The sequence below is a fragment of the Castor canadensis genome, chromosome X (genome assembly GCF_047511655.1).
Source record: "Castor canadensis chromosome X, mCasCan1.hap1v2, whole genome shotgun sequence".
NCBI classification, from domain to species: Eukaryota; Metazoa; Chordata; class Mammalia; order Rodentia; family Castoridae; genus Castor; species Castor canadensis.
The window spans coordinates 126,043,697-127,151,582 of NC_133405.1; the positions used below are offsets into that span (position 1 = coordinate 126,043,697).

At 39.1% G+C, this 1,107,886-nt stretch overlaps 7 protein-coding genes, 2 non-coding genes and 1 pseudogene across 42 annotated transcripts; 6 read left to right on the forward strand and 4 right to left on the reverse strand.

The window, feature by feature from the left end:
- Window positions 1-116,646: 116,646 nt before the first annotated feature.
- Window positions 116,647-222,020, forward strand: Adgrg2 (adhesion G protein-coupled receptor G2). Of its 5 annotated transcripts, none has more exons than XM_020183281.2 (29): window positions 116,647-116,806; window positions 146,902-146,947; window positions 157,255-157,373; window positions 178,372-178,407; window positions 180,801-180,848; window positions 180,948-180,971; window positions 182,528-182,566; window positions 184,505-184,546; window positions 186,994-187,047; window positions 190,092-190,147; window positions 191,672-191,727; window positions 193,357-193,396; window positions 193,801-193,838; window positions 195,679-195,773; window positions 196,728-196,794; window positions 200,507-200,895; window positions 202,854-203,019; window positions 203,871-204,027; window positions 205,017-205,160; window positions 205,750-205,872; window positions 206,611-206,656; window positions 206,762-206,865; window positions 207,750-207,871; window positions 209,700-209,968; window positions 212,202-212,301; window positions 212,766-213,049; window positions 216,277-216,378; window positions 217,301-217,453; window positions 220,326-222,020. In XM_020183281.2, exons 3-29 carry the CDS (start codon window positions 157,256-157,258, stop codon window positions 220,508-220,510), a joined length of 3,057 nt encoding a protein of 1,018 aa, XP_020038870.2. In that variant the 5' UTR covers window positions 116,647-116,806; window positions 146,902-146,947; window position 157,255; the 3' UTR covers window positions 220,511-222,020. The 5 variants fall into 5 exon arrangements, with proteins under 5 accessions (XP_020038870.2, XP_073918608.1, XP_073918610.1 ...); XM_074062507.1 differs by having other exon boundaries at window positions 180,801-180,839; XM_074062509.1 differs by lacking the exon at window positions 184,505-184,546.
- Window positions 222,021-225,651: 3,631 nt separating this feature from the next.
- On the forward strand, window positions 225,652-303,062 carry Phka2 (phosphorylase kinase regulatory subunit alpha 2). 7 transcript variants are annotated; one of them, XM_074064217.1, is made up of 33 exons: window positions 225,652-226,019; window positions 242,083-242,241; window positions 245,969-246,016; window positions 247,340-247,508; window positions 253,701-253,783; window positions 256,054-256,134; window positions 257,293-257,391; window positions 259,424-259,570; window positions 261,135-261,188; window positions 261,780-261,902; window positions 263,601-263,696; window positions 267,496-267,603; window positions 269,186-269,264; window positions 271,983-272,117; window positions 272,768-272,877; window positions 274,028-274,172; window positions 274,424-274,502; window positions 277,808-277,977; window positions 278,919-279,092; window positions 282,829-282,917; window positions 287,298-287,431; window positions 288,383-288,539; window positions 289,326-289,405; window positions 289,608-289,686; window positions 289,799-289,928; window positions 290,549-290,650; window positions 294,284-294,402; window positions 295,127-295,156; window positions 297,061-297,114; window positions 298,636-298,806; window positions 301,010-301,063; window positions 301,652-301,852; window positions 302,365-303,062. In XM_074064217.1, exons 1-33 carry the CDS (start codon window positions 225,942-225,944, stop codon window positions 302,539-302,541), a joined length of 3,714 nt encoding a protein of 1,237 aa, XP_073920318.1. In that variant the 5' UTR covers window positions 225,652-225,941; the 3' UTR covers window positions 302,542-303,062. The 7 variants fall into 7 exon arrangements, 5 of the variants coding, with proteins under 5 accessions (XP_073920318.1, XP_073920316.1, XP_073920317.1 ...); XM_074064215.1 differs by having other exon boundaries at window positions 225,802-226,019; window positions 278,919-279,077; XM_074064216.1 differs by lacking the exon at window positions 297,061-297,114 and having other exon boundaries at window positions 225,802-226,019.
- Window positions 303,063-312,903: 9,841 nt separating this feature from the next.
- On the reverse strand, window positions 312,904-645,365 carry LOC109684825 (serine/threonine-protein phosphatase with EF-hands 1). Of its 16 annotated transcripts, XM_074064230.1 has the most exons (20): window positions 432,808-433,845; window positions 431,918-432,010; window positions 427,260-427,417; window positions 421,996-422,051; window positions 409,182-409,346; window positions 392,111-392,238; window positions 390,469-390,529; window positions 381,364-381,527; window positions 375,251-375,365; window positions 371,246-371,292; window positions 346,625-346,791; window positions 343,634-343,670; window positions 342,089-342,238; window positions 338,099-338,251; window positions 334,089-334,274; window positions 332,572-332,714; window positions 319,757-319,863; window positions 315,677-315,840; window positions 314,561-314,645; window positions 312,904-313,541 (listed from the first exon to the last, which is right to left on the reverse strand). In XM_074064230.1, exons 5-20 carry the CDS (start codon window positions 409,225-409,227, stop codon window positions 313,324-313,326), a joined length of 1,971 nt encoding a protein of 656 aa, XP_073920331.1. In that variant the 5' UTR covers window positions 409,228-409,346; window positions 421,996-422,051; window positions 427,260-427,417; window positions 431,918-432,010; window positions 432,808-433,845; the 3' UTR covers window positions 312,904-313,323. The 16 variants fall into 16 exon arrangements, with proteins under 16 accessions (XP_073920331.1, XP_073920336.1, XP_073920335.1 ...); XM_074064235.1 differs by lacking the exon at window positions 427,260-427,417 and having other exon boundaries at window positions 431,918-432,007; window positions 433,508-433,845; XM_074064234.1 differs by lacking the exon at window positions 427,260-427,417 and having other exon boundaries at window positions 433,508-433,845.
- Trnav-uac (transfer RNA valine (anticodon UAC)) lies at window positions 433,960-434,032 on the forward strand. The gene has a single exon. It is a non-coding gene; the product is annotated as a tRNA-Val (tRNA).
- On the forward strand, window positions 469,058-552,733 carry LOC141419506 (phosphorylase b kinase regulatory subunit alpha, liver isoform-like). The gene is given in 23 exon segments (XM_074062293.1): window positions 469,058-469,430; window positions 485,466-485,624; window positions 489,352-489,399; window positions 490,723-490,891; window positions 493,163-493,284; window positions 493,809-493,862; window positions 494,457-494,579; window positions 496,278-496,373; window positions 500,222-500,369; window positions 503,394-503,528; window positions 504,181-504,259; window positions 505,425-505,612; window positions 510,200-510,315; window positions 510,428-510,557; window positions 511,186-511,201; window positions 511,203-511,285; window positions 543,777-543,895; window positions 544,620-544,649; window positions 546,554-546,607; window positions 548,129-548,299; window positions 550,503-550,556; window positions 551,145-551,345; window positions 551,858-552,733. Coding segments are annotated over 23 exon segments (2,550 nt in total). The 5' UTR covers window positions 469,058-469,352; the 3' UTR covers window positions 552,035-552,733.
- Window positions 586,610-707,562, reverse strand: LOC109674958 (serine/threonine-protein phosphatase with EF-hands 1-like). Of its 8 annotated transcripts, none has more exons than XM_074064226.1 (20): window positions 707,225-707,562; window positions 705,647-705,736; window positions 691,253-691,308; window positions 688,023-688,123; window positions 682,074-682,238; window positions 662,138-662,265; window positions 660,496-660,556; window positions 651,387-651,550; window positions 645,266-645,380; window positions 641,261-641,307; window positions 631,854-632,020; window positions 629,036-629,072; window positions 627,470-627,619; window positions 623,501-623,653; window positions 619,481-619,666; window positions 617,961-618,103; window positions 604,342-604,448; window positions 598,862-599,025; window positions 597,746-597,830; window positions 586,610-591,514 (listed from the first exon to the last, which is right to left on the reverse strand). In XM_074064226.1, the coding sequence occupies exons 5-20, from the start codon at window positions 682,117-682,119 to the stop codon at window positions 591,273-591,275; spliced, it is 1,995 nt and encodes a 664-aa protein (XP_073920327.1). In that variant the 5' UTR covers window positions 682,120-682,238; window positions 688,023-688,123; window positions 691,253-691,308; window positions 705,647-705,736; window positions 707,225-707,562; the 3' UTR covers window positions 586,610-591,272. The 8 variants fall into 8 exon arrangements, with proteins under 8 accessions (XP_073920327.1, XP_073920325.1, XP_073920323.1 ...); XM_074064224.1 differs by having other exon boundaries at window positions 705,647-705,739; XM_074064222.1 differs by lacking the exon at window positions 707,225-707,562 and adding an exon at window positions 706,537-707,179.
- Window positions 707,563-707,676: 114 nt separating this feature from the next.
- Trnav-uac (transfer RNA valine (anticodon UAC)) lies at window positions 707,677-707,749 on the forward strand. Its single transcript has one exon. It is a non-coding gene; the product is annotated as a tRNA-Val (tRNA).
- A 474-nt stretch (window positions 707,750-708,223) lies between these two features.
- On the forward strand, window positions 708,224-731,534 carry Rs1 (retinoschisin 1). Its single transcript, XM_074062294.1, has 6 exons — window positions 708,224-708,273; window positions 717,929-717,954; window positions 718,664-718,816; window positions 724,833-724,974; window positions 725,473-725,668; window positions 727,909-731,534. The coding sequence occupies exons 1-6, from the start codon at window positions 708,224-708,226 to the stop codon at window positions 728,059-728,061; spliced, it is 720 nt and encodes a 239-aa protein (XP_073918395.1). The 3' UTR covers window positions 728,062-731,534.
- Window positions 731,535-740,797: 9,263 nt separating this feature from the next.
- On the reverse strand, window positions 740,798-906,386 carry Cdkl5 (cyclin dependent kinase like 5). Of its 2 annotated transcripts, XM_074064364.1 has the most exons (19): window positions 906,260-906,386; window positions 847,408-847,640; window positions 844,155-844,189; window positions 809,567-809,612; window positions 796,964-797,100; window positions 794,810-794,930; window positions 791,236-791,295; window positions 788,149-788,239; window positions 784,012-784,201; window positions 777,817-777,897; window positions 771,127-771,278; window positions 764,522-765,488; window positions 761,255-761,356; window positions 760,864-760,969; window positions 758,879-759,002; window positions 751,718-751,817; window positions 747,920-748,042; window positions 746,653-746,775; window positions 740,798-741,198 (listed from the first exon to the last, which is right to left on the reverse strand). In XM_074064364.1, exons 2-19 carry the CDS (start codon window positions 847,469-847,471, stop codon window positions 740,812-740,814), a joined length of 3,009 nt encoding a protein of 1,002 aa, XP_073920465.1. In that variant the 5' UTR covers window positions 847,472-847,640; window positions 906,260-906,386; the 3' UTR covers window positions 740,798-740,811. The 2 variants fall into 2 exon arrangements, with proteins under 2 accessions (XP_073920465.1, XP_073920466.1); XM_074064365.1 differs by lacking the exon at window positions 747,920-748,042.
- LOC109689195 (gap junction alpha-1 protein-like) lies at window positions 823,567-829,613 on the reverse strand (annotated as a pseudogene).
- Window positions 906,387-1,107,886: the final 201,500 nt, after the last annotated feature.

Genomic DNA, 1,107,886 nt, shown 5'->3' on the forward strand with positions numbered 1-1,107,886 from the left:
GTTTCATCCATAAATATTCCACTATATAACGCAAGAAGACAAAGTCTCTTTTCACAAAGTATAGGCTGAGTTGGAGCTCTGTGGTGGAGTGTGTGACTAGCATGTCAAGGTCCTGGGTTCAGTCCCCAGCACAAAATAAACAATTTTGCTTAAAATATGTAGTTCCAGTACCACTTCTTAAAAATAATATGATCATAATAATATCAGTATCACTTCTCTTATACAAATTCATTCTCGAAAGTGCAGTCAGCATTCATGAAAATCATTTAAGTTATCTTGCCCTCGAATATTTTCAGTGATTTATGATTTTCACTTTCTCCCTGAGGCAAACTACAATGTCAAATAAGAAATTAACATGTATTCATACAATCTTAAACATCGATCTCCTTTAAGCCCTCCCCCACCCCAAAACAAACCCCCCTGCATCCCAAAGACTACTGAACCTTCTTCAACACTCAAATTAGGATCCTGAAGGTGTCAACTAGACCTTCCTTTAAGTGTTATTTAGACCAAATAGTGAGACTCCCTTCTGCTCCTTGACTTTCTTCATTTCATACCTAGGAAGTTCCATGGAGTCTTTGTAGAATTGTCCCTCATTCATGTACTGGTTTCCCTCATAAAACTTAAAATATATTTCCAACATTTTGAATAACCATCCTTGAAGGTAAGTGGCTCTCTATCACTTGCTTAAGAAGAGGAGTGAACAGAAAGTGTGAGGTGACACTTTATCACTCATGTTTCTGAGGGATTTAACACAAGTTTGCTTTTAGCAGTTACACAATGACAATGTGTGTGGTCTCCAGAAAGCAGTATTTTTCTCACAAATTGAAGTAACAGTGATCTAAATTTCTTTCCTTTTCTTTCTTTCTTTCTTTTTTTTTTTGATTTTCAATCTCTCTTGGTGAATAGAACCTGTTCTTTCTATTTAGGTGTGCCTAGGGGGTGCCTACATCTGTCCTGCGTTTGGGGGACTAGGGATGGAGTTGGTAAGCAGGGCGACAGGAAAGGTGCATGCATAGACATGTGCACACATATGTGGTGGTGGAGGGGTAGGGGTTGGAGAATTTCTCTGACACTTGCTCCTAGCTTGCTTTAAGCTAATCATTCTTCATGCTTAAAAAAAACTTTATTGAGATATAATTCACATACCATACAATTCACCCATTTAAGTGTACAATTCAGTGTTTTTAGTATATTCACATTATTGTGCAAATGTCACTACAATTCAATTTTAGAACATTTTCATCCCTCCAAAAGAGACCCCGTACCCCTTAGAAGTCACTCCCACCTCCAACCACTTCCACCACCCCAGGCTCTTGGCAAAGACTAATCTATCTCCACAGCTTCACCCATTCCAGACATTTCATGATTACTGCCCCCTGCCAGAGTTTAGCTTTCAGGTACTGTTTGGAAACTGTGGACTTAGATCCTCTACTGATGCCTAACACACAGCCTTTTCCACCTAAAATCTAAACTGAAGTGTAAAAAGGAAACTCAGAAATGGTAATTGTGTTTCTTTCCAGGGGAAGAAAGAGAAAAATATCATAGAGATTCAATACACATTGTTAAATGAGTTCCCATCTAGAATAATCTTAACAAGTTCCCAATTAAACAAAGAAGCAACATAGAATGCTTTTCTATAAATCTTGGTCTGCCTGGTAGGTTCTGTCTTCAGCTCCCCCAAATTGAGGAATATTACTCTAGGCCTTCAGGAAATTCAAACATAAAGACAAGGAAAATGAAACAACATTCATGTAAGAATATGACTCTCAAACATCTGAAAAACAGGTAAAAAATAACAGACAATATTAGATAATCAAGAATACTGTAAGAACAAGATAATCATTTGGAAGTGGAGGGAACTAAACTTTAACCATAATGGGGTTTATTGAGACAATGGGTCTACTAAGGGGTGTATATTTGGCTGTGTGTGTGTGTGTGTGTGTGTGTGTGTGTAATTTCCCCTTTCTTTTAAAAATTCTGTCTTGACTTGCTTTCCATGTATCCACTGCTGCTTTCCTCTTTAATATTTTTGCTCAGTGCCTCAGAATATTCAACAAGGGAAATATACAAATTAAAATCTTGATATTTGAAAGAGTTTTTGAGCCATTTACCTTGTTTCAAAAAAATCTAAAGGAAAGGCTTCCGAACCAGTTAAGTACCTCAGGACCATTTCCAGAACCCAATGCAGTTTTACATTGGTCTTCTTACTAAAAAAAGGAGTCTGTACCAGAACTCATCAACATATTGCAGCTTAGCAAAGTATTTCTGAACAGTAAGTGGGATGAGGCCTCGATCTGGCTTTATTTATAAAAAAAATCACTTTGGAGGGAGTTTCATTCTTCACATTTCAAGGTGTGAAGAACAAAACAAAGATTAAAAAAAAAAGAAACTCAAACATCTCACTATTATCTATTTCAAATGACTTTAGTCAACTTTGGAGCTTAATTCTTTGGGTTTTGAATAAAGTGCTAAGATAATACCAAAAATGTTAATGCAAACTTTAGATGAACACACAAAATTTTCTGTTCCACATTTTGATCGATTGTTTAGTTTAAGGTAAAAATGGTGTTGAGATTTTTTCTTACTCCTGAGGGAAGGAAACATTTTCCTGTTCCTGGGCTTCGTGGTCATTTCTTCTCTTCCACTGCTGGGGCCCGCCAGAGCCAAGCCTTACATCAGAGGCGTCTGTTTGCACTAGGAAACTTTTGGTAAAATACAACTGGCCCTATAAGCTTGTTACAATGTGCTTTGGGTTACTCAGTAAGTCTTTAAAAGCTGTATTTTGACCATTTGGAGGAAAATGGTGAATTGAGGAAGGCTTCCGTCTGCCAGGGGAAGAAAGTGTGAGAGACAGGAACTCAAGTTTACAGACCATCAGAGGATTTCTGGGGCCACTATTCATGCTCTTTGGGTGTTTTAAGTTCTGGTTAGTTAGCAGAGCAATAATCACCCAAGGTTTTAGGCAGGGAGCTGTAGTTCTAATGCAAACTTATTAGGAAACTTGGAACAGATAAGGCTTTCAACCAATAGCCCTTTATTGATGAGAAAACTACTGCTGACTCTTGACATCCTGAATCATTGTAGGACATGATCCTAGGACTCCCTACTGAACCAGGGTACTCCCTGCTAGGGACAATGCTCCTCTTCCCATAGCCAAGGTCATATTTCAATATATAGGGGATCTTTATGGGACTGCTTTTTTTTTCTTTTATTTATATGTGCATACAATGTTTAGGTCATTTCTCCCCCCTTCCCCCCGCCCCCCTCCTCTCCCCCCCCCCGCCCCCTGCTCTTCCCTCCTACCCCTCTCGCTACCAGGCAGAAACTATTTTGCCTTTATCTCTGATTTTGTTGAAGAGAGAGTATAAGCAACAATAGGAAGGACCAAGGGTTTTTGCCAGTTGAGATAGGAATAGCTATACAGGGAGTTGACTCACATTGATTTCCTGTGCATGTGTGTTACCTTCTAAGTTAATTCTTCTCCAACTCACCTTTTCTCTAGTTCCTGGTCCCCTTCTCCTATTGGCCTCAGTTGCTTTAAAGCATCTGCTTTAGTTTCTCTGCATTGAGGGCAACAAATGCTATCTAGTTTTTTGGGTGTCTTACCCATCCTCATACCTTCCTGTGTGCTCTCTCTTTATCATGTGATCAAAGTCCAATCCCCTTGTTGTGTTTGCCCTTGAGCTAATGTGGGACTGCTTTTGTAATACACCAGTGGATATAGAATTTGCAAGTGTCTCACTACTAAGAGGCAGTCAGGTGAAGACTCAGTCCTCATTATCCTGAAGGAAAGATACCAGTGAGCTGTCAGATGATACTCAAAAAAGCCAATGCTAGGTTGTCCTAAGGAAGAGATGTTTGTTATTGCTAACACTGGGAGAAAAGTCTTTAGTCACATTTTTCGTTTATCAACAAATATTTCTGAGCTTTTTTAGTATGCTGGTAGTATTCTGAGAACTCAATACAGAAGTGAATTAGACCAACAAAAATTCTTACCCTCATACAGGTACTATTTGGGGAGAAGGGATACAGACAGTGAACATTAATAATTATCCACTAAAAATCCTTGGAAAATGGATGCTAGGCTAAACTACATTTCCCAGCCTTCGAGTGAGTTACACTATTTCCTAGATTGGGCTTGGTTCACATATTGGTTGTGGTGACCCAGCTTCATCTGTGCAGATGGAAACAATGCCCTAGGAAGCATCCCAATGGAAGGATCCCAGATCTCTGAATCATGGAACAGAGATACTCCAGTGGCCTAGATGGATTATGTTTATCGACTTCAAGCCATGGTATTCTGGACTATTTATTTATTTGTAATACTGAGATTTGAACTCAGGGCCTCATGCTTGCTAAGTAGGCTCTCTACTACTTGAGCCACTCCACCAGTTCCCTCTTCTGGGCTTCTTAATAGTAATTTAGTAAAACCTTAACTAGTATCATAAACAAACCTGTAAAATATGTCTGATGGGATAACCATACTTAAAAAAAAATAAGGAGAATAGACAGTACCAAGATGGGGGAGGAGTGCTTACAGTTTCAAATATGCAAGTCAAAAAGGTCTCACTGACATGATATTTGAGAGAAGATGTAACAGAGCTGTGGGAATCAAGCAGTGCAGATATCTGGGAGACAATATTCCCAGAAGGAATGGCAAGTCAAAGGCCCTGAGATGGGAGTACGTCTGACATATTTGAGGACAAGAAAGTAGGTCAGTGTGCTGGAACAGAGTGAGAGAGGAGAGGAGAGACTAGTAGGCGATGAAGTCATAGAGATGGTGAAGGGAAGAGTGAGGAAGTAAATGGTATATGGCTTTTGGTGAGCCCTTGTGAGGGCATTGGCCTCTCCCCCCGCCTTTTTTAGCTGTACTAGAGTTTGAACTCAGGGCCTTGTGCTTGCTGGGCAGGCACTCTACCACTTGAACCAAGCCCCCAGTCCCTGGTCATTGGATTTTTAAAAATTAGCATATATTCATTGTACAAAGGAGTTTTATTTACATACAGGCATATAATGTACTTTGATTAAATTCTCCCCCTCTATTACTCTTTCATAAGGACACTGGCTTTTTTTTTTTCCTTTGGTGATGGTGGTACTGGGGTTTGAATTCAGGTTTTGTACTTGGTAGGCAGGAGCTATACCACTTGAGCCATGCCTCCAGCCCTTTTTGCTCTGGTTATTTTGGACACAGAGTCTTGCTTTTTGTCCAGGCCAGCCTGGACTGGGATCCTCCTATTTACACATCCCACCGGGCTGATAGGTGCGAGTCACCACGCCCAGCTTTTTTCCATAGAGATGGGGTCTCTAGAACTTTTTTTGCCCAGGCTGTCCTGGAACAGCAGTCCTCCAGATCTCAGTCTAGCAAGTAGCTAGAATTATGGGCATGAGCCACCAGGCCCAGCTAGGACATTGGCTTTTCATCTAAGTGGGAAGGGGAACCACTGAAGGACTTTAAGCAGAAAATGGATATATTCCAGCTTCTGTGATAAGGAGATCAAGGATAGAAGTGGAAGACCTGTTACAAAGCTATTTCAATAATCTAGTTGGGCAGTGATGGTGGCTTGGTCCAGGATGGTAGCAGTGGCAGTGTTGAGAGGTGGTCAGACTTTGGCTCTATTTTAAAGGTATAGCCAACAGAAGTTGCTGATGTAATTAATGTGGGGTGTAAGAGGAACAGAAGAATCAAGGGAGATGCCCAATTTGCTGAGCCCGAAAAATTAGAAGAATTGAATTGCCATTTATTGAATCAGGGAAGATTCTATGAAGAGCAGGTTTGAGGGTGAAGAGCATAGATTCATTTCAGGTGTTAAGTTTGAGGTGTCTCTTAGACATCCAAATAAATGCCAGGTCAGCAGATGGATATATAGTGAAGGGAGAGATGCATCAGTACATGGATGAGAATTGAACTCTGACTTGAATGGGATCACCAATGAGGGGAGAGCCAATGGAGAAGTGGTCTGAGGATAGAGCCCTGGGGCCCGCCAACTTTTACAGTTTGGGGACTTGAAAAAGAGCCAGCAAGAGTGACTGAGAAAGAGCTGTCAGAAAGGTAGGAAGAAATCCGAGAGCACAGCAACCTGGAGGCTTTCAGAAAAAAAGAATCGCAAGGAGATTATTCACCAAGAGGAACTGGGGAAGAGAAAGGGAGCATTGCCTTGAGAACTAAAAAGCCCAGATGCTATTTACATGTCTGATGTGTTTAGTGAGCCTGCTAATAAAACCAAGGCCCAGAGAGATGATCTGTAGAAGGGGACAAGTAAGCTTAAGGATTCAAAAGCTTTCTCTAAACTCTATAATTTGAGGAGGAAGGGAAGAGCAAAACCTTCAATGTGAGTTTGTTTTCATTCCCTAACTAGATCTTAAGGGTTTATTTTTTAGGGTAGAGAAACAAATGCTGTACACTGCAGTGCCCCCTCCCCTCTCCAATGCCTGGAGGGTCTCATAGCAGATATGTAGTAGACACAAATCTCTGATAATTCCAGGCAGAGCTCTTTGGTCTCATCTTTCAATGCGGAGGATTAAATATGCAACTGACGGAAGAAATAGAGCCATGCTCCCTTGAGAATCGAGTCCAGGAGGACGCACATCCATCAGCTCCTCCTGAGGTATGTAAGCATCACCCATCTCTCTCTTGCCACTCTGTTTTGAAGCAAATCTTTTGGTCAACCCTTAAAGTCATTCAAAGATGTGTCGCCACTTTTTCCTTTTATTTTCTCTGGTACATTTTCATCTATTGGAGATGCAAAAGAGGAAAGTAAAGGAAGCATCTAGAGTGGAAATGATTTTTGGAGACCAATCTACATAGAAGGCCATGAGCTCCCGAGTAAATTATTGGAAATAAGTTAACTTTTTAGTTCATTTATAGGAAATGTATAACTATCAGTTCAGCAGTTCTGATTAGCTTTGGCTACCCTTTTCCATAGCTATTTAAACTGACTGAAATAAGCATTTGAAGTGGCTCCTTTTCTCCGTTGAGTTTGTAGCATGTCACATGATTACCTCTGTGAACAGAGTACAATAGTATGCTGCCATTTCATTCTCCTAGTCATTCTAAAGTGTAAATGTAGTGATCCTGTAAGATAAAATGCCAATGGAATTTGTGAACCTGAGGCCTTAATTTTTTACATAAAAGGACTATCACTGAAAGAGGCATTGATTTACATTGTTTTAAACCCTCAGTACACTATTTCCTCATATGTTCACTACTCAAATAGAATTATGAGAGTTCAGAAATACAGGATGGCTGTGAAATATATTTTAATAACGGCTTTTTATCATAAACATCAACCTAAATGATTTCTCAATAGCTTTCTATCAAAAGACAAAACAGCAGTGGTTTCTTTTAAAAAAACAGGCTGTAGAATTTTTTGTTTGTTGAAATCGGATTTGGTTAAAAGTCTACTGATAATTAAGTAATCATACTTCATGGCCTCTTATGACACTTGCTTAAACTCAGCATAAACTCAGAATGACTTTTGAAATTGCCTCATTTGGGAAACCTCAAGAAACTCTAGCAGTCTTTTCAGGAATAACAATACTCTGAGAGTATCTTGTTTTTTCTCATAACACAGGAGTATTTTCATTTTGTGTTAACATGTTTGCAGTCTGGATAGGCACCATACCTTACTCTTCAATAACTACATTTATGAAGAAATCTGAGACATCCTGCTGATCTAAACCAAGTGAACAGTTGAGAGCTTTAAAAAAGTTATTGGTACCTCATTCTCTTTCCATTTATATCCCCCCTTGTCTTTGTTTACCTGGAAATGTTGACTCAAGAGGTGAATGTACAGCCTGCATTTTCAGTGAGCATAAAGAACTATTTCACAACTTTCTGAAGCCAAAAAGTGCATTCACTATGTGATTATGAGTTGCCTCCTCTCAATTTGGAACTAAAGAAGCATAAAGAGGCAAGGAACTGTTGTATTAGGTCCCAAGATCTGCGTAAGTAGAAACACCATTGTTTTCTCCTTGCATCCTTTGCTGAGTGGTAGTTTGAATACAAGATCTTTGTAGGTCATAAGTTTTTGTTCCAAGAAAAATAGTTCTGGTTGCCTTTGACTACTCAATACTTACCCCATGGGCCTGGGGAGTGTCCTGAAACTTTCTGGAAACCCATAGCTATCTGATACCTGAGAAAACATCAGGGTTGTATTTGTGAGGAAGAAAGGAGATGACTGGGCTTTTGGGCGAGCAGCCAACAGTGTCTGCCACAGGCAATGTCCAGCACTAGATTCTTCATTTGTATGGGCAGTGAAAGAATTCAAATTACATCACAACAAATGTCACTGCGATGAAAAATTCTCTATAACCTTGTGTTTAATCTTTAGCCAATGGATAACACAATCTAAACAACATTCAAAGCTCCAACAATGGCCAACCAGTGAAGTCAATGATTTGTTTTTAGCATAGTTGTCTATTTTGCTGGCCTCCCATTAACCCATTCCCCAAGACCAAGAATCCAATACCTACATATGGCCTCTCCCATCTTCCCAAGAACCTCTTTTCAACCTTGTATACTATTCAAGGCTGAGCTTCAGCCTCAGGACAGTATGACAGAAAGCAGTCCACCCTCAGGGTACTAATTAGTACCAACACAATCATGGTTTTCAATGAATTAATTTTCTACCTTTCCAAAACAACCTCCATATTTTACATGAGCTTTTTAGCACATAATCCAGTCTTGAGGACTGGCCTGGTTCATGAGGGAGGGTAGCCTAGTAGGATCTGCAGGTGAATTTGTCATTTTAATATTTCAAAAGGAAAGCATAATACTCGAAGGTTATTATCTCTGGGTTTCATAATCTCAGATTTAAAAGAACCACATGAGAAAACATCTTCCAAGCAGCCACTAAAAAACTGAAATGAGAGTGGAAAGCAAAGAATGCACAATTTATGGTTTCTTTCCAAACAGAGTAGCACCAGCCCTCTTCCTCCATCTTGACACTCCTTCCTCCTGCAACTTTCATCCATGTAGGTATCTGCACATTCACCAAACACAAATTGAAGCCCCTCTAAATGACCAAAGTATACCATACTCATTTGTCCTAAAAGTCCTGCTACTAAGTGAAAAGTCATTAATTTTTTTAAGTTTCCCTTAATTTCAATGGAAAGAATCATATGTCCCATCCTGACCGCTGATAGTGAGATTTTTTTTTGGAAAAATTTAAAAATTAGCATATATTAATTATACAAAGGGGTTTCATTGTGATATTTGCATACATGTATAAGATGTACTTTGATCAAACTCTGCCTCTCTATTACTTTCTTATACCCTCTTGCTCTCTTTTAAACAATTTAAACAAGTTTCATTATTCTATTTTCATAATACACATAAAGTATTTTACAGATAGAAAAAATATAAAAACATATTTCACTGTTCAATTGAGAATATGAAAAATTTGAAGTAAATACATTGGAATTCAATGATAAAGGAAGGTTTATTGAACTCACCAAAGGAAAGGAGATGAATTGGGTGGGTCTGCAAGGGAGTCATTCTTTGGAAGATGTGGAAAGTTGTGATCGAATTTCACGTAGACACTCAATATCAGAATCAGATGTACATATTTATAATTTTCATTTACTTGAGACTTAGACACAGAAGCCCTTCTCATGTGGATGACTTTGGCATGATATAGGAGAAGTGGAATCTCTGGGTTGAAACAAAGGTCAAGTGGAAGATCACTCACTTTCTTGTAGTTCAATAATGGCAGTCCAAAATTGGGTTAATTGTTCATCCATTGTACAGCTGTTTCAGGTTTCTCCAACACTTCAGAGTAACTTCTCAGAATATGAGGTAATTTCTTAGAATATAAAACTGAAAATTTATCTTTTCATGATTTGCAAAAATTAGATATATTAGACTGAGCTCTAACTCTTCTTCCAACACCCACTAATTTGCAGTTGTTTACCACGTTAGCTTTGCTAGACTGAGTCTTCACATTGCTTCTTTTAGAAGTTTCCTCCTTCACATATACTTGGGCACTTTATTAGTCCTGGTCTAGAGTTTCTTCATTATTCCTTGGCCTATATGATCTTCCCACCCACCTTTCTAAAAGGTCTCCCTGCTTAGAGGCTACATACACTGCAATTAAGAGCAAAGGCTTTGGAGCCATGCTACTGTGTTCAAGTTCTTGGCCTATAGCTTACTAGCTGTGTGACACTAAGAAAATTATTTAAGCTTTCTGTGCTTGAGTTTATTTGCTTATATCATGAGGATAATAAGGACATACCTTGGAGGTTTGTTGTGGAATTTAGTACATGTAAAGTACTCAAAACAATGCCTGAGACATAGTAAGTACTCAATAAATATATTATTTTGGCCTTGTTGTCCCCTAGTAACTATCCTTCCATGTTGCTGTAGAATTATCTTCCTGAATCATCTTAATAACTAATACTATGTATTATGTGTCTCCTATATGCCAAGCACTGTATTAGGTACTTTAAAACACAATACCCTACTGGTGGAGTGGCTCAAGTGATACAGCTCCTGCCTAGAAAGCATGAGCCCTGAGTTCAAACTCCAGTGCTTCCACAAAAAATCCCTAAAAACAACAACAAAAATGAACAAACAAAACCCACACAATACCCATTTAAGCTTTACATGCTATGCCTAGTTAACAGATAAAACTGAAACTCAGGGGCATTTTAGTAGCCTTTCCGAAGTTACTTAGCTAGTAAGTGACAAATCTGGGGTAGGTGTCCTGGTTTCTCTGACTCCAAAGACCACTTTCTTAATTCCTCTGCTGAAAACCTCAGCCACATGTCACTGTTCCATCATACCACTGTATTATATCATCACTCAGACCCTTACAAAGATTTCCCGATCTTCTGATAAATTAAGTATGAAATTTTTATTCTTCGTATTATATGTGTATTTTGGTCTTTGTGTTCAATGAACTTCAGTAAGATCATTTATCCCCATAGGATAAAGAGATGCTACTGGTTGAGTGTGGTGGTACACACCTATAATCCCAGCACTTGGGAGGCAGAGGCAGAATTGTGAGCTTGAGGCCAGCCTGGGCTACATAGTGAGATACTGTCTCAAAAAGTGAGAGAGAGAGAGAGAGAGAGAGAGAGAGAGAGAGAGAGAGAGAGATTCCTGGCAGTCAGCAAATAACCACCACCTCAAAGAGGTTGGCCATCTGTTAGTGGTATTGATTGCTACAGCGCTTCTATTTGGCTGCAGTCCTCAAACTGAGAAGTTGGAGCAGAGGGGAGGGTCTGGGAAACTGAGACATGTCCCATTAACTACTAAATTTTAGAATTTTAGTAGTTAAAAAGAAAAAAATGGTGCAGGGTATATGGAGGGACTCTTTGGTTGGCTGGCCTACTCCTTACCTGGGTGCATTAGTCAACTATTGCTGAAAAATTCTACAGAACAAGCAACCCCCTAAAATTTCAATAATTTACTATGAAAACATCTATTTTTCTTGCTAAAGGTACTGCAAGTTGGCTATGTTTTTGCTGGGCTTGACATAAATCAGCAGAGCTTGTTTCTGGATGGTAGACTGAGTCACACCAACACCCAGATTTCCTCATTCTGGGAGCAGCAGCTATTCAGGGTATGTTCTTTTCATGAAGGATAACATAAGGGATTCCAAGATGGAGGGTAGAGGGAGGAAGCAGAAAGTATGCCTCCTAAAGTAAAATCTTGGAGAGACACTGGAGATACACCTTACAGGAAAAACCACTAAGAAGAGGCAAAACTTTGACTCCTCCACACCTCCTGCCTGCGCATAGCATCTCCACTTCATGTTAAATGGAGAAACCAGGAGGGCACCCACGCCACTGCCAGATGGCAGCGCCCAGACTGCTTGGGAAGATGAAGACCAAAAGGTGAGCTAAGTGGCATGCAGTACTCCCACAGATAACCCTGGGCCAGATCAGCATAATCCCCTGGACAGACCAATCCCCACCCAGGGAAAAAAGGAAAAAAAAACTGAATGATAAGCAATAACAACAAAAAAGACAAGTAGCAAAGAAGGCAGGGCACCCTGAGTGTGGAAGAGTGGGGGAGAGGAAATCCCTCACAACAAGCTGGCTGGAGAAGGCAGGAACGGCAGCACACGCCCAGCAACCAGGAGCGGGAAGCTTGTAACAGTGGCAGTGGGAGGAAAACTCCACAGGAGAGGGGGGAAGACCCACTTCCCACATGAGCTGTAAATAAACAAGCTGGCCAGAGAAGGCAGGAGCAGGGCACATGCCCAGCAATCAGGAGCGGGAAAGCTTGTGAGAGTGGCAGTGGGAGGAAAACTCCACAGGAGAGGGGGGAAGACCCACTTCCCATGTGAACTGTAAATAAACACGCAGGCCTGAGAAAGTGGGTGCAGTATCACTTCCCCCAGTGTGCTTGGAAAGGGGAAAGCTTGTAACAGTGGCTCATGCACAGGAGAACTCTAAGTAAACAAAGCCTGAGGGGCCAGGGGAGTGATAAGATCACTCCTGAGATCTGCATAAATAAAGCTTCCAGCAACAGCAGGCTGACAGCAGCGGGCAGGTGAGCCACAGCCTCAGATAGCCATTCACAGAACTGTCTCCAGACTTTTTTTTTTCCTACCTTTGATGAGACAACAACTGAACTACACCTGCATGCTAAAAAACTTACTGAAACTGTATTGCATTTGAACTTGGTACACTTTGTGGGTTTTTTTGTTCTGTGTTGTTTTGTTTTCTTTTGTTTTTCTTAGTTTTTCTACCCTTTGATGAGACAAAAACAGAACTACTTCTGTGACACCATCTCTAGGATTGGAGGCTGAGAAACTAACACCAAAATTATTAAGACTGAAACTTTATTGTATTTGAACTTGGAGTTTTTATTTATTTATTTATTATTTTTATTTTTTTTATTTTTTATTTTCAATCCTCTCTCTGTCTCTCTAATGCCTGTTCAGCTTACTGTTGACTAGTACACTATCTCTCCCTGTTTATAACTTTGAAACTTTTTGTTTGTTTGTTGTGTTTTTTCTACTTGTTTATTTGTTTTTCCCTTTTTCATTAACTTCTTTGCTTACCATCTCCTCTCACCCTTCCATTCTGAATATCACCATTGTTATTATTACAAGCTAGAAAATACTTAATTGCACACAATACAGGGACAATAACAACACCAAGGGCAATGACGGGAAGACAGGAAAAACAAGGAAACCAGTTTCCCCACAGCACAAAATTAGTACAGGAGCCAGAGGGAAATGAAGAAAACAGATACTCAGATCCAGACTCCAACAAAACCACTCTTGGAGATATACCCAAAAGACTGTGACACAGGTTACTCCAGAGGCACCTGCACGCCCATGTTTATTGAAGCACTATTCACAATAGCCAAGTTATGGAAACAGCCAAGATGCCTCAGCACTGACGAATGGATTAAGAAAATGTGGTATTTATACACGATGGAATTTTATGCAGCTGTGAAGAAGAACGAAATACTATCATTCGCTGGTAAATGGATGGAGTTGGAGAACATCATTCTGAGTGAGGTTAGCCTGGCCCAAAAGACCAAAAATCATATGTTCTCCCTCATATGCAGACATTAGATCAAGGGCAAACACAACAAGGGGATTGGACTTTGATCACATGATAAAGCGAGAGCACACAAGGGATGTGTGAGGATAGGTAAGACACCTAAAAAACTAGATAGCATTTGTTGCCCTCAATGCAGAGAAATTAAAGCAGATACTTTAAAGCAACTGAGACCAACAGGAGAAGGGAACCAGGAACTAGAGAAAAGGTTAGATCAAAAAGAATTAACCTAGAAGGTAACACACATGCACAGGAAATCAATGTGAGTCAACTCCCTGTATAGCTATCTTTATCTCAACTAGCAAAAACGCTTGGTCCTTCCTATTATTGCTTATACTCTCTCTTCAACAATTATAGATAAGGGCAAAATAGTTTCTGCTGGGTATCAAGGGGGTGGGGGGGGAAGAGGGAGGGGGCGGGGGGTAAGGAAGGTGGTGGGGGCAGGGGAGAGAAATGACCCAAACCTTGTATGCACATATGAATAAAAAAAAAAGGATAACATAAGTGGGACAGCAAAAGCCAAACATCTAGAACACTGAAAGACTTATGTCACCTACGCTAACATTGCATTGGCCCAATCAAGTCACATGGCCATGCCCTAAATCATGGAGGTATACTTTTTCTATCCTACTGGGAAGCGCTGTAAGGTCACTGGCAGAGAAAGAAGTGAAGAATTGAGAACAATCACCCAAGCTAACACAATTAAAGCAGAACCAGACTTGTACCTGATGGTGAAGGGCACAGGAAGATATTGATCGTAGCCAGGCAAGGGGGAGCACGCCTCTAATTCCAGCACTTGAGAGGCTGAGGAAGGAGGATCAAGAGTTCAAACCAAACCAGGGTGCCAGTGACTCATACCTGTAATCCTAGCTACTCAGGAGGCAGAGAGGATCATGGTTCAAAGCCAGCCTGGGCAAATAGTTCTCAAGACCCTATCTTGAAAATACCTATCACTAAAAGGGTTGGTGGAGTGGCTCAAGGTGAAGGTCCTGAGTTCAAGCCCTAGTATTGCAAAAAAAAAAAAAAGTTCAAGACCAGCCTGGGCTACATAGTAAGTTCCAGATTAGCCTGGGTTACATAGCAAGACCCTGTCTCAAAAAGCAAACAAAAACTTGACCATATAACTTTTATCACAGTGGCGAGCACAAATAAATTCATGTTGAATGAATGAGTAGGTAGGAGGAAAGAAGGATTTTAATTAATAGCCAATTGCTGTTGCAACTCAAGCCATAAGGAGAGAGGCTAGAGAATGGTCCGTACAAGATTGTGCATGTCTGTTTGTCTAGAGTGGGTTATTGCCTAAGGATGTGACCCATATAGTTCTTTGTATTAGAATGTGAGATTAGAAACCTGGTACTGGGAAATTTGTGGCCATACTCACATAATATTATTTATTATACTATTTTCCCTTTATTCTTCCTTAAGATTTATCAAAGTTCTTCAAAATGACAGCATACCCCAGCTTGCAAAAAGTAGCAAAGAAACTTTTCTCCATGCTCGGCTAGAGTTTTAAAGGAGAGGTAAGGGTAGAAATGGGGCTGGCCAAGGGACCCAACATGACAAAATTGCAAAGAACTGGGAAAATGAAGAGGGCTGGAAGACAGGGCTGGAAACCCCCTCCAGAGCTCAGCTCACTGTGTGTGACAGCATGCTGCATTTTACTGTAGTGAGAGGACAGGGTCCCACCAAGCCATTTAATTCTGCTCCCTAATATAAGGCCCCAGCTTCTGTCCACCTCACCTCCTTGTAAGAATGCTTGTCTTACAGCATTCTTGGCACAGGCAGGGATCACAGGACCTCGCGCACGCTAGGCAAATGCTCTACCATTGAGCCATATCCCCAGCTCTGGGCACTTTTCATGCTCTACTTTTAGGCGGCGTTCTTTGTGGCTTTTTTGTTTTTTTCTTTTTGGTGGTGCTGGGGATCGAACCCAGGGTCTCTGTCCCTTGCTAGATAAGCACTCTACCTCTAAGCCACATCCATATCCTCTTTGTGGCTTTGCCTTACCCTTTCTTACAAGCCTGTGTGCTTTTGGAGGCATCCCCATAGCCCTTGCCACACCCACACAGTGCCTGCCAAAGCCCAAGGTGCAGGCATCGAGTTACTGCCCCCCCCTTCTCTTTTGCAGTCTCGGCTATAAAGGTAAAGGTAGCGGCTGTATAGTGTGGGGGTTAAAAGTTCAGGCTCTGGGGTTCTGGGTTCAAATCTCATTTCTATCTCTTCTTAGCTGTGACATTGGGCAATCTACTGATCCTCTCTGTCTCCACCTCCTCATCTGCAAAATGGGATTATGTGGAGGATTAAATAAATTGGCAAATGTAAAGCGTTTAGAACAGTGCCGAGAACGTAGTAAGTTCTCAATGCATGCTGGTGACAACTATATGGAAAAAATTTTTTGGATATAGGGTGTCACTATGGTTCCCAGGCTGAACTTGTGATCCTCGTACTGCAGCCTCCTAAGTGCTGGGATTACAGGCATGTGCCACCATGTCCAGCTAGACTCCTACTTTTTGAAGTTTAATTCATTTCAGCTTCATAATGAGAAAAAAGCTCACACAGTGAGCTTACCTGTGCTCAGTGCACATTCCACCATGTTGGCTTTGGCATTCAGTAGCCAGTGACTTAGTGATCTCATTGTCTTAGCACAGTTAAAATGGCTTAGCCCAGCTGCAAATCTCTGAAAAAAATGGGAGTTCTTTTTTCTTTTGTACTAACTCAATTATTTTCAGATCTTGTAAATTTAGTTGTGGACATTGTGCCAAAAGGACATTTAAACTGTGAGCTATTTACAGCTTTCCTACTGTGAAAAACTTTTTAAAAGTGTCAGGACTGTGATTTGAGTGCATTGCTTTTCCACTCTGGCTGCACATTAAAAGCACAGGGGAAGATTTGAAAAACCCTGATGCCCAGGCCACATCTGGATCAATAACATCAGACTCTCAGGGGAATGAGGCCTGGGCACTGGACCTTTCTAAAGCTCCCCAGGGGATTGCCATGTGCATCCCTCCACCTTTTTTAATGGGACAGAGCCAGTTTAACAGGTAGATTGGCTCTCAATGCCTCCCTGCAGGTCATCAAACTTCATAAGTGCCTGTAAGGATGCTAACACGCTCTTGTAGGCTTTTGGCATCCCCAGTTATTGCAACTATAACTTTGTAAGCTTCGTTTTCTTTTTCAGAGTGTTTTGTAGTAAACTTTGAAGTGGCCCTGCCTGGTAATTGTACTCTTTCGCTCCTTCCTGCTCTCTGGATGCAAGTTTGGGTTTCTTTTCTCAAGAGACCTGTGTGGTGAAGAGGTGGTCCCAAGAGCATGAGGCAGTTCTGGTCATGGTCTTCCCTGCTACTCTTTTTCTAGGAAATCCACTTGTGTTCTAAGAAGATGACTATATTCACCTCTGCCCCGGGCAAGTCACTGAAAAGCTGAGCCAGAACCCTTTTGTAGCAATTCAGATGCATAAAGCAAACAACTTCTGAGTCCCCAAAGATTTATAAACTCTTGATGGACAAGCTGCCTGACTAATGCAATTCCCTTCATAAGAAGGCATGTTTACATTGTAACAAGTCCTCACTTCTCTCACTTAGGAAATGAGAGAAATCACATCCCATCATTTTGTGGAAGTTAGTTCCTTCGGGGACCCAAATCTTTCATTTTAACCCTTATATTTAAAAAAAACATTCTAAAGTGTGATATATACTGGCTGTTATCCTTAATAGAGAGTTCGGGAAATTCTTTCATTCAATGGGATGATAATCTCAAACCGCCAAATTATCACGACTCACCTTGAACACATCCTCTTCCCCTCTGAACAAACTCTAGCTTCCATTCCGCTCCGCCTCAGCGGGTGTGGGGGGCGCCACTGACCACACACCCCTAGAGGGGACAGCTTCCTGAACTTCATCTCCCTCCAACCCACCCCAGTCAGTCCTCAAACCCTGCAGATTTTGCCTCCTGAGTATTTCTTGAGTCCCCCTCCTCCTTGCCATCCTTACTATTCTTTACTGGAGCTCACCACCCTTCGGCCTGGACCACTGGGAAAATCCCGTCATCCCTCCTCATACTTTCTCCCATGGTCCACTTAAAATGTACACCTGCTTGTGTCATGTTCTTGCTTGATCATCGTTCAGTGGCTTCCCATTGTTTGTAGGATGAAGTCCAAGCTTGAGAAGGAAATCCAAGATGCTCTCTGTGACACATCTTCCAAATGGCTCACTTCTTTGATCTTCCCTACATCTCTGCTGATGGTCTGATGAAGTAAGGATTCATGAAGACTCCTGCAGCGGCTTCTGGACCTGGAATGCCTTTTCCCCTTTTTCTCTGCCTGCTCAATTCCAACTCTCCCTTTAGGATGCAGCAGGGGCTCAGGTCCCTTCTTATCAAAGGCTTCTCCCCACACCCATTGATTGAGGTGGATGCCCCTCCTTAGGGTCCCATAATGCCCTGTGTGTGATGGGGTCAAGGTGAAGAACAGGCTCAATTCTGTCAACTGGTGAAATGGTTCAGCGTCTGCTCACATTTTCCTCTTCCTGCTTTTGCTCTCAGCTGCCACTTAGCAAGGCCACATGGGACACATTTTTAAACTGCTTGGAGCTCCCCTGACATTCTAGATAGCAGCTTCTAATCTATGGTGCCCTGGGGACTTTGGTAGTTAGGCTTATTAGGAATTAGAGAGCCAATTAAATGTCTAGTGGTTGGGTCTGGATGCTGGCATTATGGCTGATACATTTGCCTTTCTCCTTTTCATTTATAAAACAAATTTCCCCTGATAAGCACAATTTCATGACAAAAAGTTTAAGAGCATAATACATTTTAAAGAGTTAGTAACGTTTTCAGTGAAGGTCAATTCCTTAGGCTAATTCCTGGATTCTAAGTGTGGTCCTCAGACCAGGACCAGCAGCCTCATCTGGGAACTTGGTATTAATGAAAATTCTTAGGCACCGTCCCAGATTTACTGAATCAGAAACTCAGAAGGTGGGGCCCAGCCATCTGTGTTTTCACAGGGTCTCCAGGGGATTCTGATGCACACTCAAGTTTGAGGGCCACTGGCTTAAGAAACAAAGTCTAAAGTGTTAATGTAGGGCTCAGTGACCAATCGCTATTTCAGGTGTTTAGAGGATTTTTTTAGTTGTTGCTCATTTCCAAGATTAGGGCCCTGTGTTCTAATGGGTTGTGGCGGCTGAGGGTCTGCCCTCTGAACCCTCGGGTGCTTGCTACCACTCTTTGGAAAAGGAACTGCTTCAACTTACTGACTTCATGGAAAGGGAAAACAGGAACAGAAAGTAATAATTTCTCAAGCTAGGGGCAAGGGTGGGAGAAGGGTTAGGTTTAGATTTTATTTTAGTGATTCCAATCATGGAGTCTTTTGTTTTTATGGACATTTAAAAAATATTGGTCAAAGACTGATTGAATGGAAAGCAGAAAATTGCTGCTAATGAGACATAGTGCCGGGTGTCATTGAGGCACTAATTATGACTTTGGGAGTTAGTGTCATCAGGCAGGGAAGGTGCCACAGAGAATAGTCTGGGGGGCTAGAGAGAATCTTTTTATCCCTTTTGTTCCAGAAGGAGTTTAGGCATTTCATTTTGCTTCAAGGTCTAGACTAAGCTTTCAGGTTTTCAGTTATTTTCACTCAAGTTTTAGAGTAAAAACATAATGCATATCCAAAGTCATGCAAATAAACTACAAGGGTGTATGACGAAAAGTAATGCATCCTTCCTTCTGTTGGAGACTACTGAACTCTCTCCTCAGAAGTAAGCATTCTTGCTTATCGTTCCAGAAATAGTCTCTGCATATACAAGGATAAATAACTCCACAAAAACTATTTTTCCCCTCTTCCGTGCAGCAGGTTGTTCTATATAAGACATAGGAAGTGGCCTCGTTTTTCACAGCTGCATTGTATTCCATTGCACGAATGGGGTGCAATTTAACTTGTTTTTTATATTTCTTTTATTCATATGTGCATACAATGTTTGGGTCATTTATCCCCCATTCCCCCACCCCCTCCCTTAACACTCACCCCACCCCCTCCCTCTCTCCTCGACCCCAATACCTGGCAGAAACTATTTTGCCCTTATCTCTAATTTTGTTGAAGAGAGAGTATAAGCAATAATAGGAAGGACCAAGGGTTTTTGCTAGTTGAGATAAGGATAGCTATACAGGGAGTTTACTCTCATTGCATTTAGCTTGTTTATTACATCTAGATTGGGGTCATCCCCTTCCTTTTACAGAGAAAAATGCCAAGGATACATTTTAAGCTGTGTGGTCTTCAGCTGCAGTAAAGCCATGCTCTGAGTAGCAAGGTAAGGCCTTACCCAGCAATAATGAGACATTTGGGGAACCTTTCCTAAGTGGCCTGCCAACAGCTTTACAAAAATAAGGTGAAATTCTTTGCATTGATTTATTGTTCTGGATAATAACAGAGCTGGGACTTTCCAGATGTTGACTCTGCAAGCTCAACAGGTCACATCAACTCCTTGGGGATGAGAGTTGTCAGCAGCCAGATGGTCGGCCCTTTCATTCCCGAATGCTGACTGGGGATTGCCTCAGACCACACCTTTTAGGGGCACTTCTCCCCAGTTACCAGCACTAGCCAGAGATTTAGGAGGAAGTGTTAGGGTCACCACCAGCTGGTGCTTCCAAGCTTGTTGGCTGGAAAATGCTCTCAGGATCATTGACAACTGTCTGCCTAGTGCCTTTTGTCTTTTTGTTTTTGTTTGATTTTTGAGACAGGGTCTTGCTCTACAGCCCAGGTTGATCTTGAACTAACCATCCTTTTGCTTCAGCTTCCAAGTGCCTGTAAAGGCCTGCGCCAACAGTGCTTTTGAGAGAGGACAGAGCTGAGGTGCAGATGTGTACTATCCCACCAGGTCATGAAGAAGGTAGAGCTGGGCCCAGCATCTGGGATCCTTGTCCTAAGGTAGCAGTTCTCAGCCTTGGCTGTACATTAGGATCTTCTGGTGAGCCTTTCAAAGGCACACATCATCAGGCCCCACTCTAGACCAATTAGATCACAGTGTCTCCGAGATGGAGCCCAGGCACTCATGGGTTTTCTTTCCAAGCCAAGCCCCCACGGCGGAAGCCCAAATGGACCACTAGTTGAGAATTCCAGTCCAAAAGCATCCATCAGAATCACCTGCTGGGAAGGCTGCTTAAACCAGAGATTGGCCCACACCTACCCCAGAAGGTCTTATTGGCTAGGTGTAGGGTGAAGCTCAATAATTTGAATGTCTAACAAGCTCCTGGGTGAGGCATAGCTGCTGATATGTCCTGGAGGCTATTCCTATGGTCACTCTATTCCCCCAGTCCCAAAGGCAAAGGCCTGCCACTGCCACCACTTCTGCTATTCACCCTTCTGTGGGCTTTCTTGACTTCCTATTAGAAGACTGACTTCAATAATCAATTGCAGATTTTAACCTGATGTTACCCCTTAGGGGGGAAAAAAAAACTCTGAGGTGTGCGTGAGGGGAGAAGCTTGCATTTGCTCTATGCTCCTTACTTATTTTGAGCACAATATATTAAGACTTTCACCCTCATACCTCCCAACACATACATGTTTTCCTGAGTTCTGTGCAAATGGATCAGAACACAACAATTTCATTTTCCTGAGAATACTGACTCTAGTTCAAACTAATGACTAGGGTCTAGAATACACCAACCCCAAAGTATGGAAAGGTGTCTTAGATGTTTGCCAAACCAATTGCAAAGGCATGACAACCTCACCATTTTTTGGAGAAAAAAGCTCATGTGCTTTCCAAAGCCATTCAATGGCAGGTCTGTGTGTGAGGACTCTTTCCAGCCATGATTTGAACTGAGAACAAGGGAATCTTACCACCAGAGTTTTAGACTCTGGAGCAAAGGATGGCGTGGCTAGGGTGGAGGTAAAGGGCAGGAGAACCTTTTCCATCCTTGTTTTGATGACTGGGAAAATCAAAAGGCCATATCCATAGGAGGGGTTAAGGGGACTGGCAAAACTTCTGAAAAGGTGGGCTATGGTGGAGAACTGCTCCTGAACATCAGGAATAGCTATGGCTCACATGCCACCTCTGGTGCAGTGTCAGGCTATCCAGCTCTTGCCTTAGCAATGCATACAGGCAAAACATTCTGTTTGTAGAAACTGCAGGCTGGGAAGGACATGGTCTAGGAACCATACCTGCCACTTAGCCATTTATGAATTTGAACATGTTCCTATTCCCATCTTTAAAATAGATTTAATATTTCTAGGTTCATTGTGAGGGTGTAAATAACATGTAAGTAGGTCACAATATTGTGCCTAGTGATAGTGGTTCCTCAAAATCCAGTGAGGATTGAGACAGGGAATAGGTACAGTAGATGGATAAGATATCACTTTGACAGTTTTTCCCTCCAAAATTCAGACAGTCTGGAGATCACACACACAAAGGCAGTGGGAAGAATAAGATGGAACTTCTGGAGGCCTGGATTCTAGTTGCCACAGACCACGTAACTTCTGTTTCTCACCTATAAAAGGGGATAATTGTGACCTGTAAGGCCCCTTCCTCTCCAACATTATATATGTATCTATGAGGCCATCAAATTGGCTCAAAAGCTCAGTGTTTAGTGTCTGCTACTCCTTAAAGCAACATTTTCCATACTGAATTAGGATGAATCCCCTGGGATGCTTTTGAACTTCTAAATTTCTAGGGCCTCCCCCCAAAGCTATAGTGTCCAAGACAGTACCCACTAGTCATATGTGCCTAATGAGCACTTTGAATGAGGCTAATCCAAACTCAGAGGTGCCATAAATAAAAAATACCTACAGAATTTTAAGACATTAATTTTTTATTGTTTGCATGTTGAAATGGTATTTTGAATATATAAGTAAAGTATTTTTTATTTTGAATAATAAACAATTAATTAAAATGAGTAACTTTAAATAAAATCTTATTGAAATTAATAAATATTTTGTTTAGATAACATATAGCAAAACACAGAGCTGGGATTTGAGTCCAGGCAGGCTGACCCCCAGGTGTACACATTAATTTGTGATGCTCTGTTAGCTTCTACTGTGGTTTGAGTATAGCAGGGTCTCCTGCCAAAAGTTCATGTGGTCTTCAGGCTGCTGATACTGGAAGGTGGTGTGGACCTTTAAGAGACAGTGCTTAGTGGAAAGGTCCTTATGGAGAGTGGCCCCTAAAGGGAGCATGGGACACCTCTCTTTCCCTCTCAATCTCTCCTCCTGCCTCAAGATAGATGGGATCATTTGCCCCAACACATATCCCTGCTGTTGCCTTTGCCATGAGGACCTCATGAGAAGCCAAATTAATTGGGCCACCCAATTTTGGACTTTGAACTTCCAAAACTGTGAGCTAAATAAACTCCCTTTTATTTTTAAGTTAAATAAATAACATGCAGTATTAAAAATATTTTCACTTGTTTTTTTTTTTTCTCTCTCTCCCTCTTTGTGATGCTGGGGATGGAACTCAGGGCCTGTGTGTACTAGGCAAGTTCTGTAGGACTGAGATACACCCCAAGTTCACTACTTTTTATGTAATGTGATGATTAAAACATGTAAGATCACATATGGGGCTTGCATGATATTCCTGTTGGCTAACACTGCCCCAGAGGTTAAGCATTTAGTAAGTATACTAAAGTTGATGTAATCTGTAATTTTAACGCACCTCCCAGATGATGCCTGGGTTCATCTCCGTTTCAAAAACTATCTTTTAGTGATGCAAAACAAAGACTGCAGCTTTCATTAAGAACTCATAGGCAGCTGGGTCGCCGGGGCTAATGCCTGCAATCCCAGCTACCTGGGAGGCAGAGATCAAGAGGATCCCGGTTCAAAGCCAGACTGGGCAAATAGTTCAGAAGATCCTATCTCAAAAATATCCAATACCAAAAGGGCTGGTGAAGTGACTCAAGTGGTAGAGCACCTGCTTAGCAAGTGTGAGGCCCTGAGTTCAAACCCCAATACTGCCAATAAAAAAAAAAACAAACAAACAAAAAAGAAAAATCAACAGACCTCATAGGTATGAGATGGACGTGGGAATTATTCTGTATAGGCTCTCTCTGGGCAGGCCTTACTTCTCTCCACTTTGCTTTTAAGAACTTTGCTAGTGACCTGGTCTTGGTGTGGAATTATTGTACTACATGTTTTTAAAAATGGAAGCTAGTTATTAAACTGAAGGAGCTAGCAAAAGGAGTGCTTTCCTTTCTATAGTCTTAGTATTCATCCTGCTGCTGCAACCAGCTTTCTTGAGACCAACAGAATGGTGTCTTGGGTGATAGCTGCTTAAAGCTAGGTGGCAGCAGCAGCAGAAGTTGACAAGGCAAGATGCCAGATCCAGAAAATTATGAAATGTGTCAAATCTTTAGTCCAACCAGCTCTTGCCAGCAATGGCTCAAGGCTTTGAAGAATGGCTCCTGAGCAGGTGAACAAGAGACACCTAACTCATGCAATACTGAAGCCTCATCAGGGCTTGGTGGGAAACTCCATTTCTTCTTCCCTTCCAGGTGAAGCACAATGGGGTCTGCCCATACCCATGGCATGGACAGTCCTTCCCTCCTCCTGGTTGACCAGGTCACCTGATTCAACACAGTGCAATCCTGCTTCAGCTCCACTAGGCTCCTGGCTCAGCATGGAGGGATCTGAGGGAGTAACATCATGTCTCCTTTATACCTGATGTCTGTCTTCTACTGAGATAAAAGACAAAAGCTCTCAGACAAGCCTCCACTTTACTCTGCTTACAGGAATTTTTTCCTGGACAATATATTAATAATGAAAGTCTCGCTTTATCCTGATTTTTTAAGACAATGGCTAATTGGACACCCTCTTCCAACACACATGAAGACCACAAGCAAAATAAACAAATTTCCAAATATTGAGAATTTGGCACCAACAGAGTTCCTCATGAAAGGGCTTGTGTAATGTAAATTAAAACCACACTAAGATTCCACCTCACCCCTGTTAGAATAGCCATCATCAGCAACATCACTAACAACAGGTGTTGGCGAGGATGTGGGGAAAAAGGAGCCCTCTTACACTGCTGGTGGGGATGTAAACTAGTACAACCACTCTGGAAAAAAATTTGGAGGCTACTTAAAAAGCTAAACATTGATCTACCATTTGATCCAGCAATACCACTCTTGGGGATATACCCAAAAGACTGTGACACAGGTTACTCCAGAGACACCTGCACACCCATGTTTATTGCGGCACTATTCACAATAGCCAAGTTATAGAAACAGCCAAGATGCCCCACTACTGATGAATGGATTAAGAAAATGTGGTATCTATACACAATGGAATTTTATGCAGCCATGAAGAAGAACGAAATGTTATCATTCGCTGGTAAATGGATGGAATTGGAGAACATCATTCTGAGTGAGGTTAGCCTGGCCCAAAAGACCAAAAATCGTATATTCTCCCTCATATGTGGACATTAGATCAAGGGCAAACACAACAAGGGGATTGGACTTTGATCACATGATAAAGCAAGAACACACAAGGAAGGTATGAGGATAGGTAAGACACCTCAAAAACTAGATAGCATTTGTTGCCCTCAATGCACAGAAACTAAAGCAGATACTTTAAAGCAACTGAGGCCAATAGGAGAAGGGAACCAGGAACTAGAGAAAAGGTTAGTTGGAGAAGAATTAACTTAGAAGGTAACACACATGTACAGGAAATCAATGCAAGTCAACTCCCTGTATAGCTATCCTTATCTCAACTAGCAAAAACCCTTGTTCCTTCCTATTATTGCTTATACTCTCTCTTCAACAAAATTAGAGATAAGGGCAGAATAGTTTCTGCCTGGTAGCGAGGGGTAAGGGGGGGTAAGGTAGGAAGTAGGGGGGTAAGGAAGGGGGCAGGGGGAAGGGGGGAGAAATGACCCAAACAATGTATGCACATATGAATAAAATAAAAATTAAAAAATTGAAGGGCTTGTGTAGAAGGTACTATGAAAAGAAAGGTTATGATCTCAGATAGAAGGTTGGAGATAGAAGTAGAGAAAATGAGCAAATAAAGTAGTAAATATATAGTAATCTAAAATCTTGAGAATAAAAGCAATAATATTAGTTTTTTTAAAAAAGAACTATGATAGTAACAGTAGTATGTAAGTTAGGTGGATGGTGATTAAAGTCAAAGCACTCCAGTTTAAAAAAAAGTCAAAGCACTCCAGAGCTCTTGTATTTTGCAATAAGAAAGTAAATATCATAATTTAAATGTTGGTGCTAATTTTTGTATACCAAATTTCACAGGATAATTACTAAAGCAATAGAAGTTGTATTAGAACAGGCTAACTACTCCAAAAAACACAGTGGAATTTCTTAAATAAGACCAAAATTACATTAACATTAAGATCTTTTGTTCAATAAAAGATATCTTAAGGCAAGGTGTGGTGGTTCATACCTATAATCTCAGTTACATGGGAGGCAGAGATTGAGAAGATCATGGTTTAAGGCTAGCCCAGACAAAAAGTTAGAAGACCTCATCTCAATAAATAAGCCAGGTAGTGATGTACACTTGTGGTCTTTGCTACTTGGGAGGCCACTGGTAGGAGAATCTCAGTCCAGGCCACCCTTAAGCAAAAAGTAGAAGGGAAAAACAAGCCCCTATCTGAAAAATAATCTAAAGTGAAAAGGGCTGGACGTGTGGCTCAAGTGGCACAGCGCTTGCCTAACAAGTGCAAGACCCTGAGTTCAAAACCCCAGTACTGCCAAAAAAAAAAAAAAGATACCTTAAAATAACACACACAAAAAGAGACAAGACAAACTGGAAGAAGATATTTACAACATAATTAATAGAAAAAAGGATTAATCTTCAGAATATATGAAGAACACTTCAATGTAGGTAAGAAAAAGACAACCTAATTTTTAATAAGTGGGCATAAGATTTGAGCAGCAGAAGAAATAATTTCATAAATTTTCAATAGACATGAAAAGATGTCTTGACCACATTTATAATCAGAAAAATGCAAACCCAAACCATAATATATTACTTCATGTATCCCCCCTAATTAACATAATTAAAATGATGATGAAATCAAGTGTTGGCAAGGATATGAAGCAATTGGAAAACTTCTGTACTGGCAGTGGGAGTGTAAGTTGCTAAGACTACTTTAAGAAGCAATTTGGTATTATCTAGTCAAGTCAAGAATGTACTCCCCTCCTGACTTAGCAACCCCTTCCGTAGGTATCTATGATAGAACTAGATTTGTTGGTGAATATTCAAATAGTAGCAATGTTTCTAATAGTAAATAATTGGGGAAATCCCAAATACCCATCAATCAATAAATTAATACTTATGCATAAACACAGTAACAATTAATGAATTATAGCTTCATAAGGGACCATAAGTGATTTTCAAGCATTCAATGTAAAATGAAAAAAGCAAGTTTAGCCATCATACAGTATGATTCCATTCATATAAATTGAAAAGCATTAAAAAATCAGCAATATGTACTTTAGCAATTCAGAAGTATATGGTAAAACTATAAAGAAAAGTGCACTATAAACAGAAAATTCAAGGTAGTAGTTACCTGTAAGGTGGAAAGGAAGGCAAGTTGATTTGGGAAGGTCACATGAAAGTTTGAAATCCATTTTTGTTGTTGTTTTTGGCAACACTGGGGTTTGAACTCAAGCACTCTTACTGATTGAGCTATTCCACCAGCCCTGAAAGTCATTGCTGATTCTCTTATTAGATAAAGTTGATGGGTGTGCTAGTATGCTAGTACATGCCTATAATCCCAGCACTCTGGAGGTTGAGGAAGGAGGATTAAGAGCTCAAGATCAGCCTGGGCTACATTTAGTTTAAGGCCATCCTCGGTTACATATTGAGACCCTTCTTTAAAAAGAAAAAGATGGATCGATGGATGAATAGAAAGATGGATAAATGTGTAATAAGGCAAGTATAGTAAGATGGTGATGATAGAATCTAGGAGGTGAGCATTCAGTTGTTGGCTGTACAGTTCTTTAATCTTACTATGCTTGAAAAGTTTCATAATAAAATGTTGGCACAAATTAAAACAAATGCAACACTAAAATAAATTCAAAGGAGAATGTTCTGTCTGGTATACCAGCGAGGTAGTCTTTCATCTTAAAGTGCCACTTGTTCTCCAGAAGCACCCTTTAGACATTTGACCCACAGATCAAATAAAAGAAAGCAATGACTCGTGAACAGTGGGGCAGGTTGATATTTCTAGTTGGCATTTTACCAGCTCCACTACCGGCTATGTATTTGGTTCAACACTGAATATTTTCTCTCTCCTAAACAGATTTGTCTTCAGGTCATGAATACCCTGATTGTCACATGCTCATGTCTTTTAGCACCAACTGAATTATAAGCTTATCCAAGCTACAATTTGGAACCTCCAGGGCCACACACTCAGTGGTTCATCAATATCAGTTTCGCTCTAATAAACCACAGAGGGGAAGTAGCTGCTTGGAATAACAGATTTCAAAAAAAGAGCATAAGCTGGATTTAGACAATTTAGGGAACTGAATCATATGATTTTCATTAGAATGGTTCTTAGGGCTTGAATCCAGTCTGGCCATTGTGTAGATGAAAAAAACTGAGGGCATGAGAGATTAAGCAATACATCCAGGATGTTACAGCTATTTGGTGTGGTTATCTTTGGGTATTTTTTCTTTATGCCCATTTTAAGCTATTAAACAAGCTTATGGGATATGAACACACATATACTTGAATAAACACTCACTCACTTTTCCCAAAGAGGTGATTGATTGAAAAGGAACTACAGAATTTAAGACATTATGAGATCCTCTCCAGCCTGTTTTGGGAGTGGGAACAGAGGAACGTAAGTGATGGAATGCTCACTATATTCAGTTTACAACTGCAATTAAACATGTCTCTAAGGGCTGGATGTGGCAGTGCATGCCTACAATCCCAGCTACCAGGGAGGTGGTGTAGGAGGCTCTTTGTTCAAGGTTTGTCTGGGTAAAGTTATGAAGACCATAGCTCTAAAACAAACCAGATATGGTGATTCATGTCTTTAATCCCAGCTACTCAGGAGATAGAGAGGTAGGGAGATCTTGGTCCAAGGCCAGACCAGGCAAAAGTGAGAGACCCTATCTGAAAAATAAACTAAAAACAAAAGGACTTGAGGGCATGGCTCAAGTAGTTAGTACGTTTGAGGCCCTGAGTTCAATCCTCAGGTCTGAAAAAAAGGGAGGGTCTCTAAACCAGGCATATAAAAAACTCAGACCCTTCAGTTAAATCAAATATTAGCACCACCTGTGCAGAGGGACCCAATACATGCTTGTTACACACTGTTGCATAGAAATCTGCATCTTATTTGACACCTATATTGGATTATGACTCTTTCCCCCAAATGATTTTCACTTCTAGAAAACTTTCTGAACAGTAAGTTGTTATATCAAAGGAATCTTACGTTTACAGACGGCTAAAAAGCAAGTAGGTGTGTGCTGCCAGGGTCACATGAGAAACACTAGGAGCCTGGTGACCATGCTGACACTTGCACAGAGTGTTCTGAAACCCAAGCAGTAATGTGGAAAACATAAGCACATATCTAATGACTTCTCTGCCTCCATTACACAGAGTGCCAGATGGAGTTAACGCCACCCTGGTTCTTTATGGGCACACGATCTAATTCTAACTTCCCAATCCAACAACCAATGAGGCCTGACAACAAATGGACCTGTCCACACAGGGTGAGAGCTTACATGTTTTTCTAGGATGCATTAAAACAAAATACTCAAAAACATAAAATTACACAACGATGAGGATATCCTTAACACTACTGAACTGTATACTTAAAAATGATGAAGAGAACAACTTTAATGTTATGTGTTTTTACCACAATAAGAAATGATACATATGGTCAAGTTTTATTTTTCATGTGTCAGACGTGAGAATTAACCTCCCTTTTGTGTAAAAATGAGGTACACTGTCAACCTTCACATCCTGACATGACTTATGCTCCAAATGAAATGCAATCTGTTCATACAGAGGGCAAAACCCTACAAAACACTCAGATGCCTGCACAAATCTAAGTTGAGCAAGAAAAATGATCATAAGAACAGATTAATGGCAGGAGGACATTAAAAATAGAAAACCAGTATTGATTTGAAGGTGCTGCTTCAAGAGATAAGTACCACTGGAGAACAGTGGTGTCTACACTTCCGATGATGTGAGCTAATCTGTTCTCTGTTGGGGTTTATTCATGCTTTTGAGATGCAATTTATTGCTTACCTGGATACTGCTTGGGACTTAACAAATCACTAAAGAGAGGGGGGAGGCTCTGTTTATAAACATAACATTTATAGAGTGATGAATACAAGAATGCTCTACTTTAATAACTGAGTTCTTTTTTCTGCAAAATTTTGCATTTTCCAGAATTTGATCAAGCATGTAAGAACAAACCTATGTTCAATCAATGAGGGCTAATAAAAATATCTTTAGCATTCATCTACTATAAGGCAATCATTATTGAAGCTCTCCTGAATTTGTAATTTGGCCAGTCTGAATCAAGAAATCCCATAAGTGTAATAAACACACCATATTTCAAGGGAATGTAAAATAGTTCATTAATAATTTTATATTGATTGCATGTTAAAATGATAATATTTTGGTGGGACTGGGATTTGAACTCAGGGTTTCACATTTGTAAAGCATGCATTCTACCACTTGAGCCTCCAGTTCAATATTTTGGATACATTGGGTTAAATATAATATATTTTCAAGTTAAATGTATGTATTTTTCACTTTTTTAATATGGCAACTAGAAAGCTTAAAATTACATATGTGTTTAGCATCATATTTCTTATTGGGTAGAACCATAAAGATCATTTGAATTATCTATCCTATTGTCTTACTCTTCCAATGTGCATGTGTTGTATGTAAACATACACATATGTAAATAATATATTTTGATTATAAAAGTAATATACGTTATCTTTTTAAAAGTGGAGTATGCAAGACCACCAAGAAAGAAATACCAGGAGATAAACCTTCTTCCTTGTACAATTTAAACATCTTAAGAATGACTTTTGTGCCAGTTGTGGTGGTATATGCCTCTAATCTTAGCTATTTGGGAGGCAGAGGTCAGGAGGATCTTGGTTCAAGGCCAGCCCAGGTAAAAAGTTTTTCAGATCCCATCTCAAGCAGTAAGAAGGCCATTTGGAAATTGCTCCCAGAACTTGGTTCCCAATGGGTTTTTCCTCCATATAGACTAATTTGTTTGGAGTAAGAAATACAAAAACATAAGTCACCATACTTAGCCTTACAAATCCCAGGGATGACTTGGAAATAACTATACCGGTTACATGATGAAAAGTGATCTGTGGCTAAAAAATTGCCGAGGATCAGAGGGAAATTACACTGCCTGTCAGTATACTGATAAGACTGAGCTAAAGAAGCAAGAGTCTTACTTTTTTATTATTGTAATAAGGGTACATTGTGACATTTACAAAAGTTCTTACAATATGTCATAGTTGAATTCACTCCCTCCATCACTCTCCTTTCTCTCCCCCTTCTCCCATTCCCAGAATAGTTTCAACAGGTCTCATTTTTCCATTTTCATATATTTGTACATAATATTTCCATTATATTCACCCTCCTTTACCCTCTCTTTCTATCCTCCCCCCTCCCATTAATACCAACCCCCCAGACAGGATTGTTTTACCTTCCAATTTTCAGTTTTTTTTAAAAAGAGATTTTTGTTTGTTTAAGAAACAAACAAACAGTGAAACAGGGAGTTTCACTGTGACATTTCCGTATATATATATATATATATATATATATATATGTGTGTGTGTGTGTGTATATATATATATATGTATTATAATCTGAATTGGTTCATCCCCTCTATTTTTCTTTTTTCTACTTTAGTCCCCTTCTTATGGTGATTTCAACAGGTTTAAAAATTTTAAAATAATATTGAATTTGGTAAAATGTTGGCTGAGATTTTTTTGAATGCAGGAAATATGGTTTATAATATCAGTTTTTGTCTATCACTAATACAAGTGTCATTTGTATAACAATTGATTAGAATGAAGAATTTTCTACCTCAGTTTCAGCTGAGATGTGAATACCACAGATGCAGACACTCAAATAAGCAGGAGACAAACTGCTACAGGCAGAAACTATAGAAGGTGCAAGTTCTGTTTCTATGACTCTGGGACCCTCAGTTAAAACATGGGCATGAAAAAAGTTCAGAATGGGGAGAGAAGGGATTTATGAAGTCTCTTTGGAAAAAACTCTTGTGGGCTTCAGGAATGGAAGGACCGCAACCTCCTTTGCTCTCAGCCTTGTAAGGGAGACTTCTGGAGGGCTACCTGGGAGCTGTGGAATGTGTTTCTTGCAGAGATACGAAGAAACAGTACTTAAATCATACCAAAGAAAGCTGAAGTAGAGGCCTGAGGCCTGAGTAGTCTGGAACACAAGAGAAGGGCTGGTCAATTGCTTGGGGTGGGAGCTGGATAAGGAAGGGGCTACTGTGTTGGATGGGCTTGAAATCCAGACTTGGTTAAGTCAAGGAATATAAAAGTGCCCCTTGCAAATCAGATGGAGGCCTTGTGGCTCATTTTAGATCCTGCCTATCAAGAGATCCCAGAGGGAAGAAAGTAGCTTTTTCAGCTTTTTCATAGAAAGGGTTATAAATAATGTCCTTTCAGCCATTAAATGATTTGTAAAAATCTTTGCCTATGATCATATATCATTGTGTATAATATATCCAATGTATTGACCAAGACTGACTTCTCTTATAGTTTATTGCAGCCCAGTGCTTGAGATTCCAAGGCAGGCAGAGACCCATAATCCAAACATGTCCAGACATATTAGAGCTCAGTATAGACTAATCTGGGGTGCTTCTGATGATAGCCTTTCAAGATAAGTGCAACAGTTATTTAGCGGGGAGCAGAGCTGGAATCAAGACAATTTTTGTAGTCAGGCATCAGTGGCTAATGCCTGTAATCTTAGCTACTTTGAAGGCAGAGATCAGGGGGATTCCAGGTTTGAGGCTAGCCCACGCAAAAAGTTCACAAGAGCCTCATGTCAACCAATAACTAGGCTCAGTGGCATGTGCCTGTCATCCTAAGCTATGCAGGGCTGAGATCTGGAAGATGGGGTTCCAGACTAGCTCAGGCATCTGTGAGACACCATCTCAACAGAAAAAGCTGGGTGAGGTGGTGAACACCTGTCATCCCTGTGATGGTGGAAAGCTTGAAATAAGATTGCAGTCTGGCTGGCCTGGGCAAAAAAATGAGACCTTATCTCCAAAATAATCAAAGCAAAAGGGCTGGAGGCATGAACAGTATGCCTTCCTAGCAAGCGCAAAGCCCTGAATTCAAAACCCAGAACCACCAAAAAAAATCTTAAAAGATAATTTTTGTTCATTTCTACTGTGAACTTGCATGTAGTGGGAACAATCTAGATTTTGTTGATTGCATAAATAGTCACAGATGGAGATCTGAATTAAATGTACTATGTAGCTGATCTCCATTGGGACATTATTGACTTTACAGATTAGTGCTTTGAGCACTTATTCAGTTACTATCTACTTTATCCTACTATTAACCTAGCTGTGCTCATGAAGCATTCTGGAATGGGAGTGTCTGCTGTCTGTCCTGGTGTGAATGGCCAAGGGCTGTTGTGTATGTGAACATGTATAAATCTGTGTGTGTGTGTGTGTGTGTCCCCTCCTAAAGAAGTGGATTATACAGCAGAAGAACTGGTCCTTCTACCACATGAAAGAGAATTCAGAGATCAATAATTTTTATATGGCCTTTCCCCTTTTTCTTCAAACTCCAGAGTCTGAATTTAGGAGTCTGGAGATATTGTGAATACATATTTCTATTCTTTTTTTGATAGGGATTAAGTTTCTAAATTTTTTATTTTAAACATTTTTATTAGTTATATTAGTTTTACAAGGGGGTTCATTGTGTTATTTCCATATGTGCTTACAATGTACCTCTGTTAGGTTCATCCCCACCATCATCCACCTCCCCCCCCCTACTTAAAATGATTTTGGCAGGTCTCATTGTTCTGTTTTCTTACAAGTATATAAAATACATCGACCATATTCACCTTCCTCTTTCCTCTCCATTCACTCTCCCCCCATGTCTTTATTCTTAATAGCTCTGAGAATCTATGCAGGTTACTTAATCTCTAAATGGCTCTATGGTAGTTTCTTGATAATGAAATGTGAAACGGGGATAATGATATTTTGCTCATGAGAAGGCTATGAAGATAAAACAACATATATAAAGTGTTTAATGTGACTGCAGTTAGTGTGGAGTACATGGTTAAAGGTACCAAGTAAGGCCATGAACAGCCAGATGTTGCCGTGTACTAGGCTTTATGATCTTTTCACAACATTATGTGGGCACTCTGTTAGCAGAGAGTTAAAATTATTAACTAGGTTGTAGACTTAAATAAACTGAACTCACTTTAAATGGCCCATTGCTTGCTACTTTCCAAAGTACTCAAGAGCTAGTCAATTCTCTTCCAAACAGATAGCCTTTCCTCATCTTAAAACAGGAAGAAAGATTTTGTAGAGCTAAGCTGATCTGGTTTAAAAACCCAAGCATTTCTTATTTCTTCATAAATTAATAATTCAAAACAGAATTTCTAAATAACAAACTTCCATTTCACTTAAAACAAGAGTCTACTAATGGATGCTTCTAAGCTTAGTGAGCTCTCCAGATGCATCATCAGTGGGTTCTTCTTGTCTCCCTCATAATGCACGCTGATGGCCAGGCATTAGAGGCAATGGATGGTGTCAGACGCAACCAGGCAACAGTCCCAAACCAACTTCTTCCTGGGCCATAGATTCTAACATGGTTAGAGTGGACTTCGAATCCGTTAATTCTCCATGAAAAAGTAAGAGTGATGTGTTCTGACATCAATGATTTCAAACAGCCTAATGAGATATACTAGGCTGCCTTCCAAAATTAATGAGCTCAGCCGCTGATGGGAGTAACCGAAGAAAATGTTCAGCACAGCTGAGATAACCCAAGAGTTCTTTCCTCAGCTACTCACAAGTCCTGAAACTGGAGTTCATTTGGAGTTTATTTTACTTATTTTAATTTGGAATGGGAAATGCTTCTGACTCTCTCAAAGCAGAAAGTTTTTTTCCCCTCCCACTGCCTGACTAGCCAGTTTTGTTCTGGCTAGTCCACTGAAGTGTGTATTTTAATTAATTATTAGATGAATCGTTAGGCTTTCATTTCAACACTTGAAAGGAAAGAAGGTAGTAACATAACTGCATATGGCCTTCCCTTCTGTGCCTACAAAGCACTTCTCCAAACATGGTTATCTGAGACAGTCTCATGAATATGTCTGTCTTGTGGACTTCCACCTGTGGGTCAAAACATTTTGAAATGAGAAAGTCTTGCCTGGGTCTGGATGTTAATGTCTGTGTCCCCGCTGCTTAGGAAGGCCCATACATACTGAAGGCAGGAGGGCTAGAGGGAGCTGCAAATTGACTTTAAAAACTTAATTTTAAGTTTATGCTCCAGACCAGTAGCAAGTACAACTCCAAATCTGTGCTCCCAGATCTTACAGCAGGCAGCAACAAGTGGGTCACTGGCAATAGGAACAGGAGCAAACTGTGAGAGAAGGGGAGGAAGAGAGAGGCTACTTTATGCTTACTGGGTAGGTATATAGACCAGTGGGAGCTGCCTTACTCTTAGGGGCAGCCCATGGCAAGATAGTGGATATGGCTCCCTTCCTTTTAATTGTAATTATTGAAGATGTATTTCATAGTCTGTAGTCTGAGCAGCTACATGCTTCGCAGGGGTTAGTGCAAAATGAAAATAGAGAACCCCTTGTTCAAAAAGCAAGCAAATGATTTTATTAAATGTAGTAAAATATAAAATATAAAATGTTTCTTCTCTCTCACATGCACACATTCTCTCTCTCTCTCTCTCCTTCCCTCTTCTCTTCTTTGTCATGATGCTTTTGAATTCTTACTTAGTGCCACACTAAATCTTCACATGAATTTGGGGGTCTTATCATGTGATGCAATGCATGTGCGCCACTACCTGCCAGGTTCCTCTGACCAGCCACTAGTCCAACATGCAAAACCCTCACCCCATATCTAGATTAGGGCAAGCTACAAGCTCACACCCACCAAGCTGCCTGCAGAACCCACATGATGTCGTCAGCCTAGGGCAGTGGCCATGTCACATGGAAGACTCTGTGGGGCACATACCCAACTCTGACCCACCCCCAACATTTCTGTCACTACATCAGTTAGAACATGCATCTCTACCTTCTCCACCTTCGCTATGCCACTCTATTCTCAAACTCCAATGCTATCTGGATACTATCCCAGGTGGATGGTGGCTAGTGGTCACAGGGAAGGGAGGTGGTATAGGGTTGGGGTTCCAGCAAATGGGGAAGAAGGGATAGTTAAAAAACACATTGGGGAGGTGGGGCTAAGATGGGCTAGGCTCCAAACTCTAACCTCCATTCTCCAAAATACAAATTCAGTCAGGCACAGTGGCCCATGCCTATAGTCTTAGCTACGTGGGAAGCTAAAGCAGGAGGATTCCTTGCTTGAGTCCAGGAGTTTCAGGCCAGCCTGAGCCACATAGGGAGACTCTGTGGCAAGAAAAACAAAATAAAAAAGAAGCAAATACCCAAAATTCAACGATAAAAATATTAGGAATTTCAATACCATAATACTAGACCACTAAACTCTAGACAGGGACTTTCTGAGCACACAGCCTTGTGGCAGACACTCATGAAACCACTCATGTTGCAGTCTCTAAAAATGCTCCCAGAGGAATCCTTCCATTGTGACACTAAGGAGTTTCTCTTAAAGTCCCTGCTTCTCAGCTGGCAGCCAGAGCTGAAATTTAAGGCTGAAAATACTAAGTCTTGATATAGCTCCATTTTCTTTTTATTTAGTCCTTTTAACTGCTTTTGAGTTTTTCTGTAAGTGTGCTACCTGCCTGCCTAATGGAGGATAAACTCTTAACAAGTAGGGATTGTATATTTCACAGCAGAATTTTAGAGGTTTATGCACCCCAAATTCTTTCTTTGGCCCCAGACTCAGTCCTGTTAACCTGGCAAGAGTGAAACAAAGAAACCATCCATAGACAAACTCAAATGCTTTGGGTTCCCTTCATGAGGTATCTTCTAGATCCTAATTAACCTTTTCCATAGGTCTTTGAATTGGGAAGCTTTTTGGTTTTTTTGGGGAGGGATGTGGTACTGGGGTTTGAACCTGGGGCCTCATGCTTGCCAAGTAGGTGCTCTACCACTTGAAACACTCCATCAGCCCTGTTTTGGTTTCCGTATTTTTTGAGATAGAGTCTCTCCAACTATTTGCTAGGGCTGGCTTTGAACCTTGATCCTCCTGATCTCTGCCTCTCTAGTAACTGGGATTATAGATGTAAGACATTGGTGCTGGAGAGATTTGGGTTTTGACTGCATTGGTTTGAGGAAAGTGTTGATAATGTGCCTCCAGCACTTCTGTTAGTTTCCCAATCCAGTATTCTGAGGCAGAGGCTGTGGCTGCTGCTTTTACTTCTATCTCTCCATGTGTCTGTATCCCTGAAACTTCCCCCAACAACTCAGTGTCAGAACAAAGAGGCCCTACCAGTTTCTTAAACATCACATTCCTCTTTTTCATCATCAAAGGCATTTAAAAAGCATTGATTGAATTCTATGATAAGTAAATTATTGAGTAAAATAAGCTCAATGTTGTTTACTGACTGTCTGACTCTTCTCTGCACTTGGCAGTCCATTGTCCCAGCTTTCAAAAGCAATGAACTTTTTTTTTTTTTTTTTTTTTCCAGTTTTTCTCTTTTAATTCTTACTTGGTAAACACAGATGGATATATCCTGCATTTTTTTTTTTCATATTATATTTCTTTTTTTTTTTCATTTTTCTTTTATTATTCATGTGTGCATACAAGGCTTGGTTCATTTCTCCCCCCTGCCCCCACCCCCTCCCTTACCACCCACTCCGCCCCCTCCCGCTCCCCCCCTCAATACCCAGCAGAAACTATTTTGCCCTTATCTCTAATTTTGTTGTAGAGAGAGTATAAGCAATAATAGGAAGGAACAAGGGGTTTTGCTGGTTGAGATAAGGATAGCTATACAGGGCATTGACTCACATTGATTTCCTGTGTGTGGGTGTTACCTTCTAGGTTAATTCTTTTTGATCTAACCTTTTCTCTAGTTCCTGGTCCCCTTTTCCTATTGGCCTCAGTTGCTTTAAGGTATCTGCTTTAGTTTCTCTGCGTTAAGGGCAACAAATGCTAGCTAGTTTTTTAGGTGTCTTACCTATCCTCACCCCTCCCTTGTGTGCTCTCGCTTTTATCATGTGCTCATAGTCCAATCCCCTTGTTGTGTTTGCCCTTGATCTAATGTCCACATATGAGGGAGAACATACGATTTTTGGTCTTTTGAGCCAGGCTAACCTCACTCAGAATGATGTTCTCCAATTCCATCCATTTACCAGCGAATGATAACATTTCGTTCTTCTTCATGGCTGCATAAAATTCCATTGTGTATAGATACCACATTTTCTTAATCCATTCGTCAGTAAAAGCAATGAACTTGACAGAAAGAGAACCTGTATCATTTGTGAAGTACATCACATTGCATACAGTGCATTTGAAAAACTGTTGAGATAGAATAAATTCATTTCCTACTTGTTAAAGCCACTTGGGCTTAGCAATATCACTTATTTTTCTAATTAATTAATTAATTAATATGAATATAGTAATGAGATACTTGATAATATTTTGCCAAATTAGCATGGAAGTTGTTTCCCTAAAACATTCCCCTCATACAGAGTATCCTCTTTCACTCAATTACAGTTTTAAACTAGGAGTCAGAAGGCCTCTGGAAGCAATGTCCTCATGTTTCCCTGTCATTGTGTATGTGATCCAGATGCAGCCACTTAAATTTTCTGAACCTCAGTTTCTTCATCTATAAAACAAAGATAAGACTTATCCATAGATTTTCAGAATCTAAGGAAAAAGTATGAATTAAGGCACACTGCAAACTTTAAAGCCCAATTTGAATATAAATGATTCTTCTTGTCCAAAGTCATACATAGTATTTACATCAAACCAGATCTGTATCTAGAGCATGACTCCTGATCTAGTGCTCTTTGTGCCATGGTTACAGAGGTCTTGAGCCTTATCACCTCCTGCTTCATCTGCCCACCCATTTATCCATCCCTCCATTTTCCCATCCATACATCCATTTGTCCATCTGACACATGAATATTTATTGAATCTCTCATGGAGCTTGCTAAATAAATATATTGACCTTAGAAAGTGACAAAAATATATTATGGAAATCTAGAAAAAATAAATGAGGCGAAGGTGAGAGTGTGCAGGGGGATGTGTATAATTTTAAATAGGAGAGCAGGGAAAACCTCAGTAAGTAGGTAGTATTTGGACAATGACTGGAGGAAGTAAGTTCTGCATATATCTGAAGGAAGAATGTTTCAGATAAACAGTACATACAAAAGCTGGGAGTGTGGTTTCAGAGTTGGAGGAATAGCAAGGAGACCTATTATAGCAACTCCACTGGCTGTCTAGGAGACTAGAAATGCCCAGTGGTTTTCCACACTGTATTTTTCTAGGTGCCCTGGAAAACAAAGTCTGAAGCAAGGCTTAACTCCTAAAGCTTTTGTGGGGGACATGATACAGGGGTGTTAAAGTGAAGATATAAAAGATGTGATTCAAACACAAGATGATGTCTTATAACACTGGCCACTGCTTTTCTACAAGCCATGAGAAGTATGGCTAATGCTCTTGGGTGTGTACACTTGGCCCCATGGCTAAATGAAAAACTGTGCCTTACTATTGTGCATAAGGTAGAGTCAATAGGGAGCTTATGTGTTGGCTCCCTTAGGTATCCTCACTGAGAAAAGTTTGCCCTACAAACATTAACTCCCCTGCACGTCTAGACTAAGTCACCTGCCCCTTCAGCAGCCACTGGAGAAGGCAACTCCTACACCCTGTGGTGTGATTCATCCAAGTCTGGAAACCATAGGAGGAGTCAGAGACTTCAGGGGGCATTGCAGACAGCAGAAGCTCACATTGCAGGCAACTGGAATCAAGGCCAGAAGACCAGCGAGGCCCAGAGAATCTGTGGCATCACACAAAATACGTCCACTATGGACACATATATGACTTGGCAACTAGTGGCACTTACGACTTTAGTGTTCAAGGGGAATCAAACCCGGCAGTGCTTATTTTCAGGAATCAAGGTTATTTGTGCTTACCCATAATTATGTGGGAGCCCCCAGGTGTCACAAATCAGACTGCATGAACCCTCCCACACATGAGCATTGATTGCCTTGCTTGCTCGCTTTCCTCCAACTGACTCATGACAAACTCCTTGATGCCAGGCAAGAAGTGAAGATGTTGACCGGGGAAGATATTTCTTAAAGATCTGCATTCTAGAAGGAGGCTGGTCTTGGAAGTGGTGTTTTCTTTTGTAGGCTCCCTTACTCCCAGGAAAAACTCCTTCTGATCATCCACCCTGCTCATCACTTTCTGGGACATGACTTTCTGTATCAAGTTCCTCAAAGCACTGTGTTCCTCTGTATTTGTTTACTGGTTCAGGAAACAGGCTTCATGGTTGGACAAGCTGGGCACAAGCTCCTTTCTAGAACCCCCTTGATTTGGAGGTATTCTTCCAGACCTCTGTGAGAAGGGTCAGACCCTTCAGCTTTAACCCTGAGCTATAGGATTAAGCCCAGGGCACATATGACTAGGACCAAGAGTCTCACTATCAAAGTTTCAGACTAGTAAACTTAAAAAAACTTTTTATTTGGAAATACTTTTAAACTTATAGAAAAGTTGCAAAAATAAGAATACCTGAGTACTCTTTATGCAGATTTTCTTATTGTTAATAAATTACCCCATTTCTCTTAGCATTTACTCTATCTGTATCTGTAACTCATTATCTTTAATTTTTTCTGAGCCTTTTAAGAGTAAATTACATACATATACATCATGGCCCTTTGCCACTGTTGGAAATATTCTCTTATGTAACCACAGTCCATTTCCCAACTTTAGTAAAGTTAACATTGATACTTTACCATTGGTATTCCCAAGTGTTGTCAGTTGACCTCAATAATGTCCTTCACAGAATCATTTTCCTTCCAGGACAGGATCCAGTCAAGGGTCAAGTCTTCTCTCTAATTCTTATGTGACTTCAGCTTCCATTGATCTGGAAAATTTCCATAACCTTTCTTTGACTTCCATAGCACTGCTAATTTTGAAGAATACTGCCCATCCCCACTTTGCTTATTATTATAGCACATTTTCCATTTGGAGTTTGTCCTGCTTCTTCCTGGTTAGATTCAGGTTTTGTGTTCTTTGCCAGAAAACTACACAGATAGTATGTCTTTTGTATAGTATCACATCTAGAGGTCCACTTGCCCCTCACTGGTGAGATTAATTTTGGTTACCCAATTTCTCCACTATATTATCACTAGGTTTCCCCACCTTACATCTAAAATACAGTCTGTGTGGAGACATTTTAAGTTGATGTAAACATCCTGCTTTTCATCAAAATGTCCTTCTAGATTTAGAACTTCTTGATGGCTTTTACTTGAACTAATCTTTACCATGAAGGCTACAAAATGATGATTTTTTTCCAACTCCAATACCCCATCCACATTGACCTGCTGGTGCTTAATATTCAGGTTTAAGTAGAAGCTCTCTCTTCTGTCCCATTTATCCATCTACCTGTCTGTCTATTATCTATCTATCTATTTGATCAGTATGGATCCATGAATGCCTATGTTTTTCCTATGGTTTATAACACATCATTGTGCTTAATTATGTTAATGCTCAAATTGTCCCAAATTTAGCTGGCTGTTCCTGTATCTTCATGACAAGTCTCCACCTTTTTTTTTTTAGCATGTCCTTACTTTTTAGTATAACAAAATGCTCTAGTATCTCAGTGCTTATCCCACTCCTGGGTGTATACCCAAAGGAATGCAACACAGGTTACTCCAGAGGCACCTGCACACCCATGTTTATTGCGGCACTATTCACAATAGCCAAGTTATGGAAACAGCCAAGATGCCCCAGCACTGACGAATGGATTAAGAAAATGTGGTATTTATACACAATGGAATTTTATGCAGCCACAAAGAAGAATGAAATTTTGTCATTCACAGGTAAACGGATGGAACTGGAGAACATCACCCTGAGCAAGGTTAGCCAGGCCCAGAAGACCAAAAATCGCATGTTCTCCCTCATATGCGGACTTTAGATCTAGGGCAAATGCAGCAATGTGGTTAGACTTGGGTCACGTGCTAAGGAGAGAGCACATAAGGAAGGTATGGGGATAGGTAGGAAACCCAAAACATGAAAGTCCCCACTGCAGAGGAACTAATACAGAAACCTTAAAGTGACAGAGGTCAATATGAGAAGGGGATTAGGAGCTAGTGAAAAGGTCAGGTAGAGGTGAATCAACTTGGGTTGTAACACATTTATACATGGAAGCAATGCCAGGAATCTCCCTGTATAGCTATCCTTATCTCAACTAGCAAAAATGCTTTGTCTTTCTTATTATTGTTTATACTCTCTCTTCAACAAAATTAGAGATAAGGGCAGAACAGATTCTGCCTGAAAGCAAGGAAGGGCGGGGAGGAGAGGGAGGGAGCTGGGGGTAGGGGGGAGAAATGGCCCAAACAATGTATGCACATATGAATAAATGAGAAAGAAAAAAAAGATCTCAGTGCTTGATGTGCTCATTTTATTGGGGTTTCTTTGGTAGGCCCCTTCATTGGAAAGAGTTAAGCGAACTGAGTGTTGTAGTACACACTTGCAATCCTCCACTTGGGAAGTAGAGGCAGGAAGATTGCAAGTTCAAGGCCTGCCTGAGTACACAGGGAGACTCCATATCAAAAAAGCTAACAGATATATGTTTGTCTCATACATATGCATATGTATACACACACACATATATATACATACGATTATGTGTGCACATAAGCGTACATATACAATACAAATACATATTGTGGAAACCATAGTTTTCACTGATATGTCTCAATGACATCAACACATTGCACCCATTTGTTCAGCATTGTTTTCAATTCATCCTGCAATAGACCACTGGTGCTGGAGATGGAACCCAGAGCCTTATGCACGAGCGGCAAGTGCTCTACTATTCTACATCCCTAACTCTTGCAAATACTGCATTTTTTAGTTACTTGAATTAGTGCTTTCTTTCCTTTTTTCCCCTTCCTGCATGATTACGCTACTCATTTGATATTAGACTCATTTCTTTCAGTTTGCTTTCATTTTAGGTCTTTGTTTCCTTTCTATTCTTATTAAATTTTATTTTTCTGTACGTACAGTATTAATGCACTTTTAAAAGTAAAAACTATACCAAAAGCTATATTCAGAGAAGTGCCACTCCATCCCATATTCCTTCCACACCCTCCCCCTCCCATAGGACACCAATTACAAAGTTTTCTGGTTTATCCCTTTTGTATTTCTTTTTATAAGGATAAGCAGAAATACTGAATAGTCTTTTTTTTTGAGATAGAGTCCTGCCATGCAGCCCAGACTGGCCTAAACTCATGATCCTCCTGCCTCACCTCTTGAGTACTGGGATTACAGGTGTGTGCCAATACACCTAGCCTTGAATATTCTTTGTGCAGAGTACCTAAACACATTATGAAAGCACTCCCTCAAAGCACAATGTGTACAATCTTTTAAGGAAGTTGGGAGCACATCTTTTTCTAGAATAAATGAACTATTTCCAGATATTAGCCATCCTCCATAAGTGGCCACCCCAAGGCCTCAGGATGCCAATGCTATGTGGCATTCTGTGGCAGAGTCAGGCTAGGGAAGCAAAATCCCTTCTCAGGCCCAGTATGTCAGAGTCTTTGATGAGTGGAGCTCTGTCAGCCTTAGACACTGATCCCTAGCTTTCTAAGGTCTGAGAACCTCCGTCAGATCAAATACAGGGCAGACACCAGTTTTAAATCTCCCCTCTTTTCAGATGTCTTTCTTCTGTTTTTGCCTCCAAATGAAAAGCACCTCAAACTAACTCCAGCAAAATCAGGTCTGCAGGTATCCTTAGCCTAGTGGTTCTGCCAGTAATTCCTGGCTTAGGAGATGCTAGCTAGGATGTCTAGCATTATGAGGGCCCTTCATGCCTCCTCTACAGTTCCCCAATGATTCCAAGCTGCAGTAGTGGGGGAAATTGGGACCCAAAACCCTGCTGTTATAAGGGTGGTGAAAAGGCCCTGAAAGTTGGTGATTAATTGTATGCATATCCAGACTCAGGGCACTGAGCTGTTGGGCAGAGATGGTGACTAATTTCCCAAATCATAGCCTAAAAAGAGTTAAGATCTTTTGTATTATTTGAACATACAGACCCATTTATAGGGAAATCTGTGAAAAATTTCCCACCACTGAAACTTTGTTGGGATTCTCAGCTTCAGTGTCACTGAGAAAGATTTCAGTGGTGAGTTTATAATGGATAGAGAGGAAGAGAGACAGAGGGGTGATGGAGAGAGTGAGGGTGAATAAATCCAATTCTAAAACTACCTTGAGATTTAAAATGTGACTGGAAATTAGACCTGGAAGCAAATCCAGAAAACAGATGATATGGACAGGGGATATAGCTCAGTGGCAGGGCATGTGCCTGGTGTGCATGAGGCCCTGGGTTCCATTCTTTGTACCACAAAATAAAGAGGGGGAGGGAAGAGAGAGAAAATAAAAAGAGAAGATGATGAATGGATTCAGCAATTAAGTCAACCTAAGTTTTTAAAATATAATTTCCCCTTGAGAATTAGCAAAATTCTAAAACAAATATTTAACCAAAATTATCTCATTTTTAATTACCACACTTTGGTGTCATGTATGGGGAAGAGAGGGAAAGCAGAAGTTCTGACTTCATGGCTTCTATCTGGAAACCATTCCCAGTTTGTTCTGGAGCAAAGAGGGGAGCCACTGTTTTGCTTAATATAGAGGTGAATTTTATGACTGTTTGATTATAATTTTTGATCTGGCTTCAAAAGTTCTTCCCCACTTACCTAACTTACTTGAAAGAACTTAGTTGAAGGCATCTGGGGTAATAGTATTTTTTTGTAAGCGTGCTTCTTAAACAAAAGAAAGTTAGCATTTTCCCTGGCAAAATATTGCCTTTGTGAAATTTGATGAAGTCTCACTCTTTCAAAGGCAGAAATGAAGTAACCGAGCACTGTGGACTGGGCTGTAACCTCTGCAGTATTTCAGGGCTGGGTCGCAGGCTGATTCTATAGATGCAGAATTGTGAGAATTCTTAGGAGCAGCTGCTGCCCACTCCATTGAACCCTATTTAGGAGGGGCTGCCCTGCTGCAGACTGCCATTACCAATAGCTTGTCACTCCAGACCTTGATTTCCTCATTCTCGAAGATTCCTGCAAAAGAAATCCACTTCCTGCCTTGGCTTGCTCTCCACACTCCTGCAAGTTGGTGCTTCAGAAAGACACAAGGACTAGGGAGCTTTGTTCTGGCACCTCTTACCAACTTCACCTTCATCCAACTGGCATTAGTCACCCACCTCTGAGGCCCAGAGTGGAAGTGGAGGCAAGCACTGAACCATCACATTCCATCCAGCTCACTGAGGCCATTCCTTTCTCTTACTATTATTAATGAATGTACGAGGTAGGTGTTGGAGATTGGAAGTGGGAAAGCAAGGAAAACACTAGAGATATTGGAGACTTTGATTGCCTGCAATGATAATTTTCCTGAGGTGTGTATGGTTTATTTCAAGATATTTCCCTAAGTCTAATTAATATGTTAGGTAATATTTAATCACAGACAGTGCTGGGGATGGAACCCAGAGCCTTATGTATGCTAAGCAAGTGCTCTACCACTGAGCTACATCCCAAGTCTCTTTCAAGTTTTTTGTATTGATGTACACTGTACCAGCAGTGATGAGAATGCCAGTTGTGCCACATCCTCTTTGAAAATGCACCTGAACAAGGTGTATATACCTACCTTAAGTAGTATACCTACCTACTGAAGGATGTGGTGTATTCTATGACTGAAAGTACAGATTCTGGAAGTACACCATCTGGGTTCCATTTCCAACTGTATTATTCAGTAAGTATGTGACCTTTGGCACCTTACTCAACTTCTCTGTGCCTCATTTTTTTATCTTTAAAATGGGGATAATAATCATCTGCCAACAGGGTTAAGAATCAAACGAATTAATGTATATAGAGCACAAAGAATGGTGTCTGACACGTAGAAAGTACTCCATAAATGTGTGATGCTATTTTTATTCAAATGTATTGAAATTAATTGCTACTCCTGCAATTAATTAATTATCTGGGAGTAGTGCATCTTAACTATTAAAAAAATGGAAAGTTTCCTACAGGACTTGAGGAGGCAATCAGTTAAGTGCCACAAGGGAGTCTCTATATACCAGGGGCAAGTTAGAAAACCAGGTATCTGGTTATGCAAATCAGAGCTAATTCTTGGGAACCTGAAGGTGCAAATTAAACCAAAATGTCAGTGCTCCAAAACATTTATAGGGATGTAAGAACCAGGCATAGAAACAATACAAATGACAGCCTTCAATGTTATTATTATTGTTTTGGCTAGGAAGTCAGTGACATCTCTTCTATTTAGATTATCACAGGACCTCAGTTTTAGGGGATTCCTTACAAGTCATGTGGACTTTCATAGTCTAGCCTTTGGCAAACATTGTTTTAGGGATTGACATCAACATGGATTTCAGTAAATAGATGTAGAGTCAGAAAAAAGCCAATGAAAGAAAGGGAAGTGGTAGAGATGGATTGATGACAGTTACACTATGTAGGAAGATCAAAGACACACAAAGCTGAACTCCACCCCCATTGACAGGTGTGGAATAATGAGTGGAACTGGGTTTTGGTGTTAAATGTCATCAAATATATTGCCTGTGACTTCTAGTTCGGTGGGACTCAGCCTTGATTGCATATGAGAACCATCTGGGGAACTTAAACAATTACAACACACCCCAAAATTCTGATTGGGTTTGTTTGGTAACAGGGCCCACATGTTTCTTTTTCTTAAGCTCCCCAAGTGATTCTAATGTGCAGCCAGACTTGAAAATTGCTACACCTTTGAGTGTCTACAGTGACAGTAGTAGTGGTTCCTTCTCAGCAGGGAAGAGAAGTAAGGTCCTGAGTAGTTTCTGTGGCATCTGTGTACTCCAGTCAAGGAAAACTCCAAACACTGGCTTGACTGGTCTTTATCTGGTACATTTTCTTTCTTACCCATAACCTTAGAATATTCCAGTATATTTTAAGTCTTCATGTGCTTTTTAAAGCACACTGCTTCCCAAGCTGAGGACTTACCATTTCAAATCTCATGGGCTATGATTTAATTTAGAGCAGAGCTAAACAGGACTAAGTGCCCCAATTAGTAATTGGACATTTTCTTATTGATGAAAGAAGGTACATGAAAGTGCATTGAACTGTAAAGACTTTCATAAAAGAATAAGACTGTTTTTTATGTGTGGTTGTTGCTATAACCTATTATGTAAACTGCGGGAAGTTAGGAAAAAGCCATGGGATAATCACCTTATTTGGACATGGGTGCCTGTGAATTTGAATTTTTTGCTTAGCCACTTATTAGCTGTGGGCTTTCCCTTCTTGGAGCTGATGTTTCAAGAAAGATGGGCACATTAGTAGCCTTGAGAAGAAAATTTTGAAGATTAAAGAAACTAATGTAAATGGTGCTTGGTAAGGAATGAGCCCTAAGTAAATGGCAGTTACACTTGTGTATTAGTCAGTTAATGCTGTGATGCTGAGTATAACAAACAATTTCCAAATCTTAGTGGCTTACCAAATCATTAATTTTTCTTACTTGTGACAATGAGTTGAATGTCACAGCTCTGCTTATTTGAATCATATCAAGGCCTGTTCCACAAGTGCCTCATTCTAGAGTCAGCGGCAACCTGGAGTATGCTCTTTTCATAGTAGATAACAAGAGTGCAAGAGGGTCTGACATAAATTTCCAATGTAACATCGCAGCTCAGAATTCATTCATTATTACTTCCATTGCTTTCAGAGAAAGTCAATATGGCCAATTTCAAAGTCAACAGGACAGAGAAGCGTAATTGATCAGTGAAATCATGGCACAGTGAAAAGAATATAAGGAAGAATTGTGAGCATTGAATACATTCTACCACACTTCCCATTTTTCTGAAGGGTGCTAACAGAGGATAGAATAGAGATCCCAAGGGAGGAAGGAAATACATCCCATAGGAGCTCTGACTTGTACTTCATTTGTGAGAGCTGGCCCCGCCTTCTTTGCAGAGTTGGTTCAGCATTCATGCAGGGGAAGAAAAGCCATTCTCACTTGCACAAATATGTCTGAACTGACTTAGAAACATAAACGGAAACAATAACTGATGGTATTCAGCAAAACAAACTATGCTATGTATTGATTGTCAAAATAACTGGATCTTTGTCTAAATTCAACCCCTTCCCTCTGCCCTTTTAGCATCTCTTTAATGTATAGATACTGTTTGAATATTTACTCTGAATGATGTAGTCACTGCTCTAATATGTAATGATGGTAAGCTAAGGACTCTTTGTTTGAACTCTAACATTTTAATTGTATTTTAAAACTGGGCAAATAGGTAGCCCCATCTCTACTATGTAAACAAAGTCTTCTGGCCAAACATGTAGTGTGGTTTGTAGAGTGTTACCAGACATACCCTGGCATGTTCACTAATTGCAAGAGGATCTTAGTGAAAAGATAGAAGGTGTTTAACAAAAATAAATGTCATAACCAAGGATAATTCTGAATGCATTTCAAGATATCAAGCCATCAAGTCAGCCCCCTGAGGATTTTTGTTGGAGATTTTGTGACAGTGGTGTGAGTGGAGGGTAGCTGGCAGTGGCTGGGTCACAATGTTTCATATTTCATGTCAAGCTACAGAATCACATCCTTAGAAATTGCCTTTGGACCACTGACTTCAGAATAACCTAAGGCTATTTGCTAAAATGAAAATTCCCACACAAACTTTGGACTTAATGAATTAGAATCTCTGTGGGTGGGACTCAACAATCTTCATTTTTCATGCACACCAAGGCTTTTGTATAAAATTGTATGTAGAGAGGGGTCCGCACATCTTTGATTCCATGAATTGATTATGGAAAATGTCAAGTTTTTATGATGCCAGATTAATCACTCTCACTGATAAACATAGAAAAACATTTTTTTCATTATTATTATTTGAACTCTGTAAAAAAATTGTAAAAAGCTTTCAGCTAGGGTACTATAGTAGTAAGATTTTTATTAAATTTAGTGCATTTTTCCCTCATGGAGAGATAATAAACACCTTTGGTGGTGTTTTAGGTGCATAAACTATGTACAATGAAGGTAGCTTAACCATCTAAGTTAGAATTAACTTTTCTTTTCCAATTAGTAAGTGCATTTTAATATTTTATGTGCATGGGGTAATAAAAAGCATTCAATCCTTTAATAAATGAATTAAATGGAAGGATGGTTTTGAAAACTGAGAGAAATAAAGAAAACAATCACTAAGAACAAGTCAACAAACTGTTCCCTCCTTTGTCCACCTTCTTTTACCTCCTGTTTATTACATTTAAAGTTCAAGGCTTCCCACGTTCAACTTTGTGGAAAATGAATTCAAGTCATTTGGAAGATTGTGAGCCTTAATCCTCGAACACAAAGATACAAAAAGGTGTGGGAACATCTGTTTCTCAGATCAGAAATGTTACCAGGATATTGAAAAAAATTTTTGCCTTTACTGAACCTTTAATCCAATTAGCTAATACAAGTCATTTAAAGACTCTGGCAACCAATGTTCAGTAAGGGAAAAATCTAGAAAACAAATACAAAAAGGCAATTTTCACCATCATGAAATTTAAGGGCTAGTAGTACTAAAACAGAAAAGGCAATGATAGCACAAATGCATTTAAGGGTTTTGTGTGCTTGGGCTCAGAGTTTTTTCACTGTTTTATGACAAGTAAGATACATTTTTGTGGGTGGCAAAGAAAAATAATGTTATCTCCAAAGTGATTTCAAGGGAGAAAAGATTTGCCTGTAAAAATAGAAAGCTCTTCCCTGACTAATAGGGCTGAAATGTCAACAGTTCTGATGTGCTCATCAAGCATTTATTTTTATTTTCAACTTTTCTAAACTGTTTACCTTAACATATTATCTCGCATTTTTCAGAGAGTTCAGGGGAGAACCCTGGGGTTTAAGCCAACATTTCTTGGTTCACAAACAGATCCTAATGGCAAAGGTTGAGTGTGTGACAGCTGAACATAAAAAAGGCTCCATCTGTTCAGCTATTGGGTGATTTCACCCTCACCAGGAACTTGGGATATTATTACTGTGGTCCTGAAGTAAGGATCTAATTGTATCCTGATTCTATTTTTTTTTCTGGAACTTCTTAACACGGTAATAACAAATGATTATCAGTGGAATAACATTAGAACATTCAGACAAGTGGCAAGCTCTGCTTATACTGTGAAAGACACTGAGAACTATTTCTGGTTTCAGTACACATCTATGCATAATTAAAAATTGGATTTCTCCTTCAGTGTCTTTTTTTAAAATTTAATTTAATTTTTTTTCTTTTATTCATATGTGCATAGAATGTTTGGGTCATTTCTCCCCCCTTGCCCCCGCCCCCTCCCTTACCCCCCCCACCCTCTCCCTCTCCCCCTCATCCCCTCACTACCAGGCAGAAACTATTTTGCCCTTATCTCTAATTTTGTTGAAGAGAGAGTATAAGCAATATACTCTCCAAGGGATTTTGCTAGTTGAGATAAGGACATCTATATACGGAGTTGACTTGCATTGCTTTCTTGTGCATGTGTGTTACCTTCTAAATTAATTCTTCTCGAACTAACCTTTTCTCTAGTTCTTGGTTCCCTTCTCCTATTGGCCTCTGTCACTTTAAAGTATCTGCTTTAGTTTCTCTGCATTGAGGGCAACAAATGCTATCTAGTTTTTTGGGTGTCTTACCTATCCTCATACCTCCCAAGTGTGCTCTCGCTTTATCATGTGATCAAACTCCAATCCCCTTGTGTTTGCCCTTGATCTAAAGTCCGCATATGTCTCCTCCAGTGTCTTGATGTCTGTTTGTAAAACTAATCCTGTACTTTAAAAATTGGCTTACATGAATATTTTGCCTAATTGAAGAGTGAAAGATTTTAGTAAAGGCTGCTTACTGCCTCAAGGACTCCAGGCTTGTGTATACAATTGTGACTGGAATAAACAGGGCATAATTCCTGGTATGCATAATATGCTGTCAATCAATATTTGCTGCTGGATGGAAATAAAAGGAAAGACAGTGGCTTTGGCTTAAACTAGGGCAGCAAACTTGCATACACATGCAGATACACACACACACATACACACACACATACACACACACATACACTTTCTTAGCTATAGTAGAAGTGAACAAGAATTCTTTAAGATCTAAAGCTTAGTTCAAATAGAGATGGATCAGTTGATATTTCATTATTATGATAGCATTTGGAAACCTCTCAAGATGCTCAGACTGTACTGGAGCACCTCTGCTGTCCTCCTAGTGAACTGCAGAGGCCACTTGATTTTCCAATATGGATGTTCAAACCTTTGAGAGCAGAAACTTCGTCTTATAGCATCTTTGAAGTTTTCACAGCACCTAATTCAAAACAGTGGGGCTGCTTGAATATTGGCTGACCTGTACCATACAGGATTTTTAGAAAACCAAACCTAAAAATAAAACCCAGGGTTGTAGTATATTAGTATAGTTTACAGCAACTATGATTGTATATGTCTTCTCAGTATGAGGAATTCAATTTTCAAAGCATTTTTCATCACATATGTTCTCACCAAATCCCTCATGGGCTAAGAGGAGGATGGGTAGAAACAATTACATCTGCTATCCTTTGATGTTATGTAGTTGCCGTGTCAAACCACCAAACCATTGGTGTGACTTAATGCAGACAATTAGCCAGTGGTTTTAGAATTATATTGAGAGGATGTGATAGTAGGTTGCATTGCAATGACCCATGTTGAGCATTTTGCAAGTAATTGTGTTGAATGGCATTAAAATTATAAGTAACTTTTATTGGCCACTTCCTTTGCATCATATAGTATTCTTTCAAACTTTCTACAGAGTAGATACTTTAATGTTTTAGATGAGGAAACTGAGGTTAAATGACTTAAGTAAAGGTCAAATAGCTAGTAATGAAACAATACCAGAGTTTGAACTCAAGCAGTGTAGTTTCTGAGGCTTCTCAATCTAGGGCATTGTATCAAAAAGGTAGTGTCTTAGTTCATTTGTGGTGTTATAACAAATACCTGAGACTAAGCAATTTATGAACAACAGACACTCATTTTCACAGTTCTGGAGGACAGAAGTCCAAGATCAAGGTGCCATCAGGTTTGGTGTCTATGAAGGCCCAGTCTCTTTTCTTCATCTGGAGGGTACAAAATACTATGTCCTTATGTGACAATGGGCAGAAGAACTGGAAAGGCAAATTCTCTTTGAAGCCTCTTTTATAAGGACATTAATCCATTCAGGAAGGCAAAGCCCTTATGACTTAATCACTTTCCAAAAGGTCTCATCTCTTAACATCACCATGGTGAGGATCCAATTTCAACATGGATTTTGGAGGGGCACACAGTCAAACCATAGCAGCTAATTACCACTTTATTATTTTGTTTTTCATAAAAGTAAGGCAAATGGTCATCAACCATGAAATTACAACTCAAAGTCACCTAAAAATCTCACTACTTTGTTAGCATAACAAAAAAGAGCTAAGGTACTAGACCTGACAAGACATCAGAGTAACAGATATAATTGTGAAATTGCACTGTTTCTGTTGCAGGTATTAGCTCTGACAAGATCATGGAGCTAATAAGATCCAAATAAATTCAACTGAAAAGGGATAAGCAGACCCCACATTCTCCAAATGATAAGAAAGGCCCCAAAGGGAACATGTTCAGCTAAATTAAATGAAGTATTTCAAACAAGATTTGCCAGCAGCTCTCCAGTGACAAGCGGAGGGAAATTTTCTCCAGCCTTGGCTAGCCATCTCACAGCTGATGCCCCATCCTCAGTCTTAACTAGTTTGATTCAAGAAGCAAACTGGATGGAGCATTCTTGATGAAATGTGGCACCTTCATCTGGCTTCTTGCAATTATTGGTATTAGTCAATGAGTTTGGGATGCTTTCTTGAGCCTGTAGGACAGGGGCCCATTGAAAGACAGAGACAGGAAAGGGTGATGAAATGACACTGAAAGTCCTTGAGAATGTTCTGGCATTAGAAAGGCTTTTAAAAACCAATTGCTAATTCAATATGATTAATTCTCTTAAAGTATCTTGTAGAGTGTTTCCTGCGTAGCACTGGAGGTCACTTCGAATGAAGTAAATAAACCACATCTAATGTGCTGACATTTTAAAGAGAAAAGATAGTTGCTAAAAATGCCCATCTGATTTCCACTACTTACTACAAGTTATTAGAAGTGAGAAATGTGTTCATCGATCTAAAGTGGCTCAGGCTGTTTTCTTTATTCAAAGGGATTTAGCCAGAGGGAAATTTGAGAATTTGCCCTGAAGAACTCTTTAGGTGAGAAGCTATTGTTTCTCAGCCCTAGAACTGTTTACCCAAAAGGAATAACTAAGTTTCTATTACAGTAAATCAACTGAGTTCTAGAATCCTGTAACTCAAACATCAGCATTATCTGGAAAATCATTAAAAATGCAGACTCTGAGTTGGATGTGGCCCAAGCCTAATCCTAGCACTTGGGAGGTTGAGGCAGGAAGATGGACAGTTTGAGGCCACGCTGGACTACACAGTGAATTCCAGGCCAGCCTGGGACACATAGCAAGACCCCTAATTTTTTTTAATGCAGAATCTTTCCCCACACCTAATTGAATCTGAATGTGTTTTTAACAAAATGTTCTGGGGATTCATTACTCACATCAGTGCTTGGTGTTTGGGCCAACATGGAGTGTTACTTAAGCATTCAACACAAAAGGGAGATGGTTAAGGAAACGGGAAAGTGCTACCTGATAAAAGCACCTTTCTCCAAAGATATATTGGTGTATATAAACTCAGTCCTATCCACTAGTCCAGCCTTGAAGTGAAAAATGTAATAGCCCCCCGGTCACATGGTCCAACAGTTGAGCACAAAAGCAAGTTTGAGTCTGTTAAGTGACATCCAAAATGCCAATGACAGGCAGACTTCAAAGGAAAAACGCTAATCTAATTATTACATAGAAATGCTTGAAAAGTATTTTTTATGGCTAAAGTTGCTGGTTTGCCAAGGTGGTTCAAAACGCTAAGGACTAAGATGCATTTGGTCTTGTAGGTACAGAGTTCAGGAAAAATCAGCTAGCAAACAGAGCTTCAGTCAGCCAAGGCAGAGATGCCATCAGGGAAGACTGATGCAAAACATCTGGGCCAGGTTTGGCAGCCACTGCACAAAACTGTTTGGGGAGAAAGACTGTATGAAAATGTTCCCACCCACGGCATAATTTTGGGAAATTTCCTTTCCTTCGTTTTGTGTTTGATACCAAGTGGACACATTTTTTTTCTTTGTTGGGATAGTTTGATTTCAAATGTCTTGTAAAAGGAAAACCTGCCTTCCCCACTTTTCCTTTTGTGCTCTCTGTGAACGTTTAATTGCTTATTCTGAGGCTTTAATCTGGAATTGGCATGAAGAGACTCATCCCACGGAATGAAGTTGCACAGTCATTGGCTAAAACTGCAGAAATTATGGCTAAAAATAGACACATATTTCTAACTCATCAAATGACTATATAAGCTTACCATCTAGAAAATACCCATATGAGATCAGCTTTGCCTCTGGCAAACTCAGTCCATATCATTGGTTAATAAATTCATTAGAAAGGAAAACATTTGTTTTTTCTAACTTTTAACATTTTTATGAAAGAGAAATGTGTGTCTTAAAACCAAGAAAATTGCTTTTATTTTTGTTTTTCCTTTCATGAAGCAAATCCTGGAAAACACTGACCACCTTCGTGGGGAAATTCCTGATTATAGTGGCATTTTTCTTGATTTATCACAAGTCATCTTGGAATAAGCATTTACATAAAGTGAACTATCAGAGTCTACTGTTCTTTTTTAAGGCTCAGCCTGGTATACTGTTTTTCTGGGTTGGTGGAGATGAGAAAAATAAACTTAATTTCATTCTAGTCAAGGAATAATCTTGTGCTTCAAAACATACAAACAAAGACTGCTACAGAGCAATTCATCTAAACTTCCCTGGACTAGAAATGCAAAGGTGGTTGTTCTTACAGAATGCTTGTCTATTTACTGACTGCAGTGCATTTAGCATTTGAAGAGCAAAGAAGTGATAGTGTTACTATGTTTGCAAAGCTATGAGAGAAGGATTGGCAAATCATTTATAATCACTTTCACGACACAGAACATATTCGAGAATTTGGAGGCTGCTGTTTGCATAGTCAGTTAATAATTCACGAGCTGCAACAGGTAGCCCCCAGGATGGACCCCGATGGTCCCTGCCTCCTAATATTGGGTAATGCTTTCTTCTCCCACCCCAGAGTGATGACTGAACTTAGTAGTGACTTCTTCCTTCTAATGTATAGAATAAGGCACAGTGATAGTGTAAGACTTGAAACATGGTTATAAAAGGTTGTGTGGCACCTTTGTCTGTCTCTGTTTCTGTCTGTTTCTCTCTGTCTGTGTCTCTGTTTCCCTTTCTCTCTCTCTCTCTCTCTCACACACACACACACACACACACACACACACACACACTCACACACATCACCATCATCATCATCATCTGCTCTTGGACCTGTCAGCTGTCATATATAACCAACCCTATGAAGAGAAGTTTACATGACAAGTAACTGAGGCCTCTGGCAAACAGCTAGGTGAATAAGCTTGGAAGGGGATCCCACAAATTCATCAAGTCTTAGATGGCTATAGTCCCAGCTGACACCTTAACTGCAGTCTTGATTGCAGTCTTGCAAGACTCTCTGAGCAAGAACCACCCAGCAAGCCATTCCCTGAGTCTCCACACACAGAGACTATGAGATAAAAAATGTCCATTGCTTTAAGATGACAAGTTTTGGGGGATAACTTGCTACACAATAATGGATAACTAACACACAGGGGTGTTATGTGTCTATTTATTTATTTAGGATGATATTTCAATTTTTCTTTTTTTTTAATTTATATTCATTTATTCCCATGTGCATACATTGTTTGGGTCATTGGTCCCTCCTAGCCCCCAGCTCCCTCGCTTCTAGGCAGAATCTGTTCTGCCCTTATCTCTAATTTTGTTGGAGAGAAAACAAAAGCAATATAAGAGAGACAAAGCGTTTTTGCTAGTTGAGGTAAGGATAGCTATACAGAGAGATTCCTAGCATTGCTTCCATGTACCAATGTGTTACATCCCAAGTTAATTCAACTCTTACTGACCTTTTCACTAGTTCCTGATCCCCTTCTGATGTTGAGCTCTGTCAGTTTAAGTTTCTGTATTAGTTCCTCTATAGTAGGGACATCAAATACTTTCATGTTTTGGGTTTCTTACCTATCCCCATACTTCCTGTGAGTTATGCTTCTATTTATTCAGCAGGTATTTATTGAGAAGCTGCCAGATGCCAAGCACTGCCTAAGAAGAAGTTAATTTTATCTACTGAACATAGGAAACATACATTAAGACATTCTTAGCGGTAAGATTCTATACATGGAGATTTGTGTTTGTGGCAGTCATCTTTGGAAGTACAATCTACCACTAATAATTAGTAATATAAATTTGCTATTTATACATTAGTGGCTAAGTATTTATAGAACAAATATTTCTCTATGATGTGTGTCCACTCGTGTACTTTGAAAATGGAGATGGTACTACAGGCTTCCCTCCCTTATTCCGTATAGTCACACAGTCACTAGACCCTTCCAATTCTCCTTTCTTTCATCTATCACCTTCTCCCTGTCAGCCTTTTAGTTCAGGCCTTCTCATCACCTCTTTGTCCATCACCTCTTTGTCATCTCCTTCCTTTCTTGGTCTCACTACCTTCTGCCTTACAGTCTCTGCTCTTCATTGTCAATAAAGTGAGTTTTTATTTTATTTTGGCAGTACTGGAATTTGAATTCAGGGCCTCATGCTTGTTAGGCTGCCTCTCTACCACTTGAGCCACTCCTCCAGCCCCCAAATGAGTTTTTTAATGAGCAAATTCCATCCTACTTAGTATTGCTTACAGGTTCTTACATTATTTGTATGGATTTGTGACAGATCCCAGCCTATATTTCTTCATTCTTTTCCACATGTTTCCCCTGCTGCCTTTTATACTCTAGGAATATTGAATGATTTATAATTTCCTAAGCATACTAATCAGACCCCTATGGTTTTATACATACTGTTCCCATTGCTTGGAAGACAGATTTGTTCACTGTTAGTGAGGAGCTCTTCTTCCCTACTACTGATTTTCCTTCCCATGTTAAGGGACATCTGTCAGTGTAGCACCCTCTCCTCTCCACTCCTGTGGTCAAGGAAGAGTGACTTACCTGATTGAAAAGGATGTGGTGAACTGACCCAAGCTAGTGTAACCATTCTTCAGTGGCCAATCTCTTTTGGTTTATTTGGATAACCTCTAGCAAAGAAAGCAGGGTGAAGTATACATCATACCCTAAAACTTAGCCATAAAGTGGTCTTACAATAAAAGCCAGCCTTAGACCAAATCCTACCAAATATATGTATTTATCAGCAAGTAGGCATAAACATAGTCATGCAACATGTTAGTATAAACTTATAGTTCCTCTCTCTGTTCTTGTGCATTTCAACAAGCACCTTACAAGAAAGGTTCACCCCGATATGGATGCAATACAATTTGTAGTGCTTAAACATCTCTGAAATGAGGATTCCTGAGTAGGAATGAATGCTGACTAATCACCTCCAGGAGTTAAAGTTTACTTATATACATGTACACATTTATACCATGCCATTCACACCATAGTCAATATGTGAGCATGAATTCCATCATTTTTTAATGCAACCTGTCCCCAGAGACACCATTCTCGTTCATGCTCCAGAGGAATGCTCTGTTCCTACAGTGGGCAAAGTCTTTCCTAGTCCTAGAATGCTGGGGACTAACATTCCAGTTCAGTTTAATTTGAAGAAGCCCGCTTGTTGGCAGATATAAGCCATGATCTCCCATATCAGCTGTATCAGGATAAATGTAACATTTTAGTCTCCAACTGCAAACTTCCTGGTCATAGTTCATGAGTGACTCAGCTCTCAGGTGGAAAGAGCTAGCTACTGGGCCATTTCAAACACTGCAATACAAACTGGCATGTTCCTTGCTTCTCTGAGAAGCCTTCCCTGATGTCTCTCGGTAGATCTCTGAATGCATTAGAACTCTTCTCTGTTCAACTTTTTCCACCCCCACTCACTTGAAAGTTGGTCCCTAGCTCGGAATCTCTGTATCCTTAGCATCCAACATACAACCTGGATGTCTGAGTCTTTTCAGGCTACTATAGCAAAATACCATAGACTAACTGACTTAGAAACAACAGAAATATATTTCTTACAATTCCAAAGGCTGGCAAATCCAAGATCAAGGTACTGGAAAATTAAGTTTCTGGTGAGGGCTGCTCCTTGGTTCATAGATGGTACCATCTCTCTGTGCCATCATATGGGGGAAAGGACAGGCCTCCCTGAGGTCTCTTTTACAAGGGCATAACCACAATCATAAGGACGCTGCTCCCATGACCTAATCACTTCCCCGAAGTCCCACTTCCTAATTCCATCACCTTGGGGGTTGGGATGTCAATATCTGAATTTGAGGGACACAACATTCAGACCATAGCACTGATGCATGTAGGTGCTCAGTGACTATTAGTCTAATGACTGAGTCATTATTAGCAGGAGGGGCTTTTCACAGTGTTAGTAAATGGCTGTAACCTCATTACCAACCTGCTTAAAATAACAGAGAACCAGTTTCAGATGAGTCAGGCAAACAAAGAATTAAAAATGATGTCTCTTCCAACTTTGAAGTTTGTTGATTTAATGTGTGTTGCTTGGTCTTTTCCATTATTCGTTGAGAATAGCAACTATGCTCTTTCTCCCTCCCTCTCTCTTTAATAAAGCACATGGTCACTTCATTACTGTTTGTTTATCCAGTAGCTAATCTAACACATTAGTTGATTACTAGTGTCTTGGGGGTCATTTTATGGCCCAATGATAATTCTATTAAAAAAGTAAAACAGGAAAAAACTCTTTGGTAGTTACTGAATAATGTTTGTTGAGTAAAATTAATTGCTATAAATTCTTTTAAAATGGTGGCAGTCAAGTCACATTCTTCAATTATTATAAGTGGCTGATAATGCATTAGTTAGAATAAACTTCAAAACTATTGGCTTCCAGTTTTGGCCTGTTTCATTAGTTTGTGCCATTTGTTATACTTAGCTAAAGCATTCACAACATTTTTTAAGACATTAAGTTCTGGGAATGATGCAAGTAAATGGATGGAACTGGAGAACATCATTCTGAGCGAGGTTAGCCAGGCTCAGAAGACCAAACATCGTATGTTCTCCATCATATGCGGACTTTAGATCTAGGGCAAATACAGCAATGTGGTTGGACTTGGGTCACACACTAAGGGGAGAACACACACAGGAGGTATGGGGATAGGTAGGAAACACAAAACATGAAAGTGTTTGATGTCCCCACTGCAGAGGAACTAATACAAAAACCTTAAAGCGACAGAGGTCAACACGAGAAGGGGATGAGGAACTAGTGAAAAGGTCAGGTAGAGATGAATCAACTTGGGTTGTAACACATTTGTACATGGAAGCAACGCTAAGAATCTCTATGTATAGCTATCCTTATCTCAACTAGCGAAAATGCTTTGTCTTTCTCATTATTGCTTATACTTTCTCTTCAACAAAATTGGAGAAAAGGGCAGAACAGATTCTGCCTGGAAGAGAGGGAGGTGGGGGAAGAGGGAGAGAGTGAGGGGCAGGGGGAGAAATGGCCCAAACATTGTATGCACATATGAATAAACGAATAAAAAAAAAGTTCCGGGAATGAACAATCATGAAGTCTATGTTCTAATGCTGAAAGAATCAACACCAATGAGTTGTGTAGCCTACTGCACGTTTGTCTCAGTTTTCTCATCTGTACAACATCATTGTTGGTGCATGAACTCATTTATTCAATTATTCACAGGGCCTGGACTACAGTGAAGCAAGTGAGGTACTCAGTTAGGAGTAAGATTGAAGGAAGCGCCACAAAACTCAGTCATCATGACAAAGGACATTTTAATGCAATATTTTTAAAATATCAAAATGAATGCAAACAATAATGATCAAAACATCAATATTTTAAATAAAGATAGGAAGCACTGTGACTGATTTTTCCCTTTTGCCTCAGGTTTTTTTTGTAGCTCAGTAACATACTGTTATTGATCCTGATTTTGATTTTTGAAAACAAATATCGCCTTAAAATATAAATCCATCTTGCTGACTGTTTTTGAGTCTCCTTTAGCTTTGCACTGGTGGTCAGTGCCTCACTTGCTTCCCCTGGATGCTGGTCTTGTGACATTGGACGTACAGCTAATTAACATCTGCTTTGCTGAGCACTGTGGGGACACAGGACTTGCTCTCATGGGAGCTCTGAGCCTCATGTAGAAAGACAGGCGAGTACACAGACATGAATTATGACAACGGGACAAGTGTCAGAACAGTGAAACAGTGGAGGCAATGATACCAGACAAGACTATATGTGTAAAAATAACTGTATTTCATCCCAAGGTTGTATAACATAGTAGTTATGAGTGCAGGCCAGACAGAGCTAGATGTCCTAGGTTCAAGCCCTGGCTCTTCCAATTACTGGTTCTGCCATCTTGGATGAATTATGCCTTAACTTCTCTGCATTTCATTTTCCTAATTTGTAGTAGTGAGAATATTTGGGTCCTGAGAATAGTGCTTAGGCTATAATGAAAGCCGAAAAATTGGAGCTATAACTAGAAAGCACTCTTTTAAGCAAGATGAAGTTCGACTGGATAAGATTAAAGCAAAGGCTCTTCTAAGGAGGCTGGTGGGAGTTCTGGCGATTTTTACCTTTCTCTAACTTGTCACTCTCTGTCCCAAACCACTTTCCCTTAGTTCCAGTTGAGCAGGAAAAGCTGTTTCATCCTTGGCAGATAGGTCTTCCAAATTCAGCAGACTGTGACCAGATCATTTAGAAAGTTAATGGACAATTCCTGGCTCATGTACAAGTGTATAAATCCTCATCATTGGTTTTCCTGAGCCTTTGATATAAAGAATGACAAGTGGACACTACAGCAATGTTCCTCTTTAGAATGTATAAGGAATCTTTTAGTTGCATTGCTTTACAGGGAGAACCACCCCTCCCCCAGCCCCGAGGTGGCTAGAAATAGCCTTCTAGTATGTTTTTAAATCCTGTGACTAGAAGCATGAGGTGGAACTGGAATGAATTCATTTCTGTAACGAAGGCTTAAAAGCTGGTTTTGCTGAGAAGCACCAACTCCTTACTTGGGCTGAGGAATTAACTAAAGGCAGGGGACAGTTAGATGGCTGCAACACCTCTTTTCCATAGAAATGGAAGGAAGAAATGGACAGTGGAGAAAAAGTAACTGGGACTACAAAACAGAAAATTTTTGTTGCAGCCAGCTTGCATGCTGGCCAGTTTACTTGCTAATCAAACTGACATCTTTTCCCTCTTTGTCTACATGCTGGAGAATCCAAGGTTAACTGCCTTTACTCTTCAATTAGACCAGGCAGTTTTCTACCCCTTATCTATTACTGACCACCAGAGCAGTAAGCCTGCCAGCCAAGACATACAGCTTCAGAGAAGTGGTGCCAGACACCTGGAGAATTAAGGCCAGTGGCCATGGTGAACATGCAGACATCTCGTCATGCAGTAAAGCTGAGCCCCTGAACTCGCCTTCAAAAGGCAGACATTTTCTCTCAGAAGTGGGACGACAGAACTTTGAGGGGTTGACTCTCCCTGTTCGCCTCTTTGTCTGATGAATAATAAACTTTATTTCCTTTTCTTCAAAACCCTACTCTTGTTATTTATAAATTGTGAATTGACATTGAGGCCAAGGAGGCATAACATTTCCTTTTGAACTCAATTTGCCTTTGCAGCTTCGCAAGACTCCATTTTAGTCTGGCTCAACTGATGTTCTGAGAGGTCTGACTACCATCCCCTTTTCCCTAATTTTTTCCTACAAAAAATGCTCTGATGTGGTAAAGAGCATCCCCTCATTCCAAAAGTACCCCTCCATTTCCCCAGTTGTCTGAAAATGTAAATATGACTGAGTGGTAGATGTTATTAATTAATGGTTATTAATTTTGTTAACTGAAAATAACTGTGTGGTTATATAGGGAGATATTTTTCTTCCTCTGTTCTCTCTCTCAGATGCTTATTGAAGCAAAATGACGCACACCTGAGATTTCCTTCAAACAAGCCAAAAAAGTGTGTGTGTGTGTGTGCATGGGGGGGGCACTTGATAAATTAGAATTCAAAATAATGGCTGTTGAACCTGAGTGATAGGTATAAAGGGGTCACTTGCATTCTCTGCTTTTATGTCATTTTGCAAATTTTTCCAATAAACAGTTTTTTTCCCCAAAGTCTAAAAGTTTATTGTCAGAACAGTAAATTTCTTAAAGGGCCTTTAAGAAAATGACAAGCAATATAAACAGAAAACTTCAACCAAAGAAAAGCAAAGACTACTACCATCATGGACATACAGTCAAATTAATACCAAGCCAAACAAGTGTATTAAAGAGTATATGGGTTATACAGTCTATGTTTTTTTCAATCATTCATTTATTCACATTCACATGTACAGTCTATGTTCTTAAAATAAAAGAAACTCACGCCAAAATACTGGGGTTTTTTTGGGAGGTTGGAGTGGGGTAATTTTCCCCTAATATAGAAAATGGAAATATTTAGATGAGAAACAGAATGATGACTTAAATAACAGAAAGCAGTTTAATTTTTACCCCCAAGAATAGAAATCTGCCTTGAAGGCCAAAAACAGTTTCAATTGATTAAAAATCTAAACACAGAAGAGAAGAAACAAATCCTAAGTTCAATTCGTGCTATCCTTACAAGTGATTTTTAAAAGCACAATCTTGCCTTGACTCTCTGAGAGGTATGTTGGCACCATCTCTCCCTAGGTGGTTAAGGTGACTTCCCTTCCACTGGTATGGTTTGTAAGTGTGAGTCCCAGGTGTGGTTGAGATAAAGACCCCCTGAGCCTTTGGAGCCACCAATGGGATATAAGGCAGAGCTTGGGCTTGGGTATTATTAGAATCAGGGCACTGGAGGCCTATAGCAATGAGCAGCAGCATCTATCTGCCCCAGGGTGTTGTTCAAGCTAATCATCACTTTCTCTGAGAGTTTTGCGGAGGAAAAAAACCACTGTCTCAGGATTGTTCTCAATTAAGATGCAAATATCTCCTGGAAGGGGTTAACTCAGGAAACCATTATCAACTCATAACCTCAGGCGTTTCCCTTCTTAGCTCTTAGGACCCTGACAGCAGCTCTGGACAGGACATCTTACTCTGCTAATAGGTAAATTTGGGACCTTGGTCATTCTGAGTGGGCTAAGACCCAGGAAAGCCTGTAAGCTAAGCTGTTTGCTGAGCTACAGAGTGAGTAGGTCTGAGGAGAAGTGAGGAAGAAAGATGCTGAGATGTTGGGGAGACTGGTGTTGGGTGATGGTGGTAGTGGAAAAAATTGTGGGCAGATGTGTTCCAGAGAAACTCAGAAGGAAAAAGTCCTCCAGCAAAACATTCTGTGATGCCTCTCACAGTCCAGCTCCTTCTAGGCTGCTGTGTAGTGGGATCATGTAACAGTTCTACATGAGAACTGATGTCTTGAAAATCTTCCTTGTGCCTCTAACCTCCTCAGGTTTATGTACAGCTGAAATTTAGCCAAGTTGTTAAATACCATGCTCCAAAGAATTCTTATTTTGAATCACATGACCTCAGTGAATTTTCACCCTGTTATCCAAGCATGGGTTCTCTCAGAAACAGAAACTGAGACACTATGGGGAACCCAGCCGTGGATGACTGACTTCCTTGGGATTTTTTAGACATAAGAAATAAATATACTTCTGTCTTATCTAAGCCCCCATTATTTTGGATTTTCATAATTCACTGCCCAACTGGAGCCTAATTGATTTGGAATTCTGCCAAAAGTGAGACGCTCCTGAGAATAAGTTCAACTCTAAGTCCCTAGCAAACACTTGGAGGTGAGATGGGGGCCTGAGGCCTCTCCAAGCCAAAGGAGCAAGAATGAAGTCAACAAATGTTGAGGAAGTGGAATGATCTAAAAAGCAGCACAAAGAATGTTGGGGACAAAGCTAGCAGTTCCTTCTATACCCTCCTGTTTTTGACCATGTACATAAAAATAGTCTGCTCTAGAGCTGAAAGGAGATGTGAAGTGAGGATTGTTAGTGATAGAACAATAATGTCGCCATTTTGTGAATCAGCCAAAATGGCAGCCCCGCCCTTAAACAAATTCCTGTGCTCTAAGACAGCCCCACCCCTGCCAGAGACTACTGCACCTGTACTAACTTCCTTACCCTCCCCTTCTGTAAAAGCCACTGCTCACCCAGACTCGGGGCTGTGCCATCTTTTCCCCGGCCAGCCTGGCAGTTTGGGCCTGCCATTAAACTTTGCTGTATGGATGTGTGAGACTTTTCTCGTGAGCTTTCTTTGAGAGCGGCATTTTTCCTAACAGTTAGGACTGTGTGATCAATTAGACATCAGGGGTGAGGTGAAGGAAGAGGGAAAGAATGATTCGTTCTAGTCTCTGGTTTGCAAACCTATAGAGATGGAACCACCATTTTGAGAGAAAGCATTTGGGTAGAGAGAGAATAGGAGAGGTAAATGTTAAGCCTGTTGGGGTTAAGGTGCTCATGGGAGAGCCAAGTGGAGACATTAATTAGGCTGTTGGGTCTAGACTCCACAAATGAGAGCAAGGCTAGAAATATCAATCTGGAATTGATATTTGCTACTCTATAGATGGCATTTGGTAGCAAGGATGTGAAGAAGATTGCCAAGGAAGGTGTTTGGAATGAAAAGACAACGGTTGATTACCAACATGTAAGACCCTGCCTCAAAAAAGAGGAGAGAGAGAGAGAGAGAGAGAGAGAGAGAGAGAGAGAGAGAGAGGAGGGAGAGAGGGAAGGAGGGAGAGAAGGAAGAAAGGAAGGATGAAGACATCTCGGAGGCAAAGTTTCTGACAGAACAGCTATATAGTGAAGACATGTTTCATTCAATAGGACCTAATCCCCCTTCTTAATAGCACTCTAATAGCTTTTGGGGGGCTCTCCTTACTCCCACCGTGTCTTGTCTTGGAGGAAGGTAGTGTCTGTCTGGACATAAATGGACCAGCTCCCTCACCCTGATGCGGGCAGGTGACTTATGTGCAACCACCAACACCTTCTCCCCAGTCATTTAAGCCTGAGCAATAGAATAGGAAGATGGAGTAGAAGTCAATGATTAAAACACCTGGTGCTTACCAGGCTCTCTCAAGCCTCCTTTTAGTCTCTTAAATCTTTGCAACAAATTAACCCTGTTCAAGATTGCCAGAAGAAGTTTCTGCAGCCAAGAATCCTGGTTAAATAAAAGAGGGGTTATAGCTAAAGATTTAAAGAGAACAGAGTGATTTGTTTCTGCTCAAAAACAAATTTTTTTCTGATTATGAAAGATACCTGTGCTCACTTTATAAAATTGAGGAAGTAGTATATTGAAAAGTATTCAGAGGCAGAAAGAAAACTCTGATAATCTCATTACTCAAAGATGAACATTAATAATTCAGTTGAAAAAGAAATGGTCTCTAAATTGAAGAGACCACCCACAAAGTGGGAGAAAATATTTGCTAGCTATACATCAGACAAAGGACTGATAACCAGAACATATAGAGAGCTCAAAAAACTAAACTCCCCAAAAATCAATGAACCAATGAAGAAGTGGGCAACTGAACTAAACAGAAGAAATCCAAATGGCCAAAAAACACATGAAAAAATGCCCACCATCCCTGGCCATAAAGGAAATGCAAGTCAAAACCACACTAAGATTCCACCTCCCCTCTGTTAGAATGGCTATCATCAAGAATACCAACAACAACAAATGCTGGCAAGGATGTGGGGGAAAAAAAACCCTCATACACTGCAGGTGGGAATGTAAGCTAGTACAACCACTATGGAAAACAGTATGGAGGCTCCATAAAAAAACTAAATATAGATCTGCCATATGATCCAGGAATACCACTCCTAGGGATATACCAGAAGGAACGAGACTCAAATTATTACAAAAGCACCTGCACACCCATGTTTATTGCAGCACTATTTACAATAGCCAAGCTATGGAAACAGCCAAGATGCCTCACAAATGATGAATGAATCAAGAAAATGTGGTATTTATACACAATGGAATCTTACTCAGTCACAAAGAAGAATGGAACAAAGAATGGATGGAACTGGAGAACATCATCTAAAGCAAAGTTAGTCAGGCTCAGAAGGCCAAAAACCTCATGTTCTCCCTCATATGCAGATTACAGACCTAAAACAAATGCAGTAATATTATTGTACATGGGTCACACACTAAGGGGAGAACACGCATGGGAGAAATAGGGAAAGGAAAGGAAACCTAAAACTTGAATGTGGTTGATGGGTTCCCTGTTGAGGAGCAAAAAAAAGTAATCTTAAATTCGTTGAGGCCACTATGGGAAGGGGACCAGGAAGTAGTGAAGAGGACTGGTATAAATGAACCAATGTGGGTTATAATATACATGTGCATGGAAGCAACACTAGGAATCTCTCTGTATAGTTAGCTATCTTAATCCAAAACTAGCAACAACGATATGTCTTTCTTATTATCTCTTATGTTTTCTCTTCAACAAAATCAGAGAAGAGGGCAGAACAGGTTCTGCCTGGAAGCAGGGGTGGATTGCAGGGAGTGGGGGAAGGGGAGAGGTGGCACAAACAATGTAAACACATGTAAGTAAATATAAAAATGATTTAAAAAATAAAATAAAATAAAAATAATTCAGTTGAGATGATACTGTGTATGTAATTTAGCATCCAGTTTATAGAATTTGGTATATCATTTTTGATTGTTTGACTTCATTTTAATACTATATAACATTTCTTTATTTTAGTAACAACTTCTCAAATATAATTTTAATGACTCATAATTTTCAATCTTACGGATATACCATACTTTTCTAAAATTTTCCACCATCATTTAATATTTTAACTCTGTCAAAATTTTCTCTACCAAGTCAGGGGTCAGTGATTCATGCCTGTAGTCCTAGCTACTCAGGAAGCAGAGATCAAGAGGATCCAAGTTTGAAGCCAGCCCCAGGCAAATAGTTCTCGAGACCCTATCTTGAAAAACCTCACCACAACAAAGGGCTGGCAGAGTTGTCCAAGTGGTAGAGCCTGCCTAGCAAGCCTGAGGCCCTGAGTTCAAATTCCAGTGCCACCAAAACACCTTTTTCTTTACCATTTGTCCATAAATGTTGGTCTGATAGTTCTAATTCTGTCTGTAGGCTTGCTTCCCTGAAGTGGAGTTATTTTTGAAAAGGAAGGAACATTTAAAAAGTTTTGGAGAGATTGGGGGAGGTGGATAAAGGAGAATGGTGGACGGGGTGAATTCAAGTATAATATGTTTGATATAAGATCTTTTGTAAATGCCACATGTACCCTCACCCAGCACAACAACAAAAATAAATATAAAAAAAAAAAGGCTTTGGAGAGCTAGTGCTAGAATAATCTCCAAATAAGATTATTCTCATTTGTGTTTCCACCAGTGCTCTTCTTAACTTTATTTTTATTAGCATGTATTTATTGTGCAAAGCAATGGGTTTGATTATGACATTTTCATATGTGTATAACATAGTCTGATCATATTCATCCCCCCTATTCCACCAGCGTTCTTAACAGGATTTTGAAAATGGTTCATGTGAGAGAAGCAAGCTATCTCACTGCTGGCCTAATTTCTTTGATTTACATTAATTGACTTTCCTTCTTGCTGAATGTTTTTGTATTAGTATTTTTCTTGGGGATTTATACAAACTTGTTATATATTAAAGATACTAATCCTGTGTTTTCTCAGTTTGTTTGCCTTTTCAGTCAGATTATGTTCCTTTTAGCTATTCAAATGTTTTAAAATTTTATATTAAGTCCTTGTGAAAAGATTTCTTTTACTTTGCAGGACTGGGATTTGATCTCAGGGCTTTGAGCTTTGCAAAGCAGACACTCTATTGCTTGAGCCATGCCTCCAATACATTCGGCTCTAGTTATTTTGGAGATGTGGTCTCTTGAACTATTTGCCTGGGATGGCCTTGAACCACAATCTTCCAGATCTCAACCTCCCAAGTAGCTAGGATTACAGGCATAAGCCTGTAATTACAGGCATAAGCCACTGGTGTCCCGCCTTGTAAAAGGATATTTAAGAAGTTTTTCATTGTTTGAAGCTTGTGAAGTCCTCTCCCCAATGCTGGATAAATATTCATTTTGGTTAGTGTTTTGTATCAAATCCTCTGTTCAGTAATACTGTCACTAATGATAGCTTTTCCCTACCTTTGACTGATATGTCTTTATTCACCCTTTTAATTTTAACTTTCACTGTAATTTTTTTAGGTGACCTTTTGTAAGAAGCACATGATCGTGTTTTATTTTTAGTGGTTACTTTTTCTTAAACTTTTTATTTTTTTATTGTTAAGATGTGGTTAACCGAGCTGGGCACCAGTGGCTCATGCTTGTAATCCTAGCTACTTGGGAGGCTGAGATTGGGAGGATCACAGTTCAAGCCCAGTCTGGGCAAAATAATTCCTGAGACTCCATTTCCATACCAAAAAAAAAAAAAAAAACGGAGTAAAATGGACTGGAGGTGTGATTCAAGCAGTAGTGTGTCTGCTTTGCAAGTATGAAGGCCTGAGTTCAAACCCCAGTCCCACAAAAAAAAGATATGGTTACCTTTAAATTTGTTAAATATAGCTCTATATCTGTATTTCTCTAGTTAAATAAAGAGTAAAAAGCATAGCTTTTTATGTCATCCATCTAACAATTATGTTTTATTTTTGTTTGTTTTTATTTCCCACAAATTCCTATCTTTCCTAATGCAATCTAGGGTTGTAAAACTCAGATAATTCATATACTATTCATTATGTAAATATTCTTTTCAAGATTTGGTTTTGGATTTTGCATTTGATTGAGAACTGTATTTATTTTCATTCAACTAAATGAGTATGTAACTAGCTTTCAAGTCTGCTGCTCAGATTTTTATGATATAGTACAACTTTCACCTAGAGGATGCATGTAAAAATCACGTGGAGAAGTTTTAGTAAATTCACATTCCTTGGCTGTACATTCCACTAGAGAGTCTCATTCTAGGTGGCTGGGATGGCCTTTACATGACACCCTTTGAGCCTCAGTTCTGTGGTCCTCTAAGAACTGTAGACTGGGAATGATTACAGAGGGTCTGGTAGGAAAGAAGATGGAAATGGGGGGAGAGCTTTAGGAAAGGTTTCCTGAGAACAGGAAGTGTTCCTGGTTTTTCAACCAGTCTAGATGAAGCTGAAGGCACCTCTTGACTGCGTCCCATTGCCTAGTTGTATCCCCCAGCTGAGAGCTGCTGGTATAATTGAAAGAGAATAAGGCTTAGAAACTGACTTCAAAACCATCCTCTGTCACTTCCTTGGTCAGTTCTTGAACAAGTTGCTTAATCCTTGACCCTCAATTTTCCCATCTGTAAAACTGGTTAATTTTTTACTTTATAGGGTTGTAATCACATATAATTTATAATACACAGTTATAATATCACAGTTCATTGAAACAGCAAATCAATGGAATGGGTATAATTGCTACTGTGTTAGGTCAATTGTTGTAGGGCTCCTTTTTATGGAATTACAGCTTTTACTTGTAAAGATACAACTCAACCCACATTCACAACCTGTTAAAACCCTCTTCCTCTAAAGTAACTTGTTCTCCAGTGCTGTCAAAAGCCACAGCTACTCTGAAACCTTCCTTCTCATCCCGTGTTCATCAAAACTATAGCAATGCTGTCCAGTAGAACTTTGTGCAATGATAGAAATGTTCTGTAATATAGAACATACATCCACTAAGCACTTGCTATGTAGCTAGTGAGACTGAGGAATAGAATTTTTAATTTTAATTAATTTAAATTTAAGTAGCTACATGTGACTGGTGGCTACCCTATTGGACAGTGCAACTCTATATAGTTTTTTTTCCCTTGCTTACAAGTCATTATAAAGGCCAGGCGTGGTAGTTCACACCTGTAATTCTAGCTTACTTGGAAGGCAGAGATTAAGAGGACTGTAGTTCAAGGCCAGCAAGGGGGAGAGGGGTGTTAGCAAGAGCTAGCAAGACCCTATCTCAACCAATAGCTGAGTGTGGTGGTTCACATCTATCACCCCAGTAATGCAGGAAGCATAAATAGGAGGATCATGGTCTAGGCTAGCCTTGGGGCAAAACCACAAGATACTATCCCAAAATTAACTAAAGCAAAAAGGGCTGAGGATATGGCTCAAATGGTAGAACACCTGTGTAGCAAGTGCAAAGCCTGAGTTCAACCTTCAGTATCACCACCAAAAATGTCATTATTAAATTAATAGTCCATTTGTAATTAATGACATGTTAGAGAAAACAGAAATTCAGTTAAAATTATGACATTTATACTTTAATTTTGGACATAATTTGTATGATAGATTTCCAGCCTTTCAGACATAGTTTTAAATTTTGTTCTTTCCTTCAAAAATGAATACAAAGTTCCTCTACGATAAAGGTCACAATGAAGCAGGTTTCCTACTTGGAACATACTAGTGTCTATCCTGGCCACACTTATATTTGTTTATTAAACCTGCAATTTTCACTTTTCCTTTGAGTCACATAAGCAGAACATTTAGCAGAAGTTAAGTGACTGGTGGACCTTACTGATTATGAACCACAATGAAAGTTCTTTGAGATCTGGAGAGGGACCAAATGCAGTATCCAATTAGGTCAGTGGCTTCCCCATTTATTTACTTATTTATTTTCTACCATGACTCACAGTATGAAATTCTGTGACCCAGTGCACACATATACACACATATACAGTATATACATTTCTATATATATCATAGAAATAAAGATCTCACAAGAGTTCTATCTTTATTATGTGTAATGTAGTCTGATATTCTCTTGTGCCATTTTGTTGTATTTCATTCTCTTTTGTTCATTTAATTTTTTTCTTTTTCTTTTATTAAACATATGTGCATACAAGGCTTGGGTCATTTCTCCCCCCTGCCCCCACCCCCTCCATTACCACCTACTCCGCCGCCTCCCTCTTCCCCCCACCCCCTCAATACCCAGCAGAAACTATTTTGCCCTTATTTCTAATTTTGTTGTAGAGAGAGTACAAGCAATAACAGGAAGGAACAAGGGTTTTTGCTGGTTGAGATAAGGATAGCTATACAGGGAGTTGACTCACATTGATTTCCTGTGCGTGGGTGTTACCTTCTAGGTTAATTCTTTTTGATCTCACCTTTTCTCTAGTACCTGTTCCCCTTTTCCTATTGGCCTCAGATGCTTTTAAGGTATCTGCTTTAGTTTCTCTGTGTTAAGGGCAACAAATGCTAGCTAATTTTTTAGGTGTCTTACCTATCCTCACCCCTCCCTTGTGTGCTCTCGCTTTTATCATGTGCTCATAGTCTAATCCCATTGTTGTGTTTGCCCTTGATCTAATGTCCACATATGAGGGAGAACATACGATTTTTGGTCTTTTGGGCCAGGCTAACTTCACTCAGAATAATGTTCTCCAATTCCATCCATTTACCAGCGAGTGATAACATTTCGCTCTTCTTCATGGCTGCATAAAATTCCATTGTGTATAGATACCACATTTTCTTAATCCATTCGTCAGTGGTGGGGCATCTTGGCTGTTTCCATAACTTGGCTATTGTGAATAGTGCCGCAATAAACATGGGTGTGCAGGTGTCTCTGGAGTAACCTGTGTCACAGTCTTTTGGGTATATCCCCAAGAGTGGTATTGCTGGATCAAATGGTAGATCAATGTCTAGCTTTTTAAGTAGCCTCCAAATTTTTTTCCATAGTGGTTGTACTCTTTTGTTCATTTAATTTTTAATAAGGTAGTCAACATTCACTAAACTGACTTCATGACCCACTACTCAATTCCAACCTGGATTAGGAGATGTACAGGAAGCATATGGGTTTGAGAGTCAGAATGAAGAGGGTTAACATGGGAGTGCTGATCTTCAGACACTTACAGGGATGGAGGGTGGATTAGTGTGCTAGGGTTGTGACAAAATGCCACAGGTTGGGTAGCTTAAATAGCAGAAATTTATTTTCTCATAGTTCTGGAGGCTGGAAGTCTAAGGTCAAGGTGCCAGTACGGAAGGTTGGTTTCCTATGAGGCATCTCTTCTTGCCTTGAAAATGGCCACTACATCTTTACCTGGTTGGTTCCCTGTGCTTGCAAGCCCCTGGTGTTTCTTTGTCCAGTGGTATTGGATTAAGCCCCATCTTGAGGGCCTCATTTTTACTTATTCACCTCTACAAAGAACTTTTCTCTAAATATGGTTATGTTCTGAGATACTGGGGGTTAGGTCTTCAACATATGAATTTGGATTAGATGCAATTCAGCTCATAAACAGAGAGGGCAAGAGCCCTGACACTCTTCAAAGCAGATGTAATAGAAGGGCTATGATTCTTGCTAGGGGTACTCAGAGCTTTGAGGGTCACTTTTCCTTCCCAACCTTGGAAGTTTGAAGGCCCAAACTTGCCCTTAGCTTACCAATACTGGTCACTATTTTAATCTGAAACTGCTATGTTGCAGTGTTGACTTAAAATAGGAGAGATATGAGTCTGCTTATAGGCTACAGTAAGTATCTGGTGAGAGATTTTTAAAATTGCTTTTCTTAGAATGAGCAGATAGGACTGCATCAAACTAAAACACTTCTGCACAGCAAAAGAAACAGTCACTGGACTTAAGAGAATGCCCACAGAATGGGAGAAAATCTTCGACAGCTATTCATCTGATAAGGGACTAATATTCAGAATCTACAGGGAACTCAAAAAACTCAACCCCCAAAGAATCAAATCCCAATGAAGAAATGAGCACATGAATTAAACAGGGAATTCTCAAAGGAAGAGGTACAAATGGCCAGTAAATATATAAAGTGCTCAACTTCTCTGGCTATAAAAGAGATACAAATCAAAACTACACTAAGATTTAATCTCACCCCAGTTAGAATGGCCATATTTAAGGGCAATAACAACAACAAATGCTGGCAAGAGTGTGGCGAAACAGGAACTCTTAAACACTATTGATGGGAATGCAAATTAGTACAACCATTATGGAAAGCAGTATGAAGATTCCTCAAAAAGTTAAAGATAGATCTGCCATATAATCCAGTGACACCACTCCTGGGCATCTACCCAGAGGAACCTAAGTCAGGATACAATAGAGACACCTGTACACCGATGTTCATTGCAGCACTATTCACAATAGCCAAGCTATGGAAACAACCCAGATGCCCTACAACTGATGAATGGATAAAGAAAACGTGGTATATATACACAATGGAGTTTTACTTAGCCATAAGGAACAATGGATGCAAATGGAGGACATCATGTTAAGTGAAGTAAGCCAAGCTCAGGAAGACAAAGGCCACATGTTTTCTCTCATACGTGGAAGACAGATCCAAAAGATAAACATATACACAAAAATAAGCATGGTCATATACAAACTCAGAGGTAAAACGTGTGTAGTAGTGGAATTACTCTTTGGAACTCTGGGAAGGAGGAAAAGAAAAGGAGAATGATAGAACATCAACAATATCGTAAAACATAACATCTGTGAAGGTAGAGGATATATGGATATGTATTGCAAGTTATTGAAAATGGGGGGTGGGAGGTAAAAGGGTATGGGAGAGCAATGGAAGGGGCTGAATGGACCAAAGCAAAGTATACTCACAGTGGGGATACATTGAGAAACCCCTTTGAACAGCAACTTGAATATTAATAATGAAAGCCAGAACTGTAAAATAGGTAGTGTGGGGGGGGGTGGGTACTAACTAGTGGGAAGGGTTGGGTGAATGAAGGAGATTAAGGTGAGAGTACATGGTTGATGGACTTCATATACTTAATGGAATAGAACAAAGAAACCTCTCACAATTGCTTTAAGTGGGGCGGGGAAGGGGCCAAGAGGGAGAGACAGTGGGGGTGATCTAACCAATGTATATTATAAGCCCATTTGGAATCATCAAATGAATCCCCCCCTTGTACAATGAATATATTCTAATTAAAAAACCAAAAAATAAATTGCTTTTCTTAATGAGTTAATCAAATTATGATAAATGAAACATATTGGAGTGGAGAAATGAAGGAAAGCAAAAATTCAGGAAGAAGAAATGCTACTATAGTCCTGGAGATGCTTAGTAGGGCAACTAAAATCCTTGGAAGAAGTCCTTGTATTTTTAACAAGTACCTGTACAGCAGAGGACAATAATGGTTGAAGGGAAAATACATCATTTTAACTTTGTGCAAAGCAGCAATGTGAAACTTAATACATGAATGCTGATGGTTCTCAGACTTAAGAGAAAATGGGAGCAGAAAGCATGTTACAAATAAATTACTGCTGTCTTAATGAAAAGTTATTTAGAGCCAAGTAGTGAATTCTGAATTTGGAATATAAATGTGTGTGCTTGCTTATATTAAAATGAAATAAAAATCTTCATGATCAATGTTGGTCTCAAGGTTCACTTATAATAAATGAGAACTGAGAATTCTTTTACAATTGGAGGAGGAGGCTGTCTAGTCTCAATATATCATTTTTGAGAACATGTGAAGAACAGAACTGCATTTTCTCTGCAAATGTTAAAGTTAACATCTTACAAAATCATTCCCCCTGGACACCTGTACCAGGATAGTACCATCTCAGTTTTCCATATGTGGAGCAACCCACCCATTTCGCTCTCTGAGACGGTATAAAAGCACCAGCAACCCAAGCTAATGCTAAATTAAGAAACAGACTGGTTTCCATTCAGTACAACTAAACCAGACGGGCTGCTTTAGCAGCATCCAGGCTGATTCCATCTATTTAAACCCAAAGGTAATAGATGTGTGCATTGCCTGCCTTTTTCATTGTTAGCCTCAGAAGGGAGTGCATTTTTAATATTCCCCTTTTGCAAGTATAAAATAATACCTTCCAGTTCATGGAAAATAAAAGGTTAAAAAATTAAATATAGGGCACTCATTACCCTGCTAGCTACTTTAAGGATTTAGCATATTTCATATTTTCTTCCAATATTTCCAATGCATTTATCATGAAAATCACGCTGTGTGTGCTGGGGTGCTTAGCCTGCATTGCATAAAATTATATCCACTCCACTTGAAACTCTTTCTAAGCATTATTTTTCATGGCCGGTACATATTTCTTTGTATGTGTCCACAGAAAGTGGAAAGATGAGCATATAGGGTCAGACCCAAGCCCTCACCCAAGAGAGTAGCAAAAAATCAGCTAAGAGCAGATGATTGGTGTATAAAAGGTGGCCATGAGGCCAGCAGATCCGAACCTGCTGGTTGGTGAACTATGGGACAGAATTATGGGAGGGGAGAGTTTTTCCCAGAAGATTAACTGTACCAGCAAAGAGTGGGCAAAATGTGCCATAAGATCTAGACCCTGAAGCCAGGAATAGTGTTATATAACTGTATTTCCAGCACTCAGGAGGCTGAGGCAGGAGGATCAGGAGTTTAAGGCCAGCCTGGGTTACATAGCAAGACCCTGTCTTAAAAAAATAAGAAAAGACCTAAACCCTAAATCCTAACCTCACAGCCCATAGTCCATGGGTGCTGAAAGATAATTGGAATACTGCCTGCATCATGTATGTTCTAAGCCCCGCTTACTCACTCAGAAATTTTAGTCCTTTGTGATGTCTTGAGTGTCTGGAGAAAAGCAAAGAACACTTTATGTGTTGGCAGCCATCAGTCTGGGCCAAAGCACTCTGTCGGCTTCTGGGTCTTTAAGTTCTGTCACAGCTCTCTGGGACTTCTTTGAAATGATCTCTGCCTTACCCAGCCTCTCCCCATAGAGAGACAAATTCCAGGAGATCCAGTCTGGCCACTCAGGATCCCAATCTTCATTCACATCCTTGAATTACCCAGAAGCCTCTTTATATTTGATACATTCTGTGTTGGGCTCCATTCTCCATTATATTCCTATGGGGGAGGAGGTACTACAGCAAAGTTGCCTGGGTCCTGAGATACACGAAAATTACAGAGGTGGTTCTCTGTGCCCACAGATGCAGCTCTCCCAACCACCAGCTCCTATCCCATGGTACAGCATGTTGTACTAGCTGGTTCTCTTGGAATTTCAAGTTCTGTTGCTCAAGTTGTATGGCTTATTGTGCTAAATCTCTTATTTTCTGGGATTAATTCTCCCTCCCTGTGAGCTGGCCTCTGTTGGTATCTTCTTCCTACCCCTTCTGCCTGACAGTATAGATCTCAAGTCCAGTTGTGGCCTTGTGTAGATGCTCTTTCTGTTTCAGTGCCAATGTGTATCAGTTAATTAAAATCTCCACTCAGAAGGTAGAAACAATCAACACATCTGTGGTGGTCTAACTGGACTTCTGCTACAATGATGGAGTCATTACCCTTGTAAGAGGTTTGTAGAACATTTTGCTATTATTCTAAATACTACAACATCTTTTTGCATAAATCTCTGGCAATCATCCACATCTGTGGTAATACTTCTAAGAAGATTCCGAAAAGTGGAATTACACAGTCAAAAGTGTTTATAAACATTGAAAATGGTCTTAATATACAGTATAAATTATTTTTCACAAAGATTGTTCCAACTATCACTCCTATCTGCCACAAAGGATAGTAGAAAAGGCACATTTTAGCAAACATCCCTGTGTCTCTAAGGATATGCATGGGTGGCAGCTGCACTGATTACTGAAGTTGTAGCCAGAAAACTTTGTTCTAAACTAAGTGACCCTTAGTGGGTCACTTACTTTTCTAATATGTGGTTTCTTTATATGTGTAATGAGATTACAATAATTCCCAATAAAGGTATTGGAATGAATACATGAGAAATTGCACCCATGAACCTTGATTCATATCCCCTTTCAGCACTGCTTAGAGACCAGGGAATTTTAGAATCTAATGAGAGTTTACACTTTAATGACCAATAATGGTGTTTCCCAGCAACCTTCACCACTGCTAGCTAAGTGGGAATGAGCTTCTTTTCTTCTTCTCTTTCCCCTCCCCTTCCCTCCCCTCTTCTCCTTTCCTCTTCTCTCTTCTTTTCTTTTGTCTTCCCCTCCCCTCCCCTCCCCTCCCCTCCCTTCTCTTCTCTTCTCCCTTCCTTTCCTTTGTGACTGGTATGGAGATCGGCAGTAGGGGTTTTCTAAGAACTTCCAGACCATACCATGCCAGTACTGCCTGCCCTGCACTTCTCAGATGTGGAAGACCCTGCCATCCTGCTTTAATAGGATAAAAGCAACATGAAGAATGTAAAACTTTGGGCTAACATTTCTGTTTTACAAACGTTTCCACAGTTTTCAATTCAGCTGAATACCATCTTGCCAACAATAGCAAAGTAAGAATACAATTCAGCACCTCATTAATCCCAATATTATTACATGTGTGGTTTTCATTTCACATTTAATATTTATTTTTCTCAAAAGGAAGCCAGGACCAAATTAAACATGCTATAGTCATCCAGTCTGAAGGTCAGGAAGGTACTGGTAGAGGGAAAGAAGCAGAAGTTTCTGCGGGAAGCAAAGACTGGCACTGATTTTGGTTCATGGTCTGATGGATAACACTTATTGCTCATTGTTAGCTACCTAAAAAAATTAAGTGCATTTTGATACTGACTGAACTAAAGCCATGGAATAAATGGACACATTTAGATTAATCTCTGGGCCTTTGAATCTACCTACTTGAAGGTAATCATACTTTCAAGTCATGGTAACTTATTAGCAGTATGTTAGCTCTAAAACAGATCTTAGAGAAAATGTCCTTCTTTCTCAGCTGAAGAAATAGGCTAAAAGAAGGTAAATAACATGTTCACTATCACCTGACCTATATTATATGCAGAGCCAGGAAAGAGGTTTGGCCTCTTGTTGTTCAGTCCAATACAGCATGCTGGTCTCCCTTCCTGCCCCTTAGCTGGGCTTAAACACAATAGAAATGCAACTGGAAAATCAGTGGCTTAATTCCTTCCTGGACTCAAAGTTAAATTCCAATAAGAAACAACAAGAGAACACTCACATGTAGAATTTTCTTCTAATTGGACTGATAAGAGCTGTACCTCTGGAATGAAAGAACTGGGGAAGCAAAGCTGTTTCTAATCTATTTCCAGTAAATTCATTTTGAACTCCTCTTAAGTAGGACAAAGGTAAAAATATAATGCCTAGATGACTGTTCTTATCCTCCCTTAAGCTTTTCTATTCTATAGATATTTAGCAGTTTTCATCAGAAGCACCTGACACATTCAAGGATGTTGTAAACCAAAGGGTGTGAATGTTATGGGCTAGATTACCAAGGGGGTTTGGACCTTTGTTCCTACTTAGAATATGGGGTAACAGCAAATGATTCTGAACAGAAGGAATGACACATCTGAACAATGCTTTGGAAGGAGGGATGAGCTGGGAGCCAAATGTGGTAAGAAAGGGAAGCATGAGATAGTAGGTTGGCAGGCCAGTTGGGAAACATACAAAATCATCAAGGAGGTTGTGGATATGACTCAGTGGGAGAGTACTTGCCTTGTATGTGTGAAGCCCTGGGTTTGATCCCCAGCACTGGGAAAAAAAATCAAGGAGAAAGGTAAGAAAGGCCTGAACTAGGGTTTCAGAACTAGGAATTATCTTATTTGATTGGCTCCAGAAGCAGACCCTGCAACAAGGATTCAAGTGCCAGTAGTTTCTTTGGCAGGTGATCCCAGGATAATTGGTTGGTGAGAGGGAAAGTTAGAGGGACAAAAAAGAAACCAATAACAGGTGTTAGCAAGCTGACTATTGCAGTGGGCAACCGGAGCTCAGTCCTGCTGAGGTGCCCTAGCAGACTGCAGAGACCACAACTCAGAGTTGTTCCCACAAGGGACAAGGAAGGTAGAGGATTTATTCACCAATTTCCCATCCATCATTGGCTTAGAACTGCTTCCAGAAGCACTAACTCTCTACCACTCCAGGTTTGCCTTACATGTAGGCTGAATATGCTTCAACAAAAGTTCTCCAGGAAGAGAGTGGAAGGTTCTAGCAGTAAACAACCTTAGACGTGGAGAGGTGAATGTCAAGGGAGTGTGGGTAGAGCACCAACAGGGTCTGATTTGAATACTTGTTTCTCTCTGTGGAGATACTCAAGCAGTCCTGGATCTTGTATATGGGATTTAGCACAGGGAGTGGGGGGGGGGAAGGCCTTTGATTAATTTCTTTCTCTGAACTTCGTAACTCCTTCACCTTCAAAAACAGACCACCCTATGAACATACATTTTTGCCTGTATCTAATCCCAATGGTTCTAGGGGTGGAATCCAGAATCTCACACATACTAGGCAAATGCTCTACCACTAAACGTTTACACTCCCAGCCCCAATACCTGTTTTTAACTCGTGTCCATTTTAAAATTCTACTCCGTAACACAAATTTACTTAACAATTAGTGTTAAGTAACTAACAATTAATGCTGTGTGTATCTTTTATGGAATCATATTTTTCAAACAGATCTCTGATGAAGTTAGAGAAGACTGAAAATTATAGTAATGAAGGTATTAGCCAGGCATGTGATACCCAAGGTAGGAAAGAAAAACATATTAAGACAACTTGCCATAATTTACTTCAGTTAAGTTGGCAATAGGCAAGCTGTTCACCTCCAGCATTTTCTAGAATCAATTTAAAGTCCAGCTAGGGCTAGGGTTCAACTGAGAATAGAAACATGCCAGGACTTCAAATTGGAAAACAGTCAACGTTAAAAATCAGCATGACGTATTTTCTTTTCTGAACTATATGCCTCAAAGAAATTTGAGGAATTTCTGGAAAATTCCATAGTGAGTTAATGTCAATTTACTGCAAGTAAAGCAAAGTGACTTTCTCAGGAAAATAAAAAGTTGCTTACTTACGTACCTTAAAACTGACCTTCTTTGTTCTCCTTGAATTAGTTTATTAAGGGGATAGGCAATGGGAAAGCACTAATAGCTCCCAGGACAGATTTTTGAGTGCTGAGGTTCACCTAGTGAACTCCAGAGCCAAGTAACCAACCCTTAAAAATACATTTACATCATAGAAGTAGAAAAGCCAAACTCCAGATGGCCTTCATGAAAGGGGATAAATAAATGTAAAGCCCAGAATGAAAACGTGGCATGTCTGAGTGAGGTGGCTTTTACTTCATTTTTATGTGTCCCTTTCCTTTGGCAGCAGCTCCATGCTGCCCTTCAGGATTTGGTCTGGGAGGTAGGGACAACTCCTGTTATTTTTACACCCAATTAGAGAGACCCGGGGGCTGACTCAAATTCGTGTAAACTCATTTTCATTAAACCAGTAGATAATTATTCAGCACCTGCTGATTGCAAGGAACTGAGTCAGCCTTGGACAGTTTGTAAAGGTAAGTTTGCCATGGAGGACATCAGAACTTGGTTAGGGAGCTGAGACTCACACAAAAAAGAACCCTCATATAATCAAAAGGATTAAATGCTCCTCAAGTGCTCCAATTCCCTTTGTTTTTATCAATCTTAAAACAATCGTAAAAATAACCCACTTATAGAACACTTTTAGTGGCCTAGTATTAAAGCTATCTTATTTTATAGATGTGGAAATAGAGGGACAGGGAACTTTTTCATGTTTTCAAAACCATTAGTGTGAGAGCTGAAATTCAAATTCAAGCAATAGTGTTGGGGATGTAGATCAGTGGTAGAGTGCTTGTCGAGCATGTGCAAGGACCTGAGTTCAATCCCCAACATTGCCAAAAAAAATTCAAGTAGTCTAGCTTCAGAGACCATATTCTGAACAAGTACACTGCCTACTACATGATAATTTTTAAAAATAAATTGGGGAGTTTTACTTCTTTTGCTATGCTCTATAGTTTAAAAAGTTAAGGGTTTAATTAATTAATTAATTAATTTTTGGGTGCTGAGGATCAAATTCAAGGCCTTGCATAGTCTAGGTAATTGCTACGTTAAGGTACAGTCCTAGTCCCACACAAGAATTTTTCCTAATATTGGATTTCATGTGTCTATGACTATCTCTGTTACTTTGGAAAATTCTATGAGGCAGAGGACTTGTACTTTTATTCTTGGGTTCTAGCACTTGGCACTGATTCTGGTCCCAGAAGATTCTTGATAAATATTTCCTGAATGAATGAATAAATGAATGAACCTGAAGCACCAGTGAGGCTCTATGCTAATTTAGAAAAGGAAAGAATGACATTTACTCACAGGCATGGGGGAAGGCTGCATCGAGAAGTGGCATCTGCCCTTAGCCTTGATAAGTGGCTGGGATTCATGGATGTAGAGGAACATCTTCCAATTCTATGCTACACATGCAGACCTTCAGTTACTTGGGAGGTAACTGGTTAGTTGTCACAGGAGGGCATCCTATGACATCTCAGGCTGGCTCACTGGAAGGAATAGACATTCCATAGCAAAGTACCTAGAGCCATAGGTCCACAGGCCTCCAGAGGCTGGGAGAGTGTTGGAGAGAGAGTGAGGGGATGTGTGCTCCACAAATGGAGGATTGAGCATTTGGGAGGCCAGAGAGTGCAAGGCTGGATGACCTGGGTGTGCTGGGTTGGTTCCCATCCCAGAGCCTAGGACTCTGGGTAACCAGAGAGAGGACAGGTTTGCTCAGGGAGTGTAAGCACAGGGTAAATGCCCCACTGGCACTTCTGGCACTGCCCAGATTTGACAGGCTGCTGCTGTTGAAAAGCACCTGTTACAGTAAATCTTCTGAGTGGATCTGGCTGGGGGAGTTGGCAAATGCCTGGTAGAGCCCATCTCATGGTGAAGATGGGGGCACATTTTGCAGCAAAGAAGGCTGTTTGCAGATTGGAAAAGTCCAGACAGCACCAGAGCCTAAGATGGAATCTTGTGGCTCTGAGGGAAATCCTCCACCGTGTGAACAATTGAGGAACTATACTTGGATTGTTAATTTTGGAAATAAGATCTCAAGGGCACTTAATGTCTTTGTAACAAAGATAACCACTCACAGAGGGGCCTTTAGAAAGGTGAGGATAGGTAAGACACCTAAAAAATTAGCTAGCATTTGTTGCCCTTAACACAGAGAAACTAAAGCAGATACCTTAAAAGCAACTGAGGCCAATAGGAAAAGGGGAACAGGAACTAGAGAAAAGGTGAGATCAAAAAGAATTAACCTAGAAGGTAACACCCACGCACAGGAAATCAATGAGTCAATGCCCTGTATAGCTATCCTTATCTCAACCAGCAAAAAACTTTGTTCCTTCCTATTATGGCTTATACTCTCTCTACAACAAAATTAGAAATAAGGGCAAAATAGTTTCTGCTGGGTATTGAGGGGGTGGGGGGGAGAGGGAGGGGCGGAGTGGGTGGTAAGGAAGGGGGTGAGGGCAGGGGGGAGAAATGACCCAAGCCTTGTATGCACATATGAATAAAAAAAAGAAAGAAAGAAAATTCATTCATGATCCAAGTCTACACTGATAGGATTCTAGGAGCTGAAAACCCCAAGTAGAATGGCTTAGGGATTAATGCTGCAAGGTTGGCAGAGGGGCTAAGGGCCTCCACTTAGCTATTTATCCATCCTATCCATAATTTGGACTATGTGAAGTACTGTAAATAAGTGAATCTCACTGTTAAATAGCTAGTCATGTAAAGGAAGCAGAAGGAAATGGAACTGGAAAATCCAAGGCACAAAATATAGGCTATTTAGTTTTAATTTCCTATTTAATGACATCAAGGCTTGGCAATGCCAGTAAAGCTAGGGCAGGATAGCTGGAGAGAACTAGTTAGAAGCATTTATCCAGGATGTTAAATTTTTCAATTTCACAGTCCCACTCTCTGATCACATCTTCTCTCTCTCTGTGTCCAACTTTCACAACACACCTGAAAATCCTTTATTTCCAGCATGTGACCTCCTGACACTACACAGAGAGGATAGAAGTCAAATGGAAAACCCTCACCTTCATGCTAGCCCCTTTCTCCCTGGTCAGATGGATTCCCTCCTCCTCCCTTTGTCATAATCTTCCTTCCATTTCTGAGGGAGGATCTACCTTCCAGCCACATGGGCATTGGAGCCCATCCCTTCTGGGTCTTTAGCTACCTGAACCTTCTATACTTTCAACCCTCGTCTTTCCCCTGAAGACTTTCAAATCAAGCCATTTTTTTGTCCTCTCTCCAATCTTCCCACAGCCAATTTTTTTCCAATCCCTTTTGATCCACTTTCTTTATTATGATCTTTATCTTTACTTCTTACCTCCCATTCATTATTCAAACCACCTCACCTTTTCTTCAGTCCCTAGCAGGTCTCTGCAATTGCTCACACTAAGGCATTAAGGGCCTATTCATTGGTAAGTCCAGTTCACACCATAGTTGCCCTTCTCAGCGCTCTCCTTCCTTGACTTCCACGATGCTATTTTCTCCTCATGTTCTACCTGAGGTTTGATTGATGACTTCTTCTTTGCAGCTTCTCTTGGTTGCCTCCTCTCTCCTTAAATATTGCTGTTTTCCAAGATTTTGTCCTCAATCTTTCACTCACCTCTCACTTTTCCCTTCTTTGTGTCTCCCCTTTTATCTTCTCATTCCTTATTTCTACTTTTCTCCTTTTCATTCCTTGCCCACTCAGTCTTTTCTCCATAGGTGAGCCCATTCATTCCAAAGATTTTAACTACCACCATCTTTTCATTCTTCTTCCCCACTGCAATTTGTATTCTTCTGCCCAGAACACTCTCCTGAACTCCATGGAGTCAACCCATGTGAACAGTTCCACTTGGGTGTACCCACACTCAGTGTGTCTGAAACTGAACTCACCTACAAAACTGTCTTTTCCCCATTTTATGGGAGGGAGATTGCTACAGCCCAACCAGTCACTCAAGCTGGAAAACCCAGGAACCTGGAATTCTTTCTTGATGACTCCCTCACCTTTCTCCTATAACTAACTATCCACTAATATCTACAGATTCTATTCTCCTTGCTGTCACTTTAACCCCTCTACTTTCCATACCCACCTCCACAGTTTTCTTTTCTTTTTTTTTTCTGGCCTGAATTCCAGCACAGGTCCAATCTAGCCTGTAGTCGACTGTCAAGTATACCTTTGGAAATAAATATCTGGTCATATCATTCTCTTGCTTTATATCCTTAGGCAGCTCTGAGTACTCTTCAAGATTAAGTCCAAATCTTTTCCTGTGACCTATGAAGGTCTTTATATTTGGTCTGTGCCCAACCTCAACATGCCACATTTACCTGCTTGCTTTCTTGCTCCTCTGTTGTTGTTTCTACCTAAAATGCTCTTACTCTTTTCTGTCCTCTACTTTCCCTTCTCCAAACTTGATCTCATCTTAGAACTCTTCTCCAGTCTGTCCTTCTGCCCTCTGCCAGGCTGGGCTAGGTAACCCCCATCCAACCCAGAGCCTCTATGCTCATTTCTACTGTAATACTTGGTACGCAGCAGAGTTTTTCATCTGTCTTCCCCATTAGTCTATTTGTGACTTACATTTTTAATCTATGCACCCTGGCATTGAGTACAATACTTTTTATTGCAGTACTGGAGTTTGAACTCAGGGCTTCCCATTTGCAAGGCAGGTGCTCTACCACTTAAGCCACTCTGCCAGCCCTTTTGGAGAGAGGGTCTCACTTTTTGCCCAGGCCTGGCAGGACTGTGATCCTCTTATTTTTAGTTTCCTACCATCTCTGGGATGACAGGCACACACCACCACACTTACCTTTTTTCTCTTGAGATGGAATCCCACAAACTTATTTGCTCAGGCTACCCTTGAACCATGATCCTTCAGATCTCAGTCTCCCAAGTAGCTAGGATTACAGGCATGAGCCACCAGTGCTTAGCTGGAACCAGAAGCTTTAACAGAACATGATTGCCATTTTTATAAAGACACATGGTTGGCACTTCCAGATTTGAGTGATACCACTTTTGAGTCCTTTTAGACCTCCCATTTATATCAGGAGGAATAATAAGTTGCTTGGATTTTTGTTGAAATTATCAAGCTGGTTTTAACTGTAAAATTACAAATTATTTGACTTTAGATTGATTCTTATAACCAGAAGATGTAACAGGCTACAGTTTATTATTGAAATTATTTCTTGGTTGCTTTCTTCCAGATGCAAAAGATTCATGTTGAAGTTATTTTAAAGGAATATTAACTCATCCAAATTTCCTCATCTTTCTAAAAACTTGGATTTATAATATCAGCACATGGCACACTTACTACTTGCATATTATGATGCTCTAAAAACAAATCAATACAAAAGTTTATTTAGAAGTCATAGCAACTAAGTGATTTGAGGTTAGTAATACAATGATGGTGATGGTTTTCCTAAAGCACTGAATGCTTCATAAAGAAAGTACAATGCAGACTTGCTTCCTGCTATAACATGCTGGAAATGGCAGATGTGATTGTTTCTCAAATGTCACTAAGGAAAAAAGCCCTTTTCTCAATGATTGTCACACTAGTCTATCTCTGTCCCAGGTTAATGTGTCTCAAAGTATCAGCTAAAAATGCTGATTAATCTCTCCACTCAAAAACATTCATTGAGCAACTGACAGTCTTTTAGAATTTTTTTTCTGGGTGTCAGGGATTCAACCCAGGGCTTCATGCAGGTTAGGTAAGTGTTCTACCACTGAGCTATGCCCCCAGTCCCACTAGTAGAATCTTGGAAGGGTATAGATGAAAGCCACATCGCATTTGTCTCAATATCTTATATTTGTAAATCAAGCTAACAAAATATTAAATAAAATCTTTTATTTTCCTGCCTTGAGAAATATACCTTTATAAGAGAAAACAGAAAAATTGTTTTTCCATGGTCAATTGTCAGCAAAATGTCAAGACTATATTTCATCTTTATTGCATGTGTTTGGATTTTTTTATGTACTGATGTTTAGATGAGTAACAAATTAGATAGTCATAATTTATAAATTATTATATATTTATTTTAAATATATACCTTATTTACTTTAGTTCAGCAGTACTACTAATCAAGGTGTTCACATAATTTATCTTCCCTTGTAATGAATGATTTAAGATTAAAAATAAAATGCAAATGTGTTTATGGTAGGATGACTGTTTGACAGCAATTAGTTTACTATTTCAAAATAGCTAGTGGGATTTTGAATGTTCCCAACACAAAAATGATAAATGTATGAGATGATAGATAAACCAATTACCCTGATGTGATCATTACACATTGTATACATGTATTGAAATGTCTCACTGTAGTCTGTAAATATTCATAATTACTATGTATCAATAAAAAAGTACAATTTTAAGTGCATTTGAAGTCTACAAAATTTGAATGTATTTTCATCAAAGATGTAAATTAGATATAATAAATTAAATAGCATTTTCACATTTATTAAAAAGCTAGTTTTCAGCAAAAATACATTTTAAAGTTGAAAGTACAAGTTATAACATAAAAGCTTAAGCTAAATTATTAAAATAAAGACAAAATTTTCAATTAATTCCTTTGAAAATTTAGTTAAATCTTATTAACTTAATGAAATCAAACTATTTGTGTCTCTAGCATCCATGTTCCACTTACTTGCCAATAGAATCAATGCTGTGCTTTATCCATTTTTCCATCTGTCTGTCTATCCATCCATCTTTCCACACCCAAAGACTTGTGAATTGTTTAATGCTGCAAAATGTTTCCCAGCCATCCTGTGCAACCCCAGTAAATACCATACTCATTCATGAGTATCTGCGGAATTCCGACTTGAGACAAGAAGGGAAGGAGAAGGTAGGTGTTTGGTGCTATGGTATTTTGTTACACAAGGATCGATGACATTCATTATAGTTGTCATAAAACGTCATTTAATTAATTCTTGTTTTTTTAATCTAAGCACTTCCACAACTGAAATTCTTCATATACTCCAAAACTGTAACTGTACATCAACTGCTGTGCAGCCAAACTTCTTTTTTGTTAAGAAAAAGTTTAAGTATTTAATTTGTTTGCTGTTACTCTTGCTAATACTATATAATGAAAGAATACAAAGAATAGTGTTGCAGTTTTTGGTTAGATTTAAGTCAAAGACATTCATCAGTAAGGAATATTTGAATGTGAATATTCCAAACATTTCTCTAAACCATCTGATCAGAATGACTGTCTCTAAATATTATCTTATTTTGGAAAGTATTGGAATATGTTGAATTAAACTCACAATTTTTCAAAATAAGCTATAATTAAAAAACTATTCTATATTCAAGCTAAGACAATTTTAATAAAGCTTTCCCTTCTAGAAACAATGAGAACAAAAGGAAGATATTTCACAAAATGTGGTCCTGAATAAGTTACAGAAAAAAAAATGTGTATTTAACTTCTACCTCCTCAAAACAGAGGCTACTTTGTGTTCTGCAGCCTTGGAAACAAGGTGAGGACAGCCTGGAAGCAACTTTGAGCAGCGGACTGTCAAAACAAGCTCAAGTAGTTGAATACTGGCAATTCAAAAGAGCTTGAGGGAACCTGACCAGAGGATTCGAATTCTGTTTTTAATAACTTATACAACGGTTAAGTGGTTCCTCCCAAGGAGCACTGTTGCTAGAACCTGGGCTTAACCCAGTCCCGTGCTCCACTGTCTAGGCTCTCGAGCAAACCTGGATGCTTCTGCTCTATGGGAGACCTTTCCCTTTAGAGGTTCAGTGTCCAGGAAGCTGGTTGATGGTGTGAATGAATTGTGTAAATGTGCTATAACCACGAAAGTTTACAGTACTGGATACAGCTGTCTCTGTTTGAGGCCAAGGAGTGAGAGAGATACAGATGACCTGCCCTGGAACCTGAAAAGTGTGAGTCATGAGAGTAGACATTTAAAGTTGCAGGTTACACTGTGCCCAGCTGAACATTAGGTTCCACAAGACAGCAGTGCCCAAGTATCCAATACATTAGTTTCTGTGTGTATTTGTGATATATGTGGTTTCCTAGTGCTTGAGGACCAGGATTTTTCTTGCCTGGATCTCACAACATTATTGAGTATGGGTCAAGTATTGCACTCAAGCCAGGCACTGGAAGCTCATACCTGTACAGAATCCTAGCTACTTGGGAGGGTGAGATCTGGAGGATTGCAGTTCAAGGCCAGCCTGGGCAAAAAAGTGTGCGAGACCCCCATCTCAGTGGAAAAAAAGCTGGATGTGGTGGTGCGTGCCTGTCATCCCAGCATTGATGGGAAGCTTAAAATAGGAGGATCGGGTCCAGGCTGGCTTGGGCAAAAAGTGAGACCCTAAATCCAAAATAACCAGAGTAAAAAGAGGTGGAGATATAGCTCATGTGGTGAAGTGCTTGTATTGCAGTTAAAAAACAAACAAACCAACCCTAGTACCACCAAAAAACAAACAAAAACCTGGGAAAACTTGTGGTTCCAGAAAACATAAATTCACAACTGCCCATGAGGAAAAAGTTAAAATAATATCAAAAACAATTCTATATAATAAAGCTTTTGAAATAGTAAAAAGACCCAAATTTGATCAAATGTCAAAAAACCAAATGAAAAGCATTTAGAAAATACATGCAGAATTTTAAATAGTGTCTACTGTGTGGCTAAAATTTTTCTTAATAAGAACTTCAAAGAAAAAATAATATTAGTGGGAACACATCAATGCAATGTAAAGATCAGTTAGAGTTGAATCAACCTGGGTTGTAACGCATTTGTACATGAAAGCAATGCTAGGAATATTTCTGTACAGCTATCCTTAACTCAACTAGCAAAAGCACTATGTCTTTCTTATTATGCTTATGTCTTTTCTTCAACAAAATTAGTGATAAGGACAGAACAGGACCTGCCTGGAACTGAGGGGGGGAAAGGGGGAGAGGGAGAGGGTGGGAGGAAACGGAGGGGGCAGGGGGAAGGGGGGGGAATTAACCCAAACATTGTATGCACATATAAATAAAAGATATATTTAAAAAAATATAATAGTGGGAACACATCAATGCAATGTACACTTAAGGTCCTCCTTATTACAAAGCTTCACTAGTGAAATGAGAAAATAACTTTAGGAAAACATCTAAAATAAGGAAATAAAAATTCCAAAGGTAACTCAAACTATTTTACATGAAAGTATTTTTTAAAATTTTACTTGAGCTGGTTGTGGTGGTGCAGAATTGTAATCCCAGTTATGTGGGGAGTGTTGGTAGGAGGATTGCTGTCCAAGGCAAGCCCCAGGCAAAAAGCATGAGACCCCATCTGAAAGATAACTAAAAGCAAATAAATAAATAAATAAATATTTCATTTATATGTAATTTATATGTACATATATGTAATGTGTAATGATAAAATCAGAGCAATTAGCCTTCCTGTCTCTTCTAACAAAAGTATTTCAACAACTTTCCTTAAGTTATGAAGTAAGATTACTGATATAATTTAATGAGTTTTGGTTATATTATAGAACCAAAAGCAGCAATGTATTAAACTCTATGTGTTTGAAAAAAAATATTTAAATGACAGATATTTTCAGTAAAATCTTATTACCTGATAAAAAGAATGGAGTTTTAACCAAAATTTTAGGAACTTCTCTGGATATTTTGATTTGTAAACAAGGCGCTATACTCAGTTCTTTGGATGATACAATAAAAGCATAAATCTGAGAGAACAGAGACTGTCCCTGGGCACATAGGCAAAATCTGGACTGTTGCCTAACTTTGTTCCACCTGTGAACTAAAGAAATATATTTGGTGACAAATGAGAAATATATAAAATTCAAATTCTAGAGCCCATAAATAAATTTTCATTGGTACATAGCCACACCCATTCATTTCTAATCTGTGACTGCTGTCTCACATGACAGCAGAATTGAGTGGTTGCTATAGACACCACATTTCCAGCAAAGCTTAAGATATTAACCCTTGACTGGGCATGGAGGCATACCTCTGTAATCCCAGCACTTGGGAGGCTGAAGCAGAAGGATTGCAAGTTCGAGGCCAGCCTGTGCTACATAGCAAAACCCTGTCTCAAAAAACTGGAAAAAAATTACCTTCTGGTCTATTACAGAAAAATTTACCAACCCCTGAAATAAAACCTTAAAAATTTCTCAATAAATTCATACAAAAATAATAACTGGAAAGAAAGAAAATAACCAAGGGACAGAGCTCATTGGTAGAAAGTATGTGCAAGGCACTAGGTTTGATCCCCAGCACCAAAAAATAGAGAGATAGATAAGGAGTTAAATAAGATATCTGAAAATCTGGAAATCGAAGTAATGAAAATGGGAAAAATATTCAGATCTGCAGCTTAGAACTTCAAAAGCATTTTTGAATTGTATTCAAGCCTTGTATAGTCACTTTAACAGAAATTATTAAATGTAATTAGTTAAACATTCAGAAAATATAATATTTTTAAAAGATTTGGCTTAAATCGATGATATTCTAACTGAAATATATTTTCTTAAGCTCTGTAAGAAAGGAATGTTTCTGTGTTAAAACTGACAGAACCAGTAGATGTATGACAAGGTTATTAAGTGCATAAAATAAGTTATAAAAATTTAAAAAATAAAAATAAAAGGATGATTTTATAGAAATAATTAGGATGTATTCTTTGAAGCTAAACAAATATTAATTCCAATAAGAAATACTATTTGCCTTAAAATTTATTTTAAAGTGAATGTGGTGTTTACTGACAAATATGACATTTGTCTTTTTCCCTCATTTTGCAGTGCTGAGAATCAAACTCAGGGCCTTACACATGCTAGGCAAATGCTTTACTACTGGGTTGCATGCTCAGGCCCAAATATGAGGACAAAACACATAAATAATATTGACACCTGAAATTTGGCCAAATGATGTTTGTGAGTCTCTTTGAATTGAAAAAAATTTAATTAAAACAACTAATTCAATAATAAATTATTTTCAAGAGTTAGGCATGAAACGTCATGATAATAAAAGATATTTTGAATATACAAAATTCTCAAAATACAATTGTGAGAATTAGAAAGGCTTCAAATGTTAATGCTCTAAGTTTAGCAGAAGGTGAAAGAGGTATCAAAACCATGAATGTAGTATTAAAATGAATTATCTACAAGTTGAGACCAGAAGTTACCGAATGACTATCCAGGATTTGTTTGTTTGTTTGCAGTTTTGGGGATTAAACTCAGAACCTTTGGAGTGCTCTACCACTTGAGCCACACTCCCAGTCCTTTTGCTTTTTTTAATTTTTAAATTTTTATTGTTTTATTATTCATATGTGCATACAATGCTTGGGTCATTTCTCCCCCCTGCCCCCACCCCCTCCCTTACCACCCACTCTGCTCCCTCCCACTCCCTCCCACCCCCTCAATACCTGGCAGAAACTATTTTGCCCTTATTTCTAATTTTGTTGAAGAGAGAGTAAAAACAATAATAGGAAGGAACAAGGGTTTTTGCTGGTTGAGATAAGGATAACTATACAGGGAGTTGACTCACATTAATTTCCTGTGCATGTGTGTTACCTTCTAGGTTAATTCTTTTTGATCTCACCTTTTCTCTAGTTCCTGGTCCCCTTCTCCTATTGGCCTCAGTTGCTTTTAAGGTATCTGCTTTAGTTTCTCTGCGTTGAGGGCAACAAATGCTAGCTAACTTTTTAGGTGTCTTACCTATCCTCACACCTCCCTTGTGTGCTCTCGCTTTTATCATGTGCTCAAAGCCCAATCCCCTTGCTGGGTTTGCCCTTGATCTAATGTCCGCATATGATGAGAACATATGATTTTTGGTCTTTTGGACCAGGCTAACCTCACTCAGAATGATGTTCTCCAATTCCATTCATTTACCAGCGAATGATAACATTTCATTCTTCTTCATGGCTGCATAAAATTCCATTGTGTATAGATACCACATTTTCTTAATCCATTCGTCAGGAGTGGGGCATCTTGGCTGTTTCCATAACTTGGCAATTGTGAATAGTGCTGCAGTAAACATGGGTGTGCAGGTGCCTCTGGAGTAACCTGTGTCACAGTCTTTTGGGTATATCCCCAAGAGTGGTATTGCTGGATCAAATGGTAGATCAATGTCTAGCTTTTTAAGTAGCCTCCAATTTTTTTTCCAGAGTGGTTGTACTAGTTTACATTCCCATCAACAGTGTAAGAGGGTTCCTTTTTCCCCACATCCTCGCCAACACCTGTTGGTGGTGGTGTTGCTAATGATAGCTATTCTGACAGGGGTTTGCCAGGGGTCTGTCATCTTGTTTATTTTTTCAAAGAACCAACTTTTTTTTTCATTAATTCTTTGTATGGTTTTTTTGATTTCTATTTTGTTGATTTCAGCTCTTATTTTTATTATTTCTCTCCTTCTATTTGTTTTGGGATTTGTTTGTTCTTGTTTTTCTAGGAGTTTGAGATGTATCATTAGGTCATTGATTTGGGGTCTTTCAGTCTTTTAAATATATGCACTCGTGGCTATAAACTTTCCTCTCAGGACTGTCTTTGCTGTGTCCCATAGGTTCTGGTAGGTTGTGTTTTCATTTTCATTGACTTCCAGGAACTTTTTAATTTCCTCTTTTATTTCATCAATGACCCATTGTTCATTAAATAATGAGTTATTTAGTTTCCAGCTGTTTGCAAGTTTTTTGTCTTTACTTTTGTTGTTGAGTTCTAGTTTTATTGCATTGTGATCAGATAGTATGCATGGTATAATTTCTATTTTCTTATATTTGCTGAGGCTTGCTTTGTGCCCTAAGATATGGTCTATTTTAGAGAAGGTTCCATGGGCTGCTGAGATGAATGTATATTGTGTAGAAGTTGGATGAAATGTTCTGTAGACATTAAGTAGGCCCATTTGATCTAATGTATATTTTAGATCTTGGATTTCTTTATTGATTTTTTGTTTGGATGACCTATCTATTAATGATAATGGAGTGTTAAAGTCTCCCACAACCACTGTGTTGGAGTTAATATATGCTTTTAGGTCTTTCAGGGTATGTTTGATGAAACTGGGTGCGTTATCATTGGGTGCTTAAAGGTTGATAATTATTATTTCCTTTTGGTCTATTTCCCCTTTTATTAGTATGGAATGTCCTTCTTTATCTCATTTGATCAATGTAGGTTTGAAGTCTACTTTGTCAGAGATAAGTATTCCTACTCCTGCCTGTTTTGGGGGGCCATTGGCTTGGTGAATCTTCTTCCAGCCTTTCATCCTAAGCTTATGCTTATTTCTGTCAGTGAGATGGGTCTCCTGTAAGCAACAAATTGTTGAATTTTCCTTTTTAATCCATTTCGTAAAGCAGTGCCTTTTGATGGGTGAATTAAGTCCGTTAACATTAAGTGTTCATACTGATAGGTATGTGGTGATTCCTGTCATTTAGATGTCTTAGTTGTTTGAAGGTTTGATTGTGTGTACCTAAGTTGAGGTTACTCTCTACTTTCTCGCTTTTTCTTTTCCTGTAGTTTGGTGCTCCCTGTCCTTTCATGGTTATGTTGGGTTTCACTTTCTGTGTGCAGAATCCCTTGAAGAATCTTTTGTAGTGGTGGCTTTGTGGTCACATATTGTTTTAGCTTCTGCTTATCATGGAAGACTTTTATTGCTCCATCTGTTTTGAATGATAGTTTTGCTGGGTAGAGCATTCTGGGGTTGAAGTTATTTTCATTAAGTGCCTGGAAGATCTCACCCCACGCTCTTCTTGCTTTTAATGTTTCTGTTGAGAAGTCTGCTGTGATTTTGATGGGTTTACCTTTGTATGCTATTTGTTTTTTCTCTCTTACAGCCTTCAATATTCTTTCCCTAGTTTCTGTACTTGTTGTTTTAATGATGATATGTCATGGGGTAGTTCTATTTTGATCTGGTCTGTTTGGTGTCCTGGAGGCCTCTTGCATCTGTATGGGATTATCTTTCTCTAGATTTGGGAAATTTTCTGTTATTATTTTGTTGAATATATTATGCATTCCCTTCGCTTTCACCTCTTCTCCTTCTTCAATGCCCATGATTCTCAAGTTTGATCTTTTGATGGAGTCAGTGATTTCTTGCATTTTCTTTTCACAGGTCTTGAGTTGTTTAATTAATAGTTCTTCAGTTTTTCCTTTAATTACCATTTCATCTTCAAGTTCTGAGATTCTGTCTTCTGTTTGTTCTAGTCTGCTGGATTGGCTTTCCGTTTTGTTTTGCAATTCTGTTTTGTTCTTTTTTCTGAGGTTTTCCATATCCTGGGTGGTTTCCTCTTTAATATTGTCTATTTTTGTTCTGAGTTCATTTATCTCTTTATTAATCATGTTCTCTGTTTCACTTTGGTGTTTATACAGTGCTTCTATGGTTTCCTTTATTTCTTCTTTTGCTTTTTCAAATTCTCTATTTTTGTTGTCTTGGAATTTCTTGAGTGTCTCCTGTACATTTTGGTTGACCATATCCAGTATCATCTCTATAAAATTCTCATTGATTACCTATAGTATTTCTTCTTTTAGATTGTTCTTGTGGGCTTCATTGGGTTCTTTGGCATAGTTTATCTTCATTTTGTTGGAGTCTGGATCTGAGTATCTGTTTTCTTCATTTCCCTCTGGTTCCCGTACTAATTTTTTGCTGTGGGGAAACTGATTTCCCTGTTTTTTCTGTCTTCCCATCATTGCCCTTGATATTGTTATTGTCCCTGTACTGTGTGCAATTAAGTATTTTCTGGCTTGTAATAATAACAATGTGGTGATATTTAGAATGGAAGGGTAAGAGTGGATGGAAAGCAAAGAAGTTAAAGGAGAAGGGAAAAACAAATAAGTAGAAAAAAAAAACAAAGATACAAACAAAAATTTTCAAAGATATAAACAGGGAGAAACAGTGTACTAATCAACCGTAAATTGAAAAGGCATTAGAGAGACAGAGAGAGGATTGAAAATAAAAAATAGAAAGAGTAAAGATAAGAATAAAAATAAAAAATAAGTAAATGAAAGAAAAGAAATATAAAATAAAATAAAACAATATAAAAAGTAAAAAATAAAAAATAAAAACCTCCAAATTCAAATGCAATGAAATTTCAGCCTTAATAAACTTGGTGTTTGTCCCTTAGCCTGCAGTCCTGGAGATGGTTCCTCAGATGTTGTTCTGTAGTTGTCTCATCAAAGGGGAGACATAAAGTAGAACAAAACTGCACAGAAAAAAAAAGCCCACCAAGTGTCCCAAGTTCAAATGCAATACAGTTTCAGTAAGTCTTTCAGCATGCAGGTGTAGTTCAGTTTTCTCATCAAAGGTAGGGAGAAAGAAAAAAAAAGAGTCTGGAGACAGGTCTGTGAATGGCTATCTGCGGCTGTGGCTTGCCTGCCCACTGCTGTCAACCTGCTGTTGCTGGAGGCGTTATTTATGCAGATCTCAGGGGTGAGCTTAACACTCCCCTGGCCCCGCAGGCACAGAGTTCTCCTGTGCGTGAGCCGCTGTTACAAGCTTTCCCCTTTCCAAGCACACTGGGGGAGGTGACACTGCACTCGCTTTCTCAGGCCTGCGTGTTTATTTACAGTTCATGTGGGAAGTGGGTCTTCCCCCTCTCCTGTGGAATTTTCCTCCCACTGCCGCTTTTACAAGCTTTCCTGCTCCTGGTTGCTGGGCGCGTGCCCCCACTCCCACCGAAGCCTCTCCGGCCAAGCCCAGCTTTTTTATTTACAGTTCTGGGAAGGATTCCCCTCCCCCTCCTTCGGAGCTCAGGGCGCCTCACCCTCTTTGCCACGTGTCTTTATTGTTCTTATTGCTTATTACTCAGTTTTTCTTTTTTCCCCAGGTGGGGGTCGGTCTGTCCAGGGGGCTATGCTGATCTGGCCCAGGGTTGTCTGTGGAAGGACCATGTACAGCTTAGCTCACCTTGTCCGTGTCTTCCCAAGCCATCTGGGTGTGGGCAACTGGTGGCCCCGGGGCCCTCCTGGTTTCTCCGTTTAATGTGAAGTGGAGATTCTCTGCGCAGGCTGGAGGTGTGGAGGGGTCAAAGGTTTGCCTCTTCTCGGTGGCCTTGCCTGCAAGGTGTGTCTCCAGCATTTCTCCAAGATTTCACTGTAGGAGGCACACTTTCTGCTTCCTCCCTCTAGCCACCATCTTCGATATCTCTCTCCTTTTGCTTTATTACTTTTCAGATAGGTTCTTGAGCTAACTTTGCCTGGCCTGGCCTTTACCCTTGATCCTTCTATCTCTGCCTCTCCCCTAAATGGAATTACAACCATGCCTGACTTGTTTTTGAGACAGAATCCTGGTAAGTTTTCCTGACTGACCTCAAACCTTGATTCTCCTATCTCCTCCTCCCAAGTAGCTAGGATTAGAGATGTATAACACCATACCCAGCCTTTACTACCTGGTTAGTAGGATCATCATCATTAGAAGAATTCTTTTTGCTGTGCTGGGGTTGGAACTCAGGGCATCACAAATGCTAGGTAAGCACTATACACCGAGCTACACCCCTAACCCTTGTTAGAAAAATCATTGCTCACTAAGGAGCATTGTTTAGTAGTAACAGCCATTTCAAATGAAAGACCATATCAAGATTTTCTAAAAATCAACAATTTTAAAATTATTAGAATTATTTAATGAATGACTTAAGTAGTTTTGTGTCATATAAACATACAGAGTTTAGAGAATAAAAGGAATGTTATACATTTTGTTACTATCTTAGTATAGAGTATCAACTATGTCTCTATCTCCTATAGTATATTTCTATATTTATATCTCTATATTACTATTCCTGTTGCTAAATATTTTGACCATCACCCTCAGGCACAGCTAACATTCCATACTAGTTTTCTGTCCTGGCCTCACCTTTTGGTTGGCACACATGAAATTGACTTCCCAGCTCTAAACTTGGCTTTGGTCAAGAACTGTTCCAGTTCTCCCCTGCAGCTGGCTGCACTGCCTCAGACTGCCTCAAGTTACACCCCTTTTAATTCAGCCCAAGCCTCAGGGACCTTCCTTCCTGGTACAGCTAGTGGGGAACAGTCCCACTGTTCTTGCCTCTGTGGGTCTCAGCAGGGCCTGGGTACAAACAGCCTGCTCTTGATCTTTTTGCCTCTATTAAAACTTATTGCCCACAAAGCATCTGAACTCTTAGCCAGAATGGTCTTTTTCCCAAGGGCCATTTTCACTTTGTGTCTTGACTTCAGTTGCAGAAGGAAAAACCTTTATTCCTTTATAGAAGAATTTCAGGCATCAAAGGCAGGTGGGGAAGAATTTAGGGAGCTGAAGAATCCATTTTATGAGTCTACCTGCAAATCAAAAGACAACTTTTGATTTGGACTGTTGAATTTGGACTTTTAGCATATTCTTTTTCCAAAAGGAGAAGGAGAAATTCCTCTGCATTCTTTGCTTTGTGCTTTATTATTTGATGGGTCCTATGAGTGAATAGGCTCAAGTGAGATGAAGTTGCTGTATGGTGCATCACTTGTTATGTTATGGCACATGAAGTCACACAGTTTAATGGAAAAAGACGGCTTGAAAAGACATCTGGATGAGCCAGCTTCAAGACTCATGTTCAAGAGGTCATAAATCTTAACATTGATTGCTGAACTGGGCACAACTTGAAAAAAGTAAGTGTGTCTGTATCTTCAATAACCATACAATAAAAAAAATACTAGCTAACATTAGTTGTATGCTTCCACTATGCCAGGCACTATGCTCAGTATTATACATGCACTGTCTCATTTAATCCTTCAGATGAAATTTTTTTGGGGGTAGGTACTATTTCTATCCAATTTACACATTTTGCAACATACTCATATTCTCTGTTTGAATTCCTCTTCCTAACTCCTCCTTGGCCCATCTGGATCCTCCTTTGTGCCCTCTGGATTCTGTTCTTCCACCTGCGTAGTTATGGAAGCATCTACCTCCCATTATAACTATAGCCTCTGTTGCTAATCCTTCTCCATAGCTCCAGCTCTTACTGGGCTTTCATAACACATTTTCCTCTCCTTCCTCTTCCCAGCCCTGGTGTTGCAAAGCTTCCCACAGTTTTCTCTTTGGGTGCTCTGACATCTCTTGTTGGTTCTCTGAACTCAGCCCACACCTTCACAAATGATCAGTTCATTGAATTGTCTTCATGGATCTCAGCTAGTGTGCCTTCTGTTTCCTGGCGGAATCCCAACTAATAAGTTAGTATTTGACATTATAACTATCTGCTACAGATCCTCAACTTCCTACTTACTGCCCCCTTCTAAATGTTACATTTTTGTTTTGAACTGTCTGTTTGATTTTACATAAGTGGAGCTGATGTCACACACTAAGCTATCTGTTTTTCAGGTGAGTGCTGATTGTTTTGATCCTTGGCTGTAGGAACCATCTGCTGTAGCTACTCATGGACATTGATCTTTTCCATGGGATTACCACTTCTTAATCATGAATGTGTAAATAGAAAGTCTCAAGGACTAGTATTCAGTTTGACACAAGCACACATTATAGTAACAAGCAAGCAATTTTTATCCCTATAAACCAAAATAAACATTTGGGGATGTTTCTGGAAAATGTGATCAGGCAAATTTCAGCAAGATGCTGTTCATGGTTTTTGCCAGGTCTGTGTGGAGAAGGGCTTTCTCTCAAGGGGTAGTTCAAAGGGTTCAGCAACTCAACTCAGCACTCTTTGGAAAAACTTGAATATTTAAGAAGAAATTTTAAAGATGGATAAGTGGCCTTTTGTTTGAGGGAATTAATACCTGATTGAAATGAGGACAGAGATTAAAAATACAGGCTTGAATTGCAGCTTCATACTGGTTCCCGAATTCTTAGAGGTTAAGTAAGAAAACATTTAAATACTTGTCCTGGGATCTCTATGCCTAGACATAACTCAGTATCAAATGATGTGTACGACAACCACACACATAATAGTTTTTTAATATCACATAAATGTAATCCAGTTTTCCTTTTCCCAACCCTCATGATTCATATTTTCTTAGCCACTGGAATTCTTACATATAGTTTCCAAGTTGATAGGATTGATTTTTTTAAATGGTGGTATGACTAAGCAGAGATAGCTTCTGGTTAGAGCTACATTGCTCCAGTCACCAATTCGCCTTCTGGATTGTGTTCTACCATAGGCATGTATATGTTAAGATAGTGGTGGCTTATCAAATTCTAAGTCTAGGTTTTTATTTCCTTAGCACAACCCAGGAAACATAAAAACAAAAAACATAGGTTATAAGAGGGCCCAAATACAAGTGTGAATTGCACTTTTGGAGAGATACAGAATTTTTATCAAAACCAATCAACTTGGTAATTAAACATTTGTATACTTATTTGAAAAGTGTTTTACACTTAACCATTTAAATGATTAATCATTTAAGTGAATGATTTCATAAGAATGTAGCATTTTTAAATGTTATTTTACAGATTGAAAAACACTGCAGAGTTGCTAAGGTAGAAGATGATCACAAAATACAACTCCTTAATTTTATCAATACTAGGGCTACATCCCAAGAAGGATCTCAACGTCCCAAAAAGGCCTAAGACCTCAAAATCCTCCCTGCTGGTTTCTGCCTGAAATTTAGGGACAGTTTCATTCTTTTAGGTTAAATTTTTAATGACTATTAAAATGAAAATACCACTACTGGAAGCTATTAGTATTAGATTTGGTCATATGAAACAGAAAACCCCAAACAGCAGTGGCTTAAACATATAAGTTTGTTTTTCTTTCAATATAATAAATCCAGAAGAAGGCAGTCCAGTGTCGGGAGGGAAGTTCCATGGTCATCAGGAACTTGGGGCCCTTTAGTCTATTTGCTTTATTATCCTAAGCATGTGAATTTTATCCGTGTGTTGGTGGATTTTGAATTTTACTGGGGTAGGGAGACTGAGAGATCTATTAGGGGAAAAATGACATAAGGAGGCTAGTTCAAGGAGATGATAATGGAAGAAAGGTTGAGAATGCTACATTAAACTATATGTTTCTTGAGGTCTGGGCAGAAATCTCATTTGCTTTGTGTTCCCAAAACAGAATGACACCTAGAACCCAGTAGGTAAATGAATATTTGTTGAATCAATGTACAAATTTCCAAAGTGACAGCTTGATAGGGAACGGTCCAAAGACACAAAGAAATATTTTATTGATATCATAGTTTGGGGCAGACCCCAACCCCTGCTCTCATCAATTATGCCAAATGGCAAATGAACACTATCTGTACATCCCAGAATATATTCATTTCAAAAGCTGATGCAAAGATAGTTAATGAAAGAGAGAACAAAGATGAAGGCAACCTTAAAGTAGGAAAATAGGGGAAAAAGGAAACCTTATTTCTAAAAGTACCAAAAGAATGGAAAAAGCCAAAGTGGGGAAGGTAAAAAATTTTTTATCCTTATCTACCTCTTTGTTTTCATCTTCTTCTCTCTTCTACTTTAATATTATTTCCTTGATGACTAATGATCATGAGCACCTCTTCGTGTGCTTATTGGTTATTCTCTTCTTTGGAGAGATAACTATTTATATCCTTTGCAGATTTTTAAGTTAGGGTGCCTTTTTATTATTGAGTTATAAGGCTTCTTTTTGTTTTCTTCATACAAGCCTTTAATCAGATATATTATTTTCAAAATTATTTTCTTTCATTATGTGGATTATCTTTTCATTTACTTGATGATGTCCTTTGAAGTATAATTGTTATGCATTTTGATGACATTCAATGTATCTATTATTTTGTTGTTGTTCCTTGTGCTTTTGGTATTGTATCTAAAAAATCATTGCCTAATTAAAGACCAGGAAGGCTTAGGCCTACCTATGTTTTCTTCTAAGACTTTTATAGTTTTAGCTCTTATAGTTAGACCTTTGACTCATTTGGAGATGATTTTTGTATATAGTATAAAGTAGGGATACATCTTAATTCTTTTGCATGTGGATATCCAGTTGTCCTAGTGCCATTTGTTGAAAAAGACACTGTTTTTGCCTATTAAATTGTTTTGGCACCCTTACTAAAAATCAATTGACAAAAAATCAATTGACCATAAATATGAGAGTTTATTTCTAGACTGTTACTTCTTTTCCATTTATTTTTATGTTTGTCCTATGTCAGTATCACACTGTGCTAATAAACATAGCTTTGTAGTAAGTTTTGAAATTGGTAAGATTTAGCCCAAATTTGTTCTTTTTCAAGAACAAATGAACAAAATGAATTTGTTCATTTTGGGGGGGAGGCTATTTTGGATCGTTTGCATTCCCATATGAATTGGAGGATCAGCTTGTCAATTTCTGTAAAACCTAGATTTAATAGGGATTGCATTTGTGTCTGCAGATCAATTTGGAGTCTACTGCCATCTTAACAATATTAATTATTCCAATCCATGTACATAACTGTATCTCCATTTATTTAGGCCTTTAATTTCTTTCAGCAATGTTTTATGGATTTCAGAGTATAAGTTTCATATTTATTATTTTAATTTTATTGTTTGATGCCATTGTAAATGCAATTGTTTTCTTAGTTTCACTATCTGATTGTTCATTGCCAGAATACAGAAAAAAATCAACACCCTTTCATAATAAATAAGTGCTCATCAAATTAGGAATAGAAGGGAACTTTCTCAATATGAGAAAAGGCACCTATGAATAACTCACAGCTATCAACATACTTAATGGTGAAAGTATCTTAATCTTTTATCCTGCAACCTTTCTAAATTTGTTTATTAGTTCCAAAAGGTTCTTTTTGTTGATGGTAGTATGGGGATTGAACTCAGGGACTTTTGGCAAGTGCTCTACCACTTGGGTTCTGGTAGTCTTTAAATGTATTTCTTGAGATTTTCTATAGTGTCATATTATCGGTATACAGTATTATGTTACCTTTCTAATCTGGCTGCCTTTTATTTCTTTTTCTTACCTAATTTCCTTGACTAGAATCTCCAGTACAATGTTTAGTTGAAGTATTGAGAACAGACTTTCTTTATGTGTTCCTAATTTTAGGGTAAAGGATTCAATCATTCACTATTAAGTGTGATTTTAGCTGTGGGCTTTTCATAAATGCTTTTTCTCATATTGAGAAAGTTCCTTTTCCCTTATATTCCTAATTTGTTGAGTATTTCTTTATCTCGAAAGTGTTTTTTTTTAATTTTTTTTATTATTCATATGTGCATACAATGCTTGGGTCATTTCTCCCCCCTGCCCCACCCCCTCCCTTACCACCCATCCTGCCCCCTCCCTCTCCCCCCGACCCCCTCGATACCTGACAAACTATTTTGCCCTTATCTCTAATTTTGTTGAAGGGAGAGTATAAGCAATAATAGGAAGGACCAAGGGTTTTGCTAGTTGAGATAAGGATAGCTATACAGGGAGTTGACTTGCATTTATTTCCTGTGCATGTGTGTTACTTTCTATCAAATGATAGATCAATGTTTAGCTTTTTAAGTAGCCTCCAAATTTTTTCCCAGAGTGGTTGTACTAGTTTACATTCCCACCAATAGTGTAAGAGAGTTCCTTTTTCCCTGCATCCACGCCAACACCTATTGTTGGTGGTGTTGCTAATGATGGCTATTCTAACAGGGGTGAGGTGGAATCTTAGTGTGGTTTTAATTTGCATTTCCTTTATTGCTAGAGATGGTGAGCATTTTTTCATGTTTTTTTTGGCCATTTGAATTTCTTCTTTTGAGAAAGTTCTGTTTCGTTCACTTGCCCATTTCTTTATTGGTTCATTAGTTTTGGGAGAAGTTAGTTTTTTGAGTTCCCTATATACTCTGGTTATCAGTCCTTTGTCTGATGTGTAGCTGGCAAATATTTTCTCCCACTCTGTGGGTGTTCTCTTCAGTTTAGAGACCATTTCTTTTGTTGAGCAGAAGCTTTTTAGTTTTATGAAGCCCCATTTATCTATGCTATCTCTTAGTTGCTGAGCTGCTGGGGTTCCATTGAGAAAGTTCTTGCCTATACCTATTAGTTCCAAAGTATTTCCTACTCTTTCCTGTACCAACTTTATCCATTTCTTCTTGAGTTCATTATTTTAGCTTGTGTCTTTCTAGAATTTCGTCCATGTTGACATAATATTCCATTATAAACCTTCTTTATTTTTGTTAAGGTTGATAATAATGTTCCCTCTTTTATTTCCGATTCTAGTAATTTGGTCCTTCTCTCTTCTTTTCTTCATCATATACCCTATCTATCATAACTAATTAATCATATGTGAATGGATGCATTAGAGTAGGTAACTGATCACTGAAACTGGATCCTCTTCCTTATGGGCATCTAGGTGGACTGCATTTCCCAGCCTCCCTACAGTTAGGAGGAAGGCTGTGTGACTGAGCTCTAGCCAAGCCAATGAAATGCAAGCAGATGTGAAGTGCACCATACACATGTGAAGTGCAGCATCCATATGTGTCCCACAAAGCTACCAATCCTGTTCCTCTCTCTCTCCCCCTACTATCTGCTGGCTGGATGTTAGATCCCAGAGTAACCATGAAGCCATGGAGTAAAGATTGCAGAGCTTCTGTTACTGGCTGTGTCTACCTTATTGTAACCAAGTTGCTTTGTGATTTTTTTATTATAAAGAAGAAAGTACTAGCCTGTAATCCTAGCTACTTGGGAGGCTGAGATTTGTGGTTTGAGGCCAAAGCCAGGGAAAAATGTTTGTGAGACTCCATCTCAACAGAAAAATACTGGGCAATGGCGGGAAGTATAGAATAGGAGGATCATGGTACTGGGTCAAAAGAGAGACCTTATCTCCAAAAGGGTTGGAGGCGTGATTCAAGTGGTAGAGCACTTGCCTAGCAAATGGTTATCCCTGAGTTCAAACTCCAGTACCACCAAAAGAAGAAGAAGAAAGTGCTAGGTATGGTGGTACACAACTGTAATCCCAACACTCGGGAGACTAAGGAAAAGGATCACGAGTTTGAAGCCAGCCAAGGCTTATGTGGCAAGACCCTGTCTTAAAAAATAAGAGATGTTAAAAAAAATAAGAGAACTGAAAATTTCTAGAGTTCGGCCCCAAAATGACTCTACACCCTGAAGATGCAGAGGCTTCTGATTTGAAGTTGCTGAAGCTTCTGTTGCCTGAATATTTAGAATTCACATGGTGATTTACAAGGTATAAAAGGCTGGCATACATTATCTCATTTAATTGAAAACCGTCTTAGAATATAATGTCAATGAGGGTGGAGAATATGAGAGGCTTTTCTCTGATATCTCCTTATCTTCTTAAATCTGGAGCACAAGGAGAAAACAATTACTTCTGGTCTCTTCCTGAATTTTAATGAAACTCACAGGACAACAGACTAATGTCTGTCAATACACCTTGACAGACTTTTATCACGTACTTCTGTCCTATTCAGTATTCTACAGAGAACCATTTATAAACCATTTTGTCCCAGGCCCACTGAAAACTCCTAAAAAGCACTTACTATTGTTTTAAAAATTGTCTAAAATCTTCATTCTCCCCTCTCCTATAGGAAAAAGGCATGTTTGTGTCTGAATATTGTTGAGCTTGTGGTTAATCACACTCCTTTGATTTTCCCGTGCTGTGATTTTCCTCCTTTTACACATTGGTAAATTTGTATGTCTTTTCTCCTATTTAATCTTTGTCAGTACCAGAAAATTAGAGGTTGGAGGGGAAATTTTCCTTCACCTCTACATTTCTGCACTATAGGATGTTTTAGCAGCATCCTTGGCCTCTCCCCACTAGATGCCAGGAGCACTCTTCCCCAACCTTAGTTGTAAACAACTATTGCCAAATGTGTCCTGCAAGACAGAATCACCCTTTTCTCTGAACCACTGCTATAACCTTAAGAAGATCTACAGGTAAGTATATAGATGAATAAATGTCAAACTGATAGTGTTCATATGTTTGTTTACACATGGGAATCCTCAGAGTATATTTGTTTGCAATGTACAAGATAATTTTGATTATTTAATTACCTAACAAATTAGCTTTATGCTTCTAATTTAAAATATGTACGTGGGTAATTGATTTAAGCTTGCAATAACCATGCTTGTCAATAATACTAGGACGTTTGAAAGACCTTATTTAGATGTTGAATTAATTAGACTTGATATTGTTGAGGAAGTTGCTTGTTAGGAAACAATGAGTGTACTTAGGAAATAAAATATATAAAATGTATAATCATGGTTTAAATTACTTAACAGAACTTAATTATAAAAGTCCCTCTGTATTTTTCATAAAATACAATTGTATTTATAAGGAAAATAACATAATTTGTAAATTGAGGTTAAAAGTTTGAGAAATATCTCAGCTTTTAAATTTAGTTTAATTTGAATCAAATATTATTTTCAAGAACAAAATTAGCCTCTGAATAATATTTTCTTTGTGCATAAGCCATCTTTGAAGATACAACAGAACTTCCTATTAACAAGGAGAAGTTAGTTGCCTCAGAAGGGGTGTAACCAATGGTTTTACACATAATCCCTGGGGCTCTGAGGAACAGCCTTATGTCCTTTAATTTCACAGAATCACTTTCTGGAATGATGAATAAAACGTATGACTAAAAATGAGAAAATAAAGAGAATAATGTAGGGAAGCATATTTCCCCCAAATGTGGGAAAATGAAAAACGTTAAGGTTTTGAGGGCTTAAATATTTGTTTTGAGGGGAGTTAAAAACAGGACAAGGTGTCAATACTCTCCTAAATCTATTTTTTTAGAAAATGAAATAGGAAGATATGTAAAAACACCTTCTTACATTTTCATGAATCACTTGAGGATCTTATTAAAATACAGATTCTGGTGCAGTAGGGCTGGACTGAGGCCTGAGATTCTGCATTTCTAGCCAGCTCCCAGGGGGTGGTTCTAGGACCACACTTGAAGTCTCAAGACGTCAGAAGTTCAAGCATTATAATCCTGCTCACTAAGGACAAGGCATATCTTTAACTTTTATAAGTAAATACCAAAAGAACTTCTACCCTTATAAAGGAGAACAGAGAAGTGAGCTGGTAACTTTTCTCATTCTTTCTCATAAGTGCTGATCAAGGCTCTTATCCTCAGAGATAAGAATATAGCAGCTGATATCAACTCTCTTATATTGGACTGAGGTTGCTAAATACCAAAATTAGCAACATTCTTAGATCCTCATGATGAGACCACGCATTTGTATGTTCTAGAATATAATAGAGAGGTTAGACAAGCATAGAAAGATTTCTCTTCTTCCAATTAAACTTCAAAGTCTTTGCATCTCAGGGTCTGACTGCTCTTGTTGGGTAAGCCTTAAGAGTTTGAAAGAAATGAGTCTGTGTCCAAAAATTCATGGTCAATAAAAATATCAATAATCTTCTGGGAAAAAACAAGAAAGTCAAAACAAAGTGTTAGAAGAATCAGAAAATAAGTAGCTCAAAAAATGAGATTGATTTGGTGAAGCCTCAGGTGGTAAATGCTGCATTTGATGGGCTTGTAGTGTAGAGCTGATTACTAAATCTGTGATAATACGCTGAACCTTAAGTCTAAAAACACAAAATCCGTTTTTTTCTCTTTTTTTTAATCACGATTTCTTTGGTTGCCAACTTTCACTTACATATAGTTGTCTTCAAAGTACAGTTACAATAGTTCCATTTGAAACTAAAAAGAACTGTATACCTGTGAAGGGCACTAAAGACAAGCAATTTAGAAATTTGGTCTAATTAGGGATTCTCAATTCTGGCTGTACATTAGACTTACCTAGAGAGCTTTGAAAAATAGTGATGCCACTGCCATATAAATCAGATTCTCTGAGGCTGGGGCCTAAGCATCAATGTTTAGTTTAAGCTTCCCAGGTGGTTGTAATGGGCAGTCAAGTCTTGAGTGCTATTGACCTAGTTCATCCCTGTTCTTTTACAAATAAGAAAATGGAAGCCCTCAAGAGTGAGTGTTTGTCATAAAGAACCCAGGTCCCCTGATTCAGCAAACATTCTAAAAAGAAGCCTCTACTTCTTAAAAATCTAAACATAGATCTGCCATATGATCCAGCAATACCACTCTTGGGAATATACCCAAAAGAAAGTGACACAGGTTACTCCAGAGGCACTTGCACACCCATGTTTATTGCAGCACTATTCACAATAGCCAAGTTATGGAAACAGCCAAGATGCCCCACTACTGACAAATGGATTAAGAAAATATGGTATTTATACACAGTGGAATTTTATGCAGCCATGAAGAAGAATGAAATGTTATCATTCACAGGTAAATGGATGGAACTGGAGAACATAATTCTGAGTGAGGTTAGCTTGGCCCAAAAGACCAAAAATCGTATGTTCTCCCTCATATGTGGACATTAGATCAAGGGCAAACACAACAAGGGGATTGGACTTTGATCACATGATAAAGCGAGAGCACACAAGGGAGGTATGAGGATAGGTAAGACACCTAAAAAACTAGATAGCATTTGTTGCCCTCAATGCAGAGAAACTAATGCAGATACTTTAAAGCGACAGAGGCCAATAGGAGAAGTGAACCAGGAACAAGAGAAAAGGTTAGTTCGAGAAGAATTAATTTAGAAGGTAACACACATGCACAAGAAAGCAATGCAAGTCAGCTCCCTGTATAGCTATCCTTATCTCAACTAGCAAAAACCCTTGTTCCTTCCTATTATTGCTTATACTCTCTCTACAACAAAATTAGAGATAAGGGCAAAATAGTTTCTGCCTGGTAGCGAGGGGGTGGGGGGGAGAGGGAGGAGGAGGAGGGTAAGGGAAGGGGCAGGGGGAAGGGGAGAGAAATGACCCATACATTGTATGCACATATAAATAAAAGAAAAAAACCAAAAAATAAAATAAAAAAATAAAAAGAAGCCTCTATAATACAGGCTGAGATTGGGACAATATGTTTATCTTTCTTTAGAAAAACCTATATTCTAAACCTTATTAAATATTAAGTCACAAAAGTCTATAGGACACTCACTTAGAAAAGGATCTAATTTAAAACTAATTTACATTATTTTGAGGAAAAAAGGTATATGAGACAAAGCAGGATCAGAATTAACCTTGAAAACCCAGAAGACAGTAAGGGGTGGTCTATATGCTAAGTTTAAGTATAACGCATCTAGTCTCTACTGAGAGGGAAAATAGAGAAGAGGGAAAAAAAACTCTGGATGGGTACAATCAAATTTCATGGAAATGTCAAGAAATTTTACATCTGCCCCTGGAATAAATTTTGAAGATTTCTGAATTCAATAAGAAAAGTTCACACTATTTATGAAGTAATTCATTTAGCAAACATTTGTTAAACACCTGCTATGTACTAGTCACTAGGTCCTGAAAATATGGCAATGGCAAGACACTATAAAAGTTACAGTCTGAGAAGAGTGCTGCTTGCTCATCATAATATTCTAGTCCCCAACTTTCGAGGAAGTATGTGATCTCAGTTTAACCAAAATCAGTACTCCATCCTCCTAATCATTATGATAGTCCAAGCCAGGCAGATCAGAGTCTGCCCCTGGGATTAATGTATACTGAACCAGGGAGCAGGAGTTCTCTCTCTCTTGTCTGGAGTTGCCATCTGGGCTAATATAAGCTGGAAGTGTCTGTAGGCATGCCATGTGTCACTTAGCATGGAAGAAGCCTTTGTGTAGAAGGACAGACTGCAGAGAGAAAGAGACAGAAGAAAGAGAGAAATTTGGGGGGGAGGAAGAAAGAGTAAAAAAAAGAAATCCAAGCCGGTCACTGGTGGCTCACGCCTGCAATCCTGGCTACTCAGAAGGCAGAGATCAGGAGGATCAAAGCCAGACTGGGCAAATAGTTGGTGAGATCCTATCTCAAAAAAAAACCCATCATAAAAAAGAGCTGGTAGAGTGGCTCAAGTGTAGGCCCTGAGTTCAAGCCCCAGTATCAACAACAACAAAAAAGTCCGTTAACATAATTTGAATTTCTTTAATCAGAATCTACCCATCCACGTCTTTCCCAAACATGTGAGCTGATAAATTCCTTTCTTGCTTAAGCTAGTTTGAGTCAAGTTTCTGTCACTTGTACATAAAGAGCCCTAACTCAGACTAATCATGGACTCACTGAATGAACAAGCAACAAAAACCTCTGAGTTCATCAAATATAATGACTTTCAGTTCTGTCTCTGAGACTGACAACCTCTGCCTAATCTGGACACTTATTAGAGATGCAAACCCTCAGATCATACCCACAACCTATTGAATCCGGAAGTCTGGATATGGGGCCAGCCCTCAGCTTTAACAGGCCCTCCAGATGATTTGATCCATAATAAAGTTTGAGAAACACTGTTCTAATACCTCCTTTCCCTGAGGTGTGATGCCTGAGGCCCAGAAAAGGGAGCTAACTTGATGAAAGTCACAAAACTAGTTAATGGCCCCAGACACTCTTAGTAATCCAAGAGATGTGGGGCTGAGAAAGGAGGGTCACTTGGAGTTTTGAGGAAATTAACACATGGGTTGGCAAATAAAGGAGGGGCGGGATATTTCAGGTCAAATAATAAGGTATGGTTGGAAACACTTGCTGTGGGTTTCCACAGTTTAGAGAATATTTTACTCATCTTGGTTCCCCAGCTGAGCCAACAACAATGTGTTAAAGCTCTGTGGCCAATGGCAGGAATCCAGGAGAATCCTTTTTATGTGCCAGCGAAGAGGAATTTCTTAGAAAAGCTACAGAAATTATACTACTATCACATTTCACTTTGTGGAGTGAAGGAATAGGAGAATGAAACACAAAACAGAGGAGTGAAGTTATTCCTAAGTCTTACCTCTCCCTTTGCAAGAAAGGGATTTTATTTTTGTTCTTGCCAGGGCAGCAGCTCCCTGGAGGGAAACTGGGCACCTAACCTGGGGAGGGAAGAATAACCGTGGTTTTGAACTTTGTTTTGCAGGTAGAAGGAGAGAGCAGTAGCATCCCAGTGTGTCCCAAGAAACTATTTAGTAGCTGCTTTCCAATGGCTTGCCCAGCCTGCTCTGGGGACATGGTCCATCCGAAGGCAAACGTAAGAAGGAAGAGGCCCTGAAGCTTTCCCTTTTGTCTTCCCTTCTACTTTTGAGTATAAATGGACACAGTAAGGAGCAGAGCAAAAGATGAAGTTGTTGACATTACCAGTTTTACTGAGTACAAGCTTTTAGTATCAACATATACTTTTTGTTTTAGACATCTACTCCAGCAAGTCCACTGCTGTCCAAGAAGACATCTGGTTAAAAAACAATTTAAATGCACTACCTCCTTTCATATAAATCATGATGCACAGAATCATTCATTAATTAATTAGTATCAACTATATACCAGGTGCAGGTCTAGGGGATACAACAGCAACAAAAATACTTTTTAAAAGCCTAGCCCTCATGGAACTCAGCTTCTCTCTTTTTTTTTTTTTTAGTAGACAATGAACAAAACAAGCGTATTCCCCCTTGACAGTGATTGGCTCTTGAACCCAGGTTTAAGTCTGGTATTCCCTTGGCAGCTGTAATTGGTCTACAGGTAGTCATGTGACTAACAGACTGAAAGGAAGGTCATTTACTCCACAACTGGAGAAGACGCCTTCCTCCCTTTCCATTACCTCTCTTGATGACAAAACCAAGGTAGTAGGTTGACTTCATTGTTCTTGACAGTCAGCATAGAACCATGAAGGAAAGCAGGCTGAGGTTGGAACTGAAAGTACCACAGCAGTCATAATCTTTGCACTGTGCCTCTGATCTGCCTGTTCCCTGCAACAGTGTAGTTTCCCTATGGTTTCAGCCAGTTGAGTTTGTGGATTCTGATACTTACAGCCAAAAATGTTGTAACTACAAATGAGACCAAGGAAGTATGGAGACAATGAGCATACCAAAAATATTTTAGGACAATGAAGGATGTATTTAAGTTAAAGGCATTTTTTTCATGAACTTTGTAAACACTAGATAGACCCAGGTAGAATAATTGTTACAACTTAAGAAAAGCAATTTAGTACAAATTAAAAGGAGCATTACTTTATGTAGTTCATCCCTGATTGAGGGACTGGCTAAAAATGCACAGATTTTTTTTTTAAAAAGGAGGACATAAGGCTAGTCTTAGGTGAAATGAAAAAAAGAGTAATGTTCAAAATGGGTTTGGAGCAAGTTGCAGTGCCAGAAAGTAAGAAAATGCCCCCCAAAATGATGGAGACACAGGAGCCAAACTGAAAAGGTTTAAATGACTGAAGCTGGGATAATCTGGCAACAAAATAAATAACAATAGCATTGATTTATGACCCAAAGACTAAGATAACTACCCATAAATCGATGTTGATTTAAATAATAATTGAGTGACTAAAGAAATGGAGAAGGTACAGTTCTTCCCTCCAGAAGATTCCAATGAGTTACTAAAGAAGCAGTAAGGGAAACAGCAACATCACAGTAATATTTGTGGCAGGCAAGATCTACCAGTGGATGCTACAGTTAGTGGGAGAATTGAGAAGAAACAAGATATTTGCATAGCCTCAAAGCATATTCCTCTAGGAGAAAAGTAAAGTAGAGTGCTACAGGAGTATGTCTGTGCAGATTTCCCCTTCTGAAATGTGCCCTGTGGTTACAGAGACAGGAAATGCAAGAGATCCATTTAAAATTGCATGGCCAGGACTTCATGGATTCCTCCTGGAAACAAAAAGGGCCATTGGTGTTTGGAGCTCTTCAGTTAGCACCTAGTTGGATGGGGCCAGACAAAAGTTGTCTCCTTTTTCACTACTGAAGAACTCAAAAGGCTTATTCTCTTCCTCTCACTCCCTACCCCAAACTCCAAGGCCCTGGGATTGCTCATTGCCAGACAGGGTGGTAGTGAGTTTCACAAACTAATCCCAGCTTGCAGATTAACTGGGTTGCCTTTAGCTTCCTTTGGATTTTCAGGTTATTTGTGTTGGTCCAGAGCCACATTTAGTTCCTCCTAAACTAGAACACATTTTCAGAAAGGGTTGGTCCCACCATCCTCATCTTGGTTGAGGCTGAAGTCTGGTTTCATTTTTCATTAAACTGCCAGTTGTAACTTTCACTGAACAGAATGACAGTATATCCAATTGTCTTCATTCAGTATTTTCGCAAGAGGGAGGCCTTTTTGCCTCCCAGGAGAATGTGTGATTTATTTATCTCCTCCATTGTGCAATCAATTCACCACCATTACAACTAGCACAATGTTCTGGAGGAAAATGTTCCTGTATCACATGATGACTTCACTCAAGTTGAAGTGACTGGTTTCTCACCTAGATCCACCAAAGCCTACACCATGAGGGGGGAGAATTGCATCACCAGAGACGAGACTGCTCTGGTTTGACTGGGAATGAGTACCTGGCAGCCTGGGGCCACCTCTTGTTCATCCTCCTCTGACCAGGGTCTGGCACATGCCAGATGTGTTAGTCATCAGTGCTGTTCACCAAATATTTCCAACTCTTCACTTCCTGGGACTTCCTAGGGCTGTACCTCCTGGTCCTCTGTGTTTGAATGTACCTGTATCAACAATTCAGTCGATGAGTTGGGAGAAGTGTTGCACATCACTTCTAGGCTAAACTGTCTAAATACTTGTGGTCCAGAGTGTTTTTTCCCCCCTCCAACTCTTGAGTGCTTGCAATAGGTAGAGTCCCTGCTTCTAACTATGATGAACACAAAGTATAAGAAATACACTAGTATAAACTGGTGGCTCATGCCTGTAATCTTAGCTGCCCATAATCCTACCTACTCAGAAAGCAGAGATAAGGAGGACTGTGGTTCGAAGTCAGCCTGGGCAAACAGTTTGTGAGACCCTATCTCGAAAAAACCCTTCACAAAAAAGGGCTGGTACAGTGGCTTAAGGTGTAGGCTCTGAGTTCAAACCCCAGTACTGCAAAAATAAATGAATAAATAAAATAAAAAATAAGAAATAAACTTTATTGTATAAACCACTGAGATTTTGAGTGCTGTTTGTTATTCCAGCATAACTAGGCTGTCCTCATTTATCCCATTGGCATAAAATAAACATTTTGTTTGATTATTTTTCTTTTTTTGTGGCAAGAGTCTTGCTACATAGCCCAGGCTGGCCTGGAACTCATGATCCTCCTGCTTCAGCCTGCTGAGTGCTGGGATTACAGATGTGTGCCACAACGCCCAGATAAAATAAATGTTCTTTAAATGGACAAATGATTTAAGCCAGAAGAGACTTCTGAGCGGTGTTGTGATAGAATTTCTATAAAGAAGAAATGCACGCATGGTAGTCTGATTACAGGCGTGTGAGAATTTAGAGGCATGTTGGTGAGGGTGCTTTTCTTGTTTCGTTTGTATAGTGCATTGTTTTATTAGATGTCTTTTATTTGGGGTGTGGGAGTGTTGATAGAGATTAAGGGAAAGCCTAAATCATCCCAAATCCACCAATCCTTGGCACTGCTACTAGAGTTTTGATTGACCTTGTCATCCCCTACATATTTTACAAATGAGAAACTAAGAAACAGATTATGTAAGTAAAATTACTGATTAGGTGGTGGACAAACTGGTAGACACCCAACCCCTAATTTCCTGATTCTCTATCAGGTACTTTTGCCATGTATTGTTATATCTTTCCTACCTAGGTGTTAACAGAGAGTCATGCTCAACCTATTATAGTCTTGTCTTTACCACTTACTAGTTATGGACCTTGGGAAAAACTACTGAACCCCTCTGTGCCTTGGTTTCCTCAACTGTACTTTCTGCTGTGAGATGTCATGAGTATTTAGTGAAATAAAATATAAAGTATGTAAAGATCTAACAATGTTAGATCTATTATTATTGTTGATATTCTAGATCCTCAGCTCACTGTTTTGGCTTACACCTGAGTCTTGTCACATTTTAATCGTACTTTCTTGCCTTTGGGACATAATGAATCTATTATATTTGTAGACTATTTTACTACACGTCAATTGCATTTGAAGTTCTAAGGAGAGTTGGGCCCTGAGCACTGGTGAGCTGTCTTCCTCTGCCACCTCCCTTTGCCAAGAGCCCACATTACCAGATTTACCAGTAGAAGGGGGCAGGGAGACAAGGATTTTTGCCCTATGTACTCTGTACTCAGTCTCTGTCAGGTTTGCTAACTGATCAACTCTAAGAGCCTGTGGGGTAAGGGCCAAAGTCACCCACTCTTCAGTTGCTGGGACATTAGCCCACAGGCTTTGGATAAATATTTAATCATAAATCCTGATCACCCATAGCCTCTCTTCGTGTCACCAGACAGTACCTGTATAGGAGGCAAGTAATCAGGGCTCCCTCTTGGAAAAGGCAGAGAGTTCTCTGGCTGGAGGGGTTGGGTCCTCTCGTTGGTCCTAGCATCTTTCTCTTCTGTAGGTCTTAATGTCAGTTACGTTGATCCAAAATGTGTCAAGAAGAATGGAAATTTAGCTGGAAGTATATAAAATATTAATTTTTAATTTTAGGGTAAGGACTGACTCACATTGTTTCTTAGACATATTTCCTTAAAGTCCTTTTTTTTTTCTTAAAAAAGAATAATTTGTTTAAAGGAAAAGCATACTTATTCTGATACCTTGATTTTAAAAGTGTAAGCAATTTTAAAATGAGAGCTTTTATTGAAGTGAAACATATATACAGTAAAGTGAGCATATCATAGGTGAGAATTTCAATGAATTTTTACAAATATAATAGATCCATGTAACCAACGCCCAGGTCAAGATCATTACCTGCACTCTGTAAGTTCTTTTTTTAAAAATTAGGATATATTCATTATACAGGGGGGTGGGATTCATAGTGACAATTCTGATTAGACTTATATTGTACATTAGTTACATTGCCCCCATTGTCTCTCCCTCCCACCCCCTCCCCACCCCACTTAAAGCAATTGCAAGAGGTTTCTTAGTTCTGTTTCATACAGGTATATGAAGTCCGTCTATCATATGCTGTCACCTTAATCTCCTTCCTTCCCCCTTCTCCCTCCCACTAGTACCCCCACTGTACCTATTTTACAGCCCTGGTTTTCATTATTAATAGTTAAGTTGATGTTCAAAGGGTGTCTCAATGTATGCTCGCTGTGGGTGTGCTTTACTTTGTACTTTGTCTTGTAGCTCCCCTCTAGTTCATCAGTGGCCACTAGCCCAACTTCTAGCACCATAGATTAGTGGTGCCTTATTTATCCTTTGTAGAAATGGAATTACATGTATGTACATTTCTCTGACCTCCTTCACTCTACATTGCTTATAAGATTCATCTAGATTCAGCACAGCAGTTGGTTCATGCATTCTCATTGCTGCCTGGTATTCCATTTTGTGACTATACCACCACAACAGTTCGATCAGTTCTACATTTGATGTGCATTTGGGCTGTTTCCAGTCTGGAGCTATTATAGATATACTGGCATGATATTCTTGTTCATCTCCTTTGGTAAGCATACACATTTGTGTTGAGTATACACCTAGAAGAAGAATTGCACATCATAAGGTAGTTGTACTCAGTTTTAATACATTCTGCCGGAGTTCTAAGCGCTAGAAACAATTTACACTCCCACTAGCTGTGTGAGAGCTCTGGTGATTCTATACAATATGAAGTCTGTTTTATAATAAATCAAACATAAGTAAGTAAATTCATTCAAACAGAACCAATTTAACCCTTTTGGAGTAACACTGAATCAGTAACACTGAATACTTTCCTCCCTCATTAACTTCTAAATTGTTATGTAAACTGGATGAGTTTCCTGATGTCCACTCTTTCTTAATCCAACCAGTCAAAAGTCTCTCTGAAAACACAGTCCATTCATTTATCCAGCTAGAATGTTGTGAGTGTTAATACACTGGTGTTTGCAAAACAAACCCAACCCTTTCTCCAAAGCCACATTCAACAATGAATGTGGCTAATATGGCAGAGTCAGCTTAGATACATGCTGTAGATCTGCCCTTTATAAACATGGTGTCTCCAAGGCCATGGATGCAATTTTTTTTGTCCTTTAGATATGTTTTCTTATTCATATGTGCATACAAGGCTTGGGTCATTTCTCCCCCCTGTCCCCACCCCTTCCCTTACCACCCACTCTGCTCCTTCTCTCTCCCCCCCCACCCCCTCAATACCCAGCAGAAACTATTTTGCCCTTATCTCTAATTTTGTTGTAGATAGAGTATAAGTAATAATAGGAAGGAACAAGGGTTTTTGCTGGTTGAGATAAGGATAGCTATACAGGGAGTTGACTCACATTAATTTCCTGTGGGTGTGTGTTACCTTTTAGGTTAATTCTTTTTGATCTCACCTTTTCTCTAGTTCCTGGTCCCCTTCCCCTATTGGCCTCAGTTGCTTTTAAGGTATCTGCTTTAGTTTCTCTGCGTTAAGGGCAACAAATGCTAGCTAATTTTTTAGGTGTCTTACCTATCCTCACCCCTCCCTTGTGTGCTAAAGCTTTTATCCATGAATGCAATTTTGATAATAAAGAAAAATGTTATATTGTTACGCAGGTTTTAATGAAAGAGAATCGTGTTTTTAAAGTAATAAAACATTTTTGTCAACATAGGTGTTACTTGAATAAAAGAAGGTGGTGGTTGTAAAAGGAGCCAGACAGGAAATTCAGAGCACTTACTTTTTTTTTTCCTGATCTTTACAACTAATTCATATTGCAGAACCGAGCCTCCAGTTTCCCATCTGTAAAACGGGTGCTTTGACAAGTTGCTTAGATGATGTATCAGTGCTGTCCAGATCTAGGTTTTAATCTATGAACGTGCGGAGAGCAGAGACGCTGACAGTGGGAGAAGGTAGAGGGGACCAGCGGCAATTTTCTATTCTGCCACCTCAACCTCTACTCCACCCTACCTCAGAGCGCTGAGGATCCCAGTTTCTACATACCCAGTGAATTATGTCCTTCACTAGGAAACCACGGAACTGAATCCTTCTCCAGGACGAGAAATCTTTTACCAGTTTCTCCAAATCCCTCTCTGGAGTGGTTTGGTTTCTGCATTGAGGAATATTCTGGAAGAGGGGCGACCTGGGGAGGGGTTGCCACCTTTCAGTGCTGAACGTGGTGGGACAGGCCTTTGGGTACCAGGGCGACCCCTAAAGGTGAGCTGCTGGATGTGGACGTTGGGGTCCCCGAGTGGGAGGGTCTAAGCGGTCCAGAGAGCCCAGAGGCGCCGCGGAGATCCTGGGCGGAGTAGGGTGGGCAGCCGGCCCCCACTTCTCCCCACCCCCGCGCCCGAAGCTCCCCTCAGGGCTTGGGCGGGCGACGCGGCCCGCTCACACCCTCCTCTCCTGGCGCCCCGCCCGCTCCCCACCTCCGCGTTCAGCCTCCGCGCCCAGCCTTGCCGCCGCCGAGCGCCGGACGCGCCACGCCGCGCTGGGCAGCTGGAGAGCGGCGGGCGGCGAGCGGTCCCGGGACGGAGCCCAGCCCGAAAGGGGAGGGGGGACGCGGCCCGAGGGAAAGGGGAGCGCGAGGCCCGAGGGCGCCGGCAGCCAGCGCATCGCTTGGACCGGCAGGTAAGCATGCAGCGCCGAGATGGGGCTGAGCCCACGGGCTCCCAAGACCGAGCCCGTTGAGCTGACGACGGGCGCGGAAGGCTCGGTCGCAGCGTGTGGACCTGGAGGGCGACAGGACGGCGGGGCGAACGCTCCCTCAGCCCGGCTGCGGCTTTGAGCCGGGGCGTCCTGAAAGGCAGTGGGAAGCTGCGAGCGTGGGAAAGGGGACTCTGGCGACGCGTTTTCTGAAGTGGGGGGAACGTGTGGACCCAAAACCTTTAAACGCACTCATACCCTTCCCATCCCTCTGGGAAACCGAGCCATAAGCCTTACTTGCGCGGGCGGTCCGTCTGCCAGGCGCGGCTCCTGGGGACTCGGTTTGTCGCGCCAGGCAAGTGGGTGCGGCGTTGCCTGAGGAGCGCAGAAGCGCCCTGGGCCGGTGTGGCTAAGTGCAGCACCACCTGGCGGGTCCAGATCAGGTGGCCCCGGGAGCCGCGGGACGCAGTGGCAGCCTAGGGCCAGGGGGGCGATCATCAGGGAAGAGGCTGGTAGTCTCCGGGTGAGTGAGTTTCAGCCGGGCGATGAGTTTCTGGGATCCATAACTATACACAAAGTGGGAGGCGGGTTAGAGCTGACTGGCCTCCCAACAGCCAGATGAAGCAGGAGACGGAGGTTTTCCGTGGCTGCTTCGACAGTGACACTTCAGCCTGCACTATGCACATGAATCCTCTGGGGATCTTGTTAAAATGAGGTTCTGATTCAGTAGGTCTGGGGTGGGGCCCGAGAGTCTGCAAATCTCCCAGAGGTTGCTTGCTGCCTCATGGACCACACTTTATTTACATGACAGACCCTAAAGAACTACTTTTGTCTAACAGGATGAAAAATCTCAGAAGTGGGAGAACCGGAGACGAGGTCCTAAGACTCTACAACCCCATTTCTATCCCAAACACACCCATTGAAAACGATTAAATCGTTTCTACTAATTTAACAGAGAAATGCTTTACTTTTCATACCAACTTTCTAGCCAAATAAATGATTTGATAGCAGAACTGGTTTCATGGACATGCAACCTGCACTTGGTTTAATGTTTGCATTCTTAATTTTTGAACAAGGGGACTCACATTTTCATTTTGAACTAGACCCCACAAAAAGTACATAGTGGATCCTGTCTTGTACTCACCTTAGGTGGAAAAAGGACCATTTTTTTGGTCTAGCTTGTGGGTGATGTCCTGTAAAGGTTTATTAAGCAAGATGCTGCTGTTGTTACGATCTTTCTCAACTTCTCTTTGGCTATCTTAGGAAGTAAGCCATTACCCAGTTATGTATGGTATAAAAAAATTTATTGCTTCATTAATATTAATAATGCACGAAGAGCTTAATTATTAGTAAACAATGCAATTAAGTTAATAAAAATATTTTGTAAATTAATCGACAAGGTGTATGCTATTTCCGAAGGATTTGGAAAGTCTTTATAAAGTGTTTGCTTAGGTAACATCTAAAATGAGTTGGACATTGCTTGATTCTGCTGCTTGTGCAGCTCAGGTGCAAAGCTGGAAAACAAAAAGTGGCCAAATTTTGCAGCAATTCAGGGGTATTGTTTTACAGGGCCTCAGCACCATGCCAGCCCTGATCAGATTCCCTTCTGCTTTTATCATTCCCACATCCCTGCAAGGTGACTTTCATTAAAAGGGGGATAGAGCAAATTTAGCTGCTGAAAAACACTGAAGAAATACAGGGCCAGAATCTGTGTTTTGTCTGTGAATAATTCTTGCCAAACCCCCACAGATTCCAGGTGTGTGTGTTTTCTGGGAAAAAAATGTTGGAAATACAGAAAAGAAAAAAAAATGGAGCTCTAATTATGGGTATGATTCTGCTTAGCAGAGGGAGAAAAAAATCTGAGAAATGGAATTTCATTGGCAGGTTTGGCAGGGAAAGGAAAGCCGCTGTTTTTGGTACCATGAACAGCCTTCCAGAAATGGCAAAGTGAGTTTGTTCAGGTGTTAGGGAGAGTCAACAAAGAAGCTGATTTTCCATGGCCCATGAAGTCATTCTGGGGACTCAGACGGGGGACATCACGACATATGTTCTTGGTGCTTTCACTACTCAGACGAAACTGACAAACACATTTTTCCATTTTGCTGCCTGATAGTGCCAAGTCATTTTCAATTACGCGATACAAATTGGGACAAGCATCATTAAATTAAAAAATAGAGATGGGGTGTTTCTGTAATATTAATAGTTCCAAAAATAGAGAGATTCTGACTTCAGTGAAAGCCTGGGAGCTGTTTTTTTATGCCTCACTGAGAAAGGCCTTCCCCACCTCAAATAGAAAAAAAATTCTTTTAAAATGTTTATGGTTTTAATCTGTGTGGAACCTTATTTGGGGAGCATGAGGTGGTATCGTTGAAATATTTCAGAAAAAGTACCATAAAATAAATTCCCTCAAAGATACTAGTGAACACTCTGTTCCATTTTATAAATATAATTAATATTTGAGTCTATTTTATGTTTTTAAAATTGGAGAATAATTTATTCATAGTAAAACTCACCATTTTAAAAGTGTACAGTTCTCAAAACATGTATAGTCAATTTAACTACCACCCTAAAAGACATAGAAGAATTCCATCACTAAAAAATTCTCCATTAACTCTTTATGTTCAACTCCCTACCACTACTCTCAGCCCTTGGAAACTACTGATTTGTCCCTATAATTTTCTCTCTTTTAGACTGCTCCATAAATGAATTAATATACTATGTAGCCTTGAGTCTGACCTTTTTTACGTAGCATAATACATTTAAGATTCATCTATGTTGTTGTGTAGACCCATAACTTGTTCTTTTTTATTGCTGAGTAATGTTCCACAGTTTGTTTCTCCATTCACCAGCTCTTGATGATTTTGAATAAAGCATTCACATATAACTTTTTGTGTGAATATAAGTTTCGTTTCACTCAGGTTAATACCTAGAAGTGGTATGGTTGTGTTGTATGATGAGTTAACTTTATAATCAACTTTGCTTCCAAAGTGGTTGTACCATTTTCTTTTTTGATTTTTTTTCTTTTCTTTCTTTTTTTTTTTTTGTGGTACTGGTACTGGGATTAAACCCAGGATCTCACACATGCTAAGCAGGTGCTCTGTCACTGTCAATCCCAAGTCCTGGTTGTACCATTTTGTATTCCCACCAGCAGTATATGAGACGCCCAGTTGCTTGGCATCCTTATCAGCACTTGGTGGTGTTGGTTTATTTTATTTTAGGCATTTCGTAGGTTTGTGATGGCATCTCTTTGTGGGTTTAGTTTGATCTTCCCTACTGACTAATAATGCTGAACATCTTTTCATGTGCTTTTGATTATTTGTATATCTTTTGTGAAGTTTCTGGTGTTTTTTTTTTTGAACAGTGTTTTTGACTACTGAAGAACAGTAATCATATAATTCATACAACATATCATATGATTCATATAACTGGATACAAGTTCTCTGTCAGATGTATGTATTGCAAATACATTTTTTTAGTCTGTGGCTTGCCTTTTAATTTTCCTAATGATGTGTCTTTGAAGAACAGTTTTTAATTTTGATAAAGTCTAATTTATCAAGTTTTTCTTCTGTGGTAGCATATTTAATAAACCATTTAATAAATATTTATTTACCCCAGGTTCACAAAGATATTCTGTGCTTTCTTCTAGATGTTTTGTAGTTTTATCATATATACATCTTCCATATATATATATATATATGTATACATATATATGGAAGAAAATTAAGGGACAGTTTATATAATACACATATATACATATGATAGCTTTTTGTAGTGTTTTTCAAACATTTTGCCCACCAGTCACAGTGAGAACTACATTTTGTATTTCAATCCGGTACAAACATACCCATATATAACTGAAACAAAATCTCAGAGTATTATTCGGACATTTTCCATTCTCTCCCATCTGTTCTATTTCATTTTTAAGTGATCCTCTAAATTAATTAATGATTTCATGAACACCGCTTTATAAAACTGTTTGTGTTACCAGGCCCCCAAAACTGCTGGATTGTGTCCAGGAAAGTTTCATTTTCTACTAATTCCTGTTATGGTACAAAGTGAGTTCATTTATAATATGCAGAGATAACTGTCACTACCCACATTTCTCTCTCCATTGAATATGCAACCTCTAAGCCAGCATCCATCCTTGACCCCACAGACTAGCCAGTAAATGCAGTCTTCTAATTCCACAGCTCAAAATCTCTAATGACTTCTCAGATCCCCACTGTAGCCTCCTTTATCTCTTCTCTTCTCACACTTGTCTAAACAGACTGGCCTGTGTGCTGTTCCTTAGCCAAGCCAAGCATCTGCCTGACTCTCAGCCTTTGTAGTTGCTGTTTCCTACCTATAATACCATTTCACCAGACAGTCATTTAACTTGCTGCCTGGTTTCATTGGGGGTGTTGTTCTAACCTCCATTCTGTAGCAGTAACTGCCCACTTACCACTGGAGAGATCTATTGTTTTATCCCACTTTTGGTTTTGGTGGTAACATTTTCACCTACAATTATATTATTTAATTATTTGTTCAGTGATTCTACATCTTTTTCCCCCTGCTAGAGTGTAAGTTCCAGGAGGACAGGGGCTTTGTGTATCTTGCTTAGTGTTGTATTATCAAAATCTAGAAGAGGACTGGGACATAGTAAGTGCTCAGTAAATATGTATTCAGTGACTGAATGAGAATATCTAGAATCAAAGAAAGCATGTACTAATTCTAAGAGAAATTCAGTGTGCTCTGCTTTTCCTTTCAAGTTTAGCACGGAATTTTCCTTAGGTTAAGCATTAAGTATATTTTAATGTTAAGCAGTTCATTAAGCAACAGACACTCAGTATTTACTACATTTCTGACTCTGTGATAGGAATAATGGTAGTTAATAGTTGATATGTATCAAGTAGGCACTGCTCTTACTACTTTGCGTGTATTAACTTATTTAATCTTCCCAACCTCCTGAGGCAGACATTATTACTTTACAGAAGAAGAAAATGAGGCACAAGGAAGTCAAGCACCTTGTCTAAGGTCATGTAAAAGACAAGTAGCGAATCCAGGGTTTGAATGCATACCATCTAATTTCAAAGCCTGTATTCTTAACCACAATGCTCTTAGAACAATTCCTGTCCTTTATAAGTATGTAACATTTATGGCTTTTGTTCTGTTAGCATAGTGGTTCTCAACTGGGGTGATTTCTGGCAATTTTTGATTACTGTGACTGGTGGGGCTGGAGGTGCTACTGGCATCTAAGGGGGTCAGGGGTGCTGCTAAGCATCTTACAATACACAGGACAGTCACCCAACAAGGAATGACCTGGCCCAAGCATCAGTGGTACTGATGTACAGAAACCTTGCCTTAGCACAGTAGTTCTGACAGCTGCCTGTCTGAATCACTCGAGGAATTTGAAAAAATAAGGTCCAGTTTTTGACCTTAGCAAATCTCCATGGACCTTCAGCATTGCCTCGCAATCCTTCTATGCTGGCCTAGTTGGTTTGCTTTTCCATTCTCCAAAAGGGCTGTTTCACACTTTCTTCTATTTCCTCTGCCCTTCCTCCATCAGCTGATGACTACAGCTCCTTAGACAAGAATCTCCTCATATTCCCACTACCCAAAGTCTCAGCATGCCTACATTTGTACAGATACTCAGTGTTCCCCAGTGTTATTGTGAAACTGTGAATGCAATGTCCCTGATATGTCAAAGAGCGACTTCTTTTCTGGGCTCTTGACCTTTCATTCTTTTTACATTCCCATGGACGTACTTTTTTTGGGTTTTTATTTTACTTTATAACTTATTACTTGAACGTAATTTTAAACTTTGTAAACAAACTGCAATAGTGAAAACAGTACAAAAATACCTATATGACCTTTATTTTCTGATTCATCTGTTAACACTTGCCTTATCATTTGCACTCTTGCCCATGCACATATTTTTTCAGAACCGTTAGAGAATAAGTTACATACTTAAAGGCCCTTTACTCCTAAATACTCCAGCCTGAGTTTCCTAACAATAAGAATATTCTCTTACATTACTACAGTACTGTTACCAATTCAGTAATTTTAACATTGATAAGATGTTGTTACTTAATCTGCCATTTCTATTCCAAATTTGACAATAGACCTGATAACATCCTTTATAGCACTTTTTTCCTTTTAGTAAAGAATCTGGTTAAGGATTCTTAGTGCATTTAGTTGTCATGCCTCTTAGTCTCTTATTTCTTATTTTTATTTTTTGTGGTACTGGAGATTGAACTCTGATCATCCAGTGAAGATTTTTGTGTGGTAAAACTTTAATATTATGATTGAAAATAACAGTTTTTCAACCTTACTATTCCTTTCACATTTACCAGTTGACTCTCAGCAATGCCATGCCTTCTCCCCTATTTTTCTCATCTATTTATTATTGATAAGAACTCATGGACCCTGTTTGTTTTCAATGGTCTATAATCTGTTACCATACTTAATTAGTTTGCTTGCCAGATTATGGATGAGTCAATTCTTCATTCTGTTTCCTTTTCTTCTTTCTGGCTTTAATGAACTTCTGGATCTTCCCCATCAGCTTATGATTGTGTTCTAATATCTACTGTCTTCATTAGTTCTTTATCCTTCTCCATCTGTACCCCTCCCATTTATGTTCACCCTTCCTAAGAGGAACCTTTTTAAAGGATGCTCATATTTTATTGCACTACAGTCTTCCCTGTCCAGTAGAATCAGGATTCTGTCCTGAGGCTCTTATCGGTTCTCAATGAATTCCACATTGTCAAATACAGATGTTACTTCTCTGACTTACCATTCTTGACTTTGTAGCAACATTTGCACAGGGCAAATAAATGAGTACCTTCTACTGAGTACCTTCTACTGCCTCCATTATCTTGTATTGTCTTGGTTTTCCTACACTCATTCTAATTCTTCATTTCTGCCCCCTCTTCCTCTGCTCAATCTACAGAGATTGGTAACCCTCCAGGGCACTGGGACTTCATTTTCTTCTCTTTCTACACACTTCTAAGATGACTCCATTCAGTCTTATGGCTTTCCATTTTATCTAGATGCCAGTAGCTCAGGAATGACCTTTCGTACCATCCCAAACTTAAAATCTGCCTGGGTATCTAACTTAATATTGCTGATTTTTCTGTCACTCTCGTGTAAAATCTGATTTCTGCCAGTGCCATCTCAGTTTATGACATTATATACTCAGTTGTTCAAGGCCCAAATCTACAACATTATGCCTCACATCCATCCCATCAACACATCTTGTCAATTTGACTTCCGGAGGAAATCCCAGATGTTGCCACTTTTCTTTACACCTGTTCCTCTACTGTACTTCTGCCCACCATCATCCTTTTCTTGGAGCATTGCAGTGGCCTCCTATAATCCAATATCCACTTGGCAGCTAGGCCGTCTTTTTAGAAACACTAACTGGATCATGTCATCCCCTTACTGAATTATGGCATTCTGACACATTCCAGCCTTTGCTCTCCCCCTACTCCTCCCAGCCCACTGTACTTCCTGTGCACTTCAACTAGCGCACTAAGCTCCTTTTGTACTAGCTGTTCCCCTTGGAATGCTCTCTCTGCCCTCCCCTTCGTCTTTCTATGGCTGGTCCCTCATCATTTCAGATCTCAGATCACCTCTTTGATGAGCTGGCCCAAAATAGCCACCAGGTCACCCTCTATATCATTCTCACCTTATTTTAATTCTCTGTACTGCATTTATTGTCTATTAGGTTCCTTGTTTATTTATATTTTTATTGTTCCCCTCTCCTGCCCGTCTCCCCACAGAATGTGAGCATTTATTCTTACTGCCTAGACTAGTATTTGGTATGTAGTAAGTAGTCAATAAATACTTGAATGAGTGGTACATCTAAACTGTCTAACATGATTTTCAACACATGAAAGGTATTAAGTAAATTCTCTTTCTCTCCAAACATACATACCCTATTCCCCCCCACTTTTGAGACAGGGTCTCACTACATAGCCCATGCTGGCTTTAAACTAGCTATTCTCCTGGCTCAGTCTCCCGAGCACTGGGATTATAAGTGGGTGTCACCAGGTCTGGTTTAAATGTTCCCTTTCTCCCATAGTACTCCCCTGTGTCTGGGGCTAGTACAGAATCTTCTGGTGAGGACAGGGATCTGATTAGGAGATTCATATTTATGTGTTAGGTTCCTCCTAATTATTAGGATTTCTAGACAAGGGGAAGTTATATTTTACCAAGAAAAAACTGAGAATTCCAGAGATCAACAGTGTCACATTTTCAATGAGGGACTTTCCTGGCCCTTCTAAATACAAGACTGGTTCTCAGATTTTTAAAAATTGACATGTTTACTTTGGGATGCAGGCATGTAAAGTATGTAAGTGTCCATTTTGGAGGACTGCATGTGGATGTTGAGGTGGGAAGAAGATGACAACAAAGGAACTGATGTGTCCTCTGCCTTCGTTTATAGTATAATTGACTGTGTCCATTTCAGTGTGAGCTTTGGAATAACACAAATGAGAAGCTGTGTGTGTTATTGGAAACTGGGGAAAGGACACCGAAAAGTGTTTCCCAATAGTTGGTTCTGGTCTGAAATTCATGAACTGAATATGTGGGGAGAGAGAAAAGAAAAGTTGGGAGGTTGCATGCTGAAGCAATTTCCCTTTTAGTAATTATTTGAAGATTAGCTGTGTAGTTTGTTTTTGTTTTCTGGTGCAGGTTTGAACCCAGAAACTTCTGCTTGACACTATCACTGAGCTATACCTTCAGCCCTTACCTGTGGTTTTTTGGGGGAGAGTGGGGAACTCCATGTAGAGGACCCTGTATGGTATCAAATCTTCCTGGAAAAATCAGTTCAAATGAGCTCAACTAGTGATTTTGCTGTCTAGATGACTAACTTTTTGACAGAGTGTACCACATATTTTGTGGTATTTGGAGAAATCATTACCCTTGACCCAGTAGGATCTGGTTTTCCAAACTGGGCCAAATGTTTATTGCATTCTCAGTTCATACATGAGTCAAAAGCTATATGCCATTATTTGCTCTATTTATATTTCACACATGCATCACCATTAATCTTTTTTTCTAGCATCCATTCTTATGAAGTAGACAAGTAAGTAGCATTTCACAGACATTATTTACAGGCCTGATCTTTTTGACTTGTCTGTGAAAGTGGATTGAGTATGTGTGCATATATATTTTTAAATTAAGCTTATATTGAAGTACAAATTATACACAATATAAATGTACAGCTCAGAGAATTTTCACAAACAGGGCATACACCTGTCACAAGCTCCCAGTTTAAGCATCAGAAATGAGCAGCCCCAGAAGCCCTTTCATGCTCATTCCAGTAAGTAGTACTGTCCTGACCTAAATGCCTTAGATTAGTTTTATTTGTTATTAAGTTTTATATATATGTGGTACCTGACAGGATGTCTGCCTTCTTCCACTAGGTACCGTTTGTGAGAATCCTCCATTTTGTTGCATATTTTTAACAATTGCTGCCAATTATTTTCTCCTCCCAGTGCAATTAGAGTTAGTAGACACCTTTAGACATAGCTTATAGATCTGTATCCATACACGATGCTGAAGATTTTTTTCATAACTTTAGTTTTAGCACCAGTGTCTTTTTAAAAATGGGGATTTTTTTCATAACTTTAGTTTTAACACCAGTGTTTTTTAAAACCTTTTTAGAAAAATCTGTTTCTATGCTCATTTATTCCTTTACCAACTTACCTATATCAAAACATCATCTTTAAATGTCTTAAGAATTTTGTCTTGCTTTTTCTTTTCTAGTGAACTCTCTTTGGTCTCATTCTGTCTATGTTTCTTTGTCTCTCTTATTTATTTTGAAATAAAAAAATATTCCTGGAACTGATGAATGTGATTTTCAGATTCTGAGGCATAGATTCGCCACCACAATGGCCTTAGAATGGGGCAAGCTTATTGGGCACAGATTCCTAATTTTGCGGAGGAAAAGAAAAAGGATTAGATTAAGGAGGTTTTGAAAAACTAAAATGTGTTTTCTTTTGTCATGATTATACCTACTCCAGTAGGTTGACACTCTTCCCTTTTCTCCAACAAATCTGTTTTTTCCACAAACTGGAACCAAATGCATTCCATACCTGGGAATCTTGTTAAAATGCAGATGGTGATTCAGCAGCTTTAGGTGGGGGGAGGGGGACAGATCTCTCCATTTCATCTGCTAGGGGATGCAGAAGCTGCTGGTAGGGGACCAGACTTTGAGTAGAGAAGCTTCGGAGCAAAGCTGGGGATTACCTGGGACATTCATCCATTGCCCACTCTTGATAAACATCCCTGCCCAAGATCATCTCTAGGCCTGACCTCTTTGTTTTTTTTTCTTTTATTATTCATATGTGCATACAAGGCTTGGTTCATTTCTCCCCCCTGCCCCCACCCCCTCCCTTACCACCCACTCCGCCCCCTCCCTCTCCCCCCCCTCAATACCCGGCAGAAACTATTTTGCCCTTATGTCTAATTTTGTTGTAGAGAGAGTATAAGCAATAATAGGAAGGAACAAGGGTTTGTTGGTTGAGGTAAGGATAGCTATACAGTAGGCCTGACCTCTTTGTATTGGCCAAAGAATCACATTGTGTGCCATCTGCATTGTAATGGTAGACAAAACCCAGTGTGCTTTAAGCCTTTCTTTTAATCCTAACTAGCAACTTCTTTTAGAACATTTCACCAGGTTTCTGCTTAAAAGTATCAAACCCCTGAAGAGAACTACTACACTCACACACAAGCCAAATAACAACACACACACACACACACACACACACACACACACACACACACAACCTCAGGTATTGATGTGAAGAAAGGAGTGGGGTGGGGCAGGCATGAAACCACCTTCTCTCTTGTCTTCAATAGTTCATATTTCCTCATTCATTCCAAAGAGCCTGGGTATTTATTTCAGCCTGTCTGGCCCTGACCCCTTAGCACACTCCAGCTCACCTGCCAGCTGCATGTGTCTCTGCTGGCACCTGCTTTGTCTTATCCCCATGTGGCAGGTTGGAAGTGCCGCTGAGCAGCCCTCAACCCATACCTGATGAAAGTTGGTAGACATGTATACTCCAGCTCCTTTGCCTTCAAGTGAGATAACTCCCAGAATTCTCCAGGACTAAGCTCCATTTACCAGTAGTATCTAGCTTGACAATTGTCCATATCAGCTGCCTCCCTGCCTTGTCTCACTTCTCCATCCCCCTATCTGTGTTTCCCATTATCACATCCTAAATAAACCACTTGCTCTTCAATCTGTGCCTAAAAGTTACCTGCTATAGGAACCTGAACTAAGGCAGGGGGCTCTGCAAGGCCAATAGTTAAGAAGTACTGTTGTTCATTTTAATACAATCTCATCATAAGAAAACAATATGGGAGCCCCATAAAGTTTGCTCTAAGGAGTGTTTTAGATATTTACATGTTATTAGTGTTTACACTTGATCTTAGCCAAAAGGTTGAGAAGCAATATATTATTAGTATTTAGACATTTTGTTGGCATGACACAAAACATTCAGATGGCTGGAAATAAGGGTAATAATGGACAAAATGCTTCATGTTGCTGAGGTGTTTGGGGATCATGTCAATAGAGTTAGTTTTCTGGGCTCCCTGGTCTTTCTGTCCCCTGCCCAGGGGGATGCATCTCTTAGTTCTGCCTCAAAGTCTTGACCACATCCTGGGTGCATCTTATTTTCATGTACTCCACAGGCCCCCCTCACTGACTTTTTTGGTGGACTCTGTCCCAAGCCCTTTGGGAAGAGTTGGCTTTCTTGGACCTTCACTTTACTGAACAGATACCCATGACAGTAAATCTCAAGAACACACCAACACCGATTTTTCAAAACTTTGCATCAACAGTCATTGCTCTTCCCTAGCATCCTTAGTTTTCCCCTTCCTCTCCAGACCAGAATTGGATCTGTACATCGGCATAATTTAAGAATTTCAGTGCATTTTAGGAGATTTGCCTGGGCCCCAGTAGGAGTTCTTTGTCCTTCTATATGTGCAGAAATGTGATAAGACTCAGCCTTTCCCCCTTAAGAACTTGTACTTGAATTTCCCCTTCCTGTGGTTCCTCACATGTTTGGAATTCACACTAGACAGGGATGTTGGCCCAACTTGACACTCTGGATTGAATTTTTCACAGTTTTGCCCTACCTCTGCCAGGGTGTGCTGCCCAACAGACAAAGTGTCTTTTGAATTTCCTGGGGGTCCTAATTTGAAACCCTTGGTTCTTTGGATTTGGTATCTTAAGAATACATTCCTCATCAACAGGGCTACCTTTATTGTAAACAACTGTGGAAAAACAAGAGCGGATGGCTTAGTGACTGCTTCTCTGTGATTCAGAGAACCAAAGAATATAACATTTCTAGTCAGCTACCAGAAGAAAATACCATAGACTGAATGGCTTAAATAAGAAATGTCTCACAGTTCTGGAGACTTGAGGTCCAAGGTCAAGGTGCCACCATAGTCAGTGTCTAGTGAAGGCCCTCTTTCTGGCTTGCAGGCAGCCACTTTCTCACTGTGTCCCCACTCTTCAGAGAGAGAGAGAGAGAGAGCAAGAAAGAGAAAGATCTTTTTTCCACTTCTTACAAGGCCACAGTTCTATTGGAGTAGATCCCCAACCTGATGACCTCATTTAACTTTAATTACCTTCTAAGCTTCTGTCGCCAGATATAATCAAATTGGGAGTTAGGACTTCAACATATGAATTTGGGAAAGAGGCATAATTTAGTCCATAGCAATGTGCCCAACTCTACTGCCCACCTCTCTAGCATCTCACCTGTTTATCTGACTGAAGCTTGAAATTCCACAATTAGAGATTCATTTCCTTGTTTTAGCATGTTGTAAAATGTAAATGGGGACAGAACCTGATAGAGGTGCCTTGGTGTGTCCTTTTCCTGAGAGCAGGTGAGGGTTCAAAAAGTATGAGGGACTGGGCCCCATCTAGAAGACAGAAAGGGTACTATAGAGAGAGTTGGTTTTCTCCTAAATCTGTTTAACTTTGGTAAGGCCTGTCCTAGTCCTCAGAATTATTTTCTTATTAGTTTCAGCCTTTACAATAAGAGAATTGAGTACTTTGCCTTCTTGAATTTGTGAGCAACTTGTGGGACATTGCTTTTTGAAAAGAGAATTATATTGACTATGCAAAGGGAGAGCTTTGCATAGAGCTGCTAATTAGCAGATCCATTCTCATCAGCTTCTCGTTGGTTGATCCAGTCTTCTATCAACATGAACTTTCATTAATCAGCAAATTATGTGGACAACAGATGTTTGTAGTAGTGATTCTATGTACTGCTGGACCCTTAAGTGATTTTTAAAGTGTCAAGGATTTTTCATATTACTATGACTTTGAGAAAGTCTTGGCTACTGTTTGTTATCAAGCAGAGTATTTTCACCTTAGTACTTCATCTTCCTCCTCTGCTAGCATCAAAATAGTACCTGAAGTAAAGTGATCCATTTCTCATGGCTTGTTACTGCTGGGATCAGCTGCTTGTGGACAATCAACTCAGGCAATCAGAGCGCTGTGCTTGGTCAGTATCAGCCAGGGAAAATGCATATGAAATTCCATCCCCTTTGTGACTGTTCCAGCAACCCTGGATTTGCATCAGCTTTTGAAAAGTACATAAAAGTAAGCATTATCCTAAATTTGGTGTTTGTCCTTCTTATACATTTCTTTATAGTTTTCCTACAACAGACTATGTCCCTGAACAAGAGTGAAGGCCACTTGCATGCTTTTTAACTTAATATGATTGGTACCTTTTTAAACTGCATTTCTCTGCCACTTTCATTTCATTCAATGTTATTTTTGTTAGATTCAACCTGGTTGCTAGATGTAGCTGTAGCTCATTTCTTTTCCTTTGTTTTACTTCCTAACCTCTCCCATTGAACAACCAAACCTACATTTGCCAGAGTGGCAGAGACAGGGACTGCACACAAACACACACACTCTTATAATTAGTTGATGTGGAACAAACCTCAAATTATTCTTTGAAAGAACAGTGAATTTAAGGCAATAATTCATTTAGCTTTTTAAACTAGCTACTTTGGAAACTGTTTTTAAGCTTTAGTTATTCCGTATGTTCACAACCCACAAAATTGGTTTTGGAAACAATACTTTTTCACTTTGCCTACAAGGAATGGCAAAGTTGAGCTTGAGTTCATTTGCAGTAGTTTCTTTTCCCCTAGGTTTTCAATAGTGTCATCTTTCTCTGTGTCTTTTTGCTTGGTGTGGATTTGCCGGCTTCTCCCAAGAGTATGTGCAACTCCTTCACTCTCTCCATTCATTCAACCATGCATTCAACGTATGCTTATAAAGTCCCTACTATGTGCCAGGCGTCCTTCCAGGTACTGGGAGCAAATCAGTGAGCCAAACAGACAAACTCTGTGCCTCAATACAGAGGCTTCTGTGGGGGAAGCAGACAATAGATGAGCAAAACATACAGCATGTTGGATGGTGAGAAATGCTGTCTGTGGAGGAAAATGAATCAGGAAAGAGGCACTGGGAGTGTTGAGGGTTATACTTTTGGATAGTGTTTCTCTAGGCCAGGGATTGGCAAACGATAGCCTATGGAACTCCACCTATTTCTGTAAATAGAGTTTCATTGGCACACAGCCACACTCATTCATTTCCAGATTGTCACTGGCTGCACTGGCAGGTTTTAGTGATCACAACATAGACAGTATATGGACCGCAAAGCCTGATGTGTTTGCTATTTGGCTTTTTACAGAAAATATTTACTATTAGACCCTTTGCAGAGGAAATGGAGATATTTACATATGATAACTTTGAGGAATTATTATCTGTGTTGTGCTTTTCATCTTCCAAAGCATTGTTGTAAACATCGGCTTGTCCAAGTGCTGTGGCAGTGCTGTGTGGCACATTCCAGCAAGCTTTGTTTTACAGGGGACTGAACTGAGGCTTGGTGAGGTTGATATTGTCCTGGGTTGCTGGCCTTGTAAAGCAGTAGTGTTTAATTGTAAAAGCTGGTCCTTTTTCCAGCCCCATCTCCTATTCCCCAGGGATAAACACAACCTAGGGTTTATAGCCTGTGGAGCTTCCTAACATGTGAAACACAGAAAGGCAGCACTGTGTGGACATCAAGAGCATGGGCTCTGAAGCTCAGATGCTCAAATTTAAATGTTCACTCTTCCACTTCCCTATGGGACTGCAGGCAAGTTACTTAACCTGTATGAGCCTGTCTCAGTTTCCTTGTCCATAAAGCAGTCATTATTGTATGCCTGCGATGCATCTCAGTTTGTCCAAGTCAGCTCTAATTTGTGCCTGTTTTCTCCATATTCACTAATAGTGACCCATTTTACACTCAGGTACCACAGTTTGGACAATAAATTATATGCATATCCTAGCTAGGGTCATTGCAGAGATTAAGTGAGTTCATACAAATGAAGTGATGATTGACCTTAAGTAGAGTAAGCATCTACTAGACTTTGGCTGTCAGTTTTTATCATCGCCATGCCAGCCCTTCACTTAATTTTCTTCTGACCTGTTACTGGTCTCCATGCAGTCTGATCTGATTACTATCTGAAGTGATTTTGCTTGTGTAGATTAACAGGTGTTTAAGGATTCTTTTTCAACTTTTCAGAGTCTCTGCCTGTGACATTTGTCCTCTGAGAGCCTCCTGGCACACCCCTGACCTGCAGCAGCTCTTGGCCCATGAGTCATCTTCTTGTGGGGATTGTTCTTGCCACCTCTCTACCATTGCTGCCCCTTCCCAACACAATTCCTATTTAATTTCCTGCTTTCTATTTCTATTTCATAGTGCTGATTAACATACCGGTTTTTTTGATACAGGTCTCACTATGTAGCCCAGGCTGGCCTCAGACTTTCTCTCCTCTGCCTCAGCCTCTTGAATGCTGTAATCGTAGGTATGTAGCAACACACCCAGCTTAACATACAGGTTTTATTGAGCTACTAATAATGCTTTTACTATATCTTCATTTTATTTATATAGGAAAAAACCCTCAAAGTATGCTATGTATATAAGAAGATTTATTTTTCTGTTTTTAAAACTAATGTCTTTATCATTACAATTTCCAAAATCACAGAAAAAACACAAGGAAACAAACAAATACAATCCACTCCCTTTCCCCGCAGTAGTTGGAGTTTTGATGTGTAACCAAGAGAAAGTAGTTCCTACCCCCAGTGTTAGAGGAAGTGCATTTTCTATTCTAGTTGTATAACTTTAGCTAAGTAAACACCCATTTCTTATGTTCTCTTGGTACAATTTGAGCTTCTCTAGTCTGAAAATCTAAAGTCTAAAATGCCATGTAATCTGATATTTTTTGAGTCCCCAAAAGATGTTCAGATTTTTGGATATTTCAAAATTCAAATTTTGAAAAATTTTGAATATTTTAGATTTTGAAGCATTTTGAATTTCAGATTTTTGGACTAATAATAGTCAATGGGTAAAGTCTGTGCAAATATTCCAAAATTGAAATAAGTGAAAAGTATGAAACATTTCTGTTCCCATGCATTTCGGATGAGGGATAGTCAACCCATATTATAAATTTTTATTCCTTTAAGATAAATCATTTTCCTCCATATTTGTATTTGAAACTTAATGTGAGCGAAAATATAAATGCATCCATCTAGCTTAGTCCCATCTCTAGAACTAAAGGGGGACAAATAGAAAAGAGAAACTGAGTGAAATGGAATGTTCTCCCACTTGGAACTAAGGTTTTCTTGCACATGGGCAGAGCATTAGCCTGACTCCTGCCAAAGCATGTCTTAATAGAAATGATCATGAGTGTCACACTTTTTCTTTGCTAACTTTATAATGTTGAGTAAGTTGCTATCTGTGTCATTGCCTCCTCTAAAGATATAATTCAGCCCCTTATATGTTTGCTTCCCAGCTCTCTGTTTCATAGACTTCTCTGTCTAGATTCATATTTGTTTGAATATCCCACTGGCATGGACAGCTCATAGGGGCACAGTTGTGTCTATCTTGTTCAACAGTGTGTTCCTGACATCTCAGGTATTGCCTGGCACATGGTATTTACTCAATAAATATTTGTTGACTGGGGAGGTGCCCAAGCAAGACAGAGCACTCACCCTTCATGCAATGGAGGTATACTGCTTCCAGGCCACATTGGGTATGATCTTGTGAGGTCCTTAGCAGTGTGAGAGAATGAACCTTCTCCCCCATGCCCAAATTCTTATAAAAAAGACAAGGTAATTAATTCAACCATTATAGTTGGTTTAAAGACCAAATGTCCTTTAAGATGGGAAGCTCATTAGGACCTTCATACTGATGAGTAGTATGAAAGAGAAGGGCACAAAGAGGGAAGGTGGAAGAGGACTATGCAAGATGGGCTGGCCAAGGAGGAAAGAGGGTGGAAGAGCTGTGAGCCCATGTCAGCTATAGTCTTTTCTAGAGAAGCCTGGCCAGTTTCAGTCACAGCCCAAGGACAAATGTAGAACAGTTACCAGAGTTCCCGGCACACCTAAGCAGCCGAGAATAGCGACAATACAGATAGCTATGTACCATAAATCAAACACTGGGCCAAACACTCTTCCTTTACTGACTGACTCACTACTCCTCACAAGAATTTTAGGACACAAATGTGGAGATGATCCCCATTTTATGAGTAAAAAATTTGAAGTACAGAGACAGTAAATATCAGTGACTACTTTATTCTGCAACCTGTGATAAGTTCAAATTAAATAATGGCCGTTATTCTTACGGCTCGGTGAAAATATCTCACTGTAAACTGCCACCCCCCCTTTTTTTTTTCTATAATCTTATATGTGAGAAGGCTTTGACAATTTTGTCAATAATTGAGAATTATTGGGCTGGGAATGTAGCTCATTGGCAGAGTGTGTGCTTCGCAAGCACGAGACCCTGAATTTAATCCCCAGCACCACAAAATAATAGTAATAATAACTGGGCATTATTATTATAGAATAACTAAAAGTAGCTTATAATTCTTCTGAAAAGGAAGTTTTAAAACCAAACTGTTTGTTACAGTGTACACTTGCTTTTACTTATATGAGCACATTACATATTTATTCAGGCAGAACCATTTTCATACCAAGTGGCATTGTTTAACCTATTCCTAACTACAATACTGATAATTACTACTTACTGAGCATTTACTATGTGCCCAGGATTATTTTATGTGTTTTATATGTGTTGATACACATACATGTCCCAACACCAGGAGATGAATCCTATTCATATTTTCTCCATTTTACAAATGAAGAAACTGAGGCACACAGCGAGACTGAGTTATTTGTCTGTGGCTTTAGGGGCCACAAGATGCAGAGTCAGAATTTAAATTCAGGGATTTATGCCCCTTTAAAATTCTGCCATGTGCTTCATGTGTAGACACAGCAACCTTCTTTTTTATGGTTAATACTTAGTGAAATTCACAAGGAGTTAGGAGGGGATTGAATATTTTTTCCTGTGTGCCCCACTAGCTGTCACTTGACTTTCCCATTTTGGTCCATTTCTTTTCAGTCCCCTCACCCTTTCTAATGAAAACCTGGGAGACTGACTGAAATATTCTGTTTCTCAGTCACTTTGCGCATTTCTTGCTGTAAAATTTTTCATCTGTCCCCGAAGTTGACTTGTGTGAATATTAGTGAAATATTTTTCCCTCAGTATTCTATTCATCATTCTAATTAATGACTCACTAGTTTTACCAATAAAACGCTTTTGTCCATATGCTGACTAGCAAAGTATGAATTGTTGATCAAGGTTTGAGTGGCAGAAAGACAATTTGTCTCCAGGGTGGCCTTTCTGAACACTTATCATTTAAACAAAAAGTAACTGATGCACACAAATACCAGACTGCTTTCCCTGCAGCATGTTAAAATGACTTACAGACCATATGACAGACAGCGCCAATATAGCTACAGCTCATGGAAACTTTGGGGTCTAGTGGTGAGATATTTTCTTTGGAGTAATTTGGCTCATGTATTCTCCTGTTTTCTCAAAATATCTGAGCAGTCTGTCTTTTACTGCATCAAAATATCTGGGGAGTCGGTCTTTTACTGCAAGGGAAAAATAATACTCCCACACCATTTGGAACACCCCAGTTTTGGAAAAATCACTTTAAAAAGTGCTGTGAGCCACCCATGCTGTAGCAGTGCAGGGGTCATTTGGGAAAAGGCAGTGTCCAGACGCCTGTGGGAGGTAGGATTTTTATGGTCTGTTTGTTCAGTTTTGTAATCTTCAGAGGACTCTATACAGGCTGTCAATGAAAACCATTGAACCTGTCAAGTTGTTGTTTGCCAGGTATCCTGGAAAAACACACTGAAAAATCTCAGCGTTGGGTGGGTCAAAGAGGATAGTACTAAAAAAAGAAGAAAATGGATGGCACTCTTTGGTGGGAGGCCAGGCTTGGTGCCGCAGCCAAGTTCCCTGGTGATAGAGGAGTTTCCACCACCAGAGGCTTCCCGTTCTGACTTTCCCCACCCTATCTTACACCATCCAGTATTAAAAATAACTACTTGTGGTGGAGCCAAATAGAATCACTTGAAGGTAATTTAAGCATAAGCAGGTAGTGTTGATGCTTTAGGGGAGAACATCCTTAATGAGGGAGGAGAAAAGGTAAAGCAAAGAGAAAGCCAGTCAGGGAGGTTTTCCTGGATGTGGGTGAGATGAGTGGAATGGCACTGGTTTCTACCTGCCCCCCCAGACTTCTCATTTCATTCTGTGCCTCTTCAAATTAGGCACTGATTGCCAACTATGCCGATTTTTTTTGTTGTTGATACTTGCTTTATTTTTAAGTTGTTTCACAGGACTGGTATTGGGAAAAGCTGGGGAGTGATGTTATCTGTGTAGAAATTGTATGTGAATATGAAGACCAAGAGCAATTTATTGCTATACTTGTAACCCAGCAACAGTGGAATACTCATGCCCTGCTGGGGTTGGGTTGGGGGCTGTAGATTGGGCTGGGAGAGGGGCAGAGGTTGTAGTGGGTAGGCTTGCTGGCCAGGGTTCCAGTGTAGATCTGGCCACTCACTTCCTCTGAGCCTCACTTGCTTTAGCTGAACTCTAGGCAGTGACTGCCACTCTCTCATATTTACTATCCAACCAAGTCCCTTCAATCTTCCTCATGTATATCGCTCAGATCTGTCCATTGCTCCTCATAGCCACTACCTTCAAACAAACTGGGGGGTTGTCTTTCACCTAGGCACCATAATCATTTCCTCATTGGTCTAGAGCAAGGCAAACTACTGCCCATGGGCCAAATCCCACCAGCTACTTGTTTTTGTAAATAAAGTTTTATTGTGCACAGCCACGCTTGTTCATTTACAGGTTGTCTATGTTGGTTTTTGTGCTATGATGGCAGAGCTGAGCAGCTGTAGTAGAAACCCCACAGCCTGCTAAATGGGAAATATTTATTATTTGATGCCTTTACTGGAAAGGTTTGCTGACCCCTGGTACAGAGGGAACATTTATTTGTGTAATTACTTTGAATCTTCTTCTTTTTCTGAAATCTTATTCCCATGATATTTTAGTAGATTTTCATGTGTATATCACATAAACAAATGTGGAGCCTCCATTTTCTTGATTTTTGTTTTATTGAATTATTCACACCTTCAGAACAACGTTTGAGAATGGAGCATAGAAATCCCAAACTGGATTCCCACTTATCCCTGTCCCCTCTCAATCCATTTTCCATACAACAGCCAGAACAATCTTGTTAAAATGTGAATCTTAACACATCACCTACTGTTTCAAATTCTTCAATGACTTTCCATTGCCCTCAGAACAAAGGCATGACCACTGAGCCCCAACCCCAGGAAAGGCTGGTCCTTTCCTCCCTCTCTAGTTTCCTCTTCCCCTGTCCTCAAGTTCTGCCCACTCTGACCTTTTTTTTTTACTTCCTTACATGGGTCAGACTCCCTCCCACCACTGCTTCTTCAACTTGATATAGTCCTCCTTGCCTCTGTGCTAGGCTAATTCCTTCTACTTAGCCTTAAGCTTTCCATGACCCTCTAGGACAAACACCACTGTCTTCATCCAGAGTTCCAGATGCTTTTCTTTGTGGTCCTTATCACAGTTGCAGTGTTGCATTTCTTGGTATTAATTTTTTTATCCCATTGTTGTTTCTCCACTAAACAATAAGATCCCCAAAGGCCTGACTTATCTTGTTCTCCAGTTTATCCCTAGTCTCTAGCATAGGGCCAGGAATTTGCCTTGCACATACTCTATAAACACCTCTGGAGCCAGTGAGATAATGTACACAAAGGCATTTTGCCTACTATAAATCACTGTACAACTGAAAGAGATTATTCCTATTACAAACAGATGGGCCAGGCATACTCAGGGATACTGAGGTAGGAGAATTGTGAGTTTGAGGCCAGCCTGGATTATATAATGAAGGGAAACAAAGAGAACAGTAATTCTAATTCAGTGGGGGACGTTCTATAGCCAGTTTGGGTCTATAACATAGGAAGGGAGATTTTGGAAGATGCTTGAAACAATGAAGTCTTCCTTTGTTTTTCCAGAACATTGCATGGAGAAATGGGGACAATCCTGGAAATGTGCTCCTAAGGGTATTCTTCCCATTTATGTTAATTGATGGAAGCTGTGAAAAATCTCTGTTCACCTAACATTTTGGCAGTCAGTTTTGAAATACATACATCTAGAGAAGAAAACAACTTCTGTAGAGAACCCTAAGAGAGAAAAGGGTCCTACTCAAAATATTATAAAAAGAAAATGAGCATTTATCTGGCCCCAACATTAATTTGATCTTTCTAAACATTAATGTCACAACCACAAACAAATGGTGGGTTCCAAGACACCAGGGAAAAGTAAGCTTTCAAAAGTTTGATAAAACATTATTCAGGAGAAAAAATTTAAAGTGGGAATAAAATACAGACTATAAACATGGAAGAGGAAAGAAAAGCATTTTAATAAATGACCTTCTGGCTTCTGAGTCCTACTGAGTGGTTTGATGTCATTAGCAAGATGATCTTATTGATTTTCTTTTATTCCTGTAGTAAACAAATGGAAATGTAAGCATTTTACCACTCATAGTGCTTTGTTTCCTATAGTTATAAATATATTTTCTGCTCCTTTAGCCTGAGCAACCACTTGAGGGAAGAGGCCTTAGGCAATGCCCCTTAAACCTTCGATGTCTGGCTTACAGATCTGTTTTCTACTGGCTAAGAGTTATAGGTACCAGGGATGACTGGAATATTCTCTACAAGTCAAAGTGACAAATTGTTCTCCCAGGGAATTTATCAGCAGAAGATGCCCAGAGGTGGCCCACCTACTCTATCAAGTTTCCACCTTGTATAGCCTGCTGGGTCCAGAAACATCTTTCTTCTATGTGTAGTGTTTCCCACACCATGCAAACTCTGCAGGATTTGGTTATGTAGGTTTCAGTGTATGGGTCTGTTTTCTGGTACACATCTGAGGCTATGTACTTATATGGGAAAAAAGTTAATTTAGCTCCCAGTTTTGGAGGATAGAAGTCCAAACAACATAGTATGGACAGCTTTGGTGAGGGCCCCCTGGCTATATCCTCTCATGGCAGGTGGCATCACAATTGCCAGGTTGTGTGTGAGAAGGAGAGATCACATTGCCAAGCAGGAAGACATATAGTCTGGACTTGTTCTTTTATAATGAACCTCTCACTAGAATTAACTCAGGGGTCCCTCAAGAACTACCTTCTTCCCCTACTTGGGAAGTGGAGGTAAGAATGGTAGAAGTTTAAGTCCAGCCCAGCTTCCCCCCCATCCCCCAAAAAAGTTAGTGAGATCCTATTTCCAAAAAAAAAAAAAACAAAACAAGCTGGGTGTAATGGAACATGGCTATAATCCCAGCTACCTGGGAGGCAGAGGTAGGAGGGTCAGGGTCCAAGGCAGGCCCCAAGCAAAAGTAAGAACCAATCTGGAAAATAAACTAAAGTAAAAGGGCTTGGGGTGTGGCTCAAGTGGTAAAGCATTTGCCTAGCAAGTGCGAGGCCCTGAGTTCAAACCTCAGTACTTCAAAAGAAAAAAAAATTACCTTGATCCCTTTTAGGGCAGCATCCCCAATGACCTGAGGCCCTATTAGGGCCCAACTCTTAAGGGTACTACCACTTCTCAACATCATCACACAGGGGACCAAGATTCCAACATGTGACTTCTTGGGGGACATACTCTGACCATATTCAAACCATAGCACAGAGAGTGGTTTAGAAAAAAATGAGGCAAGCTTTGAACTAGAAGCGGCCCAGACCAGCACCTTAAGCACAATGAGCCCTTACTTGTAGTACTTATAGAAGGAAAAGAAGTAAAAAGAGCAAGTGTGTATGTGTGGATAATGAAAGAAAGGAAGGGTAGATAGAGAGGAAGGGGAAGAATGAGGAGGAAGGAAAGGAAGAAAGACGGAATATAAGGTAATTTTTTTCTGTGTAACAAAACACCTCCACAGTTGGCAGCTTAAAGCAACAACCATTTAATTAGTTTACGGTTTCGGAGTGTGCACTCCGGGCAGGGTTCAATGGGATGGTCCTTCTTGGGAAGCACTCTGCCACTGACCTACAACTTCAGCCCCTAGGGATGGTCCTTCTGCTTGTCACAGAAGGCTGGATGACTGTCCTGGAGGTTGGCTGGCTGTTGGGGTGATAGCATGACTGGCCTGCAGCTTTCTTCATCTGGCAGGCTCCTTCAAGCTTGTTTCCATGCATACACGGTGGCATGAGGCTCCGGGAGCAGCAAGGCGGAGTGAATTCATGTCATGCACTTTTTAAGCTTCTGCTTGCATAACATTTATAAGGTCCTATTTGGCAAAGCAAGTGATAAGGCCACCCCACATTCAAGGGGTGGAGATGCAGACCCCACCTTTTTTGTTGTGGTACTGGGGCTTGAACTCAGGGCCTTCACCTTGAGCCACTCCACCAGCCCAATTTTTTGTGATAAGGTCTTTTTGAGATAGGGTCTCGTGAACTGTTTGCCTGGGTTGGCTTCAAACTGCGAACCTCCTAATCACTGCCTCTTGAGTAACTAGGATTACAGGCATGAGCCACTGGTGCCCGGCAGACTCCACCTTTTGATAGGAGGAGCTGCAAAGTCACATTTGCAAACAGGACAGGAATATTGGGATGGGAAGAATTGACAGCTGGTTTTACAATCTACCACAAAATGGAAGGGCTGCACATTTCTTTTGCTAGCAAAGGTGATAAAGACACAATAATCATGAGGTTGAATTTGAGGCCCTTGCATTGAATTAAAAACTTAATAAATCACCAAGTTCCTACCTTCCACAGTTTATCTGTCAAATAGGGCCAGATGATAATGTAACTTCTTGCTCATTTCCAGTGGGAACAATAAAAACACAGGAGGTAAATTTTCCTTGTCTTTTACTCCCTAGAATTGAGTGGTTGAGCATTTAGTACATCTCAAGTGGCAAACATGTTTGAAAACAGAAAAATTTTAACACATGAGCCTTAATTTCTAGCCCAAATGGCAAAATACACAAAAGACTAAACACAGGAAAACTTCACATGTGTGTTTTCTTACTTAGTAGGACCCATCCATCCAACATATACAATGGTTTGTTCTTCCTCATCTGTGATTTGTTTGGTCATATTTCCAATCAAAGCATCAAACATAGTTTACGTAGAGGGAAATGCTTAGTGTTTTTTATTCCCATGTGAAGAGAAGTTATAAGTTAATTAGGAAATGTCAGTCATGGCAATTGAGATTGATTTAGGGTTGCCATAGTTATCTACATACAGTTTTCCTGGTGAAGTGTTTTCATATAAGTGGAAGAAAATTCACTTCTATTTAACTTTGTATGAATACAGCTAAATGTAAGATTTGCATTTAATATCATTTTTTTACAAAAACAGAGAACAGGAGGGCAGAACAGGTCCTGCCTGGGGGGATTGATACCAGTGGGAGGGGGGGAGAAGGTGGGGAAAGGGCATTGGAGGGTGAATACAGTGTAAATACTGTGCACACATATATGTAAATGGAAAAATGAGACCTGTTGAAAGTATTCCAGGAATAGAGGGAGGGGGGATAAAGGAGAATGATGGAGGGGGTGAATTCAACTATGATATATTGTAAGAACTTTTGTAAATGCCACAATGTACTTCTAGCACAACAATAATAAAAAAGAAACTACTTGAATAAAAGAACTGTATAAAACTACAAGATATTTCAGAGGGAAATTTTAAAAGATCTAAGTAAATAAATAAATTTTAAAAATTCATTTACATGGATTGGGAAATTCAAAAAATATTTGCATGTAAAAAATCAAGTATAAGTGTTCTTTGTATGAAATAACAACTTAATGTTTTTATGAAGTGGTTAATTGGTGAATCCTTATAGATGCATTTACCTTTAAGGTGACAATTGTTTATACTCTAAGGAAAGTCATGTCCTCCCAATCCCAGCCTCCAAGGTAGCTAGAATTATAGGCATGAGCCACCAGCACCTGGTTTTTTTGTTTTGTTTTGTTTTTTGTGGTACTGGGGATTGAAGACAGGGCACTCTACCATTTGAGCCATACCCCCAACCCCTTTTGCTTTAGTTGTTTTTCAGATAGGGTCTGGCACTTTTTGCCCAGATCTGACCTCAGACTGCAATCCTCCTACCTCTGCCTCCCAAATAGCTGTGATTTCAGGTGTGAACTACCATGCTCTGCTTGTTTGCTGGCAAGGGGTCTCACTAAATTTTTGCCTGGGAGGCCTGGAGCTGAGATCCTCCTGCCTCCACCTCCTGAGTAGCTGGAATTACAGGGGTCCAACACCACTGCCAAGCCTAGCCTACCATGTGGTCTTTAATCATGTTTTCTAGCTTGGGGAGAGGAAGCCAGCAATATTCCAGCTCCTGGAATATACTTGGCAAGCCTCAAGCTAGGTAAATGGAAGGAAGGGAAACAGAAACTGTGGGAAGAAGGAGAGTAAAAGGGAAAAGAGGAAGTAAGACCAGAAAATAAAAGAAAGCTTTCCCTGCCACAGAAAAATAGCATGATACCAATGGTTGTAAGAGACCTACCAGCCACTTCCAGCTTGGTTCATTCTATCTCAGCACATAGCCTCATCAGACTGGCTAAGAGGTCATCTTTTGAGATGGTTCAGAAAGCAATTCCAGGAGCTCTCTTAGTCTCTTCTATGATTAACAGTGATGGATACCAGAACTTCTATTTCATTCAAGTTCTTGGTTTAAGCTATTCCCTGTCTTTGTTAAGGTTATTGCACAGCCTTTAGGATACAGTTACCTGCTTGAGGTAACTTTCCTGGGTCTATTTTTCCACATTTGGTTAGCAGCCTTTCCCCAATGCTCCTATTGTTGCCTTCACCTAGTTCATACAGCACTCCCCAGAAGGCCTGGCATTCTGTCAAGCTCCATTGGTCCCATTGGCCAGGCTCCCTTGGGCAGGGTACAACCTGTACAACTGTACAAAGTGACCCCATTTAGGGCACAAACTTAGGCATTTGGAATAAGTTTGTTGAATTAATTATCTTGTTGTTTTGGTTTTTTGTTTGCTTTTTTGACTCAGGGTCTCACTGTGCATCCCAGGCTGACCTCAAACTCATGATCCTCCTGCCTCTGCCTCCCAAGTGCTAGTACTGCAGAGCTGCACCACCACACCAGGCTTGAATGAATTATCTTTAGAATTTTCCAGAGCCATCTCACAATGTAACCCCTCTTGAATGGGGACATCCAGAACTAACAAACCAGCCTATGCAGAGAAGGGTCCTATTATGCAGGGTTGGATCAGTATTGGGGCATCTGGAAGGTTCCAAATCACATTTGTTTGTTCCTCAACTGTAGTGCCTACCATTCTGAAGCCTCATCTTCTCCTAGATAATGCTCACAAGTTCAACCTTTGCCATCATTTCCATTCATGCAATTTGGTTTTCCTAATAGTGTTGAGAACTTCTCTGCCAATTTCTGGCCCCATTCCTAATTTTCCAGGGCCTCTTTGTCCTCTGGTTCTTTCTTCCATGGTGTTGGTATCATTGCCAGGAATTATGAGCTAGTCGCTGGCCCTCAGTCTGGGTCACTAATTAATCATTAGGTTCTAAATGAAGCATTGAGCCATCCAGGATGATGCATGTTACAGTTATGTTTTGTTTTATTGGTCCTTGTACCGGTATCACATTATCTCAAAGGGCAGTGGGACAACTGCCTGAGGCTGCTGATACCTGTGACTTTCTCTATTAGGTTGCTGAGTACCCTTAAGAATGTGTGGCCAGCTGCCTTGGGCAGGAGTTCTGATTTTTGAACACAGACTTCCTGAAAGGTACCTTTGCATTGGAGCAGGGGCCTTAGTATACCTATAGATAGTTTCCTTTCTACCCAAACCATTTGTAAGGTCTGCTTGCCTTTTTTTTAAAATCACACTGGTATTACTTGGGTTTTAGTCAGCCTGATAAATAGAGGAAGTTGGATGCATTCCCAGCCTCCCTGATGTCATGGTTTGGGGCAGGCACTCTGCAACTTCAGGAGGTTTCAGTTAATCCTAGGAATTGGTGAGTTTGCTATTCTTCTCTGAGAAATTTCTCTGTTCTGTGCCATGTCTTACATAAGTTGATAGGGTTCCTTTTGTGACTTGCCCTTTCCTTTCAATGATGTAAGAACCCCAAACATTGGCAGTCACTATGTTTTGTTACTGAAGTGCTAGTGCTGTTTGAATCCTGCTTCTTCTTTAGTTTTTCTGAGAGATGAAGGCTGGTGGGGGTGTGGTGGTGATCAGGGCAAGGAGGGATCCAAAGGCTGAAGGACAGGTATCAAATAAGTTTAGACCTTAGTGTCCATCAGGAATGTTCACATCATGGCTTTTCCCATTCTTTTTCATAACTTGCTCAAGTGAATTTGTATTCCCAGCTGGTTCTTAACTCTGAAACCAGAAATTTTTGTGCCCCCAGTGGTGCCTTTCTTAACTGGGTTAGAACCAGGTGAGGGGAGGCAACATTGAGCAGAGCAAGTTGATGGCATTTCCTCTCATTTATCCAACCCATCGGCTTGATTTAGGAGCTCTATTTGCCCCTCCTTCTGTTCTGCTTTTCTTCACCAGAAGAAATATACTTACTTGCATAAATAATGCATGAATATATAGCTGTGTTCTATAGAGTAGAAGTTTGTGTTCATCCTTTCCTCCATCACACTCCTATCTGTGGAGGCTTGGTTGTTGTTTTTTTGTTTTTTGAGGTTTTTTTTGGATGCATTCGCCCATACACATATACAACTTTGTTTCTGAATATGTCCTCATGTATAACTATATTAAGAAACTTGCTGTTTTTTCACTTGATTTATATGTATTGCCACCTCTATATGTCAGTTCATCTAAATCAATGTCATTTTTAGGCACTGCATTATATTCCGTTATGTGGTTGTACCACTCATTTAGTTATTCATCTACTGGTCTATAGAATTTCCCCCACCTCACACAATGCTGCAATGATAAGTGTTTGTGTTAATAGTTTTTTGCATTTGTATGTCAATATTTCTATAGAAACAGCCTCTAGAATTAGAATTTCTGCAATATAAAAATCATATTTAAAAAATAAAGTATGTACCTTTAAAAATGCAAAAACTCAAGTTTACATTTCCACCATGGTGTATGAAAGTGTTTATTTCCCCACATGTTCTCTAGCTTTATATATTGTTATTAAGCTTTTTAATTTTTTCATCCACTGGGAAAAACAAATGTCATTGTAGCTTGCCCTACTTTTCTACCTGAAAGTGTTCCAAAGGAGCAAACAGAGCCTCCTGTTGTTCATTAATAAACTGGATTACCAAGAACCATTAAGTGTGCTTTATTGTGGTCATCAATAAGATTTTGGAAAAAGCAATGTGCTTGAGTTGTGAAACTTCACCAAAAATATCATCAAAAATCCCTATGTAGAAATCTTCATTTTCACAAATGTTCAATGAAATTATTTCCATAGTCAAATCACAATCAAGTTGTTTCTTTGTTTGATTATTCTAATGTTTTGGGTTGGTGATCCTACATGCATTCCATGTTGAGCATTGGAACATGTGTTTGTAATTTGTTCATCCTAGGACAGGACAACATGGTTGGCTTTCATTTTTGGTCTTCTTTAAACATTACTTAATGAAGTTTTTTTGGCATATTGGTCTTTAACTTAAGCCTTTAAGAAGTGTTCCTTTTTTTTTCCTTTTAAAGAGTTTAGTGTGATCAATAGAAACTTACTGTGACTTTTTAATTTCTTCTTTGAATTCATGACCTGGATTCCTCCTTGAGTATTGGACTTTAATTGTACCAGTCTGTTGCCAGAATGCAGAAGAGTAGGTCAGTTGGTTCCAAGATGACTCTATAGGTTGTTTTCTGTCACAAATCTTGACTTGAAAGTCATTATGTCCCTATTTCATGTGAGAAGATATCATTTTGTGAAGCGACTGTCACTCTCAAGCTAATAGTTGTATCAATTTAGTTTTGAAGTAAAGCATGATGGAATATTCTAAAAGATATAAATCATGTTGTCAGCAATGCTCTCTGCCTTGGGTGGTCACCCTGTTTCCTTTCCCCAGAGTATATCTGTTTTTTTCTCATCCATGCCATTCCAATGACCCCACCTTCTTTTTTCAGCTCTGAGCCAAACTTAATTAACAGAGAGTCATTTATATAGCCCTCTGGGGAGAAAAAAATTCTGCCTTTGGCTTTAGACACACATTAGACATACATGGAATGCATGTAGGATCACCAACCCAAAACATTAAAATAATCAAACAAACAAATTGATTGTGATTTGAGTATGGAAACAATTTTCATACAAACCCTTTTGTACCCCTTGGTACAAAGGGGTTTAGGTTCTAGGGACATTAAGATACAAACACATGAAGTTATATCTAACCATTCATGGTCTCTAGAAGAGACTACCCTACCCCACATCTGCTCTTATCTCTTCATTGTCCAATGCCCTGATAATGCTGTTGACACAGCCTTAGATTGAGAAGTAATGCATGCTACTAAAACATGAACGTCAGTCTTCAAACTGGCTTTGGACTTGTTCTTCCAGTTTATAAGTTCCGTAAGAGCAGGTATTGATTGCATTGTCCATTTCTTTTGAAACTCAGTGACCAAGATCAAACCTAGATGTGCAGTATTAAAGCCCTCTGCTACTTTCCATTGGTCTAATTTTTGTTCATATCTTGTTTGCATTTTCAGATGTGTGTAGAGTTTCTCTGCCTTTTTTTCCTGAACTTTCTATCAGGTAAGTAAGACTATTTCTATGTGATAATGTTGTAAAAATTATGAATATTGTTTGGTTAAGTTTTTCTTTCATATTCCTTCCCTTCTGTCATTCCAAATACCTATACCTACCACAGCTTTATTCTTTTCTGTGCATTTGTTTTGTTTTTAGCTCCTTATTCCCACTTTGAGCTCTCTTTTCTTCAGATGTTTTCTTTCCTTGTGGGTTCTATTGTTGACCCATTTCTTCTTGGTAACCCAGTTGTTTTTGAATAGACTTTCAGGAAAGGGTACAGATTTTGGGATGAGTACAGATTTAGAAATTACAAGGCACAGTAAAAATTGAAGGAAAGGATTATTTACATAGGATTTGGGGGGATTTTTTATAACAATTTACCCCTTTCCTGCTCTCTAGACTTGCTATCCTACTTCCAACAAATTTTTTCGTGCTTCACAATGGACTGTTTTTTTTTTAATTATTCATATGTGCATACAAGGCTTGGTTCATTTCTCCCCCCTGCCCCCACCCCCTCCCTTACCACCCACTCCACCCCCTCCCGTGCCCCCCCCTCAATACCCAGCAGAAACTATTTTGCCCTTACCTCTAATTTTGTTGTAGAGAGAGTAAAAGCAATAATAGGAAGGAACAAGGGGTTTTGCTGGTTGAGATAAGGATAGCTATACAGGGCATTGACTCACATTGATTTCCTGTGCGTGGGTGTTACCTTCTAGGTTAATTCTTTTTGATCTAACCTTTTCTCTAGTTCCTGGTCCCCTTTTCCTATTGGCCTCAGTTGCTTTAAGGTATCTGTTTTAGTTTCTCTGCATTAAGGGCAACAAATGCTAGCTAGTTTTTTAGGTGTCTTACCTATCCTCACCCCTCCCTTATGTGCTCTCGCTTTTATCATGTGCTCATAGTCCAATCCCCTTGTTGTGTTTGCCCTTGATCTAATGTCCACATATGAGGGAGAACATACGATTTTTGGTCTTTTGGGCCAGGCTAACCTCACTCAGAATGATGTTCTCCAATTCCATCCATTTACCAGCGAATGATAACATTTCGTTCTTCTTCATGGCTGCATAAAATTCCATTGTGTATAGATACCACATTTTCTTAATCCATTCGTCAGTGCTGGGGCATCTTGGCTGTTTCCATAACTTGGCTATTGTGAATAGTGCCGCAATAAACATGGATGTGCAGGTGCCTCTGGAGTAACAGTCTTTTGGGTATATCCCCAAGAGTGGTATTGCTGGATCAAATGGTAGATCGATGTCCAGCTTTTTAAGTAGCCTCCAAATTTTTTTCCAGAGTGGTTGTACTAGTCTACATTCCCACCAACAGTGTAAGAGGGTTCCTTTTTCCCCGCATTGTTGATGTGTTCTCTGGCTTAACTAAGGTGCTGTGCATATGCAACTTTCAAAGGTGCCTCCCAATCAGATTTCTGCTCTCGACTTCCTTCTAGATAGAAATTCCCTTTTTTTCCTTTCTTTTCTGTTCTTTCTTTCTTTCTTTTTTTTTTGTGGTGCTGGGAATCAAACGTAGGACCTCGTGCATGCTAAAGGAAGTGCTCTATCAACTGAACTACATTTCTAACCATATTGCTTCCTCTTTCTTTTGAGACTCATAAATAGTGGCTATTCCTGGGATTTCACTGATATAAATTATCAGTATAAACAGTATATTTATTATAACTAACATAAATTATAATTCTTCTACTATAATTTATAGGGTAAATAACACACATAATTACAATAATAGGTACCAGTAGGCTATTGTTATAAATAAGCTTAAAACACTTGAATAGCATCTTACAGCTAGTAAATGGCCAAGCTGGGACTTGAAGCAGGAGATGGTATGGTGTGATGACAATAGCAAGGAAGGACCCAGAATATTGATGGTGATGGAGTTGGCTTTCCCAAATACATGCCTTCCTCTCCAGTATGAGCTCCTGAGTGATCCACACCATGTGTTTCTGCCCCAACTGTGCCCCACGCCCCAGTGCCTATCAACACTCTGAGGATAGTTTTAATGAGTCTCCTCTCCTATTTCTCTCTTCTACATAGTCAGAAAATTATTTTATAGTACAAGATTCAGGACAAAATCAATTTAAAATTCTTTTTTGGGTACCAAGATACCAAACTTAGACAGGAGAAGTGCCCTGTTTTTGTTTTAAGTCAAGTTGGACCTTTCTCTCAAAGAGAAAGTGCCTTGTTTGGTTTTTAAAACATTGCTATTTACTTGGCTGTACAAATGACCATTAAATCTAAGTAGTGGCTGTAGGTTCTCTACGGCAGGAAAGATATCTTATTTATTAGTAGTGAGTCCTGAGCATAGTACCTTTCATCTAATAGAACTTCAGCAAATATTTGTAAGCTATATGAGTGAATGCAGGAAATGATTCCAAAGTCTGTTCACATTTAGCATTGGGGTATACTACAAACTTGTCTTCTGACTGTGCTTGTAATCACAGCTAACACTTCTTGACTATATTACCTTATTTAATCCCCACAGAACTCTATGAAGTAGGTCCTACCATTAACTCCATTTTTTCAGATGAATTTAAGGCCTAGAGACATTAAGGAACAGCCCAAGGTTACACTGTAAGGGGTAGAGCTTGAATTTGAAGGCAAGCAGATGGGTCTACCATGCATGCTGTCGAACCCCATTTAGGGAAAGACTATCAAGGGTAAGGGGAGAGAGATGAAGTGGGATTTTACTTTGCCTTGGTGATTCACACATGGGCATTCAACAATATGATAGATTGCAGGTAGGAGAGTGGGGAAATTTGAAGGTGCATGAGGGAGCTGAAAAACACCTCTCATAAGGTTTTGTCAGTGTATGTTTACTGTGCAAAATTTATTACTAATCTTGCAATCTAATACCGATTCACTTGTTTTATTGAATAAAACTTTTCCCTGCATTAGAAAGCTCTTAAGGTTTATTAAAAATAATTTTTCACTATACAGACCAGATAAATCATTTTTCTAACATTGGTTTCTAGAAATGTGAAAACTTCATATTTCAGTTATGCTATATAGTTTTAGCATTGACATTATTTTGTGCTATGACAAATAATACAAAAAGCTGTCATTTTAGGGTTCATATTCATAACCAGTTAACCTAGTTTCTGTCATCTGTAGGACTTTTTTTTTTTTGGCATATGGGATGTTGTTTCTATTACCACGGCTGTGCTGGCTTTAGTTCTTGATGATCTTATCTTCAAAAAATTTTGTTGCTAAAATTCAGAATGGTTACTTTCACCGTATATTTATTCAGATTACCTCAATTTACAAGATTTGAAATTACTGCTAGGCATTTCTATGAGCTTTCCAGAAAATTCTGTCAGTAGTCTCATTTGACAGATATAATGGGTAAAACTATGAGGACTTTTCCTTGTTAGGGTTTTGGCATTTGGATTTTGCTAGTCTAGTAAAAATGTGCTAAGATATATCCTATTTTTCTCTTCTTTGACTTTTTGAGGAATTAGAATTCTTATTCCTTAAATAAATTTCACCAGTGAAATCTTCTGGGCCTGGAATGTTCTTTATGGGAAAAGTTTTGAAACTTTTAATGATTATGCTTTCTATTCTGGTTTACTATTTCTTCTTGACCCCTCCTTGATAAGTTGTATTTTTTTCCTAAGGATTTGTCCATTTCTATCTAGATTTTTCAAATTATTGAGTAAAGTTGTCCCTAAGAACCTTTTATCTTTTTTTATATTTTCAGCATTTGCATTGTGTTGCTTTTTTCATTCATTCTCTTGTTTATTTGCTCTCTCTTTCTCTCTCTCTCCCTCTCTCTGCCTTCCTCCTCTGTCTCTTAATTTTGCCAAGATTGTCTTTTAGAGAATAGCTTTGGTTTTATTAATAATCTTTATTTTGTGCCTTTTCTTTTAAGAGTTTACTTCATGTATTTTCCTGTGGCATTATTTTATTTTTGTCATTACCTTTCTTTTCTTTCTTTGGGTTTATTTTGCTGTTTTTTCTTTCTTTGGGTTTATTTTGCTGTTTTTTCCAAACTTCTTGAAAAGGATTTTAATTCATTAATTTAAAGCTTTTTCTTTTTAAAATATGTATATCTAAAATGTAAGTTTCATTCTATCTTTAGTTCTTTCTATTCCCACATGTTTTGATATATAGTGTGTTATTATTGATCAGGTCAAGTATTTTCTAATATGCATTATGACTTCTTCTTTGACCTACAGGTCTTTGTTAAATAGCAAATTTAAGTTTCTTCTGTTATAAATTAATTGTGCTATGGAAAAAAATAATTGTGCTGTGGTCAGAGAATATGCTCCTTTCCTTTTTATTCCAACACTGTAAAAAGTTTTAGAGACTTCTTTGATGGTCTGGCTAGCTTTCATAAACATTCCATGTGTGCCTAAAACAATTTTTAGTTGTGAGAAGTTGTGTAAATGGTCTTTAAGTAAAGTTGATTAAGTGTATCATTCAAATATTCTAAGCTGGGCATGATGGCACACACCTGTAATCCCAGCACTTTGAAGGCTGAGGCCAGAGGACCACAAGTTTGAGGACAGCCTAAGCTACACAGAGTTGCAGACCAGCCTGGACAACATATCAAGACTTTGTCTCAAAAACTTCTACATCCTTAATGACTTTTTATTTGATTTTTTTTATCAATTACTGATAGACATATGTGATTATCTCTCCCTATGATTGTGAATTCATCCTGTTTTCCTTATTTTCTGTCAATGCTGCTTTGGGTATATTGAGGCTATATTATTACATTCAGATGTAAATTTGTTCAGTTTTTCTATTAAACTAAGTCTTTTATGAATGAACCAATTTATTTATACGTAATACTTTTGGCTTTAAAGTATGATTTATCTGATTTTATATAAACATGTTACTTTTCTTCTGACTGGTATTGGCATAGCACATCTTTTCCATGCTTTAACTTTGAAGCTTTTTGTATCAGTTGGTGCTAATCATATTTTATAAATAGCAAGTAATTGGAGTTTGTGTTTTTTCCAGTCTGGTCATCTTTTCCCTTTAATGGAATCATTAAGACCTTTTATATTTAATTAATCATTGATGTGTTTGTGTTTTAAAATCTATCAATCTATTTTTTCTAATCATTCTTTGTTTCTTTTTCTCTCCTTTCTCATCTTCTTTCAGATTGACTGAATATTTAAAAAAATATTTTGTTCTCTCTACTATTTAGGAAGATGTATGTCCCATTTCTATTCTTTAGTAAGTACTATAGAAATTACAATATGTTGATGACTAGGTCAACATACAGGTGTCTGTAGTCCTAGCTACTTGGGAGGTGAGGCAACAGGATCGTTTGAACCCAGGTGATTGTGACCAGCCTAGGCAGTACTGCAAGACCTGGTATCAAAAAAATTCACAATATGTCTACTCAACTTTTCAATGTCTAAAGATAATATCTTTAGCCACATCTGGGATAATGTCAGAACCTTGGAATACATTAATTTTTAAATTTCATATTATCATCTCTTATTTATATATAATATACATATTATACCCTGTGTTATATATGTATATATATAGTTGCCATATGTTTTTATTTGATGAGGTTTCATTAACTCCTGCAGGATATTGTGATTGCTGTTTATTATGTAGTCAAAGTTCATTTGATTTTCCAATATATATAGTACCACCCTTGCATCTGGGAAACTGGGGCCTGGGAAACTGTGAACTCTGGATTGTGTCTCTTAATTTAGAGATTCTCTATCTGGCCCTTCTCTAGTTGTACCCCTCTCCAAAGTGTAAGAACTCTGGCACCAAGAACCTACCTGGAGCCTGCCTCATTTCTTCCCCAACTTTCAAGATTTTCTTGAAAATCTTTGGCTTTCTTCAGTTTAATTTTGACATGTCTAGGTGTAGATATCTTTTTGTTTATTGTAATTGACATCCTTTGGGTTTCTTGAATCTGTGGGTTGATTTTTTTTTTTACCAGTTTGGGGTCGTTTAGTCATCATTTCAAGCATTGATTCTGCCTCATCAGCACCTCTTTGAATTTTATTTCAATATATGTTAGACCTTGTTTTTTTTCCCTATGTATTTGTACTTTTCTTTCATATTTCACATCTAAAACTCAGCTTTACGTCATTGGCTCATACTATCAGGGATAAGTAGCTTCACTGCTTATATTACCCCTTGGCTTTATGCTTTATCTTCAACTTTGGCCTGATAATTCCTTTCTATCTTGTCACCTCTGTGACACGTTTAAGAAAATGCTTCTAATATTTTATTCATGAGTTTTAATTGTCTTCAATCAAAAATTTGGTCTTAATAACTTAACCTATTCCTAAAGCACTGAAAAAATTGTGGGTTTTTTGAGATGTTTGTTATATGAAGGTTTTTAATCAGAATTGAAATAGAAATTTAATTGTTTTATTTTAATTATGTTTCCTAGTCCAGTTTTCTCTAATTTCTTTGACAGTTCAACAGTCTAAGTCAATTGCTTTTTCACTTTTTGTTCTTGCTTTATGTATACTGAGAACCTCTTTAACCTCTCTCTTTTTTAATTTCATCTTGTGCTAGTCTTATTTGCCAACACTCATGACTCAGTGTAAATATCTCAAAGGCATGGAATTTTCTAGAAGATGTAGGGAATAATTACTTTACCTGTTTCTACTCAGGTCAAAAAATTAAATCATTGCATACATCATAGCAGCTATAGTATAATTAGACTATGCCAGTTAACCAGAGATAACAGAGAATAAGCCTCACTCAGACCTGCTGTATGGTAGGATCAAGCTATTCCCTCCCTTAAAATTTTATTCTTTCATTATTCTATATGTACATAAAGATAGATTTATCATTTGTTGTCATTAAAAGTTGCATTGATGATACATATTTTAAAAATGATAGTGATACTGTTTAATGAAATTGAAGAGATCTAGAACAATTTCTTGGAGTAGTTTAAGTAGGGCCATGACTTACAGTCATGCAGTTTGTGTACTGTATAACCCAAGAGGTTGCCATTTACATCAGCATCCACAACTAAAAGGAGGCACTGGACTAAGATGAATTTGGGATCATATTTAGTGAGTGATTGTCTAGTGTCAGGGTTTAGATTTATTGCTTAAATACTAATAAGTAGTTTTCTATATAATTGATGCTATCTTACTAGCTATCTTTAGCATCTTAAATTTTTGCTAAGAACTGATAGCTATTCAGATAATCTTTGTTGATGACCTAGATAGCATTGAGACAGCATGAATTGTTCCAGAAGATGAGGAAATATCCCAGCTGAAAAAAATTGAAATTACCTTTATGAGCAAGAGTTTCAAAATCTATAGATTTCTCACATTGATCAGTGAGCCTGGAGATCTTGTGACCTTAGAGGCCATTTTCAGTTGAAGAAGAAGGCATTATTCAAAGCTACATTATTTCAAATACCATAGGACTTCTATTAGCAAATATATTTTCAACCTTGAGGAAACAGGTCTCAGATATGACAACTTAAAGCAGTCTTTTCGGTGGCACTCTAGTAAGTTTTTGATCACATGCTCTTTTCAAGATGATTGCTGGGATTATTCTTCATTCTGGCCTTTCCTACCCTTATTTTGGAGTTGAGTACATGGTCTTTTAGGTGTAATGGTATGATTTATTTGATCAGAAGCCTAAATCACAGCATATAACAAGTCACTGTGTACACTTATTTAACTTTGACCATATCTTGTCTACCACATAGGCCCTGCCCTGGGAGTTGGCAAAGAATGAGTTGTAGAAATTTTTGAAATTGAATAATAGCATTTTGGATTTGTTGATTCATTTCGCCTGATGAACTAAAAATTTTGCTAACAAGGAGATAAATTCTTAGGAGCCTGGGATTATGGCCTGGCAAAAGTAGGGGTTTGCCAAATAGCCAATGACCTTGACCCATCTCCCAGAGCATGTTGGGTCTCTCTGTTCATCTGTAGAATGAGGGTATGAAGCTAGGTGAATTCTGATTTCCTTTCCAGCTATACACTGATCCGATTCTCTTCCCAGAGCTAAAATTAGATACTTGTGTATTAAATCTCCCAAGTCAACTCTACAATTTCAGGTGGAGTAGAGCCTAAAACATTTGTATAGAACAGAGTTTTGTAGAGGTTTAGCTTGCTAAAATCTGGCTGTTTTAAAAAGGGCAGTGCTTTTAGAGGTGGAACAGAGTTGAAAGACTTAAAACATATATCAATTTTTAAACTTCTTATCAAAACATTTTATGTTATTTTTATTTTATCATTTTTACATTTACTTACATGTGTATACATTGTTTGGGTCACCTCACCTCCTCCCCTTATCGAAACTTCTGATGGCACACACACACACACGTACAACTTAATGAATTTCACAAACTGAACACACCCATGTAACCAGCACAGAGAATATGTGTACATCAGAAGTCTCCCTGCCTTATGTCCATTTCTATGATTATTACAACTCTCTCCCTTACAAGAAAAACCACTTTCCTGATTCTGCATTCCGTTGATTAGTTTTGCCTGCTTTTGTTTCTTGTATGAATGGAATCCATGTACAGTATGTGCTGTCTTATATGTGGTTTCCTTGACTAACATTATACAACTGAGATTCATTAGTACTGTTGTGTGCAACTGTAGCAGACATAATTTTCTCCAGAGAGACATTGATACATCTTTGCACAACTGTATTAACATTCTTGTTTGAGAAGATCAATAATATGCCATTATGAACAGAAAGAGGATAAAAGTGCACAAAAGAAGGGATAAATCAGGGACATTTTATAATTTATTAATATATTGTATAAATATATAATGTAATTTATTAATTTAAAAGATGGAAGCCCCTTTTTGAAAGATAAGGATTTACCTCCTGGTCTAAGACGTCACCATGCCATGTCTAAGAAAGATTCACCATTCCTGGCAGTGCTTATGGCTACTGAATGACAGGATTCTTGAACCTGAGAAACCGTGGGTACTTGTCTCCTTTCATCCCTCATCACCCTAATTCTTGCACTACCTGACCCTGAATATACTAGGTACAAAACAGACATTTGCTGAATGAGTGAATGAAGAGTACAGCTAACACTTATAATGCTTTCACAATGTCAGCCACTGGACAAAGATCTTTTGTTTACACAGCATAGCAATACTATCAGGTTAACACTGTTATCTCAATCTGCTAGATGGGGAAATCGGTCCATTGGGAATTGCTTGTCTGAAGTCACTCACAAAAACAAGTAAATAAAAATGGAAGCAGGGAAAGAGCTGGTTCCATGGGTGTGTTCCATTCATGAAATTCATTAAATTATACATGCATATGTGTATATCATTGCAAATTTCAATAAAAAGTTTAAAAATTAATACCAATACACATAAAATATCAAGAGAAGAAATTAAAAACAAAAATATTTATAAATAGTTATTGTCAGTATTGAAAGGCTGGTTAAAAACTATGCTAAGAATCAGAAGAGGTCACAGAATTTTCTCAATAATCTTTCCTATTTATGCCTTGTACTGTAAAAGGACAGGTGCATTGCATTTCTTCTTTATTGCATCTTACTTTATTATCATTGCTTGATTGCATTTTTAGTTGTCAATGAGTCAACATTTTCTACAAAGCAAAGTTTACATCAGAACTGAATAGAAAAGCCGACTGCCCAACATGGGGTTATGTTGGCCAACTCCTCCACATCAGTAGAACAGGCCCAATCTTAACATTTGCGGTTCTCACTGTGTGCTGAGAATTCCCCAGCCTGGGCCCTACCCCCACCACACAGTTAATGCCTACTCACATAGTTAACTCCTACATCTCATCTGGTACATATTTTCCCTCAGTAAAGATTGGTTAAATGAAAATACAAATGGTAAATGAGGTTTTTAAACTCAATTTTTATATAAACTTTGCAATGATAATAAAATAAGATGCAATGATAATAAAATAAGATACAATGAAGAGGAAATGTTATGTCCTTATGCAGTACATGACATAAATAGAGAAGATTATTTAGAAGATTCTGTGACTTCTTCTGATTCTTAGCATAGTCTTTAACTGGACTTTATATAGCAGTAATAATTATAAATGTAACATTTTGGTTTTTAAGTTCTTTTTTACATGTATTGGCATTTTACAAAAATCCGTGTAGATTACCATGTTTATCATTTTAAATATAGTATCCTACTGGGTGATCTTCTCTTAATAAATATTGTTTTTGGTTTTTATAGCCAGTGCCCACCTAATGATTCTCTGGAACTATAGTAGCAATTCAAAAGAGGCAGGATGGAGGTTGCATTGGTTGAAGAATGACCTTTTGAGTATTGTTGTGTTGTGGTTATGGTAACTGTCATAATCTGTTGTCCCCTTATTTTATTCTAGGATGTTTTTCTCTGGTGGGCAATATGGCCATTTAGGCAGACCTGAAGAAGTTTTGCTGACATTCAAGATATTCCTTATCATCATTTGTCTTCATGTTGTTTTGGTTACATCACTGAAAGGTAAGGTACCTGCTCTCCTTTTTTTTTGTTTACCTGCTTGTGTACATGTGTTTGTTTTTTGTTATTTAGAATCTTTTTACTATGGTAAAATGTATATAACATAAAATTTACGATTTTGACCATTTTTAAGTATATGGTTCATTGACATTTAGTACAATCACTATTTTGTGTAACTATCACCATTATGCAGAATGTTTTCATCATCCCAACTGGAAACTGTGTACTCATCAAACAACAGCTTCCTATCCTTCCACTCCCACTCCATAACTTCTATTCTTCTTGTCTTTATGAATTTGCCTATTCCAGGCACCTCATATAGGTGGAAACATAAAATATTTCTGCCTCTGTGTCTGACTTACTTCACTTAGCATAATGTGTTCAAGAGCTATTTATGTTGTAACTATATATCAGAATTTCACTCCTTTTAAAAGCTGAATAATATTCCATGTATGTATTACCACATTTTATTTATCTATTCATCATTCATCTGTTGACGGACATTTGGATTATTTCCACCTTTGGCTACTGTGAAAAATGCTGCTATGAACATGGATGTACAAATATTTGTTTGAGTCTCTTCTTTCAATTCTTTAGGGTATATACCTAGGAACTGTCAAATTGTTTTCCACAGTGGCTATACCATTTTAAATTTCTATAAACAAAGCACAAGGGTTCCAGTTTCTCCACATCCTTGACACCGTCTTGCTATTTTTTGTTGTTTTGATCACAGGTATAAAGTGGCATCTCATTATGGTTTTCATTTGCATTTCCTCAGTGATTAGTGATATCAGCATCTTTTCATGAAGTTATTGGTCATTTGTACATCTTCTTTGGAGAACTGTTGAATCAAATCGTTTGCCCATTTTTGAATTGAGTGTTCTTGTTATTGTTGACTTTTAAGAGTTTTATTAAACTATACTGTGGAAATTAATTCCTTATCAGATATGTGATTGCCAAATATTTTCTCTTATTCTGTGGGGCATTTTTTTCACTCTCTTAATAGTGTCCTCTTGTGCATAAAAGCTTCTAATTTTGGCAAGGTCTAATCTTTTTACTTCTGTTGTCTATGCTTTGGTGTCATATCCAAAAGAAAAACATTGCCAAATCTAATGTCAGGAATGTTTTCTTCTAAGAGTCTTATAGTCTTAGTTCTAATTTTTAGGCCTTTGATCCATTTAGAGTTAATTTTTGTGCCTTTGGGTGTCCAGTTTTCCCAGCACCATTTGTTGAAAAGACTGTCCTTTTCCCCTTTGAATGGTCTTGGTGTACCTTTACCCAAAATCATTGGCCAGATATATGAGGATTTATTCTGATGCTTATTTGTTTTTACAAGTATTTACTTGAAGATATTTCCAAGGTGTAGAGAATTAACCCAATGAAGCAGCATGGTATTTTCAGAAAGGGGAATCTTCAGAAGCTTTTGGTCTGACCAGGGTTTGGACTCAGGGTTCACATTTCCAAAGCAGGCACACTACTGCTTGAGCCATACCTCCTTAAAATGAATTCAGATTCTACTTTTTTTTTTTTGAGGCTGGGGCTTGAACTCAGGACTTCATGCTTGCAAAGCAGATGCTCTACTGCTTGAATCACACCTCCAGTCCCAAACAAGGGGAAAAGGTATTTGAAGAAGGCAGTTAAAAGGCCAAAAGTATGAGGGCTGCAATTTCCATGGGTATGACTGCCAGAAGAATACTGTGCTATGCAAATGTAAAGAATACTCATTAGGAATTAGAGTAGGAAATAAACGGTATTTAAGGAAACATTATTGAGAACACACAAGGAAACACCTTTCTTGTTGAGAAGAGGGTAGCAGGACCAAGGAATCTTTGTTGGATAAAACAAAATCTACTGGCAGCAAACAACATAAACAAACAAAACGCACACAAATACCCATACTTGTATGCAAAATAAATGAAAAACTTCCCAACAAGCTAAAACATGAGTGACAATCCTTCACGAACTTGACATGGGGCATGTTGTTATAGAGCCATAGTGCTTTAAAAAAATGATAGAAGCTTAGTGTGCACTGATGGCATTATGTGCCAGGATCCCACCTACTTCATACTTGTGCACTCAATACCCTCAAGGAGATCTATGAAGGAGGACAGGTCTTAGCCTTATCCCCACTTTCCAGATCAGGAAGCTGAGACTCACAGAAATAAGTAACTTGCCCAAGGTTGTTAGGAAGTGGCAGAGTTGAGATTTGAACCCAGGGGTCAGATTTACCTGGGAGGCTTTTTGAAATACAGATCACTGGGGCCTTGCCCCCCAGTATTTGTGGCTTAGTATTTGTGGGGGTGGGACCTGAGAAGTGACTTCTCTAACAAACTCCCTGGGGATGTCATGCAAGTAGTTTAGAGAACACACTTCAAGAACCACTGTTTACACAACTAGTGGAAGGCATAAACAAGGTGAGAATATGCTTCCTGATACGTATCATGGTATAAAAATTCTCTTGTGGCCATATGACATGCATATAAACTATGCTCACACATGTCATCTCTTTGAAGCATTGAAACATCACTGTGGGCTTGGCAGGGTAAAAATAAAGTGTCCCCACTTCACTGATGAGTAAATGTCCTCAAGGGACATTACTTGCTGGGAAGTGGCAAAGCCAGACAAGATGCCAGATCTTCAGTCTCATGTTTCAGTGCTTTTTTTCCACCACAGCGGTAGATGAGACAGGAAAATGGAGCACAAGCAAAACATTTCATGACAATGAAAGCTACTTGTTACAAATAACTCTTTTGAAAAAAATGATATTTAAATACGATGAGGAGTCAGGTAAATAGGAAAGCACATGGCTCAGAAGCAAACCTAAGTAGGGAAAAGCTGAGTAGGTGCTTAGAGTAGTTGCATGTATTTCTTGCTGTAGCTTTTTGGTTATGTTAGTTGATGTTCTGTTACTGAAACAAAATACCTTAAATAATCAACTTAAAAAGAGGAAAGGTTTATTTTTGCTCAGAGTTGCAGAGTTTTTAGTCTATGGTTGATTGGTCCCATTGCTTTTGAGCTTGTGTTGAGGCTGTACATGAAGGCAGGGAATGCACTGTGGTGGAAGCCCATTCAACTCATGGCAGAATGCAAAGAGAAAAAGGAAGAGGAAGGGACTGGGAAGTCCCATATCCTCTTCACAGATACTCCCCAATGAACTAACCTCCTACTAGCTCCTACCTCTTAAAGATTTTCACCACCTTCCAATAGCACCAAGTTGAAGACCAATCCTTTAACACATGGGCCTTTCAGGGTATTTCAGATTCAAACTATAGCACTGATGAGTTGGTTTCAAGCAGTGGTTCTTAACATGTGGCCCCCAGACAAGTAGCATCAGCTTCACCTTGAACTTACTAGAAGTGGAAAATCTAGGGCTAATCTCAGCCCAGCTGAATCAGAATCCTGGGGAGGAGCAGCATTCTGTGTCCCCAGTCGTCCAGGTGATGCTGGTGCATACTCAAGGGCAGAACCACTGGCTTAAAGCATTGGCTAACACATTATTGCTGGCAATGTGCTAGAGCAGAAAGCTGGTGAGACCAGGTATTAGAGTCATATACCCCCTCCCCCATCCAGCCCATGCCTACTGCCTGCTATGGGTATGATCTTGATTTGTCATTTAAGCCATATGAGGCTCTGTCTTATCTTCCCATGAGGGTAGCAATTATAATGCTCAACATATGTTAAAAAAACCAAAACTCAACTCATAAAGAAAGAGGTTTTTCTGAAGTAAGTGTTTTGACATCTTGAAAGGGCTAAATAGGAGTTTCTTGTTGTATCTCAGAACTACCAATAAGTATTATTCATTATTTAATGATCACTTTAATAGCACTCACCATGTGTCAGTTGCTGTTCTAAGCCCTTATAAGAAGCTGACTCATTTAATAAACTCACCCAAGAACCTTTTGAAATTGGCACTGTTAGTAGCTCATTTTACGGAGTAGGAAACAGACACAGGAGATAAGACCTTTCCCTAGGTCGAACAGCTTCAAAAGAGATTGCAGAATTGTGATTGCAACTTAGGCCCTCTGGTTACAAAGTTTATATGCTCTATACTGCACTACCTTTTGGCATTCTTAACCACTCTGTTGTGCTAAACTTTGTTGCTTGGTAGTGCATCTTTATATTAAAAATTAAGATGGAATCCATAATTCTAGGAATCACTGAATGTTGATGTAGATACCCAGGTGGCCAGAGCCACCAGCTCCCTGGAGAGCTTTTGGACTGAGGCCGGTCCTTTTTGGTTCAGGGTATCTTGGGTTTGATCTTTGATGAAGGCAGAAGGGACTGATTGCTACATGACATTGGCTATCAGTTGTGCAGTAATGGGTGCCTGCTGTGTGCTGAGCTGTCTTGGCTTCTGGGAGAACATCCTCTCTGATCCAAGGAATTTTAAACTCCATTTGGAGGAACATGCAGACAATACAAATAAAACTGAGTAGTAGTAAAGTGTGAGTCAATGCTGAAGGACTCTTAATACATGGCCTGTGACCAAATCCAGTTAAATGCTAAGCCCCCTATAGCAGATGCTGTTGATGCCTTCCCCGTACCCCCTTTGCCCACGCTGGAGGTCACCTGTGGACAGTTCCTATGGATGCTGATGGCTATCGTGTGTCTCTGACTGAGAATGATCTGTGCCTATACAATGCTCAGAGCTGTTTTTTGAGGGGTGAGGGTACTGGGGTTTAAACTGAGGACTTCATGCTTGCTAGACACTTGACCCCTTAAACCATACCTCCAAGCCCCTTTTTGCTTTAGTTATTTTTCAGATTGTGTCTTGAGTTTTTGCCCAGGTCCAGCCTCATATATAGATCCTCCTACCTATACCTTCTGAGTGGCTGGGCTTGCAGGTGTGTGTGATCTACCTTGCCAGGCTTATTTGTTTAAATGGGGGTCTCACTAACTTTTTGCCTGGGCTGGCCTTGAACCATGATCCTCCCAATCTCTGCCTCCCTAGTAGCTGTGATTACAGGTGTGAGCCACCACTGCACTGTCTCCCAGAGTTCTCCAGTTGGCTTGAGTGAGCCCCAGTTACCCATAGTAGTTAATGTACCCATTATTAGCTTACTCCCTTCCCTATCTCACTTAAATACTTTTCTTCCTCTGATTCCTGGGGTCAACTCCATTTGGAAACACACTCACCTTCCAAGATTCAGCTACATATGTGTACCTCTGTCTTGACCTCCTCAGAAGAACAAAATATCTCTCCCCAGTGCTTGCATTTTGTCTATCACTACGTGGTGGTACTTGCCACCTCTGATCATGTTCATTGTGAACTTCTTAGGCACATCATTGCATCATCATTGCTGGGTGAGAAGGGACAATGACTGGCTGGTGAGGTGGAGGGCAGACTAATGGAAGGAAAAACAGTGAGCACTCAGAACCAGCTCTGGGTCAGACTACTCTAGAGTTTTATGAACATTATTTTTTTAACTCTCCCCTAAACTCTTCATAGTGAGTTTTTTTTTTCATTTCAGTTTACAAATGGGGAAACTGATTAGCAAAGAAATTAAGTCATTTTCCCAGGGTCACACAGCTAGGAATTTTTGCCATTGGAGTCTGTAGCAGTTCACACTCCAGCAGGCTGCCCAGGGCACTCTCATGAAGTGTCTGAGGGCAGAGTAAACTGAAGCCTGGGGAGAAGGAGGAGAGGGAGCCCAGGGCAAACTGTGGGACAGCAGTTGTTCTCCGGCTCTGGGGGATCTGAACTGCAAACACAGTAGCTTCACCCTGGAAGACAGAGCAATGACTCAGTAGCTCTTGTCAGCATGGAGAGGTAGGCCTGACACTCTTGTTAGGCCACCGGCCAACAGAGAGAATCCTTAGACCTTAACATTTTCAGTTGTCTAACTTGGTGACATTTGAGGGAGTCAGTCTACCAGAAACCCAAGTGGCCTCTGGCAGGTAACTATACTTACCTCCAGCTTCTTGCTCTCCCACGCCGTGCCCATGTCCCCCCTTTTTCTGGTCTTAGAAGGAGGTCTTCTTTTAGGTAAAGCTATTCTGTTTTCCAGAGGGTGAGATGACATAATAGTGGAAGATGGTTATAATTTCATTCCAGCAGAATTCTCTTCCCATTTGGAAACAATTACACATTTGAGCCAGTTTGGTGATCTCATAAGCTATAATCCCCAAACTTACTCTTTCTGTCTCTCTGGGCTGGGTCTAGATCTTTTTGTGCTGCAGGCATTTCCAGTGATAATACCCTTTACAATTCTGCTTCTCTAAGGCCTCACTGTCCACTGTTCTCTTTCCTCTCTCACCTTTTCATGCATTGTCCACCCAAATCTTTGTAATTCCTTGCACAGAACAGGAATTAATGTGGCAGGAGGTTAGGCTTTCTGCTTCTGAAAGGCAGGCACCTGTCCTGTTTAACTTTGTCCTCTCCTATCAAACACAGAGCTTGTTTCCTTTCTGTGTCTCAACCCTCTATTACAAAAATGAGATTATAAATATTTATAATGGCATTGATATGATGTGTAGCCATTTTTGCAACCCCCCCAAATCCTAGTTCCCACACCCAGGCATGAGGTCTCTTTTGTTGGGCCTTGAGTCTCCCTGGCAGGTAGAAGGGTTTATTAGGAGGGATAGAAATTCAAGATAGATTGAGGGGAAAATGAAAGCAGAGGACATTGTACTTCTGTTTCCACTTGAACTCCCAGAAGGACTCATCACAGGGCCTGTACATCAATGCAGGGCAATTGCACAGATGAAGAATGGTAAAGCAGTGCATTGAGGCAGAGAGAAAGCCATAATCAGTGTCTGCTCCAAATCTTTCTCAGTTCTTGTGTGGCAGGGTAGGATTCTAAATGACCCTCATGTTCCTAGTGGGTAGCCATGTTGGGAGCCAAGGGTGCAAAGTTGGCATGGATAACCCAGTTAGGAACAAGATGAAGGATGTGACAAACTCTTTGTGGCGAGAGCTGAAGGGAGCTGAGTCAGCAAGAGACAAACCTCCAGGCCTAGGTGGGTGTGAGAATAGACCATGAGGCCTTCAGCACTGGACACTGGACACTGAGGAACTCTGCATGACAAGGGGGAACCCTGGGCTTAGCACTGGGTCAGCTCACAGATTCAAGCCCCTTCTCCTTGCTGCTAGAAAATCACTAGCACTCCATCCCCAGGCCATATGCCATTTTGAGTACCAGAAGAAAGAGAAGGAAAACTAAGACCATACATTTATTCAAATGACATTGAGGTAACTAGAGACCATTTTACAGCAAAAAAAGACAAAGTCCTCCTCCCTTTTCCTTTTCTCAGTGCTGGGGATAGAACACAGGGCATTGTGCATACTAGGCAAGTTCTCTACCACTGAACTATACCCTCAGATTTAAGGATCACTTTCTTGATCCATTCATCAATAATGGGGCATCTTGGTTGTTTCCATAACTTGGCTATTGTGAATAGCGCCGCAATAAACATGGGTGTGCAGGAGCCTCTGGAGTAATCTGTGTTGTATTTCTTTGGGTATATCCCCAGGAATTTTACTCAGCCGTGAAGAAGAATGAAATCTTATCTTTGCAGGTAAATGGATGGAACTAGAGAACATCATTCTGAGTGAGGTCAGCCAAACTCAGAAGACCAAAAATCGTATGTTCTCCCTCATATGCAGACTTTAGATCTAGGGGAAATGCAACAATGTTGTTGAACTTGGATCACATGATAAGGGGAGAGCACATTTGGGTGATATAGAAATAGGCAGAAAACCCAAAACATGAAAGCATTTGATGTCCCCACTCCAGAGGAACTAATACAGAAACCTTAAAGCAACAGAGGTTATCATGAGAAGGGAATCAGTAACCAGGGTAAAGATCTGTTAGAGATGAATCAACATGGGTCATAACACGTGTACACGAAAGCAATGCTAGGAATATTTCTGTATAACTATCCTCAACTCAGCTAGCAAAAACCCTTTGTCTTCCTTATTAGGCTTGTCTCTTTTCTTCAACAAAATTAGTGATAAAGGCAGAACACAACCTGCCTGGAACTGAGGGAGGAAGGGGGAAGAGGGGGAAAGAGGGGGGCAGGGGGGAGAAATGACCCAAACAGTGTATCCACATGTGAATAAATGAATAAAAAAAAGGATCACTTTCCCTTCTACCTCTGGAATGGAGGCTTCAAAACAAGATGGGGCCATCTTAGACATGAAAGGAAGCTCAGCAATTGTTTTAATTGCTATTGTTTCTATATATCAATTGTGTATATAAACTTTAAAATGCTCTAAAACTAATATGTAGTGGATATTTATGGTGTGTTGGAACACTCCACTAGTAACTGTTGAAAGGAATCCTGAATTCTGCTTCTCCTCCTAGTTTTATCTTTTCAGCTATATAGATGTGTATTCTAACCCTTGTGTGTAAGGGTGCCATCCTTTCTCTCTTCATATCCTCCACAGTGTTTAATATATAGTAAGCATTAAGTGAACTGTGGTCAGTTGATTGGTATTGATTTGTGACCCTAGTCTAAAGCCTAGAGATATTCCAAAGTTAGTCCTTTCACCTTAGCTTACATCACCATGTTACCATCTGAACCCGGCAAGTTCTGACACAACACACACACACCCTCCAACTTTTACATAGACTTCAGTGAGATGGCTGTACCTTACTGGAATTTCCCTTGATGGATGTGTTTTCCCTACTCCATATGATGAAGGAACTCAACTGATTGCCTGTTAGGATTCTTTAACAATCTGACATTCTGTGAGTTCAACCACCCATTAGGGATAGTGTTCAGATTCCTAGTGCATTGTCTTGAGATACTAAGAATTCTTAGGATCTGTCTTGGGCATAATGGCATCCTGAAAATCTTTGGGTGGTATCTGGGCTGTTGACTATCTATGCCAGGTTCTCACACTCAGCTGTTCATTAGAATCACCTTAGGAACAGTAAGAAAGCCTGCTACCTGTATCCCACCCCCAGATGTTCTGATGTCATTGATCTGGGAGTGCAGCTTGGATAATGAGATTCGTCAAAGTGACCCAAGTAATTCTAGCAGGATGGAGAGCCACTCATCTCTACCATCCTATTTGAAGGTTGTTCTACTATTTAAAGCTCCTATTGTGAAATTGGGAACAATTTAAAACTCATATTTTTTCAAACTACATTTTTACTTTGAGGCAGTTTCAAAGGCTTTTAAATTTATAAAAAAGCCAATAGATCTCTTGATTTCAGAATGGATAAAAAATCTCCAGGTTGGCTCTTGATTAGTAAATCTCCAAGTTGCTAGTGCCCTCCTGGCCTGGCTCTTCATTGAAGAGTCTCCGTGTCTCACTGTAAGATCCAATAGCCATAGTTCATCATACTAAGTAACAGTAGAAGCAGTAACACAACTGGATGTTCTTATAGGTCTTCTTGGTTTATAAAGCACATTGGCATACATTATCTCCCTGTGTTCTCTTGAGGTAGATAGAAATGTTTGTATCAATCCTCACTTTGCTGATAGGAAGTAGAAGCCCAAAGTAGTAAAGTAACTATGTAGGTTACACAGAAAGAAGCAGTATCAAGATCCAGAAAGCAACTCTCTGGATTTCTTTCTATACCAGACTGCACAAAGGACTTATTTTGGTCTTGGATAGTTTAAATCACTTCCAAGTTTACACAGCTGGAAAGTGGAGGCGGTGGGATTCTAGAACGTGTGTTCTTAACCACTTCCCCATTGTTTAGTCACTGAGGCAGTTGAAAATGGTTTTTACACAACTTTGCCATGATTCATTCATTCTGGGATGAATTGGTACCCTCAAAGCACTGGGTAAAAATTAAGAGAGGTCTGAGGAATGAAAGCAACAGTTCCACTGATTTAAGCTACTAGGTATTAAGTTAATGTTCCAAGAGAACACACTGGAAACACACCTTGAGAGTGGGTGCATACTTACTTGAAGAAATACGAAGTACATTGGCAAGAGATCTCATGTTAGTAAGATCACAGTGCTATAAAAAAAACTCACCAAGTTAAATTACAAATACTTTTGCAATGATGTTTGTAGCAACTGTGTTTGTCTTTAACATGGGTGTCCTATTTGGCCTCTACCCTTTTCTCTGAATTTCTTTCAGGAATGTACAGAGCATAGGCTAACAGTTACTTTTATGGTACGATAGTATTTAGTACAGTATAGAAGGCTTTTAGTTTAAGGAAGAAAGAAATGAAAATACAAAGTGGGCATTAATCTTTATCAAGTAAATTAAAATTGCTTATAATGATCTGATTAATTAGATGAACAAGAACTGACCGCATATCTGTGTTGTCTTTCAACTACATAGACTTTTTTGCCTTGCTGCTAATATAAAATACAATTTGTCATTATACAGATTTGGATTCACAGTAACATCTAACAAATTCTGGATTTGAGGGCATAAGAGGAGAGCGTGAGTTTGAATTACTGAGGAATTTTCATTTTCAAAGTGAAAATTTAAAGCTCTCAAGCGAGTTGTGTAGTATCACCAGAATGTAATTCCGTTTGAGGCCCTGGACTTTATTTTAGTCCTCACTATAACTCTAATGCTTGGCACATAATAGGCCTTCAAAAATTGGAATACACAAGAAAAACTTTAGGCAAATCACTTCATGTTTTAGAAACTTGAATTAAACAAACACTGTCTTAACAGACATTTTTACCAATTAAGCATTAAAGAATAGATAAGAATATTTTATATTTAGAAGAGAAATCATGTACATGCAAATCATGGAAGAAACTATCATAATTTTTAAATGCCCTATACAAATTACTGATACCACATTATTTACACAAAGAGAAAATAAAAAGTTTGTTATATAAAGTTGCAAGGATACAGAGTTATACAGTTTGAATTAATAATAATTGCAACTTATTGTTGGTACTATGATAAAATGCTTTATAAATGTAATTTCATTCAAAGTAATTAACTCCATTTTACAGATAAGGAAATGCAAGCAGAGAAATGTTAGAATCTTACTTGAAATAGAGCCAGAATCTGAACCCAAGTCAGTCTTCCTGGTGAGCCCAGCCTCTTAACCACATTTAAAGCTTGGTTATCAAGTATATTCATTCCTCCATTGGAAAGAAATGAACATAGATATTGTATTCATATAGAGAAGATCATCAAGTCACAGTTACAGATTATTAAAAGTGAGGAATTCCGGATCAGATTTTCAAAGCACATGGAAAGACACAGATTATATAAGGAAAAATCATTAGAACAGGAGTGACCAACATACAAGGGCCTGAGGACCTGTTAAGGGTCTTCTACCTATAACTGCCATGGGAAAGGTTAAGAGTTAATGTGGCCTCAAAACTGAAGCAACTCAAAAATGCAGCTTTTGCAACTAAGTAGGATTTCCATGCAGCAGGAATATATATAATTTCAGCCTCTCTTAGTGGTTTTTACCAGTACATAGTTGTTTACAGAACTGGCTCATCACATGGGAGTCCCACTCTTGAGGGTCCTGGAAGAACCATGATCTGGATATTTGCTGAGAGCAAAGCTGGGAGGATGAGTCACAAAGAAAGGGGGATTCATATTCAACCTCAAAGTGGCAAGGACTCCTCCTCTAGTTCCTATTGATTCCCTGACTTTTGACCTTGTCAAGATCATGACAAAGAATAAGAGAGAAAATGGTGGCTGGGGAGAGTGATTTTAGCCTTACTCTTGTTGCATCATTAGTTTACTGAGTATTAGTTAATTAATGGTACTCATTAAGTCTGATGTGGCAGACAGTAGCTGGTGTAGCTTTAAAGCTTTTTTTCTTCCTCAATATACAGGCTAGACCACACTTCACATGTCCCCTTGTAATTAATAGTGGCCTTGTGAATGAGTTCCCTCATTCCCTTGTGAATGGGCAGAAGTAATGTATGCCACTACCAGGCCTAGCCATTAAAAATCTACCACCTGGTTTCCCACACTCTCTTTCCCTGTTTTCCTGCTGGATGTTGCTGTCCAGAACAAAAATCTTCAAAAATGAGGATTCATGTTAAAGAAATCAATGCCTCTGTCAACCTGGTTCCCTGAATGACACCCTCTCCCTACTTCCCCTTCCCTCAGTCTTCTATTCTAGGGTGCTGGTTGGACTTTATACCTGGAAAACAAACTCCTATTTTTTAAAGCCCCTGAGACTTTAGAGTTTATTAATTGCAGCAGTTTGAATTATGTTAACCAATGTATCTGACTCTGTCCTTCTGGCCAGGGTTGTTGTACACATTTTTCTGCCATTGGAAAGTGGGTTGAAATAGGTATCCTTTCCTTCTTGAGATCATAGAAGGAAAGTTCATATAATCTAAGGAAACTGAGGAAGTCCATTATGGTCAGTACCGAGATGCTCATTGTTGAAACTGGAGAGTCATTTGAGGATCCACTGCTAATAGATTAAGTCTTTATTTTTCTAATCCAACTTGGGGATGAATGTTTTGGAAGTAAAGACTCATCAATATTACCACGGTTTCAGCTTTAGGACAACTGCCTCACATTTGAAACCTTAACATCTACCAGAGTATCAAACAGCAGAGAAGAAAATTAAAACTTCAGAAACACCCAGGCATGACCTTGTGTGATGTAGATAGTTTATTTGTAAGGCGATCCCAGAAATCAAGAGCAAGGGAGCAGAGAAAAGGAATTAGTGAAAGCAAAAGAGTCTATAGCGGTTATATTATTGAGGTCACCACTGTAAGCAACGGGGCTCACAATTGCGACATTTTAAATGTTTTTGATAGGTGTTTGAGTGGACATTTTAAAACACATTTGTAAGATCTGTTAAGTGATCTTTTTGCTGTGATTGGTAGTTATAACCACCCCCCTTCATACTTCAGATTCTGCGTAATAGTTATCCAAGAAGTGTTCACAAGTCTTCATGGACTCTGCATAGGACATTTTGCCTCATTATTCTCAGATCCATTATTCATCCTTTCCCTTCTCTGCTTTGTATCACAGAGACCCAATTCCTTGCCATCTTTTCCATGTCCCTTGCCAATTATATTCCAGCTAGGTTTGGCTAATGGGCAGCAGTGGCAGGAGATTGGAGTGCAGGAGGAAAGGAAAGTTGGGGTTTTTCTCCCCATCTCTGACTGACATCTCTAATAGTGGCTGTCCCTCCTCTATGATGTCCATTCTCACTGGACAGCCCCCCTCCATGGCCTCAGCTCCTGCTCTGTGGTTCTGTTCCCTGGGATCTAGTAACTTCACGTCTCTCCTTCCTCCAGCCATAGAAGTAGCAGGAACTTTCTGCTGTTGCTGACCTCTGGATTGCTTTGGTCCTCCACCTTTGTACTATGTCCCTCAGTTAAATTCCTGATCTTGAACTACATGTCATGGGCTCCTATCTTGATCTCTAACTGATAGAAATTTCTTAAATTTTTTTTGCAGTGCTAAGGATCAAACTCAGGGCCTTGTGTATGCTAACCAAGTGCTCTACTGTGATAAAGACTTCTTAATGATTTCATCAGATACATGACACTGGACTGAATTCCTGGAGGATAATGAATAAAGCATCAGACTTGCTACTTTTGGCATCTAGTTGGGGAAACATGACATTACAGTGTGCTATGGTTTGAATGCCCCCTCCAAAACTCATGTTGAAATTTAATTGCCATTGTGATGGTATTAAGAAGTGGAACCTTTAAGAAGTGATTAGGTCGTGGGGGCTCCACCCTCATGAATGTATTAATAACATTCTCATGGGACTGAGTTAGTTATCACTCTCTCTGTTTGTGAAGTCACTTGCCTTTCCACCATGCTATGACACAGCAGGAAGGTCTATACCAGACATAGCCTCTTTATTTTGTACTTCCCAGCCTACAGAACCATGAGCCAAATTGACCTCTATCATTTTTAATTTACCAAACTCTGATAATCTGTTATAGCAACATAAAATAGACTAAGACACAGTGGAAATGTTAAATAACATATATCCGAATGCCAAGTATATGGTGTAGTCAATGAATACTTTAATATATAAAGCTTCTGTAGACAGAACATGCTTTAGAGGGCCAGAGAGTTGACATGAAGAGATCATTTTCTAAAACTTCCAATTTTGTAAGACAGGGTGAAAATTTACATGGCAATAGAAACTTTGAAGATGTAATTAAAATTAAGAACCTTTATATGGGGAGATTATCATGGATTACTTAGGTAGACCCAGTGAAATGATGTGAGTTTTTAAAAGTGAAAGAGAAAGTGAGTCAGAGTGATATACATGAGAACGACTCCCCCAACCTATTCCATTATTCCTGGCTTTGAAGATAGAGGAATGAGAAACACAACTCTGAGAATGACTGAATTTATAGCCAACAAGAAAATAAGAACTTCAGTCCTACAACCACAAGAAATCAAATTCTGCCTACAGAACTCTAGGATAATAAATTTGTATTTTAAGCCACTAAGTTTGTTGTAGCAGCAGCAGGAGACTAATACATTCAAGTTTTCAACTTGTATTATTTCCCTGGTGTTACCAGTAATACTATTAAGTTCAAGAACAGATCAAGTATGAAAATGATGAGGGGTAATGAGGGCTGAGTTCTTGGATCTATTAAATTGGAGAGGCAATGACAGTGAAACAGTCATATGGCAGTGCTTGGATGGATCACACTTGGCCATGTAGTATTGGAGTTTGTGGGTAGTGGCAACACTTTGAAAAAAATGCCAGGAAGGTGACGTGGGCAAACTCCATCCAGGGGGCCAGTTCCTTGAGTTTCCAGTTCATCATAATTGGAATATATGAACTTTGTTTAAAAATCATAGGGTGTCACATTAAGTAAATTTTATAGAAAGGTCACAATAATTTTATTTATTGTCTTAAATAAATAAATAATGCTTTATAATTTGCTCTTTGTAGGTTTCCAAAGGAAAATTTGAATTTTAAAAATGTTTTTCTTTTTTTGTTTATGATTCCTTTTTTTAATATTCTGTTATTTTTTTATTCATTTATTCACATGTGCATACATTGTTTGGGTCATGTCTTCCCCCTGCCCTCTCCCTCACCCTCTCCCCTTCTCCCCCTCTCAGTTCCAGGCGGGTCATGTTCTGCCCTTATCACTAATTTTGTTGAAGAAAAGACACAAGCATAATAAGGAAGACAAAGCGTTTTTGCTAGTTGAGTTAAGGATAGCTATACAGAGAGATTCCTAACATTGCTTTCATGTACCCATGTGTTAACAACCCATGTTGAGTCAACTCTAACTGATCTTTACACTGGTTTGTGATCCAAATCTTTTAAAAAATGGAAATGTTTTGTCTCCTAAGAGTGGCATGGAGCTCAAATATATGACTTATTGGAAATAACGACCACCTCTTTATTACAACTAATGGGAAATGAGTTGGGAGTGAGCACAAGAGAAATAGGCTGATATTTAGGAAAGTGTAAGGTGTGTGGAGATATATCACTACCTTGGACCAGGAGGAGTGATATGGAACATCATAATGAGAGAAAGAAAAGTGAATATATGTTAGTCACTGAGAAATTTGGCTCCCAAAGCAAAAAAGGAGACAGTAACACTTTTTAAAACTCTAGCTTTAATTCACTAGATTCCCTCTTTTTCTTAAAGCAGAACTGTTGGGAACTACTAAGAGCCCTTTAAATTTCTTGATAGATAAGGCCGGTTCTGCCTGTGATCAAAACCTACAAAATGTGTACTTTTTTGCTATGTATCCTAGGTTGGCCTTGAACTTGAGATCCTCCTGTCGCAGCCTCCCAAGTGTTGGGATTACAGATGTGAACCATCATACCTGGATGAACATCTACATCTTGATAAGTTTTAGCTCTTGATTGTGAGGCTATGCCTATTAACTATGTCTACCCAGGCATGGTGAATCAGTTTTGTGGGTTTTTTAGGAAACTTCCTTCTCTGCTTTGGTACTCCCCTTACCCTTGAGTTTCTTCTAATATCTAAGAAAGAGGTGGAACTTAAATCATCTCCTTTCCCTATGAGTATACAGCTGTGGATCAAGATTTGATAGTAGAGAAGATGGGCACCATTGTTGCTTATGATCAGCTACTGAGAAAAATTGTAAAGGAAGCAGTATCGGCTTTATTGCCCTTCAATACCACTCTCTGTTCCTGTTCTCTAGTATTCCGCTCTATCCCAGTGCTTTGATCCTGCTCCACCCTCCTACCTCACTCCACTTCACCTAACCAACTAGGTCATTTTCAGAGTAGCCTGTATTGAATGTTAGTTTTCCTCAGTGCTTTTTCACATTGCGCAGTACGGCTCATTGCTAGAAGAAATCAGTAAATTTGAAGTAACTCATTCTAACATGTGATTGAATGGCCCTAAATTCTTTTAAGAGTATTTTTATTTTATTTTATTATTCATATGTTCATACAAGGCTTGGGTCATTTCTCCCCCCTGCCCCCATCCCCTCCCTTACCACCCACTCCGCCCCCTCCCTCTCTCCCCCACCCCCTCAATACCCAGCAGAAACTATTTTGCCCTTATTTCTAATTTTGTTGTAGAGAGAGTATAAGCCATATAAGAAGGAACAAGGGTTTTTGCTGGTTGAGATAAGGATAGCTATACAGGGAGTTGACTCACATTAATTTCCTGTGTGTATGTGTTACCTTCTAGGTTAATTCTTTTTGATCTCACCTTTTCACTAGTTCCTGGTCCCCTTTTCCTATTGGCCTCAGTTGCTTTTAAGATATCTGCCTTATTTCTCTGCGTTGAGGGCAACAAATGCTATCTAGTATTTTAGGTGTCTTACCTATCCTCACCCCTCCCTTGTGTGCTCTAGCTTTTATCATGTGCTCAAAGTCCAATCCCATTGTTGTGTTTGCCCTTGATCTAATGTCCACATATGAGGGAGAACATACGATTTTTGGTCTTTTGGGCCAGGCTAACCTCACTCAGAATGATGTTCTCCAATTCCATCCATTTACCAGTGAATAACATTTCGTTCCTCTTCATGGCTGCATAAAATTCCATTGCGTATAGATACCACATTTTCTTAATCCATTCGTCAGTGGTCGGGCATCTTGGCTGTTTCCATGACTTGGCTATTGTGAATAGTGCTGCAATAAACATGGGTGTGCAGGTGCCTCTGGAGTAACCTGTGTCACAGTCTTTTGGGTATATCCCCAAGAGTAGTATTGCTGGATCAAATGGTAGATCAATGTCTAGCTTTTTAAGTAGCCTCCAAATTTTTTTCCAGAGTGGTTGTACTAGTTTACACTCCCACCAACAGTGTAAGAGGGTTCCTTTTTCCCTGCATCCTCGCCAACACCTGTTGGTGGTGGTGTTGCTAATGATGGCTATTCTAACAGGGGTGAGGTGGAATCTTAGTGTGGTTTTAATTTGCATTTCCTTTATTGCTAGAGATGGTGAGCATTTTTTCATGTGTTTTTTGGCCATTTGAATTTCTTCTTTTGAGAAAGTTCTGTTTCGTTCAGTTGCCCATTTCTTTATTGGTTCATTCGTTTTGGGAGAATTTAGTTTTTTAAGTTCCCTATATATTCTGGTTATCAGTCCTTTGTCTGATGTGTAGTTGGCAAATATTTTCTCTCACTCTGTGGGTGTTCTCTTCAGTTTAGAGACCATTTCTTTTGATGAACAGAAGCTTTTTAGTTTTATGAGGTCCCATTTATCTATGCTATCTCTTAGTTGCTGTGCTGCTGGGGTTTCGTTGAGAAAGTTCTTACCTATACCCACTAACTCCAGAGTATTTCCTACTCTTTCCTGTATCAATTTTAGAGTTTGTGTTCTGATATTAAGATCCTTGATCCATTTTGAGTTAATATTGGTATAGGATGATATACATGGATCTAGTTTCAGTTTTTTGCAGACTGCTAACCAGTTTTCCCAGCAGTTTTTGTTGAAGAGGCTGCTATTTCTCCATCGTATATTTTTAGCGCCTTTGTCAAAGACAAGTTGGTTATAGTTGTGTGACTTCATATCTGGGTCCTCTATTCTGTTCCACTGGTCTTCATGTCTGTTTTTGTGTCAGTACCATGCTGTTTTTATTGTTATTGCTTTGTAATATAGTTTGAAGTCAGGTATCGTGATACCTCCTGCATTGTTCTTTTGACTGAGTATTGCCTTGGCTATTCGTGGCCTCTTGTGTTTCCATATAAATTTAACAGTAGATTTTTCAATCTCTTTAATGAATGTCATTGGAATTTTGATGGGAATTGCATTCAACATGTAGATTGCTTTTGGGAGTATTGACATTTTTACTATGTTGATTCTACCAATCCATGAGCATGGGAGATCTCTCCACTTTCTATAGTCTTCCTCAATCTCTTTCTTCAGAAGTGTATAGTTTTCCTTGTAGAGGTCTTTCACATCTTTTGTTAGGTTTACACCTAGGTATTTGATGCTTTTTGAGGCTATTGTAAATGGAATTGTTTTCATACATTCTTTTTCCGTTTGCTCATTGTTAGTGTATAGAAATGCTAATGATTTTTCTATGTTGATTTTATATCCTGCTACCTTGCTATAGCTATTGATGATGTCTAGAAGCTTCTGAGTAGAGTTTTTTGGGTCTTTAAGGTATAGGATCATGTCATCTGCAAATAGGGATATTTTGACAGTTTCTAAGAGTATTTTTAAATTAGCCTTTTAACTAAAGACTCTTAAATTGGTAGAATATTAAAATAGTATGAGGGATATATTGAAGAGATAATTCCAATTAAATTAGGGCACCAATGCACCTGCTTGCTGTGCCTACATTTGTCCATTGGCTGCAGAGGAATTGAAGAATTGATCATTCATTCAGTTCTGCATGCAAGCAGAATTAGGATTCTAATTATCCCAGAAAACACTCAATACTCTGCCATCATTTCAGAAAAACAGGCTCCTGGAAGCTACTAGGTATATTCCACTGTGCAATTTTAGCATGCAAACATGCTTATTCTTTCCTATTAATTGTATGTCAAAATACCATTAAGAAAGCAACTGTTCTTTTGTAATTAAAAAAAATTTAGTTTGTAATATCCCATGTTGGTGAGGGTTTGGGGAAATAACACTCTTGCATATAGCAAAGGTTAGTATAAATTGGTTCAAGTTTTCTACAGGGCATTTTGACAACGAAAATTCATGGAATTTCTGAAAGAAATAGCCCTGTATGTATTCAAAAAACCAACATTGCTTGTAATCATCAAAAATCGTTCACACCAAAATGTTCATTTAAAGGAAATTTATTATAGAGGTAAATGGTATATCTAGTCAATGAAATGCTAGGAAGCCATCACAGTTTTGTGGAAAATTGTGATATAGAACAATTTTCAAAGAAGAATGAAATTTTGTCATTCTCAGGTAAATGGATAGAAGTGGAGAACATCATCTTAAGCTAAGTTAGCCAGGTTCAGAAGGCCAAAAGCCACATGTTCTCCCTCATATGCGGATTATAGACCTAAAACAAATGCAGGAATATTATGGGACACGGGTCACACTAAGGGGAGGCCATGCATGGGAGTCTAGGACAAGGGAAGAAAACAAAAAACTTGAATGTGGTTAATGTGCTTACAGTACAGGAATGAATATAGAAATCTTAAACTGGCCTGGGCCACCATGGGAAGGGGACTAGGGAGGAGTGAAGAGGACTGGAAGAGATGAACCAGTTGGGGTTGTAATACATATATGCATGGAAACAACACAAGGAAACTTCCTGTGTAGCTATCTTTATCTCAAACTAGCAAAAAGACCATGTTTCTCATTTTAGCTTTTATGTTTTATCTTCTACAAAATCAGAGAACAGAGGGCGGAACAGGTTCTGCAGGGTGGGAGGAAGGAGGTGGTGGGGAAAGGGGTAAGAGGATGAATACAGTGCAAATAACATATAAACATGTATGTAAATGCAAAAATGATACCTATTGAAACTGTTCCAGGAATCAGGAGAGGGGGGGATGAAAGAGAGCAGAGGAGAGGATGAATTCAAGTATGATGTATTTGATACATTGTAAGAACCTTTGTAAATGCTACAATGTACCCCCACCCAGCACAAGAATAAAAAAAAACAGAAAAATAACTAAAACAAAAAAGAACAATTTTCAAGACATATTAACATAAGAAAAATCAAGATATAAATAGTTTTGCATGATATGATCCTTATCATATGTATAAATATATATATATATGTAATTATGTACATAGAAAGAAAATTACATATGTTATCATTATTAATGCCACTTATTTCTAGGCAGTGAAATTTTAGGTGATTTTTATTTTCTTCTTTTTGTTACCTCTCATTTCTGGAGTTTCTCCAATAAGTTTGTATTATTTTCCATGGAGAAAAAAATAGAATTACTTTTCTTTTAAGGTATCTAAGCATTTTCTCAACATAAATAACTCAGTAGCTCTTGTAATTTATACACCCAAGAGCATCTGATCTAGTTTAAATCATAAGGAAGTGGTAGCATAATAGGCATAAAGTCTGTGCTAAAAAGAAGCAGTTAGTGGAAGCTTAATTTATGCAGACATAAACTTTTTTTTGAGACATGGTCTTGCTATGTAGCCTAGGCTGGCCTTGAACTTGCGATCCTCTTGCCTTAATGGTGGATCTTCCTGAGTGCTGGAATTACAGGTGTGTGCCACCATGTCCATTCAGGTGTACACATCTGTTTCTACACATTTTAATATACATCAGCCAATCACTGAAGTTCTTAGTCATCATTTACAGTTCAAAATATACCAAACTATTATAAAGCACAATATATGAGGCACCACCAAAAGTTAAAAATTGAAAGGATAGCCAGGCATGGTGTCACATACCTATAATTTCAGTACTGGGGTGGTAGAGGCAGGAGGACCACAAATTTGAGTACAACCTTAGATACATAGTGAGTTCTGGGCCAGCCTGGGCTACATAGCGAGACCCTGTCTTAAAAAAGAAAAAAAAAATCAAACAAAAAATTAGAAATAATGCTTCAGATGTCTTTGTAGAGAATTGAAAAGGAGTACTGATCATAGTACTAAAAATAATAGTAAATTAACATACTGCCCTCTTTTGGTAGTTATTTGCAATTCAATTTACGTTTATTGCTATAAATATGTTAATCACCTACAAATTTGTGCATAACCGAAACTAATTTTAAATTACCTTTTTTTGGACAGAAAATGCTGATAATTCCAGTTTGTTATCACCATCTGGTAAGACTTATTTTATGATTGGGGAATTTTAAGAAAGTATTGTTCTAAAAGTTCTATATGCAATATGGTATATGGTCAGATACAGCAAAATTGTTTTCCGCCAAATACCTTGGTTAAATTATGTCATATGGCTTATGGAAAGATCAATATACTGGGGAATAAGTCATTGGGGAAAATATTGTGGATTTACATTACAATAGCTGCTTAAGTTTTTCAGTTATTTTTGGTATTCTAGTTCACAAGTCTGAAGAGTACCAAGAACTTAAACATTCCAAGTATTCTTATATTTGCGGGATGAGATGTTCTCCCTCAGTATCCTCACTGAAAGAATATTTTTCAAAAGGCTTCTAAAAGCCTTAGCACTCGCTAGTATGGGAAGGCAAATAAAGAGAAATGTATGACTAGAGGCTGTATTGGCAGGAACTGGGAACAGTACCCTAATTTGAGACTAATAGCTAGAAATAGGTTCTTAAGGATAAAGCGGTCCAGCCCCAACCCTTAGTTGATGAGAGGATGAAGCCTGCAGTGGCTGAATAACTTGTCTAAGACCTCATAGCTTCTTGCCCCATGTCATACGGAGACACCAGATGACTTCTTTGATTCCTATTTCTATATTCTTTTTGTTATATCATATATCCCAGAATGTTAGTGAGTCAATGCACATTCTATACTTAGTTGTGTGAAGTGAGCTTCTACTGTTATTCATTTAGTTTAATCAAATCAATAATAATAGCAATTAAAATTAATTCTTCTGCATATACTGTGTGCCTAGACATCTTCAGACAACATCTCATTCCTTTCAGTTTTGCGGCATAGGAATCATTATATTCATTTTATAGTGAAGAAAGTGAGGCTCAGAGGGGAAAACTTGCTCATATTTACATATTCTCTGGAGCCAGTCTATTGAGGTTTGAATATGGTCCACTACCCTCCTACCCCTATTGCTAGCTAAGATTTTGGGTAAGTTCCTTAACTTTTCTGTGGCTCAGTTTCCTTCTCTGTAAACTGTAGAGAATAACAGTACCTGCTTCCTAGGGTATTTGCAAAGATTAAATGAGATAGAGATAACACATGTGCCTAGTGCATATTTAGTCCCTGATAAATAATAACGATCATTAATTAGTATGAGTTACTAAAATATGGGGGAGAGACTTGAACCCTGAACTGCAAGCTACCAAAGCTCAGGCTCTTTTGACCATGTCTATTTGCCCCCTAGTTCTTAAGCTTTCAGGGTACAATGCACCAGTGTATTTTTCTTCCAGCAGAACAGCTTTCAAGAAATGCAATCATGGTAATATCTGCAGAATCTTGTTTACATAGAGTGGGGAGTGGTGCTTTGGGAATGAACATTGATTGTAGCCACAGCCTGGGCTCTGGGTGCCCTGGGGTAGAGCTTCACAAACAGGAAGGTAAGAACCAATGTAGCATTGAGGGACAAAGAAAACTGTGCCCAAGTCCTCTTCTTTTCATGGTGTCACCCAGTCATCAGCATTCAAAGAAATTTAAGCCATTAATTAAAAAAACAGCTTTAGCCAATTATTTTATTCTTCCCCAAGAACAAAGGAGTTCATAGCCAAATTTTGAATTGCTCAGGAACTGTGTTACTCCTCAAGAGCTATCCTTGGTAATTGTTTAAAAAATAAATGTAGTAAATGACAAAATATGGAAGCAATAATGTGAGACAGACAGACAGGATGTGTGCTTCAGCCAACGCATGAGCAGTCTAAAATAGATAGGGCAGCCCAAGTTTTGTCCATACCACCTGAAAATCAGGCTCCCTACTGCAAAATTTATTTGTTATTAAATGTTTGTGTTTATTTTTCTATGTGTAGGTTGAAGTCAAGCCATTGAATCTTTTAAATATTTAAACATGCAAAATGTGTGTAGTAGATTGACCTCGTAGGGTAAATGGAGGCATTCCACAGGAAATTTATAACTTCATTGATTGTCTTAATAGTAGCTATATTTTAAAATAGCTTAGCAGGAAATTGGGTTAGGTAGTACAATATTGAGTGGCAGCAGGGCAGCAGGGTTGTTTTGTTTGTTTGTTTTGTAATCCTACATTCACTGTGGGAAGAGTTGGCAGGCATCATTATAACAAAATTGAGTCAATGTGCCAATATATTTCATGATTGTAGTTTAACAAGTTATTTTAAATGTTTTCTAAAACTCTCTCGGCTAAAAAAAATTGGAAAGTAATATTTCTTCTATTTTGGTGTAGTTTCTAAACTTATTTCCATGATATTTCATAGGTAGTAGCAGGCTTTGTGATCATGGATCACATAGAATGTTTTCTACTTCTTTTTATAATTATATCTCAAAAGTTCTGACTCCTTAAAATTTAATAAATAATTGTTTCAAAGTATTTATTTAATTTTTTTTCTTTCCTGTAGCTGAATCATCTCTTGTCAGTGTTGTCCCGTACTCCAATGGTACTCCAGGCAAGATTCTAAAAAAATTTTAAACCTAGAGTTAGTCCAATTTGTTAAGTTTTTGTTTTAATTTTACCTTCATATTGTTTTTCTCCTTGGGACAAAAAGGGGCAGAAACTACAAGCCTCGATGGTAAGAATTTTTTTCTGAAGCAAGTGAAAATTGATAACCCTTAATATGAATAGAATTGTAATGAATGGTGTTGAAGATTTCTACCTCTAAATTATGTCTGAGTACACTGAGTGATTTCCAATAACCCAAAACCCCCAAATAAAAATAAACACTGTCAACACATGAGAGTGACATAAACTTTCTGGTTAAATGATGAAATTCTTATGGCCATGGAGGGAAGACAGCCCTCTACCACTCTAACTATTCTAGAAAAGAAAAGAAATATCAATCACATTTGAGAATTCCATTTTACTTGTTCTGTTACAATGCCAGAAAGTTTGACATGACATATTGTTTAAATGTGAAAAGCACATCCAGTGACTTCAGTATGATTCAGCATGGATTTGGAGGCACAGAATGTTCGATGACAGCCTCTTTATGGATGATTTTTTTATCAATTTTTAAATAGTATGAGATGGAAAAAAACTGGCTTCCTCATCAACTAGAGAAAAGGACAAAGAGCTGTGCTATATTCCAGAGAGGTGGATAGGGCAGCACATTCTGTTCCCTCCCCTCTGTGGGTAAACAGCCTTCTATCTTACTGGTCAAACCCCAACACTTTTCAGAATCCCTTAGTTAAAATAAAAATCTCACTATGTGGTTGGTGGTTAAGGAGCTAAATAATCATAGATGCAGCTTATACTGACCAAAAGTGGCTTAAATTCATATTTAGAACAAGGGGAAGGACCAAAAGTTATCATTTTCATGTTTAATTACTTTTTATAACGAAAAGTATGTCTTCAATTTAGTTTTGACAGCAGTTTTTGAATCCCATTGTGTGTGTGTGTTTCATGTGCATTTTAGGCATGATAATGTAAGATATTTCTGTTCATTTTTTGTTTGTTTTTTTGAGAAAGGATCTTACTAAGTAGCTAGGCTAGCCTTGATCTCATGATTTTCCTGCCTCAGCCTCCTGAGTGCTGAAATTACAGATGTGCACCACCATACCCAGCTCATGCCTTTTTTCCCCTAAAATTTCATCCAGAATAATAAATTCATTTAAAGAAATACCAGTAGAATAGATTTTAATTGGCTTGTACATTGAACAGGATCAGAATGAAATTTTCCTCAAAGTTGGTTGAAGGTTATGTTTAAGAACTCTAAATTTAAACTAGAATTATTTAAAATTGCTTTATAAGAGTATATAACTGGTAAAAATGCATAAGCATCCCAGAACTATCTATTAAAGTTAGAATTAATGCTGAAAATTTCATATCATTTAGGAACTTTTATTATCATACAAGAAAAAGGAACATAATAAAACAACACAAATGAGTTTATTTAAATCTAGTAATTATAGGACTGTTGGTTTGTGTTAGACATATAACTGGCAATCAGGTTGGAGAATGGGTAGTGTGATGGAATGAGCAGCCAATGCATTAAGTAGTCCAAGTTGGTTTTTGCAAAGCTCTCTAACTTCTGTCAGATTTGGGGAAGAGTGAATTGTTTAAAGAGCTTAGGAAGACTCAGATTTGTTAGTCATGCTAGTATTAATAGTAATTTTTATTTTATTTCAGATGCTACTTCAAGTGTATTGTCTACTTTAAACAAAACAGGTAATATCAAGTTATTTCTAAATGTCATAGCATGTCTTCTATGGCTTCTTGAGTATCTCACTTGTGTAGTAAATATTTTTCCTTTGCCTGCTCACTTTCTTGTGTCTTCAACCATAGATTTATTAATCCTTTGACTTTGAAATTGAATAATTCCGTTGTCCCTGCACTCTCAAACTTCCAAACGATTGTGGCCATAGCACTCCATTTAAAATAACATATAGTATTATTTTTGACTGTCATAGTGATACATATTAGCTCATAAAATGGAGAATATAGAGAAATACAGAGAAGAAAATAGAAGTCTCCTTTAATGTTGCTTTCCTAAGTCTATTACTATTAGTAATTTAGTACATTTTCATTTGGTATCTTACATGCATGTGTTTATATACATATACTCTACATATCCTTTGCAAAATAGTCAGATTCACATAGATTTTATATCTTGCTCTTTTAACTTAATATTATAAGTATTTCCCAGTGCTCCTTGCCATTAATGACTTGATAATATTCCATTGTGTGCTATATGTTGAACATTAAAGTTGTTTCTATTTTTTTAATAGAAGTTGTTGCAATGAACATCCTGGTCCAACATCTTTGCATTCATTCCTGATTTCTGTAGGATACATTCCAAGGATTGGACATAATGGGTCAGCAGTATGAATATTTTAAGACCCTGATACCTACTGCCCAATTGCCTTCTAGAAAGGTTGTACCCAGGAACATTCTTAATAGCAGTGGATGAGAAGTCTGTCACACTACACTTTTGCTGAGACTATATTATGTTATTAAGTCTTTTTCTCAATTCGTTAGGATTTACTTTTCATTTTTGATTGCTACTGAGGTTGAACATTTTTCTGCAAAAGCACTTTAGTTACTAAAACTAGAATTTCATTTCACAGTCGTGTTCTGTTTGCTCTGGAGAGGAAAATATCAAGGCAGACAAAAATAATATATTTAAAGTTTTCTAATTAATAATGCAAAATGCTATCTGCTGCTATAATTACCACCAACAATTGCCCATGGATCACACACTGAAAACAACTCATCAGTGGCACACACACAAAGGAGGATTTCTGAAGCTCTCAGTATAATATCATCATTTTCAGTGTGTCTCCAGGCTCTTGAGTTTGGTCTTTTCTTCAGAATTTGCCCATTTACTCTAGAAGACTGAGCTTCTTTGCAAATATGTGTCCTGAACACAGCCTCTTGTACTAGACCATCTTTACAGCACGGGTTTCTGAACTTCGGTCTCCATTATCTGGATGAGTGAACCGTGGGTTCTGTCTCCAAACTGCACTGGAAAGATATTTGTTAAGATTTGCTTCATCAGAGCATGTTAATATTTGCCTGTGAGCCCCTAACTTTGAGAAGTCCTAGTTTTACTGTGGGTCTGTTGTGTGATAATAGTTGGATGGTCTTGACCTCCCTGGGAATAGCTTTATCTGCCAGTACAATGGGGATAGTATTGTGCTAAGTCCTAAAGAAAATATCGGGATGCTTGATTATGACTATAGTAACAATATTAATTAATGTGTACTGAGTCACATTAATTTTGATTCTAAATCACCTGCTTTTTACAACCTGTTATCTGAAGATCCTGATAGTGACTTAATTCTATAATATCTGAAGTGTAAATTCACATTTGTTGATCTAGCCACAGTGCCTGGAAACTGAAGTAGAATCACACAAGCTGTGGGGCGTGTACTGGGTGTGATCTAACTGGGTAAACATGAGACTCCAACTCCCAGACCCACCCTAAACCAGTGCTACATGTTCCATGAATGTGAATCCCATTTGTTCTGGTACTTAGATGACTGATGGTGTCTTAAAAATGTCAACCAATGTGATTTTCTTACCAGTTCACTAAAAAATAATATTCATGGCAAATTAAAAAAAAAGCAACAATTCTGCTCTAATATTTAAATTGCTTCTTTGCAGAAAAAACTAAAATCACTATAGTAAAAACCTTCAATGCATCAGGTATGACTTATTATCAATATCAAGACTTTCTTTTTATATAACTAAAGTAAAATTAACAAATGACTGGTGTTTATGATTTCTTTCTCTTTTTTCCTACTTTTTAAAAATAAAATCTATTCTTAATAGGTGTGTATGCAAAACTGGGTACTTGAAGTTGTACTAGGTGTTTAGGGCTATATAATAATTATCAGACAAAGTACCATCTTCAAGAAACTACTAGTCTAAGGGGGAGACAAGGCAAACAAACTGGTAACCAACATGAATGTGTATGCAGATAAAGACAATGATTCCACAAGTATTTCTTTTTATCCCTTTTTGTTGGTGCTGGGGATGGAACCCATGGATAAGCATGTTCTCTACCACTGAGCTACACCTCTAATCCCACAAATATTTCTAACATGGTTAAGAGGCATTTGAGGTAGAAGGCCTGGTGGTAATGAGTTTATCAAGAGGATGCAATTTTTGAGAGGAATGACCTCAAACTCTTTTCAAAACAAAAAAGGAGTGTACTTTTAAGTTCCTGGCACAAGACTAGGCACATAAGACATGTTCAATAAAGGCTTGTGATTGATTTTAATCAAGGGGAGGCAAACTATTTCCAATGGGCCAAATCTGGTTCACTGCCTGTTTTTGTAAATAAAGTTTTATTGAAACACTGTAATGCCCATTTGTTTACATATTTTCTATGGCTACTTTTCTGCTACATAGAATGGTAGAGTTGAGTAGTTGCAACTGAGACCATGTGGCTCACAGTGCATAAACTCTTTAGTGTCTAGCCCTTCTCAAAGTTTTCTCCCTCAGGATTCAAGGAATGACCTGTGTTCATGTACTTGGGGATATTACAAATAACATTTCTAGAAATAGGAAAGGAAATTTGCAGTATCAAAGAGCAGCAAAGCCAAGCATGGTGGTGTGTGCCTGTAATCTCAGCCCTCTGGAGTCAAAGGCAGGGGGATCATGAGTTTGAGACCAGCCTGTGCTACATAGTGAGACCCTGTCTCAAAAGAAAAAAAAAAGTAAATAAACAAAAAAGAAAGAAGAAAGAGAAGCATAAAGACATACATCACTGGAAATAGAGGTAAAATTTGGAGAAAGATGAGAGATGGTAGAATGACAAGCTTAGCGAGCCATGGAGGTGATTTAAAAAACATTGAAAGCACTACTGCCATCTATATATTTTATGATATTTGCATGATGCCTATATTATAATCAATTACATCTCTATAAGCAAGTACATTTAGTAGAGGTTTTCCTCTTTGGTGTAGGTAACATTGCTGTGGAAGAATAAATAGAAATCTATATGTCTGGTGATATAGTTTCTGCCAGAATGCTTTATTGATGCATATGAACCATGCTTCAGCTAACAGTTTTGATTTTGTGAACAAACTGAATTTAAGTGTCAAAAGTTACCTGACATGTAAGAAACTATATGACATTCATTAAATCAAATTACAATTTTAATTTGCATCCAAACTAGTTTTCTCATTGGAACAAACTAATGTACATTGTAAGTAATGTACAATGGAAATAAACTAGCAATTGGGCATTGCATACATAATTATGACCAAAGAAGACATAATAAAGAGGCAAAAATATTCCCTAATGTAACAGTCTTTTTCTCTTGATGATTTATTTAGTACATGATTAGCATTAGCCCCTCCCATTTCTTACAGATTTCTTATGCTTCACCAAAAGATTGCAATTAATGAAGGAAGGAGTTTTAGAAAACTAAACCTTGAGCTCTTTTCAAATCAAAGAAGAGATGTTCTTCCCCTTTCACCAAAGGGGAAAGTGTTTTGCAGATTAATCTGTATGACACTTTTTGTTGTAATGTGGCTTATTTCATCTCCCATTCATCTCTGCCCCCTTTGTATGCCTGTGTGGTCTGATGTCCTCGGCTATCACTCAAACTTTTTATTTCCTGACCAGCATCACCCACTAAGCTGTAAGTTGCTTGAGGGCAGGTCTGTATCTGTAACCTCTCAAAACCTATAGAATGTGGTAGGTACTCAGAAAATCTGTTTTAAATTTTGTAATTTTTCTCATGAAGAAATACCATGACATTAATATTATTTTGTACATGGACTTGCAAAAAATATCGAGGGCTGTCTTATCCAGAAAGGGAAGGAAGATCTATGATTGAGAGCTATTCCATTTAAAGTCTCTATATTTGATTTGTTTTCATGGTGCTCTGTTTATATTCAATAGGAAAGGGGTTAATTGGGAATGGGGTTCTGACACTACAGAATAGTAATGAGTCAGAGCTGACTGACTAAACAAAAACTCATTCCTTTAGTTTTTGTAGAATTCATACAGCCAATTATATCTCACCTATTCATATTTTTGGCCCATGTCAGATGTCTTCATTTGTGAATTCTTGACAGTGTAGGATACAAGTGCAGGTTTTGACATAATTAACCAGCTGACTTGTGTTTTTCCCCCCACAGGTGTAAAATCCCAGAGAAATATTTGTAATTTGTCATCCATTTGCAATGATTCAGGTTAGTTCTTACATATATTACACATTGCCAGTAGATTTTCTCCATAGAGACAAATGGTTTGTTTCTTTCCTGTTGTGTATGTGCATGCCTCTCTGACTTGTTTCTTTTCATACTTCCTGGCTACTTCATACTTCCTTAGTGAAAACAAAAACAAATTTTAGATCAGGCCGAAATTATCTTCACATTGTCTAGTGAAAGAAAATGGATTGATTTCCTTAATATGAGCCGTGGAGCTCTACAACAAACAGTTTTCACTGTAACTTTAAAGCAATAGCTTATTCCCTGAGTTAATTCATGAACATAATAATGAAATTATTAATTATTAAAAGCCACTTTTTGTACATAAATCCCTCAAACTTTTCCACAGGACCTTAAGTATTATAGCCTAGAAACAGAGTATTGTTCTTTGCTAAGAATAAAAGCAGACTGCTAGAATGTTGAAACCTTATATATACCCAGATAATTAAGTGCTGATTCCAGTATATCCATAGTGTGTTTTTCCATCTCTAACCACCTAAAACCATCCACTGTTTTTTTTTTATAATTGAGATGGTAATCTCTTGAGAATATTCTGTTTTTGAAATAGGAATATTTTTTCTTCTGCCATGGGCTAGAAGAATAAAACAACTTATTTTCTCATATTTATTTGGTTCTCTAGACTACCTTCTTTATTAAAACCAATGAAAGCAATTGTAAAAAAAAAAAAGCAGAAAGATGTGGTGTGCCAGCCAGGTGAGAACTGGGTAGGAATTATTGGAAGGGAGAAGGCATTTTAAAACATTAAGGTCTTGGTATGACTCCAATAGTAATCATTACAGGAATTTTTCCTTTTATGCTGTTCCTTTTAAAAAGCTTTATTATTTATTTGAAAAACATAGGTAACAATTTCAAGTAAGTAAGTTCAGGTTGAATGGATTAGAAAACTAGAAGACTTTCTATTAAAAGAAAACTCCACAAATACTTCCTGCTTTGTGAATGTGAGACTTGCTCATCTGAAATTTTTGCGGATACTATGCTCCAGGTAGAATATAAGAGGGAAATATTAACTGGTTTAAAGGAAAAGAACTCACTGGATACATTTCATTTTCATACGTTGGGTAACTTTCTCTTCTCTTTTTTTCCTCCTTCCTTCTCCCCTCTCTTACACTTCTCTTTACTATATTTCCCATAATGCCATTACTTTTGTGCTTCATCTAATATTTTAGGCTGATGACTAATGTCTAATTCAATGTTGTGTCTACATGATGTTTGATAAATGAAATTGAACATGTAGTCAATAAAACCAAACCTGGTCATCTTGAATAACACATGCCAGAAAGCTGGTAGAGTAACATTTTCCTCAATTAAGTGACTGACTTGACCATTTGTTTCAGTGAAACAAAACAGCCTCATCAGGGAACTAACTCGTTTGGCACCAGAAATCCCATGATATCTTGCCAGAAACTAGAAACCTTTGCTTCTTGCAGGTTTCAATCTGGATACATTAAAGAAAGTGGAAGCTAGTAAATACGGTGGGAGCTAACTGAGCAGGAAGAATTAGGCTGAGGGTCAAAAGGTGGTGGCTTCTTCATTGCTGTGTGCAACCAGAACCACTGAGCTCATAGCACATTTTTGAAACTCACCCTGAACTCAAAAACCATACAAGGGAGAGAAATTGTGAGTGTCAGTGCATGTGCACAGATGTACATGCACGTGCACGCACATGTATACACACACACACACACACCTAAACAAGCATTTAAAAACTAAGAGTTTTTAAAAATTTGACAAATAATTCTACACAGATATCAAGTATCTTTACTTTCAATACTCACGTACTGTATTAATTGAAATCTCAGTGTCAATATGCAAAAGTTGAGGTTCTCAGTAAAAAAGTTGCCTCAGATCAGTCACTTGAATCACTGGTCACATGGCTTTGTCAGCCATTTTTAAGTGGAAGTAGACCATAGGATACATGGCTCCATAGGATTTATGGCTGTGGGAATCAATTGTTTTACTTTGGGATGTAATAAGAGGAAATGAGGAGGCCTCCAACCCTCTAGCTCAGAGGTTGGTAAACTATCACGCATAGTCCAAATATGGCCAGCCACTTGTTTTTGTAAATAAAGTTTTATTGGCCCATACATGCCCATTTACCTATGTATTATCTATGGGCATCATGCTATAATGAAAGAATTGGGTAGTTTCAACAAAGACCATATATTCCATCAAACCTCAAATATTTACTTAACTGATTTATTACCAACAACACTGACCAAAACCAGCTCTGTTTTATATGACATCTTTGCTGCATTGGTCAAGAGGCCAGTTTTTGATCCCTATATGAAGTGTATACCATGTACTTCTGTTCAGGAGTTTTCATTTTATTTGTTTCTAGAAAGAGTAGAAGCCCATAGACGTACCCTGAAGGACATAGCTTGACTGAAATTGAGTTTAATATCTCCCAAAGTGAACATTTTAACAAGTTTTTCTGGTGTTTCTGAAGTGAAAGCAACAATGAGTTCAAATTAAGAATTGCCTTGCACACTATTCAGGTTTCAAAGCAAAATTTCAGCTGTGTTTTTAGGAAAGACAATTGCATTTGGTTGCCATATTTTAAAAACAAAAACCAAATTTAAAAACTGACATAGAATAGACATCCATAAGGCTGTTTACCTGCAGAGAAACATTTTTTTGCTTCTTCTCTTCTATATGTAGCTGCAACTATATTAGTTTTAAAAATATTTTTAAAGTTAACATTGGAGCCACAGTCCTTCAGTTATTTTAAGAGAAACAAAGTTCCAATGAGACTCAGGAACACAGGGTTGAAATTTTCCTCACAAGTGGAAAAGTTTCTGTTTCTCAATTCCCACATAAAATTTATAGCTCATATGTTTTGAAAATTATATTGATAATCATTGAGTAGCTTGATAGGAGAGTAAATGAGAATAAAAAACATTTGATGAGATCATTTATAAAGTAATTTGGTAACTTTTATGCACTGTATTAATTGTTAAACTGTAAGAGCACAAATATCAAATTTTCTTTTGAAATTTTCTTTTTAGTGTTTTTTAGAGGTGAGATAATGTTTCAATATGATGAAGAACACAATATTTCCCAGGTAGGTTTTTTTTTTTTTTGCTGTAATCTTTTTCTTTCTGGTGGTTACTAGGGTTTGAATTCAAGGCCTTGCACTTGCTGTGCAGGTGCTCTACCATTTAAGCCATGTCCCCAGCCTTTGCTTCAATCTTAAAAAGTGAATTTTCATGTATTTAAAGTTTTACTGGAGGTTCACATTATTTATGGTATTTGGCGTATTTACTTTTATGACCAAATTTAAATATAGTATGTATTGTCGACTCTAGTTTTGTGATAAGAACTTGAATTCATGATAATTATGATGTTTTGTTAATAATTATATTTTGGTTTTCATTAGGTTTGCAGCTGAATAAGAATGTTAATACAATGCAATTCTATTACCAATTAAAATGTAAAAAATTATCTTATACACTCCTAGCAACAAGAAATATATGTATTGAATCTAAGAATAATCCTCCAAATTTGATCATGTTCCCCACATGGGGGATTCAGATACAGTGGTATCAGCCTTCCCATAACCTAGATTGGTTCAAAGGATCGCAACCAAACATGTTTGTTCATTCCATGTATATTTCCCCTACTGTGTATTGGGCCATGAGGTGGGTACTAGAAATGCCGCAATGGTGCTGTCAAGTTCTTTACATTGAGGTCTCTTACTCTGGGACCTGTCATAAGGAGAGCTTTAATAGTGTTATTTTGGGGAAACCTTTGAAATAAGAAAGACAGAACTTAGCATATCAGAGTTGCTGACTCAGAAATTAAAAAATAAATAAATATTTGCATGCATTGTTCAGGCCAGTTCTCCCCCAACCCCCCCTGCTCCCTCTCCCTTCCCCCCACCCCCACTTCCAGGCAGAATCTGTTCTGCCCTTATCTCTAATTTTGCTGAAGACAAAGTACAAGCAATAATAAGGAAGACAAAGCATTTTTGCTAGTTGAGATAAGGATAGCTAGACAGGGAGATTCCTCGCATTGCTTCCGTGTACAAATGTGTCACATTCTAAGTTGATTCATCTCTAACTGACCTTTTCGCTAGTTCCTGATCCCCTTCTCATATTGACCTCTGTCACTTTAAGGTTTCTGTATTAGTTTCTCTGCAGTGGGGACATCAAATAGTATCATGGCCCAAACAATGTATGCACATATGAATCAACGAATAAAAAAATAAAAAAATAAAAAAAACCTGTCCCTTCAGTGGGAATTGGCAATGAAATCTGGATAAACTTATTTATTGTTTGATTAATTATAAATATTTTAATACTTAATAAAATACAAATGGCTAATAGACTTAATATAAATAAATAAATAAATAACCCAAAACTGGCTCCGTGAATATGGATTAACTTTTGGGTACCCCAAAAGTTACCTGTACAAGTGCAACTTGATCATCTGATAGACTATTCCATGGAGTTAGGATTCAGTCTTTGGGGTGTAGTTCTTCAGGTAGCCAACAAAAGTAAACAACAACTTCTTGTTAGAGAGTGGGTTTTAAAAAACAACAACAGATAGTATTTTTATGTTCTTAATGAGTTTTTGCTTCCAACAGGATCAAGATATAGCTAATGGCACCTTCACTGGAGTCTTGTCTCTAAGTGAACTGAAGTGAGTAATCTGTTTGATTTAAAACTTCAGGCACTGGGCTGGTGAAGTGGCTCAAGTGGTAGAGTGCCTGCCTGGCAAGCATGAGGCCCTGGGTTTATACCCTAGTGCCACCAAAAACTAACTAACTAAATAAATAAAATAAAAATTAAAATTTCAGAAATCAACTATGAGCCACTTTAGCTTTTGGAAATCAAGAATAGGAGAGACCTAAAGGACACAGAGCAAAATAGCTCTTGCTTACTTTGCAAACTAACCATAGTCACCTGGCATCAACTAATATCCCCACAAGGAAGATTCCTTCTGATGCTCTGAAATTATGCAGCAGCTTCATTTGAGTTGGTATTTGAGTTGCAATTAAAGCATGATTGAAAAAAAGAGTTCAGGGTAGGACTCCATGTGTACCATTTGTTCATGCTTTCATGAAGCATAAGTGATTCAAAAGTCAGAGAGAGAGAGAGAAGAAGAAGAAGTAGAAGGAGGAGGATTAGGAAGAGGAAGAGGAGAGATCTATGCTAAGTAGACCTCAATTTACAAGGGCTAGCACAGACTATGAGAAATGCATTATAAATAGATGCCCCCAGTTAAATCATAGGTCGAAATGTCAGCTAGAAGGATGGCCTAGGTCAGAGATCATCTTACTCTTGTCATTGGGAAGAACAACTTCATGAAAATGGCATGTACACAGTACCAAAGGACGGTCTAAGAATCTAAATATAGAGCAAGAAGTGCAGTTAGGGCCATAGAAACCTCCATAAAGAAAGTGGCTTCCAAGAATGATTATGGAGGAGTCATTCCTGCTGGCTTGAGGAGCTAGCTGACTACTGCCAGGTCCCTCTCTTCCTCCCAGACCTTGAGTTCAGCTGCCTAGAACTATTGCTCATTCCTTGGAGCAGGCTTTCCTAACCTCAGCACTATTTATATTTTGGGCCTGATGATTTTTATTACAGGAGATTGCCCTGCACATGGTAGCATATTTAAGAGCATCTCTAGCCTCTACCCATTAGATGCCAGTAGCAATCTTCCCAGTTTAACAACCAAAACATGTCTCCAGACATTGCCAAGTGTCCCCTGGCCAGTGGAACAGTCACCTCCTGCCTTAGAGTGATTTTTAAAAATAGATTTCTTCTATCTTAACTTCAGTGAATCTCTGCCAAAGTGTAAAAATGTAAATATTGTTAGAGTGGGATTGGAAGAGAGCTGAAAGGGAGTGAGAGACAGGGGAAAGGAAGGGCTGAAGAGTGTTGAGGAGGGCAGGCTACCTCAGTTGGAGAGGGAAATTCATCAGAGGCTCAGGGTGAGCCCTTGCCCCTCTCAGAAATTTTTTGCCTCAGCCAGCTCTTCCTCTGGCTCTCTGCCAGAAGAAGCTGCCCGGGGTTGCAGTAGCCTAATGAATAAAGAGATTGCTCACTCATAATTTTTATCTTGTTCTTTGCTAGAACCCATCCATCTCCCATCTGGTTAGGTTTATTTTTTGGGGGGGAGCATATAAATAATTGATTGTTCCCATATAGACTTTCTTATTGTGCCCTGTGTTTCTTCAAAGTGAACACTATAAGCAAAAATAACTTGTTTTGAATATCACATCACTAATGGTCTCCTTAATATCAATTTCTCTCATTTTATTAACAGACGATCAGAGCTCAACAAAACCCTACAAACCCTAAGCGAGGTAATCATAGCATACCCTGTACCTTGTTTATAATTACTGTTAGTATTAGGAGAAAGTATGGAGTTCTGCGTCCCTTAAGAGAGATTTATTTAAATTCACCCAAATCTGTCATGTAAAAGACATGGTTTTTTACTCCAAAAATCAGAACTAGGAGCAATGGGTGATTACCTCCTACTTTTAGTAAGACCAAAGTTTCTTAAAATGAAACTTCCAAGACAGTGTGCTCCCTTATGTACTTGGTGACCTTTCTGACATCAGAGATACCCAACCTGAGGTTGTATGGCTTTTATGATTATGTCAGGAATGATATCTAGGGGGGACTGCAGTTCTAAAATTCAGGGGTTGCCTTTCTGACATTTCAAAACTGTTGAAGTAACATATACATTTTTTTTGTTTTATCTCAGACTTATTTTATGGTATGTGCTACAGCAGAGGCCCAAAGGTCAGTCATTTAAAAAAATTTAATAAATATTATTTCTTCAGTGAGACAGGCTTAAAAAGTCAAAGGTCATGTGTTTTCCCTTATATATAGAAGTTAGACCTATAAGTTAAATGTATATATAAATATATATATGATCATATATACATATGTATATATGATGAGACAGAGAACAAGATTATATTAGTTGGTCTGTCTGAGAGGACTGTGGTAAGCAGGAAAGGGAAAGAAAAAGTTAGAGAATGAAAAATATTGAAACCCATCTATGTATGAGTATAATATAACATAGTGCACTGTGAGCTGTTGAATATTAGGGGATCTTGGTGATAGAATAAGAGTAAGTAATGGGAGGGTTAATCTGATTAAAGTATATTATATACAATCCTGAATTTCCAAGGTGAAACCCCCTTGGACTATCAATATGCACATAAAAAGGGTAGGAGGGTAAAATAGGTGTTTCAGGGGGTGGTGGCTATTAGTGGGAGGAGTGAAAAAAAGAAAGGGTGAATATGATGGATGTATTTTGTATTCATATATGAAAATAGAAGAATGAAACCTGTTGAAATTGTTCTAAGAAGGCAGGGAGAGGGATGAGGGAGAATGATGGAAGGGATAAATCTAAGATATATTGTAATCACATATGTAACTATCACAATGTATCCCCCTGTACAACTATTATGTGGTAATAATTTTAAAATATTATCATTTCTCCATTTGTGAGAAATAAAGTATTAATAAGTCTTAGTTAAATTGTAAATCCAAAAGCTTTCCTCTAACATAAATACATATTAGTGACATTTTGGATTTCAACATATTCATCTCATTTCCTTATGTAGCACTCTGGTCCTATGAGATCATCAGTGTCCTTAGCTCTGAGGGCCACCAGTATGACCAAGAAATGGGTCACAGTGGTGTAGGCAAGGTAAAGGACAGGCAGAAAAGAAGAAACATAGTAATGGAGCTCAGAAAAAAGAAGGGAAAGAAAAAGTTTGGAAAGAAAGAGAAGAAATTAAAAAGCATGCATGCAAGAGTGAATCAGAGATTGTTCAACATTTGGGAGTGCAGAGATAACCATTTTAAGCTTTATTCATTGACTAAACTGCCTGCATAAACCAGTGTCATATAGATCAGTAATCTCACTATGTGAATGTTCCTTGAGAGTAAATGTCCTAGAAAATGACAATTTCCACTCATCAAAATATTGATTGAAAGAAATCATGGCAAATCTTCCATTAAATTATAGGTTGAGTCCCTGTCTATGTATGCATTTAGTTCACTTCCCTTCCCTCTTTTCATGATTTGCCGCATTAATTTTTCACCCATACCAAGGTAGAAAGAAACAGAGAGAATATCTTAAATTCTTAGTTATCTGATAATCTCGATTGAATTGCCAGAGAGATTTTGGATTTAAGAGACCTTGAGGTTCAATTAGGCTGATTTGTGAAAAGGTTTCCACGATGGAAACTCAAATGCCTTACAGGCACCAAGCAATTAACCAGCTTGCTGGGTGGGTAAGACTAAAGATACCAAGGTGCTAGTCTTTATAGCCAAGTTTCACCCCTGCCTATTCATTGTGCAGATACACAGAACAAACCAGTAGCTATGAGTGGTCAGAAATTTTCTCATCTCTAGGATCTGAATGTGAACCTACTGTCTCTTAGGTCAAAGTCTTTGGGAGTAAAGTTCAGACCATAGTAGATGGATATTTACAAGCTTATTAGGCTGATATTGCAAGATAACACAGTGTCCCCTTTCCTTATTCTAAATTTGCAAAAGCAATTAAATATATATAGGCAGGTTTCCAATGTAGTAACCTTCTGCTTATTCATATTTCTCTTTGCAGCACATTAAATTGTACATTCACAATAAAACTGAATGAGACAATGAATGTATGTGCTGTAATGGTTGCTTTGAAAAAAGTACAGATTCGACCAATGGGTAAGTTGTCTTTATCTTTATTGCTGTGTTCGTTTTCACATGACTTTTGACGTGTCATTTTTACTTGAAATATAATTAATAAGTTTGAATGTTTCTGCTTTCTGTTTGATTCCTTTGTTCTTAGACAAATTTTATAAAGCCTGGGAATGTTATTTTTCCTGTTTTCTTATAAAGTTTAAATATATCATCTGAAAATGAGAAAATCAAGCCCTATTGAGAGGTGAGCCGGAGAATTCTGTTTGGAGTGTTTGATGGATTGCTACTAGGATATGTTCATTTTTATTGACAAGTGAAAGTTGTATATATTCATGGTATACATTGTGCTATTTTGATATATGTTGTGGAATGGATAAATCAAGATAGTTAACATAAGCATCACCTCACATACTTACCTTTTTGTGTTGAGAACATTTAAAATCTACTCTCAGCAATTTTCAAGTTTTGTTTAGCCACCATGTCATAAAACGGGTCTCATGAACATACTACTTTTTCTAACTGAAATTTTGTGTCCTTTAGCCAATATCTCTCTAGCCTCCCCACCATGTGTCCTCTGGTTGCTGCCTTTTCATTCTCTGTTTCAATTAATTAGACTTCTGTAGATCCCACATATGAGTGAAATCATGTCTTTCTGTGCCTAGCTTATTTGACTTAACATATTGTTCTTTGAGATATGTTTACTTCCAAATTCCTCTTAGGAGCCGCTGAAGAATGATTGCTATTGAATGCATATAACCAAAAAAGAAAAAAAAGGTTACTCAACAAGTATTTTTGAGCACCTACTATGGATATATAATTGTTAGTATAAAAACATCCAAGTAACTTTAATCACCAGTTATATACAATTGCTCTTTAAAATGCAGTCAGTATAGAAACCACAAACTTGATGGGTCTGAGTTTTCAGCTTCCTTTTATTCTTGACCATGCATTTTCTTCTTTTCCTTTTGTCTCCTTCAGAGCAGTGCTGCTGTTCTGTCAGGACACCCTGTCCTTCTTCGCCTGAAGAGTTGGAAAAACTGAAGTGGTATGTAACAGACTTGCTGATCCTTTTCCAAAATAAATAAATAAACAAACAAGCAAACATACATACATATAACATTTAATCATCATGGATTATTGGAATTTGGCTCTCAATTTTAGGGAAAATGTAGTTTTCTATTATCTGGAGTTTTCATCTGGACCATTGTCTTAAAACAGTGTTTCACACTTCTGGCTGCACATTGAAATCACCTAGGGAGGCTTACAAATTGTGACTCTCCATAGATTCACCAATTAAATGTTTTGTCATTAAATTTTTTTGCCAGATTGATAGATGAGAAATGGTTTCTCATCTATTTAATTAGTATTTCTCTTATTAAGACTGAGTTTTAGACTTTTTTTTTCACTTATTTGGGGCTATTTTCATTCTTTCTGTGAATTTTATTTTCATGCCTTTTCCTAATATATATTTGATTAATTTTTAAGAGTATGTCACATATTGTGGATGTTAGCTCTTTTATCTGTGGTATATTTTGCAAATATTTTCTCCCACTTTGTCAGTTGTGTTTTCACTTTATTGTGGTTTTCTTTGTCATGGAAATTTTTTTAAATGTGTGATTAAATTTAGAAGTCTTATATCACCTGAGGTTTTGATTTAAAATAATTTTTTTGGTGGCACTTGGGCTTGAACTTAGGGCCTCACACTTGCTAGGCAGGCACCCTACCAGTTGAGCAGTTCCACCAGCCCCTTTACCTATAGATTTGGAGGCATAGTTAGGAACCCATGTTGTAAAAGAATTCACATTTTTGTTTTTCTAGTATTTGTATGGTTTCTTTTTTCACATTTAGATCCATTTGAAATTTATACTTGTGTATGGTGTGAACTATGGATCTAATTGTATCTTCTTCCAAATGCTTACCAGTGGTCCTACCACCATTCATTTTAAAAAGGTGATTTGAGATACCTCCTTTGTCATATACTGAATTTTGACAGGTATTTGAGTCTAATGCTAGATGTTAGATGTTAACATTGGAAGGAGCTAGGTGAGGTAAAGCTGAAACTATCTGTATTGTTTTGCAATATTTTTGTAAGTCTAAAATTTATTCAAATTAAAAAGGTTCTAAAACACTGATTCCCAGTCCCCACCCTCAGAGATTCTTATTTAATGTCCTGGGTATTAAAGGTTTTAAAAGCTCTTCTGGTGATTGTAATATACAACCAAAGTTGAGACTTATTGCCTTAAGTTTATATCTTCATGAAGGGAAACTGGAGATAGATGCTCCAAAATAGCAGAAGACTCTGAAAGTCCTGTATGATGTGTTCATAGTTGTATAAGTTATACAAAAAGAGGAAAAGAAAAACAAAAAAAAAGAGAAGATGAATGAATGAAAGTGTTCACAGTGGTTACCTATGGTTGACCTGCCTGCTGGCATGATAAATATGTTTTTTCTCCTCTTCCTTTCCTCCCCCACCCATGGCTGCACATTGAGAGAGCTGTTAGGAAGAAGAAACAGAACATAGAAAAGGGGGGTGGGCAGAATGGGAAGTCAGTGTCTGGTAGGATTGTATCATTAACTAACTGTGTATCCACATTGGTTCTAGAGCAAGTGCTTTTTTACCTTCAAAGGTGAGATGGGGAAATATATTAGATCTCTGTGGATTAGATCAGTATGTCTCAAACATTCCTATGTATTCAGTCTCTGAGGATCTGTTGAAATGCAGATTGTGATGCAGAAGGTCTGGGGCAGGCCTGAGATTTTGCACTTCTGTCGAGCTTTTGGGTGAAGCCAGTTCTGCTGGTTTCTGGACTCCACTTTGAGGACTGAGGATCTAGACCATAGAGCAATACAGTGATTCTCAGCCCTGAGAATTCTAACATGGCCCATTGCCTGGCCATATTAGAATCATTGCCCACCTTCCATTCTCAGATATTGGTCTAAGGTGCAGCTTGGGCTTCCAGAATTTTACAAACCCCTGAGTTGAATGATTCTAATGTGTAACCAAGTTTGAGAATTACTGGGCTAGAATTGTATGATCACTCGGGGTCTTTCTAATATATTGGTTCTTAATGTTGGCTGTACATGAAAAACACCTGGGGCACTTTGCAAACATGCTGATATATCAGAGTGGTCTTCTTCAGTGCTGGAAACACTCTATGTTTAGATTGGGTGGTGATTATCCACATCTATACACAGATAAGCATTCACCAAGCTCTAAATATAAGGCAAATACACTTTACTGTATGTAGGCTGCACCTCTGTAAGTAAGCACCTTCAAATGGGTACTGACACCTGTGTCCACTGCCAGAAAATGAAAATCAGCTGGTTTGGAGAGGCCTAGGCACTAGCACTGAAATGCTGGGGTGGGGGATTCTAAGGCACAGCCCAGATCACCGTCTGCTGCTCTGCTGCATCACACAGTAGATGGAAGAACCTCACTAGCACATACGACAAGAGTGGTTATCCCAGTGAATGGGAGCCTGTGCTGGGTGTCTGGATTCTGCAGGGTCCACATAACCTGAAGATAATTTAATTTATACTTTGCAAAGCACCTCTGCCATAACTTGGTTAGATGGGTTGCTGTGGTATGTGATTTAGGGAATGGAGTCTTAGATGTGGGGTCAGTTGTCCAGAGGGTTAGCAAGAGCTAGAGTCCAAGGCAAAGCTTTTCAATGCATCATCTTTTGGACAGTACAACACCCCTGTCCTCACTGCTACCCTGAATCACAAGGGGGGTACAGGGAGGCCCATGGCCAAGTGTTGGTCAGGTGGGCCAAGTTGGACTATGCCCACATTTCTCTTTATGGTTGTGACTTACCTTACATCCACCTAATAGTCCTCCCTCCCCATGTCAAAGAGAAGCTCCAAGAACACATTCTCATTGGTGTTTTAAGTCTCCACCTAAAACTGGATCTGTCAGAGGCTTCCATGGGTGATGACTTGTCCTATCTAGTTGTTCCTCCCTCTAATATCCTCCAAGACAATTGGATTGTGTACAGATAGTAGGTGAGTTCTTCTTAACCTTGATGCCCAGAAAAATAACCTGAGCATTTATAACAGGAACATGGCCTGGAAACCCTGGGCACCATCTCAAGACCATCCAAATTAGACATTGAGGAAAAGGATATAGAAAGCTACTTATCTATCCTTCCATTTGTCTATGTATTAAACTGTATTTTTTAAAAAGTTCTCTGGGTAGTTCTCATGAACAGGCAAGGTTGAGAACCACTGAGCTAAAGCAACTTTGAGGGTATAGCTGATTAACATGCTGGAGACCATCACTTTGGTCCCAGCTTGATTCATTTTTTCATTAACCAACATTTCTTGGTCACTGTGCCTGGCTATAGCAGTATAAAGTTGGTTAAGACCAATTCCTATTACGTGGAAACAAGTTGGGTCATGGGGCATTTAACAACTCCTTTCCTCGGAAGCACATGGTAATGTTACAAGACCCCCTAATTGAGTGATAAATAGTAAGGCATAGAGCCCGAGAGCAGCAGTAAACCAGTGAACCAGAACTGGCAATTCTAAAAGAATATAAATTCCTCTCTGAGAAGTAGGTGGTGGAAGCAGGCAGGGGTAAGGGTCAGTAGCAGGGGCTCAGCAGGTGCGAAATGGCATACTGGAAGTGGCAGGTCCTTGAAGAAACCGAATCAATGTGGTGGTATCAGCTAGCTGCCAGACGGAAGATGGAGGATCGACATTTCTCTGTTGCTCATTTGTGTCTCATTTGCATCTCTCTGATTTTTTTCCTTTAGTGATTTGCAGAATCCCATTGTCTGTCCTGATCATCCACATGGCCCACTGTTTTCTTCTTCCATCAAACCTATCCCAGTTGCACGTCAAGTCACCATTCTTCCCCACATCTCCAGTGCCTTCTCTCTTGCTGATCCCCTTGATCAACCCCCTGTGACCCAGAACACTCCCTCTCTGACATGGAAGAATCACCTTTCTTCTCCCCAGCCTTCAGCTTCTGTAGCTTCCAGTCCTGCCATTGACTTGCCTGCCCAATCTGGAACTATCTCTTCCCCTCTGTCCCAAACCAGTCTTTCTCTTACCTCACAACCTGTAAGGCCCTCACTTCCCTCTTCTACCGAGTCTGCTCCTGAGAATGTTGTCACTGTCAGCACACCTTCTGGCAAGACAGGTAAGTATGAGAAGTCCAGATCCTCCTAGTAGAGTTGGGGTTTGGGCTTTCTGAACTGCTGCTGTCAGCTTGTAAATCAAGACACATGATAAGACCACATTTAGCCTTTTTCTGAAAGGGCAGAAACATTTGGAAGACCTAGGAGTAGGTCCTCACAGACAGCACAATTTGGGATGAGCAGTTTGGCTTCTGCTGTTGTCTATTGAACATAAAGATGGAAATAATGATAATAACTGCACTGGGTTGGAAATGACGATGTACCTGAGAATGCTGTGGAAACCTTCAACGGCTCCTAGGCTTAGGCTTAGTGGTACAGAGATAAAGAGAAGAGAGAAAGATGCAGAGAGAATTTTGGATACTCTGTAGAACTTCAACTCAGTGAGTAAGAGGCAGGCCTTCCTCGAGAATTTGGAGGATGGGAGACACAGCCAAGTTTTGGGTGACAGTACATTGGAGCTGGGTTGTGGTCTCTGCCTCCTCTGCCATGGTGCCAGCATCCTCAGGAGATTTGGAGCTCTGCCAAATTACTTATTTCACTGATCTCTCTTAATACGTTTTAATAAGTGTGACCTCTTAGGCAAAATTAGAGGATCATGAGGACTCTAGTCAAGGGAAGTTTCAATGGCGATAAAGAATAAAGTAAAATTGAAATTCATTAGCTGGGACCTATGATGCTCATCTTTCCAAAGCTATTCCCATTGACTCTTAGAACTCACCGAACAAGCTACACAAAAAAAACCTCAATGGGGCCTCCTGCACCTGTGCTTCTCCTCCTGGTGCAACAGAAGGGAAGCAACACATGAATAAAGATGCATGTTGGCGTATTACCTGATGGCTAAAAAAGTAGATAAAACTTAATGGTTCCATAGGAGAGGAATGCCACCTCAACACAATAACTATTATGCAACTATGTAAGTCATTAGAACAGCTGTAAAGAAACAGGGGAACATTTTCAAGTCTTGATGTGAAGTTAGAAAGACCCAACAACAGATAGTTTGCAATCCATGTTTATAATGGTATATAAATACACATGGCAAAAAAATTAGGGTGAAATATGCAAATAAGACATAGGATGTTAGCGGTGAAATTAAGAGAATTTTCTGTTGTTAAAGGTGGATTTATATAATTTTTCTCAATTCAAAACACTATAAAAATCAGACATATTACTGATAGTCCAGCTGTTGATTTCATAACCTCTTTTTCATAAATGAGCTTCTAGTGACCCACATAAAATCCTGTCCACATGATAGAAGTTACATACAAGTATACTTGTACTTATGTGAATATACAGTAAATATAATGGTGTGCTTTCATATTTTCAGTTCAGTTTACTGAAGTATAATTTATATACAGTAAAATTTCTTCAGTTCTATGAGAGATAATGAAAAATTTACAGTTCTGTGCAGTTGGATAAGCAGCCATGGTCATGTAACAATCATCAAAGTCAAGAATATAGTTTTTTCACTGCCTCCAAAGTTCCCTTGTGTCCCTTTGAAGTCAGCATGTGCCCCATCCCCTGGCCACCACTGACATACTCTGTTTTCCTTCAGTTTTGACTTTTTTAAATGTGATTTGAATAAAGTCATGTAATATGTGGCCTTTCAAGTTTGGCCTTTGGTCACTTACCATAGTGTGTTGGAAAATTGTAGATCCACCCATGTTGTTGAATGTATTGTTAATTACTTTTTATCACTGAATAATATCCTACTGTATAGATATACCATAATCTGTCCATTCATTCTCCAGTTCCTGGACATTTTGTTGTTTCTAGTTTGAAAGTGTTATGAAAAGGGCCACTATAAACAATTATGACCAAGTCTTCTTATAACTTAGATTTTCTTTTCCCTGGGGAAAATACCTAGGAGTGAGTTGATCAGATCACAGGGTCAATGTATGTTTATCGTTAGAAGTGATTTTTCCATTATGTATTCACAAAATGATTTCCCTCTTGGACACAGACATTGTCAACACCAGCAGTGTTGCTGATCTTGAGAACCAAGTGTCCCAGATGGAGAAAGCTCTGTCCTTAGGCAGCTTGGAGCCTAACCTCGCGGGCGAAATGATAAACCAAGTCAGCAGACTTCTTCATTCCCCACCAGCCTCACTGGCCCCTCTGGCCCAAAGGTATGACTTAGAAAACTGGAGAGGTACTAAGAGAGAACCCTCTACTGCTAAAGATGTTGCATACATTGTCACCAGGACCAAGGTGGGCCAATGAGGTCCCCAGAAGGAGAGGTCCTCAATTTGGGATACCAGACTCATGATGCTGTTACAAAGACTCTCAGGACACATTAAGGTAGCAACCAGTGAAGTTTATTACTAAAGCAAAGGAAAGGAAAGGACAGTACACACAGAGACATGTGTATGAGCATATGAAAAGAGGTGCACTAAGCATTCTAACAGAGTACTTATAATAGGTAAAAAGGGGGTTTAGTTTAAACATTATTTTAGCTAAGTGCTCATTTGTCCTACTCCCCTGGTACATCCCAATAATTCCTGTAGCTATAGTATTCTGATGTTATCAGTTCACCCTGAAGACATTAAGTTAATTTTGGATCCTTGCAACATAGACATCTACTTTTTGTGATGTTTAATGATCACCCTTTAAATCTGGCAGTTTTCTTGAAGATGTGCATGCTTGATCCCTAGAGCATAATAATTATGTGCAGCAAGGATGAAGGTGGGGAGGTGAGGTCATCATTTTACTGCTCAGTGAAGGAGTGAGAAACTTAAAGGAAAAAATGTGCGCTTCTAATCAGGTTATATACCCGATTATTTATTTCTGAATTTCTGATTTCAGCTTCTCATGTTCTATGTCCCTAGTCTTACCTGCCTCAACATGACTAGTAATAGTCAAATGTTTTTCCCCACGGACTAGGTTCATAATGACTCCTCAAGTTGCTGCTCTATATTCTACTTAGAATGGGAGAGAAAAGGTGAGAGGGCTAAATGTAAATTGTCACCTATCTTTACAGGTTGCTAAAAGTAGTAGATGACATTGGCTTACAATTGAATTTTTCAAACAAGACCATAAGCCTAACCTCTCCTTCTTTGGCTCTGGCTGTGATCAGAGTGAATGCCAGTAATTTCGACACAACTACCTTTGCAGCCCAAGACCCTGCAAATCTTCAGGTACAATCTGATTTCTTATGGAAAAAACATTTTCTTGTATATGATTGTAGCCCCTATTGTACTTCCTGATTGAGGCAATTACTACTGATCATTTAATGTCTGAAACAGTAAGGTACCGCAGAGTCAAATGACATTGGTGTTAGGGGCTGGAGATGTAGTTCAATGGTATAGCACATGTTTTGTATGCATGAGGCCCTGGATTCAATCTCCAGTACCTAAATAAATAAATAAGTTAAAAGTTAAAAAAAAAAGCAGGGTGGAGGATTGTAGTTCAGTGGTAAAGCATTTGCCTAGCCATACTTGAGACCCTGGATTTGATCCCTAACACTGAAAAAGAAATGACATTGACGTTGGCTGGAGCAGGACTAGAGATTCTTTTTGCACCCTGTGTTAATTCTTTAGCAGCTGGATTGTGGAAATGTTTTGGGAAACTCTCTACGAGAGGATGCTAGGCAGTTGGGAGAACTAGTCAGGGAGATGAGCTACTTATCAACCCATTTCAGTATTTTTGACAATTGTTATTACTATACCAGTGTGTATAGTGGTGCTCAAAACGATTACTGCTTTTCATGCTTCCTATTAACCTATTAGAGGGATTGGGAGCCAGAAACACCCACGTGGAGCCAAATCTTGCTTTTTTATTTTCATAGCCTTCCCTTCACAAGTGTGGTGCATGGGTTTCTATGAAGACTTTACCCTGACCATAGCTCATTAACTTGTTGTGTGCTGCTGTAGTCTCCCTGTGGTGTGCAGTTAGCCTATACTTTTTGACAATTTCTATGTATCCTTAAAATGTTTTCTTTCCTGCTTGGGAGCCTCATCTCCTTATTTTGCATCCTCTCTTTCATTTAAAGGGAGACAGAAACAGGGTCATTTTACCTAAAAATATCACAGATCAAGTCCTTACAGGACCATCTTAATAAGTCATATTTTCTATCTCCTTATTATACTGACTCAGGCATTTTTATTGTCTCTCACTCAATTTTCAGGTTTGTCTGGAAACCCACGCTCCTGAGAATAGTATTGGCGTTATTACTCTTCCTTCAACGCTGATGAGTAATTTGCCAGCTAATGATGTGCGGCTAGCTTCCAGGGTTCAGTTCAACTTTTTTGAAACACCTGCCCTTTTTCAGGTAAACCAAAACACTGGTTTTGGTTTAGATTTTGTTTGTAGGTGTGGAGATTTTATTCCTTTTAGTCCTTGAATATTCTTAAGCCTGCTACAAGTCAAATGAATTGATGAAACTCTGCAATTAATTTTTATTCATAGTCTAATGATGCTAGTGATGATAACAAATGATAAGTGACAATTCCCTAACACTTCTGAATTTCTAAGCACTGTCTAAGCACTTACGCATGTTGACTCTAATCCTCTCAATAACCCTATCCTGGGAGGGAGGAATTTATTATTACCCTAACTTTACAGATTAAGCAATGGAGACACAGAGAGGTTAGGTAACTTGCTCAGGGACACACAGTTCAAATGGTTTAATGTTATGTTCCTCTTTAAAGATTCATGAGCTCCTATTGTGTCAACCTGTGCATTTTAACTCAGCATTTAAAGCATTGTGTGGAATAAGCTCTGCTTCTAATTGTTCCTTGGAAACTTTACTCCCTAACCCTCCTTAACCTGTGTGGACAAAATAGTGTCCTTCTAGCTCTAAAGCTCTCTGGTCATATTTCATTTTCACTTGTTACCTCACTGATTCTTTGGTGTGCTAGGACCCTTCACTGGATAACCTCTCTCTGATCAGCTATGTCATATCATCGAGTATTGCAAACCTGACTGTCAAGAACTTGACAAGAAATGTGACGGTCACACTGAAACACATCAACTCAAGCCAGGTAGGAGAGGCCAGTCTGGTCTGGTCATTGACCAGGGACACCTTGTGCAGGCTATGTCCATAAGGCATGGCTTGAGAAAAGCAGATCCAGGAGTAGTATGTAAAGCTAGAATCATACAGTCACTCTGTAGCATTTTATCCTGCCTAATCATTGCCTAATTTACAAGAAGGATTGATGCAAAAACAAGCTCTTATCCACTGCTCAATCTCAGTGCAGGTAGATTAGTAGGGGCAGGTCTGACTATCATCTCCAAAGAAAGACTGCACTACTCAGCTCAGTTCACCCCATCCTTCAGCTATGACCTTGCCAACACAGTGTGGTCTGCAGACACACAGCCTCAGTATCACCTGGGCGTTTTCTAGAAATGCAAACTATCAAACTCTCAGGGCCCACCCCAGGCCCACAAAGTCAGAATGTATATTTATTTATTTGTTTGTTTGTTTATTTACTTTTTTTTGTGGTGCTGTGAATTGAGCCCATGGTCTCGTGAATGCTAGGCAGGTGCTCTACCACTGAGCAGAATGTGCTTTCTAACAAGTCCAAAGGTAACTCCTATGCATGATTGATCCCTTTAAGAAGCACTGACCCATATGTGTCTCGCTTGTTTCAAAGACCCACATAAAATAAGAACCCTCCAAAAATCAAGCATAATATTCTGAAATGTAAAGTACCATAGTTTTTCCCAATTGCTTTTCAGTTCAATAAATAAATTAATCATGGCTTATCATTCTACTGCAGGATGACTTAACAGTGAGATGTGTATTTTGGGACTTGAGCAGAAATGGTAGGTTCCAGTCAAAACCTTTTCAAAATCATGAGTGGGGGAGGCGGGCTGTCATTGGTGCTGTGGCCTTGTTGATGGGACAGATACTCTTCTTGGTACCAACAGGTGGCAGAGGAGGCTGGTCATCTGATGGCTGCTCTGTCAAAGACAAGAGGTTGAATGAAACCATCTGTACCTGCAGCCACCTTACAAGCTTCAGTGTTCTATTGGTAACATGCCTGTGCCCTGTGGCCTTAGAATCTGGGTCTGAGGAGTAGCTGGGCATCATATTAGAATGTCTACTCTAGTAATCCCAGCACTCAGGAGGTAGGAGGAGCAGGAGTTTGGGGCCATCCTGGGCTACATAGTGAGACCCTGTCTCAAAAAAATATTTACTTTAATGGATGGCTTGGACAGATGAGCAGAAAGCATGATATTATGGCAAAGTTATACACCAGTGATATTACTCTTCTAATAAGTAAAAGCATCTGAAGGAAAATATTTGAATGTGGAATACAAGTATTTTTTTCACATTCTGTTTTTACATTTAGGTTTTTTTTTTCCTGAAATAGCTAGGAGGACCAAGGAATTCAGATTAGAATATGTAATAAAAATTATTTAGCTTGCAGTGTATTTTAAAAAATTTACAAAAGACTTTGACATAAGTCTTATTTTATCTTTCCAACAGTCCTGCAAGATAGGTAGACTACATTATTGTTATTGTTGTTTTATTGAAATCAGAATTGAGACTCATGGCAATTTTCCATAGTCATAAAATTAAGAAATGTAAGAACCAGGAGCCAAAAGCCAGTTGTTAGGCTTCCGGTCCAGTGCTTTTGCAATGCACTATAATGTAATGATCAAGTACTTGAATTTTGGAGTCAGAAAGACCTTAATTTGAATCCTGACCCCTCCACTTCTTACGTATGTTGTCTTGGGCAAGTTGCTTAACCTCTCTGGGTAGAAATAAGTTTCCGTATCTTTACCTGATGATGGTAATTGTGCCTACCTCACAGGTTTACTGAACAACCTAGAGCACTCAATAAACATAAATTATGACTCTTTTATTTATTTAAAAATATTTGATCATGGAAAGCAATATCTTATTTTCTAGGACCTATCTCGGACATCCTTACCACCTGGTCAAATGATGGCTCTGACGTTTATCACATATATTGGCTGTGGGCTTTCATCAGTTTTTCTGTCAGTTAGTCTCGTAACCTACGTAGCCTTTGAGTGAGTATCCACAACTGGAAATTTGGATTATAGGACTCAGTGCTCACCTCCATTGCCAAAATGTATTAATTAAGCACTTTCCTTAATAAGCCCCATCCAGTACACACACATGGTGGAGCAGCTGTCTGTGAAATTTTATGAGGCTTTTGGGTTTATATGTTTGCTGCTTCCCACTAGTCTGTGAACTCACTGAAGGCAAGGGTTGTATCATGATAACCCTGTACTATAGAATAGTGCCTGACACTGTCTATATTCAGTTTGAAATGAGAAATAGATTTAGATCTTGAAATCTAAGAGGTTAAAATCTGGAATAGACCTTAGAACCATGTACAGCAGAAAAACTATTCACAAATTAAGTTTCTAAATTATACTGAGCAAACATGAAAGATTAAATATGTTAGCTGGTAGAGGGTTGATGAAAAAGAAGAGTATAAAACTTCACTAAACAAAATAGATACTTCTCTGGGCATGGTAGCATACGCCTTTAACCCAGATACTCATGAAGCAGAGAAAGGAGGATTGAAGTCTGAGGCCAGCCTGAGCAAAAGCATAAGACCCTATCTGAAAAACAAACTAAACAAAGTAAAAGCAAAAGGGTTGGGTTCTGCTCAAGTGGTAGAGTGTTTGCCTAGCAAGCAAACACAAGGCCCTGAGTTCAATCCCCTACCTCTTCCACTATAAATAAATGAATAAATAAAAGTAGATACTTGGTTAAATCAAAGCAAAAATGACATTCCAAATAACACCATTTCCTTCTTGACTCACCAAAAGAGCTCCTGTGATAACTTTTTAGGGGGAATTCTAACAAATTCTATGGGAAAAGAAGGAAATAGGTATTCTTATTACATTACCTAAATGAAACAATATGTATGTTCTGGAACTTACAGTGTGGACACTGATCAGGAAATGTACAAAATATATCAGTGCCAAACTTAGGGTCCAGCTGTGACTACACATCTTCTACTGGAGCTTCGGAAATATTAGTGAAACTAAATTAGCATAATGCCAACCATTACTCAGAATGATTTCACCAAATCTAATTTTGTTCACATAAACGTGTACATGTCATCAATTAGCTGTATTTTCCTATGCCATTACATTTAGCTATCCTTTAAAGTTTTCTTTCTATGATCTCATTTTAATTGATAATATTAGATAACAGGAATCTGACCATACTTTAAAGATCTGAATGTAGCAGCCTATTATATGAGAAGTAGCACCAATGCTTCTAGAAATAGCTTGGGAGAAATGAGGTAGGTGTTCAGTAGTGTCTACTACAAACTATTTAAAAGTATGGGTCAACCGTCAGCATATTAAAAAAAAGGGTCCCACAGAAATATAAACATAGCTAGTGGCTCACATCTGTAATCCTAGCTACTTGGGAAGTTGAAATCAGGAGAATCAAACTCAAGGCTAGCCCAGCTCCAATATAACCAGAGCAAAATGGACTGGAGACATGGCTCAAGTACTAGAGCACCTGCTTTGAAAGTACAAAGCCCTGACTTCAAAACCCCAGTCCTACCCCCCCAAAAAAAAGAAAGAAAAAGAAATACAGATATTTTCCATATGGTTCTTATAGATGATTCTGTTTTGATTTTTCTTTTGTTTTTATTGGTTTTAGTGCCTCCCATACACTCATTCACTTAAAAAGGATATTATTTATGCTAAGTGTTTACCAAAGAGGGTAAAAATGGCCAAAACAATGTATGCACACGTGAATAAATGAATAAAAAATTTAAAAAAAGAAGTTAGTGAAAGCCTGAAAAATATGCTTATACGAGGGTTGGCAGAATGTAATGCTAATTCTTTTCTTGCCCTTTCCTTTTAGAAAGATCCGGAGGGATTACCCCTCCAAAATCCTCATCCAGCTATGTGCTGCCTTGCTTCTGCTGAACCTGGTCTTCCTCCTAGACTCCTGGATTGCTCTGTATAACATGCGAGGCCTCTGTATCTCAGTGGCTGTATTTCTTCATTATTTTCTCTTGGTTTCATTCACATGGATGGGCCTGGAAGCATTCCATATGTACTTGGCCCTTGTTAAGGTGTTTAATACTTATATCAGAAAATACATCCTTAAATTCTGCATTGTTGGCTGGGGTATGTATAAATTTGCTTCACACATTTCCTGGATTTTTTCTATCGTACTTTGATTTTTAGTCAGGTAGAAGCATGATGAAGCAGCTCATCCTTGGCAAGTTTCTAAATCAGCTTTATACAATATCCACGAGCAAACTTGTTGGGTCTTTTTCTAGAACATTGTATTACTTCTGGATTTGTTATGAATGCAAAACTATGAGGTTGGGCCATGAGTCCTTGTATCTCCAGCAACTAGAATAAACAACAGGAGGTAGTCAATAAACTGAAAAAGTTAACTTCGTGTGATAGTGAAGCCAGACTCTCTGTCCCTGAGCTCCTAGCCAGCGTCATTCTGTTTTGAACCTCCCATACATCAGGCACTTGTATGATGCTCTCAGAAGAGCAGATTTAGAAAATGTACATATAAACCAGTATAACATCATTGCCATGCTGACACAATGTTTCAGATCATGTGACCTTTTGGAGGTGGAGCAAAAAAGCTTAGACATCCCAAAGACCTTGTAGGCTTGTTCCTTCAACTCCCCACCCAATGTAGGCACCTCAAGTTGACCTGATTATTCTTAACTAAAGACTATCCCACTGCTGCTTGAACACTTCCACTATCAGGGGTCCATTACCTTATAAGGCAGCCAGTGACCATTTTCCAAAGCTCCATGGTTGTTTTCCCATTAAGTTCAGTTGGCTCCTAGTAGTGCTTACCAATGGCCTTGGTTCTGCTTTCTTAGGTAAAAAAAGAAAACTCTTTGGGAGTACTTTAGCTAATTTATAAGTAATATAATGCTCTATTTTTCAATAGGTTCCCACATAAGTTACCTCACTAAAGACAAGCTAGTGTGGTTAGCACGGCAGTTATTTACAACTCCAGGTGCAGACACTGGCTCAAAGTGATGATGTGATTTACCCCCAATTTACAAAGCCAAGCCAAAGCCAAGGCTGGCTTTCTGATTCCTTCCCAACTTTCCTGCCCTTCCACTTCATGCCAGCTACCCCACTGAAGAGAGATTCCCTTCTCTTCAGCTTAAACATTCCCTGCACTACAGGATTAAAAACTCTTCACTACTGTTACCCTGCCCATCATTACATCTCTGTGAAGAACAACAGAACAACACCTTTGCCTGGCCTTGTCCCAGAAAGATGTGACCGCTCCAGATATTGAGCAGGCTTCTTTCTTTTTTAGCCAAGGCTGGAAGGCCAGATCCCCTTGACAAGGACAAACTCTTGCATCCCTGGTATTTTATTTATTTGCTTTTTATCTTGTGGTCCTGGGGATCAAATCCAGGGCCTTCCACAAGCTAGGTGAGCACTCACTATTGAGATAACCACAGTGTTCAGTATTTTGTTTTTAGAAAAAAATGTGTCACTTGGGACATTATCATATGACAATATCATCCGAAGGTAAAAATGAAAAGGAGTTAAATGAAATAATACATTAGTTTGTACCAGGTACCCCAAGTAGTCTGTGAAAAGAATTTTTTGTTTATTTACCGGAGTCTTGAGATTGAACAGCTGTCTGGTTTGTGTGCAATGCAAAGGGATGGCACCTGATGGGTGGGCAATGGTATGGAGGGATGAGAAGCACACTTTCCTAGCCAAAAGCCATTTTAAACTGGCAGGAGTCTTTTCATTGGGTCTCCTTTTAGCAGAAGTGCCCATGGGCTCTTGAGAAAGCCAACATTGTGGCAGTCATCCCCACCTAATCAACCAGGATAGGTTCTTCCATCCATTTTTTGTGTTCCAGAAATCAATTAAGGACAGATTCACCAGGAGTTTCTTACTCTTAAATTTATATTCCAGATGTGTGTAAGTTAAGGGTAACCCTAGCTGCTATAACAGATAAGCCTTGAAATCTCAGTAGAAGATCATTTCTTGCTTGTGCACAGTCCAGTTAGAGGGAGTGAGGGAGTCTCTGGTCTTGCACTTATTCAGCAACCTAAGTTGATTACGACTGCCTCAAGATGGGGCTTCCAGAGTTGCTTTGGGGGCAGGTTTCTATGGGGCAGGCCCAGAGTGCAGCAAATCACTTCTGCTACCAGCCCATTGGCCAAAACTTAGTCATGTGACCATGTGCACCTGTATCCAGAAAGGCTGAGAGCATCCAGCCATGTGTCAAAGAGGAAAAGAAACTGCTAAATAGTCACTGCCTCGACAAAACCTAACTAGATTAATCACCAGTCTTTCTTCTTACCATCTTTGGATGTCAGAATATGTGTGAGCCATGTTTCCCATCTTCCAGGGGTACCAGCTGTGGTTGTGAGCATTGTGCTGATTATATCCCCAGATAATTATGGGCTTGGATCCTATGGGAAATTTCCCAATGGCACACCTGACGACTTGTGAGTATATTGACTCCAGCTGTCATTTTAATACAATCTAGCTATATTTAACAACAGCCTTTACTGTCATATGTAATGAAATAAGCTATGCTACTATTTAAGTAATGAATTAGGAGAAACCATTTTGAGAAAGTATGTGAATTAGAGGGAACCACATTGAAATTATTTTTATTGGCCTCTGGGAAAAACAAGATATTAGTGACATTATATTAACAAAGAACCATGAAGTAGAATTACTAGATTTACATGGGTGAAATCTTGAATGTTTGAAAAATATTTTAACCACCAATATCCTAAGATAAACTCTCAGATTCTTTTCTGGTTGTGGAGAACAGCAGTTTTATCATTTTGTTTCACTTATAGAAAATGTTTCAGTAGAACCTTATAGATTCAGTGTTCCGTTTGGGACATTATTTCATGGTCATAATATGTTTCCCCCTGTTTTTCTTCCCCCTAAATTCCAGTTGCTGGATCAACAGCAATGCGGTATTCTATATTACAGTTGTGGGATATTTTTGTGTGATATTTTTGCTGAATGTCAGCATGTTCATTGTCGTCCTGGTTCAGCTCTGTCGAATTAAAAAGAAAAAACAACTGGGAGCCCAGCGAAAAACTAGTATTCAAGACCTCAGGAGTATTGCTGGACTTACATTTTTACTGGGAATTACTTGGGGCTTTGCCTTCTTTGCTTGGGGACCAGTTAACATCACCTTCATGTATCTCTTTGCCATCTTTAACACCTTACAGGGTAAGCTCTATTGCATTAAATGTGCACTGAATGAATATGAAAATGTGGCTACTAAAAGAATATCTGTAAAGTGGCTTATTTAGTGGCCACTTATTTATTTCAGAACCACTTTATCACTATTGCTTTTAGCTCCTATACACCCCTCAGGCAATAGATAATTTTTTAGGTTCTCAAAGAAATTCAGATACCTAATTTGACCATACATATTTTGTTTGGAGGAAGCTAGTAATTATTTTTATTAGTTATCCACAGTTATTAATCTTTACCTATAATATACCTGTTACTGAATTGGTATATCCATGCACTTTACTACATATGGTATTAAGTACAAAATTTGAAAATGAGTCAGTTATGTTAAGGGTTTAGAGAAAAGTTTTACTTGCTAACAATGGCATACTAAAATTAGTAGAGACACTTTAAGAGAATATACATATATTCCTAAAATCATATTAGTTAACATGAAAGCTAGATACCTCCCCTCACATGTTTAGTGTGGAAAGCAAACCTGCCTCTTTTTCTTCATTTCCCCAGAATATCTTCTCATTAGAATTTGAATGAATAGAAAGAATTTGTTACTCCTTCTGTAAGGCCCAATTCACAGTGCTTTTGAGTTGATTAAAGAAGAGATAGTAAGAGGTTCTCAGTTGAACTGTAACTTATCCCCATTTTGACCTCTCTAATTTATATTTCTGCTCTAATGCAACCAAGGGTGGCCTCCCAGGGTGGCATTTGGGCAGAGGTGCGCAATATTCCCCAATAAGCAAATCTGGAATTTTTCAATGAAGATTTTAAAGTAGATAGATTAAGGGTTGAGGAGAGAGATAAAGAGTTCAGAATTCACCCATAATATATTTGCAAATAATTATTGGCAAAAGCCTTGGGGTGTTGGCAGAGGTGGGGCCATGTGGGGAATCTTGGACAGCATAACTCTTCAAGTCTACAGCTTTCCCTCCTTTCAGGGACATCAGGAGAGAGTTTTCTGAGGGAGGCAGAAAGCTGGTATATAAGTAAATCGCTCCAACCCCCAGGCTTGGTGCTCAGAGGGGAAGGCCCAAAAGAGACCCAGGAGAGTGGGAGAGGGGGATGTGAAACCGTGAATGAGATGACATTTGACAGACATGGAAATGGATTGTAAATTCAGGGGAAGAAGAAATAGTTGCCAAAGTCCCAGGTAGGATTTTGTTTGCATGGCTTGTACTACCAAGACAAGGAAGACCAAGACAGGATGTAAGAAGCAAGATAGTGGAGTGAGCTTTTTCTTACTCCTATTACTACTGAACCTAACTGGGCCTAACTGGGGGCGATGGGAGATGCAGAAAGGACAAAGTATTAGACAGACAGACATGCAGAAAGTTGGGATCAGGTGTGCTGGGGGCTCAGATGGAGACGCACAACAGTCTTGTTGCTTCTTTTCTCTAATAACTCTTCTTTAACTTCGCTTTTCTCTATTATTCTGTTCTCTATTCTTTAAGGCCTTACTCCTTTACAATTCTTTAAAACCTTGCTTCTAAAGTATTCTTTTCTATTCTTTAAAGTCTCTTTCCTTAGACTCTCTGTCCCATGTTTTCCCTTAGCTTTTCTTTAGCATAATCTCTCTTAAAGTCTTTGTCTTTAAACTGCATTAGCATAACTCTTAAACTCTCGGTCCTTAGACTTGCACTATCCCGTAAGACTTGCACTGTCCCATGTTCTCTCTTTAACTTTCTTAAAACCTTGGTGCTCAGAGTTGCACTGTCCCATGTGCAGCCCTCAGACTTGCAGACAAACAACAGCAGTCATGTCATTCATCGGCAGTTCCCTCACAAGCTGCCAACCAATTCTATCAACCCCTCTTTAGCAATTCCCCTTCAGCAATTCTTTTCCCTTCAGCAGTTTCCCTGCAGCCAAACCTCACCCCCATCAAAAAGCCTCCCCCATCCAAAAAGCCTCGTGTCCTCCTTCAGTGAGTCTTTCATATCCAGTGGTAAACAAGGAGATGGAGCGATGGTCTCAGGGAGGAGTGTGACATTGAGGAAAAGCAGCTGAGCTGCAGCTCACTTTCTTGCTCTCTTCTGTGGCTGGGGCTGTGCCAAATCTCAGCCTACAGATTATTTGACATAAACATCTGCTCTGCATCTTACTCTCACCCTATTTTGTGGCTTGGTCTGTGCTGAACTCAGCCTGCAGAATGTTGAGTAAAATTGTGCTTATGTCCTCATAGACTTCTCCTACTCTGCTCCCCACAAGATAGTGAATTTAATTTTGAAAATGTAAGGCTATCATTTCTTTTATAAGGATTCATTATCTTACAAAGTTTTTTTTTTCAAAGCCATCACCTGGATACCTTTCATTAGCAAGCATTGGACTTTGACTATTTTATTCAACTTACAAACTTTTACTTTGCACACATGTGGGGAGTGGATTATGAGAAGCCTATGAGAAATTGAAATAAGCACAGTTGTGCTCAATGATCTACAGGCTGAGTTTGGCATGGCCCCAGCTGCAGAAGAGGGCAAAGGCAAATGCAGCACAGCTGCTTTTCCTAAGTTGTTTACATTCAGAGAAGTAGGATCACAGGTTTCTCTTGTTATAATGTCACACCCCTCCCCAAGAACTGTTGCTCCACCTCCTTGTTTATAAAAGACTCCCTGAAGGAGGATGCAGGGGATTTGATGGGTTTGGATTGGTGGGATGCTTGTGAGAATGATGCTGCTGCTGCCGCTGCTGAGTTATGCTAGAGATTAGAGGAAACATGGGACAGTGCAAGTCTGAGCACCAAGACTTTAAGAAAACTAAAGAGAGAACATGGGACAGTACAAGTCTGAGGGCCAAGACTTTAAGCGAGATTAAAGAAAACATGGGACGGTGCAAGTCTAAGGAAAGAGACTTTAAAGAATAGAAAAGAAGCAAGGTTTTAAAGAATAGTAAAGAAGTAAGGCCTTAAAGAATAGAGAAGAAAAGAAGCAAAGTAAAAGAAGAGGATGGTAGAGAAAAACAAGCAATGAGGCTACTGTGTGTCTCTATCGGAGCACCCAGCACACCTGACCCCAACTTTATACATGTCTATCCTCTATTGTTTGTCCTTTCTGCATCTCCAGTAGCCCCCAGTTAGGTCAGGAGAACAAGAGCTCGCGAGAAAGCTCACAAGACACACAGTTACCAAAGATTTATCTTTTGTTCAAAGTAAGCGCACTATATTCAGGTCTTATTTGGAATTCATTGTGTTGTGGTTTTTCTGTCCCCTTTAGGATTTTTCATATTCATCTTTTACTGTGTAGCAAAAGAGAATGTCAGGAAGCAATGGAGGCAGTACCTTTGTTGTGGAAAGTTACGGCTGGCGGAAAATTCTGGTAAAGATTTATCTTGCGTTTTCTCCTCTTAAATATCAAAGAAAAGGTGTATAAATTAAGAACAAAGCAATCATTGCCAAGGAGCCATTGGATCTGAAATCAGTGAACAGAACCTACACAACAGAAAGTATTATTTGTGAATATTACAGGGAAAACCCAGTGAATTTAAAATAATTATTTGTATCTGGGAATTTTATGGGCAGTAGAATTAGAGTACTGGCTGCTTCTCAAATGAAGCAACAGTGAAACTTTTGTTTCCCAAAGTAATTTTTAATATTTTCTTTCATAACTTTTTAAGGCTTGACCCAACCCTTTCTCCACAGGTCCTGATTGTCAGTGGGAGACTTTATATATAAGCTTTGGCATGCATTTGGTTATTTTGAAGTTGTTTTCACATATGCCCTGTCAGGTGGTAGAACAAATAGCTTCTTTCTAAGAAAATGAGAAATAAACTACTGTTTGAAAAACCTAGATTACTTTTGCATGAATAACACCTTTGCAGTGTCTGAGGGTCATTGGAGTTTGTACTTGTAGAAAATGGCAATACATATCAAACAGTCATTTTTATGGACTCCAGAACAATTAGTTGTCATCAGGCAGTTGATTTGTGTTCTTAGTAAACAGTACAAGCCTCTGAATTCCTACCTAATTCAGTGGATATTTATAGACACAGCCCAGTTAGGTTGGCTTTTAGTTCCAAGAGAATATAGGCTACTTTTAACCAGGCAGTCATTGGAAGAACAAATATATACAAGTCTAAATGAAACTACCTTTTATCAAACTGACTTGTGAAATGTGTGACTTCTCTATAAGATCTTGAAGTGAGAAATCAATTGCTAGAACTTGTTACACTGTGATCTGTCTCTTGCATTTGAGCTTCAACATACTGCCCTGTTTTTCTGTAATGCTTATTCTGCTGTAGACTGGAGTAAAACTGCTACTAATGGTTTAAGGAAGCAGACTGTAAACCAAGGAGTATCCAGCTCTTCAAATTCCTTACAGTCAAGCAGTAACTCCACTAACTCCACCACACTGCTAGTGAATAATGATTGCTCAGTACACGCAAGCGGGAATGGTATGTATTATGTCTCAATATAGTATTTCTCAAGCTAGTATATATTTTTTAAAGTAGTTTCATTCTTTAGTGGCATTTTGGCAAAGAAAACTGAATAATTACATCTATGATTAGTGGATCAAAATGGGGTGCTCTTATAAGACAGAAAGTTCATGAATCCAAATTTTATTTTAGAGAAAATACCAAAACTTTTTAAAGATTTCATATTTCATAATGGGAATTGATGATAACCTAAAAAATTCAGTGTTTTGAATCTTAATTTGAATATTGCCCAAAGACTTCAGTACTGTGCAAAAAGATTTAATATTTCATAATGGGAATTTATGATAACCTAAAAAATTCAGTGTTTTGAATCTTAATTTGAATATTGCCCAAAGACTTCAGTACTGTGCTGTTTCTGAAAAAGCAGTACCTAAAAGTCAACAAGACTTTATTTTTATTATATCTGTAATCATACACATCTTCAACACTTAAACCTTCCTGTTTTTTTTTTTTTGTTTTTCATGTTTGTTAATTCTTTCCTGCAATGTGGCTGCCTTGTCAAGTGCACATGAATATATCAAATGCTGGAAGAAAAATTGTGACCAGTATTTGTGACCATATATGTCACCAATATATGACAGATTGTTGCTGCTGTGCTTCTTTCACACATTAATTCTGACATTTCTAGTACAATTTCATTACATTTTCTTTCTTTCATAAGACTGGGCTGTTCATTACTTATAAATGCTTATCTTACCTATTTTTTTGCCTACCTCTGCTTCTTAATACATCTTTTGCATTTTATAAAAACTTAAATTCTGCCAGTATACTTTCTCCTTCCATGGACAACTTGCTTTTATTAATTGTTCCAGGACATTAGTTATTTTACGACATATTTAAATAAATTTGTGAGAAGTTTCATCAACCTACCAAATAGTTTTCCATTCTCCTAAGGATGGGGATGTCCTCCTGGAGTCTCTAGATGTTTAAAATCCAGTAGGGTGCCTTGAAATGAAGGGTCTTCAACCTCAGGCACGATCAACATTTTGGGATGGATAATTCCTTTCTCACAGAATTGCAGGCTGCTGAGCAGCATCATCCCATCCCCAGTTGTGACAACCAAAAATGTCCCCAGACACTGCCAAATATCCCAGGGGGCTAAAAAGTATCCCTAGTTGAGAACCACTGCTGTAAAAGATAAGAAACTGTTGCCATATGACCTTCTATCTTTACTATCAATACCAGTAGGAAAGCTCTGGGTTCTGTGCCAAAGAGATATTTAAGGAATGATGCAGGTTAGGGAAATACAGCAGAGGTGGTAGGAATGACGCTGGTTAATAAGTTAGGGTGAGAGACCCAGTTGAAAGGAGTCATGCAGGAGCCTTAGAATCATAAGTGTTTGAGATTCTTCATCCATAGCAAGACTTTTCCATGTTCAAGAAGAGCTCAGAGAAGAAGCTTCACCTGCCTAGCCCAATCAGTATGTTATCATTCTTTGGAGAATCAGATTTGACAGAAGCAGCACATTTTGGGCACAGCTGTTTGACATAGCTGTTTTTAATGCCTGACAGTAAGATCAGGGTGCATTTTCAGAATGGTTAAGTGTTTCACACTAGGTAATTTGCCTGTCAGATGAACATGCCTGACTGGTCAGTCCTCACACCAGGATCTAGGACGAATGAAGGATGGAATTAGCAATTTCAAACAAGAAGCTGGCAGCTGAATGGGTTATGGTAACCAAACAAGTTGTTCCTGCACCAAAATGTCCTCAAACCAAAATGCGTAACTGGAAAAAAAAAAAAAAAGCCTAACCGGAACAGCTGCCTTAGACAATCACATGCCCTGTTTGAGCTGTGGCACAAAAGGAGCTGTTAACTCTATCACTTCTGAACTGCCCCAGAGTCTTATCATTCTGTACGTGGGACCATAAGCTTACAGTTTGGAAGCAACACCCCCACATGTTGACTCCATCACTTCTGAGTCATGGAATCTTGGACTGAGTGCTTCATTTCTGCAACATTAGTTTCATCATCTGTGAAATGGGAATAACAACAGTACCCATCCCTTATAGGGCATTATAAATGAGAAATATTTATAAAGTGCACAGTGCTATGATCATTATTGTTATTATAATTATGTCAACATAATAGTTGACATAACAACTATTATGTCATCATAACTTGTTATCATAACAAGTGAGCTTATTATTCACCTTTCCACATGGCCTCACAATGGCATAATGTTCAGAAGAATGGTGCTAAAGTAGGTAGACGAGTTCATCAGTTGTGTCCCTCTACAATCCTGGGCCTAGGTCCAAACCACAGGTGCCATTAAATTACCCAGTTGCCCCTGGCTGGCACTCTTAGGTTGGAGCTCCCGGTTTCCTCCTGCAAATTAGCCCTGTATTGCTTTAGTCACAGGGCTGGTTTAGAAATGATTAGAAAGAAGTGATTTCTTCATACCAGGACTGTTGTACCTGGTTACTCTGGGTTTCTTTCATAGTACAAAGTTTCATTTTATAGAAAACTTAGGGAACCAAGAACTTTTAAGAGTACATATGGGATTCTATTAACCTGACCCTGTGGGGAGATCAACATATGACTAGAAGGTATCTTACATATAGTTTAAGTCAATAAAATACCTTGCTTTGCTTAATGTTTTGACCATTTCATTTAAAAAACTGCCATAGAGAACATGTTTCTCCAATTTGCTGGTCTTACTTTGAATGACCTTAGGGAGAGAATGAAAAATAAAACATGAATACATATCCTAAAAAATTTTTAAAGATATGTTTCATGTGTGCATATTTAAATTGAAGTTTATGTTTGCTTGGGTTTTTAGTGCTTCTTGTGGATACTTTGTGACACTGACTTTGGTTTTCCTTATACAGGCAATGCTTCTACAGAGAAGAATGGGGTTTCTTTCAGTGCTCAGAATGGAGATGTGTGCCTTCATGATCTCACTGGAAGACAGCACATGTTTAGTGAGACAGAAGATTCCTGCAATGGTAAAAGCCGGATATCTCTCAGAAGGACTTCAAAGCGGGGAAGCTTACACTTTATTGAGCAAATGTGATTCCTTTTTTGCTAAAATCAAAGCATGATGCTTGATGGTGTGATGTCCAGTTTTACCTTTTACAGAAGGTGAGATGGTATGAAAATCAACTTATTTGATATTCAGCAAACTCTGGGGGAACATAAGGTAATTGAGAGCAATAGCTACTCTTGGAAGAGGAAACCAAGACATTATCATGGCTTTTGGATATATGTGATTTGCTTTCTTGTTCTTCACTTTAAAAGGAGATTGGTTCTAAAGAACAGAGTAAGAATAAGACATAAGTTTTTCTAAGTAGCTAATATCGAGCCACATTTTAAAGAGTTTAAGTCATCCTTGATAACATCCTAGAAAACAACTGTTAACTTCAGCCTGTAGGTGAGTTTAGTTATGCATGCTTTTATTGTATATAAGCTAAATTCTAGTCACCACATGTCCAAAACTTACTTCTACATTTTTGTATTTATTTTCTACCGTGTAATTTTATTCTTTTGTAGAAACAAGGTTGTGTTGTTTTGTCTAATGAAGTAACTCAGAAAATCCTTACTGATTCAGTGAATTCTAAATCTCCTTTTGGAGATTTTATGGGATGTGAAATACAGAAACTCCACTGAAGTCAAGAAACAATGATACAGCGAGACTGGACATATCAAGGTAGATAGTGCCACAATTAGCTCATAGAATGACCTTGGGCAAGTAGAAAAAGGTGCTCCTACTGGGCAAACACAGCGTCATGGTCTAACAAACAGGGTGGCAGTCATATTTTATCCCGTCTCTCTGTTGGGTGCAGGGTACAAACTGTGAGATCATACACGAATCCAGTGCTCATCCCAGACCTCATCCCTAATGATCAGATTATGGAAACTGCACTAATATGTTTAGCCTAAAACCTTGGTTACAGAGAGAGATCAAACCTTAGTACAGCTCATATGTCAGGAAGATTGTGAATGTGGAAGAGACTCATACACTGCCACTTCTCAAATCCCCATAGCCTCTCAGAAGAAGGAAATAAAGTAGGATTACCTTTCCAAAAGAGATATATGAGAGGAGGCAAATCATATTGCTGTTCTTTAAAAGGCAACTGCATGGTACATTGTTCATTGTTATGACTGGTACACGCTGGCCTAGTCAGATTTATACTTTTTAAAAATATGTCAAGTATGAACAGTGTATAGTGACAAGAGAGGGGCTGGTGGGAACAGTGTTGTTATTTGTATATTTACTGAACCATAATTGTTTCTAGTTATATAAGGTTTATACTGCTTGCCACCTACACTAGCTTGAGCAGTGCCTCAAGTATGTCCTTATTAGGAACTCTTCAAAACCCTTTAGTTAGATCTGTCACTAAGGCTCCCTTGCATATATTGCAAGTAAATGTTGTATCCCAGACTAGCCATTGTAATTAATATACATTTCTATGAGTGCTAATTTGTCTTTGCAATCTTTCTTCTCTGAATTATTTAATTGTCTTGTATTTATATGTTAAAATCAAAAAATGTTGAAGTCAATGAAATAAATTTGCAGTTAAGTCCTTTAAGTGTGGTGACTTTCACAAAGAAAACACAATTACTTTCTCTTTCCCTGGTAGCACGGAATGGAAGCAGTAGAAACATGTCTGATGAAGATCAACACAATAGTAGTATCTTGGAGGAAACAGCAAGCACCCTTGGACTGTGAAATTAAAGAAAGCGTTGTCCTGACTCACAAGATCAGTTTCTAATGCCTCTTTTCCATTTTTCTATTACTCTTTCAAGAGTTTCTCTTTAGCATGTGTTGCCATTCACTTGCAGGGAATATATGCACTGCAATTCAGATCCCATCCAAGTGTCTGCTTCCTCAGCATCAAGCATTAGGATTTCAGGAAGGCAAGGATGGAATGTAGGGGGCTCTGGGTTGATAGTTAACATGTGGAAGCAACCAATGTAGAAAGCTGGCTTCACCCAGAGAAGAGCTGTCTGAGCAGTTTTTCCATCCAAGTTCTCAGCTCCCTCAAATAGGTCAATTGATTCAGGAGGTGATGAGACAGTCTACATTTGGGAGAAGGGATAAGAGTTCAGGAATCGATCTCTCCAAACAGATTATATAACCAAAGTCTATAGTGAAGGAGGCAAAATGTCCACTGTCCATTAGTCCCTCCCCCTTGTTTTTCCTACTATGTTTTATGTCTGGACTGGGGTCCTTAATCAAATTCTTTTGTCTTTTTTTTAAATTCAGAGAGATAATAGAGCAAGACACAGAAAGAATGTTCCTATGAAGCATCCTCCTTTGGGTTTAATTTGCTCCCACAGTCTGGGACCTTATATATGGGAAACAGAGGTGGTGCCAGTGTAAGGAGACAGAGAATATCAGATCAGTGGCCCGTATGTGAAGAAGTATCTCTTCAGAACATTAGAGAAAATTTTCCCAGAACACACTTTAACCATTAATCCCACAAAGGAATTCTGTTGGCTTCAAAGAGCGGCATCAAAAAAGGGGAAACTGTTCCCCTTCTCAACTTAGGTTGTGTCTAACACGGCCACCTAGGAGGCAGATCAGTTTTTTTAAGGCATTTCAATGAGGATCTAATTTACTGAATGACCTGTTCACCAAGTAGACTTGTTTGATCTCATTTTGCTCCATAACAACATTAAGTTCTGTACAGTTCATCTTGACCTCAGCTCTTCACTGCTGTGGTTAGAGTTCAAAGGACATAAAACACGAAAAATTGAGTGGGCACTAGAACATAATGTTGACTGTGAAGAATTCTTATCATTGCATTCTTTTATTTTCACTTTAGTTTCCAATAAAACATCAAGAACTCGGAGCAGAAAAAAAATTGAATAAACCTTCCAGAATTGTTTTACTTTTTTAGTGTCCTGATATACGGCTCAGGCTGGCTGTCTTTAATTTGATATCCTCCTGCCTCAGCTTCCCCAGTGATGAGTTACCACATTTAAAAAATATGCTTGATAAATGTATTCCTCACTGTGAAGAAATCTTATGCTTCCTGACATTTCCTTTCTTTTCTTCTCAGTGTGAAGCCAGTGATGGGAAGGTAGAACAGAAACAAACTCAAGATTCTTTAAAGTGTTGTAATTAAAAACAAGATCCCCAATCAATTGAAATTGAATTGTCATAGAAATAACTAAAATTGGCAAATTGGTTATTTTCAACAAACTGATTCAGAATTGATCCTCTCCTTTGGGTCAATGATGGAGTGAATTTCTTTAAAGTCAAAGATGTGAACCATGCAACGGAATCATTTATTAGTTTCCACCTTGGACAGTGACCTGTAAAATATATTCCTAAGAAGCACCCAATGAGAGGAAAAAATATAAGAGAAATAAGCTATGAGTTTAGCTTTTAGATACAGAAGAATATATGAAAAATCTAGTAAGAGTAACATATTAAATTTTTTAAAGTGATTTAATTACGATAACTGAATTCTAGATCACAGCAACTTCTTCATGGAGGTACATATATGCATTGCTTCCAAGATTAAAACAAACAAAAAGTGTATAAACTGATGAAAGGTTGGGTGCTTTAGTTGAAAGATGGAGTAAAGCTTTAGGTTTATGTTCTGGAATGTCTCACATGAACTTACTTAAGGACCAAACAAGGAAACCCAAATGAGCTGAACTAGTTTTCACTCATTTTATCAAAATTGACTGAGCTCCATCTACATGCTCAACACTGTACCAGGCATGGTAAGAGATATCTGACTGTTTCAATGAGTAACTTATAATCCAGTTAGAAAAACATGGCCTTATCCACATTTGAAAACACAAGTAATACTAGATAATACATTATTTCCAAATGGTGCTGAAAGCAGCTATGATTTTAGTTGCTTTTCTATGAGTCAGGTATGTGATAAATGCTGTTGATTTTGTCATCCTATGAGGTATGTGCTGTTATGAGCCCCATTTAACAGATGTGAACATTGAAGCTCAAACAGCCAAAACACCATGCCAAAGGTCATACCACTTCCACAAGGCAGAACTGGAATTCAACTAAATTAGAAGTGAATCCAATTCCTAAGCTCTGACTAAAGAAACTGCTATAGGAATTCAGAGAATGGTGAGGACTAATAAGGGGGAGGATCTGAGCTGGCCTTTAAGCCAAAGAGGTTCAGAAGGTGAAGGAGGAAGGACTGGACTCAATGAATCACGCATACAGTAAGTGCATGGAGACTAGCAAAGGGCTTGTGCAAACAATGGTAACCTTAGTCTAGCTGTCCATCTTATTCATACGTCTGCCAGATTTTTGGTGAACAAGCATGCTGGGCCTAAGATTGTGGAGTATAGGTAATTACCAGCCATGAGAAACTAGGAAAGCTCCTTTCAAGTCATAGTCCCGTAGACGAACTTCGAGCATGCTCAGGGAGCATCGCCCAGATGGCTAGGGCAGGGGCTGCGGGAACCCTGACCCCGCAAGAGCAGGGGGGGAGGGGGGATCCTGTGCGGCCTCCTTCCAAACTGGGATCAGCTAGTCTCCACTATTTTCAGTCAGCCCGGAGGCGGGACGGGGTAAGGCGCGGGGCCGTTGAGGGAAAGGCGGGTCTAGAATCTCCAGCGGTTGAAGGACGCTCAGGTGGCTGAGGTAGGCAAGTCCCTCTTCTACTTTGGGTGGGTTTGGCTGCCAGCTCTGGGGCTCGCCACACTGCAGCTCCAGGATGCAGATGCATCCTTTGTCTAGAGTCGGGATCTCCAGAGCTCCCACGGGCAGGCCCATTTTCCTTCCCCTCAGGCCAGACTCTTGACAGTTTCGCCTCAGACGGAGGCGGGCCCAGGGGCGGTGCTGTGCGCTCCTCAGGGCGGGGATGCCACCCCTTTAAGGGTGTCCTTCATTCGCGCCCGGCCGGTTCCATTCCATGGCGGGAGCGGACCCAGGGGGAGGGGGGACGGGTCCAGAGCACCTAGGTGACCAAGGCCAAAGGGTCTGTTTCCCCGGCCTCGCCTGGGCTGAAGGCCGCCTGGAGACGGAACGAATTCAATGAGGCAACTTGGTTCCCGCCCAGAGCCAAGTTCTCTGCTGCGCCGGCGGGCCGTCCCTCCCACACCGCCCCCCCGCCCCAGGCAGCGAGTTGGAGGGTTCCGCTCCACGGCGGGGACGGGGGCTCCCTGGCAACCGGGCCGCCGAGTCGTTCCTCGCGCTCAGGCCCGCCGCGTGACCGCCTGAAGACCTCAGGGGTTCATCTGGGGCGTCTTCTCCTCAAGCCCGATACCCTCGTTCCCGGCCAGTCCTGCGTGGTCGCCTGGGACACGCGACACTCGGGAGCTCTGCAAGCCTGGTCAGGGCAGGGCCGCCACAGCACCAGCCCGAGTCCCCCGCCCCCTCCGTCCAGCTATGCGAAACGCTGGTTGGCTTGCTTTCCAATCATACTTGGTGCTGTCGTTTCGAAAAGTCCCGATCTCCTCCCGCCCAGCCGTGGGAGCTGAGTCTGGGGAAGCCGCGGCGGGCGAGCGTCCAGGAGATGAGGAGCAGGAGTAATTCCGGGGTCCGCCTGGACGGGTACGCGAGGCTGGTGCAGCAAACCATCCTGTGTTACCAGGTAAGAAGGGACCCGACCCCCTCATACACACCCCCCCCCACCCATGGAACTCCGTGATTTATCTCTCATGTCACTCATTCTCCTCCCCAGGCTTCTCTCTGTCTCCTCTTGTGACTTGAGAGCTTGCAGTTGAGAGGTTTCCCAGTCCTGCTAGCCAGTGATTTCCTCCCTATTCTTTTTATGCATGAGTCAGGCTGGGGTCCTAGCAGTTGCTGTGCCTACTCTTTATGGAATTCTTTGAAGATTGCTTCGGGTGGAAGACAGAACGAGCCCCCTTAGTGCCTGAGTACAAAGTGCTTCTTTGTTGACTGCTTCTTTTGCTAGGCAGGCCTTCTTACCGCTTGAGCCACTCTGACAGCTGTCTGCTTCTTTTGGACAAGAGAAGAGGCGTGTGTAGGTTGGACAGAGTACACTGAATGAGGGCGGGGATCTCTGGACTGTGGAGACAGTAGATAGGAGTAAAAAACTTTCTGAGGTTTGCATCCCACTCTGGAGTGTGGGCAACTGTTACTATCTTTCCTATGAGTTACCCTGTTAAAGACTCACCTGGGGGGAGGGGAGCTTGGGTCCTTTTCTCCTTGCTGTTTTACAGACAAGAAAGCTACTGGTGGTGGAGCTCTTGCCTAGCATTCATGAGTTGGTTCCCAGCACCACAAAAAGCAAAAAAAGGAAAGAAAATCATTGGGTCAGAAAGGTCACTATATGTAGTACCCAAGGGCAGGGTCTGAATCCCACGTTCAAAGATATTGTGAAGCTGCCCATATAATCTGATGTATTAATATGCCTGCTGTGCTTTGTATTACTAGGCTAAAGTTATGTGAGAGTCCCAAATGTAAGACCACTGCACTATTTTTATTCCTAGTGAAGACAGCAACTATAATGCTTGCCTTCAATCAACAGCAACTATTTTTAGGTCCTTCAGAGTCAAAGAAGGAAGTGGCATTTGGTGGCTAGAGACCTGGGCCTGCAAGTTGAGAAGTTATGGTCACTCCCAAGTCACTGACCATTTTTCCTTCTTAGCGAATCTCTCAGCCTTACTTCCTCACTCAGGAAATATTTATTGTGTCCCTGTTATATGCAAGGCTCTGTACAAAGTGCTGTACCTACAAAAAAGAATGAATGGTAGGGCTAGGGGTATGGCTTAGTGGTAGAGCACTTACCTAGCATACTCAGAGCCCTGGGTTGGATCCACAGCACTGAAAAATAAATAGGTAAATAAATAAATAAATAAATAGTTCTGTAATGTGGTGGCATTTATGCATAGGGTATAGGTCCCAAGTCACTTTTCAGAAACTCTTCAGGCCAGATGTGGTTTGTAGGTTAGAAATGTCTGGATTTTAGAAGGTAATGTGCTTGTACTATTGTCTACTATGGTAACTGCAGCAGAATCTTGGTAGCACCCCTTAATCACATACATTATTATTTTTCATCTACACTGAATGGAAGAAATAAAGACTAAAAAGAGTTTCACATTAGTTCTGGTCATCTACTACTACCAATCCCAGAGCTCATTGACTTGTGAGAATACACAGGAAGGATTGAGGTCTTTTTTCGGGTGCTTTGAGAAAGGACCCCTAACCCTGTTTGGTGAGGTATGACAGTTGTCCTGCAACAAATGATATTCAAGTTGAAAGCTGAAGAAGGAACAGACAGATGGAGGAAGGTTACATTTTTGCATTTTACATGGAATATATTATAATTACATACTATACACTGTAAAGTGTTTTAAAATCCAAGTTGAAAGTTTGGATTGGAAGGGGCTGTAAGGAGACCTGGTAAAGCCTGGTTCTTAAGTTAGACCTAGGTGTGACTCCTCAACTCTGCTTTGAGCCACATGTATAACCGTGTTCATCCTTTCTGAGTCCATGCCCTCACTGTAAAAATAGGGATAATAACACTTGCTTCCATTGAGTTATTTTAAAGAAAAAATTAGTGTTTGGTACATTGCCTGGCAATTCATGGGCAATCAGTATATAATGGGTGTTCTTGATGTTATTATGACTTTGATATAGTCTACACATAAATACTTTTGGCCTCACATGACTAATCTAGCACATGATACTCCTTTTCCTGAAAGGCCTGATAGAGCTGCTAATTGCTTTCTGTTTTCTGAATGTAATTATGTCTCCTCATTGATGTAGTGAGATCCTAAGTTCAAAGACAGCATCGATTTCCATCTTTTGCATCAAGCACCGTCCCATGCACAGAAAGGTATTCTTCATCCTTGTTGATAAAATACATCTTCCAGGAGTTGGGCATGTTGGTACATGTCTCTTATCCTAGCACTTGGGAGGCAGAGACAGCAGGATGCCATGTTCCAGGCCAGCTTCAGTATATAGTGAGTCCCCATCTCAAAAAACAAAAAACAAAAAAAATCTTTCTGCAGATATGAGCCATCCTAATCACCCAGCTTGCCTTCCCTCAGGAGCAAAAGAACTGTCCTACTAAACCAAAACTACAAGGTTGGACTTTCCTCCCCAACATTTTAATGATTAAAAACACTTGTGTGAGCCTTTAGTTGTATTTATTTTGGGGGTAGTTAGTGAGAGGGCTTCATCTTTGCCCTCTTTTCATTTAGTCAACCAGATTACTCCAGGTGCACTTTTGCTGGGAAATCCTGTAAATCTACAAGTACAGAATCGCATACCTTCCCATCTAACCCTACCCTGTGCCCATCCTGCCCCAACAACTTGTCTTCTCAGTTGTAGAGCCCTAGCCCATTTAGGGCCCTGTCGTCTTTGAGCGATCTTAGGCAGGTACTCTGTGTTACATACATTATACCACAATAAAAAAGGAATGAATCAGGTTTCTACAGTTTATGCTATATTTCTGTCTAAATACGTGCATATATTTATATGAGGCATTTTTAAATGTCGGTTCAAGCTCTGAACTGTTTGATTTAATTTTTAAATTGAGATCAATTTATATTGGTTTCACTGGTTAGAAACCATTCTGTGATAAATATGTCAAACAGATTCTTCCTTTAGTCAACAGTTTATTCAAATCAGCTAACCTGTCAACTAATTTCCTTTCCTGTATCTGTGAAAGAGAAGAACTTTTCCCATTCATCATTTGTCCAATATACTTGCTGCTAAATGTTACTTGCCTCTAAGGCCAAGAAGGAAGAACTTTGTCTACAAAAGTGTTCTTTTTCATGTTTGATTTTGTGAATATATATTCTAGGGAATGTCGTCAAATTTTATTGACTTTAAAAAAGATATATCTTTACCCAGATAAAAAATACTTTGTATATTTCTTCAATAACAGCTCCGTTTGAAGGCTCTAATAAAAATTATTAAGTATGTACTAGTGATAAGAGAATATGAATCAGAAAGAAAAATAATGATGAAAATATTATACAGAATAAGTACAAATTATTGGGCATAATAAAGCAGATAATTAAAAGACCTGGACAGTAACTAAATACTGCTATTTAATGCCAGTGGAATTTAAAATGAAAAGAATGGCATAAATAAAACATGGAGTAATAAAGACTAATTGGGTGAGGGTTAAAAAATGTAATTAGGTATTTGAAAATAATAATATGGCAGAAGACTGGTAAGAAATTGGAGTTAAAGTATTTTATGGCCTTTATCACAGTATGAAATAGGATAAAAGCATTATATCTTATCTCAAGAGTTCATATTTAAGTATTACCATTAAAATAATATAAATGGAGCCAGACATGGTGGTGCAGGCCTGTAATCCTAATACTCACAGACTGGGACATGAGGATTGGGAGCTCAAAGCCAGCCTGGGCATTACATAATGAAATGCTCTCTCATTAGAGGGAGATAATGAAGTATATATCTTTCAAAGCAATAGAAGAATAAAGAAAATCTCATCACTCCAAGAGAGGGAAGAAAAATGGTGCTTGGGTGGTTGAGAAGTATCACAAGGAAAAGCATGGCAAATATAAAGAGCAGCAGAAGACATGCAAATAAGTCCAATTGTATTAGTAAACACAATGAATGTAGATGCTTTGATTAGTCCAATAATAGTGGAAATTATTTCAAAAGTGTAGAAGTGTATATGCAGCTTATAAAAGATAAAATCTAAAACAGAATACTGAAGGAATGAGACAAGCTATACTAGGCAAATATTTAAAAAGAAGTTGATGTCATCATAGAGTAGACTCTAAAATGTTTTCAAAAATATGTCATTAGGGACAAAGAAAATATTCTTTATGACAAAAGGATAATTCGCCAAGAAAATATAGCAATTTTAGATCCATAGAATACTAACAACATAGCTTCAAAGTATATAACATAAAATTGGACCTAGTTCTAGAAGTTGACCAACCCATAATCATAGTGGGAGTTTCAAAACTCTTTTAGAAACTAACAGATCAGCCAGACAAGTAATTAAGACACTGAAGATTTGAGCACCATAAGAACCAAAGGTGATAAAGTACACATGCTTAGAACTCTTCACCCAACCAACAGAAAGTACTTATGCATTTCAACTTTGCAAGGTATGTTTTTCAAAAGTGAAAGGCAAACTAGTGTACAAGAAGGTCTGTTAAAAGACTGATAATCAACTGTATGCACACCACTTTTTTTTTGCCAAAATGTTAGGAGAATTAGAGAACAAGAACAAATGCCTGCTAAAGTCCCCCAGATATATTTGGAAACTTAGCAAGCCCAGGTCTAAATATGTCATGGTGAGACCCTGTTTCAAAAAAACCCCAAATAATAAATAATTAATAATAACAGTAATAACATTTAAAAGGTAATGGGAACATAACGCTTATAAGATACATTTAGAGAAGTGATTCTTAATCATATGGGTTACAGACCTATTTGAGTATTTTATAAAGGCTGAATATCTCGTCTTCTCACGAGAAAAATGGTCACACAAAAATTTCAGTAATGTTGTGGACCTTTACTTTCCTGTCTGCCACACCAAAGTGCATGTGTGAACTCCTAGTAGATCCCCTGGAGACCCCAGATCAGAGCCCAGTTGTGCACTGGGGAGGTGGAGGAAGGAGGTTTTATATATGTATGTACATGCATATATACATATATGTATATAGTGAGACTGTGTCTCAAAAAAAAAAGGCCCAGATGTGAGGGACACAAAGTATTTCTGTGTTCCAAGCCCAACCCTGACAGTTCGAGAATAGTGACATCTGCGTTTCTCCTGTTCAAATGAAAGTTTGCCAGCATGGCACCAAGTAATCCATTGATAGCCACAACATCTGGCATCAGCCAGGAGGGGACTGATACCTCTTTTGAGTTTGAATGTGTTTTAAGTTTCCACAACACCAGGCTTAGGACTGACATGTCAGTAGTCCCCCTACCACCCCCCTTACTATAAGAATTGCCAAGGGAGTGGCAAAGAATTAAAGTCTCCTTGGAGGGTGGTAAAATCATTTGATCGTAGTTAAGTGACCCAGAGTGGTTTCTGTGAGTTTGGAAAGATCTCAGTGATGGAATCTGGAATGAAGTAGATGTCTGCAATGCTTGGCTCCCCACCAAGCTTGCAGCTTGTGCTTGCAGCTTGTAGGCTTGGGGTGGGGGAAAGCTCATAAGCAGCAATGGAAGACATCATTACAAAGTGAGAATTGCATACTTGTGATCCCCTTAAGTAAAGCCCAAAGCTGCTGCATACTGGAGCCCCTATCTTCAAAATTATTCTCTGAACCACCTGAAGTTTATCAAATTTTACAAACTCTATCTTTTAAACTAATGCAAAAAGACAGTGTTACACAACTGGCAGTGTCAATGATAGATGCGGTCATTTGAAAGTAAATGCTATTATAATTCTCACTTTAAAGTACATCTTAAGTCCCAAACCTTGCATTTCCTTACTCCCAGTTAATATTCGAAAAGGTTATTGCTGGAAGAATATTACTAGTACAACAAATGAATTTAACTAGTTTTTGTAATAGGGTTTTTCACTTTCTTAACAACATGGGGATGAGATCATATATTTTCAACATTTATCCTAGTCTCTTCTGAGTATTTCATTTGAATAATTGAACTCTATTTTCCTCCCTTGGAACTTAGCAAGGCGATGACACTTAGTGATTCTTAATGCAAAGGAAAAATACCAAGAGGAGAGATTGGCCTGAGGCCTCTGACCTCTCTGACATGGAGCATAGGAAAGGGAATGAATAGCCTGGTAGTCTGGAGGATGCTTCCCAGAGGAGAGAGTGCAAGCATGTGTACAAGGCCAGAAGTGCAAGGAACACTCAGTTGTGTTTCTTGGGGGGCTAGGGAGCAAGTGGCAGGTGCTTAGGCTGCATGCTAGAGGAAGAGCCAGCACATGAACCTCAGGTGGCAATCTAAGTGATTTAGATTCTATCTTGTAGGCACTGGAGAATTTTGAGCAGAGAAACAGAGTCAAGATTCCAGGTCTTTCTGTGACCACTCTTTGTACAGTATGGATTGGAATGAACCAGTAGTAAAATCCGGGAGATCAGTGAGCTGATGTATCAATTTTCATATGGGACAGAAGTAGAGGAAACAGGGACTTTGTACTCTCTGTGTCCTTTCTGGTGTACAGATGACAACATTCATCTCTGTGCTCCCCCCCAGCTTGAAATTGAATAGGAAACTTTTCAAAAGAAGTACTTTGGTGCTACCATCAGGCACGCATTTGCCTTAGAGTTGCCTTGATCGTGCATTAACATTGAGGTAGTTACATTGCCTTTCATTGCTTAAGCCATCTTGCCTCAACATTAATAGCATCATATAAATGTTTTTAGTATCTAATTCAGCATGACCATGTAGACATTCATTGTATTTGACAGGATTCTTTCATTTTCCTATGACAGAAGTTTATCTCAAATAGCCTTTAATTACAAAAGAGAATTTATTGCTCAAATAACTGAAAAGCCTAGGAGATTGTCCTAGGGCCTGGTTGTATTTAGGAGCTCAAATGATCAAATATGTCTCTTTACATTGCTTCTCCCAGTGTGACTTAGTGGGCTTTATTCTCTGTCAGGCTTGTGTTAAGTCAGTTTTCTGTCACCATGACTAAATAGCTTAGAAAAATCAGCCTAAAAGGAGGAAACTTTTATTTTGCCTCATGGTTTCAGAGGTTTCTGACCATGGTTGGTTAGCCCTGTTTCTTAGGGCCTGTGGCAGTACAGTACATTATGGTAGAAACATGGCAGTGGAGCTGCTCACCTCATGGCTGGTAGGAAGCAGTTAAAAAAAAAGTAAGAAGAGGTTCCAGGGTCCCAGTATCTCCTTTAAGGACATGCCCCAAATGACCTGACTTCCTTCAGCAAGGCCATACTTCTTAAATGTTCCACCACCTCCCAGTAATGCCACAGGCTGGGGACCTAGCCTTCAACACATGGACCTTTGGGAGATATCCCAGATCTAAACTATGGTAAGGCTTGTCCTCTGTGGTGGTAGAAGTGGCCTGTTAGCAGCTATACAGTATAGTCTCCCAAAGTGGTGGCCTCCATAAAAAGCAAACTTTTTCAGTAGTGGGTCCAATGAAAGTCCTGGCAGAATGTTTCTCAGCTGATCTAGCTTGGGTCGAATGTCCATCCCCGTACTGTGCCCACATCAGCCAGGCTTGGTTCACATGTCTTTCCCTGCAGCTAGAACCAGGGCCAGAGTGCAGGCAGTGATGAAATCAACTTCCAGAAACACACTGAATCAGAGCAAGGGAAATTATAGGCCATTACCCAAAAGGCGAGGCGGGGATAGCTACCAGACAGGTAGAGGTAACATTTTCATGAGAAGGTGAAATGAAGAATCCAAGGGGCCATATACTCACCAGTCTACTTTTAATAGAAAGGGAGATCAGGGCCCTGAGAAGTTAAGTAATTTGCCCAAGATCACAAAGCTAGCAAATGGTAAAGGAGAAATTTGAACCCAGGGGTGTCTTAAACAGAACTGGCCCTATGCCCTTAACTGTTATCCACATTACCTACAACACTGAGCATTCTATTTGTATAGTTATAAACGTTAAGAAGTTGTGACGTTGAGTTGAAATCTGAAGAGATTGGTAATGGAAAAAATTGAATACCTTTATCAGTTCCTTGAAGTGAATGACCCTCTTCTAAGCCTTCTCTAAACTCTTATCTTCTCCTGTTCCTATGAGATATAGCTATGAGCCTCTTCATTGCCCTCATAACTTCCTTTGGCTATGTTCTAGGTAGCGAATGTCTCTTTTAAAACATGGTATTTGGCAGTGATAGAATATACCAGATATACTCGTGCAGACTGGCAGTTCAATGAGACTATTTTCACTAGTTCTGAAAAATCTACGTGTGTGTGTGCGCGTGTGCATGTGTGTGTGTGTGCGCGTGTGCGTGTGTGTGTGTGTTTTGCTTTGGTGGGGATCAAATCCAGGGCCTTGTGCAGATATTCCACCCACCACTGAATTCCCTTGCCCCTCTATTTCTGTTAACACAGCATGGGCTCTGTGATATGTGGCACTCATACTGTTGGTAGGTTGCTGTTAAAACCAGCTGTTAGTGTTGGACAGTTGAATTTCTTTGTATGTAAGTGTTGGAGTAGGCTGTGACTGGGTGACAGGGTGGTTACTGCTGTGTCTCTGGTGATTTGTAAAAGAGAGAAACTTGATGGGATCCTGGGGAGGGGCATATGTGTAAAGGGAGGTGAGTCATTTCAAATGTGGGAATGATACCTAATAAAATCACTTTAGCAGACATTTATTAAACACATGAGCCCAAGACAGAGATTCTTGTTGAATTCATCTAGTTTGTTTCGATCTATTGTCCAAGTCTATAAGCATTCTGTATTTCCAATAATGGCTCAGCATCCCCATTGCAGCCCTTATCCGCCCTCCTCTCACTTGCACACCCCCACCCTCAGGAGCAAACTATTCACCACTTCAGCATCTCTGCTCTTTTGTGCTGTTAAGTTCTACTCCATCCCCTGATTGCTTTGAGAATCCTCTTTTTATTGCCACTATCTAAGAAGGTTGTATAAGCAGTTTCTCCAGCTTGTATAAAGACTTTAGCTCATTGTTTTCATTTTTACCAGTAGAAAATTATAATGTTGAGTATGTGTTTTAAAAGAAAATACACACTACCCTAGGAAGTCACGTATCCTATCTTCTCTGGTAACCTTCCACCACTATACTCCTCACCTACTGAAATATACTGCCCTGACTTCTACCTCCCTAACCTTTACCTCTGACCTTTGAGGTTACTGTTCTATTTACTCATCTCCGAGTGGAGCAATAAGCCATTTCCTATGTTTGAAGCAGCTCCCCAGTTTTGCCCACTTTTCTACTTTTAAAGCAAAAATGAGACTTTACTTCCTGCTTGAATCATTCCTAGTGTTCATGCTCTGCATGTCTGGTTTGTGTCCTCAGGGTTTCCTGAAGACTAAACAGAAGAATATATGCACAATAATAACAAAGCTCTCTTAAATGGGAAATTAATTGTATTAGCTGTGTATAATACAGATAGAAAGATAATATATTTTTTTGATGGACTGGGGGCTTTGCATTTGGAAAGCAGGTACTCTACTACTTGAACCATACCTCCAGTCTGACAGATAATAACTGTGAAAAGATATTTCTTGCTATAAATAAGTAAAACATAACCTTTATTGTACATTTATTCATCTATTTATTCAGTACCTACTTAGGCCAAGACTTGGGTTAGAAACATAAACAAAAAAGACAAACTTAACACTCTCGTCTCTCTATAAATTGTATAAATCTTTTGCCTTTTACAGAAAAGGCAGATTTTAATCCTAGGAAGCTTACAACATAGAAATAATGCTTAAGATTATACCAGAAAGATAGCCCATGTTCATTGACCAAAAACTTCAATATAGTTGAGATAGCAATATTTCCCAAACTGGTCTACGGGTATAGGAAACTTGATTTAGATCAAGGTCCATTTTTTACATATATATGTCCAACACTTTGTTAAAAAGGCTTTTCTTTCTCCTTTAGATTGTCTTTAGAATGTTGCCAAGAGCTAGTTTGCCATATTCATGTAGACGCATTTCTGTTCTATTCCATCCATTTATGGGTCTATTCCTTTATCTCTTGTTGGAGTCATACACATTTAGGATTGTTATATCTTTATGGTAAACTGACTCACATGATTAGCTGTCTTTCTCTCCCTCTGCTACAAGATGGAAAGTGTTTTAGATATAGGCTGCTCCAGTAGTCCGGTTCCTAAAGAGACGATAACATGGAGCAGAACCATAGGTGACCATGGATGGACACAAAGCATAGACAAGAAACAAACATTTGTTGTAAGAAGGCACTGGAATTTTAGTATAGTTTGTTACCCAAGCATAGATGCCAAGCCCAGGACCTAATTCATTCTAGACCTTGCTCTTTGTTTACAAACAGAAGCCAACAAGAGCACTTTAAGGAACTGAGAAGAGGTAGAGAAGGTAAGAGGAGCAAACAAATGACTAGAATTAAAGGCAGTCAGCCTACCTGTCATCCTGGTGCTGGCTATTGAATACAAGGTACTTAATGAGACACAATTTATATGATGCTCATCTGTCTCAGGCCTTTTCTCCTAGAGTTTAAGACTATCACTGTCAGGTCAGCCTGTATCAGTGGTCCAAGTCTCATCACAGGGTTGTGCTATCTCCACTAAGAAGGAATTGTGATATCTACTCTTCATTATTCTTAGTGTAGTAGTTGCATTCCTTGAGATCTGTCCCATCCTCCTCCTTCATGATCTCACACCTGGTCACCTCAAAAAATGACTGTTGAGCAGGAGATCAGATATTATTATAGAACTTTCCACCAATATTAATTTAGTCAGGCAAAGTGTACAGAGTTTAATAAAGTAAAAAAAAAAAAAGAGAAGCCAGGTGCTGGCGGCTCACATCTGTAAACCTGGCTACTGAAAGACTGAGATTGGGAGGATTGCTGTTCAAGGCCAGCCCAGGCAAATAGTTTGTGAGACCCCATTTTCAAAAAGTAACCAAAGCAAAATGGACTGGAGGTGTGATTCAAGAAGTAGAGCACCTGCTTTGTAAGCATGAATCCCTGAATTCAAACCCCAGTCCCACAAAAAAAGATTTATATGAGTGAGCACAATTCAGGGCTAAACTAGAAGGGGCAAAGCATGACCTGGGTGGGGAGAGGGTAGGGTTGCCAGGCTTTTTTTTCTTTTTCAAAAATATGAATGGAGGCCAAGTGTGGTGGTACATACCTATAATCCCAGATACTTAGGAGGCAAAGATAGGAGGATCATGGTTGGAGGAAAACTTAAGTGAAGTTAGCTGGAGACCCTATCTTTTTTTTTTCATTTTTCTTTTATTATTCATATGTGCATACAAGGCTTGGTTCATTTCTCCCCCCTGCCCCCACCCCCTCCCTTACCACCCACTCCGCCCCCTCCCTCTCCCCCCCCCCTCAATACCCAGCAGAAACTATTTTGCCCTTATTTCTAATTTTGTTGTAGAGAGAGTATAAGCAATAATAGGAAGGAACAAGGGTTTTTGCTGGTTGAGATAAGGATAGCTATACAGGGCATTGACTCACATTGATTTCCTGTGCGTGGGTGTTACCTTCTAGGTTAATTATTTTTGAACTAACCTTTTCTCTAGTACCTGTTCCCCTTTTCTTATTGGCCTCAGTTGCTTTAAGGTATCTGCTTTAGTTTCTCTGCGTTAAGGGCAACAAATGCTAGCTAGTTTTTTAGGTGTCTTACCTATCCTCACCCCTTCCTTGTGTGCTCTCGCTTTTATCATGTGCTCATAGTCCAATCCCCTTGTTGTGTTTGCCCTTGATCTAATGTCCACCTATGAGGGAGAACATACGGTTTTTGGTCTTTTGGGCCAGGCTAACCTCACTCAGAATGATGTTCTCCAATTCCATCCATTTACCAGCGAATGATAACATTTCGTTCTTCTTCATGGCTGCATAAAATTCCATTGTGTATAGATACCACATTTTTGGAGACCCTATCTTAAAAATTAAAAGCAAAAGGACTGGGGGATGTGGCTGAAGTGGTAGATCACTCACTTAGCAAGCATGATGTCCTGATCATCATGATGTCATGATGTTTAGATTACACTAAAAAAAATTAGTGGAGGCCAGGCATGGTGGTTCATATCTTTAATCCCAGAGGATTAAAGAGGAGGAGGCAGAGGCAGGAGGATCAAGAGTTAAAGACCAGCCTGAGTTATAAAGCAAGACCCAGTCAAAAAAAAAATCAATGGGATAAAATATCTCTACTAGCAGTATTTACAGTAAAAATAAAGGACAGTATATCAAACAACTTTTTTTCCTAATAAAAAAGGCAGTTACATGGAGTTCACCTGCACTTCTTCCCATAGCCATGCATCTCCATCTGATTTCCTAAAATTATTATAAGTATGTGAAAAAGAAATAATGTGAATGAAAGCAGTTCAAATAGGTCAATAATATTAAATGTAGCACCCAGTTATTGATTGCATATCTGTGTCAGATGATCCAAAGTGCTTGATACATGTTAAGTCATTTAATCCTCACAAACCACCCTACAAGGTGGGCAGTGATATAATCCCATTTTACAGATGGAGACGTCAAAGTCATTTGTTCAGGGTCACTACTGGATTGTGGTAAAGCTTTGAACAGTTTTATTCCAGAGTCTGTGCCCTTAAACACAATGCATGGAAGTTTGCCATTCTTATTAAAGGAGAAATAGTGAAGAAGAAACTAGTTAAAAAGAAACTAAAAATTAGCTAACAGAAGAGCAAATACAATGGCCCCTTCCCCACAACAATAAATAGTTGCTCAAATTCACTGATAGGGAAATAAAAATTTTAAAATAAAAGTGGTCATGCAACACCACTTTACACCCATCTGACAAAAAATTTGAAATATTGATAGCTTGCTGACAGATGGGAGATATTTATTAAAAGTAAAAGTGCATATGTATATAATCTGTCAATCTTACAGTTCTATTTTGGTGATTCTATTCCATAACAAACAAGAGCATTGTTAAAAAGTTTATGTTATAAGGACATTTATTGCATATTTTGTATGGCAATAAAAAGCCCTGGAAAGTAAATAAATAACTGTCATAAGGCTAAATGACTAGATGCATTATTATGGGTCCCTACCATATGGATTGAGGGATCTAGTAAGGTTCTGTTGAATGAGAAATGCCAGGTGAGCAGTGATCTTATGATTCCCATGTCATTAAAAATAATATTCAATCCAGAAAGGCTATATATGAATAGTAATTTATATGTAAACATACACATATATGTATATATAATCTTATTTAAATATCTGATTAAATATATAGTATCTGAAAAAAAGGTAGAGAAATAGATACAAGGTTATTACGTGGACTGTGTTTATGGGATTGGTGCTGTGAGGGGAGGAGGTAACAAGCAAAAAAAGATAAGGAAAACTGAAAAAAATGCATCTATATTATTATAGTTACACAATGTTATATGTGGGTTTATATATAACTAAGGAATATTTTTTAAAGATTGAAAAGCAGCATGTGGTTAAAATGATCATATCAGAATGATTATACCATAGGCTTAGCCTAGACAAATCTACCCACCTTCTTCCTATGGTCTGCATTTGGTGTTTAGCTTGCAAAATGGCATCAGATGTGATATGCAACCTTTTGTTCCCCTTTCCATTCACATACAAATATCAACCAAAGCTTCAGCTATCTAAAGAGATGGCCCCTCTGGGTGTTATTCACAAGAATCCGTGGACCAGGAATATAGCTGATGCAGCACAGTCCAAGTCTGCATAGGGGAAGAACTCAAAGACAGAACTGCTGAGTCGTCTTTATTAAAAAGAACAGCAGAACTGGGGGATGACAGTATCTTCCAGCCTGCCATCATTTCAGTTTTTATAAGCCACATCAAATAAACCACCCACATCTTCTTCTAACACAATGCATCATGTATTAAAGATTTAAAGAGAGAAGCAGGTCACAAAGTAAGAATTCCTTTTGCTGAATGCAGTTAATACCCCAATTTTTCATGGCTTGTGTATGTATAATTTTGAAAGTGGGGATCATCTGAAACACCCAGACTGTTTCTCTGTCATTGAACAAGGGAGACAGAAAGTTCAATTTTGGGTAGAGATGAACTAACCCACTCCAACAGTTACACCCAAACTAACGAATAAAAGGAGTAACTTTCAGTTAACAGGATGGTGACATTTCATAATCCAAACCACACTTGGCTTTGCTGTAAGTCATCACTGCTGTGTCATTGGAAAGTTGTTTGTTTCAGTAGACTCACAGTTGGTGTAGATGCCAGGAAGGGATTTCCTGTCCCAGGCTTAGCCAACAGGCCTCAGAATAGATAAAGGTACATATGTTATCAATTGTTGATGAATAGTGATTTATTTTTAAAGAATCAGTAATCCACTATTGGAATACAACTTGTACTTTCACTCACCCATTCCTGGACTTCAATTCTGATTGACTTAAATGTCATTGATACATAGTTGTTGACTGAAGACCTATATCAAGTACACTGAATGCTATTGCCCCTGAAGGTAGTATGAGTTGAATTTTAGATGTTTCTTGGAGAGGTCATAGATTAAAGGAAAAAGTCAAATATTTAACTTCTTGGGGGGGACCATGTGAAATGATGCCAAAATGTTTTTTTTTTACCTAATAACCTTGGCAGTATCACTTTGAATGTACCCTATGGAATTTTGCATGAGCCTTCTTATAAATAATATGATACCCTTTGAGTCATGATTATTGTTTTGTGTTTTATGTATTGTTTGTACTGTATTATTTTGTTTTCTGGTGCTTGGGATTGAACCCAGGGCCCAAAACATACCAGGTAAGTACTCTACCACTAAAGTACATCACCAGCCCTAATGAGTAATAGATCTTTTTAGGCTGACAAAATTCTGATTGTTATGTGTACTTTATTACAAACATTTGTTGATGTATTTTTCAGAAAAGTCAACAGAGCTTTACCTTTATGTGACTTGTTTCCTAGCTTATCCATTTTATTTCTAGGCTCTTCTGAGATTGTTAGGGCTAGTTGTAAAAAAAAAATTTACCAGTTTTATTGAGATATAATTTACTTACCACACAATTCACCTATTTAAAGCATATAATTGAATGGTTTTTAGTATAATCACAGAGTTGTGCATACATCAAAATAAATTTTAGAACATTTTCATCATCTCAAAAAGAAAAGAAAAAGCATGAGCAACCACTCACTCCTTCACTCTGCCTCCATCCCCAGCTCTAGGCAAACAATGATCTTTCTATATGTGTCAATTATGGACATTTCATATTACTGGGATCACTCAATATATGGGGCCTTTTGGGAATGGTTTCTTTCACTTAGTATGTTTTCAAAGTTCATTCATGTTATAGCATATATTAGTACTTCCTATCTACTGTCAAATAATATTTCAGTATAAAGACTACATTTTGATTATCCATTCAACTATTGGTGGATATTTGGCCCATTTCTAATTTTTAGTGTTTATGAATAATGCTGCTGTGAACATTTGTGTACAGTTTTTTGTGTGATGGTCTGGCTTTACAATTACTCCACTGCATTAAAAAATTCCAGTGATGTCACAGCTAAATAGAGTCTGAAAAGTTCTCTTGTACAGAACCTTCTGTTTAGGTGTATGAAGTGTCTGGATTTCAGACAAGGCAGCTGAGGTCCAGATAGGCAAGGTGGCTTCCCTGGGTACACAGAGCTAGAAAGTAGTTTTGGGTCCTGCATCAAGGTTTCTTGCTTTAAAGTTCAGTGCTTTATCAACTGATATGGGAGTGTGAAAGCCAGAGAAGACCTAAAGCATTCAATATGCAGATTTACAAAGCCTTATAAGCTTTCTCTGTTTGCTGTTTCTTCTGTCTTGTCACTTACAACAGTGTGGTGTGGTCTGAAAGTGAAAGAAGCATATAAGAGTTAGAAAGTTACTTAGGTTTTCTAGTCTCATCTCCTAATTATACAGTGGAGGACACTGAGGTGCAGAGAAGTGATGTGATTTCCCACCCCAAATCAAGCTAGGGGCAGAGCAAGGACTAGAACTCTGGTCTCTCTGCCCCTCATCCCAGGTCCTCATCTGCCCCCTTAGGTGAGCATTCTTGCCCAGGAACTATGTGAAGGGTGATTGCCAAGCTATTTTGTGTCTCCTCTAACAGAACCCTGTCACAGGGCTGTTGTCAGCCAGCCATGACCAGAAGGATGCCTGGGTGCGGGATAACATCTACAGCATCCTGGCTGTGTGGGGCCTGGGCATGGCCTACCGCAAGAATGCTGACCGTGATGAAGATAAGGCCAAGGCCTATGAGTTGGAGCAGGTAATGGTGACCGACCACTGTGTCTTGGCTGCTTATCAGCTTTATGAGAAGTAGCTGTGTATGGTGAATACTTGTCATGCAGGCTTGTCCTCCATTTTTGCCATAGAATATTTTGGGGAGGCATTTAGGTGGTCCCCTCCACAAAATAATGACTGCAACAAAAACCACACCAAATGACTAATGAAAGTATCCACATTTCCAAGCACAATATGTCAACATGCCTAACTAGCTACATTTCTTTCATATATGCTCTATCAATTATATGCATGTTTATATGCAAGATGTAGTTACAAACTAATATGATTGTTTATAAAAAGTCAACAAATTACAGCTGTACATTGCAACGTATGTACTTACTCTTCAGAGTAGTCACATCAAAGAACAGCCAAACACTACTGACACTGCTCAAACATATTTTTCATTTTTATTAGCATCTATTTATTGTTGAGGGAGGATTTGTTGTGTCAATTCTGAATAGCCTCACATTGTATATTGGTTAAATTGCCTCCTCATCTACTCCCTGCCACTCCCTCCCCATCCCACTTAAAACAATTACAAGAGATTTCATCATTCTATTTCCTTTATGTATATGAAACTCATCAACCCTATTCCTTCATCTTCATCTCCTCCATTTATCCTACTCCTTCCCACAAGTACCCCCCATGCACACACTGTACCTGTTTTACAGTCCTGTCTTTCATTATTAATCCCAAAGTCAATGTTCAAAGGGTTTGTCAATGTATCCCAGCTGTGAATATGCTTTACTTTTGTCAGTTCAACCCTCTTTGTTACTCTCCCTTGAAAATTCCCTTAAAAATATCTTTCTACTTTGAGCCATTCCAGGTGGTCAGGCTTATTAATTAATTTCATGATCATCCTTTAATTTTGAGCCAAATTGGTGTTATCTAGTTTTTGTGCCTATGTTATTCACCATACAGCACAAAAAAGTCATTTTATTGGTTTCTAAAATCAGAACTCATAATACTCACCAAAGCAAAGATTTGCTATTGTTGAATTTAGAATAATCTGCCCATGAGTACAGGAGGTATATTCCAAAAATTGTAGTGATAGTATTGAGGTAAAGAGTGTTGAAATAAAAAGGTTCAGTTCTCTAAACATGAGAGCCTTTGGGCTTTATATTTATAAAGACACAATTTGGGCAGGGAGAAGTGGTGCTAGAATTGAACTCAGGGCCTCGCATGTGCTACGCATGTACTCTACCACCGAGCTACATTCTTAGTTTTCTTTTGAGATAAGGTCTCACTATGTAGCCCAAGCTGGTCTCAAGCTCTCTGTATGTAGCCTAGGCTGGCATCAAACTCCTGATCCTCCTGCATCTGTCTTATAAATGCTGGGATTAAAGATGTGGACCACTATGCCCAGTTTGGGACTTGTCTTGAATACACACATTCCTGAATTGCCTTCATATTCAGTGGATCATCAGGTCCTAGAAGAGTTCTTCCAGCAAAATTGGTCCTTATTGGTAGCAACTAAAAGGGGCATGAGTGATAGGCAGCATGAGGGAAGACTTGACAGCCATGGTAATTTCTCATTAAGAAAAGATTTGACCAGACATTCTGAGTGTGAGGTGATGAAATCACTCTGTCTTTGAGGTGAGGGAAGTTTTAAAAATTGCAAACAGCAAACACTGAATGCTCCTCCCAGAAGATACATGAATTTTATGCAAGTAAATCATTCATAAATTTGATGCCAGTGTCTCCTATCACCCTTTAGACACAAATCAAAGTAAAGCAGTAACTGTCAACAGACTCACACACCCGTACCTGGGCTGGCTTAAGGTTATCTAAATTTGCTGCTCCCTGGCTAAGAATAGTGACACACAAACAGACCATATTGTTTCATCATAATGCCTTTTACTGTCTGGCAAATGCAGTTAATAAACTAAAGAAGACATCTCCCTTGATAAAGGAAAATAACACAGGGATGTTCTGCTGGTGCTCAGTAGTGGCGCTACTGAATTTTGGGCTCGGGAAGTATAGTTCTTCATTGCGTGACTGTCTTATGTATTGTAGGATCTTTAGGGTCTCTGGTTCCTACTCACTAAATGCCAGCAGTCCCCACCTCTGACATTGTGATAATTAAAAAGCCTCCAATCCCACATTTCCAAATGCTTCCCCCTCCTGGAAATGGCAATATCATTCCCAGCTGGGAACCACTGTACTTCTTCCTAATGAAAAATAACTTTATTTACTTAAGGAGAAGTAAGAGGAAATGTCAATTATAAAAATATTAGTACTGCCAGTCTCCAGTGACTTATGCCTATAATCCTAACTACATGGAAGGCTGAGATTGGAAGGATCTTAGTTCCAGGCCAGCCCCCCCAAAAATGTTTGTGAGACACCCCCCTCCATGTCAACTGAAAAAAACTGGACATAGCAGTGTGCGCCTGTCACTCCAGCAATGGCAAGAAGCTTAAAATAGGAGGATTGGGTCCAGGCTGGCCTAGGCAAAAAAAAAAAAGCAAGACCCAAGCTCCAAAATAAGCAGAATAAAAAGGGTTGGAGGTGTGTCTCAAGTGGTAGAGCACCTGTTTTGCAAGTACAAAACCCTGAGTTCAAACCCTAGTCCTACCAAGCAAACAACAAAAACAGCAAAAAAAAAAAAAAAAAAGAATGCGAGTGCCTATTTTTCCTTACAATTATGAGATTATATTTTCTGCCTAAAAAGAGTTTAAGACAAAAAGTGAGATTATATCCTAGACTCATAAGATTTTAAAGGTGGAAGGATCTGACTTCCAGGCATTTCACTGGCAGTGAACTTTTGTGGCACTTGACTAAAATGTGAACATTCTATGAGAGAGCATATGCCCCTGGGTAGAAACTTCTTTAGGCCAGGCTATTTTGACCTAGAAAATATTCCATTGTCCCACCATTCGTGAGGAAGTTGTATAGTGTTTTTAATAGACCTTATTAAAAGCCAGTCTTTAAATGGGCCTGAATTGTGGAGGAAATGGAAGGCAACATGATGTACTGTTTAAGTTTGAACTGCAGTGTCTGATTGCCTGGGCTCTATCCTTGCTCCACTCCTGCCAGCTGGGAGATTTGAGTAATGTTACCTCACCTCTCTCAGCCTCAGGTTCCTCATCTATAAAGTGGAGTAAAACTACCAGCCACCTCATAAAGGCGGCATAAGAATTCAAGATAATCCAAGTAATGCCTGGATGTTATGTTAAGTGACTAATGTAGCATTACTATTATTACTTATATCAGTGATAGTAATTGGTTGCAATACATCAATTATTAAAAAAAACTTGGCTACCATTTATACTTTGTAAGAACTTTGCTCAAGAGTCCAGTAATGGTGATACAACTGGCTCTTTTGGCAAAACATCATACTTTTGGGAAGGTATGGTAGAGTTAATTCATCTTTAGTTTAACTAAGAAATGTGACATAAAGTTCCATAGTACTAAGCTTATAAAAATTCTGTTGCTAAAATGTCAATAGGGAGTCACTGAATTTTAGAGCCAAGAGATGGCATCTGATCCTACCCTTTAATATGAAATAAGTCACTTTATCAAGGTTTTTCTTTCTTTGTGATGGAGTAGAAAATGTCAATAATATGAACAATCAGAATATTAGTATATGCTCAGGATCTGCCTTTCCAGGGAAGCCGCTAGGCAGTGCTGGCCATGTGGGGAGGTAAGAAGGTGGTTTTCTGGGAGCAAGGCACCTGGACCTTGTTACTGATGCCACTTTATTTCTATAGAATGTGGTGAAGCTGATGCGAGGTCTTCTCCAGTGCATGATGAGACAGGTAGGTGGAATTCGAGAGACGTGTGCTTACCTAGCCTAAGTGTGGCATTTCATGTCATTTTAATAGTGACAATTAACATGCTTAATATGTTTTGAACTTAGAGCAATTTAAAATATTTTTCTTGCTTTCTTTTTTATCCTCAATAATTTTATTATACAGCAGGCCCTTAGTATCCATGGGTGTATGGTTCCAAGAGACCACTATTGAGAAACATTGCAGGTCCTTGATTAATTTTTCCCATAACGCCACCCAATTTCCAGTAAAGGTATGATACAACTCTAAAATCTTCAAAATCTAAAATTTTCACTTTAGCACTTAAATTAAGCATATTACATGCCCTTTTTTGGTTTGGGAGGATTACCATAACTTTTACCTTGCTTTTGGGAATCATTTGCTTTTGGGGAGATATATTTTCACAAAATTATAGGCAGGGAAACACTCAACAGATCACACAACAACTGAAACACAACTGATGATAATGCTGGACAGACTGAGAGCATCTCCACATCAACTAAGCTGCATAATGCATGGATAGGAGTTTAAAATTTTTGTTTTTGAAATTTGTTTTGATTTTTTAAAATTTATTTTCAACAGTGCTTGGTCAAAACCACATGTAACAAATCCATGAATAAGGCCAGCTTACTGCACTATAGAATCATGGTTTCAAGGCGTACTTTCTGAGACACTCTTTTTGAAGAGTTGCATGTATAAAAGGAGTTTGTGTCTTTTTTTAATTAAGAAATAAAATTTAAAGCCACTTCTAGAAAACCACTTACTATTGTTATTCTGCCAAGCTTATAAAAGGGCATGTTTTCATGTAAGATCAAGTGCCTGAGTTTTTAAAATGTGAAGTTACTGTTCACTGATATTTTTAATGAGGTGCAAGTAAAACAATTCATTGAGCATGTACTATGCAAATTCAAAGATGAGTGTGAGACGGTCCCCATCCACAGTCATCATGTTCAAAGTTGCTCTTTTCTTTTCAACAATAGGGAATGAGAATTTGAAATTTAATCATGTACTCATTCCTTCCCTCCCTGTTTTCTTGAGTACCCATCATGTGCTACAGCAGGGGCTCTGGCATGGCTTTCCCTCTGCAGAGTTTGTTAGCCCCCAGCCCTGGACTGAGGCATTTCCATTGAATGGTTGGGAAGAATCCCCAGCACAGCCCTATGTGTAGTGCTCACTTGCAGCTGCCTGCCACCCCTCTGGTTCCTAGAGGTAGCGGATAAGAGGTCTAGATCCAGTGATTGGCCTTCTATGTGACTTCTGCCAGCCATGAACCTGTGTAGCTATTTGAAGCTGGCTTGCCTTCTCCCTCAGGTGGACAAAGTGGAGAAGTTCAAGCACACTCAGAGTACCAAGGACAGCCTGCATGCAAAGTACAACACTGCTACCTGCAGCACCGTGGTGGGCGATGACCAGTGGGGCCACCTCCAGGTGGATGCCACCTCCCTCTTCCTCCTATTCCTGGCCCAAATGACTGCCTCAGGTGAGCCAGGGCCATTTGAGTTCATTACATAGGGAATGACAATCCAGAAAGGGAGTGGGAGGAAGGCAGTGTCTTAGTCTCTGTGCTACCATAGAAAATACCTGAGACTGGGAAATGTATAAAGAATGGAAGCTTATTTTCTCAAAGTTCCAGAGGCTGAGAAGTCTAAGATCAAAGACACCAACAGTTTCAGTTGCCTGGTGAGGGTCACATCCTCTGAAGGGGAGGGACGCTGTGTTCTCACATGGCAGGAGGACAAGAGACCTGCACTCTATGATACCTCTTTCATAAGGGCCTTAAGCCCACTGTGAGGGAGGAGCTCTCATGGCCTAATCACCCTGTAGAAACCCCACCTCTTACTACCAGCACATTAAGCGACACTGAATTTTGGAGGGGGTACAGTCAAACCACAGCAATCAGTATTTTAAATGAAGGGAAAACGTGCTGTTTTAAATAATATGCACATTTATGTCTGTGATAAGGCAGGGAATGCAGGGTCACAGTGTGTCAACTGGACCTAGACATGTACAAATTGAGGATTGTTAAGCCTGTTCTGTTAGCTTCTTGCTGTGGAGCCCACAGCTTCCTTCCTGTTACTCTCACCTAGTTTCTGAAGCAACCTAGGGCAGTTCAAATATCTGCAGGCAGTCTCACGCTTGCTTTTAGACTCTTCTCCAGGATTAGCACCCTGTTCTTTCTGCTGTCCCTCTCACCACCCTGGTCACCTTCTAGACAGAGCTTCGTTCATCCAGGTTACAATTAAACAACTCTATTCCCTGTGTCCAGGTTGGGTGACCAGCCTATAGCACGCATGCTGTGAGGAGGCCAGCACCTTGTGCACAATGCATGGTGTTCCTGTTGAGATCAGAACTGCTGATTTCTATGCAGCTGATCACCAGGCCTCCCAAGCTCCAGGCTACAGCCCATCTTTGTTCAGCAAGTGTTCTCTCTCCCAGAAGGGCATCTGCTATGGATGCTCCCCAAGTTCAGCCACTGAGAAGTTGTGTCCTACAGCTGTTTTCACCACTTCAGTCCAATAAACTGGAGCTTGAGGTGCCCCTTATTTCATACTGCAATTGTGAAACTCAAAAAAAACCCAGAAATCAGCAAGCAACATCATCATGGTTTTGTAAACAAAGCCCTTATTCATAAAAGTACTTTTGGGTTATGAAAGTTAATGTGGACTCACTGGAGGTATTTTGGAAAATGTAACGTGATGCAAAGAAAACAATTCCACTGCCAATTTTGATTTGATGTGTCTCCTCTAAGTCTTTTTTCTATGCATTTTCTCTCATTTTAAATGTCAAATTGTATACATAAGTATAGTCTTTCATTACATAAAAGTGGTTTCATGGCCTAGTTATAGCATTATAACTTGTAAAACATTTCCCCCATAGTCTTATAAGTGCTTCATAAACATTATGTTAGTAATTTTATCAATGGATATACCATAATTAATTTAACTATTCTTTTTGCTGTTGCAACTAATGTTGCAATATCAACTTTCTATTTACTTGCTTCTAATAGATGTCATTCCAATGCTACTTATAGATGTATTGCCAAATTGTTTTTAGTCACTAGTTAAATATGGGTCTAGTTAAACTTCTAATTTAGTTTGCTAGTTAAACCTCCCTCATTGATGTAAGAGTTCATTATATGTGTGTGTGTGTGTGTGTGTGTGTGTGTGTGTGTGTGTATAAATTCATACTTCACTCCCTCTCTACTCTTAATCAATATAGTGCTTTAATACCTAGCCAGAGCAATAAGGCAAGAGAACGAAATAAAAGGGATACAAATAAAAAAGGAAGAAATCAAATTATCCCTATTTGCAGATGATATCATCTTATACTTTAAGACTCCACCAAAAAAAAAACCTCTTAGATCTGATAAACACTTTCGGCAAAATAGCAGGATACAAAATGAACATATTAAAATCAGTAGATTTTCTAGATACTAAGAATGAACAGGCTGAGAGAGAAATCAGGGAAATAAAATACCTAGAAATAAACTTAACTAAGGATATGAAAGACCTCTACAATGAAAAATATAAAATATTAAAGAAGGAAATTGAAGAAGATGCTAGAATAGTGAAAGATGTCCCATGTTCATGCATTGGTAGAATTAATATTGTGAAAATGGCTATGCTACCAAAAACAATCTATAAATTCAATACAATTTCCATCAAAATCTCAATGCCATTCTTAAAAGAAATAGAAAAATCAATGTAAAAATTCATGTGGAAGAATAAAAGGTCCTGAAAAGCCAAAGCAATTCTAGCAAGAAAGAGCAATGCTGGAGGTATCATAATACCATACTTCACATTGTACTACAGAGCCATAACAAAAATAGCATGATACTAGCACAAAAACAGACACATAGACCAATGGAATAGAATAAAAGATCTAGAAATAAACCCACACAGCTACAGCCATCTGATGTTGTCAAAAGAATTGAAAACATATGTTGGAGAAAAGATAGTTTTCAAAAAATACTGTTGGGAAATCAGGATATCCACATATAGAAGACCGAAACTAGATCCTTATCTCTCACTCTATATAAAAAAATCAATTCCAAATGGATCAAAGATCTTAATGTAAAACCTGAAAGTTTGAAACTACTATTAAAAAACATAGGAAAATCACTGGAAGATATAGGCATAGGCAGTCACTTTCTAAATAGAACTTCCTGTTGGGAACCAAAAGCCACAGTATGACAAAGTCACTATGACTTAGCAGCATTCCAACAATGTCGGAAACTTCAGGTGCACCATGTCTCTATCATGGTGGGAAGAAACACTAAATGGTTTCCCTTGACTGCAAAGAAGTTTATACTTAGTCAAGGACACTGGCAGTAAAAATATAGGATGGCAAAAACAGAAAGGTTGTAACTAGGTCAGAGTGTTTTTTGATGTTTAAGTCTCTTCCTCTTTTGTATAAAGCTTGCTGAGAAAAATAAAATTTTGCCAGTTGTTCATCAGGTTGCTGGCCCTCTCGATATGTGTTTTGTCATTCCCTTCCTGAGTGAATGAGTCCTTTTGTATGTCCTGTCTTGTTCATTCCTTTCTTAAGCCCTTTCGGGTCAAGGACCTCTGTGATCCCGGCAACTTCCAATTGCTCAGGAAATAAGAGAAGAATTTACAAATGGGCTTGGATCAAATTTAAAAGCTTCTGAACATCAAAAAAATAAGACAAAACAATTACCAGAATCTAGAGACAACCCTCAGAATTGAAGAAAAGAAGAAAATCTTTGTCAGCTATTTATTGGACAAAGGATCAATATCCAGAGTATATAAAAAGATCAAAAAATTAAACACTGAAATAACAAATAATCCAATTAATAAATAAGCAAATGAACAGAGTGTTCTCAAAAGAAGTACAAATTGCCAATAAATGCACGAAGAAATGTTCACCAACCTTAGCCATAAAGGAAATGCAAATCAAAATGGCACTGAGAGTCTATTTCATCCCAGTCAGAATGGCTGTCATCAAGAAAATAAACAACACTGAATGCTGGCGAGGATGGAGGGGGAAAAACAATCTTTATATATTGTTGTGGGAATATAAATTAGTACAGCCACTATTGAAATCACTGTGCACCTTCCTCAAGAAGCTAAAAGTAGAAGTACTATATTATCTGATATACTACTCTTGGGCATATATCCAAAGGAATGTAAGTCAGAATACAATAGCTGTACAATACCTGTACACCCATATTTATAACAACACCATTTATAATAGCCAAGCTATGGAATCAGTCTAGGTGCCTAAAAACTAATGATCAGATAAAGAAAATGTGGTTCATATATGCAATGAAGCATTACTTAGCAATAAAGAAGGAAAATATGCCATTTACAATAAAATGGATGGAACTAGAGATCATGTTAAGCAAGATAAGCCGAGATCAGAAAGGCAAATATTGTAAGCTTTTGCTTATATGTGGAACCTAGACCTAAAAGATACAATAATGTGACACGATTATAAAATAGGGATCTGTTTGGTGGTGGTGGAAAATCAAGGAGAGGGTGAAAGGAGGGTTACATGGAGTGAATATGTTGAAGGTTACATTATATATGTATGAAAATAGCATACTGAAACCCAGTAAAACTATTTAAAAGGAGAGGGCGGGGGAGAGGGATTAAGAAAGCAATATAGAAGGGGTGGATTTAATTAGAGTATATTATATGCTTGTGCATAAATGTCACAATGAAACCCCTTTGTACAACTTATGCTAATAATGTGGTGACTCATTCCTATAATCACAGCTACTTGGGAATTAGAGATCAGGAGGATCATGGTTCAAAGCCAGCCCAGGCAAAAAGTTCACAAAACCCCATCTCAACCAATAAAAAGCTGGGTGTAATGGCATATACTTGTCAGCCCAGTATATGTGAAGCAAAATAGGAGGATCACAGTCCATGCTACCCTGGGCATAAACCTGAGGCTCAGATGGTAGAGTACCTGCCTAGCAAGCACAAGGCCTTAAGTTCAAACCACAGTCCCACCAAAATTTTTTTTCAAAAAGAATTCATACTTTCTTGGCTGGGGGCCTGGCTCAAGTGGTAGGGTGCCTGCCTAGCAAGCTTTAAGTCCTGAGTTCAAACTCTAGTACCTTAAAAAAAAAGCAATATAGATGGGCAACAGCAAACCCAAACAAAAATCACATTATCCCACAATTCATACTTTAAGATTGGGTGTGGCAGTGCTTGCTTGTAATCTCAGCTGCTCAGAAGGAGGATTGCAGTCTGAGGCTGGCCAGGCAAAAAGCATGAGACTATCCAAAAAACAAACTAAAAGTAAAAGGACTAAGGGAGTGGCTCAAGTGGGAGAGTGCTTGCCTAGCAAGCATGAGGCCTGAGTTCAATCCCTAGTACCACCAGCAAAAACATAATTCATGCTTTAAAATGTATGTATTTACATGTATATATTGTTTATACATGTAGTGAGAGAGAACACGACTGTATTAATGGGTCTATCTCAGGGGACTATGGGAGGCAGGAGAGGGCAAGAAAATGTTAGAGAATGAAAAATATTGAAACAACCCATCTATATATGAATATAATGTAATGCACCATAAGCTGATGGCTATTAGGGGAGCAGGGCAATAGAGAATGAGTAAGTAATGGGGGGGGGTTGATTAAAGCATGATATATACAGGTCTGAAGTGCCAAGGCAAAACTCCCTTGGACCATCAATATACACAAAAAATGAAGGGCAGGAGGAAAAAATAGGTCTTTTCTGGGGGTAGGTATTCGGGGGAGGGGAGGGGGCATAGGAAAGGGTGAATGAGGGTGTATTTTGTATTCATATATGAAAAATGAAGAATGAAACCTGTTGAAATTATTCTAAGAAAGCAGGGAGGGGGTGAGAGAATAATAGAGGGGATAAATCTAACTAAGATATATTGTAAGCACATATGTAAATATCAGAATGTATCCTCCTGAACAACTATTATATGCTAATAAAAATATGTGTATTTAGCTGGGCATGGTAGTACACATACCACTTGTGATGCTGAAGCAGGAGCATTTGAGAGTTCAAGGCCAGCCTAAGCTATATACCGAGACTGTCTCAAACAGAGAAATAAACAATGTGTGAGTGTGTGTGTGTGTGTGTGTGTGTATTTGTCATAACTGAATTTTTAAGGGCTGAGCAAAAACTAGTTTTCTTGGTCATGCCTATTGCAATAAGTTGATGATGATCTCCTAGGCAGGTCCTAGGTACTAGGCCTTCCATGGGAGGAAAGACCAGCTCCCGAAGTTGAGGGCTCTACTTTTGTTATCTGCTGCTGGGGATAAGTACCCACCCTTCCCTTTGGCTCACTCAAGGATAAAGGACAATGTCACTGGTTTTTCTGGGCTAAAATCCTTGGTTTGTTGGACTCTTCTCTGCAAAAATCCAACATATATAAGAGGCCCCATATCTTCTCTTTCTATTCAGGCATTCACACAAGAAAGCCATTCTTTCCTCTTTCCTTTTTCTTCCTTTGATACCTCATTCCCTGTCCTTTCCCTTCCTTCCTTCATCTTTCTGAGATTAGATATTAACTGTTTGACTTACTTCAAATGTAATATTTGATGCCCAGATAAAAAAATTAAAATGAGGGAAGAAGGACTTACCTAGCATGATATTTGGAATTTGTAATAGGTAGCTTGCTTCACAACATAACTTCAGAACTTTGTTTTTTCCTTACTAGGCTTACGCATTATTTTCACCCTCGATGAGGTGGCCTTCATACAGAATCTTGTCTTTTACATAGAAGCTGCATATAAAGTTGCTGTAAGTATCAGTGCTGGAAGTCTTTTTCAGGTGTTCCAGTTGTCCAAAAGAATAAAAGTTATACTCTGTTTGAGTCAGGCTGTTTTGGGCTAACCAAAACATTATCAAGACTAGAGTTCTAAGATTGTGTCACCTCTATGTGCAAAGTGCACATTTTTGTCCTGGGATACAGTTGGGATATTATGTTTTTGGAGTGCACCACTTGCTCTGTCTTAATCCATTGTGCTTATCTTAAATAAGACTGAAATATTCCATGGGATGTGTACAGGCCAACCTGAGTCAGGCTGAAGAGTGGCAGAATTGGTGCTTTGGTGGGAGGTTGGGCACCCTGGGGATCTCCCCAGCTGACTAATAAGTTGAAGGGCTCAGGCTATGGGTGTGAACACAAAACCCACTTCCTCCAGGCTTTCATCTGGCTTGGAAGGTGGAGCACAATCCATCTCTAGCCAACTGATACAAAGCTGACTGTCAGGGCAGCAAGGAAAGGGTAGAGGTTGGTATAAAAAAGAAACTTAACCCAAGCCTACCTATGGTCTAAAGAAAGGTTAGCACACTTTCTGTGCAAAGGGCCAGAGAGTAAACATTTTCTGTTTTGCAGATCCTATGGCCTCTGTGGTGGACTTGACTGTGCCTTTGTAATAGGAAGGCCACATAAACAGTACGTTCACAATGAGTATGGCTGTATCCCAAATAGACTTTTAAAAAACATGTTGGCAGAATTTGGTCCAAGTTTGTTGACCTCAGTTTGTTGACCTCAGGTCTAAAGAGTGATTCTCATTGAAGGGCAACCTTTCTCTCCCAGGGGATATTTGGCAGTCTGGAGATGTTTTTGGTAATTACACTGAGAAGGGAGGGTACAATTAGTATCTAGTGGGCTGAGGCCAGGGATGTTGCTAAACCTCCTGCAGAACACAGTTTTATCTGGATAAAAATGTTAGTAGTGGCAAAGTTGAGCAAGCCCTGGTCGAAAGAAACTTAAGAAGTCTTTGTGGAAAGAGTGGGCCTTTAGTCGGACGTTGGGAGATGAGTGGGGTTTAGATAAGGAGAAGGGAGGAGAAAGGGTGTTTGGGTGTGGAAGTAGCATGAGGCGACAACAGTTACAGAGGCAGGAGCAGGCTCTGAGTTGAGATTGGGTAGAGTGCTAGGAGAGGGCTGGGATAGGGCTTGGAGAAAGAGAGTAGTACAGAGTAAAGTAGCAAGCTTAAGGTGAAAGTTAATATTGGAAAATAAGGTCAGCATGTGGGCATATGGGGATGGAGGCCAGATTGTGAGGATCACATCTACACCTCTCTCTAATGCAGGTGAAAAAATGTCATTTTAGATTCTGAAGCAGGGGGTTGAAGTAATCAAAATAGTTTTGAGGATGAGTCACAAGGCTGTGGGGTTGGAGAGCTCAGGTAGGAGGAGTGCTGAAGGAAAGAGGCCTGGGCAGGGCTGGGTGTAAAGTACCACTACTGTTTCTAAGTTTCAGTGTTCACAATTTGCAAATGTTCCTCTTTGGAGATTAGAAAATAAAACTTAACGTTTTGCATCGATCCTGTTCTTATTGAATTAAAACCATTTAATAGTACACATAGCATTTTGAAATAGGATCCAGTACTTGGGTTTTTAAATGAAAATATGAATCACCGAATGTATGGTGACTCCACATGTATGGAGTCCTCTATGCAACAGAGGGTTCTGAACCAATTTATACTGATTGGTTTTTAATTACCACGTATGTTCAGTGTTTTGTGCTTCACTGGTGATTTTGGTTCCAGTTATGGCTGAGCAGGGTTTTTTTCTTTCTTTTTTTTTTTTTGCACCCAAGAGGTAATGCTAAAAATAAGTTTTAAGTTATTTTAAAAGAGTTCATTGGTTTCACTGAGTTATAACCCATGTGTTAAAGTTTTGTAATTATACCTTACAATTTAATAGGCATTGGTTAAATAGTGAGGTAGCACTTTAATTGATTTTAAGATAAATATTTTGTTTACTACAAATCAAAAGTTTCCTACAAATTAATGCCTTTTAGAAATAAGAAATCTGAGAGTGTTTTTGCATGCACTTTTGTTCCACTCGAGTATTTTCTTCTAAAATTCTGCACAGAGGCCACATGAACTGAAACTAAGGAAGCCCAGAATTTGAGTGTATAAAGTCAGGGAGTTGGGAGCCTTCAAGAAGCTATACCCATGTTTCATTATGCCTGCAGTAACATAATTGAATCATCTTCCATAGCACTTTCATATACCTCTTTCTCCCTCTCTAATGACTACCTTTTTCTCCTAAAGGATTATGGAATGTGGGAGCGTGGAGATAAGACTAACCAGGGCATCCCAGAATTGAATGCAAGCTCTGTGGGAATGGCCAAGGTAACAATTGTCCTTTTTGTTCTCCCTTCTGTGTGTTTTTACTGCATTGCTTATGTTTTCTTTGTTGACGGCTTGGATTTAATCTGATTAGCACATTTTTCAAAAGTCAACAACAAGTATGTGAAATTTAAGTGGCACATGTACCCCAGCCAACTGAAATTATGGGTCAAGAAAGTGAGTTCCTATGCTGAAATATGCATATGTCAGAAAATAAGTGCACTTTGTCCATCATTATCACCCACAGGTCTAAGTAAGCTCTTGCTGTTAAGAAGCTGCAGGCAAGAAGTCCAGTCTTCCCTTATAGGTCATAGAGAAGGCTGAAGAATATGAATACTTTGTGGTCAGGTCCACATGCTCAACTCTACAAGGCTGTACAAGTAATAATAGCTAGTGAAGCTGGCCAGATAGAAGAATATCAGAGGGACAAGGAGATATTGGGAACACTGGGAACTTTCCCTAAAGGTATTCCAACTAAAAATCATTTCAAAAATAGTCTTCAAGCCAGGCATGATAGTGTGCACCTGTAGCCCCAGCTTCTCAGGAGACTGAAAGTTGGCCCTGAGCTCCTGAGCTCAAGTGTTCCTCCATCTGTGGGGTAGATTCAGCCTGCAGGCCACCAGTTGGCATCTCTTGCTGCAGACATTGATTTTGCCTCCTTCCCTCCCTCCTTCTTAAGATCAAAGTATATTTTTTGGAAAGAGTAAAGGCTCCAGAGCCAGAATTTAAAATCCAACAATAAATATGCCCTTTAAGGTAAACTGACAAAAATTTACTAAAAGAGTTAACTTTATAAAGTGCCAAATATGCTAATGGTAAAAGTTAACTGCTAAAGTAGGTGAAATAAAAGCTGTCAGGAATTTAGTGCCACACAAACTCAATGTTATATACTTGTTAGTATTTCATTTTTGGTAGAACACTAATTTCATTTTGGGAAGTGTTTTCCTATTGTTCTCTTTCTTATTCCTGGAATGGGCAGCAATATATAAGAAAGCTCTGATTCATTGGAAAGGAAGATAGAATATAACTATAGGACTCTGGCTGAATTTTAGTTTTTTTCATTGCCTTTGGGAAAACATGTGTTCTAGCTTACTTAATGAAAAAGGAGTGTCAGTTATGTATATTAGAAAAAATAATAATAATTTGTATCTGTGTTTGTAGGCAGCACTTGAGGCAATTGATGAACTAGATCTTTTTGGAGCCCATGGAGGACGCAAGTCAGTTATTCATGTCCTGCCTGATGAAGTTGAGCACTGCCAGGTAACAGGTCTACCTCTTGAGTTCCAGAGAGTAAAATCCCAGAGGGGCAGGCCTGGGCTCCAGTTCAGATTTCCCATCTAAACCTTGCTGGTACTTGACATCTTTGAGCTTCAGTTTCCTCATCCATAAAATTTGCACATTGGTCCCCTTCCCTCTTGCCTCACAAGATAGTTATAAGAATCAGGGAATCAATTTAGACCATGTGTCCAAGTTCTTTGTGGCCAGAAAGTACTATACAGACATAATACACAATGTTGCTCTGTATATGGCCTCAACAACCAAAGCAACCTTGGTGTACAGAGGCAAAATCTGTTGTCTGTCTTTTGAGCATATAAGTGGTTTTCTCTCAGCTTCATTCCAAGATGCCACCAAATTTAATGACTAGCAAGCACTAACTGTGGGGGGGGGTTGATGGGTAGAATGGGTAGTGGAGGAGAGATGAGATGGCAAATTAATAGAACCTCCCTGAAATACAGATGGCAGAAAGGAATTATTGATACAGATTAGGGAACTCCATTAAGCAAACAGTAAGTCAAACTCTTAGTGAGGGCCCACTATGTTCTAGAGCTAAAGTGAGTTAAATACATAGAAACGTGCAAATGGAGAGTTTCTGGTGAGAGTTTGTGTTTCCAGGCAGAAAAGCCTAGGGAGGAATGACTGCAGCCATGCACACTGTAGCATCATTTTGGTCAGTGAAGAACTACATGGACTATGGTAGCTATATACTGTGTGTATAGTAGGCTACACCATCTAGATTTGTTTAAGTACACTCTATAATGCTCACACAATGACAAAATCACCTAATATTATATTTCTCAGAAGCAATCCCTATTGTCAAGTGACTTACGACTGTAATTAAAGATCTTGGCCGAGGGACCAATTAGCTACAGAAAAAAAAAAACGTTAGGGCTGAGGATGAGCTCAGTGGTAGAATGCTTGGTTAGTAATGTGCAAGCCCTGGTTTGATCCCCAGCACCTCAAAAACTAAATAAAGTTTGATTCTAAAGCTAAAGGCTTCAGAAGGGTTCTACCCATCTTTATCCCACCTTCTAGCTTGCTCTATCTTCTCCCACCAAGTAGTCATTAATAGGGAGTATGATATTTCTTGGGGTATAGTTTACGAGACGCATGCTGCCTTAATAGATATATAGTCTGTCTAGTGGAAAAGTGTGAGCTTTGTAGACAGCAAGATCTGGATTAGAACCCTAGCTAGGTCATTTGTTGGCTACATGCCCTTTGGCATGAATCTCTGTGTCTCAGAGTCCAGTGTGTGAATTGAACACACAATACCTTAATTCCTTCCCACATGGAAGACTTAAATGAGCTTATGTTTGCCAGAGTTTTAGCCTCCTGTCTGTACATGTTAAACATCAGCATTAGCTCCTTTCCCTTCCCAAATGTTTCTTTATAATTCCAACTGCCTTCCAAGTTTACAATGCCTAATCCATCAAGTTACAGTTGAGACCATGTAATAGTGCCTCTAATAACCATGGAAAGATTCAAGGATTAAACTAGTTCTGTTGTTCACCATTTTGCCTGAGCGTTCATGAGATCTTCTGAATTTGCCTCCTTTAAGCAGTTTCTGGACACACAATAATCCAACTGGTCCCGTTATACTGAAGCAGCCATTTCTCTGGGCTGGCCCTGCATGTGTGTTCTTTTCTGGTTTCTATCTTTATATCCAGGACATCCTAGCCTACTGACACAGTTAGCCCTGTAGTTTCTACCCAACATGGACTAAAGGTACCAGCCAGGTCAACAGAGAATGTGGAAGGAATGAAGATAAGTAGCTCTCAACAGAGGCTCCAGAATGTACCATGCTCTCCCAAACCCCTTTCCTTTATCCCAGTGAACAGGAAGCATTTGCTGCGTAGGCAAAGCTGGCCAACAGGTGCTATGTTGGTAGGATGAAGCTTTCCTCCAAACTGGCAAGTTCACTTGAATGTTTCCTTGGGGCAGTATCTATCCCTAGATACTGCATGAAACTATTGCTGCTTCTCTAGGTTAACCCACCTCTTTGTTTTTCTTTCAGTCTATTCTGTTCTCCATGTTGCCAAGAGCATCAACATCTAAAGAGATCGATGCTGGACTTCTTTCCATTATTTCTTTCCCGGCCTTTGCAGTAGAAGATGTAAACCTTGTGAATGTGACCAAAAGTGAAATTATTTCCAAGCTACAAGTAAGCATTGATCATGCTAGAGCCCTTCTGCCCTGCATTAAATGCTACATTCATATGATGACATAGAGTAACTCTCTCTTGGATAAACTTGGTTTATCTAAGTGGACCCACAGAATAAAGTATCCATAGCTGAATGTACAGGCAAGAAAACAAAATTTAAGTGTGATTAAGTGACTTAGTTCTCTTTTTAAGCAGCAGAACTTGTACTCAGGTAGGCACCATTCAATCCCACTTCTTACCACTACTGTAATTCTAGGGCAGGACTACTTAACCCATTAGAGATCACAAACAGCCTTCTTTGAGAATCCAGAGTTACTGCCACAAAGAAATGCTATGTTCCAAACTTTACACTCAGTGTCAGGATATGTGGTGATCCCAAGTTAAATTATGGTTGAAAAATCCCTGTTCTGCCGTGAGATGCAGTAACTTACATGTCACACTAAACCAAGACTGTTTTAAGTTCTCCAACCAACTAAAATTATTAGTAACATTTCAAAAATTGTAAGTTTCCTAAGCTGAAATTTGCATGTTGATTGTCCTACTTAGATTTAGTGAATAATGCTTTTGTCCTTTAGAAACAAAGGGGTTAAAGGGCCTCCACTCATATTTCCAGAAGCAGCAGCTTGAGTGGTCAGGTTCTGTAGAGAAAAAAGAATCTCTTTAGGTGTGAAGTAGGGAGGAAGGGAATGAAGTGCTTACCAAATGAGGGATTCTAGCCCGAGTACCCTCAGGACAACTCCACTGAACACATAGAGCTGGCCAACACTAAAGCAGGTCTGCTGCAGCAACCCTGCATACTGAAGAAACTGGAGAATGGCACTGAAGCTGCCATCAAGACATGAGGGGGTCAGGTTGAGAATCTGTTACCTCCTCTCCATTCTGGGCAGCCAGGAAGCTGGAGAAGAAACCTAGAGCCTGCCAAAGGGGAAATAACAGCCAATCCTAATCACAAAAAGTCCTTCCCTTCATGCCACACTTTGTGGGGCATCTGATAGCAAAGCCTCTGTATGTACAGGATGACTGCAAGGAGTCTGGGGAGTGTCATTTCAGCTTTCCAATCTTTCAAGCAGGAGCTACCCAATCTTAGTAGCAGCCATGGTGTCATCTTCAAATAGGGTTCATTTTCATCTTTGTGTGGTACAGTAAATCACAATAAAAGAATGATCATTCACTGAACTCGTAGTAATTACCCATGCATCTCCAGTATTCCAATGGAATGTTTTGGCATTCTCTTTCAAGTACTGATCAAGCCTGAAATTACTTTAAAATAACTCTTTATACTAACAGCAAAGAACACTTGGTACACATTTCATTACTAAAAGATTCATGGGGGGGGTGAAAGGCTGACTTGAATTAGAATAATAAGACATTAAGTATAGGGGAGGGGATGAGAAAGAGAAATGGTGGGGGTGAACCTAACCAAGGTAATTGTAAGCTTATATGGAGATGTCAAAATGAATTACCCCGGTACAACTAATATGTGCTAATAAATGTTTTTTAAAAGAATAAAAAGTCAAAGAAATTTTGATTTCATCAAATGTATTTTATTTCTTTACCTACCTAGGGGCGTTATGGATGCTGTCGCTTCCTTCGAGATGGTTATAAAACCCCAAGAGAGGTATTTAAATATTCTTTATGGTTCCTTAAGTGCTCCATACCTAAGTTGCCACTGTGTTTTTCTTTCTCCACTGATTATAGTTATATGTTAGAATCTTGGGAAGGGAAGTATTAATTTTGGAGTCAGCAAGCCTGGTGTTAGGCAGTAGAACAGTAAGATCATCGGGACAATAAGCTGGTAAAGCCAGCTTGTAGACAAGGACAAAGAGTTCTGTGGGCTCACACAGTTTTTAAAGACCATCTCTGACCATCTCCTTGGGTTTCTTTTCCTCGGTGACTTGTATAATGATATAAATAAACAGATCATCTACCAAGCATTGTGATAGGCAAATTGCTATTTATCTGTTAGAGACATAGAATGCTTTAGTATAATAAACTACCAAGGAGTTTTATGTGTATTTCTGATTTACTTTCTGAAAATTTACCATGCAAAACTGCCAAAAATAGCATTTCCCCACTATAGTAGACTCCTAATCATACTAACCTCAAAGCTGCATTGAATCAGAAGAGCTAGAGAAACCCAGCGAGGCCTGATGGTGTTGTGTATATATTCTGACATCACTTTCAAAAGGCTTTATGTACTTGATTCCAGGATCCAAACCGATTGCATTATGACCCTGCTGAACTCAAGCTCTTTGAAAACATTGAATGTGAGTGGCCTGTGTTCTGGACTTACTTTATCATAGATGGAGTCTTTATCGGTGATGCTGTTCAGGTGAGAAAATGCTGGGTGTTATTCTGACAATAAGCTTTTTCACCCACCACCATAGGGCTGGGCAAGAATTTAAGTCATTGTTTCAGTTATCTGTTGCCACTTCAAACACTTTCCTGCTAGGCACAGTAGCTCAAACCTATAATCCTACCTACTTGGGAGGCAGAAATTGGTAGGATCATGGCTTCAGGCCATGCCCTGTGGAAAAAGTTTGCAAGTCCCCACCTCAACCATGGCTAGACACAGTGGTGTGTGCCCACCATCTCTGCTACATGGGGAACCATGAATAGGAGGATAATGGTGCATGCACAAAGTAAGACCCTATCTAAAAATAACCAAAGCAAAAATGGCATGGCACAAGTGGCAGAGCACCTGCCTAGCAAGCCTAAGCCCATGAACTCAACTCCCAGAGCTAGAAAAAAATATCTTTCACCAAATTTGTTGAATTAAAGCAACAATTCTTTCATTTATTTGCTCATGATTCTGCAATTTGAGCAGAGCCAATAAGGACAAATTTTCTCTGCCTCTCCTGCTGCTGACTGGGATGGAGCTGACATGGGGCTGGAGCTCCTAGTACCAAGATACCCTCACTCATAGGGCTAGCAAGTTGATGATGGCTATGAACCGATATTGGGAACTCAACTGCGCTGTTGGTGGGGACCTTGGTTCTCCTCCACGTGTCTGGCTTGGGGTTCTCACAGCATTGGAGTCTCCTAAACTTTTCACACTTTAGTTGTCTTCTCCCAAGAATGCTGCAAGGCATTCCTCAGTCTTTTGCCCAGAATTGGCAAAGTGTCACCTGTATCCCATTTTATTGGTTAAAGAGCCATGCCATATTCAAGGAGGAGGGGACCAGGCAAGGGCATGAGTCGTAGGAGGCATAGTTCCTGTCTGTCTCAGAATTTATTATTATTAAGAGTTTTTCCTTCCTTCTGTCCTCTTTTCATATGTTGTTTTTAATCACTGCCTTTTTAGTTAATGGAAATGTTTGCTTCAACAGCTTTCATTATATGAGCACTGCATCCTAAGAATTGATCAGAGTACATTTCCTTTTCCTCATGTTAGATTTGTGCAGCAGATATTTCTTTTTTTTCTTTTCTTTTTCCATTCTGGGTATGAAACCCAGAGCCTCACACATTCTAGACAAGTTCTCTACCGCTGAGCCACTTCCCCAACCCCAGCAAATATTTCTAGAGCAATAAATATTTTAAGTGGAAAACTATTCATAGGTGTAAGTGGGATGCTTTGCCTGACATATGGCTTGCATCCCAAGAAGTTTATAATCTGGTTGGTGAGACAAAATTTAATTATGTGAGAAGTTTAGAGTAAACTACTTAAAAGACAAGCTAAAGACAGCATAGGAAAGATGTCTGATACATGATGTGGATGTGTGTGCGCTGTGGAATTCTGAGGATGAAACAGTTACTGCATGATGCTCTGCTCTCTCCCTTTGCCGGGAAGCTTGACAGGTGGGTCTAAGCTCATGGAGGAACAGCCAGTCATGTTTAGCTCCTCCTAACATTTGCTATCAGTACGAATCTCTCCCAGTCTCCTCCATGCAAGCATTTCTGCCTTTCTGTGCCCTGTGTCTGACTTCTAATCTGTTGCCAAGAGAGCTAGGTTTGTTTTCTAAGTTGCACTGCTTTGCAGCATTAACCATCAGACCCCTTTCATATCAAGGGCCATGGGGCTGTTTTCCAGGTCCAAGAGTACCGAGAGGCCTTGGAGGGAATATTAATCAGAAGCAAGGACGGGATTCACTTGGTACCGGAACTCTATGCCATTCCGCCTGACAAGGTAACCAGGTGGTGAGGATCCTCTGTGCTGCTTATCTACAGCTGAATGAGTTGGTGCTTACCCTTTGGGTATTCTTCACTCACTTTTCTCCACAAGAAGCAGTTTCTAAAACCTTAGGTAGTGTTTGTGTCCATCGTAAGGATTTATGACTTTGGGAAAACATGTGGAATCATGCTTCGACTATGAGTATCCTAGGGAAGTGGCATTTAAAGACTTTCAGAGCATACCTGTCCCACCCCCGACCCTAGGCATAAGGAACAGTACAGAGTATCAACCAATGTTGTGTGCCATGTTCTCATACATTGCTACAGGAGTCCGAGGAGAGGATAATTGAGAATCTCTTCCTTTGATTTAAGTGGTTTCCAGGCTGGAGCTTGAGTAATTATCAGTTAGAAGGCATTCATCAGGAAGAAGGAAACTGGCCAGGCCCAAGCAGAAGCCCAAAGATGTTTTCATTCTATACAGTTCCCTAAATTGGGTTAGGCTGGACCTCTGTATGTCTTGGTGGTTGAGTTTCCCTGTAAACATCTTGTATTTAGAAGAAAACAGCTCTCCATTAAAGGCTGTTTGCCCCTCCAATGCTCCTGATGCTTCAAAGTGTCACTATTGCATCTGCAGGATAAAAAGGTCTTCAGAGAGGTGTGTTTGATCCCAAATTGACAAGGACTGGAAGAGATTGAAACCCAGCAGATCCCAGTGTCATGCAGTGTTCTGTGACTGAATCAGCCCTCACCCCCTCCACATGGCCAGGGGACTGGCAGGAGCCTTTGATAGTATCTGCCTCAGCTCAGAGAGTCTTGGGAACCTGTCAGACCTCAGACAGCACTGGGCTCCACCCTGGAACCAGACCCAGGCTCAGAGCCACCCCACAAGCCCACAGTGCCTCCAAATAGGTGGTATATTTCCAGTTAATGGAAGTCTCTACATAGTAGATACTTTGGCTGGGCTTCCAAAGCAGTGGTAGATTGGATTTCCTTTTACTTTCCCATAGAAAATACATTTTGCTAAGTGTGATGGCTGATACTGTAATCCTAGGACTCAGGAGGGTGAAGCAGGAGGATTGTGAATTCCAGGACAGCCTGGGCTATATAACAAGCTCAAGGCCAGCCTATGATACATAGTGAGGCCCTGTCTAAAATAAAAATGAAAGAGAGAAGAAGAAAGAAAAAAGAAAATGAAGGAAGAAAATACGTTTTAATGGAGTCAGACACGATACTTGTAATGCAATAAAAAAGCCCTATATCTATTACTTTGGGCCTTATTTAATCTAGAAGGAACTATCATGTGTTAGATAACTGAGCCAATTAAATCAAAGAAATAAGTAGAGTTTCCATGAGGGGAAGAATATTCCACTGCTAAGAGCATTTAATTCTTTTACACTGACAATATCCTACTGGTCAGCTGGTTCACTCCTGGACTCACTGGACAGCCCGTGGAGATAGCCTGGAGCTCTGGAATGTTAATGTTATCCTCATCCCAGTATGAATACAACTCCTGTCATCCAAGCTCTCTCAGGACTGATTTCGTTCCAAAGTTAAGGGTGACAGTTTGAACAAGAACTGGTCTTCCCTCACGGTACAGATCAAGCTAAGGAACCTGCTGGAACTCTTTTTCTCTCTACGTGTCATAAACCTAGGTCTTCTGCAGATGTATTCATTTTACATTTATGGATGTGTGGATCATGGATGGGTCACTTTCCAGCAGCTACACGTTCATATCCCTTGTTTGAGTTCGTGGTTTTACAGTACTGAGGCATTTGGCAAAACAAAATTAGCAATAGGAGGTATTTTGGAACCTCAAAAAGGAAGGAGCAAGGAAAAATCAATTATTTCAGAGGTATTTTATCTATTTTATGATAGATCATTCATTCCTGTTCTCCCAAAAGGCACATTGCACTGTAGTAAATGCTTGGTGTTATAAGTTACACTTTGCTTTCTGATGGGCAGTACTGGTTGTGCACTGTAAAAATTTACTCTGTAGCTTTCTCTTCTAAACTGCACATTGATCTTTGTCATTACAACATTCTCCTTTACACAGCGTGTTTATTCTTGTTTGCTGGCCTACAGTCTTGGACACTGTTTTACCTTCACCTCATTTTGTATTGGCTCCTTGCCAATGACAGCTATAAAGTTTCCTCAATCACATCAAGACCCTGCATAGACCACTGGAAAGGAACCTTGTAGGCAGAGACATGACAAGCCCTTGTGGTACCTTCATGCAAATTAGAAGGTTGATCCGCAGGTCGATTTCAGCCTCATGCATTTCATCAGCCAGGCATGCCTGTATAGGGTACCACCAGACAGAGGGCCCTCCACTGCACTGCCTGGAGCTAATGAAAGTACTCCCAGCAAATGTATAGTGACAGGAAACATGGTGAGCAGCTGTGTGCCAGGCACAGGCTAGAGACTGGGGAACAAAGGTGGTTCCCTTGCTACCACTGTGACTATGAGTATGCAGGTTACTGGGGGCTAGAGGAGGTAGGCAGCCCTGGAAGTGACTCTGGTAAAGGCCTGGTGCCTTTGAGCACATGAAAGCAGTTCAATGGCTGTGAGGAGGACTCCTCCAAATGGAGACAGGATCTAGCCATGAGGGGCTGGTGGGGGGGAGGGGGAGAGGACAAAGCAAGGGTGCCTTTTGACCCAAACACCTTGTCTGCTTTCTGTTTCTTGTATCGGCTATTTTTCATGCTTGTTCTTTCTGGTCTTTCTTAACACTTGTTATATTTCAAATAGCTTTAATGTAGTATCTGGTTGTAAAAGTGGTTCTACACACATTACAAAACATACAGGATTCTGTAGAAAAAAGAAAGCATTTACTACCCAAAGATAACCATGATGACGTTTTGGAGAATCTCCTCCCACTCTGTTATCCTATTTGATTATTTGATTGCTAGTGACATTTAGTTCCATTAGTTTATATAAAACTTAAGTTTTTAAAAAATGTTTACTACTACTGAAAAATTAAATGTTTACTAAGCATATTAATGTCACTGATTAATCCACTATTGGAGAATAACTCCATTCTTGGTATGACTTTTCCCTATGTAGTTGGATAAGTTTCCTATTTCCTTCAATTGACTTCAGTTTTCTAGATGAAAAAGGGTCAGTGACATTACTCCCAACTGATGTGGCAATGATTCAGACCTCAGAGGGCAGCATGGAGTCTAGAAGGGAAAAAGTCACCAACTAACTCACAGTGTGTAGCCAGTGCTGTCCATTGGAAAGAGCACAGAAGCATATATTGATGGTACAGAAGCACCCAGTAAATTCTGCTTTCTGAGGCCCTGATGGAAGATTACTACTGGTTTAGCAGCACAACTGTTTTTCCTCAATAAATAGTGCCACCTCCTGGTAATTTTTTTCATAGGCACACAGTGTATAAACCCCTGGGGATGGCAAGGGAGAAGAAGCCAGACTTGACATTCAGTCATGCACTGTAGCACCTTAGGCTGCTGGTTTCCAACATTATGCAGCCAAAGGTAGGCATGAGCTATGGAACAGTCTGATGCCCAGAGCTGTAATGAAGGCAGGCAGGCTTCCAGAGCCTCTTGCCCTGAGTGTGTTTGTGAGAAGACCACTGGCCTGGGCCCAGGCTGAGATTCAAAGTCTCCCTCTGTTGCTTATAGTCATACGACCCCGAGAGACCTTTTTGCCTTCCTGGTGCCATATCCTGCAATGCACAGAATTTGTCTGCAAGATGAGGGCCATTTTATAAATCCTCAACCCATTCCCCAGTGTATGATTTCATTGACCTTTGTGTTGTATAACTTTCTGACCTTCGACTGTGCTCTCTCTGCCAGGTCGATGAAGAGTACAAGAATCCACACACGGTGGACAGAATTCCTCTGGGGAAGCTTCCCCATCTTTGGGGACAGTCCTTGTACATCCTCAGCTCACTGTTGGCAGAGGTAGGGGGTTTGTTGGCTTTCCAGGCTGCAAACCATCTGATTGGGAGTACTGGAAACCTGAAAGAGCAAAATGGCTCTCTGTGGTTGTGAGTGTCATTTGCATCTTCATGTCTGTCAGGTTGGGCTGTGCTGGCTCCCAGGCTTTCCTTCTGGCCTTGTGCATCATATTTACAATAAACTGCTTCTAGTCAGCTATATGCCGCCACTCTCCCTCCCCCTTCTCCCAGCATTCCTGGTCTGTGGCTAGATCCTGGTTTTCAAGTTGCTGGTCAGCAGGAGCTGGAAGCTTCTTAGTCAGGATTAGCACATCTGGTCCTAGAAGATACAGGAATTGGGAAACTACTAGATGCCCAGACACAGGAAGCAGAAGGGCTCTTCAGATCTCTCTCTAGAAGAGGCACCAAGACCAGGTGGTCTCTTAGCCCCAACACCTCCCACAGAAAGTCTCCTGCCTCTTGACCCATTCCCTCTTGCCCCCAGGCTTCTGTTGGCAAAAGCAAATGCTTCTTAGAGTCTCAAAATGAATCCCCCGCTCCTAAATTTGAGAGACTTTGGCTGAGCATTCTGGGTCCTTGTGGAGAGGTGTGGGAGAAGGAGCCTAGAGAAGAGAGGGACCACCAGCCCAAGGTTGGCCCAGCCCTGTGTGTTCTACCAGCTGTAAAAATGGGGAGGCAGTAAGTCAGAATGCCACTGGGCTCCTAGTATGTAAATGAGCAAATGAAAGATAGCACAGCAGAAGAGTCCCTTGGGAGTTATAGTTGCTGAGTTGGAGCAACAGTTCCATGGGTTTATCTGGTCTCCTGAGTTTGTGGTCAGTGCCTCAAATTAGTAGGGAAAATGCATATATCTCCTTTGGAAATCCAGCCCTGTTTTTGACTATCTGGGTGACTTTGGACAGGTCTCTTAACCTCTCTGAGCCTTGGTTTCTTCATGGTGATGTGAAAAGTGTGGACTTGGTCATCTCTATAATACTTTCCAGCTCAGATTTCTGTGTCCTGCCTCCTCCTTTACTGTAAAGGCCTTCCTTGGGGTCCATCATTGGATGCACTTCTTTCCAGAATACCTCCATCCCCTATCTTGGTGGTTAGATCATTTCTAGAAATTGCAAGGAGATGCACTTTCAAAAAGCTCACTTAGCAAAATAAGCAGAGCTTTATGTTTCAAAGCAGTCAGCCCTGGGCCAAGTCCTCACTCTGCCACTTCACTTAAGCACCTTTACCTCAGTTTCCCCAACTGAAAATGATGGTGATGATAGATCCTACCTGTTATAGTGCACATGCAGAGGCTCAATAAGCACCTGGTACTAGTAGTAGTTCAGGAAGTATTAGTTACAGTCTTTTCACTCACAAGTTGGGAGTGTGTTTGACTAGCCCTGCAGAGCCAGGTGCCAAATATGCAATACATTTATTAGTGGCAATCTGAGTGGCATACTTTGTTTCAGAGAAAGTGGTTGACTTGAAACATATAAAGGAAACAAGTCCTAATTATTTTAAATCCCAAAATTTGCCTCTTTCAAACTTAGGGGTAAGGTGAAATTTTAGTTGATCAGTATTTCATAGTGTTAATGCTCTTCTCTTCTTAGGGATTCCTTGCCACTGGTGAAATTGATCCCTTAAATAGAAGATTTTCTACTTCAGTCAAACCTGATGTTGTAGTACAAGGTTTGTGACTATGTTTTCTATTCATCTGTTACTTGTAAAACCAATGTTATTTTTTTCATTTAAATGGTTTCAGAGTTTCATTTAATTAAAACAGAGCGTACAGCCAGGTATAGTAGTGCACACCTGAAATCCTAGCACTTGCGAGGCCGAGGCAGAAGGATTGAGAGTTCAAGGTTGGCCTGGGCTACATAAGAAGACCCTTTCTCAAAAAAAGGGTGTGTGTGCGCATGATTTATCATACAGCAGTTCTGTAAGATACCTTATATAACTCAGTCACTCCCACACACAACAGTATTCTTCTGAACCACAAATTTACTTTCCTAAAGCAATTGTTTTCTTAAATTGAAACCTTGATTGCCACTGGGGCACACATGAATCATTGAGCATCTTTGAAAAGTAGAACCTGAGCGTGGTGAAAACTTAGAACTCAAGTGGAGCTCTGACTCTTTGCTGCTTGCCACCTGACTCCGCCCGTCCCTCCCTCCTCTGTAACCAGTTTGTCTTCCAAAAAAGTGGGAGATGAGCTCATGCTTTCCACCTGGCTGTGTCTGTGGGCTGTTAGAGCTCCTGTGCCTCCTCATGACAGGAACTGAGATGACCATGGGGGGAAGCTCTTGGTAAAGGGCTGGCCTGCTGGAATGCTCCCGGAGCAGCAATGTCTCCTGCCTTCCTCTTTCTGAGGACTTCCTGGCAGCTTTGTTATATTTTGGGTGCCTCATAAAACACTCACATAACATCAAGTGTCATAGCTCACTATACATACACTTTGTTGCCCCTAAATTATGCTGTACATTTCTTAGGGGAAAGCCCCATATTACCTTCTGTGTTGATTGGCACATAGGCAGCCATAAATTCAAGACAATGAAGAAATGGAAAACGTTCCTAGAATCTCTGTGGCTACTAGCTCATTTTGATAAGCATGCCCAGGATGTAGTGAGACAAGCTGCAGGTTAATACTTGTGCAGGCACCACATGGGACATACCTACCCATCACAAGACTCTCATAGGTAAAAATTGTGATGATTCTGGTGATCATCCCCACTTCACATGCAAGGTTTGAGGCTAATCTCACTCAAGGAACTACAGCTGACAGCTGGAGGTACAAACCCATTTCTGACTTCCAGGTGGGCTCATCTGGTTGGACTCCAAGGTTCCTGCACTTAGCCAGGGCACATTTTGCTAATTAGTCTCTTAAATCTACAAGACTGCTTTTCCATCTCTAGACCATGTTGCATTGATGGGTCCCAATTAACATTTTTAATGTAATGGAGTATAACAGAGTGGAAATTATCAGAGGGTCTGGCATAGAGTAGGGGAGATCCAGTTTCCAAAACTTGTCCACATACAGTGCATCAGATCATGAGGTTCCTAGGTCTTAGTCAAAATCAATGCTCTGAAAGAATTACTCCTATGGAAAGTGACCATTATCTGGCTTTGATAAATGTGGATTTCTGTATGTTATTAGAAACTTCAGAAGGGACAAATGTTAAGGGAAGCCCCAAGCCGGTCCTGCATGGCTAGTGGTCTCATTGGCTGGGAACCTGGGGGACCAGCTTCCAAGGCATTCAGCCAAAGCTGGCCAGTTAAGCATTAGAGGCATCTTAGGGGCTTGTGAAAATCAGATGAGTTAATGGATATTAGAATACTTTAAAAGCATCAGGAGCTATGTAAATGTAAGGAAGTGACATTCAGCTTTCAGTGGCACTTGTATGTATTGTAAGTTCAAGCTCCCCCTGCCAGCAGATGGGCACAGTGATGAGTCTTGGGACTTGCCTTAATAGAAGCCAAGCCTTTTTCCTCTGCCTGAGCCCCTCTCATTTCCAGAAGGCTCTGCTGCAGCTGGACAGGGCACAGCTGCTCTCTTTGGCTGTTATTATCCCCTTCCTCAGACCTCTGCCTGGACTCCTTTCCTTTAAGGTCAATGCATTTTCTTTCCTTACATTTATATGGGGTAAATGTAAAGACCTGCAGTACTAGGACAGGAGGTCCAGCCCAGCCAATCCCTGTTTTGGCCCCAAGTAAAGTCTCCCTCCTACATGGGCTCCCAGGGCCCAGGCACTCAGAGCTCCCTGCCAGCCAGAGAGCCAGGTGCCCAGCCTTACCTCTGAAGATAGGGCCCAGTCCAGTTCCTAGGCAGGGGTACTCTTCCCCACTGCTGGGGTCTTGTGTTTTAGTTCTGAGTGGGCCAGCTAACCCTATTTCTACCAGAATCCACACTAGAGTGAAAGAAGTCCCTCCTCTCCTTCCCTTCAGTCAGTGTCTGCTGTGAGCATACTTTACTGCCTTACCTGACCTTTGGGAACAGGGGCACAGGTTTCTTCTGGCATCCCCTGAGGGAGCTGTTTCTGCTCCCTACCCTGTGTGAAAAGGACACAAGGCAGGTTTAGAAAAAATGCAGACTAAGCAAGAGGCAAGACATTATTTAAAGTTAGGTAATGTGGCATGGGGCATGTTGAAAACAATTTCTAGAAGTCTCTTTGTCTCACACATTGTGAGTGCTTGACACATATGCATCATGGGTTTTGAGGGGTGGTGAGGACAGAGAACCAGGAAGAGCAGCAGGATAAATGCTGACATTTCCAAAGCTAGCCAGGGCATGGGAGCATTCTAATGTGCCTATCACTGAACAGAGGAAGAAAGGGCGATAAATTCCACATGTCAGTGCGTGGAGACACCAGGCACGATCCAGTGCTGATTCTGCACTTTTCTTGTTCACAGTCACTGTTTTGGCAGAAAACAATCACATTAAGGAGCTCTTGAAGAAACATGGGGTAAATGTCCAGAGCATCGCTGACATCCATCCAATTCGAGTACAGCCAGGCCGGATTCTTAGTCACATATATGCCAAGCTTGGTAGGTTGGGAAATACCAGGACACGTTTGGGAAGGTGGCATCTTTGTTCTGGATTTGGGACTTGAAATTGTAGAGAATTTGGCAAAGCACCAAGCAGGTGGCTGTGCTGCTTCAGTGTGAGGAATGTGCAAACTAGCACATCCTCTGAGCCTGGGCAGCTCGTAAGGCCATAGGCTGGCTGCACCATTCTACAGATCTGTGGTGCAACAAGGAGCCACTTTTGAAAATTCACAGTTGAAAAAGTCATTGGTGTCTTGATACTTCTAGTTTTTAATCTGTGGTATCTGAAAATGCTCATGTACCCATCAAAATGGGAAGAAGATCTCTTTGCTCTTCTAGAATCTGACTATGCTTAGTATTATGACTGAATGCTAAACAAATTAAAAATCAGCATGAATAAAGTCCTTCTAATAGTCTTTTCCATACAGACCAAACTGGTACTGTTAACATTCATGCAGGAAGAGAAGGGCGTAGGATTTGTTTCTATACTCATCTTTGTCCATTTTAGAGAATGACAATTGTATTAGAAAAAATAATCCCCCCAAATAGATTGCCTAACATAAAAACAAGCCCAGCCTTAGCCTAAATCACAGGGATTAGTTGGTACTCTATTTCCTCTAACTCCAGTTTCTCTTTTATATTTCAAATAGGACGGAATAAGAATATGAAATTGAGTGGGCGACCATATAGGCACATTGGTGTTCTTGGAACCTCTAAGCTCTATGTGATTAGGAACCAAATCTTTACTTTTACACCCCAGGTGAGAAGAGCAAACCAGTGTCAAACCTACCTGCTTCCTTTTATTAAGTTCTCTTTTCTGTCTGTTAAGCTTCTCTACTTTGAATATGGCAGAATTCTGCATATATAAGTTTGATGGAGACATATAATGATATCCAGTACCTTATACAAGTCTTTGCTCATACTAGCTGCTTAGAAAATGTTGATTGACTCCAATTAAGTGTGCCATCACTTAGTCATGAATATTAGTGAAATTCACAGCTTTATAAATATACTAGTAACAGATCACTTGACTCACAGCCCCTGTGCTCCTAAACTTATTAGTCCTAAACCCTTGTGGAGGTTGTCATCAGACCCTCTGTGTGACACACAGCTAGTCTGATTTCTAGACAGCACACCCCTTGCTGGGATACAGAATACACTGATTATGGAACTTATCTTTAGAGTCTTTGCTTCCAAATAAAACTAGCTCCATGGACGCACATACCAATTTTTTTTCATCCATTAGGACAGCTAGAAAGATCAATGATGGAGTCACTTTGCTAATATGAGGTGTGGCATGGGCCGGTGCTTACCTGGGCATATGGTTGGTCATGGGTCCTGGGTCAGAAGCCCCAAGCTACTCTTTTTCATCCTGCCCCATGTCTCTTGCTTAAACCTTGTAAGTTATTTCCACTAGTGCCAAATTTCATTCCAGAGCTGAGCATGTATTAACTAGTCCCCGGTACAGGAGAACAGTTTGATTTTCATTAACATTAATCAGGCATCAGTCTGGCGAGCAGAGTCTCCCCATCTCACCAACTCTCAGCTGGCAAGCATCTGCAAACCCAGCAGCCCCAGAAAGATAAGCAATTCAGGAGTTACTGATTTGCTCTCAGAAACAGTGATGTTAGGGAAGGTGTTTACATCCACTACGGGAAGTGCTGAAAACAGATCTAGCAACACACCTTTCCCTTCCACACTAATGTAGCCATGACCCCTGAGCAGGTGACAGATTGATTTGTCTGATCTCAAGAAGAGTGGCCTCAGATCTGTGGATTTAGGCCAGGACTTCCTTGAACATATTCCCTGTCAATAAGACTCAGGATTAGTGCTGTCTTGAGTGACAACTGGTGTTGTGTGGAGATAAATGAAGGGTAGCCCTTCTTTAACTGGTCTGTTCTGACTTTCAGTTCACTGACCAGCATCACTTCTACCTGGCCCTGGACAACGAAATGATGGTGGAGATGCTGAGGATCGAGCTGGCCTACCTGTGCACCTGCTGGCGGATGACGGGCAGACCCACGCTCACCTTCCCCATCACACACACCATGCTCAGTAATTCCCTGAATTCCCTATGCTGGCTCATGCCCCACCCATGATTTGAGCCCTTTTCCAAACATTTAGAACAGCTCCCATGGGCAGAGCTGAGTACTGAGGGGGCTTCCTAGCAGTTAAGTTTCTTGTCTCAGGAGTCTTCTATGCCATAAGGATTTTGATTAGATTGTGCTGATGAAAACACTTCAGTTCATAGCTCAAAAAAAGTATACCAGATTAAGTAAACTCATTCATCACTTTTTTTTCCTTAGCAAATGATGGCTCAGACATTCATTCTGCAGTTCTTTCTACAATTAGAAAACTAGAGGATGGATATTTCGGAGGCGCTAGGTAATTTGTGTGTGTGTGTGTTTGTGCGCACGTGTTTAAATAAAAGAAGCATTGACCTTTCTTAATGTCTTTGGCAGCCCTTCTCCCATTTTTCAGATGAATTGCTGAACCTAGAAGCTTAGGATTTTAGAGTAAAATAGAAAGTTAAAACTTACCTAATTCCATCTCCCATATAAAACTTGAATCAGGTCTAAAGCAGCATTTGGTGATATGTGCTAAGCATTTCTGGGCACCAGGAGGCATCAGGCATAGAGAAGTGAACAGGGCAATCTCTGAAGTGGTGTTCTTCCTGGAGTGTATGTGTGGAGTGCTGTGTGTTCTTCTGTTAATAGACATGGAAGAAAACACCCAGCACCTAAGGGCCAGAAGGTGCTCCATAAATGCTTGACTAGAGTGTGCTATCACATCAAGAATGAGTCACAGAACTTGAAACAAATTCCTTGGTGGCCCTCAGAACAGAGCATCTGGTTGGGCCTGCATAAGTCACTGTCCGCCAGCTTCAGTGGAATGAAACCCACTCGTGTCTATAGGCTGAGAGTAAGACAGGGGGCTGGCCCTCCAGGAACCCCTTCCTGCTTTGTACCCTCTGCATGCCATAAGGCAGAGGATTTCTCACTAGCATCTATCCTATCATCTCCCCAAACCTCCTGGGGCATGCCAGACAGCCTCCAAGAGAATCTCACCATGCAGCCAGGCCTATGGGGACTTTCCTGGGCACCGGGAGGCTTCCCTTGTGTCCTGATGGAATGCCAGCTGCTAAATGTGTTTCAGAGTTGAATTCACCCCTTTTCTCATCCTTCCACCCCAGGGAACCTGCTACCACAGGAAAGGCATGGTCATTTTTAAAATTGTGCTAAAATACATATACCATTCCCATCTATACCATTTCCAAGTGCACAATTCAGTAGTGTTGAGTCCATTCACATTGTGGTGAGATATCTCCAGAACTCATCATCTTGCAGTACTGAAACTCATACACATTAAAGATCTCCCCATTTCCCTTCTCTTGCCTCTGGCAACCCTGTTTACTTTGTGTCTCCATGAGTTTCGGTGGATAGCTCATATGAGCAGAATCATACAGAATTTGTAGTTTTGTGACTGATGCATTTTGCCTAGTCTAATGCCCTGATGGTGTAATTCCTGTATTTCTGACTCTGACCTCAGGCAATTTAAAGCAGCCCCTAAGACTGGTGCCTCTGCTCACATTGGTTGCTGGGGTCTTGCTGTAGGCCGGAAGTGGCTTTCTATGCGATTTCTGGCCTCTCATAAGTGTGAGGTGGTCCCCAGTGTGGTGCTGTCTACACTCCCTAGGGCTAGCGCCACAGCTCCCTTCTGCCTCAGGAAAAAATGCCGTAAGCGTAGAATGATCCTTCATTTCAGTCTCATCATTGCAAAATGATGTCGTATGCAGATAATTAAGCACTTGCAGTATGTTTTAGGTGCTTTCTCATTTAGGTGTCACTTTAAAGTATGGGTTAGATTCCTATTTAACAAGTAAGAAATGTAGGCTCAGAGAGCCAAGGGCACATACCACCAGGTGCAGAAGCCCTGCATGAGTCCAAAACTCCTCTAATGCCTGGGCCGAGGGCCTCCTGTTCATAGAGCACCATGAAGAGAACCATGGAGGAAACAGCAGTACATAGCTGACCCAGGATGCTACCTTTCCTACTTTTGTTTTGCCGTGCTGGGGAATAAACCCAGGGCCTCACACTTGCCTGTGCTCTAACTCAGAGCTATGGCTCTTGATAATTAGGGTTGAATCCTCATTTGATTTTTTTCTCTAGATCCGGGAACTTTTAAAAAAACAACTTACCCTATAGCCTAGATACTGCCCCCCTCATCCACTTGGGGTGGCTTGCTATCAAAAGCTATTTAAATGACTCCTTTCAGCCTTTCAGCTCTCTTTAGCCTAATAAACCTAACAAACCTCTTTTCACCTTCATCAGAGAAAAACTTTTCTTTGCATTTTTCATCTATTGCTCACATCCTACTCTTCCCCAATCCTGGAGCAAAATAAAACAGGCCTTAGAACTGGGCAGGTGACTCTCCAGGGGGAAGTCTTTTGTTCAATCAAAGGCAGCCTTTTCTTGCCCTGAGACCACCTTCACCTTAGCCCATTTGTCCCCTGAAGCTCAGGAAGCTGTGAATTCAATTGCATTGCCTGTTCCATTTTCTCCTTAAATAGGTTCTTGGTTTTCCTGGGTTTTGGTTCTTGTAGTCCTAATCTGATGCTGGTTGCTCAGAGAAAGGGTCCCCTTGTTTTCTGCTTCTAGATCTGAGGAGTTAAGAATGTTTCTGTAGGCTAGAAATCCCAGTGTCTTGGGGGCTGCTGCCTCTGAAGCAGGATTCCATGCTGTGGGTTTCTGTGGAGCTTTTCCCAGCCTAATGTAATATTGCCACTCAGCGTGTCTGCTCCAGTGTGAGGATGGCAGGCCACTCCACGAAATTCCTTCTAGAGAGAACCTTGGCTTTGAGATGTGTGTCTTCCATCATAATCCCCGTGTGCACATCAGGAGAATCATTGCTCCTGGTCCAGTTGTGAAGGGGGGACACCCAAACTTTGGTTATGGTTAAAAGAGATTTGCTCAATTTATTTTGTGACATTGTTGGTTGATTCAGAAAAATAGATTTGTATTTGTTGAGATTAGGAGTAAGAAATTGGCATAATTCTTTTGGCTTTTATTTTTGAGTTAGCATACATTAATAATGAGAGGGGATTTCATTGTGATAATTCCATACATGTGAACAGTGTACTTTGAACAAGTTCAGCCCCTCCATTATATTTCTACTCACCCTACCTCTTCCCCCCTTTTCAAATAGTGGTGGATTTCATTATGCTGTCTATATATATATATATTTATATCTATATCTATCACTCTATCTGCCTATTAGATAGCATGCTTCGATCCTCTTTACCTCTTACTATCCTTTCCTTTTCCCCACCCCCTCCACAAATCACCCTAATAGTCCCCCATTTACATTCATATCCCATTATTATCGTCGTCTTTTTGGGTTAGGTTCCCCAAATGGGCAAGAACATGCAATATTTTTGCATGGGCCAGCCTGCACCGTAATTCTCCTTTTTATGCCTCCTGTATAGTAAGATCTATTTGTCTTTTAAATGCTGGTGCTTTCACTTCATAGATGCTATTCAATTTTTGTTTTAATTTCTTGACAATCTGCTGAATAATATATTTACTGATTCTGGCTAAAGCACCACCAGGTTGTTGAAAAGTCTCACAGTGATTACTTGTGGAAGTTTGTCCACACTCCACCTATATCCCTAACATGTATTTTCTTGGCAGAGTAAAACTAGGGAACCTATCGGAATTTCTTACTACCTCGTTCTACACGTATCTGACCTTCCTGGATCCAGACTGCAATGAGAAGTTGTTTGAGGACACCAGTGAAGGGAGCTTTAGCCCTGATAGTGAATCAGATCTGGGAGGATATTTGGAAGACACTGGTAATCAAGGTACCACATTGAACGCTTTTGCAGATGGTTTGTTGAATTGATTTAAGCCTAGGTACTGTCATGAAATTGCTGTATGACTCAAGTACAGAAAACAATTGGCAATTTTGCTAAAAACAAACAAACAAACATGTATACTTGCATGTATTAAAATGAATTACATGCCAGTTTAAGAACCTAAACTGCAAATGATGCCATTGATAGTAGGACTTTTTCTAAACCCAAAAAAACTGTAGTCTCACAAAGTTTATTATTGTTGTTGTTATTATTATTATTTGATATGGCCCATTTGCCCACTGAAGCTTAGGCCCCTGTGACTTCATTTTCACTGCCTGCTCTAATTGACTCCTTAAAGTGGTCCTTAAACTAAGTCCTGATCCAGGACAGAACCCAGGACCCCATGCATGCTAGGTAAGCGTTGTACCTATTATACCAGTGAGTTACACCCCCAGCCCTCACAATATATGTTCTGAAGACAGAAATACGTTGCCTGAATTTTCAAAGGAATGGATGAATGATCTATGATTGACGAGATATGAATGATGAAGCCCCATGTATATAACAGTTCTCAATCTGAACAAGATTTTGGGGTCAAAGTAACTGGAACTGGGGCTGAGAAGGCTTAGTTCACTCTTGACAAATTAAAACAGGAAATATTAGCTGTTGTCCTTCAGGCTGTCTTACATATTATACAGCTTATTTTGGGATGATGTGATATAAACATTATCTTGGCCTGTACTTTGTTTTCCTGGGATGAAGGTTTTTTTTTTTCATAGAGACTAACATTTTATTCTTCAGATGTGGGCAGAGGTGCAAATATCTGTATCTAAATGTTGTTTTCCCCTAAATCTACTCAGTGCTGCCTGCTACACATACACTGTTAAGTATTAAGATATTTCTGCAGCATGTTTCATTGAGTCTTTTTCTTGTTTGTCCAATTACAGAAAACCTAGATGAACTTGACCAGTATATCAACCACCTTCTGCGAAGCACATCTTTGAGGTGCTATCTGCCACCACTTTGTAAGAAGACAGAAGATGGCCATGTTTTCAGTGCCATATACTCCACTCGGGACATACTTTCTGTGATGGCAAAAGCAAAGGGTTTGGAAACTCCATGTGTGTTATTAAACTATTTTCTGCCTGTTAAAATACCTTCTGTTTTCAAAGTAATGTGTGGACATAATCTAAAAGTCAAAGAGTCCTAAAAGCCAACAAACCACTACTCCTTTATCCTTCTGCTTAAGAGTTGAGCATTTTCAACTCTTCTAGCTGTTTCTTCTGGCATTTACATATCTCCCTATTTTTTTTTCTCTTTTGGCACTATTGGGGTTTGAACTCAGGACCTTCTCAGGTGCTCTGAGATTTGAGCCACACCCCAACCCTTTTTAGTTGCAGGTGTTTTTCTAATAGGGTCTTGCATTTATTTATACCCAGTCTGTACTGCAGTCCTCATAGTTATGCTTCCTGCATAGCTGGAATGGCAGATACACACCATCATACCCAGCTTTTTCATTGAATTAGATGGGGTCTCATAAACATTTTGTCCAGACCTCAAAGTGTGATCCTCCTGATCTCCACCTCCTGAGTAGCTAGGATTACAGATGTGAACCCCATGCCAGCTCATATCTCCATTTTTTAGCATATGTCCTTTGATGTATCAATTTGATTTGGTACCTTTTGACTTTTATGTGGGTAAAGGTTTAGCTGTCTTAAATCACCACTCCTTTACTTCACTTCCCCTAACCTACCAAGGCAGTTGTATTAAAGTTTAGTTAAATCAGTATTCACTCTGTGTATTATTATATACATGCAAATATTATTCTTAACTGAGCATTAGAATGTATTATGATTATAGCACCATATTTACTTTGTTTTCTAAAGTTAATAGTTGCTCTGTCTTTTCATTTGCTTTTTCTTTCGACATCTTCCAGTGGCCTCACAATACAAATTTCTACAAGGTCAGTCATATCAAGAATCTCTTGAGCTGGCAGAGAAGTTCAAGTGGTAGAGTGCCTGCCTAGCGAGCATGAAGCCCTGAGTTCAAATACCAGTACCACCAAAAAAAAAATTTGAAACTTCCTGCCAGGCATCAGTGGCTCATGCCTATAATCCTAGCTACATGGGAGGCTAAGATCAAGAGGATCACAATTTGAGGCTGGCCCAGGCAAATAGTTTGGCAGACCCCCATCTCCAAAATAACCAAAGCAAATGGACTGGGAGGTGTGGCTCAAGTGTTACAGCAAAAGTGCGACGTCTTGAGTTCAAACCTCAGTCTCACAAAAAATGAAATAAAAATAAAATTCCACTACTTTTCTTAGAGACTACAAAGTCTCTTTTGGGGGCCAATTTTGTTCTAGGCCTGTTGTATACCTGTCACCCTAGAGATTTCTTTGGCTCATCTCTTTAGTTATAGTCCCTGTTTTCTGAATCTGGTGTGCTTCCCTTTCTAAATTTATTCCTTTATTTTGTGGAATATAGTTTCAATGGGATGAAGGAAATGGTATAATTTAGAGGGCACGGTAGTGACAGCCCTCAACTTGCTTGTTTCTCAAGTTCCCTATCATTTCTGGCTTGGTTGCCCTGCACATGTGGATGTAATTTTTATTCTGGGATCTTCCTTCACCATCATCCTGGAGGGCTCCTTGGCTGGTCTCCTGGGTTGGTTCTCCTATTTTCTGTACCTTAACTCTTCCCCTTCCTTGGTTCACTCACTGATTTTGGTGGAGGACATCCAACAGTTTCCTGAGAAGCAGTACATGGTGGATAACACTATTGAAACCTTACACATTTGAACATACCTACAAATATCTTCTACCCATTTGAGAGTTTGACTGGGTATAGAATTCGAGATTGAAAATTTATTTTTTCCTCAGATTTTTAAAGCATATCTTCATTGTCTTCCTGTGAGAAGTGTTTCTGTTGAAAAATCTAAACCCATTCTGATTTGTGATCATTCAAATATAAACTGTTCTTCTCTTTGAAAGTTTTTAGGATCTTCTCTACTCCCAGGTTCTGAAATTTCAGTGATGTGCCTTGATGTGGGTATGTTTTCATCCATTGGGTTGGGCACTCAATGAGCCTTTCCAATCTGGAAATGAATGTTCTTCAATCGACTCATTTCCTTCCTTATGTTTTCATTGTTCTGACTTTTCTCTGTCTGTTCTTTTTTTATTATTATTTTATTATTCATATGTGCATATAAGGCTTGGGTCATTTCTCCCCCCTGCCCCCACGCCCTCCCATACCACCCACTCTGCCCCCTTCTCTGTTCTGCATGCAGTTACCTCAATCTTTTTTTTCACCCTCTCCATTGAAATTTTTCATTTTTACTGTCATGTTTTAAATCTTTGGTTCCCAAATTGCATCTGTTCTCGTATCATGCATGCAATATAATTTCTTATCGTTCTAAGAATATTAGTAGCAAGGCTTTTTGTTTTTGTGTGTGTTTACATTTTCTTCTCCCCAAATGGTTTCCACTTCCAAGTCACTTTTTCCTCTTGGTTTAGGTTGTGTTGTCTACATTAGATTCCTTTCTCCAGTGCCTGGTACTCATCCACTCTTGTAGGAGAATATCTAAGCATGTGGGTGGGACCCATGGTCTCAGTGTTGCATTTCGTGGCTGGTCAGATATCCCAGAGGTACCCTTCAGTCTCTTATTTATTCTTCTACTTGAAGGGCAAGGGTCTGATTGCCTGTGTGTCTCGTTACTTAGTGTCCCTAAGGAGTGTACTCGGGCCGTCAGACTTGTCAGTCCTTCCTCTTTTACCCTCTTCAGAGAGACCCTCAGCCTTCAGTGAGCATGAACAAGGCGGCCACCATGCTGTGTGCAGTTGAGGAGGGCGTCAAGGGCACTCACTACTTCTCACACAGCTTTTCTTCAGTCTTCCTTATTTTGGTTCCTCTGGAGCCCAGTTCAAGAGGTGCCCTGCTGTAGCAACATTCTGAGACTCCTGAGGATCCTCTGCTGCACATCTCCCTTGGTGTTGCACCTCCCTGTTGCAAACTTGGTGTTTGATTACCCTATCTCTGCTAAATCAGTTGTCTTTCAACCATCAGCTTTCCTACTTTTGAAACATTGTTACTGTTATCTTCTCTCTTGTTTTCCCTATTCCTCAGGATTTCTTTTTTTGTTTGTTTTATTTTTGTTGTTTTGAAACAGGGTGTCACTATGTTTTCCACGCTGCCCTTAAATTCATTATGTAGCTCAAGCTAGCCTCGAACTATGTAGGTCAAGGTGGTCTCAAACTCATGACCCTCCAGCTTCCACCTTCCAAGTGCTGGGTTTGTGCCACCGTACCTAGATTTATAAATACCTTTGAAATATACCTCAGATTTATGTTGAAAACTTCCTAGTCTCCTGAGATGATATGCTTTGGCTAAATGACTTACAGAATGACTATAGATAATGGTAATATCCAAAGTGATTTAAAAACAACCCCTAACACCCAGCAGTGTGGCAGAGTGAAACATGTTCTGGACAGGGAACCCAAACACCTTGATTATGGAACTCCTGTGACCTTGGACAAATGCTCTGTCCTCTCTGAGTTTTAGTTTCCTCCTTTGAAGGGAAAAAAAGAGTCAGGTTTCTAAGTCTCTTTACAGTCCTGGAGGGATTTTCCCTGAGTCCAGGATTGATGGTGAAATCAAAACAAAATCCATATTCTGCTTATTTCTTGTTCCCAGATTCGGCACATGACGTGGCTACATAATAAATTCTCATTGAAATTAGTTAACCTAAATAACCATCCTGCCAGTTGCTTTGTGGTAAATAAGGAATAACCACTGCATCTCTCAAAAGATGTACTTTATTGTTATTCATCCTCAGAAGAATTCTTTTTATTATTTTTTCTAGTTGTTCCCATGATTTTGCCAACTAAGAGTCTCAGTGCCCACCGTAAATCACTGAATCTTGTTGACTCTCCTCAGCCACTCCTAAAAAAGGTAAGTGTTTGAACAGCTTTTTAAAAAGTGTAACACTTTGTAATGCAGGTCAGTCCCAAGAACTCTCTTAATTGGTGGAACTCAAAGAACACATTTCTTGAGTTGCAGAACTTTTTGGTTTATATGCCCTGAGTTTTTTTTCTTTATTCATTTATTTATCTGTGCATACAATGTTTGTGCTATTTCTCCCCCCTGACCCCCTACCCCCCTCGCTTCCAGGCAGAACCTGTCCTGCCCTTTTCTCCAATTTTGTTGAAGAGAAGACATAAGCAATAATAAGAAAGACATAGTGTTTTTGCTAGTTGAGATAAGGACAGCTATACAGAGAGATTCCTAGCATTGCTTCCATGCACATGTGTATTGCAACCCTAATTGATTGAACCAGACCTCTTCACTACTTCCCGGCCACCTTCCCATATTGACCTCTGTCATTTTAAGGTTACTGTAGTAGCTCCTCTGCAGTGGGGACATCAAACATTTTCAAGTTTCGGGTTTCCTGCCTTTCCCTATTCCTCCTGTATGTGCTCTCCCCTTAGTGTGTGACCCAAGTCCAACAATACTACTGCATTTGCCCTAGATCTAAACTCTGCATATGAGGGACAACACATGATTTTTGGTCTGAGCCTGGCTAACCTCGCTCAGGATGATGTTCTCCAGTTCCATCCATTTACTTGCGAGTGATAAGATTTCATTCTTCTTCATGGCTGAGTAAAATTCCATTGTGTATAAATACCACATTTTCTTGATCCATTCATCAGTAGTGGGGCATCTTAGTTGTTTCCATAACTTGGCTATTGTGAATAGCAGTGCAATAAACATGGGTGTGCAGGTCCCTCTGGAGTAACCTGAGTCATATTCCTTTGGGTATATCCCTAGGAGTAGGATTGCTGGATCATATGGCAGATCTATGTTTAGATTTTTAAGAAGACTCCATATTGTTTTCAGAGTGGTTACACTAGCTTGCATTCCCACCACAGTGTAAGAGGGTTCCTTTTTCCCCACATCCTCACCAACACCTGTTGTTGGTGGTGTTTTTGATAATAGATATTCTAACAGGGGTGAGGTAGAATCATAGTGTGGTTTTGATTTGCATTTCCTTTATGGCCAGAGATGGTGAGCATTTTTTCATGTGTTTTTTGGCCATTTGAATTTCTTCTTTTGAGAAAGTTCTGTTTCATTCAGTTGCCCATTTCTTTATTGGTTCATTAATTTTGAGAGTGTTTAGTTTTTTGAGTTCCCTATGTATTCTGGTTATCAGTCCTTCGTCTGATGTATAGCTGGCAAATATTTTTTCCCACTCTGTGGGTGGTCTCTTCAGTTTAGAGACCATTTCTTTTGCTGTGCAGAAGCCTTTTAATTTGATGTGGTCCCATTTGTCCATCCTTTCTCTTAGTTGCTGAGCTGCTGGGGTTCTACTGAGGAAGTCCTTGCCTATACCTATTACTTCCAGGGTATTCCCTGCTCTTTCCTATACTAACTTCAGAGTTTCAAGTCTGATATTAAGGTCATTGATCCATTTTGAGCTGATACCAGTACAGGATGATAAACATGGATCTAGTTTCAGGCAGCTAACCACTTTTCCCAGCAACATTTGTTGAAGATGCTGTCTTTTCTCCATCATATGTTTTTGGCGCCTTTGTCAAAAATAAGGTGGGACTCTACCATTTGATCCAGCAATACCACTCTTGGGGATATACCCAAAACAGTGTGACACAGATTACTCCAGAGGCACCTGCACACCCATGTTTATTGCAGCACTATTCACAATAGCCAAGTTATGGAAACAGCCAAGATGCCCCACCACTGACGAATGGATTAAGAAAATGTGGTATCTATACACAATGGAATTTTATGCAGTCATGAAGAAGAACAAAATGTTATCATTCGCCAGTAAATGGATGGAATTGGAGAACATCATTCTGAGTGAGGTTAGTCTGGCCCAAAAGACCAAAAATCACATGTTCTCCCTCATATGTGGACATTAGATCAAGGGCAAACACAACAAGGGGATTGAACTTTGATCACATGATAAAAGCGAGAGCCCACAAGAGAGATATGAGGATGGGTAAGACACCTAAAAAATTAGCTAGCATTTGTTGCCCTCAACGCAGAGAAACTAAAGCAGATACCTTAAAAGCAACTGAGGCCAATAGGAGAAGGGGACCAGGAACTAGAGAAAAGGTGAGATCAAGAAGAATTAACCTAGAAGGTAACACACATGCACAGGAAATCAATGTGAGTCAACTCCCTGTATAGCTATCCTTATCTCAACTAGCAAAAACCCTTGTTTCTTCCTATTATTGCTTATACTCTCTCTTCAACAAAATTAGAGATAAAGACAAAATAGTTTCTGCCGGGTATCAAGGGGGTGGTAAGGGAGGGAGTGGGGTCAGGGGGGAGAAATGACCCAAGCATTGTATGCACATATGAATAATAAATAAATAAATAAATAAATAAAATAAAAGTTAGTTACTCAAAAAAATAAATAAGGTGGATATAGCTGTGTGGATTCATATCCGGGTCCTCTGTTCTGTTCCACTGGTCTTCATATCTGTTTTTGTGCCTGTACCGCACTGTTTTTATTGCTATTGCTTTGCAATATAGTTTGAAGTTGGGTATTGTGATACCTCCTGCATTGCTCTTTTTGCTGAGTATTGCCTTGGCTATTCGTGGCCTCTTGTGTTTCCATATAAATTTAACAGTAGATTTTTCAATCTCTGATGAATGTCATTGGGATTTTGATGGGAATTGCATTAAACATGTAGATGGCTCCCCTTGAGCACGGGAGATCTTTCCACCTTCTGTAGTCTTCCTAGAGCTCTTTCTTCAGGGGTTTGTAGTTCTCCTTGTAGAGGTCATTCACATCCTTTGTTAAGTTTACTCCTAGGTATTTGATTTTTTTTGAGGCTATTGTAAATGGAATTGTTTCCATATATTCTTTCTCAGTTTGTTCATTATTGGTGTATAGAAAAGCTAATGATTTTTGTAAGTTGATTTTGTATCCTGCCACCTTGCTGAAGCTGTTTATGCTGTCTAGCAGTTTTGGGGTAGAGTTTTTTTGGGTCTTTAAGATATAGGATCATGTCACCTCCAGATAGGGATATTTTGACAGTTTCTTTATCTATTTGCATTCCTTTTATTCCTTCTTCTTGCCTAATTGCTCTGGCTAGGAATTCCAGTACTATGTTGAATAGGAGTGGGGATAGTGGGCACCCTTGTCTCGGAAATGGTTTTAGTTTTTCACCATTAAATATGATGTTGGCTGTAGGTTTGTCATATATAACCTTTGCAGTGTTGAGGTATATTCCTTCTATTCCTAGTTTTCTTAGAGCTTTTATCATGAAGTGGTGTTGGATCTTATCAAAGGCTTTTTCTGCATCTATTGAGATGTAGATGCCCCGAGTTTTGGTGAGAATCCAGTCACTCAGTTGTCTAGATTCTGATTTGCTTCATTACGTACACTTAGTTTGGTATAAACCTCTATAATATTTTGCCTGTAGGAAAAGGCTACAGCCTTTCTGCCTACTCATTAGAACCCAGATAGCATTAGAGGAAATAAATTTGCTGCTCCTTTTGCCTTCTCCTATCTAAGTCAGCCAGCTAGCCAAGGTACAGGTAACAGGGTACGAGATGCTGTTCCTCATATTCTTAATGTAATGAAAACCAGGAAGAGATTCCTCAGAAGTGTAAAATTTCAGGGTGTTTCTCATTTCCAATATTTTGTTACTTTATCTAGAAGTCGCCCTGATTTTATCCTATATGAATTAAACTATCCAGTGTCTGTCATCTTCAATTTTAGGTTGTTTAAAACATACATTTTCTGTTTTGTTTTCAAGAAATATTTTATTAAACTATCACATAAAGATAGGAAGATACATAAAGCTCAAGTATAGAATGCAAGAAATTGTCACTGAGCTAGTATACATTCTGTGCATGCCTCCTCCCAGTTATTTCCTCTCCCTGTAGTCCAGTTGTAACTGCTAGGGGCTAGTGATTGTTCAAATCTACAAGACCAGTGGTAGAACATTTGCCTAGCATGTGTAAGGCCCACTGTGGGATGAAAATAGGCTGTTCTTGTGATTTTTGGCAGCAGAGATTAGTTTTCCCTGGTTTTGAACTTTGCATAATTAAAATTTAGACATATTTAACCTGTTAAATATATATATTTAATTGACCATGTTTAAATGTTGACCAACACAGTAATTCACTGATCAAAAATAATGAAAGCCTATAAATAAAAGGTGAAAAAATTACTGAAAAAAATGGAACCCAGTAAACACAGTGCCAGAGTTCACAGACCAGGTTGGTGTTTTTCTTCCTGATCATATGAAAGTTCCCATGCTCAGCCCTTTCCCTGCTTTTTGGCTTTTGTGTGGCTAGGCTCCCAAAGATGACTTCCAGTGGCCCAAAGATGACCATGGTGACATGGACTGTGAGAAGCTGGTTGAGCAGTTGAAAGATTGTTCAAACCTACAGGACCAAGCAGACATTCTGTACATCCTTTATGTAATAAAGTGAGTTTGTTTGGGCTCCTGTAACAGCATACTATGAACTGGTGTTATAAACACAAATGCATCACTCATAGTTTTGGAGACTGGAAATCCAAGATCAAGATGCCAGTAGATCTGGTGTCTGGTGAGGACTCACTTTTTCGTGGATGGTGCCGTCTTCCTGTGTCTTCACATGCCACCTGCGGAAGGGATGCACTATCTTTTTATTTTCTTTGGTGGTTTGAACTCAGGGCCTCCTTTTTTTTTTAGTTATTTTTTGGATAGGCCTGTGTCAGTCTGGACCATGATCCTTCTATTTATGCATCTTTCATAGCTGGGATAACAGACTCAATGCCACCATGTTGAAATGCGTTGAAATGGGGGTCTCCATAACTTTTTGCCCAAGCTGCTCTCAAACTGCTATCCTCCTGATTTCCATGTCCTGATTAGCTAGGATTACAGGTGTGAGCCACTGTGAAAGGCACTATCTTGATCATTATGGCTCTGCCCTGAAGACGTAATCAGCTCCCAAGCTCCCCACTTCCTAATATCATCATTCTGAGGGTTAGCATTTTATCACAGGAATTTGAGGGTGACACAAACATGCATGCACAGCAGTAACTTCATGGTCCATACTACATTGAACTTTCTCAGTTCTCCTTGATTATTTTGTCTCTAGTCACTCCAGTAACCCCAGGCCATGATTATATTCACTCACATTACCCAGGATCTCCATGAATAACACTTTCATCTCCCTCTCTACGTACTGATACTTGCCTTCGAGGAGAAGGCTAGGAGAGACCTGGATCCCACAATGTCTGGATGTTAGGCATCAATTTCAAAGGACATAGAGAAGGTTTGCTGAAGCTCAGCAATAGTAGGAATGTCCAAGCACTTGGCAGAATGCAGGGTGATCTGTTCCTCTCAGCCTTAACATTCTGGACCAAAACTCTGTATTTTTCTACCTCTTGACAGGGGTCCCAACTGGGACACCAATCTCTCTGGACAGCATGGGGTCACCGTTCACAGTCTTCTGAGTGAGCTTTATGGAAAAGCCGGCATGAACCAGGAGTGGGGTTTGATTCGCTACATCTCAGGCCTGCTCAGGAAGAAAGTGGAGGTCCTGGCTGAGGTCAGAGCAAATGTGCCTTCTGTGTTGTCTGTTCATCTCCTCTCACCCCATGCCTTCTTTCTCTTACAATCATCCAGTTATGGAAGCTTGAGGCAAGCACCTCTTATCTGTAAAGAAAATCATGGATCTAATCCAGTGCTGGGGCAGCCCCTCCTCTCCTGACCTCCCACTGCCCTGGGAAGAGAGCAGAGGGAAGGGAATTCAAGTTGATGAATTTAGTTAATCTTAAGAACCAAACAGAAAGAAAGGCTTACCAAGAAATCAAATGAAAATGCCTGGCATCTTCTGAAATAGAGCTTTACTATTTCTGTACATCCACAGTACAATGATCATTAATATTTATGACCCCAAGGGCCTGCAAAATCCAGAACCACTTTCAATAACATTAAATTTCAATGTTCTTATAAAGTGATGATAGTTACTACATGTGTATAATGGGGAAACTGGAATGTAATGTGTTCATTAACTCTTGCCATCACTGAGCACTTGTCCCCACTGTGTTGAATACCAGGGATTTCAAGGTGTTTGCTACACTAGATGGGCATTAAATTTCTACTCATGGGCCATGTAGAGCTACGCCTGAGGCCACACCTGAGGGACACAGATCACAGGGACCCAGCCCTGCCTAGGTTGCTCAGTCTGGGTTCTAGGCATGAATTTTTCAAATTAAGGGTACCATGTACTATAAAATTTGTAAAGATAAACTTCTGATCTTATTGGCATTGACCCTTCCCCATTGGTATTGCCTAAGTTCCCTCTCTCTATTCCCCTCTCCCAAATGTGTAGGCATGTGCAGACCTGTTGTCCCACCAGAAGCAGCTTACGGTGGGCTTACCACCCGAGCCCCGGGAGAAGACCATCTCTGCGTAAGTGCTCATTCAGGGGACCACAGGTGTGGGGGAATGGTGGGAAAACATCAGTGCTCTGCACTTTTCAGGAGGAGAGGCTTTTTGAAGACACTGTGTCACACAGGTACTTCTTACACAGGAAATAGGGATCTTCTATGGAGGGTGAGGGGCCCTTTATCTGAGACACTCAACGTGTTTGTGACCTCCTCCTCCTTCCTAGACCACTACCCCCAGAAGAGCTCACAAAACTCATCTATGAGGCCAGCGGCCAGGACATTAGCATCGCCGTCCTCACACAGGTCAGCGGCTGGTACAGGAGGGGCCAGGCCACAGCCTTCCTCGATGCAGCAGGGGTCCTCTCGGACACCCACTGCATCTCTGAAGCTCTGTCCCCATGTGTGTCTGCATCAGGAGATTGTGGTTTACCTGGCCATGTATGTCCGGGCCCAGCCCAGCCTCTTTGTGGAGATGCTCAGGCTCCGGATTGGACTGATTATTCAGGTGATGGCCACAGAGCTGGCAAGGAGTCTGAACTGCTCAGGTAAGAAGCCCTGGCTCCCACAGCTCCTGCCCGCCTAGCCCCAGCCCCAACCCCATGCCTCAAAGCCTTGAGTCCCCAAACTGAGGGGAAGCCCAGCTCAAGTATTCCTAAGCTGGCTTTCACTACCTCCTTGCAAGCGTGGCCTTCCCTTGCTTCCTTCATTTGAGGTAGCTCCCATCAGGCCATGCAGCACAGTGGACTAAAGCTCCTAAGTCATGGAGGCTGAGTCACAAGCAAATTTCGTCATGAGAACCTTTGCTGCACCTGACAGCTAAGCTCCTCACTGTGAGACGTCACTCCCCATTAGTAACACCTTCACCAGGATAAGTGCTACCAATTGAAATACGAACATCAATTGCAATACGCACCCCAACATCGGGGATCTGTACAATGAGAAAAACTTTGTGTCTAGAAATCAAACACCTTCTGTACTGAGCAGCATGCAGAGTCCCCAAGCACCAGTGCCTTTCGGCCTTACAGGACTGGTAAGGTAATCCTCAACAGGGAGACCTGTCACTGCCTGCTTTGTTACCCCACTGCACCCAGGTCCAACCAACTCTGCCATCATCTGCCACCAGCCCCATCTCTTCCTGAGACGCTTATAAGATGTTTGTTTGTAGGAGAAGAAGCTTCAGAGAGTTTGATGAACCTCAGCCCCTTTGACATGAAGAATCTCTTGCACCATATTTTGAGTGGAAAAGAGTTTGGTGTGGAAAGAAGTGGTGAGTCAGTGCTCCAGGTACCTCAGGGGAATGGCCTCCTTAATGTGCCGATTGGCATCAGTACTGGAGGTTGGAGCATAATGAACTTGGGATTGTGTGGTTCCTTGTTTCGGTGGGATAACAGAGGCCTGGGCTTGTGATCCCAGCTTTTAGGGATTGGGGACCATCACAGGTTTGCCAGGAAGCATTTCTTCTGCAGTATGCAATGTCATACATGCCTCTGTGCCCTGCATCTCCAATGGCCATAAGCACCAGGTACAATCACTCAACACAAGTGCTGGGGCATAACCATGTGTGTCAGGATGAAAGAGCTGTCCTTTTAAATCACCTTAGTGGTTCAGCCTTTGGCTTGAGTAAAAGTGGTCTCAACCAGGCCGCATGTCACCCTCAATTGGGTAGGAAGAAGACCCCTCTATGATCTCTGGAGGCCAGTTCCTTTGCTCATCCCAGTCTTGCTCACACCATTTTCATCTGTCCTGGAACCCTGCTTGCAGTAATAGGAAACAAAATCACCAAAGTTCTGGCATGATTCTGTTCTCAAATGCTCCCTAAATGTAATTGAAGCAATTATCATTTCTCCTCCTCATAAAATAGCTGAACGATTTGCAGACCCTTTGGTGAATTTATTTCATTCAGCCTTTCACAGAAGTGCATCATGGCTGTCATTCCTTTTATTTGATAAGAAGGACACTGGGTAATTTGTTTTTCTCCCAAGTGCGTGCCAGCCATAGACAACAATGGCATGGGGCAATTGATGTGTGTTGGTGGTTTTTCTTCTTTCCTGAGGGATGAGTGCTCAACATCCTGTCCAAAAGTAATTTCCAGTTCTTTCAAATGCCCAGTCCTTGAAATATAAATGTAAAAGATCAAGATCTAATGTGTTCTGCTCATCATAATAGGGTACATGGTTTGACACAGATAATTGTCATTGGATGTAATGAAGCCAAGAACTCAGAAATATCACTTGAAAATCACAAATTTGCAAGTAAGGACAGGAAACATGCTGACTTTTCTAAGCATAGCATCATTTTTTTAATTGTCCTTCAAAATGTTCAGTTTTTATAAGTTAGGAATCTCCACTAGGCTTAGATTTCTGCTTAAAATCTGAGATGTCAGAGGTAACTTTTTAGCATACACTCCCCTGAAGCTTCCCAGACCCCCTTTGGCTACATTTTTCTACTTCCCAAGTGCCCCTCCTCCGTTGTGGATGATCAGTGCGTCTCCTTGGTGGGTTCCTCCCTCTCCACTGCCTTCCACATCCCTGTCATCAGCAGGGTTGGGTGGGGAGCCACCTTTGATTGGGTCTGCAAACAGGAACAGCAGGATGGGAGAGGGTGGCACATGCAAATGCTCAGAGCAGTGCAGCTGGCCCAGACGTGGGGAGCATAAAACAGCAGGTGGGGCCCCATCAGTAGGGCTTCCCATGGCACCAGGAAGATTGTGTGGGCTTCAGCTTGAAGACAGATCCATGTCTGAGAGGATTCCCCATGGGCAGTAATATAGTCACACTTGCCTTTGGAATAATCCCTTGTGACCACAGCCCAGATGCCAGGCACATGAAGGGCAGATCTTGGGACAGGTGTGAGTCCTGAGGCTGGTGCTGTGTTAGAAGTGAGAGGGTGGTGGCCTGGTACAGTGGACAAAGCCTCCTTGCCCTCTGGTACTATTATAGTACCATGCCCTTTGACCTTTCTAAACTTCCCTCCTCAGCCCCAGGCCCTCCAGCAGGCTCAGTCCTCTCCCACGTGTTTTCCCCTGAAGGCCTGGGGTGGGCTTTCTTCCCTGCAGCACTACTAAATTCTGTCCCTGAACTGTCAATCCCTAGGCATTGTGTATTTATACCTGCACTCTGTGCCCAGACAGAGCATAGCATGTTGACACCCCCATCACTTGGTCCACAGCCATAGGTTCCCAAGTTCCAAGCCCTTCAGTGAGCATCTAGCAGATTTGTCATTTCCCCAAGGACACCTGGAAGTTTGAGGGTTACACAGGGCTACATAAAGCCCAGTAAGATCAATGTCCATCCTACCTATTAGTCATGATGAACTCTTTAGAAAAATGCAAATAGGGCTGGTGTGGTGGTGCACACCTGTAATTCCACCTACTAAGGAAACAGAGATCAGGAGGATCACACTGTGGGGCCAGCCTGGCCAAAACGTTGGTGAGACCCATTACAACAAAACAACCCAGCTACACTGGAGGTATAAGTAATAGGATCATGATCCTAAACCAGCCGTGGGCAAAAAGCAAGACCATATCTGAAAAAAATTAAACAGGGCTGGGAGCATGGCTTGAGTGGTAGAGCACCTGCCTAGCAAGCATAAGGCCCTGAGTTCAAATACCAGTAATGCCAAAAAAAGAAAAAAATACAAATACAATTGGATATATTATTGACCACCCATGAGATCAAATGTCATGCAATTATTAAATGTATTGTGATAGAACATTTAATGCCATGGAAAGGCAGTCACAACATATTAAATACAAAAAGAACTAGGCCCTTGGTATCCTTGGGCATAAGGTTCCAAGGAGATTACTGTTGAGGAAAAACTCTGAATACTTAGAACGTGTAGAGTTCAGTACTCTAGAATTACTCAGACTTACCTATACCATACACACAGTATGTCTGAGCAGCTGTAACTTGAGATTACATGGAGCAGGCTACATTACTGTCACAAAATTATGATTGTATATATTAATACTGTACACCAAAAAACAGATCTTATTTCATGCTCTGTATATTCAATACTGTGGAGGCTTGATTCATTTTTACCATAATACTGCCCAACCTCCGATAAAGACATGCCAACTTTCAACAAATATAAAATTTTCACTTTATCACTTAAATTAAGCACTTACTTACCCTTTTAGCTTGGAAAAATTAACCATAACTTTTACCTGGATTTCAGGTACCATTTGTTTCGAGGGGACATATTTTCACAGAATTATGGGCAGGTAAACACTTAGCAGATCACACAATGATTTAAACAACTGACAACAACACAGAAGTCCACATCAACTGAGCTGCGTGATGTAGACACAAAATTATAAAAGTTTTGTTTTTGAACTTTGTTTTTTAACTCACTTTTTCGACTGTGTTTAGAAGTACATGTAACTTGCGAATGAGGTGGGCTTATTGTAGATATATGTACATATAATATGCATATAATATATATCTCATGTTTATATATACCTATGTATGTGATATGCTGTATTATAAGGTAAAAACACACACAGCCAAACAAAAAGTTTGCAGGATACTGACTAAAATGTCAACAGATGTTTCTTCTGCCTCCCTTAGGTGGTCTGTTTTCCACAAGGACGATGTGTCTTGGGATAAGTAAAAGGTTATCTTTTAAGACCTAGTCAGTAAAAGGTTTTCTGCATCTGTTCCGTGTGCTGTTTAAGCAGTGTCTACACTTTCACACAGCAATTCTAGCACGACCTAGTGAGCCTTGCTGTGCTTGGCACTGGCAGTTGGGCACTGGCAAGGGCAGTGAGGCCCTCCTCTGATTGCGCTTATAACCAAGCTGGGGAGACAGGTGCAGACCCCATAAGCACATCACCTGTATTTCCTTCTGAGGGTGAGGTGGGTGCTGTAGAGTCCCGAAGAACCATGTGTTTCCCTTCCAGTGCGCCCCATCCATTCATCCACATCCAGCCCTGCCATCTCCATCCATGAGGTGGGACATACTGGAGTCACCAAAACTGAGAGAAGTGGCATTACCAGACTGAGAAGTGAGATGAAACAGGTAAGAACACCTTAGTGGTGGCAGCAAGTGGGAAGTAGTTCCTGCCTGGGCTCACCTCAAAAAGCCATAGAAACCCAGGTCATGAGGCTTCAGCCTCCTCTTTGTAGAGGATGTAAAATCGCTCTGCCTGGGATCTGAACATAGCCCTGTATCAGATAGGTACCCCAGAACTGCACACGTGAACCCCCCAATCCATCCTTAACCTTAATCCGCCCTTAATCTTCACCTGATGTTACATGTACATTCTGGAATATACCCCTGTCTCTTTGCTTCTGTGCCATTTAGAAAGTAAAATCATGTAAAAAGAACAACGTTACTCCATCAAATGCACCCTTCAACTGAAAGAACAAGAAGGGTTTGGAAATAGACCGGAATGACTGTGATGCGTGTATTCTCAACCTTCCACTGGTGTCTCTTTTCTTCAGCTTTATTTAATTCACAATAAAAATCCTTTTGATCTGACCCCCACAGGACTGCAACTCAACCTCTTTTCAATACTGATATGCCAGTTTGGTGCTAGGACTTAACCATGACACAGAAGGAAATAGTTTCCTTCTGACAGTGACCGGCAGTGAGAAATGCAGGTCTCATGCTGATCATGACCCACTGACTCCAGTCTGTGAGACACTAACGGTCATTCCCTGAGGTGACGTCAGGGTGATGGGAGTAGCAGGGCTTTCTTGACTCAGAGCTGGTTTTTACTTCCAAATGTTTTTACTTTCAGATGACCAGGAGAGCTAGTGCTGATGAACAGGTAAAACATCTTACCTTGTTTCTTCTGCGTGTGTGCTGAGTGTGATCTATGGCTTGAATGTGGACAGCGAAACTGCAAATATACGGTGTGTATGTGAACACAGGGAGGAGCGGCTCTGCTCAGTACAGTGGTTAAGGCAGACCAGCCCCAGGAACAGAAAGGAGGATTTGACAGCAGGAGAAATGACCTTGCCCTGTGCCTTAAAAAAAACCACTGATCAGATTCTTGGGCTTTGTAGGATACTTTGTGAGACAGGTCCAGGTGCTGCCTCACTGAGCATTTCTGTTCAAGACAGGGGACTAAATAGGGGGAAATGTGCTCAATGATTACGTCAGTTCAAAGAATGAAGCTATTTCTGTCTTCAGACCACCCAGGGCAGGTATTTAACCCTGAGAGGAAAAAATATCAGGGTACTGTTCTTTTCTATCACCTTGTGACATAGTCCCTTCTCATTCCTCCCAGAAAATTGGAATTGTTTTGTTGTTGTTTGTTTGTTTTTGAGATGTGGTCTCACTGTGCTGCGCAGGCTGGCCCCAAACTCCTGTGCTCCACTGATCCTCCCACCTCAGCATCCTGAGGAGCTGGGATTACAGATATAAACCACCATGCCTGGCTTTGGAGTCACATTCTAATAATTGATGTCTCTACGACCAGGGGAATATAAGCAGAGTGACATGAAAGTGCACATTGCACGTGTTGTCCAAGTGTAAAACACATTTGATCTCTCATTCTAGTTTACGCTTTTTCCAAGTTAGGAACCAACTTTCCAAACGTCTTCCTTTGCCAGCCACTTGGTGGCACCATCCCTCTGGTTACCCACATCCCAAAGGCCATGTGGATGGTTCCTTCCTCCTCCCTTTAATGCTGTCCTTGCATGTTATAGGGGTGAAATGACCACTTTTCTTCTGTGATATTCTATTAGCCAGTACCTATTTTGTGTTTGCCTACTTATGTCAAGGAAATACTTTCTGTTCAAACATATTTTTACAAAAAATTTCTTTTGGCTGCTTTAATGAAGAAACTGATGGAGTCTTTTACTGTGGGGAAAGAAACATAGACATTGAGTATTATTATAAATATGAATTAGAATTACTCATTTCAAGCCATCTTTTCATGACTTTAGAAATTAAACTGAATCATTCTATTGATCTCTGAAAGCCCAAACCATTCAAAATCTACTTGTATTAAATATTTAGGGATGCAAATAACACAGAAAGAATGTCTGGTGAAAGTGAAAACAGTAGTGGTGCAACTCTGATTTTCTAAAGTAACATTTCAGTTGTCTTTTTCCTTCCTGTACAGATACACACACTGTGACATGGAGTCATTCAGTGCCTATCTGTTCAAAATTTAATTGGTGCCATAGCATTCTAAGTTTCTACTCACTTTTGCAAGAACACCGTGTTTACAGACTGTACTCATGCAAGTTAAGGGTACAATGTAGATCCCATAGATGAGGAAATACTTTGTGGTCAAAGGTCATCAGCCTGATCACATATGTCACTCAAAGACTCTCTATGGGATGCCTGGTATTAGAGATTGGTATTTTCTTAGTTTCTGTAGATTTTCCTAATTTAACGTGAAACATTAGCATTTCATGGCTGTGACTTTGGAAAATGTGTCTCAGCTTGACTAGGCATTCTCCACAAAGGAATGGAACCTAGTACCATTTGCTATTTAAAGAGAGACCCTGTAGTGCCTTCTGCCCTGGAGCTGGTCCAGCCCTGTGCTGCAGTGCACCCTGGGGCTGCGTAGGCCTGTGCTGCAGAGTGAGAACCTGTCTAGCCTGCCCTCTCTGCCTTCCTTCCAGGGTACTTTTCATACTGCCCTTGTGTTTCTCCTCACTGCTGGTGTCTGTTGGTGTCACTACCCATGACTGAGTAAATTCTTTTTTTTTTTTGTAGTTCTTTTCTGTGGGCCAGGCTGTGTCCCTCAGTGTGCACTCTTCCAAGTCTGCGGTAAACCTGCGTTGGCATCGCATCCCTCCCTTCCCCTGCCTCCTTGTCTGTGTTTGTACCATCTGAATCCTCTGTGGCCTCACCCATGCTCCCACCTCACTCCTGACTTCTGTTTCAGTGTGTGAATACGCACACTCGGGCATGTGGTACTGGGAATGGAAGCCAGGGCCTCGCACATGCTAGGCAAACACTCTACCTCTGAGCTACATCTCCAGCACCTGAGCTGTGGCTGGGAAGTAGGGCACTTTGCGCTATCGGGAGTGAAGTCCCAGCTCAAGTGGAGGCCTAGGAAATGTTCTAATGTCTGAATCTGTGTCCTGAAACCAGCAGGAGAAAATCAGCTGAGTCATTGAGGAGTGCAGCTGTAATTACTTTTATTTGTAGCCAATTTCTGCCTTATTTAAATGGCAGTAATGAACCCAATGGAATAACCCAGCCTAACTGCCTTTCTACAAGTAAGATCTGTTGAAGTCAAAATGAGTACAGAGAAAAGAATCCCACTTTTTGCCCTGCTAGTGTTTAATAGTTGGGTGTTAGTTTTAAACCTTCAACGTGATGTTGCACGTTGAGAAATGAAAGTGCCAAATAGTCCAGAGAGAGGTGCCTGTGAGGATTCAGGTTATCCCTGTTATTCCTGCCCTGACCTGGAGGCCTAGGGGCTAGAATCCACCAGGGGCAAGACAGCAGGTGGGGAAGACAGGCCTGCTTTCCAGGCCCTGCTGGGAGCTCCTGGGCTGCCTGTAGATCAAGAGAAGCAGTGCTTCTCTTGCGGAGGCCAGAGGAGGCCAGCCTCAGGGGAGGAGGTGGAAAGGAAATCATGCCCTTTTCCCCCAGGTCAGCAGAGCCTGTCCCAGTTGAGCCACCATGGTCCAACCTTAGAAGGAAACCGAGGGCCAAGAACATAAAGCATGATTGAAAAGCATGGGTGGAAATGCCAAAATCTCTGAGGTTCCACACTAGCCAGGGATTTCTAGCCTTGAGCATTTCTCTCTGCCTTCTGGTCCTTTCCTCATGAATTATGCGTGGCAATCTCTGTGGCACTCACCCTATGTGAAGGTGATGGTCGCTTCTCTGTGGCATTGCCAGAGTAAGTAAAGTCAGCCTGAGAGGCTCACTTGCTCCACGGCCAGCATCTCTCTCAAAGCTCTCTTGTGGGCTGTTTCCCTGGAAGCGAGTAGGCTTCCCATGGCAGGCCAGAGTTCTTCAGTGGGGAACAGCCCTCAGGGTGACAGCTACCCCCATGAGCACTCAGCACAAGCCAGGCATGCTCTTGGGTTTCTGGGTCCCCTTGGTATGTACCATGTCCTGGGGGCTGGGAGGAGTTAAGTGACAAACCAGAGTGGGAAAGATTAATTGAGCATCAAGCTGCAGACAAAGTGGAATCGAGGAGTCCTCCCTGGGTGAGTAGCATCTGGTCGTGTTGAGGAGGTGAGTCAGCCTTCATGGTAGCAAGCTTTCCCTGGTGACACCTGCTGGGTGGCCCTTGAGGCTTCTGCAGACCATGTGGTGTCTGTCTTGCAGAGGTCCAGCACCCCATCCTCACCCACGGGCACTTCATCATCAGATTCTGGCGGACATCACATCGGCTGGGGTGAGCAGCAGGGTCAGTGGCTGCGCAGGAGAAGGCTGGACGGGGCCATCAACAGGGTCCCTGTTGGCTTCTACCAGAAGGTGTGGAAGATCCTTCAGAAGGTGCGCTGGGAGCTGGGCCTTGCTCTGCACACACTGGTGCTTGGGAGACACCTGCTCCCAGGGAAATGAGCCACTCCCACTCCCCATTTTCTTTGTGAGTCGCACTGGCACCACCAGGTATCAGGTAGCAGATGACTGCAGAACAACCAAACATAGCCCCCACTTGACTCTGGATAGCTCCTAGTGGAGAGCAGGGTTTCTCCACTTGAGCACAATGGACACCTGGTGCTGACTAATTCTCTGCTGCGTGGGACTGTCCGATGTACTGTAGGATATGTAGCAGTACCCCTGGCCTCCACCTACTAGTTGCCAGCTGCATCTCCCCCCACCCCCGTGGGGGTAACAAAAAAACTGGTTCCAAACATTGCCAGATGTCCCCTGCAAAGCAAATCGCCCCTTGTTGAGAGCCTCTGGCTGGGACTACAACAAGTAAGACAAAGTGGCAGCCCAGGTTGTGAGGGACTGACTTTGACATAGTTCAGGAACATAGAAAAGTTGGGAGATAGACAAAAACTGAAGAAGGCAGGGAAGGCTTTGCACAAAAGCTCTGTAACATCCCCTTTCCCCGGACGTTTGCCCTGGACAGTTCAGGAGGGTTCTTGATAGGGCTGGCTCCAACATGCTGCATATTCAGGCAAGCATGGTGTTCCCTTCAACCTGATAGAGCCCTGCTGTCTGCTGGGCACTGAGGGCCCACAGAAGTAAGACATTCTAGTCTGGCCCTGGGTCTCATGTGCTCTGAAGGCACAATCTCTCTCCCACCCTGGGCTCTCCCTGCTTCCTTGCCTGGAGGACAGGGCCCTCAGAGCCCCCTCCACTAAGCAACTGCCCACTGCTACGTGGCCAGATTGTGACAAGGCTGGGTTTGCCATATTCCCTGGGGCCTGTTAACATTTCACCAGAGGTGGTTGTTGGGAACTGCCAAGAGGTGACACAGCAACAGACTGTACTGCATACACCTGACAGCAGGAGAGCCTGGCTGAGCACCCATTGCCAAGGTGGGGGAGCATGGGAAGACAGGCCCCTCTGTTCTCTGCATGCCATAATCTTTCTCCTCCCACATCGACCTCAGGTTGTTCATGCAGCTCCCTGGGCCCCACCAGAGCTTGTCCTGCCTCTCCCACAGAGGGACAGAATGCAAACCATACAAGCTAAAAGTTGTTTCCAAACCAAACCAGACTTTTCCTAAACAATTTCTTTTTAGCTCCTTTCACAGTAGGAGAGGAGAAAACTGTAATCCCAAATGAGAACACACGCCAGCCCCCTCTGTAAAGCCACATAACCATTTGGTCTGTGTTCTTTCTGCAGCAGGCACCCCGGGCCAGTCACAGAGCCTTGGTCTCTGTGCTTTGTGGGCCTGAGGGAGGGTGCTGATCTGGGAGGGAGGTCAGAGCTTGCCCTGCCCCTGAACACCTGAACTCTGGTACCAACAGTGCCCACAAAGCAGAGTCCTTGGAGCCCTCAGTGATCCCTGGTCTACCCTCCCACACCTCTTTTCAGGAGCCCTTAGGCTGAAGTGAAGGCAGCACAGCTGCTGCCAGCTGGGACTCAGGAAGGTAAAAGGTGGCCAATTAAGACTCGGCCTAACCATTCCTAGAAAATGTCCCCACTCTTCCTGGATGTCACGTGCTTCCGTCCAGACTTCTACTGGCAGGATACCAAGATGCTTTTATTATGAAAAAGCAATTTGTATGAAGCCCACTTGATATTTATATACACGCGTGTGCGTGTCTGTGCATGTGCTCAAGTCTTTTGTGATTGGTGCTTATTATAGAAATCTCGAAAATAGATGCCTGCCGAGGCAGAGAAGCATCACTTCACCAGCAGAAGCCATGAAAATCTCTCTTCATTATGGCACCGAAGGGAGCCTGGCAGGCACCAGGGCCCTGTTGCCAGGTGAAATGCGGAGCCCCTGGGGAGGAGGATGCGACAGCTCCCGAGGGCATTGTTTCTGCATGATCTCAAAGATGCCTGCTGGTTTCCCCAGAATTGTTCCATCAAAAACACAGCCTGTGGGCAGTGAGAACAGTGCTCTAAAAATAACTGACAGTCTGGCGTGTTCCAGCCCTTATGTGGATTTCAGGGCAGGGAAAGCTGTGTGCACATGCACGCGGGAGTGCGTGTGCACTCGTTAGTGCCTGAGTGCAAGCACACACATGCTATCTTCTGGAGTATGACTGTAATTTCTGTGTTCTTCCTCCAGTGCCATGGTCTCTCTATTGATGGTTATGTCCTCCCATCTTCAACGACCCGAGAGGTAGGATGAAAAACTCAAATGCCAGCTGCTTTGTGGGTTTATTTCATGGCCTGTGCCTCTCAAGCTTATTCTGTATATACAAGCCATTTGCAGGTTTCATCTCTTTAGCCACCTCACCCTCAAACTGAGCACATGTGTTCCCATCACCTTTGCTGTCTTGTTTCCCTTAGAAACAACATATGTGGACTACTGAGCTCTTTAGATTTACCCAAACTCCATCTCACACGCAGCCTCCTTGACTCCTTGTCCTCCAGCCACAAGCTGTCATTTCCTCTGGGTTATTTTTCACCCATGCAGTCAGGTGCCTGTCCCAGGTACCTTGCTTTATACCATAGGGAATTTCTTTTTCTTCTTTTCAGAAGAAACAAATAAGAAATGGTCCCTGTCCCTGGAGGTCACAGTCCAGTGGGTAGTCAAGGCCAACTGGCTCCCAGGGAACAGCACTCAGCCTTCTACTTCAGAGGGTTCCCTCTGCACAATCGGGACAGTGGCCAAAAGGGTGGCAGCTTTTAAGCTGAGTTCCAACAGTCCTGGGGGCAGTGTTGGTTACAGGTCTGCCCTGTCTCTCACTGCTGGTCCCTTTGGCAGATGACCCCACATGAAATCAAGTTCGCTGTCCATGTGGAGTCAGTGTTGAACCGTGTGTCCCAGCCCGAATACCGGCAGCTGCTGGTGGAAGCCATCATGGTGCTGACGCTGCTCTCAGACACGGAGATGGAGAGCATCGGGGGTATCATCCACGTGGACCAGGTCGTGCAACTGGCCAATCAGCTGTTCCTGCAGGACCAGGTGGGTGTGCCTAAGCCACCCACTCAGCCCACAGCCAAGACATGTTACCTGGCTTGGCTGGCAATCTATCGAGGCTGTAGTTGTGTCCAATAGGAAGGCGTATACTCAAACAAAGAAAATGTCATCACAGATGGTGAGAAATGTCAACCACTTGGTTAGGAAATGGCACATTGGCCACTTGGGAAATCTGACAACTTTGGGGGATAGACAGGTATCAGTGTGGGCACCACTTGCTATATACATGGCCCTGGGTGAACTGGTAGCCTTATACACAAAATCAAGTTAGGCAAGACTCTGTCCTCCAAACAGTCAGTAATGCACTGCAAAGCAGGGTCTGTGAGAACCCAGCCCAGAGCAGAGGCAGAATGTCCCTGGGTGGCACTGGCTTCTTGCAGTGGGGCCTGGCTGTGGGTCTCTAGACCCGCCTCTCACCTAGTCAACCACTTCCAACAAGCAGAATGATACGCAGGGGAAACAGTGAACGCTACTCATTCTTTCTCTGCCTTTTCCAGCTGCAGTTGTCATTTGGAGCCCTAGACACCCTGGAGAAAGATCAAGATTCTGGAATTTGCCACTTGTTTTATGACAGTGCTCCAAGTGGGGCTTATGGGACCATGACCTATCTAACAAAAGCAGTGGCTTCTCATTTGCAGGAATTGCTACCCAGCTCAGGCTGCCAGATGCAATAGTGCCTCACCGGTAAACATGACCACTCTGCATCTGTCACTCTCCCCTAGCCTCACTGGGAGCTTTTTTCTGTCCCCACCCCACCCCCGAAGGTCCCCTGTGCCATCACAAAGCATGTCCTTTCAGAAAGACTTGCAGATTGGAAATGACAACACTGCACATGAAACCAACGTATGTTTAGAGCTGAAGAATCTGCTTCCCCAAGGAGCACCCTGGGATCATTTTCCAGGTTGATTTCACTGGAACATTTGTCACAGCATCTGGTTTCATGGACTCTTGAGAAAGAACTGGAAATTGGTCTCTTTTGAGTGCAGAGTGAACCGAGAAGTCAGCTTAAATTGGCTTTCACTGAGAGTTACAGAAATAGGTTTGATGAGCTGGTGACACATCTTGGAAATGGAAAGATCCTTTCAGTGGCAAAAACTAGATAAGCAGACCTTGACAGAGGAACATCTTAACAGGATGCTGTCTGTCTGGGGACCAAGCTGTTTACCAAATAGAACAATTCTGACATTCTGTGAAATCTTGTTTGCCTATGCCTTCTTTCTTTCTTAGCCTCTCAATGAGGTACAGAATATTTCCTTTTTTTGGTGTGACTGGGGTTTCAATTCAGGGCTTCCTGCTAGCAAAGCAGATATTCTTCCACTTGAGCCACACTGCCAGTCCATTTTACTCTGGTAAAACAGATTTCTCGAACTGTTTTGCCCAGGCTGGTCTCAAACATCAATCCTCTTGATCTCAGCCTCCCAAGTAGCTAGAATTACGGAAATGAGCCACTAGTCCCTGGCTCCAGAATACTTACTTTTTTTTTTAAAGCCCCCAGAGTCTTTCTCAGTTCTTGCCACACCGGACTTAAGAATTGCTTCACTTAGGAGCAGATCTCAGGGACTGTGTGGGCAGATGCCTGCGGCAGCAGCAGCCCACCAGCCATGCACAAGTCTGACACGTACCCTCTCCCTGGGCACGAGCAGTGCCCTGCCTGTTCACACCCTGCCTGCCCAGGAAAGGATGAGATCATCACTCAGAGAGCCATAGCAGTAGTGGATTCAGGACAACTAACTAGCTTGATTGCTGCCATTTGCCCGAGAATCCACGGGTCACAGCTTCCCAGGTTCCTACTATTTATCATAGGCTTTGAAAAAAACTGCCTTTAAGACATTGCTGACATAAGAGTCAGAGAGTGATGTCATTCACCCAATAGGTTCCCTGTGCATCATTTCAAACACAGATAAAGAAGGGTACGAGGCATGAGAGTGCCTATTGCTGGTTGGGAGAAGTTCCAGAGAGTTAAAGCATTCCAAACTGAGCCCAGTGCTAATTTAAAACAATCAACTGCCTGTCAATGACGTGAAAAGCCACAGCTGCTGTGTTTGGGCTCACCCAGCTAGATGCCAGCAATGAGAGGAACAGTAATAAGCAATTCACCCAAGCTTTCGAGTCACTCTTTGAAACCTCTTTAAAATGAGTCCTGAAATAGGACTGCATTTCCACAGGCATCAAGCTGTCAGCTTCAAGAAGGAAAAGAGGTTTCCTGGGCTACATCCCTTTAGCGAGCAGCTGAGGCCAGGCTGAGGAAAGATGTTTGAGGGGGGTGGTGATAGTCCCTGTGGCTATCAGGTCTGGGCTGGATGCTCCCCAATCCCAAGGGCAATGGGAGGGGGCTTCTTTCCTGTCTTCCCCCTCAGAGCCGAAAAGGCACTATTGACCTTTTCTGGGGATGAGGGTTAGAATGTCTGCCTTGGAGGTCACATCTGTGGAGCCAGGAACCAACATTTCTTCTAACATCTTCAGTTGAAAAGCAGCCAGCTGCCCCACCGCCTGCTCTCCCTGCCTTTCACAGAGGTAAGTTCAGCATCTCAGCACTGACACTGGACCTCTGTGATCTTGGGCAGGCAAGTCAACCTCTGTGTGCCTCAGTTTGCCTTTCTACAAGAACAAGAGGCCTACAGCCTGACACAGGACTAAGCCTGCATGAGCTCACCTGCTTCTGGCATTTGAGTGCCCTCTGGTAACCCTGGGTTGGTCCAGTGGGGAGCAGAGGCTCTGTCATGCCCAGTGTCTCTCTGGATAGAAATCTGTCTGTTGGGCGCTCAGAGGGTCTACCATGCTTCTGAGACATGGTGATGGGAAGGGGGAATTGTCAGGCCTTAGCTGCCTGGGTACAGAGGATTAAATGCTCCCTGTGTAAAAAGGAAAAAAAAAACCCACCAGATCAGGAGACAAGAGAAACAGTTTTCAGTTTATCGATGCCACTTATTTCTGGACAAGATGACAGGAGGCTTGGTCTCCCTTGATGAAAATTACAGGAGAATCATCTGTTAGTTCTATTGGCGTGTGTACAAATCTGGCAAATAGCTTTTGTCTTTTTTGCTTCCTTCTTATCAAAGGGCACTAAAGTCATCTACCCCTCCCTGTACACCATTATCTTTCAAGGTGACTCTTAAGCTTTTGAAGTCACTGCCATCTGCTCTGTACTTTACAGATGTGAGAGCACCATGTTCCCAGAATGCCTCTGTTCTCCTGGACATAGCCACTGATAGCCCTCCCTGTGAGGAGAAAAGACAGCAGCACTTTTGCCCTCTTTGAGCCCAGTGTTTGAGCCCTTGTTTCCCTCAGAAAGCCACTTAGGCTGAAGCCAGGGCCTTCAGTTACCAGAGTTCTCTGAAGAATGAAAAGGCCAGAAACTAATGCTGTTCTGCAAAACAACTAAGATTGTTGTGTGTTTGACTGATTGTTTGGAGGAGGGGAAAACTCCATCAGAAAACTTCCATGATCTGGGCAAAGTGGTTCATGCCTGTAATCTTAGGTACTTGGGAGGTAGAGATGGGGAGGATCATGGCTCAAGGACAGCCCATGCAAACAATTAGTGAGACCCCCCCCCCATCTTGCCTAATAATATGCTGAACATGGTAGTATGCACCTGTCATCCGGGAATGTGACTACTATAAATAGGAGGAGGAAAACCCAGACCAGCCCTGGCATCAAAGCAACACCCTATTTGAAAAATAAAGCAAAAAGGCCTGATTGTATGGCACAAGTGGTAGAGTGCCTGGCACGTGCCAGGCCCTGAGTCCAAATCCCAGTACTGCAATAAAAGAAAAAACCTACCTTTTTAAATGAGCATATGTACAGTTTTGGCAAAATGGCCTTCTTAGAAAGAGTGCAATAATTACAACCAGTGAACTCTGAAGTCATGTGATTTGTCCCTGTGCCTACTGTAATATGTAAGCTATTCTGAAAAAATGAATGAACCCACAAGCATTTTTGCATGCCTACTATGGCAAGGCATTCATAGGCATGCAGAACCTTGGACTGGCAAGGGACAGATGACTAAAAGCACCCTGTTAGTTTTTGGAGAACTCAGGAAGGACATTCGCTACCTACTGAGGTAAGTATTCCTCATGCTGATCTGTGGTGACATTCATATCTCAATCCTAAGTCCTGGGCAGCTTTGGCCCATTTCTCAGCAGGTGGCTACCTGAGTCTTACACCTCCAGCGGGTGCAGCAGAGGTGCCAGGCTTAGCACAGGGCATGTCTTTGGGTTGACCAAGCTTTGTGTGTGTGTGTTGGGCATGAGGAATGGTTGTGGTTCCACAATGCCTTTTTGAAAGATGCAAAACCAGGATGAATTCGTCAAGGAGCAATCCCAGTAACTGCCTCTAATCTCATGGTCTTGATGTCACTCTTTGCCATATGTCCCAGTTGTTATTTTCAAAAAATAGTAATCAACTCTACCTGAGTTAAATAAGAAGTAAGCTCCTTAAGGAACACTGGCTAAGCACACATCATCAGCTTTAGAGCTATTGAACTGGGGCAAAACCCTCCATCACTCACCAGTGTTTCCAGGCTCGTGTGTTGGGACATGTACCACAAATATGCTGGACATTGCCACTAGGGCCATCATGTGTGCTCTTTCAGAAATAATATAATGACTTGTACACATTCTCCAGAATGGATTGCAAAATATAGCCACTAGCTGTCAATGCAAGGTGACACTCTGTCAGGAGTTCTGCATGAGGGGAAGGGAGGCCATTGGCCGAGAGTTCTGCTTTCTACGTTGGATATGGGGCAACCTCACAATGTGGAGATCCCCTGGACAAAGGAAGGGGGTTCAAAGGCCAAACATCCAAAACTAAATGTCCACTCCCACCAGGAGTTTTGGTTTTTATTCCTTTGTCCAGAAAAGAACTTGTGCCTCCCTCCAGGTGTCTGCCGTGGAGAATTACCTGTAGAAATGGGATTGGCCTCAGAGAAGGCAGTGTGGCAGGAGTGACACACTTCTGGGATCAAGGCAAGGTAGCTGTATGTTCTCCGTGTACATGTGCAGGTGATGATCCATGGCATCCAGATCTCCACTGTTGTCCAGAACAGCCCCCTGAGACCAACTTGCAGCCCTCAGCTTCTGAGGAGCTCCATGACGCAGCCCAGCAAAATCTGGGGACTTGCCAAGGGGCCACACATTCTTTGTGACCACCTTGAGCCCAGCTCTATTACACTTCCCTGGACCCTGAATGATAGCTCATTTGGAATAAGAGCAAATGATTGTCACATCTTCCTTTGTAAGCCTTTAGTCAGCTGGGGGGCGGGATTTAAAAATAAAGACTAGGAAGCTAATCTGGGTATGAACATTTCCCTTGTAAGCATCTGAGGCCACTGCGGCTCAAGGGAGGCACAGGCATCTCGGGGCCATGGCCCTCTCACCTCTACCTTGCTTCTGCAGGCTCTGCCTTTCCTCTGCAGAGGCAGGAAAGAGCCCCCTGCACTTCTCCCTCCCTCATTAACCACAAGAGCTCCAGAGCAGCAGCCCCGAGCAGGCTGGGGAGATTTGGAGAGGGCATCACACATGGTGGTAGGTGAGACAAGGCATTTATACAGGCATGAGAGGAAGCAGCCATGCTAAATCAACCCTTGTGATGCAACAGGAATAGGCTCAGCTGCCCTTGCAGCCCGAATCTCACCAGCAAAATCTTGGCTTTTCATTCTGTAAAGGGAGCTCCCTTGGGGGCTAGGCTGCTGACTGAAGCCCTGCCATGCTGGATGTGTGCTTCTGTCCAGGACCCAGGTAGACTGTCTACCGGCTTAGTGCTGTTGCCACACGTGTATGGGAGGGGCTGGGCCAGGCCAAGGAGTGTACAGAGATTCCATGCCTAGCAGGGGAAGGAGACAAAAGAAAGACAGTCACCAGTGAGGAGTCATATTGGAGCCCAGAGGGAATAAGTGTTCACTCCACACACTGAGCCAATGCAGGCTTGGCAGTGTATATGGTGGTGGAACTGCAGAATGTGGAAGGAGCAGGAGCCGGGCCAGCAAAGCAGCCTGCAAAATGCCAGTGCTTGGCCAAATAGAGAGACCATAGTACAACCTGTGTTCTGTGCCCTTAAATCCCAGCCTCTGCCCCCCAAAACCCACACACACCAGAGCGGCCATGTTTGCTCAGCAATGCAAGGGGCTGCCTGCAGGGAGGGCTTGTGCATCAGCTGGGAGCCTGTTGATCCTTCTAAGTTGCCTCCTGGGAGTGATGGGCACCCCCCTTTCAGGTCAAAGATGAGTAAAATACTCACCTGCAGGAAGTTGGAGGCCATGGAGCAAAGGCTTTGCAAGAGTTTAAACTGTCAAAGCATGTGCTGTGTGGTATAGGACAGCTGGGTGATCCCAAGACCATCTCTGTGTCTCCCTAGCTCAGACCAATGTGTTACTCCTCCCCGCCATCCAGGCAAGGAAGGAAGGAATAATTAGATACATAATGTGCCAGGGAGTGACAAGTGCCATAGTCAGGACAAAGCAGAGAAAAGGACAAGGAGGCCTGGGGTCAGGGCAGTCGCTATTGGATGTGACGATTAGAGAGGAACTCTGATTAGCAGGACTTGATGAGACTCCCCAAAAAGTGAGGGTCTGAGGCAGGCAAGGCCTGGGGGAAGAGAGAGCTAGGCAGAGGGAACAGTCACAGTCAGTGCAAAGGGCCTGAAGCAGGCAGGCAACTAATATGTTTAAGGAGCTTGTGGGGTGAAGTTATCTAGGGGGGTGTTGGGGGAAGCCGGAGGAAGGCAAACACCCAGCAAGCATGAGCTTTTCTGAGGTCCCCACAAGAGTGGTCCAGTGTGTGGTGTGACCAAAGGCACCTGCAGAACACCCATTTCCTATGCCCTCCTCCTCCCTACACTGGGAGGTACTTCAGATGGTATATTTCAAGGTGCACTTTGGAGGCTCATGGAGGCAGCCGCAGATCTATGCTATAATTAAACGAGACTGAATTTATTGTTCACAGAAATCTTGGCAGAAATGAGTAGTCATGTTGGTGAAGTAAGTAACACAGAGTCTCAGAGTTTCTATTTATATTTGGGGGTGTTTAGGGACTTCATACTTTGGCTCAGGATTTCTACCCCCTTCCTATTTATTATCTCTTGAGCTGTACACAGCTAAGGGCCCAACTGGGTAGCCAGGAGAGGAGAATGTGAATGGGGGTGGTCACCAAGGCATCATCTCAACGGCACCAATTCTCATATGAATGGCCCCTGGACACAGTCTACCTGCCCCCCTATCCCCATAGCTTCTTACAGCTCTGCAGTCTCTGGAGGATGCTTTGTTTCCAGACTTCAGTACCACTGAGCCACATTCACAGACCCAAAGATCTTTGGAGCCTTTTCTATCTCCCATGCTACCATACACTACAGTTTTGAAAATTGTTTCAAAGCCACATAACACTTCTGTAGCCTGTGGGAGTAGTTTCCTAGCTAATTTTTCACCCTCTGCTGTTTCCTCACTGCTTTTCCAACCTCTGCCCTAATGCCTTGTCACAAAGCCAATGACACATATTTCAGTTTTTGTTAGGACAGCACTCCACTTGTAGATATCAATTACCTTTTTATTTAGCTCTTGACACATTATAAACCACCCTAAAATTTCCTATCTTAAAAACACTTATTTAGACATAATTTGGTACATCAGCAGTTTGGCCTAGGTTCAGCTGAGCAGTTCTGGCCTGGATTGGGCTCAGGTCAGCTCAGCTGAATTCACTCAGGTATCTTCAGATGGCTGGTGGGTCAGCTGGGTCTGGCTACTTTATGCTAAATTCCTGCAGAAGCCTAAGTTTTAGTTGAAAATGCTTTTAAAATATAAAAGCCATTGGGCAGTTATTTTTATGCTTGACTTTAAATCTACCATATTAGTATTTGACTTGTCTCTTTATTGCTTCCTTTTATTGACTTATTTTAAAAATTATTATTCCATTTTCCCTCTATAAATTGATATGCCTCTGCTATTTCTTTATTTCCCTTATTCTGGAGGTTATACTATGCATTTCTTAATTATCCCAATCTAATGTTCATTGTTGCTGTTTCTGGACAAAGAAAAGATTTTAGAACACTTGGACTCCATTTACTCTCTATTTATGTATCATTGTTATCACTTCGTCTTTGTTTGTTTTCACTCTTATTGGCAAATGGAGGGAGGTGGTGGTGGTAAGTTCCAAGGATTCAGTAGTGCCTTACAAGGTGACTGCCTCAGGGGAGGCCATTACAGGTCCTTCAGGAAAAAGGGAGAGCAATTCCTCAGGCAGAGATAGAAGCGCTGCTTGTCTTACAAAAGATGTGAATCAGAGCCTGTCCATGGGTCCTCATTCTAATTTTCACAATGCCATTTCTTCCCAATGACCCCTCACTTCAACAAAAGAAATTTAGTCTTTTATTCTGATGCTAAAACAGAAAACCACAGACCGAGTAATTAATAATCAATAGAAGTATATTTGGCTTACGGTTCCAGAGGGTGGTAAATCCAATAACATGATACTGGCATCTGGCGAGGGCCTTTGTGTTGCATCAAAACATGGCAGAGGGCAAGCAAGCTCATGTGAGACAGAGAGAAGGAAAATTGGGTCAAACTCATTTTTTTTAATCAGGAACCATGATAATGGCACTAATTCATTCGTTAGGTCAAAGCCTTCATCTCCTAATCACCTCTTAAAGGTCCCACCTCTTAACAATGGCAATTAGATGTCAACAGATATTTGGACTGGACAATCAAGTCATAGCAAAGACCCTGTGAGGTCAGGAATTTATTATATGTTGTCACTCAATTGTTCCCAGAATTAGATTCTGAGTTTCAGAAATCTCAACCCCATGGCTATATGAGACAAGGTTTTTCCCCCACTCAGGGTAGTCACAGAAACTTTCAGGTCCTTTACGAATGCCTTGAGCTGGGAATTTAAAGCACTGTGTTGATCATTTTCTTCAAGTTTTTCACCAACCAACCAACCAACCCTACTAAATGTATTTTGACTAAAATGTTCTAAAGTAGCAAATATTTGGTCTCTTAGTCTTGCTTTTTGGGTTCTTAATAAATGGTGATAATTTGACTATTTTGCTACTTCATGCCATGGATTCCAAGCAATTTCTTTAGCACTGGAAAGTGCTTTTAAATCTAATCGAATTTCAGAACTAACTCCAGAAAATCCAGGACCAACTCAGAGCACTCATGCTTAAAACTTTCTTTTTCTGGATCTACTCTCAGAATTAAATTCTGTATCAGTGTTCAACCAGAGACAGACCAGTAGGAAACATATAGTTATGTGCCACATAAGTACATTTTGGCCAATGACAGACTGCATGTATGATATTGGTCTCATGAGATTATACTGCCCAGTGACATATAGCTGTTTTAGTCTTAAAAACACTCTATGATGTTCACACAGTGATGAAATTAACTAATGATGCATTTCTCAGAATGTATCCCTGTCATTGTGGACACATGACTTTATATATGTATATACTGATTCTGTCTATATACAGTGATTCTATGTATATATAGAATCAATAGAAGTGCCTTCTGCAAATGTGGGAGCTGGTTAAGCTGTGGTGTCCATGTCTGGTGCTGGAGTTTGAGATTCACAGAGCAGGCAGGCAGTCAGAAAGATCAGAAGCCAGCTGAACTCCTCCCCCTGCCACACAGAAACACTGGCACCCCATAGGAAGGAACTGACGCTTATGTCCATTCTTACTGCCTCTGACCCTGGTGATGGGGGTTTCTGGCAAGATCGAGGGCTCTGCATCTTGGGGTTAAGCACACATACACAGTGCAGAAATCAATGAAGCGGATAGAAAATCCAGCAGAAGTTAGAGCATGCCAACAAGGTGAGTCTCTATATCAGCATGGTTGACCTACAAAATGGCTAATGCTTCCCTTTTGCAACCAAATCTCAAGAATTTCCCTTGTGGCCCTCCCTAATCAGAAACAGCAAGAAAGGGAATTCTGAGAAAGGATGTTCACCCTAGCCACATTGACCCATTACAAAGCCATCATGTTCTTCAATGGCTGTATGTTTCTACAGACTCTTTTGTTCTTGAGTGAGCTTTAGTAAATTATGTCTCTCTTAAGGAAATAGTCTATTCACCTAAACTTAAAAATTATTGATTTTACATCTCCAACAGAAATGAAAATAATTTTCATAATCTGATATGGTACCCATCTCTAAAGGGTACTTTCCCCCACAATTAAAAAATCACTCACTAGGCTTACTAGGCAGAATGGCTCGCTAGCCTTAAACGGATCAAGAAAATGTAGTATATATACACAATGGAGTATTACCCAGCCATAAGGAATAATTACATGTGGTTCGAAGGTAAATGGATGCAATTAACCATTGTTAAGTGAAGTAAGCCAAGATCAGAAACACAAAGGCCACATGTTTTCTCTCATACATGGAAGATAGATCCAAAGATAGACAAACATATACACAAAACCAAGCATGATCATATACAAATTCAGATGTAGAACATGTCTGTAATAGTGGAACTACTCTATGCAACTCGGGGAAAGAGGGAAAGGAACAGAGAATGATATAGCATCAGTTATATCACATAACATAAGATGTGAAGGTAGAGGATATAAGGATGTGTACTGAAAGGTGTTGAAAAATGGGGGGAGGGTGGGAAGTAAAGAGGTAAAGGAGAGTAATGCAAGGGGTGGAACAGAGCAAAGTAAAGTATACCCATAGTGGGCACACATTGAGACACCCCTCTGAACATCAGCTTAAATATTAATAGTGAAAAACAGGACTGTAAAATTGGTACAATGTGGGTATGGGAGGGGGTACTAGTGGGAGGGAGAAGTGGGGAGGAAGGAGATGAAAGTGACAATATATGATACATGGACTTTGTATATCAGTATGAAACAGAACTAAGAAACCTCTTGTAATTGCTTTAAGTGGGGCAGGGAGGAGGTTAAGGGGGAGAGATGATGGGGGTAATGTAAATAATGTACAATATAAGTCTAATCAGAATTGTCACTGTGAATCCTCTCCTGTATAATGAATATATCCTAAAAAATGTGAAAAAAAAGAATCACTCACTTATGGAATCTCAGAGAAAGATTACAGTTTAAAGCTGGAAATAGTTTATTCCATTAATAGTTTGGTATTCCCCCTCCCATTCTTCGGTCATTCACAAATGTTGCACTTAATGTTGTCTCTGGTGCCCTGTGAGTTCCTTTCAGTATGATTCCAAATTGCTCTGGTCTCCAGGTGAGTTAGCATCCAAGAGATCCACACTAGGCTCAAACTCAATTCCTCACTGGCAATGTGTGGGTCCTAACACTGGAGGTAAATCCTATCAGCTGATGTTTAACCTATTCTTTTACAAAAACAGTTTGCTAAGGACTTCCAACACTCATTCTGTGCATGTGTTTGTGTCATGAACTGGAGCCTACTTTTCTCTATTACTGTGAATTTCAAGTACCCTAGAAAACACTGGAACTCAGGTTCAGCTGTTTAAAAAGAGGTTGAGGGTGGTCTTCATTCATCATTAGCAACGTTGGTGTTTGATTTGTTCAAGTTATCATATTTATGCACTACATAGAAAGCCTTTAAAAACTCATTAAAGTCAATGCTTCCATCTTTGTTTAAGTCCATTATGTTGGCGAGCTCATCAACTTGCAAATCATCAATACAAACATTGTAGTGAGCACTGAAAAGTTTCCACATGGTCCGAAGTTCTTCCATGGAGATCAGGCCTAAAAGAAAATAGAAGAAGGCAGTGAGTGTTCATTTCAAGACTCACGTAAGGGAAGAGTGGGGAAGTCACACTGAATCATCCCAACTAGAATATCACTAATATGCCTGAACATCAAAACACTGAAGGAAACAGAAGAGTAAGATCCTAATTGTAAAAAACAATTAAACGTACATCACATTTAAGTACAGAAAATCCTAACGTTATACTAATGCCAGAAAGAGTGAACAGTGAAGAAACAGAGAGGGGAGGTGGATTGTGGGATTAAATGTATTACAGAAATAACAAGAACTAAAATCTAAGAGTGGGGGTCATGAAAGGATGGCAGAGAGGAAAGCAACATCAAAGCAGAGGTATATGGTACCTTGGGAGTTAATAAGAGGATTTCAAACAAGGGTGTTGCCCTTTTTATATTGATTTACTTTCAAGCATCAGTTACTGTCTTTTTGATGTTCAAAGGTCTCTGCAGTAGGAGAGTATTGATTTTCCATCTGTGTAGATGGTGAGCACAGTGCTGAGAATGGAATCCAGGGCCTCATGTATTACTAAGGCAAGCACCCTTATCAGTGAGCTATATTCCCAGCCCTGATTTTTTTTTAAGTTTCGAAATAAGTACTTGTGCATCAAATCAAAATAGAAAATGAATTTTCACATTTTGCAGTCCTCAAAACAGAAAAAATTCTAGGGATGATTTTTAAATTTAGGAATGACAAGACACTAAAATAGAAAGTGAATTATCTGTTCATCTCTGAAAAGATGATCACCAGAATCTGGTGATTTATAAAATGATCTATTCTGGGGTGACAAATGGGTACATAGGGTTCTATGGAACTCTGTGATCTTGAATATAGAATCTGTGGCCAGCTAAAATAACAATAATATTAAATAGAGTCCAACTTTTCCCTTGAGTTTCATCAAATTTGGATGAATAATGAAACACATGAAAACAAAGTTCTAATTATGGAGAAACAAACTAGCCTTTGCTTTCTATCACTACTGAACTAATCAAACTTTATTTACCTGAGTGATCAGAATCAATGATATTAAATATGATTTTCAGGTCAGATCGGTATCTGTACAGAGATTCAACTATAGGAGATTTAACCTAAAATGAAGATTTTCTAAGTGTTAAAACATTTAGAATTAATGATAGCAAATGTAACAAATAGAAAACACCCTTACCAATTCTTTGGGGATAGAACCCAGGGTCTTGTGAATATGCTAGACAAGTGCTCTACCACTGAGCAAGCCCACCAATTCCAATTAGTGATTTAAGTAGAAATTTGAGAAGGCAAGCTTTCCCTTGGCCTCCCATCTTTATTCACACTACAGGCCTTGTGTTCCTCAGTGAACCAAAGTAAATATGGCAGCAGTAAATAACGACTGCCAACATTTAAAGAAAGCTTTATATGGATCATTTCATTCAGTCCTTTACAGCCCTTAGGAATGGGAACAGAACTATTATGTCCATTTTACAGATTAGAAAACAGATAACACAATTTTCCCAAAGATCCCATAGTTATTAAATGAGATTTGAACCTTAGCTTCCTCAACCAAGGCCTATGATCTGAGTCGCCATGGTAAACTGCCTCTGAAGTGAAGTTAAAGTCTCCTTCCTATGGATATTTTAGTTTCCAACCTGCATTTTTATTTCCTTTCCCTAATATTCTCACCTTCCCTGCTAATGATTGCCCAAGTCCCACTTCAATCAGCTTCATGTTCTAACAAATTGCTGATGAACTTCTCACTAACAAGGTCTGGAATCTGATTACTCTCCCCGGGGTGTTCCCATTCTTTAAGGCACATTCTGGGTCATGTCAGCAAGTCTATACATAGTTAAGGAAACATGTTCAGTATTTTAAAAATGTGTTTTGCATGAAAGAATGAATGCACATCTGACCTCAGGTGGGACAGCACCTGAAATAAGAATCCCATATGTGACATGGGTTTGCTTGCCAGAGCCTTTTCATTTTTCCTTTTGCCTATTGTAAAGAGAATATACAAATTCCCTGAACAGATCATTCCCATCCGTTAGGTGACTCTACTCCCAATTTGGCAAAGCACTAAATTATTTAGAAGTTGCTGCAAGGATGTTTTGCTCTAGCCAGATTTTAGCTGGCACTAAGTGTCACTTGCCTTTTTCACAGGTTTTTCAATGTGGATATCCTGGAAGCTGGACATATAGTCAACATTTCCATCTTCATCTGTGTTTACCAGATGTGAGCTCAGGGATCTCCATGGTAAGTTCAGCCCCAAAGTGCTTTCCATAGAAAAAGCCCACTGGGCCACTGAAATTTTTCCTAACAACAACGACAATGAGAAAGCCCATATAATTTGTATATAATTTGACCAAAAAATGCAAGTTCCTGGGCAGAGTCATTGGGCAGCTTAGGGTTTTGAAGCCTGGGACCTGCTTTCCTCCATGATCTGTCCTACCAGGTGCCTGAGCTCTGGAGGAATAACTAAAGATAGATTTTAATATTCCCCAGATCCCATCCTTCCTGTCATGTGTAAGAAATCTCATTTTGGCTAGATTTTTCCCTTGTTTTGATTAACAAAATAATGTATGCTTTTTATAGAAGATGTGGAAGCAAAACAATACAAAGGATTAGTAACTTAATTTTAATATTTTAGTATATTATCCATCAATTTTCTCATCTAATTTGCTTTCCCCCCAACACATATGGAAGTTTTGAAATCCCAACTATTTTTATTTTTTCTAACTAGTAAAGATATGCTCATTTGAATTTTTTTTTTAAAGTGGAATCCAGGGCCTCCTGCACTATAGGAAAGCATTCTATCACTGGGCTGAATCCCCAGCCATTGCTTTTTTGGGACAGGGGCTTGTCATGTAGCTCAGGCTGGTCTTGAACTTACGATGTAGCTAAGGTTCCCTCAAGCCTGTGATCGTCCTGCCTATGCCTTCCAAGTGCTGCAATTACAGGCATGCCCCACCACCCTCACCACTTAAATGACTTTGAATAAACAGGAAATAATGTTGATACTTCCCATCTTTACCTATGCAAACATATTTATACATAAATGTATATATAGTTTCTCTTTGTTAAAATCAAATATACATTGTACTTTAGCATGTTTTATAGACATGTAGTATATATGGTAAAACACACAAAATATTTACTCTATTTTTTACTAGCATTAAACTATGAATAACCAATGTTTTAGTAAGTTTATGATCTATGTTTATCTATGTAGATCTATGTTAGTAAACATATAAACATTAATACACTGTTTTAATGGCTATAAACAGTTTCCACCTTTCCTTAGGATCACTCCTACAAGTGAAATTCCAATATTTTATTATGTACTTTTAAGGTCTTTGATATACAGTTTTTCCTTGATATCTGTGAGTGACTGGATGCAGAAGCCCTCCATGGATACAACAATCTGAGGATTCTCAAGTTCCTTATATAAAAATGACATAGTATTTGCACATAACCTACTTATAGCCTCTGGCACCCTTTAAATCAGCTCTAGATTACTTACTGTTCCTAATACAATGTAAATGCTACATATATAGTTGTTATAGTGTATTGTTTAGGGAATAATGATAAGGAGAACAGTCTGTCCATGTTCAGAACAGATTCGATTTTTTTCAAGTATTTTTCCAGTTATTTTGTCTTAATGGTGTGTGGAAAATGCAATGACACCCACCCTTCTAGTGACTTTCACTGGAACCACAGTGGGTGGCTCCATCCTCTCTAGCCTGGCCCACTAGCTGAAGATCAACAACACAATACAAAGGATTATCCTGCCCCATGCAGTGGGCCACAGCCATGCCCTCTCCAATGAGGTCTGAATCTCAGCTTTGGTTGGCAGTAAAAGATTCTCCGAAATTTGTTCCTTCCTTGGGCTCACTTGCATGCTCTCTCTCTCAGAAATAGCAGCTCTACCCTATACTCGCTATTCCTTTATCTTTTAAAGAGTTCTCTTAAATAAGGGCAAAATAGTTTCTGCTGGGTATTGGGGGGGGGAGAGGGAGGGGGCGGAGTGGGTGGTAAGGGAGGGGGTGGGGGCAGGGGGGAGAAATGACGCAAGCCTTGTATGCACATATGAATAATAAAAGAAAAATGAAAAAAAATAAAATAAAATAAAGAGTTCTCTTTTTTTCCCTTTTAATAATTGATCACCTTTTACTGGTTATCCATTCTTTATTTTTAAAAATGTTTTATTAGTATGTGATAGTTATGGGGGGGTTCGTTGTGATATTTCCATATATACATGTATTATGCCCCAATTTGTTTCATCCTCTCCATTATTCTCCCTCTTTCCCTACTACCTCTCTTAAAATGACTTCAACAGGTTTCAATATTCCATATTCATACATGTATCGATGGAGGAATAACTAAACCGTCTTTAATATGCCACAGATCTCATCCTTCCTGTCATGTGTAAGAAATCTCATTTTGGCTATTAGCTTTTTTTGTGTCAGTTTTAGTGTGTGTGTGTGTGTGTGTGTGTGTGTGTGTGTGTGTGTATTCCTAAAACACATAAACGTGTGTCCTTTTGATCTAAAGTTTGAATTCATAGGCACAAAACTTTTCATAATACATCTTATGATCCTTTTAATGTTTATAACATCTGTAATAATAATCTCTTTCAATCTTGGCATTGCTTATATGTGTTTGAGCACATGTGCTCTCTCACTTGTGTAAGCTGTAAGCTCTTTCTTTTTCTCTTTCGCACCAGAGTTTTATCAATTTTACTAGTCTCTTCAAAGAACTGTGCTTTTACTTTGATAATAACACTTTCATCTTTTAAAATATATGTATTCAAAGTTATTAATATCTCATTTGCATTCTATAAGTTTTAAATGTCATTTCATTATCATTAAGTTTCAGCATTCTAATTTCCATTGTCATCTCTTCTTTGATCCAAGGGTTATTCTGAAGTACATTTCTCATTTCCAATTGAAAAGAAGAATTTATTTTTGAGACAGGGTCTCAATACTTAACCCAGGCTGGCCTCACTGTTCATGACACTTTTTTTATGGTACTAGGGATTGAATCTACAGTCTTACGCATGCTAGCAAGCAATGTGACTTGAGCTCTGACCCCATGGTTTTGAGACATGGTCTCACCACTACTTTGGCCCCAGCTGGCCTCAAACTCATGATTCTCCTGCCTCCATATATCAAGTACCTGGAACACAGGTATGTGCCACTACACCCAGCTCTTCCTATTCATACCTGCTAATCTTTGTAATTCTTGAGCAGTATCTAATCTTCTCATTAACCCATCCATTATGCTTTCTCTTTATTTTAACAAGTGTACTTTTACAGCTACTTGCTGCTTCTTTAAATAATTTTCAAGTGTATGTTTGTGATCCTTTTATTTGTTTTCATTTTTTACATTTTATATTTGATATTTGATAATACCAAAATCTGATGTCCTTGGGGAACAAGATCTGTTTGTTCTTTCTGCTGACTGCTATTCATCATACCTCATTTCCTTCTTTGTTTGGTAATCTTTGGTTGTAAGCTCATATTGGTTGATCTTAACCTTGGGATATACTAGTGGTGAAAATTAGGGCTGCTTCCCTCAAAGAAGGATTTGCTTATTAGAGGTAAAGAACATTAAAGACTTTATAGTAAATTCATCACTTTAAGGGTGGAATAATAATGTGGAAGTCCCAAATTCAGCTTTTCCATTTTTGCACTATACTAGAGTTTAGTCTAGGATGATTGCTATACAAATATTAGCATTTGTCCAAAGACAATCCAGCCTTTTGTGCTTGCTTGTTGCTCCATGCTCCAGAATAGGATTCAAATCTTTTTTTTTTTGCCTCAAATTTGCAATCCTCCTGTCTCAAACTCCTCAGTGCTGGGATTACAAGTGTGTACCAACATGCCTGACTCAAATCATCTTTCATAAGGAGTGGAGATGTAGCTAAAAGGTTTCCCATACTGTGAAGTTGATAAATGTATTAAAATTCTGCATCCTCCTGAATCTAGCTGTTTCTTAGTATACTACCAGGACAGAAGTCTAATTCAGAGTTGTTAGTTTTTTTAATTGAATCTTACTGAAAAGAAGATATATGCCTGGTTTGAGTGAACGATGGATTTAAGTTTGTTTTTTCTCTATCATTCCTTTCTAGCAAAAATGGAGAACTGAAATCCCAAGGAAGCAAAGAAAATGAAAACTGATCTGTATATAACCTGGTATGTTTGAAATGAGGACTATATAATTCTATTACCTGATCTACTATGGTCTCGAAGTTGGAAAGCATGAGTGAGGTCAGTTTTTCGTGAAATCATTCTCTCTTTTAATATCATGATGGCACTGCTTTCCATAGCATGAACACTGTGTGAAGAAAAAATAATTAGGTGAAAGTTATGTAAATTATCTTGCTCTGTTTCATTTTAATGTGCTATGTTACCACTTATCAGTTTCCACTTTAAATAAATCACCTAAATTCAAACATACCATATTACTATTGAGTTTGTGTGTGTGTGCATGTGTGTGTGTAAGCATGTGCACATATTTTCTAACTTTTTTTGTCTTTTTGAGACAGGGTCTCACTAGGTAATCAAGGCTAGCCTGAAATTCACAATCCTCCTGCGTGGTGGGATTGCAGGCATGTACCATCACATTGGTCATTTTGTGAAATCTTAAAAGGATTAAAAATAGTGTTTTCTTTGAGATTGAAAGGATTAACATGAGTAATTACTGAAAAAGTAAGAAAATAAAAAGTAACGTGCTATACAAAATTTTGAAATTTACCATTAAGTTACTGAAACAAAACAACAGGTACTAACACAAGAGAAGATATGTATGTGAGTAGAACATAACAGAAATTTCATAGATATATCCAATTCTATATTGAAATAGAGATTCAGTAGAAAAGGATAATTTTTAAAATTCTGCTATCGCAGTTAGCTAGCCATCTGGACTTAAACTTCTCCCTCAGATCATTTACAAAAATTAATCTGAAGTAAAGAAGGAAGTGAGGGACAAAATAGTCATGAGATATACAGTCATTCCTTGGTATTCATGGAGGACTGATTTGAGGATTACTCATGGATACTTTTATAAAGTGGCATAATATTTCCATATAACCTGGACACAGCCTCCAATATACTTTAAATCATCTCTAGAGTACTTATAATGCCTAATTCACTATCAATGCCATGTAAGGTGTTTTTATACTATATTGTTCAGGGAACAATTATAAGAAAAAAATCTATATATGTTCAGAACAGACTTAAGTTTTAATGTTTTCAATGTGGAACCCACAGATATGAACACCTGACAGTATATCAAAAAAAGTAAAAATGCACATGCAAATTGAATTATACTAATAATAACATAGTAAAAGATTAGTCAAATCAAAAGGCAGAGATTGAGAGACTAGATAACAAAACAAATCCAACTATAAGCTATACACAGAAGATACATTTTATTTTCAAATACAAAAGAAGCAAAGGGACAAAAAGGAAACATCAGGCAAATAGTAACCATGAGAGCTAGACTGGCCATGCTAATAACAGACAGAGACTTTAGGAGAAAAATTCTTACTAGAGATAAAGAGGAATATTTCATAATGATAAAAGCTTATCAATCAAGAAGATAAAACAATTATAAGCATACATGATGTAAACAACAGAGCCTAAAACTGTGAAGCAAAACCTGAGAGAATTGAAGAAAGAAATAGACAACTCAACAATAACACTTGGGGATTTCAATACTCTACTTTCAAAAGTGAACAAAACAACTATGTGAAAAATGAACAAGGATATAGGACTTGAGTACCTAAATAAACCAACTAAACCTAACTGACACATATAAAATACTCCACCCAACAACAGCAGAATATACATCCTTTCTAAGCACATGTGGAACATTCTTCCCAATACACCCCATGATAGATCATGATGTAAGTTTTAATAGACTTAAAAAGATAAAAATTATCCAAAGCATCTTTTCTGATCACAAATAATTAGAAAATTATAAAAAATTAAAAGGAGAAACTCGTAAGTATAAAGAAATTAAACAATACTACCCTAAAAAGCAAATGGATGAAAAAAGAACCTATAAGAGAAATTAGAAAATACTGTAAGATGAATGTCGATGAAAGCAAAGCAAATGTCTAGTCATAGTAATCCACATTTGTAATCCTGGCACTCAAGAGGCAAAGGCAGGAAGATCATGGATTGGAGGCCAGTATGGACTACATACTGAGATCCTACCCCAAAATAAAAAAAAAATTAGAGAGGAAAAGAAGAAAAACAAAACAAATTAAAACATATGGGGTACAACTAAAGCAATGCTTAGAGGAAAATTTATAGCTATAAACACAAAATAATGAAATAAATATGTATAAATTTATAGCTATAAATACCTATATTAAAATGCACATATTTGCTAATAAAAAAGAGTAAAATGCCTATATTGAATTAGGGATATCAGTGGTAGAGTGCTTGTCTAGAATGTGCAAGGCCTGGGTTTAATGCCTAGCACCACCAAAAAAAAAGTCACTGAAAAATATAGCTACTAATACCTATATAAATATATCTATGTTTATACCTATTAATACCTATATAGGTAAATATGCCTATGTTTAAGTGTACAAATATCTATACCAAAAAAGAACAAAGGTCTCTTTCTAATCAAAATATGATCCTCTACCTTAAAAGGGCTGGGAGCATGGCTTAAGTGGTAGAGAGCCAGCTTCCCTGAGCTCAAACACCAATGCCACCAAAAAAATGTTAATGAAAATTTAAAAATAAAGCTGGGCATGGTGGTACATGCCTATAATCTCAGCATATAAGAGCTGAGGCAGGTATCACAAGTTTTAGGCCAGCCTGGGCACATAGTGAGATACTGTCTCAAAAAAAATCAAAAACTAAAACAAAATAGAAAAACAAAAGAGTAACTAAACCTAAGGTAAACAGATGAAAAGGGAATAACAATAAAGGTAACAACAGAAATAAATGAAATTTAAAACAGAAAAACAACAGACAAAATTTAAAAACCCCAAAATTTGGTTCTTTGAAGGAATCAATTAATAAAATACCTACATTTTAGCTACTAATACCTATATAAATATACCTATATTTATAACTATAAATACCTATAACTATAAACACCTACACATAAGTAAATATACCTGTATTTATGCCTATAGCTATAAATACCTATGTAGGTAAATATACTTATGTTTAGGACTATAAATACCTATACCAAAAAAAAAGAAAGAAAGATCTCATTCAAATCAATAATATGATCTTCTACTTTAAAACTGGGAAAAAAGAACTGGGGGGCTATGGATCAAATGGTAGAGCACCTGCCTACCAGTTATAAGACCCTGAGTTCAACCCCAATACCTCTAAATTTTTTAAAATAAAAATAAAAACTGGAAAAAATACAAATGGTGATACACACCTGTAATCCCAGCACACCAGGGGGCTGAGGCAGAGGGATCATAAGTTCTAGGCAAGCCTGGGCTACATAGTGAGAAAGAAATTTAAAAATAGAAAAACAATAAAGGGAATTAACAAAAACAATATTTGGTTTTTGGAAAGGATAAACAAAATTGATAAATCTTAAAACTGGCTTTAAAAAGATGATGCAAATTTCTAAAATCAGGACTAAAAGAGAGGACATCACTACTGATCTCATAAAACTAAAAAAGTGTATAAGGGGGTAGTATGAACAATTTGTACAGTAACAAGTTAGGCAACCTAGATGAAATGAACAAATTCCTAAAAATGCACAAGCTGCCCAAATTAAGCATAGAAAAACTGAACATGCCTATAACAGTACAAAGACTGAATAAGTAATTCAACAACTCACCAAAAAAAGTCCAGGGCCAATGGCTTCATTTATGAATTACACACCAAACATATAAAGCTGAATTAGTACTGATCATTTACAAACTCTTCTAAAAAAAACCCAAAGAGGTGGGAACATTGCCCACTTGAGATGCCAGTATTACCCTGATATCAAGACCAAAGATCACAAAACTACAGACCAATATCTCTCATTATTGATAAGATGCAAAATCCTCAACAAAATGCTAGTAAATTATATCTGACAACATACAAAAAGGATTACACAGCATGAGCAACTGGGGTTTATCCCAGGGAGGAAAAGTTTGTCTAATCTCTGAAATCAATGTAAATATTCTATATTACTATAATATAGGACAAAAACAATATGATCACCTCAATAGATACAGAATGGATTTGAAAAAATCGAACACTCCTCCACGATGAACACATTAGACAATTCTATGCCACTAGGTACAGAAGGTAACTTCCAGGAGCTGATAGGTGTCATCTACAAAATATACACAACTAACACTATACTTAATGGGGAAAGACTGAGTGCATCCCCTTATGATCAGGAAAAAGACCAAGGTATTGTTCTCATCAGTTTTATTCAACATTGTAGTAGAGGTTCCATACATGGCAAGTAGACAAGGAAAAGAAATAAAAGTATCCAGGATGGAAAAGAAATTAAACTATCTCTATTAAGAGAAAATATGATCTTGTATATAGTAAGCCCTCCATATACGTAGATTTGTTATATGCAGTTTTAACCAAATAATATAAAAATATACAATATAATAATATGAATTTATATATAAAATCCCAGGGAAGTCAGTAAAAACTACTAGAATAAATAAGTTCATCTAGATTGCACAAAATCAATATATGAAAATCAGTTATATGTTTATATACAAGCTCAACTAACCAAAAGAAGACCCAAATTAATAAAATTAGAAATGAAAATGGGATATCACAACAAATACCAATAAAATCCAGAGTATCACTAGGTGATACTTGAAAAACATAAACTAATAAAGTAGAAAATCAAGAAGAAATGGATAAATTTCTAGATATATACAACTTATTAATATTGAACCAAGAGAATATAAACAATTTAAAACAGAGCTATAACAAATAATGAAATTGAAGTAGCCAGAAAGAGTCTCCCAAAAAAAAAAGAGCCGGACCAGATGGATTCACTGCTGAATTCTACCAGTCCATTAAGGAAGAATTAACACCAGTGTACCACAAATTATATCATAAAATAAAAAGGGAAGGAATGCTATCAAACAAATTCTATGAAGCCAGTATTAGTCCAAGGCCAAAACCTGATAAGGACACGATGAAAAAAGAAAATTATAGGAGGATATTCCAACATGGCAGCTAGAGGTAGGAAGCAGAAAGCGAGCCTCCTATAGTGAAATCTTGGAGAGACGCTGGAGACACACCTTGCAGGCAAAACCACCAAGAAGAGGCAAAACTTTGACCCTCCACACCTCCAGCCAGCGCAGAGAATCTCCACTTCACGTTAAATGGAGAAATCAGGAGGGCCCCCGGGCTGCCAGTCACCCACGCCCAGATGGCTTGGGAAGACGCGGACAAGGTGACCTAAGTGGTACACAGTACTCCCACAGACAACCCTGGGCCAGAGCAGCATAGCCCCCTGGACAGACCAACCTCCACCCGGGGAAAAAAGAGAAACTGAGTACTAAGCAATAAGAACGATAAAGACATGCGGGAAAGAGGGTGGGGCGCACTGAGCGCCGAATATTGGGGGAAGCCAATCCTTCCCGGGACTGTAAATAAACAAGCTGGGCAGGCCGGAGAGGCTCCAGCGGGAGCGGAGCAACCAGGAGCAGGAAAGCTGGTGAGAGTGGTGGAGGGAGGAAAACTCCACAGGAGAGGAGGGAAGACCCACTTCAACTTGAGCTGTAAACAAACATGGCAGCTGGCAGGAGCAACAGCACCTCCCAGTAATCACGAGCAGGAAAGCTTGTGAAAGTGGCAGTGGGAGGAAAACTCCACAGGAGAGGGGGGAGACCCACTTCCCATGTGAACTGTAAACAAACACGCAGGCCTGAGAAAGCTGGTGCAGTGTCACCTCCCCAGTGTGCTTGGAAAGGGGAAAGCTTATAGCAGAAGCTTGCACACAGGAGAACTCTAAGTAAACAAAACCTGCAGGGCCAGGTGAGTGCTAAGCTCACCCCTGAGATCTGCATAAATAACGCCTCCAGCTACAGCAGGCTGACAGCAGTGGGCAGGCAAGCCACAGCTGCAGATACCATTCTCAGAACTGTCTCCAGACTCTTTTTTTTCTCTCTCCCTAACTTTGATGAGAAAACAACCTGCATGCTGAAAAACTTACTGAAACGGTATTGCATGTGAACTTGGGACAACCCAACTACACCTGCATGCTGAAAAACTTACTGAAACTGTATTACATTTGAACTTGGGACACTTTGTGGGGTTTTTTGGTTTTTTGTCTTTTTTTGTGCAGTTTTGTTCTACTTTATGCATCACCTTTGATGAGACAACTACAGAACATCTGAGGCACCATCTCCAGGATTGGAGACTGAGACAGACACCAAAATTATTAAGACTGAAACTTCATTGCATTTGAACTTGGAGGATTTTTTTTTAATTTTTTAAATTTTTTATTTTCCATTTTTCATTTTGTTTTATTTATATATATATATTACTTTCATTTACTTATTTTTTATTTTTATTCTTATCTTTATTCTTTTTATGTTTTACTTTAAATCCTCTTTCTGTCTCTCTAAGGCCTGTTCAGCTTACTGTCGATTAGTACACTAACACTCCCTGATTATACCTTTGAAACTTTCTTGTTTGATTCCTTGTTTTGTTTTTTCCTACCTGTTTGTTTTTCCCTTTTCTTTAACTTCTTGCTTTCCATCTCCTCTCACCATTCCATTCTAAATATTACCATTGTTATTATTACAAACTAGAAAATACTTAATTGCACACAGTACAGGGACAGTAACAACACCCAGGACAATGATGGGAAGACAGAAAAAAAAGGGAAACCAGTTTCCCAACAGCAAAAAAATTAGTACAGGAACCAGAGGGGAATGAAGAAAACAGATACTCAGATCCAGACTCCAACAAAATGAAGATAAACTATGCCAAAGAACCCAATGAAGCCCACAAGAATAATTTAAAAGAAGACATACTACAGGTACTCAATGAGAATTTTATAGAGATGATACTGGATAGGGTCAACCAAAATGTACAGGAGACACTCAAGAAATTCCAAGACAACAAAAATAGAGAATTTGAAAAAGCAAAAGAAGAAATAAAGGAAACCATAGAACCACTGTATAAACACCAAAGTGAAACAGAGAACACGATGAATAAGCAGATAAATGAATTCAGGACAAAAATAGACAACATTAAAGAGGAAACCACCCAGGATATAGAAAACCTCAGAAAAAAGAATGAAACAGAACTGCAAAACAAAACAGAAGGCCAATCCAGCAGAATAGAACAAACAGAAGACAGAATCTCAGAACTTGAAGATGAAATGGTAACTAAAGGAAAACCGAAGAACTATTAATTAAACAACTCAAGACCTGTGAAAAGAAAATGCAAGAACTCACTAACTCCATCAAAAGATCAAACTTGAGAATCATGGGCATCGAAGAAGGAGAACAGGTGAAAGCAAAGGGAATGCGTAATATATTCAACAAAATAATAACAGAAAATTTCCCAAATCAAGAGAAAGATATTCCCATACAGATGCAAGAGGCCTCCAGGACACCAAACAGACCAGATCAAAATAGGACTACCCCACGACATATCATCATTAAAACAAGTTCAGAAACTAGGGAAAGAATATTGAAGGCTGTAAGAGAGAAAAAACAAGTAACATACAAAGGTAAACCCATCAAAATCACAGCAGACTTCTCAACAGAAACATTAAAAGCAAGAAGAGCGTGGGGTGAGATCTTCCGGGCACTGAATGAAAATAACTTCAACCCTAGGATACTCTACCCAGCAAAACTATCATTTAAAATAGATGGAGCAATAAAAGTCTTCCATGATAAGCAGAAACTAAAACAATATGTGACCACAAAGCCACCACTACAAAAGATTCTTCAAGGGATTCTGCACACAGAAAGTGAAACCCAACTTAACCATGAAAAGACAGGCAGCACCAAACCACAGGAAAAGAAAAGGCAAGAAAGTACAGAGTAACATCAACTTAGGTACACACAATCAAACCTTCAAACAACTAAGACAACTAAATGACAGGAATCACCACATACCTATCAGTACTAACGCTTAATGTTAATGGACTTAATTCACCCATGAAAAGGCACGGTTTGACAAAATGGATTAAAAAGGAAGATCCAACAATTTGTTGCTTACAGGAGACCCATCTCACTGACAGAAATAAACATAGGCTAAGGATGAAAGGATGGAATAAGATTTACCAAGCCGATGGCCCCCGAAAACAGGCAGGAGTAGCAATACTTACCTCTGACAAAGTAGACTTCAAACCTACATTGATCAAACAAGATAAAGAAGGACATTCCATACTAATAAGAGGGGAAATAGACCAAAAGGAAATAATAATCATCAATCTGTATGCACCCAATGTCAACGCACCCAATTTCATCAAACATACCCTGAAAGACTTAAAAGCATATATAAACACCAACACAGTGGTTGTGGGAGACTTTAACACCGCATTATCATCAATAAATAGGTCATCAAAACAAAAAATCAATAAAGATATCCAAGATCTAAAATATACAATAGATCAAATGGACCTACTTGATGTCTACACAACATTTCATCCAACTTCTACACAATATACATTCTTCTCAGCAGCCCATGGAAGCTTCTCCAAAATAGATCATATCCTAGGGCACAAAGCAAGCCTCAGCAAATATAAGAAAACAGAAATAATACCGTGCATACTATCTGATCACAATGCAGTAAAAGTAGAACTCAACAACAAAAGTAAAGACAAAAAACATGCAAACAGCTGGAAACTAAATAACTCATTACTTAATGAACAACGGGTCATTGATGAAATAAAAGAAGAAATTAAAAAGTTCCTGGAAGTCAATGAAAATGAAAACACAACCTAACGGAACCTATGGGACACAGCTAAGGCAGTCCTGAGAGGAAAGTTTATAGCCATGAGTGCATATATTTAAAAGATTGAAAGATCCCAAATCAATGACCTAATGATACATCTCAAACTCCTAGAAAAACAAGAACAAGCAAATCCCAAAACAAACAGAAGGAGAAAAATAATAAAAATAAGAGCTGAAATCAACAAAATAGAAACCTAAAAAACCATACAAAGAATTAATGAAACAAAAAGTTGGTTCTTTGAAAAAATAAACAAGATCGATAGACCCCTGGCAAACCTGACTAAAATGAGGAGAGAAAAAACCCAAATTAGTAGAATTAGGAATGCAAAAGGGGAGATAACAACAAACACCATGGAAGTCCAGGAAATCATCAGAGACTATTTCGAGAACATATATTCAAATAAATTTTAAAATCTTAAAGAAATGGACAGATTTCTAGATACATATGAGCATCCAATATGAACCAAAAGGAAATTAATCACCTGAATAGATCTATAACACAAAATGAAATTGAAGCAGCAATCAAGAGTCTCCCCTAAAAGAAAAGTCCAGGACCTGATGGATTCTCTGCTGAATTCTATCAGACCTTTAAAGAAGAACTGATACCAACCCTCCTTAAACTGTTCCATGAAATAGAAAGGGAAGGAAAACTGCCTAACACATTTTATGAAGCCAGTATTACACTTATCCCAAAACCAGGCAAAGACACCTCCAAAAAGGAGAACTATAGGCCAATCTCCTTAATGAACATTGATACAAAAATCCTCAACAAAATAATGGCAAACTGAATTCAACAATACATCAAAAAGATTATTCACCACGACCAAGTAGGCTTCATCCCAGGGATGCAGGGGTGGTTCAACATACGAAAATCAATAAACGTAATAAACCACATTAACAGAAGCAAGACAAAAACCACTTGATCATCTCAATAGATGCAGAAAAAGCCTTTGATAAGATCCAACACCATTTCATGATAAAAGCTCTAAGAAAACTAGGAATAGAAGGAAAGTACCTCAACATTATAAAAGCTATATATGACAAACCTACAGCCAGCATTACACTTAATGGAGAAAAACTGAAACCATTCCCTCTAAAATCAGGAACCAGACAAGGATGCCCACTATCTCCACTCCTATTCAACATACTACTGGAATTCCTAGCCAGAGCAATTAGGCAAGAAGAAGGAATAAAAGGAATACAAATAGGTAAAGAAACTGTCAAAGTATCCCTATTTGCAGATGACATGATCCTATACCTTAAAGACCGAAAAAACTCTCCTCAGAAGCTTCTAGACATCATCAATAGCTATACCAAGGTAGCAGGATATAAAATCAACATAGAAAAATCATTAGCATTTCTATACACTAACAATGAGCAAACTGAAAAAGAATGTATGAAAACAATTCCATTTACAATAGCCTCAAAAAAAAAATGAAATACCTAGGTGTAAACCTAACAAAAGATGTGAATGACCTCTACAAGGAAAACTATACACTTCTGAAGAAAGAGATTGAGGAAGACTATAGAAAGTGGAGAGATCTCCCATGCTCATGGATTGGTAGAATCAACATAGTAAAAATGTCTATACTCCCAAAAGTAATCTACATGTTGAATGCAATTCCCATCAAAATTCCAATGACATTCATTAAAGAGATTGAAAAATCTACCATTAAATTTATATGGAAACACAAGAGGCCATGAATAGCCAAGGCAATACTCAGTCAAAGGAACAATGCTGGAGGTATCACGATACCTGACTTCAAACTATATTACAAAGCAATCACGATACAAACAGCATGGTACTGGCACAAAAACAAACATGAAGACCAATGGAACAGAATAGAGGACCCAGATATGAAGCCACACAACTATAACCAACTTCTCTTTGACAAAGGAGCTAAAAATATATGATGGAGAAAAAGCAGCCTCTTCAACAAAAACTGCTGGGAAAACTGGTTAGCAGTCTGCAAAAAACTGAAACTAGATCCACGTATATCACCCTCTGCCAATATTAACTCAAAATGGATCAAGGATCTTTATATCAGACCACAAACTCTAAAGTTGATACAGGAAAGAGTAGGAAATACTCTGGAGTTAGTAGGTATAGATAAGAATTTCCTCAATGGATCCCCAGCAGCACAGCAACTAAGAGATAGCATAGATAAATGGGACCTCATAAAACTAAAAAGCTTCTGCTCATCAAAAGAAATGGTCTCTAAACTGAAGAGAACACCCACAGAGTGGGAGAAAATATTTGCCAGCTACACATCAGACAAAGGACTGATAACCAGAATATATAGGGAACTTAAAAAACTAAATTCTCCCAAAACGAATGAATCAATAAAGAAATGGGCAAGTGAACTAAACAGAACTTTCTCAAAAGAAGATATTCAAATGGCAAAAAAATACATGGAAAAATGCTCACCATCTCTAGCAATAAAGGAAATGCAAATTAAAACCACACTAAGATTCCACCTTACCCTGTTAGAATAGCCATCATTAGCAACACCACTAACAACAGGTGTTGGCGAGGATGCGGGGAAAAAGGAACTCTCATACACTGTTGGTGGGAATGTAAACTAGTACAACCATTCTGGAAAAAAATTTGGAGGCTACTTAAAAAGCTAAAAATTGATCTACCCTTTGATCCAGCAATACCACTCTTGGGGATATACCCAAAAGACTGTGACACAGGTTACTCCAGAGGCACCTGCACACCCATGTTTATTGCGGCACTATTTACAATAGCCAAGTTATGGAAACAGCCAAGATGCCCCACCACTGACGAATGGATTAAGAAAATGTCGTATCTATACACAATGGAATTCTATGCAGCCATGAAAAAGAACGAAATGTTATCATTTGCCAGTAAATGGATGGTATTGGAGAACATCATTCTGAGTGAGGTTAGCCTGGCCCAAAAGACCAAAAATTGTATGTTCTCCCTCATATGTGGACATTAGATCAAGGGCAAACACAGCAAGGGGATTGGGCTTTGAGCACATGATAAAAGCGAGAGCACACAAGGGAGGGGTGAGGATAGGTAAGACACCTAAAAATTAGCTAGCATTTGTTGCCCTTAACGCAGAGAAACTAAAGCAGATACCTTAAAAGCAACTGAGGCCAATAGGAGAAGGGGACCAGGAACTAGAAAAAAGGTTAGATCAAAAAGAATTAACCTAGAAAGTAACACACACGCACGGAAAATTAATGTGAGTCAACTCCCTGTATAGCTATCCTTATCTCAACCAGCAAAAACACTTGTTCCTTCCTATTATTGCTTATACTCTCTCTTCAACAAAATTAGAGATAAGGGCAAAATAGTTTCTGCTGGGTATTGAGGTGGTGGTGGGCACAGGGAGGGGGTGGAGTGGGTGGTAATGGAGGGGGTGGGGGCAGGTGGGGAGAATTGACCCAAGCATTGTATGCACATATGAATAATAAAACAATAAAAAAAGAAAGAAAAAAAGAGAAAATTATAAACCAATTTACTTGATGAACATAAACACAAAAATTCTCAATAAAACACTTGCAAACCAAATTCAACAACACATGAAAAGACCATACAACACAATCAAGTTGGATTCATTCCAGGATGAAAGGACAGTTCAATATATGCAAATAAATAAACATAACGCAACACAAAAGGACTATTCAGAAGGGGAAAGAAAATAATATTTATACTTCTTTTTTCTTACTTGGTAACAATAAACATATAGGTTTTATAATGTATAAAAACTTAAAAATGATCATGTTAAGGAAGTAAAGGAAACACGGAGAGATACTGAACATTTTAGTCACATATACTGCTGTGTATAGAAGAAAGTGCAAGAAGAGATGGGGCTGTCTGTGGGGCAAAGAAGGTTGTAGGTGAAGGGACTGAGTGTGTGTGAAAGTCTTTTCTTTACATGCAGTTACATTCATGGGTACTGGCTGCTTAATGAAAATTATTCTTTTGTTATCAAATGTGGGTGTATTCACCACTTGTTGAGGCCTAGAAGTATTTCCATTTTGTTTATACCAATGAGTAACCACTAGGGGCTGCCTTAACTTGCATGGACACCCTTAGTCACATGGGACTGGTAACACTTGATTATCAATACACACACCTTTGGTGAAGAGGGCTCAGGCATGATGAACTAGTTACTTGGTACTGGAAAAACCGTGGGGTTGTGCCATGGCCCAATTTGATGTACGCTCCTCGATTGCTGCCTTCTTCATAATAATTAGAAGCAGAAAATACAGTAATGACCTGATTGAAGAAAAAGAGGGCCAGGTTTCATAAAATTAGTACTCAAATAGTCATTCAAGAAAGCCAGAAATAACTTAATCCTTAAAAAGCAAAAATCAAGCAGAGCTCAAAATCCTGGCAAATTACCCATGTCTGACATGACTTCTTATGATTCCACTGGAGGAAAACAAAGGTTTTTAGTCAGTGTCTCCAGGAGAACTAACTCCTGGCCACTCATCCAATATCTCCAGTGTATGAGCCAGCACTCTTATGCACAATTTTACTACCAACTCTTAGAATCCTCTGTAATGTTGATTATGGAAATTCTAATTTTCCAAGGGGACAAGTCCCTTGGGGTTTTTTTCCCTTCTAATACTTGAGTATTCAAAATAAAATTTTCTAGTAATTCAGTCTTTTTCTTTTGCTTAGAGCTCAGTGATTTAGAGTTCAAGACCCCACAAAACCAAAAGCAGAGGGATAATGGATGAAATAAAGAACCATAGCCACTATCTAGGGATGGATCCAGACTTGGAAGCATGGTGGAACATAGAAAAACAATATTGTTGGCAGTAGGAACCTGACTTATGCCCACTTCTGTCATAATGAACATGTCAAATCAGATAAGCCATTGTATTTTCTATTTTTCCATAAAAAAGAAATCCTAAATAACATTTGCCTTACTCATCTTGCAATATTAATATGAGCCTAAAATAAATCGAGTTAAGAAAAGTAAGGTGTTCACATAAAAAGAAATGCTGCACAATTTGGTATTCATAGTTATTTACTGCTATTTGCTGTAGAAGAAGAGCCGGCCCAGGACAACTAAGGATAGGAACTCGTTCCTCAGTCCTCCCCTCTTCTAGCCTTGTTGACACCACTGAAAGAGCACAACACACACTATTTTAGTAGCTATAGTAAAACTGACCACAGGATCAACTTGCTAGAAATCAGCTACTCAGCTACGTGAAGAGAACTTTGTGTTTTTTACTCTGCATAGGAAATGTGCAAAAAGGGGAAGAGAGAAAACTTGGTTTCCTTCTGCCTTTTATAGGCTCTGTGAGGAAACATATATTCATTCTTAACCCACGCTTATGGGGGAAATGGCTTACAATCAAATTTAAAGAAAAAAGTCTTTCTTTATGTGTCCTTAATGTCATGTATCAGAATTTCTGTTTCTGAAATTAATGAAGGTCAGGAAATAAGCCAAATGTGTGTCAGGGAATGGGACAGTGAATCCCTTCAAACAATCTATGTGAACCTTCCAGTCTCGGATTCGTGTCTGGTACTAGGGAAGACATCTTTTCATGAGCTTCTAGATAAGACACGCTCTGTGTAGAGAAGACTAAGGTTGGGGGAAGGCTGTCTTTGAAAATGTCATGAATGATGTTAGCTCACCTTTCCATCATGGCAGATTTCATATCCATCAGGCTTACACTCATGAGACCTTATAAGCATCTTCAACTGGTATTTATTAAGGAACCTGGAGGTTACATCTGGTCCAAAATAGCAGCCTCCTCCTCGACTTGTGTTTGGATAACAGCCTTTCTTGCCTTTGGGGTCACTCCACAGAAGGTCAATAATCTTAGAACAATAAACCAAATTAGGCTACTACTTATAAGAGTCCATCTTTCTCCATTCCAACTTATTTGGAGAAATATTAATCCAAGGTAACCCAAGGGCTATTTCTCATTACTCCTTTAAGATTATTTGATACTCACCTCTTCCATGCATCCTTTAAAGAATAATTTTAATACCTATAGCCATCCAACTCCCTTTTTGCTCATTCCCAATAAGCAATTTAGCAATCACCAAAACCAAGGTAGACAAACCTAGTAACTGTGAAAAATTGGTCATTGCTTTTTTTCTCTTTGTCTTTAAAAAACTCACAACATTTGTATCACAATTGTTGAATACACAAAATTCTTTTCTCTTGAGAGCTTCATTGTCATGTTCAGAGACAAAGCAGTTTCCCACAATGAACAGACATTAGGTATTTTTAATATGTTTATAGAGATTAGACACATCTCTCAGCTGGTGCTAGGTTTTTGTCCAATTGAGCATACAGCCTGAGGAAGCTCTGTACTTTCTTTCTACAAACATCATGTATTGGCAATACATTTACCACAGACTGTATCTCCCAAGATGTTCTCCTAAATCCACAAGAGTATTATTAGGACAACAGTTCCTTTTGGGGTTGGAAGAGGCAAGTACAGATTACATGGTGCCCAGGACAGGAGGCTCAAGTTTCTAAGAATATTTTGCATGGAAAATCAGGTTCTTTGTGGCTCTGATCTATATAAAATGTTTATTTTTTATTTACACTTCCCTCTAAGAGCTTAAAGAACAGTGAGAAAAACAATCTTTGTCATTAAAATAGTGACAACCTTCAGAAAACTCTTTGAAATCTCTTTGAATCTCACTTTTGAAATCTTTCAGTCAGGCATTTTGGCCAGTTGACCTGTAAAATACCTCAAAGTTCTCAGAGGTAATGATTCTAAAAGTCTATATCTTCCACGGTTTGTTGTAGTTGTATACATGTGGGGGTAGGTGGGTGTACATGCCAGGCAAGCACTATACCACTAAGCTACACCTACACCCCTTCTGCCTTCATATATTCCTTTCAAGGACATGAAAAGGCATGCAATTTAATGTGTTTAGTTATTCCAGTATGTCCAAATCAGGTTTTGTGAAGAGGACCATAAATGTTTGCTCAACCTGACTGTGCATCAACTTAAACTTATGGAATTGAAGCTGAACTAGAAATAAGTGAGGGAAAGGACAGTACGGTGGAGAGAACAGAAATGGCAGGAGAATCACCCTGGAATAATCAGTAGCTGGTCAACACTAGAGAAATCTTGCACCAGGCATAGACCACACATTTTGAAAGTTTTTGATGACTAATAGAGGTGAGAGTTAAAACCACCCAAAGAGTCAGTCCAGAGTCTCCTTGTTCTCCACTGAATTCCATCAGTGGCAAAACTGTTGGAAATAAATAAATTTAAATTAATACAATCCAATCCCCTTACTTTGCTTGTGGTATGACAAAAATAACACATGCATTTTAAACTGAGTCATATCTGTCTCTTATATCATGAATTTATGTTTGGTGGTTCCAAAGGAGGAAACATGAAACATAAGGAGTTGTGTTTTCTTAGGAGGGCATTAAGTTTTCAATTTCTACATGGGATACAAATCATTTGTCACAAAATTACCTTGATGGACTCTTTATTTATTCATTTTTATTACTTGAACATAATGGGTGTCATTACGTCATTTTCCTACATGTATACTCCCTTTTCTTGCTGCGCCCCACAGAAAAATCTCTTAAATTACCCTTAGAATATAACATACATGATTTTATGTATATAGCCCTATATAATAGTATGGACATGTGAATGTTTTATATACAGGATAATGGGTAGATAATATGATAAAGTACATGAAAATAAAATTTTACAGCATTTTTCTTTTTTCTCCCTCTTTACCATATGCAATACTTATAAGTTACATAAGTTAAATGTACATATTATGGTACTCTGTTGGACTAGAATAACCACCAACCAAAGGGCTAACTCTTCAAGTAATTATCTATGTCATCTTGGGGAAATCACTTTACTTATTTTGGGCCCTAGTCATTATCAATTAAATGAGGACGCTGTATCTAACACTCATTTTTCTTTAGCATAACATCTTAAGTGTTAACAGTTTTTAAGAAATGAGTTTCTCTTTCAGAATCCATTCCAAGAGTTCTGCATTTCTTTTTTCTATCTAGAAATTATTCACTTGACTAGGAGTTCTCAGACTGTGGTTGTAATATAGATTTAATTCTGGATCTCACAAACAAACAAACAAACAAAAGTATAAAGGTTCCTAAGTTGGTGAAACAAATTCTTCCTTAGCAGCCATCTCTTTTCTCTCAAAACAAACTATCTTCTGAAATTCAGGAGTCTTTCAGTGGTAATTGCCTGAGAGATTAATTACTTGTAACATTCTTTCCAGAAAATTTTCAAACCACAGAAAATGTCAAAGTTTTACTGAACTACAGCTTTTATGTGAGCAGGATGACAAAACTCTGTGTCTCACCCTTTTGAATCTCCTCAATCTAAAATAAACCAAGAACACATGAGATCCCACCTACATCCATTAGGATGGCAAAAATCAAAACAACAAACAGAGGTTATGGGTAGCCCTATAGCAGAGTGGTCAGCCCCAGCACACAGACATGCACACACAGATGGTAAGTGCAGGTGAGGAAGTAGAGTAATTGGAGCACTTACACATTGAAGTGGGAATGTAAATTGTATAATTACTTGGGAAAACAGATTAGAACTTCAAAATGTTTAACTTTAGCATTACCTTATCACCTAGGAATTCCACTCCTAGGTATATACACAAGAGACCTAAAAGGATATGTATGCACAAAAACTTGTATGTGAATGTTCATAGCAGCATTATTTGTACTGGCCAAGAAATGGTAACAACCCGGCTTTCCATCAACTGGTAAATGAATAAATATAATGTAGTCTATCCATACAATGGAATATTATTCAGCAAAAAAAGCAAGTTCTGACTCCCGCTATAACATGGATGAACATAAAGAACATTGTGCTGAGTGAAAGATGCCAGACACAAAAGACCACATACTGCATGTGTCCATTTCAACAACATATGTAAATCGATAAAGGCTAAAAGTAGGCAGTGGTTGCCTAAGGCTGGTGGACAGGGGGAGGGGAGAGGTAGGGAAGTGACTGCTAAGTGATATGGAGTTCCTTTTCTAGACGATAACAATGTTCTAAAATTGGATTGAGGTGATAGTTGGACAGTTGTGAACATACTCAAAACTACTGAATTATACACTTCAAATGAGTCAGCTATATGGTATGTGGATTTTATCTCAACAAAGGTATTAAAATATAGTGGTGAGGGTTGGGTGTGGTTTGCACAGGCTTATAATGTCAGCTTGTCAGGAGGATCATGGTTCGAAGCCAGCCCAGGTAAAATGTTAGTAAGACACCCCCTTTCTCCCTGTCAACAAGCATGCTGGGCATGGTGGCACACAGCTGTAATCCCAGGTACACAAGAGCACAGGCAGAAGGACAGTCCAAGGTCAATCCCAGGCAATAACACAGACCCTATTCAAAAAATAACTAAAGCAAGTAAGTGCAGGAGGCATGGCTCAAGTGGTAGATCACCTGCCTAAGAAGTGTGAGGTGCTAAATTCAAACTCCAGTACTGTCCAAAGAAAGACACACACACACACACACACACACACACACACACACGAATTCAGAGAAAATGATATAATCTGCTTGTAACAGTAAAGTCAATTTTTAGTTACATATTGTAAGGGACAAAATCATCTGTGTTGGTTTCATACCACTCTGGTAAACACTTTGATTACCTACCTGTTCCCATTCATGCTTTGATAACTGTTCAGAATGGGAATCATCTGAAGCACCTTTTCCTGGAAGAGTAGAGGTTGCACCTGCTTTGCTTCTCGTCAAGTCAGCGATTTGGCCTCTATTTATTGACCCGGGTGGCATCAGCACAGTTTTCATCTACAAAACAAATCCGTGATTTAGACAACTCCTGTGCTTATTGAGCTGCATGCAAACACTTCAGTATCAATTGGGATTCTGTCTATATTCTTTTGATTCAACCCAATGAAAAACAGTGTCCTTTTCCATCTCTCCTGCCTCGTATGACTTGTGGACCCACTGGTGTCTGTAAAATGGATCTGTTGAATTCTGTTTGTACATTTTTCAACTAGAAACACTGCCATATAGGGAAAGTTTCATGTTAGACTTTCTAAGAATCCCAGAGGCACATATATAATAGGTAATAACATATTCTCAGGCATTATCACAGGAAATGGAAGATGCTAAGTGTATGGAAAACTAGCCTCCCTTAGGACCTTTATCTATACCTGGGACTTTGAGAAATTCAGAAATATCTTGCAAAATTATAGTTGCTTTTCACTTTGTTGTCTTTTCCAGAAAAAAATGAGAAAACACATCTGTGTCCAGGAACGTTCTCAAAGGAGACAGATTAAAAACTTTGGAAGCCCTTCAACCTAAATGCAGTATAGTTCTGAACTTGACCTGTCAGCAATTCGTTATGTTCGATAATCCTGGTAGCAATGCTTCTGTGTTTCTTTGGAAAATAAAATGTCTTTCCAATACCACATCAACTACTATAATCCCTCTGCTTTCCACTACACACCTGAGTGTGTAATTTTATACCCGTTTCTTTGTTGCACCACAAATTCACACAAAACAATTTAAAATAATACATCCATCATACTTATGCCCATAGTGTAGTGATTGGCAATTCTTGTGGCAGGTGCTTATATCTTCTATAAACTATGGTGTGCAATCCTGATTTTATTTTTCAAATATAAAACTTAATCTTATTCTGAAGTCTTATCTCATTGAGCTGTTTGCAAATTCCAATCAAATTCAATCTCAGTTATTATTAAGTAGTTCATAGTCTACCTTCCTTGTGTTCCCTCAACAAATGTCCTCAGATCTTCAGCACAGCAGAATATCCTAAGTGAACCCTCTGGGCCTAGGTCCTCACAATTCACTTTGGATAAACTCAATGGGCAAGATCACATGGTCGCTTATGTATGTGTAGCTCTGCAGTTTTCAAGGCCACTTAGGAGTAGGATACTTTGCCCCAAACCCCCTAAGGTACCAAACCACTGTATTTACTTGGGGGACCTACTAGCTAACCTTTCCCACAGTCCCTGGAATTTGAATACTAAACTAGAGTCTTAGTCTTATAGAATCTTTTCTGTCCCTCTGCACTGACACCCAACTTGTGCAACTTAACAAAATGCCTTTAGTGTACCTGAAATGGAGGTTGTCATCAACATTACCCCTCCCCTATTAATAAGCAAAACACAACCACAGGTGTAAACCAAGAAGTATGGTCACCCTGAGAGTTGGAGGGTCCTATGAGATCAGAAATGGGGGAAAATTATAAAATTGGACTTAGAAATCTACTGTTGTATCTCATCTGATAGAGTTCTAGGAGCTTGAACCTACTACTTTCATGACAAATCAATTATTATATTTATTTAATACAACTATGTCAGTTCAATGTCACTGTATGAGGGGTAGAACACCCAAACTATATACAAGTCAAATCTTTAAAACCAGTCTTATGAGTAAATGGAACAGTGATCCCTGAAGGGGATGAAATTTGAGGTATTTTGGGAAAATTACTAGCTCAAACACTTCCCTCAGAATCTATTAGTGACTAAAATTCAAACCTCAGATTCAAATATCAGGAAAAAAAGGAAGCTGGAGAATAGAGCTCTATGTTTAGTACTTACTACATGCTACTTTCTTTATCTAGGTATTTAATCTTCCCTATAATCCAATATGGTAGGTATTTTTACCTTTAATTTACAGGTGAGGAAACTGAAGCTTAGAAAATGTTAGTACCTTGCCCAATCACCAAGCTAGGAAGTGGCACATGCAGGAGGTAAACCTAGCTAAATCTGTTTGACATCAGAGCCTCACAGTCTTTTCTATGTCAAGGTAGCTCTCAACTTAGGGTCTCTACAGAGATAGTAAGAGATATTCCTGAGACATGTTCTCAATATCTCAAAAAGTCTTAGATAGGGCCAGCTATACTTTACCTCAGGAAAGTAAAAATTTTCGATCTAATTGGTAGTAGCTGCCATGGCTGATTAGCATTGCAGTCATAGGGTGGATGGTAGTAGAGTACAGCATTCATGCCATGTGCTTGCCAATATTTGACTGACAAAAACATCACATTCTCTTTCTCTTGGCTAAAATCATATCCACTTGCTATGTTAATACTTTTAATCTTGATCAAAATGTCATATTGACTTATTTGTTGATATCATAAGAAAGGGTAACTTAAATTTAGGATAGCCTTAAAATTTATTGCAACTTGGATGTTTTTTTATTGTAGAAGGAAGAACTATTAATAGTTACACCAGAACAATCAGTTTAGCCAGGTATAAACCTCAATGAGGAAGGGCAGGGAAGTAAGTAAAATCACCAGGGATTTAGGAAAGGAGTTGTAAGAAAGCTTCTATCTAGTTTTATCTTAGGTTTGGCCTTCTTTGGTCTTAAATCTCTTGAGATATTAAAAAATATGTACTTACTACATCTCAAGTGGTGGGGTTTTTAATCAGTAAGTTGGAGAGGCAGAGAAATATACTAAAAACCAGTACCATGATTCATTATTTAATTTTGGTAACTGTTATGAAAGGCATGCACAAAGGGCTTGAGAGCACATAAAGGAGACCTGATCTAGCCTGAAATTAAAAGGATGAGAGGATGACAGCAACAATATTGTCATTCACATGTGTATAAAAGTATAGAGGCTCTGAAACCTCAAGGTGTGATGGACATTACATTTCTATCTCTATCAGATTCACTTCTAGTTCTAGACTCCTACTGCCCTGATGGATTGGAAGTTCACTATCAGTCCTGAAGGGTAATGCTTAAGGTTTCCCATTAGGATCATATACCATCATCTGGCATGATGGCTGCTATTGGTCCTCATGTTCATGTGGCATCTTCCCCTTTTGTCCCTAGTCTGGAGGCTTAGCTTGGCTCTGGTAGTAGAGGAAGACAAATACAGTTACACTGTAAGGCACACCCAACAAGCCCTTTACTACTTGTGGAATCTTTACAGGTTCCACATATGCACTTCCCTGAGAGGTTCTATACAGGTTCCTGTTCTACATTTGTTGTATTTAATATGATTGTTTAGGATTAAAATATTTTTTTAAATTATCCTGATCCACTTGAAGGGAAATCATATGAATTCAGAAATTAATTGCTCTATGATTCTCCTTATATGAGGTACCTAGAGTAGTCAGATTCATAGACACAGAAATTAGCATATTGGTTATTCTGGCTGAAGGGTGAGTGAGAATGGGGAGTTTCTGGTTAATGAATACAATTTCAGTCAAGGAAGGTAAAAAGTTCTGTAAATGGATGGCAGTTATAGTGGTGATGGCTATGCAATAATGTCAATGCACTTATTGCCAGTGAAATGTATATACATTTAAAAATGGCTATAGTAGTAAATTTCATGTTATATACATTTTATCACAATGTAAATGAATTGAGGTTTTAGTTTTTAAAAATCAAGATTTTTCACTTTTATATACTATATGAAATGCCAACACTTCCTTATTTTCCCACTTTTGACATCATTTTTTAAAAAGATTTTCCATATGTAGAAGTTACCCACTTATCATGTAGCCATAGATTTTCTTAAAATTTTTACTAATCTTTTCTGAGTCACAACAACCACTAAAACACAAATCAATGCAAAATGACAAATGAAGTACATATTCCATGAAAAATCTCTGAGACAAGATTCATGCAAATATTACTTCTTACTTTGCTTCTTTCTATTTGGTGGAGTAAATTCAAGTCTGTGGACTCTGATATCCCACCATGTATGACCAGGATTTCATTGTCAATGATCGTACCAATCGGGAGCCAGGTATAGAATTCTTCCAAGATTTCCAAGATTTTTTTCCCATGTAGCTGTAAGTAAGAGCTTGCATAAGTTTTGTTTCTTGATAGACTCAGTTTATTGAATAGTCCTGATATATGTAAAAAGTCATAGTTTTCACATCACTCAAAAAAATCAGCAAGAATCCACTAATTGACTACTATGTATTAATTATGATTTTTATTCTCTATTTCTGACATATATAAACAATACATAATATGCAATATATGTGGGGTTTTTTGGTACCAGGGTTTAAACTCAGGGCTTCTCACTTGCTAGACAGGTGCTCTACCACTTGAGTCATACCTTCAGTCCTTTTTGCTCAGGTTATTTTGGAGATAGGATCTCACTTTTTGCCCAGTAAGGCCTGGACCATGATTGTCCTATTTTACACTTCCATGGTGGCTGGGATAACAGGTGTGTACCACCATACCCAGCTTTTTCCCATTGAGATGGGGTCTTGCAAGCTTTTTTGCCTGGGCTGTCCTAGATCCACAATTCTCCCAATCTCTTCCTCCTGCACAGCTTGGGATGACAGACACAGGCCACCATGCCCAGCTACTGGGTAACATTGTAAACTACAGTTTTGCCTGGGTGAGCATCAAACCCCAATCTTCCCAATCTCAGCCTCCCAAGCAGCTAGGATTGCAGGTGTGAACCACTGGCACTAAGCCTGGCTTGTATTTGTGGTACTTTGACATCTTGGGGGCTTGCCCAACCTAGAGGAGAGATTGTCCCTCCCAGGGCTAACTAATTCCTAGAGATAGTAAGTGACTTGTTTCCCATATGTAAATCAACCAATTTAAAGCCCACAGTTCCTAGGACCTCTTTTATTAAGCTCCCACACTCAGGGACACTAATCACCCCAGGGCCAGGTACCAAACACCTAGGGACAACCCTTATTTATGCCCCAGAGCAGGCTAACATTATTCTAACTAGTCAATCTTAAGCCTGATTACCCTGAGACACCTTGCCTTTCCCTCCCAGGAAAACTACAATAAATGCTTTTGCCCATGTTTTCCCTGATTCCCTCCACCTTCTGACTGACTCTGGTACTCTCCCATGTAGTTCCCCCCCACACCAGTGTGGCATGCAATGCCTCCTGTTTCCAGGTAACTGGGAATAAAACCCTCTTTCTTCATGACAATCATTTCTGTGTCTGCCTATTTCATCATACTTGAGTAAAACAAATCCCAGGTAGGTACCTTGAAAGCAATGGAATATATGTTCATATCTAAGCTGAAAATGACACAAAAGTCACAATGAAAAAGCAAAACTAAAGCTCTGCCATGGTGAGGGATTCCTGCTGTATTTTTTGGCATGGATCCTGTCTAGCTGCCTTTCCTAAGGCAACAATCTGGTCATTATTGGCTTTTTATTTACTTCTATGTATAAATATCAAAAAATTTAAAAAGAATGAGTCTTACCTTGTATTTTTGCAAAACTTCTCTTGTGAAGCCATACCTAAAAATAATAGGATTGAAACTATTAATTATTGATAACTCCCTACTTATATGAGTCATTTCAAAGGGGGAGAAATTTTGACAACTCACTATCACCAGAAACCCAAAAAACTAGACTTCAGTTGGAAATTTTACTTACTAGAGTCTATGCTAGGCATGACGGGTAAAAAACAAAAGCAATCATCTCTACTCTCAAGCAGCTTCTGGTATAATCAGAGAAAGAAAACAGATTTTCATGAAACAATTATAAGACAACTTAAGAAATACATAGTAGGAATGGGTTGTGTAAAGGCGTAAAGTGTTTTGAGAAGTGTGCTGTGGCAGCTGGAGGAAGCTATGTGGGAGAGGGCTTTTAATTTAGATTTTTCTCATACAGCCTATATCTTATAGTAAATGATCAGAAAAAAAAGAGTGAAGGAAGACCCCCTCCATAAAAAGCCTAGAAGATAATGACTGGTGTTGAGGGTTTTAATAAGAAGTATTGGCAATAGCAGAGGGAGATTTTTTTCAATAACTTTTCTTTGCTTTAGGATAGTAGTATGTACTCTAAATATTCAACATGGTAAAGCAGGAACATAGCACATTCACCCCATGTTTCCATACAAATCATGTCATGTCTGGCTTGTACAGTGTAACATTAGGTTTTCTTTTTCTTTCTTTTGTTCTTTTTTTTTTTTATACTGGGGCTTGAACTCAGGGCCTACACCTTGAGACACACCACTATCCTTTTTATGTGATGGATTTTTTTTCAAGATAGGGTCTTACAAACTGTTTGCCCGGGCTGGCTTCAAACCATGATCCTCCTGATCTATGCCTCCTGAGTAGCTAGGATTACAGCTGTGAACCACTGGTGCCCAGCAACATTAGGTTTTCTGAGATGAATTGTCCCCTATACTCACCAAAGGAGTCGATGTTGTTTAACCAGTGTAAACCTTGTAGTCCTCAGGTTCTTACTCTAAAACACTAAATGCCTTCCTTCTCGAAAACTTCTCTTAGATTTTGTGACAATCAATTCTCTTGGTATTCCTCCTACCTTTCTGGCTACTTTGAAACTCTTTTGCAAATTCTCCTCTTAGCCTTAAATATTGGCATTCCTTCAGATTCTTTCCATCACTTTCTACTTAGCAATATCAACCCTCCCCAGGCAGGGCATTGGTTACTATCCAGTATCAATATCAGAGGATGACACTCCAGACTACACTTCATTTCTGATCTCTGGACACGTACATTTAACTGTCTATTCAACAGCACATTAAATCAACTTATCCCAAACTGAACTCATCATTTTCCTTCAGAATGATACGGTTGTACCCCCCAAACTCAAACCATGTTATTCTCAATTCCTTATTCTTTCAAGTTTCTCATATCAACTTACTGAGCCCAACACCATAATTGCCTAAGGTTCTCTTGAATCTTTTTATTTGCATATCCATCACCACCAACTTGGGTCTAAATGAGAATCTATCATCTATTTTTTAACCACTTCTTAATTGACTTCCCTGAGTCCACTCTTGCTCCTCTCCAAATCACTCTTTCAGCTACAATTCAAAACATACATTTTATAATGTTTACCAATGATATTCTCTTGTTCATATAAAACATGTTCATATTCCTTTGCACCATTCAACCATTTCTTGTATTTCCAGTACTACCAGGCACTATCCTATCCTTTCTGTGTTTTTGCTTTCCTGAATTTCTTTCACATCTAAAAAAGTCCTGTCTTAAGTTGTCTCCTCACCGTAGTACAGTTTCCCATTCCCACACTGTGCCTCTGTCTTGATTGCCTAAGTCATCCTTTAAGACTCAGGCTAGTGCCATAGTTATAAGGGAGAACTTTCCATCAGTCCTCAGACAAAGTTGAATACCTCTTTTAAAAACTCATCACACTTGAAAAACCTGCTCAACATATGTCTTTCCTGATAAATATAAACTCAATGTGGCAGGGTCTATTTGACTTTCATTAACTGTAACAGGCACTAGATAATATGATTTGCTAACTGAATAAATGAAAGGATATATGGCATAGGAAACAGAAGTGTTGAACTATTTTATATAGGATAGGTTTGTTTTTATTTTTTTGCTGCATGAGGGTACATTGTGACATTTACAAAAGTTCTTATGATGTATGAAATATATCATACTTGGATTCACTGATTTGTTCATGATAGTCTTAACATTTACTTTCACACCTGAAGAATTAGAACTGAAACTGTATTTAATCTAGCTGTCAAAACACCCCCTCCCCCCAAAAATCTGATTAGTTGAGCTCTGATCAAGGTACCCAAAAGCCCAGGACCAAAAGCCTGAGACATTCCATGCCTTCTATTTCCCTGGAACAAACTGATTTCTGTTTTCTGCAATTGATGAAAGGAAAAGAAGAAGGAGGGAATATTTGTAACCTACTGTGCTTTTCAGCAAAAATTCTAAAAGCATTTAACAAAACTTTATTCCTCAAATCTCCAGTGAGTCAAATTCTGTTACAGCTGTTCTCAGAACTATTTATGAACTACTATGCCAGAGACAATGACCACGTCATAAAAATACACACATTAGTGCAAACATGGTACTACTTTCTGAAACAATATTTGAGGCAAAAAAATAGAGTTCAACAGAATGATTCTGTCTGCTCATAGAACCTATCATACCTGCAAACCTGGCCTACAATACCTACCCAAAATGCAATTTGGTCTTGGAAGGATGTACATACCACCAAGAGAAAGAACATAATAAAAGGGAGAAGGAAGAACAGGACTAGAAGAAAAGATAGGAAGGGGCTTTAGAGAAACCGATCATCACTCAGTTGAAGACTGGGGGTGGAAAACAGGAATAAGAATTGAGGTCTTCCTTGAAATTCCTCTCATCTCTCCTTCTTTACTTTTAAGTCTTTGTTGGGAAATAAACATAGCAGCATTTTCCAGCATGGGAAATAAAAGGAAATCTAAACACCAAGGTTACCTCAAATTCATCATAAAATCTTCATGGTTCCCTCTGTTCAAGTGAAAGTCATTGGGGAAGACAAGAAAACTCACAAGCAGGACCATTAGGATCTCTATGGAATTTTTTCCTCGATCTACAAAATCACCATTAAAAACATATGGGTTCTTCTCTGAAGGGAGACCATTCTGTGGAAGGAGGAGAGGGAGAAACACAGTTAAACCAAGGCTTTCTATGAAAGTCCCTGTGAATATAGAAAAGAGGCCAACTCAGTTCGTTTACTAGAAAAAAATATGCTCACTAATTTGAACCTCTTTGAGGGCATACATCTCATGCAAGAGACCTGGAAATGAAGAATAACTTGGGGCCAGAGTTTCTAGGGACCACAGGGCTTATCACTCTACCCACAGCCTACTATGACCTTTCTCTGAAAGAAGCTGTATCTGTCCTATCAAAAATACCTAGTCTTCATCTGTTCCTTTCCTCCTGAAAGAGGGAAACTTTTATCCAAGGCAGAAGACTCAGAAATCTTTTATTATAAGTAGATGTGCATTTAACTCCTCTGGTCTGTTGATTCCCTTAATTTGCAAAATGAAGATGACACTATATCCCTCCCAAATCACCTGCAAGATTGGCTATGAAAGCATCCAAGCAAGCAAAAGGTGCTATGCGATGTGACTGAGAACAGGACTAATAAACCAGTGGGAACAGAAACAGCACACCTGCTGTCTCCTGCAATCATGTATTCTGGATGATCACTGACCAGGCCATATTAATTGTTAGACATTTTGAATATCACACCTAAATACAAGATAATAGTTTTAAAACCAATGTCAGCATGAAAATGAGCTGAAATACAGAAAGAGGGTTGGTTTCAAAATAGCTATTGTTTTTAGTCCTACACTATTAAACTCTAATGCAAAATAAGTATATGTAATATGATTACATCTTCTAAGTTTCATCCTGATAAGGAAATAGCCAAGTGCATTTTAGCACATAATAATTATATAAAATTCAAATATTTTAATATATATTACAAAGTGAAAATCTAAGTTCTCATATATCAAAATATACATTTTCCCTCAAAAAAGTCACCTTCCAGAAATAATATACATATTCTATAGATGTACGTTAAAACCATTTGTCATATACTGTTATGTAATTCTGAAGTTTCTTTGTTGATTTTTTTTTGGTCTGGAAGACCCATCTATTGGTGATGGTTGGGGTATTGACTTTACCCACGATTATCATGTTGGGGGTCTATCTTTGTTTTATATCCAGTAGTGTTTATCAAATTGGATGCATTAACTTTTGGTGCAGATACATTTAAAATTATTATGTCCTCTTGATGAACTATTCACTTTATCAAGATGAAGTGACCTTCTTTGTATAGCTATTCCTGCATGCTTTTTGGCTTCATTTGCTTGGAATATCTTTCCATGTTTTTGCTTTAAGTCTGTGTTTGTCTTTGCCAATGAGGTATGTTTCTTGTAATTAACAGATGTTTGGGTTTTGTTCTTTAATCCAATTTGCCAGTCTATGTCTTTTGGTTGAAGAATTAGACCATTATCATTCAGAGTTATTACTGAAAACTATGTATAATTCCTATTATTTTGTTGTTTTTATAATGTTCGAATCTTTCCTAATTCATATTTGCTTATTTATTCATCTAGTGAGGTTTATTTTTCCCTTATTTTCATGTTGTGTTTGTCTTCCTCTTTTGTGTACAACATTCCTTTAAGTATTTTCTGAAGTGTTGACTTAGATCTTACGAATTCCTTTAGTTTTTATTATAGAAGGTTTTTATTTCTCCTTCAATTATGAAGGGTACCTTTGCTGCAAAGAGTAATTTAGGTTTGTAGTTATTCTCTTTCAGGGCTTGAAATACATCATTTCATGCCCTCCTTGCTTTTAGGGTTTCTGTTAAGAAATCTACTGTTATTCTGATATGTTTGCCTTTATAGGTCACTTGGTGCTTCTCTATTGCAAAACTTTCAGTATTCTTTCCTTCTTCTGTATACTTAATGTTTAAGCTATAATATGTTAAAGAGAGGTTCTTTTCTGGTCTTCTCTGGTGTTCTAAAAGTCATTTTACCAGAATGACCATCTTTCTCCCAAGATTGGGAATTTTTCTATTATTTTATTTAATATGTTGTCTATCCCTTTAGCTTGCACCTCTTATCCTTTGTCTATGCCTATGATTTGTAGAGTTGGTCTTTTAATGGTGTTTTGTGTTGTGTTCGTACTTTCTTATTTTTTTCCTTATCACTGTCTGAATGTTCTAATTCATCTACCTTGTCTTTGAGAACTAATATTCTGTCTTCTACTTGATCCAGTCTCTTGTTAACTAATTTATTTGACTTACTGACATTTTCATTTCCAGACCTTCAATTTGATTGTTTTCAGATTTATATATCGTTATTAAATTCTTCTTTCATATCTTGCATGTGCCCCTTATTTCATTCAACTGTATATTTTTATTCTATTTGAATTCATTCAGGCATTTATTTGTATCCCCTTTAATTTCATTGATCATCCTTATAATCATTCTTTTGAATTTTTTTGACTTAGATTTCATCCACCTCACTATTACTAGAGTCTATTACTGTGAAAATGTTGACTTTTGGAAGAGTTGTATTGCCTTGTTTTTCACATTTCTTCTACTTCTGTGTTGGGATGTGCACACCTGAGGCCAAGTCATTGGTTGGCGTTTTTAATCACCTGTACTCTTTCATTTGAGGTATTCACAATGTTCACAAGGACTGGGTTGTCTGCCTGGTCTCTCACTTGATCATTCACTTTGGGGAAAGTCAATTGTTATATCATGAGAATACTCAGGCAGCCCTTATGGAGAGGCCCATGTGTTTGCCAAGGATATAAAATGGTGTGCCTACAACCAGGTGAGTTAGTCATCTTGGAAACAGGTTTGTGATCTCCAGTTAACCTCTCAGTTAACTGCAGCCCTGGACCATAGTTTGACCATTATCTCAAGAAAGATCATGAGACAGAACCACCCATCTAAGCAGCACCCAAAGACTGTAAGATATTAAATTTTAGTTTTAAGCCACTAGGTATTGGGGTGACTTGCTGCACAGAAATATATAATACATATATTTCAAGTTATGATAGAAAAATGTGGAAAAATAGAATATACAATAAATTTGATTTAATAGACATATGAAGAACTTTACAAATCGGGAATACAATTCATTTTTCATATGTCCCTGGAGACATTATGGGAACCAACCCTACACTTGTATTTTTAAAAATTCTTAAATTAAAATAAGAAACATTTAATAAGGCATATTATCATCCAATAACATGTGAAATAAAATATGATTAGAAAAAAATTCTACCTCCTTAAATTAAGATACTTGGATATTAACAAATATAGTTTTGATAAGCATTGTATCAAAGAGAAAATTAAAAACAAAATTGCACATTACACAGAAGGTTCAGTTAAAACTAAAATTAGAAAAGATGTATAGCCTTAAATGCCTTCCATATTATGGAAGATACACATGAAAGACTGATTCATCTTTAAAAATTAGAAAAAGAATAAAATCAATACAATAATGATAAAATTTGAAAGTAAGGAAAAAGATATATATATCTCCAAATGTTGTTCTCTGAAAGAAATTAAAAAGTTGATATCATAAACCTTATGGAGGATTAAGTAAAAATGAATAAAAAGTAAGATTAAAATTTTTAAAAGCATAAAGATACACAGAAGTGAAAAAAGAATTATATGTGCAAAAGAGATCATACATGTTAATGTATTTTTACAATCTAAAGAAATGGATGGCTTCTTTAAAAATTAGAAACCAAAACTTATTCAACAGAAATACAAAACTTGAGTTCATTGCACATATGGTTTTATAGCAGAATCAATCTCAATTTTCAAGAGCAAGTAGTTTTAATGTTCTTTAAATCCATGGTTCCCAACTATGGCTGCACATTAGAATTACTTGGATAATTTCAATATACAGATAAATTTGAGTTTGAAAATCAGAGATTTAAATTATACCAAACAAAACAAAAAGATGAAAATTTCTCCATTTCATGAAACTAGCATACTCTCAATTTCAAACTTTGAGGAAACTGTTCAAAAATTTAAAGATATATTTATTGCATTTGGGTGTTAAATATGTTTTTCATTGTTATGATACATTCAGATTTTCTTCTATTAAAACTTCTCATCTACAGTTAAACCAAACTTTGTTACAGGTGGGCTCTTTGCTACCTCTTTATTATTTCACCTCCACTATGAGCAAAGAAAAACAAATTTTCTTAGTTAAACCTCATCCTAAACCAAAAAATTGTAATACTGAGCTAAGCCCTCTACTTTCCACAGCATACTTGATACCCACAGATTTTCAACCTTTAAAAAAAAATCACATATTTAGACTAAGATTTGTGATAATGAGGCTATTCAAAGGAGTATGTCACATTCTTTGAAAATGATTCCAAAAGGAGTTCTGAACACACACTGAACTCCTCTAAGTGTTGTCTCTTAAGGCAATGGCTTCAAAAAAAAAAAAGACAGAGAGAGAAGACTTATTTGGATGTATACAATCTGCCTTGTTTGGTCAAGATTAGTCAAATTACTTTGCCTTTGAAATTCTGAGTTAGAATACATTTTTCCTTTTTAGGGGGGCAGTACTGGGACTTGAACTCAGTGCCTACGCCTTCAGCTACTCTACCAGCACCTTTTTGTGATGGTTTCTTTTTTTTGTTTTTGAGATAGGGTCTCATGAATTATTTGCCCAGGCTGGCTTCAAATTGCGATCCTCCTGATCTTGAGGATCCTGAGTAAAATATATTTTTCTTACAATAATAAGGAAAATGGAACACAGGATGATGAAGAACTAAGTCTAATGGGACATGAGTATCAAGCATATTCAGGTTTCTGGCTACTGATATTTCTCTGGGTTTCCTTCAAAGGAGCAACTTGAAGCAATACATGTAATATCACATCCTTCAGTCAGTGCTAATAAAACTAACTCTGATTCATTCTGCAGCAGACATATAATAAACCATGCCTGACATAGAGATCAAGCCAAAAAATTACAGAAAACCCAGGGTAACTACAATTCTGAATAGCATACAGATGACCTGTATAAATACAGCAGACCATAAATAATTAACTTGAGTGAAGAAAAAATAAGATGTTTCCCTCTATTCTCACCTATTTCCTAGAGAAGCATGTTAAACAGATATCTGGAAGGTATCACAAAATATTTAGGCATTTTCCTAAGGCACATTAAACAATTAACCATTGGACCTCAAGTCCACATTAATTTTTATTTCATTTGCAAATCCTATTTCAGAGGTATATTCTTCTGATTATAGCATACTACCTTCATCAAAAGGAAAAGAGTTGATCACTATGGCAGTGAGAAGCATCTTAAGAAACTGAAACTAGATCCATGTCTATCACCTTCTACTAGTATCAATGCAAAATGGATCAAGGACCTTAATATCAGACCTGAAACTCAGTGATAGAGAATAGAGAAAATATCTGATTACCTTTGCAGCTGGAAAGTTATGGGCTGGTGGGTGGAGGATGGTGAAGAAGAGAGAAAGAAAAGGAAAACATGGCAGCATGGCATTAGTATGATACCCACAGGGTTAAGAGTTAATTAGATACTCTTTGTTCATGTGCAGATCTTTTTCAGCTTCAGGAGGATCAATACAACAAACTAATTTGCTAATACTTATCTAATCTAAAATTTCAATCTTTGTGCTCAATGAGGAAAACTGCCTTGCAATTTTAGCAAGGCTGAGGCTCTGAATGAAGTATCTCAAATGAGTCAATCTAATTAAGTAAAAGTGTCTGGTTAGAATTAAACTTTTTGGAAAATAAAATCTAAAAGCATTACCTAACTAATGATAGGCAAATTGCTGCACTTGATGATAAAATTATATTTGAAGTCATATAAAGTTGAGACACTCTTTTAGCAAAAGTCTGCCATGGTCAAGAATGTAGTACCCAGAAAAGTATTCTTTTCCAACACAGATGGGATTGTGTGACATGAAAATGTCTCAGTGCTAAGGTGCTAAATAATATAATTTTTAAGGACAACCAAATTATAAAGAAAACAAAATCTCAAAACTAATCCATTATAAGACAATCATTTGGCTAGATGCACTGACACAGCCTATAATCTTAGTGACTCAGAAGGCAGAGATGAGGATTCCAAGATGGCAACTAGAGGAAGGAAGCAGAAAGCATGCTTCCTAAAGTAAAATCTTGGAGAGACGCTGGAGATATGCCTTGCAGGAAAAACCACCAAAAAGAGGCAAAATTCCAACACCTCCACACACCCAGCCCACACATAGCATCCCCACTCCACATTAAACGGAAAAAGCAGGAGGGCTCCCACACCGCAAGATGCCAGCGGCTAACCTGCTTGAGAGAAGCAGACCACCAGAAAAGGACAGAAATAGGACTGGATACTGAAGGACTAACTGAAACTGTATTGCATTTAAACTTGGGATTTTTTTTGTTTTGTTTTCATTTGGTTTTTTTGTTTGTTTTTTTCCCCTTTGAGGAGACAACAACAGAACTTCTTCTCAGATACCAACACCGGGACTGGAGACTGAAGGACTAACACCAAAATTATTAAGAATGAAACTTTATTGCATTTGAACTTGGGGATTTTTTTTATCATCCTCTCTCTGTCTCTCTAATGCCTGTTAAGCTCACCATTATTAGTACACTATCTCTCCCTCTTTATTTCTTTGGCTCTGTTTGTGTGTGTGTGTGTGTGTGTGTGTGTGTGTGTTTGTTTCTTTGTGTTGTTTTTTTTCCTTTTTCTTTACCTTCTTTGCTTTCCCTCTCCTCTCATCCTTTCACTCTGGATATCACCATTGATATTATTACAAGCTAGACAATACTGAATTACACACAGTACAGGGACAGTAACAATAGTAAGGGCAATGATGAGAAGATAGAAAAAAGAGGGAAACCATTTTCCCCCCAATAATAAATTAGTACAGGAACCAGAGGGAAATGAAGAAAACAGATACCCAAATCCAGACTCCAACAAAATGAAGATGAACTATGCCAAAGAAGCCAATGAAGCCCACAAGAACATTCTGAAAGAAGAAATCCTGCAAGTAATCAATGAGAATTTTATAGAGAGGATACTGGATATGGTCAACCAAAATGTACAGGAGACACTCAAGAAATTTCAAGACAACAAAAATAAAGAATTTGAGAAAACGCAAGAACAAATAAAAGAAACTATAGAAGCACTATATAAACACCAAACTGAAACAAAGAACACGATAAATAAAGAGATATATGAACTCAGGTTGAAAATAGACAATATTAAAAGGAAGAGACTCAGGATTTGGAAAACCTCAGAAAAAAGAATGAAACAGAAATGCAAAATAAAATGGAAGGCCAAGACAGCAGACTAGAACAAGTAGAAGACAGAATCTCAGAACTCAAAGGTGAAATGGTAATTAAAAGAAAAACCAAAGAACTATTAGTTCAACAACTCAAGACCTGTGAAAAGAAAATGCAAGAACTTACTGACTCTATCAAAAGACCAAACCTGAGAATCATGGGCATTGAAGAAGGAGAAGAGGTGCAAGGAAAAGGGATGCATCATATATTCCACAAAATAATAACAGAAAATTTCCCAAAACTAGAGAAAACTATGCCCATACAGGTACAGGAAACCTTCAGAACTCCAAACAGACCTGACCAAAATAGAACTACCAATGACATATTATCAATAAAACAAGTACAGAGACTAGAGAAAGAATACTGGAGGCTGTAAGAGAGAAAAAACAAATAACATACAAAAGTAGCCCATCAAAATCACAGTAGACTTCTCAACAGAAACATTAAAAGCAAGAAGAGCTTCGGGTGAGGTCTTCCGGGCATTGAATGAAAATAACTTCAACACTAGGATACTCTACCCAGCAAAACTATCATTCAAAATAGATGGAGCAATAAGTCTTCCATGATAAGCAGAAACTAAAACAATATATGACCACAAAGCCACCACTATAAAAGATTCTTCAAGGAAGAATTCCAAGATGGCGGCTAGAGGTAGGAAGCAGAAAGCGAGCCTCCTCTAGTGAAATCTTGGAGAGATGCTGGAGACACACTTTGCAGGCATAATCACTGAGAAAAGGCATAACTTTGACCCCTCTACATCTCCAGCCAGCGCAGAGAATCTCCACCTCACGTTAAACGGAGAAACGAGGAGGGCCCTCAGGGCCGCCAGTGGCTGGCACCCAGACAGCTTGGGAAGACGCAGAACAGGTGAGCCTAGTGGTACCACGGTACCCCCACAGACAAGCCTGGGCCAGAGCAGCATAGCCCCCTGGACAGACTGACCTCCGCCCGGGGAAAAAAAGAGAAACTGACTAATAAGCAATAAGAACAATAAAGACACACAGGAAAGAGGGTGGGGCGCACTGAGCGCCAAAGATTGGGGAAGGGAATCCTTCCCGGAACTGTAAATAAACAAGCTGGGCGGGCCAGAGAGCCTCTGGCGGGAGCAAAGCGCATGCCGAGCAACCAGGAGCGGGAAAGCCTGTGAGAGTGGCGGAGGGAGAAAAACTCCACAGGAGAGGAGGGAAGACCCACTTCCCACGTGAACTGTAAATAAACAAGGCGGCCGGCAGGAAAAGCAGCACCGCCCAGTAAGAAGCAGCAGGAAAGCTTGTAAAAGTGGCAGTGGGAGGAAAACTGCACAGGAGAGGGGGGAAGACCCACCTCCCACATGAACTGTAAATAAACACGCAGGCCTGACAACACGGGGGCAGTGTCACCTTTCCTAGTGCTTAGAAAGGGGAAAGCCTGTAGCAGAGGCTCCCACACAGGAGAACTCTGAGCAAACAAAGCCTGTGGGACCAGTTGAGTGCTAAGCTCACCCCTGAGATCTGCATAAATAACGCCGCCAGCTACAGCAGGCTGACAGCAGCAGGCAGGCAAGCCACAGTTGCACATACCACACTCAGAACTGTCTCCAGACTCTTTTTTTTTTCTTTTTCTCCCTACCTTTGATGAGAGAACAACCGAATTACACCTGCAAGCCGAAAAACTTACTGAAACCTTATTGCATTTGAACTTGGGACACTTGGTGGGGCTTTTGTGTGTGTGTGTGTGTGTGTGTGTGTGTGTGTGTGTAGTTCTGTTCTACTTTATGCATCCCCTTTGATGAGACAACTACAGAACAACATCTGAGGCACCATCTCCAGGACTGGAGACTGAGATGGACACCCAAATTAATAAGACTGAAACTGCATTGCATATAAACTTGGAAGTTTTTTGGTTTTGTTTTTTTTTTAATTTTCTATTTTCCATTTTATTTTAATTCATTTTATATATAGATTTTTTTTCATTTACTTATTTTTTATTTTTTTATCTTTGATTTTCAATCCTCTCTCTGTCTCTCTAATGTCTGTTCAGCTTACTGTCGATTAGTACACTAAAGTTCCCTGTTTATACCTTTGAAACTTTCTTATCTGAAACCTTGTTCTGCTTTCTCCCTCTTGTCTGTATATTTGTTTTCCCCTTTTCTTTAACTTCTTGCTTTCCACCTCAGCTCACCCTTCCATTCTAAATATTACCATTGTTATTATTACAAGCTAGAAAATACTTAATTGCACACAGTACAGGGACAGTAACAACACCAAAGACAATGACAGGAAGACAGAAAAAACAGGGAAACCAGTTTCCCCACAGCAAAAAATTAGTACAGGAACCAGAGGGGAATGAAGAGAACAGAAACTCAGATCCAGATTCCAACAAAATGAAGATAAACTATGCCAAAGGACCCTATGAAGCCCACAAGAACAATTTAAAAGAAGACATACTACAAGTACTCAATGAGAATTTTATAGAGATGATACTGGACAGGGTCAACCAAAATGTACAGGAGACACTCAAGAAATTCCAAGACAACAAAAATAGAGAATTTGAAAAAGCAAAAGAAGAAATAAAGGAAACCATAGAAGCACTGTATAAACACCAAAGTGAAAGAGAGAACACAATGACTAAATGGATAAATGAACTCAGGACAAAAATAGACAACATTAAAGAGGAAAACTGCCAGGATATGGAAAACCTCAGAAAAAAGAACGAAACAGAACTGCAAAACAAAACGGAAGGCCAATCCAGCAGAATAGAACAAACAGAAGACAGAATCTCAGAACTTGAAGATGAAATGGTAATTAAAGGAAAAACCGAAGAACTATTAATTAAACAACTCAAGACCTGTGAAAAGAAAATGCAAGAACTCACTGACTCCATCAAAAGACCAAACTTGAGAATCATGGGCATCGAAGAAGGAGAAGAGGTGCAAGCGAAGGGAATGCATAATATATTCAACAAAATTATAACGGAAAATTTCCCAAATCTAGAGAAAGATATTCCCATACAGATGCAAGAGGCCTCCAGGACACCAAACAGACCAGATCAAAATAGAACGACTCCACAAAATATCATCATTAAAACAACAAGTTCAGAAACTAGGGAAAGAATATCGAAGGCTGTAAGAGAGAAAAAACAAGTAACATACAAAGGTAAACCCATCAAAATCACAGCAGACTTCTCAACAGAAATATTAAAAGCAAGAAGAGCGTGGGTGAGATCTTCTGGGCATTGAATGAAAATAACTTCAACCCTAGGATACTCTACCCAGCAAAGCTATCATTCAAAATAGATGGAGCAATAAAAGTCTTCCATGATAAGCAGAAACTAAAACAATATGTGACCACAAAGCCACCATTACAAAAGATTCTGCAAGGGATTCTGCACAAAGAAAGTGACACCCAACTTAACCATGAAAAGACAGGCAGCACCAAACCACAGGAAAAGAAAAAGCAAGAAAGTAGAGAGTAACATCAAGTTAGGTACACACAATCAAACCTTCAAACAACTAAGACAACTAAATGGCAGGAATCACCACATACCTATCAGTACTAACACTTAATGCAAACGGACTTAATTCACCCATCAAAAGACACCGTTTGACGAAATGGATTAAAAAAGAAGATCCAACAATTTGTTGCTTACAGGAGACTCATCTCACCGACAGAAATAAGCATATGCTTAGGATGAAAGGCTGGAAGAAGATTTACCAAGCCAATGGCCCCCGAAAACAGGCAGGAGTAGCAATACTTATCTCGGACAAAGTAGACTTCAAACCTACATTGATCGAACAAGATAAAGAAGGACATTCCATACTAATAAAAGGGGAAATAGACCAAAAGGAAATAATAATCATCAATCTGTATGCACCCAATGTCAACGCACCCAATTTCATCAAACATACCTTGAAAGACCTAAAAGCATATATAAATGCAAACACAGTGGTTGTGGGAGACTTTAACACCCCATTATGATCAATAGATAGGTCATCCAAACAAAAAAATCAATAAAGAAATCCAAGATCTAAAATATGCAATAGATCACATGGACCTAGTAGATGTCTACAGAACATTTCATCCAACCTCTACACAATATACATTCTTCTCAGCAGCCCATGGAACCTTCTCCAAAATAGATCATGTCCTAGGGCACAAAGCAAGCCTCAGCAAATATAAGAAAATAGAAATAATACCATGCATACTATCTGATCACAATGCAGTAAAAGTAGAACTCAACAACAAAAGTAAAGACAAAAAACATGCAAACAGCTGGAAATTAAATAACTCATTACTTAATGAAGAATGGATCATCGATGAAATAAAAGAGGAAATTAAAAAATTCCTGGTAGTAAATGAAAATGAAAACACAACCTAGCGGAACCTATGGGACACAGCTAAGGCAGTCCTGAGAGGAAAGTTTATAGCCACGAGTGCATATATTAAAAAGATTGAAAGATCCCAAATCAATGACCTAATGATACATCTCAAACTCCTAGAAAAACAAGAACAAGAAAATCCCAAAACAAATAGAAGGAGAGAAATAATAAAAATAAGAGCTGAAATCAATGAAATAGAAACCAAAAAAACCATACAAAGAATTAATGAAACAAAAAGTTGGTTCTTTGAAAAAATAAACAAGATCGATAGACCCCTGGCAAACATGACTAAAATGAGGAGAGAAAAAACCCAAATTAGTAGAATCAGGAATGCAAAAGGAGAGATAACAACAAACACCATGGAAGTCCAGGAAATCATCAGAGACTACTTTGAGAACCTATATTCAAGTAAATTTGAAAATCTTAACGAAATGGACAGATTTCTAGATACATATGAGCATCCAAAACTGAACCAAGAGGAAATTAATCACCTGAATAGACCTATAACACAAAATGAAATTGAAGCAGCAATCAAGAGACTCCCCAAAAAGAACAGTCCAGGACCTGATGGATTCTCTGCTGAATTCTATCAGACCTTTGAAGAAGATCTGATACCAACCCTCCTTTAACTGTTCCATGAAATAGAAAGTGAAGGAAAACTGCCAAACACCCTTTATGAGCCAGTATTACACTTATCCCAAAACCAGGCAAAGACACCTCCAAAAAGGAGAACTATAGGCCAATCTCCTTAATGAACATTGATGCAAAAATCCTCACAAAATAATGGCAAACCGAATTCAGCAACACATCAAAAAGATTATTCACCACGACCAAGTAGTCTTCAACCCAGGCATGCAGGGGTGGTTCAACATACGAAAATCAATCAACGTAATAAACCACATTAACAGAAGCAAAGACAAAAACCACTTGATCATGTCAATAGATGCAGAAAAAGCCTTTGATAAGATCCAACATCATTTCATGATAAAAGCTCTATGAAAACTAGGAACAGAAGGAAAGTTCCTCAACATTATAAAAGCAATATATGACAAACCTACAGCCAGCATTATACTTAACAGAGAAAAACTGAAACCATTCCCTCTAAAATCAGGAACCAGACAAGGATGCCCAATATCTCCACTCCTATTCAACATAGCACTGCAATACCTAGCCAGAGCAATTAGGCAAGAAGAAGGAATAAAAGGAATACAAATAGGTAAAGAAACTGTCAAAATATCCCTATTTGCAGACGACATGATCCTATACCTTAAAGACCCAAAAAACTCTACTCAGAAGCTTCTAGACATCATCAATAGCTACAGCAAGGTAGCAGGATATAAAATCAACATAGAAAAATCATTAAATTTCTATACACTAACAATGAGCAAACGGAAAAAGAATGAATGAAAACAATTCCATTTACAATAGCCTCAAAAAAAATCAAATACCTAGGTTTAAACCTAAGAAAAGATGTGAATGACCTCTACAAGGAAAACTATAAACTTCTGAAGAAAGAGATTGAGGAAGACTATAGAAAGTGGAGAGATCTCCCATGCTCATGGATTGGTAGAATCAACATAGTAAAAATGTCTATACTCCCAAAAGTAATCTACATGTTTAATGCAATTCCCATCAAAATTCCAATGACATTCATTAAAAAGATTGAAAAATCTACTGTTAAATTTATATGGAAACAGAAGAGGCCATGAATAGCCAAGGCAATACTCACTCAAAAGAACAATGCAGGAGGTATCACAATACCTGACTTCAAACTATATTACAAAGCAATCACGATAAAAAGAGCATGGTACTGGCACAAAAACAGACATGAAGACCAGTGGAACAGAATAGAGGACCCAGATATGAAGCCACACAACTATAACCAACTTCTCTTTGACAAAGGAGCTAAAAATATACAATGGAGAAATAGCAGCCTCTTCAACAAAAACTGCTGGGAAAACTGGTTAGCAGTCTGCAAAAAACTGAAACTAGATCCATGTATATCACCCTCTGCCAATATTAACTCAAAATGGATCAAGGATCTTAATATCAGACCACAAACTCTAAAGTTGATACAGGAAAGAGTAGGAAATACTCTGGAGTTAGTAGGTATCGGTAAGAACTTTCTCAATGAAACCCCAGCAGCACAGCAACTAAGAGATAGCATAGATAAATGGGAGCTCATAAAGCTAAAATGCTTCTGTTCATCAAAAGAAATGGTCTCTAAACTGAAGAGAACACCCACAGAGTGGAAGAAAATATTTGCCAGCTACACATCAGACAAAGGACTGATAACCAGAATATACAGGGAACTTAAAAAACTAAATTCTCCCAAAACTAAGGAACCACTAAAGAAATGGGCAAGTGAAATAAACAGAACTTTCTCAAAAGAAGAAATTCAAATAGCCAAAAAACACATGAAAAAATGCTCACCATCTCTAGCAATAAAGGAAATGCAAATTAAAACCACACTAAGATTCCACCTCACCCCTGTTAGAATAGCCATCATCAGCAACACCACCAACAACAGGTGTTGGTGAGGATGCGGGGGGAAAAAGGAACCCTCTTACACTGTTGGTGGGAATGTAGACTAGTACAACCACTCTGGAAAAAAATTTGGAGGCTACTTAAAAAGCTAGACAAAGATCTACCATTTGATCCAGCAATACCACTCTTGGGGATATACCCAAAAGACAGTGACACAGGTTACTCCAGAGGCACCTGCACATCCATGTATATTGCAGCACTATTCACAATAGCCAAGTTATGGAAACAGCCAAGATGCCCCACCACTGATGAATGGATTAAGAAAATGTGGTATCTATACACAATGGAATTTTATGCAGCCATGAAAAAGAACAAAATGTTATCATTTGCTGGTAAATGGATGGAATTGGAGAACATCACTCTGAGTGAGGTTAGCCTGGCCCAAAAGACCAAAAATCATATGTTCTCCCTCATATGTGGACATTAGATCAAGGGCAAACACAACAATGGGATTAGACTATGAGCACATGATAAAAGCGAGAGCACAAAAGGGAGGGGTGAGGATAGGTAAGACACCTAAAAAACTAGCTAGCATTTGTTGCCCTTAACACAGAGAAACTAAAGCAGATACCTTAAAAGCAACTGAGGCCAATAGGAAAAGGGAACAGGTACTAGAGAAAAGGTTAGATCAAAAAGAATTAACCTAGAAGGTAACACCCACGCACAGGAAATCAATGTGAGTCAATGCCCTGTATAGCTATCCTTATCTCAACCAGCAAAAACCCTTGTTCCTTCCTATTATTGCTTATACTCTCTCTACAACAAAATTAGAAATAAGGGCAAAATAGTTTCTTCTGGGTATTGAGGGGGGGAGAGGGAGGGGGCAGAGTGGGTGGTAAGGGAGGGGGTGGGGCAGGGGGAAGAAATGAACCAAGCCTTGTATGCACATATGAATAATAAAAGAAAAAGAAAAAAAAAAGATTCTTCAAGGGACTCTTCACACAGAAAGTGAAACCCAACATAACCATGAAAGGGCAGGCAGTACCAAACTACAGGAAAAGAAAAAGTAAGAAAGTAGAAAGCAACATCGATTTAGCTACACACAATCAAACCCTCAAACAACTATGACAGGAATCACCACATACCTATCAATACTAACACTTAATGTTAATGACCTTAATTTCCCGATCAAAAGGCACCATCTGACAAACTGGATTAAAAAGGAAGATCCAATAATTTGTTGCTTACAGGAGACCTATCTCATTAATAGAAATAAGCATAGGCTTAGGATGAAAGGCTAGAAGAAGAATTACCAAGCCAATGGCCCCCAAAACAGGCAGAACTAGCAATACTTATCTCTGACAAAGAAGACTTCAAACCTACAGTGATCAAATAAGATAAAAAAGGACATTCCATACTAATAAAAGGAGAAATAGATCAAAAGGAAATAACAATTATCAACTTATATGCACCCAATGTCAATGCACCAATTTCATCAAACATACTCTGAAGGACATAAAAGCATATATTAACTCCAACACAGTGGTCGTGGGAGACTTTAACACCCCACTAACATCAATAGATAGGTCATCCAAACAAAAAATCAATTAAGAAATCTTAGATTTAAAACATACTATAGATCAAATGGACCTAGTTGATCTCTACAGAATATTTCATCCAACTTCTACACAATATACATTCTTCTCAGCAGCCCATGGAACCTTCTCCAAAACAGATCCTCTCCTAGGATACAAAGCAAGCCTCAGCAAATATAAGAAAATAGAAATTATACGATGCATTCTATCTGATCACAATGCAATAAAACTAGAACTCAAAAACAAAAATAAACACAAAAAACAAGCAAACAACTGCAAACTGAATAACTCATTACTTAATGAACAATGGATCACTGATGCAATAAAAGATAAATTAAAAGGTTCCTGGAAGTCAATGAAAATGAAAATACAACCAACCAGAACCTATGGGACACAGAAAAGGCAGTCCTGAGAGGAAAGTTTATAGCCATGAGTGCATATATTAAAAAGACTGAAAGATCCCAAATCAATGACCTAATGATACATCTCATACTCCAAGAAAAACAAGAACAAGCAAATCCAAAAACAAATAGGAGAGAAATAATAAAAATAAGAGCTGAAATCAACGAAATAGAAACCAAAATAACCACACAAAGAATTAATGAGACAAAAAGTTGATTCTTTGAAAAAATAAACAAGATCGATAGACCCCTGGCAAACCTGACTAAAATGAGGAGAGAAAAAACCCAAATTAGTAGAATCAGGAATGCAAAAGGGGAGATAACAACAAACACCATGGAAGTCCAGGAAATCATCAGAGACTACTTTGAGAACCTATATTCAAGTAAATTTGAAAATCTTAACGAAATGGACAGATTTCTAGATACATATGAGCATCCAAAACTGAACCAAGAGGAAATTAATCACCTGAATAGACCTATAACACAAAATGAAATTGAAGCAGCAATCAAGTGTCTCCCCAAAAAGAAAAGTCCAGGACCTGATGGATTCTCTGCTGAATTCTATCAGACCTTTAAAGAAGAACTAATACCAACCCTCCTTAAACTGTTCCATGAAATAGAAAGGGAAGGAAAACTGCCAAACACCCTTTATGAAGCCAGTATTACACTTATCCCAAAACCAGGCAAAGACACCTCCAAAAAGGAGAACTATAGGCCAATCTCCTTAATGAACATTGATGCAAAAATCCTCAACAAAATAATGGCAAACCGAATTCAACAACACATCAAAAAGATTATCCACCACGACCAAGTAGTCTTCATCCCAGGCATGCAGGGGTGGTTCAACATACGAAAATCAATAAACGTAATAAACCACATTAACAGAAGCAAGACAAAAACCACTTGATCATCTCAATAGATGCAGAAAAAGCCTTTGATAAGATCCAACATCATTTCATGATAAAAGCTCTAAGAAAACTAGGAATAGAAGGAAAGTACCTCAACATTATAAAAGCTATATATGACAAACCTACAGCCAGCATTACACTTAACAGAGAAAAACTGAAACCATTCCCTCTAAAATCAGGAACCAGACAAGGATGCCCACTATCTCCACTCCTATTCAGCTTAGTACTGGAATTCCTAGCCAGAGCAATTAGGCAAGAAGAAGGAATAAAAGGAATACAAATAGGTAAAGAAACTGTCAAAATATCCCTATTTGCAGACGACATGATCCTATACCTTAAAGACCCAAAAAACTCTACTCAGAAGCTCCTAGACATCATCAATAGCTATACCAAGGTAGCAGGATATAAAATCAACATAGAAAAATCATTAAATTTCTACACACTAACAATGAGCAAACTGAAAAAGAATGAATGAAAACAATTCCATTTACAATAGCCTCAAAAAAAAATCAAATACCTAGGTGTAAACCTAACAAAAGATGTGAAAGACCTCTACAAGGAAAACTATAAACTTCTGAAGAAAGAGATTGAGGAAGACTATAGAAAGTGGAGAGATCTCCCATGCTCATGGATTGGTAGAATCAACATAATAAAAATGTCTATACTCCCAAAAGTAATCTACATGTTGAATGCAATTCCCATCAAAATTCCAATGACATTCATTAAAGAGATTGAAAAATCTACTGTTAAATTTATATGGAAACACAAGAGGCCATGAATAGCCAAGGCAATACTCACTCAAAAGAACAATGCTGAAGGTATCACGATACCTGACTTCAAACTATATTACAAAGCAATCACAATAAAAAGAGCATGGTACTGGCACAAAAACAAACATGAAGACCAATGGAACAGAATAGAGGACCCAGATATAAAGCCACACAACTATAACCAACTTCTCTTTGACAAAGGAGCTAAAAATATATGATGGAGAAAAAGCAGCCTCTTCAACAAAAACTGCTGGGAAAACTGGTTAGCAGTCTGCAAAAAACTGAAACTAGATCCATGTATATCACCCTCTGCCAATATTAACTCAAAATGGATCAAGGATCTTAATATCAGACCACAAACTCTTAAGGTGATACAGGAAAGAGTAGGAAATACTCTGGAGTTAGTAGGTATAGGTAAGAACTTTCTCAATGAAACCCCAGCAGCACAGCAACTAAGAGATAGCATAGATAAATGGGACCTCATAAAACTAAAAAGCTTCTGTTCATCAAAAGAAATGGTCTCTAAACAGAAGAGAACACCCACAGAGTGGGAGAAAATATTTGCCAGCTACACATCAGACAAAGGACTGATAACCAGAATATATAGGGAACTTAAAATACTAAATTCTCCCAAAACGAATGAACCAATAAAGAAATGGGCAAGTGAACTAAACAGAAGTTTCTCAAAAGAAGAAATTCTTTTTTTTTTCTTTTTTTTTTTAATTTTATTATTCATATGTGCATACAAGGTTTGGGGCATTTCTCCCCCCTGCCCCCACTCCCTCCCTTACCACCCACTCTGCCCCCTCCCTCTCCCCCCGCTCAATACCCAGCAGAAACTATTTTGCCCTCATTTCTAATTTTGTTGTAGAGAGACTATAAGCAATAATAGGAAGGAACAAGGGTTTTTGCTGGTTGAGATAAGGATAGCTATACAGGGCATTGACACACATTGATTTCCTGTGCATGTGTGTTACCTTCTAGGTTAATTCTTTTTGATCTCACCTTTTCTCTAGTTCCTGGTCCCCTTCTCCTATTGGCCTCAGTTGCTTTTCAGGTATCTGCTTTAGTTTCTCTGCGTTAAGGGCAACAAATGCTAGCTAGTTTTTTAGGTGTCTTGCCTATCCTCATCCCTCCCTTGAGAACTTTCTGAATGAAACCCCAGCAGCACAGCAACTAAGAGATAGCATAGATAAATGGGACCTCATAAAACTAAAAAGCTTCTGTTCATCAAAAGAAGTGGTCTCTAAACTGAAGAGAACACCCACAGAGTGGGAGAAAATATTTGCCATCTACACATCAGACAAAGGACTGACAACCAGAAAATATAGGGAAATTAAAAAACTAAATTCTCCCAAAACTAATGAACCAATAAAGAAATGGGCAAGTGAACTAAATAGAACTTTCTCAAAAGAAGAAATTCAAATGGCCAAAAAACTCATGAAAAAATGCTCAACATCTCTAGCAATAAAGGAAATGCAAATTAAAACCACACTAAGATTCCACCTCACCCCTGTTAGAATAGCCATTATTACCAACACCACCAACAACAGGTGTTGGCGAACATGCAGGGAAAAAGGAACCCTCTTACACTGTTGGTGGGAATGTAAACTAGTACAACCACTCTGGAAAAAAATTTGGAGGCTACTTAAAATGCTAAACATTGATCTACCATTTGATCCAGCAATATCACTTTGGGGATATACCTAATAGACTGTGACACAGGTTACTCCAGAAGCACCTGCACACCCATGTTTATTGTAGCACTATTCACAATAGCCAAGTTATGGAAGCAGCCAAGATGCCCCACTATTGACTAATGGATCAAGAAAATGTGGTATCCATACACAATGGAATTTTATGCAGCCATGAAGAAGAATGAAATGTTATCATTCGTTGGTAAATGGATGGAATTGGAGAACATCATTCTGAGTGAGGTTACCCTGGCCCAAAACACCAAAAATCATATGTTCTCCCTCATATGCAGACATTAGATCAAGGGCAAACACAACAAGGGGATTGGACTTTGAGCACATGAGAAAAGCAAGAGCACACAATGGAGGTGTGAGGATAGGTAAGACACCTAAAAAATTAGCTAGCATTTGTTGCCCTTAACACAGAGAAACTAAAGCAAATACCTTAAAAGCAACTGAGACCAATAGGAGAAGGGGACCAGAAACTACAGAAAAAGTTAGATCAAAAAGAATTAACCTAGAAGGTAACACACACGCACAGGAAATCCATGTGTGTCAATGCCCTGTATAGCTATCCTTATCTCAACTAGCAAAAACCCTTGTTTCTTCCTGTTATTGCTTATACTCTCTCTTCAACAAAATTGAAGATAAGGGCAAAAGAGTTTCTGCTGGGTATTGAGGGAGCATAAATAAGAGGATCTAGGTCCAGGTCAGTCATAGAATAAAGCAAGACCCTATCTGAAAAGTAACCTAAAAGCAAAAAGGACAGGGGGTGTGGCTCAAGTGGTAGAGCACCCACATTGCAAGCACAAACTCCTGTGTTCAATTCCCAGTTCAACCAAAAAAGTCATTGGCATGAATCCCATCATTTATTGAGGTATACCACAAGAAAGTGTATGAAAATAAAATCTTTCCTGAGCTCCCAAAACTTTACTTCATGAGTTAGGCATTTACTCAGTTATTAAAATCCCTTGAAAGTATTGTTGAAAATATCATCTCTGAAACCAGGCATGGTAGCACATGTCTATAATCCTGGCACTTAAGAAGCAGAGCCAGGAGGATCACAAGTTCAAGGCCAACTTGGCTACATAGCAAGGCCTAGTCTCAAAAAAACAAAACAAAGAAGCAAACAAAATCACCTCTTACAGGAAGTCATCAGTGAACTTAGATGTTGCACCAATAAACTCCCTTGAAGCTCCATGTTTATCCCGATCATAATACATCCTACTCTCAACTATCTTGTCAGCCTACCTTTCCAATAAATCCTGATCGCTGAGAGGCCAAGAACTGTATCTTAGGCATAATACATTGCAAAGCCTTAGCAGAATTCCTCATTTGGAATAGGTGTTTAATAAAGGCACGTGAAAAGAATAAACCTGTATTCCTCTTTGTATGTTCCTATAGTTTTTACATGATGCCTTAAACACTATAAAGACTAAATAAAAGTTTATTGAATGAGTAAATCAGTGGAAAGACTCACTTTTGCATACGATCAGTTAACCAAACACAATGGGCTCACATCTTGGTGACAGTGAAGCCAAAAGAAGCACTGCCAAGAAATTAAGGAATGGAGAAAGATCTATTACCTGTAGCAGGTAAGAACAACATGGGACTTCTTTCCAAAGCAATGCCCTCCTTCAAAAAAAGGAAGCGTGGTGATTTTACACATATTCATATAGCAGAGCACTTTAAGGAAACTCACATTCCTGAGCACATTCAGTATGAGGTCATAGTTCAAGAAGGGAAGATGGTGGACGCATTTTTGGCATGCTTAACGCAGGGTCATGAAGTACATGTTTGAAAGGTTAAATGACAGACAAGAACATGCTCAGTTTTTGTCCTAAAGTTTTAGCTGAAAAGAAAGGAAAGAACACTCTGAACGTGCTAATATAGGTGCGTGACTCTAAAGGTGCCAGTCCATCCTTGTACTTACACTCCTCATGTTCTCCATTAGATTTGCTATCAGTTTCTCAAAGTAAAATCTTGTTGTCATCAGTGGCTATTCCCTCAATTCCCACTGCTGAATCAGGCAGCGAGGGTGGGTGGTTCACTCCTCATCCAAGATGTATTTTACCTTCTCACTACAGCCTGCCAAATTTTTAATCCATGGCCCTTAAGTACTTTTGTTTTCCAAACAACCCCCTCATGGTGCTCTACCCCAACCCATCCCAATCTCTCAAAGTAGTGCCCTACTACTCTGTCACTGCCAGTCTTGTGGTCACCACTCTCTGAAGATTACCATTGGTCAGCTCTCAAAACATTTCTTGCTTCCAATGAATGCTGTATTTTCTTTTTTCTTTTTTTTATTCATATATGCATACAATGTTTGGGTCATTTCTCCCCCCTTCCCACACCCCCTCTCTTACCCCCACCCCGCACCCCCCTTTTCCCCCCACCACCTCGATACCCAGCAGAAACTATTTTGCCCTTATCTCTAATTTTGTTGAAGAGAGAGTATAAGCAATCATAGGAAGGACGAAGGGTTTTTGCTGGTTGAGATAAGGATAGCTATACAGGGAGTTGACTCACATGGATTTCCTGTGCATGTGTGTTACCTTCTAGGTTAATTCTTTTTGATCTAACCTTTTCTCTAGTTCCTGTTCCCCTTCTCCTATTGGCCTCAGTTGCTTTAAAGTATCTGCTTTAGTTTCTCTGCATTGAGGGCATTAGATCAAGGGCAAACACAACAAGGAGACTGGACTTTGATCACATGATAAAATCGAGAGCACACAAGGGAGATATGATAGGTAAGACACCTAAAAAACTGAATGCTGTATTTTCATCTTCACTTCCTTTTATAGAACTTAACCATCCACCTCTTCCTGTTTGGTCTTTATATTTGTACCTTGCAGTTTTATATGTTCTGTATAGTTTGCCAATGAAATTAAAGAAATATGGCAGAAGAACCTCTTTTCTCATTAGCCCATACCAGGCATTATCTCTGATCACACCTTAGTATCTTCAGCTACCTTGTGGGAAATATTCTTTTCTAAATTCCTTGGAATTTAGGAACTACTTTCATGATTTAACTTATTCAACTATTTTCCCTCTTAGGTATTTCCCAACCCTTTAGAGAAAGAATTACCAGATTTTCTGTTATTGAGAACTATGTACCCTACCCCTTTACCCCTTCTCAGATTGTAATTGTCAACAATAGCAGGGCTGAAGTTCTGAACATCTAGTATGGACCTATGTAATGCTTAAACAAATCCCACTCCCCAAACTATAAAGTTCCGGGCTTCCTCTCACCAGTCCGTCTTTCTACTTCTCCACAACTTTCCAATATGGCCAGGAGAAGCCCCCATTTCAAAATAAATAAAGTCGCTTCCACCTTCAACTCATGCAGAAAGAATTCTCTCCCTAAATCTGGGTCTCCCTAAGAGCACAGCTGGACCTCTCACTTTCTCAGCTCTCTAAAATGAAAGGATTCATTTCTCCCAAGGACAAACACTCCAGGATCAGGAGTAGGGGAGGATCCACTTGCTCCTCAGAGTCACTAACAGACCAGAAATTTGTCCCTCCTAGGGCAGGCCCTGGTCCTCTGACTAAATGTCTTCCCCAACTTATCTCACAGTCCATGGGACCCAGTCATTTAACACATCTTCTTTACCTTCCTCACTGCCAGTTTCTTTCACTCACTCCAGCAACCCACTCTCTGGACTCCACCTCAGACTGTCTCATCTCCTGGAACTACTTCCCCTACAACCGGCTGGAGACACTTGCTGAGAAGCACAGAGCTCTGAGTTCAAAACCTCACTATTGCAAAAAAATTCCTTTGGATATTTATGTTATTTTATCTATATTGCAGTAGAAAAGTACAGTTCGTGGAAGTTACATGGCTCAATTCAAGCTCTCACAGTCACAAAGAGTGGAACTGACTTAGGTATCATAACAATGCATCTGAGATACCTATGTTATGCACAATTCCTTGACAAGCTACTGGTGAGGATGACAGAGATGGGTGGACAAAAAACACAATCAAAAAGATACAGAAGATAGGTGCTAAAGGGTAGCACTGTGAAGGCATAGTGCTTCAGGGCCAGTTTTCTACATGTAGTCAGTCATTCCAGAAGCAAATATTCAGGTTGCAACTCTTGACTCAGACAGAAAAATAAATCCAATCAAACAGATAGAGAGAAACTCCATGCCAGCCATGCTGCTTCATGCCTTCTGTACTTGCTTGCACAACCAAAATGTAAGAAATGAAGAAGAGTAATTGAAACCAGAAGAGGGGTTACAGAAGAGAGAAAATTTGTAACTTACAGGAGGAAACTCCTCTCGTGAATAATTAATGTGCACTGGAAGTGAAGACTGGTTTTGTGACATGCTCATTTCTGAACAAAATAAAGTAATTTAAGCCAGGTGTGATGGCACATGCCTGGAATCCCAGCAGAGATGGGAGGATTGTAGTTGAAGGCCATCCTGGGCAAAAAGTTAGCAAGACTCTATCTCAAAGAACAAGCTGGGAGTGGAGTACACGCTTGTAATGCCAGCTAGATGAGAGACCTAGGAAACAGGATTGTGGTGTAAGGCTGCCCCAGGCAGAAGCATGAGACTATCTGAAAAACAACTAAAAGCAGAAAGGTATGAAGGTATAGTTTCACGTAGTAGAATACTTGCCTAGCAAGCACAGGCCCTGAATTCAAATCCCAGTAACACAAAAACAAATGAATAAATAAAATAAAATAAAATGAACACACTACTGCCCTCTTTGTCCTGCATCACCTACATCATCATTGATGACACAATAAAGACAATCAGGTGCAAATTCTATTGGGTATATAAATAGAAATAATGTTGATTGAAGTTCCTGGTTAAATTTTTAACAAATTTTATGAGATGTCTATAAAAATCAAAGATAAGCCTCTACAAATTTTTGAGCTTCTTGTATTAAAAGTGTTATATTACATTTGTGTTTGTATATATTGCTAACAAAACTAATACTGTCATCTTCCTGAGGACTGCCCTCCCCCAAAAGAAGTACAAATTCTTAGCAATATAATAATCATTTACCTTATAGAAGATCAACAAAAGATCGTCCAGTTTTCCATGCAAATCACCTGGAATGCAAGTGTAAAATCGCTTTTCAGTAGGAACTAAGATGCAATGCGTATTTGACTAAAGAATTTTAAACCTCAAATACTCCAAGTGTTTCTAGGACATTGGGTGTTTATCCAGTGAGAACATTAATTCAACATGCAATTTCTGTCACAGTACCCTTTTCTTCCCCTCCTACGGTAGTGGGGGCAACATCTGGTACTATTCACTCTAGCCACTTATGCAGGACTTCACCTTCTCTGGCCAAGCATTATGCTAAAGGTTTTATGTGTATAATCTTGTTCAGTCTTCATAAGCATTCCATGAGATGAATAGCATTTTCCTCATTCTTATTTTCCAAATGAGGCTTAGAGGAGTTAAACAACTTATGAAATGAGTAGTAGTTAAGTACTTATGAAATTAAATATCATTGCTGAAATTCACACTCAACCTTATCCCACTCCAATACTGAAAGCTTCACAAGCCAGGTATGAGGGTACACACCTGTAATCCCACCACTTGGGAGTCTGAGGCATATATTGCAAGTTCAAGAATAATTTGAGCTACATAGTAAAATTTTATCTCAAAAAAAAAAAAAAAAGAAAGAAAGGGGGGAGGGAAGGAGGAAGGGAAGGGAAGGGAAGAAGCCCAAGCTTTCACATGCCTTTATTCCCAGGTACTCAGAAGGTAAAGATTGCTGTTTCAAGCCAGACTGTGCAAAAACTCAGCAAGATCCTTATCTCAACAAAATAAGCCAGGGTGGTGGCTTTTCTTACACATGTAATCCCAGCTATGTAGGAGGCATAGGTAGGAGGAGTGTGGTCTGAGGCCAGGCCAGGCCAGGCAAAAACTCTAAGTGCTACCAGAGAAATAACTAAAGCAAAGGGGACTAAGGGCATAGCTCAAGTGGTTGAGCACTTGCCTAGCAAGCATGAGGCTCTGAGTTTAGTAAAAGCTCTCATCAATTTACTCAGTACTGTCTACATTGCAACCCTAGGAAAGCAGCAACAAGATTTATTGATTAGCATTAAATCCCCAATGGCCTACAATTGTACTTGGTGAAATATAGGCACTCAACAAACACATTTAATCACGTAATGCATAGGGGAATTTTTGAGACAGGGTCTTGCTATGTAGTCCAGGTTATCCTCAAATTTGCAATCTTCCTGCCTCAGCCTCCCAAATGCTGGGATTATAGGCAGACACCACCATGCCTGGTTAACACGTAGCTTTTTGAAGAGTTTGAAAGAAAATGTTCCAGCAGTGGGCATCTGAAATTTAAAAACTGTGAGTAGATAGTTGACATTCTTTTGATGAGACAGTTACAGGAAATAAAACCGACAGCCAACTAAGGGAAATCATATGAATATATGAAATCATTAATTAAAACTTAAGTGTGACTATGTGACTGTTCTGATAAATATTTCTGGGTAAAATATGTCTTTCATAAGACTTGCTCATAAACTTTTATTCTTTATATCCTACTTAATTACTATAGAATTGAAGTTGGAAATACTTCTCCTCAGTTTGTTTAAAATCCCACAACAAAGATTAATAAACTATATGCAACAGAAGACTCTAATTACACTGGAAATAATAAAATTTAAAAATCCCATGTCACCAACATTTATCAATAAAATCACTGTACCCACAACAATAAAATTAAGAGCATATTAATGTGACTGAATGCTTAACTCTCATCACTTTCATACAGTCTCACTCCAAAGCTAAGGAAATAAGGATGGAACAACACTGTACTCATCACCTTCATATGTTAATTATTTGTTTTTTCCTAATTTTCAACAGAGTAACTTGTCTTTCAAAAATCTGGGTATGCAACACTGTAATAGGTGGCATACTAAAAAATGAACTAGTGGAAGCATATTAAGAGTTGGGGCCCCTTGGTTCAATTCCTGGCACAATAAAATAAAAAAATATAAATTGAGGCTATAAAATATGTTTAATTTCCAGCTGGACAGCAGAAGAACTTATACCATGGGAAGGCAGACACAAATATATTTACAAAGCAAACAAAAACATAAGTGCCAAATTGGTAATCTCTTATAACTGTAAACTAAAACACTTTCTATACATCATGTATGCTGAGAAGTATGGCTTATATTTAGATGTGCATGCAAAAATGCACTTTCAAATTAAAATATTGATAAATATTTATCGTAATCTCCCTTTACTGATACTGTCAATAAACACAAGATGTGTTTGGAAATATAACCTTAAAATTTTATTTTAGATGATAATCAAATTTCTCAAAGTTCAATGGGACATTAAAAACCGAAAATACTAGTTCTACGTTAAGGAAATCCACTGCTTTTGCTTTTCCCTCTACCAACAGTGCTACATGGAAAAAGTCTGGAAATACATGCCCCAAATGTGGGGATCCTGAAATGAAAAGAACTATCCAAACCACGGAGTCTCCAGTCTTTGTATCATGATGGGAAAGGAAGCATGAGACAACTGCGTGATGGGAATTGGGAGAGTAGATATGAGGATGCCTATAACTTGGGTTACAGAAACATAATTTTTATTTCTGACCTTATCACTAACGACCTGAGTGAGGTCTGGGGCGGGGAGTTACTACAAAAGACAATATGCTTTTCCCTCTGGCTCTCAATTTCACCCATATGTCCAAGGACTAGGAATGAAGATCAGTGGTAGAACATTCACCTAGCATGCAGAAGGTCCTGGATTTGATTAATTAATTTTAAAGAAGTATCAAGGGACAAACTAGACATCTCTGAAAGAACTCATCCATTCTCACACTGTGGGATTCTAGGACTTCCATCCCCTCTAGATAATTCATTACTCTCTTTTAGCTAAAGATAAATTGCAATGACAACTGGAGTTATAATGGAGGCCCATGGGAACAGATTCCACTCTCTGTTTTTGGTTTGTTGTTGTTGTTGTTTTTTGTTTTGTTTTTGTATGCGTGTGATAGCAAGCATAACCCTGGCTTCATAGGCTTTACAGGTTGGCATGGTTTCCTGAGCCCTTATGACCTCAATGCTCTTTATTTCCATGAAAAGAGGGCCTGCTAAGGCCTTGAATAAACGGCCCCCATGCTGACATGTATCATCTGCTAGAGAGATGCTGTGGCCTTATTAGATTGGAATTGAACCATTACAGACACACCAGAAACTTGAGTCAGGACATGTCATGAGATATGTACTGCTACATCAAGTTCTTGTCGCCACTATCAGATGCTAGAAATGAAAATGGTTCAATTAGATTGTCAAGCTCACTTCTACCTGCCAGTGGAAGAGAACACAGGCTAGAAATTGATTTGGACAATAACAACCACAGTCTTATAACCTAAAGACTTAATTAGAAGTTAAGGGAATTGCTGTTCCTTCCACACACACCCCTCCCAGACAGTTGCAAGCACGCTGAGCACCAACTGTGATGAATTTCAATGAGTTTCTTGAAGCAATATCCTATAGGCTGGCCTACATGATACCAAAATCTCAAATCTTCTTATTTAGAAGAATAAACAGAATTCTGGGACATTCCCAATCTTCCAAAAGCTGCAGAGATCAGTTGGAAAAAACCTAAAACAGTAGGCAAGGGCAGAAAAGAATTTCCTCTCCACCAGCCTTGGCTTTTTCTCTTCCCAGCATAAGTGGCATACAGAGGCTCACCTAGAAAATGCAACATGGAACAAAGATAATGGGAGACTGTGAGAGGGCAAAGAATACTTATTCCACCCATGGGTGCTTTGCCATATTAAAATGCTGTTTCCCTTTATGAAAAGCTATGAGTTCTTTAATTTCTCACATAATTAATTCCTGCCAGCTTGTATACAAAACAAAGACAAAATGGGGAACAGTACTATCACGACAGATAATTCTATAGTAACATTTTTCCCTCAACACAGTCTAATTTACACAGCTTTCAAGCTAGGCCAATCATGTAGGGCCAAGAAGTGCCTAAATATTAATTTAACCACTCTCCTCTGAAACTTACCACAGATCGTTATCTCTTTGGAGGGAGAAGTCTTTATGTGAGTGAAATTCGGCATTTGCTTCAGGACTTTCTTGGTTTCAAATAGCACCTCTAAGACATAGTGAGCATGAAGTATCTGTTCAGAGAAAGCAGAGGAAATAGATCTAGTGACCTAGGAAAAAAGACATCACTGCATAGAAAACCATGAGAATGAAGTATATGAGCACATTTTAGATCACTATATTTCAGGATAATCTCTATATTCTCAAATTGATTATTCTAATACAGTGTCTGGTATATAAAAAACCCTCAGAAGATATTTGTCATCGAATGAATGAATGGTTCCCAAGATATTTATATTCACGTTTCTCATTGACATAACCCATTTGCAGAATATGTCTGACTATTCTTGGTCCTTAGAGCTGAAAATAAGTGATGGGGGAAAGAGGGCTCATTTACCTTAAGAAAATGTCAAAATGATAATAATAGTAAAACAGGAGAAAAAAAGAAGACAGTATAAAAACATAAGGAAAAACAGAGTCTCTTGTAGAGGTGTAGCTTTGCATTTGTAGAGACACCGTGCCACTTGGGTTGGGAAGTAGGTGTTGCTGGACCCAGAGATCTCACAAGGAAGACAAGGTCCCAAAGAATTCCTGAGGCAAGTCACCCAGTTATGGCTCCAATACTTGATATACAGCTCTGAGAATGCTCAGAACACCAAGCACATTTATATGAAAGCCTAACTATAAATCATATTCCAAACCCAAATAAAACACTTGGATTACCTCCAATCTATGACAACTTATCCCAATGTTCCCCTCCAGTTGTAGTGTTGATCAGATCACTGTTTTGTAGATTCACTTCCTAGGCTTTAAAAAAATCCAATGTATCTTTTTCCTCTATACTTATGTGGTACTAGGTTTGAACTCAGGACCTCACACTTGCTAAGCAGGCGCTCTACCACTTCAACCACTCCATCAGCCTCTCCTCCTTTTTAAATTATAAAATATACTAAATATATGCACTAAAATATAATACAGCAGATATGACTGCAAAAAGAAATGTAGTAGATGTTAACAAAACTTTAGGTTCAAGGCTATTTAGACCGGATGTTTAATATGGCAACTTCTAGCTTAAGTGGGGCTTTTGGACACATGAAATGGGGCTAGTCTGAATTAAGATCTGCTGTAAGTAAGACATTCACACTGGATTTCAGAGGCTTAGAACGAAGAAAAAAAAGTAAAATATCTCAATAGCTTTAATATGATTACTTACTGAAATGAGAATGTTTTATATACTGAGTTAAAGCTGACCTCATGTTTTTTTATTTTTTAATGTGACCAGAATAACTTCTAAATATAGTGCTCATATGTTTCTACGAGACGGAACTGATTTGGATTAATCAAGGCTGCAAAAAGGGCCATATCTACATCTCTTTCAGATACCACTCTGGGTGTGGGATGGAGAGCAGGTAGAACCCTTTGGATCAATCCTTTCTCATGATGTTCATTTTCATAGCCAATAAAATAAAATTATTTTCTATCTAAGATTACAAAACATATGATTTTAAGTCTTGATTAAATAATTTTTAAAGAGAAAGGAAACAGGATTGATGGCAATGTGAGAATTAAGAGGAAAGGGAAGGGCTTCTGGATATAGATTAATAAGGAGAAACTCTTATTTCCTGTCTATCCAGGACCTAATGGACTGTTAAATCTATTCCCCCAAAAAACCATTCTAAATCCATTCAATCTACAACTTCATTCAAAACTTGAATGTGAACTTTCCTTCAGCCACATTTTAAAAGAATGAGCCAAACACTTTTGTTTAATGGCTTATTTCAGTTCGCATATTTAATCTACTGATTCCTGAAGCTAGCCTCATAGGTTATCTTAACTTGACTTTGGACCTTTTCTGGTCCGTAGGTAATACTACTCAGAGTAATTGCTGTCTGAAGAGGTAGCTATGATTTATTATTTAAAGGTAAATTAGCAAGTATTCACTGACAAAATTAAACTAGTAGTTGTCAGGGACTAGGGAGGGGAGAAGGGGAGAAGCTCTAATGGGTACAGGATTTTATTTGGGGATAACAACACAAATGTTCTGGAAATCAGAGAGTTTGCCTAGCATGCATAAGGATAGGGATTCAATAGCTAGGAATGCAAAAATTAAAAACGCTTGGAACACACACTTTGAAATGGTTAAAATGATTCATTTTTAAGTGAATTTTATCCCAATTTTTAAAAATTAAATAATACATATAAGCCTTGATTTTTTTACTGAAAATGGAAATACCCCACATGCCGTGTTATACCTTTTATTCTGCTCTTGATAATGTATTTATTCATATTTATAAGATCAAAATTATCAGTCTTGTATTATGTTTCTCTGGAGTGAGGTTATATCTTCTATCTCCTTAAACATATTAAGGATATTTATTTTAAACACTGAATCTAATAATGTCTTTATCTAATATACTCTATAAGTCTGTTTCCATTATTTATTAGTTGTCTCAGTTGTCTTTCATTCATCTAGTGTTCTCCTGACCTGGTTACATCTGTACTGAATTCTGGACGTTCTTTATGAAAACCTGCAGGAAAAGTTTCAGGCCAATTTTTTTCCAGAGAGGATTTAAAGCTACTTAGGATGAGCTCAATAATAATCTCAGTAATTAGATGATTTGAAGCTATGCTTCAGTGCGTGCACAGCCAATCTACTTCCAGTTCACTTTTATTCCTACATTATGCCTTCCAGGGTCTTAAACTGAGAATGAGAGTTTGGGGGTGATATCAGAGAAAATGGTAGTGTACAGAGCTCCAAAGGCCTATCCCTCTCCAGAAATATTGACAAATCAAGCAAAAATTTGTCAGAATCAACTGTGTCAGAACTTTGAGAAAACTTAGAAAAATCTTCACTTTACAGCAATCAAACAAACACTGAATCAGGAAAAAGAAAAGTTGACAATGTCTCAGTGGGAGCAGGAAGTAAAGAGAAGATTTGTAAGGGGCTGGCCATGCAGTGAAGGAGAACCCCAAGATAGAGCCAGTCTCCAAAGAATGAGATTTGTGTCTCTTTTCTTTCTCCTCCACTCCTTCCTTCCCTTCCCCCCTTTCTTTTTTATTAATGGCTTCTGGTGTTCAAGGAAATTTCTGTCAGAACACTAACTGAACACAATCTAAAGGGAAAAAGACTTCAGAAACTAATCCTAAGTAGACCTATCAAACATCTACAGAACCCAACAACAACAGTTTAACAAAATGTCAGCAAACCAAATGCAGTATCATTTTAAGTAGGATTTATATCAGAAATACAAGGGTGGTTGAATGTAAGAAAATTAAAATGCTTTACAACACATTAATAGAATGAAAGAAAACACACACATTTCACCTCAACTGACATAGAAAAAAGATTTGTAAAAATCCAGTACCTGTTTATGATAAAACCCCTCAGAAAACTAAGAATAGAAGGAAACTTCCTCAACATGGCAAAGGGCATTTATGAAAAACCCAGAGCTAACATTAAACCCAATAATGAAAGACTGAAGGCTTTCCCTTCGGATGAGGAACAAAACAAACAGGGCCACTTTCACCACTGCTCCTCAATATGGTACTGAAATTCTAGCCACAGCAATTAGGTAAGAAAGAAAAGGGAGGAGGAGGCATCTAAATCAGAAAGGAGAAAGAGGTAAAATTATATATTAACAGATGGCATGGTTCTGTATACAGATAATCCCAAAGAATCCACACATGCAAAAGAACTACCAGAGCGAATAAGTACATTCATCAAAGTTACAGAGTATAAACTGGACACACAAGGCATAAATAATCCAAAAAGGAATTAAGAAAGCAATTCATTTTACAATAGCAAACAAAAAAAATTAAATACCTAAGAATAAACTTAACCAAGGTTATAAACAATTTGCCCACTGAAAAGGACCAAAACACTGCTGGAAGAAGTTAAAGACATAAATAAAAAGAAAAACACCCTGTGTTCACAGATTGAAGGACTTAAGTCAAGATGGCAATATTACCCAATGTGATCGAAGATTTAATGCAATCCTTACCAAAATCTCAATTTTTTTGCAGAAATGGAAAATGTGATCTTCAAATTCAGTGTAAGGAGAAACAAACCACCAAAACAATTTTGAAAAGGAAGGATAAATCTGAATGACTCGCACTTCTCTTCAGCAAATGGTACTGGGACAACGGCATATCCATATGGAAAAGAGGAAGTGTGGCCCTTACTTCATACTATAGAAATTAACTCCAAATGGTTCACGGACCTACACGGAAGAGCTAAAATAATGAAACTCTTAGAAGAAAACGTAGGAGTAAGTCTTCATGACCATGGATTTGGCAATGGATTCTTAGATATAGTACCCAAAGCACAAGCAACCAAACAATCAAAAGGAAAAATTGGATTTAGCAAAATTAAACACTTTGTGCACCTTATCAAGAAGTGAAAAGAGGGCTGGTGGAGTGGCTCAAGCTGTAAGAGCACCTGCCTAGCAAGCATGATGTGCTGAATTAAAGCCCTAGTACTGCCAAAAAAAAAAAGAGTGAAAAAAAGAAAGAAATACAATTCAAAACTACAACGATGGGCTGGTGGAGTAGTTCAAGTGGTAGAATGCCTGCCTAGCAAGCTTGAGGGAGGCATTGTATTCAATCCTCAGTACTGCAAAACACAATAACAACAACAACAAATCTACAATGATACCACTTCAAACACATTAGGATAGTTAGAATAAAAATAAGAATACAAAGAATAACAAAATAACAAGTGTTAGCTAAAAGAAAAGTTAGAAACCTCCTACACTGGTGGTGGAAATGGAAAACTGTTCAGTTACTCATGGAAAACAGATAAGCAGTCACTCAAAAAAGCTAAATGTAGAGATAACATATGATAGGACAATTCTACTCCTAGGTACATACCCAAAAGAAGTGAGGACAGTGATGCATGCCTGCAATCCCAGGTACTCAAAAGGCATAGATTGGGGGAATCAGAGTTCAAGGCCAGCCAAGCAAAAAGTTAGCAAGACCCCCATCTCAACAAACTGGGCACACGCCTGTAATTCCAGCTGCATGAGAGGCATAGGTAGGAGGATTGAGGCCAGCTCTCGGCAAAAGTGAGACCCAATCTGAAAAATAATTAAATGCAAAAAGGACTTGAGGCATGGCCTAAGCAGTAGACTGCCAGCTTAGCAGGTATGAGGCCCTAGCCAGGCACTGGTGGCTCAAGAGGCAGAGTTCAGGAGGATTACAGTTTGAGGCCAGCCTAGGGGAAAAAGTTCACAAGACTATCTCAAAAATACCTAACACAAAAAAGAGCTGGCAGAGTGGATCAAGTGGTAGAGTGCCTGCCTAGCAAGCGTGAGGCCCTGAGTTCAAACCCCATTACAGACAAAAGAACAAGAAGGAGGAGGAGATAATGAGGCTGTATTCATACAAAAATATGTACGTGAATGTTCATAGCAGTATTGATCATCACAGCCAACAGGTAGAAACAATCCAAATGTCCATCCACTGATAAATCAGTAAGCAAAATGTGATATGCAGTGGAATATTATGCAGCAATGAAAACAAATGAAGTAATGATACATACTATAATATATATGAACTTTAAAAACAGTATGCTAAGTAGAAGCCAAACATAAAAAGCCATAGATTATATAATTTCATTTATGTGAAATATCCAGAAGAGCTAAATCCATAGACAAAGAGAATACAATAGTGGTGGCCTAGGGTGGGGAAGGAGGGAAAGGTAAATGGGTATGGTCTTTCTTTTGGGGGTATTGAAAATGTTCTATTATCAAATATTGCTGATGATGGTATAACCTTGTCAATGCACTAAAAATTATTGACTCATATACTTTTAAATGGAGAGTTTCATGGTATGTGAATTGTAGCTGAGGAAATGAAACAGGAAATGCTGTAAGCCTACAAATTGAGAGGTTGTTGTGCACCCTAGAAAACTTCTATTTCATAGATTAAACAAAACAGAGGTAACTCTCACACAATGGGAAACACTTTCCATGCAATACATTTCTGCTGCTGTATTTGCATTCATTCATTCAATAGACAGTCATTGAGCATCTGATAAATACAAGAATCAGAGCAGCTTCTGCTTAAACTCACCTGTTGCTGCCTGAAGGCCTCTAGAAGTAAATCAATATCGGTAAAAGTGAGAGGAAATTGTAGTCGAGGACCATCATAGAAGTCTGGGACTTTTACCAACTCCACATAGTACTGTCTATCCTGTGTGTCCCGTAAGCTGTTTTCAAAAAGTCGATCTACTAAAGCTACAAAAGGAAAGACAGAAAGGGGGATAGAAGTGGGAGTCAACATTCCAATACTTGAATTTAATAAAGATCTTGAATGCCTAGCCCACATAAGGCACTGTGCTAAATGTTATGAATACCAGGTATTCCGCACATAACCATGAGGAATGATTGATTCTGAGACCAGTGGGTGCATTCACATGGATCACCATCATCTCTTCCTGGAGTCTTTTATTTTTCCCAAAGCTGTGAGTCCATAATCAGTGGGGAAGAGACAGAGAAGCCCAGTAAAAACTGGTGAATCAAGGTATTTTGATGCTCTGAAGTTCAAGTTATTTTATTGCCCTCTCTTACATCTGATATTTATAAATAGGGCTAAAAACCTAAGAATGCATTTTATTTCATTCGAGTATCTGCTGCTATTCCGGCTCTAATTCTATAGAATTAAACCGCAGCATTCAATTTTTCCCATTAAACACTTCAGAGGATTTTTTTTATAGCTGTAATTGATTAGTTTCTCTCTTCACATAAAACATTTCTGATATGATTTTCTTTTTTTCTTGCTAACAAAGCATATAAAGGTGATAAACCATGGGCAGAAATACCCAAAGGCCTGCCTGCCCCCCAGACATTTCTGTACGGTAACAGATTGCCTGCATTCCATTTTGGTAGGTGCTGAGATCCACAGTCATTTTTTACAGATTGCCCATGAAACAGTCAGCCCAGGAACACAAATTCAGACAATTCAGGAAGAGAAAAAGAACGATTAAAGAGGATGTTGTAGCCTGATCACAAAAGTAGCCTCAGCCCTCTATCCCAATTTCTACCCATGCTTTTTAAATGTGATTTTGCAGTTATTCCCATAAAGGGCCTAATTTCCTATCTCTTCAAGCTGGCCTGGACTCATAACTTGCAATGGCCTGAAAAGGTGGTAGAAGTGATACCCATCAGCTTCAAATCCAGCTCTCTGTTTTGTAACCGGCTGCTACCACTAAACCCAGGTTAGCCTACTAAAAGGCTAAGACCGCGTGGAACAGGGCTGAATCATCTTGGTCAAGGCTGCTGTCCTAGAACAGCCACCAGCCAGCGAACCCCCAGATACATGAGTGAACACCAGCCAATGCCACGGACCTAGAGAGAAACGGGAGAGAGTGCATATTGAAAAGAAAGACTCAGAGTCTGCATGAAATTTGGAAGCAAGGAGGAAGGCTGGGATCTGAGAAAGGACTTAGACCCAGGGTGCCCCGCTCCCTCAGTATTTACTGAGTTGCTATGTACAGTTATTGATCATGAAGCATATGTGGTTTAATAGTTAACTTCTGGGTACAATATATCTTTAAACATCTGAGCTCTGAAAAACAGTATGTAGCACTATTGATTGCAGAACAATCATGCGTGCAAGGAATTCATAGTTCTTAGAAGAATGCTGGGAGGACACCATTTGCAGTATCACACCCCATAACCAGATGCTCAGTGTGCCAAGCAATCTGGCCACAAGTTCATGAAGTTCTGATATTCCTCACACTGCATGGTCTCCAACAAGCCAAGACCCAAAACAACTGCCAAATCAAGTCTGCCATAATCAGAAGTGCTCAGCTCATCTGTAGAGTTGATAGCAAAAAAAGAGTCACTCAGGTATTGTGATAAATACACAATATCACTGTAGTAAGAGACAACTGACCCAGAGGACAATGACATACTCTTCAAAACTGACCTCTTACTAAGAAGTTCTCAGGAAATAGTTTCTATCTTTTTGAATAGTCACAGTGGTCATGTTTGGAAGGTATGATAGTAACATATGGAGACAATACATATTTTTAATGATCCAGTCACACTGAGAGATTATAATTAAGACTAAAATTTTAAAAAATTTTAAAGTATCATAATATTTGGCAATTTAAAAATATTTTCTAAATTGTAGGATACCCTAATACATTTTGGGGATAGATCATAATGTTTTATAAGAAGTAGAACTTAGGAGTGATAATGCCTGTCTTTGGTGTGGTACAGCAGAGGTTATTTTTCTCATTTGGATTTTTCTGAAATTTAAGAATAACTTATTTTGATTTATGTTAGAAACGAGAAATGCAGAGCATCTGATAAACTTTATCTCTGATTCATTATATAGGCAGTAAAGGCTTATTCTAATTACAATTTTAATGATCATGCCATCCATTTCAATTTGGCAGTCATTCATGGAGATGAATTTCCTTTTCCAGTCTCTATACACTAAAATGTCAACAACTGTTAGGAAAAACCACAGTAAGATGAACCTCCAAACAGCCCTCAAGAAGCCCCAGCAATTCCAGTGCATCATCTAATAGACTTACTAACCTTTAATATAGAGTTCTAGACTCTAAGAAATAAAGTGAATATGGAGCACATGTGATCAGAACAAGGGGATTTTGTTTCTCCAATGGGGGAGATACGTATGACATGACTACAGCATTCATGGGAAAGGCAGTGTAGCTTTTCAAACATGCCTGATGTAAAAACTCAGGTGACAGGGAAGAGGAAAAGAAGTTGAGGATGTACCTCTGCATATTGGAATATGTATGGAGGTATGTATTTCAAATCCTCGGAGGCCTGGCAACCTCTTTGGTCTCTTTCTCTTGCCTGTACCTTCAACATGATCCTCTCTTCAGACTCTGTAACAAAACTAAACATGGGTAAAGACTCCTCCAACATCTGCTTACACTAAGGAATATTTCCTCTTCCACCCTAGCACTGTATTGCTCAATGTTTATATAATCATTGCATCCACTGTTTCCTCTACCCTTGGAGTACCCTGTGTTCCTTCGTTCTCCCTTCGAGAGTGTCTCCTCACCATATAAAACTCAGAAACCTACGCATGTTAGGGCTCAAACCATACCTTTTTCATAGCATCATGCTGCTGCTAGTTCTTTTACTAAATGTTACTGTTCTAAGCTCCTTACATGTACATATTCAGGTAACAATCAAAAGTACCCCAAGAGGTAAATATTACTGTGTCCTCATTTTTTGCATGAAGAAAATGGAGCACAGCATGTAAGTACAGAGATGGAACCCAATCTCAGACAAGCTGGCTCTGAGCCCAAAGTCTTAATTATATTTTACTATATATTAAAATGTATCTATATTCTACAATATCTAGTACTGTTACATATTTATAACTGATTGAGTAATCCCAATTCTGTGAGGTATAAACAAAAAATTACTTCATTTCCCTAGTCATTGCCTTCACCAATGCTATGTCATTTTTCCTTTTACTATTGGTTAACTGATACAATAAGTCAATTCTATATGTCTTGTAATTAAACCTCAAGTCTTATCAATTTAAGAACAAAATTAATACATTCACATCTTCTTAAAAGATAAGTTCACGTATAGTCCTTCCTTCCATAGATTTGATGAGTCATATTCTTTAAAAAGTAAACTAACAGCTGAGTATGGTGGTACACACCTGCAATCACAGCACTCAGGAGTTGGAGGCAGGAAGACCTCAAGTTCCAGCCAGCCTGGACTACACAGTGAGACTCTGTCTCAAAAAACTATGCAAAGGGAGGGGGTGGGGGCGGGGGGAAGAAATGACCCAAGCCTTGTATATACATATGAATAATAAAAAAAACTATGCACACAAAAAACTTCAGTGTTGCATATATGAAAAATATATTTCCCTAAGTGAATTTTTAGTTAAAAATACACAATATGAAATATTAATCAACATCAAATCATTATCCTTCTGCTGGTTTTTAAGCAACAAAAAAGAATAAATACAGATTCTCTTTCAATAGTTAGTGTGTCACATATGAAAACAATTGAAAGCTTTAACTTTCTAATGCATCTATTGTCCTTGTGGGCTGTAACTATCATAACTAACAGCGATAATTTAATTAATGCCAACATATATAAAGATTTATGCAACATAAAATTGGAATTAATCCTTAGCTATTTGATTTATAATTTTGTGAACATGAATCTAAACAAATATAACAAAATCTTGATTCATAATCAAGTAACACCTTTATAAGTTGTTCTAAAAAATACCTCAAAAATACCCCTACACACAATTTTTTCTTTTTCTGAGTACAGAATCAAAATCTGGATAGGGAAAATTTAAAGGCCATAATTGTATTGGGAAAACAATTTCTGAGGACTGGGAATATAGTTCAGTGGTATAGTGCTTGCTTACCATGCACTTCCCAGTGCTGCATAAAAGGAAGGAAGGAAAAAAGGAAGGGAGGCAGGGAAGGAGGGAAGAAGGAAAAAAATAATAAAACAAGTTCTGCCTCTAGCATTCGGATATCACTTGGGAGGCAAACTCCACATATTGCTAGAAAAAGAAAAGCACCATTTAGGGTGTAAGGTCATAGCTCAAGTAGAAGACCATTTGCCTGGTTTCAGTCTGAATACCACAAAGACAGAAAGACAGTGAGAGAGATTTCGAAGATAAGCACCATTTGAACCACATTTATAGTTATCACTTATTGTTACCATTTCCAAATTATGAATCTGTTTCAAAACCATTGGTATCCATATAATGAATTTGATAGATGCCAAAATAACTCATAAAAATTCAACATGTATTCCTGATTTTTTGTGGGACTAGGAGGTTGAACTCAGTGTCTCATGTTTGTGAGGCAAGCTTTCTACCAGTTGAGCCATGCCACCAGCCCTTTTTGTGCGGCTATTTTTGAGATAGGAAATGACCTTTTGCTTGGACCAGCATGGACCACAATCCCCCTATTTGTACTTCTCCTTCTAGCTGGGATGATAGGCACATACCACCAAACCCAGTCATTGGTTGCAATGAGGTCTTGGAATATTTTTGCCCTCACTTCAAATTACAATCCTCTGGATCTCCACCGCTTGTGTAGTTGTAATTATAGGCTTAAGCCACTGCACCTGACATATTTCTGATTTTTTTAAGACTCAGAAAATTGGGAATGGAAGGATACTTCTCTAATGAAATTTTTAAAATTTAAATGAACAGTAATGGTTTTTCAATTAAACTGTCAACAAAACAAGGATGCTCACTTTCACTGTTTATTTTAGCATTGTTCTGTTATCTCTGCCCAATGCAAGAAGACACAAAAATGAAATAAGAGCACTAACTGTCATATACAAAAATATAAAAATGAAATTACTTGCAGCCTATGTGATTAAATCTTAAGATCCCCAAAAATTAATAGGAAAACTCCAAGAATTCGTAAGAGAATTAGATATAATATCACTAATGAGATGAATAACTTTGGAAGGTTACCCTCAGCTTTTGCATTTACAAAAGAGGAATAATAATAATATTCTTGATTTATCATGAAGACTAAATTAAATGAGCCATTAAAAAGAATTTAAATACATGACACATGGTAAACATTTAATGAAAATCAGCAAGAACACTTTCACTACTATTGTTAATCAGTACAAGCACAAAATAAGTTATACGCATATGAAATAGTCAGTGGGGAGATATGGTGAAAATACCCTATCGACCATAGCAACAAAAATATGAAATATGCTATCATTACAAAATTAAATGAATAAATAAATAAATGCACGTGTTTTCAAAACCGTGTGTGTGTGTGTGTGTGTGTGTGTGTGTGTGTGTGTGTGTGTATGTAGTTTGAGGGGCCATTTGAGAAGCAGAAAGTCAAAATAACATTTACACACAACCCTCCCATTCATACCAGTATCTGTTTAAACCTGTTTCTACAGATAGCAGCTTTGGTTTCTGCCTGTGGAGGAGGCTGATGTGCAAAAGCAGACTGGAAACTTTTACATGGACTCCCATCAAGTCCTATAAACTCGTTTTGAGCTCTGAAAGTAGTAGTGCAGGGAAATAAACCAGAATAACTGATTTTCACAAAAGAGATGGTGAGATTGCAAGCACAAATACCGCTTCCAGTATCTTCAGATACTCTGTGCCTCAGAATTGAGACCATTAATCTGGCCTCAGTATCTGGGAATGTTAAATAGTATCCTGCCCACTAAAAACACCCTGCTAAGAGATCTCAGCACTTCCATTAAACAGGCCTAGGGAGAGGTTGTCTAGAACCCTCCCACCAAAGAGGGCACTAAATCAATCTCTGGGAACAATCTCTAATCACCTTTTCTGTTACTCTACAATAATTAATTCCCAGTGATCCTAGAACTCCGTAACAAAAATGGATGTAAGGGATTACATACACCAGAAACATGCCCAATTATACATTTTAATTGAAAATGTTATGAGAGAGGCATTAAACTAAGTAGTGAAAACATTCATCATCAAATAAATTTTGGAACAAAAATCGGTTAACTACTTGCAAGTTTGTAGTTGTGTTTTTAAATTATTCTCAATCACTACACATTAATTTTTCTTAGTTTACTATAAAAAATCCAAATATTATGAAGTATAAAACATCTACAAATATAGGCATAGTGGTCTATAGTTCAAATATTTCAAAGCCTTCTAAGTTTAAAAGACAAGTATTCACAAAGAAAAAAAGATATTTAAACTAGAAAACCTGTGTCTGGTCTTGTGACTCGCATTGACCAATTGCTTTAGGCAGAACTCATTTTTCAGAGTTTCAGCGCAAAGCCTTCACAGGCCTTCAAGCTTCTGCTTGTGCCCTCTTGGAACCAGCCACTATGTAAAGAAGTCCAGAGTATCCTGCTGGACATAGGTGCAACATGAGAAGAATACAGGTGACCAAGTTAATAACCTAGACATGTAAATAAAACCACTTGGTCGGCCCTGCCCATCTGAGTTGGATGAACAACTCATATCACATGGAACAGAGACCAGCTACCCACAGTGGCCCTGTTCAAAAGCCTAACCCACAGAATACCAAGCAATAAAATGGCTATTGTGTTTGAGCCCCTAAATGTGGGCATGGCTTGTTATATAACAATACATAACCAAAACTTTAAGAAAAGACATGAAATGAATGCATATGTTCACCAAAAGGGACATGTATAACAGTGTACATAGCAGCACAATTTAAAATGCCAAACTAAAAACAATCCAAATGCCCACAGACAATAAAATGGATATATTATAGCATATCAGTAAAATGGAATATTATTCAGCAACAAAAATGACCAAACTACAGTAACATGAATGACTCTCACAAATATAATGTTGAGCAAAACAAACTGGACACGAGGGTGTCTGTGTGTGTATCACTGTATGCTTCCCTTTATATGAAGAAGTTCAGAAATAAGCAAAACTACTCTAGTTACAGACGTTCAAAAGCAGTTATGGGGTGACATGGGGGCTGGGTAGTGACTAGAAAACACAGAGTGCGGTTTCTGTGGCTCTGATGTTTTGTTTCTTCTTCTGAGTGACTGCTTCATGGCTGTGTTTGCTTTGAGGAAATTTGTTGTGTCGTATAATTTGTGTACTCTCCTGTCATGTATATTATACATCAATAAAACCACTGTTCCTTTCTTTGATAAAATATTGTGATATATTATTAAATCACCTGCAGAATTTCATTAAACACAGATTTTTTAAAATGCAGAGTTTTAGTAAATATACCTAGACTGGAAGCCAGTCCTCTGTGTCTCTGAAATTCCATAAATGACTCTGATTACGGGAGGCTAGATTGAAACATTAGGTCATTAGCAGAAAGAATCCTGTTTCATTTCATCATTATTATGTTTCTTCTCAAAAACATGTTTGTCAAAGAACTTGATGCTCAAACAACTGTCTTCAAATTGCGATCGGGTAGAAGAAAGAAAATGGCAAAGTATCCACTTCCACCCACTCCTCACTCATCAGGTTTAGCTATTGCACTGTTGAGAAAGTTTCTATGGATCATTAAAAGCTTTAATTAGTTTCATACATATGTACTTAGATCAAATCATGCCATTAAAATACCATTCTTTGGCCATTTAGTAGGGTGTTTAACAGATCATATAAAGATGCTCCTAGATACCACACAAGTTTTAATTAAAACAAAAGATGGTTAGCTGAAATTAAAGAAAAATGAGTTCTAGGTGTCTCATCCAACATGGAGATAACAACAGGCAGATTTTAATTTGCAGAAGAAATACATGTGTTGTGAATAATTATAATTTGAAAATCATATTTAAATCTCACCTATATTGTCTATCTCTGATTCAGAATGACCAAATAAATGATGGAGATAGATAGATATAGTAAATGTCTTATGTCCATTTTATGCTTCTATAACAGAATACCACACACTTGATAAGTTACAATGAGCACAAATACATTTGGCTAAGGGCTCTGGAAGCTGGGAAGCCCAAGATCAATGGGAAATTCCTAGTGAGAGTCTTCTTGCTATGTCATAAGTCATAATATGGCTAAAGACATCATATGGCAAGACAGCATGTGCAAGAATGAGGGATGAGGGTAGAAATCATACTTTATTAGGACACCACTCCCAAGATAATGAACCCATGTTCATGATAATGACATTAGTGCATTCATGACAGCAGGGCCCCTTATGATCTAATTTAAAGTGTGACCTTTTAAAGGTCATACTTTCCACTACTGTTGCATTGAGGATTAAGTTTCCAACACATGAACTTCGAGGAGGTATAGTCAAACTATAGCAGATAGACATACAGACAGACAGGAGAGAGAGAAAAAAAGAGGCATGTTGGAGCCAATTACATTTAATCTGCCATTTGTACCCAAACCTACTGCATGAAACACTCAAAAATATTTTGATTTCTCAGCACAAAATTTCTCTGCATCAATACACTGAGGTTCCAATACGACAAACGAATGATGCACGAAACATAATTCTTTGAAAAGTGAGAAAAATTAAATGCTAATTTAGCAGATACCATCCAGAGAGGAAAAAATCTAGTTCAACCAATTTCATGACTTGCTGGGTGTCACACAGACAAGAGAAGTGGGCATCTTTTTAATTTCCCAGTGTTCTCCCATCTTCAGGATTTATATTTCTTGATGAAGGCAATTTAATATCTAATGACTACTTCTCAAAAGGCTAGAAAGTTTGCTTACCTGGATCTTCCTTATGTGTATGTGCATAGTTCTCCAACACGAAGGAAAAAAATTTGGATAGCTGGACAAAATAAAAACATATTAATCAGTTAATGAATCCTAAACAGCTACTGTGGCAAATACTATCAATGTTCCATGAAAGTCCCCTTCTCTTCTGAGGCATTCCTCTCCCTGCCGCTTCACCTATGCCTGCCCTTGCAGGTAGGCAGCCACCACACTGAGCTGCCTAGGATATTACAGGCCCTTCCTTCCTGACAGGCTGCCCATAGACAACAGCAAGAGAATACAGCCCATTTCTCCATCTCCTTGCCCATGCAAGGGACAAACTGTGACACATTCCACACCTGAGGTCTCCTGAAGGGATCAGGTTGAAGTCAAACTTCTCTAGAAAGCACAATTTGCCTGGCCTCTTCAGCCATCCTGTCTTGGTTTCCTCACTCCCTTAAAGGATTCTCCTGAGAACACTCCCTCAGTCTTAATAAGTCACTTGTACCAGGACCCCTGTCTCAGAATCTGCTTCTAGAAGTCCAATCTAAGACAATTACTAAATTTTTATTATTATGACATCTTCTTTTCCATTTGGTGGTGAGATTAAGTAGTGCTTAACAGCACAGCTTTGAGCTTCTTATCAGGCCAAAGGCAGCATCTGATTCAACTCTGGTATATCATTTTAACAGCTGACAAAAAGAAATCCACAAGTACGAATATTTCTGAAGTTGTTGTTGGGGTGCCATGGAGAGCACTGATTTAAATTCATGTTCTGTAATCAGCATTACTAAAAGTAAAGCTTTTTGTTCCCCCCCCAAAAAAAAAGAAATCCACAAATTTAACAATTTTCACATTTTAATCTGATACTTAAATACAATTAATTAAAACTACAAACAAGACGAAATGAAAATGAGAGATCCCTATACACTCTTCAGTACCACATCTGTCCCCAGAACTAACCACTGTAAATAATTTGCTGTGTATTTTTTCCAGAATTTAGCTGTATGTTTAATTTTCTTTCACATATATGGGATAAACTCTACATACTATTCTATAAGTTAATTTTTTCAATAACAACTATAGAGAGCTCTTTCCAAGATCCTCTTTATTGTGAAAGAGTATCCATTTTTATTAATGAGTATTAAGCTGGATTTATGAATCTATGCTACAAGCTTTAAGGCCTTCCTCACTAATGTATATTTTCTTCTAGTACTCTACAGGTTCGTTTCAAAGAAATTCTTCCATTTATTAACTACTTATGTATTCTTTCCCTTCATAAAGTAATAAATTTACTCTCCATAGGGTCATATACCCCAAAATAAAATAGGGCCATTTTTATTAGTTAGCTGGACATCTGTCAGCCCTCTGAAAAATGTGAACTTCAAAACTGAACACCACCATACTTTCCCAAATCACACTTTCCCAACAGTTAGTTGCAAGACAATGTCCCACATCCTTCATCAACACCCTACATCAAGGGTCTTAAGCTTAAAATAAATCCAAACATTCATTCTTTCAATAACGTGGATAAAGAGAAGCATTTCAGTGAGAAGGAGGGACAAAGGGACAGAGAGAGGAGAGAGAAACACACAGAGAGAGACAGAAACAGAGAGTTAGACACAGACGGAGAGAGAGAGAAGCTTGTGACACAGACCTGCATTTGGCTTTGTTCATCAGCATATTCGATGGACTGAAAGATGGCAAGGGCATAATGTTGTCTGGCCCTCAATCGAGCTCGGTAACCTCGGTACCAGTTCTGAATGACCAATGCCGCCCTCAGCACTGCAAAACCATGGGATATGAAAATCAGAGAAAAATAGTTACTGTACATACAGCCCTTGGAGGTAGGAGTAGGTGCTTCAGAAGAAAAAAAAAAACTATCACTCCACCTGAATTCCTACATTCTATGAAAATAAAAACTATAAACAATAACAATGACTTTTGTATCTTTTCATAAAATGTTCTTATCTCAAACACTCAGAGACTAACAATGACACAGTAGAAGTTTTGGAGTAAGGCTGTCTGAATTTGAATTGCAGTCCTGCTAATTACTGTGTACTTGACTTTTGAATAAGTTATTAAAACGCTTAAAAGCCTCTGTTTCCACGCCTGTAAAATGGGTTTATAACAGCACCCACCTCTGCCACTACTTAAAAAGATTCCATTCTTCCCTATTTACCCCAAGGCAATTTCCAAGGAGACATGTGAGGCTGTAGTTGCTTCTTTGTGGCAGTAGGGAGTTTCATACCAGTGCAGCTTGGCTGTTACTGAATGCCAGGAAAAGAAGTGTGACCGGTAGTGAGTACAGACCATGGAGTATCATGCCAGACCTCGAAGTAATAGATTAAATAAGCCCATGATAATATGGATAGGTCTTAAAAATATAGTGGCTGCATTAGAACAGTTAAGAAGAAGTCAGAAACAGAATGAAATACAATACCATTTTATACCAATTACAAATATATGTTCAGAAAACCACATATACATTCATAAGGGTACATACAGAGGCAAAGAGCCCCACTACACATAATAGATTGGTTACTTATAGGGAAGTCAAATGAACAAGTGGTAAATGGATAAAAAGGAACAAACAATTAACATAAGAAAGGGTCTTGCATGGTCCAATGATAACAACGGATGATGAACTGAGAAGTTTGGTTCGCTATACTTTCCCTGCCTGAGATTCAATTGACAAAAGACCGATGGATAAGTAAACACACCTCCCTCCCTAACAGAGTTACAATAGCACAAAATGAGACACTAGGTGAAGACTTTAGCCCAATGCCTGATGTAAAGAATATGCTAAATGAATGGAAACTGTAAGTATTGTTTTGTTTGTGGACTATCTAGGCACACTGTTTTTCTTGGGCTTGATAGCCTTTGGGTTATCACAGTTTCACAGTATTGAAGAAAGAGATCAAGTGAGAGATAATTAAAGATATACTGTCATATGCCTCAAGTTTTAGAGTGAAGAACAATCACAAACAGCTAGCTCCTTTCATTCATGCTATCATTTTTCCCAGCTAGTGCAGAAAATTAAAGAGTTTGAGTTCTGAAAGCAGAAGTCCCACCTCCAGTAACAGCATCCTTTGGTTTTAGTATGGTGTGGTACACAGAGTACTGTCAGGATCCAGCCACTCGAGAATGTTTATTTAGAGCTTCCCCAAGGATTATGGTTTCTAGAGACTCTAGTTTCATTATTTACCTGCCAGAAAACTCAGGGAAATGGACCAGAGACCTTAAGTCCATGATCTCCATATGGAAAAACCACAGGAGGAAGAAAGAGTGACTTGTTTGATATTGCAAAGCAAGTAATTGGGAGTACCATGACCAAAATCTCAAGAGTTCTCAAAATGTCATTATGGAGTAACCAGGCTCCCCTGAATCCCTCTTCTGTGGGGTAGTCACTGTCGGGATAAGCTAACCCCTTTCTCCCAAGGGTTCTCATAAACATCAGCACAATGTTGCTGTTCCTGCACTTTGCTGAGGGTCTGGCATTGTATCAGTTACCCCAGTCCACACCACACTGTGAAGCCTAAAGAACCTACTTAACCTCATTTAGCTGGTACGTAGAAATATCCAGTGAGGACTCGAACCCAGATCTAATGGACTCCAGAGCCAATGCTTTACATACAGCTAATGGCCTTTTTCTCTGCTTCAGTTCAGTGAGGTAGTGGAAAAATGATCACGGAAGTCTTTTCTATGTCATGTTAGAAACATCAACAACTAGCCAAACTTAATTCTATTAATAACAAAAAAAAATGTTCAGGAGCTACTAGAAGACATTCAGTGCTTACAAGTATTGTTATCTTCATGTTACACATAAGGAAACTTTGCACTCAGAATAGTAAGTATGTCACCTGTTACTTAAAGTCACTTATCTATTGTAGACTGAGCACTCTGAGTCCAAACCCTGGGCGTTCTCCACTACAGCCAGTTACTTCATTCTCTAACCCATTTTTACCTTTCCTTCCTTTGAATAACAATAGCTACCATTCACTGAATGCCTACTATGTGCCTGGCACTAGCTCGACACTTTACGTATATTATCCTTTCTACTCTTCCCCCATGCAGGGAGAGAAAGGGGTGCTAAATTCCCTCTCCCATCTCTACCTGGCTTCTGTCTCATCCTTTGCCGGGATCCCCACCATACGCTCCGAGGGAGAAGTCGCTGCTTCATTTGGTAAGCACACACCACAATCACAATCACTGGGCTCTATTTTATTAGAGGGTGTGGATCCTGGGCCTTGGAAGGTAGACAGCCATGTTCGGTTATCTGTTTTCTTACAGTGCTGGGGATGGAACCCAGTGCCATATGCATGCTGGGCAAGCACTCTACCACTGAACCACTCACCCAGCCCTCCTCTGTTTTGCCCTTTCTCTTCTACTCCAAAGTCGAGATGCTGACCCTCGGCTTCAGAATCACCACACCTGTCTACTCCCGCACTCCTCCACCTGAGCACAAATACCACTTAATGAGCTATCCTAGCTCAACTCCAACCCAACTCTTCTCCAGTCAGCTCAGCTATACTGAGGGACTCTGCAGACCGCATGTGGGCTTTGCCAGCTGGTACAGGGAGACTTTATAAGAAACATCCTCCTTCCACCTGTGTCCTGTTCACATAACCTAGCATCTACTCTTTACCTGTGCAGCAAGCAGTTGGATCCAATTTTCAATGGCCTACCATTTGCAAAACTAGCCTGTGGAAGCCCCTGATACACCAGCACGAGCTGAGCAGTACTTCTCAAAGGGCTGAAGTTCACTTCTGTAGGATCTCTCCAAGTTTCTAAAGTGACATCATTCTGCTGTTTTCCCTTTGTTCTCTCAGCCTTAGGGCTGGAAACTCTCCTGAAGTTGCTACCTCTGTATACTTCAGAATTCTTAGTTAACAGATCAACACTGGATACCTATGTGGCAATTCTTTACTCAAAGGAAATCCTCTCTAACCCCTCTGTGAACCTCCTGCCTGGACCCTGCCTGATGAGCTGGTCTCAGTGGGGTGGAAAAAGTAGGTTCTGCTTAGGCTTTAAGTTCCCAACTTCCTGGGTGCTCTGAATCAGGCCCCACTTCATTACTACACTGGGATTTTGAGAGTACATGTGCAGAGATTGATAAAGTGGTTTTGATCTACATCCAGCTGTTGGCCTTGGGCAACCAAAGGACAGAAACCTCTCTGGAGAGGAAAGAAGACTGGCAGGGAGGGGTTGGGCAAATTGACATCAGACCTCTAAAAGCTTACCTGGCACCTGAGAACCCACTCACCTTTACAGTCCAAACTACCCACTCGAAGACCCTTCTCTAGAGCAGAAACCTCCAAGGTGGCAAGAGATAAAGCCCAAATATGATTTCATCCTACCCCAAGGGGCTCTGGCTCAAACACCCCCAATCCTGCCCAAAGAGGTAATGATCTATGTCATTCGGTTCTGGGATTGGTGAAAACCTTAGACCTGCTTTAGGTCCTGCTGCTTCATTATGAAACAGGACTTGGCTTCCCTGTCACATTAATTCCATGCAGGAAAAAAGAAAAAAGCTCTTGCCATGTGCCCAAAAGGAAGCAACAGCACAGGTTCAATAAATAGTTACCTGAACAATTTTCTGTGCCCAGCACAGGTAGTTTCTCTATTGCCAAGCTGTGTTTTTTGTTTGTTTTCTTTTCTATTTTTAATGGATTCATTTCTCTGGTAGTCATCATTGTCATGATATTTTAAAAGAAATTAAATGTCCACTTAGGGGGTTAGTGAACAAGACAAATAATACATTTAGAGCATTTGTTTTGTGCCAGTAATTGTGCTTGATGATTCATGTAGATCATCTGATTTTACGTGATGTGATGTAATTCTTCCAACAATCCTATGAATCATCATTAGCCTTATTTTACAGACAAGGAAACTGAGACCCAGAAATAATTTGTTTGGGGTCACATTGTTTGTCAGTGGGCAAACGTAGAGGCAAATTCAGACTTCTGTAATTCCACAATCTGGGCTTATAACCATTGTGGTATACAACCCAGCATGGCATTCAGAATCAGCCATGAAAAGTTAGGCACTACATAAAATAACACCTTCCCTCCTCTTCCTCCACCTTACATTCCCTATCTTAATCAGCTGTGGTATGGTTCTCCATGACATTCTTTACTACCTGACATTCTACAGTCATATGTTCATGTATTTACTGCCTACTTTCCTCTATTAACTAAGCTTCATGCAAATAAAAACTTCACTTTATGCACTGCTGCATCCTCAGCACCTGGGGCAAGCAAGGCCTGGCAATGGGACTTTGGGTTTTTTGGTTGGTCGGTTGGTTGCTTGGTTTGTCTGTTTGTTTGTTTGGTGGGACTGGGGTTTGAACTCAGGGCTTCACGCTTGCAAAGCAGGCATTCTACCACTTGAGCCACACCTCCAGTCTAATGCATCTTTGTTGAAAGAATGAATGAATGAATGAATACCATCCTGGGGTGTTGTAATAGTACATAATAACATATTAGTAATGTGTTGACATAGGTATTAGCAATGTATTAACTGATTAATATAAAATACATGGCACATTGCATGACATATAGAAAGTACTCAATAAATGCTAGGAAATTTTTTCTAATTGTCTCTCTCAGGCTGGGGCCAAAGATGAGTGGTAGAGTACTTGCGTAGGATGGGCAAGGTTCTAGGTCCAATTCCCAGCATCACACATAAAAAACTCTCTCCGGGTAACAAAGTCTACTGTTCCAAAGACTTGCTAGTTCCACATACTATTTCATTAGACTTCTCATAGACTTCCATGGACAAACAACTACCATTTCAGAACCCAAGAGCCAACAAACAGCAAGAAGTATCATGTTAACCTGCACAGGATTCACTCCCTTAGAGTCTTCAGTCTTTACTCTGAGGTCACCTTCTCAATGAAGATTTTCTGAGCACTATTTTTGAAATAGCACCCTTCCCCTCATCCTCAATCTCCTTCCTTATGTTTTCTCCACAGCACTTATTATTATCTGATATAAAACACATTTTAGTTATTATTATAATCTGCCGTTGCCCATAAAATGTAATCTGGGATTCTGTTCTCTGGGTTAGTTGCTATATTCCCTGAGTCTGGAACAATCTCTGTTGCACAGTAGGTGCTCAATAAATATTTGTTGAATGACTGCTTAGTTAAGACTCTCTGTCTAGTGTTTCTTTTCATGCTGACTGGTACGTTTACTTTGTTTCTTTTTTAAATAGGAGTTTCTTTGGCAGATAGTCCTTTAAACAAGAAGTTTCATATTTGGCATTTTAAAAATTCTGTTATTGAAATTCTTCTGGCAGAGGCCCCCTAAGGAGGCACCAGGATAAATGAATATTTAATGAATCTTTAAGGGGCCTGATATCCACACAGGAAGACACAGAGGCACAAGTGTGTTAGAGCTGATTAAAAGGAATTCAAATGATCTGGAAAGAGAATAAATCCTCCAGTGGAAAAAGGCTTTAAATGAAAAGGAAAAGCATCTATTATGTTGGCTGCTCAAAGCATGATGAGAATGGGGTATGGCTCACCTCTGGCTGGGAACCACAGGTATCACGATTGTTATTTTTGAGGACAGGTAGATATTCTATAGTTCTCCTCTGTAAGAGCATGTGGCTGTTCCAAGTTAGACTTCCAGCTTCACGGGAAACACTTTGCAAAGCCCATGCCAGGTAGACAGAGATGATCACAAAGCCTGCTTCTTGGGTAATGCTGTGGTTTCAATGTCCCCCCCAAAAACGCATGTTGAAATGCAATTGCTATTGTGATAATATAGTAAATAGGACCTTTGGGATGGCCTTAGATCCCTCATGAAGGAATTAAAACTATTATCTCAGGCGTAGGGTTCTGATAGAAAGGATGAGTTTACCCCCTTTTCTCTCTGCTTGTGTATACTCTCTCACCACGTGATGTCCTCTGCCATGTTAGAGGTGCAAGAAGGCTCTCACCAGATGCCAACATCATGATACTGGTCTTCCCAGTCTCCAGAACTGTGAGAAATGTCTTTTATTTATAAATTACAGCCTGTGGTATTCTGTTAGAGCAAACAGAATATGGACTAAGACAGGCAGCAATAAGGACAAAGACCTTAAGAGGCTTGCTCATCCATAAACCCTGGCAGGGATGCAGAGCAAGGGCACAATTCATAGTTGCTGACGCTCAAAAGCATTTTTCTTAAACAAGACAGTAGAGCATGAAGCCAAGTCTCCAAACAATGACAGATATTTTAAAACTATCACTTTCCCCAAGTGCCAGAACTGGTTTTTATTATTCTCAGAAACCTCTGTCTGGACTTCCAGTTAGAAATAGAGGTCATTTCTTTGACTTTTTAGTTGCAAGGTTCTATTTTGTTATTCTTCTTGTTTTTTGGTGGCACCAGAGTTTGAACTCAGGGCCTCATGCTTGCTAGGCAGGCGCTCTTACTGGTTGAGCCACTCTGCCAGCCCTCAATTACTTCTTTTTTGGTTATTTTATATTTATAAAATTGTTCCTTCACTGATTTTTTTGTGTGTGTGGTACTGGGGTTTAAACTCAGAGCCTCACGCTTGCTAAGCAGGCCCTCTACCACTTGAGCCACTCTGGCAGCCTGACTTTTTAAAACTGTCATTTTCCCCAAGTGCCAAAGAGGTTTTGTGATTCTCAGAAACCTCTGGCCTTCTAGTTAGAGAATGGCAAAAATTAGAGGTCATTTCTTTGACTTTTTATTTACTCACTCACTCAGTCACTCTCCCACCCAGGAACCCCAACTATATGAGTTAATAAAAACAAGTTCTGAATTTTTTATCAGGAAACCTCCATTTTGGTCCTGACTGAGCCAGGTGCCACCTCCCTGGTCCTCAGTTTCTCATCTGAACAATGAGAACTTTGTGATCTCTAAGATCCTTTCCAATTATACCACATTCCAATACATCCATCTGGATTTTTTAGTGCCACAGCTACAGCCAAACTATTACTGCACATAGAAAAGCTGAAAATAACATTTAAGGACAAAATACGATGTGCAAAACTGAACACACATACCAGAAATTTGTGGACAAAGAAGATACAATCTAAAGGTGACTCAAAAATACATAAATCAAGCCTGATGTGGTGGCACATGCCTGTAATCCCAGGTACTCAAGAGGCAGAGGTAGGAGGCAAGCCTGGGCAAAGGTAGTGAGCCATTATCTTAAAAAAAAAAAAAAAACCACAAAGGGCTGAGGGTATAAAGCACTAATCTAGCATGTACAAGGCCCTGGGTTCTATCCCAAGTACCACAAAATACATAAATAAGTCAGACTGGGGCTGTAGCTCAGTGGTAGAGCACTTGCCTAGCATGTGCAAGGCCTTGGGTTTGATCTCTAGCACTGCAAAGTAAATAAATTAATAATATAAATAAATAAAGCTGAATTAGCCCTATAGAAAAATATAAATCAAGCCACCAATATCTTTTCCCTTCCCATAAATGAACTGTGGCCAAGTTACATTAAACATTTCACCTACTGCTTAAATACCCTAAACTATGATTACTGTGGATGATGTTAACTGGCTGAAGTGACAGCAAATAGAAGATGGGGAAAGTGAATGCGGTGGAAAGTGAAGACAAGAGGAAGCTCAAACACAAGGACACGTAGGAAGAGTCGAAGGCTTAGAGATTTCAGTGAAAACCAGGAGATCTGAGAATGAGACCACTGGAGCAGGAAATGGGACTGAGAAAATAAAGTTGAGCAGTGGAGGAAGTTATTGCAATGTAGGAAATCAAAACATGTGGGGGTTATTCACATGTACAGTGAAGGTACTCATGATGATGCTGGGACTTGGAAGTCTTTGATGAATGAGGAAATTGGAAGACACCAAAAACAAGGAAAGGCATAAACCACAACTTGGTAAACACAGGTTGCACACGAGTAGGATTTTTTCTTGATAATTTGACATACTTTCAAATGTATGGGAAAATGATAACAATACTATAAATGTTAATATTTTGTCATAAATGCATTCTTCCTCCACACATCATTTCTTCAGTCTCCTTTACTCTAGAACAATTTCTTAGCTTTTCTCTTTAATGACACTTAAACTTTTTCAGAGTACAAGCTAGTTGTTCACAAAACACCCCTCAATTTAGATATTTCTGCTATTTACTCACAATTAGATTCATATTATACATTTTGGTAGGATAAGCAATGTGTCTTTCTGAGGGCATTACAACAAGAGGCACGTGATGTTAATCAGTCTCATTACTGGTTACGCTAACTTGGACAATTTGGTAACAGTGATATCCACATAAAATTCCATACTGTCAAAGTACTATTTTCTCTTTTAAATTAATGAACAATTTTTAGGAATATGCTTTGAGAATTTGTGTACATTCTGTTCTCTAAAACATCCATTGGTTTTGTTTGTTTGTTTTTTGGCACAGTGGGGATTGAACTCAGGGTTCAAATCCAAGGCCCTGCCCAGCTCTGCACCATTTGAGCCATGCCCCCAGCCTTTTAGTTTTGTATTTCATTTTTGAGATAGTGTCTCACTAACTTTACCTGAGCTGGCCTTCAACTCCTGGGTAGCTGGGATTACAGGGCGTGGTGGCTAGCCAATAATTTTTACTTAAAGCATTTATTGCTATGGCAGTTGCAAGACAGTCACTTTGTAACTCATCGCTTCTGTATTTATTAGGATTCAGACTCTTTTTGGGGGCAAAACTGGGGGTTGAACTCAGGGCCTGGCACTTGCTGGGCAGGTGCTCTAACACTTTAGCCATTCTGCCAGCACTTTTTGTGTTGGTGAGTTTTGACATAGGGTCTCACTTGATGCCCAAGTTGGCCTGGATCATAGCCTCATACTTGTGCTTCTCCAATATAGCTAGTATGATGACAGGCACGTACCACTATGCCCAGCCATTGGTTGAGATTGGGTCTGGCAAACCTATTTCCCAGGCTAGCATAGATCCAACATCCTCCCGATCTCTGCCTCCCAAGTAAACTAGGATTACAGGCTTCTGACACTGCACAGAGCCTAGGATTCAGATTTTTAAATACAGTATTTAAAGCCCTATTTTATCCCTCAGGGAAATGGTACAACACAAAGGTTACATAAAGCCATTTTTACCCATCAGAGTTATAATACTTGACTATGCTACCAGTTCAGGGAAATGTGAAGTCTTATCTATAAGATAACAAAATATTAAGCCAAATCAGTTTAACAGTAAGATCTGGAGAACAACAGTTTACAAGTAACTGTGACTTCTCTACCATATTATTTTTTGCAAGTTTTCTAAAAGATGCATTATTCTGAAGATATCAAATGTATAAATGTATTATATTCTTAACTATATACAGAAATTTAGTGATATAAAGGTATTACTATCATTTAAATTATTAAAACATTTCTCATAGGAAATATTTCTATTCAACAATCCAGTAATGACCTTTAATCTTCACTCAGGAAAATCTTAAAAATCATGAAAACAATTTTTGTTTTATTTCTCTCTTGTTATTAACTACTAATTTGAGTTTATTGCCACATTTGTTCTTCCAAAGTCAAATATAATCTGTACTTAATTTTTGTCTTTTGCACCTGCTAATAAAATACAAAACCGTAATTATATAAGATTTCTGATTAGGGCAAGTAGCTGGCAATTGGGGTAAGGTATTGCCCTTTCTTACACTGAGTTGAAACATACCTTGATTTAACAGAATTTTCTAACAAGTAAAACTATAAAGCTGGATTCTTTTTGAACGTTGGTAAAGGCTGGAATCCCAGTAAAAACCACTTAAGGTTGAAATGGAAATGCTATACACATTAAGCAGTATTTTCTACCTCTAAAGGCTCGGGATTCTAGAATGGATATCTAAATAGCCCCTCTCAGAGTCTCAAAATACTTGGAATTTTAAAGCAAAGGAAGACTAATCACAAAGTGAATTAAACAAAAAAACTGAAGATGTATTTAATTGGCATACAGAACAAAAAGTTTGTTGGGTTTTTTGTTTGGGGCTTTTGCCTGTTTTATTCAAGCAATAAGTGTATATGTAATATCAATTCAATACAAATTTCAAGGCCAAGACATCATATAAAAAGTAAATTATTAAGAATTATTATTAGAGGGAATATAATTTCAAATAAAAAAGTAGTTTCCCTTTTACAAAAGAAAGTATTCGAAATGATTTTCAATAAACCAAGGATGATAGCACATAATGTGGGCTGAAAACAAAGATTTAGGAGTCTTCTTAATGTATACACATGTATATAAATGCAAAAATGATACCTGTTCAAACTGTTCCAGGAATTGGGGAAGGGGGATGAAAGAGAGCAGTGGAGGGAGTGAATGCAAGCATGATGTATTTGATAACCAGAATATATAGGGAACTTAAAAAACTAAATTCTCCCAAAACGAATGAACCAATAAAGAAACGGGCAAACGAACTAAACAGAACTTTCTCAAAAGAAGAAATTCAAATGGCCAAAAAACACATGAAAAAATGCTCACCATCTCTAGCAATAAAGGAAATGCAAATTAAAACCACACTAAGATTCCACCTCACCCCTGTTAGAATAGCCATCATCAGCAACACCACCAACAACAGGTGTTGGCGAGGATGCGGGGGGGGGGGGGAAGGAACCCTCTTACACTGTTGGTGGGAATGTAGACTAGTACACCCACTCTGGAAAAAAATTTGGAGGCTACTTAAAAAGCTAGACATTGATCTACCATTTGATCCAGCAATACCACTCTTGGGGATATACCCAAAAGACTGTGACACAGGCTACTCCAGAGGCACCTGCATACCCATGTTTATTGCAGCACTATTCACAATAGCCAAGTTATGGAAACAGCCAAGATGCCCCACCAATGACGAATGGATTAAGAAAATGTGGTATCTATACACAATGGAATTCTTTGCAGCCATGAAGAAGAACGAAATGTTATCATTCGCTGGTAAATGGATGGAATTGGAGAACATCATTCTGAGTGAGGTTAGCCTGGCCCAAAAGACCAAAAATTGTATGTTCTCCCTCATAGGTGGACATTAGATCAAGGGCAAACACAACAAGGGGATTGGACTATGAGCACATGATAAAAGCGAGAGCACACAAGGAAGGGGTGAGGATAGGTAAGACACCTAAAAAACTAGCTAGCATTTGTTGCCCTTAACGCAGAGAAACTAAAGCAGATACCTTAAAGCAACTGAGGCCAATAGGAAAAGGGGAACAGGTACTAGAGAAAAGGTTAGATCAAAAAGAATTAACCTAGAAGGTAACACCCACGCACAGGAAATCAATGTGAGTCAATGCCCTGTATAGCTATCCTTATCTCAACCAGCAAAAACCCTTGTTCCTTCCTATTATTGCTTATACTCTCTCTACCACAAAATTAGAAATAAGGGCAAAATAGTTTCTGCTGGGTATTGAGGGGGGGAGAGGGAGGGGGCGGAGTGGGTGGTAAGGGAGGGGGTGGGGGCAGGGGGGAGAAATGAACCAAGCCTTGTATGCACATATGAATAATAAAAGAAAAATGAAAAAAAATAAGAACCTTTATAAATACCCCAATGTACACCAAACCAGCACAACAATAATACAAAAAATGTTTAAAAAGATTAACCAGTCTTTTTTTTTTTTTTTGCAGAACTGGAGTTTGAACTCAGGGCTTTGCACGTGCCAGGCACGTGCTCTGCCTCAGTTCTTTTTGCTTTATGTATTTTTTGAATAGGGTCTCATGTTTATACCCAGGCCAGCCTGGACGGTGATCCTATTTATGCTTCCCACATAGCCCATGCCAAGCTTTTTTTTAAGGGATTGAGATAGGGTCTTGTAAACTCCCCCCACCCCAGCTGCCCTCTAACAGTAATCCTCCCAATCTATGCTTCCTGAGTAACTAGGAGTACAGGCATTAGTGGTCTTAATATACTGGGGATAATGCCATAGAGTAAACTGACCCAAGGGGGGCATGAGTGTGATAAGATAAGAGGGCCAAGAGGAACCCCAACATTGAAAAGTTGGGAGAAAAATCAGCCCACATAAACAGTTGAAGCAAAGTCCTAAAAGGAAAATTAGGAGAATGTACTGTCATGAAGACTAGGGTAATGAGTATTTAAGAAAGGAGTGTGCAAGAGTACCAAGTACTGCCAGAAAATAGAGCAAAATAAGTACTGAACATGCTTCACTGGACTTTAAGCTCATTCAAGAATCTGTCAGATCATTTTCTCTAGGCTAGGATAGATGAGGAGAGGGTAGGCAGCAATATTGGACAACCGTGAAAGTTTGAATATGTTATCTATAGGTATCTCTCTATACATATATACACACATATACATATATATTTAAAACATTACCTTAGCAAAATTTAATTTCTTCAGTGTGGTTTAGTATTGTATTTATATAAGATAATATTCCTCTTTTATAGGACATGTGTGGCGAAATATATAGATGATAATATCATCATATCTCTAGGTTATTTTTAAATTGAGAAGGAGAGAAGGAAGGAGGGGAAGAGAAAGGATAGCAAAAATATTAACAACTGGTGAATCTAGGAAAAGGCATATGGGTATGCTCTTTAGTGTACTTTTATGTTCCCTGTAGGTTTGCAAAAGGAAAGGAAAGCAAAACAAAACAAACAAAATGGCTTCTTAGATTTTTAAATAAATAAGTGAACTTGTTTAAATAAACTAATTAAATTTTTACTAATATAATTTTTTTACAAAGAATCCCACTAAGAATTAAAGAAATATTTTGTTTGCTACTTTTATTTGTTAGGTTGTTAAATAAAAATAAAGAACAAATACTTTTGGCAAGAACAAACTCCATTAGAGAAATCTATTTGTCATAACTTAAGCATCAAACTTCAAAGCCAGAAAGGTATAGATAGTCTTTTTCAGCTCCTTGGCACTTACAGAAACTGAAAAAATGCATTTCAAAGTTGTCTCAAGGGAAGAAATAAAAGAAAATATATTAGCAGTCTCAAAGCGCTCTAAGGAAAAAAAAGGCAACGGATTATTTACTGGAAATCCATCAACATAAAATTTTAAGCAAAGTGAATTTCAGAAGAATGAAACTGCATTTTAAAATTTCTGATATGCAGATCAGTTCAAATTCTGCAAGTCAGGGGAGCATATCAGAAGGGACTTGAACTTAGGATTCTGACACATCTGGTTCTAACTCAGCCTCAGCAGGCACTCTACCATTTGAGTTACGCCCACAGTACCAGTGTGTAACTTTGGGCAATTTTTTAATTCAAGTCTCAGTTTCCTCTTCTATAAAAGGAAACTGATCAGAGCTTCCTCCAAGGGTTTCAGTGAGAAGTAATGAATGTAGTAGGCACTCAATAAATGATAGCTATTACTAGTATTCTCTTGCCTGTTGCATATCATACAAGAGTGAAAAAGCAAGAGTAATGGTAATAAGAGGCTACTTCTGTACATGGAAAGTGACTAGCTTACCAGAAGACAATAGCCTCGTCCTTATATGTAGGCTACTCTTTCTGAAAACTGCATAGTACTGCAGAACCAGAGAACATGGTAGAGCTGAATAACCAAACAAGAAAATAACCCTAACACTAGTCAGTCCACAAGACAGGTATTGAGCTCTTGCCACCACTATGCCACTTACTAGCTATGTATTCTTGAGCAAATCACTTTGCCTCTCAAAGCCTCAGTTTCCATTTCTACAAATTGAAAGCAATCCTTCACAAGGTTGTATAGATCAAATGAAAGGGCCTGGCCAACTACACAAGTACTATACAAATAAAAGTTACTTTACATAAGTAAATGTAATTAAAGCTAGTTTCTGAAGACAGTAACATTAGGAGATAGTATTAAAAAAGGGTGTAATCCCTGTCAGCAAAACACTTTGTAGTTAGAACTTCATGGGTTCAAATCCCATGTACTGGAAGACTGTACAATCTTGATAATTATATACCTTGCTGAGCATGAGCTGCTTCAGTTATATGAGCAGGAATAGTAACACTTTACTCAGGTTTATTTTAAGGAGTAAACACAATATAAATAGAACATGTTAAGCACTCTATAGAATACAGTTGGCAATCAGGAAATAATAGCCATTCTTTTCTATCAAGACCTTTCAAAATAGTCAAAACACACTTGACAGAGTAATTTCACATCTAGGCATCTGATTATGGAACAAGGAAACACCTTTGCATGAACAAATGCTTCAAGTGTTATTTGTATTTCACCAAAAAGGTCCAATATTAGAAGAATACTTAATTATATTATTCTCTCTCAACTGATGCAGATACTTTTAAGTGACAGAGGCCAATAGGAGAAGGGGACCAGGAACTAGAGAAAAGGTTAGTTCGAGAAGAATTAATTTAGAAGGTAACACACATGTACAGGAAAGCAATGCGAGTGAACTCCCTGTATAGCTATCCTTATCTCAACTAGCAAAACCCCTTGTCCTTCCTATTATTGCTTATACTCTCTCTTCAACAAAATTAGAGATAAGGGTAAAATAGTTTCTGACTGGTAGCGAGGGGGTGGGGGAGAGGGAGGGGGTGGGGAGAAGGGGGGAGAAATGACCCAAACATTGTATGCACATATGAATAAAAGAAAAAATAAAAATAAAATAAAATAAAATAAATTTAATTATATTATTCTCTCTCCCTTAAATGAAATATTTAGCAATGGCTAAAGTGATGCCTGAAAAGGATTTATAACAACTTGAGAAATAATTAAAGAATTGTATTTTGGTGCTGCAAGTGAGGTTAAAATAAAACAAGTATTTAGGATGATTAAAAATATACATTATACCAAAGGGGAGAGGGACCTAGAAGTTGTTATCTCTGGGTAGGAGAATAATGAGTAAGTATTAGTTATTGCCAATTGCTTTTCTATATTTTCCAAATTTGTGAGAAAAAATATTTATGACTAAAATGTTCATCTAGAGATATGTTTGAGCAAACACCATTGCATCAGCATTCCATAGGTCTATTACATGAAATCACAATAAAACTTGACTGACGTATTCAAGAAGATATAATGGAAAAATAAAAAGAATTGTGGGTGAATATTCTGAATAAATGTGTGTTAACAAATTTCGTTGATGGCACAAATTCCTAGTAGCATACAAACTACCAAAAATGACTCAAGAAGAAAGTGAAAATCTGAATAGACTTGTAAGTGGTGAAGAAATAACATAAGTAATCAAAAAGCTACCCACAAAGAAAATCCCATGCCCAGATAGTTTCACTGATTAATTCTGCCAAACATTTCAACAAGAATTAATACCAATTCTTCAAAAACTTTTCCAAAATGTAGAAGGGAATACTTTCCAATTTATCCTACGAGGCCAGTATTACCCTTATATCAAAACCAAAGACATCACAGGAAAACTATAGACTGATAACTCTTATAAATACAGATGTGCAATTCCTGTATAAAATGCTAGCAAACTGAATTCAGCGATGTACATAAACCATTAATACATCAGAGGGATTAATGACTAAGAGGGATTTATCCCAGGAAGACAAAGTCAAACATCTGAAATTCAATTGACGTAATATAATATATCATAGAATAAAGGTTAAAAAACACACAATCATCTGAATACTTGCAGAAAAAAATCTTTTGACAAAAACTAAACTCCACTTTTTAGTTTAAAAAAATCATAAACTAGGAATAGGAATGAACTTTCTCAACCTGATAAAAAATATTTAGGAAAAAGTTATCACAAATATGATGACTAATGGAGACAGACTAAAGGCTTTCCCTCCATGATCAAGACAAGATAAGTATGTCAACCCTCACATTTCTATTCAATATTGTAATGAAGGGTCTACCCAGAATAATTAGGCAAGAAAATAAAAAAGTATTGGAAAGGAGGTAAAACTCTCTCTCTGCAGACAACATAATTTATAAATAAAAAATCCTAAGGAATTAGCTGCTATAACTAATGAATGGTGTCAGCTAACGTTCTGGGATAATTAACTAATTATTTTAGATACACTTGCAATGAAGAATCCAAAATTTAAACTAAGAAGACAATTCTATTTACAGCACCACCAAAAAGAACAGAATACTTAGGTTAAGTTTAACAAAATAAGTGTAAAACTTTTACTCTGAATATAACAAAACATTGGTGAAAAAAATCAAAGACCACTTAAATAAATGGAAGGATGTCTTGTGTTCACAGGTCACATGTTTAATTGTTAGGATAGCAATACTGCCTAACTGATCTACAGATTCAACACAATCCCCATCAACATTGCAGATGACTCTTATTGCGAAGATGTCAAATTGATCCTAAAATTCATATAGAAATGCAAGGGACACAGAATATTCAAAACAAACTTGAACAACAAAAGTGAAGTTGAAGGACTCATACTTACCAATTTTAAAACTTTCTATGAAGCTACAACCATCAAGAAACTGATACTGGCTTAAGGAAGACATATAGATTAATGAAGTAGAATTGAGAGTCCAGAAATTAACTCATGCAATTACAGTCATTCTAAACAACGATGCCTTGTACAAAATCACACAGGGCAGCTTGAGAACAATGGGAGAAAAAGGGGGAAAAAAAGAAAGATTCAAAGTTGGCACAGTGGCTCACATGGTACAGCACCTGTCCTACCAAGCATGAAGCCCTGAGTTCAAACCCCAGTACAGCCAAAAAAAAACAGAAAGAAAGAAAAGACAAGAGAAGGGTGGGAGTAAACAAGAAAGGGAGGAAAGGAGGAGAGTGAGTCTGTCTCACTCCCTCCCTCCTTCTCATTCATAAACACAAGCTTATTCACAGCACTCACCTCTCTCAGATTTCTTGTCTTTTGTTGAAGAACTGCCACAGCCCATGACTTCTAAATCATATTATATTCATGAATTCAACTTCTGATTCCAAGACAGGGTGTGAGAAGTCCCTCCCTTTTTGCTGTGAGGAGCCACTCTCAGCTGATTCCCTTCAGTCATAGACACTAATGGGGAAGACAGGAGGGAGGGAGTGAAAGCACCAGTTAACAACTTGGTAGCTAAGGGAATGCTCGGCAGGATTCATTTTATGCTTCTTCTGAATTGCTGTGCATCATGTGATGTGGAATGTGATGAGATATAATCCAAACCACAGCAGCAGTTACAAAGCAGCTAGAGATTGTTTTTCTGCTACATATAAGTTATAGTTCCCCATGTCTAATTCAGATCAAGCTCTGCATAAAATTTGGCATTAAAAATGAAAAAAGCCAAGTGTGGTGGTGCATGCATGTAAACCCAGCACTTGGGAAATTGAGGCAGGAGGACTGTGAATTACAGGCCAGCCTGGGCTAAATAGTGAGACCAAGCCCAGCCTGGAGTAAATAGCAAGACCTCTTGCAGACAAAAAAAAATACAAAAAGGAAGGAAGGAGGGAGGAAAAAAGAAACAATTCAAATGTAAGAGGGAGCAAGTTTCTAATTGAAACACAGGGAATGGGATATGGAGGAGCCAACATAATTGAATTGTTTTGCTTTAAGCTCAAAGTAATTAAATATATCTAGACTTTTAAAAATACAAATTTATGGCTGACTATGGGACAAAAATATAATTAAACAACTACTCCAAAATTCAAATCAATGAGAGTTCTTTGATAATATTTCTCAAAATCAGTTGAGAATGTTTATTTTTTAAAAGGAGGAAGAAGAAATTAAGATGGCGGATAGCTGATGGACCCTGGGACCTTGATGTATATGATTTCAAACAATTATTCCAGACTTTTGTGGCAGCAAGGATCAGGTAATACTGCTTTTTCTGGCAACCAAGATAATATTAATTGACCAGACCCTTAAACTAACTTTTTAAAGTACATAACAGCCCAGCGCAGGGTCAGGCAGCTGCAGCTGTCCCACCTGTCTGTCTGTTGGCTGGGAACAGCTGGGAGCAGGGTCAGATAACCCTGGCCAATCTGCTACTTTTTTTCTTCCTCCTCCTTTTTCCTCCTCCTTCTTCCTCCTCCTTCTTCCTCTTCCTTCTTCCTCCTCCTTCTCCTTCTCCTTCTCCTTCTTCTTCTTCTCCCTCCTCCCTCCCTCCCTTTCTTCTTCCTTCTTCTTCTCCCTCCCTCCTCCCTCCCTCCTCCCTCCCCCACCCCACCCCCTCTCTCTCTCTCTCTCTCTCTTCCCTCTCACCTGGGTCTGTAAAGATAAAACACAACACAGACAAAGACAGAGACCTGGGAGTACCTAGACCCACCATAATACGTGCGGACACAGACCTCTCAGTGGGACCTGCCTGTGCAGGTTGCTCTCCGCCTTAGCATATGTGCAACCTCACCAACAATAACGCAACACAGAGAACCACAGAAAGAAAACTGCTGCAAGCATGTGGAAAAACTGGGACCCACCAAACACAAGTGGACCCAAAACCTTTGTCTGCCACCTGCCTGCTGCCCTGTAGCTGATCTGTTTACAACCAAGCTAATCTGCTAACCTGCTAGGTGAGCGCAACACACTTGTTTGTGAGGGAACCACATAGTCTAGACAGCTGGGGAGGCGACTGCACCCCTCTGGACAAAACTGGTGGCCAAATACACAGAGGGAATATTTCCCCTGTGCCTGGGGGGAGAGGGGCACAACATGGAGCTGAAAAAGCCCATGTGGGGGTGAAGTGACTCAGCAGCCCCTGTGGAGAAAGCCAAGCACTGCACTGCCTTGGAAAAACCTGGAGCAAGCTAAAACTGACAATCTCATCAAGAGAAAAGTTCATTTCTGACTCAAAGGCTTGCACTGTGAGTGGAAGGGGCTGGTGATTGCTCATTTACCAACCCCTCACTGGACCACTTCTGAGAACCTGCCTGCTCCAGAGGCCACACTCCACTAAGGTAGCCCATGCTGAAATACCCAGAGCTGACCCTCCCCCAAGCTGTCTGATAGGAAAAAGCAACACTCATTGCCATGCAACCCACATACCAAACTTAAGAAGGGACAATCTTGGCCAAATCCTCCATAAAAAAATAAAAACGTCACTATCTCAATCTGAAAAGGAAAGAGTCCAGAGTATTACTGAACTAAAAGATATAGATAGATAGATATAGATAAATAAATCTTAACTTTTAGTTTACTTTTTTTTTGTATTTTTTAATTTTGAATTTTAACTTTTATTTTCTTCATTTTTTTCTTCCATCTTACCGTTACCTAATTCCCTTCTACATTCTGTCCTAACACTAACTCACTCAGCCCTCTATTGCCCCACTTTCCTTTCTCTACCCCAATTTTTTCTTTCTCATCTCTTTCCATTTTCTCCCCTTTCCTTTCCCCCTCCTCACCTTCCTCTCCTCCCTCTCCCCCCACTACTTCGATCTCCTCAAAATGCACCACCCACTGAACAGTCTATTATACCAACTTTACACATTACCCCAAAAGATACAGGGGAAAGCCACTCCAGCAGATTAGAACAAGTGGAAAACAGAATCTCAGGACTTGAAGACAAAATAGATATTAGAGAAAAAACAGAAGAACTCTTAGACAAAAGACACAAAAGCTGTGAGAGGAATAGGCAAGAACTAAGCAACTCCATCAAAAGAACAAACCTGCAAATCACAGGCATCAAAGAAGGAGAAGAGGTACAAGCCAAAGGGATACATAATATATTCAACAAGTAATAGCAGAAAATTTCCCAAATCACGAGAAAGAGTTGTCCATTCAGGTACAGGAAGCCTGCAGGACACCAAACAAACTTGAGCAAAATAGAACCTCTCCATGGCATATTATCATTAAAACAGCTAGCACAGAGAACAGAAAATGAATATTGAAGGCTGTAAGAGAGAAAAAACAAATAACATATAAAGGTAAACCCATCAAAATCACAGCAGACTTCTCAACTAAAACCTTAAAAGAAGGGCATGGAGCAAGGTATTTTGAGCCCTGAAAGAAAACAATTTCAGCCCCAGGATACTCTACCCAGCAAAACTATCATTCAAAATTGTTGGAGGAATAAAAGTCTTCCACAATAAACAGAAGCTAAAACAATATATGACAACCAAACCAGCATTACAGAAGATTCTGAAAGGGATTTTATATACAGAAGACGAAAACAAACATAACCACAAAAGGATGAGAAGTATTAAACCTTATGAGAAGAATAGACAAGCACTAGAGAGTAGAATTGAATCAGCTGCACACACTCAAATCCTTAAACAACAAAAACAACTAAATGGCAGAACTGAGAGGAACCACACACCTCTCAATACTAATACTGAATGTTAATGGACTCATCTGCTCCATCAAAAGACAGCATTTGGCAAACTGGATTAAAAAGGAAGACCTGACAATCTGTTGTTTACAAGAGACCCACCTTATTAACAGAAACAAACACAGGCTTAGGTGAAAGGCTGGAAGACGATTTACCAAGCTAATGACCCCTAAAAACAGGCCAGAGTAACAATACTTATATCACATAAAGTGGACTTCAAACTTAAATTACTCAAAAGAGATAAAAAAAGGTCACTTCACACTAATAAAAGGAACAATACATCAACAGGAAATAATAATTATCAACTTATATGCACCCAATGTCAGTGCACCCAATGTCAGTGCACCCAACATCATTAAACATACATTAAAGGACTTAACACCACAAATAGATCCCAACACAATGGTAATGGGAGACTTTAATACCCTCTATCAACAATAGATAGGTCATCCAGACAAAAACTCAACAAAGAAATCCTAGAACAAAATTGACACCATAGATCTAATGGAACTGACAGATGTCTACAGAGTATTCCATCTTGCAACAGCACAGTATACATTCTTCTCAGCAGCCCATGAAACTTTCTCCAAAATAGATTATATCTTAGGGTACAAAGCAAGTCTCAACAAATATAAGAAAATTGAAATAACCCCCTGCATACTATCTGATCACAATGCAATAAAACTAGAACTCAACAACAAAAGCAGAAGCAGAAAATACTCAAAACAATTGGAGGCTGAACAACACATTGCTCAATGATCAGTGGGTCATAGAAGAAATAAGTGAGGAAATCAAAAGGCTCCTGGAATTTAATGAAATGGAAACACAACCTATCAGAACCTATGGAATACAGCAAAGGCAGTCCTGAGAGGAAAGTTTATAGCCATGAGTGCATATATTAAAAACACAGAAAGATCTCAAACAACCTAATGCTACATCTCAAACTAGAAAAACAAGAACAAGTTAAACCCAAAACAAGTAGAAGGACAGTAATAATAAAAATAAGGGTTGAAATCAATGAAATAGAGACCAAAAAAAAAAAAACCCATACATAGAATCAACGAAACAAAAAGCTGGTTCTTTGAAAAAAAAAAATAAGATTGACATACCCTTGGGAAATCTGACAAAAATGAGGGAAAAGACCCAAACTAATAAAATTAGAAGTAAAAAAGGGAGATAACAACAAACACCAAGGAAATCCAGGGAATCATCAAGGTCTACTTTGAGAACCTATATTCAAATAAATTGGGAAATCTAGAAGAAATGGACAAATATCTACATACATAAAACCATCCAAAACTGAACCAAGAGGGTATTAATCACCTAAACAGATTTATAACACATAATGAAATTGAAGCAGCAATAGTCTCCCAGAAGAGAATAGTCCAGGACCTGATGGATTCTCCACTGAATTCTACCAGACCTTTAAAGAAGAACTAATATCAACACTCCCGAAGCTTTTCCATGAAATAGAAAGGGATGGAACACTGCCTAACTCATTCTATGAAGCCAGTATTACACTCATCCCCCCAAAAATCAATGACCCAATAATGAAATGGGCAACTGAACTGAACTTTTTCAAAGGAAGAAGTCCAAATGGCTAAAAAACACATGAAAAAATGCTCACCATCCCTGACCATAAAGGAAATGCAAATCAAAACCACACTAAGATTCCATCTCACTCCTGTTAGAATAGCTAACATCAAGAACACCACCAACAACAAATGTTGGCAATGATGCAGGGGTGGCGGGGGAAGGAACCCTCATACACTGCTGGAGGGAATGTAAGCTAGTACAACCACTATGGAAAACAATATGGAGGCTCCTTAAAACACTAAAAATAGACCTGCCATACAATCCAGCAATACCACTCCTAGGGATATATCCGAAGGAACGTGAGTCAGGTTACAACAAAGGTATATGCATGCCCATGTTTATTGCCACACTATTCATAATAGCTAAGTTATGGAAACAGCCAAGATGCCCCACTAATGACTAATGGGTTAAAAAATGTGGTATTTATACACGATGGAATTTTACTCAGCCACAAAGAAGAATGAAATTTTGTCATTCACAGGTAAATGTATGGAACTGGAGAATATCATCTTAAGTGAAGTTAGCCAGGCACAGAAGGCCAAAAGCTGCAGGTTCTCCCATATTTGCAGATTGCAAACCTAAAGCAAATGCAGCAATATTATGGGACATGGGTCACACAAAGGGGAGGCTGTGCAAGGTAGGAATAGGGCAAGGGAAGGAAACCAAAAACTTGAATGAGGTTGATGTGCTCACTGTAAAGGAATATAGAAATTTTAAACTGGCTGGGGCCACTATGGGAAGCAGACTTGGAAGAGGCGAATCAATTGGAGCTGTAATACACATATGCATGGGAACAACATAAGGAAACTCTCTGTGTAGCTATCTTTATCTCAAACTAGCAAAACATGTTTCTCATTTTATCTTTTATGTTTTTTCTTCTACAAAATCAGAGAACAGGAGGGCAGAACAGGTTCTGCATAGGGGTAGTTATTGGTAGCACTGGGAGAGGGGATGTGGTGGGGAAAGGGATAGGCAGATGACTATGGATATGATGCAAATGATGTATACATATGTATGTTAATGAAAAACTGATACCTACTGAAACTGTTACAGGAATCAGGGAAGAGGGTATGGGGGACAGAAGTGTTTGTGTATGGGGGGGGCAGAAATTCAAGTATGTTATATTTAATACATTGTAAAAACCTTTGTAATGCTACAATGTACCCACACCCAGCACAACAATAAAATTAAATTAAAAAGGAGGAAGAAACTCAAGACCTCCCTCAAAACTTAGAAATCATAACCTGTGTGAGTATCCTTAATAAAGCTCCCTAGGCAAGGCTGAAGCCCCTCTGAAGTCTCAAATTCTCCCCTCAAGCTTACTAGGCACTTAGGATGAGGCCACTGAATTGGTGCGTCCATAATCACTTCTTGGGGAGTCTCAACAAAATTCCTCTCTGTAGTATTCTGTCTTATCATCTCATTGCTTTTTGGGGGTGATGATTTCATTATTTGGGGATGTTGTACACTAGGTTAACCCAATATATTTGCATTTCTTGGTAGAAACACAGAGTACAACTGGCTCTGGACCCTATCTGATGTGTCTATTTTTCTATTACTACTACACTAGAAGCTTCAAAATTTCGCCTCAACTAAATTAGAAAGAGAACACTAAAATGAGCAAAAATAAGGCTGGGGGCATAGTTTCTTAGTGATAAAGCAGTGTCATCACCAAAAAACACATTTTTAACTATAGGAATATTAAATAAAAGTAATAACAACCTTAATAACCAGGTTTCTGATCAGAATTGAGTCTGATTCCTTTATGCATTATTTAACCCTCCTAAACTCTGAGTTCTTTCCAAATTCAATAGGCTTATCATTCATCTCTTTCTTATCTACATCATATGTAAAAAATGTTAACAAGGTCAAGTCCAAAGGCATAACAAGCCTTGTGAAACTTCACTTCAGATCATTCTTCAGGGTCACCACAGATCCACTACATTCACACACTCTGAGCACATTTGTTCAAGAGGAAGTGGAAGAAGAAGGAAGGGGGTGCAGGAAGAGGAAGGAAGGAAGGAAGGAAGGAAGGAAGGAAGGAAAGAAGGAAGAGAGAGGAAGGGGGAAGGAAGATCAGTTTGGCATGATATTTAATAAAAGAATCCCAGATGTTTAAAGGTGGGAGAGACCTTTAAAATTATTTAGTATTTATATAAAGTGCAAGGCAATTAAGCAACTTGCCTAATGTCACACAGAACTGTGGTTGTCAAACTATTGCTATCAGAATCATCAGGGAGCTTTTAAAACTCCCAGTGCTCAGCCTGCATCATTGAAGCAGACTCTCTGGGGGTTTAAAAAAATTGATTCCCTAGGTCCCACCCCCAGAGATTTTCATATAATTGGTATTGGGTGGGGATTGAGCATAAAGATGTGGCTGAAGCCTCCCAGCTGATTCTAATATGCAGCCAAGTTTGACAATCTCAAAAAAGAGACAATGTTTTAGAGAACCCATGATGCTGCCTAGTGATCATTTTCCTAGGATTTCTTTGAATCCATCTATTTGAAGCTGAATTTATCCAGTAAGCAAGCTTTATATATGTATGTGTGTATGCATACATTTATGTATTTATTCATTCATTTACTGCTAGGGATTGAACCTTAGAGCCTTGGGCATGCTAGACAAGAGCTAGCCCATAATATCCATAAGCCCATGACTTCTGTCATCTACTCTTCACTCATTTTTGAAACTGTGGCACTACTGACCCATCTCTGTACTCAGGAATTTCTCAAAGGTCATCTGCACTGTGTATGAGAAAACATCTGAAGGTTCCTGTGCCACACTTTGAAGTAATTTATTTAGACCTAGCAACATTCTCCAAGTTCCTAGATCAGTGCTTTCCAACTGGAGGGGGTTTAAAATTCAGACTTGCAGGATTTGCTGATAATATTCAATTTTCTTAAATCTGGGAGGCTGAGAATCTACATTCAAAGTACAACCTTGAGCTGGGGATGTACATCAGTGATAGATGTACATGCTTGTCTAGCATGCCCATGGCCCTAAGATTCAATCCCTAACAGTAAATAAATGAATAAATACATAAATACATATACATACATATATACATATATAAAGTGCACCCTTCATGGGAGTTTGATGCAGGCAGTCCCCATATTCCAATTTGAGAAACACTGCCCTCCCATAGTATCCATAACTCCCTCCCTTGGGCTTTGGTCCATCCCTATGCTATTTTTTCTGCCCCTTTTAATGATTCTAAGAGTCGGGCATTGAGTATGCAGCAAACACTGATTGAACAAGAGGAAGTGATATATTTTAATCTTGATTTTCTTTTTCCAGAAAAATAATAAAGCAATGTCTCCCCAAAGGTATTTGGTTCTCAACCACCTCTTAGCTAATTCATCACAAAATGAACAAAATTCCACATACAGGATTCACTAAGAAGTTATGTGTGGTGGTTCACTCTATAATCCCAGCACTGAGAAGGAATATGGAAGATCATGAATTTGAGGCCAGCCTGGGCTACAGAGTTACACCCTTTCTCAAATGAAACATCATCATCCCAAAAAAGGATTTACTAGGAACTAAACAAAGCCTCAAACCTGAATACTGTTACACTTTGAGCTCCATGTATAACTTTCTAAATACCCCTTGAATCTCTGGCATCTACACAGTACCTTTCCCATATAGTGTGTTTGATAAATGTTGAATGGATGAATTTAAAATGAATATTTCAAAGCTAGAGTCCATTAAAAATTAATTGCTGAAAGCCATTAGTAGTGCTTCGTTTTGTGTACAGATAAGTGTTATTTGGTTATATAAAAGCCTTTTATCAAAGCAGAAATGGGCAGTGCTTACATGTCCTTTGTCAAAGTACTTCTTAAACTCATAGGGGAAAGAAATGATAATTGTTCTATAATTCTTTGGTTGTCTAGTAGAAAAATATAGGCTATTAGAATTTTTACATTGTTATGTTATTTTTTAAACCATTTTTCTTACTCAGATAACAGGTGAAAGACAGAGAGATACACACAGAGAGAAAAAGAGATAGTTCTTTTTAGTTCTCACCAAAACATGAGCTGGTTAAGGCTTGATGCCACTTACCCTCATATGCCAACTTAAACCTCAAAGCCAAGGGGGAAACAGGTTTGTGAGCAGTATATGTGGAGCCTCTGAGGACATCTCTGACTGTAAAGGTGATAAAAATGATTTGGGGATCTTCCACTCCTTGGTAAAACCTGTTTCTTCCATTCCCACCCTCCATCACCATTAGAAAACCTAGCACACTATCAAAGTCTCTAAAGACACACACAAACACACACACACACACACACACACACACACAAAACACATATACACCAGTGGGGTGGATGGAGCATGGCAAAAGAAAAAATTGCTTAAAACTTGCCCCGTTCAAGTTTCTGTAAAACCATACCAAGCACAGATTTAAAGAGTAAGCCCGAAATAATGACTTATCATTGACACTCACAATCTGCAAAAAGGAGGACTTCTGCTAAAAGATTTTTACTGTGGATAGGAGAAAACTGTTTGATGTTGCTCAATTCTTTTCATCTTAACCACTTTTGTTTTCAAAGCTGAAAACACAACAACAAAAATGGCCCTTGAAGCTAGCCTAACCTTCAGCACTGAGCTTTCCAAATGCTAGCCCAGTCTCCTCAAGGTGTTCTTATTCATTCTTAGCATTATTTCATTTCAAAGTGCCTATCTAACTCCCACATCTTGGATAAGCCATCCTGACTATGAGTCCACCTCTGCCAATACCCTAGATGACAGCTATGCAGTACCCCATGTCAGAAACTCAGCTTTTCCTAGAGATGTTGGTTTTTGTGAGAAATTCTTACTCTAGCTCTGCTTTTGAGGAACTCAAATCCACAATCCATAGGCATTTATCTGGCACCAACTCCTCTTTCCCACCAACACCACAGTGTGAGTTAAGTAGGCAGATTAATTCTTCCACCTTGGACTGTGTAAACAATAGCAAGGAGGACAGATAGATGTCAGGTGCATCCTTTTGCATTCTTATTGACATTCACTGAAACAGAGGTTTTACAGTCTACTGTTTGTGTCCTAAATATAATTAAGGGACATGGGATGGGGAAGAGGAATCCCTGACAAAACATACTGTAGCATCTGCTTGTGTCTGGGGTCTTAAATGAATAAGGGGCAGTATATATAAGATTGAGCTGGTGATTCTTCCTAGGTCTCATCAGCTAAAGGGAAAGGAAAAGGGAGAAAGGTGCCTGAAGACGTCTATTGTAATTATTGTAATCAGAAGGCAGCTTGGGCTAGTGTTAGGTTTTCCAAAGTGTGTCTATGTGGTTTATGATTCTATAAATAAGGCAAAAAAAGGTCCTCACTTGAGTGAGGTAGCTCTCACCCAAGTGGCCACACAATTTTCCCAAATATCAAGTTCATTTGAAGTAGGTTGAAATCCTCCAGATTACAAAGTTATCTGTGTACCTTTTTTATGTGATGACAACTGATTTATAATCAGCATCTGAGAAAAAAATCACTCTGAGAAATTACAAAACAATAAAAGACTCCAATGAGTCTATGTTCCCCCTTCTGTTGCCACATCATATTTGTTTATAGTGTAGAAATAGGATTGCCCATAGCCTAAGAACAAACAAACATATTACCTGTCTTCTGCTTGGCCAACACAGAGGGTTTCTTTACTCCAAGTGTTTCAGGAAAAACAAAGATGAGAAAAGGCCTTGTCTATGAGGGAACACAAAGGACTAAAAGAAAACAATTACAATCTCAGCTCTCTGGAGCACCACTCACACATGTACACACACATTTCTGTAGGGAGAGCTCTTGCTTAAATAAACACACACACACACACACACACACACACACACACACACACACACACACACAAAGAAATAACTAGAACAGTGCCAGGCTACTTTGCCTTTCAGCCTGGAAGACAAGCCCATAGCCACACATCCGAAAGAGGATGAGCTAGCCCATGAGCTGCAGCTGCCTCCCCAACCCTGCCCTGTTCCTGGAATGGAGACAAAGGGATGTGCTCAAGTAATGGGTTGTAATGCCAGCAGTTACATGACTATTTCCAATAGGTAAACACTATGTTCAAGCAGAACCAGACACTATTTGCAAAAACAATCTGCATCAGTACAAAGTATAAAAGAGAAGTTTAGTAAATAAGGGCTGAAGAGCATTCTTTAGGTCAATTGAAGATGGTTTTCAGAAAACATTGCAGTAACTTGGGTGTAATTAAGAGAAGGAAGCAGAAAAACAAAACATTCTTCCTTAAGACTAGAAAGACTTGGGTTTAAAGGACATGGGTTTGAGAACAGTGCTGCAAACTAATTCATATGACTTTTATATTCCCCCAGCTGTTCAGTTGGCTCCTTGTCAGAGAACCTCCCTGTGAAAAGGAGATTTACTTCCCTTCATCAGCAAAAAGGAAAAGGAGAGCTGACCTTTAGTTTTGCTGTTTCAGGAGGAAGAGGAGGAAGTCACATATGAAAACTCAAAGTAGTAATTTTAGTAATGGACGCCAATGACCACAGCTCAGCTACCTTTGCAGGCAAATCCAGGAGTGCTTTTCTCAGAGACTCATGTTCACCATCAGCAATTTTCCTCCCAAACTCTTCCTAGCTGGTTACACAGCATATATGTTTTCAAGCTTACTAATCCTTAGGCTTTGCCAACCAGGATTTATAGGACTCCAGTCAAAACCACTTCATAACCCCACCGAAGCTGCTCTTTAGCCCAATACCTTTCTGCAATTCATAGCCACAGGAGAGCTAGCAACATGGTTACTAGTTTGCTAAATGAGTCCCTTTAAAATTAACTGGAAAGGCAGTTTTGGACTTCTGTGCTTTATTAGCATATTAAATATTACCACAGGGCCTCATTATGAGGCAATACAATTGTACAGGTTTCTGTGGTGGGGACACTAAGACTAGGATCTGATGAGATGGCCACACACATTGTAAGTGATAGCATAATTATCCAGGTTCCCAAAGAAACAGTGGACAATGTAAGCTATATGGCTGACTTTCCAGCCAAATGCCTGCTCAATCCACAGCAAAGAAATGATGGCTACATCAAGATACAGTTACTCAAATGTCACCTCCTCTGTGTGAAACCTTTCCTGAATCACCAAACTGAATTAGTTATATTCTGATTCCTGGCTCTCAAAGCTATGAGTATGTCCAATTATAGCATTTCCCATAGTATGCTGTAATTTGCCCTTTGCAAGTGAACTCCTAAAGAAAAGGACCCATTCCATCTCTACTATCAGAAACATGGAAGCAATCATCAAATAATTTGTCTAATCACAGAAAGAAAGAAGAGGAGGAAAAGAACTCAGGATTTAGGTGGGTTATTTTAACAACCAGCCTCTGGACCATGAATTATATTGGCTGTGCCCTTGATACAATTTGTTTATAATTTATAATTAGATTTAAATGAACAACTTCATTTTTATCTATTGTAAATAAAGAACACTGAAATGTCAACAAGGAATTCTATGGCCACCCTCTAACCATTAAATAAACTAATACTGCTGTGTATAAATAAATCATGATAATGATAGTAATATTTATTGAACAGTTATGTTCTAGACACTTAGTAATCTTGCGTGTGTTAATCTTATTTAATACACACATCATCCTATGACGTATATACTATTATCATTCCTACTTACACTCCAGGAATGATAGCCCAAAGTCAAACAGGAAATGAAGGGCAGAACTGGGATTTGATTTTGGACACTTTGACTCTAGTACCCCAGCTTGTAATCATTACACTATATTGTACAGATCAGCAGCTTGTCAGTTTGAAAATTTTGTTTTTTTTACCACTTTGCAGGTTCTACTTGGCTTTCTTGCAGGTGAACAGGGATGTACTTTCCAGTCTGAAAAAGGAAAAAAATAATGAAAAAAATCCCACTAACAGTTCTAAACCACACATTAACATATCTGTTCCCCTAATATTCAAGGTGGGTCAATTATCTCTCAATGGGCACATCATCATTTGAAAACACCCAGTAGGAAAGGTGAGAGTTCAGTTTTCCCCTGGAAATGGTCTGACAATACCAAGTCACCTTGACTGAGTTACCTTCTGCTCTTTCATTCCATTCAACTAATGTTTATTATGTTTAGTCAGTTGTCCTGAGAGAAAGGGCACAAACTGTGAACAAAATATACATGACAATGTATAGTCCCATGTGGGGCATGTAAAAGAAGACATGGCAATAAAATTACAAGTGAGAATCTGTCTTACTTATTGGACTACATACTCTAGGAACCTCTAACAGTGCCAGCCCATAAGAAATGCCCATTATATGAATGAATGAAAGCAGTACCATATGATAGAATCAGTGTCTAATGGGACAAGTAGAAGACACTATGGGGGCACGGAGAAACAGCCCTATCCTAAAAGAGGGATGAGAGAAGGCTTTCCAGAAGTGACACATAAACCTGATGATTAAGCAGAACTTACCCAGAAGAAAAGAGGGAAAGAGAGAAGAGGCTGTTCTCACAAGCATACATATTCTACAATATTTAACAAGGATGTGGAATGGGACAAGGGAACTGTAGAGCAAAATGAACTGCATTCCTAATGATAATGCCACAATTAGACTAAGAGCTAATAAAGAAAGGTGCCTGTCAAGATTGAAGAATGGCTGCCCTGTCTGCCTCTGAGGGTTGAACTGACTCTTCATTTGCTGTCTCCCTTTCCTCAGTTCCACAATATCCCTACTGGCTTTGCCTTCATCTTCCAAATAAACTTGCTCTAAAATGCTTGCTTCAGGCTCTACTACTAAAGGAACCTAAACCAGGACACTTGGTCAGTTCACAGTAGGAACAAACTATAAAAAGACAGAGGGGAATGGAGAAGGCAGGCTACCTTGCAAGGGAGAGGGAGGGCACTGCAGTCAAAGCTCTACTATTTAACACAGTTTCTGGAACTGGCCATGGATTCAATTTCTGCCAAGGCAAAGTACAATGTAATAGACAGCAGCTATGATTAATCGTGACACAACTGAGGAGCATGCTAGAATCTAGACAGAGCAGCAGGAATGGAGAATTGACTGAGAAAACAGCAATATGCACAGATCTATTTGATAGGGAATACTTAAAGGGTCTGTCCTCTCATGGCCCCTGGCACCTCAATGCCCAATAGGACCAAAGGGCAGAGAAGCTATGACAGGATTTGTTTTCCAGTTCTAGAGCTCTTAGTTACCCTTCTGGTACTGGAGCCAATAGTAAGCAATCAAACCCAATCTCCACTTCCTAACCTCTAGTAGTCTCCAAAATTGAGGCACCTGCCCCCCAGAAGATGCATAGAGATCTGTCAGAGAATAGAAAATAAAGCATTAGAACTGAAATTTTTATCTCATTTTCTGATTCTTATTAACTTACCTCTTTTGATGTGTAGTTGATCATTTATACAATATATGAGTTCAGTAATATCAGATGTAAATAAATGAATATGCCCATATCAAAGACTCATTCTCAAAAAACTTTTACTGCAAGAGGTTTATGATCCAAAAACATTCAAAGAACCCTAATTCAAAGGGTTTGTCCCCTTTTAAAGAAAGAAAGGAACACAAAGTAATTTTACATTTAAACAAAGAAAAAGAGCCAGGCACTAGCAGCTCAGGCCTATAATCCTAGCTACTCAAGAGGCAGAAGTCAGGAGGATCTCAGTTCAAAGCCAACCCAGGCAAATAGTTCATGAGACCTTATCTCTAAAAAACCCATCACAAAAAAGGTTTGGCAATGTGGCTCAAGCAGTAAGAGCATCTGTCTTGCAAGCATGAGGACTGAGTTCAAACTCTAGTGCCGCCAAAAATAAATAAATGAATAAAAACAAAGAAAAAGAATCAAGAGTACTTCCAAGAATGAATTCCAGGTGTTGAAAAAAATCACACTAAGAGAAAAGAAGGGCCAGAATTGGCATAAGAAGTCATTAAATGAACTCAAAGCTGGATTGAGCACCAGGTGGAAGAAATTCACAAAAATCAGCGCTGGCCAGAAGTAGCTGCTGGGATCACCTGGTCAAAAGACAGAATGACAAGCTGAAAACAGCAGTCATGGTCTGAGTTGTGGAATTTCAGCTTTGAAAAGGCTCTTATGTTTAAAATTTTAAGTTGTCCTTAGTTGTGTGCTTTGGATGAAGTAAGCTGCCATGTCTGAGAGTCCCACAAGACAAAAACTGGTGGAAGTCTCTGGCCAAAAACATAGCAAGGAACTAATTAACATCTGTACTCAAACAGACTGTGAGAGACTAAATCCTGCCAACCACACGAGCTTTGAAGTGGTGGTCTAACATGTACCAGGCACTCTGCTAGGTGCTGCGAGTACAATGGTGGACAGGATAGACATGGCCCTGCCTTCTTAAAGTTTACAGTCTAAGAAGTGTATTGAAGTATACAAGAGTCACATACAAAAAGAGAAAAGCATGATTATGATGGAATAAACTAATAACTTATTAGTTAGGGGTATACTAAATTTTAGTGCCTGTGGCACCTCACTGTTGAAATGTCCTATTGGCAGTAAACAGCTAGGTTTCAAGCAGGAAACAAACCAGATCTGGAGAGTGAGATTAAGGAGGTCATCAAGTTACCAATAATAGCTGAAGTGATTAGAGAAGAATAAAACAGCCAGGGAGAACTTGTATAGAAAGAAGGCTATAAGGGGCCAAAACACTGGGGAACAGAGACATTGAAGACGATGAGAAGAGGAAGGAGCAAACAAGGAAGCTAACGACGAAGCAATATGGAAAGAAAGAGGCTAATATCTGTAAACCAAAGAAAATAGGTATCTGTAAACTAAGGGGAACTCCTTTCACCATGTAATCCACATTTACCTTTACCTTTAATTCTGTACAGAAGTAATTAACCTTGACATGTATAATTCAAATATTAAAGGTCTATGGGTGTTTTGCATAAACTCTAAATAGGCTTATCAGAACTGTTTTGTGTGTGTGTGTGTGTGTGTGTGTGTGTGGTACTGGGGTTTGAACTCGGGGCCTACAGCTTGAGCCACTCCACCAGCCCTTTTCTGTGATGGGTGTTTTTTTCAAGATAGGGTTTCACCATACCACCCTGAATGTGTCCAATCTCATCCAAGACAAAGGTAATACAAAGACTACATGTTGATATCAGTCATTCTCATGTCAGAGCATTGGGCAAAACTGATCCAAGCACAGACAACAGAGTTGCTTTCCAAGACCATCATGAGGTTCTTGGCACTGTGCCCTGTACATGAGACTGTGATGTGTTAAGATACGATGATCCTTAGGACATTTTCAGAAAACTCTTAAGAGACCTCCATTTTAGAAGAAAATGACTTGTATACAGTGGCCAGTATACTTCCCATCCTATCAAGGTGATCTGATTCTACCCCATACATATATATTAAAGTATAATAAACTTCATACATAAAACATAAAGGCCACAAGAGTTGGGCCAAACAACTGAGCACACAGAGGAAGCCGATTAACTTTCAATCATACGATCCCATGCCTACCCAGAGCTCACTCTGGTCCATTAAGTGGCCTTACCCTTCTCTCCAGCTTTATCAATTCCACAGAGGCTCAAGGGAAATAAGACTCCTAGATCTTCACTTTGCTGGTTACTCAATCTTTCAGCCTGACCTGCAGGCTCAAGACACAATCCATTCTCACACTTAAAGGTCTTAAAGTTTTCCCCAGCCTCATCTGGAATCTTGCAGAGGAAAATTCTAGAACGATTCCTTAACAGGTTACCTTGGCAATCCCACAATGTAAGATGCAAATGATAGCACCTGCCAGTGGAATGTGGGCAACACAACACAGATGAGACAACAACTTCTTGTTTTTTGAAAGGCAGATTGTAGGTTCTTCAAGCTTTCTTTTGGCCACTATTGCCCCTTCCCTGTGTCAACCATTTTTGTGTTCATGAACACAGAAAATAAGGAACAGTTTGTTTCTTAGAAGGAGGTTAAAACTATCAGCTAAAACAAGGCCTGGGAAAGATTCATCGCTTTCTTTTCAAAACCCTTTCTACTATTGCCTCACATGAATAAGAACATAAGCCTTTGAGAAAGGTGTTAGAGCATTTTCTTTTAGAGCACTTATTTTCATTCTGGTTTCATTAATACATTCTTTCAAGAAATATTTGTTGACCATCTATTACAAGCTAGATACTATTCTAAACTCTGGGTTGGGACAATTAATAAAACTGACAAGGTCCCTTTCATCTTGAAGGTTATAGCCTGATGGGGAAAGTAAACATTAAATAATCAAAAAAGTGAATGTTACATGGGAGGCAGAGATCGAGAGGTTCGCTGTTTGAGGCCAATCGGGGAAAAGTTCATGAGACACCATCTGAACCAATACAAAGAGGCCCTGGCGTCATGCATCTGTTATTTCACTTATGCAGGAAGTATAAATAGGAAGATCATGGTCCAGGCCAGCCCAGGCATAAATGTGAGACCCTATCTCAGAAATAACCAAAGCAAAAAGGCCTGAGGGTTTAGCTCAGGTGGTAAAGTGTCTGCCTGGCATTCTCAAGGCTCTGAGTTTAGAGCCCACTACTGCCAAAAAAAAAATGTGAAATTGCAAAGGACAAGTATGCATATTGTGAGCATAAATCAGGAGGTTGAAAAGACTTTTCTCTAAGGAATTCATCTTCAAACTGACATCTGAAGCATGACAAGCGATTAATTAGGTGAAGGTGTTGATAAGAGGATGGAGTGGCTCACACCTGCAATCCTAGCTACTCAGCCTGGGCGAATAGTTCTCGACACCCTAATCTCCAAAACACCCAACACAAAACAGTGCTGTTGGAGTGTCTCAAGCAGTAGTGACCCTGCCTAACAAGCATGAAGCCCTGAGATCCAATTTCAGATAAAATGACCACAGAATTTGAGCTTAGAAAACATAGGCAAATAGAAACCATGGAAAAATGGGTGGCAAAAAGCAACTAATGTCTGTCACCATAGGGTAGTTTCAAGGTGTTTTGAATATGCAAAAAATGAGGTGAGCTCTGCCATACTAAGGTGATGACCACTTAGTATAGCTCTGCCATACTAAGGTGATGACCCACTTTTCTTAGTAAATACTCAATACTCACTGAAGGACAGAGTATAACACTTTCTAAATGAAATCACAAAAACTTTGCTTCTTAAGTAAGCTCAGTGTTTGGTGCTATGATTTTTTATGTCCATTTACTCTCCATCAATGCGGCCAAACAGTGGGGAAGCAACACCAACCATCTGAGAAGTCAGAAAACTAAAAAAAAATTGAAATGAATTAGTAATTGTTTTTTTCAAATTTTTATTGTTTTATTATTCATATGTGCATACAAGACTTGGGTCATTTCTCCCCCCTGCCCACACCCCCTCCCTTACCACCCACTCTGGCCCCTCCCTCTCCTCCCCACCCCTTCAATACCCGGCAGAAACTATTTTGCCCTTATCTCTAATTTTGTTGAAGAGAGAGTATAAGCAATAATAGGAAGGAACAAGGGTTTTTGCTAGTTGAGATAAGGATAGCTATACAGGGAGTTGACTCACATTGATTTCCTGTGCGTGTGTGTTACCTTCTAGGTTAATTCTTCTTGATCTAACCTTTTCTCTAGTTCCTGGTCCCCTTCTCCTATGGCTTCAGTTCCTTTTAAGGTATCTGCTTTAGTTTCTCTGCATTGAGGGCAACAAATGCTAGCTAATTTTTTAGGTGTCTTACCTATCCTTACACTTCCCTTGTGTGCTCTCGATTTTCTCATGTGCTCAAAGTCCAATCCCCTTGTTGTATTTGCCCTTGATCTAATGTCCACATATGAGGGAGAACATACGATTTTTGGTCTTTTGGGCCAGGCTAACCTCACTCAGAATGATGTTCTCCAATACCATCCATTTACCAGCAAATGATAACATTTCATTCTTCTTCATGGCTGCATAAAATTCCATTGTGTATAGATACCACATTCTCTTGATCCATTCATCAGTAGTGGGGCATGTTGGCTGTTTCCATAACTTGGCTATTGTGAATAGTGCTGCAATAAACATGGGTGTGCAGGTGCCTCTGGAGTAACCTGTGTCACTGTCTTTTGGGTATATCCCCAAGAGTAGTATTGCTGGATCAAATGGTAGATCAATGTCTAGCTTTTTAAGTAGCCTCCAAATTTTTTTCCAGAGTGGTTGTACTAGTTTACATTCCCACCAACAGTGTAAGAGGGTTCCTTTTTCCCCCCGCATCCTCGCCAACACCTGTTGTTGGTGGTGTTGCTGATGATGGCTATTCTAACAGGGGTGAGGTGGAATCTTAGTGTGGTTTTAATTTGCATTTCCTTTATTGCTAGAGATGGTGAGCATTTTTTCATGTGTTTTTTGGCCATTTGAATTTCTTCTTTTGAGAAAGTTCTATTTAGTTCACTTGCCCATTTCTTTATTGGTTCCTTAGTTTTGGGAGAATTTAGTTTTTTAAGTTCCTTATATATTCTGGTTATCAGTCCTTTGTCTGATATGTAGCTGACAAATATTTTCTCCCACTCTGTGGGTGTTCTCTTCAGTTTAGAGACCATTTCTTTTGATGAACAGAAGCTTTTTAGTTCTATGAGGTCCCATTTATCTATGCTATCTCTTAGTTGCTGTGCTGCTGGGGTTTCATTGAGAAAGTTCTTACCTATACCTACTAATTCCAGAGTATTTCCTACTCTTTCCTGTACCGACTTTAGAGTTTGTGGTCTGATATTAAGATCCTTGATCCATTTTGAGTTAATCTTGGTATAGGGTGATATACATGGATCTAGTTTCAGTTTTTGGCAGACTGCTAACCAGTTTTCCCAGCAGTTTTTGTTGAAGAGGCTGCTATTTCTCCATCGTATATTTTTAGCTCCTTTGTCAAAGACAAGTTGGTTATAGTTGTGTGGCTTCATATCTGGGTCCTCTATTCTGTTCCACTGGTCTTCATGTCTGTTTTTGTGCCAGTACCATGCTGTTTTTATTGCTACTGCTTTGTAATATAGTTTGAAGTCAGGTATTGTGATACCTCCTGCATTGTTCTTTTGACTGAGTATTGCCTTGGCTATTCGTGGCTTCCTGTGTTTCCATATAAATTTCATGGTAGATTTTTCAATCTCTTTAATGAATGTCATTGGAATTTTGATGGGAATTGCATTAAACATGTAGATTACTTTTGGGAGTATCGACATTTTTACTATGTTGATTCTACCAATCCATGAGCATGGGAGATCTCTCCACTTTCTATAGTCTTCCTCAATCTCTTTCTTCAGAAGTGTATAGTTTTCCTTGCAGAGGTCTTTCACATCTTTTGTTAGGTTTACACCTAGGTATTTGATTTTGTTTGAGGCTATTGTAAATGGAATTATTTTCATGTATTCTTTTTCAGTTTGTTCATTATTAGTGTATAGAAATGCCAATGATTTTTCTATGTTGATTTTATATCCTGCTACCTTGCTATAGCTATTGATGATGTCTAGAAGCTTCTGAGTAGAGTTTTTTGGGTCTTTAAGGTATAGGATCATGTCGTCTGCAAATAGGGATGTTTTGACAGTTTCTTTACCTATTTGTATTCCTTTTATTCCTTCTTCTTGCCTAATTGCTCTGGCTAGGAATTCCAGTACTATGTTGAATAGGAATGGAGATAGTGGGCATCCTTGTCTGGTTCCTGATTTTAGAGGGAATGGTTTCAATTTTTCTCCGTTAAGTATAATGCTGGCTGTAGGTTTGTCATATATAGCTTTTATAATGTGAGGTACTTTCCTTCTATTCCTAGTTTTCTTAGAGCTTTTATCATGAAATGGTGTTGGATCTTATCAAAGGCTTTTTCTGCATCTATTGAGATGATCAAGTGGTTTTTGTCTTTGCTTCTGTTAATGTGGTTTATTACGTTGATTGATTTTCGTATGTTGAACCACCCCTGCATGCCTGGGATGAAGCCTACTTGGTCGTGGTGAATAATCTTTTTGATGTGTTGTTGAGTTCGATTTGCCATTATTTTGTTGAGGATTTTTGCATCAATGTTCATCAAGGAGATTGGCCTATAGCTCTCCTTTTTGGAGGTGTCTTTGCCTGGTTTTGGGATAAGTGTAATACTGGCTTCATAAAATGTGTTAGGCAGTTTTCCTTCCCTTTCTATTTCGTGCAACAGTTTAAGGAGGGTTGGTTCAGTTCTTCTTTAAAGGTCTGATAGAATTCAGGAGAGAATCCATCAGGTCCTGGACTTTTCTTTTTGGGGAGACTCTTGATTGCTGCTTCAATTTCATTTTGTGTTATAGATCTATTCAGGTGATTAATTTCCTCTTGGTTCAGTTTTAGATGCTCATATGTATCTAGAAATCTGTCCATTTCTTTAAGATTTTCAAATTTACTTGAATATAGGTTCTCAAAGTAGTCTCTGATAATTTCCTAGACTTCCATGGTGTTTGTTGTTATCTCCCCTTTTGCATTCCTGATTCTACTAATTCGGGTTTTTGCTCTCCTCATTTTAGTTAGGTTTGCCAGGGGTCTATGGATCTTGTTTATTTTTTCAAAGAACCAACTTTTTGTTTCATTAATTCTTTGTATGGTTTTTTTTTATTTCTATTTCTTTGATTTCAGCTCTTATTTTTATTATTTATCTCTTTCTATTTGTTTTGGGATTTGCTGGTTCTTGTTTTTCTAGGAGTTTGAGATGTATCATTAGGTCATTGATTTGGGATCTTTCAGTCTTTTTAATATATGCACTCATGGCTATAAACTTTCCTCTCAGGACTGCCTTTGCTGTGTCCCATAGGTTCCAGTAGGTTGTGTTTTCATTTTCATTGACTTCTAGGAACTTTTTAATTTCCTCTTTTATTTCATCAATGACCCATTGTTCATTAAGTAATGAGTTATTTAGTTTCCAGCTGTTTGCATGTTTTTTGTCTTTACTTTTGTTGTTGAGTTCTAGTTTTACTGCCTTGTGATCAGATAGTATGCACAGTATAATTTCTATTTTCTTATATTTGGTGAGGCCTGCTTTGTGAACTAGGACATGATCAATGAATTAGTAATTGGTTAATATTTTTTTCTTATAGTTGTTCAGATGCTTATGGGTATTCTTGAGGGTGTCAGGTCTCACAAGTCAAACTGAACAGCTGAAGTCCTGGCAAAACTGTCATCTGAGAAATTATCAGTAACTCTTTAATTTTTTTTGGTTGTGTTGGGGGGTTGAACTCAGTGCCTCAGACTTACTGGGCAGGCACTCTAACACTTGAGCCACTCTGGCAGCCAGATTTGCACTGATTTTTTTTTTATTTTGTTGATTTTTTTTCTGGTTATTTTGGAGACAGGGTCTGGCTTTTTTCCCCACACTGGCCTAGATCACTATCCTATTTTAAGCTTCTCACTGGGATGACACCCCCCCAATCCCCCTCCCACAGCTTTTTTCCCTTGAGGTGAGGGTCAAGCAAACCTTTGGGGTTTGTTTTGTTTGGTTTTGTTTTGCTTGGGCAGGTCAGGAGTCACAATCCTCCAGACCTCTAGCTCCCAAATAGCTAGGATTGCAGGCTTTGGCCACAGCACATGTCCTATCCCTAACTCTTGATAGTTTCAAGAGGAAAGTCATCAACAATTGTTTCTAAAAGGCTGATAGTTCCTACCCTTGCAGATTTTCAAATTACAAAGGATAAAAAAAAAAAAGGTGTGCATTTCCTCATTAACATGCATGCAAAATATACAAGAGACCAATGCCACTCTTAGGGGAACAACATGTAGCCTTTGTAGTCTTGGACTTTGTACAGTCACTTACCTATCAGAAGGCTGAGTATGAGCCCACTGCTGCCACTCACCAGCTGCATGTCACAGGCAAAGCACTGCAACTGTTCAACATCAACTTCTGCTGCTGAAAAACAGATAGTAATAATTACCGTGCCCCCTTACAGGGCTTTTGCCCAGGAATGTATGTGAAAGTGCGTTGTAAGCCATATTGTACTTTATTAACAAAACGCATTGTGACTACACGTCGAGAGGGGCAGGGAGAGTGCAACTAAAGTCCCTTCAGTCACAAGGGAGAAAAGGAACAAAAGTTTTACACTAATGGCAGAAACCTGTGTTGCACACATTATCGAGGCACCAACTTCACTATACGGAGTTCACCTTGGCCAAAGCTTCACTTGGTGAACCACCCTTATAGCCAAGGGCAGCCAAAAAACTGGACGGGGAAAGCAAAGCATTCCCTAGAGACACAAACCAAAGCACAACTGGTGGGTGTCATTTTAGGGCCAATTCTTGGCAGCCTTGTTTTGGACTGATGGCAGGTTGGAAACAGGTGGGATATGCTTATTAGCGGGCTGCCCAGAAGTCATTACTGCTCACTCACTAGCAGGAAACATGGAGCTTTTGTGAACTCATCGCCTGCTGGCTAGCCACTCACGGTTTCCTCCTGGCTCAAAATCTAGGCAGCATCTGCTCAGGGGTCATATCCAACCAGAAGACAGGATTGAAGGGAACCCTGTGATGAATATTTTAGGCAGCTACCCAAGGACTCAGGAAACTGATTACTAGAAAACCCACGCACTACCTGCAGGCTTGCCTCTAACTAGTTCTGTGGGGAAAACCACTAGCAGATAACTACCTCCATTTTTCTACCTGGAAATTTTCAGAAAAGAGGGGTTGGAACTTGGGAGGTGAACAGATTACCTCAAGAGGACACAGATGATGAGTAGCCTCAACAGGACTAAGATGTAGGTCATGACCCCCACATTCGTGCTCATTGCATCCACCTGGGCCCTTCTCGGGAAAACAGGAGCTCGCAGAAGGGACTTGCTTTCATTTCTCCACCGCCCTGCCGTCCTTCTCAGAGGAAGATGCCAGGGAAAAGGACAACTGCGGCCTGCAGGTCAAGGCCACCTGGGTTGTTAACGACGCCCCCGCCCCCGAAACAAAATGGTCTCAGTGAGTTTTCAGAAGCCTTGGAGACAAAACGACACCGAAAACCAGAGGCAGAAGCTGGGTGGCGGAGGGGCCCTTTGTGATGGAAGGTCCCAGTCCTAGAAGCACAGGGCAGGGTCAGAGGCTGCGGGCTTTGCAGCCACCCAAGGCCAGGCGCTGGGCTCAGTGCCCTGCCGTCCCCGTTGGAAAGTCTTCACAAGAACACGCGGGACCTGCTTTCATCTTGCACTGGGCCCCTCAAAGAACGCAGCCGGTGGCAGCCTTAAGAGGTGGCCTGTCTGCACCACCGCCCCCCGGCGCACACAAACGGGCCCAAGGAAAGCCCTGCGGCGCTGCTCCTGCCCTGGGCGGCCTGGGAGGGGAGAGGGCTGGGGAAGTCGGAGGAAGGAGGGTAAGAAGGAGGGTAAGAGGCCTGCGCCCTGGGCCAGGCCCGCCCACCGGCCCGAACCTCAGCTCCGGGGGCCTCCGGGCTCCGAGCTCAGGGCCTCCGACGCGGCGGCGACGTCGACGTAGTGACTTCGGACGGGGCAAAGGAGTCGAGTCGCCCGGGCTCGGTTTTCTCGTGGGGAAAATGGGCAAGTGCTGGTCCCGCGGGAGCTGAGGGAGCTGCCAGAGGGGCAGTTCCAGCCGCCTTGCCTGAGGGAGAGTTTGGGGGCAGGAAATTAGGGGACGGCGCTGTAGGCCAGGAGGGCGACCGGGCCGCGACCCGCCCAGCTCTCAGGCAGCCGCAGTCTTGAGGCGCAGGGTGAAGGAACCGCTAGAACTCGCAAGCCTGGAGCCGGGATCCCGCCGGGTAGGAAGGCGGGGCGGAGCTACGGCGGAGGGGCGGGCCTTCGGCGGGGCCACTGGGCCTGACGTCTATCCTATGTGTAGACACCCAGCAGAGACGGCCGGCGTGAGGGTTCCATAGTGTAGTGGTTATCACGTCTGCTTTACACGCAGAAGGTCCTGGGTTCGAGCCCCAGTGGAACCATAGTGGAAGCCCGTGCTTTCTGTTTTCATTGTCCGCACGAAAGAATGCGTTTCTTTCTCCTTTAAAATATTTTTTGACACGTTTTCATCGCAGAAGCAAAATAAGATCCTCTCCAATTTCTTAAGGTCGCGGCCGCAATCGCGGGACCTGAGAAATAGCTGGCGGTCCAGGTGGGGTCGAGTCTTAGTCCTGGCCGGGGGCTGCCCCAAGTCTCCTCCAGGTCCTCCCTTGGCCGCCCCAGGAAATGCAGCGCTCTTGGGGAGCACCTGGAGCCAGGGTAGGCCGGCCCGCCAAACCTCCAACTGAATGGGTCAACACTGGAGCGCTTTCACTGCGGTTGAAACATTGAAGGTTGACCACTACTACAGTTAGGGTTATGAATATGATTAAACGTTGACTATTGCATTTGACTGTAAAACACACAGCGGAAAAAACACAGCCCATTTCTTTTCAATACGGCAATGCAGTTAGCGGAATGCGCATTCATCTGTGTAATGAAGAATTCAAACACACTGAAGAGAAAAGGTCAGGTTTAAGCACGTCCAACACATGCTGATGGAGTGATCAAACCTTTCTCTGTTTCCTGTCTGCTCCTCTTCACTAATTCAGTACACTTTTGTTTGGGGAGGTTGTTAGCTTTTTTTAATGCTGGCTTTTTCATCTTTGACAAGAAGAATGAAGGAAAGATGTTGGGGTCCTGGGATGCAGAGGGCGTGGCCAGGGGTGGGAACTGAAAGGGAAAAGGGAAGCCAATATTCTTCTCTGCGTTCTTCTACATAGTTTTGCTTTCACAGTGTATAAATAGAGTGGATCTAAGGAATGAGCAGAATCTTTGAAAACAAGCTTCCCAGTGTTGCTGACCAGTTGCCTTTGTGCCTTTTCTGACCTCCTGCCTCTCTGGCTGCCCACAGGATGAGGGTGAGGACCCGTGGTACCACAAAGCATGCAAGTGTGATTGCCAAGGAGGAGCACCTGTGGTCCTCCAACACTCTGTGGTCTGCAGGTGCCACCTCCTTAGGTTGCATTCCAGGTGAGTGTCCCCTCTCCTTGGGTCACCAAATCAGAGCCATCCTCAGGAATATCCTATAAATCCCCCTTCCAACCCAGCTAAATTAATCCCTTGAACACTCTGCTCTGGCTTCTCTCTGATTGGCTTCAAATCTCACTCTGGCCACTGCTCCAGCACACTACACCAATGCTCCCTGGATCTCTACCTGGCCTGGCTGAGGTGGTCAGGTGGGACCCAACTGTCAATAAATTGGAAGAATAGAACTGACTGAAAATAAATGAGTGGCAGGCAGCATGGAGTTTTGAGATAAGCGTGGGCTTTAGGGCGAGAAAGTCCAGAGCTGGAATCCTGGCTACATCACATCTGAAGTCCTGGACTGCCACATGGTTCTTTTTCTGTGCAATGGAAATGATAGTACTGGATACTCATTGGCCATCAAACAGCTGAATACTTCCCCACATGAGCAGTGGCAGCCAAGGTGAGCAGGCCTCTTCCTAGGTAAGGCAATGCAGGGCTGGCCCTCAACCCTGAGCTCTCCCTTTCCCTGCCATGAAGCCACCTGCTTAGAGAGTGGCTTCTCCTTCAGCCTGGTCCCTGGTGATTAAATGGAGCAGAATTCCCACCCAGAGCAGAAAAGTCACTTGAGTGAAAAATACACCTTGGTTTTGTGAAGTCTCCAAAATTTCCTGGACAACTTATTCCATAGCTAATACTAACAAGAATGTCTTCCTCTAAAAGAGAGGCCAGTATACTTTGTCTGTAAAGACCAAACAAATATTTGTATCTTAATGTTAACAGAAAATGGTGTTTCCAGAAGACCTTGGTGCTTGCGTTCTGGCATGGAAGAATCCAAGCAGAACACATGGGTGTAAATGGGGTTTATTAAAAGTTAGGGAAAGGGTGGGTATAGGTGGAGTCTGCTGGCAGAGAGAGCATGCTTTTCTTCTACAGGTGCTTTTAAAACCTACACTAACCCATAGGGAGGGCAGACTCAGAAGATTCCCACCCAGTAATGAATGAGTAGGAAGGGGCATGGGTGGTTCCCAGTCAGGTGCAGGTTGTCTGGGCCATCCCTGGGCGACCTACATGAGCCCCAAACTTTTCCAACTTCTAGCCTGCCTCATTAATGGACCAAATGGTTTCTGTCCCAACTTCTCAATTCTGCCATTATAGTTTGGAAGCAGATGTAGATAATATGGGAATGCACAAGTATTACTACATTCCAATAAAATTTTATTATAAAACAGGAGGTGAAGCCAGGTATGATGGAACATTTCTTGTAATTTCAGCACTTGGGAGGCTGGTGAAGGAGGATCTTGAGTTTGATATCAGCCTGGGCTATATGGTGAGCCCTGACTCAAAAATAATGAACAAATAAATAAAATATAAAAACAACAATAACAAAAACAGATTGTGAACCAGATTTGGACCAAGAGCCACAGTTTTCTGACTCCTATTCTAAGGGTAGTCAGGAGGAATAAATAAGATTAAGATGAGGCATCATAGCCTCTTGTGTTGACCGGGAATACTCTAACCTTTACTAAAAAAATCAATTCTTTTTTCTTGGGGGGGTGGCATCTAGGAGGTCACATGAAAGAGCAGTCTTGCGGAGGCTTGGGCTGTCCCAGCAAATGTTTGCAAATCTTGATCCTTCCCAGGACCCAGGCCTATTTGGCATGAAACAGGCCTTGCCACCCCTCTCCTGGCAAACCAAATTCAACAACACATCAAAAAGATCATTCACCACGACCAAGTAGGCTTCATCCCAGGAATGCAGGGGTGGTTCAACATACGAAAATCAATAAACGTAATAAACCACATTAATAGAAGCAAAGACAAAAACCACTTGATCATCTCAATAGATGCAGAAAAAGCCTTTGATAAGATCCTACACCATTTCATGATAAAAGCTCTAAGAAAACTAGGAATAGAAGAAAAGTACCTCAACATCATAGAAGCTATATGACAAACCTACAGCCAGCATTATACTTAATGGCAAAAAACTGAAACCATTCCCTCTAAAATTCCCTCTAAAATCAGGAACTAGACAAGGATGCCCACTATCTCCACTCCTATTCAACATTGTACTGGAATTCCTAGCCAGAGCAATTAGGCAAAAAGAAAGAATAAAAGGAATACAAATAGGTAAAGAAACTGTCAAAATATCCCTATTTGCAGAAGACATGATCCTATACCTTAAAGACCCAAAAAACTCTACTCAGAAGCTCCTAGACATCATCAATAGCTACAGCAAGGTAGCAGGATATAAAATCAACATAGAAAAATCATTAGCATTTCTATACACTAATAATGAACAAACTGAGAAAGAATATATGAAAATAATTCCATTTACAATAGCCTCAAAAAAAATCAAATACCTAGGTGTAAACTTAACAAAGGATGTAAATGACCTCTACAAGGATCCTCAAATAGGTGGAGAAATAATCATGTCTAGGAAAGGGAAGTTCTGAAGAATCCTGTTGTCTTGAGAGTTTTCTCAAGCTCCTGTCCTCTTGACCTAACTGTGGGCGACTGGAGATGCAGAAAGGACAAAAGATAGAAGACAAAGCTGGTTCAAGATACAATGCTGCTTCAAGGATTACTATGTCTGGACAGTCCGTAATTGTAGTGGGTCATACTAAGCTGAAGCCCCTGGGACAGAGTTGGAAGTTTGTTACCTGTTAATCCATGATGCATGCTCTGGATGATCTGATGATGAGTTTGGTGGGTGTCAGCATACTTCAGTGTTAAGTGTCCCTCCTATTATATTATCCAGATGTGTGTGTATCATTCATTGGTCTGGTCTGTTCAATAAGTTCATGGGCCCAGTTTTTCTGATATGATTTTGATACACCTGAATGGGGAACTCCTGGGGCCACGCTAAAGATGGCAATGGGAGAAAGTGCCCACAGTCTTCCCAGAGGACTGTGCACGGAGATGCCACCTTTACATTCTCCCACAATCAATTGAGACAAGTCCTTCAGCACCAAATCTAACACAATACAGGTGAAGAATCCTGGCACAAATGCCAGAAAGACAACCCAGACATGGGGGAAGGGGGAAAAAGGAAAAGTTTATGGGACCCATAAAATGGGAACTCTCTGAGCACTTTAGTGGAACACTGGTTTCCAAGTCCCAGTTCTCACTCTTGAGAAGCCTTTACTTTTGCTTCACAATAAAGACTTTCTCTTTTCTGCTACTTTCTGGTCTCCTGTCTTTTAATTCTTTAAGAGACAGGGGGAAAACAGACCTACCACACTTGCTAGGTGGCATCATCTTGGCACCTAACATGGAGCTCCAGTTGTGGGTCTCCTGGTCATCATCTCAAGGTAGGTATAAGTCATCCTGGACTGGGTGGGGGGGTGTACATGGAAGTGACCATAATCATCTGGCATTCCTATGGACTTTCCTTCTGGGGAACCCCCTGGCCACACTTAGCACAGTCGACCTCCCTAGCTGACTGATTCTCACTTTCTCTTGATAGGGAGGATTTTCCCTTGGGAAACTTTGCTTCCCCCAAGTCCCTCTATGGGAGCACGAGAAATTGTGCCTAGTTGTGGATTTATACCAACCTGCCATATGCCACAGCAGAGGAATAAAGGCTCTGGCAGTACCAAGGCTTTTTTTTCTTCACTTCTTGCCTTTCTTTGGGGCAACATGAGCAGCTGTTTCCTTTGTCCTTGTTAGCAATTGGTCTCTTTCTTTAGTTGAGTTTGGGAGAGATCCTTGCCAGATCAGTCAATTTCCAATTATCCAATTGTGTCCCTCTCAGATCCCATGTCCCTTTTGTAGCCCATTCTTTGCTTGGCCCAAGAGAATTTTACCCCTCACTGATCTCGAATTCGCAGTTTACATTAGGCATTTGGCAGAATATGTCCCTTTAATGTCCCCTTTAGGTAGAAAACACATTTTGACCCTCCTAGATCTACCAAGGGAATGTGTCCTTTACTCCGTTTTCTCCCTTTTCCTCTGTTATTGTCAGAAAGCCTTCCTTCCCCTATCAGAACACACCCAATATGTCCTCCACCATAATATTCAATATCCCTTTAAAGGGCCACCCAGAATCCTACTGTTTTCCATGCTGGTTCTTTTGGCCACTCTGAATTTGAATTGGAGGCTTTCTACACTGGGACAAAAACTAAATAGCTGGGTCTGAAGGCAAATAGGCAGAGAATTGGTCGGGGTCTCACCAGTAAGGTGGCTAAAATCCAGACAGACCCCCATATTTTTCTCTGACCTTAGTCGTAGGTGTGTGGAGGAAGAAGCAAAAGGAGAATGGGATGACTTCTCCTGAGTGAGAGGTTTCCCTTACCTGGAGATGCCCAGAAATAGGGAATCCTCAAAGTGACCAATTCCTTATCCCTCTTTTTAGATGGGAGCACAAACTTCCCAAGTCCCTGAGGGATCTCCCCTTGCCTATTTGTTGAAACATTGGAAGAACTTTGATCCAGAAAACCTATGAAAGAAGGTCCTCATCTTCTATTGTTCTCAAGCTTGGCCTAAATACCCTTTAGGGGATCAGCAGAAATGGCCAGAGGAAGGAAGCATAAATTGTAATACCATTCTACAATTAGACCTGCTTTGTAGGAAGAAAGGGAAGTGGATGGAAGTCCCATATGTCCAGCTTTTCTTTTATCTCTGAGACTACCCTAAATGGATAAAGGACTGTAAATTGGATTCCCAAACTTTGGCCATCTTATGCAGAAGACCCTCCTCTGGGTCCCCTGATTTCCCGGAGCAGCAGGACCCTGAGGCTCCCCTGGATCCTCCTCCCCTGAATAAAGCCCTGACTAAACCTCCTAGGGGCCCAGAGCCTTTGTCTTCTCCCAGTGCCACAAGTCTGTATCTGAATTTAAAAGAATTACAATTCCACTGCTTCCCTGCCTCCCCATCTGGGAGAGTCAACTCCTTGGGGGTAACAGCCCCCTAGACCTGGCTCATCTCCTTTGCAAACTTTGCTGGGGGGAAAACTTGGGCACGAGGTTGTCCATGTTCCATTCAAATTAAATGAACTTGAAGAAATTAAGCAAGATTTAGGAAACTTCACTGAAAACCCTGATCAATATATTCAAAAGTTCCAAGAGTTAAACAAAAATTCTGATATGGCATGGAAAGATATAAAGGTGTAACCCAGACCTTAACCACTTTAGGAAAACAGTGGGTCTTAGAACAGGCCACCACAGTGGGGAATAACTACTACCTCTCACAGAACAAATCCCAACAAAAGGAACGAAAAATCCCAGTGGGAGATCATGCAGTACCTTGAAGTAACCCTGATTGGAACCCCTAAGAGGAAAGACATGAATGGGAACAAAATCATTTCATTTACTATTACTGAGGGGCTAAGGAGAGCCAAGATAAAGCCCCTTAACTACTCCCAGGTTACTAGAGTGTAACAGGGTGAATCTGAGCCTCCTGCTACTTATTTACAGCAGCTTAAGGATGCTTTACAGAAACACACTAATGTACAGCTAGGATCACAGGAGAAGGAGATTGTCATAAAAGATAAATTTCTCACACAATCAGCTCTGGATATTCATACAAAACTCCAAAAACTGGTGGCTAAAGGGAGCAGGGACTTAGACCAGGTGGTCTGGATGGCTACATCTGTGTTCTATAACAGGGACCTGGAAAAGGAGAAAAAGGAGGATAAGCAACAGGGGATGCTGATCACTACCCTAAAAGTGGCTTCCTCTGGATCAGGTCCAAACCCAGACTTGATTCCAATGTGGACAGGGAGGCCATTTCCAGAGGGAGTGCCCCCAGAGGAAGAGGCAGCCTCCAGGACCCTGCCCCATCTGTAAGAGAAATTATTGGAAGGCACATTGCCCTTGACCCTTGTCAGAGTCAAGTACATGGCCATCCAAACAATGAAGGGTTCCAGGGCCTCCCATACAAGTTCCTGTGGCCACAGTAAAATCTGAGGAGCCTTGGGCTATTATTACAGTCAAATAGCACAAGGTCAGCTTCCTTATAGCTACAGAGGCAACTTTTTGGCTATCCCTTTTTCCTTGGGACCCAGGTCCCCAAATAAAGTCACTGTTTGGGGCATATTGGACTAGCCCCTTAGAGCATTATTTCACCCAACCACTTCCCTGCTTCTAGGGAGAGCTCCACTTCTGTCATTCCTTTTTGATAGTCCCCTGAGACTCCTACTCCCCTGTTGGGATGAGACCTCCTATCTCAATGGAAGGTTCAGCTCCTTTTGCCCCAGGGGAATACTTTTGCCTGCCATTAATTGAATCAGGTAGACCCCTCTGTGTGGATGAATGGATACTCAGTTGGGAGGCTAAAACAGTAACCCCAGCTTTAATTCACCATAAAGACCCTCTCATTTTCTGCACCAAAAACAATATCCACTGAGACCAGAGGCTAGAGAGGGACTAATCCTTATTATCAAGGGACTAAAGGAGCAAAGGTTCCTCACTGAGTTCTCTAGCTCCAATAATATTCCTATTTGGGGGATCAGCAAGGGACCTGACAAATGGAAACTGGTCCAAGACCTCTGATTAGTCAATGAGGCAGTAATTCCCCTTCACCCTGTGGTTCCAAACCTCTTGGCTCAGAGGTTTGGAACCCAACACCATCCACTATTCAGTTTTAGACCTCAAGGATGCCTTCTTCTGTATTCCCTTACACCCAGATAGTCAGCCTATATTTGCTTTTGAGAATCCAACTTGAAAAGCAGGACAGGTCACTTGGACTGTCCTCTCTCAGGGGTTTTGGGACAGCCCCCACCTTTTTGGACTGGCCCTGGCTTAGGATTTGGTGGCAGATAATTATCCACAGACCACTCTACTACTATATGTGGATGATCTTCTTCTTTGTAGGACATCCAAACCCACTGTCTCCTGAGCCACTGAGTCTCAAGGCTATAAGGTATCCAGGGAGAAGGCTCAATTATGCCAGACTAAGGTTACCTGCCTGAGGCTTGTCTTGGCTGGGGGAAGATAAAATTCAACCAATTTTAGCCTTCTCCCTCCCCAGGACCCTAAAGCAGTTGAGGGCCTTTTGGAGGGTGACAGGCTATTACAGGATCTGGATCCCAGGGTATTCAGATCTAGGTCAACCCCTATATCAAGCCCTTAGAGAAGCCCCAAAACACTTCCAGCTCTCCATTGAATGGGATAATGCTCCCCACTGATGCTTTTCACCAATTAAAAAGAGCTCTAACAAGGGCCCCTGCCTTAAGCCTCCCTACTCAAGATAAATCCCAGCTATATGTCTGTAAAAAGAAAGGATTGGCTTTGGGAGTAGTAACCCAACACTGAGGGCCAACTCCCCAACCAGTGGGATACTTGAGTAAGGAATTGGATCAAGAAGCTAAGGGATGGGAATTCCAAGATGGCGGCTAGAGGTAGGAAGCAGAAAGTGACCCTCCTATAGTGAAATCTTGGAGAGATGCTGGAGACACACTTTGCAGGCATAATCACCGAGAAAAGGCATAACTTTGACTCCTCCACATCTCCAGCCGGTGCAGAGAATCTCCACTTCACGTTAAACGGAGAACCGAGGAGGGCCCCCGGGGCCACCAGTGGCTGGCGCCCATACGGCTTGGGAAGACGCGGACCAGGTGAGCTTCACGGTACCGCGGTAGCCCCACAGACAAGCCTGGGCCAGAGCAGCATAGCCCCCTGGACAGACTGACCTCCAACCGGGAAAAAAAGAGAAACTGAGTACTAAGCAATAAGAACAGTTAAGACACGCTGGAAAGAGGGTGGGGCGCCCTGAGCGCTGAAGATTGGGGGAAGGGAACCCTTCCCGGGACTGTAAATAAACAAGCCGGGCGGGCCAGAGAGGCTCTGGCGGGAGCGGGGCGTGCCCAGCAACCAGGAGCGGGGACGCTTGTGAGAGGAGGGAAGACCCACTTCCCACGTGAACTGTAAATAAACACGCAGGCCTGACAACGCGGGGCAGTGTCACCTTTCCCAGTGCTTGGAAAGGGGAAAGCCTGTAGCAGAGGCCCCCCGCACAGGAGAACTCTGAGCAAACAAAGCCTGTGGGACCAGGTGAGTGCTAGCTCACCCCAGAGATCTGCATAAATAACGTCGCCAGCTACAGGCTGAGAGCAGCAGGCAGGCAAGCCACAGTTGCAGATACCACTCTCAGAACTGCCTCCAGACACTTTTTTTTCTTTTTCTCCCTACCTTTGATGAGAGAACAACTGAAATACACCTGCAAGCCGAAAAACTTACTGAAACTGTATTGCATTTGAACTGGGGACACTTGGTGGGGCTTTTTTTTTTTTCTTCTGTGTGTGTGTGAGTGTAGTTTTGTTCTACTTTATGCATCCCCTTTGATGAGACAACTACAGAACAACATCTGAGGCACCAACTCCAGGACTGGAGATTGAGACGGACATCCAAATTATTAAGACTGAAATTGCATTGCATATAAACTTGGAAGTTTTTCGGTTTTTTTTTTTTAATTTTCTATTTTCCATTTTATTTTAATTCATTTTTATATATAGATATTACTTTCATATACTTATTTTTTATTTTTTTATCTTTGATTTTCAATCCTCTCTCTGTCTCTCTATTGTCTGTTCAGCTTACTGTCGATTAGTACACTAACACTCCCTGTTTATACCTTTGAAACTCTGTTGTCTGATACCTTGTTCTGCTTTCTCCCTCTTGTCTGTATATTTGTTTTCCCCTTTTCTTTAACTTCTTGCTTTCCATCTCAGCTCACTCTTCCATTCTCAATATTACCATTGTTATTATTACAAGCTAGAAAATACTTAATTACACACAGTACAGGGACAGTAACAACACCAAGGACAATGACAGGAAGACAGAAAAAACAAGGAAACCAGTTTCCCCACAGCAAAAAATTAGTACAGGAACCAGAGGGGAATGAAGGGAACAGCAACTCAGATCCAGACTCCAACAAAATGAAGATAAACTATGCCAAAGGACCCAATGAAGCCCACAAGAATAATTTAAAAGAAGACATACTACAAGTACTCAATGAGAATTTTATAGAGATGATACTGGATAGGGTCAACCAAAATGTACAGGAGACACTCAAGAAATTCCAAGACAATAAAAATAGAGAATTTGAAAAAGCAAAAGAAGAAATAAAGGAAACCATAGAACCACTGTATAAACACCAAAGTGAAAGAGAGAACACAATGAATAAATGGATAAATGAACTCAGGACAAAAATAGACAACATTAAAGAAGAAAAATGCCAGGATATGGAAAACCTCAGAAAAAAGAACGAAACAGAACTGCAAAACAAAACGGAAGGCCAATCCAGCAGAATAGAACAAACAGAAGACAGAATCTCAGAACTTGAAGATGAAATGGTAATTAAAGGAAAAACTGAAGAACTATTAATTAAACAACTCAAGACCTGTGAAAAGAAAATGCAAGAACTCACTGACTCCATCAAAAGACCAAACTTGAGAATCATGGGCATCGAAGAAGGAGAAGAGGTGCAAGCGAAGGGAATGCGTAATATATTCAACAAAATAATAACGGAAAATTTCCCAAATCTAGAGAAAGATATTCCCATACAAATGCAAGAGGCCTCCAGGACACCAAACAGACCAGATCAAAATAGAACTACTCCACGACATATCATCATTAAAACAACAAGTTCAGAAACTAGGGAAAGAATATCGAAGGCTGTAAGAGAGAAAAAACAAGTAACATACAAAGGTAAACCCATCAAAATCAGAGCAGACTTCTCAACAGAAACATTAAAAGCAAGAAGAGCATGAGGTGAGATCTTCCGGGCACTGAATGAAAATAACTTCAACCCCAGGATACTCTACCCAGCAAAGCTATCATTCAAAATAGATGGAGCAATAAAAGTCTTCCATGATAAGCAGAAACTAAAACAATATGTGACCACAAAGCCACCATTACAAAAGATTCTGCAAGGGATCCTGCACACAGAAAGTGACACCCAACTTAACCATAAAAAGGCAGGCAGCACCAAACCACAGGATAAGAAAAAGCAAGACAGTAGAGAGTAACATCAAGTAAGGTACACACAATCAAACCTTCAAACAACTAAGATAACTAAATGACAGGAATCACCACATACCTATCAGTACTAACGCTTAATGTTAATGGACTTAATTCACCCATCAAAAGACACCGTTTGACAAAATGGATTAAAAAACAAGATCCAACAATTTGTTGCTTACAGGAGACTCATCTCACCGACAGAAATAAGCATATGCTTAGGATGAAAGGCTGGAAGATTTAGCAAGCCAATGGCCTCCGAAAACAAGCAGGAGTAGCAATACTTATCTCTGACAAAGTAGACATCAAACCTACATTGATCAAACGAGATAAAGAAGGACATTCCATACTAATAAAAGGGGAAATAGACCAAAAGGAAATAATAATCATCAATCTGTACGCACCCAATGTCAACGCACCCAATTTCATCAAACATACCCTGAAAGACCTAAAAGCATATATAAACGCCAACACAGTGGTTGTGGGAGACTTTAACACCCCATTATCATCAATAGATAGGTCATCCAAACAAAAACTCAATAAAGAAATCTGAGATCTAAAATATGCAATAGATCAAGTGGACCTAGTAGATGTCTACAGAACATTTCATCCAACCTCTACACAATATACATTCTTCTCAGCAGCCCATGGAACCTTCTCCAAAATAGATCATATCCTAGGGCACAAAGCAAGCCTCAGCAAATATAAGAAAATAGAAATAATACCATGCATACTATCTGACCACAATGCAGTAAAAGTAGAACTCAACAACAAAAGTAAAGACAAAAAACATGCAAACAGCTGGAAACTAAATAACTCATTACTTAATGAAGAATGGATCATCGATGCAATAAAAGAGGAAATTAAAAAGTTCCTAGAAGTCAATGAAAATGAAAACACAACCTAGCGGAACCTATGGAACACAGCTAAGGCAGTCTTGAGAGGAAAGTTTATAGCCATGAGTGCATATATTAAAAAGATTGAAAGATCCCAAGTCAATGACCTAATGATACATCTCAAACTCCTAGAAAAACAAGAACAAGCAAATCCCAAAACAAATAGAAGGAGAGAAATAATAAAAATAAGAGCTGAAATCAATGAAATAGAAACCAAAAAAACCATACAAAGAATTAATGAAACAAAAAGTTGGTTCTTTGAAAAAATAAACAAGATCGATAGACCCCTGGCAAACCTGACTAAAATGAGGAGAGAAAAAACCCAAATTAGTAGAATTAGGAATGCAAAAGGGGAGATAACAACAAACACCATGGAAGTCCAGGAAATCATCAGAGACTACTTTGAGAACCTATATTCAAATAAATTTGAAAATCTAAAAGAAATGGACAGATTTCTAGATACATATGATCATCCAAAACTGAACCAAGAGGAAATTAATCACCTGAATAGACCTATAACACAAAATGAAATTGAAGCAGCAATCAAGAGTCTCCCCAAAAAGAAAAGTCCAGGACCTGATGGATTCTCTCCTGAATTCTATCAGACCTTTAAAGAAGAACTGATACCAACCCTCCTTAAACTGTTCCATGAAATAGAAAGGGAAGGAAAACTGCCTAACACATTTTATGAAGCCAGTATTACACTTATCCCAAAACCAGGCAAAGACACCTCCAAAAAGGAGAACTATAGGCCAATCTCCTTAATGAACATTGATGCAAAAATCCTCAACAAAATAATGGCAAATCGAATTCAGCAACACATCAAAAAGATTATTCACCACGACCAGGTAGGCTTCATCCCAGGGATGCAGGGGTGGTTCAACATACGAAAATCAATCAACATAATAAACCACATTAACAGAGGCAAAGACAAAAACCACTTGATCATCTCAATAGATGCACAAAAAGCCTTTGATAAGATCCAACATCATTTCATGATAAAAGCTCTAAGAAAACTAGGAATAGAAGGAAAGTTCCTCAACATTATAAAAGCTATATATGACAAACCTACAGCCAGCATTATACTTAATGGAGAAAAACTGAAACCATTCCCTCTAAAATCAGGAACCAGACAAGGATGCCCACTATCTCCACTCCTATTCAACATAGTACTGGAATTCCTAGCCAGAGCAATTAGGCAAGAAGAAGGAATAAAAGGAATACAAATAGGTAAAGAAACTGTCAAAATATCCCTATTTGCAGACGACATGATCCTATACCTTAAAGACCCAAAAAACTCTACTCAGAAGCTTCTAGACATCATCAATAGCTATAGCAAGGTAGCAGGATATAAAATCAACATAGAAAAATCATTAGCATTTCTATACACTAACAATGAGCAAACGGAAAAAGAATGTATGAAAACAATTCCATTTACAATAGCCTCAAACAAAATCAAATACCTAGGTGTAAACCTAACAAAAGATGTGAAAGACCTCTACAAGGAAAACTATACACTTCTGAAGAAAGAGATTGAGGAAGACTATAGAAAGTGGAGAGATCTCCCATGCTCATGGATTGGTAGAATCAACATAGTAAAATGTCGATACTCCCCAAAGTAATCTACATGTTGAATGCAATTCCCATCAAAATTCCAATGACATTCATTAAAGAGATTGAAAAATCTACTGTTAAATTTATATGGAAACACAAGAGGCCACGAATAGCCAAGGCAATACTCAGTCAAAAGAACAATGCAGGAGGTATCACAATACCTGACTTCAAACTATATTACAAAGCAATAACAATAAAAACAGCATGGTACTGGCACAAAAACAGACATGAAGACCAGTGGAACAGAATAGAGGATCCAGATATGAAGCCACACAACTATGAGCAACTTATCTTTGACAAAGGAGCTAAAAATATACGATGGAGAAATAGCAGCCTCTTCAACAAAAACTGCTGGGAAAACTGGTTAGCAGTCTGCAAAAAACTGAAACTAGATCCATGTATATCACCCTATACCAAGATTAACTCAAAATGGATCAAGGATCTTAATATCAGACCCCAAACTCTTAAGTTGATACAAGAAAGAGTAGGAAATACTCTGGAGTTAGTAGGTATAGGTAAGAACTTTCTCAACGAAACCCCAGCAGCACAGCAACTAAGAGATAGCATAGATAAATGGGACCTCATAAAACTAAAAAGCTTCTGTTCATCAAAAGAAATGGTCTCTAAACTGAAGAGAACACCCACAGAGTGGGAGAAAATATTTGCCAATTATACATCAGACAAAGGACTGATAACCAGAATATACAGGGAACTTAAAAAACTAAATTCTCCCAAAACTAATGAACCAATAAAGAAATGGGCATGTGAACTAAACAGAACTTTCTCAAAAGAAGAAATTCAAATGGCCAGAAAACACATGAAAAAATGCTCACCATCTCTAGCAATAAAGGAAATGCAAATTAAAACCACACTAAGATTCCACCTCACCCCTGTTAGAATAGCCATCATCAGCAACACCACCAACAACAGGTGTTGGCGAGGATGCGGGGAAAAAGGAACCCTCTTACACTGTTGGTGGGAATGTAGACTAGTACAACCACTCTGGAAAAAAATTTGGAGGCTACTTAAATAGCTGGACATCGATCTACCATTTGATCCAGCAATACCACTCTTGGGGATATACCCAAAAGACTGTTACTCCAGAGGCACCTGCACATCCATGTTTATTGCGGCACTATTCACAATAGCCAAGTTATGGAAACAGCCAAGATGCCCCAGCACTGACGAATGGATTAAGAAAATGTGGTATCTATACACAATGGAATTTTATGCAGCCATGAAGAAGAATGAAATGCTATCATTCGCTGGTAAATGGATGGAATTGGAGAACATCATTCTGAGTGATGTTAGCCTGGCCCAAAAGACCAAAAATCGTATGTTCTCCCTCATAGGTGGACATTAGATCAAGGGCAAACACAACAAGGGGATTGGACTTTGATCACATGATAAAAGCGAGAGCACACAAGGGAGGGGTGAGGATAGGTGAGACACCTAAAAAACTAGCTAGCATTTGTTGCCCTTAATGCAGAGAAACTAAAGCAGATACCTTAAAGCAACTGAGGCCAATAGGAAAAGGGGACCAGGAACTAGAGAAAAGGTTAGATCAAAAAGAATTAACCTAGAAGGTAACACCCACGCACAGAAATCAATGTGAGTCAATGCCCTGTATAGCTATCCTTATCTCGACCAGCAAAACCCCTTGTTCCTTCCTATTATTGCTTATACTCTCTCTACAACAAAATTAGAGATAAGGGCAAAATAGTTTCTGCTGGGTATTGAGGGGGGGGAGCGGGAGGGGGTGGAGTGGGTGGTAAGGGAGGGGGTGGGGGCAGGGGGGAGAAATGAACCAAGCCTTGTATGCACATATGAATAATAAAAGAAAAAAAAAAAAGAAGCTAAGGGAGGAGAGGGAAGGGGGAGGTGGCCAAACAATGTATACACATGTGAGTAAATGTAAAAAAGATTTTTTTTAAAGTGGCTAAGGGATGGCCTGGATGTTTATGAGTAATGGCCATGGTAAACTTCTTAATCCCTGAGGCCCAAAAGCTCATCCTGGGCCAACCTTTAACTGTTTATACTCCCTATGATGTGGGAGGTTTTCTAAACTCTAAGGGAGGCCTCTGGTTGTCTGACAGCTGTCTCCTTAAGTATCAGGCCCAGTTGTTAGAAGGAACTGAAGTTACTAAAGACTTGTCAAAGTCTCAATCCCACATTTTACCTACTGGAGGGGGAGGGAAAACCTGAACATTCATGTAAACAGGTACTTATGGAAAGTTATGTGGCCAGACCTGATTTAACTGAGCAGCCCCTTGATAACCCTGATCTGATACTATACACTAATGTCAGCTGATTTGTCAGGAATGGAATTAGATATGACAGGTTTGCAGTAGTGACAAAGTTTGGCACACTCCAGTCAGGCCCTCTCCCTCCCAGTACTACTGCTCACCTAGCAGAGCTAATAGCTCTTACACAGGCCTTAAATCTATCAAAAGATAACAGAGTTAATATTTATATAGACTCTAAATATGCTTTCTTAATCCACCATGCTCATGCAGTCATTTGGAAGGAAAGAGGGATGCTAACTACAGTAGCATCCCTGTTAAGCATGCATGGGACATACTTGCTCTCCTAAGAGGTCATTTTGTTACCCAAGCAGGTATCAGTGATTCATTGCCCAGGCCATCAAAAAAGGGAGGACAGTGTCACAAAGGGAAACAGGGTAGCTGATTGAAGCTGCAAAAAGGGCAGCCCTGGGACAATCTCCAGCTGTTCCTCTCCTATGGGAAAATTCTTTACTCCCACCAGAAAGGCCTCATTACCAACCCGAGGAAGCTAACTAGATCATCGTGGCTTCTAATCAGGGATGCCAACTAGATCATCATGGCTGGTGGATTTCCTCTGATGGGAATCTATGGCTCCCAGGAGCCCTCCAATGGAAAATATTAAAAACTCTCCATCAACTCTGTCACCTAGGGCTAGAAAATACCTTACTCCTACTCAGTAAAATGTTTAAGGGAATAGGCCTAAAAGGTATGGTCCAACAAGTAGTACAGGGATCTGAGATATGGCAAAGGACAAATCCTAATAACAGGTGTCTCCAAGTTCCAGAGACACAGAGACAGGGAGCTTACCCTGGTGATGATTGGCAATTAGACTTCACTCATATGCCAAGGGGACCCAATTCTAAGCTATTATTGGTATTGGTAGACACTTTTACATGATGGGTGGAAGCTTTCCTGTGCAAAACTGAACGTACTAAGGAAGTAGTTTGGGAACTGACCACAGAGATCATACCCCATATCGGCCTCCCTAGGAGCCTCCAAAGTGATAATGGCCCAGGCTTCAAGGCTAAGATAACCCAGGAACTTAAATGAGCCTTGAGAATAGCCTATTATCTCCATTGTTCCTGGCACCCCCAATCTTCCAGCAAGGCAGAAAACACAAATGAACTTTCACAACGTCACCTGACCAAGCTTATTCAAGAAACTCATTCCCCCTGGACTAAGCTGCTCCACGTCACACTTCTTAGGCTTAGAAACACTCTAGGAAAACAGGGTCTGGCTCCTTTTAAATCTCTATATGGCAGACCTTTTCCTACAAATGACTTTTTCCTTGACCCAGAAACAGCTCAGATAGTTTCTCATGTGACTCAACTGGCTAGATTCCAACAAGCACTTTCTGAGATTAAGCAGAGCATTCCCAGAGAGAACATACAGGGCCCTCCCCTCTTCTGCCCAGGAGATCTAATTCTGATAAAGTCCTCAGACCCAACTTAACACTCCTTGGGAGGGTCCCTACCCAGTCCTCCTATCTACCCCCACAGCAGTGCGAGTGACTGGCCAGGATTCCTAGATCCATCATTTGAGAGTCAAGCACTGGAACCCTACTGCCAAGATGACCCCAGAGTCTACTCCATCCTCACCTCCTGACTCAGGGAAAAAACCCACTTCCTTCTTGTGTGAACCTTTGAATGGAATAAGACTTCTATTCAAAAAGGACACACCCACCCCTTCAGATAAGCCACCCCCATGAGTCTTGGGTTATGTACCCTCTGCTAAGTTTGTTTATTTTGCTTGTGCTTGTCCTAGGAGTGGGATTGGACACTACTGCTCCTTCTGATTGGACTAGATTTCAAAAAATAGCATTGACATGTTCTTTTTATATGCTAGCTATATTGCTTTGGGCTTAGTCTTTTGGCTACACTGATCTCACTAACAGAGGAAGATAATGACAAATTACAACTCTGAGATAAAAATGTTTTCTTAAATTTCTCCAGAGCATTTGCATTCCTTAGGTCTCCAATAAAAGATTGTTGGATTTGTTATGAAAAACTGGTAGCTGCTCACTTACCAGCTTGGGACCAGCTTAACTTTTCTAAATACTGCTGGAATCTCCAGAGATAGTCCCACCTTCTCTTGGTGCACCCAAGAAATGCTAATCACTCCTATGCACTGGTTCCCCTGATGGAGATTTTAAGGAACAATGCCCCAGAAGTATCATTTGACTGGGACTTTTTCACACTACTCTAGTTCCCTATGTCAATCAGATCTATGACCCAGTCTGCTGGCCTCTCCTGATAATGATGGGAATTGATTCCCTATGAGGATCCAAGTTCTGGTGGATACTGTGTTAATTTTAAAATGCTACCAGGACTCTGGTGGTGGTTATATCCAGTAGGCTGTAGTGGATCTATATATAATGTCACAACCCCAATGGAGGCCCCTGCTAACTGGGACCCATACAGAACTGTATGCTTTATAGCACCAAATACTCCTTTCTGCGATTATAGTGCCTCTACTAGGGCACATATAAAGTGGGATAAAAACACCAATCCCACTCTAGAAGACCCCAATCCCACTCATGGCCCCTGCCCATGAGAGCCTTGTTTCCATAACTTCCTACACACTAACAAAACTGGCTTCCCCAGGAGAATAGCTTCATCCTTCAGTCCCACCAACATCTCTAATTTCGGGCTAGGGTGACCTTTTGCCTGAAGGAGGGATATCTCTTTGTGGGATAGTTAAGAGATAAAGCAGGGGTGTGGGGATTACCATGCCTCCATTCCAATCATAATTGGGAGACGTGGGCATTAGCCCAGATAGTGCCAAATCCTGATCATGTTACCTTTTGGAACAACACTGTAATCCAACAGAGTTTTCACATTGAAAAGAGACGGGTTCCCATGGAGAAAAAAAGGGAGGTTTTCATATTAGTGGTGGACATTATACTTTAATTGCTGCACTAGTTCGAATAACCTATGGTGTAGTCTCCAACCATAAAACTACCAAAAATCTCACCAAGATGGTAGAAGAAACTTCAAACAAGATTGGTCTTGACTTTAAAGGTATGCAAGGGTCCCTATCCTCTCTAGCTGAAATGATTATGGACCACTGCCTGGCCCTAGACTTTCTTCTAGCTGAAAAAGGGGGATATGTGTGATTGCTAACACTTCCTGTTACACCTATATAAACACTTCAGGTGCCATGGAAAAACATGTAGATTATATTTTACAACAGGCTATATAGTGCCATAAATAGTCTCTTGAGACCCAGATCACCTCACAGGTCACTTCATAGGTATGGGGACAAATTAAATCCTGACTGCCCTCAGTGACTTGGTTCCTGACATTTTGGGGTTCCATAGTTGCTATCATCCTTCTGCTCATATTTGGACCCTGTCTTTTAAACCCCATAGTTAAATTTATCTCCTCTTGACTAGAAAGATTCAGATTGCAGATGCTGATGGAAATGAAGACGGCCTATTACCTGGGTCCTCTGGATAGTCCCGTTCATGGCCAGCCCTAATGCTCCTGGGCCCCCTATCATAGCCCCTTCTCAGCAGGAAGCAGCTAAGAGAAAGAGAGTCATCATCCTACTGAGAGGGGACACTTGAAAAAGAACTGCCGGGGCCACTCTGACAATGGGAGAAAGTGCCCACAAAGGAATGAGCTGTCTTCTTCCCAGAGGACTGTGCATGAAGATGCCACCTTTACACTCTTCCCCAATCAATTCCTGACAAGTCCTTCAGCACCAAATCTAACCCAATACTTGTGAAGAATCCTGGCATGAACACCAAAAAGACCACCCAGACATGGGAGAGGGGGGAAAAAGGAAAAGTTTATGGGACCCATAAAAAGGGAACTCCCTGAGCACTTTAGTGGACCACTGGTTTCCGGGTCCCACTTATCACCCTTGAGAAGCCTTTACTTTTGCTTCACAATAAAGATTTTCTCTGTCCCACTATTTTCTGGTCTCCTGTTTTTTAATTCTTTAAGCAACTGAGGGAAAACGAACTCCCCACAGTTGCTAGGTGGCATCACACCCATGTGTCCATGTTTTCCCAATTCAATTGGATAAGTTCACAAGTAATAGTCTTTTATTTGTGTAAAGAAGTTATTTATCAGTCTGCCTCATGGTTTGTGCTGGACAGACAGTGGTTGTTTACTTGCACAAACAAGATGTAGAGTCATTCTGCTTTAGCATTTGCACTCAAAATGGAGGAAACTGCTGTTAAAATGACACTCAGGACAAGGCACAACCTGAAAACTACTGTTTTGTACAGTAACTGTAACAGATATTTAGAAATTTCTTTTACTACAAACCATTGGCTTCTTACTTGTGCCCATGAATTAACTAAAAACAGAAAAAAAGCTTGACATCTCTGTCTCCATTTTGTATCTATCTTTGCTCTGAACTGTTCTCTCTGCATTTCCCACCTTGCAGTATTCTTGGAATACATGAAAGAGGGGACTGACTGATAATATCTTTTTGAGGAGAGTTAAAACTAACGACCCCCAAGGAAAGGATCAGCAGAATGTCACAGGACAGACTTCTTCTTCTCCATCCAAGTGAGGAAAATTAGTTATAATTATGAGGCTGAACACTGGAGCAGAAATAATCATCTCATGAGAACCAGATTGCTCACCTCAAGTGATGACAGTGATAACTTCTCAGGAACCCTTCGCAGAACCAGAACTAAGGTAATGATCAACCAGTCCATACTGTGACTGGAACTGTTTAACATGCATACCTCTCAACCCCCTGCCCCAGTTCCTTCTCTATTTAAAACTAAAGTTCATGTCTGTACCCTGAGGATGGGCTGAAATACTTACTTTGCCTCTGTGCTCTGGTGTGCACATGCCATGTAATAAACCTACTTCCTCTGTCCTTCACCATTACTCACCTCTATTTGATGTATAGGGGTGAGTGGAGGTACCTGACATGAGGAACTCCTAGAGTTGGGCCTAGGGCCTAGCACTCCAGTTTTGTAGCTTTAGAGCAGGATGCAGCCTGTCTTCACAAATAGACAGTAACTTCTACTCTAATCACAAAGTATCTCTAAAAGAATTTGAAGCCTGAAGTACACTGGGAGAACTCACAACAGAAAAACTCAAACCCAGTCCAACTCTTAGCTAGATTAACTCAAATACCAGCATTAAAGGCCTAGCAGAAGGAAAAATATGTCCATTTACAGATAAAAATTGTGTATCTCAGTCTCTAGCATTCTACACAATGACAATTTAGAAACACAAGGGATAATTGAAGATAAAGAAAAAATACATTCAGAAGAGATAAAGAAGTTAAATACGTTCAGAAGAGATAAAGAAGTTAACAGAACCAGATACAAATAGATGTTGGAAATACCTAAAATGAAATTTAAAATACTGCTAAGAAACATGTTGGGGGCTCTAACCCAAAAGAACAAGAGGCAAAATCTTTTCACAGTTTTTATCATGAAAAGATGTTGAACTTTTTTCCAACCTTTCTTCTGCATCTTTTAAGAAGATGATGTAGTTTTTGTCCTTGATTCCATTTATGTGATGTATTGCGTTTATTGATTTGCCTATGTTGTACCATCCTTGTATCCTGGGATGAAACCTACAGAATCATGGTGTATGATCTTTTTAATGTGTTGTTGGATTCTGCTATCAAGTATTTTATTGAGGACTCATCAGGGATATTGTTGTATAACTTTCTTTTTTTGATGCATCTTTACCTGGTTTTGATATTAAGGCAATATGGACTTTATACAATGAGTTTGTTAGTTATTCTTCCCTTTTTTATTTTATGGGATAGTTTGAAGAGCATTGGTGTTAGTTATTTAAAAGTCTGGTGAATTCAGCAGTAAATCCATCTGGACCTGGGCTTTTCTTTGTTGGGAGGGTTCTTTATAACTGTCTAAATCTCATCATTTAATATAATCTGTTCAAGTTGTTAATGTCTTCTTGGTTCAATTTTGGTAGGTCTCAAGAAATTTATCTGTTTCTTCTTGATTTTCCAGATTACTGGAGTATAGGTTTTTAAAATATTTCCATATGAGCTTATGAATTTCATTGGAGTCTGTTGTAATAGCCTCCTTTTCACCTCTTATTTTATTAATTTGGGTCTTCTTTTTTCTTTTGGTTTTTTTTGGTTAAAGGTTTGTCAATCTTGTTTATTTTTTTAAAAAAACCAACTTATTGTTTCATTGATCCATTGTATCATTCTTTTGGTTTCCAATTCATTGATTTCTGCCCTAATTTTTATAATTTCTTTCTGTCTACTACTTTTGGGATTGGCTTATTCTTGTTTTTTCTAAGAGTTTGAGGTACATCATCAGATTGCTTATTTGAGATCTCTCTAATTTTCTGATATAGGTGCTCGCTCGTAGCTACGACCTTCCCTCTTTAGACTGTCTTAGCTGTGCCTCACGGGTTCTGGTAAGTTGTATTCTCATTTTCATTTCAATCTAAGAATGTCTTAATTCCTTTCCTAATTTCTTCAATGATTATTTGATTGTTCAAAAGTGTGTTGTTCAAACTCCATGATTTTGAATGTTTTTTGTGCTTTTCCTTGCCACGGATTTCTAATTTCATTCCATTATGGACTGTTAGGCTGCAGGGGATTATTTTGATTTTTTTTGTTTTTGTTGAGATTGCTTTATGACCTAGGATGTGTAAAAGTTCCATGGACTCCTGAGAAAAAGGTGTATTCTGTTGCTGTAGGATGGAATACTGTATAAGCATACAAAGTTTGGGCATGGCAGTTATCCAATAGTGACAAACAGCAGGCAGGAGCACCTCTTAGTCCAGCCTGAATGTAGACCCCATGTCTGCTGTCTGGGCACCACTGGGGTGCAGGCAGCAGCTATGGAGTTGGGCTACTGGAGGAGGCCTGGTGACCCACTAGTGGCATTTCCCTATCCCCTTCAGCAGAGTCCTGGAGAATTCTTTTGGATGGCAAACTTGCTGACTAGATAGCATTGAGTTTGATCTAAGAATGGGAACATTGCTTCTTTTCATCATTCCCAGTAGGTCTCCTTCTGTTCCCTCCCCTCCACCCAAGGGCTTTCAGATGGAATAAAAAGCCTTGTTAAACAAGACATGCAAACACAGAACAAACAAACAGGAATTTCTTTTTGTTTTTTTGTTTAGGGTCCCAGAAGCTAATGACAAACAAGTCATGAAATATGGATGGGAAAAACCACATGGACAGTACTAGAAGTAGGGGAAAGAAAGATCAAAGTACTGAATAGGGTAGCAGGGTGGAACAGAAGAGGGATCATCTAGAATGTCCTAAGAAATTAGAGGCTCTGGGAAATGGGCAGAAACCATCTGGCATTTGTCATGCAGGCCAAATCCTGCAAGAAGGACATGAAGGTCTGGACATAGGGAACCTCACGACACTTGGAGGAATTATGACAGAAAAGTTCACTTGGAGGACAGTTTTATAATTGAGGGCACCATTCAGAAGCCAGACCTCCTGCTGTAGTATCTTTTAGACTGGTCCAGGCCACATTACAAAGAAAGATGAGGCATTTCTTTTTAAAAGAGTCTAAGGGTCAAATTTTACTCAGTGTCTAAGAATATAACTCAGGAATGAGTCTGAGGGGATCACGGTTGTTTGACTCATCATGGTGGGGGTTGATTTCAGTGACTCTAAGTCTCAATGTGCCATCCCACCACTAGAGAGAGGCCCAAAACATCCACAAGGGACCAATGGGCAATTTTTGACAGGAGCATCTCTCCTAGTCAAAAGGGCCTCCAAAGACAATGCAACTCCCAGAATTTAGAGGACTCTCAGACAACAAAGGCTGAGATTGTGCAGTCCTGATCAGGGAAAGGGGACACACTCATCACTGGCACCAGATTGTTCTTACAAAAATAAAAAGCGAGTTTTGGACATTTTATTCAATTTACAAATTTTTACTTGGCCCACAGTCACCAAAGATTTTATGGTTTGTGCAAAGTAAGCTCATTACATTCAGGTTTTATTTCAAATTCATTGTTATAATTTCTGCTCCCTTTAAGATTTTTCAAGTTCATCTTTTACTGTGTAACAAAAGAGAATGTCAGGAAGCAATGGAGGTGGTACCTTTATTGTGGAAAGTTACGGCTGGCAGAATATTCTGGTAAATATTTGCCAAATAACTTTTAGGTTATCATTGTTAACCATTATAAAATATGAAACCTTAAAAAAGTTCTGGTATTTGCTTTAATATAAAATTTGGATTCATAAACTTGCTATTTCTCCATTTAATCTCAAGGAAAAGGTGTATAAATTATGATCAAAGTAATCATTGACAAGGAGCCATTGTATCTGCAAATCAGTGAACAGAACCTACACAAGAGAAAATATTAATTGTGAATATTAGAGGGAAAACACAGTGAATTTTAAATAATTATCTGTATCTGAGGATTTTGTGGGAAATAGAGTACTGGCTGCTTCTTTAATAAAGCAACAGTAAAATTTTTAAAGTTTACTTCCTATTGAGCTCATGCTTTCCATTTCCCAAAATAATTTTTAATATTTTCTTTCATAGCTTTCTAAGGCTTGACTCAATGCTTTCTCCACATGTTCTGGTTGTCAGTGGCTTTATTTGTCAATAGGAGACTTTATTATAAGCTTTGGCATGAATTTGGTTATTTTGAAGTTATTTTTACATATGCCCTGACGGGTGGTAGAGCAAATAGCTTCTTTCTAAGAAATTGAGAATTAAACTACTGTTTTGAAAAGCTAAATTACTTTTGCATGAATACCACCTTTGCAGTGTCTGAGGGTCATTGGAGTTTGTACTTGTAGAAAATGGCAGTACATATCAAACAGTCATTTTTATGGACTCCAGAACAATTAGTTGTCATCAGGCAGTTGATTTGTGTTCTTAGTAAACAGTGCGAGGCTCTGAATTCCTACCTAATTCAGTGGATATTTATAGACACAGCCCAGTTAGGTTGGCTTTTAGTTCCAGGAGAATATAGACTACTTTTAAACCAGGCAGTCATTGGAAGAACAAATATATACAAGTCTAAATGAAACTACCTTTTACCAAACTGACTTGTGAAATGTGTGACTTCTCTATAAGATCTTGAAGTGAGAAATCAATTGCTAGAACTTGTTACACTGTGATCTGTCTCTTGCATTTGAGCTTCAACATACTGCCCTGTTTTTCTGTAATGCTTATTCTGCTGTAGACTGGAATAAAATTGCTACTAATGGTTTAAAGAAGCAGACTGTAAACCAAGGAATATCCAGCTCTTCAAATTCCTTACAGTCAAGCAGTAACTCCACTAACTCTACCACACTGCTAGTGAATAATGATTGCTCAGTACATGCAAGTGGGGATGATATGTATTATGTCTCAATACACATATTGAGATAGCATATATTTTTTGGTGTTTTTCTTCTGTCAAGCTAGAATACATTTTTTAAAGTAGCTTTATCCTTTAGTGGCATTTTGGCAAAGCAAACTGAATAATTACACCTATGACTAGTAGATCAAAATTGGGTGCTCTTATAAGACAGAAAGTTTATGAATCCAATTTTTATTTTAGAGAAAATACCAGAACTTTTTTTAAGGCTTCGTATTTCATAATGGGAATCAATGATAACCTAAAAGTTTCAGTGTTTCAAATCCTAATTTGAATATTGCCTGAAGACTTTAGTACTGTGCTATTTCTGCAATATCTAAAAGCCAATAAGACTATATTTTATTATATCTGTAATCATACACATCTTCAACACTTAAACCTTCCTGGTTTTTTTTTTTCATGTTTGTTAATTCTTTCCTGCAATGTGGCTGCCTTGTCAAGTGCACATGAATATATCAAATGCTAGAAGAGAAATTGTAACCAGTATTTGTGACCATATATGTCACCAATATATGAAAGATTGTTGCTGCTGTGCTTCTTTCACACATTAATTCTGACATTTCTAGTACAATTTCATTACATTTTCTTTCTTTCATAAGACTGGGCTGTTCATTACTTATAAATGCTTATCTAGTTTTGCCTACCTCTGCTTCTTAATACATCTTTTGCATTTTATAAAAACTTAAATTCTGCCAGTATACTTTCTCCTTCCATGGACAACTTGCCTTTATTAGTTGTTCCAGGACATTAGTTATTTTACGACAAATTCAAATAAATTTGTGAGAAGTTTCATCAACCTACCAAATAGTTTTCCATTCTCCTAAGGATGGGGATGTCCTCCTGGAGTCTCTAGATGTTTAAAATCCAGTAGGGTGCCTTGAAATGAAGGGTCTTCAACCTCAGGCACGATCAACATTTTGTGATAGATAATTCCTTTTTAGTGGAATTGTAGGCTTCTGAGGAGCATCATTCCTGGCCTCCACGCAGGAGAATCACTAGTGCTCCACCCTCCATTGTGACAAACAAAAATGTCCCCAGACACTGCCAAATATCCCAGGAGGTTAAAATTGTACCTGGTTGAGAATCACTGGTGTAAAAGATGAGAAACTGCTGCCATATGGCCTTCTATCCTTACTATAAATACCAGAAGAAAAGCTCTGGGCTCTGTGCCAAATAGCTATTTCAGGAATGATGCAGGGTAGGGAAATACAGCAGAGGTAGTGGGAATGAGGCAGGTTAATAAGTTAGGGTGAGAGAGAAAGTAGAAATCAGAAAAATTAAAGGAGTGAGCTGGGTTGTGTAGAAGGCTTAGAATCACATATAATTGGGGTTCTTCATCCATAGCCAGATTTTTCCATGTTCTAGAGGAGCTCAGAGAAGGAGATTCACCTGCCGAGCTCTACCAGTATGTTATCATATTTCAGAGAATTAGATTTGACAGAAGCAGCACATTTTTTGGCACAGTTGTTTGACACAGTTGTTTTTGATGCCTAACAGTAAGAATAGGGTGCATTTTCACACCAACAGAATGGTTAAGTGTTACACACTGGGTAATATGCCTGTTGGGTGAACATGCACTATTCATCAGTTCTCTTTCCAGGATCTGCGATGGATGAGGGATGGAACTGGCAGTTCAAACAAGAAGCTGGCAGCTGAATGGGCTATGGTACCTGTTTGTTCCTTCACAAAAATGTCCTTAAACCAAAATGCTTAAGTCAGAAACAGCTGCCTTAGACAGCCATGTGCCTTATTTGAGCTGTGGCACAGAAGGAGCTGTTAACTATATCCACCAAAGTGTTTGCATGAATATGACATATCTCAGTTCTGAACTGCCTCAGAGCCATATCATTCTGTACACGGGGCCACAAGCTCACAGTTTGGCAGTAACAATACCATGTGTTTCTGTCTGCTTGGTGTTTTAGTGCTTCTTGTAGATACTTCATGACACTGACTTTGGTTTTCCTTATACAGGCAATGCTTCTACAGAGAGGAATGGGGTTTCTTTCAGTATTCAGAACAGAAATATGTGCCTTCATGATCTCCCTGGAAAAAAGCACGTTTAGTGAGAAAGAAGATTCCTGCAATGGTAAAAGCCATATGGCTCTCAGAAGCAGGGAAGCTTATACTTTATTGAGCAAATGCAATTCCTTTTTCTAAAATCAAGGCATGATGTTTGATGGCATGATGTCTAATTTTATCTTTTACACAATGTGAGATATATGAAAATCAACTTATTTGATACTCAGCAACCTCTGGAGGAACATAAGATAATTAAGAGCAATGGGTACTCTTGGAAGAGGAAACCACATTATCATGGTCTTTATATATATGTGACTTGCTTTCTTGTTCTTCACTTTAAAAGAAGATTGTTTCTAAACAGAGTAAGAATAAGAGCTAAGTTTTTTAAAGTAGCTTATTTCAAGCCACATTTTAGAGAGCTTATGTCATCCTTGATAACATCCTAGAAAACAACTGTTAACTTCAGCCTGTTGGTGAGTTTAGTTATACATGCTTTTATTGTATTTAAGCTAAATTCTAGTGACCCACATGGCCAAATCTTACTTCTCCATTTTTGTTTTTATTTTCTACTATGTAAATTTATTCTTTTATACAAACAAGGTTGTGTTGTTTTGTCTAATGGGATAACTCAGAAAATTCTTACTGATTCAGTGAATTCTAAATCTCCTTTTGGAGACTATATGGGATGTGAAAAACGGAAACTCCACTGAAGTCAAGGAATAATGATAAAGTGAGAGTGGACAAATATAGGCAGATAGCGCCACAATTAGCTAATAGAATGACTTTGGGCAAGTAGAAAAAGGTGCCCCCACTGGGCAGACACAGCGTCATGGTCTAACAGAGTGGCAGTCATATTTTATCCCCAGTCCCTCTCTTGGGTGCATCTTTATGCAGGGTACAAACTGTGTGACTGTACATGAATCCAATACTCATTCAAGACCTTATCCCTAATGATCAGATTATAAGATCTGCACTAAGAGGTTTAGCCTAATACCATGATTACACAGAGAGATCAACCCTTAGTACAGATCATGTGTCAGGAAGATTGTGAATGTGGAAGACACACACATACTGTCACTTCTCAAATCCCCATAGCCTTTCAGAAGAAGGGAATAGAGTAGGATTGCCTTTCTAAAAGAGATATATGAGGAGAGACAAATAATATTGCTGTTCTTTAAAAGGCAACTGCACAGTACATTGTTGATTGTTATTACTGGTATTCTGGCCCAGCCAGATTTATACTTATTTTCTAAAAATATGTTGAGTCTTGAAGAATGTATAGTGACAAGGGGACAACTGGTAGGAAGTGCTGTTGTTCGTATGTTTACCAAGCCCTAATTGTGTCTAGTTATATAGGGTTTATACTGCTTGTCACCTACATCAGCTTGAGCAATGCCTCAAGTATGTCCATATTAGGAACACTTCAAAACCCTTTAGTTGGATCTGTCACTAAGGCTCCCTTGCATATATTGCAAATAAATGTTGTATCCCAGACTAGCCAGTGTAACAATATACATTTCTGTGAGTGCTAATTTGTCTTTGCAATCTTTCTTCTCTGAATTATTAAATTGTCATATATTTATATGCTAAAGTCAACAAAAATGTAAAGGTCAATGAAACAAATTTGCAGTTAAGTCCTTTAAGTGTGGTAATTTTTACAAAGAAAATTCATTTACATTCTCTTTTCCCTGGTAGCATGGCATGGAAGCAATAGGACTTGCCTGACAAAGATTGTTCTACTTTTTTTTTAGTATATGTGCTGCCAAAGTGAGAACCCTGATGAAGATCAACACAACAGTAATACTTTTAGGAAAACAGCAAACACCCTTGGACTGTGAAATTAGAGAAAGGGTTGTCTTGCCTTACAAGATCAGTTTCTAATGCGTCTTTTCCATTTTTCTATTACTCTTTCAAGAGTTTCTCTTTAGCATGTGTTACCATTCACTTGTAGGGAATATATGCACTGCAATTCAGATCCCATCCACGTGTCTGCTTCCTCAGTATCAAATGTCAGGAAGGTGAGGATAGGATGTAGTGGGCTCTGGGTTGGTAGTTAACACATGAAAGCAATGAATGTGGAAAGCTGGCTTCACCCAGAGAAGAGCTGTTTGAGCAGTTTTTCCATCCAAGTTCTCAGCTCCCACAAATAGGTCAAGTACTAAATTGATTGGGGAGGTGATGAGACAGTCTACATTTGGGAGAAGGGGGAAGAGCTCAGAAATCAATCTCTCAAAACAGATTATATAACCAACTTCTGTATCAAAGAAGGCAAAATGTCCACGGTCCTTTAGTCCCTCCTCCCTTATTTTTCCTGTTATGTTTTATGTCTGGACTGGGGTCCTTAAGTCAAATTCTTTTGTCTTTTTAAACAAAATTTAGACAGGTAACAGAGAAAGGCACAAAGAGAGAATGTTCCTAAGAAGCATCCTCCTTTGGGTTTAAAATTGCTCCCACAATCTGAGAACTTATTTATGGGAAATAGAGGTGGTTCCAATGTTAGGGGACAGGGAATATCAGATCAGTGGCCAGCATGTGAAGAAGTATCTCTTCAGAACATTGGAGAAAATTTTCCCAGAACACACTGCAATCATTAATCCCACACAGGAATTCTGTTGGCTTTAATGAGCAGCAGCAAAAATGGGAAAATTGCTCCTCTTGGTGACTTGGGTTGTGTCTAACAAGGCCACCTAGGAGGCAGATCAGTTTTTTGAAAGTTATATCAATGAGGATCTAATTTGTTGAATGACCAGCAAACCAAGCAGACTTGTTTGATGTTATTTTGTTCCATAACAACATTGAAGTTCTATGCATTTTGTCTTGGCCTCAGCTTCTCACTACCGTGGTTGGAATTCAAAGAACATAAAAAGGAAATATTGAGTGGGAACTAGAGCATAATTTTGAATTGAAGAATTCTTATCAGTGCATTCTTTTCTTTTCACATTAGGTTCCAGATACAACATCAAGGAGTCAGAGCAGAAAAAAATTGAATAAATCATCCAGAATTATTTTACTTTTTTAGTGTCCTGCTATATAGCTCGGGCTGGCTGTCCTTGAATTTGCAATCCTCCTGCCTCAACTTCCCCAGTGCTGAGAATACCACATTTAAAAAACATACTTGATAAATATATTCCTCACTTTGAAGAAATCTTATGCTCCCTGACATTTCTTTTCCTTTCTTCTCGGTGTCAAATTAGTGATGGGAAGGTAGAACAGAGACAAACTCAACATTCTTTGAAGTGTTGTTATTAAAAACAAAATGATCCCCAATAAACTGAAATTAAATTGCCCTAGAAAGAACTACATTTGGCAAATTGGTTATTTTTAACAAATTGATTCAGAATTGAACCTCTCCTTTGGGTCAATGATAAAGTGGTTTTCTTTAGAGTCAAAGATCTGAACCCTGGAAGGGAAACATTTATTGGTTTCCACCCTGGACAGTGACCTGTAAAATATATTCCTAAGAAGCACCCAACGAGAAGAAAAAATATAATAGAAATAAACTATGAGTCTAGCTTGTAGATACAGAAGAATACATGAAAAAATCTAGTAAGAGTACATATTAAAAATTTAAAAGGGATTTAATTATGATAACTGAATTCTAGTTTCATTTACTCTCTAGATCACAGCAAATTCTGCATGGAGGTACATATATGCATTGCTGCATAATTCAAGAGCTAAGATTCAAACAAACAATAAGTATGTAATCTGATGAAGGATTGGGTGCTTTAATTGAAGGATGGAGTAAAACTTTAGGTTTATGTTCTGGAATGTCTAACACGGACTTAGTCAAGGACCAAGACCAAACAGGGAAACCTAAATGAGCTGGACTAGTTTTCACTCATTTTATCAACATTGATTGAGCTCCACCTACATGCTTAATCTATACCAGGCATGGTAGCAAATATTAAACTGTTTCAATGAGTAATTTATAATTCAGTTAGAAAAACATGGCCATAGCCAGGCTACAGTGGCTTAGGCCTGTAATCCTAATACTGAGGAGGCAGAGCTCAGGAGGATTGTGATTTGAAGCCAGCCCGTGCAAATAATTCTCCAGACCCTATTTCGAAAAAAACTCAACACAAAAAAGGGTTGGACATATCCCCTAAAATCAGGAACGCAACAAGGGTGCCCACTATCCCCACTCCTATTCAACATAGTACTGGAATTCCTAGCCAGAGCAATTAGGCAAGAAGAAGGAATAAAAGGAATACAAATAGGTAAAGAAACTGTCAAAATATCCCTATTTGCAGATGATATGATTCTATATCTTAAAGACCCAAAAAACTCTACCCAAAAACTCTTACACAACACAAACTGGTATAGCAAAGTGGCAGGATACAAAATAGACTTGCAAAAATCATTAGCTTTTCTATACACCAACAATGAACACACTGAGAAGGAATACATGAAAACAATTCCATTTACAATAGCCTCAAAAAAATCAAATACCTAGGAGTAAACTTAACAAAAGACATGAATGACCTTTATAAGGAGAATTACAAACCCCTGAAGAAAGAGATGGAGGAAGACTACAAAAGATGTAAAGATCTCCCATGCTCATGGATTGGTAGACTCAACATAGTAAAACTGGCTATACTACCAAAAGCAATCTACATGTTTAATGCAATTCTCATCAAAATCCCAATGACTTTTATCACAGAGATTGAAAAATCTACCCTAAAGTTCATTTGGAAACACAAGAGACCACGAATAGCCAAGGCAATACTCAGCAAAAAAAGCAATGCTGGCGGTATCACAATACCCGACTTCAAACTATATTACCTAGCAATAGCAATAAAAACAGCATGGTACTGGCACAAAAACAGACATGAAGACCAGTGGAACAGAATAGAGGACCCAGATATGAATCCACACAACTATACCCACCTATTATTTTTGACAAAGGGGCCAAAAATATACGATGGAGAAATAGCAGCCTCTTCAACAAATGTTGCTGGGAAAAGTGGTTATCCATCTGCAAGAAACTGAAACTAGATCCATGTCTATTACCCTGTACTAGTAGCAACTCACAATGGATCAAGGACCTAAATATCAGACCTGAAACTCTGAAGTTAGTACAGGAAGGAGCAGGAAACATTCTGGAACTAATAGGTATAGGCAAGGACTTCCTCAATAGAATCCCAGCAGCCCAGCAACAAAGAGAAAGAATGAACAAATGGGATTTCATAAAATTAAAAAGCTTCTGCACAACAAAAGAAATGGTCTCTAAACTGAAGAGAACACCCACAGAATGGGAGAAAATATTTGCCAGCTATACATCAAAGGACTGATAACCAGAATATACAGGGAACTTAAGAAACTAAACTCTCCCAAAATTAATGAACCAATTAAGATATGGGCAACTGAACTAAATAGAACTTTCTCAAAAGAAGAAATTCAAATGGCCAAAAAAAAACATGAAAAAATGCTCACTGTCTCTAGCCATAAAGGAAATGCAAATCAAAACCACACTAAGATTCCACCTCACACCTGTTAGAATAGCTATCATCAAAAACACCACCAACAATATATGTTGGGGAGGATGTGGGGAAAAAGGAACCTTCATACACTGCTGGTGGAAATGCAAGCTGGTGCAGCCACTCTGGAAAAAAATGTGGAGGCTTCTTAAAAATCTAAACATAGCTTTGCCATATAATCCAGCAATCCCACTCGTGGGTATATACCCGAAGGAATGCAACACAGGTTACTCCAGAGACACCTGCACACCCATGTTTATTGCAGCGCTATTCACAGTAGCCAAGTTATGGAAACAACCAAGATGCCCCAATACTGATGAATACTGTGGTATTTATACACAATGGAATTTTATGCAGCCATGAAGAAGAATGAAATGTTATCATTTGCCAGTAAATGGATGGAACTGGAGAACATCATTCCGAGCGAGGTTAACCAGACTCAGAAGACCAAAAATCGTATGTTCTCCCTCATATGCGGTATTTAGATCTAGAGCAAATACAGCAATGTTGTTGGACTTGGGTTACATGACGAGGGGAGAAAACATACAGGAGGTATGGGGATAGGTTGAAAACCCAAAACATGAAAGCATTTGATGTCCCCACTCCAGAGGAATTAACACAGAAACCTTAAAGTGACAGAGGTCAACATGAGAAGGGGATCAGGAATGAGTGTAAAGATCAGTTACAGATGAATCAACCTGGGTTGTAACACATTTGTACATGAAAGCAATGCTAGGAATCTCTCTGTATAGCTGTCCTTATCTCAACTAGCAAAAAAACTATGTCTTTCTTATTATTGCTTATTTCTACTCTTCAACAGAACTGGAGAAAAACACAGAACAGGTTCTGCCTGGAAGCGAGGGGGGAAAGGGGAAGAAGGTGAGGGCAGGGGTCAGGGGGGAGAAATGACCCAAACAATGTATGCACGTGTGAATAAATAAATAATAATTAAAAAAGATAAAAAAAGGGTTGGTGGAGTGGCTCAAGGTGTAGGCCCTGAGTTCAAACCCCAGTCCGCAAAAAAAAAAAAAGACATCCACATTTGAAAACACAAGTAATACTAGATAATACATTATTTCCAAATGGTGCTGAAAGCAGCTATGATTTTAGTTGCTTTTCTATGAGTCAGGTATGTGATAAATGCTGTTGATTTTGTCATCCTATGAGGTATGTGCTGTTATGAGCCCCATTTAACAGATGTGAACATTGAAGCTCAAACAGCCAAAACACCATGCCAAAGGTCATACCACTTCCACAAGGCAGAACTGGAATTCAACTAAATTAGAAGTGAATCCAATTCCTAAGCTCTGACTAAAGAAACTGCTATAGGAATTCAGAGAATGGTGAGGACTAATAAGGGGGAGGATCTGAGCTGGCCTTTAAGCCAAAGACAGGTTCAGAAGGTGAAGGAGGAAGGACTGGACTCAATGAATCACGCATACAGTAAGTGCATGGAGACTAGCAAAGGGCTTGTGCAAACAATGGTAACCTTAGTCTAGCTGTTCATCTTATTCATACGTCTGCCAGATTTTTGGTGAACAAGCATGCTGGGCCTAAGATTGTGGAGTATAGGTAATTACCAGCCATGAGAAACTAGGAAAGCTCCTTTCAAGTCATAGTCCCGTAGACGAACTTCGAGCATGCTCAGGGAGCATCGCCCAGATGGCTAGGGCAGGGGCTGCGGGAACCCTGACCCCGCAAGAGCAGGGGGGGAGGGGGGATCCTGTGCGGCCTCCTTCCAAACTGGGATCAGCTAGTCTCCACTATTTTCAGTCAGCCCGGAGGCGGGACGGGGTAAGGCGCGGGGCCGTTGAGGGAAAGGCGGGTCTAGAATCTCCAGCGGTTGAAGGACGCTCAGGTGGCTGAGGTAGGCAAGTCCCTCTTCTACTTTGGGTGGGTTTGGCTGCCAGCTCTGGGGCTCGCCACACTGCAGCTCCAGGATGCAGATGCATCCTTTGTCTAGAGTCGGGATCTCCAGAGCTCCCACGGGCAGGCCCATTTTCCTTCCCCTCAGGCCAGACTCTTGACAGTTTCGCCTCAGACGGAGGCGGGCCCAGGGGCGGTGCTGTGCGCTCCTCAGGGCGGGGATGCCACCCCTTTAAGGGTGTCCTTCATTCGCGCCCGGCCGGTTCCATTCCATGGCGGGAGCGGACCCAGGGGGAGGGGGGACGGGTCCAGAGCACCTAGGTGACCAAGGCCAAAGGGTCTGTTTCCCCGGCCTCGCCTGGGCTGAAGGCCGCCTGGAGACGGAACGAATTCAATGAGGCAACTTGGTTCCCGCCCAGAGCCAAGTTCTCTGCTGCGCCGGCGGGCCGTCCCTCCCACACCGCCCCCCCGCCCCAGGCAGCGAGTTGGAGGGTTCCGCTCCACGGCGGGGACGGGGGCTCCCTGGCAACCGGGCCGCCGAGTCGTTCCTCGCGCTCAGGCCCGCCGCGTGACCGCCTGAAGACCTCAGGGGTTCATCTGGGGCGTCTTCTCCTCAAGCCCGATACCCTCGTTCCCGGCCAGTCCTGCGTGGTCGCCTGGGACACGCGACACTCGGGAGCTCTGCAAGCCTGGTCAGGGCAGGGCCGCCACAGCACCAGCCCGAGTCCCCCGCCCCCTCCGTCCAGCTATGCGAAACGCTGGTTGGCTTGCTTTCCAATCATACTTGGTGCTGTCGTTTCGAAAAGTCCCGATCTCCTCCCGCCCAGCCGTGGGAGCTGAGTCTGGGGAAGCCGCGGCGGGCGAGCGTCCAGGAGATGAGGAGCAGGAGTAATTCCGGGGTCCGCCTGGACGGGTACGCGAGGCTGGTGCAGCAAACCATCCTGTGTTACCAGGTAAGAAGGGACCCGACCCCCTCATACACACCCCCCCCCACCCATGGAACTCCGTGATTTATCTCTCATGTCACTCATTCTCCTCCCCAGGCTTCTCTCTGTCTCCTCTTGTGACTTGAGAGCTTGCAGTTGAGAGGTTTCCCAGTCCTGCTAGCCAGTGATTTCCTCCCTATTCTTTTTATGCATGAGTCAGGCTGGGGTCCTAGCAGTTGCTGTGCCTACTCTTTATGGAATTCTTTGAAGATTGCTTCGGGTGGAAGACAGAACGAGCCCCCTTAGTGCCTGAGTACAAAGTGCTTCTTTGTTGACTGCTTCTTTTGCTAGGCAGGCCTTCTTACCGCTTGAGCCACTCTGACAGCTGTCTGCTTCTTTTGGACAAGAGAAGAGGCGTGTGTAGGTTGGACAGAGTACACTGAATGAGGGCGGGGATCTCTGGACTGTGGAGACAGTAGATAGGAGTAAAAAACTTTCTGAGGTTTGCATCCCACTCTGGAGTGTGGGCAACTGTTACTATCTTTCCTATGAGTTACCCTGTTAAAGACTCACCTGGGGGGAGGGGAGCTTGGGTCCTTTTCTCCTTGCTGTTTTACAGACAAGAAAGCTACTGGTGGTGGAGCTCTTGCCTAGCATTCATGAGTTGGTTCCCAGCACCACAAAAAGCAAAAAAAGGAAAGAAAATCATTGGGTCAGAAAGGTCACTATATGTAGTACCCAAGGGCAGGGTCTGAATCCCACGTTCAAAGATATTGTGAAGCTGCCCATATAATCTGATGTATTAATATGCCTGCTGTGCTTTGTATTACTAGGCTAAAGTTATGTGAGAGTCCCAAATGTAAGACCACTGCACTATTTTTATTCCTAGTGAAGACAGCAACTATAATGCTTGCCTTCAATCAACAGCAACTATTTTTAGGTCCTTCAGAGTCAAAGAAGGAAGTGGCATTTGGTGGCTAGAGACCTGGGCCTGCAAGTTGAGAAGTTATGGTCACTCCCAAGTCACTGACCATTTTTCCTTCTTAGCGAATCTCTCAGCCTTACTTCCTCACTCAGGAAATATTTATTGTGTCCCTGTTATATGCAAGGCTCTGTACAAAGTGCTGTACCTACAAAAAAGAATGAATGGTAGGGCTAGGGGTATGGCTTAGTGGTAGAGCACTTACCTAGCATACTCAGAGCCCTGGGTTGGATCCACAGCACTGAAAAATAAATAGGTAAATAAATAAATAAATAAATAGTTCTGTAATGTGGTGGCATTTATGCATAGGGTATAGGTCCCAAGTCACTTTTCAGAAACTCTTCAGGCCAGATGTGGTTTGTAGGTTAGAAATGTCTGGATTTTAGAAGGTAATGTGCTTGTACTATTGTCTACTATGGTAACTGCAGCAGAATCTTGGTAGCACCCCTTAATCACATACATTATTATTTTTCATCTACACTGAATGGAAGAAATAAAGACTAAAAAGAGTTTCACATTAGTTCTGGTCATCTACTACTACCAATCCCAGAGCTCATTGACTTGTGAGAATACACAGGAAGGATTGAGGTCTTTTTTCGGGTGCTTTGAGAAAGGACCCCTAACCCTGTTTGGTGAGGTATGACAGTTGTCCTGCAACAAATGATATTCAAGTTGAAAGCTGAAGAAGGAACAGACAGATGGAGGAAGGTTACATTTTTGCATTTTACATGGAATATATTATAATTACATACTATACACTGTAAAGTGTTTTAAAATCCAAGTTGAAAGTTTGGATTGGAAGGGGCTGTAAGGAGACCTGGTAAAGCCTGGTTCTTAAGTTAGACCTAGGTGTGACTCCTCAACTCTGCTTTGAGCCACATGTATAACCGTGTTCATCCTTTCTGAGTCCATGCCCTCACTGTAAAAATAGGGATAATAACACTTGCTTCCATTGAGTTATTTTAAAGAAAAAATTAGTGTTTGGTACATTGCCTGGCAATTCATGGGCAATCAGTATATAATGGGTGTTCTTGATGTTATTATGACTTTGATATAGTCTACACATAAATACTTTTGGCCTCACATGACTAATCTAGCACATGATACTCCTTTTCCTGAAAGGCCTGATAGAGCTGCTAATTGCTTTCTGTTTTCTGAATGTAATTATGTCTCCTCATTGATGTAGTGAGATCCTAAGTTCAAAGACAGCATCGATTTCCATCTTTTGCATCAAGCACCGTCCCATGCACAGAAAGGTATTCTTCATCCTTGTTGATAAAATACATCTTCCAGGAGTTGGGCATGTTGGTACATGTCTCTTATCCTAGCACTTGGGAGGCAGAGACAGCAGGATGCCATGTTCCAGGCCAGCTTCAGTATATAGTGAGTCCCCATCTCAAAAAACAAAAAACAAAAAAAATCTTTCTGCAGATATGAGCCATCCTAATCACCCAGCTTGCCTTCCCTCAGGAGCAAAAGAACTGTCCTACTAAACCAAAACTACAAGGTTGGACTTTCCTCCCCAACATTTTAATGATTAAAAACACTTGTGTGAGCCTTTAGTTGTATTTATTTTGGGGGTAGTTAGTGAGAGGGCTTCATCTTTGCCCTCTTTTCATTTAGTCAACCAGATTACTCCAGGTGCACTTTTGCTGGGAAATCCTGTAAATCTACAAGTACAGAATCGCATACCTTCCCATCTAACCCTACCCTGTGCCCATCCTGCCCCAACAACTTGTCTTCTCAGTTGTAGAGCCCTAGCCCATTTAGGGCCCTGTCGTCTTTGAGCGATCTTAGGCAGGTACTCTGTGTTACATACATTATACCACAATAAAAAAGGAATGAATCAGGTTTCTACAGTTTATGCTATATTTCTGTCTAAATACGTGCATATATTTATATGAGGCATTTTTAAATGTCGGTTCAAGCTCTGAACTGTTTGATTTAATTTTTAAATTGAGATCAATTTATATTGGTTTCACTGGTTAGAAACCATTCTGTGATAAATATGTCAAACAGATTCTTCCTTTAGTCAACAGTTTATTCAAATCAGCTAACCTGTCAACTAATTTCCTTTCCTGTATCTGTGAAAGAGAAGAACTTTTCCCATTCATCATTTGTCCAATATACTTGCTGCTAAATGTTACTTGCCTCTAAGGCCAAGAAGGAAGAACTTTGTCTACAAAAGTGTTCTTTTTCATGTTTGATTTTGTGAATATATATTCTAGGGAATGTCGTCAAATTTTATTGACTTTAAAAAAGATATATCTTTACCCAGATAAAAAATACTTTGTATATTTCTTCAATAACAGCTCCGTTTGAAGGCTCTAATAAAAATTATTAAGTATGTACTAGTGATAAGAGAATATGAATCAGAAAGAAAAATAATGATGAAAATATTATACAGAATAAGTACAAATTATTGGGCATAATAAAGCAGATAATTAAAAGACCTGGACAGTAACTAAATACTGCTATTTAATGCCAGTGGAATTTAAAATGAAAAGAATGGCATAAATAAAACATGGAGTAATAAAGACTAATTGGGTGAGGGTTAAAAAATGTAATTAGGTATTTGAAAATAATAATATGGCAGAAGACTGGTAAGAAATTGGAGTTAAAGTATTTTATGGCCTTTATCACAGTATGAAATAGGATAAAAGCATTATATCTTATCTCAAGAGTTCATATTTAAGTATTACCATTAAAATAATATAAATGGAGCCAGACATGGTGGTGCAGGCCTGTAATCCTAATACTCACAGACTGGGACATGAGGATTGGGAGCTCAAAGCCAGCCTGGGCATTACATAATGAAATGCTCTCTCATTAGAGGGAGATAATGAAGTATATATCTTTCAAAGCAATAGAAGAATAAAGAAAATCTCATCACTCCAAGAGAGGGAAGAAAAATGGTGCTTGGGTGGTTGAGAAGTATCACAAGGAAAAGCATGGCAAATATAAAGAGCAGCAGAAGACATGCAAATAAGTCCAATTGTATTAGTAAACACAATGAATGTAGATGCTTTGATTAGTCCAATAATAGTGGAAATTATTTCAAAAGTGTAGAAGTGTATATGCAGCTTATAAAAGATAAAATCTAAAACAGAATACTGCAGGAATGAGACAAGCTATACTAGGCAAATATTTAAAAAGAAGTTGATGTCATCATAGAGTAGACTCTAAAATGTTTTCAAAAATATGTCATTAGGGACAAAGAAAATATTCTTTATGACAAAAGGATAATTCGCCAAGAAAATATAGCAATTTTAGATCCATAGAATACTAACAACATAGCTTCAAAGTATATAACATAAAATTGGACCTAGTTCTAGAAGTTGACCAACCCATAATCATAGTGGGAGTTTCAAAACTCTTTTAGAAACTAACAGATCAGCCAGACAAGTAATTAAGACACTGAAGATTTGAGCACCATAAGAACCAAAGGTGATAAAGTACACATGCTTAGAACTCTTCACCCAACCAACAGAAAGTACTTATGCATTTCAACTTTGCAAGGTATGTTTTTCAAAAGTGAAAGGCAAACTAGTGTACAAGAAGGTCTGTTAAAAGACTGATAATCAACTGTATGCACACCACTTTTTTTTTGCCAAAATGTTAGGAGAATTAGAGAACAAGAACAAATGCCTGCTAAAGTCCCCCAGATATATTTGGAAACTTAGCAAGCCCAGGTCTAAATATGTCATGGTGAGACCCTATCTCAAAAAAACCCCAAATAATAAATAATTAATAATAACAGTAATAACATTTAAAAGGTAATGGGAACATAACGCTTATAAGATACATTTAGAGAAGTGATTCTTAATCATATGGGTTACAGACCTATTTGAGTATTTTATAAAGGCTGAATATCTCGTCTTCTCATGAGAAAAATGGTCACACAAAAATTTCAGTAATGTTGTGGACCTTTACTTTCCTGTCTGCCACACCAAAGTGCATGTGTGAACTCCTAGTAGATCCCCTGGAGACCCCAGATCAGAGCCCAGTTGTGCACTGGGGAGGTGGAGGAAGGAGGTTTTATATATGTATGTACATGCATATATACATATATGTATATAGTGAGACTGTGTCTCAAAAAAAAAGGCCCAGATGTGAGGGACACAAAGTATTTCTGTGTTCCAAGCCCAACCCTGACAGTTCGAGAATAGTGACATCTGCGTTTCTCCTGTTCAAATGAAAGTTTGCCAGCATGGCACCAAGTAATCCATTGATAGCCACAACATCTGGCATCAGCCAGGAGGGGACTGATACCTCTTTTGAGTTTGAATGTGTTTTAAGTTTCCACAACACCAGGCTTAGGACTGACATGTCAGTAGTCCCCCTACCACCCCCCTTACTATAAGAATTGCCAAGGGAGTGGCAAAGAATTAAAGTCTCCTTGGAGGGTGGTAAAATCATTTGATCGTAGTTAAGTGACCCAGAGTGGTTTCTGTGAGTTTGGAAAGATCTCAGTGATGGAATCTGGAATGAAGTAGATGTCTGCAATGCTTGGCTCCCCACCAAGCTTGCAGCTTGTGCTTGCAGCTTGTAGGCTTGGGGTGGGGGAAAGCTCATAAGCAGCAAGAGGAAGACATCATTACAAAGTGAGAATTGCATACTTGTGATCCCCTTAAGTAAAGCCCAAAGCTGCTGCATACTGGAGCCCCTATCTTCAAAATTATTCTCTGAACCACCTGAAGTTTATCAAATTTTACAAACTCTATCTTTTAAACTAATGCAAAAAGACAGTGTTACACAGCTGGCAGTGTCAATGATAGATGCGGTCATTTGAAAGTAAATGCTATTATAATTCTCACTTTAAAGTACATCTTAAGTCCCAAACCTTGCATTTCCTTACTCCCAGTTAATATTCGAAAAGGTTATTGCTGGAAGAATATTACTAGTACAACAAATGAATTTAACTAGTTTTTGTAATAGGGTTTTTCACTTTCTTAACAACATGGGGATGAGATCATATATTTTCAACATTTATCCTAGTCTCTTCTGAGTATTTCATTTGAATAATTGAACTCTATTTTCCTCCCTTGGAACTTAGCAAGGCGATGACACTTAGTGATTCTTAATGCAAAGGAAAAATACCAAGAGGAGAGATTGGCCTGAGGCCTCTGACCTCTCTGACATGGAGCATAGGAAAGGGAATGAATAGCCTGGTAGTCTGGAGGATGCTTCCCAGAGGAGAGAGTGCAAGCATGTGTACAAGGCCAGAAGTGCAAGGAACACTCAGTTGTGTTTCTTGGGGGGCTAGGGAGCAAGTGGCAGGTGCTTAGGCTGCATGCTAGAGGAAGAGCCAGCACATGAACCTCAGGTGGCAATCTAAGTGATTTAGATTCTATCTTGTAGGCACTGGAGAATTTTGAGCAGAGAAACAGTGTCAAGATTCCAGGTCTTTCTGTGACCACTCTTTGTACAGTATGGATTGGAATGAACCAGTAGTAAAATCCGGGAGATCAGTGAGCTGATGTATCAATTTTCATATGGGACAGAAGTAGAGGAAACAGGGACTTTGTACTCTCTGTGTCCTTTCTGGTGTACAGATGACAACATTCATCTCTGTGCTCCCCCCCAGCTTGAAATTGAATAGGAAACTTTTCAAAAGAAGTACTTTGGTGCTACCATCAGGCACGCATTTGCCTTAGAGTTGCCTTGATCGTGCATTAACATTGAGGTAATTACATTGCCTTTCATTGCTTAAGCCATCTTGCCTCAACATTAATAGCATCATATAAATGTTTTTAGTATCTAATTCAGCATGGCCATGTAGACATTCATTGTATTTGACAGGATTCTTTCATTTTCCTATGACAGAAGTTTATCTCAAATAGCCTTTAATTACAAAAGAGAATTTATTGCTCAAATAACTGAAAAGCCTAGGAGATTGTCCTAGGGCCTGGTTGTATTTAGGAGCTCAAATGATCAAATATGTCTCTTTACATTGCTTCTCCCAGTGTGACTTAGTGGGCTTTATTCTCTGTCAGGCTTGTGTTAAGTCAGTTTTCTGTCACCATGACTAAATAGCTTAGAAAAATCAGCCTAAAAGGAGGAAACTTTTATTTTGCCTCATGGTTTCAGAGGTTTCTGACCATGGTTGGTTAGCCCTGTTTCTTAGGGCCTGTGGCAGTACAGTACATTATGGTAGAAACATGGCAGTGGAGCTGCTCACCTCATGGCTGGTAGGAAGCAGTTAAAAAAAAAGTAAGAAGAGGTTCCAGGGTCCCAGTATCTCCTTTAAGGACATGCCCCAAATGACCTGACTTCCTTCAGCAAGGCCATACTTCTTAAATGTTCCACCACCTCCCAGTAATGCCACAGGCTGGGGACCTAGCCTTCAACACATGGACCTTTGGGAGATATCCCAGATCTAAACTATGGTAAGGCTTGTCCTCTGTGGTGGTAGAAGTGGCCTGTTAGCAGCTATACAGTATAGTCTCCCAAAGTGGTGGCCTCCATAAAAAGCAAACTTTTTCAGTAGTGGGTCCAATGAAAGTCCTGGCAGAATGTTTCTCAGCTGATCTAGCTTGGGTCGAATGTCCATCCCCGTACTGTGCCCACATCAGCCAGGCTTGGTTCACATGTCTTTCCCTGCAGCTAGAACCAGGGCCAGAGTGCAGGCAGTGATGGAATCAACTTCCAGAAACACACTGAATCAGAGCAAGGGAAATTATAGGCCATTACCCAAAAGGCGAGGCGGGGATAGCTACCAGACAGGTAGAGGTAACATTTTCATGAGAAGGTGAAATGAAGAATCCAAGGGGCCATATACTCACCAGTCTACTTTTAATAGAAAGGGAGATCAGGGCCCTGAGAAGTTAAGTAATTTGCCCAAGATCACAAAGCTAGCAAATGGTAAAGGAGAAATTTGAACCCAGGGGTGTCTTAAACAGAACTGGCCCTATGCCCTTAACTGTTATCCACATTACCTACAACACTGAGCATTCTATTTGTATAGTTATAAACGTTAAGAAGTTGTGACGTTGAGTTGAAATCTGAAGAGATCGGTAATGGAAAAAATTGAATACCTTTATCAGTTCCTTGAAGTGAATGACCCTCTTCTAAGCCTTCTCTAAACTCTTATCTTCTCCTGTTCCTATGAGATATAGCTATGAGCCTCTTCATTGCCCTCATAACTTCCTTTGGCTATGTTCTAGGTAGCGAATGTCCCTTTTAAAACATGGTATTTGGCAGTGATAGAATATACCAGATATACTCGTGCAGACTGGCAGTTCAATGAGACTATTTTCACTAGTTCTGAAAAATCTACGTGTGTGTGTGCGCGTGTGCATGTGTGTTTGTGTGTTTTGCTTTGGTGGGGATCAAATCCAGGGCCTTGTGCAGATATTCCACCACTGAATTCCCTTGCCCCTCTATTTCTGTTAACACAGCATGGGCTCTGTGATATGTGGCACTCATACTGTTGGTAGGTTGCTGTTAAAACCAGCTGTTAGTGTTGGACAGTTGAATTTCTTTGTATGTAAGTGTTGGAGTAGGCTGTGACTGGGTGACAGGGTGGTTACTGCTGTGTCTCTGGTGATTTGTAAAAGAGAGAAACTTGATGGGATCCTGGGGAGGGGCATATGTGTAAAGGGAGGTGAGTCATTTCAAATGTGGGAACGATACCTAATAAAATCACTTTAGCAGACATTTATTAAACACATGAGCCCAAGACAGAGATTCTTGTTGAATTCATCTAGTTTGTTTCGATCTATTGTCCAAGTCTATAAGCATTCTGTATTTCCAATAATGGCTCAGCATCCCCATTGCAGCCCTTATCCGCCCTCCTCTCACTTGCACACCCCCACCCTCAGGAGCAAACTATTCACCACTTCAGCATCTCTGCTCTTTTGTGCTGTTAAGTTCTACTCCATCCCCTGATTGCTTTGAGAATCCTCTTTTTATTGCCACTATCTAAGAAGGTTGTATAAGCAGTTTCTCCAGCTTATATAAAGACTTTAGCTCATTGTTTTCATTTTTACCAGTAGAAAATTATAATGTTGAGTATGTGTTTTAAAAGAAAATACACACTACCCTAGGAAGTCACGTATCCTATCTTCTCTGGTAACCTTCCACCACTATACTCCTCACCTACTGAAATATACTGCCCTGACTTCTACCTCCCTAACCTTTACCTCTGACCTTTGAGGTTACTGTTCTATTTACTCATCTCCGAGTGGAGCAATAAGCCATTTCCTATGTTTGAAGCAGCTCCCCAGTTTTGCCCACTTTTCTACTTTTAAAGCAAAAATGAGACTTTACTTCCTGCTTGAATCATTCCTAGTGTTCATGCTCTGCATGTCTGGTTTGTGTCCTCAGGGTTTCCTGAAGACTAAACAGAAGAATATATGCACAATAATAACAAAGCTCTCTTAAATGGGAAATTAATTGTATTAGCTGTGTATAATACAGATAGAAAGAAAGATAATATATTTTTTCGATGGACTGGGGGCTTTGCATTTGGAAAGCAGGTACTCTACTACTTGAACCATACCTCCAGTCTGACAGATAATAACTGTGAAAAGATATTTCTTGCTATAAATAAGTAAAACATAACCTTTATTGTACATTTATTCATCTATTTATTCAGTACCTACTTAGGCCAAGACTTGGGCTAGAAACATAAACAAAAAAGACAAACTTAACACTCTCGTCTCTCTATAAATTGTATAAATCTTTTGCCTTTTACAAAAAAGGCAGATTTTAATCCTAGGAAGCTTACAACATAGAAATAATGCTTAAGATTATACCAGAAAGATAGCCCATGTTCATTGACCAAAAACTTCAATATAGTTGAGATAGCAATATTTCCCAAACTGGTCTACGGGTATAGGAAACTTGATTTAGATCAAGGTCCATTTTTTACATATATATGTCCAACACTTTGTTAAAAAGGCTTTTCTTTCTCCTTTGGATTGTCTTTAGAATGTTGCCAAGAGCTAGTTTGCCATATTCATGTAGACGCATTTCTGTTCTATTCCATCCATTTATGGGTCTATTCCTTTATCTCTTGTTGGAGTCATACACATTTAGGATTGTTATATCTTTATGGTAAACTGACTCACATGATTAGCTGTCTTTCTCTCCCTCTGCTACAAGATGGAAAGTGTTTTAGATATAGGCTGCTCCAGTAGTCCGGTTCCTAAAGAGACGATAACATGGAGCAGAACCATAGGTGACCATGGATGGACACAAAGCATAGACAAGAAACAAACATTTGTTGTAAGAAGGCACTGGAATTTTAGTATAGTTTGTTACCCAAGCATAGATGCCAAGCCCAGGACCTAATTCATTCTAGACCTTGCTCTTTGTTTACAAACAGAAGCCAACAAGAGCACTTTAAGGAACTGAGAAGAGGTAGAGAAGGTAAGAGGAGCAAACAAATGACTAGAATTAAAGGCAGTCAGCCTACCTGTCACCCTGGTGCTGGCTATTGAATACAAGGTACTTAATGAGACACAATTTATATGATGCTCATCTGTCTCAGGCCTTTTCTCCTAGAGTTTAAGACTATCACTGTCAGGTCAGCCTGTATCAGTGGTCCAAGTCTCATCACAGGGTTGTGCTATCTCCACTAAGAAGGAATTGTGATATCTACTCTTCATTATTCTTAGTGTAGTAGTTGCATTCCTTGAGATCTGTCCCATCCTCCTCCTTCATGATCTCACACCTGGTCACCTCAAAAAATGACTGTTGAGCAGGAGATCAGATATTATTATAGAACTTTCCACCAATATTAATTTAGTCAGGAAAAGTGTACAGAGTTTAATAAAGTAAAAAAAAAAAAAGAGAAGCCAGGTGCTGGCGGCTCACATCTGTAAACCTGGCTACTGAAAGACTGAGATTGGGAGGATTGCTGTTCAAGGCCAGCCCAGGCAAATAGTTTGTGAGACCCCATTTTCAAAAAGTAACCAAAGCAAAATGGACTGGAGGTGTGATTCAAGAAGTAGAGCACCTGCTTTGTAAGCATGAATCCCTGAATTCAAACCCCAGTCCCACAAAAAAAGATTTATATGAGTGAGCACAATTCAGGGGTAAACTAGAAGGGGCAAAGCATGACCTGGGTGGGGAGAGGGTAGGGTTGCCAGGCTTTTTTTTCTTTTTCAAAAATATGAATGGAGGCCAAGTGTGGTGGTACATACCTATAATCCCAGATACTTAGGAGGCAAAGATAGGAGGATCATGGTTGGAGGAAAACTTAAGTGAAGTTAGCTGGAGACCCTATCTTTTTTTTTTTCATTTTTCTTTTATTATTCATATGTGCATACAAGGCTTGGTTCATTTCTCCCCCCTGCCCCCACCCCCTCCCTTACCACCCACTCCGCCCCCTCCCTCTCCCCCCCCCTCAATACCCAGCAGAAACTATTTTGCCCTTATTTCTAATTTTGTTGTAGAGAGAGTATAAGCAATAATAGGAAGGAACAAGGGTTTTTGCTGGTTGAGATAAGGATAGCTATACAGGGCATTGACTCACATTGATTTCCTGTGCGTGGGTGTTACCTTCTAGGTTAATTATTTTTGACCTAACCTTTTCTCTAGTACCTGTTCCCCTTTTCTTATTGGCCTCAGTTGCTTTAAGGTATCTGCTTTAGTTTCTCTGCGTTAAGGGCAACAAATGCTAGCTAGTTTTTTAGGTGTCTTACCTATCCTCACCCCTTCCTTGTGTGCTCTCGCTTTTATCATGTGCTCATAGTCCAATCCCCTTGTTGTGTTTGCCCTTGATCTAATGTCCACCTATGAGGGAGAACATACGATTTTTGGTCTTTTGGGCCAGGCTAACCTCACTCAGAATGATGTTCTCCAATTCCATCCATTTACCAGCGAATGATAACATTTCGTTCTTCTTCATGGCTGCATAAAATTCCATTGTGTATAGATACCACATTTTTGGAGACCCTATCTTAAAAATTAAAAGCAAAAGGACTGGGGGATGTGGCTGAAGTGGTAGATCACTCACTTAGCAAGCATGATGTCCTGATCATCATGATGTCATGATGTTTAGATTACACTAAAAAAAATTAGTGGAGGCCAGGCATGGTGGTTCATATCTTTAATCCCAGAGGATTAAAGAGGAGGAGGCAGAGGCAGGAGGATCAAGAGTTAAAGACCAGCCTGAGTTATAAAGCAAGACCCAGTCAAAAAAAAAAATCAATGGGATAAAATATCTCTACTAGCAGTATTTACAGTAAAAATAAAGGACAGTATATCAAACAACTTTTTTTCCTAATAAAAAAGGCAGTTACATGGAGTTCACCTGCACTTCTTCCCATAGCCATGCATCTCCATCTGATTTCCTAAAATTATTATAAGTATGTGAAAAAGAAATAATGTGAATGAAAGCAGTTCAAATAGGTCAATAATATTAAATGTAGCACCCAGTTATTGATTGCATATCTGTGTCAGATGATCCAAAGTGCTTGATACATGTTAAGTCATTTAATCCTCACAAACCACCCTACAAGGTGGGCAGTGATATAATCCCATTTTACAGATGGAGACGTCAAAGTCATTTGTTCAGGGTCACTACTGGATTGTGGTAAAGCTTTGAACAGTTTTATTCCAGAGTCTGTGCCCTTAAACACAATGCATGGAAGTTTGCCATTCTTATTAAAGGAGAAATAGTGAAGAAGAAACTAGTTAAAAAGAAACTAAAAATTAGCTAACAGAAGAGCAAATACAATGGCCCCTTCCCCACAACAATAAATAGTTGCTCAAATTCACTGATAGGGAAATAAAAATTTTAAAATAAAAGTGGTCATGCAACACCACTTTACACCCATCTGACAAAAAATTTGAAATATTGATAGCTTGCTGACAGATGGGAGATATTTATTAAAAGTAAAAGTGCATATGTATATAATCTGTCAATCTTACAGTTCTATTTTGGTGATTCTATTCCATAACAAACAAGAGCATTGTTAAAAAGTTTATGTTATAAGGACATTTATTGCATATTTTGTATGGCAATAAAAAGCCCTGGAAAGTAAATAAATAACTGTCATAAGGCTAAATGACTAGATGCATTATTATGGGTCCCTACCATATGGATTGAGGGATCTAGTAAGGTTCTGTTGAATGAGAAATGCCAGGTGAGCAGTGATCTTATGATTCCCATGTCATTAAAAATAATATTCAATCCAGAAAGGCTATATATGAATAGTAATTTATATGTAAACATACATATATATATAATCTTATTTAAATATCTGATTAAATATATAGTATCTGAAAAAAAGGTAGAGAAATAGATACAAGGTTATTACGTGGACTGTGTTTATGGGATTGGTGCTGTGAGGGGAGGAGGTAACAAGCAAAAAAAGATAAGGAAAACTGAAAAAAATGCATCTATATTATTATAGTTACACAATGTTATATGTAGGTTTATATATAACTAAGGAATATTTTTTAAAGATTGAAAAGCAGCATGTGGTTAAAATGATCATATCAGAATGATTATACCATAGGCTTAGCCTAGACAAATCTACCCACCTTCTTCCTATGGTCTGCATTTGGTGTTTAGCTTGCAAAATGGCATCAGATGTGATATGCAACCTTTTGTTCCCCTTTCCATTCACATACAAATATCAACCAAAGCTTCAGCTATCTAAAGAGATGGCCCCTCTGGGTGTTATTCACAAGAATCCGTGGACCAGGAATATAGCTGATGCAGCACAGTCCAAGTCTGCATAGGGGAAGAACTCAAAGACAGAACTGCTGAGTCGTCTTTATTAAAAAGAACAGCAGAACTGGGGGATGACAGTATCTTCCAGCCTGCCATCATTTCAGTTTTTATAAGCCACATCAAATAAACCACCCACATCTTCTTCTAACACAATGCATCATGTATTAAAGATTTAAAGAGAGAAGCAGGTCACAAAGTAAGAATTCCTTTTGCTGAATGCAGTTAATACCCCAATTTTTCATGGCTTGTGTATGTATAATTTTGAAAGTGGGGATCATCTGAAACACCCAGACTGTTTCTCTGTCATTGAACAAGGGAGACAGAAAGTTCAATTTTGGGTAGAGATGAACTAACCCACTCCAACAGTTACACCCAAACTAACGAATAAAAGGAGTAACTTTCAGTTAACAGGATGGTGACATTTCATAATCCAAACCACACTTGGCTTTGCTGTAAGTCATCACTGCTGTGTCATTGGAAAGTTGTTTGTTTCAGTAGACTCACAGTTGGTGTAGATGCCAGGAAGGGATTTCCTGTCCCAGGCTTAGCCAACAGGCCTCAGAATAGATAAAGGTACATATGTTATCAATTGTTGATGAATAGTGATTTATTTTTAAAGAATCAGTAATCCACTATTGGAATACAACTTGTACTTTCACTCACCCATTCCTGGACTTCAATTCTGATTGACTTAAATGTCATTGATACATAGTTGTTGACTGAAGACCTATATCAAGTACACTGAATGCTATTGCCCCTGAAGGTAGTATGAGTTGAATTTTAGATGTTTCTTGGACAGGTCATAGATTAAAGGAAAAAGTCAAATATTTAACTTCTTGGGGGGGACCATGTGAAATGATGCCAAAATGTTTTTTTTTTACCTAATAACCATGGCAGTATCACTTTGAATGTACCCTATGGAATTTTGCATGAGCCTTCTTATAAATAATATGATACCCTTTGAGTCATGATTATTGTTTTGTGTTTTATGTATTGTTTGTACTGTATTATTTTGTTTTCTGGTGCTTGGGATTGAACCCAGGGCCCAAAACATACCAGGTAAGTACTCTACCACTAAAGTACATCACCAGCCCTAATGAGTAATAGATCTTTTTAGGCTGACAAAATTCTGATTGTTATGTGTACTTTATTACAAACATTTGTTGATGTATTTTTCAGAAAAGTCAACAGAGCTTTACCTTTATGTGACTTGTTTCCTAGCTTATCCATTTTATTTCTAGGCTCTTCTGAGATTGTTAGGGCTAGTTGTAAAAAAAAATTTACCAGTTTTATTGAGATATAATTTACTTACCACACAATTCACCTATTTAAAGCATATAATTGAATGGTTTTTAGTATAATCACAGAGTTGTGCATACATCACAATAAATTTTAGAACATTTTCATCATCTCAAAAAGAAAAGAAAAAGCATGAGCAACCACTCACTCCTTCACTCTGCCTCCATCCCCAGCTCTAGGCAAACAATGATCTTTCTATATGTGTCAGTTATGGACATTTCATATTACTGGGATCACTCAATATATGGGGCCTTTTGGGAATGGTTTCTTTCACTTAGTATGTTTTCAAAGTTCATTCATGTTATAGCATATATTAGTACTTCCTATCTACTGTCAAATAATATTTCAGTATAAAGACTACATTTTGATTATCCATTCAACTATTGGTGGATATTTGGCCCATTTCTAATTTTTAGTGTTTATGAATAATGCTGCTGTGAACATTTGTGTACAGTTTTTTGTGTGATGGTCTGGCTTTACAGTTACTCCACTGCTTTAAAAAATTCCAGTGATGTCACAGCTAAATAGAGTCTGAAAAGTTCTCCTGTACAGAACCTTCTGTTTAGGTGTATGAAGTGTCTGGATTTCAGACAAGGCAGCTGAGGTCCAGATAGGCAAGGTGGCTTCCCTGGGTACACAGAGCTAGAAAGTAGTTTTGGGTCCTGCATCAAGGTTTCTTGCTTTAAAGTTCAGTGCTTTATCAACTGATATGGGAGTGTGAAAGCCAGAGAAGACCTAAAGCATTCAATATGCAGATTTACAAAGCCTTATAAGCTTTCTCTGTTTGCTGTTTCTTCTGTCTTGTCACTTACAACAGTGTGGTGTGGTCTGAAAGTGAAAGAAGCATATAAGAGTTAGAAAGTTACTTAGGTTTTCTAGTCTCATCTCCTAATTATACAGTGGAGGACACTGAGGTGCAGAGAAGTGATGTGATTTCCCACCCCAAATCAAGCTAGGGGCAGAGCAAGGACTAGAACTCTGGTCTCTCTGCCCCTCATCCCAGGTCCTCATCTGCCCCCTTAGGTGAGCATTCTTGCCCAGGAACTATGTGAAGGGTGATTGCCAAGCTATTTTGTGTCTCCTCTAACAGAACCCTGTCACAGGGCTGTTGTCAGCCAGCCATGACCAGAAGGATGCCTGGGTGCGGGATAACATCTACAGCATCCTGGCTGTGTGGGGCCTGGGCATGGCCTACCGCAAGAATGCTGACCGTGATGAAGATAAGGCCAAGGCCTATGAGTTGGAGCAGGTAATGGTGACCGACCACTGTGTCTTGGCTGCTTATCAGCTTTATGAGAAGTAGCTGTGTATGGTGAATACTTGTCATGCAGGCTTGTCCTCCATTTTTGCCATAGAATATTTTGGGGAGGCATTTAGGTGGTCCCCTCCACAAAATAATGACTGCAACAAAAACCACACCAAATGACTAATGAAAGTATCCACATTTCCAAGCACAATATGTCAACATGCCTAACTAGCTACATTTCTTTCATATATGCTCTATCAATTATATGCATGTTTATATGCAAGATGTAGTTACAAACTAATATGATTGTTTATAAAAAGTCAACAAATTACAGCTGTACATTGCAACGTATGTACTTACTCTTCAGAGTAGTCACATCAAAGAACAGCCAAACACTACTGACACTGCTCAAACATATTTTTCATTTTTATTAGCATCTATTTATTGTTGAGGGAGGATTTGTTGTGTCAATTCTGAATAGCCTCACATTGTATATTGGTTAAATTGCCTCCTCATCTACTCCCTGCCACTCCCTCCCCATCCCACTTAAAACAATTACAAGAGATTTCATCATTCTATTTCCTTTATGTATATGAAACTCATCAACCCTATTCCTTCATCTTCATCTCCTCCATTTATCCTACTCCTTCCCACAAGTACCCCCCATGCACACACTGTACCTGTTTTACAGTCCTGTCTTTCATTATTAATCCCAAAGTCAATGTTCAAAGGGTTTGTCAATGTATCCCAGCTGTGAATATGCTTTACTTTTGTCAGTTCAACCCTCTTTGTTACTCTCCCTTGAAAATTCCCTTAAAAATATCTTTCTACTTTGAGCCATTCCAGGTGGTCAGGCTTATTAATTAATTTCATGATCATCCTTTAATTTTGAGCCAAATTGGTGTTATCTAGTTTTTGTGCCTATGTTATTCACCATACAGCACAAAAAAGTCATTTTATTGGTTTCTAAAATCAGAACTCATAATACTCACCAAAGCAAAGATTTGCTATTGTTGAATTTAGAATAATCTGCCCATGAGTACAGGAGGTATATTCCAAAAATTGTAGTGATAGTATTGAGGTAAAGAGTGTTGAAATAAAAAGGTTCAGTTCTCTAAACATGAGAGCCTTTGGGCTTTATATTTATAAAGACACAATTTGGGCAGGGAGAAGTGGTGCTAGAATTGAACTCAGGGCCTCGCATGTGCTACGCATGTACTCTACCACCGAGCTACATTCTTAGTTTTCTTTTGAGATAAGGTCTCACTATGTAGCCCAAGCTGGTCTCAAGCTCTCTGTATGTAGCCTAGGCTGGCATCAAACTCCTGATCCTCCTGCATCTGTCTTATAAATGCTGGGATTAAAGATGTGGACCACTATGCCCAGTTTGGGACTTGTCTTGAATACACACATTCCTGAATTGCCTTCATATTCAGTGGATCATCAGGTCCTAGAAGAGTTCTTCCAGCAAAATTGGTCCTTATTGGTAGCAACTAAAAGGGGCATGAGTGATAGGCAGCATGAGGGAAGACTTGACAGCCATGGTAATTTCTCATTAAGAAAAGATTTGACCAGACATTCTGAGTGTGAGGTGATGAAATCACTCTGTCTTTGAGGTGAGGGAAGTTTTAAAAATTGCAAACAGCAAACACTGAATGCTCCTCCCAGAAGATACATGAATTTTATGCAAGTAAATCATTCATAAATTTGATGCCAGTGTCTCCTATCACCCTTTAGACACAAATCAAAGTAAAGCAGTAACTGTCAACAGACTCACACACCCGTACCTGGGCTGGCTTAAGGTTATCTAAATTTGCTGCTCCCTGGCTAAGAATAGTGACACACAAACAGACCATATTGTTTCATCATAATGCCTTTTACTGTCTGGCAAATGCAGTTAATAAACTAAAGAAGACATCTCCCTTGATAAAGGAAAATAACACAGGGATGTTCTGCTGGTGCTCAGTAGTGGCGCTACTGAATTTTGGGCTCGGGAAGTATAGTTCTTCATTGCGTGACTGTCTTATGTATTGTAGGATCTTTAGGGTCTCTGGTTCCTACTCACTAAATGCCAGCAGTCCCCACCTCTGACATTGTGATAATTAAAAAGCCTCCAATCCCACATTTCCAAATGCTTCCCCCTCCTGGAAATGGCAATATCATTCCCAGCTGGGAACCACTGTACTTCTTCCTAATGAAAAATAACTTTATTTACTTAAGGAGAAGTAAGAGGAAATGTCAATTATAAAAATATTAGTACTGCCAGTCTCCAGTGACTTATGCCTATAATCCTAACTACATGGAAGGCTGAGATTGGAAGGATCTTAGTTCCAGGCCAGCCCCCCCAAAAATGTTTGTGAGACACCCCCCTCCATGTCAACTGAAAAAAACTGGACATAGCAGTGTGCGCCTGTCACTCCAGCAATGGCAAGAAGCTTAAAATAGGAGGATTGGGTCCAGGCTGGCCTAGGCAAAAAAAAAAAAGCAAGACCCAAGCTCCAAAATAAGCAGAATAAAAAGGGTTGGAGGTGTGTCTCAAGTGGTAGAGCACCTGTTTTGCAAGTACAAAACCCTGAGTTCAAACCCTAGTCCTACCAAGCAAACAACAAAAACAGCAAAAAAAAAAAAAAAAAAGAATGCGAGTGCCTATTTTTCCTTACAATTATGAGATTATATTTTCTGCCTAAAAAGAGTTTAAGACAAAAAGTGAGATTATATCCTAGACTCATAAGATTTTAAAGGTGGAAGGATCTGACTTCCAGGCATTTCACTGGCAGTGAACTTTTGTGGCACTTGACTAAAATGTGAACATTCTATGAGAGAGCATATGCCCCTGGGTAGAAACTTCTTTAGGCCAGGCTATTTTGACCTAGAAAATATTCCATTGTCCCACCATTCGTGAGGAAGTTGTATAGTGTTTTTAATAGACCTTATTAAAAGCCAGTCTTTAAATGGGCCTGAATTGTGGAGGAAATGGAAGGCAACATGATGTACTGTTTAAGTTTGAACTGCAGTGTCTGATTGCCTGGGCTCTATCCTTGCTCCACTCCTGCCAGCTGGGAGATTTGAGTAATGTTACCTCACCTCTCTCAGCCTCAGGTTCCTCATCTATAAAGTGGAGTAAAACTACCAGCCACCTCATAAAGGCGGCATAAGAATTCAAGATAATCCAAGTAATGCCTGGATGTTATGTTAAGTGACTAATGTAGCATTACTATTATTACTTATATCAGTGATAGTAATTGGTTGCAATACATCAATTATTAAAAAAAACTTGGCTACCATTTATACTTTGTAAGAACTTTGCTCAAGAGTCCAGTAATGGTGATACAACTGGCTCTTTTGGCAAAACATCATACTTTTGGGAAGGTATGGTAGAGTTAATTCATCTTTAGTTTAACTAAGAAATGTGACATAAAGTTCCATAGTACTAAGCTTATAAAAATTCTGTTGCTAAAATGTCAATAGGGAGTCACTGAATTTTAGAGCCAAGAGATGGCATCTGATCCTACCCTTTAATATGAAATAAGTCACTTTATCAAGGTTTTTCTTTCTTTGTGATGGAGTAGAAAATGTCAATAATATGAACAATCAGAATATTAGTATATGCTCAGGATCTGCCTTTCCAGGGAAGCCGCTAGGCAGTGCTGGCCATGTGGGGAGGTAAGAAGGTGGTTTTCTGGGAGCAAGGCACCTGGACCTTGTTACTGATGCCACTTTATTTCTATAGAATGTGGTGAAGCTGATGCGAGGTCTTCTCCAGTGCATGATGAGACAGGTAGGTGGAATTCGAGAGACGTGTGCTTACCTAGCCTAAGTGTGGCATTTCATGTCATTTTAATAGTGACAATTAACATGCTTAATATGTTTTGAACTTAGAGCAATTTAAAATATTTTTCTTGCTTTCTTTTTTATCCTCAATAATTTTATTATACAGCAGGCCCTTAGTATCCATGGGTGTATGGTTCCAAGAGACCACTATTGAGAAACATTGCAGGTCCTTGATTAATTTTTCCCATAACGCCACCCAATTTCCAGTAAAGGTATGATACAACTCTAAAATCTTCAAAATCTAAAATTTTCACTTTAGCACTTAAATTAAGCATATTACATGCCCTTTTTTGGTTTGGGAGGATTACCATAACTTTTACCTTGCTTTTGGGAATCATTTGCTTTTGGGGAGATATATTTTCACAAAATTATAGGCAGGGAAACACTCAACAGATCACACAACAACTGAAACACAACTGATGATAATGCTGGACAGACTGAGAGCATCTCCACATCAACTAAGCTGCATAATGCATGGATAGGAGTTTAAAATTTTTGTTTTTGAAATTTGTTTTGATTTTTTAAAATTTATTTTCAACAGTGCTTGGTCAAAACCACATGTAACAAATCCATGAATAAGGCCAGCTTACTGCACTATAGAATCATGGTTTCAAGGCGTACTTTCTGAGACACTCTTTTTGAAGAGTTGCATGTATAAAAGGAGTTTGTGTCTTTTTTTAATTAAGAAATAAAATTTAAAGCCACTTCTAGAAAACCACTTACTATTGTTATTCTGCCAAGCTTATAAAAGGGCATGTTTTCATGTAAGATCAAGTGCCTGAGTTTTTAAAATGTGAAGTTACTGTTCACTGATATTTTTAATGAGGTGCAAGTAAAACAATTCATTGAGCATGTACTATGCAAATTCAAAGATGAGTGTGAGACGGTCCCCATCCACAGTCATCATGTTCAAAGTTGCTCTTTTCTTTTCAACAATAGGGAATGAGAATTTGAAATTTAATCATGTACTCATTCCTTCCCTCCCTGTTTTCTTGAGTACCCATCATGTGCTACAGCAGGGGCTCTGGCATGGCTTTCCCTCTGCAGAGTTTGTTAGCCCCCAGCCCTGGACTGAGGCATTTCCATTGAATGGTTGGGAAGAATCCCCAGCACAGCCCTATGTGTAGTGCTCACTTGCAGCTGCCTGCCACCCCTCTGGTTCCTAGAGGTAGCGGATAAGAGGTCTAGATCCAGTGATTGGCCTTCTATGTGACTTCTGCCAGCCATGAACCTGTGTAGCTATTTGAAGCTGGCTTGCCTTCTCCCTCAGGTGGACAAAGTGGAGAAGTTCAAGCACACTCAGAGTACCAAGGACAGCCTGCATGCAAAGTACAACACTGCTACCTGCAGCACCGTGGTGGGCGATGACCAGTGGGGCCACCTCCAGGTGGATGCCACCTCCCTCTTCCTCCTATTCCTGGCCCAAATGACTGCCTCAGGTGAGCCAGGGCCATTTGAGCTCATTACATAGGGAATGACAATCCAGAAAGGGAGTGGGAGGAAGGCAGTGTCTTAGTCTCTGTGCTACCATAGAAAATACCTGAGACTGGGAAATGTATAAAGAATGGAAGCTTATTTTCTCAAAGTTCCAGAGGCTGAGAAGTCTAAGATCAAAGACACCAACAGTTTCAGTTGCCTGGTGAGGGTCACATCCTCTGAAGGGGAGGGACGCTGTGTTCTCACATGGCAGGAGGACAAGAGACCTGCACTCTATGATACCTCTTTCATAAGGGCCTTAAGCCCACTGTGAGGGAGGAGCTCTCATGGCCTAATCACCCTGTAGAAACCCCACCTCTTACTACCAGCACATTAAGCGACACTGAATTTTGGAGGGGGTACAGTCAAACCACAGCAATCAGTATTTTAAATGAAGGGAAAACGTGCTGTTTTAAATAATATGCACATTTATGTCTGTGATAAGGCAGGGAATGCAGGGTCACAGTGTGTCAACTGGACCTAGACATGTACAAATTGAGGATTGTTAAGCCTGTTCTGTTAGCTTCTTGCTGTGGAGCCCACAGCTTCCTTCCTGTTACTCTCACCTAGTTTCTGAAGCAACCTAGGGCAGTTCAAATATCTGCAGGCAGTCTCACGCTTGCTTTTAGACTCTTCTCCAGGATTAGCACCCTGTTCTTTCTGCTGTCCCTCTCACCACCCTGGTCACCTTCTAGACAGAGCCTCGTTCATCCAGGTTACAATTAAACAACTCTATTCCCTGTGTCCAGGTTGGGTGACCAGCCTATAGCACGCATGCTGTGAGGAGGCCAGCACCTTGTGCACAATGCATGGTGTTCTTGTTGAGATCAGAACTGCTGATTTCTATGCAGCTGATCACCAGGCCTCCCAAGCTCCAGGTTGCAGCCCATCTTTGATGCCCCAAGTGGTCTCACTCCCAGAAAGGCATCTGCTATGGATGCTCCCCAAGTTCAGCCACTGAGAAGTTGTATTCCAGAGCTATTTTCACCACTTCAGTCCAATAAACTGGGGCTTGAGGTGCCCCTTTAGTTTATACTACAAGTGTGAAACTCAAAAACAATTCCAGGAATCAGCAAGCAACATCATGGTTTTATGAATAAAACCCACATTCATAAAAGTACTTTTAGGTTATCAAACTTAATGTGAACTTACTGAAGATGTTTTGGAAAATACAGCAAAATGCAGAGTTTTGATTTGGATGTGTCTCCTCCAAGCTTTTTCCTATGCAATTTATTACATTTAAATGTCAAATTGCACACATTAGTACAGTCTTTTATTACATAAAATACAGTTTCATGTCCTAGTTATACCATTATAACTTAATAAAGCATTTCCCCTGGAGTCTTAAAAGTCCTTCATAAATATTTTATATATATATATATATATATATATATATATATATATATATATATCCATGCCCAACTTCAAGAATTCATACTTCACTCTCTCTACTCACTCTTCAGATTCATGACTTGGTTTATGTTTACAATAAAGTGTCCAAAGTCTAAGTGCATTTAAGTGAATTGGTTATTTTCTTAAGTAGAACTTACACTCTAGCAGGCACCATTCCACCTCAATTCTTACCACTACTGTAATTCTAAGGCAGAACTACTGAACACAAACAGCCTTCTTTAAGAATCCAGAGTCACTGCCAGAAAGAAATGCACATGTCCCAAATTTTATACTCAGTTTCAGGATACATGGTGATCCCAAGTTAAATGATGGTTAAAAAATCCCTCTTCTGTAGAGAGGCAATAACTGACATATCTCACTGCACTGAGACTGTTTTAAGTTCTCCAGCCAGCTAAAATTATCAGTATCATTTCAAAAACTGTAAATTTCCTAAGCTGAAATTTGCATGTTGATTGTTCTACTTAGATTCAGTGAATAATGCTTTTGTCCTTTGGAAAGAGGGGTTAAACGGCCTCCACTCATATTTCCAAAAGCAGCAGCTTGAGTGGTCAGGTTCTGTAGAGAAAAAGGAATCTCTTTAGGTATGAAATAGGAAAGAAGGGAATGACATACTTACCAGATTAGGGGTTCTAGCCTAGTACCCTCAGGACAACTCCAAGGGAGACATGGAGCTGGCCACTTTGGAATCCATGGGCAACATTAAAAAGGGTCTGTTGCAGCAGCCCTGCATACTGAAGAAACTGGGGAATACTGCTAATGCTGCCATGCAGAGATGAGGGGGTAAGATGGAGAATCTTGTACCTCCTCTCCTTTCTGGGCAGCCAGGAAGCTGAAGAAGAAACCTGGAGCCTGCCACAGTGCAGGAAGTCCCTCCCTTCATGCCACAGTTTGTGGGGCATCTGATGGCAAAGCCTTCTCTGCATCACACAGCATGATTGCAAGAGTCTGGGGAGTGTAATTTCAGCTTTCCAACATTTCAGGAGCCATCCAATCTTAATAGTTGCCTTAGTGGCTTCTCCAAATAGGGTCCATTTTCATCTTTGTATGATACAATAAATCAGAATGAAAGAATAGTCATTTACCGAACTCTTAGTAATTACCCCTGCATCTCCAGTACTCCAATGGAATGTTTTGGCATTCTCTTTCAAGTACTGATCAAGCCTCAATTTACTTTGCTTATTACTTAAAAAAATAACTCTTTATACTAAGAGCAAAGAACCATTGATACACATTTCATTACTAAAAGATTCATGGAGGGTGAAGGGCTGACTTGAATTAGAATAAAAAGACATTAAGTAGGGGGGGGGGAATGAGAAAGAGAGAGGGTGGGGGTGAACCTAACCAAGGTAAGCTTATACGGAGATGTCAAAATGAATTGCCCCTGTACAACTAAATGTTTTTTAAAAGAATAAAAAGGCAAAGAAATTCTGATTTCATCAAATGTATTTTATTTCTTTACCTTACTAGTGGCGTTATGGATGCTGTCACTTCCTTTGAGATAGTTATAAAACCCCAAGAGAGGTATTTAAATATTGTTTTTTATGGTTCCTTAAGTGCTCCATATCTAAGTTGCCACTGTGCTTTTCTTTCTCCACTGATTATAGTTATATGTTAGAATCTTGGGAAGGGAAGTATTAATTTTGGAGTCAGCAAGCCTGGTGTTAGGCAGTAGAACAGTAAGATCATTGGGACAATAAGCTGGTAAAGCCAGATTGTAGACAAGGACAAAGAGTTCTGTGGGCTCACACAGTTTTTAAAGACCATCTCTGACCATCTCCTTGGGTTTCTTTTCCTCGGTGGCTTGTATAATGATATAAATAAATAGATCATCTGCCAAGCATTGTGATAGGCAAATTGCTATTTATCTGTTAGAGAGATAGGATGCTTTAGTGTAATAAACTACCAAGGAGTTTTATGTGTATTTCTGATTTACTTTCTGAAAATTTACCATGCAAAACTGCCAAAAATAGCATTTCCCCATTATAGTAGACTCCTAATCATACTAACCTCAAAGCTGCATTGAATCAGAAGAGCTAGAGAAACCCAGCGAGGCCTGATGGTGTTGTGTATATATTCTGACATCACTTTCAAAAGGTTTTATGTACTTGATTCCAGGATCCAAACCGACTGCATTATGACCCTGCTGAACTCAAGCTCTTTGAAAACATTGAATGTGAGTGGCCTGTGTTCTGGACTTACTTCATCATAGATGGAGTCTTTATCGGTGATGCTGTTCAGGTGAGAAAATGCTGGGTGTTGTTCTGACAATAAGCTTTTTCAACCACCATCATAGGGCTGTGCAAGAATTTAAATCATTGTTTCAGTTATCTGTTGCCACTTCAAACACTTTCCTGCCAGGCACGGTAGCTCAAGCCTATAATCCTAGCTACTTGGGAGGCAGAGATTGGGAGGACCATGGTTCCAGGCCATGCCCTGTGGAAAAAGTTTGCAAGTCCCCACCTCAACCATGGCTAGGCACAGTGGTGTGTGCCCACCATCTCTGCTACATGGGGAACCATGAATAGTAGGATAATGGTGCATGCACAAAGTAAGACCCTATCTAAAAATAACCAAAGCAAAAATGGCATGGCACAAGTGGCAGAGCACCTGCCTAGCAAGCCTAAGCCCATGAACTCAACTCCCAGAGCTAGAAAAAAATATCTTTCACCAAATTTGTTGAATTAAAGCAACAATTCTTTCATTTATTTGCTCATGATTCTGCAATTTGAGCAGAGCCAATAAGGACAAATTTTCTCTGCCTCTCCTGCTGCTGACTGGGATGGAGCTGACATGGGGCTGGAGCTCCTAGTACCAAGATACCCTCACTCATAGGGCTAGCAAGTTGATGATGGCTATGAACCGATATTGGGAACTCAACTGCGCTGTTGGTGGGGACCTTGGTTCTCCTCCACGTGTCTGGCTTGGGGTTCTCACAGCATTGGAGTCTCCTAAACTTTTCACACTTTAGTTGTCTTCTCCCAAGAATGCTGCAAGGCATTCCTCAGTCTTTTGCCCAGAATTGGCAAAGTGTCACCTGTATCCCATTTTATTGGTTAAAGAGCCATGCCATATTCAAGGAGGAGGGGACCAGGCAAGGGCATGAGTCGTAGGAGGCATAGTTCCTGTCTGTCTCAGAATTTATTATTATTAAGAGTTTTTCCTTCCTTCTGTCCTCTTTTCATATGTTGTTTTTAATCACTGCCTTTTTAGTTAATGGAAATGTTTGCTTCAACAGCTTTCATTATATGAGCACTGCATCCTAAGAATTGATCAGAGTACATTTCCTTTTCCTCATGTTAGATTTGTGCAGCAGATATTTCTTTTTTTTCTTTTCTTTTTCCATTCTGGGTATGAAACCCAGAGCCTCACACATTCTAGACAAGTTCTCTACCGCTGAGCCACTTCCCCAACCCCAGCAAATATTTCTAGAGCAATAAATATTTTAAGTGGAAAACTATTCATAGGTGTAAGTGGGATGCTTTGCCTGACATATGGCTTGCATCCCAAGAAGTTTATAATCTGGTTGGTGAGACAAAATTTAATTATGTGAGAAGTTTAGAGTAAACTACTTAAAAGACAAGCTAAAGACAGCATAGGAAAGATGTCTGATACATGATGTGGATGTGTGTGCGCTGTGGAATTCTGAGGATGAAACAGTTACTGCATGATGCTCTGCTCTCTCCCTTTGCCGGGAAGCTTGACAGGTGGGTCTAAGCTCATGGAGGAACAGCCAGTCATGTTTAGCTCCTCCTAACATTTGCTATCAGTACGAATCTCTCCCAGTCTCCTCCATGCAAGCATTTCTGCCTTTCTGTGCCCTGTGTCTGACTTCTAATCTGTTGCCAAGAGAGCTAGGTTTGTTTTCTAAGTTGCACTGCTTTGCAGCATTAACCATCAGACCCCTTTCATATCAAGGGCCATGGGGCTGTTTTCCAGGTCCAAGAGTACCGAGAGGCCTTGGAGGGAATATTAATCAGAAGCAAGGACGGGATTCACTTGGTACCGGAACTCTATGCCATTCCGCCTGACAAGGTAACCAGGTGGTGAGGATCCTCTGTGCTGCTTATCTACAGCTGAATGAGTTGGTGCTTACCCTTTGGGTATTCTTCACTCACTTTTCTCCACAAGAAGCAGTTTCTAAAACCTTAGGTAGTGTTTGTGTCCATCGTAAGGATTTATGACTTTGGGAAAACATGTGGAATCATGCTTCGACTATGAGTATCCTAGGGAAGTGGCATTTAAAGACTTTCAGAGCATACCTGTCCCACCTCCGACCCTAGGCACAAGGAACAGTACAGAGTATCAACCAATGTTGTGTGCCATGTTCTCATACATTGCTACAGGAGTCCGAGGAGAGGATAATTGAGAATCTCTTCCTTTGATTTAAGTGGTTTCCAGGCTGGAGCTTGAGTAATTATCAGTTAGAAGGCATTCATCAGGAAGAAGGAAACTGGCCAAGCCCAAGCAGAAGCCCAAAGATGTTTTCATTCTATACAGTTCCCTAAATTGGGTTAGGCTGGACCTCTGTATGTCTTGGTGGTTGAGTTTCTCTGTAAACATCTTGTATTTAGAAGAAAACAGCTCTCCATTAAAGGCTGTTTGCCCCTCCAATGCTCCTGATGCTTCAAAGTGTCACTATTGCATCTGCAGGATAAAAAGGTCTTCAGAGAGGTGTGTTTGATCCCAAATTGACAAGGACTGGAAGAGATTGAAACCCAGCAGAACCCAGTGTCATGCAGTGTTCTGTGACTGAATCAGCCCTCACCCCCTCCACATGGCCAGGGGACTGGCAGGAGCCTTTGATAGTATCTGCCTCAGCTCAGAGAGTCTTGGGAACCTGTCAGACCTCAGACAGCACTGGGCTCCACCCTGGAACCAGACCCAGGCTCAGAGCCACCCCACAAGCCCACAGTGCCTCCAAATAGGTGGTATATTTCCAGTTAATGGAAGTCTCTACACAGTAGATACTTTGGCTGGGCTTCCAAAGCAGTGGTAGATTGGATTTCCTTTTACTTTCCCATAGAAAATACATTTTGCTAAGTGTGATGGCTGATACTGTAATCCTAGGACTCAGGAGGGTGAAGCAGGAGGATTGTGAATTCCAGGACAGCCTGGGCTATATAACAAGCTCAAGGCCAGCCTATGATACATAGTGAGGCCCTGTCTAAAATAAAAATGAAAGAGAGAAGAAGAAAGAAAAAAGAAAATGAAGGAAGAAAATACGTTTTAATGGAGTCAGACACGATACTTGTAATGCAATAAAAAAGCCCTATATCTATTACTTTGGGCCTTATTTAATCTAGAAGGAACTATCATGTGTTAGGTAACTGAGCCAATTAAATCAAAGAAATAAGTAGAGTTTCCATGAGGGGAAGAATATTCCACTGCTAAGAGCATTTAATTCTTTTACACTGACAATATCCTACTGGTCAGCTGGTTCACTCCTGGACTCACTGGACAGTCCGTGGAGATAGCCTGGAGCTCTGGAATGTTAATGTTATCCTCATCCCAGTATGAATACAACTCCTGTCATCCAAGCTCTCTCAGGACTGATTTCGTTCCAAAGTTAAGGGTGACAGTTTGAACAAGAACTGGTCTTCCCTCACGGTACAGATCAAGCTAAGGAACCTGCTGGAACTCTTTTTCTCTCTAAGTGTCATAAACCTAGGTCTTCTGCAGATGTATTCATTTTACATTATTTCAGAGGTATTTTATCTATTTTATGATTGATCATTCATCCCTGTTCTCCCAAAAGGCACATTGTACTGACTGTAGTAAATGCTTGGTGTTATAAATTGCACTTTGCTTTCTGATGGGCAGTACTGGTTGTGCACTGTAAAAATTTACTCTGTAGCTTTCTCTTCTAAACTGCACATTGATCTTTGTCATTACAGCATTCTCCTTTACACAGCGTGTTTATTCTTGTTTGCTGGCCTCCAGTCTTGGACACTGTTTTACCTTCACCTCATTTTGTATTGGCTTCTTGCCAACGACAGCTATAAAGTTTCCTCAATCACATCAAGACCCTTCATAGACCACTGGAAAGGAACCTTGTAGGCAGAGCCATGGCAGGCTCATGCAAATTACAAAAAGTACCTGTCCAGGGTTACCTGCAGGTTGGATTTCAGCCTCATGCATTTCATCAGCCAGGCATATCTGTATAGGGTACCACCAGACAGAGGGCCCTCCACTACACTGCCTGGAGCTAATGAAAGTACTCTCAGCAAATGTATAGTGACAGGAAACGTGGTGAGCAGCTGTGTGCCAGGCACAGGCTAGAGACTGGGGGACAAAGGTGGTTCCCTCGCTACCACTGTGACTATGAGTATGCAGGTTACTGGGGGCTAGAGGAGGTAGGCAGCCCTGGAAGTGACTCTGGTAAAGGCCTGGTGCCTTTGAGCATATGAAAGCAGTTCAATGGCTGTGAGGAGGACTCCTCCAAATGGAGACAGGATCTAGCCAGGCGGAGTTGGGTGGGGGAAGCAAGGCTGCTTTTTGACCAAAACCCCTTGTCTGTTCTCTGTTCTTTGCATCAGCTATTGGTCATGCTTGTTCTTTCTGGTCTTTCTTAACACTGGTTATATTTCAAATAGCTTTAATGTAGTAGTATCTGGTTGTAAAAGTGGTTCTACACACATTACAAAACATACAGGACTCTGTAGAAAGAAGTAAACATTTAGTACTCAAAGATAACCACGATGACATTTTGGAGAATCTCCTTCCATGCTGTTATCCTATTTGATTATTTGATTGCTAGGAGAATTTAATTCCATTCAGTTTACACGTTACTTTTTTTTTTTTTTGGTGGGACTGGGGTTGAAACTCAGGGCTTAATGCTTACAAAGCAGGTACTGTGCCACTTGAGCCACACCTCTAGTATATTTTGCTGTGATAATTTTGGAGGTAAAGTCTGACAAACTATTTGCCTGGGCTGGCCTCAAACCATGATCCTCTCAATCTCAGCTAGGATTACAAGTTGCTAGGATTACAGTGTCCAGCTTTAGATTTGTGTTTTTTAAATAAAATAATTAGTGCAGGTTTACTATTATTGAAAAATTAAATGTTTACTAAGACTATTAATGTCACTGATTAATCCATTAGCAGAGAATAACTCCCTTCATGGTATGATTTTTCCCTGTGCAGTGGGATAAGTTTCTTATTTGATTGACTTCAGTTTTCTGGATGAAAAAATGGCCAGTGATATTACTCCCAACTAATGTGCAATGACTCAAATCTCAAAGGGCAGCATGGAGTCTAGAAGGGAAAAAGTCACCAACTAACTCACAGTGCATAGCCAGTGCTGTCCATCAGAAAGAGCACAGAAGTGTATATTGATGGCACAAAAGCACCCAAAGGATTCTCCTTTCTGAGGCCCTAATGGAAGGCTTAGCAGCACAATTTTTTTTCCTCGATAAATATTGCCACCTCCTGGTAATTTTTTTCATAGGCACACAGTGTATAAATCCCTGGGGATGGCAAGGGAGAAGAAGCCAGACTTGACATTCAGTCATGCACTGTAGCACCTTAGGCTGCTGGTTTCCAACATTATGCAGCCAGATGTAGGCATGAGCTATGGAACAGTCTAATGCCCAGAGCTGTAATGAAGGCAGGCAGGCTTCCAGAGCCTCTTGCCCTGAGTGTGTTTGTGAGAAGACCACTGGCCTGGGCCCAGGCTGAGATTCAAAGTCTCCCTCTGTTGCTTATAGTCATACGACCCTGAGAGACCTTTGTGCCTTCCTGGTGCCATATCCTACAATGCACAGAATTTGTCTGCAAGATGAGGACAATTTTATAAATCCTCAACACATTCCCCAGTGTAAGGTTTTATTGACCTTTGTGTCCTCTAACTTTCTGACCTTGGGCTATGGTCTCTCTTCCAGGTGGATGAAGAGTACAACAATCTGCACATGGTGGACAAAATTCCTCTGGGGAAGCTTCCCCATCTTTGGGGAGAGTCCTTGTATATCCTCAGCTCACTGTTGGCAGAGGTAGGGGGTTTGGTGGCTTTCCAGAATGGAAACCATCTGATTTGAGGTACTAGAAACTTGAAGGAGCCCAGAGGCTCTCTGCACCATGTGGATGTGAATGTCTTTTGCATCTTCATGTCTGCAAGTTTGTCTGGGCTGTTTTGGCTCCCAGGCTTGACTTATGGCCTTGTGTATCCATATTTCCAAAAACTTCTAGTCAGCTGCATGCCACCACTCTCCCTCCCCCTTCTGCCAGCATTCCTGGTGGCTAGATCCTGTTGTTCAAGTTGATGGTCAGCAGGAGCTGGAAGCTTCTTAGTCAGGATTAGCATATCTGGTCCTAGAAGATACAGGAATTGGGAAACTACTAGATGCCCAGATACAGGAAGCAGAAGGGCTCTTCAGATCTCTCTCTAGAAGAGGCACCAAGCCCAGGTGGTCTCTTAGCCCCAACACCTCCCACAGAAAGTCTCCTGCCTCTTGACCCATTCCCTCTTGCCCCCAGGCTTTTGTTGGCAAATGAAAATGCTTCTTAGAGTCTCAAAATGAATCCCCTACTCCACAATTTGAGAGACTTTAGCTGAGCATTCCCTTGTGGAGAGGTGTGGGAGAAGGAACCTAGAGAAGAGAGGGACCACCAGCCCAAGGTTGGCTCAGTCCTGTGTGTTCTACCAGCTCTAAAAAGGGGGAGGCAGTAAGTCAGACTGCCACTGGGCTCCTAGTATGTAAATGAGCAAATGAAAGATAGTACAGCAGAAGAGTCCCTTGGGAGTTACAGTTGCTAGGGTGCAGCAACAGTTCCATGGGTTTATCTGGTCTCATGAATTTGTGGTCATGGCCTCATATTAGTAAGGGAAAAAGCGTATATCTCCTTTGGAAAACCAGCCCTGGTTCTGAGTAGCTTTGTGATTTTGAGTAGGTCTCTGGGATGTTAGAGAAGATAGTCTTGAGATAGATAGTCTTGAGAAGAACTGAGATGACCTTGGGAGAAACTCTTGGTACAGGGCTGGCCTGCTGGTATGCGCCCAGAGCAGCAATGTCTCTTGCTTTCCTCTTCCTGAGGACTTCCTGTCAGCTCTGTCACATTTTGTGTGCCTCATAGAATACTCACAAAACATCAAGTGTCATAGCTCACTGTACATATACTTTATTGCCCCTAAATTATGCTGTACATTTCTTAGGGGAAAGCCCCATATTACCTTCTGTGTTGATTGGCACATAGGCAGCCATACATTCAAAACAATGAAGAAATGGAAAACGTTCCTGGAATCTTTGTGGCCACAAGCTCACTTTGATACGCATGCCCTGGATGTAGTGAGACAAGCTGCAGGTTGCCCCTCAGTTGATACTTTGTGCAGGCACAACACAGGATACACCTACCCATCACAAGACTCTGATAGGTAAAATTTGTGATGATTCTGGTGATCATACCTGCTTCACATTCGAGGCTTGAGGCTAATCTCACTCAAGGAACTACAGCTGACAGCTGGAGGTACAAACCCATTTCTGACTTCCAGGTGGGCTCATCTGGTTGCACTCCAAGGTTCCTGCACTTAGCCAGGGCACATTTTGCTAATTAGTCTCTTAAATCTACAAGACTGCTTTTCCATCTCTAGACCATGTTGCATTGATGGGTCCCAATTAACATTTTTTAATGTAATGGAGTAGAACATAGTGGAAATTATCAGAGGGTCTGGCATAGAGTAGGGGAGATCCAGTTTCCGAAACTTGTCCACATACAGTGCATCAGATCATGAGGTTCCTAGGTCTTAGTCAAAATCAATGCTCTGAAAGAATTACTCCTATGGAAAGTGACCATTATCTGGCTTTGATAAATGTGGATTTCTGTATGTTAGTAGAAACTTCAGAAGGGACAAATGTTAAGGGAAGCCCCAAGCCGGTCCTGCATGGCTAGTGGTCTCATTTGCTGGGAACCTGGGGGACCAGCTTCCAAGGCATTCAGCCATAGCTGGCCAGTTAAGCATTAGAGGCATCTTAGGGGCTTGTGAAGATCAGATGAGTTAATGGATATTAGAATACTTTTTAAAGCATTAGGCTCTATGTAAATGTAAGGAGGTGACATTCAGCTTTCAGTGGCACTTGTATGTATTGTAAGTTCACGCTCCCCCTGCCAGCAGATGGGCACAGTGGTGAGTCTTGGGGTTTATTTTAATAGTAGCCGAGCCTTTTTCCTCTGGCCTGAGCTCCTCTAGTTTCCAGAAGGCTCTGCTGCAGCTGGACAGGGCATAGCTGCTCTCTTTGGGTGTTATTTCCTTCCTCAGGTCCTGCCTGGACTCCTTTCCTTTACCAGCTCAATGCATTTTCTCATAAAGACCTGCAGTACTAGGACAGGAGGTCTAGCCCAATCAATCCCTGTTTTGCCCCCAAGTAAAGTCTCCCTCCTACATGGGCTCCCAGGTCCCAGGCACTCAGAGCTCCCTGCCAGCCAGAGAGCCAGGTGCCCAGCCTTACCTCTGAAGATAGGGCCCAGTCCAGCTCCTAGCCAGGAGTACTCTTCCCCACTGCTGGGGTCTTGTGTTTTAGTTCTGAGTGGGCCAGCTACCCTATTTCTACCAGAATCCACACTAGAGTGAAAGAAGTCCCTCCTCTCCTTCCCTTCAGTCAGTGTCTGCTGTGAGCATACTTTACTGCCTTACCTGACCTTTGGGAACAGGGGCACAGGTTTCTTCTGGCATCCCCTGAGGGAGTTGTTTCTGCTCCCTACCCTGTGTGAAAAGGACACAAGGCAGGTTTAGAAAAAATGCAGACTAAGCAAGAGGCAAGACATTATTTAAAGTTAGGTAATGTGGCATGGGGCATGTTGAAAACAATTTCTAGAAGTCTCTTTGTCTCACACATTGTGAGTGCTTGACATATGCATCATGGGTTTTGAGGGGTGGTGAGGACAGAGAACCAGGAAGAGCAGCAGGACAAATGCTGACATTTCCAAAGCTAGCCAGGGCATGGGAGCATTCTAATGTGCCTATCACTGAACAGAGGAAGAAAGGGCGATAAATTCCACATGTCAGTGCGTGGAGACACCAGGCACGATCCAGTGCTGATTCTGCACTTTTCTTGTTCACAGTCACTGTTTTGGCAGAAAACAATCACATTAAGGAGCTCTTGAAGAAACATGGGGTAAATGTCCAGAGCATTGCTGACATCCATCCAATTCGAGTACAGCCAGGCCGGATTCTTAGTCACATATATGCCAAGCTTGGTAGGTTGGGAAATACCAGGACACGTTTGGGAAAGTGGCATCTTTGTTCTGGATTTGGGACTTGAGGTATGGAAATTGTAGAGAATTTGGCAAAGCACCAAGCAGGTAGCTGTGCTGCTTCAGTGTGAGGAATGTGCAAACTAGCACATCCTCTGAGCCTGGGCAGCTCGTAAGGCCATAGGCTGGCTGCACCATTCTACAGATCTGTGGTGCAACAAGGAGCCGCTTTTGAAAATTCACAGTTGAAAAAGTCATTGGTGTCTTGATACTTCTAGTTTTTAATCTGTGGTATCTGAAAATGCTCATGTACCCATCAAAATGTACCCATTAAATGGGTACACCTGCTGGCAGATGACAGGTAAACTCAAACTCACCCTCCCCGTCATGTGCACCATGCTCAGTAATTCCCTCAATTCCCTATGCTGGCTCATGCCCCACCCATAATTGGAGTCCCTTTCCAAACATTTAGAACAGCTCCCATGGGCAGAGCTGAGTACTGAGGGGGCTTCCTAGTGGTTAAGTTTCTTGTCTCAGGAGTCTTCTATGCCATAAGGATTTTGATTAGATTGTGCTGATGAAAACACTTCAGTGCACAGCTCAAAAAAAAGTATACCAGATTAAGTAAACTCATTCATCACTTTTTTTTCCTTAGCAAATGATGGCTCAGACATTCATTCTGCAGTTCTTTCTACAATTAGAAAACTAGAGGATGGATATTTCGGAGGCGCTAGGTAATTTGTGTGTGTGTGTGTTTGTGCGCACGTGTTTAAATAAAAGAAGCATTGACCTTTCTTAATGTCTTTGGCAGCCCTTCTCCCATTTTTCAGATGAATTGCTGAACCTAGAAGCTTAGGATTTTAGAGTAAAATAGAAAGTTAAAACTCACCTAATTCCATCTCCCATATAAAACTTGAATCAGGTCTAAAGCAGCATTTGGTGATGTGTGCTAAGCATTTCTGGGCACCAGGAGGCATCAGGCATAGAGAAGTGAACAGGGCAATCTCTCTGAAGTGGCGTTCTTCCTGGAGTGTATGTGTGGAGTGCTGTGTGTTCTTCTGTTAATAGACATGGAAGAAAACACCCAGCACCTAAGGGCCAGAAGGTGCTCCATAAATGCTTGACTAGAGTGTGCTATCACATCAAGAATGAGTCACAGAACTTGAAACAAATTCCTTGGTGGCCCTCAGAACAGAGCATCTGGTTGGGCCTGCATAAGTCACTGTCCACCAGCTTCAGTGGAATGAAACCCACTCACGTCTATAGGCCCAGAGTAAGACAGGGGGCTGGCCCTCCAGGAACCCCTTCCTGCTTTGTACCCTCTGCATGCCATAAGGCAGAGGATTTCTCACTAGCATCTATCCTATCATCTCCCCAAACCTCCTGGGGCATGCCAGACAGCCTCCAAGAGAATCTCACCATGCAGCCAGGCCTATGGGGACTTTCCTGGGCACCGGGAGGCTTCCCTTGTGTCCTGATGGAATGCCAGCTGCTAAATGTGTTTCAGAGTTGAATTCACCCCTTTTCTCATCCTTCCACCCCAGGGAACCTGCTACCACAGGAAAGGCATGGTCATTTTTAAAATTGTGCTAAAATACATATACCATTCCCATCTATACCATTTCCAAGTACACAATTCAGTAGTGTTGAGTCCATTCACATTGTGGTGAGATATCTCCAGAACTCATCATCTTGCAGGACTGAAACTCATACACATTAAAGATCTCCCCATTTCCCTTCTCTTGCCTCTGGCAACCCTGTTTACTTTGTGTCTCCATGAGTTTGGTGGATAGCTCATATGAGCAGAATCATACAGAATTTGTAGTTTTGTGACTGATGCATTTTGCCTAGTCTAATGCCCTGATGGTGTAATTCCTGTATTTCTGACTCTGACCTCAGGCAATTTAAAGCAGCCCCTAAGACTGGTGCCTCTGCTCACATTGGTTGCTGGGGTCTTGCTGTAGACCGGAAGTGGCTCTCTATGCAATTTCTGGCCTCTCATAAGTGTGAGGTGGTCCCCAGTGTGGTGCTGTCTACACTTCCTAGGGCTAGCACCACAGCTCCCTTCTGCCTCAGTAAAAAATGCCGTAAGTGTAGAATGATCCATTTTACCAAATAAATTCTTTCATTTCAGTCTCATCATTGCAAAATGATGTCGTATGCAGATAATTAAGCACTTGCAGTATGTTTTAGGTGCTTTCTCATTTAGGTGTCACTTTAAAGTATGGGTTAGATTCCTATTTAACAAGTAAGAAATGTAGGCTCAGAGAGCCAAGGGCACATACCACCAGGTGCAGAAGCCCTGCATGAGTCCAAAACTCCTCTAATGCCTGGGCCGAGTGCCTCCTGTTCATAGAGCACCATGAAAAGAACCATGGAGGAAACAGCAGTACATAGCTGACCCAGGATGCTACCTTTCCTACTTTTGTTTTGCCGTGCTGGGGAATAAACCCAGGGCCTCACACTTGCCTGTGCTCTAACTCAGAGCTATGGCTCTTGATAATTAGGGTTGAATCCTCATTTGATTTTTTTCTCTAGATCCGGGAACTTTTAAAAAAACAACTTACCCTATAGCCTAGATACTGCCCCCCTCATCCACTTGGGGTGGCTTGCTATCAAAAGCTATTTAAATGACTCCTTTCAGCCTTTCAGCTCTTTTTAGCCTAATAAACCTAACAAACCTCTTTTCACCTTCATCAGAGAAAAACTTTCCTTCGCATTTTTCATCTATTGCTCACATCCTACTCTTCCCCAATCCTGGAGCAAAATAAAACAGGCCTTAGAACTGGGCAGGTGGCTCTCCAGGGGGAAGTCTTTTGTTCAATCAAAGGCAGCCTTTTCTTGCCCTGAGACCACCTTCACCTTAGCCCATTTGTCCCCTGAAGCTCAGGAAGCTGTGAATTCAATTGCATTGCCTGTTCCATTTTCTCCTTAAATAGGTTCTTGGTTTTCCTGGGTTTTGGTTCTTGTAGTCCTAATCTGATGCTGGTTGCTCAGAGAAAGGGTCCCCTTGTTTTCTGCTTCTAGATCTGAGGAGTTAAGAATGTTTCTGTAGGCTAGAAATCCCAGTGTCTTGGGGGCTGCTGCCTCTGAAGCAGGATTCCATGCTGTGGGTTTCTGTGGAGCTTTTCCCAGCCTAATGTAATATTGCCACTCAGCGTGTCTGCTCCAGTGTGAGGATGGCAGGCCACTCCACGAAATTCCTTCTAGAGAGAACCTTGGCTTTGAGATGTGTGTCTTCCATCATAATCCCCGTGTGCACATCAGGAGAATCATTGCTCCTGGTCCAGTTGTGAAGGGGGGACACCCAAACTTTGGTTATGGTTAAAAGAGATTTGCTCAATTTATTTTGTGACATTGTTGGTTGATTCAGAAAAATTGGTTTGTATTTGTTGAGATCTGGAATAAGAAATCATCATAATTCTTTTGGCTTTTAGTTTTGAATTAGTATACATTAATAATATGAGTTGGTATCCTTGTGATAATTGCATACATGTGTACAGTGTACTTTGAACAAATTCAGGCCCTTCATTATATTTTCACTCCCTCTCCTCCTCCCCTCTTTTTCAAACTCTAATGGCTTTCATTATGTCATGTCTCACACACACACACACATACATATATATGCACTTCTGTCTTCTTCACCCCTCAGTATCCTTTCCTTTCTGAACCCTGCCCCTCTCTGGTTGCCCCCAGATAGTCCCTCATTTACATTCATGTCTCATTATTGTTATCATCACCTTTTTAGGTGTTGGTTCCCTAAATGAGCGAGAACCTGTGATATTTTGGCCTGAGCCTGGCTGGACCATAATCCTCCTATTTGTGCCTCTTGTATAACTGGGATGACAAACTCATTCCACCACACTCAGCTTTTTTGTTGTAATGCGGTCTCCCTAACTTTTTCCCCAGGCCGGTATTGCACCACAATACTGATTTCCCTGTCCTGAGTAGCTAGGATTACAGGTGTGAGCCTCATGACCTAATCAGCTCCCAAACTTTCCACTTCCTAATATCATCACTCTGGGGGTTGGATTTTATCACAGGAATTTGAGGGTGACACAAACATGCATGCACAGCAGTAACTTCATGGTCCATACTACATTGAACTTTCTCAGTTCTCCTTGATTATTTTGTCTCTAGTCACTCCAGTAACCCCAGGCCATGATTATATTCACTCACATTACCCAGGATCTCCATGAATAACACTTTCATCTCCCTCTCTACGTACTGATACTTGCCTTCGAGGAGAAGGCTAGGAGAGACCTGGATCCCACAATGTCTGGATGTTAGGCATCAATTTCAAAGGACATAGAGAAGGTTTGCTGAAGCTCAGCAATAGTAGGAATGTCCAAGCACTTGGCAGAATGCAGGGTGATCTGTTCCTCTCAGCCTTAACATTCTGGACCAAAACTCTGTATTTTTCTACCTCTTTTTTTTTCTTTTATTATTCATATGTGCATACAAGGCTTGGGTCATTTCTCCCCCCTGCCCTCACCCCCTCCCTTACCACTCACTCCACCCCGTCCCTCTCCCCCCATCCCCTCAATACCCAGCAGAAACTATTTTGCCCTTATCTCTAATTTTGTTGTAGAGAGAGTATAAGCAATAATAGGAAGGAACAAGGGTTTTTGCTGGTTGAGATAAGGATAGCTATACAGGGCATTGACTCACATTGATTTCCTGTGCGTGCGTGTTACCTTCTAGGTATATCTTTTTGATCTCACCTTTTCTCTAGTTCCTGGTCTCCTTGTCCTATTGGCCTCACTTGCTTTTAAGGTATCTGCTTTAGTTTCTCTGCGTTAAGGGCAACAAATGCTAGCTAATTTTTTAGGTGTCTTACCTATCCTCACCCCTCCCTTGTGTGCTCTCGCTTTTATCATGTGATCAAAGTCCAATCCCATTGTTGTGTTTGCCCTTGATCTAATGTCCACATATGAGGGAGAACATACGATTTTTGGTCTTCTGGGCCAGGCTAACCTCACTCAGAATGATGTTCTCCAATTTCATCCATTTGCCAGCGAATGATAACATTTCATTCTTCTTCATGGTTGCATAAAATTCCATTGTGTATAAATACCACATTTTCTTAATCCATTCGTCAGTGGTGGGGCATATTGGCTGTTCCATAACTTGGCTATTGTGAATAGTGCCGCAGTAAACGTGGGTGTGCAGGTGCCTCTCGAGTAACCTGTGTCACAGTCTTTTGGGTATATCCCCAAGAGTGGGATTGCTGGATCAAATGGTAGATCAATGTCTAGCTTTTTAAGTAGCCTCCAAATTTTTTTCCAGAGTGGTTGTACTAGTCTACATTCCCACCAACAGTGTAAGAGGGTTCCTTTTTCCCCCGCATCCTCGCCAACACCTGTTGGTGGTGGTGTTGCTGATGATGGCTATTCTAACAGGGGTGAGGTGGAATCTTAGCGTGGTTTTAATTTGCATTTCCTTTATTGCTAGAGATGGTGAGCATTTTTCTACCTCTTGACAGGGGTCCCAACTGGGACACCAATCTCTCTGGACAGCATGGGGTCACTGTTCACAATCTTCTGAGTGAGCTTTATGGAAAAGCTGGCATGAACCAGGAGTGGGGTTTGGTTCGCTACATCTCAGGCCTGCTCAGGAAGAAAGTGGAGGTCCTGGCTGAGGTCAGAGCAAATGTGCCTTCTGTGTTGTCTGTTCATCTCCTCTTACCCCATGTCTTCTTTCTCTTCCAATCATCCAGTTATGGAAGCTTGAGGCAAGCACCTCTTATCTGTAAAGGAAATCATGGATCTAATCCAGTGCTGGGGCAGCCCCTCTTCTCCTGACCTCCCACTGCCCTGGGAAGAGAGCAGAGGGAAGGGAATTCAAGTTGATGAATTTAGTTAATCTTAAGAACCAAACAGAAAGAAAGGCTTACCAAGAAATCAAATGAAAATGCCTGGCATCTTCTGAAATAGAGCTTTACTATTTCTGTACATCCACAGTACAATGATCATTAATATTTATGACCCCAAGGGCCTGCAAAATCCAGAACCACTTTCAATAACATTAAATTTCAATGTTCTTATAAAGTGATGATAGTTACTACATGTGAATAATAGGGAAACTGGAATGTAATTGTGTTCATTAACTCTTGCCATCACTGAGCACTTGTCCCCACTGTGTTGAATACCAGGTATTTCAAGGTGTTTGCTACACTAGATGGGCATTAAATTTCTACTCATGGGCCATGTAGAGCTACGCCTGAGGCCACACCTGAGGGACACAGATCACAGGGACCCAGCCCTGCCTAGGTTGCTCAGTCTGGGTTCTAGGCATGAATTTTTCAAATTAAGGGTACCATGTACTATAAAATTTGTAAAGATAAACTTCTGATCTTATTGGCATTGACCCTTCCCCATTGGTATTGCCTAAGTTCCCTCTCTCTATTCCCCTCTCCCAAATGTGTAGGCATGTGCAGACCTGTTGTCCCACCAGAAGCAGCTTACGGTGGGCTTACCACCCGAGCCCCGGGAGAAGACCATCTCTGCGTAAGAGCTCATTCAGGGGACCACAGGTGTGGGGGAATGGTGGGAAAACATCAGTGCTCTGCACTTTTCAGGAGGAGAGGCTTTTTGAAGACACTGTATCACATAGGTACTTCTTACACAGGAAATAGGGATCTTCTATGGAGGGTGAGGGGCCCTTTATCTGAGACACTCAACGTGTTTGTGACCTCCTCCTCCTTCCTACACCACTATCCCCAGAGGAGCTCACAAAACTCATCTATGAGGCCAGCGGCCAGGACATTAGCATCGCCGTCCTCACACAGGTCAGCGGCTGGTACAGGAGGGGCCAGGCCACAGCCTTCCTCGATGCAGCAGGGGTCCTCTCGGACACCCACTGCATCTCTGAAGCTCTGTCCCCATGTGTGTCTGCATCAGGAGATTGTGGTTTACCTGGCCATGTATGTCCGGGCCCAGCCCAGCCTCTTTGTGGAGATGCTCAGGCTCCGGATTGGACTGATTATTCAGGTGATGGCCACAGAGCTGGCAAGGAGTCTGAACTGCTCAGGTAAGAAGCCCTGGCTCCCACAGCTCCTGCCCGCCTAGCCCCAGCCCCAACCCCATGCCTCAAAACCTTGAGTCCCTAAACTGAGGGGAAGCCCAGCTCAAGTATTCCTAAGCTGGCTTTCACTACCTCCTTGCAAGCGTGGCCTTCCCTTGCTTCCTTCATTTGAGGTAGCTCCCATCAGGCCATGCAGCACAGTGGACTAAAGCTCCTAAGTCATGGAGGCTGAGTCACAAGCAAAGTTCGTCATGAGAACCTTTGCTGCACCTGACAGCTAAGCTCCTCACTGTGAGACGTCACTCCCCATTAGTAACACCTTCACCAGGATAAGTGCTACCAATTGAAATATGAACATCAATTGCAATACGCACCCCAACATCGGGGATCTGTACAATGAGAAAAACTTTGTGTCTAGAAATCAAACACCTTCTGTACTGATTTAAATAGCAGCATGCAGAGTCCCCAAGCACCAGTGCCTTTCGGCCTTACAGGACTGGTAAGGTAATCCTCAACAGGGAGACCTGTCACTGCCTGCTTTGTTACCCCACTCCACCCAGGTCCAACCAACTCTGCCATCATCTGCCACCAGCCCCATCTCTTCCTGAGACGCTTATAAGATGTTTGTTTGTAGGAGAAGAAGCTTCAGAGTTTGATGAACCTCAGCCCCTTTGACATGAAGAATCTCTTGCACCATATTTTGAGTGGAAAAGAGTTTGGTGTGGAAAGAAGTGGTGAGTCAGTGCTCCAGGTACCTCAGGGGAATGGCCTCCTTAATGTGCCGATTGGCATCAGTACTGGAGGTTGGAGCATAATGAACTTGGGATTGTGTGGTTCCTTGTTTCGGTGGGATAACAGAGGCCTGGGCTTGTGATCCCAGCTTTTAGGGATTGGGGACCATCACAGGTTTGCCAGGAAGCATTTCTTCTGCAGTATGCAATGTCATACATGCCTCTGTGCCCTGCATCTCCAATGGCCATAAGCACCAGGTACAATCACTCAACACAAGTGCTGGGGCATAACCATGTGTGTCAGGATGAAAGAGCTGTCCTTTTAAATCACCTTAGTGGTTCAGCCTTTGGCTTGAGTAAAAGTGGTCTCAACCAGGCCGCATGTCACCCTCAATTGGGTAGGAAGAAGACCCCTCTATGATCTCTGGAGGCCAGTTCCTTTGCTCATCCCAGTCTTGCTCACACCATTTTCATCTGTCCTGGAACCCTGCTTGCAGTAATAGGAAACAAAATCACCAAAGTTCTGGCATGATTCTGTTCTCAAATGCTCCCTAAATGTAATTGAAGCAATTATCATTTCTCCTTTGGTGAATTTATTTCATTCAGCCTTTCACAGAAATGCATCATGGCTGTCATTCCTTTTATTTGATAAGAAGGACACTGGGTAATTTGTTTTTCTCCCAAGTGCGTGCCAGCCATAGACAACAATGGCATGGGGCAATTGATGTGTGTTGGTGGTTTTTCTTCTTTCCTGAGGGACGAGTGCTCAGCATCCTGTCTAAAAGTAATTTCCAGTTCTTTCAAATGCCCAGTCCTTGAAATATAAATGTAAAAGATCAAGATCTAATGTGTTCTGCTCATCATAATAGGGTACATGGTTTGACACAGATAATTGTCATTGGATGTAATGAAGCCAAGAACTCAGAAATATCACTTGAAAATCACAAATTTGCAAGTAAGGACAGGAAACATGCCGACTTTTTTAAGCATAGCATCATTTTTTTAATTGTCCTTCAAAATGTTCAGTTTTTATAAGTTAGGAATCTCCACTAGGCTTAGATTTCTGCTTAAAATCTGAGATGTCAGAGGTAACTTTTTAGCATACACTCCCCTGAAGCTTCCCAGACCCCCTTTGGCTACATTTTTCTACTTCCCAAGTGCCCCTCCTCCGTTGTGGATGATCAGTGCGTCTCCTTGGTGGGTTCCTCCCTCTCCACTGCCTTCCACATCCCTGTCATCAGCAGGGTTGGGTGGGGAGCCACCTTTGATTGGGTCTGCAAACAGGAACAGCAGGATGGGAGAGGGTGGCACATGCAAATGCTCACAGCAGTGCAGCTGGCCCAGACGTGGGGAGCATAAAACAGCAGGTGGGGCCCCATCAGTAGGGCTTCCCATGGCACCAGGAAGATTGTGTGGGCTTCAGCTTGAAGACAGATCCATGTCTGAGAGGATTCCCCATGGGCAGTAACACAGTCACACTTGCCTTTGGAATAATCCCTTGTGACCACAGCCCAGAAGCCAGGCACATGAAGGGCAGATCTTGGGACAGGTGTGAGTCCTGAGGCTGGTGCTGTGTTAGAAGTGAGAGGGTGGTGGCCTGGTACAGTGGAGAAAGTCTCCTTGCCCCCTGGGGCCACCACAGTACCATGCCCTTAGTCCTTCCAACACTTCCCTCCTCAGCCCCAGGCCGGCCACCAGGCTTAGTCCTCCTCTGCCACTTGCTCTCCCTGAAGGCCCTTCCCCCTGAAGGGTAGGCTGTCCTCGCTACAGCACTAAATTTTCCCCCTGAACTCTCAAGTCCTGGGCATATGCAGTTGTACCTGTACCCCGTGTATAGACGGAGCATGGCATGTGTGGACCCCCATCAGTTGGCCCACAGCCACAGGTTCCCAAAGTCCAAGCCCTTCAGTGAGTACTCAGCAGTTTTGTCATTGGTATTATGAGGGCACACAGGGCTGGATAGAGCTCAGGAAGGTCATTGTTTTCCCTACACATTAGTCATGAAGAACCCTTTAGTCCAATTCTCCTTATTTGTTTTTCCTAGCCTCTGGCATTCCAGCAACTCCAGGCCATGATTATATTCACTCAAATTACCTGTGATTGCCATGAGTGAGGTTTTCATCCCCTTCTCTGCTTACTAATGCTGGCCTCCCAGGATAAGAAGTCTGGGAGAGACCAGGATCCCACAATGTCTGGATGTTAGGCTTTAATTTCAAAGGACATAGGAAAGGCTTGGTAGGATAGAGCCTTCTTGTTGAGACTCAGGGGCACTGGAAGTGTCCAAGTCATGGGAACTGGGAATATCCAAGCACTTGACAGAATGTGTGGTGATCTTTGCCTCTCATTCCTAACATTCCGGGCCACATTTCTGCATTTCTTGAAAGAGACTTCAACCTGAGCTCCCCAAGCAGGCGCAGCTGCCCTGGGAAAAATGAGCGGCGGTAGAAGGGCGGGCCTGGGAGCCAACGGCTGCGCCGCGTCAGCCAATGGCGTGCGGCGGGCGGGTTTCACGCGCGGTTCGGAGGCGGGCCTTTGGGGAGGTGGGTGGGGCGTTCCGCGGCAGGAAGTTAGTGAGGCGCAGGCGCTAGAACTTGCCCGGCGCTCCCAAGGCTGACCGCGGGGGTGGATGGGGGCGCGGGAGGGTGGGGCGAGTGGAGGCGCGGTGTGCTGGCTGCACGGGGGCTGGGAGCCTCACGGCCGAGCAGCCTTGGGGCCCGCGGGGCGTGGTCGCTCGAAGCTGCCCAGGCGCCGCGGTGGGGGAGGGGTGCGGGGAGGCTGCAGCCGCCTTGGCCAAACGAAATCTCAGAGCGAGAGAGGAAAATGGTTCCTGTTCTCGAGAGATTACAGTGCTCTCCAAGTCTCCCGATAATCACCGACACGCAGGTCTCTGCACCCCGCAAACGATCCGGTCCAGCCGACTGGCCTTTGCTGGTTCCCAGGGGCAGAGGCCATGGGCGTTTCATGCCTTAAGCCGCTGCCAGGTTAGGCTAAAGGTGCGGCCTGTGGGGGCCCAGGCCTCCTGACCGCGGGTGGGCTGAAGGCCATTTAAATGACAATTTCCTTTGTTCGCAAGTCTGGGTCCTTAAAGTGTCGGTTTGCAGCCTTTGTGCTTCTGGCGATTTTGATTGTCATTACTGCCGAGACGTTCCTAAGCCAGCCGCAGCCCAGGCCCCTGCTGAGTCATTCTTGTCACCGACAGGGGTCCCAGGGTGACTCCCCCACCCCCACCGGCATCTGTGCTAGCTGGAGGGAGCCGGCTGGGCTGGGCTGACCTCATAGCCTTCCCTGAGTCCTGGCCTGCAGCCTTGTGGCCTAGGAGCGTGTGGGGCTGAGGAGAAAGGGGCCAGGAGACCAAAAGCGGACGAGAGAGCACAGAGGTGGGGTGGATGAGGCGGCGGCCGAGGTGCCCACGTGCAAAGGGAACGAGGTGCGTGCAGACCCCGAGACTCCCCTTGCAAAAGCACTCCGGGATGGGACACTGGGTGAAACCTCTCCAAGTCCCTTCATGCCCGAAGTCAGTCATGCAGGTGCTGAGGTGCCCACTCTCTGATGGGGAAACAAACCCAGAGGTGAAGTGACTGCAGTCGGTGGCAGGGCCAGTCAGATTGCTTTCTATAAAAGTGACTGCCTGTGTCTCTGTTCCCCATAAGGTACAAGTCGTTATTATATCGCCCCCGCCCCGCCCCAGCAGCTCCAGGAATCTTGTGACTAATGCCAGGGGGCTGGCTGGACAGGGGAGAGGGTTGCAGGGTGTTTCAGGATAGATCCCTCCTGTCGTAGGACACTGATGGGGAAACGGTTTCTAAAACGGAACCATATTTTAGGTTTGCAGGGCGACAGCAGCCACAGACAATATGGATAAACCTGGCCGGGTTCCAGTAAAACCATAGACACTGAAATTTGAATTTCATAGACTTTTCACAGGTCGCAAAATATTCTTTTGGTTTTTTCCAACTTGAAAATGTAAAAATCATTCTCTTCTCAAGAGCCAAACAGAGACACCTACGTAGTCTGTCCACCTGTCATAGAATTGGTGGCGTGCATCTCAGCTTCACTGGGAACTTCACGTGCTCAGCAAGAAAAGGCTTTGGAAACAATTTTCTGTCTCCTTTTAATATAATTTACCAGTTTGGGTAGTAGGCATGATTTCCACACTATTAAATGTTTAAAGGACAGAGAAAAGAAATCTTCCCAGACAATATTACTTCTTTACACCGACTACCTCATTGGGGGTCAGGAAGTACAGAGCAGGTATTTTGGAAGTTTCTGAGACTATCACACAGTATCCTACACCTTAACCCAAACTGTCCTGGACTGCCGTGTTTCCTTAGCTTTGGATTTTTTGTCCCTGTTAAATTGAATTTGTCAATTGCACATTTTTTTTTTCGTCTTTTTTCCATCAGGTGCTTTTTTTTTTTTTTAAGTAGAAATACAGTATCCGTTTTCTCTCTTGACTTGCTTGCTGACCCAAACTCTTAGCTGTGGTCTCATGGTTTTTTTTGGGGGGTGAGGGGGGGGACACTTTTCCTGTGGTTTTTCTCCTGTTTCTTTTGGTTTGTTTGTTTGTTTTGTGGTACTGGCCTTGAACTCAGGGCTGTTAGGAAAAACGCCACACAAAGAAAACTCACGAGAAAACTCACGTCCAAGGGCAGGGTTTAATGGCAGGTACGAGGTAGCGCAGGAAGAAGAAAGGACAAAAGGGAAGGGGTTCAGGCCAGGCATGGCCTTTTATAGGAGAGGGAGGGTAAGGGGTTGGCACATACGCCGGGGGTCCCTGATGGAGGTGGAGCTTGTTTTTGGGAGCACGAGAAACCTTGTTAAGGGGGGGAATGGCTCCATTTTTCCATGAGGTGCCGCTAATTTATAAAATGGCGGTATTATTGTTCTATCATTTCCCCATTTTTCTTTAATAATAATGAAGATAGGGGCTGAGGATCAGGAATTGGGGCAAAGCATCGAGCTCTTTAACTGCTTCCTGCTGGCAGGGGGCGTTGTGTGGGGCGGGATCCTCAGGCTCCTGTGGCGTCCTGGATGGGGCCTTCACAGTAGTTTTCCAGGCGGTTTTGGAGAGGTTGGTATCCCTGGAGGTACAATTGGTTAAATTTGGTTAGCAATAGCAGACATACGGTCTAAAAGAAATCTTTGTATTGTTCTTATGATACAAGGGAGGAAGCTTAGGAATATGAGAGCAAGAAACACAGGCATTAGGATGGGCATTAACCAGGAGAACCACTGCAAAATGTTGTTCCCTAGAGGATTCCAAGAGTCCTCCAACTCCCTTCTCCGTTTTTCTAGTTGTTCTTGGAGTTGCCTAATTTTATTTTTTACTACTCTCGACTGGTTAACATAGAAGCAGCACTCCTCTTGTAAAAATAGGCAGAGACCACCCTTTTCTGCAGTGAGCAGGTCAAGCCCTCGTCGGTTTTGGAATACAACTGAGGCTAGGGAGTCAAGTTGTTTTTGTAGGGTTAGGATAGATTCGGCCACCGTTTGTAGATCACTTATCAATTGATTGGAGAGTTTTGTGTGGTAGTGGAGAGAAGTCCCTATTCCTGCAGCCCCCGTTCCCATGGCAGCCGTTATTCCCAGGGTGGCTAACAAGGGAATGGCCTGGATTGCCCGTTTTGATCGAAGATGCGTGGTGAGGGGGATGGGTAGGTCCTTATCTTCTGTAATAATGTCCATGTCAGGGACCAAAAATACCAGAGTGCAGATGCCCTTCCAGGCTTGGGGTAAACAGGGATATACACTCTGACCACATAAAAAGAGAGTCCTAGGGGGGCAACAGATATTGTTCCCGGTTTTGTTGGCTGCCCTAGTAGTGTGACATTTTTTTGTCACCAGGGAACCTACCTCGACTATCCCTGAGGAACTCTGTAGGCAGAGAGGGGCTGGCTGGAAGAGGGGAACTGGGGAAAGGGTGGAGGCAGTGGGCCTTTGGTGAAGGAACAGTGTAAGGTAAGAGGTATGGAAATATTTATGGGGCTGGCGATGACCTGAGAAGGGCCAGTTCGCTGACACATCCAACAACCACGGGCTAGAGTAGGATTAGTGTGGTTGAGTAGTTGATGAGTGGTATTTATGACCTGGAGGAGAAGGGTTTCAGAAAGGGACAGTGTTTGTAAAGGAATTTTGAGAGGCTTTCTGGTGGGAAAGAATAGGTTGTCAAGAACCTGAGGTACCTGGGTGCGGAGGACCTTCTTGTATGCCTGATTTTGGACTCCTCCTCCATCAGACATACCATAATGTGTGAGCTCAGTCCAGCACACTTGTTGCCCACGATTTCCAAAGCAAGTATAGCCTGCGTTGCTGCCTTTACTCCTTGCAGTCCAGTGCGGTTTGCCCCACATTGTACATGGAGTAGCTGTATCGTAGCAAGCCCTGTGCTGGTATGAATAAGATGAGGTGCATGGGCAGGGGGGAAGTTTGGGGCTCACAAGGGTACAGGTCATAAGAAAGAAGAGAGCACAAAGAGTAAGGCGCACAGGGCGAGGTATCCAAAACAGAGAGCTGCATGATGGGGCCATCTCCACTCAGGGGGAGAAGTTACCCACAGGCCAATACTCAGGAGGGAAGGGACAAGGACAAGAATTACCCACAGGAAGGGATGGAGTGGTTTACAGTAGAGCTTAGAGTATGTTGGAAAATGAGTAGATTTCTTCAGGAGTAAAGTCTGAGAGAGTACCTTGGAGAGGTAGATAGGCTATCCAATCTATGAAGTAAGGGAGACAAAGGTATGAAAAGGAGGGAGGCTGATTATACTGGGGGGTGGGAAATCTAAAACCTCAGAGAGAGTTTATATAGGAAAGAGTAAAAGCATGGGCAGGCACTGACAGGAAAGAATGGGAGGGGGAAGTATAAAGAGTGAGTAGGTGAGATGCCAGGTCCCCAGGCATAGGGCTCCTGCTTATGCCCTGGGAGTCTCCTTGAGTGTGTCTCTGTCTTCTGGGATCTTGGGAAGGCAGGAGATCTTTATTTTTGTTGGTCCTGTAAGAAGAGATTGGTAGGTCTTTTGTGGGGCTGCCAATTTTAGATTTTGAACATGTACCCAGGAGGGAAGTCCTGCTAGCTTAGCAGCCGTGGGTGTAGTGAGGACAACCTTAAATGGGCCTCTCCACTTTTCCTGCAGGTGGCCAGGTGTGGCTGTACTTTTTAGATAAACTAGATCTCCCATTTGGAGGGAGGGAGTTATTTTGGTGGTGTCAGAGGGCTGTGGTAACTGATCATGAGCATGCGACCAAAGGAGAGAGCGAAGAAAAGTGAGGAGAGGATTGAGGAGAGTGGGGGGAATGTTAGGGGGTTCTGGCTGAACCATGATAGGGAGAAGTGGACGGCCATAGAGGAGCTCAAAGGAGCTGAGCATGAGCGGTCTTTTAGGGAGGGCCCGGAGGTGGAGAAGGACTAGGGGTAGGAGCTTTGTCCAGTCTAGATGGAGCTCGAGGGAGAGTTTGGTGAGAGTATTTTTTAGTGTGCGATTGGCATGTTCGACTTTACCTGAAGATTGGGGATGATAGGGAATGTGAAACCGCCAGTGAATATTTAAGGCTTGTGCCAATTTTTGGGAAATAGAGGAAACAAACTCAGGCCCGTTGTCTGACTGGATAGAGGCTGGGAGACCAAACCATGGGATGATGTCTGTGACTAAAATCGTTGTTACTGTGGAGGCCTTTTTATTGGTCGTAGGGAAGGCCTCCACCCATCCCGTGAAGGTGTCTACCAATACCAGGAGGTACTTAATCCTCTTTATTGGAGGCATATGTGTGAAGTCCACCTGCCAATCCACAGCATGGAGACATCCCCTGGCTTGGTGGGTAGGAAAGGGAGGGGGCCTAATATTGGAGTTGGGGTTTGTGCGCTGGCAAATTGAGCAGGATTGGGTAATCTGTTTAAGGTATTGTATGTCTCCTGGAGATAGGGAAAGGGATTGGCGAAGGAAGGTGTAAAGAGCATGAAGGTTAGGATGAAAAAGCGTATGTAAATAGGAGATAAGGGTTTTAACCTCAGAAGGGGGGAGAGAGTTTAGTGAGAGGAGGGGAGGAAGCAGGGGCAAGGGGGTACATGGCCAATTGGGGTGCAGTTTGGAGGGCTGCTCGCTTGGCCTCTGTATCCGCTCGGTTATTTCCTCTGGTAATTATGGAGGAGTCAGTCTGGTGGGCTTTGCAATGAGTAATACCCACCCGGGAAGGAAGGTGTGAAGCCTCTAGGACTTGGGCTATTAAGGCAGCATTGATAATGGGAGTTCCCCTTGTAGTTAGGAATCCCCTTTCCTTCCAGATAGCGGAGTGGGATAGTAAAGTGTGAAATGCATACTTAGAGTCAGTATAAATGTTGACAGTTTTGTCTTTTGCCAGAGTTAGAGCTCTGGCCAGGACAGTCAGTTCTGCCTTCTGGGAAGTAGAGCCCAAAGGGAGAGGGCATGCCTCAATGATGGCAGACTCAGACACGATGGCATATCCAGCTCTTCGCTGTCCATTGTGAATGAAGGAGCTGCCATCAATGAACCAAGTGTAGTCAGCCTGAGAAAGGGTGCCCTCCTGAATGTGGTCTGGACAGGGAAGGAGCTCTTCAAGGATCTCAGGGCAGGAGTGAACTAGGGGTGTTGAAGAGAGAGGAAGAAGAGTAGCTGGGTTAAGTGGGGGACATGAAATGAAAGTTAGAGTGGGATCCTCGACCAAGGCCACCTGGAGGGATAGGGTACGAGAAGGGGGCATGGAATAAAGTCCCTTATACGTGAGGAGTTCCGAGAGGCTATGGGGGGAGTAAACAGTAAGGGGGGACCCAAAGGTAAGTTTTTTGCTTTCCTGGATTAAGAGAGAGGCGGCAGCCAGGGCCCTGAGGCATGGGGCCCATCCCCTGGTTGTGGGGTCTAACTGTTTGGAGAGGTATGCTACTGGAGCGAAGGAGGGCCCTATGTTGTGTCCCAGAACTCCTAGGGCAAACCCTTGCCTCTCAGAAACATAAAGGACGAAGGGACGAGTGAGGTCTGGCAAGCGAAGTGCCGGGGCTTGTAATAGGGCTTGTAAGAGGGTTTTAAAATGACTTGATACAGGCTGAGAGGGGTCCAGGGGCTCTTGAATGGAACCCTTGGATGCCTCATATAGAGGTTTGGCCATTAGACTGAAGTTGGGCACCCAGGCTCTGAGATAGCCAGCCAGGCCAAGAAAGTAGAGAACTTCAGCCTTAGTGGTGGGGGCAGAGAGAGAGGCTAGCAAGGCCTTATGATCTGTGGTGATAGCCTTATGTGTAGGGGAGATAGATAGGCCCAGGTAAGTTACCTGGGTGAGAGACAGTTGAGCCTTGTTAGGGGACACCCGGTATCCCTTTTTTCCCAGAAAATTAAGCAGGAGGGCAGTGTGTTGTTGGCTATCCTCGAGCGAGGGGCTGCAGAGCAGGAGACCATCTACATACTGGAGGAGTTTACTTGGGGAGAGATGGAGGGTAAGGAGATCCCTAGCCAGAGCTTGGCCAAAGAGGTGGGGACTGTCCCGGAACCCCTGAGGCAGAACAGTCCAGGTCAGTTGTTGGGAAGTATGAGAATCTGGATCAGTCCAGGTGAAGGCAAACAGGTTTTGGGACTGTGAGTGGACAGGGATAGTGAAGAAAGCATCTTTTAGGTCCAGGACTGTGAAGTGGGTGGTGGTACCAGGGATGAGAGACAGGAGAGTATAGGGGTTGGGTACACCGGGTGTATAGGAATCACTGCTGCATTGATTAAGCGGAGGTCCTGTACCAGCCGATAAGACCCATTGGGCTTTTTTACAGGCAGAATAGGAGTGTTATAGGGGGAGTGGGTTGGGCGAAGAAGGCCCTTAGAGAGAAGCTCTGAGATGATAGGCTTTAATCCCTGTAAGTGGATTAGAGAGATGTGATATTGAGGTTGGTTTGGGAAAACAGAGGGGTCCTCGAGAGTAATAAAGATTGGCTCATGATGGGTAGCGACTGCAGGGTTCTGGAGGTCCCACACAATGGGATCTACCAGTGTAGCAGGTAAGGGCAAGGGGTCGGGAGAGGCTTGTGGAAGCAGAGCGCCCATGATGGCAAGGAGGGGCTGAGAGGATGGAGACAAGGGGTTAATGGGTCGCGGCTTAAGAGGAGGTGGGTGTAAGGTGAGAGTGGCATGGAATTTTGACAAAATGTCCCTTCCCAAGAGTGGGGTGGGGCAATTAGGGAGGACTAGGAAGGAGTGAGTAAAAAGTGTATCTCCCAGTATGCAGGTTAGAGGAAAAGTCATTAAGGGCTGGGTAGGAGTTCCCTCCACCCTGACTATGGAGGTTAAAGAAGGCTTGGTAGGTCCCCAGAACTCCAGCAAGGCAGAAAAAGTGGCGCCAGTGTCCAGGAGGAGAGAGATAAGCCTACCGTCAATAATGGCCATTACCCTGGGCTCCCGTGAAGTTATGGTCGTCGGGCCTGGGAGTCCTGGGCTCCGTAAGTCCTCAGCCGCAGTCGCCAGTCCTAGAAGATCAGTTAGGGAGGAGGGACGGTGGGGGGGCTTAGACCCTCCGCCTTGAGGGGTGGAAGGGCAGTCCATTGCCCAGTGGCCCTCCTGTTTGCACTTAGGACATGGCCCCGGTGGGCGTCGTGGTTTAGGACAAGCACAGTATCCCTCAAGGCCACACCAAAAACATGGGCCGGAAGGTGTTCGGGATTTTCCCTGGCCTCGGGAGTTAGAGGTCGGAGGCTTTTGCCAGAGGGCTTGTGCCAACATCTGGAATTTAGCCTTATCTCTCCTCTCCTTATCAGCCCTTTGTTGTTCTTCTCGGTAATTATAGACTTTGAAGGCCACGTTTAAAATTTCAGCCTGTGGAGTCTGAGGGCCATTTTCTAGCCTTTTGAGCTTTTTTCTGATATCTGGAGCTGACTGGGAGATAAAATGGGTCATAAGGATAATTGTCCCATCCTTAGTTTCAGGGTCAACTTTTGTATGGCGTCGTAGTGCCTCTGTGAGCTGGGACAAGAAACTAGCTGGATTTTCCTTTTTCTTGTTGGATTTCTCTAAGCTTATCAAAATTAACAACCTTTTGGGCCGACTTCTTTAATCCCACCACTAAACAGGTAACCATCTGATCCCTAAGCGTTCTGTCACCGGTTTGGTAATTCCAATGAGGCTCCTCAGTAGGGACCGCTGTAGCTCCTACAGGATGGGTGGGGGTGGTGCGATGGACCTCATCTGCACGTGCCCTAGCCGTGTCCCAGACCCGTTGTTTCTCCTCTGGGAGGAGGGTGGAGGAAAGAATGAGATAGATGTCATGCCAAGTAAGGTCATAGGATTGAGCCAAATATTGAAATTCCTTAACATAAGAATCAGGGTTAGTGGTGAAGGAGCCAAGGCGCTTTTCTCTCTGAGAGAGGTCAGCGAGAGAAAAGGGAACGTGGACCCTCACAATGCCTTCCACTCCAACCACTTCCGGGAGAGGGTAGATGGAAACTGGCTGACTGGGGGGCCCATGAGAGCGAGTGTGGGTGGGGGGCTCATGGGATCCTGTGGTCCCAGGTGAGTGGAAGGGCGGGCAGAAGGAGGGGCGGTAGGAGGAGCAGGAGGAGGAGTGGAAGGAGGAGCAGAAGAAGGGGCGGGAGGAGAAGAGGGAGGAGGGGCAGGAGGAGAAGCGGGAGGAGGGGCAGGAGCCGATGGCTGAACAATGGAAGCCTGTCTTTGATAAGGTGGAGGCTCGTTAGCAGGGTCAAAAGAAGGGAAAGCTTCAGAGTCAGGAGAGGATTCAGAGAAGGATTTGGCTGGTTTTGAGACTGGTTTAGAAGCTAATAGGACCTGTGCAGGGGAACAGGAGGTACAGAGGGAAGATTTGGTGTGGAGATAGGAAAAGGATTGGACGTAGAGAAGTTCCTTCCATTTGCCAGTGCGCTCACAGAAATTGTATAGATCCCTTAAAATATTGGGATCAAAAGTGCCATTAAGTGGCCATTTGGAGGCATTGTCCAATGGATATTGGGGCCAGGCCCGATTACAGAGAAAAATGAGCTTTCGTGGCTTAAGATCAGGCGTGAGGCGTAGGGGCCCAAGGTTGGCCAGGAGACATCCCAATGGAGAGTCTGAGGGAATTTTGGAAGGTCCAACTCCCATGGTGAGGCCTGACCTGAGGAGAGATATGGTGGGCGTCCCCGAAATATCAGGTCCTCAGGAGAGAGAGAGAGATGTGGAACACAATACCCAGAGGGAACGTCTTTACCACAGGGTGGGCCACAGTCCCTAGTGGGGAACCTGGTTCCCAGGACAAAAGTGAGCTGAGAGAGAGAGAGAGAGAGATCACAGCTCTGCGTGCGAGGAGGACTCACCGAGGGAGAGAGGACCTTGAGGGAAGATTGGCCGGTGGTGGATGGTGGTTGGAGGCGCGCTGGGGCGGAGGAACTTCCCTGTGAGCTAGTGAGAGAGCGGCGCTTTCTAGGATCGGGGGTCCCGGTAAAGCAGCTCAGATCCCAGAGGAAAGCCGGGAGAGCAAATTCAGTGCCGGGAACTCAACCCGATCCCGGGTCTCGGCACCAAATGTTAGGAAAAACGCCACACAAAGAAAACTCACGAGAAAACTCATGTCCAAGGGCAGGGTTTAATGGCAGGTACGAGGTAATGCAGGAAGAAGAAAGGACAGAAGGGAAGGGGTTCAGGCCAGGCATGGCCTTTTATAGGAGAGGAAGGGTAAGGGGTTGGCGCATACGCCGGGGGTCCCTGATGGAGGTGGAGCTTGTTTTTGGGAACACGAGAAACCTTGTTAAGGGGGGGAATGGCTCCATTTTCCATGAGGTGCTGCTAATTTATAAAATGGTGGCATTATTGTTCTATCAAGGGCCTTCACCTTGAGCCACTCCACCAGCCATTTTTTATGAGGGGTTTTTTCGAGATAGCATCTCTCAAACTATTTGCCCAGGGTTGGCTTTGAACCTCCATCCTCCTGATCTCTGCTTCCTGAGTAGCTAGAATTACAGGCGTGAGCCACCAGCACCAGGCCTCTCCTGTTTCTCGAGTAAGGTACAAATTGGTGCACACAGAAGGCATGCATTATCTTAACAAAAAGAGGCCTGGATTGGTGCTGTTCCCCAGCCTGCTTACCTCAAAGCTTCCCCTGCATTACCCACCACTTTCTCCAAGGCCTGCTGTCTTGCAGACTAGTTAATACACGGGTATATAAACCAACAAGTTACACAAAAACAGCGCTGACCTGTAATACGTGGTGCATTCTGCTATTTTATTCATTTCTAAAATACAGATCACACTCTAAATGGATTTTGTCATCGCACTTAGTCACAACTTGAAGTTTGAAAAACATTAGGATATTTTTCAAACCTTTATCTGTCCCTAACCACCCTTTCTTTATAAAATAGCAACACACCCTCATCTGCCTCATTTTTTTCACAGCACACTGACACTGCCTGACAAACGTTTGTTCATAGGTTTTCTCCTCCACAGTAGACTGTGCATTCATAGGTGAGATCTTTATTTTTTGTACCTCAAATTGAGTCAGAGGATTGAAGTTTTTGTTTTTGTTTTTCTTGGCAGCTTGAGCCACTCAGCCAGCACTTTTTTGTGTGATTTTTTTTTCTTTTCTCAAGATAGGGTCTCCAGAACTATTTGCCCAGGGGGCTGCCTTCCAACTGTAATCCTTCTGATCTCTGCCTGCTGAGTAGCTAGGATTACAGGCATGAGCCAAGGCACTGGCCTTGAAGTTTCTTCCTAAAGTCGCATAGCTAGGAATGTTGGAGTTGCAATTTGAATTCAGTCTTCCGTTAAGACGGCACATGTTAGAACAAACTGCTTACTAAAAGGAGTGAGAAGGAAATACTACTGGGACATAGCTGCAGAGTGGTTCCATGTTCATTAGCAGCCATATTTCACTAGCTCTGGAGAAAATATCTTAGCCATTCAAAAAAATGTTTTTGAGTACTGGTGTGTGCTGAGCAGTGTTCTGGAAACTGGAGACACCTGGATGAACAAGACTAACACATATGGAGATCCTGCTCTTTGATACATTTCTTTTTCTTTCTTTCCATTTCATTCTTTCTATTCTTTTTTTTTGGGGGGGGGGATGGTACTGGGTTTTTTTTTTTTCATTTTTCTTTTATTATTCATATGTGCATCCAAGGCTTGGTTCATTTCTCCCCCCTGCCCCCACCCCCTCCCTTACCACCCACTCCCCCCATCAATACCCAGCAGAAACTATTTTGCCCTTATTTCTAATTTTGTTGTAGAGAGAATATAAGCAATAATAGAAAGGAACAAGGGTTTTTGCTGGTTGAGATAAGGATAGCTATACAGGGCATTGACTCACATTGATTTCCTGTGCGTGGGTGTTACCTTCTAGGTTAATTCTTTTTGATCTAACCTTTTCTCTAGTACCTGTTCCCCTTTTCCTATTGGCCTCAGTTGCTTTAAGGTATCTGCTTTAGTTTCTCTGCGTTAAGGGCAACAAATGCTAGCTAGTTTTTTAGGTGTCTTACCTATCCTCACCCCTTCCTTGTGTGCTCTCGCTTTTATCATGTGCTCATAGTCCAATCCCCTTGTTGTGTTTGCCCTTGATCTAAAGTCCACCTATGAGGGAGAACATACGATTTTTGGTCTTCTGGGCCAGGCTAACCTCACTCAGAATGATGTTCTCCAATTCCATCCATTTACCAGCGAATGATAACATTTCGTTCTTCTTCATGGCTGCATAAAATTCCATTGTGTATAGATACCACATTTTCTTAATCCATTCGTCAGTGGTGGGGCATCTTGGCTTGTTTCCATAACTTGGCTATTGTGAATAGTGCCGCAATAAACATGGATGTGCAGGTGCCTCTGGAGTAACAGTCTTTTGGGTATATCCCCAAGAGTGGTATTGCTGGATCAAATGGTAGATCGATGTCCAGCTTTTTAAGTAACCTCCAAATTTTTTTCCAGAGTGGTTGTACTAGTCTACATTCCCACCAACAGTGTAAGAGGGTTCCTTTTTCCCCGCATCCTCGCCAACACCTGTTGTTGGTGGTGTTGCTGATGATGGCTATTCTAACAGGGGTGAGGTGGAATCTTGGCATGGTTTTAATTTGCATTTCCTTTATTGCTAGAGATGGTGAGCATTTTTTCATGTGTTTTCTGGCCATTTGAATTTCTTCTTTTGAGAAAGTTCTGTTTAGTTCACCTGCCCATTTCTTTATTGGTTCATTAGTTTTGGGAGAATTTAGTTTTTTAAGTTCCCTGTATATTCTGGTTATCAGTCCTTTGTCTGATGTATAGTTGGCAAATATTTTCTCCCACTCTGTGGGTGTTCTCTTCAGTTTAGAGACCATTTCTTTTGATGAACAGAAGCTTTTTAGTTCTATGAGGTCCCATTTATCTATGCTCTCTCTTAGTTGCTGTGCTGCTGGGGTTTCATTGAGAAAGTTCTTACCGATACCTACTAACTACAGAGTATTTCCTACTCTTTCTTGTATCAACTTTAGAGTTTGGGGTCTGATATTAAGATCCTTGATCCATTTTGAGTTAATCTTGGTATAGGGTGATATACATGGATCTAGTTTCAGTTTTTTGCAGACTGCTAACCAGTTTTCCCAGCAGTTTTTGTTGAAGAGGCTGCTATTTCTCCATCGTATATTTTTAGCTCCTTTGTCAAAGATAAGTTGCTTATAGTTGTGTAGCTTCATATCTGGATCCTCTATTCTGTTCCACTGGTCTTCATGTTTGTTTTTGTGCCAGTACCATGCTGTTTTTATTGTTATTGCTTTGTAATATAGTTTGAAGTCAGGTATCGTGATACCTCCTGCATTGTTCTTTTGACTGAGTATTGCCTTGGCTATTCATGGCCTCTTCTGTTTCCATATATATTTAACAGTAGATTTTTCAATCTCTTTAATGAATGTCATTGGAATTGTGATGGGAATTGCATTCAACATGTAGATTACTTTAGGGAGTATCGACATTTTTACTATGTTGATTCTACCAATCCATGAGCATGGGAGATCTCTCCACTTTCTATAGTCTTCCTCAATCTCTTTCTTCAGAAGTGTATAGTTTTCCTTGTAGAGGTCATTCACATCTTTTGTTAGGTTTACACCTAGGTATTTGACTTTTTTTGAGGCTATTGTAAATGGAATTGTTTTCATACATTCTTTTTCCGTTTGCTCATTGTTAGTGTATAGAAATGCTAATGATTTTTCTATGTTGATTTTATATCCTGCCACCTTGCTATAGCTATTGATGATGTCTAGAAGCTTCTGAGTAGAGTTTTTTGGGTCTTTAAGGTATAGGATCATGTCGTCTGCAAATAGGGATATTTTGACAGTTTCTTTACCTATTTGTCTTCCTTTTATTCCTTCTTCTTGCCTAATTGCTCTGGCTAGGAATTCCAGTACTATGTTGAATAGGAGTGGAGATAGTGGGCATCCTTGTCTGGTTCCTGATTTTAGAGGGAATGGTTTCAGTTTTTCTCCGTTAAGTATAATGCTGGCTGTAGGTTTGTCATATATAGCTTTTATAATGTGAGGTACTTTCCTTCTGTTCCTAGTTTTCTTAGAGCTTTTATCATGAAATGATGTTGGATCTTATCAAAGGCTTTTTCTGCATCTATTGAGATGATCAAGTGGTTTTTGTCTTTGCTTCTGTTAATGTGGTTTATTACATTTATTGATTTTCGTACGTTGAACCACCCCTGCATCCCTGGGATGAAGCCTACTTGGTCGTGGTGAATAATCTTTATGATGTGTTGCTGAATTTGATTTGCCATTATTTTGTTGAGGATTTTTGCATCAATGTTCATTAAGGAGATTGGCCTATAGTTCTCCTTTTTGGAGGTGTCTTTGCCTGGTTTTGGGATAAGTGTAATACTGGCTTCATAAAATGTGTTTGGCAGTTTTCCTTCCCTTTCTATTTCATGGAACAGTTTAAGGAGGGTTGGTATCAATTCTTCTTTAAAAGTCTGATAGAATTCAGCAGAGAATCCATCAGGTCCTGGACTTTTCTTTTTGGGGAGACTCTTGATTGCTGCTTCAATTTCATTTTGTGTTATAGGTCTATTCAGGTGATTAATTTCCTCTTGGTTCAGTTTTGGATGATCATATGTATCTAGAAATCTGTCCATTTCTTTAAGATTTTAAAATTTATTTGAATATATGTTCTCGAAGTAGTCTCTGATGATTTCCTGGACTTCCATGGTGTTTGTTGTTATCTCCCCTTTTGCATTCCTAATTCTACTAATTTGGGTTTTTTCTCTCCTCATTTTAGTCAGGCTTGCCAGGGGTCTATCGATCTTGTTTATTTTTTCAAAGAACCAACTTTTTGTTTCATTAATTCTTTGTATGGTTTTTTTGGTTTCTATTTCATTGATTTCAGCTCTTATTTTTATTATTTCTCTCTTTCTATTTGTTTTGGGATTTGCTTGTTCTTGTTTTTCTAGGAGTTTGAGATGTATCATTAGGTCATTGATTTGGGATCTTTCAATCTTTTTAATATATGCACTCATGGCTATAAACTTTCCTCTCAAGACTGCCTTAGCTGTGTCCCATAGGTTCTGGTAGGTTGTGTTTTCATTTTCATTAACTTCCAGGAACTTTTTAATTTCCTCTTTTATTGCATCGATGATCCATTGTTCATTAAGTAATGAGTTATTTAGTTTCCAGCTGTTTGCATGTTTTTTGTCTTTACTTTTGTTGTTGAGTTCTACTTTTACTGCATTGTGGTCAGATAGTATGCACGGTATTATTTCTATTTTCTTATATTTGCTGAGGCTTGCTTTGTGCCCTAGGATATGATCTATTTTGGAGAAGGTTCCATGGGCTGCTGAGAAGAATGTATATTCTGTAGAGGTTGGATGAAATGTTCTGTAGACATCTACTAGGTCCACTTGATCTATTGCATATTTTATATCTTGGATTTCTTTATGGAGTTTTTGTTTGGATGACCTATCTATTGATGATAATGGGGTGTTAAAGTCTCCCACAACCACTGTGTTGGCGTTTATATATGCTTTTAGGTCTTTCAGGGTATGTTTGATGAAATTGGGTGCGTTGACATTGAGTGCGTAGAGATTGATGATTATTATTTCCTTTTGGTCTATTTCCCCTTTTATTAGTATGGAATGTCCTTCTTTATCTCGTTTGATCAATGTAGGTTTGAAGTCTACTTTGTCAGAGATAAGTATTGCTACTCCTGCCTGTTTTCGGGGGCCATTGGCTTGGTAAATCTTCTTCCAGCCTTTCATCCTAAGCATATGCTTATTTCCGTCAGTGAGATGAGTCTCCTGTAAGCAACAAATTGTTGGATCTTCTTTTTTAATCCATTTTGTCAAACGGTGTCTTTTGATGGGTGAATTAAGTCCATTAACATTAAGTGTTAGTACTGATAGGTATGTGGTGATTCCTGCCATTTAGTTGTCTTAGTTGTTTGAAGGTTTGATTGTGTGTACCTAACTTGATGTTACTCTCTACTGTCTTGCTTTTTCTTATCCTGTGGTTTGGTGCTGCCTGTCTTTTCATGGTTAAGTTGGGTGTCACTTTCTGTGTGCAGGATCCCTTGCAGAATCTTTTGTAATGGTGGCTTTGTGGTCACATATTGTTTTAGTTTCTGCTTATCATGGAAGACTTTTATTGCTCCATCTATTTTGAATGATAGCTTTGCTGGGTAGAGTATCCTGGGGTTGAAGTTATTTTCATTCAGTGCCCAGAAGATCTCACCCTACGCTCTTCTTGCTTTTAATGTTTCTGTTGAGAAGTCTGCTGTGATTTTGATGGGTTTACCTTTGTATGTTACTTGTTTTTTCCCTCTTACAGCCTTCAGTATTCTTTCCTTAGTTTCTGAACTTGTTGTTTTAATGATGATATGTCGTGGAGTAGTTCTATTTTGATCTGGTCTGTTTGGTGTCCTGGAGGCCTCTTGCATTTGTATGGGAATATCTTTCTCTAGATTTGGGAAATTTTCCGTTATTATTTTGTTGAATATATTACGCATTCCCTTCGCTTGCACCTCTTCTCCTTCTTCGATGCCCATGATTCTCAAGTTTGATCTTTTGATGGATTCAGTGAGTTCTTGCACTTTCTTTTCACAGGTCTTGATTTGTTTAATTAATAGTTCTTCGGTTTTTCCTTTAATTACCATTTCATCTTCGAGTTCTGAGATTCTGTCTTCTGTTTGTTCTATTCTGCTGGATTGGCCTTCCGTTTTGTTTTGCAGTTCTGTTTTGTTCTTTTTTCTGAGGTTTTCCATATCCTGGCATTTTTCTTCTTTAATGTTGTCTATTTTTGTCCTGAGTTCATTTATCCATTTATTCATTGTGTTCTCTGTTTCACTTTGGTGTTTATACAGTGGTTCTATGGTTTCCTTTATTTCTTCTTTTGCTTTTTCAAATTCTCTATTTTTATTGTCTTGGAATTTCTTGAGTGTCTCCTGTACATTTTGGTTGACCCTATCCAGTATCATCTCTATAAAATTCTTATTGAGTACTTGTAGTATGTCTTCTTTTAAATTATTCTTGTGGGCTTCATTGGGTCCTTTGGCATAGTTTATCTTCATTTTGTTGGAGTCTGGATCTGAGTTTCTGTTCCCTTCATTCCCCTCTGGTTCCTGTACTAATTTTTTGCTGTGGGGAAACTGGTTTCCCTGTTTTTTCTGTCTTCCCGTCATTGTCCTTGGTGTTACTGTCCCTGTACTGTGTGCAATTAAGTATTTTCTTTAATAACAATGGTAATATTTAGAATGGAAGGGTGAGCTGAGATGGAAAGCAAGAAGTTAAAGAAAAGGGGAAAACAAATATACAGACAAGAGGGAGAAAGCAGAACAAGGTATCAGACAACAGAGTTTCAAAGGTATAAACAGGGAGTGTTAGTGTACTAATCGACAGTAAGCTGAACAGACATTAGAGAGACAGAGAGAGGATTGAAAATCAAAGATAAGAAAAATAAAAAATAAGTAAATGAAAGTAATATCTATATATAAAAATGAATTAAAATAAAATGGAAAATAGAAAATCAAAAAAAAAAAAAACCAAAAAACTTCCAAGTTTATATGCAATGCAGTTTCAGTCTTAATAACTTGGGTGTCCGTCTCAATCTCCAGTCCTGGAGTTGGTGCCTCAGATGTTGTTCTGTAATTGTCTCATCAAAGGGGATGCATAAAGTAGAACAAAACTACACACACACACACAGACACACACACACACACAAAAAGCCCCACCAAGTGTCCCAAGTTCAAATGCAATACAGTTTCAGTAAGTTTTTCGGCTTGCAGGTGTAATTCGGTTGTCTCTCATCAAAGGTAGGGAGAAAAAGAAAAAAAAGTGTCTGGAGACAGTTCTGAGAGTGGTATCTGCAACTGTGGCTTGCCTGCCTGCTGCTCTCAGCCTGCTGTAGCTGGCGGCGTTATTTATGCAGATCTCTGGGGTGAGCTAGCACTCACCTGGTCACACAGGCTTTGTTTGCTCACAGCTCTCCTGTGCAGGAGCCTCTGCTACAGGCTTTCCCCTTTCCAAGCACTGGGAAAGGTGACACTGCCCCCGCATTGTCAGGCCTGCGTGTTTATCTACAGTGCATGTGGGAGGTGGGTCTTCCCCCCTCTCCTCTGAAGTTTTCCTCCCACTGCCACTTTCAGAAGCTTTCCTGCTTCTGCTTACTGGGCGGTGCTGCTGCTCCTGCCGGCCACCATGTTTGTTTACAATTCACGTGGGAAGTGGGTCTTCCCTCCTCTCACAAGCTTCCCCACTCCTGGTTGCTGGGTGCGCGCCCCGCTCCCACCAGAGGCTCTCCGGCCCGCCCAGCTTGTTTATTTACAGTTCCAGGAAGGATTCCCTTCCCCCAATCTTCAGCGCTCAGGGCACCCCACCCTCTTTCCAGCGTGTCTTAACTGTTCTTATTGCTTATTACTCAGTTTCTCTTTTTTCCCCGGGTGGAGGTCAGCCTGTCCAGGGGGCTATGCTGCTCTGGCCCAGGCTTGTCTGTGGGGCTACCGCGGTACCACGAAGCTCACCTGGTCCGCGTCTTCCCAAGCCGTATGGGCGCCGGCCACTGGCGGCCCCGGGGGCCCTCCTCGTTTCTCCGTTTAACGTGGAGTGGAGATTCTCTGCAACGGCTGGAGATGTGGAGAGGTCAAAGTTACGCCTTTTCTCGGTGATTATGCCTGCAAAGTGTGTCTCCAGCGTCTCTCCAAGATTTCACTATAGGAGGGTCGCTTTCTGCTTCCTACCTCTAGCCGCCATCTTGCTCTCTTCGGTACTGGGGTTTGAACTCAGGGCCTGTCGTTTGCCAGGCAAGCACTCTACTTGAGCAATACCTCCACGCAGATAGATTTCTTTATTCTTTGTTTTTAAGTTCCTTTGCAGGGAAATCTACAAATTATACAAGCAAAAGAAAGGCATAATGAATACCAATTTTGTTTCTGGTCAAATTGTTTTTATCAAATCATTAAGAGGATATAAAAATACTAAAATACTAATAACCACTGACTTTTGGTTCTGGTATATGGATGATGGTTATTTTATTTTCACATATTGCCCTATTTAGAATTTTTCTTTATGGACATACATTACTTTTGTAAGTATGTCCTTGAGCCACACCACCAGCACTATTTTTGGGAAGGATTTTTTGAGATGGGGTCTCTTCAACTTTTTGCCAGGGCTGGCTTCAATTCTTGATCCTCCTGATCTCTGCCTCCTGAGTAGCTAGGATTACAGGTGTGGGCCACTGGCACCCAGCCATACATTACTTTTGTAAACAGGAAAAAATGCCATACATTTTTGAAAAACTACACAAGGAAATGGTAGAGGAGTAATAAACAAATGAAAAGAGCTGCTGTCTTAGTGTGATAGATTGAATGCTGTTTAGTGCAATTGTGAAAAAGGAGTTAAAAGAAAATTATTGTAATAGACAACACACTGCTTATTTGAACTTATACTTTTTCATTTACTATTGTGATATTTTACTAGGAAAAGTGAAGTCATTGTTTTATATTTCTACATGCACTAACGTTTAACCTCTTGGGGTTTCCCTCTGCATTCTAAAAGACCAGCTTCCCCTGTGCTAGCTGTTAGTGTGAAGCAATGGAGCTCCATGTTGGTGACATTGAATAAAGGAAATGACCCACACCAGGCTCACTGAGGCTTAGAATCACTGGGGCATGGTAAATAAATAAACGTTTGTCAAACAAAAAATAATGCATTAAAAACTCATGCTGGGTTTATCCCAACCATAAGCAGTGATGAGGCGGTGTCATATTAAAATCTTTTAATTTTATTTTTAGTTCACAAATAATAATTGTAGAAATTTATTGGGTAAAATGTGATGTTTTGATATGTCTTCATGTTAAGGAATGATTAAACCAAACTAATATCATGTCAGATGCTTATTTTGTGGTGAAAACATTTAAAGTCTACTCTTAGCAATTTGAAATGTACAATGAGTTATTATTTTAGTCACCTTTCTTGCAGTAGATCACTAAAGCTTGTTTCTCCAGTGTAACTATACAACCTTTTAAAACCATTGCTCTGAACTGTCTACCCTAAGCACATTGTGCACAGTGCATTCTTTTCTCTCTTTTTTTCCAGGACTTGGAATCAAACCTACAGCCTTGCACGTGGTAGGCAAGTGCTTTACCACTGAGCTACACCTCCAGCCCCAGTGCATTTTTTTGCAGTACTAGGGATTGAACCTAGGACCTCACACTTGCTGTGCAAGTGCTCTACCACTTGACCTACAGCCCTTTTGTTTTTTATTTATTTATTTTATTTTATTATTTTTTGGCAGTACTGAGGTTTGAACTCAGAGCCTCAGGCTTGCTAGGGAGGTGCTCTACTACTTGAGACATGCCCCCAGCCTTTTATTTTGTTTTTGAGATAGGGCTTTGATAACATTGGCGGGGCTGGCTTTGAACTTGAGATCCTCCTGCCTCCACCTGTAGAGTAGCTGGGACTACAGGCACGTACCACCATACTCACCCCCAATGAATTCTTATTTATGACTTAAAGTTCACTGCAGCGAAAGTTTATTGTCATTGCTGGCCACCAGCCAATTTTTCCTTCTTCAGGAAACAGCGTGCTACATTTCTTTTGGGTGAACTACGCTTCTTGAACCAATAACACTTTGAGAGGACTTTCTATCAGGATGTCCTCCTCTCCACCAGCCAGAGGGTCAGCCCCTGACCCCAGCAGGCCACACCCTTCCTGGAATGTGGATTCCATAGATGCATGCAGGGGAAGCACCTGGAGGTCAAACTCGTTGGTTCTTGGTTCCTGCTTCCTAGATCCCTGGAACGCCTCTGGTCCCCATTCTCCAAGGCAGCTCCTTTGGTTCCGTGAGCAGCTCACATCCTTCCAGAGATTCCCTTTTCTCCTTAAGTTAGCCTGAGTCCCATTCGATGCTTACTGCCAAAGAGCTCAATGTTTGCCTGGCCTTGTCCCCTTCCCCTTCCCTCTCCAGTCCCGAATTCAACCAGTCTCCTGAACGAGGAACACACCGTTGTACTTGGGGAAGATGTAGATAATAAAAAAAAATCTGCAAACTTTTGCTTGCGATTGTAAAAAAAGTTACGGCACTCTGGAAGCCAGAAGCCGTGCTCAGCATTTCAAATGGAATTGATTCATTACAGAGAATTGGGTATTTAGACATTGGCTGAAAGAGACAAAAAGGTCACTCAGCTATTTGCCACTGTTTCCTGTGCCCCTCACCTGGCTGGCTGGTGTGCGGAGGGAACTTGCGGCAGGCACTTCCAGCAGTCACTGCTCAGATGTGGAGGTGCCTACTACTTGGCTCAGCCTCCAAGGAAGGAAGGGAGGGAGGCTGGCTGGTGCTGATGGCTTTGCGGGGACCTGGGATGAAAGAAGGTGGAGGCTGGAGCCGGGAGGGGCGGGGCTGTTGGTGGAAGCTGGCAACTAGAAGTCTCTTCTCCCCACCAGTCCCAACAGAACCTTCCATTGACAGGACCTACCAGGAAGCCACTCTGCATGGGGTTTGGGAGGGGCAGTTTGCAACCCTGGCATCGCAGAAGGGAATAGAAAAGGTTAGCTTAGAGCTGAGGGGCGGCAGGGAAAGAACCACCACAAATGTATGCTTCACTTTTAAGAGGATAAGTAATGGTTTTTGAAGATAGAATTCCCTAACAAATTGGACATTTTCAATGTATCCTTGGCTGAATGTAAAGTGCATGATATGGTACTCTGCTGAAGACCTAAGGGCACAAATTTCAAGCCTGTAGTATGTTCTCTGGCCCTTAGTGATGGCGTATGGATACATCGGTTGAAAAGTGTGTCTCCGAATACATATTTAAGAGGCTCGGGAGATACAGCAAGAGTGTTCAGTTTATTACAAAGGGGAAAATGGCATTGATGTAAAGCTACCATAGCCATCAAAAGTTCTATAATTACAAGGCTATTTACAAATTCCTTCTGAGAACTGCTTTGCGAAATATGTTAGAGGAGGTCTGGGATGTAGCTGAGTGGTGCAGCACTTGCCTAGTACGCCTAAAGCCCTGAGTTTGGTTCCCAGCAATGCAAAAACAAATGCTAGAAGGAAAATTCGCCAGGTGTGGTGGCTCACACCTGTAAAAAATCCCAGCACGCAGGAGGCAGAGGCAGAGGCAGGAGGATCAAGAGTTCAAGGCCATCTTGGACTACATAGCAGTATCCTGTCTTTAAAAGAACTATAAAAATTCACTATATCATTGAAAAAGTATTTCAAAATCTCTTAAGGAAAATTATACATACTTCAAATGTATACATCTATTAAGCCAACATTTATTAAGCCAACAGATATCACTTGGAAAGTTTGCAAAATTAGTGATCATCTAAGATTAATTATTATACTAGTGGCACAACAAAATGTTACGTGAAAAATGCATCTATGGGGCTGGGAGCACATACGGCTCAAGTGGTAGAGCACCTGCCTAGGAAGCATGAGTTCAATCTCCATACTGCCAAAAAAAAGCATGTAGGAATGTTCACAGAAGCTTTATTTGTAATAGCCCCGAACTGAAATCAGCTTGTCCTTCAGCTGGTGACTGGTTAAACAAACTGGTACATACACACCAGGAATACTACTCAGCAAGAAAAAGGAGAGAACTCTTGATACACAACTTGGATGAACTCCAGGGAATTATTGCTGAGCGAGAGAGGAAAGGGCCAATCCCAGAAGGTTATATGCTTCATGACTATTCATATAACATTTTAAAGTGTCAGAAGTTTAGAAATGGAGGATAGATTAGTGGCGCCAAGGTGTGTGTGTGTGTGTGTGTGTGTGTGTGTGTGTGTGTGTGTGTGTGTGTGAAAGGGTTATAAAAGGGCAAAATGGAGTCATTGTGCTTGTAGTACTGGAACTATTCAGTACTGGCAGATACATGCACTTACACCCATGCACGGGATGCAAGTAAAACTAGAGAAATCTGAGTCTGATGAGTGGGTTGTATTCATATCAATAACCTGGCTATGATATAAAGCTATAATTTTGTAAGATGTTATCTTTATGGGAAACGGAAATGTATACAAGGCTTTCTCTGATATTTCTGACAACTACATGTGAATCTACAACTACCACAAAAATTTTAATTAGAAATTAATATTAAAGTGAGCTCCAGGCTAGCCTGTGCTGCATAACCAGATCCTGTCTCAAAACAAAAACAAAGCAAAACAAATGACACCAGAACAACTGGACATCCACATGCAAAAAGTTGAATGTAGGCCTTTAAAGATGAACTCAAAAGTGATCAGAGACCAAATGAAAAATAGGAAAATACAGAACTCCTAGAGGATGACATAAGAGATCTCCAGATAGCCTTGGGTTTGGTGATGACTTCTCAGACACAACACCAAAAGCATAATCCATGAGAAAATATGCATAAGTTGAGCTCCATCAAAATTAAGAACTTCTGCTCTGCAAGACACTGTTAAGAGAAAGTTGCAAATGTATGAAAGTATTGTGGTCGATTCCCACAGAACCAGTTAAGTCCAAAGGAGTCAGGACAATTGAATTGATGGAGCCCTAACCTTCAATTTACGTTAAATACTATTTAGTACTGTATAGAAAACAGTGTTACTTTTCTGGCGAGTGACTATTAACACTAAGTATTTTCTTTTTCTTTTCTTTTTTTTTTTTTTTAGCACTACTGGAGTTTGAACTTAGGGCCTCACACTTGCTAGGCAGGTGGTTTACCACTTGAGCCACTCCAGTAGCTAGGTATTCTCACTTATCCTATATTAATCTATTTTAATCAAGAAAGAAGAGACTTGAATTAAGAGCAAGATGGTAGCTGAGTAACATTCCCCAGTATCTCTCTCCACAGACTCACCAAACTGAGCAGCTATTCCCACACCAAACTCCCTCCACAAGAGCTAAGGAAATCAGGACTGGCAGCACAGTACATTTGTTTACACCAGCATCTCACAAACATGCCTATGGGCAACAGTGGGTATGGAACAGAGGTGGCCAACAGGTAGTACAAGGTGAATGCATCAGCAGTGGCTAGGATCCCTGGGCCAAATTGGCTGCCTCTACTGCAGGTACTTCCAGTAGATGGGGCCATACCAACCATGTCACAGAAACCTCTGTAAGTCATAAGATAGAGTTCTGATGACCAGGACAGCCCTGCCATCAACCGCAGGTGCATCTTAGAAATTTTAGTGTGTGGACTTAAGCAGCATGATTGTGGGGACTGTCAGCAAACCCAGAACCTAGCACTGCAGTCACTGACTTGGGAACCATACCTGTGTACAGAAGAACAGCCTCTGAGTTGGTGAGGGATTGGGAGACTTGGATTCTGTAGGTCAAGTGGGAAGTGAAACTGGAGTGTAAATGATTAGGAGCTTGGCCCCTGGGAGCCAGCATGGGAACTTGCAAACAGAATTTTAAGTCTACTTTTCTGTACTGAGGCCTCAGTTTAGGAACTTAACAGGCCCCAAGTAGCCACTCTGCCATTGAGCTAACCGTCCAAAGCAGACAACCCATATTGGCCTACTTGGTTCAGACTTTAAAGAAAAAAAAATTGCTCTAGAAAGGAAAGGTAGCCACCCTCCTCCACAACAACTAAGAATATATTGACTTTGTTTTTGTCTTTATTTTGTGAGGGGTTGTTTGGGATATTTTTATCCTTTCTTCCTTGCTTTTTGTTCTTTTCTCTTTTTTTTTGGTGCTGTGATTGAACCCAGGGCCTTGCACATGCTAGGCAAGCGCTGTACCACCGAGCTACATCCCAGCCCTCATTCTTTTTTTTTTTATTCATTTATTCACATGTGCATACATTGTTTGGGTCATTTCTCCTCCCTGCCCCCCTCCCCCACCCTCTACCCCCTCCCCACTCACTTTTTGTTCTTTTTCTTCCTGTTTTTTGTAGCCATTATATGTGAGCCACAACACTTATCTTTTAATATTCAATTTTTAACAATCTCTTCTTCCTCCCTCTCTTGTGGCCTTCCCCTATTTCTGCTTTCTTTCTGTCTAAAATTAGATTAGTTCTCTTATTCTTCCTCTTTATTTCCCCATCTACAATCCTTTTCTATTGTCATTATTTTTTGACAGATTATTAAATCGCCAGATCACTTTTCTTCTTCCTTTCTTTCTTACTGTACCTTTAGCTGGGTATTTTCTATTTCCTTCTTCTTTCTCATTACCCCCCTCTATTTACTTTAGCTGCCTCTCCTTCCATCCTTATTAAACCACCTATCTACTCTTCATTAGTGTTATACGTCCTATCTTCTTTGCATCTCTACCCTTATTAACTAATGCCTTCCTAGTTCATGAAATACTATCTTTCCTCATTTATCCCTCTAAATATACTGGAGCAGTGGTGGTGATTGTTCTTATTAGTGTATTTTCATAGTAGCTGTGTCTATCAACTGTTACTGCTTCTGAAGCTAGTCTTCTCCCTGAGTGGAATAGGGGCCTGGATCCAGTATCCTGAGCATGGTGGGTAAATATCTGACTACCTAGCCACACCCACAGTCCAGTGATGAGAAAATACATCAGAACTTAGCCACTGCCCTGTCTTGCTTAAACATTGTGAATACTTGAACTGAAAACTTGTGGCCAAAAACTTGGCCTCAATATGAAAAAACAAAGCAACATGTCTCCTCCAAAATTCAATAATTCCATGTTAAAGAACTTGAACAGTAGTGAAGTTAATGAAATCTCAAAACAATGAACTCAAAAGAACAATGATAAGAATGATCAATAAAATTAAAGAGGACATATGTAAACACCTGGATGAATTAAAGGAGACTACAAATAAATAGCTGAACAAAATAAGAAAAACAATGCAAGATATGAGTGAGGAATTCAATAAAAATATGGAAAAGCTGAAGAAATCAAATTGAAATTCTGGAAATGAAAAGCTCAATAACTCAATTTTTCTTAAAAAGCCAGTTGAAAGCCTTGCTAATAGAGTGGAATAAGGTGAAAATAGAATATTAGGCCGTGAAGATAAAGTAGAGAAATTAGACCGTTCAGGTAAAGACAAAGAAAAAATACTAACAAAGTGTGAATGAAACATGCAAGGCCTCTGGGACACCATTAAAAGACCAAACCTAAGAAAAATAGATATAGAAGAAAGAGAAGAGGGCATTGATAACATATTCAATATAATAATGGCAGAAAATTTTCCTCAATCTTGAGAAAGAGAGGGTTATCCAAGTACAGGAGGATTTTAGGACACCAAACAGACAACATCAAAAAAGAACCTTCCAAGGCATATTATAGTTAAAACACTAAATGTACAGAACAAAAAAGAATATTGAAGGCTTCAAGAGAGAAGCAACAAGTCTCATATAAAAGCAAACCCTTTAAAATAACATCAGATTCCTCAACACAAACTCTAGTTGCAAGGAAGGCAATTAGAGAAAGAAAATAACTGTCTACATGGATTACTGTTCCAGCAAAGCTATCTTTCATAAATAAAGGAGAAATAAAAACCTTCCATGATAAACAAAAGCCGAAGGACTCATAACCACTAATCCAGCACTGCAAGAGATGCTTAAAGGAATCCTACACACAAAAGAGGAAGATAAACACAACCAGGAAAATAGAAGAAAGAATAAATCCCAATAGATGAGTAGATAAGAAAATGAGGATTAGGAAAGAAGCAAACACTAAAACCCCACAAAATGACAGGAACCGCTACATAGCTTTAAATTATAACTCTGAATGTTAATGATCTATTCTTCAATCCCAAGACACAGACTGATGGGTTGGATGAAAACACAAAACCCAACCATTTGTTCCCTACAAGAAATGCACCTCACTGGCAAAGAAAAACAAGCTAACAGTAAAAGGATAAAAAAAAGATTTTCCAAGTGAATTAAGCACAAAAGCAAACAGAAGTAGCTGTGTTCATTTGTCACAAAATAGACTTTAAAATTAGAAGAGATAAAGAAGGTCATTTCATATTGATAAGGGAACATTCATTAAGAGGAGATGGCAATTATAAACATATACACACCAAGCATCAGCACACCCAATTTCATAAAACACTACTTGACATAGAATCACAGACTCCAACACAATAACTGTGGGTAACTTCAATGTCTCACTCTAACTAGTACATAGGTCATCCATACAGAAAAATCAACAAAGACACTTCAGAATTAAACAACACTATAGATCAAATGGATTTAATAGACATCTACAGAATATTTCATCCAACAGCTGCACAATACTCTTTATTCTCTGCAGCCCATGGAACTTTCTCCAAATTAGATCATATCTTAGGACATAAACCAAGCCTTCACAAATACAAGAAAATTGAAATAACCCTTTGTATTTTATCAGACCACAATAGACTAAAACTAAAAGTCAACAGCAACAGAAAATATATGAACACCTGTAGAATGAACAATATACATTTGAATAATCACTGAGTTATTAAAGAAATAAGGGCAGAAATAAAAAATTCCCAGAATCAAATAAAACCTTTGGGATACAGCAAAGGTAAGGCTAAGAGGAAAGTTGATACCTATGAGCAACTACATTAAAAAATCAGAGAGATCTCAAATAATGATGGACCTCAAGCTCTTAAAAAAAACAAACCAAACCCAAAATTAGTAGGTAGAACAAAATAATAAATATTGGGCCAGAAGTTAATTAAATGGAAGCAAAAAAAAAAAAACCCAAATCAATGAAAGAAAAAAATTCGTTCTTTGAAATGATAAACAAGATTGATGAACCCTTAGCCAAACTAACCAAAAGAAGGAAGAAGACACCAATTTTAATAAAATTAGAGGTGAAAAGGGGGTATCCCAACATAAACCAATGAAATTGGGAAATATATGAAAAACTTACATTGTAATGAACCAGAAAACCCAGAAGAAATGTATGACTCTCTAGAAACAAATGACCTACCAAAATTGAACTAGGAAGATGTAAATGACTTGAACAGATTTCTGAGTAATGAGATTGAAGCAGTAATAGTCTCCTAACAAAGATAAGCCCAGGACTGAATGAATCCATCCCTGAATTCTTCCAAACATTTAAAGAACTAACACCAATGCTCCTTAAACTCTTCCATAAAATAGAAAGGGAAGGAAGCTACCAAACTCATTCTATGAGACCAGGATTACCCTGATACCAAAAATGGACAAGGACACAACAAAAAATTGTAGGCCAATTTCTCTGATGCAAACTCAGATGCAAAAATTCTCAACATACTTGCAAACCAAATTCAGTAATACATTTAAAAGATTGTACAACACAATCAAGTTGGTTTCATGTTTTTGATCATATGCAGAATGTAGAACTAAAATGATAATAATATTGGCACATGAGTATATGGGGACTCTGGTAGGGGGAACCAACAGAAGGGAGGGGGAAAAGAGGGCTTTGAGGGTGAACATGATCAAAGCACATTATTTTTATTTATTTATTTATTATTATTCATATATGCATACAAGGCTTGGGTCATTTCTCCCCCCTGCCCCCACCCCCTCCCTTACCACCCACTCCGCCCCCTCCCTCTCCCCCCCACCCCCTCAATACCCAGCAGAAACTATTTTGCCCTTATTTCTAATTTTGTTGTAGAGAGAGTATAAGCAATAATAGGAAGGAACAAGTGTTTTTGCTAGTTGAGATAAGGATAGCTATACAGGGAGTTGACTCACATTAATTTCCTGTGCGTGGGTGTTACCTTCTAGGTTAATTCTTTTTGATCTAACCTTTTCTCTAGTTCTTGGTCCCCCTTCTCCTATTGGCCTCAGTTGCTTTAAGGTATCTGCTTTAGCTTCTCTGCATTAAGGGCAACAAATGCTAGCTAGTTTTTTAGGTGTCTTACCCATCCTCATACCTCCCTTGTGTGTTCTCGCTTTTATCTTGTGCTCAAAGTCCAATCCCATTGTTGTGTTTGCCCTTGATCTAATGTCCACCTATGAGGGAGAACATACGATTTTTGGTCTTTTGGGCCAGGCTAACCTCACTCAGAATGATGTTCTCCAATTCCATCCATTTACCAGCGAATGATAATATTTCATTCTTCTTCATGGCTGCATAAAATTCCATTGTGTATAGATACCACATTTTCTTGACAAAGCACATTATACATATATGAGGATAACATAATGAAACCCACGAAATAATGTTTGAAAAGTGGGGAAAAGAGATAGGGGTTAAGAGAGTATGATAGAAGGTGCAAGTTTGACCCAAGTACATTATACACATCTATGGAAAGGAGACTCCTTTCTACAATTAATTTATATTAATAAAAAATAAAGATGATTTTTAAGTGTGAAAAAATAGGAGCCAGTCATGGTATGGGAAGCCTGTAATCCCAGGTTCACAAAAGTTGGACATCAGAAGGATAGCCATTTGAGGCTAGTGATCTCAGACCAGGCTGGCGTGGGACAAAGATGCAAGACATTATCTGAACAATAACCAGTGCAAAAAGGGTTGGAAGCATGGCTCAAGTGGTAGAGTGACTGCCTAGCAAGGGCAAAGCCCTGAGTTCAAACCCTTATATCACCAAAAAGAAAAGAAATACAAATAGGATTGGGTATGTTATTGAACACTAATGACATCATTCAGTCATTAAACATGATGTGATAGAATATTTATTGCCATGGAAAGACATTCACAATATATTAAGTAGAAAACCAGCTATACATATGCATATATCTCATGTTTATATATACCTATGTATGTGATATGCTGTATTATAAGGTAAAAACACACACAGCCAAACAAAAAGTTTGCAGGATACTGACTAAAATGTCAACAGATGTTTCTTCTGCCTCCCTTAGGTGGTCTGTTTTCCACAAGGACGATGTGTCTTGGGATAAGTAAAAGGTTATCTTTTAAGACCTAGTCAGTAAAAGGTTTTCTGCATCTGTTCCGTGTGCTGTTTAAGCAGTGTCTACACTTTCACACAGCAATTCTAGCACGACCTAGTGAGCCTTGCTGTGCTTGGCACTGGCAGTTGGGCACTGGCAAGGGCAGTGAGGCCCTCCTCTGATTGCGCTTATAACCAAGCTGGGGAGACAGGTGCAGACCCCATAAGCACATCACCTGTATTTCCTTCTGAGGGTGAGGTGGGTGCTGTAGAGTCCCGAAGAACCATGTGTTTCCCTTCCAGTGCGCCCCATCCATTCATCCACATCCAGCCCTGCCATCTCCATCCATGAGGTGGGACATACTGGAGTCACCAAAACTGAGAGAAGTGGCATTACCAGACTGAGAAGTGAGATGAAACAGGTAAGAACACCTTAGTGGTGGCAGCAAGTGGGAAGTAGTTCCTGCCTGGGCTCACCTCAAAAAGCCATAGAAACCCAGGTCATGAGGCTTCAGCCTCCTCTTTGTAGAGGATGTAAAATCGCTCTGCCTGGGATCTGAACATAGCCCTGTATCAGATAGGTACCCCAGAACTGCACACGTGAACCCCCCAATCCATCCTTAACCTTAATCCGCCCTTAATCTTCACCTGATGTTACATGTACATTCTGGAATATACCCCTGTCTCTTTGCTTCTGTGCCATTTAGAAAGTAAAATCATGTAAAAAGAACAACGTTACTCCATCAAATGCACCCTTCAACTGAAAGAACAAGAAGGGTTTGGAAATAGACCGGAATGACTGTGATGCGTGTATTCTCAACCTTCCACTGGTGTCTCTTTTCTTCAGCTTTATTTAATTCACAATAAAAATCCTTTCGATCTGACCCCCACAGGACTGCAACTCAACCTCTTTTCAATACTGATATGCCAGTTTGGTGCTAGGACTTAACCATGACACAGAAGGAAATAGTTTCCTTCTGACAGTGACCGGCAGTGAGAAATGCAGGTCTCATGCTGATCATGACCCACTGACTCCAGTCTGTGAGACACTAACGGTCATTCCCTGAGGTGACGTCAGGGTGATGGGAGTAGCAGGGCTTTCTTGACTCAGAGCTGGTTTTTACTTCCAAATGTTTTTACTTTCAGATGACCAGGAGAGCTAGTGCTGATGAACAGGTAAAACATCTTACCTTGTTTCTTCTGCGTGTGTGCTGAGTGTGATCTATGGCTTGAATGTGGACAGCGAAACTGCAAATATACGGTGTGTATGTGAACACAGGGAGGAGCGGCTCTGCTCAGTACAGTGGTTAAGGCAGACCAGCCCCAGGAACAGAAAGGAGGATTTGACAGCAGGAGAAATGACCTTGCCCTGTGCCTTAAAAAAAACCACTGATCAGATTCTTGGGCTTTGTAGGATACTTTGTGAGACAGGTCCAGGTGCTGCCTCACTGAGCATTTCTGTTCAAGACAGGGGACTAAATAGGGGGAAATGTGCTCAATGATTACGTCAGTTCAAAGAATGAAGCTATTTCTGTCTTCAGACCACCCAGGGCAGGTATTTAACCCTGAGAGGAAAAAATATCAGGGTACTGTTCTTTTCTATCACCTTGTGACATAGTCCCTTCTCATTCCTCCCAGAAAATTGGAATTGTTTTGTTGTTGTTTGTTTGTTTTTGAGATGTGGTCTCACTGTGCTGCGCAGGCTGGCCCCAAACTCCTGTGCTCCACTGATCCTCCCACCTCAGCATCCTGAGGAGCTGGGATTACAGATATAAACCACCATGCCTGGCTTTGGAGTCACATTCTAATAATTGATGTCTCTACGACCAGGGGAATATAAGCAGAGTGACATGAAAGTGCACATTGCACGTGTTGTCCAAGTGTAAAACACATTTGATCTCTCATTCTAGTTTACGCTTTTTCCAAGTTAGGAACCAACTTTCCAAACGTCTTCCTTTGCCAGCCACTTGGTGGCACCATCCCTCTGGTTACCCACATCCCAAAGGCCATGTGGATGGTTCCTTCCTCCTCCCTTTAATGCTGTCCTTGCATGTTATAGGGGTGAAATGACCACTTTTCTTCTGTGATATTCTATTAGCCAGTACCTATTTTGTGTTTGCCTACTTATGTCAAGGAAATACTTTCTGTTCAAACATATTTTTACAAAAAATTTCTTTTGGCTGCTTTAATGAAGAAACTGATGGAGTCTTTTACTGTGGGGAAAGAAACATAGACATTGAGTATTATTATAAATATGAATTAGAATTACTCATTTCAAGCCATCTTTTCATGACTTTAGAAATTAAACTGAATCATTCTATTGATCTCTGAAAGCCCAAACCATTCAAAATCTACTTGTATTAAATATTTAGGGATGCAAATAACACAGAAAGAATGTCTGGTGAAAGTGAAAACAGTAGTGGTGCAACTCTGATTTTCTAAAGTAACATTTCAGTTGTCTTTTTCCTTCCTGTACAGATACACACACTGTGACATGGAGTCATTCAGTGCCTATCTGTTCAAAATTTAATTGGTGCCATAGCATTCTAAGTTTCTACTCACTTTTGCAAGAACACCGTGTTTACAGACTGTACTCATGCAAGTTAAGGGTACAATGTAGATCCCATAGATGAGGAAATACTTTGTGGTCAAAGGTCATCAGCCTGATCACATATGTCACTCAAAGACTCTCTATGGGATGCCTGGTATTAGAGATTGGTATTTTCTTAGTTTCTGTAGATTTTCCTAATTTAACGTGAAACATTAGCATTTCATGGCTGTGACTTTGGAAAATGTGTCTCAGCTTGACTAGGCATTCTCCACAAAGGAATGGAACCTAGTACCATTTGCTATTTAAAGAGAGACCCTGTAGTGCCTTCTGCCCTGGAGCTGGTCCAGCCCTGTGCTGCAGTGCACCCTGGGGCTGCGTAGGCCTGTGCTGCAGAGTGAGAACCTGTCTAGCCTGCCCTCTCTGCCTTCCTTCCAGGGTACTTTTCATACTGCCCTTGTGTTTCTCCTCACTGCTGGTGTCTGTTGGTGTCACTACCCATGACTGAGTAAATTCTTTTTTTTTTTTGTAGTTCTTTTCTGTGGGCCAGGCTGTGTCCCTCAGTGTGCACTCTTCCAAGTCTGCGGTAAACCTGCGTTGGCATCGCATCCCTCCCTTCCCCTGCCTCCTTGTCTGTGTTTGTACCATCTGAATCCTCTGTGGCCTCACCCATGCTCCCACCTCACTCCTGACTTCTGTTTCAGTGTGTGAATACGCACACTCGGGCATGTGGTACTGGGAATGGAAGCCAGGGCCTCGCACATGCTAGGCAAACACTCTACCTCTGAGCTACATCTCCAGCACCTGAGCTGTGGCTGGGAAGTAGGGCACTTTGCGCTATCGGGAGTGAAGTCCCAGCTCAAGTGGAGGCCTAGGAAATGTTCTAATGTCTGAATCTGTGTCCTGAAACCAGCAGGAGAAAATCAGCTGAGTCATTGAGGAGTGCAGCTGTAATTACTTTTATTTGTAGCCAATTTCTGCCTTATTTAAATGGCAGTAATGAACCCAATGGAATAACCCAGCCTAACTGCCTTTCTACAAGTAAGATCTGTTGAAGTCAAAATGAGTACAGAGAAAAGAATCCCACTTTTTGCCCTGCTAGTGTTTAATAGTTGGGTGTTAGTTTTAAACCTTCAACGTGATGTTGCACGTTGAGAAATGAAAGTGCCAAATAGTCCAGAGAGAGGTGCCTGTGAGGATTCAGGTTATCCCTGTTATTCCTGCCCTGACCTGGAGGCCTAGGGGCTAGAATCCACCAGGGGCAAGACAGCAGGTGGGGAAGACAGGCCTGCTTTCCAGGCCCTGCTGGGAGCTCCTGGGCTGCCTGTAGATCAAGAGAAGCAGTGCTTCTCTTGCGGAGGCCAGAGGAGGCCAGCCTCAGGGGAGGAGGTGGAAAGGAAATCATGCCCTTTTCCCCCAGGTCAGCAGAGCCTGTCCCAGTTGAGCCACCATGGTCCAACCTTAGAAGGAAACCGAGGGCCAAGAACATAAAGCATGATTGAAAAGCATGGGTGGAAATGCCAAAATCTCTGAGGTTCCACACTAGCCAGGGATTTCTAGCCTTGAGCATTTCTCTCTGCCTTCTGGTCCTTTCCTCATGAATTATGCGTGGCAATCTCTGTGGCACTCACCCTATGTGAAGGTGATGGTCGCTTCTCTGTGGCATTGCCAGAGTAAGTAAAGTCAGCCTGAGAGGCTCACTTGCTCCACGGCCAGCATCTCTCTCAAAGCTCTCTTGTGGGCTGTTTCCCTGGAAGCGAGTAGGCTTCCCATGGCAGGCCAGAGTTCTTCAGTGGGGAACAGCCCTCAGGGTGACAGCTACCCCCATGAGCACTCAGCACAAGCCAGGCATGCTCTTGGGTTTCTGGGTCCCCTTGGTATGTACCATGTCCTGGGGGCTGGGAGGAGTTAAGTGACAAACCAGAGTGGGAAAGATTAATTGAGCATCAAGCTGCAGACAAAGTGGAATCGAGGAGTCCTCCCTGGGTGAGTAGCATCTGGTCGTGTTGAGGAGGTGAGTCAGCCTTCATGGTAGCAAGCTTTCCCTGGTGACACCTGCTGGGTGGCCCTTGAGGCTTCTGCAGACCATGTGGTGTCTGTCTTGCAGAGGTCCAGCACCCCATCCTCACCCACGGGCACTTCATCATCAGATTCTGGCGGACATCACATCGGCTGGGGTGAGCAGCAGGGTCAGTGGCTGCGCAGGAGAAGGCTGGACGGGGCCATCAACAGGGTCCCTGTTGGCTTCTACCAGAAGGTGTGGAAGATCCTTCAGAAGGTGCGCTGGGAGCTGGGCCTTGCTCTGCACACACTGGTGCTTGGGAGACACCTGCTCCCAGGGAAATGAGCCACTCCCACTCCCCATTTTCTTTGTGAGTCGCACTGGCACCACCAGGTATCAGGTAGCAGATGACTGCAGAACAACCAAACATAGCCCCCACTTGACTCTGGATAGCTCCTAGTGGAGAGCAGGGTTTCTCCACTTGAGCACAATGGACACCTGGTGCTGACTAATTCTCTGCTGCGTGGGACTGTCCGATGTACTGTAGGATATGTAGCAGTACCCCTGGCCTCCACCTACTAGTTGCCAGCTGCATCTCCCCCCACCCCCGTGGGGGTAACAAAAAAACTGGTTCCAAACATTGCCAGATGTCCCCTGCAAAGCAAATCGCCCCTTGTTGAGAGCCTCTGGCTGGGACTACAACAAGTAAGACAAAGTGGCAGCCCAGGTTGTGAGGGACTGACTTTGACATAGTTCAGGAACATAGAAAAGTTGGGAGATAGACAAAAACTGAAGAAGGCAGGGAAGGCTTTGCACAAAAGCTCTGTAACATCCCCTTTCCCCGGACGTTTGCCCTGGACAGTTCAGGAGGGTTCTTGATAGGGCTGGCTCCAACATGCTGCATATTCAGGCAAGCATGGTGTTCCCTTCAACCTGATAGAGCCCTGCTGTCTGCTGGGCACTGAGGGCCCACAGAAGTAAGACATTCTAGTCTGGCCCTGGGTCTCATGTGCTCTGAAGGCACAATCTCTCTCCCACCCTGGGCTCTCCCTGCTTCCTTGCCTGGAGGACAGGGCCCTCAGAGCCCCCTCCACTAAGCAACTGCCCACTGCTACGTGGCCAGATTGTGACAAGGCTGGGTTTGCCATATTCCCTGGGGCCTGTTAACATTTCACCAGAGGTGGTTGTTGGGAACTGCCAAGAGGTGACACAGCAACAGACTGTACTGCATACACCTGACAGCAGGAGAGCCTGGCTGAGCACCCATTGCCAAGGTGGGGGAGCATGGGAAGACAGGCCCCTCTGTTCTCTGCATGCCATAATCTTTCTCCTCCCACATCGACCTCAGGTTGTTCATGCAGCTCCCTGGGCCCCACCAGAGCTTGTCCTGCCTCTCCCACAGAGGGACAGAATGCAAACCATACAAGCTAAAAGTTGTTTCCAAACCAAACCAGACTTTTCCTAAACAATTTCTTTTTAGCTCCTTTCACAGTAGGAGAGGAGAAAACTGTAATCCCAAATGAGAACACACGCCAGCCCCCTCTGTAAAGCCACATAACCATTTGGTCTGTGTTCTTTCTGCAGCAGGCACCCCGGGCCAGTCACAGAGCCTTGGTCTCTGTGCTTTGTGGGCCTGAGGGAGGGTGCTGATCTGGGAGGGAGGTCAGAGCTTGCCCTGCCCCTGAACACCTGAACTCTGGTACCAACAGTGCCCACAAAGCAGAGTCCTTGGAGCCCTCAGTGATCCCTGGTCTACCCTCCCACACCTCTTTTCAGGAGCCCTTAGGCTGAAGTGAAGGCAGCACAGCTGCTGCCAGCTGGGACTCAGGAAGGTAAAAGGTGGCCAATTAAGACTCGGCCTAACCATTCCTAGAAAATGTCCCCACTCTTCCTGGATGTCACGTGCTTCCGTCCAGACTTCTACTGGCAGGATACCAAGATGCTTTTATTATGAAAAAGCAATTTGTATGAAGCCCACTTGATATTTATATACACGCGTGTGCGTGTCTGTGCATGTGCTCAAGTCTTTTGTGATTGGTGCTTATTATAGAAATCTCGAAAATAGATGCCTGCCGAGGCAGAGAAGCATCACTTCACCAGCAGAAGCCATGAAAATCTCTCTTCATTATGGCACCGAAGGGAGCCTGGCAGGCACCAGGGCCCTGTTGCCAGGTGAAATGCGGAGCCCCTGGGGAGGAGGATGCGACAGCTCCCGAGGGCATTGTTTCTGCATGATCTCAAAGATGCCTGCTGGTTTCCCCAGAATTGTTCCATCAAAAACACAGCCTGTGGGCAGTGAGAACAGTGCTCTAAAAATAACTGACAGTCTGGCGTGTTCCAGCCCTTATGTGGATTTCAGGGCAGGGAAAGCTGTGTGCACATGCACGCGGGAGTGCGTGTGCACTCGTTAGTGCCTGAGTGCAAGCACACACATGCTATCTTCTGGAGTATGACTGTAATTTCTGTGTTCTTCCTCCAGTGCCATGGTCTCTCTATTGATGGTTATGTCCTCCCATCTTCAACGACCCGAGAGGTAGGATGAAAAACTCAAATGCCAGCTGCTTTGTGGGTTTATTTCATGGCCTGTGCCTCTCAAGCTTATTCTGTATATACAAGCCATTTGCAGGTTTCATCTCTTTAGCCACCTCACCCTCAAACTGAGCACATGTGTTCCCATCACCTTTGCTGTCTTGTTTCCCTTAGAAACAACATATGTGGACTACTGAGCTCTTTAGATTTACCCAAACTCCATCTCACACGCAGCCTCCTTGACTCCTTGTCCTCCAGCCACAAGCTGTCATTTCCTCTGGGTTATTTTTCACCCATGCAGTCAGGTGCCTGTCCCAGGTACCTTGCTTTATACCATAGGGAATTTCTTTTTCTTCTTTTCAGAAGAAACAAATAAGAAATGGTCCCTGTCCCTGGAGGTCACAGTCCAGTGGGTAGTCAAGGCCAACTGGCTCCCAGGGAACAGCACTCAGCCTTCTACTTCAGAGGGTTCCCTCTGCACAATCGGGACAGTGGCCAAAAGGGTGGCAGCTTTTAAGCTGAGTTCCAACAGTCCTGGGGGCAGTGTTGGTTACAGGTCTGCCCTGTCTCTCACTGCTGGTCCCTTTGGCAGATGACCCCACATGAAATCAAGTTCGCTGTCCATGTGGAGTCAGTGTTGAACCGTGTGTCCCAGCCCGAATACCGGCAGCTGCTGGTGGAAGCCATCATGGTGCTGACGCTGCTCTCAGACACGGAGATGGAGAGCATCGGGGGTATCATCCACGTGGACCAGGTCGTGCAACTGGCCAATCAGCTGTTCCTGCAGGACCAGGTGGGTGTGCCTAAGCCACCCACTCAGCCCACAGCCAAGACATGTTACCTGGCTTGGCTGGCAATCTATCGAGGCTGTAGTTGTGTCCAATAGGAAGGCGTATACTCAAACAAAGAAAATGTCATCACAGATGGTGAGAAATGTCAACCACTTGGTTAGGAAATGGCACATTGGCCACTTGGGAAATCTGACAACTTTGGGGGATAGACAGGTATCAGTGTGGGCACCACTTGCTATATACATGGCCCTGGGTGAACTGGTAGCCTTATACACAAAATCAAGTTAGGCAAGACTCTGTCCTCCAAACAGTCAGTAATGCACTGCAAAGCAGGGTCTGTGAGAACCCAGCCCAGAGCAGAGGCAGAATGTCCCTGGGTGGCACTGGCTTCTTGCAGTGGGGCCTGGCTGTGGGTCTCTAGACCCGCCTCTCACCTAGTCAACCACTTCCAACAAGCAGAATGATACGCAGGGGAAACAGTGAACGCTACTCATTCTTTCTCTGCCTTTTCCAGCTGCAGTTGTCATTTGGAGCCCTAGACACCCTGGAGAAAGATCAAGATTCTGGAATTTGCCACTTGTTTTATGACAGTGCTCCAAGTGGGGCTTATGGGACCATGACCTATCTAACAAAAGCAGTGGCTTCTCATTTGCAGGAATTGCTACCCAGCTCAGGCTGCCAGATGCAATAGTGCCTCACCGGTAAACATGACCACTCTGCATCTGTCACTCTCCCCTAGCCTCACTGGGAGCTTTTTTCTGTCCCCACCCCACCCCCGAAGGTCCCCTGTGCCATCACAAAGCATGTCCTTTCAGAAAGACTTGCAGATTGGAAATGACAACACTGCACATGAAACCAACGTATGTTTAGAGCTGAAGAATCTGCTTCCCCAAGGAGCACCCTGGGATCATTTTCCAGGTTGATTTCACTGGAACATTTGTCACAGCATCTGGTTTCATGGACTCTTGAGAAAGAACTGGAAATTGGTCTCTTTTGAGTGCAGAGTGAACCGAGAAGTCAGCTTAAATTGGCTTTCACTGAGAGTTACAGAAATAGGTTTGATGAGCTGGTGACACATCTTGGAAATGGAAAGATCCTTTCAGTGGCAAAAACTAGATAAGCAGACCTTGACAGAGGAACATCTTAACAGGATGCTGTCTGTCTGGGGTCCAAGCTGTTTACCAAATAGAACAATTCTGACATTCTGTGAAATCTTGGTTGTATTGTGCCTTGCTTTCAGTGTCTTGTTCTATTGGCATGGTTACCTTTCTGGAATATAAATTCTCTGTTGCCAGGATGGATAAAATTGCTCCTAGTTAACTTTGGCTCATGTTCTTCAACGATATCATCCTGGCTGTCTATGAATTAGAGGTTTCTTTGCTTTATGAAAATCCACATCTTCCCGAATCTATGGGGAAAAAAAGGAATGCAAATATCCAGGTTTTCTTATAGCAAGGTAAGCTGTTGTTTCAGGATTAGAAAAAGTAGGGTGCTGGACATCAGTGGGTCACACCCGTAATCCTAGCTACTCAAGGAGCAAAGATCAGGAGGATCGCGGTTTGAAGCCAGCCTGGGCAAATAGTTTGTAAGACCCTGTCTCGAAAAAAAAGCCCATCACAAAAAAGGTTGGTGGAGTGGCTCAAGGTGTAGTCCCTGAGTTCAAACCCCAGTACCATAGGGAAAAAAAAAGGCAGGGAGTCCCTGGGAAGGCCTGTGTTTCCCCCACACACACTTCAAAACTCCAGGCTCTGCAGGAACTATTGCTTGATGAGTATGAGTCAGTAGATGCCATGGAAATTAGTGGTGTGTTCCCCCAGAAACAATGCTTCCATCTTAAAAATAGAGCCAGGCTGGGAACTTGAACCCTTTTCACAGTTGTGCTTTCAGGTAGGTGTGGTTGGAGGCACCTATTGTAGAGAAGGATGAGTTGTGCAGGGTCTGGCAAATCTTTTGCCAGTGTCCTGGTGAATGGAATTTCCCTCCAGGCATTGTCTTCCTGTGGTGGGGGAATAAACTACAGCAAGAATAGATTTGGTAAGTACATAATAAACACTGACAAAGTCACTTGGTGGCCAATGGTGCACTCCACCTGGTCGAGAGTGATGGGTTAAATTTTGGTGACTGCTTCTGAAATGAAAATGAGGCTATCAGAGTGATTCCTCAAAGTTTATGTGGAGGTGGCAAAGAGAGGTTGATGCTGTACGGGCTTTCAGAGACACCCAATACCTGGAAAATCATAGATGGCAGTTTCTGATGGTTATTCTCCAAGCAGAGGAAGAGCAGAGTAACCTCACATTCCTGTCTACCTGGCAGTCTCTTGTCAGGCCAAGACGGATATTTTGTAGTTGCCCCGAGGAGAGGCTCTTGAAATGACAGCAGGCTTGGTGTGCTCAGGGAGCTTGGTGGAATGTAGGAGCCACTAACCCTGGATTTCACTGCCTTTGTTTCCATTTCTTCCAAACCACAATACTCTCCTTGCTGAGATACAGAATACTTTTTTTTTAAACTCACAGAGTCTTTCTCAGTTCTTGCCACAGTGGACTTAAGAATTGCTTCACTTAGGAGCAGATCTCAGGGACTGTGTGGGCAGATGCCTGCGGCAGCAGCAGCCCACCAGCCATGCACAAGTCTGACACGTACCCTCTCCCTGGGCACGAGCAGTGCCCTGCCTGTTCACACCCTGCCTGCCCAGGAAAGGATGAGATCATCACTCAGAGAGCCATAGCAGTAGTGGATTCAGGACAACTAACTAGCTTGATTGCTGCCATTTGCCTGAGAATCCACGGGTCACAGCTTCCCAGGTTCCTACTATTTATCATAGGCTTTGAAAAAAACTGTCTTTAAGACATTGCTGACATAAGAGTCAGAGAGTGATGTCATTCACCCAATAGGTTCCCTGTGCATCATTTCAAACACAGATAAAGAAGGGTACGAGGCATGAGAGTGCCTATTGCTGGTTGGGAGAAGTTCCAGAGAGTTAAAGCATTCCAAACTGAGCCCAGTGCTAATTTAAAACAATCAACTGCCTGTCAATGACGTGAAAAGCCACAGCTGCTGTGTTTGGGCTCACCCAGCTAGATGCCAGCAAGGAGAGGAACAGGAATAAGCGATTCACCCAAGCTTTCGAGTCACTCTTTGAAACCTCTTTAAAATGAGTCCTGAAATAGGTCCATTTCCACAGGCATCAAGCTGTCAGCTTCAAGAAGGAAAAGAGGTTTCCTGGGCTACATCCCTTTAGCGAGCAGCTGAGGCCAGGCTGAGGAAAGATGTTTGAGGGGGGTGGTGATAGTCCCTGTGGCTATCAGGTCTGGGCTGGATGCTCCCCAATCCCAAGGGCAATGGGAGGGGGCTTCTTTCTTGTCTTCCCCCTCAGAGCCGAAAAGGCACGATTGACCTTTTCTGGGGATGAGGTTAGAATGTCTGCCTTAGAGGTCACATCTGTGGAGCCAGGAACCAACATTTCTTCTAACATCTTCAGTTGAAAAGCAGCCAGCTGCCCCACCGCCTGCTCTCCCTGCCTTTCACAGAGGTAAGTTCAGCATCTCAGCACTGACACTGGACCTCTGTGATCTTGGGCAGGCAAGTCAACCTCTGTGTGCCTCAGTTTGCCTTTCTACAAGAACAAGAGGCCTACAGCCTGACACAGGACTAAGCCTGCATGAGCTCACCTGCTTCTGGCATTTGAGTGCCCTCTGGTAACCCTGGGTTGGTCCAGTGGGGAGCAGAGGCTCTGTCATGCCCAGTGTCTCTCTGGATAGAAATCTGTCTGTTGGGCGCTCAGAGGGTCTACCATGCTTCTGAGACATGGTGATGGGAAGGGGGAATTGTCAGGCCTTAGCTGCCTGGGTACAGAGGATTAAATGCTCCCTGTGTAAAAAGGAAAAAAAACCCACCAGATCAGGAGACAAGAGAAACAGTTTTCAGTTTATCGATGCCACTTATTTCTGGACAAGATGACAGGAGGCTTGGTCTCCCTTGGTGAAAATTACAGGAGAATCATCTGTTAGTTCTATTGGCGTGTGTACAAATCTGGCAAATAGCTTTTGTCTTTTTTGCTTCCTTCTTATCAAAGGGCACTAAAGTCATCTACCTCTCCCTGTACACCATTATCTTTCAAGGTGACTCTTAAGCTTTTGAAGTCACTGCCATCTGCTCTGTGCAGCTCTGTACTTTACAGATGTGAGAGCACCACGTTCCCAGAATGCCTCTGTTCTCCTGGACATAGCTACTGATAGCTCTCCCTGTGAAGAGAAAAGACAGCAGCACTTTTGCCCTTTGAGCCCAGTGTTTGAGCCCTTGTTTCCCTCAGAAAGCCACTTAGGCTGAAGCCAGGGCCTTCAGTTACCAGAGTTCTCTGAAGAATGAAAAGGCCAGAAACTAATGCTGTTCTGCAAAACAACTAAGATTGTTGTGTGTTTGACTGTTTGGGGGAGGGGAAAACTCCATCAGAAAACTACCATGATCTGAGCAAAGTGGTTCATGCCTGTAATCTTAGGTACTTGGGAGGTAGAGATGGGGAGGATCATGGCTCAAGGACAGCCCATGCAAACAATTAGTGAGACCCCCCCTCATCTCACCTAATAATATGCTGAACATGGTAGTATGCACCTGTCATCCGGGAATGTGACAACTATAAATAGGAGGAGGAAAACCCAGACCAGCCCTGGCATCAAAGCAACACCCTATTTGAAAAATAAAGCAAAAAGGCCTGATTGTATGGCACAAGTGGTAGAGTGCCTGGCACGTGCCAGGCCCTGAGTCCAAATCCCAGTACTGCAATAAAAGAAAAAACCTACCTTTTTAAATGAGCATATGTACAGTTTTGGCAAAATGGCCTTCTTAGAAAGAGTGCAATAATTACAACCAGTGAACTCTGAAGTCATGTGATTTGTCCCTGTGCCTACTGTAATATGTAAGCTATTCTGAAAAAATGAATGAACCCACAAGCATTTTTGCATGCCTACTATGGCAAGGCATTCATAGGCATGCAGAACCTTGGACTGGCAAGGGACAGATGACTAAAAGCACCCTGTTAGTTTTTGGAGAACTCAGGAAGGACATTCGCTACCTACTGAGGTAAGTATTCCTCATGCTGATCTGTGGTGACATTCATATCTCAATCCTAAGTCCTGGGCAGCTTTGGCCCATTTCTCAGCAGGTGGCTACCTGAGTCTTACACCTCCAGCGGGTGCAGCTGAGGTGCCAGGCTTAGCACAGGGCATGTCTTTGGGTTGACCAAGCTTTGTGTGTGTGTGTTGGGCATGAGGAATGGTTGTGGTTCCACAATGCCTTTTTGAAAGATGCAAAACCAGGATGAATTCGTCAAGGAGCAATCCCAGTAACTGCCTCTAATCTCATGGTCTTGATGTCACTCTTTGCCATATGTCCCAGTTGTTATTTTCAAAAAATAGTAATCAACTCTACCTGAGTTAAATAAGAAGTAAGCTCCTTAAGGAACACTGGCTAAGCACACATCATCAGCTTTAGAGCTATTGAACTGGGGCAAAACCCTCCATCACTCACCAGTGTTTCCAGGCTCGTGTGTTGGGACATGTACCACAAATATGCTGGACATTGCCACTAGGGCCATCATGTGTGCTCTTTCAGAAATAATATAATGACTTGTACACATTCTCCAGAATGGATTGCAAAATATAGCCACTAGCTGTCAATGCAAGGTGACACTCTGTCAGGAGTTCTGCATGAGGGGAAGGGAGGCCATTGGCCGAGAGTTCTGCTTTCTACGTTGGATATGGGGCAACCTCACAATGTGGAGATCCCCTGGACAAAGGAAGGGGGTTCAAAGGCCAAACATCCAAAACTAAATGTCCACTCCCACCAGGAGTTTTGGTTTTTATTCCTTTGTCCAGAAAAGAACTTGTGCCTCCCTCCAGGTGTCTGCCGTGGAGAATTACCTGTAGAAATGGGATTGGCCTCAGAGAAGGCAGTGTGGCAGGAGTGACACACTTCTGGGATCAAGGCAAGGTAGCTGTATGTTCTCCGTGTACATGTGCAGGTGATGATCCATGGCATCCAGATCTCCACTGTTGTCCAGAACAGCCCCCTGAGACCACCTTGCAGCCCTCAGCTTCTGAGGAGCTCCATGATGCAGCCCAGCAAAATCTGGGGACTTGCCAAGGGGCCACACATTCTTTGTGACCACCTTGAGCCCAGCTCTGTTACACTTCCCTGGACCCTGAATGATAGCTCATTTGGAATAAGAGCAAATGATTGTCACATCTTCCTTTGTAAGCCTTTAGTCAGCTGGGGGGGGATTTAAAAATAAAGACTAGGAAGCTAATCTGGGTATGAACATTTCCCTTGTAAGCATCTGAGGCCACTGCGGCTCAAGGGAGGCACAGGCATCTCGGGGCCGTGGCCCTCTCACCTCTACCTTGCTTCTGCAGGCTCTGCCTTTCCTCTGCAGAGGCAGGAAAGAGCCCCCTGCACTTCTCCCTCCCTCATTAACCACAAGAGCTCCAGAGCAGCAGCCCTGAGCAGGCTGGGGAGATTTGGAGAGGGCATCGCACATGGCGGTAGGTGAGACAGGCATTTAGACAGGCCATGAGAGGAAGCAGCCATGCTAAATCAACCCTTGTGATGCAAAAGGAATAGGCTCAGCTGCCCTTGCAGCCCGAATCTCACCAGCAAAATCTTGGCTTTTCATTCTGTAAAGGGAGCTCCCTTGGGGGCTAGGCTGCTGACTGAAACCCTGCCATGCTGGATGTGTGCTTCTGTCCAGGACCCAGGTAGACTGTCTACCGGCTTAGTGCTGTTGCCACACGTGTATGGCAGGGGCTGGGCCAGGCCAGGGAGTGTACAGAGATTCCATGCCTAGCAGGGGAAGGAGACAAAAGAAAGACAGTCACCAGTGAGGAGTCATATTGGAGCCCAGAGGGAGTAAGTGTTCACTCCACACACTGAGCCAATGCAGGCTTGGCAGTGTATATGGTGGTGGAACTGCAGAATGTGGAAGGAGCAGGAGCCGGGCCAGCAAAGCAGCCTGCAAAATGCCAGTGCTTGGCCAAATAGAGAGACCATAGTACAACCTGTGTTCTGTGCCCCTAAATGCCAGCCCTTCCCCCCCAAAACACACACACACAAGGAGCGGCCATGTTTGCACAGCAATGCAAGGGGCTGCCTGCAGGGAGGGCTTGCAAATCAGCTGGGAGCCTGTTGATCCTTCTAAGTTGCCTCCTGGGAGTGATGGGCACCCCCTTTCAGGTCAAAGATGAGTAAAATACTCACCTGCAGGAAGTTGGAGGCCATGGAGCAAAGGCTTTGCAAGAGTTTAAACTGTCAAAGCATGTGCTGTGTGGTATAGGACAGCTGGGTGATCCCAAGACCATCTCTGTGTCTCCCTAGCTCAGCCCAATGTGTGACTCCTCCTCTCCATCCAGGCAAGGAAGGAATGAATAATTAGATACACAATGTGCCAGGGAGTGACAAGTGCCATAGTCAGGACAAAGCAGAGAAAAGGACAGGGAGGCCTGGGGTCAGGGCAGTCGCTATTGGATGTGACGATTAGAGAGGAACTCTGATTAGCAGGACTTGATGAGACTCCCCAAAGAAGTGAGGGTCTGAGGCAGGCAAGGCCTGAGGGAAGAGAGAGCTAGGCAGAGGGAACAGTCACAGTCAGTGCAAAGGGCCTGAAGCAGGCAGGCAACCAATATGTTTAAGGAGCCTGTGGGGTGGAGTGAAGCCATCAAGGGAACAGAGGGTGTGTGTGGAAGGGATATGCACACTTTGTCTTTGGTCCCAAGTCCCTGGGAGATTTTGTGCAGAAGAATGACATGACTGTTGTGTATCCTTTCAGAGGGATTCACTTTGAAGGGTATGGGACAGTAGCTAGAGGCAAAAGAGAAAAGGGGTTCATTTTACAGCACATTTAGTGGGACTGTGTCTGTAAGACACAGTAAGAGGACGAGTGAAGAAGGGAACACATGCCCAAGGTGATTTAACTTACTTCTGATATATGGGCAAGGCAGGGAGTTGGGAAATCTGATGTCTGAGAACCATGGCTTGGATATTGATAAGGTATCATATCCTCCATCCTTAAATTCTTTCTCTGTTGAGATCAGGATCTTTCTGTTCCTCCATGGCCAATGACTTGAATCCAGTGACATATCTTGGTGAACAAGCCAGGAGACTTGAGGAGACCCCCCTACTCAGGAGCAGGTGAATTTATTCTCTGAATGTAGTACGCTGACCTGATTCCTTATCAATATGCGGATCAAGTGTCTTTTCAGTTTTACTCTCTCATTCTGGACCTTATCTTACAAATCTTGTATAACTGTGGAAGTTTACTCCTCCTCTCCCCTGTGCCTGGGAAGACCAAATCATTGTATCCTAAACTGAAACTTCAAAGTTATGTAAACATTCGGGGCTCTGTGTATTTCCTCCCCCTTCTGCTGCCTTGTACTTCTTGCTTATATTTTGCTGTCCAAGGTCATTTGGGAATTTTGCTATCTTAGCCAGCTCTAGCTGAAATGTATTATTCTGTAACTTTTAGACTCAGGTAAGACCAAAGGAAAAATGCATAAAGGTACCATTTTAAAAAATCCAAGTGGGAGCAAAGTGTATATAAGGCCTGCAGCCATGTGTGGACAGGTATTCTCAATTTGTTTCATTCTATCATAAATATAGTTTAGGTTAAAAATGATAGAAAGGAACCAACAAGTAGAAGATGAGGAGATTTTAAAAAGGTTATAAAGAAGAGCATTGTTGGATAAAAGGGATTTTGTGTGTAAATGGTTGTATCCTAAAAACAAAGGATTGTTCCAAAATGGAAGCAGATAAGGACAAAACCAGAAAGCTAAAAGCATGTCACTGAAAAACTGTTAGGATTTATGCTGAGATACAATTGATAGAATATGGTAGGGCATGATGAGGCATAAGAAAGTTATAAACATAAGGACATTCTCTGGATACAAAAGATTTTTACATGATAAAAATAAGGTTTTGTCTTAAAGGATTGTTTCAAAATGGAAATAGATAATGACAAAACCAGGAGGGTAAAAGCATGTGGCAGAAGGATTGTGGTAGGGTTTAGAATGAGATATAATTCATTTTTTAAAAACCCAGTGCTGTCTTGTTAAATTTATAAAAAGGCTCTCCAAAATCTTCCTCTTAAACCTCAGTAAAGCTGGAACACAAAAAAGTATTGTTGTTGATATCATCTCTGAGATGACCCACTCTCCTGAGAGTATATCCTTCTTTTAATAAGCTTTGCTCTTACTTTCACTACATTTCTCTCTCACTTGAAATCTCTTTCTTGAGGGAAGGTGAGTTACTGAAGATCCTAACCTAAACTGCTGGTAACACTTCCGCCCTGTCTGAGATGCTCACAATGTCCTAGAGCAGCTCCTGTTCTGCTGCTATTTAGGAGAAGAATCTGGTAGCCGGGAATGGTGGTTAGATGACAGAAGTCGAGCAGGAGAGGAACTCTTCCCATTCCCTTCCTCAGCCTACTCCACATCTCAGGCCTCCAAGCCTGTGTGCTCCTTAGAACCTTTTCAAGCCAAACAAGTGTGCAACACACGCACAATTATGTACACATGCCGATTCACAGCCGCATACCTATGTCTGCCCACACTGTGTCCCTCAGTGCATGGGACTGCACTTGCTGTACAGTAAGGATTCAGTGGCTGGGAACTGTCCCTACATTCCTCCTTAGGCTTCGCTTCTCCTGTTCTTCCTACCCTTTAAGATATTTCTCTATCACAAACCTGGTGGATGTCAGACCTCTTTTTGGATGTCCTTAAGCCCCCGCCTCACTCTTTAGGTTAGGTGCCTTAGAAACCATGAGTTACAGGTTTTGCAGCTGATATCTTTCTTCAAACATTCTAAAGCCTTCACATTCTGCAAGTTGCTCAAAGGCTGCTTCCTCTGCATTTTAAATAGATGTGCTGGGCTGAGTTTTAAATTTGACACATTTTTAACTGATAAAAAGCACAATAAAAAATTAAAACAAGAAAGAAATGTAATGACTCACCCACCAGAAGAAGGGAGGTGCTCCCTGCTGGAAGGTGGTCATGTGAGGACATTCTAGGAGCCCAGTCCATTTGTGTACCTCAAGGGGTGGAAAAAATGGACATATGGTGGGAATAGTTGAGGCCAAAAGGACTGGCCCTGAGGAGGCCCTGGGATAAGTGACTTGGTACTGTGGGGGTCTTCATCGGGCAACCCTCAAGAGTGTTTGAGAATCAAGGAAGACAGGGCATAAGTGTACATCTTGGCCAGTAGCACAAGGTTCAGTTACTGGGAGGGGCACACTCTCATTGTACCATGTCTGCTTAGAAGACACTAACAGACCAGGATTTTACAGGTGGGGAAACTGAGGTTCCAGAGGACTTGTGAACATCATACATTCACACACATTAGTGACAGCTCATTTCCTGACTCCATGTTTCCTAGATGTGGGCAAAGAACATTGCATTTCCCTTATAAAGTCACCTGAGAAGAGACTCTTGTTTTCTTGATTAAGGATTGGACGGTAGATATGGAGGGAAATAGTGAAAGGAAGGGACTTCTCAGAACACAGGATTAAAAAGCTGAATTCAGCCTGGGATTTGACTATCATGCTTGCAAATGGGCAGCTCAGGGTGCATAGTCCCCTGCCCCTGACTCACAACCCCAACACACCCAGAGAGAACTTTGCTGGCCTCTAACACACCCAGAGAAGGGGTGAGGCCTGGCTCCATGCCTAAGGGTGCCCAGATCCCCCCAAGTCCTCCAGCTATTAAGTGGGGGAGGACAGCCCACTAGACCTCTCTTAAAGAGCCACTTCAATGTCAGAGGAAATTCGGTTAGTGCTTTGAAAACAGCAGTGCTCTTAACTAGGGTCTCTGTTTTAATGTGGACTCAGCCACCTCAGAGAATATGAGCATATGGTCATTCTTTGACACATTTGTAGCTAAGCAGTATTTGGCTTATGGCCTGGGCCGTGGCTTAACCACATTCTAGGCCCCTGGTTCTGTGTCCACAAGAGGCTCTGCAGTCACTCAGTCCTGAATTCCAGTCCCCATGCTGCTGCTCAGAGCAGGGCACCATTTGATGAGACAGTCTCTTGACACCTCAGCTTCCTTCTCGGTCACATGGCATGATGATTATACAAACCATCTTCATTTGGTGGTTCCACAGATCAAGAAGATAATTCATGCATGAAATAACATGAAGTATAAAAACAGTGCTACACTGAATGTGAGCTATTGGCCCAGGGCAGAAGTTCATGAGGCAGTGGCTGCTGTCACTCTTTCCACCCCACAGTGGCACCCACCTGGATCTGCAGGCACTTGAGCACTCTTGAGAGGCAGTCAGGGCATTTCTGAAGGTGGACCTTGAATTCAGAGGAGTGACTTTCAATCTGCATGGCTATGGATAGGAAGCCACTCGCTGAGTCTCATTTCCTCATTGTTCAAATGGGAATAACAGTGCTCATGACAGAAGGTAGTGGAGGACCATTACAAATAACTAATGGAGATAAACAGAGAGTAAGAGGCTGGCCCCTCAGGACTCCAAGCTGGCATGCTTGGTGTGTGACCAATTTGAGCATCATCTTCTAACACCTAGAAGTCAGGGGCACAGCCTCAGCTCCACCCTAAGCAGGGCTCTCTCCCATGCAGCCAGAGCCCACGATAGCACTTTGAAGAAAAGTAGCCAAGAACTTAAAAGCCCTTCCTGCATGTCCAACTTTTCCATTCCTTCCTCCTCTTGGCACTTACCACCAAAAGGCCTGGTGTTACAAAGAGGGCTGGTGTCTCCTGCCCTCCCTTGGGAGACATATGGTTTTCCCTAGAAGAAGGGAGAGTACCTGAAATAGGGGCATCTTAGACAGGAGGCTGAGGAAGCTGACCTTGCCTTTTGTCTGAGCCACCAGGCACCCTTAGGGTACATAAGTGGCCCAGCCTAACCTACTAGTGCTGGCGGCCAAGGGAGGGGGAGCAGGAAGTGGACAATAAACAGTACAAACTTTCTTTCTCACTTCATGGTTCTAGCTCCAGAGAGCTGCCTGGCACCAGCAATGGTTCAGAGCAGTACTGCATCATGGCCTTGGCCTCTTTAAGCTTCCTGAGGTTCCCCTGTTCTTAACCCTCCTTTACTCCAGTACTGGGCCTGGGAGAAGGTAGGTATGGAACCTGGCAGCACTGGCCTGTCTAAGGGGCTTGGCTACAGCTGATAGCAATGAAGTAGAAGAGTCCAAGACAGGCATCCCTCAGTATCTGCAGAAGATTGATTTCAGGACCCTTCTTTGGATACCAAAATTTGCAGCTGCTTAAGTCCCTTCCATAAAATGAATGATACAGTATTTGTATACAACCTATACATGTCCTCCTGTATACTTTAAATCATCTCTAGATAACTTATAACACCTAATATAAATATTAATATATACTAAATAGTTGCTAGACTGTACTAATTATAAGCCAAACAGAGGGGGCCTTCTGATTTTAGACTTTCATCCTTCAAAACTTTAAGCTAAATAAACCTCTTTTCTCAGTAAGTACCCACCTTCGTGTGTTTCGCTATCACAACAGCAAACAGATTAATGGAACCTAAGAAGATTATATTAATGACCTGCTACCCAACATTCTCAGAAGCCAGGGGATGGGTGCTCCAGCCAATAAAGGTGACCTCACCAGGCCATTAACAGATTGCACTGTAATGAGCAACTGCTTCCTATGCCATGTGCTTTTCTTTAATCTTTGCTATGGTTCTAGTCACACTCCTACAGAACATGAAACAGAGGCCTCAAATGCTCAAGTCATTTGTCCAAAGTTTCACAGCCCGTTGGTGGCAGAAGCCACATCTGAAGCCAGGTTGTGTGTCAATGTAGGGTTGCCAGAGTTAACAAACAGAAATACATGATGACCAATTAAATCTGTATTTCAGGTAAATAATGGATGCATTTTTAGTACAAGCATGTCCCACACAATGTTTGGGACATGCTTTTATAAAAAAATGTGCAGTATTTATAGACAATACAAATTTTACTCAATATTCTGTATCTTATCCATAGAATCAGGTCACCCTCTCCTATCATTCAGATATTGAAGCAAACAGCTTGGTGGTAGGAATTACACATAATGTAAGATACTAGAAAAGCATTTTTAAAAATTCAAACACACACTGGTGCATTCATACTTTGCAGAGGGAGGGGAACTACTGTTTTTGTCCCATTGGGAAGAAATAATTGCGGCCACCTCTCCACATTTATAATTCCCTTCCAGTGTACTATTGTGGATGTTCCTACTGAAACCGCAAAGTGGATGGGAAGTTGCATGTGTTCTGTCCTGTGTTATCAGGACACCACGTGTGAGCCTGCTTGGGTGGCAGGCAGCCTTGGGGTTCCCTTCACCCTTGCTTGAGGGAGCGTTGACTAAACCCTATTTCTTCCTCTCAGTTGATCGCTCCAAACACCCACACTGGGTGCTTGTGAATCTCAACTCTGCACTAAGGGGAAGCCCGAGAAGCACAAATACTCAATAAGCATGAGCTTTTCTGACTGAGGTCCCCACGGTGTGTGATGTGACCAAAGGCACCTGCAGAAAACCATTTCCAATGCCCTCCTCCCCCTTACACTGGGAGCCACCTCAGGAGGCATAGTGCTAGGGAGCAAGAGCTGGGTGCGCTTTGGAGGCTCAAGGAGGCATCCGCAGATCTAGGTTATAATTAAACCAGACTGTGAACATATTGTTCACAGAAACCTTAGCAGAACATGAGTCATGTTGGTGAAGTGACTCACACAGCCATTTATATTTGCTGTATTTGGGGATTTTATTCTTTGGCTCAAGATTTCTGCCCCCATCCCCACACTACTTATTCTCTCTTGGGGACAAAGCCTCAAGGCTGCACACAGCTAAGGGTCCAACTGGGAAGCTAGAAGGGAGAATAGTGGGAATGGGGACTTGGAGGGCACCAAGGGCATCGTCTCACCAGCACCAGGGGCTCCTCTCACCATATGGATGACCCCTGAGCTGCCAGCAGGTAGAGGGAATAAAAGTAGGGGAAAATCTGGCCATTTTGACTATTGCTTATATATGAATTGCTTATATATAAAAGTTGGCAAAGGGAAAAAAGTTGACACTGTGTTAAAATGAAGTCTAATGATCATTTGCATTTGTAGCATTTGACTAATTGAGCTCCCAGGATGGGTACCAACTAATGTGGAGTAGTGACCACATGCAGCCCCCAGTGCCTGACTCCAGGCATAAAGCCCTGCCTCACTTCTGTGTCTTAGTTTCTTCCCTTTGTTCCACTGTGTACACATGTATATAAATGGAAAACTGAGTCCTGTTGAAACTATTCCAGGAATGGGGGAGAGGGGATAAAGGAGACTGATGGAGGGGGTAAACTCAACTATGATATATTTGATATATTATAAGAACTTTTGTATTTGCCACAACATACCCCCAGCACAATAAAAAAATGAGAAAAAAAGAAATGGCAATAATAGTCTTTAGCTCCTAGGGTGGCTTAGAGGTCAATGAGTTAAGATGTGTGAAGTGCTAAGAACTGTGATTGACTTGAGGGAAGTATTGAAGTTAGTCTTCATCACCAACATCATTGTCCCTAGTCAGGAGACTAGGCAGATGAGAGATTCACAGGATAGGGGGAGCTGCCAGGGCCTTCCCTGCATCCCCTCTGGTCAGTATTGCAGGTGAAGAAATGCAAGTCCCATCACACGCTTAGCAGTGTGTCTGAGCAGAGCTCTTTCATGTTCCCAGGGGGTCCTACTGCCCTGGCATTCTTGGAGAGGGAAGCAGGTTTCTCTCTATAGGAGATTTGCAGGGTAGGGCCTGTAGCACAGGAAGGTGATGAGGAGCTAACTCTGCCACTTTGAAACCCACCGGGGCATTGTAGGCAGGGTCCCCACAACCATGAAATTGCTAAGTACACACATTGGGGGCACAGCAAGCTCCAGTACTGATACTTTGGCTCTTCACACCAGTCTTTTGAGGCTATGGGGGGTGTGCCTTGCCCCAATTGCAGATCCCCTAGGAGCTATTGAATGAAGAACTATTTAATCTATTCACACCCAACACATAAGTGACTTCAGGGGTCACCCAATTTTTTCCAGGTGGGATATTTATATTGTCCTATATTTCCTATGCTTTGAAAGATTTTTATCTACCAAGTGGCAACTGAAAAGCAAATTAATTTGTTCTCCTGTAATTTATTAATTGGAGATCAACAAAATAGCCAAATGAAGTTTCCATTTGTTATGGGATAAGTGGTTTTCCCAAGCTGAGGAGCTGGGATTCCTGCCAAGAGCAAAGAAATGTGACACTTTCCTTGACTCAAGATATCTCATTTGGAGTTGCAAGTACATTATCTGGAAGGCTTTATGACAATACCTGATAAAACCCTGTTAATCTGACTTCCTCCCAGAAGGTCTAGCCACCCCAAGGAAGTAGCCACAGGGAGGGGATTCTAATTTCCCCCATGGAAGTCTCAGCCCCCATAAGATGGTTGCCTAAAGAACAAGGATACAGCAGTCCTAGAGAGGAAGAGACCTAAAAGCTGGTGCAGAGAACAAAGCCTAGGACCTGTATCCAAGGTAAACTATCCACTCTGATGGTCTAGGGCCTGCTTCACTTGGTGACAGCCCCAAAAGCCATAACAGTCCCCAGAATGTCACCTTCCTAGACCTTTGGACACAGAGTCCAAATCTCTGCCCATGCCATAAGAAGCTCAGAATCCCAGGCCATGAAGGCACAATCTCAGAAGGGCAGAAAGTCTGGGATCCTCCTAAGGGGCTACCTGAAGAATGCACCAACATGCCTATAATTCTAGCCCCTAGTCCAGATCTGTAAGTCCACTTGACACTAAGGCCAAGTCCTTCTCACCTAATATGCTCAGTCTGAAACCCTTACTGGGCTGAATATGAGCTGTATTTCTTCATCTAGAAATGCTTAGTTTTGCTTTGAATCTCTGGTATTATAGAAAGAGTGCTTGAGTTAGAATAAAAAAGACACCATTTTGATGGTCTAATTCCATGAATTTATCTGTTACTTTGTCACTTAAAATCTCATGTGAAGGAACTTTAAATCTGCTCCCCATGAATTCTACTGATAGTCTGTTAGTCAGGCATGGTGGCACATACCAGTAATCCCATGACTCAGGAGGCAGAGGCAGGTAGATCCAGACTTCCAGACCAGCTTAGGCTACATTGCCATACCCTGTCTCAAAAAAAAAAATACTTGTCTACAGTAGATATTAATAAGGGTTGAAATGGAATGAATAGCAATTGAATTAAACTAGAAAGAAGAGAAAAAAATCCCTAAATAAAATCAAGTATATGAGTCAATTATGCAAAGGTGATTAAACTGAGTTCACCCACAAAGACAGACTGTCAGAGTTTAAAAAAAGATCCAATATACATTACTTAAAGGAAAAGTACATAAAGCAAAACAATAAAGACTGAAAATAAAATGCCAAAAAGATATCAGAAAAATGCCAAGACTTGGTCCTCCTTATTAATGTTTATACTCTCTCTTCAACAAAATTAGAGTTAAGAGCAAAACAGTTTCTGCTCGGAAGTAACAGGGTGGGAGGGGAGGGAGGGGGTGGGGAGGGAGGAGGGAGGGGACAGGGGGAGGGGGGGAAAGGAGGGAATGGGAGGAAGGGAGGAGAAATGACCCAAACATTGTGTGCACATATGAATAAAAGAAATAAAATGAATAAAAGAAAAATGCCAAAAAGAAAGCAGGAAGAACAAAGATAAAAAGAAAGTTAAGGGTAAAAACTCTAAACAAGATCAAAAAAGAACAATGTGTATGACAAAAATATACAATTAAGAACATAGAATATTTATAGACTTAGGTGCATTAAATAACACAGATGCCAAATGGATAAAGCCAGAAATTATAGAAATATAATCAGAATATAATAAACATTACAGCTTTGCAGGATCCTTTGATTTACCTCTTTTAGAAATGAATATACATAATAAGCATAAAGTCTGTAAGGGCATAAACTAAAAAACTGATACAACTATTAATTTGTTGTAAAAAATGCATAGAGTGTCTTACTGTGTCCCAAGGCCAACCTTACTCAAATTCAATTTCTCCTATTTTACTAGCACAACACAGAACAATTCTATAACCAAATGTGTCGGAGTTTTCCCATACACACCAAGCAAGCAAGCAAGCAAGCAAGCAATTCTGCAGCAGATACCAGCTGGGCATCCTCTAATTCAATTCAACTCTGATGCTACCTGGAGATAGGACAAGCTCCAAAGGCTAATACCCTCATCACATGCCAGTCGCCAGTCCCAGGTTGTTTTACCCATGCTTCTGACCAACCAGCTAAAAATCAGGGTTTGCACAACCCCTTCCATGGGTTCAATTAATTTGCTAGAGTACCTCACAGAATTCAGGGAAACTCTCCAAACCCTGTGCTTTTGGAGTTTTTATGGAGACTTCATTATACATGAATGATTGATTAAAGTCTTGACCATTGGTGATCAACTTAACCTTCAGCCCTTCTTCCCTCCCTGAAGGATGGAGGATGGAGTTGAAAGTCCCAACCTTCTAATCCTGCCTTTGTCATTCCAGTGACCAAGCAGCAATCTGAAACTACCTAGGGGCCTCCTGCCACCAGTCAACTCATTGGCATGCAAAAGGACACTATATATATATTAATATTAATATGATGTCCTCCCATAAGGTCCAGGCACCCTAAGAAATGAGCCATGGGGAGGAATTTTAATCCCCCCCATAGAAGTATAAGCCCCCATAAGATAATGGGTGCCTAAAGAACAAGGATACAGCAGTCCTGGAGAGGAAGAGACCTAAAAGCTGGTGCTGAGAACAAAGCCTAGAACCTGTACCGAAAGTGTGTGTGTATATATATATATATATATATACATATATATATAGCTGGTCTGGGGGACCAGAAGACAAAATGAGCCAGTGCCCCTATCCCCCTGGAGAACACTGTGAGCCCTACATCCTGTAAAGGGACATGTGGTTTCACAAGTCATGGCCCCCTGGGACGCCTCAAAAATGCCACAAGGCCGATAAGCAGGAGGCTTTTGCAGGACTGTGTATATGTACCCGCAGAGATATGTCAAAAGACCACTCCACCTGACTCCTGACTCCCCTCCCCAACAAAAAGGACCAAATAAAAGACCCCTCTATGTAAACAACAGGGAGCTACCGATTTTCCAGGCTCCCTGTCTGTGTCTAGGGGCAACTTTTCCTCTCTCTCTAATAAATCCTACTTTGTGTGTCAACCTTGTAGTCTCATGAGTCAATCCGCTGCCTCACAAGCCAATTCTTTGGTCCATGGAGGCAAGAACTCTCAAGACTGGCCTGCAACATTTCTGGTGACCCAGATGGGACACCTCTCCTGGACCAAGGTCAGGACAACTGAGCGCCAAACCAGCAGGAGTTTGCCTAAGGTGCCCTAGTGAGCCTCCAGCACCCTGCTGGATACTCCTGCTGGGGGAAACCCCCTGCTGAGGACTAGCCAAAATCAAACTTCCCTGTGCCTCTCCCCCTGTCTCTGTCTCTGTTCCTGTCTTCCTGAGGGACTTTCCCGTCATGGTATCAGACCAACAGCTCCTAGCCAACTTTGGCCTCAAGGCAATTCCAGTTCTGGGGGTGCTCTCTACTTCCTCTCTGTGAATTGAGACTGAGCCCAGGGTTGATTCAGGTATGCATTAGGCTATGTTGGAGGAGGCCTGTTTGGTTTAGGCACATGGTGTTCTTCTTCCCCCACCTGTTGGTACCTCCTTCTGCCAGAGGCAGCAACCCCAGAGTGGAGATTTTGTGTGGCTGACAGTGTTCCAGTACCACTTCGTGGGAATAACCTGAAAGCACACCTAATCATTAATCCCTCAAGCATGTGTTGTGTCTCTCAGCTCTGTTCCCCTCCCTCACCTAGGATGTCAGGTGGCCCCTTCTGTCCTTGCCAGAGGTGGCAAACATTCTTCCGGGACCTTTGGGAACAGATGATCCCTCAGTCCTCTTGCCGCCTTATTTCTCTCTGTCTGCCTTCCCCTCTCTGTGTTTACTAGGACCCTGGCTTCCCATGGGAAACTCATACCATGGTTTCTTATGACGTTCTTGAGTTATTCCTACACTAGTTTGTCATGCCCTTGGTCCACACCAGTTCTGAGTCAGCTACTGGGCACCAGCTGAGGCAAGGGCACCACATGGAACCATGGCCTGGGGGACAAACCTGGTGGGCCTCAAGCACCACACACGTGCCCTAACGCCACCCCATCCCCCGTAAGGGGAGGAGGGGAAGCACTAGTGTGCAAATGGATGCCAGCCTGTTCCACCGGGCTCTCCAGGCACAGCAGTGCTGCCTGCCATAGCTAGGGCAATCCATGGAAAGGGCCCGGCTTGTGTCCAGAGTCACCACCGCTGCCGGCTACACACAGTGACAAACTGTGACCTATCGCCACTCCCCCTAAAAGGGATGAGAGGGGAAACAAACAAACATGCGTGCATGTATGTGCCCATGGAAGGAGGAGCGGCAGGCCACAGGGGCGGGCTTGGGCGGAGGGCGTCACTCATCCTGGGCATGGGGGAGGGCAGCGGCGCCTTGCCCAGTTACGGTGCACACCCAGCCCTGCGCCCAGCCCCACTTTCCGCCTGAGCCCGACCTGTTGTGGGAAACAGTGAGGGAAACCCCACTTTCCGCCTGAGCCCGACCTGTTGTGGGAAACCCCACTTTTCGCCTGAGCCCCGACCTGTTGTGGGAAACAGTGAGGGAAACAAAGGCACTGAAACCATTTTTACAGGAAGCAGGGAGTTTATTACACTAGCAGACTCAGGGGAAATAATTTCTCAGCCCTGAGCCCTGATGTGTGTCAGGAGCTGGGTTAAATACTTACAGGATTTGCCCCTCACCCCCCTACAGAATGTGGTCACAGTTACAGGAAACATTGCAGAGCTAGCTGGAGGCTTACAACTTTACAGAGCTAACAGAAAGCTGCTTAGACTCAGAGTGGGAAAACCAAGGTAAATATCAGACACAGTAAATCCCAGAAAAATTGCCAAGCTGGCCCCAACAGACCCACCCAGCCCTTAGAACCAATTTTTATCCCAAAGTTACAGTCCCCAAGAAGCACTAATATAATCTTCTGGGAATAGCCGAAGAAATGGGCATTGCCATGGTCTCTTGACCTCTATTTTTTCTTTTTTTTTTATTGTTTTATTATTCATATGTGCATACAAGGCTTGGGTCATTTCTCCTCTTCCCTCTCCCCCCCACCCCCTCAATACCCGGCAGAAACTATTTTGCCCTTATCTCTAGTTTTGTTGAAGAGAGAGTATATGCAATAATAGGAAGGAACAAGGGTTTTTGCTGGTTGAGATAAGGATAGCTATACAGGGAGTTGACTCACATTGATTTCCTGTGCGTGGGTGTTACCTTCTAGGTTAATTCTTCTTGATCTAACCTTTTCTCTAGTTCCTGGTTCCCTTCTCCTATTGGCCTCAGTTGCTTTAAAGTATCTGCTTTAGTTTCTCTGCATTAAGGGCAACAAATGCTAGCTAGTTTTTTAGGTGTCTTACCTATCCTCACCCCTCCCTTGTGTGCTCTCGCTTTTATCATGTGCTCATAGTCCAATCCCCTTGTTGTGTTTGCCCTTGATCTAATGTCCACATATGAGGGAGAACATACAATTTTTGGTCTTTTGGGCCAGGCTAACCTCACTCAGAATGATGTTCTCCAATTCCATCCATTTACCAGCGAATGATAACATTTCGTTCTTCTTCATGGCTGCATAAAATTCCATTGTGTATAGATACCACATTTTCTTAATCCATTCGTCAGTGGTGGGGCATCTTGGCTTGTTTCCATAACTTGGCTATTGTGAATAGTGCCGCAATAAACATAGGTGTGCAGGTGCCTCTGGAGTATCCTGTGTCACAGTCTTTTGGGTATATTCCCAAGAGTGGTATTGCCGGATCAAATGGTAGATCAATGTTTAGCTTTTTAAGTAGCCTCCAGATTTTTTTCCAGAGTGGTTGTACTAGTTTACATTCCCACCAACAGTGTAAGAGGGTTCCTTTTTCCCCCGCATCCTCGCCAACACCTGTTGGTGGTGTTGCTGATGATGGCTATTCTAACAGGGGTGAGGTGGAATCTTGGCATGGTTTTAATTTGAATTTCCTTTATTGCTAGAGATGGTGAGCATTTTTTCATGCGTTTTTTGGCCATTTGAATTTCTTTTTTTGAGAAAGTTCTGTTTAGTTCACTTGCCCATTTCTTTATTGGTTCATTAGTTTTGGGAGAATTTAGTTTTTTAAGTTCCCTATATATTCTGGTTATCAGTCCTTTGTCTGATGTATAGTTGGCAAATATTTTCTCCCACTCTGTGGGAGTTCTCTTCAGTTTAGAGACCATTTCTTTTGATGAACAGAAGCTTTTTAGCTTTATGAGGTCCCATTTATCTATGCTATCTCTTAGTTGCTGTGCTGCTGGGGTTTTGTTGAGAAAGTTCTTACCTATACCTACTAACTCCAGAGTATTTCCTACTCTTTCCTGTATCAACTTTAGAGTTTGGGGTCATTTTGAGTTAATCTTGGTATAGGGTGATATACATGGATCTGGTTTCAGTTTTTTGCAGACTGCTAACCAGTTTTCCCAGCAGTTTTTGTTGAAGAGGCTGCTATTTCTCCATCGTATATTTTTAGCACCTTTGTCAAAGACAAGTTGGTTCTGGTTGTGTGGCTTCATATCTGGGTCCTCTATTCTGTTCCACTGGTCTTCATGTCTGTTTTTGTGCCAGTACCATGCTGTTTTTATTGTTATTGCTTTGTAATATAGTTTGAAGTCAGGTATTGTGATACCTCCTGCATTGTTCTTTTGACTGAGTATTGCCTTGGCTATTCGTGGCCTCTTGTGTTTCCATATAAATTTCATGGTAGATTTTTCAATCTCTTTAATGAACATCATTGAAATTTTGATGGGAATTGCATTAAACATGTAGATTACTTTTCCTACCAGCCCTTTTTTGTGAAGGATTTTTTTGAGATAGGATCTTAGAAACTATTTGCCTGGGGCTGGCTTCGAATGGCAATCTGCAATAGTTGCTTTTATCCTTATCTCGGGAGAGCCATAGTGTCCATTGAGGATTCCCCTGCTTCCTGGGACTTCTCCACCAACCTCATGTATCTACCCCCAGTCTGTAAGTGGCTGTGGGCTCCAGCTCTCTTGCTGGGGACCTCCTCTGTAAGTTTCTTCTCCCCAGTAAAGCCTGTGCTGACTTATTGAACAGTTAAAAAAAGAATGGTTGCCTTTAGCATCTATTAATAAATATAATGATACGAATATAATTATAGAATTGTATTGTTGGATTTCATCACAATGTAGAACTTTCTAATTCTTTTGTTCCATGGCACAATCTATTTGTTGTTTTACTTAGAATTTGCACCTATATTTATAAATGAAATTGAGGTTGAAGATCTGTTATTGTCGGAATTAGCATCATCTCATTTTGATTTGAAAAGAAATGACTTCATAAAAGGAACTGGGACATTTTTTATTACTGCCCCCTCCCTCTCACTTGAACCAATAGTATTCTCCTCACCATGAGCCATCAAAATGCAACCTAGGATCCTACCCAGATCTGTTGAATTCAAATCTGCATTTAGCAAGAGTCCTAGGTTCTTTGTGTAGACATTCACTTTGAGAGAAGCAGGAACAAGTAACATTAAACTCATTTGTCTAATGAGGTTAAAAAATAATTCAGCTGTGGGCCAATGTGGTCTTGGTGCCTTTATTATGGTAGATTGCTACTCCCCTTCCAAACTCTTTTTTCATTTCTACTAAATGTGTGATTGTGTCCTGCTTCCCATTCCTCCTCTTGTGAACTTCTGCTTGCTTTTTTCCTTGATCCAACTTGCAAAGAAGGAGTTAGTCTTTTCCACTTTTGTATTTATTTATCCTTTGAGCTATTTGGATGTAAGATACTTGTTTTTCTCTTTCACTTGTTTCAGCTTTCACCTGTACTAATTCTCTTTTGATTTCTGTTGGGTTATTATTTTGTTTTTTCTAATTTCTTAAGATTGGTATAGGTCTTTAATTTTCAGATATTATTTAAAATAACAATATTAAAGGCTACACATTTTCCTTTAGGCCGTGATTTTACTGTGTGGCATCTGTTTTAGTGTGAAGTGTTCTCCTTTTCATTATTTCCTCTTTAAGGGTTTTCTGCGAAGTGTTTCTTATTTTCTACACTTAAAATAGTCCATATTTAAATTTTTTACTCTTCTTATTCTTTAAATTATCAATAAGATTTTCTTTTTGAATGTTACCCTGATATTTTGGCTGTAAATATTTCATGAACATATAAGCAAAATACATATCTGTCTTTTGAAGAATGTAATATTGTGAAGTATATATTTAGTCTTCACTCCATCTCCTGTTATACATCTCCTAAAATCCTTTTGATCTTCAAAGTGATGTGTCAGAGGCTAGTGGAGTGACTCAAGTGGTAGAGCACCTGTCTAGCAAGTGTAATGCCCTAAGTTCAAACCCCAGTACCATATTGTTGTGGGCTGGTGTCAGAGCTCTTGCCTCCACAGGCCAAAGAATTGGCTCATGAGGCAGCGGACTGACTCATGAGACAACAAGGTCGACAAACAAAGTAGGATTTATTAGAGAGAAGGGAAAAGCTGCCCCTAGACATGGACAGGGAGCCCAGAAAATCGGTAGCTCCCTGTTATTTACATAGCTTTTTTATTTGGTCCTTTTTGTTGGGGAGGGGAGTCAGGAGTCAGGGGTAGAGTGGTCTTTTAACATATCTTTGCAGGAACATATACACAGTCCTGCAAAAGCCTCCTGGTTATCAACCTTGTGGCATTTTTGAGGCATCCCCAGGGGTCATGACTTGTGAAACTGCATGTCCCTTTACAGGATATAGGGTTCACAGTGCTCTCATGGGGGATGGGGGCACTGTCTCATTTTGTGTTCTGATCTCCCAGACCCAGCAAGTCCCCCCCCCGAGACAAGTACCCAACTGCTGTTGGGGAGAGGGCAATGACTTGTCTAGCTTCTTCTTTCTGACAGTGGGGTAGGTGTGTTGGTACTTGTCTCAGGGGTTGACCCATGTAGTCTCCATAGGACTCTAATAGAACTGGACAGAGGGGTCATGTGTCAGCAGAGGTGAGTATTTTTTAACTAAGAGCTGGAATTTGATTTGTTGGACCTGTTGAGATATGAATCTGGAGAGAGCATTTATTATACAAGGCCCAAATAGGAATATTAGTAGGAGCATAAAAAGGGGGTCAGCAGAGGTAGTGCCCAAGGAGCCCAGTTCCTTATGTTGTTCCAGAAGGACCCTGTTGTGAGGGGTTAGTGGGGTCTTTAAAGGCAAACAGAGGCTGTCAGGATAAAGAGGAATGCAAAAGAAAGCATCTTTTAAGTCTAGTATAGAGTAGTATTGGGCTTTTGAGGGTATTTGAGCCAATAGAGTATAGGGATTGGGAACAATTGGGTGAAAGGAACTGACTACCTCATTAATGAGTCAGAGGTCCTGAACCAGCCTCCATTTATTTGGCCACTTACGGACAGCAAGAATAGGAGTGTTATAGGGGCTTGAACATTCCACTAAAAGTCCCTGCTGTTTTAAGGAGGTAATAATGGGCAATATACCCTATCACCCTTCAGGCTTTAGGGGATATTGCTTTTGATGGGGGATGTGGAGGGGGTCTTTTAGCTTTATTTGTACAGGAAGAACAGTTTTTGTTTGGCCAACAGTTGTATCGTCAGTCCAAACTATGGGATCTACATGTTCTTCAATGAGAGGGGAAACAGAAGTACTCCCCAGGGGGAAGTAGAATTTGGACTTTAAGTTGGGACAGTAAGTCTCTCCCCAGCAGGGGTACTGGATTTTCAGGGACCACAAGTAAAGAGTGACAGAAGTGGAGTTTCCCCCAGGAGCAGGCCAGTGGCATGGTAAAGTAATGCTCAAGAGGCAGGCCAGATATGCCCCGAATGACTATTTTTATTTTTGGATCTGATGTCAAAAAGTGGAGCCTGGACAGGAGGCCCCTGGATAGGAGGTGGTACCCTGCCTTCTGCCTGGAGACAGGGGCACTTAGACCTCCAGTGGCTACCTTTGCAGAGAGGGCAAGGTCCCAATGGGGGCTGGGACTGTCTCCTGGGATGTCCCCATTTTGGGCATTCCCTGTGGAAGTGCCCCTCCTGTCCACAATGATAGTAAACTCAGGATGTGGGGCCCCATCGGATGGGGCACTCCCTGAGAGCTGTGATCAGGTCATGGTGTTTTTTATCCTTTTTCTTTTTTTGGTGAGGTCCCAATTATAGTATACAGACACGGCTAGTTGCATTAGTTGGTCCAATGACTTTTCCCCTTCAGCCACAGACTTTTGGAGTTTTCTACTGATTCCTGGGGCTGACTGAGTTAGAAATTTATCTTTGAGGAGAACCTCCCCCACCTGTGACTCTGGGTCCACTGTGGGATGCTTTTGGATAGCATCCTTAAGAGGCTGTAAAAAGGTAAGGGGGTTTTATCAGGACCTTGTACTGAAGTCACCTGGGAATAGTTTAGAGGTTTAACTTTGGCCCTTTTTAGCCCTTCCACTGTAAGATGGATGAAGTGGCATCGATACCACTCATCCCTGTCATCATTTTGATCCCATTGTAGATCTGCCAAGGGGACTGTCTGTGCTCCTGTGGGCATGGGCATGTTTATTTCCTCATTTCAAGGTGCCACGGGTATTGGGGCTCATTGTAGATGGAAATTGTCTCCAACCTGAATGGCCTGGGCTAAGACCCATTGCTTTTCTAATGAGGAAAGAGTCTGGTCCGGGAGAAGCATGATATCCTTCCATGCCAATTCAAAGGTTTGGATCACAGAGATAAAGGCCTGGATATATTGGTCTTGGGTGTCAGTATAGCTACCCAGATCCTTTTTAATCTCCCTTAGATCTGATAGCTGGAAGGAGACATAGACTCACCCTCTTCCCACCACTGCCTGTTGAAAGGGGAAACAACCATTAGGAGGTCCTGGTGGCTCAGAAGGCAGGGCAGAGGGTGGAGCAGTAGAGGGAACAGTAGGGATGGGGGCCTTGTCACTAGTAAGGGGCTTTTTTTGGTCCTCCTTCCCCATGTTTGTCCTGTGGCTTACCAAGAATAGCCAGTGTTTGAGTATCTAGAGCAGTTATGAAGCCATTTTAGGTGGTTCCAGAGATAAAAGAAAAGCTGTATATAGGGAACCTTAGTCCACTTTTCCTCCCTTTTACAGAAAAGGTCTAATTGGAGTATGGTATTATAATTTAAGGAGTCCTCTGAAGGCCACTTCTCTTGGTCACCAACGGATATTGGGGCCAGGCCTCAGTACAAAGAAAGATGAGGGTGGGTTTTGGGTTTTTGGTTTTTTTTGTTTTTGTTTTTGTTTTTGAGATTATTAGGGTCAAGGTCCTTCCAACATTTCAGTAGACAGGCCAGTGGAGACTGGTTGGGTACTGAGGCTGGAAGACTGGAGGGGGGAGGTCCTATCTAGAAAAACTTGTCAGGCTCTCCTTTCGTTGGTGTCCTGACTGGTGATTGGTCTGATGAGAGGTGATTTCCTTCTGCCATCTGTGGCCAGGACAGAAGGAAATGTAGTGACTGGTTGGACTAGGCCACCTTACTGATGCAGTGAAAATCTCTAGGATCCTGCCAAATTTTAGCCTTATATCACCAAAATCAGGCAGTCACATGGAATGCTACCTCTTCAACAAAGGGATGAATCACCTGGAAAAGTGCCTGTAAATTTAGAGAAGGGTACTCAGAGGGAGTGCCAGGGCAAGCATGGTGTTACAAAGGGATGACTAGTGTCAGTATTTGGGGGAAACTTTTTTATGCTGACGCCAAAAGTGTAGGAACTTTTAAATGAGAGGTCAATCTACAAGGAAAACTATAAACTTCTGAAGAAAGAGATTGAGGAAGACTATAGAAAGTGGGGAGATCTCCCATGCTCATGGATTGGTAGAATCAACATAGTAAAAATGCCTATACTCCCAAAAGTAATCTACATGTTGAATGCAATTCCCATCAAAATTCCAATGACATTCATTAAAGAGATTGAAAAATCTACTGTTAAATTTATATGGAAACACAAGAGGCCACGAATAGCCAAGGCAATACTCAGTCAAAAGAACAATGCAGGAGGTATCACGATACCTGACTTCAAACTATATTACAAAGCAATAACAATAAAAACAGCATGGTACTGGCACAAAAACAGACATGAAGACCAGTAGAACAGAATAGAGGACCCAGATATGAAGCCACACAACTATAACCAACTTGTCTTTGACAAAGGAGCTAAAAATATACGATGGAGAAATAGCAGCCTCTTCAACAAAAACTGCTGGGAAAACTGGTTAGCAGTCTGCAAAAAACTGAAACTAGATCCATGTATATCACCCTATAACCAAGATTAACTCAAAATGGATCAAGGATCTGAATATCAGACCCCAAACTCTAAAGTTGATACAGGAAAGAGTAGGAAATACTCTGGAGTTAGTAGGTATAGGTAAGAACATTCTCAACGAAACCCCAGCAGCACAGCAACTAAGAGATAGCATAGATAAATGGGACCTCATAAAACTAAAAAGCTTCTGTTCATCAAAAGAAATGGTCTCTAAACTGAAGAGAACTCCCACAGAGTGGGAGAAAATATTTGCCAGCTACACATCAGACAAAGGACTGATAACCAGAATATATAGGGAACTTAAAAAACTAAATTCTCCCAAAACTAATGAACCAATAAAGAAATGGGCACGTGAACTAAACAGAACTTTCTCAAAAGAAGAAATTCAAATGGCCAGAAAACACATGAAAAAATGCTCACCATCTCTAGCAATAAAGGAAATGCAAATTAAAACCACGCCAAGATTCCACCTCACCCGTTAGAATAGCCATCATCAGCAACACCACCAACAACAGGTGTTGGCGAGGATGCGGGGAAAAAGGAACCCTCTTACACTGTTGGTGGGAATGTAGACTAGTACAACCACTCTGGAAAAAAATCTGGAGGCTACTTAAAAAGCTAGACATGGATCTACCATTTGATCCAGTAATACCACTCTTGGGGATATACCCAAAAGACTGTGACACAGGTTACTCCAGAGGCACCTGCACACCCATGTTTATTGTGGCACTATTCATAATACCCAAGTTATGGAAACAAGCCAAGATGCCCCACCACTGACGAATGGATTAAGAAAATGTGGTATCTATACACAATGGAATTTTATGCAGCCATGAAGAAGAACGAAATGTTATCATTCGCTGGTAAATGGATGGAATTGGAGAACATCATTCTGAGTGAGGTTAGCCTGGCCCAAAAGACCAAAAATCGTATGTTCTCCCTCATATGTGGACATTAGATCAAGGGCAAACACAACAAGGGGATTGGACTATGAGCACATGATAAAAGCGAGAGCACACAAGGGAGGGGTGAGGATAGGTAAGACACCTAAAAAACTAGCTAGCATTTGTTGCCCTTAACGCAGAGAAACTAAAGCAGATACCTTAAAGCAACTGAGGCCAATAGGAAAAGGGGAACAGGTACTAGAGAAAAGGTTAGATCAAAAAAAATTAACCTAGAGGGTAACACCCACGCACAGGAAATCAATGTGAGTCAATGCCCTGTATAGCTATCCTTATCTGAACCAGCAAAACCCCTTGTTCCTTCCTATTATTGCTTATACTCTCTCTACAACAAAATTAGAAATAAGGGCAAAATAGTTTCTGCCGGGTATTGAGGGGGTGGGGGGGGAGAGGGAGGGGGTGGAGTGGGTGGTAAGGGAGGGGGTGGGGGCAGGGGGGAGAAATGACCCAAGCCTTGTATGCACATATGAATAATAAAACAAACAAACAAAAAAGGGCTGGTAGAGCAGCTCAATGTGTAGGCCCTGAGTTCCAGCCCCATTACCACAAAAAAGCAACCATTCTTAAAAAAAATTTAAGTAGAATAGAACTAGATGAAAATATACAAATGTGTTAATTTTTTAAATTAAATATTTTAAATGTCAAAACACTTAAAATATTTAATTAAAATCAATAGATTCTTAATGTATACCACCATCACCATTATTTAACATTACTAAGGCAGTGGATCTTAACACTGATGTGTGGGGAACAGATTATGAGAAGCCTATGAGAACTTGACATAAGCATAGCTATGCCCAATAATCTGCAGGCTGAGTTGGCATGGCCCTAGCCACAGAAGGGGGCAATGGCAAAATGCAGCACAGCTGTTTTTCCTAAGATGTTTACTTCCAGAGAGTAGCAATGTCACTACCCCACACTGCCCCAGAACTGTTGCTATGCCTCATTTGCCACAGTATATAATAAACTCACTGGAGGTGTTGGGAAGTTGTGTGTCTCCATCCCAGCTTTACGCACTGAGAACTCTATATATAGGCTTTAAGAAAGCTATGCTAAACAAAATATTGGACAGTGTGAGTCTAAGGACCAAGACTTTAAGAGTTACACTAATGCAGTTTTTAGATTTGTACAGGAACTCAAAAAGAAGTAAAGGAATAGGAAAGAATAGAAAAGAAGTAAATGCTGGTTGTTGTGTGTCTCCATCAGAGCACCCAGACCACCTGACCCCAGCCTTCTGCATTTTTGTCTTCTATCTTTTGTCCTTTCTGCATCACATGTTGCCCCCAGTTAGGTTTGTAGGACAAGTTCGCACAGGTTGCAAGACTGATGCTCATTAGAATCATCTGGAAAGCTTTTTTAAATATATCTACCAATTATATATCAAGCCTAGGAGCCTGCCATTGGATTTTTTTTTTTAATTCCTGGCTGATTCTAATGTGCAGCCTGAGGTGAGTACCATGGCTTTTTAATTTTTATTTTGGTGGGATTGGGGTTTGAACGCAGGTCTTCACACTTGCAAAGCAGGTGCTCTACCACTTGAGTCACACCTCCAGTCTATTTTGCTCTGGTTATTTTGGAGGCAGGGGATCTCATGAACTTTTTGCCCAGGCTGGCCTCAAACCTTGCTCCTCCTGATCTCAGCCTCCCAAGTACCTAGGATTATAGGTGTAAGCCACAAGCACCTACCCCATGGTCTTTTGAAGACTTCAGCAAATACAATGTAAAAAGAAAACAGCAAGCATCATCATTGGGAAACAACTAGAGTTGTTACATAAAATACAGAACATCTAGTTAAATCTGAATCTCAAATGAACAGTGAATATTTTCTAGCATAAGTATATCCCAGATATAGAATGGGACATACTTTTGCTAGGTGTGGTAGCACACACCAGCCTGGGCTACATAGTGAGACCCTTTCTCACAAAATTGAAAATTTAAAACAAGGAACGGGATATACTTTTATTTTTTAAAACTTTTTATAGTTTATCTGAAATGCATATTTAAGTGGGCATTCTATATTTTTGTTCACTAAATCTGGCAACCCGAAAATAAGAAATATAAATTAACTGTGATGATGTTACAAATGTCTACCTTGAAAATCTCTCCTTGAGATCTTAGAATTAATAGCAGTATTTGGTAAGGAGTCTAGATTACAGATTCATTACTATAGTAAATAATATTTTTTACTCTGCCAGTAAGTACTCATAAATGCAAATGGGGGTAAATTTCCCATTTACAATGTGAAAAAAGTATAAAAAATTTAGGAAAAAATTTAATGAGAGATATAAGACCCATACAATGGAAACTATCATATTAAAAAAACAGAAAAAGATTTATCATGAAATGGAACAGTACAAATTATTCTTAGATAGGAATCCTTAACATCATAAAAGTGTGACATTTTCCAAATGTAATACATAAATTTGATTGAATTTCAATTAGAAACTTAACAGGGCTTTTTTGGAGATTTATAAAATTAAATTTACTATAGGAAAATAAATGTCTGGAAATAAATAAGTAAACTGGTGGTGAAAAGAACAGTGGAGTGAGAACAGCCTTACCAGAGATGAGGGAATAGTATAAAGCCACTAAAATCAACTAAGTATAACATTAGTACAAAAATAGACAAAAATTAATGAATGCATCTAGAAAATCTAGAATTAAATACTGGTATATTAGAGAAATTAGTTTATGACAAGTGTGATCATTTAGTTCCGGAGGAAAAGCATGGACTATTCAATAAGTGAGGTTGGCATGATAGGGTATCCATGTGGAATAATATAAATAATATTGTTTTATATAAATAATATAAAAATCAAATGGGGGTGTAGCTCACTGATAGAGCACTTGCCTGCCATATTGCAAAAAGGAGGGAAAGTCATAAAAATAAACCACACATTATACAATATAAAAATAAATTCTTAGATGTAAAGGTTAAATGCAAAAATAAAAATCTTGCAAGAAAATTCAAGAGAGCAAATCTTGAAAGCCCATCTGCAAGACCAGAACTAATAAAAGAAAAGAAATATGTGTATACTATTTAAAATATAAAACTTCTATATGGCAAAAGGTAGCATGAACAAAGTCAAAGTTAATAGACAACTAATAGATGTGGAAATAATTTGTAATGTAAATATTAAGGGTTAAGTTCTTTTAAAATATTTTAAATTTAAAATTTTTTATCTATTAGCATATTATAGTTGTACCAGGGGTACATTGTGACATTTACAAAAGTACTTATAATATATCTGAGTTAGATTCATTCCCCTCCATCTTTCTCCTTTAATCCTCTTCTGCCCCATTCTTAGAACAGTTTCAGTAGGTCTTGTTCCATTTTCATACATGAATACATAGTACTTCCATCATATTCATCCTCCTTTACCATTCCCTTATGTCTTTCCCCCTTCCCACTGGTACCAACCACTGGACAAGACTTGTTTTACCTTCTGTTCTTCATTTTTTTTAAAAGACTTTTTTGTTTATGATTGTTATATAGGGAGTTTCATTGGGACATTCCTTATATGTATTATACCCCAAATTGGTTCATCCCCTCCATTATTCTCCTTTGTACCTTAGTCCTCTTCTTTTGGAGACAGGTTTGAATGTTCCATATTCAGACTTGTATAGAAGTCCATTAACCATATTTACCTTCTTTACTTTCTTCATTTAACCTCCACCATTAGTGTTCTCCCCTCAGCATGACCTGTTTTACATTCTTATCCTTTATTGTTTAGGTCTCTGTTTTAAGTTTTTAAAATTTTCTTCTTCTCTCTCCTCCTCTCTTCCTCTCCTCCTTTCTCTCCTCCTCCCCTCCCCACCATGCCCAGCTAGAGTTAACTTCTACAGTATACAGAAGTGTTACAAATTGAGAGAAAAAATGGCTCAAAAGAAAAAATAAGAATGGCCAATCCACAGAATGGCACATCCAAATACATGAAGACACTCAAATTCTATCATAGTCAAGGGCTATATGATAAATCATCTTACACGCATCAGATTCACAAAATGTAGAAAGAACTATAATAGCTACTGCTAGTAGAAATGAAGGTAAGGGATTTTCACCCATTGCTGATGGTAATTCATGGTTTATTTTTATGACTTTCCCTTTTTTTGTTCTGTTTTCCAGTATTGAGGATTGAACCCAGGGCCTTGCACAAGGTTTTGAGTGGAATATAATCAAGCAATAGTTTCATTTTTATTTTTAAAATTCTTTTTATTAGCATATGCTACTTGTACAAAGGGTTTCATTGTGATACTCCCACACATCCATACAATATATCTCTATCAAATTCACTACCTCTACCACTCCCCCATCTTTCCTCCCTTCTCCCCCTTCTTGAAACAGTTTCAACCAGTTTCATGGTCCTATTTTCATCCATTGGTATAAAGTACTTTGACCATATTCCCGCCCCCTCCTGCTGGTACCCACCCTCAAACAGGACTTGTTTTACCTTCCTGTTATTCACTTTTAAAGACTAGATTCCACAAGTGAGAGAGAACATGTGATATTTGTCTTTCTCAGTCTGGCTTATTTTGCTTCATATAATTGCTAGTTCCATTCATTTTCCTACAGACAACATAATTTTATTTTTTCCTTATGGCCAATAATACTCCATTCTGTATACATACCACATTTTCCTTATCCATTCATTGGTCAATGGACACCTAGGCTGATTCCATAGTTTGGCTATTGTGAATAGTGCTGCCATAAACATGGGTATGCAGGTATCTCTATTGTATGTTGACTTACATTCCTTCAGATCTATGCTAAGGACTGGTATAGGAAGATCATATGGTAGTTCTATCTTTAGTGTTGTTAAGGAACCTCCTTACAGATTTCCTTACAGTAGTGGCTGCACTATTTTATATTCCCACCAACAGTGTATAAGAGCTCCTTAACCCCCATCTTCACCAGTATTTGTTGTTGTTTAGTTTCTTGAATAGCCATTCTGACTAGGGTGAGATAGAATCTCAATGATGTTTTGATTTGCATTTCCTTATGGCTAAGGATATAGGACATTTCTTCATGTGTTTATTAGTCATTTGTACTTCTTTTGAGAACTGTATGTGCAATTCATTTGCCAATTTATTAATTTGATTATTTGGTGTTTAATTTTTGAGCTCTTTATACATTCTGAATATTATTCCTTTATCCAACCAGCAAAGATTTTCTTTCATTCTGTAGGTTTTCTTTTGATTCTTATAATTGTTTCCTTTGCTGTGCTTTTTAGTTTGATGCAATTCTGTTTTTCAATTCTTGTTATTTTCTGAGCAACTGGGGTTCTATTCAGAAAAGCATTACCTATGTATACATAGCCTCAAGGGTTTTCTTTATGTTTTCCTCTAGGAGTTTCAAAGTTTCTGGTTATATATTAAGATATTTGATCCATTTGGAATTGATTTTTGTATAGGGTGAGAGATAGAGGTCTAGTTTCAGTCCTCTACATGTGGATATACAGTTTTCCCAACACCATTTGGTGAAGACACAATCTTTTCCTAATTTAGAGTTTTGGTACCTTTGTCAGATATCAGATGCCTATATTTCTGGATTTTCTATTCTATTGCATTGATCTACCTGTTTTTTGTGCCAACACCATGCTTGTTTTGTTACTATGGCTCTGTAGTATAATTTGAAGTCAAATATTGTGATACCTCCAGCATTGTTTTGTGCTCTAGATTGCTTTTGTTATTCAGTATTTTATGATTCCAGATGAATTTTGGGATTGAGTTTTCTATTTTTATGAAGAATGGTATTAGAATTTTGATGGGAATTTGTAGGTTGCTTTCAGTAGTATAGCCATTTTCACAATATTAATTCTACTGATCCATGAACATGGAGGTCTTTCCATTTTCTAGTGTCTTCTTCAATTTCTTTCTTCAGAGTTTTATAGTTTTCATTGTAGAGATCTTTCACCTCCTTAGTTAGATTTATCCTCCTGGGTATTTAAATTTTTGAGGCTATTGTGAATGGTTCTTCCTGATTTCTTTCTCAGTCTGTTCAATATTGGTACATAAAAAGTTGCTAATCTTTAATGTTGATTTTGTAATCTGACACTTTGCTATAATGGTTTAGTAGATCTAAGAGAGAGATCCAGTAGAGTCTTTAGGGTCTTTTAAGTACATGATCATATCATCTGAAAAAAGATAATGTGACTTATTCCTTTCTTATTTGTATAACTTTTATATATTTCTCTTGCTTTATTTCTCTGGCTAGGCATTCTAGTATTATACTAAATAAGAGTGGAAAGTAGACACCCTTATGTCGTTCCTGACTTTAGATGATGTTCACATTTAGGATGATGTTTGGCTATAGGTTTCTTAGTTTCTCCATTATTGGGGAAAGAAAAGGTGAAACAAAAAAAATGTAGCCTTCGAAAAAATGTATAATATGATCCCAGTTACATAAAAATCATTCAAAAAATACAGAAATAAGTCCGACCAATGTTTAAAAATTGAGGCACAGTAAATGACATATGTTCTATAGCTCAAGCACATTGCATGTTATGAATATTCAATCATTGTCTTGATAAAATATGAAGCCTAAAGATTACTAATAAACAGCAAAGAATACAAAAAGTCTATTTGCCTCTGCTAGGAATGTGGTAGACATAAACATCCTGAAAATCCTTTTGCTATAATCACCTAGAAATACTGGGTAAAATGTAACATAATTATCTTAAATATACACCTAGTCCCACAAATAACAAAAGCAACCCCCCAGGTATCAGAAACAAAGAGGGAAGTGAAAAAACAGAAGAGTGAGTGCTTGAGATACTGGGGGGTATTTGTCTCCAGAACCTAGAGGTTTGGGATTTAGTGTACCACACAAGCACAAGAAATTAGGCTGTGGGCTTTGGGAGGTAGAGAATGAAACAGAGAACTTCACATAAAGCCAAGATCCTCAAAGAACTATTTCATTTATGAAAGAATTTAAAAACAAGAGAGACCACGGGACACAGGGGTTTGGGTGGGAAAATAATAAAAGGTCTCTGAAAATTTAAAACCACAGGACCACAATTCACATTGCTTTCATTGTACCCACAGAGTTCAGAAACCAAACACTAAAAAGTTATATAACAATGATTCCTCAAGCAGTGAGACTCCTAGGGAACAAGGCAGAAGCAAACAAAGATGTGGAAGAGAAGCTCCCATATCCCAAATATCATAAAATGCTCACATGAAAAAATAGAAGCACTTCTAATGATGAGTTCATGACAAAAGTTTACAAAGCTTGTACGTGAACAATCCAACCTGATTAAGTGTCCATACATACCACTTAAAAAAGCACAAATCAGTAGCAAATGTGAAAAGGTGTGGAAAACATGGCAATAAATATATTTCTAGAAGGATACTTGTAAACAATCTGAGAATTTAAACAAACAAGAGTGTCACTTGGTTTGACATCAACTGGGAACATGTGGATTCAAATTTTTCACCATTTTGCACATGACCTCTGTATACATTGACTGTGGATTACAAATACATTTTAATGAGCAACAAATTAGCAGCACGGGATCTGCAAATAATGGAGATTGACTAGAGACAGCTAAATGCACATGAACTGATGGATGGAAAAATGTGATACATACAATGGGATACTAACTTTGAATACATCCTACAGCATGAATCAACCTCAAAAATATTAAGCTCTGTGAAAGAAGACAAAGAGGTCACATACTGAACAATTCACTTTATATAAAACATCCAGAAAGGCAAATCCATGGACAGAAAGTAGGCTCATGGTTGCCTGGCAAGTGGATGGGGTAGGAAACAGGTGGGAGAGATATGGGGATTGACTGTAAATGTGCATGAGGGATCATGCTGACATGATTAAAGTGTTCTAAAGTTCATTCATGCTCACAGTTGCACAGTTTGGTAAATATACTAAAACAATGAATTGTACACTTCAACAGGGTGAATTGTATGATCCAAAATACGCCTCAATAAAATTATTTTGACAGAGAAAGAGAAAGCGGGCAGCAAACACTTAATTTTCATAAGAGAATTTGAAAAATCAGCTGAAACATATAACATGTCTGGCTTCTGGTTTCCAGGTCACCTCTGTTTCTATTCTTTTTTCCCACAATTTCATTCTTCTTTTTTAAGATAACAATTTAATGGTTTTCATTATTACATTTTTCCATATGTATATAATGTACTTTCATCATTTTTGTTGCCGTGCTGGGGACTGAACCATCCATCAAACCCAGGACCTTGTACATACTAAGCAAGTGCTGTACCACTGAGCCACATTCACAGACCCAAAGATCTTTGGAGCCTTTTCTATCTCCCATGCTACCATACACTACAGTTTTGAAAATTGTTTCAAAGCCACATAACACTTCTGTAGCCTGTGGGAGTAGTTTCCTAGCTAATTTTCACCCTCTGCTGTTTCCTCACTGCTTTTCCAACCTCTGCCCTAATGCCTTGTCACAAAGCCAATGACACATATTTCAGTTTTTGTTAGGACAGCACTCTACTTGTAGATATCAATTACCTTTTTATTTAGCTCTTGACACATTATAAACCACCCTAAAATTTCCTATCTTAAAAACAACACTTATTTAGACATAAGTTGGTATATCAGCAGTTTGGCCTTAGGTTCAGCTGAGCAGTTCTTCTGGCCTGGATTGGGTTCAGGTCAGCTCAGCTGAATTCACTCAGGTATCTTCAGATGGCTGGTGGGTCAGCTGGGTCTGGCTACTTTATGCTAAATTCCTGCAGAAGCCTAAGTTTTAGTTGAAAATGCTCTTAAAATATAAAAGCCATTGGGCAGTTATTTTTATGCTTGACTTTAAATCTACCATATTAGTATTTGACTTGTCTCTTTATTGCTTCCTTTTATTGACTTATTTTAAAAATTATTATTCCATTTTCCCTCTATAAATTGATATGCCTTTGCTATTTCTTTATTTCCGTTATTCTGGAGGTTGTACTCTGCATTTCTTAATTATCCCAATCTAATGTTCATTGTTGCTTTAACTGTTTCTGGACAAAGAAAAGATTTTAGAACACTTGGACTCCATTTACTCTCTATTTATGTATCATTGTTATCACTTCGTCTTTGTTTGTTTTCACTCTTATTGGCAAATGGAGGGAGGTGGTGGTGGTAAGTTCCAAGGATTCAGTAGTGCCTTACAAGGTGACTGCCTCAGGGGAGGCCATTACAGGTCCTTCAGGAAAAGGGGAGAGCAATTCCTCAGGCAGAGATAGAAGCACTGCTTGTCTTACAAAAGATGTGAATCAGAGCCTGTCCATGGGTCCTCATTCTAATTTTCACAATGCCATTTCTTCCCAATGACCCCTCACTTCAACAAAAGAAATTTAGTCTTTTATTCTGATGCTAAAACAGAAAACCACAGACCGAGTAATTAATAATCAATAGAAGTATATTTGGCTTACGGTTCCAGAGGGTGGTAAATCCAATAACATGATACTGGCATCTGGCGAGGGCCTTTGTGTTGCATCAAAACATGGCAGAGGGCAAGCAAGCTCATGTGAGACAGAGAGAAGGAAAATTGGGTCAAACTCATTTTTTTTTATCAGGAACCATGATAATGGCACTAATTCATTCATTAGGTCAAAGCCTTCATCTCCTAATCACCTCTTAAGGGTCCCACCTCTTAACACTGTTACAATGGCAATTAGATGTCAACAGATATTTGGACTGGACAATCAAGTCATAGCAGAGACCCTGTGAGGTCAGGAATTTATTATATGTTGTCACTCAATTGTTCCCAGAATTAGATTCTGAGTTTCAGAAATCTCAACCCCATGGCTATATGAGACAAGGTTTTTCCCCCACTCAGGGTAGTCACAGAAACTTTCAGGTCCTTTACGAATGCCTTGAGAATTTAAAGCACTGTGTTGATCATTTTCTTCAAGTTTTTCAGCAACAACCAACCAACCCTAACTAAATGTATTTTGACTAAAATGTTCTAAAATAGCAAATATTTGGTCTCTTAGTCCTGCTTTTTGGGTTCTTAATAAATGGTGATAATCTGACTATCTATTTTGCTACTTCATGCCATGGATTCCAAGCATCTTCTTTAGTACTGGAAAGTGCTTTTAAATCTAATTGAATTTCAGAACTAACTCCAGAAAATCCAGGACCAACTCAGAACACTCATGCTTAAAACTTTCTTTTTCTGGATCTACTCTCAGAATTAAATTCTGTATCAGTGTTCAACCAGAGACAGACCAGTAGGAAACATATAGTTATGTGCCACATAAGTACATTTTGGTCAATGACAGACTGCATGTATGATATTGGTCTCATGAGATTATACTGCCCAGTGACATATAGCTGTTTTAGTCTTAAAAACACTCTATGATGTTCACACAGTGATGAAATTAACTAATGATGCATTTCTCAGAATGTATCCCTGTCATTGTGGACACATGACTTTGTATATGTATATACTGATTCTGTTTATGTATACATAGAATCAGTAGAAGTGACTTCTACAAATGTGGGAGCTGGTTAAGCTTTCTCTGTAAGGCTGTGGTATCTATGTCTGGTGCAGGAGCTTGACGTTCACAGTCAGGAAGATCAGAAGCCAGCTGAACCCTCCCCCCAAAACACACACACACTGGCACCCCACAAGAAGGAACTGGAGCTTATGTCCATTCTTACTGCCTCTGACCTTGGTAATGAGGGTTTCTTGCAGGATACAGGGCACTGCATCTTGGGGTTAAGCACACAAACACAGTGCAGAAATCAGTGAAGGTGACAAAAAATCCAGCAGAAGGTAGAGCATACCAACAAGGTGAATCTCTGTATCAGCATGGTTGACCTACAAAATGGCTAATGCTTCCCTTTTGCAACCAGATCTCAAAAATTTCCCTTGTGGCCCTCCCTAATCAGAAATAGCAAGAAAGGGAATTCTGAGAAAGGATGTTCACCCTAGCCACATTGACCCATTACAAAGCCATCATGTTCTTCAATGGCTGTATGTTTCTACAGACTCTCCTTTTGTTCTTGAGTGAACTTTAGTAAATTATGTCTCTCTTAAGGAAATAGTCTATTCACCTAAACTTAAAAATTATTAATTTTACATCTCCAACAGAAATGAAAATAATTTTCATAATCTGATATGGTCCCCATCCCTAATGGGTGCTTTCCCCATGATTAAGAATCATTCACTTATGGAATCTCAGAAAAAGATTACAGTTTAAAGCTGGAAACAGTTTATTCCATTAATAGTTTGGTATTCCCCCTCCCATTCTTCGGTCATTCACAAATGTTGCACTTAATGTTGTCTCTGGTGCCCTGTGAGTTCCTTTCAGTATGATTCCAAATTGCTCTGGTCTCCAGGTGAGTTAGCATCCAAGAGACCCATACTAGGCTCAAACTCAATTCCTCACTGGCAATGTGTGGGTCCTAACACTGGAGGTAAATCCTATCAGCGGATATTTAACCTTTTCTTTACAATAATAGTTTGCTAAGGACTTCAAACACTCATTCTGTGCATGTGTTTGTGTCATGAACTGGAGTCTCCTTTTCTCTATTACTATGATTTCAAGTACCCTGGAAAACACTGAAATTTGGGTTCAGCTGTTTAAAAAGAGGTTGAGGGTGGTCTTCGATCATCATTAGCAATGTTGGTGTTTGATTTGTTCAAGTTATCATATTTATGCACTACATAGAAAGCCTTTAAAAACTCATTAAAGTCAATGCTTCCATCTTTGTTTAAGTCCATTATGTTGGCGAGCTCATCAACTTGCAAATCATCAATACAAACATTGTAGTGAGCACTGAAAAGTTTCCACATGGTCCGAAATTCTTCCATGGAGATCAGGCCTAAAGAATATAGGAGAAGGTGGTGAGTGTTCAAGACCTACTTAAGGGAAGGGTGAGGAAGTCACAGTGAATCATCCCAACTAGAAGCTCACTAATATGCCTGAACATCAAAACACTGAAGGAAACAGAAGAGTAAGATCCTAATTGTAAGAAATGATATATCACTTTTAACTACAAAATGTAGTACAGAAATTATAAGAACTAAACTCTAAGAGTGAGGGACATGGCAGGATGGCAGAGAGGAAAGCAGCATCAAAGCAGAGAGAGAAGGTACTCTAGGAATAAATAAAAGGATTTCAAACAATGCTGTTGCCCTTTTATAGGTAATTATTTACTTTCATACATTAATTATTGCCTTTTTGATCATCATATATCTCTGCGGTAGGAAAGTAGCTGATTTTGCATGTGTGTGTATCCACACAGTGCTGGGAAGGGAAGCCAGGGCCTCATGCATATTAGGCAAGCCCTCTACCAGTGAGCTATATTCCCAGCCCTGATATTTTTAATGTTTGGAAATAAGTAATTGTGCATCAAGTCTTAACAGAAAATGAGTTTTCATAGTTCTCGGTCCTCCAAACAGAATTGAAACCCTCATAATGACTTTTTAATTTCAGGAGTAACAAGATACTAAAATAGAAAGTGAACTATGATTTCATCTCTGAAAAGATAATTATCAGACAATAGGCACCTCTCAATATTAACACTGAATGTAAATGGCCTCAATGCCCCAATTAAAAGACACAGAAAGCAAACTGAGTTAAAAAGCAAGACCCAACCATGTGTTGCTTACAAGAGACTCATCTCACAGAAGGAAATAAACACTGGCTTAGAGTCAAAGGGTAGAAAAAGGTTTTCTAAGCAAATGGATCCCATAAACAGGCTGGAGTAGCTGTATTCATATCTGGCAAAGTAGACTTCAGACTAAAATCAATCAGAAGAGACAATAAAGGTCACTCATTAATTAAAGGAGAAATTCATCAAGAGGAAATATCAATCCTTAACACATATGCACCAAACACAGGGGCACCCATCTACATTTAAAAAACTCTAATGGACCTAAGAGCATAGATAGACCCTAACACAGTGATAGTGGGAGACCTGAATACCCCACTGTCACCAATACATAGGTCATCCAGGCAAAAGATCAACAAAGAAACTTCAGAGCTACTCCACACATTAAACCAAATAGACATGGTTGATATCTACAGAGTATTTCACTCAACAACACATTCTTTTTTGCAGCTCATGAAACTTTCTCCAAAATAGATCATATTTTAGGATATAAAGCAAGTCTCAACAAATTCAAGAAAATTGAAATAACCCCCTACATCAGATCACAATGTAATAAAACTAGACCTCAGCAACAAAAGAACCCACAGAAAATACTCAAACACACAGAGACTGAACTACACACTGCTGAAAGACCAGTGTATAACCAAAGAAATAAAGGAAGAAATCAGAAAGTTCCTAATACAATGAAAATGAAAAAAACAACCTACCAGAATCTATGGGACACAGCAAAGGCTGTGCTAAGGAGAAAGTTCATAGCAATAGTGCCTACATTAAAAAAACAGAGACCTCTCAAATAAACAACCTAATGATGCACCATAAGCTCCTAGAAAAACAAGAACAAACCGAACCCCAAACTAGCAGATGGAGAGAAATAATAAAGATCAGGATGAACTCTGGAAAAAAATTTGGAGGCTACTTAAAAAGCTAAACATTGATCTACCATTTGATCCAGCAATACCACTGTTGGGGATATACCCCAAAGACTGTGACACAGGTTACTACAGAGGCACCTGCACACCCATGTTTATTGCAGCACTATTCACAATAGCCAAGTTATGGAAACAGCCATGATGCCCCATTACTGACGAATAGATCAAGAAAATGTGGTATCTATACACAATGGAATTTTATGCAACCATGAAGAAGAATGAAATGTTACCATTTGCTGGTAAATGGATGGAATTGGAGAACATCATTCTGAGTGAGGTTAGCCTGGCCCAAAAGACCAAAAATCGTATGTTCTCCCTCATATGTGGACATTAGATCAAGGGCAAACACAACAAGGGGATTGAATTTTGATCACAAGATAAAAGCGAGAGCACACAAGGGAAGGGTGAGGATAGGTAAGACACCTAAAAAATTAGCTAGCATTTGTTGCCCTCAACGAAGAGAAACTAAAGCAGATACCTTAAAAGCAACTGAGGCCAATAGGAGAAGGGGACCAAAAACTAGAGAAGGTTAGATCAAAAAGAATTAACCTAGAAGGTAACACACATGCACAGGAAATTAATGTGAGTCAATGCCCTGTATAGCTATCCTTATCTCAACCAGCAAAAACACTTGTTCCTTCCTATTATTGCTTATACTTTCTCTTCAACAACATTAGAGATAAGGGCAAAATAGTTTCTGCCAGGTATCAAGGGGGTGGGGGGGAGAGGGAGGGGGTGGAGTGGGTGGTAAGGGAGGGGGTGGGGGCAGGGAGGAGAAATGACCCAAGCATTGTATGCACATATGAATAAAAAAATAAACAAACAAAAAAAAGAAACCAAAAACATGTAACTGATAGAAAACGAGTTAAAAATTACATGCAAAATAAACGTCTCCTGGTTAAAAAAAAAAAAAAGGATCAGGGTGAGATCAATGAGATTGAGACCAAAAAAAAAAAAAAAAAAAAGAAAACTATAAAAAGAATCAATGAAACAAAAAGTTGGTTCTTTGAAAAGATTAATAAAATCGACAAACCCTTAGCCAACATGACAAAAAGGAAGAGGGAAAAGATTTGAATTAATAAAATCAGAGATGAAAGAGGGGACATAACCACAAACACTAACAAAATTCAGAGAATCATTAGACAGTACTTTGAAAACTTATATTCAAGTAAGCTGGAAAACCTAGATGAAATGAATAAATTCCTAGATGCATATAACCAACCAAAATTGAACCAAGAAGATATTAAACACTTAAATAGTCCTATTACATGCAATGAAATTGAAGCAGTAATAAAGAGCCTCCCTACAAAGAAGAGCCCAGGACCTGATGGATTCATGGCCAAATCTTACCAAACCTTTAAAGAAGAACTAACACCAACACTTCTGAAACTTTTCCAGGAAATAGAAAGAACACTACCGAACTTAGTCTATAATGCCAGCATTACACTCATTCCAAAACCCAATAAAGACACAACCAGAAAAGAGTCTTATAGACCAATATTTTTAATTTATATAGATGCAAAGATTCTCAACAAAATAGTGGCAAACAGAATTCAACAACATATTAAAAAGATCATAAACCAAGTTGGTTCAACATATGCAAATCCATAAACATAATACAGCATATAAACAGAAGCAAGGACAAAAACCACATGATCCTCTCAATAGACGCAGAAAAAGCCTTTGGCAAAATCCAACACTCTTTCATGATAAAAGCTCTGAAGAAACTAGGAATAGAAGGAATGTTCCTCAGCATAGGCTATATATGACAAACCTAGAGCCAACATCATACTAAATGGAGAACAATTGAAACTGTTCCCCTTAAAGTCAGGAATGAGACAGGCTGTCCTTTTTCTCCACTCCTATTCGATATAGCTTTGGAACTCCTACCCAGAGCAATAAGTTAGAGCAAGAAATAAATGGGATTCAAATAGGGAAGGAAGAAGGCAAACTATCCCTATTTGCAGATGACATGATCCTATATCTAAGAGACCCTAAAAATTCTACCAAAAAACTATTTGTAAACTCTTTCAGAAAAGTAGCAGGATACAAAATAAACATACAGAAATCAGTAGCCTTCCTATATACCAATAACAAAAAGTCTGAGAAAGAAATCAGGGGGCAATAATCCCATTTACAATAGCCTCAAAAACAATAAAGTACCTTGGAATAAATTTAACAAAAGAATCCAAAGACCTTTTTAATGAAAACCATAAACCACCGAAGAGAGAAATCAAAGAATACTCAGAAGATGGAAAGACTTTCCATGCTCATGGATTGGTAGAATTAACATTGTGAAAATGGCCATATTACCAAAAGCAATCTACATGTTCAACACAATCCGTATCAAAATTCCAATGACATTCTGCACAGAAATAGAAAAACCAATCTTGAAATACATATGGAAACACAAAAGACCTCGAATTGTCAAAGCAATTCTGAGCCAAAAGTCCAATGCTGAAGGCATTAGAGTACCCGATTTCAAACTATACTACAGAGCCATAACAATAAAAAACAGTAAGGTATTGGCACAAAAACAGACAGGAAGACCAATGGATTAGAATAGAAGATCCAGCCATAAACGCATGCATCTATAGCCAACTGATCTTTAACAAAGGTAAAACTCATGATGGAGAAAAGACAGTGTCTTCAACAAATGCTGTTTGGAAAACTGGATAACCACATGTAGAAGACTGAAAGTAGATCCCTGTCTTTCACCCTGTACCAAAATCAACTCAAAGAGGATAAAAGACCTTAATATAAGGCCTGAAACTGAAACATTCCAGGAAGCAGTAGGAAATACATTGGAACAGATAGGTATTGGGAATGACTTCCTAAACTGAACTCAAAAGGCTCAGCATCTAAGAGAAATAATTAACAAATGGGACTGCATCAAGCTAAAAAGCTTCTGCATAGCAAAGGAAACAGTCACCAAACTCAAGAGACGGCCCACAGAATGGGAGAAGATCTTTGCCAGGTACTCATCCAATAAGGGACTAATATCCATAATCTACAGGGAACTCAAAAAACTCAGACCAAAAGAATCAAACCCCAATGAAGAAATGGGCACATGAGTTAAAGAGGGAATTCTCAAAGGAAGAGGTACAAATGGCCAGTAAACACATGAAGAAGTGTTCAACTTCCCTGGTTATAAAAGAGATGCAAATCAAAACAACAGTTAGATTTCATCCCACCCCAGTTAGAATGGTCACAATCAATAGCAACAACAATAAATGTTAGTGGCAAGGATGTGGCAAAACAGGAACCCTTATACACTGCTGGTGGGAATGCAAATTAATACATCCACTATGGAAAGAGCATGGAGATTCCTCAAAACTAAACATAGAACTGCCACATGATCCAGTGATACCGTGCTCCTGGGCTTCTACCCAAAGGAACACAAGACAGGATACAACAGAGACACCTGTACACTGATGTTCATCACAGCACTATTCATGATAGCCAAGTTTTGGAAACAACCCAGGTGTCTTACAACTGATAAATGGATCAAGAAAATGTAGTATATATACATAGTGGAGTATTACTTGGAGGACATCATGTTAAGTGAAGTTAGCCAGGATCAGAAACACAAAAGATGCATGTTTTCTCTCATACGTGGAAGACAGATCCAAAGATAAACATATACACAAAACAAGCGTGATCATACACAAACTCAGATGTAGAACATGTCTGTAATAGTGGAACTACTCTATGGAATTCAGGGAAAGAGGGAAAGGAACAGAGAATGATACAGCATCAGTCATATCACATAACATAAGATGTGAAGGTAGAGGATATATGGATATGTACTGAAAGCTGTTGGAAAATGGGGGTGGGAGGCAAAGGGATAAGGGAGAGTAATGTAAGGGATTGAATGGACCAAGATAAAGTATACCCACAGTGGGTGTACAGTGAGACACCCTTTGAACATCAACTTAAATATTAATAACGAAAAATGAAACTATAAAATAGGTACTGTATGTGTGTGTGTGTGGTTACTAATGGGAGGGAGGAGGGTGAATAAAGGAAATTAAAGTGATAGTATATGGTAGATGGACTTCATATACCTATATGAAACAAAACTAAAAAAACTCTTGCAATTGCTTTAATTGGAGCAAGGAGGGGGTTGAGGGGGAGAGACAATGGGGGCAATGTAAATAATATACAATATAAGTCTATTGGACTTGTCACTATGAATCCTCCCCTGTATAATGAATATATCCTAATAAAAATTTATCTAAAAAAGATAATCATCAGATAAATCAGTTTGGTGATTTATTAAATGGTCTATTCCAGTGGGACCAATGGGTACATAGGGTTATGTATAACTCTATGGTCTTGAATATATTTTGGCCCAGGTAAATAACAATAATATTAAACATGTGTTCATTTTTCCCAAGTGTCATCATATTTGGATGAAGAATGAAATAGATGAAAACACAGTTCAATTTCAAAGAAACAAATTACCCTTTGCTTTCTACTACTACTGAACTAATCAAAGGTTATTTACCTGAGTGATCAGAGTCAATGATATTAAACAGGATTTTCAGGTCAGATCGATACCTGTACAGAGTTTCGAGTACAGTAGATTTAACCTAAAATGAAGATTTTCTAAGTGTTAAAACATTTAGAATTAATGACAGCAATGTAACAAACAGAAAACACCCTTACCAATTCTTTGGGGATAGAACCCAGGGTCTTGTGAATATGCTAGACAAGTGCTCTACCACTGAGCGAGCCCACCAATTCCAATCAGGTGATTTAAGTAGAAATTTGAGAAGGCAAGCTTTCCCTTGGCCCTCCCATCTTTATTCACACTACAGGCCTTGTGTTCCTCAGTGAACCAAAGTAAATATGGCAGCAGTAAATAACGACTGCCAACATTTAAAGAAAGCTTTATATGGATCATTTCATTCAGTCCTTTACAGCCCTTAGGAATGGGAACAAAACTATTATGTCCATTTTACAGATTAGAAAACAGATAACACAATTTTCCCAAAGATCCCATAGTTATTAAATGAGATTTGAACCTTAGCTTCCTCAACCAAGGCCTATGATCTGAGTCGCCATGGTAAACTGCCTCTGAAGTGAAGTTGAAGTCTCCTTCCTATGGATACTTTAGTTCCAACCTGCATTTTTATTTCCTTTCCCCGTTATTCTCACCTTCCCTGCTAAGGATTACCCAAGTCCCACTTCAATCAGCTCAATGTTCTAACAAATTGCTGATGAACTTCTCACTAACAAGGTCTGGAATCTGATCACTCTCCCCGGGGTGTTCCCATTCTTTAAGGCACATTTTGGGTCATGTCAGCAAGTCTATACATGGTTAAGGAAACATGTTCAGTATTTTAAAAATGTGTTTTGCATGAAAGAATGAATGCACATCTGACCTCAGGTGGGACAGCACTTGAAATAAGAATCCCATATGTGACATGGGTTTGCTTGCCAGAGCCTTTTCATTTTTCCTTTTGCCTATTGTAAAGAGAATATACAAATTCCCTGAACAGATCATTCCCATCCATTAGGTGATTCTACTCCCAATTTGGCAAAGCACTAAATTATTTAGAGGTTGCTGCAAGGATGTTTTGCTCTAGCCAGATTTTAGCTGGCACTAAGTGTCACTTGCCTTTTTCACAGGTTTTTCAATGTGGATATCCTGGAAGCTGGACATGTAGTCAACATTTCCATCTTCATCTGTGTTTACCAGATGTGAGCTCAGGGATCTCCATGGTAAGTTCAGCCCCAAAGTGCTTTCCATAGAAAAAGCCCACTGGGCCACTGAAATTTTTCCTAACAACAATGACAATGAGAAAGCCCATATAATTTGTATATAATTTGACCAAAAAATGCAAGTTCCTGGGCAGAGTCATTGGGCAGCTTAGGGTTTTGAAGCCTGGGACCTGCTTTCCTCCATGATCTGTCCTACCAGGTCCCTGAGCTCTGGAGGAATAACTAAAGACAGATTTTAATATTCCCCAGATTCCATCCTTCCTGTCATGTGTAAGAAATCTCATTTTGGCTAGATTTTTTCCCTTGTTTTGATTAACAAAATAATGTATGCTTTTTATAGAAGATGTGGAAACAAAACAATACAAAGGATCAGTAACTTAATTTTAATATTTTAGTATATTATCCATCAATTTTCTCATCTAATTTGCTTTCCCCCCAACACTATATGGAAGTTTTGAAATCCCAACTATTTTTATTTTTTCTAACTAGTAAAGATATGCTCATTTGAATTTTTTTTTGAAGTGGAATCCAGGGCCTCATGCACTATAGGAAAGCATTCTATCACTGGGCTGAATCCCCAGCCATTGCTTTTTTGGGACAGGGGCTTGTCATGTAGCTCAGGCTGGTCTTGAACTTACGATGTAGCTAAGGTTCCCTCAAGCCTGTGATCTTCCTACCTATGCCTTCCAAGTGCTGCAATTACAGGCATGCCCCACCACCCTCACCACTTAAATGACTTTGAATAAACAGGAAATAATGTTGATACTTCCCATCTTTACCTATGCAAACATATTTATACATAAATGTATATATAGTTTCTCTTTGTTAAAATCAAATATACACTGTACTTTAGCATGTTTTATAGACACGTAGTATATATGGTAAAACACACAAAATACTCTATTTTTTACTAGCATTAAATTATGAATAACCAATGTTTTAGTAAGTTTATGATCTATGTTTATCTATGTAGATCTATGTTAATAAACATATAAACATTAATACACTGTTTTAATGGCTATAAACAGTTTCCACCTTTCCTTAGGATCACTCCTACAAGTGAAATTCCAGTATTTTATTATGTACTTTTAAGGTCTTTGATATACAGTTTTTCCTTGATATCTGTGAGTGACTGGATGCAGAAGCCCTCCATGGATACAACAATCTGAGGATTCTCAAGTTCCTTATATAAAAATGACATAGTATTTGCACATAACCTACTTATAGCCTCTGGCACCCTTTAAATCAGCTCTAGATTACTTACTGTTCCTAATACAATGTAAATGCTACATATATAGTTGTTATAGTGTATTGTTTAGGGAATAATGATAAGGAGAACAGTCTGTCCATGTTCAGAGCAGATTCGATTTTTTTCAAGTATTTTTCCAGTTATTTTGTCTTAATGGTGTGTGGAAAGTGCAGTGACACCTACCCTTCTAGTGACTTTCACTGGCACCACAGTGGTGGCTCCATTCTCTCTAGCCTGGCCCACTAGCTGAAGATCAACTTTGACTGGAGGCCCATCAGTGACCTCCTGCCCCATGCAGTGGGCCACAGCCATGCCCTCTCCAATGAGGTCTGAATCTCAGCTTTGTTTGGGAGTAAAGGATTCTCCGAAATTTGTTCCTCCTTGGTGTCTGTCTGTTTCTCTCTTCCTTAGAAATAGTAGCTCCACCCTATACTTACTCTACTTGCTATTCCTTTATCTTTTAAAGATTTCTCTTTTATCACTTTTAATAGTTGATCACTGTTTACTAGTTATTAATTCCTTATTTAAAAAATATTTTTATTAGTATGTGATAGTTATATGGGGTGGGGGGGGTTCATGTGACATTTCCATATATTCATGTATTATGCCCCAATTTGGTTCATCCCCTCCTTTATGCTCCCTCTTTCCCCGCTACTCTCTTAAAATAACTTCAACAGTTTTCAATATTTCATATTTGTACTTGTATTGAAAGTACCTCAACTAAATATTCACCCTCCTTTAACCTCTTCATTTAACCTCCCTCTCCTGCTATTTCCCTCCTCTTAACATATCCTGTTTTATATTCCTGCCCTTCATTGTTTAAGTGTCTGTTCATTGTTCAATGGGATTTTGCCTTGGTATTTTACCTGTATGCATATTATACCTTAATCAGTCAAACCCTTATAATTCTTTGTATTAAATTTCTCTGTTCAAATTACTGATACAGTTTCTATATCCTAAACAGACTGATTAGTACACTACTATATGGAAATGTAATCAATTTCTGTATACTGATCTAGTGTTTGACAATTTGCTAAATTTATTTATTAATTCTAATAGCTTTTCTGTGGATTCCTTTGGATTTCCTATATACTTAATCATATTGTTTATACATAGTAACAGTTCTATATTTTCCTTTTTTAATTCTTATTTCTTTACCTTGACTTAATGTACTTGGAGCATCCCTAGTACCATATTGAACAGTTGTCTTGATAGTGGCATCTGTATTAATTTTCTATTGCTTCTGAAACAAACTACCACAGAGTTAGTTGTTTAAAATAATACAAATGTATTCTCTCATTCTTCTGGGTATTAGATGTCTGAAATCAGTTTCACTGGGCAAAAGTAAAGGTGTGAACAGGTGGGTTCCTGCCAGTAGCCCTGACTGAATGATCTCATTCCTTGCCTTTCCAGCTTCTACCGCCTGTCTGTATTCCTTGGGTTTGTGTCCCATCTTCCATCTTCAAAAGATGTCATTTTGCCATCTGGTCCCATCATATCAACTTCCCCTCCAACTCAGTCTCTTCCTACATCTCCCTTAACAGGACTATTGTGATTACATCAGGCACACTTGCATAATGCAGTATAATCTCCCCAGATCAAGATCCTTAAATTAATCACATCTGCAAATTCCCTTTTGTCATGTAAAGAAACATTCACAGATTATGTTATGATGTGGACACACTGAGGGACAGGGCATTTTTCAGCATATCATGCTTCCTCCTCTCATTCCTTTCCATTATGCACGCTGTTGGTTACAGGCTTTGGCAGATTTCTGAAATTAAGGATGTTCATGTATATTCTTAGTTTTCTAAAACCATGAAACCAGGGTGAAATATATCAAATAATTATTTTATTTTGAGAGAATTATATGGCTTCTTGAATTTTGTTAAAGTGGTGGATTACACTGATTGGTTTTTGAATGTTAAAAAAAACCTAGCATTCCTAGCAAAAATCAAACTTGGTTGTAATATATTAATTTTTGTCTAATATTTCATCTAGAATTTTTGAAAATCTAAATTTATCAGTGAGATAAGCCCTTAAGTCTCCTATTTTCTCCTTAGGAGTTAATATCAAGGTTATGCAGACCTTCTAAAGTAATTTGGGAAGAGTTTCCCTCTTTCCTATTTCTAGAAGAGTTTGTATAAGAGTTGTTTGATTTCTTTCTTAAATATATATTGTAACTGTAAATGAAACTGTCAAGGTTTTCTATTTATATATATTATATATGTGTATGTGTATATATATATATATATATATATATATATATATATATAATAGAAACAGTATACACACAAACCTGTGGAATTTGTCCATTTGATCTAAAGTTTGAATTCACTGGCATAAAAGTTTTCATAATACATCTTATGATCTCTTTAATGTTTATAAATTCTGCTATAATAACATCTCTTTCACTCTTGGCATTGGTTATTTGTGCTTGAACACATGTGCTCTCTTCTGTGACCTCTTTTTCTCTTTCTCAACAGAGTTGTATCAAATGTACCAGTTTCTTCAAAGAACTATTTTTTTTACTTTGATGATCACAATTTCATCTTTTTCAATATTTACATTGAAAGTTATCAATATCTCTCTAATTTGCATACATAAGTATTAAATGTTGACCTGGAAGCATGGCTCAAGTGGTAGAGGATTTGCCTATCAAGTGTGAGGCCTTGAGCTCAAAACCCCATACCGCAAAAAAAGTTTTGAATGCTGTAGTTTCATTATTATTTAGTTTCAGCACTCTAATTTTCATTCTCATTTCTTCTTTGATCCAAGAGTTATTCTGAAGTACATTTCTCATTTTCAATTGAAAAGAAGAATTTATTTTTGAGACAGGGTCTCAATACTTAACCCAGGCTGGCTTCACTGTTTTTTGTGGTCCTAGGAATTGAACCTACAATCTTACACATGCTAGGCCAGCAATGTGACTTGAGCTCTGACCCCAAGGTTTTGAAAAATGGTCTCACCACTACTTTTGCCCCAACTGGCCTCAAACTCATGATTCTCCTGCCTCCACATGTCAAATACCTGGAACACAGGTATGTGCCACTACACCCAGCTCTTGCTGTTCATATCTGCTAATCTTTGTAATTCTTGAGCAGTATCTAATCATCTCATTAACCCATCCATTATGCTTTCTCTTTATTTTAACAAGTGTACTTTTACAGCTACTTGCTACTTCTTTAAATGATTTTAAAGTGCATGTTTGTGATTCTTTTGTTTTCATTTTTTTACATTTTATATTTGATATTTGATAATTCCAATATCTGATGTCCTTAGGGAACCAGATCTGTTGTTTGTTCTTTCTGCTGACTGCTATACATCATACCTCATATCTCTTTCTTTGTTTGGTAATCATTGGTTGTGAGTTCACATTGGTTGATCTTAACCTTGGGATATACTAGTAGTGAAAATTAAGGATGCTTTCCTCAAAAAAGGATTTGCTTTCTAGGAGTAAGGAACATTACAGATTCTAGAGTAAGTTCACCATTTTGAGGGTACAGACATAATGTGGAACTCCCAAATTCAGCTTTTCTGTCTTTCTAGTATACTAGAGTTTAGTCTAGGATGATTGTTATACCAATATTAACATTTGCCCCAGGACAATCCAGCCTTTTGTGCTTGCTTGTTGCTCCATGCTCGTGAACATAGGTCAAATCATTTTTTTATTTTTGGGAGACAGGGTCTCCCTATGTAGTGGAGGCTAGCCTCAAACTTGCAATCCTCCTGCCTCAGCCTCTGCAGTGCTGGGATTACAGGTGTGCACCAACATGCCTGACTGAAATCATCTTTCATAAGGAGTGGAGATGTAGCTAGGAGGTTTACCATACTGTGAAGTTGATAAATGTATTAAAATTCTGCATCCTCATGAAACTAGCTGTTTCTTAATATACTACCAGGATAGAAGTCGAATTCAGAGTTACTTGTTTTTTTAATTGAAAGAATCTTACCAAAAAGAAGATATATGCCTGGTTTGAGTGAATAATGGGTTTAAATTTATTTTGTCTCTATCATTTCTTTCTAGCAAAAATGGAAGAACTGAAATCCCAAGGAAGTAAAGAAAATGAAAACTGACCTGTATATAACCTGATATGTTTGAAATGAGGACTACATAATTCTATTACCTGATCTACTACGGTCTTGAAGTTGGAAAGCATGAGTGAGGTCAGTTTTTTGTGAAATCATTCTCTCTTTTAATATCCTGAGGGCACTGCTTTCCATAGCATGAACACTGTGTGAAGAAAAAAATAATTAGTTGAAAGTCACGTAAAATATCTAGGTTTGTTGCATTTTAATGTGGCATGTTACCACTTACCAGTTTCTACTTTAAATAAATCACCTAAATTTAAACACACCATATTATTATTGAACGTGTGTGTGTTCACATACACACGTTTTCTGGATTTTTTTTTTTTGTCTTTTTGAGACAGGGTCTTGCTAGGTAGCCCATGTTAGCCTGAAACTCAATCCTCCTACCTCCACCTCCTGAAGTGCTGGGATTACAGGCATGCACCAACACACTGGTCAATTGTGAAATCTTAAAAGGATTAAAAATAGTGCTTACTTTGGGAATTCAAAGCTTCACATGAGTAATTATTTGAAAAAAATGCAAAATAAAAAGGAATGTGCTATGACAGATATTGAACTTTATCATTAAGTTATTGAAACAAAATAATAGGCAGTAATGTAAGAGAAGACATATACACGAGTAGAACATAGCAGAAATTTCATAAATATATCCAACTACACATGGGAAAAGAGATATTACAATTCGGTACAAATAGACATTAATTTAAATGGGTACTAGCACAGTTAGATAACCATCTGGACTTAAACATCTACCTCAGACCATTTTACAAAAATAATTTGAAATTAAGAGGAAATGAGGTACAAAATAGTCATGAGATATACAATTGTCCCTTGGTATCCATGGGGGACTAATGCGAGGAACTCCATGGTTACAAAACTTCAAAGATGCTCAGTCCCTTGAATAAACTGATGTAGTATTTGCATATAACCTGCACACAGTCTTCTGTATGCTTTAAATCATCTCTAAATTAATTACAGTACCTAATTCAACATAAATGCCATGTAAAGAATTGTTATACTATATTGTTTATTGAAAAATCATAAGAAAATGTCTATATATGTCAAAACAGACTTAACTTTTAATGTGGAACCCACAGGTATGAAGGGCTGACAGTATGTCAGAAAAATAAAATGGCAGATGCAAATCCAATCACATCAATAGTAACATATGTAAATAGATTAAATAATCAATAGGCAGAGGTGGTGATACCAGATACTAAAACAGATTCAACTATGTGTTATATATAGGAGACACATTTTAATTTCAAAGAATGAAAGGAAAGGGACAAAAAAAGAAATACCAGGCAAATAGTAACCATGATAGCTATGCTAATAGTAGGCAAAACAGCAGACTTTAGGACAAAAATTGTTACTAAAGGTAGAGAGGGATATTTCATAATGATAAAACAGTCCCTAAATCAAGAAGATAAACTAATTATAAACAAACAAATTATAAAACAAACAACATAGCCCAAAACTATGAAGCCAAAACAAAGAATTGAAAGAAAAGGAGAATTCAACAAACTTGGGGACATCAATACTCTAATGGATAGAACACCTGCATGAAAAATTAACATGAATATAGGACTTGAATAGAACTGCAAGCTAACTAGACCTAACTGACATATATAAAATACTCCACCCAACATCAGCAGAATATACATCCTTTCTAGGCACATTCTTGTGGAACATTCTTCACAATATACTGTATGATAGATCATAATATAAATAACATAAATCTGAACAGATTTAAAAAGACAAAACATACAAAGTATCTTTTCAGATCACAAAATAAATGAGAAATTAAAAACAGAAATAGATTTGGGAAATTCATAAATACAAGGAAAGTAAACAATACTAACCTAAAGAACAAATGGATGAAAGGAGAAATAAGAGAATACTATAAGATGAATGAAGATGAAAGCACAACAAACAGCCAGTAATAGTAAGGCACATCTATAATCTCAGGACTCACACTGAGAAGCCTAAGGCAGGAGGATCCTGGGTTTGAGGCAATCCTGGGCTACATAGTGAGACCTGTCTCAACATAAATTTTTAAAAAATGGAAAAGAAGGAAAAGTATGTGGGGTGCAACTAAAGCAGTGCTTATAGAAAAATTTATAGCTATAAACACATAATGGAATAAATATGTATAAATCTATAGCTATAAATACTTTTTTTATATTAAAATATCTGTATTTGCTGATAAAAAGGATAAAATAGTAGATCTGGCTAGGGATATCAGTGGCAGAATGCTTGCCTAGCATGCAAAAGGCCCCGGGTTCAATCTTTAGCACCACCAAAAAAAAAAAAAGCTACTGAAAATACCTGTATTTTAGCTACAAATACCTATATAAATATACCTGTATTTATGACTATAAATACCTATATAGGTAAATGTGCCTATGTTTAGGCCTATAAATACCTATACCAAAAAGAAGAAAGATCTCACTCAAATCAATATGATATTCTACTTTAAAACTGGAAAAAAAGGACTTGAGAGGCATGGACCAAGTGGTAGAGCACTTGCCTGGCAAATGCAAGACCCTGAGTTCAAACATCAGTACCACCTAATTTTTTAAAAAAATAAAAACTGGAGAAGGAATGTAGTGGAAATATTATGCATACATGTATGTAAATGGAAAAATGAGACATGTTGAAACTATTCCAGGAATGGGGGAAGGGAGGATAAAGGAGAATGATGGAGGGGATGAATTCAAGTATAATATATTCTAAGAACTTTTGTAAATGTCACAATGTACCTCCAGTACAACAATAATATGATAATAAAAAACTGGAAGAAAGCTGGACATGGTGGTACACACCTGTAATCTCATTACACAGGAGGCTGAGGCAGAGGAATCAAAACTTCTAGACCACCCTGGACTACACAGTGAGAATGAAATTAATTTTAAAAATAGGAAAACAGAGATAATTAATAAAAACAAAATTTGGTTCTTGGAAAGGAGCAATAAAATTGATAAATCTTAAGACTGGCTAAAAAAGGAGAAGACTCAAATTTCTAAAATTGGGACTGAAAGAGGGGACATCATTACTGAACTATAGAAATAAAAAAGAGTATAAGGGGGTACTACGAACAATTGTACACTAACCAATTAGACAACCTAGATGAAACGAACAAATTCCTAAAAAGTTACAAGCTGCCCAAATTAAGAACAAATAGAAAAACTGAACATGCCTATAACGAGTACAAAGACTGAATAAGTAATTCCACAACTCACCAAAAAAGCCCAGGGCCAAATGACTTCATTTATGAATTGCACACCAAACATTTAAAGCAAAATTAGTACCCATCATTTACAAACTCTTCTAAAAAATCAAAGAGGTGGGAACACTGCCCATTTAAGAAGCCAGTGTTACCCTGATATCAAGACCAAAGATCACAAAAATATAGACCAATTATTGCTCATTGTTCATAAGATGCAAAATCCTCAACAAGAGGCTAGCAGACTGCATCTAGCAACATACAAAAAGTAGTACACAGCATGAGCAACAGGAGTTTATCCTAGGGAGAAAAAGTTTGTCTAACCTTTGAAATCAATATAAATATTCTACATTTCTAGAATAAAGAAAAAACAATATGATCATCTCAATAGATGCAGAAAACAGTATTTGACAAAATCTAACACTCCTTCATGATGAACACATTAGACAATTCTATGCCACTAGGCACAGAAGGTAACTTCCTGGTGCTGATAGGTGTCATCTACAAAAAATACACAACTAACACTATACTTAATGGTGAAAGACTGAGTGCATCCCCTTATGATGAGGAATAAGACAAGGATATTGCTCTTATCAGTTTTATTCAACATTGTAGTAGAGGTTCCAGCCAGGGCAAGTAGACAAGGAAAAGAAATAAAAGTATCCAGGTTGGAAAAGAAATTAAACTATCTCTATTAATAGATTACTATGATCTTGTATACAGTAAGGCCATTTTATCCATATATTTATTATAATCAGTTATGACCAAGTAATGTAATATGTAATAAGATATGAATTTATACATAAAAATCCCAAAGAATTCACTAAAAAAAACCTACTAGAACTAGCTCAAGACTGTACAATCTTAATATATGAAAATCAGTTATATGTTTGTATTCTAGAAATAAACAATCTCCAAAAGAAATCAAGTAAATAATTCAATTTATAGCACCAAAAAGAATATCCAGAAATAAATTTAACAAAATAAATCCAAGACTTGGATACTGAAAAGTACAAAACACTGTTGAAAGAAATTAGACAAGATCTAAATGAACAGAACAAAATTTCAAGTCCATAGATTGGAAGACATAGTATTAAGATGGCAATGGTACTCAAATTGATCTACAAATTCAACCTATTCACTGTTAAAACCCAGTTGGCATTTTTTTTGCATGATGACAAGCTTATACAAAAATTCATATGGAATGCGATATTACTGATGCTCTATCATTCTCTTCTCCTTTCCCTCTTTCCCCAAGTTCTATAGAGTAGTTCCATTGCTAAAAACATATTCTACATCTGAGTTTGTATATGATCATGCTTTTTTTGTATATATGTTTATCTTTATATCTATCTTCCACGTATGAGAAAAAGCATGTGTCTTTCGTGTTTCTGATCCTGGCTAACTTCACTTAACATGATGTCCTCCAATTGCATCCATTTACCTTCAAGCCCCATTATTCCTTGTGGCTGAGTAATATTGCATACCATAAGATGTGAAGGTAGAGGATATAAGGATACGTATCGAAAGCTGTTGAAAAACAGGGGGTGGAAGGTAAAAGGATAAGGGAAAGTATTCAAAGGGAATGAATAGACCAAAGTAGAGCACACCCACAGTCCCACATTGAGACACCCCTTTGAATGTCAACTTAAATATTAATAATTAAAACCAGGACTGTAAAATAGACACAGTGTGTGGGGGGTACTATTGGGAGGAGGAGTGAAGGAAGGAGATTAAGGTGATGGTATATGGTTGATGGACTTCATATACCTATATGAAACAGAACTAAAAAACCTTTTTGCAATTGCTTTAAGTGGGGTGGGGAGGGGGTGAGAGGAAGAGACAATGGGGGCAATGTAAATAATGTACAATATAAGTCTAATTGAAATTGTCACTACAAATCCCCTCCCTGTATAATGAATATATCCTAATAATTCTTTTAAAAAATTCATATGGAGATGAACCTTTAAAAAGAAGTACAAGGTTCAACTGACATTTCTCAGTTTTAAAACATACTACAGATTGAGTAGCCCTTATCCACAATACTTGGAATCTAAATACTTGGTATTTCAGATTTCTTAGATTTTTATATTTTAGAATATTTGCATAGACTTTACTTCTGCTCACAAAATTTGGGATATGGATTTTCAGATTAGGGATCCCAAATATGTATAAAGCTCAAAATTAGAACAGTGTGGAACTCATTTTAGGCTAGACACATGGATGAGTGGAATACAATTTAAAGTTCAGAAATAAATTCTTACCTTCATGGTCAATCAATTTTTCATGGTGCTGGAATTGAACACAGGGCTTTGCATGTGCTAGGCAAGCACTCTACCACTGAGCTACATCCCCAGCCCCTAAGGTCAATTTATTTTTGACAAGTGGGCCAAGACAACTAAATGGGAGAAGAACAGTCTTTGCAACTAATGGTTCTGGGACAACTAGATATCCACACACAAAAGAATAACATGGGATTCCTACCTCACACCATACATAAAAGTTAACTCAAAATAGATCAGAGACCTAAATGTAAGAGCTAACTTTATAAAACTCTTAGAAGAAACAGGCATAAATCTTTATGACTTTGTGTTAGGCAATGGGTTTTTAGATACAACAATACAAAACAAGGAACCAGAGTGGCAGGGCAAGAGGCAGATTAGCTTTATCCATTTGACTGTATGAATGAGAAAAGTCACAAAGAAGAGACCACATTCTGAAGAAAAAGAGAGGAAGAGCATTGGAAACCACAAAAGAAGTGACAGGACAGCTGAAAAGCATGGAGAAAGAGAAGGGCAGCAGAAAAAAAGGAGGAAACAGTCTACAGCTCCAGTCAGCTGACACACAGCATCAACATTCCATCAGGAACCAAAAACAATACCAGCTTGTTTTCTTTTCCTTTGAAGTCCTGGGGATTAGATATAGTGCCCCAATCATGTGACTGAATGCTTGGCTGTTATAGCCCCAGTCCAGTGGTGGGCGAGTATTTTATTAACCTTGTCATTACCAAGTCCTACCTTAACATTGAGAGCAGTGGAACTGAAAGATTATAGGTGATTTAAAGCTCTAGCCAACAACTTGACTGCAAATGCACAAATCACAATGTAAAAACACAAGAAATATGAGAAAAGACTCTTCTAAAAGTCAACAATTTCAAACTAAGAGACTTTAGTGATAGTGAAATGGCTGACATCTAAGGAAAAGAATTCAAAAGAAAAATCAATGGAGTTTAAAGGAGATAGATGACTGAATGAATTCAAAGAAAAAACAAACATCAGAATTACATAAAGAAGACAATACAGGATATAAAAGAGGAATTCAATAAAGATATGGAAATCCTGAAGAAAATAAGCTGGGCTCACACCTGTAACCTCAGCCACTTGGGAGGCAGAGATCAAGGGGATCATGGTTCAAGGCCAATCCAGGCAAAAAATAAGCAAGATCCCTATCTCAACTAATATCTGGGCATGATGGCACATGCCTGTCATGCTAGCTTTGTGGGAAGTGTAAATAGGAGTACTGTGGTCCAGCCCTGCCCAAACAAAAATGTGAGACCCTATTCTAAAAATAACTAAAGCAAAAAAGGGTTGGGAGCATGACTCAAGTGGTAGAACACTTGCCTAGCAACCATGAAGCCCTGAATTCAACCCCCAGTACCATCAAGAAAAAAAATTCCTGGAGAAAATCAAATTGAAATTCTGGAAATGAAAAGTTTAGTAAGTCAAAAAAATTCAGGTGAAAGTCTCAATAATAGACTGGATTAAGTACAAGACACAATATTAGGGCTTGAAGACAAGCTAGATGAATTAAAACATTCAGACAATGATAAGGAAGAAACAAAAAGAAGACAGTATAAACAGAAAATACAAGACTACTAGGACAACACTAAGAGACCAACCCTACAAATCATGGGCATAGAAACAACCCCTTGCAATCTATCAGATGACAATGGAATACAACTAGAAATCAACAACAAAATAAGCTACAGAAAATATTCAAACACATGGAGATTAAACAATACACTGTGGGCTAAGCAGTTGGTCTTCAAACACATAAATTCCTAGAATGAAATAAAAATGAAGACACAATGTACCAGAACCTTTGGGATACAGCAAAGACAGGGCTAAGAGAAAAGTTTATAGCTATGAGTGCCTACATTTAAAAAAAGAGAGAGATCTCAAATAAATAACGTAATTATGGACCTCAAGCACTTAGAAAAACAAAAATAAGCCACACCCAAAATTAGTAGGCAGAAAGAAATAATAAAGATTAGATCAGAAATTTTTAAAATGTAGACTAAAATAATACAAAGAATCAATAAAACAAAAAGTCACCTCACTGAAAGATAAACAAGGTTAGTAAACCCTTAGCCAAATGAACCAAAATAAGGAAGGAGAAGACACAAATTAATAAACTTAGAGATGGAAAGGGAGATATCACAGCAAAGACCAATGAAATTCAGAGGATGATTAGGGAATACTTTAAAAATTATATTCAAAGAAACTAGAAAATCCAGAAGAAATGAATAAATTTCTAGATGCATATGCCCTATCAAAATTGACCCAAGAAAATATAAGCAATTTAAACAGGTCTATAACAAGTAATGAGATTGAAGCAATAAAGAAATGGGCATGTGAACTAAACAGAACTTTCTCAAAAGAAGAAATTCAAATGGCCAGAAAACACATGAAAAAATGCTCACCATCTCTAGCAATAAAGGAAATGCAAATTAAAACCACGCTAAGATTCCACCTCACCCCTGTTAGAATAGCCATCATCAGCAACACCACCAACAACAGGTGTTGGCGAGGATGCGGGGAAAAAGGAACCCTCTTACACTGTTGGTGGGAATGTAGACTAGTACAACCACTCTGGAAAAAAATTTGGAGGCTACTTAAAAAGCTGGACATCGATCTACCATTTGATCCAGCAATACCACTCTTGGGGATATACCCAAAAGACTGTTACTCCAGAGGCACCTGCACATCCATGTTTATTGCGGCACTATTCACAATAGCCAAGTTATGGAAACAGCCAAGATGTCCCACCACTGACGAATGGATTAAGAAAATGTGGTATCTATACACAATGGAATTTTATGCAGCCATGAAGAAGAACGAAATGTTATCATTCGCTGGTAAATGGATGGAATTGGAGAACATCATTCTGAGTGAGGTTAGCCTGGCTCAAAAAACCAAAAATCGTATGTTCTCCCTCATATGTGGACATTAGATCAAGGGCAAACACAACAAGGGGATTGGACTATGAGCACATGATAAAAGCGAGAGCACACAAGGGAGGGATGAGGATAGGTGAGACACCTAAAAAACTAGCTAGCATTTGTTGCCCTTAACGCAGAGAAACTAAAGCAGATACCTCAAAGCAACTGAGGCCAATAGGAAAAGGGGAACAGGTACTAGAGAAAAGGTTAGATCAAAAAGAATTAACCTAGAAGGTAACACCCACGCACAGGAAATCAATGTGAGTCAATGCCCTGTATAGCTATCCTTATCTCAACCAGCAAAAACTCTTGTTCCTTCCTATTATTGCTTATACTCTCTCTACAACAAGATTAGAAATAAGGGCAAAATAGTTTCTGCTGGGTATTGGGGGGGGAAGAGGGAGGGGGCGGAGTGGGTGGTAAGGGAGGGGGTGGGGGCAGTGGGGAGAAATGAACCAATCCTTGTATGCACATATGAATAATAAAAGAAAAATGAAAAAAAAAAAGAAATAAATGTTACTGCTTAAAGTTCATCATTAAGGGATATAGTATGTTATATTTTTCACTTAAATAAAAAGCTTTTTTATTAAAAAAAAAAATAAAAATCTCCCAACAAACAGCCCAGGACTAGATGGTTTCACTGACAAACTATATGAGACCTTTAAGGAGGAACTAACACTGTTAGTTCCAAAACTATTCCATAAAACAGAAAGTAAAGAAACACTACCAAACACATTCTCTGAAGCCAGTATTATCCTGATATAAAAACAAGATAAGGGCATGAGAAAGAATAAAAATTATATTCCACTTTGCATTATGAATGTAAATGTAAAAATTCTCAAAATACTTGAATTCAACAACAAATTAGAAAGATCACACACCATGATCAAGTCGGATTCATTCCAGTGATCAAGAATGGCTAAAGCATATGCAAGTCAATAAACAATACAACATGTAAACAGAATCAGGAACAAAAACCATATGATCGTCTAAGTAGATGCAGAAAAGTCCTTTGACAATATTCAATATCCTTTCCTGATAAAAGCTCTGAAGAAACTAGGAAGAGAAGGAATGTACCTAAAGATAATAAATGTTACACATGACAAACTTATAGCCATCATCACACTAATCAGGGAAAAACTGAAATCATTTCCTCCAAAGTCAAGAATGAGACAAGGGTGTCCACTTTCCTCCCTCTCATGCAATATGGGGTTTGACTTCCTAGTTAGAGCATCAAGGCAAGAGAAAGAACTAGAAGGAATACGAATAGGAAAGGAAGGAGTCAAATTGTTCCTTTATGCAGATGATATGATCCTATACTTAAAAGACCCTACAGACTCCACCAAAAAATTCCTAGATCTGATATAAACTCTTTTGATGAAGTAGTGGGATATAAAATTAACAATGAACAGGCAGAGAAAGAAATCAGGAAAATAAGCCCATTCATAATAGCATCAAAAAAGAGAATACCTAGGAATATACCTAACTAAGGTGAAAGACCTCTACAACAAAAACTATAAAACCCTGAAGAAAGAAATTATAGAAGACACTATAACATGGAAAGACCTCCCATGATGATGGATTGGCAGAATCACTATTATGAAAATGGCTATACTATCTATAGATGCAATGCAATCCCCATCAAAATTGCAGTATCATTTTTCAAAGAAACAGAGAAATCAATCCTAAAACTCACGTGGAAATGTAAAAGACCCTGAAATAGCAAAGCTAATCCTAAACAAAAAGACCAATGCTGGAGGCCTCACAATACAGACTTCAAGTTATAATACAGCCATAGTTACAAAAACAGCATGATAATGGCACAAAACAGACACAAAGACCAATGGAACAGAAGACCCAAAAATAAACCCACACAACCAGTCATCTGATTTTCAGCAAAGGTATCAAAACCATACATTGGAGAAAAGACAGTTTCTTCAACATATGGTGTTGGGAAAACTGGATATCCATGCGTTGATGGCTGAAACTAAATCCCTCTCTCTCAAAAATTAATTCAAAGTGCATCAAAGATCTTAATGTAAGATCAGAAACTTTGGAACCACTGCAGGAAAACAGGAAAAACACTTGAAAACATTTTTTTATTTTCTGAATAAGACTGCAATAGTTCAGGAAAGAAGAACAAGAATTGACAAAGGGGGTTGCATCAAATTAAAAAGTTTCTGTACATCAAAGGAAACAATTACCAGAGTGAAGAGACAGTCTACAGAATGGGAGAAAATCTTTGCCAGCTATTCATTGGACAAAGGGTTAATAGCCAGAACATATATAAGAGGTCAAAAAATTAAACACCAAGAAAACAACCCAATTACTAAATGGACAAATGAACTGAATAGACAGTTTTCAAAAGCGGTACAAATGGCTAATAAACACATGAAGAAACATCCTTAGTAATAATGGAAATGCAAATCAAAACATTAAGATTCTATCTTAGCCCAGTCCAAATGGCTATCATTAAGAAAATAAACGCGAAAAATTCCAAGATGGCGGCTAGAGGTAGGAAGCACAAAGCGTGCCTCCTATAGTGAAATCTTGGAGAGACGCTGGAGACACACCTTGCAGGCAAAACCACAGAGAAGAGGCATAACTTTGACCCCTCCACACCTCCAGCCAGCGCAGAGAATCTCCACTTCACGTTAAACAGAGAAATCAGGAGGGCCCCCGGGCCGCCAGTCACCTCCGCCCAGACAGCTTGGAAAGACTCGGACAAGGTGAGCTAAGCGGTATGCGAATACTCCCACAGACAACCCTGGGCCAGAACAGCATGGACAGACCGACCTCCACCCAGAGAAAAAGAAGAAACTGAGTAATAAGCAATAAGGACAATAAAGACACATTGCCAAGCGGGTGGGACGCACTGAGCACCAAGAGCGGGGGAGGGGACTCCTTCCCAGAAAACCTCAGAAAAAAGAACTAAACAGAGTTTTTTGGGTCTTTTTTTTTTTTTTTTTTTTTTTTTTTTTTGGTGGGACTGGGGTTTGAACTCAGGGCTTTGCACTTGCAAAGCAGGCACTCTACCACTTGAGCCACACCTCCAGGCCAGTTTTTTGGGTCTTAAAGGTATAGGATCATGTTGTCTGCAAATAGGGATATTTTGACAGTTTCTTTACCTATTTGTATTCCTTTTATTCCTTCTTCTTGTCTAATTGCTCTGGCTAGGAATTCCAGTACTATGTTGAATAGGAGTGGAGATAGTGGGCATCCTTGTCTGGTTTCTGATTTTAGAGGGAATGGTTTTAATTTTTCTCTGTTAAGTATAATGCTGGCTGTAGGTTTGTCATATATAGCTTTTATAATGTTGAGGTACTTTCCTTCTATTCCTAGTTTTCTTAGAGCTTTTATCATGAAATGGTGTTGGATCTTATCAAAGGCTTTTTCTGCATCTATTGAGATGATCAAGTGGTTTTTGTCTTTGCTTCTGTTAATGTGGTTTATTACGTTGATTGATTTTCGTATGTTGAACCACCCCTGCATCCCTGGGATGAAGCCTACTTGGTCGTGGTGAATAATCTTTTTGATGTGTTGTTGAATTCGGTTTGCCATTATTTTGTGAGGATTTTTGCATCAATGTTCATTAAGGAGATTGGCCTATAGTTCTCCTTTTTGGAGGTGTCTTTGCCTGGTTTTGGGATAAGTGTAATACTGGCTTCATAAAATGTGTTTGGCAGTTTTCCTTCCCTTTCTATTTTGTGGAACAGTTTAAGGAGGGTTGGTATCAGTTCTTCTTTAAAGGTCTGATAGAGTTCAGCAGAGAATCCATCAGGTCCTGGACTTTGCAGCCATGAAGAAGAACGAAATGTTATCATTCGCTGGTAAATGGATGGAATTGGAGAACATCATTCTGAGTGAGGTTAGCCTGGCCCAAAAGACCAAAAATCGTATGTTCTCCCTCATATGTGGACATTAGATCGAGGGTAAACACAACAAGGGGATTGGACTATGAGCACACAATAAAAGCAAGAGCACACAAGGGAGGGGTGAGGATAGGTAAGACACCTAAAAAACTAGCTAGCATTTGTTGCCCTTAATGCAGAGAAACTAAAGCAGATACCTTAAAAGCAACTGAGGCCAATAGGAAAAGGGGAACAGGTACTAGAGAAAAGGTTAGATCAAAAAGAATTAACCTAGAAGGTAACACCCACGCACAGGAAATCAATGTGAGTCAACGCCCTGTATAGCTATCCTTATCTCAACCAGCAAAACCCCTTGTTCCTTCCTATTAATGCTTATACTGTCTCTACAACAAAATTAGAGATAAGGGGAAAATAGTTTCTGCTGGGTATTGAGGGGGGGGGAGCGGGAGGGGGTGGAGTGGGTGGTAAGGGAGGGGGTGGGGGCAGGGGGGAGAAATGAACCAAGCCTTGTATGCACATATGAATAATAAAAGAAAAAAAATAAAAAAATAAAAAATAAAAAATAAAATAAAAATAAAAATAATAAAAAAAAAAAAAAAGAAGAATTAACCTAGAAGGTAACACCCACGCACAGGAAATCAATGTGAGTCAATGCCCTGTATAGCTATCCTTATCTCAACCAGCAAAAACTCTTGTTCCTTCCTATTATTGCTTATACTCTCTCTACAACAAAATTAGAAATAAGGTCAAAATAGTTTCTGCGGGTATTGATGGGGGGGAGAGGGAGGGGGTGGAGTGGGTGGTAAGGGAGGGGGTGGGGGCAGGGGGGAGAAATGAACTAAGCCTTGTATACACATATGAATAATAAAAGAAAAAGGAAAAAAAGAAAAAAAACCATTTCATTTAAACTTTTTTCTCACTTGGTAACAATAAACATACTGGTTTCATAACATATAAAAAAAACTAAAAATGACCATGTTCCAGGAAGTAAAGGAAGATAAGCTATGAATGTCATCACATGGAGAGATACGGAACATTTTAGTCACATATACTGCTGTGTAGAGAATAAAGGGCAAGAAGAGATGGGGCTGTCTGTGGGGCAGAGAAGGTTGTAGGTGAAGGGACTGAGTGTGTGTGAAAGTCTTTTCTTTACATGCAGTTACATTCATGGGTACTGGCTGCTTAATGAAAATTATTCTTTTGTTATCACATATGGGTGTATTCACCACTTGTTGAGGCCTGGAAGTATTTGAGTAACCACAAGGGGCTGTCTTAACTTGCATGGGCACCCTTAGTTACATGGGACTGGTAACACTTGATTATCAATACACACACCTTTGGTGAAGAGGGCTCAGGCATGATGAACTAGTTACTTGGTACTGGAAAAACCGTGGGGTTGTGCCATAGCCCAATCTGATGTAAGCTCCTCGATTGCTGCCTTCTTCATAATAATTAGAAGCAGAAAATACAGTAATGACCTGATTGAAGAAAAAGAGGGCCAGGTTTCATAAAATTAGTACTCAAATAGTCATTCAAGAAAGCCAGAAATAACTCAATCCTTAAAAAGCAAAAATCAAACAAAGCTCAAAATCCTGACAAATTACCCATGTCTGACATGACTTCTTATGATTCCACTGGAGGAAAACAAAGGTTTTCAGTCAGTGTCTCCAGGAGAACTAACTCCTGGCAACTCATCCAATATCTCCAGTGTATGAGCCAGCACTCCTGTGCACGATTTTACTACCAACTCTTAGAATCCTCTGTAATGTTTGATTATGGAAATTTTAATTTTCCAAGGGGACAAGTCCCTTGGGTTTTTTTCCCTTCTAATTCTTGAGTATTCAAAATAAAAATTTCTAGTAATTCAATCCTTTCTTTTGCTTAGAGCTCAGTGATTTAGAGTTCAAGATCCCACAAAACCAACACCAGAGGGATTATGGATGAAATAAAGGACCATAGCCACTATCTAGGGATGGATCCAGCCGTGGAAGCATGGTGGAATATGGAAAGATAGTACTTGTTGGCAGTAGGGAACCTGACTTATGTCCACTTCTGTCCTAATGAAATGGCAGTTCAGATAAGCCACTGTATTTTCTGTTTTCTCATAACAAAGAGATAGTAAATAATATTTGCCTTACTCATCTTGCAATGTTAGTATAAGCCTAAAATAAGTAAGAAAACTAAGGTGTTGACATAGAAAGAAAGGCTGTACAATCTGGTATTCATTGTTATTTATTGCTGTTTGCTATGGAAGAAGAGCCATCCATCCCAGGACAACTGAGGATAGGAATCAGTTCCTCAGTCCTCCTCTCTTCTAGCCTTATTGACATCATTGAAGGAGCACAGCATACGCCATTTTAGTAGCCATAGTAAAACTGACCACAGGAACAACTTGCTAGAAATCAGCTACTCGGCCACTTGAAGAAAACTGTATTTTGTGTTTATTGCTCTGTACAGGGAGTATGCAAAAAGGGGAAGAGAGAAAACTTGGTTTCCTTCTGCCTTTTATAGGCTCTGTGAGGAAAAGTACATTCATTCTTAACCCACACGTATGGGGGAAATGACTTACAATTAAATTTAAAGGACAAAGCCTTTCTGTATGTGTACTTAATGTCATGTATCAGAATTTCTGTTTCTGAAATTAATGAAGGTCAGGAAGTAAGCCAAATATGTGTCAGAGAATGGGACAGTGAAACCCTTCAAATATTCTATGTGAACCCTCCAGTCTTAGGCTCCTATTTGGTACTAAGGAAGACATTTTCTCATGGGTTTCTAGGTCAGACATGCTCTGTGCAGAGAAGACTAAGGTTGGGGGAAGGCTGTCTTTGAAAATGTCATGAATGATGTTAGCTCACCTTTCCATCATGGCAGATTTCATATCCATCAGGCTTACACTCATGAGACCTTATAAGCATCTTCAACTGGTATTTATTAAGAAACCTGGAGGTTACATCTGGTCCAAAATAGCAGCCTCCTCCTCTTCTTGTGTTTGGGTAACAGCCTTTCTTGCCTCTGGGGTCACTCCACAGAAGGTCAATAATCTTAGAACAGTAAACCAAATTAGGCTACTACTTATAAGTAAGAGTCCATCTTTCTAATTCCAAGTTATTTGGGGAAATATTAACCCAAGTTATCCAAAGAACTATTTCGCATTCTTCCATCAAGATTGTTTTGTACTCACCTCTTCCATGCATCCTTTAAAGAATAATTTTAATACCTATAGCCACCCAACTCCCTTTTTGCTCATTCCCAATAAGCAATTTAGCAATCACCAAAATCAAGGTAGAAAAAACCTAGTAACTGTGAAAAATTGGTCATTGCTTTTTTTCTCTTTGTCTTTAAAAAACTCACCACAGTTGTATAATTGTTGAATACACAAAGATCTTTTCTCTTGAGAGCTTCATTGTCATGTTCAGAGACAAAGTAGTTTCCAACAGTGAACAGACATTAGGTATCTTTAATATGTTCATAGAGATTAGATAGATCTCTCAGCTAGGGCTTGGTTCTAGGTTTTTGTCCAGTTGAGCAGATAGCCTCAGGAAGCTCTTGTTCTTTCTTTCTACAAACATCATGTTTCAGCAATACCATTTACCACAGACCATATTTCTCCAAGTGTTCTCCTAAATCCACAAGGGTTTTATTAGGACAACAATTCCTTTTGGGGTTGGAAGAGGCAAGTGCAGGTCACATGATACCCAGGACAGAAGGCTCAAGTTTCTAAGAATATTTTGCATAGAAAATCAGAGGCTCTTTGTGGCTCTGATCTATATAGAGTGTTTATTTTTATTTACACTTCTCCTCTAAGAGCTTAAAGAACAGTGAGAAAAACAATCTTTGTCACTAAAATAGTGACAACCTTCAGAAAACTCTTTGAGTCTCACTTTTGAAATCTTTCAGTCAGACATTTGAGCCAGTTGACCTGTAAAATACCTCAAAGTTCTCAGAGGTAATGATTCTAAAAGTCTGTATCTTCCACAGTTTGTTGTAGTTGTTGTATACATGTGGGAGTAGGTGGGTGCACGTGCCGGGCAAGCACTATACCACTAAGCTACACCTACACCCCTTCCACCTTCACATATTCCATTCAAGGACATGAAAAGGCATGCAATTTAATGTGTTTAGTTATTCTAGTATGTCCAAATCAGGTCTTGTGGCGAGGACCATAAATGTTTGCTCAACCTGACTGCATCAACTTAAACTTATGAAATTGAAACTGAATTAGAAATAAGTGAGGGAAAGGACAGTACGGTGGAGAGAACAGAAATGGCAGGAGAACCACCCTGGAATAATCAGTAGCTGGTCAACACTAGAGAAATCTTGCACCAGGCATAGACCACACATTTTGAAAGTTTTTGATGACTAATAGAGGTGAGAGTTAAAACCACCCAAAGAAGAGACAGTCCAGAAGTCTCCTTGTTGTCCACTGAATTCCATCAGTGGCAAAACTGTTGGAAATAAATAAATTGAAATTAATACAATGCAATCCCCTTACTTTGCTTGTGGTATGACAAAAATAACACTTGCATTTTAAACTGAGTCATATCTGGCTCTTATACCATGAATTCATGTTTGGTGGTTCCAAAGGAGGAAACATGAAACAAGGAGTTGTGTTTTCTTAGGAGGGCATTAAGTTTTCAATTTCTACATGGGATACAAATCATTTGTCACAAAATTACCTTGATGGACTCTTTATTTATTCATTTTTATTACTTGAACATAATGGGTGTCATTACGTCATTTTCCTACATGTATACTCCCTTTTCTTGCTGCGCCCCACAGAAAAATCTCTTAAATTACCCTTAGAATATAACATACATGATTTTATGTATATAGCCCTATATAATAGTATGGACATGTGAATGTTTTATATACAGGATAATGGGTAGATAATATGATAAAGTACATGAAAATAAAATTTTACAGCATTTTTCTTTTTTCTCCCTCTTTACCATATGCAATACTTATAAGTTACATAAGTTAAATGTACATATTATGGTACTCTGTTGGACTAGAATAACCACCAACCAAAGGGCTAACTCTTCAAGTAATTATCTATGTCATCTTGGGGAAATCACTTTACTTATTTTGGGCCCTAGTCATTATCAATTAAATGAGGACGCTGTATCTAACACTCATTTTTCTTTAGCATAACATCTTAAGTGTTAACAGTTTTTAAGAAATGAGTTTCTCTTTCAGAATCCATTCCAAGAGTTCTGCATTTCTTTTTTCTATCTAGAAATTATTCACTTGACTAGGAGTTCTCAGACTGTGGTTGTAATATAGATTTAATTCTGGATCTCACAAACAAACAAACAAACAAAAGTATAAAGGTTCCTAAGTTGGTGAAACAAATTCTTCCTTAGCAGCCATCTCTTTTCTCTCAAAACAAACTATCTTCTGAAATTCAGGAGTCTTTCAGTGGTAATTGCCTGAGAGATTAATTACTTGTAACATTCTTTCCAGAAAATTTTCAAACCACAGAAAATGTCAAAGTTTTACTGAACTACAGCTTTTATGTGAGCAGGATGACAAAACTCTGTGTCTCACCCTTTTGAATCTCCTCAATCTAAAATAAACCAAGAACACATGAGATCCCACCTACATCCATTAGGATGGCAAAAATCAAAACAACAAACAGAGGTTATGGGTAGCCCTATAGCAGAGTGGTCAGCCCCAGCACACAGACATGCACACACAGATGGTAAGTGCAGGTGAGGAAGTAGAGTAATTGGAGCACTTACACATTGAAGTGGGAATGTAAATTGTATAATTACTTGGGAAAACAGGTTAGAACTTCAAAATGTTTAACTTTAGCATTACCTTATCACCTAGGAATTCCACTCCTAGGTATATACACAAGAGACCTAAAAGGATATGTATGCACAAAAACTTGTATGTGAATGTTCACAGCAGCATTATTTGTACTGGCCAAGAAATGGTAACAACCCGACTTTCCATCAACTGGTAAATGAATAAATATAATGTGGTCTATCCATACAGTGGAATATTATTCAGCAAAAAAAGCAAGTTCTGACTCCCGCTATAACATGGATGAACATAAAGAACATTGTGCTGAGTGAAAGATGCCAGACACAAAAGACCACATACTGCATGTGTCCATTTCAACAACATATGTAAATCGATAAAGGCTAAAAGTAGGCAGTGGTTGCCTAAGGCTGGTGGACAGGGGGAGGGGAGAGGTAGGGAAGTGACTGCTAAGTGATATGGAGTTCCTTTTCTAGACAATAACAATGTTCTAAAATTGGATTGAGGTGATAGTTGGACAGTTGTGAACATACTCAAAACTACTGAATTATACACTTCAAATGAGTCAGCTATATGGTATGTGGATTTTATCTCAACATAGGTATTAAAATATAGTGGTGAGGGTTGGGTGTGGTTTGCACAGGCTTATAATGTCAGCTTGTCAGGAGGATCATGGTTCGAAGCCAGCCCAGGTAAAATGTTAGTAAGACGCCCCCTTTCTCCCTGTCAACAAGCATGCTGGGCATGGTGGCACACAGCTGTAATCCCAGGTACACAAGAGCACAGGCAGAAGGACAGTCCAAGGTCAATCCCAGGCAATAACACAGACCCTATTCAAAAAATAACTAAAGCAAGTAAGTGCAGGAGGCATGGCTCAAGTGGTAGATCACCTGCCTAAGAAGTGTGAGGTGCTAAATTCAAACTCCAGTACTGTCCAAGGAAAGACACACACACACACACACACACACACACACACACACACACACGAATTCAGAGAAAATGATATAATCTGCTTGTAACAGTAAAGTCAGTTTTTAGTTACATATTGTAAGGGACAAAATCATCTGTGTTGGTTTCATACCATTCTGGTAAACACTTTGATTACCTACCTGTTCCCATTCATACTTTGATAACTGTTCAGAATGGGAATCATCTGAAGCACCTTTTCCTGGAAGAGTAGAGGTTGCACCTGCTTTACTTCTCGTCAAGTCAGCGATTTGGCCTCTATTTATTGACCCGGGTGGCATCAGCACAGTTTTCATCTACAAAACAAATCCATGCTTTAGACAACTCCTGTGCTTATTGAGTTGCATGCAAACACTTCAGTATCAATTGGGATTCTGTCTATATTCTTTTGACTCAACCCAATGGAAAACAGTGTCCTTTTCCATCTCTCCTGCCTCGTATGACTTGTGGACCCACTGGAGTCTGTAAAATGGATCTGTTGAATTCTGTTTGTACATTTTTCAACTAGAAACACTGCCATATAGGGAAAGTTTCACGTTAGACTTTCTAAGAATCCCAGAAGCACATATATAATAGGTGATAATATATTCTCAGGCATTATCACAGGAAATAGAAGATGCTAAGTGCATGGAAAATTAGCCTCCCTTAGGACCTTTATCTATACCTGGGACTTTGAGAAATTCAGAAATATCTTGCAAAATTATAGTTGCTTTTCACTTTGTTTCTTTTTCAGAAAAAAATGAGAAAACTCATCCAGGAAAAATAAGAAAACACATCTGTGTCCAGGAAAGTTCTCAAAGGTGACATAGATTGAAAACTTTGGAAGCCCTTCAACCTAAATGCAGTACAGTTCTGAACTTGACCTGTCAGCAATTCATTATGTTTGCTAATTCTAGTAGCCATCTTCTATGTTTCTTTGGAAAATAAAATGACTTTCCAATAGCACATCAATTACTATAATCACTATGCATTCCATTACACACCTGAGTGTGTAATTTTATACCCATTTGTTTGTTGTACCACAAAGTCACGTAAAACAATTCTAAATAGTATGCCTGTTATACTCATGGACATAGTTTAGTAATGGACAATTCTCTGTGGTAGGCGCTTATTTCTTCTATAAACTAGGGTGTGAAATTCTGATTTTATTTTTCAAAAATACAACTGAATCTTATTCTGAAGTCTTATTTCATTGAGCTAGTTGGAAATTCTAATCAAATTCAATCTCAGCTATTATTAGGTAGTTCATACCTGACCTTCCTTGTCTTCCCTCAGCAAATGTCCACAGGTCTTCAGCACAGCAGAATATTCTGAGAGAACCCTCTAGTCCTAGGTCCACACAATTCACTTTGGATCACATGGTCCCTTAAGTATATTAGCTCTGCAGTTTTCAAGGTCACTTACGAGTAGGTTACTTTGTCCTAACCTGCCTAAAGTACCATACCACCTTTTTCTCTTGGGGGACCTACTAGATATCCTTTCCTATAGTCCCTACGGGGGAACTGAGGAATGCTAAACCAGAGTCTTAGTCTTATAGAATCTTTTCTATCCCTCTGCATTGACACCCAATTTGTGTAACTCACAAAATGCCTGTAGTGAACCCAAAATGGAGGCTGTCATCAACATTACCCATCTCCTATTAGTAGGCAAATCATGACGATAGGTGTAAACCAGAAAGTATGGTCACCCTGAGAGTTGGAGGGTCCTATGAGATCGGAAAGGGGAGATTATAAAATTGGAAATCTAGTTTTGTATCTCATCTGATAGACTTATAGGATCTTGAACTTACTACTTTCATGACAATTCAATTAATAATTTCAATGTCACTATATTGGGGTAGAACACCCAAACTATAAACAAGTCAAATCTTTAAAACCAGTCTTATGAGTAAGTAGAACAGTGCTCCCTGAGTGAAATTTGAGGTATTCTGGGAAAATTACTGGCCCCAAAACTTTCCTCAGGATCTATCTTGGTGACAAAAAATTCAGAACTCAGATTCAAATATTAGGAAAAAAGAAGGAAGCTGCAGAAGAGAGCTCTATGTTTAGTACTTACTATATGCTATTTTCTTTATTTAGGTTATTATATTTAATCTTCCCAACATTCCAATATGGCAGGTATTTTTATTTACAACTTACAGGTGAGGGAACTGAGCCTTAGAAAACATTAGTACCTTGCTCAGTCACCACGCAAGGAAGTGACAGATGCAGGAGGTAAACCTAGCTAAATCTGTTAAACGTCAGAACCTCACAGTCTTCCCTATGTCAAGGTAGGTCTCACCTTAGTGTCTATAGAGATAGTAAAAGATATTGCTGAGACATATTCTCAATATCTCAAAAAGCCTTAGATAGGGCCAGCTATACTTCACCTCAGAAAAGTAAAAATTTTCAATCTAATTGGTTGTGGCTGCCATGGCTGATTAGCATTGAAGTCATAGGGTGGGTGATGGTAGAGTGCAGCATTCAGGCCATGTGCTTGCCAATATTTGGCTGACAAGAACATTATGTTCTCTTTCTCTTGGCTAGAATCATATCCACTTGCTATGTTAACACTGACTATTTCATCTTGATCAAAACATCTTAATGGCTTAACTACTTGCTGGTGTCATGAGAAAGGGTGCCTTAAATTTAGGATACCCTTAAAATTTACTGCAACTTGGATACTTTTTACAGTTAGAAGGAAGAGTTATTAATAATTACAACAGGACAATAGGTAATTGTAGAAGTAGAAGAGGGAAATAAGTAAAATCACCACGGATTCAGAAAAGGGGTTGTAAGAAAATTTCTATCTTGTTTTATCTTAGGTTTGGCCTGCTTTGGTCTTACATCTCTTGAGATAGTCAATAAATATGATGTACTTACTGCATCTCAGATGCTAGGATTTTTATCAGTAAATTGGAGAGAATAGGGAATATAATAAAAAGCAATACCATAATTCATTACTTAATTTTGGTAATTGTTATGAAAGGCATGCACAAAGGGCTTGAGAGCACATAAAGGAGACCTGATCTAGCCTGAAATTAAAAGGATGAGAGGATGACAGCAACAATATTGTCATTCACATGTGTATAAAAGTATAGAGGCTCTGAAACCTCAAGGTGTGATGGACATTACATTTCTATCTCTATCAGATTCACTTCTAGTTCTAGACTCCTACTGCCCTGATGGATTGGAAGTTCACTATCAGTCCTGAAGGGTAATGCTTAAGGTTTCCCATTAGGATCATATACCATCATCTGGCATGATGGCTGCTATTGGTCCTCATGTTCATGTGGCATCTTCCCCTTTTGTCCCTAGTCTGGAGGCTTAGCTTGGCTCTGGTAGTAGAGGAAGACAAATACAGTTACACTGTAAGGCACACCCAACAAGCCCTTTACTACTTGTGGAATCTTTACAGGTTCCACATATGCACTTCCCTGAGAGGTTCTATACAGGTTCCTGTTCTACATTTGTTGTATTTAATATGATTGTTTAGGATTAAAATATTTTTTTAAATTATCCTGATCCACTTGAAGGGAAATCATATGAATTCAGAAATTAATTGCTCTATGATTCTCCTTATATGAGGTACCTAGAGTAGTCAGATTCATAGACACAGAAATTAGCATATTGGTTATTCTGGCTGAAGGGTGAGTGAGAATGGGGAGTTTCTGGTTAATGAATACAATTTCAGTCAAGGAAGGTAAAAAGTTCTGTAAATGGATGGCAGTTATAGTGGTGATGGCTATGCAATAATGTCAATGCACTTATTGCCAGTGAAATGTATATACATTTAAAAATGGCTATAGTAGTAAATTTCATGTTATATACATTTTATCACAATGTAAATGAATTGAGGTTTTAGTTTTTAAAAATCAAGATTTTTCACTTTTATATACTATATGAAATGCCAACACTTCCTTATTTTCCCACTTTTGACATAATTTTTTAAAAAGATTTTCCATATGTAGAAGTTACCCACTTATCATGTAGCCATAGATTTTCTTAAAATTTTTACTAATCTTTTCTGAGTCACAACAACCACTAAAACACAAATCAATGCAAAATGACAAATGAAGTACATATTCCATGAAAAATCTCTGAGACAAGATTCATGCAAATATTACTTCTTACTTTGCTTCTTTCTATTTGGTGGAGTAAATTCAAGTCTGTGGACTCTGATATCCCACCATGTATGACCAGGATTTCATTGTCAATGATCGTACCAATCGGGAGCCAGGTATAGAATTCTTCCAAGATTTCCAAGATTTTTTTCCCATGTAGCTGTAAGTAAGAGCTTGCATAAGTTTTGTTTCTTGATAGACTCAGTTTATTGAATAGTCCTGATATATGTAAAAAGTCATAGTTTTCACATCACTCAAAAAAATCAGCAAGAATCCACTAATTGACTATGTATTAATTATGATTTTTATTCTCTATTTCTGACATATATAAACAATACATAATATGCAATATATGTGGGGTTTTTTGGTACCAGGGTTTAAACTCAGGGCTTCTCACTTGCTAGACAGGTGCTCTACCACTTGAGTCATACCTTCAGTCCTTTTTGCTCAGGTTATTTTGGAGATAGGATCTCACTTTTTGCCCAGTAACGCCTGGACTATGATTCTCCTATTTTACACTTCTACGGTGGCTGGGATGACAAGTATATACTACCACACCCAGCTTTTTTTCCATTGAGATGGGGTCTTGCAAACTTTTTTGCATGGGCTGTCTCAGATACACAGTTCTTCCAATCTCTTCCTCCTGCACAGCTTGGGATGACAGACACAGGCCACCATGCCCATCTATTGGGTAACATTGAGCCTCACTACAGTTTTGCCTGGGTGAGCATCAAACCCCAATCTTCCCAATCTCAGCCTCCCAAGCAGCTAGGATTACAGGTGTGAACCACTGGCACTAAGCCTGGCTTGTATTAGTGATACTTGGACATCTTGGGGGCTTGCCCAACCTAGAGGAGAGATTGTCCCACCCAGGACTAATTCCTAGAGATAATAAGTGACTTGTTGCCCATATGTAAATCAACCAATTTAAAGCCCACAGCTCCTAAGACCTCTTTTATTAAGCTCCCACACTCAGGGGTACTAATCACCCCAGGGCCAGGTACCAAACACCTAGGGACAACCCTTATTTATGCCCCAGAGCAGGCTGACATTATTCTAACTAGTCAATCTTAAGCCTGATTACCCCGAGACACCTTGCCTTTCCCTCCCAGGAAAACCACAGTAAATGCTTTTGTCCATCTTTTCCCTGATTCCTTCCACCTTCTGACTGACTCTGGTACTCCCCCATGTAATTCCCCCCCACACCAGTGTGGCATGCAATGCCTACTGTTTCCAGGTAACTGGGAATAAAAATCTCTTTCTTCATGACAGTCATTTCTGTGTCTGCCTGCTGTACCATAGTAGAATAAAACAAATCCCAGTAGGTACCTTGAAAACAATGGAATATATGTTCATATGTATGCTGAAAATGACAAAAAAAAGTCACAATGAAAAAGCAAAACTAAGAGTCTGGCATGGTGAGGGCTTCTGCTATACTTGTATTTTATTCACATGGATCCTGACTAGTTAGTTTATCACCTTTCCTAAAGTATCAATCTAGTCGTTATTGGCTTTTTGTTTAACTTCTACATATAAACAGCAAAGACGATGCAAAAAAAAAAAGAGTATGTCTTACCTTGTATTTATGTAAAACTTCTCTTGTGAACCCATATCTGAAAAAAAAATCAGTCGAATTTAAAGTGTTAATTATTGATAACTCCCCAGTTTTGCAAGTCATGCAAAAAAAGGGTAATCAGATTGACAGCTCACTATCACCAACTGGACTTCAGTTGGAACTATTATTTACCCAAATCTGTGCTAGGCACGATGGGAAAGAAAAAAAGCAATCAATGGCATAATTCTACTCTCAAGCAACTTATAATATAATTGGGTAAGAAAACAGATTTTCATGAAACAATCATAAGAGAACTTAAGAAATACATGGTAGGCATGGGTATGTAAAGGCTTGAAGTGTTTTGAGGAGTATGCTATGGCAACTTGAAAAAGCTGTGTGGGAGAAAGGCTTTTCATTTAGATAGATTTTTTTTCTCAGACATCTTATAGGATGTCATATCTCACAGTAATTGATCATTTAAAAAGAGAGTGAATAAAGACAAAGAAAAGCCTAGAAGATAATGAGATGGCTCTTCATGCTTTCTCTGATACAGATCATGTAATGAATGGCATTGAGGATTTTAATGGCAATATCAGGACTTTAAGTGGAATAGCTAAGGCAGATTTTTTAAATTACTTTTCCTTGCTTTAGGATAATAGCATATATTATCCAACATAGTAAAATAGGAACATAGCACACTCACCCCACATTCCCATACAAATCATGTCATGTCTGGCTTCTACAATGTATCATCATTTTTTCCAAGATGAATTTCCCTGTACTCACCAAAGGTTTCCATGTTATTAAACCAATGTACACCTTACAGCCCTCACCTTTTTCACCCTCTCTGAAACACTACATATATTTGGCTATACCATCCTTCCATAAAATTTCTCTTAGATTTTGTGACAATCAGTTTTCTTGGTTTTGTCTCTTTCCTTTTTGGCTATTCTGAAATTCCTTTGCAAATTCTCCTTCTCTACTTAGCCTTAAATGTTGGTGTTTCTTCAGATTCATTCTAAGGCCATCTCCTCCATTTATTTTCCCTTTATCAACCTCATCCCTGCCCAGCCAGGGATTCAGTTAATATCTGAATACTACATGGTGACACTCCAGACTATACCTCAAATTCTGATCTCTGGACACCTATACTCAAATGACCATATAATAGCACTTCAAATCAGCTTACCTCAAATTGAACACATCATTTTCCTTCAAAATGACAATGTTGTACCCCAAAACTCAAGACCGTTCCTCCTTGATTTGTTCCTCTTTCAGGTCCCCCATTTCAAGTTACTGAGCCAAAAATCATCATTGCCTAAAATTCACTTGAATCTTTTTATTTGCATCTCCCTTGTCACCACCTAGTTTAGATAAAAACCTATAATCTATTTTTCAACCACTCCCTAATTGACTTTCCTGTGTCCACTCTTGCCCCTCTCCAAATCACTCTTCTGCTACATTTTAAAGCACACATTTTATAATATTTATTAATGATACTCCTTTGTTCTTACAAAAGATGTCCACATTCCTTTGCACCATTCAACCATTTCTTACATCTCCAGCTCTACCAGGCACCATCCTATCATTCACTCTATGCTTTTGCCTTCCTGAACTTCTTTCAAGTCTAAGTCTTCAGCTCTGCATAAACTGTCTCCTCACTGTGGGACACTGTTTCCCATTCCCACACTGTGCCTCTCTCTTGATTACCTGAGTCATCCTTCAGGTCTCAGGCTAGTACCATATTTATATGGGGGAACTTTATATCAGTCTTCAGACAAGGCTGAATCCCTCCTTTAGAAACACATTAAACTCAAAAAACCTGTTCAACACATGTCTTTCCTGTTAGATGTAAACTCAGTGTGGACAGGGGCTGTGTCTCTCTCATTAACTACAATAGTAATTAGATAATATGATTTGCTAATTTAATAAATGAAAGGATAAATGGGATGGAAAATAGAACTGTTGAGCTATTATATAGAATGGGTTTCTGATAATAGTTCTGGGATTTTTATTTTTCTTAGTCTTAGCATTTGCTTTCAAACCTGGAGAATTAGAAATGTAACTCTGTACTCAGGCCAGGTTCAAAGCTGTCCCAAAGACAAAACTAATTAGTTTCTGAGCTTTAATCAAGGCACCTAAAAGCCCAGGATCAAAAGTGTGAGACATGCCATGCGTTCAACTGCCCTACAACAAACTCATTTCTGTTTTCCAGAAAATGAAATATGAAAGGAAAAGAATAAGGATGAAGGGAATATTTGTCACCTACTATGCCTTTCAGCAAAAATTCTTAAACCATTTAACAAATCTTTATTTCTCAAGTCTCCAGTAAGTACAAGAGTTGAAATGCTATCTTACAGCAATTCTCAAAACAGTTTATGAACTACTCTGCCATAAGCAATTACCATGTCATAAAAATACACACATTAGTGAAAACATGGCATTAGTTTCTGACATAACACTTGAGACAAACCAAAAGAGTAAAACAGAATGATTCTATCTGCTCATAAAACCTACCTCACCTGCAAACCTGGCCTAACATACCTAACCCAAATGCAATTTGGTCTGGGAAGGATGCACATAACAGCAAGACAAAGAACATAATAAAAGGGAGAAGCAAGAATAGGACTGGAAAAAAGAAAGGAGGCAGTTTCAGAGCAATTGATCTTCACTCAGTTGAAGAATGCGGGGTGGAGAACAGGGGTAAAAATTAAGGTCTTCCGTGAGATTCCTTCATCTCTTTTTCTTTACCCTCACTTTTAAGTCTCTGCTGGGAACTAAACATAGCAGCATTTTCCAGAATGAGAAATAAAAAAGAAAATCTAAAGACCAACATTACCTCAAATTCATCATAAAATCTTCATGGTTTCCTCTGTTCAAGTGCAAGTTATTGGGGTAGACAAGAAAACTCACAAGCAAGACCATTAGGATCTCTATGGAATTTTTTCCTCGATCTACAAAATCACCATTAAAAACATATGGGTTCTTCTCTGAAGGGAGACCATTCTGTGGAAGGAGAAGAGGAAGAAAAACAAGCAGTTAAGAGAATCTTCTTTTTAAAGTAAAGTTTTCTACATAAAGTCCATGTGAATATGAAGAAGATGCCAACTCAGTTCTTTCATTAGGAAAAATAGGCTTACTGGCTTGAGCCTCTTTAAGAGCATACATCTTATGCAAGGGAACTGGAAGTGAAGAATTACTTGGGACCAGAAGTTTTCAGAGAGTTCAGGGGTTGCTCATTGTAACCACTACCTACTGTGACTTTGCTCTGAAAGGAGCTGATATTTGTCCTATCAAAAATGGCTACCCTCATCTCTTCTTTCTCCCCTGATAAGAGAGAAACTTCTATCCAAGAAAGAACTCTGAACTAAGAGCCAGAAATCTTTTATTCTAAGAGGCCCTCATTTAACTTCTCTGGGCTGTACTTTCTTCAGTTTGCAAAAGGAAGATAACACTATATCCCTCCCCAGATCACTGTGAGAATGGATATGAAAGCATCCAAGCAAGTGGAAGGTACTATATGATGTGACTTTAAGCAGGACTAATAAACCAGCGGTGGGCACAGAAACAACCACATCTAGTATCTCCAGCCAGCATGTATTCTAGCTAATCACTGAACAGGCCATATTAGTTCTTAGATATTTTACATATCACTCATGACTATAATAGTTTTAAGACCAATGTCAGCATGAAAAGAAACTGAAAACTATGTAATAATTCCTGTCATTTTATTGTTTTTAATGCTTGATTCTTTCCTAATCTTCATCTGCTTATCTACTCATCTAGTGAGATTTATTCTTTCCCATAGTTTCATGGTTGTGTTTATCTTCCTCTTCTGTGTGTAGGATTTTTTTATGTATCTTCTGCAGTACTGACTTAGTGCTCAGGAATTCCATTAGTTTTGTTCATCCTGGAAGGTTTTTATTTCTCCTTCAATTATGATGGATAGCATTGTTGGACATGACAAACTAGATTGACAGTTATTTTATTTCAGGGCTTGAAATCCATCATTCCATGCCCTCCTTGCTTTTAGAGTTTGTGTTGAGAAATCTATTGTTATTTTGATGGATTTGCTTTTATATGTAACTTAGTGCTTCTCTTTTGCAGCTTTCAATACTATTTCCTTATTATGTATAGTGTTTTAACTTTAATATGACATGGAAAAGTTCTTTTCTGGTCATGTCTGGTGTTCTAAAAGCTTCCTGTACCAGATTTGGGATAATTTCTGCTATTATTTTATTGAATAGGTTAGAAAACATATTTAGACTGCACCTCTTATCTTTCTTCTATGCCCATGATTCATAGATTTGTTCTATTAATGGTGTTTCAGAAGTCTTGTATGTTTTGTTTGTAGGTTTTTTTCTTATCATTATCTGAACGTTGTAATTTATCTACTTTGTCTTCAAGCCCTGATAGCTTATCTTGTACTTGATCCAGTCTATTGTTGAGGCTTTCAACTGAGTTTTTAATTTGATTTATTGAGGTCTTCATTACTAGAATTTCAATTTGATTTGTAAGGATATCTATATCTTTATGAAAATCCTCATTCATATAGTGCTTTTTATTCCTAATTTAAATCAGCTGTTTATTTGTACTCTTTGAATTATTCAGACATTCGAGTCCTCTTTATTATAATCATTATTTTGAATTTTTGTCTTAGATATCATCCACTTCACTATCATTAGAGTGTGCTATTGTTGAAATTTGCTTTTGACAATTATATTGTCTTGTTTTTCATATTTATTCTCTTTTTGTGCTGGGATTTGCATATCTGAGGCCAGGTTTTAATCACCTGTAGTCTTTTATTTGAAATACTCTCAACGTTCAGGACAGTCTCAGTAGTCTGCCTGTTATCTCTCTTGGATCACTTATGTTGAGGAAAGTAAACTGCTATGTCATGAGAATAGTCAGGCAGTCTATAGAGAGGCCCATGAGTTCAGCAAGGAAATAAAATACTCTGCCTAATGCCAGGTGAGTTAGCCATCTTGGAAATGGGTGCTCCAGCTCCAGTCAACCTTTCAGATGACTGCAGTCCTGAACAATAGTTTGACTATAAGCCCATGAGAGACCCTGAACAAGAGCCACCCACCTAAGGTACACCCAAGATACTAAATTTTATAGTTTTAAGGCACTAAATATCACTTGTTAAACATCAATATAAAATATGCAGATTTAGACAAATAGAAAAATATGGAAAATTTGAATATATAATCATTAAGCTTAATTTAATAGATACATGCAGAACTTTAAAAACAGAGAATACAACTGATTTTTCATATGACCATGGAGACTTTATGAGAATCAACCTTATACTAGAATCTTAAAGATCCTTAAATAACAAGGTAGGGGGAAATGGGTGAAGAAGACAAGTAAAGGGGTTTAGACCAATTTAAGCACAATATATTAACAGATAAACTACCAAGGCAAAAATTTCACTGAACAACAAATAGACATATAAACAACGAAGGACAGGAATGTAAAGCAGATCATGTTATGTAGACAGTGCTAGGGGGAAGAGGAGGGTAAATGAAGAGGGTAAAGGAGGGTAAGTAGGTTCATGTACTTTCTATACAAGCATGAATATAGAACATTGAAACCTGTTGACATCACGTTAAAGGGAATGGAGTAGGAAGGAGAATAATGGAGGTGATAAACCATATTGTGGTATAATACATGTACAAATAGAAATGTCACAACAGAAACCCCTCTGTAACTATCATATACTAACAAAAATATGTTTTAAAAAATCCTTAATAAGTTTGGGGCTGGAGGTGTGGCTCAAGTTGTAGTTGTTATTTAGCAAGTCCAAGGTCCTGAGTTCAACTCTAGTACAGGCAAAAAAAATCCTTAACAAATTAAAAATAAGCAACATTTCTTAGGACATACTTTCATATCATAACCCAATAAAACTTGAAATAATAAAATATAATTAGAAAAAAACTGTAGCTCCTTGAATTAAGATCCTAGGAAATAATTATGGCTTAATAAGCATTGGATAAAAGATAAAATTAAAGCAAGTATGCAATTTCCCACTAAAGGCTCAATTTAAATCTAAAATTAGAAAAGATGTATAGCCTTACATGCCTTCATTATTGTGGAAAACACACATGAAAAATTACTTCATCTTAAGAGATTAGAAAAAGAACAAACCCAGTCAAGTAAAGATGAAATTAACAAAATAAAAAACAAAGAGAAAAGAAAGATACATAAATTCAAATGTTGGTTCTTTGACAGAACCAATATAACTGATGTCATGAGCCTGACTGAGGATTAAGCAAAAATGAATGAAAAGATCAAATATTTTTAAAGCAATAAAGATATACAGAAGCAAAAAATAATTATATGTATGTAAAAGAGATCATCTATGGCAGAGTATTTTTCTAATCCAGAGAAATAATAGTTTCCTTAAAAATTAGAAACTATCAATATTGATTCAACAGAAGTAGAAAACATAAAAGAATGCATTGGTTCACACAGTTTCATAGCAGAATCAAAAAAAGACAAGACTTATTTGGATGTATAAGAGATGCCTTGTTCATTCAGGATTAGTCAAATTACTTTAAATAGTCTGAGTTTAAAATACATTTTTCTTAGCCATAATAAGGGAGGTGGAAAACAGGATGATAAGGAACTAAGTATCATGCAACATGAGCGTCTAGGATATTTTGGTTTCTGGCTGTTTTCTCTGGGTTTTCTTCGAAGGAGCAAAACTTGATGCAATAGATGCTATCACCCATTCTTCACCCAGTTCTATTTCTGACACATTTTGCAGCTAACAAATAACAAACCGTGTATGACACAGAAATCAAGCAAACAAATACAGAAAACCCAGGGTAACTACAGCTCTGAACAGCATTCAAATGACCTGCAGGGGAAAATACAGCAGACCATAAATAATTAACTTGAATGGAGACAAAATAAGACGTTTCCCTCTGTTCTCACCTACTTCCTAGAGAAGCATGTTAAACAGACATCTGGAAGTTGTCCCAAAATATATGGATATTTCCCCAAGGCACATTAAACAATTAACCTCTGAACCTCATGTCCACATTACGCTTTATTTCATTTGTGAACCCTATTTCAGAGATCTGCTCTTCTTATAGTAGCATACTGCCTTCATCAAAACGAAAAGAGTTGATCACTACGGCAGTGAGAAGCATCTCATAATAGAGAAAATACTTGATTACCTTCACAGCTGGAAAGTTATGGGCTGGTGGGTGGAGGATGGTGAAGAAGAGAGAAAGAAAAGGAAAACATGGCAGCATGGCATTAGTATGATACCCACAGGGTTAAAAGTTAATTAGCTACTCTTTGTCCATGTGCAGATCTTTTTCAGCTTCAGGAGGATCAATACAACAAACTGATTTGCCAGTACTTACCTCATCTAAAATTTCAAGCTTTGTGCTCAATGAGGAAAACTGCCTTGCAATTTTAGCAAGGCTGAGGCTCTGAATGAAGTATCTCAAATTAGTCATTCTAATTAAGCAAAAGTGGCTGATTGGAATTAACCTTTTCAGAAAATAAAATCTAAAACCATGACTAATGATAGGCAAATTGATGCACTTGATGATAAAATTACACTTGAAGTCATATAAAGCTGAGATGCTCTTTTAGCAAAAGTCTGCCATGGTCAAGAATGTACTACCTACCCAGAGGAGAAGAATTCTTTTCCAACACAGATGGGATTGTGTGACATGAAAATGTCTCAGTATTAAGGTGCTAAATCATACAATTTTTGAGGAAAACCAAATTATAAAGAAAACAATCCATTATAAAACAATCATTTGGCTAGATGCACTGGCACAGCCTATAATCTTAGTGACTCAGGAGGCAAAGAATCAGGAGGATTGCGGTTCAAGGCCAGTCAAAGCAAAAAGTTCATAAGAACTCCAAGCTGTGTGGTGGAGTGTACCTGTCATTCCAGCTATGTGGGGAGAATAAGAGGATCTAGGTCCAGGTCAGTCAAAGAATAAAGCAAGACCCTATCTGAAAAGTAACCTAAAAGCAAAAAGGACAGGGGGTGTGGCTCAAGTGGTAGAGCACCCACATAGCAAGCACAAACTCCTGTGTTCAATTCCCAGTTCCACCAAAAAAAAAAGTCATTGGCATAAATCCCATCATTTATTGAAGTATACCAAAAGAAAGTGTATGAAAATAAAATCTTTACTTCAGGAGTTAGGCATTTACTCAGTTATTAAAATCCCTTGAAAGTATTGTTGAAAATATCATCTCTGAAACCAGGCATGGTAGCACATATCTATAATCCTGGCACTTAAGAAGCAGAGCCAGGAGGATCACAAGTTCAAGGCCAACTTGGCTACATAGCAAGGCCTAGTCTCAAAAAAACAAAACAGAGAAGCAAACAAAATCACCTCTTACAGGAAGTCGTCAGTGAACTTAGATGTCGCACCAATAAACTCCCTTGAAGCTCCATGTTTATCCCGATCATAATACATCCTACTCTCAACTATCTTGTCAGCCTACCTTTCCAATAAATCCTGATCGCTGAGAGGCCAAGAACTGTATCTTAGGCATAATACATTGCAAAGCCTTAGCAGAATTCCTCATTTGGAATAGGTGTTTAATAAAGGCACGTGAAAAGAATAAACCTGTATTCCTCTTTGTATGTTCCTATAGTTTTTACATGATGCCTTAAACACTATAAAGACTAAATAAAAGTTTATTGAATGAGTAAATCAGTGGAAAGACTCACTTTTGCATACAATCAGTTAACCAAACACAATGGGCTCACATCTTGGTGAGTGTGAAGCCAAAAGAAGCACTGCCAAGAAATTAAGGAATGGAGAAAGATCTATTACCTGTAGCAGGTAAGAACAACATGGGACTTCTTTCCAAAGCAATGCCCTCCTTCAAAAAAAGGAAGCGTGGTGATTTTACACATATTCATATAGCAGAGCACTTTAAGGAAACTCACATTCCTGAGCACATTCAGTATGAGGTCATAGTTCAAGAAGGGAAGATGGTGGACGCATTTTTGGCATGCTTAACGCAGGGTCATGAAGTACATGTTTGAAAGGTTAAATGACAGACAAGAACATGCTCAGTTTTTGTCCTAAAGTTTTAGCTGAAAAGAAAGGAAAGAACACTCTGAACGTGCTAATATAGGTGCGTGACTCTAAAGGTGCCAGTCCATCCTTGTACTTACACTCCTCATGTTCTCCATTAGATTTGCTATCAGTTTCTCAAAGTAAAATCTTGTTGTCATCAGTAGCTATTCCCTCAATTCCCACTGCTGAATCAGGCAGCGAGGGTGGGTGGTTCACTCCTCATCCAAGATGTATTTTACCTTCTCACTACAGCCTGCCAAATTTTTAATCCATGGCCCTTAAGTACTTTTGTTTTCCAAACAACCCCCTCATGGTGCTCTACCCCAACCCATCCCAATCTCTCAAAGTAGTGCCCTACTACTCTGTCACTGCCAGTCTTGTGGTCACCACTCTCTGAAGATTACCATTGGTCAGCTCTCAAAACATTTCTTGCTTCCAATGAATGCTGTATTTTCTTTTTTCTTTTTTTTATTCATATATGCATACAATGTTTGGGTCATTTCTCCCCCCTTCCCACACCCCCTCTCTTACCCCCACCCCGCACCCCCCTTTTCCCCCCACCACCTCGATACCCAGCAGAAACTATTTTGCCCTTATCTCTAATTTTGTTGAAGAGAGAGTATAAGCAATCATAGGAAGGACGAAGGGTTTTTGCTGGTTGAGATAAGGATAGCTATACAGGGAGTTGACTCACATGGATTTCCTGTGCATGTGTGTTACCTTCTAGGTTAATTCTTTTTGATCTAACCTTTTCTCTAGTTCCTGTTCCCCTTCTCCTATTGGCCTCAGTTGCTTTAAAGTATCTGCTTTAGTTTCTCTGCATTGAGGGCATTAGATCAAGGGCAAACACAACAAGGAGACTGGACTTTGATCACATGATAAAATCGAGAGCACACAAGGGAGATATGATAGGTAAGACACCTAAAAAACTGAATGCTGTATTTTCATCTTCACTTCCTTTTATAGAACTTAACCATCCACCTCTTCCTGTTTGGTCTTTATATTTGTACCTTGCAGTTTTATATGTTCTGTATAGTTTGCCAATGAAATTAAAGAAATATGGCAGAAGAACCTCTTTTCTCATTAGCCCATACCAGGCATTATCTCTGATCACACCTTAGTATCTTCAGCTACCTTGTGGGAAATATTCTTTTCTAAATTCCTTGGAATTTAGGAACTACTTTCATGATTTAACTTATTCAACTATTTTCCCTCTTAGGTATTTCCCAACCCTTTAGAGAAAGAATTACCAGATTTTCTGTTATTGAGAACTATGTACCCTACCCCTTTACCCCTTCTCAGATTGTAATTGTCAACAATAGCAGGGCTGAAGTTCTGAACATCTAGTATGGACCTATGTAGTGCTTAAACAAATCCCACTCCCCAAACTATAAAGTTCCGGGCTTCCTCTCACCAGTCCGTCTTTCTACTTCTCCACAACTTTCCAATATGGCCAGGAGAAGCCCCCATTTCAAAATAAATAAAGTCGCTTCCACCTTCAACTCATGCAGAAAGAATTCTCTCCCTAAATCTGGGTCTCCCTAAGAGCACAGCTGGACCTCTCACTTTCTCAGCTCTCTAAAATGAAAGGATTCATTTCTCCCAAGGACAAACACTCCAGGATCAGGAGTAGGGGAGGATCCACTTGCTCCTCAGAGTCACTAACAGACCAGAAATTTGTCCCTCCTAGGGCAGGCCCTGGTCCTCTGACTAAATGTCTTCCCCAACTTATCTCACAGTCCATGGGACCCAGTCATTTAACACATCTTCTTTACCTTCCTCACTGCCAGTTTCTTTCACTCACTCCAGCAACCCACTCTCTGGACTCCACCTCAGACTGTCTCATCTCCTGGAACTACTTCCCCTACAACCGGCTGGAGACACTTGCTGAGAAGCACAGAGCTCTGAGTTCAAAACCTCACTATTGCAAAAAAATTCCTTTGGATATTTATGTTATTTTATCTATATTGCAGTAGAAAAGTACAGTTCGTGGAAGTTACATGGCTCAATTCAAGCTCTCACAGTCACAAAGAGTGGAACTGACTTAGGTATCATAACAATGCATCTGAGATACCTATGTTATGCACAATTCCTTGACAAGCTACTGGTGAGGATGACAGAGATGGGTGGACAAAAAACACAATCAAAAAGATACAGAAGATAGGTGCTAAAGGGTAGCACTGTGAAGGCATAGTGCTTCAGGGCCAGTTTTCTACATGTAGTCAGTCATTCCAGAAGCAAATATTCAGGTTGCAACTCTTGACTCAGACAGAAAAATAAATCCAATCAAACAGATAGAGAGAAACTCCATGCCAGCCATGCTGCTTCATGCCTTCTGTACTTGCTTGCACAACCAAAATGTAAGAAATGAAGAAGAGTAATTGAAACCAGAAGAGGGGTTACAGAAGAGAGAAAATTTGTAACTTACAGGAGGAAACTCCTCTCGTGAATAATTAATGTGCACTGGAAGTGAAGACTGGTTTTGTGACATGCTCATTTCTGAACAAAATAAAGTAATTTAAGCCAGGTGTGATGGCACATGCCTGGAATCCCAGCAGAGATGGGAGGATTGTAGTTGAAGGCCATCCTGGGCAAAAAGTTAGCAAGACTCTATCTCAAAGAACAAGCTGGGAGTGGAGTACACGCTTGTAATGCCAGCTAGATGAGAGACCTAGGAAACAGGATTGTGGTGTAAGGCTGCCCCAGGCAGAAGCATGAGACTATCTGAAAAACAACTAAAAGCAGAAAGGTATGAAGGTATAGTTTCACGTAGTAGAATACTTGCCTAGCAAGCACAGGCCCTGAATTCAAATCCCAGTAACACAAAAACAAATGAATAAATAAAATAAAATAAAATGAACACACTACTGCCCTCTTTGTCCTGCATCACCTACATCATCATTGATGACACAATAAAGACAATCAGGTGCAAATTCTATTGGGTATATAAATAGAAATAATGTTGATTGAAGTTCCTGGTTAAATTTTTAACAAATTTTATGAGATGTCTATAAAAATCAAAGATAAGCCTCTACAAATTTTTGAGCTTCTTGTATTAAAAGTGTTATATTACATTTGTGTTTGTATATATTGCTAACAAAACTAATACTGTCATCTTCCTGAGGACTGCCCTCCCCCAAAAGAAGTACAAATTCTTAGCAATATAATAATCATTTACCTTATAGAAGATCAACAAAAGATCGTCCAGTTTTCCATGCAAATCACCTGGAATGCAAGTGTAAAATCGCTTTTCAGTAGGAACTAAGATGCAATGCGTATTTGACTAAAGAATTTTAAACCTCAAATACTCCAAGTGTTTCTAGGACATTGGGTGTTTATCCAGTGAGAACATTAATTCAACATGCAATTTCTGTCACAGTACCCTTTTCTTCCCCTCCTACGGTAGTGGGGGCAACATCTGGTACTATTCACTCTAGCCACTTATGCAGGACTTCACCTTCTCTGGCCAAGCATTATGCTAAAGGTTTTATGTGTATAATCTTGTTCAGTCTTCATAAGCATTCCATGAGATGAATAGCATTTTCCTCATTCTTATTTTCCAAATGAGGCTTAGAGGAGTTAAACAACTTATGAAATGAGTAGTAGTTAAGTACTTATGAAATTAAATATCATTGCTGAAATTCACACTCAACCTTATCCCACTCCAATACTGAAAGCTTCACAAGCCAGGTATGAGGGTACACACCTGTAATCCCACCACTTGGGAGTCTGAGGCATATATTGCAAGTTCAAGAATAATTTGAGCTACATAGTAAAATTTTATCTCAAAAAAAAAAAAAAAAGAAAGAAAGGGGGGAGGGAAGGAGGAAGGGAAGGGAAGGGAAGAAGCCCAAGCTTTCACATGCCTTTATTCCCAGGTACTCAGAAGGTAAAGATTGCTGTTTCAAGCCAGACTGTGCAAAAACTCAGCAAGATCCTTATCTCAACAAAATAAGCCAGGGTGGTGGCTTTTCTTACACATGTAATCCCAGCTATGTAGGAGGCATAGGTAGGAGGAGTGTGGTCTGAGGCCAGGCCAGGCCAGGCAAAAACTCTAAGTGCTACCAGAGAAATAACTAAAGCAAAGGGGACTAAGGGCATAGCTCAAGTGGTTGAGCACTTGCCTAGCAAGCATGAGGCTCTGAGTTTAGTAAAAGCTCTCATCAATTTACTCAGTACTGTCTACATTGCAACCCTAGGAAAGCAGCAACAAGATTTATTGATTAGCATTAAATCCCCAATGGCCTACAATTGTACTTGGTGAAATATAGGCACTCAACAAACACATTTAATCACGTAATGCATAGGGGAATTTTTGAGACAGGGTCTTGCTATGTAGTCCAGGTTATCCTCAAATTTGCAATCTTCCTGCCTCAGCCTCCCAAATGCTGGGATTATAGGCAGACACCACCATGCCTGGTTAACACGTAGCTTTTTGAAGAGTTTGAAAGAAAATGTTCCAGCAGTGGGCATCTGAAATTTAAAAACTGTGAGTAGATAGTTGACATTCTTTTGATGAGACAGTTACAGGAAATAAAACCGACAGCCAACTAAGGGAAATCATATGAATATATGAAATCATTAATTAAAACTTAAGTGTGACTATGTGACTGTTCTGATAAATATTTCTGGGTAAAATATGTCTTTCATAAGACTTGCTCATAAACTTTTATTCTTTATATCCTACTTAATTACTATAGAATTGAAGTTGGAAATACTTCTCCTCAGTTTGTTTAAAATCCCACAACAAAGATTAATAAACTATATGCAACAGAAGACTCTAATTACACTGGAAATAATAAAATTTAAAAATCCCATGTCACCAACATTTATCAATAAAATCACTGTACCCACAACAATAAAATTAAGAGCATATTAATGTGACTGAATGCTTAACTCTCATCACTTTCATACAGTCTCACTCCAAAGCTAAGGAAATAAGGATGGAACAACACTGTACTCATCACCTTCATATGTTAATTATTTGTTTTTTCCTAATTTTCAACAGAGTAACTTGTCTTTCAAAAATCTGGGTATGCAACACTGTAATAGGTGGCATACTAAAAAATGAACTAGTGGAAGCATATTAAGAGTTGGGGCCCCTTGGTTCAATTCCTGGCACAATAAAATAAAAAAATATAAATTGAGGCTATAAAATATGTTTAATTTCCAGCTGGACAGCAGAAGAACTTATACCATGGGAAGGCAGACACAAATATATTTACAAAGCAAACAAAAACATAAGTGCCAAATTGGTAATCTCTTATAACTGTAAACTAAAACACTTTCTATACATCATGTATGCTGAGAAGTATGGCTTATATTTAGATGTGCATGCAAAAATGCACTTTCAAATTAAAATATTGATAGATATTTATCGTAATCTCCCTTTACTGATACTGTCAATAAACACAAGATGTGTTTGGAAATATAACCTTAAAATTTTATTTTAGATGATAATCAAATTTCTCAAAGTTCAATGGGACATTAAAAACCGAAAATACTAATTCTACGTTAAGGAAATCCACTGCTTTTGCTTTTCCCTCTACCAACAGTGCTACATGGAAAAAGTCTGGAAATACATGCCCCAAATGTGGGGATCCTGAAATGAAAAGAACTATCCAAACCACGGAGTCTCCAGTCTTTGTATCATGATGGGAAAGGAAGCATGAGACAACTGCGTGATGGGAATTGGGAGAGTAGATATGAGGATGCCTATAACTTGGGTTACAGAAACATAATTTTTATTTCTGACCTTATCACTAACGACCTGAGTGAGGTCTGGGGCGGGGAGTTACTACAAAAGACAATATGCTTTTCCCTCTGGCTCTCAATTTCACCCATATGTCCAAGGACTAGGAATGAAGATCAGTGGTAGAACATTCACCTAGCATGCAGAAGGTCCTGGATTTGATTAATTAATTTTAAAGAAGTATCAAGGGACAAACTAGACATCTCTGAAAGAACTCATCCATTCTCACACTGTGGGATTCTAGGACTTCCATCCCCTCTAGATAATTCATTACTCTCTTTTAGCTAAAGATAAATTGCAATGACAACTGGAGTTATAATGGAGGCCCATGGGAACAGATTCCACTCTCTGTTTTTGGTTTGTTGTTGTTGTTGTTTTTTGTTTTGTTTTTGTATGCGTGTGATAGCAAGCATAACCCTGGCTTCATAGGCTTTACAGGTTGGCATGGTTTCCTGAGCCCTTATGACCTCAATGCTCTTTATTTCCATGAAAAGAGGGCCTGCTAAGGCCTTGAATAAACGGCCCCCATGCTGACATGTATCATCTGCTAGAGAGATGCTGTGGCCTTATTAGATTGGAATTGAACCATTACAGACACACCAGAAACTTGAGTCAGGACATGTCATGAGATATGTACTGCTACATCAAGTTCTTGTCGCCACTATCAGATGCTAGAAATGAAAATGGTTCAATTAGATTGTCAAGCTCACTTCTACCTGCCAGTGGAAGAGAACACAGGCTAGAAATTGATTTGGACAATAACAACCACAGTCTTATAACCTAAAGACTTAATTAGAAGTTAAGGGAATTGCTGTTCCTTCCACACACACCCCTCCCAGACAGTTGCAAGCACGCTGAGCACCAACTGTGATGAATTTCAATGAGTTTCTTGAAGCAATATCCTATAGGCTGGCCTACATGATACCAAAATCTCAAATCTTCTTATTTAGAAGAATAAACAGAATTCTGGGACATTCCCAATCTTCCAAAAGCTGCAGAGATCAGTTGGAAAAAACCTAAAACAGTAGGCAAGGGCAGAAAAGAATTTCCTCTCCACCAGCCTTGGCTTTTTCTCTTCCCAGCATAAGTGGCATACAGAGGCTCACCTAGAAAATGCAACATGGAACAAAGATAATGGGAGACTGTGAGAGGGCAAAGAATACTTATTCCACCCATGGGTGCTTTGCCATATTAAAATGCTGTTTCCCTTTATGAAAAGCTATGAGTTCTTTAATTTCTCACATAATTAATTCCTGCCAGCTTGTATACAAAACAAAGACAAAATGGGGAACAGTACTATCACGACAGATAATTCTATAGTAACATTTTTCCCTCAACACAGTCTAATTTACACAGCTTTCAAGCTAGGCCAATCATGTAGGGCCAAGAAGTGCCTAAATATTAATTTAACCACTCTCCTCTGAAACTTACCACAGATCGTTATCTCTTTGGAGGGAGAAGTCTTTATGTGAGTGAAATTCGGCATTTGCTTCAGGACTTTCTTGGTTTCAAATAGCACCTCTAAGACATAGTGAGCATGAAGTATCTGTTCAGAGAAAGCAGAGGAAATAGATCTAGTGACCTAGGAAAAAAGACATCACTGCATAGAAAACCATGAGAATGAAGTATATGAGCACATTTTAGATCACTATATTTCAGGATAATCTCTATATTCTCAAATTGATTATTCTAATACAGTGTCTGGTATATAAAAAACCCTCAGAAGATATTTGTCATCGAATGAATGAATGGTTCCCAAGATATTTATATTCACGTTTCTCATTGACATAACCCATTTGCAGAATATGTCTGACTATTCTTGGTCCTTAGAGCTGAAAATAAGTGATGGGGGAAAGAGGGCTCATTTACCTTAAGAAAATGTCAAAATGATAATAATAGTAAAACAGGAGAAAAAAAGAAGACAGTATAAAAACATAAGGAAAAACAGAGTCTCTTGTAGAGGTGTAGCTTTGCATTTGTAGAGACACCGTGCCACTTGGGTTGGGAAGTAGGTGTTGCTGGACCCAGAGATCTCACAAGGAAGACAAGGTCCCAAAGAATTCCTGAGGCAAGTCACCCAGTTATGGCTCCAATACTTGATATACAGCTCTGAGAATGCTCAGAACACCAAGCACATTTATATGAAAGCCTAACTATAAATCATATTCCAAACCCAAATAAAACACTTGGATTACCTCCAATCTATGACAATTTATCCCAATGTTCCCCTCCAGTTGTAGTGTTGATCAGATCACTGTTTTGTAGATTCACTTCCTAGGCTTTAAAAAAATCCAATGTATCTTTTTCCTCTATACTTATGTGGTACTAGGTTTGAACTCAGGACCTCACACTTGCTAAGCAGGCGCTCTACCACTTCAACCACTCCATCAGCCTCTCCTCCTTTTTAAATTATAAAATATACTAAATATATGCACTAAAATATAATACAGCAGATATGACTGCAAAAAGAAACGTAGTAGATGTTAACAAAACTTTAGGTTCAAGGCTATTTAGACCGGATGTTTAATATGGCAACTTCTAGCTTAAGTGGGGCTTTTGGACACATGAAATGGGGCTAGTCTGAATTAAGATCTGCTGTAAGTAAGACATTCACACTGGATTTCAGAGGCTTAGAACGAAGAAAAAAAAGTAAAATATCTCAATAGCTTTAATATGATTACTTACTGAAATGAGAATGTTTTATATACTGAGTTAAAGCTGACCTCATGTTTTTTTATTTTTTAATGTGACCAGAATAACTTCTAAATATAGTGCTCATATGTTTCTACGAGACGGAACTGATTTGGATTAATCAAGGCTGCAAAAAGGGCCATATCTACATCTCTTTCAGATACCACTCTGGGTGTGGGATGGAGGGCAGGTAGAACCCTTTGGATCAATCCTTTCTCATGATGTTCATTTTCATAGCCAATAAAATAAAATTATTTTCTATCTAAGATTACAAAACATATGATTTTAAGTCTTGATTAAATAATTTTTAAAGAGAAAGGAAACAGGATTGATGGCAATGTGAGAATTAAGAGGAAAGGGAAGGGCTTCTGGATATAGATTAATAAGGAGAAACTCTTATTTCCTGTCTATCCAGGACCTAATGGACTGTTAAATCTATTCCCCCAAAAAACCATTCTAAATCCATTCAATCTACAACTTCATTCAAAACTTGAATGTGAACTTTCCTTCAGCCACATTTTAAAAGAATGAGCCAAACACTTTTGTTTAATGGCTTATTTCAGTTCGCATATTTAATCTACTGATTCCTGAAGCTAGCCTCATAGGTTATCTTAACTTGACTTTGGACCTTTTCTGGTCCGTAGGTAATACTACTCAGAGTAATTGCTGTCTGAAGAGGTAGCTATGATTTATTATTTAAAGGTAAATTAGCAAGTATTCACTGACAAAATTAAACTAGTAGTTGTCAGGGACTAGGGAGGGGAGAAGGGGAGAAGCTCTAATGGGTACAGGATTTTATTTGGGGATAACAACACAAATGTTCTGGAAATCAGAGAGTTTGCCTAGCATGCATAAGGATAGGGATTCAATAGCTAGGAATGCAAAAATTAAAAACGCTTGGAACACACACTTTGAAATGGTTAAAATGATTCATTTTTAAGTGAATTTTATCCCAATTTTTAAAAATTAAATAATACATATAAGCCTTGATTTTTTTACTGAAAATGGAAATACCCCACATGCCGTGTTATGCCTTTTATTCTGCTCTTGATAATGTATTTATTCATATTTATAAGATCAAAATTATCAGTCTTGTATTATGTTTCTCTGGAGTGAGGTTATATCTTCTATCTCCTTAAACATATTAAGGATATTTATTTTAAACACTGAGTCTAATAATGTCTTTATCTAATATACTCTATAAGTCTGTTTCCATTATTTATTAGTTGTCTCAGTTGTCTTTCATTCATCTAGTGTTCTCCTGACCTGGTTACATCTGTACTGAATTCTGGACGTTCTTTATGAAAACCTGCAGGAAAAGTTTCAGGCCAATTTTTTTCCAGAGAGGATTTAAAGCTACTTAGGATGAGCTCAATAATAATCTCAGTAATTAGATGATTTGAAGCTATGCTTCAGTGCGTGCACAGCCAATCTACTTCCAGTTCACTTTTATTCCTACATTATGCCTTCCAGGGTCTTAAACTGAGAATGAGAGTTTGGGGGTGATATCAGAGAAAATGGTAGTGTACAGAGCTCCAAAGGCCTATCCCTCTCCAGAAATATTGACAAATCAAGCAAAAATTTGTCAGAATCAACTGTGTCAGAACTTTGAGAAAACTTAGAAAAATCTTCACTTTACAGCAATCAAACAAACACTGAATCAGGAAAAAGAAAAGTTGACAATGTCTCAGTGGGAGCAGGAAGTAAAGAGAAGATTTGTAAGGGGCTGGCCATGCAGTGAAGGAGAACCCCAAGATAGAGCCAGTCTCCAAAGAATGAGATTTGTGTCTCTTTTCTTTCTCCTCCACTCCTTCCTTCCCTTCCCCCCTTTCTTTTTTATTAATGGCTTCTGGTGTTCAAGGAAATTTCTGTCAGAACACTAACTGAACACAATCTAAAGGGAAAAAGACTTCAGAAACTAATCCTAAGTAGACCTATCAAACATCTACAGAACCCAACAACAACAGTTTAACAAAATGTCAGCAAACCAAATGCAGTATCATTTTAAGTAGGATTTATATCAGAAATACAAGGGTGGTTGAATGTAAGAAAATTAAAATGCTTTACAACACATTAATAGAATGAAAGAAAACACACACATTTCACCTCAACTGACATAGAAAAAAGATTTGTAAAAATCCAGTACCTGTTTATGATAAAACCCCTCAGAAAACTAAGAATAGAAGGAAACTTCCTCAACATGGCAAAGGGCATTTATGAAAAACCCAGAGCTAACATTAAACCCAATAATGAAAAACTGAAGGCTTTCCCTTCGGATGAGGAACAAAACAAACATGGCCACTTTCACCACTGCTCCTCAATATGGTACTGAAATTCTAGCCACAGCAATTAGGTAAGAAAGAAAAGGGAGGAGGAGGCATCTAAATCAGAAAGGAGAAAGAGGTAAAATTATATATTAACAGATGGCATGGTTCTGTATACAGATAATCCCAAAGAATCCACACATGCAAAAGAACTACCAGAGCGAATAAGTACATTCATCAAAGTTACAGAGTATAAACTGGACACACAAGGCATAAATAATCCAAAAAGGAATTAAGAAAGCAATTCATTTTACAATAGCAAACAAAAAAAATTAAATACCTAAGAATAAACTTAACCAAGGTTATAAACAATTTGCCCACTGAAAAGGACCAAAACACTGCTGGAAGAAGTTAAAGACATAAATAAAAAGAAAAACACCCTGTGTTCACAGATTGAAGGACTTAAGTCAAGATGGCAATATTACCCAATGTGATCGAAGATTTAATGCAATCCTTACCAAAATCTCAATTTTTTTGCAGAAATGGAAAATGTGATCTTCAAATTCAGTGTAAGGAGAAACAAACCACCAAAACAATTTTGAAAAGGAAGGATAAATCTGAATGACTCGCACTTCTCTTCAGCAAATGGTACTGGGACAACGGCATATCCATATGGAAAAGAGGAAGTGTGGCCCTTACTTCATACTATAGAAATTAACTCCAAATGGTTCACGGACCTACACGGAAGAGCTAAAATAATGAAACTCTTAGAAGAAAACGTAGGAGTAAGTCTTCATGACCATGGATTTGGCAATGGATTCTTAGATATAGTACCCAAAGCACAAGCAACCAAACAATCAAAAGGAAAAATTGGATTTAGCAAAATTAAACACTTTGTGCACCTTATCAAGAAGTGAAAAGAGGGCTGGTGGAGTGGCTCAAGCTGTAAGAGCACCTGCCTAGCAAGCATGATGTGCTGAATTAAAGCCCTAGTACTGCCAAAAAAAAAAAAAGAGTGAAAAAAAGAAAGAAATACAATTCAAAACTACAACGATGGGCTGGTGGAGTAGTTCAAGTGGTAGAATGCCTGCCTAGCAAGCTTGAGGGAGGTATTGTATTCAATCCTCAGTACTGCAAAACACAATAACAACAACAACAAATCTACAATGATACCACTTCAAACACATTAGGATAGTTAGAATAAAAATAAGAATACAAAGAATAACAAAATAACAAGTGTTAGCTAAAAGAAAAGTTAGAAACCTCCTACACTGGTGGTGGAAATGGAAAACTGTTCAGTTACTCATGGAAAACAGATAAGCAGTCACTCAAAAAAGCTAAATGTAGAGATAACATATGATAGGACAATTCTACTCCTAGGTACATACCCAAAAGAAGTGAGGACAGTGATGCATGCCTGCAATCCCAGGTACTCAAAAGGCATAGATTGGGGGAATCAGAGTTCAAGGCCAGCCAAGCAAAAAGTTAGCAAGACCCCCATCTCAACAAACTGGGCACACGCCTGTAATTCCAGCTGCATGAGAGGCATAGGTAGGAGGATTGTGGAGGCCAGCTCTTGGCAAAAGTGAGACCCAATCTGAAAAATAATTAAAAGCAAAAAGGACTTGAGGCATGGCCTAAGCAGTAGACTGCCAGCTTAGCAGGTATGAGGCCTTAGCCAGGCACTGGTGGCTCAAGAGGCAGAGTTCAGGAGGATTACAGTTTGAGGCCAGCCTAGGGGAAAAAGTTCACAAGACTATCTCAAAAATACCTAACACAAAAAAGAGCTGGCAGAGTGGATCAAGTGGTAGAGTGCCTGCCTAGCAAGCGTGAGGCCCTGAGTTCAAACCCCATTACAGACAAAAGAAGAACAAGAAGGAGGAGGAGATAATGAGGCTGTATTCATACAAAAATATGTACGTGAATGTTCATAGCAGTATTGATCATCACAGCCAACAGGTAGAAACAATCCAAATGTCCATCCACTGATAAATCAGTAAGCAAAATGTGATATGCAGTGGAATATTATGCAGCAATGAAAACAAATGAAGTAATGATACATACTATAATATATATGAACTTTAAAAACAGTATGCTAAGTAGAAGCCAAACATAAAAAGCCATAGATTATATAATTTCATTTATGTGAAATATCCAGAAGAGCTAAATCCATAGACAAAGAGAATACAATAGTGGTGGCCTAGGGTGGGGAAGGAGGGAAAGGTAAATGGGTATGGTCTTTCTTTTGGGGGTATTGAAAATGTTCTATTATCAAATATTGCTGATGATGGTATAACCTTGTCAATGCACTAAAAATTATTGACTCATATACTTTTAAATGGAGAGTTTCATGGTATGTGAATTGTAGCTGAGGAAATGAAACAGGAAATGCTGTAAGCCTACAAATTGAGAGGTTGTTGTGCACCCTAGAAAACTTCTATTTCATAGATTAAACAAAACAGAGGTAACTCTCACACAATGGGAAACACTTTCCATGCAATACATTTCTGCTGCTGTATTTGCATTCATTCATTCAATAGACAGTCATTGAGCATCTGATAAATACAAGAATCAGAGCAGCTTCTGCTTAAACTCACCTGTTGCTGCCTGAAGGCCTCTAGAAGTAAATCAATATCGGTAAAAGTGAGAGGAAATTGTAGTCGAGGACCATCATAGAAGTCTGGGACTTTTACCAACTCCACATAGTACTGTCTATCCTGTGTGTCCCGTAAGCTGTTTTCAAAAAGTCGATCTACTAAAGCTACAAAAGGAAAGACAGAAAGGGGGATAGAAGTGGGAGTCAACATTCCAATACTTGAATTTAATAAAGATCTTGAATGCCTAGCCCACATAAGGCACTGTGCTAAATGTTATGAATACCAGGTATTCCGCACATAACCATGAGGAATGATTGATTCTGAGACCAGTGGGTGCATTCACATGGATCACCATCATCTCTTCCTGGAGTCTTTTATTTTTCCCAAAGCTGTGAGTCCATAATCAGTGGGGAAGAGACAGAGAAGCCCAGTAAAAACTGGTGAATCAAGGTATTTTGATGCTCTGAAGTTCAAGTTATTTTATTGCCCTCTCTTACATCTGATATTTATAAATAGGGCTAAAAACCTAAGAATGCATTTTATTTCGTTCGAGTATCTGCTGCTATTCCGGCTCTAATTCTATAGAATTAAACCGCAGCATTCAATTTTTCCCATTAAACACTTCAGAGGATTTTTTTTGTAGCTGTAATTGATTAGTTTCTCTCTTCACATAAAACATTTCTGATATGATTTTCTTTTTTTCTTGCTAACAAAGCATATAAAGGTGATAAACCATGGGCAGAAATACCCAAAGGCCTGCCTGCCCCCCAGACATTTCTGTACGGTAACATATTGCCTGCATTCCATTTTGGTAGGTGCTGAGATCCACTGTCATTTTTTACAGATTGCCCATGAAACAGTCAGCCCAGGAACACAAATTCAGACAATTCAGGAAGAGAAAAAGAACGATTAAAGAGGATGTTGTAGCCTGATCACAAAAGTAGCCTCAGCCCTCTATCCCAATTTCTACCCATGCTTTTTAAATGTGATTTTGCAGTTATTCCCATAAAGGGCCTAATTTCCTATCTCTTCAAGCTGGCCTGGACTCATAACTTGCAATGGCCTGAAAAGGTGGTAGAAGTGATACCCATCAGCTTCAAATCCAGCTCTCTGTTTTGTAACCGGCTGCTACCACTAAACCCAGGTTAGCCTACTAAAAGGCTAAGACCGCATGGAACAGGGCTGAATCATCTTGGTCAAGGCTGCTGTCCTAGAACAGCCACCAGCCAGCGAACCCCCAGATACATGAGTGAACACCAGCCAATGCCACGGACCTAGAGAGAAACGGGAGAGAGTGCATATTGAAAAGAAAGACTCAGAGTCTGCATGAAATTTGGAAGCAAGGAGGAAGGCTGGGATCTGAGAAAGGACTTAGACCCAGGGTGCCCCGCTCCCTCAGTATTTACTGAGTTGCTATGTACAGTTATTGATCATGAAGCATATGTGGTTTAATAGTTAACTTCTGGGTACAATATATCTTTAAACATCTGAGCTCTGAAAAACAGTATGTAGCACTATTGATTGCAGAACAATCATGCGTGCAAGGAATTCATAGTTCTTAGAAGAATGCTGGGAGGACACCATTTGCAGTATCACACCCCATAACCAGATGCTCAGTGTGCCAAGCAATCTGGCCACAAGTTCATGAAGTTCTGATATTCCTCACACTGCATGGTCTCCAACAAGCCAAGACCCAAAACAACTGCCAAATCAAGTCTGCCATAATCAGAAGTGCTCAGCTCATCTGTAGAGTTGATAGCAAAAAAAGAGTCACTCAGGTATTGTGATAAATACACAATATCACTGTAGTAAGAGACAACTGACCCAGAGGACAATGACATACTCTTCAAAACTGACCTCTTACTAAGAAGTTCTCAGGAAATAGTTTCTATCTTTTTGAATAGTCACAGTGGTCATGTTTGGAAGGTATGATAGTAACATATGGAGACAATACATATTTTTAATGATCCAGTCACACTGAGAGATTATAATTAAGACTAAAATTTTAAAAAATTTTAAAGTATCATAATATTTGGCAATTTAAAAATATTTTCTAAATTGTAGGATACCCTAATACATTTTGGGGATAGATCATAATGTTTTATAAGAAGTAGAACTTAGGAGTGATAATGCCTGTCTTTGGTGTGGTACAGCAGAGGTTATTTTTCTCATTTGGATTTTTCTGAAATTTAAGAATAACTTATTTTGATTTATGTTAGAAACGAGAAATGCAGAGCATCTGATAAACTTTATCTCTGATTCATTATATAGGCAGTAAAGGCTTATTCTAATTACAATTTTAATGATCATGCCATCCATTTCAATTTGGCAGTCATTCATGGAGATGAATTTCCTTTTCCAGTCTCTATACACTAAAATGTCAACAACTGTTAGGAAAAACCACAGTAAGATGAACCTCCAAACAGCCCTCAAGAAGCCCCAGCAATTCCAGTGCATCATCTAATAGACTTACTAACCTTTAATATAGAGTTCTAGACTCTAAGAAATAAAGTGAATATGGAGCACATGTGATCAGAACAAGGGGATTTTGTTTCTCCAATGGGGGAGATACGTATGACATGACTACAGCATTCATGGGAAAGGCAGTGTAGCTTTTCAAACATGCCTGATGTAAAAACTCAGGTGACAGGGAAGAGGAAAAGAAGTTGAGGATGTACCTCTGCATATTGGAATATGTATGGAGGTATGTATTTCAAATCCTCGGAGGCCTGGCAACCTCTTTGGTCTCTTTCTCTTGCCTGTACCTTCAACATGATCCTCTCTTCAGACTCTGTAACAAAACTAAACATGGGTAAAGACTCCTCCAACATCTGCTTACACTAAGGAATATTTCCTCTTCCACCCTAGCACTGTATTGCTCAATGTTTATATAATCATTGCATCCACTGTTTCCTCTACCCTTGGAGTACCCTGTGTTCCTTCGTTCTCCCTTCGAGAGTGTCTCCTCACCATATAAAACTCAGAAACCTACGCATGTTGGGGCTCAAACCATACCTTTTTCATAGCATCATGCTGCTGCTGCTGCTAGTTCTTTTACTAAATGTTACTGTTCTAAGCTCCTTACATGTACATATTCAGGTAACAATCAAAAGTACCCCAAGAGGTAAATATTACTGTGTCCTCATTTTTTGCATGAAGAAAATGGAGCACAGCATGTAAGTACAGAGATGGAACCCAATCTCAGACAAGCTGGCTCTGAGCCCAAAGTCTTAATTATATTTTACTATATATTAAAATGTATCTATATTCTACAATATCTAGTACTGTTACATATTTATAACTGATTGAGTAATCCCAATTCTGTGAGGTATAAACAAAAAATTACTTCATTTCCCTAGTCATTGCCTTCACCAATGCTATGTCATTTTTCCTTTTACTATTGGTTAACTGATACAATAAGTCAATTCTATATGTCTTGTAATTAAACCTCAAGTCTTATCAATTTAAGAACAAAATTAATACATTCACATCTTCTTAAAAGATAAGTTCACGTACAGTCCTTCCTTCCATAGATTTGATGAGTCATATTCTTTAAAAAGTAAACTAACAGCTGAGTATGGTGGTACACACCTGCAATCACAGCACTCAGGAGTTGGAGGCAGGAAGACCTCAAGTTCCAACCAGCCTGGACTACACAGTGAGACTCTGTCTCAAAAAACTATGCAAAGGGAGGGGGTGGGGGCAGGGGGAAGAAATGACCCAAGCCTTGTATATACATATGAATAATAAAAAAAACTATGCACACAAAAAACTTCAGTGTTGCATATATGAAAAATATATTTCCCTAAGTGAATTTTTAGTTAAAAATACACAATATGAAATATTAATCAACATCAAATCATTATCCTTCTGCTGGTTTTTAAGCAACAAAAAAGAATAAATACAGATTCTCTTTCAATAGTTAGTGTGTCACATATGAAAACAATTGAAAGCTTTAACTTTCTAATGCATCTATTGTCCTTGTGGGCTGTAACTATCATAACTAACAGCGATAATTTAATTAATGCCAACATATATAAAGATTTATGCAACATAAAATTGGAATTAATCCTTAGCTATTTGATTTATAATTTTGTGAACATGAATCTAAACAAATATAACAAAATCTTGATTCATAATCAAGTAACACCTTTATAAGTTGTTCTAAAAAATACCTCAAAAATACCCCTACACACAATTTTTTCTTTTTCTGAGTACAGAATCAAAATCTGGATAGGGAAAATTTAAAGGCCATAATTGTATTGGGAAAACAATTTCTGAGGACTGGGAATATAGTTCAGTGGTATAGTGCTTGCTTACCATGCACTTCCCAGTGCTGCATAAAAGGAAGGAAGGAAAAAAGGAAGGGAGGCAGGGAAGGAGGGAAGAAGGAAAAAAATAATAAAACAAGTTCTGCCTCTAGCATTCGGATATCACTTGGGAGGCAAACTCCACATATTGCTAGAAAAAGAAAAGCACCATTTAGGGTGTAAGGTCATAGCTCAAGTAGAAGACCATTTGCCTGGTTTCAGTCTGAATACCACAAAGACAGAAAGACAGTGAGAGAGATTTCGAAGATAAGCACCATTTGAACCACATTTATAGTTATCACTTATTGTTACCATTTCCAAATTATGAATCTGTTTCAAAACCATTGGTATCCATATAATGAATTTGATAGATGCCAAAATAACTCATAAAAATTCAACATGTATTCCTGATTTTTTGTGGGACTAGGAGGTTGAACTCAGTGTCTCATGTTTGTGAGGCAAGCTTTCTACCAGTTGAGCCATGCCACCAGCCCTTTTTGTGCGGCTATTTTTGAGATAGGAAATGACCTTTTGCTTGGACCAGCATGGACCACAATCCCCCTATTTGTACTTCTCCTTCTAGCTGGGATGATAGGCACATACCACCAAACCCAGTCATTGGTTGCAATGAGGTCTTGGAATATTTTTGCCCTCACTTCAAATTACAATCCTCTGGATCTCCACCGCTTGTGTAGTTGTAATTATAGGCTTAAGCCACTGCACCTGACATATTTCTGATTTTTTTAAGACTCAGAAAATTGGGAATGGAAGGATACTTCTCTAATGAAATTTTTAAAATTTAAATGAACAGTAATGGTTTTTCAATTAAACTGTCAACAAAACAAGGATGCTCACTTTCACTGTTTATTTTAGCATTGTTCTGTTATCTCTGCCCAATGCAAGAAGACACAAAAATGAAATAAGAGCACTAACTGTCATATACAAAAATATAAAAATGAAATCACTTGCAGCCTATGTGATTAAATCTTAAGATCCCCAAAAATTAATAGGAAAACTCCAAGAATTCGTAAGAGAATTAGATATAATATCACTAATGAGATGAATAACTTTGGAAGGTTACCCTCAGCTTTTGCATTTACAAAAGAGGAATAATAATAATATTCTTGATTTATCATGAAGACTAAATTAAATGAGCCATTAAAAAGAATTTAAATACATGACACATGGTAAACATTTAATGAAAATCAGCAAGAACACTTTCACTACTATTGTTAATCAGTACAAGCACAAAATAAGTTATATGCATATGAAATAGTCAGTGGGGAGATATGGTGAAAATACCCTATCGACCATAGCAACAAAAATATGAAATATGCTATCATTACAAAATTAAATGAATAAATAAATAAATGCACGTGTTTTCAAAACCGTGTGTGTGTGTGTGTGTGTGTGTGTGTGTGTGTGTGTGTGTATGTAGTTTGAGGGGCCATTTGAGAAGCAGAAAGTCAAAATAACATTTACACACAACCCTCCCATTCATACCAGTATCTGTTTAAACCTGTTTCTACAGATAGCAGCTTTGGTTTCTGCCTGTGGAGGAGGCTGATGTGCAAAAGCAGACTGGAAACTTTTACATGGACTCCCATCAAGTCCTATAAACTCGTTTTGAGCTCTGAAAGTAGTAGTGCAGGGAAATAAACCAGAATAACTGATTTTCACAAAAGAGATGGTGAGATTGCAAGCACAAATACCGCTTCCAGTATCTTCAGATACTCTGTGCCTCAGAATTGAGACCATTAATCTGGCCTCAGTATCTGGGAATGTTAAATAGTATCCTGCCCACTAAAAACACCCTGCTAAGAGATCTCAGCACTTCCATTAAACAGGCCTAGGGAGAGGTTGTCTAGAACCCTCCCACCAAAGAGGGCACTAAATCAATCTCTGGGAACAATCTCTAATCACCTTTTCTGTTACTCTACAATAATTAATTCCCAGTGATCCTAGAACTCCGTAACAAAAATGGATGTAAGGGATTACATACACCAGAAACATGCCCAATTATACATTTTAATTGAAAATGTTATGAGAGAGGCATTAAACTAAGTAGTGAAAACATTCATCATCAAATAAATTTTGGAACAAAAATCAGTTAACTACTTGCAAGTTTGTAGTTGTGTTTTTAAATTATTCTCAATCACTACACATTAATTTTTCTTAGTTTACTATAAAAAATCCAAATCTTATGAAGTATAAAACATCTACAAATATAGGCATAGTGGTCTATAGTTCAAATATTTCAAAGCCTTCTAAGTTTAAAAGACAAGTATTCACAAAGAAAAAAAGATATTTAAACTAGAAAACCTGTGTCTGGTCTTGTGACTCGCATTGACCAATTGCTTTAGGCAGAACTCATTTTTCAGAGTTTCAGCGCAAAGCCTTCACAGGCCTTCAAGCTTCTGCTTGTGCCCTCTTGGAACCAGCCACTATGTAAAGAAGTCCAGAGTATCCTGCTGGACATAGGTGCAACATGAGAAGAATACAGGTGACCAAGTTAATAACCTAGACATGTAAATAAAACCACTTGGTCGGCCCCGCCCATCTGAGTTGGATGAACAACTCATATCACATGGAACAGAGACCAGCTACCCACAGTGGCCCTGTTCAAAAGCCTAACCCACAGAATACCAAGCAATAAAATGGCTATTGTGTTTGAGCCCCTAAATGTGGGCATGGCTTGTTATATAACAATACATAACCAAAACTTTAAGAAAAGACATGAAATGAATGCATATGTTCACCAAAAGGGACATGTATAACAGTGTACATAGCAGCACAATTTAAAATGCCAAACTAAAAACAATCCAAATGCCCACAGACAATAAAATGGATATATTATAGCATATCAGTAAAATGGAATATTATTCAGCAACAAAAATGACCAAACTACAGTAACATGAATGACTCTCACAAATATAATGTTGAGCAAAACAAACTGGACACGAGGGTGTCTGTGTGTGTATCACTGTATGCTTCCCTTTATATGAAGAAGTTCAGAAATAAGCAAAACTACTCTAGTTACAGACGTTCAAAAGCAGTTATGGGGTGACATGGGGGCTGGGTAGTGACTAGAAAACACAGAGTGCGGTTTCTGTGGCTCTGATGTTTTGTTTCTTCTTCTGAGTGACTGCTTCATGGCTGTGTTTGCTTTGAGGAAATTTGTTGTGTCGTATAATTTGTGTACTCTCCTGTCATGTATATTATACATCAATAAAACCACTGTTCCTTTCTTTGATAAAATATTGTGATATATTATTAAATCACCTGCAGAATTTCATTAAACACAGATTTTTTAAAATGCAGAGTTTTAGTAAATATACCTAGACTGGAAGCCAGTCCTCTGTGTCTCTGAAATTCCATAAATGACTCTGATTACGGGAGGCTAGATTGAAACATTAGGTCATTAGCAGAAAGAATCCTGTTTCATTTCATCATTATTATGTTTCTTCTCAAAAACATGTTTGTCAAAGAACTTGATGCTCAAACAACTGTCTTCAAATTGCGATCGGGTAGAAGAAAGAAAATGGCAAAGTATCCACTTCCACCCACTCCTCACTCATCAGGTTTAGCTATTGCACTGTTGAGAAAGTTTCTATGGATCATTAAAAGCTTTAATTAGTTTCATACATATGTACTTAGATCAAATCATGCCATTAAAATACCATTCTTTGGCCATTTAGTAGGGTGTTTAACAGATCATATAAAGATGCTCCTAGATACCACACAAGTTTTAATTAAAACAAAAGATGGTTAGCTGAAATTAAAGAAAAATGAGTTCTAGGTGTCTCATCCAACATGGAGATAACAACAGGCAGATTTTAATTTGCAGAAGAAATACATGTGTTGTGAATAATTATAATTTGAAAATCATATTTAAATCTCACCTATATTGTCTATCTCTGATTCAGAATGACCAAATAAATGATGGAGATAGATAGATATAGTAAATGTCTTATGTCCATTTTATGCTTCTATAACAGAATACCACACACTTGATAAGTTACAATGAGCACAAATACATTTGGCTAAGGGCTCTGGAAGCTGGGAAGCCCAAGATCAATGGGAAATTCCTAGTGAGAGTCTTCTTGCTATGTCATAAGTCATAATATGGCTAAAGACATCATATGGCAAGACAGCATGTGCAAGAATGAGGGATGAGGGTAGAAATCATACTTTATTAGGACACCACTCCCAAGATAATGAACCCATGTTCATGATAATGACATTAGTGCATTCATGACAGCAGGGCCCCTTATGATCTAATTTAAAGTGTGACCTTTTAAAGGTCATACTTTCCACTACTGTTGCATTGAGGATTAAGTTTCCAACACATGAACTTCGAGGAGGTATAGTCAAACTATAGCAGATAGACATACAGACAGACAGGAGAGAGAGAAAAAAAGAGGCATGTTGGAGCCAATTACATTTAATCTGCCATTTGTACCCAAACCTACTGCATGAAACACTCAAAAATATTTTGATTTCTCAGCACAAAATTTCTCTGCATCAATACACTGAGGTTCCAATACGACAAACGAATGATGCACGAAACATAATTCTTTGAAAAGTGAGAAAAATTAAATGCTAATTTAGCAGATACCATCCAGAGAGGAAAAAATCTAGTTCAACCAATTTCATGACTTGCTGGGTGTCACACAGACAAGAGAAGTGGGCATCTTTTTAATTTCCCAGTGTTCTCCCATCTTCAGGATTTATATTTCTTGATGAAGGCAATTTAATATCTAATGACTACTTCTCAAAAGGCTAGAAAGTTTGCTTACCTGGATCTTCCTTATGTGTATGTGCATAGTTCTCCAACACGAAGGAAAAAAATTTGGATAGCTGGACAAAATAAAAACATATTAATCAGTTAATGAATCCTAAACAGCTACTGTGGCAAATACTATCAATGTTCCATGAAAGTCCCCTTCTCTTCTGAGGCATTCCTCTCCCTGCCGCTTCACCTATGCCTGCCCTTGCAGGTAGGCAGCCACCACACTGAGCTGCCTAGGATATTACAGGCCCTTCCTTCCTGACAGGCTGCCCATAGACAACAGCAAGAGAATACAGCCCATTTCTCCATCTCCTTGCCCATGCAAGGGACAAACTGTGACACATTCCACACCTGAGGTCTCCTGAAGGGATCAGGTTGAAGTCAAACTTCTCTAGAAAACACAATTTGCCTGGCCTCTTCAGCCATCCTGTCTTGGTTTCCTCACTCCCTTAAAGGATTCTCCTGAGAACACTCCCTCAGTCTTAATAAGTCACTTGTACCAGGACCCCTGTCTCAGAATCTGCTTCTAGAAGTCCAATCTAAGACAATTACTAAATTTTTATTATTATGACATCTTCTTTTCCATTTGGTGGTGAGATTAAGTAGTGCTTAACAGCACAGCTTTGAGCTTCTTATCAGGCCAAAGGCAGCATCTGATTCAACTCTGGTATATCATTTTAACAGCTGACAAAAAGAAATCCACAAGTACGAATATTTCTGAAGTTGTTGTTGGGGTGCCATGGAGAGCACTGATTTAAATTCATGTTCTGTAATCAGCATTACTAAAAGTAAAGCTTTTTGTTCCCCCCCCAAAAAAAAAGAAATCCACAAATTTAACAATTTTCACATTTTAATCTGATACTTAAATACAATTAATTAAAACTACAAACAAGACGAAATGAAAATGAGAGATCCCTATACACTCTTCAGTACCACATCTGTCCCCAGAACTAACCACTGTAAATAATTTGCTGTGTATTTTTTCCAGAGTTTAGCTGTATGTTTAATTTTCTTTCACATATATGGGATAAACTCTACATACTATTCTATAAGTTAATTTTTTCAATAACAACTATAGAGAGCTCTTTCCAAGATCCTCTTTATTGTGAAAGAGTATCCATTTTTATTAATGAGTATTAAGCTGGATTTATGAATCTATGCTACAAGCTTTAAGGCCTTCCTCACTAATGTATATTTTCTTCTAGTACTCTACAGGTTCGTTTCAAAGAAATTCTTCCATTTATTAACTACTTATGTATTCTTTCCCTTCATAAAGTAATAAATTTACTCTCCATAGGGTCATATACCCCAAAATAAAATAGGGCCATTTTTATTAGTTAGCTGGACATCTGTCAGCCCTCTGAAAAATGTGAACTTCAAAACTGAACACCACCATACTTTCCCAAATCACACTTTCCCAACAGTTAGTTGCAAGACAATGTCCCACATCCTTCATCAACACCCTACATCAAGGGTCTTAAGCTTAAAATAAATCCAAACATTCATTCTTTCAATAACGTGGATAAAGAGAAGCATTTCAGTGAGAAGGAGGGACAAAGGGACAGAGAGAGGAGAGAGAAACACACAGAGAGAGACAGAAACAGAGAGTTAGACACAGACGGAGAGAGAGAGAAGCTTGTGACACAGACCTGCATTTGGCTTTGTTCATCAGCATATTCGATGGACTGAAAGATGGCAAGGGCATAATGTTGTCTGGCCCTCAATCGAGCTCGGTAACCTCGGTACCAGTTCTGAATGACCAATGCCGCCCTCAGCACTGCAAAACCATGGGATATGAAAATCAGAGAAAAATAGTTACTGTACATACAGCCCTTGGAGGTAGGAGTAGGTGCTTCAGAAGAAAAAAAAAACTATCACTCCACCTGAATTCCTACATTCTATGAAAATAAAAACTATAAACAATAACAATGACTTTTGTATCTTTTCATAAAATGTTCTTATCTCAAACACTCAGAGACTAACAATGACACAGTAGAAGTTTTGGAGTAAGGCTGTCTGAATTTGAATTGCAGTCCTGCTAATTACTGTGTACTTGACTTTTGAATAAGTTATTAAAACGCTTAAAAGCCTCTGTTTCCACGCCTGTAAAATGGGTTTATAACAGCACCCACCTCTGCCACTACTTAAAAAGATTCCATTCTTCCCTATTTACCCCAAGGCAATTTCCAAGGAGACATGTGAGGCTGTAGTTGCTTCTTTGTGGCAGTAGGGAGTTTCATACCAGTGCAGCTTGGCTGTTACTGAATGCCAGGAAAAGAAGTGTGACCGGTAGTGAGTACAGACCATGGAGTATCATGCCAGACCTCGAAGTAATAGATTAAATAAGCCCATGATAATATGGATAGGTCTTAAAAATATAGTGGCTGCATTAGAACAGTTAAGAAGAAGTCAGAAACAGAATGAAATACAATACCATTTTATACCAATTACAAATATATGTTCAGAAAACCACATATACATTCATAAGGGTACATACAGAGGCAAAGAGCCCCACTACACATAATAGATTGGTTACTTATAGGGAAGTCAAATGAACAAGTGGTAAATGGATAAAAAGGAACAAACAATTAACATAAGAAAGGGTCTTGCATGGTCCAATGATAACAACGGATGATGAACTGAGAAGTTTGGTTCGCTATACTTTCCCTGCCTGAGATTCAATTGACAAAAGACCGATGGATAAGTAAACACACCTCCCTCCCTAACAGAGTTACAATAGGACAAAATGAGACACTAGGTGAAGACTTTAGCCCAATGCCTGATGTAAAGAATATGCTAAATGAATGGAAACTGTAAGTATTGTTTTGTTTGTGGACTATCTAGGCACACTGTTTTTCTTGGGCTTGATAGCCTTTGGGTTATCACAGTTTCACAGTATTGAAGAAAGAGATCAAGTGAGAGATAATTAAAGATATACTGTCATATGCCTCAAGTTTTAGAGTGAAGAACAATCACAAACAGCTAGCTCCTTTCATTCATGCTATCATTTTTCCCAGCTAGTGCAGAAAATTAAAGAGTTTGAGTTCTGAAAGCAGAAGTCCCACCTCCAGTAACAGCATCCTTTGGTTTTAGTATGGTGTGGTACACAGAGTACTGTCAGGATCCAGCCACTCGAGAATGTTTATTTAGAGCTTCCCCAAGGATTATGGTTTCTAGAGACTCTAGTTTCATTATTTACCTGCCAGAAAACTCAGGGAAATGGACCAGAGACCTTAAGTCCATGATCTCCATATGGAAAAACCACAGGAGGAAGAAAGAGTGACTTGTTTGATATTGCAAAGCAAGTAATTGGGAGTACCATGACCAAAATCTCAAGAGTTCTCAAAATGTCATTATGGAGTAACCAGGCTCCCCTGAATCCCTCTTCTGTGGGGTAGTCACTGTCGGGATAAGCTAACCCCTTTCTCCCAAGGGTTCTCATAAACATCAGCACAATGTTGCTATTCCTGCACTTTGCTGAGGGTCTGGCATTGTATCAGTTACCCCAGTCCACACCACACTGTGAAGCCTAAAGAACCTACTTAACCTCATTTAGCTGGTACGTAGAAATGTCCAGTGAGGACTCGAACCCAGATCTAATGGACTCCAGAGCCAATGCTTTACATACAGCTAATGGCCTTTTTCTCTGCTTCAGTTCAGTGAGGTAGTGGAAAAATGATCACGGAAGTCTTTTCTATGTCATGTTAGAAACATCAACAACTAGCCAAACTTAATTCTATTAATAACAAAAAAAAATGTTCAGGAGCTACTAGAAGACATTCAGTGCTTACAAGTATTGTTATCTTCATGTTACACATAAGGAAACTTTGCACTCAGAATAGTAAGTATGTCACCTGTTACTTAAAGTCACTTATCTATTGTAGACTGAGCACTCTGAGTCCAAACCCTGGGCGTTCTCCACTACAGCCAGTTACTTCATTCTCTAACCCATTTTTACCTTTCCTTCCTTTGAATAACAATAGCTACCATTCACTGAATGCCTACTATGTGCCTGGCACTAGCTCGACACTTTACGTATATTATCCTTTCTACTCTTCCCCCATGCAGGGAGAGAAAGGGGTGCTAAATTCCCTCTCCCATCTCTACCTGGCTTCTGTCTCATCCTTTGCCGGGATCCCCACCATACGCTCCGAGGGAGAAGTCGCTGCTTCATTTGGTAAGCACACACCACAATCACAATCACTGGGCTCTATTTTATTAGAGGGTGTGGATCCTGGGCCTTGGAAGGTAGACAGCCATGTTCGGTTATCTGTTTTCTTACAGTGCTGGGGATGGAACCCAGTGCCATATGCATGCTGGGCAAGCACTCTACCACTGAACCACTCACCCAGCCCTCCTCTGTTTTGCCCTTTCTCTTCTACTCCAAAGTCGAGATGCTGACCCTCGGCTTCAGAATCACCACACCTGTCTACTCCCGCACTCCTCCACCTGAGCACAAATACCACTTAATGAGCTATCCTAGCTCAACTCCAACCCAACTCTTCTCCAGTCAGCTCAGCTATACTGAGGGACTCTGCAGACCGCATGTGGGCTTTGCCAGCTGGTACAGGGAGACTTTATAAGAAACATCCTCCTTCCACCTGTGTCCTGTTCACATAACCTAGCATCTACTCTTTACCTGTGCAGCAAGCAGTTGGATCCAATTTTCAATGGCCTACCATTTGCAAAACTAGCCTGTGGAAGCCCCTGATACACCAGCACGAGCTGAGCAGTACTTCTCAAAGGGCTGAAGTTCACTTCTGTAGGATCTCTCCAAGTTTCTAAAGTGACATCATTCTGCTGTTTTCCCTTTGTTCTCTCAGCCTTAGGGCTGGAAACTCTCCTGAAGTTGCTACCTCTGTATACTTCAGAATTCTTAGTTAACAGATCAACACTGGATACCTATGTGGCAATTCTTTACTCAAAGGAAATCCTCTCTAACCCCTCTGTGAACCTCCTGCCTGGACCCTGCCTGATGAGCTGGTCTCAGTGGGGTGGAAAAAGTAGGTTCTGCTTAGGCTTTAAGTTCCCAACTTCCTGGGTGCTCTGAATCAGGCCCCACTTCATTACTACACTGGGATTTTGAGAGTACATGTGCAGAGATTGATAAAGTGGTTTTGATCTACATCCAGCTGTTGGCCTTGGGCAACCAAAGGACAGAAACCTCTCTGGAGAGGAAAGAAGACTGGCAGGGAGGGGTTGGGCAAATTGACATCAGACCTCTAAAAGCTTACCTGGCACCTGAGAACCCACTCACCTTTACAGTCCAAACTACCCACTCGAAGACCCTTCTCTAGAGCAGAAACCTCCAAGGTGGCAAGAGATAAAGCCCAAATATGATTTCATCCTACCCCAAGGGGCTCTGGCTCAAACACCCCCAATCCTGCCCAAAGAGGTAATGATCTATGTCATTCGGTTCTGGGATTGGTGAAAACCTTAGACCTGCTTTAGGTCCTGCTGCTTCATTATGAAACAGGACTTGGCTTCCCTGTCACATTAATTCCATGCAGGAAAAAAGAAAAAAGCTCTTGCCATGTGCCCAAAAGGAAGCAACAGCACAGGTTCAATAAATAGTTACCTGAACAATTTTCTGTGCCCAGCACAGGTAGTTTCTCTATTGCCAAGCTGTGTTTTTTGTTTGTTTTCTTTTCTATTTTTAATGGATTCATTTCTCTGGTAGTCATCATTGTCATGATATTTTAAAAGAAATTAAATGTCCACTTAGGGGGTTAGTGAACAAGACAAATAATACATTTAGAGCATTTGTTTTGTGCCAGTAATTGTGCTTGATGATTCATGTAGATCATCTGATTTTACGTGATGTGATGTAATTCTTCCAACAATCCTATGAATCATCATTAGCCTTATTTTACAGACAAGGAAACTGAGACCCAGAAATAATTTGTTTGGGGTCACATTGTTTGTCAGTGGGCAAACGTAGAGGCAAATTCAGACTTCTGTAATTCCACAATCTGGGCTTATAACCATTGTGGTATACAACCCAGCATGGCATTCAGAATCAGCCATGAAAAGTTAGGCACTACATAAAATAACACCTTCCCTCCTCTTCCTCCACCTTACATTCCCTATCTTAATCAGCTGTGGTATGGTTCTCCATGACATTCTTTACTACCTGACATTCTACAGTCATATGTTCATGTATTTACTGCCTACTTTCCTCTATTAACTAAGCTTCATGCAAATAAAAACTTCACTTTATGCACTGCTGCATCCTCAGCACCTGGGGCAAGCAAGGCCTGGCAATGGGACTTTGGGTTTTTTGGTTGGTCGGTTGGTTGCTTGGTTTGTCTGTTTGTTTGTTTGGTGGGACTGGGGTTTGAACTCAGGGCTTCACGCTTGCAAAGCAGGCATTCTACCACTTGAGCCACACCTCCAGTCTAATGCATCTTTGTTGAAAGAATGAATGAATGAATGAATACCATCCTGGGGTGTTGTAATAGTACATAATAACATATTAGTAATGTGTTGACATAGGTATTAGCAATGTATTAACTGATTAATATAAAATACATGGCACATTGCATGACATATAGAAAGTACTCAATAAATGCTAGGAAATTTTTTCTAATTGTCTCTCTCAGGCTGGGGCCAAAGATGAGTGGTAGAGTACTTGCGTAGGATGGGCAAGGTTCTAGGTCCAATTCCCAGCATCACACATAAAAAACTCTCTCCGGGTAACAAAGTCTACTGTTCCAAAGACTTGCTAGTTCCACATACTATTTCATTAGACTTCTCATAGACTTCCATGGACAAACAACTACCATTTCAGAACCCAAGAGCCAACAAACAGCAAGAAGTATCATGTTAACCTGCACAGGATTCACTCCCTTAGAGTCTTCAGTCTTTACTCTGAGGTCACCTTCTCAATGAAGATTTTCTGAGCACTATTTTTGAAATAGCACCCTTCCCCTCATCCTCAATCTCCTTCCTTATGTTTTCTCCACAGCACTTATTATTATCTGATATAAAACACATTTTAGTTATTATTATAATCTGCCGTTGCCCATAAAATGTAATCTGGGATTCTGTTCTCTGGGTTAGTTGCTATATTCCCTGAGTCTGGAACAATCTCTGTTGCACAGTAGGTGCTCAATAAATATTTGTTGAATGACTGCTTAGTTAAGACTCTCTGTCTAGTGTTTCTTTTCATGCTGACTGGTACGTTTACTTTGTTTCTTTTTTAAATAGGAGTTTCTTTGGCAGATAGTCCTTTAAACAAGAAGTTTCATATTTGGCATTTTAAAAATTCTGTTATTGAAATTCTTCTGGCAGAGGCCCCCTAAGGAGGCACCAGGATAAATGAATATTTAATGAATCTTTAAGGGGCCTGATATCCACACAGGAAGACACAGAGGCACAAGTGTGTTAGAGCTGATTAAAAGGAATTCAAATGATCTGGAAAGAGAATAAATCCTCCAGTGGAAAAAGGCTTTAAATGAAAAGGAAAAGCATCTATTATGTTGGCTGCTCAAAGCATGATGAGAATGGGGTATGGCTCACCTCTGGCTGGGAACCACAGGTATCACGATTGTTATTTTTGAGGACAGGTAGATATTCTATAGTTCTCCTCTGTAAGAGCATGTGGCTGTTCCAAGTTAGACTTCCAGCTTCACGGGAAACACTTTGCAAAGCCCATGCCAGGTAGACAGAGATGATCACAAAGCCTGCTTCTTGGGTAATGCTGTGGTTTCAATGTCCCCCCCAAAAACGCATGTTGAAATGCAATTGCTATTGTGATAATATAGTAAATAGGACCTTTGGGATGGCCTTAGATCCCTCATGAAGGAATTAAAACTATTATCTCAGGCGTAGGGTTCTGATAGAAAGGATGAGTTTACCCCCTTTTCTCTCTGCTTGTGTATACTCTCTCACCACGTGATGTCCTCTGCCATGTTAGAGGTGCAAGAAGGCTCTCACCAGATGCCAACATCATGATACTGGTCTTCCCAGTCTCCAGAACTGTGAGAAATGTCTTTTATTTATAAATTACAGCCTGTGGTATTCTGTTAGAGCAAACAGAATATGGACTAAGACAGGCAGCAATAAGGACAAAGACCTTAAGAGGCTTGCTCATCCATAAACCCTGGCAGGGATGCAGAGCAAGGGCACAATTCATAGTTGCTGACGCTCAAAAGCATTTTTCTTAAACAAGACAGTAGAGCATGAAGCCAAGTCTCCAAACAATGACAGATATTTTAAAACTATCACTTTCCCCAAGTGCCAGAACTGGTTTTTATTATTCTCAGAAACCTCTGTCTGGACTTCCAGTTAGAAATAGAGGTCATTTCTTTGACTTTTTAGTTGCAAGGTTCTATTTTGTTATTCTTCTTGTTTTTTGGTGGCACCAGAGTTTGAACTCAGGGCCTCATGCTTGCTAGGCAGGCGCTCTTACTGGTTGAGCCACTCTGCCAGCCCTCAATTACTTCTTTTTTGGTTATTTTATATTTATAAAATTGTTCCTTCACTGATTTTTTTGTGTGTGTGGTACTGGGGTTTAAACTCAGAGCCTCACGCTTGCTAAGCAGGCCCTCTACCACTTGAGCCACTCTGGCAGCCTGACTTTTTAAAACTGTCATTTTCCCCAAGTGCCAAAGAGGTTTTGTGATTCTCAGAAACCTCTGGCCTTCTAGTTAGAGAATGGCAAAAATTAGAGGTCATTTCTTTGACTTTTTATTTACTCACTCACTCAGTCACTCTCCCACCCAGGAACCCCAACTATATGAGTTAATAAAAACAAGTTCTGAATTTTTTATCAGGAAACCTCCATTTTGGTCCTGACTGAGCCAGGTGCCACCTCCCTGGTCCTCAGTTTCTCATCTGAACAATGAGAACTTTGTGATCTCTAAGATCCTTTCCAATTATACCACATTCCAATACATCCATCTGGATTTTTTAGTGCCACAGCTACAGCCAAACTATTACTGCACATAGAAAAGCTGAAAATAACATTTAAGGACAAAATACGATGTGCAAAACTGAACACACATACCAGAAATTTGTGGACAAAGAAGATACAATCTAAAGGTGACTCAAAAATACATAAATCAAGCCTGATGTGGTGGCACATGCCTGTAATCCCAGGTACTCAAGAGGCAGAGGTAGGAGGCAAGCCTGGGCAAAGGTAGTGAGCCATTATCTTAAAAAAAAAAAAAAAACCACAAAGGGCTGAGGGTATAAAGCACTAATCTAGCATGTACAAGGCCCTGGGTTCTATCCCAAGTACCACAAAATACATAAATAAGTCAGACTGGGGCTGTAGCTCAGTGGTAGAGCACTTGCCTAGCATGTGCAAGGCCTTGGGTTTGATCTCTAGCACTGCAAAGTAAATAAATTAATAATATAAATAAATAAAGCTGAATTAGCCCTATAGAAAAATATAAATCAAGCCACCAATATCTTTTCCCTTCCCATAAATGAACTGTGGCCAAGTTACATTAAACATTTCACCTACTGCTTAAATACCCTAAACTATGATTACTGTGGATGATGTTAACTGGCTGAAGTGACAGCAAATAGAAGATGGGGAAAGTGAATGCGGTGGAAAGTGAAGACAAGAGGAAGCTCAAACACAAGGACACGTAGGAAGAGTCGAAGGCTTAGAGATTTCAGTGAAAACCAGGAGATCTGAGAATGAGACCACTGGAGCAGGAAATGGGACTGAGAAAATAAAGTTGAGCAGTGGAGGAAGTTATTGCAATGTAGGAAATCAAAACATGTGGGGGTTATTCACATGTACAGTGAAGGTACTCATGATGATGCTGGGACTTGGAAGTCTTTGATGAATGAGGAAATTGGAAGACACCAAAAACAAGGAAAGGCATAAACCACAACTTGGTAAACACAGGTTGCACACGAGTAGGATTTTTTCTTGATAATTTGACATACTTTCAAATGTATGGGAAAATGATAACAATACTATAAATGTTAATATTTTGTCATAAATGCATTCTTCCTCCACACATCATTTCTTCAGTCTCCTTTACTCTAGAACAATTTCTTAGCTTTTCTCTTTAATGACACTTAAACTTTTTCAGAGTACAAGCTAGTTGTTCACAAAACACCCCTCAATTTAGATATTTCTGCTATTTACTCACAATTAGATTCATATTATACATTTTGGTAGGATAAGCAATGTGTCTTTCTGAGGGCATTACAACAAGAGGCACGTGATGTTAATCAGTCTCATTACTGGTTACGCTAACTTGGACAATTTGGTAACAGTGATATCCACATAAAATTCCATACTGTCAAAGTACTATTTTCTCTTTTAAATTAATGAACAATTTTTAGGAATATGCTTTGAGAATTTGTGTACATTCTGTTCTCTAAAACATCCATTGGTTTTGTTTGTTTGTTTTTTGGCACAGTGGGGATTGAACTCAGGGTTCAAATCCAAGGCCCTGCCCAGCTCTGCACCATTTGAGCCATGCCCCCAGCCTTTTAGTTTTGTATTTCATTTTTGAGATAGTGTCTCACTAACTTTACCTGAGCTGGCCTTCAACTCCTGGGTAGCTGGGATTACAGGGTGTGGTGGCTAGCCAATAATTTTTGCTTAAAGCATTTATTGCTATGGCAGTTGCAAGACAGTCACTTTGTAACTCATCGCTTCTGTATTTATTAGGATTCAGACTCTTTTTGGGGGCAAAACTGGGGGTTGAACTCAGGGCCTGGCACTTGCTGGGCAGGTGCTCTAACACTTTAGCCATTCTGCCAGCACTTTTTGTGTTGGTGAGTTTTGACATAGGGTCTCACTTGATGCCCAAGTTGGCCTGGATCATAGCCTCATACTTGTGCTTCTCCAATATAGCTAGTATGATGACAGGCACGTACCACTATGCCCAGCCATTGGTTGAGATTGGGTCTGGCAAACCTATTTCCCAGGCTAGCATAGATCCAACATCCTCCCGATCTCTGCCTCCCAAGTAAACTAGGATTACAGGCTTCTGACACTGCACAGAGCCTAGGATTCAGATTTTTAAATACAGTATTTAAAGCCCTATTTTATCCCTCAGGGAAATGGTACAACACAAAGGTTACATAAAGCCATTTTTACCCATCAGAGTTATAATACTTGACTATGCTACCAGTTCAGGGAAATGTGAAGTCTTATCTATAAGATAACAAAATATTAAGCCAAATCAGTTTAACAGTAAGATCTGGAGAACAACAGTTTACAAGTAACTGTGACTTCTCTACCATATTATTTTTTGCAAGTTTTCTAAAAGATGCATTATTCTGAAGATATCAAATGTATAAATGTATTATATTCTTAACTATATACAGAAATTTAGTGATATAAAGGTATTACTATCATTTAAATTATTAAAACATTTCTCATAGGAAATATTTCTATTCAACAATCCAGTAATGACCTTTAATCTTCACTCAGGAAAATCTTAAAAATCATGAAAACAATTTTTGTTTTATTTCTCTCTTGTTATTAACTACTAATTTGAGTTTATTGCCACATTTGTTCTTCCAAAGTCAAATATAATCTGTACTTAATTTTTGTCTTTTGCACCTGCTAATAAAATACAAAACCGTAATTATATAAGATTTCTGATTAGGGCAAGTAGCTGGCAATTGGGGTAAGGTATTGCCCTTTCTTACACTGAGTTGAAACATACCTTGATTTAACAGAATTTTCTAACAAGTAAAACTATAAAGCTGGATTCTTTTTGAACGTTGGTAAAGGCTGGAATCCCAGTAAAAACCACTTAAGGTTGAAATGGAAATGCTATACACATTAAGCAGTATTTTCTACCTCTAAAGGCTCGGGATTCTAGAATGGATATCTAAATAGCCCCTCTCAGAGTCTCAAAATACTTGGAATTTTAAAGCAAAGGAAGACTAATCACAAAGTGAATTAAACAAAAAAACTGAAGATGTATTTAATTGGCATACAGAACAAAAAGTTTGTTGGGTTTTTTGTTTGGGGCTTTTGCCTGTTTTATTCAAGCAATAAGTGTATATGTAATATCAATTCAATACAAATTTCAAGGCCAAGACATCATATAAAAAGTAAATTATTAAGAATTATTATTAGAGGGAATATAATTTCAAATAAAAAAGTAGTTTCCCTTTTACAAAAGAAAGTATTCGAAATGATTTTCAATAAACCAAGGATGATAGCACATAATGTGGGCTGAAAACAAAGATTTAGGAGTCTTCTTAATGTATACACATGTATATAAATGCAAAAATGATACCTGTTCAAACTGTTCCAGGAATTGGGGAAGGGGGATGAAAGAGAGCAGTGGAGGGAGTGAATGCAAGCATGATGTATTTGATAACCAGAATATATAGGGAACTTAAAAAACTAAATTCTCCCAAAACGAATGAACCAATAAAGAAACGGGCAAATGAACTAAACAGAACTTTCTCAAAAGAAGAAATTCAAATGGCCAAAAAACACATGAAAAAATGCTCACCATCTCTAGCAATAAAGGAAATGCAAATTAAAACCACACTAAGATTCCACCTCACCCCTGTTAGAATAGCCATCATCAGCAACACCACCAACAACAGGTGTTGGCGAGGATGCGGGGGGGGGGGGGGAAGGAACCCTCTTACACTGTTGGTGGGAATGTAGACTAGTACACCCACTCTGGAAAAAAATTTGGAGGCTACTTAAAAAGCTAGACATTGATCTACCATTTGATCCAGCAATACCACTCTTGGGGATATACCCAAAAGACTGTGACACAGGCTACTCCAGAGGCACCTGCATACCCATGTTTATTGCAGCACTATTCACAATAGCCAAGTTATGGAAACAGCCAAGATGCCCCACCAATGACGAATGGATTAAGAAAATGTGGTATCTATACACAATGGAATTCTTTGCAGCCATGAAGAAGAACGAAATGTTATCATTCGCTGGTAAATGGATGGAATTGGAGAACATCATTCTGAGTGAGGTTAGCCTGGCCCAAAAGACCAAAAATTGTATGTTCTCCCTCATAGGTGGACATTAGATCAAGGGCAAACACAACAAGGGGATTGGACTATGAGCACATGATAAAAGCGAGAGCACACAAGGAAGGGGTGAGGATAGGTAAGACACCTAAAAAACTAGCTAGCATTTGTTGCCCTTAACGCAGAGAAACTAAAGCAGATACCTTAAAGCAACTGAGGCCAATAGGAAAAGGGGAACAGGTACTAGAGAAAAGGTTAGATCAAAAAGAATTAACCTAGAAGGTAACACCCACGCACAGGAAATCAATGTGAGTCAATGCCCTGTATAGCTATCCTTATCTCAACCAGCAAAAACCCTTGTTCCTTCCTATTATTGCTTATACTCTCTCTACCACAAAATTAGAAATAAGGGCAAAATAGTTTCTGCTGGGTATTGAGGGGGGGAGAGGGAGGGGGCGGAGTGGGTGGTAAGGGAGGGGGTGGGGGCAGGGGGGAGAAATGAACCAAGCCTTGTATGCACATATGAATAATAAAAGAAAAATGAAAAAAAATAAGAACCTTTATAAATACCCCAATGTACACCAAACCAGCACAACAATAATACAAAAAATGTTTAAAAAGATTAACCAGTCTTTTTTTTTTTTTTTGCAGAACTGGAGTTTGAACTCAGGGCTTTGCACGTGCCAGGCACGTGCTCTGCCTCAGTTCTTTTTGCTTTATGTATTTTTTGAATAGGGTCTCATGTTTATACCCAGGCCAGCCTGGACGGTGATCCTATTTATGCTTCCCACATAGCCCATGCCAAGCTTTTTTTTAAGGGATTGAGATAGGGTCTTGTAAACTCCCCCCACCCCAGCTGCCCTCTAACAGTAATCCTCCCAATCTATGCTTCCTGAGTAACTAGGAGTACAGGCATTAGTGGTCTTAATATACTGGGGATAATGCCATAGAGTAAACTGACCCAAGGGGGGCATGAGTGTGATAAGATAAGAGGGCCAAGAGGAACCCCAACATTGAAAAGTTGGGAGAAAAATCAGCCCACATAAACAGTTGAAGCAAAGTCCTAAAAGGAAAATTAGGAGAATGTACTGTCATGAAGACTAGGGTAATGAGTATTTAAGAAAGGAGTGTGCAAGAGTACCAAGTACTGCCAGAAAATAGAGCAAAATAAGTACTGAACATGCTTCACTGGACTTTAAGCTCATTCAAGAATCTGTCAGATCATTTTCTCTAGGCTAGGATAGATGAGGAGAGGGTAGGCAGCAATATTGGACAACCGTGAAAGTTTGAATATGTTATCTATAGGTATCTCTCTATACATATATACACACATATACATATATATTTAAAACATTACCTTAGCAAAATTTAATTTCTTCAGTGTGGTTTAGTATTGTATTTATATAAGATAATATTCCTCTTTTATAGGACATGTGTGGCGAAATATATAGATGATAATATCATCATATCTCTAGGTTATTTTTAAATTGAGAAGGAGAGAAGGAAGGAGGGGAAGAGAAAGGATAGCAAAAATATTAACAACTGGTGAATCTAGGAAAAGGCATATGGGTATGCTCTTTAGTGTACTTTTATGTTCCCTGTAGGTTTGCAAAAGGAAAGGAAAGCAAAACAAAACAAACAAAATGGCTTCTTAGATTTTTAAATAAATAAGTGAACTTGTTTAAATAAACTAATTAAATTTTTACTAATATAATTTTTTTACAAAGAATCCCACTAAGAATTAAAGAAATATTTTGTTTGCTACTTTTATTTGTTAGGTTGTTAAATAAAAATAAAGAACAAATACTTTTGGCAAGAACAAACTCCATTAGAGAAATCTATTTGTCATAACTTAAGCATCAAACTTCAAAGCCAGAAAGGTATAGATAGTCTTTTTCAGCTCCTTGGCACTTACAGAAACTGAAAAAATGCATTTCAAAGTTGTCTCAAGGGAAGAAATAAAAGAAAATATATTAGCAGTCTCAAAGCGCTCTAAGGAAAAAAAAGGCAACGGATTATTTACTGGAAATCCATCAACATAAAATTTTAAGCAAAGTGAATTTCAGAAGAATGAAACTGCATTTTAAAATTTCTGATATGCAGATCAGTTCAAATTCTGCAAGTCAGGGGAGCATATCAGAAGGGACTTGAACTTAGGATTCTGACACATCTGGTTCTAACTCAGCCTCAGCAGGCACTCTACCATTTGAGTTACGCCCACAGTACCAGTGTGTAACTTTGGGCAATTTTTTAATTCAAGTCTCAGTTTCCTCTTCTATAAAAGGAAACTGATCAGAGCTTCCTCCAAGGGTTTCAGTGAGAAGTAATGAATGTAGTAGGCACTCAATAAATGATAGCTATTACTAGTATTCTCTTGCCTGTTGCATATCATACAAGAGTGAAAAAGCAAGAGTAATGGTAATAAGAGGCTACTTCTGTACATGGAAAGTGACTAGCTTACCAGAAGACAATAGCCTCGTCCTTATATGTAGGCTACTCTTTCTGAAAACTGCATAGTACTGCAGAACCAGAGAACATGGTAGAGCTGAATAACCAAACAAGAAAATAACCCTAACACTAGTCAGTCCACAAGACAGGTATTGAGCTCTTGCCACCACTATGCCACTTACTAGCTATGTATTCTTGAGCAAATCACTTTGCCTCTCAAAGCCTCAGTTTCCATTTCTACAAATTGAAAGCAATCCTTCACAAGGTTGTATAGATCAAATGAAAGGGCCTGGCCAACTACACAAGTACTATACAAATAAAAGTTACTTTACATAAGTAAATGTAATTAAAGCTAGTTTCTGAAGACAGTAACATTAGGAGATAGTATTAAAAAAGGGTGTAATCCCTGTCAGCAAAACACTTTGTAGTTAGAACTTCATGGGTTCAAATCCCATGTACTGGAAGACTGTACAATCTTGATAATTATATACCTTGCTGAGCATGAGCTGCTTCAGTTATATGAGCAGGAATAGTAACACTTTACTCAGGTTTATTTTAAGGAGTAAACACAATATAAATAGAACATGTTAAGCACTCTATAGAATACAGTTGGCAATCAGGAAATAATAGCCATTCTTTTCTATCAAGACCTTTCAAAATAGTCAAAACACACTTGACAGAGTAATTTCACATCTAGGCATCTGATTATGGAACAAGGAAACACCTTTGCATGAACAAATGCTTCAAGTGTTATTTGTATTTCACCAAAAAGGTCCAATATTAGAAGAATACTTAATTATATTATTCTCTCTCAACTGATGCAGATACTTTTAAGTGACAGAGGCCAATAGGAGAAGGGGACCAGGAACTAGAGAAAAGGTTAGTTCGAGAAGAATTAATTTAGAAGGTAACACACATGTACAGGAAAGCAATGCGAGTGAACTCCCTGTATAGCTATCCTTATCTCAACTAGCAAAACCCCTTGTCCTTCCTATTATTGCTTATACTCTCTCTTCAACAAAATTAGAGATAAGGGTAAAATAGTTTCTGACTGGTAGCGAGGGGGTGGGGGAGAGGGAGGGGGTGGGGAGAAGGGGGGAGAAATGACCCAAACATTGTATGCACATATGAATAAAAGAAAAAATAAAAATAAAATAAAATAAAATAAATTTAATTATATTATTCTCTCTCCCTTAAATGAAATATTTAGCAATGGCTAAAGTGATGCCTGAAAAGGATTTATAACAACTTGAGAAATAATTAAAGAATTGTATTTTGGTGCTGCAAGTGAGGTTAAAATAAAACAAGTATTTAGGATGATTAAAAATATACATTATACCAAAGGGGAGAGGGACCTAGAAGTTGTTATCTCTGGGTAGGAGAATAATGAGTAAGTATTAGTTATTGCCAATTGCTTTTCTATATTTTCCAAATTTGTGAGAAAAAATATTTATGACTAAAATGTTCATCTAGAGATATGTTTGAGCAAACACCATTGCATCAGCATTCCATAGGTCTATTACATGAAATCACAATAAAACTTGACTGACGTATTCAAGAAGATATAATGGAAAAATAAAAAGAATTGTGGGTGAATATTCTGAATAAATGTGTGTTAACAAATTTCGTTGATGGCACAAATTCCTAGTAGCATACAAACTACCAAAAATGACTCAAGAAGAAAGTGAAAATCTGAATAGACTGTAAGTAGTGAAGAAATAAAATAAGTAATCAAAAAGCTACCCACAAAGAAAATCCCATGCCCAGATGGTTTCACTGATTAATTCTGCCAAACATTTCAACAAGAATTAATACCAATTCTTCAAAAACTTTTCCAAAATGCAGAAGGGAATGAATGCTTTCCAATTTATTTTACGAGGCCAGTATTACCCTTATATCAATCTAAACCAAAGACATCATAGGAAAACTACAGACTGATAACTTTTATGAATAAAGATGTGCAATTCCTGTATAAAATACTAGCAAACTTAATTCAGCAATATATATAAAGCATTAATACATCAGAGGGATTAATGACTAAGAGGGATTTATCCCAGGAATGCAAAGTTAAATATCTGAAATTCAGTTGACATAATATGATATACCATAGAATAAAGGTTAAAAAAACACAAAATCACCTCAATACATGCAGAAAAAAATCTTTTGACAAAAATTAAACTCCCCTTTTAATTTAAAAAATCATAAACAAAGAGTGAACTTTCTCAACCTGATAAAGAATATTTATGAAAAAATTATCACTAATATGATGACTAATGGTGAAAGACTAAGTGCTTTCCCTCCATGATCAAGACAAGGATATCAACCCTCACATTTCTATTCAATATTGTAATGAAGAATCTACCTAGAATAATTAGGCAAGAAAATAAAAAGTATTAGAAAGGAAGTAAATCTCTCTCTCTGAAGATGACAGAATTTATATATAAAAATTCCTAAGGAAATAGCTGCTATTACTAATGAATGATGCCAGCTTTCTGGGATAATTATTTTAGATACACTTGAAATGAAGAATCCAAAAATGAAACTAAGAAGACAATTCTATTTACAACACCAGCAAAAAGAATAGAATACTTAGGTTAAGTTTAACAAAATAAGTATAAATTTTACTCTGAACACAACAAATGGGTGAAAGAAATCAAAGACCACTTAAATAAATGGAAGGATGTCTTGTGTTCAGGGTCACATGGTTTAATTGTTAGGGTAGCGACACTCCCTAACCGATCTACAGATTCAACACAATCTCTATCAGAACTGCAGATGACTCTTTTTGAGAAGATGTCAAATTGATTCTAAAATTCATATAGAAATGCAAGGGACACAGAATATTCAAAACAAACTTGAACAACAAAAGTGAAGTTGAAGGACTCATACTTACCAATTTTAAAACTTTCTACGAAGCTACAACCAGCAAGAAACTGATACTGACTTAAGGAAGACATATAGATTAATGAAGTAAAATTGAGAGTCCAGAAATTAACCCATACAGGGGGGAGAAATGACCCAAGCCTTGTATGCACATATGAATAATAAAACAATAAAAAAATGACACACTTAAAAAAAAAAAAGAAATTAACCCATACAGTTACAGTCAATTGATTTTTGACAAGACGTCAAGATCAGAATGTAAGAAAGAATAGTCTTTTCTACAAGTGGTACTGGGACAACTGTATATCAATATGCAAAGAATAAATTTGTCCCCTTACCTCATACATATATAAAATTTGACTCAACGTGGATCAACAAGCCAAATATAAAAACTAAATCTATAAAGATCTTAAGAGAAAACATGAGCATGAGTCTTCTTAGATTTAGCAAAGGACTCTTGAATATGATGCCAAAAGCACATGAAACCAAAAATAAAAAATAAATTGGACTTCATCAAAATTAAAAACTTACTTGCTTGAATGACACCATCAATAAAGTGCAGACAGGGCTGGAAAGCATTTGCCTAGCAAGCGCAAGGCCCTGAGTTCAAATATCAGTACTGCTAAAAAAAAATAACTATAAAAGGAATTCATGGAATGAGAGAAAATATTTGCAAATCATATATTTGATAAGGAATTTGTTTCTAGAATATATAAAAAATTCTTATAAAATAAAAATAAATAGCAATTTTAAAATGTGGGTGAATATGTTTAAAGTACATTATGTACATGTATGAAAATGTCATAAGGAAGCCCATTTTTTGCAAAATTAGTATAGGCTAATAAAAATTTGGCTGGGGAAAAATAAATGAATAAATGCAAAATGAAAATGGGTGAATGAGCTGAGTAGACTCTTTTCCAAGGAAGACATACAAATAGCTAATAAACACATGAAAAGATGCTCAACATCGTTGGTCATTAGGGAAATGCAAATAAGAAAAAAGTCCAATGAGATACCACTTCATACCTAGTAAGAAGACGACAATCAAAAGAACAAGTGTTGGCAAGGCTGTGGTAGAAATATAGAATGGTGCAGTCACTGGGGGAAACAGTTTGGAAGTTTCTCAGAATGCTAGGCATAGAACTATCATAGAACCCAGCAATTTTACTCATTGGTATATGTGTAAGAAAACTGAAAACCTATGTTCAAACAATAAATTGTATAAAAACTTCATAACCTTATGTCCATCAATTAATGAATAAATAAACACAGCGTGACATAGTCACACAGTGGAGTATTATTCAATAATAAAAAGAAATGAAAACTGCTACAACATGGACAAAGCCAGACACAAAAAGCCACCTAGTATATTATTCCATCAACATGAAATGTGCAGAATGATAAATATATAGAAACAGAATGCAGACTAGTGGTTGTCAGGGGCAGAGGGAAGAGGGAAATAGAAACTGCTTAATGGCTAAGGGGTTTTACTTTGGAGTAATGGAAGTATCTTAGAACTAGACAGGGGCGGTGACTGAACACATTGTGAATGTACTAAATGTCCCAGAGTTGTTCACTTTACATTTATATCTTATGTTAATTTCATCTTAATAAATTCTTTCAAAGAAAAACCAACCCAAAAAAACTAAGCTAATATTTCCATTTCTGCTTAACATTTTAAAAGCTGAAAAGCATTTCAAAAACAGGCAGAATTTGCTTTTCAGTTGGGCTTAGCATATTTCTTTTTTTTTTTTTGTCTTTTCTTTTTTGGTGCTGGGATCGAACCCAGGCCCTCACGGATGCTAGGCAAATGCTGTACCACTGAGCTACATCCCAGCCCAGCATATTTCTTTCTTAACCTAAGCAATCTTGCTAAATTTAAAGAACTGTGTGTAATACTAGATATGAAAAGAATGGATGGGCGCTAGTGGCTCACACCTATAATCCTAGCTACTTAGAAGGCTGAGATGGAGAGGATCATGGTTTGAGGCCATCCTGGGCAATTAATTCTTGAGACTCCCCACATCTTCAAAATAACCGAGCAAAATGGACCTGAGGTGTGGCTCAAGCAATAGAGAGCCTGTTTTGTAAGCGCCAAGCCCCGAGTTCAAACTCCAGTCTCACCAAAAAAAAGATAATTGCTCTCTTTGCTCCTTTGCTCAGTGCTAATGAATTACTATTATGGAATTTGTTTCCCCTTGAAGCTTTTGAAAGATCTATTTCTTGACATGCTTAAAGATTTAAGAGTTAGTCACCTTCCATGCCCCTTCTACTTTCAGTGATTAGCTTGCTAACACAGCACAAGTCAGCTGGGAGACCATTTAATTCCCAAAGAAAAACATCCCACACTAATTAGTGTAGAATACCCTGCATCCTAAGTAAGCCTGAGTGAACTTCCAAAACCAAGATAGAGAATCAAAACTGAGAAAGTTATCTATAATCTACATAAGAAAGGGATGGAGTTTAAGGGCAAATTTGCTTGTGGAGGCTTTGTCCCTTTAACATTCCAGTGACTTTCAACTAAATTCCAGCAGCCTTAAAAAAGCACCTCAGAACAATATAAACACAGGAAACATTCAAGTCTCTAATAATATGGGGGTAGAGAGGGCAGATCATCTATGTAGAAACAAGACACTTCCTTTGGAAACAGCTGATCTAGCATTCCCCCATTCTACCTACAACATTTAAAAAACTTGAGGCAAAGCTCATGAATTTCTGTGTAGAATAGATATAAAAATGTGATCATAGAGTTATAAAATCTAATAAAATTCAATGATGCTGTTAAGTGTCACACAGATGTGCGTGTATATATATACATATATATAGCTATTTATAAGAGCACTGAAGAAATGTGTAGATTATAGTGTCTTGTTCCCTACCACTGAGATTTTAAATTGGCACATTTTCAACTGAAATTAAATCAAGCATAAGCTATCTCTTGGATAATTCTTTTATGGTACATCATAAATTCAAAATTACATCATTCTATAGGTAGTTAATGTTTCCCCAACATTTCACTTCATTCTAAACAACGATGCCTTGTACAAAATCACACAGGGCAGCTTGAGAACAATGGGAGAAAAAGGGGGAAAAAAAGAAAAATTCAAAGTTGGCACAGTGGCTCACATGGTACAGCACCTGTCCTACCAAGCATGAAGCCCTGAGTTCAAACCCCAGTACAGCCAAAAAAAAAAAAACAGAAAGAAAAGACAAGAGAAGGGTGGGAGTAAACAAGAAAGGGAGGAAAGGAGGAGAGTGAGTCTGTCTCACTCCCTCCTTCTCATTCATAAACACAAGCTTATTCACAGCACTCACCTCTCTCAGATTTCTTATCTTTTGTTGAAGAACTGCCACAGCCCATGACTTCTAAATCATATTATATTCATGAATTCAACTTCTGATTCCAAGACAGGGTGTGAGAAATCCCTCCCTTTTTGCTGTGAGGAGCCACTCTCAGCTGATTCCCTTCAGTCATAGACACTAATGGGGAAGACAGGAGGGAGGGAGTGAAAGCACCAGTTAACAACTTGGTAGCTAAGGGAATGCTCGGCAGGATTCATTTTATGCTTCTTCTGAATTGCTGTGCATCATGTGATGTGGAATGTGATAAGATATAATCTGACCCTTGTTTATTTTCCAAACCACAGCAGCAGTTACAAAGCAGCTAGTGATTGTTTTTCTGCTACATATAACTTATAGTTCCCCATGTCTAGCTCAGATTGAGATCTGCATAAAACTTGACATTAAAAATGAAAAGAAGCATAGTGGTTCACAACTGTAAACCCAGCACTTGGGAGGTTGAGGCAAGAGGACTGCAAGTTACAGGCCAGCCAGGGCTAAACAGTGAGATCAAGCCCAGGCTGGAGTAAACAGCAAGATGCTATGTGGAAAAAAAAAAGAATAGAAAGAGGAAATGCTAAAATGAGAAAAAATAGGGCTGTGGGCATACCTTAGATAGAGCGGTATTACATTAGGTTCAATCTTCATCACCAAAAATATATATTTTTAATTATAGGAATATTTTTAAACAATAACAACATTAATAATCAGACTTTCTGATCAGAACTTGGTCTCATTCTTTCATGTATTGAATTAATTAACCCTCATAAATTTTGGATTATTTCCAAATTTGATAGGCATTTCTTTTGTGTCTTCTTATCTGCATCTTGTGTAAAAAATGTTAACAATGTCAAGTCCAAAGGCAGAACAAGTCTTGTGAAACTTCACTTCAGATCATTCTTCAGGGTCACCACAGATCCACTACATTCACACTCTCTGAGCACATTTGTTCAGGAGGAAGAGGAAGAAGAGGGGAAGGAGGGAGGAGAAGGAAGAGGGAGGGAGGGAGGAAGGGGGGAAGGAAGGAAGAAAGGAAGGAAGGAAGGAAGGAAGGAAGGAAAGAGGAGAGAGGGAATCAGTTTGGCATGATATTTAATAAAAGAATCCCAGATGTTTAAAGGTGGGAGAGACCTTTAAAATTATTTAGTATTTATATAAAGTGCAAGGAAATTAAGCAACTTGCCTAATGTCACATAGAACTGTGGTTGTCAAACTATTGCTATCAGAATCAACAAGGAGCTTTTAAAACTCCCAGTGCTCAGCCTGCACCATTGAAGCAGACTCTCTGGGGATTTAAAAAAAAATTGATGCCCAGGTTCCACTCCCAGGGATTCTCAAATAATTGGTATTGGGTGGGGATTGAGCATAAAGATGTGGCTGAAGCCTCCCAGCTGATTCTAATATGCAGCCAAGTTTGACAATCTCAAAAAAGAGACAATGTTTTAGAGAACCCATGATGCTGCCTAGTAATCATTTTCCTAGGATTTCTTTGAATCCATCTATTTGAAGCTGAATTTATCCATAAGCAAGCTTTATATATGTATGTGTGTATGCATACATTTATGTATTTATTCATTTATTTACTGCTAGGGATTGAACCTTAGAGCCTTGGGCATGCTAGACAAGAGCTAGCCCATAATATCCATAAGCCCATGACTTCTGTCATCTACTCTTCACTCATTTTTGAATCTGTGGCACTACTGACCCATCTCTGTACTCAGGAATTTCTCAAAGGTCATCCACACTGTGTATGAGAAAACATCTGAAGGTTCCTGTGCCATACTTTGAAGTAATTTATTTAGACCTAGCAACATTCTCCAAGTGCCTAGATCAGTGCTCTCCAACTGGAGGGGGTTTAAAATTCAGACTTGCAGGATTTGCTGATAATATTCAATTTTCTTAAATCTGGAGGCTGGGAATCTACATTCAAAGTACAACCTTGAGCTGGGGATGTACATCCGTGATAGAACTCTTGTATAGCATGCCCAAGGCCCTAAGATTCAATCACTAGCAGTAAATAAATGAAAAAAATACATAAATATGTACATGCACATACATACATACATACATATATAAAGTGCACCCTTCAGGGGAGTGTGATGCAGGCAGTCCCCATATTCCAATTTGAGAAACACTGCCCTTCCACAGTACCTATATCTTCCTTGGGCTTTGTTCCATCCTTATGCTATTTTTTCTGCCCTTTTTATGACTTTAAGAGTTGGACATTGAGTATGTAGCAAACACTGACTGGACAACAGGAAGTGATGTATTTTAATCTTGATTTTCTTTTCCCAGAAAAATAAATGAATAAAACAATGTCTCTCCAAAGGTACTTTGTTCTCAACCACCTCTCTGTTAATTCATCACAGAAGCTGGGCATGATGGTACACTCCTGCAATGCCAACACTCAGGAGGAGGAAGCAGGAGGATCATGAGTTTGAGGCCAGCCTGGGCTACAAAGTGACACCCTTTCTCAAATGAAACAACAAAGGATTTACTAAAACTAAAAATGCATCAAACCTGTGTACTGATAGACTGTAGTAACTTTCTGTTTTTCTAAATACCCTTTTCATAACTTTCTTTCTAACTACCCTTTGAATCTCTGGCATCCACATAGTACCTTTCCCACAAAATGTGTTTGATAAATGCTGAATATATGAAATAAAAAGGAATGAATATTTCAAAGTCAGAGTCTATTAAAAATTAATTGCTGAAAGCCATTAGTAGTGCTTCACTTTGTGCACAGATATGTGTTATTTGGTTATATAAAAGCCTTTTATCAAAGCAGAAATGGGTAGTGCTTATAGGGCCTTTGTTAAAGCACTTTTTAAACTCATGGTGGAAAGAAATAATTGTTCTAAAATTCTTTGGTTGTCTATTAGAAAAAGTAATTGGCTATTAGAATTTTTATATTATTATGATGTTATTTTTAAAACCATTTTTCTTACTCAGATAACAGATGAGAAAGACAGAGAGAAAGAGAGATCTTTTTAGTTCTCACCAAAACATGAGCTGGTTATGGCTTGATGACACTTACCACTCCCTCATATGCTGCCCAACCTAGACCTCAAAGCACAGCAGGAACTGGGTTTGTGAGAAGCATATATGGAGCCTCTGAGGACACCAATGATTGTTAAGCTGATAAAAATGATTTGGGATTTTTCACTACTTGGTAAAACATCAGCCTCTTCCATTCCCACACTCTGTTAGCATTAGGAGAGCACCCAGCACACTAACAAAGTCCCTAAAGAAGTGATTCCTGAGGAATGAAAGAAGTTCTCAAGCTCAAGGGGTAAGGGCTTCTGCAGGGTTCCCAAAGGCCCACAGATGCCCTAGTCACACATACACATGATCCACTGGGGTGGCTCCTGGCAAAAATAGCTTGAGACTTACACTGTTCAAGTTTCTGTAAAACCATACCAAGAGGAGTTTTAAAGAGTAAGCCTGAAATAATGACTCATCATTGACACTCACAATCTGAAAAAGGAAAGGCTTCGCTAAAAAGTTTTTACTATGCTTGGGGGAAGGGGGAGGGTGGAACTACGTAATGTTGTTTGGTTCTTTTCATCCTAACCACTTTCATTTACAAAGCTGAAAATATAAGGAAAGAACAAAAGATGGCCGTTGGAGCCAGCCTAACTTTCAGTGCTGAGCTCTTCAAGTGCTAGCCCAGCCTCCACAAGGTCTTCTTATTCATTCTTAGCTTAATTTTATTTCAAAGCACATATCTAACTCCCACACCTTGGATCAGCCACCCTGACCATGAGTCCACCTCTGCTGGTGATACTCTAGATTACAGCTATGTGAGTGCCCCATATCAGAAACTCAGCTTTTCCTAGAGATGTTGTTTTTTGTGAGAAATTCTTACTTGAGCTCTGCCCTTGAGGAACTCAAATCCACAGGCATTTATCTGGCACCAAATCCCCTTCCCCACCACCACCACAGTGTAAATTAAGTAAGCAGGTTAATTCTTCCACCTTGGACTGTGTAGACAATAGCAAGGAGAACAGACACCTTGTCAGGCTCACCCTTCTGCATTTTCATTGGCATTCATTAAAACAGAGGTATGATATCCTGCTGACTGTGTCCTAAATATAATTAAGGGACATAGGGTGGGGTAGAGGAATCCCTGGCAGAACACACCAGAAAGGTCCCTTCTACCACTTCCCTTCTTCCTACACTGTAGCATTCACTTGTGTTTGAATCTTATACAAATAGGGGGAGGTAGGTAAGATTGAGCTGGTGATTCTTCCTATGTCTCATCAGATGAAAGGATAGGAAAAGGGAGGGAGCTGCCTGAAGGTGTCTGTTGTAATTATTGTAATCAGAAAGCAGTTTGGATAGGTGTCAGGTTTTCCAAAGTGTGTCTATGTGGTTTAGGATTATAAATAAGGCAAAAAAAAAAAAAGGTCCCACTATCAGGGAGACAAGTAGGACTAAATATGCTTCTTTATTTCAGTACTTCTTAGAGCCTTCAATAGATTACTGTGCATTGTGAATCTCTAAGGAAGGGCTGACCACTGTTTTCCAGAGGCTAGCCAGAGACCCTTTTGAGCTAAAGCATTTCAAGAATAACTGTCACTCCTAAGTACTTAACACTGGCCCAGTAGAGCCTTGGTTTTGAAGTCAGACAAGGTAGAGTTTGAATTTTTTTTGAGGTACTGGAGTTTGAACTCAGGGCTTCATGCTTGCTAGACAGATGGTCTAACACTTGAGTGAAGCCTTCAGCCCTTGAATTGTCATTTTGTCATTATTTCCTCTGTACCTTAGTTTCCTCTTTAGAAAATAGGGCTAATAGCACATACCTTACTGACTAGTACTGAGGACTTAATGAGGGGGTCAGTGATGGACAAAAACTGGCTTGAACAAAGAACAACTTTTTTAGTGGATGAGTCAGGAGGGGCTATGCATGGTAAGCACCCACTGTGTTTGCCCTAATCATTTCCTTGAGCATGCTTTGTCTGGGGCCTCCCAGAGCCCAAACCCAATGGATGGCTACAGGTTCTGGGATAACTGGAGATACACAAATATGGTCTCTGTCCTCCCCACCAACATTCTAAGATCTGAAAGAATGTTATACCACTAATAATAATGATGATAGATAAAATCATCACTGTTTATTAAGGTACTACTATGCACCCAGCACAGTAGGTGCTTTATATTTATATTATTCCAGCAACATTGAAGGTTCACAGCAAACCTTCAAGATAGTATCATCACTCCCATATTACAAATGAAGAAACTGAAGCTCAGAAATTAAATACTATACTCCCTGGCACAGCCGATTAATGGCAGAGCTGCAATCTCACTGTCTAATCATTAAAAAACAAAAATGTCTGCCCTCTAAAAGGCTAGCTAGGCCTTGGTTTCAGAATCTAGTCTGATCAGTCTACACCAAAACTACATTACTAAAGTAATTCTTTAACACTGCAAGAAATTGTTTCCATTTTTTACAGATAGATGGAAACCTTGTGGGCTTCGGCTTCTAAGACTACAAGAGGCCTTGTAACAAGGCCAAAGGAACAAAAGGAAGATTTCTAAATATGAAGTTGTGTAGTTGAATTTGGGGAATACCCTCGTAAGGAACCTGCCTAGAAGGATGTCTCAAAATAAATCTTTCCTCATTTCCTAGCTCTCACCGAAGTGACCCCACAGTTTTCCCAAATATCAAGTTTATTTGAAATAGGTTGAAACCCTCCACACTGCAAAGTCATCTGTACAGCTTTTTTAAATGATGACAACTGTAAAGTCATCTATGTGCCCTTTTTAAATGATAACTGATTTACAATTAGCATCTCATGAGAAAAATCATTCTGAGAAATTACAAAGCAATAAAATACACATCAAATATCTTCTTTACCACATGATATATATTTGTAGTATAGAAGGCTTGCCCATACTATCTAAGAACAAAAAACATATTACCTGTGTCTTCTGGTTGGCCAGCACAAAGGTTTTCCCCACTCTAGGTGTTTCAGCAGAAACAAAGGTAAGAAAAGGTCTTGTCTATGAGGGAATGCAGAGGTCTGAAAGAAAACAAAACCCCAGTGCCTCAAAAAAAAATGTTGAAAGTAAACAAATGCAATCTCAGCTTTCTGGAGCATCCCTCACATACATACAAATACACATGTGTACACACACAGACACACACACACATACTCCTACACAAAGAAATAACTAGTGCAGTGGCAGGCTGCTTTGCCTTTCAGCCTGGAAGGCAAGCCCAAAGCCTTACATCTAGAAGAGCTGGTCTGGTCTGTGATCTGCAGCTGTCTGCCCAACCCTGCTCTACTCCTGGCCTGGAAATAAAGAGATGTGCTCAAGTAATGGGCTATAATGTCAGTGGTCACATGACTGTTTCCAAGAGGTAAACACTCTGTCCAAGCAGAACCAGATGCTATTTGTAAAAATAATCTACAGCAGTAAAAAGTAGATGAGAAGTCCAGTAAATAAGGGTAGAAAAGGTTAACTAAAGATGGTTTTCAGAAAACACTGAAGCTCAGGGGGGAGAAATAAACCAAGCCTTGTATGCACATATGAATAATAAAAGAAAAATGAAAAAAAAAAAAGAAAGGAAAAAGATGACAGATATAAAAAATTATAGATTATATTTTGATCTTTCAACTATCTCTTCTTTCCATATTCCCTTTTCAGTTTTTCATTGAATTTAAAATCTCAATTACTATGCATGCTTAGCCTATGTCATTGGCTTTGAAAATCAAAAACAAAACAAAAGATCAAATAAAACTCTGATTATTTAAAAAAAAAAAAAAAAGAAAACACTGAAGCAACTTGGGTGTAATTAAGAGAAGGAAGCAGAAAAACAAAACATTCTTCCTTAGGACTGGAAAAACTTGTGTTTAAAGGACATGGGTTTGAGGACAGTGCTGCAAACTAATTCATGTGACATTTATACTGCCCCAGCTGTTCAACTGGCTCCTTGTCAGAGAACCTCCCTATGAAAAGGAGATTCACTTTCCTTCATCAGCAAAAAGGAAAAGGAAAGCTGACCTGTAGTTTTGCTGTTTCAGGAGGAAGAGCAATTTTAGTAATTGATGCCAATGACCACAGCTCAGCTACCTTTGCAGGCAAATCCAGGAGCGGTTTTCTCAGAGACTCATGTTCACTATAGCCGCACCATCAGCAATTTTCTTCCCAAACTCTTCCTAGCTGGTTACACAGCATATATGTTTTCAAGCTCACTAATCCTTAGGCTTTGCCAACCACGATTTATAGGACTCCAGTCATAACCATTTCATAATCCCACCCAAACTGCTCTTTAGCCCAACACCTTTCTGGAATTCATAGCCACAGGAGAGCTAGCAAGATGGTTACTAGTTTGCTAAATGAGTCCCTTTAAAAATAACTGGAAAGGCAGTTTTGGATGTCTGTGCTTTATTAGCATATTAAATATTACCACAGGGCCTCATTATGAGGCAATACAACTGTACAATTTCTGTGGTGGAGACACTAAGACTAGGATCTGATGAGATGGCCACACACATTGTAAGTGATAGCATAATTATCCAGGTTCCCAAAGAAACAGTGGACAATGTAGCTATATGGCTGACTTTCCAGCCAAATGCCTGTTCAATCCACAGCAAATAAATGATGGCTACATCAAGATACAGTTACCCAAACGTCACCTTCTATGGGGAGCGGATTATGAGAAGCCTAGGCAAGATGTAGCACAGTTGTTTTTCCTAAATTGTTTACATTCAGAGAAGTAGGAGGCAGGTTTCTCTTATTACAATATCATGCCCCTCCCAGAGAACCGGTGCTCTGCCTAGTTGTTTACCACTGGATATAAAAGACTCACTGAAGTAGGCTGTGAGGTTTTTTGATGGGACAATTTTATTGGCTGCCGGCAGGCTGCTTGTGAGCCTGCTTGCCAGAATGACTCTGCTGGTGGGCTGCTGAGTTATGCTAGAGATTAGAGGAAACATGGGACAGTGCAAGTCTGAGCACCGAGACTTTAAGAAAGCTAAAGAGAGAACATGGGACAGTGCAAGTCTAAGGACCAAGGCTTTAAGTGTTATGCTAATACAGTTTTTAGACGCTACTGTTGTTTGTCTGGAAGTCTGGGGGCAAAGACTAAGAGAGATTATGCTAAAGAAAAGCTAAGAAAAAACATAGGACAGATTGAGTCTAAGGAAAGAGACTTTACAGAACAGAAAAGAAGACTTTAGAAGCAAGGTTTTAAAGAACAGTAAAGAAGCAAGGTCTTAAGGAATAAGAGAAAAGATGCAAAGTGAAAGAAGAGAGTAATAGAGTAAAAAAGCAATGAGGCTGTTGTGTGTCTCCATCTAAGCACCCAGCACACCTGGCCCCAGCTTTATGCATGTTTGTCTATTGTCTGTCCTTTCTGCATCTCCTGTCACCCCCAGTTAGGTCAGTAGTAACAGGAGCAAGAGGAAGCTCGCTCCAACCTCCTCTATGTGAAACCTTTCCTGAATCACTGAAGTGAATTAGTTATTCTGATTCCTGGCTCTCAAAGCTAGGCATGTCCAATTATAGTGCTTCCTGTAAGTATGCTGTAATTTGCCCTTTTGCAAGTGAAATCCTAAAGGAAAGGACCCATTCCATCTTCATGGCATCTCTAGCTCTAGAAACATAGAGGTAATCATCAAATATTTACCTAATCACAAAAAGAAAGGAAAGGAGGGAAAGAATTCAGGATTTACGTGGGTTATTTTAACAACCAGCTTCTGGACCATGAATTATATTGGCTGTGCCCTTGATACAATTTGTTTACAATTTACAATTGGATTCAAATGAACAACTTTGTTTATTATCTATTGTACAAAGAACACTGAAATGTTAACAAGGAGTTCTGTGGGCAGATTCTAATTGCTGAATAAACCAATACTGATGTATGTAAATGATAAAGACAACATTTATTGAACAGTTATGTTCTAGACACTTAGTAATCTTACGTGTGTTAATCTTATTTAATACACACATCATCCTATGACATATATACTATTATCATTCCTACTTACACTCCAGGAATGATAGCCCAAAGTCAAACAGGAAATGAAGGGCAGAACTGGGATTTGATTTTGGACACTTTGACTCTAGTACCCCAGCTTGTAATCATTACACTATATTGTACAGGTCAGCAGCTTGTCAGTTTGAAAATTTTGGTTTTTTACCACTTTGCAGGTTCTACTTGGCTTTCTTGCAGGTGAGCAGGGATGTACTTTCCAGTCTGAAAAAGGAAAAGAATAATGAAAAAAGTCACACTAACAGTTCTAAACCACACATTAACATATCTGTTCCCCTAATATTCAAGGTGGGTCAATTATCTCTCAATGGGCACATCATCATTTGAAAACACCCAATAGGAAAGGTGAGAGTTCAGTTTTCCCCTGGAAATGGTCATGACAATACCAAGTCACCTTGACTGAGTTACCTTCTGCTCTTTCATTCCATTCAACTAATGTTTATTATGTTTAGTCAGCTGTCCTGAGAGAAAGGACACAAATTGTGACAAAATATACATAATAATGTATATTCCCATGTGGGGCATGTAAAAGAAGACATGGCAATAAAATTACAAGTGAGAATCTGTCTTACTTATTGGACTACACACTCTAGGAACCTCTAACAGTGCCGGCCCATAAGAAATGCCCATTACATGAATGAATGAAAGCAGTACCATATGATAGAATCAATCTCTAATAGGAAAAGTAGAAGACACTATGCGGGCACAGAGAAACAGCCCTATCCTAAAGGAGGGACAAGTGAAGGCTTTTTAGAAGTGATACATAAACCTGATGATTAAGCAGACCTTACCCAAAAGAAAAGAGAGGAGAGGGACAGGGGAATTATAAAGTAAAATGAACTGCATTCCTAATGATAATGCCACAATTAGACTAAGAGCTGATAGAGAAAGGTGCCTGTCAAGATTGAAAAATGGCTGCCCTGTCTGCCTCTGAGGGTTAAACTGACTCTTCATTTGCCGTCTCCCTTTCTTCAATTCCCCAATCCCCCAACTGGCTTTGCCTTCATCTTCCAAATAACTTCTTGTTCTAAAATGCTCGTCAGGCTATACTACTAAGGGAATCCAAACCAGTACAGTTAGTTAGTCTATGGTAGAAACAAACTGTGAAAATACAGAGGGAAATGGAGAAGGCAGGCTATTTCACAAAGCTCTACTTTTTCTACACACTTCTGGAACTGGCCACAGATCCAATTTCTGCCAAGGCAAAGTACATCCAATAGACAGCTGCTATTATTGATCATGACACACCCTGTAGAGCATGCTAGAATCTAGACAAAACAGCAAGATTGGAAAGTAGACTGAGAAAACAGCAATATGCACAGATCTGTTTGATAGGGAATACTTAAGGGGTCTGTTCACTCATGGCTCCAGGTGCCTTAGTGCCCAAAAGGACCAAACGGTGGGGAGGGAACTCAGACAGGGCTGGCCTTCCAGTTCTAGCAACTCTTAGCTACCCTTCTGTTACTGGGGCTAATATTAACCAATCACGCCCAATCACCACTTCCTAACCTCTAGAAGTCTCCAAAATTGGGGTAGCTGCCCCCTAGAAGATGCACAGAGATGTGTCAGGGAACAGAAAACATTAGAACTGAATTTTTTATCTATTTTCTTATTCTTATTAACTTCTCTATTTCAATGTATAGTGGATTGTTTATACAATATATGAATTCAGTAATATCAGATGTAAATAAATGAATGTGCACATATCAAAGGTCCATTCTCAAAAAACTCTTATTGCAAGGGGGTCATGATTCAGAAACATTCAAAGAACCTTGATTTAAAGGACTTGATCCCTTTTGAGGAGAAGAAAGGAACACCAAGTAAATTTACATTTAAATAAAGAAAAAGAATTAAGCATATCTCCAAGGATGAGTTCTGGGTATTGAGAGAAAAGAGAGGCCAGATCTGGCAAGTCATAAAAAGTCATTAAAAGAACTCAAAGGTGGGTTATGAGTATGGTGAAGAAATTCATAAAAGCCAGTGCTAGCCAGAGGTATCTGTTGGGATCACCTGGTCAACAGACACAACGACAAGCTGAAACAGCTGTTATGGTTTGAGTTCTGGAAGTTCAGCTTTGAAAAATCTCTTAACTTAAAAAAGTTAAGCTGTCCTTAGTTTTATGCTTTGGATGAAGTAAACAGCCATGTTTGAGGGGCCCACAAGGTAAAAACTGGTGGAATTCTCTGGCCAAAAGCATAGCAAGGAATTAAAGTCTGCAGTCAAACAGACTGTGAGGCTCCTGCCAACAAACACATTAGCTTGGAAGTGAACCCATTCCCAATCAAGCCTTCAGATAACTGCAGTCCAGCCAACTCCTTGATTTCAGTGGCTTATGACATATCCTGAAGTACCTGGGCAAGACCCAGGTAAGCATGGTTCCTGCCCCACAAAAACTGTGAGATCATAAATGTGTTTTGTTTTAAGTCACCAAGATTTTTGTTAATCTATTATATAGCAATAAATAAGTACCACAAGGACTCTGAGAAATAAACAAAAGTAAAAAGAAGGAAGATTAAGGGACTAGGTCAGAAGTACTACTGATTTGGCAATGAGTTTACCTTATTTTCTCCTTCAGTTCCCTTAGACTGGATTCAAGGAAGCAGACATTCAAATTAAAACCACAATGAGCTACACTATTAACTTTTAGTATGGTTTAAAATGTTTTTAAATACTAACAATATGCAGTGCTGGCTGGAACTTTTAATATCATGCAGGTAAGGAAGGCAAATTGGTATGGCCACAGTGAAAAGAGTTTGTTAGCTTCTTACAAAGTTGAACATGTAATTTACCATATGACAGCACTCCTACTCCTGCGTATTACTCTAGAGAAATAAAATTCTCTACTCACACAAAACCCTGTATATATAGAAAATATGGAAAACAGCCAAAATATCCTTCAAAGGGAGAATGGCTACACAAACTGTGGGATATCCGTACAATGAAATACTATTTAGGAATAAAAACGAAGGAACTGTTGATGTACAGAGCTGGATGGATCTCAAAGGCATTATTGCTCAGTTAAAGAGCCATGTGTAAAAGGTTACAGATATTTATATAACATTCTCAAAAAGACAATACTAGGGCTAGAGTGTGGCTCAAGTGATAGGGTGCCTGCCTAGCAAGCACAAGGCCCTGAGTTCGAACTCTAGTGCTGCCAAAAAAAGTGTAAGATAAAATTATAGTGATAGAGAACTGATCAGTGGTTGTAATGGGTTTATGGGTGGGCAGGAGTGACTATGAAGGGGCTGACAGGGGAAGTTTGGGGGCAGAACAATTTTCTGTATCCTGATTATGGTGGTAGTTACACTAATCTATCCATCTGTTGAAATTCACAGAACTGTACTAGGACAATAAGTAAATTATATTGTATGTTCATTTAAAACACACTTTTAAAAAAAACTTAAAGCTGGCACTGGTTTAGTGCCTTTGGGTCTATAGATATTAAGTACATAGATTAAACGTGACTGCCGAAGGTCTTCCTAAATCACAGCCAGTAGCAGTAGTACCTTCTGCCATAAACTCAAAGCACTAAGGTAAACAGTTACCCTTTTCTTTGAATTCCCTCTTAGCTTTCCATTCATAGGCAAAACTCAAAAACACAGAGATACCAATCAGAAGGTGCACCCATCCATTCTTCACTCAACAAATACTTGCTAAACTGTGGAGAGAGGATTATGAGAAGCCTGGGAGAATTTGATGTAAGCACAGCTGTACCCAATAATCGGCAGTCTGAGTTTGGCATAGAACCAGCCGCAGATGCAGCGCAGCTGCTTTTCCTAAATTGTTTACATTCAGATAAGTAGGAACGCAGGTTTCTCTTGTTACAATGTCACTCCCCTCCCAGAGAACCATTGCTCCACCTCCTTGTTTACTACTAGATATAAGACTCCCTGAAGGAGGACACGAGGATTTTTGATGGGGAATTTTGATTGGCTGCCGCTGCTGCTGTACGTCTCCACCAGAGCAGCTTTCTGCACCGAGAACTTTATATATAGGCTTTAGAAAACCTAAGCTAAAGAAAAACTAAAGAGAACATGAGATGGTGCAAGTCTAAGGACCGAGACTTTAAAGTAACTCTAAAAAGTTACTCTAGTGCAGTTTTTAGATGCAGCTGCTGTTGTTTCTCTGCAAATCCAAGGGCAAAGACTTTAAGAGAGATTAAAGGGAACATGGGACAGTGCAAGTCTGAGCACCAAGACTTTAAGAAAGCTAAAGAGAGAACATGGGACAGTGCAAGTCTAACAGCCAAGACTTTAAGCAAGATTAAAAGGAATGTAGGACAGTGAAAGTAAGAGGGCAAAGACTTTAAGAGAGATTATGCTAAAGAAAAGCTAAGAGAAAACATGGGACAGAGCAAGTCCAAGGAAAGAGACTTTAAAGAATAAAAAAGAACACTTTAGAAGCAAGGTTTTAAAGAAAGACTTTAAAAGCAAGGTCTTAAAGAATAAGAAAAAAGAACCAAAGTAAATGAAGAGAATAATATAGAAGCAATGAGGCTGTTGTGTATCTCCACCCGAGTGCCCAACACACCTGACCCCAATTTTCTGCATGTCTGTCTGTCCTTTGTCTTTTCTGCATCTCCCATTGCCCCCAGTTAGGTTCAGTAGTAACAGGAGCTAGAGAAAGTTCTCTTCACTAAACATGTTTCAGATACAAGGCAGAGACAATAATGAATACATTTATGGTGCATCCCCCTACCAGGTTTACAGTGTTACAAGGGACACAGGCGCATACACAAATGGTTTCAAGACAAGAGGTATAGGAATAGAGATATGTCCAGGAAGAAATTAGCTCTACCTGGGAAATCTAGGAAATGTTTCATCATGCATAAAATGTCAGGAAAAGCATCCCAGAGACCATGGGAGCATTTTATATCTGAGTAATGTTTGCTGAGATTGGGGAACAGAGGGTGTATAGAGCAGAGGATGGAGGCATTAACCTTGGGAGGTAGGTTAGTGCCATCTGTGACCATTCTTATAAATCACAACAAAGAATTTGGACTGTAACTTGTCAAAGAAGGTAATTTCAAAATACTTTATAGAGATGAGGCAGATAACAGTCTGGGTAGAAAGTATGGGACACTGCAGAGTGTTTTTGTCTAAATGAAGCAGCAGCTACATACTGGTGGCTCCATCTCAGGCTGCCAACAAGAGATCCTGCCCCAGTGTTGCCTGATGCAATTTTTCCAGAGAAGCTAAACATACTTTTATGTACATGCTTCCTGTTTTTAAATGTTCATATATTTCAGCAAAATTAAGATGTCATTCATTACATTTCATTGATCAAAGAAAACCAACACCAAACTGTGACACTGTCAATTTTAAGACACCTCTCCAAATCAGATATGCTAAAATGTGAACATGTGCATTTTGGAATCAATGAAAAATAGTAATTTCCATTTTCTCAAAAACACTTATAGATTGAATGGATACAGTTTGAGGCTGCCAGACTGAAAACTCTGTTTAAGTCAAGAGAGCCCAGGATAATCTGATTAGATTCAGGCTGTAGGAAGATCACTTTGGGGGGGTCAGCTGGTTATGAAATGAGAAGCCAGCAATAGGAAGATCATTGAGGAGGCTCGGGTAACAATCCAAAAGATAGATAGGAAGGGCTGAATTAAAGTCACAGCAGTGGGGATGAGAAGCTTTATATAATAAACTCTACAAGTCTCAGACTAGATATGGGGTGTGGAGATAGAGGTATCACAGAGGATTCCAAGGTTTCTAGTTTGGAAGAATAGATTCATTGTTTAATCAACAATGTTAGGTGCCTACCATGTGCCAGGCACTCTGCTAAGTGATGAGGGTACAATGTTGGACAGGACAGACATGGTCCCTGCCTTCTTATGATTTATAGTTTAGGAAGTGATACCATTAATTGTAGTAGATTGTTGAAGGACATAAGAATCACACACAAAAAGGGAAAAGCATGATTATTATGGAATAAACTAATAACTTATTAGTTAGGGGTGTACTAAATTTTAGTGCCTATGGCACCTCACTGTTGAAATGTCCTATTGGCAGTAAACAACTAGGTTTCAAGCTCAGGAAACAAACCAGGTCTGGAGAGTGAGATTAAGGAGGTCATCAAGTTACCAATAATAGCTGAAGTGATTAGAGAATAATAAAACAGCCAGGGAGAACTTGTAGAGAAAGAAGGCTATAAGGGGCAAAACACTGGGGAACAGAGACATTGAAGACAATGAGAAGAGGAAGGAGCAAACAAGGAAGCTAACAAAGGAGCAATCTGGAAAGAAAGAGGCTAATATCTGTAAAACAGGAACTCCTTTTACCATATAATCCACATCAACCTTTACCTATAATTCTGCACAGAACTAATTCACCTTGGCAATGCAGAATTCAAATCTTAAGAGTCTATGGGTATTTTACATGAACTTCAAATAGGCTTATCAGAACTGCTTCTTATTTAGAGAGAGCTGTGATATTTTTAAGTATTGCCACAATCTGTTCCTTTATCTGGTAAGCACTTTCATTTCACATGTACCTCAGTTTGACATCTAGCATATGAGTCAATGGCAGAGTTATGGTAATTCCTTCTTTCTTCCTACTTTCCTTCTACAGGAGCTAAAATCTGCCATTCCAAGACAAAAGTAAACAAAGAATATGTGTTGATGCCAGTCACCTTCATGTCAAAGCAGTGGGCAGTGGGCATTGGGCAAAACTGATCTAAACACAGACAACAAAGTTGTTTTGCAAGACCATCATGAGGTTCTTGGCTGTGAACCCTGTATGTGAGCCTGTGATGTGTTAAGATACTCTGGTCCTTAGGACATTTTTAGAAAATCCCTCAGAGACCTCCATCGTAAAAGAGAGAAAAACCAGGCCTAGAGCAGTTAGGTTGCCTCCCCAAAGTCTTGTGACTCAGTGGCCAGTATACTTCCAATCCTATCAAGGTGATCTGATTCTACCCCATACATATATATTAAAGTATAATAAACTTCATACATAAAACATAAAGGCCACAAGAGTTGGGCCAAACAACTGAGCACACAGAGGAAGCCGATTAACTTTCAATCATACCTACCCAGAGCTCACTCTGGTCCATTAAGTGGCCTTACCCTTCTCTCCAGCTTTATCAATTCCACAGAGGCTCAAGGGAAATAAGACTCCTAGATCTTCACTTTGCTAGTTACTGAATCTTTCAGCCTGACCTGCAGGTTCAGGACACAATCCATTCTCACACTTAAAGGTCTTAAAGCTTTCCCCAGCTTCATCTGAAATCTTCCAGATGAAAATTCTAGAATAACTATTTAATGGTTTGGCTTGGCAACCCCACAATGTAGAATGCAAATGATAGTAACTGCCAGTGGAATGTGGGCAACACAACCCAGATGAGATAACCGCTTCTTGTTTATTGAAAGGCAGATTGTAGTTTCTTCAAACTTTCTTGGCCACCATTGCCCCCTCCCTCTGTCAATCATTTTTGTGTTTATGAACACAGAAAATAAGGAATGGTTTGTTTCTTAGAAGGTTCAGACTATTATCTAAAATAAAGCCTGTAAAAGATCCATAGCTTTCTTTTCAAAACCCTTTCTACTACTGCCTCAGATGACTAAGAGCATAAGCCTTTGAGAAAGTAGTTACAGCATTTTCTTTTAAAGCACTTATTCTGACATCAGTCATATATTCCTTCAAGAAATATTTGTTGAGCATTTATTATGAGCTAGATACTATTCTAAGCCTTGGGGTGGGACAATTAATAAAATCGACAGGGTCCCTTTTATCTTGAAGGTTATATCCTGATGAGCAAAGTAAACATTAAATAATCAAAAAAGTGAATGTTACTTGGGAGGCAGAGATCGAGAGGTTCACTGTTTGAGGCCAGCTCAGGAGAAAAAATTCGTAAGACCCCATCTGAACCAATACAAGGTGGCCCTGGGGGCATGCACCCGTCACCCCAGTTATGCCTGAATTGTAAATACTAAGATCATGGTCCAGGCCAGCCCAGGCATAAATGTGAGACCTTATCTCAAAAATAACCAAAGCAAAAAGGGCTGGGGATACAGCTCAAGTGGTAAAGTGCCTGCCTAGCATTCTCAAGGCTCTGAGTTTAGACCCCAGACCCCAGTACTGACAAAAAAAAAATGATGTGAAATTGCAAAGGACAAGTATGTATATCGTAAGGATAAGCCAGGAGGATGCAAAGACTCCTCTAAGGAAGCCAGCTTCAAACTGACATCTGAAGCATGACAAGGGATTAATTAGGTAAAAGTTGATAGGAGGATGGAGTCAAGCATACAGTTGAGCTAAGACTTCTGACCTAGAGTACATAACTGGAATCTATGATTTGGGGTCTTTCAAAGGAGAATCTATGCTTAACACAGTCTTAGTTTACTAACATTGAAATTCTTATTTTCACCAGTATTCAAAGAGTATACCTTCTGTGAGTCTCTTACAACTCACTTACATGAAACACTCTAAAAAGTTCCTCTCACATTTTAATGTGCTTATGTATCACAGATTTCTGGGCCTGCTAGAGGTTCTGATTCAGAAGGTTTTGGGTAGAGCCTGGGACTATGTATTGCTAGTAAGTTTCCAGGTAATGGGGAAGTGTACTTTGAGTACAACATATGCTCTACAACATAGTACAGGTTATTGTTTTGTTTAATAGCGATTTCTTTTTCAATTCACTCTTTTATGGCTTTTTTTGTTGCTTTTCCTGCTGGGGGTGGAACCCAGGGCCTTGTGCATGCTAGGCAAGCACTCTGCCAGCCTTCTTTCATAACCTTTGAAGTAAAACTATATTCTATAATGTTCTTATGATTTTCATGGTCTATTCTCAGTAGTATCACCATAACAAAGGATGTTGTGATATTTAAATAAAGCAAAGCTATAAGCTAAAGATTTCAAATATTTGGAAAGAATGAGAGAAATGCCAATTATAAGCAAACTGAGGAAACAGTAATGTAGTGAAACTTTAACAATATGCCTTAGTATTGGACTGAAAAGTCCAATTTACAAAGTATTTTTTAAAGAAAAGTAATATATGTTAACCTGATGTAACTAATGACAAGAAATTTCCATATGTTTAATGACTTTTTCATATTAACGGGCTAATGACAGTTATTTGTAAATAACACTTCCATTTTCTGAATGAAGCTCTGGGTTAAAACCACCTTCCTTTCAAGTCTGGTTACTTACTACTGAACACACAATTCCTGCTGTTATGTCCTGTTCCTGCTGATATGGTTACATGAAAAGAACACTATGAAAACAAGTTAGTGAGAGATCTAAGATTTTTCTTGGTTGGTTTTCCTTAGGTTATGAAGTTAATTTAGAGACTAGGGGAAAATATTATTATTATTTTAAATAAAAAATGAAGTCCTCTGTGCATGGGAGAGTAGAAAGATGGAGAAAGGGAACCAAGAGTAAGATCTTGTAATAAGTTATCAGCTAATGCCTCTTACAACCTGGGGACCTTTGGCAAGTATATAACTCCTATGAGCCTGTTTCCTCATTTTAAAAATGGAAATAATTGAGCTGGCGCCAGTGGCTCACACTTGTAATCCTAGCTACTCAGGAGGCAGAGATCAGGAGAATCACAGTTCAAAGCCAGCCTGAACAGATAGTTCATGAGACCCTATCCCAAAAATACCCATCACAAAAAGGGATGGAGGAGTAGCTCAATGTGAAGAACCCGAGTTCTGGCTACAGTTCACTTGTGAACCATCAGCCTTATCCCCACTTACTGGGAACTAGAACTAGAACAATGAAACTTTCAAGTGTCTGAGCCAGGGCACTGCTTCTCAGCCACTGTGCCATTTTAGACACAGTAAGCCCATTTGAGCTAGCCTCCACACAGAACTGGAAATGTATTCCTTAAATAACAGAAGGGACAACGGGTACACGTATGTCATGGCTTGGTCAAGAACATAAATAATAGCACTCAGTGCTATTTCTCAGCTCAAATCCCTTGGCCTTAGGTCCATTCTCAGGCCTCAAGCAAGTACTTTCATAGCTGTGTTCTGAAACAAACTACAGAGTCTCTTACCTATGTGTTGGTAATTCCTCACATTTGGGTCCTACCTCCCCAAAGTAGAAACAAGAAATCTGCTTTTCAAGCCTCTTTCGTAACAAGGACACAAGCATGTAAAAAGAAGCTCTGCCAGAGACTTCAATTGAGAAGAGGGAAACATGAAGAACTGTAGGAGATGGGAAAGCCATCTACTGACAAGGTTAATGGCAGAAGTGTCTAGTTTTCAGAGTGAGCAGTGGTAGAGATTCTAAGCTTCATCACTGATGCAAGTTGCTAAATCTGTACTCATAGAAGGGCAGCAGTGAGCATCTCTGCTAGTGCTGTCCTTCAATGAGTTGTGGACATTGGTGTTCTTGGCTTTGGAGTCACCAAGGTCTTCTCAGAGATCATGGGAGCCACCTATTATACTTTAATAAATTCATTTTCTTCTTAGACTAATGGGAGTATTGCTGCAGCTTATGTGATGTTATGATAAATGACCCCAAAATCTTAGCAAATTACCGTAGTAAAAGCTTATTACTTCCTTTCCATGGCCAGTGCAGGTAGGCTGCATTTCTGTAATGTACAGTCTTCCCTCTAAGACTCAGACTGACCTGTCTCTGGGGCATTGCTGGTCTCATAGCAAAGGGAAAAAGTAGAAACTGTACTGGCTGGAAAGTGGTAACATATTACTTCTGCCCATATACAATTAGCCAAAGCCAGTCACTTGGGTAAGCCTATCAGTGGGACAATGCTATTAAAGTCCTACATGGGTGGGACTGGGGGTGTACCTCAGTGGTAGAGCACACTACCACTTAGGAAGTAGTGCTTAGGGCTTAGCCCTAGGTTTGATCCCCTACACCAAAAATAAACAAGGAAAAATTCCTACTTTGAACAAGAGGGTTCTGTTATATACAACTAAGAATCCTGTCTGACAACAATGCACTAGTAAGATGGCAATGAAACTTACAGCCCATGGATCATCTTACGTTCAAGTCCAGAGCTAATAAGGAAATGTCTCGTCTCAGGAATTCATGCAACATCCCAGATTAGCTCGGATTGGAACTGACCCACCCCCAATACGGACAAATTTATTCAAGACATTTTTACTGAGAACTTAGTATATGCTAGTAATTATTTAGGCTCTGTGGACTATAAGCAGCAGACAAAACCAAATCCATGCCCTCATGGAGCTTTCATTCTATTCATGGCAGTAGGAACAGATAATCAACAAATAAGTAAATATCTAGAAATTTAGTTGGTATTACATGCTGCAGAGAAAAATAAATAGGAAAGAGGATACTGAGTATCTAAGGTGAGTAGGGAGTGAGAATAGCAATTTTAAATAGAGCAATCAGAAAACACCTCACTGAGAAGTCATTTGGGTAAGTACTTGAACAAGCTAAGAGAACAATCAATGGGAAGATTATTCAAGGCCCTGGGATAACAGCAGGCACAAAGGCTCAGAGGCAGGGGAAGCCTAGTGTATTTGAAGAACAGTAAGCAGGCAAGAGTTACTGCAGTGGAATAAAAGAAAAGGCAAAGTAATAGGGTATATAATCATAGAGGTAATGGGTGGAGAGGTCAGAGATCAGATAGGGCCTTGTAGGCCCATCTAAGGCTTTGGATTTTATTCTAGTTAAAGCCAGGAGCTACTGAAGATTTGTTGTTGTTGTTTAGGAAAGTACCGACAAGGTCTAACTTGATTTTTTAAAAGGACCACCCTGGCTACTATGTAAATTCTCTATAGAAAGAAAAGGCTAGAAGCTGGGAGGCCAGGATAAGAGGCTTTTAGCAATGATCTAAGCAAAATGTGATAGTAACTTTGATTGAGGTGGTAGCAGGGAAGATGACAGAAAGCTACTAGTTTCTATATAGATTTTGAAGGTAAAGACAATAGGATTTGCTAGTGAGATTACATCTGGTATATGAGAAAGAGAGAAGAATCAAGTATGATTCTAAGTTTTATCCAAGATAAGGAAGTGTAAGGGAGGATCAGATTTAGGGGTTGGAGATCAGGAGTTTAGGCAGACACGATGACTTTGAGATGCCTATTAGACATCTAAATAGAGAGTTGATGATGCACGTTTGGTGTTCAGGAGAAAAGTCTGAACTAGAGATGTACATTGAAGTTATCTAGGTTATAGCTGGTGTTTAAAGCCATTAGATTTAATGAGGTCACCAGAGTGATGAGAATGAATACAAAAGCCTGAGGACCAAGACCGCAGGAACATTTGTGTTTAAAGATCAAAAGGAGCCAGCAAAGGATTTAGCAGTGAGGTAGGACACATTGTGAGAGGATAGCATCCTAAAATCCTAAAGAGGAAAGTGTTTCAAAAAAGAAGGTGTGACCAACTGTTTAAAATGCTAATAGATCAAATAAGATGAAGAAGAACTATTCTGTGTAGCAATGTGGAATTCACTGGTGCCCTGGGCCTGGGTCTGAGGAATTATGTGGAGTGGAGAGGGCAAGTGCCAATGTAGGGAGTGGAACTGGAGAAAGCACCATCGACAGACAAACTGCAGAAAAAAGGAGAGCAGAGAAATGGAAGTGGCTGGAGATGGAAATGGGATTAAGAGATAACTTGTTTATGATAAGAGAAATTACTTTATATATCTATGCTAATCAGAATGATCCAATATGGGGGGTATTGATGTAAAAAAAAAGATGGAAGAAATTTTTGGAGTGAGTTCCTCAAGTAGGCAAGGGCAGGAGGGATCTAGTGTACTAGTGCAGAGCTTAGGTTGAGTTGGCAACGTGGACAACTCATTTAGAGCAGAGTTTCTCAACTGTGACACTCCTGACATTTTGAGGCCAGGCAGTTCTTTGTTGTGGAGAGCTTTTCTGTAGTATATTAAATAGCATCCTTGACCTTTATCCACTATGTGCCAATAGCAACCCTCCCAGTGATAACAAACAAAAGTATTTCCAGACATTGCCAAGTAGCCCTCACAAGATTCCTCAATCCCACCCCATAGGACATTTTAGGTTGTGACAACTGGGTGTTTGGGGGCGGTGCTACAGATATTTAGTGATTAGAGGCCAGGAATGCTAGAAAACATCCAACCATACACAGGACAGCCCCCATGACAAAACAAACTTATCCAGTCCCAGTCCACAACGCTGTGGTGGAAGAGCTCTGATCTAGAGAAAGAAAAAGAGTATGAGTCACAGAAAATGGCAGGCAGGTCTTATGGAAGTTCTTTTCTGATTGCTTCCACTTTTTCACCAAAATAGGAAGCAAGGTCATCAGCTGTAACCAGGTAGGGGGAGGAGGGACAGGAGGTCTAGGGAGAGAACTTATGAAACTTTCCTTTAGAAGACGTGGGAACAAATTGCCAGAAGTGAACATGAGGCTGGACTACAGGGCACACTTGAGGCAAGTAGTAGTGAATTTAGTGAAACCAGTAGGCCTGGATATATATTTTTCTTGGGTCATAGAAGTGGAGTAGGGAGAGAGTTGGATTTAACAGATTGTGGTTTTACAAACAAGTACAAGGAAGCAACAAAGGGACAAAGAAAGGGTGGTAAAAATGATCACACAATTTGAGTTCAGAAAACAGAGGGATATAAGGAATAATGGAAAGATACATGGCAAAAAGCAACAAATGCTGTCATAATAGGGTAGTTTCAAAGTGTTTTGAATATGCAAAAGATAAGGTGAGTTCTGCCATACTAAGATAGTGACCCACATTTCTTAGTAAATACTCAATGCTCAATGCAGCCAAACACTAGGGAAGCAACATTAAAACATCCGAGAAATCAGACAACTAAAAAAATGTTGAAGTGACTTCTGGTTTTTAATTTAATAGTTTGTTAACATAGTTTTGTTATACTTGTTCAGATGCTTGTGGGTATACCTGGGGATGCAAGTCCTCACAAATCTAACTGAAGTGCCTAGTAGAACTGTCACCTGAGACACTATACCTCTTCTATATTTTTGTTTGTTTGCACTGGGGGGGTGTTGAACTCAGGGCCCCTCGGTTACTACACAGGTGTCCTACCACTTGAGCCATGCTACCAGCCACTTTTGCATTGGTTATTTTATTTATTTATTTATTTATTTATTTATTTATTTATTTAAGTGGTAATGGAGCATCACAGTTGTAAGGCAGGTACTCCACTCCAGTGCTTGACCTTTGCCTCCAACTTTTTGCTCTGGCTATTTTGGAGATAGGGTCTGGCTTTTTGCCCAGACTGGTATGGGATAGGCAGCCCCTCCCCTACCATTTTTTTTTCGTTGAGATGGGGTCTTGCAAACTTTTGGGGGGGCAGGTCAGGAATCACAATCCTCCAGATCTCTGCCTCCTAAGTAGGATTGCAGGCTTTGGCCACAGCACATGTCCTATCCCTAACTCTTGATAGTTTCAAGAGGAAAGTCATCAACAATTGTTTCTAAAAGGCTGATAGTTCCTACCCTTGCAGATTTTCAAATTACAAAGGATAAAAAAAAAAAAGGTGTGCATTTCCTCATTAACATGCATGCAAAATATACAAGAGACCAATGCCACTCTTAGGGGAACAACATGTAGCCTTTGTAGTCTTGGACTTTGTACAGTCACTTACCTATCAGAAGGCTGAGTATGAGCCCACTGCTGCCACTCACCAGCTGCATGTCACAGGCAAAGCACTGCAACTGTTCAACATCAACTTCTGCTGCTGAAAAACAGATAGTAATAATTACCGTGCCCCCTTACAGGGCTTTTGCCCAGGAATGTATGTGAAAGTGCGTTGTAAGCCATATTGTACTTTATTAACAAAACGCATTGTGACTACACGTCGAGAGGGGCAGGGAGAGTGCAACTAAAGTCCCTTCAGTCACAAGGGAGAAAAGGAACAAAAGTTTTACACTAATGGCAGAAACCTGTGTTGCACACATTATCGAGGCACCAACTTCACTATACGGAGTTCACCTTGGCCAAAGCTTCACTTGGTGAACCACCCTTATAGCCAAGGGCAGCCAAAAAACTGGACGGGGAAAGCAAAGCATTCCCTAGAGACACAAACCAAAGCACAACTGGTGGGTGTCATTTTAGGGCCAATTCTTGGCAGCCTTGTTTTGGACTGATGGCAGGTTGGAAACAGGTGGGATATGCTTATTAGCGGGCTGCCCAGAAGTCATTACTGCTCACTCACTAGCAGGAAACATGGAGCTTTTGTGAACTCATCGCCTGCTGGCTAGCCACTCACGGTTTCCTCCTGGCTCAAAATCTAGGCAGCATCTGCTCAGGGGTCATATCCAACCAGAAGACAGGATTGAAGGGAACCCTGTGATGAATATTTTAGGCAGCTACCCAAGGACTCAGGAAACTGATTACTAGAAAACCCACGCACTACCTGCGGGCTTGCCTCTAACTAGTTCTGTGGGGAAAACCACTAGCAGATAACTACCTCCATTTTTCTACCTGGAAATTTTCAGAAAAGAGGGGTTGGAACTTGGGAGGTGAACAGATTACCTCAAGAGGACACAGATGATGAGTAGCCTCAACAGGACTAAGATGTAGGTCATGACCCCCACATTCGTGCTCATTGCATCCACCTGGGCCCTTCTCGGGAAAACAGGAGCTCGCAGAAGGGACTTGCTTTCATTTCTCCACCGCCCTGCCGTCCTTCTCAGAGGAAGATGCCAGGGAAAAGGACAACTGCGGCCTGCAGGTCAAGGCCACCTGGGTTGTTAACGACGCCCCCGCCCCCGAAACAAAATGGTCTCAGTGAGTTTTCAGAAGCCTTGGAGACAAAACGACACCGAAAACCAGAGGCAGAAGCTGGGTGGCGGAGGGGCCCTTTGTGATGGAAGGTCCCAGTCCTAGAAGCACAGGGCAGGGTCAGAGGCTGCGGGCTTTGCAGCCACCCAAGGCCAGGCGCTGGGCTCAGTGCCCTGCCGTCCCCGTTGGAAAGTCTTCACAAGAACACGCGGGACCTGCTTTCATCTTGCACTGGGCCCCTCAAAGAACGCGGCCGGTGGCAGCCTTAAGAGGTGGCCTGTCTGCACCACCGCCCCCCGGCGCACACAAACGGGCCCAAGGAAAGCCCTGCGGCGCTGCTCCTGCCCTGGGCGGCCTGGGAGGGGAGAGGGCTGGGGAAGTCGGAGGAAGGAGGGTAAGAGGCCTGCGCCCTGGGCCAGGCCCGCCCACCGGCCCGAACCTCAGCTCCGGGGGCCTCCGGGCTCCGAGCTCAGGGCCTCCGACGCGGCGGCGACGTCGACGTAGTGACTTCGGACGGGGCAAAGGAGTCGAGTCGCCCGGGCTCGGTTTTCTCGTGGGGAAAATGGGCAAGTGCTGGTCCCGCGGGAGCTGAGGGAGCTGCCAGAGGGGCAGTTCCAGCCGCCTTGCCTGAGGGAGAGTTTGGGGGCAGGAAATTAGGGGACGGCGCTGTAGGCCAGGAGGGCGACCGGGCCGCGACCCGCCCAGCTCTCAGGCAGCCGCAGTCTTGAGGCGCAGGGTGAAGGAACCGCTAGAACTCGCAAGCCTGGAGCCGGGATCCCGCCGGGTAGGAAGGCGGGGCGGAGCTACGGCGGAGGGGCGGGCCTTCGGCGGGGCCACTGGGCCTGACGTCTATCCTATGTGTAGACACCCAGCAGAGGCGGCTGGCGTGAGGGTTCCATAGTGTAGTGGTTATCACGTCTGCTTTACACGCAGAAGGTCCTGGGTTCGAGCCCCAGTGGAACCATAGTGGAAGCCCGTGCTTTCTGTTTTCATTGTCCGCACGAAAGAATGCGTTTCTTTCTCCTTTAAAATATTTTTTGACACGTTTTCATCGCAGAAGCAAAATAAGATCCTCTCCAATTTCTTAAGGTCGCGGCCGCAATCGCGGGACCTGAGAAATAGCTAGCGGTCCAGGTGGGGTCGAGTCTTAGTCCTGGCCGGGGGCTGCCCCAAGTCTCCTCCAGGTCCTCCCTTGGCCGCCCAGGAAATGCAGCGCTCTTGGGGAGCACCTGGAGCCAGGGTAGGCCGGCCCGCCAAACCTCCAACTGAATGGGTCAACACTGGAGCGCTTTCACTGCGGTTGAAACATTGAAGGTTGACCACTACTACAGTTAGGGTTATGAATATGATTAAACGTTGACTATTGCATTTGACTGTAAAACACACAGCGGAAAAAACACAGCCCATTTCTTTTCAATACGGCAATGCAGTTAGCGGAATGCGCATTCATCTGTGTAATGAAGAATTCAAACACACTGAAGAGAAAAGGTCAGGTTTAAGCACGTCCAACACATGCTGATGGAGTGATCAAACCTTTCTCTGTTTCCTGTCTGCTCCTCTTCACTAATTCAGTACACTTTTGTTTGGGGAGGTTGTTAGCTTTTTTTAATGCTGGCTGTTTCATCTTTGACAAGAAGAATGAAGGAAAGATGTTGGGGTCCTGGGATGCAGAGGGCGTGGCCAGGGGTGGGAACTGAAAGGGAAAAGGGAAGCCAATATTCTTCTCTGCGTTTTTCCACATAGTTATGCTTTCACGGTGTATAAATTTGAATTTTTTCTAACTCGAGTGTTCCACATGATTTTCAAGGTGCTCAGCCAAAATATTTTAAACCATCTGAACCATTAAGTGTACAGACCAGTAACTTGAAGTATATTCACATTGTTGTGAACAGATCTCCAGGACATTTCATTTTGAGAAACTGAAACTCTATACCCATCAATCAACCACTCCCTTTTTCTTCCCATCAACTTTATTCTTAATGGCTATGTAAAATAGTAGCCAAGTGTGCCAGGTGTTTATTATTTGTTTTGTTTTGTGATGCTGGGAATCAAACCTAGAGCTTTGCACATGCTAATCAAGGCTCTACCACTAAGGTAGGCCTTCAGCTCTTCTAAGAATTTTCTATTTGTCTTCCATCCCCTTTAGGCCTCAAAATGACTCTGTGAAGTAGGCATCATTATCATCAATTTACAGATGAGAAAAATTGCCCTGCAGTCACACCACAGCTAGTGGGAGCCCTGGGATTTGCACCCAGTCCTGCTTGGGAATCTGTGCTCCTAGCCTTCTGAGGCTGCCATTGCCTTTCCCAATTTATTTAGCCATCCCCCTGACCTTGGACATTTTGATCTCCCAATTTTTTATTATCATAAGTAGCACAGCATTTCCCATCTTTGTGTTTTACTCCCCCCCGCCCCGTATTTAGTATATTCCTGAATGAACAGGTATGCTGTGAACATGATGTCAAGTTACATGGTGAGAGGGAGTCGATGGCATGTCCATACAAATCGAGAATGTCAGTGTTTATTTGGCAGGAGATTGTTCAAGGTCACCTCCTGGAAGATGATGGCAGAGAAAGGATTAAGATTGGTGTCTTCAGATCTACATTCAGTGTCCCTCACTGCTCCCTTACATTTAAAGAGAGAATGAAACCAGTATCTTCCTTGCTGAACCAACCTCAGTAGACATTAGTGTCTTTGAGACTTCCTCGTTGAGGCCAGTAACTATATGGGTTACTTGACGGGGCTCAGCCTAAACCTAAGAACTAAATGGAATAAGATGCTTAGTGAGGCCAATGCTCAAGTTAATCCCCTGCTGCTGGGCCAGTTCCCCACTTCAGTAAGGTAGAGCTGCAGCCAAGGACAAGGGGAAAATGCCACGCAAGATAGAAGGCTTCTTGTTATTACTTCTCTTTGGCTATGAAGGTATGTGCTAATCAGCCATTGCATTCACTGCGTAGTTACTAATATAATTTAATATTATTGATAAATAGACAACCTGAATGACACACCAATACAATTTAATTAATATCATTGATAGACAACCTGAAAGTAAAAAGTCATTAACATGTGTTATTAATGAACACATTAATTAGTTACTTTGTGTGGATATGATGGTCATTGTCTCACCAGGCAAGGGCTTTCTGATTCTGTGAGGAGCCTTCTAAAATTCAAAGGATGCTTAACAAACCACAGAAAGAAGGATGGCCTCAGAAAATATATACAATAGCTGTAAATGGTAACAGTTAATGAGAAGGCATGATGTAGTCTTGAAAACTTTTAGGAGTCAAAGTTAGGAGTGACTGTAGAATTTAATCTTCTATACCTGGATACTTTTGAGGATGGAGGATGCTACTATTAATAATTCTGCTGGGACAACAAGTTTAAGCCAGGACTGTCCCAGGCAGATCAGGACAAAAGGTCACCCTAGTTTAAACATGGATTAGCATAACACGCTGAGTACCACTGGAGTCTAATAAAAAACGCAATCCACCTTGGAGGCAGGAAACCTACAGACTCAATACACTCCAAAGTCTTAATGCCAAATCTCTAAAATGTCAACCAAATCAACTTTTAAATTCTCACTCTTCCATAGAGTAGAAATAATACTCTTCCATACCTCTCTCAATTTTCAAGTACGTGCTCAGGTTCATTCGGACATAAATTGGTTGAAGAGCTGGGGATATATCTCAGTGGTAACGGTACTTTTATCTCAATAAAATTACCAAAGCATCATGAAACATTAGAGTTAACTGGGACAAGGGATTTAGCTCGGTGGTATAGGGCTTGCCTGGTATGTGGGAGGCCCTGGGTTCCATGCCCAGCACTGCAAAAAATAAAATAAAGTGAAACAACAACAATGAAAACCCTCTAGCCTTTGTCATGTTGGCTTCATGCCTGTAATCCCAGTACTTGGGAGGCTAAAGCAAGAGGATCATGAGTTCTAGGCCAGTCTGGGCTACACAGTGAGACCCTGTCACAAAATACAAAAAAATAATAATAATGAAAGGAGAGAGAAAGGGAGGGAGGGAGGGAGGAAAACTGATGGTTGGATGTCTTCTTTGTGGTCACTGTGTATTTGTAAGTGTTAGAGGAAATAAAACAGGGCAGGTAGGAGGAGGTCTCTCTGCTCTGCAAATGAACCGATAAGCAGACAAGATGAAATACACAAATAGAGTCAGAATTCCTGGTTCACACCCTTCTCTCTGCTCTCCAACTGTATTTAATTGACAGAGTTCCCTCTTTCATTACTCCCCAGTCTCGAGATTTCTGTTATTTAATCACATAGCGTTTGGGAACACTTGTGAAAATATAATCCCAAGGTCATTTTTCAAACCACAAGATATATTTCTAAGTAGGGATAATTTCAACTAATTGTCTGTTGGGCTTTTTCCTTGCAATTAAGTCATCAATTTGTGCCAGTAACTTTCCTCACCATCCCACCCTGTGGTGCTGAGGATGGAACCCAGAGTTTTCCACACGGTAGGCAAACACTCTATACCTGAACTACCACTCCTTTTCCCGGCAACTCTTAATGCTTCATGCTTTGGAAGTTTTGTTGTTTTTCCTTTGCTCACCCTTTCCTCAGCAAGAATATCTAAGCAGTCTTTCAGAGGTTAGATCCAGTTCATGCCTATAATCCTAGCTATTCAGGAGGCAGAGATGAGGAGGCTCTCAGTTCAAAGCCAGCTAGGGCAAATAGTTCATGAGACCCTATCTTGAAAATACCCAACACAAAAAAGGGCTAGCAGGGTGGCTCAAGTGGTAGCTTGCCTGCCTAGCAAGCATGAGGCCCTGAGTTCAAACCCTAGTACCATCAAAAAAGAAAAGAAAAAAGCTTAGATTCCAATATCTCTGTTTCTCAGACATCCACCAGGTTTGCCCTTAGATTTCTCTTCTTTTAATTTAATTTAATTTTTATTTATTTTTTTTGTTTGGATATATTCATTGTACAGGAGGGAGTCAATGTGACAATTTCAAATAGGCTTATATTATACCTTAGATTTCTTTTTCATGGATGGCATTGAGATTCATTTATTCATTTGTCCATCTGCTCAAGAACCCATGCCTCAGTATCTGCAATGGGGCAAACATTTGAGAAGAACTTGACACTCAGGGCAGATCTTTGCATCCAATAACCCTGCTTCATGGCCCCCAAATGGGAGGAAGTCCTCTAAGTTTCCCAGTGCAGTTTTAAACTAGACCTGCCCACTCAGTGGCTATCAGTAACCAAAGACACCTGTGGGGAGGACAGTGTAGCCCTCTTTCCTGTTCTATAGCTTACCAGTCTTTGTGCATGGCTGCACTTGATCAATTTATAAAGCCAACACACATGGAAAGATGCATTCCATTGCACAACTAAGAATCTAAACACAAAGTTCCTTTATCTAATGTACTCTCCACTGTTTCTGTTCTTTGGAGGCAGTGGCTCCTTATTACTATGAACTAAGACAAAAGGATTGGTTTTGCTTCTGCACTGGATGAAGGTTCATTTGAGAAGACACACATCATCATAGCAAGGCACTGCCTATGCCTACAACTGAGTTGGGCTTCTATTTATCTTCCATTGCACATTTTAGATTCTATGCCAATAATGGATTTTAAAACATCCATCCTATTAAAACTTATTAGTCCATTACTTGGTCATAGTTATCACATAAAAACAACAAAGACCACCCAGCCCCATCTTGAGAGGTTGGGGGGGCATGTTCGATGTATCCCCTTTGCAAGTGTGCCAACAGTTGGGGATTGCAGATTTTTGTAAAAGGCAGCTTCACTGAGATGTAACTTATGTGCCATTAAATTCATCCATTTTAATGTATAATTCAACAGTTTAAAATATCTTTACAGATTTATGGTAAACACATTCTAATTTTAGAACTTTCATCACCCCAAACATTAAGCACTCACTCCTTATTCTCCCCCATCCTCCCTTGAGCTCCTGGCATCCAGAAATCTACTTTCTGTCTCTATACATTTGCCTCTTCTGGACTTTACATTTAGATGGAATTATAGAACATGTGGTCTTTTGTCTTTTGTTTAGCATTTGTCTTTGAAGTTCATCTGTGTTGAAGCATGAGTGGTAACAGATTTACCCATGAATATTCCTGTTGCCTGAAACTTTCACACCAGAAGCAATCTTCTTTCTTCTTCCCAAGAGGGACATTTTTGCAGCTTGCTGGGTTTCTCCTGTGTCTTATTCATGTTTCTCAAATAGATTAGAGGCTGGTTACAGTTTTTATCATTTGTAGATTTACTCCTTTCTCCTGGGCCTCATCAGTTTCCACAGAAAGGAATGCTCTGTATTTAGTGATATCCAATCAAAGAGACTAAAATAGTCTTTCCTATGTATCTCTAATGCATACTTTTCCATTTGGGTTTGCAAGGTACATTTGGAGAGATAGGGATGTCTTGAATTTTCTTGTTGTGGTAACAAGGGTTTGCCCAGTAGAATAGCCCTTAGGACAGATGAGCCCGTATTGCACAAATCTAAGATGTAAAAGTGGCAGACATCTTATAACATGTGGATGAATCATGAAAACAATAAGAATATGGATAAAAAATTGAAATATTTTACTATTTTCCTTTTAAAAGCTTCCTTTTTTTGTGTCATTTCAACAATGTTATTTTCTGGTGTGATAATATAGTCAGAAATGCTTTTGCTTTTGTTCTCCAGTTTTTTTGTTTTTGTTTTTTTTTGTTTGGTGATCAAATCATTTTGGGAGACTGCAGCAGCCACGTTGCTGCTCCCTTGGTGACAGCATTTCCTGTAAAATGCTTGTTGTTCTTTCTCTTTCTGCTCATTTTCATAAGGATCTGGCACCTAAGAACCCCAGGCTGCCTGCAGACAAATGCTTCATAGGGAGCGAACCTCATAGGGAAGGGAAAAAAAAAACCTGTAAGATATCAGCCCCAAATCTGATGGAGCACAGGAATTAGCTCTGAGGCCAGGCCTTCCTTTTGGGCCTCTTTCTCTCCACTGGTAGAAAGTGGCCGAGTCCACTCTGCCCATCAATGGACGTGTCAAGTCCCTGTGGGCTCCATATTGCTGTGCCTCATATGAACTCTGGGTTTGCTCAGTTGAAGCTGAATAGACCCTCTTCAGAGACAGTCATGGCTTTTGAGCCAAACTTATTTGGTAATTAAAGCCACACTGTAAGTGACCAACACCCCTCACCTTTAGTCCCCCCTAAAACAGTCTTGGCACAATTGATACTTGCCCAACTACAGGTATTCTAGAAAACTATCTCCTACCCATTCTAGCTTCTCTTGAAAGGGGGTGGAGTGCCTCCTGATTAACAACCCCCAAGTCAGCAAGGTGTTAATTGCTTATTCACTTTGTGTTTCTTCATGACCAGCTACAGGACTGAAGTCCTGCAGTTGTGTAAACATTAACTCTGAAGAACACAGAATACCACTCTGTGTTCCTAGGCTTCCTCCAGAGCTCCAGAAGCTTCTATCCAGCTGCCACTCAACACTTGGGTGTCCCCTAAGCTTCTCAAACTTACTGTGTCCCAAATGGACCATCTTCTACTCATCCTCCCCAAATGCCTGTCCTCCCTGGAAACTTCTCCCTCAGTGAATGGCTTCATTATGCCAGCTGTTCTGGCCTCAAAACTTCTCCTTTCACATCCCACATATAATATGACAGCAAATTCAGTTGGCATGATGTTCCAAATATGTACAGTCAGAAGCCATCACTTCTCATCACCTCTACTGCCACCACCCTGGTTCTAGCCTGGAGGACAGCAGTCCCCTGACAACTGTACTTGCCCCAACTGATCTAGTCTCCAACATGACCCCAGAGAGAGCCCTTGGACCTTTAGTCCTCCTTCTCAAATCCCTCCAATATCTCACCCCAGCTAAATGCCAAGTCCTTCCTGATGTGGCTCACAAGGACTGTCCTTTTCAACCGTCCCCCAACCTCCTCATCTCCTAACACTCTATTCTCTGCTTCCAGCCCCAGGGTCTCCTTGGTCTTTCCAGAACAGGCCAAGCACATACCCACCTTAAGGGCTTATCACTTTCTATTCCCTCTGCCTAAAATGCTTTGTCCATAGGCATGTCACCTCCTTCACAACTTTGTTCCAGCATTACCTTCTTAGCAAGGGCTTCTCTAAGCCAAAAATTACCAGTCCCTGTTCCCATACTTCCTTGTTATATTTTTTTCCAAAGCAGTCATCATCATTATAATTTTGTATATTTTATTTGCTCATTAATTCATTGTCCCCCAAACACACAGAAACTATGAGGCAGGTGTTCTAAGAGAGCAGGTATTTTTCCTGTTTTGTTTAGTGCTGCATCCCCAGGACTTAAAGGTGGGCCTGGAATATAGCAGACAGCCAATGAATATTAGCCGAATGGATGAATGCTTTGGAGCAAGTCATTATCAGCTGTCTTTTTGTATCAAACTTTTTTTTTGCAGACAGGGTCTCACTATGTAGCCCAGGCTGGCCTCAAACTCAAAAATCCTCCTCAGCATCCTGAATGCTAAAATTACAGGTGTGCACCAGGAGCAACTTTTTTTTAAATCAATTTCTGTAATTGTACAGGTGCTAAGATAAAGCTGTGGACAGGAAAAGAAGGGGCAAAAAGGCCTGAGCAAAGGGTGCATTAGGAGACAGGAAAATCCTCCTCATAATGATGGAAAGAGCAGGCAGAGAAGTCAGTGGGTTCTGAGGCAAAGAAATTCTATGGACAAAAAGTATGGAGGCATGAGTCATCTGGGCACCTGTAAGGCATGGCAAGAAGTACAAAGTGCAAAAGAAAAATTTGGAGAGGTAGATAACGATGGATCATGATGACCCCTTGTAGGATGTGTAATTATACTCATTTTAGGGATGAGGAAATAGAAAGATAGTAATAAATGTCTGAGGTGGAACTCAAACCCTGGCAGTGGGGACTCACCAAAGAGTTTTGAACAGGAGAGTTTCATTTTGTTGAATTGGCAGATGGAGGATGGATGAGAGAGAGCCACTGTCCTTAACAGATAGGGAACCCAGGTGAGAAAGAATGGATGCTTTTAGCAGCAGATAGCAGCCTTGGGATGGAGAGGAGAGGAAGCCCTTGGATATAGGGGGTTAGAAAAGTAAGGAGGCTAGGGTGAACCTAAGGTGAGCCTCAGGCCTCTGGATGGAGTGGTAGATGGAGGGTAGAGCTGGTAAGCAGGATAAGAAATAGAGAAAGGAGAACTGTCTGAGGAAGGAGATGTATGAGTTTCATTTTTAAAAATCTTCATATTGAAGTATAACTTCCATACAGAAGATAAGTGTACAGCTCAGTGAATTTCCACCATTGGGCACACCTATGAACCAGTTCACACCCAGGTCAAGTAACACACCAGACCAGGCCTCCAGTGAGTTTCCTCCCTCCTTCTGTGTGCCCCAAGTGTAACCAGTAGCCTAATGTCTAATAGCATGGATTACTTTTGCCTGTTTTTTTACATTTTTATTGAATTCATCTGGTGTATCAGCTTCGGCATCTGACTTTTCACTAAGTGTTGTAAGATGCATCCATATTGTGGCAAGTAGCCACAGATTGTCTTGTTTTCACTGTGGTGTAGTGTTCCATTGTGTGACTACACCACAATGTATCCATTATACCCTGGATGGGCAAACTGTGCTTCCAGCCATATGACAAATACTGCTGCCAAGAATAATTTAGTACATGTTTTTGTTTTGGGGAAAAAACATGTAAAAGGACTAGGCACATAGCTCAGTGGTAGAGCACTTGCCTAGCATGTACCAGGCCCTGAGTTCCATCCCCAGCATTGCAAGAAGAAAAATTCTTCTGAGTATACATTTCTAGTGGGTAACTAATCAGGAATGGAATTGCCGGGTTATAGGGCACAGAATGTTCAGCCTTAGTATACTAATTGCCAAATAGTTTTCCACAGAGGTTAGATCACCTTACATCTCCAACAGCAACATATGAGAATTCAGGTTGCTCCATGGCCTTGTGAACACTTGGTTGGATCCAGTTTTAGGTAGTAAGAGACATCTACAGGTAGATATCCAGTTAGCCATTAAATGCAAGAGTCTGAACTTAGCTGCATCTAGGGGTGAATGGACGAAGATGAATTCTCAAAGGAGACAAAGGTTTATTCAGAGTGATAGAGGCTAAAGGAAGATGGCAGGGACTGAGAGCACCCAAAATTGCAGTGTGAAGATGGAAGAGTAGTGTCGGAAAGAGTCCATTGATTTGAAAATAAGAAGCCATTAGTAATTTGTTTGCCAGCACAGAGCTTGGCACCATGATACTGTATTAGTCCATATGGTTAACTGTAACAAAATACCACAAACTAGGTGGCTTGTAACAACAGAAATGTCTATCTCACAGTTTTGAAAGCTGTGATGTCCATGAAGAAAGTACCAGCAGATTGTCTGGCGAGGGCCTGCTTTCTGATTCATAGATAGTGCTTTCTAGCTGTGTCCTCCCATGGTGGAAGGGGCAATCTAGCTCTCTGGGGACTCTTCTAAGAACACTAATTCCATTCATGAAGGGAGAGCCTAATCAGCTCCTAAAGATTACAAAATCACCTCCCAAAGCTCTACCTCCTAATACAATTACATTGGTGAATAGATTTCAATCTATGAATTTGGGAAGGGGACAAAGAAACATAGGAACATAGGAACTATGGTGGACTCTTATTAAAATGATACATCCTACCTTCTAAGAGAAAAGCATACACATTTATTTACTAAGTTTTACATGACATGGGAACCTTCAGAAATGAAGACCTGAGGCTGAGGGTGCATCTCAGTGTTTAATATGTGTGAGGCTCTAGGTTCAATACCAGCATCACTAAACAAAACAAAAGTACCTGGACAGTGAGATTAAAATGTTAATAGTGTTGCCTTAGCTGGTGAGAAATAAAGGTGCACCCTTTGCTTTGCTACATTCATGTATTTTCCAAAATTCTATAATGAACAGTGATAATTATTATCCTGCTGTGTTTCATTTTACTGTTATCCCTAGTTTCTCAGCATCTGTGGATGTATTTCCTGGCAGATATGCATAGCTTGACTTCTTCCAAAAGGAGGGTTTGTTAACTAATTTCATTTCACTTTTCCAAGTAATAAACAATTTTGCCAAACTTTCTTTCTTTGCTAAATTTCATTTTTCCTCTCTTGTTCTTTCTGCTTAGCCACTTTGGGATTATCGTCTACAGAGGTATGTTACAGGAAGAAGCCTGGAATTTATATGGATACTGCTTTGAAGTTTTCTTAGCCAAAACTAATGTATAGGACTATTGCTTTTTTTTTTCTTGTACTGATGATGGAACCCAGGACCTTGTTGCATCCTAAATATGGGATCCACCAATGAGTTACACCCCAGCCCAGGAATTTTATTTGCCAAATGTATTTTTAAGGTATTCTTTTCTGGTGGTGGCACTAGCATGTTTTTCTGGGTAAGTTCCAAGTTTGGTAGGGTTTTAGTTAATTAATTTCGGTTTTTTTGAGCAGGGTCTCTCTATATATCCTAGGTATATGCCACCACACCCAGCAGCTAGATTGGTGTTTTAATGAGAACAGAATCAAACCAGGTCTTAAACCAGATGGTCCAATTTTGAATCCAGTGTTTTAAAATTTTGGGTCCTTAGACAGAAACTTCCAGGGTATGTGAACAGTCCAACCTGGCATTGAGGCTCCACAGTCCCCAAGAGGGTGAATGTTGCCCTCATGTACATGGTGGGGAGCTGGGAGAATATTTACTGGTTGCTATGGTTGCAGCCATTTGCTTATTTAGAACTCAAGATGAGTGACACTGTATTATTCAGGCTAGATTAACAAGTCTGATATCAGAGAGCCAAGTGGCCATACAGGGTATCTAAGGAGTGAGCAGAATCTTTGAAAACAAGCTTCCCCGTGTTGCTGACCAGTTGCCTTTGTGCCTTTTCTGACCTCCTGCCTCTCTGGCTGCCCACAGGATGAGGGTGAGGACCCGTGGTACCACAAAGCATGCAAGTGTGATTGCCAAGGAGGAGCCAACACTCTGTGGTCTGCAGGTGCCACCTCCTTAGGTTGCATTCCAGGTGAGTGTCCCCTCTCCTTGGGTCACCAAATCAGAGCCATCCTCAGGAATATCCTATAAATCCCCCTTCCAACCCAGCTAAATTAATCCCTTGAACACTCTGCTCTGGCTTCTCTCTGATTGGCTTCTGATCTTCGAATCTCACACTGGCCACTGCTCCAGCACACTACACTGATGCCATTGTTCAAAAACTGCTCCCCGGATCTCTACCTGGCCTGGCTGAGATGGTCAGGTAGGACCTGACTGTCAATGAATTTATGAAGTTCATTGCCACTTGGTTATTTTTTCTGCCCAATGGAAATGATAGCACTGGGCCTGGATACTCATTGTCCACCCAACAGCCTTATAATTCTTCAACATGAGCAGTGGCAGGCCACTTCCCAGGTAAGGCACTGAAAGGCTGGCCCTCAACCCTGGGCTTACCCTTTTTCTGCCATGAAGCTTCTCCTTCAGCCTGGTCCCTGGTGATTAAATGTAGCAGAAGCCCCTGCCCACCCAGAGCAGAGAAGTCATTTGTATGAAAAAACATACCTTGGTTTTGTGAAGTCCCCCAAATTTCCAGGAGAATTTATTCCATAGCTAATGCTAACTAACAAGAATGCCTTCCTCTAAGACGGGGCCAGTACTTTTGTCTGTAAAAGACCAAACAGTAAATATTTGTGTCTTAATGGACGGAATGGTTTCTGTCCCAACTTTTCAATTCTGCCATTGTAGTTTGGAAACAGATGTAGACAATATGCAAACATACAATCATGGCTACATTACAATAAAACTTAATTATAAAAGAGGAAGTGAAGCCAGGCATGGTGGCACATTCCTTGTAATCCCAGCACTCAGGAGGCAGGGGATGGAGGACCTTGAGTTTGAAGGCTCCTGGGCTACACAATGTGACCCTGTCTCTAAATAAATAAATAAAGGGCTGGAGGTATGTCTGAAGTGGTAGAGTGCAAGCATGAGGCCCTGATTTCAATCCCAGTGCACTAAAAATTAATAAAAATTAAAAACTAACAATAACCAAAAAAGGTGATGAACCCGATTTGGCCCAAGGGCTGTAGTTTGCTGACCCCTGCTTTAAGGGTCCTTAAAGCAGGGGTCAGCAAACTACTACTTAATTCCCCCTAGGGAATTAAGAAGATTAACATGAGGCATCACAGCATCTTGTGCTGACCTTGCGGCAAACTGTTACCTTTACTAAAAGTCAATTTGGTTTTCTTGTGTGTGTGCCTGCTAGGAGGTCACATGAAAGAGAGGTCTTGCAGAGGCTTGGGCTGTACCACCAAATGTTTGCAAGTCTTGATCCTTCCCAGGGCCCAGGCCTATTTGGCATGAAACAGGCCTTGCCACCCCTCTCCTGGTTAAGAAGTTGCCCACATTCACTTTACATAATTGCCTAATAGTAGCACCAGAAGAGGCATGTTTGGTGTCTGTATGTGAGCCTCTCCTCATGATTTCATCAAATTTGCATAAAAATGGCAAATTGCAGAGTAGAGGGGCTATAACACAATGGCTTCTACTGCCTCCATTTTCATATTTACTAAAGGGGTATGAAGACCTTACTGAACTCAGTCTTCTCCCCAGGGAACAGTGAGATTGGTGGTGGGGACAGCAGAAGGCTATTTAATTCAGTGGGCTTTTCCTATGGGTCATCATCCACTGTGCTCTATGACCCCGGCTCATGTAGCTATTAAAATGTTGGTGTGGCCTATTCAGTCAATCTCGAAGTATCCTCTTTAATAATGTGTTTATAAATCTGTTCAGTTGTTTTCATCATGCCTGTTATGTGCCAGGTACTGACAGCAAGACAGAAATGAAGACCTTGGCTCTACCTTGGAGAGATTTATCATTTAGTGGAAACAGATATTCTTTTCATTAGAGACATGAGGCCTATTGGAATGCCACTCAAGGAACATCTAAGAAGAAATTGGACAGATTATTGATGGGGATTGGCTTCATTGACCCAATCAACTGTGAAGCCAAGAAGGGCCTAGTACTTAAGAGATGTGAAGACATCTGGCCCCACAAGCTCTCTCCCGTATACAGTTGCCATGAACTTGAAGTTCTAAAATAAGAAAATATTTTAGCTTAAGTGTTCTCCTCTCTCCACTGTTTTTGTTTGATTCTTTCTAACAACACAGATATTTTCAGGGAGTGAAAAAGACAGCCTCACTGTCAAGTGGTTGATTCATTGTGTTAATTAGTTCTTCCATCAACAAACTGATTCAGGGCTACAGGACTAACACAAGCTTCCAGAACTCATTTGACCAGTCAGTGCCTCAGGTTCTCATTCAAACATCAAGTATGCTGCTTATCTCCTCTGAATCCTTGGGTTGAGAGATGCCACCAGAGCCTGCCTTAAGACAGAAGACCCTAGAAACCATGGAAGGATGGGGGAGGGAACAGTCACCCAGAGCTGGCTGGGGAGCCCACAGGACCACACTTGGTTGTTAATGTCCAGAGGCCCCACACACAGAGCAGAATTTGAGGTTCATCATGTCCTCCTAAGCTTTGGCTAAAACTATTAAAAATACTAATACTGCCTTCCCATGGTTAAACCAAGATTACCCTTTCCCTCTGATACTAGACCATCTGGTATAGGGTAAGCACTTAAAAGTATAAGAAATCCAATCATTTACTAATGCTTTATTTTTATTCCATATTTTACATTCTATATTACATTTTAAGAGTACAGTCCATCTTCTATACATATTATTCTATGTCATTTATTATTCTATATTGTCATATTATTCAAGTGTAATGTATATGCATAGTAATAGTCACAGGTCTCTGGAATCTATTGTCAAGAATTACCCCAAACTTTCCTATGCTCTTAAGTTAGTTTGTGTGTGTTTGCGTATGTGTGTGTGTGCACATATGTGTGTGGTGCTGGGCTCAAACCCACAGCATCACACACACTAAGTGCTCTACCACTGAGCACTTAATATTTTTCTTAAGCATGTTTGGCCCTTAAGTCTACAAACCCAGAAAGTATGGACTGAATAAAACAGGCTAATATATTAAGTAGTCATAGCCTGGATTAGCAAAACATTACAAAAACTATCTACCTAATAATCAAGAGCCACCTGAGCCACAAAAGATGTGGATTTTCCTCAAGGGTTTAATGAAAATACAAACAATTTAATAGCTACAATGACAAAGTTCCATTGGACAGAAACATGGGAAATGTAATATTCTTTGTGGGTCTGACAAGGATCTCTTTAATGCCTTTGGCAACCTTCTTTATGCTGCTATCTAGCTTACACTCAATTTACAGTTGCTTTTTGATTAGGCCACAGTGAGTTCTCAGGGATGCAGTCCATTTCTACTTCTTTCTGAGTTCTCTTCTTGCTGCTTCTGCCATTTTCTTTGTGCCCAGTAGTCACCCAAGATGGATAGCTGTGTCTTTTTATGCCTTCATTCATCCATCCAATCAGTGTCTGTTGAGTTCCTAGCAAGAGCAAGCATTCCACTTGGCACGGAGGATAGAAAGTGAGCAACAGAATAGAGAACAGACCAGAAAGCAGTCTCTAGGCTCCTGCAGAACACCTGAAGGGAGCTTATCCAGGAAGGTGGAGGAAGAGAGAGGGAAAGGAGAATCAGGAAATGTCACAATCATACAACTGGAATGCAGTTTATTTCATGGCACACAGAGTATGAGGATGCCACATTTTCTATTTTTCAAGTTAAAATAAATCCAGTTTTGGTGCTCTCTCATTGTGGCCTGTGAGAAATCTAAACATAGGGCTTTCGAAGGTCATTTGTCTTCCTTTTGGGTGGCATGAATGGGCCAGAGATTACAAGGGCTACCTGGTGATGGGGCCTGGCTTGAGCTGGATGAAAGGAGTCTGACCCTACCCACCATGTCACAGTGGCTCTAAGATTAAGTGATGGCCAAGGGCCCCAGTGAAACTGCTTTCTGAAGCAGGGGCCTTGTCCCTCCTTCTCGTGGCTTGGGCTTGTCTTGGAGGCTAGAGGGGAGTTGGAGAGCTGAGGAGCCCATGAGCCACGGCCCTCTGAATTCACCAGCCCACAAAAATGCCTGCCCTGGCAGGCCAAAGTTTTCAAAGTGCGCTTTGAAAGTGTGCTTGTTAAAAATGTGCAACTCTGGGGGTGGATTCCTAAACACTGTATTCTTAACAAGCTCCCTGGATGATTTGGCCACACCAGGCATAATTGAATAGCTCATAAAAGCACTTCTCTTCTCTCCCCCAGGAATTGACATGATTGTAATAGACTCCCAGAGTCATGGGTCCTTGATAAACTACAAATGCTTTCCCCTCACACCCAGCCCCACTGAGCTGTTGATACTTTAGTGCATTAGGGCAAAAAAGAAAGCTGAGCCCTCCTCACCTGAGGCAGGAAGCTGTCCTTGTCTGTCTGTCTGAAGTTTCTAGGGCAAGGTATGGCCATCTTTACAGGTGTTCTAGAGCCTCAGCATGGTGGTCAAAGTTTTACATGCTCCATTCAGTTTTAATGATTGTTATTTATTTATTTTAGCAATGCTGGGGATAGAACCCAGGGCCTTGGGCTTGCTAGGCATGTGCTCTACTGATGAACTACATCCCCAGCCCATTTTACTGACTTGAAAAATTGTCCTCTAGAATACTTCACCACTCCATGTTACTGTTAACAGGTGATGCCGCCAATAAATATACCTTTTCAGTTTGAACTCAGATTGATACCTGGAGAAAATAATTTGATTCGTCTTGTTTGGGAGTTTATCATTGACTATCTGGAAACTAGGCACATGTATTTCTATAAGCTTATCCTTTGTTTTCTGTACCAATTCAGTTAGGAACTGGGTTTGGTTACAAGTAAGAGATGAACTCATTTTGTTTTAACTCACACAGTAAAGGGACTATGCAGAGATAGGGAGTTGCCCAAGGTTATCAGAGCTGAGGGCTCCGCAGGTCTCTTAGCCTTACCCTCATAGTGCAGGATAGTTTAGGTTGCACCAGCTATCGTATCTTCCTTCTGTCTAGGCAACAAGAAGGAGGCAAGCAAAACCTGCCTAGAAAACCCTTCCAGACAACCTCTTACATCTCACTAGTCAGAAATTGCATTACTTTATCACTTCTATCAGCAAGGAAGGCTGGGAAAGATTGTCATTTTAGCTGGTCACATTGCTACCCCCAATAAAATTGGGGCTTTTTAGTCAAAAAGAAGGGGAGAATAGAAGATGAGTGGGCACTGGCAGTCTCTGGTCAGGTAAGCCAACACTGTTTTTAATGTGAGAACATACAAACAAAAGGAAGCAGCAATTAGCAGATAAGAACCACGTTGACCATTCCCACTTTGAAAAAGCAGTTCCTTTCAGCTGTTCCTGTTCAGCAGCCACAGGCACATTTCACCCATCTTTTTGGCATTGGACAGTGACAAAACTGCAATTTACAAGTGGGAAGTCAGTCTCAATGCATAATTGCCTTCTTGCTGCTCACTATTGTGTTCAGCCTCTAATTGGCATCATCTGCTGTCCAAGAACAATTAGCAACCCTGATGTCATTGCAGCATGGCTCAACCTGTGCTAATGAGGGAACTAAAGATGCCTGGCATTTAAATGTGCTATTTCGCAGTGCCCCTCTTGGTTTTTATTTCTCTAAGTTGGTGGAGGTGAAGGATTTCTCAAATCTGTGCCCCCACACGAGATTGCCATAGAACCACTTCTCTCCACTTTTATGAATGTTGTGTGTCTCTATGGCAATCACTTTACCTTAGCTTTCACTCTGTTCCCCACATGACTAGCTCTACCCATTGTGAATCATGCTGGCAAGTAAGACAGTCTCCATATCGCTACAAAGTGCAAATGACATGGTTTGCTTGCTACTTGTCATCTCCTGTTTGAGTACTGACATGTGGAGTTGTTTGTTCACTTGTTTGTTGTTTGAGATGAGGGTTTGATATGTTCCCCAGGCTGGTCCTAAAGTCCTGCCTCAGCCTCCCAGTAGCTGGCACTCCAGGTGCATGTTACTGCACCTGCTAGAAAGTTGAGTGTTTGAATGTACATTGTTTTTCCTTCTCAGAATGCCCATATCACAAGCCGCTGGGTTTTGAGTCAGGGGAGGTCACACCAGACCAGATCACCTGCTCTAGCCCAGAGCAGTATGTGGGCTGGTATTCCTCATGGACGGCAAACAAGGCTCGGCTCAACAGTCAAGGCTTTGGGTAAGTAGGGCAGGTTGTCCAGGTGAGTTTCATGAGACAGTTTGGCTTTTTTTTGGGGGGGGAGGGTTAATATGCTTTTAAAACTAGGCTCTCTAATAAATGAACAACACTGGAATGCATTTATTCATGCCAAGGATTGCAGTTTATCTACAGACAGAATGAATGAGATCCTTGGCTTCAGGATGCACACAGTTCAGAGGTGGAAGCTGTAACCACATCACACAACTGGTTATTTAGTGAGTGGGATGAGTGCTGTGGGGGACGTTCGGAAGGAAGAAAGACCTAATCTGTTTGCAATACCAGGGAAGGTTTCCAAGATAAAGACCTGATATGTCAGGCGAGGGAGGGGTAGATGTGTGGGCTACAGCAAGTGAGAAGGTTCTGCGTTTTGGGACAATACTGTCCAGTGTTGACAGGCTCTCAAAGGCCAGTGTCTGCTGGCTTTTCGCAGGCATTCATAGGGGACAAGCTGTTGGTGATTTGGTGTGTTTCTGGCAGGTGTGCCTGGCTCTCCAGGTTCCAGGACAGTAGCCAGTGGTTACAGATAGATCTGAAGGAGATCAAGGTGATTTCGGGAATCCTTACCCAGGGACGCTGTGACATCGACGAGTGGATGACCAAGTACAGTGTGCAGTACAGGACTGATGAGCACCTGAACTGGATTTATTACAAGGACCAGACTGGAAACAACCGGGTAAATAGGGCTTACCCCAAACCACCTTCAGCACACCCTCTCCAGGATTCCCGTCATCCCTGTGCTCCTGTCCTCGTTGTCTGTCAGAGCACTGACCCCACAGCATGTTTGGTCACCTGCACTTCTTCCCTATAATATGATCTGCTTGCTTTCCTGGTTGTAGCTTTGGTGCCCAGCAATTTAAATGAATGCTGGTTTTTTTGTGCAAAACAAGTATCTGTATGAGATCTCATATCTGCTGTGTCTAGTTGCTTGAAGAGTCAAGACTGGCCATTTGGAATATTCCAGATTCACTGGATCATTGAACACACTTTGCTTCCTGGTCTGGCTTCTGTGTTACTGAGGACCATCTATTTATATGGATATGGCCTCTCTTTACTATTGACTGAGATGGATTGCTGGAAACCTTATGACAACCTAGCAAGTTAGCCACTTAGTTATGTAAATGGTTATTAAAAGGATGCCACCAGTGCACACAGACTCTTAAGCCTTTGGAAATGTGTCCTATTAATATTTGAGGACTGAAACCAAAGTCATCTTCATCATAGACTAAACACATTAGATTCTAACTATATATATTTGCAACGAATAAAAATGAAAACTCCTGGCTGTTTGAAAATGTTTGCCTTACAGTAAGGATTTCTCCAGGCTATTTTTGACATTTAATCAGGTTAAGTAGAAGTACTTTGTAGTCCCTGATGACAACCTGCACAGTAAGACAAGTCATGGTTTGAGGTTTTGAGAAATATGGACTTAATAGGAAAACCCATCTTGATACGTGGGTGTCAGATTTCATTTTTGGTCTTATGAGTTGGCTTCTGCAAAAGACATGAGCATTCCATTTCAAGCTCTCTTCTTCTGAAGGGCCTGACAGTTCCCTGAAAGAGGCACCCCATTCCACTTGTGCAATGTGGTGGATCCTGATCCACTGACTCCTCATCACCTGCCTCTTGATTTGAACACACTCAAGGACAAAAAGCTTAGAGAGAGGGAAGCTTGGGGCCTTGCTACTGAGAGGAAATGCAAGATCACAGCAGACAAGGACCTTCCTGTTTTGTGGGTAGATATGTCCAAATGTAACTGTCAGATGATTTCAGGAGAAAATCACAGAAGAAAGTGAAATGTTCCCATTTTGTAAGGGAGAACACTATTACTTTGGAAAGAATGCAAAGAATGGTTTCTCTGGAAATACTGTCAAACATCCACTGCACTTCATGTTAATTCCTAGAAAACATTAAGTAAACCCATTTTCTTTCTATTCTGGCACTGCCCTACCCTTTCCAGAATTTTCCCTCTAATTTTTGTGTGGTTTTAAAAATAGTTTGCCAAGTCTACAAGGTACTTGTCACTTGTATCAAAGGAGACCCACACTTAATTGGAAGGATTGAGTTTGAACTCAGGTCCTTACACTTGCTAAGCACACACTCTACCACTTTAGTCATACCCCCAGCCATTTTTGCTTTGTTTATTTTGAGATAAGATCTTATTTTTTGCCTTGGCAAGCCTGGACCACGATCCTCCTATTTATACTTCCCATATAGCTTGGATGACAGGTGGATGCCACCCCACTCAACTTTTTATTGGTTGAAATGGGGTCTTGTGGACTTTTTGCCTGGGCTGGCTTCAAATCATGATCCTCCTGATCTCAATCTCCCAAGGAGCTAGGATTATAGGTGTGAACCTCTGCATCCAGCTTGCTATGGACCTTTTCAAATCTTCTTGTGAAAATGTAAAGGTAAAAACAAAATATGGCCATAACAGTCAAGAGGCATTTTCTGCCATCACTACTCAATAGGAATTTCTGTGGTAATGGAAACATTCATATCAGCACTGTCTAATATGGGGGCCACTGGTCACATGTAACTATTGGGCCTTCGGTTCCAACCCTAGCACGAAAAAAAAAGGTGAGTGATATGGTGGGGATCATGAGGTAGGTCTATTTTTAGGTTTTTTTGTGTGTGTGGGGTGGATGGAGGTTTGAAATTAGAGCTTTGAGCCACACCTCACAAATGGAATGTGAACTCTTTCCACCAATGTTCCCGTATTTTTAGAGGTGGCCTTAGCATGTAGTTGCTGGCAATCATTCAAGGTCAGATATTAAGAGATACCTGCAAATTCTGTGTTTTAACTACTTTCTAAGGTTTTCCATAGTTAAAATTTGGGACTAGCTTCAGACAGGAGTCCTTCTGCCTTTTTCTTCCCTTGGTGTGATGGTAACAAGATTTCTCCCCTCCCCTTAGGTCTTCTATGGAAACTCAGACCGGAGCTCCACAGTCCAGAACCTGCTGCGCCCCCCCATCATTTCCCGCTTCATCCGACTGATCCCTCTGGGCTGGCACATCCGCATTGCCATACGGATGGAACTGCTGGAGTGTGTCAGCAAGTGTGTCTGATGCCTGCCTCATTGTGGCCCTGCCAGTGGGGTGAGGAAATGTAGGGGGACCCCTGACATGCCACTGTGATGAACAGGGCTGTATCTTACAAGCACTTTAAAATGCATAGCTGGAGACTATTTCATCTTTTATAAAAAAGAAAGATGTAGTTTCTAGCTTCAATGAAAGGAAAAGAAAAATGAGCTCCCCCACCCCACACACTCAGGGCCAGAGAAAATAAGATCAAAGAAAGTAAGAACAAAGAAAATATCCCCCAAACTAATTTTCTTACAAAAGCCTAAGTAGCAGGGTAATTTGCTGCTCTCTCCCTCTCCCTCCTCCAATTTTGCCTCAGTCACACTGTGAAAGGTCAGTCCCAGGGGAAAACAAAGCATTCCTGATAATTTAAAAATTCTTTTTTGCTTTGCCACATTCAAAACAGGAACACAAAGTTTCAGAAAGCCTTGCTTCAATGCCGAAGGTCAAAAGGTTTACACTTAAACGTTTTCATTAAAGCCTGGCCAAAGAGGACTGAGGAAAAGTGTGCAGGTGGTTGAAGGTTTTGGGGGTGACTAGGTCACAGGTGTGAATGTGGTAGATGGGAGCCTACAGCATGTCCCACAACCATCCTGCTCTCCTGAGAGTCTATATAGGACAAACAGCCAAATGTCCGAGGTAGGAGAGCCTCCCTGCTCAGAAGAGTTTCTGCCTTGAAGGGGATCTTGGTATCTTAGCCACATGAACCCAGGGATTAGAGAGGGTCTAACACACACAGCTCCATTCTGCAACCCATTCAGACAAACTATCCAAGTCTGTGGTCACTATGAGATGAATGTATGGGCAGACTACATGGGTAAGTAGCAAGGCCTCCTTCCATACAGGGAACCCAAGTGACTATAACACATCAGAACTTCCTTATCTAGAGCTACCATTTTTCAACAAACTGAACATAGTTTGAAAACAGCTTGCCCAGGACCTATCACTGGAGACTCAAGAGGAAGCTCATTAGCTGACTACATGGTTTGTAGGAAGCAGTCAAGACTCAGGTTATAAAAAGGACCATATGGCTTCTCACCTGCAGGCTTCCACCTTGCCCACCCAAACATGCCTGCTCCTGATACTTGCAAACTCATTGGGTAGGAATGGGCCTGGCCTGCCCTTCTATTGGTGGAAGAGCTCATTCCACAGGAAGCAGTCTCATTTGTCTTCTGTAGCGCAGAAGTGCCAGAGTTCCAGACCCTTTCCTGGACAGGCTGTTAACATAGGGCTGAGGGAGCAGTGTATAGAAAGTAGGAGCTGAGAGGAGTAGGATCAGAGGATGAAGACTTTCCAGAGACTGGGGAATCTAGAGACTGTCCTGGCCCCAGACACAGTTGTACCCTCTGCTAGCAACTCTTTTCTCTGAGTCACTTACATTTTCACTCACATGATCCTGGAAATTCCATTCATCTACCCTGTGAATGGGCAACCTCCTACAAAAGCTCCAAATCCCCTTGATATTTTGGGGTTCAGTGGATAGGTGGAGGCTTGCCTTTCCTAGCTTAGGACACATGGTCAAATCCATTTTGGACTGAATACCTGAAGAAAGACTCTTATTTGGAAGACTGAATTAAGTTCTGTCACAACATGGATTGTCAATGAAAATAGCAACAGCCTACGTGTATAGATCAGGGGAAAAATGAACAAAATAGTGTGAGGCATGGTTAAATGTTCTTCAAGTACTTGTTCACATTAGTAATTTTTGTCGTTACTACTTTATTGGGGTGAAGTTCATATATCATGCAATCCTCACCCATTTAAAGTGTACAATTCAATGACTTAGTATATTCAGAGTTGTAAAACTACTATCACAAGCAACTTTAGATAATTTTCATCTCAAAGAGAAAACTCGCACCCATCAGCCAACTTCTACCCAGCTCTAGACAACTACTAACCTATTTTCTGTTTCTATGTAGATTTCCCTGTTCTGGGCACTTTCTCAGATAAATAATCATCCAATATATGGTAGTTTGTAACTGGCTTCTTTCACTTAGTGTAGTGCTTTAACGTTCATCCTGTTGTAGTAGTACTTCATTCCTTGTTATTGCCATGTATCATTCCCTTGTATGGATATACTATTGTTACTTATCCATTCATCCCTTGAAGAACGTTTGGGTTGTTTCCACTTTGGGCTATTATGAATAATGCTATGAACATTGCATGTAAGTTTTTGTGTGGACATGTTTTCATTTATCTTGGGTATACACTTAGGAGTGGAATTGCTGGGTCACATGGTGACTCTGTGTTGAACCTCTTGAGGAACTACTTTGCCAAGTGGCTGTGCCATTCTCTGTTTCCACCAGCAATGTATGAGGGTTCTAATTTCTCCACATCCTTAGCAACACTTATTGTCTGTTTTTCATGACAGCCACCATATGTGTAAAATAGCATTCCATTGTGGATTTGATGTGCATTTCCCTAATACCAATTATACTGACTACACTTTCATGTGTTTCCATGTGACCATTTGAAAATCAGCTTATAACTTGAGTTTTAATTGTTCTAGATACAACTAATTTATCAGATATATGACTTGTAACTATTTCTCCCATCCATTTTTTGATGGAGTCCTTTGAAGCACTCAATTTTTAAAATTTTAATGGAGCCCTATTTATTTTTTTCTGCCGCTTGTTTTATTGGTGTTATTATCTGAGAAACCATCACCAAATCCAAGGACATGAATAGTTACTTCTATGATTTCTTTTAGAAGTTTTATAATCATACCTTTTATATTTATATCTTTGATCCACCTTGAGCTAATTTTTGTGTGTGAAAGGAAGGGCCTAACTATATTCTTTGCATGTGGATATCCAGTTGCTAGAGCACCATCTGCCAAACAGATTATTCTGGGGCTTGAGGCATGGTTCAAGTGGTAGAGCACCTGCCTAGCAAGCAAGAGGTCCTGAGTCTCTCAGCTCCAACCCCAGTACCGCCAAAAAAAAAAAAAAAAAGAGTATGTTTTCCATACTGAATGGCTGAACAGTATTGGTACTCTTGCCAAAATCAATTCACCATAAATGTGAGGGTGTACTTCAGACCTCATAATTCTTTACCTTCATTATTGTAGCCTTGTACTAAGTTAGGAAATTGGGACGTGTGAGTCTTCCAACTGTATTCTTCAATGTTGTTTTTGGCTATTCTGTGTCCCATGAATTTCCATATAGATTTTGATATCTAGAAGCCAGCCAGCAATTTCACATCAGAAACTGCTCAATAGTCAGAATTTAATAAATAGTAAGGTAACTGAGACTCATAAAACATTTATCTGAAGGTAATTTGCTTACTATAGCACATATATATTTACTTCATTAAATTCATGACAGAATTTTAAAAATAAAGCTATTATTGAGGGAATTCTGAAGCCTAACAGAAAGAATCCTGCTATTTAACACAAGAACTACAATTGCAATATCATTTCTTTTGTGGGGGGAAACTTTCAATTAAAAATTATATAATGCAGCAAAAATTCACTCTGACCTTATTTTAACATGTGTACTTTTATTTTTAGAAACGTTAGAGTGTGGTCTACACTTGAAGATTTTTTTGTGGTGCTGGGGATGGAACCCAGAGCCTCTCACATAGTAAGCGAGTACTCTACCACTGAGCTACATCCCTAGCCTGGTGATTTCTTTTTCACTTTGGTAAAAATACACATTTTGCAGATATTTCAATAAGTAGGTGAAACATTATGACTAAAAATGTAAATGTTGCCAATTGTAAGAAAAAATTGGAGCTGATTCTGGTACTCAGTATGGGAAGTTTCTTGGACAAAGCAAAGGTATTTCAAAATAAAGATACTGCTCTGAACCTGTTCTCAGAGCCAAGAAGGCTACACCTCCGAATGTGAGCCTTTGAATGAACACTGAGAAAAGCCCACCTCTTTGTCCACTTGAGGTATAAGTTGCCTATTGACAAACAGCTGCTTCCCCTGTGATCCCAAGAATAGCCCCAAACTGGGCCTTTCTTGACCACAACCATCTTACAGGACTAATATGAAAACCAAATAGGGTACATGTCTTTAAAGTGCTTAGCAGCCACCCACTGAGTTCTATGTAACTGGCATTCCCTATCCAGTGAAATTTCTTCCCAACTTCTTAGAGCTGCCAACTAGGGCACAAATAACAGCAAAATGTTTTAATAGCTAATTACTTATTGAGGCTCTATCAAATACTTTGCAGCATTTCATTAGATTCTCCCATCAATACTTGGAGGTAAGTACTATGATCGTCTCCATTTAAAGGGAAGGAAACTGAGGCACAGGGCAGCTAAGTATGTTGCCTCAAGTTACATGTGATTTCAGTGATGAGGCAAGGAGTCCATTCTGGCCATCTGAGTCCAGATCCTGGGCTTTTAACCACTTAAGCAGCATCCCTGGATCTCTACTGGCTTGTTTCAATGAAATGTTCCATTCTCAAATAAATTGGTTACCCCCTGCTAGGAGACAGGATGGAAGGTGGTACATAAACTGTTGTAAGCTTTGAATATGTTATACATTGTGAGTTCTCATTACCTGCTCCAGTAAGTATACTTACCCATCAAAATAGACATTCTTTTCCTTTTCCTTCACTTGATTAAGTTATCTTCATTTCTGCACCTAGAAATTGTATTAGAAGATTTGGACTTTGGAGTTATTTGAGTAAACCTGATTACTAAAGGGAAAACAGTATCTGAATGTGACCATCAGTGTGATGCAGTAGCTGCATCGTTTAATGGCATTTCAGGGTATGGGGCTTTGCAGTGAACAAATTCAGCTTCAAATCCTAATTGTGCCACTTCCATATGGGTAATCCCAGGCAAGTTAACATAAAGTTCTTATACATGTTTCCTTGTTTATAAAATGGGGATAATAATAGTACTCACTTCATTGGGTTTCTGTTTAAAATAAATATAATAATAAAACATTTGGCATTGTGCCTGGCCATACTAAGTGCTATGAACATAAAAACAATTATGAAGGGATAGATGTAGTGGTGAATGCCTGTAATCCTGGCACCCTGTGTCAAAACAAAAAACAAACAAAAACCAAAAAAGCCTCTGACACATGATTCAGTCTTAATAAAAGTACAGAGTTGAAATCACAGGCTAGTTTCCATGCCCCTTAAGGAGACACTCAAAGTGAAGAACTGGTTGACACAATGCTTTTAAGAATGCAAAATTCTGAGTTTTAGCTCCTACCCTTTGTTTAGAAAGATAAAGAAAAGATAAAGTCTGGAGAATATTTTATATATATTACCACAAAATAGTTTTTCCCCTTCTTGAGCCTTACACAGTTGGTCTTCTTACCCTAAATGACAAAAGTGAGGGCCTTAAATAGGCATTAGTAAACTCTGGCCTGTTTTTTGTAAATAAAGTCTTATCAAAACACCATGACACTCATTTACTTGTTATCTAGCTGCTTCTGCACTATAAAAGGGCAGAGTTCAGTACAGTTGATAGAGCCCCCAATATTTACCATCTGACCCTTTACAGAAAAAGTTTGCTAACCCCTGCTCTAGAACAAGAAGAAATCATTAGCAACCTCTCCATCTTTGCTTTTTCCATACCACTGAGCATGAGAGGTTGGCACCTTTCCTAATCTTTAAACCATCAAGCAAGCCTCTAGCAATGTGTACAAGTGAAAACACTCAAGTGTAAAAGAAACTAAAGTTTTCAAAATGCCATAAGGAAAAAGAACTTCAAAAATAGGGAAAAAAAGCCACCATCATTAAGTAACAAGGTTTAGTTGGCATTAATTTCTCTTCCTTAAATCGATTACAACATGAAAGGCCCATTATCCCTCATCGGAATTAGAAAGCATTCTTTCTTACAAAGAAAGAACCAAAAAGGAGCTGCTTGGTGTTCAAAGGTAAGAAGGATCACAGTGCTCAAGACTGGGAAGGCCTGGCAGTCACATCAGTCAGTGCAAAATCTGCATTTTATTAAAGACATTTGGGAAGATCCATTCAAAAATACATTGTGCTCAGTAAAAATTAACCATTTCATGCTGATAATGAAGGTTACCACAGAGTAATATTTGAATAATATTTACAGCAACATTAGAAATTTAACAGAAGTTTAGAATGGAATACATGCCAGAAAAAACTTGGTAAGATGTACCAACACATGATACAAAGAGTTATAGAAACACTTTACAAATGGTTCATAATTAGCTTGTGAGGAATTTAAGTAATCAACACTTAAATTTCAGTTTGGATTCAAAAAGTAAAAAGATTAACAACCACATCACACCCTTGCCACAGTAAAAAGTATGGAATTACACTTTATATAACAGATTATAAAGTCTGTGCAATTAAGAATTTTCACTGATTCTTCATTTACCACAAACTGGATGTCACATCCCTCTGGCTTATCCCTATTTTTGTTTTTAAGAATGAACAGGGTCTCAGGGTCAGCCTACCCTGTGTCTTCCCAGATACCCCCTTCAAACTTACTAGAGATTGAAGAAGTGCTGAATATATACAGAATAACTACCTGAATTCAAAATTCACAAAGTAATTCTTGCACACAGCAATTCTTGGAGATAGGAATCTGGGGTAACTATTTTGTTTGGCTTAATTGTATCTGTTTAATCAATGCAAGTTTACATTGAGAATTTAGTTCTTTCCATCACCACGTCACTGTGTCACCCCTCCATTTTGACTCAATCAAGTGACCAAAGAGTAAACAAGGAGAGGGAGAGAGACTGGTGACTAGAACCCATGGTTTATCCATAGGGAAATGGATTTTCTGCAAGCTTTGCTTTCCATTTTGGAAAATTGAAGCCATTGTGGAGAATGTACATATTCTCCAGGAGGAAAAGCATCATTTTCTTGTGAAACTCTACTGAGTTTAACTGGAGCTTTTGATAATTCTGGCAATAAACACTTTAATCCCCCAATGGGGACAAAAGTCAAGGCATCTACCTTCTCTATTCCTGGGTTTCTTCTGATTAGACCTGAAGCAGAGCACTAGGACAAGTTGTCTCCACCTGAAATGAATCACATCAACTTTCTGGGAAGTGAAATCCCAAAGAAGTCCTGAGGGATTCTCAGCAGTCTGCCAAAATGGAGGGGATGGAGGGACAGATAAGGCCTCTTTCTCCCTGATACTCTGCCTGGGAAGAGCAGTGAACAAGGCAACTTCTAATCTGCATACAACACAGAGACCAATTTCAGATTCTCAAGAAGGACCAACTAGAACCAAGGATCAAAGCGGGGATACAGAGCTTACCCTGGTGGGAAATGAAGGACCTTAAAAGTGAAACCAGCTTCACTGCTGCACTTTGCTGGCTCTAAAAATCCAGTGTGCAGACTGACAAATTTTTTTTTGGCAAAACAAGAGACAACCCTCCCTTAAATTTGGGAGTAAACAGTTGATGAATGAAAATGCAAGGCAGGTCAGGATCATATTTAACAGGCTACAGTAAATACAAAGAAAGGTAGGTCAGTGCCTGGAGAGAAGAAAGATAGAATAGGGAATAGGTCTAACACTGATGAATTGCCAAAGTACTATGGGAAATGAAGACTCCTGTAAGTAACTGGCTCATACAAAAGTCTACCATCTTGTATAGTATATTCAATTAAAAAAAAAAAAAAGGAATCGCCTGGGGCTATAGGCCCAGAGTTTCCTAGCCATCTGGATTCTCTCCCATGATGTGTATAGAGGGATTTCATTTTCTTGCATGGCTTCTTACTTATGGTTTCCAAGATACAATCTTTTACTCAGCTGAACTAGAACTCAAGATATTGTATATCTCAGCTGGGCAGGAAGCAAAAGGAGGAAACTGTAACTGCTTACAACTCTGGATTTTGGCTTTTGTTTTTATTTTTGTTTTTCTGGTACTCTGGCCTTCTAAAACTCTGCAAGGACCTTCTTATACGATTCTGATCCTGGGGATTAGTGACAGGACATTTATGATATTTGTACTGCCTTTTCTGCACTTTCTTTCAAACAAACCAGAACTGTTATTTCTTAGATCATAAGTAAGTATTTTTCCTGTCTACGTACTTTATTAATGATCAACTAAAGAAGGCAAGGAAATATTCCACTATTTTCTGACTTGGTTTACTGTAACATACCATATTCCAGTATGAGTCTGTGGCTCTTAGTGCCCACACAGAATTCAATAGCCCACTCTAACGCAGGAGGCAATGAACTTCTAGCTATAAAAAGCAATGTTCTCCAGAACACAGGTTCTGAGCAGAAGAGAACATGCATATTTCCTGAGTCCCAGCAGTGACTTCTGATGAGCTACTTACAGCCCTTGCTGAGTTAGGTCAGGTCACCACTGGGACCTAGGTGAAGAGAAACAGAGCCTTCTACACACTGGAAAAGTAATCTTCTGGCCTTTGAAAGAAGTTGTACACTTACAAATCATTCTCAATACATGGCTAGAAGAAAATAAATGGCTTTTTTCCTTATTTACTCTAAAAACTACTTTAAGAAGTGAGGATACTATGATATCAACTAAGAGGTGCTGGAAAGGGAAAATGGAATAGTATTTCCTAGTGTAGTCCACTAATTTTCAGATTAGGAACATGCTAAACTGGCTAACTCTACAACCACAACATACTTTATAATACATGGCATGACTAGAGACTGACCAGTGTAGCTCTGAGCATAGAATTAAAGTATACAACTGCCTATGGTGAGTCTTAAAAGCATGTTTGAAAACCAATTTAACCAAAGCATACAGCACAAAGACTTCTGTAACAGCCACATCACAACCACCAATAAAGAGATTTTTGCTTCTAATTGGTCTGCCATATGCTAATATTTGTAAAGAGCTATTAAATGAATTCAATAAAAAACAAAGACATTTTCTTTTTGTAGACACAGCTAAAAGCCATGGATGCCTTTGAGCAGTTGGTAGAAATCATGCCAATCTGCCAGGCTGTTGCTTGCTTCTAAATATAAGCCTCATGGCTCTATGAAAGATTTTCTAAGGTGCTAACCTAGAATTTAAGTTCTCAAACACATGGAAAGTAACTCTGGCTTCCTCCCAAAGTATGCACCTTTTAGCAGGCCCAAGACAAAGGAAACAAACAATAGGATTCCAAGGATTCCAAAATAGTGGTAGAAGGTTCTTAAAGAGAATGTGATGTTCCACCAAGCGCTGGTGGCTTATGCCTGTAATCCTAGCTACTTGGGAGCCTGGGCAAATAGTTTTTGAGACCCCCATTTCCAAAATAACCAGAGCCAAATGGACTGGAGGTGTGGCTCAAGCAGTACAGTGCTGTTTTACAAAGTGCAAAGCCCTAAGTTCAAACCCCAGTCCCACTAAAAAAAAAAAAAGAGTATGTGATGTTGATGAATTCATTTCTGGAAAGAACAAGACCAGAATCAAGCTCTGCAGAGTGGTGGGTCTAGAATAATCCTGGGCAGGGTTTCTCAACCTCAGCACTAGTGATATTTGGAGCTAGATCATTCTTTGTTGTGAGAGGGGGAGGGGGAGAGGCTGTCTTATACACCCTAGGGTGTTTTAGTAGCATCCCATCCCTGGCCTCTACTTACTAGATGCCTGTAGCACATCCCACACTACCCCCTGTAGTGATGACCAAATATCTCCAGACATTGTCAAATGTGTTCTGGGGGGCAAAATGGCCCCTCATTAAGAAGTGCTGCTGTAGAGACTGCTCACATGAGCCTCTTGGCATGGAGCACTCTCTTTCGGTCTTGGGCTCTGGAGAGGCTAAATTTCAGTTAACACTGAACAAAGCTCAGTTAAAGTTCACTTTGAACATTAGGGAAGAAAAAGGCGGTGGTGAAGAAGTAAAACTAGAAAAACAGCAAAGCTGAGTTTCTTTCAAAAGGAGATTAGAGATAATTTCATAAAATGAAGTAATTCATAAGCCTTCGTTCAACCTTTGTGTCTTTTAGGAAGTTAAGGTGGATGCCATAAACACCCCTGCCTAAAGAAAATGCAATTTTTTGTGACTTTATGTTATGTTCTTCTTATCATGGATGACATCTTTGTAAAGTCAATAATTTACCAACCAGAGGGGAAAAGAACAGTTAAAAGCTAAGTGAGGACTCATTAGATCTGAGAGAAAATGTTACTGCCCTCCTCCGTGAGCAGGAAGAGAAAGAAATGTTAGAAATGAGGATTGTAGATATGCTAGAAATGAAGATTAAAGGTTCACTTACAGCTTATTGAGGATCAAGGAAAAGTCGGAATGGACAAAATGTGAGAAGAGGATAAAGGAACTACCTCAGAAACACTAGTTGAAAACACTGCAGCTATTTCCTGGCTTGAATCTGGGAATGTACGAAAAATTAGATTGACTCTTCATCAGTTAGGTTTAGTTTGCTCTAGGCAAATATTCTAGCCCTTCTTTGAAGAAACATTGTAAATAGAAATGTTCTGCAAAGATCTGAGGTCCCAGTGTTAGCAAGGATGACAACATGGGAAACCAGCCCCTAGGTGAAGACTAAGTCTCAAATGCCACAACATGGCAATGGGACCACGTAGCTCCTAAGCGCACAGCACAGTGAGACGTCTTTCCAGAGGAAAAAAAAGGAGTTCCTGGTTTGCTAGGGGAGACACAAGGTACAGATCTAGCATGAAAAAGAAGAGTTAATTATACACCTTTTTAGAATCACTGTATCCAGGCGAAAACTGCTGAGAGTCTATCGTATTTGAATAACCAAGCAGATGCCTGGGAAAAGCCAGAATTCAGAGCTACCCAAACAGTACTGAACTGGTGACAAACAAGATAGGAAAAGAACTCAAGAGCATGCAAAACCATTAACTTGAATTAAATTGTTTCCATAATAGTACCCAGTTGAGTTTCATTTTAGTGCCTATTACACTTATCAAAACTAAATAAAAAGCACCTTAAAATGACTTCTATATATGATCAATATACATCATTATATTATTTATATAAAAATGCAATATGCACACAAATTACGCTTCAAAGAATCTAAGACCTTTTTCTTTATAATCTTCATAATCATTAGAGCTATATTCTCAAAATCTTGGGGAAGGGTTAATAGTAATTCGGCATATTTCAATGACAGCTGACTCAATTCAGGGGCTGACACTCTCAGAATTCTGAAATAAGTAACAAATACTGAGAAGTTACCTCTTTGAGGGGTGGAAGGGACCTCTAAAAGCCTTATTGCTAAGAGACTACTTTCAAAAATCTATGACTACTGATAGATGATGGTAATTGCAGTGATTTCTGTCAAAGATGGCCCAGAGAAATGGGGGTATAATACTTGCTGGCCAAAGGCTTCTGTTCTATTGGGAATAACTTGGGAATTAAAAAGGGATCAAATGAGGGAAAGGTAGGTCCTCTTCTGATGGAGGGGTATGTGTATATACAGGTGTGCATGATGACTTTGCTATAAATGCACAGTCCCAGGAAGAAAAAATGGATACAGCAATTTTTTCTACATCTGGAATTGCTTCAGGAGCCTTTTTAAATATATCAGAAAGAACAATAAGAAAACAAAAGATTTCGAAGTAGAAGTGCCACACACATATCTTATATCCTACCCTGGAACCAAGAGACTCCAGAAGGGTGGACAGTATTCAGGAGCATACAGCTGGTTTGCAAGATCTGCAGACAGGTGCCTCTTATAACCTCACAACAAAGAATGTTCACTGGCAAATCTTTGGTCTATACTCTACACTAATATTAAGTGGAAGAGCACATTCTCTCTGCAAAGACCCACAAGCAACACCTCTGTATATTCTCCCCTCATGTTCAAGTTAATGTCTCTGGACATAACCGGGAGCTAAGTATGTGAAGATGTAAGCAAGGCCTGCTGGGATCCTCACTGGCTTATCTGACTTTCTTCCCCTGCAGGTCTGGAAAGAGATGCTGCATTTTGCCTGCTACCAAGGATCATGTCTAGAGGCTACTGCTGGGGCCAAAAAGTTCAGCAAGGTTCATACGGTGACAGTCACATGTAGCCACAATTCAACTCCCTTTATTAGAAGTATAATACTCACTCCATATCACAAATGTATAAAAATATGGCAGATAGTGTCATAATGATACTTTCTTTAAATGAATGTATTTATAAAACAGACAAATATTTACCATATATATTTATATATAGAATAAAATACTCCTGATGCAATATATAAATGTTACTGTTTAGTTTTTATAGAAACTACTGTAGCTGTCCCACTGCTTCACAATGTTTCAAACAGCTTAAAATAACTTTACATTATAACATAAAAGGTATGATTATAACAGTACAATATTAATTATAAATAAATGTTATAAATCCTATCAAATGTGGAAGCTTAGAAAACAATTTAAGACATACAGTTCATCTGCTAACCCTTAAAGGGATACTCTTAGATTACAATAAACCCCACATTTAGTCTAGGCAGAAAAAAAATGTGGTAAGGGCATCGGTCAACACGAATTTTTCTATCCCCTGCAGTGCCAGGACATGTTCCAGCTTTCCCAAGTTCAACAGAGATTGCACTAAAGCTGGAATGTAAAGGGGAGAAACTGGCAATAATTTCTTCTTCCTCAGTGGCACACTTTACCAATTCCTCACATAAGTCCTGTGGGGAGTGGTGATCCCTAAGGAACTTCTGTGGCTCTAAGATCCCTGACTTGCATTTGTGGCTGTGAGGAGCTGTATGGCTCCACACATACAATATTGCACACACCTTCATAAAGCTGAAAATACTGGCTTACCACCCTGGCCCAGCCCATTCCCCAGCCCACCCTACACCCTCCCCTCCCAACAGGCTTGCCCCTCCTCCCCCTACCCCAGCACACATTACAAGGCTGTCTCTTTTAAATCGTTCAGATTTGGCATTCGTGAGCGATTTGTTCTGTTATAAGGGTGCCCATTTGGCCCACTCTTGGCACCCAGCTGTTCAGAGTAGGAAGGCCCCTCTGTGGCACTCCTGGTCACAGAGGACACATGCCAACCAGGATCCATCTGACCTGGCAGCTGGAGGGCTGGCCTGCCCTTTGGTGTGGGCTCCTGCCGGATGTTGCTGCTCCCACCAGAGGCCTGGCTCAGGGGATGAATCCGAATTTCTGCGAAGGAATTTTTGGTCTGTTGAGCTGTTAAGGGCTGGAATCGGGGATCAGAGGAACCCGGGTGATTTGAGGATGAAGAGAGATGTAACAGCTTGCGTAGTGATTTTAACGGTTGGCTCTGAAAGAAAAGATGAGAATGTAGGACTTAAGAGTATACCAGGGATATGGAAGAACATGAAGCTCAGATGTGAGATGATGGGACATAGGCCAATCATGTTGTTGGAAGACCTAATTCAGCTCTCTTTTCTAGGTTTCTTCAAATGAGATTTCAGTCACTGTTCTTTCATGCGAAAGCCTAAACCTAGAGAAGATAGCTAGAGCTGATAGGGTATGCTCAAAGCTTCTTTGATCTGGCTGCATCCTATCTTTACCATGGTTCTCATGCTTCAACCCCAGGAAAGAGAAGGAACAAAAAAGGGATATGTCTCTTCCTTCTTTAGAAGGCTTCTCAAAAGCCCCACATAAACTAAGGCACACAACCATATCTAGCTCTAAGAGAAGCTAAAAAAAATGTAATGTTTTAGTTAGGTAGCAATGCACTGAGCTACTAAATTGTATAGCTCTTTTTGTTACCTCTCTGGCTTATGTTTTTTTCTTTCTTTCTTTTTCCCTGTGGTTCTGGGGATTGAACCCAGGACATTGCAATGGTAGGCAATCCTCTACCAGTGAGCTATATCTCAAGCTCTCTTTTTCTTGATATTGCAAAATCTTAATGTTCCCTGCTCTAGTTTTACTTTTTGTTTTTACTTTTCTTCAGGGAGGGAAGGGTAAGTAAGGTCTGGGCATAGAGAAATAAGCAAAACTCCTACAGAATGTATAGGTGATTCATTCAAGGAAACCTTTAATTCCTTATACAGGCTCACAGTAGCCCTACCTGCCTGCATGTCTGTCCATGAAATGACTTCTGGCCAAAGACTTTACCGGGTACTGCACTATGGAGGGATGCTGGCGTTAAGCAGAGGGCAGGGTACAGGATGGGCTCTGCCCTTCACTGGCTAATGATTCTCCAGCAACTCTGTTTTTAAATTCATTTATTCACATGTGCATACATTGTATGGGTCATTTCTCCCCCTTGGCCCCACCCCTCTACACTCTCCCCCCCACCCCTCCTCACTTCCAGGCAGAATTTGTTCTGCCCTTATCTCTAATTTTGTTGAAGAGAAGACATAAGCATAATAAGAAAGATAAAGTGTTTTTGCTAGTTGAGTTAAGGATAGCTATACAGAGAGATTCCTAGCATTGCTTCCATGTACAAATGTGTTACAACCCAAGGTCATTCATCTCTAACTGACCTTTACACTCATTCCTGATCCCCTTCTCATGTTGACCTATGTCGCTTTAAGGTTTCTGTATTAGTTCCTCTGGGGTGAGACATCAAATGCTTTCATGTTTTGGATTTTCTACCTATCCCCATACCTCCCGTATGTGCTCTCCCCTTGTCATGTGACCCAAGTCCAACAACATTGTCTCTAGCAACTCTTTAGCCTCAGGTTCCTTGATGGTAACTGGCAGTTCACTCTCTTCTTCCCCCCCTACTGTGGAATGCATGAGCATTGCTATCAGAAGAGGCATGGGAAGCTGGGCATGGTGGCACATGCTTGTAATCTCAGCTAATCAGAAGGCTGAGGTAGAAGGGTCATAAGTTTGAAGCCAACATGGGCAACTTAGCAACATCCTGTCTCAAAGTGAAAAAGGGCTGGGAATACTGCTCAGTGGTAGAGTGCTTGCTAATCTTACGAATCCCAGGATTTAATCCCTAGCACTGCTTGAGAGAGAGAGAGAAACAGAGACAGAGAGACATAGACAAAGACAGACAGACAGACATAGGAAGCACTTGGAAATACACAATCACTATTGCCAGACTCTGGCACTCAAGCAACAACCTTAGCTTTGGAGCACCTCTGGCTGCTAATCTTCAGAGCACCTTTACTCTGAATGTCACTGTAGAAGCGACATGCATTTTAGGTTTCAGCCAAGTTTGAATATGCTGATCTCTAGGAACACTACAGGATTTGAAGGCACAGGGCAATGAAAACCAAAGTAAATGACTCAAGAATCAGTTCCATGAGAAATTGCTTCTAAGGATGTATCCCCCATCACCATTCTAAAGTCTTTCTAAGAAAGCAGTGGAGGTAAAGAAACTGTCAAAATATCCCTATTTGCAGACGACATGATCCTATACCTTAAAGACCCAAAAAACTCTACTCAGAAGCTTCTAGACATCATCAATAGCTATAGCAAGGTAGCAGGATATAAAATCAACATAGAAAAATCATTAGCATTTCTATACACTAACAATGAGCAAACGGAAAAAGAATGTATGAAAACAATTCCATTTACAATAGCCTCAAACAAAATCAAATACCTAGGTGTAAACCTAACAAAAGATGTGAAAGACCTCTACAAGGAAAACTATACACTTCTGAAGAAAGAGAGTGAGGAAGACTATAGAAAGTGGAGAGATCTCCCATGCTCATGGATTGGTAGAATCAACATAGTAAAAATGTCGATACTCCCAAAAGTAATCTACATGTTTAATGCAATTCCCATCAAAATTCCAATGACATTCATTAAAGAGATTGAAAAATCTACTGTTAAATTTATATGGAAACACAAGAGGCCACGAATAGCCAAGGCAATACTCAGTCAAAAGAACAATGCAGGAGGTATCACAATACCTGACTTCAAACTATATTACAAAGCAATAACAATAAAAACAGCATGGTACTGGCACAAAAACAGACATGAAGACCAGTGGAACAGAATAGAGGACCCAGATATGAAGCCACACAGCTATAACCAACTTATCTTTGACAAAGGTGCTAAAAATATACGATGGAGAAAGACAGCTTCTTCAACAAAAACTGCTGGGAAAACTGGTTAGCAGTCTGCAAAAAACTGAAACTAGATCCATGTATCTCACCCTATACCAAGATTAACTCAAAATGGATCAAGAATCTTAATATCAGACCACAAACTCTAAAGTTGATACAGGAAAGAGTGGAAATACTCTGGAGTTAGTAGGTATAGGTAAGAACTTTCTCAATGAAACCCCAGCAGCACAGCAACTAAGAGATAGCATAGATAAATGGGACCTCATAAAACTAAAAAGCTTCTGTTCATCAAAAGAAATGGTCTGTAAACTGAAGAGAACACCCACAGAGTAGGAGAAAATATTTGCCAACTATACATCAGACAAAGGACTGATAACCAGAATATACAGGGAACTTAAAAAACTAAATTCTCCCCAAACTAATGAACCAATAAAGAAATGGGCAAGTGAACTAAACAGAACTTTCTCAAAAGAAATTTAAATGGCCAAAAAACACATGAAAAAATGCTCACCATCTCTAGCAATAAAGGAAATGCAAATTAAAACCACACTAAGATTCCACCTCACCCCTGTTAGAATAGCCATCATCAGCAACACCACCAACAACAGGTGTTGGCGAGGATGCGGGGGAAAAAGGAACCCTCTTACACTGTTGGTGGGAATGTAAACTAGTACAACCACTCTGGAAAAAAATTTGGAGGCTACTTAAAAAGCTAGACATTGATCTACCATTTGATCCAGCAATACCACTCTTGGGGATATACCCAAAAGAATGTGACACAGGTTACTCCAGAGGCACCTGCACACCCATGTTTATTGCGGGACTATTCACAATAGCCAAGTTATGCCCCACCCACAGCCAAGATGCCCCACCACCGACGAATGGATTAAGAAAATGTGGTATCTATACACAATGGAATTTTATGCAGCCATGAAGAAGAATGAAATGTTATCATTCGCTGGTAAATGGATGGAATTGGAGAACATCACTCTAAGTAAGGTTAGCCTGGCCCAAAAGACCAAAAATCGTATGTTCTCCCTCATATGTGGACATTAGATCAAGGGCAAACACAACAATGGGATTGGACTTTGAGCACATGATAAAAGTGAGAGCACACAAGGGAGGGGTGAGGATAGGTAAGACACCTAAAAAATTAGCTAGCATTTGTTGCCCTTAATGCAGAGAAACTAAAGCAGATACCTTAAAAGCAACTCAGGCCAATAGGAAAAGGAGACCAGGAACTAGAGTAAAGGTGAGATCAAAAAGAATTAACCTAGAAGGTAATACACATGCACAGGAAATTAATGTGAGTCAACTCCCTGTATAGCTATCCTTATCTCAACCAGCAAAAACCCTTGTTCCTTCCTATTATGGCTTATACTCTCTCTTCAACAAAACTAGAGATAAGGGCAAAATAGTTTCTGCTGGGTATTGAGGGGGTGGGGGGAGAGGGAGGGAGCAGAGTGGGTGGTAAGGGAGGGGGTGGGGGCAGGGGGGAGAAATGACCCAAGCCTTGTATGCACATATGAATAATAAAATAAAAAAAAAGAATGCTGTGGGGTCCCCCACAGGAGGTAGCATGGTATCCTGCACACTGTATATACTCAAAAGTATTTTGTTTTTCACTGAATTGGTATGACAATACAATGAAACTCCTGGTGATTTTTAAAGCCCTGATCACATGAAACTATCGAGCAACTACAATGATCTAAAATAATCTGGAGATGTGAAGTTATTTGTAAGAGCTTTTTGGTAAAAGAAATGGTTTCAACAAAGAGTTTGTAAGCATGAGGCTCTTCCTCAGAGCCTTGTGTTCTTAGTTTGGATATATATCCAATAAGCTTAGATATGTACATCTCTATGTATCTTCCCACAGCATATATTATGATAGAGTAGAAATATAAATGATTGGGCAAAGAGAATGGCAATTTGGGGAACTTGTGTCCACAGCTCTAAATAAAAGTTTACTTAAAGAGAGTAAATACAAAACCTATAAAAAGTCAAGCCTCCACTTCCAAATTCCAGAAATCTGTGATATGATTAATACAAACATGGTAGACTATGTCATTATGCTTATTGTGGGATACTGAAAAGATATAATATTGAAATATTTCCAATTAAAATAGTTGTTTAAAGAAGATAAACTTCAGTTACTTGAGAACTTACTGATTCAATTTCTGCTTATTCCCCCATTATAGCAGATAAGTGTGGTTACAATACTGTCTGATATGTGGTTCCTAAATTCAATTGTTTGCCTGTTTTCTATTAAAAATAGTATGGATTTAAAAAGTTGAAATATTTTTTCAAGGCAGTTTATCCAATCTGTCTTTCAAGGGCCAATTCATATGCTACAACCTTTAAGCAAACCTTCATCTCTCCTCATCCTCTCCAACAGTTTATGGCATATCTCACTTTTTATCAATATCTTTTTACTAAGATATTTATGGGTCTTCGTTCTCTCCTGGGCTGTAGAGTATTTGTGGGCTGGGACTATTTCTTCTTCATCTCTATAACCTCTCTGCCCCCTCCCTAGTTAGGAGAAGGCTAATGGAGGCTTCCTTTTTTCCCACTGGGAATCAAGATCTGTCCTGACTCTCAAGAAGCACTTGGCTATTAGTGAGGATCTATTTGGGGGAGGCTCTTGTTGTAACATTGAGAGGCTAAGTTTTCTTCCCCATGCTTTCCCCCAAGGAGTTGCCACAGTCAAAAAGTCTGTAAGTGGTACAGGCTCCACTCACATGCATCTGTGGATCTGAGAGTTTCTCAGAGGGGCGCCACTCCTTTGGCCTGCTGATTGAAGTGCTAGCAGAGTGAAGGGCTTTCTGTAAGGTCAGCAGATCAGGGCCATCAGAATTGGGCACCTGGAGTAAAAGATAGACAAGGATTCAATAAGCATATCAATAAGGCTAATTAAGATATGCAACCACACCCAAGAGGAGAATCAAACAAAAACTCAAAAAACAAAACAACAACAACAAAAAAACCCAATAAAGAACGAAACCAAAACTCTCCCAATGTTCATAATGTAAGTGATGCTAGTTAAATTCTTTTGCCCTTGTAATAATTTTCCCTGCATTAGGAAAAATTGGCAGATGTCATGCAGCTTGGTTAAAACCTCAACCCTTAAAGCATTCCCATGCTGTTAGTTTCAGTAGCTGTAAGAGAGAGCAGTTAAATTGGGCTGTATCAGGAACTGCTGTCGTATCCTCATTCCATATTGCTGTTAGGTTATGAACCAGTTCAATAAAACAAAAAAAATTTCCTGCTGGGAAAATGATCCAAACACTGTATTTGGTAGTGCCAAAGAAGTCTAATTGGCTTTCAAGGATAGCAAAGTGGGAAAGTATATTTGAATCATATTCCCAAATCACTGCCCAGTAAATCTGGCTCTAGCATTATATACTAGGAAACTGCTAGAAATTTATGCCACAAATTTCAAGTGAATTCAATAGGTCTATTCACCGATTTGGGTGAGCAAAAGAAAGTTATGTGTAATGCAGAGCAAAAACCATGGCTTTAAACTAAGTGACCAGCAAAAGCTAGAGCAAGATGAAGGTCTAGCAAGTCACCAACTAGTAGTTGTTTTTTTACATGGAGCCTGCTAGCTCACTTAATTTGGTCAATTCAAACTTGGTTTCAAAGAAACAAATTGCCAACCAAATGTTAACAATGATCCAAAAGTAAAAACATTTGTTAACTGTAAATGTTAAATTGAATTTTTTATAGGAAAAAAGAGATTTTTATGAATACTGTCTCCCAATAATTGACAAATCAGACAATCCAAACTAGCCCTTCACTTGTTTGTTTTACACTTGAATAACCTTAATTGATTCAGAAAATCCATATTGGCAAAGAATTTATATCTCAGTAAATTTATGGAACTGGCTCAGGTACTTAACTAGCATAAAGAGAATATGACCCCATGAAAATAAAACATGCTGTTGTCATCAGTAAAACAAGTTTACTGGAGCAGTTTTCAGGGCTACCATACGTAAAAATGGGTACCATGGGTGGAGTGACTACAGGAAGCTTTTTCAAAGAAGAACTATGCTTTAAATGATTCTTTGAATTAAAAAGAGGAAAGAGGGATTTCTTGATGCTTGGATTCTCCCCGCTGGTGGAATCTGTCTGTAATATAAGATACAAATAAACTAATTGCAAAAAAAAAGGTTCTTTAATTGAAACTACTAGCCCTCGGCAGCCCTCTAATTATTAAATATTAACCATCATGGAAAGAATCTGTGTGCTGTGTGTCTATAGAAGTTCTATGTCATTTATCACCTGGACATGAAGAGATTAATAAGGTCAAGATAAGCACAAACTTCTAAGTATATAACATGTGGTTATGATCAGTAACTACAGGAGGAATGCCTAGATACCTACAAACATCTACTCACATTAAGCTTATGAAACATTTAAGAAGCTGTTTATTATCATAAATATGACTATTATGAAGAATTATGTTTAGTGAGCTATTGATAAAGTTCAATAATTTCCTAATTGCTAGAGAGGACTTCAGCAACTAAAAGAATCTACCATATGATTTGTCTATTAGGAAAGAAAAGATACCATAAATTCTTTTGAATTTAGTCAGGTCTTGAGCCAGAAATAAAACTTGGAAGAGGTCTATCACTGTTGTAGGACACTAATGTCACTCATTCTATAGTTAGAAATATGTACTTGACTGAAAGTAGTCTGATTTTCAAGCAAATAAAAAATTCAATCTTCAGCCTTTAAACTGAAGCATCACTGCAAGTTGAGATACTAAGTATGATACAATTACCAAGTTGGCAAAGTCACCATATGCTCTGAGCACTTATGTAACTCCCTAGATTTATAACTGAAGCCAGATTCCCAATGCAGCTTCCAGATTGAGTTAAAATAGGCACCTTTACAATAAAGAATAATTTTTGGCACCTCTTTTAGCTATCTCAATTGTCAGAGAACTAGAGTGTGTATAATGGTATTCACAGCATCTTTTATGGGTATGTGTAAGAAGACATTTCTGTAAAATACCACATGAATTGTCCTATTCTAATGATGAAACCAGGCAGGAGTTTAACTTACATTGCTAAGGAGGCTAGAAAGGAGTTCTCAGAGATCTTCCACACAGTAACTGAGTTTTAGTCCTCCCAATTAACTGTGTGACTTTGAGCAGGTCACAACTTGCCTAGGCTCAATTCCTATAGTAGCAAACTAGATTCAGGATTCACTTCAGCTTCCAAATGAACCACTTCTCAGCTCTGTGCCAGTGGCTTACACCTGTAATCCTAGCTACTTGAGAGGATGCGATCATTAGGATCATGGTTCAAGGTCAGTCCTGGCAAAAAAACACTTTATAAGACCCTATCTTAACAGAAAAAAGCTGGGTGAGGAGACGTACACCTATCATCCCAATTTAGGCAGGAAGCCTAAAATACGAGGATCTTGGCCTGAGCAAAAAGCAAGACCCTATCTCCAAAATAACCAGAGCAAAAAGAGGTGGGCATGTGGCTCAAGTAGTAGAATGCCTGCCTCAAGGGGCAAAGATTCAAGTTCAAAGTATCACCAAAAAACAAAACAAAAAAAAAACACTCCTACTTCTCTATGTGTACTGGGTTTCAATTTCTTTTATGCAAAAGCTACAATGCCTTAAATCTTTCAAAGTTCGGTTCATTTAGTTTCCTTTTGCTGAGTATTAGAAAGTGAAAACAAATTAGCTTTAATTATGTGTGAATGCTCACTCCAAGAAGGCAAAGTTAACCCAATGCCAGGCCAAAGAACCTGGGGTCTGGCAGGCTATACATAGTACTCTTTGGAAGTCTAACTCTATATTCTAAAGCCCTTGAATTTTTTCTTTTAATTAAAAAATAAAGAGGAAGACTTAAGGCATTATGTACTATGGAAAGATATCTTGCAGTTAGTTCAAATATCTAATAAAAAGTAATTTTAACCAGAGAGAATGTTAGAAAACAGTAATTTTCTATTTATATTCTATAACATTTAAATACCTAAAATTTGAACCAGTCCTCACTAATAAAGTCAGCCAAGGTATATATACTTTACTCAGTCACAGGGAGGGAAAGGCTTTACATTTAATGTCGGTCTAAGGCAGACAGACCTTAAAATCTAAGTTTATACACAAAATGACTCCAATTACTTGATATGTAAATATTTTCTACCATCAATCACCTCACAGCAGCTACAGGCCTGTGGTTAAGAACAAAAACCCCAAAATAAAAGTAACAATGGTCAGGAAGAGGTAGCCCAAATTAAATGTTCTTGATAGATAATATGGTCTATAGACAATAGTAAAAGTTTTACTTCTTTTACTACTTGAAATATTTTAAGCATCCCTAGACTATGTCAGATCTATTTGCTTATCTAGTTTCAATAACAAATGGAGTAATATTTGACTGAGTGGCATTTTATTTGACATTCCATGTTAGGTGAGCTTCATTCAGAGATAGGTAGGTTTCCCCCATCCAATGAACATTTCAGGAATATTACTCGGTCATTAAAATAAAGACAATAAAGTTTTTGTAGTAACATACATAGTGGGTGTGTGTGTGTGAAGAAACAGACATTCTGTTAAAAGCCAGAATATAAAATTGCACTGGAATGATTACTATTTCAAACAAACTTCACACACACACGCACACACAGAAACATCACCTTTCTTCCACAAACATATGTATAGGCTAAAAAGTTATGAGGAAACATATTTATAGTACGGTAGAAAGATTAAGAATGATTTTTTCTATTTCAGAACTTTTCTGCAGTGAGGTCATGTATTTTATAATAAGATATATAAATTAAACAAGCAAGTGAAAGAATGGTCTAGAAAGGTCTAGATCTAGAGAGGTCTTTTTAAACACTTGTTGAAGTAAGACAAAATGAAACAAAAATCCTTATTTCGGGTTATATACTTTGCTATTTTCATCTATCTCATCTTAACTTACCACAGAGTTACAATCTTAGAATTTTCCTGATGGAAAGGGCCTCAGAAGCATTGAGTCTAATCTACTCATCTTGCATATGAACTCAATGAAGAGGTAGTTTTTTCTCTTCAAATAGATGAAGGATTAATTATGTATGAAGTAAAATTAGAAACAAAACCATTGAAAATGACTAACTCATATCATCTAGTTATGAAGCACAGGGGGAAGCAGGCCTCATTTGGGTGAAGAACTGCTCCTGCTGCTGTGGTAGTTCAGTGAAGTGATGTGCTCAATCCTGTGGAGCCAGCCTTTTGTTCTGGCGAAGGGTTCCGAAGCTAAGGTGCAGTCTGTCTCACAGTGCAATCGCAATGGAAACATATTTTTCTACTAAAGCAAGCCCTGAAATGTCAGGTGTGATCTTCTCACTATGACTATACGGCCAGGAGACATATTTGTCAGCATGAGGATTGTACAACCAGCCAAAGAAGGATAAAGAACTAAGGGCTATTTATGAATTTCAAAATTTAAATGTAAACCAAAACCATTTCCTAAGTTTTCTCATATCTTTATGCCCCCAGTGACAAATGTGTCCTGCATCTTCATATTTTTTTTACAGGAATATAAATCCACATGGATAAAAAGTTTATCGAGAGAGGCTTAAACTGTTCTCTCTCATGCAAATTAAATGTCTTCTACTTCTGGAGCTTCTTCTGAATCTAGAACAGGCTCTGTGAGAGGACAGTTGTATAGAATTTCAGAGACATTCATAGCATATGCATGTTAAGTTTCGGTAAGAAATTAACTGACTGTTACATACATAGTTAAAATGAAGAATAATGCAGAAACCTATGCCATGATATATAGAAATTGGCTATCTACTTACTGTTTGAGATTTCTTCTTTTTCTTTTTCATAGACCTGAAAAAACCTTGCTTCTCCTTTTCTTTGAGTTGATCGGAATGACTAATATTTTCAGGACTTTTCCTAAATGAGAAGACATTTTTATCTTATTGATTTTTCTAATCATCCTCTTGGCATAGTGTGACAAACACAATGAAGACTGAAAATGCATGACACCAGGTTCAGACAACCATGAAGAATCTAGCACATAGGTAAAGGTCCTCTAAAAAGCACAGGAGGAACTGAATCTAATCAGCATGATTAATGACTATCCTTCAGCACAGGTTCACTCACTAGCAATTTCAGCACTATTACAAATGATCTGTAACTGTGCTGCAGGACCAATTTCATGCTGTTGAAAGCCTCAGAACTAGAGATTCTGAAAAGTATGTGGCTTAGAGAATGCCTTTTCTATAACCCTCCAAGAAAAAGACCAGAGACATTTTCAATACCTTCATTTTTCTATTTACCTTTTTAAAATCAGCTTAGCAAGTTTATTATTATAAACTTGCCAAGATATTGAACATAAAAATGCTACATTATCAAGTAAAAACTGAGTGAAATTGGAAAATTCCTATTTACCATACCATTTACCTATTATTAAAACTAAATAAAAATCCTTAAGGAAAAAATGTAGACAAGATGAATGCTTTAATACAAAGTGCTCATGAAAAAAAATAACTGAAAATATTGGTATTTTCAGTATGGTATTAAGCTTAATACCATATATACCACCAGGTATTTTATTAAAATAGAAGATATTAAAAGACAGGAAACAAACCCTTGGCCTCAACAAGATGACTATACTTGTATGCTAAAAGACAACCTATATTATTTACCTTATTATACTCTTTAAAGAGCAACTCAGGCCATGTGCAGTGGCTTGTTCCTGTAATCCCAGCTACTCAGGGGGTGGAGACTAGAGGATCATGGTTCAAGGACATGATAAAAAGTTAGTGAGGAACTCTCCCCCAATCTTAAAAAAAAAAAAAGCTGAGTGTGATGACATGCATCTGTTATCCCAGCTACGTGGGAGGCATAAATAGGAGTATTATGGTGAAGGCCTGCCTGGGCAAAAATTTGAGACCCTATTCAGAAAAAAAGTAGTAAAAAGGGCTGGGGGGTATGGCTCAGGTGGGAGAGTACCTGCTAGGTCCTAATATCACACACACAAAAAAGCAACTCAAATGGTGTTATTCTTGAAAAACTCATATTCCATGGATTTTATTTTAATTTACTTATTTTTTTTTTTTTGGTGGTACTGGGGTTTGAACTCAGAGCTTCACGCTTGCTAGGCAGACACTTTGCCATTTCAGTCACTCTGCCAGCTTTGATTTTATTTTTAAGTTTCAATATGTATATGGCTGCAGAAAGTCATTTTCCTAAATGATTGGATTTCTTCTATAAGCTATTCCCTAGAAGCAAGAGTGGCAGAATCATTAAAAGTGACAGAGTTGATTTATGTTCATGGTTTTAGAACACCTAACAGTGATGAAGTGATTGGAACACCTAAGAAAATGAGTGAAGTAGCAGCCTACCTTTATTTCACTAAAATGTATAAAGGTAAAAGACATCTAAATAAAGTATTACTAATTTGGATGACAGAAAACACCATGAAGCTATTAAATCATATCTTCAAACAATGTCCACTAATATGAAGGCATATTTAAACTACAATATTAAGTAAAAATAGTAAGATTCAAAACTTTCTACAATGGTCAAGTCCTATATACAGATTCACTCTTTAAAAGGCAGGAGGAAATTAAAAAAAATTTTAATCAGCCAGGCATGGTGGTACATGCCTATAGTTCCAGCTACTCAGGAGACTGAGGCAGGAGGATCACTTGAGCTCATGAGAGCTCAAGAGCCTGGACCACATAGTGAGACCCTATTTCAACTCCTCCCCAAATCCCCCACCAAACCAAAAACTTATAGCTATCATATCTAGGTAGAATTATTGATGAATAGTTTCTTCTTTTTAATTTCTAATAACTTGTACTATAGATATAACAAAGGCTTTATAAGCCATGCAAAATTTATTTTAAAAAACAAAAACTGAAAATCAAAGACAACAAGGAGGGAGGGAGGAGGGGAAGTAAAACCCACGACTGTTGAAAGCCTAATGAGCATTTCTTAAGTGTTTAGCCTAAAATTTTACAGACAGGGAAGTAAAAACCTGTACCAGGGCCCAGGTGTTCCTGAAACTCATTAGGACTTGAGATCTTAAACATCACTGACAGAGTTCCCAGTTCTTAAGTTAAAGTTTTATAGTTTAACAAAGTTATAACATAATCAGTGTTGGAACTCAGAACAATGTATTTATAATTCTGAAAGCTAGAAAACTTCAGATATGCTGGAATAGGCATGAATGGGATGATGGAAAATTTAAGATTCTGCAGATGAAGTATTGTACTGTTGGGGAAAACAATCTCCTGGTGAATGATCTTAGTGAACTGGCATTAAGGTAGAAGTGTTAGCACTGGCAGAGAGGAAAGGGAGGCTGTAGGAGGAAGTAGGACTTTACCTGAAAAGGCCAGAGTCTATCCAGGATAAAGCAGAGAATGAGATGAAAGTGAGAGGTTGGAGGAGGGGAGAATTTAAGAGGAGGAGGAGGGGCGAGATAGAAAAGCAGATCAGAATTTTCAGTTTGGTGTTGCAGAGTTGGGCCTCCCCAAAATAGGGAAGATAAATCAAAGATACTCTGGAGGGTCTTCATAGGCACTGGATAAACTACAGGCCAGGTGGGGCAGAAGGAATGAGGAAAACATTTTCAAACTGAAGGTGAGCAGGTGCTGGGGCTCAGATCTAGGCAGGGAAAGATCTAAGGGCCAAAAAGGAAATAAATTACTCTTGAACAGATAAAAGCTAGAAGTGAAGTGTGAGTATGCTTACATCACAAAAAACAGAAGAAATGAAGTCCAAGAGAAGAAAGGGAGAAACAAAGAGAAGAAAATAAACAAAAACAGGTAAGAAACTACTCAGAAACATACACAGAGAACCAGAAGGAAGAAAAGCCTAAGAGAGACAGAGAGCAGCCACCTGGAACACAGGCACTTGAAAAGCTGTACAGTATACAAAGGAATGAAAGAGGAGCCTTGAACATGGACAAGAAGCACTGAGCCAAAGGAGCAAGAGTGTGATTGCTTATGTCTCTCATCTGGCATTGTGGACCCCGGGATTTCACCTGGTACAGTCAGCAGCTTTCTGCTGCTTGGGTAAAAGGGAGTAGCATAGAAGGGGAACTGGGGGCTCCCAAAATCTCAGTGAGGAAAACATTGAGAAGGACCATCCATCCAGTCACCTGGCACATTATCTGGAACAGTAGCTCTGATCAAAACAGTATGGGTGTGTGGGAGGTGGAGGGAGAGGGAGATATATACAGAGAGACACATGCACACACCAAAGGATAAACAGGTACTTTCCTGCACAGTCAAATGGCTCCAATGTATATAATCCAAGAGCTTTTTCATAAAAGGATCTAGCAGAAAGAGGGAATTCCAAAGATTCACCAAAATCAAGGAAGGAATTAAAACTGAAACAGATTTAAAGTCAACTAAGATTTAATGAATACTTGATATATGCCAGGTTCTGTATTAGGTGTAAGATATACAGAGACAAATCAAACAAGAAGCCTGATCTCACTCAAGCTGCTTCCAAACTTATAGGGGACACAGATGGGGATCAGGCAGCAGGGTCAGCCTTTTGGGCTTTAGTATATCCTTCTAGAAGCAGCATGGGATGTGAGTTTAAGAGGTGAGGGGCATTACCCTGTGCCACTTTCCCTACCACATCCAGGCTCCTGGTGGTGGGCCTAGAGTGGTCAGCTAATGTGTTCTCATAAGAAAGTCAATGAATGATTCTACAGGAGTAATTCAGCAAGACAGGGTTACATGCTATATGTAATTGATACAATACATTCATAACTTTATAAGAAGAAAAAGACTAAGATTATACAAGTGGGTCACACAATTTTTCACTTATCTGAACTAGTGGGATTTCAAATTAATTTAGTTTACTGATTGTCATTTTTAATCCAATTTTGATGGTACTCTTTCAAAAATATATTTCTATACTTTTTTCTTTTTAAGCAAAGAAAATGTCATCTATTTTATAAATATACATATTAAATGTGTATCTATTATATGAATGAAGTTCCCACTGGGGCCTGTGAAAAGACAGAAAAACATCCATTTTTCTCCATAGCTATTGCTCACAATCCTTCTCCCTGTGCACACTGTGTGGTTACCCAGGACTATTTCTTATCCTGATAACCTCAGTGCCAACTGCTAGAACTGGGCATAAAAGAGGAATAAACTGGCCCTGAGTGAGGGTAGAGGTGTCATTCTATTAGTAAAGATAATGAATCTGGCTGCATTATTTGTTTTGTTCTGAGATAGTTTGGCTTATCTCCCAGTTCTTAAGTGGACTTGAGACAGCTGAGTTGGCCAAAATAACAGCTCTGGGTATTAAGCTATAATATCCATTTATTGTTTTAAAATATGACATAGTAGCTTGGTTTTTCCATTACAGGAAATGTGTACACTGCACAACTGTTCTCTTCCTAAAAGAAAATTATAGTACTATAAGGAGAAACAGATTGCCCTTAGGTTATATGACATTTAGGAACAGTATTTCACCATGTCATGTTTTCCTAACAAGTCTCTTTTATGTTTTGTGCATTTCTCTCAAATATAAAGAATATGGTAAAACAAATAGAGATCTTGTTTAAGAAAAAAATCATGAGTCAAGTTTAATTAATGATTGTATCAAGTTAGATGTGAGGCATGAAGGAGACTGTGTCATAGAATCATTATCAGGAGGGGTGGGGAGCAAAAAAGAAAGAGCCAAGTCATCACTGGCAATTCTGGAACCTTGTCAAACCTCATAATAGCAATATTAGAGCAAGGGTGACTTGAAGATTTGGCTAAAGTTCAATGTCCCAATTGTGCCTCTGATTCTTTTTAAAACAACTGATTTCCTCTTTCTACACATATTCATGTCTAAAGTTCTACTCAAACAGATTATCAAAAAGACAGAAAGAAGGAGCTATAGTTATTAGCATATGTCAGGCCATGGGTTCAATTCCTAGCACCAAACCAAACTGAGCCTCTAAATAACAACAACAAAAGACCAAAACAATACTTTATTAATACTAGCTATCCTGCATTTGGATTTTTTGTTGGATTATTTGAGACAGAGTCTTGCTATGTACCCCATGCTGGTCTCAATGTTCCTGCCTCATCCTTTTGAATACTGGGATTATAAGTATGTACCACCATATCCACCCCCTCTACATTTGCATTTAATTTTGATCTGAACTACCTAATTTTCATAGGACTGTGGTAATCCATAATTGATATTCTTTTAAATCATCACCACTTCATCATGCAAGAACCAAGAGAAAATAAATTCCTTCCATACTTCTATATTATTACATTTTAGACACTATTCTCAGGGCTTGTCAAAGCCACACCTGAAAATAAACAACACTGGCAACTAAAAGAAGCTGTACTTGTGGTCTCAGATTGATACATAGATCTTTTCTAAACACTAGGAAGCAACAACCAGTCATGAGGCACAAGGCATGAAATTTTATCAGGCAAAGTTAGATGGAAGAGAAACATCTAACAAGTCATAGTGAGGTTAAATGACATTAAGGATAATGACCATAATCACTAACATTAACAAGACCTTATAGTGCCAGATACTCTTCTAAGGTGTTTTTATATATGACTCATTTAAATACCACATGAACTCTATGAGTGACATTACTAGTCCTCCCCCCATACTCCACAGTGCTGGGGATGGAAACCAGGGCTTTGTTGCATGCTGAGCATGTACTCTTCTGTTGAGCTATATTTGAGCTTGGGAAGTGCTATTTTTAGCTCTATTTTAGAAATGAGGAAAACAAGGCACATGTGAAATTACATAGAAGTTGACATCAGTCAAGATATACTATTTTGAGTCTAAACTCTCAGTCACTAATGTTAATAAAAACTGTGATTATACAGAAAAAGGATATTTACAGTTTTAAAATAGTAATTTTTATTATTACTTTAAGAATAATTAAGCAATTTTCACCATTAGGGCACAATAACACTGAAACCTTGGAGTGGGAGTATGGCTCAAGTGGTGGAGTACCTGCCTAGCTAGTGTGAGATCAAGTTCAAACCTCTGTACTGCCACCCCTCAAAAAAATCCCACTGAAACCTTGCTATAATCTTGCTAATATGGCCCAAGTTATGAAGTCATACGAAGTTAGCAGCACTTACACACAGCCTTTGCCAGACTGGTCTTAGACTAAATTTGATGTACGATAACAATGTCCTATTCCACTCTCTTAGCGGGGAACTTAATAAAATTCTATGAAATATACATAAATACTTTTCACATCTAGATTCTGAGCAGACTTTCTGGGCAGCTGGGAATAGTATACGTTATTATTATTTTTTAAAATCCTTATTCCTCAGACATATGCTAATGGAATTTGATATACATCGTCATTTTCTCCCTAAATTTTTGTTACACATGAAACAAAAAACAAAAGGATAAGAAATCTTGCCATATCATTTGAACCTCTGACTACCCTTATGCATAAAGAACTGTTTCCTTATTTACGTCTTTTTACTGTGAATGAAAGCGAAGTGGTATACAAGTGAAAACCACAAGCTTTGAAGTCAAACCCATTTATGTCTGAATCATAGTCCCCTCCTCCATGTTACCAACTATCTAGTATCAGGCAGTTTTTAAGCTTCAGTGTTTATAAAATGGGAGTAACCTTACTTTAAAGCACAATTGGGAGAACTGAGACAATACACATGAAGGGCTAAGCAAAGTGTGAGTACCCAGTTCAATGTCAATAAAAGGAGACCGCCAAAGTCATCATTCATGTCATGAAGAATGCAATGAAAGACTTACCAGGTATTTATTGATCTGGGAGAGTTTTCTCTTTTACATGATATTTAATATAGATATTGAACTTGAAAAACATTTACAAATAACGACCAATCATGTTTTCTTTATCAAACAATTGAGAGAGAAAGGCCTAGTAGGGGAAATGATGCTAAAAAGTTATCCACGATTTCTTTGAATTCCCAAATCTACAATTAGAAAAAAGAAGCATGAAAACGAACCAAAACACTCACCATGGATCAAATCCTGGTTGTCTTTTTGAGTGATTGGTTCCAGAACTGCTCTCAGACGGTAGAGAAGAAACTCTAGTTGACACATTATTTTCATGGAAAGAATTATCTGGTCGTGGAGATGGCACTGAATGAAGAAAAAGTAAGTTATTGATGTACACTATTGGTCAAAGTAGTTTTCCAATTATTCTATCACATTTTCTTGGACATAAAAATAAAACAAACAGATCAGTAAAAATGCTCATTTGCCTCTCACATAACTTTCATGTTTTCTGAGGGTGGAGGCATTCCAAGGAACAATCTCTCTCCCCCACTGCCTACATTATTAACCTGCAAGGGTCAGTAAATACCAGGTAGTATTTAAAAACAGTACTAGGTTTGAGCACAGGGACATCTCTACTGCTTGAACCACACTCCAGCCCTTTTTGCTTTAGGTTATTTTACAGTACTCTGCACCTGTTTTAAACACTACCTAGTATTTACTGACCCTTGCAGGTTAATAATGTAGGCATTGGGGGAGAGAGATTGTTCCTTGGAATGCCTCCACCCTCAGAAAACATGAAAGTTAAGTGAGAGGCAAATGAGCATTTTTACTGATGTTTGTTTTATTTATGTCCAAGAAAATGTGATAGAATAATTGGAAAACTACTTTGACCAAGAGTATACTGTAGAATATATTTTAAAGCATTAATATCAAAACCCTCCCCCCACTGTTTTAACACTCTGAATTTAAGGCTTTCTTATAGATCTAACTATGCAAAACTCTATTCTTCGTCTGAAATAATTGTTAACAATATGCACGTTGGAATGTATAAATTGCACTCTAAGTGTTAACACTTGGAAGTCGTGTATTAACATGTCACTCATGTATTTTGTTGCTGCTGTTGTTTGGCAGTACTAGGTTTGAGCACAGGGACTTCTCTACTGCTTGAATCACACCTCCAGCCCTTTTTGCTTTAGGTTATTTTTCAGACTTTTTTGCCTAGGGTTAGCCCCATACCCCATACTGCAATCCTTCCACCTACAGCTTCCCATTCCCAGGTACCTGGGGTAGTGCCACCATTCCTGGTTTATTTTGTTGAGCTAGGGTCTTGCTAACTTTTTATCCTGACTGCCTCGAATTGCATTCCTCCCAATCTCCACCTCCCAAGTAGTTGGAATTATAGGTACGAGCCACTGTGTCCAGCCCCTCACTCATGTATATTTAAGCTCAATTACAAAGAAATTTGGTTATTTGCACAAAAATATTAATTTTCTAGCTTCTCAGCAGAGGGAGAGAAATGTGTTTCAGGCCATTAGAAAACTCAGCCTGACTGGGCCCCAGAACATGAGGAGTAGCTGGAATAGACAGTAAGGGCCAGACCGTTGGTAGTCTGGAATATCATCTTAGGAAATTCAGATTTTTCACTGATCTCAATGAAAAGCCACCAAAGGCCTCTCAATAAGTAAGAACTAGGATATTGGAGTGGGATGGCAGGGGGCAAGGAGTTGTCTTGCTCTATTTTTTCTCTGTAGCACTATGACCTTTGGCTGCCCTATAAAATTATTACATTTATTGACAATCTCTCTCTCCATCCTGAGAAAGTGAGCTCCATGAAGGTGGAGATCTTTACATGTCTTATTCATTGGTATGCTCTAAGCTGAATCACTGCCAGGGCACACAAGTGACATCAGTAAGAATTTTATGATTTAATCCATGAGTGAATGGTATGGTCACAAAGCTTCAGCACGATCATTCGTGCTGAAATAGGGACTATTTTGATGGATACTTTGGGAGAGTGGTTAGGAAGCTACCCAAAGAGCCCAGGTAGAAGCCAGGAGGTCCTGGTGGGACCAGAGGCAGAGAGAAGTTAGAAGGTAACAAGGCAACAAAGAACGCTATGGGTATGAAGTCAGTCGTGACAGTGAAAATGGAGTGGAGGGCATGGGCTGAAGATATCTGCAGTAGAGAGGAGAGTAGGACCCTGGTGAATTCTGGCGTAGCTTACCTCTGTAAAAGCTACCAACTCTCCTTGGGACAGGATCATTGTACAGATGTCTGTTTTCTTTGGGGGTTGTGCCATCATCAGAGTGTGGGTCATGATATACTCCACCCTGAGGCAGGAGACAAGTTTTTAAAAGTTAAGCCATAAATTGATGACAGCATTGCCCACAAAGTCTGACCAGTACCTAATCAATCTACAATTTACTCAGTAATCTTTTAAAAAGAAAACTCAGGATTATGCCATGAGGAAAACTACTTACTTTACTAGACAGTTCAATTTATTTGTGGGAGATTAGGCATGAGCAAAGTTTAAAAGCTAGACTGTAATCATGTTGAGTAAACAATCCTTACAGACCAATACATAGTAAGATGTAGCAACTCTGAAGAATTCAAACCTCAGACTTCTGGCGAGTGTGGAATGAAGAGGTGCCTTCTCTGGAGGACTCTTTACCAGAAGGTCTTGCCACGGTCATCTCTGGAGGGAGCTGTTCTCCAGGCTAGAAGTTAAATTCAAAAGAATTTATAAAAGCATTCGAACAGGTTTATCTTAACCAGCTAATATAAAAAAGTTAGTTGACTAAAATATAACTTGTCCCATAAAAGAGTGAATTATCTGATGAATGTAAAATAAATCAAATTTCAACAGATGGAAAGTGAAATTCTCATTAAAGTTAAGGCAAGTAAGGAATAAAATAGTCTGAAAATAGTTTAATTATCAAAAACAAAAAAACTTTCTAAAACAAAAAATTAAAAACAAAAAAATTAAAAAAAATATCTAGACAGTCGTGATTCTGAGCAGCACTCTGGTTAGAGATGGATTCTATTATTAATGTCAATCCAAAAGTCCATTAGCATACTTTAGGCTGAGTTCTCCAAAAAGAACCATGCAGAAGCAAAACTATTTTTCAGGAAATCTTTTTTGTCAGATTCAGATGAAAATAAATGTTTCTTGAATGCATCAAGGAATATACTATATCTTCTTAATAATTTGTTTCAAAATTCCTAACTCCTACAGTCTGTGTGGTACCACTAGCTCTCTCAAGGAAGTGAATCACAACCTCAGCAGTCTACAATGGTGCCCAAGGGAGTAAATATGTTGTATATTTTATCCTTGGAAAAAAGATTAAAAAACACAATTACTAAGTCATTAGGAGGAGTTAGTTGTATCGAGTATCTGTACATTACATACTATCTCAAGCCTAGGTGGTATAAAAAACATTTCATTTAAAATTTAAAATATGATTTGGTCTTTCTGTCCTTACTCCCCAATGTATTTGGAGAATTCTGGGTGGGAATTCATCCAGTGAAGCCTTTATCCTTTCTATTTTTTGACATGATCTCACTTGATTTTTACCACCCATATTACTGACAAAGTCCTCTAGAAAAGACTTTTAGGAAACAAATTACTTATGTCTAACCTAAGCTCAGTAAGAGTCCATGTGCTTTTCAAGTTGGCAACAATAACCTGCATGAGAATAAGTTCCATGATTCACTCACAGCTCTTATTTTCCAAGCCCTTGGCTACTTTGATGCCTTTAAACATGACCTTTGCATAGCTTAGCACTGAACCTGTTGACCTGGACTTCAGTAACCATTGGAGCTGGTTCACAAAAATCCTTTTTCTAAATTCTCAGATCCAGTCATTTCTCCTTTTTCTAAGTGAAACTGCCTCTTGTTTTCCTTCTCTGTTTGACACTGTGCTTAATGGCGGCACACTTTACCTGGTTTTGACCTACACATCTCCTGTCTATGAGCAGCTGCCAGGCCTTAGAGAGCTTTCTAGGCTCTTGAGGGTCTTTGCTGTCTACACTGAGTCTTCAGGGCCTCCTCTGACCCTGCCCAGGGCTCCACTTCTGGCCCCTGCAAACGCTCACCTTCTGTCCCCCCTTTTTCTGGATACCAGCCCACCTTTTCAGCTTCTTAGTGCATACTTAAGGACCTGGAGACTGTCCAGATCCACCTTAGACTAGTTGGGTAAACTTGGGCAATGCACCCACCTTCTCTGAGTTTCAACACGTTCATCTGTGAGATGAAAAGGTTGATTTACATAGGTTTAAATATCTACTCTAATACTCAGGAAAGGAGCTCCTAGAAAAGAAACCTTGAAGGCTTCCTTTTTCCTACATTTAATGTGGCACTCGTAAGTTCTGTTGTTTCTACTTCTAAGCAGTCCTGAGATCCACCCTGTTTTCCTACTGACACTTAATATCAGACATACTCACCTCACCTCATGTGTGGTGGATTACTATGAAAGTCACTCCAACACTTGCAATTTCCACTCCAGCAATGCCGAGCTAGTTTAATCCCGGAAGCATACCATGCTATGGTTAAGTCTCTATTACCTTCTGTCATCTTGGAATGGTCTTTTCTCTTTTTAAGCCTCTTTCCTCCCCAAGTAAAATCTCAATCCTCTTAGAAGTCCCTGATTAGATGCCACCTCCTGTGGGAGCCTCCCACAATGCCTGGCCTAGACTGCCACACCATTCCCTCTCCCTTTGGCACACATGCACACCTCTGCATGGCTGCAAGAATGTGGCCTCACAGTATCAGAATGACCAATCTGTTGCAAGTGTCCCCTGCCAATTCACACACTCCAAATAGGGACCCTGTTGCTCTCATGTGTCTAAGGTCTCTCATAGTACATAGTTCAGGACATGCCATTCTGTACTTGTCTACATATCCTTGCCCAGTACAGGACCTTTAGCTGCCCCTGATGCCATGTCTGACTGTTTCTGCTCATAGTGATCTCTCCCTGTTCTCAACTATTTATAGCTAGCACCCTCTGAATGTAGGCCTTAATTATTTCAGTGTTATCTTGTATAATCTAATCTTCCCTGAGAGAAACTAAGTTTCTGAAGGAAAAGAACCAACCCAATCTCAGACTCTCTGAAGTGCCTGAGAACACCCAGCAGAGATGGCACTTGCTATTTAATTAATAGTCCTACCATCATAGTAACAGGAAAGACTAAAATCTGCTAGATTCACTGCACCAGGCAGCAGGCACGGTGTTTTACACATGAAACCATGAAAATATGATTTAAATATAGTATTCTATTGTAAGAATGATACTTCTAAGCAAGTTAGTCTCAGTCTAGAGTCTAATGACCAATAAGAAGGAGGAAGCATTATTCTGAAATATTGCCTTAAGATTTAAAAACAACCCAAAAGACTGAACATCAACATTTCATCTCACCTGAAGTCTAATTTATCTATAGTTCTAGATAAATTAAAAACTTTTCAATTTAGTTAAGGCATCGAGGAGGTATTAGCAAAAAGGTTTAAGCAAATTCAGTTTAGAGAGAGTACAGAAAATACTCATGAATTTACACCAAATTTTGAGAAAACTAAAAGGTAATCCATATAACTGGTGAATTCTATAAACCAAAATAGGATTCTCAACAAAATAAACCCCAAAGGAATATTTAAGAAAAGAATTAGAGTACTAAAAACAAACTTAAGTTCCCTTGAGTTTTCAACAGTTGATTTAAACAATTAAATTATTTTTTAACAGAGAATACTCCAAGTATTGCTTCCTCCTATTCACTCTACCAAGACAAGCACAGCCTCCTGTAGGTAGAGAATGTTGCACAGTGACCCCATAAACATCCCGTACCACCTTCCCAAGAAGAACTACTAAATTGAGTCTAGGTGCTAAACTCTACCTGGGGTGATAAGAGCTGTAGGCTGTTGGCTCTGGCTGCCATTCCTTGCCCAATGCTCAAGCTTCCATCCAAGCCTTTGGCTCTCACTTTGTCCCGGGTCACATACATGGAATGCCTGTGAGGACGCTGCTGAGAGGAGAAGGGGCTGGTGTAGCCCAGCCCATAAGAAAAGGATTCATGAGGTGTGGATAGTGAATGGGAATGGCTTCCATCCATGTGCTCCGGCAACTTCAACTCCTCCATGGTTTTCGAGTGTCTGGTTGTGGTTCGGCGTGAGTCCAGAGTGCCCTCATTTCGGGAATTTCTTCCCAAAGGGCTGAGCAAAGTTCTTGCGTCACTGTGCCTGGTGGGGGTTGGGCTGGTGGGAGAGTTTAAGTCCAAGCAACTGGATGGGAAGTACCTACTGGTATTGGTCTCTGGGATTTGGGCCCTGGTTTCAGAAAGGTTGCTCACAGACTTGGAATCACTCAATGCCCCATGGCTTTTGGCCTTGGTCCTGTAGGAAGGACTCCGGGAGGACTGGGGAATGGTGTCGATATAGCTGTGTCGACTCTGCTTCTCACTGGGTTGCAGTGTCCCAGCTTTGCTCTGAGAGCTTTCCATGAATGAGTGCCGGTTCTGCTGTGATCTGCTGCTGGACTTGAGGTACTTAGTGCCTGGGCCTTCTGAAGGTTTTGGGTCAATATTAAACTCAAACTCAGTTTTGGACTTGGCCTCTTTTGGGCTGAGAAGGTGTGGCATGTTGTTGTTAGTGAGATCTTTGCTGGTAGACCCAGGCTGGGTGCTTGCTTGGTAGGTTTTGGTATGCATTGGACTAAGAGTTGCCCCAGCAAGATTTCCATTCAGGAAGCTTTCGTTGGCAGGGAGGCCTTCATCGGCCCGGGGCAGACCCACACTTAGGTTCTGAATATCCTTGCTATTGGATCTGTGGTGAGCCTGTAAAGCAGCACCTTTACTGGCTTGGTTTCTATATTAAAAACAAAAGAACCATATCATTTTCCCTCAATAGCAGGCACATACAAAGTATCACATTAAAAAAAAACTGGGAAGAAAAAACAAGTCCACATGTAAAACATCTCAACATGTGCCTATCAATAACAAGTAACCTGTCAATAAGAAGGAAGTTCCTCAGACTAAGTCATTCAGCAACAAAGCACTGGTCCAGATGAAGTTATTTTGTCATCCTTAAGTATGTGGCTAACTTGTATGATATAGCTATGTTGGAACTTCTGTGAGTGAGTTTAACAGACTATCTGTTAAGAGAGCTGGGCTACAGATTCCTGACAACTCTTGACAAGAATAATGACTTACATAATTCCCTTCTTACTAAACATTCAGAAAATGTAAATATTGCTATGGCTAAAGATGGTTTGATTTGGAAGAGTTTTGTTTCCCATTACACACGAATTGGAAGAAAACTACCCTGATTTTTTCATGAAGAATGGCAACTAAGCCTTCTTGTTTTCCCTGTGAGAACCTGCAAGCTCAGGCATCAAATGTAAGAGCTCTTCTGCTTGAATGTTGGAAGAGAATGCTTAGACTTGAAGGTTACTATTCCTTGAACTTTATTTTTGTTTGTAAAACTAGTAGCCTGCCTCACAGTACACATACACAGACACCAATGTCTCTTTTGTCTTTGGCCTGAATAGTTGAAGAATGAGAATTCTAGAAATGTACTCATTAAAAATGACACTCTAACGCAAAATGTAAACTGCCCAGTGAGGTTTGTTGGAAAACACGATGATCTGTGTTTATGTTTTGAAGAAGTGGCAATTACCTGGGGGCTCTTCAGATCTCTGCTTGTACACTACACAAGAATGTGTAGTTAACTGTTCAGACACCTCTATGCACACTAAAACAGGAATCCTATATTGGATCACAGAGTTTGGAAAGTTATTAACTGCTTGCCAAAAGACACAATTTAGTCTCTTCTTCATTTCACACTTCATTATTTCAAATTGACTGAGGCTTTCTTTAGGACTCGAAACTTCATTTCCTACCTGGTTTAATATACAAACTATAAATCCAGAGGAAAATCTTGTCCTCTATCTGAAAGCTGAAACTGATATAGCAAAGTCAGTTTGTTCTATTGTAACTAGTAAAAATCATGGCTTGGGATAGGTTAGAATGTTTTAAAATGAATAATGATTTACATAATTCCCTTCTTACTATGCATTCAGAAAATGTGGTAAATATTGCTATTACTAAAGATGGTTTGATTTGGAAGAGTTTTATTTCCCATCACACACTAATTAGAAGAGAAACATGTTTTCCTACTGAATAATGGTAACCCATGAAACTATGCCTTTTAATTTTCCCTGTCAGACACATGTACTAAGGTATCAAAATGTGAGAGCCCTTTGCCTAGCATACTTTTCAGATGGTAATCTCTGCCAGAAATCAACCTGAGAGTGTCAAAAAAATCTGGTATTAACCAAGCTAGTAACAATGTAGAAGGCCTTGTCTCCTAAATGCTCTCGCTAATCTTTCCCAGTTAGGTCACAAGAATTGCAGCATTAAATAAGGACAATTAAATTTGAGCTAACTAACTGGCAAATTCCAGACCTAAAGAGAAATTAAAAATAAAGGAATGCTAAATTTCACTTTCTGTTAAATGATGTACTGGATCCATCACCAGATCAATAAAGGATAGTCCCTGTATCCTAACAGCATCAGGTTCTAAACCATTAAGAGATATCTGTCAACTTCTGTCTTCATAACTAAAATATCACACCAACTTTTCGAAGACTTAATAATGATAGGTAGTGCCATCCACAAATAGATCTGACTAAGTGTGTTAGTTATTCTCCATTAGCCCAAATCTTAATCCATTCTCCACTTCTCTGCCCAGTCTTGGGCCTCAGGGAACCAATGCTACAGATTGTGGCCTCTGGCTCCCCAGATGAGTGCCTTCTGGTAGGGTTTAGCAGGAGAAAGCATTGTGGGACAAGAGGAGAAAGAGGCCGGGTGAGGTCTTCCCTGCTTTTTCCTGACACGGACACCCTGACTCTGATCCTAGCTATATCCGTTCGGATGGCAGCTTCCACAGGGGGCTACTCCTGCCCAGTTCCAGCTCTCTCTAAGCTCTTGGAACCCTATTTCCTCCCTATCTCCTTTAGGCTAGAGATAGTAATGGCAGAGAGATAACAATACTGGAAAATGTCTTGAGCTTAAAAGAGGACCAGAACGAGATAGAGAACAATGAAGACAGCTAATAGAGCTTCAGGAATGACTACTATGATTCGATGTGAAGCACAAACCTTTAAATGATCTTACCAATATTCATGGCAATGTAAGATACAATTTCTAACATGAGAAAGGAGGCTATAAAGTTAAGGCAGAAACATTTGTCAAAGTTCTAGGTTTTCCATAAATGTACAAAGAGTCTAAACCATTATTTTGAATATTTCCACCTCAGGATTAACTGGAAGCCACTAAACCTTGTACATATCATAATTCATATATAGGAGGGGCATCACATTATCTTCAATTGGAGTTCCATCAAAGCAAACCACTAAAAAAACAGCTTTGAAAATTCCATAGATCTCTCTGACATACAACTGTAAAGAAGCTGTGTTAAACTGCTAAATCACTTTTGAAGATTTTATATACAAACCACTCTTAAAGGGTTAGAAAGGCTAGAAAGTTGGATAGACAGATGGCCAATGTATTTACTGAAAATACATTTTAAAAGCAAAAATCAGGGGCACAAAGCTATATTTGTAGTGGAAGGTTAGTGAAGCAGGGCCAGTGAGAGAGGCATGTGGGGCAGCTGAACCACCATCACACCATGTCAGAAGTTCCTGAAGGTTACAGGTAGGGGGCTGAGTAATGATTATGGCTGCTGCCTCCTATAGAGAAAAGAATTTGGAAGACAGGTGACAGTTGTGTCTTAGGGACAGGGCAGAGGAGTGTATAAGTGACAACCAATGGATATGGTGCTGTGACCATGTCTAAAATGGTCCTGAGAGGTCGAAGGGAGTCACAGCTGTGTTGAGACACAAGTTACAGTCAGTGCCCATGATAAGAAGGGCTTCCTTGGAGTAAGCACAGACTGTAGGCAAGGATGGGGAGAAAGTACTCAGACACATGTAAAATGAGGTAAGATTACTTAAAGAGAAATTATTTAGGACTTTTTCTTTAAAATGTTCAATACAGTTTAGAGACCTGAAAATGAAATCTTCTAGCGATTTTACTTCAGAAGGGGCTGGAGGACTCCTTGAATGAATCATCTCCTTTGTGCCTCCTGAAAACACTATTACCACACAGCCTCCTTAACAGATTCCTAAACAGGTTTCCCAAGGAGAGCTTCAGGTCCCTACTGGTTAATTCCAAAAACTTTCTCAAGGGAGTCATTACAAGACAAATATACAGGCCCCCTTTTACCCTATGTATTATACCACTAATAACCACAATTACAAATTTATCACCAGTCTATCAACTTTATGTCCTTTTGGAATAATTTTCTTTGTAAATGTAAAATAGAGGAGCCAAGTGACAATCTGGATAGAAGGGAGACAAAAGGACCTGAACTGAGAGTGACCCCAGAGAAAAGACAGGAATAATCAGAACCTGACAAATGCAAAGGAGCAACCAAATAACAATCACTATTCCTTGACTTAGTGTACTAAAATCAAATGGAGGGAGAAATGACCCAAGCCTTGTATGCACATATGAATAATAAAAAAAAAAAAATAAAATGGAAACAAATGACAAACAAACCAGCTAAGAATGGTGTAAAAGACATGAGGGGAAACAGTAAGTGAAACCAGTCATTTTTAAAGAAGAGTAAACAGCTCTGAAACATGATCAGACTTTCAAAGCTAAGAAGACCTAATATAGGATGAATGGTGATCAATTTTTGGATGCCCTCCCAAACCTAAAAAGTACCAGGTTTTAAACTTTCAAAATTCCAATTTATTAAGAACAATGTTCTATATGGAGAAAAATTAGTGGAAGAAGGGCTTAAATTTTAAAAGTTTCATAATAAGAATCATTGTTTCCTATTTCTCTTCTAATACTTGATGAAAGAAATTTCTTCTTTTTCTCATAACCTAATGATCCCAGATGCTACAACCAGTTTCTGGGAGATGAAGGAAGATAGAGAGGTTGTGCCTAAAACAGCATCTTGCTGCAAATTAAGCCAACAAAATCAGGGAATATCAAATCTGGAAAGACAACCTCACTGGTCCAATCTTGTGTATGTGTGTGCGCATGTGCGTGTGTGTGTTTCAAGAAAAAGGCACCTGCACATCCATGTTTATTGCGGCACTATTCACTATAGCCAAGTTATGGAAACAGCCAAGATGCCCCACCACCGACGAATGGATTAAGAAAATGTGGTATCTATACACAATGGAATTTTATGCAGCCATGAAAAAGAACGAAATGTTATCATTCGCTGGTAAATGGATGGAACTGAAGAACATCATTCTGAGTGAGGTTAGCCTGGCCCAAAAGACCAAAAATCGTATGTTCTCCCTCATATGTGGACATTAGATCAAGGGCAAACACAACAATGGGATTGGACTTTGAGCACATGATAAAAGCGAGAGCACACAAGGGAGGGGTGAGGATAGGTAAGACACCTAAAAAATTAGCTAGCATTTGTTGCCCTTAATGCAGAGAAACTAAAGCAGATACCTTAAAAGCAACTCAGGCCAATAGGAAAAGGGGACCAGGAACTAGAGAAAAGGTTAGATCAAAAAGAATTAACCTAGAAGGTAACACACACGCACAGGAAATTAATGTGAGTCAACTCACTGTATAGCTATCCTTATCTCAACCAGCAAAAACCCTTGTTCCTTCCTATTATTGCTTATACTCTCTCTACAACAAAATTAGACATAAGGGCAAAATAGTTTCTGCTGGGTATTGAGGGGGTGGGGGGAGAGGGAGGGAGCAGAGTGGGTGGTAAGGGAGGGGGTGGGGGCAGGGGGGAGAAATGACCCAAGCCTTGTATGCACATATGAATAATAAAATAATAAAAAAAGAAAAAAACAAACAAACAAAGAGCAATAAAGGCATTTACTAACCACCAAAAAAAAAAAAAGAAAAAGGATTTTAAAAGACTACACTGTCAAATCATTTTAAAAGGACCACTTTTAATCACTGACTTTACTATTTCCTTATGCTTATTTTTATGAAGAATTACTCAATTGAAGGATTAAAAATCAAGAACAACAAATGCACAGGTATCCTCTGAAGAGCCAGCCTACTTGGTTCAGTTGCAAAAGTTGCCCCATTCATGCGTTTGGCATATTTTCCTTCCAGGAACACACTTGCCCCCATTTATCTGTCCTCCAGGCATCACCCCTGGATGACATTTACACAGAGTCTGCTAGCTGTTGAGGCTAAAACCCCTTGAGTTGCTAACTCAATGATTCACAGGGAATGTATAGGTTTCCATAATAGACTTGTTAAAGATAAAAGAATCTTTAAGAGCCACACAACTCTTTAGTTATATTTCTGAATCATATAATAAGATATTTTTGAATAAAGAGGGCTTTCCTTTTTTCTCTAATTGCATAATTTTAGTAGCCACCTCCTCTATCTACTTGTAAGACCAACACTGTATCTGTATTTCCTTAAAAGGGAATATTTACCTATTAGACAACGTGCTGCTTTCCACGTGATAAGGTTTCCTTTTAGTTGATCTTGAAGGGGAACGATCCAAAAGTCTCTGGGTTTGAAATGTAGGGTGATTCAAACACTGTTCTGTCAAGTATCTGTCAGCTGGGTCCAACTTCAGTAAATTCTTAGGAAATAAAATGGAAAGGACATTACAAAGTCAAATTAAAACTCTAGCAAAAACCTTATTTTTCTTCTTAGAAAAGATATACATAGTCATTGCAGACTATCTAGCAAACACAGTTCAGCAGGAAAAAAAAAAAAGACTATCTAAATCACCCATAATCTCACCATTGTCATTCTCTTGGTAGATATCCACCTTCCCAGCCCTTTGCTCAATATCATATAACATACTTTCTTCTATAAAATCTGGCTTACATTAAATACATTAGTTTTATATCCCACACTTTTTACTTATCCACCAAAAACTTTTCTGCAACACATTTTAAACATTAAAATTTTTTTTCAATAGTATTTATTTGCATTCTTCATCTTTCTCCTGTCCCTCAGACACCCAGTGATTCTCTCTGGAGGCAGCCCAAGTCACCAGTTTCCTGTGAAACCTTCTATAGATATATTCTGTACATATCTCTATCTGATCTTTTCATTTTACACAAGTACTACAATGGACACAACTGTCTGCACTTAGCTTTCTTTCCACTTGACAATATTAAAAGATCATTCTATATCAGTAAAGACCTTCACTTCTATGGAATTCCTGTAGTTTTTTTTTAGCAATTCCTGAATGACAAGCATTCAGGTTGACAAATATTCAGCTTCCCTTTTTTATGAACAACGTGGCAACAAACAATCTTAAAACTTTGTGTGTGGTGCCAGAGATCAAACCCAGGGCCTTGTTCATGCTACCTAAGTGCTCTACCACTAAACTATATCCCTAATCCCTGCATGATGTTTTTTTTGTTAATTGTTTATACATTTATTCATATGTGTATACATTGTGCCATCTCTCCCCCTGCTTCCTGCCCTCCTCTCCCCTACATGATGTTTTTTAACAACTATATAGAAGTTTGTGGTGTGGGTATATCATGAGGTACTCAGCCAGCATCCTATTGTTGGACATTAAGATGGCAACTACTTTTCACTATTATAATTAATGCCACAACAAGCATCTGAATTCTTTCATAGGATAAACTCTAAAGATGGAACTGATAGGTGTGGAAACTTTTTTCATTATTAGTTTATTATAGTTGTACAGGGGGTACATTGTGACATTTATGTAAGTGCTTACAATATACCTTAATTAGATTCACCCCCTCCATCTCAGCAATTGTATGAACCTACTAATTTCTTAGTACCCATATCAACAACAGGCATGTTAATTCTTTTTAGTAGTTATAAATAAGATAGTTAAAAGCTGGTACATCACAGCTGGGTTTTGTTGTTGTTGTTGTTTTGGTGGTGGTACTGGGACCTGAACTCGGGCTTCATGCTTGCTATGGGAAGCTCTCTACCACTTGAGCCACACTCCAGCACCCCTCACATCTTTAACTACTAGTAAGGCTGAATACTTTTTCATGTTTATTGTTTACTTATGCTTTCTCTCCTCATTTTTCTGTTTCTGCATCTATCCTTTTTTGTTTGTATGCATTCTTTGTTCATTAAGGCACTAACACTTTGTTTTATGTTGCACATATTATACTGTTAACAATTAAAATCTTTTCTTTCAGTATTATTTATTTACCTTAGTAACTGGACAGAATTTTTATTTTATCTTTTTAATATTTTTATTAGCATATAATAGCTATACAAGGGGATAAATTGTGATATTCACATATATTATTACAATATATTTTAGCTGGAGTTACCCCCTCCATCATTCATTTAAATTTTTTTTCACTTTTATTAGCATATATTCATTGTATGGGGGGATTCATGGTGCCAATTCCCAATAGCCTTACACTGTACATTGCCCCCACTATCTTTCCCCCGCAACCTCCTCCCCTCCCCACTTAAAACAATTGCAAGAGGTTTCATTGTTCTATTTCATATATGTATATGAAGCCCATAAACCATGTTCCCTTAATTTTATCATCTTCATCCACCTTCCCCCCTCCCCTGGACAGAATTTTAAAAGGTGAATGACAATTAAGACTGATTTTTACTTATAAATTAAGCAAGAACCAGGTGCAGTGGCTTATGCCTGTAATCCTAGCTACTCAGGAGGTGGAGAACTGTGGTTTGAAGTCAGTCCTGGCAAAATCATTCTTGAGGCCCCACCTCAACCAATAAAAGCTAGGCATAGTGGCATGTGGCAGTCATCCCAGCTAGGTGGGAAGCAGAAATAAGAGGATCCAGGCCGGCTTAGGCAAAAAGCAAGATTCAATTTAAAAAATAACTAAAGCAAAAAGGGCTGGGGGGTGTGGCTCAAGTGTTAGAGTACTTGCTTAGCAAGTGTGAAACTCTGACTTCAAACCCCAGTACAGCCAAAAAAATAAGGCAAATACCTAAAGAAATATAATTTATATAGCTTAACAACACAATAGAGCACACTGAAATTTGTTCTTTAAGTAACTGCCATTCTTCTTCATAAGAAGGGTAACATTCCATCTTTAGTTCATGTTCACTGGTTTGGCTCATAATTAATTTCTTTGTCACCCACTATTAAACAACGAGAGCAAATTATCTCCCAACTACTTTCAACTTAGTACCACAGAAAATTTGAATTCTGATTCCACCATAATACTAAAATACTAACTTTTAGTCAAAAGAGTTTGTTTATTGAAACCCAAACCACTAACTACATGTAAGTGCATTTATATCCATACTTATTCAAACACAACTCTGAAATTATCTCAAATCCTTCTTATTCTTTATTATACAAAAAAAGCTGTGGGGGTATATAAAATAATTTTGAACTAGCAGTTGAAATGGTTTCAGCTATAAGACACTAGTTAAAAACAAAGGAGAGAGAGCATGGTGGTACACGCCTATAATTCCAGCACTTGGGCGGATCTTGAATTTGAGGCCAGCCTAGGAAACATTAGAAGACCCTGTTTCAAAAACCAAAAACTAACAAACAAGAAACAAAAAGGAAAATTGCCCCCCTAGCAGTCTTTTAAATGCAAAGTGTATAAGACCATTCAGAAGCCAAATATCTACTAGTATTAGCAGTACTTTAGGGATGATGCAAGTGGTAAGTACTTGTCTATGTAGTGCAAGGTCCTGAGTTCAAACTTGAGTACTGCCAAGAAAAGTAAACTAAACACTATTTTATTTGATATTAAGTAGAAATTACTGCACATAAAACCGATTTATATGTATACAGCAGTTAATTTCAATTTGCTTGAAAGGATGAGTTCTTTGTGAGAAAAGTATGAAATCTACTCAGTTAATAGTTTTTAAAATTCAGCATTTTTGGGAAAAAAATCTCATCATCTTAAAAAAAAATCTAAAAGAGATCTAATATAATTACTATAACTCTGCTTAAAATCATTAAGGACTTGAATTAATTCTGGTGACTGTATCCCCACTAAAATGGCACATGTAGGATGAGAGAAACATTTTAGGTATTTACACATGAACAAAATTATCAAGACAACTTTAGGGAGTAGCAAAAGGAATATCCCTTCATGAAAGGATAACTGGTGGTATTTGCATTTGTTTGGTTGTTTCTGTTCGTTCGTTTGTTTGTTTTTTGAGACAGGGTCTTACTACAACTCAAGATGTTCCTGTCACTGCCTCAGCCACCTAAGTGCTGGAATTATAGATGTTTGCCACTACAGCTGGCCATAAAAATTCGTGGCTCTCTCCCTCTCTCCCCTTTCCCTTTCCTTCTCTCTCAGAGGTACTGGGATTGAACTCAGGGTCTTGAGATTGCCTGGTAAGTGTTTGCTCTACTACTTGAGCCACACCCCTATAGTCTTTTTCCTTTCTTTTAGTTTGTTTTTCAGATAGGATCTCATACTTTAGCCAAGGGCCAGCTTCAGACTGTGATCCTCTGCCTCCCAAGTAGCTGGGATTATAGGCATTCACCACCAGGACCAGGCTTCTGTACAGTCTTATCCGGTACTCAGTTAGACCTCGCCATGTTCCTGCTGACTGCCCAGTAACCCTTTGCCAGGACAACAAATAAACAGGATGTATGCAACCCCATCCACATTGAAGCAGTTCTAAGACTGAGACTTCCACCCCACCTAAACCAGGATTGGTTCTGTTGTTCTGCCAATGGGGAAAGTGGAGGCAAATTCCCCTTTAGGATGAATGGCAGGGGAGAAAAATACCAAGAGTTAGGCAGAAGGAGGAAATAAGGGCTGAGTCCATGAAATGTTCCCATGTGTATGAAATTCAAACCATGCTCTGAGGAAGAAACCACCAATCAATAAGGCCCATGAAAAAGAAACAGCCAATCAATGAACTCCCCAGTAACCCCTATAAAAACATGTCCCCAACCCCATATAGGCACAGGAGCAGCTCTAATAAACTCTTGCTTCTCCTAAAAACTTACAAAATAATAACTTTCTATCTTAATATAGGTAATATAACAAGGCTACGATTACATTATAAAAATTAACTGTAATATATACCTAATTTGAGCACCTGCTGAATGTACATTTTGGTAAAACCATTTTACATACTACTAAAGAAATTTGAGCTGGTGGCTCACGTCTGTAATCCTAACTACTTGGGAGGCTTAGATCAGGAGGATCATGGGTCAAGGCCAGCCCAGGCAAAAAGTTTGTGAGATTCCATCTCAATGGAAAAAAAGCTGGGCACTGGGGTGTGCACCTGTCATCCCAGATATAGCAGGCAGCCTAAAAGAGGAAGATTGCAGTCTAGTTCTGCCTGGACAAAAAGTGAGACCTATCTCCAATACTACAGCAAAAAAGGCTGGAGGTGCGGCTCAAGTGGTAGAGTGCCTGCCAATCAAGCACAAAGCTATGAGTTCAAAACCCAGTACCACTGCCCCCCCCCCCAAAGAAATTTGATAGTAAAAAATTAAATAAATAGTAATTAGAATCTTTAACTTACAAATTAAATTACAAAGATTCAGGATACAGTTTTATCTGTGCTAGAATTCAATCAGTATTTGCTTTTATTTAGGTACTACACTGATGACTGGTAATTACACTTAGTAAAGATGTAACAAAAAGTTAATTATATTCAACAAGAAAGACAAAAGGCAGGAAAACACGACATATTTAATTTCATTTGTCTTCTTTATTATATTTACATTTTAAAAGTTACTAAATAATTATGGCCGTGGTCAATAAATATTGACTCTGTGAAAGAATGTATCGACAAAACCCAAGTGACTTTAAGTGATAATTTATGCCTAATTAAACCGAAAGAGCTTTGAGGGTTCTTTTTTAAATAGCATTTCTCAATCTGTGTTCAGAACATGAATGCTTTATTCCCATTTTATAAAAAACAGCATTCAATATTTAATTAAATTTTGGAAATGTTGAGTGAGACAGAAATGTTTCTTTACTGTGAGTTTTCTGAAAGCCTTTATAAGTTAATGAATATTGCAAATTTCAATGAAAGGTTATATGGTATGTGGCCTTTCCCAAATGCTATGCCTCTCTACCTCTGCTCCCACACATATTTACATTGTGTTCCCTTGAACACAGATTAATGTAGTTTAAAGCACAGTAAAGTTCTAAAAATGAAGCTCGGCAATGTCCAACTGTGCTAAGTGTATCTTTTAAAGGCTATGTGCACAGTGGAGCCTGATTTTGATAGTTGACTGAATAAATACGAAACAAAATGGATCCATTAACAAGCAAGAGCTTTTGGAAGGTTTACTACCAAGCAACCAACACTTGCTTATGTACTTGTTGGCTGCAATGAAAGCTGGAGAAATATGAAAAATAGTTCTTATTCAAGGAGCTATCATCTACAGGGGAAGAAAACTTTGAATAAAGAAATTTGAGGATATTTTTACTAGTCCAGAGCAGGAAATCTTCTGGACAGGAGGACTAGCATGAGGAACACTCAGATCACTGTAGTAGTAGTTATCCTGACATATCTAAAGAGTGAGAAAGAGTAATCTGGGAGAGGTGAGGTGAGGTCAGATCAGAAAAAAAAATTAGGTTCACTGATTCAATCTGTACAGACTATCAGAGGCCTTAAGCACTATAGAATTTCTTTTCTTTCAACATTCACTTTAAGATTTGTTTTAAAAAGCTATGCCTGAGCAGTTCTTGAATGCCAACAGATTTTTATTATTTTGCCCACTTTAGGAGAGTAATTTAAGGATTTTATGCACCTGTCTAGATGGACTGTGACAATACTAGATTCCTGTTGAAACTCCAAATAAATTACATGTCTTTTAATATGACAAAGTCACCCATTATACACCATTCTACATCTACTAAAAAAAACATTTAATTCATATAAAAGGTCTCGGGTCAGGTGCCAGTGGTTCACTCCTATAATCCTAGCTACTTGGGAGGCTAAGATTGGGAGGGTCATGGTTCAGGGCCAGCCTGGGCAAATAGTTTGTGAGACTCCATCTCCAAAATAATGAGAGAAAAATGGACTGGAGGTGTGGCTCAAGCAGTACAGCACCTGCTTTGCAAAGTGCAAAGCCCTGAATTCAAACCCCAGTGCTCCCTCCCAAAGCAGGCTATGGCCACATGGAGACACAAGAGAATCCATAAACCAAAGAATATTTTTGTACAGACAATATGAACTTCTCTTACCTTCATTAGGTCAAGTAAAACACTGTTTAAAATTCCAAGGTATCTTCTCTCCAATGACTGAGGATGATTAACAGCTGGAAACTGTAAAGGACAACATAACATGAATGCTACCATTTGGAGAAAGATATGTGTGCATGTGTTTGTGAGCACTGCAGAAGACAGTAGTCAAGCAGAAGTTATTGCTCTAGTGCCCATCCAAGTTAAATTCATATTTGTATATTACTTTTGGTATCTATGTATTTTAGGTATGAATTAATAGAACTGGATGTGAAATAATGGGAAAATTCACAAGTGAAATATGATACTTAAATCTATGCTGACAATACTTAAGTCTTGTAAAAATAAACTTACAAAAATCTGATGCTGGATATATATACAGTTGCTCATACAACTAGGTCTAAAACAGTTTACACAGAATTTGCTTATAATGAGAACTCTTAATTACTGACAGTAACTGGTGGACTAACAGAAAGGCCATAATGTGGCATCATATAAGATTTTGAAGTCTTTCCAAATAAGAAACTATAATTTACTACTGAAAATACAGAAGTAAGAAAGGAGAAAAAGGCAGTGAGAGGCCAGAATCTGAAAGGCTACAGGAGCAGAAATAGTGAATTCAGACACAAGTTCTATTATTGCTTTTAACATGCTCTTTTAATGACCAATTTTCAAAACATCCTTTTTATAAGTTGGAACACAGTTGTGCAAACATAGGTGCATAGACAAATGAATTTTTAAATAAAATGAGAGGGAGGGTGAAGCTTATTTCGATATTCTATCCTTTGCCAATTCATGTGGCAATATGTAAATGGATGTTGAAACAATTGGGTAAGATTCACCAGACACTAGTGGCTCACACCTGTAATCCTAGCTACTCAGGAGGCAGAGATCAGGAGGATCGCAGTTCAAAGTCAGCCCCAGGCAAATAGTTCGTTAGACCCTATCTCAAACATACCCAATACAAAAAAAGGGCTGGTAGATTAACTCAAATGGTAGCGCACTTGCCTACAGCAAGCATGAGGCCCTGAGTTCAAGCCCTAATAGTGAAAAAAAAAATTGGGTAAGATGCTGGGAGAGTCCGATGCCATGTACTGCCTCCAAATGTGAGGGCTAGTTTTCTACTGTGTATTTCCTTTATATCAACACAGGAGCATTTCAAAGTATTGAAATCATTAAACATGCTAAACAAGTAAAATTCATAATTAAGGAACAATTATGACATCATCCCCACAAGGGCTTGGTAAGGCAGGGGACATAGTATATGGTAAGACCTAAACCCTGCACTTCAGGAATTGGAAGTCTATTTGGGAAAGCAATCAGTGCTAAACTGTTCAGCCATAAATTCTATTGGAAGTTCAGAAAAAAAGAGAAACCAAAGCCAGGCATAGTGGTACATACCTGTAATCGTATTAATTGGGAGCCAGAGGCAGGGGAATCATGCATTCAAGGGCAGCCTGCACTACATAGCTACATAGCAAGATCCTATCTCCAAAAAAAGGGGAGAGAACCAGGTGGTTTATGGCTATAGAATAACCTGTAGGTAATATCTGAAGTCCACTTTGAAAGATAAGAAAATTGTGAAGATAGAGAAAAGCAGGAAAGCATCTTCTAGACAGAGGAAGAAGAAATAATATGAACTTAATATAGATGCATAGGAAAAAAGATAAGCTGATTTCTGAGGGAAGTGATCCTACATAAGGCACTTTACATATTACTATGATCAGAAAGTTAAAATAACTGGTTTAAGGAAAGTTACATAATTAGCAAGCAATAGAGCAAGGATTTGCACACAGGACTGTGATCCAAACCCACACTTTCTAACTTGAGGCACCTCCCTTAAAGTAGGTGCAGAAATTCCTTTTGATGTTGTTGGAACATTAAGTATCAACCCAAAGACAGACATTTGCCACGCCATGGTAGAAGACCTTATATCAGAACATTTTAATTACAACTTTGCTTCTAAGTTCTAACTTATACTACCAATACCCTCTCTCCTTTTCTTTCTATGGAAATGACATTTCATTGATAAGAAAATTAATTCTGAAATCAAAAGTTAAACTAATTTATTAAAATACCACAAACACTTTCAGACTGAAATGTTTAGAAATACTATTATAAAAAATAAAATTCCTAAATTAAAAAATATATGCTTTTGAATGATACCTACTATTCTGAGATAATGCAACAGCCAAAGCTGAAGCATACAAGTTTAAACTATATCTTGATAAGTACTTTATTTCTTTTCTTAATCACTTAGACATCGGTCTGGGCATTTTTATTTATTTATCTACTTACTTATCTACCTACCTATTTACTTATTTGCAGTGCTGGGGATGGAAGCCAGGGCCATGGGCATGCCAGGCAAATGCTACACCACTGAGTTACACCCTTAACCCTTAGGGCATTATATATACAGAACATAGGTGCATATATATAATGATAATTCTTTATTGCCATTTTAAACATGAAGAAACCAAAGCAAGGATGGTGAAGTAACTTCTTGAAGTCATTCAAGTAGTAAATATGAAGTTAGGCTTTGAACTTCAGCTGTTAACTCCAAAGCCTATGCCTTACAGTACAGGACATTAACAACTATTTCTTCCAAATAATAAATGCAAGTAGAGCAACGTCTTGTGGAATTCAGTCTCTATACAAAGGAATACAAGTGCACATCTCACTGCCTTACTTATTGGTTTGTTCATGGTTCACAGCAAATGCAGTTCATAGGCCTGATGTGCTTAGCTATCTGTCACATACATTCTCAAATGATATCATAAGGCCAAACTTTCCCCTTGAAAGATGTTAAACTTCTAAAGAGATTGAAATAATTTAGTTAAAAGACCATAAATACTTTCAGGCTAAAAATGTAAGCATATTGTTTTATCAAAATCAAAATGTCATGGAAACAGCAATTTTCCTGAAGAATATATACACAGTACTGTCTTATGCTGTCTAACATTTTATAGACAATATTGTTTAAGTGAGGAGGTCTGTGAAGAAACAAGACCACAGATAAAAGAGGAAAAGATGACCTTCATGTGACCTCTCTAATTAATTCAATATCCATTTTAAATTTCAAATCCTCTATCAAACCTTTGTAATGAATCCCCAAGTATATGATTTCTAACTTTCCAGAATGTTTGACATGCTCACAAGTCAAAACAATGAGATATATCAGAAGACCATACAATGAAATAAAGTTTGTAGTACTTTACTATACATTATGCTTTCCTATCAACTGTATTGTTTTCTAATTATTTTAGTATGGAAGTCTTAATTCTTCAGCTAGTTTGTAAGTTACTAAGGCTTGGAACCATGTCAGAAGCTATTTATTCTCTTCAAAGAATCCAGCATGGAACCTCTTTAGTCAGGCCAGGAACAAGTCAGCCAGTAGATCAAGCTTAAAGTTCTAGCAGTTGACATTAAAATTCTGAGGTCAATTATTCAATCATTCAATACTATTCCACCTAGTAGGCACTATTCTAGGTGTGCTGGGAATATAAAGATGAATAGAACAACTCCTTTCCTCAAGAAATTAGTTACTCCAGTGAAGAAACATATTTGTGGACGCAATGGATGCTACAGAAAAGATGTGACCAGAGTGCTATAGGAGCTCAGAAGAGGGAGTCATCTGTTCAGCCTGGAATACTTTAGACTGGTTTCATGGAGGGAGGAGATTAGTCTGAGTCTGAGTGAGTATCGAGGGGACTAGAGATATGAAAATGCAGCACTACAGAAGCCACATGTCAAGGAAATGGTGGGTGGTTCGAGGTGGTGCCCACAAACAGGGGCAGAGGACAACTGGGTACAGATGAAGATGGAAGGCTAGGAGCAAGGGGTCTTTAATGCTACCCTAAGGAGTTTAAACTTTATCAGCAACCCTGTAGAAGTTTTTAAACAAAAGGGAGATAGAATTAAAAGTGTGGTTTGAGAAATGTGAAGACTTAACTGAGAGAGAAAGCTCGAGAGATAAGTTGGGGAGCAATTGGATACAGTTCAAGTAAAGGTGACAAAGGCAAAAAGAAGTATTAGAGATGAAGAGAAAGGAAACAAAGCTGAGCTTGAGCGCTGATAGTAGACTGGTTTGATTAATCACTTGGATATTTAGTGAGCGTTTACCAGGTGTGCTAGTTCCTGTGTTCGTTGCTGCAAGTACAGTAATGACACAGACGATTTCTATCCTTGGGGGTATTTCTAGTCTAGTGTTGGAGAATTAGACATTAATAGTTAACAAGTAAACAATTTGGTGAAATCATTATATTCAGTGGTTAAGTGGTATGACGGAAAAAAGAAGAGTGCTACATAGGAGAGAGACTAGGAAGGATGGGGGCATTAGAGAGGATAGCCAGAGAAAGGAGACATTCTTAAAGTTGAGATTTACAGAATGAGAAGAGGCTATGCAAGGCAAGACGCTTCCCAGGAGAAGAAACCACAGGTCCCAAGTCCAAGAAGCAGAAAAATCTTGGAATGTTTACAGAGGCCAACGAATAGGCAAGCGTGGTAAGAATCTGTAGGGAGGGGAATGGAGATAGGTATGAGACAAGGTCAAGGAGCAAGCTAGAGAGCCTGGATCAGACAAGATCTCATAGGGTATGGAAAAGAGTTTGGATGCATTCTCAGTGAAACAAAAATTCAGTAATTATGACTAACTGTAATGGTGAATATAACAGATTTTCCTTTCTGCTAGACTAAGGGAAAGAAAGTCCTATTTATTGTCACATTTTTCAGCTTCTAGTATGACAAATGTTCAAAAAATGTTAAAACTACCTTGTTGAACCGCATGTGCTATTTGCAACCTAACTAATGGCCATAATTTGGCTAATAAAAGCAAAAATAAAAGGGAAAAACACACTTGGAAAAGGAAGAGAAAGTAGGAAGGAGTTAAAGGAGAAACTGCACGTGCCTCTCTTGATTCATTTCTTCCACGTCCGCTGAGCCCAGCTGGAGCTATGTTGGACACTTTTGTGTGAGCAGTAGTGTTCTCTAAAAAGAAATTAACTGAGGTCTAGAAAGTCAACGAAAAAACTAAAGTGCTTTACAAATGGTAAGAGAAGATGGTTTGCAAATTATGCATTAAGAGAAAGAAAGGAAGTGGTGCTGAAAATTATTTTATGGTTTCCACAATGACCATAAATTGACATGTTTGGTCCAAAAGTGTTTGAAAACTTAAAAAGCTGTTTTTAGGGTAGATGGAAGAGAGAGCCTACAATTCACTGGCTACTGAATGAGGTGCCTCTGCAAGTTAGATGTTCCTCATTTGGGGAAAAGTTAAAACTTTCTAAGATGGTTTTTTTATTATATTCTCAAAAAACAAGTTTTGTGCAAAAGTAGCAAGTCTAGGGAAGGCTGCCCAAGACAAAACATTGGTTCAGAAAGAAGATTTGAAATTTCACTGTCAGGGCACAAGAAATATCTGTTGGAACAAGAACCTTTAAATCTGCAAAATGCAAGTACTCATGAACTTCTTCAAATCACTACAAATAAGTTTGCTCAAGTAAGCAGCAGCCATTGATATATTTTATATATTTTGGGTACGCTTAGTATTTTGGATAAAGAGACAGTCTAAAATATCAAGGTTTAGAACATAATATTCTTGAATGGGTAAAGGAAAAGGCTCCTTTGGCAAAGGTAAGTCCTAAAACCTACCTACTGTTGCTGTGTTTTTGGGAGGCCTAGATAACATCTCCATATTTTACAATAATAAATACCACCATCTTGAGCACTCAGAACCAATGTCTAATGATTAGGGTTGCTAGACTTCTGAAAACATGTATGCCCCTAACCCAGGAAAGTATAAGACCACAGATACTGAACCACCATTTTGAGTCTTTGCTCCCATTTCCTGCGTGGGGAACAGGAAATGTTTCTCTTTCCTGCTTCTGCCTACTTTATCTTGTTAAACAAAAATAAATCCTTGCTAAACCTTCTAAAAATAATATATATGCTAAACAGATTTTGAAAAATTATAATTTAAAAATTGGGGAAAACATCATTAGCAGATTCCACTTTCCAATTGCAACCACTTGTTTAATTCATAAATACTACATAAGACTCAAGAATAAATTGAGGATTATAAACACTATGATGGGAAAGCCAATAGTATTCAAAAGGTAGTTGATAATTCCACTGTGCAATCAACAATGGGTTAAATAGTACCCTATTGATTCCATGTTGGATTTTAGCAAAAACTCTTACCCGGAGCCCATGGAAGCGAGGATTACTATAAAAGAGCTTCATCTGCTCAGACGGAAGTGGTCCTAGCACCTTCTGTATAGTAAAAAGTTGGTCAATTTCACTTTCTCCAGGAAATAAGGGCTGTCCATCACTAAGCTCACCAAGTATACAGCCCACTGACCACATGTCTACAGACTTCCCATAGGGAGCTCTGAAAAGCAAAAGGAGAAATTGTCTTGGCAATTGAATAAATGCAATGGTTTAACAATTTCCAAATTATTTTGAACAGATTCATAATTTAAAGCATGTTTGTAAATTTAAGAAATTTAAATTTGCTGTTAGAAAAAGTGAGACTGGCCAGGTGCAGTGGCTTGTGCTTGTAGTCCCAGCTACTCAGGAGGCAGATATCAGAAGGATCAGGGCTGGAGACCAGCTTGGGCAAAAAGTTAGTGAGATCCCATCTCAACCAATAAGTGTGGCTGGAGGTTTGTGCCGGTGATCCCAGATACCAGCTACTTGGGAGGCTGTAGGTAGGAAGATCTTGGTCAGAGGTTGGCCCCAGGCAAAAATGGAGACCTTACCTGAAAAATAACTAAAACAAAAAAAAAAAAAAGAGGGGGGGGCTGGAGGTGAGGCTTAAGTGGCAGAGCACCTGTCTAGCAAGTACATGGTCCTGAGGTTAAACCCTACTGTCACTAAAAGAAAACAAAAAGTATGTGCCAAAAATTGACAGATGACATGTTATGTGAAATAAGAGATAAATTCCTGTCCTTGAGGAACGTTTAATTTGAAGTGTGTGACTCTGAGTTCAAACCCAGTTACCATGAAATAAAAAAAAGGGGAAACTAAAAATAAGAAAATAGAGCTATCCAAGTAAAAATTCAGAACACAAGTGAATAAATGTACACTAGTAAAAGTATCAGTTTAATAATAATTTAGTTAGTAAATACCAATTTGAATCTGGGTATATCTTGAACATGAATGGCTTAATAAACTCTAATATAGTGCTATACCTCATATGGAGAATGAAATGCTCCCAAGAAATATATTTTCTAGGTAATTATACTTCAGCTCTCCAAATGTCAAAAAAGGCACATTGTATCTATGTTTTTGAATTTAGTCTATTAAAGTGTGCTGATCTGTCTTCATAAATACTGAATATTGTAACCTTTGATTACTTAGTACCATGATTTCCAACAGCTAAAATTATAATATTTACTTGAATATAACTGTACTCTACATATATGGGGCTTTCTGATAGCTATTTCCCTCAAAGCATGTTTTAAATTTACTTAGGGGGGTTTATATCTCTCTTCTAGGACCCAAGTTTACCAGAGGGCTTTAGGAGGAGAGTTGCTGTTACAAATGGCACACCATAAATAAAGAATCTAGGTATCTCCAAAACAGCTTTATACCTATGCCCCAGTATCTTTAGCCTTAAATTACTTATGGCAGATTAAGAAAGAATACATAGGTATTTTGTAGTTTCAAACATAAATAATCCAAGCTTTAAGAAGGGAAAGTCAAAATAAAATATCTGAAAAAGAATATAGAATGAAATTCTAGAATGCCATAGTGGTATAAAACAGTAATATAAAACTTTTAAACTAAAGCACCATTAACCTACAGAATATGTTTACAGGATAACAAATCACTGCGATATTAAGTCAAAATTTATTTATCTCATTTCATTCCCACAAAAACCTAAAACCATATGAGAAAATTTCATTTAGATCTTTTTCATAGCTGGCTGGGGAAAAGAGTATACTGATCTTTTTTTCTTATCTGCTTGAAAGAAAACATGTCTCATGGCACTAGATGGAGGAACCTATGGAAAATGTCCACATACACAGGACAAGCTATTTTTCTTCTGTTATCTGATTTGAATAATGTATGCAGCTGGAGCTATCTTGAATATCAAGAACAAAGTGCTGAGAATGTACAAACACATAGATCCTTAATATAAAACCAATTATCAACTGATTTCAGTGCAATTTTTACACAAATACTATGGTTCTTCAATTAGTACCTGACAATCACTTAATCAGCAATATTTCATTTAGCTCAAATTAGTTGAACTGTTCCCATCTACTTTTGGAAGCTACCACATATCTCTAAACATAACCTTGGTCTTCCCATGGGTATTGTTAGGCAGCAAATACTCACTGAAGACTCATAATAAGACTGTTCTCAGAATACACTCCTCTGGGCCATCCTACAGACAAAACCATACTCTATTGAGTCTTTCCACCATACTTGAGTTTTTGGATGTGCTTCTAAGAATGATCTACTTCATATTCTTTTCCTTTTCTTTCTTTACCTTTTCTCCTTCTCTCCCTACCTCCCACCCTCCCTCTTTCTGTATTGGGGACTGAACTTGGAGATTCCTGCTTATTAGGTAAAGGCTCTACCACTTGAGCTACTACCCCAGTCCTTTTGCTTTTAGTTTTTGTTTATTAGATAGCATCTCACAGTAACTTTTCCAGGGCTGGGCTTGAACCACGATCCTCCTGTCTCTGCCTCCAGAGTAGCTAGGATTGTAGGTGTTCACCATATTCTTCATTGGCATATGTTATCTACTAAATTCAAATTCTAATCCCCTGCACCATACATCCTAGTGAGTCCAGAAAGGCACCAAGAAGAAACATAGATGAACACAAAGAAAATTAATTCTAAATCCAAGATTAAAAACAGCACAGAAATCCAAAACTCTGTCCACACAAATGAAGGGATAATAACGTGCCTAGCCATCATTTGTTTTCAGAATAAAGCAAGTCTTTGATTTAAAAAAAAAAGCAAATCTTTCGAAAAGTTATGCCAATAATTTTTATACACTCTAGGTCAGCAATGGATTAAGAATTACTACTTGATGGTTAGTAGATATGAACAGTCAACATCCAATAAACCCTCAGGAGTAAAAAACATATAGTCAACCCTCTGCTCTTGAGGAGAACAACAGAAATTTATATTGCTATTGTATAAAATGAATCTATTAAGAATTAAATTTCTCATGTCCCCAGATACATACATGTATGGTATACTAATGAGATGAAACCTACAATTTGTGTACTTATCATTACCACTATGGCTAATTTTATTTGTAAGACTATACCTTCTTTTTGCATTGTTTGGTGGCTCCAAAGAAGAAAATACAATCTAGGAAAAATAAAATACTACAACTGGAGTGAGAATTATTAATTAAACTATGTGGTAGAGACGAGGACTACAGGCTCCTTCTTAGGCTCTAAAGTTAAAACACATTATATAGAAACGAACCTCATCAGAAGACCCTTTCATGGTGTTAACAGATAAATGAAAGAGGACTGAAAGGGGAAAGGTGGGCACAAAAAGGATAGATATGGAGATATTGTTGAAAAAAATCATCCATGCAGTGCTAGTTTGAATAGCCATTTATCATTAAACAGAATTTTCATTGTTCAGAAGAAAAATGGCAATTGGTTCAATATTACCCCAAAGTGGCTAGATATATGCAGCATTTATTGAATGAATCAACAAATGCATGAGAGAATATATAAGCCAGAATATCAAACTCTATGAATATTCACATCCTTAATGTGGAAGATTTTTAGCAAAAATGGCTAAAATATTTCACTTCATTTCTGTATGTATGCCCCTTTGTAATGTGGATCTGTTATTTCTCCCATCCAGATGTGGGATTTCTTTCTCCATTCCTAGAATCAGGGCTTAGACATGAAACATGGTTTGGCCAATAAGGCAAAAGTCATCCAAATAGAGGCTTGGAAAGTACCTTTGCTTTGGGGTTGACCTTCTTGCTGAATGGAATTTTCTCACTATCACATTTAGAAACTGAAAGATGAGTCTCTGTGGATTAAAGATGGTCTGTCCCAGCTGAGGTTCCTACACCAACCAGCTCACAAATGATCTGCCAGCAGATTCTCACTACCCGATTGACTCCAAGAACAGCAGAACCATCCAGTTGAACTCAAATTACTGACACGAAGAGTCATGAGTAAATAAAATGTTGCTTGTTTCATGTCATTAAGTTTTTAGGTGGTTTGTTACAGTGAATATATAACTGACATATTAACTAAAGTTTTTATTTTCCTTAGGTGATCCCAAAGTCAATTATAAAGGATCAATAGATGTTGATTTCTCTGTTCTGGGAAGGTAACTCACCCAAGTAAGAGTTCTGGGGATCGATACCACCTAGTAGCCACATACTCTGTATAATTAGCATTATTGCCCTCTGAGAGATTCCGAGCAAAACCTGAAAAAATAATTTCATGTTGACAAAATATTTCAGTGCTAGTAATACCTTTAAAAACATCAACAAGAACATGAGTGATATTGAATCAGCTATTTATTAACAGTGTACTTTTAAAAGTTAGTAGAACATTCATATGTCAATTAAAATTTACAACGTATTTGTTACAAACCCAGTCTCTTCCCTATGTTAAAAGAAATCCATGTTTACAAAGTCATTGCATGCTTTTCTAAGCATTCAGAACATACCTTTAAGTTAGGTTTTCTAAAAATGTAAATCTTAGGAACAAAATGAAGTCTCCACTAGAGTCAGAATTCAAAGTTAAATTAGCATATCGTATATGGTCATTAATCCTCCTCTTTGGGACTTAAATACTATTTTTATATTTATTGTTGCTGAACAGTTCCAGTCATTATGAAAACAACTGACAATTGGCAGTAATGGAAACAAAGTAGGTGAAAAATTAATGTCATCCCTGAGAAGCATGCTAGGGGTATCTTAAATTACCTTACAGATTCTACCATTACTTCTGTCCCTTGCCCTTTCAAGACATTTTGGGACCAAAGCATAGCCCCAAAATGAGGGAGCAGGATAAATTAATTACCCATCTAACTCACCAAATGCAATATAGGTTCATCATCAATAATTATAGGGAGCTAAAACACTAAAATTAGGGGTAAAAATTAAGGTGTACGTCACTTTTGAAAAGTAGAAAATAGTGTTTTCTTAAAATGAAAGTTAAAAAATACAACCACAGCAAAAAAAGAAAAGCTCCTAACTTCAAGTTAATCAATACCTCTTTATAAGATACACTTTGAGTAAGTATTTGTATTTCTGAATGGGGTTCTTTTAGCCAGACAAAGGAGCTGCCTGCTCTGGGAGGGAAAGCAATTCAGAAGTCTTTGTTGGGGATACACAGGACACAGAATGCCACATGTAGCACTGTCAGGAGGTGAAACATTTTCTTAAGAAATAATGCTAGCTCAGGAGTGTTCTATTCCTATTATTAACCATTATACAGACATTTCTTTTGTATTTCTAACTTGCTTTATAAATTTCAGACATCTTAGAACTTTAAGCATATCAGTGACCCATAGCAGGCAGAGTAAATGGTATATGAGGTCCACAAAGTCTTTGTCTTGGGTGGTAATCACAATGACGGACAAGAATTCATTAATAAACACTGTTCCTTAAATTATGATGTTAAGGAAATGATAAAAATGCTAAGATTAAAATCTTTCACGTATAGTATTCAATATTTCTTTTTCATTTTCCTAAGCATTTAAAAAATTTAGGATAAAGCAAGACTCTTCAATATACCTTATCATAAATTGTGAAAGAAAAGTATATTTTTCTTAGGCAAGCGGTTCATAATATCCAAATCCTTTGAAAATATTGACTGAAAACAGTTATACACATTTCTAAATGCTACACTAGACAAAATGGGTTATTCTGCAAAGCAAATTCTTACAATACTCTATTCCTCAGTAGTATAATCCGCCTACATACTAATCTAAAGTACTCTAACTTTTGCTTATGATAAGGAGATTATATGTGGAGGTCTACATTGTATTGGTTTTATTTGAATATATGAAAAAGGTTTTTAAAAATGAAGTTATTTTTCATCATGCATGCACACTGGGTAAAACTTAAATTTCATGAAGTAACCCATGATTTAAATACCCTAACTTATTATTTTAAAACTTTTCTAAATTATTTTAAATGTTTGAAAACATTTAGTACAAAGAGACAATACACAATTTTTTCAATAGGAGTATCATGAAAAAACTTCCCTATACATTCAATCAAGGGCTAGAATATTGGACATCAATTATCAAGTTTCATTTGTTGAACACTTAAGGAGAATTAATGAATGTGTTCTAAAACTGGCTTTGACCTTATACATATATAACCATTGTACACACATAATACATTATGTGTGCCTATTCAGTCATGCATTTAGTGAAAAAGACTAAACCTAGAACAATTTCTATCAACATTTTAAATATTTTATTCTACTCAAACCAAGAATCTTATAGTGGCAGTTCTAAGAAAACTCTTATCCTGGGGTAATTCATTTATATTTACTGGGCTTATTCATTTATATGCATGCATGTATTTTCTTTGAATTAATTCTTGTTAAGTAAATACTATGATAAATTAAAAAAATAGTAGACAATGCTCTACAAAGAAACTCCTACAGCAATCAATTTTTCAACATATGACCCAACTGAATGCTCCTTTGCTAATTTAAGTCAAAGCATAAGAACTATGTTTATAATATGCCTTTAAAATCTATGGACTGTTTCAGGGGAAGAGAGGGAGGAGGAAGAGGAAAATAAAATGGTAGAGAGTAAATAATACTGAAATACATCATATCTATGTAGAAAGAAGGCATAATGAAACACTCTGAAAGCTGTTGAATAGTAGGGAGTACAAGGGAAAGTGTAAGGAGGCTATTTGATTAAAGTACAATATATTCACAGGTGAAATGCCATACCAAACCCCTCTGAACAATGAATGTACACTTAAATGAAGGACTGGAATGTAAAACAGGGCCTGTTAAGGGATGGGGAGTAGTGGGAGGGGGAGGATGAAGTTAAAGGAAGGTGAATACAGTAGACGTGCTTTATAAACTTATATGAAAATAGAACAATGAAACCTGTCGAAATAATTTTAAGCAGGGGGAGGAAAATGAGGGTGCATGATGGTGGGGATGAACCTAACCAAGCTACATTGTAAGCATATATGGAAATGTCACAATGAAACCCCCTGTACAACTAATACATGTTAATAAAAATTTCTAAAGAAGTAATGTACATTGTTATTAATATTTTAAATCACAAATAAACATAAACTGCTTTGTCTAGGTCCAGACAATAATTTAGAGTAGTTTAAAAGGTGAAGTAAAAATAATTAAATAAACCAACAAAAAACTACATATGTTCTACATGAAATTAGTTCCGTAAGTACTGGGACTCAATTTCTTTTTAACTTACCAAAGTCACATAGTTTCAGAACTTCATTGTGACTGATTAACAGATTTTCAGGCTTTATATCTAGAGTATCAAGATTAAGAAACAATTAATAAAAATGTTCTATGTTCTGCTGATTGACACAGATTACTGTAATGTCATCTAATTAGAAATATCTAGTATTATTTGAATACAAGACTGGAAAAGCAGAGAGACACATTTTATGCTGGTATATAAATGTTTCAATTAGTTTCCTTTTGAAAAACATGCAGATCATAATTTCAAAATATCCCTTTAACTATTTTTCCTTTTTTCTTTCCCATATTGCTAGGGATAGAACCCCAGGGTGTCAAGCATACTAAGGTAACTGCTCTACCATTGAGCCACATACTCCCCTAGCCTACCTTTAACTCTTAAAGGATTCAACAATGATTGAATTTAGAACAACACATTTCAAGGAACCATTCTCACCTCAAAAAGTAATAATAACATTTTATTTACATCCACAAGATACTATAACACTACACCTAAGAGCAAATACCAGGAAAAAATTCAAGAAAGGTTTTCTGTATAATTTCTATATTTATGTATCTCTTTAGCTTTTCTGTTTGGTTCACAATTATCAATGTTTAATGCTGAAACTATGCCAATGACTCAAGTTAAGATTTCTGGGGTTTTTTCTACAGATCTAGGAGTTGAGGACTTCAACAAATGTTGTTGGGAAAACTGGATATCTGCATACAGAAAACTGAAACTAGATCCATGTCTTACATCCTGTATAATTATCAACTCAAAGTGGATTAAGGACTTTAATATAAGGCTTTGAAACAACTACACGTAGTAGGAAATAAACTGCAACATATAGGCATAAGCAATGACTTCCTAAAAAGAACTTCAATGGCTAAGCAATTAAGAGAAAGGATTAACAAATGGGACTGCATCAAACTAAAAAGTTTCTGCACAGCAAAAGAAATAGTCACTAGACTTAAGAGACTGCCCACAGAATGGGTGAAAATCTTTACCAGCTATTCATCTGATCAGGGACTAATATCCAGAATCTACAGGGAGCTCAAAAAACTGAACCCCTAAAGAATCAACAACCAATGAAGAAATGGGCACATGAATTGAATAGGGAATTTTCAAAGGAAGAGGTAAAAATGGCTAATAAATGAAGAAGTGCTGAACTTTCCTGGCCATAAAAGGCAAATCAAAACTATACTAAGATTTCATCTCACCTCAGTTAGAATGGCTATCATAAAAACACAAACAACAACAAATGTTGGCAAGGATGCAGTGAAACAGGAATCCTTAGACACTGTTGGTGGGAAGGTAAATTAGTACAACCATTATAGAAAGCAGTATGGTGATTCCTTAAAAAACTAAAAACAGAACTGTCATATGAATCCAGTGATACCATTCCTGGGCATAGTTCTAAAGGGATGTAAGTTATGATGCAATAGAGACACTTGCACATCAATGTTTATTGTAGAACTGTTTACAATAGCCAAGCAATGGAAACAACCCAGATGCCTGCCAACTGATGAAGGGATTAAGAAAACATGATATATATATATATATATATATATATATATATATATGTCACATACATATATATATACACATACATACACACACACAATGGAATTTTATTCACCCATAAGCAAGAATGAAACTATGTAGTTTAAAGGTAAATGGATGGAATTGGAGGACATCTTGTTAAGTGAAATAAGTCAGGTTCAGAAAGACAAAAATTGCATGTTTCCTCTCATATGTGGAAGACAGATCCAAAAGATAAATGTGTACACAAAACAAATGCGATCATATACACATTTATATGTAGAACATACTTGTAATAGTGGAACCACTCTGGCACTTGGGGGAGGAGGGAAAGGAAAAGAGAATGATAGAGTCAACAACATCAAAATGCATTACATCTGTGCAGGAAGAGGACATAATGATATGTACTGAAAGCTGCTAAACAGAGGAGGCTGAATCAACAAAAGTAAAGTATATTCAAAGCTGGGATACATTGAGAAACCCCTTTGAACACTGATTTTGGATTAACTATAAAATAAGTACAGAGTGGGAGGGTACTTGTGGAAGGGGGAGGGTGAATGGAGGAGATGAAGGTGAGGGAATATGGTTTATGGGCTTCATATACATATATGAAATAGAACAATGGAACCTCTTGCAATTGCTCTAAGTAGGGCAGGGAGGAGGCTGCAGAGCAGGGGAGATGATGGGGGCAATCTAACCAATGTACAATATAAGGCTATTTGGAATTGGCACTATGAATCCCTTCTGTACAATGAATATATGCTAATAAAAATGAAAAAAAAAATAGGAGTTGAGGAGCAGATATTCACAAAAAATGCAGTTGAATTCTCTCTTTGGGAGGCATCTCACAAATTTAGTTTGGGAGTATAGTAACCATCATCCATATCATATGGTAGAGGTACATGTGGAGACAGGGCAGAGGTACTGGAATATGGAAGAATCAGAATCATGGTTTCTACCATTAATTCACAACCACTTATTTGCTACACACTTAACTAAATCATAGTATCATGATGGAAATGCAGCTAACTCAGCTCCTCATTAATATCCCCAAACACAAAATAATCTGTTATTAGACTCATTACCCTAGACATTAGATGACCAGCTGACTTGGTATCTATTTATGCCACCCATAACCTTAACGATAGTCAAATAAATGCAAGAGAACTATAACCTCTAGAAACAATAAGAATTGACATTTTTTATATTACTTTTAAGCTATTCTTAAAAGAGACCATTTTAAAGTGATATGCTTGCATATTTGTATAGGTAGATTAAAACACAGCATTCATTTATCTGATAATGCAAAGATAAGATAAACATCCTTTAGCTTCATTATTGTATCAATTTATGTCCTGCTACTATAAAACTCTGCCATGTAAAAGAGGTTATCAGGAGAATATAAATGGTATAGCATCAAAAATGATGCTAAGCAAGTAATTTCCTTTTTATTGTTATAAACCACTAACTTTGTGGCAATAAAGGACAACATAAAACAGTTTATAGAAGTATAATCATAGCCTTCAGGCTAAGTTGGTCATGGCTTCCACTGACAGACAATGGACACTTTTCACTAATGGATAGGGAAAATCAGGACATAAAGATGTATACTGGAGATTGCTGATCAAAGACAGAATGAAAGGTAAGTTCCAGTGAGAGTCAGTGACTTAGGGACCATCTATAAAGCCTGAGTCTGAGTTGGTCACATTACCTGGTCTACTTGCAGGATTAAAAGGCTAAGGAAATTGTCCTTTGCCACCCACCTCCCATCCCAGTAAGCTTCAAAATTCACCTTTGTTCTTTTATATCAGTAGGTGTTTGTATAGTTCACAGTGGGTTGGTTATACAAATAGAGATCTCACTGCAACATCCAAATAAATTTGTGATCTTTTAATGGTACAAAAGGAGTTTTTGAGGGCAAATGACTTCTCATATTTTATACTTTCAAAATATACTTAATTTAAATAGAAATATTCTTAAGACAGTAAATATTTAACTTTGACTGGTTTGAGTATTTCCCATTTAAAAATTCCATACTCACCTCTATGGACAATATCATTCTTATGGCACCAGTGAATAGCTTTGATTAGTTGATAAATATAGCTTTTTACTTTTTCAGGTGGAACTCCATTTGGCATTTCTTCCAGCAACTCAAGCATATTCTAAAAATGAAGGAGAGAACCATTCCTCTCCATAATTAAGTAGGCCCATAAATTATATATTAATAATTTTTAAAAGCATGTAATTTTTTTTTGTTTTCATCCACAACTGACTTCATGGTGAATCAGGTTACTACATTAAATCAAGGTTTCATTTTATAAGAAATACCATTTTTATTACTCCTCTTTTCTGCCCCCCCCAAAATAACTATGTGCACTTTTCACTCCCCCTAAAGACTTTCAAGCATCATTTCAGAATAATTTAAAAAAGAAAAGCAATACAATGTGGAGACATAACAGCAATGTATAAAGGGGGGAACAGAGATTTTAACACAGTGTTCTGTGTATCCATGATAGAACTTTGTAATAAAGTTAAGACTTAAAAATGTTTCTGGGAGAGATCTGGGTAATATTGTTAAAATGAAAAAAAAAAAAAAGGAAAGGAAAGGAAAAAGTCCCTAAGGTTAGAACTTATCAATACATTTAGTACAAAAATTAAAACAGGCTAGAAAATACTGTTGAAATAACATGTAGACCCCAAACAATTCAATGTTCAAAAATCTTAGTTTAGCTGCATGCCAGTGGTTCATGTCTATAATCCTAGCTACTTAGGAGGCAGAGATCAGGATTGTGGTTCAAAGCCAGCCCAGGCAAAAAATTTGTGAGACCCTATTTCAAAAATACCCAACACAAAAAATAAAGGGCTGGCGGAGTGATTCCAGTGGCAGAGCACCTGCCTAGCAAGTGAAAGGTCCTGAGTTACAACCCCAGTGCCACTCCTTCCCTAAAAAAGTCTTAGTTTGGAGTCAGAGACCATTCTAAAATTCATGTCATTTTTTTGCTTAAGTAGAAACTTAATGAGTCTCCACTGAAATTTAGATTAACCAAACATTCTTCATTTCCTCCTTAGAGCATAATAAGGCTCACAGCACAATCGTAGCTTATGGTTTGAAGGTAAACATCCAGGACAGCAGTTCTCAAAGTGTGGCCAGGGGATCTACAGGGGTCTCAGACATTGCAGAGAGCCCATGAAGCCAAACTGTATTGATCATAACATTCGGATGTTTGCTTTTTCACTCTGTTAGTATTTACACTGATGGTACAAAGCAACAATGGGTGATCTGCCTGGCACATTAGCCTGAATCAAGGCAGTGGAATCTTCAATTCACACTTACCATTAAAAAAGAACAGAACTGCAGTTTTAGTTAAGGATGTCCTTATGCAGCAATGAAAAATATTACTTTTACTTGATTTTGATTATCAAATATCATCTTTTTAAGAATTTACATGATAAAAAGAAAAATCCACTTTGTGCTACACATGGGTCATCTAAACCATGATTGTCTCAAGGCAAAGCACTAGGTTGACTGAGATGCAGGCTGAGCTAGCTGCTATTTTGTGACATACTATTTTTTACATGAAAGAATGACTGACACACAAACTTATTAATGGGTTAAAATTATCACTAATAAGTTGACCTTTTTTATGAGCTAAAGCAAGTGAGCAGACAACTCAAACAATACATACTTTCTTCTTTTCTCCCATGCTTCCAATTCCTTACTAGTGGTCTTGTCTACTGCCTCGAGCCTCACCTTATGCCTCCTGGCCAAAGCAGTGGTAGTTCACAAAAAGCTTCATTCATTCATTACACTAGGTCTGATTCAGGCACCAGTCCATGCTTATGTGGGTCTGACATGTACCTGTACCAAGACTGTTCATTCATTCACTCATTTTGTCTTCAGGTTTAATTAAAATAAATCTAATTTAAAAATTACTTGTTGTACATAGATTCTAAGACTTCAGAAGCCACACCAGTATATTATTCAAACTTAAGATTATCTGTGTACTGATAAATTGTACAAAATCCTTAAGTCTGTTTCAGGACTTCTAATGATTATGGATAATATTTTCATTTTAAAAGTCCTGAGATAAGTACTTTGACAAGTTATACTAAGTAATGCTTTCTTCAGTAATGTTAGAAATGGCCCTAAATAAAAGATCCAGGCAAATCTGCACTATGGCAATTAATGACTTACTTTCTCAACATATTCAAACACCAAGTACAATTTTCCTCTCCTACGAAAGGCTTCCTTCAGCTCCACAATGTTTTCCTGCTTGAGAGTACGAAGCATTTTAAGCTCTCGTAAAGTCGTTTCCTTGACTTCTTCATTTTCTAAAATGTAAACAATGGTGAAGAGAGAAAAATTAAAGCTTTTAAGCTACTGTTCAAAGAATTTTAAGAGCATTGAAAACATCCCAATTTCACCTTGAGTACTTTTACTTAAGACGTGCTTGGATAGAATGTTAAGTAACACTTTTTCTTGTTGAAAAAATCAAGAATATGAAACTTAAAGAAAAAGGCTTGCTTAATCAGCATGAACCTGACTTTCTGCTTGTATTTTCTTATATTCCTCATGCAAAAACACACATTTATAGATACGACATATGAATCCACTTTCATTTTAACTCTAACCCTATACTGAGGGAAAACGCTTTTAAAAGGGTCATAAGAATCAACACATAAAAGTATGTAGGAGAACCTCTCTGCAGCCAGCATCTGTAGTAGTTGTTATCTTACAGTTGGCTTCTAGCTTTGGTTTAAAAGAGCATTTTATTCCTCATGCTGTATATGAGTCACCTTAGTAAGCAAAGGTCTTGCACCAGGCATCCACAATACAGCTCACAGCCAAATTGCAGAAAATTCTTAAGAGTGTTTGATCTTCTCTTTGAATAGCAACTGTTGTGGGTTCCTGCTGCTTTCCTGTGGCATGTCCATCTGCCCATTCCAGATGGCATAGCTGTTCTGGGATGTAGAACTTATACAGAACCAATATCCGCCCTTCTATACCATAAATTTCACTGTGATAGCCTCCACAGACATGGAAGAAGGACAGAAGTTACATTAACTCTAAAGGATTAATAGGCAGAGAAATAAGGAAGATAATATTTCATTTTAAATGAGTGCTCATGATAGCTTCAGTAAAGCTGGGAAATTCTAACTACTGTCTTTTCATAGGTATGTATGAGGGCACAGGTTTATAATTCTTCATCTATAATTCTCAAATCACTATAACAATCTAAAAACTGAAACTTTTCCTAAGTTTGTGACAAATTCATTTAGAAGCAAAACTGAATTGACAAGAGACCATTTATATGGTCTTTCTTTAACCCTCTTAATATGAATATTCATGTTGTGCTATAGAAATACTACTTGGTTACGGATGCTATATAATATGCCATAGTTCCATTCTAAAATCTCAAAGTTATGAGTTCTAAAGCACATTTGGATTCAAGGCTTTGGGAATCCTAGCTTGAGAGGTTAAGTTTTGTGATCTTCAGTTTTAGGCATGTCTTCAAGACTGGAATTTGGGGATAGGGGCAAGAAAGTCTATGCCTTCTGGGAAAACATACTTGCTAAGCAAGGTACAAGAGGGAAAAGGCTGAATGAGGGGATGGCAAAGGGAGAGTGGAAATTCGGAGTAAGGAATGCTTCTCAGCTTATATTTTATTCCAGCCCCCTCTCTCAACTGCCCTTTTTTTTTTCATTTTTCTTTTATTATTCATATGTGCATACAAGGCTTGGTTCATTTCTCCCCCCTGCCCCCACCCCCTCCCTTACCACCCACTCCGCCCCCTCCCTCTCCCCCCCTCAATACCCAGCAGAAACTATTTTGCCCTTATCTCTAATTTTGTTGTAGAGAGAGTATAAGCAATAATAGGAAGGAACAAGGGGTTTTGCTGGTTGAGATAAGGATAGCTATACAGGGCATTGACTCACATTGATTTCCTGTGCGTGGGTGTTACCTTCTAGGTTAATTCTTTTTGATCTAACCTTTTCTCTAGTACCTGTTCCCCTTTTCCTATTGGCCTCAGTTGCTTTAAGGTATCTGCTTTAGTTTCTCTGCGTTAAGGGAAACAAATGCTAGCTAGTTTTTTAGGTGTCTTACCTATCCTCACCCCTCCCTTGTGTGCTCTCGCTTTTATCATGTGCTCATAGTCCAATCCCCTTGTTGTGTTTGCCCTTGATCTAATGTCCACATATGAGGGAGAACATACGATTTTTGGTTTTTTGAGCCAGGCTAACCTCACTCAGAATGATGTTCTCCAATTCCATCCATTTACCAGCAAATGATAACATTTCGTTCTTCTTCATGGCTGCATAAAATTCCATTGTGTATAGATACCACATTTTCTTAATCCATTCATCAGTGCTGGGGCATCCTGGCTATTTCCATATTTTTGAAAAGGGCAGTTGACATGCTAAGATTCCACCTCACCCCTGTTAGAATAGCCATCATCAGCAACACCACCAACAACAGGTGTTGGCGAGGATGCGGGGAAAAAGGAACCCTCTTATACTGTTGGTGGGAATGTAGACTAGTACAACCACTCTGGAAAAAAATTTGGAGGCTACTTAAAAAGCTGGACATCGATCTACCATTTGATCCAGCAATACCACTCTTGGGGATATACCCGAAAGACTGTTACTCCAGAGGCACCTGCACATCCATGTTTATTGCGGCACTATTCACAATAGCCAAGTTATGGAAATAGCCAAGATGCCCCACCACTGACGAATGGATTAAGAAAATGTGGTATCTATACACAATGGAATTTTATGCAGCCATGAAGAAGAACGAAATGTTATCATTCGCTGGTAAATGGATGGAATTGGAGAACATCATTCTGAGTGAGGTTTGCCTGGCTCAAAAACCAAAAATCGTATGTTCTCCCTCATATGTGGACATTAGATCAAGGGCAAACACAAGGGGATTGGACTATGAGCACATGATAAAAGCGAGAGCACACAAGGGAGGGGTGAGGATAGGTAAGACACCTAAAAAACTAGCTAGCATTTGTTGCCCTTAACGCAGAGAAACTAAAGCAGATACCTTAAAGCAACTGAGGCCAATAGGAAAAGGGGAACAGGTACTAGAGAAAAGGTTAGATCAAAAAGAATTAACCTAGAAGGTAACACCCACGCACAGGAAATCAATGTGAGTCAATGCCCTGTATAGCTATCCTTATCTCAACCAGCAAAACCCCTTGTTCCTTCCTATTATTGCTTATACTCTCTCTACAACAAAATTAGAGATAAGGGCAAAATAGTTTCTGCTGGGTATTGAGGGGGGGAGCGGGAGGGGGTGGAGCATGTGGTAAGGGAGGGGGTGGGGGCAGGGGGGAGAAATGAACCAAGCCTTGTATGCACATATGAATAATAAAAGAAAAATGAAAAAAAAAAAAAAAACAAAACTGCCCTTTTCAAACTGAGTTTAAAGAAGAGACTGAAATAGAAAGAGAGGCTCCAGAATACTAGAGTATCTGTAACAAATGAACATAAAGTCAACATTCCTTTCTGAACTGATTACACAAGTGAAGTATTCTACTTTGCCCAGAAAACTGTTGGAGATTGCTGGAACACAGATTAGGAAAGGATACAAATGCTGCCTATGGGAAGATAAAAATCAGCAGTAAGGAAGGTCAACAGTGGCAGAAGCAAGTGATCCAGTCCCATGTCAAAGGAAGACCATGACAATGGAATGGGTGAGATTCTATCAAGGCATTTCCTGAGGTGGCTTAGAGGACTGTGAAGGGACAAAGGGCCAGTTGTTGTGCAAGTTAGTGCACACTGCCATTCTTCACAATAAGTTGTATCAGGACCCCATCTCATGCTCCTCTCCCCCTTCTTCATCTTAGTCTTTTGGTTCCCAAAATAGCCCTAAACTCTGTCAGCTATAGAGCCTTTACTCTGGTTCCTGAAGGACTGGCTCCTTTAGGTTTTCAATTAAATCTCACTTCTGACCAGTCTTTCACAGACTGTAAAAGCAAGCAGTCCTCCACCTCAACAATTCTTATCACAGTACTCTGGGCTCTTCTTCCACAGCCTGGCTCACCATATTTCTTGATACAGGTAGAGTATGCCTTATCTGAAAAGCATGGGACCCAACAGTGTTTCAGATGGAACATGTGCATATACCTAATGAAATAATAGGATTATGACTCAATTCTAAATATGAAATGTGTTCACTTTTCCTATATACCTTATACACATATCCAGAAGGCAATTTAATACAGTATTTTTAGTGTGCCAGTTTTGACTGCAAACTGTCAGGTCAGCACTCCAAAAGTTGTGGATTTTGGAGCATTTCAGATTTTAGATCAGGGATGCTCAACCTGTGTACTTGCTGCTTTAAGGGTTTACCACCTGTGTAGCCAACTCTGATACAATAAGCTCTTTTGATCCAATATATAGCCAACCATCAAAGACTATACCTAGCACAAAGAGCTGGGGCTGTAAGGAAATCTTTGCTCATATATGGCTAGCTCTCCCTCATTTTAGATGTGAGGGGAAGCAGTGACAGGATGGCAAACAACGGGCACTTTGCCCTCTGTTTTGAGTAGCATGCAAGAACTCTGAAATAAGACAAACTGAATTTATTTGCCCTTATTCTCCTGTCCCTTTCTATATTATGTGACTATGAAAAAATGGAAGATCCAAAAAAAATGATAGTACTTGGGATCAGGTGTATACGTTTCTGTGTATAAAATCCTTAAGAACATCGACAAGCCTTGCTGAGCTAGGTACAAAGTTGCTAAGTAAATACAGCTGATGTGTCTTCCTTGGTGAATCCTTGGTACATGAAAAGCAAATGGAAAAGGGTGCTTTGTATTATCAATTTGTAGCAGTTTCACTTTGCTAATGGATAAAGCTACCACAAAATCAGAAATGGCCTTAGTAGAGGCAGGGGTATAGCTCAGTGGGAGAGAGCTTGCCTAACATTCTCAAGGCCCTGGGTTTGATCCCCAGTGAGATCGAGAAGAGAAGAGAAGAGAAGAGAAGACAAGACAAGACAAGACAAGACAAGACAAGACAAGAGAGAATGGCCTTTATGGAAGGTATACTGGACTAGGACTACAGAGATCTAGATTTTGGACTCAGCCTTTTAAACAACTAACAGTGTGGCATATAACTTTGGGCAAGTCTTAACTTTTCGTTAATAAAGGAAATAAATAAATCCTCCTTCCCCAAATCCTATGACCTTTTCTAAATCTAATAATTAATCTATGATTTTCTTGCATTAAAATCTTACTGGTTACAATCCTAAATCTCACTGAATTTTGGTAGTTGTCATATGTACATCATCAAATTTATACTGAGTCCATTTAAGGAAACGAAGGCTTCTTTACTTTATGCCAGCCATAAGTATTAAAGTTGAGGTAAGCCCTTGAACATTAAGATTGTAATGACTGGGAATAGGCAGGAAATTAAGTTATTAATTCCTGAAGTGCAAGCAAAATATGCACTCTTCATCACTTGGAGCATTCTACACTTTGTTTTTCTAAGTACTTTTAAGGGTCACAGTTTGTCCTACACTTCATGATAAAAATTGTGGTATCACATGATGAGATGACGGGGGAAAGGAACACATACTCCAATTACACATGCTTCTCTCCTCAGAGGTATAGAAAGTAGCAAAAACATTTAAGGTACCTTTTAAAGGTGGTAGCACAGACAACTGAAATGAGCCCCCAAATCATTGTCTCCTAGTTGAAACAATCCTTGTGGGTTCTCTGTCTAGGCTAGGTATTCCAGTTCAGAAATGAAGAAATCAAGACTAGAAATGATAGCGAACTTTCTCAGAGTGAGTGGACCAAGCATCACATTAAACCTCATAGCCTGAATGGAACATAGGGACTTAGGGACTTAGGTGGCATGGTGTAACATAGTGAGCTTTGAAGAATGAGTCACAACACCTGGTTCAGGTACAGAGTCTTACTAGACTGGGCTACTTGGCTTGCTGCTAAAACCAAGTGGCCAAGTAATATAGTATGAGTGGAAGAAAAACTCTGAAGCCTTCTGGGTCTGCATTTAGTCTCAAGTTAATGCTTGCCATCTATAAATTGGGGCTGGGGTTATACTGGATAATTCTAACGGTATCTTTCAGCTCAAGTCAACACTTTTACAGGACATGCTGACAGACATCATCATCAGTTACCATGAAGGTAGGAGCAACTCTGACAAAGTTATGTGCAGATAAATCTAAAATTCCCCTGAGTGAGGACAAGTGACATGGAACAAAAAAAAAAAAAAAAAAGAACAAACAGAAATCTGACCTACTTCTACAGGCTTACCAGTGAGTCAAGTTAACACACCTAAAAATCAGGAGAGATTCACTAAAGGAAAAGGTAACAATTTTTAAGAAGAAAGCTCACAGAAGCAAAAAAATTCAAAGATAACTCAGTGATAAAAAGAAAAACCTAAAGATCAGCAGAAACTCTATTGTAACTCTATTTTTAAAGAACTGTGGGCTTGGAAAAGAAATCCAGGAATAGCTGTAACCTACTTTATGAAATCACAAACCTGACATTCTTGTATAGCCATAGGTCTCAAAACAGACCTTTAAACAGATATACCAAAAAAGAAAAGTCAATCAACCCTTGGTACAAAACCATGGGGGTACCATGTTTGATTTTAGTTGTCCTGTCTGAAGAAGTAACATCAGCAGCAGGGCAATTAACATGGCCAGGGAGGTTAGAATGCTGGTGCTACTGTTTTATGTACTAAAAAAGATGAGGCCCCTTCAATGTTCAGAGATAAAGGTCAGGTAAAAGGTCAGTAGAAATTTATGAAATCACAAAAGGTGAAAAGCAGTCACCAACGCTGAAGAATCCCTGAGGTTTGAAAGAGATCTATTTTGGACATGAAAAAGAAGTATGGTAAAATCAAGACTAGTCAGGATGCTCAAGCTTAATTAAATGAATTCTTTATTTAATCAAAGATTGGAATTTTTTGTTCCAAGGATTGTCTTGCAGGGAATTTGATCTCTTGAATTTTATGACTCAAGATTATGAGCTCTTGTTTTGTACCATTATACAAAATAAAAGATCAGTACAGAGTTTTTTTATCATCTGGGTAAAAATACGAGTGAAACTGGAGGAAAGACTAGATGGCTGAAGGTGTGGCTCAAATGCTACAGTGCTTGCCTAGCAAGTGCAAGACCGAGTTCAAACCCTAGTACCATTAAAACAAAACAAATTAAAAAAAGAATATAGAATAAAAGACTAGATGACCAATTAAAATTTATCTAATAATTAAAAAAGAATAGCTAGGCATAGTGGTGCATGCCTATAATCCCAGCACTTGGGAAACTGAAGGATCTCAAGTTTGAGGCCAACCTGGACTACATAGCAAGTTCCTGGACAGCCTTGGCTACATAGGAAGATCCTGTCTCAAAAAAAGAAAGGAAGGGTAGATATGTCCATTTCAAGAGAAAAATATTTATTTATAGAAAACATAAGCAGCATCAGAATATAAAATGCAGCAGAGACACAAACTAAATTCCATGTTAAACATGGACTGCTGCACAGATAAATCCCTGGAGTCAGCCTTCTTGCCATGTACAGAGACCAGTGACAAGTAGGGAGGAGCCCTCCTCATCTCATCATCTATGCTTTAAAGGAAAGAATGTAAAGTTCAAAGAAGCAAAAGGCCAAAATTCTAGACCACAGGTTCTCTTAAAGGTTTTACAGACATTTTTCATTTTTTCTGGTCCAAAGCCAATCTAGTTTAAACCAGCACTCTTGCTTTTAAAGTTTAATTTAGTTTCTCAAGCACTTTTCTCACTTTTCTAGCTGGTATGATTATTAAGATGCTCAGGGCATATCAATAAATTGACACTTGGATTTATAAACAAAATCAGTGCTCATGGATTATTTAACAAATTTGGGACAGTAGACACTTGTATGTGTCTATGTGTGAGAATGATGATCCAATAGTTTCAGATTTTCATCTGAACATCAAATCTCACTGTATAAAACTGGAGTTACAAAAAGGGTAGCAGAATCAGGCTAAATGAAAAATTATACATAGATTAACTAAATAATCTCCAATGTCTTTTACAGTCTGTGGTCTTTTTTCTTCTCAGAAAATCCAAATAATGAGTAGAACTAATTCAATAGAGACTTCTGCTTGGTTAGGTATTTACTAGTTAATGTTTCTCTGTAGAAACTCACATTAATGGACAAATTTGTAATACCATTATTCAGAGTATTACTAAGAATTCACTGTCTGAGACTGAATTTATGATGAAGTGTCAAGAAGCAGAAGTCTTTAAAACAAGAAAAAATTAACAATAAAGTGGCTCTCAGATAAAATTTTTCATTGTCATCCCTTTTTTTTTGATACTCGGATTGAACCCAAGGCCTCTTATATACTAAGCAGGCACCCTACTACTGAGCCACACCCCCAGTTCATGTTCCTTCCTCTTTTTTTTTGGTGGTATTGGGGTTTGAACTAAGGGCCTCACACTTGCTGCAGGCACTCTACCACTCGAGCCACTCGGACAGCACTCATTCCTCTTAATAGGAGTTTCTGCTTCCACCCAGGGCATCAAAATATTTCAGGGAGAATTGTAACCAAAGACAATAATAAATTATCTGACAAAGTTGTATCAGCTAGTAACTAGAGAATAAAAACCTGAAGAAGATAAAGACAGAAAGATAGGAAGATAAAAAATGAAGAGAGAGCATGGGGGCATGATTCAAGTGGTACAGGGCTTGCCTAGCAAGCATAGGGTCCTGAGTTCAAACCTCAGTACCAAAAACAAAAAGAAAGAAAGCTAAAATCACTGACCTAAGGTTTAGAGAAAGTTGAAGGAAAAAAAACAAAATTGGAACAAAAAAATGAAGAGAAATCTTATATTGTGGAAGTCATTCATTGAACTGATGAGCAATTTTACTGTAAAAATTGTTCCTTCTTCCCAAAAGATGACACTTGATTCTCCTAAGAGAACTAGCACATAGTTGCTAAATTGTGTTAATGATAACTTATTTTCATAATGTTAGTTTAACTTTTCCAGCTTAAAGTACCCATATACCCTTCTATTTACTATGAAATTTTGGTTCTCATTTTAAATGATGATTAATTATCCTGGGATACTACGGACCTCTGGCATGAAATAGTGGTTGACTTTACAGTGTACTCTCAAAGGTGTTTTACACAAATTTGTGGATACATATGAATTTAACAAGATAGTAGGACATTATCATAATTTTTCAAAGCTGCCAGGAGATAATTTGTACAACATATTTTGGCAAAATAGTCTTGGTATCATCAGTTAGAAAACATGTTGTTAGCTTGAACATGGGTCAGACCAAGTATAGATCCATTTTAGTTTAACCTTGCTTTTACAGAATTATTTCATTATCTTCAAAGATTTTTTTTTTTCTGACAGGGTTTCACTATGTAGCCCAGGCTGGCCTCATTGGTAATTCTCATCCTTCAGTTTCCCAAATGCTGGGATTACAGACATGCACTACCACAGCTGGCTTCACAAAGTTTTAAAATATTAGATTAGAATAGTCAGTATTACAATATAAAAGAGTATTTTTGGAGTAACTAATAAGAGGAATGGATGAGAGCTATAAGCCAATAAGGGCAATATTATCATGACAGCCTACTTTTTATTTTAACAGGCTTGGCTGAAATTTAAGATAGTAAACTGATTCAGAATTAAACGATTTATACAGGAGTTCAATGGACATGTTTACTTGTAGGTAACTATCTATGTATACTTCCTATTTCAAAATGGTTGTATATCATACTTGTACCCTTTCTTTGCATTAAGTAAGACACTACTCTGGTAGAAAGAAGAGGGTAAAGACCAAGAGGATATTACTAGATTTCCCAGGGAGAAATGGAAACAGTAGGAGTGTGGGCTAGAACTAAAACTTTTGAATGTGGTTGATGTAGTTTGTATACATGAATGACTATATAATGTTTAAATCTGTTGAAATCACTGTAAGAAGGGGACTAAGGTAGAAAGGCAAAAAATGAAGGAGGTGAACCAATTCGGGATATAATACATATATACACGGAACTGTCATAATCAAATTCCCTGTATAGCTATCTTAAACAAAAAATGTCTTCTTTAAAAAGGAAGGACAGGAAGTAAAACAGATTCTGTCTGGGGGTTAGTACCAGTGGGATGGGGGAGGAAATAAGGAAAGGGTGAAGGAGGGTGAATATGATAGAAATATTATATACTCATATATGAAAATGGAACAATGAGACATGTTGAAACTATTCTAAGAAGCAGGGCAGGGGAGATAAAGGACAAATATGGAAGGGGTAAATTTAACTAAGATATATTGTAAGTACTTTTGTAAATGTCACAATGTACCCAAGCACAATAAAAACACTAATAAAATTTTCTTAAAAAGAAACATTTAATAAAGAAGATTTTCAAAAGAAAAAATTAAAATTTTGTAAATAATCGCCTCAGTCTTCAGATTTTATTAAAGAGATATTTTGGAAGGGTACCTCTAGAAGTATGTGTAGGCATCACACAAGTATACATTAACAAGGTGGGATGGGTGATAAGGTTGTATGCCAGTGAGATATGCAAACAATAATGGCCTGGAAGAGTATATGAATGTCTTGTCCACTCAGTGAAATAAGGGCAAATCGAATGTTTCCCATGTTGAGATTACATATATACTCCCAGATGTCACAACTGGATACAAGCTCTCTTGCCTCAAAGTGATCCAAGTTCCACATCTCCATTTCAGACACTAACTTTTTTCTTTTTAAAGACAGGGTCTCACTATGTAGTTCAGGCTGGCCTTGAACTCGCAATCCTCCTGCCTCTATCTCCCAAGTACTAGAATTATAGGCGTGTCCCATTATGCCCTGCTCAGGCACTAACTGTTTTCTATTCTGTTTCATCATTATCTATTTAAAGGTCTTAATTCTATTAGTAGGTTATAAGTTTCTTGAGCGTGTACTCCTGAATTATAACTGCTGTTATAGCACCTGGCTCAGTATTCAATTAATTTATATGGATACACTATTTACTACCACTCCAAAGCTATTATAACAGAAGTAAATATATGTCATATAACTGGAGCTAAGCTCCATTGGTATGCACAGGGTGTAAATTGTGAATATAGCACTTAGTTTTTTAAAAAGCAGTAGTATACATGGCCTAGATTACATTCCTTTTAAAAACTGTGATGACAATTATTACTTTTAGTGGTAACTGATGTTCGCTGATGTGCCCTGCAAGATGAACGCACAGCCAGAAATCTCCACATGCATGCAAGGGTGGTGTTCTGATCTACTGTTGAAACTACCCTTTTAAGGAGATCACCAGTTATCTCTGGGCCACCTTTTGTTAGCCCAAAGTCACTATTCAAAGCGGTTATTTCTAATGGTCTCACAGTGTGTTGGCCCAGGGCTACTGCTTCTGTTGCCTTCCTTTCAGGCAGCCTTCAAAAAGGCTGCCAAAGTTCCCAACTGATATGCATGCGCTCCACATAACCAGCACATCAGAGTTTGGTCACATCAAATACTACTAAATCTATCCTGAGAATTTTTTGTTAGCAAGCCTTTTTTGTTATTTCATGTTTGCTATGTCTCTGAGGTGAGGGTGATGAAACTGTTCATAAATATAGAAGCTGGTATCTTACAGTGCTTAGTAAATGTGTGCTGATAAAGGTAGGCTATAAAAGCTATCTTCATACTTCTTGTTAGATATGAAGGCTGATGCTGTGCTGGTACCTCTTACCCCTAGACCATTGTTTTTCATATGACAGGTTGTGACTGTATCTGATACCACAAAGGTATTTATATGAATTTATATAATAGGAAAGAACAAAAAAATGGAGTACATCATTCTAGTACAATAAAGTAGTTTGTGACACTTTTGCTTCAGTTATATATAGGATGGCATGTGTGTGTACAATGGGTTAGGACATACAATATTTCTACTGGAGTCTCTGTCTAAAAAAGTTTGAGAAAAACTAGGGTTCCTTAAAACATGCAGATTTTCATTATCAGTTTGGATGGACAAAGGTAAATATATAAAAACTAATGAACTACTTAAATGCTTTATTTAAAACCTTGTCCAGCAAAGAGTAATTTTCATACTTCATTTAAAATGGTCTGGCTGTACAATTGAGGCTCCCAAGCATGGTATATCTTCTTGAAAAACTTATTCCCCAGTCATAGATTCTAAATATAAAATCACCCCTTCAATACTGTCTCCCACTTATCCTTATATTTCTAACTCTGACAAGGAACTGAAGTTCACAGTCACCAATACTGAGACCTTTCACACAGCACTCTCTACTTGTATGAACTAAAGAAGTATGTGCCGGTCGGATGCCGGTGGCTCACGCCTGTGTAATCCTAACTACTCAGGAGGCAGAGATCAGGAGGAACTCCGTTCAAAGCCAGTCTGGGCAAATAGTTCATGAGACCCTATCTTGAAAAAACCCATCACAAAAAAAGAGCTGGTGGAGTGGCTCAAGGTGTAGGTCCTGAGTTTAAGCTCCAGTACCACAAAAAAAAGTATGTGCCTCAGCTCTTCATTTTAATTTATTTGGAAACAGCAGAGCTAAAGATGACTTCTATTCAGCCTTTGGGCCAAGAGTTACAATGCTAATTGTCCTTAAAACACAAAACACATTTTCTTATATCATGAGATATAATAAAGTTCACATACAAGGAACTAAATGTTTTAAAGCAAAGCATATTCACTGACTATGTGACTTTAAAACCTGAGTCAGAGTTAGACAGAGTCTAACCAGCTAAATCCCACCCTTCCACACTTTATTTACAAAAAATATAGACATACCTTCACAGTCCTTGAATTTCTTGATTGCCACAATTTCATGTGTTTCCTGCAAAAGAAAGAGGCAGAGGGAAAGTCATTCTCCAATGTTTTTCCAATCGGGGATCCAAATGCCTGGGGAACAGAGTAGCAAGAAACCAGACAGGAAAAAATAGATTATCTTCCTCCACAGCCACCCATTTCTTGGTTACAAAATTCTTTTTCTTACCAACCTTCAGACATTGTTAAGGAAAGAAGTAGGAGAAAGGAAAGAAGGGGGAGAAAGGGAAAAGGGAAGGAATTAAAGAACAAAAATGGTTATAGAATATGCATGAATCATAAACCAGAAGTGTCTATGTCTTCAGGTTACTCAAAAGTGCGGGATATAAAAGGAACAAAAAGTATAAAGACATCAAGAAATATTCATATGACCCTTCGTAACATTCCAGTATATTTTCTTCTAGTAAATTTTTCTCAAATTGGAATCATAATATATCTTTTTACATGTTATTTTACTTGATATTGTATAAGTAGCATTTTGACCAGTCATTAAATAATTTTTAAAACCACTATCTTTAATGGTTGTTTATTTAACCATTCTATCAATGAACATGCTTCAACAACTGCATCTTTATTCCCACAGAGCAAATTCTGTAGTGATATAATTGGTTCAAAGGGTATGAATGTTAAAGGTTCCTAATATATACTGCCAGACGGACATCTAAAAATACAACATTTCACAGTTCCCTTCAGCAGTGTTTAAGAACACAGAGTCTATAACTGGTGCCAAAACACCATATAATTACTTAAAGATTTTTTTAATTCAAAGAGATTAGAAAAGTTTTCTTCTATCATATGGCATAAAAACTATGAAAGTAAATTTTTTTTACTGATTAATAGATGAAAAAACTCATTGCTAAAATATCCTCAGGTTGTCATGATCACTGAATTATTTAGGGTTTTTGTTATTGTTGAATATAAATTATCACTAATCAAATTTATTGAAATAGGCTTTTTAAATTATGTCCAACAGCTCTGGGCCCAAAGCTATTATCTTTACCCACATGTATGTGCTTTGATATTTTAGTGGTTTAACTTCTTTCCTTAAATCTTTATCCACTTGCAATTTATTTTAATTAAGTTATACACTGAGAGAATCCAGATGTAATATAATTTCCAAATACTGAACCAATTTTCCCTCTCTCTTTTAACATGGAGTTTTTTTTTAGCTATTACATCTTACCATACTTGCATACATATTCTAGATTTTTTTTTAAGTAATGAGGTTTGAACTTAGGGCCTTGTGCTTGCTAGGTAGGTGCTGTACCACTTGAACCATGTCCCGACCCACTTTCAGAGCTTTCCATTCATCTGTTCTTATGCCAGAACCAGTTTAAACTATTGGGACCTTAAACTTTCAAATCTTAGGTCATACATCATGATCTTCTTATGTCACTTGGTTAAATAAATTTATTTTGAGAATAGGTTTTGGTAATTAATCTAATTTATAATTATATACACAGGCTATTATATTTCATCTATATTTATCTACATATTCAATTGGCTTCTTTGTTTACCAACAGCCCTCTTCCCTACGATTTTTCTCAGTGCTTGATTTTCTGAGGAAATACCCCTAGTTTCCTATTACTTGAACATTCTCACACTGCACAGCAAGTTGTCAAGCACAGAATTTTGGGATGGAAACATTACATTCTTAAGGATTCGCTGTAAACTTATGTTTACCACAAAGCCCTGGAAGGTGCCACTCACATCAACACTGTAACTCTACATGATTATTAAAATAACTTTAAAGCAGATAGGAATAAATAGTCTTGCAACAAGTGCATACATTAGATGCTTTTCCAAGAGGAAGAAAATTAAGGGTTTTAAAAAATGTGCTGCTGTTTTCTAACATTAAGAAATTATAATATGAGCACATAAGGCTCTAAACCAGGAGCAATGCTCTGATGGTATCTGGTATAGTTAATGAAGTAAAAAAGAATTCTGTGACCAAATTGGTTTTTGTTCCAATATAGACAACTACTTTTTACTGCCTAGATATTACTACTTTCCCTATCCCTTGAAATAAAAATTTGAGATTATTAGAATATATCTAGAGTGTGTTTGTGTGTGTGTGTGTGTAGAGCAGATTATGAGAAGCCTATGAGAACTGGACATAAGCAAGGCGAGATGCAGCTCAACTGTTATTCCTAAAATGTTTATCTGTAGGCTGAAATTGGCGCAGCCAATTGGCTGCTTCTCCTAAATTGTTTTTGTTCAGAGAAGCAGGAACTCAGATTTCTCCTGTTACAATGTCATGCCCCTCCCAGAGGGAGAACCGCTGCTCCACCCTGTTTACCACTGGATAGAAAAGACTCACTGAAGGAGGACAAGAGGCTTTTGCTTTGTGGGGGGCTTTTGGGATTTTGGCTTTTTGGTGTGGGAGGCTTTGGAAGGGAAAAGAATTGCTGAAGGGAAAAGGAATTCTGAAGGGAAAATGAATTGCTGAAGGAAAAGTGCTGGAGGAAGACTGCTGAAAGGGGAAAATGAATTGAAGGGAGGACTGCTGAAGGACAATTGCTAGCAAGCCTGAGGGCCAAGACATTAAGAAAGCTAAAGAGAGAACATGAGACAGTGCAAGTGTGGGGGCAAAGACTAAGAGAGATTATAAAAAGAAAAGCTAAGAGAAAACATGGGACAGAGAGAGTCTAAGGAAAGAGGTTTGAAGCACGGTTTTAAGGAAGACTTTAGAAGCAAGGTTTTAAAGAACTGTAAAGGAGTAAGGCCTTAAAGAATAAAGACAGAGAAAAGAAGCACAGTAAAATGAAGAGAATAATAGAGAAAAGAAGCAATGAAGGTTGTGCGGCTCCACCCGAGCGCCCAACACACCCAATCCCATTTTCTGTCTGTCTGTCTATCCTGTGTCTTTTCCGAATCTCCATTCTCCCCCAGTTAAGCCCAGTTAGGTTCAGTAATAACAAGGGAGCGGGAGAAACAGCTCGCTCCGTGTATGTGTGTGTGTGTGTGTGTGTGTGTGTGTGTGTGTGTGAATTTTTTGAACTAATATTACCCCCAAGTCAATGAAATTAGAAAAGTTTTCTCTTAGGGCTGGTGGAGTTTCTCAGGTGGTAGACAGCCTGCATAACAAGCTTGAAGACCATGAGTTCAGCCAGTACTTTCAAAAAAAAGAAAAAGAAAAAAAAAAGTTTTCTCCTACTCCTACTTTTCTAGTACTTTCCATGATAAGTCTTAACAACTTTTAGGTGGGCCTTTCATAAGTGCTTAATCAGTTTTGTTCAATACAGCATCATCATGGCTAGAATAGAAGGCACATAGTAAGTGTTCAATATTTAATGATGAACATTTACTGAGTGAATTATTAAAAACTTTTCTATCATTTTTTTCTTTACTTGCTCCATTTTAGGTTTCTTGATCTTTTTTCCTTATCTCAGCAAACTTCTGCATTTTTTCCTTGTTTTAGCTTGTCCCATCTCGGCAGAGGTCATATCCTCATGATTCTTTGAGGACACTAACTTCATCTGCTTGGTAGAAAAAAAATCATTTTCTTCTAAATCTTCAGGCAACATTTTATCCTCCCATGTCTTTCCATAGTGCCCCTTCAATTTTTATTTCTCTTTTTAAAAACTCTCATCCTTACTAAGATAGAAACAGATTCACCAGGACTGACATCTGGCATTTAAAAAAAAAAAAGTAGTTGGATTTTTCAGCCATGTAAACTTCAAAAACAGATTCATGTTCCTAAAACCTGGATTCCAAGCAAACACTGCTCTCATTGGAACTGATCTGAAGATGGACTGCCCAAGCAGGGATGTCTGAACAGGAAGCCAGAGGAACACATGCCATTTGCTGTTTTCTGTGTAGGCTGTAGAGAGCACATGTCCTAGCACAGCCTGCTCACAACGTACTTCTCTATGGATACTACATTCCTCTTCCAAACCTTCTCTATTTCTTGCTTTTTTGTGTTTGGGACATTTTAGTCTCTGAAATGATCTGGAAATATAGGTGCTAATGTGGGCCCCAGTGGGGGGTCTGAGAACTCCAATTCCTTGGTGACATGGCTGCCTGTTGTCCAGCTTCTGTGAGTGAGCACGGCTTCTAGTCTTTTTCTACTCCTTTTGGACATTTTGACCTAATTTAGATTCACAAAGTAAAATAACATGGCATTCAAGATTAAGCTTGGAAGTCCATTCCTGCAAATGAAATAAATTCTCCCTGGACTTTGCCAAAAATCTTTTATTTTTAATTTACAGAACTATTATAAGTTTCTATTTTTCTTTTTAAATATCCTCTTGGGTATTTAATTGCGAGGCAGGGGATGAGAGACCAAGCATTGCTTGTTTTACCACCACCCTGAGATGCTATACATAATATAAGACAAAGAAGAAAAATACATGAAAAAAACTCTGAAGAACTTGTGTTTTAAATTCAATTTATTCACAAAAGCATGACATTGCCCCCACACGTCTACAACAGAATGTCACCAGCTGTAGTTAGCAAGATAGGCATAATTTGCTACTTGCCTCAGTGTCTTGCTTTGTTTAAATACTGGGGTAGTTAAAAGCTGACATTTTAAGCAATAAACTAAGAATGTGATAAAATATATGTTATCCATTATTAATAATTCCATAACTCACCTTTAATTCTACCTCAAAATTGGAATTATATTACTTTGGAATACAAAAAAAAAAACTAGGTAACTTAGAAAAAGGTTCCTGGATTATATCATCTCCATGAGTGAATAAACTACATTAAGGCATTTAACAAACCATATTAAGGCATTTAACATTTCCCAAAGTGTAAGCTGAAAGAAAAAAAATCAGAAAATAAATAATATGTGTTATGAGTAGTAGTGAACATAACATATCTGGAGGACCTATAATTCTTCTAGTATCAAGATATCTACCCCATAAAAATCAAGCCTCAACCACTAACCAACCATACTGGACAGAGAGATTTGTAACCATAAACTCACTCCTTTAATTATCTAAAGTTCACAAGTCATTGCTTTATTTTCAGTATTAATTTTTTGTTACTTAAGATGTTTGGCAAAGCACCTAATTGGTATTAATAGTTATAAAATTTACTAAGTTGTTTATTCTACTATTTGTGAACTAAGCCATTTCACAGGTTATACTCGACAATTAAATTCCTAAGTACTTTCTGAGGAAGCTTTTCCTTAGGAGAAATGGTTATTTCTTCATCAGAATACCAAGAAATACAACTTGGAAACTAAAGTATTTTAAATATGTCAATCCACATTTCATATGCAAAGATCTCAACAGTGTAACTGCTTTCACGCACTCACATGCCCCTTTGGCAGAACAAAATCCTAAAAACACGGATACTGATACTTTAAAAGCCAGTATGGTGCTTGAAAAATTAGTTTAGATTATTTATTTTAATAACTTTTGTTCCAGGCCCCATAAGAATTGCTTCCCATGGATTATCTCATTTAATCCACAAATCGCCACTCTCAGGAGGACCTTACCATGCTCATTTTAGAGATGAGGATGCTGAGTTTCATAGTATAGAAGTGTCATAATGTGCCGAAGGATCACACAGCTTAAGACATACTAGAGCTGAGATTATTAACCCAGGCAAACTTATTCTGGATACCATTCTTCAATCATGATGATATTATCATGTCTTTTGAAGCTATATGTGTAAATTTTGTTGCAGAAAAGGAGAGATTCTGAAACACGTATGTATGCACACATAATAGGCCTACAAAAATACACTCTACCAAGGAGGGCTCATTATTTTGCTTCCATGTTTTCTCTGAAAAATCATGTTAGTACCCAAAAAACATATCCAAATAGTTTTCTAATAATTGTTATAGTATTTACATAGTTAAAAGTCCATAAAAATATTTCATTTTTCCATCTATATTCTTTTATAGAAGCCTTCTAAAATAACTTGGACTGAAATTATTTACTTTTTCCATTATGAGTAAAATCATAAGATAGGAGTAAACTCAAGTACAGGATACATTCCATAGCAGGTTGATCACAACAGAGCTGATAAATGTTTGCCAAGTGCCATAGAAATACAAAATATTGTCCATGATATTCAATGATAAAAGGCTAGATTTTGCTAAGAAATTCCTTAGAGACTGTGACTTAAATTATTTATTACTTGAAAACTACCATAGTTTGTCAATATTAAAAGTCAGATTTGCTGCTAAATTTAAGTATGTCAGATCAAATCAGGAAGGTAAAAAAACCTAGTAAAACCAAGAAGGGGAGCATTCTGTCGACTAACAATTGTCAACTGGGCCCCTGCTTTTTGTAAGATTTTCTGTTACCTGTTTTCGACATGAGTAAATGAAGCTGTCTCATATACACAAAAGCTTACAACCTAGTATGTAATAAGGCATGACAGTGAATTAAAAATGCATGACAACAGTTGAAAATTACAAATGTTATATGATATGAAAAAGGAGTTTAAAAAAGATTAATCATACAAATACATAGAAAAATTATACTTTCAGATTTAGCAACTGATTATATCTTGCTTATTTGCTTCTGATTTCTCTCTTACCTTCTGAATTCTGTAACTTGTCATAAATATAGCTTCATTCATTCACATTCCCTCTCCCAAGAGATAACTTCTATCCTGAAGATGGAATGTATTATTACCACATATCAGCTTAAAACAGCTTCCCTGGCTCTCAACTCAACTACTTGGGATGTGTGGTAGTTTTGGGATCCTTAGAAAGCCACTCACATGTTGAAGGAGGTCCAGGAGGAGTTTCTCCACCTAACCACACAATACTTTGTTTTCTTCTCCTGTCACTGCTTCAATTGTGATCAAGTTTCTTCCACAAGTTCCAAGAGGGGAATGAGGCATAAGCTTCCTTCACTTTTGGCTTTACTTCACCCAGCTGCAAATCCTGAATTTGACTTTTCTGAGGTAGTAGTGTTGGGGAATGTCAACTCATACCTGACCACTTGTCTGCTCTAACTCTGCCCTTCTCCCCATGATGCTTTGTCACCTGAAAGGGCTGTCATTCATTTTTCCTTTAATTCTCAAAGGAAATTATCCTACAAAGTAGCATTCATGCTACTCTCTCTCCTGGGGCCATGGAAGAAAAGGTCAGGAGGCAAAAACCAATTTATTGATCAAAGATGTATCACCAGCTATTCCAAAATTATCACCCTTATTAAATATATAAAGATTTAGGTGTAGTGATAAAAAGAAAAGCCCAAATTATAGACTAATGATAATCATAAAAAAACATGGTCTAAACAAAAAGTTTATTGTTCTATTGAACTAGCTAGCAATAAGTACAGTTTCCTGAAGATTCTTTATTAAGGGAGTACTGAGTGTGCCTAACTTTCTTATTACCAATTTTCACAGTACATTATATAGATATCATTGAAGTCAGTATATTTAGTTTTAGCAGTTATTTGTTGGTAAACAATATACACATAACTAACAATAGCACAGATAGCTACTGTGCTGTTTCCTGGGAAGCCCTAAAAAAAACTGGATCCATGAATATGAATATATTTATACTTTCTACTGAAATTGGAGACAGCAGAGCTAAAATGGCTATAAATTAATGCTTTAGAGAAGAATTTCTGATTCTGTCTTGCTATCATGCTGATAAATCATGTGTGTGTGTGTGTGTGTGTGTGTGTGTGTGTGTGTAAAATCTATTAAGTATGGATTTTGGCAAATACCAAACTACCCTAATTTTACATTTTCCTATAAAATAAGACAATATGAATACTGAAATTTGGTAAAGAAGGCCAATACAATAAGGATTCATTTTCTATAATTCAGGAGAAATAGGGCTGGATTTTATAACAGAGGCATGCTTATTGAAATTCTGAAGTTTAAAAGAAACAAATTTTATGTTCTGTATGGTATCTTCAGGCTACCTGGTCACAAAGACCTCAGGTGCACAACCACTGTGACACTGCCAAGACAAGAAAGACTGTGAGGTACAGCAAGAGAAACTCAGAAACTCCCTATCCAAACACCGCATGCATTTTGACAGATGTGCTCACAAATAAGCCAACAAGGAAACCAAATGAGACAATCAAAACCTGAACAAAGTTCCAAGTTACTGCTTTTTGCCATAGCTATAACCACATGGAAAACTAAAAATTACATTCAATATAGGTAGTAACAACTTTTCTTTCCATAAAAACTTCTTTTCAAAGTGTCTAGTTAGTTCAGTGAAAACCCTTTATATCTTATTAAGCATTGTGGAGAAAAACTATAAAATGCCAGACTTACTTTCTCTTACTGTAGAACAAAGCATTAAAATATAAATCAGTAGACTGTAATATTTTTTAAAAGAGCCTTATTTAGTTTCTATATCCAAGTACACAGCATTTTATCTTACTTACCATGCAGCCTGGTGGCTTTTGAAATTGTTCAGGATGAAGTTCTAATTTTATGCTTCTTTACCTCCTATCCCTTCCTCCTGTCACACCTAATTACTTGCAGTTTCTCAACTGAGTATTTGCATATACTTGCTTTCATCTGCTCATATTCTGCCTCAATCATTGATCCATTTTTAATCATTCATTTATTTAACAAACATTTCTCAAGCTCCTACTATGTGAAAAAAGTAAACACTGAAATATTATTTTGTTAAGAGGAGCCCTACCTAAGTTTTGAAATTAATGTGGTTTTTTTTTTTTAATATTGATGTTCTCTGATAGCCTATGACCTACTCAGGGGCAAAGAACAATACATCACTGAGCTGTCAGGAGACTTTTTCTTCTAGAAGGGCCTAGAATTACTAACCGTGCCCTTTTTGTCCTTTGTTCCAAATAAGACTCACTACACATCAGGTGCTTTTAACAAATGTCTGCTTTGTGAATTCATTTGAAATTTTAAAGCTCACTCCTGTGGTTTCTCTTGAGCTAGAACTAACAAAGAATCTTTTTATATCAACAAATTGTATCCAAATGGCATGGATGATAAAGCAACATGAATTTGAAAAAATATCTGTTTCAGATAAATCACATAATGTTTAAGTGCTTGAAAAAATGCAAATTAATGGATGACTTTAGGTGAAATTATACATTATTTCCTAACAAAACACAGCAGAAAAATTATATTCAACACTGTGTTTACATGGAATAGAACAAATTGTAAGATTATAATACCAAGTACACAGAATATGTATGTAAATGGAACTTGATTCCACATTCCAAATGAATGAAAAAATTGAAATATTTTCACCCCCCCCAAAAAAAGGTAAATGGCAGCACAAATCTTTTTTTGTTTTGTTTTTTAATGCAGCCAGAGAAGCACAAATCTTTTCTAACAGAGAAACTTGGTGACATTACAACTGTTTTACAAATAAGTCCCCAAAACAGAATTTAAATCTACTGGCACGGGTAATAATGACACAGTGGTTTGCAAATCATGTCCCTTCTGTTATTCTACTAGTTGTATTTGAACAAAAAAAAGAAGACTAAAACAATAGAAATTATCTCAAGTGTTAATATAATATATAAACAGTGCACGTGGTCTAGGGGCATGGTTCTAGTTGTAGAGCTCCTGCCTACCAAGTACAAGGCCATGAGTTCAAACCTCAGTATTGCCAAACAAAGTACATAATCAGAAACAATTTATTAAATTTCCATTGAACTATAACAAAATCATTTCAAACTAAGAAATCTGATTATTAGAGGGCTATACTCCAAACAGTTGAAAATGTAAGCTAAATATTGGTTCTTTTTCACATAAGTCTATCCACTAAGGAAGAAAACAAAATCTGTTTCTAATTAGAAACATCTTCAATAACATTTAATTGTGCAATACCTTTTAGAAGCCCAGAAGCACTTCTTTTAGATAAATCACTCCTGATTTCAAGCAAATAATAATCAAGTAAAGTAAAATTCAAAGGTTGTCACATCTCCAAAAGAAAGATAAGTACTTCAGCTTCAGAGCCAGACAGTCTAGATTTAAATCCTGGCTCCTCCACCTACAATCTGAGTGAGTGCATTTAGGGACATTACTTAACTTCTCTGTACCTCAATTTCCTTGTTAAGAAAACTGGGTCCAATAATATCACATATTTCTGAGTTTCCTATTAGGATTAATGAGAAGATAGAAGTAAAATGCTTAAGACAGACCTGAGTTAATGGTTGATATCACCATTATCAAAAGCCCTCCTTTTAGGCATTCCCAAATCATGAAAAACAAGTTTCAACAGAACTCAAAAGGGCTTTGAGTTGTATGTCTGAGGTCTGTCTTCTCCTGACCTTGGTGAGAACTGCCAGTCCAGTCCTGTCATTTGTGAGCTGAGCCTCACAACAGCAGTAGAGTTGAACTTCCATTCCAATAGATCATGTAGAGTCAGAGTTGGGCCAGGACTAGGCAGGCCCCAGGGCTGCAGCACTTGCATGTGACTGAGGGGCTCTAGGATTTCTGACTGGTAGTACTTGCAGTGATTTCTCCTGTGTTGTGACCACTAAGCATGTCCTGGGAAGCACTGCCTGCTGGATGGCAGCTCCTGGCAAAGCACTTAATGGCAACCAGAGTAATAAGCAATGGTAACCAGAGTAACCACAAGGCACAAGGCACTAAGCACTAGGCCTCTTTCCCATTTGTCTGAAACCTCACAAACCAAAAGAGGCTTGGATCAGCGAACAGGATGGGAAATAGCTCCAGTATTACAAGCCAGGTAGTACAAAACTAGATTTAGTTTTATTTCAAAAGCGAATTATTGTGTGTAAGCTGGGCATGGTGGCTTACATCTGTAATCCTAGTTACTTGGGAAGCACAGATCCGGAGGATCATAGTTCAAGGCCAGCCCTGGCTAGGCACAGTGGTACATGCCTGTCATGCCATATGGGAGGTCATAGGTTCTAGGCCAATCAATCACCCCCACCCTCCCAGCCCTCACAACGAGCAAAAACACAAGACCTTACCTGAAAAATAATCAAAAGCAAAAAAAAGAGTTGGGAGACTGGAGGTGTGGCTCAAGTAGTAGAGCATCAGTCTAACAAAGTGTGAAGCACTGAGAATCTAAGCTCAAACCCCAGAACCACAAAAGTAAAGAAAAAAAAAACAATTTTATGTAAGTCCTTGGGTTCAATGCCCAACACTGCCAAAAAATTGTACATTAGTGTCATGAGACAAATTAAATTTATTTTTCCAGTCTCTGAACTCCATAAAACTGTGAGCTATTTGAAGGCAAGGACTATGTCTTAATCCTATGTATAGTGCTAAAGGGTTAATTACAGTGCCTTACACATAACATATTTGAAGAATGAAGTAATGTTATTATCATATAAAATGTTGTTTATAGTCAGGTGTGGTGCTACACACCTGTAATCTCAGCACCAGGGAGGCTGAGGCAGTAAGATCATGAGTTTGAGGCCTGCTGTGCCTAGCTAAAGAACCATCAGAAGGATCAAAAACTTAAGACAATAACTACTCTACTCCAGCCAAATGAAACAGTGAGAACTGTGGCCTCAGCCATGCCACCAAAAGCTGAGTGGTCTGTCCCATCCTCCTGCCTGGGTGGCATCAGTGCAGGCCAGTAGTAAGGCACTGCTGGTGCTCCCAGCCAAAGTGATCAGCAGAGGTCTAGTGCTGGAACTCCTACCCATACCAAGCAATAACAAGGAGCTAAGAAGGTCGAATGAAGAAGCTGAACTTCCACCCTCACCTAGCACACCCTCTTCCTTGCCAAAGCAGAGTCAGAGAAAGACAGAAAAAGCAGAAGATTGAATATGATCCAGAGTCTAATGACATAATGACCAAACTGTTCTGGTTTCAATAGAAAAATCACTCATACTAAGAAAACCTCAGTGCACAAAAGACTCTCAAAAGATGTCAACAAGGCTTGGAATGTAGTTCAGAGGCACAGTGTCTGCCTATCACTCATGAGGCCCTGAGCTGGATCCTCAGCAGTGCAAAAATAAAAATAAATAAGTAATAAGAGCTGTCAACAGAGATTTACAGAATTGTCAAAATTGTTTAACAAGGATTTCAAAGCAGACAGCATACAAATAATTCAATAAGCAATTACCAACATACTTGAAACAAATGAAAAGAAGTAGGAATTTTCAACAAAGACATAGATGACATAAAAATACAGTATAATAACTGAAATTTAAAAAACCATAATGAGTGGTAGTGAACACTTGTAATTCCAGCACTCAGGAGATAGAGGCAGGAGGATTTCGAGTTAGAGTCCAGTCTGGGCCAAGGAAGTGCTGAGACTCTGTCTCAAAAACAAAATAAAAACAAAGTATAAAGCACTGGGTTAAAACTCCAGTACCAAAAAAAAAGCAAGAGGCTGAGTTCAATCCCCAGTACCACCAAACAAACTAAGGGCTGGGGGCATAGCGCAAGTGGTAGAACACTTTCCTAGCATACTCAAAGTCCTGGGTTTCATCCCCCAGCACCACACAAAAAATTAAAAAAAAAATCTTAATGAATGGATTCAACAACAGGATGGAAAAGACAGAAAAGAATTAGTGAGCTTAAAGGTAGAACAGAAATTACTCAATCTTAACAACAGAGAAGAAATAGATGGTGAGAAAAAACTGAACAGAGCCTCAGGGACATGTGGAACTATAACAACGGACCTAATATTCATGCCTGTGGTTTTCCAGAAAGAGGACAAACAGAGCAGACCTGAAAAAATATTCAAAGAAATAATGACTGAAGAATTTCCAAATTTAGCAAAAAGCAAACCTACAGATTTAAGAAATTAAGCAAACTCTAAACAGAATAAACCCAAGGAAATCCTTGCCAAAACACATCATAGTCAAACTTATGAAAAATGAAAAACAGCACCCTACCTATAGGAAAAAAACAATTTGAATGGCAGTGTATTCTCATCAAAAACCAGAGGCTAACAGGATGTGGCAGTACAAATTTCAAGTGCTAACAACAATAACAAAAAACTTGCCAGCCAAGAATTCTGTATTAGACAAAGGAATAATAGGGAAATAAAGACATTCTCAGAAGAAGAAAAAGTAAAAGGAGTTGCAAGCAAACCTACCCTTAAAGAATGGCTAACAGAAGTCTCCTAAACAGAAAGTAAATGATATAGCCAAAGAGACTTGGAACCTAAGAAAAAAAGTGTATCAGAATGGGTTAAAAAATAAGGGGATGGGGATTTAAGGTATGCCTTTTTTTCATCAGTTTCTTAAGTCATATTTGATAATCAAAGCAAAAAACCATAAATTATAACATCATCTGATGTGGTACTCAATTATGTACAGGAAGTATTTGACACATGTATTTAAAAAGTAAGAGAGGGTAAAGAGATCTAAATGAAAGCAAACTTCCTATATTTCACCATTGATAAAATAGTAATAATAGATTGTGGTAAGTCACACATTACATTATAATACCTAGATCAGTGACTAAGAGCAAAATACAAACTGATAAACTCCAAACCAATACAAATCTTATATAAAATTCCTAAAGATTAGGTTAAAAAAGAAACTGAAACCAACAGAATCTCATTGACAAATATAAAACACTATATATCCAACAGCAGTAGAATACATGTTTCTTTCAAAAACCCATAGAATGCTCACCAAGATAAAATACATCATAGCCCACAAAACAAACTTTAACAAATTTTAAAGAACTGATCCTATACAGAGTATTTTCTATGAACACAGTGGAATGCAATTAAATATCAGTAAGAGAAAGACAACAGGAAAATCTCCAGATACTTGGAAATTAAACATTTCTAATTTTCTTTTTTTGGTAGTACTAGAGTTTGAACTTAGGAGCTCATGCTTGCTAGGCAAGCGCTCTACCACTTAAGTCACTCCACCAGCTTAAAACATATCTAAATAAGCCACAAGTCAAAGTAGTCTGAAAGGAAAATTTAATTTCATAGAACTTTTAAGAAAATAAAAATATATCAAAATATGTGGGTACAGCTAAAGCAGTACTAAAAAGTAAATTTATAGTACTAAAATGTCAACATCAGAAAATGTATAATCAATAAGTTAAATTCATACATCAAGAACAGAAAAAGAAAATAAATTTAGGGCAAGGAAAAGGAAGAAAATAAAAAGATAAAAGCAGAAATCAATTAAAATTGAAAATAGGAAAAAAATGGGAAAACTAATGAAGCAAAAAGCTGATTCTTCAAAAAGTAAAACTGATAAACTTTAGCTGGGCACTGGTGGCTCATATCTGTAATCCTAGCTACTTAGGAGGCTGAGATTGGGAGTACTATGGTTCAAGGCCAGACAGGGCAGAGTGTTCACAAGACCCCATCCCAACCAATAGCTGGGTGCAGTGGCATGAGCCTGTCATTCCAAGGTGAATGGAAGGCTGAGACTAGAATGATCATGGTTCCAGCAGAGGCCAGGCCAAAAAAAAAGCTTGTGAGACTCTATCTCAACAGGAAAAAGAAGCTAAGTGTGATGGTACATGCCTTTCATCCCAGCAACCACAGGAAACGTAAAATAGGAGGATTGCAGTCCAAGTCAGCCTGAGCAAAAAGCAAGACCCTATCTCCAAAACAACCAGAGCAAAAAAAGTTGGAAGAATTGCTCAAGTGATAGAGCTCCTTTGTAACAACTGTGAAGCCCTGAGTTCAAACCCCAGTACCACCAGAAAAAAAAGGATAAACTTCTATCAAGACTGATAAAAAGAGAGGACAAAATCACCAATATAAGGAATGACACAGGAGATCCCTATAGATTCTGCAGTCACCAAAAGGAAATGAAGGACGACTATAAACTTTACACTCAGCAATTTGATGACTTTGAAGAAATGAACCAATTCCTCAAAACCCAAAACATTAAAACTCGACCAAGATGAAACAAACTGAAATAGTCATATAATTGTTAGAGAAATTGAATTTGTAACTATAAAGTTTCCAATAAAAGAAATCTGCAGGCTCACCAGAGAATTCTATCAAACAAGGAATCAGCAGTAATCTTACAAAATCTCTTCCAGAAATTAGAAGGGGAACAAAGATCTCAGAAATAGAGCCACATAAATCTGCCCAAGAGATTTTTAACTGCAAAAGGAATTCAATGAATGGTGGTGGTACAACGAGACATCTATGTGGGGTAGAGAGGAACTTCGGCATGTATCTCTTATCTTTTATAAAAATGAAATAAAAGTGGATCATACGTTTAAATGCAAAATATAAACCTATAAAACTTTTAAAAACAGGAGAAAATCTTCAGGATCGAGGGTTAGGCAGTTTTTATACTTGACACCAAAAGCACAATCCATAAAAGGAAAAAAATTAATAAGAAAGAGATTATCAAAAATTTTGGCTCTGTGACAAAAGTCTCTGTTAAGAGGATAAAAAGACAAGCTATTAGCTGAGATAAAATATCTTCAAATGTATCCAATTAAGAATTTAAATCTGGAATGCATAGAACTTAAGCTCAACAGTAAAATAAAACAATCCAAATCAAAGATGGACAAAAGACATTCATTTCACTGCAGAAATACAGATGCCAAAAAAAGCACACAAAAGATGTTCAACATTATTTGCCATTACAGAAATGCAAATTAAACTACAATGAGATTACCTACACACCTGTGAAATAAGTAAAATTAAAAACAGTGATAATACCAAATGCTGATGAGCTTGCAAAGAAACTGGTTAATTATACGCAGCTGATGGGAATGTAAAATTGTACAGCCACTCTGGAAGAGTATGTCAATTCCTTACAAAGCTATCTATTCACTTACCATACAACCCTGTGGTACATCTTGGGTGTTAATTACAGGAACTTACGTACACACACACACACACACACACACACACACACACACACTCAAACACCCTGCACATGAATGTTCATGGCGACTTTATTTGTAATGGCCCCAAACTGAAAACAATGCAAATGTTCTATAGGTTAATAAACTATGGAACCTCAGTGTATAGAATATTACTTGGCAATAAAAAAGAACAAACTAGTTCACACAAAACGGGTGTATATCTCAATAGAGTTATGCTAATGAAAAAAGCCAGTCCCAAAAGGTTATATACTATATTATTCCATTAAAATACATTCCTGAAATTACAAAATTATACATAAATATATATATATATGTATACATATATATATTATAATCCAGTAAAAGAAAGGATGCATTAGTAGTTGCCAGGAGTAAGGAAGAAGGGAAGGGAGGATGTGCTGTGGCTATTAAAATTAGTACAAGGTAATCTTTGTGATAAAATTGCTCTTTATCTTACTGTAGTGGACACATAAATCTACACAAGTAATAAAATATACACATAACTAAACACACATACAATGAGTGCAGGTAAAACTGGTAAAACATGAATAAGGTCAATGGAATAAATATATCAAAGTCAGTTTTCTGCTTATGAAATTATACTAAAATTATAAAAGATGTTACTATTGGGAAAATCTGGTTGAAGGGTATATGGAACCTATTATTTCTTACAACTGCATGTGAATCTATAATTATCTATATGCAGAAATGAACACAGGAAAGAAAGTGAACATGGGTAGCATCCAATCTGATTCCAAGGCTCCAGACATTTTGTAGTAGTCAACAGGCACACATACTCCATTAGTAAATAATTCACAGAACATTTATGAGAAGGAAATGTGAAATGATCATCATTGAACTGAGAGACTAAGCTTTCTAAATGGGACTCTGTAAACTGTCAGAGGAAGATGATATGGATTGGCAGGTTCAATTATTTATCCCTATGTCCTACTTCCCCCGGTTCCCTGGGTGGGAAGAAGCTTCTGATAAAAGAGCAGATCCAGTAAAAGAAAGAAAAAAAAGAAGCTATGTGTTTTTTTGCACATCTGAATGGAATGTTGCGCATGTATCTGAGATCCTGCTACATGTAAGAAAAGATGCTAATACTAGAATCCTCTGCTATGCAGTCACTCCAACTGCATTTCTAAAATTCTGATTCCAATGTATTTTGCTTAAATTAAGAAGCACCAATAAAGATTTCAAAAGACTATGAAAGATCAGTGCAGCAAATTCTGAGGAGGCACATACACAGGTGGTTCTCTCCAAACTTTATTGAATGAAGAACTCTCTAGAACAAGATATGATGAACTAGGTCTGTGTTACATGTAATGAAGTTGAACATGAGAGTAGTTTAACATCAAAAGGTAAGCAAGTTAGTAATTCTCATTGTATAAAACTGTGTATAGCTGTTATGCAAGAACAAAAGTTTGAAGCTCAGCACTTTCACCAATCATGTGTGGTGAGCTTTAACAAAGGCAATTGAAAAAAGTTAAGATTTCTTTTACACATTTCAAAAAAATTAGTTACACAGGTACTATTCAAATTTCCTCCAACTTCTTCTGCTTTCCAAATAAAATCTTAATAGAAACATCAAAAATACTAGTCATTCCAAAAGAAAGAATGCTAAACTCATAGCAAAATACAAAATCTGAATTAATTGCGCATTAAGTAGAGAAAAGTCAAAATGATCAGTTAATGCCAAATTAATGTAAGCACATTTAATAGTCCATCTCTAAGCATTTCTTTTAAGTGTCTCATATTCGTGCTATTTTATGATACTAAAATTCTACCATTCAAGAATTGAATATCTCATAAAAATGAAATTGTTCATGTCAGCAATAGGATCACTGCTATATTCTAAAAAAGAAAAACTAATAATAATTAACAGAACTAGTATACATAATACAATATATAGGGGCAGCTATTTTCGGGGAAAATACTCTACTTATGTAACAGGAATTATACAAATTTTTAAATTTTTGTGGTACTCAGACTGATCCCAGGGCAGACAAGCAATCTACCAATGAGCTATAAACTCCGGCCCAAGTCAACCATTTTAAATACCAACACATACTTCTGCTAATCCATCTCTTCCCACCCACCTGTCCCAGACATCCCCCAAGGAACCCTGGTGATCTAATAATGTTTTTGTATCCTCTAAGTCTCATGAATGAGGTTGTTGAGTACCATCTGCCCTGAAGCCAAGGCACATTTTCAACTGCACCTTCTTTTCTTTAGCAATCAAGCAGAGTTGTGATGTTTTCAAGCACATATCTCAATCTCTAGGTCATCAGGCTGCTGCTGGCACTGACTACTGGTTCTGCCAGACAGCTGCTAGCCTACAGTGGCTGCATATCTAGGGTCCCTCTCTCTCCCTCACCCTCCCTCCCTTTCGGCCTGTCTCTCAAAAATTCTGCTTATCAGCAGAGAAAACAAAAGGCTCTGAGTAGATGTCAGAGCTGGTTCCTGCCTGCCCCTTTTGATGCTGCTATGCACTGTATCCGGCATGATTTTGCTCACTTTAACTGTGGCAGGAAGAACTATTTCTGTCTCCAGGAACCAGCTGGTCCCCAGAAGGAGACATGGTAGCAGAGCAATTGATGAGGAACCACTGGGAAGGGCTCTGCAGATCAGCTGCATCATGGTAAGGATCACTCTCCTCTTTCACATGACTCCTAATGCTCTTAAACAAGACATAGAACAGCTCAATGATGCTTAAGGCAAGCAACAGCATGGACAGCACCACCATGAAAAAGATGAAGATGCTTTTCTCTGTGAAGCCAGAGAGGAAGCAGTCTACCTGATGTGAGTGATGTGAGCAGGGGTCCCATTTCCAAGTGCAAACTGCACTTGGGCTAAACCCCTAAATGTACCACTGGATCAGCAGGAAGGCCACCCTGATGATAGACTTGAAGATACTGATGATGTAGGTTCACAGCAATCCCCTTACCATGCATTTTCACATTACTATGTTCTTCAGCACCATACTTGAGCTTCCTCAAGGCAATTTCTTGCTAATGCACCTCCATACTGACACTATTAGTTTGGGCAATTCTGAGTTCCCCCTCTTGCTTGTTCAACTTCTCTTTTTTGCACACCACACAGAACAACAGGTACCAAATACAAGAGTGTGGGCACACACAGAAGTATGATCTGCAGGACTCAGAAGCACATAAGAGATTGGGAAAGACTGCACCTAGCAGACATTTTCACAACCAAGCTGTTGAGTATTACAAAAAAAAAAAGCAAAGTGCTAATCGCTAATCATTCCAGGACTAAGAGCCAGTGGTAGAGTAGGCATGAACCTTATCCAGAAGTTGGCCCTAAGGTACTCTAGTCACTCATGTTGCCTGTTAACTGTTCTTTCACTTAAAAGAAGTGAGCACACCAAGTGATTGCACACTGTGGAGAATGAAGTAGAAAGAAAAACTAAGTTCAAGAATAACTGTCTAAAATTTAAAAGCCTGCTGCTGTTTGGTACCTTTCTCACTCCTTCCCTTAATGAAAGAAAACCTCTGACACCAGGTAAAAGTGTATGTGGATTCATTTTCATACATGGTAAGTACTTCTACATAAGGATATACATATATCTATAATAGGTCAAATTATATAAATGGGAGAACAAAACAGACAAATTTAAAGGTCTCAAGACCTTCAATTCAAGAATACAATAATCTCCAAAAATAAATGAGTCAATTGTTTGTACACTAACAATTCATATTCATATATGGACTAATTTATCTTCAAAAATATTAGGGCCGACATCTCCCAAAGAGGTAGTAATAGTCATTCAACCATTATTTATTCAGGTGCCAAGTATTATAATAGGAATTGGTTCCCACTGGTGAGTAAAACAGACAAAATTCTGGTACTTGTGGAACTTACAACTAACTGGAAGAAACAGATAATTAAAAATATAATATTTTAGATCTAAGACATAATTGATTATAAGATAAACCATAATTACACTTACTATTCAGAAAGTAATCAAGGTATCCAGTGTAAGATACATCCCAATTCCAGAAATGGGGGCGGGGGTTATATGTTAGATCCAAAGGAAAAGGCTCAGTGAGCAAGTGAACATACAATTGCAAATTTAAACAAGTGCCAAGAACAAACAACTAGGAGGCCAGACTGATTAGAGTCAGCCAAGCAAAAAGTAGAAAAAGTGTTGCTATATGTGAAAGCAGCAGCTGATGTAAAAATTTTAAGGGGAAGAACTTACTGTAGTCAAAGAACTAAAAGGCAGGCAGTGTAGTTATGGGGTAGTGGGCAAAGGAAGAAATAGCACGGTCTGAAATTAGTGCCATAGGGAGGTTACCTCAGGCATTCACACAGAAAAACCCAGGGGCAGAGCCCAAGATTATGTTGTGGAGCTGGGACAAGACTGGGGCCATGGGAGAAATTACAAATGGCTGTTCGGGAGCTCCAGGGTAACTGGGAGGGTTGGGGAGACCTAGATTAGAGCAAGAAATGGAAAGAGCAATAAAGGGATGGATACTCTACGCTAATGTTTAGGGAGTCAGTTTTGGTGGTTATACAAAGTAAAAGAAGATATTAAGAATTATGGGGTTGTTCCTCACTATTGCTAGAGAGGGGAACAGACAATTAATTCCTGGCACTGTGGTCTTGGATGCTTTGATGAACGAAGTGGCATTTTCCAAGGAAGCTGCCAGCCCAGGAAGCAGTAAGTAGCAAGATCAGGACAAAATAAAAAGCTGCTGTTCCCTCATCTGGGAATTGGAGGTCATATCCCTGACAACAGGAGTCCAAAATCAAATATTTATTGAATGTATACTATCTACCCTCAGTGGAGTTGTTAGTACATGGAAGCTTTCTTGTTATAACTAAATTAAATTACTGACACACTGTGTTCATTTTTGCAGGTTTCTTCTAGGATATTGTAATAGATAAAGAACTCAAAAAATTTTTTTCAGGAGGCGCAACACTGATATCATCCACTAATCTGCTAAGGGTGGGTAGAACCTGGTATAATGTATAACACAAAACCACATCTCTACTGGGAACCTGCTAATCTTTATTTCTCACCTCATTCTGTGTTTCTTTATAAGAAAAAGTCTCAAAGCAAAAGCAGACTGAAAGGTTTCTGCCCCTAATTCAGAGCTTGCTACACAAATGGATCTCACCTTAAAATGGGCCACAGATATTTATTGTGTGGCAAAAATTTTCAACTAAATCCTTTCAATATGGCAAATCATTTTAAATAATTTTAGTTGCTATATGAAAATTATATTCATAATATTTAACATTTTAATTCTCCTTCAAAAAATAATTTCCAACTACAGAAATTCATTTTAAAAACTGGAAATGTTAAAAGAGAAAAATATTTATTAACATAAACACAAGCTTTGCCAACTAGTAAGCAATTTTAAATATCATACAGCTAGTTTGTTTCTTGGCTTAATGGTTATTCCTTAGGGTAGATTCAGTAAGAAAAATGAAAGTTAAAATGAACCCTAGGAAAATAGCAAGGTTAACAAAATTTACAATGTTTCAGTCACCTGAGGTTGGTTACAACTATTACCCAAGGATAAGGACTAAAAAGTCCCCACCCCCTCACCATGAAAATTTTCAGCAAGTAATCAAACTACTAAAAGGCATTAAAGTACACATAATACTTTCTCAGTTTTTTTGAATAACACATTTTGGCTAAACTGTCCTCTATTTCACAGATTCTGAAAGTAATCCTATTAAGCTAAAGTCATCAAGATCTGTAATTTATAATGTATTCATCAAGGTTAATTGAAAATAAACCATTGGCAGCGTAAGAGTTCTGCATTTATTTGTATTCATTTTTCACATTTAAATAGTGCTTGGTGTCTTGAGATTTCAAATGACTTGTAAATTGAGTTATTTCTAAATCAAGTGGGATAAAATAAAATACTTTAACATGGGTTATAGAAGGTATCTGATAAAATAAGAAACACTGTTGGGGGAATCAATAGGTATAGTAATTCTAGTTAATTTAGGGTAGCATTATTAGCAATTTTTAGGAATTACATAAAGTTCTTAAGCTTTTCAAATATTTTGTTCTGAAAAGTTCTTACTAAGCACATGAAAATACAGAGATCTAAGATTTAAAGGGATGAAAATAACTAAGGATGAGTCATCTCAGCTAAGCAAATGGTTCAAAGGAAAGTTTAAAACTTCTTACAGAACATTATTTTTAAACTGGACAAGATATTTCTAATTTTAAAATATAAACATAGGACTTCCAGTTTTAGCTCCAACACATGTAGTGCTTAGATATTATCACTCCTGTCCTTACAAGAAAAAAAAATTCCTAACAAATTGAAAACCAGCAACTTTTCTTAGACCCACCACAGAACTGAGGACACAGAGCAAACTAGCCTCCTGAAATGTAGAGATTAGCTAATACAGAGAAGCAACCCAAGATCAGCCGACCTGGAGCAGAGGGCAATGGAGTAACATACTAGTAAGAAAACTTGAACAATGATTTTGACAAAAATTAAGTGAGACAATTTTGTGACTAGAGATCTAATCTCAGCAAGCCCTCCACAGTCTTGCAGTTTTACTTCTAGGAATCTCATCAGATTCTACTTGTGAGGATCTAAGAAAAAAATCTCCTCCCCTTTTGGCTAAGAAGAAAGAAAAACTAACTATTTGAAATATTCCCAGGAGTAAGAGCCAATAAAAATCTCCTCTCTTTTTGAGTAGGGGGAGGAGGAAACTAACCATTTTGAAATGCATTCAAGGAAAAAGTAACAGTTTTGAAATAAATTCATAATGTTCCTCATAACAAAAGTCAAGCCCCAAGAGAAAATTTATCATAGTCTTATATGTCCTGGGAGAGTAGAAATTAACTAGCTATAGGCCCTCAAGCCTTCCTGTTTCACCTAAAAGTAAAAACATAAAATAAGGGGGAGCCCTAAGAAATACTTCTGAAGAAGAAACCCAACAAAAGACTGAGATTAGAAAGATGGTGGTTTGCTGACAGTCACCAGGCCCGAGTCCTCACAAACCTGAAAGAAAACCTCAAGTTCCTGGGTGCATGGATAGGTGGCCAAGTTAGTCTGCTTTAAAAAAATAAAAAGAAGATGCTGCCAGTATAAGGACAGACCCGTGGCTAGAGAGAACCACCTCTAAATAAGCCTCTAAAAGCGCAAATCTGCTACAAGTGTGTGGGTGCTGACAGGGAAGCACTCCAATCCCATGCCACAACCAGAAGTTTTGTTGGTTGGTTTTTTGTTTAGTTTAGTTTTGTTTTTCCTGTCCGGACCTGAGTTGCTTCCTGTTTATAAGGGCCACCCAACATGCTAAACATCAACACACAGGACAAAGAGCTTTGTCTGAGCCACAGAGTCTCTCTGAGCCACAGGACACTCACTGGCCACTGAACTGCCCTAGGTACAAGAGAGACCAGCCAACAAACCATTTAGGTGAGCTAAACTCCCAAAGAATCAATGACCCAATGGAGAAGTGGGCAAATGAAATGAATAGAAAATTTTCAAAGGAAGAAGTACAAATGACCCATAAATACACAAAGAAATGATCAGCATCTCTTGGCCATAAAGGAAATGCACATCACAATTACATTAAGATTTCACCTCACTCCAGTCAGAATGGCTATCGTGAAGATCACAAACAATAATAAATGTTGGCAAGCACATAGGAAAAGGAACCCTTATAGACTGTTGGTGGCAATGCAAATTAGTACAATCACTATGGAAAACTGTATGGAGGCTTCTTAAAAAACTAAAACCAGAACTACCCTAAGATCAAGTGATACCATTCCTGGGCATATATCCTAAAGAATGTAAGTAGTGATACAATAAAGACACTTACACAGCCATGTTTATTGCAGCACTATCAAAAAGGTCAAGCTAGGGCAACAGCACAGATGTACTACAACTAAGGATGGATTGAGAAAATGTGATACACACACACACACACACACACATACACACACACACATAAACGCACACAATGGAATATCATTTAGCCATTGTTCTTTAGAAGAATGAAATTATGTTGTTTGCAGGTAAATGGATGAAACTGGAGATCATCATGTTAAGCAAAGTAAGCCAGGTTCAGAAAGACAAAGGTCACATGTTTTCTCTCATATGTGCAAGACAGATCCAAAAGATAAATACACATGGTTCCAATAGTGGGACTGTTTGAGGAGACTAAGGGTAGAAGGGAGAGGAAAAGAGAATGATAGAGAGTGGATCACATCTATATTACATCTATGTAGGAAGAAGGCATCACAAAACACATGGAAAGCTATTGAATAATAGAGAATAGGGGGAAAAGGTAAGGAAGAGTAATAGAGGGGTTAGACTGATTAAGGTAAGACATATTCACAAGTGAAATACCATGGTGAAACGTGTTTGAACAATATACACTTAAATAATGAAGGACAGGAACGTAAAACAGCCCCAGTTAGGGGGTGGTTACCAGTAAGAGGGGAAGAGTAAATGGAGTGGGCAAAGGAAGGTGAATATAGTCAATGAACTTTAAATACATAAATGAAGAATGAACATTAAAACCTGTTGAAATCATTTTAAGTAGGAGGGAATGGAGGATGAGGGAGAATGATGGTGGGGATAAATCCAACCAAGGTACATCGTAATATGGAAATATCACAATGAAATCCCCATACAACTAATATATGCTCATAAAAATATAAAAACGGCTGAGACTACAGAACACTTTCTCTTCCCCATACTCTTCCACCATTTCAACAGGATTCCAGTGCAGCAAAAATGGATCACAACTCAAATAGGTGCAAGACACAGACTCTATTAAAAAAATCTGTTCTTCAAGAAATTTGAAAACAGGGCAAGAAAAAGAAAAAACAAAAATCCAAAGGCACTAGATGAAACTGAAGCCTGTTGTAACCACACCTACACCAACATTAAGAATGGCTCAGGTCTTGGCTAGCTTAACATAAAACCTTACACTAAAGGCCTATTTACTTCAGTTCCTATTACCCAATACATCATATCCAACATTACAAAATTATAAGGCATGCAAAATAGCAAGAAAAACTGTCTGAAAAAGACAAAAGAAGTATCTGTGCTCAGATATGGCACAGACTTGGGAATTATCACATGGGGAATTAAAAATAACTATGAATAAACCAGGTCTGGTGGTGCACACCTGAAATCCCCGTACACAGAAGGCTGATACAAGAGGATCACAAGTTCAAAGCCAGACTGGATTACAGAGCAAGACCATGTCTCAAACAAAAACAAAAACTATGATTAATTTGTTACGAGATCTAATGGAAAAAGCAGACAACATGCAACACAGGTAGGTAATATATAGAACTCTAAGGAAGAATTAAAAGAAAACACTAGAAATCAAAATCACTATGACAAAAATGAAGAATATCTTTTAATGGATTCATCAGTAGATTGGACATGGCCAAGGAAAGAATTAATAAGCTTAAAAATATATCAATAGAAACCTCCCAAACTAAAATTCAGAGAAGAATTTCAAAAAGCACAGCAGAAAATCTAAGCATCATGGAAGAAAAATCACAAAAGGTATAATATATGCATAATTAGAATATCAAATGGAGAAAAATGAGACAAGAAATATTTGAAAGTACTTAGGAATAAACCTAATAAAACATTTGCATGTGAAAATTATGTAACACTATTGGAAGAAATCAAGGAAGATCTAAGTAAATGGAGAGATATTCAGTGCTTATGGTTTGGAAGACTTAATATTGTTAAGATGTCAATTCTTCCCAACTTGAGATAAAGATTCAATGAAACTCTAAATAAAATCCTAGGAAACTATTTTGTGGATACTAACAAATTGATTTTAAAGATTATATGGAAAGGCAAAAAACCCAGAGTGACCAACCCAAACTGAATAAAACATAGTCAAAGGAGTGATACTATCCAACTTTAAGACTTACTATTAAACTACAAAAAATGAAACAGCATGGTATTGGTGAATAAGAGACACATAGATCAATGAAATGTAATACAGCACAAAAATAGACTCAACATAAATACACTCAACAGATCTTTCACAAAGGAGCAGAGGCAATCCAATGGAAAAGCAGTCTTTTCTTTTTAACAAATGATGTGAGCTGTACATTTAAGAAAGAAGCTAGACACAGATCTAACTTCCACAAAAACTCACTCAAAGTAAAATTTTGCATTTTACTCCAAACAATAGCAAAATGACTCACCATAAAAGAAAAAATGGTTTAGTTGGACTTCATTAAAATTAAAAAACTCTCTGCTAGACGACATGATCCTATACCTTAAAGACCCAAAAAACTCTACTCAGAAGCTTCTAGACATCATCAATAGCTATAGCAAGGTAGCAGGATATAAAATCAACATAGAAAAATCATTAGCATTCTATACACTAACAATGAGCAAACTGAAAAAGAATGTATGAAAACAATTCCATTTACAATAGCCTCAAAAAAAATCAAATACCTAGGTGTAAACCTAACAAAAGATGTGAAAGACCTCTACAAGGAAAACTATACACTTCTGAAGAAAGAGACTGAGGAAGACTATAGAAAGTGGAGAGATCTCCCATGCTCATGGATTGGTAGAATCAACATAGTAAAAATGTCGATACTCCCTAAAGTAATCTACATGCTTAATGCAATTCCCATCAAAATTCCAATGACATTCATTAAAGAGATTGAAAAATCTACTGTTAAATTTATATGGAAACACAAGAGGCCACGAATAACCAAGGCAATACTCAGTCAAAAGAACAATGCAGGAGGTATCACAATACCTGACTTCAAACTATATTACAAAGCAATAACAATAAAAACAGCATGGTACTGGCACAAAAACAGACATGAAGACCAGTGGAACAGAATAGAGGACCCAGATATGAAGCCACACAACTATAAGCAACTTATCTTTGACAAAGGAGCTAAAAATATACGATGGAGAAATAGCAGCCTCTTCAACAAAAACTGCTGGGAAAACTGGTTAGCAGTCTGCAAAAAACTGAAACTAGATCCATGTATATCACCCTATACCAAGATTAACTCAAAATGGATCAAGGATCTTAATATCAGACCCCAAACTCTTAAGTTGATACAAGAAAGAGTAGGAAATACTCTGGAGTTAGTAGGTATAGGTAAGAACTTTCTCAACGAAACCCCAGCAGCACAGCAACTAAGAGATAGCATAGATAAATGGGACCTTATAAAACTAAAAAGCTTCTGTTCATCAAAAGAAATGGTCTCTAAACTGAAGAGAACACCCACAGAGTGGGAGAAAATATTTGCCAACTATACATCAGACAAAGGACTGATAACCAGAATATACAGGGAATTTAAAAAACTAAATTCTCCCAAAACTAATGAACCAATAAAGAAATGGGCACGTGAACTAAACAGAACTTTCTCAAAAGAAGAAATTCAAATGGCCAGAAAACACATGAAAAAATGCTCACCATCTCTAGCAATAAAGGAAATGCAAATTAAAACCACGCTAAGATTCCACCTCACCCCTGTTAGAATAGCCATCATCAGCAACACCACCAACAACAGGTGTTGGCGAGGATGTGGGGAAAAAGGAACCCTCTTACACTGTTGGTGGGAATGTAGACTAGTACAACCACTCTGGAAAAAAATTTGGAGGCTACTTAAAAAGCTGGACATCGATCTACCATTTGATCCAGCAATACCACTCTTGGGGATATACCCAAAAGACTGTTACTCCAGAGGCACCTGCACATCCATGTTTATTGCGGCACTACTCACAATAGCCAAGTTATGGAAACAGCCAAGATGCCCCACCACTGACGAATGGATTAAGAAAATGTGGTATCTATACACAATGGAATTTTATGCAGCCATGAAGAAGAACGAAATGTTATCATTTGTTGGTAAATGGATGGAATTGGAGAACATCATTCTGAGTGAGGTTAGCCTGGCCCAAAAGACCAAAAATCTATGTTCTCCCTCATAGGTGGACATTAGATCAAGGGCAAACACAACAAGGGGATTGGACTATGAGCACATGATAAAAGTGAAAGCACACAAGGGAGGGGTGAGGATAGGTAAGACACCTAAAAAACTAGCTAGCATTTGTTGCCCTTAACGCAGAGAAACTAAAGCAGATACCTTAAAGCAACTGAGGCCAATAGGAAAAGGGGAACAGGAACTAGAGAAAAGGTTAGATCAAAAAGAATTAACCTAGAAGGTAACACCCACGCATAGGAAATCAATGTGAGTCAATGCCCTGTATAGCTATCCTTATCTCAACCAGCAAAAACCCTTGTTCCTTCCTATTATTGCTTATACTCTCTCTACAACAAAATTAGAAATAAGGGCAAAATAGTTTCTGCTGGGTATTGAGGGGTGGGGGAGAGGGAGGGGGCGGAGTGGGTGGTAAGGGAGGGGGTGGGGGCAGGGGGGAGAAATGAACCAAATACCATTCAATGTATGCACATATGAATAATAAAAGAAAAATGAAAAAAAAAACTCTCTGCTAAAGACAGTATTAGAAAAAATGAAATGATATGCTATAGATTAGGAGAAAATATGTACAAAACACATTTCTAGAGAGTGTTACCACCGAAAATAGCACAATAGGGAAATCTAGGACTCCACCCCTTCACAGAAACAATGAATGAGCCTCAAAGAAGCATAAGAACCAAATTTTCCAGAACTCTTCTACTGAAAAGTTTATAAGAATCAGGGAAAGGTTTAGTGAAGGAGGCTGCTGCTTGTGATAAGAAAGTGCTGTCCATTTTAAACTACATAACTTCCCCCACATACTATATCTATGGCATATGAAGAGACTAGAAATAGAAGGCAATGCCGTCAATCTGATAAAAAATTTTTCTTTTTTCTTTTCTTTCTTTTTATTTGAGATAAGGTCTTGCTATGTTGCACAAGCTAGTCTGGAACTCCTGTGCTCAAGGGGTCCTTCTACTTCAGGCTCCTCAGAGACTAAAGGCATATGTCACCATGCCTGGTTAAGGAAACTTTTTAACAATCACAAATAACATCATGCACACTCAATGGTAATGGTAATGGTAACTGAAAGCCTTCCTCTAAACATCAGAAACAAGATAAAAACACCCAGTTTCCCCACTTCAATTCAACTTTGCACTTGAAATTCTAGCCACAGAAATTAGGCAAGGCAAAGACATAAAAAGGGTCCAACTTGGAAATGAATAAGTAAAACTATACTTTCTCACAAATGTTATCTTATGCACAGAAAATCCTAAATATCCCCAAAAAACCTATTAGAGCTAATAAACACATTTAGCAAAATTGCAGAATACAAGATCAAAACACAAAAAGCAGGCCTCAAAATGTTGAACATATAGTTATCATATTACCTAGGAATTTTACTCCTAGGTATATATATATCCAAAAGTACTGAAAACAAGTACTTGGATTCTTATATATGAATGTTCATAGTAGCATTATAATGGAAACAAACCAAGTGTCCATCAGCAAATGAATGAATAAACAAAATGTTTATTCATTGTATACATACAATGAAGTACTATCCAGCAATAAAGGAATGAAGTTCTGATATTAGCTACAACATGGATGAACCTTGAAAACATCATGCTAAGTAAAGGAAACCAGACACAAAAGGACAAATTTGTACTATTCCAATAACATGAAATATCCAAGAATAAGCAAAATCATAGAGACAGAAAGTAGACTGAAGTTACTAGGTACTAGGGTAGGGAGCACTGAGAAGTTATTGCTTAATTAGTACAAAGTTTCTATTTAATGTAACAAAAAGTTTTGAAAATAGTGTTGATTTTACATATTCTTTGTAAATGTGCCACTGAATTCTATGTGCAGAAAATGTTAAAATGGCAAATATTATGTGATATGATGTATATAATATATATAATCACAATAAGAGCAGTATTGCTGCACATTAGCAAAAAAAAAAAACCCAACCCCCCCCAAAGGAAATTAAAACAGCAAATTCTTTACAATAGCATCCAAATGAATAAAATATTTAGAGATAAGTCTAACCAAGGGAGTGAAACACTAGCATCCTGGAAACTACAAAATAAAAATTGCTAAAAAGAAGTTAAAGAAGACTTAAATAAATTAAAAGATCCCATATTCATGGATCAGCAAAATTTACACTTAAAATGACAATATCACTCCAAAGCAATCTACAGATTCTATGCAATCTCAATCAAAACTCCAATAGCGTTTTTTCCAAGAATGGAAAAGGTAATCCTCAAATTTATATGGTATTTCAAGGAGCCTTCGGTAGCCAGAAGGCTCCTTGAAAAATTGGAGGGCTCAAACTTCCCTATTTCAAGTTACTACAAAGCTACAATAATCAAGATACAGTGGTACCGACATAGAAATAGGTACATTGTCCACTAGAATAAATTGAGAGTCCACAAATAAACCCACATCTATAGCCAAAGAATTGTCTCACCAACAAATGGTGCTAGGACAACTGGATATCCACCTGCAAAAGATGACAATGAGACTGGATCCCTATATCACACCACATACAAAAATCATAAAAATATTAACTCAAAATAAATCAATGGCCTAATATATATATGAGCTAAAACTATACTACTATCCTATAAGAAAAAATCAGGTGCAAACACTCATGACCTTGGACTTGGCAATATTTACATAAACATAAGCACAAAAAAGATAAATTGTACATCATCAAAATAAAATCTTTTGTGCATCAAAAGACACTCCCAGACTGGGAGAGCAACAGCTCTCTATTTTGTCCTTTGCTTTTGATTCTCTAATTTAATTCAGTATTATTATTTATTGAACACTCATAGAATATCTCCCAATATGTGGACTGTTCATAGCTTTGTAACAGTAGCTATCTTGAGAATATATATCACCTACTATTCAAAACAAACAAAAGCTTCTCATAGTCACAAGAAAGCAGCCACAAAAATCAGCACTTACCTGTCATAGGCTCCAATTTTTCTTTGCACAAACTCTCTTTACTCAAGTTCTAATCAAATCTCTCCCTTTTTTCTTTTGGTGGTGTTGGGGGTGGAACCCAGGGTTTTTTGCATGCTAGGCAAGTGCTCTAGCATGCTGAAGCTGCATCTCCAGACCTGAATCTCCCTATTTTGACTTCATTCAATTCTCTCTAACTTGTGATCATGACTAGTTTGGGCTTCTGCTCAGAAGTGTCCTATAAAGCATGCCTCCCCTATCATAGGTAAAACACACATACAAATAAAAAGAATATTAGTAATGAGTATCTGTAGGGTAAAGGTCCAAACCAGACTATCTTCCAAATGTGAATAGTCATAAGGAATCATAAATATAAGTTTATAAGTTATTGGTAAGAGTTTTCATATACATGCCAAGTATGTATATATAACAATAAACAGAAGCTGTCAAAAAACAGTACTAGCTGTATTTTTCTTTTTTTAACTGGACATCATTTATTTTAGTAAATTAAGAAATATGGTCTTTGGCCTGGAATAGCCCATTGCCCATTGTATTGTGTTCACAAAGGACAAGACCATACCCATTTATAAACTTGACCTCTGAACTCTTATTACACAGATTAAAACAGTGACATTCTTTCATACTTGCTCAAATATACAATATGCTAAGAATTATGTAATTATATATACACCCACACATAACCTTTTCAAAAAGATACCCAATCTATGCTTAAGTAACCAAACAGACATATTTGTAACTAATCATACATTTTATAAGCATTTCACTAAAATATTAAAGGTATACACAATATATTGGCATGATTATTTTATATAAAATGGGTACAATAAGGATGTATAATTCATTCATTTGATCCTATACTGTAAATCTTACAAGAAGCATCAAATTCTCTACTTTTGTACAATGGGACATAGATTTGAAGGTCTGATTTTAGCTGGAAAAGGATATACTATAACAAGTCTAATGACTAAGCAGCTGCAGATTCTAAAAAGAGTTTTATATTATTTTGAGTTAAGCACTAATTTATGTTTTAAATTTTCCATCCTGTGATATCTTTTTAGGTGCATGAAAAGAAAAAGCAACAATATTTAGAATGCAGGTTTGTAAGTCCCTCATTTAGTGAAAGTCAATAAAAAGAGAAAAATTTTAGATGTATCTTCATTTACAACAATTTCATGGGTTATTTTTTAAAGTATTCTTCTATCTCTTCAGAAGGACTTTAAGCCAAATGAGGACAAGAAAACCATGGTTCTGCGCAGCAAAAGAAACAGTCGCTAAAGAGATAAGCCTACAGAATGGGAGAAAATCTTTGCCAGCTATACATCTGACAAAAGAATTATAGCCAGAATATACAGGGAGCTCAAAATACTAACCCCACAAAGAATCAACAACCCACTGAATAAATAGGCAAATGAACTGAACAGACAATTCTTGAAAGAATAAGTACAAATGGCCAATAAATATATGAAGAAAGGCTCAACATTCTTGGCCATAAAGGAAATGCAAATTAAACAACGAGATTCCACCTCACTCCAGTCAGAATGGCTATCATCAATAACACACACAACAAATGCTGGCAAGGATATGGGGGAAAAAAAAGGTACCCTTATACCCTGTTGATAGGAATGAAAATTAGTGCAACTGCTATGGAACGCATTATGGAGAGTCCACAAAAAAACTAAACACAGCTGGGTGCCAGTGGCTCACATCTGTAATCCTAGCTACTCAGGAGGCAGAGATCAGGAGGATTGTAGTTCAAAGCCAGCCCAGGCAAATAGTTTGCAAGACCCTATCTCAAAAATACCCTTCACAGAAAGGGCTGGCGGATTGGCTCAGGGTGAAGACCGTGAGTTCAAGCCACAGTACCACAAAAAAAAAAAAAAAACCTCTACAATCCAGCGATATCATTCCTGGGCATATAGCCGAAGAAATGTGGATACCCATGGGAGGGGGGAAGGGTGAAGGTGAGATAAGATGGTGGATATATTTTATATTCATGTATGAAAATAAAGTAATGAAACCTGTTGAAATTGTTCTAAGAGGGGAGGGGGGATTGGGGAAAATGATGGAGGGGGTGCATCTAATTATGACATATTCTAAGCATATATGAAAATGTCACAATGTATCCCCCTGTACAACTATTATATGCTAATAAAAACATGGTTTATTCATCCTTGTAACTCAAAACAACCTACACATGGCCACTAGAAATCAGAGTTCATGTAAAGAATAGGTTTCCCAAGGGCCTAGAGATGCCCATTCTCATCTACTTTCCTTCTGGTCTATCTTGCAGGTGCTAAAAGTATGTATTATGAAAACCAAGCACACATAACAACTATATCTTAACAAACCAGTAAACAGAATAAGAACAATATATTCAACTAATAAATTTTATGTTTACATAAAAGGTAGAAGGACAGCTTAGATAAAATCAAAAAAAGTACAGAGAAAAGGGTCACAGGTCAAAGAATGACAAAGATTGAGAGAAAAAAATTGGACTATCTGCATTATATATGTCATATATATGTGTATGCATGCATATATGTACATCCATGCATATGTTAGATATGTATATAGCTCAGAAATCCTTAGTTTTCTAAGACCCAAGATTAAGAACAGAAGCTTCTACTTGCAATGTTGTACAAACATTGCATATGTACAAACACAGCCATAGTATAAAAGGAACTATTATATTCACAAAACAATCAAATTTAACTTAGAAACTGTTTATTTCCCCTAAGTAATATTCATCCAAGATTTCTACTTTTTTTAAGCATCAGAAATCTATTGTCGCTCAAGGTAACTCTTTTAATAGAATAGTATTTCATTAGGAAGCATTCTATTCATTTAATTTCAAACTAGAGTGATACTTCTAAACAAGATATGCAAAGGTACTTAATTTATTTTGATTATATTTATTATTTTAAATTCTTAATCATCTTTAATCAAGAACAAATAGTGTTCAATTTTTGAGGATTGACTGGTGAAGAGACCTTCAGATAACTTGTCAACATAAAAATAATTCAAACATCCAATTTCAACAATAGAAAAGTCACTGCAACACAAAAACACATTAACTGCCATGAATCCTTAAATCCAAAGGGTGGGTAGTATTTATAATAAGAAAGAAAAAGCAAACAAAAATAATGCCATTTTTACTTACACATATATATTACTATTGACAGATGATAGATTTGAGAGTTTAAACGTTTTGAGTTAAATTGCTAAGCTCATCTCAGATGTAAACTATTATCAGTATAAAAATCACAAAAATCTTAAATCATTGTTTTTTTTTTTATTCATTGGTCTTAACAAATTATATGCAAAATAACATGAAGCCAAACAATAATACATGGACTAGGTACATCCTAATAGAAAAATTACTGAATGTTTGAAATCTCTGTAGTTTCAACATATGCCATCCTAAAGTTATTCTCTGAGTAAAACATGCTCACCACTGAACGGTTGCTATGGAAAATTCAAATAACTTTCCTGAATAATTTGTGATTATTATTGTAGTCAAATAATCTATAATGAGATTCATTTTAAGGCTGTTCAAGGATGATTAGCTACAGAAAAAATACTGAACAAAACTGTTCTTTGTCCTAAGTACACGAATATAAATTAAATTTGTCAGTATCTTGCTTTCTTCTTCCCATTCTACCACCTTTTCTCTCTTCCCATCACTCGGCCTTTCATGTATACATATATTGACTGGAAAAAATAGCATCCAATTGAAAAAAGCTAATAACTACTTACATGATGAAGCTTATCCAAAAGTTCTCTCTTTTGTCTGGGCTCACATATCAATTTTACTACATTAAAAGTCATAATCATTAACAGTTTTAACTATATTCCCACATTTACAGAGCACTGCATTAGTTTCAAAACAGTTGAAACATATACAGACTTTTTTCCTTGTAAAAACCATGTACTTACCTTGTGTCTGCATTTAAGTACAACTCCATAGGCACCTATAATAAAAAAAAGAAGTAAACAATCAGGGATATGTATACAAACTACAGCTCTTTTTTTGCAGGGGTGGGGAGCTGTACTGGAGTTTGAACTTGGGTCTTCATGCTTGTCAAACAGGTACTCTAGCACTTGAGCTGCTCCTCCAGTGCATTTTGCTCTGGTTATTTTGGAGATGGGGGTCTCACTCACAAATTATTTGCCTGTGTTGGCTTCCAACTGCAATCCTCCTGATCTCAGCCTCCCAATCCACTAGGATTACAGTGTGATCCACTGTCGCCCAAACTACAGCTCTTGAAGAAATCAGAGGTCTGCTATATTTACATTGCTTATGAGTGTATGTTATAATAACGATATCTAAAATGAAAATTACTCTAGAGTGATAATGCAAAGATGAGCCACACACAAATACAGCATGGATCTCTTATTATATTTTTTTATAAACCAAGAGTATAAATGAGTTATTTCTCCCAAAAAGAAGTTTTAGATGTTTCTCCTTTTTTGGGGGGGGGGGTTCTGGGGTTTGAACTCAGGGTCTACACCTTGACTGTTCCACCAGCCCTTTTTTGTGTTGGGTTTTTTCAAGATAGGGTCTCACGAACTATTTGCCTGGGCTAGCTTCAAACTCTGATCCTCCTGATCTCTGCCTCCTGAGTAGCTAGGATCACAAGCATGAGCCACTGGCACCCAGCTCTCCTTTTAAAGAGAAGTTCATGAGACATTTTAACCTAAACTTAAAAATTTTTGCAGACAAGACTGGATCACAAGACTCTGTAAGTAAATTAAAATTAACTCAAAAGGTTCTAGGAAACTTAAAAGCTAAGCTAGTAACTTCCTTAAGAGTAAGCTCAAGCACAACATCTACCCAAGTAAGGCTAGGAGTCACTTAAATTCTCTTCTAGGATACTGGAATATCTTTCCTAACTTGCAAAGTAGTACAGAAGTACAGATCGGAGCTGGGGATGTAGTTCAGTGGTAGAGCTCTGGCCTAGAAGGTCCTGGGTTCCATCCCCAGGCACCATACACACAGACAGAGGGGGGCAGGGAGGGAGGGGGAGAGGGGACGAGAGGAAGAGAGAAGGAAAGAGGGAAGGATATATACACACATACACACACACACACACACATGTGTACAAATTTCAGCAATCCAATAATGACTAGTAGGATTTGCTACCTCTGTATCATAAAAACTCGGCTTATGGGCACAGGCCAAGAGCACTCCCACTTTCGTTAGTATAGATTGATGAGATCCACTCTTAATTTTTGGGTTACGTATCCTATTGTATAAGCAGTAAACTTGCTTTCTTAGAAGCGGAACACAAAGGCAGTACCTTGACAGCATGGTATCCAGGAAACTGAGGTTAAAGTTATAATGTGAAAAATCTAATTAAAAGAATCAAATATAATGTATGATAACAGAACTTTGAAGAAACATCAAGAACATTTTCATTAGTGGTAAAACTAAACCTGAAAAGATCCAACTTTTGAAAAGAAATTGGGGAATGTGTCTGTAACAGAGTCTAGGGCACCTAAAAGTCTCCCTGGCTTTGGTGGAAATGGATGAATCTTATTATCATCATTAAAATGGAACCAGCGATGAGAACCAGCCAAAGTAACTCGACAATCACCAGGAAATCATCCAAGCCTTACTCAACAGCCCGTGCCCATTTTTCTATGAGGTGAACACGCACTATCTTGGCCATAGGAATGTTGAATTTGCTTGACAGATTTTTGTATGTTTTATATGTATTTTGTAGCCAAAAAATACCAGAGATGGTTTACAAGGAAAAAAATAATATTGCAGTCTTGGTTCTGATTGTAACTTAAATTAACATAATTCTAATTTACATGACAGTCTGGCAATTTTGGTTAATCTGAGCCAATACCAAAGAAGATTAGCAACTATTGATTTACTGAGAAAAACAAGGTTATTATCCTGAAAAAAATTAGGCCCAGAATTTAAAACATTCCAACCTTGTTACATCCTAAATGTTGACCTTCTCTAGTCAACAGCAGCTTTATTGCCTCAGTTTATAATTGCAATACTTTTGAAAACTAAAACTTTAAAAAACTGCTGTAGACTGGGGACATGGCTCAATTGCAGAGCACCTGCCTAACAAGTGTAAGGCCCTGAGTTCAAATCCCAGTACCTCTAAAAGGCAGCTATTATAAAACAGACACAGTAGGTAAGACATTGAGAATGAATTTTATTTACATAATTAGTATCAGTGAACATATGGAAAAAGTTGACTAGTGAAGGAAGTCTTCACTATATGAAGACTTTTTATATGCTTTTTATATGCTTTCAACTTTCAGACCCTGAAACAAGCACCTGATAATTAGACTCTAATAATTTTTATTTATTTGAAAAAGATTTGCCAACTTAATGTTACAATCTTGAAGAGCTTTGTTGTTCATATAAATTTTTAAAACTTCTTTTGAAATTCAAAATTTGAAAAATATGAAATTTTTATAATGTTTGCTTTACTGATATAAATGCTAAGAGACTGTAATTGTAATCATTTATACCCTCTTAAAATCATTTATCAAGATTCCCATATGGTTATCTTTAAGTCAAGAGTGAAAATTACTAAGCAGGAAAAACCAGAGAGAAATGATTTTTTTCTAGGAGTTAATTTGTAAAATATGAATTATCATACTTTATCAAACCAATAATATCACTGGTTATAAGCATTTTATGTACTACTAAGAAAGGAAAAAATACTGCCAATTAAACCAATGACATGCCACTGATTATAAGACACATCCTGACTTCAGATGTTAAAATATAACCAAATTATGGCCCTGAAAATTTATAAACCGGTTTGTCACTTATTTATCCATTTATTTGACACATGTTAAATAAAATTTAACATATACAAATAAATTTTAAGTTATTCAAAGTAAGTTTAGCAGATATAATATTCAACAAAATATACATACATAGACTAAGGAAACCACAATTGCTACTACTGAAAAGAATGAAATGGAGTCTTAAGAAATCCTTGATTTATTAAAATTTAAAGGGTTTTAAAATGCTATTAATTTTCAATTGAAGACTAAGACTCAAATAGTTTAAGTAATTTTATTTTCAACATTGTTTTCTTACATGTACATCTGAAATTATATAGGTTGAATTAACAGGATTTGAAGTAAATTTTGTGAAAGGTATAATTGTACACTGCTCAAAAATTCAAGGAATATGAAAATTCCAACTTACCTTCACCTACAACCCCAAGGATCTCAAATTTATTCATCACATTACCAATGTTAGGAATCTTCATGAAGACAAACTCCTCTTTTGATGTAAGCCACAGAACATGGCATCAAAAAAGAAATCTCTGAGAAAGGTATACAGTAAGTAGAACTAAAAATGTCCAAAGGGAGAAATTCTCAATGATTGACAGAATCTTTTACATTATTTCTTCTAATGGTGAAATATTAAATGAATCCCTGAAAAAAAAAGAAACATTAAAAAGTCATTAGTTTTATATTGTAGTATTCTAATAATCCATTCTAACTTTTTATATAGTTTTTAAATCTATGTTACTATTTCATATGCTAAAAAGAAATAAGAGAAAAGAACCCAAAATGGAAGGGACCTTACAGAATCTGAAATGAATAACAGCCATAATGAAATGGACCAGAGACAAAAAATTAACCCCAGGTAACTTTTGAAATTAGTACTTTACCTACTGTCCTCAAACAAAAAACAAAAATAAAAACATATGTCGTATTCAACTACTTACACATTTGCTTTTACACTGATATGAAACTGTTTTTGGTAGTACTGGGGTTTGAAATCAGGGCTTTGTACTTGCTAAGCAAGCACTTTACCAATTAAGCCACACATCCCAAGTTCTTTTTTTGCTTTAATTTTTTAATTTAATTAAATTAATAATAATAATAATTAATGATTAATTATTTATTATTATTATTATTATTATTGGTGGTGGTACTAGGGGTTTGAACTCAGGGCCTCGCACTTGCTAGGCAGGCACTCTACCACTTGAGCCACTCCACCAACTCTTTTTTGTGTTTGGTATGTGAACTATTTGCCAGGGGCTGACTTTAAACCACAATCCTCCTGATCTCTGCCTCCATGAGCCACCATGAGCCACCAGCACCCAGCTACTTTAGTTATTTTTAAGATTAGATCTTGCCCTTTTACACAGTCCAGCCTCAGGTAGCAATACTCCTACTTATGCCACCTACACAGCTGGGATTACTGTTATACACCACCATGCCTGGCATGCTTTTTGAGACAGGATCCCACTAACTTTTCTTTTTCTCTTTTTTTTTTGGCCTGGGCTGGCTAGAACAGTGATCTCCTATCTCCAGCAACCAAGTAATGAAACTTCTTTATTTGTATTCTAGAACCTGAATAAATAAGCAAGTATATTACAGATAATGAGACCTTAGTTTTTTATTCTCATAATAGAGAGTCGTCAAGATGAAAAGGGGAAAAACTTGTGAAAATAACTTTAGCTATAGACTATGGTTTTCAACCCCAACCTCACTTGGCATAATGGGAATTTTTAAAAAGAACAATGCCTAGGTATAACCTGAGAAAAATAAATCAAAATTTACAGGACTGAAAAAAGGGAATGGTGAGGCTTGGAGGTGAAGTTAACAAAATATATTCGATAGAAACAGATGTAAATGCATATACAACTCACATGCATATGTTCTCTAGCTCTGTCCCCCCAGGAGGGCCTAGGAGCAATGATACCTCAATAACCATGATCACAGATCCAATAAAAGGAATGGCTGATTCAAAGGCTAGAGCAGGAAAAGTACAAAATGACCCTAGGATATATTTATGGGGTGCCAGAAAATAAAAAATGCTCAAAGAAGGATAGGTCACGTCAAATGAACATAGGAGTCAGCTTAAAGTGACTTCCACAGGGCTAATAGGTCATATTTGAGCAGCAAAATAAATAAGGATATGAACAGATTCTAATTTGTAGAATACAGCATAAAGGCACAAATCCTAATGACACAAATAGGGAAGAAGGGAAAACTTTTTCATAGTTTAGCTCCAAATAATAAATATAGTGTTGGAATTAGAAAATCACCATTTGGCAAGCACTCTGGTAATAATTTTTTCAAGCAAGTATCATCAATATGTGCTAACTAATATGTTGAATGTTTGATGGAAAACAGGGTATCTATTCTCAAAGTATCTGCCTACAAGATACTATTAATTATGAAGGGAAAAATACTAATTTTGTAGTGAAGAATTCTGCCAGACAGAACTTTAATTAAGTGATTGAAGTTAACACCATCAATAATGGAACAAACCAATAATATATACCTCCTGATAGGATGCATCACACATTATTACTTTATGTCATTTCTGCGAACAATGTAATACCTGAATCTAACCACAAGAAACAATAGACAAGCCCAGGCCCAGGGACATTCTACTAAATAACCATCCTGTATTAATTTTTAAAAGTTCAGTAACTAATCCAGATTAAAGAAAATTAAGAGACATGATAAATACAATGTGCGATCTTGAGTTAGATCCTGGAAAAGAAAAAATAATTTTTTAACTTATCAAAGACAACAGACAAAATTGAAATGTCTACAGATTAACTAAAAGTACTGATTTAGATAATAGTACTATGGATACAAAAAACAATGGTATTGTTTTTAAGAAATAGCACCAAAGTCTTTAGAGGTAATGAGGTACCATGTTTGCAATGTAAACCACTCAGAAAAAAATTTGTATGTATGTGAAAGAAGAGAAGAGAGAAATAAAACAAATATAATAAAATGTTAACATTTGGGGAATCTGGGTGAAGGCAATAAGAAATACAAAGGTCTTTGTACTACTTTTCCAATTTTTCTCCAAATCTGAAATGCTTTCAAAACAAGTTATTTTATTTCAAAAAACCTATATCCTACTTCTACAAAGAATAAAAGAGGAACAAAAAGTAACAAAATATTGGTTTAAAAGGAAGAAGTAAATTTAAAGACATTTTCTTTCCTATGAAACTTTAAACTTTTATAAAGTAAGAGTGCCCCATGTGGTATGGGTAAGTATTGACAAGAAGTATCCTTTCAAACAAGGATGATGGGAATATGCACATAATTAAATGATTTTAAAATGCTGATATTTTGATAAAGATGTAACAGAAAAATGTACAACATACATTCTTAAAGGTGAACTATCAGTCTCTTTAAAAATTAATAAGATGACAAGGAGTTCTACTATTAATACTTATTAACATTATTAAACATCTTGGTAGGTTCTAGCCATCCCAGTGAAGTGGGAAAAATCAAATAAAATGTAGAGAACTAGAATTTGCTAATATCATTATCTACATAGAAAATTCAGTGGGGGAAGGAGGATAAAGGAGAATGATGGAGGTGCTGAATTCAACTATGATATATTGTAAGAACTTTTGTACACCCCCGTACGACAATAATTAAAAAAAAAGAAAAGAAAATTCAAATTTACAAATTATTAGAATTGTAAGTGTTTAGCAAGGTGGTCAAACATAACCATAATATATATCAATTATATTTGTACACATCAAGAAGAAACAGTACTGTAACTCCTGTTCTGTTATAAACCACATTTACACTAACAACAAAAATGCATTTAGGATTTAACATGACAAAAAATATTTAAGATCTCTAATCAAATGTATAAAATTTTATTCAAAGGAACTGAAGAAGACCTAAATAAATCAAATTATCCAAATTTTAAGCAAGGATGATTCAGTACTATAAAAGGTCAGTTCTTTCCATGTTGATCCATACAGTCAGTGTAACTTCTAATCAAAACCCCTATTTTTTCTGAGGGATTAAGACAAGTTAATTTTAACATACATATGGAAAAGCCAAATTCCAAGTATAAGCAGCATTTTCTTCCTATAAGAAAAATGGAAAAAAAAGAAAAGAAGACTAAGAAAAGAATGGAGGTTTGGCCTTGAGAGTAGGATCTGGCAGGATACCCCATGGAGTTTGTGGAGGGTTATGACAGAACTATGGAAATTAAGACATGGTGGTTTGGGCACCAAGGCTGACCAATTATCCAGTGGAACAGATGTGAGAGCCCAGAATAAACCATACTTCAACATTACCACAGCTTCTTAGTACTTAAAGGAGTCAGAGTAATCTTTCATAAGTCAGGTCGTGTCACTTCTCTCTCAAAACCTTCTAATGGCCCTAAGGACAAAAGTCAAAATCCACCTTAGTCACAGGCCTTATTTCTCCTCCTCGGATACCACTCTTCCTTCACTAGCTTCATTCCAACCACAATGACCTCCTTTCACTATAACTAATTTAAGAAAATTTAACTTTATTTCAATGCAATGACATTTTTCAAAGGATTATTGTGCCATTTAGAAAAAATGTTATAATTTGAGAAAAAATTTATTCTATTCATTCATTAAGCAAATAATTCCTGACTGCCTCCCATGTTGCTGGGAATTGATAAATAAAACTTTACACAAGATAGTGGTGAATAAGACAGGAAAAGCCCTTGCTCTCATGAAGCTTTATGTTTTGCTGAGGGAGAAAAATACAAGATTATTATTAAATACTGACCCATATTACAAAGAAGTAAAAGAGATTGACTGATCAGACAGGGAGAGCTTTTCTAAAAAGGTGACTTTTGAGATTGCAGTAACAAGAAACCGGCCATATGAAAATCTACATCGGTCATATTCCAGAAGCAGTCAAAATGCTTCTGAGAAATGAATCTTCCTTTAATTTTCTAAGGCTTGTTTGGAAAAACACCCAGGAAACATTTAAATATTTTATTCTCTGCCAATATTTTTATGGCTCATTTCAAAGGAAAAGAGATAAAAATTAAATCATTCGCACTAAGAATGTACTTGTATACTTATATATTTAAGTATATATAAAGAACATTTGGTCCTACTTAGTCTCTGTGACAATCACAACAGAGTAATGTATATAGAATCAAAACTTAAATATATGAGTGAATACATAATATAGGTATCAAGAATGGTCTTTTAACTACCAGCATTCAGACTGAGAGAAATTTATACTAAATTGGAGTTAGCTGCAATTTTGTATGAGTAACACTGATTAATCTTTAACAGAAAAAAGTTATAGAAACTGAGACACTTTAGCTTCTGGTAATGGCAAATTACATAACTTGGATGAAATGTCCCTTTGAGTAAAAATACAAATGGCTGGAGGAAATACTATTTAAAAACAGCTTAAAAGCTCCAAACACTTAACAAGATTGTGAAGAATTACCTGGACAAAATCAAGGGAAAAGAATAGAGCCCAGAGGTAATCAAAACCACTCCCAAACTGTTTTATCCCTTTTGGTATTTGAAGAGAAGATCCAGAAAAAAAAATATGAGCTGCTCTTGAAACACTTATAGATCCAAGAGCACAAAAATCAAAGCCAAGGGTGTTTCAAAAGGAGAAAATTTGATAAGTCACCATTCACTTGAAACTGAAAGCCCAAAAGCTACACTTCCAGAATACAAGAAACCAGAAGACGGAACTGAATTGTAGCTTTATGTTATCTGGATGATCTAGATACAACCTCTTAAGTGCATTTTGGATTAAGATAGTTCCACATTCAGATTGGTAGTGCCACCAGTTGTCTGGGTAAAGCAAAGGAAAAAAGGAAGCAATTCTCTGTGTGAAGTTTGCATAAACCTAGACCTTGTTACAGATAATTTCTCATTTACAGCACACAGTACGTAAACAAAGATGACCAGATATACAAGAGAAACAACTGAAACAGAAAATGACTTAGAAACTTTTGTAGTGTTAGAATGATCAGGAATAGCCTATAAAACAACTATAGGATTAAGGTATTAAAAAAAAAAAAAACAGGGGGTTGAGCATTTTGACACAACAAAATGGTCCAAAAGGTAAAAGACAAATTCTGAAAAATAAATTAGACTGTTAGAAAGACAAACACAAAAAGAAACCAATGAAAGAGAAAAGTATCAGCATTCAGAAGATTTTAAACATGTTTTGGAAACTTGGCCAAATGAACAATATAAATGATGGCAAAGAAATGTAAGAATAATTTTTTTAATCCCCAAGCAAAAACACATTTACAATACTGATCATATGGTAAGCCATAATGCAATTCAAAAATTACAAGGATTAAAGTCAGAGAACAGTCTGTCTCCACAACTAAGATATGTAAGAAATCAATCACAGAAGAAATCATTAGGAAATATTCATGTTTGAAACTAATAAATACATTCACAAAAGAATCCATTAGTGAGATAAAAAAGAAATCATGAGACACTTGAAAATAACAAAGCTACAAATTTATGGGAAGAAGCTAATGCAATGCTTAGGGAGAAAATTGAGAATCTTACATGCATAAGCCAGAAAATATAAAAAACTAAAAAATAAATGAATTAGCATCAATCTTGAGAAGTTAAAAAGAACCACAAAAACAAATCTAATGAAAAACATAAATGAAGAAATAAATCACAACAGAAATTCATAAAATAGACAACATATAACAATAAAGAGATCAGAAAAGCACAGTTATTTTGGAAATCAGCATTAGAATTCATACCTCCCACCCCTGCCGCCACACACACACACTCACACACACAAAGTCAGGCTCAGTGGTGCACACCTGGTGTCCCAGCACTTGGGAGGCTGAGGCAGAAGGATCTTTAGTTTAAAGTCATTTAGGGCTACATAGAGAGACCCTGTTTACAGAAGGGGAAAAAAACAATTCATCAAAAAACTAAAAAAGAGATTGGCCTTAGCCTCAGGATGTCCTGAACAGCAAGCCATTCCAGGCCACACTTCTGACCCACAGATTTGTAAGCCAATATAAGGGAGTCATTTTCAGGAGCTAAGCTTGTGGTAACTAATTACATAACAGAAAACTAGTAATATGACAGCTTTGTTTCATTTATATTCAATTTTAGAACATGAAAAACTGAATGACAGACTACGTTCAGTAGATGTATATAAGCCATAAGTTGATTTTAAAAAGTGTTTATTATAAAATCAGGATATTAATTAACTCTAGGAAGCAGTAATTAAGAAAAGATGTATACAAGGGCTTTCTGGAACACTATTTCTATTTCTTCATTGCTGGCTTAATAAACACTTGTAATTGTTCATTAGAATGTACATTCATGTTTCATGTATTTCTATGTTCTTATGTTCCAAATAAAACAAATTTTTAAGAACTCACAATAATTCTGAAAGTGGAATCATATGGTCATTTATATTGAGGTAACTTTTAGCATAAATAGACATTGCAGTATTACATTAAACTAAAGAATTTAAGTGTACTATCTGAGGTTCAGACTCCACAAAATGTGGAGCAACTATGCCTGTTGCTAGGTACCACAACAATAAAACCAAAAACTCTCAGTGACAGGTAACCTGGACAGAGCCCACTCTCCTAAAACCACACCAGAGCTCATTAGGAAACTGGGTTTGACCACAATGATAGATGGCTGACATCCAAATGTCTGAAGACTCTCAAAAAGAGGGAGTAGAGCAGGTGATTTATTTAAGGGGAAAGAACTAACATTAGTGGTAGAAGTGAAAAGGAAACAGATTTCAGTTCAGTAGTGACTGGACAATGACTGGCCATCAATAGTTATTCATTCATGGCCAGGCGCTGGTGGCTCACACCTGTAATCCTAGCTATTCAGGAGGTAGAGACCAGGAGGATTGTGGTTGGAAGCCAGCCAGGGTAAATAGTTCATAAGACCCTATCTTGAAAAAAATCTCTTCACAAAAAAAGAAAAAGGGCTAGTGGAGTGGCTTACGGTATAGGCCCTGAGTTCAAGCCCCAGTGCCACAAAAAAAAAAAAGTTATTCATCCATGCTCATATTTGTCGTATTTGATGCATGCCTGAAATTAACCAGCCATAGAAATTTCAAGATACAGCGGTGAACAAAACAGGCTTGGCTCCTGCTCTTACAGAGCTAAGCAGAGGTACATAATAAACAAACATGATCATTTTCCAACAGCGACAAGTGTTGTAAAGAAAAGCGAAGGGCTGAGGTTGTGGCTCAAGTGATAGAACACCTGCCTAGCAAGCATGAGGCCCTGATTTCAACCTGGAACAAAGAAAGGAAGGAAAGAAGGAAAGGAAGGATGGGGGTGAGAGGAAGGCAAGTCATGAAAGTAGTAACAGATGGGGGGCTAGTGAGGATCCTTTAGATAGATGGTCTGGGAATGGTCTGAGGAGGCAGTATTACAGAGAAATTTGTTTCATGTAAAGAAAATAGCCACGAGAACAGAGCTGTGAGAAGAGTTTTCAACACAATACAAAGGGTCTTAAGAGAGTTTGATAAGTTGAAGGAAGAGAGAAAGCCTTTATACATGAAGCAGAGCAGACAGGGAGGAGACCAGCAAGTGGCAGAGAGGAGTGGCTGTAAACAGTGTGTCCCTCATAGAAAGGAGTCTTGTAGGGAACTACACGTCCACACTGAAGATTTTGGATTACTAACTTTGTAAACAAATAACTGAACTCATTTTAAAGTGGGTCTGTCTCAAACTAAGAAATACACCTAGAATTAAATAATCTTGTATCTGCATTGGCAAATAAGCAGGTAACTACAAGAAGTGACAGAAAGATAAGGCTTATTCTTAACTTCGTAAATTGACATTGAATTTAAGAGCTGCCTGGGCCTTGAGTATTTCCCTTTGTTGCTGAAATTATAATCTTCATCTCAACAGGCCTTTTTTTCTTCTCAAAGAAAGTACAAAATCAGCTCAATCATGATTTTGTTTTACTTCCTGTCATTGTTTTTTTACTTACAAATAAGAAAGCATTTTGTCACTGAAAATTGCACAGGAATAAACTTGGTACGTGACTAAATTCTATCATAATAAGAGAGTTCAAATGATTTGAAAGTATCTTTAAACTCAGGATCCATGTATGGAACAAAACCATTTCTATGGAAAGCACAGCCTTCTGAAAAGCACCCTAATTATTCTTTTTAGAGACTTCTCTACCTTGAATGCAAGGAAGGAGATAATAACTCTTCCTTAGTTTTCTTACTAGGTGAGACCATCTGACCCATAACTAACAGGATCTTCACTTTGCTTTATTCTCCCAATTCTAGAGAGTAATTTGATTTATCAGTCCATCCTCTATAATTCAGTTCCTATTACTAAATCAAACTATAATTCAAACATATAATTATCAGAAGTAACACAAAACTTACTAGAACAAAAATTTCAAACTACCAAACATGTATCATACTTAACCTCTTATACAAGAAAGGAACTCCAATAGCAATTTGATACTCCTTCTCCCAGCACTGCCAATCCTACTAAACTCCCAGCTATTCCTAAGAATCAGAGGGCCTTGGGGTTCAGATTTTTAAGAGAGGGCTAAAATGGTATGAGAGAAATTCAGAGTGCAATAGTTCATATTGCACTATTTAAGGTGACTTATTGGTTAAAAAAAACTTTTGAAGATACTTGTGTGAAAAATAAGAGTCAACTTTAACATGGTTACCACAAAGTAATATATTCTGAATTCCAAATTCTAAATAACTGAATTTGAAATAAACTTACAAAAGTTGAGGACCACCTAGATTTTGCTACATTGATTTGCATTAGAAAATGTGGTCTAAGTTACTGGCCTATACTGGAAAAACAATCTTTTATAGATGATAAAGGATGAAGGAACTGAAGTTGAAGACTGTTGAAGAAGTAGCTTAAGTGGTAGAGTGACTAGCAAGCACGAGGCCCTGAGCTGAATCCTTAGTACCAGAAAAAAAAAGAAAGATAGAAAAGAAAACCAACAGGCTTTAAGTGGATTCAAGACCATGTGCCTGGATATATTTCACGCCTGAAAGTGCTTTGAGACTTTCAAGAAGAGGTTGCAGCTAGTAATCTTTGGAAAGTCACAGGGAAAAAGAGATGAAAACAAAGAAGAAAAGTACTCATACTTTTCAGAAAGGGTAAAACAATACATACTATAAATTTTACCCATGAAAATTTATAATTAAGCTATCGAATCACCTAATAAATACTTCTTTAGAGGTAATCATATGCCAGGCACTATGAAAGACTCTGGGGACATTAACAGTAAAGAAAATAGAAAAGATTTCTTATCTCATGGAATTTAATTAAAAAAATCACACAATAAGTACAAAATGGCAAATACTAGTGTTATGAAAGAGACATAAGATGCTAAAAGGGCTTATGACAGGGCTTTTCCACCTAATTAGGGAGGATCAGCACTTCCAGAGAAAGCAATGAGTGAGTTGAGATCTGTAGGATAATTAGACATAAACTTATGGAGGAGGGATGTTCCAAGAGAAAATGATTTACGCAAATACCTCAAGTTATGAGAAAGCATGGCAGACACTGTCTTTAAAGGTAGTAGGTGATGAATTACCTAGTACAATACGAAGCTGGAGAAATGGCAAACTGGACTATTTTAAGTAGTATAACTTTCCATCATGGGACATAAGGACCTACTGAAGGATTCTGAACAAGAATAGGAGATATAGGATCACAGTTGGTATGACAATCTGGTGATTCACAATTTGAAAAGATCATATAAGCTACAGAATAGAGTAGCTCAATGCCTAGAAGGGGAGATATCAATTTGAGGGAAGAGCAGTTAGGAAGCCATCACAGCAACCCAGTTTAAAGGTATCACAAGATGGACTAAGTTGGTGGACATGAAGAAAGACAGAATCAGGGTATATGTGGAGGGGAAGTCAATATCATTGGGGAACAAGGAGGGAGGGAAAGAGGAATCAAGGGTAATTTTTTGGTTTGGGGCACAAGAATTGTTGCTTCTTAAGGTGAAGAATACTAGAAAAGCAGCAGATTAAAGGAAAGGAGGAAATCCAGTACTCCATTTTGGCCATGTTTCATATGAATTTATATATCCACAAAAAAAAGGAAGAGGCAAAAATCAAAGGGAAAAAACAAAAATGAAAAACTGAGAAAAAGAATCTATAACTTATATCACAAAGAGTTAATATCCTATAAATAAAAAGCTCCTACTGCTCAGTAAGAGGAGCCAAACCCCATTTTTTAAATAAGCATAGTGATATGAAGAAACAGTTTACAGAAAAAAAACACAAATGGTTCTTAAACATATAAAAGGTACTCAACTTTGCATATAAAAGTTGAAGATTAAAACCACACATATAATTTTTCAGATTAGCAAAGAGGAAAAATAATATAACATATTAATGACAATATGCAGGAATTAAGCTTGCTCATACAACGCTGGTGGGAATGTATATTGATATAATTTTTAGAGGCCAATTTTTAAATAACTTTCAAAATTAAAGACATTCTAATGACACAGCAATTACATTTCTAAAACTCTATCCTCAGAAGCATGTGCACACACACACACACACACACACAATGCACACATACATTATTCACTGCAGCATAGCTTATAAAAGCTAATGAATGGGGCTAGGGATCTAGGTCAGTTGGTAAAGTGCTTGCTTAGCATTTGTGAGGTCCTGGGTTCCATCTCTGGCACTGAAAAAAACATAAAAGAAAAAAAGCAAAGCAAAAGAATGGAAATAGCCCAAGTACACATTAACAGGGGCCTGGTAAAATGAATTATGGTATATCCATTCAATTATTTTAAATGAGAGATAGGAGTAAAATACATATATACTCTTAACATAGCATCTAATAAGTTTGAGTTATATTCTATTTTCCAATAAATTAATATTGTGGCTAAAACTGTATTCTAATTAAATGTCACTTATATTTTATGTACTGAAGTTCTACCTAAGAATATATTGAAAGGTGAGGATATTGCTGATTTTAAAACTTTTAAAATCTACTAACTAAAATTAAAAAAGAAATTCTACTAGTGAAAAGTATAAAACTACATGGTAGAAGTTATTGGTCCTAGAGCTATCACACAATTCCAAACACTGTAAATGACACAGAAGATTCAAAAAGTCTGTTTGCAGGCTAAATGGTATTAATACTTGAACAAACTGACATTTTCATCAAGTCTCCAGTCACCTAGTCCTTATACTTGGAGAATGAAATGAGATGAAAGATTCTGAAATCTAGATTTTTCTCACCCAGACAAGTTATCAGATTTATGGTTGATCTTGACAACTTTTGTCTCCTCAGTTAAAGTATAAGGCTCCTCTGCTGGATGAGCTCTAAGGTTCTTAGCATGAATTCAGTTTTAAGCACATGGAACCTCTCAAATTGAAAATAGGTGCAAAAATTAATAAATATCAACACATAACAGACCAACATAAAATATATATAGCTTACCCTCTCTCTTTTCATTATGGTTCTAAATCATTTAGGGAGGTAAGTCTGCAACAATCACTTTAGAACAAGAGAAGGAATTGAATGAATGCCATTCAGAATGCTTTTTGAAAAATAGAAAAACTAGAATAAATGGAATACTGATGGCCTAACAGCTGGTGATTAAGCTATTTCTGTGAGGGTCACTTACATTAAAGACAAAAAAAACAAATAGCAGTAATAACTAGACGGCAGCAACTTTGCAAGGCATAGAGAGGAAGTCTGGGATATTTTCCAAATGGAATGGGAGAAGTTATTTTTATTTATGGAGATGTTTGTCTCCTATTTAAAATCCAGAAGAATCTGAAGAAAATTAAATGAAAAATCCTACACTTCCTCAGCTGTCTGTGCTGCTAACTTTGGAAGGATAAGTGAAATTACTTTGAATAAAGAACAGTCAAAAAGGGACTGTCTAGAGGGATTTGCAAGAGGGAGGGGGGAAAGGAAAGGATACACAGGGGCAAAGAGGATCAAAGTATGCTTCATATATACATATGAAGACAACATAATGAAACCCACCAAACACTGTTTGAAAAAGGTGTGGGGGGAAGGAAATATAATGGAGGGGGAAAAAGAATAGTCAAAAAATATAAGCAATTTCATCAAAACCATTAACTGATGAAGGCATTCAATTAAAGTCAAGCAAAATGAGCACCTGACTAATAAATAAAAAAGATTTAATATGCTAAAAGAAAAGTTGAACAGGTTCCTTCCCTCAGAGAGATTACAACTTCATACAAAACAACAAAACAGTGGCTAAGAGCACTTTTGGCTTACTGCTCTCCCACACACTAACTTCCTGTGGTGCTGAGTAGTCTCTGGAAGCTTTGGTTTATGTCCATTTGTAAACTGGAGATACCTGTGCTGACCTGAGGGGATGTCCCACAACAGCAACTACATGGCACCTTTTCCAACAGCAATTGTCTGATTGTCTGACACTAGCTGGGTGTCCTATAATTCAATCCACAGTTTTAAGCGCTCAGTTTAGTAAGACTGCCCACTTACAACATCAGTCACAAGTCCCTGGCCCCCAGGCAACTGGCACTACTGTCCAACTTCACTGCAAAGTCACGGATCCCCACAACCTCCACTTCTCAGGTTTGACAATTTTTGCTAGAATGACTCTAAAAACTGAAGGAGATGCTACTTATGTTTATCAGTTTCTTATAAAGGATACAACTCACAGGGCAAGGAATGCAGGACAGGGGGCTGCAGAGCTTTGGTGCCTTTTCGAGACATGCCATCCTCCCAGAACCTCTATGTGGTCCCAACCCAAAAGGTCCCAAACGTGTCATTTAGGAGGTGACATAGCTATGATTGATGAAATCATTGGCTATTGGTGACTGAACTCAAATCTCCTGCCCTCTTCTCCTCCCTGAAGGTATGTAATTATTTAGGCTGAGTAAAAAACTTTCCAATAATGCTGTTCAACTTAATAAAATAATGGTGCCATGTAAATAGTTTGTCAACAGAACTGGCAAAACTAAAATATCCCTTGCCTTAAAAAATGCTTTATTTTTCTTGTTAAAAAATAATGCTTTAAAAAATGCTAGTGAAAGGCTAGAGGTGTGGCTCAAGCAGAACACCTGCCTAGCAAATACAAACCCCTGAGTTCAAACTCCAGAAATGCCAAAAATGCTAATGAGACCAGTCAGGTGGTACATGCCTATAATCCCAGCAGCCTGTAATCTCAGCACTTGGAAGACTGAGGCGGGAGGATGGTGAAGTTCAAAGCCAGCCTAGCTACAAAGGGAGACTGTCTCAAAAACCAAACAAAAAAGCCAGGTGGTAATACATGCCTATAATCCCAGCACTCAGGAGGGCAAGGAAGAAGAATCATGAATTCAGGTCAGCCTGGGCTACACAATGAGACCTGACTCAAAAAATGCTATTTCATGGATTTATTATCCATTTGGGTCTTAGCATAAATTATCTCATTTGAGGAATCCTCTTAAGTGCAGGCTTCTAATTAGGATGATAAATCCCACTTTCTAGATGTATTAGCCCACAGCATATCCTGAGCCTTTAATAAACCTCCTTTCTCTGCCTTCACCTTGCTTCTTTATTTGGCATTTAGGGACAGGTAGCTAGACCTTAGGAGTTTGAGTCTTGGGTCCAAAACTCCAGTTTCAAAAGGAGTTCCAATGAGTTCCTTTAATAAACAGAGTAGGTAACTTTTATGGAAATATTAGTGAAATCATTTTGGCTTAACTGGGTCACAAGGTCCCCAGATAATTTGGTTAAATGTTATTCTGGGTGTGTCAATGAAGGTGTTTTTGAATGATTAACATTTGAATCCATTTGAACCCTACACTGAGTAAAGCAGACTGCCTTCTCCAACATGGGCAGCCTTGTCAATCTGCTGAAGGCCTAAAGAGAATAAAAAGCAAGAAAAGACTTCTCTTATTGTGCCTGATAGTCTGGTCTTCAAGGTGAGAAACAGGTTTTCTCCTCCTTTTGGTCTCAAACTGGAACTTACACCATTGGCTGTCCTGGTATTCAGGCCTTAATACTGCAGATCTTGGGACTTTTCCATCTCCATAATCATGTGACTCAATTCCTTATTTTAAAAAACTATACAGGGCAGAATGCCTCCAGTGGTAGAGTGCCTAGTAACCTCCATACCCCACCCCCTACACCCTATTGGTTTTCTTTCCCTAGAGAGCCTAGACTAATACACACCAACAATATTCATGTAAGGGGGGGCGGGAACCACAAGAAGAGAAGAACAGAAAAAATATTGAAGAAAATGAAGTTGAAAAATTCTCACATTTGATAAGAAACATTTATTTACACATCCAGGAAGCTCAACAAACACCAAATAGAATAAACAAAAGAGAGAACCACACCTAGACACATTATCGTCAAAATGCTAAAGGACAAAAACAATCTTGAAAGGAAAAAAAAAACTTGTCACATATAAGGGATCCTCGATATTAATATAAGGTGATTTCTGATTTGAAACAATAGAGACCAGAAGGCAGTAGGATGCCACATTTAAAATAGTGATAGAACTGTCAACCAACAATCTCATATCCAACAAACTATGTTTTAAAAAACGATGACAAAATAAAGACATTTCCATAGACTAAAAAATTGAAAGAGAATTCACTGCTAGAAGACCCAAGATACAAGAAACATTAAAGGAAGTTTTTTATACTGAAAAGTGACACAAGACAGTAATGTGAATCCACATAATTTTTTTAAAGGGCCTTTAAAGCACAGCACAGTGGATGGAAGCAAAGCTTTACTGTAACAAGGAAATAACAAAAGTATCTCAAATTCACAGGAAGAAAAGAAGAGAAGCAGAATTGATAAATAAGTTTAATATAATAAGCTACAAATATATTTGTTCTCCTTTATTCTCTTAGCTTCTTTGAAAGATGAAATTATATAAAATAATTTTAATAACATTGCTGGATTTGAACATACATATGTATACAGTTCGATGCTTAGGCATTAAAAAAGTTTCTAAAGAATGCAGTAATATCACTAAATTTGCAAATTAGAAAGCATCATTGGCAATAGAAAGTATGATTTACATGTAGAAACTTGGAGGCCAGCAAAACAGACAGGGTTTTAGTGAAAAAGGCCTAGTGAGAAAGGACATAGACCTTAATTAAGGTAGTGGCAACAGAGATGGAAATTGATGGTTCTTAGGGAAATAAGATATAGCACAAGTTTTCTGTAAAAGACCATGAATAATCACTGTAAGAATGGCTTACAAAATGGACAAAATCTAGACTGATGTTATCAAGGGAACAAAAATGATTTTAATTTGTAGAGATTTTATTCCATTACTATCAAAATTCCCTTGATAGCCTGTTTTCATATAACATCCTTTCACTCATTCCCAGGTCTTTAAAATTTACCACAAACAATCCTTAAACTTGAGTAAAATTCAATGTCAGAGACTAAATCCCCCAAAAATCAAATATATATTTTGTTTCAAAGCATCATTATAATCAGTCAAAATTAAGTTTCTCACTTCTCACTTCTAAAATGGATTTTTCTGAACCACTAATGAAAGATAAGATATCCAAATGAAATGGTGCCCACTCTGGTTGGTGGGGGGAACATTTGCCTGAAGAAATCACATTTTGTATAGTATTTTATTCTATTTAAGACAATGTCAAGCATTACCAAGTACTTTCACAAACACTAAGCAAGGGTCTTGCCTGTCTCAAGAGTTTTCTTTTGAAAAGTATATAATTCACAGTAACAACTACCTCACATATTTTAGTATATGGTATTCAACTGTGTGACTAATGCAGCACACAAAATAAGTACACTGAGCCAGGTTTAGGGGTGCATACCTGTAATCCCAGTACTTAGGAGGCTGAGGCAGGAGGGTCATCTTGGGCTACACAGTGAGATAGAGCCCAGCCTGGGCTATACAGAGAGACCCTATATTTTTTCAAAAAATGTGCTCTATGTAGGTCTTATTTTTTTCTTTGACCACGAAAGCATCTGAAAGCACCTGTCACATTAATTTAGTTTTGATTTGCATTTAAAGAAATTTTTAATAAAATGAAAAACATTAATTCCCCACAAAATATTATGTATACGTCTAAATAGCATTCTTAATATGTGTTCTATAGCCACAGAGACAAAGGCCAAGTAATATTCCAAAATTAAGAACACAAATATAGTATGGAAGGATACTTTAGTGCCAACTTTATCTAAACTATTCTAGATTAAGTTATAAAACATAAGAAAGATATATTATCTAATGAGATAAATAGTGTAAAAGAACCAAACTCTTTCAGTTTTCTATCTTTTCTGTCTTGTCAAGTAAAAGAAATTGCATGGTGTATGATTTATGGATTTACATGATAGTATTACACACTTACATGATATTATTGTAATGTTAGCATTTTATTTTAGAACTTAACAACCATGCTACACTAAGAGGCCTCCTGCAACATTTCAAGTCTTTTACCTTTTCAAATGTTAAAAAAATTAAAGAACAATTTGGGCAGTAAGGGGAAAGTATTAATACATTTCAAAAAACCTTTGACTAAGTTTCTGCCTAGAGAAGATAACAATCATTTTCACCCTAGCCGCACTTAAAAAAATTAAGTTACCCATGGTCACAGATGCCATTCGTCCATATCATGTGGGTGGCACTGCTCCTTTGGCAATAACTTATTGGACAAGAAAGCCTATTTAGAATATACTAAATATTCTAAAACTACTCAAAGAGGTACATGTAAGTCTCCAGAATGCTTCAGTCAGTGTCAGGAAAAGTTCTTTAAAAAAGAAATTAAAAAGTGATTCTCCAATCCTGGTGGAGGAGGAGGAGAGGGGAAATAAAATGGAAAAGAGACAAATTCATCTGTCATTATGGACTATAGGAAGGATATAAATGAAAACTATCTTTAGCACTTTCTATATTTTTATCTTGCCATTACTCCCCTCCTCCACCAGATCATCCATTTTAAAAGAAAAAAGAGTACAAAATTAGCAGGAATGTATGTTACATCCATATTGCAGAAGACAGACCAAAAAAATCCCAAGTTGTAGGAGTCCAAGAACAGGAAACCACTTAAATTTGAGGGCTGAATTTACACATACAGCTGACAAAATTTTGAAGCTCTATAATTCAAAGGGCCTAGAAATTCTCAAATTAAAATCTTTTGCAAAAGGTCATCTCCTTTTATTCACTATGGCTAAGGTATTAACATTTTAGAAAGACTGCATGAATCTTAGTACATGCTTTGTTATTTTTAACCCAAATCTACCAAAGACTATGTAAAGTTACTCATATTTAAATTTTGTACCCATTTTCCTCTTGAAAATTGGAAGGATATTATCTGATCTAGATTTGTTTACTGGCATTGAAAAACTTTTAACAATGAGAAAATAATAAATAAAATGTACATAAATTATATAGTAAAGTGTATTAGGAAAAGACCATGGTGTTAATATGAAAAAGAAAAATTATCCAAAATACAGCATTTAAAATTCTCCAGTGGTGATAGGTTATGAACATGTCCTCAATAAATACATAAGGAAATGGTGAGCTTGTTTCTTTTTCTGCTTTTTCATTGCTAGAGATGGAAGCCAGGGCCTCATCCATACTAGAAAAACACTAGGAAAATTACTGAGCTATATCCCAGTCCAGAAATAGAATCTTGAAGCCCAAAGTAGTATAACATTTCCATCATCTACTGATGAGACAAGGCCAAAAAAGATGCCCCAAATGGGGAATTTTATGCATCAAATTGTTCTGTTGAGAGCTTGGTCAAGCTGGGAACTGTTTCCTGGAATTCCCTTCCCTGTATGGTAAACCAAGTTAGAGAAAGCCAAACTCTTAGAAAGTCTTCAGGGTCAGACAGTAAAGACAAATAAGTGCTTGGCAATTTCTAGATCATTCTTATCTCCTTTGTGTCCAGCCCTTCCGCTGACTTGACCAACAAGAACCAAGGATCCAACAACATATGGCATTGGTTATGGGCAGTAGACCCACAGAGAAAACAGACTACCATAGGTATCTCGGCACAGAGGCTCTTTACATTCCCACTTTGGTGGCTGTACGTAGTTGGCTTCTTAAAATTTTCCCAGTAAAGCCTGATTTATCAACCTGTACCAGTGCTTATAAAGGATCTCTTGGTGACTATTGCTTCTGAATCTTTCCTTTCCCATATATTCCCATCCTCAGTCCCTCCTACTATTGTATACAGTCTGGTTACAGTAATCAATGCCTTATCCCACAGCACTCACAGTGGTTCTGTTTCTCTCATTGAATCCCAACACACTCAAAATTCAGCAATTAGTTTGTAATCCAGCAATATCAACATAACGTGTTTAAACACTAAAAGTCATTATCCTTTACTACTAACCTGAATTTTTCTAGAGATAACCAGGTTTACTTCAACTATTTACTCACATACATAAGAAATATGCTCCATTTTTCTTTCTTGCAGGTAATCCTTAAAAATGTCTGCTCCATTACTTTTATCTTTAATCATTTCCTTATATATAACACATAAAATACCTATCAAATTATCTAACTTATAGTATCTACTCTAAGTTGTTTTAACATAAATAAAATAGTAACATTTTAATTTTAATTGGCCTTTTAACCAATTTTTCATTTGAGGACTTGCTAAGAGAAAAGACAAATGGACTAAAAATCAGTGATTTTTAAAGAAGTCTTCTGTGAAACGAACCTATGAATTCTAATTACAAAATTATAAAACATAAAATGTATGAAGTAATCATTAGAAATATCTTCCCCCAAAAGAAATGAATATACATTAAACACTCAAATCCTAAACTACATACTGGTAGGTCTGACTGATTTTTCTTTTTTGTAGTCACCTTTTCTTACAGATTCCTCAGGTTCTATTTGGACCTTAACAACCATAATGGCCTAATACATTTTCATACCACTTTTACAAATTATCAACTATTTCCTTCATTATCTGTGACATTAGATATCCCATAGTTAGTCTGCCACATGCAAACATAAAAACAACTCAAAATTGAAGATATTCAGCCATGAGTAAGAACCATAATTAAGTATCAGAGTCAAGTACTGATTTCTAAGGTACTACTTGTGATTAAGAAAATTTATTTTATATGAAACTTCTACCCTATAAGGACTAGAATATGTATTGCTGGGGGGGGAGGAAGATCAGAAGATATTTATGCTAATAAATGAATTCATTTGAATTTTTATTTATTTTTTTGGCAGTACTGGTGCTGGACCACTTGAGTCACACTCTAGCCCTATGAACTCTTACTTTAAAAAAGAATTAACTTCATACTTTATTTGAAAGAAATTTCTAAGGCATATTTGAAATTATTCCATCTAGAAAAACTCTAAGAACAAACCATTTTTACAAGATGATACTACTCTATAAAAACAAGTATAAGCCATCAATAGCTATAGCAAGGTAGCAGGATTTAAAATCAACATAGAAAAATCATTAGCATTTCTATACACTAATAATGAACAAACTGAGAAAGAATATATGAAAACAATTCCATTTACAATAGCCTCAAAAAAAATCAAATACCTAGGTGTAAACTTAACAAAGGATGTGAACGACCTCTACAAGGAAAACTATAAACTTCTTAAGAAAGAGACTGAAGAAGATTATAGAAAGTGGAGAGATCTCCCATGCTCATGGATTGGTAGAATCAACATAGTAAAAATGTCTATACTCCCAAAAGTAATCTACATGTTTAAAGCAATTCCCATCAAAATCCCAATGACATTCATTAAAGAGATCGAAAAATCTACTGTTAAATTTATATGGAAACACAAAAGGCCACTAATAGCCAAGGCAATACCCAGTCAAAAAACAATGCTGGAGGTATCACGATATCCGACTTCAAACTATATTACAAAGCAGTAACAATAAAAATAGCATGGTACTGGCACAAAAACAGACATGAAGACCAGTGGAACAGAATAGAGGACCCAGATATGAAGCCACACAACTATAACCAACTTGTCTTTGACAAAGGAGCTAAAAATATGTGATGGAGAAAAAGCAGCCTCTTCAACAAAAACTGCTGGGAAAACTGGTTAGCAGTCTGCAAAAAACTGAAACTAGATCCATGTGTATCACCCTATACCAAGATTAACTCAAAATGGATCAAGGATCTGAATATCAGACCCCAAACTCTAAAGTTGGTACAGGAAAGAGTAGGAAATACTCTGGAATTAATAGGTATAGGTAAGAACTTTATCAATGGAACCCCAGCAGCATAGCAACTAAGAGATAGCATAGATAAATGGGACTTCATAAAACTAAAATGCTTCTGCTCAACAAAAGAAATGGTCTCTAAACTGAAGAGAACACCCACAGAGTGGGAGAAAATATTTGCCAGCTACACATCAGACAAAGGACTGATAACCAGAATATATAGGGAACTTAAAAAAATAAATTCTCCCAAAACGAATGAACCAATAAAGAAATGGGCAAATGAACTAAACAGACCTTTCTCAAAAGAAGAAATTCAAATGGCCAAAAAACACATGAAAAAATGCTCACCATCTCTAGCAATAAAGGAAATGCAAATTAAAACCACACTAAGATTCCACCTCACCCCTGTTAGAACAGCCATCATTAGCAATACCACTAACAACAGGTGTTGGCGAGGATGCGGGGAAAAAGGAACCCTCTTACACTGCTGGTGGGAATGTAAACTAGTACAACCACTCTGGAAAAAAATTTGGAGGCTATTTAAAAAGCTAAACATTGATCTACCATATGATCCAGCAATACCACTCTTGGGGATATACCCAAAAGAATGTGACACAGGTTACTCCAGAGGCACCTGCACACCCATGTTTATTGCAGCACTATTCACAACAACCAAGTTATAGAAACAGCCAAGATGCCCCACCACTGATGTATGGATCAAGAAAAGGTGGTATTTATACACAATGGAATTTTATGCAGCCATGAAGAAGAACAAAATGTTATCATTCACAGGTAAATGGATGGAATTGGAGAACATCATTCTGAGTGAGTTTTAGCCTGGCCCAAAAGACCAAAAGTGTATGTTCTCTCTCATATGTGGACATTAGATCAAGGGCAAACACAACAAGGGGATTGGACTTTGATCACATGATAAAGTGAGAGCACACAAGGAAGGTATGAGGATAGGTAAGACACCCAAAAAACTAGATAGCATTTGTTGCCCTCAACGCAGAGACACTAAAGCAGATACTTTAAAGCAACTGAGGCCAATAGGAGAAGGGGACCAGGAACTAGAGAAAAGGTTAGTTCGAGAAGAATTAACTTAGAAGGTAACACACATGTACAGGAAATCAATGCGAGTCAACTCCCTGTATAGCTATCCTTATCTCAACTAGCAAAAACCCTTGGTCCTTCCTATTACTGCTTATACTCTCTCCTCAACAAAATTAGAGATAAGGGCAGAATAGTTTCTGCTGGGTAGTGAGGGGTAAGGGAGGTAAGGGGAGGGGTAAGGGAGGGGGCAGGGGGAAGGGGGGAGAAATGATCCAAACATTGTATGCACATATGAATAAAATAAAAATTAAAATAAATTTTAAAAAAACAAGTGTAAGTATAAAAGCCAATATTTGTGTTTACTAAAGGCCCACCCACCATTGAATCCCTACCCACAAAACCATACAGAATCTATATTTGGTGTGGGAAGAATTTCCTCAGCTCCCTGCATAAATTCTCAACTCCAGAAAGACACATACAACTAATAACATGGCTCAGTAAAACACCACTGGGAAAAGAAAAACCACTTTATTCCATGTGGCTTCCTACAGCATTCTTTAAGTTAACTATGGAGTATACATTTAGATTACATTTACTATAAAGGAAAATATTAGCATACTCTGAAAAGAATCCAAAACAGTCTGAATTAATTAAAGTCACATTTTTAAATTAAATGAGTCTCACATCCCATACATCTGCTGATCATAATTACAGTTTTAACTATTTTTCTTCAAACTGGAAAACTACAAGTTGAATTCAAATATATTATCCTCGCTGGGCAACAGTGGCTCACGCCTACAATTCTAGCAACTCAGAAGGCAGAGATCAGGAGGATCACAGTTCAAAGCCAGCCCAGTCAAATAGTTTGTGAGACCCTATCTCGAAAACATCCATCATAAAAAAAAGAGCTGGTGGAGTGCCTCAAGGTGTAGGACCTGAGTTCAAGCCCCAGTACCGCAAATATATAAATACAATTATAAAAAAATATTTATATATTGTCCTCTAAAATTAGAAGGCTTTCCTCTAAACTTGTTATTTTAAAATTTTTAATCTAGAGGCATAAAATTATTTAGCCAGCTGTCTTGGTCAAAGATAATAAAAAAATTTTAATTGTGCTCATTTGAGTTATCACTTAATAGCTTCTAAAAGTTTTCTAAAGTCTTAATGATGATTCATACATACAAATGACATTGATCAAATACCTATCATGTGTAAAGAGCTGTGAGAGACAAAAAAAAAGAGGGGTGAGAAAAAAATTACTGTCCTTCCACAACACTAATTACAGTTAGCTTTTGCTTGCCCACTCCTATAACTGTCAAAGTCACTGGAGTGCTTGCTCATTAAAATTGCTCTTTGTTGGTCCATCTGTACATTTCCATTATGTTTTTGTTGAAAGGTCACAGCCAAGATGGCCAAAGTCCTTACAGATGAACCTAGAGCAGTGGGCTGTTTTAAGGTCCAACCTCTTTCCTGAGGCTGCCCAGCATCTACTGACTTGTTGACTGTAGCAGCCCACAGAATCCTCAAGCTCACAGGAACATGCATGACATTATTAGAGGACAACCTATGATAATATTCTGATCCTTCAGCTGAAGCTCACCAAATTATTAGTCAAGTTGGAATTTTCCACTGTAAAACATCACCTGACACTTGCCAACATTGACACTCATATGCCACTTCTCTCCCCACGCAGTTTCCAGAGTTCTTCCTGCAGTTCCTATCTCTATTCATACCACACAGCATTACCCAAGCAAGCCGATGTCTTCTACAAATGTAGAGAACTCCCTGGGCTACTTCTGTGGGAGGCTGTTAAGAAAAACGATTAAGAAAATGGGTACATCAAGAGGTATCTTGTGGCTTCACTAGTCATTACTTGGAAGAAATTTTTAACTATTGATAAGCTTTCATATATAAGTTCTTGAGATACATCTTCAAAGTGTTCACCATCCAAATTAAATTTTAAACACTAAAAACAAAGCTTTCATGTGATTTGTTTATATACCTTAAGGAACATTTATGAGATTATCACAAAAGAACCTATTAACTGTATTCACTGCACCGAATCCCTGTTGAGGCTCCTAGAGATTTGGATTGAAATTCAAAGACATTCAAAAATGAAAATGGAACACAGTTTTAATTTTGGATTCAGAGAGAATTTCAGCTTCTAATAATGCTGACTAGGTAATTCAGACAAATCCTTCTACCGCAAACAAGTAAAAAGTTGGACAAAAACATGAAGGCTGAGAATGATGAAAACAAGCTATCATAATCAGGTGTGGTGGCACACAACTATACTTCCCAGCACTCAGCAAGCTCTGAGGCAGAAGGATGGCAAATTGGAGAACATCCTGGGCTGGAGACCAAATGAGACCTTGTCGCGCTTAAAAAAAAAAAAAAAGCTGTAATTACTCACAGATTGTACACATAAAAAATTAAAAATAGCCTACAAATAAATTAGTAGAAAAACTTTATCAAAACTAAGGGACACAAAGGATAATGGTTAATATTTAAAATCAACAGTATTTCTATATACCAGCAATAAATTTAAAAAATAAAACTTTAATACTATTTATAATACCATGAAAAATAACAAATTCTTGGGCTGGAGGAGTAGCTCAAGTGGTAAGTGCAAGTGTGAGGCCCTGAGTATAAACTCAAGTACTGCTAAAAAAAAAAAAAAAAAAAAAACAAAACAAATTCTTGCCAGGTATGGTAGCTCATGCACATAGTCCCAGCTACTCAGGAGCTGGAGATCGGGAGGACTGCAGTTCAAGACCAGCTGGAGTGAAAGGTTAGTGAGACCCCCATCTCAACCAATAAGCCAGGTGTGGTGGCCCATGCTTGATATCTTTGCTATGTGGGAGGCATAGTAGGATCACGGTCATCCCAGGCAAAAATACAAGCCCCTACCTAAAAAATAAAAGGGCTGGAGGCATGGCCCAAGTGACAGAGCACCTGCCTAGCAAGCATGAGGCCCTGAATTCAAATCCCGGTATCACAAAACATTCTTCTAATAAACAAAAAGAAAAATGGAAAACCTCTACACAGAAAGTTATTTTAAAAAGAAAATCAGGGTGCCTTTTGCTCCCACCTCCTGCTTGTTGGGGGTGGGGGAGAATGTTCCTTTCTCTATTTCTATTTCTCCTTGCTTTGCTCCACTTTATTAAATAAACCCATGCTAAACTTCAAAACAAACTTACCTAGCATGTGTGAGGCCTTGGGTTCAATCTCTGGCAGTACAAAAAAATTAATCAATTAATTAAAGACTTAAAAGGTGAAGGGCTATTTGATGTTGAGATTTAACACTGTTGAGATATCAATTATATCCAAGCTGATCCAGAGACATGATACAATCCTTTTTTCTTTCTATATTATCAATGGGTGTATTATAAAGCTTAGTCATGAAGATAGTATATTGACCAACCAGATGAAAGGAAAGAACAGAAAGGTCAGAAATAGGTCATACATGAAATGAATGCTTATTGTACAACAAAATTGGTGCTACAAGTCAAGTCTTTTCAATAAATGATACTGTCATTTAGATGTCCATAAGAGAAGACAAAATTAAATGACCTCCAACTCAGGTGGATTACAGATTTAAATGTAAAAGTAAAAACATAAAGTTTTTAAAAGATTATAGAGAATAGCTCTTTGTGGATATGATGAGCACCAACAATAAAGGAAAACACAGATAAACTGGACTATATTAAAAGAAAGCACCTCTATTTGTCAAAAAGAGAGCGAGTGGGTAAGACATAGAGCAAAGTGGATATTATACATATTGGCATTTTAAATGGCCTACATAGGTTGGTAATAAAAAGGAGGCCAACTCTTAGTCAATAATTTATTGATTTTAAATTCTCCACAGAAAATGCACTGTTACTTCCTGAACCTAGGGTGGACCTCACCATCAATCCCAGCCTTTTGTACACCACTGATTTCTGGGATCTGCCAATATTTACATCTTTACCTGGGTTCAGTTCCATTAGTGCTGTCTTTGTGATAATTCACTGATGTCTTTTATACCTATTATTTGTCATGTGTCACTATAAAGTTTAAAAATTCAATGAGTAAATGACTTACAAAATGATGAGAGAGAAAGAAAGGTTGAATATCCTTAATATGTTAGCATCTTACAAATCAGTATGATTTAAATAACCCAAAAGAACAGGCATTTAACAAAGGAAATACAATTATCTAAAAGATTTGTGAAAAGCTGTCCAAATTCACCAAGTAGTCATTTAAATAAAAAGCAAAAACAAATAAGAAACCATTTTTACCCTATCAGGCTGGATTAAAGTAACTGACAAATATCTACTACTTTCTCATAGGTATGGAAAAATGTGAACTCATAGTAGGTAAGAATATAAAGGTTTCCAGAGAATAATCCAGCAACAGGTATCAACATTTTAAATGTATAAATGCCATTTGATTTTAAAAGTCTACTTCTAGAGAGCTATCCTCAGTAAATTATCTGACAAATGGACAAAGACTGATACAGTGCTATTCATAATAACAAACAATAAAAATAAATATAGTTGTAGTTCTTCTCCCAGGCCAATAGTTGACACATCAGGCTTCTTAGATTGTCATGCCCCAGATTTCCTCTGTAAAACTGGTACAGATAGGATGTTTTTATGGTCATGACAAATGAAACTGCAATCTTTACCAACTAGCTGCTTGTATAAACATTCTGTTACCCAAATATAAAATTCACCTATTTCAAAATACACACTGATCTGAATATGTTCTCATGTGTGGAACACTGACATGTGTTTAAGACCATTTGCCTAAGAAATTTTGGTTGTAGAACTGTATAATTTCAGGTATAAAAAACTGAATTTAAACAAACAAATGTATATTCATAAATAATTAAACAGAAAAAAATGTTTTGCTTATCTCTGGAAAGAATTTAAAGCAATTCTGCTTTCCTCTTCACCGTCTCTGAATGTCCAAATTTCCTACACTGAACTTGTATCATCTCCCACATCTTACTTCCCAAACCATGTGGCTTCTGCAGGCCCTAACATCCTTTCCTAACACCCAGGTTCACACTTTATCTGCATCTTGAGCCTACAAGTTGCCTCTTTTCTACATTGGGCCAGAGGACTCAAGGTTGATCCATCCCAGTTGTGCTGCTCCTTAGTAAATGGTCTTCTACTTTCCAAGGCTCCCGAGCCCCTTAATTTATCTCACTTCTTCCAACATACTTCAGTTTTAACTAACCTTACAAAGATCTGCCAGCTTACTCTTCCACTCATTCTAGGTGGTCCCTTTCTTCTAAGTGTTTGCTCCAACATTGCAGCCCTCTGAAATTGGCTTCTGCCTTTTTGTTCTCATCATACCCTTTCTCAATCCCTACTCTCCTACCTCAGACAATTTGACTGTTCTCTTACCAAGAAAGCATAGAAAACAGTTTTCAAACTTTAGTGCATCAAAATCACCTAAAGGGCCTATTAAAACCCAGATTTGTGGGATTTGCCAGTTTCTAAGTAGATCTGTAATGGAGCCCAAGAATTTACATTTCTAACAAGTTCCCAGGAATTGCTGATGCTACTGTTCTCTATGCTTTCTTGCAGTATATTCTTTCATGCAGTTCCCTTCACCTGGCATAACTGAAATCCTTTCAAAATTGACCTCATACACTATCCCCCTCCCATGAAGTCTTATAGGCTACCATCCCTTCTCTACAACTCAAATATTTATGATGTGATATGGAAGCTCCAGAGCATCTTACTTACAATGCTAGTGACAATTATTGTTGGTCTTATATCATTAGGTGTCTCCTATCCCCATTAGACAAAACTATGAGGTTAGGAGACTCATTCTTACTGGTCTTTAGGTACGGAAATGCCTGGGACAGAACCTTACAAATACCAAGAACTCAGTTTGAATCCTGTCAATTTAAGATGTTGAACTAGGCTGAATTAAACTTTCAGAAGGGGATAAGGGTATAGCTCAGTGGTAGAGCACTTAACTAGCATGTGCAAGGCCCTGGGTTAATCCCTGGCATGGGGGAAGAGAAGGAACTTTCAGGAGGTTCTTGTCCTTTATTCTGTTATACACTTTGTATTGCAAGTCCCCAAAATAATTGCTACTGGTATCAACAAGCAAAGTACACTGCTTCACTACTTCCTATAGCAGAAAGCAACAGGAATCCAGCAACACACTCAAATTACAAAGGCAAGAACAAGTTTCTTCAAAAGACCACATTATGTGTCTTGAAAATAATCAAGATTGCCAACAGAGGGAAAGAACACTTAGTATTTGTACTCTTTCAAGACCATTTGAATGAGATGCTAAGTCTGTATTATTTTCTGCTTTATTTATAAATGACTCCAAAGGTCTGTGACACATAGTGATTAATGACTTAATTTAAACCGGCCCAGAGGAAATAAACACTCAGATAGTAAGAATGCATAGATGACAAACTTTAATCTTTTTTGGTGTCAAAAAAAGCAACATAAATTGGTTCAGCTACTGTAGAAAACTGTCTGGCATTATGTACATATGCTATGGCCTACCAATTTCCTTCTTAGGTATGTACCCAAAAGAAATGAAAGCATCTGCCTACCAAAAGACTTGTACAAAAACATTCATAGTTTGTGTTAGCCAAAAGCAAGAAACTATCTAGACATTCATTAACAACACAATGGATAGATTGTGTTTTACCACACAATAAAATGGAAACAAGAAAAAGGTTTAGGAAATCTTTGCTCCAATCATTGCAAACCACACTCACCAAAAGAGAAATAAATCGAAGGGAATTAACAGAGGTTCATGTAAATATTTCCATCCATCAAGTCCAGCTATAACTTCTCTGGGAAATATTTAATTTGTAAATTTTCATTGTGCCTGACTGAGAAAAAAATTCATTAAATATAATAAGGTTTGAAAGACTTCCACTTGAATATATCCTCATGATTGCCGTGGGCTTTCAAAAGGGCCTCTGGCCCTAGCTTCAAAAGCGAACTCTGAGAAATAGTCCTCAATGCAAAATTATAACCTTCTGAAGATGGAAAGATGCTGGATGTGGAGATGGTCTCATCTCTGAGATACTAATGATAGGTTATTTAGCTCCCCTAGTGTAGCAAAAAGGACAGCACAGCTTGGAGCTGATATTACATACTAAAAATAACACCCTAATATAACAATAAATAGTAAACATCTGACATATCAGTAACATATTAGATGCAATATACAGTTAAAGCCAAATTCATCCATCACCTAATTTTCTTATGTTCTTCCTTCTCATCATTTTCCTATGTATATTGCATTCACTTTATTTCACATAAAATTGTACTTTAAAGTTCCAATACTTGAATGTTCCTTTGAATAAAAGTGATTTACAGTTAAAAATAAATAAAATTTTTTAAAGCTCTGCAAAATAGAATAGGCCAGGAATGGTGGCTCACATTTGTATTCCCAGCACTCAGGAGGCTGAGGCAGGAGGATCATGAGTTCAAAGCCATCCTGAGCTACTAGACTCTGTCAAGAAGGGAAGGGGGAAAGGAAGGGGATAGAAGGAAGGGAGGGAGGTAGGGAGGGGGATGGGAGGAGGGGGGGAGAGGAGAGGGAGAGGGGAAGGGAGGGAGGGAGGAAGGAAGACATCAGGATACACATTGAATAAGGCTAGCTAAGCTAGCTCCTGTTATGAAAATATACAGCTGCTTTCCTCCCTTTCTATACAAACTCTTTAATGCTCCAGGTTTTTTTGTTTGTTTTTCTGTGTTTATACTACTTACTATCACAGGCCCTGGTAAAACCAAAGAGAGATTCCCTGACCTCTATAGAGGAAGAAATACATGCAATAATAATACCAAAAAGCAACAAACTAAAGCTTTTCCAACCCTCCAGGTACAACTGTAGAACCACATTCTAAACCAGTGATATATAAAAGAATATTCTGCAATTGTGGTGACATCTGCACTGCCCAATGAATAGCCACCAGTCAGATGTGGCTATTGGGTTCATGAATTGTGTTTAATGAAACTGAAGAACTGAATCTTTTAATTTTAAGTAATTTAAGTTTAAATTTAATGTCTAATTAATTTAATTTATATTTAAGCAGCCACATGTGGCTAGCAGCTGCTATATTGGCAGTGTAATTCTATACATACTTCTATTGTAATACTTACCAGTAAAATATACTTTAATTCCCCAGTCATGAAGTTCTACTAGTTGTAAGCACAGTCAATTTAATAGCTCTTGAAGGGGGGATTTAAAAACCCCATTAAACATACATGCCAGGGTTTGGACCCTTCTGGATTTCAGAAATGCTAAAACATGGGGAGGAAAATGCACTTTCAAACAAAGGAAAATCCAGTACGGTAGCTATGTTATCGGGGCCTTCTCCTTGAAGATGAGCAGCCTGTGGAAAAGAACTCTAATTATAATGTATACATGCCTACAATAGTAGCATGGAGAAATATTCAAGAAACAGTTGCTCAATAAAGTGCCAAATAAAATGTCTCTCTCTTTCTCGCATTAATTCTAAGAACAAGGGTCTGAGTCTGAATATTTGTACTTCCAGCACCTATAGAGTCCTTAGAATATACTATGTACTAAATATTTGGGTTTGAGGAGAGTAGAAAGAATAGTGTGGCTACAAAGACCATTTTGAAGACAGAATCAGTGGAACTTGGCTAACTGAATGTGGAATTAAAGGAAGAACTCTAGTACCATGAACAGAAAAGGAAAGCTTGGATGAGGAGCTGAGTTTGGGGAAAGAAGCTAAATTTAAGAGAACAAACAAATGGTAATGTGGTGCCTACTACTTAGAAAGTGATGTGCGAGATACTTTAAGACCTACAAAGACTTACTTGTTCTCAAGAAGTTACAGTTCACCCTAGTACCACCAAAAAAAAAAAAAGAGTTACAGTCCAGTAAAGGGTATGTTATGTATAAAATTAGAGTGCTGTAAGAGAGATGCTGATGAAGTGTTGTGGGTGCAAGAAAACATATTTCCAAAAGCACAAAGTTAGGGTTAGAACAATAAAGCATTCTCCCAAGAGCAGAAAGAGGAAGAAAATGTCCAAAGGCAGATTCTTAAAGAAAATAAACACAATGTAGGGGAAAGAAGCCAGAAATATAAGTAGCAAGACTAGGAGTATAATCATGGAAAAGAATTGTGTTTGAAGAAGATATAGACCATCAAATACCATAAAGCAGTAAATGCTGTCATTACCATTCCCAGACCACTTCAGTTCCTATCTACTATTAAATCCTTTTGGATTCCTCCAGGCTCTAATTATTCCTCCACACAGTCCCACTGTATTAATAATACACATGTCCAGGCTGGGGGGTGTGGCTCAAGTAGTAGAATGCCTGCCTAGCAAGTGCAAGGCCCTGAATTCAAACCTCAGTACCACCAAAAAAATAATAATACATATGTCTGCAGATAAAAATTAATGCAGGCTGGATGCCAATAACTCACAGCTATAATCCTAGCAACTCAGGAGGCAGAGATCAGGAGGATAGCGGTTCAAAACCAGCCCTGGGCAAATAGTTTGAGGGACCCTATCTCAAAAAAATAAAAGTTGCAAAAAGGGGCTGGTGGAATGGCTCAAAGTGTAGGCCCTGAGTTCAAACCCCAGTACCAAAAAAAAAAAAAAAAGAATCAACGCAGGATGTTGTAGACATAGCATAGTATCTTAGATGTAAGGAATATAATATATTCAATTGAGTAGAATTATACTAAAATATTTTGTGGAATGAACTTACAATGATAATAGTCCATCAATGAAAACTGTATCTTAGCAAGATTAGATTGTGACATCTGCTCAAGTAGGCAGAATATCTCTTTCACTCAATTTGTTGGTCTGGACCAACATCGGATCACAGTATGTACAAAAAGTTCCTCACAGAAAGAGCTCATAGAAAAGGTGAAGGAGTTAAATAACTCCCATGACTAGTGCTAAAATAAAGGTATATGCAAGGTGCTTCACATGCCCAGAGATAGAAACCACCTTTGGCTGGGGAGAAGAGGGAGCCTCTACATGGAAAAAAGGCTTCACAGAGATCTTAGGTGAACAAAGTGATTTTCTCCAGGAATACTGAACAACAGTTATTTTTCAGAATGCAAAAAAAAGCATGTCATTCACGACTAATGGACTTTTGAAAAGTATAAAATGTATTACAAAAGCCCATTTATTTGCACTGAGCACTCAAGCCACACTGGCCTCCAGCAGGTCTAACAGACCTGATATAACTGTTACCAACCCCCCATAACCTCTGTACAATAGGCTGGCTGATCCCAATAGAGCCACTGTGTTTTGGCTAACAGGTAACTACTTCATTCAACTTCACAAATCTGCTCCCTTAAAATGAGTTATACACTTAGCATCCAAAAATCTGTTGCATTTCTTCCATAAAACTGTCAACTTCTCTTTTAATAATCATTACATGTTTTTCAATTAAATAGCATGCAAACCAACTAAAAATTGCCCTTTTGGTAAAAATTACATTGGATGCTTTGGCAAGATTCAACAAAGGTGATGAGTTACTTTAAAAATGTGGCTGTCAAATTAAATTAAAAGACAAGAGAGAACTGTAAAAACCTATCATTTACACTAAATGGTTTCATGGGTTGTCTAAATTATTGCTTCATGTATATGAAATCAAAACTGGACCTACTGCAGTGATAAGTCAGATTATTGGTGTGGTTCAGACAATAAAGACAACACTGAGCTTTGGTCAGCTGAAAAAGGCCTTGGAACTACATCAAAACACTCCTGAAGAAACTTATGCTTTATGGCAAAATAGTTACACATGAATGCTTATTATGTAGAACTTTACCAATTTTAAAAATTAACTTATCTAGGCATGGTGGTACACACCTATAATCCCAGCACCCAAGGAGGCTGAGGCAGGAAAATGGAGAGTTCAAGGCCAGTCTAGGCTACACAGTGAGACTCTATCTCAAAAAAATTAACTTTCCAGTTACTGACTCCCATCCATCAAATAAATGGGGATCCCACAAGAAACATTCTGCATACTTACTCCTTCAAGTCTCTGCACAAAGGCTACCTTCTAAGAAAAGTCTAAAAGTGCTCTTCAAAATACCTTCAATTGGTGCTACACTACTACTGGTTTAAACCTCAAGCCAGTTTTAGAATCCAAATTCACTATGGATAATGAAAATTCTATTACTTTCTTCTTTGGATCTCAATTTTCAAAAAGTGAAACAAAATGGGGTTGGAGATATACTCAGTGGTGTAACACTTACCTACCATGCAGGTCTGATTCCTATCACTGGGGAAAAGGGCAGTATAAAACAAAATGATTTCAATAAATCACTGCAAAGATACATCATACAATCACAACATACATGTGAGACGGTAGGTTTTTCTAAAAGAGCTGTGAAAAAGTTAAGCAATTTAAGATAGTACTTCTACCTGATAAAGGAGAAATAAATAGGAAATAAGTCAAAGAATCTGAAAAGACAATGAAGGACGTAAATAAGTATGAACCAAGTTTAACAAAAATCCAGTCATCATAGACAAGTGCCAAAAAGGAAAATGTTTTAAACTCAATTTCAACATTGATGATACATCAACTAATCGCCACTATCACATTTTATCATATATAAAGGAATCATTCATGAAGCACAGAATTACACATCAGTTTTTTCCTTAAAGTATCTTACAATATAGTTGTGAATGGAATACATGAAAACTTTACTCAAGAGACTAGGACAATATAGGTATTCAGCAAATGTTTGCTTGTTTCATTAAGCATTAAACATCTGAAGATCCTAAGTAATTACTGTAAGACAACAGGCAAGATGAGGTAATTCAGACCCATAATTACCAAGTGAACTATACAAATACAAATGTTCAAAACAAAAGAGTGTCCCTTTCAGACTGGGACCATCATGTTTTATACCAGAGATAGGATGCAAACTAGGTCCAGAAAAATAGATGGGATTACAGTTAAATTGTGTGACAGAAAAGAAGAGAGTGCAAAAATTGATTAAAAACTCAAGGGTTATTATAAAGTGATGAGAATAGTTTTATGTCATTTTCAAAATGCTTTCATGCTCACCATTTCACAGACTGGACATCACAACAACCCAATGAATTCACAACCCAAAGAATCATACACTTGAGATGAAAGACATAAAAAGAGTATCTGGTCAAAACTTCACATTTTAAATGAGAAGAAACCTGGGTACAGTAAGATTCTATACATTTTTTTGGTTTGTTTGGGATTTTGTTTTTTGTTATGTTTTGAGATGGGGGTCTCACTATGTAGGCCAGGCTGGCCTCAAACTTGTGATCCTCCTGCATTAGCCCCTGGAGTAGTGAGATTACAGTTGTGCTACACTATACCAAGCTCATTTTTTTGGTGTCTTATTATTGTTGTTATTGTTGTTGCTGGTGGTGGTTGTGGTTGTTTCTCTGTTGATTTTAGCACTGAGGATTGAACCCAAGGCCTCAAGCATGCTAGGCAGGCATTCTACCACTTGAGCCACTCTCAACCCTAAGATTCTATAGGTTGTTTGTTTTAAACAAACAGCAACCTCAGGGCTCACAATCACAAGGTTCTGATAAAACCTGTAGGGCTAGGGTATAGTCAGTGAAAGAGTCCTTGCCCAGAATGTCAGAATGTGCAAAGCCTTGTGTTCAGATCCCTAGATCCCTAGCACACACACATATACACACATAAAAAAACTTGCAATGAATAAACCAAAACAGATTCCTTCTTTTTTTTTAACTCGACTACTTTCCAAACTTATTTCTCCATGCCCCTTACCAACACATAACAAATAATATAATTCAGAATCTACAGAACACATTTTGAGAAACACAAATCTAATGGACAAACATGGTGAAAGAAGGAAAATCAGGAATTAGGCATCATTTTGGATTTTGGTTTCTTATGTGTTCAATTAGAATCAAACAGAATCTATCAATGTCAAAAGGTAGTTTTGAGAAAAAAAATAGATATGAAAACTTTCTGAAAATGCCAGGGTTAGGGAAAATTCCATTCATTTTTTTACATAACTATTTATGACTGCCTACTCAGTCCTAGGCCTGTGCTAGGTATGAAGGCTACAGCAATGAGAAAAAGTCCTATTTTCACTGAGCCAAAAACCATTTCAAATGAATTAAAGGTTAAATATATGGGTTAAAATGTATGCAATGATTCCCCTGAGGAAATAAATTGTTAAGGAAATCTCATCACTATTATTTTAACTCAAAATTACCTATTTAATTAACAGAATCCCTTGTCAAAACCATAAGGGAGCAGAAGTACCTAGTGGGTAATAATAATGTTAACATTTACTCACAACTTACTGGTTTCATTTAATCATTGGTATGCTGGCAAGCCAGTCCTGGATGTATATAGTATTTACTAATTTCTGCGGTATAAATACTCCCATCATGGCTAACTAATTTCAAACTACCTGTATGATGTCACTGGATTGCAAATTGAGACAACTGCAGAGTCATAAAAGATATACAGTTTATCAGTCCTTGCAAGCCAGCACAAAACAACTGAAACTATATCATGTTTCAAGTATCTCATATAAAATAAATCATAACTACCCTCTAAGACAGTAACTACTATATTCCCTATTCCACAGGTATAGAAAGTGAAGAACAAAAATATTACTTAACTCCTCCAAGATCATGGAACTAGTAAATGATGAAGCTGAGATTTAAACCAGAGATAACTCCAAAGTCCATCCTTAGTCACTATACTTTTCTGTTTTCCATCATTATCATGAAATAACTAAAATAGACTATTGTTATAAAGAAAAGAGGCTTATATAGCTCAGAGTTCTGGAGGTTTCAAGGGCATGGCACTGGCATCTTCTCAGTCCTTGTAAGGGCCTCCTTGGCTGCATCACAGTATGATGGCAGTGGCAGAAGCACATGTGGGAGGAAGAAATCAGATAACCAAACAGGAAGCCAGAGAGGGACTAGGGGTTCTATAATCCCTACTGAGAACATGAGTCTGGTGACATAAGGACTAGGCTCTACCTTTACGTTTAGGAAGAGAAGGGAACCAGCAGAAAGAGGGACAAGACAGGGTAATGGAAAGCGAACATGATCAAAGTATTACTATATACTGTATGAAAATGTCACAATTAAACCATTTTGTACAATTAATAAGTGCTGATAAAAAACATTTTAAAGAGATGCAATAAAAAGGTCCATTACCTTTCAGCACTGTCACACTAGGGACCAAAATTCCAACACATGAAACTTTGAGGGAACAAAACACATCCAAACCATAAGCAAAACATCATGACCAAGTAGTTAGTGGAAAGCTCTGATGTAATTCCAAAGATTAGTGTCAGCCAAGTCCATCAATTCATTTGTTCATTCAATAATTAACCAAAAATACCCAATGATAGAGAATACACTTTGGATGAAATGCTTATTCTTGGTCCACTGGGGTGAAAATATTCTATATGGAGAGTAAAAGTACCCAAATATTTGGAATTGGTTAACATGGGATAGGGCTGTTCCTTCACAGGACAACCACAAATTCCCTTGTTTTGGCATTCCAGATAAACAGAGATTTGGCCAAACTGCTAATCAGTGACTACACAGAGAGTTTTAAAAAATATTTTTCTCAGCATATATTAGATATGATTCTATAGATTTTTGAATGGAAAACTTAAAAACTTAGATTTTAGATGGTGAACATTAGGAAATTATTACAAGTTTTGTTGCAATTTTTCCAGTGGCATAATGAAAACCACTTGTTCTAGAATACTGGCAAATACAATTCAAGGAAAATGGAACATTTATCATTCATTCCTTTATTCACAAATATTTACTGAGTAGGTAAGTATGCTAGGCACTATACCAGATGTGAGAAATACTGTAGTGATTAAACAGGTCAGACCCTGCCCTCATGGAGCTTACAATCATCATAAACAATGCAAAAAAAAAAATCCAGTGGAGCAAAATATTTCAAATTTTAAAATCTGGTAACACACCAGATTTTCAAATGTAACAAAATAATAACTAAAATAAGTGGCACTTTGTGCTAAGTAAGCACTGTTCTGTCTTATTTATATTAGTTTATTTAACATTGCCAGGAACACTTCATAGTCGTTTATTACCAGAAAAGTTCATGTTACCAACAAGAAGACTAAGAACGAAATAAGTAACTTGCTCAACATCATAGAGTCTTGTTACACAGCCCAGGCTGGCCTAGAACTAGTGATCTTCCTGCCTCTGCCTTCTGAAAACTGGTATTAAAGGCATGAACTACCATGACTGGCTCTGACCATAGAATTTTCATGTTTATTTTAACCTCCAAAATATAAAGGAGGCTTAGTAAAACAATAAGTACTTGAGATATGATTTAAGAATGGATGTAACATAACATTTAATAAGAGATTATTCATTCATTCATTTAATATTTACTCAGTAACTACTGAGGTTAGAAATACAATTTACCTCTGCCAAAAGCTGGGCAGATCACTCTTTAGGGCCCCCATATATAAAATGGAGTTAATCTCTATTCTCATAGAGATGTAATGGTTTTAATGTGGCAAACCAACCTTTAAAAGTGTTCTGTACTCAAAATAATACATGTGAAGGACATTTTCAGGACAACATACTAGAAAGGGAGAAGCACTTAGAAATGTAAAAAAGATATATGGTAAGTCAATGTTTATCCTTGGACAGAAAGCAGCCTTAAACATCTCTGTATTCCTCAAGGTAATTTGGCATACTACCCTTCATTTGACAAGGGTTCAGTAAATATATGTGATTCCTTTTCTCTTCTAAGGTATGGAATTATGTAGTTATTTTGATAATCCAGCAAAGAAGAATGAACAAAAGGAAGGGTGGTGCAGTGGCTCATGTGGTAGAGTGCCTACTTAGCAAGCAAGAGGCCCTGAGTTCAAACCCCAATACTGCCTCTGCAAAAAAAAGGCAAAATAGAAGAATGAACAAAAGGAACTAATGTTTATTGTTGCCTACTATGTACAAAGTACTGTGTTGGGCACTTCACCTACATTATTTCATTTAATTTTCACAGCCACCTTATTAGGTATTATATACTAATTTAAAAAAAAAAGGAGTGGGTTTTCATTCTCCAAGAATCAGATTATAAGTGTAAACTGAAAAAACTGAGCAATATATCTTACACTTGGTAGTATTTGCTTATTTCATGTTGAAAGAATTAACAGAACCCTACAAAAGGATATTAAGGGAAAAAACCCAATTCTTTATCAAAAGAAAATGCAGGTTGGGCACCAGTGGCTCATGCCTGTAATCCAGGTACTCAGGAGGCAGAGATCAGGAAAATCAAGGTTCAAAGCCAGCCCCTGGCAAATAAATTGCAAAATCCTATCTCAAAAATACCCAACACAAAAAGGACTGGCAGAGTGGGTCGAGTGTTAGAGTGGCTGCTTAGCAAGTGTGAGGCACTAAGTTCAAAAAAAACCCCAGTACCCCCACCACCAACAAAAAAAGAAAATGCAGGAAGAAAAATATAAATGTCTAATAGATGAATCATGTAAATGTTTATCCTTACCAGTAATTTTAAAAATCCAAGGAACAATAATGAGAAATCATTTGGCCAGATTGGCCAATACAATACAACAGGTAACTTTCCTTCAGGTAACTCAGCAGTATTTTCTTTACAGCCTTCACAGGTGTGGCACACTCCTATCCCAATCATCTACCTCTACTGTCACCCACATTAATTCTCAAGGGGGCTATAAGGCCAGTGCTTTAAGAAAATGATCAAAGGCATACACATGAATTTACTTTAAGGGACATTCTCTGCCATGATTTCTATAGATAGAGAAAAGGGGGAAATCTGAGGTATGGGGCTCTGAAGCTCTACTTTAATGGCTGACCAAATACACATCCTTGCCTTTCATCCCACACTAAAACCCAATGAAATTAAAAAATAAAATAAATTCAGAGTAGCACTGGTAACCTAAGAGGTACTCCCCAGTAGAAAAATCAGTGAGGAATTCTAAGGAACTGTGAAGCAGGTTAAAATTGTATGGACAGCAAACGCCAACAGAGCTAAAGAATCCAAAACTTTGTTTAGGCGAAGAAATGAATCCACTACATGCAGCATACAAGAAGACAAAGTAAGTGGTGATGGCAGTGGGAAGCCAAAAACAACAGCTGAAGTTTGAGAAGTGAATGACAAACTATGTATAGATCACTCTTTGAGCAGTTTAGGAGGGGAAATTAGGTAGCTAGGAGAGAAATGGGCGTGTGGTTCAAGGAAGGGCTTATAGGATGAAAACTTCAGGAATAGTTAATGAGAACAACAACAACAAAATCCAAAGGAGTCAAAAGTGAAACTCTAAGAATGTTGCAAGGTTACTCAACCTCCTGGCAGATGACATTTGGGGCCAGGTTAATTCCTTGTTATGGGTAGTCTTCCTATGCTTGCTAAGATGTTTGCCAGCATCCCTGGCCTCTACCCACAAGATGTCCTCTGGGAGCACTAACTGTCCTCTGCCTCCCCCACTGAGAACAGCTGGGAACAGGACAGGAAGAGAGGGAATAACAAATGGATAAAGATGGTCAAAGCAGCTGCAGTGATGTTGAAGGCCAACAGCAATCAAGTCAAGCATCCAAAGCATCTAATCTTCTGGGACAGGGGGAAAGGGCAGCTCTGGGGAGGGAGGAACTGATAAGTTTGCAGATGGTTCCAGAAGAAAACCAGCCAGAAGGCTCAAGCATCTCAGTGGAGTGCAGGCAAGGTCATGTGCCAAGTATGAGTGGTGATGATTTAATGACAGGATTGAGAACAGTAGGGACTAGTAGATGGCAGTAGCAATAGGGAAAACCAACAGCTTATGGTTTCAATGTCTCCTCCAGACCTTATATTGAAATGTAATAATCATTGTAACAGTATTAAGAGATGGAACCTTTAAGAAGTTATTAGGTTATGCTGGCTCGCTCTCATGAATTAATACCATTGTTGAGAGAATGGATTACCGATTTAAAAAAATGAGAGTGGCCTGATTTCCTCTCTTGGTATTACAGGTACTTGTTTGCCCTTCCTCCACAAGATAACACAGCATTAAGGTCCTTGTCAGAAGCCAAAGCCATGCTCTCCAATTTCTTCCAGAATCATGAGCCAAATAAACTTCTTTATAATTCACCCCATCTTTAGTATTCTGTGTATAGCAGCAGAAAATGGACTAAGACACCAATTGAGGTTGGAAATTTCCTATATTCCCTTTTCTCCCTTCCCTTTTAACTGAGAATCTTAAAATCCACCTTCCCAAAGAAATCACCTCCTGTATATTGATTAAAGTCCCAAAAGACTCACAGTCTATACAAATTTCAACTACATAGTGCAAAGAACAAACTCTTGAGGGTTCCAATTAGATAATGTGAACTGTGTTCTACACAATCAACACCTAAATGAACATTTGATAAATAACTTGTTCAAGATAGAGAATATATGGTGTTGTAACTTTTTCCTGGTTCTTAACTAGTTGGCTGAACTACTTCCTGACCAATTGGCAGAAGAAAACTAGAACAGAAAGGAGTAGTGCAAAGACAGGAAGCATATTGATATTCTTCACAGGACAAAGACCTGCTCACTTCTACTCTCTACACCAAGGGCTGCAAACTGAAATGACTATAAAACCAAGAAAAAGAAAAAGTTGCCTCAAGTCTGTGCATGAGAAAGAAGCTGTCCTTGGGTGAAAAAGAAAAGCTACACACATCATTCCAAGACTGTACCTAGAAAGAGTGATGAAAGCAGAAGAGAATACCCAAATCTTTGGTCTACATACATACAGAGTCCAAATTCACACCACAATTGGGGTACAAGAGTTCCATTTGAGAATAGGTCAAAAAAGTTTCCAGAAGCACTATATCCAAAAGGTCCCATAACAGACAAAGGCAAAACCCCCAAAGTGAAAGAGGAACTGCTGGAGCTTCCCTAAAGATGATGATCAGGGGTTACTGAGGGAGTCATGGACTTCCCAGAAAACACTGAGAGGATGATGGAAGACATAAGTACTAATCCTCTTGGACCTCTTCCGTACTCATGGTCAACACATGAACACCATGGAGAAATCAATCAACAGGAGACAGCCCCTCGTGCCCCTAAAGCAGGGGGACCAATCCAGAAACTACATGCCATGCATGGACAGTACAGAGTTCAATCAGAAACAAAGAAGGAGAGGGACTGGGGGAATAAAAAGAAAGCCCGTGGGCACTTGGGTGGCACTACTGATTTTCTTTCCAGTCCGCTTCTTGCTTGAGAAATAAACCTTGCTACTTTGCTATCTCTTTTTATTTCCTGCCTTTTAATTCTTTAATCAGAGGAGGAAAAAAAATCCACCTGAGCATTCAGACAGTATTCAAAGGACCATCTTATAACACCAGCATAGGCAAACACTTCCTAAGTTGTCAAATATTGCAAACCACAAAGAAACAAGCAAAAAAGTTGAAGGGACCAGGCACCATAATCCTAGCTACTCAGGAGGCAGAGATCAGAAGGATTGTGGTTCAAAGCCACCCCTGGCAAATAGTTCCACAAGACCCAATCTTGAAAAAACCCTTCATAAAAAAGAGCTGGTGGACTGGCTCAAGGTGTAGGCCTTGAGTTCAAGCCCCAGTACTGCAAAAAAAAAAAAAAAAAAGACTGAAGGGAAGGATGGCAGTTGAAAAGATTTCATTCCTCAAGAAATAGTTGAGAGAATAATCTAAAAGAGAATTAAATATACTTTTAAATATTCAAAGAAAATTTCTTTATAAAAATTTAAGAGTTTTGAAATAAAACAGAAATTCTTAAATTTAAAAATATACTCAAAATAAGACCTGTTGAACCTATTCCAGGAAGAGAGCAGGGAGGAAAATGGTGGAGGGGTTGAATTTAACTATAATATATTGTAAGAACTTTTGTAAATGTCATAATGTACTCCCAGTACAATAAAAAAATACATTTGAAAAAAATAAAAATACAGCCAAATGCTTTTAATGAAAACCTCAAAAATGGATTAACAGATAAGGTAGATACAGCTAAAGAGGCAATTAGTGATTTGTAAGGTAGATGCCAAGAAATCACCCAGAAGAGGTAAAAATGTAAATATTACAGAACATTTAAGCAACATGGAATATACAGTGAAGTTCCAAAATCTAAATAATTGTTCCAGAAATGAAAAATAAAGGAGAAACAGTATTTTAAAAGATTTTTTTCCACAAGTAAAGACATCAGGAATCCTAAGACTGATGGAATATACCACACAGGATATGAAAACAAGTCCATGCCTAGAGATATTGCAAATAAACTGGAGACGAAAAACAGAAAAAAAATCATAGAAGGTAGCCCAAGAGACAATATAATCACCTACCTACAAAGAAATTACAAGTGAACAACAGACTTCTCATTAACAAATAAAACTTGTGAAAACAAAAAAGAATCACATTACCAAAGTGCATAGGGAAAAAAATTGTCACTCCAAAATTCTGTACCCAGTTCAACAATCATTCAAGAGAAAAAGTAAAGACATGTTCATAAACACCAAGATCAAGTTTACTATTAACTGAGCCTTTTAGAAAGAACTACTTAAAGAATGTGAAAGAACATGATAAAGAATGTGAACTGAGGATTGGATAGTGGCTCAAGTGGTAGAGCACCTGCCTAGCAAGTATGAGGCCCTGAGTTCAATCACCAGTGTTGGAATTAATAACCCTCCAGTGCCGAAAACACACACACAAGAGACAGAAAATCTTGACAAGGCAATTTCTGTTAGTCAAGAGAGTACGAACATGTGCTCACTCCCGCTAAGCAAACACATAAGCACAAAATGGCTGACAGTGGCTCCTCCTTATATCCCTGAAGCAATTGTACCTGCCCCTCACCTGGGATTTGTCCGGGTCAAAGGTTCACAGTCTTTCCCAACTGGCTAAAAGGCTTGGGAGATAGGTTAGGGCATGCAGTTTGGTGGGCAATGGAATCGTACAGGAATCCGGAAGAAGAAGCAAGGACCCTTTAAACATGCAAGTCTCCTAAGATGGTGACCTAAGGAATTTTTAAGTAATCTAAGAGGGTAACAAACACTTTGATAGAAAAGATCATTTTTCTTACACCAGTACCACAAAAAATTGTGAACTGACATTCTCTGAAGAAGCTGCATCTACATTAAAGTTCCTACAGACTGCTTGACTTTAGATGAGTAGAACATTTTGTCCGTGGAGAGATGGAATGTTGTAGGTCAAGAGCCAAAATTACCTTGGGCTACTTTTAGTCCCTTTTAATAGCCATTTGCTATCAACCTCAGTATCTGACCTAAAACCTCTGAACTTTCAGATAAGCCTCTTGGAATGTATGTCTAAGCATGGTACACCTAGTGTGCATCGACCCTAAAACAAAGAATGTGATAAAGACAGTATCTAAAGGCCATAGATTTCCCCCACCTTTCTGTAGACCACCTATTTGATAACCCCACCTACATATTTTATAAACAAATTGATAATTGATTTATGACTTTCTTCTCTGTGGCTATAAAAGTTCATAAAGGACTGGAGTTTTGGCTCAAGTGGTATAGCTCATACATAGCAAGCAAGAGGCCCTGAGTTCAAATCTCAGTATTGCCAAAAAAATAATTCATAGTGGAACATGTCATTCAAGATAACTTGAATCTGTGTTCCCATGGCTCAGAATAAACTATTTTCTTATTTCCTTAAAGCAGAGTTGTAATTTTTTACATCAACACAAGAAAACTGACCAGGAAGGAAGGAATAGGGTGAATAAGAATGGCAAGCATAGAAATTTGAAAAATACATTGAATAAATATTTTCTACTATTACAGGCTTAAGATGGCTTAAATATGGCAACACTAACACATAAATAGCATTAACCTAGAAGAGGGGAAAAGGGATTAAGAATTTTTTTTGGCCATACTGTGTTTGAACTCAGGGATTTGCACTTGCTAGGCAGGCACTCTTCAACTATAGCCATGACTCCAGTTCAAATCTTGGTCTTATTTAGTAGACTAGGAACAATACTTAAGAGTTAAATAAATGTGCATATTAAAATTTCTGGCTTCAACACTGAAATAAGAAGGCTAGAAGAAGCATAGCTGCCCCCCACCCCCAAACAATGAAGAAGAGTTTGGCTAATTTCAAATTCAGGACTTTCTTTAAACCCTATATAGAGCAACCAGTTGGCTTGAAAAGCAAGGAGAGAGTGCCTGCAGAGAGACAGGAAACGGCTGTATGTTTACATGGATAGACTACAAATGGATACCAAAAAGAGGAGTTCAGGTAAGACAATAAGCAAAGTGGTAAAAGTCTGGTGTGGCTTGCTAAAGCAGCCGTGAAAAACCACTGGGGGATGCAGAAATTGGGAAGCCCCCAACCTTCTGCAAGATCTTCCTCAGCTAGCCTCCTAGACCCAACCTCACAGACTGTCAGGCAGAGGAAAGAGCCCTAAGAGTGCCATTATGATGCAGTTATGATGCAGACCTGTGCGATAGCAGCCATGTCTGAGGAGGAGGGCACTCCACCCAGATAATCCCCCCATCTATCACAGAAATCAAAGACAATGATCACTTCCAAAGAGGGGCAGACTTCACACTGAGCACACCACAATAGCCAGGGGAATGGCAAGACCTTAGAACTTGGCCTAAACCCAAGGCTTAATGGGAAATAAAGGAACAATAACAACAAAATAGAAAAGAGACAAAGAGAACAAAAACATGTAAAAAGACACTCCTTAAAGCACAAAGAAGGAGACCTAAAATTCAAAATGCAACAGTGTCACAAGCAAGCTATTTCAGAAACATAAATGGACTCTTATCTTTCCACAATGTCAAAATTTATTAAATAACAATAAATTAGCCAGGTACCAGTGGCTCAAGCCTGTAATCCTAGCTACTCAGGAGACAGAGATCAGGAGGATTGCAGTTCAAAGTCAGCCCTGGGCAAATAGTTCAGGAGAACCTATCTCGAAAAAGCCCATCACAAAAAAGGGCTGGCAGAGTGGCTCAAGCAGTAAGAGTTCCTGCCTAGCAAGCATAAATCCCTGAGTTCAAACCCCAGTGCCACTAAAAAAAGATAACAACAAATTCACCAATTTTGTTTGCCTTGATTCACCAAGTGCTACTGATTTTACTTTATAGCCATGAGTCACTGACAAACAGGTTCTTTTATTCAGATTTTAATTATTAACTCAGATCACACATTACAATTGATACAATGATATATTGGTTAGAGAATGACTAAGAAAGGGTTAAGGTGGCTGTGGGGTTTAAAGGGCCCTTGCTAAAAGCAACAGCAGAGAGATGATATAGCTGCAGAGAGTCACTGTAGGTGGTTAGATGTTGACATATAACAATCCACACAAAATGCTGTTGACACAAAGCAGTGTCAAAATGTAGAGATGGTTCAAGGCACAGAGCTGATTTCAAATTTACTGGGTCTGGGCAGTTGGCAATTCTAATGGGTCATGTCAAGCAAGGGGATCATGCTGAGTTGAATCCAAGTCAGAAGTTCATCATCTGTCCATCTATGATGGATGTATCAGATGGTCTGATGAAGGGTTGGTGGATGTCACCATACCCAGTGTTAGGTATTCCTCCTTTTATATAATCCAAGTGGGGTGGTTACATCATTCATTGGTCTGGTGTGTCTAATAAGTTCATGGGCCTAGTTTTTCTGATATGTTCTGGGTAATATGAATTTGTTCCTGATCTAATTTGTTAAGTTCATAGGTGGTAATCTCTTATTTGCATAAATAAGTTATTTATCAGTCTACCTCATGGTTTCTGCTAGACAGATGGTCATTATTTACTTGCATATACAAAATGTAGAGTCTCAGCATTTGTAGTCAAAATGGAGCAAACTGCTGTTTTATAAAATGGAGTCACTCAGGGCAAGGTACAGCCAGAAAGCTACTGTTCTATATAATACAGAAACTTTGGAGTAGGGCACAGCCAGCCTGATCTCCACTGATACTAACTCCCATTCTACACACAATGTATCTATAAGAGAATCTGAAGCCCAAGGTATACTGGGAGTAACCATACAACACAAAAACTCAAACCCAGACCAACTCTTAACTAGATCAACTCAAATACCAGCAGTAAAGGCCTAGCAGAAGGAAAAACATGTTCATGTATAGACATAAAAATTATAAACCTGTTTAGTATTCTACACAATAAGGCTTCAGGCAATTTTTAAAAGTCACAAGGCATAAGAAAGGGCAAAGGAAAAAAACACTCAGAAAGGATAAAGAACTTATCAGAACCAGACACAAGTAGATGTAAGAAACATCTAAAATGGAATTAAAAATACTGTTTATCACTATGTTTGGGACTTTAACCAAAAAGAAAAATGACTTGCAAAATGAGATGGATAATTTCAGCACAGAAATGGCACAATAACTGTAATAAGGAATAAAATAAATCTGCTACAAATGGAAAACATTTAAGAGAAATCAAGAATGCCTTTAGCAGGCTTGCCACGGAAGACATCAGTGAACATGACCATGGGTCAATATAGGTTTCCCCAACTGAAATACAGAGAAAGAAATAATTGGGGTAGGGGAAGAAGAACAATCAAGATCTGTGGGACAAAATCAAAGGTCCTAACACACCATAATTAAGATCACAGAAAGAATGCACAGAAGAAATACTTAAAGAGATAATGGCTAAAAATATTCTGAAATTGTTATCAGACATCTAACCACAAATCCTAGCTAATGGGAGAAAAGAAAAGACAGTAAATAAAAACTGCATACACACTTTATTGCCACCATCACTTAACAACACTCAAGAATGAATTTCATAAGCCCTGCTATTACCACTCCTTCAACACCAAACTCCTCTGTCAACATGATCACCAGGTCATCAATTCAACTGCACATGACCATCACTTCACAATGCTCACTTCTGTATGTAAGTCACCATTCTGTAACTTACTGATCAAATCCAGGTCATAAGCCTGCATTCCAGCTGTAAGACAGAGTTGGGATGTAAGTTTTCTGGGAAAGTGTAACCTATAATTCGAAAAATTATCAAAAAGTAGAAAGGATATTTTTAAAGCACTGAGCAACTCAAAATGGCAAAAGTCTACCACAGCATGCTAAAAAAGTGCTCCATCTAACTAAAAAGTTATCTATTGTATGACAGATTCTTTGGTGAAGTCACTGTCATAAGGTCAATATTTTACCTTAGTGTGGTAACATATTTAAAACCAGTTTCACAGTCTAGGGGAAATAACTAGTAATCTAGGGGTGTGTGTGTTAAGCCACATGATAAATAAGCATGATCTTCACAAATGTCAGTTTTGCTTAATGGTAAATATATACACATAAGTGTATATACACACACACGAGCTTATTATGGAACAGAACTTAGCATTTCCATGAACTTGTGAAATAAACCATGAAAAAAAAAATCAAAATGTTACCCTTAGAGTTGTCAACTTTGGCCACCCCTCACATGTAAACACTGGTACAAAAGTTTCTGAAGCCCCACAGGGAGCCATTAGTACTGGTTCATGTATCAATGTAGAGCCAATTTAGAGCAGTTATGTCCTAGACAGATGACTAGACACAAGACAGGTATGTCTACAAGATGAGCAAAAAGAAGAACTACTAGATAGGTACCTGATATAGAAGCCACTGAACAAGGAAGAAGGTACTGGCATGAGGAGATGGAAGGTGCAGGAAAAGGGCACCCGTCACAAGAGAACTGTTTGTTGAGTATTTATTGTATGCTAGTTAGGCATTGTACCATCACAGAGCTTATAGTAGAAAATGAATACCATCTGATTATCCATTTTTCCTAAGACCTACCCCTATTTAAACTACTGTTTTTAATATTTCCTTCAGATACTCTCAGGTAAAAGTTAAAATCGACAGGATAAGGGCCATAAAGAAAAAAATCAAGATCCTGAGATGTAGCTGTGGTAATAAGCATCAAAACGAGGCATGTAATGAATAAATTCACATTGTTTCTTACAATTCTCCCAGCTTTATATGCCCATTCACAAGTCTTGAATATACCCTCTGCTTGAAAACCCCTTCTCTTCACCTAACATTCTGGATCTCCATTAAGACTCTTCACACACACTCAGAAATCACTGGCTATCCTTTCATGTCTGTGTTAAGTCTGCTTCTTCTCACCTAGGGGACCAGCACCCTGTATTTCCACTGGAACATGTAAACTACCCAATACTTTACTCATTGTTTTTGGCCTCTTCTGATGGCTTACAAACACCATAAGGGCAGAACATAATAGCTTGACTCTGTATCCCTATAACTTACCATGATACGGACATCTTTTTGAGTTGCCTAAACAGTAACATTGACTCCCAGATAACCAAACCATTACCCTTGCATTAGGCTGGCCAAAAAAGACAGTCTGGACCTCATTTATCAACCCTATATATAGTACAGACTTGAAAACACACCTCTAAGCCAAGGATAGTACCTCTGGATGCTAGAGAAAACCTAGCAAAAAAAATCAGTTTCAAACTCTAAAATCAGAAATGGGGCAACTCTTTCCAAACAAATGGCCTGGACTGGACAGAAAGTGGAAAAAAGTAATGACACAAACCATTTCAAACTCTTCAAGTTACCAACACCAAAAAAAAGATTAAAACAACAAAAGAATCTTGAGCAGGTATAGAGTGATTCAAAAGAGCCTAAGAACTCATGCCAAAAGTGAACTAAGTTAAAGGTGCATCAAAATGTAGGTTTCAAAGGAAATAGTTGAAAAAGGATGTGATGCTGTGGTTATTTTTTGCATATGTGGAGAGGGAAAGTGGGCAACAACATTCTATACCAGCATGAACTAACAACTTTACACCAAAGAAGACCTGAAAAAATGTTCATTCAATCATCAAGGCACACAAAAATTTAGCATGACTGAAAATTTCCTTAAAAAAAACTGAATACACTGGGAATATTACTGTAGGAGAAAGAAAGAAATCAGGATATACAAAATAATGCTTTTAGAGAACTTTCATATATATATAAGCTAGCCTGAAACAAAAAGTTTGACAGAGAACAGTTCAATATAAAAGATAAGTTCACAGGCCAGGCTCAGTGGCTCAAGCCTATAATCCCAGCTACTTGTGAGGCAGAAACCAGGAGGATAAAGGTTCAAGACCAGCCTGGGCAAAAAGTTAGCAAGACCCCATCCCAACCAATAAGCTGGGCATGGTGGCATGTGCCAGCCATCCCAGCTGCACAGAACTTGTAAGTAGGAGGACTGTGGTCCAGGCCAATCTTGGCAAAAACCATAAGACCCTATTCAAAAAACAAGCGAAGCAAAAGGGGCTAGAGGCATGGCTCAAATGGTACAGCACCCGCCTAGCAAGTGAGAGGCCCTGAGTTCAAACCCCAATCTGGCACACAAACACAAAAATAAGGCAAGGTCACAGAAAGTGAACCAGACTTTAAAATGGCACAGAAGCTCAGTGCTTGTAAACATTAACAAAATTCTCTAAAAACACTTCACAAAGTATGAAATATCATACACGCTGAAAAATATTAAACTAGATCTATGACATTGTATTTGTAAAAACAAAAAATAAAGCAAATTTAATGTTAATATTTAATGAAAGATTTTTGTTAAAATATTAAATATCTTCAACAGATTAAAGATGTCTGGGGGTGGGGTGTTTTAGGTTTAAATATGGAAGAGAGCTAAAACTGTTAGAAAAACTATTTTAATTCAGTTATAAATAGAAATGACATTCCTATATAAGGTTAACAGAATGGTGAAGGATAAAAGGAATCTTTAGAAAAACTAAAGTTAATTTCTGTAAAAACAATTTTAAAAAGACTACCATAAATGACAATCAAGGAAGCAGTTGCAAAAATTTTAATGACATGAGGGAAGAATATTTTACCATGCAGAGATTATGACCTTTTGGCAAATTATTAAGATTCCATTGAGCTAAAACTCTTGACCTTTTGTAGCATTTCATGTCATATCCCTGCTTACAACGTTCAATAGTTTCACAGAAGAGGGCTGGCAGAGTGGCTCAAGTGGTAGAGTGCCTGCCTAGCAAGCATGAGGGCTAGAGTTCAAACCCCAATACCATCAAAAGAAAAATAAAAAAAAAAACAGTCCCAGGAGACAGGACAAGTTTAAAACCCCAACACTGGGCCTACTAAGCCTTCTTAAGATCTGGCCTCTACCTACTTCTGCTTTATCACTTGCTTTCCTATTTTCCAGCCCTTTGGGATTTCTTCCAGTTATTTAAAAAGATTCTGTTTTGACATGAAGACCAGAGGAACAGAATAGAGGACCCAGATATGAAGCCACACAACTATAACCAACTTGTCTTTGACAAAGGCGCTAAAAATATATGATGGAGAAAAACCAGTCTCTTCAACAAAAACTGCTGGGAAAACTGGTTAGCAGTCTGCAAAAAGTGAAACTAGATCCATGTGTATCACCCTATACCAATATTAACTCAAAATGGATCAAGGATCTGAATATCAGACCCCAAACTCTAAAGTTGGTACAGGAAAGAGTAGGAAATACTCTGGAATTAATAGGTATAGGCAAGAACTTTATCAATGGAACCCCAGCAGCTCAGCAACTAAGAGATAACATAGATAAATGGGACTTCATAAAACTAAAAAGCTTCTGCTCAACAAAAGAAATGGTCTCTAAACTGAAGAGAACACCCACAGAGTAGGAAAAAAACATTGGCCAGCTACACATCAGACAAAGGACTGATAACCAGAATATATAGGGAACTTAAAAAACTAAATTCTCCCAAAACTAATGAACCAATAAAGAAATGGGCAAGTGAACTAAACAGAACTTTCTCAAAAGAAGAAATTCAAATGGCCAAAAAACACATGAAAAAATGCTCACCATCTCTAGCAATAAAGGAAATGCAAATTAAAACCACACTAAGATTGCACCTCACCCCTGTTAGAATAGCCATCATTAGCAATACCACTAACAACAGGTGTTGGCGAGGATGCGGGGGAAAAAGGAACCCTCTTACATTGCTGGTGGGAATGTAAATTAGCACAACCACTCTGGAAAAAAATTTGGAGGCTACTTAAAAAGCTAAACATTGATCTACCATTTGATCCAGCAATACCACTCTTGGGGATATACCCAAAAGACTGTGACACAGGTTACTCCAGAGGCACCTGCACACCCATGTTTATTGCAGCACTATTCACAATAGCCAAGTTATGGAAACAGCCAAGATGCCCCACTACTGACGAATGGATTAAGAAAAGGTGGTATTTATACACAATGGAATTTTATGCAGCCACGAAGAAGAATGAAATGCTATCATTCACTGGTAAATGGATAGAATTGGAGAACATCATTCTAAGTGAGGTTAGCCTGGCCCAAAAGACCAAAAATCGTATGTTCTCCTTCATATGCAGACATTAGATCAAGGGCAAACACAACAAGGGGATTGGACTTTGATCACATGATAAAGCGAGAGCATACAAGGGAGGTATGAGGAGAGGTAAAACACCTAAAAAACTAGATAGCATTTGTTGCCCTCAAAGCAGAGAAACTAAAGCAGATACTTTAAAGCAACTGAGGCCAATAGGAGAAGGGGACCAGGAACTAGAGAAAAGGTCAGATCAAAAAGAATTAACCTCGAAGGTAACACACATGCACAGGAAATCAATCAAGTCAACTCCCTGTATAGCTATACTTATCTCAACTAGCAAAAACCCTTGTTTCTTCCTATTATTGCTTATACTCTCTCTTCAACAAAATTAGAGATAAGGGCAAAATAGTTTTTGCCGGGTAGGGACGGGTAAGGGGGGGTAAGGGAGGGAGCGGGGGATGGGGGGCGTGAGAGGGGAGTAAGGGAGGGGGCTGGGGGGGAAGGGGGAAGAAATGACCCAAACATTGTATGCACATATGAATAAAATAAAAATTAAAAAGAAAAAAGATTCTGTTTTTCAAAAGCTTCTAGCTCTCTCACCTTGTCTCTGTGCACTTGTACCTTCTGTGTGGAAAACTTATTTCCCCAACTAGACCAAACTCTTCGTATCCTTCAAGTTCTGCTTAAAGGTTACTTCATCAGGGTGGCTCTTCTTTACCAAATGCAGAAGCCAGATTCTCCACCATAACCCATTATTTACTCCCATTCAGCCCTGTACTTTCCCTCTGCCTCCATGTAGATTCTTGGAGAGCAGGGCCTACTTCTGTCTTATTTATTACTTGATGCAGCCTCTAGCACTGGCTGGCACACAGTAGGTACTCATTAAATATTTGCTTAATGAAAGAAGGACAGAACCTCAGGATTTAAGACATTGCTTTAGAAATAAATGTGAAATACCAATTTGTACAAAATCAGTTTTTGTCTATTTCAGCCATTTTCGGTGAGTACAATTAAGATTCACCTTTTTCTTTTTGAGTACATTGCTCAACTTGATTTTATTGATATTATTATTAAAAATAATTACTAGCACTTGAAGTTAATATGTCCCACAAGAAGCTGACAAACCAGGGTGGAGTCTCTGGGGATAAATTCTAGGATATGTCACATCCGAACCAGCTCTGCTAATCTCTGAAGGGTTCTATTCATCAGAAAACTAGTTCCTACAACTGGCCAATGTCAGGGTAATTGGGTAAATCTAAGTCAGTAAGTTGTTCAGCTATTACTTATCACCATTTTTATCTGCCATATCTTCATATGAGTGTGTGTGTGTTTGCTCAGATTATTATAATATAATCTCACACTGCCAAGAACCTAATCTTTAGACATAATACAAACCCAAAACTGAGATCTGAAACTACAAGTTACCTAATTTAAGGCAATCTTTTAAAAAAAATCATAATGTATTCCTTCATATGTTTTCACAGTTGTTCTTAATATCAAAACCACTATCTTCCTCTATATCAAAAAGTTACACTGTAGGGCTGGAGGTGTGAGTCAAGTGGTAGAGCACCTTCCTAGCAAGCACAAGGCCCTGAGTTCAAACTCTAGTACCACCAAAAAATAAACAAATTACATTGTCAAAAAGCACTTCATAGCTTACTATTGGATATTAAGTCTCTCTCTTACAGAGGATACAAAGTAATAAAAAAAATCATAGACATAACTGTTAAAAAGCAAGCCTATTTCAAACCAGTTATGATTGAATTGACAGTAAACTATTAATATTAGACCAGTACAGTATATCTAATCTGTTTGATATTCAAAATCTTGATACAATCTACCAAAGATTTATTGATTCACCTGCCTAACACTTGTAAAGGTTACTTTCCCTTATAGAAATGTTCATCTAAAAGCAATGAAAAGACAATTTTCAAAACACTTTACTTCCAACCAACCATTGCATTCCTCTATTATATGTACCCAAAATAACATCCCTTAAAGTTATCCTATGAGCATTCCCCATCTACACAAGCAATACATTGAGCAAAGACAAACACCTCACAACACTGCAGAGATTAGCCTGTGTATGAAACAATTTTATCATGCTCTATGTTCCCAAGTTGGCTTTACTACCTAGCCCACACTAAAAAGTAACTAAGAAAATGATGCAAGCAGGAAAGCCATTTCTAGACAATTTCTAAAACTCACAACAATCTGAAGCAATGCAGAAAGTATATAATGTGTTTGAATACTTGAATTTGATGAAGGTTACTCTACAGCATGCACAGTAGACATGATCTGTCAAGGAAGGTTAGAGCTCAAATAATAAAATGCACAATGTCATTGGTTTAAAATCAAGAAAATCAATGATTTTGCACATGGTCTTAAATCTGAAAATAACTTTTCCTTGCACAAGAATTTCATTACTTTACCTTGATTTCTTTCCTCTGCATTTCCAATATATCCCCAAGATCATTGTTATTTGCCATTTAAAAAAAAAAGAACAAATCAAAATAAAATCAAGTTAGGCATGGTGGTACAGGCCTATAATGTGTGTTGGGTGTGGGGGGGTGTTGGTAGCAAGACCCTATTTCAACAAATAAGCCAGACATGGAAGCACACATGTCACCCAACTACTTGGGAGGCGTAGGGACTACAGTCAGAGGTCAGCCATGGGCAAAAAACATGATAGCCTATCTGAAAAATAACTAAAGCAAAAAAAGGAGCAGGGTACCCATGGCTCATGCCTGTAATCCTAGCTACTTCAGAGTATGTTATACTTAGGCCAAATATTGAAAATACAAAAAAATGACAATTTGTATAAGACATTTTTAAAAGACATAATTTAAGATCTATGATCTATTTATCTAAGATGATTTTCTTTAACATTGTCAGATGATTAAAGGATCTAGGTTAAGTAAGTAAATAAAGTTACAAAAAATTCATGTTGGCAGGAGAGATCTTTTTTTGGGGGGGTGATAATGGAAATGTTCTAAAACTAGATTATAGTAATGATTATGCAACTCCATAAATTTACTAAAGTATCACTAGCTAACTAGTACACTTAAAAGGGTGAATTTTATAACATGAAAACCACACCTCAATAAAACTGTTCAAATGCATATTGGAAAACTGTACATTGTAAAGAAATTTTTAAAAACTTATATACAGGCCCCATCTGTGTAGAATATCTGTCTGGCTTTGGCCAAGAGGATTTCTGGCCCTTAGGCTCTAATGATATTCATCACTACTTTCCAACTTTAATAAGTGACAATAGTGATTTTTATCAACTACAGAAAAAGATGCTTAGTCCTTTTCCTCTCTCTCATGGATCTCTAAGTGTTCTTTTAGGATAAGTAACTGTTAGCTCTCTTAATGATGGGTCTTGTTAAAACAAAATAATCACAAGAAGCTTTAAGTATAAAATTCTACCTTCAAGTACAAAAATTTTCATCAGAGTTCAACCTTCATGTATTAAGGAATAACAATACCATATCTTTGTAGTCTTCACATTCAGATTTTATTTTACTGGGCATAATTACAGAAAATATGCCCTCCTGGAAATTGTAACAGCTGCTAGTTTACTTCAAGAGTATGTCTAAACCACAAAATTCAATTCAAAGAGTATCTTCATAGATACATCTTTATTGGTATAGTAAATTTAATCAAAGTGAGTCAAAAGTTATAATGGAACATGCGGAAACATGAAATACTAAGTGGTTAATTAGAAAGTTACCTCATTTTGGACATAATGATTATGCACAACCTTTATTTATGAAGACACAGAATTAATGACCCTGTGTTAGAAGAGTCTGCACTTCCAGTTCTCCTATCCAGCCATCCTGATGGATCTGAGTCCAGCCCCACATGTCATGAAAGGTCAGACAGCCTTGCCAATGTAATCCATCAAATCCAGGAAGCATATTTACACCTACACTATCTCCCCTGTTAGGATGTACAGTGGGAACACAAAACATTTTTGGGGAATCAGATTCCTAAAGAGAAGCAGAAAGCATGGTTTTGAAGAGTACAACTTCAAGTCAGACGGGTTTGGATGACAATTTTGCCTCTTCTACCGACCAGCTGCCTAATCTGTACAAATTATTTCTCTGGACCTTTTTGTTTTATATATATATATATATATATATATATATATATATATATATATATATGAAATCAGAAAAACATCTACCTCAGAGAGATGCTGTGAGAACACACATACATACACATATACTCAAGCGAATAGATAACTTACCACAGTATGTTATTTAGTAAGGTTCAATAAATGCAATATTGTAAGAGTTATTCAGAAGACTATGCAAAAAAGACCCAAAACTTCACCCTGATTAGAACTATCTCAAACACAAATGTTTCTTACGGAAGAGCTTAATTCAAAGTGTTGACAATAAAATTCAAAGACCTGAATGGGCTAGATCTTTTTAACATAATAAATAATTTTCTGTTAATACCCAAATCTAAAATGTTTGAATGTTATCCGTCTCTTTAGATAGAAGGTCCTCACCCTCAGTTTTCACACTCACTGACAGAAGAATTGCCCCCAAGTTCATCTCAGCATGAAGAAATGAAAAGTAGAAAAGCCTCCGGCGAGTTTAAATGTAGACCCTCTCCCCTAGTATCCAATCCAAGGCTTTGCACTCTACCACTGAGCTACATCTCAGCCCTCCTTAATTGAAATATGTGGTCCAATTGATACCATCATCAGATGATAAAGAATTTTGAGTTTGTATCTCCTCTATCAAGACATTTGATGCTGTCGAATTATTTAATGTTGCCCAAATAAAACTTCAAAATCTAAAATATCTAATTCTAAGTAAACAGCCTTTTCTACTCAGAGCAATTTAATATTTCAAATTTTGCTATTTTTGTACCAACGTTAAGGGTACATGTGGGTCTATGCATGTGAATTCATTTGTTCTTAAACACCTCATTATTGACATCAATTTATTACATGAAAAAGTCACATCCCCACGCTAACTTCCAAAAATAAAGTACTATATTAGCACACCTTCTAATCTTTAGAAGAAATTAAGATAACCACCAAAATTGTCAAAGTGGAAAGGGGGAAAGGTAAAATTCTAACAGACATGCTATAAAAAACTTACTTTTTCCTGTTCACTTATTTAAAAATTTCCTTCAAGCCAATTTTTGGATATAGCTGAATTTTCTACTACACAGTAAACTAAAACATAAATCATTATGAAAGGTTAACTCTGCAAAAGAAGCCACTGTCGTGTCCAACAATGCAACTATTATTGAGAGTCTCTCATAGATTCTTGGCCACAGTGGGAAAATAAGGCTGGGGGAGAAAAGCATACTTAAAGGAATTTCTCCATCTCTGTATTTCAGTTTGTAATGTAAGAATACTGCACCTTCAAAATAGCAATACCATGTAAAATCTGGTTCCTGTTAAATAAAACTGCCTTATCCCCATGCAGCATATTTGGAACAGAACACATCTTACTCGCAATCAACCTTCTATTACTCATCTATGTGAGATGGCCTTGCAATTTCTTCCAATGGGAACCTTTCCTTTAAAATCCAAAACACAGTAGATGCCACTCTGATTTAAACTCCAAGAACATTACAATGAAAACAATGGACGATTTACTTAAGGAACTTGCATAAGTAAAAATCAAAAACTCAAGATAAGGGGGAAAAATTCCCTACAAGCTTCTAAGCATGAGAAATTATACGCCTGAGCAGGGAAAAAACTAATGTTCTCTGGAGAAAGAATACTATTTCTAATGTTTTTTAATATATCAAATTTTCTTTATAAAAAACTAGGCTTAGGAAATATGCTAAATAAACAAAATTAGGACACTAAACTGCTTTTATTTGTACATATATATCAAATTAGCCTTTGCACGGATTAGGTTAAAAAGGCAAGATAATTCAAAGGGATTTGATACCCTTTCCAATTGAGGACCCCCGTCTAACTACCCTGAACCGGCAGATTATTTAACACTCTTGGAATGGTTAACTTTATTTAGTATGCTTCTTTTGGAGTTCTATTATTTAATACAGCCAAACAGAATCTTTTCCCCCTAATTAGGTTTCCTTGTACTTGTGAAATGCTCAGCATACACAGTGCTGGCAGCTTTAGTTCTACAGCTTCTCTCTTCTGGCTACTTCCCCTCTCACTCACCACCACCATCTCCACCCCCCACCCCTCACTCCCCAAAAACAAGATTTCCTTCCCAAATGTTCTCTTCCCTGCATTTGTCAACAGAAACACCCACTGGTGGTGTCAAGCTGGTAATAACTGCTGCAGGCTTCCTTACTCCGGTTCCAGTGTCAACACCAAAAATGCTTAAACCTAAAATAGTACCGTTAATAAAGAAATTAAAAGGCTTGTTAGCTGGCTATTAAATATCATATTCTCAAAAAGCGCACACCTTTTAAATATTTTATTGATGAACTCAAATTGAGTTGTTAAATACAAGATTACACTATCCACTTCACGAAACATACATGAACAAGCAAATGCAGCCTCCACATTTTATGAAAAGATTTTAAAACATTTAAAGGAATTAAAAACAAATTTACATCTAAATGGCATTCACGTGTAATTCCGAATAGTGTCGGTGAAGCTGTCTTTTTTGTAACCCTACAGCAAGAAAGGAACAAGCTGGGACTGATCCAGCAGATGTTACCTAAAACCATAATTCTATATTCTATACATATTTATGTCTTCTTTTTCAGTCAAATGCTCTCAAATTAATTTGTGTAATCTTTTACATTAACTACACAGGCATTACGTTCAAACAAATCTAATTCAGATGCACGTCAAGAAATTATTCTGTGTCAACAATACTTTCTAAAATCAGCTTAAATTTCAGCCAATTAAAATAAATTGTGTTAGCAGAATACTGATGTGCAACAACTTAAATATCACAGCATCCGTCCAATCTCTGTAGAGATACTAAGGTAAGGCTTTTCTTATTCAAGCATCTGTGCTTTAACACTCAAGTGAAGCGAGAAACAAAACCCTAGAGGAAGATCTGCCTTTACAATGAAATATATTCAGGTTATTTTTTACCCCAACGTGGGCACAAAACGTGTCAGTGAGAGAAGGACCTGTTCTTTCTGGGAGACGGTTCCAAGCCCCGGGATTCAATTTCGATGAGGGTTCAAAAGTATGAAGGTCTGAGAAGGGGCCAATTTTTTGCTTCTCCCCACCAGGCCAGTCGTGAACTTCATAGCAATGCTAAAACTTGTTCGGGAAGGTTGCTGGAACCTCGGGGTTGGAGGCAGGTCGCTCGCCCACCCTCTCGGGCAGCCAAGGTCAGGAGGACCGGGGCCGCAAATTCGCAACCCCTGGCGGGTCCGGGCTCTCTCGAATCTTGCGCGGGGGGCTCCGGCACTCTGGCCCCTCCTCGGCGCCAGCGGAAAAGGGCTTCCCTCGTCGCAAGCCCCCGAGAGCTCGCGCCGCGGGGGCGGCGGGGCGGGGACGCCGCAGACCCGTCGCTGAGTGGAGCCCCGCGGGGTGGCTTCGACCCGCCGCCCCTCTTTCACACCCTCTCGCTTCCCCGCACCACAAAATACGGCCCCAGCCCCTTGGGAAACCAAGTGTCGCCAAGGAAGAGCCACTGCGGGTTGGGACGCCCTCGCCCAGTCGCCCCGTTCTGGAGCGACTGACACCACCGCCGCTTCTCTCGCCCGCCCAAGGAGACCGGGTGGGTCCTCTCTCTCGGGAGAAGCTGGCGGACACAAGGCCCATGTGAAGGTAAGAAGGCCTGGAGGGCGGGCACAATTACTCACCCCTTAGAGTCCCCCACCTGCAGCCAGGGACCTCACAGCTCCAGAGGCCGCCGTCACCGCTTTACCTTCCCCAGCGGCAGCGACAACTAATCGAACCCTCCAGCCCCGCCCTCTCACAGAGGCGAACGCGCAGCCTAATTTGCTAACTGCCCCGCCCCGACCTGTCCACTCAAACCAATAGAAAAGCTTGTCAAGCCCCACCAGGTCCCGCCTCATCCCCGCCCACTTCTAATAGAAACCAATGAAGAGAGAGAGCTCGTCCTCAGGCTCGGGCCCGCGCCTCCCGCCCGCGCTGCTCGTGCTCGAATCCCCAAAGTCTAAGGACGCTGGTTTCTTGTACAAGCTCTCCTGCGCGCGCACGCGCGCACCGCGCCTCCTGGCTCACCAGGTTTGGTTGTCCCGCCAGGCCCTAGCAACATGGGCTGTGAGGATGTGAGAGGCGGGGCACAAGCTGAGAGCTGACGCTTGGGGTGGGGGGAGAGGGGCGGGGGACAAAACGAGGGGAGATCGTGACTGAAAAAGGGGTAGCTGCGGGGGTGGGGGTGGGGGCCAGGATCCGCCTGTCACTGCGGAAAAAAAGGGGGAATCCTGCCTGCAGCGCAAGCTATCCTGGCCTCCCTTCGGAGGGACCCGTGAGGCGGGGGTGAGGGTGGGGGGTGGAGAGAACATTTAGAGCGGTAGCCGAGGCACCGCTTAGAAATAAAGGATGGAGGGTGGTTTATCTCTGTTGTTAAAAATGATATCGAAGTCCTCTGCAGCTGCTGCCTAACTGTTGCAGCTGTGCGTACACACACACACACACACACACACACACACACACACACGGCACACACCAACATACACATATATTCACCCACAACACTCATCCCGCTACCTGCGATCCCTTGGGTGGCTTAGGAGAAAAGAACTAGCAGCGCGAGGAGTCCTTACACAGCAACTCGGCACATGTGAAAGGGGGCTGCTGCAAGCAGCAGCAAACCCGTAGCTCTACTTCCTGCCATACAAGATTCCCCAACTAGTGTGAAAGCAATGAAGACATCGCCCGGTCAGTAGAAATGTAAAGATCTTAACAGCCACCGTGGATAAAGTTTCCAATGAAGATGGAGAGGATGAAGAGGTGATGAGATAGGAGACATATTTCCAATACCACTTTTTAAAATTAAGAAAAATATTATTTTTTGAAGAGACATTGCAAACATCTAAATAAAGCTGTATAAAGATTTCCACTTACAAAGGCAAAGAGGAAAAATCGTGTATTATCTGGATTTTAGGGAAAGCACAGAAGATAGGCAGTATATGAGGTCCTACAGCCAGCTAGCCAATTAGAAATATGCAGTATTATAATAAATAGATATCGTGTATGAAATCCATTTAATGTATTCTTGCCTCAAATCTGATAGCGACATGTAGCAATATGATGGGTTTGGCCACTCCGTTCCAGGCCAATAACGTTTACTTTTTTCATAACATGGTGAATATTTGATGAGGAAATGACGGTACCTGCTTTTTCGTCAGCTTTTCAGGAAGCATATTAGAATATTTTACAGGTAGGAACAGTGAATTGGCAGTGAGGGAAAAATGGAGTCAGAAGCAACAGCAGAGGGCTTTGCAGAGGCTCCTGCCTCCTCCAAATACAAAGTAACAGTGTTGTGACCTCAGGCTTCTACCCATGTGTAGCCAGAATTCTGGGACAATTTCTCCATTTTCACCCGTCAGTGCCTTTGTACTAGAATTTCAACAGCATTGCCTTTGAATAAAATGAAAGATGGTTTATCTATACAGATTTAGAACAAGATAAGGAAAAAACAATAACTGAATATCCACTGATATAGGTCCAATGTAGTTTTAAGGAGTAATATTGATGTTTTATAATGTTCCATCCCATATGCGCAAATATGACCTTCCACTTAGGGGCATTTGCTTTGATCTGGTTTTGAGGAGAGATGAAGGGTTTCTTGGAGCCACATCCAGTTAATTCCTCTTTTGAGCAAAAATTAACCATTCTAGAAGGTTAGTAAGAATTTTTTAAAATACCATGCTGCAATTTAACTGAACACTTTTCTGATATAAAAAGAACACTAATATTTACCACTGAATGAATGCTTGCCATGTGCTAAGAACTCTACATACACTTAGGGCTGCCAGATAAAATAATTTTAATGTAATTATGTGTTCTTATCCTAGATAGATGTGGGACAAAGCTAGAAGACTAAGTAAACTTTTGTCATTGTCTAAAAACACTTATGAAATGCCTTTCTGGGCCTAGAGATAATGCAATTGGGATTGTAAGATAAAACCTTAAAAACAAAACCAAATTTGTAGTGTTTGTAGAAAGACGTGAGCATACTTGTACTTAAAAAAATTATTTGCTGCTTACCTGAAATTCAATTTAACTGGGAATCCTGTATTTTTATTTGCTAAATCTGACAATCCAATAATGTTACACACATTATCTATAACCTCAAAATTCTCTGCAAGATTTTCACTATTTTTCAGATGAAAAACCAGCTTCAGAACCCCCTCAGCCTCTGTTTGTTCCCTCTCCCTTTTAACAAAATTCCTACTGGGTTCAGGTATTCACTGAGTCCCAATTAATCTCAATCAATGTATGGCTTGATTAGACTAAAGGAAAAAAAACCTCTTAACATCCCATGATTTAAAAGAGATTTTTTTCCTGTCGTGTCCTGCTGAATGAGTAAGGAAGCAAGTAAACTGGTTGCAACTGGCAGTCATTTTGTCACTAAGAGGAGAATCACCCTTAGGTCAAAACCTATACACTAAGTAAGGCAAAGTTAAAAATAGAAAAATAAGTTTTTGATGACACCATTGAATTGCCTAATTAAACATATTCTGCCTTTTCTTATGTTTAAGACAGTTTGAGTCAGTGTTTCTTTTAGATGCCACAGAAGCATCTTGCTACAGATGTCAGAACCCATGAGTGCTACTCACATGGCTCTCAAAAATAAATAAGCAAAGTGGTAATTAAGATGTAAGACATTTTTATCCTAGCTATTGGGACACATCTAGAAAACTAAATAAGCCTTCTATTCATTGTCAAAAAAAGCATTTATGAAATGCCCATCTGGGCCTAAACTTCATAATGATATCAGGATGTGGGAGAAAAGCTTAAGAACCAAATCAATGTATAAATTTGTAGTGTTTGCAGGAAGAGGTAAGCATTAGTAATTCCTTGGCTCTGTACATAAATCATACTGTCAGATCTTATATGTTTTCATTTAAAGTTTATACCATTTGAGAAAATGTCGTTTTAGAAATTGGAGTCCAGTACCTCATTTTAAACTTTTGAAGCCTCTATCCCTATCCTCCAGGCACTAAGTTTAACCACAAACAGTGTGGAAAGCAGAAATGTCAGCCTCAACACTTTAACTGATTCTTTTTTGCACCTTTAAACTTAAATTGTGATCATGTCTTTTAAAAAAATTTCCAAGATATTGTTGCTCTGAACAAATGAGCTATAATCTCTGAGCTGTTCAATGACTCCCACCCTCCTAGACAATAAAAGTTGACAAAAGAACTATAAATAGTAACTAAATACTAATGTCTTGTAGGAGTTTGGTACCAGAAAGTAAACAAAAACATTTTTTCTATTCTATGTAAAAAAAAAATAGTTGAGTGTTATGCTACATACCTATAATCCCAGCAGTGGGAAAGCCAAGGCAGAAGGATCATGAGTTCAAGGCCAGCCTGGACTACACAGAGACACCGTCTCAAAAGTCAGAAAGAGAAGGGGGAGGAGGAAGACAGAGAAGAAAGGGGGAAAGGAAGGAAGGAAGGAAAGAAGGAAGGATGAAAAGAAGAAGGAAGGAGGGAAGGAGGGAAAGAAGGAAGGAAGGAGAGAAGGAGGGAAGGAAGGAAGGAAGGAAGGAAAATGTCAGCATCAAAAGACCCAAGAAAGAAAGCCACACCAGAATGGAATGCCATATGAAAGTGGTTTGTCACCATGGCAGTACAGCTTGGTAGCTAAAACCATAGAGCCAGATGGCCTGGGTTCAAATGCTAGCTCTACTTACATCCTTGGACACATTGCTCAATTTCTTTATGCCTCAGTTTCCTCCTATGGAAAATGGGGATGATGAAGACAGTAATATTGCTTACTTCATAGGTTGAAGAGAATAACTATTTGTGAAATGCCTAGAAAAGTTCCTGGCCCATAGTAAGGACTTTATAAGGATGACCTGTTACTGAACAGGCTCAATTCCATGTGCTATAAACTAGAAGCACTTTTTTCCTCTAATCACTACTTTGAGACCTATTTTTATGGCAATTTTGCCTTTGTGTTCCTTCAGATCTTAGGTAATTTTTCTGACTTTTAGGCCTTTGTCAGATATTCAAAATCAATCTGGTTTAAAACTCGAGTGCTTAAATCCCCTCTTTTCCTTCCTAACTAACATCATCATCGATGAGGCTGATAGTTCAAGGCGCCTGAAGTGATGAGGGAATTAATGGGTCCTTTCACTTCTACTCCAGTTCCTTAGAGGGTGTGGCCAGTTCCCTCACCAAATGTAACTCCTCTGATCATAGTGTTGGTAGGAAACAGAGGGAGAAGGGTCATCAGCTCTTGGCTTAACAACTCGTGAAAGCCCCTTTGAATGGAGACTACATTCATGACTCACTTTTAACAAACAAAATATGACAGATGTGATGGCCATACATAGATGGTCCTAATCTGAGACAAGGTCACAAAGGATGTTGCAGCTTCCTCCTTGCTCTCTCTGTTGAATCACTCACTATGAGGGAATACAGCTATATGTGTCCTGAGGACATTCTCAAGAGGCCCTATGGAGAGGACCATGGAGTAGCCATACAGTTTCTCCAGCAGCCCCAGCTGACATCCTGATCACTACCTTATGAAAGACCCTCAACCAGAAACACACAATTATGCTACTCCTGAATTTCTGACCCACAGAAACTATGAGATGACACACAAATCCGTTTTAGGGTAACTTCTTATGCAGCAGGAGTAACTAATATAAGTGATTCCTACCTCCACTTTACAGATGAGGTTTTAGTAACCTGTCCAGGCAGTAGGCAGTGGAACCAGACCCCAGGTGACTGACTCCAGAAGCCAAAATCTCTCTCTCTCTCTCTCTCTCTCTCTCTCTCTCTTTCTTCTTTTCTTTCTTTGCTGAGGCTGGCCTCAAACTGCCATCCCCCCAATATCCGTCTCCCAAGTAATTAGGATTATAGGCATGAGCCACCCGTGCCTGATTGAAACCTCTTAACCATTAAGTTATACCCTCTCATCAGTAGAAACCATTATGGAATTCTACTGTGTGCCAAGAACTTCTTACATTGCCTCATTTACTTCCACAAGAGCGCTGCAAGGAAGACTTCTTTCTGCCTTTCGAAGGTATCAAAATAAAGCTACTACCTTCTTATGAACATCAAGTAATAATGATATACATGAAGGCATATTAGTGGGGAGAATGATGTCACTGTTGTCCATTACAGTTTTGTCCTTTGCTTACTTGTTGAGCTCAAGTGCAAGGTGGCTTCATAAGCATCTTACTAAATCCCTCTCTCAAAGGGTTTTGATAATTTGCAATGATCCCAAGTGAAGCCTCCCCCTTGAATATATGCAGACAGACAAAGATATAATATACAATATATTACCTGGTTGGAAGATTTTAATTAAAAATGGAAAAGCATTGTTTTAAAAACAGCATTTAATTTATATGGGAAACAAATGAGTTCATAGAGTATAAGTACTAAAAAGTAATAAAATAGCTGTGGCTTTCATTTTCTAGTTTTAATATCGGACCTGATTCAATGCAATTTTACAGGCTTTTTTTAAGGCATCTCGGAAAGTTATATAAAAAACACAAACGGTGGAAAACATATTGATCTTGCTTCTTCTTGAATCCGTGAAACATTTCTTGCTCTTTTAAAGTTTCTAATATAATAATTAATAATTAGCGTAACATTAGTCTTTTGTGTGCACTCCTAGTTAGTATCTACACAATGTAAAACAAAGTGGAGCTTGATAAAGAACGGTAGTTATTGTCTTGGGGTTCTGGGTGTTATAGCTCAGTGGTAGAGCATATGCTTACCATGTATGGGCCCCTGGGTTCAAGCCCCAACACGGCAAAAAAAAATGCCATTAAAAAAGTAGGGAGAAAATCTTCCAATGGATCCCAGTTATGTAGTTTCATCCCCTCTACTGATTGGTGTATAATATATTGATGTATAATATAATATTTTGCATTACAAGTAAGGATTGCATCTTATTCATTTTTGGTTTTGTTTTCCCAATGCTTAGTATGGACATGACAATCAATTTGCTGAATGAATGAATGAATGAATGAACTCATCCGTGAGTTCCCCATCATTTCATGCTGTGTTGATGCACAATAGAATGACATTAGGGATCCAGAAGAAGAAGTTAAAAAAAGAAGAAGATAAAGAAAGATGAACACAAAATGACCAGAGGAATTGAAGTTATCCCATTTGAAGGAGGTAAGTTGCAATAAAAAAAGGCATGGGAGTTGTGGAGTGAACTTGATCCACCTATGTCTCAAGTGTGATAATTAATTTTTTGTCAGTTTGACAGGGTTAAGAAATGCCCAGATAGCTGATAAAATATTATTTGTGGATGTGAGGGTGTTTTCAGAAGAGATTAGCATTTAAAATGGTAAACTGAATAAAAAAGATCCACCCTCACCAAACCTCCTAATTCTCCTTCACACTCCCTGGTGAATCCTTGGTGATGATTTTGGCAACTTTGGAAATAAATGGCAATTCTAAAAAAAAAAAAGAAAAAGAAAAAAAGATCCACTCTCACCAATATGATGAGTACCATCCAATCTGTTGAGGGTTCAGATAGAACAAAAAGAAAGAGGAAGGGTGAACTCAATTCTGTCTCTCCTTGAGTCGGGACATTCATCTTCTCTTGTCCTCAGACATGAATCTTAGGCCTTTGAATTCTTAAGACTTATACCAATGGACCCTGACTAAATTACACCACCAGCCTTCCTTGTTCTCTAGCTTGCAGATGGCATATCTGGGAAATGCTCAGCCTTTAGAATTGTCTGAGTCAATTCCCTTAATAAATTTCCTTTATATATCTATTTACTCTGTTTTTCTGGAGAACCCTGATTAATACACTCAGGTCGTGATTTCACTTATTCTAAGAGAAATTCTTTTTGCTTTTTTTTTGTCTTAGCAGTATTCAGGTTTGAACTCAGGGCCTCATGCTTGCTAGGCAGACGCTCTACCACTTGAGCCACTCCGAAAGCTCTCTCAGAGAAATTCTTAACCAACTTTACAGATAAAACTGTAAAGTTCCAAAATGCATAAGAAAATGAAAAGGTACAATCTGCCACATCATAAATTATTTCAAAGAATGTTAGCTTCAGGGTTGGAGGTATAGCTCAGTGGAGGAGTGCTTGCCTAGCAGGTATGAGGCCCTAGATTCAATCCCCAGCACTGCAAAAATGAAGAAGGATGAAGGAAGGAAGGAAGGAAGGAAGATTAAAATTGGCAAATTGGGGGTAATGGGGAAGGATTATAAATAATTCCAATGTTAGACTGTTTTCCCCAAAATGGCTAGAATAATACTCTCATCCACATCCTTTTTCCTTTTTTATTTTTTATTTTTAGCAGTACTAGGGTTTAAACTCAGGGCCTAGTGCTTAATTGGCAGGCACCCTACCACTTCAGCCACCACACTTCCAGCCCTTTTTTGCTTTAGTTATTTTTCAGATAGGGTCTTGAATTTTTTGCCTAGGCTGGCCTGGAATGTGATCCTCCTACTTTCTCCCCCCACATAGCTAGAATTACAGATTCAAACCACCATGCGTGGCCCACATGTCCTTTTTTTTTTTTTTCCCCACAGTACTGGGGTTTGAACTCAGGGCCTCATGCTTGCTAGGCAGTCACTCTACCACTTGAGCCATACCACCACATGTCCTTTTTATAATATGATTTTAATACTACTTCCATGGAGATATGGGGGTCTGTGTTCCCTATCTTTGGATCTGGGTGGGATTATGCCTATGGTGCAAGTGACATCGTGTGACTTCCAAGGCTAGGTTACAAAAGACAGCATAGCTTCCACTTGGTTCTCTTGGAACCCAGCCACTTTGTTGTGAGGAATCCCAAGTTACCCTATGGAGAGAAGCCAACAGCCATTCCCAACTTCCCAGGCATGTGAGTGAGCCACATTTGGAAGTGTATTCTCCAGCCCCAGGCAAACCACTTTCCCCTGATGCCTTACTAAACCCTGCTCAAACTGCAGGCTTGTGATAAAATTAAATAGTTGTTAGCCATTGTATTCTAGGGGTAATTTGTTATGCAGTGACAGCTGATACAATGCCTAAGAAAAAAGCATGTAGATTTGCAATGCTGCCTTCCAAAATGAAGTGTACAACCATATTACTGGTCTAGTAGGAGACAGAGGTTTGAAAAACAATTGACATCTATTAATAATCCAACTATTTCACTCAAACAAATTCTGTTAGTCTCTTGCATATGAAACCTTCTTTTTCACAAGAATTGCTAGAAAATGACTATGTTGGCTTCTTGAGTTCATCCATCCCATGAAGATGGTTCAAGGCCAGCCAAAGCAAATAGTTTGAAAGACCCCCCATCTCCAAAGTAACCACAGCAAAACTGGACTGGAAGTGTGGTTCAAGTAGTAAAGCTCCTGCTTTGCAAGCTTGAAGCCCTGAATTCAAATCTCAGTCCCATCAAAAAATAAAATAAACTTCTAAAGCAAAAAAGGGCTGGAGTCATGACTCAAGTAGTAGAGTACCTGCCTAGCAAGTGCAATGCTGTGAATTCAAACCCTAGTACTGACCCCCTAAATCCAACATTCAGTGAGACTACCAGCATTATTTATAATAGCCAAAGAGTAGAAACAACTCAAATGTCTATCTTCTGATGAGTGGATAAAAATATGGTATATCCCTACAATGGAATATTATTAGGCAATCAAAAAGAATGAAATCCTTTTTTTTTTTTTGCAGTGCTAGGAATTGAACCCAGGGGCCTAGTGCTCTACCACTGACCTGCACTCTCAGCCCAGTAATAAAATCCTGGGTTGATCAACCTTGACAACATTATAGTAAATGAAAGGAACCAGACACAAAAAACCACCTTCTATATGGTTCCATTTATATAAAATATCCACAATAGGCAAATTCATAAAGACAAAGAGTAGACTGATGGTTGCCGAAAGTTGGGGGAAACTGAAGAGTGACCACCAATGGATAGGTTTTTCTCTTTGAAGTCTTGCTAAGGAAGAATCGGTACAGAAGGGAATAATAATTTAAGTAAGTGTACCTGTTGTTTTTACATTATTAATTCATACTTGTCATCTGTTGTTATTTTATGTGTCATGGTAGACACTTTGGTATACTACTTCAAGCAGCAGGGAGCCCTTTCCAGAAAAGACTAAGCTGCAGAAAGCCACCTGGCCCAGGTGACCTGCATGTACAACACCAACATACGCAAGGTGATAAAGGCCTGATATAGGGGACATGTGCTACTCCAGGATGGACCAGGAAAGAAAGTTGTTGGAAGCATCAGTAAGTAGTATGAAGAAAGGAAGCAGGTAAGCCATTACCAGGTATGGCTGAAGAACCAAGAAGGGGTTGGGGAGCATCCCAAGCCCCATAAAATGCCCTGTCACAACTCCCTGCTTTTTCCCCCAGGGTCTCCAAGCCTGCTGCCAGTCCATCCCTGACCATTCCTGCTATGGAGTACAGAAGCTTCCATTTGTGACTTGGTGTTAGAGAAGGGACCCTATTCACTGCCCTTATGGTCAGAAGAGAGAAGGAGGGTCATGGAGAGAAAAATCCCTGGCATTCCAAGTCAGCACCTTCAACACATTCTTCCACAGGAACACTACTGTCATAACTGTCTGGACTCTATGACTGTGCTTCTGGAACATTGGTTACTTTCTCTTTTCCAGCCTAACATTGACCCTTAATAAAACTCCATAACCTGTTTCTTAGAGAAAATGGCATCAATTAAAAAATAAACTTCTGGCTGGGTGCCCATGGCTCACACCTGTAATCCTAACTACTTGGGAGATTGAGATTGAGAGGATCACGGTTCAAGGCCAGCCAGGGTAAATAGTTCTCGAGACCCCCATTTCCAAAGTAACCAGAGCAAAAATGGACTAGAAGTGTGGCTCAAGCAGTAGAGCACCTGTTTTGCAAGTGCAAAGCATTGAACTCAAACCCCAGTCCCACCAAAAAATTAATTAATTAATTAAAAAATAAACTCTGGAACAAAGCCTCTTTTGTAAATGAAAGTCTCTCTTCTCCTTCTTCCCCCATTCTCCTCTTTCTTTTCTTCCTCTCTCTCGGTAGATAGATAGATAGATAGATAGATAGATAGATAGATAGATAGATATCTGCACGTACACACATACATATATGTACATGTATCAGTTGTTAATAAAAGATTATGATCTTTATAATTTTCTAAAACTATGAGTTTCATGTTCAGTGAAATAGACCAGACTCAGAAAAACAAGCGTCATGTTTTCTCTCATTTGTAGAAACTGGGTGCGGGGGGAAAGACAACATGAAAGTGTAAAAAAAACTATTAGAGAAGAGGAAGGGGATGGAGGAGGGGAGAGGAGAGAGTAAGGGAGGGTAATAAGGGGTGGATATGATAAAAGTATGTTATATGCATGTATTAAAATGTCACGATGAAACCCATTATTCTGTATAACTGATATGTGCTAAGTTTCAGATAATGTGTATTAAATTCCTTCATTTATTAGTTATGGTGTGACAAATTTCTAGTCTTCGAGAATGTATAATGCAAGAAAACTTCTTGTAGGCCCATCCATATGGTTCCATATTCAGATTTCACACACATACTCTCACCTTTGTCACAAGCTCTGTTGCTCACCACAGGGTGACCCTAGACAAGTACCTTCATCTCTTTAAGCCTTGGTTTTTTCCTTAGACTAGTTAGAGTTCATAAAGTATCATGTTTTGTTAACACAATGTGACTACCACTGACATGGATGTAGCCAGGCCTGTATTTACTCAGCAACAAAAATTTTCCCTCCCTCTATTGCACCCTAAATATGGCTCTAAAATGTCAAATTGGGGAAAGAATTAGTCAGAGTTAAAAAATTTGAGGGAACAATGGTGCCAAATTGATGCCAGCTGGGAAATCCTGTCTATTTTTAATGTTTAATTTATTCACATTTTTTGCTTTGCATGTTGTCCTGTCTAAAGCATTCAGTTGCGGTGGTATCTGTTCTTCAGAAACCTGAGTCCTAACAATGTGTAAACATGGATAGAACCCTGACCATACACCTTTCCAATTCTCTGCACGTTGAAGGGTCCAGGGTAGGCCCAATTTGCAACTTTCACACTACCACTACTACTACTACTACTTCTTCTTCTTCTTCTTCTTCTTCTTCTTCTTCTTCTTCTTCTTCTTCTTCTTCTTCTTCTTCTTCTTTCTTCTTCTTCTTCTTCTTCTCCTTCTTCTCCTTCTTCTTTGGAGGTACTGGCAATTGAACTCAGGGTCTCATGCTTGCTAAGTAGGCACTTTACCACTTGAGCCACACCTCGGCCCCCACAATACTTCTTAAAAATGCACTTTTCTTTTTCCTCTCACTTGCAATAGCTTTCCCATCACGTATGTGTCATAAAGCTCCCAATCTCTCATTCTCCACTTGCAATTTTACAAAGTTCCTCTACAGCAACTAACCTTCATGATTTTCTCCTTTTTTGTTGTTTTTTGCATAAGTGGGGATTGAACCCAGGGTCGTGCACATGCTAGGCAAGTACTCTACCACTGAGCTATATCCTTAACCTAATTGTCTTCTTTTTTGACTCTACCTTGTTCAGCCTGTTAGCAGCTCTTGCTCTCCTTTGCCAAGTTATCTTATTAAGACAGTTGTATTTGTTACAATTCTACAACCCTTTCTCTTAACTACAAAGAGAGCCCCAAGTTTTTTCATAGGAAAAGTGTTAATGGACTGAATTATGTATGTTGAGACCATAAATCCTCAATGCAACTATATTGGGAGACTGGGCCTTTAAAGAAGTACCTAAGATTAAATAAGACTCCTAGGGAGGGGCTCTAATCCAATATAACTGATATCCTCATCAGAAGAGGAAGAGAACTCAGGGATGTGCTGGCCCAGAGAAAAGGCCATGTGAGGATACAGCAAGAAGGCAGCCATCTGCAAACCACGGAGACAGGCCTCAAACCAAGATTTTGCTGGCACCTTGATCTTGGACTTCTAGCTCCCAGAACTGTGAGAAAAATAATTTTTTGTTGTTTACACCACTCAGTTCTGTGGTAGCTTGTTATAGCATCCCTAACAGACTAATACTTAGGGCAACAAGTTGATCTTGGCACCCTCTCCTAAAGACTGTATGTTATACCAATATACCATTTTTATTTACATTCTCATATGTATTCAAAGTAGCTTGCACAGAGTTGAGGGTTGAAGAGATTATTTGTGGTGTCAAAGTTTCCCCCATTCCTAGATTCCCGTTTCCATGACCAATTCCATCTAAAAACCATCTTATTTACTTTGAGCTGTTTACCTGTTCCACTCTGTGGCCTCATTTTTCCATTATTTCCCCATTCTGAAGCCTGCTTAATCCTACAACCAAGCAAACCTGTCTCCTGACCCCTTTGACATAGCTAGCTGTCTTTGACAACTGTCTTTCATATGCTTCATGTTTCCTCCCTCTTGCTTCTTCTCCATCAAAGAAATGCTCACATACAGGGGCCATATGACTCAGCAGTCAGTGTATGTCCTGATAGTAATGTGCTCACATGAGAGTGGAAGATACTCTTCCCCTGTATAAATCTGCTCAGGCTGTTGTAACAAAGTACCACCCACTGACTACCTTAAAGGACAAAAATGTATTGCCATGCCTTTCTGAAGGCCAGAAGTCTAGCATCAAGGTGATGGCAGAATTGGTTCCTTCCAAGGACATTGAGGGAGAATCTGTTCCATGTCTGTCTCCTAACTTCTGGTGATTTGCTGGCAAGCTGGTATTTCTTGGCATGTAAATGCATCACTCCAGTCTCTGCCTTCATCTTGACATGCTGTTCTCTCTGAGTTCCTGTCTGCATTCAAATTTCTCCTTTTAATAAAGACAGCAGTCATATTGGATTAGGGGCCCATCCTACCCTACTCCATTATGATCTCACCAATTACATTTGCAATGACCCTATTTCCAAATGAGGTCCAATTCCGAGGGGTTGAAAGTTAAGACTTAAACATATGGATTTTAGGCAGCACAATCAAACCTATAATGCCTATCTTTTTTTTTTTTTTAACATTTTATTTATTTTTTTTTTATTCATATGTGCATACAAGGCTTGGTTCATTTCTCCCCCCTGCCCCCACCCCCTCCCTTACCACCCACTCCACCCCCTCCCGCTCCCCCCCTCAATACCCAGCAGAAACTATTTTGTCCTTATCTCTAATTTTGTTGTAGAGAGAGTATAAGCAATAATAGGAAGGAACAAGGGGTTTTGCTGGTTGAGATAAGGATAGCTATACAGGGCATTGACTCACATTGATTTCCTGTGCGTGGGTGTTACCTTCTAGGTTAATTCTTTTTGATCTAACCTTTTCTCTAGTTCCTGGTCCCCTTTTCCTATTGGCCTCAGTTGCTTTAAGGTATCTGCTTTAGTATCTCTGCATTAAGTATAATGCCTATCTTATACAAAAATATCATTGACGGGTCCCAGAGAACTTTAAACCCATTTGTTTCTCCCTAGTCCTTCCCAGGAGTTAAAGACAAAAAGGGGATATGGCAGAAAAATCAATGGTAGGGAGACCGTACCATTTTAAAAGAGGATTTGTGAACATATTGTCTTCACATCTCAGTTTCTCGTTTGTGCTCTGAATATGGTGGTGAGCAATAGATTGCTGAGAACACTTCTAATTCAAATATTCCCTAATTTATGAGAATGAATTACTTCCATTTCACTGCTGCATGGGAGTGAGCAGAGGCTGGGGATATAGCTTAGTGGTAGAGCAGTTGCCTAGCATGCACAGGACCCTATGTTCCATCCCCAGTACCACAAAGAAAAAAAGTTCTAAAGCAGGAATTCGTATCCTGAGAGCTAGGATCTATTCCCAAGGGAATTCCCCCAAATTATTTGCAAAATGCAGAGGTTTTATGTACCCCTCTGCCTTTCTTAGGGAATAACTCATATTTTTCACCTAATTTTCAAAGGGGCCAGGACTCCCAAGAGTTACAAACTCTGGTTAAGAGAATAAAAGGCTTGTGTCCAGAAGAGACAAAACAGTGAACTCCAGGTTCCCCTGCCAAGCAGTACTACAGTGGTCTGAGATCTCCCATGGTCATCTATCACCATTGTTAGGAATGGGGCTCCCTGGCATTTCCCCTCTTGTTGTCACTACTTGTACTTTCATCTCAGACTTGATTTCACTCAACTCATCCCTGAAGTGCCCCTGTAGGGCCTGGTGATTATCCAGTGATTATCCACTTCTTTGTAGGCCAGTTCTTCTGCATTCTAGACCTATTTCTGTACTCCCTCCCTATCTCTATCTCCTGGCCTTTGCTGAAACCTGCATCTGCTAGGACACCATGTCCCTAGGCCTCTAAATATTTTCTTCAGGTCTGGTAGAGATGAGCCAATTCGGATTATAATACACATGTGCATGGAAGCAATGCTAGGAATCTCTCTGTATAGCTATCTTTATCCCAAAGTAGCAAAAAACAATATGTCTTTCTTATTATCGCTTATGTTTTCTCTTCAACAAAATTAGAGAAGAGGGTAGAACAGGTTCTGCCTGGAAGGGAGGGGAGTTGGGGGGCAGGGAGCAAGGGGGAGAGATGGCTCAAACAATGTATACACATATGAATAAATGTATAAACAATTAAAAAATAAAGGCAGGTGGAAATGTGGACAGGGGTGTGTGTGTGTGTGTGTGTGTAATGTATGCCACCCACATTTGTATGTGTTCGCATTCACACACACACACACACACACACACACACAGTCAAATGCGAAGATTGACAGATACATGCCAGCCTTTTTCAGAGAGCTAACATATTGCCATTTAATCAGCGAGCATGAAGCACAAGTTTCTGCTCCCACTCACTAGTAAGAGACAAAGTTAAAATAAATAAATAAATATTCTCTTTATCAGACATGAGAGTCCTGGGGAAGCAAGGTTCTCATTCCTGAGCTACTATGTATTTAGGTTTCCCAAGAGTATTTGGCAAGACTGAGGTAGACGGTCACTGATGGGGGGGCCTTGGGAGTTTGGAAGCAAAGCAAGTTGTAAAGTGTCTATGGCTTTGATTATGATAAGCCAGAGGGACAAATACAGTTTTTAATTTATTTGGTGCTGGGAATGAAGCCCAGGGCCTTGCATATGTTAGGGAAGTGCTCTACCACTGTGCTACACCCCCAGTCAGCCATCACTCAATTTTTAGTTGGCATCATGCAGTATGGGAATTTGAATTTCTTTTTTTTTTTGCATCATAAACAATTACTTCCACTTCAATTACTTCTTTCAGTTGATATGTCATATTGGCTTTAAAATTATTAAATCCTTTTTAAAGTGTGTGTGTACTATATCAATGCATATACTTTTATCAATGCATGCATGAAATTTTTAAGGGTTCAGTGAAGGATCAGTTTAAATAATGATATATTTGGCATGATGGCTTTACTGCTAATTGTTATTTAAGATTTTTATTGCTTTGATACCCATGTTTATTTCACTACTTTTCACAAGAGCTGAGGAGCCCAACAACCAATGAATGGATAAAGAAAAATGAAATTCTGTCATTTGTAGGAAAATGGATGGAACTGGAGATCATCATGCTGCATGAGATAAGCCAAGCTCAAATGGCCAGATAGCATATGTTCTCTTTCATTTTTTGAACCTAGACCTAAAAGTATGATAACAACAACAACAATAATAATAATGGGGCATGAATGTAAATTCAGGACCATCTTGGGGGGAGGATGAGGAAAGGAGAGGATACTAAGTGGCAAAGAGGATTGAAGTACATTTCATATATACATGTGAAAACAGTGTAATGAAACCCAAATACTGTTGAAAAGGGGGGAGAAGGGAGGAGGAATGAAAATGTAATGGAGGTGTGAACTTGTTTAAAGTACACTGTACATATGGATGGAATTATCACAATGAAATCTTCCCTTCAGATTATTTATGTATACTAATTCAAAAATAAAACATAATTTAAAAAAATTACTGTTTTGAAAGAAGTACAAAATATATTTTAATATAAAAAGGCAAACTCCTTCTCTTGGTACTCATGATTTAAATTTTTCCCTATCCCTTCAGCCCCTATTAGCCCTACAAGGTTCCTTTCCTTTCCAGCTTTTGAACATACGTCAGTTCTTTCCTCCACTTTTCAACCACACAAAGGTATTCACTATTCTGGAAAAGCCTTTCACTGCCTCTTCAACTTACCATGCTACTTCTCTCTGTTCTTCGCTGCTCGACTTCTTGAACACGTGATCAATATATACCTGTTTTTCTGCTAAAAAAAATCATGGTGCAGACAGAATGAAAATATGGAGGCAAAGTGCATTATATGCATGTAATAGAAATACCACAATAAACCCTTTTGTACAATTAATGTATGGTAATAAATTAAAAATGAAATTATATATATATTGTACTAACTGTAAAAAGAAGGAAAACATGGAAGCAAAGCAAGAGTAACATGTAGAGCCCAGGGTTTTGCAAAATTTGATTCAACTCAATAAATATGAACTACACTCATCACTGTTCTAGGCCCCTGGGATAAAAACTGAATCAAATGTGGCAGGTTCAGTAATTGGTTCAAAGTCATAGTTGATGGAATCCACATTAAAGCCCAGGCATGTGACTCCAGAGTGTCCTTTGGCAGAATTATTTGATGCCAGTAGAGGGTTAGGAATTATGCTATAGGAATGTAGAGGATGACACACTTAATTATTTGGGTCATCTCAAGATAGATGAGGGGGAAAAAGATGAGAAAAGAGAGAACTGGCAAAATAACAGCTTCCTGAGAAACTTAAAGATTGGCAAAGATTTCCAGTCCTGGGCATTTATGACTGGCCAGAACTGAGAGAAACCTAGAGACCAGTAGGAGCACTTTTGGACTTGATGTTGCCCTGTACAAGGGATGCTGGGTGGGCAAGCAATTGCCAAAAGACCATAGAAAACTGGATTTCCTTTTGTGTGGATCCACATGGCCCCCTTTAATACAATTCTACCTCTTCCTCTTTTCCCTCGTTCCTTGTACCTTCTTGCTCTTTATTCTCCAGGAAAGGTCTTTGGTGCACCTTTCTCTCTGTCTCTTTCCCTCTCCCTCTACCTCCCTCCCTCCACCTCCAGACCATTTTTGCTGTAGTTATTTTGGAGAGAGGGTTTCATTTTTTGTCCAGGCCAGCCTGGAACCACAATCATCCAGATCTCAGCCTCCCAAGTAGCTAGAATTACAGGCGTGAGCCACTGGTGCCCGGTTCCTTTTTCTCTCTTAATCTTTTGTCTCAAAAAAGCATATAGCATCTGAGTCTGAACTGGAAATTAACACCCCTGATTTCCACCCTCTATCCCCAACCCTCATCCCTCAGTCTCAAATCTCCTGCTTAATGGACTGGCTACTTAGATGCTATGTTAGGCTCAAAATTTATATAAATGAACCTTTTTGGTTTCTTGTTTGTTTTTGAAATGGGACTCACTATGTTGCCCAGGCTGGCCTCAAAATCTTGGGTTTCAGTCAGCTTCTTGCTTCAGCCTCCCAAGTAGCTTGAAATACAGACATGCATAACTATGTCTGGCTCAATGAACTGATTTTCTAAAAGCTGTCTGCCTCCTTTGCAAGGCTACTTACTGTCCTTAAGAAAAACACTGTCCTCCCAACCCTTGGAGCCCTATTTAATTTCTCTTAGTCTTCTGGATGAAACAGTTGCTGAGTTCTGTCAGTGGTTTCTTAGTTTCTTTTTATTTCTTCCCTTCTTTTCAACCCTGAGGCCCTGATCCTCCCTCAGGCTCTTACCTCTATGAGTCTCCCAACAATGGTTTTGGCTTCCAAATGGTTTCTCCCATCTCTGGTTCTCTCTCCCCTTTAGTCCATCATGTGTGGAGTTGCCAAGCAAATCTGCCTAAATCACAGCTTGGATCGTGTCACTGCTTAGCTAAGAAAAGCTTTATGACTGCCCACACTTTACAAAGAAAGATGCAGGCTCCTCCTGGGACTTTGGGGGCCTTTTGGAGGCTGTTCTTTGACTGGTATGCGAAGGAACAAGCACAATAAGCCTGATGGGGAGAAATCTCAGGCTTAACAGAATCTTGCTCAAACTGCTTCTCTGTCCTGAGCCATTTCTGTGGACCCACAAACACTTTGCTGCCATTCAGAGGCCCTGCACTCTAGGCCCACTGTGTTTCACAAAATTACTTCTCAATGTATAGGATGCTATCCCTCTTCCACATTCACTATGCAAATTCCAGCCAGCCTCCAATATCCCATTCCATTCCAACTCTTTCAAAGCTTTCCCAAGATCTCTAGCCCAGTGTTCCTTCCCTCTTCCAAACATCTCTATATCACTTTATTTTTAATGCCATTCATTCGAGGATCAATCCTCTAGAGCCATCATTGGATGATGCACTGGCATGGCAAATTGTCAGTTTTCTGTACATCTTTGTATGTTCAGTGCCAAACCAAGTACTGACAGATGATATAAAGTTACATCTGACACCTGTCTGCACAATAGTTAACATTGTTAAATTTTTTATTATTTCAAACATATAGAAAATGTACCAATATAACAGACAGCCATACTACCAGTTCCCATATTTAACAGATGCAAATATTGAACCAAATTTGTCTCTGAAATTTTAAAAATAAAGAAAACAAAAAATAGAAAATGTCATAGAGAACAGTTAAAACTCATTCTCCATTATCTCCCTTTCCCCCACACATCACATCCAAGATGCTGACTGCTAAAGATGGCAATCTCCAGGCTCCTTTGCCTTCTGACTTCCAGAGGCTGTGCCCCTGAGAGGCATGGCAGAAGATGAGAGGAGAGATGAGAGAGCCCTGCCCTGCCCTGCTCCTGTAGACCAGAAAGGTTGCCAGATAAAATACAGGCTGCCCAGCTAAATTTTAATTTCAGATAAACGCCTAATATTTTTTCAGTATAGGTTTGTTCTAAATATTGCATGGGCCATATTTACACTAGACAACCATTTATCATTTATCTGAAAATAAAATTGAACTGGGTGTCTTGGGTGTTTTTGTTTGTTTGTTTGCTAAATCAGGAGAGACTCCTAGAACAGGAATTTCTATTGTGTTTATTATTTCCTAAAATAATATCTCCAGCATGGTTTTGGTTCTGTTAATTATAAATGATTTAGTTTCATGTTCTTAAGATGACCCTCAATCCAGTTTTCAGTTACCTGTGGCCCGTATCGGGTCTTTAATAGGGCATGGACAGTCATCCTTTTCAGGGAGAGGGAAGTGGGGGGGGTGCTGTGGTTTGTAGGTTGACAATGGCTCCCTGGGACTGTGGGTATGACCAACCTATGAGGTATGTCCAGGAAGGAGACTGAGGAACATGCTCTTGCCTCAAGCTTAGCATATTCTGGACTCAGTCTCCCCTTCATTTTTACACTGGCACATGCCTCTGAGCAAACCAGCAGGAATTTGTCTTTGGAACCAGGTCTCTGCCATTCCAAGTCCTCTATCCCAGGGACCCAGTGCTCAGAGGCCTGACTCTGCCATCTTTCCCAGTCTTACAGCCCCTGAGTATCAGATTTGATCTCCCAGATTAGTCTTGCCTGGTTGAAGAAGTTTCTTTGCTGTCAGGGTATTACAAAGCAAGGAGACAGATTACTGCCTAGAAAGACATTAATGATGGTGAAATGGGTTGCCTCCTGGGAGCATTTGTATTTTTGTTTTGTTTTTTTTTTTTTTTAGGTCCCTCTGTTCTGAAAACTGTTCTGTTCTCCATTGGTACAGAACAGTCTATTCAGAAATTTCAGTTTCCAAGAAGGCTTATTTCAATAATTTTTGATGCTTTGGCTATCTGTTTAAACAACCTAGACTTGTAACTTGAAGGCTAATCAAATATCTTCTTAATTTAATATTTTGAGTTGAATTAGGAATGAATCAAGTTTTAGCTGCTATATATAGCTATATTTATATTTAGCTGCTAATAATTTGTTAATTGTTTCTAAAACTGAAAGAATCTTAGGAATAGCCCTTCCATTTTCCATAACCTTTCATCTCACTCCTCATCATTTCCTGGCCATGAAGGCCCAGGGTTCCTGCTCTCTCACGAGGAAGGCCGATTTCCAGGCCCACGTGAGTACCTAGAATTTGAGAGCATTTGTATTTTAATCAGTAATGCAAACAGCTGAATTTTAAGGCTATTTTAGGAGGACTTTGTGGTACTTAACACATATAAAGGCAACTTTACAGAGGAAAGTCCTTGTCTTCTTTTTCACCACTTTGTCCACAAGCTTATATTATTTTTCCTCATCCAGAAGAATTACCTGAAGATGAAGATTTTAAAAAGGTCTGGATCAAACTGTTTCATCCTGTGTCCCGCCTGCCCCTGCTCCCACCAAGTTGCATGAACCACTGAAGTTGTTTCTAGTTGTCCCATAGTACCATCTGCTGGCTGAAAATAGCAGGCACTTATAAGTTACTTTACAGTGTAGTTTACAAGACCAGTTTTTTTTTCTTAGAGAATAGGAATCATTTATTGCTTTGATTAGGTTAGGTCAGGTTCGGTTAGCTTTGCTTTGCTTTTCTTTTTCTAACATTGATTAGCTTCCGGTTCTATACAACTGACAACTTTTTAAAAGCTTTAGTTCACCTAAGACAGTATTGCCGAGTAAGTGAATTCTCAAGGGGTCTGGGCCTGAAACCATGCATTTCTAATGAACTCTCAGGTGATGCCAGTGCCACTGATATAAAGCCATATATCAGAATGAAGGGGATAGATTAGAGGAGCATACACCCCTGGGCAGGGAACTTTTATAGAACAACTCTCCTGGGTCCACTTTTTAATACTTTCAGGGGCTGCCAAAGCAAGACCATCATATGAGGCATCTCAATGGACCAAGGTTGAGGAACATGCTCAAGGTACTTGGACACAGGTCCTCTTTCCACCCTTCCACTCTGTGGGGCCTTTCAGACAATTAGCACTGTAGAAACAACTTCTTCCTCTTCCTCCACAAGGTGATTTTATCTTTCCTTATCCAGACAATTTCTTAATCTTCTGTTCTTGGAGATGTAAATTGGTCCAGATCAAGCAGAAGATTGTTGCGTTTGAGTTTTCCTGTCCTCCTCCAAGCTATGTTAAAACACTCTCTTCCACAGGGCATGGTGGTATGTAACTGTAATCCCAGGACCCAGGAGGCAGAGGCAGGGGGATTGCCAGTTCAAGGCCAGCTTGACCTTGTCTGTGTAACTAGTTCTAGGCCAGCCTCCACTTCACAGTCTCTGACTCTGTCTCACTTCACAGACTCTGTCTCAAAAAACAAGCAAACACAGTGCCATCTAGTGTCTGAAATAGCAGGCACCTGAAAGTAACTACCTCTTACAGTATTTTGTAAGAGTGATTCCTTCTTCTCTTGAAGGGAACACAAATCATGGGGAATGGGGGAGGAGGATTTGTTCTGATTCATGACACAAATGGACTTCTAAAGTTCTATGTAAGTAAAACTTTTAAAAATCCTAAAGTTCTTTAGGCAAATTTAAATAAGGATTTTAAAATTTTTGTGAGTACTTCAATGACCTACAGCTTTTACTTTTATCATGTCTTCATTTGATGGTGCAAGATTATTTGATTAGGCTTTCATCCCATCAGTATTTTTTGAAGTGTCTATTGGGGGAAGAGTTCTGTGTTTGGATCTTTGAAGGGTGAAGCTTACTGGGAACAGGGCTGGAGCAGTACAAAATCCAGCTGGGGTAGGAAGGGGTTCAGAAAGACTTCTTGGTACCATGTATGGAAAAGAACATGGGATGGGGCACATCTTCCTCCCAGCCAAGTCCAGAAAGTAAGCACCTTTCAGGAACACTTACAGTCCATGCCCAGCACCTGGGCACTTGGGCACCTGGCCATGGAGGTGCTAAGAGCAACCAGGCGGCCTTTCTTACCACAACATCAGCTGTGACTTTGAGTCTGGGTTCATAAGTCTGCAAAGCCTGTTCATGTTTTGTGCATAAGCAGTGAAAGCACCTCTCCCTCTTTTTGGTTTAGCCCAATGTCACAGGGGACAAGTTCAGGAATACTTTTGCCCCAGACTCCCACATAATTTATAATAAAACCATTTTCCCATTTAAAAAACCTTACTTCTTAGGGCTGATGGACTAGATCAAGTGGTAGAGAGCCTGATTAATGAGCACGAGGCCCTGAGTTCAACCCCCCACCCAGTACTACCACCAAAACAAGCCCCCTCCTTCTTTGTCCATAGGGCCTAGACTCTGTTTTAAGGGACCAAGACTGTGAGATAAATTTGATGAATTTCTTTCTTGGACTTATTCCTCATATAGCTAAGGCTCTGTCACTGTGCTGAGTTCAATTCTCTATTCTTGTAGGAAGTTTATTCCTAGAAGACTCCTTGGGCCTTGTATAAATTCAAGTTCCTTTCAGATGCAAGACTCAGAAATCCAAGTCAACTGGATAAAGCAAGAGAAGGAGAGGGTAAGAAGAAGAAGAAGAAAATGAGGAGGAGAAGTAAAAGAACAACAAGAGAGAAAAAAATGAAAGAAAAGAAAGTAGGAAGAAAGAAAGAAAAGGGAAAAGAAACAATGGATTGCCTATGTTATTGGGGAATTGAGGGGTGAACTTCAGGCATGGAGGAATCCAGGGGTCCATAAAAAGTTGTCAGGACTTTCTCTATTTTCAACTCTTAGCTCTGCTTCTTTCTGTTTTTCCTCATTCTCTCCCAGTTTATAAGGGTTTCTTACGTGGGATGGGAGTACGACCACAAAAACCTTCAGGGTTATTACAGTGCAGCTTGAGATTCAAGGAAAATAAGAGTGGTTCTTATTGCCAGCACCTGTAGATATGATTCTCAGAGATGCACTCTCCTAGCCTTGCTTGAGTTCATATACTCATCCCTTGAACAAATCAGAGGCCAAAGGAATCAGGTAGCAGAGTCAAGTGGTATGGTCACATGTGACTTTGAGATGACTCCCAGTGATCTTGCCTCTTGGTATTTATTCCCTTGCATAATGTCCTTCCACGTTGTGTCAGACTGGCCAGTGTGATCAATAGAATAAGGCAGGTATGACTTCTGACACGAGGTCATAAAAGACACTGCATATTCTTCTTTGTCTTTCTCTTGGATCACTCCCTCTGGGAGAAACCAGATGCATGACCTGAGTAGAGAACCACATGATAAGGAACTAAAGCTTCATGTTAACAGCTGGGTGAGTGAGGATGGAAGTGGATCCTCCAGCCCCAATCAAGATGTCAGATAATTGTAGTCAAAGCTGACATCTGAATTGCCACCTCATGAGACTCTGAGCTGGAACCACCCAGCTAAGCCACTTCCAAATTCCTGATCTTTAGAAATTGTGAGATAACAGCCAGGTGTAGTGGCTCATGCCTGTAATCCTAGATACTTGGGAGGCTGAGATGAAGGGGATCATGGTTTGAGGCCAACCTGGGCAACCAATAGCTGGGTGTGGTGGTGCCCACTTGTCATCCCAGCTACTGCAGGAAGAATAAATAGGACCATGGTCCAGGGTCCAGGCTGGCCTGGGCAAAAAGCAAAACCTTACCAAAAAATAGCCAGAACAAAAAAGCTGGAGGTGTGGCTCAAGTGATAGAGCATGTGTACAGCAAGCACAAAGTCCTGAGTTCAAACCCCAGTATTGTCAAAAAGAAAAAAAAAAGAAATTGTGAGATAATAAATGTTTGCTGTTGTAAGCTACTAAGCTTTTGGGTAATTTGTGATGCAGCAATAGGATGCAGTATATGTACCAGTGTATGTGGTCAGGGAAACCAGGTGATATAATTCAATGTCCCATCATAACCAGAACAGAATCAAGTAGGATAAGTGGCAGTTTCCCAATAGAAACTAATACAGGAAAAATGGTGACCTTGCTGATCCTTGAAAGGATGCTGAACAGGCCAAAGTAACAGCTGTCCACTGTTATCTTTTAGGCAAGTAGGAGTTCTGCCTACTGCCAGGGCTCCAAACCTGCCCAGGTATGCCTGAAGCTCAGTGATGGATTGGGTCTAGCCTCTACTTACTACTACTGAAAGAGTAAGTATCAAATGTACTAAGTTACGTTTTCCCTGTTACCAAGGGTTTGGGCTTTGGGGCCAGCTGTGTGACCATAGACAAGTTGCCTCTCTAAGAGTCAGTTTCATCATGCATAAACTGAGGGTAACATTTGCATCTACTTCTTGGATGACAGTGAAGATTAAATGGTCATCCCCAGCTCAGTACTTCCCAGTTGAATCCCATTAATTGTTAACTGTCAGTATGTTTGTTTTGGTGGTACTGGAGTTTGAACTCAGGGCTTGCATGCTTGCAGGGGCTTTACCACTTAAGCCACACCTCTAGCCCTTTTTCCTCTGGTTATTTTGGAGATAGGGTCTCAGTTTTTGCCTAGGCCAGCCTGGACCACGATCCTCCTATTTTAAGCTTCCTATTATTGCTGGGATGATAGGCATGCACCACAACGCTCAGCTTTTTTTTCCATTGTGATGAGATCTTGCAAACTTTTTTGCCACGCTGGCCTGGAACGGTGATTCTCCCTACTTCAGCCTCCCAAGAAGCTAGGATTACAGGCAAGAGCCACCAGCACCTGGCTTGACTGTTAGTATTATATATATATATTTATAGTAGTCCAAATAATGCCCTCCAATAATGTTAGGTCCAACCCCTGAAACTGGAAATACTACCTTATATGGCAAAGACTTGGCACTTATGATTAAGCTAAGGAGACTGAGAGGAGAAGATCATGATATTATTTGATTTCACCCTAAATTCAGTCACAGGGTTCTTGTGATATAAAAGGTAAGCAGAAAGAGATTATATACACACAGGTAAGGAAAAGGTAACATAAACGCCAAGGCAGAGATTGGAGTGATATTGCCACAAGTCTAGAAATGCTGACAGCTATACAGACTCTCCCAGAGGTTCTCTTGAGACACCTTGATTTTAGCCAGTGAACTGATTTCCAACTTCTGGCCTACAGAGCTATAAAGGAATACATTTTTGTTTTAACACACCAAATTTGTGATAATTAATAACAGCAGCCCTCAGAAAAAAATATAGTATTATTAGTTAGAAAGTTGCCTGCATGTCAGGCACTGGTGGCTCACGCCTGTTATCCTAGCTGCTCAGGAGGATCAAGGTTCAAAGCTAGGGCAAATAGTTTATAAGACCCTATCTCAAAAAACCCACCACAAAGAAGGGCTGGTGGAGTGGCTCAAGGTATAGACCCTGAGTTCAAGCTCCAGTACCGCAAAAAAAAAAAAAAAAAGAAAGAAAGAAAGAAAGAAAAGAAAGTCGCCTGCAGCTGTCCAGATCATGGCTCAATATAAAAGAAGATGTAAAAATAGAGACAATTTAGAAATTAAAGCTCTTCACTCTTTCTGACCTTTCCTACCAAATATGTAGAACTAGCCTATGTTGTATAAATGCAGATACCGATTTTTACTTGTAAATTAAAATAATAAAACTTTTCAGAAATTTTGATATGAAAATTCTAAAGAAAGACAAAAAAAAATTTAAAAATAATACTCATGCTTCCTTTCTACCAATGACATAAACTTCTTTGGCATCTACTTTCCTAAAAGCCCACACATTAATTTTGTATTTCTTTTCTGACAGTCGTCTTTAGAATGCTTTTTTACCAACTTATTATTTAACACCTTCAAATTTTGGTAGATTGAGGACATTGCTAGTAGAATTTGTCAATGGAGCAAAGATTCATCTAAACCATCCATTTAAGCTCCATTTGCAGATTTCTATTTCAGAAATGTAATTAAAACCAACTACAGCGGCTTGAATTCTCACTGGATATAATCTCTGCAGGCCAACTTTTTTGTGGATTTCATTTAAATTTTATATTAATTATAAGTTTCATCTAATTACAACTGCCACTTTGTAGTCCTTCTCCTACCTCTCTATGCTTTGATATTCGAAAGTGAACCTGACAGAGATTGATTGTTTTTCGTGAGCATTTGCAGGCAGTTCCTCGATGTAGAAAACTCAAATTTGTGTTTTAAATTCATCTTGTCTGGGAGACTCTTTCCAGAAATGTTGCTGCCATTGAGGGAGTATATAGTTCTGATGTCTTGGCCAACCAATCCTGGGTGTGAGGGCATAGGCTGTTAGAAGTGCAGGCATATACTCTCTCTTCAACAAAATTAGAGATAAGGGCAAAATAGTTTATGCTGGGTATTGAGGGGGTGGGGGGGAGAGGGAGGGGGTGGAGTGGGTGGTAAGGGAGGGGGTGGGGGTAGGGGGGAGAAATGACCCAAGCCTTGTATGCACATACGAATAATAAAACAAAACAAAACAAAAAAACCTATCACAAAAAAAAAAGAAGTGCAGGCATAATCTTCTGGGTATTACACAGAGAACATTCCAGATGATACAGCCACAAAGACAGCAGCTCTTGCTGTTCACTGAGACTTAATTGTGGTGTGATGACATCAAAAACAGAAGCAGATTCTACCTTGTCTCATGGCTTCCGATAATAATATGATGGAGTAAATTTCAAAACTTTGAAAGCTTAAAAATCTTGATTTCCAGGAGGCTGAAGAAGGAGAGGATGACAGAGACAGCGCCAATGGCGAGGATGACTCTTAAGCACATAGGGGTTTAGAAATCTTACCCCATTATTTCTTTACCTAGGTGCTTGTCTAAGATCAATATTTCACCAGATCCTCTCCCCTAGAATCTTCAGAACATGCTTACTGTCTCCCTATCATTCCCATGTCATTCATTCATATTGCTCTGCGCCTAGTTCCATTTTCACTTCCTTTGATGCTCCTAGTAGTTTTGTTGTCTCTCCCTGTAATTTTTGCTTTTAATTTTGATACCTCTTTATGACTTAACAATAAAAAGGGTGTATGGTTTTTAAAAAAAATCTTGATTTCCTAGTAATTGAGCTCTCTTAAAATTGTCAGGACCATGTAACACAATGACAAAGGAGGTGGCAGCAAGTGGTACAAGCCTAGCAGAAGCTGCAATAGACAAAAGAGAGGGTAACATAGCCATATACCCATACATGAATGCCATATGAAGTAGGCCACCTTATACACTTATTATTTCACATTAATAGGCCTGTGATGTCTGTTACTCCCTTTATATTGACCGGGGCTTTGGTACTTTGTACTTTTTTTTGGCAGACTGAGGTTTGAACTCAGGGCCTCGGAACCGTGGAGCAGGCACAATACCACTTGAGCCACACACACAGTCCTTTTTCCTTTAGTTTGTTTTGAGACAGGGTCTTGTATTTTTGCCTGGATCCAGCCTCACACAGTGATTCCCCTAGCTCTGCCTCCTGGGTAGCTGGGATTACTAAACATTTGTAAAAAAGATTATCTTGATGTACAATGTGAAAACACAGGTTTCTTTAGGATATATACAGAGGGTAGAACTGCTGTGTCATAGGCTATATTTATAGTCCACTTTAACATAATGTCAAAATGTTTCCCAACCTCCTTGTACTAGCAGTGCATGAGGAGTCCTGGGCTCCACATTATCATCAAAACTTGATATTGTTAGTCTTTGTTAAAAAATACCTTTTCTTTGATGTGTAATTGGTAATTTTTTAAAAAAACATTAGAAATTAAGAATCTCACCAAACTGATTGGTTTGTAATGGAATCCTACTGTGGTTTTTATTTCCATTTTCCTGATTGCTAATGAAGTTAATCACTACTCATTATATTTATATATGTTACATACTAATATATTTATATTGAAAAATAAAACAAAGTATGTATGCCATTTTCAACAATGACAACAAGAAGTCATGCTTTATTACTTTCCCTGGAAGTGATAGAACTCAGAACACTTTAAACCCTCTTACCCACCTTCCGATGTACACATATATTTGCCCAGGGTAGCCTGACTTAGGCCTGTTCTCTCTGTGAAACTACCAGTTTCTTCCAATTTCACTCTCAGAACTGACCAGATTGTATGGAAAATAATATAGTCATTGCACTTATGTTCCATCATTTTGCATATTTTTATTATCTCTGTCATTTTCTACGTCTGTATATAAGTTGTAGGCTAAACGAACCTCCCTAAAGTTCATATGTTGAAGCCTTAACCTTCAATGTGACAGTATTAGTAGGTAGGACCTTTGAGAGTGAATTAGGATTAGATAAACTCAGGAGGGTGCGACCCCCACTGTGAGATTAGTGCCCTTACAAGAGGAGGAAGGCACCACACTTTGTATCTGCACCATGTGAGAAACAGAAAAGCTGACCATCTACAAGCCAGCAAGAGTGCCCTCACCAGAACCAACCATGCTGGCACCCTGAGCTTGGACTTCCAGCCCCCAAAACTGTAAGAAACACATCTTTGCGGTTGAAGCATTGTGTATGTGTTTTTTGTTCCTCCTACTTAGGATTTTCTGAGCTTGTAAGATCTGTGGGTGGTTGTCTTTCAGCAGGTCTGGAAGATTTTTCTGTCAGCATCACTAAATATTTTCTCCATTCTATTTCCTTTCCTTCTACAGCTACAATTAAACAAGCATTAGATCCAGGTGGGCATTAACTCAGAGATGGAGTGCTTGCCTAGCATGCACAGGGTCCTGGCCTCAAAGTCTCCCCAAAAAGAAAAAAAAATAGATCTTACATAAATCATCTCTTTTAAACTTTCTTCCTTTCATTCTACCTTTTTAACTCTTGTGTTAAATTCTAGATAAATTCTTCTGTTGTAAATTTATAGTCCATGGGTCATCAAAAATTTTCTGCTTATGACTCCAAATTTAACCTTTCCCCCACTACGTTGTGCAGGGGAGCTGAATTCTGCAAACCACATTTTCTGCTCCTGCAGCGGGGTGGGCTCTAGGTTAATAAGGAACCAATAAAGCTGTGGGTTATGTTCAGCTAATAGGGGGCGCCAGAGGACGATGTGCTTCCGGTGTGCTATTTCCGTCTTCCACTTGTGGCCAGAGCCTGAGTGGGTCGACGCGCAGTGCCGCGGTGCGCGGCATTTTCAGCTTGTGGGTGGGACGCAGTGATTCTGTGCTGGTCATACAGTTCTGCTGAGTGAATTCCATTGTTTCTTCCTCATCATGGAGGTAGGTGGAAAGTTCCAGAAGCGGCCGCATGTTTTCCTCAGGAGTGTGATGTTAAGCCGTTGAGAGAAGGGAGCTTCTAGAAGCTTCTCTTTGTTTTCCGTTATCCCTCATAACAGCCGCTTCTCCCCCCTCCCCCCCCTCCCCCTGCAGAAGCTATTGCTCATACCTTTCGGTTTGGTAAATACATTCAGGAGTTAGCCACCCTTTACCTAGTTAAAAAATGTTTTTTTAGGTGTATGTTTTTATTTTTTTCACGCAAGGTATGTGTTAGCCCAGGCTGGCCTCGAATTCCTGGTGCCACCTCCCACGTGCTGGGATTGGAGACACGGGGCCATCGCAGCCAGCTTGAACAAGGAGTTTTTCTGTTTGTTTTTTGCGGTACTGGAGATTAAACTCAGCCCCCCCCCCCGTCCCCCCCCCTCCCCGTGTGTGTGTGTACACATTGGTACCTAATATATTTTTACCTGTTTGTTTACATATAATACATTGTAAATGCCATAAATTTCATAAGTTAATAGAATTATTTTCTCACTTTCACATAGCTTATTCGTATATATAATCCCATGTTAACTGTGCAATGTGTGAGGGAGTTTGTTGTGGCATTTCTATACGTACATACAATATTCTGTGCACTAGTTCATCCCCACGTAGTCTCGCTTATTTGTCTTTCACCCTTTTTAATTTTTTGGAATAATAAGGTTTTCAAATACTTCTGCCTTATATATTTATAAGTATGTAGAATTTATATTTACTTACAACATTCGCATGCATATTTAAATAATCGTACATTACATGATAATACATAGCAAATAGAACATTGTGTCATGTATTCATAGAAATTTATATTGCACATTTATATTTATTATTATATAATATATATTAGAACTTATGTATTGTGTGTTGTACAGGGTTTATTTTATTTCCATAGATGCATATAATATTCTTTGATGACATTCATTCCCTCCCTCATTTTTTTATTTTTCCTGTTTTCTCAATCTTTATTGCAATTTTTTTGGGAATCAGGGCTTCACATCTTAATATGTATGTAATATATATAGTATGTAGAATGTATTTATAATATGTGATATATAATTTTATACTTTTATAAATTCTAAATATAATGTAAGCTATAGTGAAATGTATATGTATGATTTATTATTTATTAGTGCATAAAATATTAGAATATATATTGTTATATTTTATATATATAATATGTGGTGGAGCACTTTAGTTGCACCATTTTAGAGGTTTTATCATAGTGTTTCCATTAGTAAATTTTCTATGATCATTGTCTATCCCTCTCATCTTTTCTCCTCCCATATTTTTTAAACCTTCATGCAATTTTTTTTTTTTTGCTTCATCTGGTGTTGAACTGGAGATCATTCTCTATCAGTCTCACGAGTTCAGTGATTGAGTCCTGTGCCACCACACTGAGTTTGAATTATTCTTTGTTTTTTGGTGGTATTTGGGTTTGAAATCTTTGACTCATGCCTTTACACAAACATATATTTGTACGTATATATGTATATTTATTACATAATATGCATATGAGGTATGTTTGTATAGAGTCATGTTTAATAAAATATTTTAAGTATATTAGGGTACACAATACTATATAATACATCATATATATTATGTTTTATCAGATGTATTACTGTATATTAATTGTGGAAAATAAGGAATTTCATTTTAATATTTCCATACTTGCATGTATTACTGCTTAATAATAATCACCCCTCTGTTAGTCTCTTACACCCCTTTTTAAATCATTCTTCTTACTTTGCAGAAGTAGGGTTTGAACTCAGTTCCTTGCACTTTTGTCTATATATGTATGTTAAATACTATATATAAAACATAGACTTTTATATAATTTATAATACATTCGTACATATTGATATATTTACATAATAATGTAACTTAATAAATTTTACGTAATAGAAAAAATATATTGTTATTTCATATCTATATCATCTTTATTAGTGAATACTAATCGTACCTGAGGGTTTCACTGTGGGATTTCAGTAGATGCATATACTACTCTTTGATCATATTCACTCCCTTTGATACTCTGCCATCCCTCTCCCCTTTTGTACATCTTTTCTTGAAAATTTTTTAAGCTAGGATTTAACCTCATAACCTTACTCTCTCACATTCCCATGTGCCAACCATGACAATTTTCTTTGTTTTTTTGAAGCACAGTCTTGCTGTGTACACCGGGCTGTAGTGGATTTCCTGACCCTCCAGCTTCCACTTCTCCCTCATACCGGGATTAATATGCCTGGGACATGACATCCAGCTTGAGCAATATTTTTAATTTTTTGTTTTTGTTGTCCTGGGGTTTGAATTCAGGATTTGTGTCTTTATATGTATAAGATATTCTATATAAAACGTATATATATTATATATCTGCATATCTTGTTATGTGTATATATGTATTTAGACATTTATTCACATACAATATGCCATAATATATTTTCACATTGTAAATATGATACATTTATATATTAATATGTACTATATAAATTATTAATACATATTGTACACGTTGAGGGCATTCACTATGGTATTTCTACACATGAATATAATATTCTTTTATCATATTCCGCTCCTCTTATTCCCTTCCCTTTTTTTTGCTTTACTAGGGTTTGAACAATTGATCAGTTTTCTCTTAACCTCCCAAGTGCTGAGATGACAGGTTGTGCACTAACAGTGAACAATTTGAGTTTCTCCTTTTTTGAGACAGCATCCCTCTGTGTATCCCCGGCTGGCTTTGAATTACCTATCCTTTTGCGTTCACCTCTCTTGTGTTGGGATTAAAGGCGTGAGCCACCACTTGAGAAATTCTTTTGTTTGGTTGGTTTTTTCCTGTACTGGAGTTTGAACTCAGGACTCGCCCCTTTATACATACTTAAAATATAATGTATGTTTATATATTATATATTTCTATATAATACGAAGTATATCTATATGTTTAGTCACCTGTGATATTTTATATAGTTTATTATATGTCCATATTTTATAGTTATGTGTACTACATCTTATATATATGTGTGTGTGTATATATATATATTTTACTGTACGTTCATTGTTCAATGTAAGGGGTTCATTGTGGTATTCCATACATGCATATAATATCCTTTGATCATATTCACCTCACTATTACCTTTCCCCTTTTTTCAATCTTTCTTGCCTTTTTTTTTTTTTTTTTCATTACTTGTGTTTGAACTCATGATCCTCCTCTTAACCTCCCAAGTGCTGGGATGAAAGGTGTGCATGGAGTGAGCTATTGTTTTTTTTCTTTTTTCATTCAGGGTCTTGTAGAATACCCCAGAGTGGCTTCAAATTCCCATTCATTTTAACCTTCATGACCCATATGCTAATATTTAGAGGCATGTGGCACTACATTCATCTTGAACAATTCTTTTTTATTTTTGATAGACCTGGGATTTAAATTCAGGTCTGTGTACATATATGTGTGTGTGTATATACACATGTATATATATAATATACATGTATTCATGTATATATTTAGATTTATATTGCATATATGATGTACTTATATATTTATATAATGGTGTAACAATGTATTATAACATTTCACATATAATGTATCGATATATTGTGATATATATTGAAGTAGATAAATATATATCATATATATGGTAGCATGCATTAATTGTGTAATGTGAGGGTTTTAATTGTGATATTTGCATATGTGCATATAATTTTTTTCATCATATGCACCTACTCTATTATTTTCTTTATTGCCCACCCTCTTTTTAAAATTTTTCTGTGGCACTGTGGTTTGAACACAGGGCTTCTTGCTTGGGAGGTAGGACTTTCTTACCTGAGCCACTCCTCCAGTCCTTTTTGATGGTTTGTTTTTGGAGATAGAGCCTTGCTTTTTTCCCAGGACCACCTGGACTGTGACCTTACTATTTCATGCTTCATGCAGTCACTGGGATGATAGGCACATGCCATCATTCCCAGCTTTATTACATTGAAATTGGGTCTCGTGAACTTTTTTGCCCAGGCTGGCCTGTGACTAAGATCCACCTGATCACAGGCTCCTGTACAGCTTTGAATAACAGGCATGCACCACCATGCCCAACTATTGGTTGAGAAGGGGGTCTCACCAGATTTTTGCTCAAGCTGGCCTCAAACTGTGATTCCCCTAATGTTCAGCCTCCCAAGTAGCTAGGATTACAGGCATGAGACACGCCCTCCCCACTTTTAAAATCTTTTCTGTAATTTTTTTTTAGTGGTACTAGGATTTGAATGCAGGGCTTTCATGTTGAAGGAGGGGTTGGAAAAATCTCAACAATTCTAGGTGTTTCATCCTTCACTCTACCCTTAGCCCTGGAATTGGTGGTTGCTTAGCTATTTGTTACACATTTGAGTACACTAACTACATTTCAGTAGTTACCACCCTTTTTGTAGTAAACTGTTCTTTTTATGTTTCTGTTTTTTTTTTTTTGGACAGGGTCACTTTTAGCCAGTGCTGGCCTTAAACTTGCATCCTCCTCCCTCAGTTTCCCGAATATTGGGGTGACAGTTGTGCACCAGCTTGCACATTTTTCCTTGATTTGAGACAAAGTCTCACTGTTTAGGTCAGGCTGGCCTTCATAATCCTGATCCTCTTGCCTCCATCTTCCACATGCTGGGATTAGAGCCATGCACCACCACACCAGGCAGAACAGTTTTCTTTTTGGGGGGCAGATCTGGGGTTTGAACTCACAGCCTCATGCCTTCATATATTATATACATATAAAATTTGTGTGTGTATACACACATATATGAAGTATATAAAAATACTGATTTTTAGTATATTTATGCTTTATACATTTATATAATGTAACAATGTATTATAAGTATTTGAAATATATCATAGAAAATATATAGTATATTAAAATGTATTTATATATCATGTATATAGTAGTAAATATTAATTGTACGTAGGGAGGGTTCTATTGTGGCATTTCCATACATGCATATAATATTCTTTGATCATATCTATTCCTTCTATTACACTATTATACACCTCCTACATTTTTAAACTTTCTTGCAATTTTTAAATGTTTTATTAGTTTATAATAGTTGTACAGGGGGTTTCATTGTGACATTTCTATATATGCATGTAATGTACCCCAGTTTGGTTCATACACTCAATTGTCCTTCCTCTTTCTCCTTCCCTTTCTTAAACTGACTTCCACAAGTTTCAATGTTCCATACTCATACATGTGTAGAAAACACATCAACCATATTCACACTACTTTACCCTCTTCATTTAACCTTCCCTCCTGCTAGTTAAGGTTAATGTACCCTTAACATGACCTGTTTTACATTCCTGTCCTTCATTGTTTAAGCGTCTGTTCATTGTTAAGTCTGGGTTTGCCTGTAAAAATATTTCACTTGTGAATATATTGTATTTTACCTGTAAATATATTGTACTTCAATCACTCCAACCTCCTCAACTTTTCTTCCTTACCATTTTTCCCAATCCCGTATTGCAGGAGTTTTCAGTGCATTTTGTTGTGTCTCGTTCCTACACAGATGCGATGTGTTTCACTATTACTCACTCTCATGCATTCTTTTCTTTCCCTGCTCCCCTATTCTCCTCTAATAGTCCCACTATTGGGATTCTGTTCTATATGTGTGTGTGTGTACACGTATATATATATATGATGATGCTTGTGTTTATATTTGGATCTATCTTCACCATATGAGAGAAAACGTGACAATTTGTCTTTCTGAACAGGGTTTAGTTTACATAGCATGATTTTTTCCAGTTCCATCCATTTACCTGTGAATGACAAAATTTCATTCTTCTTTATGGCTAAGTAATATTCCATTGTGGATATATGTGTGTATATATGTTTGTGTTTTTACATATATATATATCACATATATATATATATCACATATATATATATATATATATATATATATCACATATATATATGATATATATATATGATATATATGTCACATATATATATATGATATATATATGTGATATATATATATATATCACATTTTCTTAATCCATTCATCAGTTGTAGGGCATCTGGGCTGTTTCCATACCTTGGCTATTGTGAATAATGCTGCAATAAACAATGGTGTGAAAGTGTCTTTATTGTATCCTGACTTACATTCCTTTGGATACATAATTAGGAATGGTATTGCTGGATCATATGGTAGGTCTGTTTTTAGTTTTTATTATCTATCTCCTTCTGCTGGTTTTGGGTTTAGGGTGTTCTTGTTTTTCTAGGAGTTTGAGTTGCAGCATTAGGTCATTTATTTGAGATCTGTGTTTTTAATGTAGGCACTCATAGCAATAAACTTTCCCCTCAGCATTGCCTTTGCTGTATCTCAGGTCGGGTAGGTTGTGTTTTTATTTTCATTAGATTCCAGGAGTTTTTGATTTCTTAACCCATTTGATGTCCCCCATTGGTCATTCAGCAACATGGTTGTTCAGTCTCAGGATGTTTGAGTATTTTCTACTGTTTCTTTTGTTGTTGATTTATAATTTTGTTCTGTTGGGGTCAGACAGAATGCAGGGAGTTACTTCACTTTTCTTGTATTTGGTAAGACTTGCTTTGTGTGCTAAAATATGATCAATTTTGGAGAATGTTCCCTGGGCTGCTGAGTAGAATGTATATTGTGCTGCTGCTGGAGGAAATATTTTGTGGATGTCTATTTAATTCCATTTGGTCTATGGTGTCATTTAATTCTGAAGTTTCTTTGTTGATTTTTTTGCCTGGATGATCTATTTATTGGTGACAGTGGAGTATTGATGTTTCCACTGTCATTGTGTTGGGATCTATCTATTAAGTCTAGTGATGTTTGTTTAATAATGTTAGGTTTGTCAAAATTGGGCACATAGAAGTTAACAATTGTTATTTCCCATTGATGCATTGTCCCTTTATTAGTATGAAGTGACCTTCTTCGTCTCTTCTGACTAATTTTGGTTTGAGGTCTACTTCAGCAGATATATGTATGGTTTCCTAATATGTGTAGAGGTATAGGTCAGTTGTGGAAGAGGGTGCTATTGTCAGGGATTGCAGAAGAAGAGAAAGGATAGGAGCAATATAAGAAGGTTGTAGAATAAACAAACTATTAGTTGGGTGATTTGTAAGGAAGTGGCAGGGAAAATGAAGGAAGGAGGAGAAGAAAGAAAAGAAAATAGATTTAAAAAGGGGAAGAATTGAAAAAGTAAGCAGAAAAAAATTGGAACATAAACAAATAGAAACTAACAAAAAGGAAAAAAATTAAAGTTTGAATTTCTTCCTTGTTGAAGAGAGGAGTGGGTTTCTTCTGTGCTAAAAATCAGTACACTGGATGCTGTCCTTGAAATTCTGGTCCTCAGGTTTGTCTTCCATTCTCATATGACCCCTCAGGGTGGCACCCCTTCCCAGCCATGCATGTCTGTATCCCTGTAGACAGAGGCTTTCCTCTGTCCCTGCCCCTCCTCAGGATAGACAGACTGAGCTGAGTGGCAAGTGGCAATTACCCTCCCCCACCAGGCATGTTTGGGGCATGCCACTCAAGCTGCTTAGCCAAAGACTTTGTAGGGGGAGGGCAGTCAGATTCGGCTTGCTTAGGTAGGAGGCTTTTTTGCAGGTAGTGGTACTGGGTTGAGCAGGGAGCCGCCCAGCTCCCCCACCAAGCAAGTCTAGTTTTAGCTCAGGTTGTTTGGCCAAGAGTTCTCTGAGGGGGCAATCAGATTTAGCTTTCTTAGCTAGGAGGCTTCTTGGAGGTGGCCATGCTGGTCTGAGCAGGGAGTGGAGGCCTGTCTCCCCCACCAGGCAAGTCTGGGAGTTTTAGCTTGGGCTAACTAAGCAAAAACTGTTCTTTGCGGTGGGGGGAGGGGGGCAGTCAGAGTCATCTCTCTGCTAGGCTTCTCAGAGGTGGTTGAATGAGTTACTGTAGTCTTGGCTCAGGTTTGGCTAGCCTGCTTCTTCGCCATGTTGTATAGAGACATACAGGCTAAGCTGTGAGCCACAGCAGGGCAGTGAAAGGTTCAAGAATGGTGAGAGAAGAAAAGAAACAGTGGTGGCTCAACAGGAATGTAGGTTTATTTGGGAACCTATGGAGCTGAAGCTGGAGCCTGTACTCCACTCACAAGCTGGAGCAGTTATAGGTTGAGGGAGTACCTACGTGCTACTCTGTGTGGGGGGAAATTCTTTCAGTTAGCTGTTGTGAGGATACCAGTGCTTCCATTAAGCCACATTCCTGTCAAATAGGATATTTGCATTGCTAGAGCCCTTGGCCTGTGCTTGTGACATAGCAGAGCCATCTAAGATGGCTAGGATCATGCTAACATAAAAAACTATAAACACCATTATGAAGCAGTCGTTTTTGTCTCTACTTAAATAGACGGCCTTGGCCAAAAATATGAGTTTACCTTCTGTCAGAGGTGCCTGCAAGAATTTGGATGTCTAGTAGCTATGTGTAAGAACACTTCTTTAAAATCTCTTGGCTTTAGTAACTGTAAGGTCTGGCACAGGTGACTCTTATCTGGATTGTGACAGCTTCCTCCCCGCCCCCCTCTCCAAATTGTCTCTGAAGATTTTGCCGGTGAACCATTCTTCTCAGGGTATAGGTTTTTCTTGGATGGTCTGATCTGATTTCACATTGGAGGGGAAGCAACAGGCAGGTCAAGTGGGAGCCAGTGCAAATAAGACTTGTTTGGTCAAATTTTAAGCAACTGAGAGGTTTAGAAGATATGGCCCTTAGGTTGGGCTTACCTGGACAAAAGCCAACAAGAGTGAATATTTAAAAGGCGGACTTAATTCCACCTCACCCCTGTTAGGGTAGCCGTCATTAGCAACACCACCAACAACAGGTGTTGGCGAGGATGTGGGGAAAAAGGAACCCTCTTACACTGTTGGTGGGAATGTGAACTAGTACAACCACTCTGGAAAAAAATTTGGAGGCTACTTAAAAAGCTAAGCATTGATCTACCATTTGATCCAGCAATACCACTCTTGGGGATATACCCAAAAGACTGTGACACAGGTTACTCCAGAGGCACCTGCACACCCATGTTTATTGCAGCACTATTCACAATAGTCAAGTTATGGAAACAGCCAAGATGCCCCGCCACTGACGAATGGATTAAGAAAATGTATCTATACACAATGGAATTTTATGCAGCTGTGAAGAAGGAGGAAATGTCATCATTCGCTGGTAAATGGATGGAATTGGAGAACATCATTCTGAGTGAGGTTAGCCTGGCCCAAAAGACCAAAAATCGTATGTTCTCCCTCATATGCGGACATTAGATCAAGGGCAAACACAACAAGGGGATTGGACTTTGAGCACATGATAAAAGCGAGAGCACACAAGAGAGGTGTGAGGATAGGTAAGACACCTAAAAAATTAGCTAGCATTTGTTGCCCTCAACGGAGAGAAACTAAAGCAGATACCTTAAAAGCAACTGAGGCCAATAGGAGAAGGGGACCAGGAACTAGAGAAAAGGTTAGATCAAAAAGAATTAACCTAGAAGGTAACACACATGCACAGGAAATTAATGTGAGTCAACTCCCTGTATAGCTATCCTTAGCTCAACTAGCAAAAACCCTTGTTCCTTCCCATTATTGCTTATACTCTCTCTTCAACAAAATTAGAGATAAGGGCAAAATAGTTTCTGCCAGGTATTGAGGGGGTGGGGGGAAGAGGGAGGGGGCGGAGTGGGTGGTGAGGGAGGGGGTGGGGGCAGGGGGGAGTAATGACCCAAACATTGTATGCACATATGAATAATAAAACAATAAAAATTAAAAAAGAAAAAAGAAAAAAAAAAGGCGGACTTAATTGACAAATAAGTACTTGTTAGAGTCATTTTCTGAGGTTTGATTGCAAATGTTCCTGAGAAGGACCCAGGTTTCAAATGATGAGTCTTAGAATAGCCGTGGTTACAATATTGAAAAGCAGTTTGGCAATTATCAGAACATCTAGTCATTTTTACAGCAAACAGTATTTTAGGGAAATAATTATGACTGACAGTATTACATCAGAAACATTAAGCTTTCTTTGTTAGAATTAGGAACACATGGACACAAAACTGCAAAAGGCTAACATTGCTAACAGTTTTAATTTGGAGAACACCTATTTTTTAAAGGTGTTTTTTCCTAAGCTTTGAATTTCAGAAAGCTTATATATTTGTAATGTATAAAATACATTACAAAGGAGCCAGCAACAATTAACATTACAGTTATATGTCAGATAGACATATTAATTTAGTTTTTTCCCTTGGAGTAAAAGTTAGGATTTTGGCTAGGTAAGATAATAGGTGTACAGCACTGACAAAAGTCAAAAATTTAAATCTCTTACAAGTTAGGGGGACAGTGCCCATGATCCTAAATAGCTTTATTTCTTAATGTACAAATGTGTCTCATATATATAATAACACTTAGTTGGCTAAGACAAATACAGGCCAGGTTTTAAATAGCTGGATTGCCCAAATGGCAGGGCTTTTTCTGAATGTTATTGATTACAAACAGCAGAACTGCCAAAAGTTTCATTATTTTTATATGTCAGATGTTTAGATGCAATGCAATTGGATAAAAAGAGTGTTAGCTGATCATTTTACATATGTTAAACTGACACACTTTAACTCTGCATATGTTTGCACAGTGTTTAAAGTCTAGATACACAACTGTACATACTTCTATTCACAGATATATAGAGCACTAATTGTGCTAGAATTACTTAATAGTTGTTTCACACACAATTATAAGGTGGTCATTTAAGAGACTTTTACATGAACAGATGCTTAAATGAACTCTGATTTAGTTAAGGTTTAGTTTCCTAAGTATTCAAATGCTTGACAAAATCAACAGAAAACATGAGCAATTATTTTGATAAAATCTTTCCTTAAGCCAGTTTCTTTCAGATGTTACTCCTCAGAGAAGAACAATACTAAGATTGCCTTGTTATTAAAGACATAGAGAATTAAGTTTTATTTTTACATCAGTACACTGAATTATGACCTTAGGAAATTCTTTAGACACTTTTAAATTATAGCTGACTCAGTCACACACATAAAGTTCTGATAAACTTTAAGACTTTGAAATGATTTCTACAAAATTTTGATTTTAGACAAAATTGTTTCTTTTTTAATGAAATAAAATACTCTGTTAGCCTTATATTTTAATATAGACCCAGGAAGAAAAGTAATCTTAAATTGTTTCTTTGTACAACAAACAATTTACAAGAAACAAATTTGTTAATAGATCCAATTTTAAGTGTAATTTGCATTCAGCTCTTTTATAAGAGGTTAAAACAGATCAAGGTTACTACCTATATAATTCTTTAGTCCTAAAGTAGAGGATACTTTTTGAATGCCTACATTTTAGTTATACCTGGTTGACATGAGAATTTTGAAAAGAAAATTTTTAAAGAGTGGTAGCAGAAGAGATGGGGGAGAGAGAAGAGAATAGAGCAACAGCTCCTTTACATTAACTCTACCATGAGAATCATACTAATTATGTTCTCAGATAACCATATGCAAAAAAAAGTTAGGTATTACGTAAATGTCAATTTAAGCCCACATGCAAGAATTAAGTGGCCACAAGTATGTTGGTCAGTTATTTCTCAAAATTTTAGTAGCAGATTGAGATGTACCCCATTTTGCTCTTTAGGACTCATTTTGGGAGGCTTTGATAGCTGAATCAACTCTAGAAAAGAGTTTTGAGTCAGTCTGTTTTCAATAAGACTGCTGCCACAGCCATCAGAATTTAGCCTCTATCAAGTCAATCGTTATAGACATAGACTGATGGACATACACAAAATATACACAATGACATACAAAAACACAACATTAATTTTAAGTGAACTCTTAGACATTGTCTTTTTCTTTTCCATAAACTAGTCAGCTGTCATTCTCCCCTGGGTGGGGCCAAGATGGATTTAGCAGTTTCTATTCTTAGCTGCCTTAAGTATGGCCTTGTCTATTCTGGCCAGGAGGCGGGTGATTATATGGTCTCTTTTTAATATTAAAAGACTTTAAGTTTACTTCTAGAGGGTGCCTTTTAAATAATTTCTAATAACAGTTTACCTTTGGTTACAGCAACTTTGTTATTAGCCAAACCTTTAGAGTAAGTTTAGGGAGTCTTAATTTTGAGTGCAAAGCTGGCATTCCATATCCTCTTCCAGATAAAGGATACGGAATACATGAGTACAGCCTCTTTCTTACAACAAAAATTAGTTTTTAAATCATTATTCGCATGTCAGGCAGGAAAGGGGCAGACTGCTGAGGTGAAAAGTGTTACGTGTTCATTGAAACTGGTGATATCTGGCTATCTTAATAAGAATGAAAAAGGTAGCATTAGCTCTTCAAGAGTTAATTTCAGGGAAGTGGCCTTTCATAATAATACATATATAAATGACTTATTGAATCCATAGCAGAACTCAAGCTTTCCTTTTGCCTTTTAGCTAATGCCATAGCCTGGAATACTGAGATCCCAATTTTCTATCCATGGGGCATTTGAAGGAGATAAAGAAAAGCTTAGAGAATTGAAATTCCCTCTGTGTGGGGAGGGGTCACATGTAAGGCTGAGAGTGTGGGCCCATAACCCTGAGTGCTGCGTGGTGCCTTGGCCAGGAGCACGAATGGGCCAGCCCACCTGAATGTGACCTGTTCCCTCTCCAGGTCTTGGCATATCTGCAATGGGGAAAACAGCCGATGTCAAAAGCAATACTTAAAGGAGAAAACTGTTAGTAGAGTGCGTAGGCAAATTTAGAGGCTTTGGACTAGGTGGAAAAAATCCAGGTTGGGACAGAGAAGCAGCTCCAGTCCTCAGTCACATGTCATTTAGATTCCCAATTGATTTTACGTTTTCAGTCCTAAGACCATGTGAGTCACTCACGAGGCTGAGAAAACTGACAGTGCAACTTGAACAGGGACTTCTCTCCCTTCCCCTTTTTCCTCGTTCATCTTTGCCTCTGTTATCCTCACTTGGCCAGTCTGGGAAGAGACAGGAGCAGTCTATGGAGTAGGAGCAGTGAAGGTAACTGCTTCACTATTGTGGCTGAGACAGATTTAGTGCGAAAATCAGCTAGGTCGAAGTCAAAGGAGGAGGAGGAGGATTTTTTAAAGGGAAGACAGAAACCCCAGGGGAATTTTCTTTTAGGAGGATATGATAAGGCAAACAAGATTGATAGAGAGTTTAGAGCAGAGATAAACAAAGGCCTGGATATAGGGGACCTCAGACCATTTGATGACCATTAAGAGCTCATTGAAATCAGGCATCCCATTTTCAGGCCAATGGTTGTCATGATTGAGGCCAGTCCATTTTACAATATAAAATTAGGTGTTTGGGCTTAATTGTGGGGGCCAGACCCAGGGTCTGAATATTCCAGGGGAGGTGTCCTGACCTGAAGGGGTCTAGATATGGCCTGCCCCAGGGTGTCAAGTTTTCAGATACGAGGGCGAGGATCCACACTCCCAGACAGAGAAGAATATCAGAAGACTATCAGAAGAATGGGGATGTCTTCATGATCTACTGATATCTTTAACAGATCAGGACCACGATTGATTTGAGAGCATCCTCTCAGAACACTGGTCGTGGTCACCCAGCTATTGGCTGGGGAATCGTCTCACCCAGTGCCAGGATTTGGACAGACAGGAGGAGAGGAATTCAGATAAGGGAGAATGGCAGACTCACCAGAATGGAAGTGACTTGTGTTGAATGTGATGTCCATCAACAAGAGAGGTCCTTGTTGGAGCTGTCCACGAGAGAGAAAAGAGAGGTTTGAGAGGGGGGTTGAGAGTAGGTTTTCCCATCAAGGTCTGGGAGTTAGCCTGGGACAAGCTGCCACTGCCCATTGCTTCCCAGGTTGCGTGAGGAGATGCCGCTACTGTGGGACTCGAACCTCTGTCCCGGGTTTTGGCACCAAATGTTAGGTTTGAGAATGGCAAGAGAAGAAAAGAAAGAGAGAGGTGGCGCGACAGCAGTGTAGGTTTTCTCTGGAACCTACAGCGAGGGACACCAGCTGAAGCTGGAGCCCGAGCTCTGCTCACAAACTGGGGCAGTTAAAGGTTGAAGGAGTGCCTATGTGCTACTATGGGTAGGAGGAAATTATTTCTGTTGGCTGTTGTTAAGATATTAGTTCCTCCATTAAGCCACATTCCTGTCAAACAGGATATTTGTGCTGCTAGGGGCACTCAGCCAGGGTTTGTGACACAGCGGAGCCATCTAAGATGGCTGGGATCATGCTAATAGACAGGAGATTTCACTCATTTTATTAGGTCAAAAGCTTTCTCCTGGAGAGGCTTTGTGACCTGTGCAAGCTTGTCCTAGAAACCTAACTGGGAGTGACAAGATATGACTAAAGGACAAGAGACAGAAGACAAACATGCAGAAAGCTGGGGTCAGGTGGGCTGGGTGCTCTGATGGAGAAACACAACAGCTGCTGCAGCAGCAGCCAACAGCAACCAACAGCGAGTTTATTATATACAGTGGCAAACAAGGAGGTAGAGCAACAGTTCTCAGTGTGTGTGTGGGGGGAGCGGGGGGGGGGGTGACGTTACCAGGAACAGGAGGAACCTGCAATCACTACTCTCTGAATGTAAACATCTTAGGAAAAGCAGCCATGCTGTATTTTGCCCTCACCCTGTTCTGCGGCTGGGGTCGTGCCAACTCAGCCTGCAGATTATTGGACATAGCTGTGCTTATGTCAGGTTCTCATAGGCTTCTCATATTCTGCTCTCCACAGAGAGGGGTACAAAGATTCTCACAAGCTGAGGTGGTATGTGTGGTAGCCCTCAGGACTGAAAGTGGCAAGCTGACCTGAAGGTTTTGTAGGCTCCTCTCTAGTATAGGTGGGATCTTGAGATTGGTAAATGTTCCTTTCTCCCCAGTGTGCAGTTCCCCAGGGTTGCAGTCCTGTAGGTTGAACTTTAGCACTTTGGGTGGTCCTCATGGCCCAGAGGCTACTTTGGTCCAGGAAAAAATAAAAACAAAGGGACACCCACCAAAAACTCAGGTGATAGAGTGCAGCGGATTTCTGGTTTCTTGTGGTGCCTGCACACCAGGGGTGGATTTATGCTTTAGAGGTTGGTCATTGTAGATATAGTCTTGTCTATATATTGGCAACTTCTTATTTAGCAAACTAACCAAACAAACTACCCTTTGTACCATAACCCAAGGTTATCATTCAGGTTTGTGGGGGCTCAGTGATCTGCAGGCTATCAGCAGTCTTCTGTCTTGGCTGCTTGTTTTGCAATTTTTTTTTTGCAATACTAAACTTTGAACTCAGGGTGCTGAGACTTTACAGTATATATTATATGCCATATTCTTTATATATTAGTGTATATTATACATTGTGAGAGGTTCCACTGTGTTGTTTCATCATTTTTAATAATCTTAAATCATTTTCCTTTCTTCCATTACTGTCTCTTTTCCTCCCCCACCCCTTTTAAATCTTTTTTGCAGTATATATTTTTTGTCATACTAGGGTTTCAGCTCAGGCCCTTGCAGGTTGGCGGGGTGGGGGGGGAGAGAGATGGAAGCTTCTATTGGTCTTTTATCCTTCAGTTTTCCCTTAACCCTTGAAATGTTTGCTGCTTCTGCAGTACTGTTTGTGACATCTTTTAAGTTCACTAAATACATTTCAGTAATCACTTTTTACCTAGTGAGCAATGAGTTTTATTTTTCCTTTTTTCCTTTTTGTGTTTTTTAGTCAGCATCTTTCTTAGCCCAGGCTGGCCTTGAACTCTCAATCCTTGCCTCTAAATTTCTTAAATACTGGAGTGACAGATGTGTACGCACAGTGTACAGTTATTTTTTCTTTTTTTGAGAAAGGTTATTGCTGTGTAGCCCAGACTGGCCTCATAATACCATCTTCCTGCCTCTGCCTTCCATATGCCAGGTTGAGAGGTTTATGCCACCACTTTCAACAATCTTTTTTTAAAAAACTTTTGGCAGTGCTGGGGTTTGAACTCAGGGTGTACTGCATTTATATATTTAAAAATGTTATAAATGATGTATTTATATATAACATGTATAATAAAGTACATTGTTGTATAATGATATATTAATAATATATACTCTTTTATCTCATATAATATGTATATTAATTGCATATCATGAGAGATTTCACTGTGGTATGTCCATAATTGCATGTAATATTCTTAGATCACATTTGCTTCCTCCTTTGATTATCACAAGTTATGAATTGCCTCTGGGACTGAAGGTATTGTTCAGTAGTAGATTTCTTGCTCAGCATGCTTGAGGTCATAGGTTTGATCCCCAGCAAGAGAGGATCTATTTTATACACCTCCCTCCCTCATTTAAACTTATTTTTTGAAAGTTTGGTGGCGGGGGGCGGGGGCACAGTTCTAGGGTTTGAACTCAGCGCATTGTGCTTCTTGGCCAGACACCCTACCACTTGAGACACATCTGCAGCCATCTGTTTTTCCTTTTTTTTTTCTCGTGGTACTAGGGTTTGATTTCAGGGCTCCGCAATTACTAGGCAGGTGCTATATCACTTGAGCCATTCCTTCAGCTTTTTTTTTTTTTTTTTTTTTTGGTAATTTTGCAGATAGGGTCTACCTTTTTACTCAGGCCAGCCTCAACCAGGATTCTGCTACTTTTAGACTCCCTATGTTAAGTGGGATGATAGGCATACACCACAACATCCAGCTTTTTTATGTGGAGATATGGCGTCTTGTGAACTATTTTTTGACCTGGAACTGCAATTCTCCTGATCTCAGCCTATGTGTGGGATGCCAGGTGAGAGCTGTTGTGCCCAGTGATTGGTTGAGATAGGGTCTCACATACCTTTGCTGGGTCTGGCCTTGAATTGCAGTCCTCTCAATCTCAACCTCCCAAGTAGATGGGATTAAAGTTATCAGATTACAAGTAGTGCCCAGATCCTTATTTGATATTTTGAGACAGTGTCTTGCTATGTAGCACAGACTGGCTCAAACTCAAGATCTTTGTTTCAGCCTCCCAAGTACTATGATTGCTGGCATGTACCACCATCCCTGTTTCGGGACTTTTTATTTTAAAGGAAAAGAACCCCAATCTAGAGTAATTCCCATGCATGTCAGCAAAGCAGGCTGTTGCAGACATCTGTCACATGTAACCTCTTTGATCAAGGACCTTCACTCTCCTCTCCAGGGGAAACTCTTGCTGGGGATCAAACCTATGACCTCAAGCATTGTGGGCAAGAAATCTACTACTAAACCACACCTTCAGTCCCAGAGGCAGTTCATGACTTGTGATAAGCAAGACATTGATTCCCATGTGTTTTTGTTTCATCCCTAACTGTGTGCTATAGTTTGGATAAGTGTCCCCCAAATACCTGTATGTTAAAGACTTCATCGCCAAGGTGGCACTATTGGAAGGTGGTGGCATCTTTAGGAGATGTGGCCTATAGGAGTTCCTTAGATCCTTGGGGGCATGCCCTAGAAAGGGATTGGGGAATCTTGTCTCTTCCTGTTTCTCTTTACTTTCTGGCTCTTAATATGAGGGACTTTCTACTCCAAAGTGCTTCCATCTTTACATGGTACCACAGAAGGGAACCAAAAATGAAGCCACTTGATCATGGGCAGTAACCCACAGAAGCCTGAAAGTAAACCTTTCCACAGGTATTTTGTTACAGTAAGGTGAGGCTGACTAATACACTAAGCATCCTTCATATTTGAGTATTACATGAATAAAATAGAATCATGCTGTTTGCATACTCTCTCTCTCTCTCTCTCTCTCTGGTGAATATTGTTTTTGAGATTTTTATCCACATCTTAGTGTGTAACTGTTGTATAATTTGTTGTTATAGAGTATTTGCTACATTAAGTGAATATGCCACTAAAAATCAGGATTTCACTATAGCATAACTGCACATTTTTACATTAGAGTTATCAGAAATTATGCTGTGACACTTTTTTGACCATTCTGGGGTTTGAATGCAGGGCCTTACACTTTCTAGACAACTGCTACCATCCCTTTTGGCTTTAGTATTTCTCAGATGGTGTCTTGTGTTTTTGCCTAGGGTGGGCCTCAGACAGTAGTCCTCCTACCTCTGCCTTCAGAAGGACTGGGATTGTTAAATATTCTTAAAATTTTATGTTGATGTGCAATGTGCACATACAAGTATTCCCAGGATATATACATAGGGTAGAACTGCAGTGCCATAAACTGTGTCTATGGTCCACTTTATAACATAATGTTGAGCTGTTTTTAAACCTAGATGTACTAATTTATACTCCCATCAGCAGTGGATGAGCGTTCCTACGTTCCACATTATTATCACAGCTGAATATTGTCAGGCTTTTTTTAATACTGTTTGATTTATAATTGGTAATCTTTTAAAACATTAGAAATTAAGATTTTCACCAAACTGCTGATGGGTTTAGTAGCAGTATCTCACTGTGTCATTAATTTGTACTTTTCTGATTGCTAATGAGGATAATCACTATATTTTATTTATGTTCAAAAACAAAATGTATTTATATTGAATGTATTTATAATGACAAATGTATTTATATTAGATGTATTTATGTTGAAAAACAAAACAAAGTAAAATTTGAGTATGCCATTTTCAACAATGACAACAAGAAGTCATGCTTTATTACTTTCCCTGGAAGTGATAGAACTCAGAACATTTTAAACCCTCTTACCCACCTTCCGATGTACACATATATTTGCCCAGGGTAGCCTGACTTAGGCCTGTTCTCTCTGTGAAACTACCAGTTTCTTCCAATTTCACTCTCAGAACTGACCAGATTGTATGGAAAATAATATAGTCACTGCACTTATGTTCCATCATTTTGCATATTTTTATTATCTCTGTCATTTTCTACGTCTGTATATAAGTTGTAGGCTAAACGAACCTCCCTAAAGTTCATATGTTGAAGCCTTAACCTTCAATGTGACAGTATTAGTAGGTAGGACCTTTGAGAGTGAATTAGGATTAGATAAACTCAGGAGGGTGCGACCCCCACTGTGAGATTAGTGCCCTTACAAGAGGAGGAAGGCACCACACTTTGTATCTGCACCATGTGAGAAACAGAAAAGCTGACCATCTACAAGCCAGCAAGAGTGCCCTCACCAGAACCAACCATGCTGGCACCCTGAGCTTGGACTTCCAGCCCCCAAAACTGTAAGAAACACATCTTTGCGGTTGAAGCATTGTGTATGTGTTTTTTGTTCCTCCTACTTAGGATTTTCTGAGCTTGTAAGATCTGTGGGTGGTTGTCTTTCAGCAGGTCTGGAAGATTTTTCTGTCAGCATCACTAAATATTTTCTCCATTCTATTTCCTTTCCTTCTACAGCTACAATTAAACAAGCATTAGATCCAGGTGGGCATTAACTCAGAGATGGAGTGCTTGCCTAGCATGCACAGGGTCCTGGCCTCAAAGTCTCCCCAAAAAGAAAAAAAAATAGATCTTACATAAATCATCTCTTTTAAACTTTCTTCCTTTCATTCTACCTTTTTAACTCTTGTGTTAAATTCTAGATAAATTCTTCTGTTGTAAATTTATAGTCCATGGGTCATCAAAAATTTTCTGCTTATGACTCCAAATTTAACCTTTCCCCCACTACGTTGTGCAGGGGAGCTGAATTCTGCAAACCACATTTTCTGCTCCTGCAGCGGGGTGGGCTCTAGGTTAATAAGGAACCAATAAAGCTGTGGGTTATGTTCAGCTAATAGGGGGCGCCAGAGGACGATGTGCTTCCGGTGTGCTATTTCCGTCTTCCACTTGTGGCCAGAGCCTGAGTGGGTCGACGCGCAGTGCCGCGGTGCGCGGCATTTTCAGCTTGTGGGTGGGACGCAGTGATTCTGTGCTGGTCATACAGTTCTGCTGAGTGAATTCCATTGTTTCTTCCTCATCATGGAGGTAGGTGGAAAGTTCCAGAAGCGGCCGCATGTTTTCCTCAGGAGTGTGATGTTAAGCCGTTGAGAGAAGGGAGCTTCTAGAAGCTTCTCTTTGTTTTCCGTTATCCCTCATAACAGCCGCTTCTCCCCCCTCCCCCCCCTCCCCCTGCAGAAGCTATTGCTCATACCTTTCGGTTTGGTAAATACATTCAGGAGTTAGCCACCCTTTACCTAGTTAAAAAATGTTTTTTTAGGTGTATGTTTTTATTTTTTTCACGCAAGGTATGTGTTAGCCCAGGCTGGCCTCGAATTCCTGGTGCCACCTCCCACGTGCTGGGATTGGAGACACGGGGCCATCGCAGCCAGCTTGAACAAGGAGTTTTTCTGTTTGTTTTTTGCGGTACTGGAGATTAAACTCAGCCCCCCCCCCCGTCCCCCCCCCTCCCCGTGTGTGTGTGTACACATTGGTACCTAATATATTTTTACCTGTTTGTTTACATATAATACATTGTAAATGCCATAAATTTCATAAGTTAATAGAATTATTTTCTCACTTTCACATAGCTTATTCGTATATATAATCCCATGTTAACTGTGCAATGTGTGAGGGAGTTTGTTGTGGCATTTCTATACGTACATACAATATTCTGTGCACTAGTTCATCCCCACGTAGTCTCGCTTATTTGTCTTTCACCCTTTTTAATTTTTTGGAATAATAAGGTTTTCAAATACTTCTGCCTTATATATTTATAAGTATGTAGAATTTATATTTACTTACAACATTCGCATGCATATTTAAATAATCGTACATTACATGATAATACATAGCAAATAGAACATTGTGTCATGTATTCATAGAAATTTATATTGCACATTTATATTTATTATTATATAATATATATTAGAACTTATGTATTGTGTGTTGTACAGGGTTTATTTTATTTCCATAGATGCATATAATATTCTTTGATGACATTCATTCCCTCCCTCATTTTTTTATTTTTCCTGTTTTCTCAATCTTTATTGCAATTTTTTTGGGAATCAGGGCTTCACATCTTAATATGTATGTAATACATATAGTATGTAGAATGTATTTATAATATGTGATATATAATTTTATACTTTTATAAATTCTAAATATAATGTAAGCTATAGTGAAATGTATATGTATGATTTATTATTTATTAGTGCATAAAATATTAGAATATATATTGTTATATTTTATATATATAATATGTGGTGGAGCACTTTAGTTGCACCATTTTAGAGGTTTTATCATAGTGTTTCCATTAGTAAATTTTCTATGATCATTGTCTATCCCTCTCATCTTTTCTCCTCCCATATTTTTTAAACCTTCATGCAATTTTTTTTTTTTTGCTTCATCTGGTGTTGAACTGGAGATCATTCTCTATCAGTCTCACGAGTTCAGTGATTGAGTCCTGTGCCACCACACTGAGTTTGAATTATTCTTTGTTTTTTGGTGGTATTTGGGTTTGAAATCTTTGACTCATGCCTTTACACAAACATATATTTGTACGTATATATGTATATTTATTACATAATATGCATATGAGGTATGTTTGTATAGAGTCATGTTTAATAAAATATTTTAAGTATATTAGGGTACACAATACTATATAATACATCATATATATTATGTTTTATCAGATGTATTACTGTATATTAATTGTGGAAAATAAGGAATTTCATTTTAATATTTCCATACTTGCATGTATTACTGCTTAATAATAATCACCCCTCTGTTAGTCTCTTACACCCCTTTTTAAATCATTCTTCTTACTTTGCAGAAGTAGGGTTTGAACTCAGTTCCTTGCACTTTTGTCTATATATGTATGTTAAATACTATATATAAAACATAGACTTTTATATAATTTATAATACATTCGTACATATTGATATATTTACATAATAATGTAACTTAATAAATTTTACGTAATAGAAAAAATATATTGTTATTTCATATCTATATCATCTTTATTAGTGAATACTAATCGTACCTGAGGGTTTCACTGTGGGATTTCAGTAGATGCATATACTACTCTTTGATCATATTCACTCCCTTTGATACTCTGCCATCCCTCTCCCCTTTTGTACATCTTTTCTTGAAAATTTTTTAAGCTAGGATTTAACCTCATAACCTTACTCTCTCACATTCCCATGTGCCAACCATGACAATTTTCTTTGTTTTTTTGAAGCACAGTCTTGCTGTGTACACCGGGCTGTAGTGGATTTCCTGACCCTCCAGCTTCCACTTCTCCCTCATACCGGGATTAATATGCCTGGGACATGACATCCAGCTTGAGCAATATTTTTAATTTTTTGTTTTTGTTGTCCTGGGGTTTGAATTCAGGATTTGTGTCTTTATATGTATAAGATATTCTATATAAAACGTATATATATTATATATCTGCATATCTTGTTATGTGTATATATGTATTTAGACATTTATTCACATACAATATGCCATAATATATTTTCACATTGTAAATATGATACATTTATATATTAATATGTACTATATAAATTATTAATACATATTGTACACGTTGAGGGCATTCACTATGGTATTTCTACACATGAATATAATATTCTTTTATCATATTCCGCTCCTCTTATTCCCTTCCCTTTTTTTTGCTTTACTAGGGTTTGAACAATTGATCAGTTTTCTCTTAACCTCCCAAGTGCTGAGATGACAGGTTGTGCACTAACAGTGAACAATTTGAGTTTCTCCTTTTTTGAGACAGCATCCCTCTGTGTATCCCCGGCTGGCTTTGAATTACCTATCCTTTTGCGTTCACCTCTCTTGTGTTGGGATTAAAGGCGTGAGCCACCACTTGAGAAATTCTTTTGTTTGGTTGGTTTTTTCCTGTACTGGAGTTTGAACTCAGGACTCGCCCCTTTATACATACTTAAAATATAATGTATGTTTATATATTATATATTTCTATATAATACGAAGTATATCTATATGTTTAGTCACCTGTGATATTTTATATAGTTTATTATATGTCCATATTTTATAGTTATGTGTACTACATCTTATATATATGTGTGTGTGTATATATATATATTTTACTGTACGTTCATTGTTCAATGTAAGGGGTTCATTGTGGTATTCCATACATGCATATAATATCCTTTGATCATATTCACCTCACTATTACCTTTCCCCTTTTTTCAATCTTTCTTGCCTTTTTTTTTTTTTTTTTCATTACTTGTGTTTGAACTCATGATCCTCCTCTTAACCTCCCAAGTGCTGGGATGAAAGGTGTGCATGGAGTGAGCTATTGTTTTTTTTCTTTTTTCATTCAGGGTCTTGTAGAATACCCCAGAGTGGCTTCAAATTCCCATTCATTTTAACCTTCATGACCCATATGCTAATATTTAGAGGCATGTGGCACTACATTCATCTTGAACAATTCTTTTTTATTTTTGATAGACCTGGGATTTAAATTCAGGTCTGTGTACATATATGTGTGTGTGTATATACACATGTATATATATAATATACATGTATTCATGTATATATTTAGATTTATATTGCATATATGATGTACTTATATATTTATATAATGGTGTAACAATGTATTATAACATTTCACATATAATGTATCGATATATTGTGATATATATTGAAGTAGATAAATATATATCATATATATGGTAGCATGCATTAATTGTGTAATGTGAGGGTTTTAATTGTGATATTTGCATATGTGCATATAATTTTTTTCATCATATGCACCTACTCTATTATTTTCTTTATTGCCCACCCTCTTTTTAAAATTTTTCTGTGGCACTGTGGTTTGAACACAGGGCTTCTTGCTTGGGAGGTAGGACTTTCTTACCTGAGCCACTCCTCCAGTCCTTTTTGATGGTTTGTTTTTGGAGATAGAGCCTTGCTTTTTTCCCAGGACCACCTGGACTGTGACCTTACTATTTCATGCTTCATGCAGTCACTGGGATGATAGGCACATGCCATCATTCCCAGCTTTATTACATTGAAATTGGGTCTCGTGAACTTTTTTGCCCAGGCTGGCCTGTGACTAAGATCCACCTGATCACAGGCTCCTGTACAGCTTTGAATAACAGGCATGCACCACCATGCCCAACTATTGGTTGAGAAGGGGGTCTCACCAGATTTTTGCTCAAGCTGGCCTCAAACTGTGATTCCCCTAATGTTCAGCCTCCCAAGTAGCTAGGATTACAGGCATGAGACACGCCCTCCCCACTTTTAAAATCTTTTCTGTAATTTTTTTTTAGTGGTACTAGGATTTGAATGCAGGGCTTTCATGTTGAAGGAGGGGTTGGAAAAATCTCAACAATTCTAGGTGTTTCATCCTTCACTCTACCCTTAGCCCTGGAATTGGTGGTTGCTTAGCTATTTGTTACACATTTGAGTACACTAACTACATTTCAGTAGTTACCACCCTTTTTGTAGTAAACTGTTCTTTTTATGTTTCTGTTTTTTTTTTTTTTTTTTTTTTTGGACAGGGTCACTTTTAGCCAGTGCTGGCCTTAAACTTGCATCCTCCTCCCTCAGTTTCCCGAATATTGGGGTGACAGTTGTGCACCAGCTTGCACATTTTTCCTTGATTTGAGACAAAGTCTCACTGTTTAGGTCAGGCTGGCCTTCATAATCCTGATCCTCTTGCCTCCATCTTCCACATGCTGGGATTAGAGCCATGCACCACCACACCAGGCAGAACAGTTTTCTTTTTGGGGGGCAGATCTGGGGTTTGAACTCACAGCCTCATGCCTTCATATATTATATACATATAAAATTTGTGTGTGTATACACACATATATGAAGTATATAAAAATACTGATTTTTAGTATATTTATGCTTTATACATTTATATAATGTAACAATGTATTATAAGTATTTGAAATATATCATAGAAAATATATAGTATATTAAAATGTATTTATATATCATGTATATAGTAGTAAATATTAATTGTACGTAGGGAGGGTTCTATTGTGGCATTTCCATACATGCATATAATATTCTTTGATCATATCTATTCCTTCTATTACACTATTATACACCTCCTACATTTTTAAACTTTCTTGCAATTTTTAAATGTTTTATTAGTTTATAATAGTTGTACAGGGGGTTTCATTGTGACATTTCTATATATGCATGTAATGTACCCCAGTTTGGTTCATACACTCAATTGTCCTTCCTCTTTCTCCTTCCCTTTCTTAAACTGACTTCCACAAGTTTCAATGTTCCATACTCATACATGTGTAGAAAACACATCAACCATATTCACACTACTTTACCCTCTTCATTTAACCTTCCCTCCTGCTAGTTAAGGTTAATGTACCCTTAACATGACCTGTTTTACATTCCTGTCCTTCATTGTTTAAGCGTCTGTTCATTGTTAAGTCTGGGTTTGCCTGTAAAAATATTTCACTTGTGAATATATTGTATTTTACCTGTAAATATATTGTACTTCAATCACTCCAACCTCCTCAACTTTTCTTCCTTACCATTTTTCCCAATCCCGTATTGCAGGAGTTTTCAGTGCATTTTGTTGTGTCTCGTTCCTACACAGATGCGATGTGTTTCACTATTACTCACTCTCATGCATTCTTTTCTTTCCCTGCTCCCCTATTCTCCTCTAATAGTCCCACTATTGGGATTCTGTTCTATATGTGTGTGTGTGTACACGTATATATATATATGATGATGCTTGTGTTTATATTTGGATCTATCTTCACCATATGAGAGAAAACGTGACAATTTGTCTTTCTGAACAGGGTTTAGTTTACATAGCATGATTTTTTCCAGTTCCATCCATTTACCTGTGAATGACAAAATTTCATTCTTCTTTATGGCTAAGTAATATTCCATTGTGGATATATGTGTGTATATATGTTTGTGTTTTTACATATATATATATCACATATATATATATATCACATATATATATATATATATATATATATATCACATATATATATGATATATATATATGATATATATGTCACATATATATATATGATATATATATGTGATATATATATATATATCACATTTTCTTAATCCATTCATCAGTTGTAGGGCATCTGGGCTGTTTCCATACCTTGGCTATTGTGAATAATGCTGCAATAAACAATGGTGTGAAAGTGTCTTTATTGTATCCTGACTTACATTCCTTTGGATACATAATTAGGAATGGTATTGCTGGATCATATGGTAGGTCTGTTTTTAGTTTTTATTATCTATCTCCTTCTGCTGGTTTTGGGTTTAGGGTGTTCTTGTTTTTCTAGGAGTTTGAGTTGCAGCATTAGGTCATTTATTTGAGATCTGTGTTTTTAATGTAGGCACTCATAGCAATAAACTTTCCCCTCAGCATTGCCTTTGCTGTATCTCAGGTCGGGTAGGTTGTGTTTTTATTTTCATTAGATTCCAGGAGTTTTTGATTTCTTAACCCATTTGATGTCCCCCATTGGTCATTCAGCAACATGGTTGTTCAGTCTCAGGATGTTTGAGTATTTTCTACTGTTTCTTTTGTTGTTGATTTATAATTTTGTTCTGTTGGGGTCAGACAGAATGCAGGGAGTTACTTCACTTTTCTTGTATTTGGTAAGACTTGCTTTGTGTGCTAAAATATGATCAATTTTGGAGAATGTTCCCTGGGCTGCTGAGTAGAATGTATATTGTGCTGCTGCTGGAGGAAATATTTTGTGGATGTCTATTTAATTCCATTTGGTCTATGGTGTCATTTAATTCTGAAGTTTCTTTGTTGATTTTTTTGCCTGGATGATCTATTTATTGGTGACAGTGGAGTATTGATGTTTCCACTGTCATTGTGTTGGGATCTATCTATTAAGTCTAGTGATGTTTGTTTAATAATGTTAGGTTTGTCAAAATTGGGCACATAGAAGTTAACAATTGTTATTTCCCATTGATGCATTGTCCCTTTATTAGTATGAAGTGACCTTCTTCGTCTCTTCTGACTAATTTTGGTTTGAGGTCTACTTCAGCAGATATATGTATGGTTTCCTAATATGTGTAGAGGTATAGGTCAGTTGTGGAAGAGGGTGCTATTGTCAGGGATTGCAGAAGAAGAGAAAGGATAGGAGCAATATAAGAAGGTTGTAGAATAAACAAACTATTAGTTGGGTGATTTGTAAGGAAGTGGCAGGGAAAATGAAGGAAGGAGGAGAAGAAAGAAAAGAAAATAGATTTAAAAAGGGGAAGAATTGAAAAAGTAAGCAGAAAAAAATTGGAACATAAACAAATAGAAACTAACAAAAAGGAAAAAAATTAAAGTTTGAATTTCTTCCTTGTTGAAGAGAGGAGTGGGTTTCTTCTGTGCTAAAAATCAGTACACTGGATGCTGTCCTTGAAATTCTGGTCCTCAGGTTTGTCTTCCATTCTCATATGACCCCTCAGGGTGGCACCCCTTCCCAGCCATGCATGTCTGTATCCCTGTAGACAGAGGCTTTCCTCTGTCCCTGCCCCTCCTCAGGATAGACAGACTGAGCTGAGTGGCAAGTGGCAATTACCCTCCCCCACCAGGCATGTTTGGGGCATGCCACTCAAGCTGCTTAGCCAAAGACTTTGTAGGGGGAGGGCAGTCAGATTCGGCTTGCTTAGGTAGGAGGCTTTTTTGCAGGTAGTGGTACTGGGTTGAGCAGGGAGCCGCCCAGCTCCCCCACCAAGCAAGTCTAGTTTTAGCTCAGGTTGTTTGGCCAAGAGTTCTCTGAGGGGGCAATCAGATTTAGCTTTCTTAGCTAGGAGGCTTCTTGGAGGTGGCCATGCTGGTCTGAGCAGGGAGTGGAGGCCTGTCTCCCCCACCAGGCAAGTCTGGGAGTTTTAGCTTGGGCTAACTAAGCAAAAACTGTTCTTTGCGGTGGGGGGAGGGGGGCAGTCAGAGTCATCTCTCTGCTAGGCTTCTCAGAGGTGGTTGAATGAGTTACTGTAGTCTTGGCTCAGGTTTGGCTAGCCTGCTTCTTCGCCATGTTGTATAGAGACATACAGGCTAAGCTGTGAGCCACAGCAGGGCAGTGAAAGGTTCAAGAATGGTGAGAGAAGAAAAGAAACAGTGGTGGCTCAACAGGAATGTAGGTTTATTTGGGAACCTATGGAGCTGAAGCTGGAGCCTGTACTCCACTCACAAGCTGGAGCAGTTATAGGTTGAGGGAGTACCTACGTGCTACTCTGTGTGGGGGGAAATTCTTTCAGTTAGCTGTTGTGAGGATACCAGTGCTTCCATTAAGCCACATTCCTGTCAAATAGGATATTTGCATTGCTAGAGCCCTTGGCCTGTGCTTGTGACATAGCAGAGCCATCTAAGATGGCTAGGATCATGCTAACATAAAAAACTATAAACACCATTATGAAGCAGTCGTTTTTGTCTCTACTTAAATAGACGGCCTTGGCCAAAAATATGAGTTTACCTTCTGTCAGAGGTGCCTGCAAGAATTTGGATGTCTAGTAGCTATGTGTAAGAACACTTCTTTAAAATCTCTTGGCTTTAGTAACTGTAAGGTCTGGCACAGGTGACTCTTATCTGGATTGTGACAGCTTCCTCCCCGCCCCCCTCTCCAAATTGTCTCTGAAGATTTTGCCGGTGAACCATTCTTCTCAGGGTATAGGTTTTTCTTGGATGGTCTGATCTGATTTCACATTGGAGGGGAAGCAACAGGCAGGTCAAGTGGGAGCCAGTGCAAATAAGACTTGTTTGGTCAAATTTTAAGCAACTGAGAGGTTTAGAAGATATGGCCCTTAGGTTGGGCTTACCTGGACAAAAGCCAACAAGAGTGAATATTTAAAAGGCGGACTTAATTCCACCTCACCCCTGTTAGGGTAGCCGTCATTAGCAACACCACCAACAACAGGTGTTGGCGAGGATGTGGGGAAAAAGGAACCCTCTTACACTGTTGGTGGGAATGTGAACTAGTACAACCACTCTGGAAAAAAATTTGGAGGCTACTTAAAAAGCTAAGCATTGATCTACCATTTGATCCAGCAATACCACTCTTGGGGATATACCCAAAAGACTGTGACACAGGTTACTCCAGAGGCACCTGCACACCCATGTTTATTGCAGCACTATTCACAATAGTCAAGTTATGGAAACAGCCAAGATGCCCCGCCACTGACGAATGGATTAAGAAAATGTATCTATACACAATGGAATTTTATGCAGCTGTGAAGAAGGAGGAAATGTCATCATTCGCTGGTAAATGGATGGAATTGGAGAACATCATTCTGAGTGAGGTTAGCCTGGCCCAAAAGACCAAAAATCGTATGTTCTCCCTCATATGCGGACATTAGATCAAGGGCAAACACAACAAGGGGATTGGACTTTGAGCACATGATAAAAGCGAGAGCACACAAGAGAGGTGTGAGGATAGGTAAGACACCTAAAAAATTAGCTAGCATTTGTTGCCCTCAACGGAGAGAAACTAAAGCAGATACCTTAAAAGCAACTGAGGCCAATAGGAGAAGGGGACCAGGAACTAGAGAAAAGGTTAGATCAAAAAGAATTAACCTAGAAGGTAACACACATGCACAGGAAATTAATGTGAGTCAACTCCCTGTATAGCTATCCTTAGCTCAACTAGCAAAAACCCTTGTTCCTTCCCATTATTGCTTATACTCTCTCTTCAACAAAATTAGAGATAAGGGCAAAATAGTTTCTGCCAGGTATTGAGGGGGTGGGGGGAAGAGGGAGGGGGCGGAGTGGGTGGTGAGGGAGGGGGTGGGGGCAGGGGGGAGTAATGACCCAAACATTGTATGCACATATGAATAATAAAACAATAAAAATTAAAAAAGAAAAAAGAAAAAAAAAAGGCGGACTTAATTGACAAATAAGTACTTGTTAGAGTCATTTTCTGAGGTTTGATTGCAAATGTTCCTGAGAAGGACCCAGGTTTCAAATGATGAGTCTTAGAATAGCCGTGGTTACAATATTGAAAAGCAGTTTGGCAATTATCAGAACATCTAGTCATTTTTACAGCAAACAGTATTTTAGGGAAATAATTATGACTGACAGTATTACATCAGAAACATTAAGCTTTCTTTGTTAGAATTAGGAACACATGGACACAAAACTGCAAAAGGCTAACATTGCTAACAGTTTTAATTTGGAGAACACCTATTTTTTAAAGGTGTTTTTTCCTAAGCTTTGAATTTCAGAAAGCTTATATATTTGTAATGTATAAAATACATTACAAAGGAGCCAGCAACAATTAACATTACAGTTATATGTCAGATAGACATATTAATTTAGTTTTTTCCCTTGGAGTAAAAGTTAGGATTTTGGCTAGGTAAGATAATAGGTGTACAGCACTGACAAAAGTCAAAAATTTAAATCTCTTACAAGTTAGGGGGACAGTGCCCATGATCCTAAATAGCTTTATTTCTTAATGTACAAATGTGTCTCATATATATAATAACACTTAGTTGGCTAAGACAAATACAGGCCAGGTTTTAAATAGCTGGATTGCCCAAATGGCAGGGCTTTTTCTGAATGTTATTGATTACAAACAGCAGAACTGCCAAAAGTTTCATTATTTTTATATGTCAGATGTTTAGATGCAATGCAATTGGATAAAAAGAGTGTTAGCTGATCATTTTACATATGTTAAACTGACACACTTTAACTCTGCATATGTTTGCACAGTGTTTAAAGTCTAGATACACAACTGTACATACTTCTATTCACAGATATATAGAGCACTAATTGTGCTAGAATTACTTAATAGTTGTTTCACACACAATTATAAGGTGGTCATTTAAGAGACTTTTACATGAACAGATGCTTAAATGAACTCTGATTTAGTTAAGGTTTAGTTTCCTAAGTATTCAAATGCTTGACAAAATCAACAGAAAACATGAGCAATTATTTTGATAAAATCTTTCCTTAAGCCAGTTTCTTTCAGATGTTACTCCTCAGAGAAGAACAATACTAAGATTGCCTTGTTATTAAAGACATAGAGAATTAAGTTTTATTTTTACATCAGTACACTGAATTATGACCTTAGGAAATTCTTTAGACACTTTTAAATTATAGCTGACTCAGTCACACACATAAAGTTCTGATAAACTTTAAGACTTTGAAATGATTTCTACAAAATTTTGATTTTAGACAAAATTGTTTCTTTTTTAATGAAATAAAATACTCTGTTAGCCTTATATTTTAATATAGACCCAGGAAGAAAAGTAATCTTAAATTGTTTCTTTGTACAACAAACAATTTACAAGAAACAAATTTGTTAATAGATCCAATTTTAAGTGTAATTTGCATTCAGCTCTTTTATAAGAGGTTAAAACAGATCAAGGTTACTACCTATATAATTCTTTAGTCCTAAAGTAGAGGATACTTTTTGAATGCCTACATTTTAGTTATACCTGGTTGACATGAGAATTTTGAAAAGAAAATTTTTAAAGAGTGGTAGCAGAAGAGATGGGGGAGAGAGAAGAGAATAGAGCAACAGCTCCTTTACATTAACTCTACCATGAGAATCATACTAATTATGTTCTCAGATAACCATATGCAAAAAAAAGTTAGGTATTACGTAAATGTCAATTTAAGCCCACATGCAAGAATTAAGTGGCCACAAGTATGTTGGTCAGTTATTTCTCAAAATTTTAGTAGCAGATTGAGATGTACCCCATTTTGCTCTTTAGGACTCATTTTGGGAGGCTTTGATAGCTGAATCAACTCTAGAAAAGAGTTTTGAGTCAGTCTGTTTTCAATAAGACTGCTGCCACAGCCATCAGAATTTAGCCTCTATCAAGTCAATCGTTATAGACATAGACTGATGGACATACACAAAATATACACAATGACATACAAAAACACAACATTAATTTTAAGTGAACTCTTAGACATTGTCTTTTTCTTTTCCATAAACTAGTCAGCTGTCATTCTCCCCTGGGTGGGGCCAAGATGGATTTAGCAGTTTCTATTCTTAGCTGCCTTAAGTATGGCCTTGTCTATTCTGGCCAGGAGGCGGGTGATTATATGGTCTCTTTTTAATATTAAAAGACTTTAAGTTTACTTCTAGAGGGTGCCTTTTAAATAATTTCTAATAACAGTTTACCTTTGGTTACAGCAACTTTGTTATTAGCCAAACCTTTAGAGTAAGTTTAGGGAGTCTTAATTTTGAGTGCAAAGCTGGCATTCCATATCCTCTTCCAGATAAAGGATACGGAATACATGAGTACAGCCTCTTTCTTACAACAAAAATTAGTTTTTAAATCATTATTCGCATGTCAGGCAGGAAAGGGGCAGACTGCTGAGGTGAAAAGTGTTACGTGTTCATTGAAACTGGTGATATCTGGCTATCTTAATAAGAATGAAAAAGGTAGCATTAGCTCTTCAAGAGTTAATTTCAGGGAAGTGGCCTTTCATAATAATACATATATAAATGACTTATTGAATCCATAGCAGAACTCAAGCTTTCCTTTTGCCTTTTAGCTAATGCCATAGCCTGGAATACTGAGATCCCAATTTTCTATCCATGGGGCATTTGAAGGAGATAAAGAAAAGCTTAGAGAATTGAAATTCCCTCTGTGTGGGGAGGGGTCACATGTAAGGCTGAGAGTGTGGGCCCATAACCCTGAGTGCTGCGTGGTGCCTTGGCCAGGAGCACGAATGGGCCAGCCCACCTGAATGTGACCTGTTCCCTCTCCAGGTCTTGGCATATCTGCAATGGGGAAAACAGCCGATGTCAAAAGCAATACTTAAAGGAGAAAACTGTTAGTAGAGTGCGTAGGCAAATTTAGAGGCTTTGGACTAGGTGGAAAAAATCCAGGTTGGGACAGAGAAGCAGCTCCAGTCCTCAGTCACATGTCATTTAGATTCCCAATTGATTTTACGTTTTCAGTCCTAAGACCATGTGAGTCACTCACGAGGCTGAGAAAACTGACAGTGCAACTTGAACAGGGACTTCTCTCCCTTCCCCTTTTTCCTCGTTCATCTTTGCCTCTGTTATCCTCACTTGGCCAGTCTGGGAAGAGACAGGAGCAGTCTATGGAGTAGGAGCAGTGAAGGTAACTGCTTCACTATTGTGGCTGAGACAGATTTAGTGCGAAAATCAGCTAGGTCGAAGTCAAAGGAGGAGGAGGAGGATTTTTTAAAGGGAAGACAGAAACCCCAGGGGAATTTTCTTTTAGGAGGATATGATAAGGCAAACAAGATTGATAGAGAGTTTAGAGCAGAGATAAACAAAGGCCTGGATATAGGGGACCTCAGACCATTTGATGACCATTAAGAGCTCATTGAAATCAGGCATCCCATTTTCAGGCCAATGGTTGTCATGATTGAGGCCAGTCCATTTTACAATATAAAATTAGGTGTTTGGGCTTAATTGTGGGGGCCAGACCCAGGGTCTGAATATTCCAGGGGAGGTGTCCTGACCTGAAGGGGTCTAGATATGGCCTGCCCCAGGGTGTCAAGTTTTCAGATACGAGGGCGAGGATCCACACTCCCAGACAGAGAAGAATATCAGAAGACTATCAGAAGAATGGGGATGTCTTCATGATCTACTGATATCTTTAACAGATCAGGACCACGATTGATTTGAGAGCATCCTCTCAGAACACTGGTCGTGGTCACCCAGCTATTGGCTGGGGAATCGTCTCACCCAGTGCCAGGATTTGGACAGACAGGAGGAGAGGAATTCAGATAAGGGAGAATGGCAGACTCACCAGAATGGAAGTGACTTGTGTTGAATGTGATGTCCATCAACAAGAGAGGTCCTTGTTGGAGCTGTCCACGAGAGAGAAAAGAGAGGTTTGAGAGGGGGGTTGAGAGTAGGTTTTCCCATCAAGGTCTGGGAGTTAGCCTGGGACAAGCTGCCACTGCCCATTGCTTCCCAGGTTGCGTGAGGAGATGCCGCTACTGTGGGACTCGAACCTCTGTCCCGGGTTTTGGCACCAAATGTTAGGTTTGAGAATGGCAAGAGAAGAAAAGAAAGAGAGAGGTGGCGCGACAGCAGTGTAGGTTTTCTCTGGAACCTACAGCGAGGGACACCAGCTGAAGCTGGAGCCCGAGCTCTGCTCACAAACTGGGGCAGTTAAAGGTTGAAGGAGTGCCTATGTGCTACTATGGGTAGGAGGAAATTATTTCTGTTGGCTGTTGTTAAGATATTAGTTCCTCCATTAAGCCACATTCCTGTCAAACAGGATATTTGTGCTGCTAGGGGCACTCAGCCAGGGTTTGTGACACAGCGGAGCCATCTAAGATGGCTGGGATCATGCTAATAGACAGGAGATTTCACTCATTTTATTAGGTCAAAAGCTTTCTCCTGGAGAGGCTTTGTGACCTGTGCAAGCTTGTCCTAGAAACCTAACTGGGAGTGACAAGATATGACTAAAGGACAAGAGACAGAAGACAAACATGCAGAAAGCTGGGGTCAGGTGGGCTGGGTGCTCTGATGGAGAAACACAACAGCTGCTGCAGCAGCAGCCAACAGCAACCAACAGCGAGTTTATTATATACAGTGGCAAACAAGGAGGTAGAGCAACAGTTCTCAGTGTGTGTGTGGGGGGAGCGGGGGGGGGGTGACGTTACCAGGAACAGGAGGAACCTGCAATCACTACTCTCTGAATGTAAACATCTTAGGAAAAGCAGCCATGCTGTATTTTGCCCTCACCCTGTTCTGCGGCTGGGGTCGTGCCAACTCAGCCTGCAGATTATTGGACATAGCTGTGCTTATGTCAGGTTCTCATAGGCTTCTCATATTCTGCTCTCCACAGAGAGGGGTACAAAGATTCTCACAAGCTGAGGTGGTATGTGTGGTAGCCCTCAGGACTGAAAGTGGCAAGCTGACCTGAAGGTTTTGTAGGCTCCTCTCTAGTATAGGTGGGATCTTGAGATTGGTAAATGTTCCTTTCTCCCCAGTGTGCAGTTCCCCAGGGTTGCAGTCCTGTAGGTTGAACTTTAGCACTTTGGGTGGTCCTCATGGCCCAGAGGCTACTTTGGTCCAGGAAAAAATAAAAACAAAGGGACACCCACCAAAAACTCAGGTGATAGAGTGCAGCGGATTTCTGGTTTCTTGTGGTGCCTGCACACCAGGGGTGGATTTATGCTTTAGAGGTTGGTCATTGTAGATATAGTCTTGTCTATATATTGGCAACTTCTTATTTAGCAAACTAACCAAACAAACTACCCTTTGTACCATAACCCAAGGTTATCATTCAGGTTTGTGGGGGCTCAGTGATCTGCAGGCTATCAGCAGTCTTCTGTCTTGGCTGCTTGTTTTGCAATTTTTTTTTTGCAATACTAAACTTTGAACTCAGGGTGCTGAGACTTTACAGTATATATTATATGCCATATTCTTTATATATTAGTGTATATTATACATTGTGAGAGGTTCCACTGTGTTGTTTCATCATTTTTAATAATCTTAAATCATTTTCCTTTCTTCCATTACTGTCTCTTTTCCTCCCCCACCCCTTTTAAATCTTTTTTGCAGTATATATTTTTTGTCATACTAGGGTTTCAGCTCAGGCCCTTGCAGGTTGGCGGGGTGGGGGGGGAGAGAGATGGAAGCTTCTATTGGTCTTTTATCCTTCAGTTTTCCCTTAACCCTTGAAATGTTTGCTGCTTCTGCAGTACTGTTTGTGACATCTTTTAAGTTCACTAAATACATTTCAGTAATCACTTTTTACCTAGTGAGCAATGAGTTTTATTTTTCCTTTTTTCCTTTTTGTGTTTTTTAGTCAGCATCTTTCTTAGCCCAGGCTGGCCTTGAACTCTCAATCCTTGCCTCTAAATTTCTTAAATACTGGAGTGACAGATGTGTACGCACAGTGTACAGTTATTTTTTCTTTTTTTGAGAAAGGTTATTGCTGTGTAGCCCAGACTGGCCTCATAATACCATCTTCCTGCCTCTGCCTTCCATATGCCAGGTTGAGAGGTTTATGCCACCACTTTCAACAATCTTTTTTTAAAAAACTTTTGGCAGTGCTGGGGTTTGAACTCAGGGTGTACTGCATTTATATATTTAAAAATGTTATAAATGATGTATTTATATATAACATGTATAATAAAGTACATTGTTGTATAATGATATATTAATAATATATACTCTTTTATCTCATATAATATGTATATTAATTGCATATCATGAGAGATTTCACTGTGGTATGTCCATAATTGCATGTAATATTCTTAGATCACATTTGCTTCCTCCTTTGATTATCACAAGTTATGAATTGCCTCTGGGACTGAAGGTATTGTTCAGTAGTAGATTTCTTGCTCAGCATGCTTGAGGTCATAGGTTTGATCCCCAGCAAGAGAGGATCTATTTTATACACCTCCCTCCCTCATTTAAACTTACTTTTTGAAAGTTTGGTGGCGGGGGGCGGGGGCACAGTTCTAGGGTTTGAACTCAGCGCATTGTGCTTCTTGGCCAGACACCCTACCACTTGAGACACATCTGCAGCCATCTGTTTTTCCTTTTTTTTTTCTCGTGGTACTAGGGTTTGATTTCAGGGCTCCGCAATTACTAGGCAGGTGCTATATCACTTGAGCCATTCCTTCAGCTTTTTTTTTTTTTTTTTTTTTTGGTAATTTTGCAGATAGGGTCTACCTTTTTACTCAGGCCAGCCTCAACCAGGATTCTGCTACTTTTAGACTCCCTATGTTAAGTGGGATGATAGGCATACACCACAACATCCAGCTTTTTTATGTGGAGATATGGCGTCTTGTGAACTATTTTTTGACCTGGAACTGCAATTCTCCTGATCTCAGCCTATGTGTGGGATGCCAGGTGAGAGCTGTTGTGCCCAGTGATTGGTTGAGATAGGGTCTCACATACCTTTGCTGGGTCTGGCCTTGAATTGCAGTCCTCTCAATCTCAACCTCCCAAGTAGATGGGATTAAAGTTATCAGATTACAAGTAGTGCCCAGATCCTTATTTGATATTTTGAGACAGTGTCTTGCTATGTAGCACAGACTGGCTCAAACTCAAGATCTTTGTTTCAGCCTCCCAAGTACTATGATTGCTGGCATGTACCACCATCCCTGTTTCGGGACTTTTTATTTTAAAGGAAAAGAACCCCAATCTAGAGTAATTCCCATGCATGTCAGCAAAGCAGGCTGTTGCAGACATCTGTCACATGTAACCTCTTTGATCAAGGACCTTCACTCTCCTCTCCAGGGGAAACTCTTGCTGGGGATCAAACCTATGACCTCAAGCATTGTGGGCAAGAAATCTACTACTAAACCACACCTTCAGTCCCAGAGGCAGTTCATGACTTGTGATAAGCAAGACATTGATTCCCATGTGTTTTTGTTTCATCCCTAACTGTGTGCTATAGTTTGGATAAGTGTCCCCCAAATACCTGTATGTTAAAGACTTCATCGCCAAGGTGGCACTATTGGAAGGTGGTGGCATCTTTAGGAGATGTGGCCTATAGGAGTTCCTTAGATCCTTGGGGGCATGCCCTAGAAAGGGATTGGGGAATCTTGTCTCTTCCTGTTTCTCTTTACTTTCTGGCTCTTAATATGAGGGACTTTCTACTCCAAAGTGCTTCCATCTTTACATGGTACCACAGAAGGGAACCAAAAATGAAGCCACTTGATCATGGGCAGTAACCCACAGAAGCCTGAAAGTAAACCTTTCCACAGGTATTTTGTTACAGTAAGGTGAGGCTGACTAATACACTAAGCATCCTTCATATTTGAGTATTACATGAATAAAATAGAATCATGCTGTTTGCATACTCTCTCTCTCTCTCTCTCTCTCTGGTGAATATTGTTTTTGAGATTTTTATCCACATCTTAGTGTGTAACTGTTGTATAATTTGTTGTTATAGAGTATTTGCTACATTAAGTGAATATGCCACTAAAAATCAGGATTTCACTATAGCATAACTGCACATTTTTACATTAGAGTTATCAGAAATTATGCTGTGACACTTTTTTGACCATTCTGGGGTTTGAATGCAGGGCCTTACACTTTCTAGACAACTGCTACCATCCCTTTTGGCTTTAGTATTTCTCAGATGGTGTCTTGTGTTTTTGCCTAGGGTGGGCCTCAGACAGTAGTCCTCCTACCTCTGCCTTCAGAAGGACTGGGATTGTTAAATATTCTTAAAATTTTATGTTGATGTGCAATGTGCACATACAAGTATTCCCAGGATATATACATAGGGTAGAACTGCAGTGCCATAAACTGTGTCTATGGTCCACTTTATAACATAATGTTGAGCTGTTTTTAAACCTAGATGTACTAATTTATACTCCCATCAGCAGTGGATGAGCGTTCCTACGTTCCACATTATTATCACAGCTGAATATTGTCAGGCTTTTTTTAATACTGTTTGATTTATAATTGGTAATCTTTTAAAACATTAGAAATTAAGATTTTCACCAAACTGCTGATGGGTTTAGTAGCAGTATCTCACTGTGTCATTAATTTGTACTTTTCTGATTGCTAATGAGGATAATCACTATATTTTATTTATGTTCAAAAACAAAATGTATTTATATTGAATGTATTTATAATGACAAATGTATTTATATTAGATGTATTTATGTTGAAAAACAAAACAAAGTAAAATTTGAGTATGCCATTTTCAACAATGACAACAAGAAGTCATGCTTTATTACTTTCCCTGGAAGTGATAGAACTCAGAACACTTTAAACCCTCTTACCCACCTTCCGATGTACACATATATTTGCCCAGGGTAGCCTGACTTAGGCCTGTTCTCTCTGTGAAACTACCAGTTTCTTCCAATTTCACTCTCAGAACTGACCAGATTGTATGGAAAATAATATAGTCACTGCACTTATGTTCCATCATTTTGCATATTTTTATTATCTCTGTCATTTTCTACGTCTGTATATAAGTTGTAGGCTAAACGAACCTCCCTAAAGTTCATATGTTGAAGCCTTAACCTTCAATGTGACAGTATTAGTAGGTAGGACCTTTGAGAGTGAATTAGGATTAGATAAACTCAGGAGGGTGCGACCCCCACTGTGAGATTAGTGCCCTTACAAGAGGAGGAAGGCACCACACTTTGTATCTGCACCATGTGAGAAACAGAAAAGCTGACCATCTACAAGCCAGCAAGAGTGCCCTCACCAGAACCAACCATGCTGGCACCCTGAGCTTGGACTTCCAGCCCCCAAAACTGTAAGAAACACATCTTTGCGGTTGAAGCATTGTGTATGTGTTTTTTGTTCCTCCTACTTAGGATTTTCTGAGCTTGTAAGATCTGTGGGTGGTTGTCTTTCAGCAGGTCTGGAAGATTTTTCTGTCAGCATCACTAAATATTTTCTCCATTCTATTTCCTTTCCTTCTACAGCTACAATTAAACAAGCATTAGATCCAGGTGGGCATTAACTCAGAGATGGAGTGCTTGCCTAGCATGCACAGGGTCCTGGCCTCAAAGTCTCCCCAAAAAGAAAAAAAAATAGATCTTACATAAATCATCTCTTTTAAACTTTCTTCCTTTCATTCTACCTTTTTAACTCTTGTGTTAAATTCTAGATAAATTCTTCTGTTGTAAATTTATAGTCCATGGGTCATCAAAAATTTTCTGCTTATGACTCCAAATTTAACCTTTCCCCCACTACGTTGTGCAGGGGAGCTGAATTCTGCAAACCACATTTTCTGCTCCTGCAGCGGGGTGGGCTCTAGGTTAATAAGGAACCAATAAAGCTGTGGGTTATGTTCAGCTAATAGGGGGCGCCAGAGGACGATGTGCTTCCGGTGTGCTATTTCCGTCTTCCACTTGTGGCCAGAGCCTGAGTGGGTCGACGCGCAGTGCCGCGGTGCGCGGCATTTTCAGCTTGTGGGTGGGACGCAGTGATTCTGTGCTGGTCATACAGTTCTGCTGAGTGAATTCCATTGTTTCTTCCTCATCATGGAGGTAGGTGGAAAGTTCCAGAAGCGGCCGCATGTTTTCCTCAGGAGTGTGATGTTAAGCCGTTGAGAGAAGGGAGCTTCTAGAAGCTTCTCTTTGTTTTCCGTTATCCCTCATAACAGCCGCTTCTCCCCCCTCCCCCCCCTCCCCCTGCAGAAGCTATTGCTCATACCTTTCGGTTTGGTAAATACATTCAGGAGTTAGCCACCCTTTACCTAGTTAAAAAATGTTTTTTTAGGTGTATGTTTTTATTTTTTTCACGCAAGGTATGTGTTAGCCCAGGCTGGCCTCGAATTCCTGGTGCCACCTCCCACGTGCTGGGATTGGAGACACGGGGCCATCGCAGCCAGCTTGAACAAGGAGTTTTTCTGTTTGTTTTTTGCGGTACTGGAGATTAAACTCAGCCCCCCCCCCCCGTCCCCCCCCCTCCCCGTGTGTGTGTGTACACATTGGTACCTAATATATTTTTACCTGTTTGTTTACATATAATACATTGTAAATGCCATAAATTTCATAAGTTAATAGAATTATTTTCTCACTTTCACATAGCTTATTCGTATATATAATCCCATGTTAACTGTGCAATGTGTGAGGGAGTTTGTTGTGGCATTTCTATACGTACATACAATATTCTGTGCACTAGTTCATCCCCACGTAGTCTCGCTTATTTGTCTTTCACCCTTTTTAATTTTTTGGAATAATAAGGTTTTCAAATACTTCTGCCTTTTATATTTATAAGTATGTAGAATTTATATTTACTTACAACATTCGCATGCATATTTAAATAATCGTACATTACATGATAATACATAGCAAATAGAACATTGTGTCATGTATTCATAGAAATTTATATTGCACATTTATATTTATTATTATATAATATATATTAGAACTTATGTATTGTGTGTTGTACAGGGTTTATTTTATTTCCATAGATGCATATAATATTCTTTGATGACATTCATTCCCTCCCTCATTTTTTAATTTTTCCTGTTTTCTCAATCTTTATTGCAATTTTTTTGGGAATCAGGGCTTCACATCTTAATATGTATGTAATATATATAGTATGTAGAATGTATTTATAATATGTGATATATAATTTTATACTTTTATAAATTCTAAATATAATGTAAGCTATAGTGAAATGTATATGTATGATTTATTATTTATTAGTGCATAAAATATTAGAATATATATTGTTATATTTTATATATATAATATGTGGTGGAGCACTTTAGTTGCACCATTTTAGAGGTTTTATCATAGTGTTTCCATTAGTAAATTTTCTATGATCATTGTCTATCCCTCTCATCTTTTCTCCTCCCATATTTTTTAAACCTTCATGCAATTTTTTTTTTTTTGCTTCATCTGGTGTTGAACTGGAGATCATTCTCTATCAGTCTCACGAGTTCAGTGATTGAGTCCTGTGCCACCACACTGAGTTTGAATTATTCTTTGTTTTTTGGTGGTATTTGGGTTTGAAATCTTTGACTCATGCCTTTACACAAACATATATTTGTACGTATATATGTATATTTATTACATAATATGCATATGAGGTATGTTTGTATAGAGTCATGTTTAATAAAATATTTTAAGTATATTAGGGTACACAATACTATATAATACATCATATATATTATGTTTTATCAGATGTATTACTGTATATTAATTGTGGAAAATAAGGAATTTCATTTTAATATTTCCATACTTGCATGTATTACTGCTTAATAATAATCACCCCTCTGTTAGTCTCTTACACCCCTTTTTAAATCATTCTTCTTACTTTGCAGAAGTAGGGTTTGAACTCAGTTCCTTGCACTTTTGTCTATATATGTATGTTAAATACTATATATAAAACATAGACTTTTATATAATTTATAATACATTCGTACATATTGATATATTTACATAATAATGTAACTTATTAAATTTTACGTAATAGAAAAAATATATTGTTATTTCATATCTATATCATCTTTATTAGTGAATACTAATCGTACCTGAGGGTTTCACTGTGGGATTTCAGTAGATGCATATACTACTCTTTGATCATATTCACTCCCTTTGATACTCTGCCATCCCTCTCCCCTTTTGTACATCTTTTCTTGAAAATTTTTTAAGCTAGGATTTAACCTCATAACCTTACTCTCTCACATTCCCATGTGCCAACCATGACAATTTTCTTTGTTTTTTTGAAGCACAGTCTTGCTGTGTACACCGGGCTGTAGTGGATTTCCTGACCCTCCAGCTTCCACTTCTCCCTCATACCGGGATTAATATGCCTGGGACATGACATCCAGCTTGAGCAATATTTTTAATTTTTTGTTTTTGTTGTCCTGGGGTTTGAATTCAGGATTTGTGTCTTTATATGTATAAGATATTCTATATAAAACGTATATATATTATATATCTGCATATCTTGTTATGTGTATATATGTATTTAGACATTTATTCACATACAATATGCCATAATATATTTTCACATTGTAAATATGATACATTTATATATTAATATGTACTATATAAATTATTAATACATATTGTACACGTTGAGGGCATTCACTATGGTATTTCTACACATGAATATAATATTCTTTTATCATATTCCGCTCCTCTTATTCCCTTCCCTTTTTTTTGCTTTACTAGGGTTTGAACAATTGATCAGTTTTCTCTTAACCTCCCAAGTGCTGAGATGACAGGTTGTGCACTAACAGTGAACAATTTGAGTTTCTCCTTTTTTGAGACAGCATCCCTCTGTGTATCCCCGGCTGGCTTTGAATTACCTATCCTTTTGCGTTCACCTCTCTTGTGTTGGGATTAAAGGCGTGAGCCACCACTTGAGAAATTCTTTTGTTTGGTTGGTTTTTTCCTGTACTGGAGTTTGAACTCAGGACTCGCCCCTTTATACATACTTAAAATATAATGTATGTTTATATATTATATATTTCTATATAATACGAAGTATATCTATATGTTTAGTCACCTGTGATATTTTATATAGTTTATTATATGTCCATATTTTATAGTTATGTGTACTACATCTTATATATATGTGTGTGTGTATATATATATATTTTACTGTACGTTCATTGTTCAATGTAAGGGATTCATTGTGGTATTCCATACATGCATATAATATCCTTTGATCATATTCACCTCACTATTACCTTTCCCCTTTTTTCAATCTTTCTTGCCTTTTTTTTTTTTTTTTTCATTACTTGTGTTTGAACTCATGATCCTCCTCTTAACCTCCCAAGTGCTGGGATGAAAGGTGTGCATGGAGTGAGCTATTGTTTTTTTTCTTTTTTCATGCAGGGTCTTGTAGAATACCCCAGAGTGGCTTCAAATTCCCATTCATTTTAACCTTCATGACCCATATGCTAATATTTAGAGGCATGTGGCACTACATTCATCTTGAACAATTCTTTTTTATTTTTGATAGACCTGGGATTTAAATTCAGGTCTGTGTACATATATGTGTGTGTGTATATACACATGTATATATATAATATACATGTATTCATGTATATATTTAGATTTATATTGCATATATGATGTACTTATATATTTATATAATGGTGTAACAATGTATTATAACATTTCACATATAATGTATCGATATATTGTGATATATATTGAAGTAGATAAATATATATCATATATATGGTAGCATGCATTAATTGTGTAATGTGAGGGTTTTAATTGTGATATTTGCATATGTGCATATAATTTTTTTCATCATATGCACCTACTCTATTATTTTCTTTATTGCCCACCCTCTTTTTAAAATTTTTCTGTGGCACTGTGGTTTGAACACAGGGCTTCTTGCTTGGGAGGTAGGACTTTCTTACCTGAGCCACTCCTCCAGTCCTTTTTGATGGTTTGTTTTTGGAGATAGAGCCTTGCTTTTTTCCCAGGACCACCTGGACTGTGACCTTACTATTTCATGCTTCATGCAGTCACTGGGATGATAGGCACATGCCATCATTCCCAGCTTTATTACATTGAAATTGGGTCTCGTGAACTTTTTTGCCCAGGCTGGCCTGTGACTAAGATCCACCTGATCACAGGCTCCTGTACAGCTTTGAATAACAGGCATGCACCACCATGCCCAACTATTGGTTGAGAAGGGGGTCTCACCAGATTTTTGCTCAAGCTGGCCTCAAACTGTGATTCCCCTAATGTTCAGCCTCCCAAGTAGCTAGGATTACAGGCATGAGACACGCCCTCCCCACTTTTAAAATCTTTTCTGTAATTTTTTTTTAGTGGTACTAGGATTTGAATGCAGGGCTTTCATGTTGAAGGAGGGGTTGGAAAAATCTCAACAATTCTAGGTGTTTCATCCTTCACTCTACCCTTAGCCCTGGAATTGGTGGTTGCTTAGCTATTTGTTACACATTTGAGTACACTAACTACATTTCAGTAGTTACCACCCTTTTTGTAGTAAACTGTTCTTTTTATGTTTCTGTTTTTTTTTTTTTGGACAGGGTCACTTTTAGCCAGTGCTGGCCTTAAACTTGCATCCTCCTCCCTCAGTTTCCCGAATATTGGGGTGACAGTTGTGCACCATCTTGCACATTTTTCCTTGATTTGAGACAAAGTCTCACTGTTTAGGTCAGGCTGGCCTTCATAATCCTGATCCTCTTGCCTCCATCTTCCACATGCTGGGATTAGAGCCATGCACCACCACACCAGGCAGAACAGTTTTCTTTTTGGGGGGCAGATCTGGGGTTTGAACTCACAGCCTCATGCCTTCATATATTATATACATATAAAATTTGTGTGTGTATACACACATATATGAAGTATATAAAAATACTGATTTTTAGTATATTTATGCTTTATACATTTATATAATGTAACAATGTATTATAAGTATTTGAAATATATCATAGAAAATATATAGTATATTAAAATGTATTTATATATCATGTATATAGTAGTAAATATTAATTGTACGTAGGGAGGGTTCTATTGTGGCATTTCTATACATGCATATAATATTCTTTGATCATATCTATTCCTTCTATTACACTATTATACACCTCCTACATTTTTAAACTTTCTTGCAATTTTTAAATGTTTTATTAGTTTATAATAGTTGTACAGGGGGTTTCATTGTGACATTTCTATATATGCATGTAATGTACCCCAGTTTGGTTCATACACTCAATTGTCCTTCCTCTTTCTCCTTCCCTTTCTTAAACTGACTTCCACAAGTTTCAATGTTCCATACTCATACATGTGTAGAAAACACATCAACCATATTCACACTACTTTACCCTCTTCATTTAACCTTCCCTCCTGCTAGTTAAGGTTAATGTACCCTTAACATGACCTGTTTTACATTCCTGTCCTTCATTGTTTAAGCGTCTGTTCATTGTTAAGTCTGGGTTTGCCTGTAAAAATATTTCACTTGTGAATATATTGTATTTTACCTGTAAATATATTGTACTTCAATCACTCCAACCTCCTCAACTTTTCTTCCTTACCATTTTTCCCAATCCCGTATTGCAGGAGTTTTCAGTGCATTTTGTTGTGTCTCGTTCCTACACAGATGCGATGTGTTTCACTATTACTCACTCTCATGCATTCTTTTCTTTCCCTGCTCCCCTATTCTCCTCTAATAGTCCCACTATTGGGATTGTGTTCTATATGTGTGTGTGTGTACACGTATATATATATATATGATGATGCTTGTGTTTATATTTGGATCTATCTTCACCATATGAGAGAAAACGTGACAATTTGTCTTTCTGAACAGGGTTTAGTTTACATAGCATGATTTTTTCCAGTTCCATCCATTTACCTGTGAATGACAAAATTTCATTCTTCTTTATGGCTAAGTAATATTCCATTGTGGATATATGTGTGTATATATGTTTGTGTTTTTACATATATATTTATCACATATATATATATATATATATCACATATATATATATGATATATATATATATATCATATATATATATGATATATATATCACATATATATATGATATATATATATATCACATTTTCTTAATCCATTCATCAGTTGTAGGGCATCTGGGCTGTTTCCATACCTTGGCTATTGTGAATAATGCTGCAATAAACAATGGTGTGAAAGTGTCTTTATTGTATCCTGACTTACATTCCTTTGGATACATAATTAGGAATGGTATTGCTGGATCATATGGTAGGTCTGTTTTTAGTTTTTATTATCTATCTCCTTCTGCTGGTTTTGGGTTTAGGGTGTTCTTGTTTTTCTAGGAGTTTGAGTTGCAGCATTAGGTCATTTATTTGAGATCTGTGTTTTTAATGTAGGCACTCATAGCAATAAACTTTCCCCTCAGCATTGCCTTTGCTGTATCTCAGGTCGGGTAGGTTGTGTTTTTATTTTCATTAGATTCCAGGAGTTTTTGATTTCTTAACCCATTTGATGTCCCCCATTGGTCATTCAGCAACATGGTTGTTCAGTCTCAGGATGTTTGAGTATTTTCTACTGTTTCTTTTGTTGTTGATTTATAATTTTGTTCTGTTGGGGTCAGACAGAATGCAGGGAGTTACTTCACTTTTCTTGTATTTGGTAAGACTTGCTTTGTGTGCTAAAATATGATCAATTTTGGAGAATGTTCCCTGGGCTGCTGAGTAGAATGTATATTGTGCTGCTGCTGGAGGAAATATTTTGTGGATGTCTATTTAATTCCATTTGGTCTATGGTGTCATTTAATTCTGAAGTTTCTTTGTTGATTTTTTTGCCTGGATGATCTATTTATTGGTGACAGTGGAGTATTGATGTTTCCACTGTCATTGTGTTGGGATCTATCTATTAAGTCTAGTGATGTTTGTTTAATAATGTTAGGTTTGTCAAAATTGGGCACATAGAAGTTAACAATTGTTATTTCCCATTGATGCATTGTCCCTTTATTAGTATGAAGTGACCTTCTTCGTCTCTTCTGACTAATTTTGGTTTGAGGTCTACTTCAGCAGATATATGTATGGTTTCCTAATATGTGTAGAGGTATAGGTCAGTTGTGGAAGAGGGTGCTATTGTCAGGGATTGCAGAAGAAGAGAAAGGATAGGAGCAATATAAGAAGGTTGTAGAATAAACAAACTATTAGTTGGGTGATTTGTAAGGAAGTGGCAGGGAAAATGAAGGAAGGAGGAGAAGAAAGAAAAGAAAATAGATTTAAAAAGGGGAAGAATTGAAAAAGTAAGCAGAAAAAAATTGGAACATAAACAAATAGAAACTAACAAAAAGGAAAAAAATTAAAGTTTGAATTTCTTCCTTGTTGAAGAGAGGAGTGGGTTTCTTCTGTGCTAAAAATCAGTACACTGGATGCTGTCCTTGAAATTCTGGTCCTCAGGTTTGTCTTCCATTCTCATATGACCCCTCAGGGTGGCACCCCTTCCCAGCCATGCATGTCTGTATCCCTGTAGACAGAGGCTTTCCTCTGTCCCTGCCCCTCCTCAGGATAGACAGACTGAGCTGAGTGGCAAGTGGCAATTACCCTCCCCCACCAGGCATGTTTGGGGCATGCCACTCAAGCTGCTTAGCCAAAGACTTTGTAGGGGGAGGGCAGTCAGATTCGGCTTGCTTAGGTAGGAGGCTTTTTTGCAGGTAGTGGTACTGGGTTGAGCAGGGAGCCGCCCAGCTCCCCCACCAAGCAAGTCTAGTTTTAGCTCAGGTTGTTTGGCCAAGAGTTCTCTGAGGGGGCAATCAGATTTAGCTTTCTTAGCTAGGAGGCTTCTTGGAGGTGGCCATGCTGGTCTGAGCAGGGAGTGGAGGCCTGTCTCCCCCACCAGGCAAGTCTGGGAGTTTTAGCTTGGGCTAACTAAGCAAAAACTGTTCTTTGCGGTGGGGGGAGGGGGGCAGTCAGAGTCATCTCTCTGCTAGGCTTCTCAGAGGTGGTTGAATGAGTTACTGTAGTCTTGGCTCAGGTTTGGCTAGCCTGCTTCTTCGCCATGTTGTATAGAGACATACAGGCTAAGCTGTGAGCCACAGCAGGGCAGTGAAAGGTTCAAGAATGGTGAGAGAAGAAAAGAAACAGTGGTGGCTCAACAGGAATGTAGGTTTATTTGGGAACCTATGGAGCTGAAGCTGGAGCCTGTACTCCACTCACAAGCTGGAGCAGTTATAGGTTGAGGGAGTACCTACGTGCTACTCTGTGTGGGGGGAAATTCTTTCAGTTAGCTGTTGTGAGGATACCAGTGCTTCCATTAAGCCACATTCCTGTCAAATAGGATATTTGCATTGCTAGAGCCCTTGGCCTGTGCTTGTGACATAGCAGAGCCATCTAAGATGGCTAGGATCATGCTAACATAAAAAACTATAAACACCATTATGAAGCAGTCGTTTTTGTCTCTACTTAAATAGACGGCCTTGGCCAAAAATATGAGTTTACCTTCTGTCAGAGGTGCCTGCAAGAATTTGGATGTCTAGTAGCTATGTGTAAGAACACTTCTTTAAAATCTCTTGGCTTTAGTAACTGTAAGGTCTGGCACAGGTGACTCTTATCTGGATTGTGACAGCTTCCTCCCCGCCCCCCTCTCCAAATTGTCTCTGAAGATTTTGCCGGTGAACCATTCTTCTCAGGGTATAGGTTTTTCTTGGATGGTCTGATCTGATTTCACATTGGAGGGGAAGCAACAGGCAGGTCAAGTGGGAGCCAGTGCAAATAAGACTTGTTTGGTCAAATTTTAAGCAACTGAGAGGTTTAGAAGATATGGCCCTTAGGTTGGGCTTACCTGGACAAAAGCCAACAAGAGTGAATATTTAAAAGGCGGACTTAATTCCACCTCACCCCTGTTAGGGTAGCCGTCATTAGCAACACCACCAACAACAGGTGTTGGCGAGGATGTGGGGAAAAAGGAACCCTCTTACACTGTTGGTGGGAATGTGAACTAGTACAACCACTCTGGAAAAAAATTTGGAGGCTACTTAAAAAGCTAAGCATTGATCTACCATTTGATCCAGCAATACCACTCTTGGGGATATACCCAAAAGACTGTGACACAGGTTACTCCAGAGGCACCTGCACACCCATGTTTATTGCAGCACTATTCACAATAGTCAAGTTATGGAAACAGCCAAGATGCCCCGCCACTGACGAATGGATTAAGAAAATGTATCTATACACAATGGAATTTTATGCAGCTGTGAAGAAGGAGGAAATGTCATCATTCGCTGGTAAATGGATGGAATTGGAGAACATCATTCTGAGTGAGGTTAGCCTGGCCCAAAAGACCAAAAATCGTATGTTCTCCCTCATATGCGGACATTAGATCAAGGGCAAACACAACAAGGGGATTGGACTTTGAGCACATGATAAAAGCGAGAGCACACAAGAGAGGTGTGAGGATAGGTAAGACACCTAAAAAATTAGCTAGCATTTGTTGCCCTCAACGGAGAGAAACTAAAGCAGATACCTTAAAAGCAACTGAGGCCAATAGGAGAAGGGGACCAGGAACTAGAGAAAAGGTTAGATCAAAAAGAATTAACCTAGAAGGTAACACACATGCACAGGAAATTAATGTGAGTCAACTCCCTGTATAGCTATCCTTAGCTCAACTAGCAAAAACCCTTGTTCCTTCCCATTATTGCTTATACTCTCTCTTCAACAAAATTAGAGATAAGGGCAAAATAGTTTCTGCCAGGTATTGAGGGGGTGGGGGGAAGAGGGAGGGGGCGGAGTGGGTGGTGAGGGAGGGGGTGGGGGCAGGGGGGAGTAATGACCCAAACATTGTATGCACATATGAATAATAAAACAATAAAAATTAAAAAAGAAAAAAGAAAAAAAAAAGGCGGACTTAATTGACAAATAAGTACTTGTTAGAGTCATTTTCTGAGGTTTGATTGCAAATGTTCCTGAGAAGGACCCAGGTTTCAAATGATGAGTCTTAGAATAGCCGTGGTTACAATATTGAAAAGCAGTTTGGCAATTATCAGAACATCTAGTCATTTTTACAGCAAACAGTATTTTAGGGAAATAATTATGACTGACAGTATTACATCAGAAACATTAAGCTTTCTTTGTTAGAATTAGGAACACATGGACACAAAACTGCAAAAGGCTAACATTGCTAACAGTTTTAATTTGGAGAACACCTATTTTTTAAAGGTGTTTTTTCCTAAGCTTTGAATTTCAGAAAGCTTATATATTTGTAATGTATAAAATACATTACAAAGGAGCCAGCAACAATTAACATTACAGTTATATGTCAGATAGACATATTAATTTAGTTTTTTCCCTTGGAGTAAAAGTTAGGATTTTGGCTAGGTAAGATAATAGGTGTACAGCACTGACAAAAGTCAAAAATTTAAATCTCTTACAAGTTAGGGGGACAGTGCCCATGATCCTAAATAGCTTTATTTCTTAATGTACAAATGTGTCTCATATATATAATAACACTTAGTTGGCTAAGACAAATACAGGCCAGGTTTTAAATAGCTGGATTGCCCAAATGGCAGGGCTTTTTCTGAATGTTATTGATTACAAACAGCAGAACTGCCAAAAGTTTCATTATTTTTATATGTCAGATGTTTAGATGCAATGCAATTGGATAAAAAGAGTGTTAGCTGATCATTTTACATATGTTAAACTGACACACTTTAACTCTGCATATGTTTGCACAGTGTTTAAAGTCTAGATACACAACTGTACATACTTCTATTCACAGATATATAGAGCACTAATTGTGCTAGAATTACTTAATAGTTGTTTCACACACAATTATAAGGTGGTCATTTAAGAGACTTTTACATGAACAGATGCTTAAATGAACTCTGATTTAGTTAAGGTTTAGTTTCCTAAGTATTCAAATGCTTGACAAAATCAACAGAAAACATGAGCAATTATTTTGATAAAATCTTTCCTTAAGCCAGTTTCTTTCAGATGTTACTCCTCAGAGAAGAACAATACTAAGATTGCCTTGTTATTAAAGACATAGAGAATTAAGTTTTATTTTTACATCAGTACACTGAATTATGACCTTAGGAAATTCTTTAGACACTTTTAAATTATAGCTGACTCAGTCACACACATAAAGTTCTGATAAACTTTAAGACTTTGAAATGATTTCTACAAAATTTTGATTTTAGACAAAATTGTTTCTTTTTTAATGAAATAAAATACTCTGTTAGCCTTATATTTTAATATAGACCCAGGAAGAAAAGTAATCTTAAATTGTTTCTTTGTACAACAAACAATTTACAAGAAACAAATTTGTTAATAGATCCAATTTTAAGTGTAATTTGCATTCAGCTCTTTTATAAGAGGTTAAAACAGATCAAGGTTACTACCTATATAATTCTTTAGTCCTAAAGTAGAGGATACTTTTTGAATGCCTACATTTTAGTTATACCTGGTTGACATGAGAATTTTGAAAAGAAAATTTTTAAAGAGTGGTAGCAGAAGAGATGGGGGAGAGAGAAGAGAATAGAGCAACAGCTCCTTTACATTAACTCTACCATGAGAATCATACTAATTATGTTCTCAGATAACCATATGCAAAAAAAAGTTAGGTATTACGTAAATGTCAATTTAAGCCCACATGCAAGAATTAAGTGGCCACAAGTATGTTGGTCAGTTATTTCTCAAAATTTTAGTAGCAGATTGAGATGTACCCCATTTTGCTCTTTAGGACTCATTTTGGGAGGCTTTGATAGCTGAATCAACTCTAGAAAAGAGTTTTGAGTCAGTCTGTTTTCAATAAGACTGCTGCCACAGCCATCAGAATTTAGCCTCTATCAAGTCAATCGTTATAGACATAGACTGATGGACATACACAAAATATACACAATGACATACAAAAACACAACATTAATTTTAAGTGAACTCTTAGACATTGTCTTTTTCTTTTCCATAAACTAGTCAGCTGTCATTCTCCCCTGGGTGGGGCCAAGATGGATTTAGCAGTTTCTATTCTTAGCTGCCTTAAGTATGGCCTTGTCTATTCTGGCCAGGAGGCGGGTGATTATATGGTCTCTTTTTAATATTAAAAGACTTTAAGTTTACTTCTAGAGGGTGCCTTTTAAATAATTTCTAATAACAGTTTACCTTTGGTTACAGCAACTTTGTTATTAGCCAAACCTTTAGAGTAAGTTTAGGGAGTCTTAATTTTGAGTGCAAAGCTGGCATTCCATATCCTCTTCCAGATAAAGGATACGGAATACATGAGTACAGCCTCTTTCTTACAACAAAAATTAGTTTTTAAATCATTATTCGCATGTCAGGCAGGAAAGGGGCAGACTGCTGAGGTGAAAAGTGTTACGTGTTCATTGAAACTGGTGATATCTGGCTATCTTAATAAGAATGAAAAAGGTAGCATTAGCTCTTCAAGAGTTAATTTCAGGGAAGTGGCCTTTCATAATAATACATATATAAATGACTTATTGAATCCATAGCAGAACTCAAGCTTTCCTTTTGCCTTTTAGCTAATGCCATAGCCTGGAATACTGAGATCCCAATTTTCTATCCATGGGGCATTTGAAGGAGATAAAGAAAAGCTTAGAGAATTGAAATTCCCTCTGTGTGGGGAGGGGTCACATGTAAGGCTGAGAGTGTGGGCCCATAACCCTGAGTGCTGCGTGGTGCCTTGGCCAGGAGCACGAATGGGCCAGCCCACCTGAATGTGACCTGTTCCCTCTCCAGGTCTTGGCATATCTGCAATGGGGAAAACAGCCGATGTCAAAAGCAATACTTAAAGGAGAAAACTGTTAGTAGAGTGCGTAGGCAAATTTAGAGGCTTTGGACTAGGTGGAAAAAATCCAGGTTGGGACAGAGAAGCAGCTCCAGTCCTCAGTCACATGTCATTTAGATTCCCAATTGATTTTACGTTTTCAGTCCTAAGACCATGTGAGTCACTCACGAGGCTGAGAAAACTGACAGTGCAACTTGAACAGGGACTTCTCTCCCTTCCCCTTTTTCCTCGTTCATCTTTGCCTCTGTTATCCTCACTTGGCCAGTCTGGGAAGAGACAGGAGCAGTCTATGGAGTAGGAGCAGTGAAGGTAACCTCTATTGTGGCTGAGACAGATTTAGTGCGAAAATCAGCTAGGTCGAAGTCAAAGGAGGAGGAGGAGGATTTTTTAAAGGGAAGACAGAAACCCCAGGGGAATTTTCTTTTAGGAGGATATGATAAGGCAAACAAGATTGATAGAGAGTTTAGAGCAGAGATAAACAAAGGCCTGGATATAGGGGACCTCAGACCATTTGATGACCATTAAGAGCTCATTGAAATCAGGCATCCCATTTTCAGGCCAATGGTTGTCATGATTGAGGCCAGTCCATTTTACAATATAAAATTAGGTGTTTGGGCTTAATTGTGGGGGCCAGACCCAGGGTCTGAATATTCCAGGGGAGGTGTCCTGACCTGAAGGGGTCTAGATATGGCCTGCCCCAGGGTGTCAAGTTTTCAGATACGAGGGCGAGGATCCACACTCCCAGACAGAGAAGAATATCAGAAGACTATCAGAAGAATGGGGATGTCTTCATGATCTACTGATATCTTTAACAGATCAGGACCACGATTGATTTGAGAGCATCCTCTCAGAACACTGGTCGTGGTCACCCAGCTATTGGCTGGGGAATCGTCTCACCCAGTGCCAGGATTTGGACAGACAGGAGGAGAGGAATTCAGATAAGGGAGAATGGCAGACTCACCAGAATGGAAGTGACTTGTGTTGAATGTGATGTCCATCAACAAGAGAGGTCCTTGTTGGAGCTGTCCACGAGAGAGAAAAGAGAGGTTTGAGAGGGGGGTTGAGAGTAGGTTTTCCCATCAAGGTCTGGGAGTTAGCCTGGGACAAGCTGCCACTGCCCATTGCTTCCCAGGTTGCGTGAGGAGATGCCGCTACTGTGGGACTCGAACCTCTGTCCCGGGTTTTGGCACCAAATGTTAGGTTTGAGAATGGCAAGAGAAGAAAAGAAAGAGAGAGGTGGCGCGACAGCAGTGTAGGTTTTCTCTGGAACCTACAGCGAGGGACACCAGCTGAAGCTGGAGCCCGAGCTCTGCTCACAAACTGGGGCAGTTAAAGGTTGAAGGAGTGCCTATGTGCTACTATGGGTAGGAGGAAATTATTTCTGTTGGCTGTTGTTAAGATATTAGTTCCTCCATTAAGCCACATTCCTGTCAAACAGGATATTTGTGCTGCTAGGGGCACTCAGCCAGGGTTTGTGACACAGCGGAGCCATCTAAGATGGCTGGGATCATGCTAATAGACAGGAGATTTCACTCATTTTATTAGGTCAAAAGCTTTCTCCTGGAGAGGCTTTGTGACCTGTGCAAGCTTGTCCTAGAAACCTAACTGGGAGTGACAAGATATGACTAAAGGACAAGAGACAGAAGACAAACATGCAGAAAGCTGGGGTCAGGTGGGCTGGGTGCTCTGATGGAGAAACACAACAGCTGCTGCAGCAGCAGCCAACAGCAACCAACAGCGAGTTTATTATATACAGTGGCAAACAAGGAGGTAGAGCAACAGTTCTCAGTGTGTGTGTGGGGGGAGCGGGGGGGGGTGACGTTACCAGGAACAGGAGGAACCTGCAATCACTACTCTCTGAATGTAAACATCTTAGGAAAAGCAGCCATGCTGTATTTTGCCCTCACCCTGTTCTGCGGCTGGGGTCGTGCCAACTCAGCCTGCAGATTATTGGACATAGCTGTGCTTATGTCAGGTTCTCATAGGCTTCTCATATTCTGCTCTCCACAGAGAGGGGTACAAAGATTCTCACAAGCTGAGGTGGTATGTGTGGTAGCCCTCAGGACTGAAAGTGGCAAGCTGACCTGAAGGTTTTGTAGGCTCCTCTCTAGTATAGGTGGGATCTTGAGATTGGTAAATGTTCCTTTCTCCCCAGTGTGCAGTTCCCCAGGGTTGCAGTCCTGTAGGTTGAACTTTAGCACTTTGGGTGGTCCTCATGGCCCAGAGGCTACTTTGGTCCAGGAAAAAATAAAAACAAAGGGACACCCACCAAAAACTCAGGTGATAGAGTGCAGCGGATTTCTGGTTTCTTGTGGTGCCTGCACACCAGGGGTGGATTTATGCTTTAGAGGTTGGTCATTGTAGATATAGTCTTGTCTATATATTGGCAACTTCTTATTTAGCAAACTAACCAAACAAACTACCCTTTGTACCATAACCCAAGGTTATCATTCAGGTTTGTGGGGGCTCAGTGATCTGCAGGCTATCAGCAGTCTTCTGTCTTGGCTGCTTGTTTTGCAATTTTTTTTTTGCAATACTAAACTTTGAACTCAGGGTGCTGAGACTTTACAGTATATATTATATGCCATATTCTTTATATATTAGTGTATATTATACATTGTGAGAGGTTCCACTGTGTTGTTTCATCATTTTTAATAATCTTAAATCATTTTCCTTTCTTCCATTACTGTCTCTTTTCCTCCCCCACCCCTTTTAAATCTTTTTTGCAGTATATATTTTTTGTCATACTAGGGTTTCAGCTCAGGCCCTTGCAGGTTGGCGGGGTGGGGGGGGAGAGAGATGGAAGCTTCTATTGGTCTTTTATCCTTCAGTTTTCCCTTAACCCTTGAAATGTTTGCTGCTTCTGCAGTACTGTTTGTGACATCTTTTAAGTTCACTAAATACATTTCAGTAATCACTTTTTACCTAGTGAGCAATGAGTTTTATTTTTCCTTTTTTCCTTTTTGTGTTTTTTAGTCAGCATCTTTGTTAGCCCAGGCTGGCCTTGAACTCTCAATCCTTGCCTCTAAATTTCTTAAATACTGGAGTGACAGATGTGTACGCACAGTGTACAGTTATTTTTTCTTTTTTTGAGAAAGGTTATTGCTGTGTAGCCCAGACTGGCCTCATAATACCATCTTCCTGCCTCTGCCTTCCATATGCCAGGTTGAGAGGTTTATGCCACCACTTTCAACAATCTTTTTTTAAAAAACTTTTGGCAGTGCTGGGGTTTGAACTCAGGGTGTACTGCATTTATATATTTAAAAATGTTATAAATGATGTATTTATATATAACATGTATAATAAAGTACATTGTTGTATAATGATATATTAATAATATATACTCTTTTATCTCATATAATATGTATATTAATTGCATATCATGAGAGATTTCACTGTGGTATGTCCATAATTGCATGTAATATTCTTAGATCACATTTGCTTCCTCCTTTGATTATCACAAGTTATGAATTGCCTCTGGGACTGAAGGTATTGTTCAGTAGTAGATTTCTTGCTCAGCATGCTTGAGGTCATAGGTTTGATCCCCAGCAAGAGAGGATCTATTTTATACACCTCCCTCCCTCATTTAAACTTATTTTTTGAAAGTTTGGTGGCGGGGGGCGGGGGCACAGTTCTAGGGTTTGAACTCAGCGCATTGTGCTTCTTGGCCAGACACCCTACCACTTGAGACACATCTGCAGCCATCTGTTTTTCCTTTTTTTTTTCTCGTGGTACTAGGGTTTGATTTCAGGGCTCCGCAATTACTAGGCAGGTGCTATATCACTTGAGCCATTCCTTCAGCTTTTTTTTTTTTTTTTTTTTTTTGGTAATTTTGCAGATAGGGTCTACCTTTTTACTCAGGCCAGCCTCAACCAGGATTCTGCTACTTTTAGACTCCCTATGTTAAGTGGGATGATAGGCATACACCACAACATCCAGCTTTTTTATGTGGAGATATGGCGTCTTGTGAACTATTTTTTGACCTGGAACTGCAATTCTCCTGATCTCAGCCTATGTGTGGGATGCCAGGTGAGAGCTGTTGTGCCCAGTGATTGGTTGAGATAGGGTCTCACATACCTTTGCTGGGTCTGGCCTTGAATTGCAGTCCTCTCAATCTCAACCTCCCAAGTAGATGGGATTAAAGTTATCAGATTACAAGTAGTGCCCAGATCCTTATTTGATATTTTGAGACAGTGTCTTGCTATGTAGCACAGACTGGCTCAAACTCAAGATCTTTGTTTCAGCCTCCCAAGTACTATGATTGCTGGCATGTACCACCATCCCTGTTTCGGGACTTTTTATTTTAAAGGAAAAGAACCCCAATCTAGAGTAATTCCCATGCATGTCAGCAAAGCAGGCTGTTGCAGACATCTGTCACATGTAACCTCTTTGATCAAGGACCTTCACTCTCCTCTCCAGGGGAAACTCTTGCTGGGGATCAAACCTATGACCTCAAGCATTGTGGGCAAGAAATCTACTACTAAACCACACCTTCAGTCCCAGAGGCAGTTCATGACTTGTGATAAGCAAGACATTGATTCCCATGTGTTTTTGTTTCATCCCTAACTGTGTGCTATAGTTTGGATAAGTGTCCCCCAAATACCTGTATGTTAAAGACTTCATCGCCAAGGTGGCACTATTGGAAGGTGGTGGCATCTTTAGGAGATGTGGCCTATAGGAGTTCCTTAGATCCTTGGGGGCATGCCCTAGAAAGGGATTGGGGAATCTTGTCTCTTCCTGTTTCTCTTTACTTTCTGGCTCTTAATATGAGGGACTTTCTACTCCAAAGTGCTTCCATCTTTACATGGTACCACAGAAGGGAACCAAAAATGAAGCCACTTGATCATGGGCAGTAACCCACAGAAGCCTGAAAGTAAACCTTTCCACAGGTATTTTGTTACAGTAAGGTGAGGCTGACTAATACACTAAGCATCCTTCATATTTGAGTATTACATGAATAAAATAGAATCATGCTGTTTGCATACTCTCTCTCTCTCTCTCTCTCTCTGGTGAATATTGTTTTTGAGATTTTTATCCACATCTTAGTGTGTAACTGTTGTATAATTTGTTGTTATAGAGTATTTGCTACATTAAGTGAATATGCCACTAAAAATCAGGATTTCACTATAGCATAACTGCACATTTTTACATTAGAGTTATCAGAAATTATGCTGTGACACTTTTTTGACCATTCTGGGGTTTGAATGCAGGGCCTTACACTTTCTAGACAACTGCTACCATCCCTTTTGGCTTTAGTATTTCTCAGATGGTGTCTTGTGTTTTTGCCTAGGGTGGGCCTCAGACAGTAGTCCTCCTACCTCTGCCTTCAGAAGGACTGGGATTGTTAAATATTCTTAAAATTTTATGTTGATGTGCAATGTGCACATACAAGTATTCCCAGGATATATACATAGGGTAGAACTGCAGTGCCATAAACTGTGTCTATGGTCCACTTTATAACATAATGTTGAGCTGTTTTTAAACCTAGATGTACTAATTTATACTCCCATCAGCAGTGGATGAGCGTTCCTACGTTCCACATTATTATCACAGCTGAATATTGTCAGGCTTTTTTTAATACTGTTTGATTTATAATTGGTAATCTTTTAAAACATTAGAAATTAAGATTTTCACCAAACTGCTGATGGGTTTAGTAGCAGTATCTCACTGTGTCATTAATTTGTACTTTTCTGATTGCTAATGAGGATAATCACTATATTTTATTTATGTTCAAAAACAAAATGTATTTATATTGAATGTATTTATAATGACAAATGTATTTATATTAGATGTATTTATGTTGAAAAACAAAACAAAGTAAAATTTGAGTATGCCATTTTCAACAATGACAACAAGAAGTCATGCTTTATTACTTTCCCTGGAAGTGATAGAACTCAGAACATTTTAAACCCTCTTACCCACCTTCCGATGTACACATATATTTGCCCAGGGTAGCCTGACTTAGGCCTGTTCTCTCTGTGAAACTACCAGTTTCTTCCAATTTCACTCTCAGAACTGACCAGATTGTATGGAAAATAATATAGTCACTGCACTTATGTTCCATCATTTTGCATATTTTTATTATCTCTGTCATTTTCTACGTCTGTATATAAGTTGTAGGCTAAACGAACCTCCCTAAAGTTCATATGTTGAAGCCTTAACCTTCAATGTGACAGTATTAGTAGGTAGGACCTTTGAGAGTGAATTAGGATTAGATAAACTCAGGAGGGTGCGACCCCCACTGTGAGATTAGTGCCCTTACAAGAGGAGGAAGGCACCACACTTTGTATCTGCACCATGTGAGAAACAGAAAAGCTGACCATCTACAAGCCAGCAAGAGTGCCCTCACCAGAACCAACCATGCTGGCACCCTGAGCTTGGACTTCCAGCCCCCAAAACTGTAAGAAACACATCTTTGCGGTTGAAGCATTGTGTATGTGTTTTTTGTTCCTCCTACTTAGGATTTTCTGAGCTTGTAAGATCTGTGGGTGGTTGTCTTTCAGCAGGTCTGGAAGATTTTTCTGTCAGCATCACTAAATATTTTCTCCATTCTATTTCCTTTCCTTCTACAGCTACAATTAAACAAGCATTAGATCCAGGTGGGCATTAACTCAGAGATGGAGTGCTTGCCTAGCATGCACAGGGTCCTGGCCTCAAAGTCTCCCCAAAAAGAAAAAAAAATAGATCTTACATAAATCATCTCTTTTAAACTTTCTTCCTTTCATTCTACCTTTTTAACTCTTGTGTTAAATTCTAGATAAATTCTTCTGTTGTAAATTTATAGTCCATGGGTCATCAAAAATTTTCTGCTTATGACTCCAAATTTAACCTTTCCCCCACTACGTTGTGCAGGGGAGCTGAATTCTGCAAACCACATTTTCTGCTCCTGCAGCGGGGTGGGCTCTAGGTTAATAAGGAACCAATAAAGCTGTGGGTTATGTTCAGCTAATAGGGGGCGCCAGAGGACGATGTGCTTCCGGTGTGCTATTTCCGTCTTCCACTTGTGGCCAGAGCCTGAGTGGGTCGACGCGCAGTGCCGCGGTGCGCGGCATTTTCAGCTTGTGGGTGGGACGCAGTGATTCTGTGCTGGTCATACAGTTCTGCTGAGTGAATTCCATTGTTTCTTCCTCATCATGGAGGTAGGTGGAAAGTTCCAGAAGCGGCCGCATGTTTTCCTCAGGAGTGTGATGTTAAGCCGTTGAGAGAAGGGAGCTTCTAGAAGCTTCTCTTTGTTTTCCGTTATCCCTCATAACAGCCGCTTCTCCCCCCTCCCCCCCCTCCCCCTGCAGAAGCTATTGCTCATACCTTTCGGTTTGGTAAATACATTCAGGAGTTAGCCACCCTTTACCTAGTTAAAAAATGTTTTTTTAGGTGTATGTTTTTATTTTTTTCACGCAAGGTATGTGTTAGCCCAGGCTGGCCTCGAATTCCTGGTGCCACCTCCCACGTGCTGGGATTGGAGACACGGGGCCATCGCAGCCAGCTTGAACAAGGAGTTTTTCTGTTTGTTTTTTGCGGTACTGGAGATTAAACTCAGCCCCCCCCCCCCGTCCCCCCCCCTCCCCGTGTGTGTGTGTACACATTGGTACCTAATATATTTTTACCTGTTTGTTTACATATAATACATTGTAAATGCCATAAATTTCATAAGTTAATAGAATTATTTTCTCACTTTCACATAGCTTATTCGTATATATAATCCCATGTTAACTGTGCAATGTGTGAGGGAGTTTGTTGTGGCATTTCTATACGTACATACAATATTCTGTGCACTAGTTCATCCCCACGTAGTCTCGCTTATTTGTCTTTCACCCTTTTTAATTTTTTGGAATAATAAGGTTTTCAAATACTTCTGCCTTATATATTTATAAGTATGTAGAATTTATATTTACTTACAACATTCGCATGCATATTTAAATAATCGTACATTACATGATAATACATAGCAAATAGAACATTGTGTCATGTATTCATAGAAATTTATATTGCACATTTATATTTATTATTATATAATATATATTAGAACTTATGTATTGTGTGTTGTACAGGGTTTATTTTATTTCCATAGATGCATATAATATTCTTTGATGACATTCATTCCCTCCCTCATTTTTTTATTTTTCCTGTTTTCTCAATCTTTATTGCAATTTTTTTGGGAATCAGGGCTTCACATCTTAATATGTATGTAATATATATAGTATGTAGAATGTATTTATAATATGTGATATATAATTTTATACTTTTATAAATTCTAAATATAATGTAAGCTATAGTGAAATGTATATGTATGATTTATTATTTATTAGTGCATAAAATATTAGAATATATATTGTTATATTTTATATATATAATATGTGGTGGAGCACTTTAGTTGCACCATTTTAGAGGTTTTATCATAGTGTTTCCATTAGTAAATTTTCTATGATCATTGTCTATCCCTCTCATCTTTTCTCCTCCCATATTTTTTAAACCTTCATGCAATTTTTTTTTTTTTTGCTTCATCTGGTGTTGAACTGGAGATCATTCTCTATCAGTCTCACGAGTTCAGTGATTGAGTCCTGTGCCACCACACTGAGTTTGAATTATTCTTTGTTTTTTGGTGGTATTTGGGTTTGAAATCTTTGACTCATGCCTTTACACAAACATATATTTGTACGTATATATGTATATTTATTACATAATATGCATATGAGGTATGTTTGTATAGAGTCATGTTTAATAAAATATTTTAAGTATATTAGGGTACACAATACTATATAATACATCATATATATTATGTTTTATCAGATGTATTACTGTATATTAATTGTGGAAAATAAGGAATTTCATTTTAATATTTCCATACTTGCATGTATTACTGCTTAATAATAATCACCCCTCTGTTAGTCTCTTACACCCCTTTTTAAATCATTCTTCTTACTTTGCAGAAGTAGGGTTTGAACTCAGTTCCTTGCACTTTTGTCTATATATGTATGTTAAATACTATATATAAAACATAGACTTTTATATAATTTATAATACATTCGTACATATTGATATATTTACATAATAATGTAACTTATTAAATTTTACGTAATAGAAAAAATATATTGTTATTTCATATCTATATCATCTTTATTAGTGAATACTAATCGTACCTGAGGGTTTCACTGTGGGATTTCAGTAGATGCATATACTACTCTTTGATCATATTCACTCCCTTTGATACTCTGCCATCCCTCTCCCCTTTTGTACATCTTTTCTTGAAAATTTTTTAAGCTAGGATTTAACCTCATAACCTTACTCTCTCACATTCCCATGTGCCAACCATGACAATTTTCTTTGTTTTTTTGAAGCACAGTCTTGCTGTGTACACCGGGCTGTAGTGGATTTCCTGACCCTCCAGCTTCCACTTCTCCCTCATACCGGGATTAATATGCCTGGGACATGACATCCAGCTTGAGCAATATTTTTAATTTTTTGTTTTTGTTGTCCTGGGGTTTGAATTCAGGATTTGTGTCTTTATATGTATAAGATATTCTATATAAAACGTATATATATTATATATCTGCATATCTTGTTATGTGTATATATGTATTTAGACATTTATTCACATACAATATGCCATAATATATTTTCACATTGTAAATATGATACATTTATATATTAATATGTACTATATAAATTATTAATACATATTGTACACGTTGAGGGCATTCACTATGGTATTTCTACACATGAATATAATATTCTTTTATCATATTCCGCTCCTCTTATTCCCTTCCCTTTTTTTTGTTTTTTTGCTTTACTAGGGTTTGAACAATTGATCAGTTTTCTCTTAACCTCCCAAGTGCTGAGATGACAGGTTGTGCACTAACAGTGAACAATTTGAGTTTCTCCTTTTTTGAGACAGCATCCCTCTGTGTATCCCCGGCTGGCTTTGAATTACCTATCCTTTTGCGTTCACCTCTCTTGTGTTGGGATTAAAGGCGTGAGCCACCACTTGAGAAATTCTTTTGTTTGGTTGGTTTTTTCCTGTACTGGAGTTTGAACTCAGGACTCGCCCCTTTATATATACTTAAAATATAATGTATGTTTATATATTATATATTTCTATATAATACGAAGTATATCTATATGTTTAGTCACCTGTGATATTTTATATAGTTTATTATATGTCCATATTTTATAGTTATGTGTACTACATCTTATATATATGTGTGTGTGTATATATATATATTTTACTGTATGTTCATTGTTCAATGTAAGGGGTTCATTGTGGTATTCCATACATGCATATAATATCCTTTGATCATATTCACCTCACTATTACCTTTCCCCTTTTTTCAATCTTTCTTGCCTTTTTTTTTTTTTTTCATTACTTGTGTTTGAACTCATGATCCTCCTCTTAACCTCCCAAGTGCTGGGATGAAAGGTGTGCATGGAGTGAGCTATTGTTTTTTTTCTTTTTTCATGCAGGGTCTTGTAGAATACCCCAGAGTGGCTTCAAATTCCCATTCATTTTAACCTTCATGACCCATATGCTAATATTTAGAGGCATGTGGCACTACATTCATCTTGAACAATTCTTTTTTATTTTTGATAGACCTGGGATTTAAATTCAGGTCTGTGTACATATATGTGTGTGTGTATATACACATGTATATATATAATATACATGTATTCATGTATATATTTAGATTTATATTGCATATATGATGTACTTATATATTTATATAATGGTGTAACAATGTATTATAACATTTCACATATAATGTATCGATATATTGTGATATATATTGAAGTAGATAAATATATATCATATATATGGTAGCATGCATTAATTGTGTAATGTGAGGGTTTTAATTGTGATATTTGCATATGTGCATATAATTTTTTTCATCATATGCACCTACTCTATTATTTTCTTTATTGCCCACCCTCTTTTTAAAATTTTTCTGTGGCACTGTGGTTTGAACACAGGGCTTCTTGCTTGGGAGGTAGGACTTTCTTACCTGAGCCACTCCTCCAGTCCTTTTTGATGGTTTGTTTTTGGAGATAGAGCCTTGCTTTTTTCCCAGGACCACCTGGACTGTGACCTTACTATTTCATGCTTCATGCAGTCACTGGGATGATAGGCACATGCCATCATTCCCAGCTTTATTACATTGAAATTGGGTCTCGTGAACTTTTTTGCCCAGGCTGGCCTGTGACTAAGATCCACCTGATCACAGGCTCCTGTACAGCTTTGAATAACAGGCATGCACCACCATGCCCAACTATTGGTTGAGAAGGGGGTCTCACCAGATTTTTGCTCAAGCTGGCCTCAAACTGTGATTCCCCTAATGTTCAGCCTCCCAAGTAGCTAGGATTACAGGCATGAGACACGCCCTCCCCACTTTTAAAATCTTTTCTGTAATTTTTTTTTAGTGGTACTAGGATTTGAATGCAGGGCTTTCATGTTGAAGGAGGGGTTGGAAAAATCTCAACAATTCTAGGTGTTTCATCCTTCACTCTACCCTTAGCCCTGGAATTGGTGGTTGCTTAGCTATTTGTTACACATTTGAGTACACTAACTACATTTCAGTAGTTACCACCCTTTTTGTAGTAAACTGTTCTTTTTATGTTTCTGTTTTTTTTTTTTTGGACAGGGTCACTTTTAGCCAGTGCTGGCCTTAAACTTGCATCCTCCTCCCTCAGTTTCCCGAATATTGGGGTGACAGTTGTGCACCAGCTTGCACATTTTTCCTTGATTTGAGACAAAGTCTCACTGTTTAGGTCAGGCTGGCCTTCATAATCCTGATCCTCTTGCCTCCATCTTCCACATGCTGGGATTAGAGCCATGCACCACCACACCAGGCAGAACAGTTTTCTTTTTGGGGGGCAGATCTGGGGTTTGAACTCACAGCCTCATGCCTTCATATATTATATACATATAAAATTTGTGTGTGTATACACACATATATGAAGTATATAAAAATACTGATTTTTAGTATATTTATGCTTTATACATTTATATAATGTAACAATGTATTATAAGTATTTGAAATATATCATAGAAAATATATAGTATATTAAAATGTATTTATATATCATGTATATAGTAGTAAATATTAATTGTACGTAGGGAGGGTTCTATTGTGGCATTTCCATACATGCATATAATATTCTTTGATCATATCTATTCCTTCTATTACACTATTATACACCTCCTACATTTTTAAACTTTCTTGCAATTTTTAAATGTTTTATTAGTTTATAATAGTTGTACAGGGGGTTTCATTGTGACATTTCTATATATGCATGTAATGTACCCCAGTTTGGTTCATACACTCAATTGTCCTTCCTCTTTCTCCTTCCCTTTCTTAAACTGACTTCCACAAGTTTCAATGTTCCATACTCATACATGTGTAGAAAACACATCAACCATATTCACACTACTTTACCCTCTTCATTTAACCTTCCCTCCTGCTAGTTAAGGTTAATGTACCCTTAACATGACCTGTTTTACATTCCTGTCCTTCATTGTTTAAGCGTCTGTTCATTGTTAAGTCTGGGTTTGCCTGTAAAAATATTTCACTTGTGAATATATTGTATTTTACCTGTAAATATATTGTACTTCAATCACTCCAACCTCCTCAACTTTTCTTCCTTACCATTTTTCCCAATCCCGTATTGCAGGAGTTTTCAGTGCATTTTGTTGTGTCTCGTTCCTACACAGATGCGATGTGTTTCACTATTACTCACTCTCATGCATTCTTTTCTTTCCCTGCTCCCCTATTCTCCTCTAATAGTCCCACTATTGGGATTGTGTTCTATATGTGTGTGTGTGTACACGTATATATATATATGATGATGCTTGTGTTTATATTTGGATCTATCTTCACCATATGAGAGAAAACGTGACAATTTGTCTTTCTGAACAGGGTTTAGTTTACATAGCATGATTTTTTCCAGTTCCATCCATTTACCTGTGAATGACAAAATTTCATTCTTCTTTATGGCTAAGTAATATTCCATTGTGGATATATGTGTGTATATATGTTTGTGTTTTTACATATATATATATATCACATATATATATGATATATATATATGATATATATATCACATATATATATATGATATATATATATGTCATATATATATATATATATCACATTTTCTTAATCCATTCATCAGTTGTAGGGCATCTGGGCTGTTTCCATACCTTGGCTATTGTGAATAATGCTGCAATAAACAATGGTGTGAAAGTGTCTTTATTGTATCCTGACTTACATTCCTTTGGATACATAATTAGGAATGGTATTGCTGGATCATATGGTAGGTCTGTTTTTAGTTTTTATTATCTATCTCCTTCTGCTGGTTTTGGGTTTAGGGTGTTCTTGTTTTTCTAGGAGTTTGAGTTGCAGCATTAGGTCATTTATTTGAGATCTGTGTTTTTAATGTAGGCACTCATAGCAATAAACTTTCCCCTCAGCATTGCCTTTGCTGTATCTCAGGTCGGGTAGGTTGTGTTTTTATTTTCATTAGATTCCAGGAGTTTTTGATTTCTTAACCCATTTGATGTCCCCCATTGGTCATTCAGCAACATGGTTGTTCAGTCTCAGGATGTTTGAGTATTTTCTACTGTTTCTTTTGTTGTTGATTTATAATTTTGTTCTGTTGGGGTCAGACAGAATGCAGGGAGTTACTTCACTTTTCTTGTATTTGGTAAGACTTGCTTTGTGTGCTAAAATATGATCAATTTTGGAGAATGTTCCCTGGGCTGCTGAGTAGAATGTATATTGTGCTGCTGCTGGAGGAAATATTTTGTGGATGTCTATTTAATTCCATTTGGTCTATGGTGTCATTTAATTCTGAAGTTTCTTTGTTGATTTTTTTGCCTGGATGATCTATTTATTGGTGACAGTGGAGTATTGATGTTTCCACTGTCATTGTGTTGGGATCTATCTATTAAGTCTAGTGATGTTTGTTTAATAATGTTAGGTTTGTCAAAATTGGGCACATAGAAGTTAACAATTGTTATTTCCCATTGATGCATTGTCCCTTTATTAGTATGAAGTGACCTTCTTCGTCTCTTCTGACTAATTTTGGTTTGAGGTCTACTTCAGCAGATATATGTATGGTTTCCTAATATGTGTAGAGGTATAGGTCAGTTGTGGAAGAGGGTGCTATTGTCAGGGATTGCAGAAGAAGAGAAAGGATAGGAGCAATATAAGAAGGTTGTAGAATAAACAAACTATTAGTTGGGTGATTTGTAAGGAAGTGGCAGGGAAAATGAAGGAAGGAGGAGAAGAAAGAAAAGAAAATAGATTTAAAAAGGGGAAGAATTGAAAAAGTAAGCAGAAAAAAATTGGAACATAAACAAATAGAAACTAACAAAAAGGAAAAAAATTAAAGTTTGAATTTCTTCCTTGTTGAAGAGAGGAGTGGGTTTCTTCTGTGCTAAAAATCAGTACACTGGATGCTGTCCTTGAAATTCTGGTCCTCAGGTTTGTCTTCCATTCTCATATGACCCCTCAGGGTGGCACCCCTTCCCAGCCATGCATGTCTGTATCCCTGTAGACAGAGGCTTTCCTCTGTCCCTGCCCCTCCTCAGGATAGACAGACTGAGCTGAGTGGCAAGTGGCAATTACCCTCCCCCACCAGGCATGTTTGGGGCATGCCACTCAAGCTGCTTAGCCAAAGACTTTGTAGGGGGAGGGCAGTCAGATTCGGCTTGCTTAGGTAGGAGGCTTTTTTGCAGGTAGTGGTACTGGGTTGAGCAGGGAGCCGCCCAGCTCCCCCACCAAGCAAGTCTAGTTTTAGCTCAGGTTGTTTGGCCAAGAGTTCTCTGAGGGGGCAATCAGATTTAGCTTTCTTAGCTAGGAGGCTTCTTGGAGGTGGCCATGCTGGTCTGAGCAGGGAGTGGAGGCCTGTCTCCCCCACCAGGCAAGTCTGGGAGTTTTAGCTTGGGCTAACTAAGCAAAAACTGTTCTTTGCGGTGGGGGGAGGGGGGCAGTCAGAGTCATCTCTCTGCTAGGCTTCTCAGAGGTGGTTGAATGAGTTACTGTAGTCTTGGCTCAGGTTTGGCTAGCCTGCTTCTTCGCCATGTTGTATAGAGACATACAGGCTAAGCTGTGAGCCACAGCAGGGCAGTGAAAGGTTCAAGAATGGTGAGAGAAGAAAAGAAACAGTGGTGGCTCAACAGGAATGTAGGTTTATTTGGGAACCTATGGAGCTGAAGCTGGAGCCTGTACTCCACTCACAAGCTGGAGCAGTTATAGGTTGAGGGAGTACCTACGTGCTACTCTGTGTGGGGGGAAATTCTTTCAGTTAGCTGTTGTGAGGATACCAGTGCTTCCATTAAGCCACATTCCTGTCAAATAGGATATTTGCATTGCTAGAGCCCTTGGCCTGTGCTTGTGACATAGCAGAGCCATCTAAGATGGCTAGGATCATGCTAACATAAAAAACTATAAACACCATTATGAAGCAGTCGTTTTTGTCTCTACTTAAATAGACGGCCTTGGCCAAAAATATGAGTTTACCTTCTGTCAGAGGTGCCTGCAAGAATTTGGATGTCTAGTAGCTATGTGTAAGAACACTTCTTTAAAATCTCTTGGCTTTAGTAACTGTAAGGTCTGGCACAGGTGACTCTTATCTGGATTGTGACAGCTTCCTCCCCGCCCCCCTCTCCAAATTGTCTCTGAAGATTTTGCCGGTGAACCATTCTTCTCAGGGTATAGGTTTTTCTTGGATGGTCTGATCTGATTTCACATTGGAGGGGAAGCAACAGGCAGGTCAAGTGGGAGCCAGTGCAAATAAGACTTGTTTGGTCAAATTTTAAGCAACTGAGAGGTTTAGAAGATATGGCCCTTAGGTTGGGCTTACCTGGACAAAAGCCAACAAGAGTGAATATTTAAAAGGCGGACTTAATTCCACCTCACCCCTGTTAGGGTAGCCGTCATTAGCAACACCACCAACAACAGGTGTTGGCGAGGATGTGGGGAAAAAGGAACCCTCTTACACTGTTGGTGGGAATGTGAACTAGTACAACCACTCTGGAAAAAAATTTGGAGGCTACTTAAAAAGCTAAGCATTGATCTACCATTTGATCCAGCAATACCACTCTTGGGGATATACCCAAAAGACTGTGACACAGGTTACTCCAGAGGCACCTGCACACCCATGTTTATTGCAGCACTATTCACAATAGTCAAGTTATGGAAACAGCCAAGATGCCCCGCCACTGACGAATGGATTAAGAAAATGTATCTATACACAATGGAATTTTATGCAGCTGTGAAGAAGAAGGAAATGTCATCATTCGCTGGTAAATGGATGGAATTGGAGAACATCATTCTGAGTGAGGTTAGCCTGGCCCAAAAGACCAAAAATCGTATGTTCTCCCTCATATGCGGACATTAGATCAAGGGCAAACACAACAAGGGGATTGGACTTTGAGCACATGATAAAAGCGAGAGCACACAAGAGAGGTGTGAGGATAGGTAAGACACCTAAAAAATTAGCTAGCATTTGTTGCCCTCAACGGAGAGAAACTAAAGCAGATACCTTAAAAGCAACTGAGGCCAATAGGAGAAGGGGACCAGGAACTAGAGAAAAGGTTAGATCAAAAAGAATTAACCTAGAAGGTAACACACATGCACAGGAAATTAATGTGAGTCAACTCCCTGTATAGCTATCCTTAGCTCAACTAGCAAAAACCCTTGTTTCTTCCCATTATTGCTTATACTCTCTCTTCAACAAAATTAGAGATAAGGGCAAAATAGTTTCTGCCAGGTATTGAGGGGGTGGGGGGAAGAGGGAGGGGGCGGAGTGGGTGGTGAGGGAGGGGGTGGGGGCAGGGGGGAGTAATGACCCAAACATTGTATGCACATATGAATAATAAAACAATAAAAATTAAAAAAGAAAAAAGAAAAAAAAAGGCGGACTCAATTGACAAATAAGTACTTGTTAGAGTCATTTTCTGAGGTTTGATTGCAAATGTTCCTGAGAAGGACCCAGGTTTCAAATGATGAGTCTTAGAATAGCCGTGGTTACAATATTGAAAAGCAGTTTGGCAATTATCAGAACATCTAGTCATTTTTACAGCAAACAGTATTTTAGGGAAATAATTATGACTGACAGTATTACATCAGAAACATTAAGCTTTCTTTGTTAGAATTAGGAACACATGGACACAAAACTGCAAAAGGCTAACATTGCTAACAGTTTTAATTTGGAGAACACCTATTTTTTAAAGGTGTTTTTTCCTAAGCTTTGAATTTCAGAAAGCTTATATATTTGTAATGTATAAAATACATTACAAAGGAGCCAGCAACAATTAACATTACAGTTATATGTCAGATAGACATATTAATTTAGTTTTTTCCCTTGGAGTAAAAGTTAGGATTTTGGCTAGGTAAGATAATAGGTGTACAGCACTGACAAAAGTCAAAAATTTAAATCTCTTACAAGTTAGGGGGACAGTGCCCATGATCCTAAATAGCTTTATTTCTTAATGTACAAATGTGTCTCATATATATAATAACACTTAGTTGGCTAAGACAAATATAGGCCAGGTTTTAAATAGCTGGATTGCCCAAATGGCAGGGCTTTTTCTGAATGTTATTGATTACAAACAGCAGAACTGCCAAAAGTTTCATTATTTTTATATGTCAGATGTTTAGATGCAATGCAATTGGATAAAAAGAGTGTTAGCTGATCATTTTACATATGTTAAACTGACACACTTTAACTCTGCATATGTTTGCACAGTGTTTAAAGTCTAGATACACAACTGTACATACTTCTATTCACAGATATATAGAGCACTAATTGTGCTAGAATTACTTAATAGTTGTTTCACACACAATTATAAGGTGGTCATTTAAGAGACTTTTACATGAACAGATGCTTAAATGAACTCTGATTTAGTTAAGGTTTAGTTTCCTAAGTATTCAAATGCTTGACAAAATCAACAGAAAACATGAGCAATTATTTTGATAAAATCTTTCCTTAAGCCAGTTTCTTTCAGATGTTACTCCTCAGAGAAGAACAATACTAAGATTGCCTTGTTATTAAAGACATAGAGAATTAAGTTTTATTTTTACATCAGTACACTGAATTATGACCTTAGGAAATTCTTTAGACACTTTTAAATTATGGCTGACTCAGTCACACACATAAAGTTCTGATAAACTTTAAGACTTTGAAATGATTTCTACAAAATTTTGATTTTAGACAAAATTGTTTCTTTTTTAATGAAATAAAATACTCTGTTAGCCTTATATTTTAATATAGACCCAGGAAGAAAAGTAATCTTAAATTGTTTCTTTGTACAACAAACAATTTACAAGAAACAAATTTGTTAATAGATCCAATTTTAAGTGTAATTTGCATTCAGCTCTTTTATAAGAGGTTAAAACAGATCAAGGTTACTACCTATATAATTCTTTAGTCCTAAAGTAGAGGATACTTTTTGAATGCCTACATTTTAGTTATACCTGGTTGACATGAGAATTTTGAAAAGAAAATTTTTAAAGAGTGGTAGCAGAAGAGATGGGGGAGAGAGAAGAGAATAGAGCAACAGCTCCTTTACATTAACTCTACCATGAGAATCATACTAATTATGTTCTCAGATAACCATATGCAAAAAAAAGTTAGGTATTACGTAAATGTCAATTTAAGCCCACATGCAAGAATTAAGTGGCCACAAGTATGTTGGTCAGTTATTTCTCAAAATTTTAGTAGCAGATTGAGATGTACCCCATTTTGCTCTTTAGGACTCATTTTGGGAGGCTTTGATAGCTGAATCAACTCTAGAAAAGAGTTTTGAGTCAGTCTGTTTTCAATAAGACTGCTGCCACAGCCATCAGAATTTAGCCTCTATCAAGTCAATCGTTATAGACATAGACTGATGGACATACACAAAATATACACAATGACATACAAAAACACAACATTAATTTTAAGTGAACTCTTAGACATTGTCTTTTTCTTTTCCATAAACTAGTCAGCTGTCATTCTCCCCTGGGTGGGGCCAAGATGGATTTAGCAGTTTCTATTCTTAGCTGCCTTAAGTATGGCCTTGTCTATTCTGGCCAGGAGGCGGGTGATTATATGGTCTCTTTTTAATATTAAAAGACTTTAAGTTTACTTCTAGAGGGTGCCTTTTAAATAATTTCTAATAACAGTTTACCTTTGGTTACAGCAACTTTGTTATTAGCCAAACCTTTAGAGTAAGTTTAGGGAGTCTTAATTTTGAGTGCAAAGCTGGCATTCCATATCCTCTTCCAGATAAAGGATACGGAATACATGAGTACAGCCTCTTTCTTACAACAAAAATTAGTTTTTAAATCATTATTCGCATGTCAGGCAGGAAAGGGGCAGACTGCTGAGGTGAAAAGTGTTATGTGTTCATTGAAACTGGTGATATCTGGCTATCTTAATAAGAATGAAAAAGGTAGCATTAGCTCTTCAAGAGTTAATTTCAGGGAAGTGGCCTTTCATAATAATACATATATAAATGACTTATTGAATCCATAGCAGAACTCAAGCTTTCCTTTTGCCTTTTAGCTAATGCCATAGCCTGGAATACTGAGATCCCAATTTTCTATCCATGGGGCATTTGAAGGAGATAAAGAAAAGCTTAGAGAATTGAAATTCCCTCTGTGTGGGGAGGGGTCACATGTAAGGCTGAGAGTGTGGGCCCATAACCCTGAGTGCTGCGTGGTGCCTTGGCCAGGAGCACGAATGGGCCAGCCCACCTGAATGTGACCTGTTCCCTCTCCAGGTCTTGGCATATCTGCAATGGGGAAAACAGCCGATGTCAAAAGCAATACTTAAAGGAGAAAACTGTTAGTAGAGTGCGTAGGCAAATTTAGAGGCTTTGGACTAGGTGGAAAAAATCCAGGTTGGGACAGAGAAGCAGCTCCAGTCCTCAGTCACATGTCATTTAGATTCCCAATTGATTTTACGTTTTCAGTCCTAAGACCATGTGAGTCACTCACGAGGCTGAGAAAACTGACAGTGCAACTTGAACAGGGACTTCTCTCCCTTCCCCTTTTTCCTCGTTCATCTTTGCCTCTGTTATCCTCACTTGGCCAGTCTGGGAAGAGACAGGAGCAGTCTATGGAGTAGGAGCAGTGAAGGTAACCTCTATTGTGGCTGAGACAGATTTAGTGCGAAAATCAGCTAGGTCGAAGTCAAAGGAGGAGGAGGAGGATTTTTTAAAGGGAAGACAGAAACCCCAGGGGAATTTTCTTTTAGGAGGATATGATAAGGCAAACAAGATTGATAGAGAGTTTAGAGCAGAGATAAACAAAGGCCTGGATATAGGGGACCTCAGACCATTTGATGACCATTAAGAGCTCATTGAAATCAGGCATCCCATTTTCAGGCCAATGGTTGTCATGATTGAGGCCAGTCCATTTTACAATATAAAATTAGGTGTTTGGGCTTAATTGTGGGGGCCAGACCCAGGGTCTGAATATTCCAGGGGAGGTGTCCTGACCTGAAGGGGTCTAGATATGGCCTGCCCCAGGGTGTCAAGTTTTCAGATACGAGGGCGAGGATCCACACTCCCAGACAGAGAAGAATATCAGAAGACTATCAGAAGAATGGGGATGTCTTCATGATCTACTGATATCTTTAACAGATCAGGACCACGATTGATTTGAGAGCATCCTCTCAGAACACTGGTCGTGGTCACCCAGCTATTGGCTGGGGAATCGTCTCACCCAGTGCCAGGATTTGGACAGACAGGAGGAGAGGAATTCAGATAAGGGAGAATGGCAGACTCACCAGAATGGAAGTGACTTGTGTTGAATGTGATGTCCATCAACAAGAGAGGTCCTTGTTGGAGCTGTCCACGAGAGAGAAAAGAGAGGTTTGAGAGGGGGGTTGAGAGTAGGTTTTCCCATCAAGGTCTGGGAGTTAGCCTGGGACAAGCTGCCACTGCCCATTGCTTCCCAGGTTGCGTGAGGAGATGCCGCTACTGTGGGACTCGAACCTCTGTCCCGGGTTTTGGCACCAAATGTTAGGTTTGAGAATGGCAAGAGAAGAAAAGAAAGAGAGAGGTGGCGCGACAGCAGTGTAGGTTTTCTCTGGAACCTACAGCGAGGGACACCAGCTGAAGCTGGAGCCCGAGCTCTGCTCACAAACTGGGGCAGTTAAAGGTTGAAGGAGTGCCTATGTGCTACTATGGGTAGGAGGAAATTATTTCTGTTGGCTGTTGTTAAGATATTAGTTCCTCCATTAAGCCACATTCCTGTCAAACAGGATATTTGTGCTGCTAGGGGCACTCAGCCAGGGTTTGTGACACAGCGGCGCCATCTAAGATGGCTGGGATCATGCTAATAGACAGGAGATTTCACTCATTTTATTAGGTCAAAAGCTTTCTCCTGGAGAGGCTTTGTGACCTGTGCAAACTTGTCCTAGAAACCTAACTGGGAGTGACAAGATATGACTAAAGGACAAGAGACAGAAGACAAACATGCAGAAAGCTGGGGTCAGGTGGGCTGGGTGCTCTGATGGAGAAACACAACAGCTGCTGCAGCAGCAGCCAACAGCAACCAACAGCGAGTTTATTATATACAGTGGCAAACAAGGAGGTAGAGCAACAGTTCTCAGTGTGTGTGTGGGGGGAGCGGGGGGGGGGTGACGTTACCAGGAACAGGAGGAACCTGCAATCACTACTCTCTGAATGTAAACATCTTAGGAAAAGCAGCCATGCTGTATTTTGCCCTCACCCTGTTCTGCGGCTGGGGTCGTGCCAACTCAGCCTGCAGATTATTGGACATAGCTGTGCTTATGTCAGGTTCTCATAGGCTTCTCATATTCTGCTCTCCACAGAGAGGGGTACAAAGATTCTCACAAGCTGAGGTGGTATGTGTGGTAGCCCTCAGGACTGAAAGTGGCAAGCTGACCTGAAGGTTTTGTAGGCTCCTCTCTAGTATAGGTGGGATCTTGAGATTGGTAAATGTTCCTTTCTCCCCAGTGTGCAGTTCCCCAGGGTTGCAGTCCTGTAGGTTGAACTTTAGCACTTTGGGTGGTCCTCATGGCCCAGAGGCTACTTTGGTCCAGGAAAAAATAAAAACAAAGGGACACCCACCAAAAACTCAGGTGATAGAGTGCAGCGGATTTCTGGTTTCTTGTGGTGCCTGCACACCAGGGGTGGATTTATGCTTTAGAGGTTGGTCATTGTAGATATAGTCTTGTCTATATATTGGCAACTTCTTATTTAGCAAACTAACCAAACAAACTACCCTTTGTACCATAACCCAAGGTTATCATTCAGGTTTGTGGGGGCTCAGTGATCTGCAGGCTATCAGCAGTCTTCTGTCTTGGCTGCTTGTTTTGCAATTTTTTTTTTGCAATACTAAACTTTGAACTCAGGGTGCTGAGACTTTACAGTATATATTATATGCCATATTCTTTATATATTAGTGTATATTATACATTGTGAGAGGTTCCACTGTGTTGTTTCATCATTTTTAATAATCTTAAATCATTTTCCTTTCTTCCATTACTGTCTCTTTTCCTCCCCCACCCCTTTTAAATCTTTTTTGCAGTATATATTTTTTGTCATACTAGGGTTTCAGCTCAGGCCCTTGCAGGTTGGCGGGGTGGGGGGGGAGAGAGATGGAAGCTTCTATTGGTCTTTTATCCTTCAGTTTTCCCTTAACCCTTGAAATGTTTGCTGCTTCTGCAGTACTGTTTGTGACATCTTTTAAGTTCACTAAATACATTTCAGTAATCACTTTTTACCTAGTGAGCAATGAGTTTTATTTTTCCTTTTTTCCTTTTTGTGTTTTTTAGTCAGCATCTTTGTTAGCCCAGGCTGGCCTTGAACTCTCAATCCTTGCCTCTAAATTTCTTAAATACTGGAGTGACAGATGTGTACGCACAGTGTACAGTTATTTTTTCTTTTTTTGAGAAAGGTTATTGCTGTGTAGCCCAGACTGGCCTCATAATACCATCTTCCTGCCTCTGCCTTCCATATGCCAGGTTGAGAGGTTTATGCCACCACTTTCAACAATCTTTTTTTAAAAAACTTTTGGCAGTGCTGGGGTTTGAACTCAGGGTGTACTGCATTTATATATTTAAAAATGTTATAAATGATGTATTTATATATAACATGTATAATAAAGTACATTGTTGTATAATGATATATTAATAATATATACTCTTTTATCTCATATAATATGTATATTAATTGCATATCATGAGAGATTTCACTGTGGTATGTCCATAATTGCATGTAATATTCTTAGATCACATTTGCTTCCTCCTTTGATTATCACAAGTTATGAATTGCCTCTGGGACTGAAGGTATTGTTCAGTAGTAGATTTCTTGCTCAGCATGCTTGAGGTCATAGGTTTGATCCCCAGCAAGAGAGGATCTATTTTATACACCTCCCTCCCTCATTTAAACTTATTTTTTGAAAGTTTGGTGGCGGGGGGCGGGGGCACAGTTCTAGGGTTTGAACTCAGCGCATTGTGCTTCTTGGCCAGACACCCTACCACTTGAGACACATCTGCAGCCATCTGTTTTTCCTTTTTTTTTTCTCGTGGTACTAGGGTTTGATTTCAGGGCTCCGCAATTACTAGGCAGGTGCTATATCACTTGAGCCATTCCTTCAGCTTTTTTTTTTTTTTTTTTTTTTTGGTAATTTTGCAGATAGGGTCTACCTTTTTACTCAGGCCAGCCTCAACCAGGATTCTGCTACTTTTAGACTCCCTATGTTAAGTGGGATGATAGGCATACACCACAACATCCAGCTTTTTTATGTGGAGATATGGCGTCTTGTGAACTATTTTTTGACCTGGAACTGCAATTCTCCTGATCTCAGCCTATGTGTGGGATGCCAGGTGAGAGCTGTTGTGCCCAGTGATTGGTTGAGATAGGGTCTCACATACCTTTGCTGGGTCTGGCCTTGAATTGCAGTCCTCTCAATCTCAACCTCCCAAGTAGATGGGATTAAAGTTATCAGATTACAAGTAGTGCCCAGATCCTTATTTGATATTTTGAGACAGTGTCTTGCTATGTAGCACAGACTGGCTCAAACTCAAGATCTTTGTTTCAGCCTCCCAAGTACTATGATTGCTGGCATGTACCACCATCCCTGTTTCGGGACTTTTTATTTTAAAGGAAAAGAACCCCAATCTAGAGTAATTCCCATGCATGTCAGCAAAGCAGGCTGTTGCAGACATCTGTCACATGTAACCTCTTTGATCAAGGACCTTCACTCTCCTCTCCAGGGGAAACTCTTGCTGGGGATCAAACCTATGACCTCAAGCATTGTGGGCAAGAAATCTACTACTAAACCACACCTTCAGTCCCAGAGGCAGTTCATGACTTGTGATAAGCAAGACATTGATTCCCATGTGTTTTTGTTTCATCCCTAACTGTGTGCTATAGTTTGGATAAGTGTCCCCCAAATACCTGTATGTTAAAGACTTCATCGCCAAGGTGGCACTATTGGAAGGTGGTGGCATCTTTAGGAGATGTGGCCTATAGGAGTTCCTTAGATCCTTGGGGGCATGCCCTAGAAAGGGATTGGGGAATCTTGTCTCTTCCTGTTTCTCTTTACTTTCTGGCTCTTAATATGAGGGACTTTCTACTCCAAAGTGCTTCCATCTTTACATGGTACCACAGAAGGGAACCAAAAATGAAGCCACTTGATCATGGGCAGTAACCCACAGAAGCCTGAAAGTAAACCTTTCCACAGGTATTTTGTTACAGTAAGGTGAGGCTGACTAATACACTAAGCATCCTTCATATTTGAGTATTACATGAATAAAATAGAATCATGCTGTTTGCATACTCTCTCTCTCTCTCTCTCTCTCTGGTGAATATTGTTTTTGAGATTTTTATCCACATCTTAGTGTGTAACTGTTGTATAATTTGTTGTTATAGAGTATTTGCTACATTAAGTGAATATGCCACTAAAAATCAGGATTTCACTATAGCATAACTGCACATTTTTACATTAGAGTTATCAGAAATTATGCTGTGACACTTTTTTGACCATTCTGGGGTTTGAATGCAGGGCCTTACACTTTCTAGACAACTGCTACCATCCCTTTTGGCTTTAGTATTTCTCAGATGGTGTCTTGTGTTTTTGCCTAGGGTGGGCCTCAGACAGTAGTCCTCCTACCTCTGCCTTCAGAAGGACTGGGATTGTTAAATATTCTTAAAATTTTATGTTGATGTGCAATGTGCACATACAAGTATTCCCAGGATATATACATAGGGTAGAACTGCAGTGCCATAAACTGTGTCTATGGTCCACTTTATAACATAATGTTGAGCTGTTTTTAAACCTAGATGTACTAATTTATACTCCCATCAGCAGTGGATGAGCGTTCCTACGTTCCACATTATTATCACAGCTGAATATTGTCAGGCTTTTTTTAATACTGTTTGATTTATAATTGGTAATCTTTTAAAACATTAGAAATTAAGATTTTCACCAAACTGCTGATGGGTTTAGTAGCAGTATCTCACTGTGTCATTAATTTGTACTTTTCTGATTGCTAATGAGGATAATCACTATATTTTATTTATGTTCAAAAACAAAATGTATTTATATTGAATGTATTTATAATGACAAATGTATTTATATTAGATGTATTTATGTTGAAAAACAAAACAAAGTAAAATTTGAGTATGCCATTTTCAACAATGACAACAAGAAGTCATGCTTTATTACTTTCCCTGGAAGTGATAGAACTCAGAACACTTTAAACCCTCTTACCCACCTTCCGATGTACACATATATTTGCCCAGGGTAGCCTGACTTAGGCCTGTTCTCTCTGTGAAACTACCAGTTTCTTCCAATTTCACTCTCAGAACTGACCAGATTGTATGGAAAATAATATAGTCACTGCACTTATGTTCCATCATTTTGCATATTTTTATTATCTCTGTCATTTTCTACGTCTGTATATAAGTTGTAGGCTAAACGAACCTCCCTAAAGTTCATATGTTGAAGCCTTAACCTTCAATGTGACAGTATTAGTAGGTAGGACCTTTGAGAGTGAATTAGGATTAGATAAACTCAGGAGGGTGCGACCCCCACTGTGAGATTAGTGCCCTTACAAGAGGAGGAAGGCACCACACTTTGTATCTGCACCATGTGAGAAACAGAAAAGCTGACCATCTACAAGCCAGCAAGAGTGCCCTCACCAGAACCAACCATGCTGGCACCCTGAGCTTGGACTTCCAGCCCCCAAAACTGTAAGAAACACATCTTTGCGGTTGAAGCATTGTGTATGTGTTTTTTGTTCCTCCTACTTAGGATTTTCTGAGCTTGTAAGATCTGTGGGTGGTTGTCTTTCAGCAGGTCTGGAAGATTTTTCTGTCAGCATCACTAAATATTTTCTCCATTCTATTTCCTTTCCTTCTACAGCTACAATTAAACAAGCATTAGATCCAGGTGGGCATTAACTCAGAGATGGAGTGCTTGCCTAGCATGCACAGGGTCCTGGCCTCAAAGTCTCCCCAAAAAGAAAAAAAAATAGATCTTACATAAATCATCTCTTTTAAACTTTCTTCCTTTCATTCTACCTTTTTAACTCTTGTGTTAAATTCTAGATAAATTCTTCTGTTGTAAATTTATAGTCCATGGGTCATCAAAAATTTTCTGCTTATGACTCCAAATTTAACCTTTCCCCCACTACGTTGTGCAGGGGAGCTGAATTCTGCAAACCACATTTTCTGCTCCTGCAGCGGGGTGGGCTCTAGGTTAATAAGGAACCAATAAAGCTGTGGGTTATGTTCAGCTAATAGGGGGCGCCAGAGGACGATGTGCTTCCGGTGTGCTATTTCCGTCTTCCACTTGTGGCCAGAGCCTGAGTGGGTCGACGCGCAGTGCCGCGGTGCGCGGCATTTTCAGCTTGTGGGTGGGACGCAGTGATTCTGTGCTGGTCATACAGTTCTGCTGAGTGAATTCCATTGTTTCTTCCTCATCATGGAGGTAGGTGGAAAGTTCCAGAAGCGGCCGCATGTTTTCCTCAGGAGTGTGATGTTAAGCCGTTGAGAGAAGGGAGCTTCTAGAAGCTTCTCTTTGTTTTCCGTTATCCCTCATAACAGCCGCTTCTCCCCCCTCCCCCCCCTCCCCCTGCAGAAGCTATTGCTCATACCTTTCGGTTTGGTAAATACATTCAGGAGTTAGCCACCCTTTACCTAGTTAAAAAATGTTTTTTTAGGTGTATGTTTTTATTTTTTTCACGCAAGGTATGTGTTAGCCCAGGCTGGCCTCGAATTCCTGGTGCCACCTCCCACGTGCTGGGATTGGAGACACGGGGCCATCGCAGCCAGCTTGAACAAGGAGTTTTTCTGTTTGTTTTTTGCGGTACTGGAGATTAAACTCAGCCCCCCCCCCCGTCCCCCCCCCCCCCGTGTGTGTGTGTACACATTGGTACCTAATATATTTTTACCTGTTTGTTTACATATAATACATTGTAAATGCCATAAATTTCATAAGTTAATAGAATTATTTTCTCACTTTCACATAGCTTATTCGTATATATAATCCCATGTTAACTGTGCAATGTGTGAGGGAGTTTGTTGTGGCATTTCTATACGTACATACAATATTCTGTGCACTAGTTCATCCCCACGTAGTCTCGCTTATTTGTCTTTCACCCTTTTTAATTTTTTGGAATAATAAGGTTTTCAAATACTTCTGCCTTATATATTTATAAGTATGTAGAATTTATATTTACTTACAACATTCGCATGCATATTTAAATAATCGTACATTACATGATAATACATAGCAAATAGAACATTGTGTCATGTATTCATAGAAATTTATATTGCACATTTATATTTATTATTATATAATATATATTAGAACTTATGTATTGTGTGTTGTACAGGGTTTATTTTATTTCCATAGATGCATATAATATTCTTTGATGACATTCATTCCCTCCCTCATTTTTTTATTTTTCCTGTTTTCTCAATCTTTATTGCAATTTTTTTGGGAATCAGGGCTTCACATCTTAATATGTATGTAATACATATAGTATGTAGAATGTATTTATAATATGTGATATATAATTTTATACTTTTATAAATTCTAAATATAATGTAAGCTATAGTGAAATGTATATGTATGATTTATTATTTATTAGTGCATAAAATATTAGAATATATATTGTTATATTTTATATATATAATATGTGGTGGAGCACTTTAGTTGCACCATTTTAGAGGTTTTATCATAGTGTTTCCATTAGTAAATTTTCTATGATCATTGTCTATCCCTCTCATCTTTTCTCCTCCCATATTTTTTAAACCTTCATGCAATTTTTTTTTTTTGCTTCATCTGGTGTTGAACTGGAGATCATTCTCTATCAGTCTCACGAGTTCAGTGATTGAGTCCTGTGCCACCACACTGAGTTTGAATTATTCTTTGTTTTTTGGTGGTATTTGGGTTTGAAATCTTTGACTCATGCCTTTACACAAACATATATTTGTACGTATATATGTATATTTATTACATAATATGCATATGAGGTATGTTTGTATAGAGTCATGTTTAATAAAATATTTTAAGTATATTAGGGTACACAATACTATATAATACATCATATATATTATGTTTTATCAGATGTATTACTGTATATTAATTGTGGAAAATAAGGAATTTCATTTTAATATTTCCATACTTGCATGTATTACTGCTTAATAATAATCACCCCTCTGTTAGTCTCTTACACCCCTTTTTAAATCATTCTTCTTACTTTGCAGAAGTAGGGTTTGAACTCAGTTCCTTGCACTTTTGTCTATATATGTATGTTAAATACTATATATAAAACATAGACTTTTATATAATTTATAATACATTCGTACATATTGATATATTTACATAATGTAACTTAATAAATTTTACGTAATAGAAAAAATATATTGTTATTTCATATCTATATCATCTTTATTAGTGAATACTAATCGTACCTGAGGGTTTCACTGTGGGATTTCAGTAGATGCATATACTACTCTTTGATCATATTCACTCCCTTTGATACTCTGCCATCCCTCTCCCCTTTTGTACATCTTTTCTTGAAAATTTTTTAAGCTAGGATTTAACCTCATAACCTTACTCTCTCACATTCCCATGTGCCAACCATGACAATTTTCTTTGTTTTTTTGAAGCACAGTCTTGCTGTGTACACCGGGCTGTAGTGGATTTCCTGACCCTCCAGCTTCCACTTCTCCCTCATACCGGGATTAATATGCCTGGGACATGACATCCAGCTTGAGCAATATTTTTAATTTTTTGTTTTTGTTGTCCTGGGGTTTGAATTCAGGATTTGTGTCTTTATATGTATAAGATATTCTATATAAAACGTATATATATTATATATCTGCATATCTTGTTATGTGTATATATGTATTTAGACATTTATTCACATACAATATGCCATAATATATTTTCACATTGTAAATATGATACATTTATATATTAATATGTACTATATAAATTATTAATACATATTGTACACGTTGAGGGCATTCACTATGGTATTTCTACACATGAATATAATATTCTTTTATCATATTCCGCTCCTCTTATTCCCTTCCCTTTTTTTTGCTTTACTAGGGTTTGAACAATTGATCAGTTTTCTCTTAACCTCCCAAGTGCTGAGATGACAGGTTGTGCACTAACAGTGAACAATTTGAGTTTCTCCTTTTTTGAGACAGCATCCCTCTGTGTATCCCCGGCTGGCTTTGAATTACCTATCCTTTTGCGTTCACCTCTCTTGTGTTGGGATTAAAGGCGTGAGCCACCACTTGAGAAATTCTTTTGTTTGGTTGGTTTTTTCCTGTACTGGAGTTTGAACTCAGGACTCGCCCCTTTATACATACTTAAAATATAATGTATGTTTATATATTATATATTTCTATATAATACGAAGTATATCTATATGTTTAGTCACCTGTGATATTTTATATAGTTTATTATATGTCCATATTTTATAGTTATGTGTACTACATCTTATATATATGTGTGTGTGTATATATATATATTTTACTGTACGTTCATTGTTCAATGTAAGGGGTTCATTGTGGTATTCCATACATGCATATAATATCCTTTGATCATATTCACCTCACTATTACCTTTCCCCTTTTTTCAATCTTTCTTGCCTTTTTTTTTTTTTTTTTCATTACTTGTGTTTGAACTCATGATCCTCCTCTTAACCTCCCAAGTGCTGGGATGAAAGGTGTGCATGGAGTGAGCTATTGTTTTTTTTCTTTTTTCATTCAGGGTCTTGTAGAATACCCCAGAGTGGCTTCAAATTCCCATTCATTTTAACCTTCATGACCCATATGCTAATATTTAGAGGCATGTGGCACTACATTCATCTTGAACAATTCTTTTTTATTTTTGATAGACCTGGGATTTAAATTCAGGTCTGTGTACATATATGTGTGTGTGTATATACACATGTATATATATAATATACATGTATTCATGTATATATTTAGATTTATATTGCATATATGATGTACTTATATATTTATATAATGGTGTAACAATGTATTATAACATTTCACATATAATGTATCGATATATTGTGATATATATTGAAGTAGATAAATATATATCATATATATGGTAGCATGCATTAATTGTGTAATGTGAGGGTTTTAATTGTGATATTTGCATATGTGCATATAATTTTTTTCATCATATGCACCTACTCTATTATTTTCTTTATTGCCCACCCTCTTTTTAAAATTTTTCTGTGGCACTGTGGTTTGAACACAGGGCTTCTTGCTTGGGAGGTAGGACTTTCTTACCTGAGCCACTCCTCCAGTCCTTTTTGATGGTTTGTTTTTGGAGATAGAGCCTTGCTTTTTTCCCAGGACCACCTGGACTGTGACCTTACTATTTCATGCTTCATGCAGTCACTGGGATGATAGGCACATGCCATCATTCCCAGCTTTATTACATTGAAATTGGGTCTCGTGAACTTTTTTGCCCAGGCTGGCCTGTGACTAAGATCCACCTGATCACAGGCTCCTGTACAGCTTTGAATAACAGGCATGCACCACCATGCCCAACTATTGGTTGAGAAGGGGGTCTCACCAGATTTTTGCTCAAGCTGGCCTCAAACTGTGATTCCCCTAATGTTCAGCCTCCCAAGTAGCTAGGATTACAGGCATGAGACACGCCCTCCCCACTTTTAAAATCTTTTCTGTAATTTTTTTTTAGTGGTACTAGGATTTGAATGCAGGGCTTTCATGTTGAAGGAGGGGTTGGAAAAATCTCAACAATTCTAGGTGTTTCATCCTTCACTCTACCCTTAGCCCTGGAATTGGTGGTTGCTTAGCTATTTGTTACACATTTGAGTACACTAACTACATTTCAGTAGTTACCACCCTTTTTGTAGTAAACTGTTCTTTTTATGTTTCTGTTTTTTTTTTTTTTTTTTTTTTGGACAGGGTCACTTTTAGCCAGTGCTGGCCTTAAACTTGCATCCTCCTCCCTCAGTTTCCCGAATATTGGGGTGACAGTTGTGCACCAGCTTGCACATTTTTCCTTGATTTGAGACAAAGTCTCACTGTTTAGGTCAGGCTGGCCTTCATAATCCTGATCCTCTTGCCTCCATCTTCCACATGCTGGGATTAGAGCCATGCACCACCACACCAGGCAGAACAGTTTTCTTTTTGGGGGGCAGATCTGGGGTTTGAACTCACAGCCTCATGCCTTCATATATTATATACATATAAAATTTGTGTGTGTATACACACATATATGAAGTATATAAAAATACTGATTTTTAGTATATTTATGCTTTATACATTTATATAATGTAACAATGTATTATAAGTATTTGAAATATATCATAGAAAATATATAGTATATTAAAATGTATTTATATATCATGTATATAGTAGTAAATATTAATTGTACGTAGGGAGGGTTCTATTGTGGCATTTCCATACATGCATATAATATTCTTTGATCATATCTATTCCTTCTATTACACTATTATACACCTCCTACATTTTTAAACTTTCTTGCAATTTTTAAATGTTTTATTAGTTTATAATAGTTGTACAGGGGGTTTCATTGTGACATTTCTATATATGCATGTAATGTACCCCAGTTTGGTTCATACACTCAATTGTCCTTCCTCTTTCTCCTTCCCTTTCTTAAACTGACTTCCACAAGTTTCAATGTTCCATACTCATACATGTGTAGAAAACACATCAACCATATTCACACTACTTTACCCTCTTCATTTAACCTTCCCTCCTGCTAGTTAAGGTTAATGTACCCTTAACATGACCTGTTTTACATTCCTGTCCTTCATTGTTTAAGCGTCTGTTCATTGTTAAGTCTGGGTTTGCCTGTAAAAATATTTCACTTGTGAATATATTGTATTTTACCTGTAAATATATTGTACTTCAATCACTCCAACCTCCTCAACTTTTCTTCCTTACCATTTTTCCCAATCCCGTATTGCAGGAGTTTTCAGTGCATTTTGTTGTGTCTCGTTCCTACACAGATGCGATGTGTTTCACTATTACTCACTCTCATGCATTCTTTTCTTTCCCTGCTCCCCTATTCTCCTCTAATAGTCCCACTATTGGGATTCTGTTCTATATGTGTGTGTGTGTACACGTATATATATATATGATGATGCTTGTGTTTATATTTGGATCTATCTTCACCATATGAGAGAAAACGTGACAATTTGTCTTTCTGAACAGGGTTTAGTTTACATAGCATGATTTTTTCCAGTTCCATCCATTTACCTGTGAATGACAAAATTTCATTCTTCTTTATGGCTAAGTAATATTCCATTGTGGATATATGTGTGTATATATGTTTGTGTTTTTACATATATATATATCATATATATATATATATATATATATATATCATATATATATATATATATATATATATCACATATATATATGATATATATATATGATATATATGTCACATATATATATATGATATATATATGTGATATATATATATATATCACATTTTCTTAATCCATTCATCAGTTGTAGGGCATCTGGGCTGTTTCCATACCTTGGCTATTGTGAATAATGCTGCAATAAACAATGGTGTGAAAGTGTCTTTATTGTATCCTGACTTACATTCCTTTGGATACATAATTAGGAATGGTATTGCTGGATCATATGGTAGGTCTGTTTTTAGTTTTTATTATCTATCTCCTTCTGCTGGTTTTGGGTTTAGGGTGTTCTTGTTTTTCTAGGAGTTTGAGTTGCAGCATTAGGTCATTTATTTGAGATCTGTGTTTTTAATGTAGGCACTCATAGCAATAAACTTTCCCCTCAGCATTGCCTTTGCTGTATCTCAGGTCGGGTAGGTTGTGTTTTTATTTTCATTAGATTCCAGGAGTTTTTGATTTCTTAACCCATTTGATGTCCCCCATTGGTCATTCAGCAACATGGTTGTTCAGTCTCAGGATGTTTGAGTATTTTCTACTGTTTCTTTTGTTGTTGATTTATAATTTTGTTCTGTTGGGGTCAGACAGAATGCAGGGAGTTACTTCACTTTTCTTGTATTTGGTAAGACTTGCTTTGTGTGCTAAAATATGATCAATTTTGGAGAATGTTCCCTGGGCTGCTGAGTAGAATGTATATTGTGCTGCTGCTGGAGGAAATATTTTGTGGATGTCTATTTAATTCCATTTGGTCTATGGTGTCATTTAATTCTGAAGTTTCTTTGTTGATTTTTTTGCCTGGATGATCTATTTATTGGTGACAGTGGAGTATTGATGTTTCCACTGTCATTGTGTTGGGATCTATCTATTAAGTCTAGTGATGTTTGTTTAATAATGTTAGGTTTGTCAAAATTGGGCACATAGAAGTTAACAATTGTTATTTCCCATTGATGCATTGTCCCTTTATTAGTATGAAGTGACCTTCTTCGTCTCTTCTGACTAATTTTGGTTTGAGGTCTACTTCAGCAGATATATGTATGGTTTCCTAATATGTGTAGAGGTATAGGTCAGTTGTGGAAGAGGGTGCTATTGTCAGGGATTGCAGAAGAAGAGAAAGGATAGGAGCAATATAAGAAGGTTGTAGAATAAACAAACTATTAGTTGGGTGATTTGTAAGGAAGTGGCAGGGAAAATGAAGGAAGGAGGAGAAGAAAGAAAAGAAAATAGATTTAAAAAGGGGAAGAATTGAAAAAGTAAGCAGAAAAAAATTGGAACATAAACAAATAGAAACTAACAAAAAGGAAAAAAATTAAAGTTTGAATTTCTTCCTTGTTGAAGAGAGGAGTGGGTTTCTTCTGTGCTAAAAATCAGTACACTGGATGCTGTCCTTGAAATTCTGGTCCTCAGGTTTGTCTTCCATTCTCATATGACCCCTCAGGGTGGCACCCCTTCCCAGCCATGCATGTCTGTATCCCTGTAGACAGAGGCTTTCCTCTGTCCCTGCCCCTCCTCAGGATAGACAGACTGAGCTGAGTGGCAAGTGGCAATTACCCTCCCCCACCAGGCATGTTTGGGGCATGCCACTCAAGCTGCTTAGCCAAAGACTTTGTAGGGGGAGGGCAGTCAGATTCGGCTTGCTTAGGTAGGAGGCTTTTTTGCAGGTAGTGGTACTGGGTTGAGCAGGGAGCCGCCCAGCTCCCCCACCAAGCAAGTCTAGTTTTAGCTCAGGTTGTTTGGCCAAGAGTTCTCTGAGGGGGCAATCAGATTTAGCTTTCTTAGCTAGGAGGCTTCTTGGAGGTGGCCATGCTGGTCTGAGCAGGGAGTGGAGGCCTGTCTCCCCCACCAGGCAAGTCTGGGAGTTTTAGCTTGGGCTAACTAAGCAAAAACTGTTCTTTGCGGTGGGGGGAGGGGGGCAGTCAGAGTCATCTCTCTGCTAGGCTTCTCAGAGGTGGTTGAATGAGTTACTGTAGTCTTGGCTCAGGTTTGGCTAGCCTGCTTCTTCGCCATGTTGTATAGAGACATACAGGCTAAGCTGTGAGCCACAGCAGGGCAGTGAAAGGTTCAAGAATGGTGAGAGAAGAAAAGAAACAGTGGTGGCTCAACAGGAATGTAGGTTTATTTGGGAACCTATGGAGCTGAAGCTGGAGCCTGTACTCCACTCACAAGCTGGAGCAGTTATAGGTTGAGGGAGTACCTACGTGCTACTCTGTGTGGGGGGAAATTCTTTCAGTTAGCTGTTGTGAGGATACCAGTGCTTCCATTAAGCCACATTCCTGTCAAATAGGATATTTGCATTGCTAGAGCCCTTGGCCTGTGCTTGTGACATAGCAGAGCCATCTAAGATGGCTAGGATCATGCTAACATAAAAAACTATAAACACCATTATGAAGCAGTCGTTTTTGTCTCTACTTAAATAGACGGCCTTGGCCAAAAATATGAGTTTACCTTCTGTCAGAGGTGCCTGCAAGAATTTGGATGTCTAGTAGCTATGTGTAAGAACACTTCTTTAAAATCTCTTGGCTTTAGTAACTGTAAGGTCTGGCACAGGTGACTCTTATCTGGATTGTGACAGCTTCCTCCCCGCCCCCCTCTCCAAATTGTCTCTGAAGATTTTGCCGGTGAACCATTCTTCTCAGGGTATAGGTTTTTCTTGGATGGTCTGATCTGATTTCACATTGGAGGGGAAGCAACAGGCAGGTCAAGTGGGAGCCAGTGCAAATAAGACTTGTTTGGTCAAATTTTAAGCAACTGAGAGGTTTAGAAGATATGGCCCTTAGGTTGGGCTTACCTGGACAAAAGCCAACAAGAGTGAATATTTAAAAGGCGGACTTAATTCCACCTCACCCCTGTTAGGGTAGCCGTCATTAGCAACACCACCAACAACAGGTGTTGGCGAGGATGTGGGGAAAAAGGAACCCTCTTACACTGTTGGTGGGAATGTGAACTAGTACAACCACTCTGGAAAAAAATTTGGAGGCTACTTAAAAAGCTAAGCATTGATCTACCATTTGATCCAGCAATACCACTCTTGGGGATATACCCAAAAGACTGTGACACAGGTTACTCCAGAGGCACCTGCACACCCATGTTTATTGCAGCACTATTCACAATAGTCAAGTTATGGAAACAGCCAAGATGCCCCGCCACTGACGAATGGATTAAGAAAATGTATCTATACACAATGGAATTTTATGCAGCTGTGAAGAAGGAGGAAATGTCATCATTCGCTGGTAAATGGATGGAATTGGAGAACATCATTCTGAGTGAGGTTAGCCTGGCCCAAAAGACCAAAAATCGTATGTTCTCCCTCATATGCGGACATTAGATCAAGGGCAAACACAACAAGGGGATTGGACTTTGAGCACATGATAAAAGCGAGAGCACACAAGAGAGGTGTGAGGATAGGTAAGACACCTAAAAAATTAGCTAGCATTTGTTGCCCTCAACGGAGAGAAACTAAAGCAGATACCTTAAAAGCAACTGAGGCCAATAGGAGAAGGGGACCAGGAACTAGAGAAAAGGCTAGATCAAAAAGAATTAACCTAGAAGGTAACACACATGCACAGGAAATTAATGTGAGTCAACTCCCTGTATAGCTATCCTTAGCTCAACTAGCAAAAACCCTTGTTTCTTCCCATTATTGCTTATACTCTCTCTTCAACAAAATTAGAGATAAGGGCAAAATAGTTTCTGCCAGGTATTGAGGGGGTGGGGGGAAGAGGGAGGGGGCGGAGTGGGTGGTGAGGGAGGGGGTGGGGGCAGGGGGGAGTAATGACCCAAACATTGTATGCACATATGAATAATAAAACAATAAAAATTAAAAAAGAAAAAAGAAAAAAAAAAGGCGGACTCAATTGACAAATAAGTACTTGTTAGAGTCATTTTCTGAGGTTTGATTGTAAATGTTCCTGAGAAGGACCCAGGTTTCAAATGATGAGTCTTAGAATAGCCGTGGTTACAATATTGAAAAGCAGTTTGGCAATTATCAGAACATCTAGTCATTTTTACAGCAAACAGTATTTTAGGGAAATAATTATGACTGACAGTATTACATCAGAAACATTAAGCTTTCTTTGTTAGAATTAGGAACACATGGACACAAAACTGCAAAAGGCTAACATTGCTAACAGTTTTAATTTGGAGAACACCTATTTTTTAAAGGTGTTTTTTCCTAAGCTTTGAATTTCAGAAAGCTTATATATTTGTAATGTATAAAATACATTACAAAGGAGCCAGCAACAATTAACATTACAGTTATATGTCAGATAGACATATTAATTTAGTTTTTTCCCTTGGAGTAAAAGTTAGGATTTTGGCTAGGTAAGATAATAGGTGTACAGCACTGACAAAAGTCAAAAATTTAAATCTCTTACAAGTTAGGGGGACAGTGCCCATGATCCTAAATAGCTTTATTTCTTAATGTACAAATGTGTCTCATATATATAATAACACTTAGTTGGCTAAGACAAATACAGGCCAGGTTTTAAATAGCTGGATTGCCCAAATGGCAGGGCTTTTTCTGAATGTTATTGATTACAAACAGCAGAACTGCCAAAAGTTTCATTATTTTTATATGTCAGATGTTTAGATGCAATGCAATTGGATAAAAAGAGTGTTAGCTGATCATTTTACATATGTTAAACTGACACACTTTAACTCTGCATATGTTTGCACAGTGTTTAAAGTCTAGATACACAACTGTACATACTTCTATTCACAGATATATAGAGCACTAATTGTGCTAGAATTACTTAATAGTTGTTTCACACACAATTATAAGGTGGTCATTTAAGAGACTTTTACATGAACAGATGCTTAAATGAACTCTGATTTAGTTAAGGTTTAGTTTCCTAAGTATTCAAATGCTTGACAAAATCAACAGAAAACATGAGCAATTATTTTGATAAAATCTTTCCTTAAGCCAGTTTCTTTCAGATGTTACTCCTCAGAGAAGAACAATACTAAGATTGCCTTGTTATTAAAGACATAGAGAATTAAGTTTTATTTTTACATCAGTACACTGAATTATGACCTTAGGAAATTCTTTAGACACTTTTAAATTATAGCTGACTCAGTCACACACATAAAGTTCTGATAAACTTTAAGACTTTGAAATGATTTCTACAAAATTTTGATTTTAGACAAAATTGTTTCTTTTTTAATGAAATAAAATACTCTGTTAGCCTTATATTTTAATATAGACCCAGGAAGAAAAGTAATCTTAAATTGTTTCTTTGTACAACAAACAATTTACAAGAAACAAATTTGTTAATAGATCCAATTTTAAGTGTAATTTGCATTCAGCTCTTTTATAAGAGGTTAAAACAGATCAAGGTTACTACCTATATAATTCTTTAGTCCTAAAGTAGAGGATACTTTTTGAATGCCTACATTTTAGTTATACCTGGTTGACATGAGAATTTTGAAAAGAAAATTTTTAAAGAGTGGTAGCAGAAGAGATGGGGGAGAGAGAAGAGAATAGAGCAACAGCTCCTTTACATTAACTCTACCATGAGAATCATACTAATTATGTTCTCAGATAACCATATGCAAAAAAAAGTTAGGTATTACGTAAATGTCAATTTAAGCCCACATGCAAGAATTAAGTGGCCACAAGTATGTTGGTCAGTTATTTCTCAAAATTTTAGTAGCAGATTGAGATGTACCCCATTTTGCTCTTTAGGACTCATTTTGGGAGGCTTTGATAGCTGAATCAACTCTAGAAAAGAGTTTTGAGTCAGTCTGTTTTCAATAAGACTGCTGCCACAGCCATCAGAATTTAGCCTCTATCAAGTCAATCGTTATAGACATAGACTGATGGACATACACAAAATATACACAATGACATACAAAAACACAACATTAATTTTAAGTGAACTCTTAGACATTGTCTTTTTCTTTTCCATAAACTAGTCAGCTGTCATTCTCCCCTGGGTGGGGCCAAGATGGATTTAGCAGTTTCTATTCTTAGCTGCCTTAAGTATGGCCTTGTCTATTCTGGCCAGGAGGCGGGTGATTATATGGTCTCTTTTTAATATTAAAAGACTTTAAGTTTACTTCTAGAGGGTGCCTTTTAAATAATTTCTAATAACAGTTTACCTTTGGTTACAGCAACTTTGTTATTAGCCAAACCTTTAGAGTAAGTTTAGGGAGTCTTAATTTTGAGTGCAAAGCTGGCATTCCATATCCTCTTCCAGATAAAGGATACGGAATACATGAGTACAGCCTCTTTCTTACAACAAAAATTAGTTTTTAAATCATTATTCGCATGTCAGGCAGGAAAGGGGCAGACTGCTGAGGTGAAAAGTGTTACGTGTTCATTGAAACTGGTGATATCTGGCTATCTTAATAAGAATGAAAAAGGTAGCATTAGCTCTTCAAGAGTTAATTTCAGGGAAGTGGCCTTTCATAATAATACATATATAAATGACTTATTGAATCCATAGCAGAACTCAAGCTTTCCTTTTGCCTTTTAGCTAATGCCATAGCCTGGAATACTGAGATCCCAATTTTCTATCCATGGGGCATTTGAAGGAGATAAAGAAAAGCTTAGAGAATTGAAATTCCCTCTGTGTGGGGAGGGGTCACATGTAAGGCTGAGAGTGTGGGCCCATAACCCTGAGTGCTGCGTGGTGCCTTGGCCAGGAGCACGAATGGGCCAGCCCACCTGAATGTGACCTGTTCCCTCTCCAGGTCTTGGCATATCTGCAATGGGGAAAACAGCCGATGTCAAAAGCAATACTTAAAGGAGAAAACTGTTAGTAGAGTGCGTAGGCAAATTTAGAGGCTTTGGACTAGGTGGAAAAAATCCAGGTTGGGACAGAGAAGCAGCTCCAGTCCTCAGTCACATGTCATTTAGATTCCCAATTGATTTTACGTTTTCAGTCCTAAGACCATGTGAGTCACTCACGAGGCTGAGAAAACTGACAGTGCAACTTGAACAGGGACTTCTCTCCCTTCCCCTTTTTCCTCGTTCATCTTTGCCTCTGTTATCCTCACTTGGCCAGTCTGGGAAGAGACAGGAGCAGTCTATGGAGTAGGAGCAGTGAAGGTAACCTCTATTGTGGCTGAGACAGATTTAGTGCGAAAATCAGCTAGGTCGAAGTCAAAGGAGGAGGAGGAGGATTTTTTAAAGGGAAGACAGAAACCCCAGGGGAATTTTCTTTTAGGAGGATATGATAAGGCAAACAAGATTGATAGAGAGTTTAGAGCAGAGATAAACAAAGGCCTGGATATAGGGGACCTCAGACCATTTGATGACCATTAAGAGCTCATTGAAATCAGGCATCCCATTTTCAGGCCAATGGTTGTCATGATTGAGGCCAGTCCATTTTACAATATAAAATTAGGTGTTTGGGCTTAATTGTGGGGGCCAGACCCAGGGTCTGAATATTCCAGGGGAGGTGTCCTGACCTGAAGGGGTCTAGATATGGCCTGCCCCAGGGTGTCAAGTTTTCAGATACGAGGGCGAGGATCCACACTCCCAGACAGAGAAGAATATCAGAAGACTATCAGAAGAATGGGGATGTCTTCATGATCTACTGATATCTTTAACAGATCAGGACCACGATTGATTTGAGAGCATCCTCTCAGAACACTGGTCGTGGTCACCCAGCTATTGGCTGGGGAATCGTCTCACCCAGTGCCAGGATTTGGACAGACAGGAGGAGAGGAATTCAGATAAGGGAGAATGGCAGACTCACCAGAATGGAAGTGACTTGTGTTGAATGTGATGTCCATCAACAAGAGAGGTCCTTGTTGGAGCTGTCCACGAGAGAGAAAAGAGAGGTTTGAGAGGGGGGTTGAGAGTAGGTTTTCCCATCAAGGTCTGGGAGTTAGCCTGGGACAAGCTGCCACTGCCCATTGCTTCCCAGGTTGCGTGAGGAGATGCCGCTACTGTGGGACTCGAACCTCTGTCCCGGGTTTTGGCACCAAATGTTAGGTTTGAGAATGGCAAGAGAAGAAAAGAAAGAGAGAGGTGGCGCGACAGCAGTGTAGGTTTTCTCTGGAACCTACAGCGAGGGACACCAGCTGAAGCTGGAGCCCGAGCTCTGCTCACAAACTGGGGCAGTTAAAGGTTGAAGGAGTGCCTATGTGCTACTATGGGTAGGAGGAAATTATTTCTGTTGGCTGTTGTTAAGATATTAGTTCCTCCATTAAGCCACATTCCTGTCAAACAGGATATTTGTGCTGCTAGGGGCACTCAGCCAGGGTTTGTGACACAGCGGCGCCATCTAAGATGGCTGGGATCATGCTAATAGACAGGAGATTTCACTCATTTTATTAGGTCAAAAGCTTTCTCCTGGAGAGGCTTTGTGACCTGTGCAAACTTGTCCTAGAAACCTAACTGGGAGTGACAAGATATGACTAAAGGACAAGAGACAGAAGACAAACATGCAGAAAGCTGGGGTCAGGTGGGCTGGGTGCTCTGATGGAGAAACACAACAGCTGCTGCAGCAGCAGCCAACAGCAACCAACAGCGAGTTTATTATATACAGTGGCAAACAAGGAGGTAGAGCAACAGTTCTCAGTGTGTGTGTGGGGGGAGCGGGGGGGGGGGTGACGTTACCAGGAACAGGAGGAACCTGCAATCACTACTCTCTGAATGTAAACATCTTAGGAAAAGCAGCCATGCTGTATTTTGCCCTCACCCTGTTCTGCGGCTGGGGTCGTGCCAACTCAGCCTGCAGATTATTGGACATAGCTGTGCTTATGTCAGGTTCTCATAGGCTTCTCATATTCTGCTCTCCACAGAGAGGGGTACAAAGATTCTCACAAGCTGAGGTGGTATGTGTGGTAGCCCTCAGGACTGAAAGTGGCAAGCTGACCTGAAGGTTTTGTAGGCTCCTCTCTAGTATAGGTGGGATCTTGAGATTGGTAAATGTTCCTTTCTCCCCAGTGTGCAGTTCCCCAGGGTTGCAGTCCTGTAGGTTGAACTTTAGCACTTTGGGTGGTCCTCATGGCCCAGAGGCTACTTTGGTCCAGGAAAAAATAAAAACAAAGGGACACCCACCAAAAACTCAGGTGATAGAGTGCAGCGGATTTCTGGTTTCTTGTGGTGCCTGCACACCAGGGGTGGATTTATGCTTTAGAGGTTGGTCATTGTAGATATAGTCTTGTCTATATATTGGCAACTTCTTATTTAGCAAACTAACCAAACAAACTACCCTTTGTACCATAACCCAAGGTTATCATTCAGGTTTGTGGGGGCTCAGTGATCTGCAGGCTATCAGCAGTCTTCTATCTTGGCTGCTTGTTTTGCAATTTTTTTTTTGCAATACTAAACTTTGAACTCAGGGTGCTGAGACTTTACAGTATATATTATATGCCATATTCTTTATATATTAGTGTATATTATACATTGTGAGAGGTTCCACTGTGTTGTTTCATCATTTTTAATAATCTTAAATCATTTTCCTTTCTTCCATTACTGTCTCTTTTCCTCCCCCACCCCTTTTAAATCTTTTTTGCAGTATATATTTTTTGTCATACTAGGGTTTCAGCTCAGGCCCTTGCAGGTTGGCGGGGTGGGGGGGGAGAGAGATGGAAGCTTCTATTGGTCTTTTATCCTTCAGTTTTCCCTTAACCCTTGAAATGTTTGCTGCTTCTGCAGTACTGTTTGTGACATCTTTTAAGTTCACTAAATACATTTCAGTAATCACTTTTTACCTAGTGAGCAATGAGTTTTATTTTTCCTTTTTTCCTTTTTGTGTTTTTTAGTCAGCATCTTTGTTAGCCCAGGCTGGCCTTGAACTCTCAATCCTTGCCTCTAAATTTCTTAAATACTGGAGTGACAGATGTGTACGCACAGTGTACAGTTATTTTTTCTTTTTTTGAGAAAGGTTATTGCTGTGTAGCCCAGACTGGCCTCATAATACCATCTTCCTGCCTCTGCCTTCCATATGCCAGGTTGAGAGGTTTATGCCACCACTTTCAACAATCTTTTTTTAAAAAACTTTTGGCAGTGCTGGGGTTTGAACTCAGGGTGTACTGCATTTATATATTTAAAAATGTTATAAATGATGTATTTATATATAACATGTATAATAAAGTACATTGTTGTATAATGATATATTAATAATATATACTCTTTTATCTCATATAATATGTATATTAATTGCATATCATGAGAGATTTCACTGTGGTATGTCCATAATTGCATGTAATATTCTTAGATCACATTTGCTTCCTCCTTTGATTATCACAAGTTATGAATTGCCTCTGGGACTGAAGGTATTGTTCAGTAGTAGATTTCTTGCTCAGCATGCTTGAGGTCATAGGTTTGATCCCCAGCAAGAGAGGATCTATTTTATACACCTCCCTCCCTCATTTAAACTTATTTTTTGAAAGTTTGGTGGCGGGGGGCGGGGGCACAGTTCTAGGGTTTGAACTCAGCGCATTGTGCTTCTTGGCCAGACACCCTACCACTTGAGACACATCTGCAGCCATCTGTTTTTCCTTTTTTTTTTCTCGTGGTACTAGGGTTTGATTTCAGGGCTCCGCAATTACTAGGCAGGTGCTATATCACTTGAGCCATTCCTTCAGCTTTTTTTTTTTTTTTTTTTTTTGGTAATTTTGCAGATAGGGTCTACCTTTTTACTCAGGCCAGCCTCAACCAGGATTCTGCTACTTTTAGACTCCCTATGTTAAGTGGGATGATAGGCATACACCACAACATCCAGCTTTTTTATGTGGAGATATGGCGTCTTGTGAACTATTTTTTGACCTGGAACTGCAATTCTCCTGATCTCAGCCTATGTGTGGGATGCCAGGTGAGAGCTGTTGTGCCCAGTGATTGGTTGAGATAGGGTCTCACATACCTTTGCTGGGTCTGGCCTTGAATTGCAGTCCTCTCAATCTCAACCTCCCAAGTAGATGGGATTAAAGTTATCAGATTACAAGTAGTGCCCAGATCCTTATTTGATATTTTGAGACAGTGTCTTGCTATGTAGCACAGACTGGCTCAAACTCAAGATCTTTGTTTCAGCCTCCCAAGTACTATGATTGCTGGCATGTACCACCATCCCTGTTTCGGGACTTTTTATTTTAAAGGAAAAGAACCCCAATCTAGAGTAATTCCCATGCATGTCAGCAAAGCAGGCTGTTGCAGACATCTGTCACATGTAACCTCTTTGATCAAGGACCTTCACTCTCCTCTCCAGGGGAAACTCTTGCTGGGGATCAAACCTATGACCTCAAGCATTGTGGGCAAGAAATCTACTACTAAACCACACCTTCAGTCCCAGAGGCAGTTCATGACTTGTGATAAGCAAGACATTGATTCCCATGTGTTTTTGTTTCATCCCTAACTGTGTGCTATAGTTTGGATAAGTGTCCCCCAAATACCTGTATGTTAAAGACTTCATCGCCAAGGTGGCACTATTGGAAGGTGGTGGCATCTTTAGGAGATGTGGCCTATAGGAGTTCCTTAGATCCTTGGGGGCATGCCCTAGAAAGGGATTGGGGAATCTTGTCTCTTCCTGTTTCTCTTTACTTTCTGGCTCTTAATATGAGGGACTTTCTACTCCAAAGTGCTTCCATCTTTACATGGTACCACAGAAGGGAACCAAAAATGAAGCCACTTGATCATGGGCAGTAACCCACAGAAGCCTGAAAGTAAACCTTTCCACAGGTATTTTGTTACAGTAAGGTGAGGCTGACTAATACACTAAGCATCCTTCATATTTGAGTATTACATGAATAAAATAGAATCATGCTGTTTGCATACTCTCTCTCTCTCTCTCTCTCTCTGGTGAATATTGTTTTTGAGATTTTTATCCACATCTTAGTGTGTAACTGTTGTATAATTTGTTGTTATAGAGTATTTGCTACATTAAGTGAATATGCCACTAAAAATCAGGATTTCACTATAGCATAACTGCACATTTTTACATTAGAGTTATCAGAAATTATGCTGTGACACTTTTTTGACCATTCTGGGGTTTGAATGCAGGGCCTTACACTTTCTAGACAACTGCTACCATCCCTTTTGGCTTTAGTATTTCTCAGATGGTGTCTTGTGTTTTTGCCTAGGGTGGGCCTCAGACAGTAGTCCTCCTACCTCTGCCTTCAGAAGGACTGGGATTGTTAAATATTCTTAAAATTTTATGTTGATGTGCAATGTGCACATACAAGTATTCCCAGGATATATACATAGGGTAGAACTGCAGTGCCATAAACTGTGTCTATGGTCCACTTTATAACATAATGTTGAGCTGTTTTTAAACCTAGATGTACTAATTTATACTCCCATCAGCAGTGGATGAGCGTTCCTACGTTCCACATTATTATCACAGCTGAATATTGTCAGGCTTTTTTTAATACTGTTTGATTTATAATTGGTAATCTTTTAAAACATTAGAAATTAAGATTTTCACCAAACTGCTGATGGGTTTAGTAGCAGTATCTCACTGTGTCATTAATTTGTACTTTTCTGATTGCTAATGAGGATAATCACTATATTTTATTTATGTTCAAAAACAAAATGTATTTATATTGAATGTATTTATAATGACAAATGTATTTATATTAGATGTATTTATGTTGAAAAACAAAACAAAGTAAAATTTGAGTATGCCATTTTCAACAATGACAACAAGAAGTCATGCTTTATTACTTTCCCTGGAAGTGATAGAACTCAGAACACTTTAAACCCTCTTACCCACCTTCCGATGTACACATATATTTGCCCAGGGTAGCCTGACTTAGGCCTGTTCTCTCTGTGAAACTACCAGTTTCTTCCAATTTCACTCTCAGAACTGACCAGATTGTATGGAAAATAATATAGTCACTGCACTTATGTTCCATCATTTTGCATATTTTTATTATCTCTGTCATTTTCTACGTCTGTATATAAGTTGTAGGCTAAACGAACCTCCCTAAAGTTCATATGTTGAAGCCTTAACCTTCAATGTGACAGTATTAGTAGGTAGGACCTTTGAGAGTGAATTAGGATTAGATAAACTCAGGAGGGTGCGACCCCCACTGTGAGATTAGTGCCCTTACAAGAGGAGGAAGGCACCACACTTTGTATCTGCACCATGTGAGAAACAGAAAAGCTGACCATCTACAAGCCAGCAAGAGTGCCCTCACCAGAACCAACCATGCTGGCACCCTGAGCTTGGACTTCCAGCCCCCAAAACTGTAAGAAACACATCTTTGCGGTTGAAGCATTGTGTATGTGTTTTTTGTTCCTCCTACTTAGGATTTTCTGAGCTTGTAAGATCTGTGGGTGGTTGTCTTTCAGCAGGTCTGGAAGATTTTTCTGTCAGCATCACTAAATATTTTCTCCATTCTATTTCCTTTCCTTCTACAGCTACAATTAAACAAGCATTAGATCCAGGTGGGCATTAACTCAGAGATGGAGTGCTTGCCTAGCATGCACAGGGTCCTGGCCTCAAAGTCTCCCCAAAAAGAAAAAAAAATAGATCTTACATAAATCATCTCTTTTAAACTTTCTTCCTTTCATTCTACCTTTTTAACTCTTGTGTTAAATTCTAGATAAATTCTTCTGTTGTAAATTTATAGTCCATGGGTCATCAAAAATTTTCTGCTTATGACTCCAAATTTAACCTTTCCCCCACTACGTTGTGCAGGGGAGCTGAATTCTGCAAACCACATTTTCTGCTCCTGCAGCGGGGTGGGCTCTAGGTTAATAAGGAACCAATAAAGCTGTGGGTTATGTTCAGCTAATAGGGGGCGCCAGAGGACGATGTGCTTCCGGTGTGCTATTTCCGTCTTCCACTTGTGGCCAGAGCCTGAGTGGGTCGACGCGCAGTGCCGCGGTGCGCGGCATTTTCAGCTTGTGGGTGGGACGCAGTGATTCTGTGCTGGTCATACAGTTCTGCTGAGTGAATTCCATTGTTTCTTCCTCATCATGGAGGTAGGTGGAAAGTTCCAGAAGCGGCCGCATGTTTTCCTCAGGAGTGTGATGTTAAGCCGTTGAGAGAAGGGAGCTTCTAGAAGCTTCTCTTTGTTTTCCGTTATCCCTCATAACAGCCGCTTCTCCCCCCTCCCCCCCCTCCCCCTGCAGAAGCTATTGCTCATACCTTTCGGTTTGGTAAATACATTCAGGAGTTAGCCACCCTTTACCTAGTTAAAAAATGTTTTTTTAGGTGTATGTTTTTATTTTTTTCACGCAAGGTATGTGTTAGCCCAGGCTGGCCTCGAATTCCTGGTGCCACCTCCCACGTGCTGGGATTGGAGACACGGGGCCATCGCAGCCAGCTTGAACAAGGAGTTTTTCTGTTTGTTTTTTGCGGTACTGGAGATTAAACTCAGCCCCCCCCCCGTCCCCCCCCCTCCCCGTGTGTGTGTGTACACATTGGTACCTAATATATTTTTACCTGTTTGTTTACATATAATACATTGTAAATGCCATAAATTTCATAAGTTAATAGAATTATTTTCTCACTTTCACATAGCTTATTCGTATATATAATCCCATGTTAACTGTGCAATGTGTGAGGGAGTTTGTTGTGGCATTTCTATACGTACATACAATATTCTGTGCACTAGTTCATCCCCACGTAGTCTCGCTTATTTGTCTTTCACCCTTTTTAATTTTTTGGAATAATAAGGTTTTCAAATACTTCTGCCTTTTATATTTATAAGTATGTAGAATTTATATTTACTTACAACATTCGCATGCATATTTAAATAATCGTACATTACATGATAATACATAGCAAATAGAACATTGTGTCATGTATTCATAGAAATTTATATTGCACATTTATATTTATTATTATATAATATATATTAGAACTTATGTATTGTGTGTTGTACAGGGTTTATTTTATTTCCATAGATGCATATAATATTCTTTGATGACATTCATTCCCTCCCTCATTTTTTAATTTTTCCTGTTTTCTCAATCTTTATTGCAATTTTTTTGGGAATCAGGGCTTCACATCTTAATATGTATGTAATATATATAGTATGTAGAATGTATTTATAATATGTGATATATAATTTTATACTTTTATAAATTCTAAATATAATGTAAGCTATAGTGAAATGTATATGTATGATTTATTATTTATTAGTGCATAAAATATTAGAATATATATTGTTATATTTTATATATATAATATGTGGTGGAGCACTTTAGTTGCACCATTTTAGAGGTTTTATCATAGTGTTTCCATTAGTAAATTTTCTATGATCATTGTCTATCCCTCTCATCTTTTCTCCTCCCATATTTTTTAAACCTTCATGCAATTTTTTTTTTTTTGCTTCATCTGGTGTTGAACTGGAGATCATTCTCTATCAGTCTCACGAGTTCAGTGATTGAGTCCTGTGCCACCACACTGAGTTTGAATTATTCTTTGTTTTTTGGTGGTATTTGGGTTTGAAATCTTTGACTCATGCCTTTACACAAACATATATTTGTACGTATATATGTATATTTATTACATAATATGCATATGAGGTATGTTTGTATAGAGTCATGTTTAATAAAATATTTTAAGTATATTAGGGTACACAATACTATATAATACATCATATATATTATGTTTTATCAGATGTATTACTGTATATTAATTGTGGAAAATAAGGAATTTCATTTTAATATTTCCATACTTGCATGTATTACTGCTTAATAATAATCACCCCTCTGTTAGTCTCTTACACCCCTTTTTAAATCATTCTTCTTACTTTGCAGAAGTAGGGTTTGAACTCAGTTCCTTGCACTTTTGTCTATATATGTATGTTAAATACTATATATAAAACATAGACTTTTATATAATTTATAATACATTCGTACATATTGATATATTTACATAATAATGTAACTTATTAAATTTTACGTAATAGAAAAAATATATTGTTATTTCATATCTATATCATCTTTATTAGTGAATACTAATCGTACCTGAGGGTTTCACTGTGGGATTTCAGTAGATGCATATACTACTCTTTGATCATATTCACTCCCTTTGATACTCTGCCATCCCTCTCCCCTTTTGTACATCTTTTCTTGAAAATTTTTTAAGCTAGGATTTAACCTCATAACCTTACTCTCTCACATTCCCATGTGCCAACCATGACAATTTTCTTTGTTTTTTTGAAGCACAGTCTTGCTGTGTACACCGGGCTGTAGTGGATTTCCTGACCCTCCAGCTTCCACTTCTCCCTCATACCGGGATTAATATGCCTGGGACATGACATCCAGCTTGAGCAATATTTTTAATTTTTTGTTTTTGTTGTCCTGGGGTTTGAATTCAGGATTTGTGTCTTTATATGTATAAGATATTCTATATAAAACGTATATATATTATATATCTGCATATCTTGTTATGTGTATATATGTATTTAGACATTTATTCACATACAATATGCCATAATATATTTTCACATTGTAAATATGATACATTTATATATTAATATGTACTATATAAATTATTAATACATATTGTACACGTTGAGGGCATTCACTATGGTATTTCTACACATGAATATAATATTCTTTTATCATATTCCGCTCCTCTTATTCCCTTCCCTTTTTTTTGCTTTACTAGGGTTTGAACAATTGATCAGTTTTCTCTTAACCTCCCAAGTGCTGAGATGACAGGTTGTGCACTAACAGTGAACAATTTGAGTTTCTCCTTTTTTGAGACAGCATCCCTCTGTGTATCCCCGGCTGGCTTTGAATTACCTATCCTTTTGCGTTCACCTCTCTTGTGTTGGGATTAAAGGCGTGAGCCACCACTTGAGAAATTCTTTTGTTTGGTTGGTTTTTTCCTGTACTGGAGTTTGAACTCAGGACTCGCCCCTTTATACATACTTAAAATATAATGTATGTTTATATATTATATATTTCTATATAATACGAAGTATATCTATATGTTTAGTCACCTGTGATATTTTATATAGTTTATTATATGTCCATATTTTATAGTTATGTGTACTACATCTTATATATATGTGTGTGTGTATATATATATATTTTACTGTACGTTCATTGTTCAATGTAAGGGATTCATTGTGGTATTCCATACATGCATATAATATCCTTTGATCATATTCACCTCACTATTACCTTTCCCCTTTTTTCAATCTTTCTTGCCTTTTTTTTTTTTTTTTTCATTACTTGTGTTTGAACTCATGATCCTCCTCTTAACCTCCCAAGTGCTGGGATGAAAGGTGTGCATGGAGTGAGCTATTGTTTTTTTTCTTTTTTCATGCAGGGTCTTGTAGAATACCCCAGAGTGGCTTCAAATTCCCATTCATTTTAACCTTCATGACCCATATGCTAATATTTAGAGGCATGTGGCACTACATTCATCTTGAACAATTCTTTTTTATTTTTGATAGACCTGGGATTTAAATTCAGGTCTGTGTACATATATGTGTGTGTGTATATACACATGTATATATATAATATACATGTATTCATGTATATATTTAGATTTATATTGCATATATGATGTACTTATATATTTATATAATGGTGTAACAATGTATTATAACATTTCACATATAATGTATCGATATATTGTGATATATATTGAAGTAGATAAATATATATCATATATATGGTAGCATGCATTAATTGTGTAATGTGAGGGTTTTAATTGTGATATTTGCATATGTGCATATAATTTTTTTCATCATATGCACCTACTCTATTATTTTCTTTATTGCCCACCCTCTTTTTAAAATTTTTCTGTGGCACTGTGGTTTGAACACAGGGCTTCTTGCTTGGGAGGTAGGACTTTCTTACCTGAGCCACTCCTCCAGTCCTTTTTGATGGTTTGTTTTTGGAGATAGAGCCTTGCTTTTTTCCCAGGACCACCTGGACTGTGACCTTACTATTTCATGCTTCATGCAGTCACTGGGATGATAGGCACATGCCATCATTCCCAGCTTTATTACATTGAAATTGGGTCTCGTGAACTTTTTTGCCCAGGCTGGCCTGTGACTAAGATCCACCTGATCACAGGCTCCTGTACAGCTTTGAATAACAGGCATGCACCACCATGCCCAACTATTGGTTGAGAAGGGGGTCTCACCAGATTTTTGCTCAAGCTGGCCTCAAACTGTGATTCCCCTAATGTTCAGCCTCCCAAGTAGCTAGGATTACAGGCATGAGACACGCCCTCCCCACTTTTAAAATCTTTTCTGTAATTTTTTTTTAGTGGTACTAGGATTTGAATGCAGGGCTTTCATGTTGAAGGAGGGGTTGGAAAAATCTCAACAATTCTAGGTGTTTCATCCTTCACTCTACCCTTAGCCCTGGAATTGGTGGTTGCTTAGCTATTTGTTACACATTTGAGTACACTAACTACATTTCAGTAGTTACCACCCTTTTTGTAGTAAACTGTTCTTTTTATGTTTCTGTTTTTTTTTTTTTGGACAGGGTCACTTTTAGCCAGTGCTGGCCTTAAACTTGCATCCTCCTCCCTCAGTTTCCCGAATATTGGGGTGACAGTTGTGCACCAGCTTGCACATTTTTCCTTGATTTGAGACAAAGTCTCACTGTTTAGGTCAGGCTGGCCTTCATAATCCTGATCCTCTTGCCTCCATCTTCCACATGCTGGGATTAGAGCCATGCACCACCACACCAGGCAGAACAGTTTTCTTTTTGGGGGGCAGATCTGGGGTTTGAACTCACAGCCTCATGCCTTCATATATTATATACATATAAAATTTGTGTGTGTATACACACATATATGAAGTATATAAAAATACTGATTTTTAGTATATTTATGCTTTATACATTTATATAATGTAACAATGTATTATAAGTATTTGAAATATATCATAGAAAATATATAGTATATTAAAATGTATTTATATATCATGTATATAGTAGTAAATATTAATTGTACGTAGGGAGGGTTCTATTGTGGCATTTCCATACATGCATATAATATTCTTTGATCATATCTATTCCTTCTATTACACTATTATACACCTCCTACATTTTTAAACTTTCTTGCAATTTTTAAATGTTTTATTAGTTTATAATAGTTGTACAGGGGGTTTCATTGTGACATTTCTATATATGCATGTAATGTACCCCAGTTTGGTTCATACACTCAATTGTCCTTCCTCTTTCTCCTTCCCTTTCTTAAACTGACTTCCACAAGTTTCAATGTTCCATACTCATACATGTGTAGAAAACACATCAACCATATTCACACTACTTTACCCTCTTCATTTAACCTTCCCTCCTGCTAGTTAAGGTTAATGTACCCTTAACATGACCTGTTTTACATTCCTGTCCTTCATTGTTTAAGCGTCTGTTCATTGTTAAGTCTGGGTTTGCCTGTAAAAATATTTCACTTGTGAATATATTGTATTTTACCTGTAAATATATTGTACTTCAATCACTCCAACCTCCTCAACTTTTCTTCCTTACCATTTTTCCCAATCCCGTATTGCAGGAGTTTTCAGTGCATTTTGTTGTGTCTCGTTCCTACACAGATGCGATGTGTTTCACTATTACTCACTCTCATGCATTCTTTTCTTTCCCTGCTCCCCTATTCTCCTCTAATAGTCCCACTATTGGGATTGTGTTCTATATGTGTGTGTGTGTACACGTATATATATATATATGATGATGCTTGTGTTTATATTTGGATCTATCTTCACCATATGAGAGAAAACGTGACAATTTGTCTTTCTGAACAGGGTTTAGTTTACATAGCATGATTTTTTCCAGTTCCATCCATTTACCTGTGAATGACAAAATTTCATTCTTCTTTATGGCTAAGTAATATTCCATTGTGGATATATGTGTGTATATATGTTTGTGTTTTTACATATATATTTATCACATATATATATATATATATATCACATATATATATATGATATATATATATATATATCATATATATATATGATATATATATCACATATATATATGATATATATATATATCACATTTTCTTAATCCATTCATCAGTTGTAGGGCATCTGGGCTGTTTCCATACCTTGGCTATTGTGAATAATGCTGCAATAAACAATGGTGTGAAAGTGTCTTTATTGTATCCTGACTTACATTCCTTTGGATACATAATTAGGAATGGTATTGCTGGATCATATGGTAGGTCTGTTTTTAGTTTTTATTATCTATCTCCTTCTGCTGGTTTTGGGTTTAGGGTGTTCTTGTTTTTCTAGGAGTTTGAGTTGCAGCATTAGGTCATTTATTTGAGATCTGTGTTTTTAATGTAGGCACTCATAGCAATAAACTTTCCCCTCAGCATTGCCTTTGCTGTATCTCAGGTCGGGTAGGTTGTGTTTTTATTTTCATTAGATTCCAGGAGTTTTTGATTTCTTAACCCATTTGATGTCCCCCATTGGTCATTCAGCAACATGGTTGTTCAGTCTCAGGATGTTTGAGTATTTTCTACTGTTTCTTTTGTTGTTGATTTATAATTTTGTTCTGTTGGGGTCAGACAGAATGCAGGGAGTTACTTCACTTTTCTTGTATTTGGTAAGACTTGCTTTGTGTGCTAAAATATGATCAATTTTGGAGAATGTTCCCTGGGCTGCTGAGTAGAATGTATATTGTGCTGCTGCTGGAGGAAATATTTTGTGGATGTCTATTTAATTCCATTTGGTCTATGGTGTCATTTAATTCTGAAGTTTCTTTGTTGATTTTTTTGCCTGGATGATCTATTTATTGGTGACAGTGGAGTATTGATGTTTCCACTGTCATTGTGTTGGGATCTATCTATTAAGTCTAGTGATGTTTGTTTAATAATGTTAGGTTTGTCAAAATTGGGCACATAGAAGTTAACAATTGTTATTTCCCATTGATGCATTGTCCCTTTATTAGTATGAAGTGACCTTCTTCGTCTCTTCTGACTAATTTTGGTTTGAGGTCTACTTCAGCAGATATATGTATGGTTTCCTAATATGTGTAGAGGTATAGGTCAGTTGTGGAAGAGGGTGCTATTGTCAGGGATTGCAGAAGAAGAGAAAGGATAGGAGCAATATAAGAAGGTTGTAGAATAAACAAACTATTAGTTGGGTGATTTGTAAGGAAGTGGCAGGGAAAATGAAGGAAGGAGAAGAAAGAAAAGAAAATAGATTTAAAAAGGGGAAGAATTGAAAAAGTAAGCAGAAAAAAATTGGAACATAAACAAATAGAAACTAACAAAAAGGAAAAAAATTAAAGTTTGAATTTCTTCCTTGTTGAAGAGAGGAGTGGGTTTCTTCTGTGCTAAAAATCAGTACACTGGATGCTGTCCTTGAAATTCTGGTCCTCAGGTTTGTCTTCCATTCTCATATGACCCCTCAGGGTGGCACCCCTTCCCAGCCATGCATGTCTGTATCCCTGTAGACAGAGGCTTTCCTCTGTCCCTGCCCCTCCTCAGGATAGACAGACTGAGCTGAGTGGCAAGTGGCAATTACCCTCCCCCACCAGGCATGTTTGGGGCATGCCACTCAAGCTGCTTAGCCAAAGACTTTGTAGGGGGAGGGCAGTCAGATTCGGCTTGCTTAGGTAGGAGGCTTTTTTGCAGGTAGTGGTACTGGGTTGAGCAGGGAGCCGCCCAGCTCCCCCACCAAGCAAGTCTAGTTTTAGCTCAGGTTGTTTGGCCAAGAGTTCTCTGAGGGGGCAATCAGATTTAGCTTTCTTAGCTAGGAGGCTTCTTGGAGGTGGCCATGCTGGTCTGAGCAGGGAGTGGAGGCCTGTCTCCCCCACCAGGCAAGTCTGGGAGTTTTAGCTTGGGCTAACTAAGCAAAAACTGTTCTTTGCGGTGGGGGGAGGGGGGCAGTCAGAGTCATCTCTCTGCTAGGCTTCTCAGAGGTGGTTGAATGAGTTACTGTAGTCTTGGCTCAGGTTTGGCTAGCCTGCTTCTTCGCCATGTTGTATAGAGACATACAGGCTAAGCTGTGAGCCACAGCAGGGCAGTGAAAGGTTCAAGAATGGTGAGAGAAGAAAAGAAACAGTGGTGGCTCAACAGGAATGTAGGTTTATTTGGGAACCTATGGAGCTGAAGCTGGAGCCTGTACTCCACTCACAAGCTGGAGCAGTTATAGGTTGAGGGAGTACCTACGTGCTACTCTGTGTGGGGGGAAATTCTTTCAGTTAGCTGTTGTGAGGATACCAGTGCTTCCATTAAGCCACATTCCTGTCAAATAGGATATTTGCATTGCTAGAGCCCTTGGCCTGTGCTTGTGACATAGCAGAGCCATCTAAGATGGCTAGGATCATGCTAACATAAAAAACTATAAACACCATTATGAAGCAGTCGTTTTTGTCTCTACTTAAATAGACGGCCTTGGCCAAAAATATGAGTTTACCTTCTGTCAGAGGTGCCTGCAAGAATTTGGATGTCTAGTAGCTATGTGTAAGAACACTTCTTTAAAATCTCTTGGCTTTAGTAACTGTAAGGTCTGGCACAGGTGACTCTTATCTGGATTGTGACAGCTTCCTCCCCGCCCCCCTCTCCAAATTGTCTCTGAAGATTTTGCCGGTGAACCATTCTTCTCAGGGTATAGGTTTTTCTTGGATGGTCTGATCTGATTTCACATTGGAGGGGAAGCAACAGGCAGGTCAAGTGGGAGCCAGTGCAAATAAGACTTGTTTGGTCAAATTTTAAGCAACTGAGAGGTTTAGAAGATATGGCCCTTAGGTTGGGCTTACCTGGACAAAAGCCAACAAGAGTGAATATTTAAAAGGCGGACTTAATTCCACCTCACCCCTGTTAGGGTAGCCGTCATTAGCAACACCACCAACAACAGGTGTTGGCGAGGATGTGGGGAAAAAGGAACCCTCTTACACTGTTGGTGGGAATGTGAACTAGTACAACCACTCTGGAAAAAAATTTGGAGGCTACTTAAAAAGCTAAGCATTGATCTACCATTTGATCCAGCAATACCACTCTTGGGGATATACCCAAAAGACTGTGACACAGGTTACTCCAGAGGCACCTGCACACCCATGTTTATTGCAGCACTATTCACAATAGTCAAGTTATGGAAACAGCCAAGATGCCCCGCCACTGACGAATGGATTAAGAAAATGTATCTATACACAATGGAATTTTATGCAGCTGTGAAGAAGAAGGAAATGTCATCATTCGCTGGTAAATGGATGGAATTGGAGAACATCATTCTGAGTGAGGTTAGCCTGGCCCAAAAGACCAAAAATCGTATGTTCTCCCTCATATGCGGACATTAGATCAAGGGCAAACACAACAAGGGGATTGGACTTTGAGCACATGATAAAAGCGAGAGCACACAAGAGAGGTGTGAGGATAGGTAAGACACCTAAAAAATTAGCTAGCATTTGTTGCCCTCAACGGAGAGAAACTAAAGCAGATACCTTAAAAGCAACTGAGGCCAATAGGAGAAGGGGACCAGGAACTAGAGAAAAGGTTAGATCAAAAAGAATTAACCTAGAAGGTAACACACATGCACAGGAAATTAATGTGAGTCAACTCCCTGTATAGCTATCCTTAGCTCAACTAGCAAAAACCCTTGTTTCTTCCCATTATTGCTTATACTCTCTCTTCAACAAAATTAGAGATAAGGGCAAAATAGTTTCTGCCAGGTATTGAGGGGGTGGGGGGAAGAGGGAGGGGGCGGAGTGGGTGGTGAGGGAGGGGGTGGGGGCAGGGGGGAGTAATGACCCAAACATTGTATGCACATATGAATAATAAAACAATAAAAATTAAAAAAGAACAAAGAAAAAAAAAGGCGGACTCAATTGACAAATAAGTACTTGTTAGAGTCATTTTCTGAGGTTTGATTGCAAATGTTCCTGAGAAGGACCCAGGTTTCAAATGATGAGTCTTAGAATAGCCGTGGTTACAATATTGAAAAGCAGTTTGGCAATTATCAGAACATCTAGTCATTTTTACAGCAAACAGTATTTTAGGGAAATAATTATGACTGACAGTATTACATCAGAAACATTAAGCTTTCTTTGTTAGAATTAGGAACACATGGACACAAAACTGCAAAAGGCTAACATTGCTAACAGTTTTAATTTGGAGAACACCTATTTTTTAAAGGTGTTTTTTCCTAAGCTTTGAATTTCAGAAAGCTTATATATTTGTAATGTATAAAATACATTACAAAGGAGCCAGCAACAATTAACATTACAGTTATATGTCAGATAGACATATTAATTTAGTTTTTTCCCTTGGAGTAAAAGTTAGGATTTTGGCTAGGTAAGATAATAGGTGTACAGCACTGACAAAAGTCAAAAATTTAAATCTCTTACAAGTTAGGGGGACAGTGCCCATGATCCTAAATAGCTTTATTTCTTAATGTACAAATGTGTCTCATATATATAATAACACTTAGTTGGCTAAGACAAATATAGGCCAGGTTTTAAATAGCTGGATTGCCCAAATGGCAGGGCTTTTTCTGAATGTTATTGATTACAAACAGCAGAACTGCCAAAAGTTTCATTATTTTTATATGTCAGATGTTTAGATGCAATGCAATTGGATAAAAAGAGTGTTAGCTGATCATTTTACATATGTTAAACTGACACACTTTAACTCTGCATATGTTTGCACAGTGTTTAAAGTCTAGATACACAACTGTACATACTTCTATTCACAGATATATAGAGCACTAATTGTGCTAGAATTACTTAATAGTTGTTTCACACACAATTATAAGGTGGTCATTTAAGAGACTTTTACATGAACAGATGCTTAAATGAACTCTGATTTAGTTAAGGTTTAGTTTCCTAAGTATTCAAATGCTTGACAAAATCAACAGAAAACATGAGCAATTATTTTGATAAAATCTTTCCTTAAGCCAGTTTCTTTCAGATGTTACTCCTCAGAGAAGAACAATACTAAGATTGCCTTGTTATTAAAGACATAGAGAATTAAGTTTTATTTTTACATCAGTACACTGAATTATGACCTTAGGAAATTCTTTAGACACTTTTAAATTATGGCTGACTCAGTCACACACATAAAGTTCTGATAAACTTTAAGACTTTGAAATGATTTCTACAAAATTTTGATTTTAGACAAAATTGTTTCTTTTTTAATGAAATAAAATACTCTGTTAGCCTTATATTTTAATATAGACCCAGGAAGAAAAGTAATCTTAAATTGTTTCTTTGTACAACAAACAATTTACAAGAAACAAATTTGTTAATAGATCCAATTTTAAGTGTAATTTGCATTCAGCTCTTTTATAAGAGGTTAAAACAGATCAAGGTTACTACCTATATAATTCTTTAGTCCTAAAGTAGAGGATACTTTTTGAATGCCTACATTTTAGTTATACCTGGTTGACATGAGAATTTTGAAAAGAAAATTTTTAAAGAGTGGTAGCAGAAGAGATGGGGGAGAGAGAAGAGAATAGAGCAACAGCTCCTTTACATTAACTCTACCATGAGAATCATACTAATTATGTTCTCAGATAACCATATGCAAAAAAAAGTTAGGTATTATGTAAATGTCAATTTAAGCCCACATGCAAGAATTAAGTGGCCACAAGTATGTTGGTCAGTTATTTCTCAAAATTTTAGTAGCAGATTGAGATGTACCCCATTTTGCTCTTTAGGACTCATTTTGGGAGGCTTTGATAGCTGAATCAACTCTAGAAAAGAGTTTTGAGTCAGTCTGTTTTCAATAAGACTGCTGCCACAGCCATCAGAATTTAGCCTCTATCAAGTCAATCGTTATAGACATAGACTGATGAACATACACAAAATATACACAATGACATACAAAAACACAACATTAATTTTAAGTGAACTCTTAGACATTGTCTTTTTCTTTTCCATAAACTAGTCAGCTGTCATTCTCCCCTGGGTGGGGCCAAGATGGATTTAGCAGTTTCTATTCTTAGCTGCCTTAAGTATGGCCTTGTCTATTCTGGCCAGGAGGCGGGTGATTATATGGTCTCTTTTTAATATTAAAAGACTTTAAGTTTACTTCTAGAGGGTGCCTTTTAAATAATTTCTAATAACAGTTTACCTTTGGTTACAGCAACTTTGTTATTAGCCAAACCTTTAGAGTAAGTTTAGGGAGTCTTAATTTTGAGTGCAAAGCTGGCATTCCATATCCTCTTCCAGATAAAGGATACGGAATACATGAGTACAGCCTCTTTCTTACAACAAAAATTAGTTTTTAAATCATTATTCGCATGTCAGGCAGGAAAGGGGCAGACTGCTGAGGTGAAAAGTGTTACGTGTTCATTGAAACTGGTGATATCTGGCTATCTTAATAAGAATGAAAAAGGTAGCATTAGCTCTTCAAGAGTTAATTTCAGGGAAGTGGCCTTTCATAATAATACATATATAAATGACTTATTGAATCCATAGCAGAACTCAAGCTTTCCTTTTGCCTTTTAGCTAATGCCATAGCCTGGAATACTGAGATCCCAATTTTCTATCCATGGGGCATTTGAAGGAGATAAAGAAAAGCTTAGAGAATTGAAATTCCCTCTGTGTGGGGAGGGGTCACATGTAAGGCTGAGAGTGTGGGCCCATAACCCTGAGTGCTGCGTGGTGCCTTGGCCAGGAGCACGAATGGGCCAGCCCACCTGAATGTGACCTGTTCCCTCTCCAGGTCTTGGCATATCTGCAATGGGGAAAACAGCCGATGTCAAAAGCAATACTTAAAGGAGAAAACTGTTAGTAGAGTGCGTAGGCAAATTTAGAGGCTTTGGACTAGGTGGAAAAAATCCAGGTTGGGACAGAGAAGCAGCTCCAGTCCTCAGTCACATGTCATTTAGATTCCCAATTGATTTTACGTTTTCAGTCCTAAGACCATGTGAGTCACTCACGAGGCTGAGAAAACTGACAGTGCAACTTGAACAGGGACTTCTCTCCCTTCCCCTTTTTCCTCGTTCATCTTTGCCTCTGTTATCCTCACTTGGCCAGTCTGGGAAGAGACAGGAGCAGTCTATGGAGTAGGAGCAGTGAAGGTAACCTCTATTGTGGCTGAGACAGATTTAGTGCGAAAATCAGCTAGGTCGAAGTCAAAGGAGGAGGAGGAGGATTTTTTAAAGGGAAGACAGAAACCCCAGGGGAATTTTCTTTTAGGAGGATATGATAAGGCAAACAAGATTGATAGAGAGTTTAGAGCAGAGATAAACAAAGGCCTGGATATAGGGGACCTCAGACCATTTGATGACCATTAAGAGCTCATTGAAATCAGGCATCCCATTTTCAGGCCAATGGTTGTCATGATTGAGGCCAGTCCATTTTACAATATAAAATTAGGTGTTTGGGCTTAATTGTGGGGGCCAGACCCAGGGTCTGAATATTCCAGGGGAGGTGTCCTGACCTGAAGGGGTCTAGATATGGCCTGCCCCAGGGTGTCAAGTTTTCAGATACGAGGGCGAGGATCCACACTCCCAGACAGAGAAGAATATCAGAAGACTATCAGAAGAATGGGGATGTCTTCATGATCTACTGATATCTTTAACAGATCAGGACCACGATTGATTTGAGAGCATCCTCTCAGAACACTGGTCGTGGTCACCCAGCTATTGGCTGGGGAATCGTCTCACCCAGTGCCAGGATTTGGACAGACAGGAGGAGAGGAATTCAGATAAGGGAGAATGGCAGACTCACCAGAATGGAAGTGACTTGTGTTGAATGTGATGTCCATCAACAAGAGAGGTCCTTGTTGGAGCTGTCCACGAGAGAGAAAAGAGAGGTTTGAGAGGGGGGTTGAGAGTAGGTTTTCCCATCAAGGTCTGGGAGTTAGCCTGGGACAAGCTGCCACTGCCCATTGCTTCCCAGGTTGCGTGAGGAGATGCCGCTACTGTGGGACTCGAACCTCTGTCCCGGGTTTTGGCACCAAATGTTAGGTTTGAGAATGGCAAGAGAAGAAAAGAAAGAGAGAGGTGGCGCGACAGCAGTGTAGGTTTTCTCTGGAACCTACAGCGAGGGACACCAGCTGAAGCTGGAGCCCGAGCTCTGCTCACAAACTGGGGCAGTTAAAGGTTGAAGGAGTGCCTATGTGCTACTATGGGTAGGAGGAAATTATTTCTGTTGGCTGTTGTTAAGATATTAGTTCCTCCATTAAGCCACATTCCTGTCAAACAGGATATTTGTGCTGCTAGGGGCACTCAGCCAGGGTTTGTGACACAGCGGAGCCATCTAAGATGGCTGGGATCATGCTAATAGACAGGAGATTTCACTCATTTTATTAGGTCAAAAGCTTTCTCCTGGAGAGGCTTTGTGACCTGTGCAAGCTTGTCCTAGAAACCTAACTGGGAGTGACAAGATATGACTAAAGGACAAGAGACAGAAGACAAACATGCAGAAAGCTGGGGTCAGGTGGGCTGGGTGCTCTGATGGAGAAACACAACAGCTGCTGCAGCAGCAGCCAACAGCAACCAACAGCGAGTTTATTATATACAGTGGCAAACAAGGAGGTAGAGCAACAGTTCTCAGTGTGTGTGTGGGGGGAGCGGGGGGGGGGTGACGTTACCAGGAACAGGAGGAACCTGCAATCACTACTCTCTGAATGTAAACATCTTAGGAAAAGCAGCCATGCTGTATTTTGCCCTCACCCTGTTCTGCGGCTGGGGTCGTGCCAACTCAGCCTGCAGATTATTGGACATAGCTGTGCTTATGTCAGGTTCTCATAGGCTTCTCATATTCTGCTCTCCACAGAGAGGGGTACAAAGATTCTCACAAGCTGAGGTGGTATGTGTGGTAGCCCTCAGGACTGAAAGTGGCAAGCTGACCTGAAGGTTTTGTAGGCTCCTCTCTAGTATAGGTGGGATCTTGAGATTGGTAAATGTTCCTTTCTCCCCAGTGTGCAGTTCCCCAGGGTTGCAGTCCTGTAGGTTGAACTTTAGCACTTTGGGTGGTCCTCATGGCCCAGAGGCTACTTTGGTCCAGGAAAAAATAAAAACAAAGGGACACCCACCAAAAACTCAGGTGATAGAGTGCAGCGGATTTCTGGTTTCTTGTGGTGCCTGCACACCAGGGGTGGATTTATGCTTTAGAGGTTGGTCATTGTAGATATAGTCTTGTCTATATATTGGCAACTTCTTATTTAGCAAACTAACCAAACAAACTACCCTTTGTACCATAACCCAAGGTTATCATTCAGGTTTGTGGGGGCTCAGTGATCTGCAGGCTATCAGCAGTCTTCTGTCTTGGCTGCTTGTTTTGCAATTTTTTTTTTGCAATACTAAACTTTGAACTCAGGGTGCTGAGACTTTACAGTATATATTATATGCCATATTCTTTATATATTAGTGTATATTATACATTGTGAGAGGTTCCACTGTGTTGTTTCATCATTTTTAATAATCTTAAATCATTTTCCTTTCTTCCATTACTGTCTCTTTTCCTCCCCCACCCCTTTTAAATCTTTTTTGCAGTATATATTTTTTGTCATACTAGGGTTTCAGCTCAGGCCCTTGCAGGTTGGCGGGGTGGGGGGGGAGAGAGATGGAAGCTTCTATTGGTCTTTTATCCTTCAGTTTTCCCTTAACCCTTGAAATGTTTGCTGCTTCTGCAGTACTGTTTGTGACATCTTTTAAGTTCACTAAATACATTTCAGTAATCACTTTTTACCTAGTGAGCAATGAGTTTTATTTTTCCTTTTTTCCTTTTTGTGTTTTTTAGTCAGCATCTTTGTTAGCCCAGGCTGGCCTTGAACTCTCAATCCTTGCCTCTAAATTTCTTAAATACTGGAGTGACAGATGTGTACGCACAGTGTACAGTTATTTTTTCTTTTTTTGAGAAAGGTTATTGCTGTGTAGCCCAGACTGGCCTCATAATACCATCTTCCTGCCTCTGCCTTCCATATGCCAGGTTGAGAGGTTTATGCCACCACTTTCAACAATCTTTTTTTAAAAAACTTTTGGCAGTGCTGGGGTTTGAACTCAGGGTGTACTGCATTTATATATTTAAAAATGTTATAAATGATGTATTTATATATAACATGTATAATAAAGTACATTGTTGTATAATGATATATTAATAATATATACTCTTTTATCTCATATAATATGTATATTAATTGCATATCATGAGAGATTTCACTGTGGTATGTCCATAATTGCATGTAATATTCTTAGATCACATTTGCTTCCTCCTTTGATTATCACAAGTTATGAATTGCCTCTGGGACTGAAGGTATTGTTCAGTAGTAGATTTCTTGCTCAGCATGCTTGAGGTCATAGGTTTGATCCCCAGCAAGAGAGGATCTATTTTATACACCTCCCTCCCTCATTTAAACTTATTTTTTGAAAGTTTGGTGGCGGGGGGCGGGGGCACAGTTCTAGGGTTTGAACTCAGCGCATTGTGCTTCTTGGCCAGACACCCTACCACTTGAGACACATCTGCAGCCATCTGTTTTTCCTTTTTTTTTTCTCGTGGTACTAGGGTTTGATTTCAGGGCTCCGCAATTACTAGGCAGGTGCTATATCACTTGAGCCATTCCTTCAGCTTTTTTTTTTTTTTTTTTTTTTTGGTAATTTTGCAGATAGGGTCTACCTTTTTACTCAGGCCAGCCTCAACCAGGATTCTGCTACTTTTAGACTCCCTATGTTAAGTGGGATGATAGGCATACACCACAACATCCAGCTTTTTTATGTGGAGATATGGCGTCTTGTGAACTATTTTTTGACCTGGAACTGCAATTCTCCTGATCTCAGCCTATGTGTGGGATGCCAGGTGAGAGCTGTTGTGCCCAGTGATTGGTTGAGATAGGGTCTCACATACCTTTGCTGGGTCTGGCCTTGAATTGCAGTCCTCTCAATCTCAACCTCCCAAGTAGATGGGATTAAAGTTATCAGATTACAAGTAGTGCCCAGATCCTTATTTGATATTTTGAGACAGTGTCTTGCTATGTAGCACAGACTGGCTCAAACTCAAGATCTTTGTTTCAGCCTCCCAAGTACTATGATTGCTGGCATGTACCACCATCCCTGTTTCGGGACTTTTTATTTTAAAGGAAAAGAACCCCAATCTAGAGTAATTCCCATGCATGTCAGCAAAGCAGGCTGTTGCAGACATCTGTCACATGTAACCTCTTTGATCAAGGACCTTCACTCTCCTCTCCAGGGGAAACTCTTGCTGGGGATCAAACCTATGACCTCAAGCATTGTGGGCAAGAAATCTACTACTAAACCACACCTTCAGTCCCAGAGGCAGTTCATGACTTGTGATAAGCAAGACATTGATTCCCATGTGTTTTTGTTTCATCCCTAACTGTGTGCTATAGTTTGGATAAGTGTCCCCCAAATACCTGTATGTTAAAGACTTCATCGCCAAGGTGGCACTATTGGAAGGTGGTGGCATCTTTAGGAGATGTGGCCTATAGGAGTTCCTTAGATCCTTGGGGGCATGCCCTAGAAAGGGATTGGGGAATCTTGTCTCTTCCTGTTTCTCTTTACTTTCTGGCTCTTAATATGAGGGACTTTCTACTCCAAAGTGCTTCCATCTTTACATGGTACCACAGAAGGGAACCAAAAATGAAGCCACTTGATCATGGGCAGTAACCCACAGAAGCCTGAAAGTAAACCTTTCCACAGGTATTTTGTTACAGTAAGGTGAGGCTGACTAATACACTAAGCATCCTTCATATTTGAGTATTACATGAATAAAATAGAATCATGCTGTTTGCATACTCTCTCTCTCTCTCTCTCTCTCTGGTGAATATTGTTTTTGAGATTTTTATCCACATCTTAGTGTGTAACTGTTGTATAATTTGTTGTTATAGAGTATTTGCTACATTAAGTGAATATGCCACTAAAAATCAGGATTTCACTATAGCATAACTGCACATTTTTACATTAGAGTTATCAGAAATTATGCTGTGACACTTTTTTGACCATTCTGGGGTTTGAATGCAGGGCCTTACACTTTCTAGACAACTGCTACCATCCCTTTTGGCTTTAGTATTTCTCAGATGGTGTCTTGTGTTTTTGCCTAGGGTGGGCCTCAGACAGTAGTCCTCCTACCTCTGCCTTCAGAAGGACTGGGATTGTTAAATATTCTTAAAATTTTATGTTGATGTGCAATGTGCACATACAAGTATTCCCAGGATATATACATAGGGTAGAACTGCAGTGCCATAAACTGTGTCTATGGTCCACTTTATAACATAATGTTGAGCTGTTTTTAAACCTAGATGTACTAATTTATACTCCCATCAGCAGTGGATGAGCGTTCCTACGTTCCACATTATTATCACAGCTGAATATTGTCAGGCTTTTTTTAATACTGTTTGATTTATAATTGGTAATCTTTTAAAACATTAGAAATTAAGATTTTCACCAAACTGCTGATGGGTTTAGTAGCAGTATCTCACTGTGTCATTAATTTGTACTTTTCTGATTGCTAATGAGGATAATCACTATATTTTATTTATGTTCAAAAACAAAATGTATTTATATTGAATGTATTTATAATGACAAATGTATTTATATTAGATGTATTTATGTTGAAAAACAAAACAAAGTAAAATTTGAGTATGCCATTTTCAACAATGACAACAAGAAGTCATGCTTTATTACTTTCCCTGGAAGTGATAGAACTCAGAACACTTTAAACCCTCTTACCCACCTTCCGATGTACACATATATTTGCCCAGGGTAGCCTGACTTAGGCCTGTTCTCTCTGTGAAACTACCAGTTTCTTCCAATTTCACTCTCAGAACTGACCAGATTGTATGGAAAATAATATAGTCACTGCACTTATGTTCCATCATTTTGCATATTTTTATTATCTCTGTCATTTTCTACGTCTGTATATAAGTTGTAGGCTAAACGAACCTCCCTAAAGTTCATATGTTGAAGCCTTAACCTTCAATGTGACAGTATTAGTAGGTAGGACCTTTGAGAGTGAATTAGGATTAGATAAACTCAGGAGGGTGCGACCCCCACTGTGAGATTAGTGCCCTTACAAGAGGAGGAAGGCACCACACTTTGTATCTGCACCATGTGAGAAACAGAAAAGCTGACCATCTACAAGCCAGCAAGAGTGCCCTCACCAGAACCAACCATGCTGGCACCCTGAGCTTGGACTTCCAGCCCCCAAAACTGTAAGAAACACATCTTTGCGGTTGAAGCATTGTGTATGTGTTTTTTGTTCCTCCTACTTAGGATTTTCTGAGCTTGTAAGATCTGTGGGTGGTTGTCTTTCAGCAGGTCTGGAAGATTTTTCTGTCAGCATCACTAAATATTTTCTCCATTCTATTTCCTTTCCTTCTACAGCTACAATTAAACAAGCATTAGATCCAGGTGGGCATTAACTCAGAGATGGAGTGCTTGCCTAGCATGCACAGGGTCCTGGCCTCAAAGTCTCCCCAAAAAGAAAAAAAAATAGATCTTACATAAATCATCTCTTTTAAACTTTCTTCCTTTCATTCTACCTTTTTAACTCTTGTGTTAAATTCTAGATAAATTCTTCTGTTGTAAATTTATAGTCCATGGGTCATCAAAAATTTTCTGCTTATGACTCCAAATTTAACCTTTCCCCCACTACGTTGTGCAGGGGAGCTGAATTCTGCAAACCACATTTTCTGCTCCTGCAGCGGGGTGGGCTCTAGGTTAATAAGGAACCAATAAAGCTGTGGGTTATGTTCAGCTAATAGGGGGCGCCAGAGGACGATGTGCTTCCGGTGTGCTATTTCCGTCTTCCACTTGTGGCCAGAGCCTGAGTGGGTCGACGCGCAGTGCCGCGGTGCGCGGCATTTTCAGCTTGTGGGTGGGACGCAGTGATTCTGTGCTGGTCATACAGTTCTGCTGAGTGAATTCCATTGTTTCTTCCTCATCATGGAGGTAGGTGGAAAGTTCCAGAAGCGGCCGCATGTTTTCCTCAGGAGTGTGATGTTAAGCCGTTGAGAGAAGGGAGCTTCTAGAAGCTTCTCTTTGTTTTCCGTTATCCCTCATAACAGCCGCTTCTCCCCCCTCCCCCCCCTCCCCCTGCAGAAGCTATTGCTCATACCTTTCGGTTTGGTAAATACATTCAGGAGTTAGCCACCCTTTACCTAGTTAAAAAATGTTTTTTTAGGTGTATGTTTTTATTTTTTTCACGCAAGGTATGTGTTAGCCCAGGCTGGCCTCGAATTCCTGGTGCCACCTCCCACGTGCTGGGATTGGAGACACGGGGCCATCGCAGCCAGCTTGAACAAGGAGTTTTTCTGTTTGTTTTTTGCGGTACTGGAGATTAAACTCAGCCCCCCCCCCCCGTCCCCCCCCCTCCCCGTGTGTGTGTGTACACATTGGTACCTAATATATTTTTACCTGTTTGTTTACATATAATACATTGTAAATGCCATAAATTTCATAAGTTAATAGAATTATTTTCTCACTTTCACATAGCTTATTCGTATATATAATCCCATGTTAACTGTGCAATGTGTGAGGGAGTTTGTTGTGGCATTTCTATACGTACATACAATATTCTGTGCACTAGTTCATCCCCACGTAGTCTCGCTTATTTGTCTTTCACCCTTTTTAATTTTTTGGAATAATAAGGTTTTCAAATACTTCTGCCTTATATATTTATAAGTATGTAGAATTTATATTTACTTACAACATTCGCATGCATATTTAAATAATCGTACATTACATGATAATACATAGCAAATAGAACATTGTGTCATGTATTCATAGAAATTTATATTGCACATTTATATTTATTATTATATAATATATATTAGAACTTATGTATTGTGTGTTGTACAGGGTTTATTTTATTTCCATAGATGCATATAATATTCTTTGATGACATTCATTCCCTCCCTCATTTTTTAATTTTTCCTGTTTTCTCAATCTTTATTGCAATTTTTTTGGGAATCAGGGCTTCACATCTTAATATGTATGTAATATATATAGTATGTAGAATGTATTTATAATATGTGATATATAATTTTATACTTTTATAAATTCTAAATATAATGTAAGCTATAGTGAAATGTATATGTATGATTTATTATTTATTAGTGCATAAAATATTAGAATATATATTGTTATATTTTATATATATAATATGTGGTGGAGCACTTTAGTTGCACCATTTTAGAGGTTTTATCATAGTGTTTCCATTAGTAAATTTTCTATGATCATTGTCTATCCCTCTCATCTTTTCTCCTCCCATATTTTTTAAACCTTCATGCAATTTTTTTTTTTTTTGCTTCATCTGGTGTTGAACTGGAGATCATTCTCTATCAGTCTCACGAGTTCAGTGATTGAGTCCTGTGCCACCACACTGAGTTTGAATTATTCTTTGTTTTTTGGTGGTATTTGGGTTTGAAATCTTTGACTCATGCCTTTACACAAACATATATTTGTACGTATATATGTATATTTATTACATAATATGCATATGAGGTATGTTTGTATAGAGTCATGTTTAATAAAATATTTTAAGTATATTAGGGTACACAATACTATATAATACATCATATATATTATGTTTTATCAGATGTATTACTGTATATTAATTGTGGAAAATAAGGAATTTCATTTTAATATTTCCATACTTGCATGTATTACTGCTTAATAATAATCACCCCTCTGTTAGTCTCTTACACCCCTTTTTAAATCATTCTTCTTACTTTGCAGAAGTAGGGTTTGAACTCAGTTCCTTGCACTTTTGTCTATATATGTATGTTAAATACTATATATAAAACATAGACTTTTATATAATTTATAATACATTCGTACATATTGATATATTTACATAATAATGTAACTTATTAAATTTTACGTAATAGAAAAAATATATTGTTATTTCATATCTATATCATCTTTATTAGTGAATACTAATCGTACCTGAGGGTTTCACTGTGGGATTTCAGTAGATGCATATACTACTCTTTGATCATATTCACTCCCTTTGATACTCTGCCATCCCTCTCCCCTTTTGTACATCTTTTCTTGAAAATTTTTTAAGCTAGGATTTAACCTCATAACCTTACTCTCTCACATTCCCATGTGCCAACCATGACAATTTTCTTTGTTTTTTTGAAGCACAGTCTTGCTGTGTACACCGGGCTGTAGTGGATTTCCTGACCCTCCAGCTTCCACTTCTCCCTCATACCGGGATTAATATGCCTGGGACATGACATCCAGCTTGAGCAATATTTTTAATTTTTTGTTTTTGTTGTCCTGGGGTTTGAATTCAGGATTTGTGTCTTTATATGTATAAGATATTCTATATAAAACGTATATATATTATATATCTGCATATCTTGTTATGTGTATATATGTATTTAGACATTTATTCACATACAATATGCCATAATATATTTTCACATTGTAAATATGATACATTTATATATTAATATGTACTATATAAATTATTAATACATATTGTACACGTTGAGGGCATTCACTATGGTATTTCTACACATGAATATAATATTCTTTTATCATATTCCGCTCCTCTTATTCCCTTCCCTTTTTTTTGTTTTTTTGCTTTACTAGGGTTTGAACAATTGATCAGTTTTCTCTTAACCTCCCAAGTGCTGAGATGACAGGTTGTGCACTAACAGTGAACAATTTGAGTTTCTCCTTTTTTGAGACAGCATCCCTCTGTGTATCCCCGGCTGGCTTTGAATTACCTATCCTTTTGCGTTCACCTCTCTTGTGTTGGGATTAAAGGCGTGAGCCACCACTTGAGAAATTCTTTTGTTTGGTTGGTTTTTTCCTGTACTGGAGTTTGAACTCAGGACTCGCCCCTTTATATATACTTAAAATATAATGTATGTTTATATATTATATATTTCTATATAATACGAAGTATATCTATATGTTTAGTCACCTGTGATATTTTATATAGTTTATTATATGTCCATATTTTATAGTTATGTGTACTACATCTTATATATATGTGTGTGTGTATATATATATATTTTACTGTATGTTCATTGTTCAATGTAAGGGGTTCATTGTGGTATTCCATACATGCATATAATATCCTTTGATCATATTCACCTCACTATTACCTTTCCCCTTTTTTCAATCTTTCTTGCCTTTTTTTTTTTTTTTCATTACTTGTGTTTGAACTCATGATCCTCCTCTTAACCTCCCAAGTGCTGGGATGAAAGGTGTGCATGGAGTGAGCTATTGTTTTTTTTCTTTTTTCATGCAGGGTCTTGTAGAATACCCCAGAGTGGCTTCAAATTCCCATTCATTTTAACCTTCATGACCCATATGCTAATATTTAGAGGCATGTGGCACTACATTCATCTTGAACAATTCTTTTTTATTTTTGATAGACCTGGGATTTAAATTCAGGTCTGTGTACATATATGTGTGTGTGTATATACACATGTATATATATAATATACATGTATTCATGTATATATTTAGATTTATATTGCATATATGATGTACTTATATATTTATATAATGGTGTAACAATGTATTATAACATTTCACATATAATGTATCGATATATTGTGATATATATTGAAGTAGATAAATATATATCATATATATGGTAGCATGCATTAATTGTGTAATGTGAGGGTTTTAATTGTGATATTTGCATATGTGCATATAATTTTTTTCATCATATGCACCTACTCTATTATTTTCTTTATTGCCCACCCTCTTTTTAAAATTTTTCTGTGGCACTGTGGTTTGAACACAGGGCTTCTTGCTTGGGAGGTAGGACTTTCTTACCTGAGCCACTCCTCCAGTCCTTTTTGATGGTTTGTTTTTGGAGATAGAGCCTTGCTTTTTTCCCAGGACCACCTGGACTGTGACCTTACTATTTCATGCTTCATGCAGTCACTGGGATGATAGGCACATGCCATCATTCCCAGCTTTATTACATTGAAATTGGGTCTCGTGAACTTTTTTGCCCAGGCTGGCCTGTGACTAAGATCCACCTGATCACAGGCTCCTGTACAGCTTTGAATAACAGGCATGCACCACCATGCCCAACTATTGGTTGAGAAGGGGGTCTCACCAGATTTTTGCTCAAGCTGGCCTCAAACTGTGATTCCCCTAATGTTCAGCCTCCCAAGTAGCTAGGATTACAGGCATGAGACACGCCCTCCCCACTTTTAAAATCTTTTCTGTAATTTTTTTTTAGTGGTACTAGGATTTGAATGCAGGGCTTTCATGTTGAAGGAGGGGTTGGAAAAATCTCAACAATTCTAGGTGTTTCATCCTTCACTCTACCCTTAGCCCTGGAATTGGTGGTTGCTTAGCTATTTGTTACACATTTGAGTACACTAACTACATTTCAGTAGTTACCACCCTTTTTGTAGTAAACTGTTCTTTTTATGTTTCTGTTTTTTTTTTTTTGGACAGGGTCACTTTTAGCCAGTGCTGGCCTTAAACTTGCATCCTCCTCCCTCAGTTTCCCGAATATTGGGGTGACAGTTGTGCACCAGCTTGCACATTTTTCCTTGATTTGAGACAAAGTCTCACTGTTTAGGTCAGGCTGGCCTTCATAATCCTGATCCTCTTGCCTCCATCTTCCACATGCTGGGATTAGAGCCATGCACCACCACACCAGGCAGAACAGTTTTCTTTTTGGGGGGCAGATCTGGGGTTTGAACTCACAGCCTCATGCCTTCATATATTATATACATATAAAATTTGTGTGTGTATACACACATATATGAAGTATATAAAAATACTGATTTTTAGTATATTTATGCTTTATACATTTATATAATGTAACAATGTATTATAAGTATTTGAAATATATCATAGAAAATATATAGTATATTAAAATGTATTTATATATCATGTATATAGTAGTAAATATTAATTGTACGTAGGGAGGGTTCTATTGTGGCATTTCCATACATGCATATAATATTCTTTGATCATATCTATTCCTTCTATTACACTATTATACACCTCCTACATTTTTAAACTTTCTTGCAATTTTTAAATGTTTTATTAGTTTATAATAGTTGTACAGGGGGTTTCATTGTGACATTTCTATATATGCATGTAATGTACCCCAGTTTGGTTCATACACTCAATTGTCCTTCCTCTTTCTCCTTCCCTTTCTTAAACTGACTTCCACAAGTTTCAATGTTCCATACTCATACATGTGTAGAAAACACATCAACCATATTCACACTACTTTACCCTCTTCATTTAACCTTCCCTCCTGCTAGTTAAGGTTAATGTACCCTTAACATGACCTGTTTTACATTCCTGTCCTTCATTGTTTAAGCGTCTGTTCATTGTTAAGTCTGGGTTTGCCTGTAAAAATATTTCACTTGTGAATATATTGTATTTTACCTGTAAATATATTGTACTTCAATCACTCCAACCTCCTCAACTTTTCTTCCTTACCATTTTTCCCAATCCCGTATTGCAGGAGTTTTCAGTGCATTTTGTTGTGTCTCGTTCCTACACAGATGCGATGTGTTTCACTATTACTCACTCTCATGCATTCTTTTCTTTCCCTGCTCCCCTATTCTCCTCTAATAGTCCCACTATTGGGATTCTGTTCTATATGTGTGTGTGTGTACACGTATATATATATATGATGATGCTTGTGTTTATATTTGGATCTATCTTCACCATATGAGAGAAAACGTGACAATTTGTCTTTCTGAACAGGGTTTAGTTTACATAGCATGATTTTTTCCAGTTCCATCCATTTACCTGTGAATGACAAAATTTCATTCTTCTTTATGGCTAAGTAATATTCCATTGTGGATATATGTGTGTATATATGTTTGTGTTTTTACATATATATTTATCACATATATATATATATATATATCACATATATATATATGATATATATATATATATATCATATATATATATGATATATATATCACATATATATATGATATATATATATATCACATTTTCTTAATCCATTCATCAGTTGTAGGGCATCTGGGCTGTTTCCATACCTTGGCTATTGTGAATAATGCTGCAATAAACAATGGTGTGAAAGTGTCTTTATTGTATCCTGACTTACATTCCTTTGGATACATAATTAGGAATGGTATTGCTGGATCATATGGTAGGTCTGTTTTTAGTTTTTATTATCTATCTCCTTCTGCTGGTTTTGGGTTTAGGGTGTTCTTGTTTTTCTAGGAGTTTGAGTTGCAGCATTAGGTCATTTATTTGAGATCTGTGTTTTTAATGTAGGCACTCATAGCAATAAACTTTCCCCTCAGCATTGCCTTTGCTGTATCTCAGGTCGGGTAGGTTGTGTTTTTATTTTCATTAGATTCCAGGAGTTTTTGATTTCTTAACCCATTTGATGTCCCCCATTGGTCATTCAGCAACATGGTTGTTCAGTCTCAGGATGTTTGAGTATTTTCTACTGTTTCTTTTGTTGTTGATTTATAATTTTGTTCTGTTGGGGTCAGACAGAATGCAGGGAGTTACTTCACTTTTCTTGTATTTGGTAAGACTTGCTTTGTGTGCTAAAATATGATCAATTTTGGAGAATGTTCCCTGGGCTGCTGAGTAGAATGTATATTGTGCTGCTGCTGGAGGAAATATTTTGTGGATGTCTATTTAATTCCATTTGGTCTATGGTGTCATTTAATTCTGAAGTTTCTTTGTTGATTTTTTTGCCTGGATGATCTATTTATTGGTGACAGTGGAGTATTGATGTTTCCACTGTCATTGTGTTGGGATCTATCTATTAAGTCTAGTGATGTTTGTTTAATAATGTTAGGTTTGTCAAAATTGGGCACATAGAAGTTAACAATTGTTATTTCCCATTGATGCATTGTCCCTTTATTAGTATGAAGTGACCTTCTTCGTCTCTTCTGACTAATTTTGGTTTGAGGTCTACTTCAGCAGATATATGTATGGTTTCCTAATATGTGTAGAGGTATAGGTCAGTTGTGGAAGAGGGTGCTATTGTCAGGGATTGCAGAAGAAGAGAAAGGATAGGAGCAATATAAGAAGGTTGTAGAATAAACAAACTATTAGTTGGGTGATTTGTAAGGAAGTGGCAGGGAAAATGAAGGAAGGAGGAGAAGAAAGAAAAGAAAATAGATTTAAAAAGGGGAAGAATTGAAAAAGTAAGCAGAAAAAAATTGGAACATAAACAAATAGAAACTAACAAAAAGGAAAAAAATTAAAGTTTGAATTTCTTCCTTGTTGAAGAGAGGAGTGGGTTTCTTCTGTGCTAAAAATCAGTACACTGGATGCTGTCCTTGAAATTCTGGTCCTCAGGTTTGTCTTCCATTCTCATATGACCCCTCAGGGTGGCACCCCTTCCCAGCCATGCATGTCTGTATCCCTGTAGACAGAGGCTTTCCTCTGTCCCTGCCCCTCCTCAGGATAGACAGACTGAGCTGAGTGGCAAGTGGCAATTACCCTCCCCCACCAGGCATGTTTGGGGCATGCCACTCAAGCTGCTTAGCCAAAGACTTTGTAGGGGGAGGGCAGTCAGATTCGGCTTGCTTAGGTAGGAGGCTTTTTTGCAGGTAGTGGTACTGGGTTGAGCAGGGAGCCGCCCAGCTCCCCCACCAAGCAAGTCTAGTTTTAGCTCAGGTTGTTTGGCCAAGAGTTCTCTGAGGGGGCAATCAGATTTAGCTTTCTTAGCTAGGAGGCTTCTTGGAGGTGGCCATGCTGGTCTGAGCAGGGAGTGGAGGCCTGTCTCCCCCACCAGGCAAGTCTGGGAGTTTTAGCTTGGGCTAACTAAGCAAAAACTGTTCTTTGCGGTGGGGGGAGGGGGGCAGTCAGAGTCATCTCTCTGCTAGGCTTCTCAGAGGTGGTTGAATGAGTTACTGTAGTCTTGGCTCAGGTTTGGCTAGCCTGCTTCTTCGCCATGTTGTATAGAGACATACAGGCTAAGCTGTGAGCCACAGCAGGGCAGTGAAAGGTTCAAGAATGGTGAGAGAAGAAAAGAAACAGTGGTGGCTCAACAGGAATGTAGGTTTATTTGGGAACCTATGGAGCTGAAGCTGGAGCCTGTACTCCACTCACAAGCTGGAGCAGTTATAGGTTGAGGGAGTACCTACGTGCTACTCTGTGTGGGGGGAAATTCTTTCAGTTAGCTGTTGTGAGGATACCAGTGCTTCCATTAAGCCACATTCCTGTCAAATAGGATATTTGCATTGCTAGAGCCCTTGGCCTGTGCTTGTGACATAGCAGAGCCATCTAAGATGGCTAGGATCATGCTAACATAAAAAACTATAAACACCATTATGAAGCAGTCGTTTTTGTCTCTACTTAAATAGACGGCCTTGGCCAAAAATATGAGTTTACCTTCTGTCAGAGGTGCCTGCAAGAATTTGGATGTCTAGTAGCTATGTGTAAGAACACTTCTTTAAAATCTCTTGGCTTTAGTAACTGTAAGGTCTGGCACAGGTGACTCTTATCTGGATTGTGACAGCTTCCTCCCCGCCCCCCTCTCCAAATTGTCTCTGAAGATTTTGCCGGTGAACCATTCTTCTCAGGGTATAGGTTTTTCTTGGATGGTCTGATCTGATTTCACATTGGAGGGGAAGCAACAGGCAGGTCAAGTGGGAGCCAGTGCAAATAAGACTTGTTTGGTCAAATTTTAAGCAACTGAGAGGTTTAGAAGATATGGCCCTTAGGTTGGGCTTACCTGGACAAAAGCCAACAAGAGTGAATATTTAAAAGGCGGACTTAATTCCACCTCACCCCTGTTAGGGTAGCCGTCATTAGCAACACCACCAACAACAGGTGTTGGCGAGGATGTGGGGAAAAAGGAACCCTCTTACACTGTTGGTGGGAATGTGAACTAGTACAACCACTCTGGAAAAAAATTTGGAGGCTACTTAAAAAGCTAAGCATTGATCTACCATTTGATCCAGCAATACCACTCTTGGGGATATACCCAAAAGACTGTGACACAGGTTACTCCAGAGGCACCTGCACACCCATGTTTATTGCAGCACTATTCACAATAGTCAAGTTATGGAAACAGCCAAGATGCCCCGCCACTGACGAATGGATTAAGAAAATGTATCTATACACAATGGAATTTTATGCAGCTGTGAAGAAGAAGGAAATGTCATCATTCGCTGGTAAATGGATGGAATTGGAGAACATCATTCTGAGTGAGGTTAGCCTGGCCCAAAAGACCAAAAATCGTATGTTCTCCCTCATATGCGGACATTAGATCAAGGGCAAACACAACAAGGGGATTGGACTTTGAGCACATGATAAAAGCGAGAGCACACAAGAGAGGTGTGAGGATAGGTAAGACACCTAAAAAATTAGCTAGCATTTGTTGCCCTCAACGGAGAGAAACTAAAGCAGATACCTTAAAAGCAACTGAGGCCAATAGGAGAAGGGGACCAGGAACTAGAGAAAAGGTTAGATCAAAAAGAATTAACCTAGAAGGTAACACACATGCACAGGAAATTAATGTGAGTCAACTCCCTGTATAGCTATCCTTAGCTCAACTAGCAAAAACCCTTGTTTCTTCCCATTATTGCTTATACTCTCTCTTCAACAAAATTAGAGATAAGGGCAAAATAGTTTCTGCCAGGTATTGAGGGGGTGGGGGGAAGAGGGAGGGGGCGGAGTGGGTGGTGAGGGAGGGGGTGGGGGCAGGGGGGAGTAATGACCCAAACATTGTATGCACATATGAATAATAAAACAATAAAAATTAAAAAAGAACAAAGAAAAAAAAAGGCGGACTCAATTGACAAATAAGTACTTGTTAGAGTCATTTTCTGAGGTTTGATTGCAAATGTTCCTGAGAAGGACCCAGGTTTCAAATGATGAGTCTTAGAATAGCCGTGGTTACAATATTGAAAAGCAGTTTGGCAATTATCAGAACATCTAGTCATTTTTACAGCAAACAGTATTTTAGGGAAATAATTATGACTGACAGTATTACATCAGAAACATTAAGCTTTCTTTGTTAGAATTAGGAACACATGGACACAAAACTGCAAAAGGCTAACATTGCTAACAGTTTTAATTTGGAGAACACCTATTTTTTAAAGGTGTTTTTTCCTAAGCTTTGAATTTCAGAAAGCTTATATATTTGTAATGTATAAAATACATTACAAAGGAGCCAGCAACAATTAACATTACAGTTATATGTCAGATAGACATATTAATTTAGTTTTTTCCCTTGGAGTAAAAGTTAGGATTTTGGCTAGGTAAGATAATAGGTGTACAGCACTGACAAAAGTCAAAAATTTAAATCTCTTACAAGTTAGGGGGACAGTGCCCATGATCCTAAATAGCTTTATTTCTTAATGTACAAATGTGTCTCATATATATAATAACACTTAGTTGGCTAAGACAAATATAGGCCAGGTTTTAAATAGCTGGATTGCCCAAATGGCAGGGCTTTTTCTGAATGTTATTGATTACAAACAGCAGAACTGCCAAAAGTTTCATTATTTTTATATGTCAGATGTTTAGATGCAATGCAATTGGATAAAAAGAGTGTTAGCTGATCATTTTACATATGTTAAACTGACACACTTTAACTCTGCATATGTTTGCACAGTGTTTAAAGTCTAGATACACAACTGTACATACTTCTATTCACAGATATATAGAGCACTAATTGTGCTAGAATTACTTAATAGTTGTTTCACACACAATTATAAGGTGGTCATTTAAGAGACTTTTACATGAACAGATGCTTAAATGAACTCTGATTTAGTTAAGGTTTAGTTTCCTAAGTATTCAAATGCTTGACAAAATCAACAGAAAACATGAGCAATTATTTTGATAAAATCTTTCCTTAAGCCAGTTTCTTTCAGATGTTACTCCTCAGAGAAGAACAATACTAAGATTGCCTTGTTATTAAAGACATAGAGAATTAAGTTTTATTTTTACATCAGTACACTGAATTATGACCTTAGGAAATTCTTTAGACACTTTTAAATTATGGCTGACTCAGTCACACACATAAAGTTCTGATAAACTTTAAGACTTTGAAATGATTTCTACAAAATTTTGATTTTAGACAAAATTGTTTCTTTTTTAATGAAATAAAATACTCTGTTAGCCTTATATTTTAATATAGACCCAGGAAGAAAAGTAATCTTAAATTGTTTCTTTGTACAACAAACAATTTACAAGAAACAAATTTGTTAATAGATCCAATTTTAAGTGTAATTTGCATTCAGCTCTTTTATAAGAGGTTAAAACAGATCAAGGTTACTACCTATATAATTCTTTAGTCCTAAAGTAGAGGATACTTTTTGAATGCCTACATTTTAGTTATACCTGGTTGACATGAGAATTTTGAAAAGAAAATTTTTAAAGAGTGGTAGCAGAAGAGATGGGGGAGAGAGAAGAGAATAGAGCAACAGCTCCTTTACATTAACTCTACCATGAGAATCATACTAATTATGTTCTCAGATAACCATATGCAAAAAAAAGTTAGGTATTATGTAAATGTCAATTTAAGCCCACATGCAAGAATTAAGTGGCCACAAGTATGTTGGTCAGTTATTTCTCAAAATTTTAGTAGCAGATTGAGATGTACCCCATTTTGCTCTTTAGGACTCATTTTGGGAGGCTTTGATAGCTGAATCAACTCTAGAAAAGAGTTTTGAGTCAGTCTGTTTTCAATAAGACTGCTGCCACAGCCATCAGAATTTAGCCTCTATCAAGTCAATCGTTATAGACATAGACTGATGAACATACACAAAATATACACAATGACATACAAAAACACAACATTAATTTTAAGTGAACTCTTAGACATTGTCTTTTTCTTTTCCATAAACTAGTCAGCTGTCATTCTCCCCTGGGTGGGGCCAAGATGGATTTAGCAGTTTCTATTCTTAGCTGCCTTAAGTATGGCCTTGTCTATTCTGGCCAGGAGGCGGGTGATTATATGGTCTCTTTTTAATATTAAAAGACTTTAAGTTTACTTCTAGAGGGTGCCTTTTAAATAATTTCTAATAACAGTTTACCTTTGGTTACAGCAACTTTGTTATTAGCCAAACCTTTAGAGTAAGTTTAGGGAGTCTTAATTTTGAGTGCAAAGCTGGCATTCCATATCCTCTTCCAGATAAAGGATACGGAATACATGAGTACAGCCTCTTTCTTACAACAAAAATTAGTTTTTAAATCATTATTCGCATGTCAGGCAGGAAAGGGGCAGACTGCTGAGGTGAAAAGTGTTACGTGTTCATTGAAACTGGTGATATCTGGCTATCTTAATAAGAATGAAAAAGGTAGCATTAGCTCTTCAAGAGTTAATTTCAGGGAAGTGGCCTTTCATAATAATACATATATAAATGACTTATTGAATCCATAGCAGAACTCAAGCTTTCCTTTTGCCTTTTAGCTAATGCCATAGCCTGGAATACTGAGATCCCAATTTTCTATCCATGGGGCATTTGAAGGAGATAAAGAAAAGCTTAGAGAATTGAAATTCCCTCTGTGTGGGGAGGGGTCACATGTAAGGCTGAGAGTGTGGGCCCATAACCCTGAGTGCTGCGTGGTGCCTTGGCCAGGAGCACGAATGGGCCAGCCCACCTGAATGTGACCTGTTCCCTCTCCAGGTCTTGGCATATCTGCAATGGGGAAAACAGCCGATGTCAAAAGCAATACTTAAAGGAGAAAACTGTTAGTAGAGTGCGTAGGCAAATTTAGAGGCTTTGGACTAGGTGGAAAAAATCCAGGTTGGGACAGAGAAGCAGCTCCAGTCCTCAGTCACATGTCATTTAGATTCCCAATTGATTTTACGTTTTCAGTCCTAAGACCATGTGAGTCACTCACGAGGCTGAGAAAACTGACAGTGCAACTTGAACAGGGACTTCTCTCCCTTCCCCTTTTTCCTCGTTCATCTTTGCCTCTGTTATCCTCACTTGGCCAGTCTGGGAAGAGACAGGAGCAGTCTATGGAGTAGGAGCAGTGAAGGTAACCTCTATTGTGGCTGAGACAGATTTAGTGCGAAAATCAGCTAGGTCGAAGTCAAAGGAGGAGGAGGAGGATTTTTTAAAGGGAAGACAGAAACCCCAGGGGAATTTTCTTTTAGGAGGATATGATAAGGCAAACAAGATTGATAGAGAGTTTAGAGCAGAGATAAACAAAGGCCTGGATATAGGGGACCTCAGACCATTTGATGACCATTAAGAGCTCATTGAAATCAGGCATCCCATTTTCAGGCCAATGGTTGTCATGATTGAGGCCAGTCCATTTTACAATATAAAATTAGGTGTTTGGGCTTAATTGTGGGGGCCAGACCCAGGGTCTGAATATTCCAGGGGAGGTGTCCTGACCTGAAGGGGTCTAGATATGGCCTGCCCCAGGGTGTCAAGTTTTCAGATACGAGGGCGAGGATCCACACTCCCAGACAGAGAAGAATATCAGAAGACTATCAGAAGAATGGGGATGTCTTCATGATCTACTGATATCTTTAACAGATCAGGACCACGATTGATTTGAGAGCATCCTCTCAGAACACTGGTCGTGGTCACCCAGCTATTGGCTGGGGAATCGTCTCACCCAGTGCCAGGATTTGGACAGACAGGAGGAGAGGAATTCAGATAAGGGAGAATGGCAGACTCACCAGAATGGAAGTGACTTGTGTTGAATGTGATGTCCATCAACAAGAGAGGTCCTTGTTGGAGCTGTCCACGAGAGAGAAAAGAGAGGTTTGAGAGGGGGGTTGAGAGTAGGTTTTCCCATCAAGGTCTGGGAGTTAGCCTGGGACAAGCTGCCACTGCCCATTGCTTCCCAGGTTGCGTGAGGAGATGCCGCTACTGTGGGACTCGAACCTCTGTCCCGGGTTTTGGCACCAAATGTTAGGTTTGAGAATGGCAAGAGAAGAAAAGAAAGAGAGAGGTGGCGCGACAGCAGTGTAGGTTTTCTCTGGAACCTACAGCGAGGGACACCAGCTGAAGCTGGAGCCCGAGCTCTGCTCACAAACTGGGGCAGTTAAAGGTTGAAGGAGTGCCTATGTGCTACTATGGGTAGGAGGAAATTATTTCTGTTGGCTGTTGTTAAGATATTAGTTCCTCCATTAAGCCACATTCCTGTCAAACAGGATATTTGTGCTGCTAGGGGCACTCAGCCAGGGTTTGTGACACAGCGGAGCCATCTAAGATGGCTGGGATCATGCTAATAGACAGGAGATTTCACTCATTTTATTAGGTCAAAAGCTTTCTCCTGGAGAGGCTTTGTGACCTGTGCAAGCTTGTCCTAGAAACCTAACTGGGAGTGACAAGATATGACTAAAGGACAAGAGACAGAAGACAAACATGCAGAAAGCTGGGGTCAGGTGGGCTGGGTGCTCTGATGGAGAAACACAACAGCTGCTGCAGCAGCAGCCAACAGCAACCAACAGCGAGTTTATTATATACAGTGGCAAACAAGGAGGTAGAGCAACAGTTCTCAGTGTGTGTGTGGGGGGAGCGGGGGGGGGGTGACGTTACCAGGAACAGGAGGAACCTGCAATCACTACTCTCTGAATGTAAACATCTTAGGAAAAGCAGCCATGCTGTATTTTGCCCTCACCCTGTTCTGCGGCTGGGGTCGTGCCAACTCAGCCTGCAGATTATTGGACATAGCTGTGCTTATGTCAGGTTCTCATAGGCTTCTCATATTCTGCTCTCCACAGAGAGGGGTACAAAGATTCTCACAAGCTGAGGTGGTATGTGTGGTAGCCCTCAGGACTGAAAGTGGCAAGCTGACCTGAAGGTTTTGTAGGCTCCTCTCTAGTATAGGTGGGATCTTGAGATTGGTAAATGTTCCTTTCTCCCCAGTGTGCAGTTCCCCAGGGTTGCAGTCCTGTAGGTTGAACTTTAGCACTTTGGGTGGTCCTCATGGCCCAGAGGCTACTTTGGTCCAGGAAAAAATAAAAACAAAGGGACACCCACCAAAAACTCAGGTGATAGAGTGCAGCGGATTTCTGGTTTCTTGTGGTGCCTGCACACCAGGGGTGGATTTATGCTTTAGAGGTTGGTCATTGTAGATATAGTCTTGTCTATATATTGGCAACTTCTTATTTAGCAAACTAACCAAACAAACTACCCTTTGTACCATAACCCAAGGTTATCATTCAGGTTTGTGGGGGCTCAGTGATCTGCAGGCTATCAGCAGTCTTCTGTCTTGGCTGCTTGTTTTGCAATTTTTTTTTTGCAATACTAAACTTTGAACTCAGGGTGCTGAGACTTTACAGTATATATTATATGCCATATTCTTTATATATTAGTGTATATTATACATTGTGAGAGGTTCCACTGTGTTGTTTCATCATTTTTAATAATCTTAAATCATTTTCCTTTCTTCCATTACTGTCTCTTTTCCTCCCCCACCCCTTTTAAATCTTTTTTGCAGTATATATTTTTTGTCATACTAGGGTTTCAGCTCAGGCCCTTGCAGGTTGGCGGGGTGGGGGGGGAGAGAGATGGAAGCTTCTATTGGTCTTTTATCCTTCAGTTTTCCCTTAACCCTTGAAATGTTTGCTGCTTCTGCAGTACTGTTTGTGACATCTTTTAAGTTCACTAAATACATTTCAGTAATCACTTTTTACCTAGTGAGCAATGAGTTTTATTTTTCCTTTTTTCCTTTTTGTGTTTTTTAGTCAGCATCTTTGTTAGCCCAGGCTGGCCTTGAACTCTCAATCCTTGCCTCTAAATTTCTTAAATACTGGAGTGACAGATGTGTACGCACAGTGTACAGTTATTTTTTCTTTTTTTGAGAAAGGTTATTGCTGTGTAGCCCAGACTGGCCTCATAATACCATCTTCCTGCCTCTGCCTTCCATATGCCAGGTTGAGAGGTTTATGCCACCACTTTCAACAATCTTTTTTTAAAAAACTTTTGGCAGTGCTGGGGTTTGAACTCAGGGTGTACTGCATTTATATATTTAAAAATGTTATAAATGATGTATTTATATATAACATGTATAATAAAGTACATTGTTGTATAATGATATATTAATAATATATACTCTTTTATCTCATATAATATGTATATTAATTGCATATCATGAGAGATTTCACTGTGGTATGTCCATAATTGCATGTAATATTCTTAGATCACATTTGCTTCCTCCTTTGATTATCACAAGTTATGAATTGCCTCTGGGACTGAAGGTATTGTTCAGTAGTAGATTTCTTGCTCAGCATGCTTGAGGTCATAGGTTTGATCCCCAGCAAGAGAGGATCTATTTTATACACCTCCCTCCCTCATTTAAACTTATTTTTTGAAAGTTTGGTGGCGGGGGGCGGGGGCACAGTTCTAGGGTTTGAACTCAGCGCATTGTGCTTCTTGGCCAGACACCCTACCACTTGAGACACATCTGCAGCCATCTGTTTTTCCTTTTTTTTTTCTCGTGGTACTAGGGTTTGATTTCAGGGCTCCGCAATTACTAGGCAGGTGCTATATCACTTGAGCCATTCCTTCAGCTTTTTTTTTTTTTTTTTTTTTTTGGTAATTTTGCAGATAGGGTCTACCTTTTTACTCAGGCCAGCCTCAACCAGGATTCTGCTACTTTTAGACTCCCTATGTTAAGTGGGATGATAGGCATACACCACAACATCCAGCTTTTTTATGTGGAGATATGGCGTCTTGTGAACTATTTTTTGACCTGGAACTGCAATTCTCCTGATCTCAGCCTATGTGTGGGATGCCAGGTGAGAGCTGTTGTGCCCAGTGATTGGTTGAGATAGGGTCTCACATACCTTTGCTGGGTCTGGCCTTGAATTGCAGTCCTCTCAATCTCAACCTCCCAAGTAGATGGGATTAAAGTTATCAGATTACAAGTAGTGCCCAGATCCTTATTTGATATTTTGAGACAGTGTCTTGCTATGTAGCACAGACTGGCTCAAACTCAAGATCTTTGTTTCAGCCTCCCAAGTACTATGATTGCTGGCATGTACCACCATCCCTGTTTCGGGACTTTTTATTTTAAAGGAAAAGAACCCCAATCTAGAGTAATTCCCATGCATGTCAGCAAAGCAGGCTGTTGCAGACATCTGTCACATGTAACCTCTTTGATCAAGGACCTTCACTCTCCTCTCCAGGGGAAACTCTTGCTGGGGATCAAACCTATGACCTCAAGCATTGTGGGCAAGAAATCTACTACTAAACCACACCTTCAGTCCCAGAGGCAGTTCATGACTTGTGATAAGCAAGACATTGATTCCCATGTGTTTTTGTTTCATCCCTAACTGTGTGCTATAGTTTGGATAAGTGTCCCCCAAATACCTGTATGTTAAAGACTTCATCGCCAAGGTGGCACTATTGGAAGGTGGTGGCATCTTTAGGAGATGTGGCCTATAGGAGTTCCTTAGATCCTTGGGGGCATGCCCTAGAAAGGGATTGGGGAATCTTGTCTCTTCCTGTTTCTCTTTACTTTCTGGCTCTTAATATGAGGGACTTTCTACTCCAAAGTGCTTCCATCTTTACATGGTACCACAGAAGGGAACCAAAAATGAAGCCACTTGATCATGGGCAGTAACCCACAGAAGCCTGAAAGTAAACCTTTCCACAGGTATTTTGTTACAGTAAGGTGAGGCTGACTAATACACTAAGCATCCTTCATATTTGAGTATTACATGAATAAAATAGAATCATGCTGTTTGCATACTCTCTCTCTCTCTCTCTCTCTCTGGTGAATATTGTTTTTGAGATTTTTATCCACATCTTAGTGTGTAACTGTTGTATAATTTGTTGTTATAGAGTATTTGCTACATTAAGTGAATATGCCACTAAAAATCAGGATTTCACTATAGCATAACTGCACATTTTTACATTAGAGTTATCAGAAATTATGCTGTGACACTTTTTTGACCATTCTGGGGTTTGAATGCAGGGCCTTACACTTTCTAGACAACTGCTACCATCCCTTTTGGCTTTAGTATTTCTCAGATGGTGTCTTGTGTTTTTGCCTAGGGTGGGCCTCAGACAGTAGTCCTCCTACCTCTGCCTTCAGAAGGACTGGGATTGTTAAATATTCTTAAAATTTTATGTTGATGTGCAATGTGCACATACAAGTATTCCCAGGATATATACATAGGGTAGAACTGCAGTGCCATAAACTGTGTCTATGGTCCACTTTATAACATAATGTTGAGCTGTTTTTAAACCTAGATGTACTAATTTATACTCCCATCAGCAGTGGATGAGCGTTCCTACGTTCCACATTATTATCACAGCTGAATATTGTCAGGCTTTTTTTAATACTGTTTGATTTATAATTGGTAATCTTTTAAAACATTAGAAATTAAGATTTTCACCAAACTGCTGATGGGTTTAGTAGCAGTATCTCACTGTGTCATTAATTTGTACTTTTCTGATTGCTAATGAGGATAATCACTATATTTTATTTATGTTCAAAAACAAAATGTATTTATATTGAATGTATTTATAATGACAAATGTATTTATATTAGATGTATTTATGTTGAAAAACAAAACAAAGTAAAATTTGAGTATGCCATTTTCAACAATGACAACAAGAAGTCATGCTTTATTACTTTCCCTGGAAGTGATAGAACTCAGAACACTTTAAACCCTCTTACCCACCTTCCGATGTACACATATATTTGCCCAGGGTAGCCTGACTTAGGCCTGTTCTCTCTGTGAAACTACCAGTTTCTTCCAATTTCACTCTCAGAACTGACCAGATTGTATGGAAAATAATATAGTCACTGCACTTATGTTCCATCATTTTGCATATTTTTATTATCTCTGTCATTTTCTACGTCTGTATATAAGTTGTAGGCTAAACGAACCTCCCTAAAGTTCATATGTTGAAGCCTTAACCTTCAATGTGACAGTATTAGTAGGTAGGACCTTTGAGAGTGAATTAGGATTAGATAAACTCAGGAGGGTGCGACCCCCACTGTGAGATTAGTGCCCTTACAAGAGGAGGAAGGCACCACACTTTGTATCTGCACCATGTGAGAAACAGAAAAGCTGACCATCTACAAGCCAGCAAGAGTGCCCTCACCAGAACCAACCATGCTGGCACCCTGAGCTTGGACTTCCAGCCCCCAAAACTGTAAGAAACACATCTTTGCGGTTGAAGCATTGTGTATGTGTTTTTTGTTCCTCCTACTTAGGATTTTCTGAGCTTGTAAGATCTGTGGGTGGTTGTCTTTCAGCAGGTCTGGAAGATTTTTCTGTCAGCATCACTAAATATTTTCTCCATTCTATTTCCTTTCCTTCTACAGCTACAATTAAACAAGCATTAGATCCAGGTGGGCATTAACTCAGAGATGGAGTGCTTGCCTAGCATGCACAGGGTCCTGGCCTCAAAGTCTCCCCAAAAAGAAAAAAAAATAGATCTTACATAAATCATCTCTTTTAAACTTTCTTCCTTTCATTCTACCTTTTTAACTCTTGTGTTAAATTCTAGATAAATTCTTCTGTTGTAAATTTATAGTCCATGGGTCATCAAAAATTTTCTGCTTATGACTCCAAATTTAACCTTTCCCCCACTACGTTGTGCAGGGGAGCTGAATTCTGCAAACCACATTTTCTGCTCCTGCAGCGGGGTGGGCTCTAGGTTAATAAGGAACCAATAAAGCTGTGGGTTATGTTCAGCTAATAGGGGGCGCCAGAGGACGATGTGCTTCCGGTGTGCTATTTCCGTCTTCCACTTGTGGCCAGAGCCTGAGTGGGTCGACGCGCAGTGCCGCGGTGCGCGGCATTTTCAGCTTGTGGGTGGGACGCAGTGATTCTGTGCTGGTCATACAGTTCTGCTGAGTGAATTCCATTGTTTCTTCCTCATCATGGAGGTAGGTGGAAAGTTCCAGAAGCGGCCGCATGTTTTCCTCAGGAGTGTGATGTTAAGCCGTTGAGAGAAGGGAGCTTCTAGAAGCTTCTCTTTGTTTTCCGTTATCCCTCATAACAGCCGCTTCTCCCCCCTCCCCCCCCTCCCCCTGCAGAAGCTATTGCTCATACCTTTCGGTTTGGTAAATACATTCAGGAGTTAGCCACCCTTTACCTAGTTAAAAAATGTTTTTTTAGGTGTATGTTTTTATTTTTTTCACGCAAGGTATGTGTTAGCCCAGGCTGGCCTCGAATTCCTGGTGCCACCTCCCACGTGCTGGGATTGGAGACACGGGGCCATCGCAGCCAGCTTGAACAAGGAGTTTTTCTGTTTGTTTTTTGCGGTACTGGAGATTAAACTCAGCCCCCCCCCCCCGTCCCCCCCCCTCCCCGTGTGTGTGTGTACACATTGGTACCTAATATATTTTTACCTGTTTGTTTACATATAATACATTGTAAATGCCATAAATTTCATAAGTTAATAGAATTATTTTCTCACTTTCACATAGCTTATTCGTATATATAATCCCATGTTAACTGTGCAATGTGTGAGGGAGTTTGTTGTGGCATTTCTATACGTACATACAATATTCTGTGCACTAGTTCATCCCCACGTAGTCTCGCTTATTTGTCTTTCACCCTTTTTAATTTTTTGGAATAATAAGGTTTTCAAATACTTCTGCCTTATATATTTATAAGTATGTAGAATTTATATTTACTTACAACATTCGCATGCATATTTAAATAATCGTACATTACATGATAATACATAGCAAATAGAACATTGTGTCATGTATTCATAGAAATTTATATTGCACATTTATATTTATTATTATATAATATATATTAGAACTTATGTATTGTGTGTTGTACAGGGTTTATTTTATTTCCATAGATGCATATAATATTCTTTGATGACATTCATTCCCTCCCTCATTTTTTAATTTTTCCTGTTTTCTCAATCTTTATTGCAATTTTTTTGGGAATCAGGGCTTCACATCTTAATATGTATGTAATATATATAGTATGTAGAATGTATTTATAATATGTGATATATAATTTTATACTTTTATAAATTCTAAATATAATGTAAGCTATAGTGAAATGTATATGTATGATTTATTATTTATTAGTGCATAAAATATTAGAATATATATTGTTATATTTTATATATATAATATGTGGTGGAGCACTTTAGTTGCACCATTTTAGAGGTTTTATCATAGTGTTTCCATTAGTAAATTTTCTATGATCATTGTCTATCCCTCTCATCTTTTCTCCTCCCATATTTTTTAAACCTTCATGCAATTTTTTTTTTTTTTGCTTCATCTGGTGTTGAACTGGAGATCATTCTCTATCAGTCTCACGAGTTCAGTGATTGAGTCCTGTGCCACCACACTGAGTTTGAATTATTCTTTGTTTTTTGGTGGTATTTGGGTTTGAAATCTTTGACTCATGCCTTTACACAAACATATATTTGTACGTATATATGTATATTTATTACATAATATGCATATGAGGTATGTTTGTATAGAGTCATGTTTAATAAAATATTTTAAGTATATTAGGGTACACAATACTATATAATACATCATATATATTATGTTTTATCAGATGTATTACTGTATATTAATTGTGGAAAATAAGGAATTTCATTTTAATATTTCCATACTTGCATGTATTACTGCTTAATAATAATCACCCCTCTGTTAGTCTCTTACACCCCTTTTTAAATCATTCTTCTTACTTTGCAGAAGTAGGGTTTGAACTCAGTTCCTTGCACTTTTGTCTATATATGTATGTTAAATACTATATATAAAACATAGACTTTTATATAATTTATAATACATTCGTACATATTGATATATTTACATAATAATGTAACTTATTAAATTTTACGTAATAGAAAAAATATATTGTTATTTCATATCTATATCATCTTTATTAGTGAATACTAATCGTACCTGAGGGTTTCACTGTGGGATTTCAGTAGATGCATATACTACTCTTTGATCATATTCACTCCCTTTGATACTCTGCCATCCCTCTCCCCTTTTGTACATCTTTTCTTGAAAATTTTTTAAGCTAGGATTTAACCTCATAACCTTACTCTCTCACATTCCCATGTGCCAACCATGACAATTTTCTTTGTTTTTTTGAAGCACAGTCTTGCTGTGTACACCGGGCTGTAGTGGATTTCCTGACCCTCCAGCTTCCACTTCTCCCTCATACCGGGATTAATATGCCTGGGACATGACATCCAGCTTGAGCAATATTTTTAATTTTTTGTTTTTGTTGTCCTGGGGTTTGAATTCAGGATTTGTGTCTTTATATGTATAAGATATTCTATATAAAACGTATATATATTATATATCTGCATATCTTGTTATGTGTATATATGTATTTAGACATTTATTCACATACAATATGCCATAATATATTTTCACATTGTAAATATGATACATTTATATATTAATATGTACTATATAAATTATTAATACATATTGTACACGTTGAGGGCATTCACTATGGTATTTCTACACATGAATATAATATTCTTTTATCATATTCCGCTCCTCTTATTCCCTTCCCTTTTTTTTGTTTTTTTGCTTTACTAGGGTTTGAACAATTGATCAGTTTTCTCTTAACCTCCCAAGTGCTGAGATGACAGGTTGTGCACTAACAGTGAACAATTTGAGTTTCTCCTTTTTTGAGACAGCATCCCTCTGTGTATCCCCGGCTGGCTTTGAATTACCTATCCTTTTGCGTTCACCTCTCTTGTGTTGGGATTAAAGGCGTGAGCCACCACTTGAGAAATTCTTTTGTTTGGTTGGTTTTTTCCTGTACTGGAGTTTGAACTCAGGACTCGCCCCTTTATATATACTTAAAATATAATGTATGTTTATATATTATATATTTCTATATAATACGAAGTATATCTATATGTTTAGTCACCTGTGATATTTTATATAGTTTATTATATGTCCATATTTTATAGTTATGTGTACTACATCTTATATATATGTGTGTGTGTATATATATATATTTTACTGTATGTTCATTGTTCAATGTAAGGGGTTCATTGTGGTATTCCATACATGCATATAATATCCTTTGATCATATTCACCTCACTATTACCTTTCCCCTTTTTTCAATCTTTCTTGCCTTTTTTTTTTTTTTTCATTACTTGTGTTTGAACTCATGATCCTCCTCTTAACCTCCCAAGTGCTGGGATGAAAGGTGTGCATGGAGTGAGCTATTGTTTTTTTTCTTTTTTCATGCAGGGTCTTGTAGAATACCCCAGAGTGGCTTCAAATTCCCATTCATTTTAACCTTCATGACCCATATGCTAATATTTAGAGGCATGTGGCACTACATTCATCTTGAACAATTCTTTTTTATTTTTGATAGACCTGGGATTTAAATTCAGGTCTGTGTACATATATGTGTGTGTGTATATACACATGTATATATATAATATACATGTATTCATGTATATATTTAGATTTATATTGCATATATGATGTACTTATATATTTATATAATGGTGTAACAATGTATTATAACATTTCACATATAATGTATCGATATATTGTGATATATATTGAAGTAGATAAATATATATCATATATATGGTAGCATGCATTAATTGTGTAATGTGAGGGTTTTAATTGTGATATTTGCATATGTGCATATAATTTTTTTCATCATATGCACCTACTCTATTATTTTCTTTATTGCCCACCCTCTTTTTAAAATTTTTCTGTGGCACTGTGGTTTGAACACAGGGCTTCTTGCTTGGGAGGTAGGACTTTCTTACCTGAGCCACTCCTCCAGTCCTTTTTGATGGTTTGTTTTTGGAGATAGAGCCTTGCTTTTTTCCCAGGACCACCTGGACTGTGACCTTACTATTTCATGCTTCATGCAGTCACTGGGATGATAGGCACATGCCATCATTCCCAGCTTTATTACATTGAAATTGGGTCTCGTGAACTTTTTTGCCCAGGCTGGCCTGTGACTAAGATCCACCTGATCACAGGCTCCTGTACAGCTTTGAATAACAGGCATGCACCACCATGCCCAACTATTGGTTGAGAAGGGGGTCTCACCAGATTTTTGCTCAAGCTGGCCTCAAACTGTGATTCCCCTAATGTTCAGCCTCCCAAGTAGCTAGGATTACAGGCATGAGACACGCCCTCCCCACTTTTAAAATCTTTTCTGTAATTTTTTTTTAGTGGTACTAGGATTTGAATGCAGGGCTTTCATGTTGAAGGAGGGGTTGGAAAAATCTCAACAATTCTAGGTGTTTCATCCTTCACTCTACCCTTAGCCCTGGAATTGGTGGTTGCTTAGCTATTTGTTACACATTTGAGTACACTAACTACATTTCAGTAGTTACCACCCTTTTTGTAGTAAACTGTTCTTTTTATGTTTCTGTTTTTTTTTTTTTGGACAGGGTCACTTTTAGCCAGTGCTGGCCTTAAACTTGCATCCTCCTCCCTCAGTTTCCCGAATATTGGGGTGACAGTTGTGCACCAGCTTGCACATTTTTCCTTGATTTGAGACAAAGTCTCACTGTTTAGGTCAGGCTGGCCTTCATAATCCTGATCCTCTTGCCTCCATCTTCCACATGCTGGGATTAGAGCCATGCACCACCACACCAGGCAGAACAGTTTTCTTTTTGGGGGGCAGATCTGGGGTTTGAACTCACAGCCTCATGCCTTCATATATTATATACATATAAAATTTGTGTGTGTATACACACATATATGAAGTATATAAAAATACTGATTTTTAGTATATTTATGCTTTATACATTTATATAATGTAACAATGTATTATAAGTATTTGAAATATATCATAGAAAATATATAGTATATTAAAATGTATTTATATATCATGTATATAGTAGTAAATATTAATTGTACGTAGGGAGGGTTCTATTGTGGCATTTCCATACATGCATATAATATTCTTTGATCATATCTATTCCTTCTATTACACTATTATACACCTCCTACATTTTTAAACTTTCTTGCAATTTTTAAATGTTTTATTAGTTTATAATAGTTGTACAGGGGGTTTCATTGTGACATTTCTATATATGCATGTAATGTACCCCAGTTTGGTTCATACACTCAATTGTCCTTCCTCTTTCTCCTTCCCTTTCTTAAACTGACTTCCACAAGTTTCAATGTTCCATACTCATACATGTGTAGAAAACACATCAACCATATTCACACTACTTTACCCTCTTCATTTAACCTTCCCTCCTGCTAGTTAAGGTTAATGTACCCTTAACATGACCTGTTTTACATTCCTGTCCTTCATTGTTTAAGCGTCTGTTCATTGTTAAGTCTGGGTTTGCCTGTAAAAATATTTCACTTGTGAATATATTGTATTTTACCTGTAAATATATTGTACTTCAATCACTCCAACCTCCTCAACTTTTCTTCCTTACCATTTTTCCCAATCCCGTATTGCAGGAGTTTTCAGTGCATTTTGTTGTGTCTCGTTCCTACACAGATGCGATGTGTTTCACTATTACTCACTCTCATGCATTCTTTTCTTTCCCTGCTCCCCTATTCTCCTCTAATAGTCCCACTATTGGGATTCTGTTCTATATGTGTGTGTGTGTACACGTATATATATATATGATGATGCTTGTGTTTATATTTGGATCTATCTTCACCATATGAGAGAAAACGTGACAATTTGTCTTTCTGAACAGGGTTTAGTTTACATAGCATGATTTTTTCCAGTTCCATCCATTTACCTGTGAATGACAAAATTTCATTCTTCTTTATGGCTAAGTAATATTCCATTGTGGATATATGTGTGTATATATGTTTGTGTTTTTACATATATATTTATCACATATATATATATATATATATCACATATATATATATGATATATATATATATATATCATATATATATATGATATATATATCACATATATATATGATATATATATATATCACATTTTCTTAATCCATTCATCAGTTGTAGGGCATCTGGGCTGTTTCCATACCTTGGCTATTGTGAATAATGCTGCAATAAACAATGGTGTGAAAGTGTCTTTATTGTATCCTGACTTACATTCCTTTGGATACATAATTAGGAATGGTATTGCTGGATCATATGGTAGGTCTGTTTTTAGTTTTTATTATCTATCTCCTTCTGCTGGTTTTGGGTTTAGGGTGTTCTTGTTTTTCTAGGAGTTTGAGTTGCAGCATTAGGTCATTTATTTGAGATCTGTGTTTTTAATGTAGGCACTCATAGCAATAAACTTTCCCCTCAGCATTGCCTTTGCTGTATCTCAGGTCGGGTAGGTTGTGTTTTTATTTTCATTAGATTCCAGGAGTTTTTGATTTCTTAACCCATTTGATGTCCCCCATTGGTCATTCAGCAACATGGTTGTTCAGTCTCAGGATGTTTGAGTATTTTCTACTGTTTCTTTTGTTGTTGATTTATAATTTTGTTCTGTTGGGGTCAGACAGAATGCAGGGAGTTACTTCACTTTTCTTGTATTTGGTAAGACTTGCTTTGTGTGCTAAAATATGATCAATTTTGGAGAATGTTCCCTGGGCTGCTGAGTAGAATGTATATTGTGCTGCTGCTGGAGGAAATATTTTGTGGATGTCTATTTAATTCCATTTGGTCTATGGTGTCATTTAATTCTGAAGTTTCTTTGTTGATTTTTTTGCCTGGATGATCTATTTATTGGTGACAGTGGAGTATTGATGTTTCCACTGTCATTGTGTTGGGATCTATCTATTAAGTCTAGTGATGTTTGTTTAATAATGTTAGGTTTGTCAAAATTGGGCACATAGAAGTTAACAATTGTTATTTCCCATTGATGCATTGTCCCTTTATTAGTATGAAGTGACCTTCTTCGTCTCTTCTGACTAATTTTGGTTTGAGGTCTACTTCAGCAGATATATGTATGGTTTCCTAATATGTGTAGAGGTATAGGTCAGTTGTGGAAGAGGGTGCTATTGTCAGGGATTGCAGAAGAAGAGAAAGGATAGGAGCAATATAAGAAGGTTGTAGAATAAACAAACTATTAGTTGGGTGATTTGTAAGGAAGTGGCAGGGAAAATGAAGGAAGGAGGAGAAGAAAGAAAAGAAAATAGATTTAAAAAGGGGAAGAATTGAAAAAGTAAGCAGAAAAAAATTGGAACATAAACAAATAGAAACTAACAAAAAGGAAAAAAATTAAAGTTTGAATTTCTTCCTTGTTGAAGAGAGGAGTGGGTTTCTTCTGTGCTAAAAATCAGTACACTGGATGCTGTCCTTGAAATTCTGGTCCTCAGGTTTGTCTTCCATTCTCATATGACCCCTCAGGGTGGCACCCCTTCCCAGCCATGCATGTCTGTATCCCTGTAGACAGAGGCTTTCCTCTGTCCCTGCCCCTCCTCAGGATAGACAGACTGAGCTGAGTGGCAAGTGGCAATTACCCTCCCCCACCAGGCATGTTTGGGGCATGCCACTCAAGCTGCTTAGCCAAAGACTTTGTAGGGGGAGGGCAGTCAGATTCGGCTTGCTTAGGTAGGAGGCTTTTTTGCAGGTAGTGGTACTGGGTTGAGCAGGGAGCCGCCCAGCTCCCCCACCAAGCAAGTCTAGTTTTAGCTCAGGTTGTTTGGCCAAGAGTTCTCTGAGGGGGCAATCAGATTTAGCTTTCTTAGCTAGGAGGCTTCTTGGAGGTGGCCATGCTGGTCTGAGCAGGGAGTGGAGGCCTGTCTCCCCCACCAGGCAAGTCTGGGAGTTTTAGCTTGGGCTAACTAAGCAAAAACTGTTCTTTGCGGTGGGGGGAGGGGGGCAGTCAGAGTCATCTCTCTGCTAGGCTTCTCAGAGGTGGTTGAATGAGTTACTGTAGTCTTGGCTCAGGTTTGGCTAGCCTGCTTCTTCGCCATGTTGTATAGAGACATACAGGCTAAGCTGTGAGCCACAGCAGGGCAGTGAAAGGTTCAAGAATGGTGAGAGAAGAAAAGAAACAGTGGTGGCTCAACAGGAATGTAGGTTTATTTGGGAACCTATGGAGCTGAAGCTGGAGCCTGTACTCCACTCACAAGCTGGAGCAGTTATAGGTTGAGGGAGTACCTACGTGCTACTCTGTGTGGGGGGAAATTCTTTCAGTTAGCTGTTGTGAGGATACCAGTGCTTCCATTAAGCCACATTCCTGTCAAATAGGATATTTGCATTGCTAGAGCCCTTGGCCTGTGCTTGTGACATAGCAGAGCCATCTAAGATGGCTAGGATCATGCTAACATAAAAAACTATAAACACCATTATGAAGCAGTCGTTTTTGTCTCTACTTAAATAGACGGCCTTGGCCAAAAATATGAGTTTACCTTCTGTCAGAGGTGCCTGCAAGAATTTGGATGTCTAGTAGCTATGTGTAAGAACACTTCTTTAAAATCTCTTGGCTTTAGTAACTGTAAGGTCTGGCACAGGTGACTCTTATCTGGATTGTGACAGCTTCCTCCCCGCCCCCCTCTCCAAATTGTCTCTGAAGATTTTGCCGGTGAACCATTCTTCTCAGGGTATAGGTTTTTCTTGGATGGTCTGATCTGATTTCACATTGGAGGGGAAGCAACAGGCAGGTCAAGTGGGAGCCAGTGCAAATAAGACTTGTTTGGTCAAATTTTAAGCAACTGAGAGGTTTAGAAGATATGGCCCTTAGGTTGGGCTTACCTGGACAAAAGCCAACAAGAGTGAATATTTAAAAGGCGGACTTAATTCCACCTCACCCCTGTTAGGGTAGCCGTCATTAGCAACACCACCAACAACAGGTGTTGGCGAGGATGTGGGGAAAAAGGAACCCTCTTACACTGTTGGTGGGAATGTGAACTAGTACAACCACTCTGGAAAAAAATTTGGAGGCTACTTAAAAAGCTAAGCATTGATCTACCATTTGATCCAGCAATACCACTCTTGGGGATATACCCAAAAGACTGTGACACAGGTTACTCCAGAGGCACCTGCACACCCATGTTTATTGCAGCACTATTCACAATAGTCAAGTTATGGAAACAGCCAAGATGCCCCGCCACTGACGAATGGATTAAGAAAATGTATCTATACACAATGGAATTTTATGCAGCTGTGAAGAAGAAGGAAATGTCATCATTCGCTGGTAAATGGATGGAATTGGAGAACATCATTCTGAGTGAGGTTAGCCTGGCCCAAAAGACCAAAAATCGTATGTTCTCCCTCATATGCGGACATTAGATCAAGGGCAAACACAACAAGGGGATTGGACTTTGAGCACATGATAAAAGCGAGAGCACACAAGAGAGGTGTGAGGATAGGTAAGACACCTAAAAAATTAGCTAGCATTTGTTGCCCTCAACGGAGAGAAACTAAAGCAGATACCTTAAAAGCAACTGAGGCCAATAGGAGAAGGGGACCAGGAACTAGAGAAAAGGTTAGATCAAAAAGAATTAACCTAGAAGGTAACACACATGCACAGGAAATTAATGTGAGTCAACTCCCTGTATAGCTATCCTTAGCTCAACTAGCAAAAACCCTTGTTTCTTCCCATTATTGCTTATACTCTCTCTTCAACAAAATTAGAGATAAGGGCAAAATAGTTTCTGCCAGGTATTGAGGGGGTGGGGGGAAGAGGGAGGGGGCGGAGTGGGTGGTGAGGGAGGGGGTGGGGGCAGGGGGGAGTAATGACCCAAACATTGTATGCACATATGAATAATAAAACAATAAAAATTAAAAAAGAACAAAGAAAAAAAAAGGCGGACTCAATTGACAAATAAGTACTTGTTAGAGTCATTTTCTGAGGTTTGATTGCAAATGTTCCTGAGAAGGACCCAGGTTTCAAATGATGAGTCTTAGAATAGCCGTGGTTACAATATTGAAAAGCAGTTTGGCAATTATCAGAACATCTAGTCATTTTTACAGCAAACAGTATTTTAGGGAAATAATTATGACTGACAGTATTACATCAGAAACATTAAGCTTTCTTTGTTAGAATTAGGAACACATGGACACAAAACTGCAAAAGGCTAACATTGCTAACAGTTTTAATTTGGAGAACACCTATTTTTTAAAGGTGTTTTTTCCTAAGCTTTGAATTTCAGAAAGCTTATATATTTGTAATGTATAAAATACATTACAAAGGAGCCAGCAACAATTAACATTACAGTTATATGTCAGATAGACATATTAATTTAGTTTTTTCCCTTGGAGTAAAAGTTAGGATTTTGGCTAGGTAAGATAATAGGTGTACAGCACTGACAAAAGTCAAAAATTTAAATCTCTTACAAGTTAGGGGGACAGTGCCCATGATCCTAAATAGCTTTATTTCTTAATGTACAAATGTGTCTCATATATATAATAACACTTAGTTGGCTAAGACAAATATAGGCCAGGTTTTAAATAGCTGGATTGCCCAAATGGCAGGGCTTTTTCTGAATGTTATTGATTACAAACAGCAGAACTGCCAAAAGTTTCATTATTTTTATATGTCAGATGTTTAGATGCAATGCAATTGGATAAAAAGAGTGTTAGCTGATCATTTTACATATGTTAAACTGACACACTTTAACTCTGCATATGTTTGCACAGTGTTTAAAGTCTAGATACACAACTGTACATACTTCTATTCACAGATATATAGAGCACTAATTGTGCTAGAATTACTTAATAGTTGTTTCACACACAATTATAAGGTGGTCATTTAAGAGACTTTTACATGAACAGATGCTTAAATGAACTCTGATTTAGTTAAGGTTTAGTTTCCTAAGTATTCAAATGCTTGACAAAATCAACAGAAAACATGAGCAATTATTTTGATAAAATCTTTCCTTAAGCCAGTTTCTTTCAGATGTTACTCCTCAGAGAAGAACAATACTAAGATTGCCTTGTTATTAAAGACATAGAGAATTAAGTTTTATTTTTACATCAGTACACTGAATTATGACCTTAGGAAATTCTTTAGACACTTTTAAATTATGGCTGACTCAGTCACACACATAAAGTTCTGATAAACTTTAAGACTTTGAAATGATTTCTACAAAATTTTGATTTTAGACAAAATTGTTTCTTTTTTAATGAAATAAAATACTCTGTTAGCCTTATATTTTAATATAGACCCAGGAAGAAAAGTAATCTTAAATTGTTTCTTTGTACAACAAACAATTTACAAGAAACAAATTTGTTAATAGATCCAATTTTAAGTGTAATTTGCATTCAGCTCTTTTATAAGAGGTTAAAACAGATCAAGGTTACTACCTATATAATTCTTTAGTCCTAAAGTAGAGGATACTTTTTGAATGCCTACATTTTAGTTATACCTGGTTGACATGAGAATTTTGAAAAGAAAATTTTTAAAGAGTGGTAGCAGAAGAGATGGGGGAGAGAGAAGAGAATAGAGCAACAGCTCCTTTACATTAACTCTACCATGAGAATCATACTAATTATGTTCTCAGATAACCATATGCAAAAAAAAGTTAGGTATTACGTAAATGTCAATTTAAGCCCACATGCAAGAATTAAGTGGCCACAAGTATGTTGGTCAGTTATTTCTCAAAATTTTAGTAGCAGATTGAGATGTACCCCATTTTGCTCTTTAGGACTCATTTTGGGAGGCTTTGATAGCTGAATCAACTCTAGAAAAGAGTTTTGAGTCAGTCTGTTTTCAATAAGACTGCTGCCACAGCCATCAGAATTTAGCCTCTATCAAGTCAATCGTTATAGACATAGACTGATGGACATACACAAAATATACACAATGACATACAAAAACACAACATTAATTTTAAGTGAACTCTTAGACATTGTCTTTTTCTTTTCCATAAACTAGTCAGCTGTCATTCTCCCCTGGGTGGGGCCAAGATGGATTTAGCAGTTTCTATTCTTAGCTGCCTTAAGTATGGCCTTGTCTATTCTGGCCAGGAGGCGGGTGATTATATGGTCTCTTTTTAATATTAAAAGACTTTAAGTTTACTTCTAGAGGGTGCCTTTTAAATAATTTCTAATAACAGTTTACCTTTGGTTACAGCAACTTTGTTATTAGCCAAACCTTTAGAGTAAGTTTAGGGAGTCTTAATTTTGAGTGCAAAGCTGGCATTCCATATCCTCTTCCAGATAAAGGATACGGAATACATGAGTACAGCCTCTTTCTTACAACAAAAATTAGTTTTTAAATCATTATTCGCATGTCAGGCAGGAAAGGGGCAGACTGCTGAGGTGAAAAGTGTTACGTGTTCATTGAAACTGGTGATATCTGGCTATCTTAATAAGAATGAAAAAGGTAGCATTAGCTCTTCAAGAGTTAATTTCAGGGAAGTGGCCTTTCATAATAATACATATATAAATGACTTATTGAATCCATAGCAGAACTCAAGCTTTCCTTTTGCCTTTTAGCTAATGCCATAGCCTGGAATACTGAGATCCCAATTTTCTATCCATGGGGCATTTGAAGGAGATAAAGAAAAGCTTAGAGAATTGAAATTCCCTCTGTGTGGGGAGGGGTCACATGTAAGGCTGAGAGTGTGGGCCCATAACCCTGAGTGCTGCGTGGTGCCTTGGCCAGGAGCACGAATGGGCCAGCCCACCTGAATGTGACCTGTTCCCTCTCCAGGTCTTGGCATATCTGCAATGGGGAAAACAGCCGATGTCAAAAGCAATACTTAAAGGAGAAAACTGTTAGTAGAGTGCGTAGGCAAATTTAGAGGCTTTGGACTAGGTGGAAAAAATCCAGGTTGGGACAGAGAAGCAGCTCCAGTCCTCAGTCACATGTCATTTAGATTCCCAATTGATTTTACGTTTTCAGTCCTAAGACCATGTGAGTCACTCACGAGGCTGAGAAAACTGACAGTGCAACTTGAACAGGGACTTCTCTCCCTTCCCCTTTTTCCTCGTTCATCTTTGCCTCTGTTATCCTCACTTGGCCAGTCTGGGAAGAGACAGGAGCAGTCTATGGAGTAGGAGCAGTGAAGGTAACCTCTATTGTGGCTGAGACAGATTTAGTGCGAAAATCAGCTAGGTCGAAGTCAAAGGAGGAGGAGGAGGATTTTTTAAAGGGAAGACAGAAACCCCAGGGGAATTTTCTTTTAGGAGGATATGATAAGGCAAACAAGATTGATAGAGAGTTTAGAGCAGAGATAAACAAAGGCCTGGATATAGGGGACCTCAGACCATTTGATGACCATTAAGAGCTCATTGAAATCAGGCATCCCATTTTCAGGCCAATGGTTGTCATGATTGAGGCCAGTCCATTTTACAATATAAAATTAGGTGTTTGGGCTTAATTGTGGGGGCCAGACCCAGGGTCTGAATATTCCAGGGGAGGTGTCCTGACCTGAAGGGGTCTAGATATGGCCTGCCCCAGGGTGTCAAGTTTTCAGATACGAGGGCGAGGATCCACACTCCCAGACAGAGAAGAATATCAGAAGACTATCAGAAGAATGGGGATGTCTTCATGATCTACTGATATCTTTAACAGATCAGGACCACGATTGATTTGAGAGCATCCTCTCAGAACACTGGTCGTGGTCACCCAGCTATTGGCTGGGGAATCGTCTCACCCAGTGCCAGGATTTGGACAGACAGGAGGAGAGGAATTCAGATAAGGGAGAATGGCAGACTCACCAGAATGGAAGTGACTTGTGTTGAATGTGATGTCCATCAACAAGAGAGGTCCTTGTTGGAGCTGTCCACGAGAGAGAAAAGAGAGGTTTGAGAGGGGGGTTGAGAGTAGGTTTTCCCATCAAGGTCTGGGAGTTAGCCTGGGACAAGCTGCCACTGCCCATTGCTTCCCAGGTTGCGTGAGGAGATGCCGCTACTGTGGGACTCGAACCTCTGTCCCGGGTTTTGGCACCAAATGTTAGGTTTGAGAATGGCAAGAGAAGAAAAGAAAGAGAGAGGTGGCGCGACAGCAGTGTAGGTTTTCTCTGGAACCTACAGCGAGGGACACCAGCTGAAGCTGGAGCCCGAGCTCTGCTCACAAACTGGGGCAGTTAAAGGTTGAAGGAGTGCCTATGTGCTACTATGGGTAGGAGGAAATTATTTCTGTTGGCTGTTGTTAAGATATTAGTTCCTCCATTAAGCCACATTCCTGTCAAACAGGATATTTGTGCTGCTAGGGGCACTCAGCCAGGGTTTGTGACACAGCGGAGCCATCTAAGATGGCTGGGATCATGCTAATAGACAGGAGATTTCACTCATTTTATTAGGTCAAAAGCTTTCTCCTGGAGAGGCTTTGTGACCTGTGCAAGCTTGTCCTAGAAACCTAACTGGGAGTGACAAGATATGACTAAAGGACAAGAGACAGAAGACAAACATGCAGAAAGCTGGGGTCAGGTGGGCTGGGTGCTCTGATGGAGAAACACAACAGCTGCTGCAGCAGCAGCCAACAGCAACCAACAGCGAGTTTATTATATACAGTGGCAAACAAGGAGGTAGAGCAACAGTTCTCAGTGTGTGTGTGGGGGTAGCGGGGGGGGGGTGACGTTACCAGGAACAGGAGGAACCTGCAATCACTACTCTCTGAATGTAAACATCTTAGGAAAAGCAGCCATGCTGTATTTTGCCCTCACCCTGTTCTGCGGCTGGGGTCGTGCCAACTCAGCCTGCAGATTATTGGACATAGCTGTGCTTATGTCAGGTTCTCATAGGCTTCTCATATTCTGCTCTCCACAGAGAGGGGTACAAAGATTCTCACAAGCTGAGGTGGTATGTGTGGTAGCCCTCAGGACTGAAAGTGGCAAGCTGACCTGAAGGTTTTGTAGGCTCCTCTCTAGTATAGGTGGGATCTTGAGATTGGTAAATGTTCCTTTCTCCCCAGTGTGCAGTTCCCCAGGGTTGCAGTCCTGTAGGTTGAACTTTAGCACTTTGGGTGGTCCTCATGGCCCAGAGGCTACTTTGGTCCAGGAAAAAATAAAAACAAAGGGACACCCACCAAAAACTCAGGTGATAGAGTGCAGCGGATTTCTGGTTTCTTGTGGTGCCTGCACACCAGGGGTGGATTTATGCTTTAGAGGTTGGTCATTGTAGATATAGTCTTGTCTATATATTGGCAACTTCTTATTTAGCAAACTAACCAAACAAACTACCCTTTGTACCATAACCCAAGGTTATCATTCAGGTTTGTGGGGGCTCAGTGATCTGCAGGCTATCAGCAGTCTTCTGTCTTGGCTGCTTGTTTTGCAATTTTTTTTTTGCAATACTAAACTTTGAACTCAGGGTGCTGAGACTTTACAGTATATATTATATGCCATATTCTTTATATATTAGTGTATATTATACATTGTGAGAGGTTCCACTGTGTTGTTTCATCATTTTTAATAATCTTAAATCATTTTCCTTTCTTCCATTACTGTCTCTTTTCCTCCCCCACCCCTTTTAAATCTTTTTTGCAGTATATATTTTTTGTCATACTAGGGTTTCAGCTCAGGCCCTTGCAGGTTGGCGGGGTGGGGGGGGAGAGAGATGGAAGCTTCTATTGGTCTTTTATCCTTCAGTTTTCCCTTAACCCTTGAAATGTTTGCTGCTTCTGCAGTACTGTTTGTGACATCTTTTAAGTTCACTAAATACATTTCAGTAATCACTTTTTACCTAGTGAGCAATGAGTTTTATTTTTCCTTTTTTCCTTTTTGTGTTTTTTAGTCAGCATCTTTGTTAGCCCAGGCTGGCCTTGAACTCTCAATCCTTGCCTCTAAATTTCTTAAATACTGGAGTGACAGATGTGTACGCACAGTGTACAGTTATTTTTTCTTTTTTTGAGAAAGGTTATTGCTGTGTAGCCCAGACTGGCCTCATAATACCATCTTCCTGCCTCTGCCTTCCATATGCCAGGTTGAGAGGTTTATGCCACCACTTTCAACAATCTTTTTTTAAAAAACTTTTGGCAGTGCTGGGGTTTGAACTCAGGGTGTACTGCATTTATATATTTAAAAATGTTATAAATGATGTATTTATATATAACATGTATAATAAAGTACATTGTTGTATAATGATATATTAATAATATATACTCTTTTATCTCATATAATATGTATATTAATTGCATATCATGAGAGATTTCACTGTGGTATGTCCATAATTGCATGTAATATTCTTAGATCACATTTGCTTCCTCCTTTGATTATCACAAGTTATGAATTGCCTCTGGGACTGAAGGTATTGTTCAGTAGTAGATTTCTTGCTCAGCATGCTTGAGGTCATAGGTTTGATCCCCAGCAAGAGAGGATCTATTTTATACACCTCCCTCCCTCATTTAAACTTATTTTTTGAAAGTTTGGTGGCGGGGGGCGGGGGCACAGTTCTAGGGTTTGAACTCAGCGCATTGTGCTTCTTGGCCAGACACCCTACCACTTGAGACACATCTGCAGCCATCTGTTTTTCCTTTTTTTTTTCTCGTGGTACTAGGGTTTGATTTCAGGGCTCCGCAATTACTAGGCAGGTGCTATATCACTTGAGCCATTCCTTCAGCTTTTTTTTTTTTTTTTTTTTTTTTTGGTAATTTTGCAGATAGGGTCTACCTTTTTACTCAGGCCAGCCTCAACCAGGATTCTGCTACTTTTAGACTCCCTATGTTAAGTGGGATGATAGGCATACACCACAACATCCAGCTTTTTTATGTGGAGATATGGCGTCTTGTGAACTATTTTTTGACCTGGAACTGCAATTCTCCTGATCTCAGCCTATGTGTGGGATGCCAGGTGAGAGCTGTTGTGCCCAGTGATTGGTTGAGATAGGGTCTCACATACCTTTGCTGGGTCTGGCCTTGAATTGCAGTCCTCTCAATCTCAACCTCCCAAGTAGATGGGATTAAAGTTATCAGATTACAAGTAGTGCCCAGATCCTTATTTGATATTTTGAGACAGTGTCTTGCTATGTAGCACAGACTGGCTCAAACTCAAGATCTTTGTTTCAGCCTCCCAAGTACTATGATTGCTGGCATGTACCACCATCCCTGTTTCGGGACTTTTTATTTTAAAGGAAAAGAACCCCAATCTAGAGTAATTCCCATGCATGTCAGCAAAGCAGGCTGTTGCAGACATCTGTCACATGTAACCTCTTTGATCAAGGACCTTCACTCTCCTCTCCAGGGGAAACTCTTGCTGGGGATCAAACCTATGACCTCAAGCATTGTGGGCAAGAAATCTACTACTAAACCACACCTTCAGTCCCAGAGGCAGTTCATGACTTGTGATAAGCAAGACATTGATTCCCATGTGTTTTTGTTTCATCCCTAACTGTGTGCTATAGTTTGGATAAGTGTCCCCCAAATACCTGTATGTTAAAGACTTCATCGCCAAGGTGGCACTATTGGAAGGTGGTGGCATCTTTAGGAGATGTGGCCTATAGGAGTTCCTTAGATCCTTGGGGGCATGCCCTAGAAAGGGATTGGGGAATCTTGTCTCTTCCTGTTTCTCTTTACTTTCTGGCTCTTAATATGAGGGACTTTCTACTCCAAAGTGCTTCCATCTTTACATGGTACCACAGAAGGGAACCAAAAATGAAGCCACTTGATCATGGGCAGTAACCCACAGAAGCCTGAAAGTAAACCTTTCCACAGGTATTTTGTTACAGTAAGGTGAGGCTGACTAATACACTAAGCATCCTTCATATTTGAGTATTACATGAATAAAATAGAATCATGCTGTTTGCATACTCTCTCTCTCTCTCTCTCTCTCTCTGGTGAATATTGTTTTTGAGATTTTTATCCACATCTTAGTGTGTAACTGTTGTATAATTTGTTGTTATAGAGTATTTGCTACATTAAGTGAATATGCCACTAAAAATCAGGATTTCACTATAGCATAACTGCACATTTTTACATTAGAGTTATCAGAAATTATGCTGTGACACTTTTTTGACCATTCTGGGGTTTGAATGCAGGGCCTTACACTTTCTAGACAACTGCTACCATCCCTTTTGGCTTTAGTATTTCTCAGATGGTGTCTTGTGTTTTTGCCTAGGGTGGGCCTCAGACAGTAGTCCTCCTACCTCTGCCTTCAGAAGGACTGGGATTGTTAAATATTCTTAAAATTTTATGTTGATGTGCAATGTGCACATACAAGTATTCCCAGGATATATACATAGGGTAGAACTGCAGTGCCATAAACTGTGTCTATGGTCCACTTTATAACATAATGTTGAGCTGTTTTTAAACCTAGATGTACTAATTTATACTCCCATCAGCAGTGGATGAGCGTTCCTACGTTCCACATTATTATCACAGCTGAATATTGTCAGGCTTTTTTTAATACTGTTTGATTTATAATTGGTAATCTTTTAAAACATTAGAAATTAAGATTTTCACCAAACTGCTGATGGGTTTAGTAGCAGTATCTCACTGTGTCATTAATTTGTACTTTTCTGATTGCTAATGAGGATAATCACTATATTTTATTTATGTTCAAAAACAAAATGTATTTATATTGAATGTATTTATAATGACAAATGTATTTATATTAGATGTATTTATGTTGAAAAACAAAACAAAGTAAAATTTGAGTATGCCATTTTCAACAATGACAACAAGAAGTCATGCTTTATTACTTTCCCTGGAAGTGATAGAACTCAGAACACTTTAAACCCTCTTACCCACCTTCCGATGTACACATATATTTGCCCAGGGTAGCCTGACTTAGGCCTGTTCTCTCTGTGAAACTACCAGTTTCTTCCAATTTCACTCTCAGAACTGACCAGATTGTATGGAAAATAATATAGTCACTGCACTTATGTTCCATCATTTTGCATATTTTTATTATCTCTGTCATTTTCTACGTCTGTATATAAGTTGTAGGCTAAACGAACCTCCCTAAAGTTCATATGTTGAAGCCTTAACCTTCAATGTGACAGTATTAGTAGGTAGGACCTTTGAGAGTGAATTAGGATTAGATAAACTCAGGAGGGTGCGACCCCCACTGTGAGATTAGTGCCCTTACAAGAGGAGGAAGGCACCACACTTTGTATCTGCACCATGTGAGAAACAGAAAAGCTGACCATCTACAAGCCAGCAAGAGTGCCCTCACCAGAACCAACCATGCTGGCACCCTGAGCTTGGACTTCCAGCCCCCAAAACTGTAAGAAACACATCTTTGCGGTTGAAGCATTGTGTATGTGTTTTTTGTTCCTCCTACTTAGGATTTTCTGAGCTTGTAAGATCTGTGGGTGGTTGTCTTTCAGCAGGTCTGGAAGATTTTTCTGTCAGCATCACTAAATATTTTCTCCATTCTATTTCCTTTCCTTCTACAGCTACAATTAAACAAGCATTAGATCCAGGTGGGCATTAACTCAGAGATGGAGTGCTTGCCTAGCATGCACAGGGTCCTGGCCTCAAAGTCTCCCCAAAAAGAAAAAAAAATAGATCTTACATAAATCATCTCTTTTAAACTTTCTTCCTTTCATTCTACCTTTTTAACTCTTGTGTTAAATTCTAGATAAATTCTTCTGTTGTAAATTTATAGTCCATGGGTCATCAAAAATTTTCTGCTTATGACTCCAAATTTAACCTTTCCCCCACTACGTTGTGCAGGGGAGCTGAATTCTGCAAACCACATTTTCTGCTCCTGCAGCGGGGTGGGCTCTAGGTTAATAAGGAACCAATAAAGCTGTGGGTTATGTTCAGCTAATAGGGGGCGCCAGAGGACGATGTGCTTCCGGTGTGCTATTTCCGTCTTCCACTTGTGGCCAGAGCCTGAGTGGGTCGACGCGCAGTGCCGCGGTGCGCGGCATTTTCAGCTTGTGGGTGGGACGCAGTGATTCTGTGCTGGTCATACAGTTCTGCTGAGTGAATTCCATTGTTTCTTCCTCATCATGGAGGTAGGTGGAAAGTTCCAGAAGCGGCCGCATGTTTTCCTCAGGAGTGTGATGTTAAGCCGTTGAGAGAAGGGAGCTTCTAGAAGCTTCTCTTTGTTTTCCGTTATCCCTCATAACAGCCGCTTCTCCCCCCTCCCCCCCCTCCCCCTGCAGAAGCTATTGCTCATACCTTTCGGTTTGGTAAATACATTCAGGAGTTAGCCACCCTTTACCTAGTTAAAAAATGTTTTTTTAGGTGTATGTTTTTATTTTTTTCACGCAAGGTATGTGTTAGCCCAGGCTGGCCTCGAATTCCTGGTGCCACCTCCCACGTGCTGGGATTGGAGACACGGGGCCATCGCAGCCAGCTTGAACAAGGAGTTTTTCTTTTTTTATTTAAATATTGTATATACATACATTGTATATTAATGCATATATAATATGTATGTATTGTATATGTACTTAGACATACACACATTTATATATGCACATACTCATACAGTATGTTGTATTTTTATAATACATAAGGATTTTATGTGTTCATGCATTTTATCATATATTATCAAATTAATTGTACAATGGGAAAGGTGTTTCACTGTGGTATTTTCATATCTGCATGTACTAGTTTATCATATTCTCCTACTCTATTACTCTTAACTCTCTGTCTACCTTTTTAATCTATTTTTTCACCTTTGTAGATTTGCACGCAGGTCCTTGTGACATTTTATTGTATATTTCATATAAAATACATACTTATATTTAACTATACGCATATTTGGTGCAAGTATAAACAATGAAGTATATTATACTAAGCACGAATATATTTTATAATACGTTGAAAATGTACATTAACATAACATTGATATATCCTGTATATTTTATTACATATAAGCATATGTTAATTGTACAAGATGAGGGATTTCATTGTGTCATTTCCATACATGCATATAATACTCTTTGGACATATTTGTTCCCTTTATTATTGTAATTGTTACCCATTTTTTGTGGGTTTTCTCTTTTTTTGGCAGTATTATGTTTCCTAGGACCTGTGGCTTCATAGATTTATAATTGTATTGAATATATTTACTTTTATTGTATGTTTGTACCTATATATGATTTGCAAATATTTTCATATAAGATATATATGTAAAAATATGCTTACACCTACATCTATTATTAATATACAAATATGTGTTTTCATATACAATATGTAAAATATATAGCATTTTATTACAGGTAATAAAAATAGACATTAGAAATATAGTACAAAACATATATGAATAAAGTTATTTTATGTATTTATATTTATAGTGTATTATGTATTACACATACATATATTTTGCCTGTTCATGGTACAAGGTGTGTGCTTTTGTTCAGATATTTGCATGTGCATATAGTATTCTTTGATGATACTAACTTCCTCTTTTACTCTTATCACCCTTCCCCCCTTTTAATATTCTTTAATAACATTTTTTGTGTTAGTAAGGTTTGTATTCAGAATTTTGTACTGCTGTCCCCCAATAGAAAACAGATTTTTTAAAATCCATTTTCAAAAGTGGATTTATAAAGTTTATTTATAGATAACATGTGCATATATTTATAACGAAATAATATATTATATATGGTAATATAGTATCTTACATTTTATAATACATAATTATATTAATATGTATTTAAATATCATTTCTGTATGTCATTTTATGTATATTGGTGAGTGTCAGTTGTACATTATGAGGGGTTTCCTTGTATTTCAATACACAATGTATTCTTTTAATCATATTCTTTACCCCCTATATTTCTTCCTTATATTCTTAACTCCTGTATTTCTCAAGTGCCTGTGTTCTTTAATATTCCTTAGAATTTTCTTCTGTTGTTGTTGTTACTGGGGTTTCAACTCCTGATCTTTCTCTCAACCTTCTGAGTATTAGGATAAAAGGCATGCGGCAAAAGTGAACAATTTTTTGTCTCTTTTATGTATAAGGAGTCACCTTATATATCCCATGCTGCACTTAAATTCACAATCGTCCTCCTTCCACCTCATGTGTTCCTCCATACCTGGCTTGAGCAATTTGGTTTTTGGTAGAGCTGAAGTTTGAACTCAGGACCTTGTACCTTCCTGTAAATATGTGTGTGTATATATGTGTGTGTGTATACTTGTTATGTTACTTTATACATATATTTAGTATTTATGTATAACTCATATATTTGTGCATAGTTTAATGTTACAATTTGCAGTACACATTGCAAGTATAGCATAACATAACACCCTATACATACTGTTTTCAATATGATACTACACATTTTATATATGTTATATAGAAAATATATTAAAGCCTATGTATTAGCCCATATTAATTCTACAATGAGAGGTGAGAGGTGTTTCATTGTGGAATTTCCATACATGCACGTAATGTTCTTTGGCCATATTCACCCCCCTATGTTACTGTCTTATCCCCATACCCCCTTTTTCAACATTTCTTTTTTTATTCTTGTGGCATCAGGTTTCAAAATCAGGGCTTTGTACCTTAATATATACATGATATATTTAATATGTAAATTTATGTACAATATGTTCTATATATTTTTATAAATGTATGTCTCATTCTAAATGTGTTGGATATAATATAAAATGTCTATTACATATAATAGTCTTTTAAATATTATAAAAAGATAAATTATATTTTATATGTATTATATACAGTAGGACATTTTAATTGTACCATGTAGGCAGTTTTATTGTGTTTCCATACATGCAGGAAATATTCAATCCCTGTAGTCCTCTTTTCCCCCTCCCCACTTTTTTAATCTTTCATGCAAATGTTTTTTTTTTGTTTTATTTTCAAACTAGAGACTCTTCTGTCTCTGCCTCAGCAGTGCTATGAATAGTATTCCACCGCACCCAACTTAAAATAATTCTATCTTTTGATGGTACTACTGTTTGAAATCTGGGCCTCTTGCTTTTACATACACATATGTATATATGCACAGTTATTACATAATGTACATAATATAGTTATATATATTTTAATATAGAAATTTAGCATGTTGGGAGACATAACATTGTACATTTATATATTTGTCATTGTTTTTTTGTTATTGTATATTAATTATACAATAGATGTTTCATAATATTTACATACATTCATGTTATTGTTTGATCCTATCCACTGCTTTTATTAGTTTCTTATCCCTCCAATTTTTATCATTCTTACTTTTTCTGCAGTACTAGTATTTGAACTCAGGGCCAATGCTTATGTAATAAGCATTATATACATAAACCCCATAGACTTTTGTACATCTGTGTATAATACACTTGTGCATATTTATGTATTTATTTACATAAAACCTAGTATGTTTTATGTAAGAGAAAATTATATTTTATATTTATATATGGTGTATATATCATTATATATTACTGAATACTAATTGTACCTGAGGGATTTCATTGTGGTATTTTGGTACATGCATATTCTATTTGATCACATTCACTCCCTTTAACATTCTACCAATCCCCTTCTCTCTTAAATCTTACTTGAAATTTTTATTTTTTTGTTGTGTTTACTAGGGATTCACCTTGAAATCTTTCTTTCTCAGTCTCTAGTGTGCCTAGTGATAATTTTCATTTTTTTAGGCACAGTCTAGCTGTGTACACCAAGTTGGCCTGGAATTTCCAGTCCTCCTTTCTCCACCTCCCTCCTACTGGGATTAGGAGACCTGGGCCAAAATACCCAGCTTGAACAATTCTTTTTTTTTTTTTTCCTTCTGTCCTGAGGTTTGAATTCAGGATTTGTGTCTCTCTATATAAAATATATAAAATGTGACTATATTATATACTTACATATCATATGGTGGTGCATTTATATATTTATACATTTATTCACATGTAACATGGTATAATATAGTTTCATATTGCATTTATTGTACATGCATGTATTACATAAATTATATATTACTGCATATTAATTTTCCAAGGTCAATGGATTTATTGTACTTACATACATGCATCTAATATTCTTTTATCATATTCAACCCCTCTTACTTTCCTTATCTCTCTCCCCTTTTTCAGTTATTCCTGAAGTTTCATTTTTTTTTTCTTTATTAGGGTTTGAGGTTCTTATTTTTTTTCTTAATGACCTGAGTGCTGGGATGACAGGCATGTGCCATCAGTGTCCTTTTTAGAAACAGCATCTCGCTGTATACCCCAAGCTGGCTTTGAATTCCAGCTGCTCCTGCACCAACCTATCTTGTCCTGGTTTTAGAGTCATGGGCCACCACACCTAACCTGAACAATTCTTTTTTTTCCATATTGGAGTTCGAAGTCACGACTCACACCTTTAGGTATGTATATATATAATAGAATGTATATTTATATATTACATATTTCTATATAATATGTAATGTATTTATCTACATATACTTATTCACATGTATGTTCAATAATGTATAATTATATACTTATATATTTAATGTGTTATATATGTTATACATTATATTTTATATATTACTGCATATTCATTATATAGTGTGAGGGGATTCTTTGTAGTATTTCCATACATGCACATAATATTCTTTGATCATATTCACTCCATTTATTACTCTCTTATCCCCATCCCTCTTTCTTGTAATTTTTTTTGCATTACTAGGATTTGAACTTAGGATCCTCCTCTCAGCCTCTAGTGTGTTGAGATGAGATGGGGCACAGTGAGTGACTTTTTTCCTTTTCTTGAGACAGGGTCTGGCAGTATACCCCAGGGTGGCCTCAAATTCCCAGTCGTCCTGCCTCCAGCTTCTGTGTGCTGGTATTAAAGGCCTGCACCATCACATCAACTTAAATTATTTTTTTAAAGTTTTTATTTTATTCATATGTGCATCATTGTTTGGGTCATTTCTCCACCTTTCCGCCCACCCCCTCCCTTACCCCCCCTTCCCCCTCACTACCAGGCAGAAACTATTCTGCCCTGATCTCTAATTTTGTTGAAGAGAGAGTATAAGCAATAATAGGAAGGCCAAGGGTTTTTGCTGGTTGAGATAAGGATAGCTATACAGGGCATTGACTCACATTGATTTCCTGTGCGTGGGTGTTACCTTCTAGGTTAATTCTTTTTGATCTAACCTTTTCTCTAGTTCCTGGTCCCCTTCTCCTATTGGCCTCAGTTGCTTTTAAGGTATCTGCTTTAGTTTCTCTGCGTTGAGGGCAACAAATGCTAGCTAGTTTTTTAGGTGTCTTACCTATCCTCATATCTCCCTTGTGTGCTCTCGTTTTTATCATGTGCTCAAAGTCCAATCCCATTGTTGTGTTTGCCCTTGATCTAATGTCCGCATATGAGGGAGAACATACGATTTTTGGTCTTTTGGGCCAGGCTCACCTCACTCAGAATGATGTTCTCCAATTCCATCCATTTACCAGCGAATGATAACATTTCGTTCTTCTTCACGGCTGCATAAAATTCCATTGTGTATAGATACCACATTTTCTTAATCCATTTGTCAGTGGTGGGGCATCTTGGCTGTTTCTATAACTTGGTTGTTGTGAATAGTGCTGCAATAAACATAGGTGTGCAGGTGCCTCTGGAGTAACCTGTGTCACATTGTTTTGGGTATATCCCCAAGAGTGGTATTGCTGGATCATATGGTAGATCAATGTTTCGCTTTTTAAGTAGCCTCCAAATTTTTTTTCAGAGTGGTTGTACTAGTTTACATTCCCACCAGCAGTGTAAGAGGGTTCCTTTTTCCCCACATCCTCGCCAACACCTGTTGTTGGTGCTGTTGCTAATGATGGCTATTCTAACAGGGATGAGGTGGCATCTTAGTGTGGTTTTAATTTGCATTTCCTTTATTGCTAGGGATGGTGAGCATTTTTTCATGTGTTTTTTGGCCATTTGAATTTCTTCTTTTGAGAAAGTTCTGTTTAGTTCACTTGTCCATTTCTTTTATTGGTTCATTAATTTTGGGTGAATTTAGTTTTTTGAATTCCCTATATATTCTGGTTATCAGTCCTTTGATGTGTAGCTGGCAAATATTTTCTCCCACTGTGTGGGTGGTCTCTTCAGTTTAGAGACCATTTCTTTTGTTGAGCAGAAGTTTTTTATTTTTATGAAGTCCCATTTATCTGTGCTTTCTCTTAGTTGCTGTACTGCTGGGGTTCCGTTGAGAAAGTTCTTGCATGTACCTATTAATTCCAGAGTATTTCCTACTTTTTCCTGTACCAACTTTAGAATTTGAGGTCTGATATTAAGGTCCTTGATGTATTTTGAGTTAATACTGGTACAGGGTGATATACATGGATCTAGTTTCAGTTTTTTGCAGACTGCTAACCAGTTTTCCCAGCAGTTTTTGTTGAAGAGGCTGTCTTTTCTCCATCGTATATTTTTAGCGCCTTTGTCAAAGACAAGTTGGTTATAGTTGTGTGGCTTCATATCTGGGTCATCTATTCTGTTCCACTGGTCTTCATGTCTGTTTTTGTGCCAGTACCATGCTGTTTTTATTGTTACTGCTTTGTAATATAGTTTGAAGTCGGGTATCGTGATACCTCCAGCATCGTTCTTTTTACCCAGTATTGCCTTGAGTATTTGTGGCCTCTTGTGTTTCCATATAAATATAACAGTAGATTTTTCAATCTCTTTGATGAATGTCATTGGGATTTTGATGGGAATTGCATTAAACATGTCGATTACTTTTGGGAGTATAGACATTTTTACTATGTTGATTCTACCAATCCATGAGCATGGGAGATCTCTCCACTTTCTATAGTCTTCCTCAATCTCTTTCTTCAGAAGTTTATAGTTTTCCTTGTAGAGGTCATTCACATCCTTTGTTAAGTTTACACCTAGGTATTTGATTTTTTTTGAGACTATTGTAAATGGAATTGTTTTCATACATTCTTTCTCAGTTTGTTCATTATTAGAAAAATTATTTTTCTTTTGGTGGAAATTTGGTTTGAAATCAGGGCTATGTGTGTTCATATACATATATATATCTACACACATACATATTTGTGTATATATGTACATAAAGTGCACATACATATGTATATGTAGATTAATATTTCACATTTATGTATGATGTATTTACACATATTTATATAATAGTACAGCATGTATTACTACATAATTCATATGTAATAATGTATATTGTATACTAATATATGCATAAATATATATCATTATAACACATTAATTGTACAGTGTGATGGGTTTTACTGAGTTTTTTCCATACATTCATATAATACTCTTTAATCATATCCACCCCCTCTATTATCATCTTTATCCCTCTCCCCTTTTTTAAAACTGTTTTGCAGTACTGGGGTTTGAACTCAACTTTGTACTTGCTAGGCAAGCACTCTACTGCTTGAGCTACACCTCCGGCCCTTTTTGCCTTAGTTATTTTTGGAAATACCGACATCTTCCTTTTAGTCCTGGATGGCCTGAACCATCCTCTTATTTCATGCTTCTAGTAGTTGCTGGGGTGGCAGGTATGACCCACCACTCCCAGCTCTTTTCCATGAAGTCTTGCAAACTTTTTTGTCCTAGGCTGGAGGTGTGGCTCAAGCAGTAGAGGGTCTGCTTTGCAAGTGGAGAAGCCCTGAGTTCAAATGCAGTCCCACCAAAAAAGGAAAAGGAAAAAACCCGTTTTTTTCCAGATTGGGCTGGAACCCCAACACTTGTGATCACAGCCTCCCACATATGTTGGGATGACAACTGTGTGCCACCATGCCCAGCTATTGGTTCAGATCGGGTCTCACTGACTTTTTGCCCAGGCTGGACTCAAACCATGATCTTCCTGATCTCAGCATCCCAAGTAACTAGGATTACAAGTTTGACCCACAGGCACCTGGCCACCTGGCCCCCTTTTAAATCTTTTTTGCAAATTTTTGTTAGCAGTAGTAAGGTTTCAACTTAAAGCCTTGTGTCTTTATATGTATGTGACATATATTGTCTTTGTATACACATAGACAACCAGCTTGAACAATTAGTGGGATTTTTTGCTGTACTGGAGTTGGAACTCAGGGCTTCCTTCATATTTATATGTGTGTATATATATGTATTTATATGCACATATATGAACACCCATTTATATATATATACATTTATATATTTATAGTTTTAAATCTTTATATATGTATTATACCATATTATATATATGGTATGTTATATATAGTATAAGGATTTTACGTGTTCATACATTTTGTAATATAATCACATATTGTACAATGTGAAAGGGTGTTTCACTGTGGTATTTCCATATCTGCATATAATATTTTATCATATTTGCCTTCTCTGTTGCTCTCACTTATCCCTATGTCTCCATTTTCATTCTATCATGCACTTTTTTTGTTGGTTCGAACTCAGGTCCTTGTGACATATATATTATTATAGTTCATATAAAATATATGTAACATGTATGTTCATATATAAGTATAAACACACTGAAATATAATAAACACTTGAATATGTTTTATAATATAATGTACAATACGTACATCAACATAACATTGATACATATATCTAAGTGCATATTGTACAAAGTAAGGGGTTTCATTGTGGTGTTCCCATATATGCGTAGATTATTATTTCAACATATTCACCCCCTTTATTACTCTCTTATTTACCTTTTTAATCTCTGCAAGGTTTTTGGCAGTAATAGGGTTTCTTCTCAGGGCCTCACACCCTTTTACATGTATATTCTATAGAATACATATTCAAATCCATTGTATAACATATACCCTTATAAGTTTTTATATTGATATACAATAATATAGCAAGATACATTACCAGTATAGCATATTTTACAATCATATATTTCATATCATACACCACATATCCATATATCGTGTGTTATGTATTTTATATTTTATATATTTGTGCATAAGCACTGTACAGTGTGAGGGGTTTCATCATGATATTTTCATATATGCATATGATATTCTTTGATCATATTCACTCCCTTTGTCGCAACTCTCTTTTTACTCTTTCTTGGAATTTTGTCTTTTGTAGTACTAGTGTTTGATAACTGGACCTTCTTTCTCCCTTCATACATATGTATAACAGCATATTTTACATAAATTTTGTATGTATAGGACGCTATATATTTACCTATTCTCATATCATGTATAGTAACACCATATATTAACATAATCATAATGAATTATATGTTAATATATTTATTATATATTATATGTTATGTACATTTCTTTGCACATATTGTACCATGTGAGTGGTTTTGTTGTGGTATTTCCATACGTGTATATTATTTGATCATATCAGTTCATCTATTGCTCTCCGAAATCCCCCTTTTCCCTTTTTTCAGTCTTTCTCCCAATGTTTTTTCATAGTAGGTTTTGAACTCTTGTCTTTGCACCTCTCTTCCCCCTATACACATATATAATATATATTTATATATGGTACACTGATGTATATTCATTTTATTTATATTTCCATGTTTATGTATCATATAATATGGTATAACACATTATATTTTGCATGACATAATTGTTAGATATTTATATGTTTGTCACATATATCATACATATATTTTTTATGTATCATATATTAGTGCATATTGATTGTACATGTGAGGGGCTTAATTCGGGTATTTTCATATACATGCATATAATATCCTTTGATTACCCTTTATAAATCTTTCTTTTTTATTTGCAGTAAGAGTTCAATCTCAGAGCCTTGTGCCTGAGCTCAGGGTATTGTGCCTATACCTATATAGGAATATATACATATTATGTATTATGATATATAATATATATTATGTAGAGACACATATGTTTATATATAATGCATACATGTGTATTTATGTATCATACAACTTATTTTATCATTATACATTATCAATATATTGAAAAACATCATTAAATATGTATTACAAATTGGTATATATTATAAGCTGCTTAGTCCTTAGCCTGACTAGATTATCTCAGTGTGTCTTGGGGCTCCTTGGACTTTTCTACTTTCTTGTTGCAACCCAGTCACTTGGTGGGACCCATTGACCCAGTGCTGGTCACACAGTTCTGCTGAGTGAATTTCAGTTGTTTCTTCCTCCCTATGGAGGTAGGTGAAAGAGTCCAGATGCTCTGAGCAATTTCCTCAAGAGTCTGAATCTAAACATTGTGATGGGGTGAGGGGACTTTTCGTCATTTCTAGGTCCATCCTTGTTCACTTTTCCCTTAACCCTGGAAATGGCAGCTACTTTGCACAGTAAGTATTTTGTATACCTTTGAATTTGCTAGATACATTTCATTGGTTATACACTCTTTTTTTTTCTTTCTCCTTTTATTGTTTTTACATTTACTTAACACTCTTTATCTAGATAAACTTTTTAAAGCTTTTTTTGTTTGTTTTTTGAGTGGCCTCCCAAAAGTCCTAGCTTTGCCTATTTTATTCATACTTTATGCGTGTGGTCTTGTCATCATTTTTTTTGTGGGACTGGGGTTTGAACTCAGGGCTTTGTGCTTACAACGCAGGCTCTTTTCTGCTTGAGCCACACCACCAGTCCATTTTGCTGTGTTTATTTTGGAGATGGGGTCTGGAGAACTATGTGCTTAGGCTGGCCTTGAACAGTGGTCCCCCTAATCTCAACCTCCCAAGTAACTAGGATTATAGGCATGAGGCAATGGCACCTGGCTGTTCTTCTTTTTGGTCTTTTAACCCAGGCTGGCCTTGTACTCCAGATCCTCCTCTCTCAGTCTCCTGAGTGCTGGGATGACAACCATATAATGTATATATATCACATAACTTATTTTAACATATACTATACATTATGGAATATATCATATTGCAATACATTGTAATGGTAAGTATATCATAGGATTTAAGGTATGAACTGCCACATGTGGCTGGAATAATTCCTTTTCTTTGATGGTAATGGGAGTTGTATTCATGGCCTTGTGCCTATTTAAATATATATGTATATATAATATTTATGTATATATTTACATAAAATTATATATTAGTGTATACATTATCTTACATTATTTATGTTTGTGTATACTGTACAGTGTGAGGACTTTTCATTATAGTCTTTCTATGCACATATATAGTATTGTTTGAACATACTCACTCTTATTACTCTCTCTTATTCCCCCTCACTCCTTTTCAATGTTCCTTGCAGCGTTTTAATTGTAGGGCTTGAACTTAGGGCTTCGTGGCCCTCCTTCCCTTCCACCATATATTTATATATGTGTGTGGGTGTAATTATACAACTTATTTATAGATTGTATTTATTTCATATATATTTATTTATATAATACACTGTTCTATAGATCCAATATTCTAGAATATAGCATATTATAATATAGCACATATTGTATATATTATATTATTATATAACAATATGTCATTATGTATTTATGTATCACTCCATTATATATTAGTATATATTAATTGTACAAAATGAAGTTTTTCTCTGTGGTATTTTCTGCATGCATATAATATTGTTTAATCATATTCATCCCTTCTATTACTTCTTCACATCCCTCTCCCCCCTTTTGTAATCTTTCTTGCAATTTGTTTTTGTGATCCTTTTCTCTCAGCTACCTGAGTGCCAGTCTGACAAGTCATGTGCCAACAATGAACAAACTTTTTTCTTTTTTTCAGTCAGAGTTTCACTGTGTATCTCATGCTGGCCTGGAATTCCAGGTCCTCTTGTCTTCACCTCCCTCCTGAGATTAAAGGAGTGTGCCACTACACCCAGATTGAGTACTTCTTTAATATTTTTTGGTAGACATGGGGTTTGAATTTGGCCTGGTGCCTTTAGATATTTATATATAATATTGCACTATACATCTCTGTATTTATGACATATAATATATTCATATATCCATGCTTATTTATAAATATAAAATATAGATTGAAATGGGATATAAGTATATGTTACAAATTTTATAATTATATAACATATTTATATTATATATATTAATGCAAAATAACTGTGCAGTGTGAAGAGCTTCATTGTTGTGTTTCCATACAGGTACATAATTTTGTTTGATTATATTCACTCCCTTTGTTACTCTTTTATCCTCCTATCTACCCCCCCCCCGCCTTTTTGTAAACTTTCTCGAATTTTTTTTTTGGTGGTAGTGGCATTTGAACTCAGGGCCTTGGGCCATGCCCCCATGTCTTTTGCCTTAGTTATTTTTCAACTAATGTCTGGTGCTTTTTGCCTGGGCCAGCCTGGACAGCAATCACACTATTTAAGCTACAGTCATAGGTGGATGACAGGTATGTCATCCAGCTCTTGTCACATCCAGCTCTTGTTGAAATGAGGTCTCATGAACTTTATCCTGGGCTCATCTTGAACTGTGTCACCTCCTGAGTAGCTAAGGTTACAGGTATGAGCCATTGCACCCAGTTTTGCAAATGTTTTGGAGGTACATAGAGCCTGTTTTACACTTAGGGCCTGAGTTTTCTAGGCAGGTGTTCTACCACTTGAACCTTGCTTCAAGAGCTTTTTGCTTTATTTTTCGGGTATGGTCTCGTGTTTTATCTGGGCCTGGCCTCAGACTGTGATCTTACTACCTATACATCCCATGTGGCTTAGATCACAGATGCTCCACCACAACCCAACTTCTGTGTTGAGATGGGGCCTTGCTAACTTTCTGCCTGGGCTGATGTCAAACCACATCTCCCAATTTCTGCCTCCCTGATCAACTGGGGATTACATGAGTGAGCCATGGAGCATGCAATTGTGCTTTAAAAAATTATGATCTTTTAATGCATGCATATGATATACTTCATATTTTTCCTCCCTCTCTCTTCCCCCTCCCACTGGTTTCCCCTCCCAGTAGTCTCCCATTTACGTTCATGTTGAACAATTCTTCATATTCAGCTTTCCTATTCAAATCACTGTTGTGATTCCTATTTCCTTCCTGGTCCCTGATTCTTTTGAATCTTCCTCCTCTATATCCTTCATTTTTAAGTCTTCCCCCAAATCCAAGTATTTCTAATGTATATCTTCACCCCTGTCTTTCTGTAAGATTTCAGGATAGCATGCTTAATTATGAGTCAGCTCTGATTTTTTTCTATCATTTCTTCCTCTTGCATTCCTTATTTCTTTCAAATGTACAATACCATATTCTGAGTTTGCAAGTCACAGATCTTAGTCATGGTTGAATTCTGGGAAGAGGGACATATCAGTGATATTTGTTGTGATCTTTTCACAACAATCTTATAATTTTCCTTTCCTTTCACTTCTTACTATGACTGCTCTAAGTCAGGTACAAGTGTCCAGATATACTTCCAATGTGGTATTTGTATACCTGGCGGAGTACAGATCTGATCATGTCTTTGTTCCTCAGAACCTGTAGTGAACTCCACATTTCCTAGTGTAGTTCTTTGTACCTCAGTTATAGCTCATTAAAGCTGTTAATAATAATGAACTAAAGTGCCATCTAGTAGCAGCAGCTGTGAGCAGGTTCCCCAGTTCATGCAAGGAGCTTAGGTCAAACAAAAGATACTGTAACTGCGAAAATTCCCAGAACCAAAAATGAGAAACAGAAGCCAAGGTAAAATACAGTGATTAGATTTATGAGCCCCCAGAGACTAAGATGTTAAGTAAGTTTCCAGAACAGGAACTCAGGTGTAGTGACAAAGTAAGAATCCTGGATATATTAATTAAGACCCCACATCAGAATCAAATAATGAGGAAGAGTAGCTGGATGCTTATATCTGGATTTTCAGGGGCTGGAGTCTTTTAAGTGCTTCCTG

What these genes read in the sequence shown, in the direction of transcription:
- Adgrg2 (XM_020183281.2), top strand. Translation starts at nt 157,256, where the DNA reads ATGTTTTTCTCTGGTGGGCAATATGGCCATTTAGGCAGACCTGAAGAA. An exon ending in AAACACCTGCCCTTTTTCAG is followed by an intron (nt 205,161 to 205,749) that starts GTAAACCAAAAC and finishes TTGGTGTGCTAG; the next exon opens with GACCCTTCACTGGATAACCT. An exon ending in ATTCTGCATTGTTGGCTGGG is followed by an intron (nt 209,969 to 212,201) that starts GTATGTATAAAT and finishes CCCATCTTCCAG; the next exon opens with GGGTACCAGCTGTGGTTGTG.
- Phka2 (XM_074064217.1), top strand. Translation starts at nt 225,942, where the DNA reads ATGAGGAGCAGGAGTAATTCCGGGGTCCGCCTGGACGGGTACGCGAGG. An exon ending in CTCAGCCACTCCTAAAAAAG is followed by an intron (nt 282,918 to 287,297) that starts GTAAGTGTTTGA and finishes TTGTGTGGCTAG; the next exon opens with GCTCCCAAAGATGACTTCCA. An exon ending in TGAGAAGTGAGATGAAACAG is followed by an intron (nt 294,403 to 295,126) that starts GTAAGAACACCT and finishes TTTTACTTTCAG; the next exon opens with ATGACCAGGAGAGCTAGTGC.
- LOC109684825 (XM_074064238.1), bottom strand. Translation starts at nt 409,227, where the DNA reads ATGGGCTGTGGCAGTTCTTCAACAAAAGACAAGAAATCTGAGAGAG. An exon ending in TACACATAAGGAAGATCCAG is followed by an intron (nt 381,528 to 390,468) that starts GTAAGCAAACTT and finishes TTCCTTTTGTAG; the next exon opens with CTTTAGTAGATCGACTTTTT. An exon ending in TTTTGTTGATCTTCTATAAG is followed by an intron (nt 346,792 to 371,245) that starts GTAAATGATTAT and finishes CTCCTTCCACAG; the next exon opens with AATGGTCTCCCTTCAGAGAA.
- LOC109674958 (XM_074064226.1), bottom strand. Translation starts at nt 682,119, where the DNA reads ATGGGCTGTGGCAGTTCTTCAACAAAAGATAAGAAATCTGAGAGAG. An exon ending in TACACATAAGGAAGATCCAG is followed by an intron (nt 651,551 to 660,495) that starts GTAAGCAAACTT and finishes TTCCTTTTGTAG; the next exon opens with CTTTAGTAGATCGACTTTTT. An exon ending in GATTTTATGATGAATTTGAG is followed by an intron (nt 629,073 to 631,853) that starts GTAATGTTGGTC and finishes TTTTTTTTTCAG; the next exon opens with ATATGGGTTCACAAGAGAAG.
- Rs1 (XM_074062294.1), top strand. Translation starts at nt 708,224, where the DNA reads ATGCGCATTCATCTGTGTAATGAAGAATTCAAACACACTGAAGAGAAA. An exon ending in TGGGATTATCGTCTACAGAG is followed by an intron (nt 717,955 to 718,663) that starts GTATGTTACAGG and finishes GTTGCTGACCAG; the next exon opens with TTGCCTTTGTGCCTTTTCTG. An exon ending in CTCAACAGTCAAGGCTTTGG is followed by an intron (nt 724,975 to 725,472) that starts GTAAGTAGGGCA and finishes TGTTTCTGGCAG; the next exon opens with GTGTGCCTGGCTCTCCAGGT.
- Cdkl5 (XM_074064364.1), bottom strand. Translation starts at nt 847,471, where the DNA reads ATGAAGATTCCTAACATTGGTAATGTGATGAATAAATTTGAGATCCTT. An exon ending in CCTTGGGGTTGTAGGTGAAG is followed by an intron (nt 844,190 to 847,407) that starts GTAAGTTGGAAT and finishes TTTTTATTATAG; the next exon opens with GTGCCTATGGAGTTGTACTT. An exon ending in ACACTCGCCAGAAGTCTGAG is followed by an intron (nt 760,970 to 761,254) that starts GTTTGAATTCTT and finishes CTCCTGCCTCAG; the next exon opens with GGTGGAGTATATCATGACCC.